General features: G+C 43.0%; 1 protein-coding gene across 1 annotated transcript; it reads left to right on the top strand.

Moving 5' to 3' along the window:
* Positions 1 to 189661: 189661 nt before the first annotated feature.
* AFF2 (AF4/FMR2 family member 2) lies at positions 189662 to 1067374 on the top strand. The gene is made up of 21 exons (XM_033945510.1): positions 189662 to 189901; positions 476790 to 476910; positions 495416 to 496306; positions 692610 to 692654; positions 734344 to 734430; positions 751125 to 751161; positions 751411 to 751462; positions 831492 to 831543; positions 862242 to 862279; positions 991305 to 991467; positions 998722 to 999720; positions 1004975 to 1005099; positions 1014235 to 1014451; positions 1017456 to 1017592; positions 1021767 to 1021830; positions 1025780 to 1025916; positions 1036965 to 1037036; positions 1037406 to 1037499; positions 1044932 to 1044981; positions 1050044 to 1050255; positions 1066951 to 1067374. The coding sequence occupies exons 1-21, from the start codon at positions 189855 to 189857 to the stop codon at positions 1067070 to 1067072; spliced, it is 3762 nt and encodes a 1253-aa protein (XP_033801401.1). The 5' UTR covers positions 189662 to 189854; the 3' UTR covers positions 1067073 to 1067374.
* Positions 1067375 to 1099560: the final 32186 nt, after the last annotated feature.

Genomic DNA, 1099560 nt, shown 5'->3' with positions numbered 1-1099560 from the left:
CCTTCATGTCTGCACTGATGATTACTCCCAAGTCCCGTTCTTCTGAGGTCGTAGCTAGTGTTTCTCCATTCAAGGTGTATGTTCTGCATGGATTTCTGCTGCCGAGATGCATCACCTTACACTTCTTTGCATTGAAGCCCAGCTGCCATGTTGAGGACCAGTTTTCCAACTTGATCAGATCCTGCGCCATACCATCCGTGAGATCATTTTCACCTACTATATTACACAGTTTGGCGTCGTCGGCAAAAAGCGCTACTTTTCCCTGAAGCCCTCGGGTCAAGTCTCTTATGAATATGTTAAAAAGGGATGGCCCCAGGACTGAGCCCTGCGGCACTCCGCTAGTCACCTCCGAACGTGCTACCAAGGTGCTTAGCGCCTGCGAGGTTCGCTACAGCCAGCCGCGATCCTCAGTAGCCTTTTTTAAATTGTAGATTGCTCGCTCTCTCTCTCTTTATTCGGGGCAGACCAGGAAGAGCAGGTAAAGGGTCGGGTTGAGAGCAGCCGCTCCCGCGCTATAGTTTGTGTGACCCCATTCCTCCCGTGAAGCGCTATAGGGGGAGAGCCAGGCCGGGAGGAGAGGGCTCAGGGATCTGGGTGATAGGAGGAGAGAAAGTGGAGGGTGGTGTGGGCACCCGGGTGCAGAAACCCAGGCAGAGGGTGCAGTTACTACTGCATCGCGATAGCGGGCTCGAGTGAAGCAGCAAGGATGATCGCTGGGAGCAGTACTGCTGAAGGAACTGAGAAGGGGGAAAGGGCCACTTCCAGTTGCAGCAAGTGGACTTTCTTTTTACATCTGATACTACTGCTGCTCTGTCACTGAACTTGAAATGTTGTAAAAGGATGACACTGGATGTTGGAAAGGGGAAACAGAGACAAAGGGAGCCATGTTGGATGAGGGGGAAGGGATACTAGGATTGACAAATAAATTGGTGATGGATGAGGGAAGAAATATATAGAGAAAGATGGGGTGATTCTTGATGGAGGGCAAGACAGAGACAACAGCATGCTGGATGGGATAGCAGAGAGAGAGAGAGAAGATGGAATGATGCTGGATGGGGAGAAAAAGGTGGAAATAGGGAAGATAAAAGGGGAAATGGGAGCCTGAATATGGGTAAGTAAAAGGAAGAGAGAGGGGTTACTGCTGGACAGGGGGAGCAGGGAAGGGGTACTACTGGAGAGGGGGGAGGTAAAAAGAAGGGAGAAAGGGTACTGCTGGACATGGGACAGAAAGAAAAAAATGCCTCAGCCCCCCATTGTGCTAAAAGTCTACACATCTATTCTAGCACCCGTTAATGTAACGGGCTTAAAGACTAGTGCATCAATAAACTTAGTTATCCTATTCAGTCTACTAGACCAGAGCTTAACCATGAAAGACCAGGTAGATTCCTTAATCAGAAAGGGTTTTTTCACTCTCTGGAAGCTTCTTTCCATTAGAGCATATTTTGATATGTCAGCATTTAGAATCCTGGTACAATCCCTCGTACTGAGTCAACTTGATTACTGTAATATCGCCTATTTAGCAATTTCCCAAAAGAATATGCGACGATTACAACTAGTGCAAAATGCAGCGGTCAAATTGATTTTCGGGCTGAAGAAGTTTGATCATGTGACACCTTACTATCGACAGCTGCATGGGCTACCGATGGAGGCACGTGTGAAGTTAAATTCGCCTGTTTCTGCTTTAAGGTACTATTCGGTCTATCCCCTAAATATAAAACTGACCTTTTCTCTTTCTCAGCCAACAGACATAAGAGAAGCTCATATTTGAACTATGTTTCCCCTCCAGTTAGAGGATGTAAACTCATAAGTCACCATCAACACCTTTTCTCACATCAGGCAGCATTAAGGGGTAAAGATCTAGAACAATTGCTTACGCCTAATACTTATGGGGAATTTAGGAAACGCCTAAAAACATATCTGTTCCTGAAGTTTCTAGGCAGCTGACCCATATAATTCTTTCTCCACAATAACTGATCCCTAGAGCTGTTAATCACTAGCTTTTACCTCTGTTAAGTTCAATCAATTTGTACCATCTTTTAATCTTTGTAAACCGCATAGAACTTCACAGTCCTGCAGTATATAAACTGTTATTATTTATTATTATTTATGTTTTGATACGTTTTTATTTAATTTGAATTTTTATAATTTTATATGTTGTTCTTATGCCTGTAGGTGAAATGTGACCCCATAGGATCAATGAGTACAAAGTATGCATGATCCTTGCACCTGTTTTTATATATGGATAGAAATTGCAGAAATATATTGATTGATTTTCAAATTAAATCACCAAGAATAACTTGTACAGAAAGCAATATTGGCTATTATATATACAGTACATCAAAGAATACATAAAAAGGCAAAAGAATAAATCTTAGCTAATTATGCTCAAGTCCTCAATTCTAAGATCCAAGATAAGAGAAACTAAGAAAAAATGAACTAAACGTCCAGTCTAATAATAATAATGGCTATAACGCTGAGTACAGGAGTTAAATTCCTTAATCAATAGGGCTTAAGATTTTACTAACTCCAGGCGGGACAGTGCTAAAAAAGAAGTCAATTCCTGTACCGTTTACAGCTAAATGGTTAACAGAATATACATCCATCATCTTAAAACATAATAAAATAAACATACAAACAAGCCTTAACATTCATAGCTAAAAAATACTAAAATGAGTTTGCATAGAAACAGAGCTTAAGAGCAAAATAATAAAAATTAATTGCATATCGTAGACACAGATTAATAACATAACTGTAGATCACAAACAGTTCATCAGATTTGCCCCCCCCTCCAAAAAAACAAGGTATGTCTAAAAGAAAGCATCAACAAATAACCGCGCTATAAGTAATTTTCTAAACATACCGCTCTCCCAACAGTTCCGTATCTGTCCTACCAGAAAGTTCCAAATCTTAACTCCTGCACAGCAAAAGGTCTTTTGGCTAGTATCAGCTAACCTTGGATTCACAGTCGTCTTCAGCAAGGCCAAATTCTCAGAATGCAAAGATCTTTTTGGAATATAACTAGATATGTTATTTTTAATCAATTCTGGAATATTTCCGTACAAAAATTGATGACAGATCATTAAAACTTTGTACTGTATTCTGAAGACAACTGGTAGCCAATGCAATTTTGGGAGATGAGGCGAAATATGATCACATTTAGACAAACCTATTATCATATAGTATACCTCTCTACAAACTTTTTCTCTCTTAGCGTATATGTTGTCCTGGGAGCATATCTTTATACAACTAAAAGTCCATGGTCTAAGGTGGGAAATAAGGGAAAAATTCATCAAAGTGCACTAAGCACATTAGCTTGCTAACCACTAAAGGCATCTTTAGTTACTACTACTTATCATTTCTATAGCACTGCTAGGCATATGCAGCTCTGTACGTTAAATATTCAAGAGACAGTCCCTGCTCAGTAGAGCTTACAATCTAATCATGCAGACAAACAGGACAAGTTACTGAGTTTCTCAGAGAGGGAATGATAAAACAGGCATGGGTGCTGTACAAGTGAGTGGGAGTTAGGAGTTAAAAGCAATCTAGAAAAAGCAGGATTTTAGCCTAGATTTGAATATGACCAGAGAAGGAGCTTGATGTACGGGCTCGGGCAGACTGTTCCAGGAGTAAGGTGCAGCAAGAGAGAAGGGACATAGCCTGGAATTGGCAGCAGAGGATAAGGGTACAGATAGGAGAGACTTACCCGATAAACAGAGTTTCCGAGGAGGAGTAGAGGGAGAGATAAGAGAGGAGAGCTATGAGGAGCTGCAGAGTGAATGCACTTTGTAAGTCAATAAGAGGAGTTTGAACTATGTGCTGTGACCGGGTGCTGCCAAGCTGGGCTCAGCAAGTGGCCTAACCCAGTGCACACAAACCTCGGCCGAGCAGTTTGCAAGATTGTTTTAGTAGCTTGGTAAGGCTCAAAAATAAAAGAGTTCAAAACTTTGGGTGCAATTTTCTTGGGTACTGTTTATTGTTTCACCAGCATAAACAAGGGTCAAATAAATTCTCAGGTTTGTATCACCTTGTGCTTAAGTCCAGCATTCACAAACAAAACAAACCAATTGCAGTTTAAGCCAAAAATATGCCAAAACATAAAAGCCTTATTTCAACAAAATGAAAGTTTTTCTTCTGCCAGGCAAAACTCCCTTGAGGTTAGGCTTAATGCCCCAAGGGTGGGATCCTCTCCAATAATTTTCCCTCAGTGGATCAGCTTGGAAAGATCTCCTCCCTAGATCCCAACAAAATGGCTGCCTGTGGCTTATATTTAAAGTTCAAAACAAAACTTCAACATTTTCAATAAACTTGAGCAGACTTTACTTTTCCCTCCAGTTCCCTTATTAGCAATGGCTTTCAGCCTATGGCCATACCTTCAGAACTGGGCAAATTAGAACATTCTATTTCCATTTCTTAGGTAATGTCATTATCCACCATTTCACTATCCTGCACAAACCCAGAATCAACCTTATCATTAGCTTCATCAAAACCTGAGTTTGTTGCCATGAGGTGGACAGTTGCTGTCTGGTTCTCTGTGGCTGTGGTCTGCTGCTTTCTTTTTGCTGTGTGGCTCTAGCTTGCTGAGTCCAGAGCAGGTGTTCACTCTGAGGCTGGCCCTCGAACTGTCTCTGTGTGAAAACTAAACCCTTTTCTTTCATAGCAGGGAGCTGATTAGTCCTCCCTGCAGATGTGTTAGGGTAGCCTGCCCTCAGAAAACTTCTCACCTGGCCTAAACCAGTTTGAGCTTGTTTGGGTGTGGCTAGTATTCCATTCTTGCTCTTTCCTTTCCCTGGCCCTTTGGCTGCTGGGACATATAGTCTTCCTGGCTGTTTCCATACAACTGGTCTGGAGAAAGCTAAACCAGTGCTGGATGCCCCAGGCATGGCCTGAGGAGGTTTAACTATGAGAAGGCTTGGCTTTTGAATATTCCAAGGTGCTGCTTTGGGAGTTATACTAGCAGGATTAGGTATACTTTTAATGTTTTTATCTTTACCTTCCTCTTTTGGCAAGGCTTCCTCACTAGGAACAGGGGCAGCCCTGTTACAGTGCGGAGATGGATAGGTAGCCAGTAAAGCGACTTGAGGAGAGGGGTGATGTGAACACAGCGACTCTGTCAGAATATACAGTAAGTTGTGCAGCAGAAGTTTGAATGGATTGAAGGGGAGAAAGATGGTTAAGTGGAAGACCTTTGAGAAGCAGGTTCCAGTTGTCTAGGTGAGAGGTGATAAGGGTGTGGATAAGGGTTTAGGTAGTGTGCTCAGAGAGGAAAGGTCAGATTTTGGTGATATAAGAACATAAGATTTGCCACTGCTGGGTCAGACCAGTGGTCCACCATGCCCAGCAGTTCACTCCCGCGGCGGCCCTTAGGTCAAAGACGAGTACCCTATTTGAGTCTAGCCTTGCCTGTGTATGTTCTGGTCCAGCAGGAATTTATATAACCTTTTCTTGAATCCATGTAGGGTGCTTGCCCCTATAACAGCCTCTGGAAGAGCGATCCAAATTTCTATCACTCTCTGGATGAAGAAGAACTTCCTTACGTTTCTACGGTATCCCCTTTTAACTTTAGGGAGTGCCCTCTCATTCTCTCCACCTTGGAGAGGGTGAACAGTCTCTCTGTCTCTACTAAGGCAATTCCCTTCAATATCTTGAATGTTTCGATCATGTACCCTCTCAGTCTCATCTTTTCAAGGGAGAAGAGGCCCAGTTTCGCTAAGCTCTCATTGTATGGCAACTCATACAGTCCCTTAACCATTTTTGTCACTCTTCTCTGGACCCTTTAGAGTAGGACTATATCCTTTTCCATGTACGGCGACCAGTGTTGGATGCAGTACTCCAGGTGGGGACGCACCATGACCCAGTACCGCGGCATGATAACCTTCTCCGATCTGTTTGTGATCCCCTTATTAATCATTCCTAGCATTCTGTTCACCCTTTTTGCCGCTGCCACAGTTTTAACGGTTAGCATGTGCTAATATGATTGCGTGCTCTTTGATGAATTCCCCCTAAATCACTTAGAAATTCAAACTAGTTATAGTTATAATTTTTAGGCCGTTCTATCGTTCTTTCCTAGCTACACTAAAGCTCATAGATCCCTTATATATTTGAGCTACCACAAGATGGCAGCATAGGAACAGATTTTATTTTCATTATGTTTAGAGTTTTGTTTTTCTGTATTTACTGTATTGGCAACATTTAAAATGATTGCTATTTGGAGTTTGTTTGCTACATATTTTATTGAATTCCATCTTGTAGCAATGGCCAAAATTACTACCAGAGTATGGAAAGGTAAGGTCAAGCAGATTCATGTCTTCTTATTGCGAACCACATTGAATCCTAGTTGAAACTTGCGGTATAGAAGAAAGGTGGTACCATTCCAGAGTACAGTACTCCCCCAATATTTGCGAGGGTTCCGTTCCAGGAACCCCCGCGAATGTTGAAAAACTGCGAATACATTTTTTAGCGGGGGAGACAGGAGAAGGCAGCCAGAGCGCCGGCGAGCGAAGGAAATCACTCGCTATATGCTCCGACCGCCTCTTCCTGCACTTTGTTTTTGTATACCGTAATACCACAAGCAGTTCAGAGCGGTTTAAAGAGAAAGAGACTGTTTACAGACAGTGATGTTACAAAAAAAGACTTTCAAATTGCGTTAGCATGTCAAGATTAGTCAAAATTTAGCATTTCAAAGATATAACAAGACAGGAAAGGAGTCAGAGAAATTTATCAAAGAGAGAGGTTTTAATTGACTCCCTGATAGCCCAGTGTCACTTGACATAGCCAGTTACCAGTAATAATTAGCTGCTAGCTGACTAAGTTCAGCAGCCAGACAGAGCTGCATAAAAGGGCAGGTCTATCTTTGCTATGCCTTAGCTGGCCAGCCAAGAAAAAAGCATTTGTTTCCTACAAACACTCAGGAAGAGGAGCAGTAAAAGAAGACTATCTGGCCAAGTCCAAAGCTGTCAAAACGGCAGTCAGAGAGGCCAAGCTTCGGATAGAAGAGAATCTAGCAAAGGACATTAAGAAAGGGGATAAATCCTTCTTCAGGTACATCAGTGATAGGAAAAGAAACACAAATGGGATAGTACGCCTTAGGAAAGCAGACGGGACTTATGCAGAATCAGATTCCGATAAAGCCGAACTACTAAACGAATACTTCTGCTCAGTCTTTACCTGCGAGGCGCCAGGGTCCGGTCCACAGTTGCAAGCAAGGCATAGCTCAGATGACCCGTTCTAGAATTTCGAGTTTACACCCAGCAGCGTCTACTGCGAACTATCAAGACTCAAAGTGAACAAAGCCATGGGACCGGACAATCTACACCCCAGGGTGCTTAGAGAGCTGTGTGATGTCCTGGCAGAGCCATTGTCTGTGCTCTTCAATCTTTCCTTGAAGGCGGGAAGAGTCCCCTTGGACTGGAAAACAGCCAATGTAATCCCACTCCACAAAAAGGGCTGCAGGACAGAGGCTGAGAATTACAGACCGGTGAGTCTCACATCCATAGTGAGTAAACTCATGGAAACACTAATTAAGCATAAATTAGATACGATCCTGGACGAGAAGAATCTACGGGATCCCCGCCAACATGGATTTACCAAGGGCAGGTCCTGCCAATCCAATCTAATTAGTTTCTTTGACTGGATAACAAGGAAACTGGATGTGGGTGAGTCCCTAGACGTCGTTTACTTGGACTTTAGTAAAGCTTTTGATAGCGTTCCGCACCGCAGACTATTGAACAAGTTGAAATCAATGGGACTGGGAGAGACATTAACTACATGGGTCAGTGAATGGCTAAACAGTAGACTTCAGAGAGTGGTGGTGAATGGTGCCCCTTCAAAAACGTCAGAGGTGATCAGTGGAGTGCCTCAGGGCTCGGTCTTGGGCCCGATCCTCTTCAACATATTTGTGGGAGATCTGACTCAGGGGCTTCAGGGTAAAATCACATTATTCGCCGATGAAGCCAAACTATGCAACATAGTAAGTGAGAACACTTTACCAGACAGTATGACGCAGGACCTACTTCTATTGGAACACTGGTCCTCGACTTGGCAGCTAAACTTCAATGCTAGAAAATGTAAGGTCATGCACCTCGGCAGCAGGAATCCATGCAAAACTTACACACTAAATGGTGAAACCTTAGTTAGGACCAAGGCGGAACATGATTTGGGGGTGATCATTAGCGAAGACATGAAGACTGCCAATCAAGTGGAGAAGGCTTCATCAAAGGCAAGACAAATGATGGGTTGTATCCGAAGAAGCTTTATCAGCCGGAAGCCCGAAGTTATAATGCCATTGTACAGATCCATGGTGAGGCCTCATCTGGAATATTGTGTACAATTCTGGAGGCCACATTACCAAAAAGATGTGCTGAGAGTTGAGTCGGTTCAAAGAATGGCCACCAGGATGGTCTCGGGACTCAAAGACCTCCCGTATGAAGAAAGGCTGAATAAATTGCAGCTATATTCACTCGAAGAACGTAGAGAGAGAGGAGACATGATAGAGACGTTTGAATATATCACCGGCCGTATTGAGGTGGAGGATGATATCTTCTTTTTTAAAGGTCCCTCGGTCACAAGAGGACATCCGCTGAAAATCAGGGGTGGGAAATTTCATGGCGACACCAGGAAGTTCTTCTTCACCGAAAGGGTAGTCGATCGTTGGAATGAACTTCCACTTCAGGTGATTCAGGCCAGCAGCGTGCCGGATTTTAAAAGGAAATGGGATACACATGTGGGATCTCTAGGAGGGTAAATTCAAGGGGGTAGGGTTGTTGGAGTGGGCAGACTTGATGGGCTGTGGCCCTTTTCTGCCGTCATCTTCTATGTTTCTATGTTTCTATCAGCTAGTTATGTCTCAGCAGGCCAACGAAAATCCAGAAATTCAATGTCCGCCAGATACGGCACTGGCATTAAATTCCTGAGCTTGTAGCAGACTGTGGAATGCAGTCAGCTAATATGGGGCGCAATGTTTTTCTATGAACTCCCAGGCTAATATTCAGCCGTGGCATAATCTGGTTAAAGTTAATCGAATAAGGTTTTGGGATAACTGTAACCGTAGCATTGGGCCTTGAATCTACGGTCCAAGGCTCTGACCTGGCTCTGCCTATGCAGAAACAGGAAGTAACTTCAGAGGGAAGGATCGGGGCCTGTGCGAGCTCTGGGTATGAGTCACGGTTCACGGCTGGCAAAGAACTGAAAAATTTAAAAGGAAAGGGGTGGGGGGGGAACTGAGGATGGGCATGAGAGAACCCAGAATGATTGCAGGGGAGGAATAGATGCAGGGCAGGGGGAGGGCTCAAGCCCACCCATAATTGGGTGTCTGACATGCCCCTACTACAAGTATATGTTAATGGTGGCATGTAAACTGAAAAATGAGTGGAAACTCAATTAAGTGTCCAAAAATGATCGTAGATCAACAAATATAGTGGAACACTCAGTGTTGCATATAATGTACATAAAACAGAGGAAAAAGGACCTCAAAAAACCCCTAGATTACAATCAATAAAGTCACAACCAATTGGGGTTAGGTTTTCATCACTGGTCCAAAACCCCTGTGTGATTATTTAAAATACTTATTTTAAACTTTTTTTTAAATTCAATATATAATAGTGTTTATTAATTTAATATTGTGATTCAAACTTTCTCTAGTCGCTAAAGAGCAAGTTAAAGCCGGCAGTTTTATGTTTAAAGGTTTCTATAATGTAAGATAAACCAAGCACTTATCTTAATGGCCCAATGGAGGCCCAACCGTATCGCTCAACGGGCTTCTTCAGGGGTAACGATAAGACTTAATGTAGTGGACCAGTGATGAAAACCTAACTCCAATTGGTTATGACTTTATTGATTGTAATCTAGGGGTTTTTTGAGCTCATTTTTCCTCTGTTTTATGTACATTATATGCAACACTGAGTGTTCCACTATATTTGTTGATCAATGGTGGCATGTACACATTCCTTATAGGTATATGGCTCCAGTGTCTCTGTGTTTTGGATATTACAATCATTTCTTGGCTGCATGTTGTGCTGCTACTCTCCTCTTTCTTGGTAGGCGTGGGTCTGCCTGCTGTATTATATTATGTAGACAATATTTTTGTGACTCTTGATGCAGCGTGCATGTCTCTTGCCATGTTAGCATTCATTTATTGTACTTTTATATACTAAAACCAATAAAAAAATTTTGAATTGAAAAAGCATGTAAACTGCTCTGCCAACACACTGCTCCCGAGCATGCCTAATCTAAATAGCTAAAGCACTGCAAAAAATAAAAATAAAAAACCCCCACATGCTCATAACTGCGAAATATTATGATCCCTCCTTATTACTAAAACGTCAAACAATTTGCTATTAAAAGTACTTACACCAAATGAGATTGCAAAAACCACACCAAAAGAAATGGACTGAGTGTCTTCAAACAAGTATAATCACAGCACTTTTCATTGTAATAAATTAGGATACCACATCCTCTAGACTTTACAAAATTATTCAACATCTTACAAAGTGCCTCTTCGATCCTTCACTTCTCCTTGCTCTCACTGCTGGCAAAATTGCAACTCTGTTTATGAAGATCATATCCATGCTTCTCTTCCCAATATTACATCTCCCCTACCAACTAATCTCTCTAATAAACCCCTCTCTTGCTTTCTCTGTTCAGAATTTCATCAGGTCTTAAGGCAGAAAGAGCAGTATTAGCTATTACCTTATTTTCGCACATACGTGTATAATGCGCATAGCACGCGGGAACACAGCATGTATGTAAATAAATTGCCATATAGCGCGCACACGCGTATACCGCGCATGCTGCTCATTGAAGTAAAACCTCTTCCTGCCTTGCCGCCCCGGCTCTCCTCTCGCCGCCCTGCCCTCTGCCCCGAATCGCTGCCCTGATCCTGTTTTGCTGCCCTGCCCTTGAAGTCCTGTCCCCCCCTTGAAGGCCTGTCCCCCCTTGAAGGTCCGCCCCACCCTAAAAGCCTGATGCCCCACCCCGAAGGACCACTGGTCCCCCCACCCTGAAGGACCGCTCACCCCCCCCCCCCTGACGTTCGATTCATCCCCCAGCCCACCCGCACCGTTTGCGGTAGAGAAGCAGCCTACCGTGAGTTCGAGATGCCAGTGAGCCCTGCGCTGCTTCCTCTTAGGGGCGGGACCGCGGCAGAGGAAGCAGCGCAGGGCTCACTGGCATCGCGAACCCACGGTAGGCTGCTTCTCCACCGCAAACGGTGTGGGGGGGCTGGGGGATGAATCGGACGTTGGGGGGGAACCAGCAATGTAAAAATCAAATTGTATAACGCGCTCACGCATATAACGTGCATGGTTATGCTCGGTTTGTAAAATCGTGTATAGCGCGCGCGTTATATGCATGAAAATACGGTAATTCCTCCACCCTGGTTGTGGGCTCTTTCTCTGCCTAAAGGAGCTTCTTTCTCCCCTACTTCTGTATCTATTGCATACTTCATTCCTCTTACTGACCTACAAGTGTATTCACTCCAAAGCTCCTCAGTATCTTTCATTTCTCCCCACATTCCCCCCTAGGCACTCTGCTCATCGGATAAGTATCTCTTGTCTGTACCCTTCTCCTCTACGGCCAACTCCAGACTCCATCCCTTCTACGTTGCTGCACAGTATGCCTGGAACAAACTGCCTGACTTGGTATGTCAAGCTCCGTGTCTGACAGTATTCAAGTTCAGGCTCAGCCCACTTCTTTGAAGGTGCTTTCAGTTCCAAACTCTAACCCACCTTCTAAGCGTCAGTGTCTGTCTTGTCATTCCCTCTGTAGTTCCTGAGCACTGTGTATTGATGCACCTTCTTGTTCAGTTTGACTGTCTTGACTAGATTATAAGCTCTTTTGAGCAGGGACTGTCTAGTAGTGCTATAGAGATTACTAGAAGTAGTCTGAAAGATGTCTGTTTTACTTTTGGCTGGAAAGAAGCAATTATTCACCCTTGACTCAAAAATTCCAAAGCAGATACAATAGCACTATTTGATTATTGACCTATGTCCAATCTAATATTTATTTCAAAAGTTTTAGAAAAGATCTTTGCCTCCCAACAATTTTCAAATCTAGATCAAACTGATGTCTTACATGCATGAAAAGCACAAGCAAACACAGCGAAGACGACCTCTGGCTACTAAAGCATTTATTTGATCCAATATAGACTCGACTTACGTGTTTCGGCCTACACGGCCTGAATCAGGAGTGAAATCAATACTGAGGAGATAACTACGTATGTTCATTTGTTACATTTACTACACCACATTGAGTTTGACAATACTTCAAGGCAACAGAGGGCTGTTCAATAAGCTCTGTACAACTGTTAAGACTCCTGAAGTAGGCTGAAACATATACATGTCAAGTCTCTATTGGATCAAATAAATGCTTTAGCACCCAGAGGTCGCCTTTGCTGTATTGGTGCTTCTCTGGTGTGAGAAGGCATTTTCTCCTTTTTTCGTCACTTATATGTATGAGAAACAGGCTTTTGACCCCAGAACAGTGCTGATGGAACAATGCTCAAAAGCTATAGGTGAATAGCACCAGCATTATGGTTCATAGAATGTGCAGAAGTGCCAACACCAGTTATTACAAATTAGATTTAAAAGTAAGTAAACCTATGTTAAAGAGGTCAGTAGATAGTACCTCCCAATGCCCAAAGAACTAGTACACAACAAACCCCCTGCCCTAATGCCAAAAACATACCGCCGGCTCGAAGCTGATGTTGGGGTGTTTGACAAGAGGGTTTTTAGTCTTTCTTGGCTGTGGGCTTTCTTTTCCATCCCACAAGTTGTAACACTGCGGTGGTAGGGGAGGGGAAGGTCTGTGAAGCAGGGGCTAGGACTTCCTGTGCAGGCAGATGGGTTGTTTTATGGTACAAATGATCGAGCAGCTGGAGTGTTCCATTCTATTCCAGTCTTATTTTCTGCCAATACCTTATGAGTTTGAGACTGATTACAGCAAAAGATATTAGAACCAAATACCTAGGAACATCCATCATAGCAATAAAGGGAATCTAAAAAATTTTGAACATCACTAGATGGACCAACATGGAATATTGCTACTCTTTGGGTTTTGGCCAGGTACTGGTGGCCTGGATTGGCCATCATGAGAACGGGCTACTGGGCTTGATGGACCATTGATCTGACCCAGTAAGGCTATTCTAATTTCTTTTGTTCTTTTGTAACCCTGTCAAAGATTTAAATAATTTTCACATCATTAAATAGGCCTGCTTTACAAAACAAATATGTTTTTAACTTAGGGCTCCTTGTACGAAGGTGCGCTAGCGTTTTTAGCGCACGCACCGGATTAGCGCATGCTACCGCCTGCTCAAGAGGAGGCGGTAGCGTCTAGCGCGCGGGGCATTTTAGCGCGCGCTATTCCGCATGTTAAGGCCCTAACGCACCTTCATAAAAGGAGCCCTTAATTTCCACGCAATCTTCATTGGACAGGTGAAGGGACCCAGAAAGACACCATCTCATATGAGAGAGAAGCCAAAAATTGCCTCACCAAATAAAAAAGTGTTACCGATCTATGTTACACCGTGAAGTAACATAATAAGCTCATATCGATAAAAAGAGCATCCCCTCTTAATATTGAGATTGGTGTTGGTTTTCTGACATCCCAACCCAATCTTTTTGCCAATGGCATGTGGTCAGGACCTTCAGGGGATTCACCCAACCCCCTGAAGGCCCTGCTCTGAATTTGATTGGTTGAGCAGGCGGCAGGCAGAAGTTGCTCAACCGATCTAATTCAGAGCAGTGCTATCAAGGCCTTCAGGGGGTTGGGTGAATTCCCAGCCCTAGGGCCCTGCGATTTTGTTCGTTTGTTTCCTTTTTGCTTGATTCAGTTTTGACAGGTTGAGCAGGCTGCCTGCTCAAGAAATCAAACTGTATCAAGCAACAAGTCAACAACAACAACAAAAAAAAACAGGGCTGCAGAGCTGGGGATTCACTGAATCCCCTGAATGCTCTGACTATATGCCGCTGCTTTTTGCCATGGGTAGTGCTAACTTTAAATAAAAGATGGTTGGCAGCAAATACCATTAGAACAATACAGAAGAACCACACTCCGTAGGGTTACAAAAAGCATCACACACTGTTGTCATTTCCACTGTGTGCGAAGAAGATACCATTATCCATCTAGATTTAAGGGTAAAACATGGGAATGCCCAAAAGTCTCTCAGAAATGGAGTCCTTCAGCATCTCTAGTATCTTTTGTGCTCTGCCCCATTCAGATGGCATTTTAACAGGATTTAGACCGATAGTTTTGCCTGGCAATAATTAGAACCTGATTTATTGAGTGGTGTAGAACAAGTGGATCAATTTTTTACTCCGTCAAAGATTACAAAGACTAGGGGACACTCGATGAAGTTACAGGGAAATACTTTTATCACCAATAGGAGGAAAATTTTTTTCACTCAGAGAACAGTTAAGCTCTGGCACATGTTGCCAGAGGTTGTAATAAGAGCGGTTAACATAGCTGGCTTTAAGAAAGGTTTGGACAATTTCCTGGAGAAAATGCCCCATAGTCTGTTATTGAGTCAGACATGGGTAAAGCCACTTCTTGTCCTGGATCGGTAGCATGGAATGTTGCTACTATTTGGGTTTTTGCCAGGTACTTATGACCTGGATTGGCCACAATGATGATGGGCTAGATGGGCCATCAGTCTATTCTTATGTTCTTATGCTTAATAAATGCAAACCTTAGCAAGTAGCAATCTGTAATTCCTTCATGAATTTTCATCTGCACATTATCAAATACAAATTCGTTTTTTCTATCACAAACTTTGAATGTTCAGCAAGTGGCACATATGCTCTGATCAGCTTAGACACTGTTGAGTTGGAGTACTATGTTAAATATTTAGAAAATAATTATGGATGTGACATGGTAACATCCAAAGTAAACCACATAGCGCATTAGTTTTGATTAGGGTAGCTTTGCTTAATTTACAATTCAGATAACAGTTGATTTTTATTTCATTTAAATGATTTGAACAGCAGTATAAATTATCAACAGACTTTTCAAAATAACTTAATCCCAGTAGCAAATCTTTTTCACATTGTAATAAGAGAAAAATCCTGTGTGGCTTCTGTTGGAAAGGTCAACTGTCAACATTCAGATTATTGTAGAGGCTGCCAAGAAACCTGTTCGTGTCTGTTCTTGGATATTAATGATGACTATTGTCAAGAAAGGTCTCCTGCAGTGGCTCAGGATTTCTTCTTCAGATAAGAAAAGATTAATTTTTGAATAAAATAAAAGTAAACAGAAAACATGAATCATATTTCTAGCTCCAATTCTAAGATCTCCACATCTAGAAAGAAGCTGCACTTTGCACATTTTTGGTGTTACAGGGTTTTTCCACATACTTTTTATTCAATTTCTATCCTCAGGTGCATCCTTCAGAGCTCACATTTGTCTCTGGAAGGAGGTGAGTTTGATAAAATGCATCTAGTTTTAGGTCAAATCAACACGTGTGAATGTCTGCATTGCAGTCATTTATTTATGTGATATGTATGTCTAAATGAACTCAAAATACTGGCCCAATGCCAACATTTACAACTGTATATCACATTTACATGTAAACATTACATTTAGCAAGGCACTCATTTGCACATGGAAATCTGGGCTCTGTAGAGATTTCAAAGGGATATGGTTTGGGCGAGATTAAAATCTACGAGGGGCGCTGACAAGTTCTCAGCCCAACCAACCGACTTCCTAAATTCTGAGTGCTATTTTTCCACTGTAGCTGAAAAGAGTGTTATCTTATTTGTTAAGTGCCAATTTGCAGAAACTCAATTCTATGGCTTTTTTTTTTTTCATTGTTTCAGTTCATTGATTGAACCCTAACCACGTCAATCTCTTCTTGGTTGGGCTGAGAACTTTTCTACACCCCATTGTATTTGTAAATGGCTACCCCCAGCGTCCACTCTAGGAAATACATGCATACTTTTACATTTATTTTATAAATATATATAAATTTTATAAATATATTTTATAAATAAATATGAGGCTTGCTTTCAAAAAAGATAGATGTCCAAAAGATGGAATAAACTGGCACATGGATATCTTACTAATCAAAACATCCAAGTGGGCATTTTCAAAAATGACTTTTTAGACCTCTTGCTGGTCATTTTGTCTCCAGTGTATCTAAATCTTGAGGCAGCGTGGGTGGGGTTTTAGCTCTTGGATGTTTTACAATGATAATTATAACCAAACATTTTACAAAATGTCCAGGGCACAAGTTGGACATTGTGGGTTAGACCTGTTTTTAAAACAAATAAGGGTCAAAAAGGCACCCAAACTGATCAGATGACCACTGGAAGGATGAAAATATGGCCTCAACACATTCCCCCCATGGTCACTGACCCTTCTCCCATCTCCCAAATATCTGCATGATATAGTAAATACTGTATCTGTTTCTATGACAGCTGCAAATACTATGGTCAGTCCTAATAGAGCTGCAAGCAGGTTACTGGAGTAGCCTGGTGGGATTACATTGGACTGCAGGGAAGGGGACCCAGGCCCATATGACATCCTAACTAGTACACTTGTGGTGGAAAGTGTGAGCCCATCAAAAACCCACTGTACTGCCATAGCGGTGACACCTGCAAGCATAAGGGCTGTTGTGGTGGCAGATAGGTAGGTACAGTAAGTTTTGGGGGAGATTTGAAGGACTAACCATATAATGTATTGGGGTTATGGTGAGATGTGTAGCTGGCACCCTTAATGTGAAGTTCACAGCAGTGCCCCCCTAGGGTGCCCTACTGCTCTGCTGGCCCCTCCTACATGCAAATAGCTTGTTTTGAACTTTAAAAAAAAATTTTCTAATGGCAAAAATAAATGTCTCTATGGACAAAACATCTAGCTGGGCCATTTTCAGAAAAAAAAGAAAAAAAAAGAAAAAACATCTTCTGGGCTTGAAAATGGAAATTTTCTCCACCTAATTTTTGGACGTCTTCCTCAAAACTTCTAAAGTTAGTCTTAGATGTCCAATCAAAAATGCCCCTCTATATGTTCCAGTCTCTACATTCTATGTGAAATGGAACTTTGACATACACAAAATCAGTTGTACGCATTAGCAACTATCTCCCAAAATTTTACCCCCTCCTTTACAAAGCTGCACTAGTAGTTTTAGTGCCGGCCCGCCGCGGTAACAGCTCCGACGCCCATAGAATTCCTGCAAGTGTCCGGCTTTGTAAAGGAGGGGGGTTAATTCGTTATCTTGACCTGGATATTCCCGCAGATGAATCTCAGCCCCAAAGGAGTTAAATCTCCGTTGCTGCTCTGAATTATAGTGAGTAGCTTTGTTTCAATATGTCTTGATATCTTCACCTCCGCATTTATTTCTTCCAGATAAATATCTTCATGAATTCTAGATAGTAGAGATCAATGCTATTATGTTGTTAATAAGTAATGTGCTCTCCATTGTATTATTTTTAGTGTATAGGTGGAATAAATATCAATCAGCATATGTTCAGTATTCCATTTTGCAGTTACAATGGGTAATTGATTGTAATAGAGAAAATGGAATTTACACAATAAACACTGTGTATTACATCTATCTGTTTGCAACAGCCAGAAAAAAATATTCTACAATGGAAACTCAGAGGGTTTCGTGAGATTTTCTAGTGGTCTGAAGTTTAAGACTGTGGATAATAGGGGAGGTGTATCGCCTAATACATCATACAGGAGAAATATACTATAGTTAGTTTCCTTAGATTTAAAAAAAAAAAAAAGAGGTTCTCCATATAACTTTGGCCATATTATTTACAAAATGTGAAAACCCCAGAGTCAGCTAGGACTGATTTACAAGCCTGAACAAACCCTTCTCAAGCCATGGCCGGCACAAGGAGCATGCTGCAGAAGCTACATGCGCTGGCGAAGATTAAGAGGTACCGGAGGAGGGGGGGAGGGAGAGAGAGCGCAAGTGTGGAATGGGGGGTGGGAAGGAGCAGGAGGTATGGAAGAAGTGGGGGCATGGAGAGGAGAGCACGGGAGGGTGCCACTACCCCGGGAACCTCCTACCTTTACCTCATCACTGCCTGTGCCTAAAAGATTGTCACTGGAATCACACCTCTCTATATGTCATTTATCCCCTCTTTTACAAAGTTATTCGGAGATGTGAAATTGTTTACAAATTTTTTATTTCATTGATTATAAAACCATCCCCCAGATTCTACATACCGTGACTATAGTTACAAGTGCAACTTAATTAGTTAACAAACCAATCCACAGTGATAATTGAATATTAACAAGCAATTCACAGTAATTGGCACTAATTAGAATTAACGCACACCACTTTCTAAGCATATCTATAAAGTGGTGCATGTAAATTCTAGGGAAGGAGCAGGGGTGGATCGTAGGCATTCCTAAAAGTTAGGCACCCTATTATAAAATATGCCTGATCTATGCACTCTTTAGGTGCACATCCAAACAATACAACAGTGCTGGGGATGTCATCAAAATTATTCTTTGCTCTTTTTCAGTCATTGGAAGCTATGTGTACATGGGCTAGCGGATTTTAAATGGAGGTTTATTGATATTACACTTCTCCCTTGTTATTCGCAGGTGATACGGGCAGAGCCGGACCGCGAATGGCGAAAACCCGCGATTATCCAGCTCTGACCCATCCCCACCTCCCTGCCGCCTTCCCGGCCTTACTTGGTGGTCTAGAGGGCTTTCGGGGCAGGAGCGATCTTCCTACGCTCCTGCCCCGTGCAGATCGCCATGAGGAAATGGCTGCTGTGAGCTCCCGTAGTCTCTCGAGACTACGACGGGAACTCCCTACAGCCATTTCCTCATGGCGATCTGCACGGGGCAGGAGCATAGGAAGATCGCTCCTGCCCCGAAAGCCCTCTAGACCACCAGGTAGGGAGGTAAAAAATATGTTTTTTTAAATTTTCCCCCTCCTCAGAAAAAAATTGCGATTATGTGAAATTGCGAGTGCAGAAACCGCGAATGGGGAGGGGGAAGTGTATTCAGATAGGGTGGGAGGGAGGAAATATAGAACACACTTTGAATCTTAGGGAACTTGGATGTTTGAACTTCAAACTATGGCTCCGGATGGTCTTAATGAAACTTCGGACTGGATGGCCTAAATTGACAATTAGCTCGGAACTCCTTTGTAGTTAGTTTGTTTATTCAGCCAATTAGGCAACACGACGACGCCATGACGTCATTAGCAGGGAGGGTGTATTTCAGTGCTGATTGAGAACGCCGCGGCCATTTCTGAACCGCAGGCGACTGGTTAGAGGAGAAGCTAAACAGCAATGTTCAGGTAAAATACAAAAATATAGGAGTGATTTTTATTGTGGTACACTTAGGATTATTATAGTTAACTTATTATTATTTATCTTTTGTTTTGTTTTTTAGTTCCCCCGACCTTGAAAAAGCTAGGCGAAACGCGTCGGGAAGGGGAATGGACTTCTGATATAAGCTAAGTTATACTATTTATTCTATCTATATATTTATCAATGAAATAGTAATAAAAAGATAATAAAATAAGAATAAACTTAATAATAATTTAGATTCAGGCATTTTTGCCAGGTTTTCATTGACGTAAATGGCCACAACTATGGGCTCCTTTTAAAAAGGTGCACTAAGTGTTTTACCTCGGGCTAAATATTAGCGCACGCTAACCACGCGCTAAATGCTAACGCATGCATGTTAGTCTATGGACACGTTAGCGGTTAGTGCTCGCATATATTTAGCGCAGAGCCCACCTTAGTAAAACAGAGGGTATGTTTTAGTCATGTGGGCAGGCACTACGCATATTCTATAAACCATGAGTAACTCTGGACGAAGCTTATTGTATAACGCTAAGCATGGATTTTTCTCAGCACCAATTTTTAAGGTGACATAAATAGAATTCCTCCCTATATGAGGGGGCGCTGAAAAGTTATCAGCCCAACCAACCTGCCTCCTAAATTCTGAGCGTTATTATGCCACTGTAGCTAAAAAGAGTGTTATATTATTTTGTTAAGTGCCAACTTGCAAAAACAAAATTCTGTGTTTTTGACATGGTTTCAGATGGTTGATTGAACTATATTCACTCAGGGCAGGATTAATTCGTCGAAGGCCCCTAGGCACCCAAGTACACTGCCCTGCCCCACCCCACCATGCGCCCAGGCGGAAACAGGAAGCTGCGTCAGAGGGAAGCTTTGGGCAAGCAGCACCACTTCCACAATTACAGTTCCCGTTGCCTTTCTTACCTGCGCTGCTTGCTTGTCTTACTTTCCGTCGATGGGGGGGTGGGCCACATTGCCGAACTGGGTGGGGCCCGCGTTGCCAATTGATGCTGGAGGGGCCCATCGCCGTTTGGAAAAAACAATGTTGATGCCCTCCTTCATCGGGCCCCCCTGACCATTTCGGGCCCTAGGCATGTGCCTACTTGGCCTTTTGGTTAATCCTGCTTTGTATTCATGTCATTCTCTTCTTGGTTGGGCTGAGAACTTTTCAGCACCCCCTCATAGTGTAAAGAGTTTCAGTCTCTGGTAACCAGAGCTGACATTGTGATGTCATAATGCCTCATTTCACCAATAGGAGCCAACTTCATCAGTGATGTCACAATGGCTTGATTGTTCTATACTTGGTTCACTTTTATTACCTACAAGAGGGTGCTGAAAAGTTCTCAGCCCAATCAACCAACTTCCTAAAATCTGAGTGCTATTTTGCTACTGTAGCTGGAAAGAGTGTTATCTTATTTTCTTAAGTGCCAATTTGTAGAAACAAAAATCTGTGTTTTTTTACATTGGTTTAGATCAGTGGTTCCCAACCCTGTCCTGGAGTACCACCAGGCCAATGGGGTTTTCAGGCTAGCTCTAATGAATATGCATGAGAGAGATTTGCATATAATGGAAGTGACAGGCATGCAAATCTGCCTCATGCATATTCATTAGGGCTAGCCTGAAAACACGATTTGCCTGGTGGTCCTCCAGGACAGGGTTAGGAACCTCTGGCTTAGATGGTTGATTGAACCATATCCACATCATTCTCTTCTGGGTTGGGCTGAGAACTTTTCAGCACCCCCTCATAAGCCAGGTTGGATGGCTGTGCAATGCCACGGAAGAAAACTGGTTCAGTTCCCAGGTTACATCTTCTAAACACCAGTCTAACTAGAGATGAAACGAGGGAAATATTCAGTGTGTGTATGGTGTGTGTGTGTGGGGGGGGGGGGTGAAGGAAGGAGGGAGTTGGAACTCTCTGTAATTGCTTAAAAGCCAAAAATAAATGCTAGAATTAGAGGCCACAACAGAGAATTTCCAGAAGGATCCACAGCTTGTAACCTCTAACTGAGGATTGTCACTGTGATGGCATGGTAGAGTTGGGGAACGATTAAAAAAAAAAAAACTAAACTAAATATATAGATATAGCACTCATGTTTTTATATTTTATAAGCCTACAGTAAAAGGAAGAACTCACATAACAACAAAAATACCACTGTGAACCCAGATGATGAAATAAAATAGTCTTTATCTCCTTGTTGGGAGCATTGATAATTTGGCTCCTTCAAGCAGTATTTCTAACAAAGGTCCATGAACAGCTGCTGATAATGCATCTGTATGTAAACAATGAAGAAATGCTAATGTAATACACTGCCATTTGGTCACTGGTTTCAGGCATTTCTAAATTGTATTATGTGCAGAACTGAATATTGTAAAACATTTATACATGATAATTAGTTCATTTATGAGAGGGATGTTATGGCTTTAGTTTTTGGGTTGTTGTTAGTTTGTTTTTTTCAATAATCATTTTGTTTTTCACAGATGGAGTTAGTTGGGGGCATTTTCAAGCTTTGGGAAACTGGCACCTATACTGACCTTTTTGAAATCTACATTTAGGAGTCTATAAAGCAGGAGGGGGGCGATCATGGAGGTAGAGTTAAGGTGGGGCAAAAGGAACATAGCACTGATTTTCTTTTTTGCCCATGATGGGATGTATGCCCCATCACAAACAGTGATTCTCAATCCAGTTCTTGGGACATACCTAATCTCTCAGGTTATCACCAATAAAAATGCATGGAAGAGATTTATTTAGATTTATTAACCACCTTTTTATACTAAGGTGCTAATGATGCAAATTTATCTCATGCATATGTATATTAATTGTGAATATCCAGAAAACCCAACTGGCTGGGTGTGCCCTGAGGACTCAGCTGAAGACCCCTGGAACCATTGGTTCCAAAAGCTGCTCCTGGAGGTACTGCAGCCAATCAGGTTATCAGGAATATTCACAATGAATATTCATAAAAGGGATCCGCATACAAATATATCTCATGGATACTCATTGTGAATACCCAGAACATATGACTGGCTAGGAGGTGCCCTGAGATCTGGACTACAGAATACTAAAATTGTATGCATTCTTGCTAAATGTAGGAATGATCATTTGTGCCAGCTATAGCACTGGCAGAAGAGAATACGTCTTTAAAAAAAAGGTGCATTTTTGGCCACTTGCAATAGTGTTTTTCAAAGAAAAGCAAGCACTTCTTTCTTTTTATAAAACAAGCCGTGCGAAAATTATATCATTTTGTGGCACTTAAGGCAGAACATAAAAACATAAGAAGTTGCCTCCGCTGGGTCAGACCAGGGGTCCATCGCGCCCAGCAGTCAAATCCCGCGGCAGTCCATCAGATCCATGACCTGTAAGTGATCCTTTGTCTAAAATCTTTCAATCCCCATTATTCTTCTATCTATGCCCTTCCATAATCTTATCTCTACCTCTATCTATATCCCTCCATCCCCGTATCCTTCAGGAACTTGTCCAATCCCTCTTTGAATCCCCTTAATGTACTCTGTCCTATCACATCCTCTGGAAGCGCATTCCAGGTGTCCACCACCCTCTGAGTGAAGAAATATTTCCTAGCATTGGTTCTAAACCTGTCCCCTTTCAATTTCTCCGAGTGCCCCCTTGTTCTTATAGTTCCCAATAGGCTGAAGAATCTGTCCCTTTCCACCTTCTCTATGCCCTTCGTGATCTTGTAAGTCTCTATCATGTCTCCTCTGAGTCTCCGCTTCTCTAGGGTGAAGAGCCCCAGCCTTTCCAGCCTGTCTGCGTATGAAAGGTTTTCCATACCTTTTATCATTCTTGTCGCTCTTCTCTGAACCCTCTCAAGTATCTCCATGTCCTTCTTTAGGTACGGCGACCAGAAATAGCCATATCACAAATTCAGAGAAAAAGCAACATCACTCTTACACAGGTCATGAGCCAATTTGCTGTTCTACCTTCTCTGTCCTATCTAAGGCCCTTTTTTACAAAGGTGGGCTAAGTGTTTTAGTGCATGCTAAATCAACACGTGCACTAAACATTAATGTGTCCATAGGATAACATGCACACGTTAGCCGATGTGGCCGGTGCTAAAAACTGCGCTATGTTTTTGTAAAAGGGGGGTAATGTATGGAATTCCTTTCCATTTTCAGTTTTATGTACATTTCTTTATCTGTAAACCACTTAGATCAGTCAATGCCAGAGCAGTATATCAAATTCATAATAAGCATAAACATGTTAACCCTTCCAAAACTGCCTTCTAATAAATTTAATTGCAGTTCTAAAGTTTAACTCTTAAAATCTAAGATCCCACGTTTAGATGTTCAGCTCTAAATTTTAGATCCTTAAGGTCGGCTGAAAATCTCAGTTTCATCACCTAATTGGAACCAAGCATTGTTTTTTCTGTTTGAAAATTGAGCCCTTTTACTTTATCATCAGATGAAAATACTATTTTGCTTTCAACAATAAGGTTGTTTCAAAGTGCGTGATCCAGTATATGAGTGTGGTTCTTTCTATGGGCCCCTTTTACAAAGCCGTGGTAGCGATTCCTCCACAGCCTGTTCAATGCGTATGGGCTTCGGTGCATTTGCCATGGGAGAATCGCTGCAAAAGCTTTGTAAAAGAACCCCTTTATGTAACTTTGACAGAGATCAGAATCATCACAAACTATGAATAGTCTTTCTTAGAAACATGATGGCAGATAAAGGCCAAATGGCCCATCCAGTCTGCCCATCCACAGTAACCGTTATCTCTTCCTTTCTCTAAGAGATCCTATGTGCCTGTCCCAGGCTTTCTTGAAATCTGACACAGTCTCTGTCTCCACCATTTCTTCCGGGAGACTGTTCCACGCATCTACCACCCTTTCTGTAAAAAAGTATTTCCTTAGATTACTCCTGAGCCTTTCACCTCTTAACTTCATCCTATGCCCTCTCATTCCAGAGCTTCCTTTCAAATGAAAGAGACTCGACTCATGCGCATTTACGCCATGTAGGTATTTAAACGTCTCTATCATATCTCCCCTCTCCTGCCTTTCCTCCAAAGGATACAGATTGAGATCTTTAAGTCTGTCCCCATACGCCTTATGATGAAGACCACACACCATTTTAGTAGCCTTCCTCTGGACCGGCTCCATCCTTTTCATATCTTTTTGAAGGTGCAGCCTCCAGAATTGTGCACAATATTCTAAATGAGGTCTCACCAAAGTCTTATACAGGGGCATCAATACCTTCTTTTTCCTACAGATAAGTCTGTGCTTTCCCTCCTTTGCCGGAAACATAGAAGCGTGTATCGATGGTGCGTGTATAGATGGTGCGTCCACATCTGGAATACTGCGTTCAATATTGGTCGCCGTACCTCAAGAAGGACATGGCAGTACTTGAGAGAGTCCAAAGGAGAGCAACGAAACTGGTAAGAGGGCTGGAACATTGCCCAAACGCCAAGAGGTTGGATAGGCTGGGGCTCTTCTCTCTGGAAAAAAGGAGGCTCAGGGGAGATATGATAGAGACCTTCAAGATCATGAGGGGCATAGAGAGGGTGGATAGGGACAGATTCTTCAGGCTGAAGGGGACAACAGGTACGAGGGGGCATTCGGAGAAACTGAAGGGAGATAGGTTCAAAACAAATGCAAGGAAGTTTTTTTTCACCCAAAGGGTCGTGGACACTTGGAATGCGCTACCGGAGGAAGTGATCAGGCAGAGTACGGTACAAGGATTCAAACAGGGACTGGACGGATTCCTGAGGGATAAAGGGATCGTGGGATACTGAGAAAGCTAACCAGGTAATAAGTATAGAAACCCAACCAGGTCGTGCATGTGCAAGACCGGAGGGTTAGGACTTCGATGGTAAGATAGAAAAATAGAAACTTAGAAGATGACGGCAGAAAAGGGCTACAGCCCATCAAGTCTGCCCACTCTGCTTACCCACCCCCTGTCTATGCCCTAATGACCCAATTTCCTTATCTTGACCCTCGTAGGGATCCCACATGGGTATCCCATTTATTCTTAAAGTCTGGCACGCTGTCTGCCTCGATCACCTGCACTGGAAGCTTGTTCCAATGATCAACCACTCTCTCTGTGAAGAAATACTTTCTGGTGTCGCCATGAAATTTTCCGCCCCTGAGTTTGAGCGGGTGCCCTCTTGTGGCCGAGGGTCCCTTGAGAAAGAAAATATCATCTTCCACTTCGACACGTCCCGTGAGGTACTTAAATGTTTCGATCATGTCTCCCCTCTCCCTACGTTCCTCGAGAGTGTAGAGCTGCAATTTGTTCAGTCTCTCTTCGTACGAGAGACCCTTGAGCCCTGAGATCATCCTGGTGGCCGTCCGTTGAACCGATTCAATTCTGCGCACATCTTTACTGTAATGTGGCCTCCAGAATTGCACACAGTACTCCAGATGAGGTCTCACCATGGCCCTGTACAACGGCATTATGACTTCAGGCTTTCAGCTGACGAAACTTCTATTGATACAACCCAATATCTGCCTTGCCTTAGATGAAGCCTTCTCCACTTGATTGGCAATAGGAAACCAAGGTGGCAAGGGGGCCCCTTCTGGTGATTCAGACAGGTCGTGACCTGTTTGGGCCGCCACGGGAGTGGACTGCTGGGCAGGATGGACCTATGATCTGACCCGGCGGAGGCACTGCTTATGTTCTTATGTGTGTAATACCAGTTATTTATTTCATTCTGGGATTTCTCTCAAAAACAGCCACATTTAGAAAAATGTTAAAAATTTAAATTACTGCTTGATTAAAGACTAAAATGAGCATAATTTAGCATAAATCCGCTGCTCTCAAGCAGCAGAGAGCAGTCATTTAATTGGTTTGGCAGTACACTTTTTACAGTTTGAATTTGTGCAGCATTTAATCTGTTATCATCGCATTTGCACTTTTAAGTAGGAACTATTATTATTCCACCAATGACGCATTTAAACATACATTTGAAAATTATATGATGCTGTAAGGCAAATGAGCTTTTTTTCAAAGCATAATCAAGCTATGCCATAGATCTCTTTATATTTTGTTTTCTGACCCGTTTTAGAGTTCATTATTTTGTTGTCTGACTCAGAATGAGAGCAAAGCTAGAGAAGGCATGATACAGTATCGTGTCTAAACCTCATTTCAGGCAAAATGCTTTTTTTTTTTCCTGCAAAGAGACAGTAGGTGAGGAGAGAATATGATAGAATTCACTTAGTTTTTGGTGAATGCAGGACATTCCATTTCTCCATTCAAGAGGCTACATTATCATTTTTACATTTTTTCTGTCTTCAAATTTTTTATAAGTTGCACGAGTCAATTTTCAAATAGACTTGTACATTCACAATGGCTGGTGAACACACAAGTTTGTTACCTGTGGATTTTCAGGCATTGTAAAGGGCAATTTTATAAGAAAGTGCCTGATTTAAGAAGGAGAGAGCTATTTTATAAAGACACTTGGGTGGACAGTTATCAAGCTGCGTTAAGGATTTGTCGTATTATTTGTCCCTTAATTGTGGCATAAAGGGTCCTAACACAGTTTGTCTTGCCCTAACAGGACACTATTTAAGTCACCACAGATTACATAGTAATGACTTGCAAATGCATGTAAAGCAGCTCATTACTATGTAAATTCCATAACATGACTTGTGAGCATGGAGGCCCTGATTCTATACTCGCAACTTCTAGGTACTGTTGAGCACGATTGTCAATCATCTACTAGGCGCTGTTTATAGAATTGTGCCTAGCAGTGCCTAAGTGGTCTTGGGCACACTGGTAGGCACTGAAATTTTAGACGCACTCCCATTTATGCCAGGGGTTTTTTTTTTTGGCCTAAATGAATGTGCCTAGGTGCCTACTGGCAAATCTGCCCAGAATCTGCTCCTAACCATCTCTACTTTCTAGTAGACACCTCGGGGTAAATGCCTACCTTAAAGTGGTAGACATCTGCTCAGTGGCATAGTAAGGGAGGTGGGGGAGGCAGATTGGCCTAGACGCCATCTAGATGGGGGCACCGGCATCTCTCCTCCTTTCCACCCATCCACACCCATCTACACCCTCATACCTCTTTGGCTCTTTGCTGTTGCGAGTAGCACCTCCAACCTGCTGCTTGCGCCAACCTCGATTCTCCCTCTGTGGTCACTTCCTGGTTGCCCTGGGTGCCTCCTACACCTGCTACACCACTGCGTCTGCCAAGTTAGATACCTACCTGTTAATTGTTTTTTTAAATGGCTTATAATTGTGTTTAATGGTGCTTTTCAATTGTCAGTGCCGATTCAGCTAATTGAATAATTGAGTTTGGTGCCTAGATTGGCTAGGCATGCTGATCTAGTTGCCTAACTTTAGAAGTCTTTTATAGAATCAGGGCCGGTGTGCAGATAGTAACATAGTAACATAGTAGATGACGCCAGATAAAGACCCGAATGGTCCATCCAGCCTGCCCAACCTGATTCAATTTAAATTTTTTTATTTTTTCTTCTTAGCTATTTCTGTGTTGTGTTATGGCCCTAAACATACGGTCAAATAACCCTAGTTATATACTGCCCAGGATCGTTGGGTCATCAAGGGGGAACCGTCCTCATGTGTTTTGACAGCCTTGAATAATTTTGGATCATTTGCAAACTCAATCACCTCACTTGTCACTCCCATTTCCAGATCATCCACAAATGCCAAATAGCATTTGTCCCAGCACAGATCCCTGCGACACTCCACCATTCAGCCTCCACCATTAAGAAAAATTGTCATTTAACACTAAACAGAGCACATGTTTTTCATAGCACATTATAATTGAAATGATAAAACTGCAAAACCAACAAAATATTAAATATGAGAATTATTCATATAAGGTTGCCACAGAGACTTTTGTGTTCTTATGTTGCCCTGTTAATATCTTAGATCAGTGGTTCCCAACCCTGTCCTGGAGGAACACCAGGCCAATCGGGTTTTCAGGCTAGCCCTAATGAATATGCATGAAGCAAATTTGCATGCCTATCACTTCCATCATATGCAAATCTCTCTCATGCATATTCATTAGGGCTAGCCTGAAAACCCGATTGGCCTGGTGTTCCTCCAGGACAGGGTTGGGAATCACTGTCTTAGATGACTATTTTTCAAAACTGGATGTTCATTTCTCCATGTATTTTAGAACAGACTTTGTCATCAGATCCTGTTCTAAGATATTAGCAGAACTTACATAAGAACGTAAGAGTTGCCATACTGGGACAGAGCGAAGGTCCACCAAGCCCAGTATTCCGTTTCCAACAGTGGGCCACCCATATCACATCACAAGGAGTAAAACAGATTTTATGCTGCTTATCCTAGGAATAAGCAGTGGCTCTTGCCCTTCTCTAGCCTCCATGAGAGTGCAATGACGCTAGGCCAGAATTACTAATCAATGCGATGGATGTGCTTGTTTGCGAGTGCAAATTAACTCAAAGTGCAGCTGGATAGTCGACAAGCAAACACTCATTTCATCATCCACCATCTGCATTTGTTCTCTTTTTATCCATTTTATTTCTGTCAGAGCTGAAAATCCAAGTTCACAAAGATAATAAGATCCAAATGGTAAGAAAGCCTTGATTGCTTTGTTCCTCAAATTAGGATAATTACTGCATTAAAAAAACAAAATAAAAATAAAATGACTTGTTGTTATTTATCAAGGACCAATCACGTCAAAGAATGATGCTTGTCTGGGCGGTTGCATCCTTACGCCCACAGACGCTCATAACATTGACAGATTCTTGCGTAGGTGATGTATACTTATGCAGGGAAATTTTAAAAATAAAATTCTGGAATCTCTCACGAAACACCCAGAATCTCTTCAGGGCACACCACTCTGCCCTGGCACACAGTTTAAGAGACACTGCTATTTGAGTTGCATTATTGAGGTTTATTATTATTTTTATCATTGCCTTTGTAAAACAGGCAAGGCATATAGATCTATGCGTTCTCCTTGATTAGGCATCCAGTTAAAATTGCCTTCTGGATGTCTTTTTTTTTTTGTGTGTGCTCGCTAAATTTTTTAACCCACTTAAGCAAACTCTTTTCTTTTCAAGTGTCAATGCAAAAGCTCTCTGTATGGTTTCTTTGGAAGAAACTGAAGTGGTAATTTGCTCAAAGGAAGATCCAATGTAACTGCCTTGTTGCAGTGGGTTTTAGTGTTCAGATTGTTCTGTGAGGCAGAATGCAAGAGGAAGTAAGTGATTGTTGCAGCCTTTGATATACAGTAGCTTAGCACTCTATAATTAGAGGCTTGGAAAGATCTTTGCATCAGTACCCTGTCATCTGTCATCAACACTTCCTGACTCACAGTAGTAAGATCCAAACACTCCCAGCTGGTTCAAGTTCCTATAGCCTGTCTGAAGTATGAAGCCACAGCCTTCCAGTCTGCTATTATAATTAAATTGCACATTATGGGCTCTTTTGTGAAGGATTTCTCCCATTTTGTGTTGCTGATAAAGTTCTTTTCAAAACATAGCCTTCTGTAACTAAGCAATTATATTTAAGGAATGTATTTTATTGTGGCAATTGAGGTTTGGGCAAAAATGAGAATGTAGTTCAGTTGAACAAGTAGTTAAAAACGAAAGTAATGTAAACTTTTGCTATCAAATCTAAGGGCTTTGTATTGAGGAAAGTGAACATGTGGTTTAAGTGATATATCATTTGCTATCTCAGCAGTCAGTGTTTTTATAATTTGTTTCTATTCTTCACAGTCTTTCCGGACAACGCAGCCTACAGGAGTGGCTTAATCAGACTGTTGTCTGAGGCAAGGAATAAGTTGGCATCCTCTCTTTCCCCCCCCCATCAAGGTAACCAAAAGGGAAAGATTCCTCAGAGAGCTCCAGTCAGGTAGTAAGGTAGAGGAGAACCATTCAGAACATTGGTCAAGCAGTTGCACTCCAAACGAATTACAGTAAGTGCAAAATATAGTGTATTCTCACGCTATATAATAGAAAAAAAAATGAAAACTTTGCAATCACTGGGCAAAAGCTATAGCTGTTATAATATAGCCTGGGACTCTTAACCTAGAAAATATTGACCCCTGACCCCTTCATACTGACCATTCTGGTGTTAGAAGTATAGGACTTTTGTAGAACACAACCAAACCCCAAATTTTTGGTTTCTATCGAAACCAAATCTGTGACCAAAATTGGCCCCTCACTTTTGGCAGAAACCAAAACCATAAATGAAAATGTGCTCCCTCCTCCCCCCACCTCATGCAGACATACATACACACACTCAATCAATCAATCAATCAAAAAAGCCTACCTTCCAGCAGCAGGTGATTACACACTGCTTCCCCTGTGATTACCAACTCCCCACCTGCCTGAAACATATAGGCCTTCCTTGGGCCTACCTTTGGATGCCCTGGTAGTCTAGTGGTCTCTTTGGGAGCAGAAATGAAATCTGCGTTCCTATACCATGCTGCTGCTCCAATGGAAATAGCTGCTGAGACTTCCCACAGCAGCTCTTTTGCAATTGGAACTACAAAACAAAAGAAAGGCAAAGCCTATGTCACAAAAGAACACAAGGGATTTTATTGAAAGCTCCTATGGGAAGTCCCAACTAGGATCCTGGTTTCGGCAGAACACTGCCTTCCTCAGGGGACATACCAAACTGATAACAGGATATTACAGGGGTATCTCTATTTCAGGTAGTCTTGAAAAAGGCCTTTTGTAAAGTACTGAAAGAAGTACTACCAGCCAGACTTCTAAAGAAACTTGTCAAAGGACTCACAGTGATATCCTATTATCAGTATGATATGTCCCCTGAGGAAGGCAGTGTTCTGCTGAAACCGGGATCCTAGTTGGGACTTCCCATGGGAACTTTCAATAAAATCCCTTGCGTTGTATTGTGGCATTGGCTTTGCCTTTCTTTTGTTATGCTTCTCGCTATGCTGGGCAAAGGAAGACTCCTCTTTTTTCTGTCGCAATTGGAACTACCATAGGCAGATCCATCTTTATACACATGTTTATTCACCCCTTCAAAGAAATGAAGTAGATTGGTGAAGCAAGATTTCCGGTGACTAAACCAGTCTACTATATTTCTTTAAAGGTCATGAATAAAGGGAAAGAGGGGATGGGATTTATATACTGTACTGCCCTTTTGTGGTCACACATTCAAAGCAGTTTGCATATACACAGGTACTTATTTTGTACCTGGGGCAATGGAACATGCAGACTCTCTTAATGTAAACCGCTCTGAACTGTTAAGGTATTGCGGGTTATAAATAAAAAAAAATTATTATTATTTAGATAAAAGATGAGACAACTGATATTGTGTCTCATCTTCAAAAGACACTTGACAAATTAGAAAGTAATGGGACAGGGAGTAGTGATGTTATGCATTATCTGTGTTTTGGTTGGCATATATATGTGTGTGTGTGTGTGTGTATTTATGTGCATTATCTTTGTTTAGGTTTGTGTGTGTGTGTGTATTTATGTGCATTATCTGTGTTTTGGTTGGCATATGTGTGTTGGGGGTGTGTGTATTTATGTGTATTATCTGTGTTTTGGTTGGCTTGTGTGTGTGTGTGTGTGTGTGTGTATTTATGTGCATTATCTGTGTTTTGGTTGGCATATGTGTGTTGGGGGTGTGTGTGTATTTATGTGTATTATCTGTGTTTTGGTTGGCTTGTGTGTGTGTGTGTATTTATGTGCATTATCTGTGTTTCAGTTGGCATGTGTGTATGTATGTGTCAGTGTCTGTGTTATATTGACATGCATGTGTTTTTGTTCTCTATATATGTATATTTGTATATGTGTGGTGCCTCTCTATTTTTGTGTGTGTATGTATCTGTTTTTTGATTGGTATGTATTTGTGTTAAGTTTCTGTGTGTACAGTGGTGTAGTAAGGGGGAGGCGGTCCACCCTGGATGCTATCTTGGTGAGGGTGCAGCCACCCATCCTCCTCTCCCTTCCATCTCGCTCCTTCGCCCCTCTCCACTGCTGTGCGTACACGCTGCTTCCCTTCCCCCGGACCTCTGTAACGTTCCCGCTGAGGAAGCGACATCAGAGGAAGAGCCAATGCTGGCACAACAGCAGCTTGGGGGTTGCTGTTGCGCCAAGAATGTTACAGAGGTAGGGGGAAGGGAAGCAGAGCGCGTGCAGCGGGAGGGTTGGGGAAGGAACGTGTGAAGGTGGGGGTGTAGAGAAGAGGGAAGGGGAGGGGCACCACTGCCACGGGCACCTCTCATCCTTGCTACACCACTGTGTGTGTGTGTGTGTGTGTTTCTGTTCTCTCTGTGCATGTAATTGTGCACCTCAAATACTGTTGTGCAATTTTGGTCGCCGTATCTCAAAAACGATATAATGCAATTAAAAAAGGTACAGAGAAGGGTGACAAAAATGATAAAGGGGGTGGGATAGCTTCTCCCCTCAGCCTGGAGAAGAGATAGCTCAGGGAGACATGATAGAGGTCTATAAAACACTGAGTGGAATGGAACAGGTAGATGTGAATTCCTTGTTTACTCTTTCCCAAAAAAATACTAGGTCTAAAAGGCACGTGATGAAGCGACTCAGTACTGTAGTAGGTTTAAAACAAATCTAAGAAACTATTTCTTCAATCAATGTGTAGTGAAACTCTGGAATTTGTTGCCAGAGAATGTGGTGAAAGCAGTTGGCTTAGCAGAGTTTAACAAAGGTTTGAATAAAGTCCATAAGCTGCTTGCATTAAGATGGACTTGGGAAAATCCACTGCTTATCCCTAGGATTAGCAGCATAAAATCTGTTTTACAGTGGGATCTTGCCACCTGGGTTGGCCACTGTTGGAAACAAGACACTGGGCTTGATGGGCAGTTCTTAGGTTCTTATGTGTATGTACCTGTGTGTGTCTATAACTTGGAGAGCTGAAAAAGAAGGGAGAATCAAGTTGAAAGGAACAATTGCTCAACTACAATATTTCACGGCAAAGAGGCTTCCTATATTCTAAGTTCTTGTAAACCGTGCCGAGCTCTACAACATCCGTGGAGATGATGCGGTATATAAACTTAAGGTTTAGTTTAGTTTAATTAACAGGAGATGGAATCACATGATAATGCTGAAATCATCTCTTCACACTGCCGCCATTTTCGGTTCAAACTGTTTTTTGAGAAAAACAAACCATACACCAACAGAGTCATAAAGCCAGACAAGAATGAAAGGAAGGAAGACTAGCCCACCCCCCCCCCCAAGAAGACTGGACTCTGATGTCCTCTCAGGTTACAAGATGCCTCAAACCCTCCGACCCCCCCTAACAACCTCCCTCCCATACCACCCCTCCCCCAACCCATCCAGCCCCCTACCCCCTCAAATCAGACAGGCGGAGTAGGATACAACTGCAATCTGTTCAGAATGCGACTACGAGTCCGGGGAGACAAACTCTCCAAATAAGGAGACCAAATACGAACAAAGTCTCTGCTCCTGTGTCGAGAGGAATAAGCCAAGTTGGCCTCCCACCCTAAAAGTTCATGTAATTTATTCCTCCAATACCAGAAGGAGGGAGGAACATCAGCCAGCCAGAAATTCAAAATACACTTTTTCCCCAGAATATAACATTTGCTCAAAAACAATTTCTCAGCAGAGATATAAACAGAAAACAGAGAGAAATGAGCAAACTAAACTAAACTAAACCTTAGGTTTGTATACCGCGCCATCTCCACAAGCGTAGAGCTCGGCACAAACAACATGTGAAATACAGAATCAGGGACAGGAACCCGTAACAGACCCTGAAGAAAGGAAGCCAAAGCCCCCCAAAAGCTCTGAATGCCCTCATAACCCAAAGGCCATGAAAGTAGGAATTCACCTCTGTGTGGCAAATGAGAAAATATTGGGTGTCGACACAACCCATATGGTAGGCCCGACTCTGGGAGGTATATGCTCTCAACAGGGTCCGGAAGTGGCACTTTCGGAGCTCAGCACTATGCACTAGAGCAGGGATATGTTTAAGCGCCCGAAGCAAAAATTCCACCCCAAGCTCCCGCCCCAAATCCCTCTGCCTAGCCTCCAAGATAAAGGAGAAATCCCGAGGGGGTCCAAGAGTACCAAGCTCTTTATGAAAGAAGGAATCCGAGATCCGAGGCTCAAGATCCTCCCCTCCCTCCAAAAAGGCACGAAAACGAAGCCCAAACTCCAGGGAAAGGGAACCCCCAGGAAGGGACGTCACATAATGCCTTAATTAACAATGAGCAAAGGCAAGGCCCGGAGAGGGAAGACCACATTTTAGCTGCTCTTCGCAGGAGAGGAGCATCCCATCATCCCGCATGACATGGAAAAGAAGTTCAAAACCTCGAGCCCGCCAGCGTCCAAAGACCGAGGAAGCAACCCTGGGGGGAAAGAAAGATTATCGGTCAAAGGTAATAGAACACTAACATGGGGATCCTGCCGCCAAAGGGGCAGTAACCACCTCCACACCTCCCAAAGTGGGCGAAACAAAATACTACGCCTACATGAAGTCGGCACCGTCACCAACCGAGCATGGAGAAGGGAAAGGAGGTGAGCAGAATAAAAATAATCACGCTCCATGGAGATATCGGTATAAAGATCAGTACCCAAGACCCAGTCCCGGATATGTCGTAAAAGGCACGCCTCATTATAAAGAGCAATATCCGGCACTCCGAAACCTCCCCGATCCCAAAAGCCCACCAGCAACTGCCACCGCAGCTTAGGCTTCCGGTCCCCCCAACAAAACTTTGATAACAAAGAGTAAAGGGCTCGGATGTTTTTATGTAACAGACACAGAGGCAATGTCTGCAGGACATAAAGCCACTTGGGGAACAAAACCATTCGAAAGAGATGCACTCTCCCCATCAGGGGAGATCACAATACACTCAAAACACAGTCTCTGCTTGGTGCAGTCTCCTGTCCATTAAACCTCCTTGTTTTCTTTTTTTTTTTTTTTTTTAATCTTTATTCATTTTTAAACTTATAATAAGTGTGATAACATATCCATACAAATAACCATAAATATATCACTTAATAATCAACAATGATACATATAATAGTCTCTTATCTCCCCCCTCCCCACCATTATTTATCATATAATCAATACTTATACAACATGTAACAATAAAAATACCCTCCCTCCCATCCCATAATTGAACTTGTAAATTTAAGGGAAACAAGATTTTTCTAATCATTACAATACTTTGATAATGGCTCCCAAATATCTTGAAATTTCCTGAAACAACCCTGTTGTATTGCAATAAGTCTCTCCATTTTATAAATATGACATAAGGAGTTCCACCAAAAATTATAATTTAATCTATTCCAATTTTTCCAATTATATGTAATTTGTTGAATGGCAACCCCAGTCATTATAAGTAATAATTTGTTATTATTTGTAGGTATCTGACTTTTTGATCTCATTGCCATACCAAACAGCACAGTATCATATGATAATGCCACAGGGTTATCTAATAAACAGTTAATTTGGTCCCAAATTGATTTCCAAAAATTCATAATTAACCTCCTTGTTTTCTAATAAGCTGTTTTGGGTGAGTCAGTGTGGCAACAAGCTCTGCATACTGGCTTCACATCAGGTAATGGGCCAAGCCTGCTCCCGCTGTCTCCTGTTATTTAAACCTCCTTGTTTTTTGCTACACAAGCTGGGACTGCTTTACCATTAGAATGCGTTTGGGACATTTTTGCTCTTGAACCTCCATCTGGCCCACTTATAAACCTGATGTGTCTTTTCACCAGACCAAATTCAGCCCCGTTCCATCCATTTTCAGAAAGTTCTTTTGCTACCAGACTGACAGACATTCTCAACCTCTCGTGTCTCATTTCTTTCCAGCATCTGGGTTGAAAAGAATAAGAAACAGAGACTGAATAAATTAATGCTGTATTTGAGATACTTGCTCCACAATTAGCTACTGTTCATGATAGTCACCTTGGCGGTGTAAAATTGCTCTTTATCTTCAATTTACAGTAGTTAAGGATGACAGGCTAAAAATGGCTTCAAACGGACCAGCATAATAATGTGAATAAAAGCACGACCGTACCCTCACATATAATAATAATAATAACTTTATTCTTCTATACCGCCACAATCTTGCGACTTCTAGGCGGTTTACAATCAGGAGAGCTGGATATGCAGCGAAATACAATATGCAGATAATCAGAGGCCTATATCACAGGCCCCATTTTATGCAATAGGGCCTGTGATACATAAGAACATAAGAAGTTGCCTCCACTGGGTCAGACCAGAGGTCCATCGCGCCCAGCGGTCCGCACCCGCGGCGGCCCATCAGGTCCATGACCTGTCAAGTGGTCCCTGCCTCATCCTAAAACCTATCACTACTTCTATCCATATCCCTCAATCCCCTTATCCTTCAGGAATTTATCCAAACCTTCTTTGAATCCCTGTAGTGTCTTCTGCCCTATCACAACATAATGCATTTTGGTGCACAACACCACACTACTCATGCTCAGTCTTTTTTAAAATATGTTAAAGTGTGTTACAGCAACACAAAGAGAAATCCAACAGAGTCTGCAGTACACCAAGCGACAAGCAAAAACCACAAAACAAACTGCAGACAGATATGTACAAGATGCAGGCAAAGTTTATTATACCAAATATTTAATGCAGTCAAAAATACCACCTTATAACAAACCAGGGGACCCGACACGGTCCGTGTTTCGGAGAACACGCCTTCTTCAGTAGGTTGTGCTGCATTTTGTCAATGCTTTACAGTAGGAAGCTGTTATTGTGTTATGTGCGCTGGAGTCTCTGGGGCTTGGCATCGGGAGACCATCTGTGGCCATCCCGTTCTCCTGTCCTCGGAGATCAGACAGAACTAAGGGGCCCTTTTACTATAGCGCTAACCGATGTAGCGTGCGCTAACCAACCATGTCATATATTGATTTAGGGCTTGTTTTACAAAGCCACACGGCAACAGCCCCGAAGCCCATAGAGATTTAAGGGGCTTCGGGGCTGTTGCCATGCGGCAGCCGCTAGCATGGCTTTATAAAACAGGCCCTTAGCGTGTGCTAAATGCTAAGGTGCCCTTTATATTCTATGGGCACCTTAGCATTTAGCGCACACTAAGGGCCTGTTTTACTAAGGTGCACTAACTGACTAGCGCACGCTAATCGATTTAGCGTGCACTAAACACTAACACGTGCATGTTAGTCTATGGATGCGCTAGCGTTTAGCACGCACTAATTCAATTAGCGCGTGCTAATCAGTTAGCGCACCTTAGTAAAACAGGGGGTAAGTTTACCTTTTCTCATTCTCTAAAATTACATTTTATTTTGAGTTTATAATATTATATTTCGCTTATTTAGTTTGAATCTTTGTATTACTTTGTATTAATCTAGTATAACTCTTCTCTCTTAGGCATTTCTTTTTTTTCTACCTGTTTTATTTTTCTTTTCTTCTTACATTTGTTTTTGTTATTTTTGTTATTTTTTTTTTTAATTTATTTATTTATACAGTTTTTTAATATTACCAAGCATAAACATCTTGTACAGAAAAGTACGATCAAAAATCAAATTAACTTAAATTTTTCAAAATTGATAAAACACAGTTAAACTAAAAAATAAAAGTACATAATATAAACTCATTTGATCACACACTAGTCCTCAATAATTGGATCCAAGATTTAAAGAGTAGAGCATAATAATTCAAGAAAATTTATCAAAGAAAGCCATATATCTACTGCAGTACAAAGAGTTAAACTTCCTTAGACGCAGCTATTCCTTTCTCAAGACGTTTCATTGAGAGAAAAGTTATCAAATGAGATGGCTCTGTATAGATATACTTCAAAGAACAGTATCTAACTACACATTTACATGGATATCTCAAAAAGAAAATACCCCCTATTTGGGTCACTCCAGGTTTCAAGATTAAGAATTCTCTTCTTCTTTTTTGAGTCTCTCTAGAGACATCGGGAAATATCTGAATATGATGTCCCAGGAAGTCCTTGGACCTATTTTTAAAGAAAAGTTTTAATATCCAATCCTTGCCTGGAGCCAAAGCCACGGACAACAAGAGAGTGGCTGGAACAGCCAATTCTCTATCCAACATTTCTTGCTCCTGTTGAAGACGCCGAAGAAGATCATCAATCAATACCGAAGGGGCAGTCGATCACCGGGAGGCACCACCAGCGTTCTTGCCCCATCTCTTCGGCATGTTATTAGAGGTAAAGTTGAAACTCAGCGGCGTCCTCACTGTAGCAGAGGTACAGCAGCCATCTTGGATCCTATATCAGTCTGCTGTTTTTGTTATTTTTTACTCATTTTATTTATGTTTCTTTTCTTTTTTTCATTTTTAATTAATTTATCTTGTTATGTTAATATGTTAATAAATGTTTAATATGGTGCTTTAGTTAGATTGTGAGCCTTTTTGGACAGATAGGGAAGTTTTAAGCACCTAGTGGACTTCTACTGTAACCCATTCTGTGCTCCTGGGGAGGCAGGCTACAAAAATGAATGAATAAATATTTCAGCATTTATATACATAATCTTGGTTTCTTGATTATCATTGTACTTTCCTAGTTTATACTGGGTGACAGACAATTAACATAAGAACATAAGCAGTGCCTCTGCTGGGTCAGACCAGAGGTCCATCATGCCCAGCAATCCGCTCACGCGGCGGCCCATCAGGTCCAGGACCTGTATAGTGATCCTCTATCTATACCCTTCTATCCCCTTTTCCTTCAGGAAATTATCTAATCCTTTCTTGAACCCCAATACTGTACTCTGTCCTATCATACCCTCTGGAAGCGCATTCCAGGTGTCCACCACCCTTTGGGTGAAGAAGAACTTCCTAGCATTGGTTCTGAATCTGTCTCCTCTTAATTTTTCCAAATGCCCTCTCGTTCTTGTAGTTTTTGAACGTTTGAAGAATCTGTCCCTCTCCACTTTCTCCATGTCCTTCATGATCTTGTAAGTCTCTATCATGTCCCCTCTAAGTCTCCGCTTCTCCAGGGAGAAGAGCCCCAGTTTCTCCAATCTTTCAGCGTATGAAAGGTTTCCCATACCTTTTATCAAACATGTCGCTCTCTTCTGAACCCTCTCGAGTATCGCCATATCCTTCTTTAGGTACAGCGGCCAATATTGGACGCAGTACTCTAGATGCGGGCACACCATCGCCCGATACAACGGCAGGATAACTTCTTTCTTTCTGGTTGTATTGCCCTTCTTGATTATACCTAGCATTGGGAGCAGTTTTCAGACAGCCCACATAGCTGTAAAGCTGATGGGTAATTTATAACTACACATCTTGTAACTCTTTTTTTTTTTTTTTTAATATTCTTTATTCATTTTCAAAATTACATTAAGTGTAAAATATATTCATTCACAGTAACAATAAATATATCACTTATAAACAATCATTGGTACATTATATAAATTTTATCCCTTCCCCTTTCCCATCCCTCCCATCCATATCTTCCATTATTATATAATATATGTTATAAGAAAAATACCCCCCTCCCTATATCCTGAACTGATAATTAAAAGGGAAATAATTTTACTTAATCCTTACAATATTTTGTTAATGGTTTCCACACATCCTGAAATTTCTTAAAGTATCCCCTTTGTAAAGCAATAAAGTGCAGGCTTTTTTTTTTTTTCTTAATAAAATTCTCATCTTCATTGAAAACACAAAGAATTGTACAATGAGAACATACCAATGTCAGCGGTGCAAGTGAAGTATTGTGATTCTTCAGTGCTTGTAGCTAATTTTCAAAAGGAAATTACTGGGGAAAATTGGTTTTGAGGTCCACACTTTTTGAAGCTCCAGTTTATGCAGGCGGAAAATGGCCGGAAGGCATTAGATCACCTTTTCCTCACCTTGGGAATGCCGCCATTCAATCCCATGTCAAGCATATGTGTTGTGGAAACACATGTATACAGGGTGCCCACAAAAACACTCCTTGATTTTAAATGGTTACAAAATCAAAACTTATTGGAATATGTTTATAAATAAGATGGCAGCAAATACACGTCCCAAAAAGCACGGTTAGCAAGATCTTACACAATCACTTGCCCTTTCACCCTTATAAGCGGCAATTGGTGCAGAAGTTGCAACCTTCAGACAATACAACGTGACAAAATGACCAGGTGTTCCTCAAGTGGCCCCTGAGATCACAAGACATTACTATTTGTGACTTTTTCCTGCAGGAACGCATCACTGAAGCTATAAACGCGATCACTCTGGATATGCTTTGGAAAGTCTGGTCCGAGCTCGATTATCGCATCAATGTTTGCCGAGTAACAGGTGGGACGCATATCGAGTGTATGTAATAGAGGTCTGCACGGGAACGGGGATCGCGGGAATCCCACGGGTCCCGCAGGAATCTCCCCCTAACCCATGAAACTCCCACGGGGACCCCCCTCTGGCCCACGGGACTCCCACGGGGACCCCCCTCTAGCCAACGGGACTCCCACGGGGATGGAAGGCTTTGGAAGCAGGGTTCGTCCATAGAATATAATGGACACGTCAGCCTTAGTAAAAGAGGGGGTTTATAAGTTAATTACCTGAACAGAAAACAAAAAAAGGGTTCCACCAAAGAGATTCCACAAGGAAAACAGCAGCGCAAACACAGAAGAAACTGTGGAATTGATGATCCTGTCAGAAGTAATTACTGCTTTTTATGGGGACGGGCGGTGATGGAGGTAATTCCTTGCGGGGATGGGTGGGGACGGAGAGGATTCTGATGGGGATGGGTGGGGACGGAGAGGATCCTGGTGGGGATGGGTGGGATTTCTGTCCCCGTGCAACTCTCTAGTATGTAATCAACAGATACCATATGAAATATGAGTTCATGAAACCGTAGCCTCAAAGGTGAAAGAATATGCCAATAATTTTTGCTTTTGTAACCATTTAAAATCAAGGAGTGTTTTTGTGGGCACCCTGTACTTTTAGCTAAATTGGAGAGTGGATTTTCAGATAGGGGCATTTATCCCAGGTGAATGGCTTTGGAAATTGCCTTATAACAGGCCACCCATAAAAGGACTGGTTATGGTGTCTACTTTAAGCTGGTTCTACTTTATGACATGGCCAAAAATGTGCTTCAGGTTATAACATGACCACTTACAGCAACCCTAAATATGAGGTAGAACACATATAAATTATAATATTCTATAATTTACACGTATACTGTGCGTGTTTTGACCATGTTCTACCTAAATTCTGCATAGACCTGCCAAGTTACCCAGTTCCGTGATGGAGATTTTTTGGGGCCAGTGCTGGTTTTAAACTTCCATCCCAATGCAGTGTGGGATTTGTAGGCCTACTACTGCTAGTACTTATCATTTCTATAGTGCTGTACGTTAAACATGTAAGAGACAATCCCTGCTCAATAGAGCTTGCAATCTAATCGAAACAGACAAATAGGGCTTAGGGAGCATCTCACAGAGGGAATGATAAAACAGACAGAGTTAGGAGTTAAAAGCAGCCTCGAGAAATTGCGCTTTTAGCCTAGATTTGAAAGCTGCCAGAGGCGGAGCTTGACGTACTGACTCAGGCAATCTGTTCCAGGGATACGGTGCTGCAAGATAGAAGGGACGGAGTCTAGAGCTGGCAGTAGAGGAGAAGGGTACAGATATAAGAGACTTACCTGATGAGTCCCTGCTTCTACCCATAGAAGTCAGCTGTCAATCCCATAATGCATAAGGATGAGGTTGGCTGAAATTCACAACTGGCCTAAAATCTCCCTCCTGGAATAGGGTAACTCGGAAGCTCTGTCTGCCCAGGCAGCCCATCTGTCATGCCCATCAGCAGTGTATGCACATTTATTTATTCAATTTTCTATACCGTTCTCCCAAGGGAGCTCAGAACAGTTTGCATGAATTTATTCAGGTACTCAAGCATTCAGGTACTCAAGAAATTTTAAATTATGATGCATATTTTTCTGCTAGGTGGCATGATATATATGAAAAAAGAGCAGAGCGTGCCTGGTCTTAAAAATCCCTCTTTATTACCACTGTAGACCAGTGTTCTTCAACCTTTTTACACCTGTGGACCGGCAGAAATAAAAGAATTATTTTGTGGACCGGCATCGGTCCGCAGACCGGCAGTTGAAGAACACTGGGCTAAGTCGTGGGCCAGACCCTGCCCATCTCTACCCAATCTCCACCCAAGACCCTGCCCACACTATTTTTTCCATTCATTTTTCATATATGCACACAATATAATCTTATTAACAACACATCGATCGCACCGCGGGCCAGCAGTTGAAGAACACAGTTTTGGGTCTGATGCACATGCCGGTCCTGTGGACCGGCAGGAAATTTCTGTGGACCGGCACCGGTCCATGGACCAGTGGTTGAAGAACACTGCTGTAGACGAAACACGGTCCGTGTTGAGTCTAAGACTTGCCACACGCTCTTATGATTGACAAGACAGTTTTATATATTATCTAGACTTGACTATTGCAATGTCCTGCATTTTGGAATAACTAAGACAAGATGCAGGGCACTGCAAGTTGTGCAGAACACTGCAGCAAGATTGATAAAAGGCGCATCTAAATACGATCACATCTCGCCCTATCTCCAACCATTGCACTGGCTGCCTGTTGTTTTTAGATCTCAGTATAAAGCAATAATGCTTTGCCATCTATTCTTGTACGGAATCATACTTGAATTGCTTAGAAGTAAGATGTCAAATTATTCACCATCTAGGTCTTTGCGTTCTGAGAACTCAGCGTTATTAAAAACAAATGCTAATCCAAAATATGCTGAGACCAGTAAAATGGCCTTTTGCTGTGCGGGGGGTCAAACTGTGGAACTCACTTGTCGGTCAATTACGAAAATGTCATGACAAGGGTAATTTCAGCAAAACTATTAAAAACGCAGTTTTTTAAATGCATTTTTCTAGGAACTGATCTCTGCGGTTGTTCTTTTGATGGGCACTTCACGTGATTTTCTGATGATTACATGTCATTGTTTGTTTGATTTTATTTGCCTTATTGAATTATGTATGTAACGATATGTTAACTGTTTAGGTTTAAATGGTCTATAAATTTTTAAGATAAAATAAATAAATAAAGATAGATTCTACTATTGGTTGCTAATAAAGAGGGTTTTTGAAGACCAGGTACTCTCTGCTCTTTTCCTTGGATTTAGCTGTTGTTTGCGCAGTAAACTGTCTCCCTTGTGGTTGCTGGTATGATATAAGAAGGAAGGGGCTTGGTTGGACATTTCCACGGACATTTACCATCTACAGCTTGGTTGGACATTTCCACGGACATTTACCATCTACAGCTTGGTCGGACATTTCCATGGACATTTACCATCTACAGCTTGGTCGGACATTTCCACGGATATTTACCATCTACAGCTTGGTCGGACATTTCCACGGACATTTACCATCTACAGCTTGGTCGGACATTTCCACGGACATTTACCATCTACAGCTTGGTCGGACATTTCCACGGACATTTACCATCTACAGCTTGGTCGGACATTTCAACGGACATTTACCATCTACAGCTTGGTCGGACATTTCCACGGACATTTACCATCTACAGCTTGGTCGGACATTTCCACGGACATTTACCATCTACAGCTTGGTCGGACATTTCCACGGATATTTACCATCTACAGCTTGGTTGGACATTTCCACGGACATTTACCATCTACAGCTTGGTCGGACATTTCCACGGACATTTACCATCTACAGCTTGGTCGGACATTTCCACGGATATTTACCATCTACAGCTTGGTCGGACATTTCCACGGACATTTACCATCTACAGCTTGGTCGGACATTTCCACGGACATTTACCATCTACAGCTTGGTCGGACATTTCCACGGATATTTACCATCTACAGCTTGGTCGGACATTTCCACGGACATTTACCATCTACAGCTTGGTCGGACATTTCCACGGACATTTACCATCTACAGCTTGGTCGGACATTTCCACGGACATTTACCATCTACAGCTTGGTTGGACATTTCCACGGATATTTACCATCTACAGCTTGGTTGGACATTTCTACGGACATTTATCATCTACAGCTTACAGCTTAAGGGTGCCCGTATTGAGAATGGAAAGAGTGGCTGACTAACCAATTGGGCAGCAGTTCCAGCTCATTAACCACTTGTTGAACATTAATATCGCCGCCGGTTGTTTCATTTCCGTTGGCTTTCAGGTTGGGGCAGAGAACCTCTTTTTCACTGATTATTTAATTTGATTCACTATTGTACCTTTAAGGTCACCATATATGAGCCCACATTCAGGGTACCTATGATGGTGTGCGACAGGAACCTTGGGGTTTTTTGCTTTTGGCTTTAAGCAGTAGAGCGGGTGCTTTCGCATCTGCTCCTTGGAGCTTATGATCTCACACTGAGGACCCCATATTAAAATAAATAATATACTCTATGAATGTATATTTGTGAGTTTATTCCGCCACAATCTGTGTCCCTGTAAGCAATTGTTGTGGATCTTTTTTGAAGTATTTTTGTGCTTAAGTTGGGGTTATTTTTTGTGGTATGATATAAGAGGCAGGGCCGGGTTAAGTCCAGCTGATGCCTTAAGCAGCCCTTCTATTACTTAACTGAGAAAACATTAAGGGGTCCTTTTACTAAGGTGCGCTAACTGATTAGCGTGCGCTAAACTCTAATGCATGCATGTTATTCTAAGGACACGTTAGCATTTAGCATGCACTAAATCAATTAGCGTGCGCTAATTGGTTAGCGTACCTTAGTAAAATAGGAGGTAAATAAGGGCTGTACAAAACAAAACATTATATATATATATTATATATATAAATATATATATATTTATTTTCAAATGTATATACCACATACAACTATTCGGTTTCCAAATCACATACATAAAATCTTGTTTCCCTGTGATTACCACATATAACATAGACATGTCTAAACAACATCATTAATCATCCCTGTTATAAACTGGGATAGAGCACAAATTTAATCAATTCAGAAATACAATCCAGCTTTAAATCATACATTGCTGTCAAAAGAATTCTAAAAGGCAATTATCGACTGAATTATCCCTTAGCATAAGAAGGCATTGGCAAATAATTGAAGTTTTCAGCATTTTCTTAAAATTCATCCTCCCCATACAAAACCTCAGGATCCCAGGCAAGGCGTTCCATAGTTCTACGCCAGCCACAGATATCATTGATGCTCCGATCCTAGCATGCATAATCGACATTCTACCCTCCAAACTTAATTTCATCCAATTTACATCTCTAAGCTCTCTTCTCGGTTTATAGATCTCAAAGAATTCTTGTAAGATCTTTATAATGTCTGAGGTATAATCGCAACAATTTTAAACTGCACTCTTTGTTGCATAGGTAACCAGTGTAGTTTCTTCAACAAGGAGTTATATGGGTACTTCTTGGAACCCCTATGATTAATCTTGCAGCGGAGTTGATAAGCATTTGCAAAGCCCTCAACTCCTAAGTATAGTGAATTACAATAGTCCACCCTACTCAGGATCAATGTCTGAATCACCGTATGGAAATCATGTACTGGTAATATTGACTTCAATCTATAAAGCATTTGAAGTTGCATGTATCCCACCCTGATTATTTTTTAATATTTGGTTTTCCATTGTCATACAACTAAGCACACTCCCAGGACAGTCATCTCCTTTTTTACTGGTAGTTTTTCCCCCCAAAACAACCACATTTTCTAACTCAAAATTACTCTTTGCCCCTTCACCACCATTACCTCTGTTTTTATATATAATGTTTTGTTTCATACTATATAATGATTAGAAAAACACTGATATTCATGTTGGATAAGAGGTGTGGCAGACGGCAATGAAAGAGTTAAGGGCATGATAGAGGGGGAGAAAAAACCCCGTGGTGCCCCCTGCCCTTGGTGCTCTAAGCATGTGCTTATTTTGCATAATGGCTAATAAGAGGCCATTTAAGTGCCTTCTTGCCACCTATAGCTCAGTAGCTCCTTACAGAATCACTCCGCAATGGACCAAATACAAGACTTTATTTTTCTGGGACCTTATGGACTTTTGTTGGGTTTAGCATAATTTATAACCAGTAGAGAGCACTATGGGATTAGAATTAGCAATAGCATTACAGCCCTCTAACCAGAGTAACACTATATAAAACAAAATTAATGCATCATGCTAATTTTAAATGATTTACTTTAAGTAATGTTCTGTGATAAATGTACATTATTATTAATACTGTCAATAAAATCATGCAAGGGGAGGAGGGGTGTGTGAAAATGTTTGTTTTTGAAATATTTGCATATTTATAGTGCTTTTGTTTGATTCGTTTATGTTTAAATTCACTGTATTGCACTGTTAATAACTGAAAATTAATAAAGATTTTTTAAAAATCATGCAATGTTAGGGCACTGGAGCGTTTCAGAAACATCCAATATGTCCAGCGTGCTTTCGATTCTGCGTGTTTATCAGTAACTTTCCTACTCTATGGGCTCTTTTTACTAAGGTGCGTTAGGGCCTTAACGCGTGGAATAGCGTGCACTAAATTGCCCCGTGCGCTAGACCTTAACGCCAGCATTGAGCTGGCGTTATTCTAGAAGTGTACTGCGCGGTAATTTTGTGCATGCGCTAAAAACATTTGCGCACCTTAGTAAAAGGAGCCCTATGAGCCCTGTGTTCAGAAGATGAACATAAGAAATGCCGCTGCTGGGTCAGACTAGTGGTCCATCCTTCCCAGCAGTCCGCTCACGCGGCGGCCCTCAGGTCAAAGACCAGTGCTCTAAATGAGTCCAGCCTCACCTGCGTACGTTCCAGTGTAGCAGGAACTTGTCCAACTTTGTCTTGAAACCCTGGAGGGTGTTTTCCCCTATAACAGACTCCGGAAGAATGTTCCAGCTTTCCACCACTCTCTGGGTGAAGAAAAATTTCCTTACGTTTGTACAGAATCTATCCCCTTTCAACTTTAGAGAGTGCCCTCTCGTTCTCCCTACCTTGGAGAGGGTGAACAGTCTGTCTTTCTCTACTAAGTCTATTCCCTTCAGTATTTTGAACGTATCGATCAAGTCCCCTCTCAGTCTCCTCTTTTCAAGGGAGAAGAAGCCCAGTTTCTCCAGTCTTTCACTGTATGGCAATTTTATCTTTCCAGGAGAATATATAGATACATCTAATTAGATGTGTTTTATTACATAGAAATAGAACTAACTAAGGGATAGATGAGGCCATCAGTTCATAGAAACAAGCTGTAAAACAAAACAAAACTGCAGGAAAATGTACGGGAGACAGGAAAATTTATTAAAATAACAAAACAAATTGCATTCATAAAACACATAAAATTCATCCCAAAACTGGTCCTGTTGTGCAGGTGGACCGGTCCCAACACGGTCCGTGTTTCGAAGGAGCACTTCTTCCTCAGGGGTCCTGATTGATGGTATTGTAAGATATCAGGAAACCAGATGGAATAAAGAACGTAATCAGAAAGGGAAGATCGCCTGTATAAACGTAGCACTATGATGCACAAAGAAACAAGCTGAACAGAAAGACATAGAAATTGCCATACTGGCTTAGTTTGATCTAGCAGTGCACCACGATTTGCACCAAGCTTCAGTTGGTGTAAGTCCTCACACCAAAAGGTCAGTGCCAGTGGTGTAGTGAGTGTAGTAGGCGCCCAGGGCGGTGGCACCCTACTCTCCACCCCCCACTCCTTCTCTACCCCCCATGCCACACTCACACTCTCTCTTCCCCCATATCTCTTTAAATGTTCACCAGCGCAAGCAGCTTCTCCGGCCTGCTGTTCGCACCAGCGTTGGCTTTCCCTCTGATGTCACTTCCTGGCCCCGTGACCAGGAAGTGATTTCAGAGGGAAAGCGTGAGCAGCAGGCCGGAGAAGCTGCTCGCATTAGCAAAGATTTAAAGAGGATGGGGAGAGGGTGGGGGAAGGGAGGGAGTGAGTGTGGCATGGAGGCGGAGAGGTGCTGGTGCCCCCATCAAGATGGTGCCCAGGGAGGGCTGCCCCCACCTTACTCTGCTACTGGTTGATGCTGACCTGATTCTATCAATGATGCCTAGGTTAGGTGCCGCTAGGCACCCTAACATCAGATCCCTAGCGATGCCTAAATATTGCGTACAACTCAAATTGGATTAACAACCTTAACTGGTGTAGTTGACAATGCCATTGATCTTTAATTTTTTAAAAATTAAAAGTTGTGCGTAGAATTCCATGTGGCGCCTAGAGACACCTAAGTTGAGGCACCCTTCGACGCCTACCTGAAAAGTAGGCATGGTTAGGAGCAGATAATAGGTGTGGTTGATGTAGACGTTGCTAGGTGTCTGAGTTAAGTGCCAGTCAATTAGGCCATCATTGGAATGCACTATGTGTGCTTAATAGTGAAAATAATATTAGTGAATATCAGTGTGAGGTAATAATATCACCCTTAGCCGACCCTTGCTCTGATTTTGTGGCGGCTCTCTTTTTTGAATTATTTCCAGAAGGGTTCCTAAGGAAGGGGCGGTGCTCCCTGAAACCAAGCTTGGTTGAACCTTACACAATTTGAAGGAGACCCAGAAAAATAATTTTGCTCCTAGTGGTGCCACTGTAGCCCTAATAGATTTTTCCATTTGTTCCATTCCGTCGGGCTGCTAACATGGGGAGGAGCGCAACATTACCTCATTGTCACTACACATATATGTCAATCAATCACACTGATATTCACTAATATTATTTTCACTATTAAGCACACAAAGTGCATTCCGATGGTGGTGTGTGGCTGAATTGTGAGTGTTTTCTCACTCCCGGAAAGCCTGGGTTCGGTAAAGCATTGAAGCCATGGTTATTTTTTGTACTTGGCTTCACAGAGCTTAGTACCTCACACTGAAGATACACTGCACCATTCATAATTTTTTATTACAACACTAGGGTCCCTGCACCATTCTTCCCTGTAGATATTGGCATTTGCTGCATTATTTGTGACTTTTAAATATCAACGGCAGCTTGTTGGATTGTTCCTTCTGCTTTAGTTATAGAATCAGGTCCTAAGTGTGGCTAAGAGTGCTCAGCCTGGAGCACCTTTCTTAGAGTAATGCTACAGGTGAATTTTACCCGACATCTGTTTTACCCCACCTTTTAAGCTTATATTTTTTTGTTAAAAATAAAGGTATGCAAAGCTAGATCTGGGCTATTTTTCAATTCTTTTCATTTTTGGTACTCTGTAGCAGTGTTTACGAAGTCAGTCCTTAAGTGCCAACCCCCTCTTTTACTAAGGTGCGCTAACTAATTAGCGCATGTTAATTGATTTAGCGCACGCTAAACCCTAACGCATCCATAGTCTAACATGCACACATTAGCGTTTAGCGCGGCTAAATTGATTAACACGCGCTAATTGGTTAGCGCACCTTAGTACAAGAGGGCCCAAGTTTTCCAAGTTTTATTTAAAATTTGATATACTGCTTAAAACATTGTCTAGTTTCTCAGGTTTCTGAAGTTTAATAAAAATTTTGATTGTTCGCCTATCTTAGATTCTAGGCGATAGACGAAAATGTTGAAAAAGGGGAATTATAAGTTGAAAATACTGAACAGAAAAACCCCAAATTACTAAGACCAAAACGAAAACAGACGGACAGGATAAAAAAGGAGGAGGGAGAACTACAATAAAGTCATGAAAAGAGAACAAAAAAGAAAAAAAAGGGTGTCATAACAGATAAAATCAGGGGGGAACACAATTAGATAACAACAGACTTAAGTGACGTAATGAAACAAGGGGAATGGGGGGGGGGAGAGAGAATACAATTTGCAATAGGAGAGAGAGAGAGACAGTAAAGGTCAATACAGAATTACTTGTCATTGCCAGTCCTCTTTTCAGGATATCCCCAAGGAATATGCATGAAGGAGATTTGCATGTAATGGAAGCAATGGATGCCAATCAATTTCATGCATATTAATTGTAGATATCCTGAAAACCTGACTGTCAAAGGGGGTACTCCAGGACCAACCTGGGAAACACTGCTCTATAGTAACCTAACTAGCTGGTAGCCACCTATCCACATTTGCAGGAGCCTATGTCAGTCTTTATCACTGTGCAGAAACTGTCTGCTCTTGGGTGCGGTTTGCAGTTTCTCTCATCTAATGCATGCTCTCGTTGCAGCTGAATCCAGTCCCCCTGACGGGATTGTGGATTCTGTTTTTTTTGTTTTTTTTGCACTACTCTGATCCATAGCATTTTCTTTTGAGCATGAGAAGAAAGAACAGGGAGACAAGGTTTGCCGTTCAGCTGTGCTGTCTTCTCATGTCAATACCTGTAAATTCAGAGTATAAAAACAACCTTGAAATGTTGTTCTCATTAATGTTTTCCCTTCGTGGACATAATACTTTCTGAAGCTGTTTTAGAATAATTTCAGGATAACAGAATTTGCAGTATTTAGGGGCTTATACACCACGGCTCATAATCTCTAAACTAGTGTTTCCAACTCGGTCCGGGAGTACCCCCTTGCCAATCAGGTTTTCAGGATATCCACATTGAATTTGCATAAACTCGATCTGCATACACTGCCTCCATTATATGTAAATTTCATTCATGCATATCCATTGTGGATATCCTGAAAACTTGACTGGCCATGAGGTACTCCAGGACTTTCAGGATATCCGAAATGAATATGCATAAACTTGATTTGCATACACTGCCTCCACTATATGTAAATTTTTTTCATGCATATTCATTATGGATATCCTGAAAACTTGACTGGTCATGGGGTACTCCAGGACTTTCAGGATATCCACAATGAATATGCATAAACTTGATTTGCATAAACTGCCTCCATTATATGCAAATTTCTTTCATGCATATTCATTGTGGATATCGTGAAAACCTGACTGGCAAGGGGGTACTCCAGGACCGAGTTGAGAAGCTCTGCTCTATATGGCACTATTTTTTTAGGCGCTGGTCGGTGCCCAAGCTCCGTGAAAAATGCCATTTAAATAGGGTTACCAGATTTTACTCACGTAAAATCCAGACCCATGGCCACGCCCCCAGGTCCACCCAGTTCCATCCACATCACACCCCATTCCGTCCCAGCCATGTCCCCATCCCCACCCCCCTCAACCCGTTCTCTTGTTCTGGAGTCGCGGGCATCATATATAATAATTAAACGAGATACAGACAATTAAGGCCATATGGGCTAGAGTGGTATTCGTCTAGTACAGTGGTCGGCAAACTGCGGCTCGCGAGCCACTTTAGTGCGGCTCTGCTAGAGAATGACACGGTGACTGACCTTGTCTCCCGCAGTTAAGGGAGGGAACGCGCGCGGTCACCGATCGGGCATCCCCCTCCCCCTTACCTTACCATGGCGATTTTTTTTTTGGTCTTCCAGCTGCCCGAGCCGGCTTTCATTAAGTCACGTGTGGCTGCCGAACTTCTCCTCTGACGCAACCAGAAACATAAATTAGTTTCACATATAGCTGGATCATCATGAAGCATGCACTGAGAGAGTCTAGTTCAACATATGTGAGGAATACATTAGTTTGTGTGTTACAAACTTTATGGCTGAAGGAGGTCGTTGGTGGGTTGGATGCTCTGGTAGACATACTAATGAATGCATTCTAATGAATTCATATCCTCACCACGTGTGCACCACATTTTACTCTCCTGACCTAAGCACATACCTCTCCCTTCTACAAATACCTGTTTTTTAACCCAGTTAAAACGTATGAGCACTGTGAAAGCCCAGGCGTACTTTCCTCTTGCCAGGGGAGGGTAATTTTCAAACAGGCCAATTTACCTAGGGAAATCAATTTGAAAATTGCTCTCCCAATTGTGAACAAAAGTATGTAAACAGCTCTTAAATCATTACTCCCCCGCTAATGACGCCTATTTAAACCTTTCCATTTTAACCATTTTCCTGTCTACCTTTTCATTACGTGCAGGTTGATACGGAAAGTGCTATATTAATGTAATGACTCACCAAGAATATTAAGGGCCAACCCCCACAGGAATTCTGTAGGATTCTGTTCTTTGTTAAACTCCATATTTTCTTCCTGTGTTAGACTGAATCTCATCTGAATAGTTGTGTGTTGGGGGGGGGGAGGAGTTTCAGTGGATTCCATTTTACCATATGCAGTGCTGGTGCAAAATATACTGGGGCCCAGGACAGAAATGTAGCATGGGCCACAAAGCCGACAGAATCTTGTCCAATTTTAAGTAGGCCGGGAGCCTTTTGTAGCTCGGGGATCACCCATTAACAATGATGTTGACCATATAACAAATATTGAAAGTGAGGCCACATGAAAATACATTAGGCAAATGCTTTCTTCCTAATTTGAAAAACTGCTGTGGCCAAGTGAGGAAACAGAATGCTATTATTTTAAAATGAAAGGTAAAAAGCAAGGGGTTTGAGTCTGAATTCTTGTATATGCTTTCTGCTGCATGCCTTGTGGCTGCTTCAGTGCTGTGAGCCAGCTGGAAACTTTGAGAAGTTGCCCAGCAGGGATCAGCTCGCATAATTTTTAACCTGAAGAAGTCCGATCAAATAACGCAATATTATAGAGAGCTTCATTGGTTACCTTTTGAGGCAAAGGTCATGTTTAAGTTTGGAGCTATTTGTAATAAAGTTCTCCAGGGGCAAGTTCCGGAAGCTGTACCAAACATAAAATAAAACAGACAGGACTTATACAAACATTTGGTTCACATTTCTACACAATACATTAATCCTGAAACCAGAATTAGGCAGAAAACATCTTTCATTGGAATGCTTCTATAAAAAGTGCAGTTTTGAGCTCATAATTGGGGTTAACAAGCAATAGTAGGCTATAATTGGTCTTAGTTGATGCTAACTGGCACCAATTATCAGTGATGTGTATGACTGCCCTTAGTCAGTATTCTATAAGTTGCACGCTCAAATTCCAGAGCACACAACTTTGAGGGACCTGGAACTTGAAGGGGCATAAAGGGATAAGGGATGTGTAGGTGATTACATATGCAGGTTATAGAATACTAGCATTTACATATCTACCTGGCTACAGTTGGTCATGAGCTATTGAGTTGGCATAAAAACTTGCACCTAAAGTTGAGAGCTTAAATGTGGACATGCTAGTATTCTATATGCTCTGACATGTAGATGCCATTAAGAGCAATTGTCAATCATCTGCTAAGTGCCTTTAATAGCATTACGCCTAGCCACACCTAAGCAGTCTGGTACTTTCAGGTGGGCACCTTGAAGTGGTAGACAATTAGGGGAGGATTCTAAAACAGGCACCCTATCAATGCCTAAATTAATTGAAAAATGCCATTATAAATGGTTAAAAAAAACCCCACCAAGGTTGAGGAACCAGAATCACACCTACCTAGACGCTTTAGGCCACTGAATGCCAAAGTAGGCATGGCCAATGCTGGAAGTGGTGATAGAAGGTCTAAAGCACCTACATGGGCATGAGATAGGTGGCTGAAATGTAGTCCTGGAAAACCTTGGCCTACATTTCAGCCGCCTATCTTTGCCACTAAACCACAGCTTGACATCAGCTGATCGAGGTAAAGGAATTTTCCCTGATCAGCTGAGTCAGCAGAACTTCCTGAAACCGCAGCTTCGAGGAGTTCTGCCAGCTCAGCTGATCGAAGGAAATTCCCCTGCCATGATCAGCTCAGCTGGCTGCAGCTGGCAGAAAACCTCCCGCCCCCCCCCCCCGCCACACACACTTCTGACATTTGCAGGAGGGATACCCACTCCCTCCTGCCTGAAGACAACCCTCCCCCCAACACCCCCCATGCCCCCCATACCCCCCATACCTTTACAAGAAGACTGGCAAGAGGGATGCCCAATCCCTCTTGCCGGCAGACCCGCCTCTTCCCCTTTTCTGTGCATCCTGGGATTCACTGGGAGGGGCCTAAGACCCTAATTGGCCTAGGTGTCTAAGGCCCCTCCTATGGGAAAATTCACCTGCCATGATTAGCTGATGGAAGCTATGGTCCAGTGGCAAATATAGGCGCAATTCTCTAAGCGGTGCTGTCGCATGATTGGCACGTAGTCGGTGGCTGCTTTTAAGGTGGCCGCCTACATGGGCCCCAGTTAGGGAATCTGGATGTTACTGAGTTAATTATTATATATTTTTTTCAAATTGTTTTTTAATGGTGCTTTTCAAGTAATGGCGCTAATTAAGCCAAATTGAAAAATTAAGTTAGGCGGTTAGATCGGTTAGGTACACTGATCCAGGTGCCTAATTGTGTCGTAGCTGCATCATTTTTACAAGCACGGAGAAAGAAATAGATACAAGGGGGTGCTGAAAAGTTCTCAGCCCGGCCAACTAACTTCTAAATTCTAAACATTATTTTGCCACTGTAGCTGAAAAGAGTACCATCTTATTTCATTAAGTGCCAATTTGCAGAAACAAAATTTTGTGTTTGGGCATTGTTTCAGATCACTGATTGAACCATATCCATGTCATTCTCTTCTTGGTTGGGTTGAGGAATTTTCAACACTTCCTGGTAGTAATAATGATCCATGCACTCAGTTCCAAACTGAGTACATATTCTTTTGTTTTATTTTATACAGCTTCATATTTGATGGACAATTTTTGCAGTGCTCATGTAGTACCATGGAAAATGATTTAATTCTTTCTAAAATCCTTTGTGATAGCCTTGCTGGAAAAAAACATTAATGACTTAAAAAGATGACTCTTTGAAAACACAAAATCAAAGACTCCCTACTGCCCACATCCCAAGGGACTTATGATAATGGTGTTTTCAGCAGGAGGCATTAGCAAGAAATTCTGAGAAACCCCAAATATTTGATAAAATATATAGTTTATATATATACCACTGAGTACAAGAAATGCTTTCTGCATGAAAAACTAGCAGGTGGCAGCTCATTAGCAAGACCTAGGCTTAATCTAACTTAGAACAGATGAAGAAGAAAGGTCTCATATGTCGCTCTCCAGCCTGGGGGTTTAATTTAAAGCTTTTGAGTATAATGAATGAAAGAAATAGAGCAAGTAATTAACGACAAAGAAGTTATCACTTATGATAACAATAGAAATGAATTTTGAATTTCAAGTGACATCTTCATTGGCTGCGAGATGTTTTATTTTCAGTTGTACATAAATTTTGTTTTTACAAAATTTAAAATATGCATTTTAAAAAAAGATCATTTGCATTGACCAATACTGAAAAGAACTTTAAAATTAAATCTTATGATTTGATGTTGACACAAATATTTTGTTCTTATTAGGCACGGTAGGGTCCATATTCCTAGCAATTTAACCAGCCAGAAACAGCTCCTGGATTGTGAAATTACTTATTCAGAGCTAACCGGTCATTTTCAGTGACACCTAACCCAGTGGCATACCACTGATGAGGCGGGGGGAGGGGTGCAGTCCACCTTGGGTGCAGGCAGGGCAGGATTAATTCATCGAGGGCCCCTAGGCCACAAGTACACTAGGCCCTCTGCCCCGCCCCACCCCACCATGCGCCCAGGCGGAAACAGGAAGCTGCATCAGAGGGAAGCTTTGGGCAAGCAGCACCGCTTACACAATTACAATTCCCGTTGCCTTTCTTACCCACGTTGCTTACTTGTCTTAGTTTCCTTCGATAGGGGGGGGGGCCCCGCGTTGCCAATCGATGCTGGAGGGGCCCATCGCTGTTTGGAAAAAAACATGTTGATGCCCTCCTTCATCGGGCCCCTCTGACTATTTTGGGTCCTAGGCACGTGCCTACTTGGCCTATTGGTTAATCCTGCCCTGGGTGCAGGATGCTCAGGGATGCTAGAGCAGTTGTGGGCTGTGATCTGCCTGTGGGCAGCTGTTGGGTCCGCCGGCCCCCACCCCCTATGACCTCAACTTCCTGTTCTGGGGTGGAACACAGGCCGAGCCGACAACCACGCACAGGAGGATGCTCTGGCCAGACGACGGGGTGCTCCATGCTGCGTGTCAAAGTTTTTGATTTATTCTTCTTTGTGAAGCCAGCAATTTTTGTCATGCAAAAATAACAGCCTGAGTGATGATTTGTTGATTCACGCCACACCATGGGTGCAGCGAAAGGCATCTTCTTCCGTTTCCCAGTCAGCCACTGTGTTAATCCGGAATAGCAGACAGTGCAGCACACATGAGGTGCCCACTCTGTATCTTAGTCGCCAACTTTACAGCCAAAATAATGCTTGTATGCACTTTGAAGTCTGCTGGACAGATTCTTTCGCTGATCTTGTGCAGTAAATTGTCCACAAACATAACAGAAATTATCAGGATGGTTAACACAACCTCGTCTGTTCATAATAATTTTTATATCTTAGACAAAACCAAAAGAATAAAATAAAATTTCACATTTAGCAGCAAAATCACTTTTTACTATAAACTTTCAAATTACTGGTATATGAGATCGATGAGCTGTCCTAAAATGCAATATTGTGTTACGGAAATAGTAAAATACCGACGCTTCACGGTAGCGTTATTGGTGAAAATGATATAAACACAAACTGATGCATGACTTAAAAACAGGATGTGACAAACGAAAACTGTTTTCAGATTTATAATCTATGGATGTCTTAGTATTTAGCACGTGCTAATTTTTAGCGTGCACTAAACCAGCTAGCGCGCCTAAGTAAAAGACCCCTCTTAATTAGTTAAAACATCATTAAATTATTGGGCACTTACCAACTATTTCTGAGCAATTACCGTATTTTCACGTCACCCCCCTCCCCCGCGATCCTACATTCCCCCCAGCACCACAAAACATCTCTTACCCGATTGGGCACCGGCAGATCCTCCTTCTTCCCTGTGCCGGGCTGGACTGGGCTTTGAGCATTTGCGCATGCTCAAAGCCTTCTGGTATCGCTCTCTTCGAGATTCTCTAATCTTGGAGAGAGCGAGACCAGAAGGCTTTGAGCATGCGCAAATGTTCAAAGCCCAGTCCAGCCCGGCACAGGGAAGAAGGAGGATCTCCCTCGCACCGCCCAGCCCAGCCCAGCCCAACGAGGGAGGATCTTCGGGCACTGGCACTGGCATGTCCTGTGCATTGGTGCTGGTGCCAGTGCCCAATCGGGTAAGAGATGTTTTGCGGTGCTGGGGGGATGTAGGATCACGGGGGAGGGGGGATGACGTGAGCGGGGGGGGAGGATGCCGGTTCGCAGGGGGGATGCCGGATCGGAATGAAAAAAAAAATTTGTACAACGCGCTCACACGTATAACGCACACGGTTATGCACGGTTTGTAAAATTGTGTATAACGCGGGCGTTATATGCGTGAAAATACAGTAAACGTTTTGAGTTAACTACTACCTTGCATTGTGCTACCATTTGATCTCCAAATTTCAAATGAATATAAATCATTAAAGTCCTATTCCTAAAATGACTATACAAACTTTCGGCATATTGGATTCTTCCTAACATATCTAAAACTATAGGAATTTCATCTAATTGGATTCAATTCTTGCCCCCCAAATAATTGAAGAAGAGTGATGGACAGCCGAGCATTGAATTAGGCACACATTTTCAATCTCATCTGAGCTTCCAAACCAATATGTCTGTAATGAACATACGGTACTCAAGATGTGCAGATCACCAGTTTTCCCCTCCAGAAGCTCGCAGTGTTGCTGCTCCTCTCACACCCAAGGGGAAAAAAAATCATGCAAGCTCTTTCTTATATAAATATATGCATGTATGGTGGGAATGTGATCAAATACAAGAAGGTTTGTCATACATCTGCAACAATCTCAAATTTGAGCTGAATGTTAGTTTGGATCTAAAACCTCGCACATTTGGAATTGACAGGTGTTTCAGTTTTACATCAGCCACTGCTTTGAGGGCTTTTTAGTAGCCTAGCCATAACTAGAGAAATTATTTCCCTGGTTTGGAAGTCAGATAACATACCATCTGTCTCTAAATGTTTATTAAATGTAATACTCATATAGCAGCGGAACAGCGGTCTATAATGATAAATGGAACCTCAGCTGCAATCTTGCTACCTATAGCATTTCTGCATAGATATAACAGATGCAGTGGAACTATGTCTCATGCATTTTTATTAATAAAATGAATCTCTCTGTTATGGTTTAACTCGAGCTATTGCTAAATGGTGGCTTTTTGTTTACATGTCTTTCTAGCAATCCATATTGGTTAATTAATAAACACTTTTTTTTTAATGAGTTACTTTCATTCATGTTCATCCTCTCTGTAGTAGCCAATGCAAGAAATCTTAGCCTATCCACTATATAAAGTAGCATATGGAGGGTAATTATAGAAGGTGGTGTCCAGTTAAAGAACCTTTTATAGTAGGTGCCTATTGTATGTGAAAATTACTCATCGTTATAAAATACTAATGTAAATCATATGCATTGACATTAATACCAGCTCTAGAGTCGATGTAAATACCATTGCCGGAGAATGTAGTGAGAATTTGCGGGAGCCAGTCAGCAAGCCACTCAGCACCGAGTAGCAGCGCCAAAGCACACTCCTGCTCGGTGCCGATCGGTGGCTGAAGAAACCCAATCTCACGGCAGCCACCACCGACAGGAGCGGAAAGCTCGCTCCTGCCTATTTTACCTCTGGACCAACCAGGGATCGGCAGAGGAGGTACGAAGACAGGGCAGGGAGAGGGGACAGGGTGCAGAGCCTGGGAGGGAGGGGGGCTGGATGTAGATTCTGACAAGGGAGGGAGGGAAGGGGGGCTAGGTGCAGAGCCTGGCAGGGAGGGGGGCTGCGTGCAGACAGGGCACTTGAATATTAAGCCGCCCAACTTATATTCGAATCAACCATTTTTCTTCCTTTTTGGCGGGGAAATGGGGGTCTCGACTTATATTCAGATCGATTTATATTTGAATATATATGGAAATAAATATATAACTATAACACTCGTAGGCAACACCGGTGCAAGGGGAAGCATGGCCTCGCGTCACCGTGGGTCATGTTTAGGGGAATGTTATGGGTTTAAAGACTTAATGGGAGTTAGTTTCAACTCCCAATAGCTTCCTGGGGGGAGGGGGGGGAGGTGAAATATGCAATGGGATTTGTTGGTTTTGGACACAGATTGTATTGTAAGTGAAGATAATATTAAGATAGATAATAAAGCTGTGGCCAAATATTTATTCCAATAAAATTGAGCTGTGTGTTTATTGATTGATGGTGTTTAGCTATCCGTTGCAGGTGACGGAGTGCGAATGCTAATGTTAGGGAAGCAAGATTTTATAAATATTTGTCCTCTTCCGTTTCATGTCAGGCTCCTCAAATATGGAATTCTCTACCAAATTTCCTATGCTATGAAACGATGATGCATTTGAAAACTTTTTTTTTTTTTTTTTCTCACAAATGCGTGGCTTAGTTGGATTTCGGTCTATTTTTAATTTCCGTTTTAAATTTTGCTGCCAAGAAATGAGATATTGTCATTTGCATTGAACCGGCCTGGCAAGTTTTGATGTAATATGTAATGAAATAATGAACTGGCTCGGTGATGAAGTGTCTCAGTCCCAAACTGTTACGTGATGAAACGTCTCCGTCATGAACTGTCATATAATGAACTATCACGCGACACAGTGCCGCTTGATGAAATCTTCATACACTGTTCCATAGCATAGTGTTTAGGTTAACTGTGACTATTTTTAGCCTTGCACTGCATGTTCTTTAAGGAATCACTTAATTTTAGAAGGTTCCATTTAAATGCATACATTAGTGTTTTAAACCCGTGAGCCAGCAAGTGTGGAAGATGCATCTGTCTGCCATGTGCGCTGACAGGATCCAGCGTACATAATAATAGCAATAATTAGATACCTGGCTGTACCACCGATTGAATTACATCGAAGGCAACCTTGACACAATCAATTTCCATCTACAGTTACATTTTCCTAAAAACCAATTTCTTTTGCAATCTATTCCATGTGAGCAAATTTCCCCTCCTGATTGTACAAATCTTTCTTTATACCTGTTTCGCAGTCTAATTACAAACGCAAACAGAACACAATTCATAATGACCTCATCGCAAAGTGAGATGAAAGAATTATGACCGAGAAGTCATAATCTGTACATAACGTGGCAGGCATCGGTTAAGCTTTTACCGTATTTCTGGTTTAAGATAATGGGGGAAGTGGCGCTCTTCTGATATCAGGAAAACTGCTGGCACGCAAAAGATATTTTTTTCCATGGCAAACAAGAGTTCATTTTGAGAGGCTTTCCTTGCAAATTGCTTTTTATCTGCTTAATTATTTTGGGGTAGCGTTATTGAATCGAAATTGTAAACACCATTGTGTTTTTTAAACTGCATTGAAAAAAAGAGACGGCTGAGGGGAGATATGATTAAAGTCTACAAAATCCTGAGTGGAGTAGAACGGGTACAAGTGGATCGATTTTTCACTCCGTCAAAAATTACAAAGACTAGGGGACACTCGATGAAGTTACAGGGAAATACTTTTAAAACCAATTGGAGGAAATATTTTTTTCACTCAGAGAATAGTTAATATCTGGAACACATTGCCAGAGGTTGTGGTAAAAGAGGATAGCGTAGCTGGTTTTAAGAAAGGTTTGGACAAATTCCTGGAGGAAAAGTCCATAGTCTGTTATTGAGAAAGACATGGGGGAAGCCACTGATTGCCCTGGATTAGTAGCATAGAATGTTGCTACTGCTTGGGTTGTGGCCCGGTACTAGTGACCTGGATTGGCCACCGTGAGAACGGGCTACTGGGCTTGATGGACCATTGGTCTGACCCAGTAAGGCTATTCTTATGTTCTTATTACATGCTACTTGGGCCTGTATTTACAGAAGGAACGTTGGCTATTCTTGCCTTCTACAGATTTATGAATTGTGCATGCGAATAGGAGAGCGAGAACAGACATGAAGGGAAGGGCGATGGGGTATTCAAGAACTGTAATATGATTTTTCAAAAGTATTATTAAAATAAGGAGTCCTTTTACTAAGCTGTGCTAAGAACTAAAGTGTGCTTACTGCAGCATAAAAGGCCTTAGCTTGGGGGGAGTTCAGGTGTCCTGTGGTAATTTAGTGATTGGTTCATGCTTCCCATTTACTAAGAAATAGATTTTATTTTTTTAGCTGGGGCAGGTCTGGGGGTGGGAGTTGGTGCAGTCTGCGCTAATCGGTTAGAACAACTAGATCACCGCATGTGAACCGATTAGCGAGTGATTAGTGTATGAATCCTTACCACCTACAAAATAGATGGCAGTAGGGGCTCATATGCTAATGACCATCGCTAATGGGAAAATTAGCATGTGGCCATGAATTAAATATATATATATATATATATATATATATATATATATATATATATAAAACATGGCCATTTTACCCATGAGGTAAAAATGGTCTTAGCAAGTGGGAATGACCCACGTAAGAATGCACTAAGGCCAGTTCTTATCACAATTTGGTAAAAAGGTCCCTAAGTTTTATTGTTGAGAAAGAATCATATACGAGGAGGTCACTGAAAAGTTCTCAGCCCACCCAACAAAGTTGGGGCAGTCTCTATCACAGACCCTCTGGTCACTGGTCACTCCCTGAGGACTCTCCTAGTCCCTCAGGCACTCTCTCACTGAGCCCTCTGCAGGTTGTTGAACTTGAATACTCTCCAGTCACTCCAAGCTCTACCAGGTAGGATAGTATAGAGGCTAGTATAGGAGCTACTATAGGTTAGTTCTGGTGCCCCCTGCCAGCACCAGTCAGCTCCTGTACTGCATTGGGCCCCCTGTCAGCACCAATCAGTACTGGTATTGAGAGCTTACTGGGAGTTAGGCTGAAGCCAACATTCCTTCTTCCAAGGATTGCCCAGGCTCCTGAAGGAGATCGTGCTTTTCTCAGCATCCTACTTCACTCAGGGTATGTGGACAGCTCCCAGGTGCCTTTGCAAGATGTCATATGCAAATGAGCTCCATACACCACTGCTCAGGCTCCCTCCACTGGCTTATGACAGAAACTTTACCCTCTCACAAACTGAATATGGCCAAGACTGAACTACTTATACACTCCATCTGTGGATAACACTCTCATCCTCCCTGCCTCATCAGCCTGTAACCTTGGGGGTCACCTTTGGCACCTCTCTCTCTCTCTCTCTCTCTTTCTCTGCACAAATCTAACAGACTGCCAAAAAACTGTCATTTCTTTCACTATGATATAACCAAAATCTGACCCTTCTTTTCTGAGCATGCTACCAAAACTCTTATCCACACCTTTATCACCTCTCACCTAGATTACTGCAACTTGCTTCTCACAGGTCTTCCACTTAACCATCTCTCTCCCCTTCAATCCATCTACTGCATGACTTATATTCTACCAGAGTGGCTATGCACACATTAACCCTCTCCTCAAGTCACTTCATTGGCTCCCTATCCATTTCTGCATACAGTTCAAATTCCTCTTATTGACTCACAAAGTGCATTCACTCTGCAGCTCCTCATATCTCTCCTCTCTTATCTCTCCCTATATTACTCCTCAGGAATTCTGCTCATCAGGTAAGTCTTCTTCTGTACCGCCAATTCCAGCCTATGTCCCTTCTCTCTTGCTGCACTTTACGCCTGGAACAAACTGCCTGAGTCTGTGTATCAAGCTCCATCTCTGGTAGTATTCAGATCTAAGCTAAAAGTATTTTTTGGAGATTGCTTTTAACTCGTAACTCCCACTTGCTTGTAAAGCTCCCAATCCTGTTTTCATCATTCCCTTTTGTAGAAACTCCCTAACCCCCTCTTTGTCCTGTTTGTATGATAATTAGATTGTAAGCTCTACTAAGCAGGGACGGTCTCTTGAATATTGAATGTACAGTGCTGTGTACATTATGGAAATGACAAGTAGTAAGTCATCCAAATTTCCATTTTCAAAACACATTTTTTAGATGGTTTTCTATGCTGTTTGTCTGAAGCGCATCTAAATCTCAAGGGGGCATGTTGGGGTGTGTTTTGAGCAAGATCATGATAGACTTATGACTTGGACTTTTTTCTGCAATAATTGGACATTACAGAAAATGTCCAGGGCAATGTCCAGTGGATTTTGAAACTAGACCTGTTTCAATAATGATGAAGTGCCACAAAGGTGGCCAAACTGACCAGATGACTTCTGGAGGCATGAAGTCATGGCCCCTCCCTTTCTCTTCCTGTGGTTACTGAACCTCTCTATCCCCCCCAACATATGAACGAAATGGTATGGTATGGCAGCTTCAGATGTTATGGCCAGTCCTATTAGAGCAGCAAGCAGGTCACTGGAGTAGCCTGGTGGTCAGTGTGGTGGACTGCAGAGAAGGGAACCCAGGCTCAAATTCTACTCTAACTAGTACACTTGTGGTTGAAAATTTGAGTCAACCATACCCAACAAAAACCTACTGTACTGACATATAAGTGACACCTGCAGGCATAAGGGCAGTTGGGTACAGAAGGTTTGGGGTGAGTTTTGGAGGGCTTCCCAAACAATGCTTGGGGTTATGTTGAGATGTGTAGTACCTAGAACCTTTTGTGTGAAGTTCAATGCAATGCCCCCTAGGGGGCTCCACTACTCTTCTGGGATGCACACTGCTTAGAAGTTTGATTGAGCGGTATAAGAAATTTTTTAATAAAACTGGAAAACTTGGGGGTCAGTCTATTAAGAATGCTGGCCCCTCCTACATGTCAATGGTTAGTTTTTATGCATTTTTCATTTGGAGATTTTTTTTTTCAAAAACATAGATGCATGGAGGACAAATACATTTCGGAAATGGACATTTTTGTAAGTTGGTATATAGAAAATCTGGGAGGTTGGTAACTTCTAGGTCAGCTGATACAAATGAAGGAGTACTATAAAACTTGGGAAAATCCACTGTTTATTTTTAGGATAAGCAGCATAAAATCTGTTTTACTCTTTTGGGATCTTGCCAGGTACTTGTGACATGGATTAGTCACTGTTGGAAGCAGGATGCAGGCCTTGATGGACCTTGATGTCCCAGTATGGCAACTCTTATGTTCAAGGCATTAAAAACCAGGAGTAAAATGTTATTTGTCTCTCCATTTTACAGATAACCAGTGTAATTTAAATCAAATTGGAGAGATGTGGTCAAATTTTGAACATGGTACAATATCTCAGGCACACGAATTCGCATAACTTATAAAGTTCTGAGCATATGCATGGAAAATATTAGATTTCAATTTAGCACTAGAAGCTTGCAAAGTGGAATCCTTTGTAGAGACATCCAAGGTAATAAAGAGCAATGGATCAAAACTCACATTAAGGAAATCATTCAGCAATTTGGTTGATCTTTAGATCACATATTAAATAATGAGAGGAAATTAATGTGTCAAAGCAAGCAATGTAACCTTTATATTTTTATATATGCAAGAAGAAAAATTGATATCCTCGCCTGTAATCACCACGTACCAGCTTGTTATGCATGTCTCTATGAGTCACTTAGCTAACCAAAATCTACAGACCAGAAGAGTTACAGTAGTGCAAAATGAAGGTTTCCAATCGGCACCGCTTCCATTTCCTTGTTCTCTTTTAACAGTGGGAAATTCTTTTAGGTAGGTGGGAGGTAGACTACTTGGAGCCATTGTAATACTTGCTCCCTGTATGGCTTCCTTCATTAAATAATCTTGTGACATTAATAGCAAGTGCAAGATTATAGTTCAGAATATTTGATAATATCACACTAGGAGTTTAAAGCACTTGGTGGGGAGAAAGCTTACTATGCATTCTCCAGCAGGACATAGAATTCAATGCTATGCAATCCATTTGTCTCTTCTGAGTTATCAACTGAAAGCAGGTGTTTAAAAAAACTAGAATGAACTAGAAGTGGAAGAAATATATAATGTATGTATTTAGAGAAATGTCCATATGGGCACCTTTTTAATTAGAATTGTGATGAAAAAGTGTCCAGAAATGGCATTATCTGCAACTTTGCTCCTAAAGGCCCCTTTTTATCAAGCCGCGTTAAGGATTTTTATGAGTTTTTACCGCTGCAGCCGACAATATTTTTAAAATCCCTAATGCAGCTTGATAAAAGGGGGCTTATATTTTTTTTTTTTAGAAGATTACATTCAACGGATTTAAATTCCTAACTGTGGGGTCCTTTTACTAAAATGATTTGTATCAGGTCTTCGAGAAAGGTGTTCTTAGGTGTGGGAGGGCGCCTCCACTTAGGTGGCACTAGGCGTCCTAAGAGTTTGGCGCCAAACTCTTAAATTGATTTTTTTGTCTTTTGATTGACTGAAAACAGGCACAGTTAATTACCACGCCAATTAAGTCAATTAAAAAAAAAGTTAGGTGCAGATCCCAAACTTACCCCCCGTTTTACAAAGGTGCGCTAACCGATTAGCGCGCGCTAATCGAATTAGCGCACGCTAAACGCTAATGCATCCATAGACTAACATGCACGTGTTAGTGTTTAACATGCGCTAAATCGATTAGCGTGCGCTAATCGGTTAGCGCACCTTAGTGAAACAGGGCCTTAGGCATCACTAGGCAGCCACAATAAAAGGACCCCTAATTATTTGCTTCATTTCCCATTTGACACCTCAGTCAAACAGTAATTGAGGTTTTCCAGTGCTCCATCTTGATTATGCCATACATAGACCACAACCTGAATTTCATCCCACTAGATTCAACTTAATATACCAAAGGAATGAATCAATGCTTCCCATGGGAACAATGTCCAGCTTTATGGGGACTCAGTCCTTTGCCATCACCCAATCCACATGATCTCATGCCTGTAATGCGTCCGCATTCAGCAATGAGGACAACATAACATGCTGCATGTGTCTGATATACACTTTAGGCCTGTATTTATAGTCCACTGGCAGTCAAGTGCATGCATGTAATGCAGCCCATCATATATGTACCATAGGTCCTATCCTACAAACTCTAAAGGCTTAGAGGATATAGACTGAAGCTGAGGGGGGACAGGTCCAGGACGAATATTACATTACATTAGTGATTTCTATTCCGCCATTACCTTGCGGTTCAAGGCGGATTACATCCAAACTAAAACAAAAATTACATTTAAAATTTGAAGGACTAGAATAAGCGATGACATAGAATTTTTAAGGTAATATATGTTGGGTAAAGAGTTACTAAAGGGAAGTGGAGGTCTTTAGGAGATAAGAATAGGGTGAAATTATAGGTTTCAGATAACATTTGGTAGATAAAAGAGTATTAGAGAGATCTAAGGGTAAATAGAGTGTTGGATATTAGGTTTTATGTGTTTTTTGAAAAGTATGGTTTTAATGTCTCTCCTGAAGGCTTTGTAGTCTGTAGTCGAAGATAACAGAGTGGTGATTTGTCTGTCCAGTTTAGCTGCTTTGGAGGCTATTAGGTTATCATAAAGTTTTTTTCGTTTGACATCTTTGGATGATGGGTGAGTGAATAGTGAGTGGGATCTTCTGTGTCTGGTTGAGGAGGATTGATTTAGTCAGTTATTCCAGTAGGTTGGGCTTTCTCCGTTGAGAGCCTTGTAAAGTAAGCAGTAGAATTTGAAGTGCACTCTCGCTTCTATTGGAAGCCAGTGCGAGTCATGGTATGCCTCTGTGATATGGTTATATTTTTTTTAGGAAAAAGACAAGTCTCAGGGTTGTATTCTGTATTGTCTGCAATTGCATCATCATGGTCGCAGGACAAGGTAGGTATAGTATGTTGCAGTAGTCTATCATCCCAAGGATAAGAGATTATACCAATAGTAGAAATTCAAAAATAGAATATCAGGAAGTTCTGTTTCACGCAGCGAGTGGTGGACACCTGGAATGCTCTCCCAGAGGGAGTAATTGCAGAATCCACCGTTCTAGGATTTAAGAGTAAACTAGATGCACATTTCCTTAAGAGTGACATAGAGTAAATTAGATGTACACCTCCCTTGAGAAGCATACAGTGATATGGGGACTAAAACTATGCCAGGGTACACCTGGCGGGGCCTCCGCGTGTGCAGATCACCGGACTTGATGTTCTTATGTTCTTATTTATCGTGGCCATAGGACTGAATGTGCCAAGTTGAAGCTAAATTCAACAAATGGCACCTATATTTAGACCCCCCCCCCAAAAAAAAAAAAGAACTGGCGTCTGAGCGCTATTGTAGAAATGGCGCTCTGAATTGGGAACAGATATGAACTAATGTGCACACAGGTGATTATAACACACACTTTCTAACACTTCTCAGTGCTCAGAGAACCGTTTACCGCTGGGTAAGCATAATTTTTTAGCCCACTACTGATACGGCTCAATTCTCAGTCATTGCACTGGTCCCTGTAGTATCTATAAGTATAATACTCTCATTTTTTTGTGCTTTTTTTTTAATACTTTTTGTCTTTTTAAATGCTTTTTTAATGGTCTTAGCAAGAGTGGTTGAAGTAAAAATAGACATGGTGGGGGCAGAATTAAGTTTATGTTGATGCGGGTTCTCTGAGGCAGCATGGCGAAACGCGTCAGAACCCTTTGAACCCCTGCATTAAAAGCTAAGTCCGTTTTGAAGTTGAGCATTTAAAAAGACAAAAAGTATTAAAAAAAAAAAGTGAGAGAGTATTATACTTATAGATACTACAGGGACCAGTGCAATGACTGAGAATTGAGCCTTATCAGTAGTGGGCTAAAAAATTATGCTTACCCAGCGGTAAACGGTGCTCTGAGCACTGAGAAGTGTTAGAAAGTGTGTGTTATAATCACCTGTGTGCACATTAGTTCATATCTGTTTGCAGTTTAGTGCATTTGGGGAAATTAATTATTCCTGAATACATATTTGGGTGCTCTGAACTGGGAGCCATTTATACAATTAGCATATAGCGCCGGAATCCATGCTCAGCTTTTAGGCACGAAGATTTACATCAACTGAACCCTAGTGTAAATCCCAAGGCCTAAATTAGGGGCAGATCCCCCAAATTCTTTAATAGCTGAATAGCTTAGAGATGAGATGGCTCAGGAGTGATATGACAGAGGTCTATAAAATAACAAGTGGAGTAGAAAGGGTAGATGTGAATCACTTGTTCACTCTTTCCAAAATTACTAGGACTAGGGAATATGAAATGAAGCTATTAAGTAGTAGATTTAAAACAAACCAGATGAAATATTTCTTCACACAACGTGTAATTAAACTCTAGAATTTGTTGCCAGAGAATGTGGTGAATTAGCTTGGCAGAGTTTAAAAAAGGTATAGATAATGTCCTAAAAGAGAAGTCCATAGACCATTATTGAGATGGCTATTCCTAGGATAAGCAGCACAAAATCTGTTTTATTACTTGGGATCTGGGTTGGCCAGTGTTGGAAATAGGATACTGGGCTTGATGGACCTTCGGTCTGTCCTAGTATAGCAGCTCTTATGTTCTTATATGAGTCAAGTATAGGACAATCAAACCATTGTGACATCACTGATGAGGTTGGCTCTTAGGCACTGGTGGAATGAGGCATTATGACATCACAATTAGAGAATGACACGGTGACAAAATTCATCACCGTTCCCATACCCGCGGATAACCACGGGAAACCATCTTCATGTCATTCTTTAAGGAGAGAGGGAAGAATCAGAGTATAATTGGGCACAGCCACTGACCCGCAAGCTTTGCTTTGAAGAATGCTGGTGTAGAAGGACCGAGGTTGAAACAGACACTACAGAATGACAGTCTCTGGTATCCAGAGCAGATATTGTAATGTAATGTAATGTAATTTATTTCTTATATACCGCTACATCCGTTAGGTTCTAAGCGGTTTACAGAAAATATACATTAAGATTAGAAATAGGAAAGGTACTTGAAAAATTCCCTTACTGTCCCGAAGGCTCACAATCTAACTAAAGTACCTGGAGGGTAATAGAGAAGTGAAAAGTAGAGTTAGAGGAAAAATAAAAATAAAATAAACATTTTAACAAGACAGCATTGATCTAAATACTTTGGGAGGTAGAAGAGAGGAGAGAAAGGAATAGAAGCAGAAGGGGGAGACGTTGAACAGTAGAATTCTGGAGAAATTTAAATGATAGAAATAGAACAAAACAAAGACAAAATGCAAAACAATAGATAAGATTAAAGATAAATCATAAGCTGGAAAGAAAAATAAAATAAAACTTTGTCTTCAATCCACGGTTTCAGCGTCAGTGATGAAGTGGAGCAAGTAAGTTTAGGAGGAGCGATGATGCTTCCAGAAAAAGGGCTTCTTCAGGGAAGAGACTTGGCCGACAGTCCCAGGATGTCTATGTCTCCTCCCTTGCGATGTTCTCCCATCCATGCATTCCCTCCCAGACACACTGCCCGTGCCCCAGCCGCTCCAAGGAGGCTGCCCCAGATGAGGCCCACGGTGAATGCAGGATTCTCTCCTCTGCGGGAAAGCTGCCCGGAGCCGACAGTCGATCTTCATAGCGGATTGCAGGGGGGGAAGAGTTCACACTCTTGGTAGAATATTGTGATGTCATAATGCCTCATTCCACCAGTGCCTAAGAGCCAATCACATCAGTGATGTCACAATGGCTTCATTATCCTTGACTCACATAAGAATCAGAGTATGAATGGCCACAACCACTGACCCGCAAGCTTTGCTTTGAAGAATGCTGGTGTAGAAGGACTGAGGCTGAATTAGACACTAGAAAATGACATGGGATAATTTCCCGCGGTTATCCGCGGGGACGGGGATGGGGACGGTGATGAATTTTGTCACCGTGTCATTCTCTAATCACAATCTCGGCTCTGGAATGTTGCTACTCTTTGGGTTTCTGCCTGGTACTTGGGACCTGGGTTGGCCAGTGTTGGAAATAGGATACAGGGCTTGAAGGACCTTTGGTTTGTCCCAGTATGGCAATTCTTATGTTCTTATTCCATGTTGCTCCAGAGGTGTTCAGAAGAGACTCTGAAGGAATCTGACATGCCCAAAATCTGTCACAACCAATGGTAGTCAAAAGTGTCCAGTCCTCCTCCTCTCATGGCCTCAAGCAGATATGGCTGCATCCTTCTTCAAACAAGCACTGCAGGGATATTTTGCTTATGTTATGCTAGCACAAGATCATTTGTTTATTTATTTATTCAATTTGTTATATCGTTTTCCCAGGGGAGCTCAGAACGGTTTACAGGAATTTATTTAGATACTTAAGTATTTTTCCCTGTCTGTACAGGTGGGCTCACAATCTGTCTAATGTACCTGGGGCAACTGGGGGATTAGGTGACTTGCCCAGGGTCACAAGGAACAGCATGGATTTGAGGCTGTAGCTTTAACCATTGTGCCACACTCTCTTTATTAAAAAAATTTTATACCACTAAAAGTGATCACAGCAGTTTACAAATATGATTTGTTTAATATAGAAGGAACTCCATATGTTATTAAAAAAAAAAAAGACCTAAACCATTTATACAGTTTATCAAACATTAGTAAAAATGATATATATTTAACATTCATTAAAGCTATATCCTGCAGATATCATATCTCACTTTGGTCCTCTTTCACTAAGGTGCGCTAACCGATTAGCATGCGCTAAACCATGGGTGTCTAACTTGCGGCCCGAGGGCCGCATGCGGCCCAGTGAAGTATTTTGTGCGGCCCCGGTCAAGGACGATGCAGTGTTTTCCTCTGCTGCCCCCTGGTGTTTACCATCTTGCCGGCTCCCTCCTCTGTCTTGCTGCAGAGTTTGCACGTTTGTGCAGCCCCAGAAACATTTTTTTCGACCAATGCAGCCCAGTGAAGCCAAAAGGTTGGACACCCCTGCGCTAAACGCTAATGCATGCATGTTAGTCTATGGATGCGTTAGTGTTTAGCGCATGCTAATTCAATTAGCGTGCGCTAATTGGTTAGCACACCTTAATAAAAGAGGGAGGTTTGTCTCCCTAGATACAGCAAGTGCCATCATACCTGGCTTCTGTCACAGCCAATAAAAATCGGAAGGGTCCAGTTTTTCTCCCTTCTTGGTACAGCTGCCTCCTTCCCCCCTTTACAGCAACTACTTATATATCTGCAGGCAGGGCACATTTTAATCTCCTCACTAGAATGCAATTTGTAAGAAACAGATTTAAATGCTGCTCTAATCCGATTGTTTCTGGCTAGTTTAGCATCCAGGATAATGCAGTGTTACCCCAGTCGTTCGCAGTCGGAGGTTCACGGTCCCGGTCATTCATGGTATTTTCTGACCGCGAACCGCCAACAAGGAGAGGGCAATGGGAGAGGCAGGAGAGAGCAGCCTGAGCGCCGCGCGTGCAGGGAATCACTCGCGGTACCTTATCCAATCAGGAGCTGCCTCAGAGTACACACCAGCTCCCAACCCAGCAAGCCAGAACCAGTCAGCCAGTTGCAAATCGCAGATTGCCAGCCCAGGGAATCCGGAAGCCACAGTCTACTTCCTGGCTACCAGACTAGGCAGAGAGTTGTGAGACTGGGTTTAGGCAGGACATTGAATTGGCTGATGAAGACTTTGCATATGATATGGAGATAGAGGAAACAGAGCAGCCTATTATTGAAAGTATGGAAACAAGCTAATCTTTTTCCTGTTAGGGAAGCTGGGAGGAAAACGTGGAATGTGTACTACCCTACGAGAAGGCTGGAAGTTTTGTGTTTGAAGAAAGCTTTACATTAGGAACAAGTTTTTTTTCTTTGCTCTTTTGAGATATTAGGCTGGGAGCTGACAATTGTTCGTGCTCTAAATGTTGCCAGGATACCAGATGATACAAATCTGAAGTAAGCCGATTTGAAGGTTTTGTTTTGATTTTTGTTCAATAAAGTATTCCAGAAAAATTGCACCTCTGACTTTGAGTTGGTTGTTTTTCATTATTCCAATACCAAGCTACCATTAGAACCACGCATAACCGCTCGGCTGAGGTTTATGTGTTCCGGCTAAGGCCACTTGCTGAGCCAAGCTTGGCTGCGCCCGGTCACAATATATATAAAAATATATTATTATTATTATTATTATTTATTATTATCTATGACAAAGACAACAGTGGACTATCCAGAATGCACTTTATTAATTGACTATGATATTATAGATTGAGTCCAGTCATCAGTATAGCCATTTATTGTGGGGTTCTTTATTAATTGACAGCACAATATGGATTTGTAGACTCAACACTGGCAGTGTTTTGGCAATTATGCCTTTATCAAGAGTCTCCAAATACATGAAGTTCTGTGACATAAGCTGCAGTTATCAATGGTGAAGAAATCATGGACCGCAAGTGAAAATCCTCTGTGACTAAAGCAAAACTAAAGGTCAAAAGTGAGGTCAGAAGTCATACACTGAAGCGTTTTGGGAGGAAAGCTCGAGTTTGCTCTTTTCTGCCAGGCTGGCAAGTGGGAGCACTCCAGATCCAGTGAGTTCTTGGGTCCTGGGATACTTCTATTGCTTTGTTAAGAGGCCCCTTTACAAAGCTGTGATAAGTACTAATGAATGCTAACCACAGTGGGGCACACTGAGATATCCAGGAGTAATTTTGCGATATGTCCATACATGCTAAAAAAAAAAAAAGAATCTGAATTTTTAGTGCTGAGATATGTCGGGGGTGGAGCATGGGTGTGTTCTGTGCTAATAATTAGTGCAGCTACATTGCCACACGCTAACCAATCAGTGCAAGAGTTTTTTACAGTCTATATGTGTCTTGCAAACTTTCGAGGGCATCTGGAAGACCTTTGAAGTCGACATGATGATATCACGCACCTGCGTGACATCACGTCGACATCCATGCATGCGCAGAGGCTCTCCAGATGGGGCTCTGAGATGCCGGGGGGGAGGGGGGTGCTGAAAAAGAAAAAGCATGGAGAGGAGATGCCGATGCCGGCTGATTGCGTACAGGATGTACGCAATCAGAGGCACATCCTGTAGGCAGCCAGCCGGGGCTGGCACATCTCCTCCTCCCTGGCATCTGGCAGCACACCTGGAATATATGCGCGGCTCACAGTTTGCGATACACTGGTCCATCTAATGGATGACGGAAGGATCGCTAATGGGAAAATCAACGCATGACCATTAATACAAAAAAATGGAAAATCGGCCATTTTTACCCCAGTAATAAATATTTATTTTTAGTATTTATATACCACATTCAGGTACTGTTCTGGTGGGCTCACACTCTATCTGATGTACCTGGGGCAATGGGGGATTAAGTGGCTTGCCCAAGGTCACGAAGAGTAGCATGGGATTTGAATCCACAACCTCAGGGTGCGGAGGCTGTAGCTTTAGCCACTGTACCACACATGGCCTAAGCAAATAGCGATGACCACTTTATACCGCTATTTGCTAAAAGGTCCCCTAAGACATTTACATGTGTGATTCCATTGCATATGTTCCAGATTTAACATACAGCAGATGGATTCTGTGACATTTCAGCACATTTTTCTAGAATGTTTAGCATTGTTCTAGAGACATCAATTTCGGACACATTTCTCATTAGTAGAAGAAAAAGAAAAACTTCCAAAGAACACAGTTTTTTTGCATGAAAGTATTTCTACAATCCTTTCATCTACTATTTGGATGCATTCCAGGAAATTTTAAGTGAATAATATGCATCAATTAAAGATGTTCACGAAACTGTGACAAAATACTGTCATTTTGTTTGAACGGATGTTTAATATGATCTTATTTATTTATTATAATTGGATATGATACACCAGCTAAATGAGTAAATCTCTAGGCAACTTACAATAACAAATAGATAACTCTAATATATGAAAGCCCGAGACCTTGTGTCAAAGGGCGAAAACGTAACACGGGGCTGGTGTGCCTCCGTGTCGATCGGCTTAGGGGGGTCAGGGGGGGCGGAGAAATCGGGTGCGGGCTGATTGGGCCTTCGAAGGCTGAGGGACAACTTTTAAACTGATTGGTCGGTGGGGGTTTTGCGTGGGAGGCGAGGGGATAAAGAGGAGCAGGCATTGGAGGACTCAGCCGTTTTGGGTCCTCCAGGAAAAATTTCGTCGACCTACCGCGTTTGTTTTGGTGGCGGCGCGGTCGTGGGGGCGGCGATGGCTGGCGCGAGACGGTCGGATGTGGCTGAAATCTCTTTTAGGGCCGGCGATTCCCTGCTTGAAGATCCCGACGAGCAGGTGGGTACTGTGGTTGAGGTGGCTCGTGGTAGGCCGGAGCGCAGATCCAAGCGTGATGCGCTTTCGGCCCTTGCGGTAGCTGGGATCGCGGGCCGCGTGGGTGGTCGGTCTTCGACGTCGGGGGCGGCTCAGCTCGCGGCGGGGCCGCGTGAAGCGGCTGGGAAAGCTAAATCTGGTGGGCGGGGCAAGTCGGGCGGGCGGCTTCCCGTTCGGCAAGAGAGCAGCAGCTCAGTGGCTTCTGTTTCTATTCCCGGGGCTGGGGGTTTGGCTTCCGTTTCTTGCGCGGCTGCAGGGGATTTGCCTGCACCTCTAGTTCTTCCATTGCCTCCTGCCGGGAGCAGTGCGGCGGAGGTGCAGGCGGCTCTGGTTTCGGGCACAGAGGGGTCTGCTCGTGGAGAGGGGGGCCTGTTACAAGCGTCGCCCCTGCCTTCCACTTCCTGGGGCGCTGGTGCCTGGGGTTCCGGGGCTGGGGGGGCCTATGGGGTTACCTTTCGGGTCCTTCCCGGGGGGTCCTGTGCAGCAGGGGTGGTGTTCTGGGCAGCCAGGCTGGGGGCCCGGTTGGTTCTCTCCTTACTGGGGCGGGGGGGTGCCTCTAGGATGGATGGGTGCTCCGTCGCCGAATGGGGCTGGGGGTGCTGGTTGGGGGGCGCCTGGGGTTGGTTTCCTGGGCTCTGTTCCTGGTTTCGGTTTTTCTTCACAGAGTCCGATGCCTGTGCAGGAGTCTCCTTGTGGTGTGAGTGACAGAGTTCCAGGACCTTCGTCTGGCAGTGTCGGTGGAGCGGCGGAGCAGCAACACAGCGAAGGAGCTTCGGTTGTTTCGGCGTCGGAGCCAGTGGCTGTTGGCGGGGGCGCTACTGGTACCTCGGCTGATGTGGTGGTTGCTGGTCGAGGCATCACTGTTGTGGAGCGTCCGGCGGTGGCATCCTTGGAGGTTGTTTCCGGTGGCATCTCCGTTCCTGTGGAGGGACCTCCTGTTTCGGGTAAGGTGGCACCTGCTGGGGTTGCTGGGGGTAAGACACGTACTAGGAAGGGTAAAGGGAAGCGTAGGCGCAGGCGTGCGTCCTCTTCATCGAGTCGGTCTTCGTCCTCGTCCTCCTCTTCTTCGTCGGCCTCTTCTTCTTCGGTCCCTGGGTCGGGGGAGGGGGCGGGTCTTGTCGGAAGTAGCAGCGTGCCCCCGCAGAGTGAGGGTCGGGGCGTGCCTGCGCTGGTGGCCCTGACGGAACTTTGGGAGCGGGTGCCGCGTGCTTTGCGGCGTAAGATTAGAAGGCGTTCTTGCGTTGATATTTTTCGCCTTATGGAAGGCAGGGTGCATCGGCGGGGTCGTAAGAAGTCGAAGCGGGAGGCAGGGGCTTTGAAGATTTTCCCAGTTGCCCGGTCCATTATCAATTGGATCCGTGCTTTTATGCGACTGGCCAGTGTTTGGGGGCGAGCTCATCCTAGTGATTATGGTTTGCTGTTGGCGTATGCTGACTCTGTGCTTGATGCGTACCAGCGCTTCGGTGGCTGGACGTGGTTAAATTATGATGAGGCTTTTAGGGATAAGATGGAGGAGAACTCTCATATGTCGTGGGGAACGCAGGATGTTAACCTATGGCTTACGCATATGTCCTCCAAGTCTGGGCAGGCTTCTGGGAGTGGTGGGCGAGTGTCGGCAGGTGTTCCGGGCGGCGGGCGGCCCTTTCGGTCCGGGGCGGGGGCAGGATCGGGCGGGGGAGCGGTCAGTGACGTTTGTTGGAGATTCAACAAGTCTGGCTGCTCTTTCTCCGACTGCAGGTTCCGCCACGCGTGCTCCCAATGTGGGCAGCCACATTCCCTGCTTAAGTGCCCTAAGAAGCCGGCCGGGGTGCCCGCGGGGGCTGGTAAATAGGGGTAGTTCGGGTGTAGTTCCCACGCCTGTTTTGGTAGGTGCCTTGGTGCCGTGGCTGCGTCGTTACCGGCCTGTGCGCGTAGCTGCTCTGTTGGAGCGTGGGTTTTCAGTTGGTTTCGAGATTCCGTTTCAGGGAGAGTTGTCGGGGGCGCGGTCGCGCAATGCGTCGTCTGTTGTTCATTTGAGTGCAGTGGTCCAGAGGAAATTGGATGAGGAATTGCGGCTGGGGCGGATTGCTGGTCCCTTCCGGGAGCGACCATTTCCGGTCATGATGGTTTCCCCACTGGCCATCGTCCCTAAGAAGGACCGTGGCAAGTTCCGCCTCATTCACAATTTATCCCGTCCGGTGGGGTTCTCCGTTAATGATGGTATTCCGCGGGATCTGTGTACTGTGCGGTATTCCTCGGTGGACTGCGCATTGCGGCTCGTTCTCAGGGCTGGTCGCGGTGCACTGCTGGCGAAGGTGGACATTCAGTCGGCCTTCAGGTTGTTGCCTGTGCATCCTCACTCTTACCCTTTGTTAGGGTTTCGTTTCGGTGGGGCTTACTTTTACGATCGTTGTCTTCCGATGGGTTGTTCTATCTCGTGTGCCTATTTCGAGATGTTCAGCACGTTCCTTCATTGGGTGGTGGTTCAGCGTTCCGGGTTGGACGCTGTGGTACACTATCTGGATGATTTTTTGTTTGTTGGTCCTGGGGATTCGGATGACTGCGGGCGTCTTAAAGGAAGTTTCGAAGCGATGGCCGCTGAATTTGGTATACCATTAGCGCTCGACAAGTCTGAAGGCCCGGTTACGTCCCTGGTTTTTCTGGGGATTGAATTGGATTCTGTTGCGTTGGTGACTCGCTTGCCTGTGGCTAAGGTCCGGCAGTTGCTCGATCTTATTGGGCGTGTCTTAGCTGCTCCAAAGACTACTTTGCATGTGGTTCAGTCCTTGATTGGCTCACTTAATTTTGCTTGCCGGGTTTTGCCCATGGGTCGCGCTTTTTCGCGTCGGTTGGCTGCTTCCACGGCTGGGGTCCGGGACAAGCGCCATTTTTTGCGTCTGTCGGCTGGGGTTCGGGCGGATCTTCGCATGTGGGCTAGTTTTTTGCAGGATTTTAACGGGTGCCTGCCCATGCAGGCGCCGGAGATTGCTAATGGGGACTTAGAGCTCTTTTCTGACGCAGCAGGAGGGGTGGGTTTTGGCCTTTACTTTCAGGGCGCCTGGTGTGCTGAGCGGTGGCCTCCGGCTTGGGTGGCTCGGGGTATCACGCGTAACATCACGCTGTTGGAGTTGTTCCCCTTGGTTGTTGCCTTTGAGCTGTGGCCCGATAAATTGAGGGATAGACGTGTGATGTTCTGGTGCGATAACTTGGGGGTGGTGGAGGTGGTTAACCGTCAGACGGCGCACTGTCTGTCGGTGAACGTGCTGGTTAGGGCGTTGGTCTTGCGCTGTCTGCGTCTTAACGTGTTCCTCAGGGCTCGGCATGTTCCCGGTTGTCAGAATGGCATTGCTGATGCTCTCTCTCGTTTCCATTTTCCGCAGTTTCGTCGGCTGGCGCCAGAGGCTCACGAGGAAGGTTCAGTGATGCCGGAGCATTTGTGGAACCTGGTCGAGAAGGAGTGTGGGAAATGCTCCGCCTGTCGGTAGCGCCTGCTACCTGGTCGCACTATTCCACGGGGTTTCGGGTGGTTTCTGCCTTTTTGTTCAGTAGGGGTTGGGTTCCGGGGGATGTGGCCGAGTCCTTTCTTGAGGATTTCGTGCTGGATTCAAGCAGAGCGGGGGTCTCAAAACGGGTGGTGCAGGGACGGTTGGCGGGATTTGCCTTTTTCTGTCGGGCGTTGGGCTGGAATTGTCCTTCTTCGGGTTTCATTGTCCGACGGTTGCTTCGTGCTATGGGGAGGGTTGTACCTGCTAGGCCGGATTCTCGTTTGCCTATTCATCATGATTTGCTCATTCAGCTTCTGTCGGTTCTGCCTGACTTGGCTCACTCCCCTTACGAGTCCGCTCTTTTTCAGGCGGCTTTTTCCCTGGCCTTTTTCGGGGCTTTGCGAGTGGGGGAGTTGTTGGTCAGCGCTTCCGACAGGGCGAGAGGGCGCGGGTTGTTAGTTCATCACGTGGTGTTGGGTGACAGCGAGGTTCGGATTTGTGTGGCTAGTTCTAAGACGGATCAGGCCGGTAGGGGCCAGTGGTTGGTCCTTCACCAGGTTGTGGGTTGTGTTTCTTGCCCTGTGGCTCGTCTGTCCGAGTATTTGTCGGTTCGAGTGGCGGTTTCTTCTGAATTTTTTGTTCACGCGGACGGGGCTCCTCTCTCCCGGTTTCAGTTTTTAGCCGTGCTACGTTTGGCATTGGTGCGTTGCGGAGAGGAGCCCCGGAGCTACGGCACGCACTCTTTTCGGATTGGTGCTGCCACCTGTGCTAGTGCGGCAGGTATGTCGGAAGCGGGCATTCGACGGTTGGGTCGCTGGGTGTCTGGGGCCTTCCGCGGGTACATTAGACCTTCTGGGGCGTCTCGGGGGCGTGGGGGCAGTTCGATGGGTTTGTAATTATTGGGGGGTAACGGGGGATTGTTTTGCTTTGTTCTGTTTTGTGCTGTTTGTGCCAATGTGTTTTGCCTTGCAGGTGCTGGCCGGAGCAGATGCGTGTGGATTATCGGCCATTCTTTTGTACATTGGGCTGGCGAGCGGGCTTTGGTGCGCCCTGGAGGTCGTCATCTGGGACTTGGCCATCTGGGTGTAAGGGTATCTTGGTGGGGTCAGCGCGGCATGAGATGGCATCAGCTTCTCCCCTTTTTGTCGCATTTGCGGTCTTGCCCTCGGCCTCCGGTTGTGATCATTATCCATTTGGGGGGTAATGATGTTGATTCACTGTCGGCCAGACAGTTAGTCAACGTTATTAAGGATGATTTGCGAGTTCTGTTTGCTTGGTTTCCGGGTACATGTATTTTATGGTCGGATGTTATTCCGCGCCCGCGGTGTCTTGCGTCTCGGCGGTGGACCCGGGGTTTGGCGAAGTTTAACCGGCAGGTTGGGAAGTGGGTGGAGTCTCAGGGCGGTACACAGTTGTTGCACGGGTGGGTTGAGGTAGGTTGTGGCGGTCTTTTTCATACCGATGGGGTGCATTTGTCTGACATTGGTTGGGATTTGCTTTTAGACGATTTCGCGGTGGGTTGTGAGCGTGTGCTAGGTTTGGGTTAGCCGCTGCTCGGTTGTTGGGGGGTGGCCTGTGGGGACCTCAGGCCTGTGGCGGATCTCCCGAGCTACTAGGTCATTGGGGCTCATCGGGTGATGAGCGGTGGGCCGGCAGGGTGCCGTGCCTGGTGGGTCAGGTGACCCGGATAAAGGGGCATGAGGGTCATGCCACCCCTCTGACCCTTGTTGAAGTGGCAGGGTCGAGGGCACTGAATGTTTGTTTTCGTAGCTCGGGAGGAGCTGTTGAACTTATTGTTAATTACAGTTGATATGGAAATATAATATGTTAATTTATTATTAATAAACTGAGCTGCGGCTAATTACCAAAATTTAGAGTTGGTGTTTTGTTGTTTATTAAACGGGAATGGCAATGGGGTGGGTGGAGGGATCTAGGGATTGGGTCATGAGGACAAAGGAGCCCATCCAGATCCCGTTGTTAATGAAAGCCCGAGACCTTGTGTCAAAGGGCGAAAACGTAACACGGGGCTGGTGTGCCTCCGTGTCGATCGGCTTAGGGGGGTCAGGGGGGGCGGAGAAATCGGGTGCGGGCTGATTGGGCCTTCGAAGGCTGAGGGACAACTTTTAAACTGATTGGTCGGTGGGGGTTTTGCGTGGGAGGCGAGGGGATAAAGAGGAGCAGGCATTGGAGGACTCAGCCGTTTTGGGTCCTCCAGGAAAAATTTCCCTCCCACCCTCCCCCTTTTTGTGTTTTTCTTGTCCTATGGATATTGCTGGGGGCGGATCTCCCGAGCTACTAGGTCATTGGGGCTCATCGGGTGATGAGCGGTGGGCCGGCAGGGTGCCGTGCCTGGTGGGTCAGGTGACCCGGATAAAGGGGCATGAGGGTCATGCCACCCCTCTGACCCTTGTTGAAGTGGCAGGGTCGAGGGCACTGAATGTTTGTTTTCGTAGCTCGGGAGGAGCTGTTGAACTTATTGTTAATTACAGTTGATATGGAAATATAATATGTTAATTTATTATTAATAAACTGAGCTGCGGCTAATTACCAAAATTTAGAGTTGGTGTTTTGTTGTTTATTAAACGGGAATGGCAATGGGGTGGGTGGAGGGATCTAGGGATTGGGTCATGAGGACAAAGGAGCCCATCCAGATCCCGTTGTTAAATGCAAACATAATTAAGAAAATAAAATCAAACTAATGCTGGCTTTTACAAAGTTGCAGGCAAGATAAATGCTCCAACACTCACAGAATTCCGTGAGCGTCGGAGCATTTACCTCGCCAACCTGAAGTAGAAATCTCTACCGCGGCTTTGTAAAAGGAGCCCTAAATGTATTCAAATGAAGTAAAATATACATTAAAAAAACTATAAAGCCTCCGTCTCTAACAAAATGCAGGGAATGCCTGGATAAACAGCCAGATTTTAAGCTGCTCGAGACAATTTCAACAGATTGCATTATTATCAATTTCTAACAAAGTACAGAAAATGCCTGGGCAAAGAGCCAGGTCTTAAGCTGCTTGCAGAATTTCAGCAAGTTGCATTCTAGCATAAGTCCAAAGGCGACGGGTTCCATAAGACAGGTGCCGCGCGGTTCAAAACAGATTGTCTCGTAACTGGAAGCCTAGCAAAACCGTCTGCTGGCAGCGCCAATGCATTTTACTGAGATGAACTTATGTTACGCCCCAGAATGTAAGGCTGAATCAAGCTAACCAGATAAGATGGCAGAAGCTATTAGCAACACTTAAATGCCAGCGTTAAAATCTTGAACCTAATTCTCCACTCCACCATCAGTTAGTGCAATTTAAATAAAATGGGGGTAATTTGATCCACTAGTTTAACTCCCACTATCAAAATGGCAGCCTGTGTGTGGGTAAAACATGGTCCATGACAAGCATTGTTAAATAAAGGACTTTTTATATAGATATATATGTATATATATATATATATATAGGATTTAGATCTTCTCCTTTTTGTATGTTTCATTGCAGATCTGTGTAGCATTTGTGGTGGTTGACTTAACCACCCCCCCCCCGGTCACCCCCCCTTGTGAGCTGCATATGAGACAAGTTAGATGTGCACTGTTATAGAATAGTGCACAGGCAGATCTGCGTGTAAGTCCTAATTGGTAGCAATTATCATCAATAGTTGCTGGTTTGAACTAATTAATTTGCGTGTAGATCTTGGATCCATGCCCACATTTCAGAGACCTTTATAGAATCCTTTGAGCAAGTTTTAAGTGCAAAAAAAAAAAAGTTTTAGTGTATGGGCCTCATAGTATGGTAATATACGGAGTGGGATGCTTCATCACAGCCATCTAAGATCCGCCAGGTCAGCGCAGCCCTTTCATCACGGGACAAGTTCAGTGTGGCCTATGCTAGATCGAAGTGGAATGCTGATAAGGTCGTATAGATCGAAGTGAAGTGATGATCGGGATGTGTTGGGCGGGGGAGGGGGGGCTTTGGATTGAGGTTATTCATAGGCCGCGCTGAACTGGTCCCGTGATGAAAGGGGAGCACTAAATAGTCCCACGATGAAAGGACCGTGATGAACTGGCAGCTCTGAAACGGTCACGATGAATCATCCTAGTCTCGGTAATATATAGATCTAAACGTCAGCTGTTTGTCTCAAACTGTACTAACAATTATAAAGAAAGGTCCTTATGGTAAGATTACATTGTTTAAACCTCAAATGATTCTTAATCTGTAGTCAATGACCTGAACCACAGAGCATAATATAATTCCATTTATTATGGAAGATCATTTTTCATTTCTATGAACAGCCAAATAGCTCTGATTTACAAATTGGCTGATTAATTTGCAATTTTAAACATTCATAATTAACACTGATAGTTCATTGTTATCCTATTCTCCTATCATAATTTACTGCATAAATCCTTACAATGCATTGACAGTAGATAGTGATCTAATTATTACCTGGTACAATCTCTGGTCTACATTAAACTAAGGCAACCAAGCTATAAACCCAAGCAGCACTAGGCCCAAACCTTGATCTGAACAAATAAATAATATTTCAAACAATTTAAAGCAAGCACTTTGATTTGCTATACTAATTACTGTTCAAATAGGGTCGGATTCTACAAACAACGCCGATATCGGCAGCTGCCCACAAAACGGTCACCGATTGCGTGCCAATCACATAAGCAACAATTTGTAGAATCACGGCTTTGTGAAAGGTAGATGCTGGAAATCTAGGCCGTGGTTTTCAAGGCCTACATTCCCAGCGCCTACCTTTCACATGAATCGCAGCTACCAAGGCACTTTACGACATCTAACGCCACTTCCAGTGTTAGCCATGCCTACGGTGGCATTAGGCATTGTAAAGCGCCTCTTTTGACGCAATGCAGGTAACTTTTGTTTAGGTGCCGGTAGGCGCCTACATTTTTTGTTTTAAATGCTATAATTCTGTATTGAAACCTACACAGCTTTTGGATTTTCTTGTAGCTAAAGAGGAGGTTAAGGTGTCAGTTTGACTCGCTAATGGGGAGGGAATGCCGTGATCGAGCTGAGACAATAATGTGGGGAAGACTCCAGCGAATGTTTTCTTTTTCCTTTATTGATTATTTCTAAGTATCTTGGATTCTATTTCCGACAAATTGTGGACTGTATATGATCTTTTTTCCTGATCTTTTGATTTCTTTTTTCTTATATTACTGAAATTTCATTATCATGACTATATTGAAGTGATTGTAAATTTGAAATGTTAGAAAAAAAAATGTTTAAAATTTTTTTTTTAATCATTTATTGGCTTTATGAAAACATCTTACAGAAAGTGCAACAAATTATCCATTAATAACATTCTTTAAAAACACTTATGTACTATACGTGAAATACAAAATAAACAATCCCCTTCCCTCCCTCCCTCTCTGGATTTGTAGGTAGAATAAAAAAATTTTTTTAATGTATAATTTATTTTAAATGGTATTTTGAAGTTCTTAGATGCTGGTAGGGCTGGTAGCAGAAGCTCGCAGCATTTTTCCGGTCTTACCTTCGGACCCAGATTGAGCAGCAGGCTCCCAACAAGTTGTTTCGAGCGTTCCTTTTTGATTTTATTTGCTATAACTTGGCGCCATCTACTGGGCTTTATCTATTTATAACCCTGAGGAAGGCTTTTACAGCCGAAACACGGACCATATTGTGGTCCATTGCCATAAGGATTGAAAGACTCTTATGTTAGACCTGTATACCTTTGTGTAGATGCATTATTTTATTTATGTATTTTCAATAAACCATTTGATCCTGAGTTTGGTTGATCGCGTCCCTTCCCCACTTCTTCTTTGTTTTATAAAAAGGCCTAAAATAGGTGCCTACTGTGTGTGCTCTTCCAATCCAGACAACCTGTTATAAAATTACTCTCACAGTGACCTATAATAGATCTGAGTTTCCCATGAGAAAGTATTTGAATTAGCCTGACCGGAAATGGAACCAATTTATAAAGCATCTGTTTTAAATTTAATTTAAGCAAATAGTCATTATTCTGCTTTTTTTTAAATAAATATATCTTGGCAAATGATTGTTAGGAAGAATTTTATTGCTTTGATATAGTTTTTGAAATGATTTGTTTTAATGCGTCATTGTTGTTTGTGATACTGTGTTAAGTACTGATTACGTGTGTGTACACAACTGTGTATCTTTACGTTGTAAGCCGCTTAGGCTTTAACCCCCCCCCCCCTTTTACAAAGGTGCGCTAAGCTTTTTGCGCATGCTAAATATTGGCGCACGCTAAACACGCGCTAAATGCTAACATGTGCATATTATCCTATGACGCGTTAGAGGTTAGCGCACGCGTTGTTTTAGCACGCGCTAAAATGCTTAGCGCACCTTTGTAAAAGAGGGCTTAAGAGGTGAAGAAATTTTTAAAATAAATAAACGCATGTTTTTGATTGTAACTCGCTCAGAATTGTTGGATGGTTGCGAGTAATACATTTTTAAACAAATATAGTAACATAGTAGATGACGGCAGATAAAGACCCGAATGGTCCATCCAGTCTGCCCAACCTGATTCAATATTAATTTTTTTTTTTTTTAAGCTATTTCTGGGCAAGGATCCAAAGCTCTACCAGGTACTGTGCTTGGGTTCCAACTGCCAAAATCTCCGTTAAAACCTACTCCAGCCCATCTATACCCTCCCGGCCACTGAAGCCCTCCCCAGCCCATCCCCCACCAAACGGCCATACACAGACAGGCATACAGCAGTCAAAATTATTGGTCTTATTTCTTCAGTTTCAAGAATTCGGGTTTACAGTCGTTTGGCTATTCCCGATGCCTGACCTTGCGCGTTAAGAATTTTCACATGAACATAGCCATTCTTATAAGTATCCTGCTTGCCCTGTACTACATCATTGTCCAAGTGAATACTTTACCTTCATCAACTGATACTTAGGTGATAAATATGTCATGTAAATGGGAAGTAAACATGTCATTCAGTCACTTGAATTGATTGATATATATACCATTATAATGGTTCGCTGTCCTTTTGATCTTCACTTTGCATCCATAAATGTGTTTCTGTTTCAAAGGTAAAAGGTCACTGCATGTCCTTCTTCTCATTATGCTTGCCATCACTTAAAGATATGGAAGAGTAAATATTTCAGAGATGAGAGAAATTATATCATAAATTAACGAAGCAGGGCCTGTGCTTATAAAAAAAAAAAAAAAAACAGTTAATGGAAGGGATGTTATGAGAGACACCAAAGTAATCTCATTTATAGTACTTAAAAATCTCAGCTGAAAGATGCTTGCATCTAAAGCAGGTTAGGTGGACTGATTTAAAAAAGAATAAAACACAGAGACAACAGCTGCTCTCTTGATCTGTGTTTATTGTTCATGTTCTTTTATTTTCAGCTGACTGAGCTGCCAAGTCATGCGGTGAACTGAGTTATCTTCCATTCTGCATCCGTACCGAGTCCTGGACACCACCAGGTTCCTTTCGAGCTGTAATACCATTTAATAGCACAACAATTTAAAATTTGCTGCTGTAGAATAATAGGCGAATAGACAGATAAATAAGAAGGAAAAAAAAAAGACTTTGGAGACAAATAATCAGGTAATAGTCAACTGAATTATGTAATCATTCTGACAATAGTTCTCTATCACAACATATCTTCTCAAATAGACCGTAAAAATGCAAGATTTTAAAGTTTTTTTAGTTCAGATCTTTTTTTTTTTTAATCTTGTAAAAACGTTCCACCCTGCACCAATAAATAAACAGTTTTGCTCTGCATTCTATAGTCCTGCTATATTTTCTTCCAAATTGTCTTTAATAACATGCTTCAAATATTCATCTTTCAGGGCACCCATTCAACATCCTGGTCCCACTGTGTCCTTTTCATTAGATCAATCTAAAGTTCTTGTAGTTGATTCTCTTTTCCACTGATTCCGATGCACAAAGACTTTCTTTCAAGTTTCAATCATGAGAATTAAATAAGCCAGAATATTTGACTTGTGCATTATGCTATTCACATTTTTTTTTCTTCTAAAGTGACATCAGTCATTGAAAACGTGATCATTATTATGTTTCCTTAAGCCGGAGGGTGCATAAGACAGAAACATCTTCCACTCTTGCTTCATTAACTGCTTCTGAGCAACTGATATCCAGCACCGTGAGGTCCTTTTCGACAGTTTGACGCCACTTCTGCTTTTTTTTTTTTTTTAAATACTCTTTATTAATTTTCAAAACTACAACAGTGCAATACAACCAATGCAATCTCATAGTAATACAATAAAAGCACATTCATCTTTCTCATGTTCATAATCATCCATCTCCACCCCCCCATCCACCCAAACAATTATCATTCCATATAACACACACATATATTATCATAAATATCCTATCTATTCTGAATAATGATATCTTCACACCCATCCTAATTATCAATATTCAAAAATCAGTTTATGACATAAAGCATCCCTCTCCCCCCCCTCCCTGCTCTGGATATGTACCATAGGAAAGAGCAAACTGATTCACAGTCAACAAACAATTACAATGAGGTAACATAAGATGCCACTTCTGTCTTGGCCTTCCTGGAATCTTTTTCCATCTGGATTCCAGATTGTGGCATACTTTGGCATATGCTGTACATCTATTCGTTGTAGATATTGCTGGTGGCCATTTGTCTCTCTTATCACTTTGGTTTTAACCTTACCTTGTCGTTTGACATGTAATATTCTTCTTAAGCTCCTTGATCAAAACTGTTTGTTTTGGAGAGTTGGGTTTTGTGGGTTTTTTTTTATCACTAACTAGGTTATATTTTAAGTGTGCATTTATGATTTGCAAGTAAAAAAAATTGAGATTTGCTCATACTAGTGTTTGAAACTTGAAGGAAATTCTCTGTCCATCAGAATCACTGGAAAGTTGGAAATCAGCTGCTAGAACCACAGAAGGATCTAAATTAAAAGAACACTAAGGGGCTCATAATAGAAACTTAAACCAGTGGTTCCCAACCCTGTCCTGAAGGACCACCAGGCCAATCGGGTTTTCAGACTAGCCCTAATGAATATGCATGAGAGAGATTTGCATATAATGGAAGTGACAGGCATGCAAATCTGCTCCATGCATATTCATTAGGGCTAGCCTGAAAACCCGATTGGCCTGGTGGTCCTTCAGGACAGGGTTGGGAACCACTGACTTAAACGCATCTAAAAAACCCACCTAAGTCAGCACTTGGATGACCTAAAAGACAGGTCGTCCAAGTGCCGATAATCAAAAACCAACTTTATGGATGGACCTTTTAGACCTCTGAATGCCGTTGTACGCCCAAAGCTAAAAGGGGTGTATCTGGAGGAGTCGTTAGGATGGTATTTGGGATGTGGGCTGTGGGTAGGTGGGATGTGGGCTGACCTTACCCCCTCTTTTACTAAGGTGCACTAACCGATTAGCACGCGCTAACACATCCATAGACTAACATACACGCATTAGTGTTTAGCGCGCGCTAAATCGATTAGCATGCGGTAATCAGTTAGCGCATCTTAGTAAAAGAGGACCTTAGTCATTCTGTAGGGATAATTGAATGTTTCACGAGACTTCTTGGATGAAACTTATACATTGTGAGTTAGACAACATAAAAGTAGATACAAGTGCCAATAAAGTTATCATGCTACTGTACCGGGCCATGGTACACCCCCCACCTGGAATACTGTGTCCAGCACTGGTCGCCATACTTAAAGAAGGACACGGTACTACTCGAAAGGGTCGAGAGAAGAGCAACTAGAATGGTTAAGGGGCTGGAGGAGTTGCCATACAGTGAGAGATTAGAGAAACTGGGCCTCTTCTCCCTTGAAAAGAGGAGACTGAGAGGGGGCATGATCGAAACATTCAAGATAATGAAGGGAATAGACTTAGTAGATAAAGACAGGTTGTTCACCCTCTCCAAGATAGGGAGAACGAGAGGGCACTCTCTAAAGTTGAAAGGGGATAGATTCTGTACAAACGTAAGGAAGTTTTTCTTCAACTAGAAAGTGGTGGAAAACTGGAACAATCTTACGGAGGCTGTTATAGGGGAAAACACCCTCCAGGGATTCAAGACAAAGTTAGACAAGTTCCTGCTGAACCAGAATGTACGCAGGTAAGGCTAGACTCAGTCAGGGCACTGGGCTTTGACCTACGGGCCGCCGCGTGAGCCGACTTCTGGGTACGATGGACCACTGGTCTGACCCAGCAGCGTCAACTCTTATGTTCTTAGGTATCCAAAGTGACCAGATAACCACTACAGAGACAACATAAAGACCCACACACACTCCCTCAGTGATCACTGATCCCTTCACACTGCCACAAATATCAGAATAAAAATGTACATACCTGTCTCTGGAACATCAGCACCTGCTATAGGAAAGCCTAGTAGAGCTGAATACAGTTGTGTTAAGTAGGCTGGGGGGGGTGGGCTAGTGAACCACAGAGAGGAGGACCCAGGCCCATAAGCCACTCTAAGTACTACATTCATGGTGGAAAATGTGAGCCCACCAAAAAACCCGAAAACCCTACTCTACTGCCAAATAGGTGCCACCTGCAGCCATAAGGGCTATTGGGGTTGTAGACAGGAGGGTATAGTGTGTTTTGTGGAGCTCACCGTATACTATAAGGGAGTTCTGGTGAGATGTTTATGTGGTACCCTTTTTGTGAAGTTCACAGCAGAGCCCTGTAAGGTGCCCCACTGCTCTATTGCCATGTCTGATTGGTCAGTCCATCACAATTCTGATCCCTCCCATGTCCAAATGGTCTTGTGGGCGTTTGGGACTTAGACAAATTTGGTATAAAGATGGTATTGGTGGTCTGGATGATCAATGGCCTGGACGTCCAGATAGACAATTTAAAAAAAATATATATTTTTCAAGAATAGACATTTTACCACTGCCGACTTTGGGCATATAGCGTCATACGTCCGAATTGGACTTAGATGTTTCTTATGATAATGCCCCTCTATGGAACTGGGATGTCAAATGAGTAGCTATACTCTACCATGCAAGACAGATATTTGAAGGACACTTGGGACTAGATTTAGTACCTGTAAATGGAGCCCAAACTTGGGCACTGAAAACAAGTGCACCAAGCAAGTTGGGTGCTGTTATAGAATAGCACATAGCACTGAGCTCCACACCCACTGCAACTTGGTATATAGCCTCACATGTAAATTAAGCAGGAATCCCCTGAATTCTATAATACTGCATGGACCCCTCATCCATCCATGCCCTTCCTATGGCCACACCCCCTTTACAGCTGCATTCTAAAAGATTTGTGCATTCATCTTATAGAATAGTGCTTAGCAAGATGCATGTGCAAGTCCAAATTGTTGCCAATTAGTACCAATAATTGATTGTAAGTGCCCAATTATTGACACAAATTGACTCTTTACTCAATTAAATTTCACGTCAAATTGGGCACATGCAATTTTGAGCACCATATATAAAATCTGGAGGTATAAGTGTGAATGTTGTTTGGCATTTAAGATTAACCAACAAAACGCAGGAAAAATACAGTCGTACAATGTCAAACAAAAAAGAAAGTTATTACGCACTGTATATTTGTTTTGCAGGTTTCCACATTCATCCAGTCAAAAGTATATCAAACTAGACACAAAAAATCATAAATGCACAAAAAAGTGGAGAAAAGTAGACCTCATACACAGACGGCCGGGACTGCGCTGTGTCCTAAGCCGTCTGTATCATCACTTGTCTGAAAAAAAAAAAAACTCCTTACATAAATATATAAGTCTCTCATGCCGTGCAGGAGTGCGGAAGCCTATTACGAAATTTGGAATACTTGAGCGATGTTCCAGTGAAAAATGTCCCCTGACGTAGCACCATTGAGGGTGCGAAACAGGAGTATTTTCTGTCGGGAAGAAGACTGTATGGGCAGGTTTCTGAAAAGAAGAAACTGATATCAACTGCCATAAATATAGGATCTTCAGATAAGTGATATTTACGCTTCAAGATTTGAGAATAAGTTGTTTTTTGCACATCTGCCTCCTTATCCACTATGGGCTCCTTTTACAAAGGTGTGTTAAGGCCTCAATGCGCGGAATAGCGCACGCTAAAATGCCACATGCGCTAATCCAGTGCGTGCGCTAAAAAACGCTAGCGCACCTTTGTAAAAGAAGCCCTATATTCACCTGTAGCCAACGATTGTATGTTTTTTGCAGTGAAGCGACTCTTCTTATCCGGTTTAGAAGCAAAGTTTTGAAAATATAGAGTCCACTGAATGAATGAGAGACTTATATATTTATGTAGGGAGTTCTTTTCAGACCAGTGATGATACAGATGGCTTAAGGTACAGCGCAGTCCCGGTCATCTGTGTTTGAGGTCTGTTTTTCTCCACTTTTTTGTGCATTTATGATTTTTTTTTGTCTAGTTTGATATACTTTTGACTGGATGAATGTGGAAACCTGTAAAACAAATTTACAGTGCGTTATAACTCGCTTTTTTGTTTGGCTTTTAAGATCACAGTAATCCACAATATATAGAGTCCAAAGATACCCTAAAACATGATGAATATAGAGGAATTCTAAGACATAAACCCACACAGTTGGTATATACTATGATTGATCTATGTGAACACTTCAGATCTTTCAGCCTATAAGAAATTATAAAAGTACACTATATACATAGATCAATCATAGGATATACCAACTGTGTGGGTTTATGTCTTAGAATTCCTCTATATTCATCATTTTTTGGCTTGTAAGATCACCATCCAAGTGAAAGAATTTGTTTATCTACAGGATAAAAGTTCTTATTAATTAAAACAGTGGCATAGTAAAGGGGGTGTGAGGGGGTGGTCCGCCCAGGGCACGGTCTTCCTTGGGGTGCCAGTACCCCTCCTCTCCACCCCTTTTCCACACTTTCCCCTGCCGCACGCAGGTACCAGCACCCCTTCCACGTACCTTTCTAACTTTGGCACGAGCTCACGTCGAAGTTAAAAAGGTCCGGGGAAGGGGCATGGATGCACACACATGGGGGAAAGTGGGCAGGGAAGAGGGGCACCACCTCCCCAGGCACCGGTCACCCTCGCTATGCCACTGAGTTAAAATTATCCCCTTAGTTCCATAAGCTTGGGTGTTCAATTTTGTGTGATCTTGAGAAGACCTAGCATGGGAGGAGAAAATGCGTGGTATACATACCATGCCCAAAGGGTACATGTGTTTTTGAGAGGCACGTCTTATAAGCAGTCAGCCCACGCTGGTGCCTCTCCTCCTTACCAGTGTCCCGTCGGGGCACACCTGGAATCTAGGGGCTAAGAGGCAGAAGTGATCCCCAGTCATTCCTGCCCCTGCTGGTGCAGGATTCAAAATGGCACTGGAGAAACCTATTGGTAGACTCATGGTACAACCACTGGCAGTCAAGCTGCTCCTGCCTTGTGCACCCTATATCTCAGGGATTTGGGGGGAAGAGGGAGCCTACAGGAAGGTGGGGATCTTTTTTTTAATGAAAGATAGGGCTCTGCAAGGGAGGTGATGAGGCTGGAGGCTCTTCGGGGAGTGATGATGAGTGAAGATTTTTTGGGGGGGGAGGGGATAATCTTTAGATTGCCTTTTAATATGGTGTTGGTGAGAAACAATAATGCCAAGGTATCTAGATGGCATTATTTTTCAAAAACCAATGCAGCATGAAGCTTGCAGTGTTCGCCATAAGGTACGTTATTCAATTTACATAGTAATGAGGTATTTTGCATAGATTTGCATGCTTTGCATCTCATTACTATCGGCCTCTTTTACAAAGCTGTGCTAGTGGCTGTGCTGCGTTAATGGCCCCGAAGCCCATAGAGATTTAAAGGGCTTTGGGGCCGTTGCCACACAGCAGCCGTTAGTGTGGCTTTGTAAAAGAGGCAGTAAGTATCCTGTGGTAATTAATATTAATCTGCAATATGGCCTTAACCTGCCTATGAATTCCCGCCCCTCCTTCAGTTGTTTATTGTCTGGCTCCTAGTTTCTGTTGTTCAGACTAATTAACTTCCCTCCTGAATCTGTCATTACAAGGCGAAAGTTATGCTGCTCTGGGTTCACCCATGTCTCTGACTGCAGCTAATTGGCTGCCAGCATTTTCTTTCCCGTCCTCTGAGAAGCTTTTTGAACTGTGCAGGGTTCCTGCCTAGAAGTCTAAGGGCCCCCAGATGCTTCAAAGTGCTTTTCAAACTGCGAGCAACACGGAAGGGAAGGAAAAGCCTTGGCTCTGTTGTCCTATTGGTTTGAGTTGAGTTGAGAAAGGAACAAGAACATTTTTCTTCTGTTAATGCACCTAGAAGTCAGAGTTTGGTAATTGATTTCAAAGCTGTTAATTATTGCATAAAATGAAACCCACTAATTTGCTTAATCATCAGTAATATACCTTTAATATAATGGACAAAATAGAAAACTTTTGGAAGTGATAACATTATTATTATTTTTTTTTTTGTCATCTACTATTGAATTCTTGCTAACCTGTAGATTTTAAAAGTATTTATAAAAACAAGAGCTCTGGAAAGCAGAGCAAGTAAATGTCACTGCCTTTTTCTCCCTGATCTTAAATGACAACCGACCAAATCGATTGATAATGCCATGCGAGGAAAGCATATCCCGACTGATTTCCAATGATTTAGGGCTCCTTTTACGAAGGTGCACTGGCGTTTTTAGCGCACGCACCGGATGAGCGTGTGCTAGCCGAAAAACTACCACCTGCTCAAGAGGAGGCGGTAGTGGCTAGCCCGCGCAGCATTTTAGCGCGCGCTATTCCACGCGTTAAGGCCCTAACGCACCTTTGTAAAAAGAGCCCTTAGTTTCCAGTTGATGAGTGACAAGAAAATACAATTAACATAGACCAACTGCAAGTTCTCACCCCTTTCATATTTTCCCCTCTATCACAATTTTGATCCTATTACTACTACCACACCATTAAAAACAACCTAAAAAACATATTTTTATTACCAATTAAGGTTGTACTTAGATATCAGTGTGAAATCTAGTGACATCTAAGTCCAGGCACCCTCTAATACTTAACGACACCTCCCTGAAAAGGAGGCATGGTTAGGAGTGGAGAATAGGCATGGTAAATTTAGGTGTCTCTAGACGTGTGAGTTAGGCACTGGCAAATTATAATATTCCAGTGCCTACGTTAATGGGCGCATGATTCTATAAAGGATGTCTAACGGTTGATTGAAAACTAGGCAAACCAGTGCCTACAAGTTAGGTGGGGTAAGACTAGGGTTACCAGATTTTCAGGAACAAAGATCCAGACTCATGACTCTATCCTCAGGCCTGCCCGAGTCACTCCCTATTCTGTCCCCAGGCCTGCTCCCCTCAACCTGGTCGGAAGGGCATCTGCGCATGCATTGGTGTGATATCGAGATATATCAGAAGATGTTTTTCAATCTCTTTCATATATAATCAAATGAGGACCTCTATATTGATGAATGAATTTAAAAAGAACCTCATTAAAACTGGATTCTAAAATTAAATCCGCCATTAATGTATATATGAACACTATTCTTTAAACAGTGTTCAAAGTTATGTGCCATTAATAAAATAGCACTTAAGTACTGATTCTATAAAGGGTGCCTAACATGTAGATGCCGAGGAGTGCAAGTGTCCATGATAAGCTAGGCACTGTTTATAGAGTTGCACCTAGAGGCGCCAAGTCTTAGGTGTCAGTAGGCATTGAAACTTTAGGCCACACTCTATTCCAGGGCTTTCTTGGCCTAAATGAGTACACCTAAGATAGGCACCTACCAGCACGTAAGTCAAAACATATCCAAGATCCTCCCACAATCAGTTTCTAACCAGATCTGTCCCTGGTAGGAGCCTTGGAGTAGACACCTATGTTGACATAGTAGACACCTACCATCTAATTAATTGCAATTTAATTGATCTAGAACAGCTAATTGTGTTGATCTAGGCACCGAACGTTAGACATTTATTATAGAATCAGAGCCTTAGTATCTAACTTTAGACATAGCTATTTACACTAACAGAAAAATGATGCAAACCCTCATGCCTAAATTAATCCCCCCTTATTCTATAACTACATGCTTAAGTTGGAGGAATGCCTCCGATCTGCCTATGACTCTCCCGTTTCCACTCCTCTATTTTAGACACATGTATAAAATTTAGGCTTGGATCCCATGCTTAAATTTACACATGTAAATTTTAATTAAAACCAATTAGTGCCCACAGGTGTTTGTAAGATCTCAATATTGCCTAATTGGCTAATTATTCAATTAAATTGTGCTTGCATATTGGGTGTTCGTCCAAATTTCCATGTGCAATTGTTAGTATGTTTTCTAGAATTCAGGGGGGGGGAGGAGGAAGATCTTCATTGAAATTAACTAGCTCAAAATTTAAAAGTGAAGAGGTTTTATAATACAAACACAATTGTAAACATTCCATTTAAAAGAAGGATATTTACCACGTTTGAGGGATTTTTCTTTAAAAAATTGTCTCATCTAAGTAACTGGAAAGCACTCACCTGAGGTGTACTGCAAAGGCTGGTAAGAAATTCAATTGATAGAAATACTTTATTATTCCACCAATCTCACATAATTGCATTATCAAATGCATATCTAAGGTACTAATTTACTTATCTCTGTGTGCTTTCAAGTGTGTCTAAAATTCCGATCTGTGCAATGATTAACACCAAATCATTTCTGAATTTCGGATGATTTAATCTAGTGCATGGAATGATATTCAAAATATGATTTTCTACAAGGATAATGCTCTCTTTATGTCTACTTGCAAATAAACTGAATTTTATGACCTACAAGTTTACCTTATAGTCTTCAGTATTTAGAATATTGATCTGAGTTTCCTTATAATGGGGGGGAGGGGCACGCCCTGCCTATCATTTGCTTTGTAAGCCATATTTTAGTTCTGCTGGAATTTAAGAGTGTATATGCTCCACCTTTCTGGCTAAAATCAGTTCACATTGTTACTGTACATGGTGACCGTACAATACATCAAGGCAAATCTCACATTTTGATCCTCACAAATCGATAGCAAATAAGGCTATGATTTAACTAAGGATTTGCCTCTCTGTCTCTCTCTCAGTGTTGCTTGTCACTCAACCAAGCCAATCGATAGCAGAGTCGGATGCGGTGTGCAGAGCCTAAAGACCACCAGATAGGCGTATGCGTGGACATGAGCGGACAAGGTCATCCATTGTCTGGCTGACCCCACAGGAGCAATGCAAATCACTTCCAAAGCCCTCTTAAACTGTATCCCAATAAATGTTTGTGGCGATTCGGCCGTTCATCAGCTTCAGTTTCAATTTTTTTTTATCTTTTAGCCTTAGTTCTACTTAGCTCCTTTCTCCTCTTTGCGAAAGCATAGATAGAACTTGTTTTTAAATGCTAATTGATCCACACCACTGCTTTAAACAAACCACTTCACAAACTGAGAGGTCAATATTCAACCCTAAACATGTTTCCAACGGTACTGTTCTAAGGTCCTCCTTTATAAAGCGGCAAATGCGACACAGCCCATTCAATTCCTATGGGCTGCGTCTTATTTGCCACACCGGGTCTCGCTATCAAGGCTTTGTTAAAGGGGCCCTAAATGTCAATGTAAAAATTTCACATAGAATTTTAAAACGCTGGCTGTCTCTTTAAAAGTTTATGTAAGCAATTTTTGAAGAGCTGTGTACCTTATGCCCTGTCCTTGCTGTGCCTACTTTTTCACATGTGTCTATCCCAAACAATTTTAGATTACAGTAAAACCTTGGATTGCGAGTAACTTGGTGTACGAGTGTTTTGCAAGATGAGCAAAATGTTTTATTAAATTTTAACTTGATAAGCGAGCGATGTCTTGCAATACGAGTACGTATACGCACGGCATATCATCACAACTGAGCCGAAGACGCTGCGAGGTCTTGCGATACAAGTTCGCACTATATATTCGCATCACAACTGAGTCGATGGTTCTTCTCTCTCTGACACTGCAGGAGTGTAGTGGCCAGTGGCGTACCTGGGGGGGGGGGGAGGTCCGCCCCAGGTGCACGCCCCAAGGGGGTGCACAGGAGAGAGCTGGACGGGGGGACCCGCGGAGTTAAATACATCTCGAGCCGCGAGGCTCGTCTTCTGTTCCTTCCTGCCCTGCCGCTCACATATAGCCGATGGGAAGTCTTCCCCAATGTCAGCGCTGATGTCGGAGAATACTTCCGATCGGCTATTTGTGCGCAGCAGGGCAGGCAGGAAACTGAAGACAAGCCTCCTGGCTCGAGCTCCTTTTTGCTAAGAAAGTTGCAAAGATGGGCTGGGAGGCAAATGTGGAACACAAAAGGGGCGAGGGAGTGCGTTTTGGACACAGAAGGCATGGACTTGGGAGAGAAGAAGGGAGGGAAAGAGATGCTGAGGTGGGGGAGGGAATGGGTTTTTGGACACAGAAGGCATGGACTTGGGAGAAAGGAAGGGAGGGAAAGAGATGCTGAAGTGGGGGAGGGAATGGGTTTTTGGACACAGAAGGCATGGACTTGGGAGAAAAGAAGGGAGGGAAAGAGATGCTGAGGTGGGGGAGGGAATGGGTTTTTGGGCACAGAAGGCATGGACTTGGGAGAGAGGAAGGAAGGGAAAGAGATGCTGAGGTGGGGGAGGGAATGGGTTTTTGGACACAGAAGGCATGGACTTGTGAGAGAGGAAGGGAGGGAAAGAGATGCTGAGGTGGGGGAGGGAATGGGTTTTTGGACACAGAAGGCATGGACTTGGGAGAGAGGAAGGGAGGGAAAGAGATGCTGAGGTGGGGGAGGGAATGGGTTTTTGGACACAGAAGGCATGGACTTGGGAGAGAGGAAGGGAGGGAAAGAGATGCTGAGGTGGGGGAGGGAATGTGTTTTTGGACACAGAAGGCATGGACTTGGGAGAGAGAAAGGGAGGGAAAGAGATGGTTGTGTACACGGGGAATAGAAGAAAGGAGAATTTTTGGTCATAGGGAGTGAGGTACATAGTGGCATACCAAGGTGGGGGGGGTAGGGGGGTTGGCCCGCCAGGGTTTACGTCCCAAGGGGGTGCACAGCTGGTCACCCTCCAGTGTTCTCCCTAGGCCGGCAAACTGCGGCTCTTTAGCCACTTGAGTGCCACCGCCGCCATTGGGAACAGGCCGGTGCCGAGTTCTCCCTGCTTTTCCCTGTGGGGCCAACCAACTCTCGCCACCCGCGTCAATTCTGACATCAGAGAGGACGTTCTGGGCCAGCCAATCGCTGCCTGGCTGGCCTAGAACGTCCTCTCCGACGTTAGAATTGATATCGGGTGGCGAGAGTTGGTTGGCCCCACGGGGAAGAGAAGCAGGGCGAACTAGGCGCCGGCCTGTTCTCGATGGCGGCAGTAGCAGCCTATTCCCTAGTGGCGGTGGCAGCATTTTCCCAATGGTGGTGGCATAGGGGAGGGCAGGGAGAAAGAAAGAAAGGGGGGACAGGGAGCCAGAAAGAAAGAAAGGGGGTAGGGTGAAACAAAGAAAAATGGGGCACGGAGAGAGAAAGACAGACATACAGAACGAAAGAGGGTATGGAGAGAGAAAGAAAGAAGGGGGCAAGGTGAAACAAAGAAAGAAATGGGGCACGTAGAGAGAGAGAAAAACAGACATACAGAAAGAAAGGGGGTATGGAGAGAGAGAAAAAGAAAGAAGGGGCAGGGTGAAACAAAGAAAAAGTTTGGGGAGGGAATGAGGTCTGGAGGAGAGGAAGCATACAGGAGGCTGAAAGAAGGGAAGAAATATTGGATGCACAGTCAGAAGAATAAAGTGCAACCAGAGACTCATGAAATTACCAAAGGTAGGAAAAATGATTTTATTTTCAATTTAGTGATCAAAATGTGTCTGCTTTGAGAATTTATATATGCTGTCTATATTTTGCACTATGGCCCCCTTTTACTAAACCGCAATAGCGTTTTTTAGCGCAGGGAGCCTATGAGCGTTGAGAGCAGCGTGGGGCATTCAGTGCAGCTCCCTGCGCTAAAAACCGCTATCGCATTTTAGTAAAAAGGGAGGGGGAATATTTGTCTATTTTTGTATAGTTGTTACTGAGGTGACATTGCATAAAGTCATCTGCCTTGACCTCTTTGAAAACCCGCGGAATATAAATGATAATTAACATTTTCTCTGCGTACAGCGTGCTTTGTGTTTTTAAAATTTTATTGTTGGTAGATCATTTTGACTTGGCCACAAAGGTAAGGGGGAGGGAGGGAAGCTGCTGAAAGACATCTAGTAATCCTTGCAGGCTTGACTGTGCAGGGAATTATTTTTGTAAAATCATGTTTTGTTATATGACTGGCATTATTTAGACTTTAATTTCTATGAATGAATAGAATGAAAATAATATAAATTACTTGCTTGTTTTTATGTGCGTGCGCTGAAGGAAAGTGGAAAGAGAGTGGGCTGAGGACGCTAAAGGGAAATGGGGAAGAGAGAGTGGGGAGAAGACGCTAATTTATAAATTGACAATTGTACAGAATATTGTTTCTTTTTATACTTTAATATAAACAATTCAAGGCTTGTGTGGATGGAATCAGGTGGTTTGCGGGAATGGGGACCGAGCTTACGGGGATTAGTCCAATAAAATGGTATTTTTTAATTTCTCATTATTTGTTTTATTTTTATTTGTTAATTTGTAAAGTGGTGATTGTTATGTATCAGTTTTTTCAAATTTACATCTACTGTCTTTATATTTTGCACTGTATTAGAGGACATGTGTTACTGTTTTTGTGATGTTGCATTGTATCCAGGGTCTGGTTTCTTGGTGGTTCAGTTTAACTTTTGTCTACATATTTCTACTTTTAGTTTGTGATTATTCCATATTGGGCGAGGGTGTATCTCTGTTCTCTGTGTATGAAAAGAACATAGTTTTCAGTTGGCATTGACTACAGGATCAATTGACTGTGCGGGATCTGGCTTGTTTAGTTTTACAATGTATGTGTTGGTGTTCTAGTGCTCACTGCAGTGTTTAAGATGCTGCCTTTTCCTAGGTACACTCTTGTTGTGCGATATGTGGATTGTTACTAAAAATCATATTTTTCATATAGATTGGGGGGGTGTCAAAAAATGATGGGCCCCGGGTGCCACATACCCTAGGTACGCCACTGGTAGTGGCTGTTCTAAATGAGCAAGATCTTGCAATGCAAGTACGTATAGTATTTTCTATTAAGGTTTTTGGGTTGTGGAACGAATCGTCTGAGTTTCCATTATTTCTTACGGGGACATTTGCTTTGACATACGAGTGCTTTGGATTACAAGCATGTTTCCGGAATAAATCATGCTCGCAAACCAAGGTTTTACTGTAATTGTTTTCCACTGACTGACTTCTACTTCTTCTATTGTCCTCTCCCCAGATGTGTAACTTTTACTTTCCTTATCCATAGTAATATAGTAGATGATGGCAGGTAAAGAACCGAAAGGTTCATCCAGTCTGCCCAACTTTACCCACTCTTTAAATTACTGATTTAATTTAAATTATCCTTCTTCTTAGCCCTAAATCTGTTGTAGAATACTAGCATAAGCCCACAGTTGCATGCCATGCTGTAGGCCCAAGCACGAACGCCATGTCTAAGGCTGGTATAAATGTTGCCAGCTATAATCAGTCATTTAGTGCATAAATGCAACTATTTTATAAAGTGCGCGCAGGAATAGTTGGAATGCCCCTGACATGCCCTTCCACATTAACACCCCCTTTGCATTTGCATGTGAGATAAGTTAGGTGTTCAGTTCACAGAAGAGGGGTATAGGACAGCTATCCATGTTAATTAGTCCTTGTTAATAGTAATCATTGTTATTTAGCTCTAATTATGTGCCAATTAGCTGATTAGGTTGCATGTGTAACTGACCCTGTTCTAAAACTGGATGCATATGGGCACCTAATTTTTAGTGCCATGTATAGAATTTAAGGGATAATGTATATATATTTGGGGACCCACTCCTAGAATACCCAAACCCTGCCCTCCCTTATATACATATAGTGTAATGTATATAGCAGATTATAGGTATAGTGTTGTACATATTGCAGTGCCAAATTAAATATTTTGCACTGCACCCACCCAGTGGCATAGTTAGGGGGCACAGTCCGCCCTGGGCACCATCTTGGTGGAGGCACCGCACCCTCCTCCTCTCTGCCCCTTGCTCCTTCCCACTCTTCCCCCCCACCATGTGCTCACCTTCACTCCCCCTCCCCCCTCTGACATCATTTCTTGGTCCCACGTGACCCAGGGGGAGAGCTTGCGTGGGCAGCAGGTTGGAGTTGCTGCTCGCACTGGCAAAGAGCTAGAGGTATGGCAGGGAGGACAGGGTGTGCACGTGCGGCGGAAGGGTAGGAAAGAAGTAGGGGGTGGAGAAGAGGTCAGGGTAGGGGCACCACCACTGCACCCATCCCCTAATTCCAGAAAGCTGCAGCCAGAATTTATGACCAGCATGCAACTTTGGGCATGCAATTTATAGATTAAGGTCAGTTGTACATTGATAGATTAATTAGATGGTAATTGGCCTTATCAACCAAGTAATTGATGTTAATTGGAGCTAGTTGGCATTAATTGGCGCTGCTTCCTCTTCAGGCGGTCTCGCCCTTTCTCTGACATCAGAGAAAGGGCGGGACCGCCAGAAGAGGAAGCAGCGCAGCAGGGCTCAGAGAAGGGGCGGGACCGCCGGCCGAGGAAACAGCTGGGCTCGCTGGCATCCGGAAACAAGGTAGACAGCTTCTCCATGGGGGGAGGGGGGAGGCTGTGGGGGTGCGAGCGGTCCTTCGGGTGGGGGTGCGAGCGGTCCTTCTGGGTGGGAGTGTGAGCGCTCCTTCGGGGTGGGGGTGCGAGTGGTCCTGCAGGGGGGTGAATCGGACGTCGGGGGGGGGGCATCAGGCTTTCAGGGTAGGGACAGGACTTCAAGGGGGAAAGGAGAGTCGGGGCGGGCGAAAAGAGAGTCGGGGTCTCCAGAGGAGAGTCGGGGCGGGCGAAAAGAGAGTCGGGGTCTCCAGAGGAGAGTCGGGGCGGGCGAAAGGAGAGTCGGTCAACATGCGCGGTATACGGGTGTGCGCGGTATATAAAAATTTCTGTACATAAATTTGTGTTTTCTGCACGCTATACCCGTGTGCGTTTTACATGGGTGCGCATTATCTACGTGAAAATACGGTACTTTTGTCAAACAAATAATATGTTGGCAATGTCTGTACAGATGCCTCTGTTTATGTGCTAGATATGGCTTGCACAGTCAGTACAGCTCATAAGCTAAAACCTTTATATGACAGTGGATGTAGGGGTCTCCTGTTGTAGATGATTCTGAAATTGTAGCCAAATTGCGCCTCGGATTACTTGAATTACTGCCTTGTTTCCTCAGTGTCACTGTGAAAGGGAGACATTGTGTGAAAGATTTTAAAATACATGTTTAAAATTCTCTGCTTCAGCCCTGTATTATTAAAGGACATATCTAAACACAGGTTCATATAAAGTGTTTTGATAATTGTAATGGAATGTAATTGATGCACCCCAGAGGTCCAGCCTCTAAGGCTTCAGCTGAAGGTCCTTTGAAAGGTGACTTTGCTGAGGGAAACTACAGAGAGTCAAAATAAAGACGTTGTAATTTCTACGCTGGTGCACAGTATCTCTTTCGGAAAGAGATCCACCAGCTTCAGCAAGTTATAAATATAATCTGTCTCTCTAGGCCTGATTTATCAAGATTCATTTCTGATCCTGCGCCCACGGGAAAACCATTCCTAAAGCAGAAACCCCCTACCTAACTATAATTGGGTAATAAAAACCTAAGGGCAGACCACGTTACTAAAACAATCATGTACAGCACTCTAGACACAGATCATATTCTGTCAATAATAATTATCAATATATCTTGTCCCTTATTCTCATATTGTCATCAATGTTAGATAAAACGTCTGTACATGTTAATACAGAGCCACCAGGCTGCTGGAAATCAATGGAAACCTTTAACCTACCTCTTCCCTAATGAAGATTATTGTTACTTTTTTGGAGATGAAGAAGGACAATGTTTGGAAGAAGATGACTAGATTTATCTCTGAGGACTAGGGGAAAGTTTAGTCAATATTACATTCCCCTTAAACTTTGTTTTGTGACCAGGACATTGATATTTTGAAATTTGCCTTTTTTTTTTGCAGAACATTCCAGATTGATTCCAAGCTGAATAAACTTAGGAGTTCTTTTGCCAAGGCGTGGTAGGGTGATTGCTGCATGGCAAACAATACCGCAGGGGCACCGTACTTGCTACTGTGGTTAAAAAAAAAAAGATTTACCGTACAGGTGGTCGGGTGGAAATGGATGGAGGAAGGGGCGTGTTGTGGGTGGGTGTACCCACAATGCACTGGCATGCTGCGGTAAAAGCCCACTCCACTTCTTATCACCGGGTTAGCACAGGAGCTTTTACCACTTGCAAAAAGGCAGGTGGTAAGGGCTTTTCAAATGCGCTGTCACTGCAGCACATGAGGGCAGAAACCTGCCTCTCAGCAAACACACCTATGAGTTGCGCTTTTTAGACCTGTGGTTATTTCTGAATTGCCACAGGTCAAAATCCGCACTAGGCACTGGCTGCACTAATTTTGGCCAAAGGTTTTATTAAAAGAGCCCCTTAGAGTAACTTCAAGACCTTTCTAGAACTTTCCATTAATATAAATAGAAGTACAGTATAACTTAATAAATATTTTTTTTTTTAAAGAAGTACAGTATAACTATAGAGATCTTAAGTCCACCAGTTCACTTCAGTTCCAGCTGCCTAAGTGGTAACATACCTGCATTGTTTTAAATGGCATCCAGAGGCTGCAAATATCTGCCATATGCATTTTGATATGTTTGCACCCCTTTTAACAAGACAAGAGGGTAAAAGTAAACCATAGAAGCATCTGCTAAGATGTACATTGCCTACAAGGCATATTTGGGGGATCAAGACAAACCTTGGGCATCTCACATCTCATGCAAACACTGCCCAAAAAAACCCTCTGAAAGGTAAGACAATTTTGTTTCTCACTAGGATGGTGGAATTTTCTACTATAAAATTTCTTAGAATGTTTTTTTTAGTTCAATCATTTTTATTGAAAGTTTTAAAGTACATGAAATATAAGAATCGGCAGCAATGACCAGTAAACAAAGTAGACATTAGCCATAAGAATACATTTTGTTTGTCATTACCACCAAAAGAGAAGTCAGGTAGGAAACATCCTACCAGAGCAATTAACAAAGAAAACAATAACAATACCACTGGTCAGACGTGTACTTTTAAAAATATTTAAATTTAAAAATTTTTAATTTTATTTTTTAAATAATTTTTATTGAGGTAGCAGCCAGCACCATAACAAGGAAACAAAGGCTACAACACAACAGTATTAAATAACAAATAACAAAACAGATATATCATATATGAAATGTGATATATATGATATATGATATATCATATATGATAAGGATATATCATATATGAAATCTGTTGCGAGAATCTCGTACACATTAGTCATAGGTGAAATAATTTATTGTTTTTATTATCATAACCTCTTAGAAGTAACCTCCTTTCATGTGCCAAGAGAGTTTTAATCATCACTCAGTAGACTGAATCTTGGATTAACATCCTTTTTGAAAAGGAAAAAAAAACAAACAAACAACACCTATACTCTTTGCAATATCTTTATTTACATTGCTTTGGGCTTTGAAAGCAAAATTCATCAAACTGGCCTCCAGACAGCCTCCAGAGATCCTCAGGGGCTAGTCCTGACTTTGCTCACTTTCAAACATCTCCTGAAATGAGATGCTTGAAAGGCAAAATGAGATATTTGAAAGGCATGGCAAAATCCTTGAGAGAAGCACTTTGAAAATATACACTCTCCATGTTGAATTTAGGTAACCCATATTCATCTCATAGGTACGTATTTCTATTTATGAGGAGCTGCTGAAAAGTTCTCAGAGAAAACCAAAAAAACTCTGTGGAGTGACGATGTTCCTAAATGGACTTTATATGAAAGTGTCAAAGTTTGGGGGGTCAGTCCCTTTTGTTTTTTGAAAAGTTCTCAGCCCAACCAACAAAGTTGGGGCAGTCTCCATCGAGGGCTATACACGTGTCCACTGATTTTTCACTTTTTTTTGTTCTGTTGAAAAAATATGGAATGAAAAATTGGATATCGCTGGACTAACCCCCTCTTCTATTAAACTGTGCTAGCAATTTCTAGCGTGGGGAGCCGCGTTGAATGGCCCATGCTACTCCAGACACTCCTTGCTGTCTGGACCCCAGACATGTCCTCAAAAGGAGGACATGTGCATGGAAATCCGGATGTCTGATAACCCTACATACCATACACAGGGCTGCCCAAACCTGATCCTCAAGATCTACTGGAAGGCCAGGTTTTCTGGATATCCACAATGAATATGCATGAGAGAGATTTGCCTGCACTGCCTTCTTGGTATGCAAATCTCTCTCATGCATGCCAATTAACACCTGTCATTGATCTGGTATAGATGGCTGTGACTACATTTAGGCATGGCAATCATAATCTATGCTACAGCATCATGGCTCGGCATAAAACACTGCATGCTTAACTTGAGGCATCAAGTTAATGAAATGCCCCCTTTGTTATAAAGCCAGATGAACGGTGACGGGACTAAATCGCGCGAGACAACGGTGCGCAGACAACTGAGCGCAAGGTTGACGGCGCGCCGAAGAAAAGCACTATTTTAAAGGGCTCCGACGGGGGGGGTGGGGGGGCAACCCCCCTTTACTTAACAGACTTTGCGCTGGCGTTGTGGGGGGTTTGGGGGGTTGTAACCCCCCACATTATACTTAAAACTGAACTTTTTCCCTAAAAAACAGGCAAAAAGTTCAGTTTCAAGTATAATGAGGGGGGTTACAACCCCCCAAAACGCCAGCGCGATGTCTGTTAAGTAAAATAGGGGGGTTCCCCACCAACACCCCCCGTCGGAACCCTTTAAAATAGTGCTTTTCTTCGGCGCGCCGTCAACCTTGCGCTCAGTTGTCGGCGCGCCGTTGTCTCGCGCGATTTTGTCTATGAACCCAGATGAACACCCAAGCTGTTAGATTTAGATTTGTCCCCGTCCCCGCAAGAACTCAATTTCCCCATCGGGTCCCCGTGAGTTTTGTCGCTGTCCTTATCCCATTCCTGTAAGCTCTGCCTTAACCGCACAAGCCTCGAACACGTATGATTTTAAAGTGTTTGAGGCTTGTGCAGATGAGGACGGAGCTTAGGCATTGGTGGAATGAGGCATTATGACATCACAATCTGAGCTCTAGAATGTTGCTACTTAGGATTTAAAGTGTTTGAGGCTTGTGTAGATGAGGACGGAGCTTAGGCATTGGTGGAATGAGGCATTATGACATCACAATCTGAGCTCTAGAATGTTGCTACTTAGGATTTTAAAGTGTTTGAGGCTTGTGCAGATAAGGATGGAGCTTAGGCACTGGTGAAATAAGGTATTATGACATCACAATCTGAACTCTAGAATGTTGCTACTTATGATTTTAAAGTGTTTGAGGCTTGTGCAGATGAGGACGGAGCTTAGGCATTGGTGGAATGAGGCATTATGACATCACAATCTGAGCTCTAGAATGTTGTTACTTATGATTTTAAAGTATTTGAGGCTTGTGCAGTTGAGGACGGAGCTTAGGCACTGGTGGAATGAGGCATTATGACATCACAATCTGAGGTCTAGAATGTTGCTACTTATGATTTAAAGTGTTTGAGGCTTGTGTAGATGAGGACGGAGCTTAGGCATTGGTGGAATGAGGCATTATGACATCACAATCTGAGCTCTAGAATGTTGTTACTTATGATTTTAAAGTATTTGAGGCTTGTGCAGTTGAGGACGGAGCTTAGGCACTGGTGGAATGAGGCATTATGACATCACAATCTGAGGTCTAGAATGTTGCTATTTATGATTTAAAGTGTTTGAGGCTTGTGCAGATGAGGACGGAGCTTAGGCATTGGTGGAATGAGGCATTATGACATCACAATCTGAGCTCTAGAATGTTGCTTCTTAGGATTTTAAAGTGTTTGAGGCTTGTGCAGATAAGGATGGAGCTTAGGCACTGGTGAAATAAGGTATTATGACATCACAATCTGAGCTCTAGAATGTTGCTACTTATGATTTTAAAGTGTTTGAGGCTTGTGCAGATGAGGACGGAGCTTAGGCACTGGTGGAATGAGGCATTATGACATCACAGTCTGAGCTCTAGAATGTTGCTACTTATGATTTTAAAGTATTTGAGGCTTGTGCAGTTGAGGACGGAGCTTAGGCACTGGTGGAATGAGGCATTATGACATCACAATCTGAGCTCTAGAATGTTGCTACTTATGTGTAGATGAAGACAGAGCTTGCACGAATGGGGCAGGGGCAGGGACTGGAAAAAGAACTAGTAGGGATTGGACTAGAAAATTAATACACGTATGGAAGTGGAAACATTTGTCCCCGTGTCATTATCTACTTCAGACGCCCTTTATAGAATCTGGGCCTAAGTTCTATTTTAAAAAGAGCACAGAACACACTTTCCAGAATGACATTGAGCATGAATTTTTCCCAGAGTGCCTCTCTTTCAGTTCCATTTAATGAATCTAGCCATAAATGTACAGTAACGGCAAAAAAGATCCATTAAGGTGCTAACACGAACACCAGCTCTATAGTGGGTGTAATTGCAGGCACCTAAGTGGTTAGGCTCACTGATGCTGGGTTACACTGCATTCTATAATAGAACCTGGGCACCCAGGTCCACTGTAGAACAGGTTTCTAGCACATAGCCTCAGGCAGGGCCGGATTTTCCTATAGGCTAAGTAGGCTTCAGCCTAGGGCCTCAAGATCAAGAGGGGCCGACATTCAAATTGTTAGCAAAATTAAAATTACACTATTCTAAAAACAGTGAACACTAAAACACTGAACCAAAAATAAGGAGAAATTCTACGCTTCGGGATCGGAACCGGCTCCGGCCGCAAAGGGGCGCCGACTCGGCTTCTCCCTTTCTTTTTCTCGCCCTGGGAGGAGGATCGGGGAGGGAAAGACGTCAGTCCGGAAACAGCTGGGCAAAGCCCAGCCCCGCGGGGAGAGAGGCAAAATGTGGATCCGTCAGGACAGGGCGGCCCAGACTGGCAACGGGGGTGGGGTGGGGTGGGGGGTTTCAGTGGAAGGGGGATGGGGATGGGGATGGGAAGAAGGCAGGCTGGCATCGGAGGGGGGTGGGGGGGTTTAATGGAAGGCAGGCAGGATGGCATGGGGGGTGTTCAATGGAAGGGGGATGGGAGGTAGGCAGGCATCGGAGGGGGGGTGAGGTGAGGAAGGACGCACTGAGGGCACTATGGACATAGGAAGGGGCAATGTTGTGTGTTATGTTTGATTAGTTATTGTTACAAGTACTATATATGGTGCTGAGAATAAATGTCCAAATAAGTGTTCTCGACTTTTATTTATTTGTTATCCGTGTCACATTTTTTATAAAGGTTAGTACCAATAACAACATGTTTCATTTAACATATTGATATATATCACAGTAATGATGTATTTTATTATCTCTCATGTAATTTACAAACTTAAAAATGGGAGGTGAAAGGGCCTCATAAGTGGAATAGCCTAGGGCCTCTTTTCATCTAAATCCGGCCCTGGCCTCAGGACACTTATATGGAGGTCCAGTTATAGAATTGTTTCCTATATGTGCATTTTTCAACTTATTAAATTCTTGTGCTGGCTCCTACCAATTAAAGATGGTGACCTTCAGTAGAAACCCCAGTAGCAGCATTTAAGAATAATAACCAACTACTGAAAAGAGACTGAGAGGTCTGTGAATAGGAACACGTGAGCTTCTAAAACTAATTTCCCCCCCCCCTCCAAATGTTTGATATGAGAGTACTTCCTCTTTCCCTGAAGTGTGAAACTTACCATTCTTCAGTGTGTTCCTGAGATAATACTTGCATAACATGTTGCAGCTTGGATTCGGAAACACGGCAAATTCTAACATTTTCTGTTAACAGCTTAACAAAGTTAATTGGTACTCCCACTGCACGACAATATTGTAGAAACACACTCAGATTCAGCACAAACAACATGCACGACAACTGTGGTTCTGCTGCTCATAGCGCTTGATGTCTCTCAAAGGACTTGTACAAATCAAATATACTCTTGTGCATTGATTACTGTATATAATTGAATATAAACTGATCTGAATATAAACCTGTATTCCCCAAAAAGGGAGGAAAAAGGTTGACTTGATTATAAATCAAGGGTTTATATTCAAGTATAGTTATTGGTGGTATAGTGGTGAGCTGGGACAGGAGCAATTCCTCCTTGTCCTGCCCCGTCTGACTTGGCACTCCCTCCCCCCCCCCCCCACTCCCTGCCCTTTTCCTGACCTATTGCAGATCTCCCCCAGGCCTATCTTGAACCCTGCTGGTCCAGCAGTGAACAGGAACAGGAACAACCGCTCCTATGTCCTGTCCCAGCCGGCTCTGCACCACCCTACCTCCCTCCCGCCTCCTACGCCTACAAAAGTCTGTTTTGCCCACCCTGGTGGTCCAGAGGTGAACCGGGGCAGGAGCAATCCTCCTACACTCCTGCCCCGGGCAGAGCCCCTAAATGAAATGGCTGCCACGAGTTCCCATGGCAACCTCACGAGTTCCTGTGGTCTCACAAGGTTGCAATCATATAAACCAAAGTGGGAAGGTCAAGATGTTCCAGTAGGGGGTCTTTATTGTCAGTAACATAAAAACATTCAGTGACTCAACGCTGCATGTGTTTCGGTACGCAGGGTACCTTCCTCAGGAGTCTTGAAATTTGTTGTTTAAGAACCAAACAGTTGGGTTTTAAAGGAACGTTTTGAGAAAACAAACGTTACCTCTCTTATAAAGATTTAGACTAACAAGCACACGTTAGCATTTAGCGTGTGCAAAATTGATTAGTAAAAGAGGGCCTTAATTGCATATATTTTCTCATATTTACTATACAAACATACCATATTCCACCATATGTTATATTCCAATTTAGAGAAATCCTTCCAGTCCGGGAAGAGGTGGATGACTTGAATATAAACTGAGACTCCCATTGTAAGCTATTTTTTCTACCCCAAATCTATTTATATTCGAGTATATATGATATTTGAAACATGATGGAGCACCTGTTTTATTTATTTATTTATGTGTTCAATTTTTATAGCCCGTCCTGAGACTCCCATTGTAAGCTATTTTTTCTACCCCCAAATCTATTTATATTCGAGTATATATGATATTTGAAACATGATGGAGCACCTGTTTTATTTATTTATTTATGTGTTCAATTTTTATAGCCCGTCCTCCCCAGGAGCCCAGAACGAGTTACAATAAAATAATATTAAGTACTTAAAACTTCCCTATCTGTCCCGAAGGCTCACAATCCAGCTAAAGTACATAGAAACATAGAAGATGACGGCAGAAAAGGGCTATAGCCCATCTAGTCTGCCCACTTTAACAACCCCACCCCCTGAATTTACCCCCCTAGAGATACCACGTGTGTATCCCCTCTACATTTTATAACCTCCCTAGAGATCCCACATGTGTATCCCATTTCCTTTTAAAATCCGGCACGCTGCTGGCCTGAATCACCTGAAGCGGAAGTTCATTCCAACGATCGACCACTCTTTCGGTGAAGAAGAACTTCCTGGTGTCACCATGAAATTTCCCACCTCTGATTTTCAGCGGATGTCCTCTTGTGGCCGAGGGACCTTTAAAAAAGAAGATATCATCCTCCACCTCAATACGGCCGGTGATATATTTAAACGTCTCTATCATGTCTCCTCTCTTTCTACGTTCTTCAAGTGAGTATAGCTGCAATTTATTCAGCCTTCCCTCATACGGGAGGTCTTTGAGTCCCGAGACCATCCTGGTGGCCATTCTCTGAACCGACTCAACTCTCAGTACATCTTTTTGGTAATGTGGCCTCCAGAATTGTACACAATATTCCAGATGAGGCCTCACCATGGATCTGTACAACGGCATAATAACTTCGCGCTTCCGGCTGATAAAGCTTCTTCGGATACAACCCATCATTTGTCTTGCCTTTGAAGAAGCCTTCTCCACTTGATTGGCAGTCTTCATGTCTTCGCTAATGATCACCCCCAAATCACGTTCCGCCTTGGTCCTAACTAAGGTTTCACCATTAAGTGTATAAGTTTTGCATGGATTCCTGCTGCCGAGGTGCATGACCTTACATTTTCTAGCGTTAAAGTTTAGCTGCCAAGTTGAGGACCAGTGTTCCAATAGAAGTAGGTCCTGCGTCATACTGTCTGGTAAAGTGTTCTCACTTACAATGTTGCATAGTTTGGCGTCATCGGCAAATAATGTGATTTTACCCTGAAGACCCTGAGTCAGATCTCCCACAAATATGTTGAAGAGGATCGGGCCCAAGACCGAGCCCTGAGGCACTCCACTGATCACCTCTGACATTTTGGAAGGGGCACCATTCACCACCACTCTCTGAAGTCTACCGTTTAGCCAATCACTGACCCATGTAGTTAATGTCTCTCCCAGTCCCATTGATTTCATCTTGTTCAATAGTCTGCGGTGCGGGACGCTATCAAAAGCTTTACTAAAGTCCAAGTACCTGAGTAACATTATTAAATGGTAAAGATATAACAAAATTCAATAATAGAAAATATTAATTTTTTTTAGTTATTTATTTTAGGTACATATATACCGCCTATCAAAGTTATCTAAGCGGTTTACAGTCAGGTACTCAAGCATTTTCCCTGTCTGTCCCAGCAGGCTCACAATCTACCTAATGTACCTAGGGCAATGGGGAGATTAAGTGACTTGCCCAGGGTTACAAGGAACCGTGTGGGATTTGAACTTACAACTTTAGGGTGCTGAGGCTGTTGCTCTAACCACTATGCCACTCCTTCCTCCCTATTGTTGCTATGTTTCAGTTATGTAATAAATATCCAAATTATTAATTATAATAATAAAAAAATTACAAGAAATAAAAAGAATAAAATTAAAACAAAACAAAAAAAACTCAAAGTCCCAAAACAGTCCAGCAAGACAGATGAGGTGAAGTCCAATCAGCAACATCAAGATCTCCAACTACAGGGAGCAATCCTAATAAAATTGTTTGGCTTGTAGTCCAAACCCCATATTTTATGTGACTAAAATAAGTTCCAGAAGTTCAAGCACGCAACTTATGGCCCCGCAACATGAAAAATGGACCATTCCCGACATTTTGGATTCGTTGCTTTAGTCCTCTTGTCCCAGAGACACTGACCCCCCTCTTCTACAAAGCCATGCTAGCGGCTGCCGCGCAGCAACAGCCCCGAAACCCTTTAATTCTCTAGGGGCTTCAGAGCCGTTACCACGCGGCTTTGTAGAAGAGGGGGTAAGATACAGGTAGTCACATTTTTCAGTATCTCCTCTTCCAAACTCATGTCAGCCGTCTCAGTGACCATCCGTATTCAGGGGTCATGATTCATATGAGCCTTGAATCCGATCACTAGTTGATAATTAACAATCCTCTTGCCCCCGTCAAGATTTGTGAACATTGCATGTGCATCGATCCTACTCACTGCTGGCCCAATGATCAAATCAAGGTCCTCAATACGGCAGTCCTTCCCACTCAGACACTGGGTCAGCCTCCATCTTAGGCCCTCTATTACTAGGGTGCGCTAACCGATTTGCGAGCGCTAATCGAATTAGCACGCTCTAAATGCTAACGTGTGCATGTTGCTAATTGGCTAGCACACCTTAGTAAAAGAAGGGGTTAGTGTGTTCGGTTAAAAGTCCTACTCTGTTTTATTCCCTAAGAATCTTGTCAATGGATTTTCAAAAAACGTCTAGTGTTTCACAGCAGTTGATCAGCATGAGAGCACACTTTTCCGCCCATAGCTCAAAATAACCACGTATGAATTTCTCTTTTCTTATGACAAGATTGGCTGGGTACCATATTACCATTTAGAGCGCATATAATTTCTGAGGTGTAAAAATGCACTTTAGTTGACATAATGGAAACATTTATGAACCTGGCTCCTGTCAGTTTTTGTTATGGTGCTGTCAGTTTATACACACCCAAGGCATTGAGCTTTTAATCTCTCCGCATTCTCTTCTAACCACCAGTACCACAGTGCCGCTCTTTCTAGGATTAGCCAATTTTGAAGCTAAAGGGTTGCAGCATCTCGTCAGGGATGTGCTCCCAGTATCTGAACAAAAGCCTCTTGCCCACTGTGCTCCCCTTCATGGGACGCAGCATTTTTATAGAACAGTTTAACAAGAGGCTCAGCCACTTCTATCAAAGTGATCTTGCCCTTTATGACTAGAATATTAAAAAGTGAAGGAACGGAGCCGATGTAGCAGAAGCCTCAGCAGCATGTGCTCTATACAGGTAATTCCATCGCAGGGAATGTGCAGTTAAGAATTCTTGCGCATGTGAGTGCACAGAAGAGGCAGCACTAAGGCCCGGATTCCATAACCGGTGCCATTGTTGGCGGCCGCCAAATGCGTATCAATCACGTGATGTCGCCGGGTACAGAATCGCACCTCTGGGAAAAGGTAGGCGCCGGAAATGTAAGCCAGGGTTTTCCTGGCCTACATTTCCGGCACCTACCTATGATGTGAATCGGGTCTCTGTAGGCGCTTTAGGCCACCTAACGCCACTTCCGGTGTTAGCCACACAGTGGCGTTAGGCGGCCTAAAGCACCTACACAGACGTAATTCTGGCGCCAATATTTTAGGCGCTGATAGGCACCTTAACACTCAGTTGAAATATCATTTTAGCAACGTTTTTTTTTACAGAATTTGGGCGTCTACCAACGTCTAAATTGTTGGCACCAGTTAGAGAATCCTGGTCAGTATGTATAAGCACACTATGGCCCTCTTTTATAAAGGCATGCTAAGCTAAATCAACGCATGCACTAACCGCTAACGCGTCCATAGGATAACATTGATTTTTTTTTCTATTTCTGCTAGTGTAGTAGAATTTAAGGGATGAAGTAATTAAATATCGTTAGCATATGTGAAAATAGTAAAGCCTATAGATTGTACCAGGGTAAGAAGAGGGCTCATAAAGATATTGAAGAGAATGGGAGAGAGAATGGAACCTTGTGGAACGCCATAGTTATTATTGAAGATGTGGTATTATTAAATTGGACTTTGTAGTTTCGGTTCTGAAAGTAGGATTGAACCATTGTAATGAGGTCCCAGTGATACCTATGGATTGTAATCTGTTAAGCAGTAGGGTGTGGTCTATGGCATCAAAACAGCACTAGTAAAAAACCCTAATTGGATCGTAGCCAATAAAATCCAAAAGATAATCAAGATGAAAAGGAATTGGCTAACTCACCTGATCCTTGGGGAGAAGAAGTCTAAAGACATGGGGCAAATCTACAGATTGATAAATAAATAATGGACATCAGTATGAGCCCTTCGTACATAAACGAACATAGACCTCTGGCTCAGGCGATATCTCAAGAGGTGACCAGCACCAGACCACAGTCTAATTGAGAATTGCCTCATACATCATGTAGTCCATATGTGTCTAAAAATGTAAACTGTATTATACAACCTCCCAAAACTGGATAGACCTTTTCTCACCAAGGAAAATGGGGGGTTTAATAGGCAACAAAGTGTGTAACTAAAATACAACCTAAAATGCAAATGCAGCCTATAGCACCATTGCACTTACATTCTAAATGGTAGGATTTGCATCGGCACTTTATATTTATATTTATATTCTTCTTTATATGTACAAGTGTTTTTCTGGTGCTATAGACTGCATTTGCACTTTATATTTTATTCTTGCTATATTTTCTGCACTTTATATATATTTTTGTGACATTCATTGACCAGGTATTTTTCATTACGGTGCTATAGGCATTTGCACCTTATGTTCTTTTTCTGGTATATGCTTTGCACTTTATATATATTTTTATACATATCTTTGTGATATTTATTGACCAGTTATCTTTCATCATGGTGCTATAGGCTGCATTTGCATTTTAGGTTGTATTTTAGTTACACACTTTGTATTTTATGAAGCACCTTGTATTTTGCATGATTATTTATTTATTAATTATTTATTAAGTATTTATGCATTTATTTTTTTCATTCGCACTTTACACATAGACTCTGGTACACCACACATATTCTTTTATACATATATTTATAGTGTTTATTATATTTATTATATTCATTGTTGTTTCTCTCACAAGGTGTGTATTTAGGGACAGTATGTATGTGTTGCCCATTAAAACCCCCCTTTTCCTTGGTGAGAAAAGGTCTATCCAGTTTTGGGAGGTTGTATAATACAGTTTATATTTTTAGACACATATGGACTACATGATGTATGAGGCAATTCTCAATTAGACTGTGGTTTGGTGCTGGTCACCTCTTGAGATATCGCCTGAGCCAGAGATCTATGTTCGTTTATGTACGAAGGGCTCATACTGATGTCCATTATTTATTTATCAATCTGTAGATTTGCCCCATCTCTTTAGACTTCTTCTCCCCAAGGATCAGGTGAGTTAGCCAATTCCTTTTCATCTATGGTATCAAAAGCAGATGTCAGATCAAGTGATATCAGGAGAACAGACTTATGGTGGTCTTGGAAGTAGTGAATATTTGTAACTAGTCCAATTAGTGAAAGTTTGGTAGAGTGGTGGGCTCGGAAACCTGTTTGGTGTGGGAGGAGAGTGTTGTTTTTTTTTCTACAAAGTTAGAGAGTTGGTTGAAAACCAGCTTTTTGGTTAATTTGACCAAGAATGGTAGATTAGCAATGGGTCGCTAATTGCTGGTTTCTTCTCCCATAGGATAACATGCACCCATTAGCGTTTAGCGCGTGATAAATATTATCGTGAGCTAAAAGAGGGGGTATGTGCAATTGTGTAGTGCATACGTCAGTGTATCAGCCAAAATTCCAGGTGCGTGAGATGCCAGGGAGGAGGAGAGGCACCGGCGCCTGCTGACTGCCTACAGGACGCGCCTCTCGTGGCGAGAGGCACATCCTGTAGGCAGTCAGCCAGCACCTCTCCTTCTCTCCATGCCTCTTCCCTTCTAGCATTCCCCACTGTTGGCTCAGGGCCCCGTCTGGAGGGCCTTCATGCATGCGCGGACATCAACACAATAACGTCACATATGCACATGACATCATTGTGCTGACGTCCACACACTTCTGGATACCCTTGAGCTGAGGCCACCATGTTTTTGTGCACCGTGGCATCGCAAAGTTTGCGAGACACTGGCATAAGTGTTATGGTGTATAACTGCAAGGGGACGTAAGTGTGGGAGGAGCATGGGAGGGGCATGGGTGCATCTCCAACATATGCATGCAAATTATAGAATGCTACAAGCTACCCATGTTGCATGGAGTATTTAGGTGTACTCGTTTACTTGTTTAGTTACTTGGGGCTAATTTGCAGTGGTACGTAGTTGTTATGTTCAGACATTTTTGTCGTTGATTGAATTTTCCCTGTTTGTTATCATCCCCAATTTTCCAATAAAATATTTTAACTAAAAAAAGATGTACTCGTTTACATTTCCCGTTGACCTGGCGTAAATGGTCATGCCTAAATTTAGACCATGTGCAGAGCTGGGTATCTAAATGGAGGTGCAATGAGATACCCCATTGCATGCTATTAATGAAGGAAAAGGAACCAAAAACTTCCCGTTTACCTATCGTCTCTTGTCAGTCCAGTCAAGTCTGTACAATTTTAAGTATGCCATTTAATTAATGTTGTTTTATCTTCCTTTTGTTATTATGTGTATCGTTATTGGCATTTTTTATTTTCACCCCTTACATTTTTTTTTAAAGTTCAATCGTCTTTATTAACATTTTTCTTTTTAACATACAATGAGCCATTACAGGTACCAATACAAAACATAATACCAATGACTAACAGAACAAGAATAACAAAAGTGGAAAGTATCCTATAACCAAAGAAGCTGGTCAGACGTGTGTAAAAGAATAGAGTGGTATCATAAGCTACAGCGTGTCTTAAGCTATAAGGTCATATTGTTGAGAACTATAATGTATGTTTGACATAGCTTAAGACTGTGAAATATTATTTAGACACAAGGTGATGTGATGTCATATGTTGGTCTAGCTCACTGGGAACTGCAGATAGGCGAGACGGGTCTATGTTACGGATCCACATATTTTCAAACCTTTTAATTGAGCCTTTGCATGCAAACAAACTGCATTCCACCATTCATTGTAAGAGACCTTTACATCCCGTACATTTTAATTGTAAACTCGCTTAGAAATTTAATAAGTGACAGAATCAAATTTTAATAAAAACTTGAAACTTGATATTTTATATATTTCTTTCTTTTGCCAGTGATTAAAACATAAGAACATAAGAATTTGCCCTGGGTCAAAGACCAGCGCCCTAACCGAGACCAGCCCTACCTGCATTCGTTCTGGTTCAGCAGGAATATGTCCAACCCTGTCTTGAATCCCTGGAGGGTGTTTTCCCCTATAACAAACTCCAGAAGAGCGTTCCAGTTTTCCACCACTCTCTGGGTGAAGAACTTCCTTACGTTTGTACGGAATCTATCCCCTTTTAACTTTAGAGAGTGCCTTCTCGTTCTCTCCACCTTGGAGAGGGTGAACAACTTGTCTTTATCTAAGTCTATTCCCTTCATTATCTTGAATGTTTCGATCATATCCCCTCTCAGTCTCCTCTTTTCAAGGGAGAAGAGGCCCAGTTTCTCTAATCTCTCACTGTACGGCAAGCTGGGCCTATTCTTCCTTGAAAAGAGGAGACATGATCAAAACATTCAAGATACATTCTCCTTTGAAAGAGTGTGCAATGTTAAAAAGAGGGTGCCTTTTTTCCTACTAGTGTGCCAATTCAGACCATTGATTTCAGTTGAAAACTTTTAGATAGTTTCGGTCTTGGCTGAAACTGAAAAAAAAAAAGCAAGCAGTTTTGGTCTGTTTCTAGTTTAGACTGTTGCATCACAAATTGTTTGCTCTAACAGAATTACTGTTCCCAGAGATGGTCACAAATGGTAGCTGCAAATGAAAGCTTAATGTGTGATAGCCAACCAGGCTATTTTCCAATGAGATGGAACCAAAATGAAGCAGAGGAAAATAATTAAGAAAAAAAATAAAATAAAAGGCCAGAGTTCCTGGTCTCCAGAAATTTTATTGCTTCAGGAAAAGCCTTAAAGTAGAGGAGTGGCCTAGTGGTTAGGGTTGAACCCTCAGCACCCTGAGGTTGCAGGTTCATGCCTACTGAAAAGCCATAAAGTAGAGGAGTGGCCTAGTGGTTAGGGTTGAAGCCTCAGCACCCTGAGGTTGCAGGTTCATGCCTACTGAAAAGCCATAAAGTAGAGGAGTGGCCTAGTGGTTAGGGTTGAAGCCTCAGCACCCTGAGGTTGCAGGTTCATGCCTACTGAAAAGCCATAAAGTAGAGGAGTGGCCTAGTGGTTAGGGTTGAAGCCTCAGCACCCTGAGGTTGCAGGTTCATGCCTACTGCTCCTTGTGACTCTGGGCAGGTCACTTAACACTCCATTGCCCCAGGTACATTAGTCAGATTGTAAATCCACTGGGACAGATAGGGAAAAATACTTGAGTACCTGAATGTAAACCACGTGGAGGGCCATAATCAAAAGAAAGTCTGTTTTTGGCCTAAGTTGCTAGTCACCCAAAGTCGGCTAAGGTAAATGTCCATTCCCAAAAAAATACGTCCAAAATATTCTCCCCCCCCCCCCTGAAAATTGTCTAGTTGGACGACCAGCCATTTGATCATCCAGACCGCTAAGTCATCTATCGTTATACCCCATTCCTACCTTCCTACCAACTTCTGCAACAGCTTTCTACTGACTTCTGCACTGGCTGCTGATGGAGGCGCGTGTGAAGTTTAAGTTTGGTTGTTTTTGCTTTAAGGTACTATTTGGTCTAGCCCCTTTTCTCTTTCTCAGCCAACAGACATAAGAGAAGCTCACTCTTGAATTTTGTTTCCCCCTCCGGTTAGAGGATGCAAATTTAAAAGACATCATCAACATCTTTTCTCACATCAGGTAGCATTATGGGGTAAAGATTTGGAACAATTGCTTACGCCTACTAGTTATGGGGAATTTAGGAAACGCCTAAAAACATATCTGTTCCTGAAGCATCTAGGCAACTAACCTGCACAGTCTTATTCCACAGTAACTAATCCCTAGAAATGTTAATCACCACCTTTAACTTTGTTAATTCCACTCAGTTTGTAGCATCTTTTAACCATTGTAAACCGCATAGAACTTCACAGTCCTGCAGTATATAAACTGTTGCTATTATTATTATTATCATTCTCATCCAAAAATTAATCCAAGTCAAAAACGCCCTGAACAAGACATTTTGGACGTGGGCGGGGTCAGCAAAGTGATGGACTGCACACCCAATCATTGCAGCAGAGTAGCGGGGTACCTTACAGGGCACTGCTATGAACTTTACAAAAAGGGTGCCACATAAACATCTCACATCAACTCCCTTATAGGTCATGGTGTGCCCCATAAAACACCCCCAGAACCTACTAGACCCATCTACCACCCTAATAGCCTTTATGGCTGAAGGTGCCACTTATATGGTAGTACAAAAGGGTTGGGGGGGTTGAGGGGTGCACATGTTTCTCCATGAGTGCAGTGATTAGAGCTTATGGGTCTGGGTCTTCCTCTCCATGGTTCACTAACCCACCCCCAAGACCACTTAAGCCACCTCTGTGCAGCTCTACTAGGCTTTCCTATGCCAGGCTGCCAGGTGCTGATGTTCTGGAGGCAGATGTATATGTTTTTATTATGATTTTTATGGTGTTGAGGGGGGGGGGGTCAGTGATCACCGGGGCAGTGTGTGAGAGTCTGTACTTTATGTCTGCAGTGCTTATCTGGTCACTTTGGATACCTTTTTGCCACTTAGACCTGTTTTTACATGGCCTAAGTCATAACGTGCAACTTCCGTCCAGGCAGCCTCGTTAAAGTTTTGGTTATACTTGCAGTACGACTAAGATCAGATCAGCGCTTCATGCCAAGGATCAAAGTCAGTACAGCCCTCTGCAACAGTGAGCCAGAGAACTTCATTGCACTGTTTTACTAAGAGCCAGTCTAAATCTTCTGTATAAGAGAGGCAATGTTTTTTTTCAAAACGTTCCTTTAAAACACAACTGTTTGGTTCTCAAACAACAAATTTCAAGACTCCTGAGGAAGGTACCCTGAGTACGGAAACACATGCAGCATTGAGTCACTGAATGGTTTTATGTTACTGACAATAAAGACCCCCCTACTGAAACATCTTGACCTTCCCACTTTGTTTGTTCATTTGATTGCAACCTCGTGAGACTACAGGAATGCGCGAGGTCGCCATGGAAACTCGTGGCAGCCATTTCATTTAGGAGCTCTACACGGGGCAGGAGAGTAGGAGGATTGCTCCTGCCCTGGTTCACCTCTGCACCACCAGGGCGTGCAAGGTTGACTGTTTTTTTAGGTGCGGGAGGTAGGGTGATGTGGAGCCTTCTTCTGCTCTTCTGCAAGGAGCATCCATCCCTTGATTCAAAAGAGTGCAGGAGATAATACTGAGAGTGTTCAATTGCCCACAGAGCTGGCACTTTTAGTTGTGATTATAGTGCATAATCTCAAAAGTATGCAAAGGCATTAAAAATGAATTGAGTAGGACAAAAAGGAAGGGGTCTTGAATGCAGCTCTTGCTTTTTGAGTAGTACCCCAATGTGAATTACATTCAGATAATCTGGGTATTTTATGTTTGTGACTTATTAACTTACATTTTGCCCAGGAAGGGCTGTGGCTCACCGGTTGAGCTGCTTCCTCCGTACCCAGAAGTTGTGAGATCAAATCCTGGTGCTGCTCCTGGACAAGTCATTTAATCCTCCAGTGCCTACTGATTTGATTGTCAGCTTCAAAATGTCAAAGGCAGTATACATGAGAAGGATTATACATAGTCATAAAAAAAGTAAAACACAAGAACATAGAAATAATTAAAATGCAACAAGCAAACATTTTTCAGTAGCCTTACACCTATCTATGTCCAGGGCCTAACAATATATTTTGTCAATATTCTTTAAAAAAAAAAAAAATTATTTATTCATTTTAAAACCATGATTAAGTGCTATTAACTCTATAAAAGCACTTAAATACATTTACAATTATAATTTATGACAAATAGATATATCACCCCCCCAATTATATTCAAAAAATAATAATAATAATAATAATAACTTTATTCTTGTATACTGCCATACCCAGTGAGTTCTAGGCGGTTCACATTAATTAGACATGGTTACATGTAGTTAAGTATTAATTGAACAGATTTACATTAATTAAACATAGTTACGTTTATGGTTACATGCGGTAAACATAGTTACATGCAGTTAAGTAATAATTGAATGTAACTATGTTTAAATAATGTGTACCGCATGTAACCATATACGTAACTATGTTTAATTAATGTAAATCTGTTCAATTAATACTTAACTGCATGTAACCATGTCTAATTAATGTGAACTGCCTGGGTATGGCGGTATACAAGAATAAAGTTATTACTATTATTATTATTATTTTTTTGAATATAATTGGGGGGGGTGATATATCTATTTGTCATAAATTATAATTGTAAATGTATTTAAGAAATTTGTATTTAAGAAATTGAAAAATACATTCCAACCCACTCTTGACCAAAGGGCACAATCACTAATCACTCTTTGCAAAATTTTGTCAATGGCTCCCAAATGTTCAGAAACTTCTTATAATGTCCCTGATGTATAGCCACACTTCGTTCCATCTTAAAAAATATGACATATAGACTCCCACCAAGAGGTATATAGTTCAGTCTATTCTAGTTTTTCCAATTCCTTAAAATAAGCTGAATGGCAACCCCTGTCATAATAAATAGAAGTTTACTATTGTGCGATGTCATTTTGTCACTATTCAACAATCATCGCATACCTGCATCAAAGTGCTGTCTGCATGCCTACTTCACATTCCAAATGTTTTAACAAAGAAATAGCTCTTTAATCATTTCTTCAGTGCTCCAATGTCTACGGTTTTTGGATCTGAAAGTTGCATCTGTTTTGATAACAGAAAGGACAAGAACAAACATATGCATCCTAATTGTGCCAGCGCAGACAATGAAGTGCTCCAAAAAGTTCTGCCCCTGGGAGAATTTATTCCACCTTAAGATACTGGCAGTAGCAGATACTATCTGTAAACATTACTGCCTTTTACAAGCGCTGCAAGCATTGTTTCATAAACTAAGAATAACCCAAGTTATTAGCAGGCACTGGAGCAGATTGCTCAGTTTTAGACTTTAAAATTGATTGGTTGGTGCTATGGAAACCTGGTCTCAAGGCTATAGGGATGAGCTGGGGAATAAGGATGCTATGAAAATGCCTGCTTGTAAGCAAGCATGCTGATGAGGCATTACAATTAGTGTCTTTGTGTGTGCATGGTAAAGAATAAAGTGGGGGGGGTAGACACAGAAATCTGCATGACTCTTTTCTAACAATTAGAGAATGACACGGTGACAAAATTCATCACCGTTCCCGTCCCCGCGGATAACCGCAGGAAATAATCCCATGTCATTTTCTAGTGTCTATTTCAACCTCGGTCCTTCTACACCAGCATTCTTCAAAGCAAAGCAAGCTGTGCCCTTTCATACTCTGATTCTTATGTGAGCCAAGGATAATGAAGCCATTGTGACATCACTGATGTAATTGGCTCTTAGGCACTGGTGGAATGAGGCATTATGACATCACAATATCTGCTCTGGATACCAGAGACTGTCATTCTGTAGTGTCTATTTCAACCTCGGTCCTTCTACGCCAGCATTCTTCAAAGCAAAGCTTGCGGGTCAGTGGTTGTGGCCATTCATACTCTGATTCTTATGGGAGCCAAGGATAATGAAGCCATTGTGACATCACTGATGTGATTGGTTCTTAGGCACTGGTGGAATGAGGCATTATGACATCACAATACCTGCTCTGGATACCAGAGACTGTCATTCTGTAGTGTCTGTTTCAACCTCGGTCCTTCTACACCAGCATTCTTCAAAGCAAAGCTTGCGGGGCAGTGGTTGTGGCCATTCATACTCTGATTCTTCCCTCTCTCCTTAAAGAATGACATGAAGATGGTTTCCCGCGGTTATCCGCGGGGACGGGGACGGTGATGAATTTTGTCACCGTGTCATTCTCTACTAACAATTACACTTGCAGTATCCCTAGTTTGTCCTTGTGACACATTCGTACAAGGAGACCCTTTTTGTTACAGATTTTAAAATATAGTGGGCTTTTTTGGAAGGGAAAGGGTCCGTCTACATTTTAAATAATCTTGCCCGGTAAGAAACTGCTTGAAAGCGGTGCGGAGGTTCAGGATCTAACATTAGGTTTAGAACTGCAGTGCCTCATAGTTCAACACCTTAGGCCGAATGGCGTTTTAACCGTGGGACAGAGATGATGCTGAAAACCACTTACACGCTGATGTCTGCATGGGTGATGTTCTCTAAATATGCCAGACACTTATTTGGATAAATTGTTGTCTTAAAAATCTCTATGTGTCCAATATTGGTCGCCGTACCTAAAGAAGGACATGGAAATGCTTGAGAGGGTTCAGAGAAGAGCGACAAAAATGATAAAAGGTATGGAAAACCTTTCATACGCAGACAGGCTGGAAAGGCTGGGGCTCTTCACCCTAGAGAAGCGGAGACTCAGAGGAGACATGATAGAGACTTACAAGATCACAAAGGGCATAGAGAAGGTGGAAAGGGACAGATTCTTCAGCCTATTGGGAACCACACGAACAAGGGGCCACTTGGAGAACTTGAAAGGGGACAGGTTTAGAACCAATTCTAGGAAGTTCTTCTTCACTCAAAGGGTGGTGGACACCTGGAATGCGCTTCCGGAGGATGTAATAGGACAGAATACATTAAGAGGATTCAAAGAGGGATTGGACAAGTTCCTGAAGGATACGGGGATTGAGGGATATAGATAGAGACAGAGCTAGGATGATGAAAGGGTATTGAAAGGTTTTAGACAAAGGATCACTTACAGGTCATGGACCTGATGGGCCGCCGCGTGAGCTGACTGCTGGGTGCGATGGGCCCCTGGTCTGACCCAGCGGAGGCAACTTCTTATGTTCTTATGTTCATATGTACATATGTTCTCAAATGTATTTATCCATCTACCATCTCTAGACTGGGACTGGCTCCTTAAAAGTGTACTTTAGAACCAAGGACACGGTTTTCATGAACTCTGAGATTTCTATATATATAACTAAGAATAGACAGAGAGGAGGCAGGTTTTATTATTTAGACCAGCTGTGTTGAAACTTGGTGGGGGATGGGGTTTCTTTTGCAATTTTTTTGCCAATGTTTAGTTAAATATCAGGGGAGGCTCATTATATTTTATTTGAATCACATCAACTTTCAACTGTATATGAGTGCCAGAGCTTTAGAGGTACAGATTTTTTTTTCTATTCTATCCCCAGTACCTCATGTGGGTGGAAATGCTGTGACCGGCTCTCCTATGGAGCAAGGAGGAACCAGGTAATTGGTAAATACCGTAGATGTTTTGCCAAAGCTTCAGCTCATTTCTCTTTTATTTTACAATTACCTGAGAACTGTGTATTGGATCTCTCTCAAATTGTGGACTGATTTAACTTCATTTTTCTTACCCCCTTACCTACTCGAATTAGCACGCGCTAAACGCTAACACATCCATAGACTAACATGCATGCGTTCGTGTTTAGCATGCGCTAATCAGTTAGCGCACCTTAGTAAAAGAGGGCCTTAGTGTAACGTGATCTTTCATGGGATGATTTCCCTTTGAGGAAAGACTAAAGCAAGCTCTTCGGCTTGGAGATGGCTCAGGGGAGATATGATAGAGTTATATAAAATACAGAGTGGAGTGATTCACTTGCTTACTTTACCCAAAAATACTTTCAATGAAGCTAGTAAGTAGTAAGCTTAAAACAAACTGGAGAAAATATTTCTTCACTTAACGTGTAATTAAACTCTGGAATTCATTGCCAGACAATATGGTAAAAAGCAGTTAGATTAGCAGGGTTTAAAAAGGGTGTGGATAATATCCTGAAAGTAAAGTCCATAGTCCATTATGTAGTAAGATGGACTTGAGGTAAGTTCATTGCTTATTTCTAGAATAAGCAGCATAAAATCTGTTTTATTCTTTGGGGATCATGCCAGATATTGGTGACCTGGACTGACGACTGTAGCAGAGAATGACACAGGGAAAAAAAATCTGTCCTTGTCACTGCCCCGTCACCGGACCACCCATCCCCTTCACCACCCCATCCCCGCTGTCCCCTTCACCGCCCCGTCCCTGTCCCCGCCATCCCCTTCACTGCCCCATCCCCGTCCCCGCAGCATTCACCCTTCCCTCTCGCCACTTCACTGCCCTTCGGCACCCCCCGCCGGTCCGTGTATCTCCCTCCCCCTTACCTTCTCGGCGCGTTTTAAGGTTTCAGACTTGTTAAAAGCCGCCGGAGTGTTCATGCAGTCACGTGCGTGTGTGGATGGAAGCTTCTCCTCTGACGCAACCGGAAGTTGCGTCAGAGGAGAAGCTTCTGCCCACACACGCACGTGACTGCACGTACGCTCCTGTGGCTTTCAATAAGTCTGAAACCTTAAAACACACTGCGAAGTTAAGGGGGAGGGAAGGAGTTAGGTAGATTCGGGTGAGTAGGTAGGAAGGAGGGAGGGAGCCGCGTGTGATCACTGACCGCGCGCGTTCCCTCCCTTAACTGCGGGAACAAGGCCATTCACAGCTCCATGGGGCAGTGGATAGCCTTGTCCCCCGTACCTGCAGTGAGCACCTTTCCCCCCTCCACCGTTTTGGCGGGTTACCCGCAGTTACTCGCGGCTAGCCGCGGGTAACATCCACCATGTCATTCTCATTAAGCTGTTTTGATGCTTTTAACTCCTGTTGTATATTCACAATTAAGTTCTTGAATTCATCAATTTCAACTTTTATATTTTTTATATCATTTTCTTGAAGAGTAATTTTATTTTCCAGCTGCAAAAGCTGGGGCTTAACAGACTTGGCTAGGTCAGCAACTAAATCCCAGATTGAGTCCAGTGTTACTTCTCTGGGTTTTTCAATAACATATGAAAGATTGGAAATTTGAATAGTCTCACCGGTTATCAGCTGATTCTGGCAATCCTTCTGCTGGGCTGAAATGATCCCTGATGTTTCCAAATCCTCTGTACTTCTTGGGCTCACCTGAAAACTCAGGGAGTCCATCTCCACGCTCCCCTCTCTGTTCTTCCTGGCCTCCGAGGGTAGGTGCTTGCCTCCTTCCGGGAGCTCCTCCACTCGTGGGGAGCTGGTAACCTGAGGAGGTGGGGGAGGTGCCCTAGCGTCGGGGCTAAGCGTAGTCTCTAGCCCCAAGGAGATCACCTCATTTCCGCCTCTCTGAGGCGTCTCCAGCGGGGAGGGTGCCGACGCTGCCGGGATATCCTGCATCCGACGCAGGAGCTCTTCAATATTGCCGAAAGAGGGGACCGCTGAACGCCGCGAGGCTCCAGCGACGCTGCGGCCTCTCCTCTTCGGCATCTCAAATAAGTAATCGCTCCAAAAAGAAAATTTTTGCAATCAGTCTTCTCCGGCGTGCTACTCAGCGTCCAGGACCGTCGGCCATCTTGGATCCCTGTCATTCTCTAGACTGTAGGAAACCTGCTTGTTCAGACTGGATATTACACATTAAAATTCACACTAATATTGATTCTGCAACACTTCAAGGATATATTTTAGAAACTCACTTTATTATGGGTTGTCGACAGTAGCAAATTCCATAAATGAAACAGCTGAACAACACATTTAAGAGATTGTTTGCAGTTTCTATGTCAAGTGGGCAAGATTGAAATTAGCGCACTTACAGGATTTGAAGAGCATTTCAGTCAACTGTTTGAGGGCTGCAATGGAGGACTTCGGAGGCCGCGGGCGCCCTGGGGCCCACACGTTGGCCACTGTTGTCCTAGACAGTTATTTATTTAGAGTTATATTCCGTCCTCCCCAAAGAGCTCAGACCGGGTTATAGTTTACATTCACATTGTTACACTATAGGGTTTCCTTACAGTTAGGGTAACCAGAAGGCCAGGTTTCCCCGGACATGTCCTTCTTTTCGAGGACATGTCCGGGGTCTGGACGGCTTTTCAAAACTCGGCACTTTGTATGGGTTTTGAAAAGCTTCCTCAAAATCGCGTCGGACAGGAGGATATCCGCGCATGCGCGGATGCCCTCCTGCCCAGCATGAGCAGGCAGCGGTGGGGGGAGGGGGAAGGCTAGGGTGGGATTGGGGGCAGGACTGGGGTGTAATGGGTGGGGATGGGTGAAACTGGGCGGGCCTGGGGAGCGGGTGTAGGGGTCTGGATTTTACTAAAGTAAAATCTGGTAACCCTACATATAGTATGTTGCAATATAACTTCATATACGATACCGGTGAAGGGTTGAGGGTGTGACTAGGCAAAAAGGTAGGTTTTTACAGCTTTTCTAAAGCTAAGAAGTCCTTTAAGGGCTCTGATATGAGGAGATAAGATGTTCCAAAGTTTTGGTAAGAAATGAGTTTAGGATCGCTGCCAGGCCGTCTGGAGTTGGAGGGAGTGTCCTGATGGTGTAGGTATGCGTATTTAATTTTGGGAGCGTAGTGTTCTCTTTGGGGTGTAGAGAGGAAGCTTGTCTAAGAAGTATTTGGGTGCCATGTTGTAGAGCAGGGGTGTCCAACCTGTGGCCTGAGGGCCACATGCGGCCCAGTGAAGTATTTTGTGCGGCCCCGGTCGAGAGCAATGCAATGTTTTCCTCTGCTGCTCCCGGGTGTTTACCGTCTTGCCGGCTCCCTCCTCTGTCTTGCTGCAGCGTTTGCGCGGCCCCAGAAACATTTTTTCGGCCATCGCGGCCCAGGGAAGCCAAAAGGTTGGACACCCCTGTTGTAGCGGGATTTAAATGCCAACACTAGGTCTTTGAAAATGCAGCATTTGGTTATGGGCAGCCAGGGGGCCAATAGCAGTGCTGGAGAGACTGGGTCATGGGCTTGTAGGTTTTTCAGTAGTCTTATTGCAACATTTTGAACAGTTGCCCCTTGAGTTATACATATGAAATAACACACACTAGCGTGAAGGTGGAGCATATGTTTGGGCCATGGTTTCGGCGGAGCGCAGGCAGAGTCACAAAATAACTCATGGTTTATAAGATACGCATCTACACAAGTATTTCAGCCATGTACATTTATTGTTTATTTTTTTAAAAAACTTTCTATACCATCAGTACAGGGAAGGCCCAAGCAGTGTATAGTTGAAAAAAACGGAATAGAAAGGAACACTATTTTTATATAGAACAGAACCAGACGGAATAAAGAAATCATCGACACCAACCCCCTCTTTTACTAAGGTGCGCTAACCGATTAGCGTGCACTAAACGCTAATGCGTCCACAGACTAACATATACGCATTAGCATTTAGCACGCGCTAATTGGTTAGCACACCTTAGTAAAAGAGGGCCCAAGTTACATAAAATACTAAAATATTAAATTGCATAGTGCAAAAAAACAAATACTAAAATACACTTTTATATGTGATAATGAAAGTTTTGTGAAATGATTTTATAAAGACTCAGGCACCTATCATGTGTCTTTATAAACCAGCCTCAAAATAGGCACCAGTTTAGACTCCCAGCCTTTGGGACCTTTTGGAAAACTGTCCTCCGTAGGATCAGGTAGATGTCAGAACTCTGAACAGGCCGTAGAGTCCCGAGGAACACAGCGTGAGGCTGAAGTGCCTCGTATAAATAGTTTAGAATCAGCAAACTGAGAAGGGAACTGATGTCTCGGTTCCATTAACAGAAGAATGGAGTGCAGCTCAGGAATCAGATGACCCATCGAGATTTAGGGCACAGTGAGAACACGATCTGTTTATATCATATTCTCCTACTATCATTCAGCATGATAGCACTAGAACTTCGAGTATCACATTCTTCTGTTTCCTGGTCTCCTCTAAGTATTCTTAGGAAGTCTTATAGAGAGTCACAGCAACCCAAATTTAAAAATTAATTACCAGGCCATTCCTAGGTTTTGGGGTTGTTGATTTTTTTTGTGTGTGTGTGCTCTTCTGATCCATAAAATCCTTTATACTGATATAGTGTATCTGTGTAGCTTCCAGACTTGCTTATTCTTTATTCCTAATGGTGATCTTTAATTTAAATTATCTCTTCCTTCCAAAAAAGGGATTAAAGGAGTCAAGATTTTTAGTCAATCTCTGATCTTTAAGTTTTCTCAACTTTGGAATGATCTTCCATTTCTTATAAGGAGTTCCGGCTCACTTCAATTTTTTCGCAAATCTTTAAAAACTACTTTATTTGCTAAACACTTGAAAATTAATTTCCCAAAATTTAGTCTTATTTTTTATGGCTTTTATTTGTTAAGTTAATTATTGTAAACCGAGTCGAGCTTTCTTAGAATGACGACTCGGTATATAAAGCCAAGCCTTAGATTAGATTAGATTAGATTCTCAATATATTAATCGGTTATCTCTTCCATCTCCATTTCAACATTGATTGGACATTACTAGACCTACCACTTTTTCTATTTTTGGCTCGCTAGAATAGAATTCACTCTGCTGCCACATAAGGGAAGAAATGAAACATCAGCATTGTAAGGCGGCACCAAAGACATAGTTGTTCTGTCAGCTCTATGGGGATGGGGATGTCTCTGAACGTTGGACCTGAGGAGCCACTAACCTTTTCGTTTGTATTTCTTTTCAGGCTGTTGGGTTTTTTTTTTCTTTTAGAACAGAACCTAGCCACACCATATTCCGGAAGAAACTGAAAACCCTTCTTTTTGCCACTTGGGGCTCCTACTAAGGTGCGCTAAGTGTTTTAGCGCGCGCTAACCACGCGCTAAATGCTAACGCATGCATGTTAGTCTATGGACGCGTTAGCGGTTAGTGCACGCTATAACACATAGTGCACCTTAGTAAAACAGGGGGTTAATCTCCTGTATCCTCTATCTCTTTTTTTTCCACTTTCTCTCCTACTTCCTCTTTCCCCCTCTTGCCCATCCTCTTCCCTCTCCTCACCCTCTCTCCTCCCGTCCCTCTCCTTCTCTCCTCTCTTTAAGTCGCCATGAACCTGTATAGGTATGAGCGACGCACAAATATAAGATTAGATTATTTTATTGCTTTTTTGTTTAGTTTATTGTTTTTTCAGGGGTTTTTGGTTCTGGATTTTGTAGTTTTCATATTTAATTGTTTTCATATTTATTGATTTTATTGCATATAGCTTAGTTATAATATAATATATCTAATATAATAAAATGGTAAGCCGCGCATGCGCACTAAAAAAAACGTGTTCCCTGATCTGTCGCGAAAACACGAGTGCGCATGCGCGCATTTTACGTCATCACCTACTCTCCACCTCGCGCCACCGATCACTGTCACCACCTGCTCTCCAGCTCGCGCCACCGATCACTGTTCCTCCTGCACCATGCCACGCCAGGCATATCCGCCGCCGACCTCGAACTCCTGGGGGCCGCCGGTGCTGTGCTGAGGTCCCGCCTCCCGCTTCCGCCCTACACGGCGCCGCCAGACCAGGTCCTACACTGAGATCCGAGATCCGCGATCAGGGTTGCCATGGAAACCCTGCCGCAGCCTCGAGGCTAAGTAGGGGGACAACAATCGCGCTTATGTTCAAGCCGCCGCCACGACTCCTCTCTCGAACCGCACCAGGATCGAGAGAGGAGCTGCGGCGGGGGCTTGAGCATAAGCGCCATTGTTGTCCCCTACCTGCCCAACATAGCTGCAACCAGTGTACTCCAGCAAAGCACAGCCGCCATGACATCACACTCTCCCATACCGTCACGGCCAACCCGGACTGCTGCAGCATTGCAAAACCCTTCCCGTGTCACTAATGGCAGCACTCCACTCCAAAACACAACCCCCCCAAATCCAAAGAAGGGAAGAAGGGAGGGAACGGAGTAACCAACTGCACTCCCGAAAGACGGGGAGGGTGAAAAATCAACTTCCAAACATGACCGTGCGCGACTAAGGCTGAAACAACCATAGCGAGGCTGTGGCGGCCTTCCTCACCCGGCTCACATTTAATCCAAATAAACAACCGGGGCTGCCTAAAGAAACAAACTTTCACGGTGCTTGGCCCGCCAAACAATTCCTGCCGTTCCTGAAATTTACCCCACCGTTCCTTCCCTTCCTCCATCAGCTACAGTTCAGCTCCGCCTATGTTAAAAGGAGCTGCTTTGAAATTGGAGCCCTGCCGCCACCGTAACACGTTCCCTCTGCCGCGGTCCCATATGTCAGAGAAGGGGCGGGACCAAGGCAGAGGGGAACGTGCTACGGCAGTGGCAGGCCTCCGATTTCGACGCGGCTCTTTTTAACATTGGTGGATTCACTGCACCTGATGGAGGGAGGGAAGGAAAGATGGTTGTGCGCTGTTGAGCCCCTCTTTGCCCTCAGACCTTCTCCTAACTGCTCCCTCCTGTCTCAGACCACTGGGGGGAGGTGCCTGTCTTCAGCTGCAGGGATGGAGGGAGGGAAGAAGAAAGAAGGGGCCTGGGACCCCTACATAGTATGAATAATGACCAGAGAACAAAAGGTAAGAAAAATAATTTTATTTTCTGTTTTGTGATTACAATATGTCAGATTTTAAATGTGTCTTGAGGGAGGCTGCCGCTGCGGCTTTGCACAGAGGGGCACCATTTTCATGGGAGCCGGCCTTCGGAGAGGCATGGGACGCGGGGACGGATTGAGGAGGGGCTGCCGCTGCGAAGGGCTTTGGAGGGGGAGCCAGCCAGACCGCGAGTGTGGGGACGTTGTAAGCGCGGATTGGTCAAGGAGCCGCCGCTGCCGAGGCTTTGAAATTACTCTCCCACCGTCACTCCCTCCCGCCCCGTCTCTGCCTCTGCCCCTGCCCAGGTTCAAAAGCAGGAGACATCTAGCACCCGTTAATCTAACGGGCTTAAACACTAGTAATATAATATAACTTTATTTTTCTATACCACCATAGTCAAACTGACTTCTAGGAGGTTCACATAGAAAGAAGGCTGGACAATCAGTGAATTACACAATGCAAGAAGAAGGAAGTTACATAATAATTAGGGAAGCATCGGGAAGGAATACATGAGAGAAAGAAATTACCTAATACATTGGGTTAATAAAGGGAAGAATATCTGAGACAGGTCGTCTGATTAGGCAAGGAATTTGTCAAATAGAACTGTTTTAATTGATTTTCGGAATGTGTTGTAGGTCTGTCTGGCTTTGTTTATGTGGATTCCCAGCCAGGATTTCTGTCTGTTTGCTTGGAACATGAAGGTTCTGTCTAGGAAGGATTTGTATTTGCAGCCTGTGATCTTTGGGTATGTTTTTGCTTCTGGTTGTACGTGTGGGGTTGTGCACAGTGAAGTGTGTTTGTAGGTGGGAAGGTGCTAGGCCCCAGACTTGTTTGTAACAGATACATGCAAATTTGAACAGTATTCGCGCCTCCATTGGTAGCCAGTGTAGTTTTTTGTAATAGGGGCTGATGTGGTCTTTTTTCTTCAATCCGAAGATCAAGCGAACTGCAGTGTTTTGCACTAATCTTAATTTTTGTACTTTTTTGGGGGATGCCCAGGTAGGCGATGTTACAGTAATCGACTGGGGGAGGGGGCTTTTACTAAATATCCCTACCTTTTCTGAAGCCACACTGTTGAGCAGTGCGAGCAGGGCCGGATTTTCCTATAGGTTAACTAGGCTTCAGCCTAGGGCCTCAAGATCAAGAGGGGCCTACATTCAAATTGTTAGTAAAATTAAAATTACACTATTCTAAAAACAGTGAACACTAAAACACTGAACCGAAAATAAGGAGAAATTCTACGCTTCGGGATCAGAACCGGCTCCGGCCGCAATGGGGCGCCGATTCAGCTTCTCCCTTTCTTTTTCTCGCCCTGGGAGGAGGATCGGGGAGGGAAAGACGTCAGTCCGGAAACAACTGGGCAAAGCCCAGCCCCGCGGGGAGAGAGACAAAACGTGGATCCGTCAGGACAGGGCGGCCCAGACTGGCATCGGGGGTGGGGGTGGGGGGTTTAATGGAAGGCAGGCAGGCAGGATGGCATGGGGGGTGTTCAATGGAAGGGGGATGGGAGGTAGGCGGGCATCGGAGGGGGGTGAGGTGAGGAAGGACGCACTGGGGGCACTATGGACATAGGAAGGGGCAATGTTGTGTGTTATGTTTGATTAGTTATTGTTACAAGTACTATATATGGAGCTGAGAATAAATGTCCAAATAAGTGTTCTCGACCTTTATTTATTTGTTATCCGTGTCACATTTTTTATAAAGGTTAGTACCAATAACAACATGTTTCATTTAACATATTGATATATATCACAGTAATGATGTATTTTATTATATCTCATGTAATTTACAAACTTAAAAATGGGAGGTGAAAGGGCCTCATAAGTGGAATAGCCTAGGGCCTCTTTTCATCTAAATCCGGCCCTGAGTGCGAGCTAAATGCTGAGCCACCCGTAGGAATAGAATGGGCGGCTTGGCGTCTGGCTCGCTCTGCTCAGCAACATGGCTTGATAAAAAGGAGCGTGGGAGGCGAGTATATTTGCAGCAGGGCCTACAGAACTACAATGGATTCTGTGACAGATAGTAGGCACTATGCAAAAGACCCCCTGTGAAAGGAAAGGCAGCGGATCAATACACTAAACTAATGGATAAGCGAAGTATTCCAGTCAAACTGTTTTTCAGGAGACTAATGGCTTTCTTCAAATTTTTATCACTTATTACCAAGTAATACATAAGTCCCCATCTATTTTTATCAAGACTTTAAACTTTTATTATCGATGTTCTCTACCATGCTTTCCTAATGCCAAGAGAGTATGGCGCAGTGGTTAAAGCTACCACCTTAGCACCCTGAGATTGTGGGTTCAAGCCCCCACTGCTCCTTGTGACCCTGAATAAGTTACCCAATTGCCCTACATACATAAGATAGATTGTGAGCCCACCTGGACAGACAGGGAAAAATGCTTGAGTACCTCACTAAACTCATGTAAGCCATTCTGAGCTTCCCTGGGAGAACAGCATAGAGAAATAAATAAGCATATTAATATTCTAAATTCAGCAGAAGCCAAATCTATATAAATACACCGATGTTACCTATTCTGAACACATTTTACAACTGAGGGACCTATACACTAACCCCATGTTTTACAAAGGTGCGCTATGCGTTTTAGCGTTTTACACGTGCGCTAACCACTAACGCGTCCATAGACTAACATGCATGCGTTAGCATTTAACAAGTGGTTAATGCACACTAGAGAATGACACGGTGGTTGTTACCCGCGGTTAGCCGCGGGTAACCCGCCAAAACGGTGACCAAAAAAAAAAAGGTCACCGCGAGATCAGGGACAAGGCCATTCACCGCCCAGTGGAGCGGTGAATGGTTAGCACGCGCGGTGAATGAGTGTTCGATCCGGCAGCCCCCTCTCCCTCCTGCCGGTCGGCCATGCATCTCCCTCCCTCCCTCCTTTTCCTTTACCTTCTCTTGTTGAAACTGGCACCCTTCACGTGGACCAGCAGCTCCCTCCTGCCGGCCAGTCGTGCATTTCCCTCCCTCCCTCACTCCCTTTCCCTTACCTTCTCTTGTTGAAACTGGCGATTTCTATAAGGCTAGGCGCTGTATTACAGCCGGAGCCTTGAAGTTGCGTCGTGTTGCCTGCTGGAAAAGTCTCCTCTGACGCAACTTCCTGTTTCTGGTTGCATCGGAGGAGACTTTTCTAGCAGGCAACCCGACGCGACTTCAAGGTTCCGGCTGTAATATAGCGTATAGCCTTATAGAAATCGCCAGTTTCAACAAGATAAGGCAAGGGAAAGGGAGGGAGGGAGGAAAATGCACGGCTGGCCGGCAGGAGGGAGCTGTGGACCGCGTGAAGGGTGCTGGAGGTGGGGGGATGGAGAGGAGAAGACGCTGAAGACGGGGACGGGGCGGTGAAAGGGACAGCGGGGACGGTGACGGGGTGGTGAAGGGGATGGTGGGGACGGGACGGTGAAGAGGATGGTGGTCCGGGAGCGGGGCAGTGACGGGGACAGAATTTTTCCCCGTGTCATTCTCTAACGCACACTAAAATGCTTAGCACACCTTTGTAAAAGGAGCCCTAAGGCACAGATTCTATAAACAGTATTGGTTCAGCGGCCACCTAAAAATGGCTGCTGATCGCCTGTCAATCATGCATCAGCACTGTTTATAGAATCGCGGCTGTTTTTAAAGCAGGCGCCTTAAATGTAGGTCAGCATTTTACAGGCCTACATTTAAGGCGCTTTTCTTGTTCCTATGGAAGCGCCTAGGGTCGCCTAAGGACACCTAAGGCCACTTCCAGTGTAAGCCACACCCATACCAGCCTCAGGCATTCTTAAGCATTCCTAGGCACTTCCGTAGGCATGCGGATGACACTTTCAACTTAGGCGCTGTTCACCGCATTGATTTAAAAAAATAAATAAATAAAATTGTGCATCCCAATTAGTTAGATGGCAGTGGGTCATGCACCGCCTCCTAACTTTGGGATGCCTATACTAGAATTCGGACCTAAAGGTTTTCAGCATGCACATACACTCCTCCCTCCGTATTCGTGGGGGTTAGGGTCAGAGCTTGCCCGTGAATAATGAAAATTTGCGAATAACTTTTGGACCTACTCTGACCCACCCCTGGACCTTACCTGGTGGTCTAGCGGTGACGCGGGGCAGGAGCGATCTTCCTGCACTCCTGCCCCGTGCAAAGCCATGCTGTGCACCCATGCTGTGAGTTCCCGCGGTCTCACGAGACTACAACGGGAGTTCCACTTATTTTCCCTATAGCCTTAAATGGGCTGTAGATGGGTCCCAGACTCGGGTGGGTCAAAATGATTATACCAATCCCCTCCCACATTTCTCTCTTCTCTGTGCTGTAGGCTGACCTGTTTATGGAGTTTTGGATCTTTCTTGCTTGTTTTTGATTGTAAACTGCTTTGGTGCTTTGTTATGAAAAGCAGTATCAACCTCTCACTAATAAACAGAGACATAAAAGTGGTGATTAATGCACCTAATAGCTGCAGATGTTAATGATATGAAAACAAAGCACATATTACTGCAGAGGTTAAAATAAAAGCATCCATAATACGGTAATGCACAGATGCAACTGCATCTCTTCAGCTGTATTTAGGTATTTTTACTTTAACACATCTGTGTTACATTTTGCACATTTTAAGGTGCATAACATTTTGGGCTCCTTTTACAAAGGCGCGCTAGGGCCTTAACGCGTGGAATAGCGCACGCTAAATTGCCGCGTGCACTAGCCGATACCGCCTCCTTTTGAGCAGGTGGTAGATTTTCAGCTAGCGCACGCTAATCCGGTGCGTGCGTTTAAAACGCTAGCGCACCTTTGTAAAATGAGCCCTTTGCTGCTGTAATAGGTATTGAGGTATTTTCCATTTTTTCGAGTTGTCCAAAATCACAATAAGAGCCTTCTCACCCTAATGTTTCTCCCTCTACTATCTCATTTTTTTTAAAGTAATGCTGCATAAGCTGCTAGGTAATACCTAACTTTAATTTGCTTATCTTGAGAAAGCACAGGATCCCCCGATGGTGACCATCATTTCGCGGCTTTATTGCCGCTGTTTCAGAGCTTAAGAAAGAAACGCTCTCACTCAACGCTGGTAATTTGTGGTCAGTCGAGTACCCCCAATCATACTGAAAAGTTGGCTCCTATGATTGCCTTGATACCAAGCCTTCTCCCCCCCCCCCCAATTAAATATGACATGAAGAATTAGGAGTATGCAGCCTTTACCTACTGAGAATTCATAGTTCTCAGTACAGCAGGTAAATGTGGATCAATTGTTTACTCTTTCAAATAGTGCAAAAACTAAGGAACATTTCACGAAGTTACGTGGTAATACTTTTAAAACAAATTAGCGAAGCCAACAAATTTTTTCACTCAACGAATAAGTTAAATTCTGGAACTCACGGCCAGCAGATACGGTAAAAGCAGTTAGCATATCTGGGTTAAAAAAAAAAGATTTGGACAAGTTCCTGAAGGAAAAGTCCATAATCTGTTATGAAGGTAGACTTGGGGAAAGCTAGCACATATCCCTGGGGTCAGTAGCGTGGAATTTTGCTACTATTTGTGATTCTACCCCAAATTTGTGAGCTGTATTAGCCATTGTTGGAAGAAAGTTACTGGACTAGATGGACATTTACCCCCTGTTTTACGAAGGTGCGCTATGCATATTAGCGTGTGTTTAGTGCACACTAAGGGCTCCTTTTACAAAGGTGCATTAGGGCCTTAACGCGCGGAATTGCCCCGTGCGCTAGCCGCTGCCGCCTCCTCGTGAGCAGGCGGTAGTCTTTCGGGTAGCGCGTGCTAATCCGGGGTGCGTGCGCTAAAAACGCTAGCGCACCTTTGTAAAAGGAGCCCTAAATATACGCACGCGCTAGCCGCTAATGCGTCCATAGACTAACATGCATGCGTTAGCATTTAGTGCATGGTTAGCACGCGCTAAAACGCTTAGCGCACCTTTGTAAAAGGAGCCCTAAATATACGTACGCGCTAGCCGCTAATGCGTCCATAGACTAACATGCATGCGTTAGCATTTAGTGCATGGTTAGCACGCGCTAAAACGCTTAGCGCACCTTTGTAAAAGGAGCCCTAAATATACGCACGCGCTAGCCGCTAATGCGTCCATAGACTAACATGCATGCGTTAGCATTTAGTGCATGGTTAGCACGCGCTAAAACGCTTAGCGCACCTTTGTAAAAGGAGCCCAGACTGACCCAGTTTGGCTATTCGTGTTCTTGTGCTCTTACCGCTGAAAAGGGACCACTGGGATTGCACTTCCTTGGATTTAGCCGTTGTCTTTGTCTCTACCATCTCCGCTGGAAGGCTGTTCTAGGCATCTACCACCCTATCTGCAAAGAAATATTCCCCTGTCAATAATGTAACTGGTGAGTTTCTAGAGTCACTGCACTTCTTCAACCAGTGTGTCTTAAATCCTGACAACTGTGGCAGCTTGTGCGTTGCAGAGAGAAATGGAATTCCTGGTAGCTCTACCTCCGGAACTCTCTGATTCATGAATCCTGAACTGAGAAAAATCAGCGTAACAACTCAAATGATAAATTATTTGCTTTGAAAAAGAAAATAGCTTGAAATGATCAAAATCTACCGCAGTCAAAATAGATCTATTTACTTAGCAGTCCCGTCGGTCATTTTCCGAATGATTTTCTCTGTAATAAGCAATGACTTGGTTTTCCACTTTTAGCTGAAGAAATGCTGTTTCCATCAATTGGGGCACAATTCAAAGGTCCTCGAGATGTTAGGCATTCTAAGAGTGTAGCTAACAATATCGATTTTCTTCACTAGATTACAGGATTGTATTCTGAAGACCGGATCAATTTCTTATCTTCTTTTCAGTTCATATAGAGTCAGATAAAAGCACAGCCTTAATGCTACCTAAATGGTGGTTAGGAGTTCACAGGACAATGTTTGGAATTTAGACTTCTTTCTGTGGAGTTATATGTTTAAATTTTTTTTTTATTTTTTTTTTTAATACTATTGTTTATGATTTGAGGGAGAAAAAAAAAAAACCTGTTGCCACAGCAGAACTGTGGTTATCGCTTTTATGGCTGACTTTGTTCCTGGAAGCAACAAGATTTTAGTTAGGCAAAAATGAAGCATAAAACCTAGCTCCTAATAAGAAAGCAGCCTGTTCTTAGGCGACCTTTCTAATCCAATCGGTTTGTCTCACTACGGGGCCCTTTTACTAAGGTCCTCTTTTACAAAGGCGCGCTAAGCGTTTTAGCGCGGATTTAGCGTAAGCTAACGCGTCTATAAGAACATAAGAACATAAGCATTGCCTCTACTGAGTCAGACCACAGGTCCATCATGCCCAGCCGTCCGCTCCCGCGGTGGCCCCCCAGGTCAAATGACCTGTAAGTCATCTATTACTCTAAAGCATTCCGTATTGCATAGTACCCCTCTATTTGTACCCCTCAATCCCCTTTTCCTTCAGGAACCTGTCCAGTCCTATTTTGAATCCCACAATCCCCCTTTGTTCTACCACTTCCTCTTAACATGCATGCGTTAGCATCTAGCGTGCGCTAAAAAGCATAGCGCACCTTTGTAAAAGAGGGGGTAAATCACAAATAAATTTAATTACCACGGGGCATTATTGGACCGTAGCTGCATATATAACGTGGCCACCACTGGGGGTGTTTCCAGCATTTGTCTTTATATGCCATTAGCAAGAGTGCCCTCTTTGAAGTTAATGCAGAGGCACTTACTCCCGGATTCTATAGAGGTTGTCCAAATTTCAGAGTGGATCCCAGATCTATACACAGACTCATTAATTTAGCTTTTAAACAATCGATAATTGGTGGTAATTGGCAATCATTTGGAGTTATGCACAGATCAGTCCTGCACCTTATTCTTTAACGCGTATGCCTACATTTTATAACGCACAACTCAAACAAGGGTTTGGCCATGGGAAGGTCATGAGCAGGATAGGGACATTCCAGAAATTGAGGCATGATATTTATAAAATTGTGTTATTTATACACCCAACTGCTATTAGTTGCATGTACACCAGATTTCAACAGGCCTAAGTGCTCACTCCCAAAGTTACACATGAGACCCACGCTAAGCTAGTATTCGGCAAAGGTTGCTGTGAGCAGAATGGTTCTGTACTAGCTGTTGCCATGCATTAAGGGCCATATTCTATAAATGATGCCCTAGTTAGGCACTGCTAGGTTCAGTAATTGAGGCCGCCTAGCGACACCTTACTAAAATCCGCACCTAACATAAATTAGCTCAATTAGCTGAAATGGTGTGGTAATTGATCATGCCATTTAAGTGAATTGAATTATTAATTTTTTTTTAAAAAGAAAAGTTAGGCACAAAATTCCACATGGCGCCAAGTGGTGCCTAAGTCGAGGCACCTTTTGAGACCTAACTATGCCTACTTGAAAAGTAGGCATGGTTAGGGGCAGAAAATAGGCGTGGTTGACTTAAGCAATGCTAGGTATCCGAGTTAGGCACTGGTAGATTAGGCTTGGTAAAACCTGGCTTAATCTACTGTCCCTATCTCCAGGACACCTAGTGATGCCTAAGCACACCTAGGCCCCGCTAGGCAGGATTCTATAAACAGCACCTAGTGGTTGATTGACAACTGTGCCACTAGGACCATTTATAGAATCTGGCCCTAAAGAATTAGTGAAGAATGTAGGGGATTTAGTGATGTATTTAATAAAGTCTGGAGCCCATTGACTAAATTTGTAAAATTATAATAATTTATATTTATCTTATCTTTCCTTTGTTCATTTACCTTTACACATCCATGGGGAGGGGTTGGAGGGAGGAGAATAAATATTGATGGGGACATTTTGGTAACTTTATTCTTCATTTATATTATATATTATGTAATTATTAGATGAAGTACTAGCTGATGACCCGGCATTGCCCGTGTATTTAATTATAGCAATAACACTGTAAATGGATTCAAATAAAGATACTTTATAGTGGGGAATGAAATTATTGGTTTACAGCTTAATAAAAAGTACAATATTCAAATTATAATGTGAAATATTTGACAAAATGAATACAATACAACTAACGCAAAACGTGATTATAAACAACATTTTTAGTTTCACCTCCTGGAGCAAGAACATATAAATTCTTGGGTGAACCCACCCTTGAGCAAGCAACATAGAGTTGTGGGCCGAGAGACCCCCAGAACATATCACCCCAGGTAGTGAGGGATCTGCATACCAAGTTTCGTTCAAATCGGTCAAGCCGTTTTTGAATTACTGTGAGAATGGCAGCTTTTAACATTTTTTCCATTGACATGAATGGGTGAAATCTGATTTTCTGTGTGTAGCTCCGACCACGTGTGCAGGTGGGCCGCGAGACCCCCAGAACATATCACTCCAGGTAGTGAGGGATCTGCATACCAAGTTTCGTTCAAATCGGTCAAGCCGGTTTTGAATTACTGTGAGAATGGCAGCTTTTTACATTTTTTCCATTGACATGAATGGGTGAAATGTGATTTTCTGTTTGTAGCTTCGCCCACATGTGCAGGTGGGCCGCGAGACCCCCAGAACATATCACCCCAGGTAGTAAGGGATCAGCATACCAAGTTTCGTTCAAATCGGTCAAGCCGTTTTTGAATTACTGTGAGAATGGCAGCTTTTTACATTTTTTCCATTGACATGAATGGGTGAAATCTGATTTTCTGTGTGTAGCTCCGCCCACGTGTGCAGGTGGGCCGCGAGACCCCCAGAACATATCACCCCAGGTAGTGAGGGATCTGATTTTCTGTGTGTAGCTCCGCCCATGTGTGCAGGTGGGCCGCGAGACCCCCAGAACATATCACCCCAGGTAGTGAGGGATCTGAATACCAAGTTTCGTTCAAATTGGTCAAGCCGTTTTTGAATTACTGTGAGAATGGCAGCTTTTTACATTTTTTCCATTGACATGAATGGGTGAAATCTGATTTTCTGTTTGTAGCTCCGCCCATGTGTGCAGGTGGGCCGCGAGACACCCAGAACATATCACCCCAGGTAGTGAGGGATCTGCATACCAGTTCAAATCGGTCAAGCCGTTTTTTTTTTTGTTTGTTTTTTTTTTATTTATCATTTTAAAATTCTTAACAAAATCAAACATTTTGTACAGAAAGATTGTTAGATCAAACACAAAATTATAAGATAATCATTTACATGATATAAAAAGAAAAAATTCTAGTCGAACAATCTCAAGTCCTCTATAATATGATCCAAGATTATTTATGAGTGAACTTTAGGAAATCAATTTATAATTCTATACAAAGAAAACAGTATCACGTGCCTGGCTTGAGGAATTATTCTAATATCAAATCCAATTAGTATTACTATTACATTGTTGTTACTGTAGTAGTTGTTGTTCCTTCTTTTTCCAGACGTTTCAGTGTCAGAAAGGCTGTAAGTTGAGATGGTTCAAAAAACACATACTTATTATCTCGATACCTTATTATACATTTACATGGGAAACGTAAAAAGAAAATACCACCCAGCTGTGTAACTCCTACTTTCATCAAAAGAAACTGCCGCCTACGATTCTGAGTTTCTCTACTAACGTCTGGAAACATTTGAATTTTCAAACCCAAAAATTCTTTATTCTTATTTCTAAAGAACATTTTCAAAATCCAATCCTTATCCGGCAGCAACGCCACAGATAATAAAAGAGTTGCTGGTTTAACCAAATCTTTATCTGATATTTCCAGGATTGCTGTCAAGTCTTGTTGAAGGTCTTTTATTTCCTGTTCCTTATCCTCCGAGTGTTGATCCCCTTCTTTAATAGGCAAATAATATACTCGAGTGAGAGGAGGCAATGATTCCTCAGGAATATTAAGTATCTCCATAAAGTACCTTTTTATCATCTCTCTCGGGTTTATAGATATAATTTTAGGAAAATTCAACAGTCGTAGGTTACTAATCCGATAGTTATTTTCCATAGTTTCCAATTTTCTTCTAATAATTTGATTATCTTTTATTATTGTGGATTGAACTTGTTTGATCATTTTCATTTCGTTTTCAATTTCTCCCACTTTTTCTTTAACATTAGAAATTTCCTGTTTATTTTCCTCTATTGTCTGTTTTAGAATTTTTGTATTCTTTTCACCTTCCTTAATTTGTTTAGTTAGTGAGTCTCCCAGTTTGGAAACTAAGTCCCAAATTGAATCAAGAGTCACTTCAGCTGGTTTTTCATATTTAAAGAAAGTCTCATGTAAAATTTGAGAAGGCTCACCTTGACTGCCTTCTGTCTGTTGGTCTGGATTTTCTCCTCCTTTTACTTCATCCGCTGGAGGTATCTCTGGGCTTAACAAAGCCATAGAGACTTCACCTTGCTGGCTCCCCGGTGTTACAGCCTCAGGGTCAGAGAGTGCTGCAGCTTCTAGCAAGCCGTTTTTGAATTACTGTGAGAATGGCAGCTTTTTACATTTTTTCCATTGACATGAATAGGTGAAAACTGATTTTATGTTTGTAGCTCTGCCCACGTGTGCAGGTGGGCCGCGAGACCTCCAGAACATATCACCCCAGGTAGTGAGGGATCTACATACCAAGTTTCGGTCAAATCGGTCAAGCCGTTGTTGAATTACTGTGAGAATGGCAGCTTTTTACATTTTTTCCATTGACATGAATAGGTGAAAACTGATTTTATGTTTGTAGCTCCACCCACGTGTGCAGGTGGGCCGCGAGACCTCCAGAACATATCACCCCAGGTAGTGAGGGATCTACATACCAAGTTTTGGTCAAATCGGTCAAGCCGTTGTTGAATTACTGTGAGAATGGCAGCTTTTTACATTTTTTCCATTGACATGAATAGGTGAAAACTGATTTTATGTTTGTAGCTCCACCCACGTGTGCAGGTGGGCCGCGAGACCTCCAGAACATATCACCCCAGGTAGTGAGGGATCTACATACCAAGTTTTGGTCAAATCGGTCAAGCCGTTGTTGAATTACTGTGAGAATGGCAGCTTTTTACATTTTTTCCATTGACATGAATGGGTGAAATCTGATTTTCTGTTTGTAGCTCCGCCCACGTGTGCAGGTGGGCCGCGAGACCCCCAGAACATATCACCCCAGGTAGTGAGGGATCCGCATACCAAGTATCGTTCAAATCGGTCAAGCCGTTTTTGAATTACAGTGAGAATGGCAGCTTTTTACATTTTTTCCATTGACATGAATGGGTGAAATCTGATTTTCTGTTTGTAGCTCCGCCCACGTGTGCAGGTGGGCCGCGAGACCCCCAGAACATATCACCCCAGGTAGTGAGGGATCTGCATACCAAGTTTCGTTCAAATCGGTCAAGCCATTTTTGAATTTCAGTGAGAATGGCAGCTTTTTACATTTTTTCCATTGACATGAATGGGTGAAATATGATTTTATGTTTGTAGCTCCGCCCACGTGTGCAGGTGGGCCGCGAGACCCCCAGAACATATCATCCCAGGTAGTGAGGGATCTGCATACCAAGTTTCGTTCAAATCGGTCAAGCCGTTTTTGCGTGATCGCGGCACATACACACATACATACCTCTGATTTTATATATATAGATTACTTAAAATCTTGAAAGATATATATGTTACCTGTACAGTTATTAGTGTAATGTATGTAATACCTATTGTTTTGATCATTTGTATGACACTGTTTTAGATTAAAAATCAATAAAGATTTATTTAAAAAAAAAAAAAAGAATCTGGCCCTAAATGCTTAACATGGTTTAAACTGCTCCTAAATCTGCCAGCTGAAGAGTATGGGTAGATATTATCTACAAATCACAGAAAAAAGTCCAAAACAAAACAGTTTAGACAATTCTGTTGACTGATTTTCTTAAGAAGTACCACATTATTAAATGCTGTGCTCTATGCGTTATCCACACTATATTAATTTATTTGTTGAAGATTAACATTTAAAACCTTCTTCAGAAAATCAATATTAAATTCCTGTATTTGTCAAAATTGCTTTTCATTGCCATTCATTAAAGACAGCAGACTAGTTTACACCTTAAAATGCTCATCGAGTGTCCGAATTCACTTTGTAATCATAAGCTGATTCTGTATATTTACACATAGGCATAGAGTCATTGCTCCCAGGGTGCTGTATATTCCCTGCTGTTTGCAGACTTTGTTAGCCAAGGTGGTGCGATCCAGTCAGTCTCAGACACCAGAGAACCATTTTAGCTACAGAAAGTTTGAACTTGAGCTGTAATTTATCGTTCTTTGCGTATTTGAATGCTTTGGTGTTTGTACAACGCTTTTTATAAGGCGAATAATAAATAAACACCATAGAATATGCCTAGTAAGGTGTGATATTTCTTTCTGCTCACATCGTCTATATCATACATATATTCATATATATATTACATTAAGGTTCTAATTTGTTGCCCATTAAGGGGTTTTCATTGTATATTGCTGATATTGTTAGTTTCCTATTTATGGGGTCCTTTTACTAAGGCGCGCTAACTGATTTAGCGCGCACTAAATGCTAAGGTGCCCATTATATTCTAAGGGTATCTTAGCATTTAGCACACACTAATCTTTAGTGTGCGCTAAATTGGTTAGCGCGCCTTAGTTAAAGGACCCCTTAGTGTTGCCTATTAATAATAAAAATAATAATTTATTATTATGTACCGCCAGACCTGAAATGGTTCTAGGCGGTTCACAACAAGTAGAGCTGAGCATGCAGTGAAAGAAAATACAATTCATAATAGAAATACAGTACATCAAATTGTAAAATATAAGAAAAGCATAGTTATTTTAAAAGGCAAAAGAGTGCGTTAGGATACAAACTTATCAAATAGTTGTGTCATTAATCATTTTCTAAAATAGAAATAAGAAGAAGCTCCTAGCATGATTTTTCCAAACCAAACATTCAGTTTAGCAGCCTGAAAAGAGAGGGTTCTCTCAAGAAGCCTCTTATAACGACAAAATTTAATAGAAGGGCATGTGAACAAATGAACTCTACATGTAGGCTTATTTGATTGGTTCCAAGAAAAGGGAGAAACAAGGTAGCCTGGTGACATGCCAAAGACTGATTTATAACAATTGCATGTAAATTTAAACAAGACTCTGGCCTCAATCGGCAACCAGTGAAGTTTCAGGCCAAAAATCAGTCGGACTGCAGTGTTTTGAACCACTCTCAATTTTTTAAAGATTTTCCTGTAGGCGCCCAGATAGATGATATTGCAATAGTCGAAGATACTTAAAACAGATGATTGCACCAAAAACTATTAGGAGTAAATGCACCAAAAACTATAAGGAGTAAATGCACCAAAAACTATTAGGAGTAAATGCAAAAAATATTCCCTGTGTAATTTATAATCAAACTCTCTGCTATAGAGTTTTAGGAGTCCTATGTTGACATTGAGCCTAGAAAGGAGTGCCATTTATTTGTGCTGGCACTCAGTTAACATTTATTATATTTCGGTTATTTGATTCATCTACTTTGCTGTTTTACTATTTATATTTATAATGTTGTATCATATTATTCCCCTCTTTTTCTAAGGTGCGCTATGCTTTTTAGCGTGCCCTAAATATTAGAATGCGCTAAACGCTAATGCATGCATGTTATCCTGTGGACACGTTAGCGGTTAGTGCAAGAGGGCCTATGTGTTTCTGTCTCCAAGTTGACCTTATATTTTGGTCATTTTACCATTGTTATGCTGTTACAAAAACTGTATGGTAAATGGAAAACTATGCCTGCTATATATCACTTCCTAAAGCAGTTGATAAATCCTCAAAAACAGATGAGTTATTGGTCACAGTCAGTAGCATGACCGGAAGGAAATTTTTGGGTCAATCAATAGGTACGATGGGTGAGCATGCATTTCCTCTCCACTGCCCCCACTCTCTCGCTCTCCTACAAAATTAAAAATATAATAATAATAATAACTTTATTCTTCTATACCGCCATAATCTTGCGACTTCTAGGCGGTTCACATCAAAGAGAGCTGGACAATCAGCGAGTTACAATATGTAGATAGTCAGTGAAATTATAGTAAGTAGAATCTAAAAAAATGCAGCAAATTTCAATGTACAGATTGTTAAGAATTTCAGTGGGGACATTGAAGAGGGCACATTGAAGAGAGCTGGGCAATCAGCGAGTTACAATATGTAGGAGTCAGTGAAATTAAAGTATGTAGAAGCTTAAAAAATAAGGGACACTTTTACTAAAGCTTATTAAGCACTTAGGCCTGGACTTTCTAAACATCGCTGATACTGGTAGCCACCGATCATGTATCAATTGCATGACTTTACCCTTTAGAGCAGGGGTGTCCAACCTTTTGGCTTCCCTGCCGCATTGGCCGAAAAAAATGTTTCTGGGGCCGCACAAACACGCAAACGCTGCAGCAAGATAGAGAAGGGAGTCGGCAAGACAGTAAACACCCGGGGGCAGCAGAGGAAAACACTACATCACCCTCGACCGGGGCCTCACAAAATACTTCACGGGACCTCAGGTTGGACACCCCTGGTTTAGAGGATCTCGACTCTGGGAAAGATAGGCGTGGGAAATGTAGGCCATGGTTTTCAAGGCCTAGATTTCTGGCTTCTATCTTTGCCATGAATCGCACCTGCATAGGAACTTTACAATGCCTAATGCCCCTTTTGGCATTAGCCATGCCTATAATGGCATTAGGTGCTGGTAGGCACCTATGGAGGTGCGATTCCGGTGCAGGTAGGCGCTCTAAATTTACCCCCTCTTGTACTAAGGCACTCTAATCAGTTAGCACACCTTAGTAAAAGAGGGCCTTAATGTTGCTTGTTGTTTCAAATGGAATTTCCCAATTAACTAAGGCACCGGTAGGTTAAAGTCTCCAGATTTCACAACGTAAAAACCTGGACGTGGCCTCACCCCCAGCCATGCCCCATTCCGCAAAGCCCCGCCCCATTCTGCCCTGCCCCCACACAAACCTCCTCTTAAGCTCATGGCTGTGTCTGGGAGGGCGTCTGAGCAAATTTTACAAAAGGGAAATGGCTGGGATACATTTCATAAAAATAAAACGAAGGGGGATTGACAAGTAGGAAAGGGAGAAGTGAAATGTCTGATAAGTGGCCCTTGTCTGAGTCTCATATGCGTTTGATCCTAGGTATAAATCTCGTAGACATCTTTAAAGAGAAAGGTTTTGAGGCTGGATTTTGAACTTACTGGAGTTCGTCTCCTGTCTCAGGGCCAACGGGAGGGCGTTCCATATTTGTGGTGCAACCACTGAATAAATTGTCTTGCGTGTTGTATTGTAGAATATTTGTCGAACAGAAAGGACTGTCAGAAGATGTTGTGAGGGAATGAAGTGATCGTGAAGATTCATACGGGATCAAAAGCAGTTTGTCCGGGTTTTTTTTTGGTTCAGGGCTGTATCTGGGAGGGCCTCTGAGCATGTGCGGATGTCACATGCATGAACGCATGCGACATCATTGCGTCAAGTTTCAAGTTTAATAATGATTTGATGAATCGCCCATCACAGTTCTAAGCATGGAATTTTGGGTGCGTATTCAGTTTCGTGCATTTGTTTTAATAGGGAATTTTCTAGTTTAATAAGTATAATTTTCTAAACGTTTGGCGCGTGTTGTCTGCGGAAGGGCCCATAGGAAAACGGGTCCTGTGGCAGATAACACTTGCTAATCTTTAGTAAAAGACCTTCAAAGCCTATTAGAGTGCATGAAATCAATTCAGCACATAATACATTTTGTAAAGGTGCAGGAATGAATGCACACCCCCTATAATTTGGGTGTCAGGTCAAAAGCGCGCCGGGACAAAGGCACGAGCAGACAACTGAGCGCAGCGCGGAGGCACGCGCCAAAGAAAAAGACTGTTTTTAGGGGCTACGACTGGGGGTGTGGGGGGGAACCCCCCCCCCCCACTTTACTTAATACAGATCGTGCCGCATTGTGGGGGCGTTGTGGGGGGTTGTAACCCCCCACATTTTACTGAAAACTTAACTTTTTCCCTGTTTTAAGGGAAAAAGTTACGTTTTCACTAAAATGTGGGCGGTTACAACACCCCAAACCCCCTACAACGCTGCCGCTATATGTATTAAGTAAAGTAGGGGGCTCCCCAACAAAACCCCCCATCGCAGACCCTAAAAACAGTCTTTTTCTTCGGCGCGTGCCTCCGTCTTGCGCTCAGTTGTCGGCGCGCGCCTTTGTCTTCCGCGTTACTGTCTATGAATCATAATTTGAGATGTATAGTCAGCATGATGCACTTTAAACTTCCCCCTCCCCATTCGCGGTTTCAGTAATCGCGATTTCACATATTCGAGATTTTGGGGGGAGGGAGAAAAGAGAAAAAAAAACCCCATCCTTAAGTCTTCCCCCCCGGCATCCCGGCCTTACCTGGTGGTCTAGTGGGCTTTCGGGGCAGGAGCGACCTTCCTCCGCTCCCGCCCCGTGCAGATCGCCATGAGGAAATGGCTGTAGGGAGTTCCCGTCATAGTCTCGAGAGACTATGGGAGCTCACAGCAGCCATTTCCTAATGGCGATCTGCATGGGGCGGGAGCGTAGGAAGATCGCTCCTGCCCCGAAAGCCCACTAGACCACCAGGTAAGGCCGGGAAGGCGCCAGGGAGGCGGGGGTGGGTCAGAGCCGGATATTCGCGGTTTGTCGCCATTCGCGGTCCGGCTCTGCTCTGCCCCTATCCCCTGTGAATCCGGAGGGAGAAGTGTATATTTCCCATCATATAATGCCCTACCCTACCAAGTCACCTCCTGTGGTATAATATGCAGCCTCCACTGTGCAAGATCCCAGCGTTCTATCAACTATATACTATGTCCGACCATACCATGCTATGCCAGACAATGCTTTGCTACATTTTCTCATAGTGTCACCTTTCTCTCTCACTCTACTATATATTGTACTTTTCATACTATACTTGCCACACTACTGTCTACTGTGGCCACTACACAATATTTACCATCCCAAGTCTACTATGCTAGGTTCTACCATGTTACATATCATACTGTCATGTCCACACTTATATATGCAATATCTCCCATGCTATGTTTGCCATGCCATGTTTTATATATATATAACTAGTCTTATAGCCCGTTACATTAACGGGTGCTAGAATATATGTGTGTGTGTCTGTGTTTTTTTTTTCTCTCTCTCTCTCTCCTTAGCCGCTTTCTGTATTTCTGTCTTTCTTTTTCCTCGGCTGTCCACCCATTCTCCCTTCCTTTTACCTTCCCTGTGTCCATCGCCACCCCTTCACTGCTCCCCTTATCCAGCAGCAGCCCTTCTCCCTTTTTTTAATCTCCCCCTGTCCAGCAGCACCTCTTTCCTGTCCCCCTGTCCAGCAGTAGGCCTCCCTTCCTTTTTCTTCCCTCCCCCCACCCCCATCTCTTCCCCTGTCCATCAGCACCTCTTTCCTGTCCCCCTGTCCAGCAGTAGGCCTCCAATTTGGCTTTTTATTTTTTTCTACTATTGTGAATAGCTGTACTTTCATATGATACCCTACCGGTAGCATGGTTCCCCCTATTAATACCTATAATTCTTATGTTATATTGCATATTCTTTTAACTCTCCACATATCTCATTGGAGTAGGGCTTTCTTATTATTTCTTTGCACGCAACTCACTTGCGATTTGCATGACGGCTTTGCTTGAATGAACCTTGGTACACCAATTATTTTGAAGCTTTTCCACGCCTTGCTGGTACCTCAGTTGTTCTGGTATACCACAGTAACTCACCAAGGCCTCCCTTCATTTTTCTCCCCCCCCCCCGTCTGTTCCCCTGTCCAGCAGCACTCCTTACCTCGCATCTGGCCTCCGTTGACAGCTGCCAACAGCTGCCGCAGCCTGCAGCCGCCAAGAGCCACCGCGGCCGACAGCCTCCGCCTAAGCACGCATGCGCACTCCTACCTGCGGGGCCCTACAGCGCACGGAAAATGGAACACGCAGTTGGGAGTGTACCTGCGCGCTTAGGCTTTTATTATATTAGATACTAAGGGCTCCTTTTACAAAGGTGCGTTAGGGCCTTAATGCATGGTATAGCGCGCGCTAAAATGCCACATGCGCTAGCCGCTACCGCTTCTTCTTGAGCAAAGGTAGTTTTTCGGGCAGTGTGCGCTAATCCGGTGCATGCGCTAAAAACGCCAGCTCTAGGTTTGCCATGCTATATATACCACGCTGTGCTTGTATATATAATACTATGTTTGCCAAGGTGTATTAACCACGCTTGTAACACGATGCTTGTCATGCTATGTTTTGTCATACAATGCTCATCATGCTAAGACCCTACTTTTACAAAGGCGTGCTAAGCATTTCAGCGCGCACTAAATCAACGTGTGCGCTAACCGCTAATGCGTCCATAGGATAACATGCACGTATTAGCATTTAGCGCGTGATTAGCGCGCACTTAATATTTACCATGCGCTAAAAAGCATAGTGCACCTTAGTAAAAGAGGGGATAAGTCTCATCATACCATGTCATGTTATGTTTTAGCATGCTTTGTTAACTGTTTTGCCATCTCTGTCAGACAACGTCCTGCCATACCATGTTTGCCAACACCCTGTATAAAAACATATTAATATGTATGTAAACTTGTAACCCGTTCTGCGCTCCCCTTGAAGGACGGAATATAAAACCAAATAAATAAATAAGAATACATTTGCATGATCTCATAGCCTTTTTTTTTTTTTTTTTTTCTAAAATGTGACTTATCTGAGTGGAGCTTGGAAAACCAGGAAAGAATCGGTAGCGTTATATAGAAAAGAAACTTAAGTTACCCACAATAAGGAGCTAACTACTGTTTATCATGATTGCCCAGAAAAGCAAAAATTCAGCCCTGCAAACATTACATTTAGATTACGGAACTCAAGTTCAAAGTATGCTTTTCTCCTGCTCTGATGGGGTCTCCATGCTAGGAAATCTAATCAGTCATCTTACTTCCATCAAAGCTCTGGTCTCATTATGCCAGTATGAATTATTTGTTTTAGAATACAGATTTAGCGGAGAAAGCTTGTTGAATAATACTGAATAGCCCCAGGCAACCTATGTAATAGACTTTATGTTTGGATTTTGAAATTACTACAGGTTTTGTTGGAATACTCAGCTGCAAAGATCCTTCAACAAAAATGATATATACTGAATTGCTTAATAGAAAGATCTAGAAGATTGTGTGGACAATAAAACATTTTTCTAGAATTGTGTTAGTATTTGTTAAAAAGCCAATACACATTTTAGGGGGGGGGGAGGAGGAGGCAACAGAAAATTCCTAAGGCCCACCAAAAGTATCAGATTGCATATATAAGTTGCCCACAGGTATTGAAAACTTTCTGGTTGTATGCATCAGTGGCTTTTTACAACAGCATGCAAAGTTTTGAGGGGGAGAATGTAGTGTGGTGGTTAAGCTACAGCCACCGCACCACGTGGTTGTGGGCTCAAATCCACACAGCTCCCTATGACCCTGGGCAAGTCACTTAATCCCCCAGTGCCCCAGGTAAATTAGATAGGTTGTAATGTGAACCCACCAGGACAGGTAGGGGATAATGCTCAAGTACCTGAATACATTTATGTAAACCATTCTGTGCTCCCCAGGGAGAATGGTATAGAAAATTGAATAAATAAATATTTATTCTGCAAACATTAACTTGTCTAATACAAACGGCTATAATTTGGAGACTCATTGAAAGCATGCTAGAAATCAATATTACTTTTAATAACTTATATTGTGTTCATGATTTCATTCAATAATTCTAAGTAGAAATACAGATTTAAAGCAATGATATATAACCATAAGCAAAGACTGTGACTAAAGTGTTCTGGATCTAACTTAAAAATAGAAGCCCGCTCTGACTCAATGAACTCTGCAATTAGAGAAATTTCTCCCATTCTGTGCTTATGGACCAATATTAATTAAACTGCTGACTTTGGATATGTTAACCCAAAAAAAAAAAAATTGCCTGAGGATAGTTCTGCTTTGCTTGAGTATATTCAGGAATTCTATGAAGAACTGGGTATCAGTAAACTAAGAAGGCACTCTTACTAAAGCTTAGCACCTGCTAAATCCTAAGAAGCCTATTAACACACAGTAAGCTCTAGCAAAAGGGCTCCTAAGGGTGAATTTAAGGCTTCTGTTCGTAGGTATTTAGTAAAAGAGTCTCTACATTTACAATTTATAAAGTGCGGACTAAAGTCCATAACTAAATCAACAGTGGAAAGCCATGGTAGCACCCCCTCCCCCCCCCCCCCCCCGGAACACATCCCCCCAATCTGCTCCCCCACCCTGCTATCCAGTTCCCCCCACCCTGCTCCCTCCTCTGAAGTCTGACCTCCACCCATAACTGCTCCCTGACAGGTTGAATCCACTCAAATTCTACCCTAATCCAATCCCCTCTGACCATCAAACTCCACCCTTCTGACAGTCAAAATCCACTCCCAACAAAACAGCCCTGCCCAAAGCCCTGCCCTCCTGCTACCTCTCTCATGACCTCCCGGGAGTCAACAATGGCGGGATCACCAGTCATGGGGTGGCAGCAATCCCCTTCCATTGCCACCCAGGTCACTAGGGGGGTCATCCTTTCAAATAAAGAGGGATAACCCGTAGCAGTGGTACTATGAGGTGCAGGTACCGACCCAGGTGGCAGCAAAGGTGGACCATTGCCATTCATATCTGCTGAATAGCCCACTGCTGACTCTCAAGTAGGTCCCAGGAGGTCTTGAGGGGAAGTATAGTGGGGCTTTGAGAGTGGGGTTGTTCTGTCAGGGGGGAGAGGTTCGTCTGTCATGGGGCAGAGTTTAACTGCCATAGGGGGAACAGTTGGTGGTATTTTAGGAGGTCTGACCTGCCAGAAAGGGGTGGGGTTTTTTTTTTTTTTTTTGTATTGGGGAGTTCTTTCAGTGTTTATTGATTAAAACCTAAAATCAGAAGCCCTAAGAACATGTCAAAAAATAGGTAGGAGAAGGCCGCTAATACAATCATTTAGTTTTATTTGTTTTGTTCCTACTTTTCTCCTGTAGAGGGCACAGAGCAACACATTGACAAGCATTGTGGCCTGGTCGCCTTATCTCAAGAAAGATATAGTGGAACTAGAAAAGGTTCAAAGAGCGACCGAGTTGATAAAGGGGATGGAATTCCTCTCATATGAGGAAAGATTAAAAAGATTAGGCTTCTTCAGCTTGGAAAAGAGACGGCTGAGGGGAGGTATGATTGAAGTCTACAAAATCCTGAGTGCTGTAGAATGGGTACAAGTGGATCAATTTTTTACTTTGTCCAAAATTACAAAGGCTAGGGAAACTTGAGGAAGTTACAGGGAAATGCTTTTAAAACCAATAGGAGAAAATATTTTTTTCGCTCAGAGAATAGTTAAGCTCTGGTAAGAGCGGTTAACGGACCTAGTTTTAAGAGGTTTGGGCAGTTTCCTGGAGGAAAAGTTATTAAGACAGACGTGGCGCAAGCCACTGCTTGCCCTAGATCTGTAGCATGGAATGTTGCAGGTTTTGGCCAGGTACTAGTGACCTGGAAGGGCTACTGGGCTAGATGGACCATTAGTCTGACCCAGTAAGTCTATTCTTATGTTCTTAAGATCTCAAACAATTTTCAAAAGATGTTGTTTGTGAGGAGCTAGCTAAACTAAAGTTAGATAGCATACATTCAAGGGTACTGGAGGAACTTAGGGCTCCTTTTATCAAACCGTGGTAGAGCTTTTTATTGCAGGCCAGTGAGGTAAATGCTCCGACGCTCATAGGAATTGAATGAGTGTTGAAGCATTTACCTCACCAGCCCGCAGTAAAAAGCTCTACCACGGTTTGATAAAAGAAGCCCCAAGTGAAGTTCTTGTGATTCCACTGTTTGACCTTTTCAATGCTGCTTTAGAGCTGTTAATAATAATAATAATAATAACTTTATTCTTATATACCGCCAACAATCTTGCGACTTCTAGGCGGTTTACAATAAAGGGAAACAGTAAATACAATAGATAGAAGCTGTACATACAACGAATTATTGCAGTGTACATCTGATAGTATCAACATTAGTAATAGTGACAACAGTTTGTGTGCTGCAAGGCCAAGAAGTGCCATGCTGCTTACAGAGAATTAGAAATATTCCATGAATTGAATGGAGTGTTCATAGTTGGTGATTAGGGGTTAGGGTTAACAGTTTACAAGATCAGGTTTGTGATGGTGTTACGAGGGCTGATGTCCTTGTTCGTTGTCTAGGTATTTTAAGAATAGGTAGGTTTTTAGTTGTTTCCTAAATTCTCCATAGTTGTTTGTGTGTGCAATTAGTTTTTCTAAGTCTTTACCCCATGTGGCTGCTTGGTACGATAGCAGTTGTTGGTGGTATTTCTTATATTTGCACCCTTTGGCCGAAGGGGAGACAAATTTCAGGTGTGTTTTTCTTTCATGTCTATTGGTTGGGAATGAGAAGAGGTCTGTAATGTATTTAGGGGCTAGTCCGTTTAATACCTTGAAGCAGAGACATCCTAGCTTGAACTTTGTGCGTGCCGCCATCGGCAGCCAATGTAGGAGTCTGTAGGAAGGGGTTATGTGGTCGCAGAAAGCAGGACAAGGGCTAATATTAGGGTTACCAGATTTTCTGTCTGGAAAATCCAGACTCCTAGGCCCGCCCCCTCCTTTATTCATCCAAAGCCTCAGAAAATTCATCCAATGGCTTTTGGGATTCTCTTACGCTAATGTTACCCACCTCCCCCTTTCACAAAGCCATGTGGCAACAGCACCAAAGCCCATTAAATCCCAATGAGCTTTGGTACGACTACCACGTGCCGCCACTGTAATCGGCTTTATAAAAGGGAGCCTTAGGACTGAACATTATGTGGGCAGTTAGGGCTCTTGCGTTATCCATTTTCTAACATAAATGTGCTAACTGGTTAGTGCAGGAATGCCCGCTGTTTGCCCTTGAAATGCCCCTTCAAAAAATGCCCCCAAAATTTGTCACATGCAAATGACAAAACTAATGTGGAATGCTTTAGCTCATCCTTTTCTAAATCTTTATTGATTTTTAATCGAAGACAGTGCCATACAAATAAAAGAAGATAATTATTACATACAATGCACTATTAGCTATACAGGTAACATTTATATCATTCAAGATTTTCCAGATTCCCTACATTTAATAATAACATAATATAATATATAATGTAAATGAAAATAAAATGTTACCCAAATGTCACCATCAATATTTAATCCCCAACCTCCAACCCCTCTCCCCCCTTGGATGTGTAAAGGTAATTGAACAGAAGGAAAGAAAAGATACATAAACATTATTATTATAATTGCACAAATTTAGTCAATGGGCTCCAGACTTTATCAAATACACTACTAAAACCCCTATATTCCGCATTAATTGTACACAAATTCACCCACCCAAAAGTGTAACTTATTCTGTCATGGTTTTTCCAGTTACTCGTAATCAATTGAACGGCTATGCCTGTCATGATCATAATAAGACGGTTCTTATATTTATCTAAAGTGGGTTTCTGATATATAATATATGAGATAGTCGCATCAGGGACATGATTTTCCATTCAAGGTATAACCAATCTGGCTGATGTTCCAAGAGCTCAGGGAGGATCCAATACATGCCTTGACACATTATATAGACTTGATGATACCTATAAAAATTGGGAAAATTTACCCCACCCTCCACAATTGGTTTTTGTAGAGATACTAAAGCAATTCTTGCTTTTTTTCTGAAGCCAAATAAATTTTGTCAGAATACCATTTAGCTTTTTATAAAAGGACCCTTGAAAATAAACTGGCAACATACCCATTTGGTAACAAACCACAGGCAAAATCATCATTTTGACAGTTTAAACTCTCCCCCACCAAGATAAATGTAAAGGATTCCATTGCTCACACATTTCCGTGACCTTTAATAATAAAGATTTTTCGTTTATTTTCATTGTTTCTTCTAAGTTATTTTTAATCCATATACCTAAATATTTAATACCATCTTCTTTCCAAATAAAAGGAAACTCATCAAATAATCCTTTCGCATAATGTACATTCAATGGAAGAACTTCTGATGTACTCCAGTTTATTTTGTAACCAGAGAATTTTCCAAATCTATTAATCAGATCCAATAATCTTGGGATGGTAGTTTCAGAATTTCTCAAATGAAGCAAAATATCATCTGCATATGCAGAAACTTTGAATTCCCGACCTGTATCTCCTTCATTTGTTTAATAGCCAATAACAAAGGTTCCAGAACAATATCAAATAGCAACGGAGATAACGGACATCCTTGTGTAACTCCCCTCTCCAAGCAAAAACGATCTGAAAAAGTATTATTAATATATAATCTATCAGAAGGGGAGCTATACAAGGTTTGAATCATTTGTATAAATCCAGAACCAATACCAAACCAATCCATAGCCTGATACATGAAAGACCATTCTACTCGATCAAAAGCCTTCTCTGCATCTAATGATACAGAAAAAGCCGGATCTTCCAATTCTTTTGTCAAATTCAGCATATGAAAGGCCAATCTAATATTATTTGAAGAATGTCTATGAGCAATGAACCCCATTTGGTGAATACCAATAATATAAGGGAGAGCTTTGGCCAAACGTAAAGCTAATAACTTAGCTAATAATTTCCCATCTACATTAATCAAAGAAATCGGCCTGTAATTAGAAACCAACATGGGATCTTTATTTGGCTTTGGCAAAACAATAGTTAATGATTCTGCCATAGTACCTTTTATACAACCATTTTTCAGTTGATCTTGATATAAATTTAGTAGATGAGGTAACAATATATTTTGAAATGATGTATAAAATTCTACTGTATATCCATCACCACCTGGAGCGGATCCAACTCTAAGGGACTTCAATGCAGATTGTATTTCTTTTTGTGAAATGGGTGCTTCTAATTTTCTTTTTTCATGCTCGGGAATTTTAGGGCCCTCAGTCAACTTTAAGAATTCTAACCCTTCTTCCTCTTTAGTTGAATAATGCTCAAAAGAATACAAGCTTGTATAAAATTTCAAAAACTGTTTTAGTATATTATTAGCTTTAGCGCATCTGGTTGTAGGTAATTATCGCTGCCATTTGGCGATTTGAACTGAGCAATTTGGTCTGAAAGGTTTTTGAAGGAACTTCTTGATATTATTTTAGGCCCTCTTTTACTAAGGTGCGCTAATCGATTTAGCACGCGCTAAACGCTAATGTGTGCATGTTAGTCTATGGACGCATTAGAGTTTAGCATGCACTAATTCGATTAGCGCGTGCTAATCAGTTAGCGCACCTTAGTAAAAGAGGGGGGTTAGGGTATAGCTTTAAACATCATAGCTGGCAATTTAGAGCAAAATCAACTGTGGGCAGTGGCATCCATCTCCCACCCTCTTCCCCCCCCTCCGCCGGACAGGTGCCCCCCTTCCCCATACCTTTGTATCTTCACAAACTGGCTGCTCACATTGGCTTTGGCACTTTCTCTGATGTCATATCTTAGGCGCGGGTCCCTGAAGTGACATCAGAGAGAGCGCCAAAGCCGAAACTCATGCCAAAGGTAAAAAGGTACAGAGGGAAAGAAGCACATGTATGCAGCCCTGAAGAAAACTGTGTCTGAGCCGGATGACCCCCCCCCCCCCCACCCCCACTTACTACGCTACTGACTGTAGAATCTAAATACTGGGGGGGGGGGGATTTTTTTCTGCATATGTTTCTTTATTACCTCTTAATATACAAATCATTCTCTTCATATATTTCGACTGACCTAAGTTTTTCCTGAGGCAAATTCCATGGTAACAAAGAAATGATAAAGACACTGTACTATTCGAAAGGGTCCAGAGAAGAGCGACTAGAATGGTTCAGGGGCTGGAGGAGTTACCAAACAGCGAGAGATTAGAGAAACTGGGCCTCTTCTCCCTCGAATAGAGGAGATTGAGAGGGGACATGATCGAAACATTCAAGATAATGAAGGGAATAGACTTAGTAGATAAAGACAGGTTGTTCACCCTCTCCAAGGTAGGGAGAACGATAGGGCACTCTCTGAAGTTAAAAGGGGATAGATTCCGTACAAACGTAAGGAAGTTTTTCTTCACTCAGAGAGTGGTAGAAAACTGGAACGTTCTTCCAGAGGCTGTTATAGGTGAAAACACCCTCCAGGGATTCAAGCCAAATTAGGCAAGTTCCTGCTGAACCAGAACGTACGCAAGTAAGGCTAAACTCTGTTAGGGCACTGGTCTTTGACCTAAAGGCCGCGGTGGGAGCGGACTGCTGGACACGATGGACCACTGGTCTGACCCAGCAGCAGACTACCTATCTGCACCAGCTGCTCAGATCTACAACCACTTCTTCCTCAGAGATGGCCTCCGTTTGCCAGAGTCAGGTAGGCTCATTAAACATTTGGCTCAGTGCTACAGCGATATAGTCCTCCAATTTATTTTCCCCGTTGCCAAATCTGGCAGCTCAGAAACCTTCATTTCTTTCTGAAGAATTTGCAGTATATAAAATCAAAAAGTCAGTGAGTTAATAAAACATTTTCCAAGGTATATCCAATAAACTGGTCCCCGATCAGGTTGGCGAGAACCTCTTGATGAACTAGTCACCGTAGGTGGTCTATTTCTCCAGCCTGTCCGGGCAAGCCGTATTTATAGTTCTTTCCTTGATTCGTTTAATAGGCCTTGACCGGGATGAACTTTTCAGTCAAAGCTATAAGCGCTGCTTAGTAATCCTCTCAAAATTTACTTGGCGTTTTTCCCAGAAAAGGATGACTGGCTCATTTCAGTTGCTTGCCAGGAAAAGAGAACTGGATAGCACCTTGTAGCTTTAGTTACTTTTCTGATGTATTGGTTCCCACTTCCTGTCATGGCTTAGCTAAATAATCAGTCTACATCAGTTAGGAGGAGAAAATCCTAGATGCCTGAGAAGAGGCATTTGTCAAACAACGAGGTGAGCAGCCCTTTTGATAGAAGGTTCTATTAGACCTGGCAACAACAGAGAAATAGTCGACTGAAATTTGCCTATAGTAAGATATGCATATCTATAATTTATTACTACAATAACCTCCCTCCCCTTTACAAAACCGTAGAAGCAGTTTTTAGCGCAGGTCAGTGAGCTGAATGCTCTGCGCTGCTCTCGACACTCATAGGAACTTTCTTAGCTCTGGCACACTAAACAAAGCAAATGATTTTTCGTGGCACATTAAATGTAGAAAATATTTTTTACAGCATATTATAATTGAAAGTATAAAATTGCAAAATAAACAAAAAATTAAATTTGATAGTTATTCATTTAAAGTTCTTTACGCTAAGTAAGGGTAATTGTAACAACAGTGCAACTAAAGCAGATAGAATAGAATTGCCAATCAATGCGATGGATGTGCTTGATGTTGAGTGCAAATTAACTGAAAACGTGGCTTGATAGCCGACAAGCAAACACACATTTCATCATCCACCAACTGCAGTTGTTCTCTCTCTTTTTTTTTTTTTTTTCTATTTAATTTCTGTCAGGACTGAAAATCCAAGCTCACAAAGATAAGAAGATCCAGACGGTAACAAAGACCCACATAAGGACGTGGTAAGGCAAGTTTTTGCCACAGTTTAGTAAAAGATCCTTATAATTAATAAATTGAGTATAAAGTCCTGACTGAAATACATCAGACGCTGTATGGCATGGCACCATGGTACCTGATTCAAATTTTGGAAAGATATTTTCCACATCAAAATTTACGGCAAGAGTCAACTTTGTGATTAATTGAGGAATCAGGAAGTACATTATAAAAAGACCAGAAGGGCTGCTGTATCAGGGGCAGGGCCAAGACTTTAGAACTCAATGAAAGGGACATTAGCCCCCCTGTTTTTACTAAGGTGCTCTAAGCATTTTAGTGCTTGTTTAGTGCACGCTAAATCTACGCACGTGCTAAACCCTAATGTGTCCACAGACTAACATGCATGTGTTAGCGTTTAGCGTGTGATTAGCACGCGCTAAAATGCTTTGCGCATCTTAGTAAAAGGAGCCTTAAGAGTTTGTACAGATGCAAAATCTTTTAAGAAACTGCTAAAGACCTCTCTATTTGTCAGCTTCTTCTTCTTTCCTCGATCGATTAGATACTAGGAGCTAATACCATCCCTATACCATTTGAAGATAGGCTGACGGTGTTTACTGATGTTTTTATTGGATAATGCATTAATTTTTAATGTAATGTTTGCTACTTTTGTGTATGTATGAACTGTTACCCACTTAGCTGATAAGCGGGCTATAATTTTTTTAAATAAATAAAATAAAATATTTCGGGTTGGATGTTACTCTTTGATGTTGTTGCATTTTAGGTGACGGGACTAAATCACGCGAGACAACGGCGCGCAGACAACTGAGCGCAAGGTTGACGGCGCGCCGAAGAAAAGCACTATTTTAAAGGGTCTGACAGGGGATGTGTTACTTAACAGACATTGCGCTGGCATTGTGGGGGGTTTGGGGGGTTGTAACCCCCCCACATTATACTTAAAACTGAACTTTTTCCCCCCAAAACAGGCAAAAAGTTCGGTTTCAAGTATAATGAGGGGGGTTACAACCCCCAAACCCCCAACAACACCAGCGCCATGTCTGTTAAGTAAAGTGGTGGGGGTTCCCCCCCCACACACTCCGTCGGAGCCCTTTAAAATAGTGCTTTTCTTCGGCGCGCCGTCAACCTTGCACTCAGTTGTCTGCGCTCAGTTGTCGGCGTGCTGTTCTCTAACGCGATTTTGTCTATGAACCGCATTTTGTGTACTTACCAATGGAGACAGTGTCACTAACCTCAGGTTAGGAAAATATGCAGGTTGATTTTCAAATGGAACTTGGATGTTCAGCATTGAAGCAGATGTCTACGTGCCGCATGAATTTCATTTACATCAGAAGTGAGAGTATTAAGCGAAACCCTCCAATGTATTAAGTGTACACTCCAATGTACACCTACCTATAAGACTTTGGTGAGACCTCATTTAGAATATTGTGTACAATTCTGGAGGCCGCACCTTCAAAAACATATAAAAAGAATGGAGTTGGTCCAGAGGAAGGCAACTAAAATGGTGTGTGATCTTCGTGATAAGGCGTATGGGGACAGACAAAGATCTCAATCTGTATATTTTGGAGGAAATGCGGGAGAGGGGAGATATGATAGAAATGTTTAAATACCTACATGGCATAAATGCGCAGGAGTTGATTCTCATTTGAAAGGAAGCTCTGGAATTAGAGGGCATAGGATGAAGTTGAGAGGTGATAGGCTCAGGAGTAATCTAAGTACAGTGGTGCCTCACACAACGAACTTAATTGGTTCCAGGAGCAAGTTTGTTATGTGAAACGTTCGTTATGTGAAACGCGTTTTCCCATAGGAATACATGTAAAAAAAAATAATTCGTTCTGCAGCATATGCTAAGATGACATAAAAAAGATAAATTTTTTGTTATTATTTTTATTTAGATACATCTAAAAACATACATCTTCCTGTCCTTTTACTTCCACTATCTTCCTATCCCATCTCTATTCCCTTTTGTCCCTCTCCCCATGATCAATCATCTCACCACCTCTCTCTGCCCTCACCCTCAGGGTTCAAGATTGCTTCCACTCTTTTTCCTGTTGTTCTCTCTGCCTGTCACCCTATGATTTAGCATCCCTTCTGCCCTTGTCCAATATTTCCCCTTCTCTCCCTCCCTCTCATCCCCTGCTCCAACATGTGCTTTCAGCGGCCTTCTCCCCCCTTAAGCGTCTTTTCTTCTCCACTCCACCTTTCCTCCCTCCCTGCCTCCACCTTTGTGGCGCTTTTGCACCCGACCGACAACAGAACAGGCCCGGTCGGACAAATCTCCCTGTCCTGTAGCCGCGAATCTAAATTACCTTCTTACAGCAGCTGGATTATTGAAGCAGCTGTAAGAGGTAATTTAGATTCGCGGCTACAGGGCAGGGAGGTTTGTCGGCCGGGCCTGTTGTCGGTCGATCGGGGGACCTGACCAGCTGTGCATATTCTTCGGGGCGGACCGCCCCCTCCCCCCTCTTTCGTTCGCCATTGCCTTCTTCCTACCTGCCCTGCCGCAGCCGCACACAGCCGACCGGAAGTCTTCCTGATGTCAGCGCTGACGTCGGAGGAAGGGAGGGCTTTGCTTAAGCCCTCCCTCCGACGTCAGCGCTGACATCGGGAAGATTTCCGTTCGGCTGTGTGCTGCGACAGGGCAGGTAAGGAGAAGGAGACTACCCTCGACCAACCCCGCTGCGATCCAACCCCGCAGGAACCCCGGAAGGATGCAGCTCGGGCGACTGTTGTGTGAAACGAAGTACGTTATACGGATCACGACATAAAGTTCGTTGTGCGCAGCGTCCGCTGTGCGAGGCGACCGTTATGCGAGGCACCACTGTAATACTTTTTTACAGAAAGGGTGGAGAATGCGTGGAACGGTCTCCCGGAGGAGGTGGTGGAGACAGAGACTGTGTCTGAATTCAAGAAGGTGTGGGATTGGCACGTGGGATCTCTTAGAGAGAGGAAGAGATAATGGTTACTGCAGATGGGCAGACTGGATGGGCCATTTGGCCTCTATCTGCCATCATGTTTCTATGTTTCATTTATAAATATGTTAAATAGCACTGTTCACAGTACAGATCCCTGTGGCACTCCTCTATTTACCCTCCTCCGTTGAGAAAAAAAATGGCAGTTTAATCCTACCCTCTGTTTTCTGTCCAATAACAAATCTCTAATCCACAACAAAATGTTGCCTCCTATGCCATGACTCTAATTTTCTCAGGAACCCCTCATGAGGAACTTTGTCAAAAGCTTTCTGAAAATCTAGATATACTACGTCAACCGGCTCTCCTTTATCCACATATTTATTCACACCTTCAAAGAAATGCGGCAAACTGGTGAGACAAAACCTTTCCTTGGCTGAACCCATGCTGACTGTCCCATTAAACCATGTTTGGCTATGTGTTCTGTAATTTTATTTTCTATAATAGCTTTCAATAGTTTGCCTGGCACTGAAATCAGGCTTATTGGTCTGTAATTTCCTGGATTATCCCTTTAGGTACTATGGAAACTTTTAGTGACAGATTACAGATCACTAACAGCAGATCAGCAATTTCATGTTTGAGTTCTTTTAGTACTCTGGGATGTACACCTTCCAGTCTAGGTGATTTATCACTCTTTAACTTGTTGATTTTGGCTCAGTACAGTACATCTTCCAGGCTCACTGAGATTTCTTTCAGTGCCTTCACATCATCACCCTTGAAAACTTTCTGGTTCAGGTAGATCTCTTACATCTTCTTCCATAAAGAATGAACCAAAGAATTCATTCAATCTGTCTACTATGGCTTTATCCTCCTTGGAGTATCCCTTTTGCTCCTTGATTCCCTCACAGGCTTTCTGCTTCTGGTGTACCTGAAAATGCTGTTACTATGAGTTTTCCTCTTATTATTTATCTTACAACAGGTTGGTCCTGTTTATGTTGAATTATCGAGACTGTACTGTATTTGGGAATCTGCCAAGTATTTGTGATCTACTAGAAGCAGGATACTGGACTGGATGGACCATCGGTCTGACCCAGTATACCTATTCTTATGGCTCTGTATATGCAACACTGCTGAAAATAAGCCCCATAAGCTACTCATATTCTTTAATCATCATGGTGGACATCGCTTGACATTCCTCTTTAAAACTGACCCGTTAAAACTGATGAACATTGCTCAGTGTGATATACTATTAGAAACCAATGGAAACATACACATTGCAATGTGAGGCTGTATCAAAAGGCAGCAAATCACACGTGCAAATTGTATTTGTTAGAAACGGCATGAGTCATTGATGTTTTGCATGTGTAATTTAGTGAATGAGAAATTTATGCAAAATATGATAATCAGCTGTAGAAATAAAAGAGAGCATTTCTGTGTAAGACAACATTATCAGAACAAAAATAAAGAGATTCATGGCATTCAATTAGAGAAGCAATGAACCCCCATAGAGATGTGTAAAGGCAAGAAAAATTAGGTTAGTTTTTATATTTACATGTGTGGGGGGTGAGGGTTCTGGTTCATTTCAGACATTTGTTTTAATAAGGAATTTTAAGTGCATACCACATTTATTTAACATGTATTAATCAATGAATAAAGGTGTGCTAAGTGGCTTTATGCATGTTAAATTAATTAACACACACAAAAGGGTCTTTTACTAAATATTGTTAAGCTCTAATACAATTTTCTCCATTTTTGTGAACTAGTCCTACATTAAGCTTTTCTTTTTTTGTTTTTTTGAGAGAACATGTCATGGACAGATCATGCCATATAACTCTGCAAAAAAAATAAACAAAAAACACGCTAGTGTATTTGCTGTAACTTCTTAAAAGTCCTCTTGAAACTCCATATTCCTTATACTTTAATCAGTGGATAGATTGTGCTCAGAGACATGGAGGAAAAAGGGGACAGAAAGTCCCCCCAAAACCTCACCACCCAATTATTGCAAAACTTCCACCTTAACACACTTTTACATGTGCATGACTTGAAAGATTGTATTATTGAAAAAGCACTTATCTTTTGTGTATAGTTCTTTGGCCTCGACGTGCCACATTTCAAAATTGCTTCAGGAAGCCAAATGGTAACAGCGAAAGACTCTTAAGTCTTCCAGAATGGGTGTCAGCAGATATCGGAAGTTCACTGAAAGCTGAATTGCAAGCTAGACCAGAGACTGACACCCATTCTGGAAGACTTAGGACTCTTTTGCTGTTACCATTTGGCTTCCTGGAGAAATTTTGAAACGTGGCACGTCGAGGCCAAAGAACTATACACAAAAGATAAGTGCTTTTTCAATAATACAATCTTTCAAGTCATGCACATGTAAAAGTGTGTTAAGGTGGAAGTTATGCTATGATTGGGTGGTGAGGTTTTTTGGGGAATAAACTCCATGTCTCTGAGCACAATCTATCCACTGATTAAAGTATAAGGAATATGGAGTTTCAAGAGGACTTTTAAGAAGTTACAGCAATTACACTAGTGTGTTTTTTGTTTATTTTCTTGAATTTTTTCACACTGTTTGATTTTTGAAGTTATTTTCCTCCTGTGTAGTTTTGACTTAGTCGGCATATAACTCTACAAAGCAACAAAAAGACAGAAATAATCAAACGCAGTAATAAAAAGATTACCGTATTTTCACGCAGATAACGCGCACCCGTGTAAAACGCGCACACGGGTATAGCGCGCAGAAACCACGATTTTATGTACAAAAACTTTTGTATACCGCGCTCACGGGTATACCGCGCATGCAGCCCGACTGTCCTTTCGCCCGCCCCGACTCTCCTCTGGCCACCCCGACTCTCCTTGAAAGTCCTGTCCCCCTTTGAAGGTCTTTCCCCATCCTGAAAGCCTGATGCCCCCCCCCGACGTCCGATACATCCCCCCCCCCCCGGCAGGACCACTCACACCCCCACCCCGAAGGACCGCCGACTCCCCGACAATATCGGGCCAGAAGGGAGCCCAAACCCTCCTGGCCACGGTGACCCCCTACCCCCACCCCGCACTACATTACGGGCAGGAGGGATCCCAGGCCCTCCTGCCCTCGACGCAACCCCCCCTCCCTCCAACGACCGCCCCCCCCCAAGAACCTCCGACCGCCCCCCCAGCCGACCCGCGACCCCCCTGGCCGACCCCCACAACACCCCCACCCCCCTTCCCCGTACCTTTGGTAGTTGGCCGGACAGACGGGGGCCAAACCCGCCTGTCCGGCAGGCAGCCAACGACGGAATGAGGCCGGATTGGCCCATCCGTCCCAAAGCTCCGCCTACTGGTGGGGTCTAAGGCGCGTGGGCCAATCAGAATAGGCGCTGGAGCCTTAGGTCCCACCTGGGGGCGCGGCCTGAGGCACATGGTCGGGTTGGGCCCATGTGCCTCAGGCCGCGCCCCCAGGTGGGACCTAAGGCTCCAGGGCCTATTCTGATTGGCCCACGCGCCTTAGGCCCCACCAGTAGGCAGAGCTTTGGGACGGATGGGCCAATCCGGCCTCATTCCGTTGTTGGCTGCCTGCCGGACAGGCGGGTTTGGCTCCCGTCTGTCCGGCCAACTACCAAAGGTACGGGGAAGGGGGGTGGGGGTGTCGTGGGGGTCGGCCAGGGGGGTCACGGGTCGGCTGGGGGGGCAGTCGGAGGTTCTTGGGGGGGGCGGTCGTTGGAGGGAGGGGGGTTTGCGTCGAGGGCAGGAGGGCCTGGGATCCCTCCTGCCCGTAATGTAGAGCGGGGTGGGGGTAGGGGGTCGCCATGGCCAGGAGGGTTTGGGCTCCCTCCTGGCCCGATATTGTCGGGGAGTTGGGGAGTCGGCCGGGCAAGAGGGCTTGGGCTCCCTCTTGCTCCGATCGTGGATGCGGGTGCGGGTGGGAGCGCGTGCGAGCGGTCGTTCGGGGCGGGGGTGCGAGCGGTCCTGCTGGGGGGGGGGAATTGGGCATCGGGCGGGGTGGGACCTATGTAAAAAAAATTTTGTATACCGCGCTCACGCGTATAACGCGCGAGGGGTATGCGCGGTAGGTAAAAATGTGTATTGCGCGCGCGTTATATGCGTGAAAATACGGTAATAGGGGTGAGTTTAAGGTTGTTGAGAAGCTGGGACCGCAGTTTGGTTTAGGTGTGTCCCAATTTTATCATTGGTTACCGCTTCGGCATTGTTTGAAAGATTATAGGATATTAGGGTTTGTTCAGAAGGGAGATACTGGTTTGCAAGATTTCTGTGAGGGGTTAATTGGGCAGAGTAAAAAAAGCCTCAACCATGTACCAAAAGTTTAAGTTTAAGGGGGTTAATCAATGTGTGGCTTTGAAGCACCTATAGGAGGATGATTGAGTGACCTTTTGGACAAGGGTTTGTAGGCTTACCCTCTCAGCCTACCCTCTTTTATGTGGCTCATCAGGCCCTTTGGACACCCTATAAAGCAGGGGTCTCAAAGTCCCTCCTCGAGGGCCACAATCCAGTCGGGTTTTCAGGATTTCCCCAATGACTATGCATGAGGTCTATTAGCATACAATGAAAGCAGTGCATGCAAATAGATCTCATGCATAGTCATTGGGGAAACATGATATATATTTTATGTGGATTATGAATTTGTATATTTTTAAATAAAGCCTGCATCTTGAACATCACTATTCCCAAAGAGTTTTTCTGTTTTCAGTTAAAGTTTCCCACGTTCAAGAATCTGAAGTCCAGGAAACAATTCTTAATATCTATTCAGTATCAATATGTAAAATGGTGCAATTGAGTCCCCATTAAACTACAATCTTTCTTTACAATATTTTAAATTTAGAAACCTTTTAAAATCTCTTTTATTGTTCTAGGATACAGATTTGTGGGCTTGGCTTGCATAGTTTGCCTTCCTGGGAAATTGTCCTGGTCTCTCCAAGTTGTAATCTGTCCTTGGACTGCATAGGTAAAGCGGAATAGAATATCTGCTTAACATAACCCCTCCTCTTTTATGAACGCATAGCACGGGTTTTAGTGCCGGCGGCAGCAGTAACTGCTCCGACGCTCATAGGAATTCTATGAGCATCGGAACAGTTACCGCCGCTGCTGGCGCTAAAATTCAAGCTATGTGTTCATAAAAGAGGGGGGGAATATAACAAAGCGTAACATATTACAAAATGAACACCTAAACATCCATGTGGGGAAATAGCCTAGAGGTTAGAGCAGCTGGAAAAGAAATAGGGTAGAAAATCAGTAGGCGCCAGTGAAATCCCCATGTAGCTGTTTGTAATTTTTTTTTTCTAATTGTGAGTCCCTCAGGGACAAAACAATACCTACTGTGACTTCCCTTACTCCATCCAGTAGAGAATTGCTCAGTCTGAAACATTTTTCTGTAACCTGGATTTACCCAATTCCAAATATAAATATGGACGTCAGTCCTTTTGGACACAGATGTTAATTTTGGCATTTGTAGCTTGCTTTGTCCCTATAAGAAGGTTCAGAGCGGAGTAGCAAACAGAAGCTGATAACATGAAATCAGGAAATGAATAATAATAATTAAAAAAAAAAAAAATAGCAAATCTATTGTAGCTATCCATAATAAAATTCTCCATACAATTAACACTTTAATACAGTGTCTGGCAAACTTTGCAAAGCTGTGGCACATTAAACGTGGTGGCCGCGGCTCGAGGGCATCCGGAAGTATGTGGATGACAACCCGATGACATCAAATGCACATGTGATATCGTCACATTGATGTCCACGCATGCGAGATGTCATCACATCGATATCCGTGCATGCGCAAAGGCCCTCCAGACGAGGCCCTGAGCCGCCACTAGGGGGTGCTGGAAGGGAAGATGAGCTGGAGGAGAGGCGCTAACCTCTCGCCACGAGATGCATGTCTTGTAGGCAGTCAGCCAGTGCCGGTGCCTCTCCTCCACCCCGGCGTCTCACGGCACACCTGGAATCTCGGCACTATTGTGCCACAGCACACAGTTTGCAAGGAAGAACAAAGATAAATACCTAACAGTAAAGAATTCCAAATCTTAACTACTTGATAAACAAAACAATGATTATGAAATGCTTTATGTTTCAAACCCTTCACAGACAGAAATGTCAGTACCATCAATCCACATTGCAAATGGAATTGTTAGAACCCTCAAAAAAGATAACTTTCAAGGACACAACCTGCTACACTCTTAAAACCTAAACAGCACATTCTAAATAATAAATAAGCTCTTACAGGTAACCAATGATGTTCAAGCAACAAGGGTGACACAGGATCAAATTTACGTTTTCCAAAAATTGATCTAGCAGCTGTATTTTGAGTCGACTGTAATCTGTTCAATCATTTTAATGGCAGACCCAAATAAAGGGAATTGCAATAATCTAGTTGGGAAAGAATTAATAATTGTACCAGTACTCTGAAATGTTCCCAGGAAAAAATTTGAATTGTTTAAGCAAAAAAAAACAAAACAAAAAATCTCTTCCCTCCAATTGGACTCGGACTTCTGCATTTTGGCCTTTCCCTAGACCTGGCCAACACATGCTTAGAGCATGTCCCCTTGCCATATGGACACACTGCAGTTTTAGACATGCAAATCCTGGCTTTATAAAAGGAAGATTTGGACACCCACACAACATGGAAGTCTAAATGCCAGTTTTCAGACATTCAAAACATGAACAGAGCTTCTAAATAACCCCCAAAGCCGCTGGATCCAAGTACTCGACATAATAAGACAAAGGACATTATAAATCAACTCTTTGGTCTTCCGGGTGCCACCGTCTCTTCATTCCCTATTACTGTTGGAATGTCTTCCTTGCCCATTTCATGCCCTGGCTTTTTATTGTAGCTATTATATGATAGACACATTTCTGGATTTCTTTTAACACTTGAGTTGTGCTATTTGATCATTCAAAGCTTAGTCTGTTCAGCTTAATTGCTTTGGACTACCTCCAGCTTTTTCTCCATGTATTTTATTTGCTGGGTGTATAATTTGTTTACTTCTCCCACACATGCCATCTGAGTTTATGCACGCTGCGTGCTGTTCTTTTCCACTCAGTCCACTCAGAAAGCAGTACTTGGAACAGCGTTCCACACAAAGTAGGGTTGTTTTTTTTTTCCGTCTTTTTTAACAATAAAAGGCAAATATAGCTTCTTTCTTAGTATTGCTCATGCGATACTGTTGTTTGAGAACCACATGCCGACACTTTGATGCGCTGCGATCCAAAGAAATGTATTTCCTATCATGTAGCGGTGCTACAGAAGCCACTGCGTTGAAATTTAAACAGTAAAAATTAGCACTGGCCAACACTCATTTTGGTGCCTCAAATGTTAAGACCTGTTTCTGGGTATATTTGACCTGCTGATCCCAAAAATGGCACCAGTTTTCACCTATCAACTCTATTTTTTTTTTGAGATACAGAACATGTGCCATTTACCACTCGTCATTCTGCTTGCCCATTATAAAAAATCAAGATATTTTCATGTGTTTAAATTAATATCTTTTATGCATGAAGGAAACATTTTAAAAATTAAAAGTGTACAACATGAAAATGTACTTATTTCATACCAAAAGCACAAGTTTATGAGACAAACTTTCCAGTCATTCAACACACAAGTTTAAAAAAAAAAAAAAAAATTTATATTCTGCATATCCTACAATTCTATGCGGATTACAAATTATTCAGGTAAACAAGCATTTTTCCTTAACCGTCCTGGCGGGCTCCCATTCTATCTAATGTACCTGGGGCAAAGAGAATTAAGTGACTTGCCCAGGGTCACAAGGAACAGTGTGGGATTCAAACCCACAACCTCAGGGTGCCAAGGCCGTAGCTCTAACCACTGCGCCACACACTCCTTTTGTAAGACTTCTGAGAGTGGGATCTGCCAGAACAATCCCGCATAAGATTCCAACAATAGTCTGCCATCATGTGTGCATCCTATCTTTCTTGGTATTTGGCTTCCATTGGTTTTATGTCTTGGTGAAATCTTTCATCTTGCTCTTTGCTTAAGTCAGCAAGGTTCTCTGGAAAGCAATGTTTCAAGTTTCAAATTTCTTTATTTTTGATATATCCATCAAAACAAGTGTCTAAACGGTGTATAATACGAGATTAAAAAGAGAAATACAAAGGTAAATAAAAGCTATATCTTAAGAACATAACATAAACATAAGAACATAAACAGTGTCTCTGCTGGGTCAGACCAGGGGTCCATCATGCCCAGCAGCCCGCTCACGCGGCAGCCCATCAGGTCCAGGACCTGTTAATATCCCTCTATCTATACCCTTCTATCCCCTTTTCCTTCAGGAAATTATCCAATCCCTTCTTGAATTCCAATACCCTACCCTGTCCTATCATGCCATCTGGAAGCGCATTCCAGGTGTCCACCACCCGTTGGGTGAAGAAGAACTTCCTAGCATTGCTTCTGAATCTGTCCCCTTTTAATGTTTCCGAATGCCCTCTCGTGACTGTGCAGATAATGGACTTTAACACTCATGTTACAGCCAAGCCTCTTGAAATGAAAGAGCATATCCTGTACTAATTGTGTGTAGTTGTCTACCTTCTTGTTGCCCAGAAAGTTTTTCACAGCGAGAACAAATGAAGACTAGGCACATGATTAGATTTCATCCATTGATGCTATGAAATGTGGATCATTTATAAGTTATCTGATCTGTGGACCATTGAAAATTCTTGCCTTCAGTTTTTCCATGTAAATCCTTGTATGTGCTATGTATTCAATACATGAACCGTCTTTATTCAAAGCCTTTACAAATTGTTTCATCAGGCCTAGCTTTATATGTATGATTCTATCTCATGCTAACAAAGGTTCATTGATTGCATTTTGTCCTCCAACCACCATATATTCCCTTGGAGGCCAATCTTTTTATGCCCAGTGTTCATGTTTGACTCTACTATCCCAAAGGCATAAAAAGCAAGGATACTTTGTGTAGCCCCCACATCTAAGAAACTAGAGCTGATGTGGTCTACTCTATCCAATGCAATTTTCTGAATCAACGCCCCAAATAACCCCAGGAGCAGGTCAAAACCCCAAGGCACCAAGACTTTTGTTATTGGCCTGTGTAATCAAATAGTTTCATGAAATTAGGACATGGCAAATTGATCTTATGTTTCTGTCAGAGTAAGTATAAGAATCTTGCTCTTTCTGGTAACGAAATAAGCTTGGTCGCATCAAAGGCCCTCGGGCAATGGGGGGGTTTAAGTGACTTGCCCATGATCACAGTAGCGGGATTTGTGATACATTTTATTATATTGTGACATACAGTATTGTAATGTTTCTGTATTTCTGACATTATGACAAATTGTTCAGTTAGTTTATGAGCATGAAGTCCATTTCTGTGTTATATGAATTATTGTAAATGTGTACTAAAGAAAAGAATATACTGTACCAGGGGTAGGCAATTCCGGTCCTCGAGAGACGGAGCCAGGTCAGGTTTTCAGGATATCCACAATAAATATGCATGAGATAGATTCGAATCTCAAGGAGGCAGTGCATGCAAATCCATCTCGTACATATTCATTGTGGAGATCCTGAAAACCTGACCCGGCTCCGGCTCTCGAGGACCGGAATTGCCTACCCCTGTACTATACTTATAATAGCAAGGACATGGACACACTGTAGGAGAAATTCTTATTGGTTCTTTCAGTAGGGATTGCTAATTACTATAAAGATTATTTGGATTTTTGCTCTGCTGAAAATGCTTGAAGTTATGTTTCTTATTATTCTATGAACCGTATTTCATAGGGCAGATGGTCTATGGCAGATGAACTCTGATGAAATGCCTTTAGTTTTAGCTTAGAATTTTAGCAAGACTTGCCAATTTCCAAAACAATTATGGAATTTAAATACTTTCTTTAATCCATGAGGTTTAAGACTCTGGATGACTTAAATGAGTTGAAAGACAGAGAGAGAGGGGGGGGGGGGGGAGGGAGAGAGAGAGGGGGAGAGGGAGAGAGCAGTTCAATGGTAGGTAGCACAGATAATCAACGATTAGCTGTTTGTACAGAAATTGGCACTGCCACTTGGCAGACTAGCTGCTAAAAGCTCCCATTCTCCTTGCTACACTCCAGCATCTCATGCTGAACATAACCAAACCATCATCAGATCCTTCAGCATCCCACCGATTTAAGTTGGTGTTATCTCTCGTGTTTAAAAGGCACCCTACATAGGGGTCAATCTTGAAACATGTATAGAGCAGAGTGCTGAAATTCTGATAATTTACACTTCTCCCTCCATATTCGCAGTTTCAGCACTCGCGGTTTCGCTTATTCGTGATTTTTCACATGTTTGACTCCTCCCCCCCAAAAAAATTACATCATGAGTAAAATACTGTACCAATAAAAGGTTTGGCGCTTCCCAGCTTTCACCCAGAAAATCATTGTTTCTCAGCTTTCACAATTGCTACTATTTTTCGCGATTTTAATATATTAAAGGATGGCTGTTACAAACCCCCCCCCCCCCCCGCGAATAACATATAAAAAGTCATTTGGGTATATACATCCAGGGTGGGTGGGAGGAGGGTGGTATTAAATTATTATTACATATTTGAATCATTGAGAGGATGGGTGGGGGGGGGGGGAAATAGTTGTTTTATGTATATTTTTAAGATGAATGTGCTTTTCTTGATATATTATATATATATCAATACAAATATATTTGTACTTTGCACTTTTAATATGTGGAAAATCAATAAAGAATTAAAAAAAATAAAATAAAGTAATTTGCGGTTTTTCTGTATTTGCAGTCATGTTCCGCCCCTAACCACCGCAAATACGGAAGGAGGAGTGTATTTTGAAATCGCAGTCTGCAATGGGCCCCAGGAAAAGCAATGGAACGCCATATAATTATCCATAAGGACACGCAGATATCCACAGTACTGAGTCTTTGTCTGGAGAACTTCCACGTAGGCGCAGATATCAACATGAAGTCATCATGTGCATGCATGACATCATCACGTTGACATGCACAGAAGCCCTCCAGATGCAATCCCGAGCTCAGGGCCTTCCAAAACCCAAACTGCCAGGTTTTGGAAATCCCTTCGGGCACCCGGACAGTCCTCTAAAAGAGGTTTTCCCGGACATCTGGTAACCCTAGGTGAGATGGCAACATTAGTAATTGAGAAGCAAAGCCAGTGCTGGGCAGAGTCCCATGATCTGTGCCCTGAAAATAGCATGGACAAATCAGCTGTGCATATGTAGTATCACATCGCACGTTATGAGTTTATCCTGTTGAACAGACTGGATGAACCGTACAGGTCCTTTACCTGCTGTTATCTAATATATTAATATATGAATGTGTTATCAACATTCACTTCACTTCCTTTCAGTGCAGTGGGTTTGTGCTAATTTTCAAACACCACTCTTTCTTCCTGAAGCAAGGAACAGGATTAGTAGTAAAGACAGACTGTTCACACTCTCCAAGGTAGGGAGAATGAGAGGACACTCTCTAAAGTTGAAAGAGGATAGATTCCGTACAAACGTAAGGAAGTTCTTCTTCACCCAGAGAGTGGTGGAGAGCTGGAATGCTCTTCTGGTGTCTGTTGTAGGGGAAAACACCCTCCAGAGTTTCAAGACTAAGCTGGACAAGTTCCTGCTAAACTGGGACGTACGCAGGTGAGGCTGGACTCATTTAGAGCACTGGTCTTTGACTTGGGGGCCGCCGTGTGAGCGGACCGCTGGGCAGGATGGACCCAGTAGCGGCAACTCTTATGTTCTTATGTCAAGTGTTGCAGAAATGTTTACGTTCAAATTCCAAGTTCAAATTTTATTACTTATTAGAAAAAAAATGTTTAAGTGGTTTGCAAAACATAATATCAAGACAGTGGAAATTAATTAACAAGAGGGAAGAGAGGTAGGAAAAAAAATCACAACATGGGAAAGGAACTATAATAAGTGACAGGAAAGAGAAGAGATAGAAAGACGGAAGCAAAATCAAAATCAATCAATCAATCAAACTTCTCGGCTGTTGTCAGCCATCAGAAGTGTGAGGAACTGATATTTGCAAGAACAGAAGCCAAGGGGGAGCTGAACTGAGGGTTGTAGCTATGATGTGCATGTGCTCATCTGGATGTCAATAAGATACGAATGGATGATTTTTGCAAGGCCGATTCACCATACTCCTCTGCTGATTAGAACAGGAGAAGGTCTGAGGTTTGACGTGTTTGAACTGCAATTCCTCAAGCTTGATTAGAGGATTGTTTCAGCTGTTGACTTTGCTGATGTTCCTTGAAGGTGGTTCTAGAACAGGGATCTCAAAGTCCCTCCTTGAGGGCCGCAATCCAGTCGGGTTTTCAGGATTTCCCCAATGAATATGCATGAGATCTACGTGCATCCACTGTTTTCAATGCATATTCATTGGGGAAATCCTGAAAACCTGACTGGATTGCGGCCCTCGAGGAGGGACTTTGAGATCCCGTTCTAGAAGGTCAACAGTCTGTCTAAAGCAGTGGTTCCCAAACCTGTCCTGGGGGACCCCCCCAGCCAGTCAGGTTTTCAAGATATCCCTAATGAATATGCATGAGAGAGATTTGCATACCTGTCACTTTCATTATATGCAAATCTCTCTCATGCATATTCATTAGGGATATCTTGAAAACCTGACTGGCTGGGGGTCCCTCAGGACAGGTTTGGGGACCACTGGTTTAAAGGCATATCCAATTATGGGGGGGGGGGAGGTGTGCTGAAGAGTTCTCAGCCCAACCAACCAACTTCCTAAATCCTGAGCGTTATTTTGCCACCGTAGCTGAAAAGAGTGCAAGAAGGCCCCCAAGGGCCACAATAGACTCCTTTCCCCTTTACAACCATTACACTCTCCCAATACCCTAGAAATCATTCACACATGCCTAACACACGTCCCACACACATCTGAGCTCAGAGGATAATGCAAAATACTTCTCTTTCGGAAAATAACCTCTTTTTTTTATTTTCAGAAACACTGACAATCTCACATACATGCAACGAAGGCAAATATCTTAACAATATCATATGCAGTATATATGTGAATACACAGACAAAGGAAATCTTATTACCAATAATATGGCTTACAATCTATAGTTATAAATGACAGGAAAAAAGGTAATATATGCTCATACACCCAAAATTTGAAGCAAAAGGCTTCTCTGACCCATGAGTTAAAACTTCACAGCACAGCGTGCTTCCTCTGGTGTAAGGGGAGGGAGAGAGTGTAAGCCGAGGAAGGCTAGCCAGAGATAAAAGGAATTCAAAGAATGCTACTGAGATAAGGTACTGTCATTTATGTGCAGTCAGAGACTGCGGCCGTAAAAAAGAACACAGAACCCACAGAAAAAAAGGTACGCTTTTTCGTATTTATATGCAGGCAGGGACTATAGCATCAGAGAGAATGTGTAGTAAGAACAAGTTAGGAAAGTGAGCCGTGTATCTAGGAAACCTGCAAGAATAAACTCATAGGAATACTTAGAGCAGACTGGAAAAAAGAGAATATTCTTATCAGTATATAAAGTGGAAATAAACAAGGATAGTCGAGAAGGAATGATCTCCACAATAAGCAAAGTTAATTTCTTCTTTAGTGTCTCAACCCCAGAGAGCCAGGCAGAGATGAACCTCACAGTGTGGAAAAAGAAAGTTTTGCAGCAATCACAAAACTGATGAAAAAAAAAAATCTGATAAAGATAGACATGTGGAGGGGCATAATAAAAAATGTGCCTACCTCTGAGGTTGGACGTTGTGTGCAAGACATCCACAAACCATTTTCAAAGCTGCCAAACGTCTTTTAGTTTTGAAAATGAGCTAGGTATAAGTTCTGGTCCTTAGGACGTCTACCTTTTTTGCCCATTTTCAAAAATAAAAATATCCATGCGAAAAACATACAAAAGCAAGTTTTTGTACCCACCAAATACCTTGTCTGATCACGGCAAACAATCCTCATCAGCTGAGTCGGTTTCTGGGATTCCTGGCCTGCTCAGCTGATGGGGATTCCCCGCCAGGATCAGCTGAGCCGTGGAGCCCTATACCCTTCCCCCCTGACATCATGTATCTCCCCATACATCTCTGCCCCCACTTCCCCCAACATTCCTAGGGCCCCCTACCACATCTCTGGAATCCCCCCCCACCTTTGGAAGAGCAAACAACAGGAGGGAAGCTCACTCCCTCCTGCCTACAAGGCTGCATGCTTCAAATGACGAGGCTTTCTCCCTCCTAGTGCATCTTGGGATGCAGTGGGAGGGGCTGAAGATCCTGATTGGCTCAAAATGGTGAGAAGAGAGGTGTTACCTTTCATTTATTGTTTGTCTGCTTGATTAGATTGTAAGCTCTACTGAGCAGGGACTGTCTCTTGAATGTTTAATGTACAGCACTGCATACGTCTAGTAGCACTATAAAACTGATAAGTAGTAGTGGCAGTAGTGGTATTTTTTAAAGTATAAATGCGTGCATATTATAAAAGGATGTGCATTCACTAGCACACTTTTGGTTCATTAGTTCAGTGGTTCCCAAACCTGTCCTGGAAGACCACTAGGCCACTCGGGTTTTTGGGATAGCCCTAATGAATATGCATAGGGAAGATCTGCATGCCTATTACCTCCATTATATGCAAATCTCTCTCATGCATATTCATTAGGGCTATCCCAGAAAACCAACTGGCCAGGCCAGGACAGGGTTGGGAACCACCGCATTAGTTGACCTTAAAAAAAAAGAATGCATGCAAAATCAGTTTAGCATGTGTGAATCTACAAATTTACAGGTGCAAAGGTGATCTGAATGTGGTAAAAAGTTCTAACATGTTCATTTTTTGTTTCAGTAAAAGGAATATCTGAAACAAACCCACGAAAACCAGAAAAAAGTCTGAAACATCCAAAAATACACTCCCTCCCTCCACACACACCTTTTACTAAGCCGTGGTAGAGGTTTCTACCGTGGCCCAGAGTGCAAAATGCTCCGATATTCATAAAATTCCTATGAGCATCAGAGAAGCATCAGAGCATTTAGCGCCCTGGGCCACAGTATAAACCTCTACTGCAGCTTAGAGGACCTACATTTTTTTGCCTGTACATATCCCTCATGTTAGCTTAGTTTAGTTTTAAATTTGATAAAGTTTATTAAACATTCTCTAAAAGATTATTATATCACTTTTTAGCCAAATTGACAAGTTAAAAAGTGATAAATCACCTGGACCAGATGGTATACATACCAGGGTGCTAAAAGAACTCAAATATGAAATTGCTGACCTGCTGTTAGTGATCTGTAACATGTTGCTAAAATCATCTGTAGTACCTGAAGATTGGAAAGTGGCCAATGTTATACCGATTTTTAAAAAGGGCTCCAGGGGAGATCTGGGAAATTACAGAATGGTAAGCCTCACTTCAGTGCCAGGCAAAATGGTAGAAACAATTATAAAAAATAAAACTGTGGAACACGTAGACAAACATGATTTAATGAGATGGAGTCAGCATGGGCTCAGTCGAGGGAGATCACCATTTTGCTTGACTTCTTTGAAGGTGAGAATAAACATGTGGATAATGGTGAGCTGGTTGATATAGTGCATCTAGATTTTCAGACAGCTTTTGATAAAGTTCCTTATGAGAGGCTCCTTAGAAAATTAAAGTGTCATGGAATAGTTCAGTTGTGGATTAGGAATTGGTTATCGGGCAGAAAACAGAGGGTAGGGTTAAATGGTCATTTTTCTCAGTGGAGGAGAGTAAACAGTGGAGTGCCGCAGAGGTCTGTACTGGGACCGGTGCTATTTAAATTATTTATAAATGATCTGGAAATTGGAACGACGAGTGAGGTGACTAAATTTGCAGATGATACTAAACTGTTCAAAGTTGTTAAAACGCATGTGGATTGTGAAAAATTGCAGGCAGACCTTAGGAAATAATCTGAACCACAGTTACCGAATGCTAGGGTCCACCTTGGGGATTAGCGTCCAAGGAAAGGATTTGGGTATCAATATAAATAATACGATGAAACCTTCCGCCCAATGTGCGGTGGTGGCCAAAAAAGCAAACAGGATGCTAGGAATTATTAAAAAAGGGATGGTTAACAAGACTAAGAATGTTATAATGCCCCTGTATCGCTCCATGGTGCGACCTCATCTGGAGTATTGCGTTCATTTATGGTCTCCTTATCTTATGAAAGATATAGTGGCACTAGAAAAGGTTCAAAGAAGTGCGACCAAGATGATAAAGGGGATGGAACTCCTCTAATATGAGGAAAGATTAAAACGGTTAGGGCTCTTTCAGCTTGGAAAAGAGCCGGCTGGGGGGAGATATGATTAAAGTCTTCAAAATCCTGAGTGGAGTAGAACACGTACAAATGGACTGATTTTTCACTCTGTCAATAATTATAAAGACTAGGGGACACTCGATGAAGTTACAGGGAAATACTTTTAAAATCAATAGGAGTAAATTTTTTTTTTCACTCAGACAATAGTTAAGCAATGGAACGCATTGCCAGAGGTTGTGGTAAGAGCGGATAGCGTAGCTGGTTTTAAGAAAGGTTTGGACAAATTCCTGGAGGAAAAGTCCATAGTCTGTTATTGAGAAAGGCACGGGGAAGCCACTGCTTGCCCTGGATCGGTAGCATGGAATATTGCTTCTCCTTGGGTTTTGGCCAGGTACTAGGTACTTGGGTGGATTGGCCACCGTGAGACTGGACTACTGGGCTTGATAGATTGGCTATTCTTATAATTATTGCTATACTGTAATGCATTCTATATTCAGTTGCAGTAATATATGAACAGTTAATCATCAACCATCATAAATTATTTTAATTCAAATTCATGTACGGAATCAGGACTAAAACTCTACACCACAATTTGCTACTAACTCACTCATTCTAAACCCAATGCATGAATTGGAAAGTCCCACCACAAAAACATGAATGTATGCTAGAAAGAAAGGCTTGAAAGAAAGGCTTGACAGGAGATGTGCTTCATTGAGCACACAAATGATTTAAGACTCAGGTTGTTGAATATTTAAAAGACAGAAAATAGACAACTCAGAACAGGAAAATCTAACATATGCAAACATCTGTGCAAACCAACTTGCCCATTTCCCCCCCCCCCCAATATTTTATTTAACCATCAATCAAATCAAGAATGGTCTTGATTTGCAGAGTAAAAGTGTCACAATTAGAGATAAATTGCATTAAGCAGGTAATGCAGCATTTTCAGTGCAGTAGACAGTGGTGTAAGTCTGCACTATTGTTAATTGCAATGAAATGCGAGCCTGTGTGGTAGAAATGCCTCATTAGCTGTCTAATGTGGGAGTGAACTGGGTCTGGGCATGACATAGGTCATTACTGTGCACTGGCTGACTCAACTGCAGATAATGCACCAAATTAGGGTTACCCTATTTCGGGCTGCACACCCCCGGACACATGGCACCACCCTGTTCTGTCTCCAGTTCCGCCTTTGGCTCTGCCCCAGCCCCTCCCAGTTCATCCTCCAGTCCTGCTCCCGCCCCCCAAACCTCCTCTCTTCTTCCCCAAGCAGCTCCGGCTGCATCTGAAGGGCCAGGACCATGCGCGGATGTGTGTGATGTCATCCGCGCAGGCTACGAGGCCCTCCAGATGAGGCCAGAGCTCATCAGGGCTTTCCAAATCCCGGTCATACTGCTGGGTTTTGGAAAGTCCGCCTGGGCACCTTGATGGGCAGGGAGGGAGGGAGATTGGGGAATAGAGGATGGAGTTTGAGAGGGAACAGGTTTGTTTATGGAGGCAGGACTTTTCGTGGTGGATGAAGCTGTTGATTCAGTTTGAGTTGGAGCCCAAATCCAGGAGTTAATCCATTGACTGATAGGGGGAGGAGAGGGTTGGGTTGGATCAGAGGAATATCAATGCCTGGGGGATGCGGGGTTTGTGTGTTTCATGAAGTGGGGTCAGTTTGTGTGTGGGGAGGGGAAGGGGGGGGGCTGATGCTAGAGGAGGAAACAGCACTCCTGTGACTCTCAGCTGCTGAATCCTCGCGAATATACACATATCCCAAAGCTAACATATTCCAGTTAATACATTCAAAATAAAACACTTTTTCTACCTTGGTGTCTGGACATTTTGTTTTTCCATCATCTTGGTCCCCGTTTCTCGTTCTGCTTTTTCTCTATCTTTTACTAATTCTCTTTCCAGTGTCCGTTGTTCATTTTTTTTCTCCTCTCTGGCTCCATTTCCCTCACTATGTCTGTCTCCAACATATTGATTTTTTGTTTCCCTTTCCCATGGGTTCAACTCTCTTCCTCTTCCCCCAGGGTCCAACATTTTGCTCCCTCTCTTTTCTATTGTTGTGTTCTTCCCGTCCCCCTTAATGCTGAACAATGGGTTGGAGGAAACAAGAGATGTTGCACCTCTCTCTCCCTTCCATCACCAGACCTAACATTTCTCCTTCTCTCCCTTCTTTCCATCCCCAGGTCCACCATCTCTCCCTTTCTCTTCCCAACTAGCCTCCCCCCTACCTTTCCCTCCCTCCCCAGGTTCACAATCTCTCCCTTTCTCTTCCCAACAGTCCTCTCTTTAAGTATCTATACCCCACATCCAACTTCTCTGTTTCCCTTCTCTCCTTTCAGATCACTGCCCACCATCTCTTTCTCTCCCTCCCCTCCCTCCTCCTCTGTTTCCAGTCCCATAAGCTCTTCCCCTTTACTTACTCCCACAATCAGTCTGGCACTTCTTTCAACTCCCTCCCCCAGTCCCCCTTTCTACTTAAAAAAAAATTACAGCTAGTAACGGGGATTTCCTCACCCGTATGTCTTCCTTCTTCTATGCATGCCAGAAGAGTCCTTATCACGTTTGCATCTGGAAATCATGAATCAATTTCTGCCTTTGTTACCTTCCACCGCTAAAAAATCCATTTTTGCTGCAGGGGTCTTTCAGCCACGGCAGCCAATCTGAAGCGCTGCTTACAGCTTCTCTCCCTGCTTTCCTTCTGCCATGGTCCATCCCCAATGACGCAACTTCCAGTTTCCGCCTGGGAGGACCAGGGCAAAAGAGAGCACGGAAGGGAGCCGTAGGCAGCTGTTCAGATAGGCTGCCGCAGCTGGAGACCTGCAGCAAAAATGGATTTGTCAGCGACGTAAGGTAAGGACAGCATTAGAGAGCCCCTAACGCTGGCCCTGCTCGCGCGACGGCTAAAAGTTTACAATAGGTGCTTTGTTCAGCAGTAAGAGAAAGGGCTGCAGACATGGGCAAACTGCAGCTGCTCTGACGCCACGGGCCGGATTAAAAAACTAAATGGGCCGGATATGGCCCGCGGGCCATAGTTTGCCCATGTCTGGGCTAGGAGGAGAGAGTGAGAAATGGAAGAGAAAGAGGGATATCGGGAGACTAGGTGTCAAAGAGATAGGTTTTCAGTTTTTTTCAGAATATGGTGTAGCTGGGTTCCGTTCTGGTCATCTCAGTGAAGTCATCCCAGGTTTTTACTCCTAGAAAGGTAAGCATGGAGTGGAAAACACGTTTGTGGAAGGGAGGTTTAGTAATATCCTGTCGAGGGTTCTGTGAGAAGTGGACCATGCCGTCAAGAAGATCTGGTTGAGAGGAGCTGCTGAGTTGCCCTAGAGCAGTGGTCTCAAACACGCGGCCCGGGGGCCACATGCGGCCCGCCAGGTACTATTTTGAGGCCCTTGGTATATGTATCATAATCACAAAAGTAAAATAAAACAGTTTTTTGATCATATGCCTCTTTAACTATGAATTACAATATTATTATTAAGACTTAGCCAAAAGGAAAGATTTATAAACTATAAAGAGTTTTACCTCATGCAAAATTGTCATTTCTTTAAGACATTAACTATTTTTTTTTTTTCTGAGGCCTTCCAAGTACCTACAAATCCAAAATGTGGCCCTGCAAAGGGTTTGAGTTGAAGACCACTGGCCTATAGGAAGAGGAGATGCAAATGTTAAGAGCCTTAGCCAATAGGGAGAGGAGGAGATAATGGATGCTGTGGGTGGGCCATTTGGCCTTTATCTGCCATCATGTTCTATGACATCACAATGCAGGTGTTAAGAGCCTTAGCCTATAGAAGTGGTCTCAAACTCGCAGCCCACCAGGTACTCTTTTGAGGCCCTTGGCATGTTTATCATAATCACAAAAGTAAAATAAAACAGTTTCTTGATCATATGCCTCTTTAACTATGAATTACAATATTATTATTAAGACTTAGCCAAAAGGAAAGATTTATAAACTATATAAAGAGTTTTACCTCATGCAAAATTGTCATTTCTTTAATAAGTCAGTAACTATTTTTTCTGAGGCCCTCCAAATTCCTACAAATCCAAAATGTGGCCCTGCAAAGGGTTTGAATTTGAGACCACTGCCATAGAGGATGCAGTGGATGATGTATGATATTTTGAATGTAATTCTCGATGGGACGGGTAGCCAGTGTAGTTGTTTGAAGAAGACTGAAACCGAGTCATATTTTCTTAGGTTGAAGATTAGTCTTACGGCAGTGTTTTGGATGAGTTGGATCTTGTGGATTAAGGATTGTGGATTGTCAAAGAACATAAATCGTAAATAATTAATGAAGTACAAAATGCTCCACTAGTCCAACATTTTATGGATAAGTATAATAAAACTTTACATTTTCAATGGCATATCATTGACACTGTAACTGAAGGGTGGGAGGGTGGAAATCTTGAGAGACATTAACAACATAATTACAGAGAGCAGTATTTGGATTTTTTCTTCTAAATTCAGTGGAGCCCTTCGGGCTGAACTTGGAGTTAGAGTGGATGATGTTGCTGTAACCTGAACTCTGATTGGTCAATACCTAATCATCTGTTGTAAGATCTCTTTAAATTATACATTTTACACGCTGCCGCCACCATTTTCAAGAATAGAAATGCAGTGAGAGGATGACGGTAGTGCTAAATCTATAAGGTATTTAACTCAACTAAGTTTGATATTTATTTAATCTTAATGTCTTTCAGTTAACTGAAAGTATTTAGATTTTTAATTTCTTTTTCAGGGGGTGTTTAGCCTTGATACAGCTACGGCAAAACACGCATGTCGATGAAGTATCCCTCTGAGCTGACGTAATTCAAAGCTAAGTCAAAAGCGAATTTAAGATTTAATATTTATAACTTAACTTAATAAGAAATTTTAAAGTTTAAAAGCAAAATAAGAGTTTAACGGATCGCTGAAGAACTCCATGTACTCTCCCCTCCTGTGTTGTGCAGTTAAGCGCGGCAGCAGGGAAGGAAGTTGCATTGCTGAGATCCTAGAGCTCATACCATATGGTATAACATGAAAATCTGTTTATTAAAGCGCCAGCATGTTTCTTTCGAGGAGGTGGGCCCCCCTATAGTTCATACCCTTGCAGTTGTTCCTCCCCATGCTATAAATAGTCGATTTTACGGAGACATTGTCTAACCAAAGGGCGCTATCCTGTACTCCCCATGACATATGGAGCTTGATCCCCATTTTGTCCCTGAATTGCTCATCATAAGACAACCATGCAATCCCCCATTCTCCCGACATATCCTTTTTTGCACTATGGAAATTAAAGACTATAACAAACTACTTTGATCCGTTATCCTTTAGACTATTGGTGCAAGCTTTGGTTTTATCTCTACTGGATTCATGCAATATTGTCTATTTGGGTGCTCCAAATAAAGTATTGAGAAAATTGAGAATAGTACAGAATACGGCTGTTTGACTAATATTTGGATTGAAGAAACATGACCATATCAGTCCTTACTATCGTTTGCTGCATTGACTGCCGGTGGAGGTGCGAATACTATTCAAATTTTCTTGTATCTGTTTTAAGCTGATTTGGGGATTGGTCCCCAACTTATCTTTTATCTCATTTTGTGTTGTATAGTCCTATAAGGAAAACTAGGAATTCACATTTATTTGCTTATCCAAAAATTACTGGTTGCAGATACAAGACTTTTTTTGGATAAGGTAAACAGCAATTTTGGCTGGGTAAATACATTGGTGAAGCTATGTTGTCTTATGGTGCATTTCGTAAAGAAATTAAGTCAGCGCTGTTTGACAAATTTAGTTCTTAAATGTGGGTACTATTGTTAGCAAAACTCTACTTTGAGTATATCTAAGTAACTGTTGTTATTTTTAACTATTTGTATTTCGCTGATTGTCCAGCCTTCTTCTGTGTAAACCGCCTAGAAATCGTTTGGTTATGGCGGTCTAGAAGAATAAAGTTATGTTATGTAATTATTGTGTCAAGATAGGATCGCATCGGACCAAACTGTTCAGGGTGCCTATCTGACACGATGCTCATCAACCTGGCATTTGGTCATACCCAATTAAGAATGTTCCTTGAGACCGGCTTGTTGTGTGATTGCAACATGTCCCCCTGCCTAGACAGACCTATGTTCCTCATTCCTCTTTCTCCTTCACTTCAGTAATTTAAAAATGTCGAAGTATTCCCTCTTTAGAACTTTCTTCCCACCTAATTTGGGTACAGTTTCCTATAGTTAAGAAGCTAAGGTTTGACTGGAATATGCAGCATTAGGAGGAGGAGGGGAGGAGGAAGTGAAGGAACTAGAATCTGAATATCTAGAACAGCGGTCTCAAACGCAAACCCTTTGCAGGGCCACATTTTGGATTTGGTGGTACTTGGAGGGCTGCAGAAAAAATAGCTAGTGTCTTATTAAAGAAATGACACCTTTGCATGAGGTAAAACTCGTTATAGTTTATAAATCTTTCCTTAATTGCTTCTGATCATTTCAGCTATACACAGCTGAAAGCAGTGCAACGTGCAGAAAATAAAGTTTAGATAGTTTTTCACTTTCTGCACGTTGCACTGCTTTTAGCTGTGTATAGTTGAAATGATCAGAAGCAATTAAGAAAAGATTTATAAACTATAAAGAGTTTTACCTCATGCAAAATTGTGATTTCGATTCTAATCTAAAGTATTAACTGCAAGAGACAAGATTTTGGTGTAGTCCTTTAGGCTTTTTTGTAGAGGGGAGACTCAATATCCGACTTGTGCCTGGAAAACTTGTGCCTTAAGTGACTTGCCGTACAGTGAGAGATTGGAGAAACTGGGCCTCTTCTCCCTTGGAAAGAGGAGACAGAGAGGGGACATGATCGAAACATTCAAGATAATGAAGGGAATAGACTTAGTAGATAAAGACAGATCGTTCACCCTCTCCAAGGTAGGAAGAACGAGAGGGCACTCTCTAAAGTTAAAAGGGGATAGATTCCGTACAAACGTAAGGAAGTTCTTCTTCACCCAGAGAGAAACTGGAACACTCTTCCGGAGTCTGTTATAGGGGGAAGCACCCTCTAGGGGATTCAAGACATAATTCGACAAGTTCCTGCTGAACCAGAACGTACACAGATAGGGCTAGTCTCAGTTAGGGCGCTGGTCTTTGACTAGAGGGCCGCTGTGTGAGCGGACTGCTGGACAGGATGGACCACTGGTCTGACCCAGCAGTGGCAATTCTTATGTTCTTATGGTGGTCGTGTCTGCAACCGCCTTTAGCTCTCACCTCCTCCAGCACCGGCTACAACCTCCGTCTTACATCAAGCAGTCACTGCCAGGAGAGGTGCCGAATTTCGCGAGAGTTCACGAGATTATGTAAACACGCACAAGCTGCACTGCTTCCAATGGTTACCTTACGTTCTGGAATGTTGCCCGCTTCACTGCTGTAACCTCATGCAAGCGCTTTCCTGCGTCTGTACGCGATTGTCCTCTCCACTCCACCTCACAATCACGTACAGACGCAGGAAAGCGCTTGCATGAGGTTACAGCAGTGAAGCAGACAACGTTCCAGAACAATGGTAACATACCAAGGGCCTCAAAATAGTACCTGGCGGGCTGGGAGTTTGAGACCACTGATCTAGAGGATAAGAAACGCCCTATGCTTCCTGTTTCTTGTGCCTATTGTCCTTTGTCATGACAGCATTCGGTGGCCATGTGATTAGCTGCCTCACCTGGTGTCATGACAGCATGGGAGGGTATCACTGTTCGCCGACGACGCCAAACTTTGCAACATAGTAGGCAAAAGCTTATTACCTGATAATATGACACACGACCTACTGTTGCTGGAACAATGGTCAACTACTTGGCAGCTAGGCTTCAATGCTAAAAAATGCAAGATAATGCATCTGGGTAAGAGAAACCCGCGTAGAACTTATGTACTAAATGGTGAGACCTTGGTTAGGACCACGGTGGAACGCGACCTAGGGGTGATCATTAGTGAGGACATGAAGGTTGCCAATCAAGTGGAGAAGGCTTCCTCCAGGGCAAGACAAATGATGGGGTGTATCCACAGAGGTTTCGTCAGCAGGAGACCTGAAGTTATGATGCCGTTGTACAGAGCCATGGTGAGGCCTCACTTGGAGTACTGTGTTCAGTTTTGGAGACCACACTACCGAAAGGACGTGCTGAGGATCGAGTCGGTTCAGCGAACGGCCACCAGGATGGTCTTGGGGCTCAAGGATCTCACGTATGAAGAAAGATTAAAAAAATTGCGGCTGTACTCACTTGAGGAAAGAAGAGAACGGGGAGATATGATTGAAACATATAAGTACATCACGGGACACATCGAGTCAGAAGATGATATCTTCTGGCTCATGGGACCCTCGACCACCAGAGGGCATCTGCTGAAAATCAGGGGAGGGAAGTTTCATGGCGACTCCAGGAAGTACTTCTTCACCGAAAGAGTAGTGGATCATTGGAACAGACTCCCACTCCAGGTGATAAAGGCCAGCAGCGGGACGGATTTTAAGAGAAAATGGGATACTCACGTGGGATCTTTAAGGGAGTAAATTCAGGGGAGGGGATACTTGGAATGGGCAGACTTGGTGGGCTATAGCCCTTTTCTGCTGCTTTTTTCTTTGTTTCTATGACATTGTAGGTCCCGTCTAGTGTGAGCTGGCTGGTGGATGTCACAGCACTTGACGAGTGGCAATAGGGTAGGGAGGCTTGATCATTCTCGGCCACCTGCAAAACAGAAGGGAGAGACATATAGGGCAAAGCAGCATTATTGGCAGACAGGGAAGAGGGGGGCAGCATTGCCAGGAGGCTGCTGCAGGTTTGCACCAGCCGATTCGTCTCTGGAAGACTGCCCATAGCTGTGCTTATCAAGGCATGCAGTCGCTGCTCGCTTTCTTTTACTCGCCTGCGACGTAGCAGAGAAATTGTGGTCGCAGGATGTTGATGAAGCCCTGTGGCTCGATTTTCTCTATATATACAGTGGTCCCTTGGTTTTACGAGCATAATTCATTCAAGAAGCATGCTGGTAATCCAAAGTACTTGTATATCAAAGCACATTTCCCCATAGAAAAAAATGGCAAATGCTGACAATTCATTCCTCAACCCAAAAGGTGTTAAGGAACTGGGAGGAAGTGGCGAGGGGTGGCCCAGGGGTGTGTACCTATCGGGTGTCAGGTGCTGCAGTTTGTAGGTGGCCAGCCGCGGGCAACCATCGGGGTCTTTGTACAGCTGCAGGCAGCGCTGCATCAAAGAGATGCCTCTTCCGTTCGCCAGCCAGCCTTCCGCACCACATTAAAGAACCCCCGAGCCCACGTAGCCGAGCGCCGTCCCACATGCACATTATGTATAAACACGCACCATGTCGATGATTGACATTGTGCGTGATTATACGTAATGCGCATGTGGGACGGCGCTCAGCTACGTGGGCTCGGGGGTTCTCCAATGTGGTGCGGAAGGCTGGCTGGCTGGCGGACGGAAGAGGCATCTCCTTAAAGTGGCGCTGCCTGCAGCTGTAAGTGCTCGTTTATTGGCGCGGCACTCGGTTTGCGAGACAAAAGTTTTTGAGTGTTTTGCTCATCTTGCAAAACACTTGCAAACCGCGGTTCATAGACAGTAACGCGGAAGACAAAGGCGCGCGCCGACAACTGAGCGCAAGATGGAGGCGCGCGCCGAAGAAAACGACTGTTTTTAGGGGCTGTGATGGGGGGTTTTGTTGGGGAGCCCCCCCCACTTTACTTAATACATATCGCGGCGGTGTTGTGAAGGGTTTGGGGGGTTGTAACCCCCCACATTTTAGTGAAAACTCAGATTGTTGAATGTTTAAAAGACAGAAAACCAACTTGCCCATTTCCCCCCCCCCAATATTAACTTTTTCCCTAAAAATAGGGAAAAAAGTTTTCAGTAAAATGTGGGGGGATACAACCCCCCAAACCCCCCACAACGCAGCGCGATCTGTATTAAGTAAAGTGGGGGGTTGCCCCCCCACACCCCGTCGTAGCCCCTAAAAACAGTCTTTTTCTTCGGTGCGCGCCTCCACGCTGCGCTCAGTTGTCTGCTCGCGCCTTTGTCCCAGCGCGCTTTTGACCTGACACCGCAAACCGCGTTACTCTCAAACTGAAGTTTGACTGTATATATATATATATGCTGGTATCATGCTGAACGCTGTCTTCTGCACATGTGTCTCTCCCACAGATTGTCAGATGTATCCAACAATGTGTCACTCTATATCTCAGAACTCTCCGATGACTCAGAGCTTGAACTGGTGTTGGTGACAGAGGGGTCTTCAATACTGTGCTGGGCCGGCGGTGTCTTGCGCCTTGGGCCACGCCGTTGGGATGCTGAGGGATGCGACGGTGGGCATCCAGCAGAGACCGGCCAGTTGCCTGTGGGGCCTCTGCCAAGGAGCGCGCAGAGTCGATCTTGGTGATTGAGGGTTCCCGTGGTGCGGCAAGCTGATGTTGAGGTTCGTGCTTCCTGGCAGATCTTGGCATGGCCTACTGTGCGTTTCGATCAGGCACGTTGTGAGTACTCGGACCCTCTCCATGCGTGCCATTCGCATCCTGGGATGGAGGGTCAGGAGGCAGGAAAGTGGATTTCCCCTGGCAATGGTGTTTGGGTGGCATTCACGCAAGCCCTGCAAGCTGGACCCCTAAGGACATGAAGGAGCAAAGTTCGTGGGTGACACGCACCATCATAAGGGAACCTCACGACCGCTGGTCAGGCAATTATCTGTCTTGTAATGGCCCTGATACAATGTCCGAAGTAACCCGCTCTTCTTTGTCACTCTCTTGGAAATGTCCAGATAATCTAAACCGCTTAGAACCTAACGGATGTAGCGGTATACAAGAAATAAACATTACATTGTGTAATCCGCCTTGAACCGCAAGGTAATAAAAGTCACTAAAGGCAACGCTGAATGAGCAATGACCCTATTATGGCAAGTCGAGAATACAATGTATGCGGTTGGGCAGCGAGCCACCGGCAGGGGGCTTTTTGCCACTGTGTAAAAGAATGGCACAGGTCGGGTAGTTGCAACCCTAAAAGATGAGCATCCACATGGTTGCGAAGCTGAGGCTACAATATGCCCGGGTGGAAAGCGAGCAATTGGGGGAGGGCTGGAGCCACCCTACTGGGATCTCAAAGTCCCTCCTTGAGGGCCCCAATCCAGTTGGGTTTTCAGGATTTCCCCCGTGAATATGCGTTGAAAGCAGTGCGTGCACATAGATCTCATGCATATTCATGGGGGGAAATCCTGAACACGCCACTGGATTGCGGCCCTCAAGTTGGGCCTTTGAGACCCCCGAGTCCGTTACGTGTTATAGAATTTATGCAGAGCCAGCACGCATGCAAATAAAACACAGTTTGTGGGTACTACAGTCCTACCCAGCATGCAGAGAAACTAAAAAAAGTCACCGTGTGGCAGGACCAGGACGTGCCCCCAACCCCTCCCTGCAATCAGCAAAAAAAAAAAAAAATAATAATAATTTTTTTTTTTGCTCTCCCGGAGATCTGATCCTACTTCAGTAAAGTGTTGGCAATGCCCCCCAAGAAAATAAACTTCTGCATTGGTCTATCTAGGACAGTGGTCTCAAACTCGCGGCCCGGGGGCCACATGCGGCCCGCCAGGTACCATTTTGAGGCCCTCAGTATGTTTATCATAATCACAAAAGTAAAATAAAATAGTTTCTTGATCATATGTCTCATTAGCTATAAATGACAATATTATTATTAAGACTTAGCCAAAAGGAAAGATTTATAAACTATGAAGAGTTTTACCTCATGTAAAATTGTCATTTCTTTACCAAGACATTAACTATTTTTTTCTGAGGCCCTCCAAGTACCGACAGATCCAAAATGTGGCCCTGCAAAGGGTTTGAGTTTGAGACCACTGATCTAGGATTTGATCCCACTTCTACCCCCCCCCCCCACTAAGCAGCCGACAGCCCCTCAATCAAACGAGCCCCAAAGCCCTGCTTAACCGAGCACTGAATTTGCAGCCACTTCCAAAAACGTTTAGGCATCGAAGAGACGCTTCAGCTAAAACAGCCTCGAGAAACGGTGAAGTGGCTCAAAAACCCCCCTTCCCCCCCCCCCCGGAGAGCGGGGCGGAGGAGGAGCTTCCGCCCCACAATCTCCCCTCGCAGGCGGGACGGGGTGCGGCGCGGGCCAGTCGACAGGGCGCAGATAAGCCCGTTCCAACGCCAGCAGCCGATCCCCGAGTTGACAGCAGGGGGCGTCCACGCCGGCGCTTGCGGCCGGCCAGGCTCCTCCCCCTGCCCGGCTGCTAGCGTGGCTGCTGCTTTTCCCCCCGGCCAGCAGGCAGCAGCCGGAGCTCGCTGGCTGCCAGTCGCTCGCTGCTCCAGCCCGAGCCGCAGCTCCGGGAGAGGCCGCCACGCGCTAGCCGGCCGCCGGGACGGAGGGTTATGGATCTATTCGATTTCTTCCGGGACTGGGACCTGGATCAGCCGTGGTAGGTGGCTGCTTCTTTCTTCATTTGAGCCTTTTGTTGAAAGGGGGGGGGGGGGGGAGATGAGCTGCCGTTGCCTCCTCGCATCTGCCTGTCACCTACGGATCACACCTAGGCTGGGAATCCCGGCGAGAAGGGCTCTGATATTATGACACGGGAGTTGCACGAGTTGAATTGCAACGTGCCTGCCGCATTTTCCATCCTGCTTGTTGTTATTATTTGATGGAAAGGGTTTTGCGTGCATCTAACGGACGAGGTCACCTAGTGCTTCTTTGAAAGGATGGGTTAAGTTTAAAAAAATGTCTGTGCATGCAAATGAAAGGAACTTGGGAAGAGCTTTGTTTCAGAAACGCTTGCTGTTTTCAACTGGCTGTTTCCAGCAATATGTTTGTTCCTGTATTAAAAAAATATATATATATATTTCATACCAAGATTTCTCTTCCCCTCCCCCCACCATTTAAGGACCCATCATTTTTAAGTTAGCTGCACAAGTGAATAATCTGTAGCAAGCATGCCAGCAATATATATGGCATCAGATTTGGTAGTTGTCTTTAAGGTGAATTTATTATTATTATTTTTTTTTTTTATTAAGGCTGTTGTCAGTAAAATGTTTCCTTTATTGGTTTCCTTGGAAAGGATCGTGCACACTTTTTATAAACCCAATATCACAAACTTGTTGCAAACTCGTTGTCTATATTTTGATTGGTGGTGTGCTGCAGAAAAGTTGCCTTGTTGCAACTTTATATTGAAGTAGTTCAAATTTTGGCTTTTGTCCTTTTTTTTTTTTTTAAGATAGTTTGACTGATTTCATTTTAAATTCAGTTTCCAATCATGTTTTGCAATGGAATATAAGACGCGGCGTCCTATCCATATGTGGATGTGCGTGTGGTTTTAAATGAAGCAAAGACTAATAAAACTGACCTATAATGATGGATGGAAAAGCATATAATATTTTAGGAAGATTCCCCAAATTGTTGACTTTGTGGGTTGGCGTCTGTGAAAAATGTCAGATAGTAGTTGCAACTTAGCTTATTTGCAACAACAAAAGATTAGTTGCTATATAAAGCTAAAGAACTCTGAATTTGCATGTCAAAATCTGTGAAATTGCAAAAAAAAAAAAAAAAAATCTACCACGAACAGTGCAATAACATGCATCTGTAGTTCACATATCTAATCAGTATGTTTTATCAGTCCTGTATAAAGGATTGCATTATATTATCTAACAACCATACAGTGATTATTTAACAGTAACAATCAGAATAGAATTACTGTCCAATTAAAACACTCTGCTCTACACTGTCTGTGCTGGGCTATGCTAATTTGTTTTGCAGACAGCTGATAAGCAGTGTATTACTTCTCACATAGTATCTGAATACAATTTGCCTAATTTATGGTGCGGGTAACATCATTAGTTTAGAAACTGTTATGCCTGTACAAGTGGGTTTACTTGCGCACTAAGCACATTCCAGGTATAACAGTTAATTGTATAGGGATAATATTGTATATACAGCATGAAATATTGACAGTAGCAATATTTAGACTTTCATATAAAACATTAGATCATTATTATGCTGCTTACAGGAATATCTCTTGCATGATTGATTTCACTGATATAACATAGCTTGTTTTGTTAGTGCAGAGGTTATTTTTGCCAGTGTTATATTCTAACACGATTTAATGTAAGAATAGGGCTATTAGCACTGAGAATACACTTGCATTTCTTTATGCAATTGAAGAGCTTCATAAATCATCTTTTGCATGCTTTTCCAAAGCAGATATAATATGCAGTTTATTTAATACTCATAATTTATAAATATCCGTAGAATATTGGGTTAGAAACAGCATGACAAGAAGAGGAAGAGATTCGGATAAATGAAGAATGATGGAAATGTACTACCATTGATATCCACTAGGTTACCTGGTACTCAAGTCACCCAAATTCTTTTTAGCCTGGGGAGTCAAATACTAGCAAATGTCTGGGTTTCATCATACAGCAACTGTCATTGAAGGCAATATCCATGAGATAATGGGCACAGAAAAGGATACTGTATATATTCAGCCTGGCTTGAAATAAATGTTTTCCCTATGCAGTGGGAAGATGAACCATTTTAATTTCTCCCCCAAACATCAATTCGCTCAAATACATACAAGACGTTTTTATATATCTCCTTGAGTCCTCGGACATGAAAATAATTATTGGTAAGATGTTTTAAATCTGGGCCAGAGCAGTGATTTTTAACGCTTCAAAACTTTGTCTACGATACCTGAATGCAACTTGTTTTAAACTACATGGGAAAGATGAAAAATAAGCCTATAGATATGATTTTTTTTACTACTGTAAATCAAGATTTACAAAGACTAGGGGACACTTGATGAAGTTACAGAGTAATACTTTTAAAACCAATAGAAAGAAATATTTTTTTTACTCGGAGAATAAAGCTCTGGAACGCGTTGCCGGAGGATGTGGTAAGAGCGGTTTGAAAAAAGGTTTGGACAAATTCCTGGAGGAAAAGTCCATAAACTGCTGTTGAGACGATCATGGGAGAAGCCACTGTGTGCCCTGGACCGGTGGTATGGACTGCTGCTATTATTTGGGTTTTTGCCAGGTACTTGTGACTTGGATTGGCCTCCATGAAGATGGAATACTGGGCTAGATGGCCCATTGGTCTGATCCAGTAAGACTGTTCTTATGTTCTTAAGTTAAACAAATATATTAAAAAAAACTCCAAACAGTTATATTTCTCAACAAATTCATCACAGCCTGTACACATTAGTCCAGTGAGCGTCCAGTTTGTCTATCACGTCGGAAAAATAGGTTTGTCAAATATTTTTAAAAATATATATTTAACTTGATTTTTTACTGAACTTTTCAGACCATGGTCTCTGTTTGCTGCTTTATTTCTGCCTACATAAAGGCAGTATATCAAATCCATGACCCATATTTACAAACAGGCTCACTGTTGAGGACTAGTGCACACAATTGTGCAATAGTACACATAATTGACAACATTGTCTCTTAGGGCTTCTTTTACAAAGCAGCAGTAGTGGCTTCAGCGCACGCGACTTTTCATCATACTCTAACCCCCGCGCTAGCCTAAAAACTACTGCCTGCTCAAGAGGAGGCGGTAGCGGCTAGTCCGGCTGGCGGTTTAGAGCGCGGTATTACACGCGTTAAACCGCTACCGCGCCTTTGTAAAAGGAGCCCTTAGTATCAAAAAGGTTTAAAAAGCCCAAATAAAATGAAAACTCCTATAAGTATCATGGGAAACTTAACAAAATGAAACTATATGACCTGTACACTCCTAGTACTGATGCAGCCTAAAAATCCCACCCTAAGGACTTGTTAGGGATACTTTATGCTTTGATATCATAAAACCCTTATGAAAGGTCAACCCCTAGAGTTTACATAGGTTGCCTAAATTGGAGCACCTAGGGTACATAAGAACGTAAGAATAGCCTTACTGGGTCAAACCAATGGTCCGTCTTCACGGAGGCCAATCCAAGTCACGAGTATCTGGCAAAAACCCAAATAGTAGCAGCATTCCATGCCACCGATCCAGGGCAAGCAGTGGTTTATCCCATGTCTGTCTCAACAGCACTTTAAAGACTTTTCCTCCAGGAACTTGTCCAAACCTTTTTAAAAACCAGCTACATTAACTGCTCTTCCCACATCCTCTGGCAACGCGTTCCAGAGCTTTATTCTCTGAGTAAAAAAAATATTTCTGTCTATTGGTTTTGAAAGTATTACTCTGTACCTTCATCGAGTGTCCCCCTAGTCTTTGTAAATCTCGATGGAGTAAAAATCAATCCACTTGTACCCGTTCTGCACCACTAATTACTTCACGAGGCACTGGCAATCAATAAATGGAGTTAATTGGCATGTGCATCTGCTCATGTCGCTGTTCTTTAACATGGGTGCCTAACTTTTCTAGCGTACAATTGAAAGAAGCATGGCTATAGGAGGAATGTAATTAGGTCAGGGAAATTAAGCACTAGTGTTATAGAATAGTGAGTGGTTCTTAAACCTGTCCTGGGGACCCCCAGCCAATCTGGTTTTCAAGATATCCCTAATGAATATGCATGAGTGAAATTTGCCTATAAAGTAGGTTGAGATAAGGAAGGCCATTTGTGATCGTACGCCAACGCGGGTGATTTTAGATCCCTTCTTGTCGGGAGTCATACGACAGTTGGTAGATAGGTTGCACCAATGATTACAAAGTTAGGGGTCTTTTCACTAAGGTACGCTAACCCATTATATTCTGTGGGCGCCTTAACATTTACCCCCTCTTTTGTAAAGGTGTGCTAAGTTTTTTAGTGCGTGCTAAACACGCGCTAAACGCTAACGCGTACATGTTGTTCTATGGACACGGTGAGCGCACGCGTTGATTTAGCACGCATTAAATCTGCGCTAAAATGCTTAGCGCGCCTTTGTAAAAGAGGGCCATGGTGGGCGCTAATCTTTAGCACGCACTAAATTGGTTAGCACGCCTTAGTGAAAGGACCCCTTAGTGAATAAGTTGCTGCAGGTAGGTATATTCTCGGACAGTTGTAAACAATTTACAATGAAGCCTGTGTTGAAAGCGGGGGGGGGGGGGGGGGGTGTTAGATGCTAAACATATGAAAATTTTTTGTCTTATTTCAATTGTTCCATTTTTGGGAAGAATTATGGAAAATGTTGAATTATTTAAATTAAATGCTTTTGTAGAAAGAATAGTGTTTTTGGACCCAAATCAGTTTGGCTTTCGTAAAGCTCATAGCGTTGATCTGTTCTTAATATCTCTATTGGATACTCTACATCTGGGTATATATCAGTATTTTATATCCTTGGATGTATATAAATTTTAAAATAAATGGTACTAGGGGTCACTCGGAGAAATTGAGAGGGGACAGGTTTAGAACAAATGCTAGGAAGTTCTTTTTTACCCAGAGGGTGGTGGACACATGGAACGCGCTTTCAGAGGTTGTGATAGGCCAGAGCACAGTACAGGGGTTCAAGGAAGGTTTAGATAGGTTCCTAAAGGATAAGGGGATTGAGGGGTACAGATAGAAGCAGAGGTAGGTTATAGAAATGGTCAGGAACCACTTCACAGGTCATAGACCTGATGGGCCGCTGCGGGAGCGGACCGCTGGGCGCGATGGACCTCAGGTCTGACCCAGTGGAGGCAACTTCTTATGTTCTTACAAATTTCTCTCTTGCATATTGTGGCCACCAGTGTGAACCCAGAGATGGGTTTCACTGAAGTCCTGATGACTACACCAAATAACACCCTTGCGTGTGACCCGGACTGGAGTCACCCTGCAGGACTGGGTCTTTGTAATATATAAAAAAAAACAAAACCCAAAATAAAGTCACAGCACTCAATAAGTTCATACAAATAGTTCAGTTTACTCAGTTCATTAACATGTGGCTGAATGCTTTCAATACTTTATGAACTTCAGTCAGAACTCTGTGTAGCATTCAATTAACCACCAGCAAAGCAAACAGCAACTTCTCAAAGTCAAAAAAAAGGCAAAACAGACAGCAGATGCAGTTAATCAACTAGCATTAAACTTTCTTTTCTTTACTGTTCTTCAGCCTCTTCCCATAATGAGGCCTCAGCTCTCCAGAGAGCTTATGGGTCTGCTTTATAGCAATAACTGGGTTTAGTCCACAAAAATAGTAGTCTTTCATTCAAATCACAAAACAAAAATAGGAAAGCCTCTGGCAATCACCTAATATGGCTGCCAGGAAACAGGAGAGAGAATATCAGGTTCTGCACAAGTTTGGGCCTTCCTTCAGGCTTCAAATTCCCACCCAGATATCAGCAAAAACCTCTCCCTCATTCTCTCCCAGCTTTCACCCCAAAACAATATTCAAAAGCCAGCTTCTCAGCCTACAAACAGTAAAGAAAAACAAAACACTCACTGCTTGTGGCTTACATTCCAATTCACTTGCATTGGTTCAGGCTGATAGTCATTCACACTAGCACAAGCCTCCTGAAAATCCATAGGTTCCTGTAAGGAAGTCACCTCTTCAGGCTGTGCATAATTATCTAGCTCCATCGGTTGGGGTTTGTTGTCCCTGTCCGGTTCCCCAGGGTTTTTAGGGAGGAAAGACCCAAACTTCCTCCCTAGCTGGCCTGTTTTCTTACTGACTGGGCCAGGCTTATATTCCCAAGGGCAACGCCCTGCTTGCTCAGATCTGGCTGAGATCCAAGGACCTCTTGGGCTCCCCTGGTGGTTACTGGAATTATTCAGCTCAAACCCAGCCTGTCCTTTTCCAATTCCTCCCCGGGTTTTCTTTATTACTCTCTTCTTTTCTGACTTAACTGGAATCTGAACTGGGGAAAGGTCTGGCTGGTCACATACCCCCACCGTTAAATGGTGCTTATCCCTATAAGCCTGGGGCTGTGTCATATTTTCCGGAATGCGAGATAGGGTATCAACATTAGTGTTTAAATGCCCGGGCCGATGAACTACCACGAATCTAAAGGTCTGTAACGCTAAGTACCACCTTGTAAGACGGGCGTTATTATTTCTCATGGTCCCTAGCCACTTCAATGCGGCATGATCGGTGACCAAGGTAAATTGTCGCTCCCCTAGATAATGATCTAAAGTCTGCATGGCCCACTTCGCTGCTAAACACTCCAATTCAACTACCGCATAATTCTTCTCATTTGGGTGTAACTTTCTACTCAAGTACAGAATTGGGTGCTCTATTCCTTGGTTTTCCTGGCTGAGTATGGCTCCTAAACCACAGCCAGAGGCATCCGTCTGGAGGATTAAAGGCTTGTTGTAGTCGATGGCCGCAAGGACCGGTCGACTACATAAGCTATCCTTCAGATCATGGAAAGCCTCCACACTATCGACCCCCCATTGCAGAGTATCGGGGACATCTTTTTTTAACATATTTGTAAGCGGAGTAGCTCTCGTGGCAAAATTGGGAATGAACCTTCTATAATATCCCATTAATCCTAGAAACCCCCGCATTTGTTTCTTAGTGTTAGGTTGGGGATATTCTTGGATGCACTTCACCTTATCGACTAGGGGTTTGATCTGGCCTCTACCCACTGTGTACCCTAAATATTTTACCTCCTTCTGACCCAGGAAGCACTTCTTAGGGTTTACCGTAAACCCTGCCTTCCTTAGTGACTCCAATACCGCAGCGACATGTTCAAGATGTTGTGGCCACGCGGAGGAATATATTACAATATCATCAAGATATGCCTCCGCGTAGGCATGATGTCCCCGTAGGACCTCGTTCACTGCTCGCTGGCAAGTAGCAGCTGCCCCATGCAGTCCAAACGGCATACGGGTAAACTGATACAATCCATAGGGAGTGCTAAAGGCTGTCTTAGGTTTAGCCCTATCGGTCAAGGGGATTTGCCAATATCCCTTGGTCAGATCAATGGTAGTCAGATATTGAGCCTGGCCTAAACGATCCAACAACTCATCCACACGAGGCATTGGGAAGGCGTCGAATTGAGATACTTCGTTTACTTGACGAAAATCTATACAGAAACGAGGGGTCCCATCAGCCTTTGGCACGATAACTATGGGACTACTCCAGGGGCTCTGCGAGGGCTCAATGACCCCTAGCTCTAACATTTCCTGCACTAACTCATTAACCAGCCTTTTTTTTTCCTCCGACAGGCGATAGGGATGGACTCTGACGACCTTGCCCGGAAGGGTTATAATGTCATGAGTAATTCCCCGAGTGCGCCCTGGAATGGAAGAGAAGACATCAGAGAATCGGTTAATGAGGGTTTGTACCTGCTGAGTTTGTGCAGTAGATAATTCCGCCCCTATGTTTACCTTTTCTGGCTGTCCCAAGTCCGCTATTTGGGGGCCTAACTCATCCTCCTGATACCTCTGGGCCACTAGAGCTAAGGTCTCTCTATCTTTCCAAGGTTTTAACAAATTTACATGATAGGTTTGTATATGATCTTTCTCGTCCTTAACTCTATAATTGACAGGACCTAATTTTTCCACAATCGTGGCCGGTCCTTTCCAATGTGCCAAAAATTTATGAGGGTCCGAGGGCACTAGAATCAAGACCCTGTCACCCACATAAAACTGACGCTCCTTGGCTTTCCTATCATAATATACTTTTTGTTTCCTTTGAGCCCACTCAAGATTCTCTTTCCCCACTTTAGCAGCATTAGCCAGATTCTGCTTCAGTCGGGCCAGATAAGAGATCACATTCATATCTGTTTCCTCCGGGGGGTCCCAACCCTCTTTTACCACATCAAGTAGACCCCTGGGAGCTCGCCCATATAACATCTCAAAAGGACTAACTCCCAAGGAGTCCTGCACTTTTTCCCGGGCAGCGAACAAAGCAAATGGGATAAAGAGGTCCCAATCCCTGATATTATTTTCTAATCCCTTTTTGAGCAAATGTTTCAGAGACTGGTTGAACCGTTCGACCATTCCATTGGCCTGGGGGTGATAAGCCGACGTCCTAATGTGCCTAACCCCAAGGTCTTTCCAAAACCCCTCCATCTCCTTAGATAGGAAGTTACTTCCCCGGTCCGATAATACCTCCCTCGGGAATCCTATGGTGCAAAATAACCCCATTAGTTCTCGCATCAACATCTTAGATGATGTTTTCCGTAGGGGAAAAGCCCATGGAAACCGGGTGGCAACGTCCATTACAACAAAGATGAAATTGTATCCCCTAGGAGTCCTCTCTAGTGGCCCTATAATATCCATAGCGAGTCTCCTGAGAGGTTCCTCCACTACCGGGATAGGAATAAGAGGGGCACGCTCTGGTTTACTTAAGGTCAACCTCTGACAGGTGGGGCAGGACCTACAAAACTCTTCTATCTCCTTCCCCCAGCCTGGCCAGAAGAACCTGCGTTGTACCTGTATCTGAGTAGCCAGCACCCCTTTATGACCGGCTAATGAGGAATCATGGGCGGTTTGTAGGATGGCTCTCCTGAACCCCTTTGGGACTACCAACTGTTGCCTTTTCTCCCCTGAGCCCTTGGTACCCTCATCTTCCTTATAGAGGAGTCCCCTTATGACTCGCAAACCGGTACGATCGGATTGTAGTCCGGTAGCCTGATGCCATAATTCCTGTAAGGAAGGGTCAGTTTTTTGTTCACTACCAAACGTGGGAAAGGTATTAATAATTTCCTGCGGAAGGCTAGGAAACTCCTTCCTCTGTTCAGCCTGCCTAAGCCCTTGTGCTCTCTGCTGCTGTAGTCTCCTTTTCTGTGCCCTGGAGGCTCTTGCCTGCTTCTGAGTAGGCCTTTCCACCACTCCTTCCTGGAAAGGGAATATATCTCCCAGCTCCGCCCCAGGAACTGCTGTGGGTAAACCTTGAGACCGCGTATTTACAAACCCCTGTTTGATACTCAGGTACTCATTCAACCCAGGCCAGTCCTGACCCAAAATCAAGTCATACGGGGCCCCTGGGACTAAAGCAGCTACTACTTGGTACACTCTATCCTGGTGCAAAACAGTAGTTGGCCTAAGTGGGTAATGCACACTATCACCGTGTATGCACTTGATTCCTACCTTCCCAGCACTAGAGGAACTCTTCTCTCCAGGGAATACCTTTTTCCAGAACTCTACAGACATCATCGACTGATCGGCCCCCGTGTCAATCAGTGCTACCGTTGCTTGCTCCCCTATAGACACTGTTGTGGTACATGCGGTCTTCAGACCTTGTCTAGGAATATTTATTTCCATTCCCTTAACATGGTGCTTGATTCCCCTGTTGGACAAGTTTACTGCCTCACAAAAACTCTGCATACGTCCTGACCGCTCACCACTATAACATTTGCTAGCCCCCACCCTAGTGTGCGGCTTACATACAGGGGCAGATGGCCCTTTGCATGGGAGTTTCCTATTCCTCTTCCTGCTTGAATTCCCGGGGCTCTGCCTAGGTGTGTATTCCTTCCCTCGGCTCGGGCTTCCTCTTAAGAATTCGCTAGCATCAAAAAGGACTTCTTCAATTCCCGGGCTTGACCCTAGCGTCCCAGAACCCAGGGATTTATCGGGCGTATTCAGGAGCGCCGACTCACCCCAGTTAACATATGACAGTGTGTTAATGCCTACCGGAGCTGGATCGGTCTCCCTAGGTAAGGTTGGATGAGCAAGCAGGGCTGTAGGCCGCTGTAATAGTTGAGCAAAGGTTTTCGTTTGTTCTTGCATGATCATCCTTAACTGACTATATCGTAGCATCATGGCGTCTTGGCGAGCTTGCCAACGCGCCTCATTGGTTCTCAAAATGCCTTCAAGTTCCTCAGTCTGTCTCTGGTCCTCCTCGGCCAGCGCTGCCAGCAACTGGGCTTGTTCCATAATCGGGACCTGAAAGGCAAACAAAAAGAAAAGGAACCCAAGTGTGGCTTCTTGGTACCCTTGTTCCTCCCCTTAGCAGGCTCCCCCAGCCTAGGTACTCTTACCGATAGTACTGGAGAGTCTGCGCCTTTGGGTCTTGGGCCTCCTTGGCCCCCAGTCGCTCGCCGCACGGCTTGTCCTACTGGAACCCGGTTCTTCTGGATCCGAAGCTGGAACCCTGGTCCGGCTTCTTTGAAACCCTCCGTATGCCGCACTGGAACCACGATCTGGTGCTCTCCGCCTCCACCGTTGAACTGAATCCCCATACAGGTCTTCTCAAGAGGTACTTGGCACTTCCTCCACACTTCCGGTTAAGGACTCCTCCTCCAAGTGGATGATTAGGATTTCTGGGGCTCAAATACTTTAATCCAGACAAATTAGTCCATAGTTCAAAAAACAAAATTAAACAGGAAGCTAAATATGCCTTCTCTAGCCCCAAGTCCAAAATTGAAAAAGCCAAAAGAAAAACGTTTTTTTTTTTTTTTTTTTTTTTTTTTTTTTTTCAAATGCAGTGCTTAACAGTGTCCTGCAGGAGGTGCAATAATCCCACTTCTGACACCAATTAATGTGGCCACCAGTGTGAACCCAGAGATGGGTTTCACTGAAGTCCTGATGACTACACCAAATAACACCCTTGCGTGTGACCCGGACTGGAGTCACCCTGCAGGACTGGGTCTTTGTAATATATAAAAAAAAACAAAACCCAAAATAAAGTCACAGCACTCAATAAGTTCATACAAATAGTTCAGTTTACTCAGTTCATTAACATGTGGCTGAATGCTTTCAATACTTTATGAACTTCAGTCAGAACTCTGTGTAGCATTCAATTAACCACCAGCAAAGCAAACAGCAACTTCTCAAAGTCAAAAAAAAGGCAAAACAGACAGCAGATGCAGTTAATCAACTAGCATTAAACTTTCTTTTCTTTACTGTTCTTCAGCCTCTTCCCATAATGAGGCCTCAGCTCTCCAGAGAGCTTATGGGTCTGCTTTATAGCAATAACTGAGTTTAGTCCACAAAAATAGTAGTCTTTCATTCAAATCACAAAACAAAAATAGGAAAGCCTCTGGCAATCACCTAATATGGCTGCCAGGAAACAGGAGAGAGAATATCAGGTTCTGCACAAGTTTGGGCCTTCCTTCAGGCTTCAAATTCCCACCCAGATATCAGCAAAAACCTCTCCCTCATTCTCTCCCAGCTTTCACCCCAAAACAATATTCAAAAGCCAGCTTCTCAGCCTACAAACAGTAAAGAAAAACAAAACACTCACTGCTTGTGGCTTACATTCCAATTCACTTGCATTGGTTCAGGCTGATAGTCATTCACACTAGCACAAGCCTCCTGAAAATCCATAGGTTCCTGTAAGGAAGTCACCTCTTCAGGCTGTGCATAATTATCTAGCTCCATCGGTTGGGGTTTGTTGTCCCTGTCCGGTTCCCCAGGGTTTTTAGGGAGGAAAGACCCAAACTTCCTCCCTAGCTGGCCTGTTTTCTTACTGACTGGGCCAGGCTTATATTCCCAAGGGCAACGCCCTGCTTGCTCAGATCTGGCTGAGATCCAAGGACCTCTTGGGCTCCCCTGGTGGTTACTGGAATTATTCAGCTCAAACCCAGCCTGTCCTTTTCCAATTCCTCCCCGGGTTTTCTTTATTACTCTCTTCTTTTCTGACTTAACTGGAATCTGAACTGGGGAAAGGTCTGGCTGGTCACAATATTCATTAGGGATATCTTGAAAACCCAACTGGCTGGGGGGGGGGGGGTTCCCCCAAGGCAGGTTTAAGAACCACTGTTATAAAATATTATGCAAGTCTAACTGCCCAAAATTAGGTGCCAGCATTTATACCGGGTGCCCAAACATAGGCACAAAATCCATGCTAAGCTAGCGTTCTATAAAGGGTATATTCCTTTTATAGAATACTAGTTTAATGTGGATCTTTCTGGTGCCTCTCGTTTCGTGCCATTCATTGAATTCCATCCTACTGCGACAGGCACCATTTCCAGAATCAGGCCCACTGTATTTATTCATTATTTCTTTTTATTGTACAGGTATTGAATAGGTATAATACCCTACTGAACAATAATCAAGCGAAACGATGTAACTGATACAAAAAAAAAATCACACAAGTGTTATTCATGACACCTATAAAATAAATAAATAAATAAATACCGTATACCTACTATTGGCCTATCCTGTACTTATATACCGTGTTTCCTTGAAAATATGACACAGTTTTATATTAATTTTGGGCCCAAAAAAAGGGACTAGGTCTTATTTTCGGGGAGGTCTTATTTTTTTTTCATGTACAATGATCATCTCTCCCTTCCTCTCCTCCACCCCAATTCTTCCTATTTCCTTTCTCTCCCCCACATGTGCAGCATCTTTCCTCCCCTCTCACCCATCCCCTTGTGCAGTATCTTTCTATCCCTCCCTCCCATGTCTTGTGCAGCAGAACCCTTGCAGCTTCTATCCCTCCCTCCCATTCCCCAGCGCACCCCCTCCCCGCTGACCCTTCCATCTCTCCCCCACCAACCGCGAGACCGAAATACCTTGTAACAAACGCAACATTGGTAGCAATCTGGACAGGCTGCTTTGTGGCTTTCTCTTGTTGGGGCGTTCATGTGCCGTGTTGCTCATGATATTATCAGTGATGTGGCAGAGGAACACCCGGGTGAAAGAAGGCTGCGAAGCAGCTTGTCTAGATTGCTGCCAACGTTGCGTTTGTGACAAGGTATTTCAGTCTCGCAGTTAGCGGGGGAGAGATGGAAGGATCAGCGGAGAAGAGGGGTGTGCGGTGGCAGGGGTGTGTGTGCATGGCAGAAGGAGGGGTGGAGTGGGGGGGGGTAGGGAGAAGTGCTGCTGCCGGCAACTAGGGCTTATTTTTGGGGGTAGGGCTTATATTAAGACCTACCCCGAAAATCATGCTAGGGCTTATTTTCGGGGAAACACGGTTATAGTTTATTATTTATAATCTGCCTTTGTCCAAGGGGGAGGACAAAAACCCCCCAAACCACACACACACAATACAATAGACATGCATAAACAAAATACAGGTCTCCTTTTACTAAGGTGTGCTAGCATTTTTAGTGCACGCAGCAGGTTGGCGTGCGCTAACCCCACGCTACGCGGCTAGAACTAACGCCAGCTCAATGCTGGTGTTAGCGTCTAACACGCGCGTTAATGCCCTAACGCAGATTAGTAAAAGGAACCCACAGTTCCTGAATAAATGCTCTAAATTGTTAAGATACATTTTGAACTTTCAAAGTGCACAGCTGTTCACATGGCTGATGTGCTTCGGGTCCTTTTAATTTAAAGAAGGGCTGTCCTGCAAGTGGTGGAATAACATGCCCTTCTTAACTGTGTGTGACCTTGGATGGTATTATATTTCCCATTTCCCTTGATGGCTTGCTGAGTACTCCACAGCTCCAAAATATTGATGTCAATTTTATAAAGCCCAAATAATTCCGGAACTACTAATCCTACCACCAAAAACGTCCCGGATATATTTATGTTTTTTACATTTTTTAAATTTTATCTCATGACCTCAGACCCACCAGAATTACATGGCTCTTCATCATTGTCCGACTAATAATCTTCTTAGAGCATATCTTTTACTTATCTTATTATGTAGTTAAGCTTTCAATAAATATTTTCAATAAATATCTCTTTTTAAATATACTTTATATATTTTCAACACTTAGCTTAACAAGTGTAACCATGGAGAGGATGACCCGATATGCTTCGCACGATTGTGCTGTATCAATGGTCCCCTGCGGCCGTTGTTGTAATTAGCGGTGGAGTGGTGGGTCTGAGGCTATGAGATAAAATTAAAAAAATTAAAAAATATAAATATAAACGGGACGTTTTTGGTAGTTGCTCAGTACTCTGACACGTGGCCCTACTGAGACACTGTTCTGATGTGGTGTTTTACGTGTGATGAATCATAGGGCTCCTTTTTCAAAGGCGCGCTAGTGGCTTTAGCGCCCGTGCTAGCCGCTACCGCCTCCTTTTAAGCAGGCGGTAATTTTTCGGCTTGCGCGCGCTATAGTGCGTGCTAATCTTGTGTGTAAGCTAAAAATGCTAGCGCACCTTTGTAACGGGAGCCCATCTAATATAATAAAGCCCTATGTGCGCATGCGCACTCCCACCTGCGTGCTCATGTTTTCCGTGCGCTGTAGGGTACCACAAGTAGAATTGCGCATGCGCGCGAATCCCCCGAGGCAGAGGCCGATCCTCAGGTCCCCTTCTCCCCCCCAGCCGACATTCGTACCCGAAGCCAGAAACGAAACGCCGAGGTCATATCAACGTGGGAGGGGCGGATGGGAGGGTCAATGGGGTCAGCTGCACAGTGGCAGGGGGGGGAAAGATGGAAACAGGCTGATCACCGGTTCTACTGCACAGGGGAGGATGGGAGGGACGGAAATAAAAATGCCGGGTTCTACTGTACAGGGGGAAAGGAAGGGGGGTAGAAATTTAAAGATGCTGCTCATTGGGTTTACTACACAGGGGGATGGGAGGGAGGCAGGCAGGCAGGCTGGCTGGCTGGCTTCGGGGATGGGGGTGGGTCAAAGTCTGGAAGACAGTGAGGGGGACATAGGAAGGAGGCACTGGGGGGCACTAAGGACATAGGAAAGAGCACCAAGGACACAGGACAGAGGCACTAGGGGCACTAAGGACATGGGAAGGAGGCACTGGGGGTACTATGGCCACAGGACGGAGGTACTGGGGGTACTTAGAACGTAGGAAGGGGTACTAAGGACATGGGAAGGAAGAACTGGGGTACTAAGGACATAGGAGGCACTGAGGGCATTAAGGACATAGGATGGGACAGTTTGGACATAGGAAGGGAGCCACTGAGAGACAGACAGGCATGGCACAACAGAGAAATACAGGGGGCCAGGGAAACAGAGGCAGAAAGAAAGATAGACAGGGGGCCAGGGAGAGACACAGACAGAAAGAATGACAGACAGCGTCCAAGGAGAATGAGACAAAGAAAAAAAAAACCCAAAATAGACATCTATTCTAGCACCCGTTAATGTAACGGGCTAAAATACTAGTATAGTTGTATAATGCTGAAATGTATTGCTGGAGGCGTGGTCTACCTTCATGCGTGCAGAATGGAGTGAGGTCCAGTCAAAACATGCAAAAAGCTTTAAAATCTGTTTCTTTTCTTTTCTTTTTTTTTTAAAATTCACGTTTTGCATTCATTTTAACATCCTGCAAATGGTAACAGTGTTTGCTCAGCAGGACTGAAGCTTTCTTTCTTCTCTATTTTCCTCATGGATTCCTTTGGAGTTGGGTTGCATTAAGTGGCTTGGAGTTTATTTAAATAAGGCATTGTGATGCTTAATGATTAGATGTTTTAGCGTGTAATGCTTTATTCGTTGTGCTTCTCCTGCCCAGTTCATGACGACATCAATATTGAAATAGCAAGGTCTGTGCTTAATAATATAGCTGATAATGTGTTATGTCATTTAAAGCTGGAGTGACATAAAACCTTTCATAAAAGAGGGTTCAGAGAAGAGTGACAAAAATGGTAAAAGGTATGGAAAACCTTTCATATGCAGACAGGCTGGAAAGGCTGGGGCTCTTCACCCTGGAGAAGCGGAGACTCAGAGGAGACATGATAGAGACTTACAAGATCACGAAGGGCATAGAGGAGGTGGAAAGGGACAGATTCTTCAGCCTATTGGGAACTACAAGAACAAGGGGGCACTCGGAGAAATTGAAAGGGGACAGGTTTAGAATCAATTCTAGGAAATTCTTTTTCACTCAGACGGTTGTGGACACCTGGAATGCGCTTCCGGAGGATGTAATAGGACAGAATACATTAAGAGGATTCAAAGAGGGATTGGACAAGTTCCTGAAGGATACGGGGATTGAGGGATATAGACAGAGACAGAGATAGGATGATGAAAGGGTATTGAAAGGTTTTAGACAAAGGATCACTTACAGGTCATGGACCTGATGGGCCGCTGCGTGAGCGGACTGCTGGGCGCGATGGACCCCTAGTCTGACCCAGCGGAGGCAACTTCTTATGTTCTTATAAAAGGAGCTTGTTCATTTTTCTTGAGACATTCTATAAATGGCACAGAGTAGTCTGGTGGTTAAGCGCGATTTTATAAAACCTAGGCGCACTTTATAGAGTTTTGCTTAGTGGCTTCTAAAGCGGGCTTAGGTATTCATAGGTGTCCTAAGCTTAGGCGTACCGTATTTATTGAATTTATTGAATATCCTTGCTTAAGAAGCGCGCCTTAGTAAAAGAGGGGATAACATAACTAACTTCTTCATATCAAGAAATGCTCGCAAGTGTTCAGGAACAAAAAAACCCCCATATTTACCCCCTCTTTTACAAAGGCGCGCTAACCGATTAGCGTGCGCTAAATGCAAACCCGTCCTTAGACTAACACATGTTAGCGTTTAGCGCGCGCTAATCCATTAGCGCACCTTAGTAAAAGAGGGCCTTAATCCCAAGATATTTTGCTAAACATTTGCAAGGGTAGGCTAATAAGAAAGTCGCACCCAGTGTCAGCGCTTCAGATCTCATTGCTAGGAAAAGTTTTTGCCGCTCTTGTGTCTGCCTAGTGACATCTGGCTAGATCCAACCTCTTTTCCTCAGAAATAGCAATTGGGAATTTTGAAAATGTAATTGTAAAAGTGCATTTGCGTCTTGCTCAAACGCAAAGGAAATCAATAAGGTAGCTCGCTTCGTGGTGTCTGAAACAGAAGTTTCAAGTACAGTACTCCCCCCGATATTCACGGGGTTCTGTTCCAGGAACCCCCGCGAATCGTGAAAAAACACGAATTCGGTTTTTCAGTGGGAGAGACTGGAGAGGGCAGCGGGAAAGGCAGGAGGAAGCAGCTGGAGCGCCGGCGAGTGCAGGAAATCACTCGCTGTATGCTCCAACCGCCTCTTCCTGCACTAAGTCGGGCTAAGGCTTTGACACGCAGCTCCTGACTGGATAGCGCCCGACTTAGTGCAGGAAGAGGTGGTCGGAGCATACAGCGAGTGATTTCCTGCATTCGCCGGCGCTCCGGCTGCTCTCTCCTGCCTCTCCCGCTGCCCTCTCCTTGTCGGTGGTTCATGGTCTGAAAATACTGCGAATGACCGGGTCCTCAAACCCCTAACCGCGAACGACCGGGGGGACACTGTATTTCTGTAAGATTCAATGGGTCCACAGCACCTACTCCTTCGTCAGGAATGACACATGTTTCTTTTTTTGGAAGTATATAATATATACGATTGATTGGAGGGATTAACTCAGGGGGCGTACTCTATTTATGCCCGGGTTTTCTTTGCTTGAGTGTGCCTACGTTAGACGCCTACTGACGCCTACGTCCAAAACAGGCACTTAACGTGAAAAACATGCTCACGATCTGTTCCCTATCAACACCTACTTTGTAGCAGGTGTCTTGGACTAGGCGCCTACCTCAAAGTGGTAGGTGCTTGCCAAATTAGGCACCTACTATCCAATTAAGTGCAATTTACATGAATGACAAGGTGATAATTGTTCATTACTGATTAAGCCTTTTAAACATAGAAACATGATGGCAGATAAAGGCCAAATGGCCCGTACAGTCTGCCCATCCACAACATCCGCTATCTCCTTCTCTCCTTAAGAGATCCCACATGCCTGTCCCGTGCGATCTTGAATTCAGATATACACTTCTCCCTCTGGATTCGCAGGGGATGGGGGCAGAGCCGGACCGTGAATAGTGAAATACCGCGAATATCTTCTGGTCCGGCTCTGACCCACCCCCGCCTCCCTCCAGCCTTTCCCCCGGCATCCCGGCCTTACCTAGTGCAGATCACGGCAGGAGCTCACGGCAGCCATTTCCTATTGGCGATCTACACTGGGCAGGAGCGTAGGAAGATCGCTCCTGCTCCGAAAGCCTGCTAGACCACCAGGTGAGCCCGGGATCCCGGCGGAAAGGCTAGACTGTGTTTTCTTTTTTTCTCCCCTCCCCAAAAAATCACGAATATGTGAAATTGCGATTGCCGAAACCGCGAATGGGGAGGGGGAAGTGTAGTTTTCATTTCCACAACTTCCATCGGGAGACTATTCCAGGCACCTCCTGTACATTAACGCCACAGAGATATTTAAATGTCTCTATCATATCCCCTCTCTCCCGTCTTTCCTCCATATTAAGGTCTCTAAGTCTGTCCACATACGATTTATGACAAAGACTACTAACCATTTTTGTAGTAGCCCTCTGGACTGGCTCTACCCTCTTTATAGCTTTTTTTTTAATAGGGTCTCCAAAATTGCACACAATATTCCAAATGGAGGCCTCACCAGAGACTTATACAGTGGCATTATCACCTCCCTTTTCTTACTGGCCATTCCTCTCCTTATGCACCCAAGCATCCTCCTGGGTTTGACCGTTGCCTTTTCTACCTGTTTTGCCATGCATGAGTGGCAATGTTCTCTCTAACTGGGGCTGACCCATGTGCACATGAAAAATATTTTGGACCTAATTCTATACGAGGTCCAATTGTATATGAGTTCCACCTAATTCTGTATGAGAATCCTAATTCTATTCGATTCTATATGCATTTTGTTGTGAATCGCCCAGGTTAAGGCGGTGTACAAATTTTTAAAATAAACGCGTGGTGTCAAAAAATCTGTGCCGAAAAAACCTGCACTTAATGCTATTCTATAGACTGTGTCTCGAGTTAGATGCGGTTTATGGAATATGCATATTGCCCATTCCCATGCCTAAAATTTAGGCACATTCATACACTAACTAAAATCTGGTCTAAATGGTGTTGATCAGACGTAGTCTATAACAGTGAGCGTAACTTGTAGAAATGCCCACAACCCACCCATTCCCTTCCTGTGACCACACCCTCTTTTGAGAGCCACTTGATAGACTTTTAGAATGCACTTAACAAGTTGCATGGGTAAATTCTAATTATTGTCATGAATTGCTTGTTAAGTGGCAATTATTGGCGCCAATTGGCTTGTTAACCGATTAAGTTGCACATGCAAATTGGCAATGTGCACAGATTAGAGCGCACCACTCTTGTATATAGAATCTGTGCGATAGTGCACAGGTTTTCAGGCCTCAACTCAATGTGTGCGGTATAGCCTATGTTCCCAATAAAGCGGCAAAAATTTTGTGCGCACAGTTGCTGGGCCTGTGTGCTCCCTTTCTGACTCATGCACAGCTTAGAGCAGGGATCTCAAAGTCCCTCCTTGAGGGCCACAATCCAGTCGGGTTTTTAGGATTTCCCCAATGAATATGCATTGAGAGCAGTGCATGCACATAGATCTCATGCATATTCATTGGGGAAATCCTGAAAACCCGACTGGATTGCGGCCCTCAAGGAGGGACTTTGAGACCCCTGGCTTAGAGGGAACACTGATGAGCAGGGCTCTCACACATGTAACATACAAAATACTGTATGCTTTGCATGCTCTTGGCATTTTTAGGCATCCAGATTTAAGGCCGATGTAATTTCAGGCACTGACCCCTGGAACCCATATATGATGCTCAAAATTGTGCATGCAAATTTATGCATGTACCAAATTTGTATGCACCGTTTAGTTGAGTATTGAGTCACTCAGCATAAATAATTGGGATCTGAGAATCTATTATTAGTGTTAATTGGCAACAATTTGGATTTATGCATGCATCTTGCTAAGCGCTGTTCTATTAAGATTTGTAAATCTTTAAGCGCTCAACTGAAAAGGGGACATGGCCATGGAAGGAGCATGGTCGAGCCAGGGGTGTTCACTAAAGATGCATACGCTATTATAGAAGTAGGCAATCTGTGCCAAATTTTTGTGGGAGGATTTGCACTAGGGTTTTAGCCGGTGTAAGTCCTCAAGAGTGTGGGTTCTGTAAATAGAGCCCGAGAGCATTGTTTATGGACTAGCTCTCAGCGCTCGTTTTTTTTCAGCACCCAAATTTAGACAAAATTTACTGATGCATAACGGGGCGGGGCTGGGTAGACCTGGGCGGGCCTAGGGGGCGGGTCTAGGGGGGGTCCGGATTTTACTATAATAAAATCTGGCAACCCTACTTCCAGAGCTCCTCCATAGGCATGTATAACTTTACCCCCCTGGTTTGAGGAGACATTCCTGATGCCTGGATTGGAGTGCTGTTTTCACTTCTATTCGAATTTGCAAGATTATCTGTGTATTTTACCTTTGAAAAATCATGCATTCCATTTGACAGGTGTAAAATGTTTGTGCATACTCTTCCTGGTGCAATATTCAACATGAAAGACTAGATAATAGTTTTGTTTTGAAAATCTGAAAGGGTGCATGGTGTGAAAAGTATGCTTTTTTTTTTTTTTTTGTAATACAGGCAGTTATAATATTATCTAAATTAACCTGAAACCCACAAAGTACAGGAGACTGTAGGCCCTGCATAAGAAATGCTCAGTGTCAGGTAATGCCACTTGCAGATTTATATTTATATTTTAGGTATGAGGCCATAATTGGAAAATGTACTTACTTTAGGGAACCTTAAGCTGTTCTGATGCATATTTCAAAAGACTTTAAACTGTAACATAATAGATAGACTGTAGCTCTGAGAAAAATTTAAAAAAAGAAAAATAGGGACTGAAATCCTTCACGATTCCTGGATGAATAAGCAATTTTCACCTAGGTTAGCATTCAGGACAAGAAGAGAAAAGAGAGAAAGTGGTATAATGAAATGCCTGAATGACTGCGAGCACCGAAGAGACCACTTGCTGTTAAAAATCACATTTCATCTTTTGAATTATTTCTTCTGTGTGTCTTTGGTAACCAAGCGTATGAAATGTTGACGTGTCATGGGGGTGCTGCACGGCTAGATCTGGAAACGGCGAGGCCATTAATCACCGCAAGAAAGAAAAACAAAACGTGAACGAAGCCTTGCTTACTGCACAACAACCAGGGCGACGGGGGCAAAACATTTAGGCCCTCTTTTACTAAGGTGCGCTAACTGGATTAGCGCCCGCTAATCGATTTAGCACACGCTAAACACTAACGCGTTCACGTTAAGTCAATGGACGTGTTAGCGTTTAGCGCGTGCCAATTGGTTAGCGCACCTTAGTAAAACAGAGGGGTTAGTGCCGCTTTGCCAGTGGCCGTTAACAAAATATGTGCCGAGGAATCAATAATTTTGATTTCGGATGTGAAAGATGCAGATCCCGGAACCTACAAGGAGAAGGCAGCAGATTACGAATGATAGTTAAGGCGGTATCCTAATCGTGACAAAGCTTGCAAACTGCCAGTAATGCAGGAAAAGACTTACTGCCGAAATTGTTTTATAAATAGAAAGTTCAGAGGTCTTTGTGTGACTGTCAAAGACGAGAAGAGGCCATGTGCAGGCCAGGCTTCTCTCCCGTATGACTGTGAAAAGCATACTACACGTCAGGGCAGTACTAGCTTTCAACCTCTTTCCCCCAACCTGGTGGGGAGGGCGATCCGGCACTTCAGACAAAGCTGAACTGTTTCACTTCCAGCTGGTGCTTTTGCAAAGCTGCTCAGGCACCAGAACTCTGTCTGTGGTGGTTTGTGAACTGGGGAGCTTTCTGAAGAGCGGCTGTATGTCTCAAATGGATGTGTGAACAGAAAGGAAGAGACGATAAAAAAAAAAAAAGACTGAAAAAAGTACTTTGAGAATCTAGACAGCACGCATGGATGCTCACTCAGCCTGTAGTGAAAGATGTGACATGCGCTTGGCATTTGAAGAATTATGTCCTGGCAGTTCTCTGTTAGTTGTGAGTAGTAGAGTATGGTTGCACAGAAAAAAAAGCCTAAAGTTGGAAAAAATTGCCTGGATTAAAGTTTTTCCCATGAATTTGATTGTGCTTGATCAGAATATAATATTTATACATTTTTTTTTTTAAAAAAAAGCTCATCCTGGGGGTCTCTCAAAGCCACTGATTACATAAAGCTCTGTTTTTCTTAAAATTTGCTACTATTTTTGCTTAATGGAGCAAATTTCTTGGTATTAGAGCTATAACTTTTATGTTGTCACACTCAGCAATGATATATTGATAAAAAGACTTTTTTTATGTCAAGTCTGTTGTATTGAAAGCGAATAATAAATCAGTACAGAAATAACACTAGTCTCTCTGATATGTTTATTATAACAGGTGGGGGTCGGATTCCTTAGAACCGCTCTAATATAGTATTGCAACCACAAAAGTATAGGAAAACATTCTCCTGTTATCAAAAAATGACTAAAAAATAATAATTTTATGCTTAGAGAAGAAAAAAAACCTTAATAAATTTAAAGGAATGTTAAAATGTGTTTTGTTTTTGGTTTTTTTGTATAAAGATGCATTTGATTCTTAAACTTATACGAGGCCTCTTTTACTAGGAGCAATTAAAAAAAAAACTCCCCACCTTGTTTTTTTTCCCTGTTCCGTTCTTCTTTTCTTTAATTTATTGAAGTTCTCCCCACTTACCTTTTTATATGTTAGGCCCTCTTTTACTAAGGGGCGCTAACCGATTAGCGCGTGCTAATGCATGCATGTTAGTCTACGGTTAGCGCCCCTTAGTGAAAGAGGGGGTTAGTCTCTGTATTCGTCTTGACGTGTTTTATTGCTCCCCGGATCTTTATCTAAATTGTACATCGCTTTGAAATTTGAAATTGCGATTTAATCTAATTTTTTAATAAAACTTGAAATTAACCTTCAATATCTGCACTACCCTTCTCCCTCTTTTTACTAAGCTGTAGTAGGGGTTTTTACCACAGCCCGGAGAGCTAAATGCTCCAACGCAGCTCTGAGACTCACAGAATTCCTATGAGCATTGGAACAGTGTCTGAGCTTTTAGTGCCCCACACCACGGTATAAACCTCTACCATAGCTTAGTAAAAGGGGGGGCCTTTATTGTGGAAAATAACAGAAATTTATGAGATGGCTGAGGGGAAATGTGATTGAAGTCTACAAAATCCTGAGTGGAGTAGAACGGGTACAAGTGGATCGATTTTTCACTCTGTCAAAAATTACAATGAGTAGGGGACACTCGATGAAGTTACAGGGAAATACATTTGAAACCAATAGGAAGAAATATTTTTTTCACTCAGAAAATAGTTAAGCTCTGGAACGCATTGCCAGAGGATGTGGGGAGAGCAGTTAATGTAGCTGGTTTTAAGAAAGGTTTGGACAAGTTCCTGGAGGAAAAGTCCATAGTCTGTTATCGAGAAAGACATGGGGGAATCCACTGCTTGCCCTAAATCAGTAGCATGGAATGTTGCTGCTCTTTGGGTTTTGGCCAGGTACTAGTGACTTGGATTGGCCACCGTGAGGACAGGCTACTGGGCTAGATGGACCATTGGTCTGGCCCAGTAAGGCTATTATTATTTTTAAAATACTTTGTTAATAGTTTATTATTTATATTTACAACAATACATAATATACAAAATACTAACATAATCTCATTACAAAACAATCAATAACAATTTGGTGTAGTCATCTACCAATGGCATTCCAAATGCTCAAGCATTCAATGTCTTCATGAGATAGGATAAAGCCTGCGATGCTGTTCAACTCCTTGCAACAAGGCCTCACACTGCACTTAGGCCCGGATTCTGTATAGGACGCTCAGGAGGGCCTACACTAGCCCCGATTCTGTAACCAGCGTCCATGTTACAGACGTCAGTTACAGAATCGGGTTAGAGTAGACGCGGTCGGTACACTTATTGCGGCAAGGGATCTCCCTGCCGCAATAAGTATTTCGGCCACCTGTCCGATTGCCGGTAGGAGGGTGCCCAACCACTACTGCCGATAGATGCCCTCCAACACTTCCGATTTCCGAGGCCTTAGGCTTAGAGGGGATGGGCGGACCCGCTATGCCTAAGGCCTGATTGGCCCAGGCTTCTAGAGCCTGGGCCAATCAGGCCTTAGGCTTGTGGGATGGGCAGGGAAGGGGCAGGCCCGCCTCATTTCGACGAGGCGGGCCTGCTGGCTGGACGGTAGCAAGACCCATCCATCCGGCCAACAATTAGAGGTTAGTTTGGGGGGGAGGTTATTTGGGGGGGAGGTTAGGGGTGGTCATTGGTGGGTGTTAGCGCGGAGGAGGGGTGTTAGAGTGGGGGGGGGGGTCTGGAGGGAGGGTGTCCTCTGGCAGGAGGGATTGAGCACCCTCCTGCCGGCAATCGGTAGTGTCGGGGGGGGGAGCATCTTCCGGCAGGAGGGATTGGGCACCCTCCTGCTGGCGATCGGTAGTGTTGTAGGGGGCATCTTCCGGCAGGAGGGATTGGGCACCCTCCTGCCGGCGATCGGTTGTGTCGGGGGGGGGGGGGCATCTTCCAGCAGGAGGGGTTGGGCACCCTCCTGCTGGCAATCGGACAGGCGGCCGCGGCTGCTATACTTATTGCGGCAGGGAGATCCCTTGCCGCGATAAGTATAGCGGCCGCGTCTACTTACAATGTAGGCCAGCATTTTGCTGGCCTACATTGTAAGTGTCTCTTCCTCTACTAGGGAGACGTATAGGGCCACCTAAGTTCGCCTAAGGCCCTTAGGCGAGCTTAGGCGGTCTTGCGGGCCTCCCTAGGCTCCCGGAGGCGACTTCAATGTAGGCGGCCTGCCTGGGGAGCATTTTTTTTTTAAAACGTGCACCCCGATTGGCTGATTAGACAGCTGTAGGACGCCTACAGCTGCCTAAAATTGGGACCCACTTTGCAGAATCAGGGCCTTAGTCTGTCCCCACATATCAGATATGTTCTGTTTTAAAAAGCCCCCAGGGTATTTTGCCAGGTTTGTAGCCAGTGCAAAACTCTTATAAAAATAGGACTTCATTTTTTTTTTTTTGTAGTAATTCTCGAAAAGCTCTTTAGGCATGTGTATCTGTGATGGGAGAACTGAAAGCCGTGAAAATAGACACATGGCAGCTGAGAGGCTTAAAAGTTGCTCTTTCTTTAAATGGACTATAAGCATTGTGAGGACAAAGAGGAACTATGATCTTAATATAAGAAATTACTGAAACAAAATGCAAATTGTTTGGGTAACAGTTGGATTGCAGCATTTAGCTGGTTTTGCAAAGGCTGAGCAAAATATTATTGTTCTAAAACTGGGGGTGGGGGTGGCGTTTGCACGCAGGATAAAACCTTCAATGAGATTTGATGTCAATTTGTAAAGTTATTATGGAACTTTTGATAATTTATGTGTGTTTCTTTGCAAGTTGCTATGAAGTTCTTTAACAGCAATAATTTATATTCTGTGTATCCTACAATTCTGTGCGGATTACAAATTGTTCAGCTACTCAAGCATTATTCCCTAACTGTCCCGCGGGCTTTCACTCTACCTAATATAGCTGAGGCAATGGGGATTAAGTGAGTAGCCCAGGGTCACAAGGAGCAGTGCGTGATTTGAACTCACAACCTCAGGGTTGTAGCTCTAACCCCTGCACCACACACTCCCACAAGTTTGGTTGCGGCAGGCTCAGGGGCCCATTTACTAACGTGTGTTAGGCTGTTAATGCATGGTTTAGTGTGCAGAAGCAGCCAACACACAAATGTGGTAACCTCTTTTGAGGCGTTTTTCCAATTACCATGCACTAAACCATGATTTAATATCAGTTTTTCCTTAACCCTACTCCTTTTCCCTCCAACCCAGCCAGCTGATTAACCCTTCCCCTTAACTGTATCCATGACATCCTGTTTGTCTTTGGGAAGCAGAGCTGAGATTGTGATGTCATAATGCCTCATTCCACCAATAAGAGCCAACCTCATCAGTGATGTCACAATGGCTTCATTGTCCTGTACTTCCCTCTGCCCTCCAACCCAGCCAGCTGATTAACTGTTCCCCTTAACTGTATCCATGACATCCTGTTTGTCTGTCTTGGCTGTTTAGATCGTAAGCTCTTTCAAGCAGGGACTGTTTTCTTCTTCTTTGTGACTCTGTACAGCGCTGCATGCGTCTGGTAGTGCTATAGAAATAATTAATAGTAGTTTTTGCTAAGAGGTGTAAACTGGTCAGAGCACTGGCAGTGACTTGGTGTGGAGAGGTTTGAGCTGTTATCGCATTGAGCATAGAGCATAGTATTGCGCAGTTAACCCTGAATTCTATAAATGGCGCTGTGAGTTGCATGTGGAAATTTGGGTGCGCACCCAATTTGCGTGAACAACTTAATCGAATAATGAGCCAATTAGTGCTGATTGGCATCTTAACAAGCAATTCTTAATGGTGTAGTGAGGGCGAGATTCGCCCGGGGCCGTGGCACCCCTGTTCCACCATCTTTGCCCCCCATCTGATCCTTCCCCGCCCCCTCCTGCCATGCGCATGCGCCCCTTCCCCCATACCCACGTGCGCAGCAACCCCAGCCTGCTGCTTGCGCCAGCGTCGGCTCTTCCTCTGATGTCACTTCCTAGGCGCGGGTCCAGGAAATCACATCGGAGGAAGAGCCATTGCTGGTGCGAGCAGTAGGTTGGGATTGCGGCTCGCGCCACAAATATTAAAGAAGTACGGGGGAAGGGAAAGGGCGCACAGTAATGGGCGGGCGGGGAAGGAACCGGGGGGAGGGGCAGAGAGGATGGGTGCTGGCGTCTTGGTGAACCGCCCCCTCCCCCTACTACGCCACTGATTGTTAATGTTCATTTGTTTTCATTTAAATTTATGCATGGAAATTTAGGTGCACGGTCTGCACTTAACATTTCCACGCAGTGTCAAAAATGTGGGTGCAAAACTGAGAGGGTCATTGGCAGATCGGGGCATTCCTCAAAGATAAGCATGTGATTATAGAATAAGTGGTTTTGCACTCTTTTTGTTGGCTGCGCCTAAAGTTAGGCCCGGCTCCGAAGCGTATCTTTAGATGCTGTTTACAGAATACTGCTTTTTTTCACGCTGATTTTTTTTTAGTTAAAGTATGCAGAATGTACCCCTTTGTGTGGGATCACGTACTGCTTCCTAAGTAAGAGGTGCTGTCATCTCGAAACTATGTGCAAAAGAGCTTTTAACTTGGGACTTGTATTGAAAAATGCAGGCAATACACTTCTCCCTCCATATTCGTGGTTTTTCCATGAGTGCAGAAACGGGAACTACTGCAAACTGAAAAACCAGGAAGCAAAGTCCTTGCACCCATCCCCACAAGCTACACCACGCAGGGCTGCCCTGCGAGAGGACGTGCCTTCCCACGCAGAGCGCCGTAACGTGCATGCTGCGACTCTGCGCCTGAGCGACTGGACTTGCAACGGCTTTGGAGGCAGGAGCGTGAGGCCGCGGCTGCTCTGTCGGGATTCCTGGGAGTGGGAGAGGAAATCCGTGATGGGCTGTCTCCCCTCTCCCGCCCCCCCTCCAAGCTCCCGTCCGGTTCCAGAGGCTACATAGGGACCAGCCAAGGCTAGTCTGTCCCCGTTGGGGAAGCTGCCGACATGCCGAATATGTGGAAAGTGCAGGAGCTGGTGGATAAAGCGTGAGTATGACTTCCTCCGGCCAGGGAAGAGGTATCCCCTGGCTCTCCCTGCCCACCATCCCACCTCTCTCAGCTGCTGAGGAGGACCCGTCATGGCGGCGCTGGGCTCAATTTGAAGGAGGCCACAGGCAGGGCAGGAAAGGTTGAAACACCATATAAGTTATTTGCGTTTTTTACATATTCACAGTTCAGTCCAGCCCCAATCACCGCGAATATGGAGGGAAAAGTGTACACCTAATAGGTACTGCATTAAGGGCCCTTTTACTAAAGAATGTTAATTGAGGCATTTTGCTTGTGAGTACGTGCTATCCCAAGTATTTATTATTATTCTAATCTAATCTAATACTTGGCTTTATATACCAAGTCTTCATTCTAAGAAAGCTCGACCCAGTTTGCAATAGTTAACTTAAAAAAAATATAAACCATAAAAGAAAAATTTTGAGAAGAATTAATTTCCAAAATGTTTAGTGAATAAAGTACCGTATTTGCCGGCGTATAAGACGACTTTTCAGTACCTTAAAATCCTCCCCAAAGTCGGGGGTCGTCTTATACGCCGGGTACTGTTTAGAGAGCTGCACGGGGACGCCCCCTAGGGTCGCGGGGATCCCGTGGGGACGCCCCCTAGGGTCGCGGGGATCCCATGGGGACGCCTCCGAGGGTCGCGGGGCTCCTGCGGGGCTGGATGTACTCAGTCTTCTGGATGTACGCGGCTCTTCTTCTCCCTACCTTCTCTGCTTGCAGCACAGAGCCGAACGGAAGTCTTCCCGACGTCAGCGCTGACGTCGGAGGGGAGGGAGGGCTTAAACAAAGCTTAAACAAAGCCCTCCCTCCCTCCGACGTCAGCGCTGACGTCGGGAAGACTTCCGTTCGGCTCTGTGCTGCAGGCAGGGCAGATAAGGAGAAGGAGAGTAGCCTCGCGGTTCGAGTGGCTACCAAGGGAGAGGGGCGGCCGCCCCGCCCCGGTTGCAGCACAGCCGGCCAGGTTCCCTTACTTTTGTGGCACTTCCCCGACCGACCGATAACAGCCCGGGTCCGACAATCCTCCCTGCCCTGTAGCCGTGAATCTAAATTACCTTCTTACAGCAGCTGTAAGAAGGTAATTTAGATTCGCGGTTAAGGGCAGGGAGGTTTGTCGGACCGGGGCTGTTGTCGGTCGGTCGGTCGGGGAAGTGCCACAAAAGTAAGGGGACCTGGCCGGCTGTGCTGCACCCGGGGCGGTAGAGAAGGTGTGCGGAAGAAGGGGTAGTCTTATACGGCGAGTATATAACAAAACTCTATATTTTAACTAAAAGTTGGGGGGTCGTCTTATACGCCCAGTCGTCTTATACGCCGGCAAATACGGTAGTTTTTATTATTTATTTTTTCAAAATATTTTTTCAGGAGAGGCGTCATGGGTGGAGAATGGGTGTGGAAGTGAAGCTGCTAGTGAGTTAGGTTCACAATGTGCTAACTGATTAACAAAGAGTTAACATGGGAGCACTTAGCACTTAGCACTTGCTTGGTAAGTGCTCCCTTGTTAACTTATTGCAGGTATCCCATGTTAATGGAAACACTAGTGCACAAACTGCAAAAAAAAAAATGGTGTGTAAAATCTGGGCATAATGCATGAGAAAGCCCTGGGTTAGGATGCACTAAGCCCAGATTTTACTGCACTTTAGGTAAAGGGCCCTTTAATATGTAGCTATCGCATGGTCATATTCCATGTTAAGACATAGTAACTGCAAATTTTACCGTGGCTGAGTAAAAGAAGCCTCTAAGGGCCGGATTCTACAAACGGTGCTGTTATCAGATGGTGCCTCTGAAAACGGCAATGTAACATAGTAACATAGTAGATGACGGCAGATAAAGACCCGAATGGTCCATCCAGTCTGCCCAACCTGATTCAATTTAAATTTTTTATTTTTTTTTCTTCTTAGCTATTTCTGGGCGAGAATCCAAAGCTTTACCCGGTACTGTGCTTGGGTTCCAACTGCCGAAATCTCTGTTAAGACTTACTCCAGCCCATCTACACCCTCCCAGAAATTGAAGCCCTCCCCTGCCCATCCTCCACCAAACGGCCATACACAGACACAGACCGTGCAAGTCTGCCCAGTAACTGGCCTAGTTCAATCACATGTCAGTCACGCAACAGTCTTTAATCTAAAAGTAGCTGATGCAGGGACTAACCAATAATAGTTGAAAATAGTGGAGAAAAAGACCTCGATGTCACCCAGGATAGAACTAAAAACGTACCCGGAGGGTTTCACCTATCTTCAAATGAACTTTATTTTGAAGCAGGAGGCACATCCTTGGTCCAAAAACTCCACTTTATTGCCCTCTTTTACTAAGGGGCGCTAACCGATTAACGCGCGCTAGTCGCTAACGCGTGCATGTTAGTCTGTGGACGCGTTAGCGTTTAGCGCGCGCTGATTGGTTAGCGCACCTTAGTAAAAGAGGAGGGGGGCAAGTCTCCCATCTCTATTCAAAAATATCTCAATTTATCATCAAGTCACCAAAAAACTTACAGCAAAAAGCGTAAATTTAGTAGAGATTTATCTTTCAGGTGCATAGTCCACTTGCTGATCGGCATACGAACGGGATAGCAGGGTGGAACAATTTAAAACACTTGTACGTTGAAGTAACAGGCTGGCACACATAGAGACTGACACGCGGCTCTTGCGCGCTTTTTTTTTCCACGACGCTTAAGTGCTTCTTTCCTGCTCCGCTACACAAATCCACACTGTAAAGTGATCGGGTCTTTAATCATGCAACTGCGCCATTTGTAGAATCACAGCCACTGGCCATGCAGGCCAGGGATTTGAAGGTTTATATTTCGGGCGCCTATGTCTGAGATTAATCGCATCTTCGGAGGTGCCTAAGGGCAGCCAAGGTCTTTTCTGGCGCTAATCACACCTACTTTGACCTTAGCTGCCTCCGTAGATGCGATCACAGCGCTGCTGGGTGCCTGCATTTTTTTAAAGTTAACTTTTTAATTGGTTTTAAATGGCACGGTCAATTACCGCAATGTTTATCGCCAATTAAGTTAGGCAGCCTTAGGGTGAGGTACCGTAGGGTGAGGTATCGAAAATCAGGCTCTAATTTAAAGATTTTTTTTTTTTAGGAACGGTAAAATGGCCGAGTCATAATTAGAACACTGTGTGGAAATGATGAGAGATGGGGGTGAAGGAAACATATTCTAGAATTACTTTTTTTTCCTATTTTCTGAGTGTTGCTGCCAGTGAACACGCTAATTGCAAATGGTCCAATTTTAGGGTGAAGAACTCTTTTTTACTTGATATATATTCTTATTGGAGTAATAAATCTGTCTTGAATTTCAGGTGGAAACTATTATGAATAAATTGGAAAAATAATGAGTACTCAAGACACCTATTATTCTGCAGCACATAGTGGCAAAATGCCACGCCAGATCTCACTGTGTTTTGCAAACTCTTTTCCAAGTGTACTTAGCCTCATTCTTTCTTTTTGAAAATGCCTTTTAAAGTTCCCTGTTTCCCAACCTAGTTAATTTTCTTCTCATCCATTAAGAACAGAAGGTGCATTTCTTTTGGGACTGTTTGGTCTGGCGACTTCTGGGGGTGGGGGAGTCGGATAATAAAGTGGATTAAACTAAGTCCTTATAAAATCTTTAAAACATCACAGGAACTCTTTGTTCCGTGGCCAAGCTCTGTTGAAAGAACATGCCATGGTGTTCTGTGCGAGGAAAGGAATGAAGAAAAGAAGACAATTTGCCCTTCTAATCACCACAGAAGAACCAAAGAAGGGGACAGCTGAGAAGTCAAATCCAATCCAAAGTAATTTTTATTCCTATGAGTGCCAACACGGATCCAAGTTTCGACGTTATACAAATTGCCTTCCTCAGGGGACATACAATACAAAATCTAGCATAAACAGCTCACGGTCAGGCACCAGCGGTCGCCATTAGAAAGACGCCAAAAAGTGTAAGAAATCCTAACAGCACTGCACAGCAGAGAATTACATTGGTTGCCTGTTGAAGCTTGTGTTAAATTTAAGGTTGGGTGTTTTTGTTATAAAGTTCTTTTTGGTATGACGTCCACTTATCTTTTCGATTTGTTCTCCTTTGCTGGATCCAAACATCAGCGAAGTGCTCATGGCTTGTTAAGCTTTTCCTTCAACTAAAGGATGTCGGCACAAAAAATTTCATCACTGTCTGCTTGCTTACCAAGCGGCTCTCTGGGACAGGGAATGAAAACCCCTGCTACTTTGTTCTAAGTCTTTTTATGATTTTAGAAATCAATTGAAAACTCATCTGTTTAGTATTTAATCTGATCCTTTTGTATGGTATTATGTAAGAAACATAGAAATAGACGGCAGATAAGGGCCCACGGCCCATCTAGTCTGCCCACCTTAATGTCCCTCCCCTACCTTTGCCTGTGAATAGATCCCATGTGCCGATCCCATTTGGCCTTAAAATCAGGCACGCTGCTGGCCTCAATCACCTGTAGTGGAAGACTATTCCAGCGATCAACCACTCTTTCAGTGAAAAAGAATTTCCTGGTGTCACCTCGTAGTTTCCCGCCCCTGATTTTCAACGGATGCCCTCTTGTTGTCGTGGGACCCTTGAAAAAGAAGATATCTTCCTCCGCCTCGATGCGGCCCGTAAGATACTTGAACGTCTCGATCATGTCCCCCCTCTCTCTGCGCTCCTCGAGCGAGTATAGCTGCAATTTGTCAAGCCGTTTATCGTATGGTAGATCCTTGAGTCCCGAGACCATCCGGGTGGCCATTCTTTGCACCGACTCCAGTCTCAGCACATCCTTGCGATAATGCGGCCTCCAGAATTGCACACAGTACTCCAGGTGGGGCCTCACCATGGATCTATACAATGGCATAATGACTTCCGCCTTACGACTGACGAAACCCCTTCGTATGCAGCCCATGATTTGTCTTGCCTTGGACGAAGCCTGCTCCACTTGATTGGCAGACTTCATGTCCTCACTGACGATTACCCCCAAGTCTCGTTCTGCTACTGTTTTTGCTAGGATCTCGCCATTAAGGGTATAAGACTTGCATGGATTCTGGCTGCCCAGGTGCATAACTTTGCATTTTTTGGCATTGAAGTTTAGTTGCCATGTCCTAGACCATCGCTCCAGTAGGAGTAGGTCGTGCATCATGTTGTCGGGCACTGAATCTTCGTCTGTTGTGCATTTGCCCACTACATTACTCAGTTTGACGTCATCGGCGAATAATGTTATTTTACCTCGAAGCCCTTCTGCCAAGTCTCTTATAAAGATGTTGAATAGGATTGGGCCCAAGACTGAGCCCTGTGGTACTCCACTAATCACCTCCGTCATTTCGGAGGGGGTGCCGTTCACCACCACCCTTTGGAGCCTACCTCCAAGCCAGCTCCCAACCCATTTCGTCAATGTGTTACCTAATCCTATAGAACTCATCTTGCTCAGTAACCTGCGGTGTGGTACGCTATCAAATGCTTTGCTAAAGTCCAGGTACACGATGTCCAGGGACTCCCCAATATCCAGCTTCCCCGTTACCCAGTCAAAGAAGCTGATCAGGTTGGATTGGCAGGATCTCCCCTTAGTAAGCCGCATTGAACTTTTCGGGTATGCGGTATAGAAATGAATTATTAGATTAGATTAGCAGAAACGTCCCGAAGGACGAATACGTTAAAAAAACCCCCAACAAATCTCCCAAACCCTGGTTCTTCTACTCTGGTATGGTCTCCTTGATATGAAACATATGGATGATGATAAAGAGTGTGGTAGACGAGGCTGGGGGTAAGGGAAGCTCCTAGGTCAGGAGGTCATTATTTTGGACTCCAGTTCCGTCAGCTTTCAAGTTAGTGATGATAGGGTTTTCAGAAAATGGAGATAATGACATCATTGATACTGGAAGTCACGTTAGCAAATCAAGGGACAGCATTTGTCTCTTTCATAGTTTAATCTGCCAGGTTTGGAGTTTTTTTCCTTTATTTTTATTGAAACTTTAAATATAACACAACAAGCAAAATAAATTTGCAACAGGATCGGAAAATTAACACCCTAAGGGCTCGTTTTACAAAGCTGTGCTAGCAGTTTTAGCGCACACGTAGCGCGCGCTAAATGGCTGCGTGTGCTAGACGCTAATGCCAGCATGGCGCTGACATTAGTTCTAGCCGCGTAGCGCGGTTTAGCGCGTGCTAAAATTCTGCGGGCGCTAAAAATGCTATCGCAGTTTTGTAAAAGGAGCCCTAAGTCACAAGTGCCAGGTTGATACATATTAAAGGAAGTAAAAAAAAAAAAAAAAAAAAATCAAATTATTTAGTCCACAAATAAGATCCAAGAACAGGGTATACAAAAAGTAAATAAGGAAAGTTATATATCTCAATTAGACAGATTAGAAGGCATGGTCTCTCCCCCAGATAGCCGGTTCATTATACTGCGGACATAGCCATTGAACCAATAGTCACTCCTCCCCCTTCTCTAGCTACAATAAATTCTAGCAATTGCTTTGGTTCATAAACTAAAACATTTTTCCCTTGAAATGAAACACAGCATTTAACAGGAAACTTCAAAAGAAATGATGACCCCAAGGCAATTACCCTTGGGCGGTAAGAGAGGAAATCTTTTCTTTTCTTCTGCAGATTTTTTTAAAACAATGATTTTAAACATTGTTCATATCTTTTTCCCGCCTTGATGTTCTTACCTTATATCAGGGATGTCAAAGTCCCTCCTCGAGGACCGCAATCCAGTCGGGTTTTCAGGATTTCCCCAATGAATATGCATGAGATCTGTTAGCATACAATGAAAGCAGTGCGTGCAAATAGATCTCGTGCATATTCATTGGAGAAATGCTGAAAACCCGGCTGGATTGTGGCCCTCTAGGAGTGACTTTGACACCCCTGCCTTATATGTTCTCTGCCCTATTAAGATTTGTAGTTCCTCCCTTTATCCTTATGTTTTTGGTTAGTTAATTGTTTTGTTTTTGCATAGGTGAGACTGAATATTTATATTACTGTGTTCCCTTTTGTATTTGTACATCACTTAGAAATACACTTCTCCCTTCATATTCGCAGTTTCAGCATTCACAGTTTGGATTATTCACGTTTTTTTTAGCTTGCTGGCTCCTCCCCCAAATTATATCAGTTTGCATAGAGAAATCGCCGATTCCAAGCATTTACAGAAAAAATTGCCGATTCCCAGCACTTTCTTCAGGCCTCTCCTTCAGGAACAGACCAGGTCTCCCACCATGTTATTTGAGGTTTCACCTTATTCAAGATGGCTTTTAATAGAAAACAGCGAATAACATATGAAAAAGTTATTTGCGGTTTTTCTGTATTTGCGGTTCTGTTAATCCCCTATCACAGCGAATACGGAGGGAGAAGTGTACTGATAAGCGTTCAATCAGATTTTAATAAAACTTGAAACTTGTACTAAGCTGCAGCAACACTTGTCCTTAGTGTGTGCTCTTACACGGGTTATTTCCACGTGCTGAGACCATTTTTACTTCCCCAATTTTCAAGTTTCAAGTTTATTTGGTCTCGATATACCGCTTTTAAATACAAAGTGGTTTACAATTATACAGAGAATTTGAAAAATGCTTTAAAAAAATTTTAAAAAAATAGTAGGAAACAGACTTACATAAACAATACAGACGTAACATGCTACATAAGGCTACATAATCTATTAGTTTCTTGTCTCAGGGTCAGGAGTAGGGCGTTCCATAATGTGGGGGCGGTTACTGAAAATATTGTTTTACGTGTTGTATCGTAAAACAACTGACGGACGGACGGAACCGCAAGAAGATGTTGTTGAGAAGAGCGTAGTGACCACTGAGATTCATAGGAGATCAGCAATCTGTGGATATGACTGGATTGAATGGCTTGCGGCCTTTTAAAAAATTTACCGTGGGAGCACTTGCTGCCGCCCGTTTTATAGGTGATAAGAGCTCCCGCATTATCTGTACACAAACCATTTAACATATGCTAATGGTGGATGCACAGGAACACCTAATCTGTGCCCCTAATACACCCCCTAAGAAAATTCCTAAGAAATATTTACCACATAGTTAGTTCACATGCGTGGAAAAACTAAAACGTGATGCTTTAGTGAGCCCCACGTTAAGATTATTTTTGCTGCGTTAGAGACGGAGAAAGAACGCACAGTTTCAGGTTTTTTGTTGTCCTTAAGTTTCAGAGCAAAATGAAACAACATGAGAAATGTTTCAAATGCTTGCACTTCTCTACTGGATAACCCCAGGCTGGGCATTTACTAATGGCTAGTATGCGCTAATGCTGTTATCACATATTATCTGACATAGGTCCCATTGTATAAAATGGATCAAATAGAAAGTAACATATGATAAGAGCGTTAGCCTTAGTAAATCACCTCTGTAATGTAGCTTTTCTAATGGAAATAAAGTTGGGCTTAAGCAGTTCTAGGGACATATAGCTAGCTGTGAGGTGACTCTATATGCAAGGCCGAAATTGAACTTGGTTAATGAGGATGCAAAACTAAACACACAAACAGGTGAGCAACTTGTGAAACAATAGGAGCTGAAGAGAGGAAGGGGCATTTACCGTATTTTCGCGGATATAACGCGCACCATTGTAAAACGCGCACAGGGGTATAGCGCGCAGAAATCACGATGATATGTACAAAAACTTTTCTATACCGCGCTCAGGCATATAACGCGCATGCTGCCCGACTCTCCTCTGGCCACCCCGACTCTCCTTTCGCTCTCCCCGACTCTCATCTGGTTGCCCCGACTCACCCTGACTTTCGGTGCACTGCCCCGACTCTCCTCTGGTTGCCCCGACTCACCGTTCACCCGCCCTGACTTTCGGTGCACTGCCCCGCCTCTCCGTGCCTGTCCCCCTTGAAGTCCTGTCCCCCCTTGAAGGTCTGCCTGTCCCCCCTTGAAGTCCTGTCCCCATCCTGAAAGCCTGATGCCCCCCCTCGACGTCCGATTCTTCTCCCCCCCTCGGCAGGACCACTCGCACCCCCACCCCGAAGGACCGCCGACTCCCCGACAATATTGGGCCAGGAGGGAGCCCAAATCCTCCTGGCCACGGCGACCCCCTAACCCCACCCCGCACTACATTACGGGCAGGAGGGATCCCAGGCCCTCCTGCCCTCGACGCAAACCCCCTCCCCCCAACGACCGCCCCCCCCCCAAGAACCTCCGCCCGTCCCCCAGCCGACCCGCGACCCCCCTGGCCGACCCCCACGACACCCCCACCCGCCTTCCCCGTACTTTGTGTAGTTGGGCCAGAAGGGAGCCCAAACCCTCCTGGCCACGGCGACCCCCTAACCCCACCCCGCACTACATTACGGGCAGGAGGGATCCCAGGCCCTCCTGCCCTCGACGCAAACCCCCCTCCCTCCAACGACCGCCCTCCCCCCCAAGAACCTCCGACCGACCCGCGACCCCCCTGGCCGACCCCCCCACCCCCCTTCCCCGTACCTTTGGAAGTTGGCCGGACAGACGGGAGCCAAACCCGCCTGTCCGGCAGGCAGCCAACGAAGGAATGAGGCCGGATTGGCCCATCCGTCCTAAAGCTCCGCCTACTGGTGGGGCCTAAGGCGCGTGGGCCAATCAGAATAGGCCCTGGAGCCTTAGGTCCCACCTGGGGGCGCGGCCTGAGACACATGGTCGGGTTTGGCCCATGTGCCTCAGGCCGCGCCCCCAGGTGGGACCTAAGGCTCCAGGGCCTATTCTGATTGGCCCACGCGCCTTAGGCCCCACCAGTAGGCGGAGCTTTAGGACGGGATGGGCCAATCCGGCCTCATTCCTTCGTTGGCTGCCTGCCGGACAGGCGGGTTTGGCTCCCGTCTGTCCGGCCAACTTCCAAAGGTACGGGGAAGGGGGGTGGGGGGGTCGGCCAGGGGGGTCGCGGGTCGGTCGGAGGTTCTTGGGGGGGGGGCGGTCGTTGGAGGGAGGGGGGTTTGCGTCGAGGGCAGGAGGGCCTGGGATCCCTCCTGCCCGTAATGTAGTGCGGGGTGGGGTTAGGGGGTCGCCGTGGCCAGGAGGGTTTGGGCTCCCTCCTGGCCCGATATTGTTGGGGAGTCGGCGGTCCTTCGGGGTGAGGGTGCGAGTGGTCCTGCCGGGGGGGGGATGTATCGGACGTCGGGGAGTCGGCCGGGCAAGAGGGCTTGGGCTCCCTCTTGCTCCGATCGTGGATGCGGGTGCGGGTGGGAGCGCGTGCGAGCGGTCGTTCGGGGTGGGGGTGCGAGCGGTCCTGCTGGGGGGGTGAATCGGGCGTCGGGCGGGGTGGGAACTATGTTTAAAAACTTTTGTATACCGCGCTCAGGCATATAACGCGCGAGGGGTATGCGCGGTACGTAAAATCACGTATAACGCGCGCGTTATATCCGCGAAAATACGGTAGACGCCTGCTTTTCTAGGCTTGCAAAACAAAATTTCATTATTTCTCTCAATGCAACAAGGCATTTTTTTTTTTCTATAACATAAAACCTTGCTAAATGTTAAATAAAGATTTAGGGCTCCTTTTACAAAGGTGTGCTGCATGCGTTAAATTCCCGAGCGCGCTAGGTGGTAGATTTTCAGCTACCGGGCGCTATAGCGTGTGGTCATTTTGTGCGTGCGCTAAAAACCCTAGCGCACCTTCGTAAAAGGAGCCCTTAGCTGGCCTCAATTTTTCTAAATTTAATATCAAGTTTCAGTGGAATTTTTTTCTCCACTCACAGAGTGACAAGCTTCTCCATTCACTGGGTAAATCTTTGCTCTTTCACATTCATTTCCGTGGAAAGCTAGGAGATGCGCTTAAGGGCTGCTTAAAATAATCACTGCATTCAAGTACATTATCTAGAGGCAGTGCAACTCGAGGTCTATAGCAATTTAATTTGAACCTGTGTTGAGGTGCGGACATAAATATTTCATTGTGTTAATCAAAACCGACAGCCAGGAGGTTACATGTGATCTGCTCTCAGGTGCATTAATCCCGTGTAGGGTAACAATAGTGCAGGTTGATATTGGTTAGACACCTCTTTGTTTAACAGATATTATTCCACCGAAGGAAGTAACGGCATGAAAGAGAACAATGCATGTCAATGTCTCTTCTCAAAATACCGAAGAACCGTCTTTGTAAAAATGTGTTCTTTTCAATGTAGTGCGAAGTTCTTTGTGTATCTCCAGGTGCTGTAGTCAAAGGACTTGCGTTTGTTTTACGAATCTGTCTAATAGAGACACATTTTAGTATATATGCATTCCTTATACTATCGGCAAATAGAACTATTCAGTGTGGCATTGTGCGAGAAGCACTAGGGTATAGTTGGCTGGGTAATTAGAAGAATAATGCTTTTTGGTGGACAAATGTATGTAATACATACAAATATGAGAGAATGAATGCAGAATGTTTGGGGTCAAGTGTTTCATTTAACAAAGCATGGAGTCCATTGGCTTTATTTGCTGCTTCACATTAATGGCTTATGTATTCTTCTTTAAGTTTTTCCTTACACATCCGGGGTGGGGAGGGTGGGGGAGGGAGAGGTAATTGAGAAATTGATATTAATTCTTCATTATCAAAGTAATAAATAAAGCTGTCTTGTATTATTAATAATTGATAGATGGGTGGGTGGGTAGGTAAAGTTATGGCTCTATATACCACTTCCCTAGCAACAGCAGCAGATGAATCCAGAGACCAATGGGATAGCCCACATCTACCAGCAGGCGGAGATAGAGAAACTGATTAACAGGTGGTCCTATTGGCTGGCACTCCTCCTGATTACTCAGTATTCTCTATCTCCCAGCAGGTGTGGCCGCTGTTTCCCTAGCTCCTGGACTCTGGCTGTGACTGGGCCTTTATTTTCTCCTGTTGAGGCTTTCTCTTCAGTGAGCTGGTTGATTTATTTCTCCTGTTGAGATCTTCTCTTCAGTGAGACAGGGGTGTCCGGCTGATCGGTGCCGGCTTTAGAGGTTACACTTGGGCCCTCCCTTGTCCCTGCCTCACCCTCCCTCCAGTGATAGAGGGTATACCTAGGTCTCTCTTTTTCTTCTTTCCCTTAAAAAAAAAAAAAAAAAGTGAAAGAGACCTAAATTTACTATATATGAATGTGCCCTTCCTGTGGGGCTCGGCCGGTGTCTGCCGGCGTCTGCCAGCCCTGCCATCAAGGTTGTGAGTACTTCTTTTTGTGAACTGTGGTTTATATTTTCTAGTGGTGTTGGAGCTGTGAGTTTTGTTTTTGCAGTTGTCTTGGAACTGCGGGGTTTGTTGTTGGTGTCCTGAGTTCTGTAGGTTATGTTTTTTGTAAATTCTGTGGAAACTGCGGCTGTGCAGTCGCGTGGTTCACCACCTTGATTATTTATTTCTGAATCACTGCACTTGGGGGCAGTTCGCTCGTGTTGTCTATGGAGATTAAATTTTGAGTTTTTCGGGTGTATACTTATTTTCGCCTGGTGGACTCCAACTTTGTAAATTGGGCGCGATTGTCCGAGCCGGTTCCTTCCCGCGCGCGGGAGACGCGTGCTTGTGCTAATGCTTGGTCGGGAGGGCCCTAACGTTTCCGGCCTGTTCCCTACAGCTGCCGTTTACCCGGCGTGGGCCGCGGCGGGGTACCGGTTGCACGCATGGCCATGTTTGCGGAGCCGGTGCCTTTCAGCGAGCAGGAGGCTCGCGCTAATTCTCAGACGCTGGCGGGGGCGCCGCTGCGTCCTCAGAGTCGGTTCGGCAGCTGACTTCTCTCGGCGCTCCCCGCAGTCTCCCTGTTCTTTTTATTTAAAAAAAAAAAAAAAAAAAAAAAAAAAGGGGGTAATACAAATTGATGCGGCTGTGGGTTACATTTGCTGTTGCCGCGTCAGTTTGATTCCCTGTGAGAGTTTTTCTCCAGCGGCAGTTCTTGAGGAGCCTTCTGGCTGTGCCTCAGGTTGCTGGAGTGGGAGATCCATGCTTGGCTTCTCAGTTGCAGCTTCTCCCTGCACTGAGTCGGTACAGGCAAATTGCCGCTGAGGGAGATCAGCGGCAGGGAGATTCACGGATCTTGGTTCAGTCCTATCCTATTATCTGTATGGTAAGGATTCTGCCTGGTGTCTGTTTTTCTCTGCTTGGTGCCTTGGGGCCGCGCGGCTGGTATCTGGTAGTGCTATAACAATTTTCCTGGTACTGGAGTGCTAGGTATCCGGTTGACCTGCACGGTGCTGATGGCGCGGGGTGGCTTGGTAGCACCTTGCCTTTTCCAGTGTGCAGGGCTCAGTTTCATTCATTTCTGGAGCGACGCCAGGGCTGTGTTTCCAGGTTGCCATTCCAGATTATGGGGCACCTTATTCTCCTGCCGTCGGCTACGTAGCCCCTTAATTTTCCCTGTGCACATAGTTCTTCGAGCGTTCCCATCTCCTTGACGCCATGTACTAGGCTACTCTTGGAGGCGGAAGCCCAGGATATTTTGCCTTCTCCTTGATGTTTCTATTTCGGGAGGGGAATCTTCTCTTTCAGCCATCCAGATTCATGGACTTTGCCAAGGGGCACTGTAGCCTGTTTGTGCCTTACTGTGAGGTCTTCCCTTTCGGAGCAGTTGGTTTTGGGGGACGCTTAAGTGGTGTTATTTCACTCCTAGCTGTCCCGACCCTTCTTTTCAGTATCCAGGCTGTATAGTCCAGGTTGGCCGGGTTCTTCTTCTTACCATCTTTCTTAAGCTGCGAACCTGGGGTCTTCTCCAGGTGGTTTTCTTTCGTCCAGAGCTTACCACTCTCGTCCAGCCCGTTCCCCGGCCTCCCGGGTGTCGTTTGATAGGGGTCTGCTGACTCCTTCGATGTCCTAGCAGAGGGGGAGGGGGGACCTGAGCATGTCTGGTCAACTTGGCATCCTCTTATCCCTTTGCTGGTTCTTTCTGCACCTCCCTGTATGTTGGGCTGCCTAAGGTGGTGCGGGTGCAGGGTCCCCTTCGAGACTTCCTGGCGCTCGAGGCGGTAATGCTGGTCCCCCCGGTCCAAAAGGTGCAGGGACGTGTTACAGTTTTCTTGTTGGGGTCGATTAGTGGGAGTTCTTTACGGCGATCAGTCTCACAGGCGTATTCTTTCATATCCCAATATGACCATCGCATCGCCGGTATTTGCACTGGACTCCGAATCGGTGCTTGGTTTGCTTGCCTCTCTTGGAGCAACGCTTTCGGTTTTGCCCCATGCCACCCAAGGCTTCACGTTCATTTTAAAACATGAGGGCAGTAGTTTTTGGCACTTCCAGGCGTTTTGCCTACTTTCTTCTTGTCTGGCTGCTTGATTTGGACGTCGTCTGATCGGGCCATTTGCCTGCCTTGATAAGGGGTGGTTTCTTTACTCGGTTCTTTAGACTTCGAATTTGCGTGGCGCTCTTTTCTCTTGTACTACTTACAGGTATATCGGGAAGCTGTTTTTTATTCATATGGGAGAGAACTGTGTTCTTACCTGAGGCTAGGGCGAGGGGTCTCAGTCTCAGGTTTGCGTTCTTCTTCGGTCACCATGACCAAGAGTAGGGGATTCTGTACCAGTTCAAGGTTCCATGTTGCTAACTCCCCTGGGAACTTCGGCTTGCTTTCTCATGCTAACGCTTCAGCAGTCGCTTTTGTTCCGGTGGTTCCCGGTATCTCAGGGCTCCAATTCTTTGGTAGGCTCCTCAAGCATAGCTCTGTAGGATTTGGTGGCTCACCGAGATTTCTCTTTTCAAAGGCATGCCTCGGTCTTTGCTGGACTAGCTTATGGTCTCCACACATCCCGGGCTGTCGGGTTGGGGGGCTGGATACCTTCCCTCCTCAGCTCCAGGAGTCTGGTATTAATAGGCGACTCAGTACTTGTTCGCTCTTCTACTCTGGAGCATGGTCGGGCTACCTTTCTGGAGCTTCGGACCATTCTTCTGGAATGACACTGTAGGTCTTTTCAGTCAGTATTATGATGGGGGTGTTTCTCTACAGCCTGGGCAGTAGGTGCTGTACTCAGTTGGCGGGTAATGTTGTGGTTCTACTTCGATGGGTGGACCCTCATCTTCCTCTTCTGTTGGCAGTTCATTTTATGAGCCAGGAAAAGAATGTGGATAGACTTTCTCTCCGCGCCATCTGAGCATGGCCCATTTTGTGTATGTTAATGTGTGCAGTGCTGTGTACTGTCACCCGCACTCTCAGAGCTAGGAGTCCAGGAATGCGGGGACAAGATTTTGGGGCCTTTGTAAGCTGCGAGAGGCTGCCCCCAAGAGTTGTCAGAATACTGGCTTAACTTAAAAGGAAAAATCAGAACGAAAATCTGGACTGGATTTATTGTATTCCACAGCAAAACAAGGAAAATAAACTTTGTTCCAGTTTCTTCAGATAAATCCAATAGTTCCCAAAAGTAAACTTAATGTTCATTCAAGATAGTCCAAAGAAAAATACCAAAACCTCAGCCCTTCTGAGTTTTTATCTTTAAAGTTCTTTGCTTCAATCAGCAACAACACAAACAGTCCTTTTCCATTCCAAGGAAAAAAAAACCAAAGAACACAATTTGGCTCCAAAAGCAAAGTGTAACTGCACTGCACTACTTTAGCAGATAGTAGTGCTGGCCAGGTGGTGGTGCTCCACGTGTTGACATGCGCTACATGAAGAGCCCTCTATCCCACCTCGAACGTGGGGCTAATTCCCCCCACCACACTGGTAAAACATACACCAGAAAAAGACAAGACAATTTAGTGTCCTTAAAGTAAAATGGAATTATGATACCTTTAGTCAGGCAGGGTGGCAATTGCCTTGGAGACGCCGATATCCATGGCTTGATCGTCCCAGGTTGCTTCACCTTCCAATTCCATGTCTTGCAGACTGTCTGAGCACTCAGGAGACAGCACAGTTTCACTTTCCTCAATCTCCATACTTTCAGCACATTGAGGATCCTGGCAAACTCTTAGCCCGGAGCTAGCCTGAGGGAGCTGTGTTTGAACCTCATCTCCTGCTCTCCAGCCCTGCTTCCCCCTCTCTAGCCGTTCAGACCTTCGGTTAAGGAGCCTACAGCCCCGCCCAGCCTCCCCAGCTGAAGTGCATTTCCGGTTTGCAGCCTTGGGAAGAGATGGGGGAGGGGAAGTCTGAACTTCTACCCCCAAGCTCCCTCTGCTGGGTTTGGAAGAAATGTCAGGCAGAAGGTTACTTTGGGGTTTAACTTGAGTGGCTGGGAAATTACCTGTTCTAACCTGGGGCTTTAGATCAGGGTCAACCCTAGCAGGCATACTCCGCATATCACAGTACGCTCTAGAAGGTGTATAGGTGAGTAATAATAATAATAACAATTTATTTTCTTATATACCGCCAAAGCCATGGTAGTTCGAGGCGGTTTACAACAAGAGGCGCTGGACAGTCAGCGATAAGTTACAAAATAGAATCAATGAATACAAGTACACTGGAAGCATGTACAAATATGAGGTGCTGGACGGGCAGCAGTGAATTCTTCTGCATCTTGGATATTGGGAATTTTGGCTCAGGCGTTCCAGCTCTTTTTATGGATGCGGGATCTCCTGGTCCTAGACCTCATGGCCTCGTCTCAAAATTCCAAGTTTCCTAGCTTCTTCAGCTGGCACAGGGACTGGGAGTCAGAGGGGGTAGCAGCGTGGCTTCTTTCTCGCCTCTCGTTTCTTCTTTTTTTTTCAGTGTTTTCCCCTGGCTGATCTTAGCTTGGATTTGCCATCTCGAGCTCGCTTTCCGGGCACAGTATTTGTAGAATCTCTGGCTTGGCTGCGCCATCCTTGAGATGCAGATCTGATGAGTCTGTCGACAGCCGGACTATGAAGTTTCCTACTATCTCTGGCTTTGCTCACCTAGGGTCCGCTCAATATGGATATTCGTACTATTTTGGTATTACGACCTAGCTTTTGAGTAGTCATGACTGACCTGTTATGCGAAGCAGGTTGTTTCTTCTCTTATCCAGGCAGACGTCTTAACCTGTGGCTTCTGCTTCCTTTTGGAGGTTTTTCCTTTCTTGGATACTTCTCCATATTTGCACCCTTCCGGAGTTCCTTTTTGGCACAGGGGCATTGCCGGGGGCTTAGCTTTCAATTCCCTTCCGCTTCTAGTGCCATTCTTAGTTTGTTACAAGAGCCAGGTATATTGCTCTTCGATTACTTCTCAGCTTCATGTAGTTCAGTTCCTAAACGGAGTACGGTATATTTGTACACCAATTAGAAAGTCCGGAGTGCAATGTTCAGGTGCTTCTTCGCAGTTACCAAAGGCTTCATGTCTTTCTTGTGCCATGAAACACGGGGTTTCTTGTGGCCATAGCTTCGGCTCTGCAGTTTTCCGGGTTGCAGGCCTTGTTCAGCGGGGATTCCTATTTCTGATTTCCAAAATCTGGGGTATCAGTTCGGACGGTACCACAATTATTTCTCAGGAGGGGTCATCCTTTCTTTTATGACACGCACACTTTTCCTTCCTTCTTCCTGGGAGGAGAAATGGGGAGACGTGCTTTTCTTCACTGATTTTTTTTTTTTGAAAGTGCGTAGCATTCTCTGCGAGCAAGATTTCTAATGACATTTAGTTGTTTAGATCACCTTTTTGTGTTCTTCAAGGGACGCCTCAAACATATGGCGGCGTCCGAAGCCTCCATCGCTCGATGGGTCCAGGAGGACTTTCTTTATGCTTGCTTGCTGGCAGGGAAGCAGTTGGTGAAAGACATTCATGACCATTCTGCCGGAGCGATGGCTACTTCTTGGGCTCGGCCCAGGGGTTTTTCCTTGGAGGAGATTTCTCGCGTCTACTTGGTCTTACGAGAGTGCTTTCTCTCCGCATTTCTGCTTGGATGTGGGGGCGCTTGCGGTAGGGGCGTTTTGTGCTTCGGTTGTTGTGGAGGCGGCGTTTGCTTCCCACCCAGATCGAGGATTGCTTTGCTACATCCCATTGGTCTCTGGATTCATCTGCTGCTGTTGCTAGGGAAGGAAAAATGATGTTCTTACCTGTTAATTTTCTTTCCCTTAGACGCAGCAGATGAATCCAGAGCCCCACCCTTTCTGGATCTTGTCTCGGTTTTTTCTTTTGCAAGTTTCGCAGTTTGTTATTGTGGCAGGTTGTTTTCTGTATTATTGCATTTTGAGATTTGTTATGAGAGAGAAGTTTTTTACATGCTATGCCTATTGCTGGTTCGGATGCTTGGGCAAGGAGCTATACTGAGTAATCAGGAGGAGTGCCAGCCAATAGGACCACCTGTTAATCAGTTTCTCTATCTCCGCCTGCTGGTAGATGTGGGCTATCCCATTGGTCTCTGGATTCATCTGCTGCGTCTAAGGGAAAGAAAATTAACAGGTAAGAACATAATTTTTCCTTGTATAAAATGGTGTAATCTCTACACTGTTGTAGTTTTTAAAATAATAAAATTTTTACAAAAAAAAAGAAGAATAATGCTTTCTATACTTAGACCTGAAACTCCCCCCCACAAAAAAAAAAATGTTTATTGTTGTTAGAGAATGACATGGAGACAAATTTTTCCCTGTCGCTGCAAGAATTCAATTTCCCCTTCCCGTCCCCATGAGTTTTGTCACTGTCTCTGTCCCTGCCCCATTCCTGTAAGCATTGCCTTAACCGCACAAGCCTCGAACACTTATGATTTTAAAGTGTTTGAGGCTTGTGCAGATGAGGACCAGAGCTTGCAGGAATGGGGCAGGGACGGGAGAAGAACTTGCCAGGGTGGGACGGGAAAATGAGTTCCCGCGGGGACGGGGAAAAATTTGTTCCCATGTCATTCTCTAATTGTCATATCTTCCGCAGAACTTGGCCAATTCTTATGAAATTTAGGCCCTCTTTCACAAAGGTGCGCTAAGTGTTTTAAGCATGCTAAATCAATGCATGCGATAACCGCGAATGCGTCCATAGGATAACATGCATGCGTTAGCATTTAGCGCGTGATTAGCCATGCTAATATTTACCGCGCGCTAAAAAGCATAGCGCACCTTAGTAAAAGAGGGGGTTAGTGTGTCATATCCTGAGGCAAGTTGGTTTAACATGATGCAAATATTTCCCACTGTACTGCAGCACTACCTTCTGAAAATGAAGTGTGAACTGAATAAAAGCACGTCCCAAAGTTTTATAGCGTATCTTGTACAGAAATCTAAATCAATTAATCATATAGAAACATAGAAACATGATGGCAGATAAAGGCCAAATGGCCCATCCAGTCTGCCCATCCACAACATTCACTATCTCCTCCTTTCCCTTTTGGCTAAGGCTCTTTACACCTGGATTGTGATGTCATAGAGCTTTATGAAACAGAAACATTGTAACATAATGGGAGATAAAGACCAAATGGCCCATTCAGTCTGCCCATCCGCATAATCCACGATCTCCTCCTCTCCCTATTGGATAAGGCTCTTTACACCTGCATTGTGATGTCATAGAACTTTATGGTTATAGAAACATGATGGCAGATAAAGGCCAAATAGCCCATCCAGTCTGCATATCTGCACTAACCTCTTCCTCTCTCTAAGAGATCCACGTGCCTATCCCACACTTTCTTGAATTCAGACACAGTCTCTGTGCGCTCCCTTTGCACGAAGGCACGCCCTCAGCCTTGGTCGGTGTGTTTGAGGCTCATCCTCCTGGCTCAGTACAAGATTGTGTACGAAGTCAATGTGCTCTTGTGGGCGTATCGAGGGTGGTCGTCCGCTGCCTGGCTTACGATCTACAGTGCCCATTGCTAGGATCTTGTGTAGCAGCACATCAAGGCCATTTTTGTTCCAACCTTTCTGTAGTATCTCTTTCAACAATCTTTTACTGCCATAACCTTTTTTAGCAGTACCAAGTTCTTTATCAGAATTCAGTCTTCTGCAATGAAAAGCATTTTGATACAGATTGTTTACAAATTATCACCTGCTTGCATTTTCGCAAGGTAGTGCTGCGGTATAGTGGGAAGTATTTAATTCATTTTACATCAGCTTCCCTCAGGATATGACACCCTAAGGGCTCCTTTTACAAAGGCGCGCTAGTGGTTTAACGCGCGTAATACCACGCGCTAACTGCTACCGCCTCCTCTTGAGCAGGCGGTAGTTTTTAGGCCAGCGTGGGGGTTAGCGCATGATGAAAAGTCATGCACGTTAACCCCGCTAGCGCGGCTCAATAGAAGGAGCCCTCAATTTCATAAGAATCGGTCAAGTTCTGTGGAAGATACGACAAAAAAACATTTTGATATGTGTTTGGGGTTGTTTTTTTTTGTTCACGGTGTATATTTTCTACTCAGAATCAACCGATATTACAACAGTGCTGAGGTGGAACTGCTTTGAAAGGTATCTGCTCTGTGTCAGAGAGAAGAAAATACGGCTGAAATAAGTTTGCCACCTATTCTGAATTATTTTTGGTGTTCCCGCTGCAGTAAAGGGGAGAGGTCAGCTAATCCAAATTAATTCTCAATAATTAATGGAACCAAACTGCAAACTTGTATTGTCGCTGTCTTAATGGTTGAGCGGATAAGTGACTCTGCGAGCAATGCCGTGCACATTCATTTTGAAGTAAATGTGCCCTGAAATCAGTGTGTGATTAGATCAGAATGGAGATTAGCTGAACGTTGAGTCGGTGAGACGGAAAACAGAGAGCATGATCTTCAGAGAAAGATGAGAGAAACCAGTGATGTCTGTAGTGTGCTGACCTGCAATGCAAACAACTGTGTGTGTCATGGAGGGTGTTTCAGTTGATATGTGTGCAGGTACTGATGGTTAGGGATGTGTGTTAAATAATAATAACTTTATTCTGTTATACCGCCATAACCAAAAGTTCTAGGCGGTTTACACTAAAAAGAGCTGGACAATCAGCAAAATACAATAATACAGTAAAAAATACAAATATTTGTAAAATAGAATTTCAATAATAAAACTCTCATTAGGTAATAAACTTATCGAACAAAGTGGTCTTAATTAATTTCCGAAAACTGCAATAGGATAACATAGCTTGCTGAATACATTTACCTAACCAAGATTATTGCCTATCAGCTTGAAATGCTGGGGTCCTATCTAAGAAGGTCTTATATCTACACCCATTCATTTTTGGATAAGTAGAAGTTTTTAGTTTCTCTTGATGGTATATGCAATACAAAGGGCTCCTTTTATCAAGGTGCGCTATGGGGGTTAGCGCGTCGGACATTTCATCACGCTCTAACCCCCGCGGCAAGCCAAAAACCTAACGCCTTGTCAGGTTAGTGACTAGCGCGGCAGGCGGTTGAACGTGCGGCATTCCGCACGTTAACCGCCTACCGCACCTTGATAAAAGGAGCCCAAAATGAGGAAAAAGGTAAGCTGGAGACAATCCTGATATCAGCTTAAAGCAGATACAGGAAAAGGCAGTCAATGAAGTAACCGATAATATGGACTAATATGTGTGTGTTCGGATATTCTTATGTGTGCTTACGTGTAGGAAATTGTGATTGTGTGTGCATGTGTATGGGGGAAGGAGGCTAATTTGAATGCATGTCTTAACTCTCCACAATACCGGCGCCTAAGTCCAGTCTAGGCGCTTACGTGCAAAACGTGCCCAAGCTCTGCCCCTTAACTACGCCCACTTTCTGGTAGGTACCTTGGACTAGGCGCTATCTGAAAGTCATAGGCATCTACCACCCAATTCATTTTAATTATGAGCTACTAATTGCTCATTACTGGTACCGATTGTTGATCTAGGCGACTAACTTTAGGCGTCTTTTATAGACTCTGGATCTTAGTGCATAAATGCAAAGCGCTGTAACACGGTTGGCGGGGAATGGATGGGCTCCCACTTCCATGCATGATTTATAGAATACTGTAGGTTACACGCTGTCCATCTAAAGCCCCTCCGCTCAACGTCTCAAAATCTCTTTAACGATTCCCTCTTTAAAGCACATCAACACCATTAGATCTAACAATTTTGCTGTAACTGCCCCTTCTCTTTGGAACTTCATCCCTAACCATCTTCGTTTAGAAGTATCCCTCTCTCATTTTAAAAACAAGTTAAAAACATTTTCTCTCTTAAATTCTTTATTCATTTTTATAACTTGCATCAAGTGCATGAAAAAGTAACACCATTTTGACTTAAATACATCACTTGAAACTCTACAATTCTTTAAATTACATAGAATTATCCCTTTCCCTCCCTTCCCTTCAATACCTCATAACGCATACACCATATAATAACCCCCCTTCCCCCCACCCCATTCTTTCATTTGTACATATCAGGGAAAATAATACCTATTCATTACAATAATTTGTTAATGGCCCCCACACATCTTGAAATTTTTTACAATTTCCTTTTTGAATAGCTAATGTTCTTTCCATTTTATAAATATGACACACTGAATTCCATCAAAAACTGTAGTTTAATCTAATCCAATTTTTCCAGTTACATGTTATTTGTTGTATGGCGACTCCAGTTAAAATAAGTAAGAGTTTATTATTTTTTGAAGAAATTTGGCTCTTAACCCTCATAGACATGCCAAATAATACTGTGTCATACGATAATGCCACATAAATTTCTAACAAACTATTAATTTGGCCCCAAATTGATTTCCAAAAATCCATAATAAATGGACAATAGAACAATAAACGATCTAGAGTCACTGCTTCAAGGTGACAATGCCAACATCTATCAGACTTAGAGCAATCTAATTTTTTTAAACGAACAGGGGTCCAGAATGCTCAAGCAACAGAAAAAACATTCTTCTGAAATCCTATTAAGGAAATTTTTTAAAGAAATACTGGGATTGCTCAATGCAGAAAATTTTCCAATAAATAATAATTATTATGTTACTCAAAAGAAAATAGAACCCGCCCAGGAGGTAGACCATTTGGTTTCAACTGAAATCAATTTGACAGAATTTTTGGAAGATAGTCAAGATGTGATCCAGATTTGGTCTACTCTGGTGATAACAATCATGAGTGAGATAGATAAAATGTTAATAATGAAACTTTACTTTGGGGATTTGGTTAGAATTTTTCCAGATGTCTCTAGAGCAACGCAATTAAGAAGGAAAGAATTTCTGAAATTAAAGGTTAGAGTGTTAGCTCTAGAGGCATCTTTTTACCTAAAATTTCCATATAAATGTCTTGTTAAAGTACAAGACATTGAATATGATTTTTGGGATCCTATTCAATTGCAACAATTTCTAATTACTAGAGAACAAAAATGATTAATATTTAAGATGTTTAAGTTTCACTAGTGAGGAATAAGAGGGTCAAATCAAGAATCCCTATTAGAGTAAGGAAAGGTTTAGGATTCGCGTGGGTGAATCGTGAATTATTTCCTTTTTTCTCTTTCCTTATAATTTTGTTTATTTGAAATTGTGTCATGTCTTCCCAATATGGTGGGCTTAGAAAGGAATTTTGTATGGTTAAATTCTGTTAATTTAAGGGAGATCCTTTTTTTCTTTGTATCATCTGATATTGTAACTATTAAATTTATAAAAAAAACAACAACAACCCAACATTCTTATTTCAAGATGCTTTTGATACCTAACTGCCCTTATTAGGGCTGATAATATTTCTGATAATATTTATTCAGCTCCCCCTCCTAATGTGCTTTCCCTTTTTGTTCACTTTCTTCTCATTATTGTAGTTCTATCCATTTTTCCCTCTTGTTCCTGTTTGTCTAAAGTTTGTGAATTATTGTCTCGCTAACTTCCCATTTTAAATTATTTGGACACGGCTTAGAAGTTTGATTTAGCGGTATAAAATTTTTTAAATAAAACTTGAAACTTGAAATGCATTTAGGAGCATGGATTTATGCCTGCTATTGACATGGCTTAAGTGGGCGCGCCAGTGCGTAGGTGATTTCTGTTGGTATTCTAGAGTGCGTGTATGTGCAAAACATCATGTATGCATGCGCATGCACACACTTTCAGAAAAGTGCGCATATGCTGCGCATAGGGTCCCTTTTACTAAAGTGTGGTGAAATCTGTTTCAACATGGGACTTTTCATTGCACTAAGGACAGATTTAACATGGCACTTAGGGAGGGGGGGGGGGCGTGTTTTAAAGCAGTTCATGCAGGAGCAATTACCACCTCCTGTTTAGAAGGCACAGGGTGCTTGCATGTTAACTCTACGTTATCCAGTTGGCACACTAATCATAATGCTCTGCCCGGATGACATAATGCTCTGCCCTTTGATATGCCCCTCCTAAAAATTTTTTTTTTTAAAAAAAGGTGATGCGGGTTAGCATGTGCAAATAGGCAAAATACAGCAAAACACTTTAAAGTGTTCTGCGGTAGCCTGTCAGCCTTCGCTAGCTGCACATTACCCCTCCCCCCCCTGTAAAAAGCACTAACAATTGTGCATGCAAATTTGGGTGCATGGCGAATTTGAGCACGCAATTTAATTGAATGAGCCCATTAACGCCGATGATAGGGATCTTTCCAAGAAATTATTGGTGCTTATTAGGTGCAATTAAAATTTGCGTATGTAAATTTTGGGCGCAGGATCCAAACTTCAGTTTTAGTTTGAAAAAGGGGATGTGGACATGGGAGGGTCAAAGGTGGATTAGGGGCATTTCTGCCGCCTACAATTATAGTAGAGAGGTCAAAAGTATATCTCACTTTTGGGTATACTGAATCTCAGGAAATTGTTACTATCGGTTCATCTTTTAGACAGTGTCCTAAATCAGGGTTCTTTACATTAAATAATTAAGCCCTCTTTTACTAAGCCACGGTACAGGTTTCTACTGCGGCCCGGGGCGCTTAATGCTCTGACACTGCTCCGAAGCTCATAGGAATTCTTAGGGCTCCTTTTATCAAGCCGCGCTAGCGGGGTTAATGCGCGCGACGTTTCATCACGCGCTAACCCCCGCGCTGGCCAAAAACTACCGCCTGCTCAAGAGGAGGCAGTAGCGGCTAGCGTGGCCGGTGGTTTAATGCGCGCTATTACGCACGTTAAACTGCTAGCGTGGCTTGATAAAAGGAGCCCTTAGTAAAAGGGGGATGGGTTGAATTTCATGATTTGAAAGGTATTAATATACAAACCTTTTCCAAAGAAGGGGAAGCAGTTGAATTAAAGGATATGAATTGAGGTTAACCCTTTCAGGACCAAGGGACATATTTGTCCCATAACTTTAAAATCCTATAAATTTTGATTGGGATAGTCTACAGTTCTAAATTTGATATGTACGGATTCCATATGATACTGCCTTTATGTAAACAAACTGGTTCCGACATTCATTCATTAGCGACGTTGCCAGATTGACGAGAAGATTCACTTGCCACACTGTCCATAAGCCAGAAGTTTGATTTAAAAAAAAAAAAATAATGATATTTCACAAAAAAAATCAATTTTTTGGCATCTGCAAGCCCTTTTTACCATAAAATGTCGTCAAAACCACAAAAATTGGCCTACGATCCTTATGGTCCTGAAAGGGTTAAAGGGGAGTCGCTTTAGGAGTAATGACAGGAAACACTTTTTCATGGAGAGGGTGGTAGATGCTTAGAATGTCTTGGTGAAGATGAAAATGGAATTAAAATGGGACAGGCCAAAAGAGGTCGATATTCAGCACTAAGTAGTCTGCTATCCTGTGATATTCAGCAGGAAATACAGTAAGTAGATGGCTATCTTCCGCTTAATATTTGGCTTAGCAGATTGGCTGGTGACCTGCTACGTCACGTGACATAGCCAGTCCACCGCCAATATTTAGCGGCTCACCAGCTAAATTCACTGGCCAGATAGAGCCATTGAAAAGGGTGGTCATGGAGACTTAGCCTGTGGTCTGAATATCAGGGAGACAGGGTTTCTATATGGATAAAAAAAAAAAAAAAAGAAATCAAAACAAAACTAGGATTGTTAGCCAGCAACTCCAATGGCTGGGAAATAAGGCAGACTTCTGCATTGTGCCCTAACTACGGCAAGGTCAGATCAAGATCAACTATGCCCATGTTTTATATTGCATCATTTGTTGGGCAGACTGGTTGAACAATCCAGGTGTTTATCTGCTGTCATCTACTCTGTAACTATATTAAAAGCTATACAGAGTACAATGAGTCCCTGACCTCAAGAGCTTTAGAATATGCCTGGCTCACATTCACACAGGGTGACAGTGACAGAACAGGGGTTGATCCTGTGTGGCAGCTCCTTTTCACGAGAGGGCCACACCTCCCTCCCTCGACTGTCACACGTATCTGAGAAGATACACACAGTCATTTTGTACTTCTCTGTTCATTAAGCATTTACTAGTTAATTAGAAAAGAAAATCAGTATTTTGCTGGATCCTACATACATGCCTAGAACTATTGTCTCTCTGATAGTTTGATGCGTCCCAAGGTTTCAATTGCTGTTAAAGCCTGAATACCATATCCTGTTTTTATGCTACGGAGTTGTGAAAACTTACGACATTTAGTAGCAAGTAAAAACAGAAGCAGGTCTCTCCCTAGGACCATTCCTGTCGTTTTCATGGGTAATCAGAAATAGAGGCAATAAAGTGGAAGATTTGTGAATGCTGCGCTCTGCTACAAAGTGCTCTGGTTTTGTACAGCGAGTGGCCTTTCCCTTTGAAAGAATGGATAGTTTTGTTGGTGAATCCTGAATGACGCTTTTATAAATACCCCCAACAGAACAAGCAGACCGATGCGCAAAACCAAATGTGGGTGCCGGAAAATACCATGGGAATAGCGCAGAAAGAAAGCTTCCCAATGCTCAAAACTAATAGCAAGCAAATTATATACACGCTATTAGCACTGAGCTTTGTGAAGTTAAGGAGGAGGAACGTGCCTGACACATGGGGAGAAGGGTGTCAGGTCAAAAGCGCGCCGGGACAAAGGCGCGCCCAGACAATTGAGCGCAGATCGGAGGCACGCGCCACTCAAAATTAATGTTTTTAGGGCTCTGATGGGGGGGGGGAACCCTTCCGCTTTACTTAATAGACATTGCGCCGTGTTGTGGGGGTGTTGTGGGGGGTGTGGGGGGTTGTAACTCCCCACATTTTACTGAAAACTTCACTTTTTCCCTGTTTTTAGGGAAAAAGTTAAGTTTACAGTAAAATGTGGAGGGTTACAACCCCACAAACCCCCCATAACGCCGGTGCGATGTCTATTAAGTAAAGTGGGGGGGGGGTTCCCCCAACAAAACCCCCCATCGGAGCCCCTAAAAACAGTAATTTTGAGCGGCGTGCGCCTCCGCGCTGCGCTCAATTGTCTGGGCGCGCCTTTGTCTTTCGAGCCGCTGTCTGTGAACCGGGTAGAAGAGGTTTGCGGGCAGTAAGCACAGCTTTTGCACGCATGCCCAGGCAAGCCAGGAAGTCAAGCACACAACAGCATTGCTCTTCCGCGCCTTAGAATATAAGCTTTTCAGTTTTCTTTTTCACTTGAAAAGCTTATATTTCGGCACTGAAATCAGGTGCCAATGTGTGCTTTTGCTTTTATAAGAATTGCCATTCTGGGACAGACTGAAGGTCCATCAAACCCAGTATCCCATTTCCAACAGTGGCCAACCCAGGTCCCAAGTACCAGGCAGAAACCCAAAGAGTAGCAACATTCCAGAGCCGAGATTGTGATCTCATAATGCCTCATTCCACCAGTGCCTAAGAGCCAACCTCATCAGTGATGTCAAAATGGTTTGATTGTCCCATACTTGTATCACATAAGAACATGAGCTGCTCTACTGGGACAGACCAAAGGTCCATCTAGCCCAGTATCCCATTTCCAACAATGGTCAACCCAGGTCCCAAGTACCTAGCTAGATCCCAAGTAATAAAACAGATGCAGCTTGTTTTTCTCAAAAAATGTAAGTCTCCCTCCAACTTAGGAATCAAGGAAACTCTTATATCTTGGCATCCCAAGTCCTCTAAATTTTCTTCACACTTCTTCCTCTAACCTTCTGTTGTAGTTCCTTCCTATTTCTCCTACTGTAAACCGCGTCGAGCTCTACGAACGTGGAGATGATGCGGTATACAAACCTAAGGATTAGATTAGCTTGTCCTAGGAATAAGTAATGGATTTCACTAAGCCATCTCAATAATGGCCTATGGCCTTCTCTTTTAGGAAATTATCCAAGCCTTTTTTAAACCCCGCCAAGCTAACTGATTTCACCACATTCTGGCAACAAATTTCAGAGTTCTAATTACACGTTGTGTGAAGAAATATTTTCTCCCGTTTGTTTTAAATCTACTACATAGTAGCTTCATCGCATGTCCCCCTAGTCCTAGTATTTTTGGAAAGAGTGAACAAGCAATTCACATCTACCCTTTCCACTCCACTCAGTATTTTATAGACTTCTACCATATCATCCCTGAGCCGTCTCTTCTCCAAGCTGGTCATGGGAGATGCATGGGTGTGTCAGGGGTGTTCCAAAAATTTGCACGCATAGTTATAGAATACAATCAGTGCGCCTAACTGGAGCGCCAGCATTTACACCAGGTTTCAGCAGGCATAAGTTTGGCATCTAAAGTTAGATGTGAGATTCACACTTAAGTGCCCTGGATCGGTGGCATGGAATGCTGCTACTATTTGGTTTTTTTTGCCAGGTTCTGGTGACCTGGATTGGCCTCCGTGAAGATGGGATACTGGGCTATACGGACCATTGGTCTGACCCAGTAAGGCTATTCTTATCTATTCTATAAAGGGCTTGCGCCCTTCACAGAAAAGCATTCGATGCCAATTTTTTTTCCGGTGCCTAATTTTGAGCGCCATTTATAGAATCCAGCCCTCAAGGTTGGGGAAAAAAATGGTGCCTAGCACATGTCAAACAAATCTAGACACCTCTAATAGAATTACACTTAGGCCCTCTTTTACAAAGGTGCGCTAAGCGTTTTAGCGCATTTAGTGCACGCTAAATCAACGCATATGCTAACCGCTAATGCGTCCATAGGATAACATGCACGCGTTAGCATTTAGAGCGTGATTAGCGAGCGCTAATATTTACTGTGCGCTAAAAAACATAGCGCAGCTTAATAAAAGAGGGAGTTAGCGGCGTCTAAATTCAAGCCTATACTGTAGGCGCCTGCAGGGTTTTTCGGGCCTACATTGCAGGTGACTAGCGACGCCTCTAGGCGCCTAACTCATATCATATAAACCAAACACGGACTTGTGCACTTGGTTAAGTTATACTTTTTTTTTCCTTCTTTATGAAACCCTCAGATACCTGCGCTGCTCAATAATGGCATTGAGACAGCAAACGTGCAGGTGACAAGTTATCTTTCATCGGGCTTGCATAAAATTTTAACGGTGAGAAGAATACTTAATTAAACCTTAAAGTAATAAACAGCGACACTTATCTTTTCACTAGGTCGCTTGTTGTGAAACGTGAACACACGGACCAACGGGACCCATTTCGCCAAATGCGGCTTCTTCAGGGGTCCGTACGTTCAGGCTGCAACAACAACAAAATTTAATTTAAAAACAAGAATTACTATACACTAGAAGTATACAGTTCTAACCAAGTATAAACAATTACTAACGGTACTGACTGTGAACAGCTTTGTCTGCTTCTTGCAGAACAAAAAATGGCGTCGGCAACTAGCCGAGTCTGCGCTTGCATTTTATTTTCAAATTTAATGACGTCAGCAAAATGACTTAACCTTGCTGTTACCGTATTCTATCTAATCTGTGATGCACAATAAAAAATTTAACAAAGACAATAATTTGTCAAAAGAATGCCTCATTACAAACAAGCTTCGTCAGAAAAATACATGCCAGTCAAGAGAACTGTTTAAACCAGCCAGCTTTATTGTATTTAAGGAAAAAATGGATTTTCTACCGCGTCCCGGAGCACCAGATGTTCCCACGCTCATAGAATTTCCATGAGCATCAGAGTATTTAGTGCCCTGGGCTACGGTAGAAGCCTCAACTGCAGCTTAGTAAAACAGGGCCTAAATAGTTTAACAATTGCAAAATATTTGGAATAGGTATGGTGTCACGTTTTGTTCAGAAATCACGAAGTGAAGAGCCAGATTCAGTAAATGGTGCTCAAATTTAGGTGATGGGAAAAACCTTTTCTAGAATAGTTAATTGTGGATTCCTGTGCCCAACTTTGGGTGTGAGGATTTATGCCTGCTGAAACCATACTGGGACGGTCCATTAACAAGTACTTGACAAAAATCCCAAGGAGTGAAATGGATTTTACGCTGCTTATCCTAGGAATTAGCAGTGGATTTCTCCAAGCCATCTCAGTAATGGCTTATGGACTTCCATTGGAATAGCGACGGTGAGCAGTGCCCCGGGGGGAGGGGGGGTGGCGCCCCTGCTCTGCACTCTTCCTCACCCCACCTGCCACACGCGCACACACTCCTTCCTCATTCCTTTTTAGCTTTGGTGTGAGCAGCTTCCAACGTACTGCCCGCGTTGGCTTTGGCGCTCTCTCTGATGTCTTCCTAGGCGCGGGTCCCAAATGTGATGTCAGAGAGAGCACCGAAGCCGACACGGGCAGCAAGTTGGTGGCTGCTCGCACCGACGTTAAAAAGATACAGGGGAAAAGGAAGGGGGTACACACGCAGCAGGGGGAGGAGTGGGAAGGGGGTGGAGAGAAGATGGGGTGCCGGTGCCCTAAGCAAGATGGCACTTGGGGCAGACCCTCCCCCCCCTTTACTACGTCACTGTGGACTTCTCTTTTAGGAAATTATCCAAACATTTTTTAAACCCTGCTAAACTAACTGCTCTCACCACATTCTCTGGCAATGAATTCCAGAGTTTAATTATACATTCAGTGAAGACATATTTTCTCTGGTTTGTTTTAATTCTTCTACTTAGTAACTTCGTCACATGCCTCTTAGTCCTAGTATTTTTTGAACAAATGATTCACATCTACCTGTTCCTCTCCACTCAGTATTTTATAGACCTCAAATTATATCTTCCCTGAGACGTCTCTTCTCCAGGTTAAAGAGCCCTGGCTGCTTTAGTCTTTCCTCATAGGGAAGTCTACCCATCCCTTTTATCATTTTTGTCACAGGCAGATACACGCATAAATTCCAGTTAATGCTAATTAACATCAATAATTGTTGACACCTTGCTAATTTTTTAAATTGCATGCACATCTGCCCTGTGCACACAAATTTGGGTGACCTATATACATAGAATCCAGGGAAAAGTGTGTAACAGGACATGAAAGCTGAATATAGGATGTATGTCATCGCTGTTTTGAGCAATAGCATATCAAGTATTTTCCAGCTGCCTAAAGAAGATGCTGGAAGATTGCCGTAATATTGCGAGAGGAAGACGCACATTCTTTTAAGAACAGCCACGCACACCTCCATTACATCATGGCCATAATTATTACTCAGCGGTTATTTGTTCTGCGCCTAAGCACAGGCTAGCAATAGCAGAGGCCTTGTGTAAACAATTTTCCATTAGTCATACATCTCGAGTAAACTAGAGCAGAGCATGGAGAATTGATGAACATCTTCCAAAGGGCCTGGAAAGTTGAAGTGAATTCTAAATGTAGATTACTAGAAAATCATGACAGCCAAGCCCGCATTACCTCAGCTGATTAATTTATAAGGATATTGGTCAATGATTTTAACCAACAGCCATGCATAGTGGAATCCTAATGGGAACTGTCTTTTAAGATTACATAAAATAGAGTGTTAGATTTATTCCGTAGTTTTCTAAGGCTGCATTTTCACTAAATGGAATAGCGTATTAGTCATACTGGAGAAGATAGCATATTGAGTTAAGCTGCGACTTTATCTGGTTTTTGACAGTCTGATTTTATCAAGGATTAAATCTGATTTACTAGTTTATTTGTAGTAGAAGAAAGACTGTAGACTGAATGAAACCTTTCTATCACCTTCAAAATTGCAGTTCATGTAGATTTTCCTTCGAATGTTTTTTGACACAGTGATGTACAGTGTAATATGTTCAGATAGCGAAACATTCCATCAGTGCATATTCTATTCTAATGCAGATATTGAAATATATGTGCCACATATATTCCTAGGCATATTTATTTACCACAGTCAAATTACTGTACATCTCAAAAAGGCAATTATGCTCTACTACACAAGAGGTACCTCTTTTCAGATAAATACCTCATAAGATTTTTGGATCAATACGCCGCAGGACTTGCTTGGCTGTTGAGCAATGGTGTGGTTCACAGCCCCTACTGACCTATGCAAATGAGGCCCTGCAAATGCATCTCTGCACATGACTCCACATCTCCCATGGGCCAACCCTGCAACGCTTCTTTAACACACTCATTTTCTAGCCTTTGCCAAAATCAGTGGTTGCCAAACCTCTCCTGGGGGGACCCCCCCCCAATAAATTTTCTGGATATTCACAATGAATATTCATAAGATAGATTTGTGTGCAGTGGAGGAGGTGCGTGCAGATCTCTCTCATGAATATTCATTGTGGATATCCTGAAAACTTGACTGGCTAGGCTTTCTCCTAGGACAGGTTTGAGAACCACTGGCATAAATGTAAGTTCGAGGCTTGTGCAGATGAGGACGGAGCTTAGGCACTGGTGGAATGAGGCATTATGGCATCACAATCTGAGCTCTAGAATGTTGCTACTTATGATTTTAAAGTGTTTGAGGCTTGTGCAGATGAGGACAGAGCTTAGGCACTGGTGGAATGAGGCATTATGGCATCACAATCTGAGCTCTAGAATGTTGCTACTTATGATTTTAAAGTGTTTGAGGCTTGTGCAGATGAGGACGGAGCTTAGTCATTGGTGGAATGAGGCATTATGACATCACAATCTAAGCTCTAGAATGTGGCTACTTATGATTTTAAAGTGTTTGAGGCTTGTGCAGATGAGGACGGAGCTTAGGCACTGGTGGAATGAGGCATTATGACATCACAATATGAGCTCTAGAATGTTGCTACTTATGATTTTAAAGTGTTTGAGGCTTGTACAGATGGGGACAGAGCTTGCAGGAGTTGGGCAGGGATAGGAAAAGAACTCGCAGGGATGGGACAGGAAAATGAGTTCCTGCGGGGACAATAGCTAGTTCAGTCCTGCATTAAGAGTTGAATGTGGTAATTTGCACATTCTCTCTGGAAGTTTTTTTGCCGATGATGTTGGAGGAGGAGGTTTGAGCATTTATGCCCCACCTAAAGAAAACCTGACTCTTTTTCTTCCGTTGAGAGTGGGCTCTCTAAATTAAAGAGTGGAGTATTTATATTGAGTAGTTATTATTTATTACCCACTTTCACCAAATTTGGATTCAGTAGGTGGGAAATGTTCAGAGCAACAGTGTTAATGCTAATGGTGTCTTACATACCACAATATCTCCTGATAGATTCAAAGCGGTTTACAAAAGATTACAAAAATTGACAAAGGCCCTCTTTTACTAAGGTGTGCTAACCGACTAGCATGCGTTAAACCCTAACGCGTCCATAGGCCAACATGCACGCGTTAGGGTTTAGCGCACGCTAAATCGATTAGCGCGTGCGCTAATCAGTTAGTGCACCTTAGTAAGCAAGGGGGAAAGGGTGCTTAAGAACAAAAATACTGAAAATGATAAATAATATTGCTAAACCACAATATCAACCAAAGACACAGAACCACATGCTCTGGTTATGCGCGGGCAAAACAATTTTAGTTTGGTTTTGGACGCTGTTATAAACGGTGGTGCCGTAATTGTGAGCGGTGCCTGGGGTGGTGGCAGCCCTCCCCTGCCCTTTTCACCGTACCTTTTTAACTTCTCCGGTGTGAGCAGCATGCGAGTACGAGCGGTCCTTCGGGGTGAGGGTGCGAGCGGTCCTGCGGGGTGCATCGGAAGTCGGGGGGGGGGGGGGGAACTATGTAAAAAAAAAGTTGTAAAACGCGCTCACGCGTATAACGTGCATGGTTATGCACGGTTTGTAAAATCGTGTATAACGCGCGCTATATGCGTGAAAATACGGTAAACTCCTTATTTGCACCTGTGAATGCCAACTACGTTTTATAATAGAATCTATACAAATAATTTATAATTAACCATAATATTCAAGCAAAATTTTTAATTTTCTTGTTAGGATTTATTATAAATCCAACTGATCGTAAATCTTGCATTCTAAGATAATTTCATTTAGACATATACAGTATATTTCCCCTCGTCGCGCTGTGTATATAAATGTCTGAGTCTTGATGCAAACCAGTTCAGCTGTGGATAAGACCAGGCTTGGTAAGAAATTGTTAGAGCACGGAGTTTATCAGCATATGACCTGCCAGGCCCTTAAGTGATCTGTGAGTGGAGGCCGCGCTGTCTCTATGGTGTGATTTATCCAGCTGAATAGAAAAGCGCATTCCTTCTGCCAAGACTAGCGGGTCGAATAAGATGCTTGAAGTCTCATGTGGCAACACCAGAAGTACAACAAAACCTCTCTCTGACGTAATTTTGCTGTGGCGATTAATAACAGGAGGGCTAATTACCATGAACCCGAAAGGACCTGAATTAATTGTTTGATCTAAATATAAATTCTGCTTAAATGAGGGATGGCTTCATAGAGCTGACTGTACTTTGTTGCTTCAGATATGTGGTAAAATATTTTCAAGCAGCAATGGCTACATAACTGCTAATTAAAAGCTGAAGAGAAGATATGGTTTAGAAGTTGTCTTATTCGGTTGTTATATCAATTTAAAAAATGCATATATTTTCTATGCAGCCTAAAACTAGTGTCAGATATGTGTAGAACAGAGAGAGCAGTTTGTGTTTCTGGGAATAATGACTTGTCCAGGAGGAGCAGAGAGACTCGCCATTTAGGCAACTGGGGCAGAGGAGTTGGAGGCCTAGCACCTCCCATTAAAATTTTTTTTTAATAAACTGGTAAACTAAAACAACTGGCTCACAACAATAGGCTCCATTAATGTATTTCAACTAGCAAGAGGTTTTGTATTGAAATACTGAAATTCAAATAAAATGTGTAAAGAGAAAGTCTCGGAACCCTTCAGCACCCAATTTGCTCTAGATGGGGTCCTGAGGCATTGTCTTTTCTCATTTTGTTTAAGTTTCAGTATTTCAATATATGCCCTTTGTTGGTGGAAATATATTAGTTGCTCGGTCCCTCCCGCCACATGTCCCACATCTCTCTCCCCCTCTTTCCCCGAGTCTGGCACTCCCCCCCCCTCTCTCAGCTCCTCTCCTGCACACCCTCCAGCATCTACCTGGTATCTGAAGCCACCCTCCCCCCACTCCTAGCCACCTTTCTGTGCAGGGCACAGGCAGCTACATTGGTTGTCTGCCACTGACCCTGGAACCTGTCTGCCTCAGCTCTCCCTTGTGGAAGCAGGAAATTACATTAGAAGAAGGCAGATAGGGAAACCACTCATGGAACATCCCCTCCCTCCAATATTCCCCCCCCCTCAACATTAAAGGGATAGCCTTTTCCCACATACAGCCTTTTGAAATTGTTGCTGTAACACTCATTTACCTACCTAACACAGTATAAGAGCATTACAGGGTCAAACAAATGGTCCATATAGCCCAGTATCTCATCTTCACGGTGGCCAATCCAGTTCACAATACCTGACAAAAACCCAAATAGTAGCAACATTCCATGCTACCAATCCAGGGCAAGAAGTGGCTTCCCCCATGCTTGTCTCAATAGCAGACTATGCACTTTTCCTCCAGGAACTTGTCCAAACTTTTTAAAAACCAGTTACATTTTCTTGCAATGTGTTCCAGAGCTTAACTATTCTCTGAGTGAAAAAATATTTGGTTTTAAAAAATATTTCCATTTAACCTCATCGAGTGTCCCTTAGAGCTTCTTCTATCAAACTGCGTCAAGAGCAGTGCGGGCTGTTCTAAAAACTGCTAGCGTAGTTTGATAGAAGAGGCCCTTAGTCTTTGTAATTTTTGATGGAGTAAAAAATACTTGTATCTGCTCTATACTAGAGAATGACACGGGGAGCGATCCCCGCAGCGAACCGCTGCGTGGCTGCGGTTTGGCTGCGGGTTATGGTGACCTCATTAGCAAATCACCGCAGACGCGGGGACAAATCCTTTCACCGCCCGCAAAAACGGTGAATAGATTTGTCCCCGCAGGCCAATGTCCCCCCTTCTAGGAACCGCTATTTACCTGTGTTTCACCTGCACGTTGCCGCATTGACTCCGCCCCCCAATATACTGGCTCCCCCCCGACGATCGCCGGCAGGAAGGTGCTCAGCCCTTCATGCCGACAGAACCAGCCCTCCCCAACGATCGCGGCAGGAGGGTATCCATCCCCTCCTGCCTACCCCAACCCCCCCCAACGGCCCTCCCGACGATCGCAGCAGGAGGATATCCAACCCCTCCTGCCAGCTCCCCAACAGCCCCCCTATGATCACTGGTAGGAGGGTGCCCAACCCCTCCTGCCGGCCCCCCCAACGGCCCCCTATATCGCCAATAGGAGGGTGCCCAACCCCTCCTGCCGGACCCTCCCCCAACAAACCCCGCCATCCCGAAACACCACCCTTAGTCTTACTTTCCAAGTTGGACCGGACAGCTCCTCGCTCGTCTGGCCCGCAGGCCTGCCTCCGTCCAAATGAGGCGGGCCCGCCCCTCCCCTCCCCTGCCTAACCCACAGGATCCTAGGGCCTGATTGGCCCAAGCACCTAAGGCCCCTCCTATAGCGGGAGTGGCTTTAGGTGCCTAGACCAATCAGGCCCTAGGATCCTGTGGGTTGGGCAGGGTAGGGGCGGGCCCGCCTCATTTGGACGGAGGCAAGCCTGCTGGCCATACGTGTGAGGAGCCGTCCGGTCCAACTTGGAAAGTAAGACTAAGGGGGTTCCGGGGTGGGAGGGTTCGTTGGGGGGGGGTCCAGCAGGAGGGGTTGGGTACCCTCCTGCCGGCGATCTTAGGGGAGGCCATTGGGAGGACCGGCAGGAGGGGTTGGGTACCCTTCTGCTGCGATTGTCGGGAGGGCCGTTGGGGGGGTCTACAGGAGGGGTTGGGTGCCCTCCTGCCGTGATCGCTGGGGGGAGGGGAGACTTGCAGCCGTAGCCGCGGTCACTATGCTAATCACGATTAGCATAGTGACCGCGATTAGGTACACGATTTGGTACACGATTAGGTACAGCGGCCGCGTCTACTTACCATGTAGGCTAACATTGTAAGCATTAAAAGTACATGTCGTGTTTGTTTTTGTATAGTTATTAACTAATATTTAACTAAGTTTTAAAGTTTTAAAGAATGTTTCCTTTATACGTAAATAAAGAAAAGTATTTAAAATCGTACCCGTTTGAGGCTTTTATATATGCAGCGGTGACGGTGACGGGGCGGTGAATGGGGTTGCAGTGGCGGTGACGGGGCGGTGAATGGGGTGGCAGTGGCGGTGACGGGGCGGTGAAGGGAATGGCGGTGACGGGGCGGTGCAGAGGATGGTGAGACGGGGACGGGGCGGTGACGGGGACCAATTTTTTCACCGTGTCATTCTCTACTCTATACCACTCAGCATTTTGTAGACTTCAGTCATATCTCCACCCCCCAGCTGTCTCTTTTCCAAGCTGAAGAGCCGTGGAGGGCCATTTTTGTAAAGGATGTCTAAGTCTGACTTGGATGTTTCCTGCTAAACATCCAAATTTGGAAGCACAGAAACATCCCTTATAACAAGAGGCATTATAACCAAAAACTTCCCACACTTTGCTGAGGTAAAATTTTGCCATTTGGTCTTGGCTGCCAAAACGTCTAGACTGCCAAGATGTCTAACTTTATTCATCATTTTCGACCACAAAAACGTCCAAGTTAGAAATGTCCAAATCAGCACCATTTAGATGTAGCAGGGCCACCATTCTAATGGACTGGCCATATAGGCATGTCAATAGAACAGTGGACCACCTTAGATTGCACTGCTATGTACTTCACATAAGGGGTCCTAGATAAACATCTCACCATATACCTCTTATAATTTATGGTGAGACCTCCAAAACTCCCCCAAAACCTACTATACCCACCTGTCTACCACCCCAATTGCCCTTATGGCTGTAGGTGGCACCTATATGGCAGTTTAGTAGGGTTTTGGTGGGTTTTGATGGGCTCATACTTAACATCATAGATGTAGTTAGAGTGGCTTATGGGTCTGGCTGCTCTTCTCTATGGTTCACTAGCCCATCCACTTGGCTACTTAAGACACCTGTTTGATGCTCTGCTAGGATCTCCCATACAAGATGCTACTGTTACAGAGACAGGTATGTACTGTTTCATTCAGATCTTTGTAGGGTAGGAGTGCGTGTGTGTGTATGGGGGTGGGGGGAGATCATGACTTAATCCTTCCGGTGGTCATCTAGCATTTTCTAGCAGATAAGTTTCCAGAATAGTTAATTCTCTCTATTATCTACAATTGCTGTTAACCTAGTCAAGCCTTGCTTCTCAGATATGACTCAGTATATAAGTCCAAGATGTAGTTTAGTTTGGTACCTTTTTGGCACTTAGACACTTCCAGTAGAGGTCTAGCCCAAAACGTCTAAGTTCCATCCAGGACATCTTGGGGAAGGTTTGATTATCCCCACAAGACATACAAGTCTGGCTTGCCCAAAGTCCACTCGTAACACACCTCTTTACATACCCTTTGAGCTCTAGACATACAGTGGATGAAATGTCTTTCTAGATGTCCAGGAAACCAGTTTCAATGATCAGTACTTGGATGTCCAAGTGCTGACTTAGGTGGGTTTTTGGGGGGATGTTTTAGTTTTTTGATTATGCCCCTGCTGACCTCTTTAGTCTTTCCTCATATGAGATGAGTTCCATCCCCTTTATCATCCTGGTCACTCTTCTTTGAACCTTTTCTAGTTTCAGTATATCTTTTTTGAAATAAGGCAACCAGAATTAAATGCAATACTCGGGGTGTGAGGTTCCCCATGGAGTGATACAGAGGCATTATAACATTTTTATCATTCCTTTTCTAATAATTCCTAGCATCTTGTTTGGGGTTTTTTTTGGCTACCACCACACATTGGGCAGAAGGTTTCAGCATATTGTTTACAATGACACCCAGATAGTTTTCTTAGGCGTTGAACCCCGAGGTGGACCGTAACATCTGGTAACTTTGATTTGGGTTATTCTTCCCAATGTGCATCACTTTGCATTTGTCCACATTAAATTTCATCTGCCACTTGGACGAACAGTCTTCAAATTTCCTAAGGTCTGCCTGCAATTTTTCACAATCTGCAGGCGTTTTAACAACTTTGAACAGTTTTTAGTGTCATCTGCAAATTTAGTTACCTCACTCTTCGTTCCAATTTTCAGATCATTTATAAAGAAGTACAAACCCTTGTGGCACTCCACTGTTTATACTCTCCTCCATTGAGAAAAATGGCAGCACCACTCTTCTAACATCAAGATTCCCCTTAACTGACATCTAGTCTCCCTGGCTTTAACATCCTGCATCACAGCCATGCACATGAGCTCTACTATTCTATAAACTGGGCCCATGATGGGCATTTGCATTTAGGTGGCAGCTTGGAGAATTACCTTTCATGTGTCTGTATTCCCTCAGAAGTTTACCTTACATGAGTTGACTCATGACTCACTCTTCTTTTGACATACATCAGTACCTTCAGAAGAGATGTCAAGCTGCCAATAGTGAATACAAGTTTATTAAAAAAAATTGATATCCCGCCTAATTGGCAGTTTACATATTTAAAACAAAGGGGGATACATAAAATATTAAAATAAACAAATTTAGCAATAAAAACAATTCTTAGCCATTGGAAAGATTTTACAAGGCTAGAATATATTACTTGGTGGAATTCTGTATGTCTCATAGCTAAATTCGAAAGGGCTTTTGCTGAGAAAAAGAGGTAGTTTGCACACGTATCGTAAGATATGGAAACCTCTCATAAAATATAGTGACGTAGCAGATTTATTTTGTTGAAATTTATTAATGTACATCCATGCTGTTAATTATATGTTGATTACCGTTATTATCTATTGGTAGTTGCTAGCGTGCTACCTTTATTTGTGCTTTGTTTTAATCAGGTTAATTAGTTGTTTTTTTTTCTGATGTATTATATAACTGTTATTGTATAGGACGATTGTTGGTTCCTATGTGTAATGTAATCTTTTATGATTTGTTTGTATCTGTAAGTATTTTATAATAAAATTTATTGAACTTATAAAATAAACAACTTACGTACTACTGATAAACATGAATCACACAGACTGGAACAGGAACAAAAAGGAAAAAGGGGAAGAATTATAATATTTGGATCGAAAAGAATAGAAGGGAAGAACGATAGGAAGGGGAAACTTAAAGGCCGGCATTGGTGCTGGTCAAAAAAACATGCACATCATCCTTAAAGGGACGATCATAGGTGAAAGGCGCTCACCAGCTTTTCTTGACAAACTTAGCATTCCTTAGTCTTCTCCACGGACCCTCAGATCTGTTGACCAGAACTTATTGACTGTCCCCCCCAATCAAAGAACGTTAGTACACTAGAAACACCAATTTCTCTTTGCAATGCCATGCCATCTCACCTTCGCCAAGAAAATTCTCTTGCCAAATTCAAAACCAAACTAAAAACTTTCTTATTCCAAGACGCAAACCATAGCGTCTGATAATTCCCTTTTCCAACAGCACTTCAGTATACAAAAAGAACTGCTTTTAAGAAGTGACCCCCCTCTCCTGGTGTTTTTCCCTCCCCCCCTCTTCCCATCATTTATTTCTATTTTATTTAAAGATGTAATTATTAACTTTTCTTTCCCCCTCAAAATCGCGTACGTCAATGTACTCATCTATTTTATGTTCAACCTTTTATTTTACCCCATTCTTAAATTTATTTTAACGTTTTTTTAGCTTTGTAAACTGGCTAGATACATGTTGATGGTCGGTATATTAAAATGTAACAAACTTGGAAATTAGATTTGAAGGTGTTTAGTGAAGTACTTTCTCTTAAGTAGTTTGGAGCTAAGTTCCACAGCATAGGGGCGGTCACAGAGAAAACATTAGTTTGCATAGTGTTAATGTGTCTTAACGATGGGGCTGAAAACAAATTTTGATTACCGTATTTTTCACTCCAAAAAGTGGGCGGAAATAAGGGTGCGTCTTATGAAGCGAATATACAAAAAAACCCCAAAAAACCTAAACAACCCGGCAGTACCTTTAAATGTTGGAGGTCGGTGGACGACTGCCTGCTGCTTGTCGAGGCCCGTGGCGCACAAGCGCGCTATTGCCTGGGCCCGGACACTTCCCTAATTGGGACGGTCGCTGGTGCTTCGCAGGGCTGCTGCCTGCTTATTACCTGCACGTCGGGGCCAGCGGCGCACAAGCGCGCTGCTGTGTGGGCGGGCGCCACTTCTGAATGGCTGCCTCAGTAGAACAGCCGTTCATCGACCTCCAACATTTAAAGGTACCGCCAGGGGAGGGGGGGGGGGCTGGGACGGAATTTAAAGGTGTAGGGTATATGTTAGTATACAATTTGGTTCAGAATGATTTTTTTTCTTGCTTTCCTTCTCTAAATCTGGGGTGCGTCTTATGGAGCGAAAAAATACGGTGATTGATCGGAGGGAACGTTGTGAATAATATGGAATTAGGAGTCTATTAATGAAATCTGGTTGACCCCTCCTTAATGCAGAATATCATAAAAACTAAGGAGGTCTTGGTGTCAAAGCACAGCATCTAAGCTGAGGGCATTGGCCATGATTTGCATATGTTGCAAAGATCTGTACCAAAAATTCCCTTTGCAGCGGGAGGGCTTGATATGCGCCCCCCCCCCTAGTTAAAACTTTTGGCTTCAATTCAGGCCATTGGCTTATGCAAATAGAAAATGAGATCTCCTGTTCAGAATGGATTTTTGCTTTTATCCCAGGACAAGCAGGCAGCATATTCTTAACACATGGGTGACGTCACCGACGGAGCCCTCGGTACGGATCTTTTTAACTAGAAGTTTCTAGTTGGCCGCACCGCGCGTGCGCGAGTGCCTTCCCGCCCGACGGAGGAGTGCGTGGTCCCCAGTTTCTTCGTTTCCGCGGAGCGAAGAAGACGCGTGTGTTTTTTCAACGGCCGTTGAAACCACTTTTTTGCCTTCCCGCTCGCGCTTTTTTCCTTATTTTTTCTTCCTTTACCTTCGGGTTTATTTTTCTTTGATTTGCAAAAAAAAAAAAAAAACTTTGCTTTTTTCCCTTTTTCTTTCGTTTTTGCCCCGGCGGGGCCTGTTGCCAGTATACAGGCCTCGGGCTTCGATTTTGCGGAGGCTATCTTCCCCTTCATGCCCCCGCAGGTCGGTTTTAAGAAGTGCCAGCGGTGTGCACGCCCGATCTCCATCACTGACCCACACAATTGGTGTTTGCAGTGTCTGGGTCCGGAGCATCGGGCGGACTCCTGCACCCGCTGTGCTACTCTTCAAAAAAGAACCCTTAAAAACCGAAGAATTCAGCAAACTCTCCTCTTCGGCACCGAGTCGGCGATGGACTCCTCACCTTCAACAGCGGTACCTCAAAAATCGGCACCGTCGTCCTCAACACCGACCGACCCCGCATCGGCGTCACTGGCGCCAGGTAAGCCGGCTAAGAAGCCTTCCTCTTCCCTCGAGCGCCCTCCGGCTACGGTGGCGAAACCGTCCCTACCGGCATCGCACCGGTCCCGCAAACGCTCCGCCCCGATCTCGGTGAGTGCCTCGTCATCGGCCTCCTCATCGCCGGGGCGTGGAGCGGCATCTAAGGAACCGAAGAAAAAGAAAGCGGTTCCGATGCCACCCCTAGATGACCGTATCTCGGCCATCTTAAAGGCTCAACTCCAAGAACAGTTGAAGAAACAACTTGAACAACTGTTGCCCACTATCCTGGCACCGCTCCTTCCGGTACCAGACCGGCCCGAGCCCCGTACCGAGCCCCCGGTGTCCACCCCTTCGGTACCGGTGAACACATCCATGCCGATCCTTTCGGCCCAACAACTTCAAGGCGATCCGGTGGTTCATTCTCAGGCCACATTGGATCCTCCTCGGCACCAGGCGGTACGGCATTCTTCTCGGGACCGAGATAGACGCCGGTCGTCCTCCCCTGGTACCGTTTCGGTGCGCTCTGGAAAGTCCTTGTCCAAAACTCGACATACCGCGCCCTCCACCCCGGTGTCTCGACCAGAAGTCAGGGACCCTGACTTATGGGAGGAAACTCCTCTCGGTACCGAGGAGGATCCCTCCTCATCTGATGAGGAACCATCGGCACCCGATGCCACCTCTAAACCAGAGCAGTCCTCATTTTCAAAATTTTTGAAAGAAATGTCTGCTGCCCTATCCCTTCCTCTGGAATCGGACTCAAAAAAGTCTCAAGCCTTTCTAGAGGCTCTAGACTTTGAACAACCTCCTAAGGAGTTCCTCAAGCTTCCCGTGCATGACATTCTACGGGAAACGTTCTACAAAAACTTGGAAAATCCCCTCACGGTACCGGGAGCCCCCCGTAAACTGGACAACCTTTACCGTGTCATTCCCATTCCTGGATTCGACAAATCTCAATTGCCCCATGAGTCCCTTCTGGTTGAATCCACCTTAAAAAAGACTCAGGGCTCCAGTGTCTATGCCTCTACCCCTCCTGGCAGAGAAGGTAAAACCATGGACAAGTTTGGCAAGAGGCTTTACCAGAATGCCATGCTTGCAAACAGGGCAAACAACTATTCCTTCCATTTTTCCTTCTATCTCAAACATTTGGTCCAACAACTGTCTGCCCTCCAAAAGTACCTTCCTGAGCGCAAGGTCCCGCTATTCCAACAGCACATCTCTGGCCTTCTCCAAATGCGCAAATATATGGTCCGCTCGATATACGACTCCTTCGAGCTCACCTCTCGGGCCTCTGCCATGGCCGTAGCCATGCGTCGCTTGGCCTGGCTCAGAGTCTCCGACCTGGACATCAACCACCAGGATCGTCTGGCCAACGCCCCCTGTCTCGGGGATGAGCTTTTTGGAGAGTCACTGGATTCCACCACCCAGAAACTCTCTGCCCATGAGACCAGGTGGGACACCCTGATCAAGCCGAAAAAGAAGGCACCGCCTACCCGACCTTATCGGCCACAAACATCTTATCAACGGAGATTCTCAGCCAGACCACTCAACCCGCCTCCCCAGCAATCTCGGCGGCCCCGTCAACAGCAACATCATGCTCAGGCTCGATCTCAGGCCATTCAACCCTCTAAGCCTTCTCAGCCTGCTAAACAAACTCAGCCCTTTTGACTCTTCTCTCCAGGGCATAGCCAGTCATCCACCCTCACTGCCTCTTCCACAACCCATCGGAGGTCGTCTCACCATTTTCTCCAGCCGTTGGGAAGTCATCACGTCGGACCAGTGGGTCCTCAACATCATCCGCCACGGCTACTCTCTCAACTTCCAGACTCTACCTCCGGACAACCTTCCCGTAGAGTCTGCTTCAAACTCATCTCAAACCCCCCTCCTCCTGAGGGAGGTTCAATCCCTCCTCCTTCTCAATGCCATCGAAGAAGTACCTCCAGATCAAAGGGGTCAGGGATTCTACTCCCGCTACTTCCTGGTCCCCAAAAAGACGGGAGACCTCCGTCCCATTCTCGATCTAAGGGACCTCAACAAGTGTCTAGTCAAGGAGAAGTTCAGAATGCTCTCCCTTGCCACGCTTTACCCTCTTCTTTCTCAACACGACTGGCTATGTTCCCTGGACCTCAAAGAGGCCTACACTCACATCTCCATCAACCAGAATTCTCGCCGCTACCTACGGTTCCAGGTACTGCACCACCACTATCAGTACAAGGTGCTACCGTTCGGCCTAGCTTCCTCACCCAGGGTCTTCACCAAGTGCCTTATAGTGGTAGCGGCCTTCCTCAGGTCTCACAACCTCCAGGTGTTCCCCTACTTGGACGATTGGTTGGTGAAAGCACCTTCATCCCAACTCGTGCTACAAGCCACTCATCACACCATCTCTCTCCTCCACCTCCTGGGGTTCGAGATCAACTACCCCAAGTCGCACTTGCTTCCCACCCAGCGACTTCAATTCATTGGAGCAGTTCTGGACACCACGCTAATGAGGGCCTTTCTCCCCTCCGATCGCCAGCGGACCCTGCTCCATCTCTGCCGTCAGGTACTCATGCACCCCTCCATCCCTGCCCGACAGATGATGGTCCTACTGGGTCACATGGCCTCGACGGTGCATGTCCTTCCTCTGGCACGCCTCCACCTTCGTACGCCTCAGTGGACTCTCGCCAACCAATGGTCACAGACTACGGACCTTCTTTCTCATCCCATCTCTGTGACATCATCTCTTCAGCAATCTCTCCAATGGTGGTTGAACTCCTCAAATCTTTCCAGGGGTCTGCTTTTTCATCTGCCCCCCCACTCTATGATCATCACCACAGATGCGTCCCCCTACGCGTGGGGAGCTCACCTAGGAGATCTGCGCACCCAGGGACTTTGGACCCCACAGGAGCGTCGTCATCACATCAATTTCCTGGAACTCAGAGCCATGTTCTATGCCCTCAAGGCTTTCCAACATCTCCTCTGCCCTCAAGTCCTCCTCCTTTGCACGGACAATCAAGTCGCCATGTACTACATAAACAAGCAAGGCGGCACCGGATCTCGCCCCCTTTGTTTGGAGGCTCTGCGCATCTGGACCTGGGCCACGGACCGCAATCTTTTTCTCAGGGCGGTCTATATCCAGGGCGAACAGAACTCTCTGGCCGACAATCTCAGTCGCATCCTTCAACCCCACGAGTGGACGTTGGACCCTCCGACTCTGCTCTCCGTCTTTGCTCGATGGGGCACTCCGCAGGTGGACCTCTTTGCAGCACCTCACAATCATCAGCTGCCCCAATTCTGCTCCAGACTCTTCTCCCCTCACCGTCTGGCCCCGGATGCATTCCTGCTCGATTGGAGGGATCGGTTCCTGTATGCCTTCCCTCCACTTCCTCTGATGTTGCGGACCTTGTCCAAACTCCGCAAAGACCACGCCACCATGATTCTTATCGCGCCTCGGTGGCCTCGCCAACACTGGTTCTCACTCCTGCTCCAGCTCAGCTCCAGGGAACCTATTCTACTTCCTGTGTTTCCTACTCTACTTACGCAACAGCATCAGTCTCTGCTACATCCCAATCTGTCTTCGCTCCACCTGACAGCTTGGTTTCTCTCGGGCTGACCTCTCCGGAGAATCTATCTCAACCGGTCCGCCTCATTTTGGACGCTTCCAGGAAACCGGCCACTCTCCAATGTTACCATCAGAAGTGGACCAGATTTTCCTCCTGGTGTCTCCGGCATCATCAAGAACCCACCTCCTTAGCGGTGGAAACTGTCTTGGAATATTTGCTTTCTCTGTCCAACGCTGGCCTCAAAACTACCTCCATCAGAGTCCACCTCAGTGCCATCACTGCGTTTCATGAGCCTATTCTCGGAAAACCCCTCACGGCTCATCCTCTGGTTTCCAGATTCATGAGAGGACTCTTCAACATCAAACCGCCTCTCAAGCCTCCTCCTGTCGTCTGGGACCTGAATGTGGTTCTCTCAGCTCTCATGAAACCTCCGTTTGAGCCTCTTGCCACAACTTCTCTCAGGCTTCTTACCTGGAAGGTGCTTTTCCTAATTGCCATCACCTCTGCCAGGAGGGTTAGCGAACTGCATGCACTGGTTGCCGACCCACCTTTCACTGTTTTTCACCATGACAAGGTTGTTCTGCGTACCCACCCTAAATTCCTTCCCAAGGTGGTCTCAGCTTTTCACCTCAACCAGTCCATTGTGCTGCCCGTCTTCTTCCCTAAGCCTCACTCGCATCCTGGGGAACAGGCGTTGCACACGCTGGATTGTAAGCGTGCCCTTGCTTACTATCTTGATCGTACCAGAGCTCACCGAACAGCCCCTCAGCTCTTTTTGTCTTTCGACCCCAACCGTTTGGGTCGTCCTGTCTCCAAACGGACACTTTCAAATTGGCTTGCTGCCTGTATTGCTTTCTGCTACGCTCGGGCCGGTCTCTCACTGGAAGGAACTGTCACGGCCCACAGAGTCCGAGCTATGGCTGCTTCTGTGGCTTTCCTCCGCTCCACGCCCATCGAGGAAATCTGCAAGGCGGCCACTTGGTCCTCAGTTCACACGTTCACTACTCACTACTGTCTGGATGCGTTCTCCAGACGGGATGGACACTTCGGCCAATCTGTGTTACAAAATTTATTTTCCTAATGGCCAACCATCCCACCTCCCTCTTTGTTAGCTTGGAGGTCACCCATGTGTTAAGAATATGCTGCCTGCTTGTCCTGGGATAAAGCACAGTTACTTACCGTAACAGGTGTTATCCAGGGACAGCAGGCAGATATTCTTACGTCCCACCCACCTCCCCGGGTTGGCTTCTTAGCTGGCTTATCCTAACTGGGGACCACGCACTCCTCCGTCGGGCGGGAAGGCACTCGCGCACGCGCGGTGCGGCCAACTAGAAACTTCTAGTTAAAAAGATCCGTACCGAGGGCTCCGTCGGTGACGTCACCCATGTGTTAAGAATATCTGCCTGCTGTCCCTGGATAACACCTGTTACGGTAAGTAACTGTGCTTTTTGCAACGTTGAAACAACTGTGGTTTCTTCTCTTGGTGCAGTGTAATTTATTTAAGGAAAAGAGACATCATTGCATTTTTATGCAAAATCACTAGTAGGAATGAATTTTCAATTTTCAACAACCCCTAGTGAGTGATTATCAGTTCGCACTGTACATTTACCAAGTATAGCGCCAGACATTGTTTTCGATAGAAAAGCTATGCTCCATATGTATGCTTGTTCTTAAATTGCAGGATAATTTAGGGTAACCCCCCCCCACCAAAACCCAACAGCAAAATACAACAAAGGAAACCATGAGCAGCGTGACTTTAGATGCCATTTGCCTTAAATGCTCATTTTTCAGCACCCAGCTTCACCGAGAGCAAGATAAGAGACGTAAATAAAGTCTTTTATTGAAATGAACTGTAGTGATTTTATTGGAAGTGAAATCAAGCCATTGTATCAACGTACATGACATCTTCATTCTCCGGGAATCAATGGGTATTTGAATCCTGGAGCCACGAGGGGGTATGGGGGTAGAGATTTGCATTCATTTGAAATAACATAGGAAATGTCAAGAACCTTCCCTGCGTTGTTTCAAATTGGTTTGTTGTTTCAAATTGTTTTTTTGAAAGAAAACGCCCCCCCCCCCTTTTTTCTCTCTCTTTTTTTTAAAATATTGAACACTATTTCTGAATAACAGGCACTGTTCTTCAGTGTGGGCACTGAGTGGGTGGCATCAGGGTGGTATGGCTGATTGGTAGCAGACACTAGGGGGCTCCTTTTACTAAGGTACGCTAACGTTTTTAGCGCATGCTGAAGATTAGCGCGCGCAAACCCCGCGCTAAATGGAAAATACTAACGCAAGCCCTATGGAGGCGTTTAGCGTTTAGCGCGCGCGCGCTAAAACCGCTAGCGCACCTTAGTAAAAGGAGCCCTTGGTCTTCCTTAGGGCACCCAATTTCTCAATACACAGTAACACAGTAAATGGCAGCAGATAAAGACCTTCGCAGTCCCTCCAGTCTACCCAACAAAGTGGCTAGAGCTGCGCCCACCACTCTAGGCGGGCCCCGGCCACCCATGCTTACCACCATGCCAGCCTTATAGGCAGCCAAATATGATGGGTCCCCCCAGGTATTGCTGAGAGTATTCAATAGACCAGTCAAGATATCTTCCCCTCCCCCCCGAGCTGCACAGCACCGACACTCACAGCAAGTGACAACAAAGTGATCTACAACACTGCCATTGCTAAGTCTTCATCTGCACATAGAGCCAGTTCTACAACTGGACATAAGAGGGCACAAACTAGGAGCCTATTCTATAAAGGAAACTATCTGCCGGGGTTACCTTATTAAATACTGGTGTAACTGGTGTACCCAAAATTTAGGCACTTTACCTTATGCCAGTCATAGTGCCTGATTGCAGTAGGGAGGACCGACTTTCTAGTTTGTCCGGGTTTTGGAAAGCCCCCCAAGCTCCGGCTGCGTCTCGAGGTCCTTCAGCAAGCATGCGCCGATGACGTCGCATGCATCTGTGCATACTGGAGGCCCTCCAGATGCGGTCTGGAGGTCGGGGAAAAAAAAGAGATGAGGCTTTTGGGGGGAGGGGCTGGAGGCAGAATGGGGAGGGGCCATGCATCCGGGTGTGCCCTTTGTTTAAAAATGGTAACCGTATATCAGGGTCCCACCCATGCTCCACTCCTGAGTATGCACCTCTTGCAGCTTGCATGCCATATAAGTTAAGCAGGTCTTTGCAAAATAATTTTATGTTTAGGCGCACGCAATCACTTAAGCATAAGTGTGCCCGTGCACACACAAACGCTAGGATTCTAAGCCCTTACTCATGTAATGCATGCATAAATATCAGCAACTTGGTCGTCGAGTTGCCTTTCATGTGTGTGCTGTTAAGAAAAAGGGTGCCATATTAGGGAATAGTGCACACTATTGAAAATTGCACAATAGAAAAACAGTGCACACTCAGAGTGAAACATTTTTTTAAACAAAGCAAGCAGGAAAATCTAGAAAGGCCACAGGAAATGAAACAAAAATGATTTTGCCTGCACACCCCCCCTCCCTGACTATTTCAATCTGCATTGTATACATTATTAGTAGCATATTATGCCAAAACATGTTGCCGTTATTTGAAATTTTTTTTTTCCTGTTGAAATTGCCTATTGCCTGTCTCCAGATTGTTCTCGAGGAAACTGCCTTGAGCAAATTTCTGCAAAAAGGTTGAAAGTAAATCCTAATAAATAGATATAAAATAAAAGAAAGAAACAGTATTGGGCTTTGAAATCAATCCGCCCAATAGTCAAAGCAATTTAAGCAGGCAGGAGAGGCTCAGCTTCTGATAGTGAGTGGTACCTAACTGGACAGTTTTTCTGAACATTTAGAAGCAGGCAGGTCGAAGGTGGGAAGGGGTTAGGGGGGTGGTGTTGGGAGGAGCCGGTAGTTATGCAGGTGCTGGCAGTATTCAGTGCCGGCACCTGCATAGCTAACCGAGTGAATTTAGGACCGCTCGTGACTGCTACGAGACGTCACAGCAGTCATTTTTGAGGATGCTACCACTAGGGGCAGGAGCGAGTGGAAACAAATTGGCATTGAATATCCAGGTTGATCACCGGTGTTGGGTGGATAAAACGCTGCCCAGTGTTGGCAAGTCACCAAATTGCTAGCTGCGGGTCTGTAGATATCTTCTGGAGGGGAGGGATGGCGGGAGCTATGTGAGGAATGTCTTCCGGGGCTGTGGGTGCCAGGGAAAATAGAGGGGCTTGCCGAGAAATCCAGGGATTTCTGTGGAATATTTTGGGGAGGGGGTTCTGCACAGTGGGGGGGGGGGAATCAGTGGGGGTTGGGGAGTCTTACTAGGGGCTCTGGAAGTATTTTCTGGAAAGTGGGAGACTACTATGAGGCACAAGGATCTATTTGAGGGGGTGGGGGAGTCTGTTCCAGGAAGGGGGGAGGGGTCTTTACTTCAGCACTGATCCCCTTTAAGATGCTACTGGAGAGAGAAATAACACAGCTTTTGAGGCTGATCATAAGCTGTGTTATTCATGAAACATGGGATTTATTAATCTGTGGTAAAGCGTTCCCACAGGTCGTTGTCTCCTTTGATAAATTAATACTGTATTGAAGCATAGGTGCCTACTTGCCCTCTCAACATAAGTATCCTGTTCCAAATTACCCTCCTCTTCCGTTTCTGAGTTTTTATGTGGTGCCCTGTTGAGGTGAGGAGCGGCCTAGTGGTAGAGTTGCTGCCGCAGCACTCTGAAGTTGTGGGACAAAATCCCAGCCCTGCTCCTTGTGACCCTGGGCAAGCTCCCTAATCCTCCATTGCCCCAGGTACAAAATAATTACCTGTATATATGTAGGGTTACCATATTTAATAATGGAGAAACCTGGACGCATGACCTCCACCCCCTGCCCCATCCCCGCCTTCTTCCTCCCTAACCCACCCCGTTCTGCCTCCAACCTGCCCCGTTCCACTTCTAGCCCTACCACACTCTGCCTTCAGGCCTGCCCTCAAAAGCCTCCTCTCTTTTTTTTTCATAACCTCCAGGCTGCGTCTTGAAGGCATCAAGCAGATGTGCTTGATGTCATCCGCGCATGCTTGTTGAAGGCCCTCCAGACGCGGCCTGTGCTCGGGGGCTTTCCAAAACCTGGACAAACTGCGGGTTTTGGAAGGTCCATCCAGGGACCCGGACTGTCCTCTAAAAAGAGGATGTTTTCCCAGACATCAGGTAACCCTATATAGAAACATAGAACCTGACGGCAGAAAAGGGCCACGGCCCATCTAGTCTGCCCACACTAATGGCCCACCCCCCTAACTACCTCCATGAAGAGATCCCACATGCCAATCCCATCTTTTCTTAAAATCTGGCACGCTGCTGGCCTCAATTACCTGTTGTGGAAGATTATTCCAGCGGTCAACCACCCTTTCGGTGAAGAAATATTTTCTGGTGTCGCCATGAAATTTCCCACCCCTGATTTTCAACGGATGCCCTCTTGTTGCCGTGGGTCCTTTAAGGAAAAAGAGATCCTCTTCCACCTCGATACGGCCTGTGACATATTTGAACGTCTCGATCACGTCTCCCCTCTCTCTGCATTCCTCAAGTGGGTACAGCTGCAACTTACCCAGCCGTTCCTCATACGGGAGATCCTTGAGACCTGAGACCATCCTGGTGGCTATTCGCTGAACCGACTCAACTCTCCGCACATCTTTTTGATAATGCGGCCTCCAGAATTGTACACAGTATTCCAGATGGGGGTCTCACCATGGATCTGTACAACTGTATATATGTCAACCATTTTAAATGTGTAACCATAATAAAGTGGTATACAAGCCCCATTCCCTTCTGTTTCCCCTTTAAAGCCAGAAGCAATAAAAACAAAGATTTGCTGTTGTACATCCAAGCTCTACCACTGTATGCAGTGGCGTAGTGGGGGTGAGCGGTGCCCGGGGCAGCGGGACGCCCCTCTCCCGCCCCCTCCTGCCGCACATGCGCCCCTTCCCTCCCCCGTACCTTTTTATCTTCAGTGCGAGCACCATGAAGTAGATGCTCGCGTCGGCTTCGGCGCTCTCTGACGCCACTTCCTAGGTGCGGATCCCGGAAGTGATGCCAAAGAGCGCCGAAGCCGACGCGAGCGCCAACTTTGTTGCTGCTCATGCCTAAGATAAAAAGGTACGGGGGGTGAAGGGAAAGGAAGTAGCATGCCCACGTGCGGTGGGGGGGGGGGAGGGAGGGCGGAGAGCAGAAAGGGTGTTAGCGGCCGAGGAAGACCGCGCCTAGGGCAAGATAATATGTACGTGGTTAGTAGATCAAAGGTTCAGTTCAAATGAACACGTGTCAGTATTCTACGTTGCAATACCACCAACAAAAATTGTAGCTACCGAAGCTAGGGATTTTTTGTAGTAAGTCAGCCACCTGTGGCTTAAATATTTCAGTTTCTTATATTGAACTTGAAGCAGTACCGTTTCTGTTTTTGTGCTTTACATGAAACGATCGGCTCTTTGCACCTGTTCTGTCAAGGATGCTGTGCAAATGACCTGATTTGCGTTTGGAGGCAAAGCCTGGCCGCAGGGCTGCTGTTCCAGTGTTGCCGCTCCAGACTGGCTCCATGGCTTACCCAGACTGGCGCTCCTCAGCCCCAACTTTGGCAGCACTGAATAAGTCTGACACTGTAAGGTCAATTTGAGCTTCTTAGGCCCATAAGTTTCAGCTGACGCCTTTTGTGCACTGGAACTGTGGTGTGAAACTGCGATTGAGGAGGCTTGGCAGTGGTTTGAGGAACCTGCTGCAGGGCCTTTTCGGTTTTGTGTTGACTAATTTACTATTGTATTGGGCTTCAGTGAGTGGGAGTTAAACTCTGAGTGCATAATCAGCTCTTGGAAAAGACATTTGGTTTACAATTATTCCGGTTTTAATGCTTGTGTATTCTGGCTTGCTCGGCTGTAGGAAGAGCGGGGCTATAACTTTTTCAGGGCTTACTGTGAGTCTCCCGGACTTAGTTCAAAAAGGGTAGAGGGAGGCTATATTTTGCATACGAATAAAAATCTACTTTAGATGCCATAAATGTACGCATATTGATCATTTCTAGCAGGAAAGAACGACACATCACAAAGTAAAAATAAAGTAGTTATTTTGCCTCTCACACATTGCTCTTAGCAAATACCCTCTATTCAAGGTTTCAAGGTTTATTAAAAATTTCTTATACCGCTTAATCCAAAATTCAAAGCGCTGTACAATAAAATGCATTCAGTTATTGCTCACCCCTAACCTCTGAAGATTATTAGAAATGGCCAAGGGTTTGATTTAAATGACAATTATCTTTGGCTTTTTCAGGGAAAAAATATGATGCAGAAAGAAGATATTTCCAAGGTATGCAACTGAAATAGGCAAAGTGTCATAAAAAGTGACCCTTACATTCTGTAACCGGTTGCATCCGTTTAGGCGCCTTGAAGGCCTGCAGTGGGAGCCAAAGGAATGGAGCCCTTTAGGTTCTGTTTTAGAAGGATAGTGTAACCCAGTGTTAAATCGATTAAGCCAATGAAGAAAATCAAGTTAGGCTCCTAGTAGAGAATGACATGGGGACACATTTGTCCCAGTCGCCGCAGGAACTCAATTTCCCCGTTCCTGTGAGTTTTGTCGCTCTCTCTGTCCCTACCCCATTTCTGTAAGCCCTGCCTTAGCTGCACAAGCCTCAAACACTTATGATTTTAAAGTGTTTGAGGCTTGTGCGGTTGAGGACAGAGCTTGCAGGAATGGGGCAGGGACAGGAAAAGAACTGGTTGGGACGGAAAAATGTCCCTGTGTCATTCTCTAGCTCCTAGATCAGCCAGGTGCCTCACTTAAGGTGTCATTTATAGAATCTAGGCCTTAGTGTGCGCTAATTCCGTTAGCTCAGTCTAAACCAGTGGTTCTCAACCCTGTCCTGGGGACCCCCCCGGCCAGTCAGGTTTTCAAGATATCCCTAATGAATATGCATGAGAGAGATTTGCATATTATGGAAGTGACAGGTATGCAAATCTCTCTCATGCATATTCATTAGGGATATCTTGAAAACCCGACTGGCTGGGGGGTCCCCAGGACAGGGTTGAGAACCACTGGTCTAAACTTTAATAAAATGACCTCTTAGTTATTCATGTCCCTGCTGCATTAAAACGCATGCAGATTGTAAAAAAATTGCAGGCAGACCTTAGGAAATTGGAAGACTAGGCGTCCAAATGGCATTTAATGAAAAAATAAATTTAATGTGGATAAATTCAAAGTGATGCACACTGGGAAGAATAGCCCAAATCATAGTTACCTGATGCTAGGGTCCACCTTGGAGGGGTTAGTGCCCAAGAAAAAGATCTGGGTGTCATTGTATGTGACCTAAAACCATACAACCCAGAAAAATAGTGTAAAATACCACTTTACAGGACAATACACATCAGTATTGTTAGCCCGTTAAAGTTTAGGGCTTACTATAAGGCCTCAGAGACGGAGCCTACACACAGCAGTTAAATCATAAGCTGAGATGATCCGCGTAGTTGTGATACTCCTGCTCCAATTGTCATTGTATGTGGCCAGACCCCAAAGAGTAGCAACATTCCACGCTACCTATCCAGGGCAAGAAGTGGCTTCACCATTTCTGTCTCAATAGCAGACTGTGGACTTTTCCTCCAGGAAATTGTCCAAACCTTTCTTAAAACCAGCTACATTAACTGCTCTTACCACAACGCATTCTAGAGCTGAACTCCATTATGGGATTCAAGGGCAAGTTGGATGCACACCTCCTTGCAAATCACATTGAGGGATACAGGTAAACAAGGTCTCATCTGGGAACACCTAGGTCTTCATCAGGAAGCACCTAGTTAAGCCTCCACGTGGGCGGGTCACCGGACTTGATGGACCAAAGGTCTGATTCGGTGATGGCATTTCTTATGTTCTTATGAACTATTCTCTGAGTGAAAAAATATTTCCTCCTATTGGTTTTAGAATTGTAGAAAGTTCTTCCTTTTGCTGTAACCCAACCACAGAGACTCTGGCTGTCCAGCTGCAGGTTCAGAAAAGTCGATGCGTGAGTTTCACATGAACCAGCCCGGCGTTGCCACTTCTTCTTGTAATGAAAAACAAAACACGGAGGCAGTCTCATTACTTTTCAATCATCCCTAGTATAACGTAGTACTTCTAAACAGCATTTTAATATTATTTTTTTTCCTGGTTTTAATACCAGTTAAAAGCCACTGTTAAAAATACTTCTGGGATCCTGGTGCTTAGCTTTTCCTTGATCACGCTGATCCCACATTAGCCTCCTTACCATGTATATCATATCTGAACGTTGTTTAGCTGGTAATCACAGCTTTCTTCTCTCTTCCTATCATTTATTCAGCTATACCTTGCAAAACAAAGCACTGAGCTATCTGGGGAATTTGGAATGGAATCTATGCGGTCAATAAAGCAATTTAATCAGCCAGAAATTACTCCTGGCTGGTTAAATTGCTTATTCAGCCCTAATCTCAACTGGTTAGTGCTGCTGAAAATGGATCAGTTAGCACCAAAAGCAAAACAGCTATTTTGGGGGCATTCCGGGGGCACTCGGCTGGTTAAGTGCCAGTGTTCATCACTTAACCAGTGAAGATCGCTACATGAATGGGATTGTATAAAACTCATTCCTATCTTTATGTGTGTAGTTGGTTAAATGCCGAGTGCTAATTTATTGCACTTAACTAGTTATGATATAGCCAGCTCCCTAAACCTGGAAATTCAATGCCGGAATCTGCACATGGCTCGGCATTGGATTTCTGGGCATAATTCTGCCAGCGAACCGTAGTAGAATATATCATTTACATACATGGAACGGGGGAGTGGCCTAGTGGTTAGAGCAGCTCTCTCACCCCTCTGAGGTTGTGTGTTCAATTCCCAGTGCAGGTCCTTGTGATTCTCAGCAAGTTGTTTAACCATTCATTGCCCCAGGTACAAAATAAGTATCTGTAAATCACACAGAAAAAGCAGTATATCAAGTCCCACCCCCTTTACTTTTTTTTTTTTTTAAAGTGATACACTCTTTTATACACTGAGTTGAAGAATGAAGCCTATTGATGTGTTGATGTGTGGGGCACAAAGCTAGCCATGTTGTATATTTGCTAACTTTAGAAATGTGCTAACAAAACAAATTAAGAACTGATGAGGTCCAAAGAGAACTGATACGAGTTTAGCAGCCATTGCCTGCCATTTATTATTATTACATTACATTAGAGATTTCTATTCCGCCATTGCCTTGCGGTTCAAGGCGGATTACAAAAGAATTACAAAAAAAACGTATTACAAGAAGAAGATATCTGGTAATTTCTAGATGAGATAAAGAGTAGATGAGGTTGCTTAGGGGAATCGGGAAGGTATTGGGAAGTGGGAAGGAGCTGGCGGTATTAAGTCGTTTGCAGGAATTTCTTGAAAAGTAGCGACTTTACTTCTTTTCTGAATGTTTTGTAGCCTGGGGTCATAATTAGAAGATTGGAGATTTGGTTGTCGAGTTTTGCTGCTTGTGTGGCTAGGAGGCCATCATATAGTTTTTTCCGTTTGACTTCTCTGATTGGAGGATGCGTGAATGGAGTGTGGGTTTTCCTGTATCTAGTTGATGTAGTTTGGATGAGGCGGTTGTTCAGGGAGGTTGGGCTGTCGCCGTTTATGGTTTTGAGTAGTAGGCAGTAGAATTTGAATAGTATTCTTGCCGGAATTGGAAGCCAGTGTGAGTTGAGGTAGGCCTCAACACATATGTTTTCAACAAGGGGCAACTGTGAGAGAGGCGGGAGAGAAAAAGGCTACCCCCATGAAAGCTTTTCTCTTTAATTTGCAGAATGTGACCTAAAGAGGCGTTCAGTTCTTTTGGTGCAATAAAGTCTTTCTATTATCACAAACTAGTTGCCAAAATTAATGTAGAATTACTGGAAAACGTGGTGTGCAAGTTGGCACATAACCATGGTACTCAATATCACTGCATCAAAATGGATTACCTCCCTTTTAAGTGCTTTCGCTTTGGACACCAGCTATTTTCCTGCTTGCTTCTAAATTTGACCTTAGTGAATGCTCTATTTATGTGATAGAACTACAAAGGCATAGATGTCGAATCTTCGAGTCCTCGCAGTGTTACTATGAGCAAAGTGAACCTTGAACTTTACACCCGTGGCCGAATTATCGACATCTCATCCTCACGACTCCTTTGTTATGCCTCAGATCCGCCCATGCCTCTCCCATGGCCACACTCCCTTTTCAGCTGAACACGAGACACTTTGGGTGCGCAGCATTGTCACAGGGTGCAAGCCCAAATTAGTGCAAAATTAACGCGAATGACTCATTTGTAAGTATATTTTGATTATTGGTTTTCTGCTTCTATTGATTTATTTAAAAATTTATATACCGTATATTACCTATACGGTTTTCATAGTAACAAGCATAAAATGTTAAACAAGCATACATAATTCAGTTGTTAAAAAACCAACACTCTTAAAAATGGTCAGTAAACATCAGAAATCTTCAAATCTAGTTTAAATATAAAATTTCAACGCAAAAAAGCCTTTACAAACAGTTGAGGTTTTAACATTTTCTTAAAATTCATTCTAGCAGGACACAAACGCAGAATTCCTGGCAGGGTATTCCTCTGCTTTACACCCGCTACAGATAACATAGTCGCACCAATATTAATGTGGGAGATTAACATATTACCTTCCAAACATAATTTCATACTGTTTTCTGACATCGCAAAATTCAAAATCTACACTTCCCCCTCCCCATTCGCGGTTTCAGTAATCGCAATTTCACATATTTGAGATTTTTTAGGGAGGGGAAAAAAGAAAAAAAACAAAACATCCTTAAGTCTTCCCCCCGGCATCCCGGCCTTACCTGGTGGTCTAGTGGGCTTTCGGGGCAGGAGCGATCTTCCTACGCTCCTGCCCCGTGCAGATTGCCATTAGGAAATAGCTGTAGGGAGTTCCCGTCGTAGTCGAGAGAGATTACGGGAACTCACAGCAGCCATTTCCTAATGGCGATCTGCACGGGGCAGGAGCGTAGGAAGATCGCTCCTGCCCCGAAAGCCCGCTAGACCACCAGGTAAGGCCAGGAAGGCGGGAGGGAGGCGAGGGTGGGTCAGAGCCGGATATGCACGGTTTTTCGCCATTCGCGGTCCGGCTCTGCCCCTATCCCCCGCGAATCCGGAGGGAGAAGTGTATTCTTCATTGACATATTAGATAAATGAGATTTCCCACGCGTGCATTTTATTTTTAGCAACTCTTCGGGATTACGTGTTGTACTGATTTTAGAGTGGGTAGAAATACATGATGGAAATAATCAGAAATTTAAAATAAAACATCAAAGAGTATTTAATAGCCTACCCAATTTAGATCTACTGAGAAATGAAACAATGATTCATCACCAAAGGCAATGATATTTATTAGTGAATAATTGGCTAGTATTCTATTTTCAGATTTATTTTTCTTGAAATGCTTTGGTTGATTCACCTGGACTGCCGGTTATCACAGAGAGGTATATGATGTAATAGCCAGAGTAAAATTTTCATCTATTTACATGCATAGGTATGATGAGAAATCTGAAGATGAAAGACCTTAAGTCAAGTTTCAACTTTATTTATTATTTGCTATACCACTCATGGAAGCCTTCTGAGTGGTGTACAATCACTAATATATCAGATGAGTCTTAATACAAAAGAAGAAAAAACTCCATTCATGATAGGAAAGTTATAGGACAGGTAAGGAACAAATTGTTGGGGTTTCCGTTCCAGATCCACAACTGAACCATGATCCTTCTGCACTGGTAGGAGAATTATACTACCAGACTGCGTAAGAATGAGATCTTGGGAAATGTTTTCAATCCAGATCTAAGTTTTTGGGACAAGATTCAGACTTTAACTGGCTTGGTAGGCTGTTCCATAATCTTGATCCAACTACCATCTTGAGCCAACAATATAAAATTTTTTATTTTGGATATAGTCATATTTTATGTGGCTGAATGCCAAAACCACAAGGAATTGTCGCTGACTTGACATTAGGAGAATATGAAAAGACATGGTAAGAAAAGTGTTCAATCTTGTAGACCAATAGTAATATTTTGTATCCAGTATGATGTGAGAGGGGGTAACCAGTATAGCTACCTAACTAGAGGCGTCACACGGTCATATTTTTTTTAGCTCTTGTGATAAGTTTAATCGCAGCATGCTGCAGGGCCAGAAAAATCAACACTTGTTTATGGTTGACCAGTAAGATGCTCACTTAGAGCTGAATCTATGACATTTGAGAATGGAGGTTCTAGATTTGCAACTGGAGTTTGAAGAGCTGTAGGTCAATGTAGAGACCAATCAAAGTTACTCTCTTGGCAGCAGGAGAGACACACTTCTGGAGGGGCCCACTGGACAAGCTACTATGGGCTCCTGTGTGGATATCTTGCCTTCTACTTTTCTAGTTCTTTGAAGTCTTCCTGCCTGCATTGAAGTCTTCTTCCATCTTTGAAGTCTTTCTTCCATCTTCTGGTACCTTGAGGTCTTCCTGCCAATGTTGGTGCAGCTTTACCTCTCTCCCAGTGCCCTGAGGTATTTTTGCCAATGTATTTTCTTATTTTGCTGCTACGCAATGCCCTTGGGCTTTGGGCTTCATTGACCATCTCATAGTGGCTTAGAGTTTTAATGCCACTGTTATTATTTTTATTACTGTTGATTCCCATTGTTCCTCTTTTAGTGCCATGGGGGTCTTCATTTGCAGTCTTGATGTCTTGTAGTACTGTTGCCTCTCTGGCAGTTATCTGCAAATAAGTTATAAGTGTAATTGAAAATGGATGAAAAACCCCACTGATAGAATGCAGAATTGCTTGCCCCATTGACTTTAATGGATCTAAATGAAATGAATGAAGCAGATAATTCAGAATCTGAAAACAGATTCAATCAGTGTTGATCTAAAGAGTGAACAGAGCCAAAGAATGTACCCATTGTTTTTCAAACAGTCTAACCACATCATTGATAGCCACAACCATTGCCATATGCCTGTAAAAAACAAATCAAACAATTGACAATACAACTGTGTGTCGTTCCCCCCAACCCCTTCTATAAGTCTACATCTACTCCGTGCATGTTATATGGGAGTAGCTGACTTGAAACTCTGGACCAGTGGTAGAATAGCTGGAGAAGGACATCCAAACTTTGATTGGAAAAGGTTACTTCCAGACATCCATCCTAGTCTTCCTTCTGTGATTGAATTACCTCACTCCTGCTATAACTTTGCTTATCCTGGAAGGGAAAGAGGTTTGATATGCTGCCTTTCTGTGGTTACAATCAACGTGGTATACATACCTTTAGGACATCTGCTTTGCAGTCAGTGGAAACCTTCTGAGACTCTGTGAGGTGAAGGATTACATAAATGAAATAACTGTTCTCAGTCAGAGCAATGGCTAAGAATTTATGGCATGGATCTTTCTTTCCATCTATGAGGGTATTGTACCTTGGACATGTTGATATGTACATCAGTATTAGAATACCTGTTGTCCTCTTTGAACCGTTTGCATATTTTTTGTTGAAAACTTTTTTTCTCTTCTATTAAAGCTTCTGCTTGCTGCATCGCTTTTCACCATCTCCCCCCCCCCCCAAGTCTAGTGTTCCATATCTCTTCCATCGAGAAAACAGAAAATTGTGGAGTCTATGTCCAAGCTGATGGCTTTATTGAAACAAACAAGTAATCCACATAAATACATCTAGGGCCGGAACCTCTACAAACATATGGACCCTACACGGTCCGTGTTTCGACACTATTGTCTTCTTCAGGGGTCCCTGCTGGTCCTAAAAGTGATTATGGATTAAAACAAAGGGTCTCTTCCTTAAAAGCGATGTGTTCGAAATAACAGAGTTGAGCTCCAAGCATTTTCGAGCCTGGGAGCTTGGAGCACAACTCTGTTATTTTGAACGTGTCGCTTTTAGGGAAGAGCCTCTGTTTTAATCCACAAGCTCACTTTTAGGACCAGCAGTGACCCCTGAAGAAGACAATAGTGTCGAAACATGGACCGTATAGGGTTCATATGTTTGTAGAGGTTCCGACCCTAGATATATTTATGTGGATTACTTGTTTGTTTCAATAAAGCCATCAGCCTGGATATTGACTCTCCACAATTTTCTGTTTTCTTGTGTGTTCTCGTTGTGGAGAGAATAGGGTCAATTTCTTTTGTTGTTGCCATATCTCTTCCATTACTTTCATGCATCCCTACCCTCCCGTATCCAACCGGTTGGATCTAGGGAAATAAATTTCCCAACCTTGACTTCAGAAGGCAGCTACTTCCAACCTGCCACTATCAACATGCTCCCTGTAGTGCTCCTTGTTATAACTAGCAAAATTGATACTTACACACACATGTAGCACTTTTGTCTTTCTGTAAATGGCCATTTCAGTTGTACATGATGCAAAACATGCTTCTCTGGCAAAATAATAAATATGAAGAAATTTTTTGTATATATTTTCCGTGCACAATGCTTCAACAGTTATCATATGTTAACAATTTACTTACAAAGATGTTTTCATGGCGTGTCGTACATAAATGTGGTTTTATGTTAAAATTTATGAAAAGTATGTTTTGGTGTTTTTTTTTGTTTGCATTGCAGGCATATATATTTAACCTTGAGGGCCAATTCATCTCTTGCATATGGCTACCATCTTTCAGAAACATTACTTGGTAGTGGCTGAGCCCTCTCAAAAGCATGCATGCTAAAATGTTAACACCTGGTCCAAAGCAGCTGTTCAATTTTAGGATTTAGTGAGTTTCAAGTTTCAAGTTCAAGTTTTATTAATTTTAATATACCGACTATCAAATTAATATCTGGCCGGTTGACAATAAATTTAAAAGATAGGAAGGCTAAAATAGAATTAGTGTATTAAAAATATTGTGTGAACATGAATAACAATTACAAGACAAACTAGAGAGTGAGGGAGAGGGGAGAGGAGGGGAAAAGTTACATATTTAAGAAGAAGAAGGGGATAGTGGGGTTAGGATAAGACATAGAGGGTGGGGTCGCTTTATCAAAGCGGTTTGTTGCTGGTAAGAGGATGGGAGATGAAGAGTCTAAGCGTTAGCGAATGCATCACGGAATAGGAAAGTTTTTAGGCCTGTCTTAAATTTATCTAATCGTTGTTCATCGCGGAGTTGCTGTGGTAGGGAGTTCCATAGGGTTGGGGCAGTTACTGCGAAATTTACTTTTCGTGTATAGTAAAAATCTTTTATGGAGGGAATGAAAAGAAGTTTTTGATCAGTTGATCTTAATGTGCGTGGGGAACATTGGGGAATGAGAAGTTTATCAAGGAAAGAGGGTAGATGAGAGTGTTTTATTTTGAAGGAAAGATGATTTTATAGGTGATACGGTGAGTGATGGGGAGCCAATGTTCTTTTTTTAGAAGAGGAGTGACATGGTCGTATTTGCCAATTTTATAAATAAGTTTTATTGCAGTGTTTTGTATTAGTTGTAGGTGTCGAATTTCTTTTTGAGGGAGACCATTGAGAAGTGAATTGCAGTAGTCTAGATGGGAGATGACTAATGAGTGTATCAGAATGGTGATTGAGTTGATCTCTAGGACAGAGGTTAAAGATCGGATGATACGTAATTTGAAAAAACAGGTTTTAACAACTGAACTTATATGGTCGTGGAAGGTGAGATCCCTGTCGATGGTGACACCTAATAGTTTTATTTTAGTGTCCATTTGAATTGGAGTAGATTTGATTGAAATATTTTCCAGTAAGGATTCTGCGGTTTTGATTGGAAGTAGGAGGCTTCGGGATTTGTCTAGGTTAAGGGAGAGTTTATTTGTGAACAGCCAATCATATATAAGTGAGCACACACACTAGCTGGAGAATGGAATATATTTTGGTACACAATCCTTCATCTGCTCTAAAGTGCCTAAGCCCCCACCCATTGCATCCCAGGAAGGGGGCCTTGGATCTCTGAGCCAATAAGGGCCTTAGAAGGGGAAGGTCCTCCATTTTGAAATAGGCAGACTTGCCAACAGGAGGGATTGGGCATCCCTCCTGCCATTTTTTTCCTATTTAAGGTGTGTGTGTGTGTGTGGGGGGGGGGGAGATTGGCGGCCATCTGGTCAGGTAGCAGCAGAGAGTGGGCATCCTTCTTTCTGATTCAGTTTTAAAGGGAGGGGGTCAAGGGGTTGTCAGGGGTCCCGGAATGGGGAGTCCCTGTCTTGTGGCATGAGGGAGTGGGCATCCCTCATGCCAATTCAGTTTAAAGATGGGGGAGCTGGTGGGGGGGTCTCTGCCCAGTGGGGTGAGGGAAAGAGCTATCCAGATGGCTCAGGGTGGAAGGAAGGAATCAGGGGCTCTCCCTGCCAGCTGCATTGATCGTGGTAGAGGAATTACTGATCAACTGAGCCAGGACTCCCCTGAAACCACCACAGTTTCTGGAAGTTCTGCTGATTGGGGCTTCCCCTGCCGCAATCAGCTCCGCCGGCAGGAAGAGCAGCAGCGGCAGGTATGTTTTTTTCTTTTATGAAAGGAGGGATGGGGGTGAGAGGGAGGAGTTGTGCCTAACGATTGCTCTTCTGAGCAAGGGCCAGGCATGGTCCCTCCCCCTTTTACAGGCAATATTTTGCACAAATAGCATGCATATAATTTGCATGCTATTATGCTGAACATCACTAGTAAAAAAAAAAAAAAAAAAAAAATCTTTCCCACCACTTAATTTTTTGCTGTGGTGTCAGAGCTTCAGTGCATTGGGACCCGTTAACTAAGTTAAAAAATCTTTATGCAGTTAATTGTTTAACGCTTTATTAACCTGTTCACCCCCCTCCTTTACAAAGTTGCGCTAGTGTTTTTAGATTCGGCTGCTGCGGTAACAGCTCCGAGGCTCGTAGAATTTCTATGAGCGTCCGAGCTGTTACCGCTGTGGCAGGCGCTAAAAACACTAGCGTGGCTTTGTAAAGCAGGGGGGAAATGTACAGTCCTAATAATAATAATCCTTTATTTGGATACCGCTTCAATTAGCAAGTTTAGAGCAGTTTACAATAACTAATAAAGTTAAGTTAATAATTAGTTACCTAATAAAGTACTGGGAAAATATAATCACAAGCTTAACAATGCATAGAAGAAAAAGCACATAGTAAACAAAACATTTTTTTTAAAGAAACATGTTTTCACCAAGCACCTAAAAGATAGATAAGATACATTACTAGGGCAATGATCCAATAATTCTCTCCAAAATTGCATAGCTTGATATGCACTAAATTTAGTGGTTAATGGTAATATAATTTGAGATATTGTCTTCCTGTGGTACAGTTGAAGCAATTTACTTTTATTATATATAGGTAATCTCTTTGTTCTTAGTGAGCTAACAAACTAAGGCCCTCTTCTACTAAGGTGCGCTAAGCGTTTTAGCATGCATTTAGCGTGCGCTAAATCATCGTGTGCACTAACCTCTAACGTGTCCGTAGGATAACATGCATGCTTTAGCGTTTAGCGCGTGCTAATATTTATCGCGTGCTAAAAAGCATAGCGCACTTTAGTAAAAGAGGGGGGTAACGCATCCTTTTACTAAGGCGCGCTAACTAATTTAGCGCATGCTAAAGATTAACATGCGCTAAATACTAAGGCGTCCATAAAATATAATGGGCTCCTTAGCATTTCGCGTGCGCTAAATCGGTTAACGCACGCTAAATCGCTAAAAGGACTCCCTAATTTTTTTGTACCTGGGGCAATGGAGGGTTATGCAGTGGGACTTGAACCCAGTTCCTCAGGTTTTCCGGCGACTGCACTAACCTTTAGGTTATCGTATTTGGACCCCAGTGGAGCATACCTGGTAGCTACAGCCCGCTATTGTTTATGCATATTTGATGACCTTACTAGATCAGATCTTGATAGATCAGATCTTGATAGATCAGATCTTGATAGATCAGAAACACTTTAATATCGGGATGGTCAGATAAAAAGAAAAGGGGGACTTAATCTTGAAAAAGCCTTGGCGGCGAAACATGTTGATTTGACAGGTCCCTGATCCGATTACATTAAAGAAAACAACGACTTTTAAGATAAGTTATTTCACTTTAGCATTTAAAATTTTATGAAAATATAGTGTATAAGCATGAGCACTTTATAAATAAATACAAAAAATAGAAAAACTTTTTTGATAAATGGGCGAATGAAGAAGCCACAGCCACAGTCATAGCCAAAAAAGTTATATATCGCCAAAATGGAGGCGAATAATTGGCATGTCTGACGCCCTAAAAAGTTAATGAGAAGGATGTGTTGAGATGGAAAAGACATTGACAGAAGAACACTAGTTATACAATATATGTCAATGTAAAGAATACTGGCTGACACATTTACTTTGTACTATTTGATGACCTTAGCATGCACATTAACATTTGTACGCAGACTCCATTATGCTTTGACGGTTCCAGCCAAATCGAAAGGCGTTTGCTACGGTGTCGACCGATGACATAGAAAACCACTTGTAATATTGTTTATGATACCATAATGGTTCTAAATGGTGCTGAGTTATGATTTTGGAGACATTCTCTATTGAATTGCCTTGATGTGGTTTTACATTACAAACGTAACATTCCTTTAATTAAATTGTCTTGAATTCATATATATTTATTAATTTTATTCAGGGTACATATTTGACTCACCCTTCAATGTAAACAGAATGCTGCTGAAACAACCACTTCAAATTGATTTTAGGTTAATAAAATTTGTGGGCTGCCCTGAGAGCAGGGCTGCACCCTGCCAGGCTGGAAACCTGAGCTGAAGCGCCTTATCCAGCTTCTGCTTATCTTGTCAGAGGAGCATGGAGATGTGGCGCCTGCGAAGAAAATCCCAACTAGAGAATGACACGGGGACATATTTCCCTGTCCCCTCTCTGCGAGTTTTGTCCCTGTCCCTGCCCCATTCCTGTAAGTTCTGCCTTAACCGCACAAGCCTTGAACACTTATGATTTTAAAACGTTTGAGGCTTGTGCAGCTGAAGATGGAGCTTGTAGTAATGGGGCAGGGACAAGAAAAGAACTCGCCGGGATGGGACCAGAAAATGAGTTCCCGCGGGGACGGGGAAAAATTTGTCCCCGGGTCATTCTCTACTTGGGAGAACAGTATAGAAAATTGACTAGTGTGAAAAGCTTCAGCCTCTGATCACCAGAGCAGGTATTGTGATGTCATAATGCCTCATTCCACCAATGCCTAAGAGCCAACCACATCAGTGAAGTCACAATGGCTTGATTGTCCTTTACTTGACTCACTTTTCCTACATTTTGATTTCTAGAGTGGTGCAGTGTAGAGAATGATATGGGGACAAATTTTCCCCCGTCCCCGCGGGAACTCAATTTCCCCGTCCCGTTTCCACGAGTTTTGTCACTGTCTCTGGCCCTGCCCTATTCCTGTAAGCTATGCCTTAACCACACATGCCTCAAACACTGTGGGCACCTTTTACTAAGCTGTGATAGCGTTTTTAGCGCGCGCAGAATTGTTGCACATGCTAAACCCACGCTACACGGCTAGAACTAACGCCAGCTCAATGCTGGCATTAGCATCTAGCGTGTGCGGCAATTTAGTGTGCGCTAAGCGTGCGCTAAAACCGCTATCGTAGCTTAGTAAAAGGAGCCCTATGATTTTAAAGTGTTTGAGGCTTGTGCAGATGAGGAAGGAGCTTAGGCATTGGTGGAATGAGGCATTATGACATCACAATCTGAGCTCTAGAATGTTGCTACTTAGGATTGACAGAGCTTGTTTTAGTTTTATTTTATTTGATGCTTTATTGTATTATGCACCATCATGAAAGTTTATGGTATTTCCTATCTAGTAATTCAGTATTAAGGAAATTTAGTGGGGGAGACTGACTTATTTGTTTATTGTATTTTACAATGTTTGTGTATGAAATTGTGGATGTAAATGTTTTTGTTCATCCCTTAGAGGTTCTTTTATCAAGCTGCGGTAGGGGTTTAATGCGCGTAATACCGCGCGTTAAACCGCCTGCTGTGCTAGCCGCTAACGCCTGCATTGAGCAGGCATTAGTTTTTAGCCGGCCGCGGGGATTAGCGCGTGATGAAATGTCCGACACGCTAACCCCGCTAGCGCAGCTTGATAAAAAGGAGCCCTTAGATTTAAGCGATTCATAAATTTTTAAAACAAATAAATAATCTAGGGCTAGATCCAATAAATGGCACCCAGAGTTGTATATCATTAAGATCCACACTTACCCCCCTCTTTTACTAAGGTGCGCTATGCTTTTTAGCGCACGCTAAATATTAGTGCATGCGAAACATGCGCTAAACACTAACGCGTGCATGTTATCCTATGGACGTGCTAGTGTTTAGCGCGTACGTTGATTGAGCGCACGCTAAACATGCGCTAAATCGCTTAGCGCATCTTAGTAAAAGAGGGCCTTAGCTCTGGTTCTAGCGCTAACAGTCTTTATAGAACAGTACTTTGCATGGAGGTGTGTGTGTGTGTGCCGCCATTGATTCGCAGACTTTGCATTGAAGACCACTGGGTTAGCGTATCTGGGTTTGGGCAAGTTTCTGGTGGAAAAATTCATAGTCTGCCATTGAGACAGACATGAGGGAAGTCACTGCTTTCTCTGGGATTGTAGCATGGAATGTTTCTACTATTTGGGTTTCTGCCAGGTTACTTGTAACCTGTATTGGCTTCTGTGGAAACAGGAAAAGGGGCTGAATGGACCATTAGTCCGACTCAGTACAGCTATTCTTATGGATTCCCGCACCCAACTTTGGGAGAGAGGATGACTTGCACCTGCTGAAATCTGGTATAAATGCTGGCATGCAACAAATGGGCCCATAAAAACAGACTGAAAACCCACCTTTCTGATATAGCCTTCAATCCATAACCCTATTCCCCACCATCCTCCAACGCAGCCAGCTGATTAACCGTTCCCCTTAATTGTATCATTGACATCCTGTTTGTCTGTCTTAGCTGTTTAGATTGTAATCTCTTTTGAGTAGGAACTCTTTTCTTCTTCTTTGTGATTCTGTATAGCGCTGTGTATGTCTGGTAATGCTGTAGAAATGATTAATATTAATAGTAGTAGTAGTGTGAAGTGTTTCAGTCTTTGGGAAGCAGAGCTGAGATTGTGACGTCATAATGCCTCATTCCACCAATAAGAGCCAACCTCCTCAGTGATGTCACAATGGCTTGATTGTCCTGTCCTCCACTCTGTCCTCCAACCCAGCCAGCTGATTAACTGTTCCTCTTAATAATAATAATAACTTTATTTTGTATACCGCCATACCCAGAGAGTTCTAGGTGGTTCACAGCAATTAATTAAGATTACAGACAATGAAAAACATTGGAATTAGCATATTCTGGAGTGTACAGGTCATTGGAGTTGACAGGAATATACAAGAGTGTACAATAGGAAGGTAAAAATTTATTTACAGGAAAAACCGGTCGTTGAAGTTAAATTGGTTTGGTGGGTACAATAAGAGGGGAAGGTGGAGGTTCACCTGTATCCATAACATCCTGCTTGTCTGTCTTGTCTGTTTAGATTGTAAGCTCTTTAGAACAGGGACTGTCTTGTTTGTGACTTTGTATAGCACTGCGTGCGTCTGATAGCACTATAGAAATAATTAATAGTGGTAGTGTGCTCTGACATAATAATGCCCACTCATCTACTTCCTTCAATTGAACACGTAGAAACAGAGGCGGTAAGTTGCAAATTTACGTGTCTGAACAGTGCCATAATTTGTATGCGTACAGTGGCTGTTGAAATGAAAAGCATCCACTTTCTGTATAATTGGGATCGATATTTCAAACTGAATTTACACAGCAAGTTATATACCTACTTAAATCCCGCATCATTTCAATAATTTAATGCCAAGGTCTATTTAATTTCTGAAAGAAATTACACCAACGTGAGCTAGAGTTATTGATGCTGCTGGCAGTTTACAAAAACATTTATTACCTGGCACTCTTCTTAGATCAGTAGTTCTAAAGTACTCAGTTAGTATAATAGTGAAGGCACAGAGTGCAAATTACCACGTGTGTGTTATTTTGCTGATGGTTTTTTTTTTTTTTTGCTATTTTATTTTTCTATTCCTCTTTTTATGTAATGTCAATTTAGATGGTAATGACTCACAAAACATCTTGCTTAGCTGCGTTCAGATTGCTAACAGGCCATGCTCTTATGCCTTTTGGCTTCTAATAAACCATACGAAAATGCTAATTATGTAGTCTACATTTGTTTGTATAAATTATGCAAATTGAGTCTTAATTAAGCGCTATCATGCTTGAGGCGGCTCACATGCCATTTTTTATTTTTCTGCAAAATAAATAGTTTTATTGTTGATTGTAGAGGACAGTGAATAATGAGTAATGCTGATTGCCGAGGACGTTTGCATTTCATCGGTGACAAAGTGCGCAGCGCGGAGCTGAAGGACAAAAAATTTACAGTGATCCGTGGGCTTTGTTCTGAAACGTAATTGTTAAAATCAACACATGCATCGTTGCGATATACCTTTTGAGTTGTGCAGTTTCCATTTGTGTTTACACGTAACTTACCCCCCCTCCTTTACCAACGCTTAGCGCGGGTTTTAGCGCCGGCAGCGGCGGTAACTGCTCTGACGCTCCTAGGGATTCTAGGAATGTCGGAGCAGCTACTTACGCTGCAGGCGCTACAACCCTCGCTACGCGTTAGTAAAGGGAGGGGGTTAGTGAATAGGCATTTTGGCTCAGATTCTATAAAGGATGCCTACAATTGCGTGCCTAGATTGGCACATGTAGACAATCTAGGCACCTAATTTGCCCCCTCCCCCTTTTACAAAAGTGTAGGGCAGTTTTTAGCACCGGCCACGGCAAATAGCTTGGCGGCTCCTCTACTTAGACCCAAGTTTCACCCAAACGGGCTTCCTCAGGAGGAGATTAAACTAAAACAAAAGAAATGTGAATTAAAAGAAAATAAAATTGACGTTAAGCCAGGTTTTTTGGGTTGACTGCCAGATGTACAATATTGCAATAGTCCAGAGTCCTCAGAACAAAAGACTGAATCAATAGTCTAAACCAGTGTTTTTCAACCTTTTTACACCTATGGACCAGCAGAAATAAAAGAATTATTCTGTGGACCGGCATCGGTCTGTGGACCGGCGGTTGAAGAACACGGGGCTAAGTCGTGGGCCGGACCCCACCCATCTCTACCCAATCTCCACCCCAGACCCCGCCCCCATAATAGTACTAATTGCACCTTGCCTCATCTGGAAGCCTTCCCTCTGACGTTGCAACGTCAGAGAGAAGGCTTCCGGTTCAAGCGCAGGATGCCCGTAGGAGCCACTGCCCGTGGCTTTGTGCACCGAATCAGTGAGGAAGAGGGAGCTGGCTCGATGATAACGCCGCATCGATCGCACCTTGGACCGGCGGTTGAAGAACACTGTTTTGGGCCTGATGCACGTGCTGGCCCTGTGGACCGGCAGGAAATTTCTATGGACCGGCACTGGTCCATGGACCGGTGGTTGAAGAACACTGGTCTAAACGATTTGTCATCAAAATATGATCTAATCAGTCTAACCCCCTCTTTTACTAAGATGCGCTAACTAATTAATGCGTGCTAAATGCTAACGCGTCCATAGACTAACATGCACGCGTTAGCATTTAGAGTGCGCTAATCGGTTAACGCACCTTAGTAAAAGAGGGCCTAAGTTTTCAAAGCATAAAAAATAATTTTTTGCTGAGATACCTACCGGCAAGTAGGCATACTTAAGGGCAGATTTAGGGAGGAGTTTGGGCATAGATTGACTTAGGTGCACTCTTTTTGGCCAATAAAACTCGCCTAAATGGCAGTACGCTTAAGGATTCAACTCCTGCCGGCACTTAAGAATGCTTAGGTACCGCTAGGCATGATTCTATAAACATCGTCTTACAGTTAGACTGCCTTTATAGAATCAGGGCCTTTCAGTACACAGGGAGTAATGGATGGTATACTATCAGTAACGGCCTTGTATTGGTAAAGACTGATCTTTTGGAGTTGGTGAGCTATGACAATGAACCCAAGAACTGGTATTTGCAGAATCTCAGGATTTGTGTGCTGTTATGGAGGACACCCCTAGGGTTACCATATTGTTCCAAAAAAAATGAAGAGAACAGATTGAAACATCCGGGTTTTACTTCCACTTGTTTTTTTTTTGGGGGGAGCCATATGATAACCCTACACTGCTGCACTGTATTTATTTTTATATTCAATTTTCTATACTGTTCTCCCAGGGGAGCTCAGAATGGTTTTACATGAATTTATTCAGGTACTTGAGCATTTGCCCTGTCTGTCCTGGTTGGCTCACAATTTTACCTAATGTACCTGGGACAAAGGTGGGATTAAGTGACTTGCCCAGGGTCTCAAGGAGAATGTGGGTTTGAACCCACAACCTCAGGATTGTTAGTATTTTAAACATTTACCCCTGGAGTCTTATGTATGGTGCCTAGATTTGGTCACAATCTTTAGCCAATTAATGTCAATAATTGGGTGTTAACAACCAATAATTATTGACATTAATTTGCACCCATTAAAATTTGCATGCACATGGGACTTCATGCTATTCTTTCAGGCATGGCACCTAACTCTACTAGCACATAACTCAAGGGGTTACATAGCCGTGGGAGAGGTAAGGGTGTGTCAGAGGTGTTCTGTAAAGCTCCACACATTGTTACAGTATACTGTGTCATCATGCCCTTATTTGGGCGCCGGCATTTACACCAGATTTCAGCAGGCATAAGGCTGGTGCCAAAAGTTAGCAGTGGGATTCGGCAGTTGTACTTAGCTTTGATTTTTTTTCCAGCACTGAAGATTGAACACCATTATAGAATCCCCCCTCTTACAGACCTAGGTTATAGAATTGCCCCCACCCTTCCACAGTGCATGCCTAACCCCCCCCCCCCCCCCCACACACACAAATAGGTTAACTGTGTCCAGAAATTAAGAAAGTCGCATTCTAAGCAAGCGTGAACCAAACATTTTTGGGTTGTGTATACCCCACTTTCCAGCATAGTCATTTGGCTCTGTTAAACCTTTCCTCATTCATGATAAAATCCACAACCTGGATTTGATCATTAGTGAAGAGTCTTGTGACCTTGACATCTGTTGCTAGAATCCAGCCTAATACTTCAAGCCCAGAGGTTAATCAGTTTGATATCCTAAAGCAATTAAAAGGAGAACTCATTGTTTCCTGAATTAATTGTAAGTTACTGGTAGAAAGAATGTGCAGCTTAGAGCACATGAGTGGAGGAAAAGACTTTTAATCCTCAAATTGGGAAGAACTGTGAAGCTTGAGAAGGAATCAATCTGTTTATATTAGACTCTCATGTTTAGTGCAGGTTGAAAAAAAGACATCCTTTAAAATATCTCCTTTTCCAAATCTGAATTTTGTATACTCAAATATAAACTGAGATTTTTGGGCCCAAAAATGGGGGTTTTGGTTTATATTCAAGTGCTTCCCCCCGCCTGGATATCGTAGGCCTCTCCTGCACCTATCTTAAGCCCTGGAGGTCCAGCGGTGAGCCAAGACAAGAGTGATCCCTCCCACGTCATGTCCTGGCTGGCTCCACATCATCCTGTTCCTCCTGTTCTCCTCCCACATCCTTCCTAGACCCGATCAATCATACCTGGTGGTCTAGCAGTGAGTCAGGGCAGGAGCGATTCTCCTAAGCTCCTTCTTCTTGCAGTCTCCATTCAGAAAATTGTGACCAGACTCTGTGCCTGACATGTTCCCATTTAAAAACCCCAGGGAAGTCAGAACTAGGGCCAAAAAAAAAGCCCAGAAAAGTTCAGCAGCCTAGGTTCGTCAAGTACACTGAGGAGAACCTTACAGAAAATGAGTTCTTCTCTGACAGCTCAGAGGTAGAAGAAATAGAGGCTCAGCCTAGCTCTGGAAGGTTTGTCTCCAAATATATTAACATAAGGTTCAGGCAAAATATCTCTATTAGAAAACCTTGCACTTTCCCGGACATCCACAGTGGGAGCCCAAGAGAGCCTCAGAACAGTGCGGACACACAGAGAGCAGGGCATGGCTCACATACTGAAATGCCAGCAGTGTTTGTTCCACAGTTATTTATTTATTATTTATTTTATTTTATTTCTTATATACCGCTATACCGTGAGGTTCAAAGCGGTTTACAATGAAGATAGAGAGAACAAGGAGAAGGGATGGTTCTCTCTCTACTGCTCAGCCAGCCCAGAGCAACCTAATAATCTGGAACTCATGGAGGTAGAGGAAATAGTTCTGAGGAAGAATGGATGGAACTCTGTGAGGAGGTATTTACACCAGCAGAAGCTATGGAGGTTGAAATTGCTTGCAAAGCTTCTGATTTTAAATCTATGCTTGGTTTTGGTTTTTTTTTCAGCTGGAAGTTTTCTATGAACAGTTTTTTTCATTGCTGTTTTGGGAGTTCCTGAGTGACCAGTGTTTTATAACCAAGAACTGTGATATGAAGTGGGTTTTTTTTTTGTTTGCTTGGCTAAATGAGCCCTAGCACTGCTGTAGCCTCATGCAGGGCGGGGGCAGGACACTTTCTTGTGCTTACTGTATTGGATGCACTAACAGTTTTGGTTTTGTGCTGACTATGCTTTGCTTTAAGGAATTGTATATTTTTTTGAATAAAGTAATTCCAGGGATCTGAGAATTGATTTTGGGGGAGAACTTTGTCAAGACCTTGGGTGGGATTGTATGAATGCTTTGTAAGCTGTGAGAACAAATTTATCAATTCTCCTGCCTCAGCTCAGGACAAGAGTTGAAGGCTTCCGATCCAAGATGGCGATCTGAGAGTAGGACGCGCTGAGCTGCGTGTCCCAGGATCGCATTTGTTGGAACTTTTCTAGAGGTTTTCACTTACCGCGATGCCGAAGAGACGGGGCCAGAGTGCCGCTTCTGCCTCGCGGCGTCCTGGAGCCCCGGGTCTCGGGAACATACACGAACTCCTGCGGCGCATGCAGGAGGTCACAGCGACGTCGGATGGCGGCCCGCAGAGGACACAGGGAGGCGAACCCGTTGTGGATGCTCCTGGGCCCGATACTACGCTGAGCCCCGACGTTAGGGCACCGCCCCCACAGCCCCAGACGACCAGCTCTCCCAGGGGCGGGGAAACCCCGGATTCACTGGTTTTCTCCTCTCCAGAGCCAAGGAAGGATTTACTGGAGAGCTCGGAGGTTGGGGCCCACCTTTCCAGGGCCCCCATGGAGATGTCTGGGGGAACACCATCTCAATATGAGGGGGAAGGACAGAAAACACCCCTCGAAGGACTTCAGGACGGTGAGCAATTTACACTTACACAAACTACAATTGTACTGATTAAACCTGCAGAAGTGACTTTAGACTCTATTTGGGACTTAATGGCTGGTTTTGTTAAAAATATTACTCCTACATTTCAACAAATTGAAGGGAAAATTAAGGAACATGATAAGGAACTGAAGAACTTAAGAGAAGAAACAAATACTTCTAACTCATCTATTCAAAAAATAGAAAAAGAAATTGAATCATCGAAACAAATTCAAGAGACCTTAGTTAAAGACAATATTAACCTAAGGAAGAAGATTGAAATGCTTGAGAATAACTCACGTAGCAATAATTTAAGGTTAATTAACTTTCCAAGACTCGAGTTAGTAACACCTAGAGATATGCTTAAGAGATATCTAATGGAGAATTTAGAGATACCCGAGGATTCATTACCACCATTCTCAAGGGTTTATTATTTGCCTGATAAAGAACAAAATCAACAACCAAAAGTAAAATCTTCAGATCAAGAACCCTTAAACATTTCACAGATTTTAGAAACATCTGAGAAGGATTTAGCATCACCAGCCACTATGATTATTACTTTAGCTTTGCCAATTGATAAAACATGGTTGTTAAAACTTTACTTTAAAAATAGACAAAAAAGCTTTCTTGGTTATAAAATACAAATGTTCCCAGATTTGGCACGGGAGACGCAAAGGCGCCGCCGTGAATTTCTTCTTTTGAAACCTGGGGTTTTATCTTTGGGGGCAACTTTTTATTTGAGACACCCGTGTAAGTGTATTGTATATTACCGTACTTTTAAATATGTGTTTTTTGAACCATCACAACTGACCAACTTCGTGGCTATGTCTCGTCTGAATGTTAACAATCTTTGAGCCCTATAATTTGGATATTGTGACCCCATCTCAATGCTATAGCTCTCAGTTTCTTGTTTTTATTACTGTTTTTCTATATAATTTCGCCAAGTTTCTTTAATTCTTGGATCTTAATTTGTGGACTTGAGCATAAATAGTATATTTGTTAACTTAGGAATTATATTACTATTGTATTTGATATCCATTCTATTCTTGCTTTCTGTACAAGTGTAATACTTGAAATTTAAGTTGAAAAAAAAAAAAGAGTTGAAGGCTTCCTGACTATTTTCTTTTGCAGTTGTATATTGGAAAGCTATGCTAAGATAGCTGGACTTGTGCTCCTTTCTGAGCAGGCCTGATTTTAGGGCCAGAGCAAGGCCTAGGTGAGGCCTAGTTTATGCAGTCTGTGCTGGATTGCTAGGGAACAGAGACATTTATAAATCCTGAACTGCTGAAAATATTAATCTGGATTATTTTTTTTCTACAGGTTTTGTGTTTTGCCATTTTGTTTTGCACAGTTGTAGAATAAAGAAACCTGAACTAGAATCCTACACACTTTGGAGACAAAGCATTGAATGTGTGACTGGTTTCATGATTCCTTTTTGATTTTGTTGGTTTGATACCATGCCTGTGAGGCTGGTCTCCTTATTGAGCAGCGCGCCTGGAGTAGTAAACATGTGGTCCACTAGGGACGCTATCAGCCTAACCAGGGCCCGGTGGCCACAAAATGGCTGATGTGACTTCTCACGGCAACCTTGCAAGACTGCAGGACTGGGGCTGTTGCTGCCAGGCTGTTGGTGTCAGACTGGGGCCATTGCTGCCAGGCTGGGCCACTAGGCTTGGATTGAGCCAGGACAGAACACCTCGGGAAAGATGACTATTGATGACGAGGGGGAAGGGGAGAGAAAGGATATTCAAATCAACCTTTTTCCCCTCTTTTGGGGGAAAATATTACCTCAGTTTATATTTACCGTATTTCCCCATGTATAGGCCGCCCCATTCTATAGGCTGCAGACAATGCCGATTTCCATTTTAAAACTGTTAGATAAGCTGCCCCATGTTACTAGCCATGGCTTATCTAGAGTAGCTGAACTCTTTTTAAATCATCCCCCTGTACCTTTTTTAAATCCCCCTTAAATCCCTCCCTCGCTGGATGGCTGTCTCATTCAATCTCGCAGCTAGCGGTGCAGGGCAGGAGCAATCTTTTCGGCATCCAGCCCTGCACCTGCTTGTTCTCTATACTCCAGCTGGTGTAAGTCCTTGTGCCCAAATGTGGGTGTCGGAATATAAGCTAAACGCTATTCTAGAAAGAGTGGTCAGCCTGGAGCACCCTTTATAGAATAGTGTTGAGCGTAAATTTTTCCTGATGCCTAACTGTTGGCCCTAATTACTGAATCTGGCCCAGTATTCTTATTCTATCATGTTAGTGTGCACTAAATCCTTTAAGTCACATTATTAGTAATTGGGTTTCATTGCTTATAATGGGACCTGTAGTAAAATAACATATTAACAGTATCAGTGTGTGCTAATGAGGTAACGAACGTTCGTAGCTCTAGCTGTTAGCACTCTTGTCACTATAAGAGCATACAGATTGCAAATTCTTCTTGGAAAATGCCATTAAATTGGAAGGCTTCACTGTACCAAGATAGAAAATCAATGCTACTGACATGTGCCCATTATTTTTAATGACATAACATTTAGGTTTGAGACGAGATTGACATAAAGTTAAGGGATCTGTCATTTGCAAACTTGGAATCATACATTAATTTATCAAGATTGCTCTCTCCTCAGGATGTCTCAAGTAGCGCAATTAGGTTATCTTTATCAGTAATAAAGGTAACATTTTCTTCAAATGTTACAGTTTGACCATATGCATGACAACATTGGACTGATATTGAAAATCATCTAGCTACATTAAAATTAGGGTCTAGATTGGTGTCTCAACTTTATTGTGTCCAGATTGGTGTCTTTGAGTGGTCCTGTGGTAGATTGGGGTGGTCTTGTGGTAGAGTCAGGTTGGTGGGGGAGGAGAAGCTAGCTGACTAGATTCTGATTTTCAGCATCAAAGACAAGGAAGTAGAGATAGATAAAAGACTTCTACTCTGCGATCGATATCCAAACCCAAAGTTTATTATTACAGCACCTTGTTCACATTCAGATAGACCCAATACGGCTCATGTTTTGTTGAAAAACCACTTGCCTCAGGGGTTGCCAAAATGAATTTACAAGAAAGATATCATAAAAACATATACAACAGTCATGACTCTAAAAACATAAATCTGTAATACAAAATAAGTCAAAATATAAAACAATAAATAGTATGATGCATACATGATTAGTGATTACAGCTGTATATAAATGTGTGGTTAAGATTTAGAACAACACTTTTGACCTGGTTCACACAGCACAATAACCATATAAACATAAAAAAAATCAATGGAGTCGTAAAGAGAATACTAAATGTTGCTGAAAACACTGGAAATTGAAATCAGAAGTGGACAACCCTCAACCGACACCCCCAAAAACACTCTTTTCTTTGAAAATTGTCATGAGGTAGGAAAAAGCCTCAGATCCCCCTTCCACCAAACCAGTAACTTAGGTTGTTAATAAGTGGAGGCTAACCAGGGTACATTCAAGTCATTGGCATAAAAAAACCTCCTCGTGTAATGTTGCACTATATGAAAAAGCCTTGTGCAATGCAAGTGAGGAAATGTCCGCTCGATATTCAAAACACCCAAAAATAAGGTGAACTACCACAGCAACATTAAAGAGCAATGCCCCATGAAGATGGAAAACAAAAGCACACCACACATTGACGATGGCCAGCGTTTCGCTAATTATAAGCTGCCTCAGGATGTGGAAGTGATCAATCTATCAATGCGGCTCCAAGATTCAATATGGTGGCTCCTCGGACATGAGCAGTGGTAGTTCACCTTATTTTTTGGTGTTTTGAATATCGAGCGGACATTTCCTCACTTGCATTGCACAAGGCTTTTTCCAGTCTACCACTAGACCACCTGAGGGGGGATAGGGTGCGGAGCTTGGTAATGAGTGTGGGGTTGGGTGCAGAGCCTGGCAGGGAGAATTTGGTTCAGAATGGTTTTTTTTTTCTTGTTTTCCTCCTCTAAATCTAGGGTGCGCCTTATGGAGCAAAAAAAATATAGTATATTCAATTTGATATTCAGCTGCACTCCTAGTTTATTATTTTCCGATAAGAATGTGCATAAGTTAGCCAGCCAAAATCTGGTCAGCTAAGTCAGATGCCCTTGCTTCTATTAAAAATTCACCCCATTATATAAATGACATCTGCTAATAAGGAGACGTGTTAATTAAGTAGAATATGTGAGAATTTGTGAGCACCTTTGAACCTCATGAGTCCCAGCTGCTTCTCATTAAAGGTTCCTGAAGAATGAATTTAGTGGCCAAGAACTGTAGTCATCTGTTACCTAAGAGGTTCTTCACTTTAATGGCATAAATTTTTCCTGCAACTAAGGGGCCTCTTCTATCAAACTGCGCTAGCAGTTTGTAGCGCGGTGAGCCATAGAGTTCCTATGAGCGTTGGGAGCAGCGCAAGCCATTCAACACAGCTCTCTGCGTTACAAACTGCTAGCACAGTTAGATAGAAGAGGCTTAAGGGTAAACAATGGTGATATTAACAGGTAAAAATGTGTTTGACCAGTTAAAAGGCATTGATATTAATATATGCATTTCCCAAGATACACACATTCATGTTCAAATGTCTGCTTGGAAATATTTCTGCTGTTGCTATTGCAGTATTGCAGTTGTTAATTTTGTTCTGTGTTTTAAGAGAAAGCACGGTTAATGTTTCATGTAAAAATATCACAAGAACTAATACTTTGATGAATGAGAACAATTAAATGGAGGAATGTTTCCCTAAAAAGAAAAGCAGTGGAAGTTTATTTGAATAAAGTTCAGATCTACTCAGGTTAAAGCAAAAATATATTTTTAAAACCCAACCTGAAGGCTAAATCTAAAACCAGCAACATACCCTCTCTTTTACTAAGGCTTGCTAACCGATTAACGAGCACTAATCCAATTAGCGCACGCTAACGCATCCACAGACTAAAATGCACGCGTTAGCGTTTAGTGCGCGCTAATCGGTTAGCGCACCTTAGTAAAAGAGGGCCTTAATGTATGTAGTGCTCTAGCTCAGATAGCCACTAGGGAGGTGGGCAGGCCAGAGGAGGACCGTCCATCAAGGGGGTTGGGCCCAGAGGGGAGGGGAACTAAGCGCCCCAATTTTGGACATAGGAGTAACGCTGTTGTGAGGTGGCTTGCAAGCCGTGCCACTCCTTAAGATGGGATTCAGGAACCTGCAGTACTGAAACATTGCAGGTTGCTGAATCCCACGGGGCATCCAGGTGTGGGGTAAAAAGCGAACCTTTACCACACCTTGATGAATCCTCCTTTTGTTTTCTTTCTCTATCTTCTCTATCTATAATTTATGCTCCATCTTTGCTTACACCCTATACTGTATTTTAAAATGTTTTAGTGTGTATTGTGCTGACATTGTAATGTCGTATAATATATTTAAAAAACCCGTTAAGAGTGACTGAGAGTATCTATTAAAAGTCCTCAGATTGCCATTAGAGTGAGAACTCTTAATTTGGCATCATTCTTCATTGATTCTTTTTGTCTTTATGCATTTTTTAAATATATTATTTTGTGATGTATATTTATCTTGCAGTAATCTAATAACTTAGCTTATCTTTGCAGCAACACCCCTCCCGATGCGAATCACATTTCAACCTCTTCTTCAGGGTCGGGGTGATTATAATCTGTAAGCATTTGGTGATAAACCTATCCACATTTAATTTCAAGATATGAGCGGATAGGTTTATCACCAAATGCTTACAGACTATAATCACCCCGACCCTGAAGAAGAGGTTGAAATGTGATTCGCATCAGGAGGGGTGTTGCTGCACAGATAAGCTAGGGGCTCCTTTTACAAAGCCGCGCTAGGGCCTTAATGCGCGGAATAGCGCGCGCTAAATTGTCGCATGCGCTAGCCGCTACCGCCTCCTTTTGAGCAGGCAGTAGATTTCCGTCTAGCGCGCTATAACACGCGCTAATCCGGTGCGTGCGATAAAACCGCTAGCGCGACTTCGTAAAAGGAGCCCTAAGTTATTAGATTACTGTAAGATAAATATGTATCACAAAATAATATATAAAAACAAATGCATAAAGACAAAGACAATGAAGAATGGTGCCAAGTTAAGAGTTTTCACTCTAATGGCAATCGGAGGACCCTCAATAAATTGTGATAAAATAATAGAACATATGCCTGCACTTAGATATTCTCAGTCGCTCAACATTTTTTGATATATTATATGACATTACAATGTCAACACAATATGCAATAAAACATTTTAATAGACAGCCTAGGGTGTAAGCAAAGATAAATAAATAGACTGTGCGAAGGACAATACAAACTGAAAAACGCTGTAAGCTGTCATGAACCCTCTCTTCTAGAAATTTGGGGGCCTCTTTTACAAAGATGCGCTAAGCGATTTAGCGCATGCTGAATCAACGTGTGTGCTAAACGCTAATGCATCCATAGGATAACATGCACGGGTTAGCATTTAGTGCGTGTTTAGCGTACCTTTGTAAAAGAGGGGGTTGATCATGTATCACTGAGTTAATTAAAAATAGTTATACAATTGGTCTTTGATTATTATTATTATTTTTTAATATAATTACATAAAAGTTGGTCAATGCAGTAAGCCTTATGCTTATTCCACAAGGGTTCTGATGCATTTGATATTGAATTTGGGCTAATTCGAACTCGTGGCCCTGACTAGTAGACGACAGGTGGCTGAATTGTGTTTAACTTGTTTTATTGTGATGTGACAAAGATGGATGTGAAATTGTCCTCTATTATTCATTGGAGATTGTAGGCATTAATGAAGACATTAGCTGAGCTAAGGCAGTGAAGAAAATAGTGCAATTGCCATTATTCCAAAGTCATTAAGTTGTAATCTACCTACTTCTCTCTTTACTTGGAAAGATTCCTTCTTTTCATTGTCCTTTAAAGATTCATTAATTCATTAACTTTTTTTTTAAGGAGATGAAGGAAACACTGTTGAAATTTTAATCAGACCTTTGCATTATTTACTTCAAATTTTGATACTTTTCTCTACTTAGAGATCAAGGGGTAAATTCTCTATTACTGCGTTTAACTTAGACGTGCTTTGGACGTCCGATGTAAGTGAATAATTACGGAGTTAAGGGTCTTAATTAATGTTAATTGGGAAATAAACGACACATAGACGTCCCTAAGAAGTAGTTGACGGACTGACGTCTACAGAAAGCATAGTCCCGTCTCCAGCTCTGGACGTGGGCGTTCCGTGGGCGTGCCAAATGGGGACGCTAGATAGGCGCTACCTGAGCGAACGCCTGCGTCTAAATATCGTGTATTATGTAGACGTAAGAAACCCTGGTCTAACTTGGATTTCAAAGCCGTTTCAATTTTCGTAATTGCGGCTCTTTGTTAGACGCGAGGCAGACGTTCGCTGTGTTTTTCATCAATAATTCCAATAGTGAGTTTGAATAGGTAATTTTCATCTTTTCTCTGTCCTAATAAATATAATGTCAATGGAACACATTATATTGCATGGATAACAAACCACATTTCTGCCCGAACAATAATATAATTTACACATGGCTTTTACAACCCCCTTTTTCTTCTCAACAAACAGCACTGCAATCGGCTCTCTTTTGAAAGCAAAGAAAAACCAGCACACATTATCAGCACTTAAAAAGAGAATAAACAGATACACACCTTAACATTCAAGCTTCCCTCATTGCAAAATGGAGGTCTTCAGTTGCACAAAAATGACCTCATTGTGACCTCATCAATCTGCACCTTCAAAGTAGTATGCCACAATTAAAAGATGTGCTGGGTGTAAAACTCACAACCTCTGGATGTTAGGAGCACAGGCTGGCTCCTAACACATAGAGCTACAGCTGCTTCTACTTAGGTCCATCTCACCACCCTTTCATATCATACTTGACTGAGCTGTCTATGCTTCATTAGCTATCATATCAGGATGAACTCAAATAAGTTTAAGCAAAGGAATGCCTAAAGATTTGGAAGGTTTTCAAGTAGAAAACAAATATCAAATATGTATTAAAGAATTGCAGCACAATTGACACTGATCGGTAAGGGCAAAAAAACACCACTTTTCCGGTATGACGCCTAAACGGAACAGATTACTTACAGTCATATATCCATTAGTACAGTGCTTAGAATGAAGATTAGCGTGTGAGAAAAATGGAGCTCCACCTCACATGCATTCAAGCACACTTGGGAATATGGGTTTGGGGCTCAGTGAAAGCAGCGCTTTTAACCATTGAGCTACCACTCTTTTGTCTCAGCCTAATATGACATTATAGCTAAACTCCTTTTCCCTTAGCACTTCACTAAGATATGATATGACAAGGGAGCCAGAGACATTGGAGCAAAAGGTGCTGTAGCTCAGTGAGGAAAGGCACTCTCTACCAATCCTCCGGGCTTAGCGGGTTCAAATCCCAGCCTGTATTTTACTTGTGGCATATCTGCCTTCCAGGTGCACCTTGATGATGCTTTCCACTTCTTATAGGAGTTGAATATAACATTACTGTACAACTTTGCTGTGTAGCAGAAAAATAAACTTTTCCCCCTTCCATGCTAAGAATTTGAGTTCAACTCATCTTATATTTCTCCTTTTAAACATGGCATACTTTGTTAGTTTTTATCATGGTAAAGTATACATTTCTGAAATGGTGAAGAAACAATAATATACAACTGCAGTGTTTTGTCTCACCAAACTGCTATAAGCACAAGAAAGCATTTCTAGGTCAACAAGGTAATGCTCATGTTCCGAGCTCTGACCTCTGAAACTCCCCGGTTTGACTCCCACCTTTGCTCATTTTAATAAGGTCCTAGTTTTTTCCTATTAGCTCTTATAACAGGGTCTACATGGTGGACTTTGCCATTTGTAAGATGCACATTTCCCTTTCCAGGCAAACCTATTTTCAACTTACCATGGCTCGGACATCCTAAGCAGTGATGAGAGCACATTAACCAGGCGATCCACAAATGTCATCTTGCTGTCAGTGGAAAGGTTTCCTCTCATCACTGCTTAGGATGTCCGAGCCATGGTAAGAGAAGAAAAAGGGAGTTGTAAAAGCCATGTGTAAATTATATTATTGTTTGGGCAGAAATGTGGTTTGTTATCCACATTTTTCTAATGTCCAACTCAGACCATGCTCACACGCTAATCTTCATTCTAAACACCTTCACTTTTGTTTCCTTGCATCCTAACAGTTCTCAGAAGTGGTGGAATTTGCTGTTTCTCCTCAGCATTCTGCAGCCACAGGTGCATGAGATACTTTCATTTGCTCCTAACTGCAAGCCATTCTAGTAGGAATGTGTTTCTTTTGATGCAATATAGGCATTGGCCAACAGCTATGAGTTAAATCAAACTTCAGAGGGCTTGGACAGGTGTTGAAGAATGATCCAGTTAGGGGGGGATGTTTTTGGTGGGGGAGGGTGTTCAGCATGAGAGAGAACAGGTTGCATTAAATATTAGACAATGGCTGCACATAATAAAAGCTGAAGCAAAATATTGATATGTAAAGGCAAGGCTAAAGAGTTACCAGGTGTCCTGGCTGAGAAATGAATATAAACTATTTGCTAACCTTACTCAAGACTTGAACCCCCTGATGTATGGAAGATGAAAAGCAATGCCTTAAGGCATAGAGCTATAGAGGTAACTTTGTTTAGAACATAGAGCTTCGTATCAAAGCTGATGTGAAGGAAATGACTACAACGTCACTACAGCTGTATATGGCAAAACGACATCCAATGCACATCCAATTAGATTTGAATCCTAACGGTTCCTATGACGTCAGACGCTAATTAGGCGTGCTTTAGTATATAGAAAGCTTTGGCACAGCCATTTTTGCTATGTAAGACCCCCTCATGTGAGTTGGTGTTTGTGGTGTTCCGTTTCCTCAATGATGAAACTTTGTGCTATGACTTGCCTGTTCTCCTTTATACTCCCTTCTGCCTTTGACACTCCTCCCCACCCACATTATCTGTAATTCTTTAGTTTATGGATTTTTCTGGGTGTTGGTGTGAGGGATTGTTGAGGACTTAGGTTTTGTGTTAAGTGTGGAGGGGAATCAATTGTTAGGGAAAAGAAGGGGCCAGGTCAGGTTACACACAGATGCCCACACCCACCACTCTCCCTGCTTTCATAATGTCATGGTCTGCCCCACCTCCATTTTCCATATCTGCAACTCTCCATGCAAGAAATTCGATTTCCGTTTTGGAGCCATGTTGTAAGGTGAAGAAATCTTTTCAGGCTACTTGTAGAACACGTTCAAACACCCCCATAGGACAGCCAATGAGGTGTGATGGGCGTGGTTAGGAAGCGGGACAAGCAACCACGCCCGAACGGCGCCCAATAGGCATTGGGAAAGTTTTCTCGCCCTACTGACGTCAGACTCTACATAGGCGTGCATGGGTATAAGAAGGTCCAGGTGAGCAGTGTTTCCTTTCTATTCTGTCCTATTGCTTATGCAGATGTTTGAGACTTTACTCTGTCTTAGTCTTTTACATTTTTTTTCCTATCTCTGCCTCCCATTTCTCTCTATTCCACAGAGCCATTAACAAGCTACATGTCATTCTAATATGTTGTTTTATCTTTTCTAGAAGCAGCTCAGATAGTAAGTCCAGGTGAGAATGATATTTTGTAAGCTACTTAGGTGTCCTTATGATAGAACTAAAGAAACCAACCAGCAAAAACTGACTTCTCTTTATGGGCTTTCATTGTGTGCTATTGTTTATAATAGTTATTTTATTTCTGATATCTCTTACTCTTCATTCCACAGGGCTGACAAAAATGACTGAGAAGACTGATAAAGACCATGCTGGTAGAAATTTTGCTGGTAGAAATATGGATATGTAAGTAAAATGGATGTGTTCATACATCTGAGAGGGTTTACTCATAGAGCTAAAGTTAATTCTTTGTAGAATCAAATTACAGGCAAGTTAAAATCAGGTGAGGAATGGTTCTGTGTACTAACTCATTGATAAGAATAGGTTGGGTGTGTTGGGGGGGGGGGGAAACACTGCCATTCAGTGGACATCCAATCAGTGTACATGGTTCAGGTGGAAAACTCCTAATGAGTGCCTAATGGCTACCATTTTTAATAATGAGTCTAAAGGTATGTTAGCAGCTCTGTTACTTCTAGGTGTGTGTTCTGCCACAACTTCAGTGTTTAATTTTGGAGACATAGGTTTTTGTTAACAGTTTCTCTCTATTCTTCATTTCAGGTTAACTCTGCTCATCACCTATGTGTTTGCCAGAGAGAGACCAGACGAGCAGCTCAGCACACCAGCTTGCACCTAGCCAAACAGTTGTAGGTGAGAATGATATATGGTAACCTTAATTTGCTTACTCTACTATTCTTCACTTGAGTCACTCTTCTGATGAGTGAAATAAATGTTTCACACTTCTATTGTTCTCTTCACACAGGTATCCTTGATGATTTTCAGGAACAATAGTAAATTGATAATGTTGGCCTCATAGAACACCATGGCACACATTCCTGCTGTTATATGCACACAAACTTTTTGTTTTCAGTTAGTCTATTCCCTCACATGAGTTCTAAACAGTAGCAGTGGAGGATTACAGGTGATATTAACCCACACCATCAGCGAGTTAAGGCTATTGCTTTAACAACTATACCACAATGACATCTAAGCAGCTCAACATAAATGAGGTTAACACTTTGCTTCAGGGAAGGGAGGACAGATATGGACCTTGGGGGTTGAACCCCCCTGTTTGTGAACCTTGTGTAAACCAGCTTCTTCTCTTTTCTGTTTTCAGGCAACTGTAGTTGTTCCTGCAGTATTGTCAGATGGGGTTTTGTATTACTGAGAGCAGTGCAGCTGTGAGCATCTTTGTGGTTTCCACACCTGCTTAACCAAAATAGTGCAGCTCAAGAACCAGTAGGATAGATTGAGGTATCTGGCCTTTACTTCCATCACCTTCCGTGAAAGGAAGAAAAACCCACATGTCTCATTTGGATTCTCCTGGGGTGGAGCCAACTCTTACTAGCAGTAACCCTATTCCTCAACAACAAATCTACCACAGTGACTTATATTCTCTTCCTTATGTAGCCATTTACTTTGGAACAGGGACTGGCTTACTTTGCACATCATAGCTGAGATGTCGTCATCTATCTACAGTTGCATATACCCTTGCATTAACTTGCTGCTTTCCTAGATTCTGCAATGATTTGACATCAGAGTGGCTAGCAGGTAATAGAATGAATGACAGACCCCAATAAAGATTGTCAAACTTTCTATATGTCACCTTTTTGTTATATTGAAAAGGGCCCATTCAGCAGCCCCTCCTGAACCCCTATCTACCTTGGACTCTGTCCACTAAACTGCTGATGCTACAAGGTTAAAACCACACAGGAAAGTTTAAACTATAAAAAAATTTTTAATTCAAGTATAAAACTTTTAAAAATTTAAACTTTTGAAAAATATAACTATTTACATATAACACATAACGCAGGGAAAGAGTGTGGGTGCCCCCCAAGAGCAGCTTGAGCTACCTCAGGCGAGGGGGGCGGAAGAGGTGCAGTTATTGAGAGGGTGTATGGCTGCTGGCACCATGCCCTCTTTCGGCTACCAGCCGCAAGAGGGCATGTTCCATCCTCTCAACACACCCTCTCAATACCTGCACCTCTTCCAAGAGGGCAGAGTAGGGCTCTATCTCCCTGACCGCCCCCTCCTGAGGCTGGTCGGGCTGCTCCTGGGGGGGAACAGCAAGGAAAGGGGGTGGGATGGGAACAGGAAGGGCAGGAGAGTGAGGGGAAGGGCTATGGGTGGGGGAAGGGGAAGGTCCAACAGGGGATGGTGGTGGTGGTCCTGGAGGTAGTGGTGGGGCAGGTGGTGGGGGTCCAGGGGGCAGTGGTGGGGCAGGCAGTCCAGGGGGCAGTGGTGGGGCAGGCGGTGTGGGTGATCCTGAGGGCTGCCAGGCCTCCTCCTCCTCCTCCTCCTCCTCCCTCTCCTCTTCCTCCTCCTCCTCCGCAGAGGACCAGGGTGGGGCTCCCTCCATTAGTTGCGGTGCCTCCTGAGGGGGTGCCTGCGCTGCTGCTTGACAAGAGAGAAATAGGATACAGTCAGATATGTACACAACACTTTTGAACATGGCATTCTTTACTACGTTATTTTCTTCAAATGCTAATAACAGGATGCAAAGCACCTACTCCACTGTAAACATCAAAATGTAGCGTAAGTAAGTGAGGCAAGTAGAACACCATAAAGCCATTGTGACATGATATCACAATAGCATCTTTACTGCAGATTTTATGATTAAGAATGGTTTACAGCTACTCAAGCATTTTCATCTATTTATTCTGGTAGGCTGATCACAAAGAAACACACGCTGGACTCATTACTCACCGGCTTCAGCGCGCAATTCCTCCATCACCCCCTCAAGGAAGGCACGCTCCTGGCGCCTCAGCAGCCGCCCCCTTTTCCTGAGATCCTCAACCTGGATAATAGAGAGAGAGAGAAAGAACAGAGAAGGAGGGATATGATGAGTGCCATCTAGCACTGTGGCATAACATGTTTACTTAAGTATTGACCTCTATAAGCACATAAAAATGGAGTATGCTGCCCTCCAAGAGCCCCTATCCGCTTTGCTGCCTGCCTCCACCCCCTTCTGCCACTTGTTTTACATGAATGTATTCACGTACTCCAGCATTTTCCCCTTTCTGTGCTGGAGGCATCGCTATCTCTCTACTGTACCTGGGACAGTGGGGGAGGGGGGGTTTGAGGTGACATGGCCAGCATCACAAGGAGGAGTGTGGGATTGAACTTACAACCCCAGGGTGCTGAGGCTGTAGCCTATCAGCAGTGCCCCACATTACAGCATGTCCTGGTGAGCTTACAATCATGCAGCAGGGGCAATAAAATAGTTTGGTCAGAAGGAGCAGCATGGCTTGAAACCCCTGACGTCAGGGTACTGACGCTGTCACTTTAAACATCATGCCACTATCTCCCTAGACCAGCAGATTGATACAGGAAAGTTGTAGGTATTTGAAATGACATAGCAGCACTTTAATATATTTGTTTTCCTTTGGCAAAGTTGATTTCAAGATGTTTCTATTACAAATGCGAAGCTCGTGACCCAAAAATTAGTTGTGTGCATGTTGTGAATGGAATAGATGCCTTCTAAGAGCTGAATTTGTCATTTGAAATCCTACTACTGCTCCTTTGGGATGTGCTTTAATTTCAGTATTCAATGTAAAAGATTTATTATGCACAATTGTAGTTTTTAAAAGGAATCAAGATTTACCCACAATAACATGACCAATTTGATTGAGACAGGTTTCCATCATCATTACATGATTATTTGTGAGGGCCTGACTTGGAATACTTACTTCCCGGGGACATGAGACTCTTCTGTTATACCGCCGGGTCAGGCGGGTCCAGGAGTTCCTGAACTGCAGGTATGACCTGCGATGGCCTGCCACTCTAAAATAGTGGTGCTAATGTACCAAGAAGAGCCTGGCCAGCAGCCTGGAGTCCTCAGTAGAGAAATTTGGCTGTCTCCTGGCAGCCATTTTAGGAGAAATAACTGCGTATGAAGAACGGGTGATTCTATGACATCACAACGCAAAAAAACGCGATGACATTTTTGTGCCGCTTGGGCGTGCTTGCAGCGGCCGCTCTGCGCTACATCTACACTGGTGATTACATCCTAAACCACGCCGATATCGCTGTTATACAAAAAAGTATAGCAGAACGCTTAGAAGCTTACCATGTAAACCTGATGGGACTTCACCTCCCACCATGTATTTAAGTTCACACAATCTACATTTGAACAAACACAATGACATAAATGAAATAAATGAAGATTGGGAAGTAGGAGGTTCACATATTTTAGCTTAGCTATGCATGTTTGGGTGGGTGGAAAAACAAAATAATATTATGTCTTTGGTAACCTTAGTCAGGACTTGAACCCCTGACCTTTGGAAGATACATGCAGTGCTTTTAAGCACTGAGCTATGTTGGGGATTTGGGAATGGGAGTCTCCAGAAATGACTTTAGGTACAAGCTTAGAAGCTTACCATGTAAACCTAATGAAATTTCACCTCCCCCCATGTATTTAGGTTCACACGATCTACATTTGAACAAACACAATGACAAGTTATAAATGAAATAAATGAAGATTGGGAAGTGAGGTTCACATATTTTAGCTTAGCTATGCATGTTTGGGTGGGTGGAAAAAAAAAAGAATATTATGTCTTTGGTAACCTTAGTCAGGACTTGAACCCCTGACCTTTGGAAGATACATGCAGTGCTTTTAAGCACTGAGCTATGTTGGGGACTTGGGAATGGGAGTCTCCAGAAATGGCTTTAGGTACAAGCTTTGACAAGGGGTAATCATTGCAAGTATCTACAGGTGTATTTGATCTGAGAACACCCAATGAACGTCCAAAACGATTTCAAAATTCTAACGGCTTCTATGACGTCAGATGCTACTTTATGGTTAGGGTTAGGGCTACAGTTAAGTAGCTCGGTAGCTCAGTGAGTAAACACGCTGTACCAATCATCCATAGGTTGTGAGTTCAACTCCCGGCTTGTCTTTTACTTGATTATAACATGAGGGGTTTATGCTGCAGAAGTGTGTTGCAGGGGTGTCTAGGATGACAGAGAATAGTCACTTGCATTTTCAACAATGCATTTGAATTTCTTAAGATGAAACCTTAGTGAGCCGGGGGAGGAAGGTCACCGCAGCCTCGCGCCTCAGATGAAAAGGTTAATTTTTTAGGGACTGTGTAAGCTGATCTGGGACAGTCTTCAGCGACTCGGAGCCCTCCTCCCGGCTGGGCAGAAGGAGGAGGCTTTGGCGGTGGTGGTTTTGGTGGTGAGTGAGGGCGGGAGGGGGGAGTTGCCTGGCTGCTGCATCTGCACTCCTGCTGGCCACAGACCTACTGATCACAGAGCAGAGATCACAGAAGTACGCAGGTATGTGCGTATGCACGGTGTGACCGGGCCCGTCCCTGAGTAAGTAGGAAACTGCGGCCCGGACCACAAGTAAGATTTTTGATACGCCTTTTATAGGGCAGTGGAAGGAAGACCCGGATACTGGATTCTTTAGAATATAGTATCAGGTTTATTACTGTCCCAAAGTTCAAAGAAAGTAAACAGCAGAAGAAAAAAACATAAAACATTCACCTCAGTTGGTTACAGTGCTTAGAGGGCCTCTCCCCCATTATACTCTTACAGTCCATGTTCTATTAAGGAGCAAGATTGCACTTCCTTATCACAAGTAAAATCCCAGCAAACGTATAAGTCAGTTAATGCTTTCCTTGGCTCGTAGCCCCAGCCGGGCTTGATTGCTCTCACTCTGGACTTCACCTTTTATGAGCCTAGCTAGCTGAGCACTGCTTGCGTCCAGCCTTTCCTTCTCAGCTCTCTGCATTTGTTTAACACATTATTAGCACCTTGTTAACTCTGCCCGCACTGCTCATGCTGTCGGGTATACAAACAATAGGAGACCGTTCTTCAGGAGTTTAACTTAGGACATGCAAACATCATATTCTCCAAGGTCCATGCCCTCTTCACTTATCTCATTACTTAGTATGCTGTCCATTTCCCATTCACACTCCCGGGAACTCTGGCTTGAAGTTTCTTCACTTCTTTCTGTTTGTGCTTCCCCTCCCCCTCTCTGTACGTCTGCAAAACTATCTGCAGCTTTTCTCTGGGGAGGCTTTCCCAGCCCTGCTCTTTGGGGCTTGAGTTGCCAGTCACAATACCTCTCCAGGGCAGTAACACCTTTCCCTAGGTGTGGGCTTCTTGCCCTCCGTTCCTGCTGGACTTGAGGCACCCTCTGTGACCTGGAACCCACGTGAGTAGTTTGGCTTCTCAACCACTCCTTCTGGTTCTCCTCTCTCTTCACTCTCGTTCCTTCTCTAGTTTCCTCCCTTCTCCTTCCTGTAGTAAATTGATCTTTCCTATAAGGCCAACCCTGGGGTCTGACTCCACCCCCTTCTAAATTAGCCTCAGGTTTCTCCCTGACTTCAGGAAAGGAGTGATAGGGGCAATCAGTGGTCTGCAGAGCCTTTCTTAATTGGCTCTTCAGCTGTGCTGGAACCTGCCTGGGCTTGCCTTCTTTTGCCTGAGCCAGCTGTCCTGACTCCATGCCTGGTTTTATCCAGCCTTGTGCTGCATTCTGGGGAGTTTTAGTAGTAGTTTTCACCGTGACAGGAGCTTCCCTGTCACATACCCCCCTACTTAAACCCCTATCGGTCCTTTCTTCCTTTACACTCTTAGAGGCCTTTGCCCCTAACCCTAACGGGACTCTTCGGGTTATGGATTTCTTTACCACCCCTTCTTTCTCCTCTGAGGAGCCCCAGCCCTGCTCCCCCCGAGCAGTGACTGTATCTATTACCTCCTCTCGCAGTTCCGGAATCATCACTCGCTCACATATTAATTGAGCTATACAATCCCCTTCTTTTATACTATGTTCCTTCTCCCCTAGATTTATTACCAAAATCTTAAGGGTTCCCCGATAATCGGGATCGACCACTCCAGCTCCTATGTGTATGCCCTGCCGGAGGGCCAAACCCGATCTTGGCGCCATGCGCCCATAACACTCTTCTGGTAGAGCGATCACTAAGCCCGTATCCACAACCTTCCTGCCCCCTTTTGGCACCTTTATTTCTTGGATACTGCTTAAGTCCCAGCCCACGGATCCTGGCGTCCCGCGGACTGGCAATTTAGCCTTGGGAGATAGCCGCATCACCCTTAAAATGGGCTTCTCCTTATCTGGTGTAACCTTGGCCAAGGAAACCTCTTTCGGTTTTCCGGGCGGACTCTTTCCTCTCTTGTCCCTACTCTGACCTACCTCTTCAGGTTTTCCTGGCGGACTCTTTCCTCTCGTGTCCCTACTCTGACCTACCTCTTCAGGTTTCTCTGGCAGACTCTTTTGGCCCCTGTCCTTATGTACGCTTGCCTTTTCAGGATTAACGGGCAGCCTCTCTCCTCCCCTGTCCCTACATCTCGGACACTCCTTACACCAGGTCCCTACTTCTTGGACTAGTCCGGGCCAATAGAATTTCCTTTGGATCTCTTTAATGGTCAAACCTGGGGTCAAATGGTCTAGTCCTCGGTCCCTATGGATGGACCAAAATATTTGTTTCCTAAAGCTGGCTGGTATTACTAAGCACCTTTGTGCCTTTTGGGCCCTAGGATTCCATCCTCTCCTATAGAGGAGTCCCCCTACCACCTGGAACGCACAAGCCCCCTCCCCAGCGATTTCCCACTGCTCTATAGCCGGCTCCAACGAGGGATCTTTCCTTTGTTCCCGGCTTAGAGTAGGGAATCGTTGGGCCACCTCGTAAGGCACCCAGGGTCTCCACGATAAGTGACTCCCCCCTCCCTTGCCTTGCGAGCAAGATCTTTTGTCCTCCCGCCTCTCTGCTCGGCTTTTCCTTCTTTTATGGGAGGGTTCTTCTAGGACCTCCTCTGCCAGGGGGAAGATTTGGGCTAACTGCTCCTCCTGCGCTGGGGACGCCTCCACCCCTCGCATGCCAAAACACTCCCTAAAGTAGGGCCATTCCCGTCCCAGGATCACATCATATGGGGGTCTAGGCATCAGGGCCATTTTTAGAGCATCTTTTCTCCCTTCATACTCTATCCACACCTCCTTCATTTCATAGGTTAAGGATGTCCCATGCATGCATTGTATTTCCAACCGTCCCTGGGGTTTATCGATTTTCTGACCCCGGGCTCTTAAAACCTGCTGCCATACTTTCTGGGCCAGTATGGACTGATCGGCCCCGGAGTCTATTAGGGCCATTAAAGGGATTCCCTCTATTTTTATCTGAATCATGCATTCTCTCTTAGGGTGTGTTTCCCAGGAGCCCACCTTGTTCATTAAATTCACCTTGGCAGGGCAAAGTCGGCTACGATGGCCGGGTTTCCCACACGCAAAACATTTGCCTGCCAGGGAAGCCCTGCCCAGCCCTCGGGACATGCCTCCTGCTCTCCGGACGCTTGGACCTCTGAACTCTACCCCCTCCTGCGCAGCTGGACCCTGTTGCTGAGCTTCTAAATATGCTTCAGCCACCCCAATAGCTTGGCCTAAGGAGGTAATATTCTGCTTTAACAACCAGTTTTTCATGGCCCCGGGCACTGCCTCCAGAAATTGTTCTCGCACCAACTCGCTCATAACTGTTTGTATGTTATGAGCGTATGGTGCCATCCATCGCTCACACAACCGCTTTAAGCGCTGTACTAGGGCCTTGGGACGTTCCCCGGGGACCATTTTTACTGTCCTAAATTGGACTCTATACCGCTCCTGCGACTGGCCCAGATAGTCCAGCAGGGTTTGCTTTAAAGTTTGGTAGTTAGCCGCTTGTTCTGCGCTTAGCGTTTGATAAGCCTCTAAGGCTCTACCCCCTAGACATGGTATCAGTCTTATGGACCACTGGTCCACTGGCCAGTGCGAAGCCATGGCCACTCGCTCAAAACCCACTAGATAGTCTTGTATATCATCATCTACATTCATTTTATGCAGTCTTATTGGCTCCCCAAAAGGAGCGCCTACCGGCCCGACGACACCATCACCGCTGCCGGCCGCCGGTACTGCAGGCCTCTGCGCCAGGTTGCTTATGGCCTGTATCTGAGCAGTCATTTGTTGCAAAAGTTCTGTATGCCTTGCTTGCTGTGCTTGGTGATCCGCCTTCCAAAGCTCTGCCTGCGACTGCAACATCTCCTGGAAATGCAGCTGCATACGGTGCATCTCCCCTTCCAGACCAGACCGGAACTTGGCTGCCTCCATCCTGAAATACAAACAAGAGAGAACAGGAACCCAAGTGCGGACTTTTCAAACTATGGTGTTCCCCTTCTGGTCCCAAGCTTCTGGTCCCCCTTACCCACCAATCCACATCAGCCACCCCTAAGTACCGTTACCTTAGGGACTGATGTGTCTCAGCCTTGGGATATTAGGGCCTCCCCAGCCACTCCTGCAACCAGGAACTCCGGAACCTGGAACCGCTCCTCCGGACTCCACTCCACTCTTTTGCTGACGTTGGCCTCCAGATGCCTTAATGTTGCCTCTGGGTCTTTTAATCCTCAGTCTCCAAGAAAGTCCGGTTAAGAAATTTATGGCTTTTCAAAAAAAAAAAAATCCAAACCCCGCTCGAATTGTTCCTACATTCCGCACCACTGTGTTACCAGCTTGTGAACACAGTCCTTTCTGGCACTATTTTCCACTGCCCAAAACCAGCTGTTGCTTTGCACACACAAAAAAAACCCCAACCTTCGTGTTTCTGTGGTTTTGCCGTTTTTTTTGTTTTTTTTTTTCCTTGGGGTTTTCCTTTCCAACCTCTGGGCGTACTTCCTCCACTAACCTGTGGGCGGCGCGATCCCACCACTGCCACCAACTTCTTGTGACCGGGCCCGTCCCTGAGTAAGTAGGAAACTGCGGCCCGGACCACAAGTAAGATTTTTGATACGCCTTTTATAGGGCAGTGGAAGGAAGACCCGGATACTGGATTCTTTAGAATATAGTATCAGGTTTATTACTGTCCCAAAGTTCAAAGAAAGTAAACAGCAGAAGAAAAAAACATAAAACATTCACCTCAGTTGGTTACAGTGCTTAGAGGGCCTCTCCCCCATTATACTCTTACAGTCCATGTTCTATTAAGGAGCAAGATTGCACTTCCTTATCACAAGTAAAATCCCAGCAAACGTATAAGTCAGTTAATGCTTTCCTTGGCTCGTAGCCCCAGCCGGGCTTGATTGCTCTCACTCTGGACTTCACCTTTTATGAGCCTAGCTAGCTGAGCACTGCTTGCGTCCAGCCTTTCCTTCTCAGCTCTCTGCATTTGTTTAACACATTATTAGCACCTTGTTAACTCTGCCCGCACTGCTCATGCTGTCGGGTATACAAACAATAGGAGACCGTTCTTCAGGAGTTTAACTTAGGACATGCAAACATCATATTCTCCAAGGTCCATGCCCTCTTCACTTATCTCATTACTTAGTATGCTGTCCATTTCCCATTCACACTCCCGGGAACTCTGGCTTGAAGTTTCTTCACTTCTTTCTGTTTGTGCTTCCCCTCCCCCTCTCTGTACGTCTGCAAAACTATCTGCAGCTTTTCTCTGGGGAGGCTTTCCCAGCCCTGCTCTTTGGGGCTTGAGTTGCCAGTCACAATACCTCTCCAGGGCAGTAACACCTTTCCCTAGGTGTGGGCTTCTTGCCCTCCGTTCCTGCTGGACTTGAGGCACCCTCTGTGACCTGGAACCCACGTGAGTAGTTTGGCTTCTCAACCACTCCTTCTGGTTCTCCTCTCTCTTCACTCTCGTTCCTTCTCTAGTTTCCTCCCTTCTCCTTCCTGTAGTAAATTGATCTTTCCTATAAGGCCAACCCTGGGGTCTGACTCCACCCCCCTTCTAAATTAGCCTCAGGTTTCTCCCTGACTTCAGGAAAGGAGTGATAGGGGCAATCAGTGGTCTGCAGAGCCTTTCTTAATTGGCTCTTCAGCTGTGCTGGAACCTGCCTGGGCTTGCCTTCTTTTGCCTGAGCCAGCTGTCCTGACTCCATGCCTGGTTTTATCCAGCCTTGTGCTGCATTCTGGGGAGTTTTAGTAGTAGTTTTCACCGTGACAGGAGCTTCCCTGTCACATAGGCTAGGGTTTTATTATATAGGATATACACCTATCGCATCTCATTTTCATCACAAACACATTAGCGAGACTATACACAATACATTACAAAGTTGAGCTTGGGTTTGATAAAATAAACAGCATAATTTTGACTCTGTATTACATTTATTGAACCATACTTAAGAATATGGGTGTTGCATCCGTGACAACGGTGCTTTACACCATTGAGCTACCAGTCTTTTGCCTCAACTGACTGTGATATGATAGCTAAGTAGAGTATACTTTAGCACATCACTAAGGTATGCTATGACAGGGGAACCAGAGACACAGGTGTAGGTCAGTGAGTGAAAGCACTATATCGATCATCTGTAGGTTACATTACATTACATTACATTACATTAGGGATTTCTATTCCGCCATTACCTTGCGGTTCAAGGCGGATTACAAAAGGTTAATTAAAAAAGTAGAGTTACAATGATTAGCTAGAGAGGTAAGTTGTAGATCTTATAAACATTTAACGTGTTGTTGTGGGTGAGGTGGTTTGTAAAAGAATTAATAGGTGGTCGCAGTGGAGGTTCTTTTGTTATTATTAGTGCGGTAATGGGTAGGTCTAATGTCAGTTTTAGAGTTGCTAAGAGGTCGTGATGTTATTGCTGCTTCAGGAATTTCTTGAAAAGTATGGTTTTTATTTCCTTTCTGAACGTCCTATAGTCTGGGGTGGTCATCAGAAGGTTGGAGATCTGGTTGTCCAGTCTTGCGGCTCGAGTGGCTAGGAGGCCGTCGTGTAGTTTTGTTCTTTTGACTTCCTTGATTGGGGGGGGTATGAATGGGGAGTGCGTTTTTCTGTGTCTGGTAGTGGGTGCTTGGATGAGGCGATTGTTCAAGTATGATGGGCTGTCTCCGTGTAGGGTTTTAAATAATATGCAGTAGAATTTGAATTGGATTCTTTCTTGGATTGGAAGCCAATGTGAGTTGATGAAGGCTTCCGTGATGTGATCATGTTTTCTCAATGAATAGATGAGTCTCAAAGCTGTATTTTGGATTGTTTGGAGTTGTCTAATCGTCGTTGCAGGGCAAGGAAGGAAGAGGATGTTGCAGTAGTCCAATATACCTAGTATTAGGGATTGCACTATAAGTTGGAATTGTGTTCTTTCAAAGAATTTTCGGACTTGTCTCAGATTTCTCATGATTGCGAATGATTTCTGAATTGTTTTATTTATTTGCGGTTGCATAGTGCCGCGTCTGTCTATGGTCATGCCAAGCAGTTTTATGGTGGTTTGGATGGGGTATTTGATTGCGTTTATATCTAGGTTGATTGTGGTTTGGACCTTGTCATTTTCGAGAAGGATGAATTTGGTTTTGTCTTGGTTGAGTTTAAGTTTGTGGTTTTTCATCCAGGTTGTGACTGTTTCAAGTGTTTGGTGAAGTTTGTCTGTCATGGTAGGTTTAGAATGATCGTATGGGATGAGGATGGTGATGTCATCGGCATAACTATAGGTGGTTATGCCTAGATTGTCCAGATGCGTTCCTAGAGAAGCAGTGTAGAGGTTGAAGAGGGTAGGGGATAGTGGAGATCCTTGTGGTACGCCGCAGGGGTTTGACCAGGATTCTGACTTTTCTTTGTTAGATTTTACACTGTAGGTTCTGAGTTTTAGGAATCCTTCAAACCAAGAGTATACTTTATCTGAGATGCCTATTGCGTCTAAGATCTGTAGAAGGATGTTGTGATCCACTAAGTCGAATGCCGCAGTTAGGTCCAGTTGTATGAGCAGCATTTTTTTCCCTGTACTAAGGTGTTGTCTGACGGTATCCATAAGGGAGCTTAGTAGTGTCTCTGTACTGAAGTTTGTTCTGAATCCTGATTGCATGGGGTGGAGTAGGTTGTGGTCATCTATGTAATTGGTGAGGAGTTTGGCTACTAGGCCTTCTATAATTTTGACATATAGCGGAATTGAGGCTATAGGTCTAAAGTTAGATGGATGGTTTTGTGGTGCTTTTGGGTCTTTTTGGATTGGGGTGATGATGATTTCCCTGAGGTCAGCAGGGAATGTGCCTTCTGTGAGCGTGAATTGAATCCATTGTAGAATTATGGTGCGGAATTTTACACTAGAGGTGGTAAGGAGATATGAGGGGCAGTGGTTGAGGTCACAGGAGGCATGACTGTATATTTTGTATAATTTGTTGAATTCTGACCATTGTATGTTGGGGAATTGAGTCCAAATTCTGTCTGCAGCAGTTGCCTCTTTTCCTGAATGGTGGATTGTGATTGTGTTTTGATGGGATGGGTTAGTGATGAGAGTGGCTCTGGCGTTTGTAATTTTGTTCTTGAAGTGTTCTGCTAAGAGGGTGGGTGATGGTGGAGGGGTGTTCGTGGTGGTTGTGTATGGTTTGGTGTCTGTTAGTTCTTTCAGGATTTGGAATATTTTTTTGGAATCTTGGGTTTCCGTGCCTATGAGATTAGTATAGTAGCTTTTCCTCTTATCCCTTAGTAGATTTTTGTATTGTTTGTTGATTTTTTTCCAGTCGATTTTTGTTTGATCTTGGTTCTTTTTTCTCCATTTTCTTTCTAATCTTCTACACTGTCTTTTGAGTTGGAGCAATTCATTATCAAACCATTGGTCTGATTTCCTGCTGGTTCTGGTTTTGGTTTGTAGGGGGGCCAGATCATCAAGGATGTTGGTGGACACTTTTTTCCAGTGGGAGATGAAGTTTTTTGGGTCGCAGTCTTGGATAGTTTCGTCTACATTTGACCAAAAAATGGTTGGGTCGATATGTTTGCGTATGGTATATGTGGTTTTTTTAGCTTGATGTGTGTGTTTGGTCTTGGTCCAGTTGATGTTGAAGTTGTATGTGTAGTGGTCTGACCATAGGGATGGAGACCATGTTCCGTTAGGAGTTTGGATTGCTGGATTGGATGGTTGGTGAGTTCAACTCCCGGCTTGTCTTTTACTTGTGGCATATCTACCTTCCAGGTGCACCTTGATGATGTCACAATGAGGTCAGCATTGTGCTGCTGGCTACTTCCTCTTCCTGTGAACTAGAAGCCACATTCAGGTCTAATCTGTGTTTTGATTCTGTTTCTAAGTTGGGCCAGTGTAAGTTATGGGATTTACCTTTGTTCTGAAGAATGAGCTGATTGTTGCAATGTTTTAAGACCAGGAGAGTGTTCTTTCGAGCAAGATATCACTTCTAAACTATCCTCTCTGAAATAATATCTCTGGGAAATCGAGAGAAAGCTTATTGGATGACTTAGGGTGCCTTTCCTGCCAGTCTTTGTGGAACTTAAATGAAGTTTATAAGAAGTCTATATGGTGTTCAAAGTCCTATCCTTTCCACTTCTAATAGGAGGTGAGTATGACATTTCTGTACAGCTTTCTGTGTAGCATACATCTACCGGTTCCCACCTTCCATACTGATAATGTAAGTTCAACACCCACTCGGTACGTTTCATCTTCTAGTTCTCCTTTGAAACATAACATATTTTTTTTTCCTTGTATTAATGGTAAACTGTACAATTCTGATATCCTAGAGGAAAAAGATACAACACAGCAGTGTTCTCTGTCTGCCATTCCCTACCTCACTGATATTGCTAGATCAACTAATATATAGTTTACAAAATGGTATACTGTGTTTTGGTTATCTTTTTCATCATCCTATACTTACAATGCTGAATGAGTGATGATAAAGAGTATAAAAAAAGTATAATCTTAAAAAAATAAAAAATAAAAAAATCGTACCCATGTCTATCACGGGTCCATTGGAGACGTCTTAATGACTTTTCAGAAACCTGCGTCTATCTTGCGTGAAGAGGTTGTAGGGACGTCTACCGCACGCCTAAGTACCGTTTGATTGACACTTGCGTTTGCCGGACGTCTAAAGCACGCCTAAGTTAGACGTACTAATAGAGAATTTACCCCCAAGTGTTCAAGTTTATCAAGTTTATTAAAATATTTGATTGATCGCATATCAAAAATTTCTAGGCGATGTACAATAATTAAAATGGAGAAAAGTACATATAACATTAACTAAACAAATATAGTGAAAATGTAGGCAATGGCATAGGCTGACGTAGTATAACAAGGTGGAAAGAGGGGAGAACTACAATAAACATAGAAACATGACATCAGATAAAAGCCAAATGGCCCATCTAGTCTGCCCATCCGCAGTAACCATTATCTCTCTCACTATAGGCTAAGGCTCTTAACATTTGCATCTCCTCTTCTTATAGGCTAAGGGGCTCATAATCGAAAGAGAAATAGGTCCAAAAACCGGCCTAAGTTGGCACTTGGATGAACATTTCTCAAATACGTCCAAGTGCCGATACCAAAAACGGGTTTGGACGTATTTCTAAACGACCTAGGCATTCATAGTGCCGCTGAACGACCAAAGCTAAACGGGGCGTTTCGGGAGGCATTGGTGGGATGTGGGCCGGCTTAGACTTAGTCGTACAGCATGTATAACCGAAAGTTATACAGCCCACGATCGATGGAACTTGGACGTTGTGACTTAGACCATGTAAAACATGGTCTAAGTCACAAAAACCCACCTAAACTCACCAGATTAGCACTGAAAACACATAATACAGACCCCCACACACTACCCCAGTGATCACCGACCCCCCACCCCCATAAAAATATTAATCACATCTTTAAAATACTGCCTCCAGACCATCATCACCTGGCCACCTGGCATAGGAAAGCCTAGTCGTCCAGCACAGAGGCAGCTTTAGTCGTCTTGGGGGTGGGTTAGAGACCCATAGAGAGGAGGACCTATGTCCATAAGCCCTTGTAATCACTGCATTGATACTTAAACATGTGCACTGCCATATACACCCCAAACCCTTTTTTACTGGCATATAAGTGGCTCCTGCAGCCATAAGGGCTATTGGGGTGGTAGATAAGTGAGTCTAGGGGATTCTGGAGGTGGTTTGGGGGACTCACCGTAACCTATAAGGGAGCTGCAGGGAGGAGAAGACATGGCACCCTTTTTGTGAAGTTCACAGCAGTGCCCTGTAAGGTACCCCACTATTTAGGTGCCATGTCTGGGTGTGCAGTCCATCATTTTGCAGACTCCTTCCACGTCCAACAGGGCTTGTTCTAGGCGTTTTGGACTTGGACGGAAAGTTGGACGAAAATGTGGTATAAAGATGGACGATTTAGTGACTTCGATGATCAGTTCGACAGGATGTATAATTAAACGATTTTCTAAACGAAAAAAAAGTTGGACGTATTTTTCGAAAATGTGTCTTAAACTGTTTTTTACTTTGGACGACTTGCGAGATGAACATAAACAGATTTAGATGTCTCTTTCGATTATGCCCCTCCACGGCTTTTTACACCTGCATTGTGATGTCATAGAACTTTATGGTTATCGAAACATGATGACAGGTAAAGGCCAAATGGCCCATCTAGTCTGCCCATCCTCAGTAACCGTTATCGCTTTCTCTCTCCGAGAGATCTTACGTGCCTATCCCAGGCCCTCATAGAAACATAGAAACATGATGGCAAATAAAGGAAAGAAACAAAGAAGGTAAAAACGTGAGGTGCAGAATAAGTTATAAAATCTACTTAAAAGAACTTCTGCAAAAAAAAAAAAAAATATCAAAAGAAGAAATCGGAAATGTCTAACTCAAGCTTCTATGATCACTCTGGGATGAAATGTAATAAAGTTTATTAGGGCAAATCAGATCAGAAAAAATGCTGAGGCTAAAAGTTGGATTCTTGGGAAAAATGAATTATATCGTACTGTCCCTCTCTTTTACAAACGCATAGCGCGGGTTTTAGTGTCGGCAGTAGCGATAACTGCTTCGACGCTCATAAAATTCCTATGAGCATCGGAGCAGTTATCGCTGCTGCCGGCGCTAAAACCCGCGCTATGCGTTCATAAAAGAGGGGGGGGGAGTGCATCTTTTAAAAGTTATTTCTTTAAATATTCTTTCATGTTATGGAGCTGCTCAAACTTTTGTTTAATTATGACCGTCAATCAAAAATGCAGTGCATTAATTCGTTTCAGTCTTTATGCCTTTAAGCTGCTCATTTAGTAAGTTGTAGTAAGCATTAAAGTGTGCTTACCACAGGTTATAAAGTCCCCTACTTGGGATGCATTTCAGGCTTCCTATGGTAGTTTTGGAATCAGCGCACATTACTCATACACTGCAAAAGAGGTTTCATTTTTAGCTAATCCGTTTATGCAGCTGCATTGCCACGTGTTAACCGATTAGCACGTGGTTAGTAACTAGGTGGCGGTAACAGCTCACATGATAATGGCCATGTGCTAATTGGGAAATCAGTGTGTGGTCATTGATAGGAAAAATGGGAAATGTAACCATTTTATAGCTGTTCTGAAAGTGGCTTCAGTGTGTGGGAAACCCACGCACTAATAATAGCACAGACCACTTTTTAGCATAGCTTAGGCCCTCTTTTACAAAGGCGCGCTAAGCGTTTTAGCGCGCGATTAGCGCACGCTAAATTAAAATGCATGCTAAATGATAATGCGTCCATAGGATAACATGCACGCACTAGCGTTTAGCACGCGCTAATATTTAGTGCTCACTAAAAAGCATAGCATACCTTTGTAAAGGAGGGGGGTTAGTGAAAGGGCCACTGAGTTTTAGACTGTGTTATTTTTGCTCAAAAGATATCTTGGCTTCGAGGAATTTCTTTTCAAATCATAATTAGGAATATTAAATGGCAGACACTCGTTAAATGCTAGTTACTAGAATTCATTGACAGCTTGGTTATCTACATTATAGTGATTTTTTTTTTGCCCTGGCGCTGATCTAGAACTTTTTTTCACAGACCCAGAATTTTTTTTTTGTAGTTCTTGCTTCTTCTTTTAAAATTCATCCATAATAGAAGGTGAAACGCCCGGTTAGCCTCAACCCAATATATTGTCTTTTATAAAATACTACTGTAATAGACAAGATCATGCAAATAGACGCCCTACTTCCCTTTATACAATAGGTTCCAGATAGAAGCCCTTTATAGAATTGACCTCCGGAAGAGTAATCCTAGAAAGTTCTCAATAACAGTTGTTTACCGATATAACTCATTAGAATAATGGCATTTATGTTGTGATGGGGCCAGGGGTAAGTCTAGCGCTGGCAACCAGGATCCTGCCCCAGGCACAAGAATAGCGCTCTTTGGAGGACCACTCTAGAATAAGCACAGCAGAAAAGAAAGCAAAACCTTCTACCAATAATTTTCCAGTTCCAACTTTTATTATCCAGTTTAATTTGCACAACCAAAGTTCTCCTTTACAGCCACTTTTTGCATCAATCAGAAAAGGAAACCCCCCACCCCCCAAAAAAAAAACATTTCCCTTTTAAACAAGGTTTCTTTCTCACTGTTCTGCAGCCATGCTTTGCACAGTTCTGGGCAGCATTGTGGTTTCAAGAACTTATATACAAGAGCCCCTGTGGACCAGCTGCCCCTGGGCTTTAGCTCCATGCCTTCTAGGCTTGGGCACAATTACTGTGTTTAGTCCACTGTTTCTTCAGGAAGTTCGCCCCACCTGACTGCCTGAAGTATTAATTCCCACTCACCCCTCTTATTTCTGGGCAGTGGGCTGGGGACCATCCATCCTTGTTTTAATGGTCTAAGATTCCCCTCCCAAAAGTTCCCACTATCAGGAATGTAAACATGTCAGGTCACTGAATCAACTCAGGGCTTTATTTCTCCTTCTAACATTAGTTAGCATCAGCCCATCCCCCACTCATTATGCTTTGCTTGCATACAGGGATTCTGATTTAACTTCTGCTATTAGGCAATCCTCACATTCACACATCAAAATCTCATTCATTATACAGTCTCACATAAGGACAGAAATGTTTCTTTGAAGTGCTTTAGACCATTATTATTCAACAAACTTCCATTCCCTTCCTCCACACAGTACCTTACTGACTCATGCCACATTCAGACATATAGTCTAGAGCTTCTGGGTTGCAGTGCATTTCATCCCCCTCAGAGACATATCCCTCTACTTCCATAAGAGACTCCTCACTCTCTGAAGCTGGGTACAAGCTATCCTCTGGAACAGCATTTGGCCAGTCCTGCTCATGGAGCTTTTCTCTTCCAATTAGCCTCTGTTTGGAAAGCAAAGTTTTGTCAGCATGGCAGTGCTGTGGGACAGGAGGTTTCTTAGCAGAAGGCAGTAAGACAGAGCTTCTAGCCTTCAGTTCCCTGTTCTGTGAGGAACGTCCTTCCCTCCAGGTTCCTGATTGCCTGTGTGTGTTCTCAGCTGCCTTTAATTTATCCTGCTGTGTGTTCTCAGCTGACTTTAATTTATCCTGCTGTGAAACTTTCACTTGGGCTCTGAGCAGGTTCTGCCTGCCAGCTCCATCCCTTTCCTTAACCCTTGTTGTGTCAGATTGCCTGACCAGAGGTTTAACCGGAGAATTATCAGATGGTCTTTAAAAGGAATTATAGTGGCTTGGAACAGGTATTCTGTTCATCTCTGCCAATCCTTTTCTGTTCTGCCCTGCCTGTCTGATCTTAGCACTTGTATCAGAGTTAATGGGCAGCTTCCTTGGCTTAGGAATAGGCACATTTGCCTATCTGAGGGTTTAAAGCAGATTTTGAGCCAGTGACAGCGGCTTCCCTGTCACAATGTGCTTTTGCTTTGTTAAAGGGCTCCTTAATCTTTATACCGTAGTTCATGTTATTTACAGCATAATGTTTGGTTATTATATTTAGAGTTTTATTGTCCCTGATGCAGGTATGAGCTGAAATATTGCCATGTAAGGTTTTAGAAAGTGAAGGGATTTTAGGACCTCTTCTATCAAACTGCGCTAGCAGTTTTTAGTGCAGAGAACTACACTAAATGGCCCGCACTGCTCCCGACGCTCATAGGAACTGTATGATTGTCGGTAGCAGTGCGAGCCATTCAGTGCAGCTCACCGTGCTGCAAACTGCTAGTGCAGTTTGATAGAAGAGGCCCCTTAGAATTAGTATCTCTTTTTATATTTTAAACTTTTTTTTTCTCGGTTTCTTGGTGTATCATTCTTTTTTTCTTTCTTTCTTTTTATGTAGTTGGTTTGTAATACTTGACCTCTTTTTTTTCTTACAGTTATAAAACATACTGCCCTCTCATTACCTCCTGCTTAATAACAGTTGGTTCTTTTTCAAGTTTATTTACTTATTAATACACTTTTTAATATTAGGCTATTTATATCTGTATTATGTTTTTGTACTTTATTGAACTAATTATTATATTGTATTATTTTAATTTCTTATTCTCATATTGTTACATTGCCTTAATCCCTATAGTAGAGTAAATGTAGTCTACAACTAAGGATTTAAATTAAATTATATAAGCTAGAGAATATTTCCTGCCCCCCTATTACTAAACTGCGATAGCGGTTATTAGCACGGGGAGCCATGCTGCTCGCTGCTCCCGATGCTCATAGGAACTCTATTTCATCCATAATTAATATTCTAGGATTCTTGAGGAAGGCATTTTTCTGCCAAAACACGGCCCATGTTGGGTCCTTCCAAAGGCAGATGTGGACTTTGTTAGAATTGTTTGAAGAAATAAAACATGTGTCAAGTACATTGTCTTCCACAATCACCATTCACCACCACTTGCTCACACTGCACCCAAATGATATACCTTCACTGCACACTGTATGTTGGGAGATGAAGAGACCAATGATGGTGCTCTTCAGAGGAGACGTTGGAAGGTGGGGAGCAATGGCAGCCCTGTGAGGAGTGGAAAGTCTGACCAGTAACATCCTCATGTTCCAAGTTAGTAGAGTTCCCATTGATGTTCTCGCCAGCCCATCCTACACCAAATCATCACATATGGAACACAGATGCGCTCCCGATGCGGCTCTGAGCACGGGAACAGGTTGAGGGGGGCTTGGCTGGAGGGTGAGGTTGGGGAAAACGAGATGTGACTTGTGTGGAACGGGACAGGGCTGGGTGGAACTGGGCGGGCCTGGGGGGCTGGGTCATGGGTCTGGATTTTACAATAGTAAAATCTGGTAACCTTAGGCTGGGGTCCTCACAGAGTGATGAGCATGTTTCTGGCCACTTTGTTGGGCAGACTGGATAGACTGTGTAGATCCTTATCTTCTTTCATTTAGAGCACTGGTCTTTGACCTGGGAGCCGCGTGAGCGGACTGCTGGGCAGGATGGACCACTGGTCTGACCCAGCAGCAGCAATTGTTATGTTCTTATGTTACTGCAAATACATACAAAGATGATCCATTCACAATACTGCTCTGAATTTAATGGTTCATAATTTGACTAGAATCTAAGGATAGTCCATGTCTAGAGTGTATGCACAGTATGGAACTGAAAATGTGTGGGTCTCCCAGTATTCTGTGATCACGAGATTTTTTTTTTATTTTATCATCAGTTTACAAAAAAGTCCTGGTATGACAAACTGGAAGCATGTGTCATCGGCATACTGTATATAAATATTGAGCAACCTTTTGTACCCTTGGCATGATGGAAAACGGAAGAAATTTATTACAGTGTTCTACTGTACCATTCAGAGGGCTTAAATTATGTTTATGGTGATGCAATTACTGACACAAAGGCAAGATGATAATAGCTTTGCTAATTATCCACATTTACATAAATAGTATGATCACTATTATCAGATACTCTTACTGGTTGATAATGAGGGTCACTTAAGCGATATTTGAAATGAATAGAGATTCAGATCTTTCCAGAGCACCTTCATAGGCTTTCATTAGCATAACAATCTCTTATTCGTTTAAAAAAATAAAAAAAGTATGATATGTTAATTTAGGGGGAAATTCTGTAAGAGGCACCTAAAGTCAGGCACCTAACTTAACAGGTAAATTGACCTCAATTATAAGCTCATAATTCAGAAAAAATAAAAATCAATTGGGCAGTGGTAACCTCTCTTCTTAGGCGTGATTCTACAAAAGAAAGGCACCTTTTGCGTGGGGCCTAGCGGCGCCTAACTCCAAAGCAGGTGTGTTTAGGGGCGAGAAGAGCTTATGCGCCGCTAGGTGTGATTCTCTAAAGCAGTGTTTCTCAACTCGGTTTCTGGAGTTTCCCCTTGCCAGTCGGGTTGTCAGGATATCCACAAGACATGTGCATATAAAGGAGGCCGTGTATGCAAATCCAGTTTATGCAAATTCAATGTGGATATCTTGAAAACCTGACTGGCAAGGGGGTACTCCAGGACCGAGTTGAGAAACACTGCTCTGAAGGACTTAGGCGCCTAAGATGTAGGCCTTTAAAACCCTAGCCTACTTTACAGGCGCCTAAATTTTAAGTTAGGTGTGATTCTGTAATAGGCGCCTAAGGCCCCTCTTTTTCAAGCATTTTAGTGTTGGCCGTCGAGGTAAATGCTCCAAAGCTCATTCAATTCCTATGATCTCTGGAACATTTATCTTGCTGGCCAGTACTAAAACACTCTACCGCTGCTTTTTAAGAGGGGGGTGGGGCCTAAGTGTGATTGACAAGTGATAGGTGTCTATCTTTTTAGATGCCATTTACAGAATTTCCCCCTTAGTGACTGCAAAACTCTCATAGATGTGAAGGGTTGAATAGTTTTGTTTCAGGATGCATTTATGTTCTTGGCTAAACATGCAAAGGTAATTCAAGCAATATGGTTTACTTTGTAAATCTGGATAAAATAAGCCAACATTAGTTATGTCCTCATCGTTGTTTCCAACCCAATAGATTAGTGGAAAGTTATGCCGGCCAATATAGTCAAAGCATGTTAACTGTCTGGGAAGGGCTGCCGACCAGCTATTTCACTTATCAGCTGCTGCCTGGTCATTTTCAATGGCACTACCGGATATCTTTGCAGAAATGACTGATTAACACCAAAGTGCAAGCCAGCATTTAAAGAGCAGTGTCCAGTTAGGTCCCGATATTCAGTGTTAGTGCATAAATAGGGCCATATAAATAACTGTCCTATCTTTGTGCACTAACAAATGGCTGGTTAGCTCTGAATATCAAGTCACCTAGGTATGAGCTATCCGGTTAAAAAACAAATAATCCAGGTTTGGTGTCATCAGCAGCATTGACAATGCTGCCGCCGCTGACTGAATAAGAAGGGGTTGGACTTTATCTGCTATCATTTTCTCTGTTTTTATGTTTCTTTATTACTCTGTTTAAATTGTCCATAAGGCATTGAAGGCATTGAAAAATGTATGTTTATATGTCTATGTGTTACACGTAGCATGTCTTAGGTGGAAAAATTAGTGCTCAGTTGTGGCAGTTATACCGTCTTTCCACGAAAATAAGACTTACCCCGAAAATAAACCCTAATGATTTTTGGGGTAGGTCCTAATATGAGCCCTATCCCAAAAATAAGACCTAGTTAGATCGACCCCTGAAATCCCTCCCAAATGTCCCCGACACACCCTGATTTGCTGGCGGCAGCACTTTCTCCCTCCCCTCCCCATGTGCAGCATTTTTCCTCCCATCTCACCCATCCCCTTGCGCAGCATCTTTCTTTCCCATGCCATGCAGCAGAACCCCACCAACCCTCCCACCATGAGGCTGACATCCCTCTGTTCCAAACAGCAGCGGAGGCAACACTGAACAGGCTGCTTCGCGGCCTTCCCTGCTGGGGCCTTCCCTCTGCCGCATCACTTTTGCTTTTGCATGTGTTTTATTTATTGAATTGTAGATAAAAATGATTATTATTCTTACTGGGGGTCCTTTTACTAAGGCACGCTAATCGATTATATTCTAAGGGTGCGTTAGCATTTAGCGCACACTAATCTTTAGAGTGCACTAAATTGGTTAGTGCGTGCTAAATCGGTTAGCGCGCCTTAGTAAAAGGACCCCAATATTATTAGTATTCTTTTTGGGGAAATTGGTTAGCAAGTATTCTCAACAAGTCCAATACTAAAAAATGATTCTTTAATTTTATACGAGTCTATCTTGGTCAAGGAGTCTTCAGTTGTTCACACACATGTTTTCAAACCAACAAAATGGTAGAGATGTTTTTTTCTTCATTTTATGCTATAACTCAAAGATTGTCCTTTGGCTGGAAGATATTGATTTGCTTTTGTTTAACCTCCTATGGATTTTGCCTTATCTCGGAGGCTGGATTTTGTTTGGATGAGAGCTGACAGAACTATGATTTTGTCAAAGGAAGCATGTTGAGGTCAGTAATCATGTTACTGAAAGATAATAAATGAGTGATATTGATTGCACTTTAAAAAAAAAAATAAAGTAGGATATCTGAGTTACTAGAATGGTTTTTCAGAGAGCCTGATTCACTAAGCGACTTTCAAATAACTGAGGCAACCTCTAAGGTGTGCTGCAAATTTTCAAAGAATAAAGGCAGATGATTATTTTTCAAACTTAAGCTGCGGAGGAGTTTCTATTGTGGGCTGGCAAAGAAAATGCTCCTACGCTCACAGAATTCTTAGGAGTATTTGGAGCATTTACCTCATCAGCCCGTGGAGAAACCTCTACCGTGGCTTTGTAAAAGGAGCCCTTATATTATGTGTATTAGACCCTAAAAACTTAATATATGTCTAGCTAGAAAAAAACTTTTATCGGAATCTTGTATTGAAATTATGGCAGATCTAGTGTAAATTATAACCTGTTAACACTTAATGTGACCATTTATTTTTTTCATCAAAATGGGACATCTATTAATTGTCAGTCCCGCCCCCATCCCGCCCTAGCCCCTAGGAAGAGGGAGCTGGCCTGAAGATAATACCGGGGGCGGCATAAAAGGGCCAGGCGGGTGCAGGAGGGAGAGAGACAACAAAGGTGAGGAAGAGGGAGCTGGTTCGAAGATAATGCCGCATCGATCGCACCGTGGACCGGCGGTTGGAGAACACTGTTTTGGGCCTGATGCACGTGCTGGCCCTGTGGACCGGCAGGAAATTTCTGTGGACCGGTGGTTGAAAAATGATGTGAAAATGATACGCTTCCTTCACGGGATGTCCCATCACAGCATTGTTTAAAGTGTATTGCTAAGGAGCAAGTGTATGTTCTTTAGAAGGGCGATTTGTAGACAAATCCAAATGAAACAGCAGGAGGCATGCAGCCGATGGGCCATCAGCGAATGCAATTCCAATCAAATATCAGTGATTTATACCAATGTTTCTCAACACGCTTCATGATTATTGCCGTTGTCTAGGTTTCATCATGTCTGACAAGCAAGACCTGAACAGCTGCAACAATTATTTTATGAATATTTACTAAGGCGCGCTCACCGATTTAGCACTTGTTGATTGATTTAACGCATGCTAACGATTAGCATCCACTAAATGCTAATGCGCCCATTATATTCTATGAACGTGTTAGCATTTAGCTAAATTGATTAGCGCGCCTTAGTAAAAGGACCCCTCATTGTGGATATCATGAAAAATTCATTCAGTAGGACAGTTCTGGGAACTTTTATTCTACTGCTGCTCCTGAAAAATATATGACTTTGTGTTTTTCTAGTGGCTAACACTATGGTTTAGTTCAATCATGACTGTCACCTTATTCTTCTTGTATTGGGCATTAAAAAAAGCAATACAAGCCAGCCATTATGGTATTTACTAGTGATAACTGCAGTTGGTCTTTAATTATTATTGAGTGTGGTTTAGTTCAATGCAATAAATTCTGGTTTATTATCCGTAAAGTGGAAACCTATTGAATGTAGAACCCATCAGTGTACTGACAGATGTATAGTTTAAAATTCAGCATTCCTCTGAGAATTTAGTTTTGCTACAGATTTCAGAAAATGCATTCAGCTAAAAAACTAAAAATCAATTTTGTAGCATGGATATTTTCTGTCATGATTTGCTGAAAAGTTTATTTTTTTAAGACATTTCTTAATCTGCATAAACTGCGGCAAAAACCAATGACCATAGGTATGGCCTGGTATTGCAAGAGATTTTTCTTATGACATTGGGATATTTGCTTAATATTTAGGTTCAGGTTTATTACATTTGATTAAGCGCGGCAGAGGGAAGGCCCCGTTCAGAGCACTGCCACCGGTTTTGAGGCTTCAGAGGTATGTAAGGCGGTTGGTGTTGTTCCGGTGCACAAAGGGATGGGAGGGATAGGTATAACACAGTGGGAGGGTCGGTGGTGTTCCTGTGCACAAAGAGATGGGAGGGAGGGATAGGTATAGCATGGAGGGAGGGTCGGTGGGGTTCCGGTGCACAAAGGGATGGGAGGGAGGGATAGGTATAACATGGTGGGAGAGTTGGTGGTTTTTCTGGTGCACAAAGGGATGGGAGGGAAGGATCTTAACTAGGGCTTAATTTGGGGGAAACACGGTATTACTAAGTAATATATTACTATTACAGGTAATACGTTATTTTTCACAGTAACCTACTTAGACTAGTAACTGTAACATTCCTATTTCTTAATGAAACTAGTGACTTTTATATTACTTTTAGAAATTAGCTTACTCAACAGTAGTTACTCATTACTTTTAAAAGTAATATATTACCAGAGATATGTTGCCATTAATATATTACTATGCTATTACTTTTCTTACCCTTTCCTTCAATTTATTTCCTTTCATTTGACAATTAGCATTCTTCTCAGATTTAGATTTATTGTCTATTGTTCATACTGGGACAGACCAAAGGTCCATCAAGCCCAGTATCCTGTTTCCAACAGTGGCCAATCCAGGTCACAAGTACCTGGCAAGATCCTGGCTTTATCTCCTCAGAAAGATGGTGTATTCTATTATAATAAACAACACACCATAAGATATTACTTGCCCAATACTGAACATGGACTTCTGAAAAATTGTCAACGGGACTTGGTGGGCGTAGAAAACCACCAACTGCCTTTGTTGGGCCAATCAAGAGGTGTGTATGGGGACATAAGTTTATAAAAACCTTAAGAGAAATAAAAGCAAATAATGCTGAAGGATTATATGAAGTCTAGTATTTTGAAATCTGTACAAGAGGTACAACCAGTGGTCAGCCTAGAACAAAGGGGTGACATGATCATATTTTGTAGCTCCACAGAGCTGGAAATTAATTGAACGATAACGGTAATTTTGTTGTTTTAAAGCCTATGTGAAAGCACTGATGTTATCAGAAAAATCTTAGTAACACCTTTTAGAGATTTACATAAATTATGTGCAAAATGTAGCTTGAAAACCCTGCAACATTGCTTGGTGCAATGGCTGTTTTATTAGTTATTAAAATTTGTATTTCAGATTAAATTCAGTAAATGATGCCCAAATTTGGGCTTCAAAAAAAATAAGCATTAAGTGCTATTCTATAAATGGTGTTCCGAGTTGGGCCCATGTATAGAATACCGCTTAGCGCATGGAAATGTGTAAGGAGAGAAGTAATGAGAAGCTGCAGAGGGAATGTATTCGTGGTTGATGAGCAAGAGAAGCATGAAGAGAGGGGTTAAAAAGCAACAATGAAGGAAGACAAGTCACACAGCTGCACTTTCTTATATTTTTGATTTATGCATTGTCATATGCAGTCTCTGACATGGAAATCAAGGAAAAAGAAAAAAACTCAGGGCCCAGTATTCAGCTGGATGTGATCAACATTTTGCTAACTAATGCTGGAAATTCAATGCCAGGCCCTATTCAGGTTCTGGCATTGAATTTTTGGGCATATCGATCCAGCAAAAACAGAGCAGTCCCGGAGAGTGGGAGAGACATCATGTGTGAATTTGAACGACATTGTAATCCAAATTTTGGGGAGAGCTTAATGTATTTGTGCAGCAAACTGTTGTAGAGGACATTCACGTTAAGGGATATGCTCTATCTTAGGTCTTTAAAGGTTCTATGGCTTTATGTAAGATACTAATATTTTAGCCCGTTACATTAACGGGTGCTAGCTGTCTGTCTTTCTTTTCCCCCCACAGCAGCATTCCCTCCCCCTCCATGTCCCTGTGCAGCAGCATTTCTCCCACCCTACTTCCCTGTACAGCAGCATTTCAATCCCCCCCCACACTTCCCTGTGCAGCAGCAGCATTCCCTCCCCCCACACCACTTCCCTGTGCAGCAGTAGCATTTCCCTTACCTCCCCTTCCCTTCCCTTCCCGCGGTCCCGACAAACCTGCTGATTCCAGCAGTGTGTGCAGCACTCTACACATGCTGCTTCGGGGCCTTCTACTGCCCTGATTTACTCTGGCATGTCCCTGATGACATCATCAGAGACGCGACAGAGCAAATCAAGGCAGTAGAAGGCCCCGAAGCAGCGTGTGTAGAGTGCTGCACACGCTGCTGGAATCAGCAGGTTTGTCGGGACCGCGAGAAGGGAAGGGAAGGGGAGGTAAGGGAAATGCTACTGCTGCACAGGGAAGTGGTGTGGGGGGAGGGAATGCTGCTGCTGCACAGGGAAGTGTGGGGGGGGGATTGAAATGCTGCTGTACAGGGAAGTAGGGTGGGAGAAATGCTGCTGCACAGGGACATGGAGGGGGAGGGAATGCTGCTGTGGGGGGAAAAGAAAGACAGACAGCTAGCACCCGTTAATGTAACGGGCTAAAATATTAGTATCTTACATAAAGCCATAGAACCTTTAAAGACCTAAGATAGAGCATATCCCTTAACGTGAATGTCCTCTACAACAGTTTGCTGCACAAATACATTAAGCTCTCCCCAAAATTTGGATTACAATGTCGTTCAAATTCACACATGATGTCTCTCCCACTCTCCGGGACTGCTCTGTTTTTGCTGGATTGATATGCCCAAAAATTCAATGCCAGATCCTGAATAGGGCCTGGCATTGAATTTCCAGCATTAGTTTTGGAGGCAGTTTTGGAGTCGGGACCGCGAAGAACATAGGGGGTGGAGTGTTTTTTCGGCGCTTCCCTTCCCACGAGGTGTCGCCGTGGCTCCTCTCGATTCCCGCCAGCGTCGGAAGCCTTCTTTGACGCTGGTGCTGCTGGTGAGAGGAGCCGAATATTGGGAAGAGCAGGGAGTCCTGCGCTGGCGGCCAGTCCTGTTGGCGAGTGTGGGTAGGTGCTGGGAAGAAGGCTGGGGACTCGCGCATGCGCACTCCTGCATCCACAGACCTACGGATCATGGAAGCACGCAGTTAAGAGTGCGCATGCGCAGGTAGGGTTTTATTATATAGATTGTTTACAGAGGGGTTCTGTTCAGTGACTTCTAGTAACTTTTAGCTTCTTCGGCCCCTCAGTTTTGTGCTATAGACTTACCCCCTCTTTTACTAAGGTGCGCTAACCGATTAGCGCGTGCTAAATCATTAGTGTGCGCTAATTGGTTAGCGCACCTTAGTAAAAGAGGGCCTAAGGTGTATTAGCTCGTTTGCTTGAATTAGTTCTTATTTCAACTGATGGGATAGCATTGTATCTCAATCTTATACTGTATCTCTAGTGATTCCTTAATCAACATTACACCAAAGAAAAGAATATTAACTTGGAATGCTTCTCGAACCTAACTTTGGACTTAAGTACTTACACCTGCCAAAACCTCATGGCAACCAACAACAGTAAGAGGTAATCCCACTGCTTACAGAACTTCTTTCAGAATCACTTCATTGTTCTATTTAAGGTCCTCAGCGGGCCACCACACACTCAAATCATTTCATTGTGTGGGGCTTTATGCTCCCATTCGTCATTGGACCCGTATATATAACATCAGTTTTTATGGAAAAAAGATTTTTTTTGTAGAAATACTAAAAGTACTTAGCTTATGGATTTGACGCTAGCCGGGAGGGTAGAAACATCAGCCACCAACATGTTTCGCCCATACAACTCTAGGGCTTTATCAAGGCACCCTCTCCCTATACAAAAGTAAAAAGACATACCTAAGTATCACTACTACCATAAAGCATGTAATCAATCAAAACTAAGTGCAAACTCTTACCGTTCATAACCGGTTTACTCCCACCATCGCGTCGTAGACGAAATGGCGGTCACGCTCGTTATCAGCTGATTTATACGTGACCCGGACGCCGACGTCCCAGGTGATCAGGGACGTCAGGGTCTGACGTCAAAACTTACAATAGCCAAATCAACATTAACTTTATATCACGTACATTGGTTAACATAGGATGATAAACAGAAAATCCCCAAGACCCAGCCTCATATTAAGGAAGCCCACTCCAACTCGTTGTTGAGTCCATATGGGACCACCGTATTAAGACGATAGATCCAACGTTGTTCAATATGATTAAGCCTACCCTCCCAATCCCCTTCCAGTTCTTTCTCAAGTATATGGTCAATAACCCTCCATTTAATGTGTTCTATCCCGTGGCCCTTATCCAGCCAGTGTTGGACTATGGGGGCTTGTACTGCCCCAGTATTGATACGAGATTTGTGCTCGTTCAAACGCACACTAATAGCTCTTTTAGTGCGCCCCACATATACAAGATTACACGGGCACACAATTATATATACCACCCTCATAGTTTTACAAGTTGTATCGGCCCTAGATCTCACCAGGTAGCCTAATTGGGGGTCAGTCCATTGGGGCCCTTCCAACGTTAATTCGTTAAGGGCCACGGGATAGAACACATTAAATGGAGGGTTATTGACCATATACTTGAGAAAGAACTGGAAGGGGATTGGGAGGGTAGGCTTAATCATATTGAACAACGTTGGATCTATCGTCTTAATACGGTGGTCCCATATGGACTCAACAACGAGTTGGAGTGGGCTTCCTTAATATGAGGCTGGGTCTTGGGGATTTTCTGTTTATCATCCTATGTTAACCAATGTACGTGATATAAAGTTAATGTTGATTTGGCTATTGTAAGTTTTGACGTCAGACCCTGTATGAGTTGTATGGGCGAAACATGTTGGTGGCTGATGTTTCTACCCTCCCGGCTAGCGTCAAATCCATAAGCTAAGTACTTTTAGTATTTCTACAAAAAGAATCTTTTTTCCATAAAAACTGATGTTATATATACGGGTCCAATGACGAATGGAATCATAAAGCCCCACACAATGAAATGATTTGAGTGTGTGGTGGCCCGCTGAGGACCTTAAATAGAACAATGAAGTGATTCTGAAAGAAGTTCTGTAAGCAGTGGGATTACCTCTTACTGTTGTTGGTTGCTATATGTGAATGTTCTTCTTTCAAAAGTAATTATTAGTGTGCCCAGAGTTTCATTCTAAAACCTCATGGCAGGCATGCAAATGCAGTTATTCTAAAACATTGTGCCTAATTTCTAGGAATGCCAATGTCCCGCCCATGGCTCCACCCCCTTTTGAGTTGTACACTTTGAAATTTAAGTGCACGTGTTATAGATAGGGTGTGGGCCAAATCCATGCAGCACTCCTTATTACTAGCAATTAAGTGCTTGTTAACTGCAGTAATGGGTTGTTAGTGCCTAGTTGACTAATTAGTTTATACACGGATCTGGAATTGGTGCCCAAATTTGGATGACTTATACAGAATCCGGAGGTAGATGACAACAGAAAAAAAGAACATTTTCAAGTTTAATTAGGTTTGGTACCGCTTAAAACCATCCTAAGACATAAAACAAAGCTAAAAATAATTTAAAACAGAGATGATAAACATAAACAAAATAATATAAGAAACTGTTTATGATACAAACAATGGGGAAGACTGCATAGGATATAAAAGGAAGACGGTGAGGGTTGCCGTATTTCCCCATGTATAGGCCGCAGCTTATACATGGATTTTACGAACATGAGTACTGGGTGCGGCTTACTTAACTGGGGCGGCCTACCTAAAGACATCCCTCCCTGTAAATCATCCCCCCCCCGGTACTTTTTTAAATCGTCCTTACATACTTCCCTCATTGGACGTCTGCCGACTGCCTCCTCCAATCTTGTGGCCAGCGGTGCAGGGCAGGAGCGATCTTTTCGGCATCCATCCTGGCCCAGCGCCACTTCCTAAATGACTCCTGTCAGTTCTCGCGAGAACTGACGGCAGCCATTCAGGAAGTGGCGCAGGGCCAGGCTGGATGCTGAAAAGATCGCTCCTGCCCTGCACCGCTGGCCACGAGATTGGAGGAGGCAGCTGTCTAGCGAGGGAGGTATGTAAGGGGGATTTAAAAAGGTACTGGGGGGGGAATGATTTTTTAAAAGTTAAGCTACTGTTAGATAAGCCGCAGCTAGTAACATGGAGCTGCTTATCTAGCAGTTTTAAAACGTAACTCAGCATTTTCTGCAGCCTATACAATGGGGCGGCCTATACATGGTGAAATACGGTACATCATTTCACAAAAATAAAAAAATGTGATGGGGGAGGGGAAAAACAAAAGGGAGAGCAGTTTAACAGAAATCAGGCTCCAGGTCTACACCCCAAAGGCGTCTTTTAAAAAAAAGGTTTTAAGGTTTGCTTTGAATTTGTCAGTATTGGTTTCTTGTCTCAGGCTGCCCATTTTTTTCTGTCCATGGTACTGAGTGTAGGGACCAGCTACCATCCACATATTGTAGCTTGACTACCTGTAGATATCTCACCTGATCAAGGACTGTTTTAGTTGTTTTCATTTGTACTCTACCTTCTTGGGTCAATGAATGCACAGAAGCCCTGTATTAGTTCATACCCACCATCTCTTGTTTACATACAGTTAGAGGCGTTTTATTTTTGAAAAAGAAAAGCATCCAAAACCCCACCCAATTCGGACATTTTAATCGTTGGGACGTCCAAGTGCCAATTTTGGAAAAAAAAAACCCCACATTTTTCTGGATGTCTGGCCAGGTCATTTGTCTCGCTGTGCACCCAGAGTTCAAAGGGGCATGTTTGGAGGTCTGTTATGGGTAGGCTTTTGGTGGGCTTAGATTTCGACGTCTTGCAGCTACAGTTGAACATTTTGCAGGACATCCTGGATGGAACTTAAACATTTTTGGACAGAACCTGTTTTAGAAGCATTTAAGTACTAAACAGGTACCCAAACTGACTAGATGACCACTAGAGAGATCAAGTACTGACACCCCCCTCCCACCCCACGAAAGTCTGAATGAAAAGGTGCCATACCTGTTCGTAGAACAGCAGCGTCTGATATGGGAAAAGCTACCAGAGTAGCAAACAGTTGTCTTAAGTATCCTGGTGAGTGGACATTTAATGCCCAGTCTAAACAAGCAGGTTAAGGCAGTTTACAAAATTAGTAGCATGTGTAAGCTTGAAATCATTTGGTGATCCCTAGAGAATGACACGGTGACAAAATTCATCACCGTTCCCGTCCCTGCGGATAACCGCGGTAAACCATCTTCAAAGGAGAGAGGGAAGAATCAGAGTATAATTGGGCACAACCACTGACCCGCAAGCTTTGCTTTGAAGAATGCTGGTGTAGAAGGACTGAGGTTGAGATAGATACTACAGAATGACAATCTCTGGTATCCAGAGCAGATATTGTGATGTCATAATGCCTCATTCCACCAGTGCCTAAGAGCCAATCACATCAGTGATGTCACAATGGCTTCATTATCCTTGGCTCACATAAGAATCAGAGTATGAATGGCCACAACCACTGACCCGCAAGCTTTGCTTTGAAGAATGCTGGTGTAGAAGGACTGAGGTTGAAACAGACACTAGAAAATGACATGGGATTATTTCCCGCGGTTATCCACGGGGATGGGAACGGTGATGAATTTTGTCACCGTGTCATTCTCTACCTCAGAACTCTCATATAGTCACATTGTAGCCTTTTACATAGAAACATGATGGCCCATCTTGTCTGCCCATCCGCAGTAAGCATTATTTCTTTCTCTCTCTGAGAGATCCCACGTGCCTACAAGGTTGGAGACCACTGGTGTAACCACAAAGCTTTGGGACTATTCACAAAACTATCAATGTTGCCTGAATATCTGGCCATCTAAATCTCTTGTTGCCTGCCAGACAGACCCAGCTGTGTTAGCACCTGCTTTGGGACTTTGACTTTATGTTCCATCCCTCGCAACACTATGGCTAACACTCAGCACTTTATAAGTAAAGCAATAGAGTAGCCTAAAACATATTTTTTGAAATTCTTTCAATGAAATTTCTACTATGGTATTAATACTATTAGTCAAGTATGTCGGTCTCCTTTGACCACTTCAATCAATACGTAACAAAGTGATTTCCTAGGCAGTGTAGCATAGCGTAATGTCTGTTACTCATGCACTGTCTGCAAATATGAATGTTTCCCTGTATAAGGACTGAGGGAATAAAGACTTTACAAACATACGGAAAAATGCTAAGTTGTATATTTTGTTAAATCAAGTACAGCTCAGAAATGAATGCTGAACAAAGAAGGGATACGTCGGAGCAACCTTATTGCCATGTCTTTGCCTAAGGCAACATTTTTATTTTAATGAACAGTTTTTCAATTGATACAAAATCGCACTGGCTAAGCAATCGTTTCAAGTATCGCTGCTAATAGAAGGGCTTATTTCCTAAACCCTCTAAGTCCAATGCAACTAATATGGGCTTAGCAGCTTTTGGAAAAAAGCCCTTCAATGGGTGACTTTGATGTATAGACAGTGCTGAGAAACATGTGGTCTGTGGTATAGAGGCATCAGATGATTTTCTAAATATCAGGAAGTATGGACTATTTTATGAATTCAGCTGTATTTGTGTGGCATTCTGGGAAATGTGTGGGTAAGGGGAGAACAGTGAAGGATATGGAAAGAGTGATAAATGTGTTTATGTGTGTATTAGTTCATGTGTGCAAATTCTGGAGACCATAGCTTAAAAAAGATGAAAAGGATGGAGTCTGTCCAAAGGAATGCTACTAAAATGGTGCGTGGTCTTCATCATAAGGCATATGGGGACAGACTTAAAGATCTCAATATGTAGACTTTAGAGGAAAGATGGGAGAGAGGAGATATGATAGAGACAGCTATGGACAGAGGTCTTCAGTTGTAAAATCCCTGAGGCAGCCGGTTAACGGCGAAACAAGGCTCTTGTAGGCGGTGAATCGAGCATGGATGGTTGACCACAAGTATAATTCTGCTCGTGGTTTACAACTACAGCGCTGGGAGACGGCGCACCCCATGTTCCAGTAGTAAAGTGAACGCTTTGTCTTTTGCTTACCCTGTGAACAGTGGTGGGTTTTGGCCCAACGTGAGACGTACATTTAAATTTATGTGGAGTTTTTTTTTTTTTTAGAAGCAAGGTATGTGCCCAAATCCAAATCAGTTTTGATTAGTGCCAGTTAGCATTCAATTATTGGACTTAATTGGCTCATTTGCCAATTTAGTTCAGCACACATCTCGGATTGGCAACCAAAAATCAACATCAAATTGTGAGTGTTGTATACAAAATTCTGGGACTAGCATGCAAGTATGTAAGCTGTTTGAAAATTCATCCCCCACCACCCTCAATCCAAAATACTTGTGATCTGAATTCTGTCCTAATGGTGAAATGGAGCCTTTGCTGATATATATATTCAGTATTCCTTTTTAAGTTAATTGCTGTGAATCTTTTTCTTGTGTTTGTTACAATGGATGGGTTTCTCTCTTCACAGTCTCACATTGATGTACAGTATTTATCATGTTCTGACTATGCGATTTATTAGAGTTTCAAATTCATAGATCTGTCATGAGCTGTTAAAGAGCTGTACTCGGCAAGAATCACTCCCACAGGGGCTGCCTACTGCTGACTTTGTAAATGTAAAATTTGATTTCCAGTAGATACAGTAACTTTCCATTATATTTAAGTCATTAATATTCACTGGAAATATGTTGAAAGTAGGTGAATTTATGTACAGGGCTGCAGTTGCTCTAGCATTATCATTGGTTCAACAAGTTAGAGATTGGTAGGAAAATCAGTGGTCAATGAGGAACAGGTTAGAGATTGGTGGGAAAATCAGTGGCCAATGAGGAAGCAAGCTGTCCATTCCTGCTGATTCCTGTATATTCAGGAAGTGGCAGTGCTTGCCTGTATGAAAGGCCGCTTTCCAGGCATGAGGTGGTCAACGCAAGAAGTCTGCAATCCATTGCGCCTCTCACATTCAGATGCTCAGCAATGGCATAGAAATCCCTTTGTAGGGTTTGCCCTTATGGCATTTGTGTAGGACTTTTAATACAGGACTTTCTACCAACTTCAGTCACAGTGATTTCAAAAGACCCTGACTCTAGAAAATGTAACAAACTCAATAACCTAATGAGATCTTAGCAGAAGCTTTGTCTGTCTGCAGAATGAGTCGTCTTGAAGATTCTTGTGTGAGACCATAAATCTCTATAATTCTCAGCCATTATCCACAGTGCTAAGAAAAAGTTGTGGGTGGTCTGTAGTTTAGCACAACTTATAATCGGAACATGATCACTGAATAAATAATCCGGGCAAAAGGAATATATTCCGATTATTTATAAAACAAACAAATTCAGCAGGATGTCCTTGTGTGATAAAATAAGTGAACTTTTCAGTAACTGGTGGCACCCTTTGAGTCAGTGGCGTAGCGAGGGCTGGTGGCACCCCATCCCTGCCCTCTTCTCCGCCTCCTGCTGCTTCTTCCATACTTCTTTAATTTTGCACGAACTTGCTGCCTGCATTGTATTGGCTTTCCCTCTGACGTCACTTCCTGGGCGCGGGACCTGGAAGTTTCAAGTTTCATGTTTATTAAAATCTTATTATACCGCCAAATCAGACTTCAAGGCGGTGTACATATCATATTAAAATACAAGTGTTTAAACAATACAGGGTACAACAAAGGTATATCGTACAAAGACTTAACAATACAAAACTGATAGACAAACTGGTACAGAAGAGAGGCGGTAGAACTACATTATTTAAAGAGAAAGAACAAGTGGAAGAGACAATAAGAAGGGAGCAGATATCATGAGAATCAATCATGTTCAGAGAGAGAGAAAAAACGTCCTTAACATGACGGTTAAACGTTAAAAACATCCTTGAATGGATAGGTTTTGAGATTAGACTTGAAGTCTAAAATAGTTATGTCTTCTCTTAAATACATTGGAGCGGCGTTCCACAAAGTTGAAGCGGTAATTGAAAAAATGTATGGTCGCATTGTATTAATACGTCTCAGGGAAGGTACAGCAAGGAGGTTTTGAGAAATGGAGCGGAGGGTTCTTTGGGTATCATGAGGAATCAGTACTCTATTCAGGAAATCAGGGGTATTGGAAGAACGGATTTTAAACGTAAACATAAGGATTTTGTATGCTATCCTGTGTTCTATAGGAAGCCAGTGGGCCTTGATAAATAACGGCGTGACGTGGTCATATTTTTTTACCTTAAATATAACCTTAATAGCTGTATTCTGCACAATCTGCAGGTGCCTAATTTCTTTTTGTGTTATTCCTCTATAGAGGGAATTACAGTAGTCTAGATGAGAAATTATCAATGAATGAATTAAGATATTAATGGATTGAAAGTTAAGTAACTTAGAGAGGGAACGGATCATTCGCAATCTTTGAAAACAGCTATGAATTTCTATACTAATTTGGTTATGATATGTTAGTTTTGTATCAAATGTGACACCTAGAAGTTTGAGGATGGGAACTATTTACAGAGGAGTAGTTGAGATTGAGATTGGCTTTGTAAGGGATTGGCCCTCTTTTACTGGGAAGATCATAACCTTTGTTTTGCTGACATTTAGGGTTAACATATTAGCATTGAACCAATCTTGAATTTTTGTGAGTTTTTGGTTGATAACAGGTACTTCTTTAGTGATGTAAGACAGAGCCAACACCAATGCGGGCAGCAAGTTCATGATACTGCTCGCACCGGGAAAATTAAAAAGGTACACCGGAAGGGAAGGGGTGCATGCGTGCAGCAAGAGGGGTGAAGAAGGAGCGGGGGGTGGGGCAGCGAGGAGGATGGGTGATGGCGGTCCTAACAGAGCGGACCGCCCCCCCCCTTTCTATGCCACTGCTTTGAGTAACAATAACTTTAACTAAACTATTGGTCATATTGCCCTTGAGGAATTAGGCTTATTCTGTATGAACTTTATCAGCTCTATGATAATTGAGAGCTTTCTTGTGCACACATAGTTTGCTTAACGTTTTTCCTCAATATTTCAGTAGGATCAGTTGTATAGTATGGCACCTGGCATCGCCATGCCATGGGCCCCCTGCACTCCCCCATTCCTGCATCACCATACCATGTGCTCTTTCCTCCCATGCACCCTTCCTCACACCGTGCAGCCCTCTCCCATACCACTTCAACAGTGTCTCTTGTCCGCTGCTTGCGCTGACCTCATCCTTCCCTTTGACATCACTTCCTGGTTCCTGTGAACAGGAAGATGTCAGAGAGAGGGATGAGCCAGTGTGAACAGCAGGTAAGCGATGCTGCTCACGGCTGGTGAAGATTTGAAAAGGTTACAGGAAGAGGAAAGGTGCCGGCACTCCTGCCCCCCCCTTACTATACCAGTAGATAGAGTTTAGGATAGGACTTTGACTCAGTCAGTCCAAAATACAAAAGGGATCAATCTTCAACCTATGGTGGTAAGCGGCTTGTAAACCGCTTCCAGCCATTGGCTGAACTAACCCTGAATATTTAATGCTGGGGCATATCTGGCTTCTGGCACTGAATAGTGCAGGAACTTGAAAGTTAACCAGGCACTAGCTGATACTGAGACCAGGGACTTGTTAACTTAATGGCTTTATTTGCTGACCTAAATTTGTGCGCTTGCTTAGCTGGTTACTGGAATGAATATCGTTGCAAATCAGCTAAGAGCTAGCTCTGTCTCTGACCATTGTTCTGTCTGAGTGGAAATCTTCCAGATGCATTGCTATCAGTGGGGGTGGGGGTGAGGGTTGGGGGGGTGCTTCAATATTGTGTTTTCAGTTGCTAGGGACAGTCAGATTCCCTGGAGTACTATAGAACTTGCTTAACCCTCATTATTGAAAATGTGATAGTGAAACAGCACCCCCCCCCCACTGGTAGGACTATAGATTGAGGATTCTCACTCAGCTTAGAGTGAACAGTGCCCTAGACCACCCCAATTTAGCCATGTGTGGAATGGCCAGTTAGCAGGCATAAACAGCGGTACTACCTAGACAGCTCAGTGACATATAACCAGGCAGGAGCCCCTCCTGCCTGGTTAAATTAGGGTTATCAGATTTCCCCTTTAAAAAAATAGGATATCTGGCCCTACCCCATTCCACCCTCAGCCCTGCCTTGTTCTTCCTCCAGTTCCACTCTTTCTGCCCCCCCCCCCCCCCACCGAACCTCCTGTCTGCCTTCCCCAAGGTCTGGAAAGTCTTTTGCAAGTGTGGATAGAAACATAGAAACATGATTTAATTTAATTTAATTTAATTTATTTCTTATATACCACTAATTCCGTTAAGTTCTAAGTTTACAGAAAATATACATTAAGGTGCATTAAAATTATAAGTAAGATAGGTACTTAGAAATTCCCTTACTGTCCCAAAGGCTCACAATCTAACTAAAGTACCTGGAAAAATGACAATTAGTAATAAAGAAATAAAAAATAGAGATAGAGGAGAAAAATAAGAAAAAAAAAACATTCTAATAAGACTACAATGATCTAAAGGACTTTGAAAGGTTGAAAAGAGGGGAGATAGGAATAGATGCAGAAGGGAGAACCGTTGAAACAATGGAATTTTGGGGAAATTTAAATGAAATTTAAATAATAAAATAAAAGCAGAACAAGTAGCAAAACAATGAATGAGATTAAAAAATATATATCATAAACTAAAAAGAAAGTGAAAAATAAAAACAAAACAGTCAAGACTGAAGTCCAGCTTGAAATGACTTCACTGCTTTGGCTGCCAAACTTCTCCAGGTGTCATCCGATCCTAGTCAGCAAACCAGAAGCCCCAAATCCAGTGTCTCCGGTCCTCAACTCGTCTGAGACATTCACACACTCCTCCTGCATGCCAAATTCGCTGAATCTGTCTCCTTTCTGGACAGGCACCGCCCGCGCCTCTCTGACCGTGCGCGGCGCCTCGATGACCGTGTTGTCCGGGCCAAACATGGCCTCCCCTTCGCGGTGGCGGTGGTGGTCGTGGGGGTCGCTCCTCTTCATACTACTATACTATAAGTAGCAAGAAAGAAATGGAAAATGATGGCAGATAAAAGCCAAATGGCCCATCCAGTCTGCCCATTATCTCTTCCTCTATCTAAGAGATCCCACGTGCCTATCCTGCGCTTTCTTGAATTCACACGCATGCACATGTGCAGATGATGCCATCATGTTGGAATCTGTGCATGTGCAGAGGGCCTCCAGATGCGACCCTGAGCTCAGGGACTCCCGAAAACCCGGACAAACTGTTAGGTTTTGGGAAATCGCATCTGGAGAGTCCTCTAGAAAGAGGACATGTCCGGGTTTTCCCAGCCGTCTGGTAACACTAGGTTAAACCCTTTTGGATAGTGACCCCATAGTTCTGTTTTCTCTGCTTCAGTCTTACCCCTTCCGTCCTGCTCTCCGGAGCTGCCTGGGTGGGTCGTCATCAAGAAGTGAAGCAATTGTTCTCTGCTATGATTCAGGACACTGACCAATAAACTGTGCAGGAGTCCTTATGTTGTCATGCCTAAGGCCATCGCTGCTTAATTGGTTCTAGCTCCTTCCCCACAGCTTTGAAATTGAAAGGTAAGCAACTCTGTAAGAAAAGACACGGTGGGTTAAAGACACACCATTGCCTTTTGCATCGTTTTTGATGGCAATGAAACGAACGAACGGTGTCAGGTCAAAAGCGCGCTGGGACAAAGGCGCGCCCAGACAATTGAGCACAGCGCGCGAAGCTGCGCCACTCTAAATTACTGTTTTTAGTGCTCCGACGGGGGGGGCGTGGGGGGGAACCCCCCACTTTACTTAATAGACATCGCGCCGCGTTGTGGGGGGTTGTAACCCCCCACATTTTACTGAAAACTTCACTTTTTCCCTGTTTTTAGGGAAAAAGTTCAGTTTACAGTAAAATGTGGAGGGTTACAACCCCCCAAACCCACCATAACGCCGGCGTGATGTCTATTAAGTAAACTGGGGGGGGGTTTCCCCAACAAAACCCCCCGTCGGAGCCCCTAAAAACTGTAATTTAGAGCGGCGTGGCGGTGCGCGCTGCGCTCAATTGTCGGCGCGCGCTTTTGTCTTTCGCGCCGTTGTCTATGAACCGTAAAGCAACTCTGTAAGAAAAGACATGGTGGGTTAAAGACACACCATTGCCTTTTGCACCGTCTTTGATGGCAATGATACGAACGAACATATGTTGAGGGTGTTTTCACTTTGTTTTAAAATGGCAGCACCTCCCTATCACTAATATGTGTGCATGAAATGTCGTTTGCAGCTGGCCTAGAATTTGAGTTGGTATGCATCCACTTATACTAACCCAAATGTATGTTTTAATTTAAGTATACTGGCTGTTAGTCTTTGTTTAAATGGGTTCTAATGTGTAGGAATTAGAGCTTGTATAGCACGGAAATGAATAATCCACATGTGGTGAATTTTCATATAATCTATTTCAAACCTGGAGTTTTCAAGGCATAATTTAGACATTGCATCGGTGGTTTATAGCCATATAAAGTGTAGGTGTATAGGTAGGAGGTTAGACAGATGCACTTGGAAATGGCTTGAAGCAGGATGAGAAAGTTTGATCTCCAGTGGTGCATATTTCAGCTCACAGTTTCACGTCTCTCGCCTTGGGCATTCTATAACATTTTTCCAAAAGCTTGTGATTTTTATATCTTTTTTTTTTTTTTTCTTTTAACACAAGACGCTCTGAAATTTCCAACATAATATTTCAACAAAGTGTGCCTATCTGCTGTACAGTACAGAACTCAAATTTGAACAATAAATTATTAAAGGCAAGATTGATTCTTAAATTGTACTCTTTATTTACAAATTAACCTAAAAGAGAATCTTACAGTTGTGAGAATAAATAATATTTTTAGGCATTTCTCTCTCTCTCTCTCTTTCTTATTGATTTAGCAAATCATTGATAGATATACATAGATAATAGGGATATACTGTACACAGGCAAAACATTTGTAGGACCCGATATTGAGCCATGATGTTAAGTGGTTGGTAAAACACTCACAGTTGCAGGTTGAACTAAACCTGGCATAAATGGCTCCTGGCATTGAATATCCAGGTGTATGTAGATATCCTGGTAGATTCTGCAAACAGGATGGTTGTATAGGCTGAAGTGAACTTGGACATCAACTTCAGCATTTGCAATCTAGGACAATACCAGGTGGACTTTACAGTCTATGGCTCAGAAATATCAAAGAAGAGACAAGTTAATTTAATCATGTACAGTGGTGCCTCGCATAACAGACGCCTCGCACAGCGAACGCTGCGCACAACGAACTTCTTGTCTTGATTCGTACAACGGACTTCGTTTCACACAACGAAGTCGCCCGAGCTTCATCCTTCCGCGCAGTGTGCGTGACGCTACCGGCTACCATCCTCCTCCTCCATCAACCAAATGGGAAGTTACATCATGAGGGGAGAGGAAGGAGGAAGGAAGCCGTTGGCAGCATACGCACTGTTAGAGCCCCGTGGCTTGTGTTAAAGTTGTTTACAGACTTCAACAGCAGCGGGAGAAAGCAGTCGCCGGCCCTGTTTCGCTGATCGAGGGGGGGCCCTGTTTCGCCGATCGAGGGGGGGCCCTGTTTCGCCGATCGAGGGGGGGCCCTGTTTCGCCGATTGAGGGGGGGTGCCTGGTGTTGCCGATCACTGCGGGGGGGGGGGCGGGCTTTGGCAGAGGTGGGAGAAAGCAGTAAATGAGTGGAAATTGGCAGGCCTGGGGATGGAAGGGCAGTCGAAATACGGTATGTTGGAGCAGGGGATGAGAGGGAGGGAGAGAAGGGGAAATATTGGACAAGGGCAGAAGGGATGCTAAATCATAGGGTGACAGTCAGAGAGAACAACAGGAAAAAGAGTGGAAGCAATCTTGAACCCTGAGGATGAGGGAAAAGAGAGGTGGTGAGATGATTGATCATGGGGAGAGGGACAAAAGGGAATAGAGATGGGATAGGAAGATAGTGGAAGTAAAAGGACAGGGAGATGTATGTTTTTAGATGTATCTAAATAAAAATAATAACAAAAAATTTATCTTTTTTTATGTCATCTTAGCATATTTTATGCTACAGAACGAATTATTTTTTTTTACATGTATTGTTATGGGAAAACGCGTTTCACATAACGAACTTTTCGCATAACAAACTTGCTCCTGGAACCAATTAAGTTTGTTGTGTGAGGCACCACTGTATTTTTAATGGGTATAACAAATGGGCAGACTGGATGGACCGTTCAGGTCTTTATCTGCCGTCATTTACTATGTTACCAAGTTAACCAAGCACTGGCTGATATACAGACAGGTGTCTGGTTAACTAGAATGTCCCTAACCTAGCCGGTTATGGAATGTCTGTTTCTAGTGCAATGTGTCTAGTGGTCCTGAACGCTAGGGTCTTGTGTCTGAACTAGCAAGCTGCTTGCAGAAAACTATCAATTATGTTTTCACTCCACCCTGTCCCAGCGAGCACTTGCGGCATCCAATTAGCCAGCGGTTCTGCATGGGCAGGAGGGAAGGAAGGTCGCTCCTGCCGCCATTCACCGCTGGACCACCAGGGATATTTAAGGCGTGCGGGGGATTCGGGAGGGAAATAAAAATAATTAGAATCTGGTTGGGACAGGAGGTGAGAGTGATCCCTAAGGGCTCCTTTTACGAAGGTGCACTAGCGTTTTTAGCGCACGCTATAGCGCGCGCTAGCTGAAAAACTACCACCTGCTCAAGAGGAGGTGGTAGCGGCTAGCGCGTGCTAAGGCCCTAACGCACCTTCGTAAAAGGAGCCCTAAATGTTGAATTTGAGGGTTTCTGACCCCAGAGCCCAGGTCCCCCACCTATAAAACCCTTTTTCCTGTGATTTCTTTCCTTCAAGGAGGTCTCCACGGGTCATTTGGATTTTTTTTTCTTTTGCCTCCATCTGCCTGAAACCCCTTAATTTTGCTCAGAATTGACTGGGATGAACTCATCAGGCATTTTTACCACTATATCATGCTTGGTTTATGCTGGATGGCTTGCTGAGGATCGTCCATATCCCGCGTGCAACAAAGCACATACCATGGAATTTGGGTAATAATGCAAATAAATGAATGTTAATACTTGGGAACATAATAGTGCCTTGTAGTAAATCTAGAAGGAATCGAAAATATGCTCCAGTGTGCTTGCAGTTATGTTACTTGATGCCTTCTGACTGAATTGCACAAGTAAGCTCTCATCATAATGACCCTTGACGTAGGCATTTAGCTGAAATATGGGCCCTGTCAAGTCCATTAATAAATTGTGCTTCCTCCAGCCTGAAGTTCCGCCTCTTCTTTTATTCCCATCTGTGCCCACTTCACTCCATCTTTTTCCATTGCTTCATTTGCATTGCTGACTCCCTTTGGTTTGACTTCGTTACGTCTAAAACATCAACAGAGGCAACTAGGCGCTTTAAACATGCAAGATGGTATTTCAGAACCTAGATATGTAAGTGCCGACTCTTAGATGTCTACGTGTAGTGTTTTGAAAAACTACACCTCAAAATGCAGTCATTCAGCACAATCAATTTGTGTATGAGGAAGGGAGAGATTAAGGGGACAAACTCTCTTTTGCAAAACCTCGGTGTTCCTGGGAACAGCTATAAACTCGAAGTTGATCACAGTGAAGAAAGTCATGCATTCCCGTTCTGAAATAGGGAATATATATGTATTTGTGGTCTTGTCTCAAGCCCTGCTGCCTTACTATTGGCATGTATATCAGATTTATAGGTGTAAGATTGGGTTTTCAGCATTTGTTTTGATATACATATAAATGCCAGTATTCACGTGTAAATCTTGAATAGGGGTTCTAAAATAAGAGCCTAAGCCTTTTACAAAAGAGCGCCTAGCGATTTTAGCGCGCGCTAGCCACTACCGCCTCCTTTTAAGCAGGCGGTAATTTTTCGGCTATAGCGCGTGCTAATCCTGAGCCCTAAATTAATGGAGTAGTGGAGAATATTGGAAAATGAGGTAGGGTGATGTTTTTAGTAGGGTTTTTTGTGGTGTTTTATTTTTTTTATTTTAGTATTGAAGGGTTTAGGAATGCAGGAGATGGAGTGGGTTGATTTTATTGTTCACGGCCCGTATAGTTTTTATTATCTCTTGAGCAGTATATAAAAGATTTTAATAATAATGCAATAATTTACCCCCTCTTTTACAAAGGTGCGCTAAGCTTTTTAGTGTGCGCTAAATATTAGAGCTCGCTAAACACGCGCTAAATGCTAACACGTGCATGTTATCCTATGGGCGCATTTGCGGTTAACGCACATGTTGATTTAGCGTGTGCTAAATCTGCGCTAAAACGCTTAGTGCGCCTTTGTAAAAGAGGGCCTTAGTGCATAGGAGTACTTTTTATACACTTCTCCCAACGTATTCGCGGTTTCAGCATTTGCGTTTTCGATTATTCACGGTTTTTAGCTTCCTGGCTCCTCCCACCAAATTACATCAGCTTGCATAGAGAAATTGCTGATTCCAAGCATTTCCAGAGAAAATCGCCGATTCCCGGCACTTTCTTCACCGTGTTTTGCCTTTCATTCAGGAACAGGCCAGGTCTTCCACCATGTTGTTCGCGGTTTCGCCACATTCACGATGGTTTTTAATAGAAAACAGCGAATAACATATGAAAAAGTTATTCACGTTTTTTCTGTATTTGCGGTTTTGTTAATCCCCTATCACAGCGAATACGGAGGGAGAGGTGTATATGTTGCTTAAAAAATTGGCACTGAAAAAAAAACCCCAGTTCTATGCTTGGAAAGTTGTGCGGGCAAAATCTAATTAGCGTCGATAATTGCTTGTCAATTGGCAATTAACGGTGCTGATTGGCTTGTTATCCAATTAAGTTCTACGTGCAAATCTGCAATGCATGCATATTTGTGGACACAACTGTGGTCGCAGTGTATAGAATCCGGGGGACATTAGTAATGTGCTAAAATTAAGATGGGTTATTTCCTTCTGGAGACTGACAGGTAACAGAAAACCAAAGCAAATCCAACAGACAAAACAAAACAAGTGGAGATAAAGACCTCAGTTAAAGCCCCAACCACTAACATGTGCCATTTTAGAGTTAAAAAAAAAAAAAAAATTACATCAAGAATATCCATTCCACAGTTTTGTTTTGTTTTGCTGAGTCGCCTATCTTTGCGATTGCTGAGTCGCCTATCTTTGCGATCAGGCTAAGGAGCGATTCTCTAACTGGCGCCTGTGACACGGACGCTGGTTGGAGAATCGGTGGGTTTAGGCACCTGTCTGTTAGGGTAGATGTGATTCTATTTAGGACACCAGTACATGATTATCAGCCACTTCATAGACGGCCACCAAGACCGGCATCCTATATAGAATCAGCCCCTATATGCACAATGTGATAACTTTATGTAGCATATATAATTCCTTATAGCATGTATAATTTTTTTGTAACGTGCTTAATTCTACCTAGCAATATGCTGCTTGTAACCCATCTAGAACTCTAATTAATGAGGATTCGGTGGGATGTAAGATTGCACATAACAAAATATGTAACATAATATTTTTAAAGAAACACTAATGACCCAAATATACACTAACAGACATACAGCCATGACTGTTTTATTAAAGCTGCTGTCATCGGTAACTAGCTGTATTCATGTGCGATTTTTTTTTGCACCAAAGAAGAAATCTAGAAATCATGAAAATATTCACACATTAAAAGTTGTAAATTAATTTTGGCAATTAGGGATGAATATTTACACAGCTTCACGTTTGAAGAATTTCAGTTATTCTGCCCTTGTCTTTTTAAATTTAGCTCGTAAGATTTTGCAAACTGAGAGCAGACAGTAAAAGTAAATCTTCCAGGTGATGCCACTTTTCATTCACAAATTCTCAGAGTTGAGCAAAAATATTCCTAAATTAATTACATATGCCTTCAGAAAAATCAATTTGCATAGTTCTTTTTTTTTTTCTTCCCAGTTTAAGAAGAACTGAGGAGGGGTGGATCTGATGAAAATTCTTTGGTGTGACAACCCAATGCTAACTTAAATCAAGAAATTTGTCAGAGAAATTCAAATTACAAGAAGTACTATCAAAATATTGTTATCTGGATGACCTAATTGGTAATTGTTTTGTAGGTAGCAAAATAAATGTACCTTGAGTAGAAATGTTTACATGGCTTTAGAAAACAATTCATAAGTGACACACGCCTGCTTACAGAATAGTGCTTTCTTGCAATTTTGGCATTTAAACATATGCGCATACATTTGCATATACTGTATATGCGCATACATTTGCATATGCGCATACATTTGCATATACAGTGTATGTGCATACATTTGCATATGTGCATACATTTGCATATACAGTATATGCTACTATTCTGATGAACTATGGCCTGGATTCTCTCATTGGCATCAGTAGGTGCCCAAGCTCAGTAAAAAACACTGTTCAAATGACGTTTTTAACTAAGTTTCAAGGCGCCTACCAGTACCTAAAACAATCAGTGCTGGAATCGTGCCTCCATAGGTGCTTTAGGCCGCCAAATGCCTGTGTGAGCGTAGTTAATGCCAGAAGTGGCGTTACATGACTTAAAGCACCATTGTAGGTGTGATTTACAACTAGATAGGCGCTGGACATGTTGGCGTGGAAAACCCTGGCCTACATTTCCGGCGCCTATCTTTCCCATCGCGTGATTGACATGCTATCAGCTGCTGCTTTTTAGACAGCCGCCGATATCATCGCCATATAGAGAATCTGGGCCTATGTGTGTAAATGCTGCATAGCTAGGGCCACGTACACTGCCATTATAGATTTATACTTAGGCCCCTTTTTATAAAGCCTGACAGCGCAGGCCAGCATGTTAAATGCTCCGATGCCCTTAGGATTTGAATGAGCATTAGAGCATTTTGCCTTGTAGTGAAGCCATTTTCGTGTTCTGAGTGTGGTAAAAGCTTTAATCAGAAGGAGAGCCTCAAAACACACCAGATCAAGAAATCTGAATGTCATGAAGAAGAACTTGCAGATAATTGTCTCTTTCCCTTCATATTGATATTGGCTTACATTCTCTCAAGACCCCCAAATCGTGCTCTGTATGGTCACTAATTTCCTGCTCGTTGCTCAATTGCCATTTGCATCTAAACTGACAGAAAAAGTAGTATATGATCAGCTGGAAGACTACTTAGACTATCAAATATTCACCCTCCACCAAACTGGATTCAGGAATTCCTACAGTACTGAAACGGCTCTTCTTGGGATGTCCATGACTATTTTACAAAACCTGGACCAAGGCAAATGAGTTGTGCTTATTTATTTAGACCTTATCGTGACCTTTGATCTCACTGACCATAAGTTTCTTCTTCAATGGGTGAACTCTATAGTAGAGAGTTGCGCGGGACAGAAATCCCACCCATCCCCGCCCGTCCCCGCCAGGATCCTCTCCGTCTCCACCCGTCCCTGTCAGGATTCTCTCCGTCCCCACCCATCCCCGCAAGGAATTACCTCCATCCCCACCCCTCCCCATAAAAAACAGCAATTACTTCTGACAGGATCATCAATTCCACAGTTTTTTTTGTGTTTGTGCTGCTGTTTTCCTTGTGGAATCTCCTTGGTGGAACCCTTTTTTTGTTTTCTGTTCAGGTAATTAACTTATAAACCCCCTCTTTTACTAAGGCTGACGTGTCCATTATATTATATGGACAAACCCTGCTTCCAAAGCCTTCCATCCCCATGGGAGTCCTGTTGGCTAGAGGGGGGTCCCCGTGGGAGTCCCGTGGGCCAGAGGGGGGTCCCCGTGGGAGTCCCGTGGGTTGGGGGATTCCCATGATCCCTGTTCCCGTGCAGACCTCTACTCTATAGGCATCGTCAAAACAGCTTTTGCCTGGTTCATTTCTTGTCTTTCAGACCGATCTTTTATCGTTCACTGGTATAATGCAGACTCTGACCCTTATACTGTGCCATGTGACATACCCCCAAGGTTAAGTACTTGCCCCTTGCCTTTTTAACATTTTTAAGTACCCTTATACAATCCTTTACAATAGAGAAGCCCAAATGATGAAGTTACAACTGTCTTATTTTTGTCACACCGTCAGAAGAGAAAGATCATTGGAGAAGGACATCATGTTTGGGAAGATCGAAGGAACCAGGCAAAGAGGGTGACCTGCAACAGATGGCTGGACAAATTGACACCATGGGGATGACACTGGAGGACCTTACCAGACTAGCACAAAACCTATTTCTTTTTAGATCTGTAACTCATCAAGTTGCTAGGATTTGAACATGATTCGATGGCACCTAACCAACTACACAATCCTTTGGGCTAACCAAATTAACATATGTGGATGACATTCAAATCCTGGCTACACTCCCAGGGATTCATGCACCTGCTGACTTTTGTGCCCTCAGCTCCAAACTGAACCAGATTGCTGACTAGCTTCAATTTCATAGACTGAAACTGAACCCAGAAAGATCTAAGGCTCTAGTAACTGGATTATCCACTTGTTTATCCCTCTCTCCTGCCCACATTAATCATTTTAAATATTGGCCGGATTAATTTTTTTTTCTTTTTTTTAACCTTTCCTGCCATGTCTAATGCAGGGATGTCAAAGTCCCTCCTCGAGGGCTGCAATTCAGTTGGGTTTTCAGGATTTCCCCAATGAATATGCATGAGATCTATTAGCATACAATGAAAGCAGTGCATGCAAATAGATCTCATGCATATTCACTGGGAAAATCCTGAAAACCCAACTGGATTGCGGCCCTCGAGGATGGACTTTGACACACTTGGTCTAATGTATGTTTCCTTTTCATTGCCAAGTTTTGAAACGTCTCTCATAAGAACTAAGAACAGCCACAGTGGGTCAGACCAGCAGTTCATCCAGCCCACTTTCCTGTTTCCAACGGTGGCCAATCCTGGTCACAAACACCTGGCAGAAACCCAAATAGTATCTGATCTAGGTGCCTAACTGTAGGTGTATTTTATAGAAACGAAGGGCTAATTACTATTCTATAAAGGATATGTGTCCTTGTGGAATGACACTTACCCCCTCTTTTACGAAAGCATAGCGTGGGCTTTAGTGCCGGCTTTACGAGCGGCTCCGATGCTCGTAAAAGAGGGGGTTAGTGTCGATCTTTTCCAGCACCCATTTTTCAGTGCCACTTATAGAATTTTCCCCGTTGTCTTAATTGTATATGATCTATCTCATAGATGTGTGCAGTACAAATATGTTCATTTGGCTTAGTTTCCGATATGGGATTCTATTTTTTATTTTTATTTTTTGCTTGTTCATGTTTTCTGAAGAGTGTATGCTCTTGTTTCAATGGTACATGAATGCATGCGGTATTTTCCCCTAATGCAGTATGGAGAGTGCTCTTTCTTAGTCAGTTGTGCATACATGCAGACACAAAACTACATACATGTGCACACTATTAAAAATGTATAGTTTTTGCAACAAAAAAAAAAGAAGTTGCACTATTTATGACACAGGAGATGCCCTGGAATTTTGTGGGGTTTATTTTTCTTTCATTTGGGTTTGAAATGACACGAAAATGTTGCTGACATTAAGTTTTTATCTTTACAGTTAATTTTAGTACATTGTAATCGGCTTGATAAGGATGTTGAGACTGACGGCTCTGTGTCTTTGTTGTCTTTACGGTACTCAGGGAAATTGTTGATCACGGGTATTCTGAAACTAATACAAAAGCCTTGATGATCCAGAAATTTAGGTTTGTAACTTAAATAAAAGGTTGAACAAACATTTGTGATTTTGTAGAAGCTAGTGAATGTAAATATACAATCTTTAAAAGTGCTAGATAAATCTATTTTACCTCCCAGAGTGAAGTAGGTCAGCCTTTCAAACTTAAAAGCCTAAGGTAAGTTTACTGAAGATTCCCAGAGGACTGCAAAAAAAATCATTCCAGTTATTGGTGATTTCTGGGGAGTCTTCCACGTGTGCCACTGGAAACAGCGTATGTCTGCTGAGCAAATACTGGCGATGCTAGCTTGGAGGCCAAGTCTGTCTCATAATCACAGGCTGCACAAAAAAATAAACAAAGAAATAAGGAAATAAGGAAAGAAATAAATAGGAATTGGGAAAACAATGGGTATTTTTTATGGACAATACATTTTGCTGCACCACCAGATTTAAGACAGGGGCAATAAATCTTGCAATTTCCACCAAGCCCTATACAATGAATAAAATTGTAGAGAGAGATTGTCAAAAATGTAGCAAGTTATTTTTCTTGTGTAGTTTGGGAAATAGGTCATTACTGAACTGCAGTGGCCACAAAGGATTGGCTTGCAGCGGTTAGGTTTATTTTCTGCTGGCATTAAAGAAAGTGGTTATGGTTATGGCTACAGTTACTTTATTTATATCCTACCTTATTTCCAAGGCAGGTAACAATCAAGCATGCATATTATAAATTCACAAAACAAAACAGAAAACATAATCAAATACAAGTCAAGAAAACCTGGCCAATCATTACCCATACCTTTAGGAATATGACCCTGATGCACTCTCAACCACTCTTGTCCCTCCTTTAAACTAGTATGTCACACAAGTCTGTCGTCAAAGCCATCCTCTCCTATAACTCCACTCTATTTTCTGCTATTGATACCTTCACCCCTCCAATTTCATGTCCTGTAAGACATGCCCTGGCTGACCCTCAACGTCCATTATCTGCACTCCTGTGCCCGAGCTGCTGAATGTCCTTGGCTTAAATCCTCCACACACCAACTTCATACCAACTTTAAACTCATGCTGATGTTCTTCCAGTCTACCCTCTCACTTGCTGAACAAGAATACCACAGCCATTTAACTAACTCTCTCGGTGCCAACAGTCGCCGTCTCTTTGCCACACTCAATTCCCTTCTCAAAGTATCCCCACCTCCTGTCCCCTCTTCACTTTCCCCCTGATGATGGTAGAGTTCTTCTATGACAAGATTCACAAAATCCACAAGATCCACCTTGAATTCTTAACCAAGTCGCCTCCCCCACACCACCCCTTCCTGCTGTCCATTCTGCCAACTTCCCTTCAACAAACCATGCCACCTTTTCATTCTTTTCTGAAGTCACAGAAGCGGAAGTTACTCACATTTTCTCCTCCTCCAAACCTACTACCTGTTCATCTGATCCAATTCCCACCCGCCTACTTGGAGCCATCCCTCACACTGCCATCCCTCCCATCTGTCACATCCTCAATCTGACACTCTCTATTGCAACAGTTCCTGATGTCTTCAGACAAGACATAGTTACACCTCTCCTCAAAAAACCCTCACTAGACCCCACATCTCCACAACTATTGCTCCATATCCCTTCTCTCCTTCCTATCCGAGCTACTCGAACGTGCTGTTTGCCGCCATTGCTTAGATTTCCTTTCTCTCAAGATATTCTTCACCCGCTTCAGTTGGACTTTCACCCTCGCCATTCTACAGAAACTGCCCTTGTTAAAGTCTCTAATGACCTGTTCCTAGCCAAATCCAATGGTCTCTATTCTCATCCTTCTCAATCTGTCTGCTGCCTTTGAGACTGTTGATCACCACCTACTCCTCAATACGCTGTCCTCACTAGGATTCCAGGATTCTGTTCTCTCCTGGTTTTCTTCCTATCTCTTCCATTGTACTTTTATTCTATGTTACAGTGGATCTTCCTCCCTCCTCCGCTGCCATCTCACTATCTATCGGTGTACCTCAAGACTCTGTCTTGGGCCCTCTCCTCTTCATATATACCCATTCTCTCGGTACACCGATCTCCCATGGTTTTCAATATCACCTCTAAGCCAATGACTCCCAGATCTATCTCTCAACACCAGATATTTCTACAGGAATTCAGGTCCGAATCTCAGCCTCCCTGACCAACATTGCTGCTTCGATGTCTCACCTTCATCTAAAATTGAGTATGGCTAAAACCAAAGTCCTTGTCTTTCTGCCTAAACCCACATCCCCCTGCCCACCGTTCTCTGTTTCTGTATATAACACTCTCTTCCTCCCTGTCTTATCTGCTTGCAACCTCAGGATAATTTTTGACTCCTCTCTCTCCTACTCTGCTCAGATCCAACAAACCACTAAAATCTGTCATTTCCTCCTCTATAATATTATCAAAATCCGACCTCTTTTCTCTGAGCACACTACCAAAACCCTTATCCATGCTCTCATTACTTCTCTCAGGTCTCCCATGCATCCATCTCTTTCCCCTTCAATCTGTTCAAAATGCTGCTGCACGACTCATATTTCTTGAGAGCCACCACACTCACATTATCCCTGTCCTCAAGTCACTTCACTGGCTCCCCATCTGCTTCTGAATACAGTTCAAACTTCTCTTACTGACTTACAAGTACATTCACTCTGTAGTCTCTCAATATTTCTCCTCACTTATCTTCTCCTATGCTCCCTTCCATGAATTCTGTTCATTAGGTAGGTCCCTTTTATCTGTACCCTTCTCCTTCACTGCCAACTCCAGACTTTGTCCCTTCTTTTTTGCCACACCATATGCCTGTAACAAGCTGCCAGAGTCAATACGTCATACCACATCTCTGGCAGTGTTCAAATCCAAGCTAAAAGCCCACATTTTTGAAACTTCCTTCAACTCTTAACTCCTAATCACTGTCAGTTACCTATATCCATTGTATTATTCATTCTGCCAGAAACTCCCCAACCTAAAATGTTTTGTCTGTTCAAATTAGATTGGTGGAGTGCCTACTGGCACCTATGTTAAGGCAGAAAACAACAAAAGGGTGGATCGGTAGTCTTTGGATGATAAGAAGGGGGGTAAAAAGTGAAAAAAACCATAAAAATATATAAAAATAGTATGTTGAAAATTATAAAATATGGTACATCAAAAATGAATATTAAAATATGGTGGATAAGTTAAAAAAAGTAATTTATTAAAAATCAGATTAAAATGTCAAAACACAAATTTCTATAAGTCAAGAAATCAATAATGTACAACAATTCAATGGCAATTCAATGACAATTCAATATCTGAACAATCGATAAGCTCCTATTGAATATGTGGTACAGAATACATATCATCAAAATGAGTCCAATCAAGTGACCATGTAGTCCAGGACCAAATGTGGAGACAAATAGAAGTTGGATGGTTGTATGGGTGGGACCCAGAACAGTCCGTGTTTTGGCAAAATGCATGCCTTCATCAGAGGCACCGATATCTGTAGGCAAACATCTAACTTTGAAAAAACGAGTTTGATGCTGATGTTGAACTGACCGTGGGTGACTTGGAAATGCGAGAGGCTACAAACAAAGTGCCAGTCCAAACTTCGTGAGGCAACATAGTGCCAGTCACCCATGGTCAGTTCAACATTGGCATCAGACCTACAATAAAAAGTGCAGGGATTGGAAATAGGACAGTTGAATAAATGTAGGGACTCTGAAAAGCTGATTTTGCCTATCAGTATTTTCATTATTCTGTTGCCCTAAAGTGTCTAAATGGTTGATTTCTTTTGGTTATATTCAACAGAGGAACGTATGATTATTTCCACTACAGAAAACTGTCCTACGTTGTGTGAAAGTGCTGATTGCCACATCAATGCATATAAAAGAGCATGTGTGTTTTATTGTATACACTGTATTTTTTGCTCCATAAGACACACTTTTTTCCACCCAAAAGTGGGTAGAAATGTTGGTGCGTCTTATGCAGTGAAGATACCTTTTTTTTAAAAAAAAAACACCCCACCCCCACCCCGTCGTACTTTTTTAAATGCCCGTGCCCAATACGGCTCTCCCTAGCATCGGTGAGTGCCCGGCAGTCGTCTTGGCTTCCCCCACAGCGTCCTCCGGATTCCCCCCATTAAAGCTAATTAGGCTCGACGGGTGGGGCCTTACCTCCAAGCTGTTTCCCGCACCCAGCGAGAGAGTTCATTTTCCATGCTGTGACCGCCGCTGAGCTAATTACGGCAGCCTGCAGAGTGAACCTAGCAGGCTGTCATTGTCCTCTGAAGCACGTTGCCTCTGCCATGGTCCCGCCCCTGATATCAGAGAAGGGGTGGGACTGCAGTAGAGGAAATGTGTTGCGGAGGCCAACGGCAGCCTGCTAGGTTCACTCTGCAGGCTGCTGTAATTAGCTCAGTGGCGGTCACAGCGAGGAAAACGACCTCTCAACAGAAAAGAACTATGTCTCCCCCGATCTCCTGCCCCAGGTAGCGTGCAAGAAAGAGCAACTGTTGGGGAGGCAATGAGAGCCTGCCAACTCCGGAGCATGCATTCGGACCCAGGCAGAAGCTGAAGCCCTGCACTGTGAGGGCTTCTGCCACCCATCCCAGCTCAATCCAGCACCGTCTGGGAGCCGGAGACAACAACCTCGCAGGAAGCAGCAGAGGTAAGGCTCCACCCATTGTGAGGGTCCTGGGACGCTGGATCTGGACACGGGGGGGGGAGAGAGAGACAGAAAAAGACCTTGAGGAGGGGCGGGAAACAGACTTGAAGACAGGGCAGATGCTGGTCTAGAGGGGGTAGAAGGGGAGGACTCAAAATGTTAGCAGAAGGAAGATAGAGGGAGAAACCTGAAACAAAAGGGAGGCAGAAGAGAGGCGGGGGGCAGAGGTTGGACTTGGGGCTGTATAGAGGGAAGAGAGAGAGAGACTGCAGAGAAGTGGAAAGATTCTGGACCAGGGAGGGAGGAAGGAAGGAGAGAGAGAAGCAGAGAAAGACCTGGAAGAAAAGATAACAAATGTTGGATATGGGGAGGTTGGGGGGGGGGGTTTGGTAAGCAGAAGAAAGACAGAGAGAGAGAGACCTGGCCCAAAGGGGAAAGACAGGAGGCAGATGCTGGACTATGGGAGGTGCAGACAGAAGAGACAGAGAGGAGAGAGACACTGAGGAAGAATGGAGAGATGCATGATCATAACAGAGGAGGGAGAGAGAGGGAGACCTGGAACAAAGGTAGTGGTAGGTACAAAGGAGAACTGACATTGGATCTGGGGAGGGTAAGCAGAGGGAAAAGAGAAAGATACCTGGACCCAAAGGGGCTGGTGCTGAATTGTGAAAGAAATGTTGGATGCACAGTCAGAAGGAAGTCCAACCAGAAACTAATTAAATTACCAGCCAACAAAGGTAGGAAACATTATTTTATTTTCAGTTTAGTGATCGAAATGTGTCAGTTTTGAGAATTTATATCTACTGTGTGTATATGAAAAATGAAAGGAAAAAATTGCATTACAATTAGTAGGGTGCAGAGCCTGGCAGGAAGTGAGGGGGGCTGGGTGCAGAGCCTGGTATATGTTAGTACACAATTTGGTTTAGAATGTTTTTTTTTCTTGTTTTCTTACTCTAAATCTGGGGTGCATCTTATGGAGCGAAAAATATGGTATTCATATTACTTTTGTAAGATCTTGGGCTAAAAGAAATGCAAATATTTTTTTGCTCCTAATACTGCGTATAAGTTCATATCACTTCTAGTTATTTCTAAGGTTTGTTTGTATATGCTTTTTAAAATCAGACTTCACGTTGGTACTTGTTTTTGGCTTAACAGCTCTTAGGGTTTAATGCAACTATATGTGAGTATATTTTGCCAGAAAACAGATACAATATTTAGAAGTCATATTTCAACTCCTTTGCATATGCCCTCTTTGGAGAAGCACACAGTAAACATAGGAAGGAAATATTCAGTTGTCATAAGGTGAAGCCATGCAAGGATCAGGGGTGGTGACTCGCTCTGTGGTGTGCGCCCTGGAGTTTTAGAGAGTGATTTGTGGTGACACTGATGAGCCCACAAACTTAATTTCGGTTCGTTTAATTGCTGAAATATTTCAGAGCTGAAATGTCAAGTAGTGGTTAAGGAAACATTCTGTTGACCCCTTTTAAGTCTTGCAACACGCCGCTACCAGTGTCTCCTTTTAAAAGAATTTTCAATAAAATGGCCCTGGAGAGATGAGCTGACCACAAATGCATAACACTCAGGGTCGTGGGTTATAAATTGAGCCCACATTCATTTTTACCAGGCTTATGGTTCTCAGATTGGAGGAAACGATGCCATAAATGCTGAGCTATGATAGCAGAAGAATGTTTTATGCCGCAGTAAATAAAAGAGAAAAGAAGCTTGAGGGGAAATTTTTCAGAAGGGGAAAAAAAAATGAGGTTCTTTCTTGTTTCTATAGAAACCAATGGTGAAAAGGATGAGAGATTTTTCTTTTGGGTGCATGTTTCAGGAAAATTCTCTGTAGCTCAATGCACTTAAGGGCTAGTGTGAAAAGATACAATCTGTGCTTCTGCTCATGCAATACCAGCTGGAATGAGTCTAATGCATCTGAGTTTCAAGGTTGTAATGTTTCAGGTGAGGAGCTGAGCGTGGCTGCTTCCTGTAGGGGAAAAATTCATTTGGGGGCAGCTTCCAAACAACTGAGCATCACTTAAGTTGACCATCCAGTTGGAACAGATGCTAATATGAATCAAATGCAAGAATGAGGGGCAGGATAGGTAGGAGATGCAAAAATTAGATGACAAAATGAGTGTGAGGCACAGATGATCATTAAGCAATAATCCCCTTCAGGGGTATCGTGACAGAATCATTGCCAATACTGTCTGAGCCCATCATAATAATGACAGTCCCCCCCAGAGATTTCACGTTCCTTTTATCACTGACTATTGATTCTTTTGTTTTCAACTTAGACTGTATCTCCTAATCCAGAATGACATTTTCAAATATTGGCTGTGCTGTTCAATGGGTGTTAGCTTATGGATCATAGTAGGGTATACAAAAGCCTGAAAATCAAATCCCAAATCATCCAGAATGTGAGCTGTACCTCCCTATGACATTAAGTTTGTATATTAACACTACCTGAGAACTAGAATATATTAGTGGCTGTGACTGAAGGAATGTGTTTTATACTCTGGTCCTTATCTTAGAAACCTATTCACAAAGTGCACATAGAAATTCACACTGATTTAAAAACAACAACAACCCCAAAACAAATCCCAAAAACCTAGTATGTAAATATGTACTGTGTGTAGATTGCAATGGGGTGGGCATGGGCAGACCCAAAATCTGGATATGTAATCCTCATTTAAGAAAGGGGATACACATGTATGTTCAATAGATCAATGGTAAGATTTATAGCATTCAACATGCCTAGGCTTCACATGGAAGAGCTGAAATACCAATTTGCTCGTGTAAATTGCGGTGTCCTCCATTTGTGTTTTCCACATTTATAACTGTAAAATAGGGGCAGAGGAGTAGACCTGTAGTCAAAGCAGCTGGCTGGGCACCAGAAGGCCCAAATTCAGATCCCACAGCAGCCCCCCATGGCCCTGGGCCAGTCACTTAGGGGGCAATTCTACAAATTAGGCACCCAAACTTTGTGAACTAAGATAGTATTCTATAACCGCATCTGGTGTAGTAAGGGGTGTGTGTGTGTGTGTGTGTGTGGGGGAGGTCTGCCCCAGGAGCAGTCTTCATCGGGGCGCCGGCGTCCCTCCTCCTCTCCGTCCCCCCCCCCACTTCCCACTCCTCCGCCTGCTGCGCAGGTGCACCCACGCCCCTTCCTCATACCCTTTTAACTTGCTGCCCGCGTCGGCTTCGGCACTTTCTCTGACATTGCTGCCCGCGTCAGCTTCGGAGCTCTGACATCGCGTCCACTCGGAAGTAAGCTCTTCACTGCTCGTGCCAAATTTAGAAAGGTATGTGGAAGGGGCACATGTGCAGATGCGCGGCAGGGGGTTATCGTGAAGAGGGTGGGAGATGGGCGCCACCGCCCCGGGTGACGGTCACCCTCGCTTCGCCACTGTCTGGGTGCCTAGATTCCATTATAGAATAGAACCTAAGCTGGAATTTTTGGCATCAACATTTATATAACTTTAGATGCCAACATTTAGGCAGCAACATTAACCCCCTCTTTTACTAAGGTGCGCTATGCTTTTTAGCGCGCGGTAAATATTAGCATGCACTAAACCTGCTAAACGCTAATGCATGCATGTTGTCCTATGGACATGTTATTGGTTAGCACATGCGTTGATTTAGCGCACTAAACGTGCGTTAAAACGCTTGGTGCAGCTTAGTAAAAGAGTGCCTAAGACAACCATATTTACCTGATGCAATCTAGATCTTACACAGAAGGACTACTCGATGCAATGATAATGATATCAGCAACCACTACCTCTGAAAATGTTATTTATAAATCATTACTACTGAAGTATTTGTTAAGGATGTAATCAGATTAGCATATGATATAGTAATGTTTGGAACGCTAATAATGCCTAAAAGTCCAATAAATGTAAACAAAAATAAATTGCTTTACATAATGGCAGGAGTTGCCATACAATTAATTACAAAAAGCTGGAAAAATTGGGAAAGATTAAATTATAGTTTTTGGTGGGCATCCTTATGTTAAACATATAAATTAAAACGAATACAGGCAACACAATCAGGGCAATATTAGGAATTTAGGGAGGTTTGGGACCCGTTGGCAAAATTTTATAATGAATGAATATACACTTTTGAATATACAGTGGAACCTTGGTTTACGAGCATAATTCGTTCCAGAAGCATGCTCGTAAACCAAAATACAGTACTCGTATATCAAAGCGAGTTTCCCCATAGGAAATAATGGAAACTCGCTTGATACGTTCCCACCCCCCCCAAATCCCCCCCACCCGAGGCCAGCGGCGCTGCTCACCCCCCCTCCCCCGCTCGTAAAAGCCCCCCCCCCCTGCGTGAGCTGGCACCCCCCCTGCGCAAACCGGCACCTCCCGCCTGAACAACTAGAAACTTACCCCCCCCCTGCCTGGACGTCAATTTTGCCCATGGTTTGGATTTCTGAGATCCTTTTCCTTCACCAACACTTATATGTAGTGTTACAGTGGCATGCACCTTCACATAATAAACCTGTAGTTGTTGATGCTTTGTATATTTATGGTTTATTTCAATTTTTTGTCTGCAATATATTGAGTGAGCATTTAGAGAGGTCCCAGAGCGAGAGGAGTCCATAGCTAGAGGCTGATACATGCCTTGAGGCTTTCAGGAAAGAAACCAAGCCTGGAAAATGAGCTAAGAGAGAGAAGGAGAGACAGTTGAGAGAGGATTATTCTCTGCGTGATTGAGGTAAGACAGATTGGCATAATAAAGAAACCATTGGAACCAGTGTGGAGAGCAGGGCAGGAACTGGCTGCATGCTTGAGTGAACTATATGAAACCCAGGTGGGGTGATATTAGACTGAAGCTGTTGAGCTGAATAAAAATTTGTTTTCTTTCCCTGGGCTTGTGCTCTTAACAAAGCTCAGCTGGTTAAAGCTGAATAAAAAAAAAATTAATTGAACCTTCAAAGCTGTTTGGGCTGTGCTGTACCTAGTGAGGCGAACAAGAAGGTTCCTGGAAACCCTATAAGAAATCAAGAAAAAAAACGTACTGTCTGTTAGTTTACCAGAAAACCCCACTCACACTCAATCATTGATTGACAGACAGAAAATCAAAATGATAATAAATATCAAAAAACGGAGAAAAACTGGCCTCATCCACGAGTGACCGGGACTCGACAGTACCCTAAGCCAGTGATTCCCAACCCTGTCCTGGAGGAACACCAGGCCAATCGGGTTTTCAGGCTAGCCCTAATGAATATGCATGAGAGAGATTTGCATATGATGGAAGTGATAGGCTTGCAAATTTGCTTCATGCATATTCATTAGGGCTAGCCTGAAAACCCAATTGGCCTGGTATTCCTCCAGGACAGGGTTGGGAACCACTGCCCTAAGCCACTCGTATCATCACTGGTCCAAACACAATACATATATATAATATAACAATCTATCATTTCATATATTGCTTCTCAAAAATATTTCTTCTCCTGTCAAATCTCTTAAATTCATGTGAATAAATAGTTAATTCTGTGTAAAACAAGTTATAATGGCTACAGTTGGAGATAGAACATTAGTTCAAGTTCAAAATCTATAAAAAACCAGTAAAGGATTTAGCTAAACTTATCTCGGGGAACGCTTCTCTTAACGCAGATGTTCTTAAGCACTTCTGTTTCGCCCTAGCAGGGCTACTTCAGGGGAGAAAAATCCAGAATGTTTTTAGCTCAGCATTGCTCTCTCCAAAACCTTTTACAGCATCAGCCCGTAGCAATGACAGTTTGCAAAATGGCCGCGAGACTGAGAGACGCGCCCACGGTACGTTTTTTTCTTGATTTCTTTTTCCCGAGTTATATCCTGGAAATCCTGGCCAGGATCTCCCACACAGGATCTGCTTATCCGTTGGTTCCTTTATCATTCATTGGTCTTTAAAAACTCATGCAATTTTCTGCTTGTGCTAAATCAGTGCACAAAAAGTCAATTTAAAAATAAGGCTGTGCATCGATCCAAAAGGTCCAAGAGGAGAAAGAGAGTCCAACCTAGTCTGCAGTGAAAAAAACCGAGCAGGAACAAACAAACCAAAACTGCAGAAATGTACAACGATGTAGGCAAAATTTATTGTGACAACCAAAATACATTAAAAACCTTTTTACCAAACAAGGGACCCAACACGGTCCGTGTTTCGGACAACCTTCATCAGGGGTCCATGGTAGAAAAGGGAAAAGAGCATGTGTCACAAAAAAATTGTTGAAAAATACAGTAAAAACAAACCAATGGTTTATCACGCCGAGAGTCACTGAGTCTTGTGACTTTAGCCAGACTTCACAAGACTCAGTGACTCTCGGCGTGATAAACCATTGGTTTGTTTTTACTGTATTTTTCAACAATTTTTTTGTGACACATGCTCTTTTCCCTTTTCTACCATGGACCCCTGATGAAGGTTGTCCGAAACATGGACCGTGTTGGGTCCCTTGTTTGGTAAAAAGGTTTTTAATGTATTTTGGTTGTCACAATAAATTTTGCCTACATCGTTGTACATTTCTGCAGTTTTGGTTTGTTTGTTCCTGCTCGATCCAAAAGGTGTCAGCGGTAAGACACAGCTCCAGAAGATATGTACATATGTGAAGATGAGTGCTTTGTAAAGCAACATAAGAACATAAGAACATAAGAAGCGCCATCTCCGGATCAGACCTTCGGTCCATCAAGTCCGGCGATCCGCACACGCGGAGGCCCTGCTAGGTATACACCTGGCTTATTTTATAGCCAACCATATCTTTATATGCCTCTCTCAAGGAGATATGCATCTAGTTTGCTTTTGAAGCCTAGGACTGTCGATTCCGCAATAATCTCCCCTGGGAGAGTATTCCAGATGTCAACCACTCTCTGTGTGAAGCAGAACTTCCTGATATTAGTCCTGAACTTGCCCCCCCTTAGCTTCATTTCATGTCCTCTTGTCCGTGTCAAATTGGACAATGTAAATAGTTTTTTCTGCTCTATTTTGTCGATTCCTTTCAGTATTTTGAAGGTTTCGATCATATCCCCACGCAGTCTCCTTTTCTCAAGGGAGAACAATCCCAGTGTTTTAAGTCGATCCTGAGGAAGCCTAGCGCAAATATGAAACGGGCCCTGTTGGGACTTATGTTAGCAGATAAGTGTTTGATTTCTACAAGTAATATATTGTTTGGGATTGATGTCAATAACACCTTTTAGATCAGTGGTTCCCAAACCTGTCCTGGGGACCCCCAGCCAGTCAGGTTTTCAAGATATCCCTAATGAATATGCATGAGAGAGATTTGCATACCTGTCATTTCCATTATATTCAAATCTCTCTCATGCATATTCATTAGGGATATCTTGAAAACCTGACTGGCTGGGGGTCCCCCAGAACAGGTTTGGGAACCACTGTTTTAGATACATGCATGGCCTTATTTTAAATGGACTTTTCTGCACCAATTTAGCGTAAGCAGAACTATGAAATTGCAGGGGTTTTTAAGAACCAATGAATGATAAAGGAACCAAACAGATTAGATCAGGAGTAGGGAACTCCGGTCCTCAAGAGCCATATTCCAGTCGGGTTTTCAGGATTTCCCAAATGAATATGCATCGAAAGCAGTGCATGCAAAATAGATCTCATGCATATTCATTGGGGAAATCCTGAAAACCCGACTGGAATACGGCTCTCGAGGACCGGAGTTCCCTACCCCTGATCTAATGCAAGGGTGTCTAAGTCCCTCCTTGAGGGCTGCAATCTAGTCGGATTTTCAGGATTTCCCCAATGAATATGCATTGAAAGCAGTGCATGCAAAATAGATCTCATACATATTCATTGGGGAAATCCTGAAAACCCGAGTGGAATACGGCTCTCGAGGACCGGAGGTCCCTACCCCTGGACTATATTGTGACTATCTGCAGTTCTTGGCTCCTGAGGTCCTTTTTCTCTAAGGAAGATTATTTTTTACACTTAAGTGCACCCTGTTATTACATTACATTACATTACATTAGTGACTTCTATTCCGCCTGTACCTTGCAGTTCTAGGCGGATTACATCAGAAGATAACTGGACATTTCCAGGAAAAATTACACTCTAGGGGGCTGGTTACATAAAAGAGTCTTAGAGGAAAATTTACAAGATAGGTGGCAAACATAGGAGAAATTACAAGAAGAGATAGAAATCAGAAGAGAATTGGACATTACAGGGAAATTACAGTTTAGGGGACTGGTTTCATAGTTGAGTCTTTGAGGAGAAAGTGCAAGAAGAGTAGCAATTTGAGGGGGGATTTACGAAGGGAGGGGGAAGGACAAGGGGAGAGTTAAGATAACTGGATAAATTTTTTTGAAAAGCAAGGTTTTCATTTCTTTTCGAAATGATTTGAGGTCGCTTGTTGCTGTCAGCAAGTTAGTGATGGAGGGGCCTAGTTTCACTGCCTGCGTCGCTAGTAGGTTGTCATACATCTTCTTGCGCCGAGTACCTTTGAATGGGGGGTAGGAAAATGGGGTCAGAGTTCTCCTTTGTCTGGTTGTAAGGTTCCGATTTAGGCGATTATTTAGGTAGGTGAGGGCAGTACCGTTTATTGCTTTGAATAATAGACAGTATAATTTGAATTGAATTTGTGCTTGTATGGGTAGCTAGTGTGAATATAGGTAGGCATTGGTGATGTGGTCAAATTTTCCAAGTGAATAGATCAGTCTGAGGGCTGTATTTTGTACAGTCTGTAATTGTTTTATCAAGTTTGTGGGGCATGGTAGGTAGAGGATATTACAGTAGTCCACTAGACCTAGGACTAGGGATTGGACTATGAGCCTATATTACTCTTTGTTGAAGAATTTTCTTATTTTTCGTAGATTGCGCATGGTTAGAAATGCTTTTTGAGTAGTCTTGTTGATTTGGGTCTGCATTGTGCAGCATCTATCTATCGTCACTCCTAGGAGTTTGAGAGCGGACTGTATAGGGTATTTGATGGCATTTATTTCTAATTCTGTTATGGATGGGGGTTTTGTCTTTTTCAAGCAATAGAAATTTTATTTTGTCCGAGTTCAGCTTCAATTTGTGGTCTGTCATCCATTTTTCCACTGCTTCTAGTGTTTTTTTTTCAGATTATCTGTTGAAGTGGTATCTGGTGCGTCGAAGGGGAGGAGTATGGTTATGTTGTCTGCATAGCTGATTGATATTACGTCAAGGTTATCTAGAGTGGTACCAAGGGAGGATATGAAGAGGTTGAAGAGCATGGGCGACAGTGGTGACCATTGTGGTTTTCCGCAGGGGTCTGATTTAAGATCGTTTGTCTTTACTCTGTATGTTCTTGTTTTAAGGAATCCTTGGAACCAGTTGTATACCCCTCCTGAAATCCCTATGGCTTCTAGTATCTGAAGTAGTATGGTGTGGTCTACCAGGTCAAAAGCTGCAGAGAGATCGAGTTGAATTATCAGCATCCTTCTTCCTTTGCTAAGGTGCTGTCGGGCTGTGTCTAGTAGAGTTACTAGTAGTGTCTCTGTGCTATAGTTGGTTCTGAACCCTGATTGTGAAGGGTGAAGTAGGTTGTAGTCTTCCAAGTAGTTGGTGAGGTATTGGGCAACTAGACCTTCTATAAGTTTAACATATAATGGTATTGAGGCGATGGGTCTATAGTTGGAGAGGGTATCTATTGGGCCTTTATGATCTTTCAATATTGTGGTGATTATGATCTCTCCAAGGTCTTGTGGGAATTGACCTTCTGTGAGTGTGATTTGTATCCATTGCATGAGGCTGGCTCTAAATTTGGGGGGAGGCATTTGTTAGCAGATATGAGGGACAGTTGTTCAAGTCGCATGATGCTAGGATGTATTTTTTGTAGAGTTTATGTCAGTCCATTGTACTACTGGGAAGTTGGTCAAGGTCCTGTCTGCTGCAATGGCTTCTCCTATTGTAGGGTTTGTTATTATCTCATCGAGGTGGGTTAGTATGTCGTTGAAGGTGGACCTGATTGTAGTGATCTTGCTTTTATAGTGGTCTGCTAGTTGGGTGGCTGTTGGTGGGTGGTTTCCTTGTGTAGCTAGGAGCGGCTTGGTATCAGTGAGGTTTTTTTACTAGATTGAAAAGTTTTTTTGTGTCTGGGGCTTCTAAGCCTACTAGTTTGGAGTAGTAAGCTTTTCGTTTTTCCTTAAGTCTAATCTTGTATTGTCAGCCTAACATTTGACATGCCAATGCAACGTGTTAATATTCTATAATGACTTAGATGTGCCCTTAAATCATTGTACAATTGGCCCTAACTGCACTCTTTTGTTGCACCTACAATGAGGCATTCATTTATAGAACTACCACCCAAGTTCAGAGCTGAAAATTTTCTTAAACGCAGGGGCCTATTTATGAGAATAATTTCATAACCTTTTCCCACAGATAAACAAAGATTACAGCAGAGGTATATTTACCCACATCAGCAGTGAGGCAGGGGAGAGGTGGGGTAAGATCTGTCGTCAACTGCTTTTCATTTGAATGATTAATGCACTGCAAGTGCGATAGGTCCATTCTATTAGGTCAATTGTAAATTGTCTTGACTTACTTATCTGTTTCAAAGAATATCTTTTCTGGATCAATATTGCCATTACCTTGAGTGTGTGAATGAGAGAAATCAACCGTGCAGTAGTGAAAAGTTATTATTATCCATTGTTTACTAGTACATCTAAAGAATAACAATTAAATGGATCACATTTATGGAAACCAAACCATTAAACATCACTAACTTATCTTATATTGCTTTACATTAATGAGAACAGCTCCATGGGATACTATGGTCCTCTTTTAAAAAGGTGCGCTAAGCATTTTAGCACGCATTTAGTGCGCACTAAATCAACACGTGCGCTAACTGCTAACGTGTCCTTAGGATAGCATGCACGTGTTAGCGTTTAGCGCGCACTAATATTTAGCGCTCGCTAGCATAGCGCACCTTTGTAAAAGAGGGGGCATGAGGTCTGAGTTTTTTTCTGAATAAAGAATAAATTATTTGATATCCAGGCTTTCTGAACAAAACTGTCACCTGCTAAATACCGCTAAGCCAGCTAACCGCCGCTATTGAACAAGAGAGAGCCAGGTATCTCCCTCTGAATATCCTGTTCAGCAGATTAACTGTGACTGGCTAGGTCATGTGACCAGTGGCGTAGTAAGGGGGGCAGACCACCCCAGGCACTGTCTTGGTGGGGGCGCCCGCATGTCTCCACGCCACTCCTGCGCCTTCCCTTTTCCGTCCACCATTACCTCTTTCAATCTTCGCCAATGTGAGCGTCTACTCTGACCTGCTGCTTGTGCCGGCCTCCGAAATCACTTCCAGGTCGGAGGGCCAGGAAGTGGCGTCAGAGGGAAAAACAACGCCGGCGCGAGCAACAGGCCAGAGAGCTGATCGTGCTGGCAAACATTTAAAGAGATACAGGGATTGGAAGGGAGGGTGTCAGTGTGGCGTGGAGAGGTGCAGGAGGAGTGGAGAGGAGGGCCATCGTCCTGGGCACCTCCTACCCTCGCTGCGTTACTGCATGTGACATAACTAATCACTGCCAATATTGATTGGCTGACCAGCTAAGTCTAACGGCCAGATAGGCCCACCTAGCTTTGGCTTTTAGGCCTTGGCCGGCCAGCCAATGAATGTTGGCTTGGCAAGCTAAGTTTTTGTCAGCTGCATTTAACCCAGAAATTCAAGCCACTGGCCCCCGTGGTCTGAATATTGGCACGGTTTATGGAGTAGTGCTTACGCTCTGGAGCCATGCCAACCATTTGCATCAGCGGAAATATGAAGCAAAACCTCATGCCTCTAGTGAGGCGCTGGTGCCCCTTATTGTATAATTAGGTGCATAACTTTGAGGAACGCCCCTGATCCGCTCCTGGCCCTCCCATTTCCATACCCCTTTTTTGGCAGTGCATGTAAATTTTAGGTGTGGATCCTGCGCCTAAATTTACGGGCATAAATTTAAATTAAAACCAAGAAATGCTAATAATTGCTTGTTAAGAAGCCAATTAGCACTAATTGGCTTCTTATTCAGTAAAGTTGCATGCCCAAATTAGGCACACGCCAAAATTTGCATGTGTACCTCAAAAAGCCACTTATAAAATTTGGGGGGGGGGATAACGCTCGCATTATATGCATACAAATATGGTACATGCTGAAGCACTTAGGCTAGGGCTTCCTAAGGCCCTCTTTTACAAAGGCATGCTAAGTGTTTTAGCGCAGATTTAGCGTGTGTTAAATCAACGTGTGTGCTAACTGATAATGTGTCCATAGAATAATATGCACGTGTTTGCGTTTAGCGTGCGCTAAAAAGCTTAGTGCACCTTCGTAAAAGAGGGGGTAAATCTATTTAGAGGGACCCCCACAACCATTGTGGATATCCACAATGAATATGTGTGAGATAAATTTTCATACAGTTGCGGCTCATTATATGTAAATTGATCTCATGCATATTCATTGTGGATATCATGAAACCCGACTGACTGTAGAGTCTCCAGTTAAGTGGGTAACTGCGGTTTACTCCCATTTTGGTTCATAACGTCCCCTTTTCACCATCAAAAGTTGTGCGCTGAATTGGTGCCTGACTTTTGGCATCCTATATAGAACGAAGGTGATATTGTCTAAGGCAGACTCTTCGACGGAAGGATTTATATAACAATATTTCCTTCCGTGCTACAAAAACTGTATGAGTTTAGTTAGGAGCAAATTAATTATAATAGTAGCTTAGATCTAAGACTTAATTTCTAAGCCAAACAGGATTAGGACTTAACAATGCAAACAGTTAGTAATTGGTTCATTATCTGCAATTTTTACCTTTTCACGCCATTACCAAGAGCTTGCTTAGATTACTACACAATTGTTTGCCAACTAATGAAGCATTAAGTGGAAAATTCTATAAGGGGCATTAAAAGTTAGGTGCCAAAAAATCTGTACACTAAGATGGTGTTCTATAACATAAAATAAGCATCCAGATTCCATTATAGAAAAGAGCTTATGTCAGCATTTGCTATAATTTACATCATGTAAAAGGCAAGTGTAAATCTTAATGCCTAATTTAGAGTATTCTAGAAGTTCACACATAAATGTCCCACCCATGTACAATGGACCGCTGGAACGTTCTCAGCCCAATCAAGAAGAGAATGATGTGGAGCCATGAAACATGCAAGTTATTTCACACTTTTCTTGACACTTTTCGCTTACAATGATATGAAACAAAACGAAACAAAAAGTGTCAAGAATTAAGTGTGGAATAACTTGTAAGTTTCATGGCTCCACATCATTCTCTTCTTGGATGGGCTGAGAACTTTCTAGCGGCCCCTCGAATTGTGATGTCATAATGTCTCATTCCACCAATGCCTAAGAGCCAGCCTCAACAGTGATGTCACAATGGTTTAGTTTTCCTAGATTTGTGCCCATTTGCTAGATGCATTTGCCTCATTGAAATGAAAAGTGTCAAGAGACGTGTGGAATAACTTGTAAATTTCATGGCTCCACATCATTCTCTTCTTGGAGGTCCACAGACAGGCCAGGTTTTCAGGATATATGTAATGAATATGCATGAGAGAGATTTGCATGCACTGCCTCCTGGTATGCAAATTTTGCTCATGCATATTCATTGTGGATGTCCTTCAGGACCAGAATTGCATAGCCCTGGTGTTCTGTAAGAACATAAGACTAGCCTTACTGGGTCAAACCAATGGTCCATCTAGCCCAGTATCCTGTCTTCATGGAGGCCAATCCAAGTCACACATATCTGGCAAAACTCCAGATAATAGCAGTATTCCATGCTACCGATCCAGGGCAAGCAATGGCTTCTCCCATGTCTATTTCAACAGCAGACTATGGACTTTTCCTCTAGGAACTTGTCCAAACCTTTCTTAAAACTAGCTACATTAACTGCTCTTACCACATTCTCTGGCAACGCGTTCCAGAGCTTAACTATTCTCTGAGTGAAAACATATTTCCTCCTATTGGTTTTAAAAGTATTTCCTTGTAACTTCAGTGTCCCCTAGTCTTTGTAATTTTTGACAGAGTGAAAAATCGATTCATTTGTACCCATTCTACTCCACTCAGGATTTTGTAGACTTCAATCATATCTCCCAACAGCCGTCTCGTTTCCAAGTTGAAGAGCCCTAACCTCTTTAGTCTTTCCTCAAACGAGAATAGTTCCATCCTCTTTATCATCTCGGTCACTCTTCTTTGATCATTTTCTAGTGCCGCTATATCTTTTCTGAGATAAGGAGATCAGAACTGAATGTAATACTGAAGATGCAATTGCACCATTGACTGATACAGAGGCATTATAACATTCCTAGTCTTATTTATGATCCCTTTTTTAATAATTCCTAGCATCTTGTTTGCTTTTTTAGCTGCCACTGTATATTGGGCGGAAGGTTTAATCCAGCGGTCTCAAACACATTCCCTTCCTTTTGGAGCAGCAGCGGGTCTGGCCGGTTCGTTCCGTTCAAAGCCGCGGGTTGGCGGCTCCTTGCGCTATTCACTCCTGCATTGGAAGCCTCTCTGAAATCACAACATCAGAGAGGCTTCAGACGCAGGCGCGGATCTTGCAAGGAGCCGCCACCCGCGGCTTTGAATGGAATGAGCCGGCCAGACACGCTGCTGCTCCAGTGGCGTACCAAGGGGGGGGGCGGTCCTCACAGTTGGTCACCCTCCACTGTTCTTCCTAGAGTGCAGCTCGCGGTTCGTCTAGAGCAGGGGTGCCCCACTGCTTCCCTTCCCTTCTCACCGCTGCCATCGGGGAACAAGCCTGCACCATGCTCTTTGATCTCCCTGCTTCTCTCGCCACCCGACCTCAATTCTGACGTCGAGAGGACGTTCTGGCTAGCCAATCGCTGCCTGGCTGCCCGGAACATCCTTTCCGACGTTAGAATTGATGTCGGGCGGCGAGAGTTGGTCGGCCCCGTGGAGATCTCGGCCTGTTCCCGATGGTGGCAGCAGCAGCAGCAGCAGCCTATTCCCCGGTGGCGGTGGCATGGGGGAGGGCAGGAAGGAAGGAAGAAAGAAAGAAGGGGGGGGGGCAGGGAGCCAGAAGGAAAAAAGAAAGAAGGGGGGGGACAGGGAGCCAGAAGGAAAAAAGACAGAAGGGGGGGGGAAAGGGAGCCAGAAGGAAAAAAAGAAAGAAGGGGGGGGGACAAGGAGCCAGAAACAAAGTAAAAAATGGGACAAGGAATCAGAGAAAGACAGACATAGAAAAAGAAAGAAAAAGTTGGGGGAGGGAATGAGGTCTGGAGGAGAGGAAGCATACAGGAGGCTGAAAGAAGAGAAGAAATATTGGATGCACAGTCAGAAGAATAAAGTGCAACCAGAGACTGATGAAATTACCAAACAAAGGTAGGAAAATGATTTTATTTTCAATTTAGTAATAGAAATGTGCCAGTTTTGAGAAAGAAAAGATATTAAACTTTAAATGTGAGTGCTGCAGAAAAAATAGAGTACTTGGAGGGCCGCAGAAAAAATAGTTAATGTCTTATTAAAGAAATGACAATTTTGCATAAGGTAAAACTGTTAAAGGAAAGTTTTATAAACTATAAAGAGTTTAACCTCATGCAAAATTGTCATTTCTTTAATAAGACATTAACTATTTTTTTCTGCGGCCCTCCAAGTACCTACAAATCCAAAAGGGTTTGAGTTTGAGACCACTGGTTTAATCGTATTATGTACGATGACACCCGGATCTTTAATGGGGGGCACTGACCCACAAGGTGGACCATAGCATTAGGTAACTATGATTTGGATTATTCTTCTCAATGTGCGTCACCTTGCATTTGTCTACATTAAATTTCATCTGCCATTTGGATGCCCAGTTTTCCAATTTCCTAAGATCTCCCTGCAGTTTTTCACAGTCCTCATGTGTTTTAACAACTTTGAACAGTTTAGTGTCATCTGCAAATTTAATCACCCCACTCGTAGTTCCAATTTCCAGATCATTTATAAATAAGTTAACTAGCACTAGCCCAAGTACAGATCCCTGTGGCACAGCACTATTTACTCTCCTCCATTGAGAAAAATTTAACCCTACCCTCTGTTTTCTGTCCGATAACCAATTCTTAATCCACAATTGAACATTGCCTCATATCCCATGACTCTTTAATTTTCTCAGGAGCCTCTCATGAGGAACTTTGTCAAAAGTTTTCTGGAAATCTAGATGTACTACATCAACTGGTTTGCCTTTATCCACAAGTTTATTCACACCTTCAAAGAAGTCAAGCAGATTGGTGAGGCAAGACCTCCCTCAGCCGAACTCATGCTGACTCTATGTCATTAAATTATGTTTATCTACATCAGTGTTCCGCAAAGTTTTTCGAGCTGGAGCAACTAAACCTAGTGTCCCCCGGAAGTGTGCTGGTGTCGGTGTGCTGACGTCATGTGCATGCGTGACGTCAGCACGCTGCCATCAGTGCATGCGCAAAGGCCTTTCAAATGGGCCTCGTGCCGAGAGAAAGACCCGCGCTGGAGAGAAGGGCCAGTAGAAAGGAAGAGGTGCCGGCGTCGGGAGATTGCTTACAGGACCTGCCTCTTCGCAAGAGGCACGTCCTGTAGACAGACATCCGGCACTGGCACCTACCTCTCTTAGTAAAAGGACCCCTTAGTGCGTGCTAATCGATTTAGCATACTAAGGCGCTTTAATAAAAGGACCCCCAAATATTATCCACTTCCGCCGCAAAAACCTTATTGTTTCTATCTCTGTCTGGTGGTATGGGTGAGCTGTGAGGGGTGATCGGCATGAGGCACAGTGTGTATGAAGCTCCATCCGCCATCCTCCGCCTCCGGTGGCTGCCCGCAGGACACATAGCGCTGGGCCCTGCCCCTTATGCTGTTAATAAAATTGTTGTATTTTGAACTATACTTGCTGTACACCGCCTTGGGTGAACCTCTTCATACAGGCAGTTAACAAATCCCATTAAATAAATAAGCTGATGTTTACATGTGGAAGTCATGAATAGGGCTTCTAAAATAACATAAGAACATAAGAACATAAGCGTTGCCTCTGCCGGGTCAGACCAGGGGTCCATCGTGCCCGGCAATCCGCTCCCGCGGCGGCCCCCCAGGTCCATGACCTGAAAGTGTTCCCTACCTAACCTAAAATATCCATACCCTATTCGCTCAATGTCCTGTAAGGTAAACCTCTATCTGTACCCTGTTATCCCCTTCGCTTCCAGGAAGTCATCCAGTCCCTTTTTGAACCCCAGAATTGTACTCTGTCCTATCACCTCTCCGGGAAGCGCGTTCCAGGTGTCCACCACCCTCTGAGTGAAGAAGAACCTCCTTGCATTCGTTATGAATCTGTCTCCTCTCAGTTTTTCTGAATGACCTCTTGTTTTAGTTGTCCCTGCTAGTCTTAAGAATCTGTCCCTCTCCACCTTCTCTATGCCTTTCATGATTTTATAAGTTTCTATCATGTCCCCTCTCAGTCTCCGCTTCTCCAGGGTAAAGAGCCCCAGCCTGTCCAACCGTTCGGCATATGAAAGGTTCTCCATACCCTTTATCATCCTCGTTGCCCTCCTCTGGACCCTCTCGAGTATTGCCATGTCCTTCTTGAGGTATGGCGACCAGTATTGGACGCAGTATTCCAGATGTGGGCGCACCATTGCTCGATACAATAACCTCCTAGGCTTTCTTGCAGGCTACTTGATTTATCAATTAACATGGTTTGAAGGTTTTCTCAGCATGTCTGACATTAAAGAGAAGGAAATTGAAATGGTTGACCATTGTGCCATTCTATCTTTTGCTCGCAAGTATGGATGCACATGAAGCTTGTTGGCCTTGGGATTTTAAGAATGCCGCAGAGGTTCCAGAACTTTCATTCATTCGGATTACAGTTTATCTCAGGTGAAGGGTGGTGCCTCTAAAATGAAAGAAAATAAAACCCCGGCCCTCTGCCATACATTTACATGGCATGTGGCCAGTTGAGAGCTGAAATAGGTTGGAGAGATCAACAGGGAAGTCTGAAAATGTTCTAATCATACCCATTCCAGCAGGGATTTCACTGCAGTGACAAGCTAAGCATCTTGAAAGACTCAGAGAGCTTTCTTCTTTAAACCTAAGGAAAAAAAAAAGGCGTCAAAAAAATAATCTGAAATACTTAATGCTGTCTGTGTAGCTTCTCACATGTGCTTTCCCTGATGTTAATTCTGACAGGGTTAATTATGAGAAATTAAAAAGCTACTCTGAACAGACTGTACCTTTCTCACTCCAATAAAATGCTAGCTCTGGCGTGAGAAAATTTCTTCATTAATATACATCCCCAAAGGATTACTGTATGCAGTTTTCCAAAAATGAATCATATACTCCTAGGGGCCCTACAAGAACCAGGGAGGTTAGAAATCAGTGAAGACTGACTTAGCTTTGCTGCTTTGGGAAAAGATGGTTAGTCTGGCAGGGGGTCACAAGGTTGGTGACTTTTCAGATTGCAGAGTTTATTAATTTGCCGGCTCTGGGCATGTTATAAAGCTAGTGGTCTTGGTTTAAATTCATTATTTATTTAATTACACTTTGTGCCAGTTCTGGCTGAAGGCAATCTAGGTGGGTAGCAAAGAAGAGCATATACACTTCCCCCTCTGTATTTGCGAATTACGTATCTACGGATTCGCTTATTCGCGGTTTTTAAACAAAAAAAAATTACTTTCATTTTTTGGCCTATTTTAAGCCCTGTAAGCCCCCCCCCCCTTAAATCTTACTTGGTGGTCTAGTGGGTTTTTGGGGCAGGAGCGATCTTCCCACACTCCTGCCCCATGTAGATCGCTCACAGGAAATGGCTCGAGAGACTACGGGAGCTCAAGGTAGTCATTTCCTGTGAGCGATCTGCACGGGGCAGGAGCGTGGGAAGATTGCTCTTGCCAGAAAACCCGCTAGACCACAAGGTAAGGCTTAAGGGGGGGGGGGCTTTCAGGGCTTAAAATAGCTGGGGGAAGCGGGGGTTAGGGGCAGAACTGGCCCGAATATTATTCGCAGTTTTTTCATATTCACGGGCCGGCTCTGCCTCGAACCCCCGCGAATACGGAGGGGGAAGTGTATGCTTAAGACGCAGTTATTTGTCGATGCCTTTCTCTAGCCAATAATTTTCCTCTCTGGCAGAGTTGATGAATTATTCATGATCTTTATTATGCAAGCTATGGTATTATTTTGTAAACATGATTTCTGAGGATTATTTGCACGTTTATTTTATCATGTTTTTGTTTTAAAATTATGAATGTAAATTATGTAAACCGTTTATCCCCTCTTTTATAAAGGTGCACTATGATTTTTAGTGCACGCTAAATATTGCGCGCTAAACACGCACTAACACGTACATGTTATCCTATGGACTGCGATAGCGGTTAGCGCACGCATTGATTTACCGCGTGCTAAATCTGTGCTGAAACGCGTGGAGGGGCATAATCGAAAGGGACGTCTAAGTCCGTTTACGTCCATCTCGCAAGTCATCCAAAGTAAAAACCAGCTTAAGACACATTTTCAAAAAATACATCCAACTTTTTTTTCGGTTCGAAAATCGTCTAACTATACGTCCTGCCGATCTGATCATCCAAGTCACTAAATCGTCCATCTTTATACCACATTTTTGTCCAAGTCCAAAATGCCTAGAACAAGCCCTGTTGGACGTGGGAGGAATCTGCAAAGTGATGGATTGCACACCCTGACATGGCACCTAAATAGTGGGGTACCTTACAAGGCACTGCTGTGAACTTCACAAAAAGAGTGCTATGTCTTCTCCTCACTACAGCTCCCTTATAGATCATGGTGAGCCCCCAAACCACCTCCAGAATCCCCTAGACCCACTTATCTACCACCCCAATAGCCCTTATGGCTGCAGGAGCCACTTATATGCCAGTAAAAAAGGGTTTTGGGTGTGTATAGGGGAGTGTGCATGTTTAAGTATCAATGCAGTGATTAAAAGGGCTTATGGACATGGGTCCTCTCCACAGGTCCCTAACCCACCCCCAAGATGACTTAAGCTACCTCTGTGCTGGACAACTAGGCTTTCCTATGCCAGGCAGTCAGGTGATGATAGTCTGGAGGCTGAATTTTAAAGGTGTGATTAATATTTTTATGGGGGGGGGGGTCGGTGATCACTGGGGTAGTGTGTGGGGGTCTGTTTTATGTGTTTACAGTGCTTAATCGGTGACTTTAGGTGGGTTTTTGTGACTTAGACCATGTTTTACATGGTCTAAGTTACAACGTCCAAGTTCCATTGATCATGGACTGTATAACTTTTGATTATACATGCTGTACGACTAAGTCTAAGCCGGCCCACATCCCGCCCAACTCCCGCCCTCGGCCCTCCTCCCGAAATGCCCCATTTAGCTTTGGTCGCTCAGCGGCACTATGAAGGCCTAGGTCGTTTAGAAATACATCCAAAACCCGTTTTTAGTATCGGCACTTGGACGTTTTTGAGAAATGTTCGTCCAAGTGCCGACTTAGGCCAGTTTTTGGACGTATTTCTCTTTCGGTTATGAGCCCCTTAGCGTGCCTTCGTAAAAGAGGGCCTTAGTTTTAAACGGTATAGAAATTTTTTAAATAAATAAATAAAAGAAAAACCGTTAAAACAAACCAAAGAAAAAAAAACCTAGAACAAAAAATAAACACACAAAAACATGACGAAAGTCATCAGAACCAAAAAACGAGGCATGAATGAATTTATTTAGAGCAAATAGGTTGTAATACAACATTCCAAATCCCATTGTTTATGTGAAAAAATTAAAAAATTTCAGAAGTTCAGACATGTGACTGCTTAGTAATTTTTGAGAAATTGAGCATTAAAATTAAGAATGGATTGCGACTTTAGTCATATTTTCCCAGAGATGGTAACATATTTTAGAGAACTCATGTCCTTCTCTGTTCCAAACCCAACAGCAAATATCAAATATGTAAATTTTTTTGTGTTGCTTTATAATGCTTGCAGTTACTAGCATATCTCACACAATAAGCACTGAAGGATTGATCATTGGATTGATATTTAAAGTGATTTAACCAGTCAGAAATGGCTCCTAGCTGGTGTGAGACTATCTGCTGATATTATTACTACTACTTATTATATAGTGCTGAAAGGCGTACGCAGCGCTCTTCATCTTGACATTTATAGACAGTCCCTGCTTAGAAGAGCTTATAATCTAACTTGGACAGACAGACATGACATATAGGGTTAGGGATGCAGAACCCAAGATGAGAGGAGTTAGGAGTCGAAAGCTCTCTCGAAGAGGCGGGCTTTTAATTTGGCATTGAACACTGCCAGAGACAGAGCCCGCCATAGGGATTTGGGGCAGCTTGTTCCATGCATACAGCGCAGCAAGGTAGAAGGGACGGAGTCTGGAGTTGGCAGTTGAAGAGAAGGGCACAGTTACCAGCTGAGCAGAGGTCGGGGGGGGGGATCAAAGGAGGGGAGGTAAGTGAAGAGAGATAGTGAGGGGCAACTACTGAGTGAGTGCATTTGTAGGTCAGTAAGAGGAATTTGAATTGTAGTCTGAAATGGATGGGAATCCAATGAAGCGACTTTAGGAAAAGGGTAACATGAGTATAGCAGCTCTCCCGGAATATGTCATGCAGCCAAATTCTGGACGAATTGGAGGGAAGCGAGATGGCTAAGCGGAAGGAAGGCCTGAGAGTAGCGAGTTGCAGTAGTCTAAGCACAAGTTGATGAGGGTGTGGATAAGTGTTTTGGTGGTGTGCACAGTGAAGAAGGGTCAGATTTTGGTAATATTATAGAGGAAGAAGCAGCAGGTTTTAGTGAAATGTTGTATCTGGGTGGTGAAGAAGAGAGAGGAGTAAAAGATGACTCCAAGACAAAACAGCGGAGAGGTAGGTTTAGGTGGGAAGATGAGCAGCTCTGTTTTAGCCATATTCAGTTTTAGATGGCGGCAATGTTGGACAGGCAGGCTGAGATTCTGGTCTGGGTTTCAGTAGAGAGGTAGATCTGGGAGTCGTCAACATAAAGGTAATACTGGAAGCCATGGAAGGAGATTAGCGTTGAAAGTGAGCAAGTGTAAATTGAGATATGGAGCAGTCCCAGGACAGAGCCTTGTGGTACACTAATCGATAGCGGGAAGGTTGTGGAGGAGGAACCACCATTGCATACACTGAAGGTACGATGGGAGATGGCCTGATGCTCCTGGATGGTAAAATAACCCCAGCAATAAGCTGGGTTTTTGGGCCCTAAGGTGACTTGCGGTGTATCGTCGCAAGTTGCTTTAGGGGATTTGCATATTATTGAGATGCAAAACACACATTTGCATATTTTGCATCTCATTACTTTGTAACGTGCATCAACTTAACTATCACCACGCTATATTTGGAACAGCAGCGTTGGGGCTGTTTAAGTCGCGGTAAGAGCTAATTACCACACCTTAAAGTCCTGACACTGCTTGATAAAGTCCCTCAGTGTGAATATTTCTGAATAGCCGGCCACATAATCCCAGGTATTTAGTACCAGAATCAGTGCCTGGACATGGCCTGGCATTCAAAATCTAAAGATAACGCTGGTGGTGTTTAAAAAGAAATGCTCATTTCCACTGATTGAATATCTATTCCTTAAGCATGTTCTTATTAAACATGGATGTGAGCTCATGGGAAAGTCTTTTCTGCATGGCACAGTGATCATCAGACTCTTTTTCTTCTGTACTGGGCAGACTGGATGGACTGCGCAGGTCTTTATCTGCCGTCATCTACTATGTTACTATATGTTACTACCCTTTTCAGCAAGAGGAGTGGTGAGGGGGATGCGGAAGGGGCGCCTAAGGGAAGGGGGGGGCCTTCTTCTCAATTATTTTCTTAATAGAGTAAAATTGCTCCTCAGTATTTACAACTTTAAGGCTTGCATGACTTCATCAGGAAATTTTCAATATCTTCTTATCTGATTGATTGCCCGCTATTTTTCAGAATGAACAGCTCATAATGCATAGTTAATACATTGCAACAGGCACTCTTCTATTGTCTGTTCAGTATGCTAAATCTAGAACGTCAGTGTTGTCCATGGTGGGAGTAAAATTATGGAATTCCCTCCCCGGCACTCTGAGGACCTGTTCTGACCGTTTCCAGTTTAGAAAACTGTTGAAGACGCAACTATATGTGGAGGCTTTTCTCTGACACTTTTGCTAGTAGGTATATTTAATAAGAAACCTGAGCTGTGGTTTGTGCAGTAGATTTAGGCCCTCTTTTGCTAAGGTGCGCTAGGCGTTTTAGCACGCTAAATCAACAGGTGCGCTAACCGCTAACGTGTCCTTAGGATAATGTGCACGCGTTGGCCTAGTGCACCTTAGTGAAAGAGGGGGGTTGGTGAGGATGGACAACACACAAATTCCTCCAGCTTTTAACGATATTTTAAGTGGCCTAAATTATTATGTGATTGCACTGTAACTGAAAGTATTCTGTAATTGTACTGTCTTTGAACCACTGTGAATGTTCCAATTGTTAACCACTTAGCTATAGAAATAAATAAATATTTAATTAAAAATTTATATACCATATATTACCTATGCGGTTTACATAATAAGAGGCATAAAATGTTAAACAAACATACATAGTTCAATTAGCGATATGATAGAGAAGTTTAAGTACCTACTTAATGCAAATGCGCACGAGTCGAGTCTCTTTCATTTGAAAGGAAGCTCTGGAATGAGAGGGCACAGGATGATGTTAACATAAGAACATAAGAATTGCCGCTGCTGGGTCAGACCGGTGGTCCATTGTGGCCAGCAGTCCGCTCACGCGGCGGCCCCCGGGTCACAGACCAATGCTCTAAATGAGCCCAGCCTCACCTGCGTATTTTCCAGTTGAGCAGGAACTTGTCCAACTTTGTCTTGAATCCCTGGAGGGTGCTTTCCCCTACGACAGACTCTGGAAGAGCGTTCCAGGTTTCTACCACTCTCTGGGTGAAGAAAAACTTCCTTACGTTTGTACAGAATCTATCGCCTTTCAACTTTAGAGAGTGCCCTTTCGTTCTTCCTTCCTTGGAGAGGGTGAACAACCTGCCTTTATCTACTAAGTCTATTCCTTTCGATCATGTCTCCTCTCAGTCTCCTCTTTTCAAGGGAGAAGAGACCCAGGGCTCCTTTTGCAAAGGCGCGTTAGCGGGTTAAACGCGCGAGACTTTTCATCACGCGCTAACCCCCGCGCTAGCCCCAAAACTACAGCCTGCTTAAAAGGAGGCGGTAGCGGCTAGCGCATCTGGTGGTTTAGCGTGCGGTATTACGCGCATTAAACTGCTAACGCGCCTTCGTAAAAGGAGCCCCCAGTTTCTCTAATCTCTCACTGTGCGGCAACTCCTCCAGCCCCTTAACCATTTTAGTCGCTCCTCTCTGGACCCTTTCGAGTAGTACCGTGTCTTTCTTCATGTGCGGCGACCAGTGCTGGATGCAGTATTCCAGGTGAGGGCGCAGCATGGCCCGGTACAGCGGCATGATAACCTTCTCCGATCTGTTCATGATCCCCTTCTTAATCATTCCTAGCATTCTGTTCGCCCTTTTCGTCTACAAAATCCTGAGTGGAGTAGAAATGGGTCGATTGTTTACGCCATCAAAAATGACAAAGACTAGGGGACACTCAAAGTTATAGGGAAATACTTTTAAAATCAGTAGGAGGAAATATCTTTTTTCACTCAGAAAATAGTTAAGCTCTGGAACGCATTGCCAGAGGATGTGATAAGAGTAGTTGACATCGCTGGTTTAAAAAAAGGTTTAGATAAGTTGCTGGAGGAAAAGTCCCACAGTCTGGTATTATTTTATGTATTTTGTATTATGTATGTTTACATTGTGAACCGCCTTGGGAAAAGTGGGTTATAAAGGAAATAAAACAAAAAAAGATAGAAAGTGTGTGTGGGGGGGGGGGGGGGGGGGGAGCCATAGATTGATAGCTTAGAGTGCTGCTACTATTTGGGTTTTGCCAGCTAATGGTGACCTGGATTGTCTACTGTTAAGACGGGATACTGGCTAGATGGACCATTGGTCTGACCCAGAAAGGCTATTCTTGTGTTCTCCATCCAGTTTTAGATCAGAAAGGGGGGGGGGAATGAATGGGAGGAACAGGTGAATATTTGAAAATTATTTCCCAAAAGAAGAGAATGCATTTGGAAATGTCCATCCCTAATAAACAAAAGTGTGAAAGAGGTTTTTAGCGCCAGCCGGTGCGCTGAATGCTCTGCGCTGCTCCAACACTCATAGGAACTTTATGACTGTCGGAGCAGCGCAGAACATTCAGAGCGCCAGTCAGTGCTAATAACCTCTTCCGCGCTTTTGTAAAAAAGTGTGTGTGTGGCCGGGGAGGGGGGGGGGGGAGTGGAAATGCTTGAATATTAATAATGATAATAATAACTTTATTTTTCTAGACCGCCACAGTCGAATGACTTCTAGGTGGTTCACATCGAAGAAGGCTGGACAATCAGTGAATTACAGAATGCAAGAAGTGAGGATTTAACTTGGTGTCAGGTCAAAAGCGCGCCGGGACAAAGGCGCGCCCAGACAATTGAGCGCAGCGCGGAGGCGCGCACCGCTCAAAATTACTGTTTTTAGGGCTCCGACGGGGGGGGGGGCGTGGGGGGGAACCCCCCACTTTACTTAATAGACATTGTGCCGCGTTGTGGGGGGGTTTGGGGGGTTGTAACCCCCCACATTTTACTGAAAACTTCACTTTTTCCCTGTTTTTAGGGAAAAAGTTAAGTTTACAGTAAAATGTGGAGGATTACAACCCCCCAAACCCCCCATAACGCTGGCGCGATGTCTATTAAGTAAAGTGGGGGGGGGGTTCCCCAACAAAACCCCCCGTCGGAGCCCCTAAAAACAGTAATTTTGAGCGGCGCGCGCCTCCACGCTGCGCTCAATTGTCTGGGCGCGCCTTTGTCTTTTGCGCCATTGTCTATGAACCATTTAACTTATTACATAAGAAATAGATAAAAGGAGAATATGAATCTTAAGTATGTAGTATAGATCTCATGTATGCAACCCAAGGAATAAAGTTGGACAATGCGAATTTTAGGATAGAGCTGGACAATAAGGCAAATTGCAAGACGAAGCGAATTACAGAGTAAAGCGAGTTAAGGGAGGCTGGAAGTGATGGTCGGCAGTGTCTTTGCCCCGCGTGGGAAAATATTTGGTGGCTCCTCCTTCAGCTCATTTGAATGCCAGGTGGCCTTGACTTAAAAATGAGTAAAGAAGAATTTGGCCGCAGCCGAACACATCGCTTGGTGGAAAACAGTCTGTTTGGTGGCCAAATATGAACGCACTGCTGCAGAGAGGTTGCGGTCAGTGAAGAAATTTGAAAAGCTCTGGGCTCCTCTTTTGGATTACTCCGCTACACCTCACCAATCTTTGGGTTGATTTCTCGGTCCTTTAAGCGGGTTGATTGAAAATTATTTTCAACGTCAATATCATATTTTTGCACCACTGTGCAGTCCCTGTACCGAGTCCTGTTTTCGCACTGAGTCCATCCCCTATTGTTTAACATCCAGATAATGCTTTTTCTTTTTACTGATCATACCGTACTATGCTTTTTGACCACTCATTTCATTTGATTTGATCATTATTTTATTTACTTAACATAACATAACATTATACTTATAGACCGCGTTACCAAATAGTTCTACACGGTTTACAAAAGATTATAAACATTAAACATAATCGTAAATTTGAATGAGTCAGCTGTGAGCAACAATGATCGAAATTCTTTTTCATGAGAACCTGCCTGAGATGCTAAAGAGTGATTTAGGAATTTCTTGCTTTTACAACCCTTTACAGAAGGGAAATTGAACAGAGCATAAGTTTTTCTACTGCATTTGTGCGTAGCTATGGAAAAACTGGTATTATATTGAATGTATTGTGGTACTATTTTCCATAATGTACACTTTGCATATGTAATCGCTGGTTGTAATCGCATGTTATGGTTTTGTAAAAATTTAATAAAACATTTTTGAACTTAAAAAAAAAAAAATTTGTAAAGTCTACTGCCCTAGGGTGTTTCCCTTTGAAAATTCAGAGCCAGCCAGATATGAAATCTCTACCAATAGAATGCATGTAGATGTTTCAAACTGAAATGCCCAAGCTCTTTCTTTTGGCTTCTCCCTGCCCCGTGCTTTATCATCAGTAAAGAATGACACTGTGACAAGATTCATCACCGTTCCCGTCCCCGCGGATAACCGCGGGAAATAATCCCATGTCATTTTCTAGTGTCTATTTCAAGCTCAATCCTTTTACACCAGCATTCTTCAAAGCTAAGCTTGTGGGTCAGTGGTTGAGGCCATTCAAACTTTGATTCTTATGTGAGCCAAGGATAATGAAGCCATTGTGACATCACTGATGTGATTGGTTCTTAGGCACTGGTGGAATGAGGCATTATGACATCACAATATCTGCTCTGGATACCAGAGACTGTCATTCTGTAGTGTCTGTTTCAACCTCGGTCCTTCTACACCAGCATTCTTCAAAGCAAAGCTTGCGGGTCAGTGCTTGTGGCCATTCATACTCTGATTCTTATGTGAGCCAAGGATAATGAAGCCATTGTGACATCACTGATGTGATTGGCTCTTAGGCACTGGTGGAATGAGGCATTATGACATCACAATATATGCTCTGGATACCAGAGACTGTCATTCTGTAGTGTCTGTTTCAACCTCAGTCCTTCTACACCAGCATTCTTCAAAGCAAAGCTTGAGGGTCAGTGGTTGTGGCCATTCCTACTCTGATTCTTCCCTCTCTCCTTAAAGAATGACATGAAGATGGTTTCCCGCGGTTATCTACGGGGACGGGAACGGTGATGAATTTTGTCATTGGCATTTCTCTAATCATCAACACAACGCCTGACCCTACCCCTTGTAGCGCCAGTCAAATTACCCATTATGTTTTGCAACACAAATGCTTTTATCCAATCGGTTGACTGGCAAATTTCAGACCTGATTCTAGTTGAATAGCTGCTTATTTGCCCAGGTGAAATCATTTTATAATTACCACCCCGTAGTCTGTTGAAATATTAGAGGAGGCAGTGCAGTGGATTCTGCTGAAAAATGTTGCAGCATCCAATTAATTAACTGGCTCGAGAGTTAATTTGATTTGAGAGTGAAGCTTTATCTTGAAACCACCACACTTAACTCTCACCCCTTTAAGCCCAGGCCGCTACCCTCTCTTTCATGAACACAGTTGCACCAGTATTTAAAACAGTAATTTCTGCCAGAATTAGCTGCTGTTTTTCGTTGTTCTTTTGCAATATGTTGCGATCAGATGGGATTAGAACAAATTCATGCCATATTTGAGAACAGGCTCGCTCATAGACAGTATCTGACGCTGTGCTCACACTGCTCCAGAATTGATTAATTTAAAACTTGCCTGCTCAAAGGAAGCCATTCCTGATACACTGAGGGCTCCTTTTACTAAGCCGCGTTAGGGCTTTAACGTGTGGAATAGTGCGTGCTACATTGCCGCGTGCGCTAGACCTTAACGCCAGCATTGAGCTGGCATTAGTTCTAGAAGCGTAGCGTGTGGTAATTTCCTGCGCTACACGCCAAGAACTAACGCCAGCTCAATGCTGGCGTTAGCATCTAGCGCATATGGCAATGCAGCGTGCGCTAAGCGTGCGCTAAAACCGCTAGCGCAGCTTAGCAAAAGTAGCCCTAAGGGGTGCTTCTATTAAGGTGCGCATTTAGCGTGCATTAAATTGGTTAGTGTACCTTAATAAAAGGACCCCTAAGTTTCTTAATGAAAAAATTTGGCCCACGACTTAGCCTAAGTTTTCGATTTCGGCCCCTTATGTGATTGAGTTTGACACCCCTGATCTAAACAGACAAGACAGACAAATAGGATGTCATGGATACAGTTAAGGGGAACGGTTAATCTTCTGTCTGGGTTGGAGGGCAGAGGGGAGTACAGGACAATCAAGCCATTGTGACATAACTGATGAGGTTGGCTCTTATTGGTGGAATGAGGTATTATGACATCACAATACCAGCTCTGCTTTCTAAAGATTGAAACTCTTCACACTACTATACTATTAATGATTTCTATAGCGCTACCAGACGCATGCAGCACTGTACAAAGTCAAAAAGAAGAAGAAAACAGTCCCTGCTTGAAAGAGCTTACAATCTAAACAGGCAAGGTAGACAAACAGGATGTCATGGATATAGTTAAGAGGAATGGTTAATCAGCTGGCTGGGTTGGAGGGCAGAGGGGAGTACAGGCCAATCAAGCCATTGTGACATCACTGAGGAGGTTGGCTCCTATTGGTGGAATGAGGCATTATGACATTCCCATTGATTGAAACTGTTCACACTACTACTACTACTATGCATTATTTCTATAGCGTTACCAAACGCACATAGCGCTGTACAGTCACAAAGAAGACAGTCCATGCTCGAAAGAGCTTACAATCTAAACAGACAAACAGGATGCCATAAATACAGTTAAGGGGAACAGTTGATCTGGCTGGGTTGGTGGGCAGTGAGGATTAGGATAAGGGATTGAATTTCTATATAACAAAGGTGAGTTTTCAATCTGCTTTTAAGTAAGGGAAGGGGCTTGGCGGACAAACTCGGGTATTTTATTCTGGGCATAGAGGTCAGCTAGACGAAAGGAACAAAGTCTGGAATTGGCAGTGGAGGAGAAGGGTACAACTAAGAGCAGCTTATCTGAGGAAAGGAGTTCTCTGGGAGGTGTATTAATTGATTTCCAAGCGCCTGGTAAAGGATTGCTAGAATGGTCAGGTTTGGAGAAGAGTAGGAATGGACAGAACATGGACAAACATGTACTCTTTAAGATTTTTTTTTTTTCACGTTTCAATTGCAAAGAATTTTGAAATTTAGTACCGTATTTTCACGTAGATAACGCGCACCCGTGTAAAACGCACACACGGGTATAGCATGCGGGAAACCGAAATATATGTAAAAAACTTTTTGTGTACCGCGCAAACCCGTATACCGCGCATGCTGACCCGACTCTCCTGTCGCCGCCCGACTCTCCTTTCACCCGCCCCGACTCTCCTCTGGCCACCCCGACTCTCCTTTCGCCCGCCTCGACTCTCCTCTCCCCCTTGAAGTCCTGTCCCCACCCTGAAAGCCTGTTGCCCCCCCCCCCCGACATCCGATTCACTCCCCCGCAGGACCGCTCGCACCCCCACCCCGAAGGACCGCTCGCACACACCCGCACCCCCACCCCGAAGGACCGCTCGCACGCACTCCCACCCGCACCCGCACCCCCACCTTGAAGGACCGCTCGCACCCCCACAGCCTCCCGACCCCCCCCCCCCCCCATCATGTAGAAGCTCCTACCGGTGTCCTGCTGCTTCCTCTTGGCGGTCCCGGCCCTTCTGTGAGCCCTGCGCCTGCGCTGCTTCCTCTTCCGGCGGTCCCGTCTCTTTCTCTGACATGAAAATATTCCAGTTGCTGATTTCGTTCCACAGTTAGTTTGCTCATTCAAAGATGGCATCTGTTGGAAGAGCCTAATTTTGGAACCTAATTTTTAAAACATGGTAAGGCAATAATACATTTTTCATGCAATTGGAGGCTTAAGAATTAGTAGATACATGCATGGCATTTTTCAATATTTGATAGGTGGAGTAGTTTGCGCTCCATTCTCACGCTGTAGTGGGGAAGTGGTACCCTCAATCTTTACCGGGAACGGTGAGGTGATTTTTTTTTTTTTTTTTTAAATCTTTATTCATTTTTAAAACTTTCAACAAGTGTAAACATAAGATACAATCATTTTATACTTTAACATCACTTAATATATCAAATATCCCCCTCCCTTATATCCAACAATTATTCTTAAGCATAATAAATCAGAAAATATTCCCTCCCCTCCTCCCCACCCTGGACGTGTATGAACAAACGGAAAAAAGTAACATTCATTCTGTACAATATTTTGTTAATGGCTCCCAAACATCCCTAAATTTCTTAAAATACCCCTATTGTGGTGAGATGATTTTGATTTTGTGTGAGTTGGTTAAGAAGTAGTTTGTAATGGTTTTAATTATGTATGTAATCTTTGTAAACCACTGTGAATGTTAGAGTGACAGTATATTAATGTATTAAAATCTTAACCCTTTCAGGACCAAGGGACATATTTGTCCCATAACTTTAAAATCCTATAAATTTTGATTGGGATAGTCTACAGTTCTAAATTTGATATGTACGGATTCCATATGATACTGCCTTTATGTAAACAAACTGGTTCCGACATTCATTCATTAGCATCGTTGCCAGATTGACGAGAAGATTCACTTGCCACACTGTCCATAAGCCAGAAGTGTGATTTTTTTAAATAAAAATAATGATATTTCACAAAAAAAATCAATTTTTTGGCATCTGCAAGCCCTTTTTACCATAAAAATGTCGTCAAAACCACAAAAATTGGCCTACGATCCTTATGGTCCTGAAAGGGTTAATGACCCCTGATGCAGGCTTGGGCTAAAACGTGGTCCATGTTGGGTCAATAAAACCCTGCATGTCCCCTTTCTTGAGGCCTTTATGCTCTATTTGTTGTTTCTATAAGGTAATAACTCAAGCTAATGAATACTGTTAATACTGTAAATTGGCCCCATTAATCTTAATGGGGGTCCATTTACTAACAATATTGTGACAATGCTTGTTAATTGGTTAGTGTGTTTTGGCGAATATTCTCCTTTATTGCTTATTTGTCATCCCTGTCTTGTGTCCCCATGCATTTTGCTCCATAGAGCTTGAGCGATATCATCTAAGTCATCTCTGCCTGTTCCCCTCCATCAGTAGTTTACCTTCGCTGTCGCAAAGGCTGCTTATCAGACGCCTCACTTCCCACTGGAGATTTTGATCTAAAATGCAGATCACTTAACAACTTGTTACTGTCTGAAGAGAATGCTAACACTGCCACATGCACTCATTAGCTTTGCATAAGACAGACTTCTGTGTCACAGCTGATGGAGCCTTTATGAGCCTTTTAGCCGAATGACTGATGGTTCCCTCGTTATGTCAGATCTGAGGGCACTGCTGGCATCTTTCTTTATTTGCTGTCTAACACCATCCGTCGAGCAGCTGCCATGCACCCATGATCAGGCTGATTATTAAAATGCGCTCGGGAGGCTGTCGACACCAATTTTCTCTCAGCCGAAGAGGCCAGTGTACACTGGCTCAAGCCAACAGTTCTATGGTGGAAATTCGCAGTGCAGGACCCAGAAGGCAAGACGAATGAAGTTAGTTTCATGTCAGCTGGACGTAGTCTGTCTAGATTACTGTTAGGTTGTCACTGAAACAGCTGTGCGGTGGGAAAGACTGTATTTTGCTGTTATTTGCTTTTGGCCATTGTACCTATTATTCCATTTTCCTCCCCTCTCCCTCCCTTTCCAAACAGTGGGTAGCCTTTGAGTTGGTTGTACATATTCTCTAATAATTGTGGGCCCAAATTAAAAACAAATCAAAAAACCCCTGAACTCTTAAATTAATGATTTAGGAGCCTGAGGCCCTCTTTTACAAAGGCGCGCTAAGCATTTTAGCGCGGATTTAGCGCATGCTGAATCAACGTATGCGCTAACCGCTAATGCATCCATAGGATAGCATGCGCACGTTAGCGTTTAGCGCGCGCTAAAAAGCATAGCGCACTTTTGTAAAAGAGGGGGGTAAGGTTTCAGCTGAAAATTCATCTTAATTTAGGAACATAATGGGTATGCTTATAAATTGAGGCCTAAAGCAAGAAAGCACCCTTCTGTAATCCAGGAGCTTGTCAAAAAAATGTATTTTAAACTTTATTTAATAACTTATATCCCGCTTAAACTTAAGAGGTTCACAAGATACTTACACAGCTTTTAAAAACAATACAATGAATATTTTTTTTTTTTTTAACTCTCCAACAGTATTATTAAAATAAGCAGCTCTCAAGAAAAGGCCTCTATAAATAAAGACGTTTTTAACTCTTTTTTAAATCTCTCAATGTCTGAGAGCTTCCTAAGTGACCTTGTCGGATTATTCCATTGTTAACACCCCTGCCACTGACATTACTGAAGTCCTCATTTTTGTGTAATGTCAGCCCTTCACTAACTACCCATACCCCCTCTTTTACTAAGGTGTGCTAACCAATTAGCACACTAATCGATTTAGCGCACACTAATGCATCCATAGATTAGCACACACGCACATCCATAGATTAACCTCCCCACTCCGAAATTCGAGCTCCCTCCAACTCTTCCGTAAACATCTGAAAACTTGGCTTTTCTCAAAAATGTAACCCTTCCCCCCTCTCTGGCACCCTGAAACCCTCTATATCTTCTTTACACTTAATCCTATAACCCTCCATTGGAGTTCCTTTCTATCTCAGCCCTGTAAACCGTGCTCTACGATTGCGGAGAAGGTGCGGTATACAAACCTAAGGTTTAGTTTAGTTTAGCATGCTCTAAATCGATTAGCATACGATAATCGGTTAGCGCACTTTAGTAAAAGAGGGCCATAGTGTCTCCTCTGACCTCAGGGCTTGACCTGGTTGATATACTTCTAGCACCTGAGTCAGATGTGAAACCAAACACCTGTCTGACATATATATTCAATATATATAAAAGACCATCAGCAGTAATACTTGGGAGCGTTGCTGTTCTTTTGAAATTTATTTAACCCCTCCCCCCCCTGAAGATCACAAGGAAGAGACAAAGTGATGTACGGGGCGAACTTATTTAGGTTGAAGTGATTGAATATATGAGTTGTCAGCCTGAGGGTATACTGCTGAAAATCTGATTGATTGCAGTTGCCTAGTAAGCTAATCTGAATATCTTGTATGTAACATCGCTGTCTGTATACAGTCTCTTCCTCTGTAAACCGCTCTGAACTGTTGTAGCACTGCGGTATACAAAAATAAAGTTATTATTTTTATTATTACTGAGGTTTTCTTCCTATAATACAATGTATGTTTCCCCTGTCCCCTAACACCCCCCCCCCCCCCCGCTTCTTCATTGATTGGCCCTTCCTTCTCCTCCCTTCCCCCTCCCCCCTCCCATCCTTTCGCTCCGGCTTCGGCCGATTTGGCCGCGTTCCTCCCTAGACGGGATCGGAGCTTGTTCCATCAGTGATATTGTGCTGCTCTTTCCAATTCTGGAACTCGTATGGTGAGGGTTTTTAATCTCTCCATATTTATTGCCAATTTTGGTGGGATTTAATAGAATCGTTGTGGCATCTCTGTAGGTTTCTTGTTGTATGCTAAATTTCTCAGACTCTGACTCCTGATGCAGCCATTTATCACCGAAACGTGGCTCTGTGTCAAGTCTGAGTTCATCTGAGTTCATCGTTCTATGAGCACGCTTCTTGTTGAATTTTTGTTTGGCCCATCGTTGTTAGTGACCTTTGTAAATTAATTAGGCCCCGATTCTATAAATGAGGCCTAAAGTTAGGCGCCTAGATCAGGCTTAATCGGCACCGATAATTGGCAATTAACAACTTGTGATTGACATTAATTGCACTTGATTGGATGGTAGGCACCTAACGTGGAAGGTTTCTAGTCCAAGGCACCTACCAGAAAGTATGTGTGGTTAAGGAGAGGTTCATGGGTCTATTTTTTTATGTAGGCGCCTGTTTAGAACTTAGGCACACTCATTTAGGCCAAGAAAACCCTGGCATTAATAGGAGGTGCCTAAGATTAGGACATCAACCGACACCTGAGCCCAATAGGTGCCACTCAGCATGATTCTATAAAGTGCACCTAATTTTTTTTTTTTTTTTTTTAAGTTCAATCATCTTTATTAGTATTTTAAAATGTACAACCATAGGCACGAATGACAGTAACTTTAACAGTGATGACAAAAAGCATGTGTAATAGCATTCATGCCACAATGCACTTCATAAAAATAACGAAGTAACAGGAACAACCAACAAAACCAGAACTAAAAGTACTGGACAGACATGGTAGTGAATGAACAATACAATTTAACGTATAATGCTGTATATCTTAGCTCAGAGGCTGGGTTGAGGAGTAATAAACAGCATAATAACATTACAATCATAACATCGCAATAGCTACAGCAGTATTGTCATTATCAACAATGTAAACATTAAGTTCTTTAAAATTGTTAAGTTCGTTAGGTCCACAGGGGCCACAGCAGCACACAGCTCACATCCTGCCTTCCGTAAATGTAAGTAATGATACCCACATTTTTTCAAATCTAAATAGGGATCCCCTCCGGGTAGCTGCCACTCTTTCGTATTTAGGCGTAGAGACATACAGTGTTCCACCATTCAGTGTGTGATACATTAGAAAAGTCTTTCCAGTTAGTGAATACGATGCGCAGTGCAACTAAGAGTAGAAATTGAAGTCATGGAAATTACAAAAAGAACAGATGAATGGTTGATGTTGGTCCTGCAAACTCTCCATAGGGACGTTAAAACATATGATTTATGATTGCCCCTTTATTACATGATTATTGGCATTCGGTGTGGTCACAAATTTGTTCTTTTTTAGAAATTAAGGAACCATTGTCATATTCGAAATTACTTATAAGCTTAACTAGTTCACATACGTTAATACCTCTTGATAAAGCGCACCTAACTTTTATAGAATTGCGCTTAGCGCTGCACGACTTGCTGCCTAAGTTTTAGGTGCCATTTATGGAATTTCCCCCGTCAGTGCACTATTAACTCAATTACCCCCTCTTTTACGAACGCATAGCGTGGGTTTTAGCGCCGGCAGTGGCGGTAACTGCTCCGACGCTCATAGAATTCCTATGAGCGCCGGAGCAGTTACCGCCGCTGCCGGTGCTAAAACCCACGCCACACGTTCGTCAAAGAGGGTTTTAATTTGTTAAAATTTTAACTACAGCGATTAAAATTTTTTTTAACTCTGATAAAAAATTTTAACTCCCCTGTTGATATCCAGCATTGCTTTCTCTCCCCTTGCCTCTGCCCATGTTTACCTTAACAGGTCTGGTAGTGAAGGCAACAATTTCCACTAGCTGTCTGTGGCTGACTAACAATTGCTCTCCCTGCAGTGTCCTGACCCTCCCCAACACAACTTCCTATTTCACCTTCGCATGCTACGATTAAGCACAATTAATCGTGCAATTAAAAATTTTAAGCGCACAATTAATAACACTGAAAATTTTTAATCATTACCTACCCCTAATATTAATGAATGGCTTCCGGCTTTTATCCTTTGGAGCCCTTGTTGTCTGATTGCACCAGAAGACTATTGGTTCTCCCCTACTTTAAAAATTACCCGTGTGTTAAAAGATGCAACACATTTGCCAGAAAGTGCATGCAGCCTGGAGGCATGTTCAGGAGCAGATTTTTAGCAGAGCATAGGTGACCCTTACTGGGTCAGATCAATGGTCCATCAAGACCAGTAGCCTGTTCTCACGGTGGCCTATCCAGGTCCCTAGTACCTGGCCAAAACCCAAGGAGTAGCAACATTCCAGAACCCCAATGTGGACAACATTCTAGAGCTGAAATTGTGATGTCTTAATGCCTCATTCCATAGTGCTTCAGAGCCAGCCTCATCAGTGATGCTACAATGGCTTGATTGTCCTATTCTAGGCTCAAAATAAGAACATGAGAATTGCCATACTGGGTCAGACCAATGGTCCATCAAGCCCAGTAGCCTATTCTTACAGTGGCCAATCCAAGTCAATAGTATCTGGCCAAAACCCAAGGAGTAGCAACATTCCATTCTACCTATCCAGGGCAAGCAGTAGCTTCACCATGTCTGTCTCAATAGCAGACTACTGCCTTTTCCTCCAGGAAATTGTCCAAACCTTTCTTAAAACTAGCTACGTTAACTGCTCTTACTACAATCTCTGGCAACGCATTTTAGAGCTTAACTATTCTCTGAGTGAAGAAATATTTCCTCCTATTGGTTATAGAAGTATTTCCCTGTAACTTCATCACATGTCCCCTAGTCTTTATAACTTTTTGATGGAGTCAAAAATCAATCCATTTGTACCCATTCTACATCACTCAGGATTTTGTAGACTTCAAGCATATCTCCCCTCAGCCAAGCTGAAGAGCCCTAACCATTTTAGTCCTTCTTCATACGAGAGGAGTTCCAACCCCTTTATCATCTTGGTCGCTCTTCTTTGAACCTTTTCTAGTGCCGCTATATCTTTCTTGAGATAAGGAGACCAGAATTGAACGCAATACTCCAGGTGAGGTTGCAGCATAGTACTTTCTCCACATACATCTGATTACAAGTGAGCATAAAGATCCACAGCTTCCTTTTAGGCACTGTTTCTGCAGGTATTTTTCTAAAGATTCATGTGTACCTATTTGTCTTTATAAAATAGGCTTCAAATAGACAGGCACCTTCTGCTCTCTCAGGGGGGCTTTTACAAAGCTACACTGCCAAGCAGCGCACGCTAAATGCTGAGCCGCCCATAGGAACAGGATGAGTGGCTTAGCATTTAGGCCCATATTCGCTAAACGGCGCCGGTAGGCATCCTACTGGTGCCTAAGTCCAAAACGCTTTTTAAAAGAGGACAAAGGAAATTTCAAGAGGCCTACCGGCGCCTAAAAAAAAAAAAGGCATCAAGATCACACCTCTGGCGGTGCTTTATAGCACCTAACACCACTGTAGGCATGGCTAACGCTGGAAGTGCTGTTAGACATTGGAAATGTAAGCGCCGGAAATGTAGGCGCCTTGAAAACCCTGGCCTACATAGACAAAACCGCCGAAGACAAAGGTGCGCGCCGACAACTTGAGCGCAAGATGGAAGCGCGCGTTGAAGAAAAAGAGTTTTTTTGGGGCTCCGGGGGTTTTTGTTGGGGAATCCCCCCCCACTTTACTTAATACAGATCACGGTAGCGTTGTGGGGGGTTTGGGGGGTTGTAACCACCCTCATTATACTGGAAACTTAACTGTTTCCCTGTTTATTAGGGAAAAAGTGAAGTTTTCGGTAAAATGTGGGGGGTTACCACCCCCCAAGCCCCCACAATGCCCCCACAACGCAGCGCAATCTGTATAAAGTAAAGTGGGGGGTTCCCTTCTCCCGTCAGAGCCCTTTAAAACAGTCATTTTCTTCGGCGCGCACCTCCGCGTTGCGCTCAGTTGTCTGCGCGCGCCTTTGTCCTGACGCACTTTTGACCTGACACCTTTCCAGCACTTACCTTTGCCAGAGGCATTGTAGGCATGGCTAATGCCGGAAGTGCTGTTAGGTGCCGTAAAGCACCTATGTAGATGCAATTCGTGTCAAATGTAGGCGCCTTGAAAACCCTGGCCTACGTTTCCAGCACCTACCGTTGCCGGAGGTGAAGTTCTCTAAATGGCGCCATCGTGTGATTGATGCGTAAATCGGTGGCCACTTTTAAGGCAGCGCTGACAACGGTTTAGGGCCTTAGCGCGCGCTGCTCAACAGCGCGGCGTTTGTAAAAGGATCCATTAATGTAGACAACAAACTATAAATTACCCTCAAAGGGGACAAAATGAAAAAAGAAAATAGAAGAGAAAAATAATGTATGTGTATGCTTCTTCTTCCTGTATCCTGCAAAAAGCATGCTCATAACTAGAATTCGCGGTAATGTAAATTCTATATTATCTCAGCTTAGTCGAAGCAAAGCTGAACTCAGTTTGAAGGAGATGCCATAGGATCATCCTTAAGCACACACATTTTGTAAGGCCCACCTGCTAGTATAACTAATTAACAACCATTCTCATTAATTACATTCATCAGGATCATAAAATAATTTCACATTATGGAACATGATCAGCGGGAGTAGAATGGTTTTCACTTTAATCCCTTAATGGATATTTTCATGATTACTCAAAATATATGTAGTTATTTCATCTATTTTCCCACCTTTTCGACTGCAGCTCAGTGCAATTACCATAGTCATAAAGTTGATACAAACAGAACTATATTTCATGCAGTAGCTAATTAAGCAATAAGACACAATGGGGTGGGGTGTATTGTTATCATGAGATAATTACACCCCTGAGGAGATGCATAGCAAAAGAAGTATAGTTGAGTACCTTTGATCCCACAGGGATGCGATTATCCTAGGATAACCACATATCATGCCGTTACCTTATTGCAATTAGTAAATTTCTTTAAGTTTTATATAGAAATAAATTAGCTAAAATTACTTAGATCACAGGAATCTGCCATCTTGAATTTAAATGTTTCATTTCCACAAATTGCAAGATTGCTCAGGCTAGATAAGAATGCGGACGCTCTTCCAGAGTAAATGTTACGCATGTGAAGATCAGGGTTACACTGCTGTGAAACAGCTTTTCTGTTGAAAAAAATGTAAAGAAACACCAGTTGGTTGTACTTGGACTGCAGAGGTGTCTGTTCATGAGATGGGAATTGGGTCTCGGTGTGATTTCTACAACTGTGAAACTTAAAAATCTGATTAAAATTGTTAAAAAATGTATACAGTGCACATTGAAACATCTAGGTGGGTCACAAAATAACAAGTTTTATTAAAAATGTATTATACCCCTCAATCAGGGTTCATAGACAGTAACGCGGAAGACAAAGGCGCGCGCCGACAACTGAGCGCAAGACGGAGGCGCGCGCCGAAGAAAAAGACTGTTTTTAGGGGCTGCGACGGGGGTTTTGTTGGGGAGCCCCCCCCACTTTACTTAATACAGATCGCGGCGGCGTTGTGGGGGGCTTGGGGGGTTGTAACCCCCCACATTTTAGTGAAAACGTAACTTTTTCCCTAAAAACAGGGAAAAAGTTAAGTTTTCAGTAAAATGTGGGGGGTTACAACCCCCCAAACCCCCCCCAACGCCCCCACAACGCGGCGCGATCTGTATAAAGTGGAGGGGTTCCCCCCACAACCCCCGTCGTAGCCCCTAAAAACAGTCTTTTTCTTTGGTGCGCGCCTCCGTGCTGCGCTCAGTTGTCTGCTCGCGCCTTTGTCCCGGCGCACTTTTGACCTGACACCCTCAATCAGACTTCAGAGCGGTGTACAATGAAAATTTTTTTTTTTTACAGCAACCGAAAATAATACAACTGGTTAAAACTGACAAATGTCGACGACAGGGGATATTAGTGAAACGAAAAAGACACAAAGGGCTCCTTTTACAAAGGTGCGTTAGGGCCTTAACGCGCAGAATAGCGCGCGCTAGCCGCTACCGCCTCCTCTTGAGCAGATGGTAGTTTTTTGGCTAGCGCGCGCATTAAAAACGCTAGCGCACCTTTGTAAAAGGAGTCCAAAGACTTACAGAGACAGGAGGGAAAAAGGGGAAGAACTGCAATATTCAGGGTTCAGCTCTTTCTGCAATTCTGTTTAATATTTATATGTCTACTTTGGGGGCGAAGTTTCAGGAGATGGGCGTGCAATATTGAATATACACCAATTATATTTTATTCTTCTTTCCGGTGAGTGATGCAGTCACTGTTGAGCAATGTTTGCAGCGATATATGGAAATGATTGTGGAATGGATGGTGGAACATGATCTGAAATTAAATGTTAACAAAGAAAGAAACAGGGGAAAAAACAACACCACAGACACAAATATGCAGCAACCAGAGCGGAATTGTCCAAAAAAGAATGATGTGCTCTAAAAAAGTGTCCGTCAATTCATCTGGTGAAATGAAAATCTTTATTGTTCAAGCATCAAATTGACAAATTGACTCGACATGTGCATGTTTCGGCCATCAGGCCTGCCTCAGGAGTCTTAAAAGTCACTAATGAGGATACACGAGGTATACTAACACTCGAATGAATTTGACCACGAATCAATCAAAGAAGAGTGTCATGCCATGAGGAGTACGAATGCTGTCAGCAGACACGACACTCTTCTCAAAAAAAATTACCGCACGCTAATACGCACACTACGCTTTTAGAATAACGCCAGCTCAATGCTGGTGTTAAGGTCTAGCGCGCATGGCATTCGTACTCCTCGTGGCATGACACTCTTCTTTTGACTGATTTGTGGTCAAATTCATTCGAGTGTTAGTATACCTCATATATCATCATTAGTGACTTTTAAGACTCCTGAGGCAGGCCTGATGGCCGAAACATGCACATGTCGATCGAGTCAATTTGTCAATTTGATATTTGAACAATAAAGATCTTCATTTCACCAGACGAATTGAAGGACACTTTTTTAGTGCACATCATTTTTTTTAGGACAATTCCACTCTGGTTGCTGCATTAAATGTTAACAAAACAGAGGTGGTGGTGGACAAGTCCAGGACAAATGTCAGGAAGTTCTGCTTCACGCAGCGAGTGGTGGACGCCTGGAATGCTCTTCCAAAGGAGGTTATTAAGGAATCCACTGTGCTAGGATTCAAAGGCAAATTAGATGCACATCTCCTTACGAGAGGCATAGAGGGATATGGGTGACTGGGCCTCCGCGTGTGCGGATAGCCGGACTCGATGGACCATGGGTCTGATCCGGAGATGGCAGTTCTTATGTTCTTATGGTGAAGAGCCAAAGGGATAACTTTGAGTTAGAAAGTGTTGATGTGATGGGTGAGAAACTGTTAGTCAAAAAAGAGATGTCGGTATTGGGAGTATGTTTGGATAGCTGTTTGACCATGGAAAAACAAATATTGAAAATGACTCGGATGGGTTAGATGCAATTGCAATTGTTATATAGAGTAAAACCTATGTTACCAGCATATGATTTCCGTAGTGTGGTGCAAGCATTAATACTAAGGGCTCCTTTTACAAAAGTGCATTAGGGCCTTAACGCACGGAATAGTGCGCGCTAAATTGCCACGCGCGCTAGACCTTAACACCAGCATTGAGCTGGCGCTATTCTAAAAGCGTACTGCGCGGATTAGCGTGTGGTAATTTTGTGTGTGCGCTAAAAACGCTAGCACACCTTAGTAAAAGGAGCCCTAAGTAGAGTGGACTATTGCGATTCTCTTTATTTAGGAGTTGCTAAAGTGAAGACGAGGGCATTGCAGATGTTAATTAACTGTGCTGCAAGATTGATTACTGTGGATCGCTATGCAAGGGATCGCTATGCAAATGATAACCTGCAATTGGAAAAATTGCGACCGCCTCAACTTTCCGTTTTGGTTGGCCGGTTTACGTTTAGGTTACAAATACGAAAAGATGAATGCAGATATGTTAGGGAATAGCAAATTATTTAAATTGGTTTGGGGCCCGTTGACATCCTTTGCTAATTCAACATAGTTGTCTTTGTATAAATTTTTTGTTTATTTTTATACATATCCAGGATGGGGTGGGTGGGTGGGGGGGATATCTTTCTGGTTCATTTCTTGATTAAATTGGATGGGAGGGGAGGGATTTTTATTTTCTGTATTATTATTAATGGAATTTAAGTGCTTATTTTGTTATTAATGTATATATAATTCATGTCACTTTGTATTAGCTTTGAAAATTAATAAAGATTAAAAAATAATAAATACAAAAGAATGACTCATATAACCCCAGTGTTGAAACAATTGCATTGGTTACCTATGCAGCAGAGAGTACAAGATTATTTCAATCATACAGCAAATTTTATTTCGCGTTTCTCCAGTGGTACTAAAGATTTTTTTTTTAATCTATCGATCCAGAAAATGTTTGAGATCTGAAAATAGTATGAAACTGAGTTTGGAGGGTAAGATGTTGGTCTCTCATATTAAGATTGAGGCAACAATGCTGTCTGTGGCTGGCGCCAAGCTCTGGAATGCGCTGCTTGATATTCTGCGATTCTTTGAAGGGAGATTGAACTTTAAGAAAATGTTGAAAACGCAATTATTTGTCAATGCCTTCCTGTGCTAATGCTATTCTCTGTTCATGCCTTCCTGTTCTGTAAATGATTTTATGGGATTTTGTGTTTCCATCTTGTAGGATGAATTTAAAAGAATGATACCGTTAATGTTTTTTTGTGTTTCTCTTGCTGAAACATGTTTAGCATTTCTTAAATATGTATGTAATTTTGAAAACCGCATGGTTTTTATGCGGTATGGACATTTTTAAATAAATAAAGAGAACAAAAAAGGGACAAACAATAGGAAGGGGGTATGCGGAGGAAATAACTGTAAGGAATTTAGCCCTGAAGATGGTAAATGACAGCAGATAAAGACCTGAACAGTCCATCCAGTTTGCCCTATAATTACACCCATGATTAAATTAAAATGTCTTTTTTGTTGTTGTTGTTTAGAAGTCCTTAGATTCCAACTACTGGATCACTTCAGCCTATCCAAACCATCTCATCATTTGCGGGATGTAGACAATGAAAATCTGCCCAGTGTCTTCCTCATGCCGTATCTCAAAAAAAATATAGTGGAATTAAAAAAGTACAGAGAAGGGCGAAGAAAATGGTAAAAGGGATGGGTCGACTTCCCTATGAGGAAAGGCCAAAGCGGCTAGTTTGGAGAAGAGATGGCTCGGGTCTATAAAATATACTGAGAGGAGTGGAAAGTAGTGCTACCCGATTCACAATTCGAATCGGTTCACCAATTCGAATCAAGTGAATCGATTTGAATCGGTTCGTTTTTGTGAAAAACCAGACTTACTGATTCAGCCCCGATTGAAGTTTATTATTTTTTTCATCGCCGGCCGCCAAACTCATTTCCATCTAACATAACTTCCGGTTTTGCAAAGCCGGAAGTTACATCAGAAGAAACAAAAGTACGTGGGAGCGTTGAGGGGGGAGCGAACAGATTTCGTTCACCAGACCTCAGAAGCAAACGGTATTTATTGCTGGCTCTCTCTCCGCATTTCTCCTCTCTTCCCTGCAATTCCACATCTAGTTGAGTAAGTATATGAACCGACAGGGGGGGGGCTGAGAATCGGCAGGGGGGGGCTGAGAATCGGCAGGAGGGCTGAGAATCGGCAGGGGGGCTGAGAATCGGCAGGGGGGTTGAGAATCAGCAGGGAGGGCTGAGAATCGGCGGAGGGGGGGGGGAGGGGGAGAAATAGAAGGCCTTGAGCATGCGCAGATGCATAGTCAAGGCCCGGCAGAGGCAGGAAGATCTTCAAGCAGCACCAGCACGGTGCCGGTGCCAGCTGGGGGGGGGGGATAAGTTCAAGTTGTTTGGGCGGGGGGTACCGATTCACGCAGGGGGGGTTGCCTGTTCGAGCGGGGGGAGCGATGCCGGTTCTTGGGGGGGGGGGGGGTGCTCGCAAATCGATTTAACACTCGGTTTGCGAGACAAGTTTTGCGAGAATGTTTTGCTTGTCTTGCAAAACACTCGCAAACCGGGTTACTCGCAGACCGAGGTTTGACTGTACTTTTTTTAGGTCTGTCTATAAATGTCAAAATGTACAGTGCTGCGTACGCCTTTCAGCGCTATATAAGTGATAAGTAGTAGTAGTAATGACAGCACATAAAGTTATAGATAGATATTCAGCTGTGATGTGTATAATATTTACCACTGCTGAAAATCTGCATATCTTCAAATGGATTTCCATTTAGAATTATGTGATCCTCCGACTACTGAGTAGTGGCTTTATCATTATCAATAAACTTGGATAAAGAAGGGAAAAAGAGTGCTTACAATACTCACTTCAGACATGGGTCCTAACGCTAAAGACAAAAAAAAAAATCCTCTCACACCGAGACTGAAGAGCATTGCAAAGATCTTGTCAATTTGTGAACTTCTACTGGACTCTTCTTATTCTTCTCTATTGTACAGATTGATTGGTTTGAGATACTGTGGGCCATATTTAAAGGAAAACTTTCATGTACAGTGCAGGAAAGATTATTCTCAAATTTATATTGTGTGGAAAATGTCTTACCATCTAACTGTTTGCATTATGAAAGCTGAGTAACAATAACTGATCTCACAGCAGGACGTGCTCTTTCTCCATGGGAGATGTGGGGATAACTGAGGTGAGGATAGAGGAATCCTGAGGTTTTGTGTGCCAGTAGTTTAAGAAAAATGGAAGCTTTTGACTTTTAACCTTTCACTAAATAGGCATTTTTATAATTGAAGAAGGAGACTAAACAAATGTGGATTCCAAAAACAGCCATTGCTCTGCCAACATTTCTTTGTCAAGAGCTCCCTTGTGGGTTGTGTCTGGCAGCCAAGATGACATCATCAACTTCTTCCATCTCCTTGGGAGCAGCGTCTGTTGACTTTTTAACAGGCTAAAAACATTGTTTAAAGAAAATGAGGGTCTATCATTGTTTTAAATGCAGAAATAAGCATTTCAGAATAAATCCTGTACTCTTGCATCGTAGAAACATGATTCCCAATTAAATGTATTAATTCTGTGGATGGGAAAATAAGTTCCCATGGGGACAGGGAAAAATTTGTCCCCGTGCCATTCTCTACTATGGAGCCTTTTTTCTAAAGACAGGTAAGGTTTGCATTTACTGCAGGTTTGCAAAAAACTAGCACATGGAAAGTACAAAGCCTTAGTGGTAAATGTAGGGGATATGGACTGTGCAGCATTGGACCTGCTTTGCCACATGTAGGCAAATGGACAACATATTATATGCGGTGGCAGCTTTGGGGCACCGAGCTGCCACTGCATGCATTGTGGAGTCAGTCTCACAAATGCATCAAAATAATGCTGGGGTGATCACTTGCCTGATTTGATTCCCCCCCCCACCCCTTGAACCACTCCTTGCGTGATTTAATCATGTAACTTACCCGTATTTTTCGCTCTATAATTCGCACTGGATCATAAGATGCACCTACATGTAGATGAGGAAAACCCAGGAAAAAAAAAATCCCACCACCCTGCCCTGTACCCCCTCCGGTCTAGTGGTAGGCCGGGACAGGGTCTTATAGAGCGAAAAATCTGTAGGCAGTGTATGCACCCTCCCCCCCCCCATAGGCAGCACTGGCACCCTCCCTGTAGATAGCACAGGTACCCCCCCCCCCCCGTAGGCAGCAGAGCCACCCCCCCATAGGCAGCACAGGCACAACCCCCCCCACCATAGGCAGCAGAGGCACATACCCCCATAGGCAGCACAGGCACAAAACCCCCCGGTACCTTTTTTTAAAGTCCCCTTTCTGTGCTCCTGCCTGTCTCCCTCGCCGGACGGCTCTTCTTCAGTTCGGGCAGAGGGGCACAGAAGGTTCCTGCCTGGTCTGGCGCCGCAACCCGATTGTCTGCAGTCAGTTCTTGTGATTTGCGAGAACTGACTGCAGCCAATCGGGGAGCGGCACCAGACCAGGCAGGAACCTTCTGCGCCCTTCTGCCCGAACTGAAGAAGAGCTGTCCGGCGAGGGAGACCGGTAGGAGCGTGGAAAGGGGACTTTATAAAAAGGTACGGGGGGGGCCTGGGCTGTCTACGTGGGGGTATTTGCTCCATAAGACGCACCCTTATTTTCACCCCCTTTAGGGGGTGGAAAATGCATCTTATGGAACAAAAAATACGGTACTTAGACTTAGCTACATTTGGCAAATCTTTCACTTCCATTTCGATCCACTTTCTTTGTCAAGGTCAGGACTGGGCAAACAAGCACAGGAATGGGATTTGAAACTCAGGTTTCATGGGAGACATTTTGGTTTTGCATCTTATCTCTTGTGATCTATGGCTTGTCAGCCTTACAGGTGTATTAAGAGAAGGAAATATCAGTTATTCACATAGGCCACGGTAGATGTTTCTACCGCGGCCCAGGACGCTAAATGCTCCGACGCTGCTCCAACGCTCATAGAAGCCTTTGGAACACATTGAAACTGAGTGGCCTTCGCATTGATGGCTCCTAAAACATTTATACAAATTTAGACATATTCTCTAAAATAAATTTGGAACTTGTACAAAACACTGGGTGATATTTGTTTAGTACGCTTTTATAGAATAAGTATAACTTACAAGCATTTTTGCATTTTTTTAGGTGTCCTGTTTTGTAATTACCTACGTGCAGACATGGGTGTGTCCAAATTCTTTCCACAACGTGAAAATGAGGTACTTTTTCAATGAGAAGCTATAGTTTTAATAAAGAAGCATCTGCCACTGCTGAACGATTAATCAATACCAGTAAGCTGACATCTTAAGCAGTTGCTGAACCAAAGCCTTGCTTTCCCTCCCATGTTGACAAATAAAGTACTCAGTATTTGACTAAAGCCTGTCTACTTGACAGGAAAATATCAGAGTCCTTTTTAAATGACATTTACAGAGACTGAGATTTTATCCTGGCCACCTTTCCTTATCGCTAATAATAACATCAGATTAGTGGATTTAGGCCAGTCGAACTGCGAGGCCTATTCTGATCCCTTCTTAGCTCAGTCTTTTCCATCTGGCTAACCAGGCATCCTTCTGCTTGCTGGGCCAGCGATTAGTTCTTTAATGGAGTTTCAATTAATACCATGTGGGATATCTTTACAAAAGGCTTGTTGTGTTGCTGAGTTCCATGCAAATCATTTTATTTCACAAATAATAACAATAAGAATAATAACTTTATTCTTCTATACCGCCACAATCTTGCGACTTCTAGGCGGTTTACAATCAAGAGTGCTGGACATTCAGCGAAATACAATAAGTAGATTTTCAGAGGAAATACAGAGATCAGAGACCTCAGGAGGCAATAATATAGAAATACAATTTGCTGAGCGAAAATGTAATATGTACATTTTAGTAGGTAATGTCCGACAGGACCTGTTGGAGATAAATAGCAACGTAAAGTTACGATAAGATGAAGATAACAGATTATATTTATAACAGTGCTGTAAGTTCAGGTGGAATAGGGAGGGGGAGGGAGAGGGAGAGCGGGTCAATTGCTTAGGTATTTCTGGCATAGCTATGTTTTTAGGTGTTTCCTGAATTCCCCATATGTAGTGGGCGAAAGCAGTTGGTCTAGCTCTTTGCCCCATAGGACTGCTTGGTGAAAGAGAAGGTGTTCGTGGTGTTTTTTTTTCATTTTGCAGCCTCTAAGTGGAAGGGAAATGAGTTTTGGGGGTGTGTTTCTCTTGAGTTTGTTATTACAAAATGCGAAAAGGTCCGTTAAGTACTTGGGGGTCAGGCCGTATAGTACTTTGAAGCAGAGGCAGGCAAATTTAAACCTTACTCGGGCTTCCGTTGGTAGCCAGTGCAGCTGCCGATAGTAGGGTGTCACATGGTCGAATTTCTTCAGCCCGAAGATAGTGTAAACTTCGAAGATCAAGAGGCCCAGACCTAGCCACTCAGATAAACGACAGAGCTGGAATTCAACCAACTCTTCATCTGTTGCCACAAAGTTAGCAGAAAAGAAACAAGTACAGTGTTCCCCTGCGAATTTGCGGTTCGCAGACTTGCTCATTCGCGGTCTGCTCCCACCGCCTCGTCCTGTAGTAAAGTCAGGCTACAATCATCAAGAGGTGCATGTCAAAGCAGCTCCTGATGGGTGTAGCCCGACTTTACTACAGGAAGAGGCGGTCGGAGCAGACCGCGAGTGATTTTCTTCACCCGTCGGTGCGCCAGCTTCCCTCTCCTGCCTCCCCTGCCTTTTGACAGGCGAAAACCCGCATTTGCGGTTTTTCAAAATTCGCAGGGGTTCCTGGAATGGAACTCCCGCGAATTTCGGGGGAGTACTGTATACTCAAAAACATACATTCAAATTACAAAAATGTATACAAAATGTATACAAAAAAATGTATACAAAAAGTATACATTCAATTTTCTTCATAACACTTCTATACTACCTCATTGGACACGTCAGACCATCCAAGTGGCGTACCCTGGTGCAGTGGATCATGTAGTTCAGTGGTCCACCCTTTTGTTCATTGGCCCATCCTGTTGCGCAGTGGTACACCCTGTTATTCAGGTACTGCACTCTATCGCTCAACTGCATGTGCTGTTGCGGAGTAAAGCACAGCATTCCTCATTACTGAACTGTTGATAAACAGGGTGCATTATTGAGCGATACAGTGCAGCGTTGACAACTTAGGACCCCCTCCTAAATTTTAGGGCACTTCACGGTGGTTCCGATTAAGAGTGACATGGAATGGCACAGGGAATCACATTCTTGCTTTCTGTGGCAGACTGTTTCCAAATCTTTGATGAAATTCATGTCCGCAGTTGGCAATGAAGGTATTTAAGGCGTAGCTAGCAAGGTATATGTCTGAGACTTTCCTTGCTAGCTCAGCACTCGAGCACTTCTTTGTTATATATGGTAATTAGTTCTTTAGTACCCTTTAAAATGTATACATCTATAATGGTTGCATTTTGTGCTTTGATACATTTTTTGAGTCTTCCTTAATATTGTAGAACGGTCTAGCACTGATTATTATGAATCATTTAACTCACTGGTAGAATTACCTAGTCAAGCTTTGTAAAGGTTTATGATAGCAATTAAAGCATAGATAAGTAGCAGATAAAGACAAAAGTGTCACTAGTATATAAACCTATTTTGTTACGGTACTAATCAAGAGAGCAAAAAGCCATAAAATATCTTCAGATAAGGTTTTCTGTTGAGGATACCCTGTTGTAAATAAAGAGAATGTACAACTCTCAATGCCTGTTTTTATCCCCTGATTTCAGGTTTCATTTTCAGAATATACTAAATACGGTTTTTGTGTCTTGCATGACACAAGATTGCATAGGCAGACCACACCGTACTATACATATTTCTTCTAAACCGCACATTTCAGCTATGATTCAATGAATCGGTTCAGCGGATGGCCACCAGGATGGTCTCGGGGCTAATGGGTCTTCCGTACGAAGAAAGACTGAGCAAATTGCAACTCTACACTCTCGAAGAGCGTAGGGAAAGGGGAGACATGATTGAGACATTTAAGTACATCACGGGACGGGTCGAGGTGGAAGATGATATCTTTCATCTGAAGGGACCCTCGACCACAAGAGGTCATCCGCTCAAACTCAGGGGAGGGAAGTTTCGTGGAGACGCCAGGAAATACTTCTTCACGGAAAGAGTGATTGAGCATTGGAACAAGCTTCCAGTGCAGGTGATCGAGGCACGCAGCATCTCAGACTTCAAGAAAAAATGGGATACCTATGTGGGATCCCTACGAGGATCATGCCAAGGGATAGGGTCACTAGGGTATAGACTTGAAAGAGCGGGTCAGTAGAGTGGAAGTATAATTACAATCATACTCAAGGGGGTCATTAGACTTAATAGGGAGGGTCAATAGGGTGGGCAGACTTGATGGGCTGTAGCCCTTATCTGCCGTCATCTTTCTATGTTTCTATGTTTCTAATGCGGTTTACAAGATTAGCTGCTGAGGACACGAACATAGAATGAAGGATAGGAGGTAGGCTTCTGAGATTTCGTTATAGGTCCAAGGAGAAAAGGTGGGTCTCAAGTTTCTTCCTGAAGATGTAATACTGGCATGGTTGGTGGAGAGGGAGACAGTTCCATATCTTGGATCCCTGGTACGCGAACGTTGATTCGTGCAGCTTCTTCCTAAGTACGTGTGAAGGGGGGGAGGCTAGTTTGTATTGTTGGTGCGTTCTTGCATTGAGGAAAGAGTGCGTAACTGCGACGTTGCACTATCCCCCTCTTTTACTAAGGTGCAAAAAACATTCGCTAAACGCTAATGCGTGCATGTTATCCTATGGACGCGTTAGCAGTTAGCGCACATGTTGATTTAGCACGCTAAACGCGCTAAAACGCTTAGCGTGCCTTTGTGAAAGAGGGCCTACGTCTTTTGGAGTTATCCCTGTAGATGGGTTTGTGGATCATGCAGGCTATATTGTATTGTACTCTTCTCTTCACGGAGAACCAGTGTATTTCCTCACAAAAATCACTGGAAGAATGCTGTAAGACACATCTCCCATATACTCAACATCGCTGTAAATGTAACACCGTATTAATTTGTAACATCGCCGTAAATGTACAGTCTCTTCTTTAGTACATGCCTTTTCACTGCCATATATGCAACATCGCTGTAATTGTAAAAACGCTGTAATATGTAACTTCGCTGTAAATGTACAGTCTCTTCTATTGTTAACCGCATTGAACTTCCATGGTATTGCGGTATACAAGAATAAAGTTATTATTATTATTATTATTATCTCCTATGGTGCCCATGTTGGAAACTCAAAAGAGTGGCATATACTGTAGAATCCAATTAGTTTAAGGAATATTGAATCAATCATATAAGAAATACCAAAATGAGTTAATCTGAAACTCATGAAGTACAGAAAGGAGATTCAGTGTCTGCCCACACAGTTGTGTAACTTCAGTGAGATTCAGGAGGCCATTGGTGTTTGAATGCCCTGAGTTCAGGCTGATGTCTGTTGAGGTTCAGAGATGGGTTACCAGATTTTGTGGAGCCAAACCAGGCATGTGGCCCCACCCCCAGTTCCACCCTGTTCTGCTTCAGCCTGTTCCACCCTGGCCCCGCCCCCATACAAACCTCTTCTCCTCTCTTTCCTTAAGCCCGGAGCTGCGTCTGGAGCGCCGCCGAGTATGCATGGATGTGATGGGATGATGTCACATGCATGCAAACACATACATGACATCGTTGTGTCGCATCCGCGCAAGCTCAAAGGCATTCCAGATTTATTTATTTATTTATTTAGATTTATATCCCGTTCTCCCAGTAGCTCAGAACGTGTCCCCAAGCTCAGAAAACCCAGACAAACAGCTGTTTTTGAAAAACCCATCTAGTCAATCGGACTGTCCTCCGAAAAGAGGACATGTCCATGTTATCCCAGACTTCTGGTAACGCTGGTTCAGAGATCTAGCCAAGTTCAGACCTAGATTTGCCCTTTAGAAATCTTTACTGGGTGGGAATGTGACTAGAAACCTGCTCAGTTCTTTGTGCTTTGCTTGGCTTACTGTTGGATCCAACTGATTCCTCTGAAAGAAAGATCCCCACGTGAGGAACTGTGCTCTGTTGATTTGCTTTGGAAAATGGTGAAAGCTATTTAATTTACGTTAGAGGCAGGGACTTTATAATGGAGAACATGAGTTTCATATTTCTCTATTGTCTTGTACTTTGACACTTCTTTAATTTCCTAAATATGGTATATTCTTTGCTATTTTACATTAAACTTTTAAATAGGCAAATGAAAGAAAGTAAAAAAAAAAAAACCAACAACATGCCAATAATAACGAGCACGATGTTTAAATGAAAAACCTGAGTTCCTAAATTTTGGCACATTTCCATAATGCCTCTCCCATCCCCAGAAATCCCAGCCATTTGGAAAGGGTAATAATTTCATGATTAGTCTTCCAACATTGCCTTTCAGGAGAAAAATAAATATGCATTTTTGTAATGACTGCTGTCATGGTCCAGTAGAATTACTTTGAAAGGCACGGTTTACTGCCTAGATAACTAATATTGATACTGAGATGCAAAGCAAGTTCCATCTAAAACGGCTGTCTGCAGATTTGGACATATCGAGTGCATTGGAACATCTTTATTAATGGATCATAGAATAAGTGTTAGGTCAGGAGCAGTTTAGGGAAATATTTCTTTTCATAAATGGTTGTGGATATACTGAACTGCATCTTACTGGAGGTGGCAGAGACAACGGTCTCTTCATTCAAAAAAGCATGGGCGAGGAACACAGGATCTCATTCAGGGAGAAGAAGGAATTTGGAACTTAATTGGTGTTGAAGGAAAGGCCGTATGGTCCTTATCTGGCATCATGTTCTGTTTTTGTGTTTCTATATTAACGAAAGTTAAATGACAGCATTAATGATAATGCATCTACTTATTTTACTGTTCTAGCAAAATAATTCCCATAGTACAAAAACAATTTTAAGCCCACTTTAATCAAGCTGCATTAGGGTTAAAAAAAAAAAAAAAAATAAAAATCACTGGCCGCTGCAGTAAAAACTCCGACACTCATAGAAATTCTATGAGCATTGGAGCTTTTACCGTAGCAGTCGGCAATAAAAAACCCTAACACGGCTTGATAAAAGGGGGGCCTTGATGAGCAGAATTACATGAAAATATATGCAACACAACTTATTAGTATCTGCGTGATTTGCAGTAATCCACCAGCTAATGCAAATTGTTAGTTGCTGGTCAAACCCTAAGAAGTAGTCTTAATGGTTTTTTTTTGTTGAGAGTATCAGAAGACAAATGTCAGCCTATGTTCTTGCTTCCAGGCTTTTTGGTGCATAAGAAGGACCCTCCATAGCTCAAGTTTCCCCTCCCTCTCCCCCCCATACACACAGAATAAAAGCCCGTTGAGGATCAAGTAACTGATTCCCTCCTCTCAGAACCCTTCTACCTCATGACCCTCTCTACTCTCTCTCAATGAGAGTTATCTGTCCCCATGTTCCTACTCCTACTCCCAAGCTTGCCTTTCCACTGCTATCTTCCACATTTGATACAGCACAAGGTTAGTTGAGGGCAAGAGAAGTGTCCCCTTTCTTCTATCCCCCTATGTCAGATTTGAAAGTTAATCTGCTCCATTTTCCTTTCTGATGGATACATGTATTTTATTAGGGGGAGGGGGGGAAATTGGATGATTAATATTTTTATTTAATGATTGGATTTCTTATGTATTATGAAAATTTTCATTGAAGAATTGTTGGGTGGGGGGAAAGGGTTCTAATTTCTACTTTAATGGATTATATATATAAGAATGTTAAGTGCTGTATATTTTTTTTATAATGTAATGTTTTAATATTAATCACTTGTTTGCCAGTTTTAAAATGAATAAAGAATTAAAAAAAAGAAAGTTAATCTGATTCTCTTCTTTGTCATTCACATGCAAAAGGTGAGTGCTATGCCAGCTGGTGCTGTCTTCATCTTTGAAGACACAAGACACAAGGCATGGGACTCTCCAAGTTTCAAGTTTATTATTACATTTGATTAATCGCTTAATCCAAATTCTAAGCGATGTACAAATTAATAAAAATTACAGAGTAAAGGAAGACAGACTTATATGACAGGTACCTAAACGACTAAAACATAATATTAAATTAAATTACACATACAAGTAGAAACATAAGGAAACTTGGGAATGAATTACAATTTGATTAGAAAGTAGTACAATTAGGGTTAAGAACAATGGGGAAGGGAATAACAAAAGTCAAAATGGTCTAGGTTAGAATCAGAGCCATAATCAATTCAATTAATCGTTGAATGCATCTTTAAAAAGAAGACTCTTTAATTTGCTCTTAAATTTTTCAAGATTCTTTTCCTCTCTTAAATAAATTGGAAGGGCATTCCAAGATTGGGGAGCCGTTACAGAAAAAATAGACTGCCGCCGCGTATTGATAATTTTAAGAGAGGGAATGACTAATAAATGTTGGTCGTTTGAATGCAAAAGTCTAGATGAGGTATATGGAATTAAAACACTATAGATAAAAGCTGGGGTTTTAAATATCAAAGATTTAAAAGTGGGCAGGCATAGTTTATACATGATACGGTGAGCGACTGGAAGCCAATGAGCTTTTTTTTAGTAAGGGAGAGACATGCTACCATGCTGTCTCAGATGGAGGTATGCAGGGATGGAACTGGGGTTGAGCTATGTAAAAAGGTGGAGTGTATTGCTTATCCTGCTGCAGGCCTTTTATTCACTGGGAAATAAAGCTGGGACATGAGAGCATTTCTTGTGTGCAAGGGAGAAATCAGACTTGGGGTGCCTCAGCCTGTGATGCAGAGATAATGTTTCTGCTAACAGGAACCGAGATGCATTGCCTCAACTAGTAAAGCACACATATTATTCACTGTGGTCCGGTTTCTATAAACGACATAGGCAGTGGCTGCCTCCTAGCAAACGCCTGCCAACTAGAATGGTTGCTTCATGACAAGTAGACGCCGGAAACGTAGGCCAGGGTTTTCAAGGCCTTAATTTCCAGCTGGAGAATGACACGGTGACAAAATTCATCACCGTTCCCGTCCCCTTGGATAACCGCGGGAAATAATCCCATGTCATTTTCTAGTGTCGATTTCAACCTCAGTCCTTCTACACCAGCATTCTTCAAAGCAAAGCTTGCGGGTCAGTGGTTGTGGCCATTCATACTCTGATTCTTATGGGAGCCAAGGATAATGAAGCCATTGTGACATCACTGATGTGATTGGCTCTTAGGCACTGGTGGAATGAGGCATTATGACATCACAATATCTGCTCTGGATACCAGAGACTGTCATTCTGTAGTGTCTGTTTCAACCTCAGTCCTTCTACACCAGCATTCTTCAAAGCAAAGCTTGAGGGTCAGTGGTTGTAGCCATTCATACTCTGGTTCTTCCCTCTCTCTTTAAAGAATGACATGAAGATGGTTTCCCGCAGTTATCCGCGGGGACGGGAACGGTGATGAATTTTGTCACCATGTCATTTTCTATTTCCAGCATCTACCTTTCACGTGAATCATGGCTATGGAGGTGCTTTATGACATCTAATGTCACTTCGGGCATTAGCCAAGCCTACAGTGGCATTAGGCGTTGTAAAACACCTCTGAAGCCATGATGCAGGTGCCGTATTTTGCTCTTACATTTTTTTTAACGATATTAATCATTTTGAAACAACGTTTTCCACTTAAATTATGCACCTAACATAAGGCACCATTTGTAGAATATGGGCCTATGGTAAAACTTCTGTTCATTTACCTTCTACTATTTATTTATTTAAAAAAATGTATATACTGTTTTATTCCAAAAGCGGTTTATAAATGGTTACATACATAAGATATTATACAGTTCAAAACAATGCGGTTTGTCTCTTAGTGAAATAGCAGATAGCATGCTTCAATAATGTTCTGGGGTTCCTGGCTGCGGCCCCTCAGCTGATCGCGGCAGGGCGATTTCCTTGCCGCAATCAGTTTAGCTACTGCGTCTATTTGAAATGTAGGCCAGCATTTTTCTAGCTTCCATTTCAGGCACCTATCGCGGCCCTGGAGAGTTGCCCAGGGCTGCTTAAGCTCACCTAAGGCCACTTCCGGGCGAAACCACTCCCACGCCCAGCCTTGGGCGAGCTTAAGCATCCCTAGGCACCTCCCTGCACCCGCAACAGGTTGTTTTTTTTTTGTTTTTTTAGAAAACCTGCATCCCGATTGGCTGGTTAGACAGCGGTAGAACGCCTACCGCCGCCTGCAATCAGGACACCAATTATAGAATTTGGCTTTTTGTGACCAATTTTGATTTATTTATTTGGTTTTATATCGCATCCTTCCCAAAGAGCTCAGAACTGATTACAGTTTGCAATCATCGTTTTCCAATATATAGTTACATTCATAGCCTTACAACAAACATTGCATAGGCTATTCTCTAGATATTGCATAGCTTAGAGCAGTGGTCTCAAACTCAAACCCTTTGTGGGGCCACATTTTGCATTTGTAGGTACTTGGAGGGCCTCAGAAATAAATAGTTAATGTCTTATTAAAGAAATGACAGTTTTGCATGAGGTAAAATTCTTTATAGTTTATAAATCTTTCCTTTTGGCTAAGTCTTAATAATAATATTGTTATTTATAGCTAAAGAGACGTATGATCAAGAACCTGCTTTATTTTACTTTTGTGATTATGATAAACATACCGAGGGCCTCAAAATAGTACCTGGCGGGCCTCATGTGGTCCCCCGGGCTGCGTGTTTGAGACCACTGGCTTAGAGGGATCTTGGATAGGTAAATGGTTTCCATTTTATGATTCCTTTGGTGCGTACATTTAAATTCTTTCTGATATGTTTTTCCTTTCTTCTTGCCATGGTGTCCATCCCTTGAGGCTCCTACAGGGTCTCTCTGTTCTTCTGTGGTCTGATCAAAAGCATGTTTTTCAAGAATGCAGTCGGGGTTGTTGGTTTATTTTTTTTAACCTTATGTATAATTGTTTAAGGAAAAAAATATCAATGAATCCTACTATAAATTCATTTTTAAATTACCCAGGATCAAGCCTAATCATTCTGACTTCCCCAAAAATATGTAAATTTGAAAAGAACTGGCCCATTCCACAGAGCTCCACAAACATTGTTATTTATTCATTCAATTTTCTATACTGTTCTCCCAAGGGAACTCAGAATGGTTTACATGAAAATATTCAGGTACTCAAGCATTGTCCCCTTGGAGGGGTGAATGGCCTTGTCCCCGCAGTTAAGGGAGGGAAGGCACGCAGCCTCTTCCCTACCTCCGACCAAATCTGTCTCCCTCCCTCTCTCCCTCTTACCTTCGTGGCGCTTTAAAAAAGAAACTGAAGCCGGCAAGCCTGCAGTCGCATGTGTGTGGGTTACATCAGAGAAGAAGCTTCCGTCGACACACACACGACTGCAGGGCGGCACAGGCAGGCTTCGCCGGCTTCAGTTTCTTTTCTAAAGCGCCACAAAGGTAAGGGGGAGGGAGGGAGATAGATTTGGCCAGAGGTAGGTAGGAAGGGAGGGAGAGAAGGGGCCGCATGCGCAATCGGTGATCGCGTGCCTTCCCTTCCTTAAGTTTCTTTACGCCGCGAAGGTAAAGGGGAGGGAAATTCTCAGGCCGCTGAATGGCAGTGAGGTGGCGAGAGGGAAGGGTGGATGCTGCGGGGACGGGGTGGTGAAGGGGACGGCGGGGACGGGGCGGTGAAGGGGACGGCGGGTTCGTGGACGGGGCGGTGAAGGGGACGGTGGTCCAGTGACAGGGCAGTGACGGGGACAGATTTTTTTCCCCGTATCATTGTGTAAGCCCATTCTCCTGTTTTGGAGAGAGATATGGTTCATGACTCTAGACTGGAAATTGTCTCAGATGATAGGGTTAAGTGAAGACATGTTTCTGATTGAACTGGAAATGTTAAAGACAATTGCTGTGGACTAAATGTTTTCAGATATTTGGCTAATGACACGGTTGAAGAATTTTTCAGAAGAGAAGTCAGCATGTTAAGGAATGTAAGCTGTAAACATTTTTCATGTTTTTGATGTTTCACTTGGACCAGAAAAGATTCTTTTCAAGACTCATAAAAATGACAGTTCATACTTCAGATTCCTTTATGACCTACAGGAGATGTCCTGCTTAGAAGGCTGAAAACTAAGAATGCTACCCAGCAGATCCTTTCACCTCTACTTGGTTCTCAGCCTGGGGTGTGGTATCCTAATTACCAGATGCAACTTTATGAGCTATAAAGGTGCAAGTGATACCTTCTAAACTGAAATAATATTGAATCTCTAAGGGCTCCTTTGAAAATAGATGTTTCCCCTCCCCCCAATATTTGGACGTCTTGCTGGATATGTCTAAAGTCAGACTTAGATGCACTATCAAAAATGTCCCTCCACGTTTGATGATTTAGGCTAGGGAGGAGGGGGTATGTACCTTAGAGAAAATCTGTCTTAATAGATATGTACCTATTTGGGCTTTGTGGTGGGTCAGGGTTTCAATTTGTTTATTTCTGCTCTGTGGTATTTTAGAAGGGTTATCACAGTGTGACATTTGTTCATTGGATATGTGCCAAGTTTATGGAATCAATTGCCTTTGGCACAGAAACTTGAGCTGAATTACTCAAAGTTTTGGCAGTCCTTGCAAATCTGGCTCTTTTCTTTGGCCAATTCTCAACAAGTTAACTTGTGTAGGTATTGGCAGGCTAATTTATATGTTCTAATTTGTTTCTGTTTGGAACAATCTACATGCGTGCACTCTAGACTTTATAATACTTTGATGGAAGACCGGATTGGAGGCCTAAACAACCATGTTCAAAGATCTCCTTTGGCACCAGATATGACAAGTGAAATTCATAGTGCTAACTCTTATTCATAAAGCACATGAATACATGGAGTCTTGGTTATAATCACTTATCCCCGTCATGCTTGGGTGCCTGTATGGTTGGCATAGAAACATAGAGTATGATGGCAGAAAAGAGCCATCGGCCCAACAAGTCTGCCCACTCAAAGAACCCTCCCTCAACAAGAACCCTCCTTCTAAGCATTTCCCCGGAGTAAACCAACATGTTTGTCCCATCGTCCCTTGAAGTCGAGCGTGTTACTGGCCTCAACTACCTGACGTGAAAGACCATTCCATCGATCAACCACCCTTTCGGTGAAGAAATATTTTCTGTTGTCCACCATGAAATCTCTTACCCTTGAGTTTGAGCAGATGCCCTCTTGTTGCCATGGGACCTGTAAGTAAAAAGATATCTTCCTCCACCTCAATACGGCCCGTGAGATATTTGAATGTCTCTATCATGGCTCCCCTCTCTCTGCGTTCTTCGAGAGAATATAACTGCAGCCTGCTTAGATGTTCTTCATATGGGAGATCCTTAAGTCCTGAGACCATCTTGGTGGCCATTCGCATGGCGTGACTTCAGAACCGGCACTTGAACGTGGGTGACTAGCGCCTGCGCAGAGTGGCAGGTACAATTCTATGAGTGCATTCAGCGCACTGGCCTGTGCTAAAAACCACTGTCGTGGTTTTGTAAAAAGGGGGAGGGAACATCTGTAAAAAAACGAATGCAGAAGGTGGTAAGGTTCTGATTCTGTAAACAGCGCCTAATGGCGCTTAACTCCTAGGCACCACTCAGCATAGCTGTTAATCAGTTGTATGGTGCCATTTAAGAACCGCTCTGAGCAGTACCTAAGCAGGCTAAGGCACTGTTACTGGTAGGCACTGTTACACAAGACCAGGATTTTCCTGGCCTAATTCACTGGCATCTACCACAGACGCCTAATGATGCCTAAGTCCAGTCATGTCTATTCTCTGCCCCTAACCATGCCTGCTTTGTATGTAGATGCAGGTAGGCATGCATAGGCACCACAACTCAGGTGTCGCTGGGTACCACATAGAATTCCAAGGGCAACTTTGACCAGTTTTTAATTTTTAATTTTTTTTTTAATAGCATGGTCAATTACCACGGCAATTTAAAAAAAATTAAGCTCCGCGTAGAATTCAGTTAGGCGCTACTAGACATCCTTGATATAGGCGCCTAACAGTGCCTATCCTAAGCATCACTTATAGAATCAGGCCCTAAGTGCTTCTGTGTTAGCTCTGCATCGGTCAGTTAGGCGCCTCATCTGGAAACCTTCCCTCTGACGTTGCGATGTCAGAGAGAAGACTTCTGGTTCAAGTGCAGGCCGTGCGTAGGAGCCTTTTCCCACAGCTTTGTGCACTGCAGCACTCAGGGAGCCGGCCCAAAGACACCACGTTGATCGCACCGTGGACCGGTGGCTGAAGAACGCTGTCTTGGGCCTGATGGACGTGCCGGCCTTGTGGACCAGCACCGGTCCACGGATCGGCGCTTAAAGAGCACTTCCTAAGACCATCAGAAATATGTGTTTTCCGATGGTCTTAGGCGACCCCTGGGAAAGGGTCGTTTGACCCCCCAAAGGGGTCGCGACCCACAGGTTGAGAACCGCTGCCCTAAAAGCTAAAGCTAGAGCTTAAGTCTTCATGATCTGCAGGGGCCTTATAAAAGTTCAGAATTTCTGGGGAGCTCTGAAAATTTTACGTGGCTTTTTAGCAAACTTGTTTAAATGTTCGAAAGGTGGAATTATTTTCATCTATACTTTTAAAATGGCTTCATACGTAATAAATGTACATAATATTATAAGCATAAATATTCTATTTTATCAGTTCTATTTTATCAGTTTTTCTGATTTTGCAAACAAGTTCATTATTACTTATGGGATCCTTTTACTAAGGCGCACTAATATTGCCCAGCCAATCATTTAGTTGACCTGCTTGGAAGACAAGTGTTCTGTTCTTGTATCTATGTAATAAAAAATGCTGACAAAATTAGTAATTTGGATCACTTTTATTAATATAGGAGTCCTTTGACTAAGGCGTGCTAACCGATTTAGCGTGCGCTAATCAATTTAGCGCATGCTAAGGATTAGCGCGCACTAAATGCTAAGGCGCCCATTATATTCTATGGGCAACTTGGCATTTAGCGCACACTAATCTTTAGCGCGCGCTAAATTGATTAGCGCACGCTAAATCGGTTAGCACGCCTTAGTCAAAGGACTCCTATATTAATAAAAGTGATCCAAATTACTAATTTTGTCAGCATTTTTTATTACATAGATACAAGAACAGAACACTTGTCTTCCAAGCAGGTCAACTAAATGATTGGCTGGGCAATATTATCTCGCGCTCCTCATCCTACCTAAATTTCAGAAAATTATTAAAAACAAACCTGTTTAACCGATTTGTAACCTAAGACCTCTTATGCCCAACCTCTCGTTTTCCAAGATCTCTTATGCCTTCCTCGGTATCCTGCTCACCTATATACATTGTACCTATATATTGTACCTATATCCTGCTTACCTATTTAAATTGTATCTATATTCGCTGATTGTACCTATTCGCTGATTGTCCAGCCCTTCTTTGTTGTAAACCGCCTCGAACTACTACGGCTTTGGCGGTATATGAGAATAAAATTTTTATTATTATTATTATCTATCAATGTGTGCTAAAATTATTTTTAAAATTCCATTTGCGTACTGTTTCTAGGGTATACGATATGGTGTAACTTATTAACAAGGGGCCTCCAAGCATTATTATAGTTTACGGCCTCATCAAGTCTAACCCACCCCCCCTTTTACAAAACTGTAGCGCAGTTTTTAGCGCTGGCTGAGGCGGTAACAGCTCCGACGCTCATAGGCTTGTGGCCATCTTTCCAGTTCACTAAATGTCTCCTCCAATTTATCTGATCTATAATCCAAAATGGTGCTTCCCACTTTGGACTCATTGAATTGACTGCATTCCATCACTGAAAACAGACCCTGTTTTCAAGGCAGAATTGCAGCAGTTTAGCTAACTTAATTATGCTCCTAGTTTTTGGGCTTGTAAATAAATACAGAAGACTGCATGTACTGTTCCTTGTAAATATAGTGATTTATGATTGGAGATTTCTACTGCTGAATGTGTTTATCTTTCCCTTTTAGAATAAAATTGTGCAAGATCAAGTGAAATCTGTAAAAGATCAAAGTCGTCTGTTTTTTTTGCTGTTTGGGCAATGTTCTTGGATTTTTTTTCTGAAAGTTGGGCTGAGAGGTTTTGTTTTCTTTCTACCTTTGGTTGTAGCAGAGGGGGAAAGGTGGTGATTCTTATCTGAATGGGCATTTTTGTGTAATAATATTACATAAGAACATACAGATTGCCATACTGGGACACACTGAAGTTCCATCAAGCCCAGTATCCGGTTTCCAACAGCACCTGGCACGATCCCAAGGAGAAAAGCAGGTCTTATGCTGCTTATCCTAGGAGTAAGCAGTAGATTTCCGCAAGAAATCTCATGGAGGCACAGCTTGAAAAGTCTACCACTAAGTCATAAGAACATAAGAATTGTCATAGTGGGACAGACCAAAGGTCCATAAAACCCCGTATCCTGTTTCCAACAGTGAACAACCTAGGTCACAAGTACCTGGCAAGATCCCAAGGAGAAAAACAGATTTTATGCTGCTTATCCTAGGAATAAGCAGTGGATTTCCCCAAGCCATTTTAATAATGGACTTTTGTTTTAAGAACTTTCTAGTTGATGACTGAATGTTGATATTTACTGACTTTTCCTGTCTTATTATTACTCATTAATGTATTCTTAAGTTAAGTTCTGTTAACCAGTTCGAGTCCCTCAGGGGAATGACCTGGTAAATAAGGTTAAAGATTAGATTAGAAATTATTCAATCCTTTTTAAAACCCTGCTAAGCTAAATTTTATTTAACCGCATTGTACTTTGACTGTAAATTTTATTTAACCACATTCTCCGACAACAAATTCCAGAGTTCACTTACGCTTTGAATGAAGATATATTTTCTCCAGTTTGTTTTAAATCTACTACTTAGTAATTCGTCGCATACCCTAGTATTTTTGGAAACAGTAAACAAGTGATTCATATCTACCCTTTCCACTCCATTCAGTATTTTATAGACCTCGATCATAACTCCCCTGAGCCATCTCTTCTCCAGGCTGAAGAGTCCCAGCCACTTTAGCCTTTCTTCATAGGGAAGTCATCCCATCCCTTTTATCATTTTCGTTACCCTTCGCTGTGCGTTTTCTATTTCTGCTATATCTTTTTTGAGATACATCGACCAGAATTGCACACAGTTTTCAAGATGTGGCTGTATCATAGAGTGATACAAAGGCATTATAGCATTTTCATCTTTGTTTTCCATTAACCTTTTTTAGTAAAACAAGCCCATTGAGTTCAGGGAATAAAATGCCTCTTGATCCAAGAAGACCATCTTGCTGCGTTATCTGGTCTCTAGTAATAGCAGCAATTAGCCACTGTTAGATTATGTCCAGCTGATTTTTAATATTCAGGCAATGTTCTCTTAGTTAAAGTCTGATTTCTATTCATTATTATTTAAACAAAGCAGAACTTCCAATTATTCATTCTAGGCAACTTGAGTGACAGCACCATGAGACTACCAATAGGAGTTACTCAGTGTGCTTTTGAACAAGAGAGCTGCATGGGAAGGGGATTGCAGAAATCCTGTGGAACCTGCAGGATTCCTGTGGGGATGGAAGAAGTTTTCATGGGATTCCCACAGAGATATAAGAAGTTATCATGGGATTCCCTCAAGGATGGAATAAATTGCCATGGGATTTCCATGAGACTAGTCAAAATGTCTGGTGACTCCAGAATGGGGCTAGCAATGTACTTGGAGCACCAGTATGAAACTTGGAATGATCAGAGAGGCAGCCAGAACACCAGACAGTGGTTTGGAACACTCATTGGTTGAAAAGTGAATACCATCCATAAAACTACAGGAGGCTGTTGGGGTTGGGAGGAAATAGGGGGCTATGAGCAAGAAAATAATAGTGTTGACTCCTGTGAGTACAGGTGGAGATGAAGGAGATTAATGTGGAGATGGATGGGGATGGAATGGATCTTTGTTGATACAGGTGGGTATGAGTTAGATTCCATTGGGAATGAGTGAAATTTCTGTCCTGTACAACTCTCTGTTTTGGAATCTGGCAACCAGTGAAGCAGGAACAATTAGATTTGATCTTGCTCACCTCTCCCTCTCACTTGCCCAGTGGCGTAGTAAGGGGAGGGTGGGGGACAGACCGCCCTGAGCGCCATCTTAGTGGGGGCACTGACACCTCTCTGCCCCTTCATGCCATGCTCTCACCCTCCTTTCCCACCCTCTGATACCTCTTTAAATCTTTGCCAGTGCAAGCAACTTTTTCGGCCTGCTGCTTGTGCCAGCCTGGCTCCCCTCTGAAATCACTTCCGGGTCGCAGGGCCAGGAAGCGACGTTAGAGGGAAAGCCAACGCCGGTGCGAGCAGCAGGCTGGAAAAGTTGGTCGAGCTGGCGAAGATTTAAAGAGGTACGGGGGAAAAGGGAGGGCGCAAGTGTAGTGGTGGGGGGAGCTAAAGGAGTGGGGGAAGAGAGGAGGGCACTGGGAGGTTCCACTGCCCTGGACCACTGCACTTGCCCCAAGGAAATAACCCCATAGGTGCTACAGGGTTTCAAAGTTGGGGGGGTACTGGATTTGAATATGAGGGGTAAAGAGGGTAGCAGATTTGGATTCATAGGGTTGAGTGGGTTAATGTATTTTATCACTGGCCTCTATAAGATCGCAAACTCAGTTTAGGGCCTACTGTTTTTCAATTAGCGTAGCTAGGAATTAATGATGTTCCCAGCAGCAGCAATGCAATTTTATATTTACTGTGGGGTACTGTAGGTTAGTGACTCCCAAAGGAAGTGTCATTGTGGTAAAATGAGCCTTTTTTATCATAACTTACCCCCTCTTTTACTAAGATGCGCTAACCGATTAGCGTGCGCTAAACACGGACGCGTCCATAGACTAACATGCATGCATTAGCGTTTAGCGCATGCTAAATCGATTAGCTTGTGCTAATTGGTTGGCGCATCTCAAATGAGGGCCTAAGGCGCGCTAGCCAACTTAGCACGTGCTAAATGCTAACGCGCCCATTATATTCTGTGGACGCGTTAGCATTTAGCGCGTGCTAATCATTAGCGCGCCTTAGTAAAAGGGCCCCTTAGTACGTATCCCTCTAAATCTGAGTTGAAAGTATTGTAGGTCTTTTGGGATCCGAGTTTGCAATACAGTCTCAGATTGCTTCTACCACTAATGCATCATTTGAATAAATGCATCCTGCTCACAGCCTACCAGGGGTGAATGAAGGGCAGAGCGGTAGGAACAGTCCACCTGGGCACAGGCAGTAAGGAGATTCGTTGTGATTTGCCGACCGGGATTTCTAAGCACTACCAGCTGAAAACTCTTTGGAATCTCTCTCTCCTCTCCTCCTTAGGCGATCTGGCATTACTCAGTCCTCCCCCTTGTGTACCTTTTAAACATGTCAGTTCTTTGCAGGCAGGAAGCAGCGACTCATTTATGCTGCTCACGCCAATTCCAGAGCCTTCCCTGTGACATGGTCTCGCCCATGTGGAAACAGTAAGTTGCATCATATGGAAAGCGCTAAGGCCGGCATGAGCAGTACCAAAGTATTTGAAATATACAAAGGAGGAAGTGGGGTGCTGAAAGACCAGATTGCTTGCAGGGATGGGGGAAAGGGAGCAACGCCGGGCATTGGCAGGAAGTCCTGTGCCCACCTACACAAGGTGTCAAATGCACTAGGTACGTCACTGCAGTCTAAATAGAACCTTATTTTTCTAAGACAATTTGGTCACCGGTGTTCATATTTGGGGGTTTTGTTTGGGGGAGTGTCGGAGCAGCCCAGAGCATTTAGCGTGCCAGACGGCGCTAAAAACCTCTTGTCTGATTTTGTAAAAGGAGAGGTTGGTTTATCGCAACATGTTATACTGTATGTGGGTCTTATCAAAATGCACATTTCTAAATTGAAATTTTGTGCAGAGCATTGCTGCTAGGATTCTTCTGAAGCTCAAACCCCATAATTGCATTACTCCTGGCTTGGATTAATGGTACTGGCTTCTGCCCATTTTAAGAGTAAACCTTCAAATCTTAACATTTATTTATATAATTTTTTCAATAATGGTTCAAAAGTTTGAAATGACAGGCTAATCCAGTGGTCTCAAACTCAAACCCTTTGCAGGGCCAGAGTTGGATTTGTAGGTATATGGAGGGCCGCAGAAAAAAAAGTTAATGTCTTATTATAGAAATTACAATTTTGCATGAGGTAAAAACTCTTTATAGTTTATAAATCTTCCCCCCCAAAGGTCTGCATGTTCCCCCCTTCTTTGCAGCATCCTCCAGCTTCTCCCCTGGCCTCCTGGTCTTAGTTTCAGCTAATTACCATGCCTGCAGAGAGGATCGCCGGTGCTATAACATTCCTTGCAGGCTGCCATCGGCCTCCGCAGCACATTCCCTCTGCCGCGGTCCCGCCCCTCCTCTGACGTCAGGGGCAGTATCGCGGCAGAGGGAACGTGATGCTGAGGATGACGGCAGCCTGCAAGGATTGCTACAGCACTGGCAATTTTCTCTGCATGCTGCAGTAATTATCTGAAGGTAAGAGCTGGAGGCCAGGGGGGGAAGCCAGAGGACACTGCAAAGAGTGGGCAGCACTAGTACAGACCGCGGGCCGCAAAATAGTACCTGGCGGGCCGCTTGTGGCTCCCGGGCCGCAAGTTTGAGACCACTGGGCTAATCCCGTGTGTGCTAACATGGATCCGAAGGTCTTCGCAGAATGTTCTGCTTCATCTCCCCTTATTTCTGACGTGAGATATGTTGAGAGATGAAAAAGAACATTTTTGTGCTGTAGCCTAGAAGTTTAAAATTCCATTCCAAAGGATATGAGATCTTAAACTGATTATCTGTGGAGATTTGTAAATCTTAGAAACATGCACTTAATTTTTAATATTATTGTAGCAACAAAACCAAAAGGAAAAAGGGGATCCAACCTTGTCTGCAGTGAAAAAACCAAACAGGAACAAACAAATGGTGTGTCTAACTGATCGTATGTTGTAATTGATTTTAACTCTGTATATTAATCTTAATCTTTTTCTCTTTATCTCTCTTTCTTTTATGTTTTATGATAGTTTTTTTCTACTGTATGTTTCATTGCATTTTTTTTGTGACATAAGTTTTTTCCCTTTTCTACCATGGTATGTATCTTATAAATTTAATTAAATTTTCTTTTCTCGCTCTTCTCTTCTCTTAATTTTTTCTCTCACTATTTGTTCCTTAAGTTTCCATCGTGCTCACTCGTGATGCTATCATCTATTCACTATTATTTGATTTGATTCTATATGTCTTTCTTTGCACTATTATAGTAACTTATGTTCCTCCACAGTCTATTTAAACCTAACACTAGTAGCCTGTTTACCATCTAAATCCGGCTTGTTGCTATTTCCTCTGCATGCAGTCTATGAGTATTGCATGCAGATCTGTCACCTTTTAAAACATACACACTTGTGCTTATGTTATTAGAACATAATGCTCAATTTTATGGTCAAATTAGATCATCTTGTCTCTTTATTATTACTTTTATTTTTGTTAATCTTATGATTAATATTGTTTTATATGTTTTTAATATTGAATTTTATGTTATATTTGTACCTAATAGGACCCCTGATGAAGGTTGTCCGAAACACGGACCTTGTTGGGTCCCCTGTTTGGTAAAAAGGTTTTTAGATATATTTTGGTTGTCACAATAAATTTTGCCTACATCGTTATACATATCTGCAGTTTTGGTTTGTTTGTAATATTATTGTAGCGCTACTGGAAATCCTACAGAATGAGTGCCTACAGAGACTTTGCTTTAAGCAGTTGGATTTCCCCTATATCTGACATCAGTAGTTGCCGGGCAAAGCATTACAGTCTTTAGACTTCCCAGCCTCCTCCAGAAAGAATAAGGTTCCAATATTGTAAACAAAGGAAGGGAACTGGTTTGGAGGAAACCCCTCTGAGTATTAAACTCTTTACCACATTTGAAAAACTGTCTTTGGCTTCTTGTGGCTCCCCAGCCATTGTCCAAGCATATGAGGGGAGAGCCCCTTCCAGCCTAAAACCCTAGCTATATGGACCCAGAAAGGCTAAATAATTTATACCTAGGTGGTATAAAGATATCTGAAGAGTATTCAGTATGCAGAAGACAGATGTTTAATAATCTGCCATACGTGGGTACCTGAGAGAATTGGGAAACCTCAACATCCCTTCTGAGAAACTAAGGCATGCATATTTTCCAGTAGGGCAACCTGGACTTTTCCTATATACTGTTGATCCAGGCATATCTAATGGGGGGTTAAAGGAAATCTACAATGGTTGATTTTTGAGAACTTCACACATATTTCAGATTATGCTAATTCACTTTACATACGTTTGAGTAAATGCAACCTGAAAATATTGAAATTTATTCAAAATGCAGCGGCAAAATTGATTTTTGGTAAACGTAAATATGATCATGTTACCTCTTTGTTAAAGGCACTTCACTGGCTTCCAGTTTATTGGAGAATACACTTTAAATGTGTTAGTGTGATTTTTAAAAATTATGTATGGGATCATTTCCCCATTTGTTCCTATTTCTTACAATTCTTTTCTGCCATCTAATTCTAGAAGTGCCCACAAATATAAACTCAGCTTTCCCACCTTCAAGAATATCAAAACTACAGCTAATTTCTGTCGTTCGTTTACCTTTTTATTTGGAATGAACTTCCATCCGAGATTAGAATCCTCTCTCAATTATCAAAATTTTGAAAAAAAAAACTCACTTATTTCAGAAGTCTCAAAAAAATTAATCTGTGTCTAATTAATGATCTTTTATCTGTCAACCATGATTCTCTTTTTTTATGATCTTTAATAGTTGTAAACCGAGTCGAGCCCTCTATGAGGGATGAATCGGTATATAAAACCAAAGGATTGGATTCAATGGGGCCAGGTTTCAAGGGCCTGCATCTGAGTCTCAGTCCCTAAGCTGGTGATAAAAATGAGAGCTTTTATTGAACTGAAAAATATTCACTACTACCATTAGTAGAGGGAATATTGAGAGAGGACTTGGTGACTTATACAGGTGTCAGAGGAAGATGGCGGACTTTCTCTGGGATTTGGAGAGAGATGATAGAGCTCCAGAGACATAGTCAATTCTTGTTGATACTTGTTGCCTCAGCCTTATACCTGCCATTGCCATATTATAATTATTCCCCAAAGACTTTATTTCGGTAAACAGTTGGTTCAGAACATCAGCTTTAGAGCGGATCTGATTATTGTGAGAGTGAGACGTACACTGCTAATGGCCTCCCAGCAATTCCTTGTCCTGGCTCTGGTCCCAGCCAAATAAATGCTGTTTTGTAAGGATCTTTTCAATATCTGGGTATATATATCACGAGGCTCCCTTACATGATGCTTTGATTTTGCTTTAATTATTTAAAGTCTTGTCTTATAATGCTTGTGATTGGCATCTTCACTATTTATATAATGGTCTTGTATAACATGATTTAGGGGTCCTTTTACTAAGGCGTGCTAGTGCGTCTTAGCGCGTTTGCTAAATATTACCGTGTGCTAAATGTTAATGCTTGGCAACGCGTCCACAGGATATAATGGACGTGTTAACATTTAGCTCACGCTAAGACCGCACTAACGTGCCTTAGCAAAAGGACCCCTTAGTTAATGTCTTTTTGTATTTTGGTATCGTGTTGTTGTTGTTTTCTATACAAGCGGTTTATCTTGGTTGATGTTTAAATTGATGACTTTTTCACACAGGTGCAAATTTGTGTGCCAGACACAAGCAAACAAAATTGCAGTAATATATCGAATCGAAGAATAAAAGAAAAAAACTGCAGGAATGGTGTACAAGACGCCAAGTCTTTAATGAACAAACATAGATATAAACATAAAACAGTTTGTATCCAAAAAGGTTGGTGAACCGGGACCCGACACGGTCTGTGTTTTGAAGAAACACTCCTTCCTCAGGGTTCCAAAAACGTTTCATATACAGGGAAACCTTATGGATAACAACTGGAAGCAATGCGTCAGAGCACACACAGCTTGCATAGCTATTCACCACACCGTTGTTTCCAGTCGTTTTCCATAAGGTTTCCCTGTATATGATACGCTTTTGGACTAATTAACTAAGGGGGGAATTCATCAAAGGGCATTAACTCTGTTATCAAGCAACTAACGGATTTAGCACATGCTAACGATTAGCATGAACTAAATGCTAAGACACCCATCGGATCCGATCCGTGTCCGGGGGGCTGATTCATGAATCACCCTTACGCAAATGAGGGCGATCCGAATCACGCCCCCAATGGCCTGCCCAGATTGCTCTAAAGCGATCCCAACACATGCGCAGACCATCTGTAGATGGTCTGCGCATGCGCTGGCCCTCCGAACCCGGCAGAGAATTTTTATTTTATTTTTTTACTGTTTTTAACTTTTTGGGAGCCTCTGGTTTTAACTTGCTTTAAGCCCGCGGGTTAAAACCACGGGCTTGCATTGCGGGGAAGGGCTGCAGGAGATCAGGGCAGGCGGGAGAGTCGGTGCTGCAGGAGTTCGGGACAGGGAGCAGAAAAACAGGGCAGAGAGCAGGGCGGCAGAGAGCAGGGCGGCAGAAGGCAGGGCAGTCAGAAAGGACCTGAGCAACTGGTCCTCAGCAGTCGCTTGTTTGTGATCGGCCAGCCCAGTCGGTGTTGCAGGGTTTTGTTAGTGAATCGCTGCCTGCCATCATTTGAATGCTGTTCCCCCTCATTTGCATGCGCGGATCAGAGAATGGTCAGGACACAGGTTAGTGAATCGGGTTGCAAAGAGGTCGCAAACCGATCGGTACACGATCGGTTTGCTTAGTGAATCTAGCCCTTAGTGTTTAGCATGCGCTAAATCAATTAGCACACACTAACGGAGTTAGCACCCCTTGATGAAGTCCCCTCAATTTGCACTAAGGGCATATTGGTGTTAACTACCAGTAATTGACGTGAAGCATTTATTAGCGCTAATTTGCAACTGCGTACGTAACATACTTATGCCCCCATTCTATAAACAGTGCACTTAACATGTCTCTTGAGCTAATTCAAAGGGGCCGTTAATGTGGGAAAGAATGGGCAAGTCAGGGGCATTTGATTATTCATGCGTGCACTTTACAGAATAGTTGCATGTTTGCGCCCAGTTGCCATATTTAGAAGTCACCATTTATGCTGACCACAGATATGGCATAACTGGTCATGCCTAAAGCCTAGTGCATAACTGTGGACTTACAATAGTATTTTATGACAGGTTTGGTGCACAACTCTGCGTTGATTTTGAGCAGGGTAGACTACTGCAATGCATTGTATTTGGGAGTTGCAAAAGTGTCGATGAGGGCATTGCAGGTGCTTATTAACTCTGCAGCAAGGTTCATTACGGGTGCCCCCAGAATTAGGCATATAACACCAATTCTAAAACAGTTACACTGGCTGCCAATCCAACAAAGAGTACATTTTAAAATTTTGTCGATAGTACATCAGATATTATATCAAGCATCCCCCACTGTTTTGCAAGGATTTTTTTGAAATTTATCATCCCAGGTGTTTGATGTCGGAAAATAGTATGAAACTGTGATTGGGTGGTAGGATGACAATTTCTCACTCCTGGATTGGCAACGCAATGTTATTAGTACGGGGTGCAAAGCTTTGGAATCCTCTGCCAGGAGTTCTGTTCTTCTGTGCGGAGAGATTAGGTTTCAAGAAAATGTTGAAAAACACAATTGTTTATAAATGCTTTCCTGTGATGAGATATTGTGTAATGTAATTACCTGCAAATGCCTTAGTGCGATAGATATTTTGAATCAGATAGAAAAGTGTTTTCTTTTTTATTATCGAACTTGTATGTACTGTCCAGTATTTATGAATGTTGCTATGAAAAACGGATAGGATTTATATGGTATATAAATTTTTAAATAAATTCCTAGAATTCTAGCTTAGCATCCAGTTTTTTCGCACCTAACTTTTAGCATCATGTATAGAATCAGGCCTTTTAATATTTTAAAACAGAAGGAGCAATAAACTAGCAGAGACCATGCTGTCAAACTGGAAACTGCACTTTGAGAAGGTACAAATATAAAGTGGGACCAGAAATAGGACCCAACACGGACTGTGTTTCGGCTACATTGCCTGCCTCAGGAGTGCAATGATTCTTCAGATATTCCACTGATCAGTTGACTGGGGCATCCTATTGCACAAAACAATCTACACAATTCACTTCAGTGTCTGTGTTTGTGACTGTTCAGATTGTTTTGTGCAATAGGATGCCCCAGTCAACTGATCAGTGGAATAGCTGAAGAATCATTGCACTCCTGATGCAGACCCTGTAGCTAAAACACAGTCCGTGTTGAGTTCTGTTTCTGGTCCCACTTCATATTTATACCTTCTTAAAGTGCAGTTTCCAGTTTGACGGTGTGGTCTTCTCCGCTACTTTTTTTGCTCACCTTGATTTTGATGGAGAATTTTTTTTCTCTTTTATTTATACTATATCATCAGAAGTCTTTGTGTGTTTCCAAAATATATTTTTTTAAATCCTCCTATTAGAAAAATACCTGAATTTGTAGTTTCTCCATCTACTACTGGGTAAGTTTAGGGTAGCCAATATTTCAGAGGGTATCCTATTCTTTGGTCCTGTTTTACTAAGGTGCGCTAACCGAATAGTGCACACTAATTGATTTAGTGCCCGCTAAACACTAATGCATGCATGCTAGTCTATGGATGCGTTAGCTTTTATCGCACGCTAATTTGATTAGCGCACGCTAATTGTTTAGTGCACCTTAGTGAAACAGGGGGTTTGTGCTTCTCTCGTTCTTCTGGCAATTCTCTAAGTGGTAAATTTATGAACAGTTTCCAAAAGTTCAAACATTTGGGTGCTAAGTGTTGATCCACATGGACCTGACATTATAGAATACTAGTATAAGGTCACATGTATGCACCAAAGTTTAGGTGGGAGCATTTATGCAGCTAAAAGACTGGAGTAAGTGCTTATACCAACTGTAGGTAATTAACTATGTAACTGACATATTCTATAATATGTGCACGCAAGTCATGGCCATGCTCTTGACTAGCCTGTACCCTCTCCAGTTCATTCCTCCCCATGCAGTTGCACACTATGGATTTTGGCCCAGATTCTGTATAGCGTGACTCAAGTTGTGCATGCAAATCTGTATGCAACAGATTTGTATGTGCAACTTAATTTTATAACATGCTAATCAGTGCGGATAATTAGCAATTAATACTTTTTTAAGTTCAATGATGTTTTATTAAGGTTTTAATAATTTGCAATAATTAGAAGTCACATGCACAAGTTTCTAAGCACATTCTATAAAGTGATGCACATAAATTCTAGTGTAGGGGTGGACAACGAGGGCCAGAATCCAGTCGGGTTTTTAGGATTTCACCAATGAATATACATGAGATCTATTTGCATACAAAGAGAGGCAGTGTATGCAAATAGATCTCATGCATGTTCATTGGGGAAATCCTGAAAACCCGACTGGATTCCGGCCCTCGTTGCCCACCCCTGTTCTATTGTGTGAATTTCAAAGGGGTTGAGGCCAGGATAGGAGCATGGGCAGATCGTGGGCATTCCTAAAATTTAGAGGCACTGTTTTAGAATGCACCTAAGTTAATGCACCTAAGATAATGCACCTTTTTCTCAAACTCTACTCAAAATACTCTACAAAATACTCCAACTGCCTATTAGACAATTGCCCACCCACCATCATGAAATCCCCCCCCCCCCATTCAAAGCCGAACTCTTCAATTGGGTCTCGCTATGCCTGTCCATTGGTCACTTCTCGACTGAACTTGGCCACATTCTTGTATCCCCCCGCCTTAAAAACAACAAGGAACCCATCTCCTCCGCCGCCAACCCATCGCCAACATACCACTCTTCCAAAACCTCATGGAAGGCCTTATTAACCATGACCTCATGAATTACCTAAAAAAGTTCAACATTCTTCACGATTCCCAATCCGGCTTCCGCACTAACCACAGCACAGAAACTGTCTTAGCTGCTCTAACCAATTACCTCCTCCGCCTGTTCTCACTGGGCCAAAGCGCCCTAGTACTCCAATTCGATCTGGTCGACCATGATATCCTGCTCCGCTGCCTTGACTCCATCGGCATTACCGGCCAAGTACTAAACTGGTTCTCAAGCTTCCTAACTAACCGTACCTACCAGGTCCACAGCAATGGAACCTTCTCCCATCACTGGCGTAATATCTGCGGAGTCCCACAAGGCTCCCCCCTATCCCCCTCCCTTTTCAACATTTACTTGGCCCCTCTGGCACGGACACTAGCCGACTTAAACCTAAAATCATTCATATACGCAGATGACATCACCATTATCATTCCCCTAACTTCATTCACACAACAGACAGAACAACTCACCTCTTCTGTCCTCACCAAGTTAGAACTATGGACCTCTCAATTCAAATTCAAATTGAACACCGAAAAAACCAAAATTTTCCTTGCAAGTCCTACCCTTAAACTAACAAACACTTCCCTGAAATTGAACGGCCTAGACCAGTGCTCTCAAACTCAAACCCTTTGCAGGGCCACATTTTGGATTTGTAGATACTTGGAGGGCCGCAAAAAAATAGTTAATGTCTTATTAAGGAAATGACAATTTTGCATGAGGTAAAACTCTTTATAGTTTATACATCTTTCCTTTTGGCTAACAATAATATTGTCATTTATATGATCAAGAAACTGTTTTATTTTACTTTTGAGATTATGATAAACATACCGAGGGCCTCAAAATAGGATCTGGCGGGCCGCATGTGGCCCCCAGGCCACGAGTTTGAGACCACTGGCCTAGACTATCCTATCAACCCCACCATAAAAATCCTTGGAGTCATCCTAGACAGATGCCTGACCTTCGAAGATCATACCAGTGCCCAGGTCAAAAAATGCTTCTGCTCCCTCTGGAAACTTCGCACCATTAAATGCCACATCGACCACCTCTCCTTCCGTCTACTGGTCCAATCACTAATCTTAAGCATACTGGACTATTGTAATATCATATACCTGGGAGCCTATAAAAACATCATCAAACGTTTAATAATAGTTCAAAATGCTGCCACCAACCTCATCTTCGGCCTCAAAAAATATGACCATGTTAGCCCCTATTACACTAAACTCCACTGGCTGCCGGTGGAGGCAAGAATCATCTTTAAATTTGCTTGCATCTGCTTCAAAACCTTAGCAGGCTCTTCACCAATCTACCTATCTGAGCACCTTGAAATTGCAGGCCCCTCTCGTACACGAAACACCTACCTGTTTTCCTTTCCTTCCCTGAAGGGCTGCCTCTACAAGAAATTCCTCGACAGATCCCTAGCATTCCAAGCGGGCAAATGGAACAAATGCCTCACAACCCTCATCTCCAATTCCCCCCCTATCAAATGTTCAGGAAGTCAATCAAAACCTACCTTTTTGACAAATTCCTCTAACTTCTCCCCCCCCTCTTCCCTGCCTCCTCCTCTAACCTCGACTTACCTCCAGACTCATCACCGCCGTATGTAACACTGCTTTAAGTAACACTGCTGTATGTACCTTGCAGCAAATGTAACAACTCTGCAAATGTAACCTAGCTGTAAAATAACTTCACCGTAAATGTATCGTCAAAAATGTAAACGTAGCATCGCCGAAAATGTAACTTCGCTGTAAATGTATAGTCTCTTCATCTGTTAACCGCATAGAACTTCCATGGTAATGCGGTATACAAGAATAAAGTTGTTATTATTATTATTATTATTAATTGAGAAATGCCATTTAAAATGGTGAAAAATAGTAAAAATAAAGTGTCTACCAGTGCCTAAATAAAAGGAGCCAGAATCGTGCCTACATATGTGTTTTATGACGCTTAATGCCACTATAGGCATGGTTAACACCAAAATGGTATTAGGTGCTGTAAAAGCATCTTCATAGGTGTAATTCTCAGCATAGATAGGCGCTGGCAATGTAGCCCTGGAAAACCCTGGCCTACATATCCGACACCTTTCTTTCGTGGAGGTGCGATTCTCTATAGGGTGCCGTCACATGATTGACACTTTTTTTTATCAGCGCCCTATAGAGAATCCAGGCCCTAGTTCCAAATATAGCTAGTTAACATCAATTCCCAACTTATTATTATATTAATTTACACATGCAGCTAACCTGGCGCAAACATTTATAGTGTTTGGGGGAAAGGATTTTCTGATTGGCTAATATCTCTGAATATGCTAGTGCTTTTGCAAGCATTAATGTGTATTTAAAGTGCTGTTAACACACTACCAAATATATACACATTAATTTTCTCGTAAGAGTTTTAACATAAAAACCTGTGATGAGGCAATGAAATGCAAAACCATGCAAAACAACTAATTACCTATTAGTGAATAGAAGAATAACATGCTTAAATACTCTATAGTGAATCTAGAGTCATTAATGTAAAAAATCTTTACTACACCTTGGGAAGGCATAGTTAAGTTTTTGATAATAGCATCTGTTAATATGGCAATTAAAGAGGTCATTTAGAGCTCGTTAATGTGTAAATGGATATGCATGTGCAAGTAGTGAGTATATATAATCACAGCATGCACATATTTCAACGGAACATGTTCTGAGTATGATGGGGTAGACTTTTAAAATATATATCTACTTCCCATGTTACAAGAGCAAAACATTTTTAAAAATGTCTCTAATGGCATTTACACCTCTTCCGAATCCCATGTAAGTGTGAACTTCCTGCTCCTTTGGACGGGATTTTGAGGAGTAAGTGAAGGGGGCAATTGCATATTTATGGTCTTAAAAACAAACAAACCAAAAATCCCTCAAAAGGCGAAAACTTAGGTTTGGAACTGAGATTTTTAATTAGATGCACTCTTACATGCAATTTTTCAAAAATCTAGCCCTTACATTTGAGTTGCAAATATAGGTAGCACCAGTTACATATGTAATACTAGGGTTACCTGATTATCCGGAATGAAAATCTGGACCCAGGGCCCCGCCCCAGCCCTGCCCAGTTCCGCCTAGCCCTGCCCAGTTCCATCCCAAACCCCACCCCCTCAGCCTGTTTGCTTGTTGGGAGGGCATCTGTGCATGCGCTGGTGTGATGCAATGACATCACATGCATGCGTATAATATTACCTGCATGCGCAGATGCTGTCCCAACATCGCTGCTAGCTGGAAGCTTTTCAAAACCCAGACAAAGTGCTGGGTTTTGTAAAGCCATCCGTACCCCTGGACATGTCCATGAAAAAGAGGACATATCCGGGGAAATCCGGATGTCTGGTAACCCTATATAATACCCCCTTTTTTTCTATGTGTTTTTGTTAAATGGTTGTTCCTGCTGTATGTGTCAACAGATATATGTATCTCTGCACATCATTACATCTGTTTTACAGGAGACTCCATATTATCTTATATCTTTAATTTTAGGGGGGGCGTGGCTTGGATTCTGATGGAGATGGTCTAGTGAATGTGTAGCTCCTCCCTCCACAGCAGCTATTTCATATATTTATAGTTTTATTTTTTAAAATTTTACTACAAATAAAATAATTATGGCAGCCGGAAGACAAATCCGTTTGGAAACCGCTTTGTTAGCAGCTGGATCGGCAAAGTGACAGAAGCAGGACCCACTAACACCATCAAAGGTCCCTCTGATCAAAGACACTTCTGATAACATCGATATACTGATAGAGCTACGCGGCATTAAAATGCTTTTACAGTCTACTGATGATAATCTCAGGGAACTTAAGGAAGAGGTTAGTTCTCTAACCAAACAATTATAAATTTCCAATACTCAAGTTGAGCAATTGGAAAGTCGGGTTGCAGTGAATGAGGATAAATTGTTACAGAATCAGCAGGATCATCAGCTGTTGCTCCACCTGAATAAAGATCTCAAAGATTGTAATAACAGATATCATAGGAATAATGTCAGGATTTTGGGACTTAAGGAAGGGGCAGAGGGAGCCAACCCGATTAAATTCTTGGAAGAACTGATTCCAAGTTTGTTGGATATTAACTTCAAGTTCCCCATCGAAATAGAAAGGGCACATTGGATATCGACGCATGGGGCCAACCGCCAGTCGGGCCCACGACCGTTGATAATTAAACTGTTATAGTTTCAGCAAACCATTGATATACTGCAGGCTGCAAAAAAAACAAAACAGAAGCATCAAATGGCAAGAATCTAAATTACTGTTCTTCCTGGATTTCTCTAAAGCCACAGCAGATCGTAGAAAATATTTCTACTTCTTTGGCCTCAATTGAGGCAATTGGGAGCTCGGTATGGATTACTATACCTGGCGGTCATGTGGATTACATACTAAAATAAAACATCATTTTGAAGATCCGGAGAAGCTGAAGGAATTCCTAAATTAGTACATTGAACCAATGGAGTAAAGGATTGGTTCTGATTTGTGTCCCGAGTAACAACCTCATTTACAATTTTTTGCCGAAACCTGTTGGAGCTGAAGCCATCTTTTTCCTGCTACACCAGATGAACATATGGTTAGATGGGGAAGTGATTTGGAGTACTGTTTCTTGATAGAGAGGTCAGGAATGTTAAAGATGTCAGCTGGTCTCGGTGCTTGGACCCGTGCTCTTCAACATCTTTATAAATGATCTGGACATTGGTACGACGAGTGAAGTGATTAAATTTGCAGACGATACGAAGTTATTCAGAGTAGTAAAGACACAGGGGGATTGCGAAGATCTACAAAGTGACATAATCAAGCTCGATAAATGGACATCGACATGGCAAATGAAGTTCAACGTGGATAAGTGCAAAGTGATGCATGTCAGTAACAAAAATCTCATGCACAAATACAGGATGTCCGGGATGGTACTTGGAGAGACCTCCCAGGAAAGAGACTTGGAAGTTCTGATCCACAAGTCGATGAAGCCGTCTGCACAATGTGCTGTGGCAGCAAAAAGGGTGAACAGAATTCTAGGAATGATCAGAGAAGGTTATCATGCCGCTGTACCGGGCCATGGTGCGCCCTCACCTGGAATACTGCGTCCCACACTGGTCGCCGTACATGAAGAAGGACACATTCTACTCAAAAGGGTCCAGAGAAGAGCGACTAAAATGGTTAAGGGGTGGAGGAGTTGCTGTACAGTGAGAGACTGGAGAAACTGGACTCTTCTCCCTTGAAAAGAGGAGACTGAGAGGAGACATGATTGAAAAATTCAAAATACTTAAGGGAATAGACTTAGTAGATAAAGACAGACTGTTCACACTCTCCAAGGTAGGGAGAATGAGAGCGCACTCTATAAAGTTGAAAGGGGATAGATTCCGTACAAATGTAAGGAAGTTCTTCTTCACCCAGAGAGTGGTGGAGAGTTGGAACCCTCTTCCGGAATCTGTAGGAAGGGAAAACACCCTCCAGGGTTTCAAGCCTAAGCTGGACAAGTTCCTGCTAAACTGGGACGTACGCAGGTGAGTCTGGACTCATTTAGAGCACTGGTCATTGACCTGGGGAGCCGCCGCGTGAGCGAACTATCGGGCAGGATAGACCACTGGTCTAACCCAGCAGCGACAATTCTTATGTTCTTAAATTGAAAACAATGTATTGTTTAAGAGTATGTTGGTAAGGAAAGTGTGATATACAATTTGACAGTTGGTAATGGAATCTTATGAATCTTGAGTTTTAATAACTGCCTTAGGTTCAACTTTGAAGATTCTGATATGGAAGGTAGTAATGACATGAGATGGATGCAGTCTTCCCCTGATTCTGATTGGAGAGCACAATAATCATAGTATGGTTTCTTGTAACTTTTTAGATTCCTTTTCAGTTCCAGAGGCTGATTGGAAAGAATTGTAGAGGCAGGCGGAACTGTTTTTAAATAGAATTTCATATTAATGAATGAGTATTCTAAATTTCTAGACTGGCTGGCGATTGGATAATGGAATTTGTTTACATGTTATGGCTATGGCCAATATAGGGCGATTGGGCGAGATTTCGGAAGCTCCGCCCTTTGCATTCCTCGGCCCTTTACATGCAGCATCAAGCTCACTGCGATTTTAGTTCTCATGGGCTTGTTATGTTTCTGGTGGCTTTTATGCAGAGGAACATGTTTGAACACTCGCTGTACTGACAACGGGTGGAAGAGCAGAATACTGAGGTTTCTTTCTTGCTGGAACTGCAAGGTGGACTTCCCTGACATTCTGGTGAGGCCTAGACTTGAAAGCGGCAGTCATGCTGAGGCCCTGTTGGATATGATAAATTTGTGTGCATAATTAACTCACTGATAAGATATTAGTTAAATAAAAGATATTAAATAGAGCTAATGTCACAGAGGGTATAGATAATTGCTGATGATGTTTATCCTTGGGATAATTGTTTGATATTTCTAATGATTTATAATTATTTAATGGGGTATAGGTATAAACTCTTTGTGTATGCTTATGATTGCCTATATATTTAAAATTCTATGGGCTCCTTTTACTAAGCTGCGATAGAGGTTTTAGCGTGTGCTTAGTGCGCGCTGAATTGCTGCGCACGCCAGACCTTAATGCCAGCATTGAGCTGGTGTTAGTTCTAGCCGCGTAGCGTGGGTTTAGCAAGTGCTGAAATCCTGCGTGCGCTAAAAATGCTATCACAGCTTAGTAAAAGGAGCCTTATGTGCCAGCGGGTGGATTATACTTATTAGATAAATGCGATCAGTACATCTGAGTAATTGTTGCTTCAATGAGGTGATTTGGTTGAACTCTTTTATTTTATTACTGGGGTATTAACTTAACTTTTATCTAATGATATTTTATGAGTTTAAAAGTTTATGTATTCATATATACATAAGGTTTTAGGATGTTTGATATAATATTCATATATCAGTTATTATATAGGACAACCTAAATTTACTTTATCATTAGCTTAGTGGGTAAAATTTGGGGTCATGAATTGGGTGAGGTTTATTGAGTTTTGCAAGACTGGTTGTTTTGTAAGTATTGCTTCTCAATGATAAAAATTGGGTTGCTTTGCTTTTGTAATTGATGTTTTTATGCTGCTAAGTTTTCTTTGGGAAATGTATGTTAATGGTAATTGTTTTACAGATAATTATTTTTAATTATTCTCAATTTAATTGAGTTTAGAAAATATATTTTATTATTTTTGCCTATTTAAGATAATATTTAGGGCTCCTTTTACTAAGGTGCTTTTGGAAAATATTAACATACATTGAAAGCATTCTTAGGGCTTACAGTCTAGTTAAGATGTGTTAACTGTACATTTTTTAAGCACATTAATTAGCTCACTTAGGGCTCCTTTTACGAAGGTGCGCTACCGTTTTTAGCACGCGCTACAATGCCGCATGCGCTCACCCCGTGCTACATGGAAAATACTAATGCCAGCTCTATGGAGGCGTTAGCATCTAGCGCACGCGGCATTGTAGCACGCGCTAAGCGTGCGCTAAAACCGCTAGCGCACCTTTGTAAAAGGAGCCCTAAATCTAATGAGAGGTGAAACTATACAGTACAGCACATTACCTGTTAGCACATGCAAATGAAATCCTTTAAAATGCGCAAAAATGAAACTGATCCATTAACTTGTAAAACTACATCTGGGAGTATAAATATTTTTTTAATATAAAATTTGCTCTGAGATGATAACTTTAATGCTATTAAGTTATTGCAGTAATTATTTATATATGTCATTAAAGTGGGCCATTAATGCAAGCTTAGAAACATAGAAACGTGATGGCAGATAAAGGCCAAATGGCCCATCCAGTCTGCCCATCTGCAGTAACCATTATATCTTCCTTTCTCTAAGAGATCCCATGTGACTACCTATGCGTTTTTGAATGCATACACAGTCTCTGTCTCCATCACCTCTTCTGGGAGACTGTTCCCTGCATCTACCTCCCTTTCTGTAAAAATAGTACAGTGGTACCTCGGTTTACGAGTGCACCGGTTTGCGAGTGTTTTGCAAGACGAGCAAAACATTTGCAAAATCAGTGCCTCGGAAACCAAGCATGGCTCGATTTACGAGCGCCCCCCCCGCAATCCGGCACCCTCCCCCCTGCGATCTGGCACCCCCCCCCCGACATGATTGGGCACCCCCCGTGGGGGGGTGCCGGATCGTGGTGGGGAGGTGCCCAATCGCGTCGGGGTGGTGCCGGATCATGGCGGGGGGGTGCCCAATCGTGTCGGGGGGTGCCCAATCATGGGGGGGGGGGAAGTGCCGGATAGCAGAGGGGGCTTTCAGGGGGAGAAATGCCAGTTCTCGTGGGGGGGAGGGAACACATCAAAGTGAGTTTCCATTATTTCCTATGAGGAAACTCGCTTTGATAAACAAGCATTTTGGATTATGAGCATGCTCCTCGAACGGATTATGCTCGTAATCCAAGGTATCACTGTATTTCCTTAGATTACTCCTGAGCCTATCACTGCTTAACTTCATCCTTTGTCCTCTCATTTTAGAACTTCCTTTCAAATGAAAGAGACTTGACTCATGAGCATTTACAAATAAATAAGATTCAGCTTTGCCCAGCTCTGAAATATCTTCCAAATCCAGTAAGTATAACTTTACACCCAGGAGATGTTCTCACATATTTCCATAATGTATCCCCAAAAAGATGCAATACCAATCCACATTTATGCCAGTTAGCCGACCTTCCCTCCCAAACCCTACTAATCCATTTAGGGTGCCTATAGAGTCTATGTAGCACTCTAAACAATTCTTTGCTTTGGTTAACCAGCTCTCCTCTGTTACCCCATCTTTCGCTTATTTGGGCAACATCGCCTCTTCTCCGTTCGTGGCTCATTTCCCCAACAAGACCATTTCACTTCATGCCTCAGTTACTTCACTATCTTCATCCACTTCTCCAAAATCTTCAGAACTATTTCCTTCCTCCCCTCCTCCCCAGCCCGTCCCACTGTGACCCAACTCTCTTCTTCATGGTCTTCATTTAACTACTCATCTGTGCCTACTGACTAAGTGCTTTAACTCTTCAAGGAAAACTTCCTGTCTCCTGGATCCAATTCCTTCCAGTTGACAAACCATCCCCCGTCATGCTCTCCTCCCTTTCGCATTGGCCATCATTAATACATCTTTCTTCTAGTATTCCTCCATCCTCGAAGAATTCTGTTATTAGACCTATACTGAAAAACCCCTCCCTTGACCCAACAGTCTTTAATAACTACAGACCTCTTTCTAACCTCTCTTTCCTCTCTAAACTCACAGAGATTAGTATTTTCACAACTGTCCAACCATGTTGGCTGTTCAAATCTGCTCCACCCTTACTAGTCTGGTTTTTGTCCTGGACACGCCACTGAAACTATCATGCCGTCATTTCTAAATGATCTACATTCTGCTAATGATCTACATACTGCTAATGAATACATTAATGGCGAAGGTGAATGCACTTTTACATTGGCCTTCAACAGTGGTTTTCTAGCAGGTGATTTTACATTGTCATATATCATAGAATAAAACAGCTAAGGGCCCAGCCTCTCGAAGGAAGGCTCAGTCTTAAAAACGGCAAAGGGCCTCAGACATGCAAATATAATTAGCAGGAGTGAGATTATGGAATGAATTGCCTGGCCTTTTGCGTTTATATACAAGTAGATGGTCTTTTTAAAAGAATGCTTAAAACTCAGCTTTTTACAGCTGCTTTTTTGTTGTATAATTAATTTGGTGGATTAGTAATTGGATTAAATTGATTTAATTATGTATTTTTAATGAGAATAACTAATGGACAGACTGGATGGACCGTTTAGATCTTTATCTGCCGTCATTTACTACGCTATGTTATGATTATGAAGATTGCGCAGTAATATTTGTTTTGTCTTATTGTAATGAGATGTTTTTATTATGTATGTTCTCCTGTAAACCGCATAGATTTAGGCGGTGTATACATTTAAATAAATAAATAAATAATTATCCAGTCAACTGCTAGACTCAGACATACTGTATGACATAGGTCACATGAAATTTTCTTCTGAATAATTTAGCTGGCGTTTGGTGTAAAGATGCAACTGGGAACAACAGGGCCATTTGAGATGAAATATGACACTTCACCTCAGAAAACTCTAATAAGCCCCTCCCTTAATCGCCCAGCACTCACCATTGCACCAACCCAAGATCCCTGATCATATCTCCAATGCCTTCAGCACTCCCTGACTCCTAGGACCTCCTGACCTCCATAGTGTCCCTTGTAGACTCTGAAACTCTCATCCCTCAAACTAAAGATTTTTCCAAGTGACTCCTTGCACTCCCTTTGCAAAAAAAAAAAAAAAAATAGCCACTCCCCCATACTCCTAACACCACTCTGACTGCCCAGAAACTCCTCATGCATCAACAAAATGATGTGGTGGAAGCAAAGGTCATTATCTCTGTCTCCACGCTGCCATCTTGAAAAATGTCATCACTGGACTCTGCATGGTGCATTAGGCTGCATAAGCCTGGAGCAAAATATGAGAAAGTACCTGTGTAGGCATTATGAAATATTCTCTACCGGGCGGGGTAGGTAATTGTTAGGTGCACAGTGAATGTGATTTTCTTTTGACATTGTTGGGTCTTTCAGTGGCACTTCCAGAGTACATGACCCCTGACACAGACCTCTTTTGCTGAAACACAGACCCGTGTTGAGTCACTGATATGGTGCCTTGTTGTGTCCTCCAGTAAACCCTGATTCAATATTGTTTGGGTCTCCTATAGCATTTGTCGCAAGTCTGTTGTCTTGCCCCACTCCTTGTTGCTTTGTAGGTAATTTTAGAACCAGGTACATGGGTAAAAAGGTACTACTTGGGGTCAACTTTGCTACATCCACTTTGAAATTGCAAAAGGAAACCTATAGAAGTACATTTAGACCTGTGCTGTGGGTTATACAATTTTTCTGGTTTAATTTATTTGAATATATGGGACCTAAGGCCTGGATTCTGTTAACGGCACCTAAATTGGCTGGCATCTACAAAAATAACACTGGCCTCATGTCAATCACGCTTAGGCACCGTTAAAAGAATCGCAGCTAGCGGCGCCTAAGAAAAAACTAAGGCACCATTAATGTACTCACTACTCAAAGGCAATGGTATCAAGGCCAGTGTTTTAATTTTCTACATTACTGGCGCCCCCTAACCACACCTACCGGCGCTCCTAACCACGCCTACTGGCACCCCCTAACCACTCCTACTGGTGCCCCTAACCATGCCTACTGGCACCCCCTAATCACACCTACTATTGCCCCTAACCATCCCTACTGGCGCCCCCTAACCATACCTACTGTTGCCCCTAACCACGCCTACTGGCACCCCTAACCACTCCTACTGGCGCCCCCTAACCATGCCTACTGGCTCCCCCTAACCACTCCTACTGGTGCCCCCTAACCACTCCTATTGGTGCCCCCTAACCACGCCTACTGGTGCCCCTAACCACGCCTACTTTAAAACTACATGTTCTAAATGCATCATCAATTATCACGCCAATGAAAACAAAGTTAGGTACTAGTAGGCGTGATCAAGGCACCTACTGATGCTTTACGGTGGAGTTTATAGAATATGATCCTAACCATGCACTGATAATGCTTCTGCTCACTACAGCACATGCATTTTTATCTGCATATGGTTTCTTGAAAGCTCATTTCCATGAGACAGGCACTAGTTTACTCATGGAAGTGACATCAAATATTATACCCTTGGGGGTAATTTTGTAAACAGTTTGAAATAGATAGAGCAGCACTTTGCACACTCAGCTAGGCACTTATAAAATTCCCTGGAGTCTAATAGTGCCTGTGCTCCTGAGGGTGGAGAATGGCCAGAGAGGGGATAAGATCAGCACTTAGGCCTGTATTTTGTCAAATATGTGCTTCGTTCCATAAATTCACATATTTTCGGGCATATAAAACCTGCATTATATGCATTTTTATAAACCGTGCACTATATGCGTGGGTGCGTTATACTGGTGTATTTTTACTAAGACATGCGAATTGCAAAATTAGCACATTTGTTTTTAAGGATTTTGCTATTTTTTAGGTATTTTGCAGGTTTTGTACAATAATAAGGCTTGCAAAAACCTAAAAAGAAAAGTTCTATGAGCGTCGGAGCTAATACCACCGAGACCGGTGATAAAAAAAACAACAGCGCAAAGCGGCTTCATAAAAGCAGGGTGGGAGAGGAAGTAAGTGTCTAAAAATACTTTTACCCTATAGAGGGCAGAAATTATTGTGTCATAATCCAAGAAACAGGACCAAGTCTTAGAAACTGAGTAATTTAGTTGGCTAAGTAATCAAAAAAATGCTAATTCAAATGCAACAAACCACATCTTTCTATCATTTTCATTTGCCAGAGATATATTGTTTCAATTGACAAATTGTTGTCTCTGATAAATAGAGCCCAACTGACATTGATGCCTCGTTTCTCAAGTACGCGTGCACTAACACGTGGTATCTTTTCTTAGATTGTGACACAATTACTTTCCGGGAATTGGAACGAATTGTCCTTTTATTCATACAGTTTGTGATATTTTTCGCATTTTGACACAGAGCTGATATTCAGTGTGAATACCTGCTAGTAATTTACCCCCGGATTCTGTATAGGGTTGCCCACGTGCGTAAATTAATCTCTACATAAATTAATTAATAATAATAATAATAATAATAATAATTTTATTTTTATATACCACCAAAGCCATGAAAAGTTCGAGGCGGTTTACAACAAGAAGCGCTGGACAATCAGCGAAGTGGTCAACAATTCAAAGAGATCTATACAATCTTATATAATGGAAGAAGTAGAAAGCTATAAAGTTCTTAAGGTTAATGGTTGAATTTGCAGTGCTATGGAATTCTTAGTTTACAAATCGCTTGAACACACTCGTTTTTATCATTTTTCTAAAATTGAGGTAAGTTGAGGAGTGTGAGATAACGTTACTCAGCCAATCGTTCCATTTGCCTGCCTGGAAGGCGAGGGTTCTGGGCAGGAATCTTTTATAGTGGCAGGCCTTTATTGTTGGGTAGGTGAACGGATGTATTCTTCGTGTGGGCCTAATAGTCAATTAGACACTAACAATTAGTTATTGAAGTTAAGCGGTGGCAATAAAGAGTTACAGGTGAATCTACTCTGTGCCCTATTCTATCACACCCAGGCCTAAATTTCATAGCGTACAAAGGGTGTGTGGCCACAGGCGGGTCAGGGCATGCCCAGAATTTAGGTGGGATGTTAAAGAATATCTGGATTTATACACCTACCTGATCGTCCTCCTCTCTCCCCTCTTTTTCTCTCCCCTTCCTCTCCCTCTTACCTATTCACCTCCTCTCTCTCCCTCCTCTTTCTCTCCCCTCTTACCTCTCTTTACAGTCGCCTTGAGCCTGTATAGGTATGAGCAAAGGACAAATAGAAGATTCGATTCGATTAATGTGATCAGTTAGGTTCTAGCATCTGTACCATCTTTTATTGGGTATAAGTGCTCATTCCTAGTTAAGCATGAAGACCCTGGTTCAATAAACGATGCCTGACTCCTACACACCGTTGAGTGCAATTGTCAATTATCCCCTAGGCACCATTTAGATAATCGGCTGGGTACCGATTAGATAATCTTAGGCACCGGTAGGCACTGAAACCTTAGGCACACTTCCATTTACCACCTATATTCAATCCAAAACATTGGGAAGATTAAGTTCACTAAAATATATATTGTCAATTATGTACCATGCAGTGGAACTAGGCCAAATAGTACAATTGGGAAAAAAAAAATTATGATTTATTAATATCATATAATAGCAAGGAGAAAAAAAAGACATCGTGTGGAGCAGACTGCTAAAACAGAAAATCGTTAGCACATCAATTTAATAATTGGTCAAAAACCTTCATAACAGTTGTAAAGTGTTGAAAAAATGGCACTTAGCTTGAAAAATCCCACCCGTCTCACCAATGGCTTCTTCGGGGCAATGATGGGCTGTGATTCAACAGTAATGCCAGTACGTGTGTTTTTTTTCTTGCAATATCCCGATACAGATTAAACACACCCTGAAGCTACGTTTCGCCCTCAGGCTGCATCAGGGGTAAAAACTGCAGGGGGAAACTCTACTAGTTCTGAGAGTGGGACGTGCTGTTTGCTCGAATGAAGAGTTTTGCTTTGTGGATTGGAAGTGCTAACTAGCAGAGGTTTTGTACTTTTTCTCACTGGTTTCAATACACAAAACCCCACAGCTAATACTTCATGTGTACAAGTCCCAAAAGATAGCTGTAATATGGCAGAGGAAACAAGAAAAACTTCTATATTCTTATTAAACGGAGGTAAAAACCTCAGAACCTCGTCAGGGAGGAAACCCTCCTCTAACTCGAGAGGGCAATTTACTTCATAGGCATAAAAACCTCCAATTTCAATGTTCTAAATCAAGCAAGTCATTCAAAATGAACTTATCTTTTCAACGTGTGTGGCAGCAGGAACTCCTAGCACGACCGACGAGGGCCAGTGTTTTGCTGAATGGTTGCATCAGGGAATGAAGAGGACTGGGTTTCAAGCGGCGCACAACCGTGCTCAAAGCTGCTCAAAGTTGTGTCGTTTTTCCCTTGCAGTTTTTAGCCCTGAGGGCGAAACGTGGCCATGTTGGTTCATCTTGCACTGTTCTGCCTTTTGTTGTTTTTTTTGCCACATTCTGTAAAATAGCCAGCTGAGCACCACAACAGCAATCAGTTCAAATCCCACTTCAGCTCTTTGTTTTTTTAATTGTGAGCATTCCAGGCCCCCCCACCCCCTCAAAACAAAAAAAAAATGCTTACTGTGACTTCTTCATCTCCATTCTGTGGAGAACTGCTCAATCAGAGCACATTTCTGTAACCTAGACATACCAATTTCAGGTCTAAATAAGAACGTCCATCATTTTGAATATGGATGTCCCTTCCCCTTCTGCAATCAGAACAGGATGCCCATCTTTTGGCCCCGCCCTAGTTCTACCTAAGACATGACCTGACCACACCTCCATGCCATTGGTATATGGATGTCTTAATGCTGGATTTCAGACATCCAAACCATGAATAGACTTCTAAGATAAGTGCCACAAGTATACTTATTAGCCTTATGTATTTATTATACAGGCAGACATGTTCATTAGACTTACCTCACTTTTCTCCACTAGATCACATTTCCCGGAATGGAAATTGTTATGGAAGATGAACTGGTGACAGATCATTTATCTGACCAAGCAGCATCCCAAATGACAATAAATCATATTAGATTCCTTGCTGTAAAATAATGATTCCAGTATAGTAAGTCTGAGTATTGGGGCTGGGGATCAATATTCTTTCAGGTACAATGTTCGTTCTTTCTTAAATCTATAATTAGTGAATGAAACGAATCAATCATATGAAGCTGTTAATTTTCTTGTCCTCTTTTTGTTGTTGTTGAAGAAATTATATGTTCAGGAACAAATGGCAGAGTGCCATACAATTTCTGAATGTGCTATACCAGGTATCTCCCAGTAAACGAGCACATTTCTTCATGTTGGAGAGTGGTGCACCACTGTGAAATAGTACTTCAAAATCTGAGACCGCTATTTCATCTGCCTCCAGTGCAGTGTGTTAATAAATGATTGTTTTATACTGAAAGGTTTACATTAAGTACTAGTGTGCGTTAACTGGTATTTCTCCAACTACATGCGATGGGCCGCTGAAAAGTTCTCTAAGAAGAGAGTGATGTGGAGCATTGGAACTTACAAATTATTCCACGCTTTTCTTGACACTTTTCATTTCAATGAGGCAAATGCATTGAGTAAAAGGGCACAAGTATAGGGAAACCAAGCCATTGTGACATCACCGATGAGGCTGGCTCTTAGGCATTGGTAGAATGAGACATTATGACATCACAATACAAGGGGTTGCTGAAAAGTTCACAGCCCAACCAAGAAGAGAATAATGTGGAGCTAGGAAACTTGCAAGTTATTCCACACTTTTTGTTTTAATGAGGCAAATGCATTGAGTAAAAGGGCACAAGTATAGGGAAACCAAGCCATTGTGACATCACCGATGAGGCTGGCTCTTAGGCATTGGTGGAATGAGGCATGATGACATCACAATACAAGGGGCTGCTGAAACGTTCTCAGCCCAACCAAGAAGAGAATGATGTGGAGCCACGAAACTTACAAGTTATTCCACACTTTTCATGACAGTTTTCATTTCAATGATATGAAATGAAACAAAAAGTTTTAGTGAGATTTTGTGTATAAATTTAGGGTCTCAGCTCTAGTAAATTTTCAGAGAGACCATTTTAGGAAGCTAACTTTCAAACTTAAATGCATAAATTCTTAGAATACTGGGCCCTGGGGCTCCTCCATTTAGGCATTCCAGTGCCCATGGGGAGAGCCTATCCTATAACAACATCTAGGCATCCCAATTCTTTTATAGAACATTGCATAAACTCTTGCTGACGTACCGAAATTTAGGAGTGACCATTTACATCAAGTCAACGGACGGTATAAATGTGCATGCCTGCATACGCCATACAACGTGCGTGATGTGTGACCATTTACATCTGTTTAGTGAGAGGTATAGACGTGCATAATTTATAGTATTCTATAAGTTGCATGTCTAAGTTGGAGACACATCTATGAGAGGGTGCTGAAAAGTTAGCCCAACCAAGAAGAGAATGACGTGGATATGGTTCAGCCAATGATCTGAAACAATGTCAAAACGGAGAATTTCATTTCTGCAAATTGGCATATAACAAAATAAGGTAACACTCTTTTTAGCTACAGTGGCAAAATTTAGGAAGTTGGTTGGATGGGTTGAGAACTTTACAGCACTCCCTTGCATACCCCTCCCATGCTTGGCCCATATGATAGTCTCCCTTGCAGTTACACACTTTAACACGTAGTGCACTTACTTATTTATATCCTGCCTAATCCAATATTCGTAGTGGTTTACAAATAAAACATACACATAATAGCGTAACGAGGGAAGTTGGCATCCTGGGTCATTGGCACCTGGCATCGCCCTGTGGTGGCCCCCCCACCACTCTTCTACCCCCTACTGTGTGCCCCCATGTACCTCTTGAAATGTTTGCCAGTGCAAGCACCATCTTTCTCCTGCTACTGGCGCCGGCCTCAACATCCTTCTGACATCACATCCTGGTCCTGCGGGAGCAGCAAGTGAGCAAGTGAGCAAGTGAGCTGCTCGCACCAGCACACTTTTAAAGAAGTACACGAGGGGACAGAGGGGAGGAAAGATGCCGTGCCCCCCACAAAGACGGCACCCAGAGCGATCTGCCTCCCCTTACACAATTAGGTTACAAAAGCACACGTAAATCATGCTTTTAAATAAAGGACAAAAATCTTAAAATTGCCAAATTAAAAAATGTTCTTGTTTCAAACATAAATATCAGAGTGCTAAAACTCCCTAAAGGAAAACACCATAAGCACGCATAAAAAAAAATTTTGTTTTTATCTCCTTTGTTAAATGACTGAAAGCTAGATTTAGCATGAGTTCCAAACAATAGAGAATTCCATAACGCGGGCCCTACAGCTTTAAAAAGAGATTTTCTGTAACGGTCTAATTTGATCAGATGAAAAGAGGGAATCCCTAACAATAGCGTGTCTGCTGATCGAAGATCTGTAGATGGCTGGGTACAGCTTAAACACTGAGGCCAAAATAGCAAATGTCAATTCCTTAAGGGTTTTGAAAACTAAACATAATAACTTAAAAATGTATGCACTTAAGCGTCATTTTTCTGTGCACTTGCATAGCTCCCAACAGATAAATGTAGACATAAGAAATATTTTTTAGTATACTGGCTCTTATTTTAGTAACTGTATTTGCAATTTACATTTGTAAAAATGTCAGCATTTAAATGTATATCTCCAATAAACATTGAAAACCCAATTTTAGAATGTTAGGTGCATTTGTCAAGGGGATATAATTTGGATGCGGTTTGGGCAGGACTAGGGAAGAGCCTGCAAAGCAGTGGTTCCCAACACTGTCCTGGGGGACCCCAGCCAGTCAGGTTTTCAAGATCTCCCTAATGATTATGCTTGAGAGTGATTTGCATACCTGTCACTTCCATTATATACAAATCTCTCTAATGCATATTCATTAGGGAGATCTTGAAAACCCGACTGGCTGGGGGTCCCCCAGGACAGGGTTGGGAACCACTGCTATAAAGAAACAATAATTATAATAGATGTATATAGATGGTATAAATAGATAAGATTAAAAAAACAAAAGGAGGTCCAACCTAAACTGCAGTAAAAACAACCGAGAGCAAACAAAACAAAACTGCAGATCTGTACAAGACGTAGGCAAATTTTATTAATGACAAAAAATGATATGCAAAAAATAATATGCAAACCCTTTTACCAATTACCAATCAAGGGACCCGACACGGTCCATGTTTCGGACACACCTTCGTCAGGGGTCCTAATTGGTACAAATATAACATAAAATAATAATTAATTTTATGTTATATTTGTACCAATTAGGACCCCTGACGAAGGTGTGTCCGAAACATGGACCGTGTCGGGTCCCTTGATTGGTAATTGGTAAAAGGGTTTGCATATTATTTTTTGCATATCATTTTTTGTCATTAATAAAATTTGCCTACGTCTTGTACAGATCTGCAGTTTTGTTTTGTTTGCTCATAAATAGATAAGATTCACATATATTTAGCTCATGTATTGTAACACCATTACTGAAGCTCATATATTACTATTACTGGTATATTGTAACACTATTACTAGAGCTCATGTGTTGTAACGCCTTTACTGAAGCTCATGCAAACCGCTCAGAAATGACCTCCTAGTCATTAGCAGTGGTATAGAAACTTCCAATAAACAATAAACTATACAGTATAATCTTATTATAACGGACTTCAAGGGACCTGGAAAAATGGTCCGTTATATCCAGAGTTGCATTTAAAAAAAAAACTTTATTGAGGGCAACTTGAAACAACGTTCAATCATGAACAACAGTCACCGCACAACCATATCAGCAACATCAAGAATAAAACTCAGCAAAACAATGGTATGGCACGAAATGATTGCAAAACCAGAACACTAAAAGATGTTCTTCAATCTTTTTACACCTACGGACCGGCAGAAATAATTATTTTGTGGACCGGCGTCGGTCTGCAGATCGACGGTTGAAGAACACTGGGGTAAGTCGTGGGCCAGACCCTGCCCATCTCTACCCAATCTCCACCCCAGACCCTGCCCCATAGTCCTAATTGTAACACTATTTTTTCCATTCATTTTTCATACATACACACAAAATAATCTTATTAACAACGCATCGATCGCACCGCAGACCAGCAGTTGAAGAACACAGTTTTGGGCCTGATGCACATGCCGGCCCTGTGGACCGGCAGGAAATTTCTGTGGACCGGCACCGGTCCATGGACCGGTGGTTGAAGAACCCTGTTCTAAAGCATTATGTCGTACTGTATTGGAAAGAAAAATACTCTGTCATTTTCTTCTGGGCTGCATTTTGATACTATATCACCGGCATGCCATGCGCCTTATAGGCGGAGCCTGCATGTCCCTTATAGCCAAAGAAAATTACAGCTAAAAGTGACTCTTGGGACCAAAATAGTTGTCCGTTATATCCAAAAGTCCATTATATGCGAGTCCGCTATATCCGATGATTTTCTGTATGTTTATAATGGCGCTCGGCCGGGACCAGCGGACCTTGTCCGCTATAGGCGAGGTTCCGTTATAAGCGAGTCCTTTATAAGGAGATTATACTGTATCCTAATTCAGAGGTAGAATGCACATTTGTCTTACAGAGACCCAACATTGTACATCTGCTTCTGGGTAAACATAGGCTTTGTAAAACTGCTTGTTATGTGCAGGAGGGATTAAGAAAGGTCTCCCCCCTTAATTCCCCAGTGCTTCCCCTCCCTTAAAAGTGATAATGCAGAAAGAAGTCTGCTGCTATTTTTTTTTGCCCCCAGCAGCCTTATGCTAGTTTTTATTATAGAACCGTTAAGACTTGTTAATGCTGTTCTCACTTTCTAGAACTTTAGTACTGCAGTCCATTCCTGCCATGATATGTCAGCAATGCATTGTGTGTATCGTACAGTATATACTCGAATATAAACTTGTGATTTTGGGGCCAGAAAATGCCCGAAAAATGGGGGGGGAGGGGTCTTGGTTTATATTCAAGTCCCTAACTGATGACCATCGTTTTTGTGTTCCCTACCTGACCCGATCATCGGTGGTACTGGTGTCCACTCACCCCGATGCCCAGCTTTTTATTGTCCTTCTCAATCTCTCTCCCCCGATGTCCAACATTACCGTTCTCCACAAACCCAACCCTTCCCATTGAAAGGTGCTACTTTCTTTCACAAACCCCTCCCCCCCCCCTCAGTGACCGGTGCTATCGTCCTCCTCCCGCCCAGCCGGCATTAGGCTTACCTTCCGGTGCTCAAAGAAGCTGACACCAATGTTCCTTGCCAGGCCAGTGTGGGGCCTTCAGCTTCTGCGCATGCTTAGGGTGGTATTTTACGAAGAGCAAACCTGGAGCAAACCCGCCCTGTTCCGTCCCCTGCCTTGTTCCATCTCCAGCCCTGCCCCGTTCTGTCTCCAGTCCCACCCTCACAAAGCATTGTTTCTTTGTGAGGGTGGGACTGGAGACTGCGTCTGGAGGACCTTCAGCATGCACGGATGCATGTGATGTCATTTGTGCATGCTTCTTGAAGGCCCTCCAGACGTGTCCGGAGCTTGGGTCTTTCCAAAACCCAGATAAATGGCCAGGTTTTGGAAAGTCCATCTGGGAACCTTGACAGTCCTCTAAAAAGAGGACATGTCGGTCTTTTCCCGGACTTGCAGTAACCCTAAGTGTGCTAAATGCCTGCCGGCTCCTGCCCTATGATTTTCGGACAGGGTGGGAGCTGGCAGGCCTTGAGCATGCACAGAAGCTCAAGGCCCCGCACTGGCCTGGCAAGGAACATTGGTGTCAGCTTCATCGAGCACCGGAATGGTAAGCCTAATGCTGACTGGGCAGGGGGAGGATGGGAGCTTCCATCTGAACTAGCCATCTCTCCCTGTGATTTTTCTTGCTGGGGAGAAATTTTTGAACTCACCCTTGCTGAAAGAGAATTTCAAACTTAAGGCAGGTGAGGATGGAAAAGGAAGGTGTAACAGAGAGTATTTTTATTCATTCTTTTCTTGCACATAAACCCCCCTCAGTTTGGGAAACATGTTTCAGGTTATCAGGCCTGTGGTCTAAATTTAGTACAAATGTGAAAAAGAAAACAAACTAAAGGTTAATAGTAAAGCTGCAGTTATTACAGAAAAGCATTTGAATTGAATTGCACAGAACACCCTTTCCAAGCTCCTTTTCAGCACACGTTATTTGTGCTGTATGCTCACAGCGGCATATCTTTCTGAAGTCTTCATAGCTTAGAGTGCAGCCCCATTTTAGACATGTTTAGAAGTAGGAATTCAGAGGATATGTTTTCTTCAGCAGACTGGATGAGCCAATTAAATCAGACAGGATTAGGCACCTATATGGGCCAATTAAATCTTTTATCTACTATCATCTATATTCATAGCTCATTAAAGGCATAGGCTAGGATAAAGCATATCTGAATGGCAAGTTCAGGAAGTAAGAGCACTTGAAATGCTAATTGTTTTGGGGAGGTAATTGAAAAAAAAGCATGGGCCAATTACAAAACTGCTCCTTAGTTGCAATGTTAAGAAATTCTGTGGTATTGTGGGAAGTGTTTTGGTGGTGTTGGTGCGGCTGATGACTGAAAAAAAAGAGCACCAGAATGAATACATACATACTGAGTTCTTATAAAAGCTGTTTACCCTCAACCCTGTGAAACTACTTCGGCTAGCAGAACACTGAGGCCACCCTATGATAACCCAAATTTCTAATCTCGGTTTATATTTGCGTCAACCTTCCCTTCCCCCCCCTTTTTGGGGAGGGGTGGACAGTACCTCGGTTTATATTTGAGTATACAGTACTCCCCCGAAATTCACAGGGTTTCCGTTCCAGGAGCACCCGTGAATTTAGAAAAAACCCGCGAATGCAGTTTAGGAGCAGATCGGAGGCTGGAGAGGGCTGCAGGGGCAGCGGCTTGGCTGTGCAGAAGGTTGATGAGGGGGGGAGGTGGAGAGGAGGAGAAATCAGCTGTGCAGAAAGCTGATTGGCTGACCGGGGGAGGGGAAGTGGAAGTGGAAGAGGCTGTGCAGAAGGCTGATTCACGGACTCAGTCATTCCCTGTATTTTCTGACCGGAAAAGGCAGTCAGAAAATGCTGCGAATGACTGAGTCCGCGATTTGCGAACCGCAAATTCACGGGGGTCTACTGTATAAGATAATGTAATTTCTTACCTGCTTATCTGTATAAGTCTTGCTAAAAATAAAGTCAGTTTCAGAAAAGAGCATAAACTTCTTGTGCATGCTGGTGTGCTAAGGTTATTACTCTCTGGAGATTATAGCTCATGTATGCCTAAAGAATCTAGGATAAAGGCCAGGACATTACACTTAAAGAGCCGAATTCTGCAACTGGCACTGGTATCGGCCAACGCCTCCAAGACTGGTGTCGGTTGCGTGTCAAGAATCATAGCCACAGGTAAAGTAGACTTCGGAAATGTAGGCCAGGGTTTTACTAGCCTACATTTTCGGTGTCTACTTTAAGTGAGAATCATGTCCACAGGGGCTCCTACCAGCATCTACGGTCACTTCCGGCGCAAGCCATGTCCACTTTGACCGTAGGCGCTGGTAGGCACCTCTGTGGATGGGACATCGGCGGCCTGTTTTGTAGGTTCCTGCACATGCCTACAGTTTTTTTAAGTTAGTTTTTAATTGGTTTTAAATAAGTAGAAGGATTTTTTTTTTTTAAGATCTTTATTGATTTTCAAATCTAGAACAGTGCTTTCAAATTATACATACAATTATCATCAGAGATAGCACTTACACTCAATCAGAAATTAATACAAAATAATTATTCCCCTCCCTCCCTCCCACCCTTGTTTGAGAACAAAAAGAAATGCTTTAAATTATACATGAAATTAAAATCCCAGACAACACTTGTTTTACTAGCCTACATTTTCGGTGTCTACTTTAAGTGAGAATCATGTCCACAGGGGCTCCTACCAGCATCAACGGTCACTTCCGGCGCAAGCCATGTCCACTTTGACCGTAGGCGCTGGTAGGCGCCTCTGTGGATGGGACATCGGCGGCCTGTTTTGTAGGTTCCTGCACATGCCTACAGTTTTTTAAAGTTAGTTTTTAATTGGTTTTAAATGAGGTGGTCAGTTACCATGTTGTTTATTGCCAATTAAACCAATTAAGTTAGGCAGCAGTAGGATGCCTACCGTCACCTAACTTTCGGCGTCCCTACGAGAAACAGGGCCTAAGAGTCCAGAACAGCTGTACTTAATTAGACATGTAAGTTTCCAAAATGGAAGACATATATCTGAATATTGGCACTTAACATACGTCTGTGTTATGAAATACCAAACTACACATGGTAACCAGATCAAGTATACATACTTTAGACCACACTCATTGTTGATTTAACCATGAATTAATAACACTAGACAACAAAGTTTTGCTTCTTCAACACTTCCAGGTGTATCTTACAGATTTTTGGCTGCTGATCACAAAAATCACATTTAAAAATTTACTTATCACATACTGTTTTAACAAAAAAGTAAATTTTTATAATTTCTTGTTTTACTTTCAGGCTAATGCAATTAATTCTTAGCCTAATTCTTAATATAGGCCTATTGCTCACATTATACCTTGCTGGATACAATGTGGGCATGTCCAGGTGTACATTCAGGGCAGGTTGCATAACGTCTATGGAAATGATGGGCTTGATGGATGCTGCCTGAAAAGGCTAAATAAAAGCAGTTTGCATACAGGGATTTGGTTCCAGGACAGAAAAATGTGGTACATTAACTACTTGTTGAACCAAGAAAGATATTTTGCCTCCTCTTCACATAAAACTTGGACTGATGAAAAATTTCATAAAAGTGATGAAAGAAGGCAAAGGATTTCTTTATCTTAGACAGATGTTTCCAAGAATAACTGACACCATGATTATGGAAGGCATTTTTGTCAGTCCACAGATCATACACATCCTCAATGACGAGAGATTCGAAGATCTGTTAGTTGGGCCAGAGAAAATCACCTGGAATGCATTCAAAGATGTCATTGAGAATTTTCTTGGCAGTTACAGAGCCCCAAACTATATTCAACTGATTGACAAACTTCTTAGAGCATACAAAACCATGAAGTGAAACATGTCACTGAAGATGCACTTTCTACATTAACACTTGAACTTATTCCCCGCAGATCTTGGTGCAGTCAGTGACGAACATGGCAAAAGGCAACTTGAATCCGTCAATGCTGGCTGACTATTGTTGGACACCTGCAATGAGATGCACCGGACACTGAGTACAAATGAAAATCAGTAGGAAAGCTATTTTAGCCATGGTGGATGCTCTAATTTGGAAAGATTTTCATACATTATGGAAATCTTGTTCTATTACAGCATATTTCGATGTTCCATCATTTAGATTGCTGGTACAATCTTTGATCTTGAATCAACTTGACCATTGTAATATCATATATTTGGGAGGTACTCAAAAAAATCTTTTTAGATTGCATATCATTGAGAACGCAAGGTATTTTCTGGTCTCACACCTAATTACATTGTGGATTTGTTTCCATTTGCCAATATCAAATATTCTAGGCGTTCGCATATGTTATTCTCTTTTCCATCTGTCAAAGGGTGTAAATTTAAAAGATATCAGCAATGTCTCTTAACCTATCAAGCAGCAACCTGGGACTTCCAGTAGCTATCAGTTATTTAGGAGACACTAAAAAATGTATCTGTTCACCAGATACTTAGACAATTAATATTTCATCTAATTGTAACTTCTTTCTTTTGTAAACTTCATAGAACTTTACGGTATTGCGGTATAGAAGCAAGTTTTTATGTTATGTTATGAACTATCACAGTGTATCAGAAACTGTGCGTTAAATCGTGTAGTCAGTTAAAGATACCATCAAGTTTCTCAAAATTCCTACATGATACAGTCAGCGGGAAATTGTATTTGTGTTTATTTTGACGGGGTCTATCATAATCACCAGTTTGTTTTAAGGATGCAAAACTTTTGGAAAAATTTGTTGTCCAGTGTAATGAGTGTGACTGACACTCTTTATGTAAGTGCAATGCTTAGGGCTCCTTTTACGAAGCTGCGTTAGAGCATCAGCGCGCAGAATAGCATGCGCTACATTGCCGCGCGTGCTAAATGCTGACTCCAGCATTGAGCTGGCGTTAGTTCTAGCTGCGTAGCGCGTGGTAATATCCTGCGTGCGCTATAAACGCTAGCGCACCTTAGTAAAAGGAGCCCTTAGACTTGTAAGTTGCTTAGTTGCCTCCATTAATGTTTTAGATCGGGGATGGCCAACATCGGTCCTTGAGGGCTGCAAGCCAGTCGGGTTTTCAGGATTTCCCCAATGAATTTGCATGAGATCTATTTGCATTCACTGCTTCCATTGTATTCAAATAGATTTCATACATATTCATTTGGGAAATCCTGAAAAACCCAACCTGTTGAGGGTTGAGGTTGGACACCCCTGTTTTAGATGTTGACATACATCAAAGGGTAAATTCTATAATGTATATTCAACTGAGAAAAAATCAGTGCAGAAAAAAGCCATTCTATAAACTGTGCCTAAAGTTAGGCACGGTTTATGGAATATGCATAGTGGCTGGGCTCAGGACTAACCCCCTCTTTTACAAAGGTGCGCTAAGCTTAACGCTAACGCGTTCATTTTTATCCTATGGATGTGTTAGCGATTAGCGCACGCTAAATCAACACGCTAAAACGTCTAGTGCGCCTGTGTAAAAGAGAGCCTAAAATTTATGTGTAACCCTTTATGCCAACTAAAACCTGGTATGAATGCTCATGCCTAAATTTTACATGGATTGGGTGTATTCTGTAACACGGCACATAACTTTAGGAACACCCATGACCCTCCCTTGGCCACACCCCCATTATGAGATCAAGTCATTAGAATTTACGTGCACCACTCTATAGAATATGCTTAGAAAGTTGCTTGCATAAATTCTAATTAGTGCTAATAATTGCTTGGTATCTGCACCAATTGACATGTTAAACGTGTGGCCAAATTTGCACACACTACTTTAGACACCAGGAGCAAATGTCTATTGCTATTGAATATAACTAGTGCATGTACATGCCTTTCAGCATGTATTTTAGAAAGGGCTGTGCGGTGGTGTAGTAAGGGGGTGGGGGGTCCGCCCCGGATGTCGTTATGGTAGGGTCGCTGGCACCCGTCCTACTTTCTGCTGCTCCTGCCACTTCCATGTGCCCCTTTCTCGTACCTCTTTAATTTTCTCAGCACGAGTGCTATCACAGACTCACTGCCCGCGTCGATGTCGGCTCTCTCCGACGTTCATTTCCAGGTCCTGCGCCTAGGAAGTGACTTCGTAGGGCGACCGACGCGGGCAGCACGTTTGCGATGCTGCTCGTGCAGGGAAAATACAGGGGAAGGGGGCGTGGGTGCGGCGGGGGGTCAGGAAGGAGAAGGGGGGTGGCGGAGAAGAGAGCGGGGGAGGGGTGGTACCGCCCCGGGCACCCCTCACCCTCGCTACACCACTGGGGCTGTGCATCAGAAATGGGACCTGGACATCTCATTTCTGACCTCTACATTCTGTCTTAAATGGGGCTGCACACGGGAATCTACCGTGGCAGCAAACATGCACTCAGACACTTACTTCTGACTTTAACCAGATACAGTGGTACCTTGGAATCCGAACTTAATCCTTTCCAGAACCCCGTTTGAGCTCCAAGACAATTTTTTCCCATTGAAAATAATAGAAACTGGATGAATCCGTTCCTTTGTCCCACAAACCCAGCAAGATCGGGCACCCGCCGGCATAGACAGCAAGATCGGCAACGGGAACTGCAAGCGGTGCTCAGCCCAAAGCTTCCCTCCCAGGCGGAGACAGGAAGCTGCGTCAGAGGGGGAAGCTTTGGGCCGAACAACGCTTGCAGCTCGTTCAGATTCCAAAGCAGCGTTCGGATTCCGGGGCAAAATTTAAGAAGAAAAAAAAAAAGTTTGGGTTCCAAGTTCGAGTTCTGGGGCGTTCGGATTCCGAGGTACCACTGTATCTGTTTTAAACGCTGCGACTGTGCCACAGAATGGTGGTGAGGAGTGGCCCAGTGCTGCTGCCCAACAGCCTATACAGCACCTTGTATTCCCAGGTGGTCTCCCATCCAGGTAATAGCTAGGCCCAACCCCGCTTGGCTTCCGATAATAAGAGCGGTGACAAAAATAATGTTATGTGGTGGCAAGCTAGGGAAAAATGCTTGAGCTGAATAAATGCATGTAAACCATTCTAAGCTCCCCTGGAGAATGGTATAGAAAATCGAATGAATGAATGAATGAATAAGTATATACAGTCAAACCTCGGTTTACAAGTTCACCGGTTTGCGAGTGTTTTGCAAGACGAGCAAAACATTTGCAAAATCGGTCCCTTGGAAACCGAGTTTGACTTGATTTATAAGCGCCACCCCCCACGATCCGGCATCCCCCCCAGCGATCCAGCATCCCCCCATTCGCATCATCCCCCCTCCTCCCCCCCGATCCTACATCCTCCCGAGCACCGAAATAACATCCCTTACCCCGATTTAGCACCGGCACCAGCACCAACGCACAGGACATGCCGGTGCCGGTGCCCGAAGATCCTCCCTCTTGGCTGTGCTGTGCTGGGCGGTGCGTTGGAGATCCTCCCTCTTGCCTGTGCTGGGCTGGACTGGGCCTTGAGCATTTGCGCATGCTCAAGGCCTTCTGGGCTCGCTCTCTCCAAGATTCTCAGATTCTCAGAATCTCGGAGAGCGAGACCAGAAGACCTTGAGCATGCGCAAATGCTCAAGGCCCAGTCCAGCCCAGCACAGGCAAGAGGGAAGGATCTTCGGGCACCGGCATGTCCTGTGCATTGGTGCTGGTGCCGGTGCCAAATCGGAGTAAGGGATGTTATTTTGGTGCAAGGGGGATATAGGATCGCGGGGGGGGGGACGCAAACAGGGGGGAGGATGCCAGTTCGCAGGGGGATGCCGGATCGCGGGGGGGGGGGGGTATGGAGCAGCGCCGGTGGCCTCAAGGGGGGGGGAATGGAGCAGTGCTGGTGGCCTCAAGGGGGGGAATGGAGCAGCGCTGGTAGCTGGGGGGGAGAAGGAGGTGGACGGTATCAAGCGAGTTTCCCTTACTTCCTATGGGGAAACTCGCTTTGATATACGAGCAATTTGGTTTACGAGCATGCTTCTGGAACGAATTATGCTCGTAAACCAAGGTTCTACTGTATAAGCTTAGGAATGGCCTAGGGGTAAAGCTGCTGCCTCTGCACCCAGAAGTTGTGGGATTGAATCCCAGTGCTGCTCCTTGTGACCCTGGGCAAGTCACTTAATCCTCCAGTGCCCCTGGTACAAAATAAGTATCTGCATGTAAACTGCCTTGAATGTGTAACCACAAAAAAGCAGTGTACCAGTGTCTTGCAAACTTTGTGAGCCGCCGGCACTCTAAATTGAGAGCCGTGGCTCGAGGGTATCCGGATGTGCGTGGCCATTGGAGCGATGATGTCACGCACGTGCAGGATGTGATCATGTCGACATCGTCACATGTGTGGAGGCCCTCCAGACGGAGCCCTGAGGTGCTGGGGGGGGGGGGGAGGTGTTGGTGATGAAAAAGAAAAGGCACAGAGAGGAGGAGACACGCTGGCTGACTTCCTACAGGATGTGCCTCTTGCACTGGCTCCTCTCCTCCTCCCAAGCGTCTGGAATCTCGCATGGTGCACAGTTTGAGATATACTGCGGCACACAAATCTATTCTTAATTTCTGTAGAGGGGATAAGGAGGCTATTGATAAATTTGGGTTGATTACTTATGCGCGTTTTGAAAATAAGTAGAAGGGTTTTTTTTTTTTTAAGATCTTTATTGATTTTCAAATCTAGAACAGTGCTTTCAAATTATACATACAATTATCATCAGAGATAGCACTTACACTCAATCAGAAATTAATACAAAATAATTATTCCCCTCCCTCCCTCCCACCCTTGTTTGAGAACAAAAAGAAATGCTTTAAATTATACATGAAATTAAAATCCCAGACAACACTTGTTAAGTATACAACCTCCCCCCTCCCCTCCTTCCTCTCACCCATCCTGGATCTGCAATCTCAAAGGGAAGATACAAGAATAATTCAACTAATCATTATGAACAAATTTTTTCAATGGACCCCATGTTAATTTAAACTGCTAATTATGGCCCGATGCTTCCAAATTAATTTTCTCATATTTATAATACAAACATAAAAACTCCCACCAAAAGGTAAAATGGAGTCTGTCCCAATTCTTCCAGTTATTAGTGATCTATCCCAGTCCTAATCATAAAGAGCCAACTCATATGCCTATCTAGTAAAGGTTTAGTCTGTAATGATGTCCCACATATTACCATCTCATAGGTCAGTGGAATTGAGGATTCCAGTATCAAGTTGATTTGCCCCCATATAGATCTCCAAAAGTTGAGTATCAAAGGACAATAGAACAACAAATGATCCAGTGTCCCTACATCAAGATGACAGTGCCAGTATCTATTAGACTTGGAACAGTCCAACTTTTGTAAACAAACAGGGGTCCAAAAACTTCTATGTAACAAATAAAACCATGTCTGTCTCATAGATGCTGACGCTGTACATCTCATCCTCCAAGTCCAAATCCGTGGCCATTGAATAGCAGAAATCTGTAGAAGGATTTTATAACTAATCCTGTGCTCGACTGGCAGCCAATGAGAGGGGGGGGAACATGATCATATTTTTTAGCATTAAATATTATTTTTATTGCGGCATTGGGAAGTGCATGGAGGAAATTCGATAAATAGTACTGGCAGCCAAGGGGGGGGGGGAAATTATCATATTTTTTGGCATTAAATATTATTTTTATTGCGGCATTGGGAAGTGCATGGAGGAAATTCGATAAATAGCACTCAAAAATGAGTATTGAAAAAAGAAATCAGTAGTAATTGCTATTCTATAAAGGCCATGCAATATTTTTAGAATAGTGTATAGCGTTGGTTCTCATGCCTTATCTTGGATGCCAGACTTACGTCTGTTGATACTGGTGTCAGTGCTGGCAGTCAAGGTAGGCACGCTTACCCAGTATTATGTAATGACATGCATAACTTTTTGAAACGCCCCTGACGGGCCCATGGCCACGCCCCTTTTGTAATACACACTAGCCCTCTCTTTTACAAAGGTGCGCTAAGCTTATTAGCGCGCGCTAAACACATGCTAAATGCTAATGCGTGCATGTTATCCTATGGATGTGTTTAGCGGCTAGCGCATGCGTTGATTTAGCGTGCGCTAAATCCGCACTAAAATGCTTAGCGCGTCTTTGTAAAAGAGGGCCTAAGAGAGTTAGGCACCCTGCTTTATAAAATAGCGTGCATATTTTAATGGAGGCCAATTAGCCTCAATAATTGGTTGTTGGAACCCAATTATTGATGGTAAAGAGCTCATTAACCGATTCATTTTGCATACATGCCTCAGCAGCACACCCATATCTGGGCACCGTGTGTAGAATCCAGGGATAGAGAATGATTCTTGCTACTGAGGAATTGAAGGGGTGTCTGTGGCATGCTCCTATCTTCTTGCCGTCACCTTTAACAATGCTTACTTGCCAGGTGGCTTGACAACAATGGAAATATTATGCACTGGACAGGACTCCCTCATTAGCGCAGTGCCGGGATAGGCAGAGAGTCCCCTGGCCATCACAGCAGGGCATCTCTCTTTCACAGCTCCATAGCCTGGGTCTTTTATCTTCAACCTAATTTATCTCTTACTAAGCCCTGCTAATGAATTTCACACTTGCGGGTACACTTTACCAATTGCAATATGATAAGCGCTGTTATAATGAAGATTTCAGGTCCTCGATGCATGCTGTGCAAGAGCCTAGCTCAGGGTTTTAGGCTTTTTGCCTTTTCTAAATAGAAGGGCTGCTCAATGTTTTCCGTTTATAATCCATACAAGGAAGCCGCTATTATTGAATTACAGATTGGCACCATTTTTAATTAGGGTTAGAATAGCACAGTTGTCTCTTTTTTTTTTTTTTCTGTTTTTGTTTTGTCACGGTGTATTTTCCAGTTATTGTCTTTCCGCTCCTAATCAGAAAATGTAAACTGACAAGAGGATTATAATAGCTGCTTATACACGCCTTGAACACACATTGTTAACCAAATTACAATCACCGATTCTTGTTTCCCCGTGCCTTCTTCTAGATGAATGCTTTCTTTTCATCTTACTCTTTAACTATCTATAACGAAATGTCCCCGAGCCTTTTAACGAAGCAACAACAGCAAATCATCGCAGAATAGGTTGATCTGAATAATATGATCCAAGGTGTGCTTCTGAAGTCTTTCTGACAGCAGTTTGCTATTGAAGAGAACTGGCTCAAATTGACAGTCGTTATCATTTTTTTTTTTTTAATAAATGCATCCTATCTTAATTCATCATTCCTTTTTCACACTGTCAGCACGCCTCGATGCAGCAGCGTTCAGCGAGCATATTTTCAGCGGGACCGTTTCTGTTATGGAGTGATTGAGCCCTGATTTACACATCAATTACCCACCCTTGTAGACATTTTCCTGCTCCCCTAGCTGACATCAATGAAGCATAACTATGTAAACGTTTTATTTCATACCCGGCCTTGATAACTGAGGCCGATAACTAATCATATTGCGCGCCGATCTGCTATGATACGGAAAACAATAATTGGCCTTCTTTAAAGCACCTCCACCCTCTACTCTTTTTTCTTTCTCTCCTGTTTGTGAATATTATCTCTTGTCGACCACTTCCCTCCTGTAAAGGTCCTGAAATGAATTCTTTCAGGTTAAGATGGCGGATGAGCCTGGCGCTCCTTGACCCAAAACATACCAAGATTGAGCAAGTATTGTGTGTGTTTCTGGGAGATGAAAATGAAATTTAAAAAGGCAGAAAAGCTGCACTCCAGTTTACAAGTCTCAGTCCAGCAAAATAATTTTCCTTGGTTTAAACGTCAAAGCTGTGTTTCTAACCTGCCACGTTAAATAAACCTTTTCCATAAATTACATAATTGTCTCTCAGGTATTGTTCTGCCCTGATAAATTGATCTCATGTGTTTTGGTACAGTATCTGGTATGGTAACGTACTTGTTTTTATTGCATGTGGAACATCCTGTTTTCGTTTCAATATCAATTTATTTTTTGGGCTTCTACCCCTTCTTTCAGTCTCTCTCATTGTTTTTCTTATCATTACTTACCTATTTCAAGACATTTTTCAGAAAAAAAAAGTACTTTGTTTTGAAGCATACAATTTTTTCTCAGATCTGTTTTTAAGGAATTTTCATAATCAAGAGGAATTATGCATAGCAATTCTCAAACTTCATCCAGTCCGTGTTGGTTACCCTGTCTAAGCAAGGGGAGGGGACTGGGGGGGTTTCTAAAATATCAAACATTTTCTTTGCCTCAGGAGCTGAATGGAAATGAGGTCTTGCTGCAGAATCCTAAGCGCTCACACTGGGGTCTGGAGAAGGCTGGAATCTTTGCGGGTTTTGGTACTGTTCACGCTAAGAATTTTTCAGAGACGATGAGGTCATCGAATGATAAATTTTGTTTAATCTTGACCAATAGGGATGGAGAGTTGAAATATTTTATTTTGTATCGTTCTGAGGAATGTTCATTCTATTTGTTTTTTTGTTTTTTTTCTCCTGGGCCTTTGTTATGGGAGCGATGTGCATTCTTTGCAAATATGGCACTGCTAAAGAGTGGATGCTTTTCTTGATAGTGCATGCATGCATGGGCATGATGGTTCACACATGCGCAGTGGTTTATGCACACGCTCGTTATCTGGAAAAGGGTAATCCCTCTTTGCAAATAGTATGCACTATTATCAGTGAATGAAAAAAACCCATGAATGTTGTGGTTTTATTCTGCTCATTTTTCATTTGTTAATCACATGTAGTGACATGGGATATGGCGGTGACACTTCCAACGTCATTACAAATGACAGCACATCCTTAATGACCAGCACCTTTTGGTTATTCTTAATATGATCTTTCTTACCTAAACAGGGTGCTAGGAATTATTTAAAAAGAGATGGTTAACAAGACTAAGAATGTTATAATGCCCCTGTATCGCTCTGTGGTGTGACCTCACCTGGAGTATTGTATTCAATTCTGGTCTCCTTATCTCAAGAAAGATATAATGGCACTAGAAAAGGTTCAAAGAAGAGCGACAAAGATGGTAAAGGGGATGGAACTCCTCTCATATGAGGAAAGACTAAAATGGTTAGGGCTCTTCAGCTTGGAAAAGAGACGGCTGAGGGGAGATATGATTGGTCTACAAAATCCTGAATGATGTAGAATGGGTACAAATGGATCGATTTTTCACTCTGTCAAAAATTACAAAGACTAGGGGACACTCAAGTTACAAGGAAATACTTTTCAAACCAATAGGAAGAAACATGTTTTCACTCAGAGAATAGTTAAGCTCTGGAACGCGTTGCCAGCGGTTGTGGTAAGAGCGGATAGTGTAGCTGGTTTTAAGAAAGGGTTGGACAATTTCCTGGAGGAAAAGTCCATAGTCTATTATTGAGAAAGACACAGGGGAAGCCACTGCTTGCCCTGGATCGGTAGCATAGAATGTTGCTACACCCTGGGTTTTGGCCAGGTACTAGGGACCTGGATTGACCACCGTGAGAACAGGCTACTGGGCTTGATGGATCATTGGTCTGACCCAGTGTAGCAATTCTTATGTTCTTATGTGATCCAAGTATAGGACAATCAAACCATCGCTGATGAAGTTGACTCTGAGGCACTGTGGAATGAGGCATTATGACATCACAATCTCAGCTCCGGAATGTTGTTCTCATTGGGGTTCCGGAATCTTGCTATTCTTTGAGATGCTGGAATGTTGCTACTCCTTGGGTTTTGACCAGGTACTAGGGACCTGGATTAGCCACCATGAGAACGGGCTACTGGGCTTGATGGACCATTGATCACAACCTTCAAATAACCCAAAGTATAAGCACAAAATGTGAATGTTTTTCTTTGTTTATGAAATGAACTGTTCTCTGAAATCTGCTAAGAAGTACTGATGATGTAGGACATTTATGCATTGTATGGTTGGCTGGGATCCTTTATTTCAGATAGTACTGAACAAGCTGAGCTTTGTGGATTTTAAGATGCTACTGTTTTTACACTGTGTATCATTGATCCTGAACTTCAGTTAACACCTCCGGGAAACTTATTACAGTCAAAATGTAATTAACATATAATGTATTACCTCTAAATGTGAGCACAATTGCAGTTTTGATAAAGGTGTTTAAAATTTGATAAATGCGTGTTAATTTGCTTGGATTTATTCATTAATGTACTGTAGTACTGACGGGCTTTCTATTAAAGTAGTACGATTAAAAGGCAGATAAAATTTAGGCTAATGAAAGTATCAGGGAATGATTTGTAGGAAGTATTTAACAGAACGTTATCACTTTAATATACAACCACTTTTTTTTTTTTTTTTTTAGAACACAGCATAATTGCAGAGTGCAGTAACAGGGCAAGAACCTTAGATCGTGCTCCAATATGCTCTATGAATTTGACCTCTGGTCGTTATGGCTTCTATTGTGCCAGCTATGGAGGTGTGGAGAATATGCACAGGACTGAATCAGGCTACAATATAAATTCCTAGAATCTATAAAACTCTGATAGTCTCAGAAAACAAACGGGCAATCGATCTGCAAAATCTGGAAGATCCGGTCTGAACAAAAACACCGCAGATCACCGTGATAAAAATATAAACAATATTAAAACACTCCTATTGGCCCGACAAGGACACGTTTCAGCCCTCTTGGGACTGCATCAGGGGCCGAATCACACAAGTTGTTGCCAGTCAGGCCTAGAGCACAGCTTGCTGTGTAGGAGATCAAAAATCATACTGTAATGAAAAGTCCTAGAATCTATAAATCTCTATTTATTCTTTTGTTACTTGCAAAAAAAAAAAAGGAATACAACAGGCCTCATAGTTCTAGACAGCCATTTAAATTTGAAGAATAAAGCCTATGGAAATATATTTTACACTTCTCCCTCCGTATTCGCGGGGGATACGTTCCAGCTATAGCCGCGAATATGAATTGTATTTGTTAATCGCGTTTTTTTTGTAAAAAATAGCGGTTTTGTTAATAAAACCGCGAATAACATATAAAATTCATATTCGCGGTTTATGGAAGGGACTGCAGTACAACTAAATACTATGTTAGTGGAATAAATACAGTACTGTATATATTAACTGTATTTATTGAATACTGTAACAATATTTATTGAATACAAGTACTGTAAATCTCAGGGTAAACGGAAAAAGTTCAATACAGTTCAGTACTGCTTTCCCAACAAGGAAAAAAAAGAAATGTTCAAAACTTAAAGTGCAATACTGAAATACCTGTACAGTACTGTACAGTAATTAGGCAATGACTTCATCCTCATTGGCCTGCACAACTACCGCAGGAGAAGGAGACGAAGCAGCAATACAGGAAGCTTTAAGCAGGCAAGCTATTTTCTCTATGCATGCTGGGAAGCGGCATTTCACTCTACGGATGTTGGGAAGCAGCGTTTTTCCCTGTGCACGATGTGAACCAGCGATTTTCAGGGTTAAAGTTTTTGAACTTCGATTTTGTAGGAGAAATCATGGAAGCTGAGGGAATATTGTTAAAAGTTTAACTTTTTTTTTACATTACAGCAAAAGGAAAGGAACATTAATCATGTAATTTTTTGGGGGGGCGGAGTCACCCGATGAAAAATCGCGATTATGTAAAACCGCGAGTGCAGAAACCGCGAATACGGAGGGAGAAGTGTACTGACTAATGCCCTTGATGACCATTTTTCAGTGAAAACTCCAAAAGAGTGCGTGCCAGGTCACCAGGGCCTAACAAAGCAGCAGTTCGGAAGAACTGAATATTTTGGGTTCTTACTGTAAGCTTCTCTTCTGTTGCACCATGCACGTTTTAGAATGGAAAGAATACTTTGCAAAGTTGACATGATTGCGAAGCCAAAATATCAGGGAAGTTTGTGATATAGAAACATAGAACATGAGGGCAGAAAAGGGCCACGGCCCATCTAGTCTGCCCACACTAATGGCCCACCCCCTAACTACCTCCATGAAGAGATCCCACATGCCAATCCCATCTTTTCTTAAAATCTGGCACGCTGCTGGCCTCAATTACCTGTTGTGGAAGATTATTCCAGCGATCAACCACCCTTTCGGTGAAGAAATATTTTCTGGTGTCGCCATGAAATTTCCCACCCCTGATTTTCAACGGATGCCCTCTTGTTGCCATGGGTCCTTTAAGGAAAAAGAGATCCTCTTCCACCTCGATACGGCCTGTGACATATTTGAACGTCTCGATCATGTCTCCCCTCTCTCTGCGTTCCTCGAGTGAGTACAGCTGCAACTTACCCAGTCGTTCCTCATACGGGAGATCCGTGAGACCTGAGACCATCCTGGTGGCCATTCGCTGAACCGACTCAACTCTCCGCACATCTTTTTGATAATGCGGCCTCCAGAATTGTACACAGTATTCCAGATGGGGTCTCACCATGGATCTGTACAACGGCATTATGACCTCAGGCTTACGGCTGACAAAACTTCTACGGATACAACCTATGATTTGTCTAGACTTGGATGAAGCTTTCTCCACTTGATTGGCAGTCTTCATGTCTTCGCTAATGATCACCCCCAAGTCACGTTCCGCTACAGTCCTCTCTGAGCCTTTCGTAGTCCAATTGCTAAGGCTGATAATTGGATGTCCATTTTGATGACAGCTTTGGAATAGGCAACAGTGACTAACTATCACTCCAGCCTGAAGATCCCCCTTGGACTAGGGTTACAATAGTAAAATCTGGACCCATGGCCTCGCCCCCCCAGGCCTACCCAGTTCCATCCAGCCCTGCCACGTTCTGCCCCTGCCTCGCCCCCCCCCCCCAGCCCCGCTCCTCTCAAGCTGTTCTCGTGCTCAGAGGGCATCTGCGCATGCGCAGAAGTGATGTGATGATGTCACATGCATGTATATATGCGTGTGATGCCACTGCGTGGCCTCCGCACATGCGCAGATGCCCTCCTGATGCGCTGCTAAGCTGGAAGCTTTTCAAAACCCTAACAAAGTGCCGGGTTTTGAAAAGCTGTCTGGGCACAATATCTGCCCCATTAAAAAAAAAGAACCCCCCTTCCCCATGGCCGACGATAGCCTTCCATGATGACCCCAGATAAACGTAGTGCCAGGAATCCCTCGCCTCCTCGCTAGTGAAAATCGGCAGGAGGAATGCCCATTCCCTCCTGCCATGCCACTCCCCCCACACACAATTTAAAAAAATGGCAGCAGGGATGCCCACTTCCTCCTACCATGCCAACCACCCCCACTGTAGCAGTGAAATGGCAGGAGGGATGCCCATGGCATGGCAGGAGATAGTGGCAAAGGGAGTGGGCACTCCTCCTGCCAATTTTTCTTATGCGGGGGAGGGGGGGGTTAAGCGGCATGGAAGGAGGGTATGGGTATATCTTTTGCTGATTTTTGCTAGCAAAGGGAGGATTTCTAATGCTATGTCATCGGGGAGGGCTTTCACTGGCGGGGAGGGTGGGGGGACCTTTTTCATTTTTTTTAATGGGACAGATATTTTGCATGAGTAACACACATGAAATATTTTAAAAAAATGAACCCCCTCCCAACAAAAGGCGGACCTGTTGCTTTTTTTGGATCGCTAAAACCCTTGCTTTTTTTTGGTGCATAGCCAAGCAATGTTAGTGCATCAATCACTTGGCTAGTTTGCATGGAAAATGGGCGATCGAGGGGAGAAACACGCGGTGAGCCATTTTGTGCATTGTGTCGGCAAATGCAATCGTGTTGGGTCCGGTCAAGCTGTTTTATGTTTTTTAGGATTATCCAATAAAGCCTTGGCATCCTGTACATCATCACTGCAGTGTTTTTGTTTCACAACACAGTTAATACCACCTGGATAGGTGCAGAAAACATAGGCCCAGACTGAGCTATAGTTGCACCTTGTGCAGCTCATCTACTGGTACCCTGATCCCTTCCCCAACCCACTGCTCTGCCTCTGCGAATGAGAAGAGATGGTAGGCTGGAAGCAAGTTTTGCACCTCTACATTTCTGCTTGTGCTGCCTAAATGCATAACAATGTCTGCCATTCAGTTAATATGCAGTAAGGAAATGTTCTCCTCATTAACTAACCCCCTCTTTTGCTAAGGTGCGCAATGCTTTTTAGCGTGCGATAAATATTAGCGTGCACTAATCATGCGCTAAACGCTAACACGTGCATGCCATCCTATGGACGCGTTAACGGTTAGCGCCACGCGTTAATTTAGCGCACTCTAAAACGCTTAGCGCACCTTAGTAAAAGAGGGCCGAAATGGCAAAATGTTGGGAATATCCCCAGCCTTTAATGCGGTCACCTAGTGACTGCAAAACTTCACCGCGCTTTAATAAATAGGTAGCTAAATATTGGCTTTAAAAACACACGTTTTACTGTTGCTTTCGGAGGACCACCAGAGCCCTCAGTGGGAAACTTGCATGACAATTGTGATTGTCCCTTCTAGTAAATTTGAATGATTCATATTTTGGATCAGAAACTGTGTTCTCGATTCATAATTTGGATCAGACACTATGGCCCTCTTTTACAAGGGCGCGCTAAGCATTTTAGCGGTCATTTAGCGCACGCTAAATCAATGCTTACGCTAACCGCTAACGAGTCCATAGGATAACATGCACACGTTAGCGTTTACACGTGTTTAACGAGCACTAATATGTAGCGTGCACTAAAAAGCATAGCGCACCTTTGTGAAAGGGGGGGGGTATGTTCTTGATACTAGCATTTGAATGTATTCTCCTCATGTCTGATGGTGCGCTTCCTTAATTCATCCGGTTTTATAGTTTTAATCATAAACCACTTTGCCTTGTATCAAAAATAACAGATAAATAACAAATTTCCAGATAAATATTTGGAAAGTATTTAGCTTCCTTCTGTTCAGTGCAGGTACCTCCGCTGAAGGCAAGTTGTCAAGCTAAAAGGACAGGAAATCAACAGAAGCCATAGAAAGAAGATCATTGTTTGTCTCAAGGCTCATTTGCCTTCATCTGAGAGAAAATTATTGGTGGGGTGCCATATCTTATTCCCATTTCTTTGAGCTGTGATCTGTGTGATAAATACAGAAGCTGAGTGGAAGGCAGTAACTCACTCGAGGCTTTGCTGATGTCATAAAGAGCCGGAACGCAGTCAGAGCAGTTTGTAAACATCAGCGGGACCCCCGAGGACCGAGTCAGAACACGGCAGTTGTCTCTGGGGTGAATTAAATGTGTAGCTTTATATTTCACGAAGACATCGGCTAAGAGAGAAATATTTTTAGTGCTGGTTTCTCTCACATTGTCATGTGAATTATTCACCTTAGTACGCTCAATTAATGTAGTGTTTAGGTAGTGTATAACATTTTAAGGAAGAAGTCTGTTTAATTTATCTTGGCTTTCAATTGTGGCTTGAGATACTTGGCGGCATTCCTACCATCAAGTGGCTGTAACAAATGCCTATTAACGTTATAAAAAGGAGAGGGAGTAAATGGTCTTAAAATATCACTCTGGCAATATTTGCAAAATAAATACGGGGATAATGATCCCATCAGGCCTTAAGAAATGTATTAGCTCTGGCTATCTAAACCTGAATTAATCTTCTGCATTAGCTCCGCAATAAAACTCTAGGAGTGAAAACCCAAATTGGTTTAGGTATCATCGTAATAATGTTACACATATCCATAGCATCATAAACAGTGAAAATAAAGTGGATTAACAATGCCAATACCAGCCTTTACTAACATTTTATTAAGGCTCTGAGACACTAGAGATAATTCTAGCCTGCATTAGATTTTGAATTCTGTGTGGAAGGCTGAGCCACCTCTTTTCAAGCTGTATAACCCTAGCCCCTTTTTCATCTTGGTCACCCTTTTTTCAAGAACTTTTTCTAACTGGAGCGGGGAACCTCTGGTCCTTGTGAGCAGCAAACTGATCAGGTTTTCAAAATGTCCCTAATGATTTGCAGGAGAGAGATTTGCATGTGACTGAGGTAGCATGCATGGAAATCCTGAAAACCTGATCGTTTTGCACCACTGGAGAACTGGAAGTTTCCCCGCTTCTGCTCTATAAACTGAGCCAGACACAAGGCTAAGTCTCGGTCCAGCTGATGCTCCACTGAGCACTTCTGTCATCCTGAGGTCCTGAGGCTCAAGCTGCGATTTAACACACATAATAAAATAATTTGCTCTCCTAATCCGTTGCTGCTTTACACCAACACCAGAAGCTTATTAAAAATCCAGGGGTGGTGCTTCCTTGTGCACTGCAAGACCTGCCCACAGGAAGTGCTTCCTGCAATTTTTTAACACACTCACAGGCTGACTGACGAGGCTGTTTGGGCCATAAACAGCCTATAGACAATATTTGTGATGCCCCTACCTTAGAGGGTAATTAAAGCATTTTCTATTAGAGGTCAACCAAAACAAGGCTTCTTTTATTTTGTCCGAACCTGACTCTGCAGCCGAAATTTGCCACTAAGTTATGGCCGAGACTGAAACTGAAAATGGCAAAGTCCCAGCCTGGACAGCACCCGCTTCCTCACCCCACAACAAGATAGAGCCTTCTTTCCCCCTCCCCCCCCCCCTTGACAAGACAGAGTCCACCCCCTCCAGGTCTACCTTACACCCTGGTGGTCTAGTGGACTAAACTGGGCAGAAGTAATGCCTAGTCACTTCTGTCCTTGCTATATTTGCTGTCAAAATGGCTGCCAAGACCTTTAACGCTGAGGCGGTATTCTAATTATTATGCACACAACTTTTTGGAACAACTTTTTGGAACATGCCTATGATCATGACTCCTTTTGAGTCGCACACTAGTAGAGTTAGGCATCATGCCTTATGGCAGTGTATAACATGCAAACTGTGTGCCGTGCTGAGGTTGCGGATGTGCCGTGTGAGCCAGCCAGCACTTCTCCTCCTCCCCAGTACCTCTCCTGCTCTGTGCGCTTCTCCACACGCATAGTAATTTCAGGGTTAACAAGCTCAGGGACCCGTCTGGTGGGTCTCACGTATGCACGTATGTCAACGTGATGACATCACACACGCACGTCATGTCAGCACATTGACGGCCGCATATGCGCGGAGACCTTCCAGCCGCGGCCCCAAGTTTAGCACGCTGTGGCTTGGAAGAGTTTGCAAGACACTGCCTTATTGAATAGCAAGTAGCCCGATAAGCGTGCAGATTTTAACGAGTACCAATTAACATCAGTAATTGGTTGTTGATACCTAATTATTGATGGTAACAAGCTAATTAACCAATTAATTTGCGTGCACATCTTGGCAGTGTGCCCAAATTTGAGTACCATGTATAGAATCTAGGGGATACAGCATTTAAAAATATTTGGGTAGATATACAGAATATATGAACACATTTACACCTATTTTATGATATCACCTAGGTTGCCTTTATGAAATATTACGAAGATAAACAGTTCCACCTGAAAAGATAGAATTTTAAGTTAAGGTGCCATTGCCTAATATGTATAAGCTCAAATTCAGTCATCAGTCACGAACATAGATATTATATGCAAAACATACTGTATGTCCCAAAACTGAGATGCTGAAGGAAGCTACAAAGACACCACCTGGCAGTTATACATTCACTTCTATCTAAGGTAACCAGAAGTCCGGATTTCCCCGGCTATGTTCTCTTTTTGAGGACATGTCCGGGGGGTCTGGACGGCTTTTCAAAACCCGGCACTTTTTCTGGGTTTTGAAAAGCTTGGAAGAAATCATGTCATGTGCACGCGCGCATTGCTTCTGATATTATCGCGTTGCATCTGTGCATGCACGGATGCCCTCTTGCCCGATGAGAGCAGACAGCGGGCTAGGATCTGGGCTGGCCTAGGGGTCTTGATTTCCCAAACGGAAAACCTGGTAACCCTACTCCTGTTTCTCATCTAGTGGCATAGTGCGGACCGCCCCAGGTGCCAGGTGGGTGAGGGCATTGGCACCTCTCCACCCCACGCCACCCTCGCACCTTCCCTCCCTCCCACCCCATACCTCCGTATTATCTTGCTAGCGCGAACAACTTCTGCCTGTTGCTTGCGCCAACCTGGTTCCCCTCTGAATCAGGCCAGGAAGTGACATCAGAGGGAAATCCAGCACTGGCACAAGGTGCATGCTGGCAAACATTAAGAGGTATGGGGGGAGGAGGGAGAGCACATATATGGAATGGGGTGGATGGGAAGGAGCGAGGGGGTGCAGAAGGAATAGGGATGCGGAGAGGAGGGCACCACCGTCTCGGACGCCTCGTACCCTTACTACGCCACTGATCTTGTTTTCCTTGTTCTGTAACAGGAACAGTCTCAGCTGTGGTGCTGAGCAACCATGAAATGTCTTTTTTAATATACCTCAAGTTTATTGGGCATTCCTGCGAGCTGTAATTATCAATTTCTGCAAGAAAAGAGTCACAAGAAATGAGAATGTCTAATGTTCTAAAATCAATGAGTATGGATTTTTGGCATGGCTAGTTTTCAAGGGTTTGTCCAAACCTGGTCGAGACTTGAATAAACATTCTTCTCAAAGCTGGCTGCAGTCATGACAACTTTCAGGTAAAAGATGAGAATGGGATACGCTGCGAATCATTGGCGAGGACCGTTTCTAATTGGATTGAACATGACTCTGCACGGTTATACTGATTATGCTGAGTTTACTTTGTGAGCTCTTTAATGTTTAAACTTTGCTACATGTAGATGGAACATCATCCACCAGCTAAGACTCACTGAGATTTCAGTGTTCATTAATTCTTGGTTTATTTTTTAAAATAAATAAAATAGATAAAGGTCTGAAGAAGCGTCCCATAATCAGGAGAGGGATTTTATATTTCTTAAGTTTCAAACGTCTCTCCTGAATCTTAAGAACTGCAATTGAGTAGATAAAGAGGTCCTCATAATTCTAAATCGCAGCAGCTATAGCAAGCAGCTAAATACATAGCTGAGGTTTTAATTAGCTGATGGTTCAAATTAGTAACTGTGATTTCAGTGACTTTGTACTCCTCATTATGTCTCTCCATATGAAGCCTTCAGTCCAGCATCAAGCTGAGCTGAAAAAGAAAAAGGTGTGGATATTTTGGTTATCTTCCAAGTGCAGTTAAGCTCTACGGAGACTCTGCTCACTCTCAATAGAGATATGAGAATTAACTGTTCCTTATTAGATGCATAAAAAAAAAAAAAATTAGCAAGCAAATTTGCTTGCAACAGATAACATCAGTGTGCATCTCCAATCTGCTACTCAAATTGTCATCTGGAATTTGGTAGCTAATTAAATGATGCAAAATACAGCCAAAAGCCTCGTAACAAATCAAATATGATTTGGAAGTACATAAATGTCCCTCAATGCCTGTCGCATGAGGCATTGCCGGCAAAAGTTGAAGCTTGCGTCTCTTCTTTAATTCCTTCAGGGTGTTGACGGCCTATTTTTCTTTCAAAGGAGGAACGGGATTTGATTTGCAAACTCAAAAGCGCTTTGGGTTTTCTTCGGCAGAAAGCCACCTGCGATCTGTGAGCTTGTCGTGACAGTCTGGCAGGTACTCGGAGTGGCCTCATGTGGACATGACTTGACATCTTGCTTGGGTTACTCTCAGGTGACCTGGTCCAAGGTGCCTACCGGAAAGTAGGTGTGGTTAGAGGAGGATGATGGGCATATCGTGGGCGTGTTTTGCGTGTAGGTGCCTAACAGGCCAAGAAAACCTTGACATAAATAGAGTGTGCCTAAGGTTCGGACGCTTACCTGCGCCTAAGTTCACGTTTGGCGCCGCAAGCCATGATTCTATAAACAGCGCCTAACTTAAGGTTGGCATGCGCTACGCGCTGTGTTTCTCGGCGCCTTTGTTTTGTAGACACCATTTATAAAATCAGGGCCAAAATGTTTGCTCTGCCGACCTATATCCGCAGAACAACATTCCGGCATATACACAAGTACAATTTACGCCGGCTTGGACGTGTGCATAGAACTGCCACCTCTCATCTGTCTTAAAAGGTTGTGGGTACTGTTATATTCTCAGCAGAAAAGAAGAAATGGGCATTGCCTCTTCGCAGAATGAGCTAACCCTTCTACACCTCTTCAGACCAGGTGTGATCACCTTAAAGTCTTCTGTGTAGCTCTCTGTACTAGGGTGGAATAACTAATCCCCTCCTTGCCGTTTATTTGAATGTGCTGGGCACCAATGTGTAACGTGAGCTTTAGTGCAGGACTTTTGCTTCTGCGCCGAACCCTTTTTTCCGCATCAGGCGCCCCTGAAACCTGTCTGCAGACACTGCGCGAACCGCGCTCTGCCACCCGCACTATCGTTCTCCATCAGCCTCTCAGACAGGAAATAAAGAAAATCGCACAACAGAGTCCCTGTGTGTGACCACAGCAGTAGCAAAGGGAACTCATCCTTTCAACACTCCGGGATAAAGGATTTCAGTCAAGGGCTCTCAAGATAAAGAAGAGCAGAAGGTACGATGTGACTTTCTACTCGGCTGTTTTATGAGAAAAAAAAGGACTCATGTTAGACGTACGGGTCGTATCAAAGCAGGCGGCCGTCCTATTTCATCAGAGCTTCTACTGAAAAACACCAAGACTTGAGGATGTTTAGTGCCATTGTGCATTTGAAGGGGCTACTTTGTGTTGAGTTCTTTATGGTTGACATTCTTAACTCTTATCTCGTAGGATAAGCACTAGAACTGTACTATACATGATAGGAGGAAAAACAAACAAACCCCAAAACGTGCCATTGAGCTGCCAGAAGGTAGGTTAGTTGTTCAATGGGATGTTAGCTTGAGTATAGCTGAGATGTCGTATTAAGATGGCAGGTCTTCAAAATCCACAGTCCCTCGCCTCCTCTCCGACACCCTTCACATGCTTAGTTCTGTATTGTGCAGTGTGTGGTTTGGCGTGAAGAACAAAGACTTAACAGCTGTTCGAAGCAGACATGTATTGTTTGAGATGGTGATAGTCTTCCTTGATTTCTGATACAGTTGCAGAAAAAGTACAAAATAGGGACATATTTGATGCAAAGGACCAGTGGTGTGATAAGGAGGGTGGGGGGCACAGGCACCCCTTCTCCTCCCCACCCCGCTTCCCTTCTCCCACGCCTCTAGATGTTCACCGCCGTGAGCAACACCTTCGACGTGCACCTCGGGCGGGGCCGTTTCTCCCGCCGGCGTTACTTCGGGGGCGGGGCTGCGCATAGGAAGTGATGTCAGAGGGAGAGCCGACGGGGGTCACCAGGGGCAAGTTGAAGCTCTTGTTGCTCGCGGCGGTGAACGACGAGAGGGGGAAGGGAAGTGGGGTGGGTGCGCGAAAGGGGGATCGGGGAAGGAGTGGGGGGCAGAGATGAGGGTGGGGGAGGGGCGACACCGCGCCGGCTGCACCTCTCACCCTTGCTACGCCATTACAAAGGACACAGCTTTCATTCTTTTACATATTCATGAGCTTTCCAGAACCCCCTTATTTTTTTTAAAAAATGCAACTTGTTTGCAATCAGAGATTAAAGATATATGTTCTTTATGTAATTATCCAATTTTCCATGTACTTCCTATAGTGTAGGCGGCCATAACTGGTCATGGATGCTTATTATTTTAGATTTTTATTAACTGTCTTTTCATGAAGAGATTCACACAAAGTGGTTTGCAATTCATTGAATAGTAATCAGGTATTCTTAGGTATTTTCTCTATCTGACCCAGCAGGCACACAATTTAATCTACATTACAATGTTATGGATATATGTAAGCATGACAGTGGGATGACTGAGAATATAAGCTATTGTTTTTGGCATCTTACACTTACTTTGTGGTGACATCAGGGTGCAGTTTTCCTATCCCCTGTTCCATTCGTTGGCAACACTAGAAGAGTAACTTTGCATCTAAGGACACGGATAATAATAAAGTTTGGTTATTTTACAATGAGACTGAAAGTGTATTGGCCAGCTTGGAGGTGGAGCCACCAAATGTCTAAAACCCCAGTAAAAGGAGTTTTATTTTCTTCAAGATGTGTAGGGCCTGTAAATCAAAGTTTCTACGATTGAATATGGTTACTGTTGCCAAATAATTTTTATCCAAAAATGTCTCTCAGAATTTCATGTGCCTTTTTCTGTTTTAACAACAAGAGGGGAAAAGCTTACTGAATTGGCCCTTAACTGGCTTGAAATGATTAAACATTTGCCCTTTGTTTTTTTCTTTTCTTTTCTTTCAGCCACTATGAACAGGACCGAAGTGCACTTAAAAGGAAAGAATGGGAGCGAAGAAATCAAGAAGTTCAACAAGAGGATGATCTGTTTGCTTCAGGCTTTAATCTCTTTGGAGAACCCTACAAAGTAATTTTGCAGCTTACACTTTCTTCATTAGTAAAGAGCAGATTTTCACCGAGTTAATATTTAATGTATTCCTTTATAAGTCGGGCACGTAAATGGTTGACTCATTTCCATCGGAGCCTATTTCACAAATGAGTTGATAGCTTTGGATCAGACCATGTGGTCTCACGGTGAAGCCCTTGGGGAGAATCTTGTTATTCTTTAGTGAATGAACCCAGTGTGTCAAAGACACTGGTGTCTGTGTGGAATCATGCTGCCGAAAATTTTCCTCGCCGAGGATTCTCCCCTGGAGGATATTTGCTGCCTGAGGTGTCTAGCATGGTATCCTGGACAAATTCATCAATGTGCAAACACACAGCCTTTCCATTCATCCAGTGACCTTAAAAAAGGCAATAACTGAATTATTGTTAAAAGCTAACCTAAAATTAGTAGGAAGCAAACTGCAAGCAAGTTTGTGTATACGAGATCATTGAAATGCATGATGCAATCCTTGTTGAAATCAAAATCATAAATATATCTATTACGAAAAGTGGTAATGTAAATAGGCCAATATTCAAAGCTAATTATATTTCATTTATTTATTAAAACTTTTTATACCACCTATACTGCCAGTGGCTATCTAGGAGGGTATTTATATTAAATATTTAAAACAGAGAGATATAAGACACTCCTTTTATTAGATAGGAAAGTAGAAAAAATATATATACGAGTATAGTCATAACAAATTATCCTCCTCCTTTACAAAGCCCGCACTAGCGTTCTTAGCGCTGGCCGCTGCGGTAACAGCTTTAATGTTCATAGAATTCCTACGAGTGTCCGAGCTATTACCACAGCGGCCGGCGCTGAAAACGCTAATGCAGCTTTGTAAAGGAGGAGGTATGTTAGTAACATTTCTGCCGTGCTATCCGGCCACTCTGGGGGAAATTCTGTAAATGGCGTCTAAAAAGATGGGTGCCTCTAATATAGACGCCTGTCTCTTGTCAATCACACGTAATATTACAGAATCACGCCTAACTTAAAACTTACGGGCCTGTAATATAGGCCAGGGTTTTAAAGGCCTATATTAAAAGCGCCTAAGCTCTAGAGAATCACGCCTAGCGGTGCCCAGTTCCTTCTCTGCCCTTAAACATACCTATTTTAGAGTTAGGTGCCTTGAGGTGCCATTCGATAGGCGCCTATCTTCTGTAGAATCGCGCCTAAGAAGATGGGCCCCTACAGACCAATTCATTTTTATTATTTTAAATTATGAACTTTTTTTAAAGCTCATAATTGAAGCCAATTTAGAAATTAAGCTCCCCTTTTACAAAGCTGCGGTAGAGGTTTCTACCACGGCCCGGGGTGCTAAATGTTCCGACGCTCATAGAATTCTGGGCTGCAGTGGAAACCTCTATTGCGGCTTTAAAAAAAAGAGGGCCTAAGTTAGTGGCTTAACTTTAGGCTTCTTTGATAGAATTTCCCCCTCAGTCAACTACCTAAAGATGCTCTGCTGAAACTGGCAAAGTAAAGTTTTCAAAAGAGTTTTAAACTTAGGGAAAGACGTTTCACCAAGAATCTTTGGGGGTAGATCATTTCATATCTTCGGGACAGAAAGAAAATTGCCCGATTATGAGTAGATTCTTATGAGGCAAATTTTGCATAAGGCAGGACTAACCTGTTGGAATCAATGGAACGTAGAGAACGCGTTAGTGTGTAAGGTGTAATCAAGAACGATAAGCACAAAGGTTAGTCTGAATAATAAAAATAATAATAATTATAATAAAATTTTATGAGTCAAGGTGAGAATTTTAAGCCAAATTTGATAGGTAATAAGGAGCCAATGCAAATAGATAATGGGGTAATATGTGTTTGCTGGCAGCTGGCATAATTAGCTAATCCATAGATTTTGGAAAGTTGTACGGATAGGGGCAATTCTATAGTTTGATACCAAGATGTAGGCGCCAACACATGGGATGCACTTAGCACCAGCTCTGTAATGGCACTTCGGTGTACCTAAGCTGCTACAGAATCCTAGCACAAAGTTACGTTGTTTCCTGAATTTATCATGTCCAGTTACGATTGGTAAATGGCTGGGATGCTCTAAGGGCACCATACAACCTGTGCAACTGACGCTTAGAGATACGACCAAAGCTTGACCATTCTCTGCCCTCATGTACTGTATCCCCCCTTCACATATCTGCTAAGTGAGTTTGGCACATGTCTTATAGAATAGTTCTTGGCATTTGCATGCATAATTAAGAGGATAAGAATTGCCATATTGGTCCCAACTACCAGGCAGAAGCCCAAAGAGTAGCAACATTCCAGAGCTGAGAATGTGATGTCATAATGCCTCATTCCACCAATGCCTAAGAGCCAAACTCATTAGTGATGTCACAATAACTTGATTGTCCTATACTTGGCTCACATAAGAACATAAGAGCTGCCATACTGGGATAGACCGAAGATCTATCAAGCTCAGCATCCTCTTTCCAACAGTGGCCAGCCCAGGTCCCAAGTACCTACCTCTGACATACGTATGCACAAGTTATAGATTGAGGCCAGTATTGGGTTGTTTAGCAATTTAAAAGGCCCCAAATTATCTACATTATTATGGGATGAGATAAAGCCAGAGTGAGAGCATCCCTAAAAAATATCTGGGATGGCAATATTCAGCTTCTCTCTGGATCGGTTAGGCCTGCTGAATAGGGGTCGGAAAAATGAGGATGGTGCAAACAAAGGAGCAAAAGAAACAAATACTGTGAAAATATTTTTAATATTTATACAATGTCCGTTTAAAAAAGTTCTAACAACATATATGTATGTGGCACAAAAGATAGGACTCAACATGGCCGTGTTTTGGCAATGTTGCCTGCATCAAGAGTTACACCATTTAATGGTTGTATCACACAGGATTCACACAACAGACCACAACAGAAAACCTACACACTGGTGCACCTAAAACTATCACAAATGATTCACATCACGTTAAGTGTTAGTATGCGCTGATTGCCACCTAACATAGAAATTGCTATTAGGGAGCATGGAAGGGATGGGGGCTGTACCTTACAGATAATGCAAAGACTGGAACTGCTGGTTAACTGATAATGTGGCAGGTAATTTAAAGCAGTTAATGCTACCTTAAGAGATATAGCTGACTGCATAACCGCAGTACTTGCGGGTCTAGGATGATGCCGTGATTTTCTCCTGCCGCCTTGCTCTGCCCCGAATCTGCTCCTTGCCCCAACTGTCTTCCCCAAATCTACTCTCCTGCTCCTTGCCCTGACTCTCTGCCCCGAATCTGCTCTCCTGCTCCTTGCCCCGACTCCCCCAATCTGCTCTCTTGCTCCTTGCCCCAACTCTCTGCCCCGAATCTGCTCTCCTGCTCCTTGCCCCGACTCCCCCAATCTGCTCTCCTGCTCCTTGCCCCGACTTTCTGCCCTGAATCTGCTCTCCTCCTTGCCTTGGCTTTCCCCCGCCGTGCAAGCCCGTGGTTTTAACCCATGAGTTTAAAGCGGGTTAAAACCACGGGCTTGCTGGGCTAGTCTAAAAAAAAAGTTGCTGCTCTTAGACGCATGTGCAGACCATCTGCAGAAAGTCTGTGCGTGTGTCGGGATTGCTAAAGAGCACTACAGAGCCATCCTGGCATTTGGCATGAGGGCAATTCATGAATCAACCCCCCGGACACGGATCAGATCCCTCACAGATCAGATCCAATCAGTGCCCTTAGTGAATCTAGCCAGTGTTTATAGATATGATATTAGTTAATATACAGTAGAATTAGGAAGCCTCATAGGCGTAGAATGTTGGGAAGAGATCATAGTAAGATAGGAAGGTTAATATAGAAGTGGCGGCTTCATAGGCAGTGGCTTAGTAAGGGGGAAGGCAGGGTGCGGATCGCCCCCAGGCGCCGTCTTGGTGGGGGCACCGGCACCTCTCTGCCTCCCCATGCCACACTCGCGTCCTCTCTTCCCCCCTCCCGTACCTCTTTAAATCTTTGCCAGCTCGAGCAACTTTTCCGGCCTGCTGCTCACACCAGCTTGGCTCCCTCGTAGATCACTTCTGGCTCGCGGGGCCAGGAAGTGACATCAGAGGGAAAGCCAACGCTGGTGCGAGCAGCAGGCTGGAGAAGCTGCTGGTGCTGGCAAAGATTTAAAGAGGTACGGGGTGGGAAAGGGAGGGTGTGAGTGTTCTTTTGGGGGGGGCATGGAAGGAACAGGGGTGATAGAAAAGGAGTGGGGTGGAGAGGAGGGCGCCACCGCCTCAGCCACCTCCTACTCTTGCTATGCCACTGTTCATAGGTATGGAATATTGTAATGTGTACTTCTGAAGAAAATAGACTGTCCCCCTCTTTTACTAAGGTGCGCTTACTGATTATCGCGCTCTAATCAAATTATCGCACGCTAAATGCTAACACATCCGTAGACTAGCATGCACACGTTAGCGTTTAGCGCAGGCTAAATCGATTAGCGCACGATAATCGGTTAGCGCACTTTAGTAAAAGAGGGCCTGTGTTTGTCTTCTTGACTATTGTAACATTGTCTATCTGATAATTACCAAGAAAGAATTAGCGAGATTATTACTGATACAAAATACAGCAGTTAGACTCATCTACGGTTTGAAGAAATATGACTATGCTACGTTATTTTTTTGCGAGCTGCTTTGGCTGCCTTTGGAGGCCCAGGTACTGTTCAAGCTGGGTTGTTTCTGTTATAAGGCTCTATATCAGGGGTATCCAACCTGCGGCCCAAGGGCCGCATGCAGCCCAGTGAAGTATTTTGTGCGGCCCCGGTCGAGGGCGATGCGGTGTTTTCTTCTGCTGCCCCCGGGTGTTTACCGTCTTGCCGGCTCCCTCCTCTGTCTTGCTGCAGCATTTGCGCGTTTGTGCGGCCCCAGACACATTTTTTCCGGACAATGCAGCCCAGGGAAGGTTGGACACCCCTGCTCTATATGGTACAGCCCCTATCTACCTGGTTAATGGATTTTCCATAGCTTCACACAAACATAGCAGAAAAACTCACGCTCTGTTTAATTTCCCTTCTGTGCAGGGTTGCAAAAGCAAGACATTTCTTAATCGTACCTTAGCTTCCCATGACAAAGAATTTCGATCATTGTTGCTCACAGCTCATTCTTATAAACACTTCAGAATGCAGTTGAAGACTTATCTTTTTTTCTAAATATCCGACTAATTCATTCATTCTATTCCATGGATCATGTTTGCTGTTAATAATCTTTTGCAAACCGCATTGAACTTATGTTTACGCGGTTAATAAGTACAATGTTATGTCATGTATGTTATGCACTAACCTCCTCTTTTACTAAGGCGCGCTAGCCGATTTAGCGTGCGCTAATCGTGCGCTAAATCGGCTAGCGCGCCTTAGTAAAAGAACCCCAAAGCAAAGTGTGCAACATGTTTAAAGCATTTCTTTTTGTCAGACTTTACCACCTATGTGACAGTTCCCTAATTCCACTTTAACAATCTTTGGTTTTTTCCTTCTAAATAAAAAGCTGTTTTTCCCCTCCTTAAAAAGTATATGAAAAATTTATAATTTTCTTTATCTTTTTCCTCCTTGCTTCCTCTGGAGTTGTGGCATGTAAGTGGTTTAGAGCATATACATTGGGGACAGTGGTGATTGAAGTGCGGGCAAAACATTTTGGCTTCTTGCCCTTTAAATAAACTGATCTAACAGTAGTGTAGAAGCTTGCTCAAAGTGCTTCTTTTGCCCAGTGCAAGATGTTCACAACATCTGGAGAGTGACTTCATATTTGGAAAGGGATAAAACCCCTCATGCATATGGTTAAAAAAAAAAAGCTGTAATGTCTTATATAATTTTAGGGAGGACTGATCGTTCAAATCAAGAAAAGTGGTTTTTCACCGAGCCTCTGAGCCACTTTTTTATTTGTTAGAACAAACATTAGGATTGCTTGCCAAAATCAATAAATACCTTTCTGCCAGAAATGTTTCTAATCCTCAAATTTGAAGGAATAAAGTTCTTACTACCTTATAAAAGACACACTGCTTTACAGTGGATTTTCTGGAATTTTCAAATCTGCTTAGGTTTGAAAAGTTTCAAATCAATTTGTACCTTTATCTTTAAGTTGTTTTTGGACCACTTCTGGCTGCACAGTAGTTATTTATAAAGTACATTTGTTGCAAGAGGCTATCTCAGCATGAAGCGAAATGCTTTCTTAATTGTGCATATGCTTTGGAGAGGAAGCAGAAGTGTCTAATTGTCCGCCTTGTATGTGTGTAAAAATACACAGCATGCATGCTTTTTGCCCATATTGAGCTCAGGGATTCCTAGGCTCCAGTTAGGGCAAAGAATGCATCAGCAAACATAGTTTTGCATTGGGTTTTGAGGGGCTGCTAAAAGGTTCTCAGCCCAACCCATAGGCAATGAAATGCTGGGGTTTTTTTTTGGGGGGAGAGGTTCCCAGGAGCTCTACCCTAGCCCCAGCGGAATCCTTCAGCACAGTCCATCACCAGCTCCCAACTCTACCTCCTACCTCTTCCTGGCGTTGTACTTTAAATCTTCGAGGCAGGCCTGCTCGTTGATGCTGTGCAGCGGCTGCCCCTAAGATATAAATGACAACATTGGGAGATGGGTGGGCACCAACCATCGACCGCCAATTTTTGGGGAGGCCATGGCCACTGTGGCCTCCCCTCATTTCGACGCCTATGACCCAACCAACAAAGTTGGGGTAGTCTCCATTGAAGGCTATAGTCTTATCCAGAGATTTTCCACATTTTTCTGACAGAATGAAAAACGTGGAAAATCACCAGACTAATAGGGTCTTTTACATAGGCGCGTTAGCCATTTTAGCGTGCTCTAAATCTACGCATGCGCTAAACGCTAATGCATTCTTAGACTAACATGCACGCATTAGCGTTTAGCGCGCGCTAAAATGCTTAGCACGTTTTTGTAAAAGGACCCTTAAGTGTATAGCCCTCAATGGAGTTGGTTGGACTGAGAACGTTTCAGCATCCCCTTGTAGATCTCTGTGGGGTTTCCCCCTAGACAGATTTCAAGAGAAAGCCCACGTATATTTTCTCTTTGAAAATTTATTCCAAGTGTTGAGTTAGGTTCATAGACAACGGCGTGAAAAACAAAGGCGCGCCCGGACAATTGAGCGCAGCGCGGAGGTGCGCGCCGCTCTAAATTACAGTTTTTAGGGGCTCTGACAGGGTTTTTTGTTGGGGAACCCCCCCACTTTACTTAATAGACATCGCGCCGGCGTTATGGGCGGTTTGGGGGGTTGTAACCCTCTACATTTTACTGTAAACTTAACTTTTTCCCTAAAAACAGGGAAAAAGTTAAGTTTTCAGTAAAATGTGGGGGGTTACCACCCCCACAACGCCCCCACAACGCGGCGCAATGTCTATTAAGTAAAGTGGGGGGTTCCCCCCCACGCCACCCCATCAGAGCCCTAAAAACAGTAATTTAGAGCGGCACGCGCCTCTGCGCTGCGCTCAATTGTCTGGGCGCGCCTTTGTCCCGGCGCGCTTTTGACCTGACACCGTTGAGTTAAAGTACTTGTGGATTTTGCAAGTACCCATGTAATTGCTCCCCCCTTTCTCTCCCCCCTCCCCCATTACTTATTTTACAGTTTGGATGAAGGACAAGTCTATATATAACAAAATACATTCTTAGCTTATTTAAGATACATTATTGGAATGAAAATGTTGGATTATGGTATGCTAAACAAAATAAAAGCAACTCCTGCGTCTGTTACTCCCAAGCACTACCCAAAATACTACAGCAAGGTTTTTTGGGATATTTTTCTTCTCAAATTTAAAAGGTTAGATACATTCCAACAATTCCAAATGTTTAAAATAGTTTCCAGAATATGAGCTAAGAAAGAATTTCTATTTCCTACATGAGTCATATATTTTCCAGGCCTATTGGTTTTCCCTAAAGCTGTAGTTCTCGATCTTAACCTGGAGACATACATAATTGGTACAGACATACATTTCAGGACAGCCAAAATGAATATACAGGACGTGCGATAAATTAGCATATATTAATGGGCAATATGTAACTTCAGGATTTCTGGATAAAGATAGCTTGATAATGTTTCTGGTTAGGTCAGTGCCCATAAATATAGACAACTAGCTGATGCCCCGGCGTTGCCCGGGTATTTAATTATAGCAATAACACTGTAAATGGATTCAAATAAAGATACTTTATAGTGGTGAATGAAATTATTTTTTTACAGCTTAATAAAAAGTACAATATTCAAATTATAATGTGAAATATTTGACAAAATGAATACATTACAACTAACGCAAAACGTGATTATAAACAACATTTTTAGTTTCACCTCCTGGAGCAAGAACATATAAATTCTTGGGTGAACCCACCCTTGAGCAAGCAACATAGAGTTGTGGGCCGCGAGACCCCCAGAACATATCACCCCAGGTAGTGAGGGATCTGCATACCAAGTTTCGTTCAAAGCGGTCAAGCCGTTTTTGCGTGATCGCGGCACATACACACACACATACATACATACACACATACATACCTCCGATTTTATATATATAGATTAAGAGACATCTGGATAACTTTTAACTGTATATCTACTGAACATTACCATTTCAGGTTCAAGTTTAAACCAGCCCCCGCACTCTCCTCATTGTAAATGACTAATCTCTGGCTAGACATCAAGATGTCTAGCTGAAAGCTCAGTGTTTAGGAAGCCAAGAAATAAAATAACAAACATTTATCCTCTTAACTCCCAAAGGTAACCAGAGAAATGCTTTTGAATTTCAAACCCTGTGTCTCTAGTGTAGGTAATTATATCGTGCCTGTATTTACATAAGAATGTAAGCATCGCTATACTGAGATAGAATGAAGGTTCATTAAGCCCAGAATCTTGTTTCCAACAGTGGCCAATCCAGATCACAAGTACCTGCTAAGATCCCAAAGACTAAAACAGATTTTATGCTACTTATACCAAAAATAAGCAGCGGATTTTCCCCAAGACCCTCTTAATAATGGTTTATGGAATTATCCAAACCTTTCTTAAACCCTGCAAAACTAACCCCCTCTTCTACGAAACTGTTCTAGCAGTTTCTAGTGCAGAGAGCCAAGCTGAATGGTCTGCACTGCTCCCGACGCTCATAGTAACTCTATGAGCGTTGGAAGCAGCGCGGGCCATTCAGTGCGGCTCCCCGCGCTAGAGACTGCTAGCGCAGTTTCGTAGAAGAGGGAGTAACTGTTTGTACCACATTCTGGTAACTATACTGTACTTTCAGTGAAGACATATTTTCCTTTTTTTTAAAATCATTTTTATTAGAAAGGGTTCAACAAGATAACAGGAACAACACTGATACCAAAAGTGCGAATACAAAAATGCAAATTCAAACAGCAGGTTATAGACAAGAACTTCACCCCTGTAGAAGTCCACAGAGAAGGTACAGTTACAGGAGAACATCTGAGGGAAACTAGCCTCTCCTGGATTGCCTTAAATTCAGGCTTACGATTCTCATATTTTAAGGGAAGAGTATGTAAAGATGTTAACAAGGGGCCCATTTTTGCTTATTCTATAAACTCTCTAGATAAAACTGCCACACATATTAATTCAAAGGCTCACTGTGCAAGAAAATTATCAAATACGAGTCATATCTTTATTTATTTATTTACCGCCATGAAGAAAAACCAAAACGAATCAAAATGCCCGAATAACGGGAGATGAGGAAACCTAAACTTTCATAAAACATATACAAAATTGGGGGGGGGGGGGGATGGCTCTGGGGGAAAGTAACCTCGAAAAGGACTTGGGAGTGTTGGTGGATACAACAATGAAACCAACGGCACAATGCGCGGCAGCCTCAAAGAAAGCAAACAGAATGTTAGGTACTATCAAAAAGGGTATTGCAACCAGAACAAAGGAAGTCATCCTGCCGTTGTATCGGGCAATGGTGCGCCTGCACTTGGAGTACTGTGTCCAGTATTGGTCACCGTACCTTAAGAAGGATATGGCAATACTTGAGAGGGTCCAGAGGAGAGCGACACGAATGATTAAGGGCATGGAAAACCTTTCATACACTGAAAGGTTGGAGAAACTGGGGCTCTTCTCCCTGGAAAAGCGGAGACTCAGAAGAAACATGATAGAGACTTACAAGATCATGAAGGGCATAGAGAGAGTAGAGAGGGACAGACTCTTCAAACTTTCAAAACACAAAAGAACAAGAGGGCATTCGTAAAAGTTGAAAGGGGACAGATTCAAAACGAATGCTAGGAAGTTTTTCTTTACCCAACGTGTGGTGGACACCTGGAATGCGCTTCCAGAGGACGTTATAAGGCAGAGTACGGTACTGGGGTTAAAGAAAGGATTGGACAATTTCCTGCTGGAAAAAGGGATAGAGGGATATAGATAGAGGAATACTGCACAGGTCCTGGACCTGTTGGGCTGCCGCGTGAGCGGACTGCTGGGCACGATGGACCTCGGGTCTGACCCAGTGGAGGCATTGCTTATGTTCTTATGTTATGTTCTTATATAAGAAACCGTTTCACTGTATGTACTGCAAATACCCAACACACACAACACTGTCAAAAACTATAAAACCTCTTTGCATCCATTATGTTGTAAAGGGAGTTATCCAAATGCAGAGGATCCAAAAAGACATAGTGGGAAAGATTGTGTAAATACAGTAGTATCCAGGTGGTAGCAGAGAGAGGAGAAGCTACATGGACAGAGAGGAGATGTTACAAGGAAAGCAGAGAAAGAGACAGGAGATTCTGAATGTGTGTGTGTGGGTGATGGGAAAAAAGCAGGGGCTCCAACCCCTCCCCCCAAAAAACACCCCGCAGCGGCAGCGCAAAAACTATTAAGTAAACTGGGGGGGGGTTTCCCCCTTCACACACCCCCTCGGAGCTCTTTAAAATAAACTTTTACGGCAGCGCGCTGGAGTCTTGCGCTCAGTTGTCTGCTCTGTAATGTCGGCGTGCCTTTGTCCCGCGCGTTTATGACTGTGAACCGTGTGTGTGTGTGGTGGGGGGGGGGAGGTAGACAAGGAGATACTGCCTGACTGCAGTGAGGGAAGAGAAACACAGAGGATATTCTGCATGAATTAGAGAAAAAAGAGAGAGAGAGACTACAGGAGATGCTCTATTGCTGGGGAGGAGAGAGAAACACAAAGAGAAGGTGCTGCATGGATAGGGGGAGAGAGAGAGAAAAAGAAGCAGACAGGAGATGCTGTATGGCTGGGGGAGAGAGAAACATTGAGAAGTAGTGCTGCATGACAAGGTAAAGAACGAAGAGTAAGTGAAAAACAGTGAAAGACAAATAAGAGAAGCAGAACAGGACAGCTACTATGAATGACTGATATCTGAGTGGAAAAAGTCAGTAAATAGAATAAAGCCAAATAGGAAGTATCAATATTGGAAATTAATGTAATGGAAAAGATGAAGAAGACACTGGAAGAGAGAAAAATGTATATGGGAGCCTGGAAAGAGTTAAGAGGATAGGAAATTAGTAATCGGAGACTGCGACCTACCCAATTAGAAAAATTAAATGGCCACACATCAAAGGTAGGAAAGGTTGTTTGTTTTTTTTTAATTCAGGGTGAAATAATATGAAAGCTATGTTAGTCCACATTACAAGAAAATAAAAGAATAGCTTTTTAGATTTTGGAGGTCAAAACCTTCCTCAGGTAAGTAAACTATCCCAAGTTGAGGAAAGTGGCTTTGGCCTTCAAACGCTGGTCAAAAATGTATTAAATTAAACCAATATTTATTTTCTAATTTAGGGGTCCTTTTACTAAGCTGTGGTAAGCATTAACACATGCTTACTTCACATTAAAAACTATTGCTGCAGGGCATGCTCAGCTGTCCCAGGGTAGTTTTGTGCTCAGCATGGTGGGAGGTAGGAGTGTGGCGGGGGTGGGGGGGTGGGGGGGCGCAAAAACAATAATTGGTCCAGGGTGCTACAATCTTGTGAGCCAGCCCTAGTAATAATGAAACAGAAACAGTGACAGGTAGGGGGAGGATTTCTGCTTAGCTTAGAAGAGTGAGTCTGGCCTATGGTTTATCTCTCTTCCTGACAGGAAGGGTAATAGTTATTCGTAAATTTACCAGATGTCCGGGGAGGGGCATCTACGTCATTGTGTTGTGTTCGTGCATGTGCGGATGCTGTCTGGGGCGGAACAGGGCAGGACAGAAGTGGAACTGGGCGATCCAGGGGGCGTGGCCATTGGTGTGGATTTTTCCGAAGGAAAATCTGGTAACCTTATTTACCGTATTTTCACGTAGATAACGCGCACCCGTGTAAAATGCGCACACGGGTATAGCGCGCGGGAAACCGACATATATGTAAAAAAAATTTTATATACCGTGCACACCCGTATACTGCGCATGCTGCCCCGACTCTCCTCTGGCCACCCTGACTCTCCTTTCCCCCGCTCCGACTCTCCTCTCCCCCTTGAAATCCTGTCCCCACCCTGAAAGCCTGATGCCCCCCCCGACGTCCGATTCACCCCCCCCCCACAGGACCGCTCGCACGCACCCTCACCCGGAAGGACCACTCGCACGCACTCCCACCCGCACCCGCACCCCCACCCTGAAGGACCGCTCGCCCCCCACAGCCTTCCGACACCCCCTCCCCCCGCTCATCATGTAGAAGCTCCTACCGGTGTTCTGCTGCTTCCTCTTGGCGATCCTGGCCCTTCTGTGAGCCCTGCGTCTGCGCTGCTTCGTCTTCCTGCGGTCCCGCCCTTTCTTTGACGTCAGATAGGCATTTTCAAATAGCAAATTCCAGCCCTATGAGGCTAATGAACAATTGTGCATAAATACTATTAAAACCTGTTAATTAATTCATGTTCATAGAGCTAATGACATGCAAATGAGCTTTGCATTCATTTGTTTGCTTTAAAGTTAGTATTAATTCAGATATTACTGTAAAAGCTAGACTACTTTTGCCTTAGGTAGAGTTAGGTGAGGTTTTGGGGTTTTTTTTGCATTAACGGGTTGATGTTCAATTTTTCCTGTTTTAATGGAAGTCTTTTTTTTTTCCTGTGCACTGATAGGTAATGAACTGCTTTGCATCTCATTACCACATCAGCTCAGGTCAGTGACTCCCCAATGCTGTCTTGGGGGGTTCCCAGCCAGCTGAGTTTTAGGCTATTCTCAGTGAATCTGCATGAGATAGATTCTAATGCAGTGCTCCCAGATAGATTTGGAACTACTTGCTTGCATTTTTTTTTCTTTTTTTGCATTAATCCTCTCTCAAGCTAATAAGCATAAATGAAAAGGGCAGTTAAAATATGTAAACTAAAGGACAGTAACATTTGGCAAATCCCACATTAAAATGCACTAACCCCGTCTTCTATTAAACCGTGCTAGCCGTTTTTAGTGCAGGGAGCCACGCTGAGTGGCCCGCGCTGCTCCCGGCGCTCATAAGAACTCGAGTGTCGGATGCAGCGCGGGCCATTCAACGCGGCTCCCCGCGCTAGAAACTGCTAGCGCAGTTTAATAGAAGAGGCCTTAAGTCCAGATTTTTAACAAAGCACTTTTTAGGGCTTATTTTTAAATTATTTGCAGTCTGCGCTAATTTTGGGCCCTCTTTTGCTAAGCTGCGGTAGAGGCTTCTACCACGGCCTGGGGTGCTAAATTCTCAGATGCTGCTCCAACGCTCGCAGGAATTCTATGAGTGTCGGAGAAGTGTTGGAGCATGTAGCGCTTCGGGCCGCTGTAGAAACCTCTACCATGGCTCAGTGAAAGAGGGGGGATATTTATTTATTTATTTGGTATTTATTAACCACCTTTATGAAGAGATTCACCCAAGGTGGTGTACAGCAAATGCAATTCAACGTAAAGCTTACGATTTTGTTAACGGCATAACGGTCGTAAAAAAGACCAGGGCCCTCTTTTACTAAGGTGCGCTAAGCGTTTTAGCGCATGTTTAGCGTGCACTAAATCAACGTGTGTGCTAACCGCTAACGTGTCCGTAGGATAACATGCACGCGTTAGCGTTTAGCATGTGTTTAGTGCGTGATAATATTTATTGCGCTCTAAAAAACATAGCGCACCTTAGTAAAAGAGGGGGCAAATATTAGCATAAATACAATGAATGGGGTAAACTCAAAATCAACAAATTGAAACTGAATAATGGGACTACCATGAGATAATTTCAAAGATATACTTATTAACAACACTGAAATTCAAATGAGCTTAATACTACTACTATTTATCACTTCTATAGCGCTGAAAGGCGTACGCAGTGCTGTACATTTTGACATTTAATAGATGGTCCCTACTCATGAACAGCTTACAATCTAACTTGTATTTTAATTCTTTATTCATTTTATATTTGCATCAAGTGTACAGAAAGAATAACAGATTAACTTAATACATCACTTGAGATATCACAAAATTTCCCCAAATAAAATTTATCCCCTTCCCACCCACCCTTCTATCAATAATTAATATATACAATACTAGCTTTATAGCCCGTTACATTAACGGGTGCTAGAATATATGTGTGTTTGTCTTTATTTCTTTCTCTCTCTGTCTCCTTAGCCACTTTTTCCTGTCCATTCTCCCTTATTTTTACCTCCCCTGTGTCCACCCCCCCCTTCACTACTCCCCTTATCCAGCAGCAGCCCTTCTCCCTTTGTTTTACCTCCCCCCTGTCCATCAGCACCTCTTCCTGTCCATCAGCTCCCCCTGTCCAGCAGTAAGCCTCCCTTCATTTTCCCCCGTGTCCATCACCACCTCTTCCTGCTCCCTCTGTCTAGCAGTAGGCCTCCCTTCATTTCCCCCCCTGTCCATCAGCACCTCTTCCTGCTCCCCATGTCCAGCAGTAGGCCTCCCTTCATTTCCCTCCCCCCGTGTCCATCAGCACCTCTTCCTGCTCCCCCAGTCCAACAATAGGCCTCCATTCCTCCCCCCGTCCATCATCACCTCTTCCTGCTCCCCCCTGTCCATCAGCACCTCTTCCTGCTCCCCATGTCCAGCAGTAGGCCTCCATTCCCCCCCCCCGGGTCCATCAGCACCTCTTTCTGCTCCCCCTGTCCAACAATAGGCCTCCATTTCTTCCCCCCCGTCCATCAGCACCTGTTCCTGCTCCCCCTGTCCAACAGTAGGCCGCCCTTCATTTCCCCCACTGTCCATCAGCACCTCTTCCTGCTCCCCCTGTCTAGCAGTAGGCCTCCCTTCATTTCCCCCCCTGTCCATCAGCACCTCTTCCTGCTCCCCCTGTCCAGCAGTAGGCCTCCCTTCATTTCCCCCCTGTCCATCAGCACCTCTTCCTGTTCCCCCTGTCAAGCAATAAGCCTCCCTTCCTTTTTCCCCCCTGTCCATCATCACCTCTTCCTGCTCCCTCTTCCAGCAATAGGCCTCCCTTCATTTCCCCCACCCCTGTCCATCAGCACCCCTTTCTGCTCCCCCTGTCCACGGGAGTTAGTACAGGGCCGGTGTCTGCCATTCTCCCCAGAGTCCTTGCGCCCCCCCCCCCCTTCCCTTCCCACGGACCTGACTACCTACCCGGCGATTCAAGCAGCATGTGCAACAGTCTTCACACGCTGCTTCGGGTCCTTCTACTGCCCTGATTTACTCTGGCACGTCCCTGATGACATCATCAGAGACGCGGCAGAGCAAATCAGGGAAGTAGAAGGGCCCGAAGCAGCTTGTGAAGACTGGTGCACACGCTGCTTGAATCGCCAAGGTAGTCGGGTCCACGGGAAGGGGGGTGAGCGGAAAAGGACACAGACTCCTGTGGTCTGTCGCGGAGGGTGGCCAGGCTCCATTTCAGCCGCAGGGAAGGCTCACTGCCCCAGCTCCTTACCCGTTCGCAGCCCGGGCCAGGCCTCCCGCGCTTTCTCAGCGACCCGGCTCGCTCGGTTGTTTTTTTTTAACTCCGCTTCCTGCATTCGCTGCTCTCAGTGACGTAATAAGCGCGCATGCGCACTTGTCTTGCCACATCCCGACAGAAAAGGGATCAGGGAACATGCGAGGAAAGTGCGCATGCGCGGCTAGCATTTTATTATTTAAGATAATAAAATCATTCATTCTCTTTGTAATTAATAATAAAAAATCAAGATCCCACCCCCACCCCAATCTTATAATTATACATTCAGGGAAAAATAATAACTAGTCATTACAATAATTTATCAATGGCCCCCCATACATCCTTAAATTTTATTAAAATATCCTTTTTTTAACAATCTAACTTGGACAGACAGACATGACATATAGGAGTGGGGATGCAGAACCCAGGGTGAGAGCGAGCTGAAATCAATCTCGGAGAGGTGAGCTTTTAACTTAGGCTCGCACACTGCCAGCGATGGAGCACGCCATAGGGATTCGGGCAGTTTGTTTCAGGCATACAGCGCAGCGAGATAGAATGGACGAAGTCTGGAGTTGGCAGAGGAGGAGAAGGGCCTAGATAGGGGGTATTTATCAGCTGAGCGGAGTTCGTGGTGGGTGGGGGCGGGAGCCTAGGAGGAGATAAGTGTAGAGAGATAGTGAGGGACAGCCGAGTGAATACATTATGAAACATCTAAGAAGCACACGTCAGAATATTCAAACAACAAAGATATGACCCTAATGATTTTCTATAATACAGCTTATCCTATAGCTGAGGGACCAAATGCAGATATTAGATCAGGGGTGGGCAACTCCAGTCCTCGAGGGCCAGAATCCAGTCGGGTTTTCTGGATTTCCCCAATGAATATGCATTGAAAGTAGTGCATGCACATAGATCTCATGCATATTCATTGGGGAAATTCCGAAAACCCGACTGGATTCCAGCCCTCGAGGGCCGGAGTTGCCCACCCCTGTATTAGATGGATGTTACAGAATCTGTTGGGACCAAAAGCTCAAGGCAATTTGATACAGAATGAATGCGTATAGTCAATCACCCTATGTATTAAAGGCTTGGGTGAAGAGACAATTACGTGCATAGCTGCTAATAACAGAAATTGAACTTAGCACACAGCATCTCGGCACCTAAATTTAGGTGACTTTAGATAATTACCCCCTTTATTTCATAAACAGTCATAAAACATTATGGAAACCCTGCAAAACTAAGAAGAGACCTGCACAAATTAACAAGAGAGCACTTACCTCCTCCTAGTTAGGATGTGGTATGTGTGCTTCCATGTGAAATATCCGTCATCCAGTTAGCACGTGCTGGATAACTCAGGAATAGCCCTTTTCTACCCATGATGCACCTTCTCCATAAAAATATTTGTTTTAAAACCTTGGCCTACATTTCTGGTGCCTATCTGTTCTGAAGCCACAATTCTGTAAACGGCGTTGACATGCGGCCAGCGGCCGTCCTTAAGGCATCCGTCGACATTGGCGCCGTTTATAGAATCCAGGCCTTAGCGTCCCTTAGTGCGCTTTAGTTGGTCTGTCAAGTTACAGGATCTTCAAGAACTGACCTCTCTCTTCCACTATGTTTTATTTGCTAAAATACTATAAGTCGATAATGTTGGAAGTGGAAAGCAGGTATCTTGAAATAACATCTCTTTAAGTAACAAGTTCAGTAACTAACAGTTCTGAGTTAACATCTGTGAAAAATCATCTCATCTGACTTAAATAAGAGGCTGTTTTCTCCATAATTCCTACAATCAAAATGATTTCCAACATTCCTTCAAAGAGAATGCATTCGAAAGGGCATCAGTAAATAGATGTTAATCATGCTTGCCTTTTCTTTAGGATGCTTTTGATAGATTTAAGATGGGGGTTTCCCCATGAGTCATTTTGAAAGTATCAATCAGCCAAACCTGAAATTATATGTCAGCTTGGAGTAAAGAATGTGGGGCAGATAAAGTTCACAAAACAGTTCCAAAGGCAGTCATTATCAGCATTTTTTTATATGCACAATTTGACTGTGTCCTGCCTGGGTAAAAAGCACTCTAAATCCAGATTAGCTTTACAGTTATAAGTACAGTGGTGCCTCACACAACGAACTTAATTCGTTCCAGGAGCAAGTTTGTTATGCGAAAAGTTCGTTATGTGAAACGCGTTTTCCCATAACAATACATGTAAAAAAAAATAATTCGTTCTGTAGCATAAAATATGCTAAGATGACATAAAAAAAGATAAATTTTTTGTTATTATTTTTATTTAGATACATCTAAAAACATAATTGTTTTTTAAAACAACACACATTTTTTAAATTTAAAGACAGACTAAGTAGAGTCTAATTTTACAGTGAGAGAGGGCAGAGTCTCAGCGGCAAAAACTGGGACTTAACTGTTCATTTTTTTTTTCTAGCATTGGGGAAGCGGCGAGAGTAGCTCCGCCCCCCCAACGCATCAGCAGTAGGCGCCGGGCCCCTGCGAGCCGACAGTCCGCCACTGCACAGGGAGCCAGGCGGAGAGAGGACAGTTAAGCGCAGTGCCTGCGCGGAAGGATGCAGCTCGGGCGACTTTGTTGTGTGAAACGAAGTTTGTTGTAGGAAGCAAGACCTGAAGTTCGTTGTGCGCAGCGTTCGTTATGCGAGGCACCACTGTATTAATATTATTGTGTTTGAAAGGGTATCACTCATGTCTCTTCTCTCTTTCTTTTTTTTGGTATCATTCTAGACTAACAAAGGAGATGCACTTGCAAACCGTGTTCAAAACACTTTGGGAAACTATGATGAAATGAAGGACTTTTTAACCAACCATTCCAACCAGAGTCACCTTGTAGGAATTCCAAATAATTCAGTACCACAGACTCCTGTTGAAAAAAATGAACAGAATTTTTTCCCAGAACAAAGGAACCGAATGGTCCAGTGCCACCAGGGCAGTAGTCATCCATCAACCTCAATGCCTCCCCCTTCTTCGTTGACTTCAACTTCTGCTTTGCTCCACAATCATCAAAATAGCAGGAAGTCAAGGACAGAGTGGTCCCGCGGAGCCCACAGCTCTAATAGTAGCCAACCCAGTCAGTCTAGCAGTCAACCGAGTAGAACAAAACATAGTTCTTCCCATGATGCTCTCCAAGGGAAATATGACGATTTCTACAGTTGTCAGAATGAGCAGCATAAAAGCGGCAGCATAGAGGTCTCGGTTGCTGCCCCGTCATCGTCGCATTCACGGAGGCACAATCATTCTAAACCCGCAACTGGAGAGCATGCTTATAAAGAAAGTAGTCATTCAAAATCCCCAGCAGAACTCGAATTTGGAGGACACGGTTCTGGTTCACCAGCACCTTCCACATCTTTATTATCCGCAAACAATGGACTTTCAACTCAGAACTTTCCGCCAAGTCTGCACTGTAAAACAAGCATGACTCAGCAAAAGCCCACAGCATATGTCAGGCCTATGGATGGGCAGGACCAAGTTCCCAATGATTCACCTGAATTGAAACCTCCCATAGAAGCAGAGGAAGGATATGGCACCCAAACATTTGGAGCCTTGCTAGAAGGAAAAGTGAATGTTCCCACTTCTAAAACAAAATTACCAAAGCTAACTATCCCACAAGCATGTGAAGTAAGTTACATCTTTGTTCCATATTGTATTAGTTTCTTGACATTCTTCAATTATTTCCTGCACTTTTATTGGATTGTTCATGTTATTTGTAGTATGATTTTATAAAAACTTTACAGTGATATGAAGGGGCATAATTTAAAAAAAAGTCTAAGTCCCCTTTTGGCCTAAGTCAGTAGATGCTGAAGTTGGCAGCAGGGAAATGTCCATTCTCAAAAAAAGCCCATCCAAATTGAGGATTTTTTTGAGAATGGCCTACCTGCACATTCAGCAATCTACTGGCCCAGACTGCCACTATGTCTATCCCTACACCACATTCCCGACTAAAAAATCGCCCATGTCCCAAACACCCAAACCCAGACCTTTTAGGTGAAGGAGGGGCCAGTCCTTCGCATAAAAGCTGGATTTTGTAACCGGCATATGTCAAAAACAACACCGGTTACAGAATTCCCCCCCCCCCCACACACACACACAACAATTGTGGCAGGAGAGATGCCTAATCTCTCCTGCCACGATCGCAATCCCCCCGAACTGCTACAAACTGCGGCAGGAGAGATGCCCCGCGACTACCGGCAGGAGGGATCCCAAGCCCTCCTACTGGCACCCCAACCACCTCCGAATACCGGCACCCCAACCCTAGAACCGGCAGGAGGGAGTCCAAGCCCTCCTGCCAGAAGGCAGAGCCAACCCCCCGACCATCCCCCAAACCGACAGGAGGGAGGCTAAGCCCTCCTGCCGGAAGGTGAAACCCTCCTGAACACCTCCCTCCCCCGAACCGGCAGGACGGAGCCCAAGCCCTCCTTCCGGAAGCCGAACACTCCTGCAAGCCCCCTGAACAATCCCCCTCCACCCCGTACCATATCCCCACTACCCCAGACCACCCCCCCCTGGAATCCTCCACCCCCTACTAACCTTAAGATTGGCCGGCTGGGTCTCCAGTCCATCCGTCCGGCAGGCCCGCCATCCTCGGAATGGTGGGCCTGCACCTTCTCGATGCATTGTAGGATGCACTGGGGAGGGGTCTAGGGCCTGACTGGTCCAGGCGCTTAAGGCCTGCCCATAGGCAGGGCCTTAGGCAACTGTACCAAACAGAATTGGGCTGATTGCGGCCCCTATTCGGAACTTATACCTGTCTTGACTTCGTCTAAGTCAAAACGTATAAGTTCCGACAGAGCCATCTCCCTAGACTTTTGGTTATATTTGCAGTATGACTAAAGTCTAGGTCGGCCCACCTCCCACCCACCTCCCGCCCTTTCCCCTCCTCTAAAAATGCCTCTTTCGCTCTAGTTCAGAAGCAGGGTAAAGGCCTAAGCTGGTTTTAGATAAAACCAGTTGTGATTATTGGTACTTGAATGATCTGTCTTTTTGATCGTCCAAGTACTGATCTAGGCCACTTTTTGAAAGTGTTTTCTTTTTTTTTTATTATGAGCCCCATAGAGTATAATTTTCTGTTAGCATAAATTTATGATAATTTAATATAGCTGTGTCCACTCTGTTTATTGAATAATTAGAATTATGAATTTGCAAGCCAGAGAAACAGATGCTAGTCTGGGGTCAACTATGTCAGAATATATTCCAGCAAAAATACCCATTAGCATTTACAATGCTAAGATCCTGACAAGAAAGAACAAATACGATGGAGGGTAATAGAAAATTTAGAAGAAGGGAGGGAGGGAGGCAATTGGGAAGAAAAATTGAATTTTATTGAGCAGAGATGGATTTACCGCTTAAATACAATTATGCCTAAAGGATTAAATATTGAATTAGAATGGGCTACTCTTGTATAAGAGGCTGTAGTTTGGGAGGAACCTCTGATAATCATTAAACAGTAGTGCTTATAAATAGGGAAATTCACTTTAAGGGGTTAGTCCGTGCCTTTGATGCTGACCCTGGTTGAAATGATGTCAGCGCCAGCTGATTGGCACGGGCGGGTGTTTAAAAGGGGGGAAAAAAAAGACGCCGCGGCCATCTTGGAATAGACATAGGGCTCCTTTTGTTAAGGTGCGCTAGCATTTTTAGCACGCTCTGAAGATTAGCACGCGCAAACCCTGCGCTGAATGAAAAATACTAACGCAAGCTCTATGGAGGCGTTAGCGTCTAGCGAACGTGCTAAAACCGCTAGCGCACCTTAGAAAAAGGAGCCCATAGTGATCTGTTATCAGTGGCGCTAAACTGACAAATGTAAAGGTGGAATGGTTTGTAACAAACGGGATAAATTCACTGTTACTTACTTTCTTGTTAAGAATATATTCCAGAGCACGCAGGAGCAAAGGTTAAACAATTCAGTCTGAACAGTTTGAGCCATAGCCAATAGCATGAAATACCATATTGTTTCTAATAAATGTCAGGACTGTTATTAGAAACAATAAATTTTCTGAAGCCTTGGATGGGTTATTAATGGAGGAACCATTTATCTCCTTCATCCCTCTACCTTACGATGATCACCGCCCACTATTTATCTCCTCCGCTCTGTCCCCTCTAGTCTCCAACATTGCTCTCTTCCACTTTCCGCTTCCCCTAATAATAGCCCACACTCTCAGAATTCACAGAAACCAGAATTCTCCCCCCTCTCCCCCCCAACTGTGATGATCAGATCTCTTTTGTATAGCTCTCCTTATGGTTATGGCACTGGGCTGGTGCAGGGCCTTGAACAACTGTGCATGCTAAAAGCCTTGAGTATCTGAGGGTAAGGACAATGATCCAGCGTGAGAAAAATGAGGAGAGGTAAAAAGAGAGATCTAGTCATCATGGGGAGAGGGAGGGAAGGTAGAGGAGAGCAAAGCTGGTTACTGCAAATTGTGGGGGGTGTACTTTTATTGGGGGTGTTTCCATTTGGCTTTTAATGTGAAATTTACATGGTTTCTCGATGCTGAAACAAGAGGATGGACTGTTATTGGAAACAATACACTATGCAAAACCCCTGACCGTGTTCTAAGCTGATTATGACTCAGTTTAATTTTTTGACCAGTATTATACTAACCAGAAGAAGGATGGATGTCATGTGGATACCTAGTTGACTTTAAAGTTCTATGAAATTTCTCCCAATATTGCTGTGGAAATAATTGCTTTAATGATGAGAATCCTACCAGTCAACCTTACCTGTTGATGACTAGACAACTATGGTTCAAATCAGAATTAGAAATTGCATGTATGACCTGGGATAAATCTCAGATTTAATGAGCCAGATTAGGTAGGACCCTTGAAACTGAATCGAATCTGGGCAATGCAAATCGGTTGTAATCAAGAGGATTATGATTTTGAACTGCATTATAGCAAACTCGGAAATCAATGAAAATTTCAGCTTTGAGAATTAGCAAAAATGACTAGTAGTGGTTAAACTCACAGGACTTACTAGCGTTGTCAAATTGAACAGGACATTTTGCTCTTTGCTCTTTTAGTGTGAACACCTCCCTCCCCCGAACCGGCAGGGGGCACAAATTCTAGTCAGCCTGTAGAAGGGATCTATCAAGGCAAAAAAAAATGTTGGTTTGTTTTCAGAATGTTTGAAAATGTTCTCGATTTGTGAGTGGGGGTTTTTTTCTCAGTTTCTTTCATATATTCGGTTTAATAAAATGTTTTTAACTTGCATGAGTTCTTTTTTAAATATATGCTAATTGACCTAATGTTAATTCATAGGTTAACCACATTAAAAAGATTTTGAGCTAATGAACAGGTGTTGTTACTAATCTGGGGGAAAATATTGCTTTTTACTGCTGCAAAATATAGTGCATGAGTCACTAACCTGCAGTACTTCAGTACCTCAGGTTACTTGTGTGGTAAATTTCAATTTGTTTATTTATTTCTCACCCGCCCTTATTCAGGGCGAGTTACATATTAACATGCAAAATAAAACATTTACATTTGTTGTACAAAACACTTCAAGGACACACTATAACAAAATACATACTTACATATCAAATCAAAATGCCTATAACATACACATCGCAACAACAACAAATAACATTTAAGGCCAAAACTGGCCAAACCCACGCATACATCAAAATATAAAATTCCATAGGTCATACAAGATGCCTCAATAACAGACATCATTAAACCAAATAAACCAAACCAAACCATCGAACAGCTCCGTGACCAGCACTCAGCACTCAAAAGTCATCACTCTTTCTCCTTCAGCCAAACTCAGACCCTATATAGTAGTATCTTGGTTTACGAGCATAATTCGTTCCAGAAGCATGCTCGTAAACCAAGTTACTCGTATATCAAAGCGAGTTTCTCCATAGAAAGTAAGGGAAACTCGCTTGATTCGTTCCCACCCCCCCGAGGCCAGTGGCACTGCTCTACCCCCCCCCCCGAGATCCAGCATTGCTCCCCCCCACTCACGAAGGCCCCCCCCTGTGTGATCTGCCATCCCCCCGCGATTTGGAATCTCCCCCGCTCGCATCACCCCCCCCCCCGCCGCGATCCGACATCCTCCCCATACCCATCACCCACCCGAACATATCACTTACGCCCCTTCTGGCAGCCGGCACCGACACCAACGCACAGGACATGCCGGTGCCGGTGCCCGAAGATCTGTCGTCCTTTTCGCTGGGCCTTGAGCATCTGCGCATGCTCAAGGCCTTAGTTCCTGCTCTCTCCGAGATTCTCGAGATCTCCGAGAATCTTGGAGAGAGCAGGAACTAAGGCCTTGAGCATGCACAGATGCTCAAGGCCCAGCAAAAAGGATGACAGATCTTCGGGCACCGGCATGTCCTGTGCATTGGTGCCAGTGCCGGGTACCAAATGGGGGGTAAGTGATGTGTTCGGGTGGGTGATGGGTACGGGGAGGATGTCGGATCGCAGTGGGGGTCCACGTGAGCGGGGGGGGGGTGCCGGATCGCAGGGGGAGGCGCTCGTACATCGAGGCAAGCTCGGTTTCTGAGGTGCCGATTTTGCAAATGTTTTGCTCGTTTTGCAAAACACTCGCAAACCGGTGCACTCGTAAACCGAGGTACCACTGTATTTCATTTCACAGAACCTTTTCAGCAGTTTCCTAAAGTTCTGTACATTTTGCTGCTGGTGAATGTAACCTGGAAGGTTGTTCCACCCACAGGGTCCGATGCAGTGAAAGATACTGTTTCAGGAAGAGGTAAGCCTTAACTCCCACACAGATGGTACAGACAGATCGCAATGCTCAATTGAGCAGAGCAATTGAGCCGGCTCACACGGCAAGATGCTCTGGATCAGGTGTTTAGGGGCCAACTTCTGTAAGCACATAAAGACATTCACCAGTAGCTTGTACCGGATCTTACCTTCAGCCAATACAACCCTTAACCCTTAACTCATATTAGTAATTGCGCCTGTAAATTTTACTAATAAACTAAGTATGCGCTAATAAATGCTGGTCATTGCCAGCCATCATCATTCAGAGCACTGTAAACTAGAAAGAGAGTCCTCGAGAGCCGTATTCCAGTCGGGTTTTCAGGATTTCCCCAATGAATATGCATGAGATCTATTTGCATGCACTGCTTTCAATGCATATTCATTTGGGGAAATCCTGAAAACCCGACTGGATTACGGCTCTCGAGGACTGGAGTTCCCTACCCCTGCTCTATGACCTCACAATGCAGGTGTAAAGAGCCTTAGCCAATAGGGTGAGGAGGAGATAGTGGATACTGCAGATGGGTAGACTGGATGGGCCATTTGGCCTTTATCTGCCATCATGTTTCTATGTTTCTAACAGTGACCATTTCTTAACACCCTTCCCAGCCAGTTAAAGTTTCAGGATGCCTCTAATGAACATACATGCCCCTGGTTTCTATATATGTGCTTTGCGTTGTGCACTCAAATTTGTACACAATTTGTGTACACAACATAATTGAATAATGAGTCAATCAGTGCTGATAATTAGGCAGTAACACTCAATTATTATCACTAATTGAAATTTACACATGCATCTTTCTAGGCATATTCTGTAAGAGGTGTGCATAAATTCTAGTACCTGTATCTGAAAAGGGGCGTGGCCACAGGCATGGCATGGGCGGGGTGTGAACATTCTAACGATTTGCATGCTCTATTACAGAATATGTTTGATTAGGGTTACCAGATTTTATGTTAGTAGAATCCATACACCCCCCACCCCTGCCCTTTTATGCCCCAGCTCTGCCCCAGCCCAGCACCCCCCCCCCCCGGTTTCTTTTAAAAACCCGGACAAAGTGGCAGATTTTGAAAAGTCATCCAGACCCGCAGATATGTGCTCAAAAGGAGGACTTGTCTGGGGAAATCCGGCCATCTGGTAACCCTATGCCTGATCTGCACCTAAGATAGTCACAGGGAACTACACCAGATTTCAGCTGGTGTAAATCCCCATCCTTAAAACCAGGGCTGAGGAGTCGGTAAACAAAACCTTTGACTTTGACTCCTTCATTTATGGTACTTCCGACTCCTCTATGTGCAATTAGACTACACTTCCCCCTCCCCATTCGCGGTTTCAGTAATCGCGATTTCACATATTCGAGATTTTTTGGGGAGGGGGGAAAAAAACCCCCCATCCTTAAGTCTTCCCCCCGGTATCCCGGCCTTACCTGGTGGTCTAGCGGGCTTTCGGGGCAGGAGCGATCTTCCTACACTCCCGCCCCGTGCAGATCGCCATTAGGAAATAGCTGTAGGGAGTTCCCGTCGTAGTCTCGAGAGACTACGGGAACTCACAGCAGCCATTTCCTAATGGCGATCTGCACGAGGCAGATAATAACATTTGAATAAGATATCTGCGGGTCGGGAAGGCGGGAGGGAGGCGAAGGGTGGGTCAGAGCCGGATATTTGCGGTTTTTCGCCATTCGCGGTCCGGCTCTGCCCCTATCTCCCGCGAATCCGGAGGGAGAAGTGTAATTAAAGATTTCCTGTACCAATTGAAAGTACACAACATACAAGCCATTTTGCCACTGCCAACGTGAATCTTCAGGCTACTTTATTTATTTTTTTATTTTAAAAATTTCTATTCCGCTTATCCATTAATGTTTGAGTTTAAAGGCTATAGCTATGCCATTGTGGCTTTTTAAATATTATTTATTAAAGACGTTATAAACATGATTAACGCTGCAACTGTCTTTTTAAATTTGGTGCTCATGTAGGTGCAATTTTTATTTTTTTTCAGAACCAGTAAAAACTACTGATTTTTACATCACATACCTTTGTCCCCCTCATCATCATCTATAACACAGTGGCAAAAATGCTGCTGCGATTGCAACGTTTTCAAAAACTACCAGCTCTTTTTGAGTTTTTTTGGCCATTTTCACACTTCAGTATAAATTAACCCCCTCTTTTACAAAGGTGCGCTAAGCTTTTTAGCGCACGCTAAATATTAGCGCGCCCTAAACGCTAACGCGGGCATGTTATCCTATGGCCGTGTTAGCGGTTAGCGCATATATTGATTTAGCACGCGCTAAATCCTCACTAAGAGGGCCTATATGTTTTCCTGAAAAGAAAAAAATAGGTTAATCTAATTAGTATCAGTGAAATTGGAATTAATGCATTACCGTTTACATTTAGGGGTCCTTTTATCAAGGCGCAGTAGGGGTTTAACGCGCAGTACAATATCAATACACCCATTGCAAAACTAAACAAGCCAGATTAGTACAGATCAATCCTACACAGTCAATCCTAACAGAAAACCATGTCTTTTCGAACACACAGAACACAGAAAAACACCTTCGCCTAGTATGTAATCACAAACTTACCCCTCCCCCTTTTACAAAACTGTAGTGTGGTTTTTAGCCATGGTGGTAACAGCCAATGCTAAAAAACGCTCTACAGTTTTGTAAATGGGGAGATAGAATAAAAATACGTAGACAAAGGTTAAACTGAAGCACTAAGAAGCTGGACTCTGCATACAATGCAACACCACAGAAACAGCGATGTATCTCCCCTAAAGCAAAAAATAAATAAATAAATAGAATTTTTTTCTACCTTGTCTTCTCTGGTTTCTGCTTTCCTCATCTTCTTGTCACTCTCTTCCTTTCATCCACTGTCTACCCTCTCTCTGCCCCTTCTATATGGCATCTTCTCTCCTTTTTTTCCCCTTCCAGAAACTTTATGCCTCCCACTTCCATTTCTCCCTTCACCCCCCATTGGTCTGGCATCCATCTTCTTCCCTTCCCTCCTCCAATGATCTGGCATCTCTCTCCTCTCCTTCCCTCTCCCACACCCCCATGGTCTGGAATTTCACTCTCTCCTCTCCCTTCCCCCCACTTCCATCAACATCTGCCCCCTTTCTCACCCTTCACCACGCTTCCATACCACCCTGACCCCCCTTTCTCACCCTTTACCATGCTTCCATATCACCCTGACCCCCGTTCTCACTCTTCACCACGCTTCCATACCACCCTGATCCCCTTTCTCACTCTTCACCACGCTTCCATATCACCCTAACCTCCTTTCTCAATCTCCACACCCTTCCATACCACCCTGACCCCCTTTCTAACCCTCCACACCACCCTAACCCCCTTTCTCACCCTCCATACCCTTCCTTACCACCCTGACCCCCTTTCTCACTCTTCACCACGCTTCCATACCACCCTGGCCCCCTTTCTCACTCTTCACCATGCTTCCATACCACCCTGACCCCCTTTCTCACCCTCCACACCCTTCCATATCACCATGACCCCCTTTTTCTCCTTCTAACACCCTACTATGCTCCTTTCTCTCTCCATCAAAATCAGCAAGGTCCTGCGATGACTACTTCTGTTGCCTCTGCTCCGGAAGAGGTAAGTGACATCGGAGAGGAGCTGGGCCGGCAGACTCAGGTCCCGCGATGATTGCGGCTGCCGGTTCACCCTCCTTCCCCCCCCCCCCCCCCCCGACGTCACTTACCTCTTCTGGAGCAGAGGCAGCAGAAGTAGTCATCGCGGGACCTTGCTGCACTTCAGCGGAGCTGCTGACTCATATTTCAGAACAGAGTCAGCAGCTGCATTGAGGTGCTGTTTTTGAGTAGTGCAGGAGCTTCTGGACCCGGCCGCCCCCGTCTCCCCTTGGCACACCACTAGGTGGGGGGATCCTGCTTTGCAGCTTTGGATCTAATGTTCCCGGATTATGGGAATGATACTGTTTGCGAGGCTACACACAAGCAGCATTATTCTCTTGCCCTAGGATTCAGCAACCTGTGGTGCTGAGATCCTGCATATCAATGGCAAAGGAGGCGGAGGTATCTGCCCTGGGTGCCATCTTGGTGATGGGGTCCCGTGCCTAGGATGTGATGTCAGAGGGAGGGCCAACGCCGGCAGCAAGTTGGTGATGCTGCTTACGCTGGGAAAGTTAAAGAGGTACAGGGGAAGGGAAGAGGGCAGGGATGGGCGTGATTGCCCAGGGAGCTTCTCACCCTCGCTCCGCCACTGCTGCAGATTGCTGAATCCAGTGGCGAATCAAGGTGTGGTAAGGTAAAAGGTGAACTTGTAGGACCTTGATGAATTCCCCCCTAAATGTTAGGGGTTTGGGGTTACGCTAATAGTTTGTTTGACATAGGTGTATAACGGCATGCATGCTTTAATGTGGTTTGCGTGTAGGTATGTTTGGTTGCTTCTGTTTTAAGGCTTTGTTTGGTTTAGCTCCCAAATATATAATTGAGCTTTTCTCTTTTGCAATCAACAGACATAAGAGAAACTCCCATCTGAATTTTGTTTTTCCGCCTGTTAGCGGATGTCAACTTAAAAAACATCATCAAAATCTTTTTTTCATATCAAGCAGCGTTATGGGGTAAGGATTTAGAACAATTGCTTTTGCTTACTGACACTTATGGGGAATTTAGGAGACATCTAAAAATATTGTTTTTGAAGTATTTAGGCAGTTAATTTGTAAAAAAAAATTTATTATGCACTATTTTGATCATTTTAGTGTCTCTAATTATTGGCTTTTAACTTTTCTAGTTCTATTCAACTTCTTTTTTTGGTTTTTCTTTAAACTATTGTAAACCGCATAGAACTTTACGGCCTTGCGGTATATAAACTGATTATTATTATTATTATGTTCAGAGACCAGGTGTGGGCAGCACAGGGGTGAAACTGGGATGTGTGGCAAAGCTGTATAAAATATGCATCTCCATATATAGAGAGTATACACACTCATTTACACCCATTTCAGAGGAGATGTACTTTGTGTGAGAGCATTTGTGCACTGTGGGAGAATATTTCTGGCTTATTTTATAAAGGACTCATCAAACCAAAAAGGGGGGACACTCGTGAATATAAGCCCTTTAAACCGACAAAGGTGCTCAGAACCAAAATGATGGTAAGAAAATCACAAATCGGGGACAAGCCCCTATAAGCATTTTCAGAAGTCTATCATTGCACCATCTTCAGTCGGTAGAAAATGTTTAAACTGTTGTCAAAAAATTTTTTTGTTTTAAAGTGTTCATTTCTTTATAAGAGCAATCAAGATGCAAATCGTTATAGTGACTTAGCTTGAAAGGAAGGCAAGGTACATAAGAAGTCGTCTCACTCCAGCGGATCCTGACGTGTTTTGCTAGTGGCGTCCTCAGAGAACCCCCCTCACGCTGTGTGTAGAGAATGAGTAAAACTTCTTCCTCACAAAAAAAGATGGGAAACACCATTCACAATGTAAACAGTGCTGTATTTCAAACAGACTCACGACGCTGCCGGTGGATACCTTACTCTTCTCCCATAATTACTTCACTTCCTATTTTATAAAGGCACATAGAGGGGCATAATTGAAAGGAACGTCTAAGTCCATTTTCGTCTAAGTCGCAAGTCGTCCAAAGTAAAAAAACAGCTTAGGACACATTTTCAAAAAATACATCCACATTTTTTTTCGTTTCGAAAATTGTCAAAGTATATGTCCTGTCGATCTGCTCGTCTAAGTCCCTAAATCGTCCATCTTTATACCACATTTTCGTCCAACTTTTCATCCAAGTCAAAAACGCCTACAACAAGCTCTGTTGGACGTGGGAGGGGTCTGCAAAGTGATGGAGTGCACATGTTTCAATATCAATGCAGTGATTACAGGGGCTTATGGGCATGGGTCCTCCTCTCCATGGGTCCCTAATCCACCCCCAAGACGGCTTAAGATGCCTCTGTGCAGTATGACTAGGCTTTCCTATGCCAGGCTGCCAGGCGATGATGTTCTGGAGGCACAATTTTCATGTTGTGATTAATATTTTTGAGGGGGTGGGGGGGTCGGTGATCACTGGGGTAGTTTGTGTGGGTCTGTATTATGTGTTTGCAGTGCTTATCTGGTCACTTTAGGTGAGTTTTTGTGACTTAGACCATGTTTTAAATGGTCTAAGTCACAACGTCCAAGTTCCGTCGATCCTGTGCTGTATAACTTTCGGTTATACATGCTGTACGACTAAGTCTTAAGCCAGCCCACATCCCACCCAACTCCCGCCCTCGACAAGCCTCTCGAAACGCCCAGTTTAGTTTTGGACGTTGAGCGGCACTATGAAGGCCTAGGTCGTTTAGAAATATGTCCAAAACCCATTTTTATTATCAGCACTTGGACATATTTTGACAATGTTCGTCCAAGTGCCGACTTAGACCAGTTTTTGGATGTTTTTCTCTTTCAATTATGAGCCCCATAGGCTCCTGTTACCTTTAGAAAATAGATGTCAAGTATGGGTACTTTTGAAAATTTTTCTAGGCACACATTTTATAAATATACCCCCTTGATGCTCACTTTTTATCCAAGCTCCAGTCTTGAGGGAGAAAGGCAGAGAATCGCTCCTGGGGGCGGGGAATGGACAGCTAAGTATTTTGGAAGTATAGAAGAAACGGCTATTATTGCAACAGTACATGTACCCTTTTACATTTTGAAATTTTCGGATATGGTTTAACATTAATAAGTCCTTAGTCCTGGCACACAAGGCTTAATTTATTGGCTTTCTGGAGCTTGGCCAAAAAGCCACACACCTGTAAGGAAAGCTGCTCTCAAGGCCCCGAGAATACTTAACCTCACTTTTACGAATTTTTAAGGACAGTAGCAGTATTTGCACTATTACTAACTTGGAACTCTCTACCACAATATATAAGAGATGAAAAGGAACTCAGTCTCTTTAAAAATAAATTAAAAACTTTCTTTTTTAAAGATGCTTTTAGTCTCTAAAACAAATACTTTTTAAATAGTGTAGCTAAGTCATCCCTCCTTATGTTTTTTCCTTGAATGTTCCCTTTTCTTCTTTTCAAAATACTTATTATGTAACTTTTTCCCTTTTATCATTTTGTGTTCTTGTTTCGTCTATTTATGAGTCTGTTTTTTACCTTTTATATAATATTATTTGTATGTTTTTTAAAATGTTTATATATCTTATTGTAAATCGCTTAGTAAATTATGGATAGGCAATTCATCAAATTAAAAAATAAACAATAAACAATACTATACTTCTCATAATTCATTGTTTTAATGATAAATGCTAGACTGGATAGGTTGACGAGGATTTACAGGTTCCAGGAAATGCTCATTACACTCTGATTTCTGATCATTTTATTGGGGATTTCTGTGCTCCTCTTCCTCCCCATACTGTTGGAGTAGTTGTTTGGAGAGCATAACGGTAGACTGTTTAAAGGCTCCTTGTTATTTATTAGAATGGAAGGCGGAAACAAAGACTGATGTGTTTTGCAGCAGGGTTTGGAATAATTTTTCGAGAGCTCTATCTCGATGCAGTAAAAAGGCCTATTTATACCAAGTGGATGCTGAAAGCTGCCAGCAGATGTTTTACTTTTAACATGCACAGTGTTTAATAATAAATGTTGCTTTCTGGAAATTTACATTACAGATGTGGCTTTTTGTTTTGTTGGAGGTGGTGGTAGGTTTTTTTTCCCCCCCCTAATTCAAGTTTCACTTGAGGTTGTGGCTTTACATTTTAATATAACTTTTCGTTATAGTCTATAAAATATATAATTACATGGAAATGAAGGTGTGAATGATACGGCGAGAGAAAATAAATAATAATAGGTCAATATTTAATCCTTCCGTTTACTGGTCCAATCATTAATCCTAAGCATACTGGACTACTGTAATATCATATACCTAGGAGCCTATAAAAACACCATCAAACGTCTAAGAATAGTACAAAATGCCGCCGTCCGCCTCATCTTTGGCCTCAAAAAATACGACCACTTTAGCCCCTATTATGCCAAACTCCACTGGCTGCCAGTGGAGGCAAGAATCACCTTTAAATTCTCTTGCCTTTGCTTCAAAACCTTAGCAGGCTCTTCACTAATCTACCTATCCGAGCACCTTGAAATTACTGGCTCCTCTCGTACTCGAAATACATACCTGTTCTCTTTTCCCTCCCTGAAGGGCTGCCTGTACAAAAAATTCCTTGACCGATCCCTAGCATTCCAAGCGGGCAAATGGAACAAATACCTCTCCACTCTCATCTCCAATTCCCCCCACTATCAAACATTCAGGAAGTTAACTAAAACATACCTTTTTGACAAATTCCTCTGATTTATCCTCCCTCCTCCTCCCTTCTCTTCTGACCTCTCCCCCCCAAGACACTTACCGCCTCACGTAACACCGCCATTTGTAACGCCACTGTATCGAACTTATAACAAATGTAACTACTCAGAACATATAACCTAGCTGCCAAAATAACTTCACCGTATACTTATTGTCTAGAATGTATAGGTAACTTGACCGAATATGTATTGTCTAAAATGTAAATGTAACATTAACGAAATTGTAACTTCGCTGTAAATGTACAGTCTCTTCATCTGTTAACCGCATAGAACTTCCATGGTAATGCGGTATACAAAAATAAAGTTATTATTATTATTATTATTAATCCATAGTTAGTATTCTTTTGAACGATAGCTACAGCATTTAAAAATATTTGTGAATGTTTAGCACCAGCTGATAAGTGGATAATTTCTGGTTTTCTGTTTCTGTTTTTGTTTTTTTGTTTTTTTGGGGGAGGGGGTTGTTTGATTTCCGGGAAAGAAAGGGCCTGAAATAAAGATGGGTCTATACTATCGTCCACCCGGGCAAACCCGGAGATATCGAGGACATGGCAGTACTTGAGGGGGTCCAGAGGAGAGCAACTAAACTGGTAAATGGTATGGAAAACTTTTCATACGCTGACAGGTTGAAAATGCTGGGGCTGTTTTCCCTGGAAAAGCGGAGACTTAGAGGAGACATGATAGAAACCTTCAAAATCCTGAGGGGCATAGAGAAGGTGGACAGGGACAGATTCTTCAGACTGTGGGGAACAAGGGGTCACTCGGAGAAATTGAGAGGGGACAGGTTTAGAACAAATGCGAGGAAGTTCTTTTTTACCCAGAGGGTGGTGGACACATGGAACGCGCTTCCGGAGGTTGTGATAGGCCAGAGCACACTACAGGGTTTCAAGGAAGGTTTAGATAGGTTCCTAAAGGATGAGGGAATTGAGGGTTACAGATAGATGTAGAGGTAGGTTACAGAAATGGAACCACTTCACAGGTCACAGACCTGATGGGCCGCCGTGGGAGCGGACCGCTGGGCGCGATGGACCTCTGGTCTGACCCAGTGGTGGCAACTTCTTATGTTCTTTCTTCTTATGTCCCTGTTATAAAAAGGAATAGAGCACAAATTCAATCAATTCAGAAATATATTCAAACTTGAAATCATACATTGCTGTCAAAAGAGTTCTAAAAGGTGATTATCAACTGAAATATCCCTTAGCATAAGAAGGCATTGGCAAATAATTGAGTTTTCAGCATTTTCTTAAAATTCATCCTCCCCATACAAAACCGCAGGATCCCAGGCAAGGCGTTCCATAGTTCAACGCCAGCCACAGATATCTTTGATATTCCGATCCTAGCATGCATAGTCGACATTCTACCCTCCAAACTTATTGTAAATGGAAAGTCAAATCTCCCTGTAGGGACGTGTTTCTTTAAATGTTTGTTTTCATTTGCATGACATTTCTTAGCCAGGGTTCATTGGGTACAGTCTTCTCTAGCAGTTTTACTCTTTGTGATCATTATTGTGCTTGCATTGTGTCAAAGAGAGTTTCTTTTGTTCAAACACATTCAGAGTAGTTTAATTAACATGCCAAACCAGACAAGAATTGTGGAAGGTTCATTAATTGGTTTATTGAAACATTTAGATGACATCTGCCTGAACTATCAAAATATGGGGGCATTTTCTGTTTGATTTTGGGTTGTAAGAATCTTAGTAGAAGCAGTATATAAATTTTTGTTGAGCTAGAAATGTAAGAAAGCAACAAGGCAAGTGATCAACCAATGAATCCAAGCCCAACTTGTTTCGCCAAACACGGCTGCTTCGGGGGCAATTAACTAGCTGGGACCAAAAACAGATTTCACAACTTGGAACATGAGGTCGTTACTGGCCAGACTTTATGGTAGATATCCTGCAAACAACGGGGTTGTTGGATAGGCTGGAGTGAGCTTACATGGCAAGTTCAGCAGTTGGAACCTAGGACAATACCAGGTGGATTTTAATCTATGGCCCAGAAATATCAAAGAAGAGACAAGTTAATTTAATCATGAATTTTTAATAAGAATAGCTAATGGGCAGACTGGATGGACCGTTCAGGTCTTTATCTGCCATCAGTTACTATGTTACAAGGAATGAAAGCCAGCTGATGCAAAAGAACAGATTACTCCAAATATGCAATGAATCTCTGTAAAACGACAAACAGCTACAGACTTTCCCTCCAGGAACTTGTCCAAACTTTTTTTTAAACTGCTGTTACCATATCTTCTGGAAATGAGTTCCAGAGCTTAACTATTCTTAGAGTGAAAAAATATTTCCTTCTATTTATTTTAAAAGTATTTCCCTGTGATTTCATTGAGTGTTCCCTAGTTATAAATTTTGATAGAGTAATAAATTGATTCACTTTTCCTTTTTTTTGCAATACAGCAACCAGAACTCAATACAATGCTCAAGATGAGGTTGCACTATAGAGCGCTATAGAGTCATTTTAATATTCTTAGTCTTATTTAACATTCCTTCTCTAATAATTCCTAGCATTCTATTTGCTTTTTTGTTTCCACCACACATTGGGCGGGAGGTTTCAATATATTGTCTTATCTTTTTCTTGGGTACTCCACTTCCGTGGAGATGATGCGGTATATAAACTTAAGGCTTAGTTTAGTTTAGTTTAAGCTGAACCCTAGCGTCTGGTAACTGTGATTTGGATTATTCTTCCCAAGGTGCATCACATTGCATTTCCCTACATTACATCTGCCATTTGGATGCCCGGTCTTCCAATTTCTAAGGTCCTCCTGCAATCAATTTTTCACAGTCTGCATGAGATTAAATAACTTTGAAGAGTTTAGTAGGTTTTATTAAACGGTGCTAGAGTTCTTTTTTGCGTGGGCCGGCAAGGTAAATGCTCTGACCTTCATAGGAATTCTATGAGCATCAGAGCATTTATCTCGCCGGCCCGTTCTAAAAACCTCTAGCACCATTTAGTAAAAGGAGCCCTTAATCACCTCACTTATTGATCAACTTTCCAGATCATTTATAAATATATTAAATAGCACAAATTCCAGGTCAGATCCCTGTGGCACTCCACATTTCACCCTTCTTCATTCATAAAAATGACTATTTAAACTTACTCTCCAATAACCAACTCCTAATCCTCAACAGGACTTTAATTTTCTCAGGAGAATCTCATGAAAAGCTTTGTTGAAAGCTTTCTCAAAGTTTAGATATACTATGGAGCTCCTTTTCAAAAAAGAAAACAATCCCAAAAATGGCATAAAGAGGCAGATGGAAGTTTTTCTTGTCAAACCCTTCCAAATCGATATTTTTTAAACCTATTTTTTAGACGAATATTATGCTGTTGATCAGTAGTTTGTCTAAGTCTCAAAAATGTGCGCTAGAGGCATGGTGTGGGTAGGACTAGGGCGGCCTTATGACCTGGACATTTTTCTGCCATAATCAACCATCGAAGAATATGCCCAGGGCACAATTTAGATGTCTAGGGCTAGACCTGTGTTAACCTTGTCTCGTATCCCATGACTCTAATTTTCTTAGCAGTCTCTCAAGGAACTTTGTTGAAAGCTTCTCAAAGTCCAGATGCACTGTGGAGCTCATTTTCAAAAAAGAAAAATGTCTAAAAAAGTGACATGAAGGGGCAGATGGACATTTTTCTCACCAAACTCTTCCAATTCACTATTTTCAAAACTTGGACTATCTTGGTTCTCAGCCCTAACCGTGTTTTGTAAAACAGATTTATAAGAATGGTGCAGGAATATGATACATAGTTAACAGGTGAGCTATAAATGGGAAAATAAATAATTAAAGGACCCTTTTACTAAGGTACGCTAACCGATGTAGCGTGCGCTAATCAATTTAGCGTGTGCTAAATGCTAAGGCACCCGTGTAATATAATGGGCGCCTTAGCATAGTAAAAGGACCCCCAAATTAATATTCAGTACTAATAAAAACTATGGACTCCTTTTACGAAGGTGTGCTAGCGTTTTTAGCGCACGCACCAGATTAGCGCGCGCTAGCCGAAAAACTACTGCCTGCTCAAGAGGAGGCGGTAGCGGCTAGCGCGCGTGGCATTTTAGCGCACGCTATTCCGCGCGTTAAAGCCCTAACGCACCTTCGTAAAAGGAGCCCTATAAGGCAAATTAAGAAATAATAATACTGAAACAAGTATCAGTGTAATCATGGAATAGGAATGCTAATATTTTCTGAGATGGCATACATTTCCTGTTTCAGCTCAGAACGGTGTAATCTACGTCAGTGTTTGTGACAGTGGGTAACAGATGCCAGCTTTCATAATAAAACGCACAGAAAGCGTCTGAGCCCGAGAGCTTTCTGAGTACGACTGTGCCTGCAAAAAAATGGAGATCTTTCATTTTCCCATTCCTGCTAGGAAAACATTTTTATGGGCTCAATGTGCCGTAAAGTGATAGGACTTTGTTATATGTGTTTCAGATCATCTCCTTATCACTGAAAGTATTGATTAGCTCAGTGCTTTCTAAGCCAGCTGCAGAAAAAGACTGCTCTCCTTCTGCATTAAAGAGTAAGAAACATTGACAGGTAGATAACAGTATTGATTCAGTCCAAATAGCAAATGCAGAAAGGTTTACTGTGTGGTACAGCATATGTGACTTGTATAACAGTTTATAGGCATCAAACCTGTTAAGTATGTTATTTAATGTCAATAATAGGTTATTTATTGGGAGATAATACCATTTCTGTTTACCAATCTCTCTTTGAAATGATGCTCTGACTTGGTAACCATCTTTGTAAGTGAGCATATTGTTTCTTTCTGTTTGTTCCCACTCCCCCTATCCTTCTTCCCCCCCTCTCCAAGTATTTTCTAATGAGTGAAGGCACAACATAAAGAACAAAATCCTGTAAGGCTCAAACCTCATTCAGTTTTTGGTCAACATATAGCACGGTCTGAACAGTTTATGGCCCTATTTTTTCGAGCATGTGGTTTTCATCGCATAATAAGGTTGTGGCAAGTGGACAACATGAAGCATAACTCAGATAAACATAAGAACATAAGAACCTATTGACAACAACCCCAGACTACAAGATGTTCAGAAAGGAAATAAAAACTATACTCTTCAAGAAATCCCTTAATAAAGCTTAATACCATGATAAAGCTTAACCTCCCTCTTACCATCCCCTCCCTAACCCCAGATCTTACTTTTCCCTCTCTTGGAAACCTTCTCTGATCTAACGTTGTAACCCTTCTTCCATAACTCTTTTTATAATCCGCTTTGAACCGAAAGTAATGGCGGAATAGAAATCTGTAATGTAATGTAATTACCGCTGCTGGGTCAGACCAGTGGTCTATTGTGCCCAGCAGTCTGCTCACACGGCGGCCCTTAGGTCAAAGACCAGCGCCCTGAGACTAGCCTTACCTGCGTACGTTCTGGTTTAGCAGGAACTTGTCCAACTTTGTCTTGAATCCCTGGAGGGTGTTTTCCTCTACGACAGCCTCCAGAAGAGCATTCCAGTTTTCTACCACTCTCTGGGTGAAGAAGAACTTCCTTACGTTTGTACGGAATCTATCCCCTTTTAACTTTAGAGAATTCCCTCTCGTTCTCCTTACCTTGGAGAGGGTGAACAACCTGTCTTTATCGACTAAGTCTATTCATTATCTTGATGTCAGCGGCCACTCCTTATATCATAAATATATCATCTTAAAGCCTGATCCAGATGAACATGATGGAGATAACAGTGTTTTCTAAAATGGCATGGGCAGGTGGCACCTTAGAATCTAACCAATTTAATGAAGCCTGAGCTTTCGACAACCAGAAGCAGGGAGTGGACTCTGGTCTTGAAAAGCTCATGCCTCAATAATTTGGTTGATTTCCAAAATATTACCTACCTTTGTCATTTTTGTTGCACTAGACCAGTGGTTCTTAACCTTTTTAGTGGTTGGTACCTCCTTCAATCTGAAAATACGCTCTCACACCTCCTTGAAAAATGTGTTTCTATTTTTTTATTTAGGAGATTACATTTACTACAAGATAATTTATTTATGTAGAAACTTCTCTCACACCCCTGGAAATGCTTTCTCGCACCCCAGGTTAAGAACCACTGCACTAGACTAACATGGTTACTCCTTGGAAAGAATATTTTCTGCATGTGTAAAACCCAAAATTGACTGATCAGGTTGAGTAATGTCCTATGCAGTCTGATATTTGCCTGAATCTCTTAATGTAAATTGTGAGTTCAGTGTTGAAGGGGTTCTACTTCATGACAGGATTGGTAAGAAATTATGTTACTGATAACCTTGGATTCCTTTTTCCTCATGTAATAATAAACCTGTTTTGATATTACTTCCCCCTAAAATATGTTGATAGATGAGGCTAGTTATTGCCAATAAACTGTGATTATGGTCAATTTGTTGAACATGGTACTGCACATCATTAAAATCTGCAAAGCATTTTGTTTTGGCTACTTCTCTGTCTAATAATATTGATTATTCATGCCAATATTTAGTGGCCTGATATAGAGATATTCAAATAATTTACCTGCTGAGTCAGGCAACTGAATGTAGCAGATTAAAGTTAGGTTTATGGGGTAACTTCTATAAAAGTCACTAAGGGGGTGTGATAGGGTGAAGATCCTGTCATTAGCTAGCAGAGGGAAACCTCAGCAGTGGTAATGGAACTCATTTGCAAGTTCCTGCAAAGGCACCTGGGAGCTGTCCACTCACCCTGAGTTGAAAAGAGTGCTGAAAAGAATAGTTCCAGCACAGAGAGCTGGGGAAAGCAAGAGCTCTTTTGGGAGCTTGGGCAACCTTCAAGTGGAGGAATGCTGATTTCAGACTAATCATCAATAAGCTTGACTTAAACCAGACTGCCCTGTAGAGCTTGGAGTGACCAGAGAGAATCAGGCTTGACAACTCACAGAGGGCCTGGTGGAAAGAGACTGAGCAATTGGGAGAGTCCTCAGGGAGTAAAGACTGAGTGATCAGAGGAGTCCTCAGGGAGTAAAGATTGAGCAACCAGGAGAGACAGTGAGACTATCTGAGGAACTGGGAGAGTCCTCAGGGAGTGACCGATGACCAGAGGGTCCGTGGAGGGACTAGTGGAGGGACTAGCGTACTGGTAGAATCCTGGCTGATAGTGGTTGGTAGAGAGACCAGTAGGGAAGACTGGTGGTAACCAGGAGAGGAATCAGAGGGACCAGGTGGGACCAGAAAGATCGGCAACCAGATGAATCGGTGGCATCCAGGACTGGTGGTGACCCAGGAGGCCAGCAACTAGAGTGACCCCCACAGTGAGTGATTGGTAGTGACCAGAAGAGACTGGCTACCAGAATATCCAGGGATGACTGGTACTGACCAGAATGATCAGATGTAAGCAGTGGTGATCAGAGGAACTGGCAGAGCCTGGATCGATTTTTGGCAGCCAGAGAGATCAAGGAAGTGTTTGGAGGAACCTGATCGTGTTTTTAGAAGTGTCAATGAAGTGTGGAGAAGAACCTGGTAGAAGAATGAAAGGATGACCAGAAGAATGAGAGTGTGGCACAGTGGATAAATCTACAGCCTCAGTATACTGAGGTTGTGGGTTCAAATCCATGCTGCTCCTTGTTACCCTGGGCAAGTCACTTAATCCCTCCTCTGCCCCAGGTACATAAGATAGATTATGAGCCCACCGGGACAGACAGGGAAAAATGCTTGAGTACCTGAATATATTAATGTACACCAGGGGTGTCAAAGTCCCTCCTCGAGGGCCGTAATCCAGTCGGGTTTTCAGGATTTCCCCAATGAATATGCATTGAAAGCAGTGCATGCACATAGATCTCATGCATATTCATTGGGGAAATCCTGAAAACCCGACTGGATTCCGGCCCTCGAGGACCGACTTTGACACCTGTGATGTACACCATTGTGAGCTCCCCTGGGAGAACAGTATAAAATGGAATAAATAAATAAAATAAAGTGCGTGGGAGTGATGGAGTGTTGATGGGTGATGACCATTCGGCTCATTTACAGGGAGGAATTCATCAAGGGACTCTATAACGATTAGCATGCACTAAATGCTAAGATGCTCATAGGTATATAGTGGGCATCTTAGCGCTTAGCAAGTGCTAACAAAGTTAGCGCTCCTTGATGAATTCTCCCCTAAATGGAAGGCACCCAAAAACTAGCAATCTATACCAGTAGAGTTGCATGCAAAATCTCTTATAGAATACTAGCATAAATCCACGCCAAGCTACGTGCAACCATTTATACTATGGGGCTCATAATTGAAAGAGAAAAACGTCCAAAATCTGGCCTAAGTCGGCACTTGGACGAACATTTCTCAAAAACGTCAAAGTGCCGATAATAAAGCCGGGATTTGGACGTACAATGGTGCCTCACACAACGAACTTAATTGGTTCCAGGAGCAAGTTTGTTATGCGAAAAGTTCGTTATGTGAAACGCGTTTTCCCATAACAATACATGTTAAAAAAAATAATTTGTTCTGTAGCATAAAATATGCTAAGATGACATAAAAAAAGATAAATTTTTTGTTATTATTTTTATTTAGATACATCTAAAAACATAATTGTTTTTTAAAACAACACACATTTTTTAAATTTAAAGACAGACTAAGTAGAGTCTAATTTTACAGTGAGAGAGGGCAGAGTCTCAGCGGCAAAAACTGGGACGTAACTGTTCATTTTTTTTTTTTTTTCTAGCATCGGGGAAGCGGCGAGAGTAGCTCCGCCCCCCCAATGCATCAGCAGTAGGCGCCGGGCCCCTGCGAGCCGACGGTCCACCACTGCACAGGGAGCCAGGCGGAGAGAGGGCAGTTAAGCGCAGTGCCTGCGCGGAAGGATGCAGCTCGGGCGACTTCGTTGTGTGAAACGAAGTTCGTTGTAGGAAGCAAGACATGAAGTTCGTTGTGCGCAGCGTTCGCTGTGCGAGGCGTTCGTTATGCGAGGCACCACTGTATTTAAAAACGACCTAGGCTTTCATAGTGCCGCTCAACGTCCAAAGCTAAATGGGGCGTTTCGGGAGGCGTGTCGAGGGCGGGAGTTGGGCTGGCTTAGACTGAGTCGTACAGCATGTATAACCAAAAGTTTAACAATAGAGCCTAGACGGAACTTGGACGTTGTGACAAAAAACCACCTAAACTCACCAGATAAGCACTGAAAACACATAACACAGACCCACAAACACTACCCTAGTGATCACCAACCCCCCCCCATAAAAATTATATTCACTTTAAATTTCAGCCTCCAGACCATCATCACCTGGCCGCCTGGCATAGAAAAGCCTAGTCGTCCAGCCCAGAGGCAGCTTAAGTCGTCTTGGGGGTGGGTTAGGGACCCATAGAGAGGAGGTCCTATGCTCATAAGCCCCTGTAATGACTGCATTGATACTGAAACATGTGCACTGCCCTATATACCCCCAAAACCCATTTTTACTGGCATATAAGTGGCTCCTGCAGCCATAAGGGCTATTGGGGTGGTAGACAAGTGGGTCTAGGGGATTCTGGAGGTGGTTTGCGGAGCTCACCGTCACCTATAAGGGAGCTGTAATGAGGAGAAGCCATGGCACCCTTTTTGTGAAGTTCACAGCAGTGCCCTGCAAGGTACCCCACTATGTAGGTGGCATGTCTGGGTGTGCAGTCCATCACTTTGCAGACCCCTCCCATGTCCAACAGGGCTTGTTCTAGGCGTTTTGGACTTGGACGGAAAGTTGTACGGAAGTGTGGCATAAAGATGGACAATTTAGCGGCTTAGACGATCAGATCGTCTAATTAAGACTTAGTCTGTCTTAGGTTCTTTTTAACTTTGGATGACTTGCGAGATGGACGCAAACGGACTTAGACATCCCTTTCGATTATGCCGCTCCACCTCTACAGCTGGCGTAAATGGTGGCGCCTAAAGGCAGCAGTTGGACGTGTAAATGGAACTATTCTATAAAGTGTTCAAGAATACTCAGAACACCCGACACGCCCATGTTAACACGCTGTTTATATAACAGATGCGTAAGTCTGTTATACGCACAATAGCAAATTAGTGCCAATTATTTAATTATTCCCCCCCCTTTTACAAAACTGTAGCATAGCTTTTGGCACCAGTCGCGGCGGTAACAGCTCCGATGATCATAGGAATTCTATGTACATCGGAGCTGTTAACGCCATAGCTAGCACTAAAAGGCGTGCTACAGTTTTGTAAAGGGGGTTATGTTAGGTGCGCAACAGGCCCTACTCTATAACTGTGAACCCAGTTGTGCACCATAATTTGAACACCATTTATAGAATTGGGAGTTAATATAATCTGGTTAATTTTAGGACAGGTATTTATGTGGCCTGATTTAGGACCAAATAAAGCATTTTCCTGCCAAATAACATGCATTAAATATTTGGCTTTAACCCCCATTTTGTTTAGCGTAGATTATGTAATAATGAAATGCAAATCAGTTTATTATTGTGTAAAATGACTAACACAGCTTACATCTGACCTTGCAAGCTGTCGTACACATGGAAAGAATGCCAGCTTTTAACTGACATTATCTTTCCTATTCGGGAACAGTGGGCTACTAATGCATAGCTGGATGCTCCTGGGGAGCCTTTTAAAGAGGGCTGGTACTGGGAGACTTGCATTCCCTATCCTCTACCCCTGATCCAAGTTCCAACCTGACCCCCCCTCCCAACACAGACTCTGGCACCTACTGGTGATTTCATTGGTAGCTAATCGGGTGGCGGGGGTACAACAATCCCCAAAGACGTACCCCACTCAAATATTCAACAATATTTAACCGGCCAGCTCATCCCTCAATAACGCTGGCTGTCATTACTAATGCTCTGCCTCACCGAAATCGCCAGGGCTTGCCTCACTAATTCAGGTCTATCTCTCGCCGTTTTGCCTTAGCTGGCCAGCCGTCGATTACTGCCTTGCCGAGGTGGTAACCTTCGACCTGGATATTCAATTCTAGTGGCCAGAAATGTCCCCAGCATTGAATATCCAGGACACGGTCCTAATATAGAAGCCTGCTGTCTGACTAAAATCAAGTCTTGTACACCTCTTAACTCCATCCATTGATAATGGTTGGAGACAATTTATATGGTAAATGGAAAGGTGGGGGAGGTATGTGGGATTTAGAAAAAAAAAGATTTGTCTGTGTGGTGACGGGACAAAAGCATGCACGCCTCAATTGTCTGCTCTGTAATGTCGGTGTACCTTTGCCCCGTGCGTTTATGACTGTGAACCGTCTTTGTAATTCCTAAAGTTACCCAGACAAATCCTCTAGAAATAAACCCACATAAAGGGTAATTTCTATAAGGAGTCATCTAGATTTAGTTGGCAAGAATATGTGCTTAAATACTAGTATTTCAGTCATTTACGGTACGCTCGTATGTGACCACATCCGTATGTACATGAGCGCCTTCTGTCTATATGCTACTCTTTAATTATGTGCCAGTATTAAATGATGGGTGACGGGACTAAATTGCGCGAGACAACGGCGCGCCGACAACTGAGCGCAGACAACTGAGCGCAAGGTTGATGGCGCGCCAAAGAAAAGCACTATTTTAAAGGGCTCCGACGGGGGGTGGTGGGGGGAACCCCCCCCCACTTTACTTAACAGACATTGCGCTGGCGTTGTGGGGGGTTTGGGGGTTGTAACCCCCCACATTATACTTAAAACTGAACTTTTTCCCTAAAAAACAAGCAAAAAGTTCGGTTTCAAGTATAATGAGGGGGGGTTACAACCCCCCACAACGCCAGCGCGATGTCTGTTAAGTAAAGTGGGGGGGGTTCCCCCCCACCCCACCCCCGTCGGAGCCCTTTAAAATAGTGCTTTTCTTTGGCGCGCCATCAACCTTGCGCTCAGTTGTCGGCGCGCCATTGTCTCACGCGATTTTGTCTATGAACCAAATGATGAGCTTTCACATGTGTAGAATTTGGGTGGAGTGTGGGTGGCACACAGCACACACACTCCTGGATTCTATAAGAGACATCCAAAATTGGGTGTGGTGGATCCCAGATTGGTGCTCAGAATAACTAGTTAATGATTCAATTATTGAAGCTACCAAAGGGTGTGTGTGTGTGTATAATCGCATACCTTCATCAATTTTCTTTTAAAACTAAATGCATTTCTTTTTTTAAAAAAAATGGTCGCCTTTAGAAAACAATAATCTGTCATTATTATGCCTGCATTTGGGAAAGTTTTTTTATTAGAACAGGTGAACAAATAAACTGCAAAATATTTAGAGATTATTTTTGCATGCAAAGGGTCAAAGTCTCTCTCCTCCAAGCAAATCTGGTTGTTGAGAAAAACCTTGCTATAGAAAAACTTCAAAGGACCCGAGTCTCAACAAAAATGCATTCAGCTTCACAGGGCATCTTAGATGCTCATGCTGTATGATGTTAGGTCTAATCTGCAATAAGAAAGGAATTGGGATTTGTATAGTGCCTTTTTGTAGTTATACAACCACATTCAAAGCGGTTTACATACAGGTACTTCCAGCATTTTCTCTATCTGTCCCGGTGGGCTCACAATCTATCTGATGTACCTTGGGTAGTGGAGGATTAAGTAACTTGCCCAGGGCTTGAATATCAGAAGTAAGCCAAGTATAGAACAATGAAGCCATTGTGACATCACTGTTGAAGTTGGCTTTTAAGAATTGGTGGAAAGAGGCATTATGACATCACAATAGGAGCTCTGGAATGTTGCTAGTATTTGGATTTCTGCCAGGCATTGTGACATCACTGAAAAGGATTGGGATTTGTATACTGCCTTTTTGTAGTTATACAACCACACTCAAAGCGGTTTACATACAGGAATTTCAAACATTTTCCCTATCTGTCCCGGTGGGCTCACAATCTATCTAATGTACTTGAGGCAGCGGAGGATTAAGTGACTTGCCCAGGGTCACTTGGAGCAGCATGGGGTTTGAACCCACAACCTCAGGGTGCTGAGGCTGTAGCTCTAACCACGATGACACACTCTCTTTAATCAAATTAATTCTCATGATATGTGAAAAGCATTCAAAATATGATGATATCATTCTGATTTAATCAATGAAGATCAGATGGAGTGAAACCGAAAGGTATTTGATGCCTTAAATGAACCTTCAGCCATATGTACCTCCCTCGTGGTGGATGAAGGCACCCCTTTGAAGTAGTTCAAGTTTCTATTACTCTGTAATGCACCATTTCTCCCTCCCCCACCAAGGTGTCCAGCATCTCCCATTCCAGCATTTCTCCTTCTCTCTCCTTTCCCCCCCCAGAGGTTCCAGTATTTAATTCCTTCTGTCCCCTTGTCCCACCACATGTCCAGCATTTATCCATTCTCTTCCCTCTGTTGGGAGCTGCTCACCCCTCTGTAGCACTGGCTGTCCTTGCTAATGCACTGTCTCACCGAATACTCCAGGACTTGCATCACTAATCTAGAGTTAGTGCAACTGGAACGGGTCCTTGAGCATTCTGCTTTGGAGAGGGCATGACATGGCAGACCTGACCTGACTGGTTACTCAAGACCGTACACTGGCTGCGCTGATTGTCAGCACCAGTGCAGCCTTGAAATTATGCTGCCTTGTGGTCAGGCTTGTCATGATGCTTTAGTAGACTGATCATATCTTAAAACCACTCAGAGTCCAGTCAAAGAAAGCTTCTTAAGCCAAAAACCAACTTAGGATCCTCAGTGCTTAACTCCAAATAATGTGCATTAGCATGTATTTAAACACATTAACATAGATTAGTAAATAATTCACATGACGTTTCTGTATAGTGTGGATTTGAGCAATAGCTGAAAGAAATAACATTTTGGAACTTTCCACAGGAATGGTTTCCTGGCATTTGAAAAATGAATATTATATATGTAAAAGATAACACAAGTTTGCGCAGAAAATTGGAAAATTTGGAGAACTTTTCTCGTAATAATAATCTCCGCTTGATTAATTTTCCTAAGATAGCCTCTGTGACACCTAGAGATATGATGAAACGTTATATGGTAGAGATTTTGGGTATTCCAGAGGATACATTACCACCACTTACTCAAGTATATTACTTACCAATGAAAACTACTAAATTACCACTTAAACAACAGGAGGATAATCAACCACTTAATGTTTCTGCAATCTTGGAACTTTCGGATAGAGAGCTAGCATCTCCGGCAACATTGCTTCTTACGGTGGCCCTTGCACCAGATAAAAACTGGTTGCTTAGATTGTACTTTAGAAATAAAATGAAAGAATTTCTTGGACATAAAATATTAATGTTCCCAGATTTGGCACGGGAAACCCAGAGAAGAAGGCGAGAATTTCTTTTGATGAAGCCAGGTGTTATATCTCTTGGAGGGACCTTTTTCCTACGACACCCTTGCAAATGTGTAATACAGTACCATATGAAGAAATATGTATTCTTTGAGCCATTCCAGTTGACAGCTTTTCTGGCAGGAACTCGACTGGATGAAGGGAAATCAAGCGAGGTCCAATTGAATAAATGATATCCTTCCTCAGCTAAGGGACTTTGTTTTCCTAATACTTGATTTGATATTTGTCAGCATCTGTTAATATGTCCGCCTCATCCATTTTGGATCTAATTTAGAGGACTTGAGCTGAATTTAAGCTAAACATTTATTTTTATTTAGTTGATTATTATGTATTTTACCTATGAGTATTATTTTTCTGCTTTTCTTCAACTTTCTGTACAAGTGGATACTTGATTTATAAAATGTAAAATTTGATAAATATAAAATAAAAAAAAAAAAAAAATGAATATTATATAGAAACATAGAAACATGATGGCTGATAAAGGCCAAATGGCCCATCTAGTTTGCCCATCCGCAGTAACCATTATAATAATAATAATAATAATTTTATTTCTTATATACCGCTATACTGTGAAGTTCAAAGCGGTTTCTTGAATTCAGACACAGTCTCTGTCTCCACCTCTTCCAGGAGACTATTCCATGCATCTAACACCCTTTCTGTAAAATAGCATTTTCTTAGATTATTCCGGAGCCTATCAACTCTTAACTTCATCCTATGCCCTCTCATTGCAGTTTTCTTTCAAATGAAAGAGACTCGACTCATGCACATTTACATTACATAGGTATTTAAACATCTCTATCATATCTCCCCTCTCCCGACTTTCCTCCAAAGTATACAGATCTTTAAGTCTGTCCCCATATGCCTTATGACGAAGACCACACACCATTTTAGTAGCCTTCCTCTGGACCGACTCCATCCTTTTTATATCTTTTTGAAGGTGCAGCCTCCAGAATTGTACACAATTTTCTAAATGAGGTCTCACCAAAAACAAACAGCAGGAGGGATATCAACTCCGTCCTGCTGCCCATCGGATGCCCTCTCCCCGTTCCCGTTCCCCTTCCCACTCCACCTCACCAAGGGAGGAGCCCGAAGTGCCTGAGCCAATCAGGGCCTTAGGCTGTGCCCGATGCATCACATAATGCATCAGGGCGAGGCCTAAGGCTTCAGACTTGTCGTGGGAGGCATTGGAGCGGGAGGGATTGAGTACCCCTCCTGCTCCGTTAAAGGTACGGGGAGGGGACCAGGAATGGGGAGGGGCATCTGGCGGGTGGCAGGAGGGAGCTGGCATCCCTCCTGCCGCTTGTTTTTGGGTTGGTGGGTGGGACCGATGAAGGGTTCCAGGTGGCAGTGGCTGCGGGGCACATTTTTTTTGGGGGGGGGGTTCAGGGAGGGAGGGGGAACGGGGCACTTGTTGGGAGGGCAGGTTTAATTAATATATTTTTTTTAATCGGGCTGATATTTTGCGGGTGTAAAACACACAAAATATCTGCCCGATTAAAAAAAAAATTAATAAAGCCGGCAGAAGCCCTGATAGCAGTAACAGGAGGCTGTTTCTCCTGTCACTACTGTCAGGGCTATAGCGATCCATGCAGTTGTCTAGGGGTGTGCCAACGATAGTCTCCATTTGCATGCAGGCCTTTAGTGAATTCGTCAGCCTGCATGCAAACTGACACGGATTGGAGGTTAGTGAATCTAGGCCTACGTTCCTCCATGTGTAATTGTCAGATTTAAGGGAAATGATCTTAAGCAAGGTCTCACTTAATCTGAGTGCTCGGGACGAGACATATCACAGTAGTTTATTTTTCAGAAAGGAGGGGGTCAGTCATATAATGATCTCAGCATCAGAGTCAGCAACGTGAATTGTGCCTGAATTGCGGTGCACTTGTTTGTGAATTGGCCCGGTATAATCTCACCTGCATGACTCAGTCACCATGCGAGTGGCACCATCTCTAGCTTGTATATAGATTTCTTTGCAAACCCTACATATGTGAGACATTAAAAAATCTATCCTAGAAATCACAATTCACATGCAACCTTATATGAGGTTTAAACCTATTGTAAAACCAAACCTGGTTCCATAAATCTGTATAAGTTTATAGAATTGGGCCAGTTTAAGCTGTGAGCAGAAGTATTGTATTTCTTGTGATGTGTAGAACTATTATGTAAGAGTTCTTGTTCGGCTGCCTGAAGGAAGCAGGATAGTAACATTATAACAGACTAGATGAGGATAGGGGAAGACTAAATTGGCCCTTGCAGTCTGCCTACTAAGGGGTTTAGGGTCGCAATTGTTGCTCTGTGCAATTTACCCTACCATCTCTGCTGCTCAAAGCATGGTTTCCATCTTCTTGCCATTCAGGGATCCTTTGGGTTTATCCCGTGTCTTCTTGAATTCCATTAGCATTCAAGCCTCCTCCACCACTCTGTGTTGGAGCACAAAATAATTGTGCCTGTATTACTAATATAGTAAGCTTCGTTGCAGTAGTATTTGGAAAGTCACACTAAAAAATATGAATTATTATTATTATCCACAATTCACAGCCACAGTGTTGACTGTGAATTCAACATCATGACTCAAGCCCTACCCAAGGACCTGGGAATCATGAAGGTAGTGTCTAATAACGTATGAGGTACCCAACAGTGCTGTCTGCTGCAGTTGGGCTTTTGCAATACAGTACACCGAGAGAGTGGTTGATCCTTGGAACGAGCTCCCGGTGCAGGTGATCGAGGCAAAGAGCGTGTAAGAATTTAAGAGCAAATGGGATGCCCATGTGGGATCCCTTAGACTGTTAAGCCAAGGGAACCTGTCATCAGGAGTGGGATCCCTAGGATAGTAGACTTGGGGGTGGGTCAGCAGAGTGGGCAGACCTGATGGGCTATGGCCCTTATCTGCCATCATCTTCTATGTTTCTATATTTCTACATTCCAATTTTATTTTTGCTAGGGTCAGTATTCAATAGGGTTTAATCAAGCAGAAGAGACTGCTGCCTGATTAAACCACACTGAGTTGGACATCAGTCAGAATCCGGTGGAGCTTAAGTGGGTAGCACTGCTAAATATTGTCTGTGACAGTCCAGGCATTGTCTGATTAGTGCTGGGGTGTTCCAGAGGCGGAGCCTGGGCAAAGCCAGCACTTAAGAACATAAGAACTGCTATCTCCGGATCAGACCTACGGTCCATCGAGTCCGGCGATCCGCACACGCGGAGGCCCAGTCAGGTGTACACCTGATGTAGTTTTAGTCACCCATATCCCTCTATGCCTCTCGTAAGGAGATGTGCATCTAATTTGCTTTTGAATCCTAGAACGGTGGATTCGCAAAAAAAACCTCCTCTGGGAGAGCATTCCAGGTGTCCACCACTCGCTGCATGAAGCAGAACTTCCTGACATTTGTCCTGGACTTGTCCCCCCCTAACTTGATTGGTTAGTGGTGATATTCAGTCCACAGACCTGTTAAGTAAGTAGGTCTGAATATCGGCCACTAGGGGCTCCTTTTACAAAGGCGCGTTAAGCGTTTTAGCGCACGCTAAATGCTAATGCGTGCATGTTAGTCTATGGACGCTTAGCGCACCTTAATAAAACAGGGAGTATGTGATTAGTTTTTGGGTAACTGCTGTAGCCCTGACATTCAAAACTGGTGCTTGGACATGGTCCAGCACTGAATATCCCAGTTCAGTCCAGGGCTGTAAATGGCTTAAAAATACTGACCGTTGTGGGCTGAATATTACTCCTATAATAATGATAGTGATTATAATAATTATAATGTCCCTAATTCTGTATATGGTGCTTAAAATTGTGTGTGCAAAATTTTGCACCCACCCATTTTACATGTACAATTTTAATTGCAAAATAAGCCAATTAACACCAGTAATTAGGTGCTGACAATCAACTGCCAGAGCTAATTGGCAATAGTTTGAATTTGCGTGTACATCTTTTAGTCACTATTCTATTAAGATCCACATGTAAGTTTTCACTCATGGATCCAACAAGAGGGCATTACCAGAGGAGAAACATGGGCAGCTCAGGGGTTGTTCCTGGAATTTGCACACAGCCTTGCTCGAATTAGGCAGATCTGCACTTAGGAATGTATGTCAGGTTTCAGTTGAATCCCAAAATTGGGCACAGATCTATTCTTTAAATGCTATTCTAGAAAGAACTCCTAGCTAAGGCCTAAATTGTCCGTCGCCTAGAAAAACAGCGCTGGCCGTGTGTTCATCACACTTAGGTGCCATTAACAGAATGGCGGCTATTGGAGCCTAAGAATAAACTGAGGTGCCAGTAATATAGGCCAGGGTTTTCAAGGTGAAAATTTCCGGCGCCTAGGTTTTTTTAAGGATTGTGCATAGCAACGCCTAGTGATTCCTAAGGTCGTCTCTGCTCCTACACATTTCTACTTTGACCTTAGCACAGCTAGGCGCCGTGCTGTAGGTTCAATTCCGTCTCTTTCCAGTCTTTTCGTAAACCTTTGAAAAACCTTTCTATTTGCTAAACATTTTGAAAATTAATCCCCTTGTATTTTAGCATATTTCTTAACTTATTGTTAACCGCGTCGAGCTTCCTCCGGTTGGAGACCTGGTATATAAAGTTAAGTTTTAGTTTAGTTTAGTAATCATTTTAAATGGTGGCGTTCAGTTCCTGTACCAATTAAAGCTTGAGTACCTGATTGTAAAACCGCTTAGATAACCTTGATAGGCGGTATATAAAATCCTAATAAACTTGGATAAACTTGAAACTTAAATGGTGCGTTCAATTCCTGTACCAATTAAAGCCAATTAATGCTTGAGTACCTGATTGTAAAACCGCTTAGATAACCTTGATAGGCGGTATATAAAATCCTAATAAACTTGAAACTTAAATGGTGCGTTCAATTTCTGTACCAATTGAAGCCAATTAATGCAATTAAGTTAGGCGCTGGCAGGTCCAATCTAGGCGCCTACCTTTCAGCGCCATTTACCAGCAGTATATCGCAAACTGTGTGCCGCCTCAGATTTCAGGTGTGCCACAACATACTGGTGAGGAGGAGAGTCGTCCACACCGGCTGACTGCCCACAGGATGTGCCTCTGGCGGCAAGAGACACACCCTGCAGGAAGTCAGCCGGCGCGGACAATTCTCCTGGCCGGCGTCTCTTCTCCTCTCCCTGCACCCCCCCAGGTCCCTCTACCGAAGTGGGTTACGGCCAGATGGGCCTCCACGCATGCGCGGATGTCGACATGAGCGTGACATCATCGCGTTGACGTCCGCGCACTTCCGGGTGCCTTCCGGCCGGATCACTGGATTTAGTATGCCGCTGCCAGAAAGTTTGCGAGACACTGATTTATAGAATATGGCTCTAAGAGCACCATTTATAAAATAGAGCTTAGCTCTTATCAGTGGTGTAGCGAGGGTGAGTGGCGCCCCTCCCCTGCCCTCTTCTCTGCTCCTCCCCGCCCTCCCCCACCAGGCGCGTGTTCCCCTTCCCTGTATCTCTTTAATTTTTCCTGCATGAGCAGCATCATAAACTTGCTGCCCGCATCATGTCGGCTCTCCAACTGATGTCATTTCCTAGGCACGGGACCTGGAAGTGATGTCAGAAGGAGGCAGTACCAACGCAGGCAGCAAGTTTGTGATACTGCTCGCGCTGGTAAAATGAAAGAAGTATGAAGGAAGGAGCGCATGCGTGTGATTGAAGGGGGGGGGGAATTGGGAATGAACGGGAGGGAGGATGGGTGCAGGCACCCCCACCAAGACGCCCGCCCCCACTCCCCTTGTTAAGCCACTGGCACTTATTCTTTTGGGGACCAATTTTTAACAGAATACAGTACTCCCCTGATATTCATGGGGTTCCGTTCCAGGAACCCCCGCGAATCTTGAAAAACCGCGAATACGGTTTTTCATGGGGGAGACTGGAGAGGACAGCGGGAGAGGCAGGAGAGAGCAGCCGGAGCGCCGACGAATGAAGGAAATCACTCGCTGTATGCTCCGACTGCCTCTTCCTGCACTAAAATCGAGCCTTACCAGTCAGGAGCTGTCCTCTCCTGGTTGGCGGTTCGTGGTCATAAAATACCATGAATGACCGGGATCGCGAACCACCGATTGCGAATGATCGGGGGAACAGAGTTTAGTCCAATATGTGAATGGGAAGCCCTTGAGTCAAAATCCCATCTTAAGAAGGATATGAATGTGCATATCAATTCTAATAGAGCTATCTCTTTCACTATTGATGGTTCCATTGGTTCTTCGGTTCAAAATAACTGTGCTGAAATCCAAATTAGAGTTAAATCCGATGCAGTGCAAATTACTCTGCAGGATGATTACAGACAATGCAAAGTGTTTTACTAGATTGCCACTTAAATCAGATCATTGCTGTTGTCTCCATGGGACAGTAATGCAGAATAGAAAGGGCCAATGGCTAACTGAAAATTAATTAGGATGTTTACATGTTGGTTAGTTCCTGAATTGTTTGTGGAAGAAGGTTTTAAGACAGAGCCTGTCCGGACAACCTTCTTCTGTTTGGAAGACATTGCAGACTGAGCGGATATTTCTCTCCTAGGTGAATAAAAAAAAAAAATGAATTAACTTTGCTTGCAAGTGGATCCCTTGTTATACATAATAAGGATGCATAACTCAATCTCAGACAGTAAGATCAAACAATTCAAAGCTTAACAAAGTAGTGTAACTGAGAATACAACTTGTACTGTGGTCCAGTGACTAAAATACAAGCAAGCAACTATTTGAAACGTGTATACAGTTGCATAAACTCACACAATAAGCCAAAGATCCCTTAATTATTGGTTTCCATTCCCATTATGATTTTTTTTTTCCACTAAGGGGTTCTTTTACTAAGCTGCGATATAAAGTGACTTTAGCATGCCCTTAAACAAGTTTTCCCTACACCAGCATCCTCAAGAGCCGCAATCCAGTCAGGTTTTCAGGATTTCCCCAATGAATATGCATGAGATCCATTTGCATGCACTGCTTTCATTGTATGCTAATAGATCTCATGCATATTCAGTGGGGAAATCCTTAAAACCAGACTGGATTGCGGCCCTCGAGGAGGGACTTTGACACCCCTGCCCTACACACTTTGATAATTTCTACTGCAATAGTAAAATGGCTAATTTTCCCATTTTTGTTTTAATGGGGCATGCACTATCACCATTAGTGCACAAAGATTTTTTTAAAAAAATTACGTTAACAAACCTATTTCATAGGCGTTAGGGGCTCATACTTTAATCCTACACTAATCAATTAGCATGCAGTAGTTTGCACATAAACAGTGCACTGCACTGGTTTGCATATAAACCACAGGTGTCAAAGTCGGTCCTCGAGGGCCGCAATCCAGTCAGGTTTTCAGGATTTCCCCAATGAATATGCATGAGATCTATTTGCATACAATGAAAGCAGTGCATGCAAATAGATCTCATGCATATTCTTTGGGGAAATCCTGAAAACCCGACTGGATTGCGGCCCTCGAGGAGGGACTTTGACACCCCTGATATAAACACTCAATTTCCGCCCCCCAGACATTCCAGCGTCCCGCTATAAGCCTGTGTTAAGTGTGCATTTTGGAAACAGGCAAACCACCACAATCCCTTAATGTGGTCACGCAGTAGCCTGTTTCTTTGCATTAACCCCGTGTTAAGGGCATAATGCCCTTTAATAAAAGGGCCCTTAAGTGGTTTACAGTAGAAAAGTTTTCAGAGGACAATAAAGGGGGAGAAAAAAATTAGTAGAAGACCCAGGCTACAGAATCTGCTAGAAAATATATAGCTGCCAATGTGGTATCCACGCCAGTTACTAACCTGAGGGAACTGCTTGGACAAAATAGAAGGTTTTCAGTGCAGCCTTGAATTTCCCAAAGAACAACTCAGGGCGAAGGTGAAGTGTGAACAAGTTTGATATAATAGTGTATTGGGAAAAACGGGGGTGGGGGGAGCATGATGGAGTTTATGGGGCAAGGAAACTATAAAGAAAAGTTGGAATCCCAGAGTTTGTTGGGCAATAGCAAGTATTTTAAAGGGAATCTGGTAGGAAACAGGAAGTTGATGATCAGTATCCAGTAAAGGAACATCCAGAAGGGTAGCTACCAATGATCAGCCCTGTGCATTTTGTTGTGCTCGCTCAATGGTAGCCACACCTCTGGTTATTCCTTTATTTGATGCTGATCACTGACTTCCTGTTTCCTACCGGATTCCCTTTAAAATACTCGCTATTACTCATCAAACTCTGGAATTCCATCTTTTCTTTATAGTTCCCTTATCCTATAATGCCCAGGGATGCTCAATAGTAGGGTCCACTGTTGCTGCAACTCCACCTCACCACCGGTGCCTGCCTTCTTCCTCTCATGTAGGTCCAAAGTCCCTAGACCTGTTCCCAGGCCCTTCAAATTTGCAACAAGTAGCCTGCAAAGACAGTGAGGTAAACATAACGTGACCATTTATTTTTTTTATCATCAAAACGGGACATCTATTAATTTTCAGTCCCGTCTCCAATCCTACCTCCAATTTCTTCCATTCATTTTTCATGTACACACAATATCTTATTAATTCATAATGGTAAACATAAAATTAAAAAAACACAAAGCACACTGTACACAGAGAAAATGTTAATTATCATTTACGAGTTTTGGGGTTTTTTCAAAGATGTCAAGGCAAATGACTTTAAAATATGCAATGTCACCTCAGTAACTATAGAAAAATAGGCAAATATAGTGCAAAATATAGACAGCAGATATAAATTCTCAAAACGGACACATGTTGATCACTAAATTGAAAATAAAATAATTTTTCCTACCTTTGTTGTCTGGTGATTTCATGAGTTTCTGGTTGCACTTCCTTCCGTCTGTGCATCCTTCTGACTGTGCATCTTTCTTTCTTTCTTTCTCATCCAACATTTCTTTCACAATCCTGCCCCATCCTATTTGGGTCCAGGTCTCTCTCTCTTTTCCCTCTGTTACCCTCCCCAGATCCAATGTCAGTTCTCCTTTGTACCTTTGTTCCAGGTCTCCCTCTCTCCCTCCTCTGTTATGATCTTGCATCTCCCTGTTCTTCCTCAGGGTCTCTCCCCCTCTTTCTGCACCTCCCATAGTCCAGCATCTGCCTCCTGTCTTTCCCCTTTGGTCCAAGCCTTTTTCTCTCTAGTCTTTCTAATCTGCTTACAACCCCCCTTTCTCTGTCTTTCTCTTCTTCCTTCCTCCCTCCCTCCTTCCTACGTCCCTCTCACTGCCTTCCAGCCTTTGTCGCACCCCCTCCTCCGAAGCCAGCCAGCCAGTCTACCTCTCTTCCTGCTGCGCCGAAGCCAGCCTGTCTGTCTGCCAGCCTGCCTGTCTGCCTTCCTCCTTCCAAAGTCTGGCCTACCACCGATTCTTCTGCTCCCCCACCTGGTCTGCCACCGCCTGCTGCTGCTTCCACCGCCGCCGTCGCAACAACCGCAGGAAAGGAAGAGCCAGGCGCTGGCCCAGAAGCCTTCTCCCTGATGTCAATACTGACGTCAGAGAGGAAGTTCCAGGCCAGCCAGGCAGCAATTGGCTGGTCTGGAACTTCCTCTCCGACGTCAGAACTGACATCAGGGAGAAGGCTTCTGGGCCAGCGCCTGGACATGCCTTTTCTGTGGTTGTTAGGGCGGCAGGCAGGGAAGCAGGAAGAGAATCCATTCTTCGTGATCGCCTGACCCGTTGTCCCCACACACAGCTTTAGAACTAAACGGGATATTTCGGCATCCCGAAGCTATGCGTGGGGACAAAAGGACAGGGGATCTGAAAAAGGGACGGTCCCATTCAAAATGGGATGTATGGTCACCTTAGATAAACAGCCTGCCTCCAACATAGTCTTTCCATTGCTGCTTCCCACCTCTCTGATGTTACTTCCTGTGAGTGGGAGGCAGCAGTGGAAAGGCCGTGGCAACGCCAGCTGGAGGAAGGTTGTTTACCTCACTGCTTCTGCCGACTGCTTGTTGTGGATCTTGAGGGCTTAGAGGGAAGGAGGAGAGGGGTTAGAGAGATGTCAGGACATGCAGGGGTGGGGGAGCTTAGAGTTTTGCTGGGAGGAGGAGAAGGAGATTTTAAACATGCTGGAACTTGCAGGGAGGATAGGAATGGTTGGAAAGATGTTGGGGTAGGGATTGGATTAAAGAGATGCTGTGAACCTCTGAAGGAGGAGGGTTAGAGCCATGCTGGGACCTGCAGGGGAAGAAAGGGGTGATTAGAGAGATGCTGGATCCCTGAGGTGGGCAGAGAAAGAGAGGTAGACCAGATCTGCTAGAAGAGGGGAGACAAGCAGAACAATGAATGGAGGGGAGGGAATATATAGATATAGATATAGATACCTGAAAAAGGGGTGAGGGTGGGGGAGGCAAAAATGCTTGACCCTGGAGTAAGTGGTAAATGGAGGGAAAAGAGAGAGACTGGATCCTGCGGCACAAGGATGCTGAACCAGTGAACAGTGAGAATGACGCCAGCCTGTGGAGAGGGGGAGGGGAGAGAGAGGAAGAGATTCTGAGTCCGGGATGGGCAGTATGGAAAGAGTAGATATAAATTGCTTGTTCACTCTTTCCAAAAATACTAGGACTAGGGGACATGCAATGAAGCTACTAAGTAGTAGATTTAAAACAAACTGAAGAAAATATTTCTTCACACGTGTAATTAAATCTGGAATTTGTGCCAGAGAATGTGGTAAAATCAGCATGACGGGGTTTTAAAAAGGCTTGGATAATTTCCTAAAAGAGAAGTCCATAGGCCATTATTGAGATAGCTTGGGGAAATCTACCGCTTATTCCTAGGATAAGCAGCATAGAATCTGTTTTGCTACCTGGGATCTAGCTAGGTACTTGGGACCTAGGTTGGCCACTGTTGGAAGCAGGATGCTTATTTTGATGGACCTTTTGGTTTGTCCCAGTATGGCAATTCTTATGTAGGAGAAGAGAGAAGCAACAAGTTGGATAAGCAGAGGGATAGGGTTACTGAGAGGTCAGTTGTTGAAAATGAGGGGAGATCCTACCAGTACCGAGGGCAGATGTGAAAAGGCAGGAGGAACTACAATCAATAAATGCGTGGATGAGAAGATGGTGCGAGGAAGAAGGATTCCACTTTGTGAGGAACTGGACGGCGTTTTGGGGCAAGAGCAAGCTCTACAGGAAAGATGGACTCCACCTGAGCGCAGCGGGAACTAAACTCCTAGCAAACAACGTCAAGAGAGGAATAGACCTGGCTTTAAACTAAGAAGAAGGGGAAAGCCGACAGTTGACCTAGGGTCGACGATTCGGAAGACGGTATCCTGTGAAGATACTGAGGGGAAAAATGGCTGGGAAGAAACAATGGATAAATTGCAGGAATCGACTAACCCAGAAGAGGTTACAATGTTTACAGCAAAAGAAAAGAAATTAAGGACCGAAGCACAGGGAAAGGAAAGGAGGACAACAAAATACCAAGATCTAAATTGCATATATGCTAATGCAAGGAGTCTAAGAAACAAAATGGGGGAACTAGAAGCCGTGGTCGATGCAGAAGACATCGACATCATTGGAATCTCTGAAACATGGTGGAATGAGGAAAGCAAATGGGATACAGCACTGCCGGGATACAAGCTCTATCGCCAGGACAGGGCAGGACAAAAAGGAGGTGGAATAGCCCTGTACATAAAAGAAAGCATACAATCCACAAGAATGGATACAGCAGAGACGACCAACAAGCTGGAATCTCTATGGGTTAAAATACCGGGAAGGAAAGGGCCTGAAATAAAGATGGGCCTATATTATCGCCCACCCGGGCAAACCGGAGATATCGATGAGGAAATGGAAGCCTAGATGAAGCGAGAATGCAAAAGTGGCAACACGGTTATTATGGGAGACTTCAACTACCCCGGGAAAGACTGGAGGCTTGGAAGCTCGAAATGCGCTAGGGAGACAAAATTCCTGGAAGCCACACAAGATTGCTTCATGGAGCAGCTTGTTAGAGAACCGACGAGAGGAAATGCCACTCCGGATCTAATCCTAAATGGGTTAAGAGGACCTGCAAAGGACGTTGAAGTAGTGGGGATGATGGGAAACAGCGATCATAATATGATCAAGTTCAAGGTTGAGGTAGGAGTATCAAAAGGCAAGAGATCCATAGCGACAACCTTTAACTTCAAGAAAGGAAACTACGAAGCAATGAGGGAATTGGTAAGGAAGAAACTTAGGAACACTTCCAAAACATGGCTAACAGTAAATCATGCCTGGTCCTTCTTCAGGGACATGGTGAACGAGGTGCAAAATCTGTATATCCCCAGATTCAGGAAGGGGTGTAAAAAGAATCGAACAAAAGTCCCGACGTGGATAACTAAAACAGTGAAGGAAGTGATAGGCAATAAGAAAAATTCATTCAAGAAATGGAAAAAGGACAAATCTGAGGGGAACTGGAAAGAGCATAAGAAGTATCAAAAAGAATGTCACTGTGAGGTTCGGAAAGCTAAAAGAGAGTATGAAGAAAGGCTAGCCAGGGAAGCAAGAAATTTCAAACCGTTCTTCAGATATGTTAAAGGGAAGCAGCCAGCTAGAGAGGAAGTGGGACCGCTAGACCAGTGGTTCCCAACCCTGTCCTGGAGGAACACCAGGCCAATTGGGTTTTCAGGCTAGCCCTAATGAATATGCATGAAGCAAATTTGCATGCCTATCACTTCCATCATATGCAAATCTCTCTCATGCATATTCATTAGGGCTAGCCTGAAAACCCGATTGGCCTGGTGTTCCTCCAGGACAGGGTTGGGAATCACTGCGCTAGCCGACGGAGACAGGAAGGGAGTGGTGAAGGAGGAGAAGGTAGTGGCAGAAAGGCTTAACATGTTCTTCTCGTCTGTATTTACTAACGAAAACACGTCCAACATGCCGGAACCTGAGCAATTCTTCAACGGAAGTCAAGCAGAAAAATTAACATTCATAGAAGTGAGTATTGAGGACGTTCGCAGGCAGATAGAAAAACTAAAAACTGACAAATCCCCGGGTCCGAATGGCATACATCCAAGGGTTCTGAAGGAATTAAAGGAGGAGATAGCGGAACTACTGCAGCAAATTTGCAACTTATCCCTGAAAACAGGCGAGATCCCGGAGGATTGGAAGATAGCCAACGTTACGCCCATCTTTAAAAAGGGATCAAGAGGTGATCCGGGAAACTACAGGCCAGTGAGCCTGACTTCAGTTCCTGGGAAAATGGCAGAAGCACTGATAAAAGAAAGCATTGATCAACATTTTGAAAAGCACGAACTTCTGATAGCCAGCCAGCATGGTTTCTGCAAGGGACGATCGTGCCAAACAAACTTATTGCACTTCTTTGAAGGGATTAACAAACAGATGGACAAAGGAGACCCCATTAACATCATATATCTAGATTTCCAAAAAGCCTTTGACAAGGTGCCCCATGAACGCCTACTCCGGAAACTAAAGAACCATGGGGTGGAAGGAGACGTACATAGATGGATCAGAAACTGGTTGGAGGGTAGAAAACAAAGGGTAGGAGTGAAGGGCCACTACTCCGACTGGAGGAGGGTCACGAGTGGTGTCCCGCATGGCTCGGTGCTCGGGCTGCTACTATTTAATATCTTCATAAATGATCTAGAAACAGGGACGAAGTGCGAGATAATAAAATTTCCGGACGACACTAAACTATTTAATGGAGCTCGGACTACAGAGGAATGTGAAGAATTGCAAAGGGACTTGAACAAACTAGAAGATTGGGCGACGAGATGGCAGATGAAGTTCAATGTTGAGAAATGTAAGGTATTACATGTGGGGAGCAGAAACTCGAGGTACAACTATACAATGGGAGGGATATTATTGAATAAGAGTACCCAGGAAAGGGACTTGGGGGTATTGGTGGACATGACAATGAAGCCGACGGCACAGTGTGCAGCGGCCGCTAAGAGAGCGAATAGAATGCTTGGTATAATCAAAAAGGGTATTACAGCCAGAACGAAAGAGGTTATCCTGCCGTTGTATCGGGCAATGGTGCGCCCGCATTTGGAGTACTGCGTCCAATATTGGTCGCCGCACCTTAAGAAGGATATGGCGTTAGTCGAGAGGGTTCAGAGGAGAGCGACACGTCTGATAAAAGGGATGGAAAACCTGTCATATGCTGAGAGATTGGAGAAGCTGGGTCTCTTTTCCCTGGAGAAGAGGAGACTTAGAGGGGATATGATAGAGACTTATAAGATCATGAAGGGCATAGAGAGAGTAGAGAGGGACAGATTCTTCAAACTTTCGAATAATAAAAGAACAAGAGGGCACTCGGAAAAGTTGATAGGAGACAGATTCAAAACAAATACTAGGAAGTTCTTTTTTACCAAACGTGTGGTGGACACCTGGAATGCGCTTCCAGAGGATGTGATTGGGCAGAGTACGGTACTGGGGTTCAAGAAAGGATTAGACAAATTCCTACTGGAAAAGAGGAAAGAGGGGTATAGATAGAAGATTACTGCACAGGTCCTGGACCTGCTGGGCCACCGCGTGAGCGGACTGCTGGGCACGATGGACCTTGGGTCTGACCCAGCAGAGGCATTTCTTATGTTCTTATGTTCTTATGTTAGGGACAAGGACGAAAGATGGATAGTAGACAGAGGGTGAGAAAAAATATCAAAATGACCCTGAAAGAGAGTTAAGAGAAAAAAAAAAAAAAGCAGAAAAGAGAAATAACAAAGATCGAAAACATCAACTTTAGGAAATGTACTTCTCTGGAATTTTGCATTTCAGTTTCTATTTCTATTATTCTGAAAGGTTTTCTGTATGGCTCTGAAATTTGTTCGCTTTTTGCAGGGTTTGTTTACTGTGGCTTTGAAAGGGTTTCTCCTCCTCCACACCCCCCCCACCCCCAACCCCCATCACCTTGGAAGAACTGGTATTATAGGGAGGGGGGCCATCTTAAAATTTTCATGCCCAGGGCCCATTCAGACCTTGCTATGCCACTGGGAGTAACTTGTATGGAAATGTTCGGAATGACGAAGAATCTTAAGCAGGCAAGGGGTTAAATGTCAGACAATCTTCCTGGAAATACTTCAGCCCTTTCTAAATCTTACTGTTTACCTTCAGTTCAAATGCTTGAGGTATTCAGGCCATTGGTCCCCTGACTGACGGATCTGTCTGCTCACAGCCATACAGAGGCTTCAAGTCAATCACATTAGAATCCGTTTCTAGACCCAGTGATTTCCCTTGGTAAAAAGGAGTTTCCGAGATAATAATGTTACATCTCTGTTCGTATATGTGAAGTCCATAGGTGGGTTTGAGGACTAGCAAAGCAGGCTGAGAACACAGACCCACCATGCTAAAGAAAAAAAAAAAAAAGAAAAGGCCATTGCAACTTGCTAGACTTTGCACTGTCACGGATGATTGGTTATTTTCATCACCCTTTGTTTAAAATCATCTCAGAATTAATTGGCATTCATTAATGCAATTCTTTGCAGCGGAATTGCAGAAACAGTCATTAATGTAGCCAATAAACATAAAAAAGAAAAAAGGATCCTATTACCGGGTCCCTACAGGCTGTTAACTAACATTTTGAATAAGAATAAATAAATATAAATTAAACATTTTTTTTTTTTTTTACAAACTGCAGGGAATGTGGGAATCTAGCGTGGCGGTCCGCGATAGCACTTGCGTCCAATTTATGCACAGTCTGTCTGATTTTAAAGTTTCTGCTACTGACGTGGCAGCTCCCGGTATAGATGAATTATCAGGACTTTTAAAAATTGGACTGGAGTGAGGTGTACCAGTTCCTTATCAAAAATATGTTGACAGGTCTGCTTCACGCAAGACTTTATTTTCTAAGGCTTATTTTCTTTCTAGTTTGGAGGGAGGGGCAGGGAGGGGAGGGGGGAGGAGAAGCTTTGTAAATTAGGCCCTTAATGAGACAATCTCTATTCTCATAAAATACTTGATATTCAACTCCTTCTTCCAAATCAGTGGGGAATAAAGGCTGCTTGGATTTATGTTAATACTAGCCTTAAAGCAGATTAAAAGCAAGAAGCCCTGTACTGGTGGGGGGAAACAAGCTCTCCATTGGCTCCCTGTGATATCAAATTGTAACCATGCAAATATTTCAAAACAAGTGAAATAACCTGTCTGTACAGAGGATGTAGCTGGTAGGAAATGAAATGATTGGAGATTTCTTCTGAAAATGCAATCAGTTTTGTGTAAAAGAAATCTTTAAACAATGATGATTTTATACTGAGTGAGGGTAAAACTGATTTGATGGATACCATGGGGATAGGTTTGTAAAGTCGTTTGTGTGTGTGTGTGTGTGGGGGGGGGGGTGGTCACTACGCTAGGGAATAGGGCCTTGAGGTTCATAGACAAAATCGCGTCGACTACTGAGCGCAGACAACTGAGCGCAAGGTTGACGGCGCACCGAAGAAAAGCACTATTTTAAAGGGTTCCGACGGGGGGTGTTGGTGGGGAACCCCCCTATTTTACTTAACAGACATCGCGCTGGCGTTGTGGGGGGTTGTAACCCCCACATTATACTTGAAACCAAACTTTTTGCCTGTTTTTTAAGGAAAAAGTTAAGTTTTAAGTATAATGTTATAAAGTATAAGTAACATTATACTTAAAACTGAACTTTTTCCCTAAAAAACAGGCAAAAAGTTTGGTTTCAAGTATAATGAGGGGGGTTACAACCCCCCAAACCCCCCACAACGCCAGCACGATGTCTGTTAAGTAAAATAGGGGGGTTCCCCACCAACACCCCCCGTCGGAACCCTTTCAAATAGTGCTTTTTTTGGGCGCGCTGTCAACCTTGCGCTCAGTTGTCTGCTCTCCGTTGTCGGCGCGCCCTTGTCTCGCGTGATTTTGTCTATGAACCATCAACTGGCACTTGGACGTCTTACTAGTCAAACTGTCCAAGTTGCCATTTTTTAAAACTGACTTTCTAGACATCTTTCTCTCCTGTGCGTCTAAATCTTAAGGAGGCATGTTTTGGGCAGACTTAGGACTTTGACATTCTGCACGGATAATTAAACTTTTAACTAAACACCCAGGGCACCGTTTAGACATTTAAGGTGAATAAAGGTCAAAAAGGTGCCCAAACTGAGGCATAATCTCCCTCAGTGGTCACCATCCCTCTTCCACCACCCAAAGATATGAAAGAAATAGTACATTCCAGCCTGTATCACATCTTCAGATGGCCACATAGACGCAGCTCAGCAGATTAGAAGGACACTCTAAGGAAGTGTCCCTCAAACTTTCTCAAGTGGGGCACACCATGATGATGTCATGCGTATGTAGGACATCATCAGGTCAACATCTACACATGTGCAGAGGCCTGCCAGATGGGCCCTGAGACACCAGTGTGTGTGTGTGGGGGGGGGGGGGGAGGCAGCAAGGAAAAAGACTAGAGAGAAGGCGAGGTGCTGATGCTGGCTGATTGCCTACAGCAGTGTTTCTCAACTACTTCAAGCTAAGTATCCCCTAACAAATATGAACTGAGTACCCTCAACCACAGACTGCTCAAGCTCCACCCTAGGCCCACCCAAGCTCCGCCCCCAGACCCTGCCCCCTTTACTAATTGTAATGCAATTTTTTCCATTCATTTTTCATATACACACAATATACACAGCAAATATAATTTCTCAAAACTGACACATTTCAATCACTATATTGAAAATGAAATCATTTTCCCTACCTTTGTTGTCTGGTGACTTTATTTTTCTGTGCTTTTAATTATGTTTCCAGGGCCTTCGTATCCATTGACTGTTTTTCTCTCCTTCTTCACTTTCTGCCCTGAATCAATCTTTGGCATTAACTTAACATTAAATTTTTCCATTTTTCTGCTTTCTTCTTAAAATCTACTTTTCCATGTCTTACCTTCCTTTCCTATCTCTCTCTCTCCTTCCCTCCCCATTTCTATGGTCTGATATCTCTCTCCTTCTCTTCTTCTCCCCAAGCAGTCCGATATCTATCGCTCTCCTTCGTTCTCCCTTCTCAGTCAGGCATCTTTCTCCTCTCCTTTCCATAATCTGGCATCTCTCTCTACTGCTGTGAATATTATTTCCATAGCGCTAACAGACTTCCTTCCTTTCCTTCCATTCCCTGGTCTGGTATCTTTCCCTTCCTTGAGTCATCTTTCCTCCCCCCGCCTGGTGTAACATTTCTCTCTCCTGCCTTCTTTCTGGCCCTCTCCCACTCTAACATTTCTTTCTCCTTTCCACCAGTCCAACATTTCTTTCTCTCTTCCTCCTGCATGGTTCTTCTCAGCCGGTCCTTCTTCCCTCCTCCAACCAACATCTCTCTCTCTTTCCATGAATCCAACTTTACACTCTCTGCCCTCTTCCCCTTCCCCCAAGTGTGACATTTCTCCTTCCCTCCTTTCTGTCCTCGCCATTCATCTCTCCCTCTCCATGTTCAACTGCCTCATAGAAACATAGAAACATAGAAACATAGAAATTGACGGCAGAAAAGGGCTATAGCCCATCGAGTCTGCCCATACCAATGACCCACTCCCTGATTCTTACTCTCCTAGAGATCCCACATGAATATCCCATTTCCTCTTGAAATCTAACACGCTGCTGGCCTCAATCACCCGCTGAGGCAGCTCGTTCCAATGATCGACCACCCTTTCGGTGAAGAAGTACTTCCTAGCATCACCCTGAAATTTCCCTCCCCTGATTTTCAGCGAGTGTCCTCTGGTTACCGAGGGCCCCGTAAGACTGAAGATATCATCTTTCACCACTATACGCCCAGTAATATACTTAAAGGTTTCAATCATGTCTCCTCTCTGTCTTCGCTCCTCCAACGAGTACATCCGCAGTTTTTTTAACCTTTCTTCATACGTGAGATCCCCGAGCCCCAAAACCATCCTGGTAGCCATTCGTTGAACCGACTCAATTCTCAACACATCTTTTCGGTAGTGTGGTCTCCAGAATTGAACACAATACTCGAGATGAGGTCTCACCATGGATCTGTACAGTGGCATTATTACTTCAGGTTTTCTGCTGACAAAACCCCTACGGATACAGCCCATCATTTGTCTTGCCTTGGATGAAGCCTTCTCTACCTGATTGGCAGCCTTCATATCGTCGCTAATGATCACTCCTAAATCACGTTCCATCGTGGTCCTGGACAAGGTTTCACCATTTAGTGTGTAAGTTCTGTGTGGATTTTTTTTGCCTAGATGCATTATTTTACATTTTTTAGCATTGAAGCCTAGCTGCCAAGTTGATGACCACTGCTCGAGCTGTCTTAGGTCCTGCGTCATAAAGTCAGGCACACTGCTTTTGCCAACTATGTTGCATAGTTTGGCATCGTCGGCAAACAGTGATACTTTTCCTCTAAGTCCTTGGGTCAAATCTCTCTCTCTCTCTCCTTACCTCTTCCCTCGAGTGATATCCCTCCTTCCCACCCCCAACCCAACATGATCTCTCCCCAAGCACTATTTCTCCCTCGTTCATCACTGTCACTCCTTCTGCAACAATTTTCCTTCCTTCCTTCCCTCCCCCCAACCCCACTCACGACTAATATGTTGGCTTCCCACGGCTAAACTAATGCTAGCGACAGCTGTGTGGGGAAGTTAAAAGCACACAGTGAGCTGCTGCAGCTGTTCCGGGGGTGGGGAGAGAAGACGAGGAAGGCAGGAGTCTTGGGCGATACGCGATGGTAGCAGGAAGTTAGGAGACATACAGTGCCAGCACCGCGTACCCTCTGGGGCAGCGTGTTTAGAACTTCTGTCCTACAGGACGGCAGCGAGAGGCACGTCCTTTAGGCAGTCAGTCGTCACCGTCACCTCTCCTCCTCTCCAGTGTGCTGTGGCACACCTGAAATCTCAGGAGGCACATAGTTTGCAATACACTGCTCTAAGGGGTACTAAAGTGAACATCACATTAAAAAGTCCCTGGTATACATCTCTATAACCTACTTATATTTTTTGATGAGCCCTCCTAAACCCACCCAAACCTACTGTACCTACATAATGATGACACCAGCAGGCATAAGGGCTATTACTGTGGTGTACAGGTGGGTACAGTAAGTTTGGGGTGGGTTTTGAAGGGCTCACCATACAATATAAGCAGGATATAGGGACGTGTACACGACCACACACCCCACCCAGAGCCCCACCCTAGTCCCATCCCCAGCTCTGCCTCACCCTACCCTCATCCCACTCCTAGTCCTATCTCTCACCACTTGCCCCTGCCACGCCTTTTACCCCTTAGTCCCCCTTTCCATTCATTGTACCCCTTTAGTGCTTCTCTCTCCCTCCAAACCCCTCCTGTAGGTGCTTCTCTCTCTCTCTCTCCCCTTCCTCCAACCTCCCCATGGGTGCTTCTCCCTCTCCCCCTCCCTCCCTCCAACCCCTTCCCCATGGGTGTTTCTTTCTCTCCCCCTTCCTCCAACCCAACCCCCCTCTTGTAAGTGCTTCTCTCTCTCCTCCCCCAGCAGGATCCAGTGGCTTAGGCTTTCTGTCTTTCCAGCCTTGGCCCAGCCCAGAATCAAATGCCTCTCACCTGTCCCCAATCTACCTCCTCTGCCAAATATTTAATCTTCGGGCTGCATTCTGTCATCAACCTGCCCCAGAAGCCTTCATTCTGCAGTGACTTCCTGTTCCCGCATAGGCAGGATAGCAACAGAATGAAGGCTTACATATATACAGATACTTGTTTTGTATCTGGAGCAATGGGGGATTAAGTGACATGCCCAGAGTCACAGGGAGCAGGGCTGGGATTGATCCCATGACCTCAGGCGCTGAGGCAGCAACTCTTAACCACTAGTCCTGTCCTCACCTCATGAGAAGGTACAATAAATCAATCTGTAATAAAAAGAGCTAATTAAACTCGCAGATAAACCATTTTTGAAACTAAATATGTTTTTAAAGCCTTCCGGAATAGAAAATGTGAAGGGATTTGACTTACTTGTGGTGGAATGTCATTTATTTATTTATTTCACATTCGCTGTACCACAATTACTGTGCCAGACAGATCTAAGTGGTTTACAATCTATAAAAGAGTTCAACAGAGTGAGAAAAGGAACACCAATGTACAGATGGGAAAGCAGAATATCAATCGTTCAGCAGAGTGGGACAAAAGAGAAGAATCTGGGGGCTAACGACTCTGAAAATGAAAAGAATGCTCAAATATTGATTTATACTGAGTTTTCTTAACTGTCAGATATCCTGGTTTTAACTGAGTGGGAGTCTTTCCTGTCTATTACATTGTTTTCAATATCAACTACTTTGTTTTATATACAAACGAGTTGTTTAGCCCGTTACATTAACGGGTGCTAGCAGCCCTTCTCCCTTCCTTTTACCTCCCCCCCTACCCCCCCCAGTCTAGCAGCACCTCTTCCCTGCTTCCCCTATCCAGCAGTAGGCCTCCCTTCCTGTTACCTCCCCCCCTGTCCAGAATCACCTCTTCCCTGCTCCTCCTGTTCTGCAGCACCCCCTTACCTGCTCCCCCTGTCCAGTCCGGTGATCTCCAGCCATCAGGCTGGCTCCTGCAGGGAGTCTAGTTCCTGTCCGGTCCCCGCCAGCCATGCGAGCCTGCTCCACCCCCTCCCGACCTGCCGGGAGTATTTGAATTAGACCCGACGGTTCCTGTTGAGGGAAGCACTCCTCACCGGACTCAGCGGTGAACTCCAGCCATCGGGCCGACATCCGCCTTGTATTTTTTTTTTTTTTAGTTGAAAAACGCGGCGGTGGCTCCTCTCATGATCCCCGCCTGCGTCGGAAGTCCGACGCAGGCGGGGATCGTGAGAGAAGCCACCGCCGCGTCTTTCAAAGAATCGTAAGCCGCGCATGCGCACTTCCTATGTGTCGCTACAGCTCACAGAAAACCGGCACACACTTAGGAAGTGCGCATGCGCGGCTTACCATTTTATTATATTAGATTTGTGTAAAACACATTGATAAAAGGAGGAAATGTCCGGGAAAATCCAGAAGTCTGGTAACCCTAACTTTTCATGTAGTCGTCTCAGTACAGACACCAACCATGTCTCTATCATATCTCCCCTCTCCCGCCTTTCCTCCAAAGTATACGCGATAGGGCTTTCTGCAGCTTAGTGAAAGGACCTCTAAATGAAGTAACAGGAATTCTACCTCTAAATATTAACATTGGATAGCAAAAGAACTGATAATTGTTCTTCTACCTTTTCTTTATTGGTTAGACTATCCCACTGGCTCGAGGCACTGCAATAATATTTGTGGCTCACTCTTGGGTCTTTCATCTATTTTCATTTATTTTTGATGCCGGTTTGCAGTTCCAGAATATATTTTGTGGCTTGTAATATAATAGCCGCAGTACAATTTTGCATGTATGTCAAACGGTGTGTGACTAGATATGCAAATTTAATACCAGGGTGCCAAAACTGAATTCATAATGTTTCACATCTACAGAGCTGTTTAAGGCAGTTTAGGAATCAATGAATATGTAATATGAAGATGATAAGCCCTAAATAAAATCCCTATTTATCTTCAATAAAAAGTATTCATATACAGAATATTTAAGCATAAGCGGACAGAGTTTCCAATTCTAGGGCTTGGATAAACAAATGTTAACCAGAATGCTCTGAATTGACAATAACATATCCGTAGCATCTGAATTATGGTTTAAAATATTGAAAAGATTTAGATGTCTAAAAATATATGAATCTTTCAAAAGGGGATTACAAGCAATATCAAGCATGTGGAGAACAATTTTCAACTGGGTAAATATTGGTTTACCCCTCTGAAAAGGCAGTCTAGAAATTATTCACCCTTAGCCTGACTAATAAGGTTAACCAGCACATATATATTTTAACTGAACTCAGTGTGTTCCTGGGGGGGGGGGTCTGTTTTGGGCACAGGGTTTAGCGGGGTTCAGGGGAGGTGTTCCTGAGGATATGTTGAGGGCAGAATGTTTAGCTGGATTCAGGAGAGGTATTTATGAGGGTTTATTTTAGGCAGACCGAGGATGGAGTATAAATATTTTTAACTGGGTTCAATGGAAAGAAGGAAGAAAGATCAGGCGGCAAAAGAAGAGAATGGAGAAATAACCACTGGAGCAAGGAGAACTCAGAGAAAAAATGCCATCACAAATGCCATCCATCCTCTGCACTGCTGTTCAGGGTTTTCTTTATTAAGCAACAGATACTTGTACATAGAATTGATCATCCAGTAGATTCATATTTTAACCAGCACATTGGTCGTGGCTTGCCAACGAGCAGCAAAGAATTGACAGGGCAAGGAGTAGACTCAATTTAAGGCCTCGTTCTGTAGCCCTGGAAACCACCCTTCAAGAAAGGGTTTCTCCAAGACCCTGTTACATAGGTAAAATATTGTCTCAAAGTATTTTTTGGCTTTAATGTCAGGTTCATTATGACTTTGCTATGCATATTCTGGTGGTTTTATTTAAATGCAGTGGTTTTATCTATTTGCTACTAACAAAATTGTTTAGCATCTCTGTTACTATATAGCATTTCATGAGAAAGAAGGTTAGGTTTTTATTTGGTAGAAAACATAGCTAGAATATTTTTGCATTGTGTGTTAAACGATAGATTGGCATTTTGGTGTCTTTTGCATCTGGACTTGGCAGTTCATCGAAACACAAATCGCAGTGTTTTGGACGTGTGTTTATTCAAAAGGAAAAGAAGATGGCATTCTCTCACATCCACTAGCCAGTGTGCATTTCAGAAAACAATTGTATTTTTTGACTTGCATGGAGAGCTGTGAAGAGAATATCATTTATATTTCAGTGACTCTTCAGCATAACGTCAGGGACTAGTGGTTTAGTGACTGCTATACAGAAGATCTGGATTGTTCATTTCCTGGAACATCCAGAGTTATGCATATGTTGAGCTGATTTCTGCGTTGTTAGTATTCTCTGTCTTCTTCTTGTGATATTTTTGGCTGTGTTATGGCTGCACTGCTTGTTCCAATAAAGAAGAGGAACAGCCAAAAGGACCAGGCAGTGGCTAACACCTTAAAGCAACCTTCAGAAATAACATATCAGTTCCCAGCATCTTTTAGTTTAGCAATAATCCACCCTGCGATGTTTCACGGCAGAGTGCAGGAGTGGTTTGCCATTGCCTTCTCCCGTTTCAGTGTGCGGCTCCACTATGTCGCTGCCGCCCCACATAGGGCCCTTCAGCCTGCAGCACCGTTCAGGTATTAGCCAGGCCCAACCCTGCTTGGCTTCCGACAGTAAGAGCAGTAACGAAACGATGTTGTGTGGTGACTCAGAGGAGACATGATAGAGACCTACAAGATCATGAAGGGCATAGAGAAAGTGGAGAGAGACAGATTCTTCAAACTTTCAAAACATAAAAGAACAAGAGGGCACTCGGAAATATTGGAAGGGGATAGATTCAAAACAAATGCTAGGAAGTTTTTCTTTACTCAGCGGGTGGTGGACATCTGGAATGCGCTTCCAGAGGATGTAATAGGGCAGAGTACGGTACTGGGGTTTAAGAAAGGATTGGACAATTTCCTGTTGGAAAAGGGGATAGAGGGGTATAGATAGAGGATTATTACGCAGGTTCTGGACCTGTTGGGCCGCCGAGTGAGCGGACTGCTGGGCACGATGGACCTCAGGTCTGACCCGGCAGAGGCATTGCTTATGTGCTTATGTGCTTATGACAAGCTAGGGAAAATGCTTGAGCACCTGAATAAATTAATGTAAACTGTTCTTTCCTGGGACAATGGTCTAGAAAATTGAATGAATGAATAAAGAAGTATGTAAAGCTTAGGAGTGGCCTGGTAGTAGAGCTGGTGCTTCAGGACTCTTAAGTTGTGGAACTGAATCCTAGGGCTGCTCATTGTGACCCTAGGCAAGTCACTTACATCCTCCATTTCCCTAGGTACAAACATAAGTGCCAGTATATACTTTGAATCTGTAACCAGAAAAAGGCAGTATACAAGTCCCTTTCCCTTTGATCAAATATTTTTCCATTTATACTTTGGGTAGTTTGTTTTAAGTGAACAGTCATTGTGAATTCATTCGATATTACTGGAAAAATACTTATCATAATGGATTCATTTGGTATCTAGGTGAACATTGTATATTCTTTTGTACGTATTCCCACGATAAATTCCATTTCACTTCTACTGCACATTAACATTTGTTAATGGACTCGGTAGAAACGCTGTCTATTTTTTTAATTCAGGTTCTGTACTAATTTCTTTAAAAAAAAAAATATTTTATTTAAAGCTGCTAAATTGTAACGTATGATTCTGCTGAGAACTAAATCAAATTTCTATTGTTAAAATCACTATTACTAATGTACTAAAATTCCACTCTGATTTACTGGTATAATTTAGCTTTACGGAAGACAAATGTGAACCCAAGGCTTGTTGAGACTGGTAAAATGACTTTCTGCTGTGCAGGAGTTAAAATATGGAACTCCCTTGTGGGCCAAATACGAAATTGTCGTGAAAAGGGCACATTTAGGAAACTACTCAAGATGCAACTATTTGTACGTGCCTTTTTCTAGTCAATAATTGCCTTCCCTGGCAAAGCTGATGAACTGTTCACGACCTTTTTTAACATGGCTTGTAGATATGATATCTGAGGATTATTTGTATGTCTATGTTATGATGATTTTGTTTTTAAATTATGTATGTAATTCTGTAAACCATTTAGTTTTAAATGGTATAGAAAATTTTAAAATAATAAATCAATAATAAAATAATAATTTGCTTACAACACAGCTGACTGGGCTGAGAACCAGTGGCGGAGTAAAGGAGTGGTGGGGGCGGTCTGCCCCGGACTCCATCTTGGTGGGGTCGCCGGCAACCCTTCCTCCTCTCTGGCCCCTGCTCCTTCCCACTCCTCTCCTCACCATGCACGCACCTTCATTCTCCCCCACCGTACCTCTAGCTTGTTGCTAGAGGGAGCAGCAGCTCCAACCTGCCGCTCGCACCAAGGTTGGCTCTCCCTCTGCTGTCACTTCCAGGTCCCGCGCCTAAGAAGTGACATCAGAGGGAGAGCTGACGTAAGTTGGCAATGCAGCTCGCTCCGGGGAAGTGAAAGGGGTATGTGGGAAGGGAAGGGGGTGCGTGTTTGGCGGGGGTGGTGGGAAAGGAGCGAAGGAGCAAAGGGTGGAGAATAGGGCAGGGGGGCACCCCTGCCCCAGGTTCCTCTCACCTCAGTGGGAGATCGGCACCTGGGGTGGTGACACCTGGCATCGCCCTGCGCCCCCCCATACTCTTCCCTGCAGCTTGAGCACCCCCCTGCACACTCTCCGTTGCCACTTGTGCACCCTCCTGCCCCCCCTCTGTGTACCTCTTGAAATGTTCGCATTTTCCACCTGCTGCTCACGCTGGCCTCGGCTTCCTCACCTGGAGTACTGCGTCCAGCACTGGTCACCGTACATGAAGAAGGACATGGTACTACTCGAAAGGGTCTAGAGAAGAGCGACTAAGATGGTTAAGGGGCTGGCCAGAAGTGGCATTAGGTGGCCTAAAGCGCCTACGTAGGCACAATTCACATCACAGGTCGATGCCGGAAATATAGGCCAGGAAAACCCAGGCCTGCATTTACAACACCTACCTTTGTTGGAGATGCAATTCTGTATCTGGCACCATTGCACGATTGAGTAACAAGAAAGCTGGATATAGGAGAGTCCCTGGACGTCGTGTACTTGGACTTCAGCAAAGCATTTGATAGCATCCCACACCGCAGGTTATTGAGCAAGATGGTTTGATGGGACTGGGTGAAACATTAACCGCATGGGTTAGGGACTGGCTTAGAGGTAGACTTCAGAGGGTAGTGGTAAACAGTACCCTCTCTGATACGACGGAGGTGATCAGTGGAGTGCCGCAAGGCTCGGTCTTGGGCCCGATCCTATTTAACATCTTCTTAAGAGACTTGGCTGAGGGGCTTCGAGGTAAAATTACATTATTCGCCGATGATGCCAAACTATGCAACATAGTAGGCAACCGCACAACAGATGAAAGCACAGTGCCCAACAAAAGCTCAATGCCTGACAGTATGACGCAGGACCTACTCCTGCTGGAGCATTGGGCAAAGACTTGGCAACTAAATTTCAATGCCAAGAAATGCAAGGTCATGCACCTTGGCGGCAAAAATCCATGCAGGACTTACACCCTAAATGGTGAGATCCTAGCAAGGACTGTAGCAGAACGTGACTTGGGGGTGATTATTAGCGATGACATGAAGACTGCCAATCAAGTGGAGAAAACTTCATCCAGGGCTAGACAAATCATGGGCTGTATCCGTAGAAGTTTCGTCAGCCGTAAGCCTGAGGTCATAATGCCGTTGTAAAGATCCATGGTGAGACCCCATTTGGAATACTGTGTACAATTCTGGAGGCCGCATTATCAAAAAGATGTGCGGAGAGTTGAGTCGGTTCAGCGAATGGCCACCAGGATGGTCTCAGGACTCAAGGATCTGCTGTATGAGGAACGACGGTAAGTTGCAGCTGTACTCACTCGAGGAACGCAGAGAGAGGGGAGACATGATCGAGATGTTCAAATATGTCACAGGCCATATCGAGATGGAAGAGGATCTCTTTTTCCTTAAAGGACCCACGGCAACAAGAGGGCATCCATTGAAAATCAGGGTTGGGAAATTTCATGGCGACACCAGAAAATATTTCTTCACCGAAAGGGTGGTTGACCGCTGGAATAATCTTCCACAACAGGTAATTGAGGCCAGCAGCGTGCCAGATTTTAAGAAAAGATGGGATTGGCATGTGGGATTTCTTCATGGAGGTAGTTAGGGGGGTGGGCCATTAGTGTGGGCAGAATTGATGGGCCGTGGCCATTTTCTGCCCTCATGTTCTATGTTTCTATGATTGACACGAGATCAGCGGCCACTTTAGAAGTGGCCACTGACCACGGAGCTGGTTACAGGATCTTGGCCATTGTGTGCACTCTTTTCCAAGTGAATGACATTTTGCTTCAAATGCCATCCTATTCCTAACCTTAACTGGTTTATTATTCTGAAAACTAAAAAATGAATACTTCTTACTCTTCCTATATTGCGATTTACAGGCAAAACACTATTCTAGAAAAATCTCTCATCTCAGTAACACAGTAGATGATGGCAGATTAAGACCAAGAAGACAAAGACGTCCTGTAAAGTGGGTAGAATTGCAACTGCAGCTCCATACAGGACAACCTCGTTCCTTCATTTATGGCATTGTCCCGCAAACTTTCTCGAGCTGTGGCACATTAAATGTAGTGGCCGCGGCTCAAGGCATCCGAAAGTGCTCAGATGTCACTGTGATGATGTCACATGCATGCGTGACATCATCACGTCGATGTCTATGCATGCACAAAGGCCCTTCAGACGGGCCCTGACATGCCTGTGGGACCCCTGAGGAAGAAGTGTGACATCAGAAGGAAGCTGAAGCCGGCGTGAGCAGCAGGTGGAAAATGCTGCTCACACCAGCGAACATTTCAAGAGGTACACAGAGGGGGCGGGAGGGCACACAAGTGGCAAGGAAGAGTGTGTATGGTAGTTAGAGCTACAGCCTCAGCACCCTGAGGTTGTTGGTTCAAACCCACGCTGCTCCTTGTGACCCTGGGCAAGTCACGTAATCCAAAACAAAGAAAAGGTGTGCAGTAGAAATCAAACAGCAAAACAAAAAAAGGACTGCAGAGATGATGCACAGGATTCAGGAACTTTTATTGAAGACAAAAAAATGTTGCTTTCCAAAGTATGGTTCACATTGGTTAGAAACCGGGACCTGACACGGTCCCTGTTTTGAATAACACTTCATCCTCAGGGGTTCAGAATGTTGATTATTCGGTGTACCAAGAACTATATGGAGTATAACAGTAGCACATAAAATTTTGTGGAACACAGGTGCGGAGGTTTCTGTAGTAGACGCTTTCTAGTTTCAAACTGTTAGCAAAAGTCACATGATCCCCCATTGCCCCAGGTATATTAGATAGAGTGTGAGCCCACCAGGACAGATAGGAAAAAATGTTTGAGTACCTGAATGTAAACCACTTAGGCTAAAAGTGGTTTATAAATACTAAAATAAATAAATAATAAACATAAAGTTTATTATGATTAAAAGATTATAGATCTATTAAAAAAATTATACGAGGATGCACAACATATAATATGTTCATATAATGATTCAAAATGTTGTGTGATCGTGGCACCGAGGTAGCCCCTATCTTCAAACTCATCATGCACCCAAAAAGAGGGAGAAAAAGCCTCAGACTAATGTAGCAGTATAGAACCAAAAGGTACAAATCAAAACTGCTTTTGATAATTTCACTGGCAAAAAACTCCCTCACAGAACAGCTCAGGTTTAGAAAAGGGCAAAGTCACCCGAAGGCACGGTCAAGGACTTAGCTGACAAAAGACGATTTGAGCTCCAACGCTGTCACGTCTTCTCCAATCTTCCCAACAAGCGACCTTGTTTCACCAAGGTTTGGCCCATCAGAGGAACAAACAATACAGCCTTGAAAAGTGCAGCCACGCTGAGACCAGCCCCCAACAGACAGAAACTCAGAAGAAAGATTTAGGGTCCCTTTTTACTAACCTGCAGTAGCGATGCTGCCATGTTAAATACACCAAAGCGTATTCAATTTCCATGAGCTTCGGTGCATTTACCGTGGCAGCATCGCCACCACAGCTTTGCAAAATAGGCCTTTAGACTCGATATGATTCCATGTTTCAGCGCTAAGGGCTGGATTCTATAAACAGCACCTAACATGGTTGTCAATCAACTACTAGACATCCTCAATAGAATCCAACCTAGCGGCACCTAGGCATGCTTAGGAATGCTTCAGAGCTGTTACTGCTGCGGCGGCCGCTAAAAAACGCTCTACGGTTTTGTAAAAGGGAGGGGAGGAGGGTTAACTAGTTATTCTTTTGCAATCCACAAACAATCTGACAGGTATTTGGAGGAATGTACTCTACTGTATTGTATTGTATTGTTTGGGAAGGTCTTTAGAAATGTGCATGGATTTCCCATTTTGCAGCGCTATTGCACTCATACTTCAAGAACGTTTCTTGCATGCATATACAGGATATTTTCTATGTAACTTTTATCATTCATATATTGTGTGCAATTAAATCACTGGACATAAGGCACACTATTTCATTGCAAACTGACATGGAGGTTAAGGGAATGGGGGAGTTGCCGTACAGTGAGAGGCTAGAGAAACTGGGCCTCTTCTCCCTTGAAAAGAGAAGACTGAGAGGGGACATGATCGAAACATTCAAGCTATTGAAGGGAATTGACTTAGTAGAGAAAAAGAGACTGTTCACCTTCTCCAAGGTGAAGAGAACGAGAGGGCACTTGCTAAAGTTAGAAGGGAATGGATTCCGTACAAACGTAAGGAAGTTCTTCACCCAGAAAGTGGTAGAAATCTGGAACGCTCTTCCGGAGGCTGTTATAGGGGAAACACCCTTCAGGGATTCAAGACAAGGTTGGATAAGTTCCTACTGGAACAGAACATACGCAAGTAAGGCTAGACTCAAATAAGGCACTGGTCTTTCACCTAAGGACCGCCGTGTGAGCGGACTGCTGGGCACTAGTCTGACCCAGCAGCGACAATTCTTATGTTCTTATGTGGCTTTCCATGTTTTTGGGCTTTCTGTTTGCATAAAGTTTACCCCTTCCCCCCTTTATCAAGCTGTGATAGACGTTTTTAGTGAAGGCTGGTGAGGTAAGTGCTCCAACACTTACTCTAAAAACCTCTAGTCCAACTTGATAACAGGGGCCCTAAATCTGCCTTTTGATGTTTTGTAATGTTTTTATTGGCTATCCATCCAGTGCTATCTTGTTCAGTGAATGAATATGTGTATGTGATCTTTATTCTTTAATTTTGACAGCTTCACCATACTCAAATGACACTTTACATTGATTTGAATAGAGATATGCATAATTGGACAATCATGTTTTCAAGGACTGTATCATGTTTAATATTTTGCTTACAGTTCAAAATTATTCTAATATGCCTATTTGGCTAATGCAGGGGTGTCCAATGTCGGTCCTCGAGGGCCGCAATCCAGTCGGGTTTTCAGGATTTCCACAATGAATATGCATGAGATCTATTTGCATGCACTGCTTTCAATGCATATTCATTGGGGAAATCCTGAAAACCCAACTGGATTGCGGCCCTCGAGGACCGACATTGGACACCCCTGGGCTAATGTTTTAATATATCATAGACTGCAGGCAGCACAGGTGAATAATGCAAAAAATCATTTTTGCTCTAGTTATCGACTGCCCAAGAAACATTTGTGACCACAGTTTTTCTCTCCACTTAATTTCAGCTGCATTTTGTTAGAAGAATGCTTTGTTCTTTGAATATATTATCTATGGCATATGGCGTAGGATGTCAAAGTGAATGTGGGTAGGCGGTGTTTAATGACATTTTTCCAAATTTAATATAATGTTTATTTTAAGGGACGATTTTAGTTTTTAGGTTTTTAGCTATGTTCTAAGCATTTGGTTACGATTTGAAAAAAAAAAAAAATAATAATTCCTTTTTTATTTTTCACTCTTCTTGAAACTTTTCCAAGTCATATGCATAATCTAAGGCCCTCTTTTACTAAGGTGCGCTAAGCGTTTTATCACGTGCTAAATCAATGCGCACGCTAACCGCAAACGCGTCCATAGGATGCATGCGTTAGCATATAGCACGTGATTAGCACGCGCTAATGTTTATCACGTGCTAAAAAGCATAGTGCACCTTGGTAAAAGTGGGGAATAGTTTGATAGCCTCTGTTATTAATCCTGTGGTAAAAATGTGTTGTTTTATTATAAAGTCTCCTGATAGATTTTTTTTCACTAGTCTCATATGGCCAAGCTTGTTAGAGCTGTGAATGACGGTGCTTTCATGAGAGACAAGCCTAAAAGAACAACCAACCTCAGTACATATTTCTAAGTACTTTTTCTCTCCACACCCATCCGTTATCGCTGCATCAACAAGCACATGTGCTGTGAACTAAGCAAGGACTATGCACATGATTTTAGCTACCAGGGAAAATTCATTTAACATTTTTTTTTTCGTATTACCTTGCTCTTTCCATTGTCTCTCTTCTCAAGACTGAGCCATGGGTATTAGATGCTCTAGGTCAGTGGTCTCAAACTCGCGGCCCGGGGGCCACATGCGGCCCGCAGGTACTATTTTGAGGCCCTCGGTATGTTTATCATAATCACAAAAGTAAAATAAAACAGTTTCTTGATCATATGTCTCTTTAGCTATAAATGACAATATTATTATTAAGACTTGGCCAAAAGGAAAGATTTATAAACTATGAAGAGTTTTACCTCATGCAAAATTGTCATTTCTTTAATAAGACATTAACTATTTTTTCTGCGTCCCTCCAAGTACCTACAAATCCAAAATGTGGCCCTGCAAAGGGTTTGAGTTTGAGACCACTGCTCTAGGTCATAGGTTCCCAACCTTTTTTGAATCAGAGCCCACTTTTTCAGTGAATGATTCGCTAGCACTCCCCCTTGAGTAAACTATATTGTATACACTTCCCTTCAGGTTCTGCCTCCCTCTCTCTCCCCTCCTCACTTCCCTTCAGTGTCTGTTATCCTTGCCCCCCTCTCCCTCCACTTCCCTTCAGCGCCACTCAACCTCTTCCCCTCATCGGGCCACCTTCCTCCCTTCCTCTCACCTTCGCGGGTGCTCTTCATAGTTTTCTCTTTCTGAGGTGTCCGGATGCCGCAACGTTCTCATCAAGTCCCACGCGACTGCCCTAAATCTTCTCCTCTGACGCACTTCCTGTTTCTGCCTGGGCGGCTTGCGTGAGAGGAGAAGCTTTAGGGCAGTGCTGCCATCAGTGGCCATTAGATTTGCCAATGGTCCTCAACGCCATCCTCAATATGACTTGGATTCAAAATGTCCCCCTTAGACTTCTCAGCGCCCATGGGTGGGTGGTAGCACCCCCATTGGGAACCACTGTTCTAGGTGTACCTTCAATTGTTCACACAATTCCACCCCCACTCCCTCGGGCAGCTAAACGCCCTACCACCCCTCTTTAATACTTCAGCATCTCCCCTTACTATCTCTACTCCTGCCAAGGTGGCCAGTATCTTCCTTTCTACTTTCTGCCCTCACCCAGGCTGCATGTTTTCTTCTCCTCCAGTCTCTCCCCTCACCCCCACCCCAAATTTGGCCAGCAATTCGCGTTCTTTTCCCTTCCATATCCCCTATTACTTGAACAAATGTTTTTGCATAGTTTTTAATTTTGTTTAGCATTCTTTTCATTTTTTTTTTTAACTCGTGAAACAATTTCATACTGCATTGTGAATGTAAATAATGGGCCCTAAATTTTAACACATCTTTTTATTTGCATTTTATTGCATTGGTCTCTGAAACATTCAGGTAGGTATTTCTTCCTATTAAATTGCCTTCCTAATTTCCATCTCTGTTTGGAAATCTCAGACCAGCCGTCCGAAAAAAAAGTCTGATATCTTGAAAGGGTATAAAACAATCTCCCGGAGCAGCACTGAGAGGCTGATTAAACCTTGTCCTAATCCTACCTCCGAGAATGCAGCTGCAAAGGCAGTAGGAAGCTCCAGAGACCTTCCTTTTCCCGATGACTGACGAGATCACACGGATCTCCAGAACTGACCTTCCAGATAACACATGATTAGAACTGACAGTTCTTGCTTAACTCAAACCTGCTTGGGCTTCCAGAAACTGCTGCTGAAGGTTTTTCTAGCCCACTCAGCAACATTATCGCTGCAACACATTGACTTCAGAATCAATAGGAAGGTTAACAATGGGAAATATGCCTCTGTTGGAAACAGTTGAAATGTACTGGGTATTTGGATTTTATCGCTTTCATTTCGCTTTGAAAATTGCAGACCCTCTCCCTTGTTCTGCCTTTGCTAAGGGTAAGTGTGTAGCCAGACCTGACATTTTGGGTGGGCCCAGCCAGAGCTATGGCAAATTAGATCCCTGGTATGTGCCAAGCTAGGATGAAAACTTGTAGCGTAAACATGTACTGTAATTATGGCAAACCTAGTGCAAACCATAACCTGTTAAGAACATAAGAACATAAGTAGTCGCCTCCGCCTTGGCAGACCAGAGGTCCATCCCGCCCAGCGGTCCGCTCACGCGGTGGCCCATCAGGCATATTGCCTGAGCATCGGTCCCTGACTAATTTTATACCTACCTCTACACTTATCTCTAAACCTTCCACTGCTCTTATCTGTACCCCTCAATCCCTTTGTCCTCTAGGAACCTATCCAGGTCTTCCTTGAAACCCTGTACTGTGCTATTTCCTATCACGGCCTCCGGAAGGGTGTTCCATGTGTCCACCACCCTCTGTGTGAAAAAGAATTTCCTTGCGTTTGTTCTAAACCTGTCCCCCTTCAATTTCATCGAGTGACCCCTTGTTCTTGTGGTTTCTTTCAAATTGAAAAATCTGTCCTTGTCAACCTTTTCGATGCCCCTCAGGATCTTGAAGGTCTCTGTTAACTGTATGTTATGTGTGTTTAACCTGTAACTCGTTCTGGGATCTTTGGAGAAAACAAATTAAATAAATAAATAATATAGGTATGAGTTGATGGCACCTAACAACAAGTAATAATTTAGGGAGCGGATTGGGGCTAGTATACCACCTTTTCGTAGTTACATAAACTCAAAGCAGTTTTACCTATAGATACTAATTTTGTACACAGGGCAATGGAGGAATAAATAACTTGCCAGCCCCTGGGATTCGATCCCACAACCTCTAGGCAAAGGCAGCAGCTCTACCACTAGGCCACTCCTCACCTCCTGCCTTGCAGTGCACTTGCTGATGGATTTCTAAGTAAATAGTCTGCCCAACAGCTGTCCTACGTTTAATAGAGACACCAACATTTTTAAACATAGTTGTCTAGTCAAATTTCAGAGAGCCTTATGTATTATCACCTACTATTTATTTATTCCGTTTTCTATACTGTTCTCCCAGGGGAGCTCAGAATGGTTTACATGAATTTATTCAGATACTCAAGCATTTTCCCCTGTCTGTTTCCTGTGGGCTCACAATCTATCTAGTGGCAATGGGGGGGGGGGGGGGGAGAGGATTAAGTGACTTACCCAGGGTTACAAGGAGCAGCGAGGGTGCTGAGGTTGTAGCTTTAACCACTACGCTACACTCTCCGCCAAAGCACGTGTGAATCACCAACAGTGGTTATTGAACACCCAAACCTTGACGCCGCAGCACCTCGGCCCTAACCACTACGCCACACAATCAGTTGACAAGAATGACTATAACGGCAGACATCTCATGACAGTATTCCTGCAAAATAGCCATAGCCATGGCTTCTTATCCTTCAAATTTTGCTTTACAATAAATGTAAATGCCTGATTCAGTTGTACTGAACGGGCTTTGTGGAATCTGTAGCACACAGAACAGCTAGAGTGTTGACCCGACGTTGCTCATTGCTAGAAGCTTTTCAAAGCCCAGACAAAGTGCCGGGTTTTAAAAAAGCTGTCCGGACGCCCGGACCTCTCCTCGAAAAGGGGGTCACGGCCAGGGAAATCCGGAGGTCTGGTAACCCTGCTATCAACTGACGTCCTTATCAACTGATGTTCCTATGAATCTATTAAGGAGCATAGAGTTTTGTACCTGCAGCTCCAGGCTTTAACTGTAGCAGAGAACAGAGCATCACATCAAAAATTAAGAAATAATGGTACAAATTGTATGCTTGCTACATGTTGGCAGACATCAAATCTGAGCACTTTTTATGCAAGCACACATGCTAATAAGCATTCACACATTTTGACAAAAAGTTAATAGGTTCAATTTCCTACAACACATGCTCCAGAATGTATTTAATGAAGAAAAACGCAACGGTGATTAAAAGAATCCCATTCTTTCATGGCAAAGCAGAGCGGTAAAGGTCAATGAACCCTTACACCGGGTGGCCATGATGCATTTCTTGATGGGCTTTCAGGAGCTAACTCGTCCTTCCTCAAGTCAAAAAATAAAATTAACAGGTCACAGTAGAACATGAACTTGACTACCTTTCCATTAGAAGAGCTGATAGCAGGGTCAGACATGTGGCTGAGGCCTTGGTGCTGCAGCACAGAAGATTAATGCCTGGGTCAGCGGCCAGCGGGGCAGAGAGGGTAGTGCACTTTGTAAATAAACTTCTGTCTTTTCATTTTTCTCTCTCTTTCTTTCTGTAAGTTTTATGTGTTTTTAACTTAAACTGTAAACCTAATGCTTTGCCAATAAAGTTATCTGAATTTGCATTGGGCTTGACCTCAGAACTGTGGGGGGAGATCAGCTGGTGCCACTTTGTATTAGGGCACCAGTGCGACAGTGGCGATTGCTCTCACCCTTATGCAGACTGTAGATGGGGTAAGATGTGAGGAAGGTAGTGGCTGAAGGCAAATCCAGGGACAGTGCCAGGCCTAACCATAAGGCTCACTTGGGTCCTTTTACTAAGGCGCAATAACCGATTTAGCGCATGCTAAACTAAACTAAACTAAACCTTAAGTTTGTATACAGCAACATCTCCACAATCGTAGAGCTCAGCACGGTTTACAGGAAATGATGTAGAGAAGGAACTCCAATGAGGGTATCAGGACAGTGAAGAGAAAGTTTAGAGGGACTTAGTATAGCAAGGAGGAGGACATATTACATTTTTGAGAATTGCCTGGTTTTCAGATGTTTCGGAAAAGTTGGAGGATGCCCAGATTCCGAAGTGGGGCAGAAAGGTTATTCCAGAGCTCAGTGCATCTGAAGGAGAGGGATGAGCCTAGTTTTCCTGGATGGGATATGTCTTTTAATGAGGGGAAGCATAGTTTGAATTGTTGGGTGGCTCTGGTGATGTTGGGATTCAAGGAATTCCAAGATAGTGGGAAAAGGGGAGGAAGGATGCCATGTAGGATCTTGAAGGTTAGGCAAGCGCATTTAAAGTGGACCCTAGAGACTACTGGAAGCCAGTGAAGTTTGGACAGGAGTGGGAAGACATGGTCAAATTTACTCTTTGTGAAGATTAGTTTAGCCGCACTGTTCTGGATCCGCTGAAGTCTTTAAAGGCTTTTCTTTGTCAGGCTTAAGTAGATGAAGTTACAATAGTCTAATCTGGAAAGGATGATGGATTGTACGAGGACAGCAAAGTGTTGATGATGGAAACAGGATCTTGCTTTCCTCAGCATGTGAAGGCTGAAAAAGCATTTTTTTTACCAAGGTGTTGAGGTGGTCATTGAAGGATAGTGTAGAGTCAATGATGATGCCCAGAACTTTGCTAGAGAACTCAAGCTGCAATGTGGTGCCCGAGGACAGAGGGATGAGGGTGGGTAGCTGATCTAATTTTGGGCCGAGCCAAAGTAGTTTTGTTTTGGACTCGTTTAGTTTCATTTGTACGGTGAGGGCCCAGGATTAGAGGCTTGTTATACATGAGGAAATGTTCTTAGAGAGGTTGGTGAGGTTCGAGTCGGTCTCGAGGAGGACAAGGATGTCATCAGCATAAGTGTAAAGTGTTTCCAGGGGGGAAAGGTGGAGGAGTTTCAGGGAGGACATATAGATGTTGAAGAGAATAGGGGATAAAGGTGAGCCCTGCGGGACTCCCCAAATTGGTTTCCAAGGAGAGGATGAGGTGCCATTCATATTAACAGTGTAAGAGCGGGAGCGTAAGAATTTCGAGAACCAGTCTAGGACTGTAGAGTTAATGCCAATCTCAGAAAGTTGGAAAATAAGAATATCGTGATGGACAATGTCAAATGCTGCAGAAAGGTCAAATTGTAGAAGAACAGCAAACTTATTACGAGAATGAAGTTGTTGAACCTTTGAGATTAGTGAGGCCAATAGGGATTCGGTGCTGAAGTTGAGTCTAAAGCCATATTGGTAAGGAAGGAGAATGGAGAATCTCTCTAAATAGGATGAGAGTTGGGTAGATATAATAGACTCTAGCATCTTGGTCAGGAGGGGAATATTTGCTATTGGGCGGTAGTTGGAAGGTGAGGAGGGGTCTAGGTCAGCTTTTTTCAGTAGTGGGGACAGGGCAATATGACCCATTTCTGCAGAAATTAGGCCTGAAAGTAGGGCAGAGTTTATAAGTTTGGTAAGAGTTGAGATGGCCTGTGAGGGAATATTCTCATATAGGTAGGAGGGTAATGGGTCCAAGGTACAGTTGCAGGCTTTCAGTTTGAAGCAGAGTTTAGAGACCTGAGATTCGGATACATGCTCAAAGGCAGTCCAGGATCTGTCAGCTGGGATAAGGTTGGAGACAGATAGGGTAGGGTTGGAGTCAGAGGGTATCAGGGAGTTGTAAGAAACTGCTGGTGGGAAGGAGCATCTTAAGGTAGTGACCTTTTCATTGAAGAACTTTGCTAGATTGTCAGCTGATGGAGAGGAGGGGGGCATGATGGAGTCATTTTTAGAGGTTAAGGAGTGCCAGATGTTAAACAATGCACTTCTTTGGTTGTTGGATCTGGAGATTTTATCACCGTAGAAGTTTTTCCTTGCTTTTTTAGTACTGTATTGTAGAACTTGATATTAACCCTCCAGGACTGTTTGTCTGTAGGGGATTTAGATTTTTTCCATTTGCGCTCCAGTGCTCGACATTTCTGCTTCAGTTCTCTGTGATATGGAAGGTACCAAGGGGCCTTACGGGAGTAGGAGACAGTTTTAGTGGATAGTGGGGCTAGGGAGTGGTAGGTGGTCTTGGAGAGGGTGACCCAGTTGTGCCAGATGGTTTCTGGGATTGCAGGCATAGGAGTGGAGGAGAATTGATTGAGAAATTTGGTCCAGAACAGTTCAGTCATAATTTTTTTTGCGGAAAGTAATGGAATTTGAGGTGCGGGGTGGGGACTCAAGGTGCAACATGAAAATGGGGAGACAAAAAGCTCCTAAGAAGTGGTCGGACCAAGGGATGGGTTCCCAGCGGATGTCATCAACTGAAGATTTGTAATCCGTAAGATCAATCCGTAAGATGATATCTAGTGTGTGCCCCTTTTCATGGGTTGTAAAGGAGGCAGGGGGGGGAACCTAGAGAGGTGAGGAAGTTATTGAATTCAGTCGTATCCTTGTTGGTGATGTCATCTAGGTGGAGATTGATATCCCCAATGATCAGTAATCTTTGAAATTTGAGGAAGGCGTTTGATATGGTCTCGAAGACTAGCTCGGAGGATTTGTTACAGGGGGTTGGTGGACGATATAGTAGCAGGATGCCCAGTGGGTGAGGGTGGAGTTCATCGTTGAATGAAACTAACATATATTCTAGTGAGGTGTGGCTACTCTTTTCGAGGAGCTGGACATCGAAGAATGATTTGTAGAGGAGTGCCATGCTAATGATTAGCGCACACTAAATGCTAACGCATTCATAAAATATAATGGATGCGTTAGCAATTAGCATCCACTAAATTGGCTAGCACACCTTAGTAAAAGAGGGGGCGTGTGGTGCGGTGGTTGGAGCTACAGCCTCAGCATTCTGGGTTGTGGGTTAAAACCCCGTGCTGCTCCTTGTGACCCTGGGCAAGTCACTCTGTCCTCCATAGCCCCAGGTACGTTAGATAGATTTTGAGCCCACCGGGACAAATAGGGAAAATGCTTGAGTACCTGATTGTAAAACCACTTAGATAATCTTGATAGGCGGTATATAAACACCTAATAAACTTGGATTATGTGGTCACCTAGTGCAGCAGGTTCTGAATGTGTGTGTAGTGTGTTTATATAGATCAAAGGAGGACAACCATTATGTACATGAGGCCACATGAATGCCAGTACTATCCCTGGAAGGCTGAGACCAGTGGTGTAGAAAAGGGAGGCAGGGGAATGACCGCTCCGAGTGACGTGTTGGTGTGGGCATCCGTACTTCTCTGCCCCCTGTCCTTCCCCACCACACGCGCACCTTCCCTTCCCCAGTACCTCTAAGCATTCTCTGATGTGAGCAATATCTTCATCCTACTGCTCGCCTCAGCTCAAGGTTTCAATGAAAACAAAAATGTTTTATGTTTAGTATTGGTGGGTTTCTGGGTTGGGATAGGCTCTACAGGGTCTAGGATGGGGAAGGACAGACTAGGAGGAGTGTGGAGGGGGTAAAGAATGGTAGGGTTAAGCTGATGCAGGGGTGAGGAGTAGGGAATGGTAAGGCTGATTCTGGGTTTCAGGAATGAATGGGGGGGAGGGGGAGGATGATTCTGGGTAGATGGTGGAGGGGTAACAAGGGAAAGGTAGGGCTGATCCTGTGCTACAGGACAATTTCTAAGTTTTGGTCCTTTATTCAGTAATTGTTGAGAGTTGATCTGTGTTCTTAGGGTTACATATCCTCCTTTTCGAGGACTTGTCTGGGGTCCTGGACGGCTTTTCAAAACCCGGCACTTTGTCCAGGTTTTGAAAAGCTTCCTCAAAATTACGACGAGAGCAGGCGGCGGGGCTGGGGTGGGACTGAGGCTTAACATGGCAGGGATGGGTGGAACTGGGCAGGTCTAGGGGTCCGGATTATACTAAAGTAAAATCTGGCAACCCTATGTGTTCTGCATGTGACTGTGGAAAGAGATTCTGCTGGCGTGTGGTTTGTGTGGAGATCTATATGAATCTGAGGTGTCTGGCTTTTTCAGCGGGACATGTATTGCTGTTGTGTTATATGTTCAGAATTGGTGCTACGGTTGCAATATACATTGAGAAGCTACTTTGCAGTTTTGACTGCTATTTCGCAAAGTATCTGGCAGTGCTGTTACGAAAGGATTTCGTCTTGCTGTTATTGAAGTGCTATCAGAATCTGAACACAATTTTTCTATGGAAAACAAAAAATTTTTCTATGGAAGCCCTAATTGATGTGCCATGGGAACTCATTTAGCTAGCTCTCCCAAAAAACCTGGATATTTTGCCGAAAACTTTTGACATAGTCAGGCAAGATCCTAGAAAAGAGCTGTTACTAAAGTTAAGAGTAGAAATTCTCACCTGATCAGCAACCACTTCCTCAAAATAAGCTTCCCTCCCTTCTCCTCGGGTGGGCAATAGGTGGAAGCTGGGAGGGGAGCAGTGGAAGCTAAGCAGACCATTATCTTGTAAGCATCTTGCAATTATGATGGCCCTTAAAGAGGATCTCACACCACAGATTGGAGGTTAGGCAAATTCCTCAAGCAAACAGTTGGAAGTTAATCTTTCTGTGTCAGCTGGCTGTTTTGCACTGCTGATGAATGCCTCGACTGGAAAGATGAAATGCTGAAATGCCAGGCAGTGCTCTAACGGCTACAGATGGTGCCAGTTACTGCCAGCAGAGCCTATCCCTGTGTGAGCCCAAGAGGCCTGATTTGTGGCCACAGAAAAAAGGAAAAAAGGATTTCCAGCTGGGTCTGTCACCTGTCTCTTACTGCTCTGTAAAATTTGTGCTCAGTTTTTATAATTCCATTTATTTTCATTACCCACGCTTAATGTACACTTGTGCTCTTGGCAAGAATGTACTTTGTGTCTTTCCTTCCTGATTCAAAAAGCTACCATGACAAAATGTCATAGTGTGGAAATACCTAATGTTGAAATCGTTGTAACCCTTACTGTCCATTGTGCAGTGCTTAATGGTCCAAATATTTACTAGCTTCCTTACTCGACAACTGAGCGCATGAGTTAGCCACCGATTGTGCATGCAAATTATTTAATACTAGTACAGTAAAACCTTGGATTGCAAGTAACTTAGTTTGCAAGTGTTTTGCAAGACAAGCAAAACCTTTTATTAAATTTTAACTTGATATACAAGCAAGGCCTTGCAATACAAATCCATACAGTATACACACATCACAACTGAGCCGATGGTTCTTCTCTCTCACCTAATAACCGTCACTACACTCTTTTACAAAGGTGTGCTAAGCTTTTTAGCGCGCGCTAAACACGCGCTAAATCCTATGGACGCTAAATCCTATGGACGCGTTAGCGGTTAGCTCACATGTTGATTTAGCGTGTGTTAAATCCGCGCTAAAATGCTTAGCGTGCCTTTGTAAAAGAAGGCCTTAATTGAATAGCACCAATAATGGGCAATTAAAAAAGCAATTAGCACTAATTAGAATCATTTGTAAGTTAGGTGTGTATTTTACTTGTGAGTAAAAAAAAAAAAAAAAAAGGAGCACGGAAATGGGCAGATTGGGAGCATTCCTTTAAGTTACATGCATAGTTATAGAATAAGGGCATCTATGCCTAACTTTAGATGTGGACTCAGTCAAAAATCACTGTAGGGGTAATAAACTCAACTAATTCATTTTTGAGTGACTAAAGGTACAACTACAAGTCTTGAAGAAAGTCACTCCATTAAGGTCGAAAATGATTTCAACCCAAATTTAATTGATTTGTATGTCTAGTAGAACTCTGCTCAGAGACATGAAGGCTGAAGACTCCGCCTCACCAGCCAATCATCGCAGTGTTCAATGCAAATTCAAACCAGTACTCGTAATAGTTCGTTATACTATCACTAGCTACTCGAGCTATAGAGGAACGTCTCTTTTAAATAACTTGAAAGTACAGTGGTGCCTCGCATAAAGAACGCCTCGCACAGCGAACGCTGCACACAACGAACTTCATGTCATGATTCATACAACGAACTTCGTTTCACACAACGAAGTCGCCCGAGCTTCCACAATCGCTGCCGATGTATTGCATCCTTCCGCGCAGGCACTGCAGGCAGTCGTTAGTCACTGCGCTTAACGCGTTTCACATAACGAACTTTTCGCATAACAAACTTGCTCCTGGAACGAATTAAGTTCGTTGTGTGAGGCACCACTGTATATTGAAAATACTGAAACTTAGCTTAGACTGTTTACTGGTTCTGCCGTACCACGTTTCGGTATTGCTTCAGGGAACTGACATAAAGTTTAAATACAATTTAAACTAGAGGTGAGGTCTCGCTAATTTTAAACGCAATTCCAAATTCGCCAAACAGTTTTGGGGGGAGGGTAATTTGTTTCAGTTATTTGCAAATATGTTGTTCTTTGATATTTATGAATGTATAATTGTTGCACTTATTATATGCTTTGAAAATCAATAAAGTTTTTTTAAAAAAATTACCTTAAAGGCTTGGTAATTGACAATGCCATTGAAGTTAATTGAAATTTTTTTAAAAAAAAATTAACCAATTTAGAGTGCCAAGTGGAACTCAGAGTGGCGCCTAGCAATGTCAGAGTCCAGGTGTCCTCCAACACTTACCTACCTGAAAAGTAGGCATAGTTAGGAGTAGAGAATAGGTATGGTTGACTTAGGCGTTGCTAGGCAGCCGAGTTAGGTGTTGGTAAATTGTTGTTGTTAGGTGCCATCGACTCGTGCCCGAGTCCTAGCAACTCGATGAATTGCGGATCTAAAAATAAATCAGTTTTGTTCTAGTCTGGAAATTTCTATCGGGGTGGGGAAGGGGCGGAGTTATCTTTGCAGCAGCGCTCTTTAGCAAGAGGAACTATTGATAGCCAGGTAGAGCACAAACAAGACAAACAGTTGGTGAGCAGTTTGTATGAGACACTGGGTAAACTAAACAGGTACAGGGGACGAGAAAGGGAGCGTGCTTGGAAGGGGGGGGCAGGGAAGGATCATGAGGGCGGAGAAGAGGGCGAGAGGAGGCGCCACCACCTCGGGCACCTCCTTCCCTCGCTACACCACCAGATGGGCATCCCTACTATGCTGTAACACTGCATTCCTTTTTTCTGAATACCCCTGAACCGCCCATGTCCTTTCCATGGCCACGCCCTTTTTGAGTTACACATGATCCATTTTAGGTACTCATTTCTTTGACTGGGTGACCAGAGAATTGGATAGAGGATGTGCGCTGGATGTGGTGCATGAGTCAAGTCTCTTTCATTTGAAAGGAAACTCTGCAATGAGAGGGCATAGGATGAAGTTAATAATAATAATAATTTTATTTTTTATATACCGCCAAAGCCATAGTAGTTCGAGGCGGTTTACAACGAAGAAGGGCTGGACAATCAGCGAAAATGGTACAATGTTACAATCAGAGAAAAGAGATGGCAGAGAAAAAAATGGTACAAACAGAGAGAAAAAATGAAACAATCAGCGAACAGTGGTGACAGGCTCCGGAGTAATCTAAGGAAATACTGTTTTACAGAAAGGGTGGTAGATGTATGGAATGGTCTTCAGGAAGAGGTGGTGGAGACAGAGACTGTGTCTGAATTCAAGAGGGCCTGCGATAGGCGCGTGGGATCTCTCAGAGAGAGAAAGACATAATGGTAACTGTGGATGGGCAGACTAGATGAGCCATTTGGCCTTTATCAGCCATCATGTTTCTATGTTTCTATATAATATTCATTTTTCAAATGCCAGGAAACCATTCCTGTGGAAAGTTCCAAAATGTTATTTCTTTCAGCTATTGCTCAAATCCACACTATACAGAAACGTCATGTGAATTATTTACTAATCTATGTTAATGTGTTTAAATACATGCTAATGCACATTATTTGGAGTTAAGCACAGAGGACCCTAAGTTGTTTTTTGGCTTAAGAAGCTTTCTTTGACTGGACTCTGAGTGGTTTTAAGATATGATCAGTTATCTGCTATCATGTTACAATGTTTCTATAACCATAAAGTTCTATGACATCACAATGCAGGTGTAAAGAATCTTAACCAACAGGGAGAGGAGGAGATAGTAGGTGTGAATGAGCAGACTGGATGGGCCATTTGGCCTTTATCTGCCATCATGTTACAATGTTTCTGTAACCATAAAGTTCTATGACATCACAATGCAGGTGTAAAGAACCTTAGCCAATATGGAGAGGAGGAGATAGTAGGTGTGAATGAGCAGACTGGATGGGCCATTTGGCCTTTTTCTGCCATCATGTTACAATGTTTCTGTAACCATAAAGTTCTATGACATCACAATGCAGGTGTAAAGAACCTTAGCCAATAGGGAGAGGAGGAAATAGTAGGTGTGAATGAGCAGACTGCATGGGCCATTTGGCCTTTATCTGCCATCATGTTACAATGTTTCTATAACCATAAAGTTCTATGACATCACAATGCAGGTGTAAAGAACCTTAGCCAATAGGGAGAGGAGGAGATAGTAGGTGTGAATGAGCAGACTGCATGGGCCATTTGGCCTTTATCTGCCATCATGTTTCTATGTTTCTATGAATAGCACATAGCCAGATAGCTGCCCAAATCATAAATAGTGCCAATTGTTAGCTCCAATAATTAAATCATTGGATTCCATTATTTTGGGCGCCCAAATCTGGACGACCTTCATAGAATCCAAGGAACTATGTAAGATATGTGAAGAGCGTTTTGACAGATTTTTTTTTTTTTTTTGTATTTATACGCATATATGTCTGTATTCTAATTTTGACGTGTGCATTTGATGCATACATGTTGGCACCCACTTTGCAGAATTGCCTCCTTAAGATCCATCAGCCTTTTTACACAGTGCCCTTCCTCAGCTACTCTGGAAAATTCACATCTCAACATGGCAGCCACAAGCTCCTTCCCTTTAATATTTATGATGCAGAACTGTTGCAAAATCAAGCTGCCTCCTGAAAGTACACTGCATTACCTTTTATAGTCTGATGTTATTTTTTTAACAAAGTAATAATAGCGTGGTTATTATGCTTACCGGAGCATAAAATACAAATCTGCTTCTTTCTTCCTTACTGACTAGTAAATTAGTTTACCAATCAGCAGCACCTAACTGCCAGTGTGGATTTGGGGGGCACCATTTGCTGTTTCATTAGAGCAAACCTAGAGCAGTATTAATATGTTTTCCTCTTTGCTTCAAACTGCTATGTTTAGCAAATTTTACAATCCTTTTAACAGTAGCAGTAAGATAAGAGACATGTTACATGCTACAAAGAACCAGCAGCTGTGCATTAGAGTGAGCCAAAGTACCTACGGAGAGCTGACTGGATTATGAACAACCTGCAAAAAGAATGTGATGGGCTTGGACCAGTGTTTGGTTGCAGTAGTCCACATCATAGAACTGTCATATAACTTGGAAGAAATGACAGTGTGTGTGCCTTGTTACCAGGTGCATAGTCAGCCCTCTGCTTTGGCCAATCAAGTACTTCCTTAGGCTACTCCTTAAGGAAGTCCCTGATTGGCTCAGGCGTCTCAGGCCCCTCCCAAGGGAGGAGCCCGAGGCGCCTGAGCCAATCAGGACCTTAGGCCCCTCCCCATGCATCACATGATGCACCGGGGCGGGACCTAAGTTCTGCATTCTCATCCAAGGAAGCCTATGGAGCAGGAGGGACTGAGTACCCCTCCTGCTCCCAATTTTTAAAGGTATAGGGTGGGGGTATAGGCAGGGGGCAGGGGGTTGGTGGCTTCTATCAGGAGGCAGGAGGGAGTGGGCATCCCTCCTGCTGTTTGTTTTTGGGGAAGAAGAGGGGCTAATGGCAGGAAGGAGTGGGAATCCCTCCTGTCATTTTGTTTGCAGCGATGGTGGTGGGCATCGGCCGGCGGGGGGGCATTTTGGTTCAGGGAGGGGGGAAGGGGCACTTTGTGGTGGGGGGGGCTTTTTTTTCTTTTTTTTTTTTTAAATCGGGCAGATATTTTGCATATAATACACACAAAATATCTGCTTGATTTAAAAAAAAAAAAAGGAAAAAAACCCAGCAGAAGCCCTGACAGCAGTGACAAGAGGCTGCTTCTCCTGTCACTACTGTCAGGGCTCTGCCCCGACTCAATCGCTCACTACAAAAAAGGTAGTGAATCAATTGCTGTTTTAGAATCAGCCAGGAATCGGCCAACAGCGACTGAATCGCTATTTTTAGTGTATCTGGGCCTTAGTGCCTAATTTCTTGCCACGCCCCCTGATCCACCAAAGCCCCTCCTGTGTCCCCCTTGGAGTAACATAAACAAATTAGATTCTAATCCCCAAATTCTGTATATAGTGCCATAGGTTGCGTGTGCAAATTGGTGCACAACCAATTTGTGTGTACAACTTAATTGTTTAACAAGCCACTGATTATTAATTGGCACTGATTATTTATTGGGATTTATTAATCGCCTTTTCTTGAAGAGATTCTCCCAAAGTGGTGTACAATATATTGCATAGTAATCAGGTACTCTTAAGTATTCCCCCTATCTGCCCCAGGAGGCTCACAATCTACCTGGGGCAATAGAGGGTTTAAGTTATTTGCCCAGGGAGCAGCCTGGGATCAAACTCACAAACTCAGGGTGCTGAGACAGCAGTTCTAAACTTACAGAATAGCATGCAGCTAGGTACATGTTGCTAATTTAAAGAATGCCAATAAACATCAATAATTAATTACCAGCACCCAATTACTGACATTAATTAGCTTGCTAGCCAATTAATTTGTGCACACATCTCGGGAGCACACATCTCGAGAGTGCACACAAATTTTGGCAGACAAATTTAGGTAACACCTTCTACAAAAAAGAAAATCTAATGTTATAATAAAATATATTAAGAGTATACATATTCAATGATAGTGCTCAGTGAAAGCCATTCAGAACTTCAAGGCATGAAGAGCACGGGACTCTACCAATTCTGGCTTAAATCCATCATGGCACTCCTCCCTTCCATATAATATTCTGTTAATCCTTCAACTTCCTCACTTCTGAGGAAGTGAGGAAGTTGAAGGATTAACAAAATATTGTATGGATTTTTATCTCATGGATTGGTTGGATTGTGACTTTTTTGTATTTTTGTATTTTTGTTTTTCGTGTGGGGATTTTTGAATGGTTGGGAACACTGAACACTGAGCACTTGATTGGGCTTGAAGCAGAAGCCGGGACTTCTTAACAATAAAGCGGTTCATAGACAAAACCTCCGAAGACAAAGGTGCGCGCCGACAACTGAGCGCAAGACGGAAGCGCACGCGGAAGAAAAAGAGTGTTTTTAGGGGCTCCGACAAGGGATTTTGTTGGTAACCCCCCTACTTTACTTAATACAGATTGCGGCGGCGTTGTGAGGGGTTTGGGGGGGTTGTAACCGCCCTCATTATACTGGAAACATAAATGTTTCCCTGTTTTTTAGGGAAAAAGTGAAGTTTTCAGTAAAATGTGGGGGGTTACAACTCCCCAAACCCTCCACACCGCCCCCACAATGCGGCGCGATCTGTATAAAGTAAAGTGGGGGGTTCCCCCCACACCCCCGTCGGAGCCCTTTAAAACAGTCATTTTCTTCGGCGCGCGCCTTTGTCGCAGCGCGCTTTTGACCTGACACCCAACAAAGCCCACCAGCTGTAAGTACTCCTCTACTTATATACTTATATAAATTTACAGCTTCAGTTTTAGCTTTTTGAAATCTTTAAAAGTTATAGTGGTAGGAAGGGAGGAGTGCCTTGATGGATTTAAGCCAGAACTGGTAGAGTCCCGTGCTCTTCATGCCTTGAAGTTCTGAATGGCTTTCACTGAGCACTATCATTGAATATTTATACTCTTAATATATTTTATTACAACATTAGATTTTCTTTTTTGTAGAAGGTGTTAACTAGAATAGACAATTTATATTTATATATTTATAATTCCCAAGAATATTGAGTGTGTTGAGACAAATTTAGGTGCCATATATCAAAAGCGTACAAGGAAAGTGTACAAACTGAAGAAGATTGAGAAAGAGAAAAGAAAGAATTTTGCTAACCCTAGTAGAAAGGTGAGGATCGTTCAAATGTGCATTTTTGTAGGTTAGACTCTGAAGCAGTGGCATACCAAGGGCGGGGCGGGAGTGGGGGGGCAGACCGCCCCGGGTGCACGCCCTAGGGAAGTGCTCTGCCAGCCGGGACCGGAACCTCCTAGGACCTGCACTTTAGCGCGGCTGCCGGTCCACCCCCCTGACCAAGAAAAAGGCTAATAAGCCGGTGGGAGCAGCAAAAGTGTCCTTTAAGGAATACCCTCCTGATCTGGCTCTGTCCCGCCCCCTTCGTGACACCACCGGTCAGCGTTCTCATCCATTGGTCGACCTTGCCTAAGCGTTCTCACAGTGGCTACTCCTTGTGTTTTGGCCAGATACTAGGGACCTGGATTGTCCATATGAGAACGGGCTACTGGGCTTGATGGACCATTGGTCTGACCCAGTATGGCTGTTCTTATGTTCTGAAACGTATTGTGGATCGTATTTAGTAGTATGAATGATTCCCTGCTACTAAATACGATCCACAATACGTTTCATATATATTCTGATTATATACGATTGGACTTTCTAATACATTTTGTTCTTATGTTCTTACATGTGCCAAGTATAGGACAATCAAGCCATTGTAACATCATTGATGAGGTTGGCTCTGAGGCATTGTGGAATAAGGCATTATGACATCACAATCTCAGCTCTGGAATGTTGCTCTCATTGAGGTTCTGGAATCCTGCTATTCTTTGAGATGCTGGAATGTTGCTACTCCTTGGGTTTTGGCCAGGTACTAGGGACCTGGATTGGCCACTGTGAGAATGGGCTACTGATCTTGATGGACCATTGGTCTGACCTAGTAAGGCTTTTCTTATGTTCTTATTAACACACACTACAACATGTTAACACAACAGCTGTCACTAGAGAAATAGTTATGTATGTATATCTCTGGAGATGTGGTTAAATTTTCTATGGTGGTAGACCACCTTGCCATTTAATATACATTAGAGCAATGCATATGTAACTTCTGTGCTGCTCACCTTATGCATTTCCTAACCCTTTCATGCCCCTAATGCAAAACACAGTGTTGAGGGTTTAATATGGAATTTAATACTTGGTAATGATATTTACTATGATTTATTTATTCACTTTAATTGTCTCCATCCCTTACATGTTGAGGAATTTTCTAAGGCATTTAAATCAGCTTTAAACAGCTAACATGCTGTAATGAATAGGCCCCCTAATGTTGCTTAAATATATTGAGTTATTGAGGGAAAGTTCAGATCTACCATTGTATTCAGATATGGCTGCAGCGTTGCCTCCTGTATTAGCATTATTCGTATTTAAAAGGATTTCTATTTTAATAAAAGTCCAACCTACACGAAGAGCTAACTAAAGAAAACGTACACAATCGAGCTTTTGTTAGCTAAATGAGCAATATCTGTCGAAACTAGATAGCCCATTGTTCTGAGTCATTGTGTGGCCGGGCCGCCTGCAGCCCCGCATGTGGCATTCTATTCAGCAGTTCCCATTACAGAGGCTGATTTACACTAACGCCCAAACCTATAAAATGCACTGATGACATTTGTGCCCTGAACAGTTTAGCTAGGACTATAGTGCAATAACACCAGCCATTAGCTTGTATAAACAGTGTTTATTGCATTTTTTAATGGCCAAAGGCAATGAAATACCAATGAGGCAGTGTTACCCCTGACAGTAAGGTACATATGCATATATAAGTGCATGTGTACATATAGGTTTAAGGGGGTTTGCATTAATGCTTCTTTAATGCGTTGTGTTTGTTTTAACTGCATGCTACCTTGTTGTGCTAATAAATCATGAGCTTTGCATAATTTTACATGTCGTTATCTCATTTCATGTCAACGGTGTCACTAGCTAGTGCACTAAATGTTTGTGATTAAGGCACTTTAGACTACTGGGCTCACAGTACGGACTGTTGTGATTGCTGAGTTTCTTCATGCTCTCGGTTGTACTTATGAAACCCTCCCCCCCCCCACTGCAATTAAGAGCTAATTACAGGAGCAAAAAAACAACAACAAAAAATCACGCAACTCCCAAGCCATGCATTGACAAATGCCCTTTACTAGGTTAGATCTTGTCTCGTCGACGGTAGTGGATGAAAGTGACAAGACTATACTATCAACGAAGATGCATCTATCAAACCCACCGTGTTTTGGTACTGAGGTGTACTTGGTACGTTCATAGATAAATAAAATTAGATAGGATTAATTCCCTGCCCCCTTATTTGCATCAGGTGACAATTATCCTGGTAGTAAGAGAGTGGGTTTTCCTAGTAAGACATTGCAGTCTTCTTCCTAACATGCAGTCTATTTCCCGACTGCTTAGAGACGATTAAACTGTGCGACACCAGTGCACGTGGGACCCCAAATATAAAGCTTTATGAGGTGGAAATTCTATGTTTTATGTAGCATTAAACCTGGGGAGATACTTTGCCGCTATGCCTTGGTATTTCATGACTCATACTTGGCATGCATCAACATATTAGTGTTCCATTCTGGCCAGTTTGGATAAGGGGGCAACTTGTTTCTTTTACTTTCCGTTAGCAAATTCTCAGAAAATTTTTGGGAATAATAAAAAAATCTTTATAGAGAGCTGAAATTTTTGTTTTTTAATTTTCTGTTATAATATTTTACGCTCTTTAATAGTTTAATACTTTTAACAGCAACTTATAATGTATTTTTCTCCCTTCTCTCTGCCTCATATTATTATGTCCAAAATCTAACCTGTAATAGGAAAACATGCATCAAAATTAATAGACTGATCTCTGTTCACAAAGGGCTCCTTTTACTAAGGTGCGCTAGCGTTTTTAGCGCAAGCAGCATTTTAGCGTGTGCTAACCCGCGCTACGCTTCTAGAACTAATGCCAGCTCAATGCTGTCATTAAGGTCTAACGCACGCATCAATTTAGCGCGCGCTATTCAACAGGCTTTTGTAAAAGGAGCCCAAAATGTCCTTTTTCCAAATTATTTTTATTGGAAAATGTGTTGTAATCAGAACCAGACTCTTTTGACTTTTAACAGATTGACTGTAGAGCTGATTAATTTTCTGAAATCTCAGACCTGCTTTTGGGGGCCTCTTGTTACAGTGCTGCAAACCTTAATTGTTTCTGAAAGATAACGGTTTAAATTATACATTTGTAAAGTTTCTAGTCACAGAGCGTAGGAAACAGTGAGTGAGCAATTACTACAGTGAGGAGACAAAGAATCTTTTTTATTTTTTAAATTTGTACTTACATGCACTTTCTTCTCCAGGTTGTTTCCACTCCTTCTAGTGCCCCCAACTGACCAAGAGCTGGAATTGATAACAAGTTTGAAACCGTAATTTTCAGTTCTGCCCCATTCCTTCAGGGATATTTAAACATGCATCATTCTGCCCCTCTGGGCCCTGTTGACTTCATCAGTTTCATTCATATGAGGGCAAATCAAAAATTAAAGACAATTTTTAAATTATGCGATAACCGGAACAGAGCTAGCGGAATGCAACATGTGTTTTCATATGCTGCCTATTGGATAGTTCATCCACGCACAGTGCAGCGCTCGGCCTTTAGTCGTGGGATAGCCACGAGGTCAGAAACATGGACGCTCCATTTCAAGATTGCACCATTGTAGAGCAATGTGCTATATGCATTAAACATGGAAATTCAATGCTGTTCTGGGCACCGGAATTGAATTTCTGAGTTTCTAGTAATGCATAGGCAATTAAGTGCATTATTTAGTACTTAACCGGTTATGGGTTACTACATAAAGACTAGACTGGCCTTTCTGTAGTCCTGTTTAGGCAGTTAATCAGGCCAGTATGTGTGCATTTAACAGACCAAGTGCTGACTCTGTGCCCAGAACACCCCCTAAATAGCCAATTTTCAAGATGATACTAACTGGCTTCTTTCAGGAGCATTAGTTAGTTAACTGGCACTGAAAATTAGCAGTTAACCTTGGACAGGCATTTTATCCATCCAGCAGCCTTTCCTGTCCGGATAAATCCCTTTGAATATCTAATCTAATCTAATGCACAATTTATTAATCGCACTATACCAAAAAGGTTCAAGACGATTTACATTCAAAGAGGCCATAAAATCTACGGGAAAAATACAAAAGCAATCAATAATTGAAATCAATCAATCAGGCGATTTCGGAACTTGGCTGCAAAGAAGATGGTTTTGTGATTGATAAGCTCCTCCCCTGGTAGCACATACAGCTTATCTATCAGTAGTTGAAATACTACTTTTCCAAAAGATAAATATTTATTCAGAATGGCAACAGGGAGACAAACACGGTTGGAGGCTGCCTTTGGTGCAACAGGATCAGGTAAATGATCTAAGCCTGACCCCACCACTGCTTCAAAAGTGTCATTACCAAAGGATTCCATGGAAATGTTGAAGCAGCTGATGGAGCAGATGAAAAGTGTAAAAGATCTGTTGCAAGACAACTCAGTTAAATTGGCTTCAGTCCAAGAAGAGATGGCTAACTTTATAAAGCAAATGCATATCTCTAATGCTAGATTGGAAAGCTGTGAACACCGGGTGAATGAATGTGAAACTAAGTTGATCCAGTGTCAGTCAGATCATAAGACTGTTATGCATCTGACAAAAGAATTGGAGGATCTGAACAACAGAGGGAGAAGAAGCAATGTTAGATTACTAAGTCTCCCAGAGAGAGCTGAAGGTCCAGATGTCATAAAGTTTTTAGAGGATTTTATACCGAAAACGCTCTCTTTGAAATTCCCTCAACCATTGGAATTTGAAAAAGCACATAGAGCCCCATCGTGAAGGAATAACGGCTCTAATGGACCCAGACCAATAATTTTTAAAATGCTGCAATTTCCTCAAGCCTTCAAATTATTGAAGGTGGCAGGAATCAAAGATCTTGCTCCTACCTGATTTTGCAAAGGCTACAGCGAGTGTAAGGAAGCAATTTTTGATGCTCCGCCCACAACTAAGACAGATGGGAGCAAATTATGGGTTATTGTATCCAGTGGTGATGAGGGTCACCCACTTCAATATAACTATTCACTAAGAGAACCCAGGAAGGTTACTGGAATATATCAATCAATTTACAGAGGAGATGTCATAAATCTAGGTGACTGAACTTGATAAATGTACAATCATTATAGGTTTATTTTGGTTTTACTGTTGTTTTTGTAACAGAGTAGTTGCATTAGGGAGAATTTGGGTTTTGTGGTTTTTTTGTGATTTTTGAGTTGAAATAAAATTGACATATTGGCTCATGATGGCTACGTTCGGAGACAGTTGTTTCAGGGAAACTGAGTCAAAATTCTAACTTCAAAATTGTTAATTTAATGCCGGTTTAAATTCTCTCACTGAATAATGAAATGACTGCACGGGATTGGCTCATCACCGGAAGTTCCTCTGCAATCAGGAATCAGGAAGTTGGCATATGGAATGATTGCTTCTTTTCTGGAGTTTGGATTTATAAGTTGTCTAATTTGTATTCCTGCAGATTTAATACATTAGCGCATAAGAAGACTTATTTCTCCATTTTGTTTTATATCTCAGAGGATTCGGTGTTAACTACGAGTATGATCACCAGTATGAGAGGCTGCTGAAGATGAAAAGGAGCTTTACCAGAGAACTGGAATGAAGTCTGTATGATCTCTGGAGTAAAGGACATGCTTGTGTAGCGTTGCGAGATATGACTTATATTGTTTTCTATGGGTCATATGGTGATGGGACTGCAGAGGTTAAGGTTAATGTTATAATTTAGTATTTTTTCCTTTTATAGGGAAGAGTTAGTAGGGGTAATGACTGAGGGTGGGAGTGCAAGATGAGTGTGAAATTGGGGTTTGTTGCAGAGGGTTTCTTGATAAAATTCTTACAGCTGCTAGACGGAGTCACTATGGTGAATCTCTGTTGGAATTCTGATGCCAGCTGGAACAGCAATATATTGTGCAGGAATTGTTTGGAAGTTTGTCTTCGTTATGGATGTAAAGAGTGTTTGTGAGGTATGTAAGGTGTGTGAGAGGATAAATTTAGGTTGTACGTGGATGATGCGCAATGGGCAAATGGGTTATATTGTTTGCTTTAGAAATACATTGAAAGTGTATGTATGAATGCATAATTTATTGCTCTTTAATGATAAATAGTAACGTGGTGGCTTGAATGAGCAAATGTGAGCTAAATTTAGGGTACTTATTTGGAAATATAAAGAATGGGTGATTTTTAAGTTTAAAATCACCCCTCCTCTTCAACTAAAGCCCTCCTCTTCAACTAAAGGTCTCCCTCAGTCTACACCCCCCCTTAAACCCCACCTCTCTCTTCTCTCCCCTATTTAACTTCTCCTAAATTTCAGTATAGTCCTCTCTTAGTCTGTACTCTGATAAATTGTCTATACTCTGAAAAATTGTCTGTAGCCTGATAAATACTGCTCAATCTTGTATGTCCAAGCATCTAAACCTATTGCACATTTATTTGCCTAACTACTTCTACTGTGTATGTTTACTTGTAGACCGTTCTGAGCTACTGGGAGAACGGGATATAAATCTAAATAAATAAATAAATAAATAAATAAATAAATAAAATGGGAATATTCAAATGTTTTAACATTATTTCACTTGTTAAGATTATATATATATATATATATATTTAACTTGGTGATTGTTAAAGAAGAATATGATATAGTTCTTCCATTATGGAGTAACTCAGGAATTTCATCAAATTTAATTGATTTATATAATTTATCAGTTAAAATATTGGTGATATGTGACTTTATTTATTTGTTAGATATTATATAGTTTCATGAATTATTTATTTTAAACTCCTAGAAGATCTATATGAAGGATTTCTTTCTTATATGAAATTTTTAACAGTTGTTGATTTGATATATATTGATCAATTAAACTTCTAGGTTTAGTAATATACTTAGTATTGATTTATAATTGTCAGTATAGATTATAAATTATTTATTAAGCTTTAGTAACTGAGGAGGACTGATGTTGGAAAGGGATTTAATGTGCTTGGGGGAGGTTGGCAATTGCGCATCAATATGCATGCTTCCAAGGGCTCCTTTTACTAAGGTGTGCTAGCGTTTTTAGCGCACGCAGGAATTTACTGCACGCTACGCTTCTAGAACTAACACCAGCTCAATGCCGGCATTAAGGTCTAGCGCGTGCGGCAATGTAGCACGTGTTATTACGCGCGTTAAAGCCTTAGCGCACCTTAGTAAAAGGAGCCCAAGTTTACGTATGATTTACAGGATAGGAATGGGGGGGAATAGGGGGTTTTGGGGTTTGGCTCTGGATGTGTGTGGGAAGATTAAGGACTCCTTTTATGAAGGTGCGCTAGAGCCTTAACGCGCGGAATAGCGCGTGTTAAATTGTTGCGTGTGCTAGCCGCTACCACCTCCTTTTGAGCAGGTGGTAGATTTTCAGCTAGCAAGCACTAATTCGGTGCGTGTGATAAAACCGCTAGCGCACCTTCTTAAAAGGAGCCCTAAATTGGATTTTGACAAAAAGGATAATAGTCAATAATTTATTAGTTCCTTTTTATAAATAGGAAATGGATTTCAAATTATACTCATTACACATAAATGGGCTTAATCATCCCATCAAAAGGAAAAAAATTCTCAATTATCCAAAAAATCAGCAAGCAGATATTTATTTCATTCAAGAAACCCATCTATCATCTAGCGAAGCAGCCAAATTAGAAGGGGATTGGATAAAGCATTATTTTTTTGCTTCAGCAGTGGGGAAAAAAGCAGGTATGGCAATCCTAGTGAATAAGGAGATTTCTGCACAATTTGATAACTTTCAAGCAGATCCAATGGGTAGATGGCTGTATGTTAATATGACTTCAGGAAAAGATGCCCTGATGCGTCTTAATGTTTATGCTCCTAACATTAATCAGGCAGATTTCTTTAAAAATCTCCAACAAACAATTCTGTCACTGGCTACAAATAATTTGATTATAGCTGGAGACTTCAATGCTGTCATGGATTCTGTAATGGATAAACAACTGACTAGACAATTAAAATCATTAGGTCTAGATAATCTTATAAATATATGTGGCCTAAAAGATATATGATGGATTTTACATTTTAATGCTTGGGAATTTACGTTTTGCCCCCAAGTTCATAAATATTTTTCAAGAATTGATAATTTTTTATTTCAGATCATTTAATTCAACAGGTTACAAAAGCCAACATAGACCCGATTATTTTAACGGATCATGTTGGAATTTGGATAGAATATCAGCTCACTGATGAAGATTCTAATAGACCTGTAAGGAGGTTTAATAATACACTGCTTGCTTGCTTAATAAGACTCAAACTTTCTTGAGGAAATTCAATGAAGATTGACTGAGTATTTTCAACTCAACACCTTGAAGGAAATCTCTTTGGAAATGCTATGGGATGCGTTCAAAGCAACTATCAGGGGACAGATTATTTCTTATTCGGCACATAGTTTTTAAATTTGGAACAAATTATTTCTGCATTAGAATCAAAATTGGCTTTGAACTGGAAATGAGATACTCTGAATGCACTGTTGAAGGTTAAATATAAATATAATGAGATTTGTTCACAATTGGCTAGGAAAGATTTGTTTTGTCAGCATGCAGTATATTATGGAAACTCTAATAAAGCAGGAAGAATATTGGCTAATTATCTTAAAGTGAAAAAAAGAAGAGTAAAGATTGTGGCTATTAAAGATGGAAAAGGTAAAGTTTGTACCCATATTGGAGATGTGTTAAAACAATTTTTGGATTATTATAAAGTTTTGTATTCTTCTGAGCTATATTCAAATAAAGAAGATGAAGGAAGAGAATTTTTAAATTTGAATATTGGGCCAAAAATTCCAAAGCATTTAAAAGAAAAACTTGAGACACCTATATCGGTTATAGAGCTTCAGGCAGCATTGAAATCTTCTAGAGTTGGATCCGCTACGGGTACTGATGGATTCAAAGTGGAGTTTTTAAAAAATCTTTTCAAATTATATCAATCACAACTGACAAAGGGTCATATTTCAGGTACTATGGAAGAAGCCTTAACAATTGTTTTTCCAAAGCCAAACAGAGATCCCATGTTGGTTTCAAACTACAGGCCTATATCTTTAATCAATGTAGATGGAAAGATTTTGGCTAAATTGTTGGCTCTGAGGTTAGCTAGGGCTCTCCCTTATATGACTGGAATGAACCAAACAGGTTTTGTTGCTCAAACATATTCTGAAAATAACACCAGATTGGCACGTCATATGTTAAATTTATTAAAAACAATGGAAGATCCGGCCTTCTCTGTCTCTTTGGATGCAGAGAAGGCCTTTGATCTAGTAGAATGGATTTTTATGTATCAAACAAAATGATTCAAACTTTGTATAGCTCCCCTTCTGCTAAACTGTATATTAATAATACATTCTCAGAGCGTTTTTGTCTGGAGAGGGGAATTAGACAAGGATGTCCCCTATCTCCTTTGCTTTTGACATTGTTTTGGAACCCTTGTTGTTGGCTATACAACAGGCAAAGGAGATACAGGGAATTCCGTATGAAGGTCAAGACTATAAAGTTTCGGCTTATGCAGATGACATTTTGCTTCATTTGAAAAATCCTGAATCTACCATTCCTCATTTACTGGAATTGATTGATCGTTTCGGAAAATTTTCTGGATATAAAATAAATTGGAGCAAATCAGAGGTTCTTCCATTGAATGTACATTGTGTAAAAGGTTTATTTGATCCATTCCCATTCCTTTGAAAGGAAGAGGGAATAAGATATTTGGGTATAATGATTCAAAAAACTTTGAAGACACAATGACAGTAAATGAAAAATCCTTATTATTGAAAGTCAAAGAAATGTGTGAGCATTGGAACCCATTACGTCTTTCTTGGTGGGGGAGAGTCCAAACCATCAAAATGATGATTTTACCTGTAGTTTGCTACCAAATGAATTTGTTGCCAGTTTATTTCCAAGGGTCCTTTTATAAAAAAAATTGAATGGGATTCTTACAAAATTTCTTTGGCTTAGAAAAACTGCTAGAATTGCTTTAGTATCTTTGCAAAAATCACAGTTGGTGGGAGGGGTAAATTTTCCAAATTTTTACAGGTACTGTATCATTAAGCCTTTATTTTGTGTCAGGATATATATTGGATCCTTCCTGAACTCATGGAGAATCTACCAGATTGGTTGATACTAGAAAGTCATCTCTTGGCCCCATTACGCCTTAACCATATTTTGAGTATCAAGCTTCCTCGAATATACAAGGACAATATAATTCTTCTTTCCACTTGGAAGACATTAAACTATATAAATGCATTAACTCCTACTCCAAAACAGCAATCTACGTGTCAGTCAGCGAGTCTGAAATCCTCTGGAAACATTGGTTGCAGGCAGGTATACATACTCTGGATAATGTGATTTCAAATGGGAAAATGGTAAATTTATTACAACTGCAACAATCATTCGGTATATTAAAGTCTCAAGCTTATAAATGGTTGCAGTTGAAACAGGCCATTCAGAAAGGATTCCCTGATTGGCGTAACTTAAAAAATTAGTATAGCTTTTCGGGCCTAAATTTCCAGACAGATTTGCAAGGGCATCAGGCCGCCAAGTGGTACAAATTAATATCTGAATATTTAAATAAAAAACCAAAATCAAGCTTAAAAGACATTTGGAGCATTGAGATAAAGCAGCAGATTTCTGCTACTAAATGGTCACCGATTTGGACTTGGAGAATGAGATGTACAGCGTCAGCATCTATGAGACAAACTTGGGTTTTTTTGTTATATAGAAGTTTTTGGACCCCAGTTCGCTTGCAAAAGTTGGATAGTTCAAAGTAGGGACACTGGATCATTTGTTGTTTTATTGTCCCTTGATACTCAATTTCTGGAAATCGATTTGGGGAAAGATTATTATGATAATTGGTGTTCCTATATCATTGACATATGAGGTGGTTTTATTTAGAACTTTATTGAGACCGAAGAATCCAGTTGACAGCCATAAATGCAGATTTCTTTTAATCATGACCGGGATTGCTATGCAGATGATAACCAGGAATTGGAAAAATTATGACAGGTTAAACATTTCATTTTGGTGGGAAACATTGTGCTTATATTACAGGTATGAGAGAATGATTGCGGAGCAGGCGGGAAATAATAAAAAGTTCAAAGAAGTCTGGGGACCGTTGGAAACATTAGTTAAATTGTAGATATGATCCTTACTTTCTGGAATTTCTTATTTCCCCACACAAATCCATATGGGAGAGAGGGGAGGGTATAAGGTATTTTGTGTTTGTTTTTATATTTAAGCAATCATAAGTGCTGTTATTTGTTTATACAGTAAAACTTTGGATTGCAAGTAACTTGGTTTGCAAGTGTTTTGCAAGACAAGCAAAACATTTTAACTTGATATACAAGCAATATCTTGCAATAAAAGTACATACAGTATACACACATCACAACTGAGCCAATGGTTCTTCTCTCTCTGACTCTTTAAGAATATAGTGACTGTTCTAAACAAGCAAAGTCTTGCAATACGAGTACATACAGTATACACGAGTCACATCATCACAACTGAGCCGATGGTTCTTCTCTCTCTGACGCTGCAAGAGTGTAGTGACTGTTCTAAACGAGTGAGGTCTTCCAATACGAGTACGTACAGTATTCTGTATTAATGTTTTGGGGTTGTGGAATTAATCGTCTGAGTTTCCATTATTTCCTATGGGGAAATTTGCTTTGTTATACGAGTGCTTTGGATTAAAAGCATGCTTTTGGAACGAATTATGCTCGCAAACCAAGGTTTGACTGTATATGTATACTTATTTGTATGCACTTTTTGTTCAGTTTGGAAAATTAATAAAGATTAAAAAAAATAATAATAAATCAATCAATAAAATCATCGCCTCTAAATTTATAGAATTTAGGAGTTAATTCCCAAAGCACTCTAATTTTTCACTTTCACATTTCTTCCGTGAGCACCCCTGTTGAACTATTGGTAAACAGCATTGGGTACTTGTGAAGACTTCTCCAAAACTATGGCCCCTTTTTTGCCAAGCTGTGGGAGCGAGTGGCATGTGGCAAATGCTCTAACGCCTATTCAGTCCCTATGGGCATCGGTGCATTTACATGCTGGTCCCTTCTGCCGGCTTTAGTGTCATTAACTTTAGCCTATGGTCTGCTGTGGGCTAAAGGGAATTCCTTGCTCTGTTGCCTCAACCCAAGACCCAATGTCCTTCCTTTGATGCTGACTACCATGTTTCTTTAAATAACCTAGGCCCCCTTTTACAAAGCCATGGTAGCAATTCCCACCATAGCAAATGCAATGAAGCCCCTAGAAACTGAATGGGATTTGTTGCATTTGCCGCATGGGAACGCTACTGCATCTTTATAAAAGGGGCCCATAGAGAGACATGCTGAATCTAATGTACCTAAAGCTCATGCAGTTATAAATACTTACCTTTCATAGCTCTACAGAAATTTTATAAGATTCAAAATATTTGTGCAATATGCAGCTGCCTCAAAGTCAATAAAGCTGTATTTACAGCTAATAGTTCTCTGGTAACTTCTCAAAATGCAGTAGTTAAAATAGCAATTAGCTTTAATTCCTGTGACTGTCTCCGGTGGCAGCTATTTTACAATTTGTCCTAGCTCTGGCACAATTGAAAACATGCACTGTGTTAATTGTAATGTATTAGCCACACAAACTGCTTCCAGAAAATATAAAAGATGGATATGGAGCTCTCTTTGCTTTTCTTGTGTTTAATTGACTGTGTTATGTGACTCTGATGGTGTGAAGTCTATTAGGGAACTGCAAATGCAGGTGAGGTTGCTGGAAGAACCAGAAAAGTCCTTTTTTTTCATGGTAGGGTAGAAGTAATGGGGTAAACTACCGATGACGAATGCTCATGTTCAGAGAGAGCTCTTCTTACAGTCTCCCGTCACACATATTGACGCATATCAAATTTACCGTCTGTGACTGTCTTGCGCATCACTGCTTTCCTTACGTGGCCTGCGTACGTCCTGCTTGCAAATATGTTCAGTACCTCTGAATCCAAAGGGTGTCATTCCAGCTACTTCAAAGGGTTAGATTGTTATTTTACTTTCTGTTGGAACGCTCTCTTTTAAAGTACAGAGGGTGCTGTATTACTTTCCAAAGCCATTTGGAAGGGGGGGGGGGGAAATCTTACACATGAGAGAAAGTGCATATATTCATAAAACTAGATTATTCCTCATATAATTATGAAGGGTTTTCAGCTTCTTGGCTGCTGGTTCTTTGGAAAGCTGCCATCTTTTTAATGTATCAGTATGTGTGCATACCTCAGCAGTGGATGTAATTAATGCTAGAAAATTGTGGCTTTCAGTCCCACCGAGCACAAGAAAAAATGTTTTAATTTGACAGCATGGCTGACAAAATGCTACTTTGTTTTGAGAAAAAAAGGAGGCACCAAGCTACATAGACACTCATAATTTTTATAGCATCATAAATAAGGAAAGAGCTTTCTAGAACTTCTAATATTACATTCCAGTAAGTACCCAAAATATTTGCGAATATTACTAGTGTCATAGTCCCCACAGGCTGTTATCAGGTTCCTGGCCAGAGTTAAGGGGGGCACCTCATGCAGACATTGCATTATTATTAAGGATGAAATTTACAAAGCAAGTGGGCTAACATTTTAAAAACCTCCAAAGCAAAGCATGTTTCCTCAACAAAACTATTAAAGAATAGACAGGGTAATTACAGACAACCACAAAATAGGTTTAACATTAATCAAAAGAAAACTTGTAAGGCTATGGGGCTCATTTTCAAAAGAGAAAAATGCCCAAAAAATGGTATATCAATTTTTTCTTCTTGTGAATGAGCATTGAATGACCAGCAACTGTATAATCCAATTTCACCTAATTTTTATCTGACTTGATTATAAAATACTGTTAAGCACTTATCTTAATAACCCGACGGAGGTCCAGTCCGTTTCGCACCAATGGGCTTCTTCAAGGGTAATGATAGGGCTTATTGGTTTGCCAGTTGAACTTCAATGTTGCTCATTGGTCGCTCGTGGAACGTTTTGCTCAGTCTGATAAAAATTATGTGAAATTGGATTATACGGTTGCTGGTCATTCAATGCTCATTCACAAGAAGAAAAAATTGATATACAATCACTATATTTATTATTCACTAAAGAATTCATCACGAAAGCATTATAAAAAATTAAAATTTATTTAAAATTGAAAATGAATACGTTCAAGGGTTTTTGACCAGTGATGATACCCAACCCCGAAAAAGTTGTGACTCATTGATCACACTCTTGAGGTATTTTGAGGTCTTTTTTTCCCTTGATTTAAATTATATTATATACACAACAAGTGTTCCACCATACTTGTTTAATTTCAAAATTTTGTTATTTGGACACTTTACTTGGTTTTCCATTGTTTTATTCAGTTCAACATATGCTAGGTACGCCACTGATGCACCTAACTTATTCATTTTCACAAATTACATTAAGTGTTAATATTTTCATTCACAGTAACAATAAATACATCACTTATAAACAATCATTGGTATATTACATATATTCTTATCCCTATCCCTCGCCCATCCCCCCCTACTCCATTATTGTATGATATATGTAATAATAAAATACCCCCTCCCTACCTCATAAACTAATAAACATAAGGGAAATAATTTTACTTAATCCTGACAATATTTTGTTAATGGTTTCCATACATCCTGAAATTTCTTAAAATATCCCTTTTGTAACGCAGATTCTACATAGATAGGCGCCTAGCTTATAGCGCCTATCTACAAAGTAGGCGTGTTTAGGGGTGGAGAAGGACTTAGGCTCCATTAGGTGTGACTCTCTAAAATACTTAGGTACCTATAATGTAGACTTTTAAAACCCTGGCCTATATTTTAGGCACCTAATAGGCACCTTTTAGTTAGCCACAATTCAGTGCTGTAATGATCCTAGCAGGCTGCCATAGGCCTCCGCAACACATTCCCTCTGCCGCAATCCCGCCCCTGACATAAGAGGAGGGGCAGGACTGCGACAGAGGGAACGTGCTGCGGAGGCCGATGGCAGCCTGCTAGGATCGCTACAGCACCGGTGAATCTCTGCAGGCTGATGTAATTAGCTGAAGGTGAGACTGGGAGGCCAGGGGGGGAAGCTGGAGTAGGCTAGAAAGAAGGGGGAAATATGGAGGCCTTCGGGGGGGGGGCTGTTGTAGAAGTACATGAGGGAAGGGAGGGAAGGGGGTCCAAAGAGACGTGCATATGTCGGATTGAGGGGGAAGGGGGAATAAATAATGGGTCTGAAAACAGAGGAGAGGGAGGGAGATGGTGAACAATGGGATATAGGGAGGGAAGGAACAGAAAGGGAGTGAAGTTGGACACAGGAGATGGTGTGAGGGGGATAGAGATACTGGATAGGAGGGTAGTTGGGAAGAGAAAGGGAGAGATGGTGGACCCTGGGGTGGTGGGGAAGGAGGGAGAGATTCTGGATGAAAGGGTAGTTGAGAAAAGGAAAGATGGTGGATCTGGGGATAGTGGGGTCCATCACTGCATCTGTGGCAATGGAGACAAAAAAGGAAAGATGCCAGATCCTCGGGGAGGGAAGAGAAATGGAAGAGGAGGACAGAGATGGAAGATGGATGGTTAGCACCCAGAAGGAAAAAAAAACGACAAATGGGTAGGAGACCCTGGCAAGCGAGTTATCAGAAGACGTTTGTACCAGAGCCTAGGACCGACATGATTGTAATAATGACCAGATAACAAAAGGTAGAAAAAATAATGTTATTTTCTCTTTTGTGATTACAATATGTCAGATTTGAAATGAATATCCTGCCAAAGCTGGTGTTAGACCGCGAATGTGAGTTAGGATTTAATAGAGAGAGGAAAATTCTTTTTTTGTTTTTTTACATCACAGCGCCAGTTGTGAGTAGGAAAGGGCAATGAGGGTGGGGTGGGTGAAGAGGCTAGAAAATAAACCCACCAGGATGTTTGAAAAAAAAAACCCCCCCGAAAAACCCCCACCCAATTGGGCAGGAAAATCGAATTGAAAAATCGATTCAATAGGTTGAATTGAAACGAAAATTTGTTTTCCTGAATCGGGCAACACTAACATACACACCAACTACATGCTCAACCTTAGGTGCCATATACAGAATTTGGGAGTATAGGCAGATATTTTAGGTGCCTCTAGTGGTCTCAAAATCCTTTTTTATTTTTTTTTTGTCTGTACCTGAAGCAATGGAGGGTTAAGTGACTTACCCAAGGTCACAAGGAGAGCTGCAGGGGGAATTGAACCCAGTTCGGCAGGATCAGCCTGCTGCATTAACGCTTAGGCTACTCCTCCACTCCAGCAGGTATGTCGTATTTAAGAAAGAATCAGAAGGTCCATTTACTGACATCATTTATACAAATAATAGTCCTAAAATGAAGATGCTTGATGTTACAGACTACTTTTACAGATTAAACAGCTGATTAATGCTTTTCTTTAGAGGTGTTGAAGAAACAAGCAATTACTGAACACACTTCTGATCCCCTTGTTCATCAAAACCGAACTGTCGCATAATTGTGGAATCAACATTTGAAAAATAATAATAATGCTCAAGGCTTTTTTTTTTTTTTTCAATTTGGTAATTTTTTCTTTTATGTGCCTATAAACTGACTTTAATAGCTATGGAAACAGAGCTATAAATGTCACGATGTTTTGAAAAGCCACAGATGTGTAGTAGTTTTCATCTGGCACATTAGAGAAGGTGTATATAACATTAAACATGTGAGCTTTGTAATAAACAGACAAATATGTGCTAACTGCTGCAATTGAAAATTATAACAAATGTGCATATAGGAGCTGATTCTATAAATGGGTGTCTCAATTGTAGGGGGCAGTAGGCATACTACCACCATCTCACTGCCAATCAGGACACATTTGTTTTTTTTAAATGCAGGTGGGGAAGGACGCCTGTATTGTAGGCGGCAGTAGGCAGCCTACTGCTGTCTAACCAGCCAATCTGGATGCACGTTTTCTAAAATAAACACCCCGAGGCAGGTAGCCTACATTGTAGGCATTTTCACAAACCTAGGGAGACGCATAGGGCCACCTAAGCTCGCCTAAGGCTAGGTGTGGGCGTGGTTTCACCTGGAAGTGGCCTTAGGTGAGCTTAGATGGCCCTAGGACTTAGGTGGCCCTAGGCTCCCTAGAACTTAGGACTTAGGTGGTCCTAGGCACCTCCCTAGGACTTAGGTGGCCCTAGGCATCTCCCTAGGGCTGCGATAGGCCTATGAAATGTAGGCTGGCAAAATGCTGGCCTACATTTCAAATAGACACGGCCACTGAACTGATCATGGCAAGGGAATCTCCCTGCCACAATCAGTTTAGTGGCTACAGCTGGGAACCCGTCACCCCGTGAAGTCGGCTGGCAGGAGAGATGCCCAGTCCCTCCTGCTGGAACCCCTGAAGCCCCCCACCCTGAATGTTCACGTTAGGAGGAGTGCCCAATTCCTCCATCCGCCATCGCCCAAAGATCATCGGCACGAGGGATGCCGAGGCCCTCCTGCTGGAACCCCCCTCCCCATATGTCCGCAGCAGGAGGAGTGTCCAATTCTTCCTGCAACCATCACCTGAAGATCACCAGCAAGCCCACCTGGATTCCCCCCCCCCCATACTGGGGAGAGGCCTTAGGCTCCTGGGCCAACCAGAATCTTAGGCCTCCCTCCCAGTGCATTCTGTGATTCACTGGGACTGGCCTAAGACTCTGATTGGCCAGATGCATTAGACCACTCCCATAGTGGGTGGCCTAAGAGATCTGGCCAATCGGAGTCTTAGACCACTCCCAGTGCATCCCAGAATGCACTGGGTGGGAGACCTACGATTCCAGTTGGCCCTCTTTACATCTTCGCCAGCACAAGTTGCTTCTTTGGCCTGCTGCTCGCACTGGCATGGCTGTCCCTCTGATGTCAATTCCTGGCCCCATGACCCGGAAATGATTTCAGAGGGAGCCAGGCCAGCGCGAGCAACAGGTAGAGTAGTTGCTCGTGCCTAAAAAGATTTCAAAGAGGTACGGTGGGGCGGGGATGGGAGGGTACAAGCATGGCGTGGGGGGGCAGAGAGGTGCCGGCACCCCCACCAAGACGGAGGCCAGGGTGGTAAGCTCTCCACCCCCTTTACTATGCCACTGGTAAGGGGTAAGCCCTTGCTAGCACTTCTTACAGCTTAATAATAGGATTCCTTTACTGTTTCTTTGTTTTTTTGCTAACAAAATATTGTTCAATATGATCTTAAATTTGGCTATATTATATCAGCAACAGATCAGAGCATGGGAATTGCATATTAAAAACAGAACCTAATGTTTCAGAGATTCATACTCTGCTATAATTTTACGGTTCACTGCAAGTGATTATATCTCTTCTTCAGTGTCGGGCTGAAAAGTTTTGGTTTGCTGGCTTCTTCATAATTTACTGCCTAGGTATAATAGGCTGGTCTTGTTGGGGGAGGGGGGAATATGATAAATGACACTGGCGAGGATTCATAGATTTATTAAATTTCTATCAAACAGTGCAACAAAAAAAATCTGCTTAAGTTTGAAATGGGCTCAAATTTTTTAATCAAAATTCATGAGTCCTGATGCGTGGTTCACTAGGTCCGAGAGGAGCTTGAATTGAAGACTGATTAAAGAAAATAAAAGGCTTATTTGAAGTAATTTTTCAATGACGGGTTTTAATTGGATGTTAAATCAAATTCTTATCTGCCTTTCTGCAGGATAGCACGTTGTGTAAAATACAGTCAGTGCACTACTAGTGTAACTGATACACTGAATAGCAATTGGTTTCTTACTATACACTGTGAACATGGAAGGGCTGCAGTTGTCAACCTGTCAGAAATTAAGTATGTAAATTAATAGTTAAATATATGAATATGAACTTGATTTTTCAGAGCCTGGGATAGCTTAGAAGGAGAATCAATGAAGACTTTTTTCTTCAAGGTTAACAGTGACTTGTTTACCATCATAATTTCTGCCTTGAATTCGGGCATATCAAAATTTATCGTTAAGGTCACAGAGTAGGATACAATATTAAATTTAAATTTTAGTTTTATAGATGTGTTCCTATATATAAATGTTTTCATGTGGTACTCTTTGATTTTCTGTACTCATAAGAAGTCATCTTAGAAACCACTTTGTGCTTAAAATTATGTTTTATGCATTTTTGCATATTTTTATGAGTGGTGCATTTCCGCTTATACTGGCATGTGGCTCTGGAGTAGGCATGTCCAGGTGAAAAATTTACGCAGAGCATGGACAAATTAGATTTATTTCTGCATTGTATAAAATATGCTCCCGAGCGGGGATGCATTTTCATATTTTCAAAGACAAATAGGTGCCTGTCTTTATAAAATAGGCTAAAATAAGAGGCTGATTCTGTAAGTGGTGCCTGCTGTGTGTCAGTCATAGGCAGACACCGCTTACAGAATCGCAGCTACCAAGGACCACCGCTGCCAGAAATGTAGGCCAGGGTATTGCAGGCCTACATTTCTGGCACCTAGGATCCTTGTAGAATCATGGCCCAGTGACGTAGAAAGGGGCCTCTGGACCGACTCCATCATTTTTATATCCTTTTGAAGGTGCGGCCTCCAGAATTGTACACAATATTCTAAATGAGCTCTCACTAAAGTCTTATACAGGGGCATCAATATCTCCTTTTTCCTACTGGCCATACTTCTCCCTCTGCTGTCATCTACTGGCCATACTTCTCCCTATGCTGTCACCTTTTCAAACTATTTGGCCACCTTAAGATCATCTTTTCCTTATAATGACTAGGATAGCCATCAAGATGATCACTCGAAATTGGAAGAACTGTGAACGGTTAAATTTTTCGTTCTGGTGGGCAAGTCTTTGCTCTAGTTATAGATTTGAAAGAATAAATGCTGAGAATTTGGAGCAAGGTAATATATCTAAATTGATATGGGGCCCATTGGCATCATATGCTACCTCATTATAATTGATTGTTGACTGTGAGTCAGTCTTTTGTTTACTTTGGTACATATCCAGGGAAGGGTTATTTATGTCATAAATTGATTTTTGAATATTAACACTTGGGATGGGTGGGAAGATATCAATATTCAGAATAGGTAAGGTTTTTATGGTAATATATGTTTTTGTGTTTTATTGAATGATTATTGGATGGGTGGGTAGGTGGGTGGGAGAAAATGGTTGATTATGAACATGTGAAAGTTGAATATGCTTTTGTTGTATCATTATATGTCATATTTGTTGTATTGCACTGTTGAAGTTTTGAAAATTAATAAAGAATTAAAAAAAAAAAAGATCATCACATACAATCACACCCAAGTCCCGGTCTTCTGTGGTGCACATAAGTCTTCTTTATAGAGACAAAATCATCCAAAATAAATTTACTACAGTGATTCCAATTTCTAATAAACTCTGCATTAGTAACCTTATTGTTATCTAAGTAGTCAGTGTACTTTTTTCAAAAACAGTAATTGATCAATTTTTCCTCTCATCTAGACATACTATAACAATATATTTGTATACCTCAGCTACCTCTCAATTCTATGCGGTTAACAGAATAAATATATTGGACATCCACCGTGAATCACAATCCATTAGTTGAAAAATTTACCAAACAAATATGTTTTTTATAATTTTCTGAAAGCCAGATAGGTGTTGGAAGTTATTATAAAATCACCAAGATGTTTATCCCATATGCCTGCCTGATAGGATAGAATTCTACTAAAGAATTGTTTGTATACACATCCCTTAATGGATGGAAAATCAAACATCCTTGAACCCCGCGTAGAGTGTTTCCTATTAGTAAATTCAAAATGGTCAAGAAAATAGCTAGTTAAGAGACCATGTAAAGTCTTAAGGCATACGCAATCAAACTTAAACAGTATTCTCGCCTCAATTGGTAACCAATGCAATCTGTGATAATATTTTGTCACATGGTCGAATTTTTTCAGACTGAAAATCAAGCAAACAGCAGTATTTTGAATGACTTGCAACCTCTTGATGTTTTTCTTACAAATTTATAAATAGAGGATGTTAAAGTAAACTAAATTGCTTAGAATAAGTGATTGTACCAAGAGCCTAAAGGAAGGAAGGTCAAAATATGGCCTAATTGTTCAAAGCTTTCATAAGAGAAATAACATTTTCTAACAAGAATATTGATATGGGTATCAAATGATAAGTTTTGATCAAGGTGGATGGCCCAAACTTTTGTGACTGGTAAGATAGAATACGTTATTCCATTCAAATTTATGGAACCCTCCTTGAACTCATTTGAAGGAGAAGCCAGAAAAAATTTTGTTTTGTTCGGATTAAGTTTCAGTCTTTCATCCATGCTTCTACAGCTTCTAGAATAGAGAGTATGAATGCTAATGTATCTTGAGAAAGGTGCAATCAGAACTACTATTCTAATGTCATATGCATAACTGTAAAGCTTAGCTCCTAAGGAGGGAAGCTTAATTCCCAAGGGGGCTAGATATAGATTGAAAAATATAGGAGATAGAGGGGAGCCCTGAGGCACCCCATAAAAGTTTTTCCATTTAGGAAAAAAAAAATAATCAGAATGGACCTGGTAAGTACAACTTTCTAGGAACCCCCTAAACCAATTAAGGACATGGCCTCATATTCCAATTGCATCCAAGCATCTCAGCAGGATCTGATGGCCTACTAAATCTGTACTGATTTAGTAATAAACCCTTGTTCTTTCCAATTTATAATAAACTTCAATAAATAATGGTCGGAACATAATATTCTCTCCCAGCTCTCAGATGACAAAAATATATTACCTAATATATAGTTCATATAGGAAATCAAGTCTAACTGGTGATCTATACAGTGTGTTATGACACTGCTAGGATGAGAAAGGTACTATAGCAAAACCCCCAAGACAAAATATCCTTAAAAGACACCAAAATATAAGTTGGGCGTGCTCTAGGATATTGCAGGAAAGCTAACTCCCTAGACTCCACCAAAAATATATAAACCTCAAATCTAAATTTTTAAGATAAGGAGCACCCTCAGTGTGAATTTGAAAGCTTTAAAGAGCCACTCAAGGAGCAGTTCTAGTGCTTAGAATAGCAAAGCCAGCAAACACTGAGCAGGTCAGTGGGTTAGGCATTCGGGGCATTGCAGGACAGTAAACTTTTTGTCTTCCACTTTTATATATATTTATTGCACATTACATGCACTTGACTTGCACTTTAAAGCACATAGGAGCACCCAGATGATGGTGTGCGGCTGGCAGTGAGTGGTAATCTCTGCTCAGTGTTTGCTGGCTTTGCTATTCTAAGCACTAGAGCTGCTCTTTGAGTCGCTCTTTAAAGCTTTCAAACTCACGCTGAGGGTACTCCTTATCTTAAAAATTTAGATTTGAGGTTTATATATTTTTGGTGGAGTCTAGGGAGTTAACTTTCCTGCAATATCCTAGGGCACGCCCAACTTATATTTTGGTGTCTTTTAAGGATAAGAAAGGTGACATTCAGATGATTGTTTTTGTTGTAATAACAACATAGAAATACGGTACATTTTGGATGAGTGATCAAATCCATGAGGTTTTTAACCTTCTCCATCAGTTTACAAGTAGTCTTCGGTGGCTCACTATAAATGTTGGTACTAATCATCAATACAGTAAGCCCCCCTATAATATTCCCCATGGCAAATCCCCTTGCCACTCAATTATGTGTAGGTGACTACCCATTCAGTGGTCCCACCTACTCAAGGCTTACGCCTCTTTTGAGACTTAAAGCATCTAAAATGGATCCCCTCTCCTCTCCCCCTAATCTTTTCTCTGGGGTCTAGTAGGACAGGAACAATGCCTACTCACTCCTACCACAATGCCCGGCTATGCCAGAATGTCTACCAAGACCCATATCAAGATTAGCGTTAGGGATCAGGCTTCCATGTTAGGTATTTTGAGTCTCAGGGGAGGAGTGTGAGGGTGGTGTCATGAGGGCATGCCATGTGGAAGAACCTACCATCAAGGTAGGTACCATCATGATATGTTGATATGGTGTGATGGTGGGGTAAAGGTTGGGGCCACGAGGTGGAGACTGATGCTTTAGGGGACTGCCAATAATTGGAACCCTTTCCAGATGAAGTAGAACATTTGGAAAGCTGCTTCTATGTCTTTTTATTGGGAAGGGGGATGAGGGGAAGAAGGGGGGAAGGGGGGTGGGGGGGAAGAAGGGATGTCTATTTCTCTTATCCCCACACATTAATTTCAAAATCACTGCTTTCTCTATACTTAGATTTTTATGTTCATTCTCGCATCTATTTTACAAGGGGCTCTATATTTCATACCTTTTGATTTGGATGTATGACTTCCCCTCTTCTCATACTATCTAATGTCTTCCTGCACTTTTATAAGGCATGCTGACAAAGCAAATAGACATTAATGAAAGCAGCTCCACAGAGGATAGTATACTGAGAAAGACTAAAACTTTCAATGTATAATACTACAAAGCAGATTAGTGTTTTACTGCTCTAAGTGGTACAGTTTTGTTTTTTAAGTTTTATTTAAGACTCAAATTCAAATCGAATTTTGATTCTAAAGGAATTAGATTGTAAACATTTATGTAATCGCAACACCTTCCCCCAGCACACATGCACTCAAACACATGCATAATTTGGCAAGATTAAGCATGATTGTCAACAATGGTTTGTACTAAGTGGCACAGTACAGGTTAGGCTTGAGGTTAACTTGTGTGAGAGCACCTTTTTGCAGATGCTCATTTCCATGTTGATTCACAAAATCAGTTACTCACACCCTTTCCCCATTTTACAAAACCATAGTGCGGTTTTTAGCACCATCCGTGTTGGCAACTGCTCCGATGCTTATAGGAATTCTATGAGCATTGGAGCAGTGTCGGAGCATGTAATGCTCCATGCCACGGTAGAAACTTCTACCGTGGCTTAGTAAAAATGGGGGAATAAGAGGTTAGCTTTCGTAATCTACAAAAGATCGCAGAAAGAGGAAGACAGGCAAAAATATCTGGAAAAGTTAAGAGAGGCTGGTCTTGTAGTTAGGAAAGCAAAGATGCAAATGGAAGAAAAAATAGCTGACACGGTAAAACGGGGAGACAAGACATTTTTAAGATATATTAATGATAGGAAAAAGTGCAAAAGTGGCATTCTGAGACTCAAAGGTGAAGGGGAGGAATATGTAGACGCTGATAAAGAAAAGGCCGAATTGCTTAATAGATATTTATGTTCTGTGGTCATGGCTGAAGCGCTGGGAGCAGGACCACAGAAGACAAACATGAATAGGGATGAAGGACTAATAGACCCTGATCGATTTTCAGAGGGTTGTGTTCGTGAGGAGCTAGCTAAAATAAAGGTAGACAAAGCAATGGGGCCGGATGGTGTACATCCTAGGGTGCTGAAGGAACTTAGGGAAGTTCTGGTAGCTCAGCTGACTGACCTTCTCAATGAGTCTCTAGAATCGGGCACGGTACCGGAAGACTGGAGAAGGGCAGATGTCCCTGTCCACAAAAGTGAAAGTAAGGAAGAAGTAGGGAATTACAGGCTGATAAGTCTGACTTCTGTGGTAAGAAAATTAATGGAAACACTTTTAAAACAGAGAATGGTCAAAGTTTATGGAATCCTGTGGATTACAGGACCAGAGGCAACATGGATTCACTAGAAGTACAGTGGTGCCTCACACAACGAACTTAATCCGTTCCAGGAGCAAGTTTGTTATGTGAAACGTTCGTTGTGTGAAACGCGTTTTCCCATAAGAATACATGTAAAACAAAATAATTCGTTCTGCAGCCCTGTTTTCCCATAAGAATACATGTAAAACAAAATAATTCGTTCTGCAGCCCTACATTTCCCTCCCTCCACCTCACCTTATATGCAGAGTTTGCCAGCTTTCTTTTTCACCCAGCCGCACGCTTTCAAAAAGCTGTGCACGCGCAGCTGCTGAAGTTGATCAATGTTCTCCTCTCCTGCAACTTCCGGTTTCCGGTTGCGTCAGAGGAGAAGATTGAACAACAGAGCATGCGCGCATGTGCTGCTCTTTGAAAGTGTGTGGCTGGCCGAAAAAGAAAGCCGGAAAACTCGGCATCTAAGGTAAGGTGGAGGGAGATGATGGAACACTGCATTCAGACAGGAGGGTGCTGCTGTTCCCGGCTCACATTAGGAAGCGGCGAGAGTAGTTCCGCCCCCCCCCCCCCCCCGGGCCCCTCGGGCGACTTCGTTGTGTGAAACGAAGTTCGTTATAGGGAGCAAGACAAAAAGTTCGTTATGCGCAGCGTTCGCTGTACGAGGCGTCCGTTATGCGAGGCACCACTGTAGTTCTTGTCAGACAAATTTGATCAATTTCTTTGACTGGGTGACCAGAGAATTGGTTAGAGGATGTGTACTAGATGTGGTGTTTTTAGATTTTAGCAAAGTCTTTGACAGTGTCCCACACAGATTTCTAATAAATAAACTGAGTGCCCTCGGGATGGGTTCCAAAGTGACAAGCTGGGTCAAGAACTGGTTGAGTGGAAGGCGACAGAGGGTAGTGATCAGTGGAGATCGCTCTGAGGAAAGGGATGTTACCAGTGGTGTGCCTTGAGGTTTTGTTCTTGGGCCTGTTCTTTTTAACATTTTTTTATAAACAATATTGCTGAAGGGTTGTCAGGTTAGATTTCCCTCTTTGCAGATGATACAAAAATCTGCAATAGAGTAGATACGACAGATGGTGTGAATTACATAAAGAAAGACCTGGCAAAGCTTGAAGAATGGTCTGAAATTTGGCAGCTAAAATTTAATGTTAAGAAATGCAAGGTCATGCATTTGGGCTGCAAAACCCGAAGGAACTTTACAGATTAGGGAGTGAAGAGCTTATGCGCATGACAGAAGAGCGGGACTTGGGTGTGATTGTATGTGATAATCTTAAAGTAGCCAAACATGTTGAAAAGGTGACGGCGAAAGCTAGAAGGATGCTAGGTTGCATGGGGAGAGGTATGGCTAGTAGGAAAAAGGAGGTATTGATGCCCCTGTATAAGACTTTGGTGAGACCTCATTTAAAATATTGTGTACAATTCTGGAGACCGCACCTTCAAAAAGATCTAAAAAGGATGGAATCGGTCCAGAGGAAGGCTACTAAAATGGTGCGTGGTCTTCGTCATAAGGCGTATGGGGACAGACTTAAAGATCTCAATCTGTATACTTTGGAGGAAAGGCGGGAGAGGGGAGATACGATAGAGACGTTTAAATACCTACATGGCGTAAATGTGTATGAGTCGAGTCTCTTTCATTTGAAAGGAAGCTCTGGAATGAGAGGGCATAAGATGAAGTAAAGAGGTGATAGGCTCAGGGGTAATCTAAGGAAATACTTTTTTACGGAAAGGGTGGTAGTTGCATGGAACAGTCTCCCAGAAGAGGTGGTGGAGCCAGGGACTGTGGCCCTCTTTTACAAAGGTGCGCTAAGCGTTTTAGTGCAGATTTAGCATGCATTAAATCAATGCGTACGCTAACCGCTAACGTGTCCATAGGATAACACGCACATGTTAGTGTTTAGCGCATGCTAATATTTATTGCACGCTAAAAGCGTGCCTTAGTAAAAGAGGGGGTGTGGTTGAATTCAAGAAAGCATAGGATAGCCATGTTGGATCTCTTTAGAGAGAGGAAGAGATAATGGTTGCTGTGGATGGGCAGACTAGAATGGCCATTTGGCCTTTATCTGCCATCATGTTTCTATGTTTATGTTTTGTTTTATTTTTATATATTACCATAGGCCTAAATTTTAGGAACGCTCCTAACATGCACATGCATTTCCAATTACCGTGCCCCTTTTGAGTTGCGCACTATGTGAGTTTGGTGCAGATTGTTGCAGAATAGCAAGATGTGTGCACAAATCCAAATTGGTGTCAATTAGCACCAATAAGCACACAATTTAGTTGAGTGTACATCTCAAATAGGGGTCCTTTTACTAAGGCGCGCTAATCAATTTAGCGCATGCTAAATGCTAAGGCGCCAAAAGAATCTAATGGGCGCCTTAGCATTTAGCTAAATCAGTTAGCGTATCTTAGTAAAAGGACCCCATGTTGATGTTCAATTTTGGGAACCATATATAGAATCCAGGGGTAATTATATACATCAGAGACTGGAATATTTTTTTTGTTGTTGCATTTTATTTTTACATCAAAGATCAAACTTTGAATAAAGGAAATACAACATTTTTTAAGGAAGAACAGTAGGACCAATTAATTGCTTAGCTAAATAGTCCACAAAATGAAAGGAGAGAGAAACCAATCACATCCTGGGGAAGTTGGATTTACATGAGAAAAAATTAATTAAAGAAATACTGAGGGCCTCTTCTATCAAACTGCGCTAGCAGTTTGTAGCGCAGAGAGCCGCGCAGAATGGCCCGCACTGCTCCCAACGCTCAAAGAGCTCCTATGAGCGTCGGGAGCAATGCGGGCCATTCAACATGGCTCTCCTAGCTAAAACTTGCTAGCGCAGTTTGAAAGAAGAGGCCCTGAATATACTGTTAATCTAATTTCAAATGACTGGGTTATCAAACATTAACGTTAAAAATCAGGAGAAGAGACTGGAATATCTTGACTGGAATATTTTCATCAGTCTAGAAAGAATAATTTTGGGTTCTTGAATTTCTCTAAGTCTCCACTTAATGCCCCAATTGAAATTGTTAAAAAAAAAAAATGCCTTGCTGAAGCCTTAAAAATGTCTGCTGAGGCTTTGGCTTTAATTATTAAAGCTCATTATTTGATTGGAGAGATTTAGAATGTCTCGGCAACAGCAGGAAGAACTTCTTGCTATGAACCTTGCAGGTTTCTTGAACTCTTCCTTGGTAGTGATTAACCCAGCAATCTACTTCACTGGTAACTTTTGCCTTGGAAGAAGACTATAGTACTGTTTTTCGTCTTTATTTCTGTTTTATGAATGACCTGTTTATAGGATCTCAAATGGGGCTTTTTCCTGATTTAGCTAAGGTTTCACAAAACCGTGCCCAGGAATTTCTGGCATTAAAACCCAGGGGGCCTTGACAGCCAGTTTTGTATTATGATTTCCTGATATTTTTGTTGTTGCATACGATGGTAAATTATTTCAATTGTTTGATCCTAAACAGAAGAGTTTATGGTAGCAAACGAAGAAGGGAGAATATTGGCATAATTCTGTAGAAGGTACGATACTGTGGAGGGCTGCCTAGAAAGATCGTTTCTTAGCTGATGTTCTCTAGTTTTCATTTTTTCTTCCTTTTTTTTTCAATTGTTATATTTCTTGGATCCTCATTGTAATTTAATTTATGGGTGAATTTTTTTCTGTCATTTTTATCTTGATTTTCTTGTTTTGTTTTCTGTATTTCTGATGTAACTTATATTTTTGTGATATGTAAAAAGCTAAAAGGAAAAGAAAAAGTAAAGCAATCCTCTACAGAATTCAGAATACATATTCAGAGAAAAGGCCAAGTTTTCAGAGATTTATGAAACATCAGATGATTACATTCAGATCTCAGCGCAAGCAGACGTGATGTCCACATACTAAGAGCCACTGCTGTAAACATTTTCTTACAGGAAGATGCTAGCCTAATTGATGAAACAGATGGAACATCAAGTTTATTTAAAAGTATTAAACAATTAAGTCTAGTATTAGATTCTAATTGGATCAGAGTAGACAAAGATGACTCATTCCATGAAGCATCTTAAAATACAAACATACAATATTATCAGTCAGTATTCAACCTGCAGTGGCCATTATTTTATAAAGGTTGACCATTGGAGGCAGAATTAACCCTAAATATTCAATAGCAGACCATGTCTGGACACTGGCACTGAATATCGAGGGCTAATTTTTGATCTGCTAACCACCAGAGCTGATGCGAATTCAAGTCAATTTTTCGCCAAGACCCACATAAGACACTTAAGCAGCACCCAGTTGAATGTCAGATAAGGATTTCTAGCCAGGTTCCAACCCTCCCTCCTCCTTCTTTCCATGATTCTAATCCACTCTCCACCTCCTGGAACATCCTGAACCTTCCTTCTGATCTCCTTCCCTCTTTTTCTCCTTCCTCCTTAAAAAAAAACAACCCATGAAATCCCTCCAGGGTTTTCCCCTTTTCCTCCTATGTCCTGAGAACATCAAGAACTACCCAAGATCCCCAATCCCTTCCTCCCCCTCAAGCTTTGAGATGGCCCCACTCCAGATCATGGCGAGCCTATCTGTCCAATCACTGGTGATCTAGGACAAAATAGACAGGAGCAATACCCACTCGCTCTTGCCTGGCACAACTCCCTGTTCAAAATAGCTTCCATAGTCTCTAGCTTCAGCCTTGTGGTACTTCCAAAGTATGCTAGCATATGTTACAATGAATGCACGCAAATGATAGAATTCTATCATTTACACGTTTATTTGCATACTCTTCCTATGTTCTCGCCCACCAGCAAAATACTTTCTATCTAATCACAACATGTACTTTTCTACTAGTTGATATTCTATACAAGGTCATTGGTGCAAATATGTGTCAATTTAAACACATAATTGACTAGAATGCCACCATTTATGTGTCTTCCTGACACCTACAACTAGGGGGCTCCTTGTAGAATTACCCCCCATATTAGATAAACACTGTACAAACACTCTTCACTAGTACTCACTCGTCTCGTGGCTTGTCTCATGTTCTCCACTCAGTTCTTGTGTCTTTTTAGTGCCGATGACTCCTATGGGACACAAATGTACATATCTGATTTCATGGGAAAGCTACCCAGCAATATATGTGCGGCACTAAAACACTGATAAACACTGCTTTATATTAACCTCAAAGACCCTGTAATTAGCACGAAAATAAAAAACAACATGTCCAATTCATAAACAATTAAGACTAGGATCCTGTAGCATAATTACGTTGGCTTATTGTTGATAAATCAATATACAGCAATTGTCCGGCTCTTATGTGAGCTGTGCGGTAATTGTTGCCAATGAACCAGGAATAGTATACCCTATTTCTATGGCTATTATTCTTTTACAAAGGGGATTGTGCTGTGGGGATGTTAACATTGTGGAGTGACGATGTTCCTAAATGGACTTTATTTGAAAGTGTCAAAGTTCCAAAGGTACACTGAAATCATCCCTTTCTATTGCAAATGCAAGCAGAGTCTCACTTCCGGCTCACCACACAATTGTTTCCCATGTATTCACCTTTATAGGACCCCCAGGGACCCCTGAAGAAGACTTTTTGTCGAAACGTGGACCGTGTTGGGTCCTGTATCCCTAGCGGATTAGGTCCTTTAAGGCTTTTATGTGGATGATTCATTTTTATGTGGATGAAATTATTTTATGTGGATGATTTAAGTGTACCTTTGGAACTTTGACACTTTCAAATAAAGTCCATTTAGGAACATCGTCACTCCACAGAGTTTTTTTGGTTTTCTCTGGATTTTCTTCTTTGTGGATATTTTGGGGTCAATTCCTTTTGTTTTTTGGGCTATTAACATTTCCATAGTTATATTAAAAAAAAAATCAAAAGGGGAGCTTTTTATGATGAAGATTCAGTCTGATTTCTTTCAATATCAGAAAATGCAGTCCTGACATTTTTTTTTTTTTCACTGTTATAGCTTGCTCTATTTGAAATTATTTGTACTCTCCAAGCCAAGACCGATTATGGTATCAAATTACAGAGGAATGCTACATTTTTCTGAAAGTGGCCGAAATCTTAGCTGTTAGTCTGACATATTAGATTAGTTGAGACTTATACCAGTGCCCGTTTGCTCAGGTCCCAACATACCCTGGGCTGTGACTGTTCAGGGTACATGGAATCGAGCGTGAATGAGAGGGGGGTGGCCTATGCACACAATATTCAAACACCTCTCCCTAAGCCAGAATTGGACCACACCATCCCCTCATTCTATGACGTGATACCTAAACTTATGCGCTGATTCCACCCATAATTTGTAGAATACTAGCACGTAAATTCTAGCTGAGTGCTCAGAGCTATTATATAAATGATGTACACAACTCACTTAGGGCTGGATCCAATAAATGGTGCCCAAGTTAGGCTTGGTGGTGGTGTGTGTGTGTCAATATTCAGCTGTCGGGTGTTATTCCCAGATAGTCAACGCTGGGACCTGTGCGGGCTCCAGCTTTGAATATCCAGTTCTTTTTAAACCAGCTAATAATTGAAATTGTTTTTTAAAAATGCCTTGCTGAAGCCTTGAAAATGTCGGCTGAGGCTATGGCTTCAGTTATTAAAGCTCATTATTTGATTGGGCTGGAGAGATTTAGGGAATGTCTGGGCAACAGCAGGAAGAACTTTCTGCTGTGAACTAGAGAATGACACGGTGACAAAATTCATCACCGTTCCCGTCCCCGCGGATAACCGCGGGAAATCATCTTCATGTCATTCTTTAAGGAAAGAGGGAAGAATCAGAGTATGAATGGCCACAACCACTGACCCGCAAGCTTTGCTTTGAATAATGCTGGTGTAGAAGGACCGAGGTTGAAACAGACACTACAGAATGACAGTCTCTGGTATCCAGAGCAGATATTGTGATGTCATAATGCCTCATTCCAAAAGTGCCTAAGAGCCAATCACATCAGTGATGTCAGAATGGCTTCATTATCCTTGGCTCACATAAGAATCAGAGTATAAATGGCCACAACCACTGACCCGCAAGCTTTGCTTTGAAGAATGCTGGCGTAGAAGGACCGAGGTTGAAATAGACACTACAGAATGACAGTCTCTGGTATCCAGAGCAGATATTGTGATGACATAATGCCTCATTCTACCAGTGCCTAAGAGCCAATTACATCAGTGATGTCAGAATGGCTTCATTATCCTTGGCTCACATAAGAATCAGAGTATAAATGGCCACAACCACTGACCCGCAAGCTTTGCTTGAAGAATGCTGGTGTAGAAGGACTGAGGCTGAAATAGACATTAAAAAATGACATGGGATTATTTCCCGTGGTTATCCGCGGGGACGGGAACGGTGATGAATTTTGTCACCGTGTCATTCTCTACTATGAACCTTGCAGATTTCTTGAACTCTTCTTTGGTAATGATAACCCAGCAATCTACTTCACTGGTAACTTTTGCTTTGGAAGAAGACCATAGTCCTGTTTTTCATCTTTATTTTTGTGTTTTGAATGACCTGTTCATAGGATCTAAAATGGGACTTTTTCCTAATTAGCCACTTAAGTCAACATTCAGCACTTAAGTGGCTATAGATTAGGTTAGGCGCTATTGACTTGTATTTGAGTCCTAGCGACTTGATAATGATATCAAGTTTTCATGACAGAATACAGAAGTAGATTGCCAGGCCTTTCTTCTGCGCAGTATAAATTTGATGTTTTCACCCTTGTAGCATTAGACGCGATCCTCTGCCTCCAACACTGCCCATATGCTGCTGTCCAGATGGATGGTACATCGTTAATCTGATATCTCCACTGAAACCTGTCCACTTTGGGAGGCCCTGCTGATAGTGAAACTACTGACGGCATAGCTTTCAGCTTCTCAGATGCATGAAAGCCACAGTGGAACGACGCACATGTATCATGACTGGAGGGCCATAGGTTACCGCATAAAATTAGGACTGACTTTTCTGCTGCTGGTCATTTAAGGGGTATATATCAGTACTTAGCATCAAAAGTGTTGACTCCAGCCCCCGACCTGGCCGTCTTTGAAATAGGGATTAACTGCGATATACAGCGTCACTTAGCCAGGGGTTCTGGCAGGAGGGAGTGGGCATCCCTCCTTCCGTAGACAGTGTGTGTGGGGGTTTCGGGGGTGGCAGTGGGAGGGAGTAGGCATCCCTCCTCCAGGCTGGCTTACGGTGGGGTTTGGGAGGTTCCCTGCCACAGCCACACAGCTGATCGCGGCAGGGAGATTTCCTTGCCGAGATCAGTCTAGCGGTCACGTCTATTTGAAATATAGGTCAGCATTTCAATGGCCTACATTTCAGGCACCTATCGCAGCCCTAGGGAGATGCTTAGGGCCACTTAAACTCACCTAAGGCCACTTCCGGGCAAAACCACCCCCACGCCCAGTCTTGGGACAAGCTTAAGCATCCCTAGGCGCCTCCCTGCACCCTAGACAGACGTCTACAGTGTTGACGTCCTGCCTTGATTTGTTTTTTGTTTTTTTTTGAAAATGTGCATCTTGATTGGCTGGTTAGACAGCCCACTGCCGCCAATTATAGAATTTGGCCCTATAGGTCTGTAATTTTCTACATGTGAGATTGATTTTTTATTATCCTTAATAATTGGTGTTACTATAATGTGACCCCCTAGCCATGAGAAAAATTCCCTTTTGCAACAGTTCCAATATCTAAGTATATAAATCAACAAAAAACTTAGATGGATCATTTCTTATAAGAGCAGAAGGGAACATATCTATAGGTGAATATGAATTTCCATATTTATTATAAAGCTGCTTAAATAGCAACCAATCTGATTCTTTAAACAAACTTCAAGACGTATTATCTCGAACAGAACATTCTGTAACATTCAATGAATTTGAAAGACGTTCAGAGGATTGAGTAAAAAGCACTTCTCAATTCTCTCACTTTAGAACAAAAATAAAATGCCAGAGAATCAGGAAAGGGAGAGTTATCTTGAGATGAATAGAGACAGCAGTCAAATTTGAAACTAATCTAAACAACTCTTTAGTAGCAAGTACATTCTGTCCTATCAAACAGGAATAATATAGCCTATGCTTCTCCTTTATTATATATTTATATTCTGCACCTTGCCACTGTTTTTTAGCGTCATCTCCCTTCTTCTTATGCCACGCGCGTTCTAAGTACTTCAGCTATTCACTCTAGGGCTAGAAGCTCCATATCAAACCACTTCTCAGATTTACATACATATTTGACTCTTTATTGTTTTGGAGCAATTTCATCTAAAAATGTTAAACTAAACAAATCCAAAAAAGAACAAAAATCTGCCAAAGCAAAGATAAATTCATATTGAGCCCAAAAAAAGATCCCTTTGTTGGCCTTCCAGTATAAACTTGGTGCTTTAGTGGCAAATCATATTTCATCACTCTCTGCTAATTCAAACCCCACCCCCCTCTTTTTTTTTTTTTTTTTACCAAACCGTAGTATGGTTTTTAGCACGGCTGGTGCTAAAAAATGTGCTACGATTTTGTAAAAGGCGGTGTGGAGGGGGGGGTAAATTTATACAAATAGTGGCCTGACCAAGGTGTAGATGTCTAAATCCCATCAGAAAGACATATCATGGGAAAAACAATATCTTTTGATGAAGAAGCTACTAAGGGCTCCTTTTACAAAGGTGCACTAGCAGTTTTAACGCGTGCTTAGCGCGCTAAAAATGCCACACGCGCTAGCAGCTACCGTATCCTTTTAAGCGGGTGGTAATTTTCAGCTAGCGCGCTATAGCGCACGCTAATCTTGTGCGTGCGCTAAAAACGCTAGTGCGCTTTTGTAAAAGGAGCCCTGAATCTAAACCCCTCTTTTACTAAGGTGGGCTAACCGATTAGTGCATGCTAATCGAATTAGCGCATGCTAAACGCTAACGTATCCATAGACTAACATGCACGCGTTAGCATTTAGCGTGTGCTAAATCGTTTAGTGCACGCTAAATCAATTAGCGCGCACTAATCGGTTAGCACACTGTAGTAAAAGAGGGCCTAAGTGCTGCTAAACCCAAATCCTTTATATGCATTGAAGATAAAGGAGGACATGGTAGGGCTAGTCTCAGTTAGGGTGCTGGTCTTAGACCACAGGGCCGCATGATGGACCATTGGTCTGACTCAGCAGTGGCAATTCTTATGTTCTTATATATAATCTAATTGTTGAAGAAAAAGTAGCAGATCCTTAACCAAAGTATCTTCCCTATTTTCTAGATGTAAATAAATATCACCTATTAACATAATAATAATAATAACAGTTTATTTATATACTGCAAAGCCGTGAAGTTCTATGCGGTTTACATCATTTAAAATACATTTAAAATACAATGAAAGTTGAAGAAGATTAGAGAGTTAAGAACCAATGGCTAAAAACCCTAAAATCTAATAATTTGATAGTCTAAGCCTCTAAGGGCTCCTTTTACTAAGGTGCGCTAGCGTTTTTAGCACACGCAGGAAATTACCACTTGCTACGCTTCTAGAACTAACGCCAGCTCAATGCTAGCGTTAAGGTCTAGCGCGTGGGACAATGTAGCGCATGCTATTCCGTGTGTTAAAGCCCTTACGCGCATTAGTAAAAGGAGCCCTAAAATTTTACAAATTAACAGTTAGCAGCTGAAAGTGAATGGCTGAAAACAAAATAATTTTTTTTAAAAAAAAATCTCTTATACCAGACCACTTCACTGGAGATCCATAAAAAAGAATACAAGTAAGATAATTGTTCAGTGATGAATCAGATAACTGACATGAAAAATATCTAAATCCCCATACCTGTTCTAACTCCAATACAGAAAATGTAATGAATTCCTTAAGTATAATAGCAATTCCTCCCCCACGTTTGTTTTTCTACATAAGGGAATGATTTTATAACCAGGAGGACAAAGATCATTAATAATTGGATCCTCTGCTGAGGGTAACCAAGTCTCTGTTAAAAATAAACATCCTAATTACTCCTCCATAAGCTAATCCTTAATTAAAGTAGCTTTGTTCTTTACCGATCTAATATTAAGGTAAGCACAAGGAATTGGAAGAAAGTCTGTTTCTGAATAAACATTAAAATGCACTAGAAAACATAAAGTTATTTTTCTGTCTTAACAAATGAAATTCACATTCCTAGGCTGGCCTAAAATAGTCAGGATGGGACTAGGAGCTACCCCGGCACACTCCACCAAAGTTCCAAACTGAGGAGGGGATCTGTAAACCACATTAGTTCTAATAGAGAAGTGCATTGGGATAGTCTCAAGGTCCAACTCAGTACTCCTCAACAACCATACCAACTCAGATACCATATCACAATCCACAACCACTCCATTATTAAATAGAATTTAAATCAAATTATCTGCAAATTATGTGCCAAAAGACATGCAAAGGGGCAGGATGTGCCCCTTTGGCACGGCCTTTGGCGTGCCACTTCAAGTTTGAGGCCACTTTATATAGTGATGGGTGAAGTCATCAATGGCACAACAGTGCCAAATTCAAATGCAGTCAAGTAATGGAATGGCATCAAATTTCGCACAGACACTAGAAAAAAAAAAACAGCTTCTGATAGCCAAAATAGTCTCTGCACTCAAGCTAAATAGCAGTGGGCGATGTCATCCATGGTGTGATGGGACCAAATTTAAAAGCAGTCAAAAGATAGAATGGCCCTGTTGATGATAATGTGCCCCAAAACAAAAGAGGTTGTAAGAACCCAAATAAAACAAAAATCCCAGAAATGACATGGGAAACTAAATAAAATTAAAAGATTTGGCCTGTAAATGCCTAATCAGTACTGTTGATAGGAAAGGGGGAGTTGCCAGGACACAGGCAAGGGAGGAGAAAATGGATTTGAGGATGAAGGAGGGGGAGAGAAGGGAGTGAGGCAGATGCCCTAAGTCCATTTGGGGGCTTCCTTGGCCATCAGACTGAGTAGGCCTGAGCCAAGGATGGGTAGGTCAAGTGCAGCTACACCACTGCTTCCTAAAATATTCCCTGATTTCAGTCATTTAATAATAACTCATTGAGGTACTTTCTCTCTGAAATACCCTACACTTAGGGAGTATTTATGGCAAGAAGTTTTAATCTTTCACCTTGTTTTAGGAAGACTTTTAGGTATATTGAATCATCACTGCAATCTCTAGGCAGCTAAAGCAGTAATTTACCTGACAGAATTAAAATAAAAATGGCTATAGAAATTGCCAAAAAGCCCAGCAAAAATCAAATAGTTGTTCTATAAATGCTCTGCTCCCCTCCCCCACCCCCCAAAAAAAGATCTATCAATATAAAATACAGATGTGGCTTTGAACAAAACTTGCCTAGTGAGCAGAAACAGCATATATAATTAGAACAAAGAAGGCTTAGATCAAATTAATCTTCATCTGACACGATCATTTAGATTTACATAACTGAGTGCAAAGTCATAGCCAAAACTGGAATTGAGAAGATTCATCTGCCTTCTTCCCTTATACACAACTGGAAAGCACACAAACTGCGCTGCTGTTTCTAATTAGAGGTACCGTTCAAATATGTTGGCTTTGATGAACGCTTGTTTGTTACAAAGAGAGTTGCCTAAATACTTGCTGTAAAGTTTAAAATTGTATTTTTTTATTGACTGAAAATCTGGGTAGAGATTTAAGAACACTAAACATAAAGATTAAAAGAGATTAATTTTAGAAAAACTGTAAATCCTGAGTTCAGATATATGTATCTGACAGGGTCTTCTGCACACGGTACAAAACATACAGTATTGAGGTCATTCTGTGATTAAGGCCCTGATTCTATAAAGTCCACCTAAAGTTAGGTACTGATAGCACAGATTGGGTGGGTTAAATATAGCATCTAAATATTGGCATCTGGAAACACAACTTGCGGTCTACTATAGGTTTCGCATATACCCCCCTCTTTTACAAAGGTGCTCTAAGCTTTTTAGCGCACGCTAAATATTAGCGCGCGCTAATCATACAGTAAAACGCTAATACGTGCATTTTATCCTATGGACGTATTAGCGGTTAGCACGCGCATTGATTTAGCGCATGCTAAATCTGCGCTAAAATGCTTAGCGCGCCTTTGTAAAAGAGGGCCATAGGTGTAAGGCCTGCCTATATCTCTTGCAGGTGCACATCCCCCAGACCTGCCCCCATGCCCACCCATCTCTATCCATCCCTGCCCCATTACGCCCACGCCACTCCCCAGCCGCACCCCCTAGTCCCACCCCCTCAGCCTGCTCATCTCAGTTGGGAGGGGATATGCATACAATGCCCACCCCCCAACGTGATTTGATTTTCAAAACCCGGACAAAGTGCCGGGTTTTGAAAAGCTGTCCGGACGCCTGGACATGCCCTCTGAAAAGAGGGCATGTCTTGGTAAATCTATTTTTTTTTTTTATAATTCTTTATTCATTTTCACAAATTACATTAAGTGTTAATATTTTCATTCACAGTAATAATAAATACATCACTTATAAACAATCATTGGTATATTACATATATTCTTATCCCTATCACTCCCTATCCCTCGCCCATCCCCCCAACCATATACTCCATTATTGTATGATATATGTAATAATAAAATACCCCCCTCCCTACCTCATAAACCAATAAACATAAGGAAAATAATTTTACTTAATCCTGACAATATTTTGTTAATGGTTTCCATATATCCTGAAATTTCTTAAAATATCCCTTTTGTAACGCTGTAAATCTTTCCATTTTATAGATATGGCATAAAGAATTCCACCAAAAGTTATAATTTAATCTCCTCCTGTCTTTCCAATTATATGTGATTTGTTGAATGGCAACCCCTGTCATTATTAGTAATAATTTATTGTTATTCGCAGAAATCTGACTTTTTGCTCTCATATCCATACCAAATATCACAGTATCATAGGATAATGCCACTGGGTTCTCTAATAAATTATTAATTTGTCTTAGTAAATCTAGACATCTGGTAACCCTACTTGCAGTTATGCGCTAAAGCACTTATATGCTACCTCATAAAAATGCACCTCAGTGCAATTATATGCTTAACTGCCATTTAGCCTATTTTGGTGCTTAACTTCCATTTTAGCACCAAATGTGGTGGCCTGGATTCTCTAATTGGCACCGTTTTTTTAGGCACCAGTGGGTGCCCAAGCTCAGTGAAAAACAACACTTAAATAACATTTTTCACTGATTTTTCAAGGCGCCTATTGGCACCTAAAAACAAGCATTGGAATTGCGCCTCAGCAGGTGCTTTACAGCGCCTAACACCATTGTAGGCATGGCTAACGCTGGAAGTGGCGTTGGGTTCCGTAAAACGCCTACAGAGGTGCATTCATATCAAAGGTAGGTGCCAGAAAAGTAGGCCCGGAAAACCCTAGCCTACATTTCCGGTTCCTACCTTTTCCAGAAGTGCAAATCTGTAACCGGTGCCGTCACATGATTGACACGCGATCGATGGACACTGACAATGGCACCGGTTAGAGAATTCAGGCCTATATATCAAATTGACGCTTCATTTGTGATACACAAAATAGAATTAGGGGTATATGGGTAAACTAAGCAGCTTAACAGGCCTAAACTAGAAGTATAGGGGCAGCCTAAACACAATGCTTTTTAAAGATGCCTTTGCAGTATGATTGACCTTTTAAGGACAATTTAACTGAACATTAGCCCATTCTCCTTGGCATTTATAGCAGCTCAGAAAAATTAATATTATTTTTTTTTTTTAAGTACCCCTCACCTCTTGTTTTCTCCTTAATTGTTCTTTCCTTTTAACTTATTGTAGTTCTACCCTTTTCCTTTCATGCCAGTTTGGTTTGGGAGATGTACTCGTCTTTGTAAGATATTAATTAGCTTTTAATTTTAACGTGTCTGTATTACCCTGTTTTTGCTTTTTATTGTAAAGCCGCTTTGTAATTTTGAAAAGGCAGGATAACAAATTTTTAATAAACTTGAAACTTGATATATTTCAAAAAAGGCACAGCTGTAAAGCAACCTCCATTAATCAAAACTAAACATGCTGTTATTAAGTATTGCTGAGTTTTTCGTTCACACACATATATAACTGAAACGTGCGTATGCATGAAGACACATGGAGAAAAACAGACCTCATTATATTGGCTCTAGAACACCAGGAGTGCCAAGTGAGCCATTATCATCATAGGTTCTGTAAAAAAAAAACCCTCCACTAGACATCACAATCATGTACTTTCAAATAAACGTATTGGTCATCTTTCTTCTGAGTGTGTAAAAAAAACTGTGAAAAATCTATGGCAATAAACTTGCAGATAGTGATGGCAATACAATTGCACAAAGCGTTCATGCAGAAATTAATTGTGTGGCAACTTATAATACAGTTTTATAGCTCTGTCTCGCAGTATATAAAGAGATCACCACTTATCTCATCAAGTCCAGAACGTGGAACAGGCATCTAACTGATAATCCACTTAATATCCTGACAGAGGTCCACCTGTTTCGCCGCTTTTGAGCGGTACATCAGGGGAAAAAACAATGTTTCATTCACATGTCGCTGATGAACTGTGAAATCGGAAATCCAATATGGCCGTCCAATATGGCCACTGCATTACATACATAGTCAGACCAGTTGAATATTCGTATTATTTAAACTCCACAGCCAATATTTAAGCTCATATGGTGATAGTTGCCACTGAATATCACACTGAATATCTGTTAGGATATGAATCCCAGAATTTTTTCCTTATGTTGTCTCATTGCCACTCTGAAGACTGTGACTCTAAATAAAGCTGTGGACTTTTATACTAAAAAATACGACTGTGGTAGAGGTCATGAATCTTCTGTCGATATGTACCTAAGATGTTGGAAACTTGTTAAGGGAGTTCTGTTGTACTGTCTTCTTATAGTATTACCTCTTATCCAGTGATGTAGCAAGGGTGAGATCCATCTGGGGTGGTGGCACCCCTCCCCCGCCCTCGTCTCCGCCTTCCACTCCTTCTCCGATCCCTCCCGCCACACACGCGCGCTCCCCTCGCCTTCTCCGTACCTCTAGTTGTTCACTGCCTTGAGCAACAAGAACTTCAACGTGTTCTTCATGATCTTGTCGTATCTCCCACTGAGGTCACTTCCTATGCGCGGCGATGAACCACTAGCGGTATGGGGGAAGGGAAGGGGGCGCGTAAGTGGTAGGGGAGCAGTGGGAAGAGGCGGGACGGAGAGGAGGAGGGGTGTCACCCCTCCCCCCCTTACCAGCCACTGCTTTTGTACATTACGTGTTCTGAGGCTACTCTGTTCTTTTACGCATTTTTCTTCTAGATGGGCCCAGGGACAGATTCATTGGAACCTCCCACCACCACCACCCATCATTGTTTGTCACAAACATGGATCTTGTGTGAAATGAGCCAAACCACTTGCATCTGAGCTATTGTCAATTTCAATTACTTATGAACAAATTTGAAGCATACCCCATTCTGGTCAATAAAAATTCCCCTCCCCTATCCCCCATATGTGAAGGGTAATTCTATAACACAGCACCCACTATAGGCACTGGTTACAACATCTACTTTTCTTTATAGAGTGCTAACATAAATGTTTGGAAATGCACATATGTTAAGGAGCGATACACCAGCCCTCTGCCTTCTTTGTTGTCTCGCCAGAGACTTGGAATGATCTCCCGTCATACATACATAATGAATCTTCACGACCCAAATTTAAGACTCTATTGAAGACTCATTTTTTCACTCTTGCTGTTAATTCCATTTTATACATTTGATTGATGTTCTGTGGAGTCGGGGTCTGATTCTCTTTAGCATGCGCTAAAGTTAGACGGCGGTAGGTGTGCTACCGCCACCTAACTAGCCAATGGCAGAGCACATTTAAAAAAAAAAAATTAGGCACACTGTACTAACATGCCTACCTCGGGCGTATGAAGGCACATAGAACCACCTAAGCCTGTGTAAGGCAGGCAGAGGCGTGGTTTACGCTGGTGCCTAGACGTCACTATGCACCTCTGAACACGTGAGGTAGGCATCTGAAATGTTGGACTACAAAATTCTGGCCTACATTTCATGCGCCTATACAAAACTGTAGGCATGACTCTACCGCGCGTGCCTAATGGCTGATTGACAACCGCATACCTGCATGCCTACAATGTAGGCGCGCTAAGGCACGCTAGAGAGAGTAAGGCCCTAGGTGTCCGGCAAAACTGCTAGTATTTGATTAAATTCAGGAATGAGTGTGAAGCATTGCTTTCCTCGTTTACCAGTGGAGTTCATTTCATTTATATTATAGTTTAAAATTTTTAGCGTTGTTCACCGCTAAGATCTGTCTAAACATAGAAACATAGAAAAAGCGGCAGAAAAGGGCTATAGCCCACCAAGTCTGCCCATTCCAAGTATCCCCCCCCCTGAATTTACTCCCTTAAAGATTCCACGTGAGTATCCCATTTTTTCTTAAAATCTGTCACGCTGCTTGCTGGTCTTTATCACCTGGGGTGGGAGTCTGTTCCAATGATCCACCACTCTTTCGCTGAAGAAGTACTTCCTGGGATCGCCATGAAACTTCCCTCCCCTGATTTTCAGCGGATGCCCTCTGGTGGTCGAGTGTCCCATGAGCCAGAAGATATCATCTTCTGGCTCGATGCGTCCCGTGATGTACTTATACGTTTCAATCATATCTCCCCGTTCTCTTCTTTCCTCAAGTGAGTACAGCCGCAACTTCTTTAGTCTTTCTTCATACGTGAGATCCTTGAGCCCCATGACCATCCTGGTGGCCGTTCGCTGAACCGACTCGATCCTCAGCACGTCCTTTCGGTAGTGTGGGCTCCAAAACTGAACACAGTACTCTAAGTGAGGCCTCACCATGGCTCTGTACAACGGCAGATTCAGAACAGGCAGATTCAGAACAGGCAGATTAACAAGTTATTATAAACATAAATATAAACATAAATACCCACACAAGAGTATTTAAGCTGTGGGAGAGTAATTCCATCCCGGTGCCATTGGATGACATCATCCACTTGTGTGCCTTATCAATTATATATAAAAATACTTAAACCGACTGTTTTTCCTTGGACTTGATTTTATAAGTATGTGCATAGAATTAATGGTGCATATTTTACCACTGAGCGTACAGATGGGAAGAATTTGGGTAGAACACCGGCTGATTGCACAATGGCTTTTTTTCTTTCTAGGGCTGGTGTAAATGTCTACGCCTGCCAAGTACGCAAGGGTTATGTTGCATATGCTAGTCCGTATCTACTTTTCTTTTTTAAATAACTTCTGCGTAAGTGCCTACTTTGAAGCTTAAAGTAGGTGCCTCCGTATAAAATTACCCTTGTGCTTTGTTGCTTGCTCTGTATGTTCATTATTTTCTGCTCAATAAAAATTATTTAAGAAAAAAAAAAAAAAAAGATAGTATAACGGTTGTTACAGTTGCTTCATCTAGCCGTTCATAATAAGCCACCATCTACTGTAGTGTTATAGGTTTAGAATTCAATGGGGACAATGTGTAACTAAACTCTGGAATTCGTTGCTGGAGAATGTGGTGAAATCAGTTAGCTTAGTGAGGTTTAAAAAAGATTTGGATAATTTCCTAAAAGAGAAGTCCATAGGCCATTATTGAAATAGCTTGGCGAAATCCACTGTTTATTCCTAGGAAAAGCAGCATAAAATCAGTTTTATTACTTGGGATCTAGGTACTTGGAACCGGGGTGGGCCACTGTTGGAAACAGAATTCTGTCCCAGTATGGCAACGCATGGTCTTATATGAGCCAAGTATAGGATAATCAAGCCACTGTGACATCACTGATGAGTTTGGCTCTTGGGCATTGGTGGAATGAGGCATTATGACATCACAATCTCAGCTCTGGAATGTTGCTACTCTTTGGGTTTTTACCTGGTACTTGGGACCTGAGTTGGCTACTGTTGGAAAAGGGATACTGGGTTTGATGGACCTTCGGTCCATCCCAGTAAGGCAATTTTTACGTTCTTATGTTCTTAAATAAACAGTGAGCAACTCACTCATAAAACATAATTCTTTCTGTTCACCCAAATGCACTCAAAATATGCTCACTTTATATGCTTACAATATTATATATGCTCACTATATTGTCGACATTTAATTACCATGACCTCAGCGCCACCGCTCACCGCCCAATTATTTATGAAAGCGGATAGCATTATGTGGATATTTCTTCACTGGTCATGAAATTATTTAACGCACTTATCCGAGGATCTGAGAATAATATGTTTGGAATTCACTATGAAACATCTCTCACTGTGGCTTTCCCCTGTTAATTCCCCGCACTTCTACCGTTTCATCATTACTTTATAATGCACAATGTCTTTTAGAGACAATATTTTTTTCATATGATTTATTTAACACGTTGGCCCAGTTTCTCACCTCTGTGAGGATTATGAAGGTTATTCACTCCCATGGGAACGACGTATAATATGGTACCTGATGTGTCCTGGAAATTAAGGCAGTTAAGTGGGCAATTTATCTCCACAGATACCTCTGCAGCATGACTTTATGTTACTGTTCAGTATTTTAAATTTCTCACGCAACAGACAGGAGATAACTCAGTTTCTTGTTCAGCAAGCCATACACTGGTAAACTCCTACAGATGAATGCGGAGAGGGCACGTTAATCAGCAGATGATGGGGCTTTGGCCTTTTTAGGCATTCTTTATGAGAAGTCCTGGAGAATGCTTTACTTTGGTGCCATTATCTGTCTGGGTCTTGTTTTAACTCTGGTGTGTAATTTTCTGTAAGTAAATGTAAGTTCTGCGCCATAAGAAAACTAGACATATATGTCAGTTACATCAGGTGATGCAAAATGTCATCTGTTCCTGTATTTCAGTTCTGACTAGCAATGGAATTTCTCCCCTCCCCCCCCAGATTCTCTATGTCAGGGGTAGGGAACTCCGGTCCTCGAGAGCTGTATTCCAGTCGGGTTTTCAGGATTCCCCAATGAATATGCATTGAAAGCAGTGCATGCAAATAGATCTGCATATTCATTGGGGAAATCCTGAAAACCCGACTGGAATACAATTCTCGAGGACCGGAGTTCCCTACTCCTGCTCTATGTGGTACCACTACCCAAATCTTGGTGCGCTTGTGAGAAGTGTGTGCAACTTAATTGACTAAAGAGCTGTTAACCATCAACTATGGGATACTAACTACCAATTATTGATTTTAATTAGCACCAATTAGGATTTGCTTGCACTTCTGGCTTCATGCTGCTCTATAATGCTGAGTGCCTTAATCTCATAGCCCACAACCCAAAAGAGAGTGAGGCCATGGGTGGGACATGGGCAGGTCATGGGTAAGGTTACCAGACGTCCAATTTACCTGGACATGAACTCTTTATAGAGGACATGTCCAGGCATCTGGACGGCTTTTCAATACCCAGCACTTTGGGTTTTAAAAAGTTTCCTGCGCAGACATGTGACGCCTGCGCATGTGCAAATGCCCTCCCAACGCAGCTCCAAGCACTTGAGGGGGCAGGGCTAGGGGTGAGTCTGGGTCAGAATGGGCCGGGGGGCGGGGCCATGGGTCTGTATTTTACTAACATAAACTATGGTAACCCTAGTCTTGGGTATTCCAAACAGTTGTGCACAGTATTATAGAATATTGGCTTTCTTTGCCTAATTTGGGCACCAGAATTTACACCAGGTTTCAGCAGGTATAAGTCTGGTACCCAGAGTTGAGTACAGGAAATGACACTAAGGCCTTGATTCTATAAATGATGCCTGACTTCTGGGCACCATTGAGCACGATTGTCAGTCATCCTTTAGGCGTTATTTATAGAATCACAGCTAGCGGCGCCTAAGTTGTCTTAAAGCACTGGGAAGCATTGAATCCTTAGGCACACTGTGATTTAGGCAAGAGTTTTCTTGGCCTAAAAGAGTGTGCCTAAGTTATATTCCTACCATTGTCTCCAAAGTCCCTCCTTGAGGGCCGCAATCCAGTCGGGTTTTCAGGATTTCCCCAATGAATATGCATTGAAAGCAGTGCATGCACATAGATCTCATGCATATTCATTGGGGAAATCCTGAAAACCCAACTGGATTGCGGCCCTCAAGGAGGGACTTTGGAGACCCCTGGCCTAAGTCAAACCACACTCAAAACCCACCCTGAATCTTCCCTCTAACCATGCCTACTTGCTGGTAGGCACATTGGTGTAGATGCCTTTCCAGTTAGTTAATTTTTAATGGATTTTAAATTGTTTTTTTTTAAATGGAGCTTTCAATTATCATTGCCAATTAAGCCAATTAAGAAAATGAAGTTAGACACCTAGATCAGCTAGTTGCGCCAATCTAGGCATCGTTTATAAAATCTGGACCTAAGTGCTGTTCTATAAAGGGCCCTTAGCATTCATGTTTTCTGGTGCCCATGTTTGAGCATAGAATTCTTCCCTTTGTGATTAAGGGGTTGGTTATTAAAATCCTAGTAACATAGTAATTGAGAGCAGATAAAGACACGAGTGGACCATCCAGTCTGCCCAACCATACACTCTTCATAAATTAATAATTTAATTTAAAAGGTCCTTTTTTCTTAGATATTTCTAGGTCAGAAACCCAGAGCTCTGCCCGGTAGTGTGCTCAGGTTCTATCTACTGAAGTCTCCATCAAAGCTCACTCCAGCCTAATGTATATTAAAGGACAATAACTTGCATTATATTACTGTAATGCACATAAATATTAGGTACTGTGGATTGCATGCTGAGCAGCTTATTACTATGTAAACTGACTGATGAAGCCTGCAGCGACTGGATTTTTCCATCTCCAGAGTATCAAGATGCAAAATCGCTTCTTAAAGTGGTCAGCTCTATTTCACTAGCTGCCCTTTGCATTCCCTCTCCCTCCTGCATTAACCTCCCCTGACCATTTCCCATCCTGATATCTGCTGGCCAAGGACATTCTCCTAATGCACTGAAAATACAAAACCATCTCTTAATGCCCCCTCGCTCCACTTCCTGTAGGTTCCTGCAGGGCCTAACTTTAATAATCCCTGGTGTCCACTGAGGTCAGAGTAGGCGTGATCCCTGGTCACTCCTGCCTCTTTGCAAGTGCTGGGTTCAAAATGATGCCAATTAGTTTCACAGCAGTTTCACCTGGGGGGTCAATCTGCTATATAAGAGCCTTTTATTCTTAAATGGTAGCTTTAATCCTAGGGGTAGATCCACTCTGAGTAGGGTTACCATATGACCCCACCCCCACCTCATTCCACCTTAGCCCCGCCCTGTTTCACCTCCAGCGCCTTGTTCCGCGTCCAGTCCTGCCCCAGCCCCATCCCCACAAATCCTCCTCTCTTCTTCCGGACGAGCTGCAGCTGTGTCTGGAGGGCTTGGAGCATGCGCGGATGTGTGTGATGTCATCTGCACGTGCTCAGAGGCGTTCCGGATGCGGATGGAGCTTGTCGCAGCTTGACAAAACCCAGACAAACACCGGGTTTTGGAAAGTCCGTAGGGTCCTCTAATAAGAGGACATATCTGGGTTGTCCTGCACATCTGGTAACCCTAGCTCTGAGGTCAACTTTTCCCTCAATTCATTAAAAATCTAATCTAATCTAATCTAAATCTTGGGTTTATATACCGCATCATCTCCGCAGATGGAGCTCGACACGGTTTACATGGTTAGGGAAGGAACGGAACTCCAGTGGAATTATATAAGTATGAGAGAAGAGAGGTTGGTGTGAGAGTGCCAGGAGCGGGACGGGGTTACGTTCTGGAGAAGAGCCAGGTCTTCAGATGCTTACGGAATGGTAGAAGGGGGCTCAAATTGCGGAGAGGGGAAGGGAGACTGTTCCAGAGCTGAGCGATTCTGAAAGGGAGGGAAGAGCCAAGTTGACCAACAAGGGAGATGCCTTTTAAGGAGGGGTAGGATAGTTTTAATTTTTGAGTGGATCTAGTGGAGGTTGGATTTGAGGAATTCCAGGATAGAGGGATAAAAGGAGGAAGGATACCGTGGAGGATCTTGAAGGTTAGGCAGGCACATTTAAAGTAGACCCTGGAAATAACGGGAAGCCAGTGGAGTTTGGATAGGAGCGGTGTGACATGGTCAAATTTACTTTTTGAGAAGATAAGTTTGGCCGCGGTGTTCTGGATTAGTTGGAGTCTGTGGAGGCTTTTCTTTGTTACGCTTAGGTAAATGGAATTGCAATAAAGACCCCTTAATCATCTGATCGTGATATATAAAATGCAAATATTCAACCAATCTATAAAAGGAAATTACTTTTGTATTCATATTATTGATTTATTGTGCATCTCCTAATATGCCTCACACTTTCAAGACTTCTTTACAATTCTAGCCATAGTTGAGCCAGTTGGGCAAATATTTCTGATGCAATGGTTGCTCTGCGTTTGCTTACGATGTGACCTGCTGTAGAAAATATACATTTGTATGGCACTGTTGTTTCAATTGTTACTAGAGACTTCCTTGCCAACACAAATAAGGCAGGATATTCCACCAAACCATTGGTTTCGCCACACAAGACTTGATCTGATTTATAGCATGGAGTTCCGACTTCAGCATTTCTGTTCTACATTTTCCAACATGTGTCGTTCAGTAAAATGCAATATTCCAGTTGAAAATGGCTTACGCTGCCATTCCTTATCGATGAAATGAGCGTAGACTCATAAATACCTATCATCTGCTAAAGATGTCCAATAATGGTCAGTTATACAACAAACAGACCAAATAAGTGAAAGAGAAGTACAATTTATTAAAACCATTAGGCATAGCATTGTTATATTTAAAAACGAATCTCTGCTCCATCTGTAATGGTACTCTCCATCTCTCCTGTGATTTTAAGGGCTCCTTTTACTAAGCTGCGGTAGCATTTTTAGTGCGTGCTAACCCCTGTGCTACGCAGAGAAACTAACGCCAGCTCAATGGAGGCGTTAGCATCTAGCGTGCACGGCAATTTAGCGCGCACTAAAAGGAGCCCTAATTGTTTATTTGTCTATGTTTGGATTCTAGCATTTGCCTCTGACGCAACTGTCTAGGCGACACATGGCCATATCAGATTCTTCTTATTAGCCAATTGCACTTCTCTTCAACTTCTGTGGTCTGTTTGTTGTATATCTGTTTGACTGGCGGATCATTGCGTCTTGTTGTTTCAGTAATCTTCAATCACTGCTTCAAAGATAGATGCTAGTATAGCTTTATTCTTCGGAACAGCTCTTCTGTTTTTCTTGACATATTTGGTCTTAATGCCATTTTTTTAGTTGGTGCTGGACATCACAGCCTTCATTTATTCCAATTCTTTTGCCTTTGATGATAGGCTTGTTCTTATTTACAAAGTCAAACGGCGCTGGTTGCAGAGAAGTTGACCTCCAGATTCTATAAATGGCTGCTAAATTTGCTCGCACAAATTTGGGTGCGTATCCAATTTGCTTGAAAAATTTAATTAACAAGCCAATTAGTGCCGTTAATTGGAAGTTACATAAGAACATAAAAATAGCCTTACTGGATCAGACCAATGGTCCATCTAGCCCAGTATCCCATTTTCATGGAGGCCAATCTAAGTGGCAAGTACCTGGTACAAACCCAAATAGTAGCAGCATTCCAGAGCTGAGATTGTGATGTCATAACATCTCATTCCACCAATGCCTAAGAGCCAAACTAATCAGAATAAGGGGACATCTGTGCCTAACTTTAAGCGTGAAGATTTGCCCCACATTTCTGCTGGTGCAAATGGCCATGCCTAAAGTTAGGCACAGCTCCCGAGTGTGTTAATTTATAAACCATGCCTAACTTTAGGTGCTGTTTATAAACTAGAGCTTGAGCATTTTTTTGTGTGCTGAATTATAGGCACTGTACATAGAATTGAGTCCTAAGTGTGAATTCTTTAAAGGTAGTACCGCGAGGAACTGTCTTTATAGAATCCTATCTTAGCGCATCATTTCACACCTACCTTTGTGCACGATTCTGTAATTGGGTGCCTAAAAAGATAGGCACCTACAATTAGGCACCTATTTCATGTCAATCACACTTAGGCATCCATTACAGAATCATGCCTAACTAAAACTTAGGCGTCTAGTAGGTACCTAATATGTAGGCCAGGGTTTTAAAAGCCTAGGTTATAGAATACAGGCGTAGGGCAGATCTGCACATATCAACTAATGACTGCCAATTAGAACATGCTAATGCTAATAATTGATTATCACCTATTTAGCCAATTAGTTTACACACAGATCTGTGATCTACACCCAAAATTACACATCCAGCTTTGGGCAGCCTGTACAGAATCTGGTGTTATGTGTGTGCCTAGCTAGTTAATTGCGTCTTCCATCAAAATTTGGAACAAGAGCCAGACTTTCACCTGCTCCCATTAATTAATTTATTTCTGTGATTTATATTCATATTCAAGGCAGCTTACAGATTCACATTCATAATTAAAACTCTTGGTAGATGAGACACAGAGTCTCCAGCCCGTCTCAAGAACCTTTCTATCTACCCAAACATAGCGTTAATTACAAATTATTCAAGTGCTTCGTGAACTGTGACGATTACCATTTCCAAACCCAACGCCTCCAGCAGCATATTCCAACTTGGCAATGAGCATGCAACGACTGCATACACTTATCGCTCTTTAGTAAATAGGGTCCAAAGAATCTTACGTCGGAGTTGGCTTCTGGGATGATTAAGAATAAAATAAAAAAATGTAAAAAAAAGACAGAAGTCCTCGGTTTTGTTGAATTTAATGTGCCCCGTGCTCAGTGCAGCTGTAGAATGCCTTGCACAAATGTCTTTGCTTGTCTATAACTGTTCAACCTCTTCGCAGAGATCCTGATTCAATTAAGTTTCAGAGCAAGGAAAATGTTAATGCTTTCAGTGAACTTAAAATTGGGGTGAGTAAAAAGAGTTTGGATTTCATCCAAGCAATATGCAGAGAAGATACTTGGACTAAATGCAAACAGATGTGTTCTTATCTGTTTCCTCCTTCATAATACCTCCCAATTATTAAAAGTGTTAAGCTTGTTTTATTGAAATATTTGTCATTTATAATGAAATAAGTATGCAAGTGAAGTGTTGTAACTTGCCACGTAACCCAAATGTGTCTGCCCCTATTCTTTTTCTGCAATGCAGGAGTTGCATAGCGGTTAGAGCAACAAGCTGTGAATCGGGGAGGCTTGGGTTCGGATCCCTCTGGTATTCCTTGTGACTAGGGACAAGTTGCTTAACCCTTCATTGTCTGAGGTATACATTTTGCAGGTCAGGGAAATCCTTGTTGTACCAGAATGTAATTCCCTTTGAGCTAAAACTGAACAAGGCGTGCACTAAATCCAAATTCCCATACAGTATTCCCCTAATTTAAAAAAAAAAAAAAAAAGAGCACCCAACTTTACACTTAAGACTCCTTTTACTAAACTGCGGTAGCGTTTTTAGCGCCCGCTGAATTGCCACGTGCGCTAAACCCGCGCTATGTGGCGAGAACGAACGCGAGCTCAGTGCTGGCGTTAGCGTCTAGCGCGCGGGGCAATTCAGCGCACGCTAAGCGCGCGCTAAAACCGCTATCGCAGCTTAGTCAAAGGAGTCCTTAGGTCCTGTACTGGTTCCAATGTCTTTGGGAGATGTATAGGCCTAGTAAAGCCCTGCGATCTGCTGGTAGTATGAACCTCATATGCCAATCACCTAAGAGCATAAAATATGTGTCTACAGAAATGAAAATGTTTACTATTGCTGGGATGTCTTTATGGAATAGTTTATCTGGTCAAATAAGATTATGGGCTCCTTTTACGAAGGTGCGCTAGCGTTTTTAGCGCACACAGGAAATTACCGCACGCTACGCGGCTAGAACTAACGCCAGCTCAATGCTGGCGTTAAAGTCTAGCGCACGCGGCAATGGAGCGTGCGCTATTCCTCGCGTTAAAGCCCTAACGCGGCTTAGTAAAAGGAGCCCTATGTGTGGAAGAAAGACCAAGCTATTTGTTGATGCTTATTTCTAATTACAGATTGATAATTACCCCTCGGAAACTGTTTTGTTTTTCCTTAACTGTAGCCGATGAGTAGTTGATGATAGCATTGCTCTGTCGATAGCTATATGTGTGATACTTTTGGATTGTTATGTTTTAGTGTATACGTGCTTTGTGCTTTCATGTATGTGAATTATGCTTTTATGTGTGTGAATTTGTAAACCGCTGAGATTTTTGGCGGTACAGAAATTTTTTAAATAAATAAATTCTACATATGTCGCCTAAGAAATTGATGCAGACTACTGCAGCGCTAAGTATGAATCTATAAAAATTAGGAGCACTGTATAGAATCACACGTAGCACTGCCTAAGCAGCATTGGGCATCACTATGCATCCTAATATTTAGATGCCGGGGTTTTCTTGGCCTAAATGCCTATGCCTAAGTTGTGCATATATCAGCCCATATTCTACAATTGTACGCATAACTTAAAAAAAAATGTCCACGATCCGCCCTAACCACACCCACTTTTAGATAGATGCTTTGGACAAGGCACATTATTATGACCAGCGGATACCGCTGACATCAGGGATGCACAGCCAGTGAACGAATGCATGTGTCACAAGCAGACTCCATGGGTAAATAAGGTGGGATGTCAGCAAGTTGCCAGTATAGCAACCGTGGCTGTTATGGAGAAAAAGCACAATTTATCAGATATTGAAAAAAGTATGATCGTCGGCAACCGGGTCAAGGGCAGCAGTATTTCAGAAACGGCGGAGTTTCTGAACTGTTCAAAGGCTGCTGTGGTTAATGTGTACCGGGATTAGACGAACCTGTGCAATGACCCGACGTAGTAACTGGGGAGCAGCATGAGCCATCGATGCGAGAGTTGAGCGTCAGCTGCGCAGGTTGGATTCATGCCACTCGGCACACTACTGTGGAGCAGCTCAACATCCAAACAAACCAGGGGGGGCTTACAGATGTGTGTCCAAAATGACTGTGCAGTGAACCCTGTTGTGAATGAGACTCCAGAGCAGACAGCTGTTGACTGCACCCATGTTCACGAGGGTTCATCATAAAAAAAACAGCTGCAATTTGGACTTGCACTGACTGGCAGAGGTTTGCCTTCTCTGATGAATCACGTTTTGAGCTCCATTGAACGTTGGCGTGTCAAGGCATGAAACCGCTGAGAACAAACACTCAGCAACCATGGTTGGAAGTACACAAGCTGGTGGCGGCAGTGTTATGGTCTGGGGAATGTTTTCTTGGTATGGTCTGGGTCCCTTAATACCTCTGGAAGGCACTCTCAACCGATATGGGTATCTCTCCACCCTTGCTGATCAAGTACACCTGTACATGTTGATGGTCTTCCCAATGGCTGATGGGATCTTTCAACAGGACAATGCAACATGTCATGCCACCAGAATTGCTTGTGAGGGGTTTGTAGAGCATGACAAAGATTTCCAGCTACTTCTCTGGCCTCCAAATTCCCCCGACCTTAACCCAATCAATCCAGACATGTTTGACGACTGGATCCACCACCATGAGCCCATCAACAACTGTGAGAAGCACTGCCGTTTGCATGGCTCCAGACACCTCTAACAACCCTCTAGCATCTTACTGAACCACTCCCACAGCATCTGGCTGCCATCCGCGCTGTCAGAGGCAGTTATTCTGGATATTAGCAGGTGGTCTTAATAATGTGACTCAACCGTATAGAACCCAAGTTGTGCACCTAACATTCAATTAACGTCACTGATTTAGCCTAGTCATGAATTAAGTTTGGCGCCTACATTGGCTAAGTGCACTGATGTAGGTACTTAACTTTAGGCAAACTTTATAGAAGGTGGGGGGATAGTGTGCAAAGTTGCGCATGCAAGTTATACAATAAGGTCAGATGAGCATGAAACTTAATAATTGGCTGTTAATTGGAGTTAACAGCCATTATTGACTTAAATTGCTGTTAATTGACAGTAATTGACATCAATTAGCAGTTGTGCACTCAATTTCAATCACGCTTAGCTTCTAAGGGGGTGGGGGAGGGGACATGGGTGGTTCAAGTGCGTACCTAGGAGTTAGGCATATTTCAGCGTTTGACATTGGCATTATAGAATTTGCCCTTAGAGCACATTATCTCAGCACCTAAAGTCTGGTGCACTCTCTTGACCCCTTTTGCCCTTTTCCTCTTTCAATTCATCTCTCTCTGTTTCTTCATCTTTTCCAATTATCATTGCTGTAATCTCTGGTTATTCCCTCACTTGCATTCTCTTCATCCCCCCTCCCCTATGTCTCTAATCATCATGGGGCCATCTGATAATTAAAGTTTTTTTTTATTTATGATGTGCTTGTGGACCATCATATACTAGCGAATGCAGTCGTGATTTAAGGAACTTGTGGATCAATATTTAAAATCTGCAGTAATGCGCCACCATCTGGACAGCTGAGGTATTGAAACTGCTGTCTGGCTAGCTCCCCAGATGAAGTTAGGACACCAATTTTTTTCTGTCCTAACTTTACCAGATAGTAATGAATTTAGGGGGAATTTCTTTAACTAGAGACCAATTTAGGTGCCTACCTGCACAAGTGCTCCTATAGCATATTAGTGGGTCAGCATCAATACACCTACATTTAGAGTTTCTTTTACAAAGCTGCGGTGGGTGATGCTGCCATGGTAAATGCACCAAAGCCCATAGGAATCAAATAGGCTGCAGTGTACTTACCGCAGTAGCATTGCTATTGGAGCATTGTTAAAGAGGCACTTAAGCAGGAGAGATAATGGAGATAGTACTGAAGGGAAAACATAATGAATTCTTTAATGGGATGCAAGATCTGAGGCAATGTGGATTAATCAAAGGTAGATTGTACCAAGCAAATCAGATGGATTTCATTGGCCTGCTGACAAAAGAACCAGATAGACGATATGTGCTAGATATGGTCGGCTTAGATTTCAGCAAAACCGTTGATACTCGTAGGAGGCTCTAGGATAAACGGAGCAGTTTGAGGATGGGAAAGGATCCAGAGTGATGAACTGCAATCGCAATATCTTCACTCAAAGCGATATGCAGTTAAAAAAAGCGGAGGACCAACATATTTAAGTATTCCTAAAGACAAACACATGACGAACTTATACAAGAGGAAAGCGGGAAGAACTACAATGCATATAGAAAAGAAGCACAAGGAAGGATAAAACAAAGGGAGGGATTAAAATAAAGTTTCATTATTTGGCTGAGCTAGTAAAAGTCTCATAAAATTTAGGTCTTGAAGGCCTCGTTGTATAGCCAACATATCAGCATTCCTCTGAACCTATCGAGAGGGGTTTTTTTTTTCATTCTTGATGTGGGCTGGCAACGCATTCCAAATTTGTGGTGGTGAAACCAAGAAACTTGTGTCTCATCGTGTATTTATGGTTCTTAGAGACGGAACAAAAAGAAGACTTTTCTCTTCAGATCTTAAAGTTCTTACTGGATTGTATGTAACGAGATATCTTTCTAGAAATATGAAACTTTAGCGGATGTTATTTTGAAAGTTAGTGAAATGTCATAATTTGGTTGACTGACGGGTGACAGAGGGTGATGATGAATGGATGCACTTGGAAGAAAGAGAGTGTCTCAGGCAGAGCCAGCTTAACAATTGGATCAAGTGAAACACTGGACTGCCTAAGGCACCGGCGATAGAGGGTGCCAAAATCCCCAGCCTCTGACATCATCTGGTCTACCTGGTCTAATATTTAAGCCCTCTCTCCCCCTCCTTCCCACAAGACCGGCATCTCTTACTCCCTCCTTTCATCTAGCATATCTCTCCTTCTCTCCACCCTCCTGGTCCAATCTCTCTATCTCCTCTCGCTTCCCCCTTCCCAAGGGCCTGGCATTACTCCTTAAACCTCTCTCCCTCTCCCCCTCCTCCCTGGTCCTGTAAACTGTCTACAAGTTGCCAGCAGCAGTTGAAGACAGGATGCTTTTAGCCAGGCCTTGGATTTTCCATCTGCGACATGTCACCCACAGGAAATTGCATCAAAAGACATGAAGATTAGCAGCAGAGTGATATGAAAAGTGATCTATAAAAATTAGAAGCATGGGCTAATGCTTGGCAGTTAAGCTTTCATGTGAAGAGGAGAGTGATGCATTTGGCGTGTAGAAATCCAAGGGAACTGTATGCCAATTGATGTTCGTTGATCTGATAAAATGTAGCCAGATAGATCAAGGCAGTACGAGAGAGTTCCTAGGGCACAGTTTTATTTTGGGCAGCCCGTGCTATGCACTAGCCAGCTGGGTTCATCCAAGTAACTCACATTGGACAAATAGCAGACCTAAAGTTAACCCAGGCCACTTTGATTAAGTTTATACTGGATAGTTGCCCACATGGATGTGGGTTGGGGGTTGCATATCTGATAAAGTTAATCAGATAAAGGTGTTCACTTAAGTTAACCCATTCCAGCCTGGCTGCATGTACGTGTCTAATTTAAAAAGACCTTTAACCATAAGATGGAATTTTAACTTTAGTCTATGGAACTTTGCAAAAATCTGATCCAGTTAAAAAATGCAACTTACGGTATATTCCATAATCAAACTACATTAATATCAATGCTAGATGTTTTTTCTGCTTCACTAGTAATCAACGTGTGTCAGTCCAACTAATATGCAAGTAAAACCCGTGCCTGTCTGGAGTATTACTGGACCACATGCTATTTTCCAAGTCACACATGGAGAAGATTAAAGACAAGCTGAATGCCTAGAACAACATACTCAAGAAGCTTGCAAACTCGAAGCAGGAAGCCGCCCAGCAGCAATTATGTGAAAAAAAAAAAAATAGAGCAATCCCGACAGATTGGAAGTTTCAGATACCTGCTGTGGAAATGTGGTTCTTAGAACACAATATATCTGAAGGCCAATGTACTAAAGTGCAAAATGGCTTCGTAAATCACATTATATGTGGGGGGAAAGATCAAATAATACTTGTAATCATGTTTTCAATGTTTTTCTCACGTATGGAAGCAGTGTTAGGTTTTAGTTAATTTTGGATTTTGTTTTCTTCTTCAATGTCTTTGTGTAAGGAATCGACAAAATAGAGCAGAAAAAATTATTTACATTGTCCAATTTGACACGGACAAGAGGACATGGAATGAAGCTAAGGAGGGACAAGTTCAGGACAAATATCAGGAAGTTCTGCTTCATGCAGCGAGTGGTGGACACCTGGAATTTTTTGCAAATCCACCGTTCTAGGATTCAAAAGCAAATTGGATGCACATCTCCTTACGAGAGGCATAGAGGGATATGGGTGACTAAAATTACGTCAGGTGTACACCTGGCTGGGCCTCCGCGTGTGCGGATCGCCGGACTTGATGGACCAAAGGTCTGATCCTCAGATGGCGCTTCTTATGTTCTTATGAGTCAAGCTTGTAAATCAGAAGATGCAAATCTAAGGATTAGATTAGATTATTATTTGCATTTTTTTCAGTGAATAATTGTGTTTACAAGCCACTAATGAGCTAAAAAAAAAAGTAATACAAGCCAGCTAATTAGCGATTTCTCAATATCAAAATGTTGAATATTTCCACAAAATCTAATTTTTTTTAAACACAAAAAAAGGTTAACTGCACCTTAAGGAGACATAATTTTTACAATCAAATCAGCAATTTTGCATGGCACATATTGTACAAAAATAAATCCTGGTGAAGAGGTGCCGAGACAGGACCAGCTGTGGGGAGGAAACATTCCACTGGTGAGAATTTACTTGCTAGAAAATTGATTTTAAACCTGGAAAAAGATAGACAAGGTTAAACAGATAATTTTAGTGTCTTTGTTAAAGTTATTCTGCTTTTTTTTTTTAAGGCAGTTTTAGAGTAAAGTTTAGTATTTTAGGGGTATATTTTTCAATGTGGGCTACCATTAAGATGTGTAATTTTACCAGTAACAACGGCATGTTTGACGGTGTTGGGCACAGTTGCAATGGAGAGTGATAGGTTGAGGATATAGCAGAGAGAGGGGATGACAATAGAGAGATAGTGGTAAGCAGATGGGTGGGATGAGATCAGAGGAGCAGGTGGTAAGTTTAGAAGAGGTAAAAAAAATGTGCAGTTTCTTCCTCAGTAATTTCAGGAAAGGAATATAAGGTGTAAAAGGATGGGGGGGGGGTGGTAGTGCAGGCTGGGGGGGGGTAATTTGAGAACTCAAGGTTAATTTTGTGAACCTTGTTGTAGAAGTGCTCAGCCATAATCTGGGGGGGGGGGGGGACCTTGAGAAAAGAGTTTAGTGTGAAAAAGAGGTGACGAGGGTTGGAGCTGAGAGAGTTAAGCGGATGTAGTAATCTTGTTTGGCAAGTGGGAGAGTGGATTAGAAGGAGCATGATAATTGCTTTTGTAAAAGAAGGCCCATGTTCGATACACGTGCAAATTTGGATGCTATATATTGAATCCAAGGGAAAATGATTTTTTGTAACATGCGTAAATCTGTACCGAGAAGGCGATAAAACTATTATGCATCTACTTTCAGACTTGCTTGCAATGTTAATGCTTTGTGGAACATTTTTGAGGAAAAGAAATAGAACTGCTTTGGGGTGGGGTTTTTTGTTTGTTTGTTTGGGCTTCTTTCACAAAGGCGCGTTAGCGGTTTAACGCCTGTAATAGCGCGCGCTAAACCGCTGGACGCGCTAGCCGCTACCGCCTCCTCTTGAGCAGGCGGTAGTTTTTCGGCCAGCGCGGGGGTTAGCGGCTAGACATTTGCTTGATGGTACCGGCTAGACATTTGCTTGATGGTCGGTATATTAAAATTCTAATAAACTTGAAACTTAGCGCGTGATGAAAATTTGCGCGCGTTATACCTGCTAGCGCGGCTTCGTAAAAGGAACCCTTTGTTTTGTTTTTTTGTTTGTTTTTTTAAGTTCAATCGTCTTTATTGAATGTTTTTGTACATTTACAAAACAATAGGGCAACAATGACCAATATATGAAGCAGATAATAACAGAAGATATACAGTTCAGTCATCATTGCCTTAAAAGAAATCAAGGGAGGAAACGTCCTACCAGAACCATCACTTTTTTTTAAATTCCAGACTAATCATTGTATTGAGATTCTACTGTGATATTATCTTGAAAGAAACTGAGAATTAACATGCTGCATTTCTTGATTTCATGTTCCCTTTTAAACTGAACAATGAAAGACGGAATGTTTTGTACTAATACACAGTTTTAGTGAGCTCAGTGTAATGGTAATACATTTTAACTACAAAAAAAAAAAAAAAACAATAGAGGAATACTGAAATAATTGGCAAAAAAGAGAGAAAGTCTCCCCTGACCACAAGCAAGCCTAATAAATTTTTTGTGTAAATGGGGCGTCCTCAGTCCCACAGCCCACAATGGGGAAACACTGCTCCTAATGCACAGCTGTCACAATCACACACCCAACGGGGTATTACACAAAAAATTTATTAGGTTTGCTTGTCAGGGATGTCTCTCCCTCTCACTCGTTTTGGGTTATGGTAATACATTTAGCATAAAACTTATTAGAAACATGTGCTCTTTAATTCGGCCCATTTAATTGGCGCTAATTGAGTGCGATTTCATTATATTGCACCCTTTAATGTAGCTATGTGGGCCAATAAGTCTATTCCAACAGGTTAGGTAATTTTTCATATAAATGAACTATAGAACTGATACTGATGAAAATGCAAATAAGGTCTCAAACTAGCCTTTGATTTTACCAGAGTTACGGGATTCCTTTCCTTATTTACCCACACTTCTGAAACCTTAAGGCAAGGGGTCCCCACAGTCTCTCCTTGAGGGCCGAATCCAGTCGGTTTTTCAGGATTTCCCCAATGAATATGCATGAGATCTATGTGCATGCACTGCTTTCAATGCATATTCATTGGGGAAATCCTGAAAACCCGACTGGATTCGGCCCTCAAGGAGAGACTTTGGGGACCCCTTGCCTTAAGAAACTACTGTTAAGCAAGAACAACCCCTTTCTTAGGGGGACCTTTTACTAAAGCTGAGCGCAAACAACTACTACTACTAATAATAACAGCTTATATACCGCAATACCGTGAAGTTGTATGCGGTTTACAGAAGATTAAGCAAAGGTAACAAATTGAATTGACTTTAACAGGGGAGGAAGAAAGAGAATTAATAGGACAGGAAATTCATTGTTGAGGAGAGAGTGATCAAAAGGACAAGTTAATCACTATAGAGGGGAGAGAGAAGAGAGGATCAGTTGTCTAGACGCTTTAGGAACAAGTGTGTTTTTAGACGTTTCCTAAATTCCCCATAAGTAGTGGGTGAAAGCAATTGTTCTAGGTCTTTACCCCACGATGCTGCTTGGTGTGAGAGAAGGTGTTCATGGTGTTTTTTCAGTTTACAACCTCGAACTGGGGGGAAACAAAATTGGAATGTGAGCTTCTCTTGTGTCTGTTGGCTGAGAAGAAGAAAAGGTCAGTTATGTATTTAGGGGCAAGTCCGTGTAGTGCTTTAAAGCAGAAGCAGGCAAATTTAAACTTTACGCGCACCGCCATTGGCAGCCAATGCAGCTGCCGGTAGTAGGGTGTCACGTGGTCAAACTTCCTCAGCCCAAAGATCAGTCTGACTGCTGCATTACTATTCCAAGACTGTGTCTTATTTAACTGTCTATATGTGAATGATGGCAAATTGCCGACCGGCGTTTACTCATGAGCGAGACACCTTGTTCTGGAGACTGGATGAAATGCGCAGATCTTTATCTGTTGTCACTTACTGTGTAGGACATATTTTTGTGCAGCGGGATTCATGTACTAGTAAGTTGAGCTAAAGACGTTAGTGTTCTTTAGTCAACCTGGTGACCCGTCAAAAGTGCGCCGGACAATGGCACACCGACGCATTAGTCCTGCATGCAAAGGTTTGTTGGTGTGCCAATGTCTGGTGCGCTTTAGTTATGGTGGTGACCTGTCAAAAGTGTGCCAGACATTGGCGCGCCGACAATCCCGCGTCGACCTTTGTGCGTAGGACTAATGCACGCCGCCGCTTCTGCCAGTTTCAGGCCTTCAGGTTTGCGCTCTGAGGGGGGGGGAACCCCCCACTACACTTAGAAGTCCTGACGCTCTCGTTGGGGGGGGGACGTGGGGGGAAACCCCCCCCACACACACACACTACACTGAAAACTCCCACTCTCCTTTCTTTGGGAGTTTTCAGTGTAGGGGGGTTCCCCCTAACCCCCCAACGGGAGCGCCAGGACTTTAAAGTGAACTGGGGGATTCTCCCCAACACCCCCCTCCCCCTCAGAGCGCAAACCTGAAGGCCTGAAACCGGCAGAAGTGGTGGTGCGCATTAGTCCAGCACGCAAATATTGCCGCGGGTTTGTTGGTGCGCCAGTGTCCGGTGCGCTTTACTTATAGTATCTGAAAAGTGAAAGATTGTTGGACGAATTGTAAAAAGTAACAGAAGATAGTTTTCCTCAATTATTTCTTCCTTCCAGTCAGTTAACGCTGAATGGAACTTGAGGGCGCAGGTTGATTTTTTTGAGACTGATTTAAATATGCTGCATTTCTTCAAATATTTGCTCGATATCTCATGAGTCAGAAAAGCAAGACGCAGACTGTTTTAGGCTAGACAAGAGAACATCAGGCTATTCCAATTAATACCTCGTGCATTTATGAAGGCAGTTTAGGTCACTATACCGTTGCTAGCAGTAGCCAGACATGTGACCCAGTGGTTAGTGCTGCTGCCTCAACACCCTGAGGTTGTGAGTTCAATCCCAGCCTGCTCCTTGTGACTCTGGGCAAGTCACCTAACTCACCATTGCCCCAGTTAGAGTACCTGATTTACCATCCAGTATATTGTAAACCACTTTGGATGAATCTCTTCATGAAAAGGCAGTTAATAAATCTAAATAAATATGCCAGGCACTCATTTACCCTAGACGTTCCTTGGCGCTCTTGTAAGTTACAGATCAGGCAGCACCTTCCTTCCTTTTAATACGCCTGCTGTATTTTTTACCACTTCTGTTTTCAGTTAGGGTATGCTCAATCAACAGCACATGCTCGTTGCAATTACCGTATTTTCACCCATATACTGTGCACCCGTGTAAAACGCGCACACGGGTATAGCGCGCGGGGAACACAAATTTATGTACAAAAAATTTAATATAGCGCGCACACGCATATACCGCGCATGCTAAAACCTCCTCCCGCCTACTCCAAACCGGCATCCTCCCCCCCGCTCGCTTACCCGAGAGAGCATTTTTTTTTTTCATTCGAATTTGGCATTCCCCCTGCGAACCGGCATCCTCACATCCTCCCCCCCCCTCCCGCTCGCATCACCCCTCCTCCCCCGCGATCCTACATCCCCCTCAGCACCGCAAAACATCTCTAACCCGATTGGGCACCGGCACCAGCACCAATGCACAGGATGTGCCAGTGCCCGAAGATCCTCCCTCGTTGGGTTGGGCTGGGCTGGGCGGTGCGGTGCGAGAGAGATCCTCCTTCTTCCTGCGCCAGGCTGGACTAGGCTTTGAGCATTTGCGCATGCTCAAAGCCTTCTGGTCTCGCTCTCTCCGAGCCTAGTCCAGCCCGGCGCAGGAAGAAGGAGGATCTCTCTCGTACCGCACCGCCCAGCCCAGCCCAACCCAACGAGGGAGGATCTTCGGGCACTGGCACTGGCACATCCTGTGCATTGCTGCTGGTGCCGGTGCCCAATCGGGTAAGAGATGTTTTGCGGTGCTGGGGGGGATGTAGGATCGCGGAGGAGGGGGGGTGATGCGAGCGGGGGGGGAGGATGCCGGTTCGCAGGGGGGATGCCGGATCGGATTGAAAAAAAAAAGTTGTAAAACACGCTTACACGTATAACGCGCACGGTTATGCACGGTTTGTAAAAATCGTGTATAACGCGCGCATTATATGCGTGAAAATACGGTAGTTTGTGTTCTATGTCAGTACATGTTGATTGTCTGAAGACAAATGTGCACATCAGTGAAGTCTCCTGTTAATTTCTCTGTGCATATGCTTCATTGCTTTTCCACAGTTCCCATTCTAGGTGGGCAATAGAGAGGACACCTGAAGGGCCATAAATCCATCCATGGAGAGCCCCTAAGAGAACTTATTGGTTGTGATTTTGGGCACGTAAGCTGTATTGCACAATGGCAATAGGCAGGGAACTCAAAACGTTTCCCTGTTAGCATCTACACCAGGGGTTGGGTACTCCGGTCCTCGAGAGCCGTATTCCAGTCGGGTTTTCAGGATTTCCCCAACGAATATGCATGGGATCTATTTGCATGCACTGCTTTCAATGCATATTCATTGGGGAAATCCTGAATACCCGACTGGAATACGGCTCTCGAGGACCGGAGTTCCCTACCCCTGATCTACACAGACCCCCAAGTCACCCAAAAACCCTGACTAGCTTAACTTATAGACCTGAGGTTTATCTATCTCTACTTTGTATCTGTCATTTAGAAAATCTACGAAGACTGATCAGTTTGGCAAATATTTTGATTAATTAACTGTGCTTATACCATGTACACTTGTATTTTTAAATTTTGTTAACCACACAGAACCGTAAGGTAGCTGCGGTATATAAAAATTTTGTTATATTAGGAGCACACAGTATTGAATATATGCTTACCCTTTCAAGGAGAAGGTTCTCTAATATCACCAGTAAACTCCGATGGGCCGCTATCGCGGCCATAAATGTAACAATTTAAAAAAGACGTGATTCTCGAAAAACCGCGCATGAAAATGAGATTTGTGGAGGGATGTTGAATTTAGTTGAGATGAGTCGCAATCGGATGAGCAGCAGGGGAAGCCCCGATCAGCTGAGCTGACAGGACTCCACGAAGCCACTGAACGGTGGCTTCTGGGAGTCCTGCTGACTCAGCTGATCAGGAATTCCCCTGCCAGCTCTGCTGATTGTGGCTCCGGATTCACATTCAGATGAGCTTGCAGGAGGGAAAACATCAGTGGTAGGACACAAAATGGAAGGATGGGGAGGGGAGGAGCTGTGCCTACAGGCCCAGATCTGCTGATAATTTTTGCCCTGTAAAAGGGGGTGTTGTCCTTTGTGCATCACAAGGAGAGCTTCAAGGATTGGTAACAGCTCCTAAGAACCATTGTGAACATCAAAAGAAGAAATTTTGTGCCATAAGATATGCGAACCTAAACCCTTATGAAATAACGTAATCTCTTGATATGGCCAGACTCTTCTAAATTGAAGTATCAGATATAAATATGTGAATAGTTTTTATTTTTATGTAATTCCTGGATGTCTCCTGTTATTCTGTATATTAAATTTATAATCCACATAGAGCTGAAAGGACTAATGGTGGCGTATAAGTACTGCATTGTATTGTGAATTGAACTCCTTCTAGGGCATATTAGCAGTCCATAAATAATAATGTAATGTAATGTAAGACTGCTTTAACGAGTCTTACTGGAATGAAAAACTTTTGAGCATCGGGGCTTGAGGGCCCAGTTTAGTTGCCTAACCGCAAGGTGTGCGAAACTGCCACAGAAGGCCCTGAGTCAAAACTTTAACCACTGTGTGGTTATAGAAATCAAAGTATAGTAGAAGTGAGCCAAGTATAGGACAATCAAGTCATTGTGACATCACTGATGAGGTTGGCTCTTAGGCAGTGGTGGAATGAGGCATTATGATGTCACAATACCAGCTCTGGTTACCAGAGACAAAAACTTTTCACTCTATTTATTTATTTAATTTTCTATACCATTCTCCCAGGGGAGCTTAGAACAGTTTACATGAATTTATTCAGGTACTCGAGCAATTTTCCCTGTCTGTCCCGGTGGGCTCACAATCTATCTGATGTACCTGGGGCAATGGGGAGATTAAGTGACTTGCCCAGAGTCACAAGGAGCAGCATGGGTTTGAACCCACAACCCCGGGGTGCTGAGGCTGGAGCTGTAACCACTGCGCCACACTCTCCCTCTAACTTTCAATTAAGTACAATCAATGTCAGTTATGGGGTGTTATGTGCACTTATCGGTACTGAGTAAGTCTATTAATTAAGTTAGGTGCTTACATTGGCTGGGCACGCTAATGTAGGCAGTTAACTTAGGCAGACTATACAGAAGCTCCTCCTAAAAGCACAAATTTAAATTATAAACACTGAGATGAGATGAGATAAGGGCGGTCAACAAAGAGCACGCAAGCTGGGTATAGACTAGTCACAGGGAAAACAATTAGTGGAAAGCCTTAAATCAGTGTGTTGCAAACTTTTTAAGCTGTGGCACACTAGTCTCGGGGCTGCGGTTGGAGGGCACCCGGAAATGGTCGGACGTCGATGCGATGACATCACATGCATGTGTTATGTCATCACATCGACATCCGTGCATGCGCAGATGTCCTCCAGCCGCAGCCCTGAGCCTTCTATTACCGCCGGTGTGTGTGTGTGTGTGGGGGGGGGGGCAGAGGAGGAGGGGGTTGCTTAAGAACATAAGAATAGCCTTACTGGGTCAGACCAATAGTCCATCAAACCCATTCATCCATTTTTTGATATTATTATTATTGACATGACTTCAGTATAAAACCTTGGAATGCAAAGAAAGAACAACATTGCCTAAACTATTTGAACTGGGAGTCTCAGAGTAGAGCATTTGGAAAAAGAGGGGGAACCCCCCCCCCCAAGGCTCCCATCTTATCTAGGTGGTACCACAGTCCCCTCTCTCTGTCTCCGCAACATGTGGCTGACATCCGCCCCAGTCTCATGTACCTCAGAGATGGCTGCAATGACTCATTCTCACTGCCTGTGCCAGTCTGGCTGGCTTCTCTAACAGGAAGTGATGTCAGCAAGAGCATTCCGGCCCTTGAAGGCAGTGAAAGCAAGTTACTGCAGCCTCCTCTGAGTTACACGGAAGAAGGGGTTCAGAGACAGGGGAGTTGATGGTCCACAGGCAGGGGATTGGGGAGAGAGGAACAGATGTTGGATGCAGGGGGCAGTAGAAAAATGGGAGTATATACAGTATATTTTATATAGGTATGAAATGAGGAGTGGAAGGGCCAATCCAAGTTAACTTCGGGCCTTTTCCAAATACTAGGGGCTCCTTTTACAAAGCCACGCTAGCGGGGTTAATGCGCGCAACTTTTCATCACGCGCTAACCCCCACGCTGGCCAAAAACTACCACCTGCTCAAGAGGAGGCGGTAGCGGCTAGTGCATCCGGCAGTTTAGTGCACGTTATTACGCACGTTAAACCGCTAGCGCACCTTTGTAAAAGGAGCCCTAGGTCTTCTGGAGATACACACATAACTTTGACAAGGTACCCCATGAACGCCTACTTCGGAAACTGAAGAACCATGGGGTGGAAGGAGACGTACACAGATGGATCAGGAATTGGTTGGCAGATAGGAAGCAGAAAGTAGGAGAGAAGGGCCACTACTTGGACTGGAGGAGGGTCACGAGTGGTGTTCCACAGGGGTCGGTGCTTGGACCACTGCTATTCAATGTATTTATAAACGATCTAGAAACAGGGACGAAGTGCAAAGTAATAAAATTTGCAGACAACACCAAACTATTTAGTGGGGCTAGGACTATAGAGGAATGCAAAGATTTACAAAGGGACCTGAACAGACTGGGGGAATGGGCGACGAGATGGCAGATGAAGTTCAATGTAGAGAAATGCAAAGTCTTGCACGTAGGAAACAGAAACCCGAGATACAGCTACATGATGGGAGGGCTGTTACTGAGTGAGAGTACCCAAGAGAGGGACTTGGGGGTAATAGTTGACAAGACAATGAAGCCGTCGGCACAGTGCGCAGCGGCCACTAAGAAAGCGAATAGAATACTAGGTATAATCAAGAAGGGTATTACAACCAGAACGAAAGAAGTTATCCTGCTGTTGTATCGGGCGATGGTGCACCCGCATCTGGAGTACTGCGTCCAGTATTGGTCGCCGTACCTAAAGAAGGATATGGTGATACTCGAGAGGGTCCAGAAGAGAGCGACACGTTTGATAAAAGGTATGCAAAACCTTTCATACGCTGAAAGACTGGAGAAACTGGGGCTCTTTTCCCTGGAGAAGCGTATACTTAGAGGGGATATGATAGAGACTTATAAGATCTTGAAGGACATAGAGAAAGTGGAGAGGGACAGATTCTTCAAACTTTCAAAATCTGAAAGAACAAGAGGGCATTCGGCAAGATTTAGAACCAACGCTAGGAAGTTCTTCTTCACCCAGTGGGTGGTGGACACCTGGAATGCGCTTCCAGAGGGCGTGATAGGCAAGGTACGGTATTGGAGTTCAAGAAGGGATTGGACAATTTTCTGAAAGAAAAGGGGATAGGAGGGTATAGATAGAGGGTTACTATATAGATCTTGGACCTGGTGGGCCGCCGCGTGAGCGGGCTGCTGGGCAGGATGGACCTCTGGTCTGACCCAGCAGAGGCACTTCTTATGTTCTTATGTTTAACTTATAGCATTCCTCATGTGTGTGCCTTGCCTACATGCATCCCATGTGAACACCCATCTGAAAATATGTTAGCAAAGAAATATATGTATGTAGGTACATAATAGCGCATAGCCAAATAATGTATATGTATAATGTGTTCTCATAGTCACATAAATTACTAGAATATCAGCATTAAAATTCTGACTAACTTTAAGATAGCTCCATATGGAATTACCTTGCTTATGTACAGACAAACAGACAGACAGCCAAACCCTCAACAATAGATGCAGTTGCTGGAGCAAAACACCCTTAAAAAAAAGCTCTCATGTCTTGTCTGGTGATTTTCCGTGTGTGCGGATAATCGTGCGATTGTAGTTCATAAGTACAAACCTTGCTAACGTTGTTTTGTTTAAAGAATAAAGCTTGGCTCTGAATTATTCTACCTTTATGTCAGTTCCCTGCCTTCAACAGCCTCTCCGGTGGTTTTTTTTTTATGCCTGGGTGGTCATATTTAGAAATTTCCCCGGGACCAGCTTTTCATGCAGTTACTTTCTCATCACATCTGAAGGATGTTGTGCTTGGCATGGTAATTAGGGACTCTTTGTTTCATCTGCTGCATGGTGCTCGGCTGCCTTCACCATGCTCCCTACTGGAGACTATTGCTGTAATATTAGAGCGGCGTTAGTGCTTCAGGAGTAAACAGCTTGACTGTCCCTTAGTCTGTGCTCTAATTTACATCGGGGTCTAGACTGTGTTCAGTAATTCATCTTTACATCGGTGGACTTTCACGGTGGTAAATAATTAGTGGCTTACCTAACAGAATTTCACCTCTGTTTCCTTTTGCCCACCTGGCTTTTTAGTTATGATTCTGTACAGACAGATTATGCACTCTGCATATTAATGTGCAAAATCATATGCTATGATTTTTCTTCTATATTCAGTTGCTTCTCTTTTTTTATGGTTGGCCTCCTATTTTTCTCCTGACCCTTTGTGCTTACCACTAAATTTGAACCAGCATAAACACATAAAAATAGCCTTACTGGGTCAGACCAATGGTCCGTCAAGCCCAGTAGCCCATTCTCATGGTGGCCAATCCAGGTCCCTAGTATCTGGCCAAAACCTAACGAGTAGCAACATTCCAGCATCTCAAAGAATAGCAAGATTTCAGAACCCCAATGAGAGCAACATTCCAGAGCTGAGATTGTGATGTCATAATGCCTCATTCCACAGTGCCTCAGAGCCAATCTCATCAGTGATGTTACAATGGCTTGATTGTCCTATACTTGGCTCACATAAGAACATAAGAATAGCCTTACTGGGTCAGACCAATGGTCCATCAAGCCCAGTAGCCCATTCTCATGGTGGCCAATCCAGGTCACCAATACCTGGCCAAAACCTATGGAGCAGCAACATTCCAAGGCATTCCAAAGCAAGCAGTGGCTTCCTCCATGTGTTTCGCAATAACAAAGTATGAACTTTTCCTCCAGGAAATTGTCCAAACCTTTCTTAAGACCAGCTATGCTATCCCTTCTTACCACAACCTCGGGCAATGTGTTCCAGAGCTTAACTATTTTCTGAGTGAAAAAAAATATTCCTCCTATTGGTTTTAAAAGTATTTCTTTGTAACTTCATCGAGTGTCTCCTAGTCTTTGTAATTTTTGATGGAGTGAAAAATCGATCCATTTGTACCCATTCTACATCATTCAGGATTTTGTAGACCAATCATATCTCCCCTCAGCCGCCTCTTTTCCAAGCTGAAGAGCCCTAACCTTTTTAGTCTTTTCTCATACGAGAGGAGTTCCATCCCCTTTATCATCTTGGTCACTCTTCTTTGAATCTTTTCTAGTGCCGCTATATCTGGGTTATAGCACAATGTGCCCTTTTTCAAAACTACAGAGGGGAGGAGGGAAGGACCCTGTTTTTGTACATCTCTGTTCCAGCTCTACGTAATCCAGGGAATCCAATGTTTACAAGTTTCAAGTTTGTTACGGCTTGATATACCGCTTTAATTTCCAAAACAGTTTACAATCATACAGATTTTATAATAAATGATTAATATCAGGGGGAAGGGACATACATGCAAAAAAAATTATATTGACAAAACATAAAACAGAAGGGAAATGCAAAATGTTATAATACTTGAAATAAAAAGGAGAGGGCAGAGGAAAAAAACGTGAGGGAAGTAAGGTTGTCCGGGATGAACCATTTATTTAAATTTCCTAAGTGCCTTTAAAAAGTAGAGTTTTAAGATTGGACTTGAAATTATTTAAATTAGATTCTTGTCTTAGGGTTGTGGGGAGGGCATTCCATAATGCTGATGCAGCTACTGAATAAATGGTTTTACATGTTATACCATAGAATAACTGACGAATAGAGGAGATAGTAAGAAGATGTTGTTGTGAAGATCGGAGTGATCTTGATGGTTCATACGGGATCTAAAGTCTGTCAATAAACAAGGGAGAGTGATTGGTCTGAACTTGAACGCGAGAAAGAGAGTTTTAAATGTAATTCTATTGGTTATGGGTAACCAATGGGCCTTTTTTAGAAGAGGGGATACATGGTCAAATTTCTTACCCTGGGATCTTGGAATGATGCTACTATTTGGGGTTTTGTTACATAGAAACATAACATAGAAATAGACGGCAGATAAGGGCGACGGCCCATCCAGTCTGCCCACCTCAAAGACCCTCCCCTACCTTTTATTGTGAATAGATCCCACGTGTCTGTCCCATTTGGCCTTAAAATCAGGCACGCTGCTGGCCTCAATAACCTGAAGTGGGAGACTATTCCAGCGATCAACCACCCTTTCAGTGAAAAAGAATTTCCTGGTGTCCCCATGCAGTTTTCCGCCCCTAATTTTCCACGGATGCCCCCTTGTTGCCGCTGGATCCTTGAAGCAGAAGATATCTTCTTCCATCTCGATGCGGCCCGTGAGATGTTTGAATGTCTCTATCATGTCACCCCTGTCTCTGCGCTCCTCGAGTGAGTATAGCTGTAATTTATCCAGCCTTTCTTCGTACGGGAGATCCTTGAGTCCCGAGACCATCCGGGTGGCCATTCTCTGCACCGATTCCAGTCTCAGCACATCCTTACGATAGTGCGGCCTCCAGAATTGCACGCAGTATTCCAGGTGGGGCCTCACCATTGACCTATACAATGGCATAATGACTTCCGGCTTACGGCTGACGAAACCCCTCCGTATGCAACCTATGATTTGTCTTGCCTTGGATGAAGCTTGCTCCACTTGATTGGCAGCTTTCATGTCCTTACTGACGATCACCCCTAAGTCTCGTTCAGCTACCGTTTTTGTTAGGTACTTGTGATTTAGATTGGCCACTGTGGAAACAGGATACTGACACAATATGGCTGTTCTTATGTTCTTTTCAGTGTCAGTCCTCGCCCAAAGACCTCAAATAGCAGCTCTTTTTGCAGCACAGCTAATGGCATCTAGGTGTCACTGTTGAGCAATGGATAAGATCCTCTCATCTCACTTATTCCTTCATGGACCGTGAACACTGTGGGGGTAATTCTTTTTCAGTCATCTAAAGTTAGAAGCTATGATAATAACAGTAAATGACAGCAGATAAAAACCAGAACAGTCCATCCAGTTTGCCCAATAGTCATATGCATCATATATTCATGATTAAGTTGTCTTTTTTTATTTGATATTTCTGGGACATAGACCGTAGGAGTCCACCTGTTGTTGTCCTTAGGTTCCAACTACTGGCGTTTCCGTCCAAGCGCACCACAGTTTATCTGAACCATCTTGTCTTTTGCGGGAGCATAAGCGTCTTCCCAGCACTGTCCTCATGTTCCAAATTGCTGGAGTTTCCGTCAAAGCCCTCCCTAGCCCATCCTAAACTGAATTGCTAAATAAGAGATGCAGACCGTGCAAGTTTGCCCAGTATCGGCCTTAGTTCTTCATTTTATATTGTATCGTATTGTTTATTTATTATTCACCTTATACAAAGCGACTACAATAAAACATCAACATACAAAAGCATGCATTGCTGTTTGCTTAACACGCCTCTTCCGGGTCATATACCACAAGAGCATCAGTTGGCCCTGTTTGTTGTCATCTTAGCTAGGGTAGAATTAGCCCACTTTAGGCACACAGATAGGTTAACAGAGCGGAGGTATTTAATTACTAGATTAGATTATGTACATCTGATGTACAAATTGACGGCAATACATCGGATGCCTATGGGGCCCTATCAGAAAGTCTGGAACAGTTATGTAGATTGGAGGGTGGCTTCACACCATTCTGGTTCAGGGCAGTAATAGGTAGATTTAGATTGGGGGAGGGGGTAAGGGAGGAAAGGAGGGATGAGAGGGGTGGGGGGATAGAGTGAATGGTGAGTACAGCGTATGAATGAAGGGTGGGGGGAAGGGGATTTCTTGCTTGCGGTTGGATGACTCGTATTTTGTATAAAGCTCTATGATTGCTGTATTTCATGGTTTGTTTGTTTTTGGTATCCGGATCATTTTTATGTTTGTAGTTTGCTGTGTGCTATAGTTTGGACTGTGATATCAAATTCTCAATAAATATTTCTTGGGGGGAGGAAAAAAAGCATACATGAAACAATCGAAATCAAACAGTATAACACAGCATAACACACATAAGCACAGCATAACACACATAAGCACAGCATAAGCACAGCATAACACAGCATAAGCACAGCATAACACACATAAGCACAGCATAAGCACAGCATAACACAGCATAAGCACAGCATAACACACATAAGCACAGCATAAGCACAGCATAACACACATAAGCACAGCATAAGCACAGCATAACACACATAAGCACAGCATAAGCACAGCATAACACAGCATAAGCACAGCATAACACAGCATAAGCACAGCATAACACACATAAGCACAGCATAACACACATTGTCATATGCAGTAGAACCCCAAATTAGGCTCTTTCATTTTCTAATTAGAGTGTCAGGAGCAACGCAGAGCATTCAGCACACTGGCTTGTGCTAAAAACCACTATCATGGCGCCTTTTATAGAATCATCACCAAATTTTAAATCAGTAATTCACATATAGTTGCTTTTATAGAATATTCGCATAAGCCTTCATTTACATGCTGAATAGCTGGTGTAAATAAATGCTTGTGCAACTGTTAATATTTTATAATGTGTTTATAAGTGCTGGGCAGTGGCATTCCATGGATTCTTCGTGCACAATTTTTCGGAATCCCAACTTTGGGCTAGATTCACTTATCTGCTTTGTGTGCCCGATCCATGGCCAGTGTTCCCGCTAAGCTGCGCTGGCGTGCGCTGGCGCACAAAATATTACATCGCAGCGCACAAGTTTCTCGTCACAGCGCACACACGTGCTTGCAGGCAGGCGAGCTGGCAGTCCATGTAACGCGTCGCAAAGGTAAGGGGAGGCTGGGGGAGGAATCGGACGTCGGGGTGGGGGTGCGAGCAGGGAGGGGGGCGATCGGAAGAGGCGTACGGCAGATGGCAGGGCGGCAAGAGGAGAGTCGGGTGGGGGGGGGGGAGTAACACCGGAAGAGAGCGGCAAATCCGGGCAAGGCAAGACTTGCAGAGGCGTACCTAGGGGGTGCGGGGGTCGATCCCGACGGTCCGCTCAGCTCGCCAACAAGGAGAGGCAGCCGGACTCGCGTACGCTCCGACCGCCTCTTCTTGCAAGAAGCCGGGTCTTATTCAATCAGGAGCTGCTTTGACATGCAGCTCCTGATTGGATAAGGCCCGACTTCGTGCAGGAAGAGGCGGTCAGAGCAGACGCGAGTGATTTCCTGCACTAGGCACCACATGAAGTCACCCACCGTACCACTCGATTCGGGTAAGCGCAGGTATCGGTGGGTGGCTTATTTGCGGGGGTGCCTTATTTTATATTTTTGTCTAAAAAGGGGGGGCTGTCTTATTTGATGGCCCTGCCTTATCATCGGGGAAACACGGTACTACTACTAGTAAATTAGTAATGCGCTACAAAACTGAGGCCGCACGAGCGCCATTGTTTATCTATACATGCATGAAGCAAGTTCTTTTCAAGTTTCGATCGTTTGAAGCGTGTGCATAAACTTTCTTTTGCGATCTTCCATAGATTCAGTCAAATAATTTTTAAATCCATTCGAAAATGTCGAAGCGTAAAGAGAATGTTGTAAAACATTTATTAAGATATCATTTCATCCCTACAATTTCTGTAGACTGTTTTAAAATAAATTTGAGTTTTTCTGGTAAAAAAAAAAATAAAAAATAAAAAAAATAAAGAATTTTGTACTTTCAAGAATTAATGCGTTGTTTTGTGTTCTTAAAAATATTATTTAACGTTATTTAATTTAGCGTGTAGGCCTAAAATTCCTTTGAATACCTCGTCCTCATGTATCAGCAACTTTGACAACATATTTATTTGGCTCATAACTTGCTGGCGCCCGATATTTTTAGCTCACAGTGAAAAAAGTTTGCTCACAACACCCGCCCGCTTAGAGGGAACACTGTCCATGGCCGATCCGTGCAGGTCCAACCAATCCACAAAACAAAAAAATTCAAATAAGGGTGGTCGGAGGAACGCACGGATCGCTAGTGTAGATGGTCTGCACATGCATCTAAGAGCCGCAACTATTTTTTTGTAAACTTACTAGCCAAGCGAGCCCGTGGTTTTAACCTGCTTTAAACCCATGGGTTAAAAACATGGGCTTGCAGTGCGGGGAAGGGCAGGAGAGACGGGGCGGCAGGAGAGATTTGGGGCAGGCAGGAGACAGCAGGAGATCGGGGCAGGCAGGAAATCAGGGCTGAGACAGGACAGAGAGCAAATTGGGGCAGGCAGGAGATCATGGCTGAGATGGGGCAGAGAGCAGATCGGGACAGGAAGGAGATCAGGGCTGAGATGGGGCAGAGAGCAGATTGGGACAGGCAGGAGATCAGGGCTGAGATGGGGCAGAGAGCAGATCGGGACAGGAAGGAGATCAGGACTGAGAGGGCAGAGAGCAGATCGGGGTAGGCAGGAGATCATGGCTGAGATGGGCCAGAGAGCAGATTGGGACAGGAAGGAGATCAGGGCTGAGATGGAGCAGAGCAGATCGGGGCAGGCAGGAGATCATGGCTGAGATGGGGCAGCAGATCGGGGCAAAGAAGCAGGGTGGCAGAAGGCAGTGCAGTCGGAAAGGACCTCAGCGACTGGTCCTCAGCAGTCGCTTACTTTGGATCGGCCAGCCCAGTCGGTGTTGCTTTTTTTAATTTTAGTGAATTGCTTCCTGTGTGCATTTGAATGCTGTTCCCCCTCATTTGCATGTGCGGATCAGAGAATGAACAGGACACAGGTTAGTGAATTGGGTTGGAGGGAAATCGGGTTGCAAAGGGCTCGCAAACCAATCGGTTTGCTTAGTGAATCTAGCCCTAAGTGTATTTATGTGTGTAACTGCTAATTACTACAAATTAATGCCAATTAACACCAACCACAGCCAATAAGTGGTTGTTGATGAGAATTAGAAAACAATTAAGCTATGCGTGCAGCTGACTTCCACAGGCAACTTTGTACATATAAGTTTCAGTTGTATATATTGTGCCTAAAACGTTGGCGCTGAAAAAATGCCTAAGTGCTAGTCTATAAATGGCGCATAAAATTAGGTATGGTTTGTAGAATAGCACACCCAGGAGCTGTTCCTAAGTTTAGGTGCGGCCATTTGCACCAATGGAAATGTGGTGAAATCCTCACGTGGCGTGGCTTCCCTTATTCTATAATTATGCACGTAAATGTGAGGAACGCCTCCGATTCGCAGATGGTCCTCCCATTTTGGGGGGCCCCTTTTTGACATCTCATGTAAAATGTGGGCACATAAATTTAAATTAAATTAAATTTTTATTTTTTTTGTAAATCTTTATTACATTTCCAAGCTACCATAAATTAAATTAAATTAAATTTCCAAGCTACCATAGTGCAAACAATCAATTTCAATATACATAAGTTTACACGAAATGCACATTAAACTTATAGACATTAATGCACAACTATTTCCCCCACCCCCTACCAAATAATCAGAAAAAGTACATACCTACAGGAAACCCTCCATATATTCCCCAAATGAAATTCCAATGCAAAACCCTCCCCCCTCCCACCCACCCTGGATGTGTATGCTTAAGGGTCAATAAAATAAAATCAGTTATCATTCCTTATAGAACTTAGTCAATGGTTTCCAAACATCCATAAATTTCTTATACCATCCCTGTTGTACCGCCATCAAAAAGAAAAAAAAAAATAATTAATTAATTCAATCCAATTAACTCAGATAATTGCTTGTTAAAAAGTCAATTAAGTGGCAAGTGCAAATTGGATGTTCACCCAACTCAATGCGACATATATAGAATTAGGGGCAGATTGTGTAAAATTGTGCACACAAGTTTATAGAATTAGGAGGTATCTGTAACAGCCCCAGCATGGCCAACCCAGGGGTTCTTCCCTAGATATCAAACCTAGGTCCTCTTTATAACATTTGTCAATGTATATTCGATTCATTTTGGCGGCTAAAAAATGTTTGTACACGCAGATTTCTTGTGTCCATGCACACACATGAACGAATGAGCATACAGTCGATTTGTGAATGCACAAACAGTTTCAGTATGCATGGAAGTCATGCAGTTGAAATGGATGTGCGCAAAGCCAGGTGAACACTATGGAAAAATTTAGGAAAAAAAATCTGAACACTGACCATGCAGTGCACATCCCACCTGTCAACAACCCATTGAGCCAACCATGTTCATGTACTGTTTTAGCATCATGATCCTCATCTTTGTCAAAAGTTATTAATTGCTTTTCCATTGTACAGTGCTCAACATGCTTTAACAGAAGCAAACCTCCTACAATATGTTAAATGTCATAGGCCATGCTGCTTTGCTCTGCTGTATGTCATGGATGATGAGATATGCAATATACAGAGTTTACCCAAGATACACATATCTGTAACTTGCAAGTGGTATTATTATTTATGCAGAGCACCTCCATGTGAAAATAACTGTAACACTTTACTGCCTATCATATCATCTCCTACTAAAAGAAAATCTATGTACTATAAACAGTTTATATTAAAATCAAAGGCCCCTTTTTTAAAAAATGCCATAAAACAGACTTAAAACTGTATTGTGTTTCCTAAGTTAGCATTCTGCTGCTAAGCCAGAAGCCCAATAAAAAACCACAGGCTTATTTTGTTTTCTCAGTAAATCTTAACATTTTATCTATCATTCTTCCTGCCGGTACAGTACATCTTGCAAAGATATGAGAAATGTCTGCTATCTGTTAATATAAAGTGAAATCCATGACCTGTGTGCTCCAAAAACACTGTAGACCTTTCAAGTCCCATCTGTGCCCCGGCACTAATGCGTGGCACTGCTCAAAGGAGTCTCTTCACGTATGAAACATCATCAAGTCCTTGAGTTATTGTAACCCCAGTCAAGGGTGGTAGACCTAGGAGTAAATGGGGTGGTAGACTTAGAGTAATCTTAGGAAATTATTTTTCACGGAGATGGTGGTTGATGCCTGGAATGCTCTCCCGAGAGAGGTGGTGGAAATGAAATCAGTGACGAAAAAAGCACGGGACCACGGAGGATCTCTCTAATTAGAAAATGAAGAAACCAATGCCGGCACTGGGCAGCCTTGCATGATCTGTGTCCCGTTTAAGATGGGCTCGAGAGGGTTTTGACAGAAACTCGAGTAATTTTGGCAAACGAGAACAGGGCTGGGTAGACGTTTACGGTCTGTGCTCCACAAATGACAAGATGGTTTGGATTAGCTAACGTGTGCTTTGACGGCAACTCCAGCAGTTGGAACCTGAGGACAGCACTGGGCGGACTTCTGCAATCTACATCCCAGAAATACCTAAGAAAAAAGGGACAATTTAATCATGAATTTATAATGCATGCGACTATTGGGCAGACTGGAGAGACCAGTGTGCCGCAAACTGCAGGACACTAAACACAGGGCTGCGGCTGGAGGGCATACGGAAGTGCGCGGATGTTGATGCGATGACATCGCATGCATGTGTGATGTCATCGTGTCAACGTCTGCACATGTGCGGATGTCCTTCAGCTGCGGCCTTGAGCTTCCTTTTACCTCCGGTAGGGGGGTTCTGGAGAAGGAGAGGTGCGGAGGAGAGGCTGGCTCTCACCGCAAGAGGCACATCCTGTAAGCAGTCAGCCGGCATCTCCCCTTGAGCGTCTTGCGGCACACCTGGAATCTGCCGCTGCACACAATTTGCGAAACACTGGGATAGACCATTCAGGTCTTTATCTGCTGTCGTTCAATATGTTACATAGCAATATTTATTCTGTATCATTCTTTTAGACACTGCAAATGGTGGCATTCAGCCAGTTCCTTCCATTGGGAAGACCAGGATCGCTCATTAAGGGAGGACATTATCAATGTTGGTCACCACAAAGGCATGTTATCTTACTATTGACTCCAATTATTAGTATCTAGGTCTATGCATAAAGAGGGAATTCTATAAATGGTGCTAAAAGACACCGAAAAAACTAGATATTAAGTTACTACGAGGGCCATTTCACAAATAATGCACCCTATTTTTTAAAATTTACATGTTTTATTTTTTTTTTTCCAATTATTTCTTTACAATCCTTCAATATAGTCTCCCTGCTTTGCAATGACCGAGTCCTTACATCCGGGAAGCTTCATTATTCCATCCAAGACACCATTTTTGTTCAGTTGCCGAATGGCTCAGGTACCGGCGGAAAAAAGCTCTTCCAGAGATGCAAAACGATGTCCACGCATAGGTTGTTTCAACTTTGGAAAAAGGTCGAAGTCTGGTGGACTCATGTCTGGACTGTAGGAAGCATGAGGTAACACCTCCCAGCCGTATTCGTGTAGTTTTTCAATGACGACATTCCCTATGTGCGGGTGAGCGTTGTCGTGAAGAATGAGTGGCCCACTCAAGAACAACTGAGGTCAGCTTTTGTTCATTTTTTTTGGACATTTTCTGCAAAAAAATCACAATAATACACTGCTGTACACTTCTTCCACATGGAACTTTGTCTGTGATGATGACACCTTCATGATCATAAGCAAAAATCATCATTTGTCTTTTGATTGAGCTTGTCAAAAATTTTTTGGTCGTGGGGAAGAGGGAGCTCTCCACTTGTCATTGAAAAATTACGCAAATACGGCTGGGAGGTGTTACCTCATGCTCCCTACAGTCCAGACATGAGACCACCAGACTTTGACCTTTTTCCAAAGTTGAAACAACCTATGCGTGGACATCGTTTCGCATCTCTGGAAGAGCTTTCTTCTGCCAATAGCCGAGCCATTTGGCAACTGAACAAAACGGTGGTGTCTTGGATGGAATAAAGAAGCTTCCCGGACGTTGGGACTCGGTCATTGCAAAGCAGGGAGACTATATTGAAGGATTGTAAAGAAATACTGTACTTGAAAAAAACCCAAAACATATAAATTTAAAAAAAAAAAAAAATAGTGTGCATTATTTATAAAATGACCCTCGTATTTTATAACAGCAGAGTTACGCGCCAAATCTGTTACAAAATACAAGTGTTAGTCTACAGTTAGTGCTAAACTTTAGGCATGACCATTTATGCCTTATCTGCGACTGGGGTAAATACGGGCACCTGGAAGTATCCATTGAGCATGTGCATGCAACTATTTTGTAAAGTGCACATAGGAATAGTTGGAACACCCCTGACGTGCAAGTTTATTTGCTATTTGATATACCGTTTATCATGCAATAACTAAATGGTTTACACCCACATGAATGCCTCCTTTGCTATTGAATTTAGGCATTTAATATACAGAATAGGCACGCAAGTCAATTATGTTTGTAACTGCTAATTAGTGCTTGTTATCCGAAGTTCTGAAAAGCTCCGATAACTGAAATTTCATGCAAACTGGAAGTAGTCAATTTCCCAGACGTGACACGCACTGAAACTAATGCAGGTGCATGTGTTTGTCCTCCATCCCTCCCTGTAGCATCCCTTCTCCATTGCTGCCGCTGTCAGCCCCCCCCTATCCAGAACCAGCAGTTCCCCGCCATCAGGCCTCCTCGACCCACTGTCAGTGCACCCCTCCCTCCCTCTTTCCCCAAAGAGTGATGATCAACCCACCCCTCCCGGACCTGGTAACAGGACACCCCCCATGCCTACCTTGCTTCCATGGTGATCTAGCGGGACATTGGAGCAGCACAGAGAGAGCATAGGCAGGAGCAAGTGAGAATCATTTCTGTCCCAACGTCCTGCTAGACCACCATGGAAGCACAGTAGCTCTGGGTGTCCTGCCACTGGGTCCAGGAAGGGAGTGGGTCATCACTCTTTGGGGTGGGGGATAGAGGGAGGGAGTATATATAGCACAGGTACAAGATCTATTCCAAAAACCGAAAAGCTCTGAAAACCGAAATATGCCTGGTCCCAAGGGTTTCAGATAAAGGATCTTGTACCTGTACTTTATATCAAATTAAGCTCTAATTTATGCACCTAAGTTCCTTTTATAGAATTTAGGAGAAAAAGGGACCTGTACTAAAATGGCGCGTTAGAAGTAAAATAATCCATCTTAATGGTAGCCCACATTGATAATTATGCCCTAAGACCTGGATTCTCAACCGGCACCTGAAAAATTATGCTATCGCACGTCACTTGAACTACAGCGCTGTTTTGAGAATTGTGGTCTGCATTGACACCAGAAATGTAGGCCAGGGTTGTACAAGCCTACATTTCAGGCGCCTATCTTTGATATAGAATCAAGCTTAGGGGGTCACGTGACGCAATGAGCGAGTGAGGACGGTTTCCTGCTTGCTCCGGGGCAACCCCGCTAACTTTCATATTTTTACTGGACTTATTAGCTTCCCGGCGATCGCGCTGCTCTTCTAAAGGCTCCCCAATATATGAACAGGTACATCACCCAATCCTAGGACTCTATGATGTCTAAAACCGCCAGGAAAGATCGCGATCGTGTGCGGCCTACTGAAGGCAAGATGGTGGCTAGCCCCATGGCGGCAGTGTCGCACCTTACAGAGGCAGCCTTGAGCGATATCAAAGAGGCGATAGTGCAAGTCCTGGGCCCAAAAATGGAGCAACTCTCATCCCAAATAACTCACGTAGAAAGTATCCTGTCTGCGGTAACGGCGCGTACTGCGGAGCTGGAGCAGCGCATGTCGACACTTGAAGATTCCTCGTCGATGCACGCGACTGATCTGACGACGCTTCAAGCCCAACTGCAAACCCAATTGGAGAAAATTGAAGATTTAGAAAATCGATCGCAACGCTCCAACTTGCGAATCATGGGCATAACTGAAACTATCTCTGATCGTCTCTTGTTGGACGTTATGGAGCGTTGGTTGCAAGATGAACTGCCGATACCTTCGTCCCTGGGCCCACTGGAACGAGCGTACTGCTTGGGGTCTCGAGCGGGCCTGGAGACACGCCCGCGGATAGTCATCATAAAACTCCTTAATTTTCGCCATAAGGTGGAAATCCTACAACAGTATTGGGCTAAGCGGGATGTGCTGAAGTACAACAGAACGCCCGTTAAAATAGGTCAAGATTTATCTGTTGCACTACAGGAAAAACGGAAGCCTTACTATCCTTTGTGCACCAAGCTAGTGTATCTTAAACAGCGGTTTCAATGTAATTATCCAGCTCTTCTCCGGGTTCACCATAATGGTGTCTGGAAATGGTTCCAGACTCCAGAGGCAGCTGGGGACTTTATTAATACCATAAGTGGTGCCTCCTCTGGGGAAGTATGACTGTTCTTTTTCACTGTTCTGGATTTTTGTGTTTTTTGGATACTGTTCGCATTTCTTGTCTTATTGCGCTAACGCATTATTAGTCCTGTTTTTTATTAGAGGCTAATATTCACTGTTGGCTGGGGTAGCCCCTTAGTTTAGCATCATATCGTGAATTGTTCATATCCTTCATGGTAAGGATATCTGGGGATCTTTGTTGGGGTTGGGGGGGTTGTCCTTGGGGAGTGGCAGCGGCATTATTGTTGTTATGTACATTGGTTTTAGATTTGGTGGGAACTGAGTGTATTATTGTGTGTGAATGTGTGGGATTGAGTGTACTGTGTGTTTGGATTGTACATACTGAGTCTTGGGGCGAGGCTGGGCGCCCGGAGACTATTGTTTCCTTGATACTGAATTGCCCTTGGTTTCATAGTGGAGTGCCCTTGGTTTCATTGCCCTTGGTTTCATAGTGGAGTGACTTATGGGTGATAGACCAATCCGAATAATTTCTTGGAATGTGTCTAAAACCATCCTGGACCTCGTACTTGCAAACGGCGAGAGTGTTTCGGAAGTCTCAGTGGGAGAAACGCTGGCTACCAGTGACCATAACATGGTATGGTTCAACCTCAGGAAAGGCTTCCCTAAATCACAAACAAAAACGAGGGTACTCAATTTTCGGGGCACTGATTTCGCACGTATGGGAGAATTCGTCCATCAGACGCTGCAGGATCAAGAAGCAACTGATAATGTGGAAGCCATGTGGTCAAACCTGAAATTGACCCTACACGAAGCAACTATCCGCTACATAAAATCAGTAAATAAACAACAAAGAAACAAAAAACCCAAATGGTTCACTAAAGAGGTCGCGTACCTCGTCAAGGAGAAAAAAAGAGCGTTTCTTTCATACAAACGTACGGGAACAGGTGAAGCTAACATTGAATATAGGACCAGGTCTGCAGCAGTCAAAACAGCAGTCAGGGAGGCCAAACTTGCAGTGGAAGAAACTCTAGCAAAAAACATTAAGAAGGGGGACAAATCCTTCTTCAGGTACATTAGTGACAGAAAAAAAAACACAAACGGGATAGTACGCCTCAAAACACCGGACGGGAATTACGCGGAAACAGATTCCGATAAAGCCAAACTACTGAATGAATATTTCTGCTCGGTTTTTACCTGCGAGGCACCGGGGCAAGGGCCACATCTGGAAGCAATGTCAAACGTGGAAGACCCATTTCAGAATTTCGAGTTCACACCAGCTGATGTCTACAGCGAATTGTCAAGACTCCAGGTCAGCAAAGCCATGGGTCCAGATGGACTGCACCCAAGAGTGCTCAGAGAGCTGTGCGATGTCCTGGCGGAACCATTAGCCATGCTCTTCAATCTCTCCCTAAAAAAGAGGAGAGTCCCCCTGGACTGGAAAACGGCGAATGTTGTTCCTCTACACAAGAAGGGTTGCAGAGCGGAGGCTGCGAATTACCGACCAGTGAGTCTCACATCGATAGTATGTAAACTCATGGAAACACTAATTAAAAGTAAGTTGGACATGATCTTGGATGAGGGGAATCTTAGGGACCCTAGTCAGCATGGATTCACTAAGGGTAGGTCGTGTCAATCCAACCTCATCAGCTTCTTTGATTGGGTGACAGGAAAGTTGGACTCAGGAGAGTCTCTGGACATAGTATATTTGGATTTTAGCAAGGCTTTTGACAGCGTACCACACCGCAGGCTGCTAAACAAGATGAAATCAATGGGGTTGGGTGAGACGATAACTGCATGGGTCAATGATTGGCTGAGTGGTAGACTTCAGAGGGTAGTGGTTAACGGTACCCTATCTGAAGCATCAGAGGTGACCAGCGGAGTGCCGCAGGGCTCGGTCCTTGGTCCTCTCCTTTTTAACATATTTATAAGGGACTTGACACTAGGACTACAGGGTAAAGCAACATTATTCGCCGATGACGCAAAACTGTGCAACATAGTAAGTGGAAGCTTTTTACAGGATAGCATGACAAAGGACCTTCGTATGTTGGAAAACTGGTCCTCGACATGGCAGCTAGGCTTCAATGCTATGAAATGTAAGGTCATGCACCTCGGTAGCAGAAATCCGTGCAGAACTTACACCTTAAATGGAGTAACATTAGCTAGGACCTCAGTAGAACGAGATTTGGGAGTAATCATCAGTGCAGACATGAAGGCTGCCAAACAGGTGGAGAAGGCCACATCCAAGGCAAGGCAAATGATGGGATGTATCAATAGAAGTTTTGTCAGTCGGAAACCAGAAGTCATAATGCCGCTGTACAGAACCATGGTGAGACCTCACCTGGAATACTGTGTGCAATTCTGGAGGCCACATTACCGTAAAGACGTGCTTAGAGTCGAGTCGGTTCAGCGGATGGCCACTAGGATGGTCTTGGGGTTCAAGGGTCTCTCGTACGAAGAGAGACTGAGCAGACTGCAGCTCTACACTCTAGAGGAACGCAGGGAGAGGGGGGACATGATTGAGACATTTAAGTTCATCACGGGACGTGTCGAGGTAGAAGATGACATTCTCTTCCCCAAAGGACCCTCGACCACAAGAGGGCATCCGCTTAAACTTAGAGGGGGGAAATTTAGTAGTGACACCAGGAAGTATTTTTTCACGGAAAGGGTGGTGGACCACTGGAATGAGCTTCCGGTGCAGGTGGTCGAGGCCACCGGCGTGCTCGACTTTAAGAGAAAATGGGACACTTACGTGGGATCCCTACGCAGGTCGAGTCACTAGCATCTAAACTATTGGGGTGGGTCAGTGGAGTGGGCAGACTTGATGGGCTATGGCCCTTTTCTGCCGTCATCTTTCTATGTTTCTATGTTTCTATGTCTGGTGTCACGTCCCCTGTTAAGCGAACCAAAATCCTGTCCCAATTGAGACACCATCGTGCTGATATTGCTTGTCTCCAGGAGACTCGGCTTACTGACCAGGAGCACAGAAAATTGCAGAGGAGTTGGGTGGGTGAATTACATTATGCCTCTTCCCCGGGCAAAAAGGCAGGGGTTGCTATTCTCATTAGAAAGGGCCTGGCATGTGAAATACAGGTACAATGGCGAGACCCTCAGGGCAGATATTTACTGGTGAAGGTAGTGGGACCTGGCAGGCCTTTTCGACTATTGATGTTGTATGGCCCTAATATATATAAGCATGCTTATACATATTATTTCCAAAACTTGGTAAATCTCTGTCTACAAGATCTTGATTGCCCCTTACTCTTAGTTAGCGACCTAAACCAGGTGATGGATCCTACACTAGACAGATCGAATCCACCTGGTGTGTGTCACCCAAAGCAGATGAAAGGGATACCATACTTATGTCGCACTCTGGGATTGGTGGATCCTTGGCGGTTGCTCCATCCCACGGAGAGGGATTATACTCACCAATCCAGGGCCCATCAGTCATTTTCAAGGATTGATTATACATTGATATCGGAATCCTTGTTTCCTCGGGTAACAGAGGCAACCATAGGCCCCCTTGGAAGTGTCTGATCATAATATGATCTGGATAGATGTAGAGGTGGGGGGCCAAGTGGGTCCGCGGGCGGGTTGGAGATTCCCATCATACTTACACCATGACACCCTTTTTCAAAGGTTTTTGTTGGACAAATGGAAGGAATATTTTCAATTTAACTCTCAGTATCTAGAAAAGCCTTCTTTGTTCTGGGATGCTGCTAAGGCTGTTCTTCGCGGGAAAATCATAGCTTATGTTGCTAAGCATGCTAGACGCATAGCGAGTCGTATCATTGCTCTAGAAAGACAGTTGGTTTCCCTGAAAGGAGCCTTATTGCAATACCCTACAGTTGCTAACAGAGAGGCATATCAGACAGTGTTGGCAGCCCTTAATTCTCTAATACATGAACGCACGAAAAAACTATTGTTTTATCGTAAATTAAAATTTTACAAATATGGCAACAAGGCGGGGAAGCTGTTGGCCTCCATCACTAAGAGCTGGAAGGGGTCCCAATATATATCCATGATACACGAGGGCCAGGGTAAGGGTCTCCGGCTGATATTTTGGATAGTTTTTACCGTTAGTTTGAGGCTTTCTATGCGGCTCCAGATCCTTATACATGACCAGATATTTCTGACTATCTGGAGGATGCAGGTTTGCCCAAATTGACTGAAGCTCAGATATCTCTCTTAAATCAGCCATTGCAATTGAGGGAAGTTATGTAGGCCATAAAGAAACAGAGGTCTTTTACTGCGCTTGGGCCAGATCGCTATTCGCCTGAGTTCTGTAAACTCCTGCCTTTTTCTATTGGGGGTCCCCTTTTGGAGTACTATAAGACTATCCAGGTACAGCAAACGCTCCCTTGCTATGCTAATGAAGCATTGATATCCTTAATACCTAAGCCTTCTAAGCCGCTTACGGAATTAGAATACTATAGACCGATATCGTTGATAAATGTAGACATCAAAATATTTGCTCGCATATTGGCTGATCGGTTAGCCCCCCCTGTTGCCCGCTGTTATTGTACCTGAACAGGTGGGTTTTGTGAGGGCTCGTCACTCTGTAATTAATATACGGAGAGTTCTCCTGGCTTATTCTCATGCACAGCGGACGCGGCTTCCTGGCCTCCTTGTGGGGCTTGAGGCAGCCAAAGCTTTCGATAAGGTCAATTGGCATTATTTATTTCAGGTACTGCAGTATATGGGGATTCAGGGAGGGTACTTAGCTTCCTTGATGGCTCTCTACACGAGGCTTACCGCATCGATGTTAGTTAATGGGGTGCGGACTGCATTGTTTCCCATTGGCCAAGGTACAAGGCAGGGGTGTTACTTTTTCTCTTATATTTAGACCCTCTCCTTTGCATGCTTCAGAGAGATGATGAGATTGAAGGGTTACTGGAGGGTACTTCTCAGTTGCGAGTGCTGGCCTTTGCAGACGACCTTTTGCTTACTCTGGGTAATCACCGGCGCTCTCTACCTCGAGCATTGGACTTATTAGATGAGTTTCATATCTACTCTGGCTTGACTCTGAATAGGCAGAAGTCCCTGGCACTTCCTACCTCATCAGAGGTGAGGGAGACATGGAGAGGTGACTTCCTCTTGCAGTGGGCCTCTCCACACTTGGTGTATTTAGGGGTAACAATTCCACAAGACTTGACCAGTTTTACAGCGTAAATGTGTTGCCCTTGCTCCATCGTACAGAAGCCACTTTACGTAACTGGTGAGCCTTTCCACTTTCCCTTTCCGGCCGCATCGCTCTATACAACATGATGGTGGTACTGCAATGGCTTTACTTATTACAAACACTCCCTTTAATGATATCTCATCACCATATAGCACAACACTTGACTCAACTATCAGTCTTTTTGTGGCAGGGTAAAAGGGCTAGGATACCATTATCTAAATTGATGCTACCTAAAGATCAAGGAGGGTTTGGACTGTTGAGTATTTTTAGGTTTAACCTTGCTAGTCAAATGCGACATATCCATGACTGGTTCTGTAATTCTATCCATTTTTCTTTGCCTGAGATAGAGTGTTCCCTTCATGGTCCCTATCATTTTAATTACCTACTTCATGTTAACAGGTTACCTGCTTTACCTCAGCTGCAGACAGATCCCTTCTTGCCTGCTATGCGTAAGGCTTGGAAGACGGTATGTAGACTTCTAAAAATCTCATCACAGCGTACCCCTTGCCTTCCCATAGTGGGTAATGGGGACTTCCAGCCTAGCATGGTTTCCTCTTCTTTTCAGCATTGGTCACAGTGTGGACTTCAATATGAGTCTCAAGCAGTGACCTTGGTTGGATTGCCTCTCTCATTTGCAGAACTTCGAGCGGCATATCACCTGCCAGTCACGGACTGGTTGGCCTACAGACAGTTACATCACTATTTGACTGCATTGACCTCAGCAGTGCTACAGGAGGACATCCAGGAAAAGTTGCAAGAGGCGGTTTGTCTCACGGCACAGGACCCGATACCACTCAAATTCCACCATAAGTTCTTAGAGGAGCTATGCAGACCTGGCCCGGAAATGGACTACAGATTTAAATATTATTATAACTGCTGATATGGTCAAGAAAGGTGTTTGTTTGGGCAACAAATACATTTTGTCAGCCGTTGAGAAAGAGAGGAATTATAAATTTATGCTGCGAGTCTTTTATGCACCTAATAGGACATTGTTGTGCCAAATGTACCCATCCGCAGGCCAATCTCGGCCATATGTTTTGGACATGTCCACTAATATCTCGTTTTTGGACACAGCTTATGGCCTCCATAGCGCATATTTTGGGGCTCCTCTTGGCGACTTCATCCAAGTTTTCTCTTCACTCTACAAGTACGATTCCATCCTATTCGACCGGGCTGTTCTGCATTCCTTCGGAAAACTGTGCTGTTGGGACCGAAGTGTATCTTGCTGCAATGGCTTTCGGCACAGCTTCCTACCATCTCTCAGTGGAGATCATTGATGCTACATCAAATGTTGCTGGAAAGGCGTGACATCGCTGATTTGAATTCTCGTGCAGTACAGCTGTTCCGGCAATGCTGGATGCTCTTTAGCACTGCACTCACACCATATGTTCAGCACCAACTTTGGGACCATTAATGTTGACTATATACAAACTTGATTTTCTTTACTCTCCACTGCTTTACTATATTTAGTTTTGCTGCTGCTGCTCCCAAGGTGGGTGGGAGGGAGAGGGGTGGGGGAGGGATTGGGGTTGGCTATGACTCTCTGTGTGTGGATTATTGTTGTTCCTTTGTTGTACTTCATCGTTGTATCATGTTTCTGGTAAACTATTAATAAAAATGATTTCACCATAGAATCACGCTTAGGGCGCTGAATGTCAACCCCGCCCATAACCATGCCTTTTTTTATGTTCAGCGTTGGTAAGCCTTTGGCGCCTACTTTTTGTCTCAATTGTTTTTTCATTGGTTTCAAGCGATGTGGTCAATTACCGCACCATTAATGGCCAATTGAAACACCTACTGGCGCCTTCCAAACAGTGTCATTTTGAGAATCTGTGCCTAAGTATTTTACTTACAATTCAAAATACTGACAGTAAGTAAGAGGGTAGTTTCCGTAAATCCATTGTTCCAACAACACCATTTTGCATGCACATGGCTGTGGAAATTCATGTGCTCTTTTTTTACTAGTCAAATAAAATTTTCTTTTCCCTTAGGGGTGGGAAAGATCCCCCCCAAAGAAATGTTTTACAAACAACACTTCCATACTGAAGTTTTCAGATAGCACTCATATGGAAGTATTTTATTTACAAGAAGATATTTCAGCATTTATGAAATCTTATACTCCACCCCATCTTACCAAAGGACAACGAAAGCAGTTATAAATCTGCAAGATCCATTATTAAATATAAATCTGCTTCTTTTGAAACCTGAGAACACAGATTTTCAGTGCGCACATGAAATGGAAGGCTGTTTCATAACCTTGGGGCTGCTGCCACTGAGAACATCCTCACCCTCAAGCAGACTTTCCTAACCTCTGTAACTGATGGAGTTGACAGTGAGCAGCCCTGGCTAGATCTTAAATATCTCCTAGGGGTGTAGCGTGCTGACAGGTCTCTCAAGGAGGCTGGATGAACTTTACTGTCAGAATCTCTTCACAGAAGAATGTAAATTCCAAAATAATGTTTCTCTTCAAAATATAAGGCCTTCATATTTTGGTTTAAAAATATAAAAATTGTTATTTCTTATTCAGACAGAATATTTTTGACTGTCTTGACCTGAAGAAAGAGTCTTTGGCCTCTGAAAGCCAGTCAAAAAAATGCATTATTAGTAGAGCTGTACCGAATATCATATTTTACGGAGAGAGTTTCTACTTTACGGAGAGGGTAGTGGATGCTTGGAATGCGCTCCCGAGAGAGGTGGTGGAGAGTAAAACTGTGACTGAGTTCAAAGAAGCGTGGGATGAACACAGAAGATTTAGAATCAGAAAATAATATTAAATATTGAACTAGGCCAGTACTGGGCAGACTTGCACGGTCTGTGTCTGTATATGGCCGTTTGGTGGAGGATGGGCTGGGGAGGGCTTCAATGGCTGGGAGGGTGTAGATGGGCTGGAGTAAGTCTGAACAGAGATTTAGGCAGTTGGAACCCAAGCACAGTACCGGGTAAAGCTTTGGATTCTTGCCCAGAAATAGCTAAGAAAAAAAAAATAAAAAATTTAAATTGAATCAGGTTGGGCAGACTGGATGGACCATTCGGGTCTTTATCTGCCGTCATCTACTATCTTACTATGTTACTTATTATTCAGATGAATATGAATAATGAAAAATATTGAGCAGCCAAATACAAATACCTACTATGAACAATGGGCATTGAACCTTAACATAACATAAATGCTAAACAAACAACATGAAATCAGAGATCAGGGGGTCCTTTTACTAAGGCGCGCTAGTGCATCTTAGCGTGCGCTAAAAATTAGGATATACTAGCACGCCTTAGTAAAAGGACCCCCCCCAAGTGTTTATTCAGTATGATTTAGCACAGTAGAGCCCCGGATTATTTGTATTCAATCTTAAAATCACTATTTGGCCAAATGCACATAATGTATTTGTGGCCCTATTCAAAACCAAATCGAATAAGAATATTCAGCACAGGCCCCCCTGAAAGGAAAAGGTATGGAGATAATATTGAGTTTGGTTTGCGCAGGCAGGAGAAGCTTTTTGCCCTCTTAAACCTCACACTGAGCTGGCTGGCTGCTAATATTGCCTGGTGTGTACAGTATTCACTATACGCATTCAATGCTGGTGCCTGGACATAGTCTAGCATTGGATATATGAGTCTAATGTAGCCAGCAGCTGATTGCTGCCTGCTGAATATTGGTCCGTATCACTTTATTTTGCTTTCTCTTTATTTATTACCTCTTTCAAATGAACTAAGACAGCAACCACGCTCACTATGACTTCCAAAATGTGAACACTGGTAGATTCCTTTTTATTCCCATGTCCAAGCTGATTCAGAATGTATTAAGTAGGAAGCTGATTGCAAAAGAAAAGCAAAGAAAACAAAATGGATATAATAGCCATTACGGATAAAATGGCCATTATAATCAGGAAGAGGAGATCGGAGTCTTTAGCAAAGTCCTTTTTTAAGAATACTTAAGGGTGTTGCTTCACCGAGCTCACGTTAAGTTAACTTAACCCAACACAGTACGCCTTTAAGTTCTACATGGATAACAATAAATAAAGCTGGTCGCGAACCAGGAATTACAGATTTTAAAAAAAGCTATAATTCACAATAGCAAATACGAGCAATACCTTCATTGGTGTTTACACATTTCCCAACAAGAATTTCCTAAATAAGCACGCCTGATTTCTAAAGCTAATTAAGACCCCCTTTTATCGCACCGCAACAGGGTTTTTTTTATCGCCGGCCGCAGCAGTAAAAGCTCCGATGCTCATAGGAATTCTATGAGTGTCAGAGCTTTTACTGCCACGGTCAGCGATAAAAAAAACCATAATGTGACGTGATAAAAAGCGGCCATAATCATCAATCTGTTTTTTGTATTTTTTAATAATTTTTATTATTTTAATAAATTACAATAGTGTAATACAGTAAATTGACAACATGAAAATATTATAAGAAAACACTATTACAAGCAGAAAGTATAGAATCATAACTATAACCGACCCCCTTCCATCAATTATTGATATTAACAATATTAAACATCGTAATAAGAAGATTCAATATCTATGTTAATCAGTATCTATCACTACCCAAGCCTCCCGCCCTCCCAACCCAGATGTGTAATGAAAAAACTCAGAAAGCAATATATTATCTATTAATTTGCATTCACAAATAATGCCAATGGATTCCAAATTTTGTTAAATAAAACACTTCATATCTTTGTCCATTCTCACAACATGATAAGAAAATAACAATGCCTGGATCGGTAGCATGGAATATTGCTACTCTTTGGGTTTTAGCCAGGTACTAGTGGCCTGGATTGGCCACCATGAGAACGGGCTACTGGATTTGATGGACCAGTGGTCTGACCCAGTAAGGCTATTTTTATGTTCTTACATATTTCATTCTCCCCCCCCCCCCCTTCATTGATAGATAAACAAAAGACAATCTATGAGATCTGCGTAGAACAAGAGGATCTAACGAATAGAGTAAAAATAAAACATTGGGGACCAGATTCTCAAAACAAAAATCTGCCTTTAACGTACTCGCTATATAGGCTCCAGCTGATTTAGCAAGCACATATTTTAGCGGTGGATTATCAAAACGGCTTAGGGAGGTCTTTTCCGAGTTTTCTAGCAGTCTCCAATACTGCCACGCAAATGTAATACAACCAGGTCATTAATATTGAAATAATCACTCCAAGTGATTCTCTATAATCGCCGAGTGATTCTCTAACCTGGTTGTGCCACATTTGCATACAAAATTTACAGACAGATCTGAACTGCCGTTGCCTTAATTTCTGATCAGTGCCTGAGCGCTGATTGGCTCAGGTACTGGCAGAAAAGTAAGGCTTGACATCTCAGACCCCTCCCCAATGCAAATCAATAATATTAAAAAAAAAAAAATTGAAGTTCGGCAGGAGAGATGTCCACTCTCTCCTTCCGCTTCACCAACACTAACCCCACACACCCCTGATCTACCCCCTGTTTTACTAAGGTGCGCTATGCGTTTTAGCGCGCGCTAAATACACACGCACGCTAACCGCTAACACGTCCATAGACTAACATGTACGCATTAGCGTTTAGCGCACGCTAATATTTAGCGCGCGCTAAAATGCTTAGCGCACCTTTGTAAAGGATCCCTGAGAGGGTGATTTTATAAGGGGTTTTACAGGTATAAAAATTGTGAATCACTCCGAGGACTGTGCCAGATTTTCAAAGGCGAAGTATGTCACTGAAAATATTCCTAGAAAAAGTTAGCACTCACATCTGCTGTTTGGGGAACTTTTTTTTTTGTTGTTGTTAAAATATGTGAATGTATTCAATGTTATTTTTTTAAAGAATGCACATAAATGCAAACATCTCCTCTACATCTACTTGAAATACCACAAATTGTGCGCGCAAATCTGGGTACATGCACAATTTAAATGAGTAAAGAAGCAATTAGCACTGATAATTGGGTGCTAATTGGCAATACTTAGAATTTATGCACACATCTAGCTAGGTGGTATTCTATAAAGATGTGCGTGTAATTTCATGGGTGTAGATCTGAAAAGGGGGCATCGCTATGGGAGGGGCATAGGCAGTTACAGAAGATGCCTGATCAATACTTAATTTAGGCATGGCGATTTACACCAGGTTTCAGGTGGAGGGAGAGTGTGGCACAGTGGTTAAAGCTACAGCCTCAGCACCTTTAGGTTGTGGGTTCAAACCCTTGCTGCTCCTTGTGACACTGGGTAAGTCACTTAGGCCCTCTTTTACTAACAACCTGTCTTTATCTACTAAGTCTATTGTCTATTCCCTTCATTATCTTGATATAAGCCTTCTTTTACTAAGGTGTGATAACCGATTAGCGCGCACTAATTGATTTAGTGTGTGCTAAACGCTAACGCGTACATGTTAGTCTGTGGACACGTTAGCATTTAGCACACGCTAATTCAATTAGTGTGCGCTAATTGGTTATCACACCTTAGTAAAAGAGGGCTTATATCAAGATAATGAAGGGAATAGACAATAGACTTAGTAGATAAAGACAGGTTGTTCGCCCTCTCCAAGATAGGGAGAACGAGAGGGCATTCTCTAAAATTGAAAGGGGATAGATTCCGTACAAACATAAGGAAGTTCTTCTTCACCCAGAGAGTGGTAGAAAACTGGAACGCTCTTCCGGAGGCTGTTCTAGGGGAAAACACCCTCCAGGGATTCAAGACAAAGTTGGACAAGTTCCTGCTGAACCGGAACGTACGCAGGTAAGGCTAGACTCAGTTAGGGCACTGGTCTTTGACCTAAGGGCCGCCGCGTGAGTGGACTGCTGGGCACAATGGACCACAGGTCTGACCCTGCAGCGGCAATCGTTATGTTCTTATGTTCTTTTTCCGAATTCTTGTTGTAGAGTTGATTAAGATATCTTGAACTGTGATCATTGCGATTTAATTAAGTGAAGATTGATTTTTACTTCCTCTAGTTTTTAAGGTTACCTTGAGGGGGTTACGTTAGTATGTGATTCTACTGTAACTGAAAGTGTTATTTATATATGCTATATGGAACTATTATGAATGTTTTACTGTTAACTGCTTAGGTATAGGCGGTCTAGAAATTTTAGAAACGAATAAATAAATAATAAATAATTTTTTTAATGGCCACACCCTAATGACGAAATTAGCACATGGCTGTTCATTTGGAAAATGGGAAAAGCCAATGGGAAAGACCTGTGTAAGGGGTGCACTAAGGCCACTTTTTGCTGCAGTTTAGTAAAAATGGTTTTGAAAATTGCTCTCTTCACTTATATATGTCTCTTCACTCTCCTTCCAGACACAAATCAGTTCAGTAGTATGAAAATGCTTCTTCAGACTTAAAATGATTCGTTCACTTTCATCGCTTCTGGTTGTGAAATCCTCAAACATTCTCATCTATTCACTGGTCATCTCTACTCTAGATTATTGCAATTCTCGATATCAGGGAATCACACGAAAAGAAATCAATAGACTTCAGATTAATCAAAATACTGTCCTAAAAATTATCTTTCAGGCCCCAAAATTTGATCACGTTACCCCACTTTTGGAAAAAGGCACACTGGCTACCTATATCCCACCAAATTATGTTTAAAATACTTTTTCTAACCTATAAGGTACTTTCTAACTATTTGCCTGCTTTCATTGATAGACTCCTAATTCCGTGTGCTACATCCAGACCTCTTTGATCGACCCAACAATCACTTCTTGCAGTTCCCTCCATTAAGCAATTATTTTATGACACCACTTGAAAAACAATTTTTACAGGTGTAGCTCCAATGTTGTGGAATGCACTGCCACTTACTCTTAAGTGACAATCTATTTTTTCCAATGTTCAAAACATTTCTCTTTAAAGAGCATACATAGAAGCATACATCTTCTATGTTTCTATAAATCAAGGGGGGTGGGTCAATAGAGTGGGCAGACTTGATGGGCTATGGCACTTTTCTGACGTCATCTTCTATGTTTCTATAAATCAAGGGGGGTGGGTCAATAGAGTGGGCAGACTTGTTGGGCTATGGCCCTTTTCTGCCGTCCATCTTCTATGTTTCTAAGACCCCTAGACCTTGAGCTTAACTTAAACTTTGCAGTATGCCCTTTTGTCCTTTCCTTCCCCACCACCTTTTTATTTCAAAGCAATGTAACCCTACCCTCTTCCCTTTTGCAGCTGGTGTAATTGTTTATGAGATTTGTCTAACTATGTATTTGTGTTTGTAACTCTCACAATTTTATTAATTTTAAATTTTTAGCATTGTAATGTTGTAAACCGCTTTGGAAATGAAAAGCGGTATATCATTACATTACATTACATTAGTGATTTTTATTCCGCAATTACCATGCGGTTTAAGGCAGAATACAGGAGAGGATTTCTGGACATGTCCAGAGGTGTTACAGAGTAGAGCGGGTTGCTTCAGAGGATTGAAATGATTTCATATGGTGTTAGTTAGTCTTCATGGATTTCTTGAATAGCTGGGTTTTTATTTCTTTTCTGAAAGTTTTGTAGTCTGGATTTGCAATTAGTAGATTGGAGAGTTGGTGGTCTAATTTTGCTGCCTGTGTGGCTAGAAGGCCATCGTACAGTTTTTTTTCCATTTGATGTCTCTGATTGGAGGGTATGTGAATGGTGTCTGGGTTCTCCTGTGTCTGGTTGTGGTGGTTTGGATTAGGCGGTTGTTCAAGTAGGTTGGAGCTGTCACCATTTATAGATTTAAATAGTAGACATTAGAATTTAAATAGTATTCTTGCTTGAATTGGGAGCCATTGTGAGTCAAGGTATGCCTCGGTGATGTGGTCGTGTTTTCTTAGTGAATAGATTAGTCTCAGGGCTGTGTTTTGTACTGTTTGTAGTTGTTTTATCATTGTTGCGAGGCAGGGGAGATAGAGGATGTTGCAATAGTCAAGGAGACCTAGGACTAGGGACTGGACCATGAGCTGGAATTGTTTTCTGTCGAAGAATTTTCGAACTTGCCTTAGGTTTCTCATGACCGCAAATGATTTCTATATTGTTTTGTTCATTTGTGGTTGCATGGTGCAGCATCTGTCTATCGTCATTCCCAGAAGTTTTAGAATGGGTTGAATGGGGTATGTGATTGAGTTTATTACTAGGTTTGTTATAGTTGGGGTTTTATTTTTTTCGAGAAGTATGAATTTTGTTTTATCTGGGTTCAGTTTTAGTTTGTGGTCTTTCATCCATGTTGCCACTGTTTCTAGAGTTCTGTGTAGTGTATCTGTCATGGTGGGCGTTAGCTGATCAAAAGGAAGGAGAATGGTGATGTCGTCTGCATAGCTATAGCAGGTTAAGCCTATTTTGTCTAGGCAGGTGCAAAGGGATGCAATGTAGAGATTGAAGAGTGTTGGGGATAATGGTAATCCTTGGGGTCCACCACAGGGGTTGGACCATGGTTCTGATTTTTCATTGTTTGTCTTTACTCTGTAGGTCCAGGATTGTAGGAATCCTTGAAACCATGTGTGTACTTTGCCTGTGATTCCTATTGTATCTAGTATTTGTAGCAGGATATCGTGGTCTACCAGGTCAAATGCTACGGTGATCTAGTTGTATAATCAGCATTTTTTGCCTGTGCTGAGGTGTTGTCTAGCTATGTCCAGAAGGGAGCCTAGTAGTGTCTTAGTGCTGAAGTTGGTTCTGAATCCAGACTGTGTAGGGTGGAGCAAGTTGTGTTTTTTTTAAGTAGTTGGTGAGGAGTTTAGCTACGAGGCCTTCCATTAGCTTGACATATAGTGGAATTCAGGCTATAGGTCTGTAGTTGAAACTTGTTTCTTATACCGTAAGCTCTGAAATATTGCAGAAGAGTAACCAATCTCTTTCTTGAAGAAAATCAAATCTTTCTCAATATAAGAAATTTTGAAAACACATGCAATCAAATATTACAATAAAAGAATATTGTTAGCAAATAAGTGGTTAACCCTATACAGGGTGCACCAACATTTTAAATATGCACGGTAAAATCATTTGGGGTTGAAAACAGGTGTTTGTCTTTTGTTTCCTATGTGATAATCCAAGCCTAACTTGCTTCTGAGAAGATAATTTTCCCGAGCCTAATTACTCTTAGACAGGGTACCACAAATAATGAGGCCACGTCCTTCCATGTAAAGCAGAGAATGCATAAAACACTTGTGTGTATTTAATTATCCCATTTTCCAAAGCAGTCTTGAATTCCTGCCTTCCTCTCGTGTTCAAGTATTAAATTAGATGGGGCTAGACTGTTTTCCAATTAAAGGCACTATTCTTCTAAGAAGAGGATCTCCAGCTGCCTTTCTGGGAGGGGGAAGGAGAGGAGAAAGGGGCTTTTATGGGCCTTCTCCACATTAAGGACAGAGAGCCTCCAGTGCTGAGTCAGAATCAAACTGGTAGGAAAAAATAGCTCACCTATTCCCCGCTCGCCTTTTCACCACGAAGCACAAAGCCATGTTGATCATATATATTTAGGGCTTCAGGTTTTAGGTTTTAAGCGGTCAACAGCAACACAACACTCCCAGATGCCACAAAAGTTGTTTGTTAGAGAAATACTGGGGGGAAAACTGGAGTTACCATATGTCCAGATTTACCCAGACACGTCCGGCCAGATTTTGAAAACCTGGAAGATTGTACGGATTTTGGAAGGCCCTGGCTCTGTCAGAGCTCGGGGCCGTGTGTGGAAGGCCTTTCAGCAAGCGCAGATTAGAGGTCTGCACGGGAACGAGGATCGCGGGAATCCCCCCTAACCCACGGGACTCCCAAGGGGACCCCCCTCTGGCCCACGGGACTCCCATGGGGACACTCCTCTAGCCAACGGGACTCCCACAGGGATGGAAGGCTTTGGAAGCAGGGTTCGTCCATATAATATATTGGACACGTCAGCCTTAGTAAAAGAGGGGGTTTATAAGTTAATTACCTGAACAGAAAACAATAAAAAGGGTTCCACCAAAGAGATTCCACAAGGAAAACAGCAAAAGAAACTGTGGAATTGATGATCCTGTCAGAAGTAATTGCTGCTTTTTATAGGGATGGGCAGGGATGGAGGTAATTCCTTGCGGGGATGGGAGGGGACGGAGAGGATCTTGACGGGGATGGGTGGGGACGGAGAGGATCCTGGCGGAGATGGGTGGGATTTCTGTCCCCGCGCAACTCTCTAGCGCAGATGCAACGCGTCCTATATAGAATCCGGAGATTAGCACTTATTATTTAGGAGGCAATAAGTGATTTGTGCTCATTACAAAGCACCTTTCCTGCCCTTTCCCCATCCATGACATATCCCCTAAGAGTTCATAACTGCGAAAATACCACAAAACCCCGCAATGTGCTTGATTTATTTGGATTTATTAGCCATTTTATGAAGAAATTCACCCAGCTGGTGTGCACAGCCTAGCAGTAAATGCAATCAGTGAATTTAAACTTGGAAGCAGTCCAAATGGCCCATCCAGTCTGCCCATCCACTATCTCCTCCTCTCCCTAAGAGATCCCACGTGCCTGTCTCACATTTCCTTGAATTCAGACACAGTCTTTGTCTCCACCACCTCTACTGGGAGACTATTCCATGCATCTACTACCCTTTCAGTAAAAAAGTAGTTCCTTAGATTACTCCTGAGCCTATCACTTCTTAACTTCATCCTGTGCCCTTTCATTCCAGAGCTTCCTTTCAAATGAGACTTGCCTCGTGCACATTTATGCCTTGTAAGTAATTAAATGCCTCTATCTTATCTCCTTTCTCCCTCTTTTCCTCCATAGTATGCATTTTGAGATCTTTAAGTCTATCCCCATACGCCTTAAGATGTAGGCAAGCAACCATTTTAATTGCCTTCCTCTGGACCACAGGTGTCAAACTCAAGGCCCGTGGGGCAAATCCGGCCCGCCTGGTCGTTTTATGCAGCCTGCGGTCCGATGCCCCCAGTTTTACTTTGTGGCTGGCTCTCTCCTCCTCACAGCCGTAGTGTGCATGGAGCCGTGTGCAGCGGCTCCTCGCGCCTCCCACACCTCATCCAGAAGCATTCCCTCTGACGTTGCAACGTCAGAAAGAAGGCTTCCGGTTCAGGTGCAGGACACACGAGGAGCCGCTGCACCTGGCTCCATGCACACTATGGCTGTGAGGAGGAGGGAGCCGGCCACATTATGACACCGGGGGCATTGGACCGCGGGCCGCATAAAACGGCCAGGATGGAGCTGGCCAGAAGGTTAAACACCCGCCAGAGGGAGGCACAGCATGGATGGAGGGAGACAACAAAGGTAGGGGGAATGGTTTTATTTTCAAGTTAGTGTTTGAATTGTATCAGTTTTGAGCATTTTAATCTGCTTTCTATCTTTTGCACTGCTCAGGAAGAAATACATTTGTTGTTATTTTTCTCTGGGGGTTGTACTGCATGCAGAATTTTGAACCTTAGGGTGTTTTTAAAAATCTATATATTAGTACTTTTAGTTTTTTTGTCCCGTATTTGCAAAGGGGTTAGCTGTGTTCTGGTAGGAATGAATGTTGAGAAGCATACAGTTTTGTGCAGTTTAATTTTGTGGTTAACCATTACATGTTAATAAGATTATATTGTGTGTGTGTAGATTTGAAAAATGAAAGGAAAAAATGGTGTTATAATTTGTATTATTATGGGGGCAGAGTCTGGGGTGGAGATTGGGCGGGGTCTGGCCCACGACTTAGCCTGTGTTTTGGATTTCGACCCCTTAAAGTGATTGGGTTTGACACCCCTGCTCTGAACCGACTCCATCCATCTTTTTGAAGGTGTGGTCTCCAGAATTGCACACAGTATTCTAAATGAGGTCTCACCAAAGTCTTATACAGGGGCATCAATACCAACCTTTTTCCTACCGGCCATACCTCTTCCTGTGCACCATAGCATCCTTCTAGCTTTCGCCGTCACCTTTTCAACCTGTTTTGCCACCTTAAGATCATCACCTACAATCCCGCCCAAGTCCCGCTCTTCTGTCATGCACATAAGTTCTTCACCCCCCTATTCTAAATGAGGTCTCACCAAAGTCTTATACAGGGGCATCAATACCTCCTTTTTCCTACTGGCCATACCTCTTCCTATGCCCCATAGCATCCTTCTAGCTATAGCCGTCACCTTTTCAACCTGTTTGGCCACCTTAAGATCATATAGGGCTTCTTTTACAAAGCTGCGATAGCATTTTTAGCGCACGCAGAATTTTAGCGCGTGCTAAACCCACGCTAGGCAGCTAGAACTAACGGCAGCTCAATGCTAGCGTTAGCGTCTAGTGCGCACAGCAATTTAGTGCGCGCTAAAACCGCTAGCGCAGCTTTGTAAAAAGGAGCCCATAGAGTGCAATCCCACCCAAGTCCCACTCTTCTGTCGTGCACATAAGTTCTTCATCCCCTAAATTGTACCGTTCTCTCGGGTTTTTGCAGCCCAAATGCATGACCTTGAGCATCAGAACATTTACCACGTCAGCCCATGCTATTGGACTTCGTAAAAGAAGGAGTTAGGCATCCGCACTCACAGTAGCTCTATGGCTGGTGTTATATTGGATGCAAAAATTGTAAGGCACATATACATATTGGATTATACTTGGGTTCTTCAACAGAATCTGGATGCTAAGACCCTGATTATGTAAAAGATGCTTAAAGTTAGATGCCTAGATTGGTGTGCTTATCCGATCTAGACGCCTAATAATTATTTAAATAGCCTTAATTGGTGCCGTTAATTGAAAATTACAATTAAAAACCAATTAAATTGCATTTAATTAGCTGGTAGGCTCCTAACTTGGTAGGCACCTACTACTTCGAAGTAGGCATCTACACCAAATCACCTACCAGAAAGTAGGCATGGTTAAGGGTGGATTGTGGGCAAATTTTGAGCTTGCTTTGACTTAGGCGCCAGTAGGCATCTAATTTAGGTGCAGTCATTTAGGCATCTAAGGTTTTAACGCTTACCAGCGCCTTAGACTACTTTAGGCACTGCTAGGCATGATTCTATAAGCGGTGTCTAATTTATGATTGACACGTGCGCTCCTCGGCACCATGTTAGGCGCTGTTTATAGATTCTAGGCCTGAATTTCTATTATAGAATAGGCTCCTACCATCCATCCTTAGGGTACTTAATTAGAGGCATCCAATTGTAGAATTTAATGTATCTTTATAAAATAGTGTACCTAAAAGTTCCCCTCAAAGTTTCACCTGCTTCGTGATAGGGCTATTGCCCGTTCTGGTACAAACTGAAGAGGGCAGCAGAGCCCTTGGTAGAAGGAGGAGGAGTTGAAAACCTGGAGTGGATTCCTTCTGAACAGCTCGCGAGCATGGTGAGAATAACCTACTGTCGACCCGCGCTATTGGGCTTAGTAAAAGAGGGGGTAAATGAGGGTAATTTTATATTGTGAAGGCCGAGTAGGCCCGTGTTACACGCCTGTGTTATAAAGACACATAGACGCCTATATGTTTTTATAAATATTAAATACAAAGGAGCAGAAATCACACCTACACTGAAGCCATGAACATTTGCGTTTTAATAAGCAACGCACCTAAATGGTGACCCACACATTTGTTTTGAACATGCCTACGCATGGGTTATACCCACACAAGTGTCAGTCCTGCCCCCCTTTTTTTTATTTACCCCTGGAAATGCTTATATGTATATCACATCAGGGTTGTGCCGTTCATGGCGGCTGAATGCTGCCCCGATTATTGCCAAATAAAATACCAGGTTTTCACAAATATCTTCTGCTGTGTAAGTTGGCATTTGGCTGCAGCTCAGACGACAACTATTTGCTTTATATACAGAGGGTGACAGGTTCCATTCCCTGCAGCACAGGCTCCAGGCAGAGCAGGGATTCTGAGGAAATGCTCTTGCTGCTGTTTAATACTGTTATGACTCGAGCCAAGAAGGCTGCACTGTGCTGAAGCCCTTTTTTTTGTTGTTGTTGGAGTGCCTAAGCATGGCTACCGCTTGTCTTTGTGGAAATGCTTGGTGGCTGGCACCTCCCACAGGGAGCAGCCAGAAAATTAGTTACTGAGATTATAAATAGAAGTGGTTTTCGAGGGAAGCTTTTATCTGTGCTCCTTTCTGCCAGGTTGGCACGATGAAGCGCATGCTTCAGAGTCAGTGGGTTCCTGGGTGTTGAACAGAGAAAAAGAGGTGGAAGTGTTGGCTTCTTTCCACCTTGAGGACAGCTGAAGTGTACTGTATATTGTTGAGGTCTACAACTCCTGGAGGGGAACACAGGAGAAGAGGACTAACAGTTTTAGAGGAGATGCAGACTTGGCCAGGAGCATAGATTAGAAAATTTGTCATTTTCTGTAAGGATTTTTTTTTTTTTTTTGGTATCATTTTTTTGATTTTGCTTTTTTTTAGGAAGTATTTCAACTGGGATGTTCTTTTTGTTATCAGTGCTCGCTATTCTACTTGGAACACACTGTGGACCCTGCGTATTAAAGTATAAAGTACGTCCCAAAGTGCACTTCCCACAAAAAGCCAGAAAACAGGAAAAAATGTCAAAATGTAGTGTTTTGTACTAGTTTTGTACATTTGCTGAACTTACGTTGCAGTAGTAAACTTTGGCACCAAAGTCAATTTCATATGAATGCTTATGTAAAGTTGGCATTAATGAGCTGTTATGTAAAGCAGCTCATTAGTGTACAAAAATACGAAAATAAGTATTCCCCATTTTCACAGAAACCCCCCCCCCCCCAAAAAAAAAAAAAAAAAAAAAAGTTATGGCTGCAAAAAAGAGTGCCTTTCATTCAGCACTGCAAAGAAATTGAAGGGTCCATGGACATGAATAGGATTCTCCCAAACTACAAACACTGTGTGTGTGTGTGTGGGGGGGGGGGGGGTCTATACTGCATACGTTTTCCAAGTTCTATAGATTGGACATGGCAGCACGGGAGGACACCGTATTTGGGTCCTCAGTGTTACGAGCAGGTGCAGAGGTCATGCCCTAGATTTCTGGGACTGCTTTTGTACGCCCCTACTGTCCAGAATGGCACACCTATTGCATTAGAAAATTTAATTAGGTTCTTATCTTTCTAATATCATTCCTTCTGCTTGAAACTCCCCAACCTTGGGATGTCTTGTCTGTCTGTACAAATTAGATTGTAAGCTCTTCTGAGCATGCACTGTCTATTGAATGTTAAATGTGCAGTGGTGTGTTTGCCTTTCATCACTATAGTAGTAGTAGTAGGTGTGTCATTCTGGAGCCCCGTCCTGTCACTTATTTCTCTGCCTGCCTACTCTCTCAATCAGACGATTAAGTCAAAGAGCAGATTTTGATGTCAGTATGGAGAATAATGTATTGCTCTAAGACATTGGGGAATGGCTGAACTCTATAAATGTTTTTGATATGTATGGTTATTCCAAAGTTGGGATTGTTACATTGCAACGTTTAACACGTTTGTTATACTTACAAAGTAGAACAGCACTGTACTTCAGGGAGTCTCCCCATACCCCTCCTTCTTATGTGTATCTATATAGGGCTATTGCTTGTTCTGGTACAAACTGAAGGGGGCAGCAGAGCCCTTGGTAGAAGGAGGAGGAGTTGAAAACCTGGAGTGGATTCCTTCTGAACAGCTCGCGAGCATGGGGAAAATAACCTACTGTCCAGAATGACATACCTATTTGCAAGAAAAGATATTAGCAAGGTAAGAACCTAATCTTGTTTTATTGAGCTCTTGATAATACTTTTGCATGGGTTTACTTTATCTTTACTTGTGATGTATTTGTGGAGAGTAAGGCTCCCTTTTACTAAGCCGCGGGAGTGAGTGCCGCACGGCAAATGCTTTGACTCCCATTCAGTCTCTATGGGCATTTGAGCATTTAACGCATCGACCCACGCTATTGGGCTTAGTAAAAGAGGAGGTAAATGAGGGTAATTTTATACTGCCTATGGTGATGGCCGAGTAGGCCCCTATTTCACGCCTGTTTTATAAAGACACATATGGCTAGATTCACTAAGCAAACTGATCGTGTACCGCTCGGTTTGCGCTCACTTTCCTACTACGGCTCGATTCACTAACCTTCCTCCAGACCCATTCCGCACCCTATCCGATCTGCGCATGCAAATGAGTAAAAAGGCATGTAAATTTCTTAAGGCATCGATTCATGAAACCATTTCGTCCAAAACCGACTGGCCTTTCCGTTCCACAAAGTTTTGACTGCTGAGGACCAGTCGCTTTACATCCTTGCCGACTATTCCTGCCTAGTAACTGCCGCGTGCATGTTAAGAACCCCATTAAAATATATATATCTACCCCGCAAAAAATCCAAAATATATCTAAACTTTAAATATATGTTAACTTTCGTGTACATAAGCGTTAGAAATATTTTTTTGATTTTTTTGGAATGCACATAGCGGGAGTGAATCGCGGGAGTGAATCTCAGATTTGTAATGCGCATGGTGAGAAAATCATGGATTAACCCCGTGCTCTCCTTGCGCATTTTAAAAAAATCAAAACTACCTTTTAAGGGCCAGCTATCCCTCCTCCCTTCCTTCCAGCTAGATTGCCGCGTGCATCTGACGTAAAAGGTTGTCTTTGGTTGCTTCATGCTTCACGGCAGAAAGAGCCGCACAGCCTCCTGGGATTCGTAGGCTGTATATAACAGCGTGTGATCCCAGCGCATTCAACTGCTGTTAACTGTTGTGTCTTCTAGCAACTTAACAGTTCTTTTCCTGAGAGAAATGTTGCTGTTTGGAAGCACGCAATAAACTTCGAGATCGATCCGTAAAAAAAGGACGAACTCGAAGAATTCCACAGCTCGCTCACAAACCTCCAATGCTATTTCTCCTTAAATCTCTCCAATAAATTTTTTTAAAAAGCAACGGTCACAGCTTATATAGCTTGCAACAGCACTTAAGAAAAAAAGAGAGGTTGGTAAAAGCTACAGTTCTTATATTGCATTTTTTATGACAACAATGCTTTGCAGTAGGCGCATTCGGAGCCCACCAATGACGTCCGCGATTAAACCCCGCCCCATTTCTACGCAGTGAACTCCTAAAGAGCTAGCGCATGCATTATGTGCTTCAAAACCAACAAGGAGACAGTGCACACGCGCGTCGATCGATGTTACAGCGAGACGTGGGGGCGTGTTTATGATTTGATCATTTGCATGGACAAGCTTTACTGAATCGATCGGCAAGAATGACTTGGAAATGGATAGGACACAAATAGGATAGATTTGTGGACTTTAGTGGATCTAGCCCATAGATGCCTGTGTGTTTTTACAAATATTAAATGCAAAGGAGCAGAAAATCACACCTACACTGAAGCCGTGAACATTTGCATTTTAATAAGCAACGCACCTAAATGGTGACCCACGCATTTGTTCTGAACAAGCCTACACATGGGTTACATAAAAGTACACACGCCTTTGGCATTGCAAGCACTTTTATGTATGTACATAACCCCTGGGATAATTTTAACAGACGTCCTTACAAGTATAGGTGTTTTTTCTTTCAATCTGGCATTTGTTCCCAACTATTTCGAAAACAACTGAAAACCTGGCTTTTCTCTAACATATAACATCTCTTCTCCTGTTTACATCCCCTCTTTTATATGCTTTTGTAAATCCTTCTCCTCTCTCTTCCTATATTTTTAAGCTTTGTAAACCGTGTCGAGCTCCACTTCCTTGGAGATGATGCGGTATATAAACTTAAGGCTTAGTTTAGTTTAGTTTAGTCCTTGAGGTGAAAATATCCTTTATTAAATGACCTCTATAAAGACCATTTTCAGCTAGAGGTATGCAGCCCGAAAATTTCCCTTTTTGTTTCCCAGGCCATCCCTGAGAATTTTCATTTTGCTCTGATGATTTTTTTTTTTTTATTATTATGGGAAAAATATCATTACGAGGAAAGAGCGGGCACTCGATCAGAAAAAGTGCAACTCATCCAACGGAGTGTGCAGTATTTGTGAAGAGTGTTCCCTCTCTGCTCGAAGGGGGGGAAAAAAAAGACGTATTTCCCACGTTGTTTCAAACGAATGCACGCTCCTTGTTTTCTGCAGATCTTGAATTTCTGTTCGTGGAATCCTTCAGAATGAAGAGAGAGTGCGGAGACTGGCAGAACTGCTGTGAGGAGCTTCCCTGAAGCGCGCCTAGCCTCTTATTTACCGGTGTTTCTTCTCATCTCCTGAGGGGAGTCTAGCAGCAGGTCAACATCTTCAGTTAGACAGAGGCTTCCTGAAGAGTACAGAAAGCGCGGAAGTAGGTTAATGGGACCCGGCATGTGATGATCTCCGTGACTAAGAGAGTTTTCACTGCCAACATTCAGAGGCCTTTAGAAAATGGTTTCCAGTGGAAACCAGAATTTGACTTTCTGCCCTGGGCTGCCAGATGTAGTTCAGCAGAAAATGCTAAAGTAAGTTGAACTTTGAATTATAATTTCAAAGACTATCTAATGAAATGGATTAATGAGCTGGCACTGTACCTTTGAGGCCTCCGGTTGAAACTCCCAGGATAAAAATCTGTCTGGTCTGACAGCAGTAAAGGTCACGAGTCAAATAAAGTTGAGTGGTCACTACCTAATTCAGAGATATGACTAGCGGGTAGATAAAATAAATGTTATATGATATTTCTTTCAAAGACAGCAATACAATCTATAAATCATATATACTATATATGTTATTTTTTACCATTAGCAAATTAATATCAAAGATCACTAAAGCCAGGTTAAGATAATGGATTAAAATTTGATTGAATTTCCCCAGAATGGTGATTTATTTAATTGAGTGTCCCATTCCTTTTGAAGGATGTGCTTTTAAAACAAATAAAAATGTTAAATCAGTGTATCGCAAACTATGTGCCGACCGACATTTCAGGTATGCCACGAGACGCCGAGGAGGAGGAGAGGCACCGGCTTACTGCCCACAGGCACCTCCTGTAGTCAGGCGGCCGGCGCAAGTGTCCTGCCCGGCACCTCTCCAGGCCTCTTCCCTTCCAGCACCCCCCACTGGCGGTTCAGGGCCACGTCTGGAGGGCCTTCGCACATGCGCGGACATCAGCGGGATGACATCACACATGCACGTGACATCATCACATTGATGTCCATGCACTTCCGGATGCCCTCGAGCTGCGGCCACTGGTTTAGTGTGCTGCGACTTCGCAAAGTTTGCGAGACACGTTGTTAAATGAATACTTAGCCCAGTTTTCCAAAGGGTTTATACATGTAGCAGTGGCTGCTGAAGGTTTGAACCCCTGACTCTGTGAATGTTCAGTAGCTCTTTAATAGGATTCAAGTCTCTAACAGGGCATCAATATGGAGGTCCCATATTTCCATTGGTGAACACTTAGGGGGGAATTCATCGATGGGCTCTAACAGAGTTAGTGAACGATACGCGCACCCTTAGGACCTGCAAAATGGGCACCTACCGCGTGTCAATCACTGGTAGGCGCTGTGTCCAGAATTGCGCCTGTTTTTAGTTTGGACGCCTTAAATGTAGGTCAGCGCTTTACAGACCTACATTTAAGGCATCTGACTCCCACTTATGGAAGCGCCTAGTCATGCCTACGGATGTCTAAGGCCACATCCGGCATAAGCCAGGCCTATGCTGGCCTTAGACACCTGGAGGCATTCCTAGATGCCTCCATATATGCGTGAACTGTTTGCCACATCGCTGTTATTATTTGTTGTTTTTTTTAATGTGCATCCCGATTGGTCCATCAGACAATAGTAGGATGCCTAACTCCGCCTACAATCGGGACGCCATTTTTAGAATCAGGCCCTAAATGCTGAGATGCCCATTATATTCCTATTGGCATTTTAGGATTTATCGTGTGCTAAATCTGTTAATGCACACAAACTCCATTAGTGCTCCTTGATAAATTCCCCCCCTAGGGGTAGGTATTCAAAGAGATTTAGAGACTCATTTTCAAAGCACTTAGGGCCTGATTCTATAGACACCACCTAGGTTAGGTGTTACTATGCACCCTAATAATGGACACCTAGCAAAGTCTAACTAAAATTCATGCACAATGTTTTTTTTTTTTTGCATTGGCGTGGCAATTGACCACACCATTAAAAAATGATTTTAAAAAATGTATTAAAAGGATTAACTCCCTCTTTTACAAAACCATAGCTCTGTTTTTTGCGCCGGCCATGGTGGTAACAGCTCCGAAAGAATTCCTATGAGCATTGGCATTGTTACCGCTGTGGCTGGCGCTAAAAACCACGCTACAGTTTTGTAAAAAAAAAAAGGGGGGTAATTAGGTAGGCATGGTTAGGGGTGGAGAATAGGCATGGTTGATGTAGGCATCACTAGATGTCTGTATTAGGCGCTGGTAAATTAGCCCTGGGAAACCCTGATCTAATATACTGGCAGCTACCTCAAGGACGCCTAGCAATGTCTAAGCATACCTAGGCGCCACCAAGCGTGATTCTATAAGTGGTGCCTAGCAATTGATTAGCAACTGTGTTGACCGGCGCCTACAAGCTAGGCACCATTTATAGAATCAAATACCTTAGAAACCTATTGTACTTTTTGTATCTAAGTGCTTTGAAAATGAGCCCCTTAACCAGTCAGAATTATCTCCTAATTGCTGAAATCACTTGTGTGGGGCTATCCGCTGTTATTCAGTGGCACTTAACTGGTTAGTGGCACTAAATATCGCCACAGACCACTACACTGAGAGCCGGCTATTTTGTGGGTGATCCATGGATGGAGTCAGCACTTACGCAGTTAAGTCTTATGCAGCACTGTCTTAGTTAAGTGGCCTTACTGAACCATATATTACTACTACTACTTTAGAGAATGACATAGTGACAAAATTCATCACCGTTCCCGTCCCCGCAGATAACCGCGGGAAATAATCCCATGTCAATTTCTAGTGTCTGTTTCAACCTCAGTCCTTCTACCCCAGCATTCTTCAACGCAAAGCTTGAGGGTCAGTGGTTGTGGCCATTCATACTCTGATTCTTCCCTCTTTCCTTAAAGAATGACATGAAGATGGTTTCCCGCGGTTATCCGCGGGGACGGGAACGGTGATGAATTTTGTCACCGTGTCATTCTCTACTACTTATCACTTATATAGTGCTGAAAGGCGTATACAGCACTGTACATTTTGACATTTATAGACAGTTCCTGCTCAGAAGAGCTTATAATCTAACTTGGATAGATAGACATGTGGGTGGGAATGGGTGAGGTGAGAGGAGTTAGGAGTTGAAAGCACTCTCAAAGAGGTGGGCTTTTAATTGGACCTTGAACACAGCCAGAGACGGAGCCCGTCGTAAGGATTTGGGCAGCTTGTTCCAAGCATACGGCGCAGCAAGGCAGAAGGGACGGAGTCTGGAATTGGCAGTTGAAGAGAAGGGTACAGATAGGAGGGACTTAACAGCTGAGCGGAGCTCACGGTGGGGATCATACATTACATTACATTACATTAGTGATTTCTATTCCGCCATTACCTTGCGGTTCAAGGTGGATTACATTCAAACTAAAAACAAGAATTACATTCAAAATTTGAAAGAATAGAATAAGTGATGATATAAAATTTTTAAGGTTAAAAAAAAAAAAAAAAAGTTGGGAAAGAGTTACCAACTGGAAGTAGAAGTCTTTAGGAGATAAGAATGGGGTGAATTATGTGGTTTTAGATAACATTAGGTAAATAGAAGAATATTAGAGAGTACTAAGGTATAGAGAGTGTTGGATGTTGGGTTGAGATTAGTCGTGCTGGATAGGTTTTATGTGTTTTTTGAAGAGTATGGTTTTAGTATCTCTCTTGAAGGTGTTGTAGTTTATAGTTGAAGATAACAGGGTGGTGATTTGTCTGTCCAGTTTAGCTGCTTTGGAGGTTATTAGGTTGTCATAAAGTTTTTTTCATAGAGGGAGATAAGTGAAGCGAGATAGTGAGGGGCAGCTGAGTGAGTGCATTTGTAGGTCAGTAAGAGCAGTTTGAATTGTAGTCTGAAAAAGATGGGAAGCAAGTGAAGCGACTTTAGGAGAGGGGTAACATGAGTATAGCGGCTCTCCCAGATTAAAAGTTATATAACCGAATTCTAGACGGATTGGAGGGGGAGCAAGATGGCTAAGCGGAAGGCCTAAGAGTAGCGAGTTGCAGTAGTCTAAGCGTATGGTGATGAGGGCATGGATAAGTGTTTTGGTAGTGTGCTCAGAGAGGAAGGGTTGGATTTTGGTAATATGTATAAAAGTCAGTCTTGTCTTTATGTGGTGTCCTTATGAATATCGCACTAACCGTATAAGAGATTTCCAGCTGTCAGTGGCGTAGCAAGGGTAGGAGGTATCTGGAGCGGTGGCATCACCCACGCCCTCCAAATCATAGTTACCAGATGGTAGGGTCCACCTTAGGAGTCAGCACCCAAGAAAAAGATCTGGGAGTCATTGTAGACAGTTCACTGAAATCATCTATCTAGTGTGCAGCTGCGGCAAAAATAGCAAACAGGATGCTGGGTATTATTAGAAAAGGGAAGGTAAATAAGACCAAAAATATTATAATGCTTATATACCACTCTATGGTTAAACTTCACCTTAACTATTGTATTCATTTCTAGTTGCCGTATCTCAAAAAAGAAATAGCGGAATTAGAAAAGAATCAAAAGAAAAGGAACCAAAATGATATGAGGAAAGGCTAAAGAGGTTAGGGCTCTTCAGCTTAGAAGAGGCAGCTAAGGGGGATATGATTGAGGTCTACAAAATCCTGACTGATATACAATGGGTAAAAGTGAATCAATTTTTCGCTCAAAAATTACAAAGACTAGGGGCACTCAATGAAGTAACATGGAAATACCTTTAAAATAAATAGGAGGAAATATTTTTTCACTTAATGAATAGCTAAGCTCTGGAAGGTATTGATGCCCTTGTCTAAGACTCTGGTGAGACCTCATTTAGAATATTGTGTATAATTCTGTAGGCCGTACCTTCAAAAAGATTTAAAAAGGATGGAGCCAGTCCAGAGAAAGGCTACTAAAATGGTGCATGGTCTTTGTCATAAGGTGTATGAGGACAGACTTAAAGATCTCAATCTGTATACTTTGGAGGAAAGGGGAGATATGATAGAGATGTATAAATACCTATGTGATGTAAATGTGCATAAGTCGAGTCTCTTTCATTTGAAAGGAAGCTCTGGAATGAGAGGGCATAGGATGAAGTTAAGAGGTGATAGGCTCAGGAGCAATCTAAGGAAATGCTTTTTGACAGAAAGGGTGGTAGATGTGTGGAACAGTCTCCTGGTAGAGGTGGTGGAGACAGAGACTGTGTCTGATTTCAAGAAAGCCTGGGATAGTCATGTGGGATCTCATAGCGAGAGGAAGAGATAATGGTTACTGAGGATGAGCAGACTGGATGGGCCACTTGGCCTTTATCTGCCATCATGTTTCTATGTTTCTAGGATGTTGCAACAACTGTTAGTGCAGCTGAGTTTAAAAAAGGTTTGGACAAGTTACTGGAGGAAAAGTCCATAGTCTGCAATTGAGAAAGACATGGGGGAAGCCACTGCTTGCCCTGGGATCGGTAGTGTGGAATGTTGCTACTCTGAGCATTCCGCATGGAATGTTGTTACTATTTGCGATTCCGGAATCTTGCTTTCTCTTTGAGAATTCTGGAATGTTGCTACTATATGGGTTTCTACCAGGAACTTGTGACCTGGATTGGTCAGTGTTGGAAACAGGATACTGGGCTGGATGGACCGTTGTCTGACGCAGTATGGCTGTCCTTATGTTCTTATGCATTACTACAATTTACGCACCCAAGTGTAAACCTACCTATATGAAAGGCAGTGTTCTATAATTTTAAGTGTCTACAAAGTGGTTAAATTTAAGCATTCTGTTATGGACTGGGGCTATATGTGTAGCAGTTGAATATCACTAGCGATTTGTATAGCCGCACTGTCACCTTTACGATAATGATAGTGAAGAAACATGAAATTTTAAACACCATGGTAGCATTTATTTAAAAAAACTGATCTTGGCATTTGAATATTGACTCAAGTTATTTCACATACAGTATTCATGTTTACTGAATTATCCCTTTCTCTAAATGTGCTTATTTTCTCAAATGACCTATTGAGAGTCAGCTGGGCTTCTCATTTGTCTCACTAGATTTGCAAAAGAATCAGCCCAAAGTCTTTTCCAGAAAATCTGGCATTTCATTCTAGTGCTATTAAATGCACTTGTAGGTTTCCTTTCATTATCTCAATAAGAAAAATGCTTGCACCAGAAAATTAGCATTCTGCATCACATGAATAACCTTGTGGTCAGTAATCTAATATTGTAATTTCAGTAAGTGGGCAATTTATATCAAACTCAACATTTGTTAGCCTTCTTCATTTTATTTTTTTATTTCGCTTGTCTTTATTCTCACTGTGTTTCCATTTTAGGAACCTTTCTCACACTCCATGATGCTCTACTGAGGCTGCTGGTACATGTTACATACTGTGAAGACTAATGGCCTTTCAGTTAGGCATCATAAAATTTTCCATACACTGTTCTTTGTTTTGTCTTCAAGTTGCTAATTAATATGAGGGGGTGCTGAAAAGTTCTCAGTCCAATCAACTTCCTAAATTCTGAGCGTTATTTTGCCACTGCCAATTTGCAGAATCGTAATGCTGTGTTTTGGCATTGTTCAGATCATTGATTGAACCATGTCAACGAAAAGTGTGGAATTTTCAAGTGTGGAATTCCGAGCCGTCAAGAAGTTCCTATTCTTGCAGAAGAAAGCTCCAAAGGAAATCCATGAATCGACAATGCGCATCATACGCCATAGCAAAGAAGTGGTGTGCAAACTTTCAGTGTGGAGATTTTGAGACCGAAGATACAGGTCTGGGAGGCCTCAAATGTTGTCAGCTCCATGTTGACCATATCCATGATCTGTTTTTGGCAGATTGGCGAATATCAGATAAAACAATTGCTGAGACACTACAGATATTCATGGTACATGCTGGGTGTATAATCCACGAGCAGCTGGGTTTGCAGAAGCTGTCAGCCAAGTGGGTGCCCAAATGTTTGAATGCTGATGAGAAATGATGTTGAATGGACCCTTCCAAGTTGATTTTGCAGCATTTTCAGTGAGCTGGTGCTAATGTTTTGGAATGACTGGTTACTGTTGATTAAACATAGTTATGCCACTATGATCCTGAGACAAAACTTTTGACGGGTCCCCCAAAAATGTTGTCAATTGAAACAGTATATCTCTGGCAAATGAAATGATAGAAAGATGTTGTTTGTCACTTAGCCAGTTAAATAACTCGATTTCTAAGGCTTGGTCCCTTTTCTTGGATTATGACACATATAATTCTTTATAGCATGTATAACACTGGTCAACAAGCATTTTGGGGTTCTGTCACCTGTACCTTAACAAGGGCCACATGCTGACTCTAAATCTGAAAACAGTTTTCATCTATCACATCCTGTTTTTAAGTTATGTGTCAGTTTCTGTTTATATCATTTTCGTCAATAACGCTACTGTGAAGCGTTATTATACTGTTTCTGTAACACAAATGCATTTTAGAACAGCTCATTGATCACATATACCAGTAATTTGAAAGTTTTTACTAAAAAGTGATTGTGCTGCTTTTTCTACCTGTGAATTTTTATATTTTGTTTTGTCTAAGATATCATAATTATTATGAACAGATGAGGTTGTGTTAACCATCCTGATAATTTCTGTTATGTCTGCGGACAATTTACTGCACAAGATCAGCGAAAGAATCTATCCAGCAGACTTCAAAGTGCATACAAGCATTATTTTGGCTGTAAAGCTGGTGACCAAGATAAAGCGTGGGCAACTGATGTGCGCTCCACTGTCTGCTATTCCAGATTAACAGCATCCGTGCTGGTTGTTCAGAATTTTCTTGGTAATCACAGATCAGAGAATTATGCTGAGCTTGTGGAGAACATGCTGACAGCTAATGGGTGCCAGAAAGTCACTTAAAATGCATTTCTTACATTCTCACCTTGATTTCTTTCCCAATCTTGGTGTTGTCAGCGATGAGCGTGGGGAAAGATTTCATCAAGATATCAAGGTGATGGAAAGCAGATATCAGGGAAAGTTCAATCCTAGTATGATGGGAGACTATTGTTGGTTCTTGCAAAGAAAGACAAATGTACAGTACAAGCGTAAAAGCAAGTGTCTCAAACATTTCTGAACATGCTGACATCACTTTTGTGTGAGTTAAGAGAGGTGTAAATATACTGTAACATGTCTCCTTATTGTCTTCATGTTTGTTTTCAGAGTAAACTCCTTAACACAAGTTTGGTGGGACACGGTTCATACTCGCAATATTGTGCCAATATGGCAAACTGTCAAAAATCTCAGAAACCTGACGTGCTAGCTGAATTTCAATTACAGTTCTGAAATCAGCATCATTCAATTAACTAAGAACACTTCTTAAGTTCTCAGTAGCAAAGAAAACCTTTTTTTGTTGTGTGTAATTCTTTGCAACATGCCTAACTCTGTACAGAATTCTATGTAGCAATATGCTTCTTGTAACCTGCCTAGAACTCTAATTAATGAGGCTTTGGTGGGATTTAAGATTGGACTTGCGCAGCAGAGTTGAGCAACAGCGTGGCCTGCTACCAAAAGGTGTGCGGCCACACAGCTTAGAGCAGGGGTGTCCAATGTCGGTCCTCGAAGGCCGCAATCCAGTCGGGTTTTCAGGATTTCCCCAATGAATATGCATGAGATCTATTAGCATACAATGAAAGCAGTGCATGCAAATAGACCTCATGTATATTCATTGGGGAAATCCTGAAAATCCGACTGGACTGCGGCCCTCGAGGACCGACATTGGACACCCCTGGCTTAGAGGGAATGTTGTTATTCCTTTTTTACTTTTATCTAATCAACTTTCTAGCTCCTTCTCTCATCCCCTAGCTTTCATATTTCCCATCCTCCCACTCCTTTTTATCTGCTTCCCATTACCACATTTCTACCCTCTGTACCCATTATTCTACTCTCACTCCTCTCCTTGACAACTCTCCTACATGGATCCACCATTTCTAGCATCTCCCCTCCTTCGGTTTCTCCACCCTTGTAACCCAGCATTTTCTTCCTCCCTCTCTTTCTTTCTTTCTCTGTCCCTCCCACAAGTCCAACAACTCTCCTTCCTGCCTTTCCACTCCCTCTTCCTAAGTCTGACTTCTCTCCTTCCTTCCCCGTTCCAGCCCTGTCCATATCCTCTCCACTTTTCTCTGTCCGTCTCTCCTCTGCTCTCCCTGAGTCATCCATTTTCCCTCCCCCCCCTTCTGCCCCCCTTGAATTTTTCCCTTTCACCATTTTGTTCTCTCCACCAAGTCCATCGCTCCCTTTCTATCATCTCTACCATCTCTCCCTGACCCCCTACCATCCCCTCTGTCCTCTCTGTCCATCTCTCCCACTCCTGCTCCTTCTATCCTTCTCCATGTCCATATCTCCCTCTCTCCTTCTACACCACTCTGCATCCCAATTGGTCCATTAGATGGTAGTAGGATGCCCAACTCTGCTTACAATCGGGACACCATTTTTAGAATCAGGCCCTAAATGCTGAGATGCCCATTATATTCCTATAAGTATCTTAGGATTTAGCATGTGCTAAATCTGTTAGTGCACACAAAATCCGTTAGCACTCTTTGATAAATTCCCCCCTAGGGGTGGGTATTCAAAGAGATTTACAAGCTCATTTTCAAAGCACTTAGGGCCTGATTCTATAGACACCACCTAGGTTAGGTGTTACTATGCACCCTAATAATGGACACCTAGCAATACCTAACTAAAATTCACGCACAATTTTTTTAAAATTGGCATGGCACTTGACCACACCATTAAAAAATGATTTTAAAAATTTTAAAAATAATAATTAAATCCCTCTTTTACAAAACCATAATGCAGTTTTTAACACCGGCCACATCAGTAAAAACAACGATGCTCATAAAATTCCTGGTGCCACATCTCCCTGTCACCCTTCTGCCCTTCTATCCTCTCCCAAATCCATCTCTTCCTTCAAAGCTGACTTCTCTCCCTCCCTCCCTCCTGTCCTCCTTCCCTTATCTCATCCCTGAGTCTCGCATCTCCCCTTCCTTTTTTCACTTGAGTCCAACATCTTCAACCACTTCCTTCCCCAAGTCAAATATCTCTCCCTCTCTGTCTTCTACCCGTCCCCTGAATCCAACATTTCTCAGGAGGTACAGTATTTCTAGGTGGCACTGCAGGCAACTATCTCTGCCACGTCCCTTCTATGGCATTTATTCCTCTTATCCCCCCCCCCTTCCCCAGTGTGTGCATCTATCTTAAATTTGTCGTAAAAGTTGTCAGGCAACAGCAGTGACTCATGGCGCTACCCTGCCGCTGGCCCTGGTGCCTTCTCTCCACTGCAGCCTGCCCTCTCTGACAACCTGTTATTTCCGCTGGGGCGAGCTACAGTGGAGATAAGGCACCGGGGCTGGCGGCGGGGCAGTGCAGTGAGTCAGTGCCACTGCCATCAACTTCTAAAATAAATTTAAGGTAGCTGGGGTGGGGGGGTATAAAAGGACTAGATGCCAGGGAAGGGGCGTGGCAGAGAGAGCTGACCAGCAGGTATGCTGGTCGGCAGTGAGATGCCGCTCACACCAGAGTTCGCTGCCTTATTATAGGACAGACCAGGGCATTGCCCTGTTTACCCTCCCATAATGCCGGCCCTGCCCGTCAGAAATCCAAATAGCAGCAATGTTGAGGGTAGTTCTGTAAGGAGTTACATAGTTTTAGGTGACTGGACGGTACATGAATGGCAATATTGTGCTCTTTAAGAACATAAGAGCATAACCATTACCATTTTGGGACAGACCAAAGGTCCATCAATCCCAGTATCCTGTTTCCAACATTGGCCACCCAAGGTCCCAAGTGCCTAGCTAGATCCTAAGTAGTAAAACAGATTTTATGCTGGTTATCCTAGGAATAAGCAGTGGATTTCCCCAGGCCATCTCAATAATGGCCTATGGACTTCTCTTTTAGGAATTAGCCAAACTTTTTTAAACCCTGCTAAACTAACAGCTTTCACCAGGTTCCAGAGTTTAATTACACATTGTGTGAAGAAATATTTTCTCCAGTTTGTATGAAATCTACTACTCAATAGCGTCATCGAATGCCCTCTAAACCTAGTATTTTTGGAAACAGTGAACAAGCAACAAGACATCAGATGTCCTGGGGTTAGTGTAATTGATCAAATTTTAGTATATGCACATTTTCAGCTATTTGTGCAAGTATTCCTAGTGAAAACTAGGCACCTACTTTTCTTTATAGACTAGGCTTAAAACAAATGCCATAATCAGCATTTGTAATCAGGGTGCCCTGTTATAGATTTACCCTCAATACTGCCATAGATAAAATATGCGATGATATTCATTTAATAAACTCGTTGTACTGCTCTGTTTCCTTATCAGAAACCCGTTAATTGAGGGCCTGAAGTCTGAGGTTATCTTTCAAGCTGTTTGAAGTGTAAAGTACCTAGAAATTCTGAGGCTTCCGTGACATATTATGAAGGAGAACATCAAGCTCCTTCTATTTATTTTAGAAGAAAAATCACATCAAAGTTATTTTAGAAGAAAAATCACATCAAAGTTATCAAGAAATGCTTTCGCTGCAGGCAAATTAATTGGTTTTACTGTACTTGACTGGAGAGTTTGTCAAATAAAACATGCCATCACAGTTAATGGTGTCATTTAGAGACAGAAAATTATTGACTTGTTTGTTATTGGATAAAAGGAAGGCAAGCACTTTGTATTAAGATCTTTAATGTGTTTAAAATTCTCGTTAGGGATTTACGGACATTCTTCTTTTCACATATTATGCCATTAATATATGACTAAACATTCACTTGTGGACTTGAATGCCAGTGAGGAGGAGGGCTGGGGGAGGGTGAAAAGAGAGATTTACTCTCTTTAAAATGTAGTTTCTCATTAAAGTTAGAATGTCTGTACAAGAGCTTTAGAAAGAATTACCGTATTTTCACTCATATACCACACACCCGTGTAAAACGCGCACACGGGTATAGCGCGCGGGAAACTAATTTATGTAAAGAAATTTTTATATAGCGCGCACATCCGTATACCGCACATGCCGCCCCGACTCTCCCGTCGCCGCCCGACTCTCCTTTCGCCCGCCCTGACTCTCCTCTGGCCGCCCCGACTCTCCTTTCGCCTGCCCCGACTCTCCTCTCCCCCTTGAAGTCCTGTCCCCCCTTGAAGTCCTGTCCCCACCCTGAAAGCCTGATGCCCCCCCCAACGTCCGATTCACCCCCCCCCGTAGGACCGCTCGCACCCCCACCCCGAAGGACCGCTCGCACTCGCACCCGCACCCCCACCCCGAAGGACCGTTCGCACCCCCACAGCCTCCCACCCACCCCCATCATGGAGAAGCTGCCTACCGTTGTCCTGCTGCTTCCTCTGCCGGCGGTCCCGCTCCTTCTCTGAGCCCTGCGTCTGCGCTGCTTCCTCTTCCGGCGGTCCTGCCCTTTGGGGTGGGGATGCGAGCGGTCCTGCGGGGTGAATCGGACGTCGGGGGGGGGAACTATGTAAAAAAAAATTTGGACAACACGCTCACGAATATAACGCGCATGGTTATACTCGGTTTGTAAAATCGTGTATAACGCGCGCGTTATATGCATGAAAATACGGTACTGAGATTTACAAACAGTCTAGAATGTGTCTATATATGTGTCTATATTCAGGCAGATATACTTATACATATACGTATAGAGGCATACATTATGGGCTCCTTTTACAAAGCCGCGTTAGCGGTTTAATGCACGTAATAGCATGCACTAAATCGCCGGCCGCGCTAGCCACTACCGCCTCCTCTTGAGCAGGCGGTAGTTTTACGGCTAGCGCGGGGGTTAGCGCGTGATGAAAAATCGCGTGCGTTAAAGCCGCTACCGCGGCTTCGTAAAAGGAGCCCTATATATCAGGTATGTCAAATAGGTAGCCTACGGGGAAGTTCTATGTGGCCCAACCTCCAACCTCTTCAGCAACCAACATTTCTTTCCAACCCCCCCCCCCCCGACTCTGATGCCACTGCCACAGCAACCAACGTCCCACTTTCCCCGATCATCCGATCATCAGTTCAGGTTATTAAGGAATCCACTGAGCTAGGATTCAAAGGCAAATTAGATGCACATCTCCTTACGAGAGGCATAGAGGGATATGGGTGACTAAAACTACATCAGGTGTATACCTGACTGGGCCTCCGCGTGTGCGGATCGCCGGACTCGATGGACCATGGGTCTGATCCGGAGATGGCAGTTCTTATGTTCTTATGTTGTTCTTACCAGCGTTTGCTGGGATCTCCCCGACATTGACACCAGCATAACAGCCAAAATTTCCTGTCTGTAACCCCCTTGCAGCAACCAACATTTCTTTATAAACCCCCCGACTCTGACGCCACCGCAACCAATATCACCCCCCCTCCCTCCCCCCGATTATCCTATAATCTTGGGGCTCCCGACTTCTGCCCTCTCCGAGACTCTCTGAGAGGGTAAGAATTGGCAAGCCTTTGAGCATGCATAGAGGCACAAGGCCCTGCTCTGATCCAGTCAGCTTGTGCCGGGGAAGTGAAGAGATGATTATCAGATGATTGGGAGAGGGGGAAAATGTTGATTGCTGTTTAGAAAGAAATGTTGCTTGCTGCGAAGGAGTTGGAGGTGGGGAATGTTGGCTGCTGTGCTGGTGTTAGTGTCGGGGGGTACCCCGAGGGTGGGGGGAAGGATGGAGGGAAGAGAAGAGGAGTGTTGTTGGTCTGGGGAGAGGAGAGATCATTGAGATACAGAAGAATAGGGCCAGACAGAATACAACCCCCCGGTTTATACACAAGTTAACAGTTTCCCTCCTCCTCCTCCTCCCCTCCCCTCCCCCCCCCCCGTTATCTTGGTTTATGCTCAGATAGGTTTATATTCGAGTATAAAGTGGATCACTAAACCTTGCATTCTCCCCGCTCCTCCAGATGAAGGAAAATGCTCTAGTTACGGACTCTCTCTACTCTTCAACCCGCCCCCTCACTTCTCCCTCCCTCTCCATATCTATACCCGTACCGAGACCCTTATCTCTGCTCATCTCTTGAGTTCTCCTTGTATTCTCTATTTCCTTTGTTCTCAATTCTGGCCTTACCATGGTCCTTTGTTATTTGTTATTTATATTCCTATGTTACTTGTAATTGCATACTTATGTACGATCTCTTCAGTTAACTCCTGTTAGCCACATTGAACTTCACGGTGTACAAATAAAAGTTTATGTTATGTTATACGGTATTCATTTTATACACTTACAAAATGCTTTCTTGCAATAAGCTCTGGTCAATCTGCATAGGCCCTTCCAGGGCTGCATCAAAAACAACAATTTTGACTAATCCCAAGTCACGTATTATTATCACACTTAGATGATCATAATTTCACTGTGATAACCATTTGACTACAGGAATTTGCCATTGCTTTCTGTTGTCCACAGTTCCCAGTTTTCACTGGTGATCCCACTCTTCAAGGTCTAGCCTGGAATAAATCACCCGAGTTTGTCTGCCAAGCTCCTTCCCTTCCCTTGTTTAAAAGCAGACTGAAAACCCACCTTTTTGATATAACCTTCAATCCATAACCCTACTCCCCACTGCCCTCCAACCCAGCCAGCAAATTAACAATTCCCCTTAACTGAATCCATGACATCCTGTTTGTCTGTTTTGTCTGTTTATATTGTAAGCTCCTTTGAGCCAGGACTGAATTGAATCGGTTCAGCGGACAGCCACCAGGATGATCTCGGGGCTCAAGGGTCTCTCGTATGAAGAGAGACTGAACAAATTGCAGCTCTACACTCTCGAGGAACGTAGGGAGAGGGGAGACATGATCGAAATATTTAAGTACCTCACGGGACGTGTCGAAGTGGAAGATGATATTTTCTTTCTCAAGGGACCCTCGGCCACAAGAGGGCACCCACTCAAACTCAGGGGCAGAAAATTTCATGGCAACACCAGAAAGTATTTCTTCACAGAGAGAGTGGTTGATCATTGGAACAAGCTTCCAGTGCAGGTGATCGAGGCAGACAGCGTGCCAGACTTTAAGAATAAATGGGATACCCATGTGGGATCCCTGCAAGGGTCAAGATAAGAAAATTGGGTCATTAGGGCATAGACAGGGGGTGGGTAAGCAGAGTGGGCAGACTTGATGGGCTGTAGCCCTTTTCTGCCGTCATCTTCTATGTTTCTATGTCTTCTTTGTGACTCTGTACAGCGCTGTGTGCGTCTGGTAGCGCTATAGAAATAATTCATAGTAGTAGTGTGACGAGTTTCAGTCTTTGGGAAGCAGATTGTGATGTCATAAAACCTCATTCCACCAATAAGAGCAACCTTCATCAGTGATGTCACAATGGCTTGATTGGCCTGTACTCCCCTCTGCCCTCCAACCCAGCCAGCGGATGAACCGTTCCCCTTAACTGTATCCATGACATCCTGTTTGCCTGTCTTTTCTGTTTAGATTGTAAGCTCTTTCGAGCAGAGACTGTCTTCTTTGTGACTCTGTACAGTGCTGCGTATGTCTGGTAGCGGTATAGAAATAATTAATAATACTAGTAGTAGCCACATCTGATCTTGCTTGGTCTGTGTGGTTGTAGGAGTTTAGGCGCTCCTAGTATCGCCGGATGATACTTGCTAAGTCCCTGGCACTGTTATTATCTGTGAGGCTGTTTTATTTTCATGGTGATCATATACAGACATATTAGGCCATAATTGGAATCACCAAATCTCTGTTCTGTGACTAACTCAGCATGATTTTCTTTCTTCATTCAGGTGAGCCTTCCCAATGACTCCTGCTGCGTGGAAGAGATACTACGGGTGAGTACAGAACCATTTCTGACCCTGGCTTTAAAGAACAAATTAGTAATTGCGGATGTTTGTGATGTTGGCTGAAGTAAAGAGGGAAGGCTAGGTCGCGATCGGCTCTTCTTTCATTATAATTCAAGCCATTCCATTTAAGTGCTTTGCCTCGCCTCCTTTCCACCTACTAATAGCAGAAAACAGGAGCCCTCGTACTCCCCTTTGTAAAGAGTGATTATTCCAAAAGAATCACTCAGGGCTTGTTGAAGTTTGTGCTCTGTGGCGCTACATAATGAGGTTTGAAATTATGTTTGGATGAAAGATGCTATTATAAATCCAGATCAGCAGTATTATTGCATTCATAGGTCTAAACAGATCTGCAAACGAGTCAGAATCCTTGACTCCCTTCCCCTCACCCAATTTAACTGCTTCTCAAAGACATACATATCATGAATAACTTTTGTATCATGCCTGGTCTATGCTTCCTGTAGATTTTTTTTTTTTAACTATTATTGTACACTGCTTAGATAATTCTATTTATAGGCATTAGATCAAATAAATATATTCATAATATATTTGGGGCCCCTTTTACTAAGATACACTAAGAAATGGGCATAACGGGCCTGAAAAATGGCCGCCTACTGTATCATTCGCCAGTAGGCGCCATGTCCAGAACCATGTCTATTTTTTGGACAGACACCTTAAATGTCGGCCAGCATTTAACAGGCCTACATTTAAGGCATCTGACTCACGTCTACGGAACTGCCTAGGTCCACCTACGGACACCTAAGACCACTTCTGGCATAAGCCACGCCTACAACAGCCTTAGGCATTCGTAGAAATGCCTAAACACCAACTTAGGCGCGAGTCAGATGCCTACATTGGAGGCGTTCTTTGCTGCACTGATTTTTTTTTTAAACACATGCTTCCCGATTGGTCCATTAGATGGCAGTAGGATGCCTAACCAGGACAGGATTAATTCTTTGAGGGGCCCTAGGCACACAAGTACACTAGGCCCCCCTGGCCCTGCCCTCCCCCCCCATTTATCTGTTTTCTTATTTACTTCTTTATTTTCACTTGTATTTCTTTTTTTAAAAAAATCAAAACAAAGTTTAGCATACCAGTGCACAGTTTTTCTTCTATGCAACACCCAAACATCTCTGAACCTGTGGTGTACCTAGGGTGTGTGGCATCTGGGGCCCATCATTTTTTGACACCCCCCCCCCCATGTAAAAAAATATTTTTTGTAATAACCATGAAAAATAAATGGTCATAATAGAAACAGGCACTGAAAATTTTCTTTTATTGAACCTCATATATGTAACCATTATTCCAAACATAACATAAATTATGTCTGAATTGTCATGACATCAGAAGTACATATGGAGTAGTTGCAGGTGATGCTTGGGACAGTTCTGATTGTGTTAGTTCGGTTTTATGTGTTTTTTGAATAGAAGGGTTTTTATTTCTTTTTTGAAGGTTTTGTAGTTTGTGGTCGAGGTCAATAGGTTGTAGAGTTGGGGGTCGAGTGTTAGGAGGTTGTCGAACAGTTTTTTTTTCTTTTGACGATTTTGATTGGAGGGTGTGTGAATGGTGCGTGAGTTCTCCTATGTCTGGTTGAAGTGGGTTTAATTATTTAGCTGAAGAAATTAGTAAACCCCCCCCCCCCATTCCACACACATTAATTCTCTTCCATTTTTGTTCCCATTCTAAAAAACACTGATAAGTTCCCAGAAAAAAAATACATGCTTCCCCCATGTCTTAATAACAGATTATGGACTTTTCCTCTTAATGGACTTTCTTAAAATCAGCAACGCTATCTGCTTTTATCATAACTTCTGGCCACTTCATTTTTAAGCTTAGATCTTTCCTTCCAAACAGAGACCTTGCTAGATGTCAAATACAGAAAGAACAAGGTAACTTCACAAGGACTTAGCTGTGCAGGAAATGTGAATCTCCTCATACACCCACCATATAGTGCAAAAATGTGCAAAGGTCTGGTTTTTTCTTTCCATCACTACATAGCCTAATGCCACACAAGCAGCGCTGTTACAAACATATTCTGAAGGTCAATGCTAAGGTTAACAAAGTTTCCTTCCTTGGACCACAAGGAGATACTGACAAACCACTGGAAGAGATCCCAAAACAACTACCCAGGCACAACACCCAAAGACCACTCAGTGTGTGAACCAGTTGAATGGAGTGGACTAACTGGGGGGTGGAAATGGGCCCGGAGTTTGCTCAGCAGAATTTCCCAGACCACCTCTTCCTCTCAACACATTGACACGCTGCCACCACCACCACCATTAGGAACACCTCACCGGGTAGGCCAGCAATGCTTATAAACTTTATAAAACACATTATCATATTTTCTTATAAAGCACATATTTTAACTGAACTCTCTGACATCCTCAGCCTTGCCATTCATAAAAAATAGAAGGAAGAAAAGTTCCCGTTTCCTGCTGTCTCATGTCCCCGGCCTATACAATATTTTTCTTCTGCAGACCCTTCAAAAGTCTGACCAAATCCTCGTTTCACTTGCATTATAAAGTACTGAGGATGCCATCTCCCCAATCCCAGGTCCTAAAGTCTAAGACAGTAGCGCAAATTAGTGCTGCCCGATTCAAGAAAAAAAAAAAATTTGATTCGGTTCAGCCTATTGAATTGGTTTTTCGATTCAACTTTCCTTCCCAATTGGGTGTTTTTTGTTTTTTTTCAAACATCCTGGTGGGTTTATTTTATAGCTTTTCCACCCCCCTTTGGTTTCTCCTAACCACACTGGCGCTGTGGTGTAAGTAAAATAAAGAAACAAAAAGGACTTTTCCTCTCTCTGTTAAATCCTAGCTCACGTTTGCGGTCTAACACCAGCTCTGGCAGGATACACATTTCAAATCTGACATATTGTAATCACAAAACAGAAAATAAAATTAGTTTTTCTACCTTTTGTTTTCTGGTTATTTTTCAAATCTTGTTGGTCCAAGGCTCTGGTTGTCTTCTGATAACTTGCTTGCCAGGGTCTCCTTCTTCCTTCTTTCTGCATGCTAACCATCCATCTGCCATCTCTGTCCTCCCCGTTTCCCTTCCCTCCCCAGGAAGTCTGGCATCTTTCCTTTTTTCGTCTCCCTCCACAGATCCATCTTTTCTTAACTACCCTTTCATCCAGCATCTCTCCCTCCTTCCCCACCACCTCAGGGTCCACCATCTCTCCCTTTCTTTTCCCAACTACCCTCCTATCCAGTATCTCTATCCCCCCTCCACACCATCCCTTGTGTCCAACTTCTCTCCCTTTCTGTTCCTTCTCTCTCTAAAAACCATGGTCCATCATCTCTCTCCCTTTTCTCTATTTTCAGACCCATTATTTCTTCCCACCCAAAGTCCGGCATATGCGCGTCTCTTTGAACCCCCCCCTATTCCCTCTGTGTATTTCTACACCAGGGCCCCCCTCCCTGAAGGCCTGTCCCCCCCCTTAAAGGTCTGCATCCCACCCCTGAAGGCTTGCACCCCCCTCGAAGGCCTGCACCCCCCCTGACGGCCTGCCCCCCTTGAAGGCCTGCCTGCCTGCCTGTCCCCCCCTTTGAAGGCATGCCTGCCTGATCCCCTTGAAGGCCTGTCCCCCCCCTTGAAGGCCTGCACCCCCCCGAAGGCCTGTTCCCCCCTTGAAGGCCTGCCTGTCCCCCCCCTTGAAGGCCTGTCCCTCCCTTGAAAGCCTGCCTGTCTGTCCCTCCCTCCCCCCCTTGAAGGCCTGTCCCCCCTTGAAGGCCTGCCTGCCTGTCCCCCCTTTGAAGGCCTGTCCCCCCCTTGAAGGCCTGCCTGTCACCCCCCTTGAAGGCCTGCCTGTCACTCCCCCTTCCCCTTGAAGGTCTGCCTGCCTGCCCGCCCGCCCCACCCTGAAGGCCTGATTCCCTGACCCACCCCGAAGGACTGCTTGCCCCCCTGGCCTCCCCGCACCACCTACGAAGCAGCCCGCAGCGGGATCGCGATGCCAGCGATCCCTGCGCTGCTTCGGAGCTGCTTCCTCCACTGCGGTCCCTCCTCTGATGTCAGAGAAGGGGCGGGACCGCGGCGGAGGAAGCAGCGCCAAAGCAGCGCAGGGATCGCTGGCATCGCGATCCCGCTGCGGGCTGCTTCGTAAGTGGTGCGGGGAGGCCAGGGGGGCAAGCAGTCCTTCGGGGTGGGTCAGGGAATCAGGCCTTCAGGGTGGGGCGGACCTTCCCCCCCCCTTGGTACGCTACTGCTCTGAACAAATCCCCCTTCCTTCCATTCCCACCTACTTACCCAGGACTTTAACTCTGAACCCTTTCCATGCATATATAAAAGTGTTAAAATATTTATAAAGCAATAATACTATCCAAAATATAAGTCTATATTAATAACCAAGTTTACAACGCCTCTCAACTGCCTCACTCTGTCAACCAACTGTAACCCATATGTATGTAAAAACAACCAAATCTGTAACTTCTCATGTATATTAACTTGCAACGAAACAACAAGGCAAGCAGTCCACCAAAGAATCCAACGTGAAACAAAAGAAGATTGGCAGAAAATAAGGAGATTCAAATCAGGTTAATTCAAGGTGCTCCCAAGAACCATGCTTGATGCATTTCGCCAAACAAGGCTAGTCAACGCTAACAGAAAACATGTCTTTCATACACACAGAACACAAATACACCCTCACCCAGTATGGAATAAGTAATTACAAACTAAAAATAGAAATATGTAGATAAAGGTTAATCTGAACCGCCAAGAAGCCAAACTGCATACAGTGAAACACCACAGAAACAATGACACATAGCCCCCTAATACTCTGCAAAGAATAAATATAGCAGGTGTAAATTTGAAGAAACTGACAAACAATCACTACTTTACAAATTAACAAATAGAAATAAAACAAAAATTGAAAATAAGAACAAACCATTTTATTGGACTAATCCATTTTTCAATTAACTTTCAGAGGCCATAGCCTCCTTCTTCAGGTCAGTATAGTATACTGCTGTTACATTATACTGTACTGACCTAAGAAAGGGGGTTTTGGTCTCTAAAAGTTAGTAAAATATGTATTAAAATTAGTCCAATAAAAAGATTACCTTATTTTCTGTTTATAAAAGTTTTATCAATACAACTACAATACTATTTTATTCTAAAGCAATAAAAAAATATTTTTTCTACCTTTTGTCATTTCTTTTCTTTCTAGCCAGCATCTGTCCTCTCTCTGTTTTCCATGCAGCATCAGCCCCTTCCATCCACTGTCTGCCCTTTCCCCGTTCCATATGGCATCTTCCCTCTTTCTATGCTTCTTCCATAAACTGTCTATCCTGTGCCCCTTCCCTCCTGTGTACATGATTGATTTCAGCTCTGCCACCTCTCCATTTTTCTCTCTCTGTCACCACCCCGTCCCCTATGCTCTGGCATCTCTCTCTTCTCCTTTCTTTCCTTCCCACCCCATGGTCTGGTATCTTCCCTTCCCTGATTCTCTGGCATCTCACTCCTTTCCTTTTCTTCCATCTCTCCCTCCTCCTCCATGCTCTGACATCTCCTCCTCCCTTTCCCCCTTCCTTTTCCCTTGTTCTGGCATACTTTCCTCCTTCCCTCCATGCCCTGGCATCTCTTCCTCCCTCCTTTCCCTCCAAGCCCTGGCATCTCCTTTCATTCCCTCCCTCATCTTCCTTCTCCCTCTCTTTCTCCCTCCAGTTGGGTGCAGCAATTCTCTCCCCCTCTGTTCCCTTTCCTCCTTCTTTCACCCAAGGCCTGGCACCCTGAACTTCTTCGGGCAGCATCAGCATTCACAATTCGCTGCTGTTGCCGGCTTCGGGCCTTTTTTTCTGTCAGGTCTTGCCTTCATGGAAACAGGAAGTAGGCAGGACTGGCAGAGTGGAAGGCCTCAAGCCGGCAACAGCAGTGAATTGTAAACACTGTTGCTGGCCAAAAAAGTTAATGACGCCAGGCTTGGAGTACCCGGGGCAGTCTGTTTCTTCTCCCCCCCCCCGGCACAGCCGAACCCATTCCCCCGTTGACCCTCCCATCTCTCTCTCACATATGAATCCCGCCAACCCTCCCACTGCGAGATGACCAACAAACCTCCCTTCAGCAACGTTGGCAGCTGCAGCACTCTAAAAAGGCTGCTTCGGGGCCTTCTCACGGCAGTGATTCCCTCTTCTGCGTCATTGATGACGTATTTAAGAAGGCCCACCCAAACCCTGTCCCAGGTTCCAGTGGCTTAGTAAGTAGAGGCAGGGGGGGGGGCAGACTGTCCTGGTTACTGTCTTGGTGGGGGCACTTGTACCTCTCCACCCCCTTACACCATGCTCATGCCGTAAACACTCGTGCCATCCCCACCTTACCTCTTTAAATCTTTGTCAGCACGAACAACTTCTCCAGCCTGCTGCTCATGCCGGCCTGGCTCCCCTCTGAAATCACTTCCTGGTTGCGGGGCCAGGAAATGACGTCAGAGGGAAAGCCAACAGCAGCATGAACAGGAGGCCAGAGAAGCTGCTTGCGCTGGTGAAAATTTAAAGAGTTACGGGGGAAGGGAGGGCATGAGTGTGGCGTGGGGGTGCGGGGAAGGAGTGGGATGTCAGAGAAGAGGGCAAGGGAGGGCGCCACTGCCAGGTTCCTCTCCTTCACACACTGTGGGAAGTGGGGACAGGTGGGCTTTCAATAGGATTTACCCATGCAATTCTTTTTGAAAGCCATTCCCTAAATGAGTAGAGGGTATGAATTATAAGTAAGGGGCCAGCTCATACTTTATGGCATTTGCCTTGAAAATATATCAACAGGTAAAAATGTTCTTGACAAAGGAAATTGTATGTGGCATTACTTTCCTTGTGCTTCTGTGAAGCCTTAATGGATGTATATTAATCTGTGTTATCCGTATCTAAGTTGAGCTTTTCATACAATAAATTAGCCCATAGCAGGTACAGTCCATTAGCTGCACTTCAATAATTTTCTTTTCTAAAGCACAAATCAACACACAGAGAAAAAAAAATATATTCTGAATGTAATTAGAATATCTGTGCTGCTAAGAAAAAGAAGAAAAAAAAAAGAGTGAGCTGCCCAGTGAGGTGACAAAATGCAGTCAGTAGCTAACAAGCTCTTTAAATATTTTCATGTGGAATCTGGGGGTTTGCTTGGAAGTACACGATGTGAATGTGAAATAATTACACGGACGTCATTGGAAAACGAAGGGATGAGGAGACTGGCCTTCTGAATCATCTGAACCTGTCAACTGAGGGAACATACTGGGGAAGAGATGATGTCAAATAGTGGTAACTTAGCAACCCGGCATTTAGCTATTCAGAGAACGGGTGAGAGTATCCACTTTGAAATAGCTACGTAAATAAATGAATTCCTGTATGTCTTAGGTGTGCTATAAAAATAGCTCAGTGTCATATGTTTCTATCACATTTCTTTTTTCTGTGGATAAATTGAGTTAATATTTATTTCTAATATACCCCCAGCAGTCTTAAACTGCAGGTTTCTACCACTACTGAAGCGCATTTGAGACCAAGAGGCTGGATGAAAGAGCTTCCTACCATGTCTTCTCCTTTTCCTCCTGTATCTAACATAGTCACATGGTAAATGATGACGGATAAAGACTAAAATGGGCCATCTAGTCTACCCTGTACAGTGCTAGTGTTGTTAGCTGGCGTTCCATGCTGGTTGGCCACTTGCTTTTATCTAAGGTTGTAGCTTGCCTTCGTTTAGGATTGTAATCGCTTCTCCATGTGGGCTACCCTCTATCTTCTTAAGAAATGTGAAAAGCTATTTCAGTGCTGCAAGTCTTTCAATTTGAGTTTTCAGTTCGTTTCAAGCAGGGAAGGACAACAGCAATAATATTTCCCCATAAAGTTGCTGCTTCAGTACCAAACAAAATTGCTCAGAAATTCATCTGCAGTGCTTCTTCCTTTCCCGCTCAAAGCAGTAGAAGCAGTACATCCCACAGCTGGGTTTCTATAACTGAGTTCTCGGAAGATTTCATGTTTGGCCCCCCCCCCCCACCCGTACCGTCTTGAAGTCATTTGTAGAAGCCTCCAAATGCTCAGACATCCGGAATTTTCATTGAAGACATCGTAACAGAAACCAAAATAGGTCGAATTGCCACAAATTTGAAACGCGGCATCAGTGCTCAAGATTCAACCCTAGTTACTGTCCATTCAATGCCTCCTTCATACATATTCATCTTTAAAAATGTATGTAAAGTGTATATGCTTGGATCAGAAATACCAGGGCATTCAGACTCATTAAAAAATTGTCCTGATCAATTTTATCCATATATAAATAGGTTTCTAATTGGATTTGATTGTGTAAGAATGAGAGGGAGAAGGAAGGGCTCTGGTAGAGAAGCAGTAAGGATGCTGCCTGGGTGGCGAAACTAATCACAAATAAAATATAGAAAAATCATATGTTGTCTCTGATGCTGCCACAGTTCTCATTCTCTTATGATATATATCTCAGTGTGGTTTTAACATTTGTTTAAGCTTTCCAATTTAATTAAAAGTACTTCTGATACACTCAGGGCTCCTTTTACCAAGCTGCGCTAGTGGTTTTGGTGCGCGCTACAATGCCGCACGCGCTAGATTCTAACGCCTCCATTGAGCTGGCATTAGTTTATCCATGTAGCGCGGGTGTTAGCATGCGCTAATCTGCAGCGCGTGCTAAAAACGCTACCGCAGCTTAGTAAAAGGAGCCCTCACTGCCTGCCGAATCAGGGCTAGGATATGATATCATGTAGAGCAGTGTTTTTCAACCTTTTTACACCTATGGACCGGCAGAAATAAAAGAATTATTCTGTGGATCGGCATCGGTCCATGGACCGGCGGTTGAAGAACATTGGGCTAAGTCGTTGGCCAGACCCCGCCCATCTCTACCCAATCTCCACCCCAGACACCACCCCCATAATAGTACTAATTGCACTTTGCCTCATCTGGAAGCCTTCCCTCTGATGTTGCAACGTCAGAGAGAAGGCTTCCGGTTCATGCGCAGGACGCCTGTAGGAGCCGCAGCCCGTGGCTTTGTGCACTGAATCAGTTAGGAAGAGGGAGCTGGCTTGAAGATAATGCCGCATCGATCGCACCGTGGACCGGCGGTTGAAGAACACTGTTTTGGACCTGATGCACGTGCTGGCCCTGTGGACCGGCAGGAAATTTTTGTGGACTGGCACTGATCCATGGACCGGTGGTTGAAGAACACTGATGTAGAGTGCCTACTACAGCAAAATTATGTTTGTTTTGTAAAGTGATTAATAAATCGGCTTTATGTTTCCTACGGATGACTATTGCGACGTCTAATTGTGAGAGTTTTTTTCACTGAATATATCCAGTCAGATTTGACCAGGTTATTTCGAATCCCTTATTTTGCCCTTTATCAAGGTAGTTTTGGAAACCTTATTCGCATGTAAAATGTCGTTTAAACACGTGAAAAGATTCTTGTGAAATTAAGGGCTCCTTTGACAAAGGTTTCGCTAGCAGTTTTAGCGCGTGCCAGCCGCTACCGCCTCCTTTTAAGCAGGCAGTAATTTTTTGCCTAGCGCGCACTATAGCATGCGCTAATCATGTGCATGCACTAAAATAATAATAATAATAATCATTTTATTCTTATATACCGCCAAAGCCATGAAGTTCGAGGCGGTTTACAACAAGAAGCGCTGGACAATCAGCGAAGAGGTCACAATTCAAAGTCGTCAATACAATCTTACATAATGGAAGAAATGGAAAGCTATATAGTTCTTAAGGTTACTGGTTGGAATAGCAGAGCTATAAAAATTCTTAGTTTACAAATCGATTGAACAAACTCGTTTTGACCAATTTTCTGAAAATGAAGTAGGTTGAGGAGAGCGTGATAACGTTACTCAGCCAATCATTCCATTTGCCTGCCTGAAAGGCAAGAGTTCTATCTAAGAATCTTTTTGTAGTGGCAGGCCTTTATTGTCGGATAGGTGAATCGCTACCAGAACCAAAGAGGTTATCCTGCCGCTATATCGGGCGATGGTGCACCCGCATCTGGAATACTGCGTTCAGTACTGGTCGCCGTACCTTAAGAAGGATATGGTGATACTCAAGAGGGTCCAGAGAAGAGCAACAAGAATGATAAAGGGCGTGGAAAACCTTTCATATGCTGAAAGGCTGGAGAAGCTGGGGCTCTTTTCTCTGGAAAAGCGGAGACTTAGAGGGGACATGATAGAAACTTACAAGATCATGAAGGGTATAGAGAAGGTAGAGAGGGACAGATTCTTCAGACTGGCGGGGGCAACAAGAACAAGAGGGCACTCAAAAAAATTGAAGGGAGACAGATTCAGAACAAATGCTAGGAAGTTCTTCTTCACTCAGAGGGTGGTGGATACCTGGAATGCGCTTCCAGAGGAGCTGGTAGAGCAGAGTACAATTTTGGGTTTCAAAAAAGGATTGGATGAGTTCCTGAAGGAAAAGGGGATTGAAGGGTATAATTAGAGGGGTACTATACAGGATAAAATATCTTAGTAAAGGATCACTTACAGGTCATTGACTTGGGGGGCCGCCGCGGGAGCGGACTGCTGGGCACGATGAACCTATGGTCTGACTCGGCAGAGGTGATGCTTATGTTCTTAGGGCCTAATAGAACTTGCCAGGTTAAATTGAGAAACTAGGTAAGCGGGGGCCAGACCAAATATTGATTTATAACACAGACAGGAGAACTTAAACAGAATTTGCGCCTCCAGGGGCAGCCAATGGAGTTTTTGATAATAGGGGCTTATGTGTTCCCATTTCTTCAGCCCAAAAATCAGTTGAACTGCCGAATTTTGAATGACTCTTAGAATGTTTTTTTTGAAGAATCCCAAGTAAAAACGCTAGCACACTTTTGTAAAAGGAGCCATAAGTCATGTCTAAAAATGCATGTGGTGCATGCCGGAGGGGAGGAGTTAGGCGAGATCATGGACAGGGTTGCAATTTTCATGCATGTTTTATAAAGTACTGGACTACCAGTACATATGGTAACTGATATATTATTTCACCTACTGGAAGGAGCAATAATAAATAAATTCCAAAACTGCTTTCATGAACATTTTTACAGTGGGTGGATCAAACCATCAGTTAGTGACTTCAACACATTTCAGTTCAATGTTGCAATGTAAGTTAATTTGTCATCGATCCTTTTGCTTATTTCTCATTTTTGTCTTTCATTTTTCTTCTTCAAATTTTTTCTCAAATATTTTTAAATTAATAATAATAACTGACACTTATCTTGAAGTTGTGCAAGGAAAATATTCAGGTAGCCCCTCCCCCCGACATGACCATGTTTTGTTTCTAGTTTACATCAGGTTAGAAGCTCCTTCTTTACATGATGCACTGGGGAGGGGAAGGCCTACCTTCTATAAGGTTATGTCTAAGGCCCTCTTTTACTAAAGTGCGCTAGGTGTTTTAGCGTGCATTGAGCGCACGCTAAATCAAAATGTGCGCTAACCACTAACGTGTCCATAGGATAGCATGCACGCGTTAGCCTTTAGCGCGCGTTCATATTTAGCGCACACTAAAAAGCATAGCACACTTTTGTAAAAGAGGGGGAAAGGGTTATAGCACATAGGCAAGAGGGATATATACATGGGTAGATCATGGGCGGGGTTATGGCCATGCCTCTAATTTGCAAGCATAACCTATAGAATACTACAAGTTGTGTGCCTTTCTTCACATAGAGGTACTCGTAGCGTAAATCATCATGCCTAAAATTTGGTGCTTCAGTTTGGGTTTATACCAGTATTCCATAACAACGTTTTGGTATGCAGAGACCATTAGAGAATTGATGCTCCATGTGTGGCATTGACACATCTCACTGAAGGCACCAAGTTATAGAGTTGACCTCTTGCACAATATAACTTGCTCCATACTTTTTAAAACTGTTGTCAGTAGGCAGAACAAATGTATTTATTTATCCAAGGCGGCTTACAAGTTTCCATACACAGTAAAATTGCAAAATAAAAAGTTACCCACAATTGGAAAAATTGAGATCGGCTTAGTTTTACCTTTTGGTGGACGAATTTATGTTTGTGTTATAAGTATGAGAAAATGAGCGCTGACATGTTGGGACATAATAATTTATTCAGATTAGTTTGGGGTCCATTAATGACTTTTGTTAGGTGTCAGGTCAAAAGCGCACCCAGACAATTGAGCGCAGCGCGGAGGCGCGCGCCACTCTAAATTACTGTTTTTAGGGCACCGACGGGAGGGTGTGGGGGGGAACCCCCCCACTTTACTTAATAGACATTGTGCCCGTTGTGGGTGCATTGTGGGGGTTGTAACCCCCCACATTTTACTTAACTTTTTCCCTGTTTTTAGGGAAAAAGTTCAGTTTACAGTAAAATGTGGAGGGTTACAACCCCCCACAATGCCCCCACAACGCGGCACGATGTCTATTAAGTAAACTGGGGAGGTTCCCCAACAAAACCCCCTGTCGGAGCCCCTAAAAACTAATTTTGTGCGGCGTGCGCCTCCGCGCTGCGCTCAATTGTTGGCGCGCGCTTTTGTCTTTCGCGCCGTTGTCTATGAACCCTTTTGTTACTTTGGTATAGTTGTCTTTTACCTTTAATTTCCTTTAGATTTATACACACATCCAGGGGAGGGGGGGGGCGGGGGTTATCTCCTTTGTTTATTCCTTGATTGAATGTACTGGAAGGGAGGGGTAATTCATTTTACATTGTTACTAATAAATTGTAAGTGCTGATTCTGATTATTAATGTATGTATAATTTTATGCACTTTGTATTAGCCTTGAAAATTTAATAAAGATTTTAAAATATAAATAAATAAAAAGTTTCTATACAGAATAAAATCACAAAATAAAAAGGTGTATAATAAGTAGAGGAAAATACAGTTAGAAAAGTCTATTTGCATAGTCACAATTGCATTCAAACTATTCTTGAGTACCATCGTTCTTCACTTTAATAAACCATTTATCTGTTCAAACCTAATTCAAACCACTGTTGTGTATAAGTTCCCTCTATCCCTTTATTCACATGAGCATTAAAATATTTTTTTTTTTACCAACTATTGGACCTATACTGTGTATAATCATGAACATTAGGCTCAATATTAACATTCATTAATCCAAATTTAAATAGTATAAAATCAAATCAGTGATCCACTTCTGGTCTCCAATGAAAATACGCATGCAATTCTGCATAAAAATTATCCTTAATATACAGAAATTAATGAATTGATCTACAATTCCCATAAAACCTCACATAATTGTCAGCAAAAGGGCTTAATATTCAACGGCTAATGAATTGGAGTATAATTGCTAAATGCATCACTTGATCTGTTTGAACACAACTGATGAATTCAAATGCTTTGGGATATTTTAATGGCTTTTTATAATTTTTAAAGTAACCATCATGTTAAGTCCAAAAAAAATCACAGATACTTTATTTATCAACCCGTCTCGTCTTTTTTCAGTTCCAAAATGTTTTATTGAAATTTTATATAATAAACAGACATTCAAACAGGAGAGAATATAAATTCTGAAAAGCTTGTTTATAAACTATATCATCACAATGCAAAGGGTATTCATGACATTTTTAAGAAGGACTATCCCCAAACCCTCCCATCCCACTCCATTTGCAGAGAGTGAAAACCCATACATACATACATTCGTACCTATGCATACATACTTATCCATTCTTTAATAACACTCAACCACTGTCTACATATTTTCATGAGGATCTTTGTCAAATGCTTACTGAAAATCTAGATACACTGTATCAACCGGCTCGTCTTTATCCACATGTTTATTCATACCTTCAAAGGAGTCAAGCAAATTGGCGAGGCGAGATCTCCCTTGGCTGAACTCTGTCAAGTTTGACTACATGTTCCACAATTTTATTTTTTTTTATAATTGTTTCCAGTATTTTGCCCTGCACTGAGGTCAGGCTTACTGGTCTTTAATTCCCCAGATCTCCCCAGGCCTAAGCCCACCCCACAATAAACCCGAATCTGAAACCGATGTCCGTGTTACAGAGGCCGGTTACGGAACCCTTCCCGGGCGTCCTATACAGAATCTTTAGCGCATGCTAAATCTTGTTAGTGCGCCTTGGTAAAAGGACCCCCGAGTTAGGAAACTTCAACAAAGAGTTTGAAAAGCTTATCCTCTCTACTATCAGAGCTAGGCAGAAGGGGAGAGAAAGTTTTTTTTGTCTTTTTTAAATTTAGGTCTAGCTTAGAAGGCAAAGCAGCATGCCACAATATAAAAACATATAAGTACAATCTATAGTATATGTGTTCTGGCTCATATTAAAATGTCCTAAATTTCCTCATTGGCTTTGCAAGTCTAGTTGGTTAACAATAATAAAAATTACAAATAAAGGGCTCCTTTGACTAAGGTGCGCTACACGTTTTAGCGTGCGTTACACGCTAACACGCCCATAGACTTCTAATGGGCGTGTTAGCATTTAGCGCACACGTATATGTAACGCCCGCTAAAACGCGTAGCCAGTGTTCCCTCTAAGCGGGCGGGTGTTGTGAGCAAACTTTTTTCACTGTGAGCTAAAAATATCGGGCGCCAGCAAGTTATGAGCCAAATAAATATGTTGTCAAAGTTGCTGATACATGAGGACGAGGTATTCAAAGGAATTTTAGGCCTACACCCTAAATTAAATAACGTTAAATAATATTTTTAAGAACACAAAACAACGCATTAATTCTTGAAAGTACAAAATTCTTTATTTATTTTTTTTTTTTTACCAGAAAAACTCAAATTTATTTTAAAACAGTCTACAGAAATTGTAGGGATGAAATGATATCTTAATAAATGTTTTACAACAAATGTAGTTATGTCTGTTACATCCATATGTGTAAACTGTAAATTAAAAACAGTCCAGAAGACAATACGTTTGATGCTTTCAATTTCTAGACAATCTATCAATTCCAGCTTCTACACAAAAGTATAAATACATTAAAACAAAATATTGAAAACCATTTTATTGGGCACAAAGTTTGCCTTCAGTGAGAAGAGTTCACTCAATATGTTGTAGAATAATTGTTGTGAAACTGGAATGGAATCAATTCTTCACTCAAGTTAGATATCATCAATATCTTCATCATCATCCCCAAGAAGAGGCGGTCGGAGCGTACGCGAGTCCGGCTGCCTCTCCTTGTTGGCGAGCTGAGCGGACCGTCGGGATCGACCCCCCGCACCCCCTAGGTACGCCTCTGCAAGTCTTGCCTTGCCCAGATTTGCCGCTCTCTTCCGGTGTTACTCCCCCCCCCCCCACCCGACTCTCCTCTCGCCGCCCTGCCATCTGCCGTACGCCTCTTCCGATCGCCCCCCTCCCTGCTCGCACCCCCACCCCGACGTCCGATTCCTCCCCCAGCCTCCCCTTACCTTTGCGACGCGTTACATGGACTGCCAGCTCGCCTGCCTGCAAGCACGTGTGTGCGCTGTGACGAGAAACTTGTGCGCTGCGATGTAATATTTTGTGCGCCAGCGCACGCCAGCGCAGCTTAGCGGGAACACTGCGCGTAGCGCACCTTAGTAAAAAGAGCCCAAAATTAAGAAAGGAACTCCGTTAGAAATAGAAAAGAGAACATTCATAGAGCACCACGAATATCTTATCTTTACACAGCTGGTGTAAGTGATTGTGTCTTAAGGCGTGTTTTAGGTTGCTTGCACTAGTATTTTGTAAACAGAAAAGTAGGCACCTACTTTGCATTATAAAATAGGCTCAAAGTAACCCCCTCTTTTACTATGGCGCACTAACCAATTTAGAGCACGCTAATCGATTTAGTGCGCGCTAACGATTAGTGCGTGCTAAATGCTAACGTGCCCATTATATTCTATGGATGCGTAAGCACTTAGTGCACGCTAATCATTAGCGCATTATAAATCGATTAGCCTGTGCTAAATCGGCTAGCGCACCTTAGTAAAAGGACCCCTAAGTGCTTCAAACAACACTTTTACTGCATGACCAGTTATAAACTATTATTACAGGGTCGTTCTGTAAGGATGGTGTTAATATCAAAGGCCCGAAAATGCATACAAATAACAAGAATACTGGCGTAAGGCGATACAGAACCATATTCTATATATGGCGCCCAAAAAATGGGGCCCCAGTAAAAGCACCGTTCTATAAGCCACACTTCGCACGCAAACGTGATAGTGAATCAGTCGCTGTTTGAAAATCGGCCAACAGCGATTGAGTCACTATCTTTCGTGAATCGGGGCCTTTGCCAGCTGACTGCTGACTCTGCTCCTGGAATGACCCCCAAATAACTGGTTTTCGCTTAAGCACTAACCAGTGGTATAGTAAGTGGGGGGGAGGGGGGAGGAGACTGCCCCAGTCACTGTCTTGGTGGGAGCATGGTACCTCTCTACCCTCCATGCCACGCTTGCGCCCTCCCTTCCCCCCAGCCCCATAAGTGCCAATTTTGTCAGCACTTATATGCACAAGGTGTAACTGCAGGTGGCTGGTTATAGAATTGCTCTGACTCGATGGGGGGGTATCAATTGATTTACCCAAGATCATAGCAAGCTACAGGGGGATGTGAACTGAGCTCTAACTATTAGCTTACTCCTCCACTGTATGAAAATTTATGGTCACTCTACGAAATAGTCCTGTTTAGAGAGAGAAATAAATGATGATGGATGCATAGAGCCAGGGTTTTTTTTTTTTTTTTAAACAATTGCTAGCAGGATTTATTTTTTAGTAAAATTACAAACAACATACATCATGTATTGATTTCTTGCCAGTCTAACTTCTTTTCTGTTCTGATGCCCTTCTCTGTACCTTTTCTAATTCTTTTTTTTGGTTGGTTTGTTTAATATTTTTTATTGAAAATTTTTCGGTTTTGTACAATATAAAGAAAGAATAAACAGAACAAACAATACAAAAGTAATATTGCACAGAACAAATAACTTAGGGGTCCTTTAACTAAGGCATGCTAACCTATTTTGCGTGCTCTAACTGATTTAGCGTGCGCTTATCGATTTAGCGCATGCTAAATGCTAAGACACCCATAGAATATAATGGAATATAATCTTTAGTAAGCGCTAAATCAGTTAGCGGGCCTTAGTAAAAGGACCCCTTAATGCTGTATCATTCAGTAACATATAGTACTTGTATTTGCCGACAAAAGTATTCCGTATAAGTTGTAATTAGAGAAGATGAATCATCTAATAGTTTATTTTATCCAATCTGGTTTTCTGATACATTACGTTCCATCCTCATTAGGTGGTGCTAAATGCAATTCTGTACAATGTGCATAACTTTTATAGAATCATGCTTAGCACCACACTAGTCGGTACCAATTTTTTGGGGCAACATATATAGAATCAGGCCCTAGCAGCTTAAATGATTTTAGTAACCAGGCACCTTTGTCCTCAGGATCCCCCCAGGGATTTTGTAGCTGTGGGCCAGTAGATGTCTCCCTTTTGCCATGGCCATGACTCTCCTGTGGGGATACAGGGAGTGGAAGGCCCAATGAAGACTTCAAACTCTAGGCCAGGGTTGTCCAACCTTTTGGCTTCCCTGGGCCACATTGGCCAAAAAAAATGTTTCTGGGGCCGCATAAACATGCAAATGCTGCAGCAAGACAGAGGAGGGAGCTAGCAAGATGGTAAACACCCAGGGGCAGCAGAGGAAAACACTGCATCGCCCTCGACCGGGGATGCACAAAATACATCACAGGGCCGCAGGTTGGACACTCCTGCTCTAAGCCTTTCACAAGGCGGGACACAGCACCTAGTACCTCAGCCGCTGGATTGGCCATCTGCTTTCTCGTTCACTAAAAAATAGCAATCGGCTACTCCAAGAAAGCAGAAACATTAATCACTCGCGTTGACAGCTCTTTGAAATTAGGCGTGTGAAAACAGAGCAATGGAGAGGAGCGAAGCTCACTCCACTACAACACAACCAAAAAGAAACGCCAAGGGCTATCAGATAAGGGGTTGCCAGGAAACATTCATGAGTTGTGCACTATAGGAATTGGGCATACGTTTTTATAGAATAGACGTAACAAGTTGTGCGCGCAAATCTTGTATATATATATATATATATATATATATATATTCTTTATTCATTTTTACAACTTTCAATAAGTGCAACTTAAGATATAATCACTTTACCCTTTAAAAACACTTAATATTCCATCAAGAACTAATATACATAAAATATTTCCCCCCCCCCGTACCATTAATTGAATTTCAGACAAGAAACATAACATGTCCCTCCCCCCTCCCTCCTCCTCCCCCCCCACCCTGGACATGTATAAAGGGGGAAAAAATCAACAACAACAAAAAACAATAAAACAATATTCATTCTGTACAATATTTTGTTAATGGCTCCTAAACATCCTTAAACTTCTTAAAATGCCCCCGCTGTATGGCAATTACTCGTTCCATTTTAAAGACGTGGCACAACGAACTCCACCAAAAATTATAGCTCAACCTATCCCAGTTTTTCCAATTTGTCGTAAATTACATTACATTACATTAGAGATTTCTATTCCGCCATTACCTTGCGGTTCAAGGCGGATTACAAAAGATATCTAAATGGGGGTTACAATGGAAGAACAATTGTCATTTCTAGAGTTGTAAAGAGTAGATCATTTTTCATTACTAGAGTTGTTAAGAGTAAGTGAAGTTAGGACTGTTTCAGGAATTTCTTGAAGAGTATAGTTTTTATTTCTTTTCTGAAAATCTTGTAGTCTGGGGTGGTTAACAGTAGGTTGGAGATTTGGTTGTCTAGTTATGCGGCTTGAGTGGCTAGGAGGCCATCGTATTGTTTTGTCCTTTTTACTTCTTTGATCGGTGGTGGTGTGAATGGGGAGTGCGTTTTTCTATGTCTAGTTGAGGTTGTTTGGATGAGGCGGTTGTTTAGGTAGGATGGGCTATTTCCGTTTAGGGTTTTGAATATCATGCAGTAGAATTTAAATAGTATTCTTTCTTGGATTGGTAGCCAGTGTGAGTTTATGTAAGCCTCTGTGATATGATCATATTTTCTCATTGAGTAGATGATTCTCAGAGCTGTATTTTGGATTGTTTGTAGTTGTTTGGTCATAGTGGCAGGGCAGGGGAGGTAGAGGATGTTGCAGTAGTCTAGCAGTCCTAGGATAAGGGATTGCACTATAAGCTGGAATTGTGTTCTTTCAAAGAATTTCCGGACTTGTCTCAGATTTCTCATTATTGCGAAGGATTTCTGTATTGTTTTATTTATTTGTGGTTGCATAGTACAGCATTTGTCTATTGTCATTTCTAGTAGTTTTATGGTGTTTTGGATTGGATAGTTGACTGAGTTGAATTCTAAGTTGGTTATGGTTAGGACTTTGTCATTTTCGAGGAGTATGAATTTAGTTTTATCTAGGTTGAGTTTCAGTTTGTGTTCTTTCATCCAGGTCGTAACTGTTTCTAGTGTTCTGTGTAGTATATTTGACATGGTGGTCTTTGGCTGATCGTATGGTATGAAGATGGTGATATCATCCGCATAACTATAGGTGGTTATGCCTAGATTGTCCAGGTAAACTCCGAGAGAGGCAGTGTATAGGTTGAAGAGAGTAGGGGATAGTGGGGGATCCCTGTGGAACGCCGCAAGGGTTTGACTAAGGCTCAGATTTTTCTTTGTTTGATTTTACTCTGTAGGTTCTGGATTTTAGGAAGCCTTCAAACCAAGAGTATACTTTATCTGAGATACCTATTGCATCCAAGATTTGAAGAAGGATGTTATGATCAACTAGATCAAATGCTGCAGTCAGGTCCAGTTGTATGAAAAGCATTTTTTTTTCCTGTGCTAAGATGTTGTCTGGCTGTGTCCTTAAGGGAGCCTAGTAGTGTCTCAGTGCTGAAGTTGGTTCTGAAGCCAGATTGTGTGGGGTGGAGTAAGTTATGGTCGTCTAGATAGTTTATGAGGAGTTTGGCTACTAGGCATTCTGTAATTTTGACGTATAGCGGTATTGAGGAAATGGGTCTGAAGTTGGAAGGTTGGTCCATTGGTCCTTTTGGGTCTTTATGAATTGGGGTAATGATGATTTCGCTGAGGTCAGTAGGGAAAATGCCATCTGTGAGTGTAGTTTGTATCCATTGCAGAAGTAGAGTATGGAATTTAACACTGGAGGTAGTAAGGAGATATGATGGGCAGTGGTTGAGGTCACAGGAGGCGTGGCTGTATTTTTTGTAGTTTATTGAGTTCGGACCATTGTATGTTGGGGAATTGAGACCATGTTCTGTCTGCTGCTGTTGATTCTTTTTCTGTGGGGTGAATTATGATTTCGTTTAGGTGGGATGGGGTAAAATTGAGGGTGGCTCTGGCATTAGTGATTTATTCTTGAAGTGATCTGCTAAGAGGGTAGCTGAGTGGGATAGGGTGTTTGTGGTCGTGTAGAGTTTGGTGTCAGTTAGGTCTTTTAATATTTGGAATAGTTGTATGGCAACCCCTGTCATAATAAGCAAAAGTTTGTTTTGTTTTTAGAAGATATTTGGCTCTTAGCTCTCATTGATGTACCACATAATACAGTATATTCTATTCTCTATAATCATACGATAGTGCTACTGGATTTTTTAGTAAATTGTTTACTTGTCCCCAAATGGACTTCCAAAAGTTAAGTATCACTGGACAATAGAATAGCAAATGATCTAATGTCCCTACTTCAAGATGGCAGTGCCAGCATCTATTAGACTTAGAGCTATCTAATTTTTGTAAACGAACTGGGGTCCAAAATGCTTTATGTAGTAAGAAAAAACATGTTTGTCTCATAGATGCAGACAACGTACATCTCGTCCTCCAAGTCCAAATTCGTGGTCATTGAGACACAGTAATTTGATGCTTTATCTCAATGCTCCAAATGTCACAAAGGTGCCACTTAGCACCAATTATTGGCAACTGATTTGTTTGTGAGCCAGTTTAGTTGGGTGCCATATATAGAATCCAGAGGTTAATGTAAATGGAAGCCATTTTGGTTGGACCACAGAAAAGGTGGTATATCCGATCTATAACCCCCCTTTATAGTCTGGTTTTCAAGATATCCAAATTGAATATAGAAACATGATGGCAAATAAAGGCCAAATGGCCCATCCAATCTGTCCCTCCGCAGTAACCATTATCTCTTCGGAGAAAATTTGCATACAATGGAGACAATACTTGCAGATTTAGCTCATCTCATGAATATTCATTGTGGTTATCTTGAAAACCTGTGCCCTGTCCCCTGGTATAGGCATTTCTGCTGGACTCTATTCCCTCTAGGCATGAAATAACTAGTTTGTTTTACTGGATGCATCTCATTCTTAAGTAGACAGAGTCAGTTTTTAATTCATTGTAGTTTGTAGTGAGGTTATGGCCAAAAGGCTTTACACTTTACTGCACAAAATAATGCAAGCACTGCACTTAAAATTCCTTTCATTTTGTTGCTGAAATTTTTTTGCCAGGTAGAAAGATGAATGTTTCTAAAAGATCACCGCAACAGCTGCAAATGCAAACATGCCATTCTTTTATTGAACACAGGATTCTAGCAAGTGGCATATCCCACTTGCCACATGTCACTGATAAATTTGTTCGGCTAGATGCATGAATAAACAGTTTTGTGTGCAGGCCTCCTTCCCAGGAACATTCTGGGGCTCAGACTGTCCCCTGAGGACATTACTTACACTGCCTCTGTGGCAGGCCTTGTGTTATAACCAGAACAAAACACAAAGAAACCATAAATTCAAAGAGTGTACAGACGGAATGTTTTATGCTATTTTAGGGGGGTCAGTAACTGTTATCTCTTTAGTCATGCTCCGTTCATTTGTTAGTAATATATTTTAATGTCCCACAGTACATAAAAGTAACAGTTTATCATTGAAAGGAGCCACCTTCTACCTGTTCAATAGGGCTTCCAGTTTGGCTCCTAATGAATACAGTGTAATGAACCTTCATGAACAATCTAGGCATTTCTCCTCAGTTGTGATCCTCCTCACCTAGCATAGCAATTCCAGTGGCTTAGCCAAGGCAACACCCACAGCTCCCTCAAGAATCCAAAAGGCATTCATCTAGAGTACAGCCACTAGGGGCCGCCATTCAGCAGTAGACAAGGCTTCCTCCCCTCCCCATCCACCCAAAGGTCTTGATCACTGCATTCACAGCATCCTCAGCACTGGCTGACCCAACAAGCAGAAGCTATGCCCAAGAATTGACTCTGAATCTTCTATATGACAATCCACAGTGCTACCAATATACATAAGAACATAAGAGGTACCATACTGGGACAGCCCAAAGGTCTATAGAGCCCAGCATCCTGTTTCCAACAGTGGGAAACCCAAGTCACAAGTACCTGGTAAGATCCCAAGGAGAAAATATAGATTTTATGCTGCCTAATGGCAATCTGCACAGGGCAGGAGCATAGGAAGATCGCTCCTGCCCCGAAAGCCCGCTAGACCACCAGGTAAGGCCGGGATGCCGGGGGAAGACTTAACAATGTTTTTTTTTTTCTTTTTCCCCCTCCCCAAAAAATCGCAAATATGTGAAATTGTGATTACCGAAACCGCGAATGGGGAGGGGGAAGTGTATAACATATTCATCTTTGCTTTCCATTCCTTTCCGGATAATTCCTAGCATTCTAGCACTGAGCTGAGAGTTTCAGCGTACCCTCAACGATGACACCTAGATCCAATTCCTGGGCGGTGACTCTAATCTAATCTTCCATTTGTGAGTCACTCATACCTATACAGGCTTAAGGCGACAGATCAAAGAGGAAGGGGAAAACAAGGAGGGGAAGAGGACATGGAGAGATAAGAGGAAGGACTTAGACGTAAGGGATGCTATACAGAAATTGAGATAGTTAGTTATCACGTGCCTAAAGCTTGGGTTCCTCTTTCCCACATGTATTACTTTGCGTTTGCTCACATTAAACACCATCTGCCATAAAGCACCATGTAATCCCAGCTGTGGGTAAAAAGAGGGAGACTGAGGCAATTAGACTCCTGTTTGCTGCGGGGGTGCTAGCACACTAATGTCTTTCTGAACTCGGTCCTGGGGTAACCCCCTTGCAAGTCAGATTTTCAGGATATCCACAATGAATATGCATAAATGTGATTTGCATGCATTGCCTCCATTATATGCAAATTTCTTTCATGCATATTCCTTGTGGATATCCTGAAAACCTGACTGGCAAGGGGGTTACCCCAAGACCGACCGAGTTGAGAAACACAGGCCTTCTGCACACTTAAGGGCTCCTTTTACGAAGGTGCGCTAGGGCCTTAACGCGCGGAATAGCGTGCGCTAAATTACCCCGCGCGCTAGCCGCTACCGCCTGCTTTTGAGTAGGCGGTAGATTTTCGGCTAGCGCGCGCTAATCCGGTGTGTGCGCTAAAATCGCTAGCGCACCTTCGTAAAAGGAGCCCTAAAACTAGTCAATGTAGTATGAATCTTTCACACTGTTGAGTGTCGGTTGGGGTGGGAATGGGGCAGATAGGGTATGGTCACCGTTGGTGTTTCCGTATGCTGTCATGCCTGCCAACAGTGCAGGGGGGGGGGGGAATTTAATGCCATATGAAGAGGTGATGTTAAATGGACCAATGCTACCAGCATCTGGAAGTGCAGTCACATGTGACCCCTCCACGCGCCCCCCCCCCTGTTATTACAGGCCCCATTTCAGAAGATAGTTACTAAAGAGCATTTTTTTTGTGCCCTTATATCCGCATTACTATGAGAATATCGCTGGCAGTTGAGAAGGGGTAAAACGCGGACCTGACGGACCTCGCGGATCTAATACTGCATGTCCTTAAAAATCTGAGGTCCGTGTCTGTGCCACTTGTAGCTTCTGTCTCTGACAGACCTCTATGAGATTTTAGCGCTGATGGATCCGTCTCATCATAGGGAGGGAAAAATATTAGGATCCGTCAGTGCTAAAATCTCATAGAGGTCTGTCAGAGCCAGAGACTAGTGCTGGAGGGGAAGAGCAGAAGCCGCCTTATGTAGAGGTTTTCGGAAACAACACAACAATAAGGCAGAAATAGTCAAAAAGGGTTCACAAAGGGGGCGCTCAGGAACCAAGACTGTGCACATCACACAAACCGCGTGAGAGCTAACAAGATAATATCAAGTGTTAAGGGTGCTCTCAGTGTGAGCAAGCAGTAACAGGAGACAAGCTCCAATACTTCATAACTCAGGTAGAGGTAATATACCCCCACCCGCACACCATCACTGAGCACCCTGGGCGTGCAATGAATCAAATGAAAACGTTCACAAATCAAAAGCAGGTAAATTAACTAAGTGAATAACAGGTGAGACCTGAGCAACCCCTGATTGAACCCTACCAGCCAAAACCCCAGCGCAAAATCAAAAAATCAAAGAAAAAAAGTAACTTGACTGAAAAGTGAAGCAGGAACTCATCTCTGAGACTCAAAATGAAACGCGTCCGGAAAACAGGTTCAACCGAGCTGGTTTCGGGGAAGAACCCTTCTTCAGGAACCCATGAACCCGACGAAAAAGAGTGAGGGCGGTTTGCGTAGTGTGCACAGTCTTGGTTCCTGAGCGCCCCCTTTGTGAACCCTTTTTGACTATTTCTGCCTTATTGTTGTGTTGAGTTCAGGTTGTGGCAGTAAGCTTTGGAGTGTGTTTTGTTGTTGTAGGTTTTCGGAAAGACAAAGAGAGCGGGAACATAGGTTTGGGACGTGCGTTATGGAAAAGAAGTCTCCAAACGTTGCTGGTTGCTGCCGGGGTTCAGTGTGAGGATCGTAGGCGTGAGGCAGAGCCTCGGCTGCTTTCCTTCCTCTGAATTGCTCGATGTGCCCCTCTGCTCTGCCTTTCTTGGAGAAGGAGTATAACGCGGGCCTCATTCTCTGACAGACCTCTATGAGATTTTAGCGCTGACGGATCCTAATACTGTTCCCTCCCTATGCTGAGACGGATCCGTCACCGCTAAAATCTCGTAGAGGTCTGTCAGAGACTGAAACTACAAGTGGCATGGACGCAGACCTCAGATTTTTAAGGACGTGCGGTTTTAGATCCGTCAGGTCCGTGTTTTACCCCTTCCTCTGGCGGTTCTTGCTGCCATTTTGAACCCAGCACTAACAGGGGCAGGAGCAACTGAGGATTGCTCCTGCCCTTAAATGCCAGGACCACCAGAGATTCTTTATCTCAGCTTTTCTGTTTACATTGCAATTATTTTTAAACTCTAAACTTTGTTTTCATTGTATGCTGCCTTTGCCATTATCCACAAATAGCAGCATTTTGAAGTTAATTAACTATAGACCCATGATGGTGACCTATGAGCCTCAGAGTTTTTGCGAGGAGTCTCTATAGGGGGGGTTATTCAACCGGGGGGGGGGGGGGTCTTTTGGAGGGGGGTCTTTAGAGGATGGGAGAGCACAGTTCAGCTCCATCCCCTTTTAAGGAGGCTCTCCAGGAGCATTTGGCTACGGATTAGCAGTTCAAAGCTCCTGAGGAGAATAAATAATGCATCTTGTGAGGCTGATCACAAGTTATGTTATTCTTGTACAATGGATTAGTAACTTCTGCAGTAAACTAAGATGCAGAAAACTACCAGCAATGTGCATACAATTCTTTCAGTTTTCTACAGCCAAAATACATAATTCTGAAATGATTTATTTATTCTTGCAAGCGAAGCATTCAGCCGCTCTTCAGACTTTCTTTCATCACGGGAAGGGGTAAAACGTGGACCTCACGGACCTGACGGACCTAAACCCGTACGGCCTTAAAAATCTGAGGTCCGCGTCGGTCCGTGTCCCTGCCGCTTGTAGTTTCTGTCGCTGACAGACCTTGATGAGATTTGAGCGCTGACGGATCCGTCTCAGCATAGGGAGGGAAAAGTGTTAGGCTCCGTCAGCGCTAAAAATCTCTTTGAGGTCTGTCAGAGCCAGAAACTAGTGCTGGAGTTTGGAGACTTCTTTTCCATAATGCACGTTCAAAACCTATGTCTCCTCTCTCTTGGCTTCTGCTCTGCCGCTCCAGCACTAGTCAATTTTTGTTTGTAGAAAGCCATATTCAACATATGGAAGTAGTGGTTAGAGCTGCAGCCTCGGTACCCTGAGGTTGTGGGTTTGAATCCTGCACCTCTCCTTGGCAAGTCACCCTGAGCAAGTCACTCAATCCTCCATTGCCCCAAATACGTTTAGATAGATTGGGAGAGATAGGGAAAATGCTTGAGTACCTGAGTATAAACCACTTAGATAACTTTGATAGGCAGTACAGTGTTCCCCCGCGAATTTGCGACTCGCAGACTCGCTCATTCATAGTCTGCTCCGACCGCCTCTTCCTGTAGTAAAATCGGGCTACACCAATCAGGAGCTGCATGTCAAAGCAGCTCCTGATTGGTGTAGCCCGACTTTACTACAGGAAGAGGCAGTCGAAGCAGACCGCAAGTGATTTTCTTCATCCGTCGGTGCTCCAGCTGCCCTCTCCTGCCTCTCCACAGGCGAAAAACCACATTCGCATTCCTGGAACGGAACCCCCACAAATTTCAGGGGAATACTGTATATAAATACCTTAAATAAGAACATAAGCATGGCCTCTGCCGAGTCAGACCATAGGTCCATCACGCCCAGCAGTCCGCTCCCGCGGCGGCCCCCCAGGTCAAGGACCTGTAGTGATCTATTACTCAAGGGCGTTTTGTATTGTATAGTAACCCTCTAAATATACCCCTGGATCCCCTTTCCCTTCAGGAACTCGTCCAATCCCTTTTTGAAACCCAAAATCGTACTCTGCTCAACCACCTCCTCTGGAAGCGCATTCCAGGTGTCCACCACCCTCTGGGTGAAGAAGAACTTCCTAGCATTTGTTCTAAATCTATCTCCCCTCTGATAGATGATAGATAGATGATAGATAAAAATGCATAACAAAGCAATACATTTTCCCTTCTGAAAGGGTGTCCAGCCGGTTCCAGACCTTAATACAGTGGTGCCTCACACAACGAACTTAATTGGTTCCAGGAGCAAGTTTGTTATGCGAAAAGTTCGTTATGTGAAACGCGTTTTCCCATAACAATACATGTAAAAAAAAATAATTCGTTCTGTAGCATAAAATATGCTAAGATGACATAAAAAAAGATAAATTTTTTGTTATTATTTTTATTTAGATACATCTAAAAACATACATCTCCCTGTCCTTTTACTTCCACTATCTTCCTATCCCATCTCTATTCCCTTTTGTCCCTCTCCCCATGATCAATCATCTCACCACCTCTCTCTTCCCTCACCCTCAGGGTTCAAGATTGCTTCCACTCTTTTTCCTGTTGTTCTCTCTGCCTGTCACCCTATGATTTAGCATCCCTTCTGCCCTTGTCCAATATTTCCCCTTCTCTCCCTCCCTCTCATCCCCTGCTCCAATATACCGTATTTCGACTGCCCTTCCATCCCCAGGCCTGCCAATTTCCACTCATTTACTGCTTTCTCCCACCTCTGCCAAAGTCCGCCCCCCCTCCCGCAGTGATCGGCAACACCAGGCACCCCCCCTCAATCGGTGAAACAGGGCCCCCCCTCGATCGGTGAAACAGGGCCCCCCCTCGATCGGCGAAACAGGGCCCCCCCTCGATCGGCGAAACAGGGCCCCCCCTCGATCGGCGAAACAGGGCCCCCCCTCGATCGGCGAAACAGGGCCGGCGACTGCTTTCTCCCGCTGCTGTTGAAGTCTGTAAACAACTTTAACACAAGCCACGGGGCTCTAACAGTGCGTATGCTGCCAACGGCTTCCTTCCTCCTTCCTCTCCCCTCATGATGTAACTTCCCATTTGGTTGATGGAGGAGGAGGATGGTAGCCGGTAGCGTCACGCACACTGCGCGGAAGGATGCAGCTCGGGCGACTTCGTTGTGTGAAACGAAGTCCGTTGTACGAATCAAGACAAGAAGTTCGTTGTGCGCAGCGTTCGCTGTGCGAGGCGTCTGTTATGCGAGGCACCACTGTACTATCAGCAAAATACGAGTAGATAAACCTTTTCATTCTAGTTCAAGTTTATTTGATAAATTGCCTATATAAAATATTCTAAGCGATGCACAGTTTAAAAACAGCTTATGGGGGAACAAACAATCTTAAAACAAGTTTTAACAAATTTTAAAAACATTAGTTTAGAAAACAAACAATATTAAAACACATAAGGTTTCTTTATGTTTGTGGTTTAGTGACAAACAGGATACACAAGGAGGAAGGGGGAAAAGTTACAATTATCTCAGTCTGGAAAAAAACATAAAAGGGGTAAAAACACAAGGGGGGGGAAAAGAATAAAAAGGAAAAGAGGAAAAAAAAAATTGGTTTATAAAAATGATCATAGGCTTGAATGATTAGTTAGTAAAAGCATCATTATATAAAAATGTTTTTAAAAGTTTTTTAAAAGAGATAAGATCTTTTTCTTTTCTAATAAAGAGTGGCAGAGCGTTCCAAGTTTGAGGAGCTAAAACAGAAAACATTTCATTTCTCCTTGTACCCACTATTTTTAAAGGCGGGACTGATAATAGATCTTGGGATGACGATCGGAGAGATCGAGGAGAATGATGTGGAATAATCATTCTGGATATGAACTGTGGTTCGTTAAATAACAGTACTTTGAAAACTAAAAATGCTATTTTAAAAGTAATTCGATGGTTAAGAGGCAGCCAATGGGATTTGATCGATAGTGGTGTTACGTGGTCATATTTTTTTGCTTTGTGAATGAGTTTTATTTTTTACTGCTGAATGAAAAGAAGAGGGCTCGTCACAACTGGAAATTTGATTGAACTAGTGCACTCCCTTTCCTTTTTAGCCCTTCTAGCATCGGTGCTCCATGTGCATCCAGTCACATCCAGGACTGCACCTAAGGGAATTTTGAGAAGAAGGAAGAAGAACATTTAAGTACAAAACAGGGAGCGTGACTAGAGCTAGCAAATAACAGATGTGCCCAATAAAAACAAACACTGATGACTTTAAGGAAAGGAGGCTCCGCCTCTCAGAACCAGAAGAACTTTAGCCAACAAGTTAATTAACATTGCATTCGTGCCTAATCCTTGCAAGAGAAAAACAACATATTTACCATTGCAATTCAAAGAGTTGGTTTGCCAGTTAACATGATTTTGGAATTATTTTAAGTCCAAAGTAAATCCAGAACATCTTATTTAGTTTTTAGTTTTAGTTATTCCGTTTTCTATACCGTTCTCCCAGGGGAGCTCAGAACGGTTTCAGGTACTCAAGCATTTTTCCCTGTCTGTCCCTGTGGGTGTCAGGTCAAAAGCGCGCCGTGACAAAGGCGCGCCCAGACAATTGAGCGCAGCGCGCGCCGCGTTGTCTTTCGCGCCGTTGTCTATGAACCCTGTGGGTGTCAGGTCAAAAGCGCGCCGCGACAAAGGCGCGCCCAGACAATTGAGCGCAGCGCGCGCCGCGTTGTCTTTCGCGCCGTTGTCTATGAACCCTGTGGGTGTCAGGTCAAAAGCGCGCCGCGACAAAGGCACGCCCAGACAATTGAGCGCAGCGCGCGCCGCGTTGTCTTTCGCGCCGTTGTCTATGAACCCTGTGGGTGTCAGGTCAAAAACACGCCGCGACAAAGGCGCGCCCAGACAATTGAGCGCAGCGCGCGCCGCGTTGTCTTTCGCGCCGTTGTTTATGAACCCTGTGGGTGTCAGGTCAAAAGCGCGCCGCGACAAAGGCGCGCCCAGACAATTGAGCGCAGCACGCACCGCGTTGTCTTTCGCGCCATTGTTTATGAACCCTGTGGGTGTCAGGTCAAAAGCGCGCCGCGACAAAGGCGCGCCCAGACAATTGAGCGCAGCGCGCGCCGCGTTGTCTTTCGCGCCGTTGTCTATGAACCCTGTGGGTGTCAGGTCAAAAGCGCACCGTGACAAAGGCGCGCCCAGACAATTGAGCGCAGCGCGCGCCGCGTTGTCTTTCGCGCCGTTGTTTATGAACCCTGTGGGTGTCAGGTCAAAAGCGCGCCGCGACAAAGGCTCGCCCAGACAATTGAGCGCAGCGCACGCCGCGTTGTCTTTCGCGCCGTTGTCTATGAACCCTGTGGGTGTCAGGTCAAAAGCGCGCCGCGACAAAGGCGCGCCCAGACAATTGAGCGCAGCGCGCGCCGCATTGTCTTTCACGCCGTTGTCTATGAACCTTGTGGGTGTCAGGTCAAAAGCGCGCCGTGAGAAAGGCGCGCCCAGACAATTGAGCGCAGCGCACGCCGCGTTGTCTTTCGCGCCGTTGTCTATGAACCCTGTGGGTGTCAGGTCAAAAGCGCGCCGCGACAAAGGCGCGCCCAGACAATTGAGCGCAGCGCGCGCCGCATTGTCTTTCACGCCGTTGTCTATGAACCTTGTGGGTGTCAGGTCAAAAGCGCGCCGTGAGAAAGGCGCGCCCAGACAATTGAGCGCAGCGTGCGCCGCTGCGCCGCTCTAAATTACTGTTTTTAGCGCTCCGACGGGGGGCGTGGGGGGAACCCCCCACTTTACTTAATAGACATTGCGCCGCGTTGTGGGGGCGTTTTGGGGGGTTGTAACCCCCCACATTTTACTGAAAACTTCACTTTTTCCCTGTTTTTAGGGAAAAAGTTCAGTTTACAGTAAAATGTGGAGGGTTACAACCCCCCAAACCCCCCATAAAACCGGTGCGATGTCTATTAAGTAAACTGGGGGGGGGGTTCCCCAACAAAACCCCCCATCGGAGCCCCTAAAAACTGTAATTTACAGCAGCGCGGCAGCACGCACTGCGCTCAATTGTCGGCGCGCGCTTTTGTCTTTTGCGCCGTTGTCTATGAACCGTCCCTGTGGGATCACAGTCTGTCTAATATACCTGGGGCAATGTACGGTGCACGGTGAATTCACTTCCATTAGATTCAATTTTGTAAACCTTGCATTGGTTGACGTTTTATTGCTCTTACGTCCCTGAAATGGTAAATGCCTCTAAATTTGGATTTCTTAAATCAGCATATCATTTCCCCCATGTAAATATCGCTGGCTTGCTGCCTGCATTTTACTGTATGCTATGCAAAATGCAAGAGAAGGCAGGGAGTACTTCTAAAGCCTCATAATCACATGGACCTGATTCTATAAAGTCCACCTAAAGTTAGCCCCCTCCCCCCAACTATGGAATACTCTCCCAACCACAGTAAGAAAAAAAATAATCTAAACCACTTTAAAGACTAACTTAAGAGCCATTTATTTAAGGATGCTTTTAGCATTTAAACACAAATTTCCTTTTTCTCTCTCATTTGAAGAAGCAAGTTTCAGCACCCTTTTCCCATCGTTCCTACCTTGTTTGTTTCCTATCCTATTTCAGCTGTATTTCTTCCCCACTTCCCTTCTGTTTCTTGTAATGTCTTGGTTGATGCCCTTGTCTAGTTACACCACTTGATTAATATTGTTTTTTGTTCTTTTTTTAAATTTTGGCAGTGGTGTTTTTTTATTTTTATCTGTTTTCCCCATATTTTAATCTGTATCTCGCTTACAAGTCGGATAAGCGACATTATCAAATTTTAATAAAAACTTGAAAACTTGAAACTTCTATAGATTTGCAGAACTATTTTTTGAGTTAGATGCCGAACTTTTAATTAAGTCCAATTAATGCTGATTATGGGGTGTTGAGTGCCAAAATCTACACCAATTAAGCCCATTGATCAATTAAGTGAGGTGCCGGAATCGGTGCCTAGCTATAGGCGTAGTAAAGGGGGGCAGGGGGGGTGGGCCGCCACGAGGGCTGTCTTGGTGGGAGCACCGACACTCTCCTCTTCACCACTGCTCCTTCCCACTCTCCCCCGCCGCATATGCACCTTCACTCCTGCCCCCCCTCCCCTTCCCCGCACACCGTGTAAACTTCTGAGGAAGGCACACTTCACTGAAACATGTTGGGTCCCATCCAATCACATCATTACCCACATTTAAGACTGTACTTGGATCCATCCAGATACTCAGGTTTCAGGTTTATTTAAAATTTGATAATGTCGCCTATAAAACTTCTAAGCGACGTACATGATATTTTGCATTCTTTATTTATAATTTTAACAATTGACATTAATTACAAGTCAATAAATGAAAACATACAATGTAAACTGAAATTAAATTAAAAATTCCAAATTGCTTAAAGGAAATCAACCTATACAACGTATTGTTAGTCCACAATTTTGGAGACGAAGCTGAAGAAAAAACTGAAATAAGGCAACCAAGAAACTAAGTAACAGCCAAACTAAAAAGGGGATCTGACTGCTCATGAACAATTATTTTAGAGCTAACTTGAGATCAGAGAAACTCATGAAGACTCTCTATCAGAAATAAACTTAGATAGCTGCTGTGGATCATAAAACACAAATCAAGTTTATTAATATGTTTGATGAATCGCTTATTAAAATTACTAAGCGATGAACAAAATTAAAAATAGACTATAATACAAAGAAACTAACATATTGACAATATACTTTCATAAAATACAAACATGAGTCGGGAGGGAAAGTGTGAAAGTTACAATTTTCATTTTGGTAGGAAAAGGGAAAAAACAAAAGGGTGGGGGGTGGTTAAACTATAGCACATTTTGAAACCTTACTTAAGAAGTTTAAATATTAAAAGCATCTTTAAAAAGATAAGATTTTAAAGATTTTTTTGAACGTTGTAAGATCTTTTTCGTTTCTAATATATTGTGGCAGAGAGTTCCACCATTGAGGGCCCATCACAGAGAACATGTCCGATCTTCTTATTCCTATAATCTATTCCCTCCAAATGTCATAAGAACATAGAACATAAGAACATAAGTGTTGCCTCTGCCGGGTCAGACCAGGGGTCCATCGTGCCCGGCAGTCCGCTCCCGCGGCGGCCCCCCAGGTCCACGACCTGAAAGTGTTCCCTACCTAACCTAAAATATCCATACCCTATTCGCTCAATGTACGGTAAACCTCTATCTGTACCCTGTTATCCCCTTTGCTTCCAGGAAGTCATCCAGTCCCTTTTTGAACCCCAGAATTGTACTCTGTACTCATGACACACTTACAGGGATATCTTAGGACAAAACTGCCCTGACTTTACAGCCTGAGGTCTCAATATAAGAAACTGTTTTCTTCTTCTCTGGGTTGAACGAGATACATCAGGGTACATTCTTATTATATTTGTCAAAAAGGGAACATCTTTATGTTTAAAGAACATCTTAAGCATCCAACCCCTATCCAAATCAATTGCAAACTGTACTATTAATGTAGCAGGGACCTGAATCTCAGTATCAGACCTCTCTAGAAATTGTGTCAAATCCAAACTATCAACAGATAAATTCTGCTGATTTGGATTTGGATTTTGAGATTTAAACTCTCGTTGGAAGGTAATATATTTTTGAGAGAGGTGGGTACGAGGTTTCTGGTACCTTCAAAATTTCAGACAATTAGAGCGATGTACATGATAAAACATAGTCATTATATTACAGCTTAAAATTTTAGACTGAGTCGGACAAGCCACTTTTTGTTGTACTGTCTTGCTGATCTTCCTGGGATTTGTTTGGGTTCCCCCTTTTGTGGTTAGTGTCCCTAAGTTTCAGCACCATGTATTGAATTCCCTCCAGTGCAGGTAACAATAAAGCATAATAAAAATGCAAAGCCTTGTCTAAAATATCTGCAGCCGTGCATGATAAAGGGGATGGAACACCTCTCGCGAGAACTGACGGCAGCCCTTCAGTGAGCAGCGCGGGGCCAGGCAGGCACGCAAAAAGCTCGTGTCTGCCTTTCATGCCGCGCTGCTGCTGCCGGAAGATATCAGGACAGGAGGCAGCCGCTGGGATTAAAAATAGGTACCGGGGGAGGGGAAAAAAAAAAATGGTCACGTTATCTATAGTGCATCCGACATAATGGCTGAAAAATGGGTTCTTCCTGGTCAGACAGGGTAAGATCTGGGAAACTGCAACAATAATGGCTGCCATTGTTTCAAAATATTAAACCAATTTAAAGGATGCATTCAGTGGCGTGCAAGTTGCTAGATTTAGAAGATAATTTAGATCTGGCTGATGCACATATAGAAAAAGGGGTCTAAAATCACGACTCGTATGTAAACAGCAATCACAGCTCTGTGTTTACACTTACTCCAGGGGTGTCCAATGTCGGTCCTCGAGGGCCGCAGTCCAGTCGGGTTTTCAGGATTTCCCCAATGAATATGCATTGAAAGCAGTGCATGCAAATAGATCTCATGCATATTCATTGGGGAAATCCTGAAAACCCGACTGGACTGCGGCCCTCGAAGACCGACATTGGACACCCCTGACTTACTCTGAGACGGCATAAATATCTGTGTGTGTATTCTTTCCAGTTCTGCCCCTGGCAACAGCTACTTTATACAGATATAAAAGTATAAATAGGATTTCTTCCAAAGTTTGCTTTCATCTGTACATGGCAGTGAATTTTACAAAGCTCGGCTTTCTATGTGTGAATATAAGAGCATAAGAACATAAGAATTGCCGCTGCTGGGTCAGACCAGTGGACCAGTGGTCCATCGTGCCCAGCAGTCCACTTACGCGGTGGCCCCCAGGTCAAAGACCAGTGCTCTAAATGAGTCCAGCCTCACCTGCGTACGTTCCAAAATCATCCTCCAAGGCAGTAGTTTGATAACTGCACCGATGTATAAAAATTATACACATTCTTTTGTCTTTGCGGGTACTGGCAAATGTTTCAAAGAAAAGCGTGCATGTACTTCTGGTTTCAAATTTGCCCCAGGGCGTCTCAAATTTAAACCCCCCTCTTTGGCATGCATACGTTATCCTGCTTTAATTACATGCAGAAAAGTCCTTTATACATTTGCATGGCTATTAACACGTGTATAGGTTTGCAGGCGTACAAGCTGTGCTCACATGTACTTATATAGACACTGCACATGAGCATTCCTGTAGTCTTAATCTGGGCAGAGCAGAAGTGCAATTGTGATGGAGTGTGTGGCGCAGTGGTTGGATCTACAGCCTCAGCACCCTGGGGTTGTGGGTTCAAACCCCGTGCTGCTCCTTGTGACCCCGGGCAAGTCACTTAATCCTCCATAGCCCCAGGTACGTTAGATAGATTGTGAGCCCACCGGGACAGATAGGGAAAATGCTTGAGTACCTGATTGTAAAAACCGCTTAGATAACCTTGATAGGCGGTATATAAAATCCTAATAAAACTTGAAACTTCATGTACAGCATGCATGAGTCAAGTTAGGATAAAAACTTGTATCGAAAAACTTGTACTGTAGCTATGCCAAATTGTAACCTGTATACTGTATATTATGTATGCTTGACTTGAACCCGTTCTGAGCTCTTTAGGGAGCACGAGATAGAAAATGAATTAAATAAATAAATGCATTTTGTAAGATATGCAGGTGCATACATACCCCCCTAATTCTATAAGCTTGCATGCGCAATTTCAAGTTTATTATAAAATTTGATTAATCGCCTATTTCAAATTCTAAGCGATGAACAAATCGATAAAATTACAAAGTTAGGGGAAACAAACATAACTAACAAAAAGACTAAATCTATGAAACATAATAAAAACCAACTTTACAAACATAATAAAACACAAGGAAAGAATAGGAAAGAAATACAATCTGATGAATAAAAAGAAAGACAATTAAGGTCAAGAACAATAGGAAGGGGAAGGAGAAAAACTCTCAAAAAATATAAAGATAAAATGAAACTCCTAAGCAATTTATTTAGTCATTGAATGCATCTTTAAAAAGAAAACCCTTGAGTTTGCTCTTAAATTTTTCCAAATTTTTTTTCCTCTCTTAAGTAAATTGGAAGGGAATTCCATGTTTGAGGAGCTGTAACGGAAAAGATGGATTGTCGTCGTGTGTTAATAATTTTAAGGGAGGGAATGACTAATAAGTGTTGGTCATTCGACCTCAGTAATCTAGATGCAGTATAAGGAATCAATACTTTATAAATAAAAGCTGAGGTTTTAGATATCAGAGATTTAAAGGTGAGCAAACTTAATTTGTACATTATACGATGTGTGACTGGAAGCCAGTGTGCTTTTTTAAGGAGTCACATGATCAAATTTCTTGGCTTTCATAATAAGTTTAATTGAAGCATTCTGGATGATCTGAAGCCTGATTCTATATATGGCGCCTAAAAATTTGGCACCAACTAGTACGGCGCTAAGCACGATTCTGTAAAAGTTGCATGCACCTTATAGAATCACGTTTAGCACTTGTGTCCCATAACTCTTAGGAGCTTTCATTTAGGCCAGCTAAAACCAGTCCTAAATGCGTGTGCCTAAGTTATACTCTGACCTGTTGGTTGACGCGTAATTTTTAGGAACACCCATGATCTGCCCTTGGCCATGCCCTCTTTTTGATCTGTGCTCTGGGCACGGTGCATGACAGTTTGCGCAATGTGCCTGTCTAGTTGGGCCAGTAATTTCAACTTGGTGCCAATTAGCATCAATTAACAGATGTTATTTGGCAACTATCAATGCTGATTAAGTCAATTATTCAATGAAGTTGTATTTACATCTTGGCTACATGTGCCAATATGCATGCACAATCTTAAAATCTCTTATCTGCCAAAAATGGAGGAAAAAAGCCTCAGAAGTCCAGAGATGGTTCAAAGCTATAAAACAATGTATATTATGTTTCAAGTTTCAAGTTTATTTAAAATTTCTTATACCGCCCAATCAGTCTTCTAGGTGGTGTACAAATTTGTAAAAACAAAGGACAAACTTTAAATAAAATAAAAGTTTGTAATGACACTACGTCACCAAACTCTAACTATAAAAACTTTTAAAAAATATTAAAAACACAGACAAACAAGAACATAGGGTAAAAGGCAAGAACTACATGAGGCAAAAGAAAAGAAAACAATTAAGGAAAAAACAAGAGGGAGGGCTGCTGGACTAAATTTCTTTCATTGCCATAAAAAAACCCTCCATCATTGAACATATAATAATGCGAGGGTCATTTCATAAATAATGCACATTATTTTTAAAAAATTTACATGTTTTATTTTTTTTTTTTCAAGTATTTCTTTTTTTATTATTATTTTAATTTTATTAAGTTTAAGATACTTTACAAGTATAAACTACTTGATACAGAAATACAGAGTTATGTTCCAAAAGAAAAAGAGCATTTATCATTTTAACATTTAAAGTAGAAATTATTATGCAACTTAACTCTTCCTTAGACCTTAATTAATAGAAGAGGGGAATTAAGAAATTACAGGGAGGAAATTGCTGAAAATAAAAAGAAAAGGCTTAAACGCTAGAACCCGGCATTAATCTTGAGCTACATTCCCTCCACTAGAAAAACCTTTAAGATCTAAAAAAGATCGTAGATGGTCTGGTGTGAAGAACACATATTTTAGACCCATATACTTAATAACACATTTGCATGGATATGCTAAAAGAAAAGTAGCACCTAGCTTCCTTGTCTCCTCTCTCATTGCCAAAAACATTTTCCGCCTATCTTGAGTTATTCTGGTTACATCGTGATATAACCAAAGTCGTTGACCACAATAAGGTATTTCAGGTTTTTTAAAGAATAGTCTCATCAAAGAATTAAGGTCTTGTTCAAAGATAAAATTAACAATTAACATCCGTGGAGGACGCCTCCAATATTGCAGTAAGATTTTGTAAATCTTTATCAGGACCCAAATTCTCACCCCTCGATGTATCAGAAGATTTCTTTGAAACAGGAAAAAAATATGCTTTATTTATGGGCGGAATTTGGTCTTGCGGAAAATTCAAGGATTCTATAAGGAATTTTCTGAAAATCTCTATTGGTGACATTAGCGGAATCCTTGGACAATTTAGGACCCTCAAGTTTCATGGTGACACCAGGAAGTACTTCTTCACTGAAAGAGTGGTGGACAGCTGGAATAAGCTCCTAGTACAGGTGGTAGAGGCCAGCAACGTGCCAGTTTTTAAGAACAGTTGGGATGCTCATGTCGGATCTCTACGAGGGAAAAGGTCATCAGAGTGCGATTAACTAGGGGGGTGGGTCAATGGAGTGGGCAGACTCGATGGGCCTTGGCCCTTTTCTGCCGTCACTTTCTATGTTTCTATGTAAGTTCAATCTTCTATTAAAGTTCTCTATCATTTCTATTTTACGGGCTGTAAAATTTTGTTCTTTAATAATAGCAGTAATTGAAGTCTTCAAGGAAGCTGACTCAGTTTGTATTTTATCCATACATTCAAGCTTAACTTTAGCCAAACTATCTGTGAAAGTATCCATTTTCTTAACCGGTACCTCCATGTCCGAAGCCATCTTCTCCATCTTCACATCTATTTTCTTAATAGCTTCAAAGAGTGTTTCTAGTGTCACTACTGGGGTAGTTGATGTTCCTCCTACTTCTTCGGCGTTCTTCTGACCCAGAGTTCCAACTGGTGCTGTAGCTCCTCCCAATAGCTGCTCCGGGGTATCCTGCCTCTCCCTCAGGGCCAGACTCCTCACTCTGCGGTCCTGCTGGACACGGAGGCGCAGAGAGAAGCGGCGGCGACAACGATGTCATCAGTTCCAGGGACTCGAGTGCTCCCTCACTCGTGTCCAATGCGGAAGTCTGCTGCCGTGGGATTGTCCGGGTGTCAGCTGGGCTCAGCGAGTGCAGAAAACGCTGAATCGTCGGCTGGGCTGGAGACGATGTGAGTAGCGGTAGTTGTCCCGCTCTCATATTCCTCTTCCTCTTAGTATGAGGCAAATCTTAAAAATATGTAACAGCCTCCGATTATAGAAAAATTTAGAAGAAAAACACTAAGCTTCTGAGCTCAGCAGAATGGGGTCCGCCATCTTGAATCCCCTCCTTTTCAAGTATTTCTTTACAATCCTTCAATATCCTGCTTTGCAATGACCAAGTCCCAATGTCCTGGAAGCTTCATTATTCCATCCAAGACACCGTTTTTGTTCAGTTGCCAAATGGCTCGGGTACTAGCACAAGAAAGCTCTTCCAGAGATGCAACACGATGTCTACGCATAGGTTGTTTCAACTTTGGAAAAAGGTTGAAGTCTGGTGGACTCATGTCTGGACTGTAGGAAGCATGAGGTAACACCTCCCAGCCGTATTCATGTAGTTTTTCAATGATGACATTCTCTATTTCCGGGTGAACGTTGTCGTGAAGAATGAGTGGCCCAGCCAGGAGCAACTGAGGTCGGCTTTTGTTCATTTTCTGCGCATTTTTTGCAAAACAAATCATGATAATACACTGCTGTGACACTTCTTCCACATGGAACTTTGTCTGTGATGATGATGCCTTCGTGATCATAAGCAAAACTCATCATGTTTGTCATTTGATTCTCATCAAACATTTTTTAGTCGTAGGGAAGACAGAGCTCTCCACTTGTCATTGAAAAACTACGTGAGTCCGCCAGACTTCGGCCTTTTTCCAAAGTTGAAACAACCTTTACGTGGACATCGTTTTGCATCTCTGGAAGAGCTTTCTTCCGCAGGTACCCAAGCCATTCGGCAACAGAACAAAACGGTGTCTTGGATGGAATAATGAAGCTTCCTGGACGTTGGGACTCAGTCATTGCAAAGCAGGGAGATTATATTGAAGGATTGTAAAGAAATACTTGAAAAAAAAAATAAAACATGTAAATTAAAAAAAAAAAAAATGGTGTGCTTTATTTATGTAATGACCCTCATATATATCCCAATGTGCAATTCAAAGACAGGGACCCATTTCATTAAAGTTTCTTCAGGGGATCCAAGTGCTGTATCTAAAAAGAAAAATCAAACATATTACATATGCTGGGAAAAATTACCCAAGCAGTATGGTAGAGCACATAACACTGACACAGCCACTTGTTCAACATGAACTTAAGAATAGCCTTACTGGGTCAGACTAATGGTCCATCTAGTCCAGTATCCCGTCTTCACGGAAGTCAATTCAAGCCACAAGTACCTGGCAAAAACCCAAATAGTAGCAGCATTCAATGCTACCGATCCAGGGCAAGCAGTGGCTTCTCCCATGCCTGTCTCAATGGCAGACTATGGACTTTTCTTCCATGAACTTGTCCAACTCTTTTCTAAAACCAGCTACATAAACCGCTCTTACCATATCCTCTGGCAACGTATTCCAGAGCTTAACTATTCTCTGAGTAAAAAAATATTTCCACCTCTTGGTTTTAAATCGCTCTGTACCTTCATCAAGTGTCCCCCTAGTCTTTATAAATCTTAGCGCAGCAAAAAAAAAAAAATGATCCACTTGTACCCATTCTACACCGCTCAGGATTTGTAGACTTAAATCATATCTCCCCTCAGCTGTCTCTTTTCCAAGCTGAAGAGCCCAGCTTAAAATGACAACACTGTGAACTGTGTGAACTACTATGTGAAAAAACTGTCACGCTGTTTAAAAAAACAGAAAGAAGCTCTGAAGGTACTTAAACGTTGTCACACCTCCCTGGAAAAATCTCAGCATCTCAGCACTCCCTCAGTGCTTCTTCACAGTGAGCACACAGTAAAAATAATTCTGTGGGTTAAACCCCGCCCAAAATGGGGAGGAGCAAGAATCCCATTCACAAAAAACATATCCCCACTGTGATCATCTTAAAAAAAGAAAACATGAAAAAATGTAAACAATAAAAAAGCAGGCATTTCACATCTAACAAACCTCATTCTATTCCTTCCAGTCTATGTGGTTGAATTTTTTTTGTGTAGTTGATTATTTTGGAATTTCCACTTATGTGCCTAGATTATACAATTCCGCAATTTACATTCTTACTTGCAGAAAGTAGATGCTTGCATTTATGCTAGCGCCTACATAGAAGCATGTTCATTCATGTGCATTCAAGGCTTTACACCTAGGTGTCCCATCCTATCTGTCATCTGTTACCATTCCCTATATACCATCTCGAAGATTGCAATCATTAGATTCTCATGTGTTGATTCATCCATCCCCTCAGCAAGCTCATTGAATCTATATGTTTTGCTGCTTATTTCCTTCTGTTCCCCTCAATTTGGAATAGTCTTCCACTTTACCTTGGATCAGAATTGGCTTTCCCTAAATTTAAGATGCTGTTAAAGGCTTATTTTTTTAGGGTTGAATGTCCCTTTGACTTGAAACCCTTCCTCTTTTGTTATCCAGCGGATCTCTGGGATGCTGGCACTCGGGATAAGTTGCATCGTTAATCTTGGTCATGACTGTCTTTATGATTGGAACTTTTCTTTCCTATTACAAATTATTATTTCTTTTATTGAATTATTGTGGCTTGATTGTAAGCCACTATGATCTATTATTAGCGTTTACGGGACATCAAGTATTTTAATAAACATAAGGGTCTCTCATACGAAGAGAGACTGAACAAATTGCAGCTCTACACTCTCGAGGAACGTAGGGAGAGGGGAGACATGATCGAAACATTTAAGTACCTCACGGGACGTGTCGAAGTGGAAGATGATATTTTCTTTCTCAAGGGACCCTCGGCCACAAGAAGGCACCCGCTCAAACTCAGGGGCGGAAAATTTCATGGCGACACCAGAAAGTATTTCTTCACTGAGAGAGTGGTTGATCATTGGAACAAGCTTCCAGTGCAAGTGATCGAGGCAGACAGCGTGCCAGACTCTAAGAATAAATGGGATACCCATGTGGGATCCCTACGAGGGTCAAGATAAGGAAATTGGGTCATTAGGGCATAGACAGGGGGTGGGTAAGCAGAGTGGGCAGACTTGATGGGCTGTAGCCCTTTTCTGCCGTCATCTTCTATGTTTCTATAAGCTAGTATTTTATAAATTTAAGCTTCATACATGACTTTATCAATAGGCATAAAAGAGGTCTGTGAAGATGTATGTTATCTAGGTGTGACTTAATGAAATTGCCTTGGTGCTGTCTGCAGTTTTTAATTCATGGCAACAAACCCGTGTTGTGACAAATAATCTGTGTAATTATTTCTAGGAAATGACCCATTCCTGGCCTCCACCTCTCACTGCTATTCACACCCCTGGTAAAGCAGAACAGACAAAGTTTTCCATCCCAAGCAAGGTAAGTTCTTTGCATGAATGTTGCTTGTGAGGTTTGGGGTTCGGGATGTGATCCCTCATGAACATTTGTGGACTAGTTTGATTTTGAGAAGTCTTTCAAATTCTCTTTGCACTGAGTGCCAAACTGTTTCACTAATATCATTAGTGCTGTAGGTAGAACCCTAGTTACTAAACCGTGTTAGTTGTTTTGCGCGGGAATTAGTGTGCACTGATGGCAAAAGCTGGCTCCTTTTCCTAAGGTGTGCTAGGCATTTTAGCATGTGCTAACCACACGCTAAACGCTAACGCGCGTATGTTAGCCTATGGGCGTGTTAGCATTTAGCGTGCGTATAGATTTAGCATGCGCTAAAACGCTTAGCGCACCTCAGTAAAATGGAGGGGGGGGGGAGTGTACTAATGTGAACATTAATCAGCTACCTTGAAAAACACTATTTTCAGGCAGGTAATTTGTGGCAAATGGGCATATGGGCTGCTCTTTCTCGTCAATGCACGATCGTTAACTGCTAACCTGACAGATAATGCAGAGCAGCTAACGGCACCTCAAGAGGTAGAGCTAAGTATATCATGTATTATCTGCCAGGCACTTAATGAGTCAACACACGGTATTGAGTTTTCTGTAGTTTCACTGGACAACAGCCCTCTAAAAATACCGGGAGTGCTCTAGCAGTTAATGCTGAGGTTTTGCAGTTACTGTCCTATAATTTTTGCATATCATCGTGCAAAACTGCAAAAAAAAAATCATAGTGCTTCTTAGAAAATGCACACATAAATGCTGCCTACCGGGGCCAGCTGTGCATTTTCAGCTGTCTTGTCCAGATAATACGGCTGAAAATTGTCACTTTTGCTGCAACCTTGACTTGTCATGAGATGCAGCAACCTGTGGTATAATATGAATAATATGGCACTCAAGCAGCATTATTCTAACAACCTGAATCATAGTGCTGCCAAGTTGTGGACTGATGCTCCCAGCCTTGGCTTCCAGGCTAAGCCCCCCCCCCCCACCCCATCCAATGTTCTTCCTCCCTGTTCTGGGCCCCTCCAATTCAAAGCACATGTCCCCCCTCCCCCTTCCATCCAAAGCATACCCTGAGATGGGCTTCTTCACAATCCAAAGCACCTCCCCAATCTGGGCCTTTCTCCCTGATCAAGTCCCTTTGATCCATTCCTCCCTCCTTATTTATTTATTCAGTTTTCTATACCGTTCTCCCAGGGGAGCTCGGAACAGTTTACATTAATTTATTCAGGTATTCAAGCATCTATCCTTGTCTGTCCTGGTGGGCTCACAATCTATCTAATATACCTGGGGCGTTGGCGGACAAAGTGACTCACCCAGGGTCACAAGGAGCAGCGTGTGTCAGAACCCACAGTTTCAGGGTGCCGAGGCTACAATTCCAACCCCAGCGCCACGCTCTTAGACATAGTATGGTAGGAGATAACATGGCAAACATTGTCTGACAGGGATGGCAAAACATAGTTAACAAAGCATGGTAAACCATAATATGGCAATCAAGGTATGGTGAGAAATTGTATGGTGAACCTAGTATTACAAAGCATGGGTAACCTAGAATTACATGACTCGGCAAAATTGTTAAGGCAAGCATGCCCAATGAAACATAGCACAGAAGCATGGAACAGCAAACATTGTGTGGTAGACAGTGTGGCAAACATAATATGGTAATTACGACTAGAGAATGACACAGTGACAAAATTCATCAATGTTCCTGTCCCCACGGAACAGTGATGAACCATCCCATGTCATTCTTTAGTGTCTATCTCAACCTAAGTCCTTCTACACCAGCATTCTTCAGTGCAAGGCTTGAGGGTTAGTGGCTGGGCCCATTCATTCTCTGATTCTTACGTGAGCCAAATATAGGATAATCAAGCCATTGTGACATCACTGATGATGTTGGCTCTTAGGCATTGGTGGAATGAGGCATTATGACATCACAGTCTCAGCTCTGGAATGTTGCCACTCTTTGTTCAGTGGTTGTGCCCATTCATACTTTGATACTTCCCTCTCTCCTTAAAAGATTGACATGGAGATGGTTTCCCGCGGTTATCCACGAGGACGGGAACGTGATGAATTTTGTTACCATGTCATTCTCTAAAAATATAGTATAATAGGACAAAGATGGTGAACAATATGACAGAGTGTGGAATAGCATTGTATGAGAAAACATGGCATGGTCAGATATAGGACGAAGCATATAGGGCTACTTTTACTAAGCTGCGCTAGCGGTTTTAGTGCATGCTATTGCTGTGTACGCTAGACACTAATGCCAGCTTTGAGCTGGCGTTAGTTCTAGTTGCGTAGTATGGGTTTAGCGTGTGCGGCAATTCTGCGCCTGCTAAAAACGCTATCACAGCTTCGTAAAAGGAGCCCATAGTGTTTTAGATTCAAAACAGTGGCGGCTCAAACACATGGTCAGAAGGTTCGGGGAATTTGATTGGCACACTCTCCTAGAGGGTTATTGCCTTCCTGAAGTGCAGTAAGCCCTCTAATGATCTTAAGTGGGTAGGTAGCTTGTTCCAGAGGTGTGGTAGGTAGTGCGAGTAAGATCTTTTCTGGGTGTTCTCAAGGCAGAGGGCTCATGTCAAGGGCATGCATAATTGTTTTCCATTTTGCGAGTGGAGCTGTCGATTCATGGCCTAGGGCGGATATTTGGAGGTCATATAGGCTGGTACCATGTCATGGAAAAGTTTGTAGACCATTACTAGGCCTTTGAATATACTGTACATCGTTTGTCAATCAGCAGCCAGTGGGTAGCACGCAACACCGCTTGAACCCAAACCCCCCCCCAATCAAGATCCCCTGATGTAGCCCCCACCCCTTCATCCTTGTATCAGTACCTAGAGAATGACACGGTGACAAAATTCATCACCGTTCCCGTCCCCGCGGATAACCGCAGGAAACCATCTTCATGTCATTCTTTAAGGAGAGAGGAAAGAATCAGAGTATAATTGGGCACAACCACTGACCCGCAAGCTTTGCTTTGAAGAATGCTGGTGTAGAAGGACCGAGGTTGAAATAGACACTGGAAAATGACATGGGATTATTTTGCGCGGTTATCCACGGGGACGGGAACGGTGATGAATTTTGTCACCGTGTCATTCTCTACTAGAATCCCTGATGATCTAAAGGTTCCCCAGGCAAGAGCAACTTGTTAACATACCCCTTCAGTCTGCCAATGAGACAACTATCCAGATAAAATTAGGACAGCCAAAAAAAAAAAAAAAGCTGCCCTACCTTAAGGTACTGGTTTGAGTATTGCTAGTATCTAGATAATTGCTGGCAGCTGCCTTATCCTGCAATTCGGTCCTGGATCGGGGAATGACCTAGCATAGAAAATCCACGCATCGGCTGGCTTGAAAGAAAAACGATGAACGCCACGGGGCTAAATGCCACGGGGCTAATTTCTGAAACTTGTATCAGATTATGAGAGACATTTAACTTCTCTTTTTTGCTGCATTGTGCTTCGAATGATAGCCCGTTGCATGAAGCGTAAGCTGAAATCACCGGGAAGTGAGCGTCTGCTGCTCTGTTTCTTGTAGGCACTATACGAGCTGCTATTGATTTTTCAGTTTCAGGGGTAGGGGAGATATTGCAGTTGGGAATCCATTTAAGCAAACAGGGATAAGTATTAACTAAGCTGTGAGGAGGAGGCGTTCAGCTATAAAAGACCTTTAAGTAACATTGCTGTTCTTATTGACAAGGTTTAAAAAATATTCTTTGAGTTTATTTTATGCATTTCTTATCCTGCTCTTTAATACGCTGAAGGCCATTAGGGTGGCTTAATAGAAAGTAATTTATTTTTTTCATCGTACTTATGTTTAATAGCCAACTTGTTATCCATTATGTTGTTTTTCTCATTATTTGCAGTTGAGGTTTTTAATGCTTCATATTGCGTAGGACATCCAGGTAGAAATTAGGACAACCAGATAGAAATTAGGACAGCCAGGCTGCAGTGCTCACAGTTCCCCAAGCAGGGTCGGATTTCTCTATTTGGGGATCTAAACAACAAGGCAAAAGTGATTGCAGGACAGCAAAAACACCAATACTCAACGCAAACCAACACTAAAAAATTAATGTAATAATGGTGATGGGTACCCTCAGTGCGCATGTTCAGCGACGGGAGCGAACTCCAACACTTTATGCGAAGAGATAGAGGCTAGCAAGCCCCCACCTACACGCCATCATGGGGTACCAAGGGTGTGTTTTAAATCAAGTAACACTAACGCCAAAAAACAGTGCACAATGAACACAGGTGAAAAATAGTGAAATCACAAACTGCAATCACTGCAATCACTCGGGGAACCCCCCAGCCAACTCCCCAAAAAATCAAAACAGCAACTTAGCTTAATGAGTCTTCATCCGACGTCCAAAGGTGCGGGAACAAGACAGATGGAACACCGCAGAACCAGGTTCAACCAAGCCTGGTTTCGGGAACAACGTCCCTTCCTCAGGAACCCATAATCAGCAATCCAAAGCGGACCTCGAGGCTGGCTGGAGAGAGGGAGGAGCTAGCGGGGGGCATCTGGCATCCTCTGGTGAGGATTTGATGTAAACAGAGTATGTTTCCTTGGAGTCTATCTTCTTAAAGACACAGGAGGTTTCAAGCCAGCCATTTAGGAATAACTGGAAATTCCTGGACTCATATGTTCAATCTATTTCATAGACACTCCTCTCTTCTTCTTCTTCCTCTTCTTTTTCTTTACCCTCATCTTTTGTCCTTTTTTTTTTTTTTTTCTTCCTTCAATTTCTCTTTCCTCTTATCTTTTCTTTTACTATTTTTTCATGAACAGTCCTAGTACTTTAGATCTTTTAAAACGATTCAATTCTACATTGCATAATGTAACTGAATATTTGTTATACTAAATGTTTTGTTTTATATTTTGATACCATGTACTTGAACTGTTTCTTATATTTTTTCAAAAAATCAATAAAAAATATTGAACTAAAAAAAAAAAGGAATAACTGCCAGTTTATGACATCCCGCAACTTTAAGAGGATAGACTTGGAGGAGATATATTGCTACTGGAATTGGTTTGCATCAATTGAGGCAGGGGCTTGCAGTGATAGAACTGAAACAGGATAGGCTGTGCATCAAGGTTAGGTGAGGGGTGAGAAGGAAGAGAAAGACTGAAGAGAGATGAGAATCTGGAGGGCGAATTCTCATACATAGGGCAGTTTTTGATCGCATTCTACCTCTGTTCTCAAGTATTTAACAAAAGGTGAGCGAACAGGTGATCCCTGTCCAATATCTCCAAAGAGGAGGCAACCCCCTCACTTTTAGAGGGAAAGACAGAGAAGTGGTTTATTGAAGTTCAAAGCAATGTTAATACACCATTAGCATTTCATTCAAACACTTGTAATAAATTTGAAGGTGAGACTAGGAAGATAAGTTAGAAGAAAGTACTCATCCAGGAACCAACACACACAGAAAAATAAGGAAGAAGGATGTGAAGAAGAGTTGTAAATAGCAGCTCCCGCTAAGCTGTGTGGGAGTCTTCCATATACAGGACAAGGCATTCCTGTGGCACCTGCTTGCCTCTTGCAATTGAACTTGTGATTTTGAGGTACTGCTTTCACCAGCAGGAATGTGCATGGAGTGGATGCCCCAGAGGGGTGGACAACATGAGAAGTGATTTTCAAAAATTGGAATGTCTGGCAGTTAAAATTTGATGCAAAGAAGTGCAAAGTGATTTAAAGTTGCAAAATGCTATTGACTCTCTTTACCCAATTTTTCATTATAATCTACATTTGTTTCCCCTCCTCTTGTTTTTACCTTACATGTATTGACTTAAACACTAATTGTAATTTTTAAATAATTTTCCCTCTTGTTTTGACATCGTTTGTATAAGTTATTATATTTAATAGACTTAAAATTTTGTATAGGAATGTTTGTATTTGTTGATTTAACTTGTCTAGATTTATGTTTGTGAGATTTGTTTCCCATATTTTGTATTTTTATCTAGTGTACATCGCCTAGATTCTGGAATAGGCGATTAATCAAATTTATAATAAACTTGAAACTTGCAAAACAATGCAACAGGAGGTAGACAAAACTAGAAGGATGTTAGACTGCATAGAGAGAGGCATAAACCGAAGGAAGGAGGTGTAAGGCCATTAATGAGGCCCCACTTGGAAAACTGCATTCAGTAATTTGGAGGCCATATCTTGCTAAGGACATCGAAAAACTTGGTTCAGGGGAAGGTGACAGAAATGGTCTGGGGTTTTGTGCCAACCCCGTATGACATATGAGGAGACTCGAACATCTGAATACATACATCTAGAAGAAAGGTGGTCAGGTGACTTATGATGTAGGTGTTTAAATACTTGAAAAACATTAATATACAAACACATCTTTTTCGGCGATAGGAAAACAGTAAAACTTGAGACATGAATTGTGACTGCAGGTGATAGACTCAGAAGTAACACTGGAGAATATTTTTTCAGAGAGAGGCTAATGGATGCCTGAAATACCTCCAAGGGAGAGGGGAGAAAGGGTGAGAGAAAAACAGTGAGTGAATTAAAAAAAATGTGTGGGGTAAACACAGAGGATATAACAAGGCCTAGGCGGGATGTGAAGTTTCCATGTCAAAGTTGGCATTTGTACACACAGTACCAGTACTGTGCAGTACCAGTCATACTGTTCTTGATATGTCTAACAGTTACCTCTATAAATCAGATGCTGTACCTAGTGTATCATGGATGTGTCTACCTACTGTAACTCAAATGTTGTAATACCAGCTATCCAAATATGTCATGTCTGTCATGTCTTTGACCTATACTGTGTATGTACTCTGGGCTCCTTTGGAAGGACAGGCTAAAGAATCGAATAAATAAATAAATGCCTGCGCCTAAATTGTGCACGCCTTTTGGCTTTCCCGGGCCGCATTGGCCGAAAAAACTTTTTCTGGGGCCGCACAAACACGCAAACGCTGCAGCAAGACAGAGGAGGGAGCCGGCAAGACGGTAAACACCCGGGAGCAGCAGAGGAAAACACTGCATTGCCCTCAATCAGGGCTGCAGAAAATACTTCACGGGGCCGCATGCAGCCCTTGGACTACAGGTTGGACACCCCTGTTTAGGAACACCCTCGATCTGTCCTTGGACATGCCCCCTTTTCAAATTCACACACTGCAACTGGCTCATATGTTTTTTTTATAGACTCATGCTTTCCGAGTTGGGCACATAACTTTTAATTAGTCCCAATTGGCATCAACTACAAAATATTAATTGCCAATTATTTGTGATAATGAGGCCAATTAATCAATGACATTGTGCAAGTACATCAGCCATGCGTACTGATATATAACTTTAGGTGCCATTTACAGAATTTGGGGGCAAGTTTGCAGATCTAAACAGGAAGACCTACAGTGGACATAATTTGAGGTTGAGGGGTGGTAGATTCAGGGGCAATGTTAGGAAATTCTACTATACGGAGAGGGTAGTGGATGCCTGGAATGCGCTTCCGAGAGAGGTGGTGTAGAGTAAAACGGTGACTGAGTTCAAAGAAGCGTGGGATGAACACAGAAGATTTAGAATCAGAAAATAATATTAAATATTGAACTAGGCCAATACTGGGCAGACTTGCACGGTCTGTGTCTGTATATGGCCGTTTGGTGGAGGATGGTCTGGGGAGGGCTTCAATGGCTGGGAGGGTGTAGATGGGCTGGAGTAAGTCTTAACAGAGATTTCGGCAGTTGGAACCCAAGCACAGTACAGGTAAAGCTTTGGATTCTTGCCCAGAAATAGCTAAGAAGAAAAAAAAAAAAAAATTTTTTTTTTAAATTTAAATTGAATCAGGTTGGGCAGACTGGATGGACCATTCGGGTCTTTATCTGCCGTCATCTACTATGTTACTATGTGTTCTCTGAGATTCACAGTTAACTCAGGGCTGGATTGAGGAATGCTTTTCTCCAGTTCCCCGACCATGGGAGAAAACACACAGTCACTGGAGAGCTTTCTTTTAACGTTGCTATTTTATTTCTGATTACCGATTATATGAATTGGAAACCGTTGTGTTGTGTCCGTGCGGAAGGCGACAGAGCAGATAGAACAATAAACATTAATGTAATAAACATAAGCTTTTCTCCTGCCTGGATACTAAATGATGTTTATCCTTGGTAAGCAGGTTTTCACAGGATAGGGCAGTGCTCTGCGAAGTTAATCATAGACTGCCGTAATTACCTGTTGGATATGAAACAATTTTAACTATCTGCAATCAGTACTCCGCCTGCCGTGGCTGAAATTGGAGAAATCAATATCTTCACGGGAACACTGCTGACTTGCGCTAAGTAATATTTCTGCACGATACACAGTGGAGCACGACTCAGTTGATTGATAATGCGGTTAATTGAGGTGCTATTGTTCACACAGTTCTTCTTTATTCCATTAACAATGGCTCGACCTTTCAAAGATCACAGAGCTGATTCTGCCACAGTTCCCTTCTCCGTGCTCTCACACATAAGGAGATTTTCATTGAAAAAGAGACTCACTAGGTGAGGCCGGATTCCTTGCCAGTAAATGTCAGATTACTCTTGTGTTTTTATGGTGCACCGCAGTACACGCCGTTGAGATGAGTCACCAGCTGCTATCAAAGCAAAAAAACCTTTGAAATTGAAAGGGATCTGTAATTTGGCTACAAGTAACCATAAATCAGTTTAATATTGAGCCATTTTATTAACTATTTTACTATCACGGAACATGCTAATTAAATATCAAAAGAATAGCTTCTCAGCTGGTCCCAAAGCACAGAATGCAATGTTGCATGCAAGAGAACAGCTTTTGCGCTATTTCAGGGTCTGAGTGGGGTCAAGTGCAGTGCAGAGAAAACCTGCTCTGTCCATACCATGCCATATCAACTCTTGTATCCCACAATTGCCAGCTAGGAATCGTTGCGACTTACACAATATTAGAATTGCTACGGAGACTTAGATATTACAAAGAAATTTCATGGAAGGTACCATGCAGGAGACTGCATGGGAAGGAAGACAGCTAGAACCCCCTAACAGTCAAAAAGCCGATCTAGAGAAAGAGGGGATTTTTTTGAGGCCACCTTGTTCATTTGAGCAGCTGTTACATCGGCACATTGCCTGGAGTAGCTAGAGGTGCAAAAATGGGTGAAACTGAGGAGAAAAATATAACCGCAAAATTTATTGGTAATCCCCTCCATTCACGAAATTGTTTATGGCACAACTCACAAATTGATCTCTTCAGTCACGGGTCCCTCACTTTGGAATGCAATGCACCTAAACCTTAAACTAGAATCTTCTTTGACGAAATTCAAATCTAAGCTTAAAACATTTTTATTCAAAGATGCCTTTAATGCACGTTAATGAATATCTCACTCAAGGACGACAAATCATTTCCTAACCTACTGTGTTTTCCCCTATCCCTCCCTCTTGTTTATTTATTTATTTATTTTAGATATAATTAAATTCTCCTTTCCCGTTTCTCCTCTTGGTTTGATGTCAGTTAAGCTTAGTCTGTGAACTCCCCTTAATGATTTTAACAGAATAGTTTTTAATATTTTTTATACTATTAACCCTATTGTAAACCGTTAAGATATGTTTGATTGTTGGTAAATCAAGAAATTATTAAACTTGAACCAGGGATCCAAGATGGCGACTGAGAGCAGGACGCGCTGAGTTGTTTGTCTCAGGATAGTGATTTTTGAAGGATTTTCTTAGCGGTAGTTTCACTTACCGCGATTCCTAAGAGATGGGGCCGAAGCGCTGCTTCTGCCTCGCGGCGCTCTGGAGCTCTGGATCTCAGCAACATTCAGGATTTTCTGAGGCGCATGCAGGAGGTCTCAGCAACATCGGATGGCGGCCCGCTGAGGACACAGGGAGGCGAACCTGCGGTGGACACTCTTGGGCCCGACACCACTCTAAGCCCCGATGTCAGGGCGCCACCCCCACAGCCTCAGATTACCAGCTCTCCCAGGAGTGGGGAAACCCCAGATTCCGTGGTATTCTCTTCTCCTGAGGCAAGCAAGGATCTCGAGGAGAGCTTGGAGGCTGGGGCTCGTACTATAAGGGCCCCAATGGAGATATCTGGGGCAACACCATCTCAGCATGAGGGGGAAGTACAGAAGACATGCCCCGAAGAAAATCTTCAGAACGGTGAGCACTTTACACTCACACAAGCTCCAATTGTATTGATTAAGCCTGCTGAAGTGACTCTAGATTCTATATGGGACTTAATGGCTGATTTTGTCAAGACCATTTCTCCTACCTTTCAACAAATTGAGGGCAAAATTAAGGAACATAATAAAGAATTGAAGGACATAAGAAAATAAATAAATACTTCTTATTCATCTATTCAGAAAATTGAAAAGGAAATTATAACATCAAAACAATTGCAAGAGACTTTAGTTAAAGATAATATTAACCTAAGGAAGAAAATTGAAATGCTTGAGAACAATACACGTAGTAATAATTTAAGGTTAATTAACTTTCCAAGACTTGATTTGGTAACACCAGTTTCACTAGTGGCCAGATCGGGAGCCCTTTCCAGCAGGGCACCTAGCATCATCTACACCCCTCCCCCGTTCCAACAGGGGAGAGAACTACAGGAGGAGCAGCGCTGACGGTGCTCGGCACCAACTGCCAGTTTCACTAGTGGCCAGATCGGGAGCCCTTTCCAGCAGGGCACCTAGCATCATCTACACCCCTCCCCCGTTCCAGCAGGGGAGAGCCGACAGAGGAGAGCTGCAGTCCGACGCTCAGACCAACGGTCGGTACGGGAGCCCATTCCAGCAGGGTACCCGACACCATCTTCACTCCTTCCCCATTCCGAAGGGTCTACCTCTGAGGATCTCACATCATGTGCGGCAGCGGTGGAGATTACCTTGCCAGAGATGTCGCCTGTTCTTGGAGGAAACTTGGGACCCAGATGATAGCCATCGGAACTGGGGTTGACGGCAGTTAAAGAATAGAATGGGAATGGTGGTTGAAGTGAATTGGGGTGGAGATGGAGGTGGGTATGGAGAGGGATTGTGATATGATGTATTCCGGAAAGGCATTTAAGATCTGGTGTTAAATGATCATAATAATTACAAGTCAAAGATCTTGATGCTTTTTTGGAGTGTGTTTCTGTTTCTCTCTATGCTTATTTTTATCTCTATTTTGTTTACTTTAATTATTATTTTAATTCTATCTTTAAATTATTTATTCATTACTTGTTGGAATATTTCATTTCTATCTCTATCTCTACCTCTGTCTTTTTATTTTTCATACTGTTTCTTCAGGTATTTTAGTTAGATTGTGAGCCTTTGGGACAGTTAGGGAATTTCCAAGTACCTATCTTATTTATTTAGTTTTTATTTATTGTATCTTTAATGCATCATTTTTGTAAACCGCTTAGAAACCTCACGGTTATTAGCGGTATATAAGAATTAAATTAAATTAAATATGCTTAAGAGCTATCTAGTGGAGATATTGGAGATATCTGAAGAATTGTTACCACCATATTTACGGTTCTATTATTTGCCTGATAAAGGACAAAACCAACAACTAAAAGAAAAATCTTCAGACCAAGAACCCCTAAATATTTCACAAATCCTAGAGACATCTGAGAAGGACTTAGCATCATCAGCCACTATGATCATTACTTTGCCTTACCAATTGATAAAACATGGTTGTTAAAGCTTTACTTCAAAAATAGACAAAAAAGTTTTCTTGGTCATAAAATACAAATATTTCCAGATTTGGCACGGGAGACGCAAAAGTGCCGCCGTGAATTTCTTCTTTTGAAACCTGGGGTTATATCTTTGGGGGCAACTTTCTATTTAAGACATCCGTGTAAATGTATTGTGTGTTACCGTACTGTTAAGTATAGAAACATAGAAATATAGAAGATGACGGCAGATAAGGGCCATAGTCCATCAGGTCTGCCCACTCTACTGACCCACCCCCAAGTCTACTATCCTAGGGATCCCACTCCTGGTGACAGGTTCCCTTGGCTTAACCATCTCAACTGACAAACTTTGTGGCAATGTCTCGTCTGAATGGAAGTAATCTTTGAGCCCTATAATTTGATTATTGATGACCTCATTTCAGTACTATAGCTTTCAGTTCTTGTGTGATTATTAATATTTTCCTTTCTGTTTCGCCAATTTTTGATTCTTGAATCCTAAGTTGAGGACTTGAGCATAAATAGTAAATTCTATTAATTTATGAGCTATATTTACATTGTATTTAATATCTATGCTATTATTGCTTTCTGTACAAATGTAATACTTGAAATTTAAATTGAAAATCAATAAAGATTTAAGCATAAAAAAAGAAACTATTAAACTTGAAACTTGTATATATTCTGGCCCTCGTTTTATAAACCTTATTTGGGATTGATATGTGAATAAACCAGCACTTAAATGTAAATGTCTAAGTCCCCATTACAAAGTTGGGATATGTGTGGCACAGTGGTTAAAGCTACAGCCTCAGCACCATGAGGTTGTGGGTTCAAATCCATGCTGCTGCTTCTGATGCTGAGTAAGTCACTAAATCCCCCCATTGCCCAGATACATTAGATAGATTGTGAGCCCACCAGTACAGATAGGGAAAAATGCTTAAGTACCTGAATACATTCATGTTAACTGTTCTGAGCTCCCCCTGGGAGAACAGTATAGAAAACTGACTAAACAAATAGTGAAAAGCTTCAGCCTCTGTTATCCAGAGCTGGTATTGTGGCATCATAATGTCTCATTCCACCAATGCATAAGAACCAACCTTTTCAGTGATAATAATAATAATAACAGTTTATATACCACAGGACCGTGAAGTTTACAATGATTAGAAATGTTACAGGTTGAGTGAATAAGCAAAGTTACAGATTGAATGAATAAACAAAGTACAGATTTAGCGACAGGTGGTTCTTGCGCTCGATTGTTAAGGACTAAGATTGAATAGGTTGGTTTCCTAAGTATTTCAGGAATAGATGTGTTTTCAGGCGTTTCCTGAATTCTCCATAGGTAGTAGACACAAGCAATTGTTCAAAGTCTTTACCTCATAATGCTGCTTGATGTGCGAGAAAATGTTGATGATGACTTTTAAATTTACAACCTTTAACCGGTGGAGAGACGAAGTTCAGGTGTGAGCTTCGCTTGTGTCTGTTGGTTGAGAAAGAGAAAAGGTCTGTTATGTATTTAGGGGCTAAGCCATAGAGTACCTTGAAGCAAAAACAACCAAACTTGAATTTCACACATGCCTCCATTGGTAGCCAGTATAAAAGTCGATAGGAAGGTGTCACACGATCAAACTTCTTCAGTCCACAAAGTAGTCTAACCGCTGTACTTTGAACTAGTTGCAATCGCCACATGTACTTCTGGGGGAATGCCAAGTAGGCGATGTTACAATAATCGAGTTGACTCAGAATAAGGGATTGTACTAGAATTCGAAATGATGAGGCATCGAAGTAAGCTCTGATAGCCCGAAGTTTCCAGAGGGTGTGAAAGATTTTCCTGATCAAGGAGTCTACATGGTCTTTCATGGTCAGGTTTTGGTCCAGTGTTACATCCAATATCTTCATAGTGGGTTGAATTGGATAACTAAGGTTGTTGATGCACATTGGTGCTTTAGTGTCGAGTGGGTATGGCGCTGCTATGAAAAATTTTGTTTTTTCTGAGTTTAGTTTTAGTCTGAATTAGATCACCCATTGCTCCATCCAATTTAAAACTTCTGTTGCTTTGGGGGTGACTTCTGAGACAGAGTTGGTGAATGGGATGATTATCGTGAAGTCGGCAGCGTAGCTAAATAGTTTTATCCCCAGCTGGGATAGTTGTGCACCCAATGAGGACATGTAAACATTGAAGAGCAAAGGGGATAGCGGTGATCCTTGTGGCATGCCAGATGGATTGTTCCATGTATCTGAGAGATCGTGATTAAAACGGACTTGGTATGTGCGTGATATAAGGAAACCTCGAAACCAGTTCAGTACTTCTCCTCTGATTCCGATTGCGTCTAGGCATTGTAACAGTTTTCCATGGTCCACCAAGTCAAAGGCAGAACTCATTTCAAATTGCATGATTAGGGCGTTGAGGCCCTTACTGAACAAATAGCGCAAATTGTCCAGAATGGCCGCAATTACTGTTTCAGTGCTAAATAGAGGCCTAAAACCAGATTGAGTTTCTTGCAGGAGGGAGAATTGGTCAAGGTATTCCATTAGTTGGGTGTGTACCAGTCCTTCTATGATTTTTATCATAAATGGAATAGATGCTACAGGTCAATAGTTGGTTATTGATGTTGCTGGTTCTTTACAATTTTGGGGGATTGGGGTTATTATAATATGACCATTGTTGGTGAGGAAATTTCCATTGTATAGGTTATTGGTTAGATAATTCAATAGGGATAATTTAAAGCCTAATGGAGCTGCTTTCATAATCTCTAGGGGACATGAGTCCAAGACACAGTATGAATTAGAGTATTTGTTATATAATTTGATGTAGTTATTCCAATTTGAGTTGTGGAAGGAACTCCAGATCATATCCGCTGGTATTTCATTTCTTGTGATGTCACAATGGCTTCACTGTCCTATACTTGGTTCACTTCTACTACATTTTGATTTCTAGAGTGGTGCAGCGGTTAAAGCTACAACCTCAGCACCCTGAGCTTGTGGGTTCAAACCCATGTTGCTCCTTGTGACTCTGGGCAAGTCACTCAATCCCCCCATTGCCCCAGGTACATTAGATAGATTGGGAGCCCACCAGGAAAGATAGGAGAAAATGCTTGAGTACCTGAATAAATTCATGCAAACTATTCTAAGCTTCCCTGGGAGAATGGTATAGAAAATTGAATAAATAATAATAATGATACATCTCAGACCAAAGTTGTACAAATGACAAAGTGGTTTGGGCATGTCTTGGGTATGGCAAGGATGTGCAAGTAGGGCTCCAACTCCTTTAGTTATAGTATCTCCAAGTCAACTCTGACTCCTTTATTTATATATCTACATAGGAGTTTGCGGGGGTAGTGGCAAGGACAGTGTCAGAGCTCACAGGGATGGGACAAAACTTGCGAGGACAGGGACAAACTTAGTCCCCATGAAATTCTCTTGGTGCCACTTTTACTTAGGGTTACCAGACATCCAAATTTCTGTCAATAAATGCTGATGTCATATTGGTAAACACAGCTGGCCAAATCAAATAATCCGAATTGTCTTCTCCTGTAGAGACTCTTCCCTAGTACTTTAAAGTCTGGGATAAAAGCATTGGTAGTTTTTACTCCCAAAGAAAACTTTGATGAGATGGTTGCCAGAGAGAGAGAATAATATCCGATATGTTCGAACGAAGAGTTCTTGCTTCTTTTTAGCTGGTCCACGGTTGTGGAATGCATTGTCAAGAACGTCTTTGTAGAAACCTCCTGCAGTTTAGGAAGTTGCTTAAAACCTACTGGTTTGTTCAAGCATTTTTTGTTTTGTTTTTTAAATGAATATATATATATATATATAATGGTGGTTGAGTTAGCTTTTTACAGGTAAATGGTCTATTAAATTGAAGAACGATGGTACTTAAGAACAATTTGAAAGCAGTCATATTGTGCCTATGCAGATAGACTATTGTAACTCTGTATTTTTCTCTATTTGATGTATGTCTTTTTACTTTGCAATTTTATTGTGTATGGAAATTTGTAAGCCTCCTTGGATAAAGGCAGATTAAAAATGTTTTAAATAAATCAGGGGTCCTTTTACTAAGGCGCGTTAGCCGTTTTAGCGTGTGCTAAATATTAGCAACCGCTAACGCGTCCATTATAGTCTATGGACGTGTTACGTTTAGCGCATGCCAAATCGGCTAGCACGCCTTCGTAAAATGACCCCTAAATAAATAAATTTTGCAGATATACTTAAAGCAAGAGTAAAAATAAAAAAATATGAAATTGCACTGGGAATTACAATTGAAAATTTCACCTGAGCGAGCATCCCGGATGGGAATCACTCCACACCATAATTGTCCAAAATGTGCTCAAGCACATGCTTCATTGGGACACATGCTCTGGACTTGCCCCCACATTCTTCAGTTATGGCATAGACTTGGACACTATATTACATCTATCTGGGGCAGACGATGGTCTCCTGTGCCAAGAGCACTATTTGGATATTATAACATAGCAACGCCAAAACCTAAAGGGATGGCAGCCTTTGTGACAAGAGTGTTGCTTCTGGGAAAAAAAAGCTATATTGACTAACTGGTTGTCCTGGGACCCGCCCTCTTATACTCAATGGAGATCCTTGATGATCGTACATGCTTCATTGGAGAGGAGACAGCGGTCCGGGCCACCGCTTCTGTCAGATTTGGGAACATTTCTGGATGGACCGCATGCTCAAAGTAGATTATTGAGTTTGTGAAGGTGACCATATGCTTCCTGAGATGTTATTGGACTCTATTTCTATATATGCGGGGGGGAGGGAGATGGGTTGTTGGAGGGTATGGTTGGTGCACATGTGTGAGACTTCGCTGAACACTTCTGTATAATTTTCTTGCACTTTGTTGGAAATTTAATAAAAATATTTAAGCACAAATATGAAATTGCTTTATTAGAATTCCAACACTGTTATGAATTTTCATTTGTAGTTCTTTGTTTACAAGAAACTAATGTTTCCTCGTGCCTCAACCTTTCGGCTAACAGAGCATGGCTGATGCATCTTCTTTTATCATTTAACTAATACTGACATTTTTATGTTCTTTATTGTAGGACTCGCAACATCTGACCTCGGGACACAATGTGCAAAGTAGGTCTTTATTGCCCTTCGTCTAAATAATATTTTTCCCTGCTTAACATCATTAAAAAAAAAAAAAGGGATGAAAAATTAATTATCTTCTACTGCAGGAGATCAGTTTCTCTCTTTTTTTTTTCAGTTATGTTATGCTCTGTGGCATGTTGTGAACCAAAGCATAATTAGATGGGCTGGCGGCTTTGGGCACAGTTTTAATTCCAAACAGTCTTCTGACATTTGAAAATGGATTTGCTTTGTTTGCAGAGCGTTGTGATGCCTCAAGCAAGGCTGCAGCAAAGTCAGTCCCACAGAAGTCGTGAGTACAGCAGTTTTCAATTTGTCATTCCTTTTTCTTAAAAAAATGTTTTTATTGATAAAGCTTACAATTATTAAAAAAAAAAACCCCACTCAGAGGGGCCACAAAATGAATCCTCCTGCTAGTCAAAGCTATTTAATCAGCCCAGAAATGGCCGCCGACCAGTTAAATAGCATTTAACCGGCTAACCGTGAAAATTCAGTGTGAGATAACTGGTTATCTCTGATGAATATTTATGGCTAGCGGCTAAAAGTTAACCGGCTATTGTACGCAATAACCGGCAATATTTAGCACTGACTGGCTAAGTTTTAGCAAGGCAAATTGGACCACCTAAATAGCAGTCTTTCTTTGCCAGTCAGTGCTGAATTCAAATGGCGGTCACTGGAAAGGGCCTGGCATTGAATTTCTGGTTCACCGCCAACCACAGGCCCAATGTGCTTTCAGTAATTTAAATTGATTCTCACACAAACAACCCCCCCCCCCTTTTTTTCCAAAGCTGCGCTAGTGACTGCTATGTGGCAAAAGCCCCGAAGCCCTTTAAGTCCCTGTGAGCTTTGGGGCAATTACTACAGCAGCCTGCGCTATCAGGCTTTGTAAAAAAGGGGGGAAAGTGAGGGTAATTTTATGACAGAGGTGTTTGGATTCAAAAGGCAACTAGGCACCTTCTTAGGCGATATTTTACACAGACGCTTAGGGGGAAAGTTATCTAGATGTGGTAAAAGGCGAGCTTGATCTACGTAGCATGGGAGTCAGCAACCTGTGGTACAACAGCCCTAAAGGTTGCTGATCGTTGGGTCAAAGGGATCATGCTGAATGTGAACCTGGGAGCGTCAGCCCTCAAAGGAAAACACAAAGGACGCTGCTTTATGGAAGGCCCAGCAGAGCAGGAACGACTGACGATTGCTGCTGTCCAAAGACTGCTGGACTGCCAGGGTTACTAAGGGGGACTCTGTGGGAGATGGAGGACCGTCCCCGGAAGGAGGTGGGATGATTTCATTGGAGGGAGGGGGAGGGGGAAATGTCCTCATTCCTTTAAGATCCAGAACAGGAGCTGTGGCTGTGGCTTTGAGGTCCGATGCTCCTGACAGTAAAATTCTTTTGGTTTGGGCTATTTTACAGTCTTCTTAAGTCTAGAATATGACTTACAATGTGCTCCTGGTGAACATTTCAAATTAGGTTCTGATTTTCATGTAGTAACGAGATGCTTTATGTGCATTGGCATCTCATTTCTATATAACCCTCAATGACCTACAGGGCAACGTAAGCTGTATTAGAGCTCTTTAAGTCATGTTAAGGGATAAATAATATGACTTGAGACTGTAACGCAGCATGATAACTTCTTCCCCTTATAAGCCTACCTGTCTTCACAAAAGCGCTAGCTTAAATGGCGGAAACTGTGCCTATCTTGTAGGAATGGACTTGTACCTGTTTTCAAACAGGTGTAAATAGCTATGAATAAAGTGGGGATTCAGTAAGTGGCACCAGCAACACCTGCACTAAGCCAGCATTCTGCAAAGGGCTTTCTGCACAGAGCAACCTTGACAGAATCCTGCCTTAGAGCGCACCTTGTGCCTAACTTTGGTCCTGAGCATTTATTCCCGCAAAAACCGGGGTAAATGCAAGCACCTAATGCCAATTGAGTACATGAATGACATTTAAAAAAAAAAAAATTTTGCTTAAATTCGGGGAATGCTTCTGACCTGCCCATGGGTGACGGGACTAAATCGCGCGAGACAACGGTGCGCCGACAACTGAGCGCAGACAACTGAGCGCAAGGTTGACGGCGCGCCGAAGAAAAGCACTATTTTAAAGAGCTCGGACGGGGGGTGTGGGAGAGAACCCCCCCCACTTTACTTAACAGACATCGCGCTGGCGTTGTGGGGGGTTTGGGGGGTTGTAACCCCCCACATTATACTTAAAACTGAACTTTTTCCCTAGAAAACAGGCAAAAAGTTTGGTTTCAAGTATAATGAGCGGGGTTACAACCCCCCAAACCCCACACAACGCCAGCGCGATGTCTGTTAAGTAAAATAGGGAGGTTCCCCACCAACACCCCCCCGTCGGAACCCTTTAAAATAGTGCTTTTCTTCGGCACGCCGTCAACCTTGCGCTCAGTTGTCTGCGCTCGGTTGTCTGCGCGCCGTTGTCTCGTGCGATTTTGTCTATGAACCCTGCCCATGCCTCTCCCATGGCTAGGCCTACTTTGGAGTTGTATGCTATAAAATTTAGGCATGCTGTTATAGAATAGAACACAGGGCAGATCTGTGAGTAACTCCTAATGACTGCCAATTAACAAGTATTGATTTTTAACACCTCATTACTGTATGCATCCAAAATTGTGTGCGCTCAGCTTTGGGCAGGAAGACTGTTCGCGTATATACATAGATTTGTGAGCTCCAACCACGCTGCACCAAAACTTCACTCCACTGGCAAAGTATAAAATTCTCCTGCTGACCTACAAAGTCTATTCGTTTGGGACCCTACATGATCTTGTATATCTCACTACCTCTTACGGTCCAATCCGTTTCCTATACTCCGTGAACGATTCTCACGTAATCCTTCCTGGACCATGACAAGCACATCTTAATTTAATTTTAATTTCCATATTTATATTCCAAGTGGGTTACAATAAAAGATAATACAATATCAAACAATTTATAAATACATTCTATAATATAATCATAATATCCACCCTATTCAATCAAAAATATTTCTGAAATATTTTTATCGCTTTACTAAAAAGTCTGATAATAGACATTTTTATCGCTTTACTAAAAATTCTGATAATAGACATTTCTTATTTCGCTAGACAGAGAGTTGCAAAACTGCAGCTCTTCCCAAGATTATTCTCTTCCTAGAGGAAAGCAATCTGCAATCTTTACAAGACGGTATTGCCAATAACAATACCTAGTTGAATGATATACTGTTATCAAATCCATAAGATAACCTGGACATAGCCCATAAAAAATTTTAGAAATAAAAAGCAATCTTTTAAATTCAATTCTTGCAGTCCTCATAGTAATGGGGGGAGCATGATCAAATCTATTTCCCCCCAATATAAGTTTAGCAGCAACATTTTGTAAAATCTGCAGCAGTTTCATCTGTTTGGCTGAAAGACCTAGCAGACATATATTACAATATATATTCCTGAACCTGTAATGTAACACTTCTTCTATGACTTTAGTTCAGATTGGAAGATTAGCTACTAGTCGATAATTCCCACAATCTGTAGGATCCAAGTCTTATCCTTTTAATACGGGATTTAATAGAATTATTCCTGTATCTTTTGAATAGATACCATTTGTAGTGGTGAATTTATCAAATTAGTAAGCCATTGGAACAGATTATCTGCCAATGATCATAACAACCTTGCAATGCAATGGTCTAGTCTACAACCTCTTTTGGAAAATTGTAGAAGCACTGTCTTAACATCATGTATGTCAACCAACTTAAATGAAGTCCACATACAATCTACGAGTATAGCCTCTAAGATTTCATGCTTCTACCTAAGTAATAACTAACTCTACATGTACATCTGGATTTCACAATCTTATTTATCTTAGACTGAAAAAAATCTGCAAGGTTTTATTTATTTATTTTGATTTCCATCCCGTTCTCCCAGAAGCTCAGAACGGGTTACAAGTAGACATTCACAATCGTTTGAAAACAGACTAGTCATGACAACAAATAGGTTACAGTAGACAATAACAGAGCTTATTCTAGAGACCAGACTAGTCATAGCAAAGAATACTAGGAAAAGTATATTGAGGAGGCAGTTTTTAATGGTCCGATTGGCAGAAGAGGAAGGTCTTTATTGCTCTGCAGAAGGTCATTAGTGAGTCTAGCGACCTGATCTGTGTGGGTAGTCGGTTCCATAGAGGAGGTAGGAAATGGCTATAGCATCTTTTGTACGCCGTACTCCTTTGGAGGGATCTGAACAGTAATTGGTATAGGACAATTTTCTTTTTTATTTTTTTAAATAAATCTTACCCCCTCTTCTATTAAACTGCATTAGCAGTTTTTAGCGCAGAGAGCCGCACTGAATGGCCCGCGCTGCTCCCGACACTCATAGGAACTCCATGAGCGTTGGGAGCTGCACTGGCCATTCAGCGCGGCTCCCCACGCTAGAAACTTCTAGCGCAGTTTAATAGAAGAGGGGGTTAGTATTGTAAACCAGCCAGATACTTGTCGATGGTCGGTATACCAAATTATAAATACACTTGAAAACTTGGTCCTCCAGGACAGGGTTGGGAACCACTGCTGTAAACGGTGCCTATATCGGCGGCATCTACAAAAATGGACACTGACCATGCTTAGGCGCCATTAACAGAATCATGGCTAGCAACGCCTAAGAAAAATCTTAGGAGTCCTTTTACCAAGGCGCGCTAGTGCGTCTTAGCGCACGCTAAATATTAGCGTGCACTAAATGCTAATGTGTGTCGACGCGTCCATGGGATAGCATGGACGTGTTAGCATTTAGCGCGCACTAAGACGCACTAGCGCGCTTTAGTAAAATGCTATGTAGGCTAGCATTTTACTGGCCTACTGCAGTCATCTTAAGTTCTTTAGTGAATTGTGCCTAATGGCACCCAAGTCCTGCTCCTCCCCTAACCACTCCCACTTAGTTGTAATGCATCATTAGATGTTTTGCTGTAGATGTGTCCCAGTGCCAACTTTTTTAAAAATAAGATTTTAATCGGTTTTAAATGCCAATTAAATCCAATTAAAACAATTTAGGCAACACACAGCGCCTACCACTGCCTAACTTATGGCACGGATTATAGAATATGGCCCCCCCCCTGTGCCCTTAACATGCAAATACATGATTAATTACTTTAAAAAAATGTTCTTGTTACAATAACATTGATTCATACAGAGTTAAATAATTCATAAGGTGCTGTGCTGTGTCTCAGTATCCATCTTCCCTTTCCATATTTGTCATTTAGTATCATATAAGATCCCCGAATAAAACAAGTCTGCACCATGAAACCCATTAAGATCATTTAATTTGGTGCTCTAAGCCTTTTTGTAATGTGTGCAGATATGTCTGATGGATATTGATTGTGGATATTCTGAAAAATAGACTAATCTGTGGCCTCTTTACGAACAGAGTTGAAAAGCTCTGCCGAGAGCACAAATAGAGGGATTTCACAGGCTTTGGCAAGGTTTGGGCTTGGGCTTTGAATGTTCTTAGATTAGTTTTGTATGTAGAAAAAAAAATGATACACTGGTTAGACGTTACATCATGTTTCATTTAAAAATGACAGCCTCAGGCAGTCCCGTCAAGAGCGATGTGACTACTCTAGGGAGTTCCTGATCACAGGTACCCATCATTTTAAATGGCTGACACTGTAAAATAACAATGACAACGTGACACCAGCTTAAGATGCCTCTGGTTTCATATACTCCATGACAGGCCTTTAACAAAAAAAAAAAAAAAAAAAAAGATATGTGAAGAGTTCTGAGAGCTTAGAAACCTGACTCGTTGAAAACCAAGATCCATTATTCTTAAACAGAAAGATATTTTGTCTCCTAGAGCTGTCAACCCTAGGAAAAGTCTAATTAAAGCCAGTGGTGAAGTTGTCAAAGAAAAACAAAAAGTCATTTCAGCGTTCCGTATGTATTCCAGAAATGGTCAATGGTGGTTTGGTTAGATCCCCCTGCAGGTTTAGAGCTTATAATAATAATAATAATAACTTTATTTTTCTATACCGCCATAGTCAGGCGACTTCTAGGCGGTTTACATTGAAAGAAGGCTGGACATTCAGCGAATAACAAAAAGTCTTAATACAATACAATGAGTCTAAATACAATACAATAAGTCTAAATGGGAAACTTACGTACTAATTGGAGTTCTATGGGTAAAGAATACCTGAATACATGAAAGGAGCTTCTTGAGAGAAAGAAAAGGCGTTTACAGAGGGGGAAGTCCTAGTGAGGGAGGGGACAGTTTTAGTCAATGAATTTGGCGAATAGGGCGGTTTTGATTGATTTTCGGAATGCACTGTAAGTCAGATTGGATTCATTTATGTATTTTTTATGTATACTGGTTTGCATCTACATTTCCCCCTCCGCATTCGCGATGATAGGGGAATGGCAAGGCAGTGAATAGAGAAAAACTGCAAATAATTTTTGGGATATTATTTGCGGGTTTTCTGTTAAAAAAAAAGACCCAAAACCTCGAATAACCTGACCTTGTCCAGTGAAGAAAGTGCAGCTGGGAGCAGCGATTTCCTGTGATGTGAATTTGGGGGGCAGGGCCTTTGCTCGAAAAACCGAGAATAACCGAGACTGCGAATATGGAGGGGTGAGTGTAGCTTTTCCTCCAGATTCCAGTAGTCAGGTGGTAATTAATGTCCTAGCTTGGATCAAAGATTACTTACAATTTAGTTCAAACATTTTATTGGTTTTATCAAGAAGTACAAAAAGTACACAAATGGTAAACAAGACAAGATATAGACAGGTTGTACAATCATCCTCATAAATCCTTTGGATAACAATAAACTAATCATAGTACAACTAGTCAAATCATGTCAAATTCAGAACACAATCCAGCGCTTATCGTTGACTGCAGAGAAAGAGAAGAGAGAGAAAGAGAGATAAGAGAAAGAGAATAAAGAAGAGAGAAAAGAGAGAGAAAGAGAAGAAAAAAGAGAGAAGAGAAGAGAAAAAGAGAAGAGAGAAAGAAAGAGTTCCCAGTGAGTGCCACACGACATCGATCAGACTGTTCAGATATGCAAAATATAACAGAGACATTAGGTTATATACAGGCAACAAAATTTACTGCAAGGTAAAAATGTCACTGGTCTATGTTACAGTAGGACTGTATAGGTCCCCACACCTTGAGGAAAGTACTGGTAGAATTGTGTTTCTCAGCTATGAAACTTTCAAATTTGGTGGTGATACAGACTGTATTCTTCAGTCTATAGAGACATGTATTCTACTTTTGATAGGTCTTTCCAGCAGTGTACCTTTTACATTACTATAATGTTTTGCATAATTAATTTTAGAAAAGCTCAATAAGGTGCCCCTGACAGGGTGTAGACACAGATCAGAAAATATCTATAGCCGTATTTATACTATATGCACAGAGAAAACTTACTGGACCCAAAGGTCCATCAGAACAATAGCCCTCGGGCTTACAGGTCACTTATATACAAGGTACAGGAGGTAGTTTTGTGTTTGAGGAGGGCTCTTATATTTGCAATGAAATGAAAAAGTTAAAGTGGGAATTGATCCTGGATCCACTGTTCACTGCACAGGCCACCGGGCTACTCCATCCACTTGCTTGCTGCTTTCTTAGGAATGGCCCTAAAATCTGGAGCTGTCAAAGACTTGTTATCTACTATCAATTTTGCATCTTTGGGATGTAGGAGGGGGGGTCAGTGTCTGCTGAGGGATTAAGGGGAGGGTCATGCCTTCATCCCTCCAGAGGTCAGATGGTCAATCAGGACACCTTTTCTAGACTTAGACTCTCTTTTACTAAGGTGCGCTAACCGATTAGTGCACAGTAATCGCTAACGCATGCATGTTAGTCTATGGATGTGTTAGCGTTTAGCGTGCGCTAATTCGATTAGCGCGCACTAACCAGTTAGCGCTTCTTAGTAAAAGAGGGGGATAGTCGTGACTAAAACAAGCCTAGATGTGAAATAGACTTCTTTTTCACTCTGGACCCTTTTCTTGTTCCATTATCACAGAAATGTTAAGCCTTCTCAACGCATAAGAACATAAGCATTGGGTTCATAGACAAAATTGCGCGAGACAACGGCGCGCCGACAACTGAGCGCAGACAACTGAGCGCAAGGTTGACGGCACGCCAAAGAAAAGCACTATTTTAAAGGGTTCCGACGGGAGGTGTTGGTGGGGAACCCCCCTATTTTACTTAACAGACATCGCGCTGGCGTTGTGGGGGGTTTGAGGGGTTGTAACCCCCCTCATTATACTTGAAACCAAACTTTTTGCCTGTTTTTTAGGGAAAAAGTTCAGTTTTAAGTATAATGTGGGGGGTTACAACCCCCCAAACCCCCCACAACGCCAGCGCAATGTCTGTTAAGTAAATACACCCCCCGTCGGAGCCCTTTAAAATAGTGCTTTTCTTCGGCGCGCCGTCAACCTTGCGCTCAGTTGTCTGCGCTCAGTTGTCGGCGCGCCGTTGTCTCGCGCGATTTAGTCCCGTCACCTAAGCATTGCCATACTGGGACAGACCAAAGATCCATCAAGCCCAGTATCCTGTTTCCAGTAGTGACCAATTCAGGTCACTACTGGACAAGATCCCAGATCCCTGACAAGATCCCAGAAGAGTAAAACAGATTTTATGCTGCTTAGAAATAAGCGCTGGATTTCCCCCAAGTCCATCATATTAATGGCATATGGCCGTTACTTTTAGGAAAGTATCCAAACCTTTTTTTTAAAGCCCTCCTAAGTCCTGTCCAAACATGCCTCCAATACGCCCTTTTGCTATTTGGATGATCGCAGGGGAAAATGTCCCGAATCTGCCTGTTTGAAAAGGGTGGTGTAGACGTTTTGGCGAGAAGCACATGCTACCTGGGATGTCTAGGTTTTAGAAAGGTCCTCATTCTGCGCAGCATTCTACTAGAGATATTTTCAGGGGTTCCCCAGTGAATATGCCTCCATGAATAAAAAGAGCTATACAATTAGCATAAATGTTATAACTATTGCCACTTGCCCAAATAACGTGTTCACAAATGTATTACTTTTTTAAAACTACAGTACAGCAACCTATCTACTTACAATTCATGCCTTATAAATATGTTAAGCCACTACTGTGATGACCACTTATTATTGCTTATATTAATCCAGCCTCTTAAATAAACAATAACACCCCCTTAAGTATACGCGGTCTGGATATTATTTAAAGAATACAATCTTATGTTGGTGTGCAAGACGCCTCAGCCCCACCACTCCACTGCAAAAATAATTTTTATCTCGCGGGAAGCATAGTGTGGTGACAGCCAATGATGAAGCACCACACTATGCTTCCCGCGAGATAAAAATTATTTTTGCGGTGGAGTGGTGGGGCTGAGGCGTCTTGCACACCAACATAAGATTGTATTCTTTAAATAATATCCAGACCGCGTATACTTAAGGGGGTGTTATAAATATGTTAAAACATTCACAATCTACCGAAACACCTCACTAAAAGTTCATTCTTAAAGTGAAACAATGTCCTTATAATTTACTGCTATATCTTCAATACTGTATTAATTTTCTTTTCTCGGTTATATTCTTTCTGATGTAGTCCTTCTTCATGCATCATACTCCATTTTTCTCCCAAAAATTGAATAAACACGCCCAACACAAGTCTGTGTTTCGCCTTTCAGCATCGTCAGGGGCTTTAGCTGCTCTCAGCTTCAGTTTTAAAGCATGTTCTATAATACATTGAAGTATATGCCTGAGATCTAGTTTAATAAAATGGAGGCAGTGCATGCAAATAGATCTCAGGCATATTCACTGGGGAAACCCTGAAAACCCGAAGGGATTGCAACCCCTCGAGGCTCAAGGTTGTCCACCCCTGCTAGAGCTAGTCTGCCAGAATGTTCATAAATGACAGCGTTCTGCTCTAAGTCTGCCCAGGCACATACCCACTGGCATAGTCTTACCAGACGTCTGGGAAAACCCGGACATGCCCTCTTTTTAGAGGACTGTCTGGGTGCCCGGAGGGATTTCCAAAACCCAGTCATTGGTCTGGAAGTTCCCCCCAGCGCGGGGCCACGTCCGTAGGGCTTCTTCGCGCGCGGGGACGTCAACATGACGCTATGACATGCATGCGTGCGACATCATTGCATCGACATCCGCACGTGCGGCCCTAACTTTGGGGAAGGTGGCACGAGGTCTGTGTGGGGTAGGGCTGGGATGGACTGGGGTAGAATGGGATGGGACAGGGGGAACGGGGCAGGGCCAGGTGCCCTCTTTTTTTTTTTAAGAGAAAATCTGGTAACCCTACACTGGCAGAGTACATCCCCTCCATTTCTGAGATGTGGTTTTCTACTAGTTGGTAATAAAGGTCCTGTATCCAGTTGCATGTGTAAATTACTAGAGTATAAAGGGTTCATAATTTAAAAAAAAAAAAAAGTCTAAAAAGTGTCCTAAATGGCTACTTGGATGATCAAAAAGCCTGATCGTCCAAGTACCCATAACCCAAAGCTGGTTTTAGACGTATCTAAAACCAGCTTAGGCCTTTCCCCTGCTACTAAACACACAGAGAGAAAAGAGGCGTGTTTAGAGGAGGGGAAAGGGCGGGCGGTGGGCGGGAGGTGGGCCGGCCTACACCTAGACGTGCAGCAGATTTAACCAAAACCTTAGGCAGGTTGCCTAGTCGGCACTTATACGTTTTGACTTAGACCAAGTCAAAACAGGTCTAAGTGCTGAAAAAGGGGACGCTGAGTTGATGGTGGCTGGCGCGATCAGTTCAGCGGCCCGGCAACCTACCCATCCATCCACCGCAACCATCGCGGCAGGAGAGATGCCTCATCTCCCCCACCGCGATGCGATCACCCCTCTACCTGAACTGCCGCGACCCGCAGCAGGAGAGATGCCCAATCTCTCCTGTCGCGGGTTGTGGCAGTACAGGTAGAGGAGTGATCGCATTGCCAATGGCCAATCTCTCCTGCCACGATACAACACCCCCCCCCCCCCCGACAATATCGGGGCAAGAGGGAGTCCAAGCCCTCTTGCCCCGCTGCACCCCCGACCTCCCCGACGACATCGGAATGGGGCCGGATTGGCCCAGGCGGCTGAAACCCCGCCCACAGGGCCTAAGGCGCCTGGGCCAACCAGCATTTTGGCACATATTCTATAAACAGCGCCTTATGTTAGACACCGGTAGGAACCCTACTGGTGCCTAAGGGCTCCTTTTACTAAGGTGCGCTAGCGTTTTTAGCGCACGCAGCAGATTAGCGCGCGCTAACCTCACGCTACGCGGCTAGAACTAATGCCAGCTCAGTGCTGGCGTTAGTGTCTAGCGCTTGCAGTATTGTAGCGCGCATGCTATTACGCGCGTTAAAGCCCTAACGCAGCTTAGTAAAAGAAGCCCTAAGTTAAGTGGCACACAATTTGAGAGACACTGGAATAAGGCATAGAGCTGATCCATGTCTCTCTCCTGATTACTGCGAATTAAGCACTTGTTGACTCCGCCTGATTGTTAGCGCCTCGTTGACTGATTAATTTACGTGCGGATATGGGATACACTCCCCAATTTGGGCGACCTATACAGAATCCAGGGGACAGCGTGCACTTTCACGGGGTCATTTCATAAGAGGTCTGCATCTAGGTTTTAATTTAAATGCCGTGCTCCGTTGCTTCAATTATGCTTCTTGCTGCTGCTGATATATATCAGCCTTACAGAAAACCTGGAAAAGGCTCAGGGAGGAGCAATAGAAATAACATTATGTGACAGCTCTTCTATGAAGAAAGGATAAACAGGTTAAGGCTTTTCATCTTAGAGAAGAGACAACTTATAGGGGATATGATAGTTCCCCACAGGAACTCAATTTCCCGTTTTGTTGCTGTCCTCGTCCCTGCCCCATTCCTTCCCGCTCTGCCTTAACCGCACAAGCCTCAAACACTTATGATTTTAAAGTATTTGAGGCTTGTGCAGATGAGGACAGAGCTTAGGCATTGGTGGAATGAGGCATTATGACATCACAATCTGAGCTCTAGAATGTTGCTACTTATGATTTTAAAGTGTTTGAGGCTTGTGCAGATGAGGACAGAGCTTAGGCACTGGTGGAATGAGGCATTATGACATCACAATCTGAGCTCTAGAATGTTGCTACTTATGATTTTAAAGTGTTTGAGGCTTGTGCAGATGAGGACAGAGCTTAGGCAATGGTGGAATGAGGCATTATGACATCACAGTCTGAGCTCTAGAATTTGCTACCTGATTTAAAGGGTTTGAGGCTTCTGCAGATGAGGACAGAGTTTAGGCATTGATGGAATGAGGCATTATGACATCACAATCTGAGCTCTAGAATGTTGCTACTTATGATTTTAAAGTGTTTGAGGCGTGTGCAGATGAGGACGGAGCTTAGGCATTGGTGGATTGAGGCATTATGACATCACAGTCTGAGCTCTAGAATTTGCTACCTGATTTAAAGGGTTTGAGGCTTCTGCAGATGAGGACAGAGTTTAGGCATTGATGGAATGAGGCATTATGACATCACAATCTGAGCTCCAGAATGTTGCTACTCATGATTTTAAAGTGTTTGAGGCTTGTGCAGATGAGGACAGAGCTGGCAGGGACAGGGAAAGAACGGGACGGGAAAATGAGTTCCTGCAGGGACAGGGAAAAATTTGTCCCCATGTCATTCTCTAGATAGAGGTTTATAAAATAATGAGTAGCGTAAAAGAAATTAATAAAGAACAGTCATTTACTCTTTCAGGCACTGCTAGGACTGGGGGGACATTCAATGAATCTAACAGGTAGCAAATTTAAAGCAAACTTGCAAAGGTGCATTTCCAGTTAGCGCACAATTAAGCTATGGATTTTATTGCCTGAGGATTTGGCCATGATTAATATAACAACTGGGTTTAAAGACGGTTGGAGATGTTTCTGAAGAACAGCTCCATTAAACCAATTATTGTACCTGAATTCTAAACTCTAGGTAAGAGCTTATCTGCAACGTGACATAATCAAGCTCGAGAAATGGGCATCGACACGACAAATGAGGTTCAACGTGGATAAGTGTAAAGTGATGCATGTCGGTAACAAAAATCTCATGCACAAATACAGGATGTCCGGGGCGGTACTTGGAGAGACCTCCCAGGAAAGGGACTTGGGAATTCTGATCGACAAGTCAATGAAGCCGTTTGCGTAATGCGCAGCGGCGGCGAAAAGGGTGAACGGAATGCTAGGAATGATAAAGAAGGGGATCACAAACAGATCAGAGAAGGTTATCATGCCGCTGTACCGGGCCATGGTGCGCCCTCACATGGAATGCTGCATCCAGCACTGGTTACCATACATGAAGAAGGACACGGTACTACTCAAAAGGGTCCAGAGAAGAGCGACTAAAATGGTTAAAGGGCTGGAGGAGTTGTCGTACAGTGAGAGATTAGAGAAGCTGGGCCTCTTCTCCCTTGAAAAGAGGAGACTGAGAGGGGACATGATCAAAACATTCAAGATAATGAAGGGAATAGACTTAGTAGATAAAGACAGGTTGTTCACCCTCTCCAAGGTAGGGAGAACGAGAGGGTATTCTCTAAAGTTAAAAGGGGATAGATTCCGTACGAACATAAGGAAGTTCTTCTTCACCCAGAGAGTTGTGGAAAACTAGAACGCTCTTCCGGAGGCTGTCGTAGGGGAAAACATCTTCCAGGGATTCAAATCAAAGTTGGACAAATTCCTGCTAAACCGGAACATATGCAGGTGAGGCTGGACTCATTTAGAGCACTGGTCTTTGACCTGGGGCCGCCCTGTGATCGGACTGCTGTGCATGATGGACCACTGGTCTGACCCAGCAGTGGCAATTCTTATGTTCTTATAGAATTGCCCTAATTGTACTTACATAGTAAGAATAGCTGGATTTGGACAGCATATTTTGTGGGGGTGGGGGGGTTGTGGATTTCAATGTGGGACATACTTGCCAGTCTAAAACTTTTTTTTAAATTGAATGCCAAAATATTTTCTGGTAAAGAACCCAAAAAATATACTTTAAGATATGTGGAATTAAGTAGTTTGAGTTAATTGTAATTTATATGGGGACACTATTTAGGTGTTCCAGATGTTCATACACACCATCTGGTAAACTTTTTAGATACATATCCAGGGGTGTCGTAAGGGGGGAAACCTGCCACAGGTGGGGGAAAACTATCGCAGGGGGACGTTGGCAGCAGCACTGGCATCTCTCCTCCTCTCCACCCCTCCCCCTCCCCCATTACCTCTTTAAATGTTCGCTGGCTCAAGCAGTTTCTTCCACTTGCTGCTTGCGCAGGCCTCGGCTCCTTTCTCATGTCACTTAATAGTCATGGGACTAATGTCAGAAGGGAGCTGAGGCTGGCGTGAGCAGCAGATGGAAGATGCTGCTCACACTGGTGAACATTTCAAGAGGTTCACGGGGGGGGGGGGGCGCACTTAAGCAGCAGAGAAAACTGGAATGGACACACAGCGCAGCGATGCTGGGCCGCGGGCGCCAAACTCCCTCGCTACACCACTGCACTTATCGGCCTGATTTAATGAAATGGGAGTTACATATCACTAGAAAAAAAAATCCTCTCTTTCATAAATCAAAAAATAGAAGAATAATTTCCATTTCAAAATACTTCACTTGTGTTACTAAGCATGATGTGAGATGGTTGTTTTTTTTAGTAATCTAGAGCAGTGTTTCTCAACTCGGTCCTGGAGTACCCCCTTGCCAGTCAGGTTTTCAGGATATCCACAATGAAGATGCATGAAAGAAATTTGCATATAATGGAGGCAGTGTATGCAAATCAAGCTTATGTAAATTCATATATGGATATCCTGAAAACCTGACTGGCAAGGAGGTACTCTAGGACCAAGTTGAGAAACACTGATCTAGAGGGAAAATGGCAACACAGTAAGAGTGTGAAAGGCCACAGACGGAAAAACGAGGAGGAGCTTTTCAATGCCATTGGGGATTTGGTGTTTGAAGAGACTCAACTAGCAGTAATGCTGAGCATTAACACATGTGGGATAGAGTGTGTGTCATTGACACTCATCCTTGCATAATTTGATACATGTTTCCCTGTATATGTTTGTCTGACAAAAGACCTTTTGGGCCAGATTCTATAAATGGCACCTAAGTATGTCTATATTGTAGGTGCTTCTCCGTGTGGTTGTCAATCAACCGCAAGACGCCATTTATAGAATCATGTGTATTGGCGTCTAAGCAGACTGTCATTGGGCGTTCTTGAAGTGGGTGCCTGTATATTAGGCCAGGTTTTCCCTGGTCTAATTTGCTGACACCTATCTCTGAAGCCTAGCAACGCCTAAGTAGACCATGTCTATTCTTTACCCAGAACATAAGAATAGCCTTACTGGGTCAGACCAATGGTCCATCAAGCCCAGTAGCCCGTTCTCATGGTGGCCAATCCAGGTCACTAGTACCTGGCCAAAACCCAAGGAGTTGCAACATTCCATTCCAATCCTAAAGAACAGCAAGATTCCAGAATCCCAAAGAGTAACAAAAGATTCCAGAACCAGGACAAGCAGTGGCTTCCCCCATGTCTTTCTCAATAACAGGCTATGGACTTTACCTCCAGAAAATTGTCCAAACCCTTCTTAAAATCAGCTACGCTATCCGCTCTTACCACAACCTCTGGCAATGCGTTCCAGAGCTTAATTATTCTCTTGTGAAAAAATATTCCTCCTATTGGTTTTAAAAGGATTTCCCTGTAACTTCGAGTGTCTTCTAGTCTTTGTTATTTTTGATGGAGTGAAAAATCGATTCACTTGTACTCATTCTACTCCACACCTACTTTTTAGGTAGGCATCATTTGGTGTCACTAGACGTCCTAAGAGTTCCACATGGAACTCTTACTTGTTTTTTGTTTTGATTGGCTGAAAACTGGTGTGGGGGTTATGGGGGTATATTATTGGGGGAAGGCAACCTAGAAAGAGACTTGGGGGTTATGGTGGATAAAACAATTAAACCGGCGGCACAATGCATCGCGGCCTCGAAAAAGGCGAACAGAATGTTGGGCATTATCAAGAAAGGTATCACTACCAGAAGCAAGGAGGTTATCCTCCCGCTGTATAGGGCGATGGTGCGACCGCATCTGGAGTACTGCATTCAATACTGGTCGCCGTACCTTAAGAAGGATATGACGATACTGGAGAGGGTCCAGAGAAGAGCAACAAAAATTATAAAGGGCATGGAGAACCTTTTGTATGCTGAGAGACTGGAGAAGCTGGGGCTCTTTTCCCTCGAAAAGCGGAGACTTAGAGGGGATATGATAGAAACTTACAAGATCATGAAAGGTAGAGAGAAGGTAGAGAGGGACAGATTCTTCAGACTGGCCGGGGCAACAATAACTAGAGGTCATTCGGAAAAATTGAAGGGAGACAGATTTAGAACAAATGCCAGGAAGTTCTTCTTCACTCAAAGGGTGGTTGACACCTGGAATGCACTTCCAGAGGAGGTAGTAAAGCAGAGCACAATTTTGGGTTTCAAAATGGGACTGAACAAATTTCTGAAGGAAAAGGGGATTGAAGGGTATAATTAGAGGGGTACTATACAGTACAAATGCTTTAGAGTAATAGATCACTTACAGGTCATCGACCTGGGGGGCCGCCGCGGGAGCGGACTGCTGGGCATGATGGACCTATGGTCTGACTCAGCGGAGGCGATGCTTATGTTCTTATGTTCACACCAATTAAGCCAATTAAATAATCATTGCACAAGGATTGCACGCAGAAGTTAGACATTGCTATTCATCCTTGATTAGGGTGCTTAGCAGCCCCTAATGTAGGCATCCTATATAGAATCCTATATAGAATCCGGCCCTTTGTGACTGTGTTTTGTATTTCGGTGTTACACATAGACCCCCGACGCGGGCACCAGCCGAAACATGGACCATGTTGGGACATTGAATAAGGTTGCTGCCCCGCAAATTTGGCTTCGCCTCGTTGTTCCATCTATGTCCTTTCACGTTCTTATTGTGTTCCTTTAGTAATCTAACAGAAACACAAAATATGACGACAGATAAAGGTTATATAAGGCCCATCTCGTCTGCCCAGGGTTTTTTTTCCCATTGGCGTTCCATAGAATCCTTCTAAGAATCCTGTAATGCTGACAAAAATTTGCTTCTAATGCAAGATGCTTTAGCTTCCACTATGGAAAGTCATTAGGTGAGTGTTCCATAAAGTATAGCATTTCTATAGTTGGTAACTCAAAGAAACAGATTTGTCATTCTTGGTTTATAGTTAGAAGCTGGATTTCAAAAAAGAACAGCACTGTACAGCCCAATAGTGTACTGTGAATTTAATGGGACCAGATCTGTCTATAGGAAGCCTAGTTTAAAACCTTGAAGATGATGCGAAGTACATTTTATGAAGTAGGTGCTCTATTTTCTGTTGCCTGATCTAAAGTTCCAATGCTATCAATCAAACTTCTTCTGGAATGAATGTCTTTCTTGTGACGGGCGATAGCTTTTACACTTGACAGATCAGAGCTGCCATAAAGTTACCTTTATTCTTAGCTTCCCACAGATGATCAACTTCAACTCAGCTTTTGCCTTCTTTCCTCCTCCTCTTCCCATTTCACCGTAGAGAAATTGCTGTGACAACTTTCTGAAAACGTATCAGGTACAAGGAGCTCTGTTGTGCAAGTTACATCTCCTAGATATTAGTTAAACAGATCCTATATAAATCCAGCACTGGCAGTTGTATGACTACATGACACTGAGCAAGATAATAACCCTAAGAAATTTACTAGGTATAATATAATTTTTTTACTGTGCAGTGCTTATGAAATAACAATATCCCTTTAAAGCAAAAATTCCTTAGCCTCTAGGATCTCTTTGGGCTATCTGTTGCGGATAGATTCCAATATTTAGGAATTATTTTTGATTATAGGCTATATTTTGTGTATTGTGGCAGTTCCAATCAATAAAACACTTTTACTAAGCCGCGGTAGAGGTTTCTACCATGGCCCGGAGCACTAAATGCTCCAATGCTTCTCCGATTCTTGTGAGCGTCAGAGCATTTAGTTCCCCAGGCTGTGGTAGAAACCTCTACCGGGGCTTAGTAAAAGAGGGCCTTTTCAGTGAAGAAGCCGTATACAGTACTCCCCTGGAATTCGCAGGGATTCCGTTCCAGGAACCCCCGTGAATTTTGAAAAACCGCAAATATGGTTTTTAGGCAGGGGAGACAAGAGAGGGCGGCTGGAGAGGCAGGAGAGAACAGCCAGAGCGCCAGCGAGTGAAGGAAATGACTCACTGTATGCTCCGACCGCCTCTTCCTGTACTAAAGTCGAGCCTCGCCAATCAGGAGCTGCTTTGACACGCAGCTCCTGATTGGTAAGGCCGGACTTTAGTACAGGAAGAGGTGGTCGGAGCATACAGCGAGTGATTTCCTTCACTCGACAGCACTCCGGCTGCCCTCTCCTGCCTCTCCAGCTGCCCTCTCATGCCCGGTCATTTATGGTCAGAAAATACCGCGAATGACCGAGACCATGAACCGCCGACCATGAATTCGTGGGGCAGCACTGTATACCCTATTACCTGCTCTTTTAGTCTCCCATCTTGACTATAGAAATATACCCTCTCTTCTACGAAACTGTGCTAGCGGTTTTTAGCACAGAGAGCCGCGCTGGATGGCCCGTGTTGCTCCCGACGCTCATAGGAACTCAGCGGATGGGCAGATTGGATTGGTCATTTGTTCTTTATCTTCCATCATGTCTCTGTGTTTCTATCAAATAATTTTAGTGATATCTAGTCTATTTAAACCATAAGGTATTACCATTTTAAAAAAAATCTATTTAGGTACTTATGTACTGCCTATCAAGGTTATCTAGACGGTTTACAATCAGGTACTTAAGCATTTTCCCTATCTGTCCTGGTGGGCTCACAATCTATCTAACGTAACTGGGGCAGTGGAGGATTACTTGACTTGCCCAAGGTCACAGTGAGCAGCACGGGATTTGAACCAGCATTATTCTTTATACTTAAAAATGTGATCATAATTATCATCCTCCTAACTCATGATACACTATGGGGCTGGGCTCATAATCCATAAATGGTGACGGGACTAAATCGCGCGAGATAACGGCGCGCCGACAACTGAGCACAGACAACTGAGCGCAAGGTTGACGGCGCTGAAGAAAAGCACTATTTTAAAGGGTTCCGACGGGGGGTGTGGGTGGGGAAACCCCCCCACTTTACTTAACAGACATTGCGCTGGCGTTGTGGGGGGTTTGGCGGGTTGTAACCCTCCACATTATACTTAAAACTGAACTTTTTCCCTAAAAAACAGGCAAAAAGTTTGGTTTCAAGTATAATGAGGGGGGTTACAACCCGCCAAACCCCCCACAACGCCAGCGCGATGTCTGTTAAGTAAAATAGGGGGGTTCCCCACCAACACCCCCCGTCGGAACCCTTTAAAATAGTGCTTTTCTTCGGTGCGCCGTCAACCTTGTGCTCAGTTGTCGGCGCGCCGTTGTCTCACGCGATTTTGTCTATGAACCTCCATAAATATGTATAAACATCCAAAAAGCATCCTAAATCGGCACAGGCACATCCTAATCACTAGGATATGCAAGTGCTGATAATTTAAACCACCTTTCTAGACATCTTGTGAGGTGTCCCAGCCTCTATGCATCCAGAGCTTGAGATAGGCATGGTGGAGGCATTATGGGTGGGATTTGGGTATGTATAAGGGCAGGTTAGACTGGACGTCTTGCAGTGATAATTTCAAATGTTTTGTGAGACGTCTTGGATGGAACTTAGATTTTCAAAGCTAGACCTGTTTTAGAAGCATATAAGTGTCACAAAGATGACCAGACTGGCCACTGCATACATCAAGGTAAGACACCCCCACACTTCCTCAGTGCTCACTGACTCCCTTCCACCACACAAAAATGAGAAAAAAAGGTGCATACCTGGCTCCAAAACAGCAGCACCTGGTATGGGAAAGCCTAGTAGAGTAGCACACAGGTGTCTTAAGTAGCCTTGTGGGTGGGCTAGTGAACCATAGAGAGGAGGACTCAGGCCCATAAGGCACTCTAACCACAACATCTATGATATTAAGTATGAGCCCATCAAAACCCATCCAAACCCTACTATAATGCCATATAGGTGCCACCTGAAGCCATAAGGGCTATTGGGGTAGTACAGTATATAGATATAGGGGTATAGTAGATTTGGGGGTGGGGGCTCACCATAAATTAAAAGGGTGAAATATCAATCTGACACCTTTTATGTGAAGTTCACAGCAGTGCCTTCTAAGGTGCCCCACTGCTCTGTTGGGATGTCCGTGTGGTCAATCCATTACTATGCTGACCTCTCCCATGTCCACGTGGTCAGGATTAGGACGTTTGAAACATGGACGTTTTTGTATTCAAAAATGGAAAAAAAAAGTTAGATGTCCTTAGGAGGCAAGGCATCCAAATAGGTCATTAAAAAAAAAATGTAGATGTCTAGCAATTTTGAAAATGGATGTTTCCTGTCCTGATATTTGGACGTCTTATGGGGGATATGTCCAAAGTCAGACTTAGACACGCTATCAAAAAATGCCCTTCCATGTCAGTAATAGTGTCAGTATGGAGTGATATATCAGCTTGCAATTCAGTTGCTAACATTTGGGCTGCATTCAGATCTTTTTTAGCCAAATGCTTCAAGCACTCTAATGCTTCATGCAAAATGCTCTTCATTTTCATCTGTCAAGCTTAAAAGGATTCAGCTATAAAGCCCTACTCTTCTCATGATAACATGATTCTTGTGCTTACTGTATCATCAGAAATGGGACAGTATCCTAGCAATTTTCTCAACGTGCTGTGCCTGTGGAAAATATGAAATAGAAAACAAAGTAGTCCCAATACATTATATTTCTGAGAAAAGCCCAACCTGCATATGAATGACTGGTTTTCTTTGAGAGTCATATATTAATGTACCCTGAGATTCATTTCCTAATTTATAGGTGGTTCCTTGTTAGCAGTTTAGATTCATTTATATAATGGCATAAGGTGGGATGTTCTCTTTTTTTATTCTGTTAGGATACGTTATATTGGCCACCAACAAAAAAAATTATTGGTGCCTTACGTTTTTTTGACATGTTGATGGGGTTATTTGGGGCACTGACTAAGAAAATTCCATTGGAGAGACCGCATCAGCTCTAGTTTCTTAGATATGGTTGAATTTATTAATTTTTTTTACCACTATTTAAAAGATCTCTTCTGCAGAATCGGATGTCATGACAAACTTTATTTTTTGAATGGGAAATTTATGTATTTAAATTACCCATATTTTTTTAAATGTATAATACCTTTAATGTATAATGACTTTTTCTTCCAGAAAACCTAAGATACAACATGTAAATAATACCATATGAGGGGCCGCTGAAAAGTTATCAGCCCAAACAACAAAGTTGGGCAGTCTCCTTTGAGGGCTATACAATTAGGCCTCTAAATGGTGCCGGTTTTTTAGGTGCTCAAGCTCAGTAAAAAAAAAAAATGTAGTTGAAATGATGTTTTTAATTGTTTCAAGGCGCCTACCAGAGCCTAAAATATCAGTGCCAGAATTGACTTTATATGCCTAATGCTATTTTGGTCATAGCTAACGCCGGAAGTGGCATTAGGTGGCCTAAAGCACCTATGGAGGCACGATTCACATCATAGGCTAAGAAAATCCAGGCTTACATTTCTGGCACCTATCTTTGCCAGAGCCACAATTCTGTTCCCGGCGCTGTCGCGTAGACACATGTTCAGCGGCCAGTTACAGAATCTAGGTCTTGGTCCTGTGATTTTCCACGTTTTTCATTCTGTCAGAAAAATATGGAATGGAAAATCGCTGGACTAACCCCCCTCTTTTACTAAGGAACGCTAATCAAATTAGCGCGCGCTAAATGCTAACACGTCCATAGACTAAACCCCCTCTTTTACAAAGGTGCGCTAAGCTTTTTAGTGCACGCTAAACACACTCTAAATGCTAACACGTTATCCTATGGACGTGTTAGCGGTTAGCACACGCATTGATTTAGCGCACGCTAAATCCACGCTAAAACGCTTAGCGCGCCTTTGTAAAAGACGGCCTAACATGCACACATTAGCATTTAGTGCGCGCTAATCGGTTAGCACACCTTAGTAAAAGGACCTATAGCCCTCTCCGTAGACTGCCCCAACTTGATTGGACTGAAAACTTTTCAGCTGCCCCTCATGTAATTTTTATACAAAATTACTGAAAAGCCAGTACGCTTAATTGTATTCATTGCATATATAAAATTATATAACACCAATTTGATTAAAAGGCATTAATAGCAGATTGCAAAAAAAAATAAAAAAAACTTTAAAACGTATCCGCTAATGAAAACTTAACACACCTGTAATCCATAAGCTCTCACACACAATTATATACGTTACCTGCCCAAATTAAAACCAGCTCAAAACTGTCATATCTGAAACTTTCTAGCTGTTATCCTCCTGGGTCACTTGCAGGGACAGTGAGGAGAGGCATTTTCAAGGGTGTCAGGTCAAAAGCGCGCCCAGACAATTGAGCGCAGCGCGGAGGCGCGCACTGCTCAAAATTACTGTTTTTAGGGCTCTGACGAGGGGGGTGAGGGGGGAACCCCCCACTTTACTTAATAGACATCGCGCCACATTGTGGGGGCGTTGTGGGGGGTGTGGGGGGTTGAAACCCCCCACATTTTACTGAAAACTTAACTTTTTCCCTGTTTTTAGGGAAAAAGTTAAGTTTACAGTAAAATGTGGAGGGTTACAACCCCCCAAACCCCCAATAACGCCGGCGCGATGTCTATTAAGTAAAGTGGGGGGGGGTGTTCCCCAACAAAAACCCCCGTCGGAGCCCTAAAAACAGTAATTTTGAGCGGCGCATGCCTCCGCACTGCGCTCAATTGTCTGGGCGCGCCTTTGTCTTTCGCGCCGTTGTCTATGAACCTTTTCAAGCATGTCAGTTTAAACTTAATCCTGGTCTGTGCTGGCAACCAATGTAAATGAATCAATGTTTATTTCTTTAAATGGAAAATGAATTGAGAAGCAAGATTCTGAAGCAAGTGAAGCTTGGTACAGAGTTTAGCTGTTACAATGGAATATAAATTGCTGCAATAATCTAAACGAGATAAGACGAAAGCCTGAGCTAGCAGAGAGAAATGTTCCTCTGCAAATAAAGAAAATACCCTGAGAAGTAAACAAAATTTTAAAAAGACAGTGCTCGTGATAGGAACCTACGGCTCAAAAGATAATGTTATATCCAGCAAAAAGCCTAAAACTGGAGAACCATCCAGCAAAGTTAGGGGGTCCTTTAACTAAGGCGTATGAACTGATCTAGAATGCGCTAATCGATTTAGCACACGCTACAGATTGGTGCGCGCTAAATGCTAAGGCGCCCATTATGTTCTAAATCGGTTAGGGCTCCTTTTACGAAGCCGGACTAGGGCCTTAACGTGCGGAATAGCGCACGCTAACGCTACCGCCTCCTTTTGAGCAGGCGGTAGATTTCTGGCTAGCGCGCGCTATGGCATTGTAAAAGTGTGCGTTAAATCGGTTAGTGCGCCTTAGTAAAAGGACGCCTTAATTTTTCAGGAGCATTATTTTCAGTGTGATATAACCACAGTCATTTTGTCTTCTCCCTGTTAAGTTTAAATCAATGATTCTTACCGCTTGTCTCAATCTTCAAAATAGTATCAGGTACTCTGGAGATGGTAACTGTAGAGTTGTCATCCACTAACACCAAGAGGAACATGTCTACATATCAGGGTTAGAACGAAATGGGCTCATATAGACACAGAACAGGATTGGAGAGAGTGGTGACCCCTGGAGAACCCCTCATGGGGGTCCTAACTCTCTGATAACTCATTCCACAAGTACAAGGGGTCACTCGGAGAAATTGAGAGGGGACAGGTTTAGAACAAATGCGAGGAAGTTCTTTTTTACCCAGAGGGTGGTGGACACATGGAACGCGCTTCCGGAGGTTGTGATAGGCCAGAGCACAGTACAGGGGTTCAAGGAAGGTTTAGATAGGTTCCTAAAGGATGAGGGATTGAGGGTTACAGATAGATGTAGAGGTAGGTTACAGAAATGGTCAGGAACCATTTCACAGGTCACAGACCTGATGGGCCGCCGCGGGAGCGGACCGCTGGGCGCGATGGACCTCTGGTCTGACCCAGTGGTGGCAACTTCTTATGTTAACCTTATAATGCCTATTAAACAAAACTTCACTGAACCAAAAATACCAAGAGCACTTAATTGGAACGGTAAAAATGTGATCAACAGTATCAAAAGCTGCAGATAAATCAACTTGCAAAAGAATCATTGCCTTTCCTTTAGAAAATAACTTTTAGCATCAGCTACGGTAGGAAATAGAGTGTATTCAGTACTCTGAACATAAGAACATAAGAAGTTGCCTCCGCTGAGGCAGACCAGAGGTCCATCTCGCCCAGCGGTCCGCTCGCGCGGCGGCCCATCAGGCCCATTGCCTGAGCAGTGGTCCCTGACTAGCTCTATAGCCTATCTCTACTCCTATTCCTGTAACTTACCTCTACTCCTATCCCTACAACCCATATCTACACCTATCTATACCCCTCAATCCCTTTGTCCTCTAGGAACCTATCCAAACCTTCTTTGAAGCCCTGTACAGTGCTCCTGTCTACCACAGCCTCTGGAAGCACATTCCATGTATCCACCACCCTCTGGGTGAAAAAGAACTTCCTAGCGTTTGTTCTAAACCTGTCCCCTTTCAATTTCTCCGAGTGCCCCCTTGTACTTGTGATCTGAAACCAAATTGCAAAGGATTGAGACAATTCTAGTTAACCAAAAAAACAAAACATAAATAAATACAAAGCATCTGTGAGACATCAGATTCTGTCATTTTTGGAATACTTTCTACTGGCCTGAATTTAATGGTTGGCTAGAATCTAGATTAGCTTTCTTCAAAATAGGTGTCAAAATTACCGATTGCTAATCATTTACTTTGAAATGTTAGCCAATTTAATATTAATTCTTGAGATTTAGATATAAAATAAGACTGGAGTTCATCAAATAAGCAAGAAGAAACCAAGAGTTTGCCTAATATGGAGACAATCCTAGAAACACTAAGGCCTGGATTCTGTAAACGATGCCTTTACCGGCGGCCACCTTAAAAAAACAGCTGCCGATCGCATGTGTATCATGCAATGGCACTTATTTGCTTATCCAAAAATGAATGGGTGTAGATATAAGACCTTCTTAGATAGGACCCTGGCATTTCAAGCTAGTAGGCAACAATCTTGGTTAGGCAAATGTATTCAGCAAGCTATGTTATCCTATTGCAGTTTTCGGAAATTAATTAAGGCCACTTTGTTCGGTAGCATTTTTAGCACGCTGCAGATTAGCGTGTGCTAACCCCCGCGCTACGTGGAAAAACTAACGCCAGCTCAATGGCGGTGTTAGCGTCTAGCACGCAGGGCATTGTAGCGCACGCTAAGTGTGCGCTATAACCGCTAGCGCAGCTTAGTAAAAGGAGCCCATTAGTGAGTTTTATTATTAAATTCTATTTTACAAATATTTGTATTTTTTACTGTATTATTGTATTTCGCTGATTGTCCAGCTCTTTTTAGTGTAAACCGCCTAGAACTTTTGGTTATGGCAGTATAAAAGAATAATGTTATTATTATTTATAGAATAGCAGCTGTGTATAAGGTAGGCGCCAGAAATGTAGCGCCTACCTGTAATGAAAATTGCGCCAAGGAGGTACCTTACGGCACCTAGCGCCACTTTTGGCATTAACCATGCCTACAGAGGCATAAAGCATCATAAGGCGCTTTTGTAGGTGTGATAATGGCACTTTTTTTTAAATCACAAAAAATTGCACCCTCCAAAATACAGGACAAAAAAGTCACCTTTCTTTACAAAAAGGGAGAAAAGACCTCAGTGTCTAATAGGGGCTCTTTAAGCTTCCCATATAGACAGGCTAGTTTTAAACAGAATTTAATCCTAGCAGACACATCCTTGGTCAGAAAAACTCCCAATTAGTAAGTGAACCTCTATTCTAGTTTTCTAATAGTTTTATATATTTTCTTATAGTTTTATATATTTTTTTAAATTTTTCTTCAAACAACAATTGTCAAAAATAGAAGTCACTTATCTGAGCACTTCGATATTCAGGTGTAGTCCTGGAGTAAAGCAAGCAGGAAAAACTGCTCTGTGGAAAAAAGCTATCAGTCGAAACATTCTTCCAAAATATCCAACAGGGGCCCCTGTTTCGCAACAAAATGCTTCGTCAGGGATTTGCTGTAAAACATGAAAGACACATTGTAGAAAGTTTTCAAAGAACTTGAGAAAACAAGCAGAAAAAGGATAGCTATAGTTTTTCCTGCTTGCTTTACTCCAGGACTACACCTGAATATCGAAGTGCTCAGATAAGTGACTTCTATTTTTGACAATTGTTGTTTGAAGAAAAGTTTAAAAAAATATATAAAACTATAAGAAAATATATAAAACTATTAGAAAACTAAAATAGAGGTTCACTTACTAATTGGGAGTTTTTCTGACCAAGGATGTGTCTGCTAGGATTAAATTCTGTTTAAAACTAGCCTGTCTATATGGGAAGCTTAAAGAGCCCCTATTAGACACTGAGGTCTTTTCTCCCTTTTTGTAAAGAAAGGTGACTTTTTTGTCCTGTATTTTGGAGGGTGCAATTTTTTGTGATTTATTTTGGGCATCCTTTTCTTGATTTTTTGGATACTTTTTTTTAAATGCCATTTAATTGGTTTTTAATTGGCACAGCCAATTAAGGGGCCTAAGTTAAGTTACAAATGCTTTAAAAGGGTGAAAATCAGCAATGTTAAAATGTCTACTGGCGCCTAAATAATACACAGCAGAATTGTGCCTATGTAGGCCCTTTAGGCCACCGAACGCCACTTTGGGCGTGGTTAATGCCGGAAGTGATATTAGGCGGCCTAAAGCACCTATGTAGGCGTGATTCATGACAAAGATAAGCCCTGGAAATGTAGGCCTGGAAAACCCTGGCCTAGATTTCTGGCACTTATCTTTCATGGTGGTGCGATTCTCTATAGGGCGCCATCACGTGATTGACACGCGATCAGTAGGTACCAGCCAATATCAGCGCCCTATAGAGAATCTGGGCCTTAGAGCATTGATTAAACCAATTAAGATAGGCGGCAGTAGGGCACTTACCACCCCCTAATTTAGGGCACTGTGTTTAGAATCCAGCCCTAAGGGAAATGATTGCATTTCCCTTGTTGTTTTCAAGCAATGCACTCTAAACTTTTATTTATTCAATTTTCTATACCGTTCTCCCAGGGGAGCTCAGAACGGTTTACATGAGTTTATTCAGGTACTCAAGCATGTTTCCCTGTCTGTCCCGGGGCAATGGGGGGATTAAGTGACTTGCCCATAGCCACAAGGAGCAGCGTGGGTTTGAACCCACAACCTCAGGGTACTGAGGCTGTAGCTTTTAACCACTGCGCCACACTAGCTGAAACAGAAGAAGCTATATCCCTTCATTTAACTATCTACAGTACTCAAAGGCCAAGAATACGAGATAGCAAACAGCTTCCTAGGTTATTCCTATTATTAGAATTCATGTTGCAAGTCTAAAAATTTACCTCATTGATTTGCAATCATATTTATATTTAGTCATTCTACTATTGAATACTGTTAACAAAATTGTAAGTTTTATGTTAATCTGGAGCTGCTGTAAAGTTCTCAGCCCAACCAACAAAATTGAGGCAGTCTCCATCGAGGGCTATACACTTAGAGGGGCATAATCGAATGAAACGTCTAAGTCCGTTTTCACCTAAGTTGCAAGTCGCCCAAAGTCAGACACAGCTTAGGACACATTTTCAAAAAATACGCCCAAAATATATATATTTTTTTAAATCGTCAAACTATACGTCCAGCCGTCTGATCGTCCAAGCTGCTAAATCATCCATCTTTATACCACATTTTCGTCCAAATATTCGTCCAAGTCAAAAATGCCTAGAATAAGCCCTGTTGGATGTGGGAGGAGTCAGAAAAGTGATGGACTGGACACCCAGACATGGCACCTGAATAGTGGGGTACCTTACAGAGCACTGCTGTGAACTTCACAAAAAGGGTGCCCCATAAGCATCTCACTACAGCTTCCTTATAGGTCATGGTGAGCCCCCCAAAACACCCCCAAAATGTACTATACCCACCTATCTACAACTCCAATAGCCTTTATGGCTGCAGGAGCCACTTATATGGCAGTACAAAAGGGTTTGGGGATTTTGGGGGGAGTGCACATGTTTTACCATGAAAGCAGTGATTACAGTGGCTTATGGGCCTGGGTCCTCCTCTCCATGGATCCCTAATCCACCCCCAAGACGACTTAAGCCGCCTCTGTGCAGCTCTACTAGGCTTTCCTAGGGCAGGCTGCCAGGTGCTGATGTTCTGGAGGCAGATATTTAAAGTTGTGATTACGATTTTTATGGGGGTGGGGGGAGGAGTCAGTGATCACTGGGGTAGTGTTTGGGGGTCTGTACTATGTGTTTGCAGTGCTTATCTGGTCACTTTCTATAGGTTTTTGTGACTTAGACCATGTTTTAAACGGCCTAAGTCACAACGTCCAAGTTCCGTCTGGGCTTTGTTGTAAAACTTTCGGTGTTAAAGCTAAGTCTAGCACGGCCCACTTCTCGGCCAGATCCCGCCCTCGACACTCCTCCTGAAACACCCCGTTTAGCTTTGGTCGTTCAGCGGCACTGGGAAGGCCTAGGTCATTTGTAAACACGTCCAAAACCCGTTTTGATTATCGGCACTTGGACGTCTTTCGTTTATGATCGTCCGAGTGCCGACTTAGGCCGGTTTTTGGACGTTTTTCTCTTTCGATTATGAGCCCCTTAGGGATCCTTTTACAAAGGTGTAGCGCATGCTAACCACACGCTAAACGCTAACCTGTCGATTTAGCGTGCGCTAAAAATGCTTAGCGCACCTTAGTAAAACAGGGGGTTAGGGGTCCTTTTACTAAGGTACGCTAGTGAGTCTTAGCGTGCGCTAAATATTAGCAGGTGCGCTAAATATTAGCAGGCGCTAAATGCTAACGTGCGGCAACACATCCCTAGGATATAATGGACACGTTAGCACACATTAGCATTTCTACCTTTTTCATTCCTTTGGAAAAATACAGAACAAAAAAAAAGTGGAAAATCGCTGGACTAAGGGCTAGTTTTACTAAGGTACGCTATGTGTTTTAGCATTCACTAAATGCTAACGCGCACATGTATAGTCCTCGATGGAGAGTGCCCCAAGTTTGTTGATCGGGCTGAGAACTTTTCAGCGGCCCCTCATACACTCTTTTGAATAAATTTCCTCATAAAGGTGGTTAGTTAATCCCAACAAATAGATAGATAAAAATAATAACCCCCTTGAAGCCTGATTTTTTATGTCATTGATTTCGGTGCCGTCGTCCAACGATGTATCTACCTTCTGCCCCTCATTCTCTCGCGTCTCGGATTTTCCATTTTTGTTGTTTTCCTCCTGCCTTTGCTCTAATGTTTTGCACTCTTCCCTGCTCCTTTTTGTGGAAATTACCACCCACCAGATGTTCAGGAGGCCCCCTCATTAACTATCTTTGAAAGGAACTTAAAACCACACCTGTTCACTAAGGCATATCCAATAACTAATCCTCCTGCATTAATTTCTCTGTCAAACTCCCACTATCATTAATGCAACATCATGTGTATGGAATTCATTAACTACTGAAAAGTACCTTAAGTTGTATACATGCTGTAAATGAGTTTCCTGTTCTACCTATTAAACATGTTGAAACTGTCGCTTGTCATAGGCTCAAAAAGTTCCAAAGATTCAAGATAATGTAAATAAAATTGCATTGGTAGCCCAATTACATTGGTCCTGAACTCTAAAATACGGGGGTCCTTTTACTTAGGGCTCCTTTTACTAAGCTGCGCTCTACAATGCCACACGTGCTAGATGCTAACGCCTCCATTGAGCTGACGTTAGTTTTTCCGTGTAGCGCGGGGCTAAGCGCTAAAAACGCTGCCACAGCTTTGTAAAAGGAGCCCTAAGGCGCGCCAACCGGTTTAGCACCCCATGCAATGTGGTAAGATTTTAGATATGTACGTTAGTGTGAATTCAGTTTTTAAGCACACCTTAATAAATTGAGTGCACGTTACATTGATTAAACATACATTAACCTCAAATTAACATGCATTGTTAACATATTGTAAATGTGAAACAAGCTAAAAAAAAAAGTCCAAAACTCAGGACAGTGGTCAAAAAGAACCCAAAATGAACCAACAATATTTTTTCTGTGCAAATCTTTAGGAGGTTAGATTAATAAAAACTGCATCTTTTGTTTGTACAGTTTAACAAGAATAAATGTATCGTATCTGCAAAAAACTGTGCAGGGCTACTTCTTTTCTAAAACTCCAGTGGAGCTTTTGTCTGAGCCTTTCATCAAGAAGATGAGGGAAAATCATACTGTATCATTTTATGCTCGTATAATATTTTTTCCACCTGCAGAAATTTAAAAAAATAAAACTGATGGACACACAGAAAGATCTCTGTATTCAAGTTATGCAAGCCAACTGACTATGGACACATTGCAAGTTTTCTTTTCTCTCTTTTTTGCTTGATTCTCAACTCTATCATACAATATTCTAACTATTGAAAGATTTCCTTTCAAACTTCATGAAAATCTCTAGCTTTCCTAGGTCTCTCTTTTTTTTCTACGTGAGAAGCTCTTTTATTACAGTAAATTAATTAAATTCAAGCCTGAGTACAAAAGTTCCAAAATACCGGTACAGGACAACCCCAGGAAAAATGAACAAGATATTGAAATCAAGGTACATAATATTTTATTTAGCATGCATTTATTTCCTGCCAAATTTGAATGCTTATAAAATCATATATTTTCCAAATTTCAGTGCATTATGGAAGGATTTCTTATGCTATGCCAGACCTTTAGCTTGGCTGCTTTATTGTGGCTTTTTTATTCCAAGACTGAAGAGGAACTGAAACCGGTGACCTGTCCTGACCTTTAGTACTGGATTAAAATTCTAACTTGTTACCATGGCAACAGTACCTTCAAAATTAGATCCTGACAGAGGCACTGAGAAACTTAAAACTGCACTACCACAATGAACTCTGAAGAAAGGTTGCTTACAATTGCCAGTGACAGCCTCTTAATTGAAATAATCTGGCCTTCCTTATGCTAGAGAATGAAGGGGAAAAGATGATATCTTCATAGACGTTTTTATGAGGGGAAAAAAAAGCAGAATGATTGGAGGCAATCGGACTATCCACTATGAAATTCAAATCAACTTCAATGCTATCTGTAGAATCCAAAGAGAACTAACCATACTAAATGCTACAAATGGATTCAGACAAGTGTGGTTAAGAGGCTAGCCTACATGGACAAGCAAGTAGTAAGTCATATCTTACTCACATTGTAATGAGAGTGTGTCCGCTTTTCTTTTTTCTCTACAACTGCCCAACAGAAAGCCAAAGAAATGTTTCTCCTATGTGTACGGTATAGTCACTGTGTGGCACTAAGCTAGGGCTACCATATGGCTCATTTCTCCACGGATCCCATGCCACCTTATTTCCAGGCTAAACCTATGTTTTAAAGCAGCCGTTCCAAATCCAATCCCCGGATTTTGGTGATATTACAGAGGAAGAAACGGGGTTTTGGCAGTCTGTTGAATTTGTGCAGAGAAAAAAGGGAGGGGCATCAAATGTTACCCCCCCAAGTTGCAGGCTGATGAGACAAGGAGGGTGAGAGTGTTATCCACTGAGATGGAGAATGGTAGGGGAGAGGAGAGGTAAGTTTAGATGGAAGGATAAGTAGCTCAGTCTTGGCCATGTTCAGATTTAAAAGTGGTGGTGACACATTCAAGCAGCAATGTCAGACAGACAGGCTGAGACACGGACCTGGATTCCTGTAGAGATTTCTGGTGCAGAGAGGTAGATCTGGGAATCGTCAGCATAGATGTGATACTGAAAACCTTGGGAGGAGATCAGAGCACCAAGGGAATGAGTCTAGATGGAGAAAAGAAGAGGTCCCAGGACAGAGCCCTAGGGTGCACCAACTGATAGTGGGATAGCAGTGGAGGAAGATCCACCACTACATACACTAATGGTGCGATGTGAGAGAGAAGAGAACCAGAACAGAGCCCTGAAATCCAAGTGAGGACAGCGTATCAAGGAGAAGGTGGTGGTCTACAGTGTCAAAAGCAGGAGATAGATCAAGAAGGATGAGGACAAAATAGAGACCTTTTGATTTTGCCAGGAACAGGTCATAGGAGACTTTAGCGAGGGCAGTTTCCTTAGAATGCAGGGGTGAAAGCCTGTTTGAAATAGGTCAAGAACAGCTAGGGGTGACAGAAATTCAAGGCAACGGTGGTGAACAGCACATTCAAGTAGCTTGGATAAGAAATGGAGGGGGGAGACGGGGCGATGGTTGGTGGGGTAGGTGGGGGTCCAGTGAAGGTTTCCTGAGGAGTGGTGTAATTACAGAAAGTTTGAAGCCATCAGGGGCAGTTACAGTGGACAGTGATAGATTGAGGATGTGATAGATCAGGGGTGTCAAAGTCGGTCCTTGAGGGCCGCAATCCAGTCAGGTTTTCAGGATTTCCATAATGAATATGCATGTGATCTATTAGCATACAATGAAAGCAGTGCATGCAAATAGATCTCATTCATATTCATTGGGGAAATCCGACTGGATTGTAGCCCTCGAGGACCGATTTTGACACCCCTGTGATAGATGGAAGAGATGGCAGTAGGAGAGATAGTGCTGAGTAGATGTATGGGAATTGGACCAGAGGAGCAGGAAGTGGAAGAAGATATCTTTTTTCTTAAAGGTCCCACGGCTACAAGAGGGCATCCGCTGAAACTTAGGGGTGGGAAATTTCATGGTGACACCAGAAAATATTTCTTCACCGAAAGGATGGTTGATCGCTGGAATAGTCTTCCACTACAGGTAATTGAGGCCAGCAGCATGCCAGATTTTAAGAAAAAGTGGGATTGGCACGTGCGATCTCTTCACGGAGGAAGTTAGGGGGTGGGTCATTAGTGTGAGCAGACTAGATGGGCCGTGGCCCTTTTCTGCCGTCAGTTTCTATGTTTCTATGAGTTTGGAGAAGGAAGGAAAATGTGCAGGTTCCTCTTCAGTGATTTCAGAAAAGGAAGAAAAGGCGGCAAGGGCAAAAGGAAGGTTGACAGAGCGGGCATGGAGAATTGGACATGGCTTGGTTGAGAGCTCAAGGTTAATCTTGTGAACTTTGTCATAGAAGTACTCAGCTATAGTCTGGGGAGAAAAGAGATGGAGCTGAGAGAGTTAGTCAAACACGTGTAGCAGTCTTGTTTGGCAAGTGAAAGAGTAGATTTTAAGGTGGTTGGTAGGAATTTGAAACTTAGGAATTTGAAACTTAGGAAGTCAGCGTGAATGTGGAATTTGAGCCAAAGACATTCAGCAGAACGTAGAGGTCAGCCAGGGCTGGAGTTTGGCACGCCTTAAAGAACGTGGAGTGGGAGGAGCAAGTGTATCTAGAGCAGAGGAGAGAATGGTATTATAGGAGAAGACAGCCTCATTGACAGATTTGTGTAACATAGCGGTTGACAGGAGGGATGAAACAGTGGTGGAGGGAGTGCAAGGAGATTCCTAAATGTATTGGTGGAGATGGGCTGGGTCTGGGGTGTGGGGAGGGTGATGAATTGTGAAAGTTATCAGATGATGTACCAGAGAGGGGAAGAACCTCGGTGGAGAAATTTGTGATAGAGCAGCTGGAAAAGAAGACAAGATTCACAGTGGCCATTCTGGTGAGTAAGGGTAATAGAGTACAGCTGAAGATTGAATAAGGATGTTAAAGCTTGAAACCTAGAAGCATAAAAGTCTGAGGGGTCATTTTTTTTTTTTTCTAAAATGTGCGTCCCGATTGGCTTTTAGGCAGCGGTAGGCCGGATGTCGATTATACTCCTGAGGCAGGCTTAAACGGCGAAACATGGACCATGCGTGCATGTTAGTCTATGGACACATTAGCGTTTAGTGCGCGCTAATCAGTTATCACACCTTAGTAAAAGAGGGGGATAGTGAATATATGAAAGAGACTATTATATTTATATTTTAATAAATATTTACCCATTTAATTTATCCCTGGTTGATGTGTACTGTTCCATCCCCACTTGGACCAGGACAGAGCCAGACGTTATCCAGGTACTGGTCTAAACTGTTTGGTACTGATGCCAAACATTAGCATTACCTAGATCAGTGGTTCCCAACCCTCTCCTGGAGGACCACCAGGCCAGTCGGGTTTTCAGGATAGCCCTAATGAATATGCATGAGAGAGATCAGCATATAATGGAAGTGCCAGGTATGTAAATCTGATCCATGCATGTTCATTAGGGCTATCCTGAAAACCCGACTGGCCTAGTGGTCCTCCAGGACAGGGTTGGGAACCACTAACCTAGATAACGTCCAGCAGCTGCTTTAAGTTCCGGTGTCCAGGTACATTGGGATGCTAAATGTCTGGGTAAAAGTGTAACTACCACAGTTGGGGGATTTAAAACAATGCGGTCTAATGGCCTGTGGAGTTTCTAAATACTAAGGGGGGGGTCTGATTTTAAATATTGCAGGTGTGTTTGATAGTGATTAATTTTATATGAGCTTAGTGGCAGTCTCTGTTCCATTTTTGGTTCAAGTTCTCAGTCCCTTCAGGTTGTGTTTAATGAGAAGAAAACCACCCAGCAGTATTTTCTAATAAGTGTTATTACACAGCTCTTAAAGTAATAAAACTGGAAGCTCCTTTGAGGAACATTCAAAGTCTGACTTTAATTATGCTGCTACCTCAGTGATTGGTGAAATGTGATTAGTGGGATCAGGGATGGTCCAGAACCATCAGGCTGCCATCAGAGATAAAGAGTCAGGGTGGAGGAATAGCCCGGTGATTAGAGCAACAAGCTAAGAACGAGGAAAGCCACGTTTAAATCCTACATTTTTTTTCCCCCAGTGCTTCTTATGACCTTGAGCGAATCATGTCACTTTCTATTAATCTCCCCCTCCCCCACACAAAAAAATCTTCGGAGGTAAATTTGAAAAGGTCACTAAAATATAGGTGTTAGATTGCACTGCACGCTGATTGCAAATTCTATATCAACAATTATGCATATGATTGCCATTACAGAATACTAGTGTAAGTCAACATGTACGAGGACGAATCGAAAATGAAATGCAATAGTTAAATTACGTGATAACAGAGCTGGCGAAATGCAACCTATGTACTCGTACATTGCCTGTTGGATAGTTCATCCATGCACAGTGCAGCGCTCGGCCTTTGGTCGTGTGGCAGCCATGAGGTCACCATCGAAGAATAACGTGCAGTAGTGCGCTTTCTTACGGCTGAGGGAATGAAACCTGTGGAAATTCTCCACTGGATAGCGGCTCAGTAGGGACATAACACCGTGAATCAACGAAAGGCTTATGAGTGGGTAAAAAGGTTTAAAGGGAAGAACAGGTGTAACTAATAAAGGTCCTTCTGATCGCTCATCAACATCGCACACTAGAGGTCTGCACGGGAACGGGGATTGCGGGAATCCCATGGGTCCCATGAGGGTCACGCGGGAATCCCCCCTAACCGCCCTCTGGCCCACGGGACTCCCATGGGGACCCCCCTCTACCCAACGGGACTCCCACGGGGACGGAAGGCTTTGGAAGCAGGGTTCGTCCATATAACATCAGCCTTAGTAAAACAGCTGGTTATAAGTTAATTACCTGAACAGAAAACAAAAAAAGGGTTCCGCCAAAGAGATTCTACAAGGAAAACAGCAGCGCAAACACAAAAGAAACTGTGGAATTGATGATCCTGTTAGAAGTAATTGCTGCTTTTTATGGGGACGAGCGGGGATGGAGGTAACTCCTTGTGGGGATGGAGAGGATCCTGACAGGGATGGATGGGGACGGAGAGGATCCTGGTGGGGACGGAGAGGATCCTGGCGGGGACAGGCGGGGATGGGTGGGATTTCTGTCCCCACGCAACTCTCTATCGCACACACAAGAGCACATTGACCGGGTGAATGCCTCGATTAGAGAAAATTGACAGATAACGGTAACTCAGTTGGCAGCAAATTTGAATATCAGCTATGCATCTGCATTTGCCACAATGCTTGACTTGGGATACAGAAACGTCCGTGCATAATGGGTTCCCAAACAGCTTACTGATCCACACAAGCAACAGTGTGTGGAGATTGTGATCCAGTTACTGAGACGGTATGAAGAAGACCCAAGTATTATGGAGAGAATTGTCACCAGCGCAAGACATGGGTCCATCACTGCAACCCGGAGAGCAAAAAACAAAGCGTGATAAAGTAAAGAAAGCGGTGGTCACCTGGGCTCGGGAGCAGCCAAAAAAACATCTCTTTGGGAATGCAGAAGTTAGTTGAATGATACAACAAATGCATCATCTCGCATGGGGACTAACCCCCCTCTTTGATAAAGGTGCGCTATGCTTTTTAGCGCTCGCTAAATTTTTAGCACGTACTAAACACGCGCTAAATGCTAGCATGTGCGTGTTATCCTATGGTAGCGTTAGCGTTTAGCGCACACATTGATATAGCATGCGCTAAAATGCTTAGTGTACCTTTGTTAAAGAGGGCCTAAGTGGAAAAGTGATATGTTCAATGGCTCACAGTTACTTCTATTAAAGCTATTAAATGTATTTTGCCTTTACTTTTTGATTTACCCTCGTATAAGCCAACATTTAGATGTTGTCACTTACATCATGCTAATGGCTGGTGTAAATAGCCATAACTAAATGCCGCAGTTGTTGACGGTATTCTAGAATCTTAACAAGTAACTACTGGGCATGTCCCTCCTGGTTCATAGACAAAAGCGCGCGACGACAAAGGCGCGCAGACAACTGAGTGCAAGGCGGAAGCGTGCCAAAGAAAAACAATATTTTAAGAGGCTCCGACGGAGGGTATTGATGGGGAACCCCCCTACTTTACTTAATAGAGATCGCGCCGGCGTTGTGGGAGGTTTGGGGGGTTGTAACCCCCTTTTTTACTGGAAACTTAACTTTTTCCCTCTTTTTTAGGGAAAAAGTGAAGTTTCCAGTATAATGTTGAGGGTTACAACCCCCCAAACCCCCCCACAACACCGGCGCGATCTCTATTAAGTAAAGTAGGGGGGTTGTCGGCGCGCGCTTTAGACCTGTCACCGTCCCTCCTACATCCACACCACCTTGCAGTTATGCACTGCACTTCTCCCTCCGTATTCGCTGTGATAGGGGATTAACAGAACCACAAATACAGCAAAACCGCAAATAACTTTTTCATATGTTACTCGCTGTTTTCTATTAAAACCCATCGTGAATGTGGTGAAACCGCAAGTGACATGGCGGGAGACCTGGCCTGTTCCTGAAGGACAGGCAAAACTTAAGAACATAAGAACATAAGAACATAAGAACTGCCTTCTCCGGATCAGACCTTCGGTCCATCAAGTCCGGCGATCCGCACACGCGGAGGCCCTGCCAGGTGTACACCTGGCGTAATTTATAGTCCATCAAATCCTTATATGCCTCTCTTAAGGAGATATGCATCTAGTTTGCTCTTGAAGCCTAGGATGGTCGATTCTGTCATAATCTCCTCTGGGAGAGCATTCCAGGTGTCAACCACTCTCTGAGTAAAGCAGAACTTCCTGACATTAGTCCTGAACCTGTCCCCCCTCAGCTTCATTACATGTCCTCTAGTCCGTGTCAAATTGGACAATGTAAATAATCTTCTCTGCTCTATTTTGTCGATTCCTTTCAGTATTTTGAAGGTCTCGATCATATCCCCACGCAGTCTCCTTTTCTCAAGGGAGAACAATCCTAGTGTTATAAGTCTGTCCTCGTATTCCAGTTTCTCCATACCCTTCACCAGTTTTGTTGCTCGTCTCTGCACCCTCTCCAGCAGCTTTATATCCTTCTTTAGGTAGGGGGACCAATGTTGGACACAGTATTCCAAGTGTGGTCTGACCATTGCCCTATAAAGCGGCATTATAACTTTCTCTGATCTACTCGAGATTCCTTTCTTTATCATGCCCAACATTCTATTTGCCTTCTTTGCCGCTGCCGCGCATTGTGCCGACGGCTTCAGGGTCCTATCTATCAGTACACCCAGGTCCTTTTCTTGTTCACTCTTCCCCAGAGTTGCACCTGACATTGTATACTCGTATTCCTTATTTTTATTGCCTAAATGCATTACCTTGCATTTCTCCACATTGAACTTCATCTGCCATTTCTCCGCCCATGTTTCTAACCGACACAAGTCGCTCTGGAGTTTCTCTCGATCCTCCTGCGATCTGATTGCCCGGCATAGTTTTGTATCGTCTGCAAACTTGATGATCTCACTGGATGTTCCTTCCTCCAGGTCATTGATATAAATATTAAAAAGGATCGGCCCAAGTACCGAGCCCTGGGGTACACCACTAGTCACTTTCTCCCAGTCGGAGAACTTCCCATTTATGCCCACTCTCTGCTTTCGGTTTTCCAGCCATTTGCCTATCCATCTTTGTATATCCCCCTCTATGCCATGACTTTGTAGTTTCCTGAGAAGTCTTTCGTGTGGAACTTTGTCGAACGCTTTCTGGAAGTCCAAGTATATTATGTCCACCGGCTTCCCACTATCAATTTGCTCGTTCACGGTCTCGAAAAATTGGAGTAAATTAGTCAAACATGATTTCCCTTTCCTGAATCCATGTTGACTGGGTTTCATCAAGTCGTATGCGTCCAAGTGCCGGACTATGCTATCCTTGATCAGTGCTTCAACCATCTTGCCAGGGACAGACGTAAGACTAACAGGTCTATAGTTGCCCGGTTCCCCTCTCGATCCTTTTTTGAAAATTGGGGTGACGTTCGCTATCCTCCAGTCGTCCGGTATCTGTCCAGTTCTGATTGTCAGGTTTGCAAGTTTTTGCAATAACTCTCCGATTTCAAACTTCAATTCCTTTAAGACTCTCGGATGAATCCCATCCGGTCCAGGGGATTTGTCACTTTTAAGTTTGTCGATCTGATAGTATATCTGGTCTAAGTCCACTTCAACTGTGGTGAGGCTGTCTTCTATTTCTCCTGCAAACACTTTCTCCGCTTCAGGTATTGTTGAGGTGTCCTCCTTCGTAAAGACGGACGCAAAGAAGGAATTTAGTTTGTCTGCGATTTGTTTATCTTCCTTGATGTACCCTTTTCTTCCCTGGTCGTCCAGGGGTCCCACTGCCTCTTTTGCAGGTTTTTTCCCTTTCACGTATCTAAAGAAGGGCTTGAAGTTTTTGGCCTCCTGGGCTATTTTTTCCTCATATTCCTGTTTTGCATCCCTCACCGCCTTGTGACATTTCTTCTGATCATCTTTATGTTTGTTCCAGGCTTCGGTTGTCTTTATGCATTTCCATTTTTTGAAAGAGTCCTTCTTTTCTTTTATGGCTTCCTTCACCTGTATGGTAAGCCATGCCGGTTCTCTTTTGCTCTTTGTTCTCCGATCTTTGGAAATCCTCGGAATGTAGAGATCTTGTGCTTCTGTGATAGTATTTTTCAGTAGGGTCCATGCCTGATCAACCGTTTCAAGTTTGTCCACCATCTTCTCGAGTCGTTTTTCTACCATGGCTCTCATGCTATCGTATTTACCCTTTTTAAAGTTCAAGGTGGTGGTTAAGGTTTTGGCATGTTTCCCTTTCCCGATGTCAAGTTTAAAGTTGATTACATTGTGATCACTCGTTCCCAGTGGAACTATGACTTCCACTTCTGTTATCGGTCCCGTGAGGCCATTTAGGACCAAGTCCAAGGTGGCGTTGCCTCTTGTCGGCTCTTTTACCATTTGTTCCAGGAAGCAATCCCCTAGCACCTCCAGGAACTTGGCTTCCTTGCCGCAGTTGGAGGTTGCTAGTTTCCAGTCTATCCCTGGGAAATTGAAGTCTCCCAATATAATTACATTGCCTGTCTTGCATTCTTGTTTGATTTCCTCCATCATTTCTGAGTCAGTTTCCTCCGCCTGTCCTGGTGGACGATAGTAAAGGCCAATTTTCGTATCTGCGCCATATTGACCAGGAATTTTGATCCAGAGTGATTCAAGCTTCTCTTTCATTTCTGTTGTAACCATTTCAACAGAATCTATTCCCTCCTTAACATATAGAGCAATACCTCCACCTTTCTGCCCTACTCGATCTCTTCTATACAGTTTGTATCCCTGTAGTACTGTGTCCCATTTGTTTTCTTCGTTCCACCATGTTTCTGTTATGCCAATGATATCCAATATGTCATGTCTTGCTATTGTCTCTAGTTCCCCCATTTTGTTACCCAGACTTCTAGCATTCGTATACATACATCTAAGTTCCCTTCGTGTTACCTTTTTGGACCTTCTACTCTTGGCCTTCCCTGTAGTTTCAATTACGGTATCCTTTACTGCTCCTGTGTTATCACCTTTGTTTGCTGTGTGGTCGTCCCCTCCTGTGTCTGAGTTGTCCCTTCCTGCTTTTTCTCCCTTATTGGCTGTGAGGTCGTCTTCTCTTGTGTAGGTGTAGTTGTCCTTGGCTTCTTCGTCGGGGCATCCTGCTATCCGTACCATCGACCGGTGGTCGACTGTCGGCTTTCCCCTGTCTTTCAGTTTAAAGCCTTCTCGATTGCCTTCTTCATGTTGCCTGCCAAAACTCTTGCTCCTTCCTTGTTGAGGTGTAGTCCGTCCCTTCTGTAGTACTTGCTTTTTCCCCAGAACGCCGTCCAGTTGCGCACGAAGTCGAAGCCTTCTTCTTCGCACCATCGTCTCATCCAGGCGTTGATTACTTGCAATTCCCCTTGTCTCTTTCCATCCGCTCTTGGTACTGGGAGGATCTCAGAGAAGGCCACCTTCACCTCCCTGATCTTCAGTTGTCTTCCGAGAGAGCGGAGCTGGCCCTTCAGCTCTTCCCTGTCATACTTCCGCCCGCTCACATCATTTGTTCCCACGTGGATAAGTACAGCGGTGTCCTCTCCCCCTGCTCCATCTATGATCCTGGAGATCCTGTTGGTCACATCCTTCACTCTTGCTCCAGGCAGACAGGTGACGACTCTGTCCTCTCTTCCTCCTGCGGTGTAGCTGTCCACATGTCGTATGATGGAGTCGCCTACGATGATCCCCATCTTCTTTATTCGGGAGTTCCTTGGGGGGCGTTGGTCCACGTCCTTGGAGTAGGGCCAGTCTTCTTCCTCCAATGATACTCTTGAAATTTTTTCCTGTTCTTTGGGTGGGGCGATGTCTTCCTGTGCTCTCACTATTCCTCCTGGTGTGCGGTTGTCTCCTACCTCGTCTTCGGTCTCTTCTGTGTTTGCATGGGTGTCTTCTCTCCTCACATCGGTTTCCTGAGTACAGTTTTCCAGCCCTGGGATCTCTACGTGGTGCTGATGAGCTTCCTCTATGAACATTTCTAGTTCCTTGACCTCGTCGTTTGGACTGTACTCCACTAGAATCTTCTCCTGTGCTCGGATTCTGTCTTCGAGTTCCATCACTGTTCCTTCCAGTAGTCTTACCTGATATTTCAAGCTATCCATCTCCATGCATCGATTGGTGAAGAAAGTGCTGGGAATCGGCAATTTTTCTCTGTAAACGCTTGGAATCAGCGATTTCTCTATGCAAGCTGATGTAATTGGGGGGGAGGAGCCAGCAAGCTAAAAACCGTGAATAATGGAAACCGCGAATGCTGATGCGAATACGGAGGGAGAAGTGTATAGATTTTCCATGTTAAGTTTCTACAGTGGCGACAAAGTGCAGTTACGTATGTAACTACAAACTGGTGATAATTAGTGCCAATTATCTCTAATTAGCAGTGGTTGCTGGTAATGCTAATTTGCAGTTAATTTGCCAATAAAAGTATGTGGAGAACTGGCATTGCGCTATAAATTGCATGAGTAATTTTGCATGCTTAGGGACAAATTCTGTGTAAGGTCATTGATAATGTAGTACTCTCTAAATTTAGGTCACCCCCTCTTCCTTTATTCTTTGGCGTTCACGCGAATGAAGTTGTTTTGTACTGTTTTCCAGTACAATTCTTTGCCGATATCTCTGAAGCATGAACAGAATTATTTTTCATTTAGAAAACTGTTGAAAACCTGGCTGTTGAAGTATTGTAGCTGACCTTGCTAACTAGGTTTTATCGTGATTGTTATTCCCACTGATTTGATGGTTTTTAAATATTAGCACACCGTTCAGAGCTCAAGGCAGAGGCAGTATATAAGATTTCTGTTAATGTTATAGAGAATTAATACCCCTAAAGGGCTTGGAGAATACAAGATTCCAGATTCTTTCAGGCTGTTACCTTGCATCAGAGTAATGTAAGAATTATCAAAATATGGTATTGTAAATAGACGTTTGAGACCTTCTTGAGCTGATCAGAAATTGATAATGATGAAATATGAGGCGGCAGCTCTGGAGTCTGTTGAATTTCCTGGAAGTAAAGTTGGGGAAAAAAAAAAAAATCCGTGTGTAAATAAATACATTTGCAAGATTACCTACATTCATTGTGCATCCAAATGTATGAGCATGTGCTTGCAACCAGTTATTGGGCTGTAAAAATTATTCCACCAGGGTGTTGTTTTTCTAACTCATAACCATTGAGTTAAGAGCCGAAGGCAATAAAGTGCAGGGGTGGTTTAAAGCGTTTGCTGAGATTGGTTTCTTTTGATTCCTGTTGTTGTTGGAGAATATGCAGGGATATGCTCCAAAGCAGTGGTCCCCCAACCCTGTCCTGGAGGACCACCAGCCAGTCGGGTTTCGGGCTAGCCTTGGATAACTGTCAGTACTGGGGCGCAGGGACTGTGTGGTGCAAGACGCTCTTACCTCGCAGGATCGATGGAGCGTCTCGGCGGGCTCTTGCGACGCGACTCACGCCGCGCGTGCCTCCGTAGGAGCGAGTGCACACTGGCAGCAGGGTGAGCCGCATCGGGATTCCGGTCGGCGATAGCAGGGGGGGGAGAAAACAAGCAGATGAGGAGACAAGCTGCATAGGTCTCCCGCTGGGTCGGAGACTGCTCCTGGCCGCGTGTGCAGCGTCCCATCACCGACACTCAGCACATAGAATACTCCGGCGTGCACCCGTCGGAGAGGGCACGCCGGTAGCCGGGTGGAAGAACGAGCAGCGGTCGAGGGTGGGCGGAAGGGAAGCCACATCCACCTCGTGCGGTCGCTGGATCGGAAAGGGGCGACCTCCCTTCCGCTCACCTCCCACCTATCTCGCCCCCCCCCCCACTCCTTGTTGATTAGCCCCAAGGCTTCGGCCGATTTGTCGTCGCTCCTCCCTATCCGGAATCGGTGTTTTTAACTGTCCTTCTAAGGACTAAGCAATTTTTTTCCACTTTTCCCCTACCCACTGTTTTTTCCCTTTTTCTGTTTTCTTTCTCTCAAAGATTGTAGTTTTTGCCCATTTCCCCCTTGTTCGCCGTTCGTCTATATGTTATGTCAAGTTATTTATTTCACTAACAATCTCCCATCCCCCAAAATGTCCTGCATTGTTAATTTTATAATCTAGTTTTATTGTATCCTTACTGTGTAATGTTTTTTTAATTATCATTTTTTGTATACCGCTTAGAAATCTGATTAGGCGGTTTAAGAAATTTTAAATAAACTTGAAATATGCACAGGGCAGATCTGCATTCCTATCTTCATTACATGTAAATCTCTTTCATGCATATTCATTAGGGCTATACTGAAAACCTGACTGGCTGGTGGTCCCCCAGGACAGGGTTAGGGGCCACTGCTCTAAAGAATAGTAGGAAATCTGACATGTCAGCACAGGTGATTTATAGGGGCCTAGTAGTCCTTAGGAAGTTATCTGATTTGTAAAATGTGCTGCCTTGCACCTAGGGTTACCAGATGGCTGGGAAAACCTGGACATGTCCTTTTTTTAGAGAACTGTCGATTTCCAAAACCCGGCGGTTTGTCCGAGCTCAGGGCCACACCCGGAGGACCTTTGCCCATGTGCGGACATTGAAGTGACTACATCATATGCAAACAAGCATGCGTGTGATGTCATCATATTGAGATCCGCGCATGTGCAAAGGCCTTCCAGACATGGCCTCCGAGCTCGGGGACTTCCAAAACCCGGACAAACTGCCAGGTTTTGGAAATCCCTCCATGAGCTTGTAGAGGTTTGTGTGGGGTGGGGGTGAGGGCGGGGCTGGGTGGGTTGGAATAGGGCAGGGCCAGGTGTCCTCTTTTTTTAAAAAAAAAAAAAAAAAAGAGGAAATCTAGCAACCCTATTTGCACCCAAATCCCAAAGAATAGAATCCTTTACTAATTATGTATAAATAATATGCACTGTTTTCTGTGAAATGTACTGAAAAGTGAAGTGACTTTTCAAAAGTGCATTTTATGTGAAAAAATATCAAAATGCCTAAAAATGCACTAAAACCAACAAAGTCCAGGTCTTGTTTGCTGATTTTGCACAAAGGACACTTTTGCTAAAGTGTATGTAAATTAGTTTTGCATTAATGGGTTGTTGTGATGCAAAATCATATATCAGAGCTCATTAATGCAAAAAAATAAAGTGAAAACAAGCATGGAAAAAAGACTTTAAGGGTTGTAGTGATTTTTTTTTTTATTTTTTTTTTTACTTCTTCCAGAACAATAAAGTTTCCCTTGTGTGGCTATGGCCTGCCAGAATTAAAAGACCTTATTGACCCTAATGGGAGGCACTGTATCTGTTCCCCAGTTGGACCTTCCATTCTTGGTAGCCTAGTGGCCTGGTGCTCCTCACCCTCCAGGCCAAAGGGAGCACTACCATCTTTTATTCTGTAACAGTGCTGTTGGTGGTTGTTGATTTCATGGGTTGGGGTGCCCAGAAGTATAAGGGCTTGAGAAATATAGTGCATAAAGAACTAGGTCTGAGGTCAAACATAAGAATATAAGAATAGCCTTACTGGGTCAGACCAAAGGTCCATCAAGCTCAGTAGTCCATTCTCATAGTGGCCAATCTAGGTCACCAGTACCTGGCCAATACCCAAACAGTAGCAGCATTCCATGCTACCGATCCAGGGCAATCAGTGGCTTCCCCCATGTCTTTCTCAGTAACAGACTATGGACTTTTCCTCCAGGAAATTGCCCAAACCCTTCTTAAAACCAACTACACTATCCGCTCTTACCACAATCTCTAGCAATGCATTCCAGAGCTTAACTATTTTCTGAGTGAAAAAAAAAAATTCCTCCTATTGGTTTTAAAAGTATTTCCCTGTAACTTCATCAAGTGTCCCCTAGTCTTTGTAATTTTTGACAGAGTGAAAAATCGATCCACTTCTACCCATTCTACTCCACTCAGGATTTTGTAGACTTCAATCCTATCTCCCCTCTGCCGTCTCTTTTCCAAGCTGAAGAGCCCTAACCATTTTAGTCTTTCCTCATATGAGAGGAGTTCCATCCCATTTATCATCTTGGTCCTTTTCTAGTTCCGCTATATCTTTCTTGAGATAAGGAGATCAGAATTGAACGCAATTGAGGTTGCACCATGGAGTGATACAGAGGCATTATAACATTCTTAGAGCCTCTTCTATCAAACTGCGCTAGCAGTTTGTAGCGCGGTGAGCCGCGCTGAATGGACCGCGCTGCTCCCAACGCTCATACAGTTCCTATGAGCGTTGGGAGCAGTGCAGGCCATTCAGCGCAGCTCTCTGCGCTAAAAACTACTACCACAATTTGATAGAAGAGGCACTTAGTTTTCTTAACCATCCCTTTTAAAATAATTCCTAGCATCTTGTTTGCTTTTTTTGGCCGCCGCCGCCGCCACACATTGAGCATGGACCTTAGCATCCGGTAACTATGATTTAGGTTATTCTTCCTAATGTTCATCACTTTGCATTTGTCCTCCCTTTCAAAGTTTCCAGCCTCTTTCCCATAAGAATTTAAAATGGTGACCAACAGACTTCCCTCCCCCCCCCCCCCAATTCAATCTGTTTTTCCTGCCAAAATTGAAATTTGTGACCAATGAACTTTCCTGACAAAATTCAAATTTGTGACCAACGGACTTTCCTGCCTTAATCACCTCAAGCCCCAGCCAATCAGGTTTAAGAATCCACTAAATATAAAGACAAACTGCAAACCTCGCAGCATACCCTGAAAAGAGCCACAGCATGATGGCCGAAACGTTGGTTCCACCTACCCAAACATGGGAAGACTTGGATAAGTGCAACAATCATGGCGCTAGTTTAAAAGAACACTTAACAAGAAACTCTATTTTGGAGGGTCAGGAACTGCTTACAAGTTTCCCTGGGTCTCACTGCTGGAAAATACCACGCTTTCTTTCCAAAAACCAATTTAGACCTATGTTGGAAAAATATGAGTCTGTTTTTACCAAACCAGTAAATTCTTATTTACATTATGATAAATCATTAATTAGCTATACAAGAAATCTAGCCTTCACAGGATATTAAATCGAGTGCTCTAATTAAAATTGTAACATTTTAGTATAACATGTCTTTTGCATAAATTATGCTTTCCCAACATAGTGACCTTTTCTGAGAGAATGAGAAATAGTGAGCGCAGCAGCTTCCTTAAGACCAGCTGGGTTAAAACTCATTCATAATTACTCATATGTGTTTCGAGCAGTAATCTGCCACTAAAGAGAGCCTGATTTCTACCTTTCTTGAGCCTGGATGCATAGGCACATGTTTCATGTGTACTGGAAATGTACTAAGTTAGGAATTAACTAAGCGCTCCTTTTACGAAGGTGCGCTAGCGTTTTTAGCGCAGGCACAAGATTAGCGTGCGCGCGTGCTAGCTGAAAATTACCACCTGCTTAAAACGAGGCGGCAGCGGCCAGCGCACGCTAAAACCGCTGGCGCACCTTTGTAAAAGGAGCCCTAAATGTGTCAGTTCAAAAAAAAAAACTGCACTGGCTACCAGTCGAGGCCAGAATATTTTTTAGATTCGGTTAACCTGTGCTTCAAAACACCGTTCAGTCCTGCACCCTCCTACCTCCTGAAACACTTTGCTCCGCCTCTCACGCAGAACACTAGTATTCGCCTTTCCGAATCCCAAAGGATGCCAATTCAAAAGATTCCTCGACAAGACACTTTCCTTCCAAGCAGGAATCGGGAACAATACTCTAAGGGCTCCTTTTACGAAGGTGCGCTAGCGTTTTTAGCGCACACACCGGATTAGCGTGCGCTATAGTGCGCGCTACCCGAAAAACTACCGCCTGATCAAGAGGAGGCGGTAGTGGCTCACCCGCACGGCATTTTAGCACGCGCTATTCCGCGTTAAGTTACCCTATTCAACCTACAGTGAAGGTTCTGGGGGTAATACTGGACCAGGGCCTAACCATGAAAGACCAAGTGGACTCCTTGGTGAGAAAGGTTTTTTTTACTCTCTGGAAGCTTTGGTCCATTAGAGCATACTTCGAAGCTTCATCATTCAGAATTCTGGTACAAACCCTTATACTGAGCCATCTTGATTACTGTAATATCGCCCATATGGCAATTTCCCAGAAGAATATGCAGAGATTACAACTGGTGCAAAATGCGGCAGTCAGGCTGATTTTCGGGTTGAGGAAATCCGATCACATAACCCCTTCCTACTGACTCCTGCATTGGTTGCCGATGGAAGCACGTGCCAAGTTCAAATGTGGCTGTTTTTGCTTCAGTCTAGCACCCAAATATATAATTGACCTTTTCTCTTTCTCAACCAATAGACATAAGAGAAGCTCACACCTGAAGTTTGTCTCACCACTGGTTAGAGGATGTAAATTTAAAAAACATCATCAACATCTTTTCTCTTATCAAGCTGCATTATGGGGAAAAGATCTGGAACAATTACTTATGCATGCTAATAACTATGGGGAATTTAGGAAACACCTAAAAACTTATGGGGTTCATAATCGAAAGAGAAAAAGGTCCAAAAACCGGCCTAAGTTGGCACATGGACGAACATTTCTCAAAAACGTCCAAGTGCCGATAATCAAACCGGATTTTGGACGTATTTCTAAACGACCTAGGCCCTCATAGTGCCGCTCAACGTCCAAAGCTAAACGGGGCGTTTCGGGAGGCGTGTCGAGGGCGGGACGTGGGCCGGCTTAGACTTAGTCGTACAGCACGTATAATCGAAAGTTAAACAACAGAGCCTAGAGGAAACTTGGATGTTTTGATTTAGACCATCTAAAACATGGTCTAAGTCATTAAAACCCACCTAAACTCACCACATATGTACTGAAAACACATAAAACAGACCCCACACACTACCCCAGTGATCACCAACCCCCTCCCACCCCCATAAAAATTTTAATCATAACTTTAAATTTCAGCCCCAGACCATCATCACCTGGCTGTCTAGCATAGAAAAGCCTAGTCAAGCTTAAGTCATCTTGGGGGTGGGTTTGGGACCCATAGAGAGATGGACCCATGCCCATAAGCCCCTGTAATCACTGTATTGATACTGAAACATGTGCACTCCCCTATACACCCCCAAAACCATTTTGGACTGGCATATAAGTGGCTGCTGCATCCATAAGGGCTATAGGGATGGTAGATAAGTGGGTCTAGGGGATTCTGGAGGTGGTTTGGGGGGCTCACCATTACCTATAAGTGAGCTGTAGTGAGGGGAAGCCATGGCTCCCTGTTTGTGAAGTTCACAGCAGTGCCCTGTAAGGTACCCCACTATTTAGGTGCCCTGTCTGGGTGTTCTGTCACTCACTTTGCAGGCCCCTCCCACGTCCAACAGGGCTTGTTCTAGACGTTTTGACTTGGACAGACATTTGGACGAAAATGGACTAAAAAGATAGACGTTTTAGATCACATCTACAGGATGTATAATTTGGACGATTTTCGAAAGTCAAAAGACGTTGGACGTCTCTTTCGAAAATGGTACTTAGGCTCTTTTTGACTTTGGATGACTTGCGAAATGGACATAAACGGACTTAGACGTCCCTTTCGATTATGCCCCTCTATCTGTTCCGGAAGTACTTTGATAGCTGAACTGCACAATCTCCCACAACAATTGATCTCTAGAACTGTTATTCACCAATCTCTACCTTTGTTAGTTCTACTCAATTTTTAGCATTTTTTAATCATTGTAAACCGCATAGAACTTCACAGTCCTGCGGTATATAAATAAACTGTTATGTATGTTATGCTAATGCACCTTTGTAAAAGGAGCCCTAAGTGACAAATTCATTTAAACTTCCTCAAACGATTTCCTCTATGTCTACTTGCATGCTCCTGCCTTCTGATAGATATAATTATGTTACATGCCCGTTTACTCCTACTTCATGCTCATGATGTAACTTCCTGCAGCCTCTCTTAAACCGTCTTGAACTGAAAGGTATGACGGGAGATAAATAAAGCTGTTATTATTATTATTATTATTGTTGAACGTCAAAGTGGATTTTAAGGGGAAGTTCAGACTGATAGGGGGATGGGTAGCCAGAAAATGTTTTGTGTCATTCTCTGTGTCATTTTCAGGAATGTTTGTTTTATTCATTTTCATTTGGCCATTTTATCACCACAGGAGCAGTGTTGATGACTGTGCATTCTTTTCCTGATCGTGCATGAAGGAGAGGGGGGGCGTGGCTTTTTATGACACAGCAATCTGATTGGCCCATTATTTTATATACTGCCCTATCAGAAAATGATCCCTATTCAAGCCTCTGATTTCTTGTCTGTGCGCTTCGATACACTTGCTGAAATTAATTGTAAGGAGCTCCTGTACTGATTTGTACTGTATGTGTATATTAGAAGATGTTAAAATAGTGAGAATCAACATGTTTCCCTCTTAATTATGAAATTAAAAAAGAGCTTAATTATTTCTTTAAGGCAGGCTATGATTTTTGGATGATATCCAGTAAAAAAAAAGCACTACATTCTATAGTTCAACTTATTCATTGGCTGGTTTGATTCCATCAAAACAATTTCCCCTGGCTGTGGTACAACTATTTAATTTCTTTAATAAAAATAAAAATCTGAGAACTGAAGTGTATTTGATGTTCTTGAAGTAGCTCTGATAAGAACATAAGAACAACCATACTGGGACAGACCAAAGGTCCATCAAGCCCAGTATCGTTTCCAACAGTGGCCAACCCAGCTCCCAAGTACCTAGTTAGATCCCAAGTAATAAAACAGATTTTATGTTGCTTATCATAAGAATAAGCAGTGGATTTCCCCAAGCCATCTCAATAATGGCCTATGGACTTCCCTTTTTTAAACCCTGCTAAGCTAATTGATTTCACCACATTCTCCAGCAACGAGACTTGGGGGTGATCATTAGTGAAGACATGAAGACTGCCAATCAAGTGGAGAAAGCTTCATCCAAGGCTAGACAAATCATAGATTGTATCCGTAGAAGTTTTGTCAGCCATAAGCCCGAGGACATAATGCCATTGTACAGATCCATGGTGAGACCCCATCTGGAATACTGTGTACAATTCTGGAGGCCACATTACCACAAAGATGTGCTGAGAGTTGAGTCAGTTCAGCGAATGGCCACCCGGATGGTCTCAGGACTCAAGGATCTCCCGTATGAGGAACGGCTGGATAAGTTGTAGCTATACTCACTCGAGGAACGCAGAGAGAGGGGGGATATGATCAAGACATTCAAATATGTCACGGGTCATATCGAGGTGGAAGAAGATATCTTTTTTCTTAAAGGTCCCACGGCAACAAGAGGGCATCCGTTGAAGCTCAGGGGTGGGAAATTTCATGGTGACACCAGAAAATATTTCTTCACCAAAAGGGTGGTTGATCGCTGGAATAGTCTTCCACTACAGGTAATTGAGGCCAGCAGCGTGCCAGATTTTAAGAAAAAATGGGATTGGCATGTGGGATCTCTTCACGGAGGAAGTTAGGGTTGGGTCATTAGTGTGGGCAGATTAGATGGGCCGTGGCCCTTTTCTGCCGTCAGTTTCTATGTTTCTAATTGCTCATACATGCATACTGGTTTGAATTGGCACACTATCATGAGAAGAGTGTGCACTTTTTTTAAAAATGAAGCAGAGAGAAAACTGGAGGCAGATAAAGACCACATGGCCTATCTAGTCTGCCCATCCGTACCATCTCCTATGCCTTCCTCTCCCCTAGAGATCTATGTACTTGTCCTAAGTTTTCTTGAAGCAGTGGCTTCCCCTGTGTCTGTTTCAATGGCAGACTATGGACTTTTCCTCCAGGAACTTGTCCAAACCTTTTTTAAAACCAGCTACATCAACCGTTCTTATCACATACTCTGGCAACATGTTTCAGAGCTTAACTATCAGCAAAGCCTTTGACACGGTTCCTCATAGAAGGCTCTTGAACAAACTTGACGGGCTGAAGTTAGGACCCAAAGTGGTGAACTGGATTAGAAACTGGTTAATTGAATTTGCTCTGAGGAGGGAAAGGTGAGTAGTGGAGTTCCTCAGGGATGTATGCTGGGGGCCGATCCTTTTCAATATGTTTGTGAGCGACATTGCTGAAGAGTTAGAAGGAAAAGTTTGCCTTTTTTGTGGATGATACCAGATTTGTAACAGAGTAGACACCGAGGAGGGAGTGGAAAACATGAAAAAGGATCTGCAAAAGTTAGAATGGTCTAATATCTGGCAACTAAAATTCAGTGCAAAAAAGTGCATAAAAATATAGCGCACCTTAGTAAAAGAGGGGGTTAGTTGTCCAGCAGCTATAACCAAAAAACCTGCCCCCCCTCCCCCCCGAAACGCTCTTCACCAACAGGAGGAGTGCCCAGTCCCTCCTGCCGGACACTTCCCCACCCCCCTGCCTGACCACCCAGCCCACCGCCTGAACCTCCCTCCACCCCCACCCGGACCCCCTCACCCCCACCAGGACTAAATTGAATAGTACCTTTTGGTGGAATACAGTATGGGTGTTTCATAAATACGAAACTAAATCAGCTGAAAAAATGCAACAAATATAAAACTGTACTTCATATTTGGAAACCGATTGAATCATATTTGAAAACTGACACTTAGGTACCTTAACATTCAGGCTCGTATTCCTCCAAATTACTTTCAATAATACTTTTGTTATTGCTTTTATGGTTTGTTTTGAGACGAATCTCTTCAAAATGTGCCTAATCTATTATTACAGCATTAGATATTTCGATTTAGCTTATTCATTTTCCAGTAGTAACTCAAGGTATATTGCTCTTAGGTAGAGTAGGTATCCCCATTTCCCTTTTCCTAGAGGGCTCACAATCGAAGCTCATACCTGAGGCAGTGGAGGCTTAAGAGTCCTTTCCAAGATCCTAAGGAGCAAGCAGTGGGATTTGAACCTGACTTCCCTATTGCCAATCTGATGATCTAACCACTAGACTCTTCCTCTCTACTACAGACTGCTCCTCTTTGTCTTGCAAAGAATCATCCATCTCTACTACGGAGTGTCCAAAATTAAGTTGCATTACGTATATTCCCCTAGTTTCTATGACCATACAGTTCCTTTTACCGATCCACTTTTTTAGACAGTTCAAATTGTTGCTACTTACCTAGAAGTGAACTGGTGGGAGCAGAGGGGTAGCCGAGCGGTTAGCACAGTGGCCTGAGAATCAATGGGGCCTAGTTCTCATTGTGGCTCCTTGTGACCTTAGGCTAAAGTTACCATATGGCTCCAGAAAAAGGAGGGCGGATTGAGACATCTGGGGTTTCCATCCATTGCCTTCAGTGGAAGTAAAACCCAGATGTCTCAATCCGTCCTCCTTTTTCTGGAGCCATATGGTAGCCCTACCTTGGGCAAGTAATTCAACTTTCCACTGCCTCAGGGACAAACTTGTGAGTCCTTCAGGGAGAGTAAATAAGCCTACTGTACCTGAATATAACTTAGCTTGGAAAAAGGTTCTAGCTGAATGTGAATGTGAATATACAGTATGTGCTTTACTCAAAAGTTACTTTGCTTCCATTTATTGGGCAAACTGTCCTCACGAGAGAGGAGCATCACCATCTTCAGGGTACCATTTTGCTTGACAAGATTATAAGGTATTTATCATCCAGAGGCACCAAAACAGATTTGCATGGCAGATTAACGAGAATTGTTCCATCTATAGGATTTCAGGATAAGAACATTATATAGCCTTTGAGTCCTTCAAGGCTGATTCCAGTGGACCAACTAGAACAGTAGCATGTGGAGAGATTCCATGGCACACTAGCCATGTCAATTCAGTACTACTGGAAAAATATATCTGCTACAGCAGAAATCCATCCTTGTCACTGTCCAGGTTACTGGGTCAGACCTGACCAACCTATCACTGAGCATGGGCATTGATTAGAATGATTGAAAATATACAGAGGTGAAACCTCTCACTTAGATGTTAGAAAAATTAAAACATGGTTTTAACCTATGCTCCAAGATTTGAACTCTAATGAATCTCATGAGGGAACTGAGTCACCTTTCAAAGAAGATTCCTTGCCATCTATCCTCACTTGTAAATATACTAATAGCTCTGCATAAAGAAGTGGTTGTATAAAGTAAACAGTACATATCAAAGAATCAAAAACAAAGTCCACAGTTGACGTATAGATATAAAAGACAGCAAAAAGTAATATTTAAAACCTGTGAGAAGCTCAAATGAAAACGTGCTCTCTTGAAAGTTTTGGGTCTCCTGATTCTTTTTTTAACATCTTTATTAAATTTTTATATCTTACAAAAAGTGGAACATAACAGACATGTCATGACCATAAACAATTAAGCACTTAGAAACATTCAGAGTCAGTTCAACAATACCCAGAAATACCCCCTCCCCTCCCAACCATCAAAGAAAAGAACCAGGAATCATATAAAGATATACCCACCCTCCCACCCCTGGATGTGCAAGTATTATATCAGCAAAAAATAAAACTACAACAATTCTACAAAAGATGCCAATGGAACCCACACTAATTTGAATATTTTTGTGTTCCCTGACAAATCAGCATTCATTTTTTCATATTTATACATAGATCAGGCCGCCAGGTGGTATAAATTAATATCTGAACTTCGCTCTTAGAGACATTTGGAGCATTGAGATTAAGCAGTATATTTCTGTATCTCGATGGCCATGAATTTGGTCTTGGAGGATGAGATATACAGCGTCAGCATCTATGAGACAAACATGTTTTTTTCCGTTACACCGATCTTTTTGGACCCCGGTTAGGATGAATAAGTTGGATAGTTCTAAGTCTAATAGATGCTGGTACTGTCATCTAGATATAGGAACACTGGATCATTTCCTGTTTTATTGTCCTATGATACTGAGTTTTTGGAAGTCGATTTGGGGACATAATAATATTTTGGAGTCTGCGATCCCTCTGACATATGAGGTAGTGGTTTGTGGAACTGTGCCGCATGTTACGCGGCACAGTTCCATATGTTTTTCCCTTATTTGGTTTTTCTTTTCTTCCCAATTATGAAAAATATCAATATTGTAACTGCCTTCTCTTCCTTTTTCTTTCCCTTATGTATCTGAGTCTGTTTGTTCTGTCAGTTTGTTTTTAACCCCTTTTAAAGTTGTATAATAAACTCTAGATCTATCTCATATTTTAATGTTACTCGCTTAGTATGTAATAAGCGATTTATCAAATTTAAATAAACTTGAAACTTGTTGGATAGATATAAAGGCAGACTCTTTTTAATTTTGACAGGAACAGCTATGCAGTTGATCACGCCAAATTGGAAAAATTGAGACCGTCTTAATTTCAGTTTCTGGTGGGCAAATCTATGTTTAGGGTCTCCTGATTCCTCATACCTGTACAACCTACAGATTTTAAATAAGTGCATTAGCTGAAATTCTGCGGTATACTTGATAAGCAAGAAAAATAGTTTAAAATTTATTGCATGTTGTAGGTATATATGCTTTATTTTATTTGCTGTTCATTGAAGAGTGAATCCTGAGTCACGCTGCTTGAAAAACATTCTCGATTCAGTTTGTTCTAGAATATAGTTTGCTCAGATGACTTTCCTATAATAAATGGGTCCTTTATCAAATTTTAAAGGAAAAGTCTGAAGTAGTTTGATAACTGCACCGATGTATAAAAATTATACACATTCTTTTGTCTTTGCAGGTACTGGCAAATGTTTCAAAGAAAAGCGTGCATGTACTTCTGGTTTCAAATTTGCCCCAGGGCGTCTCAAATTTAACCCCCCCCCCTCTTTGGCATGCATACGTTATCCTGCTTTAATTACATGCAGAAAAGTCCTTTATACATTTGCATGGCTATTAACACGTGTATAGGTTTGCAGGCGTACAAGCTGTGCTCACATGTACTTATATATACACTGCACATGAGCATTCCTGTAGTCTTAATCTGGGCAGAGCAGAAGTGCAATTGTGATGGAGTGTGTGGCGCAGTGGTTGAAGCTACAGCCTCAGCACCCTGGGGTTGTGGGTTCAAACCCCGTGCTGCTCCTTGTGACCCTGGGCCAGTCACTCAGTCCTCCATAGCCCCAGGTACGTTAGATAGATTGTGAGCCCACCGGGACAGGTAGGGAAAATGCTTGAGTACCTGATTGTAAAACCGCTTAGATAACCTTGATAGGCGGTATATAAAATCCTAATAAACTTTAAACTTTCAGGCACAGCCTTCAGGCACAGAGGTCAAAGACTTCTGCACATTACAGAGCAATTATTGACAAGAGTTCAAGTTAATTGACCTAACTCTGCTAATTCCTAACAAATTTTCTAAATGTACCTTTGAAACTCTCCTGAGACGCCAGCTGCATTCAGTAATTCCGGAGCTGATTTGTTGACTCACACTGCATTAACTTTCCTCCTTTCTCAGGCGAATCAGGGGGGGGCTTTTAACATTCGTTTCATTCATGTCGTAATGAGAATGCTTCCCCGCTTATTTGCCAAGCGCTGTATTTAACTTAACGCTAATACACATGAGTGGAAATTTTCAGCAATTGTTTAGGTTGTATGTATTATTACACCGAACAATGTGCATATTGTTGCTAATTTTCAAAAACAAACCACCTAAGCAGTTTCATTGCAAAAATTAGCTCTCGCAAAATGTAGGTCAAATGTTGGACGCTACTTCCACGCCAAATTTGTGCTTTGAAAAAAAAAACATTCTAAAGGTAGCAGGGCACCGAAACAGGTCAGAAATGGCAGATATGCGAGAAAACACACTTATGCACCCGGCTATAAAATAGCATGTGAATCTACAAAGAGGGGTGTGGGCGTGGGAGGGGGGGTTCATAGACAACGGAGCGAAAGACAAAAGCGCGCGACGACAATTGAGCGCAGCGCGCGCCGCACAAAATTACAGTTTTTAGGGGCTCCGACGGGGGGTTTTGTTGGGGACCCCCCCCAGTTTACTTAATAGACATCGCGCCGGCGTTATGGGGGGGGTTTGGGGGGGTTGTAACCCTCCACATTTTACTGTAAACTGAACTTTTTCCCTAAAAACAGGGAAAAAGTTAAGTTTTCAGTAAAATGTGGGGGGTTACAACCCCCCACAACGCCACCACAACGTGGTGTGATGTCTATTAAGTAAAGTGGAGGGTTCCCCCCACGCCCCCCCCCCCCCCGTCGGAGCCCTAAAAACAGTAATTTAGAGCGGCGCGCGCCTCCGCGCTGCGCTCAATTGTCTGGGCGCGCCTTTGTCGCGGCGCGCTTTTGACCTGACACCGTGGGAGGGGCCTGGGCAGGCCAGTGGCATTCACTTAAAATGCATGCAGTGTTACGGAATTCAGGGGATCCACACCCACTTGCATGCAGGGATTTATACCTGGTTTCAGTTAGTGCAACTCTGCGATCCTAAAGTTGAGTATGAATCAAGGATCCACACACCAGTGGAACCACATACCAGTTAAGGAAGGGATGGGGGGGGCAGAACACCCTGATCACCGTCTTGGTGGGGGCACTGGCACCTCTCCTCTCTGCCCTCCCGCGTGCTCCCTGCCGCACGTGCACACCTTTCCTTCCCCCTGTGCCTCCAAAGCTTTGCTAGCACGAGCAGCAGCTGTAACCGTTGTTTGCGCCGGCCTTGGCTCTCTCTCTGAAGTCACGTGCGGCCAGGAAGTAACATCGGAGAGAGAGCCAAGGCTGGCGCAGGAAGCAGGTTGGAGATGCTCCTCGTGCCAGCAAAGTTAAAGAGGTATGGGGGGAAGGATAGGAGAGCGCACACCCAGCGGGGAAGGAGTGAGGGAGACAGAAAAGAGGGCAGGGGACACTGCTGCCCCTGGGTGCCTTCCACCCTCGCTTTACCACTACCATACATTTTGTATAAAGGTACCAATCCTAGAACGTGCTTCTTATAGAATACTATTCATAGCCAATTTCTTATGGACCGTGGGGTCCTTTTACTAAAGCGCTAGCAGTATTAGCGCACACTAAACGCTAATGCGTCCATAGACTATAATGGACACATTAGCGTTTAGCTAAAATAGATAGCACGCCTTAGCATTGACTGGGTTTACCACACGTCTGAATTTATCCAAACATGCCCTCTTTTTTAGAGGACTCTCCAGGCATCCGGATGGCTTTTCAAAACCCGGCACTGCCGCCTAACTTTGGGACGCCATTACTAGAATCCGGGCCTTAGCACTCTGGGCCACGGTAGAAACCTCTACCAGGGCTTAGTAAAAGGGGAGAGGGGGGAGAGCAGGACTGTGATTTATGCAGTTACCCTGGCTGGTTAATAGCTGAATATCAGCACTTACCCAGCCAACAGTTGACTCAGGTGCTAACTGCTAATTTTCTGTGGTGATGACCAAAAATTAGTGGATAGACCCAAACAATTAATTTAACCAATCGCTGGGCATTTCTGGCTGGTTAAAAATCATTTTAAATATTAACCAGTAAATATTTTATTGGTCACCCTTGAAATTGATAGATCTCATTTAAAAAAAAAAAAAAAACCCTGGCAGTTATTTTTCTGAAACGTACGTTACTTCTAGAAGTTTTGCAAAATAACAGAAAAAGATGCCCATTAGGATTGTAATTTTTCCTGACAAACTCTCTTCTGATAATGGGTGAAATACTAGTAACCAATTGCATCCATTCTTATGAAATATGCCCTTGTATTTTCAAAGCATCCACAGTTCAGACAATGAGAACAGAGCAATTTATTACACTCGTAGCTTGAAGTTCTCATAGGCATATTTTTTTTTTTTCATGTCTAGGCCATTAGGTATTCTGCATCTCAAAGAAGTTTGCCTGACTTGGTGAACAATCATGAGCACAGAATTGTGATTGCCCTATTAGTCTACTTGAATATGTGAAAATAAGGGTCAAGACATATTCTTCCTAAGAAAAATGCATACAGTGATGAATTTAATATAATATCTATTCAGAAGAATGAAGAAATGTATATATTTTAGTGAGAAAAAAAAAATTATAATAATCTCACCAAAGATGTAATCCTTTTTTTTTTTTTTTTTTCAAAAAAAACATTATTTGGGCTAAGTATACCATGAGTCATATATACAATGATGTAGGCTTGCATGAAGTGTTTAATCAGCCTTGGAAACTTGTTTAGTAGGCCCACTTCCTAAAGAGATAAAAGTAATGGAGCCCAGAAATAATGCTCCTCTGGGACTATCCTCCTTTATGATAACGGTTAGAGTCGAGTAGCCTAGTGGTTAGACTGAGTATTGGATTAGACACATGGAGGTGCCCAGTTCAAATCCCATTGTTTCACTTTGTGATTTTGGGCAAATCACATAATCTTCCAAGATTAGACTGTGGGCCCAACAGTGAAATACATAGGGCTCCTTTTACGAAGCCGCGGTAGCGGCTTTAACGCGCGTGACTTTTAATCACGCGCTACCCCCCGCGCTAGCCGAAAAACTACCGCCTGCTCAAGAGGAGGCGGTAGCGGCTAGCGGTTTAGTGCGCGCTATTACACGCGTTAAACCGCTACCGCGGCTTCGTAAAAGGAGCTCATAGTATATCGTAATCTGAGCTACTACTAAAAAAAGTTGCGAGCAAAATAATGCCTAATAGAGGGATATTTGAGTAAAATGATCATGGCGCCCTTTTAAAAAGGCTGGCTTTTTAAGCAAGCCTTCTCACTGAACTAGGGTTGCCACTCATCTGGGGAAACTCGGACATGTCCTCTTTTTAGTGGACTGTCTGGAAGCCCCGACAGACTTTCCAAAACCCAGTAGTTTGGGTTTTGGAAAGCCCTCACCTCCGGCTACGCCTGGAGGGCCTCTGAGCATGTGCGGATGGCGTCACACACATCCACGCATGCTCAGAGGCCCTCCAGACTTGACCCGGAGGTCGAAGAAGAAAGATGAGGTTTAGTGGGGGCGGAGCTGGAAGCAGAACAAGGCGTGGCTGGAGGCAAGACAGGGTGGTGCCTGTGTCCAGGTTTCTACGATGGAAAATCTGGTAATCCTACACTGAATTGATATTTTCATGTCTAATGGTTGTCGTTTGAAATTAGCAATCTAATACCTTAGTTTTAAGACACATTCCTTAGCACCTGTTGGAAGAGTCTGTCCATTGTCTGTCTGTTCAATAGGCTTCTTTGCACATGCACAAGACTGCATTAGATAGAGGCTGAAAGTACCTGGAGTATTGGTGGCTGGGAATCAGGCCCAGCCACCAAAAGATGAATGGTAGCAATTGTAAAAGTAAGTGTTGCAGAGACGTCTAAATTAAATGGAATAAAGCAAGTTGAAAAGAAAAAAAAAAACATGTTGTCATGATTTACATGGTGGTGGCATAGGCCAGACCCTCAAAGATAGCAATAGAAAACAATTTCAACCACTGCAAAGAACTGCACAGACTGATGTGACCACAATCCCCATCAACATAAGAAGGCTGAGGCGTTTCCAAAACTCCAGATGGGGATCCAACCCCCATTAGCAGAAGAGGGGCCGTGGTGAAGCACAAAAATGTCTGGGACCTAAAGAGCAGCAGTACTGGAGGAGATAATCCAGATCTGGAAAGATGCAGAATAAAGCCTGGTAGAATTGAGGCAAATTGCAAGAGTTATGAGTAGGGTTACCATTGTTCAGGCCACAAAAATCCAGACACATGGCCCCACCCTGTTTTGCCTTCGTCCCTACCCTGTTCTGTCCTTGTCCCGCCCAATTCTGTCTTTGTCCGTGTTTGGAAAAGCTTCCCATCAAAATTGCGTCAAGAAGGGGCATGCACGGACACAATGTGGTGACGTACATAAGAACATAAGAATTGCCGCTGCTGGGTCAGACCAGTGGTCCATCGTGCCCAGCAGTCCACTCACGCGGTGGCCCTCTGGTCAAAGACCAGCGCCCTCACTGAGACTAGCCCTACTTGCGTACGTTCCGGTTCAGCAGGAACTTGTCTTACTTTGTCTTGAATCCCTGGAGGGTGTTTTCCCCTATGACAGACTCCGGAAGAGCGTTCCAGTTTCCACCACTCTCTGGGTGAAGAAGAACTTCCTTACATTCGTACGGAATCTATCCCCTTTCAACTTTAGAGAGTGCCCCCATCATTACGTCACGGCCGCTAATGCACAAATGCCATCTGGGCTGGGGCTGGGGGGCGGAACGTGGCGTGACACAGGCAGAACGGTGGGGGCCTGGGGGTGTGGCCATGGGTCCATATTTTCCTTTGGGAAAATCTAGTAACCCTACCCAATATCACTGTAGTTGAAAAGAAGCAGGTGTGGCTCATAGATGCGGCAATGCCAGGAAGCATTGTGTTGAAGTTGGTGAAGACCACAAAATATCAGAACTTTGAAGCTGAATCACTGGAGAAAACTTGCAGTAATTGGTGCCCTTGAAGCAATATTGAAAGACCTAGGAAGCATCTAAACACACTGGGCATTGACAAAATCACCATCGGTCAGCGACCGAAGTCTGTGCTGCTTGGAACTGCCCACATTCTGCATCGGTACTTCAGTATATCCTAGGTTCTTGGGAAGGACTCTGTATGTAGAATGCCAAATCCAGCCAAGAGCATCTGGCAAGCTTTGCAAAGGCACAATATTTATTTATTTTTTGACATTTCTATTCCACATTGAACCTAAGTGGATTACAATAAAAACATATATCGATCATTTAGCGCTTCAGGCCGTGGTAGAAACCTCTACTGTGGCTTAGTAAAAGAGGGGGTAAGTGCGATATTCAGCACTTAACCAACTACGGGACACCACATAAAGACAGGACCAACTTTTACGCGGTCCTTTTTATGCAGTGACCACAGCCAATTAAGTACTGAATATCAGCAGTTAACTGGCCAAGTGCCAACTCCCAGAACACCCCTAAAATAGTCAGTTTTTTTTTGTTTTCAGCGCTAACCAGGTCATTTTCAACTTTACTAACCAGTTATGTGCGGCTGAAAATGACCATTTAGCCCCAAATAGGCGATTTACACCCATTTTACTAAGCTACAGTAGAGGTGTCTACCACGGCCCAGAGCGCTAAATGCTCCAATGCTGCTCCGACGCTCATAGTCTTCCTATGAACATCGAAGCAGCATCAGAGCATTTAGCATTCTGGGCCACGGTAGAAATTTCTATTGTGGCTTTAGTAAATGGGGACGGGGGAGGACCCATTTCTGGCCAGTTAAATTGCTTTGAATATTGTCTCCTTTACTGCATAACCAGGTGCTTAATGATTTCCTTAATACTGTCATTCTAGCCCAGTTTCAAGTTTATTTAAAATTTGATTGATCGCCCTATCGTATTTTCAGGGCGATGTACAATTCTAAAAATAGTTTATAACAATATACAGGGAAACAAAAAGTTCATATAACAAATGCATGACTTTCAAAACTGACGGGACTAGTAGGGTAAGTGAGATAGAAATACAATAATTGGAGGCAAATGAGACAGTCAAGGAGAATTACAAGAGATGGGGTTTTTGTTTTGCTTTTTTTGTTTAAAAAAGGATGGATTTATGGTTTGGTTTGGTTGTTTTTACGATGTCTAGCAGTCAAATGCATCTTTAAAAAGAAAGCATTTTAACTGACTCTTTAATCTGTCAATGTTTCTTTCCTCCCTTAAGTAGATTGGCAAGGAATTCCACAATTGGGGGGGGGGGCCACGACAGGAAAAAATGTATTGTCTTCGTGTATTAATGGTTTTAAGTGATGGAATGGTTTGCAAATGTTGGTCATTAGATCGAAAAGTTCTAGTGGAGGCGGTAGGGAATTAGAATCCTGTCGATGAAAGCTGGAGACTTATAGAGTTGGGCCTTAAATGATAACAGACGTATTTTGTAAATTATTCTATGCGATATTGGGGGTTGGTAAGGAGTTGCGTAGTCCTGGAGTAAATTCTAGCAACCGTTACTTCCAGCTCAACACTTTTCTAGTGTTGCAAGCAGAAGGAAGTTTGACCGTATCAGCAGCTGCTGCTTTAACAATAGGGAAGTGGTATGTTGGAGAATACGATGTTGGAGAATACTAAAACATGTCAGCGGAAGATCTAAGTTTAGCAAAGTCCCTTTAAAGCAGTGATTCCCAACCCTGTCCTGGAGGAACACCAGGCCAATCGGGTTTTCAGGCTAGCCCTAATGAATATGCATGAGAGAGATTTGCATATGATGGAAGTGATAGGCATGCAAATTTGCTTCATGCATATTCATTAGGGCTAGCCTGAAAACCCAATTGGCCTGGTGTTCCTCCAGGACAGGGTTGGGAATCACTGCTTTAAAGAACTTTCTTCCATTTCTTCAGATTTCCACATGTACAACTCTCTGGTGTCAGGTCAAAAGCACGCCGGGACAAAGGTGCGAGCAGACAACTGAGCGCAGCGCAGAGGCACACGCCGAAGAAAAAGACTGTTTTTAGGGGCTACGACGGGGGTGTGTGTGGGGAGGAACCCCCCCCCCACTTTACTTTATACAGATCGTGCCGCGTTGTGGGGGGTTTGTGGGGTTGTAACCCCCCACATTTTACTGAAAACTTAACTTTTTCCCTGTTTTTAGGGAAAAAATTACGTTTTCACTAAAATGTGGGGGGTTAAAACCCCCCACAACGCCGCCGCGATCTGTATTAAGTAAAGTGGGGGGGGGGCTCCCCAACAAAACCCCCCGTCGCAGCCCCTAAAAACAGTCTTTTTCTTCGGCGCGCGCCTCCGTCTTGCGCTCAGTTGTCGGCGCGCGCCTTTGTCTTCCGCGTTACTGTCTATGAACCCAACTCTCTTCCTGGGCTTGAATGTAACACCAATGCAGTATTATTTTGTTGGGTTTTGTTTTGTTTTTTTAAACCCAAGCCACAGTAGCTTTATGGGAGTTTTAGGTTTTTAGTTGCACACCAGGGAGAATAAACTTGTCTCTTAATGTGTCAATATTGCTTTGTGTAGCTCTGTGCATAGAAGGAGCAATCAGCAGGCAGATGGAAGCCATAATTTACTCATGACTCACTGATTCCAGAAAGAGTTGCTATAAATCAATTTGAAAACAATCTCTATGTTGGAAAAAAAAGAGAAAGAAAGAAAGAAAAAAGAATATTTGAAAATAACCAGAAAAGATTGGTAGAGCATTAGAATACAGAAGAACACAAATATTTATTGTCGTGCAACTGAGTCCGAATTATTGCACCCAGGAAACTGCTGTTCAGATTTCTGTGTAATATACTGAATGAGTGAACACATCTCTATATTATCTTGTCTCCTGATTTTCCATTCTTCTGTTTTGTGAGGGAACTTTATGCCAAGGGAACTCGCTGGAGACTGAGTAGCAGACCACACTGTTGTCCCACATTCCCTTTCTATTAAATCACAGTTTTCTTCAGATAGAGGGTGGCTATTGTGAAGCTGTCAAGCTGAGAAAAGTTAAATGGGCTGAAGTGAAGTCTCTTGTTAACAATAGCAGTTATCTCTGTCAAATGAAAGCCCGGGCTGACAATGGTGACAAGGCAATTCAACATGGATGGGTGGTCGATTAGAAAATAATAAAAGAAGGAGAGGGAGACCCCCCTATTAATTTGTGGTGAGAGCAAGGCTGAAAAAAAACAAAATACCCTGATTTAGAGGGCTTGTACAGAAGGGTTTTCATGATCTGGTGAATGGCAGCCTGCATGTGACCAGAAGATTATCTCTTGAGGGAGCCCACAATGTTTTTCCAGAGAAACATTAAAAATATATATATATTGAATACATTGTTAAGGTTAACAGACAAACTTCCAGCAGCCAGCAGTGACAAGGTAGCAATAAATCAGTGGTCTCAAACTCGCGGCCCGGGGGCCACATGCGGCCCGCCAGGTACTATTTTGAGGCCCTCAGTATGTTTATCATAATCACAGAAGTAAAATAAAACAGTTTCTTGATCATATGTCTCTTTAGCTATAAATGACAATATTATTATTAAGACTTGGCCAAAAGGAAAGATTTATAAACTATGAAGAGTTTTACCTCATGCAAAATTGTCATTTCTTTAATAAGACATTAACTATATTTTTTTTGCTGCCCTCCAAGTACCTACAAATCCAAAATGTGGCCCTGCAAAGAGTTTGAGTTTGAGACCACTGCAATAAATCTATTTTGCTGCTACTTAAAGTACAGTAGTTGTCATCCTTGGCATCTGTAAGTTTCAAGCTTTATTGGGATTTGTTATCTACGCAATATCATATATTTCAATGCGTATAACAATTGTTTTTAAAATAACAATTAACAAATTGGGGAGGACAAAACAAGATAATATAGACAAATTTTGGCATTCTATTACAAACTGGTACAAAAGGCAAAAGGGGTGAACTACAAAATTTTTAAGAAAAGAAAAAGAAACATGTAAGGGGGGAAAAAACACATATGGAGGGGTCATAGAAAACATATATGGTAGGATCTCAAATCCAAGATATAAAGTGAAATAAAGAGTATTTTGGCGACCTACACATAACACTCATTAAAAACTGGGATTTAATATTTGCAGGTAATATTTTCTATATATTGAAAGCGTCCTTGAACAGAAAGCTTTTCAAGGAAAGCTTAAATTTTTCTAGAGAATATATATTTGAATATTCTCTTTTTCAGCTGACTAACTGAGATCAAGTACAAGTGAATAGATTTCAATGCAATGTTAGTACTGTAGTGCAATCTCCAGCCACTATGGGTTTTATATAGACAAGAATCTCAGAAGCATTCAATGATAAACATGCACAAAATCACTAAGCGAGAAATTCTGCATTTTCAGGGTGCCTCCATTTAGGGGACAATTTCGACCTTTGGAGCTAGACTTATTTTAATAATGAACAAGTGGCAAAAAGGTGCCTAAGCTGATCAGATGACCACTGGAGGCATGTAAGCATGAGCCTCCCCCCCCCCCCAACACACACGAACACACTTCCCCAGTGGTCACAGAGCTCCTCCCATCTCCCAAAGATGTGGCCAATCCTAGTAGAGCAGCAAACAGGTTGAAGTAGCCTAGTGGATGGTTTAATCAACCATACAGATGGGGACTCAAGCCTGGGATAGGCACGTGGGATCCCTCGGAGAGAGAAAGAGATAATGGTTACTGAGGATGGGCAGCTCTATGACCTCACAATGCAGGTGCACAGAGCCTTAGCCTATAGGAAGAGGAAATGCAAATGTTAAGAGCCTTAGCCTATAGGGAGAGGAGGAGATAATGGTTACTGCAGATGGGCAGACTAGATGGGCCATTTGGCCTTTATCTACTGTCATGTTTCTATATTAATTATCCTGGAACCATAACCCTCAGAATTTTGTGATTCTGGACATGTTATGTCAGGCATCAGTGATATACATCTTGGTTTAATGGGTTCGATATTATTATTATAACGCCAGTTGGTTTCATATGTGTTTGTAATATGAATTTATGTTACTTATGCTAATGTTTTAAGCCTTGTTTTAATCTATTTTTATTCTTTTTTATGCCTTCTTGTTAGTATTTATTTTACATTGAATTAAATAGTAGCCTAGAAATGTTTACATTAATAACACAAATAAATAAATAAATGTTGGTAGGAATGTACATAGAAAAATATTTAGAAGAGTGGTGGTACCTCTTCTCCGTCCCCCACCCACTTCTTCCCCGCCTCCTCCTACTGCATGCGTGTGCTCCGTCCTTTCCCCCGTACCTCTTTGACATCCTGGCGCAAGCAGCAACCCCCAACTTGCTGCTCATGCAAGCGTCAGCTCTTCTTATGATGTCACTTCCTAGGCACAGTCCAGCAAGTGACATCAGAGGAAGAGCCGACGCCAGCGCGAGCAGAAGGTTAGGGTTGCTGCGCGCACCGGGAACATTAAAGAGGTATTGTGCATATCTTGAAAAAAAAATAGTACTTATAAATTATTCTGCATGTAAAAATGCATACAATGACTAGAATGCATGTGATTAATGCACATACTTTATTAACAAACTTAAATATTTATGTCCTGAATATAGAACTCTGTATTAAACCCCTGTTTAGGTTTTTAAGGAAACCTCAGCCCTACCATTCCACCGCTATAGTTAATTTTGACAGCGGAAAGAATTACGTGGTTCTCATCAATGGCTTCCACTTACATCTATTTATTTTATATTCTAATGTTCTTTAGTGTTATTAAATGTTCATAAGTTCTACTCAAACTATGTTTGTAACCATTTTATAGTATTTAAGCCACTTATCTTTATGCTAACATGACTCGGGAGAGATGACCCGACATGTTTCGCACTCCCGTGCTTTATCAAGGGTCTCCCTGAAAAATAGAAGGAAAACGTTTCAGTTACCTTGTAAAACATAAACCTTCCATATTAAATAAACCTCCCATGTTGTTAAACCATCTTAGCCTTAAATTAATCCTTACCGAGAGTGTCACTGTCATCTGACTCTACATAATATTTGAAAGAGAATGATGGCGGCGGCATTTCACCTCGGGTTTAAATACTCATTAATATTAAAAGTTACTACCCCCTACTTTCTTAAAAACCTAAACAGGGGTTTAATACAGAGTTCTATATTCGGGACATAAATATTTACGTTTGATTACAAATTGTTCCGAACTGAATCGGGGAAATTTACCACATTTACATCAGCATACTTTATTAACCAAGCACAGTACTGGGTAAAGCTAAGAAGAAAAAATTTAAAAATTTAAATTGAATCAGGTTGGGCAGACTGGATGGACCATTGGGGTCTTTATCTGCCGTCATCTACTATGTTACTAACATACATGTACTTTACACAGCGTAAATATCTACAGCCTCATTTTAGTAAAATTTCTGCGGGATTTGTGCTGGTGTTTTATAAAGACACGTGGAAGGGTATTTTCCCAAGTCAGAATAGAGATGTTCAAAATCTCGCATACTGTATATTTTCCAACAGGAAATACGTTTGGATTTCTTAATCAGAAATATATGAGGTAGACGTCCAGGTGCTGAAGACATTCAGCATGAACAGCCATTTTAATAATAATAATAATAATAATAACTTTATTTTTGTATACCGCAGTACCACAAACAGTTCAGAGCGGTTTACAGTGTAAGAGACTGTACATTTACAGCGAAGATACAATGCGAACTGTACATATTCAGTAAAGGTATTTATACAGCAAAGAAACAGTGTGGATTTACCATGCCGGAGACTGTACATATACAGCAGAGATATGTATATAGTGGTGAGGCAGTGCGAGAGGCATTATTAAGAACAAAGCAGTGTACAAAACCAATGCAGGGTGGTGAATGTCAGGAAGACAACTAGTATCAGTTATAGGATGGTAGTATTTGATTATTTGGTGATGGGGGAGGTTCCAGAAATTTGTCATAGAGGAAAGATTTGAGAGATTTCCTGAAGGAAATGTCTAAAATATGAATAGCAAAAAAGCAGAGACAAGGACATCTGTCAGCATGCTTAGAAGAATGACCACACAGACTAGCCTGCAGACTAGTGATTATTGCAGTTTCAAATCTCACTATAACTCTTTAATTTTTTAATTGTGAGTCCCCAACAAACAGAATAATACCTACTACACCTGATTGTATATCACTTCAATAGCCTTCAGGTGGATTATATATATGTAGGTACAGTTACGATTACCAGATGTCCGGGAAAACCCAGACCCAGCAGTTTCTCCGGGTTTTGGAAGGCCCCGAACTGGGAGCTGCACCTGGAAGGCCTCTGAGCCTCCACACACAGCCCAGACTCGGGGAAGGAAAAGAGACAAAGTTTGTGTGTGGGCGGGACTGGGGTGGAATGAGGCGGGGCCACATGCCCTTTTTTTCTTGAGCAAATCTGGTACTCTTAGGTACAGTAGTTACTGTTCTGTTCGGAAGGGCTCATGATAAAAACAAAACTGAAAAAGTTAGTGGAATTTGAACCTGAGTCCCTTGGTTTAAAGTTCACTTCACTATTAGGCTTCTCCTCAGGTTTGCTTCCTGTTTTGGACGAATGCTCATAATACCTGAAACTGTCATAGAGTCTGGTATCCCCTTTCAGTTTCACTTTCTGCAGGGAGGGTTGAGAGGACTGCAGCCTTGACGGGGGCGGAGGGGGGGATTAAGGTAGGTTGACCAGATTTTACTCTCGTAAAATGCAGCCCCATAGCCCCGCCCACAGGCCTGCCCAGCCCCGCCCCCATTATGCCCATCACGCTCTGTTCCGCCCCAGCCTCGCCCCCCCCAGTCCCGCCCTCTCAACCTTTTCTCGCCCTTGTGACTGAATCGGGAGGATGCAACATGATGATGTCACACACGTGCGCGCAAGTGCGTCACACCACCACGTTGCATCCGTGCATGCGCAGTCGCCCTCCCGACATGGAAGCTTTTCAAGACCCTCGACAAAGTGCCGGGTTTTGAAAAGCCGTCCGGGAAAAGCCAGATGTCTGGTAACCCTAGATTAAGGAGGAGTCGCGCTTTAATCCCTCTAGTGGTCAGCTGCTCAATCAGAGCACTTTTTTGTACCCAGATGTGATCGAAACAGGTCTAACTTGGGATGCCCTTCTTTTTAGGCTTGGACATTTCTTCCTGCTCAGTAATTGCTGTTGGACTGCTACTACTAGTATTTATTTTTATAGCGCCGAAAGGTGTGCGCAGCGCTGTACATTTAACATTCAATAAGCAGTTCCTACCCAGAAAAACATACAGCCCTGATATTGAGCCCCCCCCCCCTTAGTCCTGTCTGAAACACGCCCAGAATATGCCTTCGTGCTATTTGGTCGTGCTGCGGTGTTGGACGTCGGATGTTTCAAAGCTGAAGTCTCCCATGATCGTTACGTTTCCTGCTCTACATTCATGGTTGATTTCCTCTATCATTTCTGTGTCTGTTTCTTCCGTCTGTCCTGGAGGTTGATAATAGAGGCCAATTTTTGTGTCTGCTTCCTTTTGTCTAGGAATCTTTATCCAGAGGGACTCCAGCTTTTCTTTTCCTTCCGTCTTCCCTTCTTTGATAGACTCTACTCCTTCTTGGACATACAGGGCAATACCTCCCCCTTTTTTGCCCTATTCTATCTCTTCTGTATAGTTTTTATCCCTGCAGTACTGTGTCCCATTCATTTTCCTCGTTCCACCATATTTCTGTTATTCCAATGCATTGGGGCATTTTGAGACATCCACACGCTTCAAAATAAGCTCCTTAGGTGCTTTACAAGCTATAAGTTTACAGGTTTTATTATAATTTGATAAAAACGCTTTTGTAATAAATTCAAAACGATGTACGTTTAAAATGAATCACATAGAGACACATAATGGACTAACTTTTGGACATTGTACTTGAAAAGGTGGGGGAAAAGGGTCGAACTACAATTTCAAAAGAAAAGAACAATTAAGGGGGAAACAAGCATCTTTTTGCCCTCTCAGTCTAGATGACCTATTATAAAATTATCCTCTTCCCATGTTTTCTAGAGGAAAGCAATTAGAAAAATTTACCAAATCATTCATAACGTTTCAGCTGTAAGGTTACGTGAGGTAATATGGACAATCAATTCCATTTGAATAGCCATTTTCTTGTTTATAATCTCCTTGTAATATAATACCCCTGACAGCCATTTTGAGATATGTTTTAAGATTTATGAGCATAATTACAGGAGGTTACTTGGTTATCTCAGTTGTGTGGATTTTATACATTATTCCTCCCAGTTGTGGAAAAGACTTCCCAGTACAATTATTGGGATTGTTCCAGTTAAGGCTGAAATGAAGCATCCACACATTTCTTTGTTAATTTACACCCTAATAGGGGATTGCAAAAGTAAATATACACTAATGGCAATTGTCTTTCCTGGCAGTATTTCCCCAATTTACTATTATCAGAGATGGTTAGAAAAACATTGTAGACATTATTGGCAAAGGAGATCAGCTTTTTCCCTATTGTATGCCAAGCCCATCAACATAGCAGCTTTCAAGATATCAACATTGAATGCTCACCATATATTTTTTTCATATTGTGATTACTCTGAAAAACAAGGCAAGAAAGACATGTTGAAGCCACTGCTTGCCCTGGATCGGTAGCATGGAATGTTGCTACTCCTTGGGTTTTGGCCAGATACTAGTGACCTGGATTGGCCACCGTGCGAACGGGCTGCTGGGCAAGATGGATCATTGGTTTGATCCAGTATGGCAATTTTTATATATTTTTTTTTCAGTTCAAATTTTTTATTATAACTTTTACAATACAAAAGGAAATCAAATACATAACTCATATGTGAGCCAAGTATAGGACAATCAAACCATTGTAACATCACTGCTGAGGTTGGCTCTGAGGCACTGTGGAATGAGGCATTATGACATCACAATCTCAGCTCTAGAATCTTGCTATTCTTTGAGATGCTGGAATGTTGCTACTCTCTGGGTTCTTGCCAGGTACTAGTGACCTGAATTGGCCACCGTGAGAACGGGCTACTGGGCTTGATGGATCATTGGTATGACCCAGTATGGCTGTTCTTATGCTCTTACGTGTGCCAAGTATAGGACAATCAAGCCATTGCAACATCACTGATGCGGTTGGCTCTGAGGCACTGTGGAATGAGGCATTATGACATCACAATCTCAGCTCTGGAATGTTGCTCTCATTGGGGTTCTGGAATCTTGCTATTCTTTGAGATGCTGGAATGTTGCTACTCCTTGGGTTTTGGCCAGGTACTAGTGACCTGGATTGGCCACCTTGAGAATGGGCTACAGGGCTTGATGGACTTTTGGTCTGACCCAATAAGGCCATTCTTATGTTCTTATGTAGGCCTCAAGACAAGGGCTTCTTATCTGTATTTTTTCTTGTATTAGCATGACAGTTCAGGTGTGCGAGAAAGAATATTATTGATTTCTGGAGATTAATTTAGTGAGCATTATTGCAGTAACATCAATGTTTACAGTGGACTAGAGATAGTGGCGTAGCGAGGGTGAGTGGCGCCCGGGGCTGCCCTCTTCTCCACCACCTGCTCCTTCTCGACCCCCCCTCCTGCCACATGTGTACCCTCCTTCCCTTCCCACATACCTCTTTAATTTTTCCAGCGAGAGCAGCATTACAAACTTGCCGGTCGCACTGTCAGCTCTCCCTCCGATGTCACTTCCTAGGCGTGAGACCCGAAAGTGACATCAGAGAGAGCCGACACCAACGCAGGCAGCAAGTTTGTGATACTGCTCGCACTGGAAAAATTAAAGAGGCACAAGGAAAGAGAAGGGGCACACGAGCACGGCAGGGAGGGTTGGGAAGGAGCGTCTCATGGCACACTTGGAGTCTCAGGTAGCACACTAGTGTGGTGTGGCATACAATTTGCGATACACTGGCGTACACTAACGTGGGACTTTCCTGTGCGCTAAATCCACTTGTAGCGTGCCTAGGTAATCAAGTAATTTGCCCTATTTCATTTTCGAGTTGTGGGCTAATATTCACATTAATGTGCGTAACCTGAGAAAAATTGATGGGGGAAGCACTTAGGCCCTGATTTTACAAAAGACTCTGAAACTTAGGCGCCTAGATCAGCGCACTTACCCCCTCTTTTACTAAGGTGCGCTAACCGATTAGCACGTGCTAATCGAATTAGCGCATGCTAAGCGCTAATGCGTCCATAGACTAACATGCACTTGTTAGTGTTTAGCGTGCGCTAATCGGTTAGCACACCTTAGTAAAAGAGGGCCTTAGTCGATCTAGGCACCTAACTTAGGGCTCCTTTTACCAAGCCGCGGTAGAGCCTTTTATTTATTTTAAAAATTTATTTATTTTTTTATTTTTTTAATATTCTTTATTCATTTTCAAAATTACATTAAGTGTAAAATATATTCATTCACAGTAACAATAAATATATCACTTATAAGTTTATCAAGTTTATTAACAAAATTTGATTAATCGCCTATTATAATCACTAAGCGATGTACATAATAAAAATATAATAAAGTAAAAAGGGATTCACAATTTAACAAAAAACATTTAACTTAAACAAACATACAGTTGGGAAGGAAAAGATAAAAGTTACAATTTTTGTTTGGGGTAGAATAAAGGAAATGACAATAGGTAAAGGGGAGTAAAAAACCTCAGCAATTATAAACATACTATGCTTTAAACATTAAAAGCATCTCTAAATAAATAAGATTTTAAAAGTTTTTTAAACAATCATTGGTACATTATATAAATTTTTATCCCTTCCCCTTTCCCATCCCTCCCATCCATATCTTCCATTATTATATAATTATTTCTATACCGCCAAAAATCTCAGCAGTTTCCAAGATAACATACATAAAAAACATAAAAATACACATACATTAAAACGTAATAATCCAAGAGCACTGCTCCTATAGCCATTGACACAGAAGGAGCCATTTACATTGCTTTAAAAAATAATCATCTGCTTTAATTTAGGGAATAAGAGCAGCTTCAGAAAAAAATATAACATCATATTAAAAATATGCATCAACAAATAACTTTGTCTTAAGCAGTTTTTTTTAAAGTAGAGTATTCTGCACAAAGTCTTATTTGACCGGATAACTTATTCCACAATGACATCCCAGTGATCGTAAACATTTTCATTCCTGTAGAAACATATCTAATCTAATCTAATCCTTAGGTTTGTATATCGCATCATCTCCACGTTCGTAGAGCTCGACGCGGTTTACAGTAGGAGAAATAGGAAGGAACTACAACAGAGGGTTAGAGGTAGAAGTGTGAAGAAAATTTAGAGGACTTGGGATGCCAAGATATAAGAGTTTCCTTGATTCCTAAGTTGGAGGGAGACTTACATTTTTTGAGAAAAGCCAGGTTTTCAGATGTTTGCGGAAAACTTGGAGAGAGCTCAAGTTCCGAAGAGGGGAGGTAAGGTTGTTCCAGAGCTCAGTGATATCTTATATTTGTAAATGATTGACATGCTATTTCCATACTATTAGCTGAACATAAAGCTTTACCAGGTCTATATAATCTTCCAAAGACACTGGTACCAACGTGGAACCACCCGATGTAGAATTTGATGCACCAGAGATAATACCTTAAAATGAATTCTCTGCTCCATTGGTAACCAGTGTAAATTTTTTTAATGTAGGGGGGTAATATGAGATGTTCCCATTGCCCCACTGATCAGTCTGACGGCCCAGGCTGGCGATGTAAAGGCTCCGATGCTCATCCGATTCCTGTGAGCATTGGAGCTTTTACATTACTGGCCTGCGGTAAAAGGTTCTACCACTGCTTGATGAAAGGAGCTATTAATTTTTTTTAATTGGCTTAATCAGCACTGATAATTGAAAGTGCCATTAAAAAAAAACATTAAAAAAATTAATTAGCCACTAGGTGCCTACCACTTTGAGATAGGTGTATACTATCAATTTGGCATGGTTAGGGTAGATTTAGGGCAGATTTTGGGCATGGTTTCACTTAAGCACCAGTAGGCGCCTACCTTAGGTACACTCATTTGGTAGTGCACCTGAGGTTTTTATGCCTATAAACGTCACCTAGTGCATGATTGACACCCACACCTAATGGCGCCTACGAGTTACACATCGTTTATGGAATCAGGTCCATACCATTTCCTACTTAGCTAATGCAGTTAGCACGCACTAAACCAAATGTAATATAATATACAACTTTTAATACGCACCATTTAAAATAAGCAGGGCAGTTAAATGTAAACTTAGATTTTCTTAGATATTACACTTGTTCCAACAATTTGACAAGTAGCAGATAAATGAACCTCTGCTTTTCTTCACAGGAGATCTAAATCTGAAAAATGCAATTGATGGGTAAATGTACTATGTTTTAATATCTCCAATAAAGCATTTTGTTGAATGGAGCCCCTTGTGTGGATAAATCACTCTTATGAGATTTTTCCCTGAGGAAGAGGGCTATTTTTTTTCCTATACTCATTTGCTGGGTTACATTTTTTTTTTTTTTTTCACATACCATGTTCCAGTTGCCATGGAATTATAAATCATTGTTTCACGGAAAGCACATTAGACTCGGAATTCTTCACGTCTGGATTTTGTGATCATTGGTTCTCTCTTGTAAATGGCTAACACATTGGCCCTTCCACTTAGTGACAATTTCATTGATACAAGTATAAAAAGACTAAGGGTCAGGATTCTTCATGGTGGCATACAGCCTCTTCTAACAAATAAGCACTAAAGGAGAATTTAGCAGACTTTGAAATGACTGGCTCGGAGGAACATCATGATTAAATGAGCGTGAAGACGACCCCAGTTAGCAAAAGAATAACTGAGACTCATCAATTCCTCTTATGAAACAACATTTCACTGCATAGACATCTTTAATGATTGTGATTTGTGTTTGTAGGGATTACGTAGATTTTCTTTGTCATTTTTATAATACTTAACATTCCTATCCAATGATAAAATAAAAATAGTGAAGGTCTGATATTCAACAATAACTAAGAGGAGCATAATCAAAATATACGCTTAAGTCCGTTTGGGACGTATGGTGCTAGACGCCCAAAGTCAGCAGTGGAAAAATGCCCATTTTCCAAAAATACGTCTAATTTTTATTTTTATTTTTTTTAAAGCATCCAGGCCATTGGGTCGCCCAGACTGCCAGGACGTCTATTTTTATACTACATTTTCCAAACAAAATTTGTCCAAGTCTCTAACGCCCAGAGCAAGACTATTTGGACGTGGGAAGGGCCAATCCTATAATGGACTGGCCACCCAGATGTGGCAACAGAGCAGTGGGGCACAACCCCAATATCCCTTATGGCTGCAGGTGGCACCTATATGGCAGTAGAGTAGGGTTTTGGAGGGGGTTGGTGGGCTCACATTTTCCACCATGAATGGAGTAGTTAGGGTGGCTTATGGGACTTGCTCCTCCTCTCTATGGTTCACTAGCCCACCCCCTATACTAGGCTTTCCTATACCATATGATGATGTTCTGGAGACAGGTATGAACTTTTTTATTCTAATCTTTGTGGGTGTGTGAGGGGGTCAGCAAACACTCGGGGAGTGTGTGAAGATCTTTACTTTGTCTCTGCAGTAGTTATCTGGTTGCACTAGATATCTTTTTGGCACTTACAGTAAATCCCCGTGAATTTGCGGTTCGCATATCGCAGACTCAGTAATTTGCAGTATTTTCCTGGTACTGAAGTCATGGTTACATCAATCAGGAGCTGCTTTGACACGCTATGGTGTAACCATGACTTTAGTACCAGGAAGAGGCGGTCGGAAAATTTGTCCGGCTTCGTAAGTAGAATTTAAGCACCCCAGCTGCCCTCTCCTGCCTTTGATCAGCTGAAAAACCATATTTGCAGTTTTTCAAAATTTGCGGGTGTTCCTGGAACGGAACCCTCACGAATTTTGGGGGAGTACTGTATACCTGTTTTCACATCGTCTAACTCACAACGTCTTTCTTCCAGGATGTCTAGTAAAACATTCGATTATCTCCCTGCAGGACATCTAAGGTCTGATTGGACTGCTGGTGGGCACTTGCATTTATGCGGATCACGGACGAATATTGACTGGGACTCGCATAATACTTGTGTCATTTTCACTCTCCCTCCCACTGATATAGAAACCCTTCCCTTACACCCCCTCAATTGTGAGCTATCTCCTGAAATCTACCCACTGAGATCAGTACCACAATATGCCCCACCCACCCCCACAAGACCTAATCCTTCTTTGAGGCCTCCCTTTATCCTTGGTGGTTCATTTGGGGGGGGGGGGTTCTTCCATTCCACTTTCTCCTGATCCTAACATCTGTATGCTTTAAAATGGCTGCTCTGAGCCCTAGTGGTGCTTTCATGGTGCCTCTGTTAGAGGTCAGCCTTCCATATAAGGGGGAGGGGGGTTTCTAATCACTTTGGGGGTGGGGGAGAGTAGAACGGATGGAAGTAAATACAACGTCAACCGCTACCCAGAAGCTAAGTGGCCTGTCAGTGGCATAGTAAAGGGGGGGAAGCAGTCCGCCCCAGGCGCCATCTTGGTGGGAGCACCGGCACCCGTCCTCCTCTCTGCCCCCCTCTCCTTCCATGCATACTGAAGCAGAATATTCTCAGATAATCGGCATACTTGATTAATCAGCACTGCCTATTAATCATGTAGGATACTAGGGCTTTTACTGTAGTTAATTATTTGTGCGGTTTGAATGGAAAATTCTAACGCAGGGTGGCAAGCCCCATGGTTTCGCTACTAAAAGGCTCTGACCGGTCACGTATTTATTGGGACCTATACACATTATGAACCATATTTCTTGCTAATTAATCCCTAGTTCAACAATTATCTCCCATTTCACTGTAACATGGGATGGCAGATGCTTCCTTTTTTGGCCTACTAAACAGAATGTCAGCAGAAAGCCCGAGAGCCTGTCTCGACGGGCGCATCTAACGCGGAGCTGGAGGCCCGCGAGAGCGCCCATTGGGATGGGGGGGCAGGGTTGCAAGAGGGGTTAGAGTAGGGGGAAAGATTAAGTCTTCCCGCCGAGGGGAAGACTCGGGATTGGTCGGGGCCACAGTGAGAGGGACGACGGGAGGGCAGATAAAGAGGGGGGAGCTGGGGGACTCAAACAGTCTGGTTGGTCGGATGACCCTGGACAATGGGGCATGTGGAGACATGCCACTCCTCGGACCCTTGCTAGCACGGCGGGGTCGGGGACCATTTAATTATTATATTACAGACCCTTGTTAGCATGGCGGAGTCGGGGGGCCATTTAATGGCCATAGTAGCTCGGGTTCAAGATGTGTTTGTTTACAATGTTGTTTACAATGCCTGTTTGTTAAACATGGTTATAATTTATTGACGTTATATGTTTATTTCAATAAACAGGGCTGCGGCCAGGTTTTCACCAACGACAGTGTGGATTGTGTTATTGGGACTTAGGATGGGTGGCGTGATAAGAGGTTTGTTGTGAGAGCGGGCTGCTCCAGGTTCCGCTGTTAAAGTTCCATTTCCAACAGTTTCACTGAGTTCTAAAAATATTTTTTACTCCCCTCTGCTGGATTACTGGGTGTCATGTCTTGCTTGGAGCTTTACCTGCGTCTTTGCTAGTCTTCTGCCTATATCTTTATTGATCTCCCGTGTCTTCGATCTGCCCTTACCTCGTGCACATCCTTGTGATCCTACATAAATCTCGCAAAACAAGAGCCTCCGTCGAAATGAGGCAGGCCTGCCCCTTTCCAGCCCATCCCTGAGAAGCCTAAGGCCTGATTGGCTCAGGTGCCTAGGTAGATTGAGTATATATTATAGGCAGAAATAAGAAAGAGGATTGATTATTATGGTTTAAGAGGGCTCTATTGAGAACCAACTCAGAAAATGCTAACTCTGTATTGTAACACCTTTACAGAAACGCATGTTTTGTAACAACATTACAAAGCTCATATAAACCTCTCTGAATTGACTCCCCCCAGTCATTAGCAACGGTATAGAAGCTTTCAATAAACAATACGTGTAATAGAGTTTCTGTCAAACCTATAGCTATTGTGTCGATTCTGTAGGACAGTAGATCTCAGAATTGAGTGCATGCTTATATCTAGGGTCAAACTGGATAATTAAGAGGGGACATCAAGCTTTTTAGACCTAAAACATCTGAAGAACCATTACTCAGGTAGATGACATAGGCCAGAAAAGTAGTAGCACAATTACTGCTGTATCTTTCTGTTTATAACACTTTTCTTATAGCAAATGCAAACTTTGCATTACAATTAAATTTACACCGATAGTTGGAGTTCAAATACCACCTTTGAGCTCCAAGAATTGGACTTAATTGCCACTTAATAAATGCACATCCTCTTGAAAATAATTCAGGCTACACAGGCAGATGTATTCTTGCTGATGTACAATTGCGTGCGTAGATTTTCCGAGCAGTTCCTAACGGCAGCAAGCCCTGAATAGATCTGCTTTGTTATAAATTCCCAAGTAGCTGTGCAGTTTTTAGTGTAGACCCATGGGGCTATTAATTACCTATTTCATGACATCTGTACAGCAAGCAAGAATCAGGAAGAATATTGTTACCTTTGCTAGACTTAACAAAAATCTAGGCTTAGTTGTTTTAGCACTGTGATTAGTCCTGTCACTGTAATTAAACCACAAATCCTTTTAATCACACAATTTCCCTGTTGTGACTCTAGAAATTAGCTTATATGACTGGAGAGCACAAACAAATGCATTCTGTTCAATAAGATTGTATAAAATATGATTATATATGACAAATGTGCATAACAAACACTTAAAGGGCAGTTCTGTACCTGGGTGCCAGCGCATTATGCATCACCTGAACACAGAGTGCCAGCACATTCATGGGTATGTTCTTATTTAAGAAAGATTTGGACAAGTTCCTGGAGGAAAAGTCCATAGTCTGTTATTGAGAAAGATATGGGGGAAGCCACTGCTTGCCCTGGATCGGTAGCATGGAATATTGCTACTTCTTGGGTTTTGGTCAGGTACTAGTGACCTGGATTGGCCACCATGAGAACGGGCTACTGGGCTTCCTAAATTCTGAGCATTATTTTGCCACTGTAGCTGAAAAGAGTGTTATCTTATTTCATTAAGTGACAATTTTCAGAAACAAAATTCTAGGTTTTGACATTGTTTCAGATCATTGATTGAACCATATCCACATCATTCCCTTTTTGGTTGGGCTGAGAACTTTTCAGCACCCCCTCGTAGTGTAAAGAGTTTCAGTCTCTGGTAACAAGAGCTGAGATTGTGATGTCATAATGCCTCATTCCACCAATAAAAGCCAACCTCATCAGTGATGTCACAATGGCTTGACTGTCCTAGACTTGGCTCCCTTTTATTACATACAAGGGGATGCTAAAAAATTCTCAGCCCAACCAACCAACTTCTTAAATTCTGAGCATTATTCTGCCATTGTAGCTGAAAAGAGTATTATTTTATTTCATTAAGTGACAATTTGCAGAAACAAAATTCTATGTTTTGACATTGTTTTAGATCATTGATTGAACCATATCCATGTCATTTTCTTCTTGGTTGAGCTGAGAACGTTTCAGCACCCCTTCGTATACCAACTACAGGCACAAGATCCTGTATCTAGAATCCTTGGGACCAGACATATTTCAGTTTATGGAATGATAATGTTAAGTCAGAATGATAATGTTAATGCAGACCATAAGACCATAAAATTGCCATCAATCCTTTTCAGCTTCTCAGTGCCACCCTGGAATCTGCAGCTCTCCAATTTCCAGCCGCTTTCCAGCCCCCCAACATGAATTATGCAGAGATCAGGAGAAACACATGCACCTGTATTGGTTTCAGTATGTGTCAAATCGGGAAATTAACTACTTCCGGTTCGCGTCAAATTTCGGCTTTTGGCGATTTTTGGTTTTTAGAATTTCAGATAAAGGATCTTGTGACTGTACTAAGATCTACAATCCCTTCTTCACACTCAGACAGAGTTTGTGCATGTCTCGTGCTTTAGCCAACCTCTCTCTCTATCTTCCTGCAACTACCAGGGGTCTCCCTAGTATCTAATGGGGGTTGGGGAGAAAAGGAGATTCCCAGTAACTCCTGGCTTTCAAATGGCACTCTCAGAAGAGTATCACCAGCAAAATGCAATTTGCAAACTAGAAGCAGGTGGGGCAGAAGCAACTGAGTAACACTCCTGCCCCCACCCCCCCCAACTAGATACCCTACTAGTTAGCAGGGGAGACGTTGAAAGGTTGGGGAGGCCTGGAACTGTAGGAGGTGCTGATTATAGTAGGACTGTAAGAATGGGTCAGAAGAGTCCAAGTGGAGGGGAGAGGATCCTGACCAGGCTGGGACTGTAAGGGATGAAGGGGGAGTTCTGCAGGATGGGTCTTGATCATGCCGGAAATGTTGAGGGAGTGGGGTTGATGTTGAAGCCATCAGCTCCTTTATGAGTCTCCCTGGAGCATCAAGCTGCCATTTTCTTTCCATGAATAACACAGCATGCAAAATTAAATACAAGTTGCTTTATTCAGTTTACATGTGGATACTTTGCATCTCATCATTTAGCTTGCATTGTGCTATTAAAATGTGAATTAAGAGCAAATATTGCATGATTTTTCCCATTTAATGTCTTAATTGGTAAAAAATAGTTCTTTATTCTGTCAGATTCTATAAAGATCACCCTAAGTTGGTAGTTTGTGGGTTTCATTCATGAACAGTAAAGTGAACTTTACCAATCATTTTACTTTCTCTTTAAACAAACATTATGTAAGAAAAATAGTTTTAACACCTAATTATTTCTTCTTTTTTTTTTAACAGAATGCTTGAAGATGACCTAAAACTCAGCAGTGATGAAGAGGACAGTGAGCAGGTGAGTGTAAATGCCTAATGAAATACCCTCATTTTGATATGAGTAATAATGCTTTTTTTTCTGCATAGCGAGAATTGGACAAAACAAAAGAAGAATACTGCAGACCTGGTGTACAAGGTAAAAGAAAAAAAAAGTCTTATCTTTAGTAAAGAGGATACACTGTAGCTTTTCAAACAAATGGTCCTCTTGTGTGAATGCACGGGAGCCAACAAGGTCCGTGTTTCGGAAAACACGCTTTCGTCAGGTGTCCAAAACACAGAGGTACATCAACGCAGAGAACCTGATTAAAACAACTCACGGACAGCAGCCTTCACTAGATTTTAACGTCGTCTGTCCTTTTAAGGACAATTGTTTTAATCAGGTTCTCTGTGTTCAGACTATTGGGCAGGCATTAGTTTTATCTATTTTAGACTATTGTAACATCATCTATTTAGGAGCACCCAAAAAAATTCTAAAGAAATTAAGGATAATTCAAAATACAGCTGTTACGATTGATTTTTGGTTTAAAAAAGAACAACCATGTTAGTCCATATTATCATTTACTTCATTGGCTGCCTTTGGAGGCAAGAGTATTATTCAAATTTTCCTGTATCTGCTTTAAGCTGATATCGGGATTGTCTCCAGCTTACCTTTGTCCTCATTTTGTGTTGTATAGACCATCAAGAGAAACTAGAAATTTCTACTTATCCAAAAATGAATGGGTGTAGATATAAGACCTTCTTAGATAGGACCCTAGCGTTTCAAGCTGGTAGGCAACAATCTTGACCTAATGTATTCAGCAAGCTATGTTATCCTATTGCTGTTTTCAGAAATTAATTAAGACCACTTTGTTCGATAAGTTTATTACTTAATGAGAGTTTTATTATTGAAATTCTATTTTACAAATATTTGTATTTTTTTTACTGTATTATTGTATTTCGCTAATTGTCCAGCTCTTTTTAGTGTAAACCGCCTAGAACTTTTGGTTATGGCGGTATAAAAGAATAAAATTATTATGATTATTATTGATGTACCTTCATGTTTTGGATCCCTGACAAAGGTGTGTTTTCCGAAACACGGACCATGTTGGGTCCCGTGCACTCACACAAGAGGACCAGTTGTTTTGGAAAGCTACAATGCATCTTCTTTAATAAAGATAAGACTTGTTTTACCTTGTACACCAGGTCTGTAGTATTTTTCTTTTGTCGTTTGACTTCTCTACTGCAGATCCGTTGGATTGTTTTTTTTTGTTGGGTAGAAACAATTGGATACATGGCTGGCTCTGAAGTGTTATGTTGCATTGTTATTTGCAAAAGTATTGGTGAAACATATCTGTATTTTTATTCTATTTAAAACACTTTTATCCCGCATATCCAAACAATCTAATCAGGTTACAAAAATACGTGCACAAATCAGTAAACAAGCATAAAACAGCACAATTTCTTAAGAGAGTAAAATGCTAAAATACAGTGCTGCATGCATCTGGTAGTGCTATAGAAATAATTAATAGTAGTAGTAGTAGTAGTAAAATCATATATGAAAAGCAAAAACTAATGATTTAATAGCTCAAGTGAACAGATCTCCATTTCCAAAAGCTTTCTGAAAATAAAAAAATAAGCCTTCGACGAATTGCGAAAGGCTAATAGCACCGAAATCTGACGAATATTATTTGGTAAAGCATTCCACATACATGGTTCATACATGGAAATAGCTAAGAAGAAAAAAAAAAAATTTAAATTGAATCAGGTTGGGCAGACTGGATGGACCATTCGGGTCTTTATCTGCCGTCATCTACTATGTTACTATGTATGTTCAGCAACACTAAAAATTCTCGAACATATTATAATTTTGGCGACAGACTTCAATGAAGGAGTTCCCAGCAAATACTGTGACTCTGACCTAAGAGGTCAAGAGGGAGTGTAAGTGGCCACCAAAACACCGAGAGGCAAATTCTGTAAAGGATGCCTAAAGTTAAGTGTCCACAGTGTGGACGTCTAGCGACTTAGGCGTCCAAATAAACTGGATAATACGCCCAATTAACGACTTTAACCAGCAATAATTGAAAGTTAGACGTCAAAAGGCTGTGCGTGATTCACAAAATAGGCGTCCACAATTTCATAGACGCCCATCCCAAAAAAGCTGCGCCTAACAGGATAGGCGTGGGTGTGGCTTTCATATGGACATCTATTTATACAATCGCATGCCGCTCAGCGTCCTCATGCGTCTACATTCTCGTCTAAATTTTAGGTGTTGCAAAACCAAGTCTACTTTTGGGCGTTAGTTGGGCGCGTTAGGTGGACGCAACTTAGGGCTCCTTTTACAAAGGTGTGCTAGCGTTTTTAACACACGCACCGGATTAGCGCACGCTATAGTGCGCGCTAGCCGAAAATCTACCACCTGCTCAAAAGGAGGCAGTAGGGGCTAGTGCGCGCGGCAATTTAACGCACACTATTCCGCGCATTAAGGACCTAGCGCGGCTCTGTAAAAGGAGCCCTTAGGCATCACTTAGGTATGCCAGAGGTGTCCGCTTAGAGGTGAACAGGGCTTGGAGTACTAAATGCTCTGATGTGGTCCGACACTCATAGGAATTCTATGAGCATTGGGGCATCGGGTGATCCAGTCCTTGGTAGAAACCTCTACCGCAGCTTAGTAAAAAGGGGGAGGGAGGGGGGTAAACATAGTGGGGAACTATAGCAAGCATCATAAGCCTCTGATGCCATCTTGGATCTTGATTTGCAAAACTTGATACAGGATTTCATATGCAATTTTTCTACTAGCCTTGTTTAAAAAAAAACAACCCCTATTTGTCACAATGCATGAAACCAATGGTGCATAAAAATATTGCATTTCTGTTTTACTGCTTAAATACATGCTATGACACAGTATGAAGGCAAGGACAAAAGCACTTTTACCCTTTAGTACAAAGGTTCCTTTATGTCTCAGGAATGACTGTAAAGACCTTTAAGCCTTATTTGTCGAAGGCATTATTTCATAGCTCTTTACTGTATATTACAGGATGAAAGTGAAGAAAACTGTATCAGCACCTTTCCTGCAAACGATTTTTCATTAGAGTTCCATGAAAATAATTTTTGTTTATTGATTCTCAGACAGAGTACTATACCTACGAGATATGAATGGCCCACTTGTAATTATGTATAGATTGGTAATTGTGGTGCATGTAAGCTTCAGAGTTAATGGTTAAAGAAAAGCTCACCTACAAGCAGATTTTCATGGTATGGTACAACGTTGGCATGATATATAATGGCTATGTATTCACCACCTTAGATGAATCTCATCATAAAGGTGGAAAATAAACCCAAATAAATAAATAAGCAAATAAAATATAGAACCTTTCTGAAATGTTCACCTTTTATTACCTCATAACCTGGAAGCAAATGCACTAAAACACTTTTTGTTCTATAGATCTATGCATCCTACCTCACAACAGCCAAGTGGAAAGTATATTTCTTAGAAAATTAAGGGCTCCTTTTACGAAGCCGCGTTAGTGGCTTTATCGCATGCACCTTTTTGGCGCGCGCTAACCCCTCAAGAGGTAGCGGCTAGCGCGGCCTGCAAATTAGTGCATGCTATTACGCGCGTTAAACCGCTAACGCGGCTTCGTAAAAAGAGCCCTAAGTTTAAAAAAAATCAGAACATTACTTGATTGGATGAATGTCCATCTACTTTGTACATCTCTAGTTATCCTAAATACTATAAGCTCTGATTCAATCAATTGCCTTCACCAAGTGAACTGACCCAATCTGTTTTGAATTATCCCAGTTCAGAAGATGATGGGATAAATTCAGCAGTTCCTTTTATTTGCTTCTGCTGGATAGTATATTCTAACTAAGACCCAATTATGAACACCAAGGAGCTTGAAAAATTGTGAAAAGCACAGATGACGGGATGGACATAACAGAACTACAAAGTCCTTGAAAATTTCTTGAAATGTCATTGTGATGATCATTGCAGAACGGAAGGCGCAGGGCATCGTCAAGACCCCATTTAAATTAGGCCATACCTCTAAACTTGATGACAAGTAGGAAAGAGACTGATCAGGAAGGCAACCAGGAGGTCAGCCGTAACTCTGAAAGGCTTCCATAATTAAAGTGTGCATGGGACAACGTGCCTGAGTAGAAGAAGGTAGGGGTGGCTTGTCCTTTTGGACAACTGGGTATCCCCTGTTGGGCAGGCCAGTCGAGGTTATCAGAAGGCTCCATGTTATGGAGGAGCGATTCAGCCAGTTGAAGTAAAACCCAGACTGATATCTACTTTCTTTTATAGAACAGGCTCCACAAAGTGCCCTCTAGGTATCTACAGTACATAAAGGCACCCCTTTACAGAATTCTCCTCCTTATTTCCTCTTACTTTAGGTACCCACTTAGCACAGTTGTGTTGACGGAGCCTCAGAACTGGAATAGGATGGGTACTTGCATACCAGGATTAAAGTGTATTGCCAGGCCTATGAGTGTTTCAGTATGGGTATAGCTATTGGTGAAATGGCAGGGTAAGAGTAACGTGCCAGGGCTGAGATCAGTGGCATTTGGTCAGGACCTTAAGGGGATTCACCCCACCCCCTAAAGGCCCTGAGGGCACTGTTCTGAATTTGATTAGTTGAGCAGGCAACAGGTAGATGCTGCTCAGGCAATCAAATTCAGATGAGTATTGACAGTGCCTTCAGGGGTTTAAGAGAATCCCCAGTCTGTGTGCCCTGGTTTGGGTTTTTTTTTTTGGGGGGGGGGGTTATGTTTTGTTTGATCCAGCTTGACTGTTTGAGCAGGCTGCCTACTCAACAAATCAAACTTCATCAAGCAAAAAGTAAACAAAATAAAAAGCAGGGCTGCAGAACTGGGGATTCACTGAATCCCCTGAAAGCCATCACTGCATACTACTGGCCGATATGGAGAGGAAATGGCTTAGTAATTGAAGCAAAAGATTGAGAACCAAGGAAGTCAGGGTTCAAATGTTTCTACTGTCACTGACACACCTTGTGACCTTATCTCCCATAGCCTCAGGTATCCCACTTAGTCTATGAGTTCTTTAGGGCAGAGACTTATATATGAATATTAATTACCACTGAAGAACCCTGTGTACATTCAGTAGTGCTATAAAAAGTGTGCTGTTATTAGAATAAACAGTGAAATATGTTTAGATAGTCAGTGAATGTGTCAGCCAGGATAGAGGAGCTTGATGTGCAAGTGGCTGTACCTGACCGGAGCCAGAAGTCTAGCAATGAAGTGAGAATGGAGGGAGTAAGAATCTGAATGGAGGGAAAGAGAAAGAGAGGTTTCTTTCCTACTGCATCCTCAGCGCTCCTGCCTCATCCATTTGCCCCAAACCAATAGTTTTTGCCACAATCTTTCCCTGGTAGGAAATCATTACTCTAGAACAGTGGTTTCCAGCCCTGTTCTGGAGGACCACCAGGCCAGTCAGGTTTTCAGGATAGAAACATAGAAGATGACGGCAGATAAGGGCCATAGCCCATCAGGTCTGCCCACTCTACTATCCTAGGGATCCTACTCTTGGTGACAGGTTCCCTTGGCTTAACCCTCTAAGGGATCCCACATGGGCATCCCATTTGCTCTTAAATTCTTGCACGCTGTTTGCCTCAATCACCTGCACCGGGAGCTCGTTCCAAGGATCAACCACTCTCTCGGTGAAGAAATATTTCCTGGTGTCACCATGAAATTTCCCGCCCCTGAGTTTGAGCGGATGCCCTCTTGTGGCTGAGGGTCCTTTGAGAAAGAGAATCTCTTCTTCCATCTCGATACGGCCGGCAATATACTAATGAATATGCATGGAGCAGATTTGTACGTCTGACACCTCCATTATATGCAGATCTCTCTCATGCATATTCATTAGGGCTATCCTGAAAACCCGACTGGCCTGGTGGTCCTCCAGGAGAGGGTTGGGAACCACTGCTCTAGAAGGCCCACCTTGGATTCCATTTGAAGTGTGCAGTGGAAACCTTAGGAGATATTTTAGGCACTTGATAAAAGGTCATATGGTCTGACAATTAAAATAGAACCTTTTTTTTGGCCTGCATAATATAGCATTATGTTTAATGCAAATATTACACAGGATATCACCTAGGGCTCCTTTTACAAAGGCGCGCTAGCGGTTTTAGCCTGCGCTAAAATGCCACACACGCTAGCCGCTACCGCTTCCTTGAAAGCAGGCGGTAATTTTTCAGCTAGCGCGCACTAATCTTATGCGTGCGCTAAAAACGCTAGCGCACCTTAGTAAAAGGAGCCCCTACAGAACACCGTGATTGTTGTGATGCATGTTAGTGGCAGGACTAAATTATCGATTACTTAACTAATCACAGCTCTTGTAAATTTATATATATATATATATATTTATTTGTAAAAGTGCTCAGACCACATAACCCTTTGTTTAGTGATGACAGCAAACCGCGGTTAATGTAGGGACCATCATAGCGGTGTCAGGTCAAAAGCGCGCTGGGACAAAGGCGCGCGCAGACAATTGAGCGTAGCGCGGAGGCGCGCACCGAAGAAAAATTACTGTTTTTAGGGGCTCTGACGGTGGGGCGTGGGGGGTAACCCCCCCCACTTTACTTAATACAGATTGCACCGCGTTGTGGGGGGTTTGAGGGGTTGTAACCCCCCACATTTTACTGAAAACTTCACTTTTTCCCTGTTTTTTGGGAAAAAGTTAAATTTCCAGTAAAATGTGGGGAGTTACAACCCCCAAAACCCCCCACAACGCCGCCGCAATCTGTATTAAGTAAAGTGGGGGGGCTCCCCAACAAAACCCCCCGTCGGAGCCCCTAAAAACAGTAATTTTCTTCGGCGCGCGCCTCCATCTTGTGCTCAGTTGTCGGCGCGCGCCTTTGTCTTCCGCGATTATGTCTATGAACCCATCATAGCATTTTTACTGTTATGGTCCCTACATTAACCACGTTTTGGTGTCATCACTAAACAAAGGATTATGTGGTCTGAGCACTTTTACAAATAAATATATATATATAAATTTGCAAGAGCTGTGATTAGTTAAGTAATCGAAGTGTTTCATCACAGATTTAAATTAGTTATCTCCCTACTTGGTAGTAGGACTAAATTATCAACAGAGACTGGGGCGCTTGTCAGAACAGAAGGAGCAATGAATGGAGAAAATCTGCTGCCCTCTGCAAAGAAGCATGGAAGTCTGCCTTTACGCGTGGCAATAACCCGTAACGCACAGCCAAAGCTACAGCATGGTGGCTAAGGAATAAAAAGATAAAAGTCCTTGAATAGCCCAGTTGGAGCCTTAACCTGAATTAAGGTTACCACATGTCCGGATTTCCCCGGTCATGTCCTTCTTTTGAGGACATGTCCAGGGGTCCGGACGGCATTTCAAAGCCCAGCACTTTCCCCCTCTTTTACTAAGGAGCACTAACCGATTAGCGCAGGCTAAACGCTAATGCATCCATAGACTAACATGCACGCGTTAGCATTTAGCGCTTGCTACATCGGTTAGCGCGCCTTAATAAAAGAGGGCCTTTGTCCGGGTTTTGAAAAGCTTTCCTTCACGCGGTAGATGGCAGTTCACTGAGCGGACTAAATAAAATTAATAGTGTTAATCAGCTTATTATGTAATTAAGGGCTCCTTTTACAAAGGTGTGCTAAGCGTTTTAGCATGTGTTTAGCACACGCCAAATCAACGCATGCGCTAAACGCTAACCCGTCCATAGAATAACATGCAGGCGTTAGCGTTTACCGCGTGTTTAGAGTGCGATAATATTTATCGAGCGCTCAAAAGCATAGCGCACCTTAGTTGGATATGCAACCAAAATTGCCCGTGCAGTTTTCAGCGCTTTGTATAGAATTTGGGGGGGTAACTAGCAGGGCAGAGCAGTTGGGCTACAATAAAATAGGAATAGCTCCCTTAGTGAAAATGTTGTGGAGCAGATCAGTGTTCTTCAACCACCGGTCCACGGACCAGTGCCGGTCCACAGAAATTTCCTGCCGGTCCACAGGGCCAGCATGTGCATCAGGCCCTAAACAGTGTTCTTCAACCGCCGGTCTACGGTGCGATCGATGCGGCGTTATCTTCGAGCCAGCTCCCTCTTCCTCTCTGATTCAGTGCACAAAGCCACGGACAGTGGCTCCTACGGGCATCCTGCGCCTGAATCGGAAGCCTTCTCTCAGACGTTGCAACGTCAGAGGGAAAGTTTCCAGATGAGGCACGGGACATGCAAGGTGCAATTAGTACTATTATGGGGGGGGGCTGGGGCGAGGCCTGAGGTGGAGATTGGGTAGAGATAAACGGGGTCTGGCCCACAACTTAGCTCAGTGTTCTTCAACCGCTGATCCACGGACAGATGCCAGTCCACAGAATAATTCTTTTATTTCTGCCAGTCCATAGGTGTAAAAAGGTTGAAAAACACTGGAGTAGATAATTAAACCGCTCATGCATGCTTCTCCTTTGCTTATTGCTTCACGATAAAATACTAATCCACGCCTGCCTTTTGGGTGAATGGTTTTCCCTGGACTCATTTTGCATATTGTTAGGCTTAGCCAAAATTACATGAAATTTTCTCTCCATACCTAACTTGGCCTCGGTAACATCTCCTCAGATACCAGAAGGACAGTACATGCGTGGGTGACATGCAGGCAAACTTTTATTAATGCGTATGGCAGCATGTCATCAGGAAGTACAAATCTGCCATTTAGCCTACAGAAAGAGCTTTGATAATTTTCCTCTCTGATTTTACCATTTTTAATAAAACAGACAGAGCTTATTAAATTACAATTTCTTCTGTAAAACAAGAATCTTCTGTCCTTGCTGTAGGTATTCAGATTATTGCAGTAATGTTTCATAGTGCAGAGGTGATGTATGGTGAAATAACTTTAGACTGTAATTGAAAATGAAGTATTGCTGTCCCGTAACAAGTGGTTATTAAGTCAAGAAAATATTATATTTACAATAACTGTATTAAGGGTTTGCTAAGAACATAATTTAGGTTTTGCAAAAAAATATATAAATAAAATTAGCCTATTAAATTGAATATTCTTGTTTGGGGTTAATAGAAGTTCTGACAGTCCCATCAACAATTTACCAGTGGTGTGCAGCCAAAAACGTTTCATTATGTTCAGTGGCGTAATAAGGAGACACCCAGGGCAGTGGTGCCCCCCCTGTGTCCCCATGCCCCCATTCCTTCCGCTCCTCAGCCGTTCTTTCCCTCCCCTATTCCATACTTGCGCCCTCCCATCCCCCGTACCTCTTAATCTTTGCGTGTGAGTGTCTTCTGCAAGCATGCTCCTTGCCCCAGCGTTGGATTCCCTCTGATGTCACTTCCTGACCCCGTGACCCAGAAGTGATTCAGAGGGGAACCAGACTGGCGCCAACAACAGGCAGAAAGAAATAATCATTAGCCCCTAGCATGGATCAAGTTAGGATAAAAACTTGTATCGTAAACTTGTACAGAAATTATGAATGTTAAACCTGTAGCCCGTTCTGAGCTCTTTGGGGAAAAATTAAGTAAATAAATAAATAAATAGAATTGCGCTTAAGCATGGATTTGCACCTAATTGTTGAGTGTGAGCCTTACGCATGTTAAAAGCAGGTTTAATGTCAAATGGATTGACCTAATTCTGTAATTCCACGTGTAACTTTTAGAACTGTCTCTGACATGCCCCTGGCCACACCCTTTTTAAGATACATGCAATAAAAGTTGCATATGGATCTTTATTATATAACAACAATGGTGCATGCAATTACTAATATACAATTCCCAACTATAGGTGATCTATAGAGAATGACCCCCACTCTGGATTGATTTTATTTATTCAATTTTCTATACCATTCTCCCAGGGGAGCTCAGAACGGTTTACGTGAATTTATTCAGGTACTCAAACATGTTTCCCTGTCTGTCCCAGTGGGCTCATAATCTATCTAATGTACCTGGGGCAATGGAGGGATTAAAAGACTTGTCCAGGGTCCCAAGGATCAGTGTGGGTTTGAACCCACAACTTCAGGGTGTGGAGGTGGTAGCTTTAACCACTGCACCACATTCTCCCCCTGGCCATCTGGATTGAGAAGGCAAAAATACCTAACTACAGCCTATTATATAGTTCAGTTTATAGTTTTTTTAATGTATAGTCCGTCTTTACCAAAGTGGATCACAAAATCACGTACATAATAAATATCACAAAACATACATATAAAATCAAACCATAGAGCAATTTATCCTTGAACCATGCTGTACATTTTCTTCTAGATAACATCTAATTCTTCAGCATATAAAGGAATATGGGTGCCTATGGGGGGAATTCATCAAGGAGCATTATGGCCTTAACGTACCTTAACGCACATTAGGGGAATTAGCACACACTAAATTCTAAATGCCCATAAAAACACAATGGGCTTTGGCATTTAGTGTGCTTTAATTATCTTCATAGGTGTTAAGGCCATATTGCCCCTTGATGGAGTCCCATGTGTCTATATGAAATAGGAACACATGGGTTAGACCAAAGGTTAGCACGGAAACCCTTTTAGTGTCATTAATTTCAAAGATTCAAAATTTACAGATGCAAAATAAATATGCAGTACTCCTACAATTTGACTTGTTGGCCGTGTTCGATGTTGTCCATCATGATATCTTGATCCGTGTGTTATCAGATATTGGTTTAAATCAAATAGTTCTGAACTGGTTTAGTAAATTCTTATCATTGAGCTCTTATGAGGTATATTTGGAGGGTGTGACATCCTCTTCATGGCAACCAAGCTGTGGAGTGCCACAGGGTTCCCCCTTGTCGCCGATACTGTTTAATATTTATATGACCTCATTGAAAAACTTTTGTCTCACATCTGTAGAGACTATAGGGTTCATAATCAAAAAAAAAAAGTCTAAAAAGTGTCCTAAATGGCTACTTGGACGATCAAAAAGCCTGATCGTCCAAGTACCCATAACCAAAGCTGGTTTTAGCTGGTTTTAGGCCTTTCCCCTGCCACTAAACGCACAGAGAGAAAAGAGGCATGTTTAGAGGAGTGGAAAGGGCGGAAGGTGGGTCGACCTACACATAGGCGTGCAGCAGGTATAACCAAAACCTTACGCAGGTTGCCTAGTCGGCACTTATACGTTTTTGACTTAGACAAAGTCAAAACAGGTCTAAGTGCCGAAAAAGGGGCCGCTGAGCTGATGGTGGCTGCTGCGATCAGCTCAGCCCCCTACAGCAATGATCGCGGCAGGAGAGATGCCGCATCTCCCCTACCGCGATGCCATCACTCCTCTACCCGAACTGCTGTGACCCGCGGCAGGAGAGATGTAGGCTGGGGCCAGACTTACTCCAGTAGGCCAAAGGATAACTTTCTCCGGGGTTCAATCACTCCACATAATCTATCACTTAACTGGAAGAAATCAAATTGAGACTGATAGAAAATCGATAACTTGAACTTTACTTGAAACTCGACTGGCAGTTCCAACTTTCAAAACTATTTACATCTAGGCCTTAGAGTACAGAAATTGGTCAGAATATCCATCTTAAAATCACTTCAGATATTCCATCGCAGTGTGTTTCTCAATCTCTTCCTACAATTCCTTCAGTACTTGTGGTGAGATGCTCCAAGTCACATCCTCTTCCTTCAACCCGGAACATCGCTGTCTTCCTGCCAAACTGAAACGCTCCACAGGGACTCTGCAATAAGCAGAATCACTCACATTTACCCACAGAAATGGGTGTCCACACAGTTCAATTTCTGCCCCCTCCTGGTGACAAACCCTCAGGAATAAGGTTCCTATTTTTTTCCCTTGGTGAACAACTCCAGGTCTCTCTCATGCTCCACAGCCTGGGACAACACTATTTTCCTACCAAGCTGAAACACTTCATAGTCTGCTCTGCTAGCTAACCCTCTCGGACTCTTTCCCCACCAGCAGTCAGTGCCTCCAGAAATTACATGGGCTCTGGCGGGAGGTCAGGATAACCAAAAACTTCCCTTTTTATACTCCTCTCCCCTCCCATTTCGGTCAGGGTCCTCCAACTCCTCCCATCTCAAACTACTCTGCACAATTCTCGCAGAAACAATGTCAAAAACATAGAATTTCATTTCTGCAAATTGTCACTTAACAAAATAAGATAAACACTCTTTTCAGCTACAGTGGCAAAATAACGCTCAGAATTTAGCAAGTTGGTTGGTTGGGCTGAGTACTTTTCAGCGCCCCCATGTAAGGACTTCAAAGAGAAGTATCATCTTTGAAAACAGTATTTTATTTGACCATCAAATAGATTAATTTCTTAGCTATCCATAATTGATTGAAATTGCAGCTCATAATGAGAAGTCCAAAATAAGTCAAGTGCAATTAGCAATATATAATATGCCATTGAGCAATTCTACTGTTTATATTTAATTGACCTTTAGATACTTCCAGCTTCTCATTGTTTCCCTGGCCTTAACCTGTTTAAAATTAATGAGTTTTAACCAGTAACACTGCTTGTATCTCTCATGTATTGAGGGTCATTATGATTGTTCCTGAGGCTCTATTAAATATACATTCTTTTGCTCTTTACTGTAGGTTAGTTTGGATTAGAGAAACTGTGTAAATGAGAGGGTTAGGTCTGGAATCAATTTTCGTTTACATCTGAGAAGCAGATATTGACGATGAGCTCAAAGTTCAATACAAGTTCTAAAGATATATACCTCGAGGGGTTTTTTTTTCACCCAATATAAGCAGATCACTCTCCAGGATTTTTTTTTTTTTTTTTTAATCCCAAAGCAATCAAATTGACAGTTTTATTAAAATAACTGTCATCAGTGTTTCAGGTCGTTAGCAACCTGACCTGTGTCAATGATTTGTAAAATAACTGCTGACCAATGGAAACGTTCCCACATGGCGCTATTTGTAATGGCAGATTAACATCTGTTTAGTGTTGTGCAGGGTGGTGTTATCACGCTTAGCATATGTCGGGTGCACATTTTGAACTGCAACGGAATTATTATTAGAACAGAATGCTGCTTTATGCATCACTGCACTGCCTTTCGTGGCTTGGCGCTATTATCCACTAACAGGGAAATTGACTTTAGACAAGGTAAATGAATTCAGCATGTCAGGCTAGAAGTGATTCTCAGACATGTCATTTGCCAGAGGAAATTAACCTTCAAGGTAAGTCAAATGAGTAGACAGTGTACCGTACCTTTATTTAGTCTGCACTTTGGAGCTCGATGTTTAACATGTGAATTTTAGAAATAATTATTTATTTATTTATGGCAACGTTTTCTATACCGTTTAGAGAACTAAACGGTTCACATCGGTTAAGAACAAACGTAATATAAATAACAAACTTGGGAAAAACAGAACAGTAAAAAAACTCAGAAGAAACATCCTGAGAAAAACCAGCAGTATTAGCCCGTAGTATAGATAATTAGAATGTCAAAAATATCACCAAAGTATGCACAATTCCAGTCACCTGTCTGTCAATTCCATCCACCAGAACATAGCACTTGACTGCTCAAACAAGTCTAAAGTGTTGGATGAGTTCCATCAGAAAAAAAAATCCACTGTAATCCGCTGTGACTGGAAAGCTTCTGAAATCTCGACAAAGGCCTTGTTTCGCGAGCAAAGCCACTACATCAAGAGAAAACCAGCAGAAGCACTGCGGCAACAAATTTGGCAATGGCATTGGGTTACGAAAATAACAATTTGTTGCCGTAATATTTTCTGCCATTTTTTCCCCTGACATAGCGGCTTTACATAGAAACATAGAGAAACCTAGAGTATGACGGCAGAAAAGGGCCATCGGCCCAACAAGTCTGCCCACTCGAATAACTCTCCCCCCTAAACAATCCCTCGAAGTGACCCCACGTGTTTGTCCCATTTTTTCTTAAAATCGAGCACGTTGTTGGCCTCAACTACTTGAAGTGGAAGATCATTCCAACAATCAACCACCCTTTCGGTGAAGAAATACTTCCTGATATCACCATGAAATCTCCCACCCTTGATTTTTAACGGATGCTGTCTTGTAGTCGTAGGTCCCGTGAGGAAAAAGATGTCTTCTTCCACCTCAATACGGTCAGTAACATATTTGAACGTCTCTATCATGTCTCCCCTCTCTCTGTGTTCCTCGAGAGTGTATAGCTGCAATTGACCTAGGCGTTCTTCATATGGGAGATCCTTGAGTCCTGAGACCATCCTAGTGGCCATTCGCTGAACCGATTCCATTCTCAGCACATCCTTTTGATAGTGTGGCCTCCAAAATTGAACACAATATTCCAGATGGGGTCTCACCATGGACCTGTACAATGGCATTATAACTTCAGGCTTTCGGCTGACAAAACTTCTTTGGATGCAACCCAGCATTTGTCTAGCCTTTGATGAAGCTTTCTGCACTTGATTGGCAATCTTCATATCTTCACTAATGATTACTCCCAGGTCCCGTTCTGCCCGCAAAACAAGGTCCTCATCGAGATCTGAGAAGCTTTCCAGTCATGGTATATTACAGTGGATTTTGGTTTCTGATGGAACTCATCCAACACTTTAGACTTGTTCGAGCAGTTGTTATGCTCTGGTGGATGGAATCGACAGATAAGTGACTGGAATTGTGCATACTCCGGTGATATTTTTGTTATCTATATTACGGGCTAATATTGCTGGTTTTGTGCACATTTAAGCTTTTATGTGCGCTATGAAGTTTGGGATTTTGATAGTTTTTTCTCGGGATATTTTTTTCTGAGTTTTTTACTGTTCTGTTTTTCCCAAGCTTGACTAGAGCCATTGATAATAAAGGTGTCTTCTAAAATCAGCAATTATTGTTGAAGCTGCATTGAAGTCTTTGAGGCTCATTTGTATAAATTATCATCATTATAGGCTTTTTTGTGACAAAACAGTAATAATTTATTTACTAGCAAACTGCTAAATGGGTGTTAAATGCATTTAGACAAGACTCATTCAATTTTTAAACATGGTGGCTAGCAAAGATCAAAAGACTGGGTTTATTCGTATTTGGTAGTTATGAGACAGCTGACAAATCAAGTCCCAGGCCTAAGTTATCATACATTACCAGCTAGCAAAATGAATATTATATGCTTCTGTTTCAAAATACCTTGCTGCCTGTTTTCACAGTATGCAATCTTTAAACATTCAAATAGATTTAAATGGGCAAGAGAGGCTCTTACCCGCTTAAATCACACTGGCTTTCTCAACCACTAATATTCAGCTAATTGACCAAAATTCAGCAAAAATACACCCCCCCCCTTTACAAAACTGAAATAGCATTTTTTTAGCACAGGCCATCGCAATGAATGCTTTTGCGCTGTTCCCGACGCCATGAGCAGCACAGAGCATTCAGCGTACTAGCCTGCGCTAAAAACTTCTATCGCGGTTTTATAAAAGGTGCACTTAGTTTCAGATCTACTGTTTATGGTCATTTTTACATGTCTTGCCAAAGTAAAGGCACATCACAAGATGTATTTATTTGGTGACAAAGTAATGGAGGTCCAGTGAGACTATTTTATTAAAAGTTCAAAAATCGTGAGTGGAGAGTTGAGGGGAATAACTGCAATTGCATTTCACCGTCATGGTTAAATTCAGTAATGGTCAAAAGTTACTTATCTAAACAGAGCAAATGGAGCATGAGAAATTACTGAAAAGTCAATAACTGAGCAATTCAGGACAGAATCAAGTGATGGTGAGTACTTTTCCTCTAATGAAGATATATGAAGGAGACACGTGTCAAGCAAGGCTTCTGGAAACAGAATAGAAACAAAGCGCTGGATGCTGTATAGCGAGCACTGATAACGTGAGCTGGAGCCCCAAAAATGTGGCATCACTCTCCTTGTTGCAAGAGAAATGATTTCGGTTGGGATTCTCAGAGCTGCTTCATGTATATCTTCATATTAATAGTTGTATAAATTTATGCCAAGACAATTCACAATCCACTAGTTACCAAAATAATTAATCATAGACTAATCAAAATCTACAAAGCTCACAAAACTTTTCCAAGAAAATTTTGTGAACCTTCTGAACATGAGCTGATTTCAAATTATACTGTATTGTATGAGTCACTCACTCCGCTCTTCATTAGTCCTTTTTTTTTTCAGACTTTCTTATTGATATCACTGCCCCTATTGGCAGACTGCCCCTCGTTTCACGAAGATGCGCTACGCGTTTTAGCGCATGCTAGATGTACGCACACGCTAACCGCTAACGTGTCCATAGACATAACATGCACTCACTCCACTCTTCATTAGTCCTTTTTTTCAGATTTTCTTATTGATATCACTAGCTTATAAACATCCAAACAGTTTTATATATATATATATTTATTTATTTATTTTTAATTTTATATTCTTCCACTTATCTTAGATAGTCTTAGAGCTGTTCATCAGTTGTCCAGCTCCTTCATTCATATTCATAAATGCAGTTCGATTTTCCTGCTGATACCACAACATAGTACCATTTTTCACGATTGGCTGCATCAGGGTTTTTTTATTCTATAATGACATAATTTTTGTTATATTATCTATCAAACTAAAGACAAGTCCACAAAATTTCACCAAATATCTTCAGCACTTACTCAGAAACTAATCCAAACATGTCATACAGCTTTTCGTTCTTTCAAAATGGCCGCTGCATTTGTTAACTCCCTTATAAGCATATCCTGTGAGGAGTACTCTCCAATCAGATTCAGCCAGAGGCATCCAATCAAATTTCAGTTGGTAAAGAGATTACATAAAAGCTTCTTTAAGGCAACAGGATACATTCAAATATATTAAAGACATTCAGTCCAGCTCTTCATTCAAACATTCTGTAGAAAAAGTTTTTAACCTGAAAATCCAGTATTGTTCTTTATAATTTATTAAGGAACTGACTCTATAAACGACAGCTAATCGCACCTAACTTCTAGGTGCCAATTGGCGCAGTTGTCAATTAATCGATAGGTGTTGCTTATAGAATCATGCTTAATGGTGCCTAGGCGTATTTAGGCATTGCTAGGTGTCCTAGAGATAGGTAGGCACCAGTATATTAGGCCAGGTTTCACCTGGCCTGATTTACAGGTGCTCAGCTCAGATGCCTAACAATGCCTAAGTCTATCACGCTTATTCTATGCCCCTAACCGTGCCTACTTTTCAGGTAGGCATCAGAGGGCACCTTGACTTAGGCATTGCTAGGCACCGTGTGGATATCTATGCAAAACCTAAATTACGCCGAATGCTCTGCGCTGCTTCCGACACTCATAGAGTTCCTTGGAGCATTGAGAGCAGCGCAAAGCATTCAGCATGCTGGCCTGTGCTAAAAAATATTTCCACGGTTTTGTAAAAGGTGGGGTTAAAAATTTGATTTTTTTAATGGTGTGTGTCAGATGCTGTAAGGATTTACCAGTTATTTGTTGTCTGTTGGTCTTTGTTTATCATATGCCCTCTTTCTTCTATTTACTTTCCTATTGTTGCTGGATTTCTTTATCTATGTCCTGTGTGGTCTTGCTTATTTTTAATTTTAAAATTTTTAACTATTTTTTAAGCCGCTCTGCTCTTGCCTAAGGAAACCGTAAACCATACCATGCCATTTAACCCATTAAAAATCAATTAAGTTCCGTGCACATTTTAACTCCCGCTTTTACAAAACCATAGCATGGATTTTTAGTGCCAGCCGCAGCGGTAACAGCTCTGACGCTTGTAGGAATTCTATGAGCGTCGGAGCTGTTCCCGCCGTAGCTGGCGCTAAATCCCGCGCTACGGTTTTGTAAAAGGATGGGATAAGGCATCGCTAAGTGGCCACAATTAGGGCCTCCAGCAGCACCCAGCGTAGCTGCCATTTGTAGAATCAGGCCCTATAAGCGCGCTGCAATTGAAATACCACAAGGGCAGGCCCAGAGAAAGTAATAAAGAAGTCGGTGAGCTAAGTGAACATGATTTGTTTTCTGTTCAATGCAAATGTTTTATAAGTTCAAGGGTCACTGTCCCAATAAAGGCAGCAGCAGTGCAGTCATAGCAAGGTGATCAATAAATGCTTTTTCTTTTTTTATATGACTGCACATTCAACATAAGTGATTTATAGACCTTCTCACCTCACACACACACACAGTAGGTTCTTGCTTTTCTCTCACTGGCCCGTCATTTTAAACTATAATTAGCCACATACTGGATGTGTTTTGTGGCTCAATGCTTTCATGATGCATTACTCTAATGCAGTGGTCTTAAACTCAACCCCTTTGCAGGGCCACATTTTGGATTTGTAGGTACTTGGAGGGCCTCAGAAAAAAAAATTTAATTTCTTATTAAAGAAATGACAATTTTGCATGAGGTAAAACTCTTTATAGTTTATAAATCTTTCCTTGTGGCTAAGCCTTAATAATAATATTGTAATTTATAGCTAGTATAGTTATTATTAAAGAGACATATGATTAAGAAACTGTTTTATTTTATTTTTGTGATTATGATAAACATACAGAGGGGCTCAAAATAGTACCAAGCGGGCCGCATGTTGTCCCTGGGCCGCGAGTTTGAGACTAGAGAATGACACGGTGACAAAATTCCATGTCATTTTCTAGTGTCTATTTCAACCTCAGTCCTTCTACACCAGCATTCTTCAAAGCAAAGCTTGTGGGTCAGTGGTTGTGGCCATTCATACTCTGATTCTTCCCTCTCTCTTTAAAGAATGACATGAAGATGGTTTCCCGCGGTTATCCGCGGGGACGGGAACGGTGATGAGTTTTGTCACCGTGTCATTCTCTATTTGAGACCACTGCTTTAATGAGTGTCCACTGGTGGCATAAGGAACTGCATCTAAGAAGCCAAATTCAAGTTGCTACTGCATACTCCCTTGTAGGCCTTCTTGCAGCTTTGACAGATATACAAGGATGTCCTCTCTACTATGTATCCCATCTAGAAACTCACACTAAATCCAACCAAGCAAGCATATATTTGTTCTATAAACGCTGAAAATATTTTTTTTCTACACTTGTTGTCTGGCTATTTTATTTTCAAGTCATGTTGGTCCCAGTCTCTGGTTTCTGCCTTCTCTGTCTTCATGTCTTAGCTCTCTTTCTAGGGTCTTCAGTCCATCTGCCACATCTTCTCTACCATCCTATCTTCTCCAATTCTTTCTATCTTTGGGTTTAATAACCTGTAATACAGAGATTTAATGTGTGGCAAGCCCAAAACTAATGATGCATCAAGAAGAGGCATTCCCAGTATTTTCTAGTTAATGCAGAATCTCATAGCATCTCCTATGTAGGAGGTGCTAAGTTGTCCCATGTCAATTCTGTGTCAGCTGTAACGTGCTAGCTGACTAATGCTTTCATGCCTACTCTTTGCCTGTGTCAAAAATCACAAGAAAGGGCAGATACACTAAACCTGTATCACAATGTTGAGTGACTAAAAATGGACCAATCGTAAATTATGAATTACCGTATTTTCACGCATATAACGCGCGCGTTATACGCGTTTTTACCTACCGCGCATACCCCTCGCGCGTTATATGCGTGAGCGCGGTATACAAAAGTTTTAAAACATAGTTCCCACCCCGCCCGACGCCCGATTCACCCCCCCAGCAGGACCGCTCGCACCCCCACCCCGAACGACCGCTCGCACGCGCTCCCACCCGCACCCACATCCACGATCGGAGCAAGAGGGAGCCCAAGCCCTCTTGCCCGGCCGACTCCCCGACGTCCGATACATCCCCCCCCCCGGCAGGACAACTCGCACCCCCACCCCGAAGGACCGCCGACTTCCCGACAATATCGGGCCAGAAGGGAGCCCAAACCCTCCTGGCCAGACCGCTCGCACCCCCACCCCGAACGACCGCTCGCACGCGCTCCCACCCGCACCCGCATCCACGATCGGAGCAAGAGGGAGCCCAAGCCCTCTTGCCCGGCCGACTCCCCGACGTCCGATACATCCCCCCCCCCGGCAGGACCACTCGCACCCCCACCCCGAAGGACCGCCGACTTCCCGACAATATCGGGCCAGAAGGGAGCCCAAACCCTCCTGGCCACGGCGACCCCCTAACCCCACCCCGCACTACATTACGGGCAGGAGGGATCCCAGGCCCTCCTGCCCTCGACGCAAACCCCCCTCCCTCGAACGACCGCCCCCCCCCAAGAACCTCCGACCGCCCCCCCAGCCAACCCGCGACCCCCCTGGCGACCCCCACGACCCCCCCACCCCCCTTCCCCGTACCTTTGGTAGTTGGGCCAGAAGGGAGCCCAAACCCTCCTGGCCACGGCGACCCCCTAACCCCACCCCGCACTACATTACGGGCAGGAGGGATCCCAGGCCCTCCTGCCCTCGATGCAAACCCCCCTCCCCCCCAACGACCGCCCCCCCCAAGAACCTCCGACCGCCCCCCAGCCGACCCGCGATCCCCCTGGCGACCCCCACGACCCCCCCACCCCCCTTCCCCGTACCTTTGGTAGTTGGCCGGACAGACGGGAGCCAAACCCGCCTGTCCGGCAGGCAGCCAACGAAGGAATGAGGCCGGATTGGCCCATCCATCCTAAAGCTCCGCCTACTGGTGGGGCCTAAGGCGCGTGGGCCAATCAGAATAGGCCCTGGAGCCTTAGGTCCCACCTGGGGGCGCGGCCTGAGGCACATGGGCCCAACCCGACCATGTGCCTCAGGCCGCGCCCCCAGGTGGGACCTAAGGCTCCAGGGCCTATTCTGATTGGCCCACGCGCCTTAGGCCCCACCAGTAGGCGGAGCTTTAGGATGGATGGGCCAATCCGGTCTCATTCCTTCGTTGGCTGCCTGCCGGACAGGCGGGTTTGGCTCCCGTCTGTCCGGCCAACTACCAAAGGTACGGGGAAGGGGGGTGGGGGGGTCGTGGGGGTCGCCAGGGGGGTCGCGGGTCGGCTGGGGGGGCGGTCGGAGGTTCTTGGGGGGGGCGGTCGTTGGGGGGGGGGGGGGTTTGCGTCGAGGGCAGGAGGGCCTGGGATCCCTCCTGCCCGTAATGTAGTGCGGGGTGGGGTTAGGGGATCGCCGTGGCCAGGAGGGTTTGGGCTCCCTTCTGGCCCAACTACCAAAGGTACGGGGAAGGGGGGTGGGGGGGTCGCGGGTCGGCTGGGGGGCGGTCGGAGGTTCTTGGGGGGGGCGGTCGTTGGGGGGAGGGGGGTTTGCGTCGAGGGCAGGAGGGCCTGGGATCCCTCCTGCCCGTAATGTAGTGCGGGGTGGGGTTAGGGGGTCGCCGTGGCCAGGAGGATTTGGGCTCCCTCCTGGCCCGATATTGTTGGGGAGTCGGCGGTCCTTCGGGGGGGAGGGATGTATCGGACGTCGGGGGGGGCATCAGGCTTTCAGGATGGGGACAGACCTTCAAGGGGGGACAGTGCACGGAAGTCAGGGGGGGTGAACGGAGAGTCGGGACAGCGCACGGAAAGTCAGGGCGGGCGAAAGGAGCGTCGGGCAGCATGCGCGGTATACCCGTGAGCGCGGTATACCAAAGTTTTTGTACATATCATCGTGATTTCTGCGCTATACCCGTGTGCGCGTTTTATACGGGTGCGCGTTATTTGCGTGAAAATACGGTAGTCACTCTGTAGTCCTCAAAGGAAAACTTGAGGAAGTATCCTTCAACTACTGTTGGAACTAATGCTCATAGACATGAAGGCAGATATAACCGCCTCACCACCCAATCGTTGCATTGTCCAATACAGTGTCAAAGTGATAACGATGGTAAGTATAAAACTTGCTGTTGCTAAACAAGCTATAAACTCTGTGTCTTATATTAATGACTCAAAATTGAGATTATAAGAACTTAACTTAGGAATCACTGGTTCCGATGTGACACGTTTTGATACTGCTTCAGGGAACCGACATTGCACTGCTACATCACCTCAAAATGTTGGGTAATGAAGTCTCTGAAATAAACATGTAAAAAAACAATTACTTTATTAAATCCTCTAAAAACATAACTCTTCACATACTATATACTCTTCACATACTATATACTCATCCTAGCTTCAATATGAGAGAGACACACCATGCAACGTCAAACTGATTCACATTTTCGCCATTAAATTCACTTCTTCTTAATGCTGTAACGGCCAGAGGGACGCCAACGAACTGATTTAAAATATATTACGCCGCCGCACTCACTATCACATAAGTGCGACGTCGGTGCTATTACACTAATCAAAGGGATCCTACCAACTCACCGGATGATTTTCAAAGAACAAGGCATTTTACAAGGGCAAAACAACTCCCTACATTTAATGGACACTACAGACACATTCATTCAAAAAGCACAAGTACATATTATCTCAAGGGAATTTTTTAAGGGAATTTTTATGAAAAGGGAGAAAGGATGAAAGACGTTATAAAAAGGCCCTCCACTCAATCTCGCTATTCAACCCCTTAGGGTGCAAAGTCCCTAACTTGAAAATTCAAGCTTGTTCTTTAGCATATAATCTTGCTTTCAAGTTCCTGCCAAGAGGCAGATTAGGGACTTCCAAGATGGAATAACGTAAAGCAGATACAAGATGTTTTTCTTTCAACCAATGCTGAGTAAGAGGAGCCTCCAAAACTTCATTCCCTATCCTACTGATATGTTCACCAATCCTAGTACGAACATTTCTGATAGTGTGCCCAATGTACAACAACTGGCAGGGACACTGGATTACATACACCACCCCTTTGGTACTGCAATTAGTGGCTACTCTTTGTTTACATTTTTTATCCCACTCAGGAACGTTAATATCACTCAAATTGGCACTGTATTGACACACTGTGCAATATGTACATGGGGAATGTCTACCCTCTAGACTAGTAATTAGATTATTCAAAGAATTATATTGAGCTTTAGTAAGATTTTTTTTAAAATTATGTCCTCGTGAGTATGCAAACCTTGGTGGATCCTCAAAAATAGCGTGATATTATAAAATACTCCAGTGTGAGTGAATGATCTGTTTTATTTTGAAGGCGTGTTGCGATTATGGAAGGACACACACTGTAGCATCTTCATTGGTTCTATTGGTAGAAATTAACAACATTTCCCTATGAGAATGGAGGGCTCTCTTATATGCCTTCTTGATCGTAGAATCAGGGTAACTCCCTCTCTCTGAATCACTCCTTCATCACTTCAGCTTTATCTACAAAATCGCCTTTAGAGGAACATAAACGCCGCAATTTTAAAAATTGCCCTGTAGGGATATTGTTCCTTAAATGTCTCGGATGGTAACTCTCATATCTTAAGAGATTATTGCGATCAGTTGATTTTCTGAATATAGTGGTGTTGAACTTGCCATTGCTCAAGGAAATGTTGATATCTAAAAAAGGCAACGATCGAGTGTCAAAACTTGCTGTAAACTTCAAATTGGTGTCTCCTTGATTAATCCATATCAAGAATGCGCCAAGCTCCGTTTCTGTGCCCAACCATACTGCAAACACGTCATCAATATAACGTTTCCACATTAGCAGTTTTGTAAAGTAGTGAGATGGGTACAAATATTGCTCTTCGAATGCCGCCACAAACAGGCACGCTTTGACACTGAATTGGACAATGATTGGGTGGTGAGGCAGTTATATCTGCCTTCATGTCTCTGAGCATTAGTTCCAACAGTAGTTGAAGAATACTTCCTCAAGTTTTCCTTTGAGGACTACAGAGTGACTAATTCATAATTTACTCTTTGCCTGTGCCACACTTCCTGACTGAAAATTCTGATAAATTCAGTAACACCCAGCTTAACATGCCGAAACCAGCAAGCTACTCTAAAACCCATAACAAGGTTACGCCGTACCCTGCTTCTGTGTGTTAACTGAGCATTAAGGGGCAAATTGTATAAACAGCGTCCCGATCGTAGGTGGTGGTAGGCATCTTGCCTCTGTCTAACCGGCCAATTGGGATGCACGTTAAAAAAAAAAACCACCCTGAGGCAGGCTGCCTACATTGTAGGTGTCTTCATAAGCCCAGGGAGGCGCGTATGGCTGCCTAAGCTTGCCCAAGGCTAAGTGTGAGTGTGGTTTTGCCCGGAAGTGGCCTTAGGCAAGCTTAGGTGGCTCCCTAGGGCTGCAATAGGCGCCTGAAATGTAGGCCAACATTTCAAATAGACACTGCCGCTGAACTGCTCGCCACAAGGGATTCGCACTGCTGCGATCAGTTTAGTGGCCACAGCAGGGAACCCGTCCCCCGCCTTATGAAGATAACTGCCAGGAGGGATGCCTAGTCCCTCCTGCCAGAACCCCCAAAGCTGCCCCACCCCCGAATGGCAACAGCAGGAGGAGTGTCCAATTCCTCCTGCCAGCACCCGGCCGAGACATCCTCCGGCAGGAGGGATGCTCAGTCCCTCCTGCCGGAACCCCCTACCCACCCCTGAGACATTCTCCGGCACCCCACCCCTCAAACCCATCCGAATCCCACCAGTACCTTCTTTATTTGGCCAGTCAGAGGGATACTTAGTCCCTATGGCCAGCAAGCCCGCCTACACTGAATGCATTATGGGATGTACCGAGGAGGGGCGTAAGGCCCTGATTGGTCCAAGGGAGTGACCTAGGGGATCAGGCAAATCAGAATCCTAGGCCAGTCCCAGTGCATCCTAGAATGCACTAGGAGAGAGGACTAAGATTCTGGTTTGCCCAGATCTTTGTGGAGTGGAAGGTGGTCAGTGGTTACTGAGGGACTGTGGGGGGACATTACATAATCCCTCCAGTGGTCAATTTGGGTACCTTTTTAGCACTTAGGCGCTTTTTTAAAACAGGTCTAGCTTCCAAACATCTGAGTTCCATCCTAGACATCTTAGGACATCCAGGTGCTAAGCATGCTCAAAGCCTGCCTATAACATGCCTCCAACATACCCCCTCAAATTTTGGATGCACAGGCCTCCGGATTCTGTAAGCGGCACCTTCTGTGTGTCAATCACCGACAAGTGCTGCTTCCAGAATCATGGCTCCCAAGGACTCTAGACATCGGAAATGTAGACCATGGTTTTACAAGCCTACTTTTCCGGCACTTAGGGTCCTTTCTGAATTGCAGCTAGCGTCGCTTAGTGACATCGAAGCCTGGCACCGCCCACCTAAACACGCCCATTTCCAGGCTTCGACATCACTAGGCAACACTGGGTGCAATGGACCCTTTCAATCCATTCAATCCAGTCCAGGAAGCCGCCTATTAGCACCTAATTTCTTGTTTTGATTGGGTTTTAATTGGGTTTTAATGGCACAGCCAATTATTGTACCACACTTAGTCAACCACAATGGATAAAGTCCTCTTATTTCATCAAGCAAACCCAGCGAAGGACTTGTTGATATTGTCACCAATATAGACGCAGGCATCTGAGAGCTGTAATGAGTCTATATTGGTGACAATATCAACAAGTCCTTCGCTGGGTTTGCTTGACAGCCAATTATTGTGCCATTTAGAGCCAATTAAAACGCTTGCTAGTCGCTGATAGGCGCGATGTAGGCACCTGCTGGTGACTAACCTTTAGCGGCTTTTTGAGGATCCAGGCCACGGCAGCTAAGAAGCCTAGCAAGATGTCCAGAAAGTCGGCTTTGAACATCCGCACTTGGACGTTATGCCATTTTGGGGATGTCAATACTGTATAGTATAAAGATAGATACAGTTTTGCATGAAATAGTTTTGTTCCTCCTGTCAGAGTGTGTCTCCTGATAGACTGTGTGGAACATTAGTTGAATAAGCACAATAGAATGAATATTTAACCTCCGTGAAACTCTATCCATATTATCTTTTCTGTAGGCGCATTTGTCAATGTTGGTTGCATACAGGATTCGCTCATTTTTGCCTTTCCATTTTGCAGAAGTCTTGGAATTCTAAGAGTATCCTACACACGTTAATAGAATTATACCATTGCATGGGATTTTAGTTTAAGGTTGTTGGTTTTGGTTGTGGGTTTTTTTTTTTTTTAAATCACCGCTAAAACCTCCAGCTGCTTAAACAGTTTGATAGACTGTAGCCATTCTGCCATCCGTGCCCCCAGCTGTGTTGCTTAGCAACATTTTAATTCAAGAAGAATCGAAGGAGATGAAATCCCCGTGGAGAGGGAAACAGAAATAAGAGGACCGTTGACAGATGATCTGAGTTGTTTCTTCTAATATACTGTGAAGATCACCGGCTCTTTTCATGAATGATAAATGCACTGTACACAGATCAATGGCTGCGGCAATAAACCGGGACCAGGCTCCGTGTCTGAAGCCACGCAGACTGAGAGGCCCAGTGGTTTACTCATTTACCTTATTTGTGTGTTTCACAAGAGAAAATTGATCTGAACATGTGGTCATCACTTGCCCTTTTACTGTTCTTGACTAATAAAAATTGTGTTTCAAATAGAATTTTTTTCTCGTCCCCCTTTCTTCCTTTGCTTTGTCATTGCTGACCTGGACAATGATACCGTAATGATGCAGTCAGATGCCCATGCTGGAAATAATCATCCCAAAGGACCTAATACGATATAGTTATTGTGAAAATAAAGCATTTACCATACATATGTCTTCTATGAACTGGAAGATGGGCATTTTAAAAGCTAGAGGAGAAAAAAAAGCAGGGTTTTTTTTGTTTTTTTTAATCTTTATTGATTTTCCCAAACTAAAACAATGCAATACAATAAAAGAACAATAAATACTGCAATACATTGCACTATCTTCTATACAGGTAATACATATAACAATCAAATCCTCCCATTCTTCATTCATTTATTTATAATCTATATATATATAAAATTGGAGGTATGTATGTGTGTATGTATGTGTGTATGTGCTGCGATCACGCAAAAACGGCTTGACCGATTTGAACGAAACTTGGTATGCAGATCCCTCACTACCTGGGATGATATGTTCTGGGGGTCTCGCGGCCCACCTGCACACGTGGGCGGAGCTAAAAACAGAAAATCAGATTTCACCCATTCATGTCAATGGAAAAAATGTAAAAAGCTGCCATTCTCACTGTAATTCAAAAACGGCTTGACCGATTTGAATGAAACTTGGTATGCAGATCCCTCACTACCTGGGGTGATATGTTCTGGAGGTCTCGCGGCCCACCTGCACACGTGGGCGGAGCTAAAAACAGAAAATCAGATTTCACCCATTCATGTCAATGGAAAAAATGTAAAAAGCTGCCATTCTCACAGTTATTCAAAAACGGCTTGACCGATTTGAACGAAACTTGGTATGCAGATCCCTCACTACCTGGGGTGATATGTTCTGGGGGTCTCGCAGCCCACAACTCTATGTTGCTTGCTCAAGGGTGGGTTCACCCAAGAATTTATATGTTCTTGCTCCAGGAGGTGAAACTAAAAATGTTGTTTATAATCACGTTTTGCATTAGTTGTATTGTATTCATTTTGTCAAATATTTCACATTATAATTTGAATATTGTACTTTTTATTAAGCTGTAAAAAAATAATTTCATTCACCACTATAAAGTATCTTTATTTGAATCCATTTACAGTGTTATTGCTATAATTAAATACCCGTGCAACGCCGGGGCATCAGCTAGTATATGATATAATATGTAATGATAATATTAAATTACCCAAGTGTATCCTTCAAAGTTTATATTCCTCCCCCCCCCCTGGATGTGTAAAGGAATCCAAAAAGAAGAAAAAAGAAAAGATAAATAAATCTTATTATAAAGTCATAAATTTTGTCAATGGGCTCCACACTTTATTGAATGAGCTACTAAACCCTAAACTCTCCGCGTTCATTCTTTCATATTTGTACGTAGTACACATATTCACCCACCAAAAGGTGTAATTTAATCTGTCATGGTTCTTCCAGTTTTGTGTGATCAATTTACCTGTCATGATCATAAATATTGGTATAGAAAAAAAGCAGTTTTGATTTTCATAGGATGTTCAGCTATGGGGCAGCTTTTCTTTATATGGATTCCCCTTTTTCTGATAGTTCGTTTTATATTGGATATTGTTTTAACACATCACACCAAAACAATCTGCAGTTCTCACAGAACGATTTACAATAGACTGTAAAAAAAAAAAAAAAGATGCAATATGCATCCAGGCTCCACCGTTCCACTGTAGAAGAGGCATCCAGGCAGTGGTATAGTAAGCGGGGGTGGGTGGACCTCCCCAGGAGCCATCTTCATGGGGGGGGGGCAGTGCCGGCACTTCTCCTGCTCTCCTCCCTGAGGCACCTCTTTAAATGTTCACCAGCGCAAGCATCTTCCACTTGCTGCTCACACCGTCCTCGGTTCCTTTCTGATATCACTTCCTGATCGCAGGACCAGGACGTGATGTCATATGCCTGGAACAGGCTGCCTGAGTCAATACGTCAAGCTCCATCTCTAGCAGTATTCAAATTCAAGCTAAAAGCCCGTTTTTTCAAGGCTGCTTCCAACTCCTATCTCCCACTCACTATATGATACCTATGTCCGTCCTGTCATTCTTTCTGCAAGAAACTCGCCAACCCTATATGTCCTGTCTGTCCTAATTAGAATTTAAGCTCTTCTGAGTGGGGACCGTCTATTGCAGGGATCTCAAAGTCCCTCCTCGAGGGCCGCAATCCAGTCGGGTTTTCAGGACTTCCCCAATGAATATGCATGAGATCTATGTGCATGCACTGCTTTCAATGCATATTCATTGGGGAAATCCTGAAAACCCGACTGGATTGCGGCCCTCAAGGAGGGACTTTGAGATCCCTGCAAGGTCTATTCCATGCTGCGTATGTTTTTCAGTGCTATAGAAACGATAAATAGTAGTAGTAACTTCTCGAAGGCTGCAACTCAGTCAGATTTTCAGGACTTCCCTAATGAATATGCATGAGATCTCATGCATATTCATTGGGGAAATCCTGAAAACCCCTGCAGGCTACGACTGCCCAGACACCGGGTTGGCTGTAGCAAGAAATCATCCACAAAGGCCAGAAGCACTGAGGAAGCCAAATATTTGGCTATGAGCCTTGCTGTTATTAGTAGGGATATAGACTTTTAGCATTTCAAATGTTATCTTAATAGATTCTGAGCTGGATAAGCTAATTACATTTTTTTTTTTTTCAAATATCATCCACTGTGTTACTATATGCAAGAGACAATTGTTTAGCGGTGGCCTAAAATGCTATGCTTTAATGAGAATCACATATAAATTAATGGCAGTTGTTTTTTAAATTTCAATATTGTTAATAGTCAAAGATATCCTCATTTAATTGTATATTCATTAGTAATAAAAAGTTTTAATATCTCAAAATTATCTGATATATTTCAATTTCTGTATTTTATAATGAGCAGAAACAATTCATTTATGTTCTTATTATATATTCTATTCATCATTTTCTTTCTTTGTTAAAGCGGGATAGACCTCAGTGGCTACATCTGTATAGAATCAGATCTGTCATAGTTCAGAGTTCAAAATGTAGCTAGCCTCCTCATTGGCCATATCCCCACCGCAGTCCTATTACTAAATAATCTTAGTTTATTTATTTAAATATAGTTCATCAGAATTTATAAATCTTTTGAAATAAATTAGTTTTAGAACTCAGCTTATCATATCGCTTGAACAGGACTAATGCTTTAATGAGAGCCAGGTCATAAGTTCTTGGACAGTAATCGGTTTACAGAGGCCATAACTCACTTGGAAAACTCTATGGAGGCTTATGGTAATATCAGTACAGTACACCCCCGATATTCGCGGGGCTTCCATTCCAGGCCTTATCCAATAAGGAGCTGCGTGTCAAAGCAGCTCCTGATTGGATAAGGCCCGAGTTAGTGCAGGAAGAGACAGTCGGAGCGTACCGCGAGTGATTTCCTGCACTCGCGGCGTTCCGGCTGCTCTCTCCTGCCTCTCCCGCTGCCCTCTCTTTGTCGGCGATTCGCGGTCAGAAAATACCGCGAATGACCGGGACAATGAACCGCCGACTGCGAACGACCGTGAGAACACTGTACATTGATTTGTTTGAATAGGTGCTGATTGAGGGATTCTTGCTGTGCATTCTCTAGAGCAGTGGTTCCCAACCCTGTCCTGGAGGACCACCAGGCCAATCGGGTTTTCAGGCTAGCCCTAATGAGTATGCATGGAGCAGATTTGCATGCCTGTCACTTCCATTATACGCAAATCTCTCTCATGCATATTCATTAGAGCTAGCCTGAAAACCCTATTGGCCTGGTGGTCCTCCAGGACAGGGTTGGGAACCACTGCTCTAGAGGATATGATAGTTTTGTAGAATTATGACAAATTGAGCATAACTTCAGAAGATATTTTGCCAAACCTGGGTTGCTTCATGAAATAAGTTATTTTATGTGCATCTAATCTTTCTGCCAAGCTATAGGCTCCTTTTACGAAGCTGCGTTAATGGCTTTAGCGTGCACAGCTTTTAATCACACGCTACCCCCCCCGCTAGCCGAAAAACTACCGCCTGCTCAAGAGGAGGCGGTAGCGGCTGGCACGTCCGGCAGTTTAGCACATGCTATTATGCGCGTTTAACCGCTAATGCAGCTTCGTAAAAGGGGCCCTATGTAATTCAGGTTACAGGCCAAGTAGAAATAGAATACGACCAACTGGTGAAAGGGGAAAAGTAGCAGTTGTTCATAACCAATATCCCTTCAACAATGTTATACCTTTAAAATAAGCATATCTTCATCTTGTCATTGCACATTAGGGAGTTGCCTTATCAGTCTTGTGAATGCATTATCTTGTCTGAAATGCCACATAACCTGATTAGGTATGCACCGGATTGTCAATAGCCTACAAAACCTTGTTCTCCAAACCACAAACATTCGCTCTGTCATTTACTGTGCTACGGATTCATTTTAAAAGAAAAATCTGAATGAAAGAATCTCGGAAGGAAGCCAGATAATATTACTTAACTGATGTTCCTTTCTTTTTTAATAGGCCGCTGAAAAAGCCAAACCCAGAAACATCCCTGTCAAGTAAGTTGACTGTTGTTTTTGCAAATTCAACTGTATTCATAGGATTCAATTAAAACTAGCAACAGCAGCCAGACTGATATTCACACAACAAACTAACCTATATTTATAGATGTGAAGGGTGATTCTGTAATTGAGCACCTTCACTTACTCGCCACATGTACGTGGAAACGTTCAGAGCACTTGCTTTCCTACCAATAAGTGTACACGTGAATGGCATCAAAGCAACTAAGGGCATCTGAAGTGGCATAGGCCCAGATTCAGTAAATAGTGTACACATTTGGGCAAAGGCAAACGAGATGTCTATATAACCAAACAGTTGCATTTATTTGCATAAAACAGTCCCAGTATAGTTACTTGACTTGGAAACAGATGTAAAAGCTAAATGTCCCAAATAGGATCCCAGTTTCGACAACTTGGAATGCCTTCCTCAGGGGACAACGAGAAAAAAACCCAAAACCTAGGAGAAACTGAAATTAGCAAAAGGAGAAAAATCTCCCAAGACCCTCAAAAAAATGGGATAAGGGAAAGAGACAGCTCGAACCAAAAAAATAATAATAACTATCATTGGTGAAAGGGAAGCTCTCAGTCACACAGCTCGCAATGGGGAAAGATCTCTAATGCGCCAGCTGTCACTAATATATACCCAAAGGGGTGCTATCTATGAAACATCCCTGGGCTAACCCATGTGAGGTAATAAATAACTAGTTAGCCCGGGGATGATTCACAGATAGCACCCCTTTGGGTGTGTATTAGTGACAGCTGGCGCATTAGGGGGTCTTTCCCCATTGCGAGCTGTGTGACTGAGAGCTTCCCTTTCACCAATGATAGTTATTATTATTTTTTTGGTTCGAGCTGTCTCTTTCCCTCATCCCATTTTTTGAGGGTCTTGGGAGATTTTTCTCCTTTTCCTCTGGGGACAAACAGAAAACCAAGTGTAACACTTGTTGGGATTACAGTTAGAAATTGAGCGATCAAATGAACGGATAAATCTTGTTGGCGCACATATTTTTAGAAGGCACTAACAAGATTTATCCTTTTATGATCGCTCGATTTCTATCTGTAATCCCAAGGAGTGTTACACTTGGTTTTCTGTTTGTCCCCTGAGGAAGGCATTGACGAAACTGGGATCCTAGTTGGGACTTTTCGCTTTTACATCTGTTTCCAAGTCAAGTAACTATATTGGAATTGTTTTATGCAAATAAATGTAACTGTTTGGTTATATAGGCCTTTTCTGTTTGTTTGCCGCATATTGAGGCAAGTTCCCTTCTCTCTTCTGTGTGGTTCTTACAGTCCAAATTTGGGTGCCAGAAAAAATCAGAACAGAGCACTATCCTATAAAGAGTGCCACAGATTGAGCGCTCTTAATAGAATACTGCTCAGAGCCCATTCCAACACACAAATTTGAGTGCAGGTTTTTATGCCAGCTGAAACCTGGAGTAAATGCCAGCGCCATGTTTCAGTTGAGATGTTCCTGATTGCAAGGAAGAGGACAAACCCCAGATGCAGCTTTTTTGGCGAAACGGGTATTCCCTGTTGGGTGGTGGGACCAGTGCACCAGAGAAGATTATGAAGTTTATGGACTGGCATGTGCTATGAAGTTTGGAGCTAAGATATGATTTGGAGATAGGATTCAGACGTTCAAATACTTGAAGGGTATTAACGTAGAACAAAATCTTTTCCAGAGAAAGGAAAATGGTAAAACCAGAGGACATAATTTGAGGTTGAGGGGTGGTAGATTCAGGGGCAATGTTAGGAAATTCTACTTTACAGAGAGGGTGGTGGATGCCTGGAATGTGCTCTCGAGGGAGGTGGTGGAGAGGAAAACTGTGACTGAGTTCAAAGAAGCGTGGGATGAACACAGAGGATTTAGAATCAGAAAATAATATTAAATATTGAACTAAGGCCAGTACTGGGCAGACTTGCACGGTCTGTGTCTGTATATGGCCGTTTGGTGGAGGATGGGCTGGGGAGGGCTTCAATGGCTGGAAGGGTGTAGATGGGCTGGCGTAGGTTTTAACGGAGATTTTGGCAGTAGGAACCCAAGCACAGTACCGGGTAGAGCTTTGGATTCTTGCCCAGAAATAGCTAAGAAGAAAAAAAAAAAAAAAATTAAATTGAATCAGGTTGGGCAGACTGCATGGACCATTTGGGTCTTTATCTGCCGTCATCTACTATGTTATGTTACTATGTTACTAAGTGTCCCCCTGTTCTATTTTGATCCTTGCTAGTATATATGAATTGGGAAATGAACATTATCCCCCCTGTTTTACTAAGTTGCACTAATCAATTAGCGCGCGCTATTCAAATTAGCACGCACTAAATGCTAACGCATCCATAGGCTAACATGCACGCATTAGCGTGTAGCACATGCCAATTGGTTAGCACACCTTAGTAAAACAGGGCCTGTGTGTTGAATGGAACTGTGTCGGAACTGATTCTCTCCTTGAAGGCTGATATCCTGGGTCTTATGAATAGAACATTGCAGGGTTTTTTTGACTATTTAATAAGTGACAAAGTGGAGTTTTTCTTAACCCATGAAGATTAACTGAGGGCTTTTCTCCCCTTTGCTATTCCCCCCCCCCCTTTTACAAAACCATAGCGTGGCTTTTAGCGCCGGCAGTAGCAGTGACAGCTCTGACACTCATAGGAATTCTTTGAGCGTCGGAGCTGCTACCATTGCGACTAGCACTAAATAATGCAATATGGTATTGTAAAAAAAAAAAAAAGGGGGTGGGTATTTGGGCTTTGGCTTTCTGTCCCTGCTGGATGGGTTTGGGAGAGAGGTTCCAGTGAATATAAAGAGTCTGTAGTGGTTAATTATTCAGTGATTTATCGTACTCTCTCCTATAAATTTTGGTAAATGCCAGTGCCAGATTTGAATTTCACCAAGGAAGATCCTTGTCTAAGGTCTAGGGGCATTGCATTCCAAAGTGAGGGGGCCATGATGAGCTGTATCGTAATACTTCTTAAAATCACAGCTTTATTAGTCTTTCTTTAAAAATTTTTTTTATTTATTTATAAATTAGTAAAGTGCTCAGGCCATAAAACCAATAGTGCATAGATGACATACACAGTGGTTAATCTGGGGCCATGGATGAACTTTACCACCCCTTTACCAACCTCCTACCAGATAGTAAAAAAAAGCATAGAAAACAACTTATCTGGAGTCTCCTCTCAGGTTGGATTTCAGTCAAAACCACTGGATAATTTGTGAAAGTGAACTTGTGCAAAAAGTGCTAAGGTGCTGTAAACATGACTCCTTTGGGTATCTACTACCCCCCTGTTAGACGGCTCACACTACTAGGGGAGAACGAGCAAAACCGGCAAACGAGCAAAAGTTCATGATGGCCCCAGATTAACCACTGTGTATGTCATCTATGCACTATTGGTTTTATGGACTGAGCACTTTACTAATTTATAAATAAATAAAAAAAATTTTTAAAGAAAGACTAATAAAGCTGTGATTTTAAGAAGTATTTGAATTTATATCCAGCAATATAAGCAATAACTCCCTACTTTTGAGACACACAGAGCTGTATCGTAAACCATTTTGCGGATGGAGAGGATTACTAATAAATTCTGAGTGTTTGATCTGAGTGTTCTCGATGAAGTATAGGGGGTAAGGATTTTATTGATAAAAGCTAGAGTGTTTGCGAGTCTTGTTTTAAAGGTGAGAAGTATTTTGTAAGTTATACAATGTGGGATGGGCAGCCAATGAGCGTCACAGAGTAAAGGAGTTACATGGTCGGATTTTTTGTCTTTGTAAATGAGTTTTATTGCTGTGTTCTGGATTTCCTTCTGTGTTACACCTTGATATAAGGAGTTACAATAATCAAGGTGAAAAATGACTAGAGAATGGATAAAAATGTTAAGAGAGGTTCTAGGAAAGAAGAAATTGAACGTATCAATTTTAATTTATAAAAGCATTTTTGGACAACCGAGCTTATCTGTTCATGGTAGGTAAGTTTATTGTCACGGATAACCCCTAGTAGCTTTATCTTTGTGTCAGTTAATTAATTTGTGTGCCCATCTTCTATCCATATGCAATTTGGGTGCCCAAATTTGGGTGCCATATGTAAAATATGGGGATAGTGTATAAGTGCAAGGAAGGGCATTCACTTAGGTGGGGCTCTAAATTCTCTATATCGTGCCCCACAAAAATCAGAAGGGCGCTTAATGCGATTCTATAAAAGGCACCTCCTACGTATAGAATCAGACTTAGCTACATACAGGGCATAATATTTAGGGGTACTCATTTAGGGCAAGGGAAACCATGCCTAAATGCCTGCACCTAAGTTATGAATGGATTGGGCGCATTCCATGACAGCGTGCTTAACTTTTAGGAACACCCATGCTACTCCCATGGCCATGCCCCCATTATGAGGTTCACGCTCTAGAAGTGATGTGTATCACTTTATAGAACATGACTACTAAGTTGTGTGCCTAATTTCTAATCAGTATCAATTAGTGTCAATTATTAGGTGTTTATTGCCAATTATCGGCATTTGTTAACTTATTAAACAATTAAGTTGCACGTGTAAATCAGCTGTATGTGTAAATTTGTGTGCAGACTTAGGACATATACAGAATGTGGGCTATAACTTATAGAATACTGTAAGTTACATGCGACCTTGAGGCATTTGCGCAACCACAGTTATGCCCGTTCTTTGTTTGATGCAACTGTGAGCATGTTCACGTGGGCACACTGATTCCAGGTTATGTGAGTTTTCTACAACAGAATCTGGGCACCCAGATTCCATTATTGAGTAGGAGCTCTCACTGTGTAGCATTGGGCACCAGTGGCATAGTAAGGGGGGGTGAGGTCAGTCTGCCACGGGTGCTGTCTTGGTGGGGGCACCAGCCCTTGTCCTTCTCTCCCCCCCACTCCTTCCTCACCTTCACCCCCCACTACCGTATGCGCCGCTTCCCTTTCCCTGTACCTCTTTAACGTTTGCGGCATGAGCAGCAATCCCAACCAGCTGCTCGCACCAGTTTCGGCTCTTCCTCTGACATCACTTCCTGGACCCGCACCTAGGAAGCGACGTCAGAGGAGGAGTTGGCACGAGGTACGGAGGAAGGGAAGCCGTGCACACACATGGCAGGAGGGGAGCGGGGAAGGAGCGGATGGTGTGGGGGTGGAAAAGAGGGGAGGGGGAGGGACACCTCTGCCCCAAGCGCATCGCACCCTCGGTACGTCTCTGTCGGGCACCTCAAAATTACCCCTGTTACATATGTGAGTGAAGGCAATTTTTAAAATCTAAATATCTTTTTATTTACCTCACGTCCCTGAACACAAAGGACAGAAAGGAAAACCCAGTTATAAGTGATACCATTTTCTGATGTAATACAGTGAGTTTGGTTTTCAGGAGATCCACAGAGAACATAACTGAGGTAGATGTGTATGCACTGCCTCCATTCTAGATGCAAATATATCTCATTAATATTCATTGTGGATCTCCTGAAAGCCAGACTATTTGGGTGTCTTCCACGGAGAACTTTTGGTCTAACATAATAGATTTGTGACTATCTCTCTTGAGCTATGCACTGAGATCAGTGCAAAATGAACTAACAGCGAGGGTGTCCTGATTTATGGGCTCACCTTTATTTCTATGTACAAAAGTGAAAACGTGAGAAATTACTTTATTCACAACACATTCTGTTTTCCAATTCATCCACTTTGAAGCCAGAGAGGAAGACGTAAGAAATAGGGATGTGGATAGGTCAGGTGATCGTCTGAAAAAAATCTGTCCTTGGGAACACAAGTAGCAGCAGATAGGCTGCCCATGAGATTGTAAGCAAGGCTCTTCAATTCTGGTCCTCGAGATCCACAGGAAGGCCTCCTTGGTATGCAAGTCTCTCTCATGCATATTTATTATGAATATCCTGAAAGCCTGGCCTGCCTGTGGATCTCAAGGAATTGAATAGACCTATTATAAGGAGTCATTTTGGACAGAGCTAGCTTCAAGCCATAGAGTGCAAATGCCTCATTTTTCCTATTGGACGGGCAATGATGATGTTGGTTTCTTTAAAAAAAAAAAAAAAAAAAAAGGGTAGAGGACTATTGTAAATATGCCCACCAGACAATGAAAACTTGAACTAAGAACAAGAGAGAGATCCTTGCTTAAGCAGCAGTCACCAGACAACCTCATTTAAGTGCTCTTGAAAACACTTATTTTGCTTGGTTCTGAGGTGTACAAGTACAGTGGACAGAAAACAGCAGCAAGGCACCTATATAAAATGTTTTTTTGCTGTACACTAAAGCAGCAATGGCTTAACAAACTATACCATTATTTTTTTAAAAAAAGCACTTAAAAATTTTTGTTTCAGAAATTGAATCTTAATAGTTAATAATGGGATAATGTCTTGTTATTTATGTATATCTTAGTTGAATTGATCTATTTCTTTGTATGCAATCCTCTGTGAACTATTTGTTGGCAACAGCAGAATATAAATGATTTAACTGTAACTGCAAAAGCTATTGACAGAGAAGTTGTTCATATGTCAAATCATTATAAAATACTTTTCCCCATCTATTCAAACTTGTTTTCTCCTTCTCACAATGATAACTGTACTCTCTAGTTAGGAATAACATTAACAGTACCCAAGTTAATCACATCATTCCTTCATACAGACAATTCAGTAGTCGTCCCTCGCGCAGGTACCGTGGCCTGACAGCTCGGAACAAATTTCAGCATGTCAAGGCAGCAAAGAGAGACTCATAGACTTGACAAGTTTCCAGCTCTGTGCCATCGACCCTGCAGGACTCCATATCTGTAGCAGGCAATTATGTAAGCCTCTATTTAGGTGGTTTGATGCCGAGTGCTGGGCGCCATTTCTATAATGGCATTCGTGCACAAAGGTACTATTATAGAGTACTACTATAAGTTGACATGGGTTCAATCAACTTTAGGCGTGCCATTTATGCTATGTCAAACCTGCGCCATTTATGCCATGGCCTACCTGTGCCAGATGACAAAAATTATGTGTATTATAAGAATACTAGCTGATGCCCCGGCGTTGCACGGGTATTTAATTATAGCAATAACACTGTAAATGGATTCAAATAAAGATACTTTATAGTGGTGAATGAAATTATTTTTTTACAGCTTAATAAAAAGTACAATATTCAAATAATAATGTGAAATATTTGACAAAATGAATACAATACAACTAACGCAAAACGTGATTATAAACAACATTTTTAGTTTCACCTCCTGGAGCAAGAACATATAAATTCTTGGGTGAACCCACCCTTGAGCAAGCAACATAGAGTTGTGGGCTGCGAGACCCTCAGAACATATCACCCCAGGTAGTGAGGGATCTGCATACCAAGTTTCGTTCAAATCGGTCAAGTCGTTTTTGAATTACAGTGAGAATGGCAGCTTTTTACATTTTTTCCATTGACATGAATGAGTGAAATCCGATTTTCTGTTTTTAGCTCCGCCCACGTGTGCAGGTGGGCCGCGAGACCCCCAGAACATATCACCCCAGGTAGTGAGGGATCTGCATACCAAGTTTCGTTAAAAGCGGTCAAGCCGTTTTTGAATTACAGTGAGAATGGCAGCTTTTTACATTTTTTCCATTGACATGAATGAGTGAAATCCGATTTTCTGTTTTTAGCTCCGCCCACGTGTGCAGGTGGGCCGCGAGACCCCCAGAACATATCACCCCAGGTAGTGAGGGATCTGCATACCAAGTTTCGTTAAAAGCGGTCAAGCCGTTTTTGAATTACAGTGAGAATGGCAGCTTTTTACATTTTTTCCATTGACATGAATGAGTGAAATCTGATTTTCTGTTTGTAGCTCCGCCCACATGTGCAGGTGGGCCGCGAGACCCCCAGAACATATCATCCTAGGTAGTGAGGGATCTGCATACCAAGTTTCGTTCAAATCGGTCAAGCCGTTTTTGCGTGATCGCAGCACATACACACACACATACATTTTATATATATAGAAGATAAGAGTTCCATACTGGGAAAGACTAGGGGCCAGATTCTGTAATTGGGTGCCCAAAAAGATAGACACCTAAACTTTCTTGTCAATCACAGAATCATGCTTAACTTAAAACTTAGACACCTGCAATATAGACCAGGGTTTTAAAGGCCTACATTATAGGAGTCTAAGTACTTTAGAGAATGATGCCTAGCGACACCTGTCCTTCGCCATCCCTAAACACGCCTACTTTTGAATTAGGCACTGTGAGATAGGCACCTATCACCCAATTAGGTTTTTTTTTTCAATTATGAGCTTATTTAAGGGGTCCTTTTAAAAAAGGCGCGGTAGCGGTTAAACGTGAGGAATGCCGTGCGTTAAACCGCCTGCCGCGCTAGTACCTAACGCCTCTATTGACGAGGCGTTAGGATTTTAGGCTGCCGCGGGGGGTTAGCGCGTGATGAAATGTCCGACGCGTTGACCCCCGTAGCGCGCCTTGATAAAAGGAGCCCTAAAGCTCCTAATTGAAGCCAATTTACTAATTACATTGAGTGCCTAACATAGGCGCTTGCACCTATCTTTAGGGACCTTTTATAAAATTTCCCTCGAAAGGTTTCCCAACAGTGGCCAATCTAGGTCATTAGTGCCTGGCAAGATCCCAAAAGAGTAAAACTGATTTTATGCTGCTTATTCTAGAAATAAGCAGAGGACTTTCCCAACACCTCACTCTGATAAATTCACACACATATTGATGACAAAGCAGATCCGAAGGATCATTAGCCGATCATGAAATAGTGGTCAGTAAAAAAAAAAAAAAGAGGGATGCCCATTTTGTTATAGCACTTTCTGATTGCAGAATGTCTGTTAGAAATGGATCATTGGTGTAATAAAAATACTGTAAAATCGTGGGTTGTGCCACTATAGCGGCATAAACACTGATTGTCTATAAAAGCCTTGGGACTCCTTTTACGAAGGTGCGCTAGTGGTTTTTAGCGCACGCAGGAAAATACCACGCGCTGCGCTTCTAGAACTAACGCCTGCTCAATGCTGGCGGTAAGGTCTAGCGCGCGGGGCAATGTAGTGCGCGCTATTCCGCGCGCTAAAGCCCTAAAGCGGTTTAGTGAAAGGAGCCCTTGGGCTTTCTTTGGCATTTTCATGCGGCTGGAGACCATTATCCTGCACAGGTTGTCATTCCAAGAAAATTATCTCTTAAAGATGAAAATATGCCCCCTCTTTTACTAAGGTGTGCTTACCGATTAGCGCACGCTAGTCACTAACGCGTCCATGTGTTAGCATTTAGCGTGCACTAAATCGATTAGCACACCTTAGTAAAAGAGAGCCATAATTTGCAGAAAAGTCTTTTTAATGTAGAATTACAGTATACAAGATGGATTAGAAATATATCCCCAGGTACCCTTGCTATAGACAAAATAAAAATCATAGGACAAGGCTCCAAAAGTCATCATCAGATTCTCCTAGTGTATTTATTTCTATATATATATTCATTAACTTTTTCTACTGTAGTTAAAATATGGAGGATGTGGATTCAGCTCCCAGGAAAGACTGTTTGTTCCTTAGCCTAGCTGGAGCTTGGGAAGCTACCCAAACCCCTTGGGGGAGGGGGGCCCCGCCACTGCACAATGGTTAAACTCAGAAAGTGTTTCTGTAAAGGAGCAACTGTTTTAAGTTCCAACAATATGGAGCCTATTGTCTATAGAAGAATAGGAACCTATAGAATACAAGCGTAATACGCCAAAGACATGTCTGTATTGTAAGAATGATCTTTTACACTGGCCATGGAGCTTGTCTAATAATCATACCAAGATTGTTAAAGAAGGTCATTTAGATCAGTGTTCTTCAACCACCGGTCCACGGACCAGTGCCGGTCCACAAAAATTTCCTGCCGGTCCACAGGGCCAGCACGTGCATCAGGCCCAAAACAGTGTTCTTCAACCGCCGGTCCACAGTGCGATCGATGCAGCTTTATCTTCGAGCCAGCTCCCTCTTCCTGACTGATTCAGTGCACAAAGCCACGGGCAGTGGCTCCTATGCGCGTCCTGCGCCTGAACCGGAAGCCTTCTCTCTGACGGTTGCAACGTCAGAGGGAAGGCTTCCAGATGAGACACGGGACGTGCAAGGTGCAATTAGTACTATTATGGGGGCGGGGTCTGGGGTGGAGATTGGGTAGAGATGGGCGGGGTCTGGCCCACGACTTAGCCCCGTGTTCTTCAACCACCGGTCCACGGACCGATGCCGGTCCACAGAATAATTCTTTTATTTCTGCTGGTCCATAGGTGTAAAAAGGTTGAAAAACACTGATGTAGATTATGAAAATTTATAATCTATGTGCTTAAATGTGCACCCTGCCGATGGTCTGCCCAAATCTCTCAAAGTACACGCCGTCCTCTTACAAAATACCGTGCGATTGGAAAAATGGTAATTTAGGGCTCCTTTTACGAAGGTGCGTTAGGGCCTTAACGCACGCTAAAATGCCGCGCACGCTAGCCGCTACCACCTCCTCTTGAGCAGGCGGTAGTTTTTCCAGTGTGTGCGCTAAAAACGCTGGCGCACCTTCGTAAAAGGAGCCCCTACATTTATATGTAGACACACACATGCACATGACCAGAATACCAGCATTTACATGCATTCTTGTCCCTAAAACTAGACAGTTCCTTATTGGTGTAAATCTGTAACTTGGCACAAGACATAGGCAGTGGTGTACCTAGGGTATGTGGCACCCGGGGCCCATCATTTTGTGACACCCCCCCCCCCCCCCCCCATGTAAAAAAAATTTTTTTTTTTTTTTTTTTTTTGCAATAACCATGAAATGGAATAAATGGTCAGAATAGAAACAGGCAGTGAAAATTTTCTTTTATTGAACCTCATATATGTAACCATTATTCCAAACATAACATAACATAAATTATGTCTAAATTGTCATGACATTAGAAGTACATATGGAGTAGTTGCAGGTGATGCTTGGGACAGTTCTGATTGTGTTAGTTCGGTTTTATGTGTTTTTTGAATAGAAGGGTTTTTATTTCTTTTTGAAGGTTTTGCAGTCTGTGGTTGATATCAATTGGTTGTAGAGTTGGGGGTCGAGTGTTGCAGCTCGAATGGCTAGGAGGTTGTCGAACAGTTTTTTTCTTTTGACGTTTTTGGTTGGAGGGTGTGTGAATGGTGCACAAGTTCTCCTATGTCTGTTTGAAGTGGATTGAATTATTTAGCTGAAGAAATTAGTTACCCCCATTCCACACACATTAATTCTCTTCCATTTTTGTTCCCATTATAAAAAACACTGATAAGTTCCCAGAAAAAAAATACATTAAAATAAGAAGTGAAAACAAAGGCCCCTACAGATGAGAACATAACATAAGAATAGCCTAACTGGGTCAGACCAATGGTCCATCATGCCCAGTAGCCCATTCTCATGGTAGCCAATCCAGGACACTAATACCTGGTCAAAACCCAAAGAGTAGCAACATTCCATGCTACCGATCCAGGGCAAGCAGACACTTCCCCCATGTCTTAATAACAGATTATGGACTTTTCCTCCAGGAATTTGTCCAAATCTTTCTTAAAACCAGCTACACTATCTGCTTTTACCATAACTTCTGGCCACTTCATTTTTAAGTTTAGATCTTTCCTTTCAAACAGAGACCTTGCTAGATGTCAAATACAGCACAAGGTAACTTCACATGGACTTAGCTGTGCAGGAAATGTGAATCTCCTCATACACCCACCATATAGTGCAAAAATGTGCAAAGGTCTGTTTTTTTCTTTCGATCACTACATAGCCTAATGCCACACAAGCAGCGCTGTTACAAACATATTCTGTAGGTCAATGCTAAGGATAACAAAGTTTCCTTCCTTGGACCAGAAGGAGATAAACCACTGGAAGAGATCCCAAAACAACACCCAAAGACCCACTCAGTGTGTGAATCAGTTGAGTGGAGTGGACTAACTGGGGGGTGGAAATGGGCCCGGAGTTTGCTCAGCAGAATTTCCCAGACCACCTCTTCCTCTCAACACATTGACACGCTGCCACCATCACCACTAGGAACACCTCACTGGGTAGGCCAGCTATGCTATAAACTTTATAAAACACATTATTATATTTTCTTATAAAGCACATATTTTAACTGACCTCTCTGACATCCTCAGCCTTTCCATTCACAAAAATAGAAGGAAGAAAAGTTCCCATTTCCTGCTGTCTCATGTCCCCGGCCTATACAATATTTTTTTTCTGCAGACCCTTCAAAAGTCTGACCAAATCCTCGTTTCACTTGCATTATAAAGTACTGAGGATGCCATCTCTCCCCAATCCCAGGTCCTAAAGTCTAAGACAGTAGCGCAAACTAATGCTGCCAGATACAGGAAAAAAAAATTTTGATTCGATTCAGCCCTATTGAATTGGTTTTTCAATTCGATTTTCCTGCCCAGTTGGGTGATTTTTTTCAAAACTCCTGGTGGGTTTTATAGCTTTTTCACCCCCTTTGGCTTCTCCTAACCACACTGGCGCTGTGGTGTAAATAAAATAAAGAAACAAAAAGGACTTTTCCTCTTTCTGTTAAATCCTAGCTCACGTTTGCAGTCCAACACCAGCTCTGGCAGGATACACATTTCAAATCTGACATGTTATAATCACAAAACAGAAAATAAAATTAATTTTTCTACCTTTTGTTGTCTGGTTATATTTCAAATTTTGTTGGTCCAAGGCTCTGGTTTTCTTCTGATAACTTGCTTGCCAGGGTCTCCTTCTTTCTGCATGCTAACCATCCATCTGCCAACTCTGTCCTCCCTTTCCATTTCCCTTCCCTTCCCAGGAAGTCTGGTATCTTTCCTTTTTTTCATCTCCCTCCACAGATCCACCTTTTCTTAAATACCCTTTCATCCGGCATCTCTCCCTCCTTCCCCACCATCCCAGAGTCCACCATCTCTCCGTTTCTTTTCCTAATTACCCTCCTATCCAGTATCTCTATCCCTCCTCCACACCATCCCTTGTGTCCAATTTCTCTCCCTTTCTGTTCCTTCCCTCCCTAAATCCCATGGTCCATCATCTCTCTCCCTCTCCTCTATTTTCAGACCCATTATTTCTTCCCCCCCCCCAAAGTTTGGCATATGCATGTCTCTTTGAACACCCCCTTCCCTCTGTGTACTTCTAAATCATGGTCCCCCCCCAAAGGCCTGTCCCCCCTTAAAGGTCTGCCTGTCCCACCTTGAAGGCCTGCACCCCCCTTGAAGGCCTGTCCCTTCCCCTTGTAGGCCTGTCCCCCCCTTGAAGGCCTGCCTGCCTGTCCCCCCCTTGAAGGTCTGCACCCCCCGAAGGCCTGCACCCCCCGAAGGCCTGTCCCCCACTTGAAGGCCTGTCCCACCCCCTTGTAGCTTCTCCCCCCCCCTTGTAGGCCTGTCCCCCCTTGAAGGCCTGCCTGCCTGCCTTTCCCCCCTTGAAGGCCTGTCCCCCCTTGAAGGCCTGCCCCCCCTTGAAGGCCTGCACCACCCCCCTCGAAGGCCTGCACTCCCTTGAAGGTCTGCACCCCCCCCCCCCGAAGGCCTGTCCCCCACTTGAAGGCTTGTACCACCCCCTTGTAGCTTCTCCCCCCCTTGTAGGCCTGTCCCCCCCTTGAAGGCCTGCCTGCCTGCCTGTCCCCCCCTTGAAGGCCTGCCTGCCTTTCCCCCCCTTGAAGGCCTGTCTCCCCCTTGAAGGCCTGCACCCCCCTTGAAGGCCTGCACCCCCCCTTGAAGGCCTGTCCCCCCCCCCTTGTAGGCCTGTCCCCCCCTTGAAGGCCTGCCTGCCTTTCCCCCCTTGAAGGCCTGCACCCCCTTGAAGGTCTGCACCCCCCCCAAAGGCCTACACCCCCCCCCGAAGGCCTGCACCCCCCTGAAGGCCTGCCTGCCCCCCTTGAAGGCCTGCACCCCCCCCCGAAGGCCTGTCCCCCCTTGAAGGCCTGCCTGCCTGCCTGTCACCCCCTCCCCCTTGAAAGCCTGCTTGCCTGCCCGCCCGCCCCACCCTGAAGGCCTGATGCCCCGACCCACCCCGAAGGACCGCTCGCCCCCCTGGCCTCCCCGCACCACCTATGAACAGCCGCAGCAGGATCGCGAAGTCAGCGTCAGCGATCCCTGCGCCACGGTCCCGCCCCTCCTCTGACGTCAGAGGAGGGGCAGGATCGCGGCGCAGGAAGCAGCGCAGGGATGCTGACGCTGACTTCGTGATCCTGCTGCGGCTGTTCATAGGTGGTGCGGGGAGGCCAGGGGGGCGAGCGGTCCTTCGGGGTAGGTCGGGGCATCAGGCCTTCAGGGTGGGGCGGGATCGCGGCGCAGGAAGCAGCGCAGGGATGCTGACGCTGACTTCGCGATCCTGCTGCGGGCTGCTTCACAGATGGTGCAGGAAGGTCAGTGGGGCGAGCGGTCCTTCCGGGGTGGCGGGGGACTGAACGGCAAGGCCGGGAACACCCCCTTAGGGCTGGTACCCGGGGCGGCCCCCCCCCCCCCCCCCCCCCCCCCCCCCTAGGTACGCCACTGGACATAGGCACCACAGTGGGGTGCTCTTAGTGCCAATTCTGTAATGGCTTTGGCACTTACCTAAGATGTTATAGAATACTAGCACCAATCCATATTGGTGCACTGAAATTTAAGTGCGCCTAATTTTGAGAGGTCCGTGACTGGCTTAAGTTGGTACACCTAGCTGCACTATGCAATGTATGCAACCTCGATATGCATACTCTGGAAGAAGACAGGGAGAAGGGAGATGATTAAGAAGTTTAAATATCTCCGTGGCATTAAAATACAAGAGATGAGCCTTTCTCAAATAAAAGAAAACTCTGGAGTGAGAGGGCATAGGATGAAATTAAGATATGATAGGCTCAGGGATAATCTAAGGAAATGCTTTTTTTACAGAACGGGTGGTAGATGTGTGGAATAGTCTCCCAGTAGAGGCTGTGGAGTCAAAGACTGTGTCTGAATTCACGAAAGTGAAGGACAGGCATGCTGGATCTCCTAGGGGGAGAAGGAGATAGTGGATGCTGCAGATGGGCAGACTGGTGGGCTATTTGGCCTTTATCTGCCATCATGTTTCTGTCGCTTTGCAACATACTGTATACATGTCCACCTGTGTTATGCTTAGGTGTACACTAGAGAATGACATGGTGGCTGTTACCCACGGTTAGCCACAGGTAACCCACCGAAATGGTGGTGGGGAGGGGAAATGTGTTCACTGTGGCTATGGGGACAAGGCCTTTCACCGCCCCGTGCAACCGGAAGTTGCGTCAGAGATGACCTTTTCTGCAGCCACATGCGACTTCTACACTCCGGCTGCTCATAGAAAGGAAATTTAGATATCACCTGCCACGAAGGTAAGGGGAAGGGAGGGAGAATGGGAGGAAAGGTGGGGTGGGGAGGAACAGACACTGAAGGGAAATGGGGAAGGTGGGGTGGGGGAGGAACAGATGCTGAAGGAAACTGGGGAAGGGAGAGAGGGAGGTAGGGAAGGTGGAGTGGAGAGGAACAGACGCTGAAGGGAACTGGGGAAGGGAGAGAGGGAGGGTAGGTGGGGTGGAGAGGAACAGACGCTGAAAGGAAATGGGGAAGAGAGAGTGGGGAGAAGACGCTGAAAGAAAATGGGGAAGAGAGAGATTCCAGACTGGGGGGAGTGGAGGGAAGAAGATGGGTGCCAGACCAATTGGGGGGAAGGGAGAGGCACAGTAACAGAGCATATGGAAGAGGCAGAGAGAAGGCAGACATTGGATGGAAGGAAATGAATAAGGAGAAGATGAGGAAAGCAGAAACCAGACAACAAAGGTAGAAAAAATTCTATTTATTTTCTTTTTTTTTTTGCTTTAGGATAAAGTAGTATATTAGTTGTGTTGATAAACATTTATAAACAAAGCTCTGTCAGCTGAACATCTCTTTCTCTAGTTCATCAGCCAAAACTTTAATTTATAAAATGACAATTGTACAGAATATTGTTTCTTTTTATACTTTAATAAAATAAGTTCAGTATAAAAATATTCGAGGCTTGTATGGATGGGATCAGATGGTTTGTGAGAATGGGACGGGGACCAAGCTTTTGAGGATGGGGACCGAGTTCACGGGAACAGGATGGGGACAGGGATCGAGCTCACGTAGATGGGGACAAGCTCACGAGGATGGGGTGGAGACGGGGACAAAGTTTTTCCCCTTATCATTCTCTAGTGTACACCCCCTCCCATTGACCAACTATACATCTATGGTGCATGTTGTAGAATTGCACCTAGCGTTTTTGCATATAATCACAATTATTGGTGCCTCTGCATGTAAATGCTATTACTCTGTAACACACCTGTGCATTTGTACCTAGCATTAGGCACCATCTTATCAACTGAGGAGGATAAGAGAGTACTGTAATTTTATAACAGGATATGTAGGATTCGAGTGTATAGATATCTTATTAGGTGCTATTTTAGGAAGAAAAGTAAGCACTCCCTTGCTTTACAAAATACAAGCAGAAGTACAAGTGTGATGGTCCATGCCAAAATTTGCCAAGTGCACACAGATGTGCATATATGCTGGTATTTTAGTAATTCATGCACGGATTAGCTGTGTTAACATTGGTGCCTTCTTTATAGTAGTGCTTCCAGTACTCAAAATGAGATCTTAGTGAAACTTAGAGACATTATCACTTCATTTTCATACTGGCCATCCCTCTCCCTATGCACTCAAGTATCCTTTTGGCTCTTATTGTTACCTTATCTAAGTATTTGGCCTCCTTAAATTATTTGATAAGATCATCCTACAATTCTGCTCTTCTTTCATACACAGAACATCACCCTATGCTATACCAGTTTCTTGAATTTCATGCAGCCCAAATGCATGATCCTACAGCTTTTATTATTAAATCATATCTGTGACAGCCTCAAGGATTTGAAATTATGAAGTGTGAGAAATCCTCATCACTTTCACAAGGAAACCATTAGAATGACAAGGGGCTGCCCTACATAGGCAGTGGGACAGGAGGAAAATTTCCAAGGTGAGCCTGCTCTTATAAAGGAAAGGACTCTCAGTCTGCAGCTACAAATTAATTAGACACAAAGACCATAATATAATGATTCAGCATCCAATTTATTAATCAAAGTTGGTAAATCAAAAGACAATGTTTGTGCTTGGGAGTGTAGGTGCCCTTCTCTCATGTCCCTATACTCTGGGGTTGAGCTTCCAGACTATTACATTTATAGCTTATTTTACATCACATCCACTATTTAACAATGTTAGATAACACAATAGCAAGACAGATCGTATGATCTTTAGCTAAAAAATGACTGTTGGAAAACAACTTAAACAACACCTGCAATACTTCCCTTTCAAATTATATATATATATATATATATTTATATATATATTTATTTATTTATTAACATAAGTTTTTAATTATCTTATCCTTTATTTCTTCCTACCCTCACTATTACTATATCATAATACTTCCATAGTATTACAAAACATGTACATTATCACATCTCTTTGTTAGGATGTTCTGTGTACACACATATGGGCTGATTCAATAAACAGTGCCTTAATCTATCACTTATTGATAATATCTCTTTACTAAATATAAATCATGTTTCCAACTTTAATTTGATTCTCCTTGCAAATAGTAATATAATGTATTTAAAACATTTAACTCTTGATGGAAGAAATGGGCTTCACAATGTTTTTTTTTATTCTACCTGCCCTTGTGAACTTATGTGAAGTAATTCATTATTTTTTAAAATAAATATCTAAGGGAAACATTTGAGCTTTACTTCCCTTTTTGATGCACTACCCTAACCATCTGTTGTAGAATTCTTCCTGCCAGCAGTTCAGTTTAGTTCCTTAAAACTTGTTTTTCCCAAAACTGCAGTTCAACCCTTTCTCAACTTCACCCTTTCTTCACATGCCAACTGCCCATCATTGTAATTCTAGAACTTTTGCTAGTATCATTACTTTAATTCAATTACCTTTTATTTTGACACTATAACATAAGCCCAAGTATGGACTAAGGTTGGATTAAATTTGTCCCTCTACTTCACTGTCCCATATTTCACCCACAATATTATTTACCCCATATAATTTGAAAAGTGTTACCTTGTCGATGTCTCACATCTTTTCACCTTATATTTACCATTTTAGCTCAGTTACGCAGCACTGATCTCCGTATTCAGCATGTTTATCCATGCTATTTCCTACAGCCACATCTATAAAGCTCACAAAACTTCAAGAGTCTGCTTCATATTGGATGCTTTTACAACCGCACTTTATTTGCTCATTCATATATTCAACAGAATAACTTTGACCCCTGAAGCAGGCAATTTTTCCACCCAAACATGCCAAGTCTTTTTAAAGCTGGTGTTTTTAAAAAGTTGGTGCTTATTTATCATTATAAAGAGTTTTTCTCATCATTGCTTGCTGGAGATTCCTTGGTTCATCCCTACTCTGCTGTCCTTGGAATTTCTAATGTATGGTTTATCGTTCCTTTTTTTGACTTCATTTGATTTAAAAAATTGTTGAAAAGAACTGGGCTAATGACAATTCCTGTACCAAACTACTGATAGCACCATGTTCATCTAAAATGAACTTCATTTACCATTACCATTTGTCGCTTTCCTCGCAAGTAGTTCTTAACCCATTTAGTCAGTTAAGGGCCATATCAAGGACATTTATTTATATATTTACCGACTTTTTGAAGATATCTACTCAAGGCAGTCTACAACAGTGTAAACACAATGCACATTAAAGCATCTTAATAGACAGCAAAGGGGAGCAAGCAGAGGTGTAAAACATAGACAGATGAGATAAGGGTGGCTAATGAGGAGAAATTGTAATTCAGTCAGAAAAGGTGTAACTGATCTCTGCTAGAGTATATGTATTAAGTAAGTCCTGTTGCAGTAAGTGCAGCTGATGTTATTCCTTCTGTGTTTAATTAGCTAGCTGCTTGCCTCTTTCATTAAAGGCTTGGGAGAAGAGCCAGGCTTTCACCTGCTTCCTAAAGTAAAGATAGCCTTTCGTTAGTTGATGTCTTTCAGGGAGCATGGAGACTGGCTACTCCTGAAGCCTGCTGGCTGGTATCATATGGCATGATTTCCTTTGGAGAACATAACATAAATCTATTTAATAAAGAAGAAGGCTTATCGTTAGGTGAATTTTCAATGATTTGCTACCTGCGTAGAACACCACAGACATCCTTAGATTCACATATTATTCATCATATTCTGTAATCATACAGGATACACTGGCAGTAGTAGCTAACCATGCCATCCATAGAAAGTATAAGCAAACTCATCTCGCCCTTTTATAGGAGCCAATAGGAAAACACCTAGGAATTGAAATTCAGAACATTTTAACGGGGTAGGAGAGGCTTCTGCCCAGTTAAAGATCAGTGGGCAGGTCATCCCCTCTGGGGATGCTCTGGACGAAAATTCAAGGAGGAACTGGATATTATGCAGATACTGGTGATATTCATAGCTAACTGGGCATGTTGGACCACATCAAAGTAGTCCTGTTTTGCCTGATTAGCTATGTGGGTATTAATATAGAACCAAATCTTTTCCAGAGAAGAGAAAACGGTAAAATGAGAGGGCATAATTTGAAGTTACAAGGAGGAAGGGGCTAGGGAGGGCATCGATGGGAACTCCATTAACTTGGAACTTGAGGATGTTACTGGTAAAACTTTTTGGTAGATATTCTGCAAACATTGGATAAGCTGGAGTGAGCTTGGACAGCAACTTCAGCATTTGGAACCTAGGACAATACCAGGTGGACTTTACAGTCTAAACTAAACTAAACTAAACCTTAAGTTTATATACCACATCATCTCCACGGATGTTGTGGAGCTCGGCACGGTTTACAAGAACTTAAAATATAGGAAGAGAAGGAAAAAAAACCAGAAATATCGAAGAAGGGATAAGTTAATTTAATCATGTATTTTTCATGAGTATAACTAATGGGCAGACTGGATGGACCATTCAGGGCTTTATCTGCCGTCATTTACTATGTTACTATCAGTTGTGCCTGCGTAATTTCCATTCACCACCGAAGACCTAGATATGCAGTGTTCCTCACATAGGGGTCTAAATAGACCAACAGTGGTCAGCTTATAAGGAAACTCTGACTGCTGCCAGCTGAATATTGACCCATGAGGTGTTTTGAGATGTCTCTATTGTGTTTTTCTTAGATCAGAAAAGATATGGATTTCTATCATATGTGACTTAGCACATGTACTGTATATTTGGGGGAGAAAAAACCCACATTTTTCTTATTAAGACTACATGATAGTATACTTCAGCAAAATGTGAATTGTTTTTGGCTAAATGCCAAACACAAGCTAGTTGAGTTGAAGTTAACAACAGATGACATCTGTTACACGGAAGGAAGTAATCTCAAATGTCATCAATTTAACCTTATTTCCATCTTTTATACTTGTGCAAACTGGTTGCTATTTCACCAAATCAAAATTAATATTTGCTTTGAAAGTTAGATCTTGACTGTTTAAGTAAAGAAAAGAAGTTGGATGACATAGACGGCTCTGAAAAAGCTTTGAGACAAGCATGTCGGATTCTAATTTCTGGACCGCTAGAAGGTCTTAAAGGATTAATCCCCTTTTTACAAAACAATAGCAAGGTTTTTAGTGCCATCCACGGCAGTAATAGCTCCAATGCTCATACAAATTCTATGCTTGTCGGAGCTGTTACCACCACAGCCGGGGCTAAAAACCATGCTATAATTTTGTAAAAGGGGGGATAAGTTAACTGATCAATTTAAATGTTGATATAAGATGCTAAAATTCCAGTATAATTTTTTGAGTAAAGACATTGATTGAAAAAAATCATAAGGTATCACACAGTTTAAAGTATCAGTGACGATATGACACATAGGGCTCCTGTCACTAAGCCGCGTTAGGGCTTTAACTCGCGGAATAGTGCGCGCTACATTGCTGCGCGTGCTAGACCTTAACGCCAGCATTGAGCTGGCATTAGTTCTAGAAGCCATAGCACGCGGTAATTTCCTGCGTGGGCTAAAAACACTAGCGCACCTTAGGGGGTCCTTTTATCAAGCCGCGCTAGCGGGGTTAGCGCGTCGGACATTTCATCACGTGCTATCCCCGCGACCGGCTAAAAAACTAATGCCTGCTCAATGCAGGCGGTTTAACGCGCATTAAACCCCTACCGCAACTTGATAAAAGGACCCCTTAGTAAAAGGAGCCCCTAAAGCGTACCGCTATGAAAATGTTTGCGTGGTAAGTGGTAACACTGAGGCCCTTTATAAAAATTTGCTATTATTGGCTGTATGATTGTATGGATTTAGGGGTGTATTTTGGACTCCATGAACTGAATATCCTGAGCTAGAGTGAAAATAGTGTCTATGAAAGGAAGAATATTATTGGAAAGTTACTAGCAAGGCAAAGCAGTGGCTAAATTCTCAGTAATATTGTCTGCGTCTTTATTTTGTTCTCAGCAAATATTATCTTTTATCTGTTTCTTTATTTTAATATTTATTCCCCCTTTATTTGTGAGACCCCCCCACCTGTTGTTCACCTTTTATGTCGCAAGATAAAGAGATTAGATGTCAGTTCGGTAGGTAGGTGCCCAGAAAACGTATTTCCAGCAAACTATGATTGTATGGTTATTGATATGGGGGTAAATATTCAGCTGATTGGTTGTGAGCATTTTGTAAAATAAACTTGAAATGATAGTGAGTGGAGAGTGTAGTGCAATGCAGTGGATAAAGCTACAGCCTCAGCACTCTGCTCCTTGTGACCCTCAGCAAGTCACTTAGGGCTCCTTATACAAAGCTGCGCTAGCGATTTTAGCTTGCGCTAAATTGCCGCGTGTGCTAGACGCTAACGCCAGCATTGAGCTGGCGTTAGTTCTAGCCGCGTAGCGCGGGTTTAGCGCACGCTAAAAACACTATCGCAGCTTAGTATAAGGAATCTTTAATTCCCCCCCCTCCCCCCACATTGCCCCAAGGTACATTAGATCAGTGTTTTTCAACCTTTTTTGGGCAAAGGCACACTTGTTTCATGAAAAAAATCACGAGGCACACCACCATTAGAAAATGTTAAAAAATTTAACTCTGTGCCTATATTGACTATATATAAAGTAATTCTCTTGAATAGGAATCAAATAAACACAAAGAAAGTATTTTATAATTACTTTATTATGAAATAAAAATTATAAAAATTATAAAATACTTTATTCAGTGCGAAACCTGGGCCTGTTTGGCTGAACACAAAGCTGATATTCTGGCTGGAATGGAAGAAAGACACACACGTAGCTCTTCGTCAACAGCTCTCAGTCTCTCTCTGTATTTGGTTTTTATAGCATACAAAAATAGACAAATATACCCTCCATCCTTTTTATTAAACCACAATAGCAGTTTTTAGCGCAGGGAGCTGCGCTGAATGCCCAGCACTGCTCTTGACGCTCATAGGCTCCCTGCGCTAAAAACCACTATTGCGGTTTAGTAAAAGGTGACCATATTGTAAAATATAGACAGCAGATATAAATTCAGAACTGTGCATAGTAAGTGAAGGGAAGTTTTCATCTCTGGGAATTTACCCAGTTAACTATTAAGTTATTTGGGCAAATTCCTTTGAAAACTGTGGTAATACTGCCTCCACTTTGCTAAATTTAAAATAAAATCATTTTTCCTACCTTGTCTGGTGATTTCTGGTTGCACTTTCTTCTTCTGACTGTGCATCCAATCTTTCTTCCCTTCTATCAGCCTGTATGCTTTCTCTCCTCCACACCTCATTCCCTCCCCCAACTTTTTCTTCCTCTCTCCCTGACCTTTCTTTCTTTTTTTCTGTTTCTCTTCTTTCCTTCTGTTTCCCTGCCTGCCCCCTTTCTTTCTTTCTCCCTGCCGTTCCCCAAGCCACTGCCACTGCCGCTGCCATCGGGGAACAGGACCCACCAATGGATAACAGGCCCCAAAGCCGACGCCGACGCATGCTCTCCCTGACGTCAATTCTGCAATCGGAGAGGAAGTTCCGCCCAGCCAGGCTGGTGATTTCTGGTTGCACTTTCTTCTTCTGACTGTGCATCCAATCTTTCTTCCCTTCTATCAGCCTGTATGCTTTCTCTCCTCCACACCTCATTCCCTCCCCCAACTTTTTCTTCCTCTCTCCCTGACCTTTCTTTCTTTTTTTCTGTTTCTCTTCTTTCCTTCTGTTTCCCTGCCTGCCCCCTTTCTTTCTTTCTCCCAGCCTCCTGTCCAGCAGTAACTCTCTTCCCTTCCTCCCCTCCCAGCAGCATCTCTCCGTCTCCCTCTCCAGTAGCAGCTGTCCCTTTTTTTTCCTTGCCCAGCAGCTTCCCAGATTCCTTTCCCTCCTCCCCTCCCAGATGCATCTCTCCTTCTCCTTCTCCCTCTCCAGTAGCAGCTGTCCCTTTTTTTTCCTGGCCCAGCAGCTTCCCAGATTCCTTTCCCTCCTCCCCTCCCAGAAGCATCTCTCCTTCTCCCTTTCCAGTAGCAGCTGTCCCTTTTTTCCCCTGCCCAGCAGCTTCCCAGACTGATAGTGGTTTTCTCCCCTCCCAGCAGCTCTTCTTACTTCCCAGCGCAGCGATTCACGAAGGCAGCCTCGGGTCCTTTGTTGTGTCGCGCCGCCTCTGAGGAAAGAGGAAGTTGCATCATCAGAGGCAGCCGCGACTCAGCAAAAGCCCCGAGGCTGCCTTCGTGAATCGCTGCGCTGGGAAGTAAAGGAGAGCTGCAGAGAGGGGAGAAAGCCACTGTCGGAGGCTCCCCAAGATCTCTCCGGCCCAGCGCACGCTTCCGATGCTGATCTTGCCGGTCCTGCGCGGACCGGCAGGAAGTTCAAATGAGTCAATCTTGCCGGTCCTGCGCGGACCGGCAAAAATTTCCTGCGGACCGGCGGTTGAAGAACTGTGGATTAGATCGCCAAGACAAAGTGAGTCCTGGGTGATCGACTCACTTTGCCTTGGCGAGCTACTGGCGCCCCTGCCTCGGGCCCCCTGTAAGCTCCGGGCCCGGCGGCCCTGCGGCACACCAGGCAACATCTCGCGGCACACTAGTGTGCCGCGGAACAGCGGTTGAAAAACACTGCATTAGATAGATTGTTAGTGAACCCACTGGGTCAGACAGGGAAAAATGTTTTGAGTACCTGAATAAATTCATGTAAACCAGTGGTCTCAAACTCGCGGCCTGGGGGCCACATACGACCTGCCTGGTACTATTTTGAGGCCCTCAGTATGTTTATTGTAATCACAAAAGTAAAATAAAAACATTTCTTGATCATATGTCTCTTTAGCTACAAATGACAATATTCTTATTAAGATTTAGCCAAAAGGAAAGATTTATAAACTATAAAGAGTTTTACCTCATGTAAAATTGTCATTTCTTTAAGACATTAACTATTTTTTTTTTTTCTGAGGCCCTCCAAGTACCTACAAACCCCAAATGTGGCCCTGCAAAGGGTTTGAGTTGAAGACCACTGGCCTATAGGAAGAGGAGATGCAAATGTTAAGAGCCTTAGCCAATAGGGAGAGGAGGAGATAATGGATGCTGTGGGTGGGCCATTTGGCCTTTATCTGCCATCATGTTCTATGACATCACAATGCAGGTGTTAAGAGCCTTAGCCTATAGAAGTGGTCTCAAACTCGCAGCCCGCCAGGTACTCTTTTGAGGCCCTTGGTATGTTTATCATAATCACAAAAGTAAAATAAAACAATTTCTTGATCATATGTCTATTTAGCTATAAATGACAATATTATTATTATTAAGACTTAGCCAAAAGGAAAGATTTATAAACTATAAAGGAGTTTTACCTCATGCCAAATTGTCATTTCTTTAATAAGACATTAACTATTTTTTCTGAGGCCCTCCAAGTACCTACAAATCCAAAATGTGGCCCTGCAAAGGGTTTGAGTTTGAGACCACTGATGGAAACCATTCTGAGCTCCCCTGGGAGAACAGTATATATAGCAAATTGAATGAGTAAACATATCTGGTGTAAGTGTTGAACTTGATCCGGGTTTAAGTTCTTAAATCAGAGAATAAAACCATGATTTCATGTTAATAAGGAGAAACCAGCTTGTTTCTTTGTTCAACCTTCAAAATTAGTCTTTTTTTCGTTGTTGTTCTGGTTTTCAAGATCAATTCTCATTGTTCCAAAATGAAAGAAAAAAAGCAGTATTAACCACCAAAAAAAAGTACACCTCATTGCAGCGGTCAAATTGCATTGCATGTTTTGATAAAAGCTGCATAATATTACCGGTAAAATTGCCGTATTCAACTTGCGCTTTTGTGGAGAGGACTTCTTTGTCAGGTAATAGTGACATAGTAAATGACGGCAGATAAAGACCTGAACGGTCCATCCAGTCTGCCCATTAGTTATTCTCACTAAAAATATGTTCACCCTTTCGCTATCCTGGAAGCCGTTTTCATTTAATCAGGTGGGACTGAGCACATTACAGAGCTCTGGGCTGAGAATGCGTGAGACATTAGGACGAAAATCATTGTTACTATAATTGCAGCATTTGAGAGGTCAAAGAGAGCATTGTATTTGTGGTTTACTCTTGCTTCTGCGTCCTTACTCTTCCATGGCCCTTATAAAACCACTTAATGGAAAAAACGGTAATAAAACTTTTCTCCCAACATCACTATAAAATCAATTGGCTCTTAATGGTATACAGAAACCGACGCAAGGATACAGATGATTCAATTATCCCTTTGTCAGCAGGCAGCAGAAACTGTGTCTTTCCCGACTTGGGGACCTATTTTCTAAGCCAGGGCTGCCCAATTCCGGCTCCTCGAGCTCTACCGGCAGGTTTTTCAAGATATTCACACTGAATATGCACGTAAGAGATTTGCCTGCACTGCCTTCTTGGTATGCAAATCTCTTGCACGCGTGTTCATTGTGGATATCCTGAAAACCTGGCCTGATTGGGCAGCCCTGTTCTCAGCTGTGCTAGGTGTTGAAAGTGGCTTTTGATGCAAGCTACCAGTTAGTGCAGTGCAATAGCTGTTACAGGGAACTAAATGCTGTGATATGGATGAGGACTGCACCTTGTAGGTTAATTTGGAAGCCACTACTACACAATAACTGCTATCACAGTAGAGAACATTTTGGGAGAATCTCTTCATAAAAGTGGTAAATAAACCCCAATCAATCAATGAAATAATGCAGAGCAGTTAGCTTCTCTTGCAGAGTATAACCAGTGGCATATGAAGGGGGGAGGGGCAGGAGGGGTGGTCCGCCCAAGGCACGGTCTTGGTAGGGGTACCGGCACCTGTCCTCCTCTTGCCTGACCGCCCCCCTGCCGGGCGCGTGTGCCCCTTCCCTTCCATCCCCTCGTACCTCTTTTATTTATCCTGCATTACGAACTTGCTGCCCGCATCGGTGTCACCTCTCTCTGACCTCATTTCCGGGCATCCAGACCTGGGAAGTGACGTCAGAGCGATGGCCAACGCAACGCAGGCAGCAAGTTTGTGACATTTCCCCCCCCCCCCCTCCCTGCCTGGAAAATGAAAAAGGAACAAGGGAAGAGGCGGGGATGGAGTGGAGGGGGGGAGGGGCAGAGAAGAGTGCGGGGGTTGGGTGCCACAGCCATGGGCTCCACTCACCCTCACTACACCACTAGGTATAACTAACAGCATTTTATGTTATAGAATCCAGGGGCTTATGCCCAGATGTGCTGATATATGCTACTACATTGACATGTTGTTTTCCACAGTTTCCATTTTATGCAATGGGACATATTTACTAATAAGGAACATGAACAGTGTTAGCACATGCTAATGTGGTAGCACACTTTAATAAATCTAGTCCTTAGTTGTCTGTATTTGGAACACTGACCTCCTCTTTTACTACAGTATGCTAACCGATTATTTATTTGTTTGTTCATTTTTATAGCTCGTCCTACCCAGAAGCTCAGAACGGGTTAAAATAAAATAAAAATTAGGTACTTGGAAATTCCCTAACTGGCCATAAACTAACATGCACGTGTTAGTGTTTAGCGTGCGCTAAATCAGTTAGCGCACCTTAGTAAAAGAGGGCCTGAGTTAATATCTAATAGGGGATATTTTACTTGTTTAAAGCACTTGGAAATCTTTCCCATTCCATCAGCTGTGGTGATGTTGTAGTTTGGTGTTCTGTGTAAGCATTCACCGAGTCACACACGAGGGCTTGTTTCTCCGTAAGGCCGTGAGATCGGTAAGTTATTCATTAAAATTAAAGTACAGTGGTACCTTGGTTTACGAGCATAATTCATTCCAGAAGCATGCTCGTAAACCAAATTACTCGTATATCAAAGCGAGTTTCCCCATAGAAAGTAAAGGAAACTCGTTTGATTCATTCCCCCCCTCCCCCACCGAGGCTAGTGGCACTGCTCTACCCACCCCCCTTCCCCGAGAACCGGCATTGCTCCCCCCCCCCGCATGATCTGCCATCCCCCCTCCGCGATCCTGCACCCCACCGCTCACGTCGCCCTCCCCCCCGCCGCAATCCAATATCCTCCCCGTACCCATCACCCACCCGAACACATCACTTACCCCCCATCTGGCACCAGCACCAACGCACAGGACATGCCGGTGCCCGAAGATCTGTTCTACTGTTCGCTGGGCCTTGAGCATCTGCGCATGCTCAAGGCCTTAGTTCCTGCTCTCTCCGAGTAACTTGGTTTGCAAGACAAGCAAAACATTTGATTAAATTTTAACTTGATAGACAAGCAATGTCTTACAATACGAGTACATACAGTATACACGTGTCACATCATCACAACTGAGCCGATGGTTCTTCTCTCTCTGACACTGCAAGAGTGTAGTGACGGTTCTAAACAAGCAAAGTCTTGCGATACGAGTACATACAATATACACGTGTCACATCATCACAACTGAGCCGATGGTTCTTCTCTCTCTGACGCTGCAGGAGTGTAGTGACTGTTCTAAATAAGCGAGGTCTTGCAATACAAGTACGTATAGTATTTTGTATTAAAGTTTTTGGGTTGTGGAACGAATCGTCTGAGTTTCCATTATTTCCTATTGGGAAATTCGCTTTGATATACGAGTGCTTTGGATTACAAGCATGCATCTGGAATGAATTATACTTGCAAACCAAGTATAACGGCAGAGTTGTGTGCCAAATTTGTTCTAGAATACTAGCACAGCCACTTGTGCCACATCTATGACTAGAGTAAATTGTGGTGCATACAGTCAGCAGTCGGGTGCTTAAATGCAAGTATTCTATTATGAGCGTGCAAGAAATGTTGTAATGCCTCTGACACACACATGCCCCTCCCACATTAACACCCCCTTTGCATTTGTACACAAGAGAATTTAGGCACGCTGTTTATGAAATCGTGGCATGAGTACGTTATGTACACAACAGCCAATTAGTGATTGTTAGTTCTAATTGGTGGTATTACCAATGAGTTAAATATTGGCCTTGTTCTATAACTGTGCACCTAACTTTGGACACCATTTATATAATTTGGGGGATGATCTGCTTCTGGGGACATAGGGGGAAAGTCTATAAACTGCACCAAGGTTAGGTGCCACTAGGCGCCCTACTAAAGGACGCCTAGCGACGCCTAACTGAATTCTGTACCGAATGTAATTGTTTTTAATTGGTTTAATTGTCATGGTAATTGACCGTGCTGTTAAAAACCGATTAAAAAATGTAATCAAGGCGGAGGGGAGATATGGTTGAAGTCTATAAAATCCTGAGTGGGGTAGAACGGGTACAAGTGGCTCGATTTTTCACTCCGTCAAAAATTACAAAGACTAGGGGACACTCGATAAAGTTACAGGGAAATACTCTTAAAACCAATAGGAGGAAATTTTTTTTCACTCAGAGAATAGTTAAGCTCTGGATCGGGGGGGAGGGGAAGAGATGGCTCTAAAGGTTATCTGGATAGGGACAATATTCAGGTGTTGAACAAATGCGGTAACTGTTTAGTTTAGATCTGCTGAATGGCACAATAAATAACGCACACATTTTGGTCCATAAAAGTAAGCAAAACAAAAGCAATATGTGAACAAAAAAAATAAAGGAGACCTAGAAGTAAGACCAGCTTAGGAAAAACAGTCAGGAATCGAGCAAGTTGGCATATTGTGGAGATACATGGGGGAAATTCAATAAATGGCACCCAGAATTATATGACAAAAATCAATACTCCACTCGTATGAAGAGGCCTCAATTCAAACTAACCATCCCACTTCTGTTGAGTTAGTTAAAACAAATTAGAAACATACTATTCATGCAGGAAAAGGCCTCAGAAATAGGGAGTACTACGCTTTATAGTCTCATTGGCAATCACTGCCGGCGTAGATGTAATCATTATACAAACTCCGTACTGCAATCACTGGCCAAAAACCTGCTTCTTATATTATATTTTTTTATATTTTTATAGTCTTTATTTTATCCTATTTTCATTTTCTATTGTAGCTATTTAAACCTAGAGTCCAGTATGTTTCCCAAAGAATATTTCAAATAGAGACCACTTCATTGTTTGAAAAAGACTAGCAGAAATTTACTTATCTTTTGCTGGTTAAAGTTTTACTCATGTGATTCATTTATTCTGTGCCGTCTCAGACCATCGGGACCAGGACCGGAGCTTTATACCACTCACGGGGCTAGACCCAGAGCCGACGCGGCCGGCGTTTCGCGGACTGCTGGCATGTCTGCTGCTTCAGGGCCAATTTCTAAGCACAGTGGAATCTAGGAATTAAAACCAATACATAAACTTATCAAAAAAAGTATTACTCACTAAAACTTCTATCCATTTTTATTCTATTGCATTCTTATTTTATTCTTTTTAGTGTTCTGCCAGAAATTTTCAAACATTGGCAAGATGGCGCCAGCGCGTATTATATACACCCACAGACCTGTGTCATGACGTGCTTCAGCCCCTACTTATTCTATTGGCTACTGATACTTTCTAATTTGTTTAACTAACTCAACAGAAGTGTGATGATTAGTTTGAATTGAGGTCTCTTCATACGAGTGGAGTATTGATTTTTGTCTTATATTTATTACCTAAACTACTCGGTTTCAATTCTTTGAAGTTTCATTACCCAAAATTATGTGCCAGGATGATCTGCACCAAGAACAGTAGCTTGGTACGCATGTCACATAGAAACGTGATGGCCTAATTTTGCACGTGAGCACCCAATTAATAGCAGGTGTGCAAATGCATATAGTCTATAACATCACAGGAAAGCCCTTGGCCTCTCCCATGGCTATTCCCCCTTCAGAATTCCACTCAATAAAAAATATGCATGTTATAAATTAGGGCAGCAAAAAGGGCGAACAGAATGCTAGGAATGGTTAAGAAGGGGATCACAAACAGATCGGAGAAGGTTATCATGCCGCTGTACCGGGCCATGGTACGCCCCCACCTGGAATACTGCATCCAGCACTGGTCGCCGTACATGAAGAAGGACATTGTACTACTCGAAAGCGTCCAGAGAAGAACGACTAAAATGGTTAAGGGGCTGGAGGAGTTGCTGTGCAGTGAGAGATTAGAGAAACTGGGCCTCTTCTCCCTTGAAAAGAGGAGACTGAAAGGGGACATGATCGAAACATTCAAGATAATGAAGGGAATAGACTTAGTAGATAAAGACAGGTTGTTCACCCTTTCCAAGGTAGGAGAACAAGAGGGCACTCTCTAAAGTTAAAAGGGGTTAGATTCCGTACAAACATAAGGAAGTTCTTCTTCACCCAGAGAGTGAAGAAATCAGGAACACTCTTCCAGAGGCTGTTATAGGGGAAACACCCTCCAGGGATTCAAGACAAACTTAGACAAGTTCCTGCTGAACCAGAACGTACGCAGGTAAGGCTAGACTCAATTAGGACACTGGTCTTTGAGCTAAGGGCCGCCGCGGGAGTGGACTGCTGGGCACGATGGACCACTGGTCTGATCCAGGAGCGGCATTTCTTATGTTCTTATATTCTTAACTAGTCTTTAAGCCCGTTACATTAACGGGTGCTAGAACATATGTGTGTGTGTCTGTCTTTATTTCTCTCTCTCTCCTTAGCCACTTTTTTTCTTTCTGCCTTTCTTTTTCCTTGGCTGTCCATCACCACCACTTGCCTGCTCCCCCTGTCCATTTTCCCTTCCTTTTACCTCCCCTGTGTCCACCACCACCCCTTCACTGCTCTCCTTATGCAGCAACAGCCCTTCTCACTTTGTTTTACCTCCCCCCTGTCCAGCAGCACCTCTTTCCTTCTCCCCCTGTCCAACATTAGTCCTCCGTTCCTTTTCTTCAACCCCCTGTCCATCAGCATCTCTTTCGTTCTCCCCCTGTGCAACGGGTGCTAGAGTAGACGACTGTTTTTTTTTTCCTTTCTCTCTCTGTGCTTGGATGCTGTCTGTCTGTCTGTCATTCTTTCTGTCTGTGTCTCTGTCTTGCGCCCTGCCTGCCTGTATTTCTCCATTGCGCCTTGCCTGCCTATCTCTCTGTGGCCCCCTTCTCTTCCCCGGCATGATTGGTGTGTGCCCCCAGAACACCCTTCCCCTCAAAGCAGCCCCGTTTCCCAATGCCCCTGCCCCCTTTTGTGCCATGCCTGCCTGCTCCGTGGCCCCCTTCTGTTTCCCCCCTATGATTGCTATCTGGCCCAGCAAACCCCTCACCACAAAGCAGGCCCCTTTCCCTCTCCCCTTGTTGAGCCATGCCTGCCTGTTCTGTGATCCCTTGCCCATGACTGCTGTGTGCCCCCAGCACACCCCTACCCCCAAAGCAGCCCCTTTCCCTCTCCCCCTGCTTGCTTGCCATGCCTGCCTGCTCCCTGTGCATCAGCATCAGCATTTCCCTCCCCCTCACCTGTTCCTTCGTAGCAGCATGGAGATAAAACGGCTCCCTTAGTTCTTTGCTGGATTTTTTTTTTAAGTTTAAAGATGCCTACGCGGCTCCTCTCAAGATCCGGCCTGCGTCGGAAGCCTTCTCTGACACAGGCCGGGATCGTGAGAGGAGCCACGGTGGCAGTTTTAAACTTAAAAAAAAAATCCAGCGAAGAACTAAGGGAGCCGTTTTCAAAGCCGCCACCGCGGCTCCTCTCATGAGCTGCACTTATATTATGTCGGAAGATGAGAGAGGAGCCGCGGCGGCGGCGGCAGATTTGAAATTAAAATAATTTATGCGGCCAGCCGGCTCCCTCGAAACCCTCCTCCCCCCCCTTTCCCTTCCCGCGGTCCGTCTGGCTGCGTTGTTCTCTCCCTCATTCTCAAACCGTCCGTGCCCTACCTTCAAACTTTCAGTTCAGGCCTTGAGGATCATGGCAGGGAGGAAGGCAGTGTTTGGCGGCCGCTGGAAGGAGGGGGGAGTGATGAGCCAGCGGTGCATCTGGATTGTGAGCAGCCCTGCCTTCGGTCCTGTCTCGGTCCCACTAAACCGGCTGGCAATAACGAAGCCAGACATCACGGGGGCTTTCCCTCTTGCTAAATCGCTATAGGCTCTGCCAGTCTCGATCCCGCCCCTCAGGATCGAGACCGGCAGAGCCTTTAGTAATTTGGCAAAAGGGAAGAACCCATGGCATCTGACTTTGTTATTGCCAGCCGGTTTAACAGGGACAGGACCGAAGGCAGGACTGCTCACAATCCGAATGTGCCACAGGACTCGGCGTTCACTCGCTCTGTGACGGTTCGTCTTCTGGCAGTGACGTACTAAGCGCGCATGCGCAGTCGTGCGGCCACACCACTACAGAAAAGGGATCAGGGAGCACGGTTCGCTACTGCGCATGCGTGGGCTAGCATTTTATTATTTAAGATGCTTGTTAACACCAATAATTGACTAGCACCTAATTAGCTAATTAGATTGGACAACCTATATAGAATCCAGGGGACAGGAGGCAATTCTATAGAATAATTTCGGTGTGATAAAAAAGGAGCACTTAACGCCAATTCTATAACAGCGTTAATGTGCACCTAACCTGTTAAAGAACAGCAACGCAAAGTCACTGTAGTATGCTAAACATAAGCATGACAGCTTACACCCTGATCAATGGTAGGCATAAGCTGGAGCGCCTGACGCACACATCAGATACTGTTCTATAAGAGAACACCCATGACACACCCATTCTCCACCTATTGGTACAGCCCATTTGCTGTTACATACCATGCAACTATAGTTAGATGTAGATTTATTTCCACTTGGAATGCAAAATAATATTTATTTACTTATTTATTTTCTATACCGTCCTCCCAGGGGAGATCAGAACTGTTTACATGAATTTATTCAGGTACTCAAGCATTTTTCTCTGTTTGTCTCGGTGGGCTCACAATCTATCTAATGCACCTGGGGTAGTGGGGGGGATTAAGTAACTTGCCCATGGTCACAAGGAGCAGTGTGGGTTTGAACCCACAACCTCCTGGTGCTGAGGCTGTAGCTTTAAGCACTGCACCACTCTAGAAATCAAAATGTAGTAAAAGTGAGCCAAGTATAGGGCGGTGAAGCTATTGTGACATCACTGATGAGGCTGGCTCTTAGGCAGTGGTGGAATGAGGCATTATGACATCACAATGTCAGCTCTGATTACCAGAGACAGAAACCTTTCACACTATTTATTTAATTTTCTATACCATTCTCCCAGGGGAGCTCAGAACGGTTTACATGAATTTATTCATGTACTCAAGCATTTTTCCCTGTCTGTCTCGGCGGGCTCACAGTCTGTCTTATGTACCCGGGGCAAGTCTGACAAAGATGGCAAAAACAAAGTTTACAAAGCATGGTAAAAATATAATATGACAAAACGTGGTATGGTGAGACGTAACATGGCGAGCATAGTTCAGCAAAACCGAGCACGGTAAACATACCCCCTCATTTATTAAGGTGCACTAACCGATTAGCGCGCGCTAAACGCTAATGCATCCATAGACTAACTTGCACGCATTAGCGTTTAGTGTGCGCTAATTGGTTAGCGCACCTTAGTAAAAGAGGGCCTAAGCATTACAAAGCATGGCTAACATATATGACATGACTAGCAAAAATGGTTAGGCAGGCATGAATGACGAAGCAGAGCATGGAAGACATGGAATGGCCAACCATTGTGTGGCAAACATACTGTGAGAGATCCTAGCAAGGCCAACATAGAATGGCAAACATGGTGTATAGTAAAGTATAGTAGAGCAAGGGAGGCAGAGTGTGGTAGAACATTGGATGACAACGTGGTGCGGGGAGAGCCTTGGAACAATTGGAAAAAAACATTAAATAAAAGTGAAGAGCAAAAGCCCTTGAGGAAACATACCAGTGAAACAGCTGGGTAGCCGTCGGGCCATAAGTTAAGTGCTCTTCTTAAATCTTTATATAGCATCACATAGATACATTAAGGCAGGGCTGCTCAAGTCCGGTCCTCGAGATCTACTGGCAGGCCAGGTTTTCAGGATATCCACAATGAATATGCATGAGAGAGATTGGCCTGCACTGCCTTCTTCGTATGCAAATCTCTCTCTCATGTGGATATCCTGAAAACCTGGCCTGCCAGTAGATCTCGAGGACCGGACTTGGGCAGCCCTGCATTAAGAACTAAAATAAAGACCGATGATGAACATGCTACCCCAGAAAGGACACAAAATGAATTAAGTAGTGTCTTGGGTATTTGAGGTCTTGGTACAAATATAATCTGCAAGCAGTTTGTTGAACAAACTGTTTTTCCATTGTACAATTCAGACGTAGTATGACGCACATCGGCATTTGCGATTCGAAACATTGGAGAGTCGAGCCCTTTGTCGGAAGGTCTGGGGAATTTGGGTTGGCACACTTCTCGTAGAGGGTCAGGGAAAGAGGTGAGTTTTCATTGCCTCCCGGAAGTTCAGTAGACCTTCTAACTATCTTACGTATATCATTTAAAAAACCCAAGTAAATCACATAAAACACAGATCAAATTCCAGCACAGTGGCTAGGACATACAGTCCTTAATGCAAATTTGTTTCGTACCCATAGGCGCACCTATTCTATCAATTAGGATACAGAATTGGTGCTTAAATTTAGATACCCTTTACAGCATTGCCTTTAATGTCACACGCTTGTAACTAAATAACGTGGCCTCATTCTCCTTAGGGCTGACACCGAAATGCTGTGTCAAGAGTCGTTAGATCCCCTGCCTTATCTATTCTCTATATGCTCTATTTACTTCACTGATGCTTCCTTATAAACAATGAACAAAATATACTCCACGTCTAATTAATTAAAATAGATTACAGGGCAAGCAGAGCATTATTTCAGAGCCATTTTTTTTAAATTATTATTTATTCAAGACTGCGGGTATAAATTATGAAGTCCTTTTTATGAAGGTAAATTAAAATGAGTAAGCAGCAAACGTCATGACATTTTTCATCCCTAGTGCGGGAAGGCAGAACGTTCGATGGTTTAAGTGGCCAGCTCAATTTCATGAACCATTTTCAGTATAATAACTAAAAGGGAGCTGAAACCTGTGGTTCTAGGTAAGTGCAAAATTCATTGTCATTAAAGATCGATGTAGACAGAGAAAAAAAAAAACAGATGAAATCAAGATAATGTTTCAGGAAATAACACTGCTACAAGGTTAATTTTGCTTAGCACAACATTTCCCTGCGTTGAATCGCCTTGTGTACTCTCCCTCAGGGGTTTGCTCCTTCTCTGGCAATAATCGGGGCAGATTTTATTGGAAAATCACCTCTGGATGAGAAGCACACTCTAGAGGAAACTTTGCATGGGTACAAATAAGCTCTCACTCCCGGTGCCATGTTGCCCGGGCCAGCGCCGTTACAGTTCTCAATCTGTCTGTGCATTCAAGCGGGAAATTCATTAGCAACCCTTCTGGCAGGGTAGAAAAATAGACATATTAGGGAAATTTACTTTGAATTGTTTTCAGGACTTGTTGGATAGCAGGTCAGTAATCGAATTGTACCTGCTAACATGACTATTAAAGATGTTATTAATGGTGGCAGGGATGCTTTAGATTTTACTTTGACTAGTTAGCAGAAAAGCACGCTTGCACGCTAATCTAAGAGCAAGAGATCACCATTGTAAAAGCGATTAACATTTCAAAGAGGCGAGGAGGCTTGTTATGTCTGGCTTGATTTGTATTTTTCATTGTATGAATGAGCGTTTGATCCAAGCATACTCTGCAGAAGCAACATTCTGGCTGGGATGCTGACAGCGTCTGTAATACTAACCTAGCTGGTTAGTTAACTGGTTGGTTCAATTATTTTATGGCCCTCGTTTGACAAGCTCTATTCGCATTTGATTTGTGCATAAACTCCCATATAAATGTTTATCTCACATAAATGTCTTAAATCTCCATTTTACAAAGGCAGGGATGGTTAATAAGACTATGAATGTCATAATGCCCCTGTATCGCTCCATGGTGCGACCTCATCTGGAGTATTGCTTTCAATGCACGTAATAGCGCGCGCTAATTTGCCAGCCGCGCTAGCCGCTACCGCCTCCTCATGAGCAGGCGGTAGTTTTTCGGCTAGCGCAGGGGTTAGCGCATGATAAAAAGTCACGTGCGATAAAGCCGCTAATGCAGCTTCGTAAAAGGAGCCCATAGTGGCGCTAGAAAAGGTTCAAAGAAGAGTGACCAAGATAGTAAAGGGGATGGAATTCCTCTCATATGAGGAAAGACTAAAAAGGTTGCTCAACTTTTTCAGTCATTTTGTCAAAACCGAAAATCTGACGGCACTCATTTACACTTTCTCACTTATCGGCAGTCTGCCAGCGACTGACAGCTTCTGTAGGAGGGAAAAAATTCAAGCTTGTGCATTAGAGGCACCTACATACGTGCACCAAACTATACCTCCCTATCTTTATTTGTTTACGCAATAAAAATTAAGGTCTGATACTTTTTGAACGGCCCTCGTATTTGCACTCTAAAGCTTTAAAAAGAAGACTCCTGTTAATAGTTCTAAAAAAAAAAAATAGCTAGATTTTTCTAGTTTAATGCACCAAATTTTATATGTTGTGCCAAAAAACCCCACCTAAGCGCTATTCTGTAAATGGATACAGCAGCGACGACCAACAAATTGGAATCACTATGGGTTAAAATACCGGGAAGGAATGGGCCCGAGATAAAGATGGGCCTGTACTATCGTCCACCTGGGCAAACCGAAGCAAACGATGAAGAAATGAAAGCCGAGATGAGGCAAGAATGCAAAAGCGGTAATACGATTGTTATGGGAGACTTCAACTATACCGGGATAGACTGAAGTCTTGGAAACTCAAAATGCGCTAGGGAGACCAGATTCCTGGAGGCTATACATGCTTCATGGAGCAGCTTGTTAGAGAATCGACGAGAGGGAATGCCACTCTGGATCTAATTCTCAATGGGCTAAGAGGACCTGCAAAGGAAGTGGAAGTAGAAGGGCCGCTGGGAAACAGTGATCACAATATGATCAAGTTCAAAGCTGAAGTAGGAATATCGAAGGGGAAGAGAACCACAGCGACAACTTTTAACTTCAAGAAAGGAAACTACGAAGCGATGAGAGTAATGGTAATGGTAATCTTCAAAGGAGATCAAGCAGAAAAATTAACATCCATGGAGGTAAGCCTTGAAGACTTACACAAGCAGATAGATAGATTAAAAACTGACAAATTTCCGGGCCCGGACGGAATCAACTCTAGGGTATTGAAGGAACTAAAGGAGGAAATAGCAGAACTACTATAGCAGGTTTTTAATCTATCCCTGAAAACAGGCGTGATGCCGGAGGATTGGAAGATAGCTAATGTTACACCCATCTTTAAAAAAGGATCGAGAGGTGACCCGGGGAACTACAGACCGGTAAGTTTGACTTCGGTTCCGGAGAAGATGGCGGAAGCACTTATAAAAGACAGCATCAACGAGCATCTAGAAAGGAATAAACTGATAAAAACAAGCCAACATGGCTTCTGCAAGGGAAGATCGTGTCTAATGAACTTATTGCACTTCTTCGAAGGAATTAACAAACGGATGGACAAAGGGGACCCCATACTTAGATTTCCAAAAAGCCTTTGACAAGGTACCCCATGAACGCCTACTACAGAAACTGAAGAACCATGGGGTGCAAGGAGACTTACATAGATGGATCAAAAATTGGTTGGCGGGTAGAAAGCAAAGGGTAGGAGTGAAGGGCCACTACTCGGACTGGAGGAGGGTCACGAGTGGTGTTCCACAGGGGTCGGTACTCAGACCGCTGCTGTTCAATGTATTTATAAATGATCTAGAAACAGGGACGAAGTGCGAAGTAATAAAATTTGCAGACGACACCAAACTATTTAGTGGAGTTAGGACTAAAGAGGACTGCGAAGATTTACAAAGGGACCTGAACAAACTAGGAGAGTGGGCGACGAGATGGCAGATGAAGTTTAATGTAGAGAAATGTAAAGTCTTGCATGTAGGAAACAGAAACCCGAAGTACAGCTATACGATGGGAGGGCTGGTAATGGGTGAAAATACCCAAGAAAAGGACTTGGGGGTAATAGTGGACAACACAATGAAGCAAATAGTGCCAATTGGCTCTTTATTCAATTAAATTGTATGCCCAAATTTCCACATGCAACTCTAAGTACTATTTATAGAATCCAGGGGAATAGGCTTATATGAATAAAACATGAATATATTTGTTTACATAAAGAAACCGTGTAAGAGATCAGATCAATCTGATGCCTCCTTATTGTGGTTAATCTGCTATTGAGACAAACATGGGGGAAGCCACTGCTTGCCGTGGGATCAGTAGTATGGAATGTTGCGACTCTTGGGATTCTGCATGGAATGTTGCTACTCTTTGGGGGTTCCGGAATCTTGCTGACTCTGAGATTCTGGAATGTTGCTACTATGTGAGTGTCTGCCAGATACTTGTGACCTGGATTGACCATTGTGGAAACAGGATAGATGGACCATTGGTCTGACCCAGTATGACTATTCTTATGTTCTGTCTTTGTGCTCCCCTCCAGTTATAATTTTTGGATAGACTTAGCCAAACTAAGAGCTGATTTATTGAGGGTCATCAGAATGCTTTAGTTGTAAGATTTGAAGGATGCTTTCAGAGGCTGCGGCAGAGGGACAAAGTTGAGAAGTTTGCCATAGGAAATGCATTGAAATTCAAACTAAGGCTAGAAAGAATATTGCTCCCTCCTCTTCTTTTATATATATTTTCTGAATAGCGGGGAACAGCCAAACCAAAGGTGTCCTAACAGTGGGCTGGTGGATACTGCATTTATTGGTAAATCAACCAGTTACATGCTTCTCATGCTTTGAAATAGTCAATCATTCTCCTCATTGCCCAAGTGATGCTCAGTTACTTGACTGATTGAGCAATAATCAGCCAGTCATGGTATAAGCGCAGCGAACACTTCAAGGATCATAAACACAACTTTTTCATGCTGTTGTTTAAAATAACCTTTTCTCAGTGGGGTTTTTTTTTTTACAACAAACAATTTTTTTGAACAAACTACGGGTCAACAAACAAGCTGGAAATAATACCTTTATATTGGATAGATTCAGTACGTCGGCAACTAAGGTTAGAGTTATGTCCCCTTCATATAAGTGAGTTAAATATCACACTGACTACTAGGTTGTCTGTATCTGTCACTGGGTGTGGGGGGAGGGGGGGGACACACAGAAGAAGCAGTGTGAGTAAAACTGTATAGTTCAAAGTACCTATATCTTATAACGAATGAAAAAAAAAAAGAGAGCGGCCCTGTTAAATTCCTTTGTGTTTGCCTCAGTGTTTGATGATCTACATTTCAAATGTTTTGCATTCGTGTGTTCTTCAAAAATTCTCTTTTCGCTGCCCTAATATGTGAAATTAATTTTGAGTCTTCTTCCTTTGAGAAACGGCAACCCACTGAGATCACTCCCTTAATGACCTCGCAATTCAGGTACATAAATACAGTACAGAGAATTTTTGGAGTGCACAAGATTGCAAAAGATTTAGGATCTTCATTTTAAAGCACTTTAAACAAATACAAAGGAGCTGCCTAGTATTGGGCAGGAAAACTGTGTATAAATTCCAGTATTTTAGTCATTTATGTGAGTAAATGACCACGTAAGCGCATAAATGGCCACTTGAAAGGCAATTCTGCAAACCAGGTGTCAGCATTCATGTTCCCATTGTGGCTCACATCCTGCATGTAGCACCATAGGTTTTGCATGCAAATCGGTGCACAACTTAATTGTTTAACAAAAACAATAGGCACCGATAATTGGTGATCAACAAACACCTCATAATTAGCACCAATTGGCACTAATTAGAAGTTATGCACACAACTCGGCACATTCTATAAAGTGGTGCATTTGATTTTTGAGTGCGCGAATCTCAAAAGGGGGCATGGCCAGGGGAGGAACATGGGCGAATCATAGGCGTAACTAAAAACTGCGTGCACTGTTACAGAATATGCCCGATCCACGCACAACTTAGGTGCAGGAGTTTAGGGTTGCTTTTTCTCTTGACCTAAATGGGTGTGCCTAACCCCCCTCTTTTACTAAGGTGCGCTAATCGAATTAGCGTACGCTAAATGCTAACGCGTCCATAGACTAACATGCACATGTTAGCATTTAGCACGCGCTAAATTGATTAGCGTGCGCTAATCGGTTAGCGTACCTTAGTAAAAGAGGGCCTAAATGTTAGTGGCACATACAGCCGCTAAGCACAGTTCTACTGTATAAATGGTGTGTGCCTTTTTATAAATTGTGCCAAATGCCATTATGATTGGCACCCATTTTTTTAGGTCTTAAATTTAGAATCAGATCCTGCATCCGTTAATGTTTCAAATTCCAGCATTATGTTCTCAGTGATGGCTCCAAGATGGTGGAACTTCCTTCCGAAGGAATTTAAACTAGAAAATGGCACCAGAAAGTTCGAGCAAGGGATAAAGACCATCCTCTTCTCAGATTAGCTAATAATGCATCATAGAGGAGATAGCTGGCTGGACGAAACATAGATGGGACTCACTTGTGTAATTTATATAATATTATACATTAAATCTCCCAAATTCTATATATGGCATTCATTCTTGCGTACCCAAATTTGTATGTGTGCCTGAGATGCACACGGAAATCAATTAAGTAAGCAGCCCTTAACGTTCATAATTGGGTGCCAGCATCCAATTCTTGAAGTTCATTGGCAGTCATGAAAATTTGCATGCACATCTGGCTGCTATTGTATAAGCGGCATGGCACCACCTCTACTAGCTTGTCACTTAAAAGGAGGCGTGGCCATGGATAGGTTAGGGGCATTCCAAAAAGTTGCACGCATAGTTGTAGAATACTGCCACAGAACACTTAACTTGGGCACTGGAATTTACACCAAGCTTCTGCAAGCGTAAGTCTGGTGCCCAGAGTTGGGCGCAGGAATCAGCACTCTGCGCTATGCTAAAAGAATGCCTACCCTTTATAGATTCATTCTCAGTGTCAACTTTTTCCAGTGAAGAATTGTGAGCGCTGTTTACAGGATCCCTCCAAGTTTCAAGTTTCAAGTTTCAAGTTTTATTTCACATTTGATGGATCGCCTATTTCGAAATTCTAGGCGATGTACATAATAATATAATATAGAAACTTTAACCAAATTACAAAATCAATTAAGACTCACATGAAAGGTAGGGAAGGAGGGTAAAGTTACAATGTGGGAGAAGAAAAAAACAAAAAACCAGGGAAGAACGAAAGGTAGGATAAAATTTATGAATAAAAATTTATGCTAAAAAATTTATGCATTAAAATTGTTTAAGGGCGTCCTTTAGTTGTATTATAAATCAAAGGCGTCCTTAAATAAATAAGATTTTAAAAGCTTTTTAAATGTTATGATATCACTTTCAATTCTGATGTAATGGGGAAGGGAGTTCCACCATTGTGGCCCTGCGACAGTAAACATTTCAGCTCTTCGTGTTCCGATGACTTTTAATGATGGCACAGTTAATAAGTTTTGATTAGATGAGCGCAGGGATCTTTGGGGTGTGTATGGGATAAGTGATTTTAATATAAATTGTGGTTCGCTGAATGTGAGGGTCTTAAAAATTAGGAACATCAGCTTGTAGAGGATCCTGTGGTTAACTGGTAACCAATGCGCGTCAATTAATAATGGGGTGACATGATCGAATTTTTTTGCATTGTAGGTTAACTTTATGGCTGTGTTCTGAATGATTTGCAATCTTCTTTTTTCTTTTTGGCTGATATTTAAAAAAAGGGCGTTGCAGTAGTCTATTTTAGTTATGATGAATATCTCTCACATGTAGGCGCAAATATTTATACCAGCTGACGTAACTACTCACGCCTAAATTATAAGCATGTTTTGGCTACCGTTCCAAAATGACAAGTAGGCACCCAGCACCCTTTGGCTGCCTAATTATAGGTGCAAAGAAAAATGCTTGTAACTGATGTATTCACGTATTTCTTTGCCGCCTGACTATTCTGCCAAGTGTCCCCTGAGGAAGGCGTTTAGATATGCCGAAACTTAGATCCTTGTTGGAGGCGTACCTATGAAAGAATAAAGGCTTTTGCTTGGTTGGAAGGATGTCTCCCTTGCCTTCTCTCTTTTTGTACTGTTGCTACTACAAAGCGAGGTTCTCTCTGTCAGTTTATGACTAAGGCAATGAAGAGTTAAGTGATTTGCCCAGGATCAAAAGGAGCTATAGTGGGATTTCAGCTGGGCTCCCCAGATTATCAGCCTCCTGCTTGAAGCATTAGATTACTTCTGCGTTCAAAAGAGAGTGGAGGCAATGAACTTTGAACAAAATAATTTTTGGTCCCCGGGTTGATCAAGAAGAGCTAATGTTGAAACTGTTGGTGGCTGGGTTGGCTTTGGGCTCTTGCGGGAACATATAGAATCCTATCTAGCCTGTTTGACAAACTTATGTGTATAGGTGAAAGTGGTAAAAACTCATCATTGTGTGATAATTGACTCTTGAAATGGCGCAACATGAAACAACTGGCATCAGTTAGTCCTCTGTCTGCAAATGTGTTCAAGAGAGAGGGAGTCGAAAATCAAGTTGAACAGGAAAGAGGGAGTCTTTGTACTCGGCATTTCTTCCTCAGTGCCTTGTTTTCGATTCCCTCAATACATCTATTATGCCATTAAAGGGTATAAGCGATACGTGTGGGTAGTTAGTTATTTATTTCATGCGCTTATTACCGCCAAACGTTTAGACGGTTTATAATTAAAAAACATCCACAACCATATTAATATAGTACGGTACTTATTTAGTTATCAACAAACTACAGGACAATAGTAATAGTTGTGATCCTAATGCATTATTTGGCCCATAGTGCATGTTAAAGGGCAAATGTGTTATATTTTCCATAATATCTCAACTCAGTAGTGCCTCAAAAAACAAATATCATCGTATCGTGCAAAGGGTATACACAACGCAGTGCACCCAATAAAAGATAAAAAAGCGTAATCATAAATTATTGCGTGATAAATGTGCTCAGTACCCCCAAACACACCAGTCAATAGAACTGTAGACCATTGAAACGGAGAACCATCATTGCACAAGCTGTTCTCCGTTCGACCTATCCAAGATAGGAGCAGCAAAATAAGTGTAAAGTTATACAGCGGTAATAATAATGCCAAACGAATCAATAACCAGCACAAAAGGCAAAAAGAGGAAATAACTTATCTGACTGCTGCTGCTGAAGTCAGTCCAAAGGAGATAAGGTCGAACGTTCATTGTGGTGTGATCTGAGGCACCGGGTGCAAAAGAAACAGTGTTCAAAGGAAAAGTTCAAAACCGTTCAACATCTTTTCCTTTGAACACTGTTTCTTTTGCACCCGGTAATTTTATATTACACTTTTTTTTATTTTTATCAAGTTTTTTGAGGCACTATTGAGTTGAGATATATAGGTCCTTTTACTAAGGTGCACTAACCGATTTAGCGCACGCTAAACGCTAACGCATCCATAGAATATAATGGATGTGTTAAATCGATTAGTGGGTGCTAAATCAGTTAGCGTGCCTTTATAAAAGAAGGGGATAGTTTGTGAGTACTGGCTTTACTTTTAGGATCCCCAAGATTTATTTTTATATTACCGTAATACACATTAATATTAGATACCGCAGGATACATAGTAATGAGAGCCAAAGAATGCAAATGCAGGCAAAAGAGCTCATACTACTCGTATTGAAATCTGATAACACGGCTTGTAGTGAACATTCATTTCTTTCTGTGTTTTAAATGTTAAATAGATCATGGCTTGTCCGCTTCTCGGGTCTAATATTTTCAAAGAGGCAATGAAAATGAAGAATATCTCCATATATCTAGAAAATACCTGTTGATATGTCATATCTTAACATTCCAGGTTCCCCAGACAGTTTCAAACTGCCTACACTCATTTATCTTTCATACTGCTATTTTGCTAGTGGAAAAGAAAAGCTTGTCAAAATGTCAAGCACGACTGTCATGGCGATTAGACCCTCCAGTACTTGAAGTAACTATATTACATGTGGAAGGGCATTTTCAATAGTGCATCTAAAACGTATTTCGCAAGAAGTCCAAATATCGGGGCAGGGAAATATCCATTTTCGAAACCACTAGATGTCCAATTATTATTTTTTTTTTTAATGACCTATTTGGACGTCTTGGCCCCTAAGGACGTCTAACTTTTTGGGCCATTTTCGAATACCAAAATGTCCAAGTTTCAAGTTTAATTAAATTTTAATATACCGACTATCGACGTGCACCTGGCCTGTTTACAAAGCTAAAAAATGTTAAAATAAATTTTTGTAGGGGGGTAGGAGGGGGAAATATGAACATTAAATAGACAAATTAAATACAAGCATGAGTTTGAGGGTAAAAGGGGGGGTGAAAGTTAATAATTACATCATTAAAAACAAATTAATTAAAGGGAAGAGGGTGAGGAATAAAACACCAGGAATGGGGATTGCTTCTTAAAAGCGGTTCGTGCAAAACATCCTAATCCAGACCATTTGGATTTGGAGGAACCAGCATAGTAATGGATTGGCCACATAGGCATCCCAATAGAGCAGTGGGGCACCTTAGTTCACTGCTGTGAACTTCACATAAAGGGTGTCAGACGTACTGTATATCTCACCCTAACCCCCTTATAATTTATGGTGAACCCACAAGACTCCCACAAAACCTACCATACCTACCTGTGTACTACCATTATGTAGCCCTTATGGCAGTATAGTAGGGTTTGTGTGGATTTTGATGTGCTTATTCTTAATACCATAGATGTAGTTAGAGTGCCTTAAGGGTCTGGGTCCTCCTCTCTATGGTTCACTAGTCCACCCACAAGGCTACTTAAGATACCTGTGGGCTGCTCTACTAGGCTTCCCCATACCAGCTGCTGCTGTTCTAGAACCAAGTATGTACCTTTTTGCTCTCATTTTTGTGGGGTGGAAGGGGGTCAATGAGCACTGGGGGAGTGTGTAGGTGTCTTACCTTGATGCATGTAGTGGTCATCTAATCAGTTTGGACAACTTTGTGGCACTTAGAAGTTTCTAAAACAGGTCTAGCTCCAAACATCTAAGTTCTGTCCAGGATGTCTTGGAAAATGTTTGATTATCTCTGCAATACACCCAAACAGGAGATTTTACCTCCTCTAGGTAGAACACAGAAAAACAAAAGAGTCAACCTATGGCACTCAATCTTTTATTCACATACAAGACCCGACACCTACGTGTTTCGGCCCTAAGACCTGCCTCAGGTGTCTTATATTGAAATAATTCAGTTCAAAGTCACAGGCGGTGATTCAAAAAGGTGGGTTTTGGTGTCCAAACTGTGATGCGAAAGCACTTTAGTGGTTCAGTAAAACGAAAGTGTTTTCGCACCAAGGAGGTATTGATGCCTCTGTATAAGACTCTGGTGCGACCTCATTTAAGAATATTGTGTATAATTCTGTAGGCCGTACCTTCAAAAAGATATAAAAAGGATGGGGTCGGTCCAGAGGAAGGCTACTAAAATGGTGTGTGGTCTTCGTGATAAGGCGTATGGGGACAGACTTAAAGATCTCAATCTGTATACTTTGGAGTAAAGGTGGGAGAGGGGAGATATGATAGATTTGTTTAAATACCTACATAATATAAATGTACATGAGTCAAGTCTCTTTCATTTGAAAGGAAACTCTGCAATGGGAGGGCATCGGATGAAGTTAAGAGGTGATAGGCTGTGGTCTTTGTAGTTGTGTGGTGCTTAAGCCAGCATATAGTGAATTGCAGTAGTCCAGTTATGAGAGGATGAGCATTTGCACCATAATAGCAAAGTGGTGCTCATAGAAGAAGGGCCTGATCAGTTGCAGCCTTTTCACGTAGTAGTGTGCTTTCTTCCTAAGACTGGAGATTTGAGGCAAATAGGTGAGGATGACACCAAGTACTTTAGGGGGAGAATGAAGAGTGTGGTGCAGTAACGCTATAGCCTCAGCACCCTGGGGTTGTGGGTTCAAACCCACGCTGCTCCATGTGACACTGGGCAAGTCACTTAATCCCCCCATTGCCCTAGGCACATTAGATTGTGAGCCCGCTGGAAGAGTCAGAGAAAAATACTTGAGTACCTGAATAAACTCGTGTAAACCGTTCTGAGCTCTCCTGAGAGAACGGTATAGAAAACTGAATAAAAAGAATAAATAAAACAGGCGTGTACATGGGTGTTGCATAGATAGGTCATGGGCATGTCTCTGAGTTACAGGCATAATTATAGTGTACTATAAATCAGTGGTTCCCAACCCTGTCCTGGAGGACCACCAGGCCAATCGGGTTTTCAGGCTAGCCCTAATGAATATGCATGAAGCAAATTTGCATGCCTATCACTTCCATCATATGCAAATCTCTCTCATGCATATTCATTAGGGCTAGCCTGAAAACCCGATTGGCCTGGTGTTCCTCCAGGACAGGGTTGGGAATCACTGCTATAAATTATACGTATCATTTGGCTCATTGGATGTGCCAGTTTATGCCTGTCATGCACACGCAAACATGAACGCATCCATGCTGACGTACACTAGTATTTTACAACGGAATCTGGGTACCAAGATGCCTTGATTCTAAGCATATGGCATTCAGGCGCCAATTTGTAGAATTGCCCCATCAGGCTATTAGCATGCTTATGAAAGTTCTAGTGCTCATTTTTTAAAAAATTTGTATTAAATTGACTGTGTAAAGGACTGAATTTTATGTATGGTGTATGAAAAAAATTGGTGCTGAAAAAAAAATGCCGAGCACTGTTCTATAAACGATGCTTAGCCTAGCTGTAGGCGCTCATGGCTAGCTGTAAGTGCGTCCGTTTGCACCAACTAAAACCTGGTGCAAAACCTCATGCCTAAAGTCAGGAGTGGATCCTCCTTATTCTGTAACTCGTAGGAGCGCCCTTGATCTGCCCGTAACGCTGCCATTTCCACACCCCTTCTTTTGACTCAGGTCAAATTTAGGTGTAGATCCCGTCAGATAATAATAATAATAATTTATTTTCTTGTATACCGCCCAACTAGTAGTTCTGGGCGGTTCACAACATTTCCGCACATGGTACAGTTTCATAGAACACACTATCTACCTACAATCTAAAATTATACAATAAAAGTGAAGCAGTTCTTAAAAACATTCAAGTACAATATTAAAAATTCTTAAAAAATTAAAACATACTATGACAATAAGAATAGAAACAAAAGACCTCATTTAAATATATCAAAATTAATATTTGTCAGATCCCTTCCCCCGCCTTTTCTTCGCCCCCCTGCTCCTTTCCCCTCCCTCCCTACCACGCGTGTATGCGACTCTTCCCTTCCCCTGTACCTCTTTAACTTTCCCAGTTTGAGCGGCATCACCAATTTGCTGTCCACATTGGCGTTGCCTCTCCCTCTGATGTCACATCCTAGATGCGGGACCCAGAAGTGACATCTGCGGGAGAGTTGACGCTGGCGCTAGCAGCAAGTTGGAGTTGCTGCTCATGCCAGCAAAGAGCTAGAGGTATGGTGGGGGGAAAGTGAAAGTACACACGCGGCAGGGAGAGGAGTGGGAAGGAGCGGGGGGCAAGATGGTGCCTGCGGCAGACTGCTCCTCCCTACGCCACTGGATCCCGTGCCTAAATTTATGTACATATCTTTTTAATTAAAACTGATAAGTGGCAATAATTGCGGTGACAGGTCTTAAGCGCGCAAGACAGACACGCACTGACAAACGAGTGCCGACAATTCAGCGCAAGACTTCAGCGTGCCGCAGAAAAACCTTCTTTTAAAGGGCTCCAAGGGGGAGTGTGGGGGGGAACCCCCCACTCTACTTAATAGGGATCGCGCTGCCGTGTTGGGGGGTGTGGGGGGTATAACCCCCCACATTATACTGAAAACTTTACTTTTTCCTTAAAAAATAGAGAACAAGTTAAGTTTCTTACAACCCCCCAAACCCCCCCCCCCCAACACCAGCGTAATCACTATTAAGTAAAGTGGAGGGTTTCCCCACCAACACCCCCGTCGGAGCCCTTTAAAAGAAAGTTTTTCTGTGGCACGCTGAAGTCTTGCGCTGAATTGTCGGCACGCGTCTGTCTCGCGCGCTTAAGACTATGAACCATAATTGCTCCTTAGGATTTCAATTATTTGTGCTAATTGGCTTGTTCAATTAAACTGCATTTGTCCAAATTTGCACGCTAAGGCCCTGTTTTACTAAGGTGCGCTAACCGATTAGCACGCGCTAATCAATTTACCCCTCTTCTACTAAACCGCCCTGGCGGTTTTAGCGCAGGGAGCCACGCTGAATGACCCGCGCTGCTCCCAACGCCGTGGCTCCCGGTGCTAAAACTGCTACCACAGTTTAGTAGAAGAGGCCTTTAGTGCGCGCTAAACGCTAACGCATGCATGTTAGTCTATGGACATGTTAGCGTTTAGCGCACGCTAATCGGTAAGCACACCTTAGTAAAAGAGGGGGTAAGCTTTTAACACTTTATATAGAGTTTGGGGGGGAAATGTGCTGAAGCATGTCTGAAATCAGAGTTAAAACCCCCCCAAAACTTTTTCTTTCCAAATCCTTAGAATTCAGTCAGTGAAGCTGCGTTTATAATACTAGATATTTTAATTTAGAACCCGAAGGCTACTTAGACTCAAAGATCCCCACTTAGGAAAATAGAAAAGTGAGGCAGCAAGTGATATCTTTCTCATTGTCTTTGTGAATCTTAAATCTTATAAATTGGTCCATTAAAATGATATAGGAAGCTGATGAGAGTCTTTGTAATTTTTAGAAACTATCTTTTTCTGTTTTATGGAAACATTATTTTAATGATAGGAGAAGTGAATAAATAGATCTCATTAAAATATCAAGTGCATATTTTGTTTCAATAATGTAGGCCATAACAGAAAACTCTTTATTTTGATGTAAGTAGATAATTTATGGCAATGTCCCCTCTGCCTAAAGAGAACATTCTATTTAAAATCACTCGGCAACAACAATCTGGGCTTCACTCATAGGCAGGGTTTTTTTTTTACAGCGAAGATAATTTTTTATAGGTTGGGTAGGTCATTCTGGGTATCTGAATAATGAGCTGCCTAAACATACTCTTGTATTTTAGAAAATAAAGACCATAAAAAGCACATTAAGGGGACATGTACCTAACCCCCCCCCCTGTTTTACAAAACCGCGAAAGCAGTTTTTAATACTGGATGGCACGCTGAATGCTCTGCGCTGCTCCTGACACTCATAGAGTTCCTTTGAGCATTGGGAGCGGCACAGAGCATTCAGCGTGCTGGCCTGCGCCAAAAATCGCTTCTGCGGTTTTGGAAAAGGGGAGGGGTAAATGCAGTAAATCTTTGCTCTTACCACACCTTAGTAGCAAAACAGGGGGTGTGGTAAATGTTGGGGGCGTGATCAGCACAGTATTTTGTTACACCCACAGGGCGGACAGCACGAAGTCTGTATCAAGTGCTTCAGCAGATAGTATAGATCAGTGGTCTCAAACTCAAAGCCTTTGCAGGGCCATATTTTGGATTTGTAGGTACTTGGAGGGCCTCCGAAAAAAATACTTAATCCCTTAGTAAAGAAATGACAATTTTGCATGAGGTAAAACTCTTTATAATTTATAAATTTAAGTCTTAATAATAATATTGTAATTTATAGCTAAAGAGACATATGATCAACAAACTTTTATTTTACTTTTGTGATTACGATAAACATACCGAGGGCCTCAAAATAGTACCTGGTGGGCCGCATATGGCCCCCGGGCTGCGAGTTCGAGATCACTGGTATACTGTAGATCAGGGGTGTCCAACCTGCGGCCCTGTGAACGATTTTGTGCGGCCCCGGTCGAGGGTGATGCAGTGTTTTCCTCTGCTGCCCCCTAGTGTTTATCATCTTGCCGGCTCCCTCCTCTGTCTTGCTGCAGCGTTTGCGCATTTGTGTGGCCCCAGAAACATTTTTTTCGGCCAATGCGGCCCAGGGAAGCCAAAAGGTTGGACACCCCTGCTGTAGATGCATCCAAATTATCTCCCAAAGCACTTGACATGAGCCCCTGTACTAAAAAGAGACGTTCGCTATCTTCCAGTCGTCCGGTATCTGTCCAGTTCTAATTGACAGGTTGGCAAGTTTTTGCAATAGTTCTCCGATTTCAACCTTCAGTTCTTTTAAGACTTTCGGGTGAATTCGGGTGCATTAACCCAGTAACCCTATACAGGATCACCACCGATACTCTTTTAGACCATAAATGCATAACTCAATGATTCCCAAACCTGTTTTGGGGGAACCTCAGCCAGTCAGGTTTTCAGGATATCCACAATAAATACCCATGAGATAAATCTGCATACCTATTGACCTCATAAATTTTCATTGTGAACTTCCCAAAAACCTGACTGGTTGGGGTTCCCTTGGACAGAGGTGGAGTGTTACTAAAATGCCAGGCCATCATAAAATATAAAAATATAACATAGGCTTTTCAACAAGACTTACCCCCTCTTTTACTAAGGTGCACTAACCAATTAAGCACATTATGTTATGTAATGCGTCCATAGACTAACATGCATGCATTAGTGTTTAGCATGCGCTAATTCAATTAGCGCATGCTAAATTGGTTAGCGCACCTTAGTAAAAGAGGGGGTTAGATATATTTGTGAAACAGTATTTTTGATCCTCAAAAAATTTAAATCTACTCAAGAACAGAGAAAACAATTTTTGGCCCTAAGGGGGTCCTTTTACTAAGACGCGCTAACCAATTTAACGTGCACAAACTGATTTCGCGCACTTACACTGATTTAGCGGACGCTAATGATTAGCACGCTAAATGCTAACGTGCCCATTATATTCTATGGACGCGTTAGCATTTAGCGCGCGCTAAATCAGTTTGTATGCGCTAAATCGGTTAGCGCGCCTTAGTAAAAGAGGGGGGTAAAACTTTAGGGGCGTCATTTCTATTATCTTACCCCTGTAAGAGTATTGTAAAGTATATTCAAGTTAAAAATGTGTTTTTCCTCGCTGAGCAGCTGAAGGCTTTTCTGGAGCGAAAAGGAATTGCTTCAAACTGAATGGAATGAAATTGCAGCACGCCAGAGCTAAGCTTGTTCTTGAATAATTTTATTTTTCTTCATTGGTTAAAGTAACTTCTCTGATTTTTCTTGCCTAATCTCCCCCCCATGATAATGGGGTCTAAGGAAGGGTAAAAATTATTGTAATGTGAAGTAACATTATACCTACTGTATTTCTGTAACAAGATGTTTATTTTGTTGTAATGTAATGTTGAAATTATAAATAAATAATAAAAAAAATATAGCACAATATAGGCAAGCATAGAAATTATCACTGCAATCTCATTAGGAATTAAACAATGCCTAGACCTGTAAAATCTGATCAGTGTCATATGAGTTTGTACGCAGTTTGTCAGGCGGCTTTTCATGAGGAGAAATTCGATCTCTGAGACATTCAGAATCAAGACATGCCTTTATCTACAGACTCGCCAGAATGATAGAGCTCAAGAGACTAGGGGGTAGTTCACATTTATTTATACTGGAGAAAGATGTTAAATAACTTTCTATCTGGTGCTCATTAATCTCCCATGGAAACATGCATTTGGCAGGATAAGAACCGCAGCTAGGAATTTGGCAGTCAGTAACAAACACAGCTGGTCTTACTGTGGGTTTGGGTTGTGTTGGTTTTTTTTTAGATTTTCCAGTGTCTTGATATTTATTTCAGTCTGAAGACTGGTCTTCACATTCCTGATGTTTACCTAGACTATCCATGGATATAATGCGTCATCTGTTTGTTACTTCTTCCTGGAAACCTTGTGCAAGAAGAGTAGATTTAATATTGCATACTTGCTAAGCAGTTGTTTATTTAAGTCCAATTTTAAAATATGTAGATATTTTTCTGTCATACTGATACGCAGCTTAGACTTAGACGGGGGAGGGGAGAAGGAGAGATGGAGCAGAGAAGGTCTTCAATAACATATTTTAAATCAGTTACATCGCTGGAGGTGTAAGTAGTATTAAAGTGCTCTGCCTTTATAGTTTAGGCGAGTGGCTGCAGAGCGTTTGCTGTTCATATGCTACTTGAATTGCACACAGGCTGAAATTCTTTACAGAACGCACTGCTCATATGCCTAAGGCCCCGCCCACAGGAGGGGCCTAAGCCTACTGGGCCTATTCCGGTTGGCCCAGGCGTCTCAGGCCCCGCCTGTGGGCGGGATTTGAGCCACCTGGGCCAATCAGGCCCTAAGGCCAGCCATTCAATGGATGGCTGGCCTGTTGGACAGACGGGTTGGCACCCATCCATCTGACCAACGATTTATAGGTAGGGTGGTTGGGGGGATCGTTGAGTCGGCGTGGGGGGGGTTCGTATTTTAGTGGGGGTAGGAGGTGTCATCAGGCCAGGAGGGCTTGGGCTCCCTCATGGCCCTATCGGAATCGGCGGGGGGGGGGGAGGGGAGTTGGGGATTGCCGGGCCAGGAGGGCTTGGGCTCACTCCTGCCCGGATCGTTGTAGGAGGGGATTCTGTAACCAATGTTGTTTTTGACAGACACCGGTTACAAAATCCAGCTTTTAGGCGACGGACTGGCTCCTCCTTCACCTAAAAGCTCTTGTTTTGGTCGTTTGGGAGTTAGGCTTTTTTTAGGTTGATTATATGGTGTTAGTGTAGACGTAGTGGTGGTCTGGGCATTTAAACAGCTGAACGTAGAGGCAGGCCATTATCAAAAAAAACCTCCTTTTGGACGTTTGTGTTTTTTTTTATAATGGACATTTTCCCTGCTTCTACTTTCAACATTTAAGGCTTTAGGCCAAAAGGGGACTTAAGACGTTTTTTTTATTATGACCCTCATATGCTGCAGTTACTTCTGAGTTGTGGTTCTGGCTGTTAGCTTGCTGCTTGAGCGAGTTCTAGTTGTCAGTGAATAGTAACATGAACTTAGGCCCTCTTTTACAAAGGTGCATTAAGCGTTTTATCATGGATTTAGCGCGTACTAAATCAACGCATGCACTAACCGCTAATGAGTCCATAGGATAACATGCACATGTTAGCGTTTACACGTGTTTAGCGAGCGCTAATGTTTAGTGTGAACTAAAAAGCTTAGCGCACCTTTATAAAAGAGGGGGGTTACACTTTATGGCGGTTCACAGTCAGAAGCGCGAGAGACAAACGCGAGCGGACAATTGAGCGCAAGACTTCAGCGCGCCACTCCAAAAGCTTATTTTAAAGGGCTCCGACGGGGTGTGTGGGGGGAACCCCCCACTTTTCTTAATAGTGTTGGCGCTGCTGTTGGGGGTGGTTTTGGGGGGTGGTAACCCCCCATTATACATAAAACTTAACTTTTCCCCGAAAAAATAGTTAAGTTTTCTGTATGATGTGGGGGGTTACACCCCCCCCAACATGGCAGCGCAAACAGTATTAAGTAAAGTGAGGGGGTTCCCCCCACACACCCCGTCGGAGCCCTTTAAAATAAGCTTTTAGAGCGGCGCACTGAAGTCTTGCGCTCAATTGTCCGCTCTCAAATGTCAGCGTGCATTTGTCTCGTGTGCTTTTGTCCCGTCACCCTTTATGGCAGTTGCTAGCTTCCAGATAACATGAATTATGCAATTGGTTTCCTTAGCAAAACTCTCTGCTGCTCGCCTTTTTTCCCGCGCTCATTACCTTCAAATTGGGCTGCATTTACTAAAAAGTCGCTACCGGCCAAGCACCCCTTTACTTGATAGATTCATTCGTTTTCACTTCTCAGAGGAATCTCGGAAAAACTCATGCTCTTTTTGTATTTCCGTTCGCCAATGGTTGTAAATTAAAAAAAAAATATCGTGAGCGTTTACATTCTTTTCAGGCAGCTGCACACGATGAGGATTTTAGGCATTTGTTATCGATGTCTCATTCCTATCTTCCTTTTAGGAGGCAATTAAAAACTCATCTTTTTATTAAGTTTATAGGTAATTAGTATCCGTCATGTTCATCACTTCTTATGTTTTCTATATTAATTTTTTGTGAACTGCATTGAACTATCTGGTTTTGCGCTCTAGAAATTGGCTTATGTCATGGCTTATGTCCAACATTATCTCCTGCAGTCAAGTGTAAGACATTGAAAACATAACTAATCCAAAACCATCTCAATGTCCTTGATGTTCCTTTAATTTTCTTTTAAACTTTTTTTAGGCCTCAGACTAGCCATTAGGTGCCATGCATTTCTATGGCCACCAAACAAACTTATGGCAATGGCATCCTCATTAGCCCCATTATATATTTTTTCACATTTTTCTTATTTAAAGTGCTCAGTGCTATTTTTCTTTAGTGTCTCATATAACTTAATTCTTAAAATTATTATAACTTAATTGACTTATCTTAAGTGGTTCATAGACAACGGCGCGAAAGACAAAAGCGCGCGCTGACAATTGAGCGCAGCGCGCGCCACCACACCGCTCTAAATTACAGTTTTTAGGGGCTCCGACGGGGGGTTTTGTTGGGGAACCCCCCCAGTTTACTTAATAGACATCGCGCTGGCGTTATGGGGGGTTTGGGGGGGGTTGTAACCCTCCACATTTTACTGTAAACTGAACTTTTTCCCTAAAAACAGGGAAAAAGTGAAGTTTTCAATAAAATGTGGGGGGTTACAACCCCCCACACCCCCCATAACGCCCCAACAACGCGGCGCGATGTCTATTAAGTAAAGTGGGAGGGGTTCCCCCCACGCCCCCCCCCCCCGTCGGAGCGCTAAAAACAGTAATTTAGAGCGGCGCGGCGGCGTGCGCTGCGCTCAATTGTCTGGGCGCACCTTTGTCCCGGCGCGCTTTTGACCTGACACCATCTTAAGTCAGTCTTGTCTCGTACTATCATCGGGAAGGGACCTGTCATTCCGACATGTTTCGCCTTCTGGCTGTTTCAAGAAAAGTCCCCCCTTTTCAAACTTAAGATAAGTCAATTAAGTTATAATAATTTTAAGAATTAAGTTATATGAGACACGAAAGAAAAATAGCACTGAGCACTTTAAATAAGAAAAATGTGAAAAAATATATAATGGGGCTAATGAGGATGCCATTGCCATAAGTTTGTTTGATGACCATAGAAATGCATGGCACCTAATGGCTAGTCTGAGGCCTAAAAAAAGTAAAAAAAAAAGTTTAAAAGAAAATTAAAGGAACATCAAGGACATTGAGATGGTTTTGGATGGCTTATGTCCTAACATTAAAAAAAAAAATAGGTAGTATCCTGCAGCCTGCGATAAAAAAAAACCCCTACTGCAGCTTGATAAAAGGGAGCCTAGATGTTAGGGTGCTGAGTGACACCTAAGCATGCTTAAGTGACGTTGAGCTTGATTCTATAATGGGTGCCTAAGTTTTACAGAATCGGTGCTGGTATTGGCACCTAACATTGGGTGGACTTTATAGAATCAGAGCCTAAGGCCCTCTTTTACTAAGGTACGCTAAGCGTTTTAGCGCACGCTAAATCAACACGCGCGCTAACCAGTGTGTCCATAGGATAACATGCACACATTACCGTTTAGCGTGTGCTTAGCGTGCACTAATATTTAGCGCGCGCTAAAAAGCATAGAACACCTTAGTAAAAGAGGGGGTAAGTGTGAACAATAGCTCATGTATTATAAAATATGTACAAAATTTGCAACTCTCCACCTCCACACTCCACCTCACACTCCACCTCCACACTCCACCTCCACACTCCACCTCACACTCCACCTCACACTCCACCTCCACACTCCACCTCCACACTCCACCTCACATTCCACCTCCACACTCCACCTCAATTCTGTCTCTGAGCAGTCTTACGCTGCACATTCTTTAGGTATTATAAGAGCCCAATTACATGCATAAAACAGTCTTACATATGAAAATGGTTTATAAAATTAGGGTTACAAGATGTCCGGATTTCCCCGGACATGTCCTTCTTTGTCTGGGTTTTGAAAAGCTTCCTGTAAAAAATCACCTCAGTAGGGGGCATCTTCGCATGCGCGGACGCAGTCTGAGGGCAGGGCTGGGGGGCAGAACGGGGCATGGTGCAGTCAGAATGGGGCGGGCTTGTGGGTGTGGCCATGGGTCTAGATTTTCCTTCAGGAAGATCTGGTACCCTATATAAAATTACTCTCATTAAGTAATGAATCAAGATTGCTGCAATGTGAATTATATTCAAGAAGTTTTTTGTTAAGTTTATAATGTACCTGTCCCATATTCGTGTAGGACCACCACAGATCAGAAGAAAAGGTTCATAGTTAGTCGCGCTTGAGACACCAGCGCGCCGACAATCAAGCGCTGACAATTCGGCGCGAGAAAGTAGCGCACCGCGGGAAAACTTAGTTTTAAAGAGCTCCGAAGCGGGGTGTGAGTGGGGATTCCCCCCACACTTTACTGCATAGTGTTCATGCTGTTGTTGGGGGTTTGTGGGGGATTGGAACCCTCCATTATAGAGAAAACTGAACTTTTTCTGATTTTTTTCAGGAAAAATTCCATTTTCTCTATAATGTGGGGGGTTGCACTCCCCCACACCCCCCGCCCAACGGCAGCGCAAACACTATACAGTAAAGTGGGGGGGGGTCCCCCCACACACCCCTCGGTGCTCTTTAAAACTAAATTTTCCTGCGGCGCACTTCTTTCTTGCGCCGAATTATCAGCGCGCTGGTGTCTGGCGCGTGATTATCCCGTCACCGAAGAAAAAGAAAGAAAGAAAACCAAAACTTACATACCACCTATCAAGGTTATTTAGGTGTTTTACAATCGGGTTCTTAAGCATTTTTCCTATCTGTCCCAGTGGGCTCCCAATCTATCTAACGTACGGGCGATGGAGAATTGAGTGACTTGCCCAGGGTCACAGCATGGGATTTGAACTCACAACCTCAGGGTGCTGAGGCTATAGCTCCAACCATTGCGCCACTCCAGGACCTTATAGCAAACTGATGCCTCTTACAGCAGCGCAGTCAAACGGCTCCTCTCCCAGGGGGCAGGGCCACCCTCCCCCCCGGAATAAATAGAACAAAACCCCCTTCCCCAGGGATTTAAGAAATCGCAGGTTTGATTTAGAAATTAAAGGGAGCATGGCATTTTAAAATACTACATTCCTTCGTTGGACTGCAGTGATAGCTATCAAATGTATTTTGCTTAAGTGGATGGAATCTGAGGCTCCTGACTATTCCTTATGGCATAGTCATATGATTACGTTGCTTTCTTGGGAACGGAGAGGAATCCAGGACATTTCTTCCTTGCCTGAAAGGGCCTTTCAAAGAATTTGGGAGCCCCTTTGGACCACATTGTCTCCGGTGGCTCGCAGCCGCATTTTGAACTGTTGAAGTCCCTGAGATTTGTTTTTCTTTATTTTTGTTTGGCATCAGTGAGAGTGGGGAGGGGGGGTTGGGTTGTGGGTTGGGTGGGTTTGTTGGATTGTTGCATTTTGTGCAAAATTTGGAGCTATTGGTTTTTCTCTGTACAACGAAAATGATAAAGGGCATGGAAAACCTTCCATATGCCGAGAGGCTGGAGAAACTGGGGCTCTTTTCCCTGGAAAAACGGAGACTTAGAGGGGACATGATAGAAACTTACAAGATCATAAAAGGTGTAGAGAGGGACAGATTCTTCAGACTGGCAGGGGAAACAAGAACAAGAGGGCACTCAAGAAAATTGAAGGGAGACAGATTCAGAACAAATGCTAGGAAGTTCTTCTTCACTCAGAGGGTGGTGGATGCCTGGAATGCACTTCCAGAGGAGGTGGTAGAGCAGAGTACGATTTCAGGTTTCAAGAAGGGGTTGGACAGGTTTCTGAAGGAAAAGGGGATTGAGGGATATAGATAGAGGGGGTACTATACAGGTCAAAATGTCTTCAAAAGAAGATCATTTGCAGGTCACTGACCTGGGGGGCCGCCGCGAGAGCGGACTGCTGGGCACGATGGACCTGTGGTCTGACTCGGCAGAGGCGATGCTTATGTTCTTATGTTGTTTTTTTCTTGTTGCTTTTCTTGGTGCTCAATAAAATATATTTGACGATCAAGCCGTGCTAGCGGGGTTAACGCGTGCGACTTTTCATCACGCACTAATCGCCGCGTTGGCCAAAAACGACCGCCTGCTCAAGAGGAGGCGGTAGCGGCTAGCGCAGCCGGTGGTTTGACGTGTGCTATTACGTGCGTTAAACCACTAGCGCAGCTTGATAAAAGGAGCCCCAAGTGTATCTCCAAATAAAAATAAATAAATACTCTCGGTGGGGTGAGGGGGGAGGGAGAAGGATCTTTTTTCCCTGTATGATATGGTTAAATAATCCACAGTAATGCTACTAGATTATGAATGTCATTAGCTTCGTAATTTGGGCATGGCATTAAGCTCCAATGTAACACACATGTTGGGACCCGGCAGGTCACCAGTGTTACTGTAATGGTCCTAATGGGACGTTGTAAATAGACTCCTCAGTTTGATGTCTGTGCGAGCAACCATATACTTTCCTGGCAGCATTTTATGTGCCGCCGTGTTTTCTTGTATAGTATATGATAATTGATGGACAATCTGTTAGGTGATGATAAGACCGGAGGTAATTTTCCTGGCTGAAAAGGTCTAAGCAAAAAGAAAATTGCCTTATCTAATTCAAGAAAGTCAGAGCTGTGAAATAGGAAATGTGCCTTAGCAAAACACCGTCCCCATTTCTAAGCCTCTTCCTCCAGAAAACCCATAGTGCATTTAATATATACTGCTTGGGCAATAGACTAGCATGGCATCGAAAATGACAGCTCAGGCTTGTTTACGAACCACTGTTAGTGAAGGTTTGTTTAGGGTGTGGTAAAAGGACCCCAAATTAGGGGGACCTTTTAAGTTTCAAGTTTATTAGTCTCTTGATATGCCGCCCCCCCTCAAATTTAGCTGAGCGGTGTACAATTTCTATCTTACAAAAAGGGGGAGAGAAAAGAAGAATACAGTAAAACCTTGGTTTACCGGCATAATTCGTTCCGGAAGCATGCTTGCAATCCAAAGCACTCGTATATCAAAGCGAATTTCCCCATAGGAAATAATGGAAACTCAGACGATTCGTTCCACAACCCAAAAACTTTAATACAAAATGCTATACGTACTTGTATTGCAAGACACTCCTGCAGCATCAGAGAGAGAAGAACCATCGGCTCAGTTGTGATGTATGTATACTGTATGTACTCTACGCGGTATTCTCTATGCAGGTAAACTGGAAAAATTTCTTCTCTTCAAAATCACAGGTCTCTGGAACGACCTTACTATCCCGTTGCGGAACCTGGGCTCTCTCCAACTATTCCGCAAGCAACTGAAAACTTGGCTCTTCTGTAACATGTCATTCTATTTTCCCCCTTACTCTTCCATTCTATATATAACCTCATGTAAACCTTTTCCTTTCTCTTCTTATATTTTAAGTTCTTGTAAACCGTGCCGAGCTCCACTTCCGTGGAGAGGATGCGGTATATAAACTTAAGGTTTAGTTTAGTTTAGTACTCATATTGCAAAACCTCGCTCATTTAGAACAGTCACTACACTCCTGCAGCGTCAGATAGAAGATCCATTGGCTCAATTGTGATCATGTGACACATGTATACTGTATGTACTCGTATTGCAAGACCTCACTCATTTAGAACAGTCACTACACTCCTGCAGCGTCAGATAGAAGATCCATTGGCTCAATTGTGATCATGTGACACATGTATACTGTATGTGCTTGTATTGCAAGACTTTGCTTGTTTAGAACAGTCACTACACTCTTGCAGCGTCAGAGAGAGAAGAACCATCGGTTCAGTTGTGATGATGTAACGCGTGTATACTATATGTACTCGTATTGCAAGACTTTGCTTGTTTAGAACAGTCACTACACTCCCGAAATGTCAGAGAGAAAAGAACCATTGGCTCAGTTGTGATGTGACGCGTGTATACTGTATGTACTCATATTGCAAGACCTCACACATTTAGAGCAGTCACTACACTCCCGCAGCATCAGAGAGAGAAGAACCATCGGCTCAGTTGTGATGTGCGTATACTGTATGTACTCGTATTGCAAGACCTCACACATTTAGAACAGTCACTACACTCTTGCAGTGTCACAGAGAAAAGAACCATCGGCTCAGTTGTGATGCGTGTATACTGTATGTACTCATATTACAAAACTTTGCTCCTTTAGAACAGTCACTACACTCTTGCAGCGTCAGAGAGATAAGGATGATCGGCTCAGCTGTGATATGTGTATACTGTATGTACTTGTATTGCAAGACATTGCTTGCATATCAAGTTAAAATTTAATCAAATGTTTTGCTTGTCTTGCAAATCACTTGCAAACCAAGTTACTTGCAATCCAAGGTTTTACTGTACTATGTAAAACTGCGGTATATCAAAATTTTAATAAACCTGAAGTACAAGATAGAGTTGACAGAAGGGAGAAATGTGGGAAACTACAATGACTGAAAGGAAAGAAAAGGGGGGAAATGGGAGGGGGGAGAAAAATGACATTCACAGGCTGGGCTCCTTACAATGTATCTCAAAGCAGCGTGGTGTGTGCTTTAATTGGATTGCTAATATGATGGGTTCAGACTGTAGGCATCGTTGAATAGAAATATCTTAATCGTTACCTTAAGTGTGTCCAGAGAGGATTATAGTCGGATTGAAACTGGAAGGGAGTTCCAAAGTGTTGGTGCAACTACTGAAAAAAAAAAATGGAATCACGAGTTCTATCATAAACAATTTGTCTGAAGGATCGAATAACTAGGAGAGTTTGCTGGGTAGAGCATAGTGTTCTGGATGGCGAATTTGGAATCAGAAGATGGTTGAGAAAAAAAAAAAGGGTGTGGAATTGTCCGTACATAAGAACATAAGAAACGCCTTCACCGAATCAGACCTTTTGGTCCATCCAGTCCGGTGACCCGCACATGCGGAGGCCAAAGCCAGGTGTTCCCCGATGAAGACCTGTTTACCCGTATCCCTCAATGTGATTTGCAAGAAGATGGGCATCCAACTTGCCCTTGAAACCCAGAATGGTGGTCTCCGTCACAACCTCCTCCGGGAGAGCATTCCAAGCGTCCACCGCTCGCTGCGTGAAACAGAACTTCCTGGTATTTGTCCCGAGCCTGTCGCCTCTCAACTTCAGTCCATGACCTCTCGTCTGACTCACATTTGACAACGTGAATAACGATGCTTCTCGCTCTATTTTGTCGAATCCTTTTATTATTTTATAAGTCTCTATCATATCCCCTCGCAGTCTTCTCTTCTCAAGGGTGAATAAGCCCAGTTTTCTGAGGCGTTCTTTGTAGCTCAAATTTTGAATGGGGGTCATTTTACTAAGCTAAGATAAGCGCTAGCAGTTTGAAAAGGTTTGCTGCAAGATGCACGTAGGGGAGGGGGGGTCCTGTGGTAAGTTCCAAAATGGCACCGCACTATCCACACGCTAAAAAAAATATTTTTTTATTTTTGTGGGAGAGGGCTTGTCGGGGAGCAGAGTGGGCATTCCAGTTCTAATCGGTTAGTGCATCCACATAACTGTGGCTCTCTTTTACTAAGGTGAGCTTAAGCGTTTTTAGCGCTCGCTAAATCAACACGTGCGCTAACCGCTAACGCATCCATAGGATAACATGCATGCATTAGCGTTTAGCACATGATTAGCGCGCGCTAAAAAGCATAGCGCACCTTAGTAAAAGGGGGGGGGTGTTAGTAAGTGCTCCCATGATAATTTTTTTTTTAATGACTGCACACCTAATGGCAATTAATACAAAACAAGAAAAATCGGCAATTTTACTGCTGCAATAAAAATGGCTTTATCCATATAAGGGCGTGCTAAGGTCATGTTTTACGACAGTTTAGTAAAAGGGACCCTTTGCTATAACTACAAAGCCTCTCCTGTAAACGTTAGGGACATTCCTAGCATCTGCTTGCCGTTATACAGGGAAAATACAGTTAACATGCATTACTTGCATTGCAGATAACAGAAATGCACGTAACATCACTTATTGAGGAAGCATTATACAGTATGTTATCTGCTGTGTTAACAATTAATGAGTGGTAAATTGCCAAGAATTAACTGCATGGTGCAGACCAGGGGTCTCAAAGTCCCTCCTTGAGGGCCGCAATCCAGTCGGGTTTTCAGGATTTCCCCAATGAATATGCATGAGATCTATGTGCATGCACTGCTTCCAATGCATATTCATTGGGGAAATCCTGAAAACCCGACTGGATTGCGGCCCTCAAGGAGGGACTTTGAGATCCCTGGTGTAGACCACATCTATCCGCTGCCTAGTCCTGCCCCATTACACACTACACGATTAACCACCCCACCCCCTTTTACTAAGCCGTGATAGAGGTTTCTACCGCAGCCCAGAGCGCTAAATGCTCCGACGCTGCTTCGATGCTCAGCAGCATTGGAGCATTTAGCGCCTCGGGCTGCGGCTTAGTAAAAGAAGGCCTAACACAGGAATTAGTATGTACCAACACTGAAATTCCATAACAGTTTGCTTATATCTAAACACCAAGAATGCGCATTAATGGCCAGAATACTGACATATATGCCAGTAGTCGGGGTATGCCGTATTCTGTAAGCTTTCACAATTCAATAACCGAGTATCCAAATGTTCAATGTAGCTCAAATTTTGTTGCTTAATATAAATCATACCAAAACCTTTAACAGGCTAAGATACAAGTCCAAAAAATTCCCAACTGGGACTATAAGAGAGAATTAGAGGAATCTCAAGCGCTCACAGCTAAAAGCTCAGTGTATCTTAAGAGCTGATAACCATAGGGTGAGCTATCATTGATCCTTTTGGATTCTCTCATATATATAGTTATTTATCAAAACACTCTGTGTATCCTTTTAAATATTTCTCGCATTATCAAAACACTCTGTGTATTCTTTTAAATATTTCTCGCAAAAATTTTTTTTATATATATATGCATCTTCTTTTTATACTTTAATTGTTGGTACTTATTAAGTTGCCCTGTATAAATCTTAAAGAACTTATCTTAATAGCGTAGTGACATAGTAACATCACTACAAAACACAGAGTGTTTTGATAAATAACTATATATATGAGAGAATCCAAAAGGATCAATGATAGCTCACCCTATGGTTATCAGCTCTTAAGATACACTGAGCTTTTAGCTGTGAGCGCTTGAGATTCCTCTAGTTCTCTCTTATAGTCCCAGTTGGGAATTTTTTGGACTTGTATCTTAGCCTGTTAAAGGTTTTGGTGTGTTTCACATATTTTTTTGAGGTTATTTTAATATAAATCATACCATTAATCCTTATATGGAAAAAACACCGCAGAAACACCTCCTCCGCCTTTGATAATAAGTTTGTATCTGGCAGGAATTAAGGTGTAAGATTTTCCTCACCAGCCTCATTTTGTGCTCTTTATAAATAATTTAATTGTTTTTTTCTAAAATATTTTATCCCTTCATCTTTAGTATCCAAAGATACATATATACTATATTATTGAAACAATGAATTTCATACTTAACTTAAATTCATCTCAATTTCGGTTTGACCTGGGAGCTATCGATCCAACATGTTTTGCGATAAACTTGCTTTATCAAGGATCCCCCAGTGCCGCTGCTGTCATCTGACTCACCCTAATTTTTAAGTAAGGCTGGTGAGGAAAATCTTACACTGTAATTCCTGCCAGATACAAATTTATTATCAAAGATGGAGGAGGTGTTTCTGAGGCCTTTTTTCCATATAAGGATGAACGGTATAATTTTTAAAAAAACAACAAAATTTTGTAATTTATATTAAGCAACAAAATTTGAGCTACATTGAACATTTGGATATTCGGTTATTGAACTGTGAATGCCTATGTGTGATACTATCCGGGTAATTGAAATCTATATATAAATCTGTGAGACCATCTAGAGGAAGAGTATTCTATAAGCTAGCATTTAAATACAATGGAGCATAGACTGAGGGGGGCATACACATTGGCAAAGTCTGCGGGATGCACAGTTACATAAATGATGCTGTAGTATAAATTATGCACTTTTTTGACAATTTAGACATGAGCATTTACAGCAGCACTATGGCTGGTGTACATGCTCACACCTAAAATATAGGGGTTTTCCTTGCTACGCTCCAAATTCTATAGATGGTGCTCAAACTGCACATGCAAATTTGGGCATGCACAATTTAATGCACACCGATGTCCGTTAGCATGTGCTAAGCTGAGGTAAAAGGGCCTCATAATTTGCGAAGCCAAAATCACTAATAGGCTGATTTGACTTGATTCTGTAACTCTGTGATTTGATATAATTTTGGGAGACAGCTTCACAAGGGTAAAATTTTACACCGAAAATGGCAAATACTTAGATAGAAATTCACAAATACAGATGTGCAGGCTATTTACCATTTTTCCATACATACAAGGGGGTGCTGAAAAGTTCTCATCTCAACCAACCAGCTTTCTACATTCTGAGCGTTATTTTGCCACTGTGGCAGAAAAGCGCGTTTTCTTATTACGTTAAGTGCCAATTTGCACAAATCGTGCACTCAGCACTGTTGCTCATACCCCTCATGGACTAGCGTGGAACAGTGATGACACTCAGGCATTTATCGACTCATGTGGAATTTATTTGGCCGCGCAGCGTCTCTCTCTCGGGATCGCCGTATCGAAAGGGCGACCTCCCTTCCGCTCACCCCTATCCCCTAACCCCCCCCCCCCCCGCTTCTTCCGTTGATTGGCCCTTCCTTCTCCTCCCTTCCCCCTCCCCCCTCCCATCCTTTCGCTCCGGCTTCGGCCGATTTGTCCGCGCTCCTCCCTAGACGGGATCGGAGCTTGTTCTGAAACAAAATTCTATGTTTTTGCCACTGTTTCGGATCACTGATTGATCCGTGTCCATGTCATTCTCTTCTTGGTTGGGCTGAGAACTTTTCAGCGCCCCCCCCCCTCGTAATTGCAGTTTCAAGGCCAGTTTGTAGATTAGTACCTTGGTGTTCAACGATTGACGGTTCCAAGTATTAAAGTGTCAGCTGATTCCCTAAACATTTTATAGGAGCTATAATACTGAATGTTATTGTATAAATTATTACTACACGTTAAAAAAAACTTAAACCAAAACTCGTGAAAATCCTTTGAAGATTTAGGACTAATGCCCAGGGCACTGCCTCTTTCCAGAGAATGTCCTCGAAAGGAAAATTTTGGCATGATGAAGGACACATTTGTCATGGGGCTGCTTCTTTGTTCATGTACTACCTATCATTAGCTTTAGCAAATCAATACGACACGAGTGTGAGAGAGTCCCTGAAATCACCAGAATGCCATTTCCCAGTAAAAGCAATTGAAATAGAAGCTACAACAGAATATCTTATGAGATAGCCATTTAGATCACAAAAGGATCATAAAAGTCACAGGCAGTTTGTTTGAAGCAAGGTTCATAATATAACCATATGAGCCTTGCTGGGAAGAAAGAAGAAAATTGCAAATCAATTTGTGCTTATGGCTCATTCTGTCAGTTCTACGGGGATTTAAAACTTGTACCAGACAGAATTCTGTCGGCTTCTGCTATCCATTCTTCAGGTAAAATGTGAGGCGCCCTAATCATAATCCTAAAATGAAAACCAGGTCTTCAAAATCAATTAAGGGCTCCTTTTACAAAGGTGTGTTAGGGCCTTAAAGCGCGGAATAGCGGGTGCTAAATTGCCCCGGGCGCTAGCCGCTACCGCCTCCTTTTAAGCAGGCGGTAATTTTTCAGCTAGCGCGCGCTAATCCGGTGCGTGCACTAAAAACGCTAGCGCACCTTTGTAAAAGGAGCCCTAAATCTTTAGCATCTACACCAGGGGTGTCAAAGTTCCTCCTCGAGGGCCGCAGTCCAGTTGGGTTTTCAGGATTTCCTCAATGAATATGAATGAGGTCTATTTGCATGCACTGCTTTCATAGTATGCTAATAGATTTCATGCATATTCATTGGGGAAATCCTGAAAACCCGACTGGATTGCGGCCCTCGAGGAGGGACTTTGACACCCCTGATCTACACCCTCTGTACTAATTCATGGCTTCATATGCAGCTAAACAGAAAGGTGTCACATTGGATAGAGCCTTTAGTTATGTATTTGAAATTATTATTCTGTCACATATTCACATATTTGTTTGGTTCTATGTAATTATTTGCCTATATAAGATGATCATACTCCCCCTTTTCTGCTCCCCTACCTCAACTGAGCCAGAGGTGATGACAGAAGGTTGAAGCTTTATTTAATAGTCATGCTTAACAAAATACATGCAGCCCTCCTTCTTCCTCATTACCTCACAGTTTTAAGCACTTGCCCTTCAGGCTTCTACTATATTCCGCCAGAGTTGCTAGGTCCACATCACCCCTCTCCTCATGTCACTTTACTGGCTCCCTATCCATTTCTGCACACAGTTCTAACGCCTCTTATTGATTACAAAGTGCATTCACTCTGCAGCTCATCATAGCTCTCCTCTCTTATCTCTCCCTCTACTCCTCCTCTACTCCTCCTCTGCTTATCGGGTAAGTCTCTTCTATCTCTACCCTTCTCCTCTGCTGCCAATTCCAGGCTATGTTCTTTCTCTCTTGCTGCACCTTACACCTGGAACAGACTGTCTGAGTCTGTACGTCAAGCTCCGTCTCTGGTCGTATTCAAATCTAGGCTAAAAGCCCGCTTTTTCTAGATTGCTTTTAACTCCTAACTCACACTCGCTTGTACAGCACCCATGCCTGTTGTATCATTCCCTCTCTGAGAAACTCAGTAACCCCCCTCCTTGTTCTTTTTGACTGCTTGATTAGATTGCTAGCTCTGCGGAGCAGGGACTGCCTCTGGAATGTTTAATGTACAGCATTGCATACGTCTAGTAGCACGATAGAAATGATAAGTAGTAGAAATAGTAATATTCCAACATATTCCCGTGTTATTTGCCCCTTTTTTCCCTGCTCTACAACCACTCTCAGCCACTTGACTAGGTGATGATGATCCAGCTGTAATGGTGTTCCATAATGGTCCTCCCTCTATATGCACGGTAGTACATGGTGATGCAAGGCCATAATTCTACTCCATAGCCCATTGTAGCATCACTCCTACCCAATAAATTAATTTAACTTAACTGTCATATCCCTATTAATCCAATTCTGCTTGGCCCTAAGGGCCACCTTGAAAGCTGCAGCCCCATTGCACAGACACCTCCAGCAAGTCTTGGGCTGCATTCAAAAATATGCACCAACCAATGTCTGAAAGGTGAACCCCCATCCTGACGATATTAGCTTGAACAATCTGCCATCAGTATCCGGGTGTCGGCACACAAGCTCAAGTAAAACTACAAACTTGGAAGTCGCTACAGTGACTCGCAGTTAAAGGTTTCCAATTTTTGACACCCCCCTGCAGTTCAAGAGCAAACTGGTGAGAACCAGTGGTGTAGGGTGGGGGTATGTTCCGGGCACCATGTAGGTGGGGGCGCTGGAACCCCTCCTCCTCTCCGCCTCTTGCCTCTTCCCACTCCTCCCCTCGCCACGTGCGCACCTCCCTTTCCCTTCCCCCAAACCTCGTGACCGCATTGTCTCTCTCACTGAAGTCACTTCCTGGTACCGGTCATAGGAAGTGACGTCAGAGGGAGAGCTGGAATATGTTGAAGTTCTTGTTGCTCACGGCAGTGAACAACTGGAGGTATGGGGAAGGGGGGAGGCGCGTGTGCAGCAGGGGGGATTGGGGAAGGAGCGGCAGGGAACGGAGACAAGTATGGGGGAGGGACACCACTGCCCCGGGGGCCTCTCACCTTCGCTACACCACTGGTGAGAACTTCAATCCGAAAGGAATAAGAGTAAGCAGGTATCATTTCAGTCAACCACACATCAGCATCCCCCAAACTCCAAGCTTCAGATTCGTCCTTGCTCCATCATCCCACTCCTTCTTAGGAACCATACACCTTGCAGTCCCAATCTCATCCCCATCCATACTGTAGAGCAGTGTCTCTCAAACTTTGTCAAGCCGCAACACACTAAACGTGATGGTCGTGGTTCGAGACACCTGGAAGTGCACAGATATCAACGCGATGATGTCACATGCATGTGTGACATCATCACATCAATGTCTACTCAGGTGCGAAGGCCCTCCACAAGGGCCCTGATCCGCCAGCAGGGGGTGCTGGAAGGGAAGATGCGTGGAGAGGAGAGGCACATCCTGTAGGCAGTCAGCCGGGGCCAGCGCCTCTCCCCTCTCCTCCTCCCCGGCATCCCGTGGCACACCTGGAATCTCAATCAGCACACTAGTGTTCCGTGGCACACAGTTTGTGATACACTGCTGTAGAGTATAATTCTCCAATCTCCCCAGCAAATAAATGATTTTAAAAAACCGCCTTAATATTTTTGGTATAATCTTTTCTAACACAAACCAAGTAACCCTGCATCCCATATTAACTGCTTCCTTAACCTCCTCCCTCCCCCCTACCACACACACAAACACATCTCCAAACCAACTGAAATCATACAGGCACTAAGAAAACCCTGGCCACCATGACTAAGAATGCATAAATGCTGTCTGACAAGTAACTTCCTTTTCTAGAGAGACTGCCACAATCTAGACCCAGAACATTTCTTATCCAGACACAAAGAGTAGTAGGTTTTTAACTCAGTCGTAAACTACCGTATTTTCGCGGATATAACGCGCGCGTTATACGTGATTTTACGTACCGCGCATACCCCTCGCGCGTTATATGCCTGAGCGCGGTATACAAAAGTTTTTAAACATAGTTCCCACCCCGCCCGACGCCCGATTCACCCCCCCAGCAGGACCGCTCGCACCCCCACCCCGAACGACCGCTCGCACGCGCTCCCACCCGCACCCGCATCCACGATCGGAGCAAGAGGGAGCCCAAGCCCTCTTGCCCGGCCGACTCCCCGACGTCCGATACATTCCCCCCCCCGGCAGGACCACTCGCACCCTCACCCCGAAGGACCGCCGACTCCCCAACAATATCGGGCCAGGAGGGAGCCCAAACCCTCCTGGCCACGGCGACCCCCTAACCCCACCCCGCACTACATTACGGGCAGGAGGGATCCCAGGCCCTCCTGCCCTCGACGCAAATCCCCCTCCCTCCAACGACCGCCCCCCCCAAGAACCTCCGACCGCCCCCCCAGCCGACCCGCGACCCCCCTGGCCGACCCCCACGACCCCCCCACCCCCCTTCCCCGTACCTTTGGAAGTTGGCCGGACAGACGGGAGCCAAACCCGCCTGTCCGGCAGGCAGCCAACGAAGGAATGAGGCCGGATTGGCCCATCCGTCCTAAAGCTCCGCCTACTGGTGGGGCCTAAGGCGCGTGGGCCAATCAGAATAGGCCCTGGAGCCTTAGGTCCCACCTGGGGGCGCGGCCTGAGGCACATGGGCCAAACCCGACCATGTGTCTCAGGCCGCGCCCCCAGGTGGGACCTAAGGCTCCAGGGCCTATTCTGATTGGCCCACGCGCCTTAGGCCCCACCAGTAGGCGGAGCTTTAGGGCGGATGGGCCAATCCGGCCTCATTCCTTCGTTGGCTGCCTGCCGGACAGGCGGGTTTGTCTCCCGTCTGTCCGGCCAACTTCCAAAGGTACGGGGAAGGGGGGTGGGGGGGTCGTGGGGGTCGGCCAGGGGGGTCGCGGGTCGGCTGGAGGGGAGGGGGGTTTGCGTCGAGGGCAGGAGGGCCTGGGATCCCTCCTGCCCGTAATGTAGTGCGGGGTGGGGTTAGGGGGTCGCCGTGGCCAGGAGGATTTGGGCTCCCTCCTGGCCCAATATTGTCGGGGAGTCGGCGGTCCTTCGGGGTGGGGGTGCGAGTGGTCCTGCCGAGGGGGGAGAAGAATCGGACGTCGAGGGGGGGCATCAGGCTTTCAGGATGGGGACAGGACTTCAAGGGGGGACAGGCAGATCTTCAAGGGGGACAGGCAGACCTTCAAGGGGGACAGGACTTCAAGGGGGGACAGGCAGACCTTCAAGGGGGGACAGGACTTCAAGGGGGACAGGCAGATCTTCAAGGGGGACAGGCAGATCGGGGCAACCAGAGGAGAGTCGGGGCAGTGCACCGAAAGTCAGGGTGAGTCGGGGCAACCAGAGGAGAGTCGGGGCAGTGCACCGAAAGTCAGGGTGAGTCGGGGCAACCAGATGAGAGTCGGGGAGGGCGAAAGGAGAGTCGGGGTGGCCAGAGGAGAGTCGGGCAGCATGCGCGTTATATGCCTGAGCGCGGTATAGAAAAGTTTTTGTACATATCATCGTGATTTCTGCGCGCTATACCCCTGTGCGCGTTTTACAATGGTGCGCGTTATATCCGCGAAAATACGGTATTTAAAATGTAATTCATCTCTTAGATATTGTCACACGAGTACTCATTTTAATAGGTATTAAATATAAATTTAACAGTAGTATTTAATTGGCTAAGTCTGATTTTGTAGATATCCTAGATACAATATTTATCTATCAAAAATATCTCTAAAAATCCCCACTTAAATCGTTCAAGGTTATAATCTCAACAGATTGGCATATACAGGGGTTTCACTAGATAAGGAAAAAAGCCTCAGAACCTGAGAGAGGGCTTAATAAAGTTATAGCTATCAGTTCCAATCGTTGGCATTTAAAAAAACCAAACTCCATGCAAAATGTGAAATGCAAAATCAAACTAACCCTCCCCCCCCCCCCCCCCCCCATTTTTTCTAAGCTGCAGTAGAGATATCTACCACAGCCCAGGGCGTTAAATGCTCTGACTCTCGTAGAATTCCTTTGAACGTCGGAGCACTTAGCACTCCGGGCTGCGGTAGAAGCAAAAGGGGAGAACGTGATATTGTGCTTTCATAAAAAAGAAAAAAAAAACCCCAAGTACAGTCCATTCTAAGAGCTCTATTATAAACCTAACCAAGGTAAAGAAGACTTTTATATGAAGGTTTAACGAATTGGCAATCTTGCATTTTCTCAAGTGTCTGGTTTAAGCGTCTTGAATTGTGAGGTTCACAAACCAAGATTTCTCGTGCTTGTTTGGTTATTTCTGTTTGATATAAAAAAACGGATTTCCATTGACCGTCCTAGGCACTCTTAACGGGTTGATTTATGGCATGTGCTCTGCTTTTAGAGGTGTTTTTAAATAAAATGTTAGTCTCTTAGGGGTACGGTAAAGTGAAGAAGAATTGCAAAACACGACATCACCTATTATAACCCCTCTGGGGAGGGACGAAGACAATTCCAAAGAGTGCATCAACAATTCATCAGCAACCTCGTTCAATCTAGTACCTCAAAGCTTCTCTTAATTTGCATGATTTATGCTATATTCATCATTAAAAAAAAAAAGAGGCTGGTGTTATTGAAACAAATTCCTTAATGTGAGTCCAAAAGACAAAAGCACATTATCTGTCTTTTCTCTTAATGTGTTCTAATGAGGAGGAGCCTGAATGACCTAGTTCTTGGTGACTATACTGCCTCTGTAGCTGAAAAGGCCTTAAATGTACCCATTAACGCAGAGTCAGGTTAAGGAGAAACTAATGGACACTTAAGATTCTATTCATCAGTGCTTTATGCTACTCTTATGTCCCTTTTTCCTGTGGACTCTGATGGAAAACTGACCAGGAAAACACTGATGAATGAAATTCAAGCCTATGTAGAATATTTCTAGAACGCCTAAGGTAAAATGAATGGTTTTATGAAGTACAGACTGACAATCGGCATGCTCTTTGGGGAAGCCTTTACGTTATATCATCATACAATGCACAGACCTGATAAACGAATGAGCAGAATGTACTAGAATGAAATATCCACAAATCTCAAAATCAAGCCAGACATATACAGTTCAGATTAATCTTCCAAGTGAGTAGTATAACAATCCATTCATCAAAACTTCTCAGATTATAGATCAATGAGCCATCAAAAGCGGCTCTCCCAACATTTGTGAACATGAAATGTTATGGAGAGTTAATGCCGCTGTACTTCCGCATCAGCTCAAACACATCTCATATATATGGGAGCTCGAGAACCTGTTTTCATGGGTGGAATATAACACAGGGCTAGTTGGCCCGTGTGTTGCCCATCAAATGGGTTGTTAGGTAGTTGGGGGGGGGGTAATAATTGTGTAAGGATTGGGTGCAGGGCCTATCGGTGAAGGGAAGATTTAAATCTATTAGTGGGAGGCAGAAAATGGGCGCAGAGGCAAGGCCTTAAAGCCGGGACCTTGGAGGACTCAGCTCCTTCCAGGGTCCTCCAGGGCAGCTTTTTCCCACCTGCCCACCCATTGTTTTGGCTGGTGATGTTAGCTCGGGGGTGCGGATCTCCCGAGCTACTGGATCATGGGGCTCATCAGGTGATGAGCGGTGGGCCGGCTGGGAGTCATGCCTGGACGATCAGGTGACCCGGGTAAAAGGAGCATGTGGGACATGCCACCCCTCTGACTCTTGCTGCGGTTGCAGGGTCGAGGGCACTGAAACTATTTATTTTTGAGTAACTTGGGAGGAGCTCTTTGGTGATGATGTTAATTGAAGTTATAATATGTTAATGCTGTTGTTGATTAATAAACTGAGCTGCGGCTAATTTTTACCATCTTAAAGATTGTAGCGTGTTTGTGATGGAGGGGGATGGGGGAAGGTTATGAAGGTAGAGGGGATGAGTATGTAGGCGGACAGCCGGACCTATCCAGATCCCACAGTTACATAAGAACATAAGAACTTCCATCTCCAGATCAGACCTCCGGTCCATCATGACCGGCGATCCGCACACGCGGAGGCCCAGCCAGGTGTACACTCTATGCCTCTATGCCTCTCGTAAGGAGATGTGCATCTAGTTTACTTGTAAATCCTAGAATGATGGATTCCGCAATAACATCCTCTGGGAGAGCATTCCAGGTGTCCACCACTCATTGCGTGAAGCAGAACTTCCTGATATTTGTCCTTGACTTGTCCTCCCTTAGCTTCAGTCCATGTCCTCTTATCCATGTCACATTGGACATTGTAAATAATTTTTTTCCTGCTCTATTTTGTCGATTCCTTTCAGTATTTTGAAAGTCTCGATCATATCCCCTCGCAGTCTCCTTTTCTCAAGGCAGAACAGTCCCAGTCTCTTAAGTCGTTCCTCATATTCCAAGTTCTCTATACCTTTTATTAGCTTTGTAGATCATCTCTGCACCCTCTCCAGCAGTTTTATATCCTTCTTTAGGTTGGGAGACCAATGTTGGGCACAGTATTCCAAGTGTGGTCTGACCATTGCCCTATGAAGCATAGAAACATAGAATATGACAGCAGAGAAGGGCCTATGGCCCAACAAATCTGCCCACTCAAATAACCCCCCCCCCTCTAACTTCTTCTTTGAAGTGAGCCCACGTGTTGATCCCATTTGATCTTAAAGTCAGTCACGGCATTATAACTTTCTTCGATCTACTCGTGATTCCTTACGTTATCATGCCTAACATTCTATTAGCTTTCTTTGCTGCTACCGCGCATTGTGCCGACAGTTTTAGGGTCCTATCTATCAGTACACCCGGTCCTTTTCTTCTTCTTTTCATTTTTAAAAGTTTGTGTTTAGATAAATGTATATATAACCCTCACACACACTTGTTCCTCAATCGCCCCAAATCTCCTCTCTCCTCCACAGGACAAAGCAATAAAACAAATGAGCAATGAATGTCCATATACAAATTCTATGAGCAATATGTGCTCCCATTTGCCAGGTCTCATCTCCTGTCTTATTTTTGTTGGCTTTTTGCATTGTATACATATATTTCAGTAAGGTTTCCTCTTTTTTTTTTTTTTGTATCTACAAGCTGCTTAGTTGACAGGGATAATTTGCTATCTTTATTCTGATCTCCCCTTTGTTGCAACGTCTCTTTCAGGATGACCTAACTTCCCTGACAGTATCATTCAAAGATACCTCACTCAGAAGCCACTAAAGACACATTCTTGCATCCTCTTTTTTTTCTTCCAAGGCAGCATAGCGGTTGCCAGATTGGAGGATGAGCTTCTTTATGTCCCTGAAGATACCTTACACCTCTCTGTCTGCTCAGCAACTCCAAACCTGCTACTTTAACCTCCAGAATAAGCACTGGCCATTGCTGGGAGACAGGATAATGTGTTGGTAGATATTTGATGTGATCCCACATGAAATGTCTTAAGCAACCATTTTTACATCAAGCTATAGTATTTATATCAAAATACAATTAATTTTCCAGTGAAGAAAACATGCTGAAAACATGCTGAACTCTTGAATATTTCATAATTTAGGGCTTGTTTTACAAAGCTGCATTAGCGGCTGCTGCGCGGTAACGGTCCTGAAGCCCATAGAGATTTAAAGAGCTTCGGTGCAGCTGCTAGCACGGCTTCGTAAAACAGGCCCTTAGGTTGCTTGTCAAGACTGAAGAATATTATCATTTTCAAGAAAAAGAAAATAATTAAGAAAATTGAGCAAAAACTCTGGTGGGAATCCCTGTGTTATATATATAAAATGGAGCGTTGCATGGCCGTACAACCGGGACGATTTAAGAATTTTATGGATGTTTGGGAGCCATTGGCTAAATACTGTAAAGAGAAATAATTAATTTTATTGACAAATAAACATACGCATCCTGAGGGGGGGGAAAGTAAGGGAAGGGCATGGAATTGGAATTGCTCCGGGATTCTATGAATAGTTTCATGAAGGTTTTTATATATTTGTTTATTAGCTGGGGGGGGGGGAATTTCTTTGTGCAGTAATATTTGTACAAAAATGTGAATCATTGATTGCGCATTTGTAGTTTGAAAATCAATAAAGAATTTAAAAAAAAAGAAAACTGAGCAATTTACCATCTTCCAAGCAACTCTCCCCATGAATCCAGGATTTTTTCTGAACAGTCCGTAGAAACATCCCCATTTCCGCTGGAGAGCTCATTAACACTCTCTGTTTTAACTATCTTTTTATTTATAGTTTAATCTTGACAACTTATCTTTGATGTCTTGATTTAGCATAGGCTGTAACATATGCTAAACTATTAAATAGCGCCGCTGTCGACATGCTGTTAACTGCTTCAGGGCGCGGTCATCTCTCAGCAAAAAAAGGAGAGTTTTACCACAACACCATTCTGTCTACAGTTCCATCAATATTAATAGATGAAAGCCAACAATGTACTTACTTCAATAATAGTTAATCTAAACATGGCGGGTATTCACGCTCCGCTCTGAGCAAACAGAATGAAATATGTCTTTCGCTGTGGGAAGCCTATGTGGACACAAACTGTCAAAGGAACGTCTCTCCTCACTGCACAAAGTTGCTCCCTTTTTAAAGAGAGTATCCCCAGCAGAATAAAAATGAAATGAGAGCACTTCTTCCTCCATATTCGCGGTTTCTGCACTCGCAGTTTTGCTTATTCACGATTTTTCGGATGCTGACTCCGCCCCCCCAAAATTCCGTCATGAGTAAAGTTCCTTAAAATCTTTCACCCTCAAAACCGCTGCTTCCCAGCAACTCCAACACAGGCAGACACCCAGGTCAGTCACGGTGGATAGTGGCTGCAAGCGGTGGGGCCCTGCCATCCCCTCCCCTCCCCCTCGGCACACAAGGACCCGCCTTGCTCGCTCTGCGCCACATTCTGAGAACAGCTGAAAATGACAAGCAAAAGGCTCAGGAAGCAGTACGGTGAACCCCTCTCTCTGCAGAGAGCAATGCGGAAGCAGAAATATCCCAACCCTGTCCTCCACTCCCACCTGCCCATGCAATATCTGAGGATCGATGTCTCCCACCAGGTAAAATTTCACATCTTTGAACATTTCTTCTGGAACTTTCATCGCTTCCTGATCATCCCTCATCCTTTCAGACTTGGGGTTGGGGGGTAGTTATGTTTTTTGCTGCGCTAACAAACCTTGCTCCTCCTTCCTTTTTCGATTCGAGTAATTCAGTATTGGGAAGTGGGAGGAGATTGAAGAGTCCTCCCATAATAAAAGAAATCAGGAGTAGGGAAAAGGCACCTTTGGCACATAGGGGGGAGAAGTGAAAACTGCAGAGTGTTTTAGGCGTGTGAAACAAGGGGTTTCATGCTATGGCAAGTAGGATAATCTTGAGAGTAGCTGGTAGAAGAGAATTATTTCCTGCACGGTTGTATGCCTGCTTTGGAATTCTGTAATAGCAAGATCGTTGGTGCCTACTTTTAACACATTGGTTAACCTAACTAATCCTTTGAAAGATAACTTCCCGTATAGTTCTGGTTTAATTTTCAAGTTGCCTTGTACATTTAAGGGGAAAGGATATATGAAAATAGGGCTTGGGAATGGGTGCATCATCATTCTCCACGGCCTTGCAAGCTTTTCTCCCCCTCCCACCACCACAAATAGTAATAATAGTGACTTTTTTCAAAAACCCACAAATAACAGTTGAAAAGTTATTCACGGTTTCAATAGTAAAAACAATGGCGTTTATACAAAATTGCGAATAACATATAAAAAGTTATTCACGATTTTTCCGTATTTGCAGCTATATTCTTCCCACATCCACTGCAAATACGGAGGGAGAAGTGTAGAAGGAAAACCTTACGAGTTACCAATAGTACTTAATTCCCACATGGGACGTTCAGTAACATATTACAATTACCTTGAGTTGAGAGCTAAGATTAATGTGTGGTATTTACAGTCTCCAGGTCAAGTAGTTGAGGTGTTCCCAACATTTTGGCATTCAGTTAACAAAGATAATTTTTTTTCTGTGTATTAACAGTTAACAAGCAAAATAATTATTGAAAATATTAGGTATTACATTGGATTTTAGATTAAATTTTGAGTCCCATATCGGCCTACTAATTACATCATATTTTGCTGCTTTATGTTCTATCAAAACCGTGTGATCTATACTGGATAAATCATCATTGCAAAAATTGATCCATGCACTAGTTTTGAGTACTGTAGACTGGACAATGGTCTACCAAAGGAGAACCCTGACACCATTCACGCACCCTCCAGAGGCATCAAACGCAAAAAAGAGATATGATGGCCTACTGGCCATGCAGGCAGTTAAACTAGACCACACCAACTCTCCAATCTACTGATCACGACACCAGACTACAAAACTTTCAGAAAAGAAATAAAAATCCTGCTATTCAAGAAATCCATCAAGACAAACTAAGTTCGGGGAGAATCCCCATAGACTGGAAAACAGCTAATGTCGTTCCACTGCACAAAAAGGGTTGCAGAGCAGAGGCTGCAAACTACAGACCGGTGAGTCTCACATCAATAGTATGCAAACTCATGGAAACACTAATCAAATGTAAATTAGACACAATCTTGGATGAGGAGAATCTACGGGATCCCAGTCAACATGGATTCACCAAGGGTAGGTCCTGCCAATCCAATCTCATCAGCTTCTTTGACTGGGTAACAAAACAGTTAGACTTGGGAGAATCCGTGGACGTCGTATACCTAGACTTCAGCAAAGCTTTTGATAGTGTCCCGCATCGCAGGCTGTTGAGCAAGATGAAATCAATGGGGCTAGGAGAAACACTAACTACATGGGTCAATGACTGGCTGAGTGGCAGACTTCAGAGGATGGTAGTTAACGGTACCCTCTCTAAAACATCGGAGGTGACCAGTGGAGTACCGCAGGGCTCAGTCTTGGGCCCGCTCCTTTTCAACATATTCATAGGGGACCTAACTCGGGGGCTTCAAGGTAAGGTAACGTTATTCGCTGACGACGCCAAACTATGCAATATAGTGAGAGACAGCAATTCACCCGATAGTATGACACAGGACCTACATTTGTTGGAGCTTTGGTCCTCTACCTGGCAGCTAGGCTTCAACGCTAAGATCGTGCACCTCGGCAGCAGAAATCCATGCAGAACTTACACCTTGAATGGTGAGACCTTAGCTAGAACTTCAACAGAACGAGACTTGGGAGTGATCATCAGCGCAGACATGAAAACTGCTGATCATGTGGAGAAGGCTTCATCTATGGCAAGACAGTTGTTAGGTTGCATCCACAGGAGTTTCGTCAGCCGGAAGCCTGAAGTCATAATGACATTATACAGAACCATGGTGAAAACTCATTTGGAATACTGTGTGTGCAATTCTAGAGGCCACACTACCAAAAAGATGTGCTGAGAGTAGAGTCGGTGCAACGGATGGCCGCCAGGATGGTCTCAGGGCTCAAGGACCTATCGTACAAGAAAAGGCTGAAAGATTTGCGGCTGTACTCACTCGAGGAACGTAAAGAGAGGAGACATGATCGAGACGTTTAAGTATATTACCGGCCGTATCGAGATGGAAGAAGAGATTCTCTTTCTCAAAGGACCCTCAGCCACAAGAGGGCATCCGCTCAAACTCAGGGGCGGGAAATTTCATGGCGACACCAGGAAATATTTCTTCACCGAGAGAGTAGTTGATCCTTGGAACGAGCTCCCGGTGCAGGTGATTGAGGTAAACAGCGTGCAAGAATTTAAGAGCAAATGGGATGCCCATGTGGGATCCCTTAGAGGGTTAAGCCAAGGGAACCTGTCACCAGGAGTGAGATCCCTAGAATAGTAGACTTGGGGGTGGGTCAGTAGAGTGGGCAGACCTGATGGGCTATGGCCCTTATCTGCCGTCATCTTCTATGTTTCTATGTTTCTAACTAACTCCGCAGGAAGCATTTCAATTCCCCAAAGTAACCCGCTCAACTCTGTAACTCTTCTGGAAATGGCCAGATAACCTCTTATGTAATCTGCCTTGAACCACAAGGTAATGACAGAATAAAAGTCACTAATGTAATGTAATGTAAAATATACTATGAACCAACTACAAACAATTTGGAATTATGCCATAATTACAGGTAGCAAAAGGTTCACTAGTGTGATGTCACTTTTAGTAGAAGTTTATTGCCTATCACATTTATATTATGCCAAATAGAAATGACTAATATTTGCCCATAAAGCATTATTTCAAGGGATATCACAATATTTGGCTAATCTATTAATTCCTTAAAGTCTCAGAACCAGAATCATCTGGTAATTCCTGCACTAACTAGAGCACATTTAGATATAAAGAGAATCTGCTTTTCATTTTCTGCTGCCGGCCATATGGAATTCTCTCTCTTACCATTTAAGAGGGGAAAATGGTTCAGGATCTTTTAAAAGAGAGCTAAAAATATTTCTCTTTAGACAGGCCTCTGTTATAGAACACAGTTACAAAGGCATGTGCCGGGTTAAACATTTCCATTCCCTGTCTTTATTGTGTATTTAGTCTTTGTGGTCTATGATTTTGGTCACACTGAATTTTTGTAAACTGGGGTTTATGTTTTAGATAATGTTTGGTTTGTTTGCTGGCTTTTTTGTTGTTGTTGTTGTTTTGGTTTTTTGCACTGACATTTTGTAAACTGCTGTGATTGGCCACAAACCAGAAGTGCAGTATATCAGGCATTCCAAACAAATAAAAATGGGAGCCCGAGATCCCCGTGTCGATGGGCGGAATGTAACACGGGGCTGGTAGAGCCTTCGTGTCGCCCATCGGCTGGGGTAGGTGGGATTAGTGGAGGGGGGGAAAGTAAGTAGGGAAAGATTGGGCGTGGGCCTGGCAGTGGTAGGGAATTTTAAAATGATTGGCGGAGGGGTGCGGGGGCGAGGACTCGGCTCCTTCTGAGGTCCTCCAGGGCGGCTTTTCCCACCTGCCCACCTGTTGTTTGGTGGTAGATGTTGGTAGCTCGGGGGGGGGGGGCGGATCTCCCAAGCTACCCGGTCATGGGGTTAATCAGGTGATGAGTGATGGGACGGCGGGGGGCCGTGCCCGGTGGGTCAGATGACCCAGAAAAGGGGCATGAGGGACATGCCACCCCTCTGACTCTTGCTGTGGTAGCTGGGTCGAGGGAATAAAAACTAATTCATTTGGTAGCTTGGGAGGAGCTCTTTGTATGATGTTAATAATGTTAATGAAGTTAAGATATGTTTATGGTTAATAAACTGAGCTGCGGCTAATTTTATCAACCAGAAGACTGTAGTGTGTTTTGGTAAAGTTAAGGGGGAGGGTATGATGGAAAGTGGTGGGTTTGAGTATGTAGGCAGACAGCAGGGCCTATCCAGATCCCGCTGTTACAAAATAAACTACCCTATTATGTAAGAAAGTTAACAACTGGGCAATTAATCCCCCCCCCCCATTGCCCCAGGCACATTAGATAGATTGTGAGCCCACTGGGACAGACAGGGAAAAATGCTTGAGTACCTGAATAAATTCATGGAGACCATTCTGAGCTCCCTTGGGAGACTGGCATAGAGAATTAAATAAATAAAATAATTTATAGCTGCTGCTTGCTAAAGTTTCGCATTATCTTTCAGTGCATTCTAACTGCTGTATTAACAGCCAACATGGCTTAGTAAATAGGCCCCATAATGCTTTGTAGGTGATGATGTCGTTTGACATCAATCTGGAGGTGCTCAAGGTGTGTATTTTATCTTATTCATTAGCAGAGAAAAAAAACACCTCGAACAGATAATTGGTCCATTAAATTGAGTATTTTTTATACTGAGGGCCTGAAGCAGTGGCTCAAGTTCTGGGGCTCCTTTTACTAAGCTGCAATAGCGTTTTTAGCGCAAGCGGGATTTTAGCGCGCGCTAAACCCACGCTACGCGGCTAGAACTAACACCAGCTCAATGCCGGCGTTAAGGTCTAGCGCGCGCTAAAACCGCTATCGCAGCTTCGTAAAAGGAGCCCCGGGTATCTTTATTTTTGACATACCGTTTATCAGTTGGGGCGTCTAAACGGTTTGCAAAACAGTCGTCAGCCGATGGACTTTATTATTGGGACTAAAGACTAGTTTTTTCACCTCGTTGTTTTCATATTAATGAAAGTTTTTTATGCCTCTGATGTTTGGGTGGTAGAGTGTAGGTTCACCTCTCCCGTTGGCTGAGGCTTTTTCTTTCGTTTGTGAAATTAATTTGGTGCACGGCTGTGTTGTTTGTAGCATTATTAATGGAGTGAAGTTTCTTATTCTTGACTATTTCCCCTCCGTTCCCTATTTTTTAAATTTTTGTTATCTCATTCTTTCCACATTTTTTCGTAATAAATGCATAAATTTTGAGTTCATAAGAATTGCCACTGCTGGGTCAGACCAGTGGTCCACCGCACCCAGCAGTCCGCTCACGTGGCGGCCCCCAGGTCGAAGACCTGTGCCCTAACTGAGACCAGCCCTACCTGCGTTCATTCTGGTTCAGCAGGAACTTGTCTAACTTTGTCTTGAATCCCTGAAGGGTGTTTTCCCCTATAACAGCCTCCGGAAGATCGTTCCAGTTTTCTACCACTCTCTGGGTGAACTTCCTTACGTTTGTACGGAATCTATCCCCTTTTAACTTTAGAGAGTTCCCTCTCGTTCTCTCTACCTTGAAGAGGGTGAACAACCTGTCTTTATCTACTAAGTCTATTCCCTTCATTATCTTGAATGTTTCGATCATGTCTCCTTTTTTCAAGGGAGAACAGACCCAGCTTCCTTAATCTCTCACTGTACGGCAACTCCTCCAACCCCTTAACCATTTTAGTCGCTCTTCTCTGGACCCTTTAGAGTAGTAACATGCCTTCTTCATGTACAGCGACCAGTTCAAAATTATAATATCAGCAAAAAAAAAAAAAAAAAAAAAAGAATAAATCAATCAATTTCCCAGCTTTTTTTTAAAAATAAAATCCCAATCTTTTTGGTTCAAAGAGAAATCGTGTATGTCTTTGTCAGATCATATTTTGGTAACGTTCCAATAAAAGCTATTTAGCTTTCTCCAGGTCCAGTACAGCAGTGAAGACTCTGCACTAATGAACATATGGAAAATTTCAAATCATAAAAAGGGAAGCCTGTGGAAAGATGATCTGGAAAGCTGGCAAATGCCGATATTCTTCCATCAAATATATGGCAGTTACGCTCCTCTACCCCCTCAATCCCATACAGATTTCTGTTTTGTTTTGTTTTTTTTTTCAATCTAAAATCACAGGTTGGGGTTGTTACTAGCAAGCCAAGAACGGATCACAGCGATCTCATGATAGCGTGGAATTTGCTTGGCAGCACTGCTGATATCTTGAACAGCAGGCCTGCAGCAGACTGGGCCATTTCCCAGCAGTGCCTCGTCAGGCATTGCTGAAGTTCAGCCAGCCATATTTTAGGCAACGATGCAAAATTCAATGAGAATATTCAGTTGCAAGGAGAGGGGGGAATTCCAAGAAAAGAGAAATCTGTTTTAAAGTGCCAGATGAGGGACTTGAAGTAGAGAGATTAAAAAAAGGTCCCTTTGACTGGATGAATCGAGCATAAAGGGTAATTTGGGGGGACACAGAAATGCTATAAACCTTTTATATTATGCACAGTGGGAGTGCCATATTGAAGAGAGTCTTCTTCAACATGTCCCAGACACTGGGAACCCTAATTTAGTAATGAGTGAATCTCTTGTTGGGCAACATGTTTAATTAAGCCTCATTATTGTAAAAGCTTTGTTTCTACCTTCCAGTTTAAAATTGTTTTGTTTGTTCAGAATGTAATTACTTTGCTCTGATTATTGCTTTCAAATTTGAGCACTGGGACTCTACGAGGAGGAAATGTTGACGGGAGCAAATTCACTGGAGAGATTCGTTTCTTTCTAGTGCTTTCTTGGTTCCATGCACAGCCGACTGAACTCTTAAGTTCTTTAAACTGAAGGTACTGGTCCGGTATTTCTTTACTGGTCTTTTATTAAATCACATACGCCCTGTGATCTTTCCCCTGCTCAAAAAGGCAGGTTGCTTTTGTCTGGGACAGGAGCTGCCTCTGAACGGCCTGTACCTACCAGGCAGTCAGAAAGCAAGGAGTTAATAGAAATGCAAATGTCAAAGAATGCCATTAGATCAAATCGTGCACTCAGCACTGTAGCTCTTACCCCTCGTGGACTAGCGTGGAACAATGATGACACTCAGGCATTTATCGCCTCATGTGGAATTTATTTGGCCGCAGCCATAACAGCACAATTACATCAAACTGTTATCAACTGAACATCATAATCAAGCAAACCGACCTGTACACTGTAACCGCACTTCTGACAATGGCATAACACGCAAGGTACATCACCAGGCAACATATAACCAACCGATGATCAGGCGCACAGCATATGTCTCTCTATCCCCGCACAATGTGGGGTGCCGTACAAGCAACCCCGGCTCACCGGACCCTTCCCGTTCAAGGAGGTGTCCCCTCGTCAGCGGTACGTAGCTGTAAAGATCATGGCCTGGCCTCCCTGCCGTCCAAGCAAGGCGACGTGCCCCATGTCTTAACCACAGTAAAGATGTATGCCTTCTATCCTTATGCTGTGCTTACCTGCCAGACTGGCTGCGACAGTAGTGAAGGGTGGGCGGGAGGGAAGCCGCGTCTCTCTCGGGATCGCCGTATCGAAAGGGCGACCTCCCTTCCGCTCACCCCTATCCCCTAACCACCCCCACCCCCCGCTTCCTCCGTTGATTGGCCCTTCCTTCTCCTCCCTTCCCCCTCCCCCCTCCCATCCTATTGCTCCGGCTTCGGCCGATTTGGCCGCGCTCCTCCCTAGACGGGATCGGAGCTTGTTCTAAGGATGGGAAAAGATGAATCCAGCAACTTACTGTAGCCATAACGGGGCAAATTCTCAAAAGGAGGTGCCCTGATAGCATGCACTAACCATGAATTCTTTAATAGCGATTAAGTGCATAATTGCATTTATAGAATATTATAAACATTTGCACACTTAACTTTAGGTGTGAATGACAAAAAGTTCAAGAAAGAAATAAAGACGATACTCTTCACTTTAACAAAAAAATAAACAATTAGGGGGAATCGCAACATGGAAGAAACATGAATAATACAAAGAAAGATGAATATCTGGCATACAGAAACTATAATAATATTATATGTACTTAGATGGTATATATAGGTAAGGTATACATATGTTTAACTCATGTATTGTAACACCTTTACTGAAGCTCATATGCAAACCGCTCTGAATTGACTCCCCAGTATAGAAACTTCCAATAAACATAAACGCTATGCCAACTCAATTGCTGCCATAAGAGTGCGCACATAGCTGATATCAGATACATGCATAACTGTAAGTATTCCAGACCCTGCAAATGCTGGTCCCAGGCCTCTGACCCATCAATATCCTCTTGCAGTTGTGTGCTATAGATTCTCCCCCAAAAAATTCTATAAAGAGCGCCTAAAGTAAGGCGCCTACAATCGGCGCGCCTAGCTGATGCAGGCACCTAACGTAATTGAGGAGTAGGCTATGTCGGTGCCAATAATCGGCACTCAACACCTCTTAATTGGCACTAAGTGGAGTCAACTGAAAGTTAGCACCTAACTTGGTAGGCACCATTCTACAAGAGTTAAGAACATAAGAATAGCCTTACTGGGTCAGACCAATGGTCCATCAAGCCCAGTAGCCCGTTCTCACAGTGGACAATCCAGGTCACTAGTACCTGGCCAAAACCCAAGGAGTAGCAACATTCCAACATCTCAAAGAAAATAGCAAAATTCCGGAACCCCAATGAGAGCACCAATCCAGAGCTGAGATTGTGATGTCATAATGCTTCATTCCACAGTGCCTCAGAGCCAACCTCATCAGTGATGGTTTGATTGTCCTATACTTGGCTCACATAAGAACATAAGAATTGCTATACTGGGTCAGACCAATTGTCCATCAAGCTCAGTAGCCCGTTCTCATGGTGGCCAATCCAGGTCACTAGTACCTGGCCAAAACCCAAGGAGTAGCAACATTCCATGCTACTGATCCAGGACAAGCAGTGTCTTCCCCCATATCTTTTCTCAATAACAGACTATGGACTTTTCCTCCAGGAACTTGTCCAAATCTTTCTTAAAACCAGCTATGCTATCCGCTTAGTGCAAAGCACAGTTAAAAGTGGGCGTAGTTGCGAAGCAGATTGTGGGCGTGTAGTTGCGTTAAGCACTTGCTTTTTGTGCTAGGAGCCATTGGGTTCCTAACTTAGGCATAGGCATTTAGACCAAGAAAACCCTGGCATAAGTAGACTGCGCCAAAATGTTAGAACGCTTAGCACCAAACTAGTTGGCTCCAATTAGCTAGGCAACATATATAGAATCGGGTTCTTTGTGCACAATGTTTATAGAATATCAACTGTATGCACATAACTGCTAATTGGAGCCAATTAGCACCAATTAACATCAACGATAGCCTATTATTGATTGTTACGTTCAATCAGCAGCCAATTAAACAATTAATTTGCATGCGTAACTGCCTTTATTCTGTAACTGCGCAAATGCATAAATTTGGATGTACAGATATGGATGTTGTATATAGAATTGTGGGAAAACGCCTTCCTGGCCCTTTATCTATCCATAATGCACCCACTAGCACAAAAAGCACTTAGGGCTAGATTCACAAAGCAAACCAATCGTGTACCGATCGGTTTGCGACCCCCTTTACTATCAAATTTCCATCCGGCCTGATTCACTTACCTCTCCTGCGATCCGCTTCGAATCCGTGCATGCAAATGAGGTGAAACGCACGCAAATTGGACAGTGACGTGATTCAAGACACTAAATTTCCGATCCGACTGGGCTGGCTGATCACCTGAAGAAGCGACTGCTGGGGACCAGTCGAAAACGTCTTTCCGACTAGAAGCCCTGCTCTCTGCCCTGCAATCTCTCCTGCCTGCTCTCCCCAAATGCTGCCCTGCTCTGCCATGTTTCTTATCTCTGCTGTTCGCCCTCATGCCGCCCTGCTCTGCCTCGATCTTCCCCCAAATCTCTCCTACCACATCACTGTTCTCCTGCCCTTCCCTAAAGCTCTCCTGCCCTTCCCCACCCAGCGAGCCTGTGGTTTTAACCCGCGGGTTTAAAGCGGGTTAAAACCACGGGCTCGCAGGGCTAAAAACTAAATTTTTAAGGTAAAAAAAGTTTTAAGTAACAGGATTCCTCCTTTTCAGACACAAAACCCATCCCGGTCTGCTCGGCTCCAAAGCTTGCACATATGGACTTTGAAATCAGCACGGTGCATTGCCCCAAACACGTCTGCCCCGACTGCCTGTGCAAGCCCATGGGTTTAACCCAAAGCGGGTTAAATCCACAGGCTGCAAAAGTTTAAAGTTTAAAAAAAAAAGTTGCAGCTAGGACAGGTCAGCGCATGCACACCGATCGAGAATGCGAGCCATGCAGGCAGATGGGGGCATTCCTCCGACCGCCCCCATCTGCATATATTTGTTTCCTGAATTGGTCGGACCTGCCCCGGATCGGGCCTGGATCGGGCAGGTTAATGAATCCTGCTATTGCACCCAAATTCTGTATGTGGCTTCCTAAGTCACGCATGCAAATTGCTATGGATAACCAATTTGCATGTGCAAGTTTAATTCCTTAACAAGCCAATCAGCACTGATAATTGGCAATTAACAAATTGATGCTAATTGGCACTAATTAGAAGCTACACACACAACTTTGTGGTTGCATTCTAGCTGATGAATCTCAAAAGGGGGCATGGTCATGGGAAGAGCATGGGCACATCGTGGGCATTAAAAGTTAGGCACACTGTTATTGAATATGCCTATTCCACGCACATTTTGGGCATTTAGGGCATTTTGGTCTGGTTTTCCTTGGCCTAAATGGGCGCACTTAAATGTTATGTTGCGTACAGCTGCTTAGCGCGATATCTATATCGTGGGAGCCTCTTACAGAATCACATTAAGGCCCTCTTTTACTAAGGTAGGCTAACCAATTAGCACGCGCTAATCAATTTAGCGTGCGCTAAATGCTAACTCGTGCATGCTAGTCTATGGACACGTTAGCGTTTAGCGTGCGCTAATCGGTTAGCGCACCTTAGTAAAAGAGGGGGTAAGTGCTGTGCTGATCAGCATCGATTTTTTTTAGGTGCCATATATAGAATTTGGGGGTTGATGCAAAGTTCACCTTGTGGTAACCACAAGAATAGCGCAAAGTCTCTTAATGCAGTTGTGTGCTTGCAAATGTGTAGAAAACCATGCATTTGCGTGCTTCATGTGATTTAATAAAAGGTCCCCCCTTCCATAAAATGAGACGTGCTAAAATAGCATGTTAGTGGGGGAAAAAAGCACATTGAAATGGTAGCCCACATTAATAAATACTCCCCTCAAGCATCAAAATGGAATATATCGGTCAATAAAAGCAACATAAGATAAATCATCAGACTATTACGTAAGGTTACTAAACAAAAGTAACCATCTGCCAACTTTAAAATATATCATATTAGAATTATCCTGTAGATGGTTGCACAAATAGCCATGTCTTTAAAATTTTATTCTAAAAAGAGGAGGGAAATCCAATGAGAGGATGTTCTGAATTTCTGAACCTATATAGCTAATAGCAGATTTGGAACTTTGTTGTGGGATTTTGTTTTGTTTTTGCATTGTCAAAGATAGATGGTTTTGTTTTTTTCAGGTTTTTGACCTTTGTAATGCAAAGGTCTGAATTTGATATGGATGTTCTGGAGATAATTTATTAAACACCGACATATAAAACCATGAAAATTCATTTTTTGTGCTGCTTCAGCTTGTCTGTGGTGTTCTTTGCTCACATGTTTAAAGACAATACACTTCTCCCTCGTTATTCGCAGGGGATACGCGATTATCTGAAACCGCGAGTGCAGAAACCGCGAATGGGGAGGGGGAAGTGTAGACTGTTTTTAGTCCAATTCTTTATATGTGAGTTTGCAAACCATTGGACCCCTGAGGAAGGCGTGTTCGCCGAAACACGGACCGTTTGAGGTCCGGTTGGATTTTCATCACAGTATTTTTTACCATTGTACTTTTTTAATTGAATTTTCATGGTTTTATATGTCAGTGTTTAATAAATTACCTCCAGAACATCTGTATCCACAGTTTTTTGTTTTCATCGGTGGATTGTTTTCACTGTGGATCATTGGGTCTCCCCATTTTTCTTTGTTGGGCAGACTAGATGAGCCATTTGGCCTTTATCTGCCATCATGTTACAATGTTTCTATAACCATAAAGCCCTATGACCTCACAATGCAGGTGTAAAGAGCCTTAGCCTATAGGAAGAGGAGAAGCAAATGTTAAGAGCCTTAGCCAATAAGGAGAGAGATAATGGTTACTGCAGATGGGCATTTTTTTTGCTACTTCAGCTTGTCTGCGGTGTTCTTTGCTCACATGTTTAAAGACAACAGACTGTTTTCAGTCCAATCCTTTATATGTGAGTTTGCAAACCATTGGACCCCTGAGGAAGGCGTGTTTGCCGAAACACGGACTGTTTAGGATCCGGTTGGATTTTTATCACAGTATTTTTTATCATTGTACTTTTTTAATTGAATTTTCATGGTTTTATATGTCAGTGTTTAATAAATTATCTCCAGAACATCTGTATCCACAGTTTTTGTTTTTGTTTTCATCGGTGGATTGTTTTCACTGTGGAACATTGGGTCTCCCCATTTTTCTTTGTTGTGCTGAATTTGATATGGCCAAGAGAAATTCACATTATAAGAAGGCAATAAAACAGAAATTGATATTAGGGGGGATGCTGAAAAGTTCTCAGCCCAACCAACCAGCTTCCTAAATTCTGAACGTTAATTTGCTACTGTAGCTGAAAAGGGTGTTATCTTATTTTAAGTGCTAATCTACAGAAACAAAATTCTATGGGCTCCTTTTACTAAGCTGCGTTAGAGCTTTAACGCGCGAAATAGCGCGTGCTACAATGCCGTGCACACTAGACACTAATGCCAGCATTGAGCTGGCATTAGTTCTAGCTGCATAGCGCGTGGTTAGCGCACACTAATCTGCTGCGTGCGCTAAAAACGCTAGCGCACCTTAGTAAAAAGAGCTCTATGTCTTGACATTATTTCAGATCATTGATTGAACCATATCCACATCATTCTCTTCTAGGTTGAGCTGAGAACTTTTCAACACCCCCTGGTAGTGTGAAGAGTTTCACTCTTTGGTAACCAGAGCTGAGATTATGATGTCGTAATGCCTCATTCCACCAATAAGAGCCAACCTCATCAGTGATGTCACAATGGCTTTTGATTGTCCTACACTTGGCTCACTTTTATTACATATGAGAGTGCCGAAAAGTTCTCAGCCCAAGCAACCAACTTCCTAAATTCTGAGCTTTATTTTGCTACTGTAGCTGAAAAGAGTGTTATCTTATTTCATTAAGTGCCAATTTGCAGAAACAAAATTCTAGGTTTTGACATTGTTTGAGATCATTGATTGAACCATATCCACGTCATTTTCTTCTTGGTTGAGCTGAGAACTTTTCAACACGGTCTCATATGCACCATATGGCTTCACTTAAGGCTTTGAAAGGGGAGGGGGCACTGTTTCCTTATTATGAAATAGGACACATTTACAGTTGCAGATCTGAAGCAAGCCTTTGATCAATCTCACAGTATCTATTTGTAAAACTTCATGTATTATACATGTATCAGGTGCTGCTTTCATGGTGTCTGTACTAATTGGTACTTTCCTTTGTGCCAAGGAATAAAAACACTACTCAGTCTGACTAATTAAGATCACCCATAATGCTGGAAAGTTGATATTGTACAGCTAAAATATTCAGAGGTTGTAGTGCACACGTACTTAGAAGCAGCAAGAATGAGATCCGTAGAGAGTTTGAATGGCCATATGGTTATGCAGGCCTATGAGATTTAATAAAACTCCTGGTTAAAATAGCATTTTTTCCTTTGCATTATGACAAGACGCATATGTGCTGGGTCGGATTTATGTATGAGTTAAACAGGCTTCAGCCTAGGGCCTCACATTACAAGGGGCTTCACCAAGGGGTCCTTTTACTAATAAGAACATAAGCAACGCCACTACTGGATCAGACCTGAGGTCCATCGTGCCCAGCAGGCCGCTCTCGCGGCGGCCCAACAAGTCCTGGACCTGTGTAGTAATCCTCTATCTATACCCCTCTATCCCCTTCTCCAGCAAGAAATTGTCCAATCCTTTCTTAAACCCCGTTACCGTACTCTGTCCTATTACGTCCTCTGGAAGCGCATTCCAGGTGTCCACCACACGTTGGGTAAAGAAGAACTTCCTAGCATTCGTTTTGAATCTGTCCCTTTCAACTTGTCTGAATGCCCTCTTGTTCTTTTATTATTTGAAAGTTTGAAGAATTTGTCCCTCTCTACTCTCTCTATGCCCTTCATGATCTTGTAAGTTTCTATCATATCCCCTCTAAGTCTCCTCTTCTCCAGAGAAAAGAATCCCAATTTCTCCAATCTCTCAGCGTATGAAAGGTTTTCCATACCTTTTATCAGACGTGTCGCTCTCCTCTGAACCCTTTCGAGTAACGCCATATCCTTCTTAAGGTACGGTAAGCACTAACACATGCTTACTGCAGCTTAAAAGGGTTTAAGTATGATGCACTGAGGCGTCCAGCAGAAATTTTGCAATCTGGGTGCACACACTGCAGTCTAATAAGTCATTTTTATGTTTGCACAAGGAGGGCATTTCGGGGGGGGGGGGAGATGGGGGTGGAAAGTAGGTGTTTCTACACTAATCAGTTAGAGCCTGATTCTCAAAACATCATCCGATTGTAGGCGACAGCAGGCGTCCTACTGCCTTCTAATGGACCAATTGGGATGTACATTTTTTTAAAAAAATGATGCTGTGCCATATGGAGGCGTCTAGGCATGCCTAAGGATGCCTGAGACCGGTGTTGGCACAGCTTATGCCAGAAACGGCCTTAGGCAGCCTTAGGTGTGAGTCAGATGCCTTAAATGTAGGCCTCTACGTTTAAGGCGTCTGTACGGAAAAAAAAGATGTGATTCTGGACATGGCGCCTACCAGTAGTTTGGTCCTAACCGTTGCTCCTGGTTAATTCAGCTTTTATGTTCCTGCCTGTGATATTCTTATTCTTGACAAAGAACGCTATCGAAACACAGCTTGAGTTGAGGAGGGAGCTGAATGTTTCCTTGGAAGATGATTCTGTTTGTTTATTATTATTTTTTGCTTTTGAATACCACTGGATCACATTATTGGATTTTGCACTTGCATTTGCACTTTGCTTATCGTGAGGATTCTGGGAACAGTTTGCACGTGACTTTATGAACTTGTGGACGTATGATTTTTAGACAGTTCTGGATGGCTAAGGACTTCAATTTGTTCCTGATGTTTCATTGGTTTTGACATCAAAGGATGGAAGATGAATTAAGCTGAACTAAGCTGAAGCTTGGGTTTATTCGAGATAAGTGATTGATGAATTATCTGATGAATATAATGAATGATTGCATTCTTTTGCCTTGTTTAGTTTTTGCGTATATGTTTACATGTTTGTCTTTTTAACTTATTGATGGTGTTATGAATATTAATAAAATGCTGTATGAATGAATTTATATGACTATATTAGGAATTTATATGATTACATTGATAGATTATTGAGTTAGTGGATGAATTTGAATTGTGAGTTTAAGAGTGGATTCTATTGATGGGCCTACCAGTAGTTGACACTTAGTAGGCTGCTACCACGGCAGGCACCATTTCCATAATCAGGTCCTCAGCGCGCCTGCCTTACCATGTGTTAACTGATTAGTGCATGAGCTCTTACCTACAAAATAGATAGCATTAAGGGCTCATGCTCTAATTGTTGTTAACGTCCACGAGCTAATGGCGACGTTAGCACATGGCCATTAATTTGGAAAATGGAAAATCAACCATTTTCTGGCTGTTCCAAAAATGGCCTTAACGCAAGGGCCATTATGTAGCGCAGCTTATTAAAAGAGCCCCTAACCTTTTCTCAGGTGGTTCCTCTGGGCTTGTCTAGATGGGGGTGACTTGTTACTGCAAAAAGCCTCCTTACTGGTCCGGAAATGTATTCTTTTATTGTGGCGTCAAGCGGAGGCGCCCACCCTTACTATGTGGAGAAATGAAATGTTCACTTTGTTAAAATTTGAATATCTGAATGTCCGGAGGGTGGTCCTGGTCCGTGGAGAATATGGGCTCCTGTTTGGGAGGGATTGTCCCTTAGAGCCAGAAGTTCGCTTTGGAACTTTTGACACTGGTGGGGGGCTCAGGGGGGTTCTTTGGCGAGGGGTTTGGATCCTGTAGGTCTTCATGAAGGAATAACATGGAAGACCTTAGTGGTCCTGCTATGTTCCAAATGTTTGCTGTTGTTGTGTTGTACAGTATGTATTTTCCCCAAAAAATAATAAAAAAATTATTTATATTTTTAAAAAAGAGCCCCTAAAAAAATCAAATGCATTTGTAAATAATGAAACTTTAACATAAAATAGTCATAATTAGTCTTTTTGTTATTGAATATTGGTTGTTTTATGTTGTTGTTGTTTTTATTTATTGTCTATTAAACCTAAAATTTATCTCCTATTCAATCGAGGAGGGCTTCTTAAATGTTACAGCTTAGGGAGCAAAATGCATATAAATCCAGCCCTGCATATGTGAGGGTGTTTATCTCTTCCAGTATTGCTTCCTCTAAAAATACAGAGAGTGATGCATTAGCACAGAAGAGACGGGCGGGGGGAAAAAAAAAATCCACGAGAAGCAAGTGAAAGTGATGGCACTCAGGGAACCATTAAACCAGTGCATATGTTCTGTTTGATACACTATCTGAGGAGGCTGTTTATGAGAAGACATAATGCTTAAGGCAAAAATGATATATAGTGTAATAATAATTTCTTGTTTTCTCATAAGATATCCTCTGTCTGAGTATTGTCAGAGAAAATAACACTTTAAAGCCTTTGTTGTCCCTATTTCATCGGGTAATTGTTATAACCATCCCTTCTTTGCTATTTTCACTATACATAGTAGCCTGGGGGGCGGGGGAGGGGGAGAGGAGGAGTAAAGAATGTAGCATCTGTAAAAGTGCCAGAGGAAGGATAGCCAGAGCATAAATGAAACTGTTTTGGCTTGCAAAAGGGTAGGCAGGTGTCTTAGGAGTCCCAAATGAGCTGTGTACAAGCTTGTTCAAACAGCCTCAGAATCAAGCCTGTTTGTTATTCATACAAACAGACTTCAATCCATCTGAATTCCACAGTTCCCAGAATTCAGATGGTGCACAATGGTCCGTAATGAGCAGCACCTGTGCCTGTCTCAATCGCTCTGCCGTTTCGGAGCAACCACAAGCAGGGGCATTCTAGATTCCTCTGCAAACGCGCCCCTCCCCCCCCCCAATAATAAATTTAGTTGTGGCTTTCATAATTGGATTTTAACGCTTGAAAATTTTTGTTCTGCAACTTGTTCATAAAATATATATAAAAAGTCTGGCGTGTTTTGTTCTTTTTTTTTTTTCCCCCCCCAAAAGAACTTCTCTGTGAAGAAGAAATTGCAGAACAGTCAACGGACGGTTACTAAGCAGCCAAATGACAATCCAAGCACTTGGCAAATATACCATCCCGTTTTATTAATATTATCGTTATCTCCATAATTGAATTTCTGTTAAAGCACGGAGCATAATTTAGCAATAGGGATTTATTTATTTATAATACAGTAGCATTTCGGTTAGTAACTGCATTATTATTATGTCACTTTTAATGGAGTCTTATGTATTCCCTTGGAGCCTATGTAGCAGACATTGAGACAGGCCTGCATCAGGGTTCTTTGTAGACGATTGAATTAATTGGAGCCAGAGTCATTAACTTGACCTGAATACCTCTGATTGCTTCTGTAAATAAGGATGGAGTGCAAGTGGCTAATCTTTCTTGTCATTATAGATCCTTTTTAGGACTCCTCACGCTGCCTTGTGTGTTCAGATCTTTTTGCCAAGCAGATTTTTCTGGTCATTTTCATATTTTCAGCATTGTTCTGCCCAACATGCAACTATAATAATATCAGACTCATGATTTCATTTCCCTCATTGCTATGAATGCTCCAAAAGAAAAAAAAAATGTTGAATTATGAAGCGTAAAAGCTATTACGCTTTGATAACGCATAACGAATAAACTATAGTGTTAAACTATATTAATGCCAGAAAGCCAGTGTTACTGCCCTTTGCTAAACACAATTTTGTTAGGTTTTTTTTTTTTTTCAAATGCTTCTGTGCATTCTCCCAACATAAATTTATAGAGGGAGACAAATATGAATTATTTGTTAATCAGCCTAGACTGATTTTTCGTTTTTTGTAAATCCAATTCTCAGAGCACACCTAAGCAGCTGGACTTTCAGGATATCCGCAATGAATATGCATGACTGATCTGCAAGCAGTAACAAACAAACCAAAACTGCAGATATGTACAACGATGTAGGCAAAATTTATTGTGACAACCAAAGTATATCAAAAAACCTTTTTACCAAACAGGGGGACCCAACACGGTCCGTGTTTCGGACAACCTTCATCAGGGGGTCCATGGTAGAAAAGGGAAAAAACATATGTCACAAAAAAATGCAGTGAAACATACAGTAGAAAAAAAAACGGATAATATGTAACGCCGAGGGTCACTAGATATTATAAAATCTCGCTACTGGTAAAAAGGTTTTTAGATATACTTTGGTTGTCACAATAAATTTTGCCTACATCGTTGTACATATCTGCAGTTTTGGTTTGTTTGTTCCTGGTTGGTTTTTTCACTGCAGACAAGATTGGACCTCCTCTTTCCTTTTGGTTCTGGTGATCTGCAAGCAGTACCACTGTATGTAAATCTCATGTATACTCATTATGGATATCCTGAAAACCAGGTTGGCTCGGTATGTCATGAGGACTAAGTTGAGAACCTCTGACCTGGATTTTGGGGCCTTATACTAAAGTAAGGCCCTCTTTTACAAAGGCGCGCTAAGCATTTTAGCGCAGATTTGGTGCATGCTGAACCAATGTTTGCGCTAACCGCTAATGCGTCTATAGGATAACATGTACGCGTTAGCGTTTAGCATGTATTTACCATGCGATATTTACCGCGCACTAAAAAGCATAGTGCACCTTTGTAAAAGAGGGGGGTAAGATTTTACAGTTTTGCTGTTATCATGTGATAATTACCCAAATTATCACATGGTTATTACAAAGCCTCTACATTAAATGCAAGGGTGTTGTATGCGTTTAGACCCAAATTCTGTAAATGATGCACTGTAGTTAGGTGGTGGAAGGCACCCTACCCGCCGCCTGACCAATTGGGGGCTCATTTTTTTAAAAAAATTGAAGGCGCCGTTCTAAAGAGCCGGTCCATGCAGAACTTACACCTTGAATGGAGAAACATTAGCTAGGACTTCAGTAGAACGAGATTTGGGAGTAATCATCAGTGCAGATATGAAGGCTGCCAACAAGTGGAGAAGGCCTCATCCAAGGCAAGGCAGATGATGGGTTGTATCAATAGAAGTTTCGTCAGCCAGAAACCTGAAGTCATAATGCCACTATACAGAGCCATGGTGAGACCTCATCTGGAATATTGTGTGCAATTCTGGAGGCCACATTACCATAAAGACGTGCTCAGAGTCGAGTCGGTTCAGCGGATGGCCACTAGGATGATCTCGGGGCTCAAGGGTCTCTCGTATGAAGAGAGACTGCACAAACTGCAGCTCTACACTCTCGAGGAACGTAAGGAGAGGGGGGACATGATTGAGACATTTAAATACGTCACAGGACGTGTCGAGGTGGAAGATAACATTTTCTTTCCCAAAGGATACAAGAGGACATCCGCTCAAACTCAGAGGAGGGAAATTTAATGGCGACACCAGGAAGTACTTCTTCATGGAAAGAGTGATAGATCGCTGGAACAAGCTTCCAGTGCAGGTGGTCGAGGCCACCAGCGTGCCTGACTTTAATAATAAATGGGACACCTACATAGGATCACTACGAAGGTCGAGTTAAGGAGTTGGGTCATTAGCACACAGACTAAATTGGGTGGGTCAGTAGAGTGGGCAGACTTGATGGGCTATAGCCCTTTTCTGCCGTCATCTTTCTATGTTTCTAGGTCTTGCACCTATGGAGATGCAAAGGATGCCTAAGGCCGGCAGGGGGCATGGTTTGTGTCAACAGTGACCTTAGGCTTATAAGCAGGCATCCTATGTGCCTCTGTAAGCGTGAGACCGCTGCCTTAAATGTAGGCCTTTAAAATGCTGGCCTACATTTAAGGCGTCTGTTTTAAAAAAAACAGCCACAATTCTATGAACAGCGCCTACACGTGATTGGCGCACGATCGACGGCCGTTTCTTAGGCAGCCACTGATACAGGAGCCATTTATAGAATCCGGCCCTTAATGAAGACTATGCATTTAATGCTGGATTCTATAGAGAGCATGCAAATTTGAGTTTGGATTCCAAATTCACTCACAAATTAGTTAATGACTCTTAACATATCAATCCGTGGTGTTAACTGGCCCTCATTAGGAGTTATGTGCGGATCTACCTGAACCCTATTCTATAATAGGCATATCTAAATTTTTTGGTGCACTACTCAAAGGAGGCGTGGCCATAGGAGGAGCAGCAGCGCATCAGGGGCGTTCCCAGAATATACATTTTGTAGAATAGGGTCATTTACACATCCAATTGTCATTAGTTGCATGCCGGCTTTTACACTATGCTTCAGCAGGCGGAAGTGCTTGTGCCCAAAATTATAGAGTTAAATAGTGCCATCTTTAGTGTGAATGTACTGTGCCCAAAATTAGGCATGAGATCCTTGTTAAGGGCATTGCAAGTTGAGCAGAACACTGCAGCAAGATTGATAACAAGCGTATCTAAATATGATCACATCTCGCCCTATCTCCAACAATTACACTGGCTGCCAGTTGTTTCTAGATCTCAATATAAAGCAATAATGATTTGCCATCAATTCTTGAATTGTTTAAAAGTATGATGTCAAACTATTTACCATCTAGGTCTCTGCGTTCTGAGAATTTAGTGTTATTAAAAACAAACGTTAATCCAAAATGGCCTTTTGCTGTGCGGGGATCAAATTGTGGAACTCACTTGTCGGTCAGTTACGAAAATGTCATGACAAGGGTAATTTCAGAAAACTATTAAAATCGCAGTTATTTGTTCATGCATTTTTCTAGGAACTGATCTTTGCGGTTATTCTTTTGATGGGCACTTCACGTGATTTTCTGATGATTATATGTTAATGTTTGATTTTGTTTTATTGAATTATGCATGTAACGATATGTAAACCGTTTAGGTTTAAACGGTATATAAATTTTTAAAATAAATAAATAATGAGGAAAAACACCCTTTCCAGAATACTAGTGTAGTGCAGATTTTCCCAGCTCCTAATTCCTCCCCCCCCCACCCCTTTTACAAAGCAGCGTTAGGCTTTTTTATCGCCAGTCACAGTGGTATTAGCTTCGACGCTCATAGGAATTCTTTGAGCCGTCATCAAAATGGCTGCCGTGAATTCCCATTGCTTAAAGATGGATAACCTACTTGTTAATTTCGCCAAAAGCAAAAATTATGCCTGTAATTATTAAGGATGCCAAGTAGTTTTATCACTTCTTCAGAGTTTAAACCTTGAAGCGATTACCTTCCCCCCCCACACCGCCTTTCCCTTTCTACCATGGCCCAGAATGCTAAATGCTCCAATGCTACTCCAATGCTCATAAAATTCCTATGAGCATCGGAGCATTTAGCGCCCCGAGCCGCGGTAGAAACCTTTACTGTGGCTTAGTAAAAGCGGCAGTTCAAAACTAAACAAAGTGGAGTCGGGCCACAGTATTTTGTAACAGTTTTAAATTTTGGGGAATTTAAGGGTAATATTGCAATATAATGAATTACAGTAATCTAATTGCAGAAGTAAAATGGATTGAATTAAAATTCTTAAAACTCTGTACACTTAGGGCTCCTTTTACAAAGCCGCGTTAGCGGTTTTAGCGCACGCAGCTTTTTAGCGTGCGCTAAACCCACGCTATGTGGCTAGAACTAACGCCAGCTCAATGCTGGCGTTAGCATCTAGTGTGGCTGGCAGTTTAGCGCACGCTATTATGTGCGTTAAACCGCTAACGCGGCTTCGTAAAAGTATCCCTTAGAGATGATCATATGGTTGGAGTTGTCTTAATCTGAAAACAAAATCTAGTCATGGCATTAATTTCTGAAAGAATGGCTTGGAATCTAAACTAACTCCAAGAATCATTGAGCTATCTTCAGTTAAAGTCTCACCAGAGGATTGCGTAAACTCTTTTTTGGCAACCACAACATGAGCTAGAGGAAGTGGTCACAAGCTACTGCAGTGCCTTATGCCAGCGTATAAAAATCTGGATGTTTATATGTGTGCAAATTGAAAGATTTGAGGGATTCCTGAAGAAGGGGGCTTTCCCGAAACCGAGCTAAGTTGAACCTGCAAGCACCTGTGATGAGTCAACGGAAGATGCAAAGAAACTTCCGGCAAGATAAGTTTATTAATTGCTATTGAGCTTCCATTTTGATGTGTTTCTAGTGATTTCCTTTTGGACGCATTATTGAACTAACATAAGAAGCGCCATCTCCGGATCAGACCTTCTGTCTATCAAGTCCGGTGATCCGCACACGCGGAGGCCCTGCCAGGCGTAATTTTAGTCACCCATATCCCTTTATATTTATTCACAGTATTACCACATTCACTTACTTCATTTATGCACACGTGTGTGGGCCTATGATGGTGTGCAACACGTGGCAAAAGAAACCGTATTTTGGCAAAAGAAACTGTATACTGTAGATGTAAAAGCATATGAGTAATGACCTTCAGGCCTGACACTCTCTTAGCTTAATACTTCACACTGAGGACACACTTTCAAAATATTATTATATAAAGATACATTTTGGATATAATTGAATATTTTCAATATTGTGCCCCTCTATAGGTTTTGCTGTAATTTTACCCATGAAGCCCTCTTTTTATACTCTTTTTATGAGAGCAGCAACTCAGAAGTCATAGAGCAATTTTCAAAACTGTGTGGACATTTTACCCGTGGATTTTGCGTACATTCTCATGGGGAATCCATAAGCATGATATCTCTTTGAAAATTGTCCAAGGAAGCTTTACCCATAGAGATTTTCCACTTACTTTTTTCTTGAATACTTTCCCTAGCCAAACAATGCACACAGGGGCCTGTTTGCTAAAATGCATTAGATGCTTAATGCAGGTTTTAACAGACATTAGAAAATCATTAGCACATAGTAAATACCATTAATGTGCATTAAATTCCTCGTTAAACATGTAACAAGAGATTTTGCGTTGATAGCAGGAAGGGGATGGGAAATAGGCAGCACAGATGTCAACATGCACGCATATGGGCGAGAAGGCAGGCTGTTGCTATGGAAATTCCTGAACATATAGACAGTCCTGGTTTAAAGGGACAAGAAAGTCTTGTCTCAGCCATCTGCTAGTTTATTGGAGGTGTGAATAAATATGTAGATAAAGGTGAGCAGTTTTGTGTAAGGAATCTTTTTACTAAGAACATAAGAATAGCCTAACTGGGTCAAACCAATGGTCCATCAAGCCCAGTAGCCCGTTCTCACGGTGGCCAATCCAGGTCACTAGTACCTCACCAAAACCCAAGGAGTAGCAACATTCCATTCAGAATCCTAAAGAATAGCAAGATTCCGGAATCCCAAAGAGTAGCAACATTCCATGCTATTGATCCAGGGCAAGCAGTGGTTTCCCCTCATGTCTTTCTCAATAACAGACTATGGACTTTTCCTCCAGGAACTTGTCCAAACCTTTCTTAAAACCAGCTAGACTATCCGCTCTTACCTCAACCTCTGGCAATGCGTTCCAGAGCTTAACTATTCTCTGAGTGAAAAAATATTTATTCCTATTGATTATAAAAGTATTTCCCTGTAACTTCATTGAGTGTCCCCTAGTCTTTCTAATTTTTGACGGAGTGAAAAATCGATCCACTTGTACCCGTTCTACTCTACTCAGGATTTTGAAGACTTCAATCATATCTCCCCCCTCAGCCATGTGTAAAAGGCAGTGTTGGGGGCCTCTGGCACTGCTCCTTGCATTTTCCACACAGACAAGCTTCCTATAATGTATTAATGCCAAATAATATAATAAATGTGAAGGTCTAGCTATTGAGTTGGTGTAAGTGCTTAGGCCTAAAGGCAAGGCATGCTCATATTGGGAGCAGGCTGGCATGATGAGGGTGTTGGCCCAGGTAGAGTTAGGGGGTGGGGGAAGGGGTGAGAGGTGGAGGAAACAGAGGGATTGCAGGAACAAAGGAAGCAAGGATAGGTGAGGAGCAATAGACAGTAGGGACGAAGGGTGGGATGGGACAGTGGCGCATTTGAATTTGCAGGCACTGGGACCCAACTGCCATGTCTAAGGTGCGTTAGAGCAGCGGTAATTACCTTGGGCCGTTGCAGTCACTGAGGCAGAAGAATCTGAGACACATATATTTGGCAAGCCCACACCTCCTCCAAGCAGCGGTAATTACCTTGGGCCATTGCAGTCATCAGGACAGAAAGAAGAATCTGAGATACCTACACTCATCCAGCACGTGCCTCCATCACTTTCACTACTGTGCGTATGGTGAGACCTGGCCCGAGCCTCATGAGGAAGCCTAGTACGGTCACAGAGCTGTGCGTGGCCAGACTGTCGGCAGCTCTCAGTCCCGATCTTGCCTTGGGAGTTGCGTGGCAACAGCATCGAGTGGCAGAATGTTGGCTCTGATCCAGCTTTGGAGCCATGCCGCAGTATCATCGGGAAGCAGAAGTCAGCAACAAGCTCCCCCGCACCACTTGCTGATTGGAGACGCAGTAATTTTATTGTGAAATGGTTGTGGGCGGGGGGGGAGAAGGGTATTTTCAGCTCCGTCTTCTCTACTCGTGGCCCCTGAGAGTTCCAGTCTTTAGCGTCGATTTAGTGAGGAGCGCTGGGGGAAGACGTTGCACGCGGTTATACAAAAAAAAAAAAAGACATGTGTTAGTGGGTTTTGTTGGTGTTGCCTAGAGCATGGCTCTCCATATTGTTTGTCCTGCACACACACATCCCACTATACAAGTGCTGTACATGTGGTGTGGGAGTTTGTGCACGGGGAGCAGGCCTATGATACGAGTCTCACCATGCCTTAGGCATGATTTCAGTTTGGGCCTATTATCAGTTGTCTATTTATTTATCTTATTTTGGGATTTATGAATAGTCTCGCTTAAGGCAGTGACCGTGTCGAATGGTCATGTTGAGGCTCTGTGAAGAGAGTTAGGTCTGGGAGCATAGCATTTGGAGCGCAGGGTTGCCGTGGTTCATAGACAACGGCGTGAAAGACAAAGGCGCGCACCGAAGAAAATTACAGTTTTTAGGGGCTCCGACGGGGGGTTTTGTTGGGGAACCCCCCCACTTTACTTAATAGACATCGCGCCGGCGTTATGGGGGGTTCGGGGGGTTGTAACCCTCCACATTTTACTGTAAACTTAACTTTTTCCCTAAAAACAGGGAAAAAGTGAAGTTTTCATTAAAATGTGGGGGGTTACAACCCTCCAACCCTCACAACGCCCCCACAACGCGGTGCGATGTCTATTAAGTAAAGTGGGGGGGGTCCCCCCCACACTCCCCTGTCGGAGCCCTTAAAACAGTAATTTTGAGCGGCGCACACCTCCACGCTGCGCTCAATTGTCTGGGCGCGCCTTTGTCCCAGCGCGCTTTTGACCTGACACCGGTTGCCATAGTAAGCTGAGAACAACAGTTTAAATAATGCATACATACCTATATGTATGAGAGTGTGGTGTAGTGGTTAGAGCTACATCCGCTGCACCCTGAGGTTGTGGGTTCAAACCCTGTGTTGCTCCTTGTGACCACGGGCAAGTCGCTTAATCTTCCACTGCCCCAGGTACATTAGACAGATTCTGAGCCCACCGGGACAGATAAGGAAATTGCTTGAAGTAGCTGTATATAAACCGCTTTGAATGTGGTTGTAAAAACTAAAGAAATGTGGTATACAAATTCCTTTCCCTATATATAGGAATATTGCTGACTTGTTAGTTGCCATGTTTAGTTCTTCCCTTGTGATTGGGGTTGGCACGCTACTAAGCCTTACCTTTTCCACGTTAACATTGTTTTTGACAGCTATGCCCTCAGCAAAGAAATCTCCCCAAGCCAAAAAAAGCGGTGAGCAGCGGCATCGGCGGGGAGAGCGAGAAGCAAGGCGCCAATTTGTCCAGCAGTGCAGGGCCAGAAGCAAGACACCAGGTCAGCAATCCGACCTCCCAATAGATCCAGCTGAAAACGACGCGCAAGGTGTGGAGGACTTCGTTTAGGATCTGCGGCAGCAAGTACTCCATCGTGGCATATCACAGGCATGCCGGCAGCACCTGCATTGGACATACAGGGCCTTTTGCCACATCCTAATGCTACACAGTCAGGCGTGATCATTGTCATTAAACAGGGTGCGTCTATGAGTAAAGCTGCACCACCTGACACTAGACCAACAATGGTTCATAGAAACATAGAAATAGACGGCAGATAAGGGCCATGGCCCACCCAGTCTGCCCACCCCAATAACCCTCCCCTACCTTTCTCTGTGAAGAGATCCCACGTGGCGATCCCATTTTGACTTAAAATCAGGCACGCTCCTGGCCTCGACCACCTGCAGTGGAAGATCATTCCAGCGATCAACCGCCCTCTCGGTGAAGAAGTATTTCCTGGTGTCGCCGCGTAGTTTCCCGCCCCTGATTTTCCACGGATGCCCTCTTGTTACCGTGGGGCCTTTGAAAAAGAAGATGTCCTCTTCCACCTCGATACGGCCCGTGAGATATTTGAACATCTCGATCATGTCCCCCCCTCTCTCTGCGTTCCTCAAGGGAGTATAGCTGCAATTTTTTCAGCCTTTCCTCAAACGGGAGATCCTTGAGTCCCGAGACCATCCGGGTGGCCATAAGCTGGACCGACTCAAGTCTCAGCACATCTTTGCGGTAATGCGGCCTCCAAAATTGTACACAGTACTCCAGATGGGGTCTCACCATGGATCTATACAATGGCATAATGACTTCGGGCTTCCGGCTGATGAAACCCCTATGTATACAACCTATATTTAGGGAAAATATTTTTGTAACTTTAATTCCTTATGTTTATTCCATATGTGTCATAGTCTGTCAATATTGTTTTGTGAGTTAAATTCCTATTAGTTAAAGAAATATTATTTCACCGTTATTTTACCCCTTTAGTGTTCAATATTATATAATTTAACAATGATTGTTAAACTTTGTTAATCGCTTAGTTTGTAATAAGCGATACATCAAATAAAATTAAACTTGAAACTATGATTTGTCTAGTCTTAGATGAAGCTTTCTCCACTTGCTTGGCAGTCTTCATTTGCTTGGCAGTCTTCATGTCCTCACTGATGATCAACCGAGTGACAGCTTGCCGGACAAAGAGCTATCTTTAGCTAACATTATTCAAAATGCCATTGAGTCATTTAAGCAAAAATAGGTGGAGTGCTAAAGAAATGTTCCATCTGTGCAGACACAGGAGAACCCAGACACCATTCACATACCCTCCAATCAGAGACATCAAACGGAAAAAACTGTACTATGGCCTTCTAGCCACACAGGCACCAAAACTAGACCACCAACTCTCCAATCTACTAATCGCGACCCCAGACTACAAAACTTTTCAGAAAAGAAATAAAAACCCTGCTATTCAAGAAATCCATGAAGACTAACTAGCACCGTATGAAACATTTTAATCCTCTGAAGCAACCCACTCTATGCTGTAACACCTCTGGACATGTCCAGAAATCCTCTTCTGTAATCCGCCTTGAACCGCAAGGTAATGGCTGAATAAAAATCACTAATGTAATGTACCAATGATGTTCCCAGGCAGGCCCGAGGAGAGGGGGTGCAGCCAGGACATTGCTCCAGGGCCTGTGAAGCTCAAGGGGGGCCCAATGAAGCTCGAGAAACATCGGTCTGCGTATTCTGTGGACAATTCCTACCATTGTCACCTCTGCAGAGCGCTCATTCAGCAAGCTAAAGCTGGTAAAAAAAATTTCCTAAGATCCACTATGTCACAAGCGCGACTAGTAGATTTGGCAAGACTCAGTATTTAGTTTGATCTAGCACAGGGGTAGGGAACTCCGGTCCTCGAGAGCCGTATTCCAGTCGGGTTTTCAGGATTTCCCCAATGAATATGCATTGAAAGCAGTGCATGCAAAATAGATCTCATGCATATTCATTGGGGAACTCTTGAAAACCCGACTGGAATATGGCTCTCGAGGACCGGGGTTCTCTACCCCTGATTTAGCAAAACAGATTGATTTTGATTATGTAATTCAGAGTTTCGCTAGGAAAAAGGCCAGGAAAGCACCTTTGTTTGGCAGGCAATAAATGCTATTATAAAGGTCTTTTACTATTATAAATATATTACTTTATTATTACATTTATACCTATACATACTTATCTAAATGTATCAATGTAATCTACGATTGTTAGAAATAAATCATAATATATACACATGCATGTAGGTAGAATTTTGTTTAAGGTCCCACACACCTTCTTTGTGCTGGGGGTCTGGATTTTCTCTTGGCAGCCCTGCTCCCAGGGCCTCAGTAGGCAATGCCCTCATAGTTAATCTACCCCCCTGGACAGCCATCTCTATTGCCCGCACACCCATCCCCCTCAAAGAGTAGACCCAGTCTTAATAAAGATGATATGGAGTCAATTCCTTAGCAAACGGCATCTCACAAAAGATTAAACAGAAGATATGGAATAATAATAACTTTTATTTATATATCGCAATACCACAAGCAGTTCAGAGTGGTTTACAGAGGAAGAGACTGTGCATATAAAGTGATGATACAGAGAATATTGTCAAGTACATTGGTAACAAGTTCAATTACATTAGTGAGCCGAAAGAGGTTAGATATAAACGGAAATATGTCGGAGATACAGCAGGTAATGCAGTGATATGGCAAGGTAGGAAGAAGTCAAGAGAAATTTTTCATTATCGAAGTGGGCTGTCCTAGCAAATGCCCTGCAGCTGCTGCATTTGCTGGTCCGGGGGGTGAGAAGAGGCGTCCCGGTAGCGCAGGAGTCAAACCTCCACTGAAGCCGCTCCACGCGCTGGAAATCGAATTCGGCACAGAGGCAGATCTCACGGACGCAGGGAACATGGATTTTCTACTGCACATATGCGGTAAGGGTTTTATTTTAGAGGATATTTCACCTGTTACACTAGTTTTCTAACAATGGAAAATAGCTTTCCTTTAAAGAACAGGCTCCACATTAGTATTTGTAACCGATATGACGAAAGTAAAATATTATGAAGATTATTTTAAGAAGGCTGTATTTGAAAATAGTGACATGCATCTAAGGTTGCAACTGCTGAAAAGGTGCCATGTACATGCAGAGACATGCACTTTTCAGAGAGGCATGTTCTGGGGTGTTTTTCTTATTTTGCAAATGAAATGCACATCTGCTTCATGAGATCTAGACTCTGACATTTATAGCTGCTCTGAGGCATACCTAAGTGTCAGCTAATTACTCGTTTGGACCTGAGGGGGAGGAATGATGGGGGAGGGGAAGCTATTGTACATCTCTCTCCTAGCTTTATAAAACTACCTCAAAATTGTAGCTTGCCTCCTTAATTGCCTCCCCCGGATATCCAGTTTTGTAAAATCTGACATTTATGCGTGGCCCTTGATACCCATCTGTTTTTAAACCTGCTTCTTTGTGAAGTGACTGTTCCCTCTAAGTGTGCCATCAAGTGCACGTGTGTTACCTGTGACCTTGTAGGTATTTTGCAAAAGACTCCAATCTGCAAATTGTCAGTGTCCAGACTTGGATGTCCCTCTTTCTATCTCGGATGTCCCTTGGACATCCCTTTCTCTGCACCGTTAGGCTTTACATCTTGTAAATGAATAATGCAATATTGAGGTAAGTGAGTTGAGTTGTGAATTGGTTAAAGAAAAAGTACAACATGCCAACTCAAACCTGTGTACTTTAGACTGCCCACCATGATTTCCCTAGACAAGAAAAGGATGCATTTTCCATATAACCTGAAACAAGATATGACACAGTATTGCTGGGGAATATTTTGATGCAATATGTATAAACATTAGGGCAGGGGTCTCAAAGTCCCTCCTTGAGGGCCGCAATCCAGTCGGGTTTTCAGGATTTCCCCAATGACTATGCACGAGATCTATGTGCACGCACTGCTTTCAATGCATATTCATTGGGGAAATCCTGAAAACCCGACTGGATTGCGGCCCTCAAGGAGGGACTTTGAGATCCCTGCATTAGGGGGTAAGTTCTATATATAGCACCTAAAAAAATTGAGAGAAACAAAAACAGGAAGACCCAAAGTCCACAGGAAAGGAGCAATCCAGCACCAAAACAAACTGTGGACGAAACACAATGTTCTTGACCTTCCTTTATTTCTTCAATCAATGTCAAAAAAACTCCACATCAGCCGCATTAAAAACTTACGGACCCTCACAGGCCGTGTTTCGGCTAACAAAGCCTTTCTCCAAGGTCCAGTCGTTAGGTAACATGCTAGCGTGATGGAATTGTTTACAAATCGCAAAAGCTGATTTATACAATGAAGCAGGGCTGACCACTGGTGCACAGAAACTGCTCTGTGAAAGTTAAAAAATTGGCGCTGAAAAAGCACTATTCTATAAGCCGCGCTTAAAATTATAAGCATGGTTTATAGAATGGCGCTTATGTCCGGGAACCACACCTAACTTTAGGTATGGCCATTTGCACCATTGAAAACATGGTACAAATGTGAATGCCCTTATTCCATAAATATCCGCGTAACTTAAAGGAACGCCCCTAATCTGCCCATGCCCCGCCCATTTTTGCACGCCCTTCTTTGACACATGTAAAATTTAGGCGTGCCTAAATTTACATGCATAACTTGTAATTAATTCTAATTAGTGCCAGTAATTATTTGTTGAAATGCTAATTATTGATGCTAATTAGCTTGCTATTCAATTAAATTGCACATGCAAATTGGATATGTGCCCAAATTGATGCACACAATTTTCAGCACTTTTTATAGAAATAGGAGGTAGGAGCATAGCTATCTTCAGGAAAACAGCAGAAATATAAGAAAAATTCAAATCCTTTAGTATTGCTATACATATAAATCTGGCTTCAATTGAAGGGCTACTGTTGACGTCAACCATCATTACATTGTCTGACCAGCCTTTCCTGGTACGTCCTAGTTCAGTAGTTTGTCCATAGTGTTCCATTTGCCTGAACAAATACTGTTTCTGCAGTCCCGTCTGCAGCCTTCTTTCTCATGACCTGGTGGTTTGCTTTTTCCTGTATTTGTCTGATATTTGGCATTGAGCAATTGTCGCACCTTATTTGTGTCAGTCCAATGACAAAACTGTTCCCATTCTCACTGCAATAGGAGCTCTCACATCTGAGTGACATGTTGATGAGACCACATGCTTTACTTCCATCACGCCGAACTTAATTGCTGTCTACTTTTTGTTCCTCTGGAGAAATGGCACTCCCGTAAGCAATGTTATACATCTGGTGGTACTCTTACAGATCTCAGAATGTCATTCTTGTAGTCATTTCCCATTCTTTGGAATTTGATGGCTGCATATCTGATGGCCTTGACGTAGTACTCTCTTTGCAGCATTCCAGTACTTCCCTGTGAAATTGATACAGTATTGTATCAGTTAGTGATTGCAAAGGTCATCCTGGTCTGGTCCTTTGTAATAAATGTGTTTATGGTAGGAAAAGTCCTAGTAGTCTTCCTTACTTCTCATTATGCAAGAACCTCAAGCCTTGTAGTTTCTTCCCATTTTGAAACCCAAAATATGATAGGAGGTGGTACACGTAGGTTTCCTGCCTCAGGAGGTCATTCATTCATCTTCAGAACAGTCTAGAATCTAGAATTTATGATACTCATCCGATCTATATGCTTCCATCAAAAGTAGCTGAAAGAATAACCTCGGACCCTCTTAGCAATATTACATTACATTATATTAGTGATTTTTATTCCGTCCTTAGCTTGCGGTTCAAGGCGGATTGCATAAGAGGTTATCTGGACATATCCAGAGGTGTTACATAGTAACATAGTAACATAGTAGATGACGGCAGATAAAGACCCGAATGGTCCATCCAGTCTGCCCAACCTGATTCAATTTAAAAAATTTTTTTTTTTTTTTTTTTTTTCTTCTTAGCTATTTCTGGGCGAGAATCCAAAGCTTTACAGAGTAGAGCAGGTTGCTTCAGGGGATTGAAATGCTTCCTGCGGTGTTAGTTTGTCTTAACTGATTTCTTGAATAGTAGGGTTTTTATTTCTTTTCTGAAAATTTTGTAGTCTGGGGTCGTGATCAGTAGGTTGGAGAGTTGGCGGTCTATTTTTGCTGCCTGTGTGGCCAGTAAGCCATCGTACAGTTTTTTGCATTTGACGCCTCTGATTGGAGGGTGCGTGAATGGTGTCTGGGTTCTCCTATATCTGGTTGTGGTAGTTTCAATTAGGCAGTTGTTCAAGTAGGCTGGGCTGTCTCCATTTATGGCTTTAAATAGTAGACAGTAGAATTTGAATAGTATTCTTGCTTGAATTGGGAGCCAGTGTGAGTTGAGGTATGCGGCGGTGATATGGTTGTGTTTCTTCAGTGAATAGATCAGTCTCAGAGCTGTATTTTGTACTGTTTGTAGTTGTTTGATCATGATTGCGGGGCAGGGGAGATAGAGGATGTTGCAGTAGTCTAGAAGACCTAGGACTAGGGACTGGACCATGAGCTAGAATTGCTTTCTGTCAAAGAATTTTCGGACTTGCCTTAGGTTTCGCATGGCCGCGAATGATTTCCGTATTGTTTTGTTGATTTGTGGTTGCATGTTACAGCTTCTGTCTATCATCACTCCCAGAAGTCTTACAGTGGGTTGAATGGGGTGTATGATTGAATTTATGATTAGGTTTGTTATGGTTGGGGTTTTGTATTTTTCGAGAAGTATGAATTTTGTTTTGTCTGGGTTCAGTTTTAGTTTGTGATCTTTGTGAACACATCAGAATTGAATTCTCTGTCCAACCAGACTCCCAGAGTTCAGGCATTCTCAGATTTCAGCCTGAAATCACAACCCCAGCCTCCCATTTCCCCATATTCAGTTTAAACCTATTCTCTTGCAAGCATTATAAAATACTCCCCATGCCTGAATTAAAGTTTTGTAAATCTATCTGTAAGTTTTGTGCTAAAGCTACAAAGATTTGGGTATTATCCACAAAGAAATCGAAATGGAGGCCAAATGAATCCGATAACTCATGGAGGGGCTGCAAATAAAGCTGGGGTGAGGACTGCCCACTTCAGCACCCCACAAGCCGATGCGGCTATCGATTTTTCCTGGGATATTAGTGAAAGCAGGATCTAACTGTATGCAGCAACCCTCTCCCCATGCTACCAGAGGTCAACACCTACTCAGTGGAAAAAAAAACCCAGCTATTCAAAACAGTCCATCAAAATCCCATCAGATGGCTCCCTAACAACATGCGATGCACTATATCAAAACCAGATGACAAATCAAGAAAGACCACCAGTACCAACTTCCCACCATTTTTATATACCTTATCCATTAAGGAAAGCTACAGGGTTTCCACATTACTCAAGCATCTAAACCCTGCCTGCTATTGATTATAAAACTATTTTCTATTAAACAAATACAAAAATAAAAAATGTTCTCAGCGCAGTGTTCGACACTATTAACCATCCTCTCCTCATTGCATGACTCTCTGAAATTGGAATCCAAGACACTGCATTACGATGGTTCACCTCCTTCCTGAATAATAGATCCCAAAGCAATACTGCTCAACGATGCACTATCGAAACCATAACCAATCAAATAATGTATTCCATAGGGGGCTCTACTATGCCCCCTATTATTCAATCTCTACTGTAAACCTGTCCTAGATATAGCCTACAAATACCAAATACAGATTGATTCCTTTGTGGATGACATCCAACTATATCCATCACTAGGAGAGACCCGCAACTTCTAAACTGCCGCACGGAAATCGAAAACTGGATGTCCGTCAACAAATTACAACCAAACGCCTCCAAAACAGAACTCCTTTGGATCCGCAAAGAGCATTGCAACCGAACCAATCCTTCCCTGCACTGGGACTCAACTACCATAACTGCAAAGGACCAAGGACACAGCCTAGGAATATTCCTTGACTCTAACCTGTCGCATTCCAGCCATATCTCTCAGGTGGCCGGGAATGTGGAAGGAGGGCCCAGGAATGTTGGGGGGGATGTGGGAGGGGAAGATGTCAGGGGACATTGAGGAGATCCAGGATGTCGGAGATGTCGGGGGAGGTCCAGGGATGTCAGGGAGTGGGGTGTAGGGCTCAACGGCTCAGCTGATCCTGGCAGGAGGAATCCCCATCAGCTGAGTCACCAGAAATACCTGAAACCGGCTCAGCTGATGGTGATTCCTCTGCCGCAACTAGCTGATGGGAAGCCTATGGGTTTTTGCTTTTTTTCATTCTTTGGGTGGTGGGATCGTGACCACTGGGGGAATAAGGGGAGGTCATGCCTTAAATCCTCCAGTGGTCTTCTTGTCAGTTTGGGCACCTTTGTGGAACTTAGACGCAACTCAAACAGGTCTAACTTCCGGCGTTTAAGTTCCCTCTGGGAAAGCTTTGATTATGGCTGCAGTACATCCAGGTTGAAGCCCGCCCAATTCCCACCATAACACACCTCTCAACACGCCCCTTTGATCTCTGGATGCACAGCAGCTTAGAAATGCTGTTGCACATCCAGAAAGTTGGTTTTGATTATCGGCACTTGGACGTCCCTGCTATTAGGACGTCCAAGTGCCGACTTTAGGCTGGATTTTGGACATTTTAAAGTTTTGATTATGAGCCCCATATTATTTTATGCTAACAATACAAGGGGTTGCTGAAAAGTTCACAGCCCAACCAAGAAGAGAATAATGTGGAGCTAGGAAACTTGCAAGTTATTCCACACTTTTTGTTTTAATGAGGCAAATGCATTGAGTAAAAGGGCACAAGTATAGGGAAACCAAGCCATTGTGACATCACCGATGAGGCTGGCTCTTAGGTATTGGTAGAATGAGACATTATGACATCACAATTCAAGGGGTTGCTGAAAAGTTCACAGCCCAACCAAGAAGAGAATAATGTGGAGCTATGAAACTTGCAAGTTATTCCACACTATTCATGATACTTTTTGTTTCCATGATACAAAATAAAATGAAGAGCATCAAAAAAAAGTGTGAAATAACTTGTAAGTTTCATAGCTCCACATCATTCTCTTCTTGGTTGGGTTGAAAACCTTTCAGCAGCCCCTTGTATTTTCTTGTTTATTCCAGTGAGTTTGAATTTGGCAGATATTAATGCCAAGAGTTTAGATTGTGTAGACAGAATTGAGAATTGAACTTTGTCTCCTAAATTGAAATTGAATACAAATAAGACAAAGGTTCTCTGATTTCATAATCAGTTATCCACTGTTCTTTCATTTATACAAGGGGCTGCTGACAAGCTCCATCAAGGGCTATACACTTAGTCCAGTGATTTTCCATGTACACTTCCCCCTCTGAATCTGCGGTTTCAGCATCTGCGGATTCGGTTATTCGCGATTTTAAAACAAAAAAAAAAACATTTTAATTTGTTGGGCTGTTTTAAGCCCTGTAAGCCCCCCCTTAAGCCTTACCTGGTGGTCTAGTGGTTTTTTGAGGCAGGAGCGATCTTCCCACGCTCCTGCCCCGTACAGATCGCTCACAGAAAATGGCTGCCTTGAGCTCCCGTCGTAGTCTCGAGAGATTACGGGAGCTCAAGGCAGCCATTTCCTGTGAGCGATCTGCACGGGGCAGAGCGTGGGAAGATCGCTCTTGCCCAAAAAAACCCGCTAGACCACCAGGTAAGGCTTAAGGGGGGGGGCGGCTTACAAGGCTTAAAATAGCCAGGGAGAAGCGGGGCTTAGAGGCAGAACTGGCCCAAATATTATTTGCGTTTTTTTAATATTCGTGGGCCGGCTCTGCCCCTAACCCCCGTGGATACGGAGGGAGAAATATATTGTAACACCTTTACTGAAGCTCCTGCAAACCACTCAGAATTGACTTCCCATTCATTAGTAGCAGTATATAAGCTTCCAATAAACAATAGCCCTCGATGGAGACTGCCCCAACTTTGTTGGTTGGGCTGAGAATTTTTCAGCAGCCCCTCATAACTTTACAAACCGGTACTTCTGTTTAAAGCTGAAAAATCAACTAAAGTGTTAGGGATCTTATTGGACTGCTCGTTTAAATATAAGTTCTGGTGCCCAATATAATACAACTGGGTAATTGAATAAATTGAATATTGTTCCAAAGGAAATGTAGCACAAACAGCAAAAAAAGGAACAATAATAGTTATTAATACAGTTTCAAAAATGGCGTTTAGAATCCAAAAGTAGAGTAAAATAACTCAGCATAGGGAAAAACCCTTTTATAAACTTTCATAGAATCAATCATTGTACCATCTTGTTAGAATAAATGATTTTTAAATAACTTCATAGATTCATAAGTAATTCTTAAATCTCCATAATGTGAAAATAAAGTCCAAAGTCCAAAGTTTTGTGAAAAGCTAATATAAGTAAACAGATTTAGTTTCAATGTCTCTGCAGCGGTGACCCAGCGGGGTTCTGATGCGTTTCGCCGTCCTGGCTTCCTCAGAGAACCCGCTAATGCTGTGTGTGACAGACTTGTCAGTTGGGTACCTAATTCAAAAGGGTCATAATTTTGAATTAGGTACCCAACTGACAAGTCTGTCACACACAGCATTAGCGGGTTCTCTGAGGAAGCCAGGACGGCGAAACGCGTCAGAACCCCGCTGGGTCACCGCTGCAGAGACATTGAAACTAAATCTCTTTACTTATATTAGCTTTTCACAAAACTTTGGACTTTGGACTTTATTTTCACATTATGGAGATTTAAGAATTACTTATGAATCTATGAAGTTATTTAAAAATCATTTATTCTAACAAGATGGTACAATGATTGATTCTATGAAAGTTTATAAAAGGGTTTTTCCCTATGCTGAGTTATTTTACTCTACTTTTGGATTCTAAACGCCATTTTTGAAACTGTATTAATAACTATTATTGTTCCTTTTTTGCTGTTTGTGCGTTTAAATATAAGAACATAAGAATTGCCGCTGCTGGGTCAGACTAGTGGTCCATCCTGCCCGGCAGTCCGCTCACGTGGCGGCCCTCTGGTCAAAGACCAGCACCCTAACTGAGACTAGCCCTACCAGCGTACATCCTTGTTCAGCAAGATCAAATTGCTAATTTGTGGAGGAAGACTTTGTATATTACGAGACAGTCCAAATTCGTGAAATTCTATTTTTTTTACCATCATTTCGCACTTTTAGTACAAATGCTAGTGTTACTGTAACTTGATTATGATAACTTTCTGTATTTGAACTTGAACTCGAAGCTGACTGTAAAGTTATAGTTGATTTAATACACTGCAGTGAAGTTAATTTTAGGTCTAAAAAGATATGATAGTGTATCTTCAACATACAAGGAGATGCTGAAAAGTTCTCAGCCAAACCAAGAAGAGAATGATCAATGATCTGAAACAATGTCAAAACATAGAATTTTGTTTCTGCAAATTGTCACTTAATGAAATAAGATAATACTCTTTTCAGCTACAGTAGCAAAATAAAGCTCAGAATTTAGGAAGTTTGTTGCTTGGGTTGAGAACTTTTCAGCACTCTCGTATGTAATAAAAGTGAGCCAAGTGTAGGACAATCAAAAGCCATTGTGACATCACTGATGAGGTATTGGTGGAATGAGGCATTATGACATCACAATCTCAGCTGTGGTTACCAGAGACTGAAACTCTTTACACTACGAGGGGGTGCCGAAAAGTTATCAGCTCAACCTAGAAGAGAATGATGTGGATATGGTTCAATCAATGATCTGAAACAATGTCAAAATAGAGAATTTTGTTTCTGCAAATTGCCACTTAATGAAATAAGATAACACTCTTTTCAGCTACAATAGCAAAATAAAGCTCAGAATTTAGGAATTAAGTCTGGAGTTTGATCCATCATATTTTACAGTTTTTCTCTCAGTTACATTTTTTTCTGTGAGGTTAAGTTGTACACTCTTATTGCATTTTCCACAATCTAGAGGGATACGGTTTAAATGCCAGTTTAATTCCTCATTCGTAAAGGCTGCTATTACTATTTAGAATAATTTACCTGTGCAAATAGAACCAAATTTACCCCCTCTTTTACTAAGGTGTGCTAGCCGTTTTAGCGCGCGCTAAACGCTAATGCGTCCATAGAATATAATGGAAACGTTAACATTTAGCGCACGCTAAAATGGCTGGCACACATTAATAAAAGGACCCCTTAGTTATTCGAGGTTTCTTCAAAAGTTGAAAACTTTTATATATGACATTGTTTAAATTTCATTTTAATTCGATTTAGAGCGCCTTTTACGAAGGTGTGCTAGCCTTTTTAGCGCACGCACCGGATTAGTGTGCGCTAGCCCAAAAAACTACCGCCTGCTCAAGAGGAGGCGGTAGCGGCTAGCGCGCATGGCATTTTAGCGTGCGCTATTCCGCGCATTAAGGCCCTAACGTGCCTTCGTAAAAGGAGTCCTTAATGTGTTCACATTGGCTTTTGTATTTTTCCAAAGACTGTGTATGGCTTCTTTTGATGTAAATCGCCTTGAACTATTTGATATTAGAGCGATTCATAAATCCTATATTAGATTAGATTAGTTTTGGCATTTCCTGTGTACAATGTTGTACAAATATTTTCCTTTCTGTGATGTCAGTTTGTGACAAATAGGAATACTTTGTTAAGAGTGATGCTGCATTTCACTGGAGCCAGGCACTGCCTAATCATCTTAGAAAAGGTCTTGAAACCGGTTGTAGTGTCTGTGTCCACCTGATCTTTGAAACCATCTGGGTTTGATGTCAAGTTAGTCTTGCGATGCATAATTTATTCTTTCCATTAGGAATGCCTTGCGCAAATGAAGAGGAGAAAGCCATTTCTCCAAAGGAAAATGCTGAGGGAAATGTTTTACAAAGCAGTTTTGCTTGGAATCCCAAAGTTAAAGGAAGGCTCGAAAATTGTGTCCAGGAAGGATCCACCTCCTACCTATCCAATTCATCCTCATGTTCACTCCTTTCTATTTTCTCTGATTTACTGTGGAAATGAGTATGCTTTTTTTTTATATATATATATATATATAGATTTCAAATAACAAATCAAGATACACTTGTACAGAAAGTGATTACAGCAAAAGAAAGCAAAAAATCTCACTAATTTTATATAAGAACAAAATATTGCATAATCTCTCAAGTCCACTATAAGATCCATGATGTAATATAAACGGAATAACAAGAAAATATTAACTAAAGATATGTGGAACGTGGTTAACTGATATTCTAATATCTAATATCTTAAAGTCCTCATTTCTTTCCCTTCTCCAGGGGGGACAAAGAAAGAAAGGCCGTCAGCTGGTTTGGCTCAAAGAAAACATATTTCTGAGAATTATATTGTACTATACATTTGCAGGGATGACGAAGATAAAAAGTTCCCCCAACTCCAGGTTTTAATAATAGAAACTCTTTTCTACGCCTTTGTGTATCTTTTGCCAGATCTGGGAACATTTGTATCTTAAAGTCAAGAAACTTTTTCTCTTTATTTTTGAAGAATAATCTCAGAAGCCAATTTTTATCCAATGTGATAACCAAGGTCACAATCAATGTAGCAGGTATTGTGTTTTCTTTATCGGACAATTCAAGTAAAGCAGATACATCAATTGGTCCTTGGTTTCTTTCCTGGTGATCCTGATTTTTATTCGGTAAATAATAGACCTGAGTGAAAGGAGGCAATGAATCTTCCGGTACTTCCAATATCTCCAACAAATAACGTTTTAACATTTCTCTTGGAGTAACTGTTAAAATTCGGGGAAAATGGATCAATCTAAGATTATTGTTCCTAGAGAAATTTTCAAATGTCTCTATCTTCCTTCTTAAATTGACATTGTCCTTAATTAATGTCTCCTGAAGCAATTTGGAAGACTTAAGTTGATCTTTAATATTCTGAATGTCTAGTTTTGATTCAACCAGGTCTTGTTTTATCTGAAGAACTTCCTTCTCCTGAGATTTTATTTTCCCCTCAATCTGAAAGTAATTAGTGTTCACTGTTCTGACCAAATTGGCAGTCAGATCCCACAAAGCCTCCAATGTGACTTCTTGGGGCTTTACAATATTGAAAGTCTGCAAATCTGATAGTGAAAAATTAGGCTCACCAACCAAAGGTCCTTCTCCTCCCCATTCCTCCTGGGTCGGGACTGACCCCATTGTTGTACCATCTTCATGAGCATTCAGGCTCTGCTGCAAACTCTGGGAGCCTGAATTGTTGTTTATCTCACCGTCCCCAGCAACCTCAGGGGGAGACCGCATGCCGACTTCGACTGCCTCTCCCCCCCGGGGAACTCGCGGCACGAGGATTGGGAGGAGGGGCTCTCACGTCGGGGCTCAACGAGATCTCATGAGCCCGAAACGATGCCTCCATTCCGTCTCCCGGAAGCGTCTCAGTCAGTAGCAACACCGATGTTCCAATGGCGCCCTGCATCCGCCTCAGCAACTCCTCAATGTTGCCGGAGGAGACTGCACCAGAGCGCCGCGAGGTTCCAAAGGCACCCTTTCCTCTCCTCTTTGGCATAATTACGATTAGCAACGGCGAAAAACCGCCGGAAGAAAAGATTTAGCAGATAAGGTTTGTGGGCGGTTGCTCAGTAAACCACGACCGCAGCCATCTTGGATCAAAATATCGGAAATGAGTATGCTTTGAGTAGATTTAAACCAGACTCGGATACTTTTTAATACAAACTGAGCACGATAAATTTTATGGGGTCTTTTTACAGAGCTGCAGTAAAAAAAAATGGACTTAGCATGTCCCAATGCAGGACTTTCCCCTGCGCTAAGCTCAATTTTACAATGGTTGGGGGGAGGGGGGAGAACATGGCATTTTCCGTAATTTTTTTTATTTGCAGGATGGGCACTAATGTCATTAGCAACTTGTTTGTCCAAATATTATGTATGCTACCTTATAACTCGTTCTGAGCTCTTTGGGGAGGACAGGATATAAAATGAAATAAATAGATTAGCAAATCCGTTAGATTGTGAGCCCACTGGGACAAATAGGGAAAATGTTTACCCCCTCTTTTACTAAGGTCCGCTAATCGATTAGCATGCGCTAATTGAATTAGCGCACGCCTAACGCTAACACATCCATAGACTAACATGTACGTGTTAGCATTTAGCGCGCACTAAATTGATTAGCACGCGTTAATCAGTTAGCGCACCTTAGTAAAAGAGGGCCTTAGAGTGCCTGACCACTAGTCAATGTAAACCGCCGTGAGTGAATCGCTTCATGAAAGGCAGTTAATCTAAATAAATAATAATAACAACTCCAAATAATTTATGTGGGAGCCATTACCGCCTTCTCTTTTAGTGGGCGCTAACGGCTCCCTCTTAACCCCGCTTTAACCAGTCAGTGTGCGCTAATGTGAACAAGCTAGCTGGTTAGCACTTCCATGCCCATGCCCCAGTCCTCCTCCAAAAATAGTTTCGCACACATAAACAGGAAAATTACTGCGGCACGTTTTATTGAATCGTGTGGTAAATCTTTTTTTCCCCCCACAGACGAAGCCCATGTTAGGGTCTAGCTCACTTTAACGAAAAGTCCCCTATATATGATATGGATGTGCTTTTTGTCAATAGTGGTCCCAATATTCAGCCGGCAGCTGAATTAAATCTGGATATTCAATGCCAGGTCAAACCCAGGCTCTAGCATTGAATATCCATGTGAGTGTGGTCTCCCTCCCTCATGTAATGGATGGATTATGCCGCTGAGTCAGCCACCAACTTGTGGCAACACACACAGTGAGGAATCCACCCTTTGATGTTTCATGGCAGAGTACAGGAGTGGTTTGCCATTGCCTTCTCTTACACGGCTCCATTATGTCTCTGCTGCCCGACATGCACCTGGTATTCTCAGGAGGTCTCCTATCCAGGTACTGGCCAAGCCTGTCGCTGCTTAGCTTCCAGTAGTAAGAGCAGGCCTAGGTGGTCAGGCTGTAGGCTCCCTCTTGTAATGCCCCACCCTAATATCCAGCTCTCCCCTGCACACAATCCCCCCTCACTCTTCAGGTCTCCCCAATCCACCCAACTGCACAATAGCCACCTCCATATGATCCTCTCAAAGGACTCCCCTCCTACCCCAGGGGTTTAGGGACATTACCTGGAGGTCTACTGGGTTCTGTGAGTAAGAGTGATCTCCACTTGCATCTGTCTAGTGTAACCAGATATCTGGATTTCCCCGGCTATGTCCTCCTTTTGAGGAAATGTCCGGGGGTCTGGACGGCTTTTCAAAACCCAGCACTTTGTCCTGGTTTTGAAAAGCTTTCCTTCGCGCAGTACAGCATACGCGCATGTGTGGAAATGACGCGACGACTTCGCATGCACAGGCAGCGGGGGACGGGGCTGGGCCCGGATTAGAGGCGAGGCTGGGGTAGGACCGGGGCAGAACCAGGGTGTGACAGGGCAGGGATGGGTGGAAGTGGGCGGGCCTGGGGGGGCGGGTTGATCAAAGGACCCCCCAACTTTCAGGATCTTCTTTGAGCATAGCCTATAAATGATAAGATGCGACAAGTCTGTACTGAGCTGAGACAGTAACAACACTTGCATGTATTAAAAAGTATAGGCTGGATTACCGTATTTTCACGCATATAACGCGCGCGTTATACACAGTTTTTACAAACCGTGCATAATCTTGCGTGTTATACGCGTGAGCGCGTTTTACAAATTTTTTTTTACATAGTTCCCCCCCCCGACGTCCGATTTACCCCCCCCCCCTCCCCGCAGGACCACTCGCACCCCCACTCCGAAGGACCGCTCGCACGCACCCGCACCCCCACCCTGAAGGACCGCTCGCACCCCCACAGCCTCCCGACCCCCCCCCTTTCATCATGTAGAAGCTCCTACCGGTGTCCTGCTGCTTCCTCTTAGCGGTCCCGGCCCTTCTGTGAGCCCTGCGTCTGCGCTGCTTCGTCTTCCGGCGGTCCCACCCTTTCTCTGACATCTGATGTCAGAGAAAGGGCGGGACCGCCAGAAGACGAAGCAGCGCAGACGCAGGGCTCACAGAAGGGCCGGGCCCGCCAAGAGGAAGCAGCAGGACACCGGTAGGAGCTTCTACATGATGAAGGGGGGGGTCGGGAGGCTGTGGGGGTGCAAGCGGTCCTTCAGGGTGGGGGTGCGGGTGCGGGTGGGAGTGCGTGCGAGCTGTCCTTTGGGGTGGGGGTGCGGGTGCGGGTACGTGCGAGCGGTCCTTCGGGGTGGGGATGCGAGCTGTCCTGCGGGGGGGGTGAATCGGACGTCGGGGGGGGCATCAGGCTTTCAGGGTGGGGACAGGACTTCAAGGGGGAGAGGAGAGTCGGGGCGGGGGAGAGGAGAGTCGGGGTGGCCAGAGGAGAGTCGGGGCGGGCGAAAGGAGAGTCGGGCGGCGACGGGAGAGTCGGGGCAGCATGTGCGGTATACGGGTGTGCGCGGTATATAAAATTTTTTTACATATATGTCAGTTTCCCGCGCACTATACCCGTATGCGCGTTTTACACGGGTGCACATTATCTACGTGAAAATACAGTAATTGCTTTTAGCAAGCACAGAAACTGGAAAATTTAGCAAAATCTGGTGTTTGGAAATGCTGTAAACCAATCCCAGCTGTAAATTTAAAAAGCACATTTTTGTTTTTACTACTGTACCATTCCTTATGAAATGTCTCCTTAGGCCATAGGAAACTATTTTCTACCAGTTATTATCTGTTAAACAATCCAAGAGTCTGTAGAAACAGCTAAGACCCCTTAATCTGTGTTTGGGGGTGGGTTGTTTTTTTAAAAAAATTTTGTTAATGAAAGAGAATACTCACCCCAAAGGTGATTATTGTAATTGCATGTAAAAAATGAGTAGTGAAAAAGGTTATTTCACCCCAGAAAAAAAGAGGTTAATTCAATGAGCGTCGAGAGCAGCGCAGGCCATTCAGCTAGAAACTGCTAGAAACTGCTATCACAGTTTCGTAAAAGGAGGCCTTTGTTTATTATTCTGGTCTTTGCCTGGGAATTCAGAAATGGCAATCACACTCATTTCTCATCACAAATATTTAAATATATTTACAATCCATAATCACTAATTAGTCTCTAGAATTTGTGTGGGAGGCCTTTAATTCATTTTATTATACATTCAGTTTCGTTCCACGGCAGTCCTCAGATGCCTTTCCAGGTCTTTCACTGAATGGAATATGGAAAGTCTTTCCGCCTTTCTTTTTGAAGTACAGTCTCATTACTGAGGAAAGATCCTGCTCAAAACCAAAGTTAACCACCAAGAATCGCTGTTAGGTTATATAGATCATTTACAGGGGGACTGTTTTCAGAAGGCAAATCGCCTGATTCTAAATTTTTTGAAGGTAGTTAGTATACTTTGTTTAAAGGTGGAATTAATTCAGGTAAAAAAAATTCAAACTTTCTACAAAGAATTTTTTAAAGACCACAACAGGCGGCAGCGTTTGAAGTTTGGGACAATTTAGAATTCTTAAATTGAGACGTCTGTTATAGTTCTCAATTTGCTCAATTTTCCGCGTGATAGAATTCTGATATTTAATGATAGTGGAAACAGACCCATCCCTGCTTCCCAGATCTCTCCATGCTATACCTGGTGGCATAGTGGTGAAGCGGGGCAGGAGCGATCTTCCTACACTCCTGCCCCCAGGCAGAACCATCAGCAAAAATGGCTGCTGTGAGTTCCCATGGTCTCACGAGATTACAGTGGGAATTCACGGCAGCCATTTTTGTTGATGGCTCTGCACGGGGCAGAGTTCAGGAAGATCGCTTCTGCTCCGCTTCACTGCTAAACCACCAGGAAAGGTGTGGAGAGGTGACGGTGGGTCAGAGACGGCCACTTAAAAGTAGAAAAGGAACTCAGAATTTTCATGGCTCTGTGCCTTTACAACTTACAATCGCGGGTCACAGCACGGGGCAAGAGCGTAGGAAGATCGTTCCTGCCCCGCTTCAACGCTATGCCACCAGGTACAGCATGGAGAAGTCTGGGAAGCGGGGGTGGGTCAGGGTTTAGACACTCGTGAATAACCAAAGTTGCGAGTCCTAAATTTGGAGGGAGAAGTGTATTGCTGTTCTTATGCTCTTTGCAGGGTTTGGTATTACTTCTTTGGCACTGAAGGGGAGTTTACTGTAGAAGATACTGTGGTAACATTGCATCTGCCTTGACCTCTATGAAAAAAGCTGACTATAAATGATAGTTAATTAAAATGTGTTCTCTGTAATTTATTTTTGTGGTTACCATTATGTATCGTTAATAAGATTGTATTGTGTGTATATGAAGAGTGAATGAAAGAAATGGCATTACAATTAGTACTATTATTATGGGGTGGGGTCTGGGGTGGGGCTTGGGTGTGGTCTAGGGTGGAGCTCCTCCCTTCCCTCCAAACAAAAAAGCATTATGCTGCCTATGGGCTTCAGTACACCCTCTTAATAGCATGGCAACACTAATGTCTACTTTTAAATGTGGGTATATAAAGTTGCTGCATGTGGTACCATAAACCCACTGAGGTTAAAGTACATATATTGGAGCAAATTCTATATGACGGTGCCTCAGTTTAGGGGCTCCATTGCCGCGTGCTTAGCGCCATTCTTAGCGCCAATTCAGATCATGACATCTTGGACCAGGAAGCTGCGTCAGAAGGAAGGCTTAGAGCTGGCGCAAGCAAGGGGAATGAGTTGACTAGATTGTAAACTCTTCTGAGCAGGGACTGTTTCTTCTGTGTTTTGATGTACAGCGTTGTGTATGTCTTGTAGCGCTATAGAAATGATAAGTAGTAGCGGTAGAGTTGCTGTCGAAAACCTAAAGGATTTAAAGGTACCCAGAGGATCAGGGGAGTGGCGTTAAGTGACCACCAATCGTTTTGGGATGAGGGTTGTTGTGCCCACACACTTGGGGTTCTGCCTGCTCAAAATTGAGTGTCTGACTATGCCCCTACCTGAAAGTAACATACAGTGGCATAGCGAGGATGAATGGCACACAGGTAGTGCCCCTCTTTTGTCCTCTTCTCTGCCCCCCTGCCCCCCCCCCCCCAATCAACTGAGCTGCAGGCATCCTCAAATCCTGATGGCTCAGCTGATTAACCGTCAGGAAGAGCAGCAGAAAAAAAGTCCCCCTCTTGCCGATACCCTCTTGCCCGCTGTTGCCCAGACCCCCACAACACCCTGTACAGGATCGGCAGGGACCCCCACTCCCTCTTGCTGCCACTGGGGTTCCCCCACCCCCACAATGCACCAACACCACCGACAGCCCCCTGACACTCCTAGCAGGAGGGATGCCCACTCCCCCCTGCCAACGGTAACCCCGCCCCAACACCCCTGGTAGGAGGGATTCCCACTCCCTCCCACTGCTGTAGATCCTTGCCCCTCCCCCTACACCCCTGGAAGGAGGGATAACCACTCGTCCAACTACCTGGGTACTCTGCCCCCCCCCAACACCCCCAAAAAACTTTTTAATGAAGGCCGGAAACAGGGATGCCTACTCCCTCCAGCCAGCAGGCCCACCTCTTCAAAATGGTGAGCTTTCCTCTTTCTAGTGCATCCTGGAAATACACTGGGGACTGGTCTAAGGCACTAATTGACCCCGGCACTTAAGGCCCCTCCCTAGGGAGAGCAGCCCCCCTCCCCTCATAGAATTCCTATGAGCATCAGAGCTAATACCGCTGCTTCATAAAAGGGTGAGGAGATAAAACAGTAAAGAAGAATTAAAGCCAGATCAACAGATTATATAAGTTTCAAGACTGTGACATCAGCTTTACAGGAGGGTTATACTTCCTAAGTATTTTCACTGAAAGATAAAATATAGTGAGCATTGTACATTTTTCATGCTGAGAGAAGTCCTATTCCTCTGTATTTCAATCTAATACAGTTCAAGAATGTCTCAGACAGAACGAAATAAAGAAACTCCTTTCAGCCTTGTCATCCTCAACTACCTGTTCAATAAACTCTGTGTTCTATCGTTCCGAAGGAAGTGAAAACGACTTCTCTTATATTCCACAGGGGAAAAAAAGAAGAATTATAATTCAGCAATTCATGTCAAACGTATGAAAATGTTAGATGATCAAACAAATAGGAAAACGAGGGTAGTAGCAAAAAAAAAAAAAAAAAATCTCGCTAGGAGACGGTGGGGCTAGTTTGATTAGAACATTTGATCAAATGAGGTATTAAGGCGAAGAACTGATTGTCTGTGGCGTTAACGGTGAATAATATCAAACACTTTTGTCAGCTTCACAAATGTAAAAATCAGTTACCAGAGAGCCTCTGAACAAATCCATTCTGCACGCAAAGCTTTATGCCCGAGGCTTTGAAAAACCTTACAATTATTAACATTTTGGAAAAGATTAGAGCGGCAACCGGGATCTGACATGGCAAGAATTAAAAACCAAAAACAACGTGAAGCTTTTCGATTTTTAAGAAGCCATCTTTTTATATATATATATATAAAATCTTTATTCGTTTTAAAACTTACAATAAGTGTGACAGTGAGTTAAAACATTTTAACATTAAATAGAACACTTAATAATCAGCAATAATCCAAATCATATAACTTATCTCCCTCCCTCCCCACCCTTCCATAGCAAATATAAAACATATGTATCATATGATAAAATTTTCACCCTGTCATTCTTATATTGTTAAATAATAAACTAAAAATTACACCCCCCTTCCCCCAGTATTGAACTTGTAAATTTAGTACAATATTTTGTTAACGGCTCCCATACATCTTGAAACTTCCTTAAATACCCCTTCTGTGTAGATATTGCTCTTTCCATTTTATATATATAGCATAATGAGTTCCACCAAAAATTATAGTTCAGTCTTAAGAAGCCATCTTGATAAAAGACACACTAGAAAACTATTAAAAACCTTAAAAAAAATGAGTTAGTGTAAAACATTTCCTTGGGTGAAGAGGCTAAGTGAAATGTGATAGTCTCTTAGGGACTCTAAACGCAGTTAGCAAATTGCAAAAGGCTACTGGGCAATTGTGTTAAGGGGTTTTGAAGTAGTTTGCTGTTTCTGTGCCTTTACAGCGTGGTGTTGACTTTTTCTGTCAGTGGGTGTGGAAGCATTAGCCAGCTAGCTCCAGTGGCGTAGTAAGGGGCATGCGGGGAACGGGTCCGCCTCGGGTGCAGTCTTTCTAAGGGCGCTGACACCCTTCCTGCTTCCCGCCACCCTTCCCTTCCCCCCGTATTTTTTAATCTTTGGTGCGAGTAGTCACGAAGTTGCTGCTCGCGTCGGCTTTGGCGCTGTCTGACGTCACTTCCGGGACCCATGACTAGGAAATGACATCAGAGAGAGTGCCGAAGCTGACACGTAAATGCTCGCATCGAAGATAAAAAGGTACGGGGAAGGTGCGTGCGCGCATGTGGCGGGGGGGGAGCGGGGAAGAGGGCAGGAGAAGGTCGCCACCGCCCTGGCGCCGCTCACCCCCCACTGACTAGCTTATTATGGGGTCGTTTTACTAAGGCGTGCTGGCCGATTTAGCTAACGCGTCCATTATATTCTATGGATGCGTTAGCATTTAGCGCACGCTAATATTTAGCACGTGATAATATTTAGCACGCGTTAAATCGGCTAGCACGCCTTAGTAAAAGAGGAGGTATATTTATAGCATGCTACCTGGCTAATACAGAGTTAACCCAGAACCACTTATAATATAGTTGCCAGCTGCATCCAGATTCACCCAACAGAGTTGATCCTGTCTAGGGTTTACCCCATTGCTTATAGGGACTTCTAGTTTTGATATCCCAAAAGCAGGATTACAAGGATCAGCCCTGCCATGTGAATTTGAATCCAGTTCCTACCTCCTAAATAGAAGGTGGTAAGTGTTAACCAGGAGACGGTACCATGTATTAATCTTAATGTTAACGCGTGACCTGCAATCATAAATAGTGGAATTCCACTTCTTCCTGCAGTATTAGTTTTGGGCTTCCAGCATGTTAAAATCCCATGTTATAATGCACTAGCTGATGCCCCGGCGTTGCACGGGTATTTAATTATAGCAATAACACTGTAAATGGATTTAAATAAAGATACTTTATAGTGGTGAATGAAATAATTTTGTTACAGCTTTATAAAAAGTAAAATATTCAAAGTATAATGTGAAATATTTGACAAAATGAATACAATTCAACTAACACAAAAATTGATTATAAACAACATTTTTAGTTTCACCTCCAGGAGCAAGAACATATACATTATTCGGTGAACCCACCCTTCCCACGTGTGCAGGTGGGCCGCGAGACCCCCAGAACATATCACCCCAGGTAGTGAGGGATCTGCATACCAAGTTTCGTTCAAATCGGTCCCACAGCTTCTTACATTTTTTCCAATTACTTGAATGGGTGAAATCTGATTTTCTGTTTGTAGCTCCGCCCACGTGTGCAGGTGGGCCGCGAGACCCCCAGAACATATCACCCCAGGTAGTGAGGGATCTGCATACCAAATTTCGTTCAAATCGGTCCCACAGCTTCTTACATTTTTTCCATTGACTTGAATGGGTGAAATCTGATTTTCTGTTTGTAGCTTCGCCCATGTGTGCAGGTGGGTCGCGAGACCCCCAGAACATATCACCCCTGGTAGTGAGGGATCTGCATACCAATTTTCGTTCAAATCGGTCCCACAGCTTTTTACATTTTTTCCATTGACTTGAATGGGTGAAATCTGATTTTCTGTTTGTAGCTCCGCCCACGTGTGCATGTGGGCCGCGAGACCCCCAGAACATATCACCCCCGGTAGTGAGGGATCTGCATACCAATTTTCGTTCAAACCGGTCCCACAGCGTTTTACATTTTTTCCATTGACATGAATGGGTGAAATCCGATTTTATGTTTGTAGCTCCACCCACGTGTGCAGGTGGGCCGCGAGACCCTCAGAACATATCACCCCAGGTAGTGAGGGATCTGCATACCAAGTTTCGTTCAAATCGGTCAAGCCGTTTTTGAATTACTGTGAGAATGGCAGCTTTTTATATTTTTTCCATTGACATGAATGGGTGAAATATGATTTTCTGTTTGTAGCTCCGCCCACGTGTGCAGGTGGGACGCGAGACCCCCAGAACATATCACCACAGGTAGTGAAGGATCTGCATACCAAGTTTCGTTCAAATCGGTCAAGCCGTTTTTGAATTACTGTGAGAATGGCAGCTTTTTACATTTTTTCCATTGAAATGAATGGGTGAAATCTGATTTTCTGTTTGTAGCTCCGGCCACGTGTGCAGGAGGGCCGCGAGACCCCCAGAACATATCACCCCAGGTAGTGAGGGATCTGCATACCAAGTTTCCTTCAAATCGGTCAAGCCGTTTTTGAATTACTGTGAGAATGGCAGCTTTTTACATTTTTTCCATTGACATGAATGGGTGAAATCTGATTTTCTGTTTGTAGCTCAGCCCACGTGTGCAGGTGGGCCGCGAGACCCCCAGAACATATCATCCCAGGTAGTGAGGGATCTGCATACCAAGTTTCGTTCAAATCGGTCAAGCCGTTTTTGAATTACTGTGAGAATGGCAGCTTTTTACATTTTTTCCATTGACATGAATGGGTGAAATATGATTTTCTGTTTGTAGCTCCGCCCATGTGTGCAGGTGGGACGCGAGACCCCCAGAACATATCACCCCAGGTAGTGAGGGATCTGCATACCAAGTTTCGTTCAAATCGGTCAAGCCGTTTTTGAATTACTGTGAGAATGGCAGCTTTTTACATTTTTTCCATTGACATGAATGGGTGAAATCTGATTTTCTGTTTGTAGCTCCGCCCACGTGTGCAAGTGGGCCGTGAGACCCCCAGAACATATCACCTCAGGTAGTGAGGGATCTGCATACCAAGTTTCGTTCAAATCGGTCAAGCCGTTTTTGAATTACTGTGAGAATGGCAGCTTTTTACATTTTTTCCATTGACATGAATGGGTGAAATCTGATTTTATGTTTGTAGCTCCGCCCACGTGTGCAGGTGGGCTGCGAGACCCCCAGAACATATCATCCCAGGTAGTGAGGGATCTGCATACCAAGTTTCGTTCAAATCGGTCAAGCCGTTTTTGAATTACTGTGAGAATGGCAGCTTTTTACATTTTTTCCATTGACATGAATGGGTGAAATATGATTTTCTGTTTGTAGCTCCGCCCACGTGTGCAGGTGGGACGCGAGACCCCCAGAACATATCACCCCAGGTAGTGAGGGATCTGCATACCAAGTTTCGTTCAAATCGGTCAAGTCGTTTTTGAATTACTGTGAAATGGCAGCTTTTTACATTGTTTCCATTGACATGAATGGGTGAAATCTGATTTTCTGTTTGTAGCTCCGCCCACGTGTGCAGGTGGGCCGCGAGACCCCCAGAACATATCATCCCAGGTAGTGAGGGATCTGCATACCAAGTTTCGTTCAAATCGGTCAAGCCGTTTTTGCGTGATCGCGGCACATACACACATACACACACACATACACACATACATACCTCCGATTTTATATATATATAGATTAAGCTCAAAACATAACATCTTCTTGAGTGACTAATGTATGCACCAGGGTATGCCTGGCTGAGCCTCCGTGTGTGCGGATCACCGGACTGGATGGACCCCAGGTCTGATCCGGTGCAGGCATTTCTTATGTTCTTATGTTCTTTTTTTGTAGAAGGCCCCTTAGCTGGTGTGGAGCTCTGACCTTGTAAATGCAATAACATAACCGCTCACCCTGGTGCAAACTCTGTGACTACGTTTTACCTGAAGAATTTGCACCAGAGATCAGAGCAGAATTATGTGGGTCTGCTTTGATTACCGGTGCAAACCCCTTAGGTAAAACTACCCACTGAGTAGTGTTACCTTTGGGGTTTTCACCGGTAATCAAAGCAGAACTCTGTGGGCACATTTTACCTGTAGGATTTGTGCCAGCGATAAAAGCAGAACTCTGTGAGTAGTTTTGCTTGGATATTTTCCCCCTGGTAAACACATTTTCTTTTATAGTAGATAGATTTTCCTGCCTTTCCTGATCTCAGCCCACCTATGGGAATGCTTGTAAGCAATGTGGGTGACATTATGAGAGTTTGAGCATACGATTTTCAAAAAGTTCCTTACATTGGGCAAAACTGTTTTCTACAACCAGAAATGTTCTTGAACTCTATGGTCCATGTTAAAGCGTTTTGCAAAAAATAAAAAAATTAAAAGCCAGCAATATGTTTGATGTTGTATAATACAAATGAGGCGTGTTTAATTTGTTTCTACCACACCTGAAGAACTTACCTTCCCCACATGGAGACGTTTAAATACCTATGTAATATAAATGGGCATGAGTCGAGTCTCTTTCATTTGAATGGAAACCCTGCAATGAGAGGGAATAGGATAAAGTTAAGAGGTGATAGGCTCCTGAGTAATCTGAAGAAATACATTTTTATAGAAAGGGTGATAGATGCGTGGAACAGTCTCCTGGAAGAGGTGCTGGAAACAGAGACTGTCTGAATTCAAGAGGGCCTGGGATAGGCACGTGGGATCTCTCAGAGAGAGAGAAAGAGATAATGGTTACTGCGGATGGGCAGACTAGATGGGCCATTTGGCCTTTATCTGCCGTTATGTTTCTATGTTTCTTCCAGCCTTATGTAGGTTTAATAATTATCTGTCCTCCAGCAGCAAAAGAGGTGAAGTCAGTAGGACTAGTAGACCCCCATGACTGCAAAATACATGCCTGGAAGCAGAGTTGGGTATGTTCAAAGGAGAAGGACTTGCACGTATGTGCAGGGAAAGATACAGCAGGGACTACTGGTGCAATTGTTTCATTTTGAAATGCATTGAAAACTCCCCAGAAAAGCTGCAAGTCAGTTTGCTTGCAGAATATTATAATAAAACCTGTTTTCTATCAAGGCTTTAATGTCCCATAAGGGAGAAAAATTCAGCACAAAAACTCACAAACAATATCAGCTAAAAAAAAATACTGTCGGCTAGGTCTAGCATATCGGCCGGCAATTGTACCCTTAAATAATACAGGAATGAAAGCAAAAGAGACATTATATAGAAAAATGAGCTTTTATTATTTTTTTACAGTGGTCTTCCTTTACAATCAGCGCACAGTACTGGGCCAGTGCATTCCAGTGGAGGCTCAGGGAGCTCCAGTGAATCCGAGAGCAGCTCCGAGTCTGATTCCGACAGCGAAAGCAGCTCTAGCGATGCGGAGTGCAATGAAGAATCACATATTGCTACACCAGAGGTAAAGAGAGAAATCCATCCCATCCCCCACCCTTCACTTTTCCCACATTGTTGGAAATGCCATTGTCCCTTTTGTCAAAACAGGAATGTGAAGGGTAATTCTAGAAGGAGGCGCCTGTGGTTTGGCAGAGTGTGCACGCATAATGCGACAAAAGTGCAATAGTGTACAAATTCAAAGGGAGCGTATGCATGGGTGGAGACTGGTTCTCCCGCATCCAGCTAAAGCTAGATAGGAATCAGACTAGAAATAGTGCATTCTACTTCATGGTCTCTGTACTCTAGATTAGAGAGTTGCGCGGGGACAGAAATCCCACCCGTCCCCACCCTTCACCGCCAAAATCACACCCATCCCCACCCGTACCCGTGACGAATCCTACCCGTCTCCACCCGTCCCCGGAGGAATCCCTCCGTCCCCACCTGTCCCCGTGAGGAATCCCCTCCATCCCCGCCCGTCCCTATAAACTTCAGAAATAGTTATTTCATTTAATTATGCTACTGAATTAAAGGCTCTGGTAGAAACCCGTTTACAAATAAGCAAAAAGACTTTATTAATTTGGAAATATTAATTGGGAAGAATACATACTTTGTAAACGAGTTTCTACCAAAGCCTCTAATGTAAATATAAAATATAAATACTCAGCTGATGAGAACCCCCAAGCTGTCAGCTGAGGACTTCCTTTGCAGTTGGCCGGGGGTCCCTTTTGCCAAGCTTGGCAGGCAGCAGTAGCGTCTCTGAGTCACAGATGCTGGCACCTCAGTGGCTCATGGATGTTGCTTAAGCCCTCCCTCCGACGTCAGCGCTGACATTGTGGAAGACTTCCGTTTGGCTGTGTGCTGCGGTAGGGCAGGTAGGGAAAAGAAGACGAGCCTCGCGGCTCGAGTGCATCGAACCCCGCAGGATCCCCGTGACCCTAGGGGGGTCCCCACGGGATCCCCATGACCCGAAGGGGGAACCTGCGGGATCCCTGCGGGTCCCGCCAGATTCCCGTCATCCCCGTTCCCATGCAGCTCTCTACTCTAGATCTCTCTTCCAAACTATCTCAGGCTTGAAAAGGTCTGAATCTCTCCCCTCCCCTCCTCTCTCACTCTCTCCCCGCCTACCTATTCTCCACCCCTCTCTCTCTCCTCCCCCCTCGCCATCCTCTCCCCTCCCCCCTCTCCATCCTCTCCCCTCTCCCCTCTCTCCTCTCTTTAAAGTTGCCTTGAGCCTTTATAGGTATGAGCAATGCATAAATAGAAGATTAGATTAGATTAGATTGAGTGTCACTTCCAGCATTGGCACCTCTGCCCCCATACAAACCTCATCTCGTTTTCCCAGGAGCTTGGTGCCATGTCTGGAGGCCTCCGAGCATGCACGGACGTTGACGTGATGACATCGTGTGCATGCGCACATGCGTGTGATGTCATCGCATCTACGTTCGCGCATACTTGGAGAACCTCTGGACACGTCCCCGAGCTCAGGAAAAATTTGATGTTTGTGTGGGGCTGGGCTGGGGGCAGAGTGGGGTGGGATTGTGGGTGTGCCGCAGAAAAATATTTGCTCCATTACTATGCCGGAGGGAAAAAAGTTTGCGGAACAGTGCACTAACACATGCTTACTACAGGGTAAGGACCTCAGTTACAAAGTTGTACAGCAAATGCTCCAATGCCTATTTAATCCTTATGGATGTTAGAGCATTTATCATGTCGGCCCGTGCAGTCGAGATTCTTTAAAGAGGGGAGCAAATGCCCTGCTTTAGCGGGCGCTCAGATGTCCCACGGTAGTTTTGTGTTCTGCGTGCATTATGCATGGGCTACAAAATAGACAATATTTTTAGCACTGGGAGCCAGGGGAATCCACTTTGATCAAAATTTTTATCATTTGATATTCACATTAGCACTCTTGTCAAAAAATGTTATTTTCTGTTATGGAAGCTTTAAACAATTAGGCCATATTTTGACCTTTGCTTCTGTAGGCTATTGGTACAGTCACTTATTCTAAGCACTTTAGATTACTGTAACATCCTTTATTTGTCTATCTGTAAGAAAAGCATCAAGAGGTTGCAGGTTATTCAAAATACCGCTGTTCGTTTGATATTCAGTCTGAAAAAAATCGACCATGTGACAAAATATTACCAAAACTTGAACTGGCTGCCAACTGAGGCGAGAATATTGTTTTAAGTTGTATATGTTTTAAGTCTTTACATGGTCTTTTGCCTAGTTATTTTCTTGACCACATGGAATTTGTTCATAGAAAACGCCCTACACGGGGTTCGCGGATATTTGACTGTCCATCTATTAAGGGATGTGTTTACAAACGATTCTTTGGCAGAATTCTATTTTATCAGGCCGATATATGGGATAAACATCTTGGTAATTTTATATTAAGTTCCAACACCTATCCAAGATGCCTTTGGATAATTACTGTCCTTTTAAGGGCATACTTTAATACTCTATATTTTAATAATTTAATATTCTATCTTTTCAAAGTTTTAATAATCTAATATTTTAAAATTTTGAAAGTTTAAAATTTTTAAAAATTTCAAAAACTTAAAATATAAAGTAAATTGTTAATCTTTTACCCCAGCCTATCGTACTTTCCTTTCATGTTGAACCTTTTCTATAAAAATTGTAGTTCTTTCCCACTTCCCTATTGTTGGCAGTTGGTCCGTACGTCGTGTGCTTTTATTAATCGGATTGTCTTCCAGTTCCCCTTGTTTTATTTGTTTTTATAAAGTTATATGTTTTTATGTAATTCTACATTGTAAACCGCTTAGATATTTGATTAAGCGGTCTAAAAAATCTTTTAATAAACTTGAAACTTGATCTGGCAATTAGAAAATTGTTAAATTGGTAAATTTTTTAACTAACGGATTGTAATTCCCTGTAAGTGTCCAGTATCTTTACTCTGAAAACCGCACGGAACTGAGAGGTAGCTGTGATATACAAGCATATTGTTATGTTATATCTAGGACAGAGAGTAGGCATGCCCAATGATAATCTGTTAATGCAGCTCCATCACTGTTCGCTAATTAGAGTATGGTTAGTGCAGCAGCCCTTCCTGCTTAGAAAATAGATGTGAGTAAGGACTTACTCACGAATAGCTACATGCTAATGGGGAAATTAGCATCCAGCTATTAATAGACAAAATGGAAAATGGGGCATCGTCACAGATTTCACAAACTACAGAATACAGCTGTACATTTAATTTTCAGTCTGAGGCCAGAGTGTTATTTAAATTTTGGTGGCATTTTTTAAAGTTTTTAAATGGTCTGGCATCCAACTATCTTCCTAACCAATTTCAATTTGCCAATCCAGGTCACTTTTTTTGTCTTTCCTCCTGTGAAGAGTTGTTCACACAAGAGATATATAGAACGATTGGTTTCTTATCAAGCTGCCCGCTAGAAATCTGATGTTCATCCGTTACTATTAACTTCAGTCTCTTATTTGCATTTTAGAAAATTGTTAAAAACCTTACATGTACATTAAGAGCTCCTTTTACAAAGGTGCAGTAGGGCCTTAACGCGCGGAATAGCGCGCGCTAAATTGCTGCTAATCTGGAGCGTGCGCTAAAAATGCTAGCGCACCTTTGTAAAAGGAGCCCTAAGTATATGGGAGAATGATGCTTGTTATTCACTGAATATATTCAGTTCGTTTATTATTAACTGCATTGAACTGTAAGTTATTACAGTATATAAATGAATATGTTAGGTTATGTTATAATAATAATAATAACTTTATTTTTGTATACCGCAGTACCAGAATAGTTCAGAGCGGTTTACATGACAAGAGACTGTACATCTACAGCGAAATTTACAAATAAGTCAATCAATCAATATAACTTAGCAAGTCGGGAGCAGGCAAGAAGGAGATAGAGAGGTTATAAACAAGTCAATCGGCGTGGCTTAGGAAGTCGGGTGCAGGTAGGTAGGAGGTGCAGGTAGGGAGGAGACAGGTAGGTGGGAGGTACAGGAAGGTGGGAGGTACAAGGCATAGTTAAAAGTAGAGTTACAAGGAGGGCGGGAGTCAGAGATATTTGTCAAAGAGATAAGTTTTGATTGACTTTGACAAATATCTCTAACTCCCGCCCTCCTTGTAACTCTACTGACACATATAACAATTGATAGATTCAGATCTACAAATCCACCTTCCAAAAATACTATACTGATCCTCAGATGCACCACTCCACGTTCAAATTTTATCACCACGTTAAGCTTGATGTGCAAAATCTTCCCTGGATCAATCTTATTTAATTATTTCTTTTGAATTATGCCATTTTTAAATGTTAAATATTTTTAAATATATTAAAGTATTTGTGTATTTGTGGTCAGCATAGGGACTTCTTGTGCCGACATGTTTCGCGTTAGAAACGCTTTTTCAAGGCTACTATAAATTATTCAAAATATTTAAAAATATTTAACATTTAAAAATGGCATAATTCAAAAGAAATAATTAAATAAGATTGATCCAGGGAAGATTTTGCACATCAAGCTTAACGTGGTGATAGAGTTTGAACGTGGAGTGGTGCATCTGAGGATCAGTATAGTATTTTTGGAAGGTGGATTTGTAGATCTGAATCTATCAATTGTTATATGTATTGGAATTGAATACTATATGAATACTGAGTGCCTCTTATTGAATAAATAATGCTGAAGCATTAAACAAAAAATGTCTGATCAAGTGGTCAAAAATCTATTATTACATAACAGTGAATCCCACTTACCAGTTGAAGGGTCATTCAATATTTATCAAAGTTTAAAGGGAAAAAAGCCTCAGAGCTAGGAGCAATACGCACAGTAAACCACTTTAGCGTATTTCAATCATTTTTGCGCTCCTCGACCCAGTCATCGGCAAAAACCCTTAAATAGCATTAACCTTTTTTCTCTAATTTTCACTTTTTTATTTTATTTTGTTTTTTCGTTATAGAAACTACTTACTGTGCGTATTGCTTCTAGCTCTGAGGCTTTTCTCCCTTTAAACTATGATAAATATTGAATGACCCTTCAACTGGTAAGTGGGATTCACTGTTCTGTGATAATAAATAATGTTGGTCACATTTTCACGCAGCTTAATAAAAGGGTCCCTCAGTACATTAAAAAGATTGTCTTTCCTTCTCTTGAAGTTATTGTGGAAAGTACTACACTAGGGGTGACTTTCGCTCTTGAGTTTGATAGAGATTTAAGGCTCCTTTTACAAAGGTGCGCTAGCGTTTTTAGCGCGCGCACCGGATTAGCGCGTGCTAGCCGAAAAACTACCGCCTGCTCAAGAGGAGGCGGTAGCGGCTAGCGCGCGCTATTCCGCACATTAAGGCCCTAACGCACTTTTGTAAAAGGAGCCCTTAATTCTTTAAACTTATTTCAGACATATAAATGCTCAATTTATGGGCTCAATGATACGCATTTTTCCAGATGTCTCACAAGTATCGCAATGGAGAAGAAGGGATTTTTCTGGTTTATAGGCTGAGAGTCCTTTCTCTGGGTGCTACATTTATATTGATATTTCTGGCAAAATGTTGTGTTACTTATGGTGATAAAAATTTATTTTTTTTTTCAGACCAAACAATTGTTAGAATTTATTGTGGCTAGAGAAGGTGGAGAGGTCATAATTGGTCCTATTCCCACTCCGAAAGAATAATGCGAACTGGCTGCTGGCTATGAGGTTCATAATTGAAACGGAAATACAGTACTCCCCCGATATTCGCAGGGGGTTCCATTCCAGGAACCCCCCCATGAATCTTGAAAAACTGCGAATACGGTTTTTCATAGGGGAGACTGGAGAGGGCAGTGGGAGATATAGGAGAGCAGCCGGAGCGCTAGCGAGTGAAGGAAATCGCTCGCTGTATGCTCCGATCACCTCTTCCTGTACTAAAGTTGGACCTTACCAATCAGGAGCTGTGTGTCAAAGCAGCTCCTGATTGGTGAGGTCCAACTCTAGTGGCTGCAACTTACCTAGACGTTCTTCATATGGGACATCCTTGAGTCTTGAGACCATCCTGGTGGCCATCCGTTGAACTGATTCTATTCTCAGCACATCCTTCTGATAATGTGGCCTCCAAAATTGCACACAGTATTCCAGATGTGGTCTCACCTGTACAGCGGCATTACCACTTTGGGCTTTCGGCTGACAGAACTTCTCCGGATGCAACCCAGCATTTGTCTAGCCTTGTCTTCATATCTTCACTAATGATTACTATAAGTTATGTGCAAAGAGGGTTACACTCAGGTGTGTCCAACTGTCATAGATCTGGCATAACTGGCTGCACCTTCATTTAGGAATGCAAGTGAGGATTTATCCTTGTATTCTATAAAGGTATCAGAGTGCCCAGGTTCTGCTAGAGTAGTGTATTGCATACTGTGTGCCTCCTGGGATTTCAGGTGTGCCATGGTACACTGGGGAAGAGGAGAGGAGCCAGTGCAGGCTGACTGTCCACAGGACGTGCCTCTCGCGAAGAGAGGCACATCCTGTAAGCAATCTCCCGACGCCAGCACCTCTTCTCTCTGCCGGCCCTTCTCTCCAGCGCAGGTCCTTTTCTCAGTGCAAGGCCCATTTGAAGGGACTTTGCGCATACGCTGATGGCGCGCTGATGTCACTCATGCACGTGACATCATAACGCCGATGCCAGCACACTTCCGGGTGTCTCGAGCCAGGGACACTAGGTTTAGTGTGCCCCGGCTCGAAAAAGTTTGCGAGTCATTGTGCTAGAGAATAAGTAGAGTTGGTGCCATGTTTTAACTTTGCCACCAGACTCCTTTTTTCCAGTGATTACTTTTTCTTATTAATGTCTCTTATAAAGGCTATTTTTAGGGGGGCCATAAAATTACCAAGGGCAAATTGTCTTAAATAAATATGTATTTTAGCAGTCTGGGAAAGGGTATTTTATTTGTACAATTCTCATCCAAGTCAAAGTGAAGGTACTATTATAAAGAAAGCCAATAAGGTATCCATTAAGGCCCCTCCCCCTCATTTTACAAAACCGTGATAGTGTTTTTTGGCGCAGGCCAGTTCAGTGAATGCTCTGTGCTATGAGTGTTGGGAGCAGCGCAGAGCATTCAGTGTGCCAACCTGCGCTAAAAAAACGCTATCGTGGTTTTGTAAAAGGGGGGATAAATGCCTTAATTAACCAATTTTAATGCATAGCCTGGTAATAAAATGTTGGAAATTGCAGTAATCACTGTTAATCTAAAATTTAAAAAAAGATATAATTGAGATGTGAGACTTTTTGGCATAGAAAGAGTTTTTTTTTCTTACTGAATACTGCTTTTCTTTTAATTTGCAGCCTGAACCACCTTCATCGAACAAATGGCAGCTCGATAAATGGCTAAACAAAGTTAACTCCCATAATAAGACCATTATTAGCAACCAACAGGAGGCTCATCCGGAGAGCACATCTGAATGCCTGAACAATCAACAGCCTGAGGGCCAGGTCAAAGGCAAAAGCAATAGCAGCGTACTCCAGGCAGACTCCAAAGAAAGGGGGCTACTCAGTCCTATCAGGGAAAAAGCCAAACCACGAGTGGCCCAGAAAGCTCCTGAGGTGAAAAGCTCCAAACAAAAGTCTCCTTCTCATAATGAGCCAACCGCAAGATCGACTGGGAAAAAGCAACCTAAAAAGGTGGAGAGGACTTCCAGTGCCGAAGATTACACCTGGCCTAAGCCAAACACCAGCAGCAGCACGCCCAAAGAAAAGGAGCCACAGGAGCAACCGAAAGCTCGGACAAAGGCAACAGCGGGAAAGACAGCACCTAGGAAAGAACCAAGGACTAGTTTAGGGCCTGTTCCTGAAAAGAAGAAGCTCAGAGGCCCCAACAAAATTGTTCCAAAATCCCGAGAATTTGTTGAAACAGACTCTTCAACTTCAGACTCGAATACAGACCCAGAAGAGACTTTGCAGGTTAAGATTTTGCCTCCCTGCGGTGGGCCTGTCAATTCGATCAAAACAAAGGACTCCAACAGCAACATCCTGAGTGTAGGGAGCTTAACCAGCAACGGCAGTTGTGTATCTATAGACCAGGCCGGCAACGAGTTAGAAGAGCAGCTCTTTTCACCCTTTCCTATCGTTCAAAACGAACTCCTGTCTCCGTTACGAGAATACGAAGATATTAAATCATTATGGGTGAAAATAGACCTCAGTTTACTCTCCAGAATACCTGGACAAGATACATTTGAGGCTGTTCCAGCAAAAGCAGATTTCAAAGAGACCAATGCTAAACATCGACGCCAATCTCCCACACCAGCTGTGGAAAAAACCTCCACAAAATCTAAAAGAAAGCACAAGGTGAGCTATCGCTTCTGTTGTCAAGGTCGTGACTGCCGAGATTGGCTTGTCTCGGGTTTGGTTACACCGTGGGCTCCTTTTACACAGGTGCGTTAGGGCCTTAGCGCGCGGAATAGCGCGCGTGCTAGCCGCTACCGCCTCCTGTTAAGCGGGCGGTAATTTTTCAGCCTGGCGCTCTAAAAACGCTAGCGCACCTTAGTAAAAGGAGCCCCATAGGTTACATTAGAAGGCAGATTTTTTTTTTTTTTTTTTATTTACCGAAACAGGCTACACTAGAAATTGTTTATGCTGTTATATTATGTAAACAGATTCGATTTAGGGAGAGATTGAGCTAGTGACATATTGTTACAAATTGCTTAACAAGCGTTTTCTTCATGAAACCGCCTGAAATGTAATACAAATCTTAACTTAAGGAAATGTGCTCTGTCATGCATTTAATGTTATTTATGGTAAGCCAAGGGGGATTTTAACTTCTAAAATATGACACCATGTATGCTAAAATATGGGTTATGTGAAACTGCTGAATTCCTGAAGGGGGCTGTTTTTCAGGCACTGTCCTCGTATTCTCTGTTGCTCATTGAAACAGGCAAGCCTTCTCCATCATAGTATAAATCATTCTGAGTATGATTAAAACATCAGTTAAATTGTCCTCTTACTATCAAGACTACGTTGCAGTGCTAATCTGAGCTCTATAAAGAGTCAAATAAATCATTATTGGAAGAAGTTGTAACCTCTTTTAATTTTCTTATCTAAAGAGAAACTGCGTTGAGACAATGGCATGACTTTGCGATGGCACCCTTCCAAATCAAAGTAAACCTCGTTCTTTGCTCTGCGGAGGCTGAAAAAAATGATGCTTCAAGAAAAGAAAGAGGTGTTTGGTAGAGAATGACACGGTGACAAAATTCATCACCGTTCCCGTCCCCACAGATAACCGCGGGAAATAATCCCATGTCATTTTTTAGTGTCTATTTGAACCTCGGTCCTTCTACACCAGCATTCTTCAAAGCAAAGCTCGAGGGTCAGTGGTTGTGCCCAATTATACTCTGATTCTTATGTGAGCCAAGGATAATGAAGCCATTATGACATCACTGATGTGATTGGTTCTTAGGCACTGGTGGAATGAGGCATTATGACATCACAAGATCTGCTCTGGATACCAGAGACTGTCATTCTGTAGTGTCTGTTTCAACCTCGGTCCTTCTACGCCAGCATTCTTCAAAGCAAAGCTTGAGGGTCAGTGGTTGTGGCCATTCATACTCTGATTCTTCCCTCTCTCCTTAAAGAATGACATGAAGATGGTTTCCCGTGGTTATCCGCAGGGACGGGAACGGTGATGAATTTTGTCACCGTGTCGTTCTCTAGTGTTTGGTCACTTAAGTAGGGCCGGGGTTGCTTGAGAGTTTGCCCATGCTGGTAATCTCAGCAAAGCTCCTTTCTGCATTTTCTTATTTATAGGATAAACGTTGATAGTAGATACCTAATAGGTTTGGGCTGTTGTTTGAAGCGACAGGAAACAAAAACATAATCTTTTGTATTTTGTCTTTTGCCAATGATAGTTCATGCTCTTTAGAAAGAGGACACACTCTTTCCTAATGGTGGAACCATAATGTACCCAATGCATAATGTACTTGTGCAAACTTAAGCACACAAGTGCGTCTTATTGGGGGAAAAGAGAGTGCCTCTGTTAGAAATAGAGGGCTCCGTCCTCGTCTGCACAAGCCTCGAACACTTTAAAATCCTAGGTGTTCGGGGCTTGTGTGGTTGGGGCGGAGCTTGCAGGAATGGGACAGGGATAATGACGGAAGTCGCGGGGACGGGGAAGTTGAGTTCCTGCAGGGATGGGGAGGGATTTGTTCCCGTGTCATTCTGTAGTCACAGATTTCACTGATCAGTATTGTTTGATAAAACCCTGTGACATCTGAAGTACACTGTTCGGGGAGGGTTGGGAAGGGGAATATACTGAGGTTTTGGTTTGTACAGTCAGAAAATGAAACTGAGACTTTGTATTTTATTTTGTAAGTTTAGTGTGCTTTTGAATAAAACCAGATTTAACATAATTCAATGTCCTGAAACAAGAAGAATTAAAACAAAATTTCTAAACCTCAAAAAAAAAAAAAGAAATAGTGAAAACTCTGGAATTCATTGCCAGACAATGTGGCAAAAGCAGTTAGTTTAGCAGGATTTAAAAAAAGGTTTGGTTAATTTCCTTAAAAAAGTCCATAAACCATTATTAAGATAGAGTTGGGAAAATCCATTGCTTATTTCTAGGATAAGCAACTTAAGATCTGTTTTACTCTTTTGGGACTTTGCCAGGTACTTGTGATCTGGATTGGCCACTATTGGAAACAGGATACTGGGCCTGATGGACCTTCGGTCTGTCCCAGTATGGCAGCACTTATGTTTTTTTGTGAGCCAATAGGACAATCAAGCCATTGTGACATCACTAATGAGGTTGGCTCTTAGGCATTAGTAGAATGAGGCATTATGACATCACAATCTCAGCTCTGGAATGTTGTTACTCTTTGGGTTTCTGCCAGGTACTTGGGACCCGGGTTTGCCACTGTTGGAAACAGGATACTGGGCTTAATGGACCTTAAGTGTGTCCCAGTATGACAGCTCTTATGTTCTTGTGACATAATGCACATTAGTTCCAAAGAGTGTGTACTGTTAGCGGCAGCAGACAAAATAGCCAAATGAAAATAAATAAAATGATTAATTCTTGTAACTGACACCGGAAATGACATAAAATCAATATTTTCTAACTGCCCAACTCTAGTTCATAGCAGACAACAAGTTGTAAGAAATAAAACAGAGGAGGAGTGATGAACTTAAGAAAGAGACACCTTGCGATGCCTGGACATGCCATCTGCTTATGTTTGCGCCAAGATATAAAAAAATTACTGCCAAAGAAGAGTTTCAGTGTGCTTTCATAGCATTTCTTTTCTATTGGACATTCTGTTTAGCATCAAGTAACAAAACAGCTGGAATCAGTCAAAGTAGTAAAAAAATAAAACCGGAAACGTAAGCATGTATCACCCTGGGTAACTGCACTTCTCAACTAAATTGTAAAATGTTGCGACATATCAATGGGGAGGCAACGAGGCAAAGTGAAAACGTGAAAAGAAGAGCTGGGGCGAAGGGGAGTCAGTAAAGATGGGCATTCGCCAGATAATGACACTGAAAATTTGGATGTGGCCCCAGCGAGCAGAAAGTGTTTTCACTTATCTTTTAATGTGCAGAATCACTAGCCTGCCCCGACGGGGCTAGGATTTATCTGCCCCAAAAGAGGAAGGACGCTCGAGAGGAGCTCCTTTAGAACCCTTGACAAAGCCTTCATACGGCGAAACGGGTCCCATCGGGGCAGGCTAGTGATTCTGCACATTAAAAGATCAGTGAAAATACTTTCTGTTGTGATGTTTCTTTTAAAATGGTTTACAGAACTAGGGAACAGCAGTAAGGGCTCCTTTTACAAAGGTGCGCTAGCGTTTTTAACGGGCGCACCGGATTAGAGCGCGCTAGCCAAAAATCTACCGCCTGTTCAAAAGGAGGCGGTAGCAACTAGCGCATGCGGCAATTTAGCGCGTTCTATTTCACGTGTTAAGACCCAAGCGGGCCTTTGTAAAAGGAGCCCTAAGTGTTAAGCTATACATCAAGGAGGAGGTGATAATAAGGGCCATAGATTGACATCACCACCAGTGAAGCTTTGAAAATTACACATTCAGTGTTTAATCAAGCAGGGTTCTGGAGACCCTTTAGTCCTCTTTCCTATACTGGATCCTCTGAAGTGGAGTGGTTTGCCATTGTGGATGTTTCGCCATCTTCCGTGTCCCGCTAGTGAGCCCCAGTGAGCAGCCCTTATCCACGTAGAAACTGCTCCTACCCCAGAAAAGTCTGGACTTTTGCCGTTGGGATTATTTAAAATATGCTGAGGCAACAGAGCTGCTTCACGAAACTGGACTTTTGCCAGACTTATTTGATTTTGTTTTTCCCCAGTTTATGAATTACTTTAAATTTTATTCCATTGTTTTTACCCCTATTCTTTTTATTTTATTAACTGAATTCTATTGTTTAACGGTTCCTCCCTTCTATTCCTTTTTACATATTCCTTTACATATCATTTACATAGATGGTGCTCCTATCTGTAAGAACATAAGAAGTTGCCTCCACTGGGTCAGACCAGAGGTCCATCGCGCCCAGCGGTCCGCTCCCGCGGCGGCCCATCAGGTCTATGACCTGTGAAGTGGTTCCTGACCATTTCTATAACCTACCTCTACTTCTATCGGTACCCCTCAATCCCCTTATCCTTTAGGAACCTATCCAAAACTTCCTTGAACCCCTATAAAGTTAGGAATTTCTATGAAATATTCTACATGCTTCTCTCCTCTCCACTCCTTCCTGCCCTCCATAGTCCTCCCTACCCTCTTCTAACTCCTTCCTCTGTAATGTCGCCTAGAACTTGTATAGGTATGTGCGACGCACAAATGGAAGAAATAAAATAAATAAATAAAATAAAAGTTCCACTGAATATCAGGGCTTCGATTATAAGCCATCCAGAGACAGAATGTGACTGTAGGCACCAGTGGTGTAGAAAGGTGGAGCTGGGGGGTGGGGGCGGACCGCCCCAGGCACTGTCTTTCTAAGGGGGCAGCACCCTCCTCCTCTCCACCTCCCCCCCCACCCGCTCCTCTCCTTGCCGCGCACGTCCCTTGTCTTCCCCCTTACCTTTTTTACTTCCCCAGTGCGAAGTTGCTGCCCACGTTGGCATCGTTGCTCTCTCTACACATCGACGGGAGCAACGCAGAGCATTCAGCGCACAGACCTACGTTAAAAACCACTTTCACGATTTTGTAAAAGGGGGGGGTAAGTTTAAGAACTAAGATATTGTGACACACTACAAGAATTGATATTGTAGTAAGAGACAAGTGTGGTCAAGAGTGGGAGCCGGGTTTATTGCTTTAATGCTAACATTAGTGCATGACTTGGAAAAGAAATAATTGAAAATAACCCTATTTTCCCACTGCAGTAAAAATGTTCTTGGTGCAGGAAAGTCCTACGATAGGATGCGCTAAGTCCATTTTTTTACTGCAGCTATATAAAGGGACCCCGAAATTAGGAATTGAGATAGATAGCGGAACGTTGGTGAGCCAATAGCTAAATAGAATGAATTTATTTACACCAAAATATCTCACTTTTCTTTTTTCTATTTGCATAATTGTAGTTCTAATGCTGAATTCTTCTCTGTTTCTTATTCAAGCAAGCTGAAATATCTGATGTACCTGGTGAGAACAAGAAACAGCGTCTGGAAGACATCTCCACCCCATGCCTGCTGCCACCTTGCATTTCTCCAATACCTAACCACCGATTAACCAGCACAAAAGAGTACGTTCTTGCTTATTAGTTATGGACCAAATATGCTAAATTCAGTATTTTCCATAGGATTGATGCCAACGCATGTACCTCTGCTTTTACAAAACCGTGATAATGGTTTTTAGCGCAGGCAGGCGTGCTAAATTCTCTATGCTGCTCCGGATACTCAGAGAGTTCCTATGAGCGTCGAGAGCAACGCAGAGCATGCAGCGTGCCGGCCTGCGCTAAAAACCACTATCACGATTTTATAAAAGGGGGAGGTAGTTAAGGTTATAAACTATGCAAAGGGACTTATTTATTTTATTTAAAATTTTTCCATACCGCTTAATAACTAAACGGTTCACATGAGTTAGAACAAACATAATAATTATGATAAACTAAAATCTTAAAACCAACAGGGGAGAACTAACTTTTCTTTTCCAAAGAACTGTTAAGTCATAAGAATGCGGTGACAAACTATTGGGTTTTTAGCTGTTTCTTGAATTGAAACCGATCAATACATTATCGCAACTGACCCACCAAAGCATTCCACATCTTAACACCAGCTATGCAGAATGTCATTGCTCTGGTGTCTACATGCATTAAACATTTTCCCCATACATCCGGGATACAGCGGTAGCCTAAGGGAGTCCCTGATTGGCTCAGATGCCTAAGACCCCTGCCCAAGGGGAGGGGCTTGAGGCATCTGAGCCAATCAGGGCCTTAGGCCACTCCGTAGGCATCAGATGTTGCACCAGGGAGGGGCCTAAGGCCTGCATTGCAGGTGGAGGATCAGGAGGGACTGACTGAGCAGCTCTCTTGCTCCTGACTGAAGGTGCCAGGGAGAAGGGAGGCTGAGGGAAGAGGGAGGCCGATGGAGGGTGGCCTCCGCTGGCAGGAGGGAGTGGGCATCCCTCCTGCCACTTTTTTTGGTTCGGGGAGGGAGAGGACACTTTGTTGGGGGGGGACACTTTGTCGTGGGTCGTTTGGGACGGCTTTCGTGAGACTTTTTTTATTTTTTTTTTATTAGGCAGATATTTTGCATGTGTAATACATGCAACAGCTTCCTCCACAATGACAACGCTGAAATCATCAGGCCGATATGAAACTGGAAATGTACATAAGGTTCTCTCAAGGGGGCAATCTGTCCAAAAATGCCAGCACTGAGTGAGCTTAACAGAGAGATAATTTTATGTACATTTCCACTTTCATATTGGCCTGATGTTTTCAGCATTAGACCCCCTGATGAAGGCCATCATATAGGCCGAAACCCAGACCGTGAAGGGTCTTCCTCCATTTCTATTCCTCGATTCTACTTACTCCACTGTTGCACTGCCTTCCAGCTGGTACAGCACATTGGGTTCTGCTGTGCCTGTTCATTACCATTGTTGAATATAGCACCACAAATCTAGTACATGTTGCCAGTATTACTGTATTAACTTATATCAGGAGGAATAATTGACTTAACTCTGTGATGAAAATCGATAATTATTTAAATAATCACAGCTTTTGTAAACAATAAATCTTAAATAATAATCTAATTAAAGATGTGAAGTGCTCAGACCTTATAACCTGTGTTTTTAGTGTTATCACCAAAACGAGGTTAACAAGGGGACCATCATAGCCTTCACAGTCCCCAAACCACCTGTAATTTGTAAAGGAAGGAAGATGTACTTATCTTTGCCAGGTGGTCAATGGTAATGTTAATCCTCGTTCATACCAACATGAACCGTGTGATGTGACGTTAAAACTTTTCTCTCTTTATGCTGTTCAGCCTATGGTCCCAGTCCCCCCTTTATGCTGTTCAGCCTATGGTTTCTTTATGCTGTTCAGCCTATGGTTTCTTTATGCTGTTCAGCCTATGGTTTCTTTATGCTGTTCAGCCTATGGTTTCTTTATGCTGTTCAGCCTATGGGGGGACTGGGACCATAGGCTGAACAGCATAAAGAGAGAAAAGTTTTAACGTCACATCACACGGTTCATGTTGGTATGAACGAGGATTAACATTACCATTGACCACCTGGCAAAGATAAGTACATCTTCCTTCCTTTACAAATTACAGGTGGTTTGGGGACTGTGAAGGCTATGATGGTCCCCTTGTTAACCTCGTTTTGGTGATAACACTAAAAACACAGGTTATAAGGTCTGAGCACTTCACATCTTTAATTAGATTATTATTTAAGATTTATTGTTTACAAAAGCTGTGATTATTTAAATAATTAGCCAGTATTACTGTAACATTCACCGGGACATATCTTGGAATTATTCACTGCGCTTACGCACTATTATTATATCAGAACAGACTGTCGTCAGTTTACCAGCTGGATTGATGTTTATTGATTATTTTGATTTTATTGACTGACTTTCGTATCAAAATTAACTTGGTTGCTCCAGTCCATCAATTCTACTTTTTTTTTTTGCTTTTTTGGTTTTGTGGTTTCTCCTTCTTTTCAAGCGGAGTTTTGAGGAGTTTTTTGGTTGTTGTTATGTACAACAAGAATAAGTCAGACATAGACACTTATGGCAATAAAAATATTCAAATAACAGAGTGTGGCATAGTATGCTACTTCCGTTGTCAGAATAACACATTAAAACATCTTAATTCCTGGCATGTGGTGTAAGTGGAAAGGGGAACCTACGAAGGGATAAGATAGAACACCAGGAGGTAAGTAGAAATAAGGGTGGCTAACTTGCAGAAAAATTGCACATGAAGTCAGAAATGGTACATGAAATGAAAATGATCTCAATAGCCCCAGGTACGTTGGATAGATTGTGAGCCCAATGGGACAGATAGGGAAAATCCTTGAGTACCTGATTGTAAAAAAACCCTTAAATAACCTTGATAGGCGGTATATAAAATCCTAATAAACTTGAAACTTGAAAAATAGGAGTGGAAAAGCAAGTCCTGCTACGGTACGTGCGGTCAGTGTTAGGCCTTGTATGTATTACTGTTATTAGTTCATTGCTTCTTCCATTAAAGGCTTCCTGGAGTAGAGATAGTGTTGCATTATCAGGGGTGTCAAAGTCCCTCCTCGAGGGCCGCAATCCAGTCGGGTTTTCAGGATTTCCTCAATGAATATACACTGAAAGCAGTGCATGCAAATAGATCTCATGCATATTCATTGGGGAAATCCTGAAAACCCGACTGGATGGCGGCCCTCGAGGACAGACTTCGACACCTGTGCATTAGATGAAGCCTTTCTAAGAGTGTGTTCCAGAGTTTGGGGGAATACTCTAGCAAAAGCTCATCGGCAGGTGTCACATCACATGATTTCCTTTGGAAGGGAAGGGATTGGGACTTGTATACCACCTTTTTTTGTAGTTATACATAAGAACATAACGATTGCCGCTGCAGGGTCAGACCAGTGGTCCATCGTGCCCAGCAGTCCGCTCACGCGGCGGCCCTTAGGTCAAAGACCAGTGCCCTATTTAAGTCTAGCCTTACCTGCGTATGTTCTGGTCCAGCAGGAACTCATCTAACCTTTTCTTGAATTCCTGAAGGGTGTTTCCCCTATAACAGCCTCTGGAAGAGTGTTCCAGATTTCTACCACTCTCTGGCTGAAAAAGAACTTCCTATCCCCTTTTAACTGTAGCGAGTGCCCTCTCATTCTCTCTACCTTGGAGAGGGTGAACAATCTCTCTCTCTACTAAGTCAACATAAGATTTGCAATACTGGGACAGACCGAAGCCTAGTATCCTGTTTCCAACAGTGTCTCAACTCAGGTCCCAAGTACCTAGCTAGATCCCAAACATTTTCCCTATCTGTCCTGGTGAGCTCACAATCGGAGCAGTGCCATCCCAGAGACCAAACAGGCCCCTTCTTTGCCCAGGTCTAGGGCCTTTTGATAAGCAAAGCAGGACTTGGGGGCAAGGGAACATGGTCAGAATATAGGTGCTGTCCTTTGGGCACATATACACATTGGCACTAGACTTCCGGGTACCCAAAGAGAAGGTGTCCAAAAGGTCCCTCCACACCCACTGAGATCTGAGCCAGGGAACATCCAGGCCAGTAGGGGCACAGTGCCACAGCCCGGACGGTCCCCAGAGCACAAGAAAGGGCATAGTTGCTCCAGGAAGTACCTATGCAGAGGATGTGGTTATGTTTATTCTTTGGGAAGTAACTCCTTATTTATCTTGGAGGTGCATAGATGGGGATTCTGTTTTTCAAGTATTCTGGCATATTTTCTTTAAGAGCACTGAAGGTCAGACATAGAGTTTTAAATATAGCCCTATATTATATTGGTAGCCAGTAAAGTTTTTGCTGAAATAGTGTGATGTGGTCACATCGTTTATAATCTTCATCTCTCTTGCTGAAGCATTCAGAATCAATTGGAGTTGGTACAAACCCTTTGTTGACGGACTCGTGTAGAGTGCATTACAGTAATCCAGTCTTGATATTATCATGGGTTGACCCAGAGTGACAAGACTGGAAGACAGCATAGTTGTCACGGATGATAGAGGCAGCTCTGGAAGATGTGAGGGATCATCGTAATTGCTGAATCTAGCTGTACCCCATGGTTCCTGACCTGTGATTTTTGATATCAGATGTGTGATCACTTGTGTTAGGGACCTAAAAGAGCTCAGTTTTACTTGGGTTCTAGCAAAGTTTGCTTTTTATACAGCACATTTTTGAATTGCTGTTAAACAGTTTATTCAGGGTTGCTGGTAAATCTTGTCCAATGGGTATGAGTAGAATAGATGCAGAACTGAATATCTGTTGACTGAATTAAGTTGGCTAGTAATTTCAGGCACTGTAGATATTAAACAAAATGTTTTCTCCCATTCTCTGCCTATAGAAAAATCCTTCGGGCAATTCTTGTTTGGCTATTTTAGATTGTGTCCTATAAATGTTTGTCTATACTTCAACTATAAGTCCATATAGGAACTAATCTGTTTCACTGGTGCCATAGCTCAATCTACAGTTAAAGTACTGTGATAGATAAAATTATCATCCACTGAAATGCTACACTTGCTGTACAGAACCACTAATCATATGCAGAGTAAAATTAGGTTGGAAGATACTGAATTTTAACACCATGTCTATAGATACTAGACTACTATAAAAGAGTTGTTGATTTGAGAATGGCATCTATAGCCCAAATAATATATTCTCCAAACATACGGTTTAACCATTTTGTATGAATTTCCTCTTTGGGAATAATGAAATATTCATGAGTTCATTTCATTATACTTCACATAAATATAATCTTTGCTCTAGAAAATGTACAGTAAATGAAAGTCATCAGAGAATGTCAAACAATATATATATTGTGTAGCTACTGCAATGGTGACAGTACAATCGCAAATTTGTAAGCTAACATAGTAAATGATGGCAGATAAAGACCCAAATGATCCATCCAGTCTGCCCAACCATACATGCTCCTTAAATTAATTATTTAGTGTAAATGGTCCTTTTTCTTAGATATTTTTGGGCTAGAAACCCAGAGGCCTGCCCGGTAGTGTGCTTAGGTTCTATCTACTGGAGTCTCCAGCCCATCTTAACCATCCCAGCTATCGAAGCCCTCTCAACTGAATGTCCATATACGGACAAAATGTTGGGTTTTGAAAAGCCGTCCGGACCCCCCGGACATGTCTTCAAAAGGAGGACATATCCGGACGTCCGGTAACCCTAACCCAAATTATTCTGGGAGGAGTGGTTTGAGGGCAGTCAGACTGTTGTGTGGGGAGGAGAAACCAATGAGTGTAAGAGATAACTTGGGAGGGGGAAACCAAGGACAAAGGTTTGCCTAGGTTGCCAAATATCCTTGCATCAACTCTCCCTAAAAATTGCAAACTTGACAAAGTAGTGAGGTCTTCAGAGGATCCTTAAAGAATATGCATAAGATATATTTGTACACAATTGAGGCAGTCCATCAGATGTACTGTTTCTTATGCATATTCATTAGAGTAGTGGCATAGCTACAGGTGGACTGGGTGGGCGCAGGCCCACCCATTCTTGGCTCAGGCCTACTCAGCAGCAGTTTCTCACTCCCCTCTCTCCCTCGACTCTGCTGGCCCAGGATCTGCCCCTCCCTGGTATACCTCAGTGCCATCCCTGGCAACTCATTTTTATTGCCTGTACAGCCCTGCAGGCTTTCCCTCCATCGTGTCCCATCAGGGAGGAAACAGGAAATGATGTCAACGAGGGTGGGATACAATTAAGGGAAAGCCTGCAGGTCTACACAAGCAGTGAAAATAAGTTGCTGGGAACGCTGCTGAGGTACACTGGGGAGGGACAGGGGTTAGACAGAGGGGCAGCTAGCATTCTACAACAGAGGGTGGAAGGAGGACCCACCCAGTTTAATGCTGGGCCCATCCAAAATACAAGGTCTGACTATGCCACTGCTATAGGGATATATTGAAACCCTTACAAGTTTGTGGCCCTACAGATTTGCAATTTGATAGCCTTGCCTTAACCAATCTGGATTTCAGGATATCCAGAATGGATATGCATGAGATATTAATGGCAATGCATGCAAATGTACAACCTGCATATTCATTTTGGATATCCTGAAAGCCAGATTTGGTAGGGGATACTCATGGAGCAGGTTAATTTTCTCTGCTCTGAATTGTTGGGTAGGGAGGGTAGTTGGTTGCCTCATGTAAACTAATAGTGATTGTTTTTTAAAATGTCATTACATGGTCCAGTCTATATTCAAAATATGAAATACCCTATACAAACAGCCATTGATTATGTGCTGCACAGAATCTAAAGTGTAATCCTGTGTGACGGGAAAGTCATTTAAACGCCTGATTCTTTAGGAAGGAATCTATTTAAGGTACAAAGAGTGCAAAAGGCAGGCAATTTGCCTCCACATTCATGAAATAAGCCTATGTAATTTCTAAGGATTTGATTTCCTTAGGGAAATGAAATTTAACAAAGAAAATTGACAGGAAAAATATTTGTGGAGTTTTATGTCTGAGTGCTATATTTAAGAATCAGGCACTGGTTCTGGAGTGCATTTTGATTGCACAATGTCCCTTTTGCAAGCTGGAAGAAATTAAACCTCTCGGACACAGATGCATACTGTCAGAATTATGCAAACCACCAAGTGAAATTTCATATAGATATAAATATAAACATATAGATATATTGCTCTGATCTGACATCTGGCCCTTAAATAATAAGCCTGCTAAATAATTATCAGATGTGCTTTCCATATACATCAGTCTATGCAGCTGTGTGGTGGGTCAGTGAATCTTTGTATTTTGCAGTAGTTACAGACTGTGGTATAGACATATTCTTGTGATTTTCAATTAGGCCAAACTTTATCTAAAGGGGATGGAACTCCTCTCGTATGAGAAAAGACTAAAATGGTTAGGGCTCTTCAGCTTGGAAAAGAGACGGCTGAGGGGAGATATGATTGAAGTCTACAAAATCCTGAGTGGAGTAGAATGGGTACAAGTGGATCGATTTTTCGCTCCATCAAAAATTACAAAGACTAGGGGGACACTCGAAGAAGTTACAGGGAAATACTTTTAAAACCAATAGGAGGAAATTTTTTTTCACTCAGAGAATAGTTAAGCTCTGGAACGCGTTGCCAGAGGTTGTGGTAAGAGCGGATAACGTAGCTGGTTTTAAGAAAGGTTTGGACAAGTTCCTGGAGGAAAAGTCCATAGTCTGTTATTGAGAAAGACAAGGGGGAAGCCACTGCTTGCCCTGGATTAATAGCATGGAAAACCTTGGGTTTTGGCCAGGTACTAGTGACCTGGATTGGCTTGATGAACCATTGGTCTGACCCAGTAAGGCTATTCTTATTTTTAACCTTGGTGACTTAACCAATATTCAGGGCTAACTGGTTAATTGCAGGCCTTCTATTTATGTGGCCTATTTTAGCTGCTAAGCAGAGTCGGTTAGGTGCAGAATATCCGCACTTATCCAGCTGCTAACCATGACTATGCCATTTACAAGGGGTGCTGAAAAGTTCTCACAATGGCTTGATTGTCCTATACAGTAAAACGCTGGATTGCCAGTAACTTGGTTTGCAAGTGTTTTGCAAGACAAGCAAAACATTTTATTAAATTTTAACTTGATAGACAAGCTTAGTCTTGCAATGCGTCACATCATCACAACTGAGCCGATGGCCCTTCTCTCTCTGACGCTGCGGGAGTGTAGTGACTGTTCTAAATAAGCGAGGTCTTGCGATACAAGTACATATACTTTTTGTATTAAAGTTTTGGGGTTGTGGAACGAATCGTCTTGAGTTTCCATTATTTCCTATGGGGAAATTCGCGTTGATATACGAGTGCTTTGGATTACAAGCATGCTTCTGGAACAAATTATACTCGCAAACCAAGGTTTGACTGTATTTGGCTCACTTTTATTACATAGGAGGAGGGGCTAAAAGTTCTCTGCCCAACCAATCAAGTTCCTATATTTTGAGCATTATTTTGCCACTGTAGCTCAAAAGAACGTTATCTTATTTCAGGGTCCTTTTATTAAGGTGCACTAACCGATTTTGCACACGCTAAATGCTAAAGTCGTCAATTATATTCCATGGGCACCTTAGCATTTAGTGCGTGCTAATCTTTAGCGCGCACTAAATCGGTTAGCACACCTTAATAAAAGGACCTATTCATTAATTGACAATTTGCGGAAATGAAATTCTAGGTTTTGACATCGTTTCAGATCCTTGACTGAACCATGATCCATGTCATTCTCTTCTTGACATGGCTATGGTTCAGTCGGTGATTACATTGCATTACATTAGTGATTTCTATTCCGCCATTACCTTGCGGTTCAAGACGGATTACATCCAGACTAAAACAAAAATTACATTCAAAATTTGAAGGAATAGAATAAGCGACGACATAGATCTGAAACAATGTCAAAAGATAGAATTTCATTTCCGCAAATTGCCATTTAATGAAATAAAATAACACTCTTTTGAGCTGCAGTGGCAAAATAACCCTCAAAATTTAGGAAGTTGATTGGTCGTGCTGAGAACTTTTCAGCACCCCTCGTAACTGGCCAAGAGTCATTCCTGGCTGGTTAATTAGTTTTGAATATCGGAGGGTGGGGGGAGGGTGTAAAAATGAACCTTGTTATATTCAAATAGAAGTTGATACCATCATACAAGGTACAGAACCATATCAAATAGACTGCTGTATAAGGAGTAAGATTAGAAGAATAATAACATTTTTTTAAAAAATTCCATTTTTTAACAGTCTGTCAGCCAGAAGGATGACTAAGAAAAGGGAAGAGAAGCTGTTCCCTCCTCCGTTGTCCCCACTAATCGACGACCCAGTCCGGAAGCAACACACCAGCGCCAGCGGCACTTTCAGTCAGGAGAGTGGCGGCCTGCACACACTACACACCAGCGGCCCTTCCTCGTCCAAACACAGAAAAAACGAGATCAAGTCGTCCAACTCTAAAGGCATCTGTGTGAGTTTCCTTCTGCGTTTCTGGAGTTACAGGCGAGAGAAGAAAAGTGCCTAAGCTTTGTCCTAGCTTGATCTTGTTTGATCCCTTTAGAGCTCTTTGAATCCCCTTCCTCACCCCCTCACCCCGTTGAAGAGCATCGTTTTAGTTTACAGTGGCTAGGAGTTAAGGACCTGAGCTCTGCAAAGTCAACTTCCCTAAGTCCTGTGTTATGGTTTGTAATGGACTTGAAAAATATTTGATATATGAGGTTCAAGTATGAAGTTGACAAGATCTGATCCCTCAGGCTTTAATATCTAAACAGTGCTGCAGCCGACCATCTACAATGTTTTCATGTATCTGTGTAAATGCCCTCAAATTCCTTTCAGCTATGAATGTATTTTATCTGCCATGTTTAGGAAAGTGCATCCTAAATCCTTCCTTTGTAAGAAAGCTTTTGCCTGGCTATCCTTATCCATGCAGAATTTGCCCAAATTTACTTTGCAAATACCTTTCCATTCCTGTCTATTACCAGCCCCCATTCTGAACTCGAGTTTCTCTGATAGTACAGTGAAATTGTGCCAGTAATACTGAGAGCCCGATCAGCTCTTAGGGGGCCTTTTCCTAAAGTGAATGGTGTCCTTAATGTATAGTGCTATTCCTCCTCCTTTCCGATGTGTCTTGTCTCTTCGGTAGAACTTGTACCCTGGCAGTACAATGTCCCATTTATTTTCTTCGTTCCACCATGTTTCCATGATCCCTATGATGTCTAGGCTCTCATTTTTGGCCATGACTTCGAATTCCCCCATTTTGTTTTTTAGGCTCCTTGCATTAGTGTACATGCAGTTCAAGTCCTTGTTATTTTCCCTTGCGTTTCATTTTTCTTTCTGTCCCCTTCCTGACCTACCGACTCCTGATTTTTGTCTCTTTTGTCTTCCCCTTGTGGTATGTTCCTATTGTCTTCTTCTTGTTCTTTCCCTTGGTCCTGTTCCATTTCGACTTCCCCTTGTACTATGCACCTCCTATCCTCCTCTCTCTTGTTCTGGCTCCCTTGTTTTTTTTCCAGTTCCTGTTGTATGCCATCTGTGTCTTCCCAACATTTTTCCCACTCAGTATCTTCTCGGGATACTGTCTTCCGAACCTTCAACATCAGATCGACTGTCGGCTTTCCCCTTCTACTTAGTTTAAAGCTTGCTCTATTGCTTTTCTGATGTTATTTGCTAGTTGTCTAGTTCCTGCCGTGCTCAGGTGCAGTCCATCTCTCTTGAAGAGCTTGTTCTTGCCCCAGAATGTTGTCCAGTTCCTCACGAAGAGAAATCCCTCTTCCTCGCACCATCTCCTCATCCACGCATTTATTGATTTTAGTTCCGTAGTAGTAGTAGTGTGAAGAGTTTCAGTCTTTGGGAAGCAGAGCTGAGATTGTGATGTCATAATACCTCATTCCACCAATAAGAGCCAACCTTATCAGTGATGTCACAATGGCTTGATTGTCCTGTATTCCCTCTGCTCTCCAACCCAACCAGCTGATTAACCCTTAACTGTATCCATGACATGCTTTTTGTCTCTCTTGCCTGTTTAGATTGTTTTTTTATTGAACTATTTTCATAATATTACCTTAACATTAACATAATTAAGATATGGATACCAAAGTAATTAATACACAATCAAAATCAAATAAACCAATTAAGGTGAATATCAATCTAGCCCACAACTTTGGAAGAAGACAACTCTATAATCAAAAAATAGGAGTGAAAGAGGGAAGACCTTTCCCCCTTCACAACCTATTTATATACATATGGCGCTACTCATATATAAATCCCCATTGAGACTAGCAAATAAACAGGTTGGGTTTCTTTCCCTTTAATAAAATAATTCTAATTGAAGTGGATCCCAAAAAACATAATCTTTATCTTGAATATGTAATAAACATTTGCAGGGAAATTTTACGAAAAGATAACACCTATTTCAAGAACCTTGGGTCGTAAAGCTAAAAAGGCTTTCCTCCTATGTTGAGTAGACTTTGCCACATCTGGAAACATCAAGACCTTATCTCCGTAAAATTTTTGCCTCTCTATTTTGGAAATATAGTTTCAGAATTAAAGCTTTGTCTGATTCATTTACACAGTTAATTAACAAAGTAGCCCAGGTTGGGATCAGTTCTTGAGAGTCTTCTAAAAATTTTGTCAAATCCAAATCTGCTACACTCAATTGATCCAGTCCCTCTTCTACCGGAATTTTTTTTCTTTTGGGGTATATAAAAAAAAGTTAGAAAGCATCATCGTATCTGAATTAGTTACCCGAAGTATCTCCTTGAGACACCTTCTCAAAAGTATCTCAGGAGATAACAAATGGGTCGATGGAAAATTTACCAATCTTAAATTCTTTGCTCTTGCTTGATTTTCTTTCATTTCTAACTTATAGTGAATATTCAAAGAATCTTTAGAAGATGCCACCATAGAGGTCTGTAAATTCTTTATCTGTTTTTCCATAGAAAGTGTACATTTATTTAGGTTCCCAATGTTAGCATCTACATTCTCCAATTTGTCTACTACTTCCTTGGAAAAAACCTGCACGTGATTAGTAACCTTTCTCATCATTGTCTCCTTCCTCGTATTTAGAGTCCACAAGTCTTTTAAAGTAACTTGCTCTGGATTTTCTTCCAGCTCCTCAGCCTGGCTGATGGTTTCAAGAAAAACTTGAGGTTTTCAGATTGTAAGCTCTTTTGAGCAGGGACTTTTTTACTCTTTGTGACTCTGTACAGCGCTGCGTGCGTCTGGTAGCTCTATAAAAATAATTAATAGTAGCAGTAGAAGGAAGAATGCAGCACTCTCAGATAAGTGTGGCTGACCCATAAGACCTATTATAACTGAACATACTCTAGTAAGTTTCTGTTAATTGAAGTGAATAGTCTGAAGATTTCCGCATATAAGGAAGTTGTACCCCAGCTAGTCCTACTATCAAACAGTAAGCTTGTTGCTGATTCAAGGTACCATATATATGTGAAACGGAGTTGCGTTTTCTTTTACAGGAAGAAGACTCACATAGCAAATCCGCAAGCAGTATTCTTGACAACAATCAACCAGATGTTGATACCTGGTCCACAGTACCTGCTCTATCCAATGGGAATGTAGAATTGGGAAGGCCAAAAATAGCATTTAATGACATGTAAGTAATTACAGTATAAGTATTCCTAACAAATACACAGTACAGTCAAGGCAGGATTAGTCCTTTGTTGGGCCCTAGATTTTAAAAAAAGTGCATTAAACTCCCCGTCATAATATAAATTTTAATGCAGGCAGTCCCTGAGTTACAAACACCTGACTTAAGTACAATTCATACTTAAGAACGTGGTTGCGGCTTCATTTGAGTTCACTGAGCAGTGTTTCCAGTGGCATAGACTCCTACACTTCTCCTGTAGCAGATTCAGGAATGATGCATGGCCGCATTAAGAACAGTGTGTGGTTGTGAATGCTGTCCCTTAGAGGGAACACTGGTAGGGGCAGTTGGCCCTTTTGTCAACCGGGAACAGAGGTAAGCAGTAAGAATCTTAAAATTTACAAGCTCTGAGTTACATACAAATCCGACTTGAGAACAGCTTTAAAAACGTAACTCGTTCTGAACCCGGGGACTGCCTATACTCCCACAAATGGGGCCTTTCTGACTTCAGAGGCCAAACTGCACAGACGTGCAAGTGTTTTTCAACCCTCGTTGTTCTTTACAAGAGTGGAGTTTTTTTGCCAGATGAAACTGAATTGAGGCTTTTTCTCCACTTTTATTTCTTTTTCTGAGTGATGGGTTGTGAGTGTGAGCCAGAGTGGGTGAGGTGTGCGGCCTTGCAGTGTCTCAGGGCCCCCCTGATTTTCCATATAGGACATAGATGTGTTTGGTAGTGATTATATATGTCCTTATCCCGAGTAAGTGTGTTTTTTTTTAAGTCCCCATTTCAATTAGGGCTTTACATGAGAGATTAAAGGAGTCATTCTCCTTAATCCGAGGCAGTTTATTACTTAAAGCTTTTATACTGTTAACTAATGATTACGAAGTCAGTTCAGAGCGGTTTACATGCACAGTTTTGATGGACATATGAACATTAACTTCAGTAATGATGGTACAGTACATGAGTTAATAATATATATATCTGCCTCCAAAGTGAAATGCAGTTGAAATTGCAGCCTCACTACTTTATTCGTGGCACTTATGCACATTTTCTCAAATGAGGTCAGCTACAAGTGGAAGCGGTCCAAATTATACGTGGAAATTGCAAGGGTATCACTTCCACACCTCCATGTAGATGCTACCAAGTTCATGCCATTCATTTCTTTTCAGTGTGTGTGTTTGAAAAGTGGCATCTTCCACTGCACGTGCTGACAAATAAACATGCACTTCTGCAGGTATTTTGAAAAGGCGCTGTGTCGGCAGAATGCCACCAAAATTGAGCATGTCCCAATCTGGATATCTCAAATCAGAGACCATTCTACATAAAATGGCGTATTGTATATAACATATTAGCTAACAAACCCTTGTGGAACCCACTTTGTCACGTTATGCAGGGACGTAGTTAAAATATGGGTGCGTTAGTGGATTTAATATGTGCTAATAATTAGAATGAACAAAATGTCACAAAGCCCCTAGGAATGTAAAGGGCTCATGGCTTTTAGCACATCTTAGTAAAAGGACCTCCATGTGCGGCTGCACGGATCAAAGGGAGCCAGGGTGCCAATAGTGTCTTCCCTTGCTGATGTTCAGAAGTGTGCAGGGCAGAGGCACAATGAGAATACCTGGGGCATGTTGCACAGGGCACATTTGCCGTGTGTGATGCTCCTGATCTTATGCCCAATTAATCTATGCGTCCTCTTCTTCCTCCGTCATGCCGGAATATGGCATGGGAGAAAGCTGCATCTGGGTATTTCCTAAATTCATGTTGCAGTCACAGATGTTGTACTTTTCATTATTTAGGCATGTTTTCCTTGGGCACCTACCGCTTGATATTCCGCACTATTTAGCCGGCTGGAAATGGTGCCTGACCAACTAAATACTCGTAGCACTAAGGGCTCCTTTTACTAAGCCGTGTTAGGGCATTAACGCGTGGAATAGCGCACGTGAAATTGCCCCACACGCTAGATGCTAACGCCAGCATTGAGCTGGCATTAGTTCTAGCCGCGTAGCGTGGGTTTGAGAAGGGGTAAAACGTGGACCTCACGGACCTGACAGACCTCGCAGATCTAAACCCGCACGTCCTTAAAAATCTGAGGTCCGTGCCGCATGTAGTTAGTTTCTGGCTCTGACAGACCTCGGTGACAATTTAGCGCTGACGGATCCGTCTCAGCATAGGGAGGGGAAAGTATTAGGATCCGTCAGCGCTACAATGTCATCGAGGTCTGTCAGAGCCGATTTACTGGGGCTGCAGAAAACCAGTTTAAAGGATTCATTTTAGAGCCGCTCCAGCACTAGTCTCTGGCTCCGACAGACCTCGGTGACATTTTAGCGCTGACGGATCCTAATACTTTTCCCTCCCTATGCTGAGACGGATCCGTCAGCGCTAAATTGTCACCGAGGTCTGTCAGAGCCAGAAACTAACTGCAAGCGGCACGGACCTCTGATTTTTAACGACGTGCGGGTTAAGATCCGCCAGGTCCATCAGGTCTGTGAGGTCCGAGTTTTACCCCTTCCCGGTGGGTTTAGCGCACGCTAACATGCTGCCTGCGCTAAAAATGCTAACGCAGCTTAGTAAAAGGAGCCCTAAGTCGGCTAGCTTCCAGTATTCAGTGGGAGATAGCAACAGCTGGCTATCTCCTAATAACATAATAAGAACATAATAATAGTTATAATGCCGCTTTATAGGGCAATGGTCAGACCCCACTTGGAATACTGCGTCCAACATTGGTCTCCCTACCTAAAGAAGGATATAAAACTGCTGGAGAGGGTGCAGAGACGAGCAACTAAACTAGTGAAGGGTATGGAGAAACTGGAATATGAGGATCGACTTAAAACACTGGGATTGTTCTCCCTTGAGAAAAGGAGACTGCGTGGGGATATGATCGAGACCTTCAAAATACTGAAAGGAATTGACAAAATAGAGCAGAGAAGATTATTTACAATGTCCAATTTGACACGGACAAGAGGACATGAAATGAAGCTAAGGGGGGGCAAGTTCAGGACTAATGTCAGGAAGTTCTGCTTCACACAGAGAGTGGTTGACATCTGGAATACTCTCCCAGGGGAGATTATTGCGGAATCGACAGTCCTAGGCTTCAAAAGCAAACTAGATGCATATCTCCTTGAGAGAGGCATATAAAGATATGGTTGGCTATAAAATAAGCCAGGTGAATACCTAGCAGGGCCTCCGCGTGTGCGGATCGCCGGACTTGATGGACCGAAGGTCTGATCCGGAGATGGCGCTTCTTATGTTCTTATGTTCTTAATAGCCCTACTGGGTCAGACCAGTGGTCCATCAAGCCCAGTGTCCTGTTTCCAACAGTGGCCAACTCAGGTCACAGGTTCCAGGCAGAAACCCAAAGAGTAGCAACATTTCAGAGCTGAGATTGTGACATCATAATGCCTCATCCACCAATGCCTAAGAGCCAAACTCATCAGTGATGTCACAATAGCTCGATTGTCCTAGACTTGGCTCACGTAAGAACATAAGAATATCCCAACTAGGTCAGACCAATGGTCCATCTAGCCCAGTATCCTGTTTCTACAGCAGCCAATGCAGGTCACAAGTACCTGGCAAAAACCCAAAGAATAACAACATTCCATGCCACAAATCCCGGTCAGCGGCAAGCCAGGTTAGCAGCTACATCACATGACATAGCCAGTCAGCAACAATATTTATTGGCTGGCCAGCTAAGTTGAGCGCCCAGAGCGACCCACCTAAATAGCAAGTCTATCTTTGGCTGGAACGTCTTAGCCGGTCAGCCGATGAATATCAGCTTGGCCAGGTATGCCGCTTGACATAGATTGGAAATTCAATGCTTGCCGCCAGATACGTCCCCGGCATTGGATTTCCAGGTTTGCCACTGCCTCCTGCGGTCTGATAATTGGGCCCATAGATTTCTTGGCCACTACGTTATTCCTTTTCACATTCCTCTTATTTCCCTTTCCCATGCTTTTCCAAATAAGTGATACATTCCAGTATATGTTAGCCAGCAAAATGCATACGAGCATGAGGCTGACGCATTTAAAATCTGCTATCTGGTTTCTATCCTCTTGATCTCTTTACTTGAGTCCTTATTTTAGACACTACCATGGTAACCCAGGATGTTTGAGAAGCTTTAATAGGAAATGAATTTTGAAGCATGACAATGGCATTTTAAAGAGTAAATTGTGTTTTCTTTAGCCTTCAAAATGCAGACTATTACATGCAAGAAGCCAAGAGACTGAAGCACAAGGCAGATGCTCTGGTAGGTAACAGTTCATGGGGTTTTTTTTTTCTTCTCTGGTCTTTGAAGCATACCGCCTGGATATAAATTAGAATTTTACCACTATTGAATTGAAACAGAAAATGTAGTAAATATTCAAAGCATCTTCTAATAGGCAGTGATGGGAAAGACAATGGTTCCTTCTAATATCAAATTCTCTCAAAGATATTTCAAGTCAACTGGCTGAAGTTGGGTAAAACAGGAGGAAGTTATCAAGAGAAAATCACCAAATTGTTCCACAGTACAAAGGAGAAATCCAAGGAGAAAGCAAAACTGCGGAGACGATGATCTCGATAACAAGTTTATTATAAAAAGTCTTCCCAAGTAAAAGTAATGCATTTCATGGACAAGTCCTTGTAGTGCACAGGGTCCATTTTATGCTGTGGTCCACACTAGGGAATGACATGGGGACAAATTTTTCCTCGTCCCCACAGTAGCTCAATTTACCCATCCCATCCCGGCAAGTTTTGTCCCTGTCCCTGTCCCATCCCTGTAAACTGTGCCTTAACCGCACAAGCCTCGGAAACTTATGATTTTAAACTGTTTGAGGCTTGTGCAGATGAGGCCAGAGCTTGCAGGAATTACACAGGGACAGGAAAAGAACTTGCCGGGACAGGGACGGGACGGGAAAAAATTTGCCCCCATGTCATTCTCTAGTGTGAACCACGCCATAAAACGGGCATTGTGTTCAAGGACTTGTCAATGATATGCATTACTTTTACTTGGGAAGACTTTTTATAATAAATTTGTTATCGAGATCATCGTCTCCACAGTTTTGCTTTCTCCTTGGAATTTGCTTTGCATCCCAGTTATTATTAACTGGGTCTCATTGCATAAAATAGGGCCTGTGCCAAAAATAGCATGAGTTAGTTGTGAAATTAACATGTTTAACCTTTGGCAAGTCACTTAATCCTCCACTGCCCCAGGTACATTACTTCACTGGGTACCTATCGAGGCCAGAATAATCTTCAAATTCGGTTGCCTCGGCTTCAATTCCCTTTTCGGCACTACTATCAACCTACCTCCTGAAACACCTCACCTTACAGGACAAAACCCGCTTTTCTCACAGAACAGCACTGTTCACATTTCCTCCTCCCAAAGGTTGCAAATTCAAAAGATTCCTCAAGCTGGGATCTGGAACAACACCTTAAGTGACCTCATCCTGAACTCACTAACATAACACTCATTCGGAAAATCTCTAAAAACGCACTTACAGTGCTCCAAAATTTGCGGGGGTTCCATTTCAGGAACCCCCCGCAAATTTTGAAAAACCACGAATACGGTTAAAAGGCAGGAGGGGAGCAGCTGGGATGCCGGCGGGTGCAAAAATCACTCGCAGTGTGCTCCGACCGCCTCTTCCTATTACTAAAGTCAGGCTTCAACAATCAGGGGCTGCTTTGACACGCAGCTCCTGATTGGTGTAGCCTGAATTTAGCACAGGACGAGGCGGTCGGAGAACACCGCGAATTAGTGAGTCCGCGATTCGCAAACCGCAAATTCGTGGGGGGAACACTGTATTCGACAAATTTATCTGTCCCCTCAATTCTGCTCTACACCTACCTCGACTCACATGTCCCCCCTCCCACCCAATTTCGCTCACCCCGCCTCTTAACTGTCTAGCTACCCCTTCCCAAAACTAACTGATGTTACCTCGCTGTCCTTATAGCACCTCTGGTTGCACACCATCTTGAACTGAAAAGGTATGACGGGATATAAATAAAGCTATTATTATTATTACATTAGATGGATTGTAGGCCAACAGATAGGGAAAATGTTTGAAGTACCTGTATGTAAACCACCTTGATTGTGGTTGCAGAACTAAAAAAAAAAAAAAGGACTATATTGATAACTACACACGAATAAACTGCTCCCACCTGCACACATGGTACTGCTATTGCCTTAACAACAAAAAATAGAGGAACTGGAAAAAATATCCACATAAATCAAAACAAAATAATACGATTCCAGTTTAAATGTACACTGGTGGCACTTGCTCGATACCTTAACCCAGGGGTAGGGAACTCCAGTCCTCGAGAGCCGTATTCCAGTCGGGTTTTCAGGATTTCCCCAATGAATATACATTGAAAGCAGGGCATGCACATAGATCTCATGCATATTCATTGGGGAAATCCTGAAAACCCGACTGGAATATGGCTCTCGAGGACCGGAGTTCCCTACCCCTGCCTTAACCCCTGGTGAGCACTTAATTTCAAACAACAGATCATATAAAAAAAACATCAACTATCATATGTCATCTTGCAAAACAGATGACGTTTTAACAATTTTTTAAAATTTACACAAATCTTTTTGTTGCTTGATATATTCTGGAAGTTTGTTCCACTCAGCAGGTACCGCACACACGAAAGTACTAGATTTCATAGTCTGTAAGTATTAGGTTTACCAGACGTCCGGATTTCCCTAGCCTTGTCCTCCTTTTGAGGACATGTCTGGGGGGCCGGACAGCTTTTCAAAACCCGGCACTTTGTCTGAGTTTTGAAAAGCTTCCCCAAAATTGTGTTGCCCGAACAGAGCAAGCAGCAGGGGTGGGGCTAGGGCGGAATTAAAGGCAGGACTGGGGTGTAACGGGGCAGGGATGGGCGGGCCTGGGGACGTGTCTAGAGGTCCAGATTTTACGAATGTAAAATCTGGCAACCCTAGTAAGCGTAATTTCTCATGAGTTGGAATAAACAAATTACAATGTATAGCAGAGCACAATTCATACATTTACACCTGTGCTGAAGTCTACAGTATATTGACACAAAGGTGCCAATGTCACCTTTATTAAATAGATGCCTTTTTGAACTTCTTACATAAGCGTCTTGTTATAAACATATTAGATGACAGCAGATAAAGTCCCGAATGGTCCATCCAGTCTGCCCAACCTGATTCAATTAAATTTTTTTTATTTTTTTCTTAGCTATTTCTGGGCAAGAATCCAAAGCTTTACCCGGTACTGTGCTTGGATTCCGACTGCCGAAATCTCCGTTAAAACCTACTCCAGCCCATCTACACCTTCCCAGCCACTGAAGCCCTCCCCAGCCCATCCCCCACCAAACGGCCATACACAGACACAGACCGTGCAAGTCTGCCCAGTACTGGCCTTAGTTCAATATTTAATATTATTTTTAAATCAAGCACTTAAAAGGTTACTTAAAATCACTTAAAAGGTTACTTACTTAAACAGGGCACAGTGGTGCGCCGACAATTCCGTGCCGACATTTGAGTGCAGGACAAATGCGCACCGCCGCTTCTGAGGCCTTCCGTTTTATGCTGTGAGGGGGTGTATGGAGGGGAACCCCCCCCCCTGACAACACTTAGAACTGCTCGCGCTCCTGTGGGGGGGGAGGTCTGTGGGGGGTGAAACCCCCCAGTACACTGAAAACTCCCGTTATTTCACTTTTCGAGAGATTTCAGTGTAGTGGAGGGTTTCCACACACACAGACCTCCCCCCCACGAGGGAGCACGAGGACTTCTAAGTGTAGTGGTAGGGTTCGCCCCCACACACCCCCTTAGAGCGCAAAAGGGAAGGCCTCAAAGCGGCAGAAGCGGCGGCAGGCATTTGTCCTGCACACAAATGTCGGGGTGGTATTGTCGGCGAGCCACTGTCCTCCGTGCTTTTGACGCATCACCCTTTAAACACATGCGGTTCTGCATATTGTTCTGTTTGTACATCAGTCAATGTGTCTAGATTTCAATTCAGCGAGGATTTTGAAAATGATGAAAATTGCTGTGGACCTTAATGTTGCTGAAGCTTATCGGAGAGAACGTTTAGAATGTTTAACAGAGGGGAGTCTGCCCTTCCCGATCAAATCTGTCCCCACCAACATATGATGCAAATGTCTTGGGAACGAGCTTGCTACCCTGCGTTTTGTTACTGTGCATAGTTGTCTGGCTCGATTAAAATTCTGCAGCTGCTCCTCATGTGTTTTAGCTGGAGAAGTTCGGGAAGGCAGTGAATTATGCTGATGCCGCTCTTTCTTTCACCGAGTGCGGGAATGCGATGGAGCGAGATCCATTAGAAGCGAAATCTCCATACACCATGTACTCGGAGACTGTGGAACTCATCAGGTTAATGTCCTTTCTCTGATCATTTTTCTAATCTCATTTCAGCCGTAATTAGAACCTGCTATGTAAAAAAAAAAAAAAAAAAAATCATTTCAGCATAATGATTTGTCCGAGGCATCTTCATCTCAGAAGTCATCATAATTAGTTCTTGCCATTTTATTAATGTCATGGAAAATTTATAATTGATGGACACTGCTTTTATAGATTATCCTCGTTAAAGGTTATAATATGAAGTAGTATAATTTGCAATATTCATAAAATTAAAATTGAAATGTAGTGGGTGGAAATAAAGTATCGTAATTTCACCATTTAGCAATGACACTTCACTTTAGCAGATGTAGCATTTGATTCTGCTATATACAAGAGCTTTTGTGTTAACTAACCCACCCACCATTTCCTCTGTTTTCTCATTTCAGTTGCTATGTGGGTCTGCTAGCTGCCAAAGATAATTACATAAGCTACAGAGCAGTGTGGGCCACAAGGGCCGTGGCCCTAAGACAACCACAGTCATTCAACACATAGGTGCAGCCCCCAGACACTTCATTCTCTCTATCCTGTCACCCAGACTCCCAAGGGCCCTCCTGTTCCATCAAAAACATCAACTTGGACGCAATTTGTTCGACAGAAGAACTGTATGTGTAGGGTTGCCAGATTTTACTGTTGTAAAATCCAAACACCCTAGACCTGCCCTAGCTCCGCCCCCTCCTGCCTGCTTTGGTCAGGCAGGAGGCAATCCGCACAAACGTGGATTGCCTCCTGCCCAACACGAGTGAGAGCGGGCTTTTCAAAACCCGGAGAAAGTGCTGGGTTTTGAAAAACCGTCGGACCCCCTGGACTTGTCCGGAAAAATCCGGACGTCTGGTAACCCTATGTATGTGGATAACGCACGACCGCAGCCTGGCAAATCAAACAATATAATTGTGCCACGTCAGTCTTGCAGTCAATAGTTCAACAGTGGCATGGTGATTCATCACTCCTTGACTAGCTCCTATCTTGAAATCTTCCTTTAGATGGCTGGACTCCCTCCAGGCACACAGTTCTTCAGTGTGCTTCCGTACCGTCACTGCTGTTATTGGGTACCAGCCATTTAAGCTGTACTGTTTCTCAGGTAGCCCTGTATAGGGGTACCAGACCATCAAAGCCCCTCCCCCTCACTCACCATGACACCATATGGGGAGTGTGTGGCACAGTGATTAGAGCTACAGCCTCAGCACCCTGAGGTTGCGGGTTCAACTTTCCTTTGCTTCGTCTGACCCTGGGCAAGTCCCTTAATCCTCTATCGCCCCAGGTACATTAGATAGAGTGCGAGCCCACCAGGACAGATAGGGAAAATGCTTGAGTACCTGAATGTAAACCACTTAGGCTATAAGTGTTAGTTAAATACTAAAAATAAATAAATATCCCTAAGAAGTTTATACCCCTGTTACTGTAAAAGCTGAAAGGTGCACATTATCTTCCTAAATCTGTGGCAATTTAAATGAACAACAAGCCAATTATCACCAATAATTTCAATTTTAATGAGCAATTGATTGGTACTAATTAGTTTTAATTAAACTTTTATGCACATAAATTTAGGGATGGGATCCGTTCCTAAATTTTATCTGTGAGCCAATAAAAAGGGAGGGTGGATCTGCACCTATAATTGAAGTGCAATGATTTGTACCGCGTTTCAGTTAGGCATGGGTCCTGGGCATGAGGCTATTTCGGCACTATAGCGCTGAGAGGGTGGGGGTCAGTGTTGATTTTTTTAGGCTCCATATATAGAATTTAGTCCCATGTGTATTCTCGCTCCTTCTGCCCAGCCAATGAAGCTGAGACACTTGATGTAAGCATAATACGACAGGCTAGTACTGAGCATTTTACATGCTTCCATAGGCTGCTCCCAGTGTATCTGTCAGCAGACAATGTGAAAACCATGAATAAATAAATTGCAGTTAGTCATCCTTTGTCCAGGCTTCCCTATCCCTGCCCTGGCTGTGACAATAAGCCATCATTGATCCGTGGACCCCCATGCTAAAGGGGTAGGAGGGAGGAGAGCATTGCTCGAAACAACAGTCCCTGCACGTGCTAGCTCATTTCTTTTGCTCTTGGCTGAACCCTGCTCTCTTCTACTGTAATTGTTGTCCTACCTGATTTTGCTGCTTTTTCTAACCCTCACTGCAGGGTTCATAGTCAAATGCACGCAAGACAACAGCGCGCGGACAAGTGAGCGCCAAGACAAGTGAGCGCTAAGACAAGTGAACGCAAGACATTTGAGCACAAGACAATTCAGCGCAAAAGATTTTTAGTAACAAGCACGAGCGGGACAACTGAGTGCGAAGACAACTGAGCGAAACGCGCTTTTGTCTATGAACCATGAACCGAAAATATAAACATACCTGCAAATGAAAAAATTTGGAAGTAGTGTTGCTCTCACCAAAGGCGAGTAAAATCCACGCAAGACAAATATCTGTTATAGAGCAAAGTCTAGCAAAACCAGAGCTTTACCTATAACGGACACAGTCAGACAGCGAAAGGAAGGCAGGCTGTTCTGAGCACATATATAAAGAGGAAACGTAACCATAGTAACGAAAATACATTCACATGACTTATAGTCAAAGCACAAAGAGGCAAGGGAACCATACTGATAACGTGGTGACATGGTGAACGTGCCCATGCCCTCCGCCATGCGCCATTTTGAGGCGCGCTGAATTGTCATTGCACTGAGTTGTCCCTGCGCTCAATTGTCTTGCACGCTGTTATCCTTGCGCTCATTTGTCTTGGCGTTTTTGTCGGCACGCTTTTGTCTTGCGCGCATTTGACCTGCCACCTCACTGCAGTGGTGTAGCCAGGCCTGGTAGTTTGGATGGGCCCAGCATTAACTTGGGTAGGTCCTTACACACACACACACACATACCCCATACACACATAGATATATATATACAGTGCTCCCCTGAAATTCCCGGGGGTTCCGTTCCAGGAACCCCCGCGAATCTCGAAAAACCGCGAATACGGTTTTTCATGGGGAGCCTGACGAGGGCAGCAGGAGAGCAGCCAGAGCGCCACGAGTGCAGGAAATCACTCGCAGTATGCTCCGACCGCCTCTTCCTGCACGAAGTTGGGCCTTATCCAATCAGGAGCTGCGTGTCAAAGCAGCTCCTGATTGGATAAGGCCCGACTTCGTGCAGGAAAAGACGGTCGGACCGTACCGCAAGTGATTTCCTGCACTCGCAGCACTCCGGCTGCTCTCTCCCGCTACCCTCTTGTCAGCGGTTCATGGTTGGAAATACCGCAAATGACCGGGACCACGAACCGCCGACCGCAAACAACCGGGGGAATACTGTATATATATATATATATATATAGTGACGGGGCCAGGGGTAAGCCTAGCGCTGGCAACCGACTCCCGCCCCAGGCGCAAGTCTGAATGCTCCCTGGAGGGCCATGCTGGGAAACCACAGCAGAAAAGAAACTCCACTAATAATGAATAGTTAAGTTTTATTACCCAGTTCAATGGCACTGGGTCTTAGGCAGCCACATCGGCTGATTGGGCTTGGAAAAGATTTTACATAAACAATAATTCTCCTTCAGAGTAAGTCCACGCTGCATTCAGGAAAACCAAAAATAAACCAAAACTTTTCCCTTTAAAACTTGCTATATTGTGCCTGCGGTTGCTTCAGGAAATTCTCCCCACCTGACCCACCTGAAGTATAAATGCCCCACTACCCTTTTGATTATGGGGTAGGGGCTGGGAACCATCCACCCTTTGTTTTAATGGTCTAAGATTCCCCTCCCACCACACAGTACCTTACAGACTCATGCTGCATTTAGACCTATAGTCTAAGGCTTCAGGGCTGCAGTCCATGTCATTTCTCTCAGAGATACTTCCCTCTACCTCCATGAGAGATCCCTCGCTCTCTGAGGCTGGATATAGGCTATCCTCTGAAGCAGCCTTTGGCAAGCCCTGCTCCTGGAGCCTTCCACTTTCACTTAGCTTCTGCTTGGAAAACAAGGTTTGGTTAGTCTGCCAGTGCTGTGTGCCAGGGAGTTTCTTAGCCTTCCATTCCCTGCTCTGGGAAGCACGCCCTTCCCCACCAAGTTCCTGATTGCTTGTGGGGGTTCTCAGCTGGCCTTGATTTATTCAGCTGGGTAACTTTCACTCCTGCTCTAGCCCCGTTCTGCCTGTCAGCTCCACCCCTTTCCTTAATCCTTACTGGGTCAGAGTTCCTGACCAGAGGTTTATCTGCAGAATTAACAGATGACTTATAAAAGGGATTATAGTGACTTGGAACAGGTATTCTGTTCTCCTCTGCCATTCCTTCTCTGTTCTGCCCTGCCTGTCTGCTCTTAGTACTGGGAACAGAGTTAATGGGCCGCTTCCTTGGCTTAGGAATAGGCACATTTGTTTGAGTGGCAGGGTTTAAAACAGGTTTTAAACAGTGACAGGAGCTTCCCTGTCACTATATATATATATAGGTGTCGGAACGAGGGAGGCCACAGGGGCCATGGCCTCCACAAAAATTGGCGGTCGATGGTGGTTGGTGTCCACCCTCCCACCCGTTTCCTGATGTTGTACTTTATACCTTCGAGGCAGCCACCACACAGCGTCAACGAGCAGGCCTGCCCTGGAACCCTTCATTCTACTTCTGGGGGCAAGCCTGCTCGTTGACACTGCGCGGCAGCTGCCCCAAAGATTTTAAGTATAACGCCGGTAGGAGTTGGAATCGAGAGCTGGTGACAGATCATGCCGCAGGATTCCGCTGGGGTTAGGTCATAGCTCCTGGGCCCTCCCCCAAACCAAACCGTGTTCCGCTGCCTCTGTATGTGTAAATAAATAGATAGATAGATAGATAGATAGATAGATAGATAGATAGATAGATAGATAGATATAAAATTTAGTCCCTTCCCCATGCCCTCAGACCAGTAACTACCCCTCGCTCTCAAACTCCTGTCCCTTCCAGGTGCACCTCAGCGTCGTCCCTGGCAATCACAGCAACTTATTTTTGCCACCAACCCCACAGGCTTTTCTGCTGCTATGTATCACCCTTACTGATGTCACTTCCTTTTTCCTCACTGGTGGAACATGGCGGAGGGAAAACCTGTGGAGCCACACAGGCAGTGAAAATGAGTTTCTGAGGATGCCACTGAGGTATATTGGGCCAGCAGAGGGAGATATGGGAGTGAAGCTCTGTGACTGGGTGAGTCTGTGCCCGCCCAGGCCCACCTATAGCTACTGCCTTCTTCCCAACCCGCTCCAACCATTCCCCTTCCTATTTGATCTTCCTCACTTTCCCACACCCCTTCTTTGCTGGTTTCAGTCTGGTTGTGCTCTTTCTCCCCTAAATGAGTATCATCGGGGGAGGGGGGATTGCCTTATACAACATGAGCAATTGGGAAGGGGTAGGGATGGTTTGTTTGACCTTTCCAAGGAAAACGATGCTGTGCAGCTTCTGAATAATTATTTGTGAAAACACAAGGAATCTATAGGACAGATAACTGACCTGTGAAGGAAAAAGGGCAGTTCATCTCATGGCTGGATAATCTGCCTCCGTATGGGTTTCCTCGTGTTCTTTTGTGATCTTATTCTGTAGCATGTAGTCCTGCTTTTCTGATCTAATAAGAGCACTAGATGACAAAATGCAAATTAAAAATTAAGCCTGTGTCATCTTTCCCAGAACTGCATTGGTCAGTTGACAGCAAAAATATTTTATCTTAGTATAAAAATATTTTATCTTAGTATAAAAAGAGGGCGAGAGAAAGAGATCGTAGAGCCGGAGCTTACCGAAATCATGAACAACACTATATCTGGGGCTGCAGAAGCGGTACGGGCGCTCAGGGCCCAAATATGAGGGGGTGCAAAATGATTCCCATTTCCTCATTGGCGATGGTGAAGCAGGCGTGACCGGGGGGGGTGGGGGAAGAGGGTGCCAGAGGACAAGTCGCACAGGGCACCACTACTGCTCAGCATTGTCCTGGTTATGAAGCTTTATTTTCTCCTGATTTCATTAAAACTGCTGTCAGCCTGTGCTTATGTAAAAGATACTGTCCAGGTCAGGGTGTGTAAGCTTTTTCTCTGGAAGCTCTCTTTAAATAAGATTGAAGATCTGAAACGGAGAGAGTTAAATTGCTGTATTAAGCAGTATAAGGTCACAGGATGTGAGTGGCTGTAGAAAAGGTAGAATAAAAGAGGTACAGTTCTTTTGCACTCCATTACCCTCTTGTAAATGAGAACTCATCAAGGCTCCCTAGACACCTTCAAACCATCTTATGCAACACCGAGCCCTATTGCTTATTCCTACATAAGTACTTGTGAAATTGCATTAAGGTTCAGAACACTGATTTTATGCGATGAATTGATTTGCATGGGACTAGATGCATGGAATAGACTGTTCTCCGTTAAAGGAATAATGGAAAATATTCACAGGTCTATCATTTGAATGCGAGACAGCAACAATTAAAAAGTGAGGGAACTCAATCTATATCAGCATCATAAATTCATAGAAGCAATAACATTAAAACCCTCTAACTGAAAGATTCTTTTACTTTGTGAAATATCTCAAAAGAACGGCTGGCCTATGACAAGAATATTAGAATCGCCATACTGGGTCAGACCGAAGGGTCATCTAGCCCAGAACATTGCTTCCAACATTGGTCAATCCAGTTCACAACAGTATCTGGCAAAATCCCAAAGAGCAGAAAGATTCAATTCTACTGACCCCAGGGATAATTAGAGGCTTACCTCAGGTCTTCCTTAATTGTAGTTAATGGACTTTTCCTTCAGGAACTTTCCAAACCTTTTTTTTAAAACCCAGATATGCTAACTGCTTTTACCACATCCTCAGGCAATGAGTTCCAGAGCTTAACTATTTGCTGACTGAAAAAAAATATTTGCTTCTATTTGTCTTAAGAGTATTAACTTTTATCAAGGCACGGTAGGGGTTTAATGCGCGGAATACTGCGTGTTAAACCGCCTGCCGCGTTAGTCGCTAACGCCTCCATTGACGAGGCGTTAGTTTTTTGGCCTTGCCGCGGGGGTTAGCGCGTGATGAAATGTCTGACGCGCTAACCCCCGTAGCGCACTTTGATAAAAGGAGCCCTTAATATCATGGCGTATCCCCTAGTCATGTGGAGACATATTTTCAAAAGCAAACAACCCAAAAAAACTATCCAATTGCCAAAAGAAGTCCTGCTCATAAAGTCCAAGAAAACCAGCCATTTCACAGCCATAACCAAACAAATAAAACTTCTAGATCTCTTGTTTGATTACGGCTGTGAGATGGACGTTTTTGCACTGAAAATATCCAAAATGAAGAGCCATTTTCCAAAGCGAAAAGTCCAGCTTTTGAACTTTAAAAAAACAGGGATATGAACATCTGCCTGGCGTCGTGTTCAAAAGTATGGCCACACAAACGTCCCTGCAAAGCAGAGGAGCAGCCTAATAGTTAGTGCGGAGAATTGTAAACTGAGGGATGCACCTTCAAACCTCACTATAAATTGTTTTTGGTTCATAGTTAGTCACGCACGAGACACCAGCGCGCCAACAATGGAGGGCAGACAATTCAGCGCCAAGACACCAGCAGCCGAGGGAAAACTTAGTTTTAAAGAGCTCCAAAGCGGGGTGTGAGTGGGGAACCCCCCCCCCCCACACACACACACACACTTTACTGCATAGTGTTCGTGCTGCTTTTGGGGGGGCTAGGGGGTTGGAACCCTCCATTATAGAGAAAACTGAACTTTTTCCGATTTTTTTCGGGAAAAGTTCAGTTTTCTCTATAATGGGGGGGGGTTGCATCCCCCACACACCCCCAACGGCAGCGCGAACACTATGCAGTAAAGTGGGGGGGTTGCCTCCCCCCCCACCCCCGTCAGAGCTCTTTAAAACTAGTGTCTTGCGCCGAATTGTCGGCACTCGATTGTCGGCGCACGGGTGTCCGGTGTGCGATTGTCCCATCACCATTGTTTTTTGTTGCTGCTGTCGTCGTAAATGTGAATCATCTAGAACCTGAAAAATGCCTACTGTACCTGAATGTACACCAGATCAGTAGCCTTCAGGCTTGCTGGTGTCTTATGTATTTAGTTAGAGTAGGAATTTTTCTTACTGGAAGTCTCGGAACTTTTTTTTTTTTAAACCCTTAAGTGGGACTTAAACCCTGCATCCCTTGGATTACACTTTGCTGCACTAACCAGTGAGCTACTCCTCTAACCTGATTAATGGGTTTTGGGCAGACCGCCACCTAATTAACCAGTCAGGGGGCATGTTTGTTTGTTTGTTTTTTAAACTGAAGGTGCCATTTAAAGGTGCTGGTCTTGCGCCTACGGAGGCGCATGGGGGACTCCTACGGATGCCTAAGGCTGGCAGGGACGTGGTTTGCACCTTTAATTTTTTTTTTTTTTTATAAACATGCCCCTTGATTTTACAAAACAGCCACAATTTGACAAACGGCACCGGTGACACGCGATTGGTGACCGTTTTTTAGGCGGCCGCTGATACTGATGCCATTTATAGAATCCGGCCCCTAGTGTTATTTGAATAACCTTATCAGACTGTGGGCCCAGTTTTTTTTTTATAAAGTTTCTAGGTCAGGTAACGATTGTCTAAATCAGGATATCCAAAATGCAATATATTTTACAAACGGGTCTTTAAATATGGAAAGAGCATTCTATAAACTGGCCTCACTAATTGGCAAGTATGTGCATAAGTTCTAGGTTCTATTCTGTGATATACGTGCCAAAATTGCTAAGGCCCAGATTCTATATAATGGTGCCGTTGTCTTCGGCCGCCTTAAATGCAGCCACCGATCGCGTGTGAATCAAGTGACGGCACTGTTTATAGAATTGTACCTTTGGGAACGGTAGGCACCAGAAATTTAGGCCAGGGTTCTCAGGCCTACATTTCCGGCGCCTACCTTTCATCTGAACTACGCCTACAGAGGCGTTTTATGAACGCTTAATGCCACTTTCAGCATTAGCCACACCTACAGTGGCAATAGGCATCATAAAATACCTCCATAGGTGCAATTCCAGTTCCATTATTTTAGGCACCAGTTGGCACCTATGTGGTTTTTTTTAACCGCTTTTAATCAGTTTTAAACAGCATTTTCAACCTAAGTTAGGCATTGGTAGGGCGCCTACCGGTCCTAACCTAAGGCACCGTTTATATAATCTGGGCCTTGGTGCGTAAATGTGAAGGGATGCAAGCATGGGTGTACGTGTCAAAGCAGCTCCTGATTGGTAAGGCCCGACTTTAGTGCAGGAGGAGGCAGTCGGAGCATACCGCGAGTGATTTCCTTCACTCGCAGGTGCTCCGGCTGCTTTCTCCTGCCTCTCCGGCTGCCCTCTCCTGCCCGGTCATTTGCGGTCGCAGCCTCTCGCAGTCCTGGTCATTCGTGGTCATAAAATACCGCAAATGACCGGGACCACAAATCGCCGACCGCGAATGACCGGGGGAGTACTGTAGTTTGGGCGGGTCATGGACTTGTCTCAAAAATACACATGTAACTTATAGAATAGTCTAAATTACATACACTTCAGGGCACAATGAAGCACCAATAGTTACAACTATCGTTGACTTGGCGTAACTCTTGGCCTAATTTTAGGCTCACCAATGTCCACTTAGGCTGGTATTCTATGGTACAATCTTGGCACCAAGATGCCTTTATAGAATTGATGGTAAGCACTTGGCATTTGAGCCCCTAAATTTGGGGGCCAGTTTTTAGAATTGCCACTGTAGGGTTTTGTAAACCTTGGGGCAAATTCTATAAAGTCTGCCTACAGTTAGGTGCGCCGATATAGGCGATGTAGCCGATGTAGGCGCATTACTTAAGAGCTCCTTTTATCAAGCCACGCTAGCGGTTTAATGCGCGTAAAAGCGCACGTTAAATCGCCGGCCGCGCTAGCCACTACCGCTTCCTCTTGAGCAGGCGGTAGTTATAGGCCAGCGCGGGGGTTAACGTGTGCTGAAATGTCGCGCGCGTTAACCCCACTAGCGCGGCTTGATAAAAGGAGCCCTAAGTGATTAATAGACTAAGGGCTCCTTTTACGAAGCCGCGTTAGCGGTTTAACGCGCGTAATAGCGCACGCTAATTTGCCGGCCGCGCTAGCTGCTACCGCCTCCTCTTGAGCAGGCGGTAGTTTTTCGGCTAGCGCGGGGGTTAGCACACACTAAAAAGGTGCGTGTGCTAAAGCCGCTAACGCGGCTTCGTAAAAAGAGCCCTAAATTAGCACCAGTAATTGGCACCTCATAATTGACATTAATTGGTCTTGATTGAAAGTTATACACCTAACTTGAAAAAAGCAATTCTCTAAGTTCAAGTTCAATTTATTTAATATACCTCAAATATAAAACCAGAAGGCAAATCTAAGCGGTTTACAAAAAAAAAAAAAATAATAAATTTTAAATTAAACAAGTTAAGAACAGAAAGAAGACAAAACATAAAGGAAAACAATTGAGAACATGGGGAAAGAAGGAATCAAGGATTACAATGCTAAAATGTAGGCAACTAGTCAAAAGGCATGGCATGGTTAGGGGCAGATCAGGGGTGTGTTTTCGACTTAGGTGCTGTTGTGTGCCTTAGGCAGAGATATTTAAGTCAAGAAAACCCAGGCATAGAGTGCGCCTATAAGTTGTGAAGCCTGATGCCACTTAATTGACACTAAGCATGATTCTATAAGTGCACCTAACTTTTAGAGTTGCGCTTAGTGCTACACTAGTCAGCACCGTTTTTTAAGTGGACTATATAGAATCTGCCCCTACATATATAGGTTCATGCCTTTTACACATATTTAGAATGAGGCATATCGGAGGAAGTGTGTTATTATTTAAAGATTTTGTATCCCTAATGAAAATAAATGGCCTCTGAGATCCCCCTTTCTGTTACCACAAAAAGATTGAAATAAAAACCTTTGCCTTATCTCAAGAGCAGTGTGGATAAGATTGGTTGGTTGACTAGAGTTTAACTAGTCAAACCCATTAGATTTTTGACGATGGCCTCTTTTGAAGCAACATTTGTAACGTAGACCAATATTTCTCCTAAGTATCTAATACCCGACTTCATTTTCTCTGGTTACTAAAGGTATGCGATGAGGCTGAAGAATTTTACAGGTTCTTCTGCCACGGAGGGAGAGAAAAAGCTTGCAGTATTATGGTAAGTCCCACCAAGACAATGTAAAAGCAGCTGGAACCATGAAAGAAGAGTTTAAATCCACTCAATGACTTAAGCAGCTTACGCCAGATCATTATTCTTGTTTTCCATTTAAACTATTAAAGGATAACTAATGGATTTCTTTAGCAGCTGGATAAACATTTATTCCTCTAATTCATACTCGATATTATCAAGATCATATTATAATGCCCTGCCATTTCCTTGTTTTGGATATTTCAATAGCTTTTATAATCTGAGTGAATGCTTTGCAGAATGTATAATCGTGTTTTGGTTTGGGGTTTTTTTTTTTTTTAAGATTTTCCAATTTTACGAAACATTAGAGTTAACATAATCCTTTCCTAATTATCACAGTTACCGATGCTTATCACTTCTTTACCTGAGGATGTTTAAGCTAAAGAAGGACCATGCTATGAAGTATTCCAGATCTCTAATTGAATATTTTAAGGTAATCTTTATACTGTGATTGGATTAGGTGTGTGTGTTTGATTAATGTAGAATATGGAATGCATTTGATAAAACATAAAATGAGTGTGGCGCAGTGGTTAAAGCTACAGCCTCAGCACCCTGAGGTTGTGGGTTCAAACCCATGCTGCTCCTTGTGACCCTGGGCAAGTCACTTAATCCCCCCAGTGCCCCAGGTACGTTAGATAGATTGTGAATCCACCGGGACAGAGAGGGAAAACTGCTTGAGTACCTGAATAAGTTCATGTAAACCGTTCTGAGCTCCCCTGGTAGAACGGTATAGAAAATTGAATAAATTAATTAATAAAGGTGCATTGCACTGTAGAACAGAATGCATACAATAAGCATTGCACCAAACCAACAATTGTAGCAGCCATTAGCACGTAATGCATAACAGCAAATTACAGTCTTCCTGAATGCCCTCATATTATCGCATGTCTCTTGGTTTCATTTGCAATACAGTAATTTATTCTTGTATACCGCCAAAGCCTTTAATAGTTTGCGGCGGTTTACAATAAGAAGTACACTTCCCCCTCATTATTCGCGGGGTATAGGGGCAGAGCCGGACCGCGAATGGTGAAAAACCGCGAATATCCGGCTCTGACCCTCCCCCACCTCCCTTCCGCCTTCCCCTGGCATCCCGGCCTTACCTGGTGGTCTAGCTGGTTTTCGGGGCAGGAGTGATCTTCCTACGCTCTTGCCCTGTGCAGATAGCCATCAGGAAATGGCTGTGGGGAGTTCCCGTAGTCTCTCGAGACCACCAGGTAAGGCCAGGATGCCGGGGGGAAGACAAAAATATGGGGGGGTTTTCCCTCCTCCTCCCCCACAAAAAAATTGTGATTATGTGAAATCGCGAGTAGGGAAACTGCAAATGGGGAGGGGGAAGTGTACTGGACAATCAGTGAAAAAAATTTAATACAAATCATCAGAAATACATACAATATAAAAAGATAAAAAAAATAAAACAGTGAATCATTAGGTTACAAATCGATCAAACAACTGTGTTTTTACTAATTTCTAAAAATAAAATAAGATAGAGCACGCATACGGCCTCTTTTACAAAGCCACGCTAACGGCTGCACTGCGCTAATGGCCCCGAAGCTCATAGAGATTTAAAGGGCTTCGGGGCTGTTGCCGCGCGGCTTTGTAAAAGAGGCCGATAGTAATATTACTCAGCCAGTCATTCATTTTTCCTGCCCGAAAAGCAAGAGTTCTGTCCAGAAATCTTCTAAAACGACAAGCATTTACAGTTGGGTAAGCAAACATATGGATTCTGCGTATAGGCCTGTTAAAACGGTCTAGGAAAAAGTGAGAGACCGGGTAAGCAGGTGCCATACCAAATATTGATTTAAAACGGATACAGGAAAATTTAAACAAAACTCTTGCCTCCATCGGTAGCCAGTGTAGTTTTTGATAATAGGGAGTAATATGTTCCCATTTTTTTCAAACCAAAAATCAGCCAAACTGCTGAATTTTGAATAGCTCAAAGACTTTTCAGAGTTTTCTTGTATGTATCCCAAATAAATAATATTGCAGTAGTCAAGCATTACTTATACTGGCCCTATGCATGTATGTCTTTAACAGCGCCTATTGTTTTCTGGTGAGTCAGCTTCATAGCACCTTTCCAACGAACCAAAAATGTCATGGTGAACCGTTAAACACCAATAAAGCATCCTCATGCAAATATATATATATAAAATTAGTTTTTATTGGACAAACTATTTTGTAGTGTGGTTTTTAGGGCAGGCCTGACACTCACAGAATTCCTATGAGTGTCGGAGCTGTACAGTTTTGTAAACGGGGGGTGGGGGAGGAATATCCACTGAAGTTTTCTCATCCCTCTCCTGTCTTGTCTTGGGGTTTTCTGCTCAATTTTATGGGGCCATTTCTGTGCTGTTGACTCCTAAGTCATAAGTATAATAATTTTGATTCCACTAGAAAAAGTAGCCATCAGGAGTATATAAAGTATAAAAACACTGATCGTTTTTGTACTCTAAAAAAAAAACCCTCCTGTTGGTTAAAAAATAAACATCTAAATTTGCAATGTATAAACACCTAAGAAACAGAAGTGACCAGTGCAAGCATTTAGTTCCCATAAAGGTCATTGTCTTCATCACCTTGAAAACCTTTTCAGAAGGATGTGCTTACGCCTGAAAGCACATCTATTTTGCATAATGTGACATTTTTGGTTATAAAAGTTAAGTTCTAAAACATTAAACAGCAAAAAATAAAAAACCCACTTGATTTTGTTGAATGGCACATATTAGTGAGACTTGTACAAATCCTGGTGGCATCTTGAAATTTTTTCTGTGATTTTACCCTATCGGTGAGTCCCCTTTCCCGTGTGTGAAATTTATTCATTTAGATTTCTAGCCCACCCTTCCAGGGTAGCCCAGAATGAGTTACATAAACACATCCATATTTATCTTGACAAACATATAGACAAAATATATCAAACAATAATGCCACCATTAATATATCAAAAATTCAAAATGTCACATATTTATCAAATTAAGGCCCTCTTTTCTCACGTCACATTAGGGTATTTTTTAAATCACCAGCCGTGGCAGTAAAAGCACCGATGCTCATAGAATTCCTATGAGCGTTAGAGCTTTAACCGCCATGGCCGACGATTAAAAAAACAAATGCGGCTTGATAAAGGGGGGGCCTAAAATCTAATTTAAGATTTCAGCCTGGACCAGTTTAACAGCTCTTCAAAAACAACGAGCCCAAAGTCTGGTCTAAAAATTAGCACAACAAAAGAGAAAAGAAGACCCAGCAATCCACAGTAGAATCAATCCAACGATAAAAACAAAAAACTGTGGATGCTGATGTTCTGAGAATGATTTTTTATACGCTCTTTCACAATAAAAATACAAATGTAATAGTCCAACCGGACCCTACACAGTCTGTGTTTCGGCGAACATGCCTTCCTCAGGGGGCCAATTGATGTCAAATACACAAATAAAGAAATGGACTAACAACAGTCTATTTGTCTTTAAGCAAATGACTGAATTACACTTTCTGGTGGGCAAACTTATGTTCCAGTTACAAGTATGAAAGAATGAACGCTGAATGTTTTGGAATATAGTAAAGAAATCAGAAAAACCCGAAAAAATTGGAAGGTGAATAGACAAATCCAACAGCAAAAAAACCTCCCAAACCCCAAGACTAGAAACTAGACAAGGGAGAGAGACAAAAGCAGAGACGGCTCAACTACATTCACCAACCTATCAATGATGTTTAAGATATAAGTAGATTAAACGGAAGAGCCCTCAGTAACACAGCCACCCACTAGAGAACCAGTGGAAAAGGCTGTCACATGGCTTACACCCAAACAAGTGTTAACTGTGAAACATCCCCGGGCTCTACGCCGTATTTTTTATAATAAAGTGCACCCAACAGTGCTAAGTGTGAAAAAAGATATACATAAATCAAAAAAACACACTTTACCATCCACTACGATTGTCTCTGCCCCTTGTCCAGGGGGCCAAAAAACATCCAAGTCCAGCCAAGCAAAAAACAACAGGAAGTACTTAGCTTCTCCGTGAAGACAAACAGCCAGCAAAGATATTCTTCGTCCAACGGGACTCCGTTTCGGGGGTGCACAGCCCCTTCTTCAGGAACAGCTGGACTGCGCTGTGACCATCCAAATCATCCGGCACAGCAAGGATTGACAAAGCAGGAAATGGCACTGAACCGAACAGAACGCCTCCAATTTAAACAGCAGACCCAAAAGGTAATTGGACAAGAAAAAAGAAAGAAAAAACACCTGACTCTAGAGAACTTCAAAGAGACCAGAAAAACACGGCCCGGAGTTCAGCTGAAAAAGTGAACTGCAAAAAAATTCAATCAAAAAATAAAACAAAACTAACTTTCAAAAAACAATAAATTAAAAGGTATGTTGCCATTCAATATAGTCATTATGTCCCATAGGAGCTAACGCTTGGAGTTCAAAAATCCAATAGTGCTCCCTCCGTTGTAACCACAGTACTTTATCTCCCTGATGACTCTCATAAACCTGTTCAATGATAGACCAACGTAAATCCTGAAAGGTATGTCCCAACTGGATACAATGAGGCACCAGCGGAGAATTCATTGACCGGGTATTGAAACGTGGGCCGTACTCAAAGAAAAATCAAAACACGTTTGATTGAGCACCGCTCACGTATCAATACCCGGTCAATGAATTCTCCGCTGGTGCCTCATTGTATCCAGTTGGGACATACCTTTCAGGATTTACGTTGGTCTATCATTGAACAGGTTTATGAGAGTCATCAGGGAGATAAAGTACTGTGGTTACAACGGAGGGAGCACTATTGGATTTTTGAACTCCAAGCGTTAGCTCCTATGGGACATAATGACTATATTGAATGGCAACATACCTTTTAATTTATTGTTTTTTGAAAGTTAGTTTTGTTTTATTTTTTGATTGAATTTTTTTGCAGTTCACTTTTTCAGCTGAACTCCGGGCCGTGTTTTTCTGGTCTCTTTGAAGTTCTCTAGAGTCAGGTGTTTTTTCTTTCTTTTTTCTTGTCCAATTACCTTTTGGGTCTGTTGTTTAAATTGGAGGCGTTCTGTTCGGTTCAGTGCCATTTCCTGCTTTGTCAATCCTTGCTGTGTCGGATGATTTGGATGGTCACAGCGCAGTCCAGCTGTTCCTGAAGAAGGGGGTGTGCACCCCCGAAACGGAGTCCCGTTGGACGAAGAATATCTTTGCTGGCTGTTTGTCTTCACGGTGAAGCTAAGTACTTCCTGTTGTTTTTTGCTTGGCTGGACTTGGACGTTTTTTGGCCCCCTGGACAAGGGGCAGAGACAATCGTAGTGGATGGTAAAGTGTGTTTTTTTGATTTATGTATATCTTTTTTCACACTTAGCACTGTTGGGTGCACTTTATTATAAAAAATACGGAGTAGAGCCCGGGGATGTTTCACAGTTAACACTCGTTTGGGTGTAAGCCATGTGACAGCCTTTTCCACTGGTTCTCTAGTGGGTGGCTGTGTTACTGAGGGCTCTTCCATTTAATCTACTTATATCTTAAACATCATTGATAGGTTGCTGAATGTAGTTGAGCCGTCTCTGCTTTTGTCTCTCTCACTTGTCTAGTTCCTAGTCTTGGGGTTTGGGAGGTTTTTTTGCTGTTGGATTGGAATATAGTAAGGCATTCAAAATGGTGTGGAGCCCATTGACTGCATTTATTGAGTCACAATAACTGTCATGTACCTTTCCTTTTATTTGACTTCCTTACACATCCAGGGTGGGTGGGGGAAGGGGAATGGATTATTGTTTGCTATCTTAATTATCTATATTATTGAAATTAAATATGTACTTCTTTTATTAATTATGGGGATGAGGGGGGGTGAAAATGATTGTTTTTTGAATTATTTGTGTATTTAAAGTGTGTTCTGTGTAGTGTTTATGTTTAAATTTATTGAATGGCACTGTTAACATTTGAAAATTAATAAAGATTGGAAAAAAAAAAAAAAAAGCATATAGTCGGAAATGACTGAAGACAAGCAAAAATGACACAGATGAGTTTTCACAGCACTCCAAAAAGATAATAACGGGTTGTGTAATGATTTAATGCCAGAGGGATCTGATTCCATAACTTAGCCACCAACTATGATTAAACTCGTTTATGATCACACTCTAAATGGAGTATTTTTAAAGAAGGGACACAAAAACCTTTCTCTTGTGAATGTAGAGACTACTTTGGAATAATATATAGGTAGATTCTCCAGCATATAATTTGGAATCATATCACGAAAAACCTTAAAAGCCATTACTAAAACTTTAAAATTACACCTTTTTTTTCCCATCGGTAGCCAATGCACAGTAGTTGAAGCAGAAGAGACAAGATCAAAATGACCAAGATTTTTTAGGTTCAAACAATTTTTTTTTATGTAAACACAGCAAATACAACACCAGCGTACTCTAAAGGTGCACAGTACAAATAATAATGCATCATATACTATAATAGAACAAGCATATACAATAAAAGAGTAACATCAACCAAACTTCCTCCCCTTACTTCTCTACATAGGGCAAGTGAGATTAATGAGGGTGGAAAGGTACTCCAAAGCCCTGTACTCTTATGAACCCCAAAAATGTCACACCACGCCTTCCCCTCACCTGAACCACTTAGCCTATCTTTGACTAATTGCCAGAACCTTCAATACACCCCATTTCCCCTCCTCAAACCCCTCCTCTCCTCTCCCCCAATGATACTCTCCACCCCACCCCACCAGTACTCACAATTACTCTCCCAACCCAACTAACTAACAAATTAGGACACCCATCTTAAAACCACACTGCCCAAGATTTTTTAAGGGTCTCGCAGTAGTATTTTGTAGCCTCTGCATATAACATAACTCTTTGTCTGGTAGCCCTACAAACAGACCATTGCATTAGTCCATATATGACAATACAAATGCATGCAACAATTGAGTAAAATCAGATTCAAAAAATACACTAAAGTCTTTGCAGTTGACGTACATTATAAAAAGAAGTAGACACCAAGACACTTTGGGCTCACAGCATTATAGAGTAGCGCATATGCAGATCTATACATAAGTCCAAAATTAGTGCTGATAAACAGCAATAATTGATTGTTAATGGCTCATTAACTAATTTATGTGCATGTTCATCTCTCTTGCACCTCCATATTTGGTGGCACGTCAATCGCACGAAGGTCAATGGTACGCCGACAATAGCGTACCGACATCTGCACGCAGGACGATTGTGCGCCACCATTTCCAGCACTTTTATAGCATACCGGGAATGTTTTGAGGAAGTAGGGGGGAACAACTTATAAATGCTCATGCTCCCACCTTGGGGGGGAGTGTGTGTGGGGAATCCCCCACAATACACTGAAAACTCCCGAACAGCGAGAGAATGAAAGTTTTCAGTGGATTTGGGGGTTCCCCCTTCCAACTCCCCCAACGGGAGCGCGACCACTTACAAGTGTACTGGGGGGGCTTCACCCTCCAACCTGCCTCAAAACTGTCCCGATAAGCTGTAAAACCATTAGAAACAGTGGTGCGCAATCATCCTGTACGCAGGTGTCGGTGCGCCATTGACCCGCGCACTTTAGTTACAGAACACCATATTTGGGTGGCTTATATATGGAGGTTGATATGTGCATACTTGGAGGTCCTCCGACACAGCCCCGAGCTCAGGGAAAAGAAGACGAAGTTTCTGTGGGGGTGGAGAGGAGGAGAGACACTCGGTATACGTCATGTGTCTTTCAATCCCTGGTGGCACACCCAGAATCTCACCACGGCACACTAGTGTGCCATGGCACTCAGTTTGCTATTCGCTGCATTAACAAATAGACTTAATTGCTTTTTTTTTTTTTTTCCTGAAGAAATGGCAAAGTATTTCGTTTCTCACTTGTATGGTTTTGTTCTTGGCAGAATGCTTCAAAGACCTCACAGGTACCATCTCCATGGGGAGGCAATGGAAAGTAAGTTTGTCCCTTCTACTATATCATGATAAAAAGGCTCAATTAGTAACAGCTCAGAAGTAAGATGAGAAAGATTTGCATGCCCACTATATCCATTGTATGCAGATCTCTCTCCATGAATATTCATTAGAGATATCCTGAAAACCTTGTCTCCTTGCAGCCCTCGAGGACTGAATTTAGGCAATCTCGGCATAGCTTATCTGAAGTTTTGGCGCACAGAAAAGTTAATGCAGGTCAATTCCAAATTCTTTAACAATTTAATCCCACTACTGTATGATCTCTGTAAACTATGTACTAATTAGACAGCCAAGTGCTGTGTCATTCCAGAAAGTCACAGTAAAGTTAACCTCCATTGCATTGATTTTTCAATGGCTCGTTCAGTAATGAAAGACAAATGAATGTTTCATTGATATACTTTAATGTGCTGTTTAATAGAACTGAAGGCATAATAGTGGTGAAAATGTGAAGGCACTTAGTTAACCAATTATCTGAGACTTTGTGACAGTCTTTATATTAATACCAACACATCCTGACCTGGAATATAAACTCATACTAATATAATTACAATTCAATGTTCAATGAAAGCATCAAGGACTACCAACTACTGTGGTTCATACCCTCGTTCTTTGACCCTCTTTCCCACCCCCAGCTCAGCATGTTACAAGTTATTTTTAAAAATTATGAAATTGCCTTTGATAGTAATTAAAACTCAAGCAAGGTCTGAAGGCAAAGCTTTCATTGTTAGAACCCCCAAGAAATTCTCAACATGAGAACTCCCCTATATAAAGTGCACCCTATAAATGAGGAGGTTAATGTACCATTTCCTGACTTTCGTTACAAAATATTGTAAAACAGGTTTCTGTTAACTCTCCTGAGAGAGGCAGAGCAGATAATTCAGCCAACACAGGCTAAGCAGAAATCTGGTTAATTCACTGAAAATGACTGAAGTCTTCTATTGTAGTAATAGTACAGATTTTTTTGAAAATTTTATTGTAAATTATTTGGTTTAGATTTTTAGTTTTATTGTATATAATATCTTTATAGACATATTGTGATGTAATGTATTTGAAGTTTGTAGCTTTGTAAACTGCTTAATACTTTGGTATAAGCAGTACATCAAGAAAATAAATCCAATCCGATGGCCTGAGATCCGGCACATCACCCGAGAGCAGCTCGACAATTTACTGCCTTCTTTTGACTCATTTTTGTGAGCTAATGTTCTGAAATTTACCCCCTCGCTGGCTACACCAAGTAATATCCGCTACTAGTTTTTCCATGTACTGATATGCACTGCAATGAGAGGGCATAGGATGAAGTTAAGAGGTGATAGGCTCCGGAGAAATCTGAGGAAATACTTTCTTACGGAAAGGGTGGTAGAAGCGTGGAACAGTCTCCCGGAAGAGGGGGTGGAGACAGACACTGTGTCTGAATTCAAGAGGGCCTGGGATAGTCGCGTGGGATCTCTCAGAGAGAGAAAGAGATGATGGTTACTGCGGATGGGCAAACTAGATGGGCCATTTGGCCTTTATCTGCTGTCATGTTTCTATGTTATCTAATTTCCCAGTCTAGGAGAATGCAATCTTTAAGTAATGAAATAAGCTGAATTTCAGTTTAAAGTTTCTACTGTGAGACAACATGCTCTCATTAATAGGTGTAATGCTTTGGCCTGGATGCACTAAAGATACCAACTGGATCACTGATGGCCAATTCTCTGGCCGATTCTGAGCGAGCAATTGATGCACTAGCAAGTTTGCATGCAAATGATTTGCACAGATGTACAAATCATTTGCATGCAAATCCGATAGATCAATCGCTTAGGGAGCGATTGACACATGCACAGAGCCCTAACAGCAGTGACAGGGGAAGCAGCTTCCTGTCACTGTTGTTAGGGCTTCTTTTTTTTTTTTAATGGTACGGATGTTGTGTGTGTGTTACACACGCACAATCTGCCCCGTTTAAAAAAAGAAAATGGTGCACCAGAGAGGGGATGGCCCATCATTTTCAACAGGTGGGACTAGAAGCTGAAGGGACCGTGCTTCCCTCCAGCTCCCAACGTTTAACAAAGGTATGGGAGGGACTGGGGGGGGGGTTCAGGAGAGCGTCCAGTGGCAGTGGGCATCCCTCCTGCCCTTTTTTGTGTGTATGAGGAAAGGGGCAGGGGAGGGGATAGCTCGGGGGGCCCTCCATTGGCAGGAGGGAGTGGGCATCCTTCTTGCCAATTTCCTCTCTTGGCGGGTTTCTTGGTGTGTTCGTCGGGGAGGGCCGTCATTGGTGATGGGGGGGCATTTTTATTTTTATGGGACAGATGTTTTGCGTGTGTAACACACAAAAAATATCTGTGCCATTGAAAAAAAAAAAAGGCAGATCAGTAGGTAACACAGTTAACGATAGGTCCAGATCAGTTGATTTTTCCGATCGCTAAAACCCCTTTTTTGGGGGGGAATGGGGATGTATTAGTCAAAGGTTAGTGTATCAATCGTTTGGCTACTTTGCATGGGGTTTTAGCTAATTTGCACGGCCGGATCAGAAAATGGGCGATTGAAGGAATAAACATACAGTGGGCCGTTTTGTGCATCGGGTCGGTAAAAGCGATCGTCGCTAAAGCTGTGAAAACAGGTTTAGCGATGATCATTGACTTTAGTGCATCTAGCCCTTTATCGGCTACATTTCCAAAATGATCTAGTGCAAAGGTCTTCATTAATTTTTAAGCTGCGGCCACTTTGGATTGTGATCAGCTTAAGGCGAGCCATGAACTTTCTTTCCATGCATGGGCACAACACTGCTTACCAACATGTGCAGTGATATCCATCCCCACCGGCCCACCTTCAAACTTCGTTGGGGGCTACTCTCAAAGTTGTGAGCCTTTCCAAATGCATTCTTTTTTGACTATTGAGAAATGCTTATCCATCTAGCATTCAGATCTTCCGCCATCCACATTTCCCTTTCTTTCTTGAGCCTGGGGGCGGGAGTCCGCCCCTGTGGTCTCCAGTGGCCACCACTGACCCCTGGGCCTTCCATTGAAGAACACTGATCTAGCCAGTTGTCTACAGAGTTAGGCAGCAAAGTTTGCCCCTTTGAAAATGTATGGACACTCTAGGAAGCGTGATTAGGTGGGAAGGCAGTGAGGATTTAGGTCAGCATTGCATGTTATGCAGCTGTCCATGTGCACAGGGATAGCTGCTTTAAATCTACATGAGTACACAGTACATAGCTAGCTAAATTTAGGGAAAGTTTAGACTGCAGCCAAACTGACTAGTTTGTGACTGATAATTTTGCTTAAAATGTGTAAGCTAAAATGCCGTTGAGCAGCTTAGGCCCTGTTTTACAAAGGCACACTAAGCGTTTTAGCGCAGATTTAAACCACGCTAAATCAACGCATGGGCTAACCGCCAATGCGTCCGTAGGATAATATGCACGCATTAGCGTTTAGCGTGCGCTTAAAAGCTTATCACACGTTTGTAAAAGAAAGGGTTAGTTAATATTTACCCCTGTGAAAAAAAATCACAAATCACAAATGTGGTAAAGGTGAGATGTGAATATTTTGAAGTACTTCTTCCAATTTGCATTCATTCACATTCTGGTTTTATTTGCTATTCTGCTTAATTAAATCTCTATCAAAGCTCTTTACCATTTAATGGGGAGCGGGAGATAGCTGCAGAAGGTGGCTTAGGTTACAATAGAATTTTTACAATGATAAAATAACCACAGATATTTTTGTGCTAAGACACAATAGGAGGGGAGGGTGATAGAAGAAAAGAAAAAGCCTGAACAAGACAATATTGGGCTGATTTGGGGGAAAATCTGATTGAAAAAAATAAGGCCCCCCCTTTTATCAAGCTGCGGTAAAGTGTTTTAGCACAGGCCAGTGAGATAAATGCTCCGACGCTCATAGAAATTGAATGAGCATCGGAGCATGTACCTCGCCGGCCCACGCTAAAACGCTCTACTGCAGCTTGATAAAACTGGGCCTAAGTTCTTAAAGTGGTTTTACATTTTTTTAAAGGGAAAATTACAAATGAATGTGCAGGGGCAATTTATTCGAGAGTGTAGGGACCATCAAGCTAAAAAAAACACCCCAAAACAACCCAAGAGTTTCTGGTAAAATCCAGACAAAGTTGAAGCCAGAAGGGAACAATCAAGAGATTCTGATGTGACGAACAAAGAATTTGGGTTTCGGTATATTATAATAACATAATGAAAAGGAAAAAGGGCAGCCTGGAATAATAAATCTAATCTAATCTATTTTTGTGTTGCTCATACCTAGGTAGGCTCAAGGTGACTTAAAAAGGAGGAGAAGGAAGGAGAAGGGGGAGGAGGGTAGGAGGGGGTAGGAAGAGAGGTGGAGGGAGAGCAGAGGATACAGGTGATTAAGTGTCAAATAGTTTTCAGTTTCTTACAGAATATGGTGTAATTAGATTCCGTCCTGGTCATTTCAGTAAGGTCATTCCAAATTTTTAAATCTGGTGAGTAAGAGTGAGGATTTGAAAAGGAATCAGATAAGAGACCAGAAGCCAGTATTCCTTTACCAGCAAACGGGTGGCATAATTATATGTTTTTGCATTATAGACAGAGGTGTTTTGGATTAACTATAGCCTCCTGAAACTTTTATGAGTTGAGCCTTGGAAAATAGAGTTACAGTAGTCCAAGCAGAAAAGTACCAAAGAGTGAAAAAGTAAGCAAAGAGTCGTGTGATCCAAAAGAGAACAAATATTTCTTAATTGTTTTAATGTTAAAAAAAAAAAAGATCAGAGATGTGTTGGTCAAAGGTAAGATGTCTGTCCAGAGTTACACCTTGAACCTTTACAGAGTCACAAACTGGGATAGAGGTATACATTCAGTGATAGGGAATATGAGGTTGTAGCAGCCATTTACAGAGGCCAACCCTCCCGCACCTCCACCCAACTCCCTCCACACACTCATGTGGCCCCAGCGTCCCCAACGTTGGTCCTCTACACACAGCTGCAGTTGTGGCAGATGCAGTGTTGAACTCCTTTAGACATAAGAAGAAGAAAACTATCTGAATGTTTTCACGATTTTTGAGCATTGTTCTTTAATGTTACAGGAACACTGAAACACCATCTCCCATGTCTTTGAGTCCATCTCCTGTCGGTTCTGGCACCAACAGTGGCTCAATAGGTTCCTCTTCTACTGGCACTATAAGCATTCCACAGCGTATCCACCACATGGCTGCCAGCCATGTCAATATTACCAACAATGTGTTGCGGAGTTACGAGCACTGGGATATGGCTGACAAACTCATGAAAGAGAACAAAGGTATGTATTGTGCAGCTCCTTACTTCAAAAGGCAAAATTTGATTTTCTCCCAAAGCTTCTGAGAAGAGGGGAGCTGTAGTATGTGCAGATAGGTCTTATTCATTGGATCTCTGCATTGTACTCATTATCATAACAACATAAGAACATAAGAGTTGTCACACTGGGACAGACCAAAGGTCCATCAAACCTAGTATCCTGTTTCCAATAGTGACCAACCCGGGTCCCAAGAACCAGGCAGAAACCCAAAGACTAGCAACATTCCAGAGCTGAGATTGTGATGTCATAATACCTCAATCCACCAATGCCTAAGAGCCAACCTCATTAGTGATGTCACAATGGCTTGATTGTCCTAAACTTGGCTCACATAAGAGCTGCTATACTGGGATAGACCGAGGGTCCATCAAGCCCAGTATCCTATTTCCAACAGTGGCCAACCCAGGTCCCAAGAACCAGGCAGAAACCCAAAGACTAGCAACATTCCAGAGCTGAGATTGTGATGTCATAATACCTCAATCCACCAATGCCTAAGAGCCAACCTCATTAGTGATGTCACAATGGCTTCATTGTCCTAAACTTGGCTCACATAAGAGCTGCTATACTGGGATAGACCGAGGGTCCATCAAGCCCAGTATCCTATTTCCAACAGTGGCCAACCCAGGTCCCAAGAACCAGGCAGAAATCCAAAGACTAGCAACATTCCAGAGCTGAGATTGTGATGTCATAATACCTCAATCCACCAATGCCTAAGAGCCAACCTCATTAGTGATGTCACAATGGCTTCATTGTCCTAAACTTGGCTCACATAAGAGCTGCTATACTGGGATAGACCGAGGGTCCATCAAGCCCAGTATCCTATTTCCAACAGTGGCCAACCCAGGTCCCAAGAACCAGGCAGAAACCCAAAGACTAGCAACATTCCAGAGCTGAGATTGTGATGTCATAATACCTCAATCCACCAATGCCTAAGAGCCAACCTCATTAGTGATGTCACAATGGCTTGATTGTCCTAAACTTGGCTCACATAAGAGCTGCTATACTGGGATAGACCGAGGGTCCATCAAGCCCAGTATCCTATTTCCAACAGTGGCCAACCCAGGTCCCAAGAACCAGGCAGAAATCCAAAGACTAGCAACATTCCAGAGCTGAGATTGTGATGTCATAATACCTCAATCCACCAATGCCTAAGAGCCAACCTCATTAGTGATGTCACAATGGCTTCATTGTCCTAAACTTGGCTCACATAAGAGCTGCTATACTGGGATAGACCGAGGGTCCATCAAGCCCAGTATCCTATTTCCAACAGTGGCCAACCCAGGTCCCAAGAACCAGGCAGAAACCCAAAGACTAGCAACATTCCAGAGCTGAGATTGTGATGTCATAATACCTCAATCCACCAATGCCTAAGAGCCAACCTCATTAGTGATGTCACAATGGCTTGATTGTCCTAAACTTGGCTCACATAAGAGCTGCTATACTGGGATAGACCGAGGGTCCATCAAGCCCAGTATCCTATTTCCAACAGTGGCCAACCCAGGCCTCAAGTACCTAACCAGATCCCAAGGAGTAAAACAGATTTTGGCTTATAAACTTTTGTTTTAGGAAATTATCCAAAAGACTGGGAAAGAATAGCAACAGAAATTCATTCGTACACATTCAGGAGTCATTTCCCTAAGGTGCACTAACAGATTTAACATATGTAAAAAGCCTCTCAGCCCATTGTATACATGTGGACTGCATGGCACTTACCACATACTAATTCATTTACCCAATTTCCACATGTAATTTAATTGAATAACGAACCAATTAGTGCTGATAATTGGATTCTAATAATCAATTATCAGTGCTAATTGGCAACAATTAGAATTTACATATGTATTTTGCTAGGCATATTTTATCAATATGCTTATGTAAATTGTACATGGATCTGAAAAGGGGGTGTGGCCATCGGAGGCATATAGGCGGGTTATGGTGTTTGAACACTTTGTATGCACTTCGGCACAGAAATGTATACCAAGTTTTAATTGATGTCAATACTCATGCCTAAAAGTTAGGAGCAGACACTGGTGCTAGGCAGCATTTTGTAAGCGGTGCCCAACTCAGAGCCCCATTTATAGGATAGTGCTTTGCGCTTTTTTGGGGGGGCGCCATTTATAGAATTTGGTCCTAAATCCGTCAGCGCACCTTAGTAAAAGGATCCCTCAGTTTGTTAGTTTGCCTTAACAAATTTAAGCTGCAGTAGAAATTTCTACTGTGGCCCGGCACGCTAAATGTTCCGACACTCATAGAATTCCTATAAGCGGTGGAGCATTTAGTGCTCCGGGCCGCAGTAGAAGCCTCTACGGCGGCTTAGTAAAAGAGGGCCTAAATCAACTTGTCAACTGGGTCAATATTCAGAAGAACTTCTCTGGGGAGAGTGTGGCACAGTGGTTAAAGCTGCAGCCTCAGCACCGTGAGGTTGTGGGTTCAAACCCATGCTGCTCCTTGTGACTCTGGGCAAGTCACTTAATCCCCCCCATTGCCCCAGGCACATGAGATAGATTGTGAGCCCACTGGGACAGACAGGGGAAAATGCTTGAGTACCTGAATAAATTCATGTAAACTATTCTGAGCTCCCCTGGGATAACAGTATACAGTAGAAAACAGAATAAATAAATAATGTCAAAAGTTTCAGCCTCTGATAACCAGAGCTGGTACTGTGACATCATAATGTCTCATTCCAACAATGTCTAAGAGACAACCTCATCAGTGATGTCACAATGGCTTGATTGTCCTAGACTTGGCTCACTTTTACTACATTTTGATTTCTAGAATGGTGTAGTGGTTAAAGCGACAGCCTCAGCACCCACGCTGCTTCTTGTGACCCTGAGCAAGTCACTTAATCCCCCCCTCCTTGCCCCCTTGTGAGCCCACCGGGACAGTCAAGGAAAAGTGCTTGATTACCTGAATAAATTCATGTAAACCGTTCTGAGCTCCCCTGGGAGAACGGTATAGAAAACAGAATAAATAAATAAATACAGAAGGAAGGTCATTCCAAACTTTTATGAATAAAAAAGAAAATTATAAATATTCAGAGGAAGTATATGGATAGTGCTTCTGACATTATCCGCAAAGTGCCAGGGTAGTCTCAGGGACATTCAATTCACTATCTGGGTGACGCACAAATGGAATAAATAAATAAATATCTTATCTGGACAACTTAGGGCATCAAACAAGCTGCCTTATGTTATTTCAATAGAGGACTGAAATCCCTGATGTCTAGATAAATTCTGGCACTGACTAAGCCTCTATCCAGGTAATTGCAATGGCTGGATAGGGTTGTTGGTTTTTGGGGTTTTTGTTTTTTTTTACAACTGTAGCTAATTTAACAAAAAATAAATAAAAATAAAAAGCTGACCACAGCAGCTGCTATTGACCTGCACCAATATATTATAAATAGACACTTGCTAATCTAACTCTTCCTTTTCTTATCTTTTTCAATTTATTCACAACATTAATCTATCGCCATTCTTCGTTAAATGTTTTTCACTGGTAATATACTTGGAGCTTTGATACTAGAATTAGTTTTGTTAATCCTGCAATTAGCACTGTATCTAGTGTGTTAAATATCTTGCTAGCTCTGACATTAATTCAACACTAAATATTACCTATGACCTTTTCAGTATACACAGGTTAAAGTTGAATATTCAGGCGATTAACCAAATTCATTTTTTTATTCTGTTATTTTCTGAATTATTTAACTTTTTTTTTTATTACAGCTATTCCCCTCTGCTTGTACCAGAGACTTTTAGCAATTCTAATGAAAAAGCCAGTGTACTACAGTGCATTAAAACCGGTTGTTCCATTTTGCTGTTTCATCCTAGAGACTTCAAATTAGAACACCGCTATTTACCTATTTCAAATCTCAGATCAGTCAGCCATGTTTTTTTTCCTTCTCAAACTAAATTCCTGACTGGTGGTAGCCTATAGGATAAAGTTCAAACTACTTATGTCTGCTTTCAAGACAATTAAGAAAAGCCAGCTTGCAGCACTTTATAATACAGTCAAACCTTGGTTTGCGAGCATAATTCGTTCCAGAGGCATGCTTATAATCCAAGCACTCGTATATCAAAGCGAATTTCCCCATAAGAAATAATGGAAACTCAGACGATTCGCTCCACAACCCAAAAACTCGTATTGCAAGACCTCACTCATTTAGAACAGTCACTAAACTCCCGGAGCGTCAGAGAGAAAAGAACCATCGGCTCAGTTGTGATGATGTGACACGTGTATACTGTATGTACTCATATTGCCAGACTTTGCTCGTTTAGAACAGTCACTACGCTCTTGCAGCGTCAGAGAGAGAAGAACCATCGGCTCAGTTGGGATGTGTGTATACTGTTTGTACTTGTATTGCAAGACCTTGCTTGTATATCAAGTTAAAATTTAATCAAATGTTTTGCTTGTCTTGCAAAACACTTGCAAACCAAGTTACTTGCAATCCAATTTTTTACTGTATATTGATTCTGAATTGCCTTTTGAATATGTCACTTTCCCTGGATGGCAATTGTTGTTTTTTTATTCATTCCACCATGGTCTAGAATTCTCCATTACTTGGACAATTCTTCGTTTTACATATAAGCCCCTACTATTTTGGAATTCAGATCCAAAATATCTGTGGAAGGAGAGTTTCCTGACTAGATTTAAAGCAAGTCCTAAGGCCTACTATTTTCAGAAATTTTCAGAGAGCAAGTGCCTCCATTGTGTTGGAGATGGTGATCTATAGCAGGACCTCAAAGCTCTCCTTTCTGCTTTCTATTTTCCTTGATCTGAATGTTTGATTCTAAATCATTCCAGTGTTTTTAGTGAAGCATGGTATCTAATATAATAAAATGGTAGGACGCGCATGCGCACTAAAAAAATCGTGTTCCCTGAGCTGTCGCATTTTTTTTAGTGCGCATGCGCGGGTTGTACGTCACCAATGTTCCTCCTCCACCATGCAACGCAAGCCATGTCCGCCGCCGGCCTCGAGCTACTGGGGGCCAGTGGCGCGAGCCGCCCGGCCGGTGCTGAGGCCCCGCCTCCCGCTTTCGCCCTACACGGCGACGCCAGACCCGGACCTACAAAATGCTGAGGCCCGTCTTCCGACCTACACGGCGCCGCCAGATCCGGCACCACAAAACGGCCCTCACATCCGCGAACATGCTTGCCATGGAAACAGAGGGGATCAGGAGCTAAACATCGATTTTAAAAAACAAACAAACAACAGTGCACAACGACAGAGACACACAGACACTCACAGAAGGACAGGGGGCTAAAGAGACAGATTTAAAAAAATAACAAAACACTAAGGAGAAAGAGAGACACAGGTAAGGAATGCTGCTGGGCAGGGGGAGCAGGGAAGAGGGTCAGGGGGAGAAAAGAAGGAGTGCTGCTGGACAGACAGAGCAGGGAAGAGGAACAGGGGAGCAGGGAAGAGGAACGGGGGAGCAGGTAAGAAGTGCTGCTGGACAGGGGGAGCAGGGAATAATGACTGCGGAGCAGGGAAGAAGCTGGACAGGGGGAGCAGGGAAGAGGGACAGGGGGAGCAGGTAAGGAGTGCTGCTGGACAGGGGTAGGTAAAAGGAAGGGAGAAGGCCTACTGCTGGACAGGTGGAACAGGCAAGGGGTAATGGTTGACAGCCGAGGAAAGAGAGAGACAGAAAGCGGTCAAGAGGAGAGAGAGAAAAAGAAATAAAGACACACACATCTATTCTAGCACCCGTTAATGTAACGGGCTTAAATACTAGTATAAAATACTGCAGTAAGTATAATAACCAGAATCAGGTGCTTTGGGGTTTTTTTTCTAGTACCTGGACCACAACAGAAGATTAAAAAATAATCTTGCTCTTACTCCCCACCCGAGCTTCCCCAAATTTTGTCCCTGTGCACACCCACTGGCGGAGTGCATGCCATCAAATCATGGTGCATACTTTTCCACTAGACAGAGCGCTAGGTATCCTTTGCCAGAATTGTTTTTGAAGGGGTCATTGAGGGGCTAAGGAAGTGACCACCTCTAATCCCTGCAGTGGAGTGCTGCTTTCTCTACTGCTACTACGACTATTTATTATTTCTATAGCGCTGACAGGCGCACACAGCGCTGTACATTTTGGTGGCATTCTTTATGCCATATCTATAAAATGGAAAGATTTATTGCTTTACAAAGGGGATACTTTAAGAAATTTCAGGATGTGTGGAAACCATTAACAAAATATTGTAAGGATTAAGTAAAATTATTTCCCTTTTAATTATCAGTTCAGGATATAGGGAGGGGGGTATTTTTCTTATTACATATATTATATAATAATGGAAGATATGGATGGGAGGGATGGGAAAGGGGAAGGGATAAAATTTATATAATGTACCAATGATTGTTTATAAGTGATATATTTATTGTTACTGTGAATGAATATATTTTACACTTAATGTAATTTTGAAAATGAATAAAGAATATTAAAAAAAACAAAAACAAAACAAAACATATAATAGACAGTCCCTGCTCAGAAGACCTTACAATCTAATTTAGACAGGACATTTCAGGTTTGGGGAGATTATGGTAGAGAAAATGATACAGTGGGTATAGGAATCTGACAGCAGTGAATGGGAGTTAGAGTTGAAAACAGTTTCAAAAAAGTGGGCCTTTAGCTTGGCTTTGAATCCTGCTAGGGATGGAGCACGACGTATTGATTCAGGCAGCCTGTTCCAGTATCTTTAGGAGCAGATATAAATCTCAGCATTCATGTAAATGGCCATAAATCTGTATTCCTCTTCTGAAATGAGGAATTTATTTATTTAAAAATTTCTTATATACCGGTACTACAAATCTAAGCAGTTTACAATAAACACATGCATAGAATAGATATAACATTAAAACATGCTACTCTTCAAGGCATACAGTATTCAAAAACCTGAACAATGTCTAAAATTTCTGTTTTAATTCATAAATATGCCTGAGGAAACAGATATACTTTAAAACGTTTTCTAAATGAATTCAGGGACTCAATCTTTCTTGATTCCTTTGGAAGGGAGTTCCATAACTGAGGTCCCACGACCATAAAGATCGAGTCCCTATACATCTCCAATCTAATTTGCTAAAATCCCGATTACTTGAACGACGGGGATGTTCTGGCACATGAACTTTTAGGGTTGCAGCCGGACAAAGTGGTTGTTGTTCATAAAGAATTTTAAAAATTAGCGTTATAATTAAAAAATGAATATGCCAATGAAATTGCTGAAGAACTGGAGTAATGTGGCTATACAAAGGACTTCCTGAGATCAAACAAGCAGCAGCATTTTGAGCTATTTGCAAAGCTCTTAAATCTTTTTTAGGCAAATCAACAATGAGTTACGGTAATCAAAAAACAGGTATATACTGTATATGCTTGAAAATTAGGCGGGCTCATCAGTCCTTTCAAAGGTCGTAGCGATTTCAACTTCAAAAATATCTTCTGAATAACCAATTTGAGATGCAGTTTCATTGATAGTGAAGAATCGAGAAGTACTCCCAAATATTTCAGTTCTCCTAAAATGGGAACTTCAGTATTCTCATAAGAAAAAGTTGCAGGAAATTGAAGATTTGATCTCCCAGAGAGCAATAAATCCTGAGTTTTGGATGGATTCAAACGTAATTTAGTGTCTGAAAGCCAGGATTTAATAGTATTCAGACATAATGCCAGAAACGAAAATGTATCAGAAATAGATTCAGGAACTGAAAAATCAAACTGAATATCATCGACATAAAGCCGGTACTGCACCAGTCTAGTCCCACCCAAACTATATACCTTCTTGCCATATGCACATAATCATCATTTGGACTTGAGTATTCTGGCTTTCTAAAGCTAGGATTTAGATGTGTATGCAATATACCTATCTAAATGCCAGTTTCTGCATGTCTAGAACACAGATAAGGCTTCTAAAATGATTGCCACTATTAAGAGCTTGCTTTGAAATAGTGAAATATTTCATACATTATAATATATGATATAGAACCATCTGTTGAATGCTACAGCGCAGTGTGCATTTAAAACACTTCCAAAATGACTAACAGTCAAGCTTCAAGTGTATTTAAAATTTCTTATACCGCCTAATCAGACTTCTAGGCAGTGTACAATATTAGTAAAAACAAATATTGACTATAATACAAATTTTAAATTGGTAGACATCTTTAGGGGTAGTTATCAGGGAAAGACAAACTACACCACATTCAGAAAAATCCTGAAGACTCAAGTCTTTGCCAATTAACTGTCTTAGGGCTAGATTCACAAAGCAAATCGATCGTGTACCGATCGGTTTGCGACCCCGGCCCGATTCACTTACCTCTCTGCTGACCATCCTCCGATCCGCACATGCAAATGAGGGCAACAGCATGCAAAGTAGGCAGGAAAGCGATTTACTAAACAAAACCCTGCAATACCGACCAGTCGCTGAAGCCCTTTCCGGCTGCCCTGCCTTCTGCCGCCCTGCTCTCTGCCCTGTCAGCCCCTATCCTGCATCCCCGAATGTGCCTGCCTCCCTTCCCCGCACTGCAAACCCGTGGTTTAACCCGCGGGCTTAAGCGGGTTAAAACCACAGGCTCCAAAACCACAGACTCCAATAAAATGATTTTGATTTTTTTTTTTAAATCTATGCCGGCCCCGAGGTCCAGCGCCTACGCAGACCATCTACACATGGTCTGCACATGAGTTGGGATCGCTATCGAGCGATCCGGGAAGACAGATGGGGGCGTTCCTCCGATCGCCCCATCTGCATATTGGGGCTTCGAGAATTCATCGGACCTGCCGGATTGGGCAGGTTTGTGAATCTAGCCCATAGTTTCTATATAGCTCCCCTACTTCTATGCCCACTCCTCTAGCTTCTCCGAACCCCCTTCCCCCTCTACTTTCCAAGGACAAACAGGAAAAAAAGGTTGGAACCACAATATTATAGAGAAAGAGAGAACAATTGAGGAAAGTGCACTAGGAAGGGTCGCTGCGGTGGAGAACAGCATGTTTTGCCCTCACAAGGACGGTTGGGTTTCAAAGGCATCGGCAAATAAAAATGTTTTTAACTTTGTTTAAAATTGATTTAGGGCTCCTTTTACAAAGGTGCGCGAGCGTTTTTAACGCACACGCCGGATTAGCGCGCGCTAGCCGAAAATCTACCGCCTGCTCGAAAGGGGGCGGCAGCGGCTAGCACGTGCTAAATCGCCGCGCATTAAGGCCCTAGCGCGCCTTTGTAAAAGGAGCCCTTAAAGAAGATTCTACCTGTAGATAGTTCGAAAAGGGATTCCAAAGGGAGGGAGCAGTCACGGTAAAAATACTCGTTTTCATTGTGTTTATAAGCTTGAGGGATGGAACCGAGTGTCATGGAACGAAGAGTTCTGGAGGAGTTCTGGGGAAGAAGGAGTCTGTCTATAAATTCAGGTTGATTATTTTGACGAGTTTTAAATGTTAATAGCAGGATTTTGTAACTAATTCTGTGTTCTACTGGAAGCCAATGTGCTTTGTACAGTAAGGGAGAAACATGGTCGAATTTTCATGCATTAAATATGATTTTCACAGCGGTCTTTTGAACGATCTGAAGGCGTCATATTTCTTTTTTTTGTTATGCCCTTGTAAAGGGCATTGCAATAGTCTATGCAGGAGATAACTACAGTAAAACCTTGGATTGCAAGTACAGTGGTACCTCGGTTTACGAGTGTACCAGTTTGCGAGTGTTTCGCAAAACGAGCAAAACATTCGCAATATTGGTGCCTCGCAAACCGAGCTTACCTCGATGTACGAGCACCTCCCCCCTGCTATCCGGCACCCCTCCGCTCTCGTCGCCCCCAGCCCCCCGCCGCGATCCGATATCCTCCGTACCCATCACCCACCCGAACGTATCACTTACCCCCCCCAACTGGCATCCGGCACCAAGGCACAGGATATGCCGTTGCCGGTGCCCGAAGATCTCTCATCCTTTTTGCTGGGCCTTGAGCATCTGCGCATGCTCAAGGCCTTAGTTCCTGCTCTCTCCGAGATTCTCGAGATCTCCGAGAATCTCGGAGAGAGCAGGAACTAAGGCCTTGAGCATGCGCAGATGGTCAAGGCCCAGCAAAAAGGATGAGAGATCTTCGGGCACCAGCACCGGCATGTCCTGTGCCTTGGTGCCGGGTGTCAATGGGGGGTAAGTGATGCGTTCGGGTGGGTGATGGGTATGGGGAGGATATCGGATCGCGGCGGAGGAGGGGGCGATTCGAGCGGGGGAGGATTCCGATCGAGGTGGGTGGCGGATCACGCGGGGGGGCCTTTGTGAGCGGGGGAGGGGAGCAATGCCGGTTCGCGGGGGGGGGTTAGAGCAGTGCCACTGGCCTCGGGGGGGGGGAGGTAGAGCAATGCCACTGGCCTCGGGGGGGGGGAACGAATCAAGCGAGTTTCCCTTACTTTCTATGGGGAAACTCGCTTTGATATACGAGTAATTTGGTTTACGAGCATGCTTCTGGAACGAATTATGCTTGTAAACCAAAGTACCGCTGTAACTTGGTTTGCAAGCGTTTTGCAAGACAAGCAAAACATTTGATTAAATTTTAACTTGATATACAAGCAAGGTCTTGCAGTACAAGTACATACAGTATACACACATCACAACTGAGCCGATGGTTCTCTCTCTGACGCCATGGAATGTAGTGACTGTTCTAAACGAGTGAGGTTTTGCAATACAAGTACGTATAGTATTTTGTATTAAAGTTTTGGGGTTGTGGAACGAATCATCTGAGTTCTCATTAGTTCCTATGGGAAAATTTGCTCTGATATGCTTTGGATTACAAGCATGCTTCTGGAACGAATTATGCTCGCAAACCAAGGTTTGACTGTACTGGGGGGGGTTTTTAATGGTTTGATCAGCAGGAACAAAATCATTGAACAACCCTACTGCCTCAATTATTCTATGTCGTGCATACCATTGCAGTCTCCAAGACTAAAACGGGTCTCAGTTGTGCTTATTCAACATGAACGGTTATTTATCAAAGCTTTTCATGTTATCTGGTAGATTATTTTTTTTAAAAAAAAAGTGTTTCTCATAAAATGTATTTTATTCTAGAGTGCTAGATCTTGCTAATGGAAGTATTAAAAAAAGGAATTTTCTGTACAATTTCCTTTAAGGGGAAAATTCTCAACAGCCCCTGTAGTTGCAAATTGCATTGACGCTTTGCTCGGGTAATTTTATAAGGGTCTTGAATGTGTAGAAGAGTGTTCTATATGCTCAAGTGGACTCATGAAATTGCACAGAATATAAAGTTGGCACACAGACAAACTTAATTCTCTTTTAGGTCATGGAACATTAGGCGCCGGGATGATGCATGCTAAGCGCAAATTCTAAATCATTCAGTTGCATGCACAATTGCTTTTATCGAATCCTAGCATAAGTCCGCAGTTCCGCATCTAACTTTTAGCTCAATGGCTGGCAGAAATGTTCACACTTAAGTGTAGGCAGTTAGGCAAGTAACTGTTAGTAGCCTATAATCCATGCGTGCATGGATTAGTCACGCCCCTCTCAGGTCCATGCCCCCTTGCAGTTCTGCACTAGGCATTTTGCATGCATTTTTTTTTTTTTTTTTTTAGAATATCAACTAATGGCAGTTACATGAATAACTGTTAATTAGTGCCAATTAACAGCAATTCTAGCCAATTATATATTTATTTTCCAGCTTTGTATCCCTCTCAGTCTGATATCTTTGATGGGCTACAACAAAACACACATACGTATCATGTGTACAAATAGCATTTTTTCCCCGTTAACATCAATTAAGATAAGAACATAAGAATAGCCTTACTGGGTCAGACCAATGGTCCATCTAGCCCAGTATCCCGTCTTCGCGGAGGCAAAACCAAGTCACAGGTACCTGGCAAAAACCCAAATAGTAGCAGCATTCCATGCTACCATCTCATGGCAGACTATGGACTTTTCCTCCAGGAATTTGTGCAAACCTTTTTTTAAAACCAGCTACATTAACTGCTCTTACCATATCCTCTGGCAACGCATTCTAGAGCTTAACTATTCTCTGAATGAAAAAATATTTTCTTCCATTGGTTTTAAAAGTATTTCCCTGGAACTTCATTGAGTGTCCCCCTAGTCTTTGTAAATCTTGATGCAGTAAAAAATCGATCCACTTGTACCCGTTCTACACCACTCAGGATTTTATAGACTTCAATCATATATCTCCCCTCAACCGTCTCTTTTCCAAGCTAGAGAGCCCTAATCTTTTTAGTCTTTCCTCATATGCATGTCACTACCACTATTCTATAACTAGTATGTTCAACTTTGCAAGCTAAAGGGGGGGGAGGGGGGAATTCAATAAATGGTTCCAAAACTGTGTGCCGAAAAAAATTGAGCCTTGAATAAATTCAAGGCTACGTGCAAAATCTTTTTCTTTAGAGATGCCTTTAACTGAGGGCTCCTTTTTACCTAAGGTGCACTAGCGTTTTTAACACACGCACAAAATTACCACACATTACACCACGCGGTACGCTTCTAGAATAACGCCAGCCCAATGCTGGCGTTAAGGTCTAGCGTGCGTGGCAATTTAGTGTGCGCTCTTCCGCTCATTAAGGCCCTAAAGCACCTTAGTAAAAGGATCCCTGAATCTCTGATTCTCTTTATTACGTGTAGTATGTGCTTATTTAATTATCTTCTGTTTTTTTCCTCTCCATTATTGAATGGATGCTCTGGGGGCCTGCCATCAGAAGACACATTTTCCTCCCCTTCACATTAATGTCCCTTTTTCCTGTTTTATATTGTAGTTCTATCTCTCCCCTTTTGAACCCTTTATCCGAATTCACCCTTATTCTCCTCAACCTAACTAGAATTTTCTTCTGCATTAGTTTATGATTTTGTGAACCTCTCAGATGTCCTTTGATGGGCAGTATATTAAATAATAGGCTTGAAGCCTGAAACTTATGCTCTAAAGAGAGTATGCCTTTTATAAAATAACGTTCAGTGCAGATCCGATAGCTAACTTTTTGACACCGTACTTATGCCTGCTAAAAGCAGGTGTAAATGCCAGCACCTAACTTACGTGTGCTTTGCACCAATTACATACATGTTTAGGATAATGTTATATATGTACCGTATATACTCGAATATAAGTCAATCCAAATATAAGTCGAGACCCCCATTTTCCCCCCAAAAAGGAGGAAAAATGGTTGACTCAAATATAAGATGGGGGTTTAATATTCAAGGGCCATGACCTGCCAGGATCTGCACCCAGTGTCCCCTCCCTCACGCCATCCCCTGCCATGCTCTGCACTCAGTCCCCCTCCATGCCAGGTTCTGCACCCAGTCCCCCTCACTACTTGCCAGGTTCTGCACCCAGCCCCCTTCCCTCCTTGCCCTGCAAAGCCCTGAACCCAGCCCCCTACCCTACCAGGCTCTGCACCAAGCCCCCTTCCCTCCCTGCCCTTCCAAGCTATGCAGCCAGCCCCCCTCCCTGCAAGACTCTGAACCCAGCCCCCCTCACTACTTGCCAGGGTCTGTACCCTGTCCACCCTCCCTGCCCTGATGTGCTCTGCCGTGTATCTGATGATGTCATCAGGGACGTGCCAGAGTACATCAGGGCAGTAGAAGGACCCGAAGCAGCGTGTGAAGACTGCTGCACATGCTGCTTGAATTGCCAGGTTTGTAGTCGGGCTCGCGGGAAGGGAAGGGGGGTCGGCAAAGGACTCGGGACCGCATTTATAGTCGGGATCGCGGAAAGGGAAAGGGGGGTAGAGGAAACGCTAATGCTGCTGCACAGGGAACTGGTGTGGGGGAGGGAAATGGAGGGGGAGGGAACGCTGCTTTGGACAGACAGACAGAGGGAGGAAGGGAGACAGAAAGAAAAGAAGAAAGACACAGGGCAGGTGCACAGGGAACTGGTGGGGGAGGGAAATGGAGGGGGAGGGAATGTTGCTTCGGACAGACAGACCGAGGGAGAAAAGGAGACAGAAAGAAAAGAAGAAAGACACAGGGGCAGGGAGATACACAGAAAGACAGACAGACAAAGGGGGCCAGGGACAGAGACAGACAGAAAGAAAGACAGCGGGAGTCGTGTCAGGAGGGGTGCGGGATGCAGCGGAGGGAACTTTTCCAATGGGTGCAATTGGGCGGCTGTTGGGAACCTCTGATCAGGGGCAGAGCAAGGTAAGTGTATCATAGGGATAAGAAGGAGGAGGGGGGAGAAAAAGGAAGGGATGCCTACTGCTGGACAGGGGGGAGAAGGAAAGAGGTGCTGATGGACAGGGGAGGGTGAAGAAAAAGGAACGGAGGCCTAATGGACATGGGGAGAAGGAAAGAGGTGCTGCTGGACAGGGGGGAGGTAAAACAAAGGGAGAAGGACTGCTGCTGCATAAGGAGAGCAGTGAAGGGGTGGTGGTGGACACAGGGGAGGTAAAAGGAAGGGAGAATGGACAGGGGGAGCAGGCAAGGGATGGTGATGGACAGCCAAGGAAAAAGAAAGGCCGAAAGAAAGAAAGCGGCTAAGGAGAGAGAGAGAGAAAGAAATAAAGACAGACACACACACACATATATTCTAGCATCCGTTAATGTAACGGGCTATAAGACTAGTTGTATATATAAATGCGTTTGTTACCTAGCTTGCTTTCTACAGATAGGTATACACAGGGAAACAGAAAAATGAAGTCAGATAAAAACCATATGGCTGCTTATCCATTCATCTTCTCTCCCCCCCCCCCCCTTAGAGATCCAACACACTTGTCCCAAGCTTTCTTGAATTCAGATACAACTTTTGTCTCCACCATCTCCACTGGGAAGCCATTCCAAGCATTCCCAGCCTTTCTGTGTCTAACTCAGAATCTGTTATAAGTTATAACACTTAAGCCAGCTCTATGACTGGCATTACTGCTTGTGCCTGAATTATACGTATTTCACCTGTTAACGCTAATATTCTATACATTAGGCACATATTTTCCTATATAGAATAGGTACCACGTGGATTCACTGTTGTGGAATTAACCCTCTACAGCACCATTTATAAACTATAAAGAGTTTTACCTCATGCAGAATTGTCATTTCTTTAATAAGACATTAACTATTTTTTCTGAAGCCCTCCAAGTCCCTACAAATCCAAAAAGTGGCCCTGCAAAGGGTTTGAGTTTGAGACCACTGCCCTAGGCAGAACAGTATATTCACAGGATACTTCCAGGCAATATAGCAGAGTGCTCAACTCATGGCACTAAAAGCACCTTTTCTGACTGATTAATCTTGTACGATGCTGTGCTCTGTCTTAAGGGTTGAATGTGACTGCTTGTATTAACCTATCCTATCTGCAAACAGAGTTCTTGTCCCAGCTTTTTTTTTTTTCAATCTGTACACCGCCTTGACCTGCTCAACACATAAGGCAGTACAGAATATGCAAATAAATTATAAACTAAAATGACATATTCCCAGGAACACTTTGCTATGGTTAGTGGGGCTTATTTTTAAAAATGTACATAGACTGTTCTCTTGTGGGCTTTTGTGAAATCATCAAAGTGAAAGTGCACTCGTGCTTCTACTTTGAAATTTACCACAGCGAATTAAGCATTTACATTTCTTTATGCTTTTCATATCAGCAAATTTTCTGTTGTTTTGCATGCATATCAGTGGCCTAGCTATGAATGGGCCTTGGGGAGCCCCCCCCCCCCAACTTTGGGCTGAGGCTCCCTCCAAACTTGCAGCACCCATTAAATGGCTGTCAGGGCTTTGTGATTCCCCTCCAGCCAAAGAAATCTGACAGTGAGCCACTCCCCTTCTCCTCTTGCTGCTGTAGGAAACAGGAAGTCTGTGGTGTACCTCCAACTGCTGACACCAAGACTCCTCGTGCATGCTCAGTTCACACAAGAACTAAGAATGCTTGGGGGGGGGGATTCTGGAATCAACAGCTCTAGGCTTAGGGTTCCCAGACGTCCAGGAAAGCCCAGACATGTCCGCTTTTTAGAGGACTGTCTGGGTGCCCGGACGGACTTTCCAAAACCCAGTAGTTTGTCTGGGTTTTGGAAAGCCCCAACCTCCAGCCACATCTGGAGGTCCTCTGTGCATGCGCGGATGACATCACGCGCATGCTCGGAGGTCGGAGAAGAAAGATGAGGTTTTGTGGGGTGTAAGGCAAACAGGCTGGGGCCATGAGTCTTGGTTTCTACACTAGAAGATCTGGTAACTGCCAATTCCTGCTGCAGGAAGAGGAAGAAAGGAGCGGCTTGACAGTGAATTTCTGTGGCTGGTGGGGTCTCAGCATCATCACCAGCAAAGGTATTTTTAATACGCCGGGAGGGGAAGAGAGGGAATGCGTTGTTGCCTCCTCCTCCTACTGCCCACCCCTGCCCCCCATTCCTCCTAAAATCAGAGGGCTGGTTACACCCCAATGCGTACACGTGTATTTTTAGCAGTATATGCATAAATGTAAACACCTCCCGAGCCCCACCCTTATGAAAATTGCCACTCATCTCAGATAAATCTATGTATGTACAGACTGAATGTATATAACAGTACCTGCATGTCTGCCCTGCTTTATTCTTAGAAATGTTTTCAACAGCTGTGCTCCCTCCAATGAATGTCTGAAAGTCATTAAAAGATTTCACTCAGGGCTTGCCACTGTCGAAATGCAAATTGCACGGCCGTGGTCTTGAACAGGAAAAAAAAAAACCCCCACTTTTCTAACATGTGAATTTGTTTTCATCTCACGTCTTCTAGAATTCTTTCAAGAACTGGACTCGGTAATGGGACCATTAACGCAACACAGCAGTATGGCCAACCTGGTTCGTTACGCTCGGCAAGGACTTCACTGGCTCCGTATTGAGGCTCACTTGTTGTAGTGACTGCTTTCTCTTTCACATCATCCGCATTGCTCTACCTCTGCCAGCACACAAAGACGATCGCTGGTGGAAGTCCACACATTTCTGCAACTTTATTATTTCCATTTCATTTTTATGCCTTTTGGGTTTTTGGGGGGGTATTTTGACATGTGAGTTATCATCAATGGAAATCATGGCTTCTGAGCAACATATTTGGTAACATACATTGTCAAGTCTTCTATGTCTTTCATCTCGTGGTCCTGCCATTCCTACGTAATCAAGGAAAATACAACAATCTGTGAAGATACGGATTCCACACCGAGGAGACAAATATTCTTCAGTGCATGAAGGATCCTTCTGAGATAAGTTAATAGAAATGATCTAACTCCAGCTGTCTCCTTTGATCATGAACCTGAATGTGTTGGGTTTTTTTTTTTTTGTTTTTTGCATAAGTATTTTGTATTATTTATTGTAAAGTATAGATAGATTGAAATTTTGCAGCATTCCTGAGCCATGTAAATGGCTGGGTTTCCAGAGACATTCAGCCTGTCCTTTGTTCTCATGCTGTAGAAAAGATATTCAGGCCGGTTTGGAAGCTATTTACTTGAGCTGCACTATAGAAAGAGCCTCATGCATGCTTCATGCAAACCCAGAACTCTGTTCCTCTGTCATTTCCCAGGAGGTGTTCCAAAAAATATCTTCCAACCAACCTTACAGATGCTTTTTGAATCAGCAAAATGTACTGCTGGCAAAGGTTGGAGCATACCCACTTGGCTGCTGTCTTCAGCTTCAGTTCTATGGTTTAGTGCAACCACAAAATTGTCATATACTGAGCTAATCTAAGCCTTTTTCCTTTCACATTGATGATTCAGCATTCATGTGCACGACTGCTAGATTTCTATAATCTTAGGAGTCCATTTACTAAGCTGCGGCAAAAGCTGGCCTTAGCACGCCCTTGCACAGGTTTTCCCTGCGTGCTAAGGCTATTTTTACTGCAGCCATAAAATTGCCAATGTTCTATTTTTTTTTTTTTATTTTAATGGCCATGCATGGTCATTTAAAAAAAAATACTGCACTTATTCTCACCCATTTTGTAGGCAGTAAAGACTCACGTGGTATTCCTAAGCTAACTAGTTAGTGCATGTTAATATATAAGGTTACCAGACGTCCGGATTGACGGCTTTTCAAAAACCCGGCACTTCCAGCTGGGAGCTGCATCGGGAGGGCATCTGAGCTTTCGAGGATGCAAGACGGTGACATCACGTGCATGCACGCGTGCTTGTGACATCATTGGGTCACACCGGCACATGCGCAGACGCCCTCCCGACCCTGATTGGAGCAAGTGGGTTGAGGGGGGTGGGGGCCGGGCTAGGCCAGGCAGAACTGGACGGCCCTGGGGGGCATGGCCACGGGTCTGGATTTTACTTTCGTAAAATCTGGTAACCCTATTAATATTAGTGCAGGAATGCTCGGTCTACACCCCCAACATATCCTCTTTCCAATAGTTTTTAGCTCCCAGATTAGCAAGCGTTTTGTCAGTTACCACAAGACACCTGGGCATCTCGTGCAGTATACCATTAGGGTTAGGCACAGCCTAGTAAAAGCGCCCCTTCTAGATATGGCACTTAAAGTTGTGTGCATACATCAGGGCTCAAAGCTGATGTATGCACACAATACAATTGATTAATTGGCCTGATTGGCAGCAATAATTGGCAGTTAATAACTCATAATTGACGCTAATTGTGACTAAATAAAAGTGAAGCCAAAAATTGGCACTGGTATCAAACTATAATGTATACGTACTCCACTGCTTACAAAATCAATTCACATACGTTCCTCAGATTGCCACACCATTTTGCAGTGTGGTAGCCTATCCTCACCGGAACCTTATTTTATGTGACGGTTTTAAAAATGGATAAAGTCTTAAAAATTGATAAACTATTTAAGAATAAGAACAAACACACAACCGTCACATAAAATAAGGTTCCGGTGAGGATAGGCTACCACACTGCAAAATGGTGTGGCAATCTGAGGAACGTATGTGAATTGATTTTGTAAGCAATGGAGTACGTGTAAATAAAAGTGAGGCACACAATTCGGAAAATGAGATTCTGTAAGAAGCATGTTCCAGTTGCAGTGCACAAATTTGAAAAAGGGGGGGGAGCAGATCGGGAGCACTTCTAAAAGTTAGGTGCATTGTTTTAGAATTCATCCAATGCGTGCAGAACTTAGGTGCAGGCATTTAGGCCTGACCCAAATGACTGCGCCTAAGTTATGTGTCACACATCAGCGCTAAGCGTGATTCTATACACGGTACACATGCCTTGTAGAATTGCATTTAGTGCCGCACTGGTCAGCACTAATTTTTAGGTGTGATATATATAGAATCAGGCCCTAAATTGATAGAAAGGGGATTGGTGTTCCCCTACACTGTCTTCTCTCAGACCCTCTTTTCACACAGGTGCCCTAACATACAGTACTTCGGGGTTTGGGGGAGGGGAATTTACTACCAACCGACCCATATATTTTTTGTATCTTACTGTGGTTCTCTGAGCTTGCCTATACCCTTATTTGCATTCTATAATCCACCTTCCCTCACAAACCTTACATTCTTGCTTCTGTATTCCCCATATTGCCTGCAATCCTTCATTTCTCTCTTTTCTCCTTAATTCCTTATGCATCCTTCTCCTTCTTTCTATCCCAAAACACTTATCTAGAAAGAATTGCGCTTCTCCACTGCTATGAGCTACAGTCTCCATTTTACTGCCCGATAATTTCTTTCCCTCACCATCGTCCCATTCAGGAATTGTACACACACCAAGGCTAATCAATTCAATCATCGCCCATACATGAGTACACAAAACAAGAACACGGCCAAAGGGTGGACGTGGAGAAGGAGGGAAGGTTTTGGTACTGTTGCTACTCTCAGTTGAAGGGCACGGAACCTGTGCGGCATTTCTTTAGAACTATCAATCCAAATATTTTTGCCACTATCTTTCCAACCCTCCCCCTCTTAGGTTATTCCTATGCATAACTTTTCACAAACCTTTGAATTTCTCAGAATTGTAGGATCATGTTATGTGATAAACCCGTAGGACAGAAGCTAAATGTGATGCACGCTATAATGATTTGAAAACGACAGAAGCTCCTGATCTGGAGACGTAACAATGTGCTAACCCTGCACTTTAAAAATGGAAGAATTGGTGATTCATATAAGTGGCGGGGATTGACTATGATCAGGGTCCTCATATGAATGTGGTTCACCAAAATAAAGGGAATCCCCTGGACTAACAAACGTTTAAATCTTAGGCCAGTTACTGGGTATGGCTGAGGTGTAAAGACTCAATCTCTATAAATATAGTCTGCCAAGTGGTCTGAATAATCAATAAACATTCAGTACTGAACAATCCACTTGAACAGGGAAGTCTAGGATACAGAAAGAGTATAGATAGAAAAATAAGGGGGCTATAGGGCTAAATCAAGAAAACCTGACAGGTCATGGACCTGATGGGCCGCCGCGGGTGCGGACTGCTGGGCGCGATGGACCTCTGGTCTGACCCAGTAGAGGCAACTTCTTATGTTCTTATGTCTACAGTCTATCTATGGCATTACAAAAGCCGGTGCAATTGATCTCAATTTCAGGAAAAAGGCCTCAGAATAAGGAGCACAACGCAAGTCGTATCACCGACTAGTGCTATCAGCGTAGTCACCATTAGTAATTATTCTCCACCATGTAATCATTGTAATGTAATGTAATTTATTTCTTATATACCGCTACATCCGTTAGGTTCTAAGCGGTTTACAGAAAATATACATTAAGATTAGAAATAAGAAAGGTACTTGAAAAATTCCCTTACTGTCCCGAAGGCTCACAATCTAACTAAAGTACCTGGAGGGTAATAGAGAAGTGAAAAGTAGAGTTAGAGGAAAAATAAAAATAAAATAAACATTTTAACAAGACAGCATTGATCTAAATACTTTGGAAGGTAGAAGAGAGGAGAGAAAGGAATAGAAGCAGAAGGGGGAGCCGTTGAACAGTTCTGGAGAAATTTAAATGATAGAAATAGAACAAAACAAAGACAAAAGGCAAAACAATAGATAAGATTAAAGATAAATCATAAGCTGGAAAGAAAAATAAAATAAAACTTTGTCTTCAATCCACAGTTTCAGCGTCAGTGATGAAGTGGAGCAAGTAAGTTTAGGAGGAGCGATTGACGTTTCCAGAAAGGGCTTCTTCAGGGAAGAGACTTGGCAGACAGTCCCAGGATGCCTATGTCTCCTCCCCTGCGATGTTCTCCCATCCATGCATTCCCTCCCAAAAAACCTGAATATTAAATAATAAAATAATTCTTCCACAGTTTTTTATTTCATTTTGTAAAGACTTTTTAAAATTATTTTAGCTTATTTCATATTATATGTCTACAGCTTCATAGAGTAATCTGAAGAGTACCAGCAGACCATTACTTATCTTCGATACTTAAATAGCTTCTGTGCCATTGGTTAAATAACCGGAAGCAAAGCCGGGGCCGACGCAGAACCTCACTTAATCCGCTGCTTCAGGGCCAGTAATCGGGCACAGTGGTCTCTACAATTAAAGATCAAAAAGACACGGTAACTATTTATACTTAAAGAAATTAAAATCCTAATAGAGCTTTACTCACAGCTTTTCTTTATTCCGCCAGTAGTTTTCACACATCGGCAAGATGGCTGCTGCATACAACTTATACTTTCACGTACCTACGTAGCAAAAGGTGCCTTTTTCCTGAAACTGACATGAATTGCAGCGGCTTTTGTAAGGCCATAGATAGACTGTAGACTTCCCTGTTCAAGTGGATTGTTCGGTATTGAATGTTTATTGGGTTCATAGACAACGGCGCGAAAGACAAAAGCGCGCGCCGACAATTGAGCGCAGCATGCGCCGCCACGCCGCTCTAAATTACAGTTTTTAGGGGCTCTGACGGGGGGTTTTGTTGGGGAACCCCCCAGTTTACTTAATAGACATCGCGCCGGCGTTATAGGGGGTTTGGGGGGTTGTAACCCTCCACATTTTACTGTAAACTGAACTTTTTCCCTAAAAACAGGGAAAAAGTGAAGTTTTCAGTAAAATGTGGGGGGTTACAACCCCCCACACCCCCCACAAAGCCCCCACAACGCGGCGCGATGTCTATTAAGTAAAGTGGGGGGGTTCCCCCACACACACACCCCCGTCGGAGCGCTAAAAACAGTAATTTAGAGCGGCGTGGCGGCACGCGCTGTGCTCAATTGTCTGGGCGCGCCTTTGTTCCAGTGCGCTTTTGACCTGACACCGTTTATTGAGGTGTAAAGAGCCATGATCCTAGCCACTTTAATGTGGTTGAGGGATGTGCACAGAAAATATTTGTGGTGGATTATTAAGTCATTTTTAAACTTAATTATCAGACGTTTTGTTTCACAGATTTTTTTTTTTTTAATTGAGGTATTTTAAGTACATCAGCACAAAGTGTCAAGACATATAACGAGGATCAATGTCACACTCAAGAACTGTATAACTTGCATTAATCGACTTAACACGTTCATTCATAGGTTAAAATGCATTCATTCTATTTAGCGTACACTAACCCCCCTCTTTTACTAAGGTGCGCTAACCAATTTAGCACGCGCTAATTGAATTGGAGCGTGCTAAACGCTAACGCGTCCATAGACTAACATGCACGCGTTAGCGTTTAGCGTGCGCTAATCGGTTAGCGCACCTTAGTAAAAGAGGGCCTAAATTTTTTTTCACTTTCAAATAATGTTTACACGGTGCATTTAAGAACCAAATACGTATTATTCCAAATTTGTTCTTTTGCACATACATGGAATTTAGCAAACTGTTATTTGGAAACTTTTAGCATCATTCCCTAGGGTTATGTAGACAAGGAAAAATGTCCGCCAAAATCATACCGCTCCAAATTTAGTACATCAACCCCCAGTGCAAAAATCCCTTTAATACTAAGGGACATATTTACTAAGATATGACAAACAGTGTGGGTTTTAGCATGCACAGGCCTTCAATACAAGCCCAGGCTAACAACCTAGTGTGAGTCCTTATTATCGAGAATTGCACTGGCTTCCTGTGGAGGCTTGAATTAAATTTAAATTCGGTTGCCTTTGTTACAAAGTCCTCTTCGGCATGGCGCCCATTTACATGTCTGAATTGTTTTCCTTTACTCAATCCAAGCATTCACGCAGTTCACCCAGCCTTTTTACTTTTCCATCTATCAAAGGCTTTCTTTACACAAAACACCACCAATATTTGCTTTCTTATCAAGCGGCTTTGTGGGAACTGAAACCTTCGTTATTGAGTTCCATGTCTTACAATTATTTTTGAAAGCAACTGAAGACACATAAGAACATAAAAACATAAGAAATGGCTTCGCCGGATCAGACTCTAGGTCCATCCAGTCCGGCGACCCGCACCCGCGGAGGCCAAGCCAGGTGTTCCCTGCTGAGAAACCTTGTTTACTCGTATCCCCCAATGTGATTTGCAAGAAGGTGTGCATCCAACTTGCTCTTGAATCCCAGAATGCTGGTCTCCATCACGACCTCCTCAGGGAGAGCGTTCCAAGCGTCCACCACTCGTTGTGCGAAACAGAACTTCCTAATATTTTGTAAACCGCATCGGACTTACCGGTTATGCGGTATAGAAATGACTTGTTCTGTTCTGTATTGGGATATAATCAAAGAACTTTGTGTACCGAGCTTGGAAAAGATTGAGGCCCAAATTCTGTAAACGGCAGCTAATGTTAGGCACCTATTTCGGAGGCGCCCATCTAGATAGGCGCCTAGTTAGATTGATTAACATGCCCAATTAAGCTCTTGTGATTGGCAATAATTGAAACGTAGGCGCCTATCAAGAAAGAGCAATTATGCAATCAGGCGCCTCTAAAAATTTAGGCGGCCTTCAAAAAAATAGGCACTATGCAAGTTAGGCGCGGGTGTGGCTACGTGTTAGGCAGAATCGCTGCTCTTGAGCATGCTTAAGTGCTCACATAGGCGCCTTTTAGTCGTGCCTAGAGCTGGCGTATTTATTGGGCGACTCCAAAATAGGTACCGCTCAGCGTGATTCATTAAACAGCACCCAATTGTACTTGAATTGCACTGAACAGTGCCTATGTCGGTGCCTAACTTTTGGGCGTTTCATATAGAATTTGCCCCTTAAGTGCCACAGCGAACAGATTGTTATAGAAGTCTAGCACTTACATGCATCAGTGGTGTCAATAGCTGAAAGGTGCGCACGTTTCTTAGCGTGTCTTAGCATCTGTCAGAGCCATACATGTAGACGAAACATGAGCATGGCATGAGCGTATCCAGTGGCACAGTAAGGGGGCGCGGGAGGGCAGACCACCCGGGGCACCATCTTAGTGAGGGCACTGGCATCTCTCCGCCCCCATGCCATGCTCGCCCCCACCCTTCTTCTAGCCACCTCTTTAAATCTTTGCCAGGGCAAGCAGCTTTTTCAGCCTGCTGCTCGCACCGGCCTGGTTCCCCTCTGAAATCATTTCTGGGTCGCAAGGCCAGGAATTGATGTCAGAGGGGAAAGCCGACGCTAGCACAAGCAGCTGGCCGGAGAAGCTGTTCACGCTGGTGAAGATTTAAAGAGGTAACTGGGGGGAAGGGAAGGCGCGAGTGTGGCTTGGGAGGTGGGGAAGGAGCACGGGGCAGAAAAGAGGGCACCTCCTACCCTCATTGCACCACTGGGAGTAACACCAAGTGATGTGCCCAACTTATAGAATGCTATCAGTTGTGTAGCATAGTGCGCTATATGTTAAGTATTTGCAAGTCGAATTTTGGCACACCTAGGCACGTATATGCAATTATTCTAAACGTATGCATACATGGCACCTATGATACAGAATTTTCCCTATTGTGCTTTCTGTATTTAGTAGGTAGAGATCAATTGAATTTTCTGGCCACCAATGATGCATTTAAAAAAATTGAACTTGAAAAACATGTTCTCTTAGGCTTCCGCGGCTGGCGTCATGATTGTAGCAGGTTTCCAGGTCTTGCCACATCTGTGTAGAAAGAACCGATGTTTCAGCCATCATGCTGTGGCTTTCTTCACACCCTGAAGAAAACCACAGCATGATGGCTGAAACGTCGGTTCTTTCTACACCCGGAAATCTGCTACATTCTTGAAAAACAGCCTCCATTGGGCAGAAGCAAAGAAAATATTAGAAGGCATAGAGAATATTTTTTCAGCTAAAATCAATATAGTATCTTACAGCCTTCTCCTTTAAATAACTATCTCTGCAGTAGGAGCTGAAGGCAATTTCACTTATCTTTTTCATTTCTACTATTTCATATTTTGTTGGGTGGATTAGTGAATTAGTGGTTTTACATCTAACGACTAGGTTAGAAATATCTCATAAATTAATGGCAAGATTATAATAAATTCAGCAGTGAAGCGAAGGACAGTAAACCAACTTATTATTTTCTAGTCTTGTTTCAAAAGCAGCTTAGACACAAATTAAATATGGAGAGTGAATTACCTCCTTATCCCTAGGGAAGATATTTCTTTCAGGTTAGTTACTGAGTATTATTATACTTTAAGAGACCCTACATTCATCACATCTTAAATGTCAATGTACCATCATAATTGAATAATTTTAGTTCTTAAAATGTCTTTTCAAGCTGACTTTAATTAGATTTTTAGGCTGATACTTTGATGACAGTCTGTAGAGAAAATTGGATTCGCAGGGTAGGCAGATAACACTAATTGCTTGAATATTCTCTGTCTGTTTCATTTTAATAATAATTGGTAAATCCTGATTCTTAAGGTAACATTCAATCCAAGACTTTTTATCATGGAAACACAAATACCAGAGTCGGTAAATCTCTTAGATAGGTGGATTACATGGTAAACTGGCAAGAAGGGATTAAAAATCTTATTTTTAGAATATGTATTTCAGCACATAGATTTATTACTTTTAAGGGTGCAATATGCAATTTCCAAGGAGTAAGGGGATAATTTTCAAATAGTACACACTTTTAATGTGCCTACCTAATGTTGATTTTCAAAAAAAACCATTCACGTTGCTTTCATTTGAAAATATGCAGGCCACAGGGTTTGCGCAAAGAGTCCACGTGATCTGTTAAGCAGGTGGCTGAGTTGGGGAATAAAATAATGCACGTGTAGTTAAAAATTATTAATATGCATGCCAGTTTCCTCCTTTGATCTGAATTCCTACTGGAAGGCCTCTTCTTAATGCGACTAAAAGTATAGGCACATAGTCATGGAGGACATTATTGGAAATAACTTTGGATATTGCCCTCCGCTGCCTTTTATATAATTTTTATGTTATCACGTCTAGCTCTCTCACTCGATCCAGCTCTTACATTACATTACATTAGTGATTTTTATTCTGCTTGTACCTTGCGGTTCAAAGCGAATTACATAAGAAGAGAACTGGACATTTCCAGGAGGGTACATGACATTGGAGAATACAGATTGAGGGTATAGACTTAATAACAGAATGAGGGTATAGACTTAATAACATTGGAAGATAAATCAGGTTACATTACATTACATAGCAAGTAGTCTGTTTCCATATGTTGGTAGAAAGTCGGTTTCGGTAGGATGATTTAGGTTTCAGGTAGCTTTCTTGGCATTTCTTTTTTTGTTTGTTTGTTTGTTTTTCGTTTTTTATTGGTCGATTTATAGTGCCAGGGAGTGCGCAGAGCCTGGTCGGAGTAAGTGGAAGAGGAGAGGGAGATTAGGAAGATTGTATATACTTTTTGAACAGCAGTGTTTTGATTTCTTTACGGAATGCTTTGAGGTCAGATGTTGAGGTTAACCATCTGGTGATGGAGGGTTCGAGTTTTGCTGCATGCGTTGCTAGGAGGTTATCATAAAGCTTTTTGCGATGAGTGCCTTTGAGTGGTGGGTATGAGAATGGTGTCAGTGTTCTTCTTGTTCTGGGTGGAAGGTTACGGTTTAGGCGATCGTTTAGATAGGCAGGTGCAGTACCGTTGATTACTTTGAAGAGTAGACAGTATAGTTTGAATTGAATTCTGGCTCGAATCGGTAGCCAATGTGAGTCTAGGTAGGCACCTGGTCACCTACTCATAGAAATTAATCAGATTTGCCTGATAAGACCTGTTTCTAGTGAAGCCATGTGGCCTCGGGTCCTGCAATTCATTAGATTCCAGAATCTTCACTGTTCTCTGCTTTTTAACATGTTTCCATTAATTTGCTTACCACAGAATTAAGTTCCCAGACTCTTCCTTCTGCTTTTGTGGAGAAGGACTACAGTACATCCACCCTCTAGTCTTGCGGGACCACTCCCACCTCTAGAGAAGCATTGGAAAGGTCAGCCAGCAGAACCACAAGAACTTCCATAAGTTCCTTCAGTACCCTCCGATGTATGCCATCCAGCCCTATCACTTTGTCCGGTGTCAGGTCAGAAGCACGCCGCGACAAAGGCGCGCCCAGACAATTGAGCGCAGCGTGGAGGCGTGCGCCGCTCTAAATTACTGTTTTTAGGGCTCCGACGGGGAGGGCGTGGGGGGGAAGCCCCCCACTTTACTTAATAGACATCGCGCCGCGTTGTGGGGGGTGGGGGGGTTGTAACCCCCCACATTTTACTGAAACTTTACTTTTTCCCTGTTTTTAGGGAAAAAGTTCAGTTTACAGTAAAATGTGGAGGGTTACAACCCCCCAAACCCCCCATAACGCCAGCGAGATGTCTATTAAATAAACTGGGGGGGTTCCCCAACAAAACCCCCTGTCGGAGCCCCTAAAAACTGTAATTTTGTGCAGCACGCGCCTCCGAGCTGCGCTCAATTGTCGGCGTGCGCTTTTGTCTTTCGCGCCGTTGTCTATGAACCACTTTGTCCACCTTTAATTTAGCTAGTTCTTCATGCACACAGTCCTCTAAAAGTGCTTCAGGATCTGCCACACCTCCACGTCTATTTCTGTTTGTCTTCTGCTGCAGTTCTGCTCCCAGCCCTTCAGCTGAGAACACAGAACAGAAACATTTGTTAATCAATTTTGCCTTCTCTTTATCAGCTTTTGTATATTCCTCGCCTTCGACACCCCCCCCCCTCTTTTACAAAGGTGCGCTAAGTGTTTTAGCGCACGCAAAATCAACGTGCGCGCTAAACACATCCATAGAATAACATGCATGCGTTAGCGTTTAGCACGCGCTATTTTTCTTCCAATTACATCTTTGCTCTCCTGACTGCTTTACCAGTTCCTCCTGGCATTTCCAAATATGCCTGTCTTCCTCTTTCTGCAATCTCTTGTAGTTTATGAAGGCTAACCTCTTTATCCTTACCTATAAGAGTTAGGTGAATCATGGGCAGAGTGACTCATGTGAAACTAGTCACCATTGAGGCTTCTGAGGATTATATCCTGCATGAAGAGTGTAGGCGCGCTGTTTGTAAAGATGGAACTGTGCTGTTCATAATTAAATATTGAGCATTGAGCACTTGAACAAGGTTTGGAAGTAATTGTTCCCGCCAGTACGAAAAATTCTTTGACCTGATCAATTTAATTTGTGGTTGACTCAAAGCACCTCTATACGTAATCTAAAAGGACGTATTCCTGGTGGTTTCAAACACATGCTTATGAATTCAGTCAAACGTGTTATAAGTCTCCAGATCATCATTCAAGCAAGATTGTCTCCAAGCTCCCTCTGCCTGCCTTAATTCTTGGGGGTCACCACCAGGACTTCAGAGGGCAATTGTACTAACCTCTGAGGTCTCTAAGACCACTTCAGATATTTATTAAAAAGAGTTATTTCACTCAGATCTTTGTCTCCTGTTGAACATAGAGCTTTGTGACATCCAACACATATGTGCCACCAAATACCAGGGACTGACAATCATCTGGGTCCCAAATACACATGTATGTTGCAAGCTCAGAACATATTGACATAGTTAGCAGTATTTATATGTGTAAAGTCCTGAGTGATGCTGCTTTTCCTCTGAGCACGTGTTTTTTCTCTCTCAAATGGCTGCTCCTGCTGTATATGCCAGTAATATACTCGTATTTGCTGACGTCGATATACGTACATATTTTCAAATGGCCGTGCATTCAGCTGAGTCCTTTGTAAAATACTGGGATAATGGTTAATGTTCTGATCTAGACATTCCAATTTCATCAACGTTCCACTTCAAATAGGGCTTCAGGTTTTAGCTCATTATTAGAAAAAAAAAAAATGTAATGCCATCCCTTACTGTTCAAACTGTACAGTGCCATTATTACTTATTGATAAGCCAATGAAGTAATCATTTTCATGAATACCTTTCCACTTCTAAGATATCACTCCTTTACCCTTAAGGAACAGAGTCCCTGTCAAAATTTTATTTAGGAATATTTTAAAAGGATTTTCATGGGATAACCCCCTAACTCCTACAGGTTTAAGTTTAGGGCTTGTTTTACTGAGTTTTTCATGTTGCAAAACCATAGAGTACTGAAGGCAGGAGAAAGTTTTGAATTAATGGTTGTTGTCAAGAACTGTTAAATCTGGAATAAATTTCATGATCTAACTTGGCTTTATGACCTTGCCCACCTGCAGAACGTTGGAAATCTAATACATTATCTGAGCCATTGAGCTTTATAGACATTGTTAGAAGGCTTAAATACTTCTTGAATACTGCAAACACTACGGGCCAGACTTTCTAATCAACACCACTATCAGCAGCCACCTTCAAAAGTGGTGCAGATCGTATGTCAATCATACAACAGTGCCATTTTGAGAATTTCAGCTACGTGAAAGGGTGACGGGACTAAATCGCGCGAGACAACGGCACGCCGACAACTGAGCGCAAGGTTGACGGCGCGCCGAAGAAAAGCACTATTTTAAAGGGCTCCGACGGGGGGCGTGGGGGGGAAACCCTCCCACTTTACTTAACAGACATTGCGCTGGCGTTGTGGTGGGTTTAGGGGGTTGTAACCCCCCACATTATACTTAAAATTGAACTTTTCCCCTAAAAAACAGGCAAAAAGTTCGGTTTTAAGTATAATGAGGGGGGTTACAACCCCCCAAACCCCCCACAACGCCAGCGCAATGTCTGTTAAGTAAAATAGGGGGGTTCCCCACCAACACCCCCCCTCAGAACCCTTTAAAATAGTGCTTTTCTTCAGCGCGCCGTCAACCTTGCGCTCAGTTGTCGGCGCGATTTTGTCTATGAACCACGTGAAAGGTAGGCACTGGTGCCTACCTTTCATGTAAATCAAACCTAAAGAAGCGCCTAAAGGCGCCTATGGCCACTGCCAGTGTTAACAACGCCTGGAGTGGCCTCAAGTGTTCCAATGCGCCTCATTATACAGAGCAACTGTGCCATTTTTTTTTAGGCACCTAATTGAACAGCTTTTAAATTCTTTTTATAATCAGCACAGTCAATTACTGCACTAATTAAACCAATTAAGTTAGTTGTCTGTAGGGCAGCTACCACCCCTAACGGCACCATTTGGGGAATCCGGGCCTACCTGCTTCTGTTCCTTTGAGTGGTTATAAATGTTTGGCATCTTATGTCAAACACCTCGATTGTGTCATAGGAAATTGTGATATGGCACAATACAGTTGAACTCATTGGAGCCAACATTCAGACCACAGGAATTCGCTGGACCAACTCCCGCGGTCGGCGCCGAGTCCAGATATTCAAGGCTGGTCCGCTTCCGCTGGCTGGCATTGAATATCTGGTTTGTTTTTGACCACTATAAACTTAGCTGGCTAAGTCGATATTTTATCATTTAGAGCAGTCAAAGATAGACCAGCTATTACACAGCCCAATTTTGCTGCCAAATATCACCAGCTAGCGCTTTAAATTTCATGGATAGCCAACTAAGTCACGCGACATAGCTGGCTATCCGCTAAGCACTAACTTTCAGCAGCCATTTTGTGCTGAGTGTTAGCACTTAGCTAAATTCTACTTAACCAGACAGTAGCTGTTCCTGGTCGGTCAAATAGCACTGAATATTGGACGAATTGTGTTGCATTAGGGCAAAATGCCGTTAAACGTAATTTGTGCAGTTCTTCTTAGCTTGGACAGTGAGTGCCACGGAAATCATTCTGGGTTTTCTAGGTTTTCAAGGCAGAAACATGGGCAAACAGTGTGGGGAAAGCTTACGTCCATTACGAGAATTAACGGCTTGCTTTGGTCTATTAACCTTGTCGATAGGAAACAATAATATGTTGGCCTTAATGCACTCTTTAATTTACCAAGGAAAGATTTCTAGTGTGCAGTATCTCATTTCGTATAAGGCGTGGCCTCTAAGAACCTGCTGATTTGTGTTCACAAGCATTTAACAGTTCCACAACAGTGAAAACAATAAATGATCCAGGGGCAAGTCATAGAAAAATGCTCTAGAAAATCATGAATTGCAATATTTATGATGAGCCAAAAACATTTGCAAAACTTATTGTAGACATGCTGCAGTACTCATGCATATTAACATATGCTTTACTGCAACGATATTTTCGGATAATATCATGACATTTTTCAGGCACTGCAGTGAGATGTCATGTCACGATATACGACAGTATTTCCTTTAGTTACGTGGATCTTGTTCCTAGTATAGTTTAATAAAATAAGGGCTCCTTTTAAGAAGGTGCGTTAGGGCTTTAACGCGCGGAATCGCGTGCGCTAAAATGTTACAAGCACTAGCCGCTACCGCCTCCTCTTGAGCAGGCGGTAGTTTTTCGGCTAGCGTGCACTATACCGCGCTTATCGGGTGCGTGCGCTAAAAAATTGCTAGCGCACCTTCGTAAAAGGAGCCCTAAGTGCTGAGCTAATATGAAGGAGCTACACTCTGTATGACATTTGTTGTAACGTATCTTGGCCAATTTATATACAGTGGTATCTTGGATTACGAGCATAATCCGTTCCAGGAGCATGCTCGTAATCCAAAATGCTCGTTTATCAAAGCGAGTTTCCCCATAGGAAATAATGGAAACTCGCTTTGATGCGTTCCCCCCCCCCCCCGAGAACCGGCATTGCTCCCCTCGAAGGCCCCCCCCTGCGATCAGGCACCCCCCCCTGCAATCCGGCACCCCCCTGCCTCGAACCGGCACCCCCCCGCCACGATCCGACCCCCCCACCCCCCGACACGATTGGGCGCCCCCCCGCCACGATCCAACCCAGCAGACGAGTAGGCCGATCTTCAAGAGCCCAGATGAGGGTAAGAAGCGGCGGGGGGGTGCCCAATTGTGTCGGGGGGGATGTCGGATCGTAGCGGCGGGGTGCCCAATCGTGTCGGGGGGGGAGTCGGATCGTGGCGAGGGGGTGCCGGTTCGAGGCAGGGGGGGTGCCGGATTGCGGGGGGGGGGGGTGTGCTCGTAAATCGAGCCATGCTCGGTTTCCGAGGCACCGATTTTGCAAATGTTTTGTTCGTCTTGCAAAACACTCGCAAACCAGTGCACTCGTAAACCGAGGTACCATTGTATATTGAATGTCATATGTTAAAAATTAAAAACAAATGCACAGTCTTAGGGGGGAAAAAAGTCTGAAACAACTTCCCGAACAGCATTGTATATTCACACAACCCAAATAAACAGATAGATGGCGAGACCACAGGCCTGGGACAATGTGTTTTTATGCTTTTCTGAGGGACCCCGGCAGAAAATCAAACGACGCTGACCCAGTTGCAAACTAGGGTCGCTGACATGTGTCTCCTACTGAGATGGATGGGTGCTGGGGAAAAAAGTTAAATCGGACGGCTTAAATGATTTTTTTTTTTTTTTGTTTAGCGAATATCTTCTTGTAGAGGTGCGCCGATGGTCATTTTGCAAAGGGTTTGATGGCCTTTGCACAAAGGCTGTGAGAGTCAGGTACAGGAATTCTAGGTACACAAGGCTGAAAAATAAAAATGCCGTCTTCCACATCTGTCGCTGTGTAGCGTCCCAAGTCGTGTGTCATCTAATTTGTCACCTTTGCTTGCTTGCTTTTTGTATAATGAAAAACCTTAGTGAAAGGCTTTCTTGCCATAAGGAGAGTATAATGATAGCAAATTTAGCAGTCGTGGGAAAGGAGCTCTCCTTTTCTTAGCCACACAATTTTTGGGGTAGTTCTTTAACTCGGCATATACAGTTATACATGTTTTGTACATGTAAGTGGTGTCTTCATTGGCACTTATGTACATGTGCACTATGAGCTGTTCAGTAAGGTAGTGTGAAGTGCCTTGTCATATAACTGCAAGGGGGCGTGTACATGGGCGGAGCATGGGAGGGGCATAGACATGGCTCCAACTTACAAGTGTAATTTATAGAATACTATCAGTTACTCATATAACTCTTATGAATGTAGTCCTAGACGCTATGTAATATCCCTGGAGATTGAGAAACCTGGTGAGAAAATGTTATAGGCTATAGACCAGGGGTGTCCAATGTCGGTCCTCGAGGGCCGCAATCCAGTCGGGTTTTCAGGATTTCCCCAATGAATATGCATTGAAAGCAGTGCATGCACATAGATCTCATGCATATTCATTGGGGAAATCCTGAAAACCCGACTGGATTGCGGCCCTCGAGGACCGACATTGGACACCCCTGCTATAGACGTTTTCAGCCATTTTTATGTGGATAAATACACACAAGATTACTAGGAGGCTGGTCTACTCATGACCACTCTCTTAATTACCCCCTCTGCAATACTAATCTTCAGACCCTCAGAAATGCCATCAGCCACTCAAATGTGTTTCATAGTGGTTGGATTTATACATTGCATCCTCACCGGGTCACTTATAATAATGTTTTACCTTTGAATATAGTAAATCATGAGTAGACCAGCCTTCTAGTAATCTTGGTTAGATACCCTCTCATATAATAGATCTTTTGAAGCGATAAATACACACAAGCATATAGGGCAGTGGTATTCAACCCAGTCCTCAGGGACCACCTGGCCAGTCAGGTTTTCAAAGTCTCGGCCTCCATATTCATTGTGGAGGTCCTGAAAACCCGACTGGCCAGCTGGTCCCTGAGGACTGGGTTGAATATCACTGATATAAGGGGTAACCAAAAGACATGTTGATATTGCTCCTTCTCAGAAGTTATCAACTGGTAAGGTCACTAAATCAACTCCAAATATAAAACAGAACCCGGTTCGTTGCTTTGGCAAAAAAAAATTGCAGAGTTTCCAATGAATCTGCTAAGCCAAACACTTTATTGTATGTTGATGTATCGTTACAAATATTTATTTATTTTTAATCTGGATGCAAAGCAAATTTTATTCTAGTCATCCACCATCAGTGGAGAACATTCCAGAGCACTTTGTGCATTTTATTAATGCTGATGAGCCTTAATACCTTAAAAACTTCTCGTGTAGCTGTGCTCAAGTGGATTTTTCTGACTTCTTTGAGTTGTGCACTTTCCAGTACTGAGAATGGTTCTGAAAGTATCTTTGTTTGAAATCAGATTCGCTAAGGCTTATCTGAGTGGAGCCAGCAAGGATGGGCCTTACAGTAGTCATCTGTTTTCATATCCTTTTGCTTCTGTCATCTTAATTTTGTATTGTAAACGTAGGCTTTCTCTTTTCCACAGTGAAGACTTTTAGTTTGCAGAGTGATGCAATTTTAAGCTGAAATTGTTTGATTTCTGTACTATTGACAAAGATGAATAGAAAAAAAAATGACAAACTGCAGCAGCCTTTGAAATAGTATTGTCTCCCCTCGGCAGTATTGAAATTAGGATGTAACATGTGACTTGTCATCCTTAAATTGCTTTAATATCCTGAAATATTGTAGAATTGAACACAGCACGAGAGTAATTTTATGCATGGTGCCTGGCTTAAGAGGGCCTCTAGTACTCATTTTCGAAGAATATGGATGTCTCAAAAGGCCAAAATGGATGTCCACATTCCAATTTTGCAAAGGCAGAATACGGGCATCCACCACTGCAGTGCGTTCAAATAGCAAGCAAGCATGTTTTGGGCGGGGCTAGCGAGGGCTTTGAAATTTGCTCATCCAGCAGCGAGTAGCGAAGGGGAAGAAATGTCCATATCTAAAAAGGACATCCTTATTTAGACCTGTTTCAGGAACGTCCAGGTTACAGAAAGGTGCTCTGATTTGAGCGGTTGTCTACTGGAGAGATTAAGGCATGACAGTTCCTTAATCCCCCTGTGGTTGTTGTCCCCCCTCGCTCTCCCCTGGAAGGAGATACAAAGCTCTAAGCTTCAGGTATTGTGAGCATTCTTAACAGAACAGGAAGCAGGTCTGAAGAGTAGCCGCCCTAGTGGTTAGTGCAGGTTGTAAACCAAGGGACCAGGTTCAAATTCCGGTCCAACTCTTTTTTTTTTATTTTGTGGCCTCCAGAAACAAGTGTGTTCATTCTGCTGCCCCTCAACTTCTCTCTCCTTATACACCTCCAGGAGAACTCCGTTCCTTTGATAAGTCCCTCTTAGCGTTACCCTTCTCCTCCACTGCCAATTCCAGACTTTGTTCCTTTCATCTAGCTGCCCCCTATGGTTGGAATAGATTACCCGAGTTTGTCCATCAAGCCCCTTCCCTTGTTTAAAAGCAGACTGAAAACCTACCTTTTTGATACAGCCTTAAATCCTTAACCCTACTCCTCTGCCCTCCAACCCAACCCGCTGATTGACCGTTTCCCTTAACTGTATCCATTGACATCCTGTTTGTCTTTGGGAAGCAGAGCTGAGATTGTGATGTCACAATGCCTCACTCCACCAATAAGAACCAACCTCATCAGTGATGTCACAATGGCTTGATGGTCCTGTACTCCCCTCTGCTCTCCAACCCAGCCAGCTGATTAACCGTTCCCTGTAACTGTATCCATGACATCCTGTTTGTCTGTTTAGATTGTAAGCTCTTTCGAGCAGGGACAGTTCTTCTTTGTGACTCTGCAGCGCTGCGTGTGTCTGGTAACACTATAGAAATAATTAGTAGTAGTAGTAGAAACATAAATACCTACTGTGCTTAAATAAATGACACCTGCAAGCCTGAGGACTACTGAGGTGATTTGCATTCAGGTACAGTAGGTGCTTTTCTGTCCCTGGAGAGCTTGCAATTACAATAACATAGAGTTCAAGTGGGATTTGATCCTAGGTCCTTTGGATTTAAAGTCCACTGCATTAATCAATAAGCTGAGCCTCAGATCTTCATGGACTTCTGGGAGGCCATTTTCTAAGAATGCTGCCGTACATGTCCATTGCTCTTGGTTTCCACAGATCAAAATTTGGACGCGGACAGGGGAGTTGGGGGCCTCCAAAATTATATTTTGTCCATTGCCTTTCTGCTTTGCTGCGATGCGATGGGTGATATAGGAGCTCTAGGGGGCACGTATGGGGGGGTGCGTTTCTGGCTCAGGACAGTCCTGCTCAAAATTACATGCGAGATGGACGTCCATTTGGGGCCTTCTAACTTGGATGTCCTTTTTGAAGTGCTCCTCTGTGTGTCTTTAGAAAATACTAGCGTTAGCAGCTGAAATTGCACCTACATTGCAAGCGTGCTTGCGAAGCAAATGTGCAACGCCTAGATTATTTTCGTACGTGTGTAAATTAGCCTACGTTATAGTCTGTGCGTGTATTTGTGAACTGCATCCATACTCTGTCCAGACTCCACCCCTATACATGGCTACTAGCAAAGCTCACACCATCATTTCAAAAGCACGTACAGTGGAACCTTGGTTTACGAGCATAATTTGTTCCAGAGGCATGCTCGTAAACCAAATCGCTCGTATATCAAAGCAAGTTTCCCCATAGGAAGTAAGGGAAACTCGCTTTGATTCGTTCCTTCTCCTCCTCCCCCACCCCCGAGGCTACCGGCACTGCTCCATCACCCCCCCTAACCGGCATCGCACCCCTGCCGGCGAATGCCCCCCCTGTAAGAACCGCATCGCACCCCCGTGCTGGAAGCAGCATCCGCCCACACAATGAAGCTTCTTACCCCCATCTGCCGCGTGCCCGTGCCAGTTAAGGAAAGATCCCGCCTCTTGCCTGGGCTGGGCCTTGAGCATGTGTGCATGCTCTCAATGCCTTCTGGCTCTCGTTCTCTCCGAGATTGCGAGTTAAGATTTGCGGGAGTGTTTTGCTCATCTTGCAAAACACTCGCAAACCGGGTTACTCGAAAACCAAGGCTCCACTGTACTTTTAAACCAGTTGGTATTTCTTAGGTGTCAGGTCAAAAGTGCGCCGGGACAAAGGCGTGAGCAGATAACTGAGCGCAGCGCGGAGGCGTGCACCGAAGAAAAAGACTGTTTTTAGGGGCTATGATGGGGGGTGTTGGGGGGGAACCCCCCCCCCCCCCAATTTACTTTATACAGATCGCGCCGCGTTGTGGGGGGTTTTACTGAAAACTTAACTTTTTCCCTGTTTTTAGGGAAAAAGTTATGTTTTCACTAAAATGTGGGGGGTTACAAGTATAACCCCCCAAACCCCCCCCACAACGCCGCCACGATCTGTATTAAGTAAAGTGGGGGGGGCTCCCCAACAAAAAACCCCGTTGCAGCCCCTAAAAACAGTCTTTTTCTTCGGGGGCGCCTCCGTCTTGCGCTCAGTTGTCAGCGCGCGCCTTTGTCTTCCGCATTACTGTCTATGAACCATTTCTTAAGAGGCTATTTTAAGGAAATATGTGGCCACAGAGGCACAAAATAACGGTATGAAATTACCCCTGAATCTGTGCTGGCTGCTTACTCAGAGTAACTGGAAGGCAAATGAAATTAAGACGTCACGATCTCTCAACCAAAGCTGGACCGTCTTATCTCCGTGGATGTATCGCTTAGCAGCCAGTAACAACCATTTGTGATTTCTCACTTCTTAATGCAACGTTTTGCTTTGTCCTTGCCATGGAAGGGATTTGGTTTTTGTTTGTTTTTTAATAAATAAAACCTTTGCAATAGTTTTGCTTCATTTTGCAAAGTCAATATATGCATCTTCATGGTAAAACTCACAAGTTGTCTTTCTTCAAACAAGCATGTTATTCTTGTAAAGTTTTTCGTAAGTTAAAATGTTTTTTGTACAGACCAGGGTAACTGTCCTAATGTCGAGCAATTCACGACAAGTTGTAAAGTTCTACAGGTTTGAGTTCTTCTGCTTTATATGTATAAAATTGTATCCTGCCTGTTTTGCTTTGTATTTCAAATGTGTTGCACAATTATACATTTTGTTTACATTCCATTCCTTTAAAAACAGTAACACTTTATGTACAAACATTTTAAATGTAATTCTGTTTTTAAAACAAAACATCTCTGTATAAATAATATTGGAAGAACTGGTATGTTTGTTTCTCTCATAGAGAGATTAATTATACTGCCAGTGCAATGAATTATTTAAAAATAAAACGTGAAATAAAATTTTTATTAAAAAATTTGTTTTTCTAAACTTTTCTTTAGGGGCTGAGCAATTTCTTCCTGCCTCGGTCAAAAAACAGTTCTTTATTTCTCAACTTGGTCCTGGAGCACCTCCTTGCCAGTCAGCTTTTCAAGATATCCACAATGAATATGCATGAAAGAAATTTGCATATAGTGGAGGCAGTATATGCAAATCAAGTTCATTGTGGATATCATGAAAACCTGACTGGCAAGGGGGTACTCCAGGACTGAGTTGAGAAACACTGCTTTACAGTGTCATGCACCTGCATTCAGAATTGCCTGGGATTTTGCGTTTTACTATTAACTTGTTTAACTTCCCACCGTGGCCGGCCATTGCAATGAAGGGCTTCGGCCAAGTGCCATAGAATTAGGCTCCACCCAGTGCGTTTGCTGCCTAAGACTAGTCAGGTGTCGGTGTTGAGTAATGGCTGAGCCTCCCTACCCTTGAAACTCCCTCCAGATCATGCCAGCTGGCTAACTCAGAGGAACTGAACTCAGATCCTGCTTCATAGCAGTGCATGACATCCCTGCTGAATTCCTAGATGGTCCATTTCTGAAGTTTTCTGAATAAATGATAGCGTTACGATGATGTGAGTTTGAATCTAATATAATAAAACGCTAGGCCGCGCATGCGCACTTCCTATGTGTGCGCCGGTTTTCCGTGAGCTGTAGCGACACATAGGAAGTGCGCATGCGCGGCTTACAGTCTGGAGCGGTGAGCGGTGGCTACTCTCACGTTCCCCGCCTGCGTTTATTGCTCTTGACATCGTCGCGATGTAGGGACCCACAGGTAGGACTGTGCATGCCCCTACAGTACTCTCTCCGCTCTCTCTCTTCCTCCCCCCTGAGGCGGATGTTGACCGTGGCGGCCCGAGTCAGATGTCGGCTGCGGCGGTTGCTGGCCGCGGCAGCTGTCGGCGACTGCAGGTCGCGGCAGCCAAACCCGGAAAACATTTTAACATAAGTAGGAAGGAAGGTATGAGGAAGGTATGGTGGGGAAGGAAAATACTGCACAGGGAAGTGGGGTAGGAGGGAAATGCTGCAACACACGGAAATGGAGGGGCAGAAAAGGGGTTGATGGACAGGGGAAGAGGTGCTGATGAACAGGGAGGGGGGGGCAGAAAAATGAAGACAGGCCTACTGCTGGACAGATGATGGACAGGGGGAGGTAAAACAAAGGGAGAAGGGCTTCTGCTGGATAAGGTGAGCAGTGATGGGGTGGTGGAGGACACAGGGGAGGTAAAAGGAAGGGAGAATGGACAGGGGGAGCAGACAAGGGGTGATAGTGGACAGCCAAGGAAAAAAAAAAAAAAGATAGACAAAAATACTGAAAGCGGCTAAGGAGAGAGAAAAAAAAAATAAAGACAGACACACACACATATTCTAGCACCCGTTAATGTAACGGGCTATAAGACTAGTTGTATTATAATCACTCACTGCTCTAAAGCCAAGCCCATGACTAGTTATATTTCATTTGCAATGCAGAGTTCTGTCTTAAAATCTTAAGTTTGTACCTGAGGCAATAAAGAGTTAAAGTGACTTGCCCAAGATCACAAGAAGGGTCTATTGGAGAAGTGTGACTTGAGCCCTGGCTTCCCAACCTACTGTTCTAACCACAGGCCTCCTTTACGATCACCATAAGCAGCGACAAACAGTTTTCTGAAGGGCTTTCTTGCCTGACTTGTATTTTCCCAGGATCACTCATAAAAACCTTTTTGGTAGTTTCTTGGTGGTTTCAGAAAATTGGTTAACACTGTTATTGATGGTACTGATCCTGAATTCTGCTGATGGACTGTGCCCCGTCTTGATGTCTGTTCTTCGGGTTGTAACTGAAGTGTTTAAATAAAGAATAAAATAAAAAAAAAAAGATTTAGCTAGATTGGCCAGGTTGATATTAAGTGGGCAGGAGAGGCTTCTGCCCACTTAAACCATGCTGAGCAGGCTGTCCTCTGATTTGAAACTGCATAGTGCCACTGAAAATCCGGTGTGACCGGAGACAGAGCTGGAAAATATAGGGGTACCAGTGATATGCTATGCTGATGCCGACATACCTAACCAGACAGATAGGACTGAATAAAAAGCAATCCTATATACAGTACTCATTCGCGAATCTTGAAAAACCACGAATACGATTTTTCATGGGGGGAGACTGGAGAGGGCAGCGGGAGAGGCAGGAGAGAGCGGCCGGAGCGCCGGCGAGGGAAGGAAATCACTCGCTGTATGCTCCGACCGCCTCTTCCTGCACTAAAGTCAGGCCTCACCAATCAGGAGCTGCGTGTCAAAGCCAGGATCTTGCTCAGAAATTAAGCCACATCGCTTCAGTTGCTAGACAAAGCGCTTGATTATTATTGCACGACATCATTTCTTTCCCTGGGCTGTGAGTACTTACATGGCAGCATCACCAGCCCAAGGTCTCCTGTATGACTGTTCAGAGCTCCTGCCTTTGGACTATCGGGTCTACCTGTTTAGCTTTTAATTTAATTTAGTTCAGTTTAATTTGGAGATTTATATTCCACTTAGCCAGTAGCTCGAGGCAAAGTTCAAAAAAGCATAATCTCAATCCACATTCAGAATAGAAGCAAACCATTCCAAAACTCCCTTAAGATACATCATCGTTCATTAGCAGCATAAACTAATCGGCCCGTTTCCAGCTGATTTATGCCTCCCTAATCAGATAACTTATACAATAACATTACTTTTAATGCCAAATTTCAACAGCCAGGTTTTCAAAGCTTCTGTGGCGTGCAGTGGCATTTGTAGCAGGGGATTCAGTAGATGAGCTAAACCACAGGTGACCAACCTCAGCCTTCACCAAGTCAGGTTTTCAGGATTTCCACAATAAATATGCACGAGATGTATTTGCATACGTGAGATCTATTGGCATACAATGGAGGCAGTGCATGCAAATAATCTCATGCATATTCATTGGAGAAATCCTGAAAGCTCAACTGCTGTTCTCGAGGACTGAAATTGGACACTTCCATGCTCAACATTAGTGCATTATGCATCCTTAACCAAGGTTAATGTGCTCACTGTTTGTGCTGAACAATGTCATGTCTTGGTCTCTTTCTGAGAATCACTTCAAAAAAATATAAAAAGGATGGAGTCGGTCCAGAGGAAGGCTACTAAAATGGTATGTGGTCTTCATCATAAGGCGTATGGGGACAGACTTAAAGATCTTAATCTGTATACTGTGGAGGAAAGGCGGGAGAGGGCAGAAATGATAGAGACGTTTAAATAACTACGTGGTGTAAATGCGCATGAGTCGAGTCTCTTTCATTTGAAATGAAGCTCTGGAATGAGAGGGCATAGGATGAAGTTAAGAGGTGAAAGGCTCAGGAGTAATCTAAGGAAATACATTTTTACAGAAAGGGTGGTAGATGCATAGAACAGTCTCCCGGTAGAGGTGGTGGAGACAGGGACTGTGTCTGATTTCAAGAAAGCCTGGGATAGGCACATGGGATCTCTCAGAGAGAGAAAGAGATAATGGTTACTGCAGATGAGCAGACTAGATGGGCCATTTGGCCTTTATCTGGCATCATGTTACAATGTTTCTATAACCATAAAGTTCTATGACATCACAATGCAGGTGTAAAGAACCTTAGCCAATAGGGAGAGGAGGAGATAGTAGATGCTTTGAATGAGCAGAATGGATGGGCCATTTGGCCTCTATGCCATCATGTTTCTATGTTTCTCCATTTGACTTCTGCATTGATGTAAAGAAACAAGTTCTCTATCACTACCAAATAGTGGCATAGCATGGGTGAGAGGCGCCTGGGGCAGTGGTGCCTCTCCCATGCCCTCTTCTATGCCCCTCCCACCCCACCTCCACACGCTCCTTCCCCACCCCCTCCTGCCACACGCGTTCCGTTTCCCTTCCCCTGAACCTCTGTAATGTTTCTGGCATGAGCAGCAAAACCCAACCTGCTGTACTGCCAGCGTCGGCTCTTCCTATGACATCACTTCCTAGGAAGCGGTGTCAGAGGAAGAGCCAATGCTGGCGCAACAGCAGTTTGGGGGGGGGGGTTGCTGCTCATGCCAGGAACATTACAGAGGTATGGGGAAAGGACAGCGGCGTGCATGTGGGGGAGTGGAGAGGGCGGGTGCCTGAGACCTCACCAAGATGGCACCCAGGTTGGACCGCCCCCTTGCCTCCCCCCTTACTACATCACTGCTACCACATTTACAAAATCTTTCCTTCAGATTTATACACAACCTAACATCGTGTGGTGTTACAACTGCAGATTGGTTAGACTCAAACAAACTGTCTCTTAACATCAATAAATCGAAACTTATGAATTTTCCTTTCAAAGAAGGAAGAACTCTTCAGGCTCCCCTGAAGTTTGAATCACTCCCTATCAAAATTGTCCCTACTCTAAAACTGTTAGGAGTCACTTTCGACAATCACATTAGTATGGTTGTCCAGAAATGTTTCTATCGTCTTAGAATGATACGTTCTCTTGCAAAGTTACTAGAACCAGCTTCCTTGAATACATTGATCCACTCTCTAGTAATTTATTGCATAGACTACTGTAATGCCCTTTATTAAGGCATTACAAAAAAGGAAATTAGATGGCTTCAGATTGTGCAAAACACAGCTATTAAGATCATTTGTGGCGCTAAGAAATACGATCATGTCTCATCTCTCCTATTCAGCGCACATTCCCGTTGAATTAGTTATAAAATCTTACTTTTAACCTTTACATCAAGATTAAATAATCAACCGGAATTAATTAACCAGAATGAAAGAAGTTATCCTGCCATTGTATTGGGTGATGGTGGTCCGCATCTGGAGTACTGTGTCCAATATTGGTCGCCGTACCTTAAGAAGGACATGGCGTTACTCGAGGGGGTTCAGAGGAGAGCGACGTGTCTGATAAAGGGGATGGAAAACCTTTCATACGCTGAGAGATTGGAGAAACTGGGTCTCTTTTCCCTGGAGAAGAGGAGACTTAGAGGGGATATGATAGAGACTTACAAGATCATGAAGGGCATAGAGAGAGTAGAGAGGGACAGATTCTTTAAACTTTCAAAAAATAAAAGAACAAGAGGGCATTCGGAAAAGTTGAAAGGGGACAGATTCAAAACGAATGCTAGGAAGTTCTTCTTTACCCAACGTGTGGTGGACACCTGGAATGCACTTCCAGAGAGTGTAATAGGGCAGAGTACGGTACTGGGGTTCAAGAAAGGATTGGACAATTTCCTGCTGGAAAAGGGGATAGAGGGGTATAGATAAAGGATTACTGCACAGGTCCTGGACCTGTTGGATCGCCACGTGAGCGGACTACTGGGCACGATGGACCTCATGTCTGACCCAGCAGAGGCATTGCTTATGTTCTTATGTTCTTATGTTTAAAATCGCTTCGTTCAATGTCACAAAATCTTCTCGTCATACCTTTTTTAAAATTAATCAACACGTTACGTTCCAATAACTTTGCTGTCACTGCCCCTACTCTCTGGAATTCACTATCCAATCATTTGCGCAGTGAATCCAAAATAAAACTATTCAGATCAAAATTAAGAACATTTTTGTTCCAGGATGCCTTTGGACAACAACTGTCCTCTTAAGGACAAAACCCAAAAAAATTATCACTTTTTACCCTAACTTTTTTTTTTTCCTCTTTTATTTTGCTTTTTCTTTCATGATTGTAGTTCTTCCCTTTCTTTCCTATTGTCTGAAGTAAGTCCACATGTCTTATTATGTGTTTTACTAAGCCACTTTGGTTTTGTCAAGTATCTCTGATTTTTAATCTGTTTTTATGTAAATTTTATATTGTACACCGCTTAGAAACCTGATTAAGCGGTTAAAAAAAATTTTTTTTAATAACCTTGAAACTTGATTCCATAAAAAAAAAAAAATACTTTGAGCAATACAGACTTTGTGGTATTTTGAGACTGAAGAAGCAAGTTATTGTGTACCTGAAAACAAGAGGCAAAAGCAGAACAGCAGACGCATGACCTCCAGTGTATATACAACAAAATAAAAATAAGCTTTGCCTTGTCACCCATTCCTTCTTCAGGTCACACTCAAACAGGAGTGACAGTACATAAGAATAGCCATTCTGGGTCAGACCAGTGGTCCATCTAGCCCAAAGTCATTGTCACTCTGAGCAAACTGATGGTACCGTCACCTGAAACATCCATGAAAATGTCCTTAACTGTGAAAAATAACCCATTAACAAGACTGCAAATCCTGTGGCTTTGGGCTGAACTAATGGTACAGCTGTCTTCAACATCCGTAAATTTTCCTTAATGCATAAAACATTAAATGCGGGAAGGGGGTTGGGTAGGATAGGAGAGAGAAATATAATATTTGAAAATTTTTTTTTTTTTTTTTGTAATTCTTTATTGATTTTCAATTCGAATACGTGCAAGCAATTATACAAACAAGTAATACAATGAACAGCACTTATATCCAATCAAATGATACAATACAAAACTTATCCCCCTCCCCCCCTCTCTGGATGTGTGCAAAAACAAATAGGAATTAAAACCATATACAATTAATTTGATTTGATAAATTTCGCTAATGGATCCCATGTTGTTTTAAATATTTTATGTCCCAATATTTCCGAGTTCATTTTTTCATATTTAATACATTGACACAAAGATTCCCACCAAAAGGAAAAATTTAGCCTGTCCCAGGCTTTCCAATTCCTAGTGATCATTTGCATGGCTATCCCTGTCATAATTATAAAAAGTCTGCTTTTATACCTATCTAATGGATTTTTAGCTTTCAACAATGTCCCACAAATGACTACATCATAGGACATCGTAGAATCGATGTTTCCAGTATCATATTAATTTGTCCCTATATTGATTTCCAAAAATTGAGTATCAAGGGACAATAGAACAACAAATGATCCAGTGTCCCTACTTCAAGATGACAATGCCAGCATCTATTAGACTTTGAACCATCCAACCTTTGCAAACGAACTGGGGTCCAAAAAATTCTATGTAACAAAAATAACCAGGTTTGTCTCATAGATGCTGATGTTGTACATATCATTCTCCAAGTCCAAATCCATGGCCATTGATTAGCAGAAATTTGCTGCTTTATCTCAATGCTCCAAATGTCTTTTAGCCTTGTTTTAGGTTTTTTATTCAAATAATCAGATATTAATTTATACCACTTGGCAGCCTGATGCCCTAGCAAATCTGTCTGGAAACATAGGCCCAGAAGGCTATACTGATTTTTTAAGTTGCGCCAATCAGGGAACCCTTTCTGAATGGCCTGTTTCAACTGCAACCATTTATAAGCTTGAGCCTTTGAAATTCCACATGATTGTTGCAGTTGTAATAAATTTAGCAATTTCCCATTGGAGATCACATCATCTAACAAATGTATATCCACCTGCAGCCAATGTTTCCAGAGAATTTTAGACTCGCCAATTTGAATCTTGGAATTCAACCATAAGGACTGACACTTTCAATGGTCACTCAAGCCAGTAGATTATAGCAGTGACATAGAAATGGGGGGGCAAGGGGGCAGTCCACCCCAAGTGTCATGTTGGTGGGAGAGCTGGCACCCCTCCCCCTCTCCACCCCACCACCTCTTCCCACTCTTCCCCAAGCATGTGCCCCCCTTCCCTTCCCCCTTATCTCATAGTTGTTCGCTGCTGCGAGCAACAACTTCAATGTGTTCCTCACAACCATATCAGCTTTCCCACTGATGTCACTTCCGGGTGTCCCGCGCAGGACCATTGAAGAGATTGACAAAGGGATGAGGTGACTAATCTTTTGAGAGAAGGGGTTGAGAGCTTGAGACCATCGAACTGATCTGAGATAGAGCTATGTAAAGGGGTAACAGATTGTGGATGCCATGTGACCTAAGAGCCAGAGTCGGGGCAGCAGAGATCAGTCTGGGTGGCAGAGAGCAGGGGGAAGTTTGAATTTGGTGCAGAGAGCAGGTCGGTGAGAGGAGACTCGGGGCGGCGGGGCTGAAAGGCAGGGGCTGAAAAGCAGGAGAAGGGCAGAGAGCAGGGCAGCGAGAGGAGAGTCGTGGTGGCGGGGCTGAAAGGCAGGAGAAGTTGGCAGAGAGCAGCCCAGTCAGTGTTGCTGACAAAGTTTAGTAAATCACGTCCTTCCTGCTTTGCATGTCGCTTACCCTCATTTGAATGCACAGATCGGAATCGGATTGGCCATGAGGTTAGTGAATCGGGTCGGGGGTTTTCTTAGTGAATCTAGCCCATTAGTTTGGTATCTCCTCGCAAGGAGCACATTGAAGCTGTTACTTGTGGCAGTGGTCAGCTAGAGGTATGGGGGAAGGGAAAGGGTCGGAGATGAGAGCGGGGGAGGAGAAATGATTTCCTATTTTTCAAGTCACCGAGAAGTTGGGCTAATATACAGGACTATATAGGAGTGGAGGTTTTTTTTTGACCATATGAAGCTGAACTGAGGTTTTTTTTTCTCCACTTCTTTATGTTTGCCAAAATTAGGCTGTGTTTGCCTATTTGTTTTATTGGTGATCTCTAGGTGACTCATAAGAAAACTTCACCTCTCTATTTATTTTGGAGCAGCAGTTTTTGTATGGATATGATTTCAATTACCCCAACATTGACTGGTTTAATGTTACATCGGGGAGTGCTAGGAAGGTAAAATTCCTAGATGTCATAAATGACTGCTTCTTGGAGCAATTGGTCCAAGAACTGACAAGAGGGGGAGCTATTATAGATTTGGTCCTTAGTGGAATGCAAGGCATAGTACAGGAGTTAACTGTGTTGGGTCCACTTGGAAACAGTGATCATAACGTGATCAAATTTGAGCTGATACCTAGAGTGACATCATAAAAGAAATCTGCTGAACAGGCATTTAATTTTCAAAAGGGATACTATGATAAAATGAGGAAAATGGTTAAAAAGAAGCTAAAAGGATCAGTTCCAAAGGTTAGTACTGTAAATCAGGTGTGATGTTATTTAAAAATACCATTGTGGAAGCCCAGACCAGATGTATCCTACGTATTAGCAAAAGTGGAAAGAAGAGGAAACGAGAGCCGGCATGGTTAAAAAGTGAAGTGAAAGAGGCTATAAGAGCAAAAAAATCATCCTTTAAAATATGGAAAAAGGATCCGAATGAAGAAAATAAGAAGAGACTCAAGCACTGGCAAGTTAGATGCAAAGCATTAATAAAGAAAGCTAAGAAAGAATATGAAGAGAAACTTGCCAAAGAGGCAAAAACTCATAACAATTTTTTTAGGTACATCAGAAGCAGAAAACCAGTGAGGGAATCTGTGGGACCATTGGATGATCAAGGAGCAAAAGGGGCACTCAGGGAGCTGAGACTGAATGAATTCTTTGCTTCGGTCTTTACGAAGAAGATGTATGAGATCTACCAGAACTGGAAATGGTATTCAAGGGTAATGATGCGAAGGAACTGAAAGAAATCTCTGTGAATCTGGAAGATGTACTAATCCAAATCGACAAGTTAAAAAGTGATAAATCATCTGGACCAGATGGTATACATCACAGGGTTCTAAAAACATGAAATTGCTGACCTGCTGTTAGTGATATGTAATCTGTCACTAAAATCATCTGTAGTACCTGAAGATTGAAGGGTAGCCAATGTTACGCCGATTTTTTAAAAGGGTTCCAGAGGAGATCTAAGAAATTACAGAATGGTAAGCCTCACTTCAGTACCAGGCAAAATGGTGGAAACAATTATAATAAAATAAAATAGTTGAACACATAGACAAACATGATTTAATGAGACAGAGTCAGCATGGGTTCAGCCGAGGGAGATCTTGCCTCACCAATTTGCTTGACTTCTTTGAAGGTGTAAATACACATGTGGATAAAGGTGAGCCAGTTGATGTAGTGTATCTAGATTTTCAGAAAGCTTTTGACAAAGTTTCTCATGAGAGGCTCCTGAGAAAATTAAAGTCATGGGATAGGAGGCAAAGTTCAGTTGTGGTTTAGGAATTGGTTATCGGATAGAAAACAGAGGGTAGGGTTAAATAGTCATTTTTCTCAATGGAGGAGAGTAAACAGTGGAATGCCGCAGGGATCTGTACTGGGACCAGTGCTGTGTAAGTTATTTATAAATGATCTGGAAATTGTGCAGGTAGACCTTAGGAAATTGGAAGTCTGGGCATCCAAGTGGCAGATGAAATTTAATGTGGACAAATGCAAAGTGATGCATATTAGGAAGAATAACCCAAATCACAGTTAACGGATCCAGATGCTAGGGTCCACCTTGGGGGTTAGCACCCAAGAAAGGGATCTGGGTGTCATTGTAGACAATACGATGAAATCTTCTGCCTAATGTGTGGCGGCAGCCAAAAAACCAAACAAGATGCTAGGAATTATTTAAAAAGTGATGGTTAACAAGATGAAATATATTATAATTAATGTGACCATTTATTTTTTTCATCAAAAGGGAACATCGATTAATTGTCAGTTCCGCCCCTAATCCCGCCCTAGCCCTGCCCTAGCATTCAATTCTTGTCTCCTTATCTCAAGTAAGATATAGTGGTAATAGAAAAGGTTCAAAGAAGAGCGATCAAGATGGTAAAGGGGATGAGGAAAGACTAAAAAGGTTAGGGGTCTTCAGCTTGGAAAAGAGGAGGCTGAGGGGAGATATAATTAAAGTCTACAAAATCCTGAGTGGAATAGAACGGGTACAAGTGAATTGAATTTTCACTCCGTCAAAAATTACAAAGACTAGGAGACACTCGATGAAGTTACAGGGAAATACTTTTAAAACTAGTAGGAGGAAATATTTTTAAACTCAGAGAATAGTTAAGCTCTGGAACGCGTTGCCCGAGGTTGTAGTAAAAACAGATAGCTTAGCTGGTTTTAAGAAAGATTTGGACAAATTCCTGAAGGAAAAGTCCATAGTCTGTTATTGAGAAAGACATGGGGGAAGCCTCTGCTTGCCCTGGATTGGTAGCATGGAAAGTTGCTACTCTTTGGGTTTTGGCCAAGTACTGGTGACCTGGATTGTCCACCATGAGAACGGGCTACTGGGCTTGATGGACCATTGGTCTAAACCAGTAAGGCTATTCTTATGTTCTTAACCTTATTTAATATATTCATTTTCAATTATCAAGCCATTTGGGGGGGGGGTTTCCTGTTATTAAGGCGCGCTAACTGATTTAGCACACACTAAAGATTAGTGTGCACTAAATGCTAAGACATCCATTATATTCTATGGCATTTAGATCGCCCTAATCTTTAGTGCGTGCTAAATCATTTAGCGCACCTTAATAAAAAGACCCCTTTGTGCGG

This window comes from Geotrypetes seraphini, chromosome 5, assembly GCF_902459505.1.
Source record: "Geotrypetes seraphini chromosome 5, aGeoSer1.1, whole genome shotgun sequence".
Taxonomy (NCBI): Eukaryota; Metazoa; Chordata; class Amphibia; order Gymnophiona; family Dermophiidae; genus Geotrypetes; species Geotrypetes seraphini.
This window is presented reverse-complemented; position numbering and strand designations above follow the sequence as displayed.

Coding starts and splice junctions, on each gene's coding strand:
- AFF2 (XM_033945510.1), top strand. CDS start 189,855: ATGGATCTATTCGATTTCTTCCGGGACTGGGACCTGGATCAGCCGTG. Junction 999,721..1,004,974: donor AATCTAAAAGAAAGCACAAG/GTGAGCTATCGC, acceptor TTCTTATTCAAG/CAAGCTGAAATATCTGATGT. Junction 1,037,037..1,037,405: donor AAAAAGCTTGCAGTATTATG/GTAAGTCCCACC, acceptor TAATTATCACAG/TTACCGATGCTTATCACTTC.